General features: G+C 48.8%; 2 protein-coding genes and 1 long non-coding RNA gene across 11 annotated transcripts; 2 read left to right on the forward strand and 1 right to left on the reverse strand.

The window, feature by feature from the left end:
• Positions 1-50,575: 50,575 nt before the first annotated feature.
• tsen54 (TSEN54 tRNA splicing endonuclease subunit) lies at positions 50,576-89,836 on the forward strand. Of its 7 annotated transcripts, none has more exons than XM_072483039.1 (11): positions 50,576-50,678; positions 55,352-55,516; positions 56,885-56,948; positions 58,156-58,239; positions 61,543-61,641; positions 64,717-64,769; positions 69,778-69,885; positions 72,455-73,134; positions 83,736-83,796; positions 85,748-85,864; positions 88,219-89,836. In XM_072483039.1, exons 1-11 carry the CDS (start codon positions 50,620-50,622, stop codon positions 88,367-88,369), a joined length of 1,641 nt encoding a protein of 546 aa, XP_072339140.1. In that variant the 5' UTR covers positions 50,576-50,619; the 3' UTR covers positions 88,370-89,836. The 7 variants fall into 7 exon arrangements, with proteins under 7 accessions (XP_072339140.1, XP_072339143.1, XP_072339142.1 ...); XM_072483040.1 differs by having other exon boundaries at positions 50,646-50,695; XM_072483042.1 differs by lacking the exon at positions 69,778-69,885.
• Positions 89,837-95,855: 6,019 nt separating this feature from the next.
• spata20 (spermatogenesis associated 20) lies at positions 95,856-859,291 on the forward strand. Of its 3 annotated transcripts, none has more exons than XM_072483047.1 (16): positions 95,856-95,991; positions 106,481-106,648; positions 109,713-109,777; positions 148,119-148,273; positions 151,954-152,097; positions 152,763-152,964; positions 164,040-164,170; positions 171,388-171,492; positions 242,338-242,412; positions 263,651-263,863; positions 284,246-284,438; positions 359,824-359,992; positions 417,158-417,366; positions 429,183-429,382; positions 584,286-584,366; positions 853,464-859,291. In XM_072483047.1, exons 1-16 carry the CDS (start codon positions 95,867-95,869, stop codon positions 853,632-853,634), a joined length of 2,406 nt encoding a protein of 801 aa, XP_072339148.1. In that variant the 5' UTR covers positions 95,856-95,866; the 3' UTR covers positions 853,635-859,291. The 3 variants fall into 3 exon arrangements, with proteins under 3 accessions (XP_072339148.1, XP_072339149.1, XP_072339150.1); XM_072483048.1 differs by lacking the exon at positions 95,856-95,991 and adding an exon at positions 96,239-96,304; XM_072483049.1 differs by lacking the exon at positions 95,856-95,991 and adding an exon at positions 102,566-102,586.
• Positions 749,776-953,769, reverse strand: LOC140395372 (uncharacterized). The gene is made up of 5 exons (XR_011936167.1): positions 953,462-953,769; positions 766,275-766,391; positions 756,926-757,100; positions 752,604-752,688; positions 749,776-749,877 (listed from the first exon to the last, which is right to left on the reverse strand). It is a non-coding gene; the product is annotated as an uncharacterized lncRNA (long non-coding RNA).
• Positions 953,770-1,153,433: the final 199,664 nt, after the last annotated feature.

A 1,153,433-nucleotide genomic window follows, 5' to 3' on the forward strand; every position in this document is an offset into this window, starting at 1 on the left:
TGTATGGAAGGGGGGCAGAGGGGGTGAGGGGCGAGTGCCGGGGTGAGGGGGCGAGTGCTGGGGAGGGGGCAAGTGCCAGGGTGAGGGGGAGAGGGCAAGTGCCGGGGAGTGGGGAGAGGGTGAGTGCCGGTGAGGGGGGAGTGCCGGGGAAGGGGGGAGTGCCGGGGTGAGGGGGCGAGTGCCGGAGTGAGGGGGCGAGTGCCGTGGTGAGGGGATGAGTGCCGGGGATGGGGCGAGTGCCGGGGTGAGGGGGCAGTTGCCAGGGTGAGGGGGCGAGTGCCGGGGATGGGGCGAGTTCCGGGGTGAGGGGGCGAGTGCCGGGGAGGGGGCGAGTGCCGGGGTGAGGGGGCGAGTGCCGGGGAGGGGGGAGAGTGCCGGGGTGAGGGGGCGAGTGCTGGAGAGGGGGGAGAGGGCGAGTGGCGGGGAGGGGGGAGAGCGTGAGTGCCGGGGAGGGGGTGAGTGCCGGGGTGAGGGGGTGAGTGCAGGGGTGAGGGAGCGAGTGCCGGGGAGGGGGAGAGTGCCGGGGTGAGGGGGCGAGTGCTGGAGAGGGGGGAGAGGGCGAGTGGCGGGGAAGGGGGAGAGCGTGAGTGCCGGGGAGGGGGTGAGTGCCGGGGTGAGGGGGTGAGTGCAGGGGTGAGGGAGCGAGTGCCAGGGAGGGGGCGAGCGCCGGGCTGAGGAGGCGAGTGCCAGGGAGGGAGCAAGTGCCAGGATGAGGGGAGAGGGTGAGTGCTGGGGAGGGGGGAGAGGGCGAGTGCCGGGTAGGGGGGAGAGGGCGAGTGCCGGGGAGGGGGGAGAGGGCGTGTGCCGGGTAGGGGGGAGCGGGCGAGTGCCAGGGAGGGGGGAGAGGGCGAGTGCCGGGGAGGGGGGAAAGGGCGAGTGCCAGGGAGGGGGGAGAGGGCGAGTGCCAGGGCGAGGGGGCGAGTGCCGGGGAGGGGGCAAGTGCCGGGGTGAGAGGGCGTGTGCCGGGGATGGGGGAGAGGGCGAGTGCCGGGGAGGGGGGAGAAGGCGAGTGACAGGGAGGGGGGGAGAGGGCGAGTGCATGGGAGGGGGGGAGAGGCCGAGGGAGGTCGTCCGTCTGGCCAGGTGCCAGCATCCAACAGACACGACCGTGCAGCTCATGGCACCTAGCTGCGGGGGGGGGGGGGGGGGGGGGGTAGTGTGGTATTTTAGGTATTACGGTACCTGAGAGGCTAAAGTACCATTGGTTGAACCTGTATGCTTGCTATTGGCTAGAGTGTAAAATAGCTCCGCCCTGATAGGAGGGGTATAAGAACCCGTGCCGCCCCAGCAGCCCTCATTCTGTACCTGAGCAGCTGGGGGAAACATCTAGCTTATTAAAGCCTTCAGTTGGACTACAACCTCGCTTTAGTGGTCATTGATCGTGCATCAATTTAATAAGCTAGAATGTTAAGAAGAAAGGTTGGATCTCCGAATCAAGCCAGAGTGTCTGCAACTTAGCCCCCACGCGGCGAACTCAGCAGCAATCTTTAAGCACTGGCTGGCGTGTTTTAAAGGATATCTCAAGATGGCCGAAAACGCACCTACGTGAGAGCAGAAACTGCACGTCCTGCACTCAAGGGTGTAAGGTTTTCGGGCAATTCGGCCTTTTTTTGGAACTGCCCAAGAATAAAACTCAGAGACTGTAAACTGACTTTTCAGCCAAGAGAACGTAACCAGTTTTCCCAGCAGGCCTGGTCCGCTGAGCTGAGTAGGGACATAAGTATTTACAAACCCCCCCCTAGGAGCTACAAGGAAGAAGGAGCCAGACAACGAGATAAGATCAAAACACAGACCAAGGGGCACGGGAATACACAGGGGGCCTGCCTGCAAGCAGGACAATGGGATGGTCATAGCCCCATGCAAATGTAAATGACCTGGCCTCCACCAGAGCAGAATCCAATCAACACCCCATCAACATAGCAGCTATCTCCGGAGCAGATGGAAGTCTTTGAAAATCTTCAAGGGAGCTCAACCTCGTTATCTCAAAAAAACAGACTGGAGGCGGACCTAGGGGAGGTACTCCCATCTCGACAGGTCTGACCGGCTCAAAGGGGGCGGGACCAGCGGGAACTTTAAATCTTACCTTTTTCAATGCAAAAGGGGCTGGCCGATCACAGGACAAAGCCAGGTAAAACAATATAAAAGGGGCTGTGTTTTCGATTGGGGGGCTCTTCGTTCTTGGCTCGACCTCTGCACCCCTGACTTGACCTCTGCAGCCTGTGACCGTAAGTACCCTGCAGCAGCTTGCGAAACTCCCTTGACTTTAATAGTGGTTGAGGCTTTGGGGAAGGGAACTTGTTTTGTGCCTTGTGATATTGCTAAAAACTGTGTAATCATAAGAATTTTCGTTGTGTCCGCTATATTACTTTTGAATAGACTTGGTTTGTATTAGAGCATAAGATTTTATTGTGTTTCTTCTGTTGATGATTTTGACCTGGGTTTTGCAATAAACCTTGATTTGATGATAATTGGAGTCGTTTAAATTCTTCAATCTTTCACCAGCGATCTCTGACCAAGTCATTGTTAAAATACTCCTCACCTTAATTCCGGGTTCAGGAATCGAGGGTCATCTTGAGCGATTCACTCAGGACAGACTGCTGGTTAGGAAATAAACAGCAGTGTCCTATTCTCTCTCTTGGGAAAGCTACTCTAGTGGAGTAGGAACCGGGTGGGTGTTGCACCACCGGCAAGAGAGAGAATCACCTGGGTATTGGTAGGGGTCTGGAGATCTGTGTGATATAAGTCTCAGGCTGTCGGTTAGGAATAAACGGCAGGCTTGAATCAGTGCTCTCTTCAGTGGAAGTGTCCCAGTGCGACATCCCCTGGCCTCTGAAGTTTCAGTGCCAGCTGGAGAGAGACACACACAGATATTCAAACCCCAGATATCGGCCCAGTAGTGGAGTAGCGGAGATGGCACCCTCTACAATGGCGAGTCAGGCAGGAGCCCGGTGGTTTGGAGTATGTGACTTGGCAGAGGGGGTGAGGGAACGAAGCAAAATGGAGGAGAGAATATCCTCGTATTTGTGGCAAAAGGTCAACCTCACCAAACCTTGGGTCTCAGAATTAATCAATGCGGAGCAACCGGTAATGGCAGCGGCTGCATGGACAGAAAGCAAGGCGCACAAAAGGCACTTGGAGAAGGCAGTTTGGCTGGTTTGCCTGTCTCAGCAGGTAGTCAAAACAGAGCAAAGGATCGAAGAGTTAGAGCAGGAGGCTAGCGCAGCGGAACGACTGCGGGAGGAATTGGCAGAAATGAAACAGGAAAGCGAGTCTAAGCGGTGCGAGAAGGACTATCTCCACTGCCAGATAGTGGAGGGTAAAGAAAAGGAACGGAGGCTCCAGGAACTCTATGCTCGGAGTACAGAGCAGTGTAGGAAGCTGGAGGGGAAGTTCCGGGACATCCAGGCAGCGTACCGAGTGGCTCGCGAGGAAGTAGGGGACTGTGCCCATGGGCCGTGCCAGGCACGAATAACGGAGTTGGAGGAGACCTTGTCCAAGTTCAGGGGACAGATACACCTGGTAGGTCCAGGGGGGGTCCCAAGGGGCAAGGTGCTCCTCGCAGCGGATGATTCCCCAAAGGCCAAGGGGAATAGACCGCCTCCTGAGGCACCGGGATTGTGTCCGGGTCGGCAGGGGGGGATCGGGCTGCACGTTCAGGGGCAAGTCCAAGGGGGGTCGGCAGTGTATCCCCAGATAGCGGCGTCTCCTATATGGGTAGCTAGCCCGGGGTCAGGGGGGCTACCCAACGGGGCAGGAGAGCTGGACAGTGGGGAGGAGGAGCAGGAACCCCAGGTAGGGCAGATGTGCCCTGTCAGGCAAAGAAGGTACGGTCCCCCGGCGGGGATGGCAAATAGGGGACCGGTTGAGGGCGACATTATCGTTCCTCATGGGGCATCCGCGCTCAGGGGGATGGTGGCCCACGTTCCCAGACTAACTCCAAAAGGGGATCCGTCGCTTCATTTTATGGAGGTGGAACAGGCAGCCAACATCAATGACTGCGACGAAGGGGAGCAAATAAAGATGCTCCTGATGACCCTAGATGCCCAGCTATGCAGGACAGTGACCTCTGGGAATGGGGGAAGACCTGACACCTGGGCGGCAGCACAGACTGCTGTTCTGGAGGCGATGGGTTTGAATCTGGGGAGCCCTTTCATGAGGGTGGGGGAAACCAAGCAGCAACCAGGGGAATCTCCCACCATGTTCGCAGACAGACTGTGGACTGTCTATATGGAGGCATGCGGGGTTCCCGCGGATAGACGGAATTTAGGGGAAAGAACTGCCCACTGGCTGAAGACCCTCGTAGCTAACTGTCTCCCTCACGTTAGGGCAAAGGCCGAACACTGGTTCGACCTGCAGAGTCCGGACCTTAATGAGGAAGAGGTCCTTAGGAAACTTACCCTCGCATATCGTAATGGGGAGAGGGGTGAGGACAAGCCCCTTAAGGGTAGGGTGCATGAAATCGCGCCAGCAGCCCCTAAGAGAGAGTGGAAGCATGAGGGCACCCGGACCTCCGACAAGAAACCGGTATGCTACGGGTGTGGGAAGGCCGGGCATTTCAAGAGTGAATGTAAAAACCCTAGCAAGCAGGAGAGGGCTCCCGCAATAGAGAGTCAGACCCCGGCGGTAGGAGCAGCTGCCCCGGGAACCATCGAGATAAGTAAAATTTTAGCCCTTTTGCAAGGCTCAGGACAGGTGGCAATGGCAACGGGCCAGGGCCTGCCCGCACCCACACCACAAGAACCCGTATGACTACCCAGGGAGCAGCCTCAGGAAAAAGGGAGCGCAGGGGTAGTTCTAGCCCCAGACCCTGGTCCGGTCCAGGTGCAGGGTCCCATTCTGGAGGCTGCCTCAGGGGCTATTTGCAGTTTAAATCCCTTAAGGTGGGACCCATGCGAACGCCACATCAGTCAATTTAAATTGTTCCACCCCATAAGGACAAGAAAGAGCAAGGTGGGGGGAAGACTGGGGGTGGTAGTGGAGAAACCGCCTGCAGAATTAACGACGGTGGGGGAGGTCCCTGACTCCACGACCACACAACCGGTGACAAGGTGCTGTCCCGAAGGGGCAGTCCCAAAGAGACCGACAGTGCTGCAAGCACCCAGCCCAGGGACAGTAACAATTCCCAAGCCCTTACCTGTGGGTCAGGTGGCCTGCCTTAGTATAGAGGCTAAGGAGGCGGAGGAAGTGGAAGTATCACCTTGGGCTTGGGAACCAGTCAGGGGACGAAGGAGCAATCGGGTCTCCAAGCCCCCTCTAAGATGGTCACCCTCACAACTCCCTAGAACCCGGTCCCGCAGTAAGGGGGCCCGAGTAGGAGGGAGCGCTGAGGGATCCCCGAACCCTGTTGGGGAAGGAGAGGCAAGGGGCAGCCCGAACCCCCGGGAGGGGACGGTCTGGCCCGAGCCGTTGGACCAAACAGGTGAACTGCCCCAGTTTAGCGGGGCACAGTTTTAATTTGGCCACCCGGAGACGGGTGGCATTGTATATATCATATTCCTTTTTCTTTTCCCCTGCTAGTTCTAATTAGTGTGTAGTTGTGTGTGAAGTATTTAGGATCGTGGGAACACAGAAGCGCCTGGTGCAATGGTAAAATGATGAAGCACCAGGCACTAGGACCCTGGTGCAGCCGGGCTGTAAACACAGAATCACAGACAGGCTGCGGCAACTTCAAAGCGGGAGCTGCTGCTGCCGCCAGATAGCGGCAGGCACTAGGACCCTGGGGAGCCGGGCTGTAAACACAGAATCACAGACAGGCTGCGGCAACTTCAAAGCGGGAGCTGCTGCCGCCGCTGGATAGAACCCATGCACTTTAAGGTAGGTAGGGCTGTAGAGGCAAGGATGTGTTTTGTTTTTTACAGATGGGGCACCCGACGATGTGGAGTTTGATGATCTTGGCGATGGTGGGACCGGGAGAACTCCGCAGAGGCGAGACAGAAGAGTCCTTCGACTGACCGGGTTAGGGTGACTGAGGGCAGGCGGGTGTGTTTAACCTGTGAGGGGGACGTTCCTTTGGGGAGATGGTGGTGGCCCAGGAAGCTGAGGCTGGACATGAGGGATCGGTCCTCGGACTGGGAACGCCTGGACACCAACACCTAACGGACCATCACGGGGTCACCGGGTAGGATCACCGTTTGCTGGGATAAGTGGTGGGCTTCTGACCAGGGCATTTATTTGTGTTCATGGGGATCTACCAAGGCATGTCCACAAGGGGCATTAATCACTTTTGTAAGGTGGTGGCAGAACCCAGGGAACGGGATAAATTGACCGCAGTGGGGAGGGATGTGTAACGCCCAGGGAAGGGATGACTGTAGAAGCTACCGAACTGCTGGTTCAGGTAAAGCGACCCCTGCCCACAGCCCAACCGATCGACCCTCACAACTGTCCGATCACCACCAGGGGGGGGCCTGAGAATGGTTTAGTGTTTGCCCCCACAAAGGAAATGTTGTACAGGGGGTACATTATGCTGTCGCCTCAGTTGGACTAAACCTCTCAGCTGCAGGTATCGACGATGGAGGATAAATGAAGAGCCCTCAACGGGAAGAAGCGAAGTGCAGCCAAGAAAGGAGGATCCTTGGTGAAATAAACAGATGCAATTGTAAATAGTTGTATGGATTCGCGGGTTTCAGTTACTTGATTGTGATATATGTACAGGGACCCTTACGTTTGGGGTTCCGGTGAAATGTGTACTTGATTGTGATATATGTACAGGGACCCTTACGTTTGGGGTTCCGGTGAAATGTGTATATGTTACTGTGTGTTTGAATTAAGTATGGTCTTGTCTTTCCCTTTCATTGAAATCAGGGGTAGCCTAGATTAAGGGAACTGTCTTGGGACTTGTAGTTTCGCATGTTGTTGAGGGGGGGGCCTACGGTCCACACAAAAGGAAATAATTGCCCTTCACCTGTGTCGATACGGTCCAAGCAGGTAGGGACGTATCGAAGGGGCATCTGTAAGGTTTTCGGGCAATTCGGCCTTTTTTTGGAACTGCCCAAGAATAAAACTCAGAGACTGTAAACTGACTTTTCAGCCAAGAGAACGTAACCAGTTTTCCCAGCAGGCCTGGTCCGCTGAGCTGAGTAGGGACATAAGTATTTACAAACCCCCCCCTAGGAGCTACAAGGAAGAAGGAGCCAGACAACGAGATAAGATCAAAACACAGACCAAGGGGCACGGGAATACACAGGGGGCCTGCCTGCAAGCAGGACAATGGGATGGTCATAGCCCCATGCAAATGTAAATGACCTGGCCTCCACCAGAGCAGAATCCAATCAACACCCCATCAACATAGCAGCTATCTCCGGAGCAGATGGAAGTCTTTGAAAATCTTCAAGGGAGCTCAACCTCGTTATCTCAAAAAAACAGACTGGAGGCGGACCTAGGGGAGGTACTCCCATCTCGACAGGTCTGACCGGCTCAAAGGGGGCGGGACCAGCGGGAACTTTAAATCTTACCTTTTTCAATGCAAAAGGGGCTGGCCGATCACAGGACAAAGCCAGGTAAAACAATATAAAAGGGGCTGTGTTTTCGATTGGGGGGCTCTTCGTTCTTGGCTCGACCTCTGCACCCCTGACTTGACCTCTGCAGCCTGTGACCGTAAGTACCCTGCAGCAGCTTGCGAAACTCCCTTGACTTTAATAGTGGTTGAGGCTTTGGGGAAGGGAACTTGTTTTGTGCCTTGTGATATTGCTAAAATCTGTGTAATCATAAGAATTTTCGTTGTGTCCGCTATATTACTTTTGAATAGACTTAGTTTGTATTAGAGCATAAGATTTTATTGTGTTTCTTCTGTTGATGATTTTGACCTGGGTTTTGCAATAAACCTTGATTTGATGATAATTGGAGTCGTTTAAATTCTTCAATCTTTCACCAGCGATCTCTGACCAAGTCATTGTTAAAATACTCCTCACCTTAATTCCGGGTTCAGGAATCGAGGGTCATCTTGAGCGATTCACTCAGGACAGACTGCTGGTTAGGAAATAAACAGCAGTGTCCTATTCTCTCTCTTGGGAAAGCTACTCTAGTGGAGTAGGAACCGGGTGGGTGTTGCACCACCGGCAAGAGAGAGAATCACCTGGGTATTGGTAGGGGTCTGGAGATCTGTGTGATATAAGTCTCAGGCTGTCGGTTAGGAATAAACGGCAGGCTTGAATCAGTGCTCTCTTCAGTGGAAGTGTCCCAGTGCGACATCCCCTGGCCTCTGAAGTTTCAGTGCCAGCTGGAGAGAGACACACACAGATATTCAAACCCCAGATATCGGCCCAGTAGTGGAGTAGCGGAGATGGCACCCTCTACAAAGGTGAGCCCGGAGATTTACACCCTCATCAAGGAAGCGGAAGACTTCGATGCAGCAATCGAGCTGCTAAAAGAACACTATATTCGCCCGGTAAACCAGGTCTACGCCCGGCACCTGTTTGCAACAAAGTGACAAACAACTGGGGCATCGTTGGAGGAATTCTACCGCGCACTCCTGCTGCTGGGAAGAAGCTGCGGCTGCCCGCAAGTTTCGGCGAGCGAACACACGGAACTCTTAGTCCAGGATGCTTTCGTGGCAGGTATGCTTTCATCACAAATCCGCCAGCGCCTGTTAGAGAAGGACACCCTGGGTCTCAGGGAGGCAGGGGCCGTTGCAGGCTCCCTGGACGTGGCCTCCAGGAACGCCCGCGCCTACGTTCCCAACCGCGCGGCAGCGCCCTGGGCAGTGTGGAACCCCGCAGCGGCCGACCCCGAGACTTCCCCCATTCCCCCGCAGGCCTGCGCTGCAAGGCGGCCTGGCAACCCCGAGGGGCCCCGCTGCTACATTTGCGGGCAGGCCAAGCACCCCCGCCAGCGCTGCCCAGCCCGCGCATTCACCTGCAAGGGATGCGGCAAAAAGGGCCATTTCGTGGGGGTATGTCAGGCCCGAGCGGTGGCCACGGTCTCCAGCGGCGAATCCGGACCGCCACCACAAACTTCTCCACGGGCCCATGTGGCCAGCAGTCGCCGCCGCCCCCATGTCCCAGGGTCACGTGCGAACCCCAGGCACCGCCATCTTGTTCCACGGACGCCACGCTTGAGGGATGTGCGCCGCCATTTTGTGCACCCCTGGCCATGTGCGAACTACGGGAGACACCATCTTGGATGAACCCCCAGGACCCCAGCTCGGCCAACCATACACTGCCTGAACAAAATTCCCAACTACTGCGATTGGTCTCGGTGACTCTGGATCAGTCTCGACCTCGAACACTCTCAACCGCTACGACGACCGTTTTCATCAATGGGCACGAGACGTCCTGCCTCATTGACTCTGGGAGCACGGAGAGCTTCATCACCCCGACAAGGTAAGGCGCTGTTCCCTCCTCATCCACCCTGTTAATCAAAATATCTCACTCAGTGGAGATAAAGGGGTTTTGTGCAGCGAACCTCACAGTCCAGGGAAGAGAGTTCAAAAATTTCCATCTCTACGTCCTTCCCCACCTCTGTGTGGCTACACTCCTGGGTTCAGACTTCCAGTGTAACCTTCAAAGTCTGACCTTCCAATTCAGTGACCCTTACTGTCTGCGGCCTCGCGACCCTTAAGGTCGACCCGCCTTCCCTGTTTGCGAACCTCACCCCGGATTGCAAACTCATCACCACCAGGTGCAGACGCTACAGTGCCCAGGACCGGATCTTTATCACTCAGAGGTCCAAAGGCTACTGCTGGAGGGGGTCATTGAAGCCAGTAACAGCCCCTGGAGAGCTCAAGTAGTGGTGGTAAAGACCGGGGAGAAGCATAGGATGGTCATCAACTGCAGTCAGACCATCAACAGGTTTACGCAGCTGGACGCGTACCCCCTCCCCCGCACATCTGACCTGGTAAACAGGATCGCGCATTATAAGGTCTTCTCCATGGTGGATCTCAAGTCCGCCTACCACTAGCTCCCCATCTGCACTAGTGTCCGCAAATACACTGCCTTCGAGGCAGACGGGCGGCTGTATCACTTCTCAAGGGTTCCCTTTGGTGTCACTAACGGGGTCTCGGTCTTCCAGCGTGAGATGGACCGAATGGTTGACCGGTACGGTTTACAGGCAACATTCCCGTATCTCGATAATGTCAGCATCTGCGGCCACAACAAGCAGGACCACGACACCAACCTCCGAAAATTTCACCAGACCGCCAAAATCTTTAACCTAACATACAATAAGGATAAATGTGTGTTTAGCACCGACCGGCTAGCCATTCTCGGCTACGTAGTGCGAAATGGAGTTATAGGCCCCGACCCTGAACGCATACGCCCCCTGATGGAATTCCCCCTCCCTCATTGCTCTAAGGCCCTAAAACGCTGCCTCGGGTTTTTTAGCTACTACACCCAGTGGGTCCCCAACTATGCGGACAAGGCCCGTCCCCTGATCCAATCCACAGTTTTTCCCCTGTCGATAAAGGCCCGCCAGGCCTTCAGCCACATCAAAGCAGACATTGCATAGGCCATGATGCACGCCATAGACGAGTCCCTCCCCTTCCAGGTTGAGAGCGATGCGTCCGACGTAGCTCTGGCGGCAACCCTCACCCAAACTGGCAGACCCGTGGCCTTCTTCTCCCGTACCCTCCATGCTTCCGAAATCCGCCACTCCTCAGTCGAATGGGAGGCCTAGACCATAGTAGAAGCTGTGCGACATTGGAGGCATTACCTGGCCGGCAGGAGATTCACTCTCCTCACGGACCAACGGTCGGTTGCTTTCATGTTCGATAATGCACAGCGGGGCAAAATAAAAAACGACAAGATCTTGCGGTGGAGGATCGAACTCTCCACCTACAACAACGAGATCTTGTGTCGTCCAGGGAAGCTGAATGAGCCTCCTGACGCCCTGTCTCGCGGCACATGTGCCACCGCACAAGTGGACCGCCTCCGAGCCCTCCACGAGGGCCTCTGCCACCCAGGGGTCACTCACTTTTTCCATTTCGCCAAGACCCGCAACCTGCCCTACTCCATCGAGGAGGTCAGGACTGCCACCAGGGACTGCCAAATCTGCGCGGAGTGCAAACCGCACTTCTACCAGCCAGAGAGAGCGCACCTGATAAAGGCTTCCCGTCCCTTTGAACGCCTCAGCATGGACTTCAAAGGCCCCCTCCCCTCCACCGACCGCAACACGTACTTCCTGAACGTGATTGATGAGTACTCCCGGTTACCATTCGCCATCCCCTGCCCCGACATGACCGCCTCCACTGTCATCAAGGCCCTCCATAGCAACTTTGCACTTTTCGGGTTCCCCGCTTACATACACAGCGAAAGGGGTCCTCCTTTATGAGCGACGAACTGCGTCAATTCCTGCTCAGCAAGGGCATCGCCTCGAGCAGGATGACCAGTTACAACCCCCCGGGGTAACGGACAGGTAGAGAGGAAGAACGGAACGGTCTGGAAGACCGTCCTACTGGCCCTACGGTCTCCCGCTGGCAAGAAGTCCTCCCGGATGCCCTCCACTCCATCCAGTCACTACTTTGTACAACCACCAATCAGACACCTCACGAACGTCTCCTTGTCTTCCCTAGGAAGTCCTCCTCTGGGACCTCGCTCCCGACCTGGCTGGCAGCACCCGGACCCATCCTGCTCCGAAAACACGTGCGGGCGCACAAGTTGGACCCGTTGGGTGTTGGTCTGCTCCATGCTAACCCCCAGTAAACCTACGTGGCGTACCCCGATGGCCGACAAGATATGGTCTCCCTACGGGACCTGGCGCCCGCCAGAACTCCACGCACATTCCAGCCACCAGTCCCACCCTCCCCTCCACTGCAGCACCTTACAGGAGGATCGGTCCTTCCGCCGCCCCCCCACCCACCGATGCCCCCCGCAGGCGCTCCCTTCCCAGGTCAGCCGTTTTCCCCACCAGCGCCGTCGAGGGGTGACAAAGCTGCCATGGAGATCGAAGCCACGCTCCCGGAGTCGCAGACGCCCGAGATTCCACCGGAGTCACCACCGAGGCTCTGACGATCACAGAGGACGATCAGGGCCCCCGATCGACTGATTGCTTCATTTTAACTGTAATCTGTAAATATAAAACACCAAATGTACAAAGCTACCAGACTTGGAAATAGTTACTAAACACTGTACGGAGGTATTACGGTACCTCCATAACTAATTATACCATGTTGTTATGTTTTGTAGTTTTGGCCACCGGACTTTTTTTTTAACAGGGGGTGAATGTGGTATTATAGGTATTACGGTACCTGAGAGGCTAAAGTACCATTGGTAGAACCTGTATGCTTGCTATTGGCTAGAGTGTATAATAGCTCCGCCCTGATAGGCGGGGTGTAAGAACCCGTGCCACCCCAGCAGCCCTCATTCTGTACCTGAGATGCTGGGGGAAACATTTCGCTTATTAAAGCCTTCAGTTGGACTACAACCTCGCTTTAATGGTCATTGATTGTGCATCAGTGGGGACGGGCAATGATGACATGTTGTTGTTTCCTCCCCCCCCCCCCCCCACCCCCACCCCCTGCAGGTCGTTATGTTTGCTGATCAGCCTGCGATGTTGGCCGCCGTGGCGCAACCGCACTTCTACATGTTGCCCTGGGGGAGGAGGAGGAGCGTGCCAGGAAGGTGGCGGAGGCTGCCACAGAGGAGCGTGCCGCAAAGGGCAGCCGCCCAGGTTGGAGAGCCGCCCGCCCGACAGGACGAGGAGGAGGGGGAGTATGAAGAGGAGGAGGAGCACGAGGAGGAGGAGGAGCAGGAGGAGGAGGAGGAGCACGAGGAGGGGAAGGAGGATGTTGTGGCGCCACGGCGACGGAGACGCCCAAGGAGTCCCCTTGTGTACCGGCCCTGTTCGTCGTAACAGGACCTCACGGACCGGGAATGAAGGAGGAGACTCCGGTTGAGCCGGGAAACCGTGGCACACATCTGCCACCTGATGGCACACCTGGCACCGCATGGCACTGGGAGAGGACACCCTCTTCCCCTGTCCGTCAAGGTTACGGTGGCCCTGAATGTTTATGCCACGGGGTCATTCCAGGCGTCGAGTGGGGACCTGTCCGGCATCGGTGCACCAGTGCCTCTGGGCAGTGACAGATGCCCTATCTGCCATTGCAGACCGCTACATCCAGTTCCCTGTGGACTGGGCCAGCTGTGGGCTTCGCTGCCGTGGCTGGGTTTCCCATGGTCCAGGGCGTGATCGATGGGATGCATGTCGCCGTGCATGTCCACCTGCAGACAACAGGACCGTGTTCACCAATAGGAAGGGGACCTATTCCATGAACATTCAGGTGGTCTGCGACCACCGCATGATGATCATGCACGTCTGTGCCCGGTACCCGGGACGTGTACATGACTCATACATATTGGCGCAGTCTTACATCCCCGGCATGTTCGAGGGACACCACCCCCGGCTGAGGGGCTGGTTGCTGGGCGACCATTGCGGTCGTGGCTGATGACGCCTATACGGAGGCCACAGACTGACGAGGAGAACGGCTACAACGATGCCCATGCAACGACCAGGGGTGTGATAGAGAGGTGCTTTGGGCTACTAAAAATGCGTTTCAGGTGCCTGGACCGATCTGGAGGGGCCCTCCATAAAGGGTCGGCCGCATCATTGGATGTGCTGCGTCCTGCACAACATAGCCCAGCAGAGGGACGATGTGCCGCAGGCAGAGGAGGGGGGAGTGGAGGAGCAGCAGGACGAGGCGCAGTCCTCCCCAGATGAGGAGGATGGGGGCAATGGTCAGGGCAGACGGGCTGGACAAGGGCGGGAGGCTGCCCACCGTTACCGGCTGGGGCAGCGGGCACAGGACAGGCTGATAGCTGCCTGGTTCACTGACTATGGGGGCGTGGGAATCGGCGCGTATGGACACAGACCGCACACCACAGCACCAGCCGACCACCCTCACCCCCCCCACCCACCCACCACCAACACCCTCACCCCCCCCCCACACCCACCCACCACCAACCACACCCACCCCACCCGCATGTACACCACCCCTCCATTGCAGACCCACCTGCGGCACAACGGGCCAGGCTCAAACGGTCGCCGGTGGAAGCGCGTCTATTGCAGGCCATGGAGGGTGATGACGACCCGCTCTGCGATGAGCTCCTGGCTCTACATCGTTGGACAATCTCTGACCCATGGCCACAGTACCACCCTCCACCCGGACCATCCCTGCATGCGGCCGTGACACTGCACCGCACGGTCCCGTCCTCTGCCCGGGGGGATGGCGAGGGCGGCCCGGGGGGGGGAGGGGCACACACACCTGGGGCCGACGTAATACCACCCCTCACAACACACACTGCCACTCAACGCACACGACCCCCCCCCCCCCTCCCCCGCACGCTTCAGACAGAGCACAAAGGCAGCTTCTGCAGGTGTGAAAATGATTTGAATAACAAAGAGTCCATACACGTGCCCTAGCCCTTATAACTCGTCTGTGCCCTGCACCCATGCCAACTTACTCAGTGCCTAATTGTTTGGCCTGACGGGCCCTTTGACTACGCCTAGGTGGTTCCCCAGACGGTACAGCAGAACTGGAGGGGGACTCCTGCGATTCCTGCCCTCTGACTCGGGATCCCTTTGGCGGCCGTTTCCTGGGGCGTCCTGGCCTAGATGGGCCAGGCTGCTGCCCGGGCGACTTGGATGGCGAGCTGTCAGCCTGTCCTACCCGTTGCCCACCCGATGCACCTGGGACGGAAGGGGGGGAGTCCGAGGTGCTGCAGTGTTCCTGGACCTCCCCTATAGGGGGACCAGGGACGGGCGCCAGCAACTCCTCCTCCCTCGGGATGCCCAATGGCCCCCAGGTCTCTACATGGGTCGGGGGTGCGAACGGACCGGCAGCTTGAATATGCAATGAGAGAAAAAGAAAGAATAGTCCTAGCAGAACAAAAAGAAATAGAAAGGGAGATACAGATCAGGGAAAAAGATAAAGCGAGAGAGTTTGAACTTTGGAAAATGGCCATGAAACATGACAGTCAGTTAAAATTGGCAGACGTAAAGGGAAAGGTACAGTTGGATGAGATTGATGAGGATAGTGAGACAGAGCGACATAGTCAAAGACGTGGTGGGGATCTATTTAAATATGTCCAAGCATTGCCAAGGTTTGACGAGAAGGATCTTAGGTGCATATGAACTAGTGCCTGAAGCTTACAGGCAAAGGTTTAGAAATTTAAGGGCAGAATTTGGTCAAACATGCATGGAGTTTGAAAGGCTCAAACAGAGTAATTTTGATAGGTGGATAAGGGCTTTGAAAATAGACCAAACGTATGAAGCTCTCAGAGAAATTACACTTTTGGAGGAGTTTACAAATTCAATTTATGATGTAGTGAGAACTCATGTGGAAGAGCAGAGGGTTAAAACTGCGAGATTAGCAGCAGAAATGGCAGATGATTATGAATTAATTCATAAATCAATGTTTGGTTTCCGACATCAGTTTCAGTTTGTGAGGGAAAGAAACTGGGGACATGAGAAATACTCAAGTGGTAAAGGTAAAGGTGATCTGATGGGAGATAATAAGGAGAGTGTACCTCAGATTAAAAAAGAAATCCAGAAGGGTGGAAGAGACATGAAAAGTTTCAAATGTTCTCTCTGTACAGTGTTGGTGGTTCAAGAAAAGCACTGGGAAGGCTGATGTGGAAAAACAGGATAAGACAGTGGGGTTTGTTAGAATGGTAAAGGAAAGCCCAAGGGATGCGAAGGAGGTGCAAAAGACTGTACAGCCTGACCAAGAGGTGATTGATAAGAAGGTGCCAGATCTCTTTAAAGAATTTACTTGTGTGGGTAAAGTTTACTCATGTGTATCAGGAGGAGCAGGTAAAGAAGTCACAATTTTAAGAGATACGGGAGCTAGTCAATCTTTCATGGTAAGAGATGAAGAATTATGTAGTTTGGGAAGAATGTTGCCAGAAAAGGTGGTAATATGTGGAATTGAGGGTGAGAGAAGTAGTGTTCCATTATATAAGGTAAGGTTGGAAAGTCCAGTGGTAGTAGGAGTAACAGAGAAACCATCTTGTCCAGGAATACAGTTTATCTTGGGTAATGATATAGCTGGATCGCAGGTAGGAGTGATGCCTACTGTGGTTGATAAGCCAGTGGAAAATCAGACAACTGAAGTGTTGAAGGACGAATATCCTGGGAGTTTTCCGGATTGTGTAGTAACAAGGTCGCAAAGTCAGAGGTTAAGACAAGAGAAGAAATCAAAAGAGTGAGGATGAAGTTGAAGTGCAATTATCAGAAACGACTTTTGACCAGATGGTTGAAAAAGCACAAGAACAGGTGGAGGATATAGTGGATATTTTTAGTTCAGGAAAATTGGCAACAAAAAGATCTAGAAATAAAACGGATGTATCAGAAAGCGTACACAGAAGAGGAATCTGAGTGTATACCAGAGTGTTATTACCGTAAAAGTAATGTCTTGATGAGAAAATTGAGACCTTTACATATGCAGGCGGATGAAAAGTGGGCAGAAGTTCATCAAGTAGTATTGCCGGTAGGGTGTAGAAAGGAAGTGTTGCGAGTTGCACATGAGGTTCCAGTGGGAGGTCATTTGGGAATAAGGAAAACTCAAGCTCAAGTCCAGAAACATTTTTATTGGCCTGGACTACATAAAGATGTAGTTAGATTATGTCAATCATGTCACACATGCCCTTAATACCCATTCCAGCATTTGAGGAACCTTTTATAAGGGTCCTAATTGATTGCGTAGGACCGCTTCCAAAACCAAAAAGTGGTTTTCCATCTTTTGACGATAATGGATGTGTCTACTAGGTTTCCAGAGGCCATTCCAGTATGTAACATTACAGCTAAAAAGATTGTGGAGGAGTTACTTAAATTCTTTACTAGATATGGACTATCCACAGAAGTACAATCGGATCAAGGATCAAATTTTACCTCAAAGTTATTCAAAGAAGTAATGGATAGCTTAGGAATAAAACAATTTAAATCAACTGCGTACCATCCAGAATCACAGGGAGCGTTAGAAAGGTGGCATCAGACATTAAAGACAATGTTGAGAGCTTATTGTCAAGATTATCCAGAGGATTGGGATAAAGGAATTCCATTCGTACTGTTTGCAATTAGGGATGCACCTAATAAGTCAACCAAATTTAGCCCTTTTGAACTAATTTTTGGTCATGAGGTAAGAAGACCACTTAAATTGATTGAGGAAAAATTGGCGAGTGAGAAATCGGAAATTACATTATTGGAATTACGTTTCAAATTGAATTGGCTGGACAACATTTAAAAATTGCACAAATTGTGATGAAACGGGTTCGTAAATCCAAAGTTCGTAGTTTTGCCAGAGGAGATAAAGTTTTAGTATTGTTACCAGTGGTAGGTGAACCTTTAAATGCAAGGTTTTGTGGACCTTATCAGATTGAAAGGAAATTAAGTGAGGTGAATTATGTGGTAAAAACACCAGATAGAAGGAAGACTCACCGAGTGTGTCATATGAATATGCTTAAAAGGTACTTTGAAAGGGAAGGAGAGAAAAAGGAGGAGGTTTTAATGATTCTAACTCAAAGTGATGAACCAAATCCAGATGACTGAATTTGACATACCTCAAATTAAATTGGTAAATGAGGATGTTCTTAAAAATTGGGATAAATTGTTGAGTTATCTTCCAGAGGAAAAACGAACTGACATGAAAGAGTTATTGATATCACATGGGCAAGTTTGTGGAGATAAACTGGGAAGTACTAAAATGGGCTATACATGATGTAGATGTGGGAAATGCTGTTCCAATCAAACAACATCCATATAGACTTAACCCTTTAAAATTGGCACAGGTTAACAAAGAGATTGAAAGTATGCTTAAAAATGGCATAACTGAAGTGGGTTGCAGCCACTGGAGCTCACCCATAGTGATGGTACCATAACCAGATGGTACCCAACGGTTGTGTGTGGACTATACAAAGGTTAATGCAGTTACAAGAGCGGGCTCTTATCCTATCCAACGTTTGGAGGATTGCATTGAGAAAATGGGACAATCAGTTTTTATTTCTAAACTGGATTTACTTAAAGGTACCTTTATCCGAAAGGGCGAAGGAGATTTCAGCTTTTGCGACTCCAGATGGTATATACCAATTCAAAGTTATGCCATTTGGCATGGAAAACCAGCCACATTTCAACGGTTAACTAACAAAGTTGTTTCAGGATTACCCAATTGTGCGGTATACATCGCCCATCTGGTAATTTTCAGCCAGACATGGAAAGACCATTTAAAACATCTGATGGAGTTACTCAATCGACTTCAGGAGGAGGGTTTGGTGATAAACCTAGCCAAAAGTGAATTTGGAAAAGCCCAAATCACTTTCCTTGGGAGTTGTCGATACCCTCAAGACGAAGGGAAATCATGCGATTTCTTGGCATGAGTGGATTTGATCGAACATTTGTGCAAATGTTTTGTAGAGTGATTGCTCCACTGATGGACTTGCTTAAGAAACGTCAAAAATTTCAATGGACAGCAGACTTTCAACAGGCATTTGACTGCCTGAAAACTGTGATAACCAATGCTCCTGTGTTGGAGAATTGCAAGGGACACTGTGATCAGATTGAACTAAGTTATCTGACTTTAAAGAGAAATACCGAGGAGTAGAGGAATGGACAGATCATGCAGAGACCTTCTTGTTCAAAGAGACTGTTAATTGAGAAGGATTTCAGTTGGAGGAAGGAGAACAAAAATGGACTATATTATTATACCAGTTTGCGTGTGTTGTTTTTTTGAAACAAAAAGTATATTTACTGTATGCATTTCTTAAAGGATCCAGCAGAGGGCAGTAGAGCGGAGCTGCTGATTGGTGTTGCAAGGGAAATGTGCATACCTCTGTCGTGGTCACCCTAACTTGAAGGTGTACCTGAGCTAAAGACCCTAGCTGTTCGAGTGAAGACAAGCATCCAGCAGAGGGCAGTAGAGCGGAGCTGCTGATTGGTGTTGCAAGGGAAATTTGCATACCTCTGCCGTGGTCACCCTAACTTGAAGGTGTACCTGAGCTAAAGATCCTAGCTGTTCGAGTGAAGACAAGCATCCAGCAGAGGGCAGTAGAGCAGAGCTGCTGATTGGTGTTGCAAGGGAAATTTGCATACCTCTGTCGTTGTCACCCTAATTTGAAGGTAGTTTGTGGAGGAGCTGTTGGCAAGTGACACTTAAACCCAAAACATTTCTTCAGTGTTTCCCTCCCTACCCGCTCCTCTAACCAAAAAAAAAACAACCGCTGTAAAGATCAAGAGGAAGGCTCGAGGTCAGGAAGAAGCTGAACCGTGACGCCACAGCCTGCAGGTAAGGGATTGGCTGGTGACTGGTAAGTAGTTTTTCTTTTATATTCCCTCAGGTGTTATCGTGCAGGGCGCAGAGGTTGCTGAGCGAGTGCTTGCTGAGAAGGGGAGTGAATAACAGGTAAGCTCTTTCTTTCTTTTTCTTTTTTTATCTAGAGGGGATGGCAGGGAAGGTAGTGCAATGTTCCTCCTGCAGAATGTTTGAGGTGAGGGACGCCGGCAGTGTCCCTGCTGATTTCATCTGTGGGAAGTGCACCCATCTCCAGCTCCTCAGAAACCGCGTTAGGGAACTGGAACTGGAGCTGGATGAACTTCGGATCATTCGGGAGGCAGAGGTGGTCATAGATAGAAGCTTCAGGGATGTAGCTACTCCGAAGAATAAAGATAGACGGGTGACGGTGAGAGGGACTGGGAGGAAGCAGTCAGTACAGGGATTCCCTGTGGTTGTTCCCCTGAGTAACAAGTATACCACTTTGGATACTGTTGGGAGGGACGACTTACCGGGGTAAGCCATGGGGTGCAGGTCTCTGGCACAGAGTCTGTACCTGTTGCTCAGAAGGGAAGGGGGGAGAGGAGTAGAGCATTAGTCATTGGAGACTCCATAGTTAGGGGGATAAATAGGAGATTCTGTGGGAACAAGAGAGACTCGCGGTTGGTGTGTTGCCTCCCAGGTGCCAGGGTGCGTGATGTCTCGGATCGTGTTTTCGGGATCCTTAAGGGGGTGGGGGAGCAGCCCCAAGTCGTGGTCCACATAGGTACCAACGACATAGGTAGAAAAAGGGATAGGGATGTAAGGCAGGAATTCAGGGAGCTAGGGTGGAAACTTAGATCTAGGACAAACAGAGTTATTATCTCTGGGTTGTTACCCGTGCCACGTGATAGCGAGATGAGGAATAGGGAAAGAGAGGAGTTGAATGCGTGTCTACAGGGATGGTGCAGGAGGGAGGGTTTCAGATTTCTGGATAACTGGGGCTCATTCTGGGGTCGGTGGGACCTCTACAAACGGGATGGTCTACACCTGGACCAGAGGGGTACCAATATCCTGGGGGGGGGGAAATTTGCTAATGCTCTTCGGGAGGGTTTAAACTAGTTCAGCAGGGGCTTGGGAACCTGAATTGTAGCTCCAGTATACAGGAGGTTGAGAGTAGCGAGGTCATGAGTAAGGTTTTAAAGTTGCAGGAGTGTACCGGCAGGCAGGAAGGTTGTTTAAAGTGTGTCTTCTTCAATGCCAGGAGCATCCGGAATAAGGTGGGTGAACTTGCGGCATGGGTTGGTACCTGGGACTTCGATGTTGTGGCCATTTCGGAGACATGGATAGAGCAGGGACAGGAATGGTTGTTGCAGGTGCCGGGGTTTAGATATTTCAGTAAGCTCAGGGAAGGTGGTAAAAGAGGGGGAGGGGTGGCATTGTTAGTCAAGGACAGTATTACGGTGGCAGAAAGGACGTTTGATGAGGACTCGTCAATTGAGGTAGTATGGGCTGAGGTTAGAAACAGGAAAGGAGAGGTCACCCTGTTAGGGGTTTTCTATAGGCCTCCGAAAAGTTCCAGAGATGTAGAGGAAAGGATTGCAAAGTATGATTCTGGATAGGAGCGAAAGCAACAGGGTATTTGTTATGGGGGACTTTAACTTTCCAAATATTGACTGGAAACGCTATAGTTCGAGTACTTTAGATGGGTCCATTTTTGTCCAATGTGTGCCGGAGAGTTTCCTGACACAGTATGTAGATAGGCCAACGCGAGGCGAGGCCGTATTGGATTTGGTACTGGGTAATGAACTAGGACAGGTGTTAGATTTGGAGGTAGGTGAGCACTTTGGTGATAGTGACCACAATTCGGTTACGTTTACTTTAGTGATGGAAAGGGATAGGTATATACCGCAGGGCAAGAGTTATATCTGGGGGAAAGGCAATTATGATGCGATGAGGCAAGACTTAGGATGCATCGGATGGAGAGGAAAACTGCAGGGGATGGGCACAATGGAAATGTGGAGCTTGTTCAAGGAACAGCTACTGCGTGTCCTTGATAAGTATGTGCCTGTCAGGCAGGGAAGTGGTCGAGCAAGGGAACCGTGGTTTACTGAGGCAGTCAAAACACTTGTCAAGAGGAAGAAGGAGGCTTATGTAAAGATGAGACATGAAGGTTCAGTCAGGGCGCTTGAGAGTTACAAGTTAGCTAGGAAGGACCTAAAGAGAGAGCTAAGAAGAGCCAGGAGGGGACAAGAGAAGTCTTTGGCAGGTAGGATCAAGGATAACCCTAAAGCTTTCTATAGATATGTCAGGAATAAAAGAATGACTCGGGTAAGAGTAGGGTCAGTCATGGACAGCAGTGGGAAGTTGTGCTTGGAGTCCGAGGAGATAGGAGAGGTGCTAAATGAATATTTTTCATCAGTATTCACACAGGAAAAAGACAATGTTGTTGAGGAGAATACTGAGATTCAGGCTACCAGACTAGAAAGGCTTGAGATTCATAAGGAGGAGGTGTTAACAATTCTGGAAAGGGTGAAAATAGATAAGTCCCCTGGGCCGGATGGGATTTATCCTAGGATTCTTTGGGAAGTTAGGGAGGAGATTGCTGAGCCTTTGGCTTTGATCTTTAAGTCATCTTTGTCAACAGGAATAGTGCCAGAAGACTGGAGGATAGCAAATGTTGTCCCCTTGTTCAAGAAGGGGAGTAGAGACAACCCCGATAACTATAGACCAGTGAGCCTTACTTCTGTTGTGGGCAAAACCTTGGAAAGATTTATAAGAGATAGGGTGTATAATCATCGGGAAAGGAATAATTTGATTAGACATAGTCAACACGGTTTCGTGAAGGGTAGGTCGTGCCTCACAAACCTTATTGAGTTCTTTGAGAAGGTAACCAAACAGGTGGATGAGGGTAAAGCAGTTGATGTGGTGTATATGGATTTCAGTAAAGCGTTTGATAAGGTTCCCCACGGTAGGCTACTGCAGAAAATACGGAAGCATGGGATTCAGGGAGATTTAGCAGTTTGGATCAGAAATTGGCTAGCTGGAAGAAGACAAAGGGTGGTGGTTGATGGGAAGTGTTCAGACTGGAGTCCAGTTACTAGTGGTGTACCACAAGGATCTGTTTTGGGGCCACTACTGTTTGTCATTTTTATAAATGACCTGGAGGAGGGCGTAGAAGGATGGGTGAGTAAATTTGCAGATGACACTAAAGTTGGTGGAGTTGTGGACAGTGCGGAAGGATGTTACAAGTTACAGAGGGACACAGATAAGCTGCAGCGCTGGGCTGAGAGCTGGCAAATGGAGTTTAATGCAGAAAAGTGTGAGGTGATTCATTTTGGAAGGAATAACAGGAGGACAGACTACTGGGCTAATGGTAAGATTCTTGGCAGTGTGGATGAGCAGAGAGATCTCGGTGTCCATGTACATAGATCCCTGAAAGTTGCCACTCAGGTTGAGAGGGTTGTTAAGAAGGCGTACGGTGTGTTAGCTTTTATTGGTAGAGGGATTGAGTTTCGGAGCCATGAGGTCATGTTGCAGCTGTACAAAACTCTGGTGCGGCCGCATTTAGAGTATTGCGTGCAATCCTGGTCACCGCATTATAGGAAGGATGTGGAAGCATTGGAAAGGGTGCAGAGGAGATTTACCAGAATGTTGCCTGGTATGGAGTGAAGATCTTATGAGGAAAGGCTGAGGGACTTGAGGATGTTTTCATTAAAGAGAAGAAGGTTAAGAGGTGACTTAATTGAGGCATAGAAGATGATCAGAGGATTGGATAGGGTGGACAGTGAGAGCCTTTTTCCTCGGATGGTGATGTCTAGCACGAGGGGACATAGCTTTAAATTGAGGGGAGATAGATATAAGACAGACGTCAGAGGTAGGTTCTTTACTCAGAGAGTAGTAAGGGTGTGGAATGCCCTGCCTGCAACAGTAGTGGACTCACCAACACTAAGGGTATTCAAATGGTCATTGGATAGACATATGGACGATAAGGGAATAGTGTAAATGGGCTTTGGAGTGGTTTCACAGGTTGGCGCAACATCGAGGGCTGAAGGGCCTGTACTGCGCTGTAATGTTCTATGTTCTATGTTCCATGAAAACGTAAAAAATGAAACCATCTGGAAGATGATGGTTTATTTTATTTTCTTGGTGGGGAGGTGTCATGTGAGAGTACCCTTTAAGAAATGGGTGCTTAAGAAATGTACCTTTAAGAAATTGAGCTGCTCATGTTACTGGAGTGATGTCAGAGTGTGGGTGGAGCTGAGCTCCACTTCTGCTTTTTAGTTTCAGTTTGAGAAACCTTGGGTGTGCCTGTGAGCTGCACTGCTGTTGATCTCTGCCATGAAGGACTATCTCTTAATCATTTGGTGAATTCAGAAGAATCTCAATGTTTTCAGTCTTGAATGTAAACCCTGATGTGCTCCTGTTTGGAGGTTTGTTAAGTCTTTTGGATGTTAAAAGAACAGCATACAGATCACTTAGTGTTGTATTCTTTGGAGGGTGTATTTGGTTTACTGGTTGCTAAGATATTCATTGTTTGTTTTAAAAAGGTTAACTTGAGTTCATAGAATAAACATTGTTTTGTTTTAAAAACCACTGGTCCATTTTCGGCTATACCATACCTGTAGAGTGAGCCGTGTGCTCCCCATACCACAATCTATTAAAAGCTGTGGGTCAGGTCAACTCCATGATACACTTTGGGATTCTTTAAACCCTGACCCATAACAATAGTGCTCCATAAAAGTAGTCCCACAACAGATATAGTGCAAATTAGGAGCAGGTCAAAGACCCATCCACATTAAAACCAAAGCAAAATACTGCAGCTGCTGCAAGTTTGAGATAAAAACAAGAAGTACTGGAAATACTCAGCAAGTCTGGCAGCATCTGTGGAGAGAGAAACAGAGTTAACAGGTGTGATTCAGTGTACAGAAGTTAAAGCCTGCTTCTGGAATGCTTAGTGGAGTGTTTCCTGGTGGCTGTAGTACCGAGAAACACCCTGCTACCCAACGGCACTTTGCCGTTTTTTTATGGTCTCGGGGCGATTCTCCCCGCCGAGGTCACACTTAGAGGGATTTCCAACTGGCCAGCTGGAGCCCCTTTCAGGCCTTCCTCCCGCTTTTTTGCCATCCCCACCTCACCCCCCCCTCAACCTTGGGGAGGCCCCGGGAACACTCCTCTCTACTCAGTAAGGCCCCCCCCTGGCCCGACCCCTGACATTGCCAGCCTTCCACCCTGGCAGTTCCCTGGCACCCCAGCAGTGCCACCCGGGCACCCCAGCTGTGGTGCCAGTCTGACAGTGCTTAGGTACCCAGGTGCCTGGGGAAGTGCCAGGGTGCCACCCTGCCCTGCCCCCGATCATCAATGACCAGTTGATCAGTACTAAACGGCACCCTGGCAAGGTCTCCCAGGAGTGGCTGGTGAGTCCTGGGTGAATCCAGTGAACGGGTATTTGAATGAGCAATAAGTCTCTTTAAATATCCAGATCTAGATCTCACCCAGTGAGGGTAAGCTCCAGATGCCGCTGGGCGAGCGTGATGGGTGGCTCACAATCTACCCACTGCGGAGCCCGATTTGGGGCTCACGCACGATTCACCGGGTGCAATGAGGTCGCTGAATCGCGCCCAACATTTCAAGTCTAACATGACTCTTTTTTATAACTGACAGTTCACATGCAATTCTGTTTCTCTCTCCACAGATGCTGCCAGGCGTGCTGACTATTTCCAGCATTTTCTCTTTTTGTCCCTTTACCTTGATCAATGAAACATCACAAGTCAGGCAGAGCATAGGTACAATGTAATGTGAAGCTCCCTCAACAATGGCTCAAAAAGCTGCCTTTAGCCCAACCTCAGAACTTATCCATTGATTTTGTTTGTGTGTGTTTTACTACATTCATTCAACATTTAAATTGAAGACTTTGTCCTTTCACAAAAAACTAGCCTGGGGTGTATTATATATATTTTTTGCCCCGAACTGCAAGTCCACATTGCATTTCACCTTTATATTTCCCACTTTCAAAATGGGAAGGAAAAAATACAAAACTTAAAGTTTGCCCAGCAACAGTTTCGATAGAATAATGGACAGTTATGAAATTGTGTTAACAAAATACCACTAAAATTCCCAGATTACATTTTATTTGTTTTACTTAGTGAATCAGCATCCCTGGTTTTATATTCCTTGTGGCAAAAACCTCTTATTCTTGTAAAGCAGTGAATCTTCTGACTTGTGGCGAGTCAAGCCATGGGAGATTGATTTGCTCATGGGATCTTTTCCTGGGATAAGTCACATTGGCTGGTTTTGTTCTAACTGGAGTCATAAAAGGTTATTTTGCTGGAAGGTATGCGTCATAGTTAACCAAAATATTAGAGCAAATGCACTGACCGCACATAGCTACCCAAACCACAAGAATACTTTCTACATTCTCCTACAGGGATATCAAAAGAACTACCCCATGATACATCTAATGGAATTACTGAAACATGGTAGGGTAGCATGCCCATTATTTTTTTTTGTTAACTTGCACAAACAAGTTGTATTTGCTGGAAATAAGTGAAGCCAATCATGAGTGTTGTCTGTAAATTCATTTAATGGGAAATAAAGAGTCTGCTTTATTATTAAAATTTATCAAACCAAGTATTCAATTTTCACACAGTTGGAGAGATTGAATAAGCACACGAGTGAAATGAGTCGATATGTGATTCAGGAAATCAGGAGCTTTTTTCACCACAAGCAGAATAGCCCATAAGGACATACTGATAACTGGTGTAATGCAGGGCCTTTGCTCTGTACATATAGCATATAGCATTCATGGCTTGTACAGATCTGTAACATGTGGTAGGCACTGTCATCTTTATTTTAGCTTCATTTACGGGATGTGGGAATTGCTGGCTCGGCCAGCATTTATTGTCCATCCCTAATTGCCCTTAAGAAGGTGGTGGTGAGCTGCCTTCTTGAATTGTTGCAGTTCCTGCAGTGTGGGTACACCCACAGTTCTGTTAAGGAAGGACTTTTTGGATATTGACCCAGTGACAATGAAGAAACAACAATATATTTCCAATCAGGATGGTTAGTGACTTCAAGTGGAACCTCCAGGTGGTGGTGTTCCCAGGTATCTGCTGCTCTTGCATTTCTAGATGGTAGAATGGGTTTGGAGAGTGATGTCTCAGGAGTCATGGTGAGTTCCTGTAGTGCGTCTTGTAGATGGTACACACGGCTGCCACTGTTTGACGGTGATGGAGTTAAGTGAATGTTTGAGGAAGAAGGAGCAATCAAGCTGGGCTGCTTTGTCCTGAATGGTGTCAAGCTTATTGAGTGTTGTTGGAGCTGTACTGAAGCTGTAGCTGAAGATGGTTGGGCCTAGGACAGTACTCTGAGAAACTCCTGCAGTGATATCCTGGAAATGAGATGATTAACCTCCAACCACCATAACCATCTTTCTTTGTGCCAGGTGATGAATGTAAGAAAATTGTCATATTCTATAGTTTGTATTTTTGCAGTAATATTATTAAAACTTGAGTTAAAATGCATACAGACGGTATGTCTGCTAGAGCTGTGATTAAAAGTGAGGTAATCAGTGATTTTTGCAGGGAAGTGTTTTGCTATTAGATAATAAAAGCTATTTTACATGTTTGCAGAAAGCAAGCTAATATAATGTTGTTATAGTTTGAGCCTGGCTAAGCAAATCAAGGTACATCCTGTAACAAGAGACAAAAGAATGCTGTGTGCTTTGAATGCAGCTGGTTTAGCTAATGGGAGGGGCCAGGTCTATCTGGACAAAGGAGTTGCTTCCATGATTTGAAGTTGAGCAGAATGTTTTCAGCTTGGTCCTAAAAAGAGAGTTTTTCTCTCCAAGGTTTCTGCACCAAGATAAGCAAATAAACCTGGTTATTAACTTTGTACATATAAGTGATACTTGAAATATATTGGTTGCTTAATTGGAATGTAGAGGCAGGTTTCAGGAAACAATTTAAGATGTTGTACCGGTTAACTGTATGGGGTTTTCTTTGTTGCTAATGTGCTTAATTCTGTGTTCAAATTAATGTTTGTTTTAATATAAAAGCCAGTTACTGGTCAGTGGTGCAGTAACTGGTCACTCCTGTGGTGTAGTAACCTTTCTTCACAGTTTTAACAAATGCAAATAATTGGGATCTAATCCGGGATCTTAACCAAAATTGGGATCTGGTCTGGACCATAACACAGGTATGACTCCAACCAGCAGAGGGCTTTCCCGCTGATTCCCATGGCTCCTTGATGCCATACTCGATCACACGCTGCCTTGATGTCAAGGGAACTCACTCACACCTCACGGCTAGAATTCAGTTCTTTTGTTCATTTTTGAACCAAGGGTGGAATGAGGTGAGGAGCTGAATGACCCTGGTTGAACCCAAACTGAGCATTCTTGAGCAGGTTATTGCTAAGCGAGTGCTGCTTGATAGCACTTTTAATGACCTCTTCCATCACTTTTCTGATGACCGAGAGTAGACTGTGGGGCGGCAATTACTGGAAAACTAGAGGATTGGGAAATATTTAAAAGTCAACTGAAAGCCACAAAAAAAGATATAAAGAAAAGTAAGATAAATTATGAGAGTAAACAAGCTCAGAATTTAAAAACAGATTGCAAAAGTTTCTCCAAATATATAAAATGAAAACGAGTGGCTACGGTAAGCATTGGTCCTTTCGAGGGTAAGAAGGGGGATTTAATAATGAAGATATGGCCAAGGCATTGAGCAGGTATTTTGTGTTGGGCTTCACAGTGGAAGACACAAATAACATGCCAATAATTGATGGCAAGGAGGCTATGGTAGGTGAGGACCTAGAAAAAATCTTCATCACTGAGGAGGTAGTGTTGGGCAAGCTAAAGGGGCTAAAGGTAGAGAAATTCTCTGGCCCTGATGGAATGCATCCCAGGGTACTAAAAGAGATGGTGGGGGAAATAGCAAATGTGCTCTTAGTAATTTACTCACATTTGCTGGACTCTGGGGCAGTTCCGACAGATTGGAAAACAGCAAATGTGACGCCACAGTTTAAAAAAGGAGGTAGACAAAAGGCGGGTAACGATAGGCCGGTTAGCATAACTTCTGTGGTGGGGAAAATGCTTGAATATATCATCAAAGAAGAAATAGCGAGACAGTTTTCGTTAGAGAGAAGGTTAAGAGGAGACTTAATAGAGGCATACAAAATGATCAGGGGGTTAGATAGGGTGGACAGTGAGAGCCTTCTCTCGCGGATGGAAATGGCTAGCACGAGGGGACATAGCCTTAAACTGAGGGGTAATAGATACAGGACAGAGGTCAGAGATAGGTTCTTTACGCAGAGTGGTGAGGCCGTGGAATGCCCTACCTGCAACCGTAGTGAACTCACCAACATTGAGGGCATTTAAAAGTTTATTGGATAAGCATATGGATGATAATGGCATAGTGTAGGTTAGATGGCTTTTGTTTTTTGACTTCCCATGTCGGTGCAACATCGTGGGCCGAAGGGCCTGTACTGCGCTGTATCGTTCTATGTTCTATCTGAATAGAAATTGTCCCATTGGGCAGACGCAGCATGCATTCATCAAAGGCAGGTCATGTTTAACTAATTTCGTAGAATTCTTTGAGGACATTACGAGCGTGGTGAACAGCGGGGAACTGGTGGATGTGTTGTTTCTGGAATTCCAGAAGGCATTCGACAAGGTGCCGTACAAGAAGCTGCTGTATAAGATAAAGTTGCACAGCGTTATGGGTAATGTATTAGCATAGATACGGGATTGGTTAACGGACAGAAAGCAAAGACTGGGGATAAATGGGTGTTTTTCTCATTGGCGATCAGTGGCTAGTGGTGTACCTCAGGGATCAGTGTTGGGACTGCAATTGTTTAGCATTTACATCGATGATTTGGAGTTGGGGACCAAGTGTAATGTCGTAATGTGTCAAAGTTTGCAGATAACTACGATGATTGGTAGAGCAGAGTCTGCAGAGGGATACAAATAGTTTAAGTGACCAGAGCCTTATACAGCCTGAAGAGTACATCCCTGCTCTTGTATTCTAGCCCTCTTGACATGAATGCTAACATTGCATTTGCCTTCCTAATTGCCAACTGAATCTGCATGTTAACCTTAAGAGAATCCTAAACTAGGAGTCCTAAGTCCCTTTGTTCTTCTGATTTCCGAAGCCTTTTCCCATGTCTAGTCTCTTCCTACCAAAGTGCACAACGTCACATTTTTCTCAATTTTATTCCATCTGCCACTTCTTTGCCCACTCCCCTCTCCTGTCCAGGTCCTTCTGCAGACTCTCTGTTTCTTCAGCACAATCTGTCCCTCTACATATCTTTGTATCATCTGCAAACATAACAAAAATGTCCTCATATTCTCCTTCCAGATCATTAATGTCTTTCACGAATAGCTGTGGTACCAACACTGACCCCTGCGGAACACCACTAGTCACCGGCTGTCATCCTGAAAAAGACCCCTTTATCCCCACTCTCTTCCTTCTGCCAGCCAGCCAACTCTCTATCCATGCCAGTATCTTACCCTTAACACCATGGGCTCTTATCTTACTTTGCAGCCTCCTATACGGCACCTTGTCAAAGGCCTTCTGAAAATCCAAATAGATCACGTCTGTAATGTTCTTATTGGATGTCCTGATGTATTACAAGAACACTTGTAGTTAAAGTTATCAACGATTTATTAACATTAACTGGGAGAAAACTATATACAAGACAACAAATGAACAGCAAAATCATGCATATGATTTTATCTCTTTTACTCCTCCAGCCAGTGTCGTGTCAGCTGACATTTACTTATATACTAGTGAGACTCCTAGTGGTCAGTTGGTGAATTACAATACAACTATGATATCATTACACCCCCTTTCCTTTGAAACAATAAGGTTTTTTTTCTTTTTTTAAAATTTAGAGAACCCAATTCATTTTTCCAATTAAGGGATAATTTAGCGTGGCCAATTCACCTACCCTGCACATCTTTGGGTTGTGGGGGCGAAACCCACGCAAACAAGGAACAGAATGTGCAAACTCCACACGGACAGTGACCCAGAGCCGGGATTGAACCTGGGACCTCGGCGCCATGAGGCAACAGCACTAACCACTGCGCCACCGTGCTGCCATTGAAATAATAAGTTAATACATTATCATCAGTATATTTACATGTGATATCATGAGCCCATAAGTCTAACAGAATGAATTTTTAAAAAATGTTAAAACTGATTTAACAAATATACATATATACACAAGAACAGCAAGCACAAATAGTACAAATGTACAAATTGAGTCGATCAGGTTTTCTTCTGACTCTGGTTGATCGTCTCAATGTTTGAAAAATAGTCTACGATCATTAAATAATCTTTCCCTCATGGATGAAAGTGATCAATAGCTACTTTCTGCCATGGTGCCTTAGGTAAATCAGATATAGGTTCTCTTGTTTGCTTGCAACAATGCGTCTGACATGTGTCACAACAACTGACCATCCTGTCAATATCCTGGTTTATGCCTGGCCAGTAGACAGAGTCACAAGCTCTCCGTTTACATTTTTCAACCCCAAGATGTCCTTAGTGTATCCTCTTGCGGTATGACTATTGTGTTCAAATGAAGTATCACTTCATTAATGATGCTGAGGTCAGATCTTATATTGTAAAACTCCACACATTGACCTCGGGGTCAGTGTGAGTTGATGGTCCCATCCACTGGTTCTCCTTTGTCTAACTTTCTCGTTACTTCCTCAAAGAATTCTAACAGGGTGCAGTGTTGACAGGCTAGATTTACTGTTATCTTTTCTGGGTCAATGACGGGTCCATCCGGATTCATTCCAATTTATTGATTTTGTAGTGGATTGATGCAACTGTTTCAGACTGAAGGAGACTGGGAACGGTGTCCTCACAGTCAGCATTGCAGTGAAGCTGTCTTAGAATGGTGTCCTCACAGTCATCATCGCATTAAAGCATTCTGGGATGGTGTCCTCACAGTCAGCTTTGTAGAGAGGCGGTCTGGGAACGATGTCCCCGCAGTCAGCATTGCAGAGAAGCAGTCTAGAAATGATGTTCTTGCAGTCAGGGCCAGATTAAATGTATCTCAGACTGTTGAATGAGGAGAGGGAGGAAATAGCAGGTGTACTGACAATAGTTTTTCATTCCTCTCTGGCTACAGGAGAGGTTCTGGAGGACTGGGGGACAGTCTATGTGACACCGTTATTCAAGAAGGGAGAAAAGGATAAATCAAGAAACTATAGGCCAGCCAGTCTAACCTCAGTAATGGGGAAACTATTGGAAGCAATTCTGAGACAGAAATACTCTGCATTTGACGAGGCAGGGAGTAATCAAGAACAGTCAGCATGGTTTTGTTAAGGGCAGGTCATGTCTGGCCAACTTGTTTGAATTTTTCGAAGAAGTGACCAAGTGTGTAGATAAGGGCAATGCATTTGGCTTAGTCTATTTGGACTTCAGCAAGACTTTTGATAAGGTCCCACATGTGAGACTTCATGGGATCCAAGGAAATTTGGCAAATCCAGAATTGGCTGAGTGGCAGGAAGCAGAGGGTTATGGTGAGGGGTGTTTTCCTGACTGGATGCCTGTGTACAGCGGTGTCCCACAGCGATCAGTGTTGGGGTCTTACTATTTATGGTTTCTATAAATTATTTTATGTAAGACATGAATGTAGGCAGGTTGATCAGTAAGCTCATGGATAATACAAATATTGTTGGGGTGGTAAATTGTGAGGAGAATAACCTTATATTACAGGAGGATATAGATGGGCTGATCAGTGGTAAATGGAACTCAATCCGGATAAGTGGGAGATCACTTGTGCAGGGCAAACAAGGCAAGGGAATACATGATAAACAGTAAGACCCTGGAAAGCACCGAGGATCAGAGACTCCTTGGTGTATAACGGTCCCTTAAGGTAGCAGGGCAGGTAGATACAATGGTTAAGAAGGCATATGGCATACTTGCCTTTATTAACTGAGGCATAGAGTTTAAGAGCAGCGAGGTTATGCTGGAACTGTTTAAAATGTTGATTGCCCACAGCTAGAAGATTGCGTGCAGTTCTGGAATCTACATTATAGGAAAGATGTGATAGCACTGGAAAGAATGCAGAGGAGATTTACCAGGATGTTGCCTGGCTGAAGAGTTTAAGTTATGAAGAAGGATCGGATAGACTCAGGTTGTTTTCCTTGGAGCAGAGGAGACTGCGGGGAATAGAATTTAGGGACGGGATTCTCCGACCCCCCGCCAGGTCGGAGAATCGCTGGGGGCTGGCGTGAATCCCGCCCCCGTCGATTGCCGAATTCTCCGGCACCGGATATTCGGCGGGGGCGGGAATCGTGCCGCGCCGGTTGGCGGGCCCCCCCCCCCCCGGCGATTCTCCAGCGTGGATGGGCCGAAGTCCCGCTGCTGGAATGCCTGTCCCGCCGGCGAGGATTAAACCACCTCTCTTATCGGCGGGACAAGGCAGCACGGGCGGGCTCCGGGGTGTTGGGGGGGGCGCGTGGTGATCTGGCCCCGGGGGGTACCCCCACGGTGGCCCGGCCCGCGATCGGGGCCCACTGATCCGCAGGCGGCCTGTGCCGTGAGGGCATTCTTTTCCTTCCGCCTTTGCCATGGTCTCCACCATGGTGGAGGCGGAAGAGACCCCCTCCACTGCGCATGCGCGGGGATGCCATGAGCGGCCGCTGCCGCTGCCGCGCATGCGCCGCCAGGCAAAGTCAGTTTTGCGCCAGCTGGCAGGGCACCAAAAGCCTTTCCCGCCAGCTGGCGGGGCGGAAATCAGTCCGGCGCGGGCCTAGCCCATCAAGGTTAGGGCTCGGCTGCTCAAGATGTGGAGGATTCCGCACCTTTGGGGCGGCGCGATGCCGGACTGATTTGCGCCGTTTTTGGCGCCGGTCGGCGGACATCGCGCCGATTGCGGAGAATTCCGCCCAAGATGCATAAATTGATGAGGGGCATAGATAGAGTGGAGAGGAAGAAACTTTTCCCCTTGGTGGAGGGATCAATATTCATGCAGTATTTGATAGAAGAGAATGGTTTTAATCCATTGACCTCTGGCTTATGGGTCCAGCACGCTCCTGCTGCAGTACTCTTCTCTTGGTGGAGGGATAAATGACCCCCCCCCCAATAAATTTAAGGTAAGGGCCAGGAAGTTTAGAGGGGGTGTGAGGAAAACCTTTTTCGTCCACAGGGTGGTGGGTGTCTGGAACTCACTTCCTGAAAGGGTGGAGGAGGCAGAGATCCTCATAACAATTAAGAAGTATTTAAATGTGCGCTTGCGATTTCCAGACATACAAGGCTCTGGGGCAAAATTCTCCCAAGAAATTCCTAATTTAATTTGTGGCGGGTTTTTCAGGTAGTTTCCCGCCAGCTCTGCCAGCGAGTTCCCCACCGCTATTCAATGAGACTTAGTCACTATTTTGGGCCCTGATAACTTTCTCACCAGTTTAGCCCACACTTAGAATTTTTTTAGCACTAGGAACTGAACTCCGAGATCGGGCTGCCATTTTGAAAGGGTGTCCTCTTCTCTCAGTGACCTTGTTGGTCCTCCACAGCCCCACCCATGGGAATGTCAACCCCCCCCAATAAAGGACACTACCCCACAACCCCCTAGTGAGGACACCATGCTATGGGGTAACTGGAGGTTCCCCCTCTTCAGGCCACCCCAAGCCCCTTTACAGCACCCCCTCCCTTCTAGGACTGCACCCATCACCCCTCCAACCTCCCAGAGGCCCCAACCTACCTGCCCTGCACTCCCCAACCTTCAAACCCCCCTCCATCCTAATTTCTTGGGCATGGCTCCTCTCGCCCCCCCCTGGTCCTTGGCAGTGCCACCCTGGCACTCAGCTACCCTTGCACTGCCAGCTGGGCAGTGCCATGGTGCCCATGTTCCAGGGAGAGGCCCAGGGGACTACCCTGCACATACCCTGACCACCCAGGTGTCTCTGATGGCCCGGGAGATCCCCAGGGTGCTATTGCACCTTTATGTGGACCAGGACTGATCGGCGTTCGGCTGCAGCCTCCCGGGGGGAGGCCAGAGAATCGTGGGAGGCTGGTGGGTCCTGGACAGGTAGGTTGTAAGTAGGTTTATGACCTACTTCCAGGAGCGGCATTTCGGTCCCGCCCATTTGGGGTTCCAACTCCGACGTCTCAAGGGACTTGTGAACCCCGCGAGATGCGGAGGCTGTTGGGAGACTCTCTGTAGGCCTCTCCCGGGATTCTCCGGTTGCGTTCTGCTTTCGCTTGAGCGAACACGGCCGGTGAATCGTGCCCCTGGGCCAAGTGCTGGAAAATGTGATTAGAATCCTGTGGTGGTTGTTTTTGACTGGCTCAGATGCGATGGGCTGAAGGGCCTCTCTATGCTGTAGATCTCTATGGCTCTATCAGGGGGTATTAATTGAATCTCAGTACCTGTTTGCCCTGGCTGCCATTTTAATTCTCTTCTCTACTGCTGAGGTCTGTTAAAATGAGATGGTACTCAGATTTTCTGATCAGGCTGTATTCACAAAGGAACAGGGAGTGATTGGCTATGTACATGGCCATTTAAAACACCCTCTGATCAGCAGGAAAATCCATCAGTCAGAAGGTATTTCCCTCCATCAATGATCAGCTTTTTTGCAACCACAAAGATCATCGAATGTACGTAAGATATTCAGGAGGCTGCCATGATGTCTTCACCCTGCCCATCAAGCTTCTAATAGAAACTCACACCTTCAAGCAGAATCAGTGGATGGTTCCTTGGAGATTAGAGCTGCGTTCTGAGGGCAAGGTTGAAAACAGTTCTGAGGAGCCCGAACACTGAGACGCCAGAAAGATACAACTGAAGACATGTGAGCACAAGAATGGTTGTAGAGACATCATGATGAAATTCAGGTGCTGAGGCAGATCTGGAGATGTCTTTTAGTAGACAGTGACAAACGTGACCGGATTGATAGGGAGGGATGTACTGTGCTTGACCCAACAATAGCACAGCAGAGAGGACTGGAATTGGAGGAGGAGGATGATAATGAGCACTCTGTGATTTCAGAGGAGGAGGAGGTGCCTGGGATTAATCCAAAGCAGTGCAGCCATCTGGCAGACGAATTCTGAATACATTGTTCCCACACCGCGCTCCCAACATAAAGAAGCTCCACAGTCAACAATCCATTCCGCTCACTGACATCGATTGCTTGTTTTCTACTCTTGACAGACCATTTTCTTCAAGGCTAATGGCCACTTGACAAATGACAAGCAACAATAGAACGTTTAAGTCAAGTTTATGATGCAGAAACATCGACCATAAAATTGACAAATTAATATAGTGTTAAACACCAAAGCGATTATAACTACGCAAATGCTTTCTCTTCTGTGTTCTGGAGCTCGTCAGGACCCCATAAAAGACTGCCCCACATACATCAGTGCACAAACAGATTCGCGCATCAGGGGCGGGATTCTCCACAAACGGCGCGATGTCCGCTACCCGCGCCAAAAACGGCGCGGATCAGTCCGGCGTCGGGCCGCCCCAAAGGCGCAGAATTCTCCGCACCTTTAGGGGCCAAGCCCTCACTTTGAGGGGCTAGGCCCGCGCCGGAGTGGTTTCCGCTCCGCCAGCTGGCGCCGAAAGGACTTCGCCGGGTGACGCATGGGCAGGTTCGTCAGCGGCCACTCACGGCATCCCCGCGCATGCGCAGGGGAGGGGGTCTCTTCCGCCTCCGCCATAGTGAAGACCATGGCGAAGGCGGAAGAAAAAGAGTGCCCCCATGGCACAGGCCCGCCCGCGGATCGGTGGGCCCTGATCGCAGGCCAGGCCACCGTGGGGGCACCCCCCGGGGCCAGATCGTCCAGCCCCCACCCCCCCCAGGACCCCGGAGCCTGCCCGCGACGCCTTGTCCCGCTGTTCAAAAGAAGGTCTAATCCACGCCGGCTAGCGAGGATTGACAGCGGCGGGACTTCGGCCCATCGCGGGCCGGAAAATCGCCGGGGGTGCGCCCGCCGACCGGCGGGATTCCTGCCGACCGGCGTGGCGCGATTCCCGCCCCCGCCGGTGGGGGATCGGAGAATCGCGCCCCAGGACAGAATATGCGTTATGGGGCTGTGGGTGTGAGACAAGGTCGGGGGGAGTGGAAGTGCTTTGAACAGAATCCTGTATCTTCCCTCTTATGGTCTGCTCACACTTCCTTGATCGCCAAAATCTGAAGAGCTCTTTGCTACAATTAAATGAGCCAGTGAATGGCGACGGCAAGATCTTCCTTGCTCTTGTTTAAACTGGCAAACTGAAAATGCCATTGGTCAGGGCCAGCGTACATTCAAAACACCTTCAGGAGAGGTAATCACACTTTGGGGAGAGTTAAGGCGCCCTTTGGGTTATTAAAAGTGAACATGGTTGTGCACTTCTTGTGAATAAACTCCATGGAACTATCAAGTTATAAAAGAGGTGTCCAGAAATGTGGTGGTTTTGAAATGAAGTCTGCAGGCCTCAGAGGTCTAAACAAACTAACAGCTTTATTTAGAAGATGTTAACACTAAAGGTTGCTACGTTACACTGCCCCTTTGCCCGTGCAGGTCTCGTGTTCGGTCTGTTAAAGTGCCCCTGTTCCACTGCAAGGCTGCGTGTGACGAAACACTAGAAATACCATGAATACACAACATTTTCCTCACCCTTTAAATTAAAGGTACCAGACACTGTCATGATATGCAAACATGCAGCTAATAAACACATAGAATAGGACACAACCAATGAGCAGTCAGGACACTCAGGGGTGGTATCTCACTATAAAAGGAATGAGACACTCACACCCCACCTCTTTCCACAGACCAACATCTACAGAGTGAGGCAGGGTGTATCCTCAGCATCACACCCCTGCACGTGGCTTAGAGCAAGGTTGGTACAGTTAGACTGAGTTACTACATTTAGATTAGCAGAGAGTCGAACTCATTGAGAACTGTGCTAATAGTTCAATAAAACACATTGAACTCACTTCAAAGTCTGGAGCATCTTTTACTCAAAACTGCATCAAGTGGTAGCTTGTGTTATTCCAAATTGCATAACACAACAGACACAATAGACAGTGTAGCAGTAGCAATCATTTAGCAACATGAATAATCAATTTGCAACATCAACAGTCATTCTCTGTGTGGTTGTCGCCCAACCTCAGGTATCTGCCTTTTACTGCTTGCTTCAACTTCTGGTGTCTTTGGCGTAGTTTGTACATCACCCATGGTCGTCGTAATCGGAGTCGATGAAGTCGATGAAGGTTGACTTGATAATAATAATCTTTATTAGTGTCACAAGTAGGCTTACATTAACACTGCAATGAAGTTAGTGTGAAAAGCCCCTAGTCGCCACACTCCGGCGCCTGTTCGGGTACACAGAGGGAGAATTCAGAATGTCAAATTCACCTAACAAGCACGTATTTCAGGACTTGTGGGAGGAAACCGGAGCACCCGGAGGAAACCCACGCAGACACGGGGAGAACAGACAGCACAGACAGTAACCTAACCAGGAATTGAACCTGGGACCCCGGCGCTGTGAAGCAACAGTGCTAATCACTGTGCTACCATGCCACCCATGTTATTGAACTCTTTAACTCCACAGCTGAAAAGAACAGCTTAAAATTACCCCTCAAACACTGCTACTCAATTTCCCATTAAACAACAAGAAAAAAACCATACAGCTCTCAATCCATCTTAAAATTAGCCTGGCACAGAGTAATACTTGCTTTACAAAACACTTGTGTTCCAATTAGAACCCCTTCAGACTCTGGCTGAATATCTTCAGAAGGCTGGTTCCCTGGCGTCTTTCAGCTTCTTCCTTGTCTTCAGACAAGTCTGCTCTGCTTTAAACAGTATTACTCTTATGCTAACTATCCTACTGTGAGAGAATCGTGGACTCAGCATCAGACAAATCAGACTTCAACTTCTCTCTCCAAAGCTTTCTCCACAAACTGCCTCTCTAAAGCTTTTTCAAAATGTCTCTCTGCATCCCTTGGCTCCACTCAGCTATGACTTCATCTCCCAAGCTGAAAAACAAATGAGCTCTGCAGACTGAAAGTACATTAACTCCCCAGAGACTTCCCCAGTAAAACCAAGGTGCATTAGACTAGACTGAAAAATTACATTCCTCTGGTCAATTTCACCTTATGGCTCCTAGAAGCTCCCAGGCCTTTACAAAACAAAATCCTTTTATAAACATGACCACTGCAGTCAAACTCACTATAGCACCGGGCCTTTAACCCTTATTTTGTCTAAATATTTAGAAGCCAATATTCCTAAGATCCTCCATTCGTAACACCAGCAGCAGGTCCACACTTTCTTAATAACAGCAGTAGCCAATCTTCAAACTGCCGGATGAGATGAGATTTTCCCAGATTAGCAGGTATCCAGTATAAGATTTAAATCATCCTATTACGAGAAACAGTTTACTTAGATGACTGACAGATGGGCGGTGGTATACCCATGCTAATTTCTCAAGTCAAAGAATTTGAGAGAGGCAGACAGCCATGACACACAGAATGAAGAATCAAAGGGGGGAAACTGTATCACCACCAGCACCCTCAGAAGCAGAGAGACCAGTTTTACACCTAATAGCCTGAGAGGCCAGTCCACAACTCATATCCAGGAGGCCAGATCTGCATCTAGGTCGTAGAGCCTAGTCATCTGTACATCTGTACATACACCAGGCACTATAGCACAGATGTAACAGCCACAGCATCACTGGAGGGCAGCATTAGAGACGGGTATAAAGGGTCCAGCCCAAGAGAGGATCCTCCTCTTTCAGAAGCACAAGGCTAGTGAGCAGCAGCAGACAGAGACAGCTCAGCATAGGCAGTTTACCTTAGCTTCACTGGTTATACCTCTTGACTGTATTATATCTAGTTAAGCTCTGGAAACAGAACGGACCCACTGAATAAAGTATTTGTGTTAACTGGAAGTCTACAATCTTTATTCAGACTTAGAGAATAGCACAGAGCCAAGGCAGTGTAGAAACCTCCATAAAGACAGTTTAAAATTCTTTGTTGGACCAGGAAAAGACATTCCCCAGACTTGATTATCCACCCTGTATTGTGTGGTAACTATAAGCTGGATTTAATTTATTGCAGATTTATTTAATTTGGATGCTGTTGGGGAACAAGAAAGGCTTAAGAAGCAGGGAACATGGATATATTTTGGAACAAGTGGTAATTTCTATATAACCTGTGTGTGTGTTCAGTGATTCATATACTTAATTGTCTTGGAGTATTGTAGTCCTGTTTGTGTGTATTTGTATTTTTTAATTGAATAAATAGCCTTTAATAATCATTACATGACTACTCAGCTGCACACCCTCACTGCAGGTTTCCTGCGACTCCTTACACCATTCTAAAAATGAAACTATACACCCCCAGTGTTTCAAGTTGGAATACCCTCACAGATACCATCAGTCTGGTTCGTGACAGAACAATGGGGGCTTGAGTCAGGATCATAAAAAGCTTAATTCCACGGGTGTCGGGGATTTTTGACTTTTTAAACATAATGAGAGTGAGGAACAGGTGGAACCAAGTGAGAACGTGTTATTTAAGTAAGAAGGCTGCAAAAATGACTTTTGGTCTAGTTCGACCTTATGTGGAAGTAGACAATGTAACCTTAACAAGTTTGAAAAATGTGCCTAAAACCAAATTTATGGAACTGGCAGATAAATTGGAAGTAGTCTTATCTACAGACGCTAGGAAGGCTGAAGTAATTGAACACATAGCAACACATTTAAAAATACGAGAGGGGTTAGCGGGACCCAATATTTAAAGAAGTGAGTAAATTGAAATAGCTAGGCTTCAATTACAAAGATACACAGAAGTTAAGAAGTTAGAGATTCAGGAAAAAGAGAGGAAAAGAGAGGAAAGAGAAAGGGAGAGGGCTTTCCAATGGGAAGGGAGGAAAGAGAGGGTGTTTAAAAGGGAAATAGAGCAAGCCGTAAGGGAAGAAAGAGACAAAACGTGAGGGAGAGATTTCCAATGTTGCATGCAGGCAGCAGAAACTAAAAGATTAGAGCAGACACCAGAGGGAGGTGGTACTAGACGGGAAAATAGTAGGGAGATATGTACATGCTGTCCCAAAATTAGATGAAAGGGGTGGCAAGACATTTTTTGGTGCTTTTGATAAAATACCTGTAAACAAATGAAATGGCCATAAGACATCTGGACCCCACTCTTACAGACTAAACTTGTCAGTAGGGCTAGAAAGATTATGCGTCTATGTTAGAGGAAAGGTCTGAGGACTATGAGACATTCAAAAAAGATATATTGGGTGCTTATGAGCTGGTAGCGGAGGCTTACAGAACAAAAATTGTGAGCAGTAAGAAAACAGTCTGGACAGACTTATATTGAATTCAAAAGGGTTAAGCAAAGTCATTTTGATAGATGGGTGTGAGCATTAAAAATAGAAGAAACCTATGACGTCTTTTGAGAGGTAATTCTGTTGGAGATTTGTTGCCTATAATGATTAGAACTGAAGAACAGAAAATTAGAACTGCCAGGCAAGTCGCGGAGCTTGCGAAAGACTATGAACCGGTTCATACGTCAAAGCCTGTCTTTAGATACACTCTTAAATCGGAGAAAGCTAGAAATTAGTAAAGTGCGAGAGAGAACATGCCAGCAAGAGAGGGTGTGGTTGCAAACTCCAAGGAGGCTTCACCTCAAAATAAAACAGTCTGTTGGAGGGGTGAGAGATATGAAAAAGGTTAAATGTTTTCACTGTAATAAACTGGGACCATACAAAATCACCGCTGGAGACTAAATGGTCGGCCAGTTGAGGTTAACAATCTTAAACAGGGAAAAACGAACTTAGTCACTGGAAAACAAGAGAGTGGGAAAATACATCCAAATTCTATGATATACACGCATGAGTCAATCCCTAATGTTGTGGGGAAAAGTTATTTGTTGCCCAGAATGGATAGTGAAGGAAAAAGTTCTGATCAGAAGCATTCACGGTGAAATGAAATAAATTCCTTGAGTAAAAATAAGCTAACAGAGTAACTTGAAGACTGGGAAGTAACAGTAGGCATGGTAGAAACCTTGCCCATTGCAGGCATTCAGTTCATCTAGGGAATGACATAGCAGGACCCTAGATGGTAGTGATGCCTACAGTAGTTGAACAGCCAATAGAGAATCCTGCCACTGAGAAATTACAAACAGACCATCCTGTGGTATTTCCAGATTGTGTAGTGACGTGATCACAGGCTACTAAGCTGATACAAAAGGGGAAGGAGGTGCGTGTCCAGTGTGAGTCCAGTGAGATCAGATGATCTGATACCATCTTTAGGAACTGAAATGAGAATGAGACAGACAGAAAGAACGAGACCAGTGTGTTCAATTCAAAGAGATTTATTGAATTGCTGCTGAGTGACTCAAACATAAAGTAACTCCATCAAACAGCTTATTCAGCATTGGAAGCTCAATGTATTCCCAAGCGTTACTATCTACAGGAGAACATACTGATGAGAAAGTGACGACCACCACATGTGACCACCACATTTGAGGCGGCATGATGGCACAGTGGTTAGCACTACTTCCTCCAGGGACCCAGGTTCAATTCAGGCCTCGGGTGACTGTGTGGAGTTTGCACTTTCTCCCTATGTCTCCGTGAGTTTATGTCAGGTGCTTCAGTTTCCTTCCACAGTCCAAAGCTGTGCAGATTAGGTGGATTGGCCATGCTCGATTGTCCCTTAATGTCCAAAAGGATAGGAGGGTTTAATGGGTTCTGGGGATAGGGTAGAGACATGGCTGAAGTAGGGTGGTATTTCCAAGGCCAGTGCAGACTCGATGGGCCGAATCTCCCTCTCTGCACTCTAGGGTTTCTATGATTCTACGATTGTATGTTAGTGCAGAGGACAAATGGGTAGAAGTTCACCAAATTGGATTACCTTCCAAAGCGATCCTGAGGATAGCTCATGAGATTCCATTAGGGTGATACCTCGGAATAAAGAAACCCCAAGCCAAAATGCAAAGATAGTTTAATGGCCCGGACTAGACATGAATGTATTCACCTTGTGCTGATCCTGTCACTGATAATAGAGAAACTGCAAGTGGTAATCAAGCCAGCACCTCTGATCCTTTTCCCAGCATTTGAAGACCCTTTTATTAGGTCCTAATTGATTTCTTAGGGCCATTTCATAGAATGCGAAGTGGGAATCAATATTTGCTAAATAACATGAATATATGCACCAATTCTCTGAAGTCTACCCTTAAGAACCATTACCGCTAGGAGAGTAATAGAGGATTTAACCAAATTCTTTACAGATGTGGCTGACCATAGGAGATACAAACAGACCAAGGGTCAAATTTTATGTCAAGACTATTCAAAGAGGTTATGAATGGCCTGGTTATCAAACTGTACAAATCATCAACCTATCATCCAGTGTCCCAGGGAGCACCAGAGAGGTGGCACCAGATGAAACCATGATGAGAGCTTATCTCCAGGATTACCCTCATGACTGGGACAAAGGAATTCCATTTTTATTATTTGGGATGCACCAAATTAGTCTACCAAATTTAGTCCAAACCATGAAAGCTAGATTCCGTGGGCCGTATTACATTGAAAGGAAATTGAGCAAGGTAAACTATCTGGTACACACCCAGATAGACACGCAAATCACAGAGTGTGTCATTTAAACATGTTAAAGAACTATTGGGCTGGACGAGATGAGAACAAGCATGAGGTCTTGTTAGTAACAAAGTAGGGGAAGAGGAAGAGACAAATTATGACAGGGACATCCCTATAATTCATTTGGGCTATGCGGAAGTACTGTAAAATTTAAACCAGTGCTTAAGTCATCTCCCAGATAAGAGCCAGAGTGAACTGACAGAGTTACTGCAGTCTTATAAATGTATTTGCGGGAATAAACTAGGTAGAACAGGGTTAGCAACGCATGGCATAGATGTGGGGGACACCATTCCAATCAAACAACATCCATATAGGTTAAGTCCAGCTAAGATTTCACAGGTACAGAACAAAATTGAGGGTATGCTCCAAAATGACATTATTGAATGGAGTTCTAGTGATTCGAGCTCCCCTATTGACATGGTGCCCAACCGAATAGAACACATGGAACACGCGTGGATTACAGGTGGGTGAATGCTGTCGCCAAGAGGGATTTATTTCCTATTCCCCATTTGGAAGAATGCATCAAAAGCATTGGACAGTCAAAATTTATCACTAAAACATTAAAGGGCGACTGGCAAGTACCTTTGGCTGGGAGGGCAAAGGAGATCTCTACCTTTGTGATGCCACAAGGACTTTATCAATTCAAAGTTATGCCAGTCGAGGTGAAGCACTCTCACGCAACTTGTCAGAGGCTCACAAACAGAGTGATTTGAGGATTGAGTCACTGTGCCGTATATATTGATGACTGTTGAACCAGATCTAGGAAGAGCATCTACACCACTTAAAGGAACTATTTGACCGCATAGAAGAAGCCAACATCGCGATGAGTCAGGGGCAGCATGGTGGCGCAGTGGGTTAGCCCTGTTGCCTCACGGCGCCGAGGTCCCAGGTTCGATCCTGGCTCTGGGTCACTGTCTGTGTGGAGTTTGCACATTCTCCCTGTGTTTGCGTGGGTTTCGCTCCCACAACCTAAAGATGTGCAAGGTAGGTGGATTGAACACGCTAAATTGCCCCTTAATTGGAAAAAAAATGAATTGGGTACACTAAATTTCAAAAATAAATAAATAAATGTAAAAAAACATCATGGTGAGTCTAGCGATAAGCGAATTTGCTGAGGCCCAAATTTCGTATCTGGAATGCATAATGGGTAATGGTCAAATCACGAGATGCAAAAATCAGGACATTTGGGACTTCTCGGAACCCACCACTAGAAAACTAGAAAATAGGTTTTTAAGATGTCTGGGCATAAGAGAATTCTACAGAACGTTTGTGCCAAACTTTAGCAGTGTGGTAGCACAACTCACAGAGCTCTTAAAGGAGAACAAGCACTTTAACTGGTCAGAGGACCGCCAAACTGCGTTCAACCATTGAAAAGGCCTGGGCTGGATTCTCCGCACCCTGACGCCAAAATCGCTTTCGTAAACAGGGCGGAGAATCCATTTTCACGCATGAAATTGGGGCCGGCGGCAGTTCTGCGATTCTCCGCACCCCACCGAATATCCGCTACCTGAGGCCATTGCCTGACGCCCGCCTTGTTATTCTCTGCCCCCGACCGGCCAAATTCCTGACGGCGTATTTCTAATGTGGTCCTGCCATTCGGGAAACTCATGAGGCGGCTACCGACTCAGTTCGCGGCTGCCACAGTCGGCGGAGGGGGGGGGGGGGGGGGGGGGGGTGCCGATCAGAGGGCAGGGGTGGCCTCATTCGGGACTAAGAGTTTTTTGTGCGGGCGGTCCTGGTCGGGCGAGCGGCCCATTAGGGGCATTATTTCCGCGGTTCAGGTCCGCGGGCTGAGTCCGCCATGGAGCACAGCGCGGCCGCTGGAGGCCACCGCCGTGCACCTACGTGGCCTCTGACACGGAAGTGCAGGGGGCGTATCGGCAGCTGGAGCTGCGAGCTCCACGACAGCTGCCTGCTAGCCCCCTGCAAGGCTGTGAATCTGTGGCCTTTTGACGCCAGTTTTCCTGGCGTAAAAGACCATAGTTTTCACGACGGTGTGGGAACATAGTCCTGAAAACAGAGAATCCAGCCCCTGTTGATGACAAACCCAGTTGTTAGCAGCACCCAATTACGCCAAGCAGTTTAAAATGACAATGGGTGTAGGAGCTGTGTGATTGCAAGAAGACGAACTTGACCTTGAGAAGCTGGTGGAATATTTCTCGGCGAAATTAAATCACCAGCAGAAGAATTGGGCCAGTGAGAAAGAGACTTTAAGCCTGGTACTGGTGTTACAACATTTCGATATTTATGTTGCCAGCGACAATCGTATAAACGGACCACAACTCTGAAAATTCTGGTGAAATTTGGAGATTGGAACACTCGGTTATTCAAATGGAATTTGCTATTGCAACCATTGAACTTAAAATTCATGTGGCCAGGAGAGAAAACATAATCACGGACACTTTATCCCAAATATAAAAGAGACTTTTGGGAAAAATGGGTGTGAATTCTCTGTGGTATCTTCTATGTTAATGCATGCTCTTGAATTTTGAAATGTTTAATAAATAATAAGATAGAACTAATGAGAAAAGTGTTGGGAAATGAGACATCTTTCAAATTAAGGCATTTCATTTTTTAAAAAGGGAGGCATGCCATGGATCTGTGAAGTAACAGCATTAATATGAATTTAACAAGTCTTGATAGAATGCGATCTGCCCAGCAACAGGTAGGAATGTGCCAACCGACAGCAGTAGCCAGCATTAAAAAGGCAGGATGAGATGCAATGAGATTAGCACGCATCAAGCCATAATTATTTGTAAAGCACCCTATTAGTAGAAACAGGTTATCTAGACGACTGAGAGAACTGTGGAGGTATACATATGCTAATTTCTAGAGTCAAAAAGGTATTTAAAATAGTCATTCAGCCAAATACACAGAATGAGGAATCAAAAGGGGGAAATTGTATGTTGCCTGTATCTTGAGAAGCAGAGTGATCGTCAGATTACATCTAATTGCCTGAGAGGCCAGTCCACAATTCAGTCAGGAGGCATTATGTGGCTTCACAGCTCCAGGGTCCCAGGTTCGATTTCCCGCTGGGTCACTGTCTGTGCGGAGTTTGCACGTTCTCCCCGTGTCTGCGTGGGTTTTCTCCGGATGATCCGGTTTCCTCCCACAGCCTTGCCCTTAGTGTCCAAAAAGGTTAGGAGGGATTATTGGGTTAGGGGGATAGGGTGGAAGTGAGGGCTTAAGTTAGTCGGCGCAGACTCGATGGGCCGAATAGCCTCCTTCTGCACTGTATGTTCTATGTTCTAAACTGTGTAATCGGTTCACCTTGTTCTTGGTTATGCTTATGAAACCTAAATCTTTTTTGTGATGATTAAAGGTTTCAGTAAAAAGTGACCCTGCAATAGTTACACTATTTCATAGCATGTTTTTGTACCTGGCTTGGCTGAATGTACCAGGTTCCTCAGGAGGTTAAATGTTTTACTCCCCCCAATTATGCCCAGGAAAGTTGGGACTTTTATACCTGCTGCTATCTTGTTTGGTTGTACAAAATAGCCAAATCTCTCTGTAAATGAGCTCCATCGCTCTGTATTTTCATTAAACAGTCCCATTATACAGGTGCTAAAATCTCCTGCCATTTTTCACTATGGAAGGACGTGCGTGTGTGCACAATGTGCCACAAATGTTTAGCACCACCTTGCTTCCTTTCTCCCCAAAACAAGGCAACTCTGTGCACAGCCTGTTTTCCTTTCGTGTTTTACAAATCCCCAAGCTCTAAATTTGCGCTTGCAGATTACTTGCTACTCACGGTGATCCTGGTGCTGTTACGGATTGTTTCAGGCAGAGCACGTGGTGAGCTTCTTTCGAAAGTTGACTCCTTCGCATTCCTCGATGATTTTCCGGTTCCTCCGATGGTTGAAACTGTTGTTTGGCGCCCCAGTCACCAGCTTTCGTGTAGCGGCGATTTAAATTATTTATTTTCTGTCTATCTCATCGCCAGTTTTTATGTGGTGGTTTTAAAATTAAGTCTGCAGGCCTCAGAGATTCAAACAAAAAGCTTTATTTAAAAGGTGTTAACACTAGGCTGCTAGGGGCTGGTTTAGCACACTGGGCTAAATCGCTGGCTTTTAAAGCAGACCAAGGCAGGACAGCAGCACGGTTCGATTCCCGTATCAGCTTCCCGAACAGGTGCTAGAATGTGGCAACTAGGGGCTTTTCACAGTAACTTCATTGAAGCCCACTCGTGACAATAAGCGATTTTCATTCATTTCATTTCATTTTATTTCTATGTTACATTGCTCGCGCAAACAGCCGATAACATTATCCGATGGCAAGATGTGATCGGTCACTTAAAGCGCCCTGTTCCACTGCAAGGCTGCTAGTGAGGAAACACTAGAAATATCATGAATGCGCAACAAGTAACAGCCCAGCTGTCCAGCAAATGTCTAGCTGTCAAGGAAATGTCAAGGAGCTGTCCAGCTGTCAAATCTTTCAAAACTATCCAAGAAGTATCAAACCTGTAAATGTTACTCAGCATGTATTAAAGGAAATGTTCAAGGATAGTGGGCGCGATTCTGCGGACAAAAGTTACAGTTGGGAACGTTTGGCGAGATGTTTTGCATCGGCCGCATTGGCGAGATCATGTTCCGCATTCAACAGCAAGTGTCAAAAATGTGCCCCCACGTGAATCTCGTCTTTATTGGCTCCCTTGCTGTCTGATTCACCCGACTCCGCCTCAGCAGCTCGCTGTTAACAAGAGAGAGCTGCATTTAAATGCTCCCTCACCACTCACTAACAGTTAACACAGATGACAGCTCACAGGCCTGCTCCTCACTTTAGGGATGCCAACCTGGCCAGGCTTCTCGATGCTGTGGATGAGAGGTGGGGCACCCTGTTCCCCTGAGGGGGTGGGAGGACCAGCAACAGGGTCAGCAATGCCATATGGGAGGCAGTGACAGCGGTTGTTAGTGCAGGCAGCATGACCAGGAGTATCACCGTAAAATGTAGGAAGAAGACTAACGACCCCTAACGAGCTGTAAGAGTAAGTTGCCACCTCTCTTCTGGCAATGGTTCCACCTATCACCCCATAAATTTCCAAATATCCCCTCCCCCCCCAATCTACTGGCTACACCTTGCACCCTCCCCACATCTGATCTTCAAGCATGTTCCTCAGAACCTCCTGCCACCCACCAGCACAACGCCTTCATGTCCAGGTGTAGTGCCCACAAATTTCCCCTGATCCATCAAGTGTTCAGCTCAAAATGACCTCTTTGTCCCCACATGAGAACATAGCCCATAATAAGAGGGAAAGGGTTAAGATGGGAGGAGGAATCCCAGACACCATGTCCTCACCCGCTAAGAGGAACGGGCCATGAAAACTGTGGGATTGCCTGAGGAAAGAGCAGTCACCGGCCGCGAAGTTGGCCTGAGCGAGAAATGTGAGGAACTATTGTCCCTACATCAGATTACCCATCTCAAGTTGTTCATGTCTGACAAAGTGATCCTTCCCGCTCACTGACCACATGTCCATTGCCTTGCAAGGTCATCATATAATGAGGCCAGGCCGTCCGGAATTGCTTGCCCCCACAACACTCTTGAGGAGAGCTCTGAGGATAACACTGGTGATGCGTCACAGATAACACTGCTGCCTCACGGCGTCGAGGACCCAGGTTCGATCCCGGCCCTGGGTCACTGTTTGTACATTCTCCCCATGTATGGGTGGGTCTCACCCCCTCAACCCAAAATGATGTGCTGGGTAGATGGATTGGCCATGCTAAATTGCCCCTAAATTAGGAAAAAAAGAGTTGGGTACTCTAAATTATCAGGAATGTCCTGACACCCTTTCTTTAATAACATTTGCCAATTTCCAATCCTCTGGCATCTTCCCTGTTTCTCGGAGAGATTGGAAAATCATGGTTAGCCCCTCTGCCTTTCACCACTCTCGCTTCGCAACCTGGGGTATAAACCATCCAGGCTAGGTGACTTATCAACTCTAAGTGCAGCTAGCCTTTCTACCAAATCACTCCATCCATCACCAATATTTTTTTCAGCATCCTCTTCTTTAGTGAGGGGAGTCCAGAACGACGGATCACTGTCTCAGAACAAGAGAGTGGCCATTTAGGACTGAGGTGAGGAGTGATTTCTTCCGTCAAATGGTTGCAATCATTTGTAGTTCTCTGCTGCAGAGAACTATGGATGGTCAGTCATTGAGTAAGTTCAAATCAGAGATCCACAGATAAGAGAGATAATGGATTTGTGGTTAGTGTGGGAAGGTATAGCTGAGGTAGCAATCAGCCATGGTGCTGTTGAATGGTTGAGCAGGCTCAAGTGACTGGATGGCCTACTCCTGTGTCAATTTTTATGTTTTAGGATTGGGAGGTTGATTAAAAGTAGGAACAACGTCTACATACTCAAACTGGAAGCAGTGGCATCCCACAAGGGTATGAGATGGAGCCTCATGTTTATTAATGACCTAGATAATACAATAGAGACCCATACATTCATGTTTGGCAATGACACAAAGATTGCAGGAATGGCAACAAGTGTCGACAGAAGCATAAAATTACAAAGAGACTGATAGATTAAGTGAATAGGCCCAACAATGGCAGATGGATTTTATACAGGAAAAAGCAAGGATATACATTTTATAATCTTTTTTTATAATCTTTATTGTCACAAGTAGGCTTACATTAACACTGCAATGAAGTTAATGTGAAAAGCCCTCAGTCGCCACCTTCCAGTGCCTGTTCGGGTATACAGAGGGAGAATTCAGAATGTTCAATTCACCAAACAGCACGTCTTTTGGGACTTGTGGGAGGAAACCGGAGCACCCGGAGGAAACCTACACAGACACAGGGAGAACATGCAGACTCCGCACAGACAGTGACCCAAGCTGGGAATCAAACCTAGGACCCTAGCGCTATGAAGCAACGGTATATTTATTTTAGATCTATATTTTAGATCTAAATCATTTAAATAGTGAAAAGTTAAAGACTTAAGGATCGATGTACACCAATCACTAAAGTACAGTGTTCAGGCATAAGATATAATCAAAAAGGCTAATACAGTGTTACCTATAATAAGAGGGCGAGAATATAAAAGGTGTTGCTGGACATTGCGCTGGCCAGGCCACATCTTCAATACTGTACACAGTTATGGACAATGACCTCAGAAAGGATATATTGCCCTTGGAAGGAGTACAGTGCAGATTTACCAGAATGTTACCATATTAGATTATCTAGGCTGGTATTCCCTTGAATACAGAAGGTCCTGAGGTGATTGGAATGAAGTTTTAAGGTTTTCGTGGAATTGATCGGGTTGAGTGAGAAAAACTGCTTTTACTTGTAGAAGAGTCTCGAACATAAGGATGCGACCTTAAAATCAGGACCAGGCCAGTTAGGAGAGAAGTTAAGAAACACTTCTTCACACAGGGGTAGCAAAAGTCTCGAACTGTCTCCTACAAAAAGCAGCAGATGGACACTCAATCAATAATTTTAAATCTGAGATTGAAAGTTTTTTGCCTTGGGGCTCAGTGCAGGTCCAGTAAGTGTGAGGACCAGGCAGTTTCTCGGGGGCTGATTCACCCGAGGAAGGAGCTGTGCTCTGATAGCTAGTGATTCGAAACAAACCTGTTGATTTCGAAACAAACCTGTTGGACTTTAACATGGTGTTGTAAGACTTCTTACTGTACTAAGAATAGATGCGACGGATGGTGGGACCGGCGGTCGTTCAGAACTCAGTTGAAATCGAGCAAGCGTTCGGACCTGGCGGTGACCTGCGGTTCAGTGTATTTGATGCGGTTGCTAGGACGTGGTGGGGACTCAGGGCTCGATAGAGTTAGGCTGGCACTAGGACCCGGCGGTGATTGTTGGTTCCCTAAATCCGCCGTGCGCTAGGACCCGGTGTTGCATATTCTCCACTCTGTCGATGGCGGCGGCTGAGGAGCGAGTGTTGGTGGCGGAAAGTCGGTGCGGCCGGACCCTGAGGTAATGGAGTCGGTTCGGTAAGCGGGCTGCCGGTCCCGTCAGGGGTCTGGGTTGGAGGCCGGGCCCAGTGTGATCCTGGGGGCTGTGATGGACCTCGCGGAAGCCGAGTTAGAGCCGGACTGGAAACGGCCCGCGAGCAGAGAGCGGGCCCCACGGGAGTAGAGTGACCGGCATCGGGAAAGAGCGGCCAGGGGAGGGTGCGAGGGGGAGGGGGAGTGTGTGAGGGGGAGGGGGAGTGTGTGGGTGCGAGGGGGGCAGGGGGAGTGTGTGGGTGTGAGGGGGGCAGGGGGAGTGTGAGGGGGGCAGGGGGAGTGTGTGGGTGTGAGGGGGGCAGGGGGAGTGTGAGGGGGGCAGGGGGAGTGTGAGGGGGGCAGGGGGAGTGTGAGGGGGGCAGGGGGAGTGTGAGGGGGGCAGGGGGAGTGTGAGGGGGGCAGGGGGAGTGTGAGGGGGGCAGGGGGAGTGTGAGGGGGGCAGGGGGAGTGTGAGGGGGGCAGGGGGAGTGTGAGGGGGGCAGGGGGAGTGTGAGGGGGGCAGGGGGAGTGTGAGGGGGGCAGGGGGAGTGTGAGGGGGGCAGGGGGAGTGTGAGGGGGGCAGGGGGAGTGTGAGGGGGGCAGGGGGAGTGTGAGGGGGGCAGGGGGAGTGTGGGGGGGGCAGGGGGAGTGTGAGGGGGGCAGGGGGAGTGTGAGGGGGGCAGGGGGAGTGTGAGGGTGCGAGGGGGGCAGGGGGAGTGTGTGGGTGCGAGGGGGGCAGGGGGAGTGTGTGGGTGTGAGTGCGAGGGGGCAGGGGGAGTGTGTGGGTGCGAGTGGGGCAGGGGGAGTGTGTGGGTGCGAGTGGGGCAGGGGGAGTGTGTGGGTGCGAGGGGGGCAGGGGGAGTGTGTGGGTGCGAGGGGGGCAGGGGGAGTGTGTGGGTGCGAGGGGGGCAGAGGGAGTGTGTGGGTGCGAGGGGGGCAGGGGGAGTGTGTGGGTGCGAGGCGGGCAGGGGGAGTGTGTGGGTGCGAGGGGGGCAGGGGGAGTGTGTGGGTGCGAGGGGGGCAGGGGGAGTGTGTGGGTGCGAGGGGGGCAAGGGGAGTGTGTGGGTGTGAGTGCGAGGGGGCAGGGGGAGTGTGGGTGCGAGGGGGGCAGGGGGAGTGTGTGGGTGCGAGGGGGGCAGGGGGAGTGTGTGGGTGCGAGGGGGGCAGAGGGAGTGTGTGGGTGCGAGGCGGGCAGGGGAGTGTGTGGGTGCGAGGCGGGCAGGGGGAGTGTGTGGGTGTGGGTGCGAGGGGGGCAGGGGGAGTGTGTGGGTGTGAGTGCGAGGGGGCAGGGGGAGTGTGGGTGTGAGGGGGCAGGGGGAGTGTGTGGGTGCGAGGGGGGCAGGGGGAGTGTGTGGGTGCGAGGGGGGCAGAGGGAGTGTGTGGGTGCGAGGCGGGCAGGGGGAGTGTGTGGGTGCGAGGCGGGCAGGGGGAGTGTGTGAGGCGGGCAGGGGGAGTGTGTGGGTGCGAGGGGGGCAGGGGGAGTGTGTGGGTGCGAGGGGGGCAGGGGGAGTGTGTGGGTGCGAGGGGGGCAGGGGGAGTGTGTGAGTGCGAGGGGGGCAGGGGGAGTGTGTGAGTGCGAGGGGGGCAGGGGGAGTGTGTGAGTGCGACGGTAGCTGGGCGAGTGTGAGTGCGAGGGGCAGGGGGAGTGCGAGGGGGGCAGGGGGAGCGTGTGAATGCGAGGGGCAGGGTGGAGAGTGTGGGGCGTGGGGAGAGTGTGGGGCGTGGGGAGAGTGTGGGGCGTGGGGAGAGTGTGGGGCGTGGGGAGAGTGTGGGGCGTGGGGAGAGTGTGGGGCGTGGGGAGAGTGTGGGGCGTGGGGAGAGTGTGTTTCGTGCACCTGCCCACCAACAACAGCGGAAGCACATCCCACCTCTTAAAATCCCCCCTTCATTTGCTCCACCAACCAGGCCAACTTCAATTTATGTAATTGTGACTATCCCCGTGCCACCTGGATTGCCAGATACCTAAAAACTCGTCCCCATCACCTTAAACGGCAGCTCGCCCAACCACCTCTCCTGCCCCCTCACCGAGATCGGAAAGACTTCACTCTTCCCCATGTTTAACTTTACCCAGAAAACTGGCCGATTTCCACCACCCCCCCCCCCCCCCCCCCCCACCCCCAATATTCACCAATGGGTCTGATATGTGGAGCAACAGATTGCCCGCATATAGCGAGACCCTATGTTCCGCCCCCCCGCACTATTCCTTTCCAGCCCTTGACGCTCTGAGTGCCATTGCCAGTGTCTCTATCGCCACGGTAAAGAGTGATGGGGAGAATGGGCATCACTGCCTTGTCCCACCCGGTTGGTCCTTGCGCATGCTGCCGGTGCCTGATACAACAACTGGACCCAATCAACAAACCCCTGCCTAAACCCAAACCACCTCAGTACCTCCCACATTCTACCCGATCAAAAGGCATTCTCTGCGTCCATAGCGATCCCCACATTCACTCCCTCCGAGGGCATCATTATTGCCCAACCTTAGCCGACAGATGCCTCCCCTTTACAAACCCCGTCTGGTCTTCCCCATCACCTCCGGCACACAGTCCTCAATCCGTGAGGCCAAGACCTTTGCCGACAACTTGCCGTCTACATTCGGCAGTGACTTCGGGCGGTAGGACCCACAATGCTCCGGATGCTTGTCCTTCAAGATTAAAGTTATTGAGGCCTGCGATAACGTTGGGGATGGGGAGAGGAGGAGGGGATGAGGAGGAGGAGTTCCTCCATCTCCCTCTCCTATTAAATGCCCTTATCAGCAGGGGCCCAGGTCTCCCAAAAATCTTTTCTACCGGAAAACCACCTGGGCCAGGGGCTTTCCCTGCCTGCATCGCCCCCATACCCTCCATCACCTCCACCAGTCCAATGGGTGCTCCCAACCCCTTTTATAGAATCATAGAATTTACAGTGCAAAAGGAGGCTATTCATCCCATCGAGTCAGCACCGGCCCTAGGAAAGAGCACCCTACCTAAGCCCATACCTCCACCCTGTCCCCGTAACCTCCACCCTGTCCCCGTAACCTCCACCCTGTCCCCGTAACCTCCACCCTGTCCCCGTAACCTCCACCCTGTCCCCGTAACCTCCACCCTGTCCCCGTAACCTCCACCCTGTCCCCGTAACCTCCACCCTGTCCCCGTAACCTCCACCCTGTCCCCGTAACCTCCACCCTGTCCCCGTAACCTCCACCCTGTCCCCGTAACCTCCACCCTGTCCCCGTAACCTCCACCCTGTCCCCGTAACCTCCACCCTGTCCCCGTAACCTCCACCCTGTCCCCGTAACCTCCACCCTGTCCCCGTAACCTCCACCCTGTCCCCGTAACCTCCACCCTGTCCCCGTAACCTCCACCCTGTCCCCGTAACCTCCACCCTGTCCCCGTAACCTCCACCCTGTCCCCGTAACCTCCACCCTGTCCCCGTAACCTCCACCCTGTCCCCGTAACCTCCACCCTGTCCCCGTAACCTCCACCCTGTCCCCGTAACCTCCACCCTGTCCCCGTAACCTCCACCCTGTCCCCGTAACCTCCACCCTGTCCCCGTAACCTCCACCCTGTCCCCGTAACCTCCACCCTGTCCCCGTAACCTCCACCCTGTCCCCGTAACCTCCACCCTGTCCCCGTAACCTCCACCCTGTCCCCGTAACCTCCACCCTGTCCCCGTAACCTCCACCCTGTCCCCGTAACCTCCACCCTGTCCCCGTAACCTCCACCCTGTCCCCGTAACCTCCACCCTGTCCCCGTAACCTCCACCCTGTCCCCGTAACCTCCACCCTGTCCCCGTAACCTCCACCCTGTCCCCGTAACCTCCACCCTGTCCCCGTAACCTCCACCCTGTCCCCGTAACCTCCACCCTGTCCCCGTAACCTCCACCCTGTCCCCGTAACCTCCACCCTGTCCCCGTAACCTCCACCCTGTCCCCGTAACCTCCACCCTGTCCCCGTAACCTCCACCCTGTCCCCGTAACCTCCACCCTGTCCCCGTAACCTCCACCCTGTCCCCGTAACCTCCACCCTGTCCCCGTAACCTCCACCCTGTCCCCGTAACCTCCACCCAAGAGCAATTTAGCATAGCCAATCCACCTAACCTGCACATCTTTTGGACTGAGTGAGGAAACCGGAGCACCCGGAGGAAACCCACACAAACACGGGGAGAATGTGCAGACTCCGTACTGACAGTGACCCAAGTCGGGAATCGAACCAGGGACCCTGGAGCTGTGAAGCATGTGCTAACTACTGTGCTACCGTGCTGTCCAGGTCCTTTACCAGGTCCTCCTCCACCTTGGGGAAATCCAGCCCGTCCAGGAATCGCCGCATCGAAAGTCTTTCATTTATATAGTGCTTTTCACAGCAACATCTCAAAGAGCTTCAATTAAGTAATTCTGAAGTGCAGTTGTTGCTGTAATGCAGGAAACACGGCAGCCAAGTTGCACACCGTTATCTCCCATGTGATACAGATCAGATAATCTCTTTTTTTGTGTTATTGTTTGAGGGACAAATGTTGTCCAGAACACCGGGGCGAACTCCCCTGCTGCTCTTCAAAATAATGCCACGGGATCTTTTAGATCCTTCCTAGCTGGCAGATGTGACAGACATGCAGACTTAATATGCCATGTCGAAAGCTTCAACAAGCCGTACAACAAGTCTGTAGACTTTATCTTATGCTCCTATTGCAGCTCTGAGGAACTGTTTGCAGCACGATCGCGGGATCACAAAATACCCCAACGGACCCATGGCCAGAAAGACTTCATCCCCGATCACTCTGAAGAGCAGACGGAGAGGCTGCGGGTGTGTCGAGAGGAGCAGTGGCAGCTCCTGTCTGAAGAAAGGGTTGAACGATTGTAAGAACTGTTGCTTATTAATCAGAAATGTTGAGATTCAGAATTCCCGTGAGGCAGTTGCGGAAATCAGTAGTCTGCAATACACATCTCACCCCTACAATAGCAGTACCTCAAACACATCGCATGTGCTGAACCGAGGTGGGAAAGGGCCAGTACGAGAAGATTCTCTTATGTGGGAGCACAGTACAGTCTCTTCGAATTGACATTGAGAATACACCGATCAGACTGTTCCCTCAGTCTCTGGTCCACTGCAAGGTATACTAATCTCAGTTGTTTTATACCCTGCTTCTACAGGAACATTTTCTTTCAACCTGTTAATAAGCCACTAAGTAATGCATCTAATGCCCACTTTAACATTTTTATAGGCATTTAATTACAGATTAAAGCTATTCCTCTACACTATCCCATCAAACACTCCCAGGCCAGGTATAGCACAAGTTAGATACAGAGTGAAATTCTCTTCGCATTGTTCCATCAAAACACCCTCCCAGTTCAGGTAGGCTTACATTAACACTGCAGTGAAGTTACTGTGAAAATCCCCTATTCACCATACTCTGGCGCCTGTTCGGGTACACGAGGGAGAATTCAGAATGTCCAATTCACCTAACAGCACGTCTTTCGGGACTTGTGGGAGGAAACCAGAGACCTGGAGGAAACGCATGCAGACGTGGGGAGAACGTGCAGACTCCGCGCAGACAGTGATCCAAGCCAGGAATTGAACCCAGGTCCCTGGTGCTGTGAAACAACAGTGCTAACCACTGTGCTACCATGCCACCCTCATCCCATCGACCCTTGGAAAGAACACCCTACCTAGGCCACCTCCCCCGCCGTATCCCCGTAACCCTGCAAATTGATTATGGGCCAATCTACCTAACAATAATCTTTATTATTATTATGTGGATTGCCCATGATTAATGCGCGGGGGAGTGGGCCTAGGTAAGGTGTTCTTTCTGAGGGTTGATGGCCTGAATGACCTTCTGCACTGTAGGTATTGTATGGATTAATTACCACCTTGTCTTATTCATTTAATCCTTTCTGCAAAGCGTGGAGTTGGGTTGGTAGGTTAGGTACAGTGTGAAACTCCATATAAGTAATCTTGTAACAGAAATAACACCCATCAGTTGCTGATTCAGTGCAATTTTAGGGGGATGATACTGATTGGCACACTTTCCCTGGACTCAGCACTGGTAAATGAATCTGGTGATATCGAGGGCTTTGTACAATCTGATACTTGGATTATGGGGTCTTATAAATGCAGGGGACGATAAGGACAATGTGCTCTCAATTTCCTGAGCCAGCATATTTTTGTGGACTGTATTATGTTTTGCTTTGTGGGAAGTAGTTTCATAAAGTTTTCTCTTCAACTAGAGGAAGTCTTGTAAAAGCAGAGTGGAAACCTCAGGAGAGCATCGTAGAGCTGAAATCCAACGCAGTGAGTTTACCATTGTTGCAATTCCGAAAGCAGATTGCTCTTGATTGGACCCTTAATCTCAGAAGACACTTCTGCCTTAATACAATTTCATCTGTTAATTCACTCACTGTCAGAAATTCTTGAGGACTGGAATCACACTTGCAACTTGTTTATGTGCGATTTATAGAATACCATTTAACAAAGACTTAGCTGAAAAGTCACATTTTACCAAATCTCACCGGGCATCATTCTACTTTGCTGGGCGTGTGAAATGTGACTCAGCGTCTGAGCTCTTGAGTCAGAAGGACATAGATTCAAGTTCCATTCCAGAGGCTTGAACATTTAATCAAAGCTGACACTCTGTGGAGTGTTGCATTGTTAGAGCTACCATTTTTCAGATGAGAAGTTAACCTAAGGCCATATCTGCCATCTCAGGTAGACATAAAAGATCCCACAACAATATTTAAATCTGAGCAAGAGGCTCTCCCTTGTGTCCTGGACAATATTTATCCCTCAGCCGACAATAGGTATACCCCAGCCAACACCACTAACATAGATATAAAAGCAAAAAATGCTGGAAATATTCAGCAGACCAGGCAGCATCTGCGGAGAGAGAAACAGAGTTAATAGGCGGGATTCTCCCTTTTTCCTGGTGGCGTGTCGTTTGCTGGTGACGGGATTCTCTGCTCCTGTCGCTGTCAATGGGAATTCCCAGTGAAGCCACCCTACGCTGCGGGGAAACCCACGGGAGGGGTTGAGCTGTGGCAAGACTGGAGAATTCCGGCCAATGTTTCAGGTTGATGGCTTTTCATCAGTTCGTCAGAAAAGTCATTGTCCTGAAACGTTAACTCTATTTCTCTCTCCACAGATTCTGCCTAACCTGCTGAGTATTTCCAGCATTTTCAGTTTCTACTTCTGGTTTCCCAGCATTTGCAGTATTTTGCTTTTGTGTTCTGAAACCGATTATCTGACCATTTGCTGTTTGTGGGAGCCTGCTCTGTGCTAATTGGCTGGCGTGTTTCCTATGTTACTACAGTGACTGCACTTCATTGGGTCTAAAGTGCTTTTTGACATCCTGACTTTGTTAAAGGCACTAGATAAATTTATTTTTACTGTTCAGTTATTGAAGTTCAATGTTATGATTTTATCGTTGTTGTTTAGTGTAACTGCAACATGATTTGTTTATAGTGCATTTTCCTTGCCTACCTCATTTCTTGATTTCACACAGGGGAAATTCTGGCACACCATGGGACACGTGGAAAATGGGAAACAACTGCTGTACCCCGAGGAAGCACTATACCTTCTTGAGTGTGTGAGTATGCAAAGCTGTGAAACCTGCTGTGCTGAGGAATTTTAAATACACACTTGGGAGATATTTACGCAATCCTTATTGCAGAAAGCTAGCCAGTTACTGAACTTTAGTAAGTTTAGTTTACTCAGTCTGTTTGAGAGGGCTAGTCTTTGGCTGAGGGATGTGTGTGGTGGGGGGCATGCAGTTGTAAGAATTATGGGTGACATGGTAGCACAGTGATTAACACTGTGGCTTCACAGCGCCAGGGACCCGTGTTCGATTCCCGGCTTGGGTCACTGTCTGTGCAGAGTTTGCATGTTCTCCCCGTGTCTGCGTGGCTTTCCTCCGGGTGCTCCGGTTCCTCCCACAAGTCCCGAAAGTTGTGCTTGTTTTGTGAATTGGACATTCTGAATTCTCCGTGTACCCGAACAGGTGCTGGAATGTGGTGATGAGTGGATTTTCACACTAACTTCATTGCAGTGTTAATGGAAGCCTACTTGGGACAATAATAAAGATTGTTCTTATTATTAATTGGTGTAGGTGATGGAGGAATATCTTTGTTTGCTGATTGTTGTCCTGTGGAGCTGTGCCGGAAAGAGAATGTGTCTGTCAAATAACATCAGGCTCTTGCAGTGAACTTCACAGTTTAGAATATCCTGCCACCACTTGCTGTGTGGACTCTTTGGTGCAGAGTGGCCTTCTTCTGGGAGGTACTGGCAGTGCCTAAAGCATCTCAGTAAAAGCCAGCACCTTTTTGGGAGAGGAAGGGAAGGGCAAAAAAAAAAATGACTGTATATTGTGCTGGTTGTTCCTTCGCTTTCCTCTTCTCGGACCATATACATTGCCCTCCAGCTTTCTTATTCAGCTGGTGATGTGCATTATCATGTAGACAGGGACAGAGGACACCAGAAAAAAACAGCAGGTCTGGCAGCAACTAATAGGATAGAAACAGTTAGTGTTTCAAGTCCTTTGACTCTTCAACAGAACTATAAGAAGAGAGAATGCAGAAATGAAACAAAAAGTAGCAACTTTAAGAACAAGCAACAGACGGCTTGTGGGAGGGGGTGTTTTTCATTGAGGCAATGCGTGTATGGGATATTTTCGGGGAAAAAAGAGAAGAAAGCAAGGTTTGAGATGGAGGAGAAGGGTCAAAATCTAAAGTTGTTGAACTTAATGTTGAGTCCTGAGGGCTGTAATGCGCTCAATTGGAAGATGAGATGCTGCTCCTCCAGCTTGCACTGAGCTTCACTGGAGGAGCAAGCCAAGGAGAGCGGTCACCCAGTCTGTGTTTAGTCTCTCCAATGTAGAGACCACATTTAATATTCCATACGTGTACTGCTTCAATGAAAAACACACCAAAGTTGCTACTTTTTGTTGTTGATTCTACATTCTCCTTCCTCTCAGTTCTGTTGAAAAGCCCATAGACTCAAAAAGTTTACTCTGCTTCTCTCCTGAGAGATGCTGGCAGACCTGCTGGGTTTCTCCAGCGTCCTCTGTTCTTGTTTCAGATTGCAGCATCCACGGTATTTTGTTTATATAGAGCAGTGTACAGGAAGCACATTGAAATGGGCATTGCCTGTTCTGTTACTAATGACCTGGTCAGCTGATGAGTAACTATTAATCTATCTGCTTTATCCTGTGACTTTCCATCCTCTCCTTGTTTACTTGGAACAATCAGTTTTTCTGGGTGAGAACTTCACTGGGTGAGTGAGTGACTATCCAGGGACCCCTGATTTAATCAGAAAGAACAACTAGGTTTTGCAAAACAAACCCACAGTCCAAAAATGTGCAGGTTAGTGTGATTGGCCATGCTAAATTGTACCTTAGTGTCCAAAAGGTTTGCTTGGGGTTACTGGGTGTTGGAGATGGGGTGGGGGGTGTTGGCATAGGTAGGGTGCTCCTTCGGAGGGTAGGTGCAGACTCAATGGGCCAAATGGCCCCCTTCTGCACTGTCGGGATTCTATGATTCCAACTTTCCACAAGTGAATAAATTTGAAAGAGGGAGAAATATATCAGTGAGTGCAATTTGTTAATTAGGAGAAGCAATTTTCTGGAAGCTACTCCTCATTTTCTTCCATTTGGTTTCAATGTTTGACGCATTTTGTGGACAACAATTAATCATTTCGAAACCAAACTATCATGGAGTGTCTGTTTGCCCAATATGGAGTGCATACTCCGTTTTCGTGTGACTCACATTCCTATCCCGCAGGGGATGTGTAGACAAAAGTTGGCAGCACAGGGTTCCTGTGGTGAGCAGGGCTGCTGCTGGAGTTTAACAACATGGTAAACGCCTTGTGCAACTAGGATTCCACCCCACCAATGCCCTTATGTATTGGACTGTTGCACTGTTGTGTTATCAATGACCTAGGCTATTTGATAATGCCCAAGTATATCCCATTAATTCATCCCAGCACGACTCCACAGTTACTTTTCAGGCTGTTCTTTTTCGGGAAGTGTAAATGAGGGATTCTGTAGAAGTTCCTTTCAAGAAAATATTCCGAATGGCTGTTGGGGACCTGTTGCATTGAAACGCTGAAGACTTTTGAGTTTGGATTTGAACAGCCAGTGGGAGTTGTGCGTGTGCAGGGCCGGAATGAATGAGAATTCACCTTGTCCACTGCAGTGGAATTTTAACTCTCTGGCTTTGCTTACATGGCCCACGTTAGTTCCCTTTCCAAATTTGCTGGGCGGAGCCAGCTGGCTGGCAGGTTGGAGAGGAAATTCAGGAGAGTGTCATTGGGGATCTGCAATATGCTACCTTGCAGTCTGCTAAATGTTAGAGATGTCGTCGGTAGAGGGTAATATGGGGAAACCCGATGCTTCGTTATGGAGCCTTTATTAATACCCCTTCTTATCCTGACTCAAGGAAACCAAGAAAGGTTAAATTGAGTCGACTCTCTGTCTATTGTGATCCTACTCCTGTTTGCATTGGGTTTACCTGGCAGGGAATCCATGACTACTTCACTCGTGTAGTTCGGCTTAAAATTGCAGTAACGCTCGCACAATATCATCGAAACCTAAGACCCCTGCTATGTTCTGATACCTGCCCCCTTGCCTGCTCAACAAGAACACAGTAAAATTCCAACCCTCAGGCGAGCAGCCAGTAAGCTACTAAGACCATTTTTAATTGCCTGCTGTGGACACAGGATTAAAATCATCCCATTATTACAGTTCTGCATCCATCTGCTCTTTGTGCATGGGAAGTGTTTTATCATCCTGCTGTTGCACTAAACTAATGCTGACGTTACCTGCTTTATATAGTTACTCTCTCTATAAGGCCTCCTGTTTGAATAATTATTTAACTGCAGTTTACCTGCTTTCCAGGGGTCCATACAGATATATTACAGAGAGCTGCCGCTGTCCATTCAAGAATCGTACGAGATTTTACTGTCTGCCAGAACCATTCCATTGGAACAGTACCAGGTAGTGGAAGTGACCTGATATTCAATAGCCACATGTCAGATACAACCCCAAGCTCAAATCACCTGCGGCTCCAGCTAATTGGTTTTTTGCATCTTTGCTTTTTTGGAACATGTAATAATCTATGAGCTGTCGGTATGAAAAAAGAGTGAGGGAAGAATCCGCAGGGCTTCTGACATTACATGGGACTCTTGCAAATACCGCTCCTCCCCTGCACATTGTCCATTGACATCAAGGCAATGCTGATTCATATTCCTCAGGTGGCAAAAAAGGTGCATCCGGAGGTGCCATTGGCTTTTGAACAGATCCTGTATAAATAAACCATCACTCACCATCTACCACTGATCACCCTCATCAATAGACTGAGCTGTGCCCAATCACTTTGTTTTGTGAAATGATAAAGGTTTTCTTCTACTTTTGAGCCTTGTATGATGAGGCAGGCTGCTGTTTATCCTGGCTAGGTGCAAGTCACTCGATGCTGGGGAACCTCGCCCAGATGGCCATTTTGTGTTGATTGTAAGTGTCAGAAAGCTATTTTATTGTGTCCTCGTGCACAGAAGACACTGATGGTGATTAGGAGGGAGAGATTAGACATTCTTTTTACTCTTCCTTGCCCTGGAGGCAAACTATTAAGACTCTAATTGCTGTCTTGGTTGAGACCAACAAATCCGAGCACAGACCAGGGATGGATCCTGGTGTCTCTGCAAACCTATTCACTTGTTAAACCTGATGAGTGATCAATAATTTGTAAAATATTGGATAGGTGCAGAGGGTGACCCGACCATAAGTGCACGATTTTGGCAAGTTGGAAACCAAATGTTAACCACAAACTCTTTACCCAAACAAATCCTCCCACTCCCATGGATCAGCCACAGCACTGTGTGATTTTAGTTAACATGGTATGGGCAATAAAGATATGGACTTCTCGAGAGAAAAAGAGGCCTTTAGTTCTGTTGACCAAACTGCGTTACTTATTAATGCGGGGTCAGTTAGCTCAGTTAGCTGGGCGGCTGGTTCTTGATGTAGAGCCACGCCAACAACACGGGTTCAATTCCAGTACTGGCTGAGGTTATTCATGAAGGTCCTGCCTTCTCAATCTCGTCTGTGGTGTGGTGAAATCAGGTTAAATCTCTAGTTACCTTTCTTAAAGGGGAGAGGTCTTCAGAGACTATGGCGACTATCGTTTCACTTATTTCTAAAGTTATATCAGTTGATGCACACACTTGAGTTAAAAACCCAAGAGCTGTAAATTTTCTATACACATTGGATTTTCCACAAGAAATTAGTTATTGGAATATTTTTGGCTTTGATCTTTAAGTCATCTTTGTCAACAGGAATAGTGCCAGAAGACTGGAGGATTACAAATGTCCCCTTGTTCAAGAAGGGGATTAGAGACAACCCCGGTAACTATAGACCAGTGAGCCTTTCTTCTGTTGTGGGCAAAATCTTGGAAAGGTTTATAAGAGATAGGGTATATAATCATCTGGAAAGGAATAATTTGATTAGACATAGTCAACACGGTTTTATGAAGGGTAGGTCGTGCCTCACAAACCTTATTGAGTTCTTTGAGAAGGTGACCAAACAGGTGGATGAGGGTAAAGCAGTTGATGTGTATATGGATTTCAGTAAAGCGTTTGATAAAGTTCCCCACGGTAGGCTACTGCAGAAAATACAGAAGCATGGGATTCAGGGAGATTTAGCAGTTTGGATCAGAAATTGGCTAGCTGGAAGAAGACAAAGGGTGGTGGTTGATGGGAAGTGTTCAGACTGGAGTCCAGTTACTAGTGGTGTACCACAAGGATCTGTTTTGGGGCCACTGCTGTTTGTCATTTTTATAAATGACCTGGAAGAGGGCGTAGAAGGATGGGTGAGTAAATTTGCAGATGACACTAAAGTCGGTGGAGTTGTGGACAGTGTGGAAGGACGTTACAAGTTCCAGAGGGACATAGATAAGCTGCAGCGCTGGGCTGAGAGGTGGCAAATGGAGTTTAATGCAGAAAAGTGTGAGGTGATTCATTTTGGAAGGAATAACAGGAAGACAGAGTACTGGGCTAAGGGTAAGATTCTTGGCAGTGTGGATGAGCAGAGAGATCTCGGTGTTCATGTACATAGATCCCTGAAAGTTGCCACTCAGGTTGAGAGGGTTGTTAAGAAGGCTTACGGTGTGTTAGCTTTTATTGGTAGAGGGATTGAGTTTCGGAGCCATGAGGTCATGTTGCAGCTGTACAAAACTCTGGTGCGGCCGCATTTAGAGTATTGCGTGCAATTCTGGTCACCGCATAATAGGAAGGATGTGGAAGCATTAGGAAGGGTGCAGAGGAGATTTACCAGAATGTTGCCTGGTATGGAGGGAAGATCTTATGAGGAAAGGCTGAGGGACTTGAGGCTGTTTTTGTTAGAGAGAAGAAGGTTAAGAGGTGACTTAATTGAGGCATACAAGATGATCAGAGGATTGGATTGGGTGGACAGTGAGAGCCTTTTTTCTCGGATGGTGATGTCTCGCACGAGGGGACATAGCTTTAAATTGAGGGGAGATAGATATAAGACAGACGTCAGAGGTAGGTTCTTTACTCCGAGAGTAGTAAGGGTGTGGAATGCCCTGCCTGCAACAGTAGTGGACTCGCCAACACTAAGGGTATTCAAATGGTCATTGGATAGACATATGGACGATAAGGGAATAGTGTAAATGGGCTTTAGAGTGGTTTCACAGGTCGGCGCAACATTGAGGGCTGAAGGGCCTGTACTGCGCTGTAATGTTCTATGTTCTTGTCTACTACTACTCAGCTATGATGTGGGTGATTCGCAGCCTCATGTTTAATCCTCTTTACTGACTGGTGGCCAGGGAGCACCTGAAGAGTGAGAAACCGAATTAACATTGTAAGAACTGGAAAAAGTAGGTCATCAATCTGAAACATTAACTCTTTCTCACTCCATAGCTGCTGCCAGACCTACTGAGTATTTCCAGCTTTCTGTTTATATCTCAGATTTCCAGTAACTACACTATTCTACTTTTGTAATCATTGACAATGCTGTTTTGCGATATTCTCTGAAACTGTTTTTTTTTTCTTGTTTCTGAAGGTTTACAGCCACTTGAAAAGACTGGGTTATGTTATAATGCGTTTTGATCCCAGGTAAAGGCCTTTCTCTGATGGTGTGCCTTCTGTGTGTGAACTGTGCTCGCACACTTTCTTGCACCTCCCTTCTCTGCCATACCTTTGTGCGTAACCACAGAAATTTTAATCTAAGTTATGTTGTAAGCAGGGGCTGCACTAATCAATTTCTCTTTTACATCGGATTATTGCACCTTATTAGCGAGGTACTAAGGGATGATTCTGAGCAGAATGGTCTTTCAAATGAGCAGACACGTGCATTTAGATTTATTGTCATGTGTACCGAGTATTGTTCTGTGTACAGTCCAGGCAGATTGCTCCATACAAGAAAACATAGAACATATGATAAATACATGATATATAACGAAAATACATAAACCTAACGGGTGAAATATATGGTATATACTACTACAACTGTCGAGAAGATGCATAGAAAGATCAGTTCAGACCATAAAATTAGTTGAGTTCATAAGCGAAGTTGAGTAACAGCGGGGAAGAAGCTATTTTTGAATCTATTGGTGCGTGTTCTCAAACTTTTGTATATTGTGCCCGATGGAAGAGGTTCGAAGAGAGAATAACCTGGGTGGGCGGGGTCTTTAATTATGCTGCCCACTTTACCAAAGCAGCGGGAGGTGTAAACAGAGTCAATGTATAGGAGGCAGGCTCGCATGATGGACTGGGCTGTGTTCACGGCTCTCTAGTTTCTTACGGTCTTGGGCTGAGCAGTTGGCATACCAAACTGTGATACAGCCATATAGGATGCTTTCTATGGCACATCTATAGAAATTGGTAAGATTGTTGTGGACATGTCAAATTTCCTGAGCAAGTATAGGCGCTGTTGTGCTTTCTTGGTCGTAGCGTCGATGTGGGTGGACTAGGACAGATGGTTGGTGGTGATCACTCCTAGGAATTTGAAGCTGTCCACGATCTCGACCTCTACACCATTGATACAGAGTGGCTTGGACGATACTTCGCTTCCTGAAGTCGATGACAAGGGGTTTAGGTGTTTTAGTAAGCTCCGAGAAGGAGGCAAAAGAGGGGGAGGTGTGGCGCTGCTAGTCAAGAGCAGTATTACGGTGGCGGAGAGGATGCTAGATGGGGACTCTTCTTCCGAGGTAGTATGGGCTGAAGTTAGAAACAGGAAAGGAGAGGTCACCCTGTTGGGAGTTTTTTATAGGCCTCCTAATGGTTCTAGGGATGTAGAGGAAAGGATGGCGAAGATGATTCTGGATAAGAGCGAAAGTAACAGGGTAGTTATTATGGGAGACTTTAACTTTCCAAATATTGACTGGAAAAGATATAGTTCGAGTACATTAGATGGGTCGTTTTTTGTACAGTGTGTGCAGGAGGGTTTCCTGAAACAATATGTTGACAGGCCAACAAGAGGCGAGGCCACGTTGGATTTGGTTTTGGGTAATGAACCAGGCCAGGTGTTGGATTTGGAGGTAGGAGAGCACTTTGGGGACAGTGACCACAATTCGGTGACGTTTACATTAATAATGGAAAGGGATATGTATACACCCCAGGGCAAGAGTTATAGCTGGGGGAAGGGCAATTATGATGCCATTAGACGTGACTTGGGGGGGGGATAAGGTGGAGAAGTAGGCTGCAAGTGTTGGGCACGCTGGATAAGTGGGGCTTGTTCAAGGATCAGCTACTGCGTGTTCTTGATAAGTATGTACCGTTCAGGCAGGGAGGAAGGTGTCGAGCGAGGGTACCGTGGTTTACCAAGGAAGTGGAATCTCTTGTTAAGAGGAAGAAGGAGGCCTATGTGAAGATGAGGTGTGAAGTTTCAGTTGGGGCGTTGGATAGTTACAAGGTAGCGAGGAAGGATCTAAAGAGAGAGCTAAGACGAGCAAGGAGGGGACATGAGAAGTATTTGGCAGGAAGGATCAAGGAAAACCCAAAAGCTTTCTATAGGTATGTCAGGAATAAGCGAATGACTAGGGAAAGAGTAGGACCAGTCAAGGACAGGGATGGGAAATTGTGTGTGGAGTCTGAAGAGATAGGCGAGATACTAAATGAATATTTTTCATCAGTATTCACTCAGGAAAAAGATAATGTTGTGGAGGAGAATGCTGAGCCCCAGGCTAATAGAATAGATGGCATTGAGGTACGTAGGGAAGAGGTGTTGGCAATTCTGGACAGGCTGAAAATAGATACGTCCCCGGGACCTGATGGGATTTATCCTAGGATTCTCTGGGAGGCCAGGGAAGAGATTGCTGGACCTTTGGCTTTGATTTTTATGTCATCATTGGCTACAGAGGACTGGAGGACAGCAAATGTGGTCCCTTTGTTCAAAAAGGGGAGCAGAGACAACCCCGGCAACTATAGACCGGTGAGCCTCACGTCTGTAGTAGGTAAAGTCTTGGAGGGGATTATAAGAGACAAGATTTATAATCATCTAGATAGGAATAATATGATCAGGGATAGTCAGCATAGCTTTGTGAAGGGTAGGTCATGCCTCACAAACCTTATTGAGTTCTTTGAGAAGGTGACTGAACAGGTAGATGAGGGTAGAGCAGTTGATGTGTATATGGATTTCAGCAAAGCGTTTGATAAGGTTCCCCACGGTAGGCTATTGCAGAAAATAAGGAGGCTGGGGATTGAGGGTGATTTAGAGATGTGGATCAGAAATTGGCTAGCTGAAAGAAGACAGAGGGTGGTGGTTGATGAGAAATGTTCAGAATGGAGTACAGTCACAAGTGGAGTACCACAAGGATCTGTTCTGGGGCCGTTGCTGTTTGTCATTTTTATCAATGACCTAGAGGAAGGCGCAGAAGGGTGGGTGAGTAAATTTGCAGACGATACTAAAGTCGGTGGTGTTGTCGATAGTGTGGAAGGATGTAGCAGGTTACAGAGGGATATAGATAAGCTGCAGAGCTGGGCTGAGAGGTGGCAAATGGAGTTTAATGTAGAGAAGTGTGAGGTGATTCACTTTGGAAGGAATAACAGGAATGCGGAATATTTGGCTAATGGTAAAGTTCTTGAAAGTGTGGATGAGCAGAGGGATCTAGGTGTCCATGTACATAGATCCCTGAAAGTTGCCACCCAGGTTGATAGGGTTGTGAAGAAGGCCTATGGAGTGTTGGCCTTTATTGGTAGAGGGATTGAGTTCCGGAGTCGGGAGGTCATGTTGCAGCTGTACAGAACTCTGGTACGGCCGCATTTGGAGTATTGCGTACAGTTCTGGTCACCGCATTATAGGAAGGACGTGGAGGCTTTGGAGCGGGTGCAGAGGAGATTTACCAGGATGTTGCCTGGTATGGAGGGAAAATCCTATGAGGAAAGGCTGATGGACTTGAGGTTGTTTTCGTTGGAGAGAAGAAGGTTAAGAGGAGACTTAATAGAGGCATACAAAATGATCAGGGGGTTGGATAGGGTGGACAGTGAGAGCCTTCTCCCGCGGATGGAAATGGCTGGCACGAGGGGACATAACTTTAAACTGAGGGGTAATAGATATAGGACAGAGGTCAGAGGTAGGTTCTTTACGCAAAGAGTAGTGAGGCCGTGGAATGCCCTACCTGCTACAGTAGTGAACTCGCCAACATTGAGGGCATTTAAAAGTTTATTGGATAAACATATGGATGATAATGGCATAGTGTAGGTTAGATGGCTTTTGTTTCGGTGCAACATCGTGGGCCGAAGGGCCTGTACTGCGCTGTATTGTTCTATGTTCTAAGCTTCTTAGTTTTGCTGACATTGAGGAAGAGATTGTTGTCATTGTACCATGCCTCTAAGTTCTCTATCTCCCTCCTGTACTCTGATTTGTTGTTGTTTGAGATCTGACCACCTATGTCGTGTCATCAGCAAACATGTAGATGGAGTTGGAGCCAAATTTTGTGTGTGTGTGTATATATAGGGGGTACAGTAGGGGGCTGCGTACGCAGCCTTGTGTGGTCCTGGTATTGAGGACTATTGTAGAAGAGGTGTTGTTATTTATCCTTCCAGATTGAGGTCTGTGGGTCAGGAAGTCGAGTATCCAATTGCAGAGGGAGGAGCCGAGTCCTAGGTTTTGGAGTTTGGATATGAGCTTGGCTGGGGTTATGGTGTTAGGCAGAGCTGTAGTCAACGAACAGGAGTCTGACATAGGTATCCTTGTCGGGATGCTCCAGGGATGAGTGTAGGACCAGGGAGATAACATCTGCTATGGATCGGTTGTGGCGGTAGGTGAATTGCAGTGGATCATGGCAATCTGGAAGGTTGGAGTTGTTTCATGACTAACCTCTTGAAGCACTTCATAATAATAGATGTCAGGGCCACCGGTTGACATTAGCCATGATAATCCTTGAAGGTGTCAGCAGAGTAAAAGAAGAGTCCAACCCAAGACCAGCATTTATTGCACACCCTTTATTCCATTTCAGAGGGCAGTTACAAGCCAACCACAAGTTGTGTGGGATTAAAGTCACGTATCAACCAGACTGAGCTTTGTTTCCTTTTCTAAAGGCCATTAATGAATCCGTGTATTTTTACATCGCAATCCAATATCTTCATGGTCAATTTTATTGATACCATTTTTCAATTCTGAATACTGGTCAGAAACTGGGCCATGTTTTACCACTTTGATTGCCGCAGATCACTCTCACAATGCTGATTGGGCTGCAGATGAAAGCTTCCATTTGACCTAGACAAGGCACTCGCCCCACTCTAGATTCTTGGGCAAAGATTTTATGCTGACATTCTAGTGCAGTTCTGAGGGAAGGCTCCACTGTCAGAGGATTCATTTTTGTTGTAAACCATAGCATTCTAAATGCTCTCTCAGGTGAGATTCCGGAACACTATTCGCAGAAGAGCAGAGGAGTTCTCCCCTAAGTGTTCTGAACCAAAATTTATCCCTCAACCAACTTCACTAAACAGATTATCTAATCATTATCACCTTGTTTGTTGTTTCTGGGTCCTGGACCTGTCCTAAATGGCTACCACATTTCCTAAATTACAATATTGATACACCTTCAAACGTACTTCATTGGTTGTAAAGTGCTTTGAGGCTGTGAAGGATGCTATATAAATGCAAGTTATTTTTCTCCAGTACCAGTTTCAGTTCCTATGAGCGAAAGCTGCACCTGGATTCTTCTCACAGTGACACAAAAAAGCACCATCGCAAGAGGAAGCGGAGTCACAGCCAGCATGGTGCCAGGTACACATTGAGGCAAGGGTTGGGAGGTTGGGTCATGAACAGGCTTTTCAGCAATGAAAGTACTTAAAATGGGTCACCAGATGAGGATAGTTTCTCAAGAACCCGAATAGAAGTCAACTAGATTATCATTATAGACCTTTTCTCCTGGTTACATTTTGAGGATGTTGATGCCAGGCAGGGTGAGATTTGTCCCAGTTTCAGCCCAGTGTCAACATCAGGCTCTCTCAGGTCAGGTGCAACATGGCTGCAAAGTATAGCTTGCTGCTGTGCCAGAAATGTGCCCTTAATCCCAAACCACAAAAAGAGCATTTACTGCATTATAAACAGAGGAAACGGAGTAGGAGTAAGAATCTTGAACATGACGGCACAACCTTTTACCTTGTGGAGTGCTGTGTGAATTAAAACCTCTAGCTTTCTGCAATAAAAAATCACCAAAACTACTTTGCTGTGTTAATGTAGAGCATTCTCCTGATCGGGTGACTAATATCATTATAATGCCGATCACCTAATTAAGTGCTACTGTTTATTGTCATTGGTAGATGGAAGTAATTCCAGTCAGTCACATTTGTCTGAGAGCACAATCAGTTAAAACATGAAAGCATGCATCATATTTCCCTAATCGTTGCGATGGAGGCGTTCTAACTGGTCTCTGCACTATTGGGCTAGAAACATCGGCCGGCGATTCTCCTGGCTGCTGTCAAGTTGCCCCCACCCTCTCGCTGGAATATACCTGTGTGGGTGTGACGAGCTTCATTGGTGAATATAGCTTGCCAACACTCACTGTCTTTCAGCTTAGTCAAAAAGCTTGGGCCCCAGTGTGATTGCCCCAACAAGGGGCCAAACAACAGGGCAGGAGAGAAAATGGACAGAAAGAAACTCCCCGAGTCACCTTTTAAAATGCTGCTGTTTCTCCTTCCGTTGTCTTGACTCTTGAACTTTGCATATGGCCAGAATACTTCAGCAGTGAGTGAGTTGGCAGGAGTTACTGCAGTTGGTTGTTGCGTGAGTTCAACTTCTCAAACTGTCAGACTAAGTGACTGGTCTTTGTAAAAAAAAAAATTAAAAAAATTCCCCTCCTGCCACCAACTCATCTTGTTTTGCAAGCCACATTTTGGAATCTTTCATTCTTGTGTTTTGTAGTGATGGAGACACTCCCTTCCTTTTCTATCATGCAGTTGAGTCACCCTGGGCTGTAGGCCAGTCCTCTTTCAGTGAGGAAGATCATAGAGTTTCCGAGAATTTACAATGCAGAAGGAGGCCATTTCGCACATCGAGTCTGCACTGGCCCTTGGAAAGAGCACTCTGGCTAAGCCCACACATCCACCTGTAACCCAGTAACAGATTAGTGTGTATCATCAAAATCCTTTTTTTGAAAGATTTTTATTGCCATTTTTCCTGTTTTGCAGAATAACATTTTAAGATATAGTGTATCCGATATTTACACGTTGTGACGTTTCTTATTTAAAATTTTTACATGTATTCTCTCCATCAGCCCCAATCCTGTTGGGAGTCTGGCACCAACTTTCACCCTGGGTATCATATTACTGTGCTCCGCTCCTCTCTTCTGTGGTTCTTGTTGTCTTTGTGGGTTTGGGGGGAGGGTGCTCTTGCCCCTTCCCGACTCTTTTTTTCACAAAAAGAATGTAGGCATAGAAGGTACTCTATTCTGAGTGCTAGTGGGTGTCCCTTAGTTCAGTAAAGTTTGAATCAACAGTTCTAAGACTTGCAACTTTGAACAAATCCCATTTGCCCTTGCTAAATATTAGAGAGTGTGTTCCACCTTTTTGCCCATGTGATTGGTGCTGGTTCCCCCTGTTTCTATGTTTCACAAGCTGCAGCTAAACTGGAATTCTACAGTCTGTGATCTAGTGTACAAGCACCTCCAACCCCATCATTGCCAAGCTCCAGAGTCTACTTAGTCCTGGACCAAGCCCAAACTTCTGTCCCTACCAATCTCCTGTCCAGGACATTTCTTGCACAAATATTTGCATTTCCATCAATATAGACTATGCCTTCCCGGGCTCTGGGTCCTCCCTTGTACAATAACATCTAAGAAAATGTGAGAAGAGCTGTCCCTCCATAGGATGAGGTTGGCAGACCTTGGACCTGAGGAAGGCTCTCATGTAGCCATCCAACAAGAAAAATAGTCTCTTTTGTTGAGACTGTAGCCCTTTGAATATTTGTTAATTGCTTATATGGTGTTTTCTCTTTGTTTCGACAATCATAGAATTCATATAGTGCAGAAGGAGGCCATTCAGCCCATCGAGTCTGCACTGACCTTCCTAACCAGGCCCACTCCCCTGCCCTATCCCCGTAACCCAGTAATCCCACTTAATCGTTGGACACTATGGGCAATTTAGCATGGCCACCTAACCTGCACATCTTTGGACTGGGAGGAAACCGGAGGAAACTCACGCAGATATGGGGAGAACGTGCGAACTCCACAATCACCCAAGGTCGTAATCAAACCTAGGACCCTGGTGCTGTGAGGCAATGGTGCTAATCACTGTGCCATCATGTAATAAGTATTGCATTAATCCAGGAACTTTCTTTTAACAAACTATTTCAGATCCAAAAAAAGCCACTCTGACCTACCTGCAGAGGCAGAGTCTAGCTGCAGTACTACTGAGGGGCAGCAGAAGGAAGAGGTCCATCAGCAGGATGCGACTTGCAAGGCCCTTGAAAAGGAAGTTGCTAAACCGGCTCTTGAACCACAACAAACCAAAGCCGAAAAATTGCAAGAGAGTGACGGCAGGCCATCAGGCATCAGTACGAGACAGGCTGAGCTGGAATTGATGTACTGTGCTCAACATGTGTCTGGGAGCTCCATCGCATCGTCTCCTGGGAGCCCACAAGGCAGTTCTGTATCTGTCAGGAAACCAAGGTGGGATTTCAGCAGGATAAAATTCCCTAATGTTGGACGCGATTGCCCACAGACCACGTTTACGGCGCTTGACCCAATGCTCCTGCCGCCAAATGTACTGGGCCGAGCTTCCGATGAAACTGCCTGGCAGAGGAAAATTAACCTGAAACATGAAAAGTTGTCCCGGAAAGATCGGGAGAGGATGAAGAGAGAAATCAGGTACAAATCAGATGTCAATAGGGACAAGCGGGTGAGGCAGTGCACCAACTGGAAGGAATACAAGGAGCTGCTCAGGTGGAAGCGTGGCAGGAATAAAAAGTTGCCTGCCCACCTCTGGAAGGACAAGGTGCAACCGCTTTTCAAACCAGGCCAGGTCTGCTCACCAGGTAAGGAGAAGAAAATCTGGGTCATTCAATAAGACTTTCAGCAGAACCAAGCTTTAGGTTTCCACAGGGAGGGGGGCCTCTGCTTCAACGCTGGCTCAGCATCGATGAGCCATCACCGAGAAACTACATAAACAGTTTTTAGCACTATTTCACTTGGGGGATACACTGAGATTCCAACTAGTAATTGGAGCAGCTACCTGCAGGGATTTAGGGACTCCTATCTTTGAAACATGAACCTATCACATTTCATTGCTCAAGTGTTTCATCACTATTGCTTCTTATACTATTAGGTTGTGAATTTCCTGGGGTCTCTTTTGAAAAGGAAGAATTGTAATTCTGTAGTTGAATGTTGGCATATATGCTGCAGCAGAGCATCTGTTCTCCAATTTAGACAGATTTGAAGTGGATCAAAAGGTCAATGTATAGAAGCTTTGTCTGCTTCTTCACATGTTTTTAGTAAAATTTAGGTTCCCTCTTTCCCCCCCCCCCCCCCCTTTTCCCAGAGAGAAAACATCTTTCACTGTCCAAAGATGTGCAGGTTAGGTGGAATGGCCATATTAAATTGTCCCCTAGTGTCCAAAAGGTTGGGTGGGTTATGGAGCGGGCATGGGTCTCGGTAGGGTGCTCTTTGAGGGCCGGTGCAGACTCGATAAGCCAAATGTTCTCCTATGCACTGTAGGGATTCTACGATACATGACCACAGTTTTTCAAAGCTTCTTGCAGCTAATTAGATATTTTTCCAAGTGTAGCCACTGTTGTAGAAAATGCAGCAGGCAATTTGTGCACAGCAAGCATCCGCAGACGACAATGTTGACCAGATAATCTGAGTTTGTGAGGTTTTGAGAGGTAAATACAGGCCAGCGCATCTGTTCCTCAAAGTAATGCCATGAGATTTTCTGGGTCCTAAATGGGGACTTGGCTTAACATCTCCTCACCTCTGCCAATGCAGCACTCCCTACTGTGCTGCAGGGTCCGTCTAGATCATGAGCTCATGTCTCCAAGTGGCACCTGAACTCACAAACGTTTAGATCCGAGACAGTGTATTGCCATGGGACCATGGTTGACAGCGAAGGTGCTGATTCATGCTGGAGGAAGTTGCAGAGCCACTAGTGTGGCACTGTACAGCAGGGAAATGCAGATGAATCAATCTGTAATTTCACTTTCTTCCTGTGTGACCAGGCACCTAAGAGAGGAATTCAAGAACTCCGGACTGAATTTTCCTGGTTTCATGGAACTGGGATTAGAGATGAGAGTGAGCCAGAAAAGTAATGGAAATCCCTCCTGAGTTGTCTCGGGTGAGTTTCCCAGGGTCAAGCTCCTTAGAAACTAGTAACCTGTCCAATAGTCAAGGGCAGCCAATAAAAGCCCCACTTAAGGTCCATTTTCCCACATGGAAGTTCCTGGTGCCGCACAAGCCCCTGGCTGAGTCTGGAGCCGAGCAACAATTTGGTGGCAGCCTCTCAGTGGGAAGTTGGAAGAACATCGGAACTTGGTCTCCTTGTCCATATGACTGAGCCGCAAGGCTGAAATGGGCACAGCCATGGCCAGAATCATTCTTACGGATGGTTCCCCTCTGCACGGATTACCTTAATACCTCTGGGCCACCTTTGCTGTGAATCCTTCAGCCTTTTGAGAATGCCTCCATTTTGTGAAGCCCTTACGGTTCACTTTATACCCCAATGGTGCTGGCAGTGCTTCAAACCCACCTATTAGGCCGCATGGCTCCTTGATCTGCCTGCCGTCCTTAATTGGGTGGTGTACCGAGTTAGGCGGCTACCCCATGTAAAGTTGCACAAATTAGTGTGCTACTGAGATGCGCTGGCTAAAGACCCTGAATATGGTCCTGGCATCAGGTTCCTGACACTCCCCGGGAAATTCCATCCTTATTCCTTTTTTTTAAAAATAATATTTTATTGAAAATTTTTGGTCAACCAACACAGTACATTGTGCATCCTTTACACAACATTATAACAATACAGATAATAATGACCTTTTTTTATTTAAACAAGAACAAAAGAAAACAACAACAAATAAATAAATATTAAATAACAAAAATAAAAACTAGCCCTAATTGGCAACTGCCTTGTCTCAGGCCACCCCCCCCCCCCCCCCAAGTCCTGGGCTGCTGCTGCTGCCTTCTTTTTTCCCCCATCTATCTTTCCGCAAGATATTCGACGAACGGTTGCCACCGCCTGGTAAACCCTTGAGCCGACCCCCTTAGGACGAACTTAATCCGCTCTAACTTTATGAACCCCGCCATATCATTTATCCAGGTCTCCACCCCCGGGGGCTTGGCTTCTTTCCACATTAGCAATATCCTGCGCCGGGCTACTAGGGACGCAAAGGCCAAAACATCGGCCTCTCTCGCCTCCTGCACTCCCGGCTCTTGTGCAACCCCAAATATAGCCAACCCCCAGCTTGGTTCGACCCGGACTCCTACTACTTTCGAAAGCACCTTTGTCACCCCCATCCAAAACCCCTGTAGTGCCGGGCATGACCAAAACATATGGGTATGATTCGCTGGGCTTCTCGAGCACCTCGCACACCTATCCTCCACCCCAAAAAATTTACTGAGTCGTGTTCCAGTCATATGTGCCCTGTGTAATACCTTAAACTGAATCAGGCTTAGCCTGGCGCACGAGGACGACGAGTTTACCCTGTTTAGGGCATCTGCCCACAGCCCCTCCTCGATCTCCTCCCCTAGCTCTTCTTCCCATTTCCCTTTTAGTTCGTCCACCATAGTCTCCCCTTCATCCCTCATTTCCCTATATATATCCGACACATTACCGTCCCCCACCCATTTCTTCGAGATGACTCTGTCCTGCACCTCTTGTGTCGGGAGCTGCGGGAATTCCCTCACCTGTTGCCTCGCAAAAGCCCTCAATTGCATGTACCTGAATGCATTCCCTTGGGGCAACCCATATTTCTCAGTCAGCGCTCCCAGACTCGCGAACTTCCCATCCACAAATAGATCTTTCAATTGCGTTATACCTGCTCTTTGCCACATTCCATATCCCCCATCCATTCCCCCCGGGGCAAACCTATGGTTGTTTCTTATCGGGGACCCCCCAATGCTCCGGTCTTTCCCCTATGTCGTCTCCACTGTCCCCAAATCTTCAGTGTAGCTACCACCACCGGACTCGTGGTATAGTTCCTTGGTGAGAACGGCAATGGGGCTGTCACCATAGCCTGCAGGCTGGTCCCCCTACAGGACGCCCTCTCTAATCTCTTCCACGCCGCTCCTTCCTCCTCTCCCATCCACTTACTCACCATTGAAATATTAGCGGCCCAATAATACTCACTTAGGCTCGGTAGTGCCAGCCCCCCCCCTATCCCTACTACGCTGTAAGAATCCCTTCCTCACTCTCGGAGTCTTCCCGGCCCAAACAAAACCCATGATACTCTTTTCTATCCTTTTGAAAAAAGCCTTCGTGATCACCACCGGGAGGCACTGAAACACAAAGAGGAATCTCGGGAGGACCACCATCTTAACCGCCTGCACCCTCCCTGCCATTGACAATGCTACCATATCCCATCTCTTGAAATCTTCCTCCATCTGTTCCACCAACCGCGTCAAATTTAGCCTGTGCAATGTGCCCCAATTCTTAGCTATCTGGATCCCCAGGTAACGAAAGTCTCTTGTTACCTTCCTCAACGGTAGGTCTTCTATTTCTCTACTCTGCTCCCCTGGATGCACCACAAACAGCTCACTCTTCCCCATGTTCAATTTATACCCTGAAAAATCCCCAAACTCCCCAAGTATCCGCATTATTTCTGGCATCCCCTCCGCTGGATCCGCCACATATAGTAGCAGATCATCCGCATATAAAGATACCCGGTGTTCTTCTCCTCCCCTAAGTATTCCCCTCCATCTCTTGGAACCTCTCAGCGCTATCGCCAGGGGCTCAATCGCCAGTGCAAACAGTAATGGGGACAGAGGACATCCCTGCCTTGTCCCTCTATGGAGCCGAAAATATGCCGATCCCCGTCCATTCGTGACCACACTCGCCACTGGGGCCCTATACAACAGCTGCACCCATCTAACATACCCCTCTCCAAACCCAAATCTCCTCAACACCTCCCACAGATAATCCCATTCCACTCTATCAAATGCTTTCTCGGCATCCATCGCCACTACTATCTCCGTTTCACCCTCTGGTGGGGCCATCATCATTACCCCTAACAGCCTCCGTATATTCGTGTTCAGCTGTCTCCCCTTCACAAACCCAGTTTGGTCCTCATGAACCACCCCCGGGACACATTCCTCTATTTTCATTGCCATTACCTTGGCCAGGACCTTGGCATCCACATTGAGGAGGGAAATTGGTCTGTAGGACCCGCATTGTAGCGGATCCTTTTCCTTCTTTAAGAGAAGCGATATCGTTGCTTCTGACATAGTCGGGGGCAGTTGTCCCCTTTCCTTTGCCTCGTTAAAGGTCCTCGTCAGTAGCGGGGTGAGCAAGTCCAAATATTTTCTGTAAAATTCAACTGGGAATCCGTCCGGTCCCGGGGCCTTTCCCGTCTGCATGTTCCTAATTCCTTTCACCACTTCTTCTACCGTGATCTGTGCTCCCAGTCCTACCCTTTCCTGCTCTTCCACCTTGGGAATTTCCAGCCGATCCAAAAAATCCATCATTCTCTCCCTCCCATCCGGGGGTTGAGCTTCATACAATTTTTTATAAAATGTCTTGAACACTTCGTTCACTCTCTCCGCTCCCCGCTCCGTCTCTCCTTCCTCGTCCCTCACCCCCCCTATTTCCCTCGCTGCTCCCCTTTTCCTCAATTGGTGTGCCAGCAATCTGCTCGCCTTCTCTCCATATTCATACTGTACACCCTGCGCCTTCCTCCATTGTGCCTCTGCAGTGCCTGTAGTCAGCAAGTCAAATTCCACATGCAGCCTTTGCCTTTCCCTGTACAGTCCCTCCTCCGGTGCTTCCGCATATTGTCTATCCACCCTCAAAAGTTCTTGCAGCAACCGCTCCCGTTCCTTACTCTCCTGCTTCCCTTTATGTGTCCTTATTGATATCAGCTCCCCCCTAACCACCGCCTTCAACGCCTCCCAGACCACTCCCACCTGAACCTCCCCATTGTCATTGAGTTCCAAGTACTTTTCAATGCATCCCCTCACCCTTAGGCACACCCCCTCATCCGCCATTAGTCCCATGTCCATTCTCCAGGGTGGGCGCCCTCTTGTTTCCTCCCCTATCTCCAAGTCTACCCAGTGTGGGGCATGATCCGAAATGGCTATAGCCGTATATTCCGTTCCCCTCACCCTCGGGATCAATGCCCTACCCAACACAAAAAAGTCTATGCGTGAATAGACTTTATGGACATAGGAGAAAAACGAGAACTCCTTACTCCTAGGTCTACTGAATCTCCACGGGTCCACCCCTCCCATCTGCTCCATAAAATCCTTAAGCACCTTGGCTGCTGCCGGCCTCCTACCAGTCCTGGACTTCGACCTATCCAGCCTTGGTTCCAACACCGTGTTAAAGTCTCCCCCCCCCATTATCAGCTTTCCGGTCTCTAGGTCTGGGATGCGTCCTAGCATTCGCCTCATAAAGTTGGCATCGTCCCAGTTCGGGGCATACACGTTTACCAAAACCACCATCTCTCCCTGTAATTTGCCACTCACCATCACGTATCTGCCCCCGTTATCCGCCGCTATAGTCTTCGCCTCGAACATTACCCGCTTCCCCACTAATATAGCCACCCTCCTGTTTTTTGCATCCAGCCCCGAATGGAACACCTGCCCCACCCATCCTTTGCGCAACCTAACCTGGTCTATCAGTTTCAGGTGCGTTTCCTGTAGCATAACCACATCTGCTTTAAGTTTCTTAAGGTGTGCGAGTACTCGTGCCCTCTTTATCGGCCCGTTAAGCCCCCTCACGTTCCACGTGATCAGCCGAGTTGGGGGGCTTCCCACCCCCCCCCCCCCTTGCCGGTTAGCCATCATCTTTTTCCAGCTTCTCACCCAGTTCCCACGCAGCTGTATCTCTCCCAGACGGTGCCCCCCGCCCATCCTTTCCCGTACCCACTCCCCCCTTTCCCCAGCAGCAGCAACCCAGTAATTCCCCCCTCCCCCCCCCCCCCCCCTGCTAGACCCCCCGCTAGCGTAATTACTCCCCCCATGTTGCTCCCAGAAGTCAGCAAACTCTGGCTGACCTCGGCTTCCCCCCGTGATCACGGCTCGCACCGTGCGACGCCCCCTCCTTCCTGCTTCTCTATTCCCGCCATAATTATCATAGCGCGGGAACCAAGCCCGCGCCTCTCCCTCGGCCCCGCCTCCCATGGCCAACGCCCATCTCCTCTCCCTCCCCACCTCCCCCCATCACCACCTGTGGGAGAAAGAAAAGTTACCATACCGCAGGATTAAAACATAAAACCCCTCTTCGCCCCCCCCCATTCGCCCCACCACTTTGTCCAAACGTTCATTTTCGTAATCCAATCATTCCAATTTTTCTTCTACAATAAAAGTCCACGCTTCATCCGCCGTTTCAAAGTAGTGGTGCCTCCCTTGATATGTGACCCACAGTCTTGCCGGTTGCAGCATTCCAAATTTTATCTTCTTTTTGTGAAGTACCGCTTTGGCCCGATTAAAGCTCGCCCTCCTTCTCGCCACCTCCGCACTCCAATCTTGATAAACGCGGATCACCGCTTTCTCCCATTTACTACACCGAGTTTTCTTCGCCCATCTAAGGACCATTTCTCTATCCTTAAAACGGAGGAATCTCACCACTATGGCTCTGGGAGTTTCTCCTGCTCTCGATCCTCGCACCATAACTCGGTATGCTCCCTCCACCTCCAACGGACCCGTCGGGGCCTCCGCTCCCATTAACGAGTGCAGCATCGTGCTCACATATGCCCCGACGTCCGCCCCCTCCACACCTTCAGGAAGGCCAAGAATCCTCAAGTTGTTCCTCCTTGCGTTGTTTTCCAGTGCCTCCAACCTCTCCACAGATCGTTTCTGGTGTGCCTCCTGTATCTCTGACTTCACCACCAGGCCCTGTATATCGTTCTCATTCTCTGCTGCTTTCGCCTTCACGACCCGAAGCTCCTGCTCCTGGGTCTTTTGTTCTTCTTTCAGCCCTTCAATCGCCTGTAATATCGGGGCCAACAACTCTTTCTTCATTTCCTTTTTTATCTCCTCCACGCAGCGTTTCAAGAACTCTTGTTGTTCAGGGCCCCATATGAAACTGCCACCTTCCGACGCCATCTTGGTTTCTGCTTGCCTTCCTTGCCGTTGTTCCAAAGGATCCGCTGCAATCCGGCCACTTTCCTCTCCTTTTTCCATCCGTGTCCAGGGGGAACCCCCTTCTGGTTTACCGCACGGTGTTTTTAGCCGTTAAAATTGCCGTTGGGGCTCCTATCAAGAGCCCAAACGTCCGTTCCACCGGGAGCTGCCGAAACGTGCGACTCAGCTGGTCATCGCCGCACCCGGAAGTCTCCATCCTTATTCCTGTTATCACGGTGACTGTCAATGCACTTTCTGTATTTTATACTGAAGCAAAGTGATTTCTTTCAAAGTACCAACTAGGCTCAATTGGTAGCATTCTGACTCTTCAGTACTTAAAGCCCAGCCCTAACCTTTTGAAGAGCAATATATTGCGAAAGGCTTTTTTGATAATGAGATGTCAAACCAGCTTTACTCTATGTTGTGTGTTAGGGGCTGTAATTTAAAATAAGGCTGGAGATCTGGAAAGATAGGTAGCAATGGACCGATTTGGCCTTTACCATCCAAATGTTTTGAAAAAGTCCCAATTTGGGTTTTACGCACACTGGAAAATATCACCACAAAACTTGATGTAATTGGTTGGGAATATTTCTATAATCTGAGACACATAAAATGATCACAAGCAGCTGGAGCTCAGTTATGTGAGACATCAAAAATAACCACAGCTAAAATCCGCCAGTACATTTCTCAACAGTCAGGGAACCATCATAATCCACATAGGAATTCTAGTCTAATGATATATTACAGGTCTTGGAATAGGGTGATTGTTAAGTCAGGGCTCAGTTGGATGTTAATGGTAGATGCATAGAGTGCTGGGGTTTACTCTCAAGCGTATCTGGTCACAGTTAGTTACAAAGTCAAAAGATAATTCGTCCACACTTTCTTACTGTACATCAGAGTGCCAACAAAGTCTCTGGAGGAGAAGGCTACAGTCTTGGCTGGACATGTTCATCACGCGGAATTTAAAAAAAAAAAAACAATGGTGCACAAATAAAACGTAAGGCACCAGAAGGTTGCCAGTACCCAAATAACTTACTCCAGCATTTTCAGTATCTGTCATAGAATCCCTACAGTGCAGAAAAGAGGCTTTTCAGTCCATTGAGTCTGCACTGATCCTCTGACAGAGCACCCTACCTCGGCCCACCCCCCCCAATTCCATAATCCCACCTAATCACATCTTTGTGACACTAAGGGGGCAATTTAGCATGGCTAATCCACCTAACCTTCACATCTTTGGATTGAGAGAGGAAACTGGAGTACCTGGAACAAACCCACACAAACACTGGGAGAAAGTGCAGACTCTACACGGACAGTCACTCTAGGCCAGAATTGAACCCTGGTCCTTGGCGCTGTGAGGCAGCAGTGCTAAGCATTGCCACCGTGCCGTCATGTTTAGTACTCTTGTCTCTGAGTCAGAAAGTTGGACGATTAAGTCCCATTCTAGAGACTAGAGCACAATGTGAATGAAATAAATCGCTTATTGTCACAAGTAGGCTTCAAATGAAGTTACTGTGAAAAGCCCCTAGTCACTACATGTCTAGGCAGACACTGCAGTGCAATACTGGGGAAGTGCAGTAGCATAATATGATAGCATTTTACATTATGTTTGAAAGTGAGGTAGTTCAATCTGAAGATAAGGTGCTAAATTTGAACAAGGAGGTATGAGGAGAAATTTGACTGGAGTGGTTTGGGAAAATACATTAAAAGCCATGACGATACATAGAAACAAAGAAATAGGAGCAAGAGGAGGCTATTTGGCCCTTTGAGCCTGCTCTGCCATTCATTATGATCATGGCTGATCATCCAACTCAATAGCCTGATCCAGCCTTCCCCTTATATCCTTTGATCCCCTTCGCCCCAAGTGCTATATCTAACTGCTTCTTGAAAACATAACATGTTTTGACCTCAACTACTTTCTGTGGTAACGAATTCCACAGGCTGACCACTCTCTGGGTAAGGCAATTCCTCCTCCTCTCTGTCGTAAATGGTTTACCCCTTCTCCTCAGAATGTGATCCATAGTTCTGGACACACCCACCATCGGGAACATCCTTCTTGCATCTACCCTGTGTAGTCATGTTAGAATTTTATAGGTTTCTATGAGATCACCCCCATATTCTTCTGAACTCCAGTGAATACAATTCTATTTTGCCATTGCCATAGGCAATGGATAGTGTTTAAAGAATTACATAGTTTTCAACAACTATCAACAACTTCAACTTCAAGGCATAAAAACGAAAAGTCAGTCAACAGCCAGAACACCTAACAAACAAAATTGAAGATTGTATATGGTTAAAAGAAAAGGCCTGTAAAGTTGCCAGAAATAAAGGTAAATCTGAGGATTGACAACATTTCTGAATACAGCAAAGGAAGATCAAGGACGAATAGACTATGAATGTAAACTAGCAAGAAAAGCTTCCATTTACATACACTGGCATGTAAAAAGGAAATATTTGATATGACAATTGAGTACATTATAGAAGAGCAAGGAAAATTTATATTGATGAATAGTGAAATGGCAGAGAAGCTAAATAAATACTTTGGTTCTGTCTTCACTGAGGAAGATACAAGCAATCTCCCAGAAGTATAGATCCTAGGGACATTGGAGAAAGAGGAATTGTATGGTCTTACTTATGGTCTTAGTGAGTGGGCAATAATGAGGCAGCTGAAATATAATGTGGAAAAACGTGAGGTAATCTATTTTGAGAGGAGGAACAGATGTGCAGAATAGTTCTTAGATGGTAAGAGAGTAGAAAATGTAGATGTACAAAGGAACCTGGGTGTCTTTGTCAATAAGTCACTGAAAGCGAACATGAAGATGCAGCAAGCAATTAGGAAGGCTAATGGAATGTTAAGGCTTTATTACAAGAGGATTGAGTACAGGAGTAGCAAAGTCCTGTTTCAAATGAATAGAACCTTGGTTTTATTGACAGATTTCTAAATACCAATGAGATTAAAAAGATAAAGGGATATGGGGATAATGTGGGGAAAAAAGGCATTTTGATCAACCATGATTGTATTGAATGGTGGAGTAGGCTTGTCAGGCTGAATGGCCTACTCCTATGTTCTTGCGTAGCAGCTGCTTTCTTTCAGATGAAACATTAAACAAAAACCTTGTCTGTCCCCCTGGATGGACATAAAAGATCCAATGGCTCAATTATGAAGAGGAGCAGGGATGTTCTTCCTCATGGCCTGGACAATGTTTATCCCTCAATCAGTATTGTGGAAAAGGGATTAATTGGGACATCAGAACAGTGACTCCACTTCATTAGTTCTTGGTTTGGAAGTACTTTGTAACCTGAGGTTGTGCAAACTGCTGTATACACTCAAATCAAAAATGAATCATCTACTATTTTCTTCCTCTCACAGGAGAACTCCAGCAACAGATCTGCATCATGAAGTCTGCACACATCTTGGATAGAACTCCTTGGTAAATATTTTATTTGCCAGCATTTTCCTTGAACTGAATGGCTGGCGAGGTTATTTCAGAGGGCATTTTTTAAGAGTCAACTACATTGCTGTGGATCTGGAGTCACATGTAGGTCAGACAAGGTAAGGACAGCAGATCCTTCCTTGAAGGTAATGGTTTCATGATCATCATTAAACTTCAATTCCAGACTTCTTAAAATTCAAATTTCACCATCTGCTATGGTGAGATTTGAACACAGGTCCCCAGAGCACTACCCTGGGTTTCTGGATTTCTAGCCAAGTGACAATACCACTATGCCACTGCCCCCCACCCATACGTGTGTCCTAAACATCCCAGCATGTCAGGAGATACTTATGGATAATGGATGGCTCTGGCTATCTTCACATCTCACCACAAACTATGTGCTCTTGCTACAGAGATCTGCCAATCTACGTTTGACATGAGTTGTACTCCTGCTACGGAGTTCCTTGTCCAACCTAGCGACTGAACCAAACTAATTCACATAGGGTGATCAGCAGCTCAAAGCTGATAAAGGCGCTTGAGGCCAGGATACCGTTCTGATTTGAGAAACTATTGAAAGCTTTAATGGGAAGATATTAGAGTTGCTATTCGGAAAGTCGAGCTAAAATGTGCTGAAGGACCTCTTCATTCTAGCCCATCGTGTGATGAGCATTTGAAGGGAAGGTGTCCACCTACCCATCAACGATATTAAATGATGATCAACAGTTTATTATTTTGGAGAAACCAGTGGCGGAATTCTCCGGAAATGGCGCGATGTCCGCCGACTGGCACCCAAAACGGCGCAAATCAGTTGGGCATCACGCCGCCCCAAAGGTGCGGAATGCTCCGCATCTTTGGGGGCCGAGCCCTAACCTTAAGCGGCTAGGCCGGCGCCGGATGAATTTCCGCCCCGCCAGCTGGCGGAAAAGGTCTTTGGTGCCCCGCCAGCTGGCGCGGAAATGACATCTCTGGGCGGCGCATGCGCGGGAGCGTCAGCTGACGGCATTCCCGCTCATGTGCAGTGGAGGGAGTCTCTTCCACCTCTGCCATGGTGGAGACCGTGGCGAAGGCGGAAGGGAAAGAGTGCCCCCACGGCACAGGCCCGCCCGCGGATCGATGGGCCCCGATCGCGGGCCAGGCCACCGTGGGGGCACCCCCCGGGGCCAGATCGCCCCGCGCCCCCCCCCCAGGACCCCGCCCGTGCCGCCTTGTCCCGCCGGTAACGTAGGTGGTTTAATCTACGCCGACGGGACAGGCATTTTAGCGGCGGGACTTCGGCCCATTCGGGCCGGAGAATCGCGGGGGTGGGGGGGCCCGCCAACCGGCGCGATTCCCGTCCCCGCTGAATCTACGGTTGTGGAGAATTCGGCAACCGGCAGGGGCGGGATTCACGCCAGCCCCCAGCGTTTCTCCGACCCGGCCGGGGGGGGGGTCAGAGAATCTCGCCCCAGCATTTTTCTATCATTGCTGTTAGTAGCTGCTTCAGCTCAGGGGCTGCATTTTCTCCTCTGAGTCACATCCCACTCCACAGTCGTAAACATAAAATCTCAGTTCACAATCCATATTGAGGGAGTGCTGCCCTATCCGAGATATCGTCTCCAAGGTGAGATGTTTAAACTGGGGCCCTGCCTTCTCTCGCAGGTGGATGTAACTGATGCTGTGGAACAGCAGGGGTGTTCTCCCCAGTATCCTGGCCAATATTCATCTCTTGACCAACATCACTTAAAAACAAGTCATTTAGTCATTTTCTCATTGCAGTTTGTGAGCCTTTGCTGTGGGTAGAACGGCTACTGCATTTCCTTTGGTTACAACAATGACTCCACATTAAGAGTTGGCTGTCGTAGTGCTGTGGGATATCCCGAGGTTATGAAAAATGTTTTATTAGTGCAATTTCTTCGCTATCTATTTGATGTGTGTGTTGGTTTATCCTTTTGCCAACTCTGCTGTTCAGGTTGCAAGAAGCTCCTGAGAAGATGAAGATCTCCTTTGATGTGTACCAGGCTGATACTGTGGCTGAATTCCGTAAAACCCAGCCCGGGAGACCCTTCTCAAGAATGTGTGTTTGCAGGTATGGTGCAGGAGAGGATTGAATTGTTGACTATACCTCTGAAGCGCAGAACCGTGGGAATGTTTGTTCTGTGTTAATGGTGCAACACCGGTACAAATCGACGAGCATGAAAGTTAATAGGCCAGCTGTTCCCAGCTCCCTACGAATGCATTCTTATACAGTCTGTATCAAACTCCCACATCTGTATATGGAAATTATAATGGTGATCTGACTTTCACCTCTGCCCACTATCCACTTGTGGATTGAGGGAATGATACCAGGGCATAATGTGTTAAATTATGAACCTCTGCCCCTAGACGCGTGTAGGGAACTGAAAACCATAATTGATATTGAGTCAACTTTGAGGTAAAAGCAAGATGTGTTTGATATTGATGCCTGGCTATTCAAGTCACATATCTCTTTTAGTTGTCAGTGCTCTTAAACAATGGAACAAACTCCTCTTTGTGGTTCAGCCAGTTAGTTTGTAATTTGCTTATCTGTAAATTTGTACACCTGCCAATCTATGTTTGACATGAGTTGTACTCCTAAATATGAAATACCCAGGACCAGTAATTTAATTAGCATCCAGAATCATGATTCTACACTCTGACTTACTCTGCCTGCCTCTCTCTCAGAGCTGGGCTTCAGCCTCTGAACTGAAGTTTGCGAGATAAAAACAGAAAATGCTGGAAATACTCAGCAGGTCAGGCAGCATCTGTGGAGAGCGAAGCAGAGTTCATGTTTCAGGTCAATGACCTTTCATTGGAATTCTTTTGCTTTGACAATGGAGGTACTGCTTCTGACTTCACTCCAGTTCAAAGAATAGGTTTTGCTATTTTCTCCCCAATTTGATCCAGATTTAAAGTGCTGCTTCCACTGACTCATAAATGACAGCACAAAAGGAGATCATTATGTCCCATTGTGCCTTTATTGGCAGTGCCCTTCATCTAGAGCTAACTTATTCTTTTTTAAAAATAAATTTAAAGTGCCATATTCTTATTTTTCCAATTAAGGGCAATTTAGTGTGGCCAATCCACCTACCCTGCATACCTTTAGGTTGTGGGGGTGAGATCCACGCAGACATGGGGAGATTGTGCAAATTCTACATGGACAGTGACCCGGGATAGAACCTGGGTCCTCGGTGCTGGGGGGCAGCAGTGCTAACCACTGCACCCCCCCCCCCCGCACCCGGTGGAACTAAATTATTCTGTTTCTTTGCCCTTTCTCTGTAATAGAGTGGTGGACAACCTGCGCACTGGGGGCCACATATGGCCCACAAAACATTTTGTTGATCGTTGCTCATGCACAGAGTTGTCACATTCCCCTGATTTCCATCCGTGTAGATTTTTTCCTCCTGATATGATTGAAATAATACGCATGAAAAGAAAGGCAAGTGAAGTGAGCTGTGTACTGATTGTTCACAACATGGATTGATAGAGCCGTGCGTTCCCCTGCGTCCGAAGTGTAAATATTTTACCATTTGAAGTGGATGACAGTTCTATCAATATATGAATGGTTAAGCATTTTCTGCAGCTTATTATGAAATGTTCAGAATCGTGAACAAGCCTGATTTCAATCTTGTGGCCCACTGAGATGAAGGAGGGCCACTTGTGCGGCCCACTCACTAGCCTAAGTTGACCATTACTACTGTAATATCACCCATTGCATCTTGATCTAGAAACTTAATGTATGGGAAGAGATCCAGGGTGATGCTGTGTCTTCAGTCTAAACCACTTTTTTATTATTAAAACTACATAACACTTGTATATTTTCTTTTGTGTGGATATCACAAATCTTGCTATCCTAGCTCAGCATCAAGTTTTCTAGTTCCTAACGTGAGTCAGTAACACGCTCGCCTCTGAGTCAGAAGGTTATGGATTCAACCCTACTCCAGACCTGAACACAGAACACTCCAGTGCAGTACTGAGGGTATAAAGTAAAGTCGCCATAGTCCCACTGACCATACACTAATTGAGGGGGAGAGCTGACTGGTGGTGATTTAACCTGAGGATCACCACACCTCAGGCGAGGGACAAGATTGAGAAGGCGGGGCCTTAATTAATAACCTCAGCCGGTACGCAAATTGAACCTGCGCTGTTGGCATCCCCCTGCATCACAAACCAGCTGTCCAGCCAACTGAGCTAAACCAGCTCCCGGTGTGCTGCATTGTCAGAGGTGTGGCCTTTTGGATGAGACATAAAATCGATGCCCTGTCTACTCCCTCAGGTGGATTTAACAGTGAACACAATTTGTGGGTAATTAATTGACAGTGAAGTACTTCGGAACTTCATGAGGTGGTGAAAAATGCGATATAAATGCAAGTCGTCTTTTCTTTTCTATCTAATGTTTTCTCCTTTGGCCTGATATATCTACAGCTTTGATGGACCGGTGCCAGACCTACGTACGATGAAGAAGCTAGCCTTTCAGAGCGGTGAAGTTCCTGTTGTGTTTGCTCTTGTGGATAATGGAGATATCTCCTTCTACACCTTTAAGGAATTCAAACTTCCTGTGGATGTCTACCCTTGACCCTGTTGGAGACTTGGACAGCTGGCTGTTCCATGTGCATGCACTCAGGGATATTCTGGACACAGACTTTGGAGTCAAGATGTGTTGGTATTAAATAATTGTTAGAAGGGTTTTCCCTCTTCCTGTCTATTTGGTGGGCTGAACCTATTGGGTAACAAGACTTTCACTGCGATTGCAGTCATCGACCATGCGTAAGGGAACTTTCAAAACAACATTTTAACCTCTTCAGTTTGAACAAAGCCCAAGCTTCACAAGAAAACTCCAGAGTTCCTCCCCATACTTCCTGCTGGAAGAAAGCATGTCATGATTATACTCAAAATTCTAATTGGTACCAAGAAAAAGCCATTTGAGATAGCGAATTGGTTGCCTTCAGTTGATCTGCAAGCAAGAGAAAAAGCACAAAATAAAATGGCTCATTTTAAGTCCAAAATTATTATTTTTGCAAATTTGTCAACCAGTCCTTTTGTCCTATATTAGTGCCAAACTATTGCCTGGTGGTCTTACGATAATTCCTCTCCCTCCCGTGCACAAAAATGTTTCCTGAAACCTTTCCGTTGTCTTTTTACTATCTAGGCAACAACAGGACAGTGACAACAAAGTATCTTCATATTGTGCCTTTAACATGATAAACCTTCTCAAGGTGCTTCACAGGACCATTACAAAACAAGAGATTGGCTACCGAGCCTCAGACAGATATATAGTAGGTAGATGACCAAAGGTTTGGTCAAAGAAGTAGGATTTGAATGTCGTGAAGGAGGCTGGTGAGGTGGAGAGTTATAAGATGTAGGACAGCCTCCACATTGTCAGCCTACCTTGTGTGCTGCAGGATTTTCTAAGAGTAATGCTCCTGTAGCTTTTACTATATTTTTTTCGGATATAATGTTTGGTAAATTTCGGGTGAAGGTTTGATAGCTGCTGAGTGTCAACTGGGGTCGGGGAATGGTCCAAGTGAAGAGAAAGAGGAGGGATCAACTGGAGTTTCTCTTTGAATGCTATTTGTTTTTGTTGTTTTTTAATAGCTTAGAACAATAAGTTTCACATGTGGCATTCTGTGATTGAAGTAAAATCACATGCCATGAAGATTTTAGAAGTGAGTTTAAAAAAAAAATAATGGATAGAAGAAAGGGCAGAATGTTGAGATTGCTTCTCAGGAAGCAAGATTTTGTTTAATAAAGGCAGCTGCATAGAATCTTTACTAAGCTCCTGTGCATCATATACTGTCCTTGGATTCATCAGCCTCAGTTTACATTTTTCTCTCTCAACATAATGAGACACCACTGTGCATCATGTTGCACTTGATTAAATCCTATGTATGTTGACTAGATTTGATATTTTGACCAGATGATGCTGCCAGCATGCTTTAAGTTCACTCTATTTCTCAGTTCAATGCATTTTGTATTCTGCTATTTAGTTACTTCAGTAAATACATCACAAATTGTCATAATGCAATAAATCTGATAAAAGAAATGTGAACTTCACCTGTACATTTTTTTTGAACATGTATCCCTGAGGGTATTCTTATTTTATATGAGACAAAGGCTTTTCTAACCACCTCTCTTATTCAGTCAGGTTAAGCACTCTTGCTTCTGAGGCAGGTTCAAATCCCACTCCAGATACTGGAGTGCAAAATTTAGACTGACAGCCTATTGTAGTGGGAGCTACATTATCACCGGTGCTGTCCTTCAGATGAGGCATAGAATCAAGGCCTTGCCTGCCGTCCTCTTAAGTGGGTATATAATATCCCACGGCAATATTTTGAAGATGTGCAGGAGGACCCTCCCCTGCATCCTGACAAATGTTTACCCCTTTATCAGTAAAGATCACGTTTTTTTGTGTGCAGGGTGGTTAACAATGAATTGTTAGTGTTCACCGTCACTGGCTGCAACTTAAAGATATTAGGCATCTACAGTGGGACGCAAGTTACTCTTGCAAAAATCCAGCATGGGCACGAGGGGCTGAATGGCCTCCTGTGCTGTAACTATTCTGAGTCTATATGCATATTAGAGCAGAAATTTGAAAGTTGTGGTCTGTCATTCAGGACTCTGTCGGGTGTGTGCGCGCGCATTTCCTGCACTCACTCCCCCACAGGCACAAGAAGGCATTGTGGGAATTTCAACGTTCCCATTTCCAGATCACCATTTGAAGTAGTTGCAATCGTTTAAGTGATTTCAATCGGGTGTAACTGGATTTTAACAATGTGCATTTAACAATGTTTGATAAATAGAAATGGGCCTGGAAATATAATTTTATAATTGTGGAGTGGTGTTAAATATTTAGTTTTTTCAGCATGTTGTAGCTTCGATCTTCACCCCATGTGAATGTTCCAGCCTTTAATTTGCTCGATATAGTCATTGTTAGAAGTGATTTAATTTGAAAGCTTTTAGCTTTCTGTGTCTGATAATCCTTCGGTGTGAATGGATGTTTGCACAGCCTGATCATATCACTGCTGTTCTGCACATGGACTTGCAGAGGACTTGGGAGCAGGAGGAGGCCATTCGCCTCTTTGAGCCTGCTTCACCATTCAATAAGATCACAGCTGATTTGGTTGTGGCCTTGGCCCCACTTTCACGTCTGCTCCTCATAAATCTTGACTCCCTTGTCCTAAAGTATGCCTACTTGTGACAATAAAGATTATTATCATAATTAACACTGCAATGAAGTTACTGTGAAAAGCCTCCAGTCGCCACACTCTGGCGCCTGTTCGGGTACAGAGGGAGAATTCAGAATGTCCAAATAACCTAATAGCACATCTTTCGGGACTTGTGGGAGGAAACCGGAACGCCCGGAGGAAACCCATGCACACACTGGGAGAACGTGCAGACTCCGCACAGACAGTGATCCAAACCGGGAATCGAACCTGGTGTGGTGATATGCATCACTGTAAATACACAAGGGGTTAATGTAAATACACTACGACTAAGTCAACACTAGAGGGAGCACCAGAGACGTAATGACATGCAGACATACAGCTAATGAACACAAAGAATAGGACATGACCAATGGGCAGTCAAGACACCCAGAGGTGACACTACCACAAGGGGGCATTACACAACCCATATATAAGGACAGGGCACACATGCTCTGTCTCTTTCCACAGGGGACACTTGGAGACTATGACGGGCAGGTCCGAAGCATCACACCCACCATGTGGCTTAGAGCAGACTGGTTAGTTAGACTGAGTTACTATAGCAAGATTAGCAGGAGAGTCGAACTAGAGAACTGTGCTAATGGTTCGATAAATCACACTGAACTTACTTCAAAGGCTGGAGTATCTTTTGGTCAAAGCTGCATCGAGTTGCAGCCTGTGTTATCCCAGAGTACATAACACAACATGGTACCAGTAGTGCCTGTTGAATCTATAAAGTTCAACTCCGCAAGATCCGTGACTACCAGCAACAGCACCCAGGCAAGATGATCGAGATTGTAATTGAAAATATGGAAAGATATGTCATTTGAAACATGGAAGTCTGGCAATACCTGATTTAAGAAACATGAGAGAATGTAGGGAAAAATCCCATGAAGGGTTAACAGCAGCTGCCAGGACAGGATTGTAAAATGCAGATAGCCTTGGTCAAACAGGCTTAGCAAACGAAACAAGCAGGTCTTTCAAGTCACAATCGAGTGAATTTTAGTATACAGCTAAAAGCAATGTTTCACACCTCCTTTTGAAGTTAGATAAGCAGATGGAAAAGAATGGATAAGGTTCAGCTGAATTAGGTGATAAATGTTTAAATGTGAGGCAAGTCTTTTAAACTCACCAATTGAATCTTTAGTATAGAGCTAAAAGCAATATTTCACACCGTCATTGAAGTTAAGTAAGCAGCTGGAAAAGAATGGATGAGGTTCAGTTGAATTAGGTGACAATTCTAGATGTGAAATTTTGCTGACACCAGGTGAATATAGAAAGCTGGAGACAACGTGTCTACGAGAACACAAATTAGACCCAAATCAAAGTCAAAATTATGAGCTGGGGACACAATTTGATAATAAAACTATAGAAATGACCGGAATCAAAAGTAACATCCCTTTGAAATCAAAGCATTTTTGAACATCACAAAGGAAACAATGTAATCAGATCTATGAGCTGAGGTCATGCTCAAAATGAATACTTAGTCATGTTAGAAAAAATCAGATTAAAGGTACCTTTTACAATCCAAGTGAAATAAAAGTTACTTTACAAAAAGTCTAAAAACTTAATAACTGTTAGAAGGGAGATATAAACCCTGAGAAAGGGGCAGAGAAGGATCAAGAGTCAGCTCTCATAGCTCGGTCATGGGAAAGGGACAGAGCAAAGCAGTGGAGCTAAAACAGCTAATACATCTGAGGAAGACCGAAAGCTAAAGAAAAGTGATTGTCAAGGTGGACCTGAAGGTCTCTTCAGCCAACCAGGAGAATCCAGAAGCAAAACCTTTTTACTTTCTGTAAAGACAGTGATTGCATCTTTTAAAATAAAATAACAAAAGTTTTAACCTGAAATAGTGGTTATTACAAAGCCTACTTTACTTAGTAACATCGATATCCTGGGTCCTGCTTGCTAAGTAAGTGGTAAGTAGGTAAAATTCTTCTGTGAAGGTATGGGTTATACCGGGGGATAACTTGAAAACATAGTTTGACCTGAATAGCAGCCACCAAAGCCTGCATAGGAGTCAGGGAGTGAGAATCCCTGTTCACCATTTAGAATGTCTGCCCTTTTTGGTATAGGGGGAATTCTAAGAATAGTGGTGAGTTTTTAACTTCAAGATTCCGGTTCCTCAGTAGCACAGGTACCACGGCAATCTCAGTGCCAACTGGCGTGCATTCAAGCAGAGATTTGAGATTTACATGGTAGCATCCGACCGAGATGGTGTTGCCGATGCTGAGAAGATAGATCTTCTACTCACCATTGCGGGTGAAAGTGCAACAGAAATCTTCAACTCCTTCAAGTACTCCAAAGGGCAGGACAAGAGTGACTTCCAGACAGTCTGGACAAGTTTTAAAACTACTGCGAGGTGAACATAACAGAAATCGGTAAAACAGGTGCCTATACTCACCACGAGGCAAAGGTAGGCTTGCAACAGAAGCAAACAGCAATTTTGATTGGCAGCCATCTTGCGCAAGGAGCCACACATGCGCAGTTGCGAAAAGAGCGCATAGTGAAGGAAAGGCGATCTGCGCATGCGCAATCCATTCCTACGCTCTATGTCACAAGCGTCATGATGTCAGAGGCCCTGGACCATGCCCACTTAAAGGGGAAATGTCCGAAAATAGTGAAAAAAAAATTTAAAGCCAGTAAACACAATTCTTTCACCTGGAACGACAGCACAATGCCTGAACTTCGACCAGTTGCTGAAAGTAACCTCCGCAGAACCCTGCAACAAGCAGTTAGCACCGCCCTAAGAGATGATTTAGTCGTTGAAGACTACGACTCAGACAATGATTTCATCATTGGACATGGCGACCTCCGTACCAAATCCGAACCGCAACGAGATGTGTTGTACATTGAAGCATCCGACACTGTCATGGACAAGTTCTTCGGATTTGAGGATCCTCAGCCCAGCATAGATGACATCCTGACCCATGAGTACAGGATTCTGCTGCGGCCTGATGCCAAGAGACAGAGAGCGGTACAAGCCTCCACAGCGACCTCGTTGACAGGCTCCACGATGGAAGCAACGCAAGACTCCAGAGCGCAGTCCTTGCATGAACAAGACCATGAAGGTCCAGCAACCTTTTTTGAGCAACCAGCAGCAGACGATGCAAGTCTGCCACGCTCAAGTGCACAGCAAGCCGACTATGACAGTCTACCAGGCTCACGTGAACAACAAAAAGGCTATGACAGTTTACCCAGATTATTTGAGCCACCAGAAGACTCTGAGTCTACGCAGCTCATCTAACCGACACAAAGGCACTGAAGGTCTACCCACTGTATGTGCGACAAGTGACAAAGGCTTCACAATTCCCATACAAGATGTGCAACATCTCAACGAGACTGACAGATCTCAGTTAGTATGTACAGAGGCACTCGACAATCAAAGTGAGGCTTCTAGTGACTCCAGTGCTACCACGTTAATTCAAACCTCATCTACTCGAGCCTCTCCACAAGAACCTGAAATGACTCCAAATAGGGAGCATCGACAAGCCAAAGATGGTTCAAGTGAACCGGACATGACTCCAGACGGGGGGCGCCGAGGAATCGGAGATGGCACGCTCAATGAAACAGCAGATGCCACAAGGACACTGACACAAGTAACTTTTGTGAAGGACTCGAATTCTCCACTCGGTGTGGTCATTGAGCGCACCAAACGCAACAAGCACGTCAATGACAACAACAATAGAACAACAACTGGTACGACATGGTACAATGAAGGACAATGTTACTGCTCAGCTCAGAACAATGCCAAGAGTGCAAACATGCCATGGCATGTCAACGCATCTTACCAATTCATGTTTGCTACACTACGGACAAGCAAACCAGCTTTCAGGAAAAATATCAAGAATTGCTACCACAAGCATAAAAAGAAAAGAGTCCACCTCCGACAATGAAGTGATTTGACCGTTTGAACACCTTCTGATTACTTCTTGGTTAGGTAAACACCAGGACACTGACGGCGTTCACAAGGGTATGACAACATCAACACTTCCATAACCGCGCAAGAAAGCCACTCGACAGTGTAAATTTATGAACTTTGGACTCGTAACTATTATTTGGTATTGTATAATCCTCAATGTCATCATAACTATTCTTTGATCTGTATCGTCATCACAGTCATCGTAACTTGTACATGTCATCACTTATTTACCTGTTGTTGTTCATTTTTCTTTAACACTGTACAGAAAATACGTAACACGAAAAAAGGGGGGATGTGGTGATATGCATCACTAAATACACATGGGTTAATGTAAATACACTATGATGAAGTAAACACTAGAGGGAGCACCAGAGACGTTATGACATGCAGACATACAGCTAATGAACACATAGAATAGGACATGACCAATGGGCAGTCAAGACACCCAGAGGTGACACTACCACAAGGGGGCATTACACAACCCATATATAAGGACAGGGCACACATGCTCTTGTCTCTTTCCACAGGGGACACTTGGAGACTACGGCGGGCAGATCAGAAGCATCACACCCACCATGTGGCTTAGAGCAGACTGGTTAGTTAGACTGAGTTACTATAGCAAGATTAGCAGGAGAGTGACATGCATAGAGAACTGTGCTAATGATTCAATAAATCACATTGAACTTACTTCAACGTCTGGAGTATCTTTTGGTCAAAGCTGCATCGAGTTGCAGCCTGTGTTATCCCAGAGTACATAACATACCTGGGACCCTGACACTGTAAAACAGTGCTAACCACTGGGCTATTGTGCCAACCACTGCTGCCATGCTGCCCTTCACCCAGAAGAGTGGTGAGAATGGGCAACTTGCCACCACAAAGTGTTGTTGTGAACCTCGTCCTCCGGCCGCTGGAGGCGCGGTCGCAGGCATCACGCCCGCTGATCCTGGCTATGCTGCAATACCTGGGCTGCGGGAGCGGACTGTCCCTCTGCCTCCGCCGGGTGGCTGCTGCAGCCCAAGTTGCTGCTGCGGGGAACAGGCTGAGGGGCTTGACAACGGCGGCTGCACAACGCAGGTAAAAGAACGGCGAGTCGACCTTCCCTCGGCGGGCGAGGAGGCTCCCTAAAAGGGGCGGACGGCAGAGTTATTTTGAACTAACGTTGAGCGCTAACTTTGCCCTCACTGTTGACTTGCCGCGATGCCCGAATGGAGTTGTAGTTCTTCGTTTCCGCTCCCATTGACACTTGCGGAGGGGAGCGGGGACGAGGACTACAACTCCCGGCGGGCCTTGCGCTGAGTGTCACGCCCCCTTTCTCTGTTTACTCACACTGCAGGGCTGACGGGTGTGTTTATTGTAGCATTTCCTCTTGGGCAAGAGGGGGCTGAAGGTATTTCATCAATAGTCTTGCTTTGTTTACTTTTAAACTAAAACTTTTCGATCTGTAAAAGATCTGTAAATGTGTAACAATCCTCTGATTTGTAATCTATCGGTTTTTACAACTTCAGTCAATGTATGAGTTAGAAGCCAGTGGGTGATTATTGCTTCTGCCCCTTTTAAAATGTGATTAATTTTATTTTGCTTGATGATATTAGAAATATTTTTCTAATTGCAAATGAAAACAGTAAAAGTTACTAATAATAATCTTTATTGTCACAAGTAGGCTTGTTCGCGTACACAGAGGAAGAATCCAGATTGTCCAAAATACCTAACGCAGTGTTAATGAGAGTCTGATGTATTCTGATTGAATTTGTCACTGTTTAGGTGTCTGTTGGGCAAATATTAAATCATCTCTGCAGGCTATGATGTATGTACTTAAACTTTTCCAAACCTCGGGGTCTGAATAAAGCCTTTCTGGACTGGATAGTGCAAGAGTTATATCTGGGGGAAAGGCAATTATGATGCGATGAGGCAAGACTTAGGATACATCGGATGGAGAGGAAAACTGCAGGGGATGGGCACAATGGAAATGTGGAGCTTGTTCAAGGAACAGCTCTGCGTGTCCTTGATAAGTATGTACCTGTCAGGCAGGGAGGAAGTGGTCGAGTGACGGAACCTTGGTTTACTAAAGCAGTCGAAACACTTGTCAAGAGGAAGAAGGAGACTTATGTAAAGATGAGACATGAAGGTTCAGTTAGGGCAGTCGAGAGTTACAAGTTAGCTAGGAAGGACCTAAAGAGAGAGCTAAGAAGAGCCAGGAGGGGACATGAGAAGTCTTTGGCAGATAGGATCAAGGATAACCCTAAAGCTTTCTATAGATATGTCAGGAATAAACGAATGACTAGGGTAAGAGTAGGGCCAGTCAAGGACAGTAGTGGGAAGTTGTGCTTGGAGTCCGAGGAGATAGGAGAGGTGCTAAATGAATATTTTTCGTCAGTATTCACACAGGAAAAAGACAATGTTGTCGAGGAGAATACTGAGATTCAGGCTACTAGACTAGAAGGGCTAGAGGTTCATAAGGAGGAGGTGTTAGCAATTCTGGAAAGTGTGAAAATAGATAAGTCACCTGGGCCGGATGGGATTTATCCTAGGATTCTCTGGGAAGCTAGGGAGGAGATTGCTGAGCCTTTGGCTTTGATCTTTAAGTCATCTTTGTCTACAGGAATAGTGCCAGAAGACTGGAGGATAGCAAATGTTGTCCCCTTGTTCAAGAATGGGAGTAGAGACAACCCCGGTAACTATAGACCAGTGAACCTTACATCTGTTGTGGGCAAAATCTTGGAAAGGTTTATAAGAGATAGGATGTATAATCATCTGGAAAGGAATAATTTGATTAGAGATAGTCAACACGGTTTTGTGAAGTGTAGGTCGTGCCTCACAAACCTTATAGAGTTCTTTGAGAAGTTGACCAAACAGGTGGATGAGGGTAAAGCAGTTGATGTGGTGTATATGGATTTCAGTAAAGCGTTTGATAAGGTTCCGCATGGTAGGCTACTGCAGAAAATACGGAGGCATGGGATTCAGGGTGATTTAGCAGTTTGGATCAGAAATTGGCTAGCTGGAAGAAGACAAAGGGTGGTGGTTGATGGGAAATGTTCAGACTGGAGTCCAGTTACTAGTGGTGTACCACAAGGATCTGTTTTGGGGCCACTGCTGTTTGTCATTTTTATAAATGACCTGGAAGAGGGCATAGAAGGATGGGTGAGTAAATTTGCAGATGACACTAAAGTCGGTGGAGTTGTGGACAGTGCGGAAGGATGTTACAAGTTACAGAGGGACATAGATAAGCTGCAGCGCTGGGTTGAGAGGTGGCAAATGGAGTTCAATGCAGAAAAGTGTGAGGTGATTCATTTTGGAAGGAATAACAGGAAGACTGAGTACTGGGCTAATGGTAAGATTCTTGGCAGTGTGGATGAGAAGAGAGATCTCGGTGTCCATGTACATAGATCCCTGAAAGTTGCCACCCAGGTTGAGAGGGTTGTTAAGAAGGCGTATGGTGTGTTAGCTTTTATTGGTAGAGGGATTGAGTTTAGGAGCCATGAGGTCATGTTGCAGCTGTACAACACTCTGGTGCGGCCGCATTTGGAGTATTGCGTGCAATTCTGGTCGCCGCATTATAGGAAGGATGTGGAAGCATTGGAAAGGGTGCAGAGGAGATTTACCAGAATGTTGCATGGTATGGAGGGAAGATCTTATGAGGAAAGGCTGAGCGACTTGAGGCTGTTTTCGTTAGAGAGAAGAAGGTTAAGAGGTGACTTAATTGAGGCATACAAGATGATCAGAGGATTGGATAGGGTGGACAGTGAGAGCCTTTTTCCTCGGATGGTGATGTCTAGCACGAGGGGACATACCTTTAAATTGAGGGGAGATAGATATAAGACAGATGTCAGAGGTAGGTTCTTTACTCAGAGAGTAGTAAGGGCGTGGAGTGCCCTGCCTGCAACAGTAGTGGACTCGCCAACACTAAGGAGATGCAAATTGTCATTGGATAGACATATGGACAATGAGAGAATAGTGTAGATGGGCTTTAGAGTGGTTTCACAGGTCGGCGCAACATCGAGGGCCGAAGGGCCTGTACTGCGCTGTAATGTTCTATGTTCTATGTAGCTGCTTGGTAGGGATGTTCCAGAATAATATTTTTCCGACTGGTCATGTAATGGGTAGAATCATAGAATCATTTGCCCATCATGTTGCGCTGGCTCTTCATGTACAGCCACGCTTCTGTTGATGGGTGTTAAATACCCAATAGTCTAAAGTAATACGGTGAACTGCTGTTGGGTATTTATGAGTTAATTATAGTCAAATGTGTATAAAGAAGAACCTCAGTGTTTTCTTCATAAGCAGGATTTCTCTAACATTCCCTGCCCTCTCCCCACATCTTTCTTTTCAGATATTTAAAAAATATAGATCGATCTAAGGCACCTAAAGAGAGGCTATTTTGCCCATTGCGTCTGTGCTGGCTTAAAAACGAGTACCACAGTCTAATCTAATTTTCCAGCACTTGGTCCATATCCCTGGAGGTTATGAGACTTCAGGTCCTTATCCAAACACCTTTATTAAATGAGTTGAGGATTTCTGTCTCTACCACCCTTTCAGGTCGTGGGTTCCAGAGTCCTATCACCCTCTGGGTGAAAACGTTTTTCCTCTTCTCCCCTCTAATTTTACCAATAATTCTATCCCCCCTAGTTATTGACTACTCTTCTGAGGTCCTTCCCATCCACTCTACCAGGCCCCTCAACAATTTTGTACACCTCAATCAAATTCCCCCTCAGCCTCCTAGGTTGCAAAGTCAACCCCAGCCTATTTGATCTTTCCTCATTGCTGCAATCTTCCAATCCTGGGAAGATCCTCATATAATGACCCTCTCCAGTGCAATAACATCCTTTCTGTAATGTGCTGACTAGAACTGCACATAGTACCAGAGTTGTGGCCTAACTAGAGTTTATTTGATAGCTCCATCATAACCTTTCTGCCCTTACTTTCCTTTATTAGCCAAGGCATAGAATGTGTTTCATATGCCGCCTTAACCACTTTATCCTTGAAAGTAGAGCAGGTCAATCTGCGGACATGCATTCTAAAGTCCCTCACTTCCTCTACACCTCTCAGTATCCTTCCATTTATTGTGTATTCTCTTTCCTTGTTTGACACTCTCCAATTCGTTACCTTACACTTTCTTTTAGGTTAAATTCCATTTGCCACTTTTCTGCCCATCTGACCAGCCCATTTCATAATCTCCTTGCAGTCCACAGCTTTCCTCCTCACAACCCCATGACCAATCTTTGTGTCAACTGAGCTGGAGGTTGCAATTGTCCAAATGGGGGAGGCAGAACTGAGTTTAAAGCTTTGAGACAGCTACCCGGCGTTTCATACTCTGCTTGCTTTTTGAAAATTGAAACACATTAGTTGTTCCCAGAAACTTAATCCTTTAGGGGGCTAGGTTGAAGCAATGCTAGAAATGTTATGTTTAGAAGTTCCAACTAATTTTTCGAGATAAACTTTTGAAAATGTATTCATTCGCAGAATATGGCTGTCAGTGACAAGGCCAGCATTTATTGCCTATCCCTAATTGCCCTTGACAAAGGCAGTGATGAGTTGACATCTTGACCCACCGTGGAAAGGGTTTGGAATTTGATGTAGCAACGGCAAAGACACATCATTATGTTTCCAAGTCAGGATGGCATTTGGCTTGCGAAACTTGCAGAGAGATTAGCCTATGGCTTGCAGCTCCTGCACCACTCACTGACCATCACCGCAGTGGAGATATTTCTAAGTACAAGAAAAGATCCAACCACGGCGTGGCACAACAGACTTTCACAACAATTAGTTACATGTTATGTTAGATTCTCCAATGCTGTGAAATGAGCCACATTCTTTGTTTTTTTGAGACTAGGGTAACGTCTAATAAATTGTCCAATCAATTCCAATTGGATTCAAAATTGGCTGGACGACAGAAGACAGAGGGTGGTTGTAGAGGGTTGTTTTTCAAACTGGAGGCCTGTGACCAGTGGTGTGCCTCAGGGATCGGTGCTGGGTCCACTGTTATTTGTGATTTATATTAATGATTTGGATGAGAATTTAGGAGGCATGGTTAGTAAGTTTGCAGATGACACCAAGATTGGTGGCACAGTGGATAGTGAAGAAGGTTATCTAGGATTGCAACGGGATCTTGATCAATTAGGCCAGTGGGCCGACGAATGGCAGATGGAGTTTAATTTAGATAAATGTGAGGTGATGCATTTTGGCAGATCGAATCAGGCCAGGACCTACTCAGTTAATGGTATGGCGTTGGGGAGAGTTATAGAACAAAAAGATCTAGGAGTACAGGTCCATAGCTCCTTGAAGGTGGAGTCGCAGGTGGACAGGGTGGTGAAGAAGGCATTCGGCATGCTTGGTTTCATTGGTCAGAACATTGAATACAGGAGTTGGGACGTCTTGTTGAAATGTACAAGACATTGGTACGGCCACACTTGGAATACTGTGTGCAGTTCTGGTCACCCTATTATAGAAAGGATATTATTAAACTAGAAAGAGTGCAGAAAAGATTTACTAGGATGTTGCCAGGACTTGATGGTTTGAGTTATAAGGAGAGGCTGGATAGACTGGGACTTTTTTCCCTGGAGCGTAGGAGGCTTAGGGGTGATCTTATAGAGATCTATAAAATAATGAGGGGCATAGATAAGGTAGATAGTCAACATCTTTTCCCAAAGGTAGGGGAGTCTAAAACTAGAGGGCATAGGTTTAAGGTGAGAGGGGAGAGTTTCAGAAGGGCCCAGAGGGGCAATTTCTTCACTCAGAGGGTAGTGAGTGTCTGGAATGGGCTGCCAGAGGTAGTAGTAGAGGCGGGTACAATTGTGTCTTTTAAAAAGCATTTAGATAGTTACATGGGTAAGATGGGTATAGAGGGTTATGGGCCAAGTGCGGGCAACTGGGACTAGCTTAATGGTAAAAACTGGGCTGCATGGACTGGTTGGGCCGAAGGGCCTGTTTCCATGCTGTAAACTTCTATGATTATAATTCAGAAGATCCTTGCACTGTTGTGACACCTACAATTTGTGGAAGTTTTGCTCTTCTTGCAGAGCAGAGCTCAATATTTCAATTTTATTTTGTTTGCAAAAATACATATTTATAAAATCTTAGGGCACAGAAAGGGGGCGTCCGTCCTGTCATGCCTGTGCTTGGCTATTTGAAAGAACCATCCAGTTCTGCTGGGTAGTGCAGATGACGTGGTTGTCCATATGGAAGCGGCATGCAATTTTGCAAGAGTTTTGGGGGATGGAAAGGTGGGAGTGAGCTGAGGGATGTGCGAAATGAAGGGACTGAATCCACTGAGACACCAGTAAGAATGAAACCTGGAGAGAATAGTGCCGTGGGCTGGGTGGAGGAATTGGAATGGTCGCCAACATTGAGCATGCCAAGTGGTGTAACAATAATCTTTATTGTCACAAGTAGGCTTACATTAACACTGCAATGAAGTTACTGTGAAAAGCCCCGAGTCGCCACATTTCAGCGCCTGTTCGGGTACACAGAGGGAGAATTCAGAATATCCAATTCTCCTGACAGCACGTCTTTCGGGACATGTGGGAGGAAACCGGAGCACCCGGAGGAAACCCAAACAGACCTAGGGAGAACGTGCAGACTCCACACAGGCAGTGACCCAAGCTGGGAATCGAACCTGGGACCCTGGAGCTGTGAATCAACATTGCCACCCACTGTGCTGCCCATAGGAGGGATGGTGAGTTGGAGTCGCATGTGATGTGACTGGGTACCTGGACTAACTTTGGTTCTGTGTACAAGATCGGAGAGGCTCAAGTATGGAGATGTGACCAGGTAGATAGACAACAATGACATGTTCAGGGGACCTCCTCGAAGTGAACTATTTGAATGAAGAGTAGTTCCCTACTCTAAAACCTTGCACTTTCTTCTGGTAAGCTGTCTCTCCCTCTTGTAAAGAGCACTATGGAAATGTACATTGATGAATAAGTTAGCAGCTGGTAGTATGTAGGTAATGTGTTAAATCCCTGAAGTCTGCCAGGTGAGTGATGTGTTAATATCCCATCATGTTTTTTTTTTCGTGCAAGATATTTACTCGAGAATGAATGCTACTGATCAGCCCCATAGGCCATGTGTCTCTGACAATCCTGAGTGTGCTTTTATCTGTTTCTTCTATGTCCCTGACTGTGCCTCTATCTGTCCAGCAACAAGATGGCAGAACATTAAGATTGGAGCTAGGCTAATAAAGGGTGTCTTCGCAGTGTAAGAAATCTAGAACTCTCTCTGATTAAGCTACTGAGGCTGGGGATCAATAGAAAATTCAAAATGGAGATTGTTAAATTTTTGTTTGGCAAGGTATTACGGGTCACGGAATCAATGTTGACAGATGGAATTGAGAGTCAGATCAGCCATGGTCTAATTCAGTAAATTTCAAACTTTATTTCCGGGGACCCATTTTTACCAACCGGCTGACCTTCGCGACCCACGCCGGCCGACCTTCGCGACCCACACCGGCCGACCTTCGCGACCCACACCGGCCGACCTTCGCGACCCAAGCCGACCAGCCTTCGCGACCCACACCGGCCAACCTTCGCGACCCACGCCGGCCGACCTTCGCGATCCACGACGGCCGAGCTTCGCGACCCACACCAGCTGACCTTCGCGACCCACACCGGCCGACCTTCGTGATCCACGCCGGCCGACCTTCGCGACCCACACTGGCCGACCTTCGTGATCCACGCCGGCCAACCTTCGCAACCCACACCGGCCGACCTTCGTGATCCACGACGGCCGACCTGCGCGACCCACCATTTTCTCTTACCTTGTTTGTTGCTGACAAAAATGGAGGAAATGGTTTTGGGTCCCTTTGACCCCAATGGTCTCTTTGTCCCTTTGGCTCCCCGAACTTGAAAAAAAAAAGGCTGCGACCATATAAAAACCAATGCGGCCGCAATGCGCTTGCGTGCCCGATCACCCTGGCCATTTTGAAGGCCGCTTGCAGCCGACTTTAATAAAAGCCGCCTGCTGCGGCTGTTGCGCGCGGAGTTGCGCGATCGGGAGCGCCACGACGCACGGCTCCGCGACTCTCCCGACACTCGCCCGTGACCCAACCGCGGGTCGCGCCCCCGAGTCTGACAATGTCTGATCTAATTCATCGGCTGAACAGGTTTGAGGGGCTGACTGGGCTCCTCTTACCTTTTATATCTAGGATAATGATAATGAGATCCAGGGATCACAACAGTGAACACCAGTTTCAGGAAGAATATCACCTGCAACCATGCAGAGCTCCTTGCTTCAAAAGCAGGCCGAATGCGCACACTCACCAGCTTGAGATTGTACTCTAAACAAATAGAGTTTGATTAAAATGGTTCAATTAATAGTGTGCGGGTATGAAACAGTGAGTTGTGCATTTCACTAGTCTCCTCCGCACATAAATAATACAAATGGCACTACATTTTCTTCGGTACGTAGGCATTAAAACAGAAGTTCATGTCTTACACTATAGGGCATGCTATAGTTTCAAACTGGCTGAGCATCTTACGTGGTCAGCCAAATCTTGGAGAACTGGCTGCAGTGCTTTGTTACATCGAAACCTAGAAAAAACATTAAAAAACATACAATGTTTTGACCTCAACTGCTTTCTGTGGTAGCGAATTCCACCGGCTCACCACCGGCTCTTCCCGTAACAGCCTCCCCGAACAGGCGCCGGAATGTGGCGACTAGGGGCTTTTCACAGTAACTTCATTTGAAGCCTACTTGTGACAATAAGCGATTTTCATTTCATTTTCATTTCATTTCATTTCATTTCATTTTCATTTCATTTCAAAAGAATTTTCCTCGTCTCAGTCCTAAATGGTTTACCCCATGTCCTTAGATTGTGACCCTGGTTCTGGACTCCCCCGTCACCGGGAACATCCTTCCTGCATCCACCATGTCTAGTCCTGTTAGAATTTTATAGGTTTCAATGAGATTTCCCCTTCATTCTTCTGAACTCCAGCAAATACAATTCTAACTGACTCAATCTCTCCTCATATGTCAGTCCCGTCACCCCAGGAATCAGTCTGGCAAACCTTCGCTGCACTCCCTCTTTATCAAAAACATCCTTCCTCAGATAAGGAGACTAAAACTTCACACAATGTTCCAGGTGTGACCTCACTTAAGGCCCTGTATAATTGCAGCAAGACATCCCTGGGACGAGTAACCCAAGAGACCTGGATAATAATTCAGAGACTCTCATCATGGCAGTTTGAGATTTTAAATTCAGTTAACGTTTTAAAGAAAACATCATTCACAGGATATGGCTGTCACTGGCACAGCCAACATTTGTTGCCCATCCTTGATTGTGTTTGTGAAGGTAGAAGTGGGCCACCGCCTTGAATAAAATAAGTAATCTTGAAATAAAAATCTGGTCCCAATAAAAGTGACCTTGAAGCTGTTAGATTTTTAACCAAACCCAACTGGTTCAGTAATGTTCTTTGGAGGACCTGTTGTTCTTGCCAGATCTAGCCTATGTATGATTCCAGTCACACCAATGTGTGTTTGGCTCTTAACTGCTTCCTGAAGTCATCTAACTAACCACAGTTGTATCAAATAGAAGAAAACCCACCAGCATCTTCTCAGAAAACCTAGGGATGGGCAATAGGTTTCGACTTGACAGCATTGCCCACCACCCAGAATGAGTGAAGGAAGTATGTATCTGCTTGTTAGAAAGATAGGTTACCAAGTCTCTGATGCAAAATGGTCAGTGGACTGCCTACCTAGAGCTTCTATAATTGGTCATCATCATTCATTATCCTTGGAAGATATATCGAAACAAAAGTCTGTATATCTTGTGATCAACAGCTCTTCACAGATGATCAGTTACTTAGAATGCTACTCTGAATACAAGTGTGGAGACATCTGGTAGCTTGATTGTTTGTGCCAATGCATTGTTCTGAGCTCATTGAATGGAGGATACCTTCTCGAGGTAACAAAAATAATCACTGTGGCCTGCATCAGATATTTGCTAACCTCAATCTTTTTGCAGATGGACAAATGAATAGTTGTAAGGCTTGTTGCAAAGTGATGAGCAGCTTCACTTCCCAGTGCGGTGAACATACAGAAACACAAGTTATATTCCGACTCGCTTAAATCAGCAATTTGCCTTTGTTTTGCAATCCCTCCAGGGCCTAGCCCTCTCTCTATCTCTAATCTCCACAGATGCTGTCTGAACTACTTCGTATTTCCAGTATTTTCTGTTTTTATTTTGGATTTCCATCATCCACAATATTTGCTCTTAAAGTAACGTCTAAATCTACTCTCTGGAAAAATAATGATAAGTTCCCAACATATGGCCATCTAATCATCTGCTTCTTAGGAATAATAGTAGTAATATAGATAGGGGGGTGTCGTAGTCCCTATAATGTAGGTGGTAGTGACGGGGGTTGGGTGGAGGTGGATCCTTGAGTTTTTTTGGACAGGAAACCTGAAAGCCAGAGTGTTGGGAGGGGGTGGGAAAGATATTATCAATCTTTAATGTACAGACCAGAATCTTCATTTCTCCTCCAGTTAGTAAATTAAGTTACAGTCAAATGCACTTGATTTATAATTGGTTGCTGAATATAAGTCATGGTCACATTTGTATTTGAACCAACAGGAACTATCCCAACGGAAGACTTATAAAGACGGTGTTTGCAACCATGGCAACAGGTGGCAGCGATGGGCCGCAACGTTTGTCGGACCCAAAGCCAAAGCAGCGCACAAACCGACTGATCCACGAGAAGTCCCCCTATCTGCTGCAGCATGCACACAATCCTGTAGATTGGTAATCACCGAATCCTGTATAAACCCCTCCCTTTTTCTCAAACACTGGGAAGATTGTTATGTTTGAAAATTTGACCTGAATGCCTGACAGTTTATTCTGTAATTTATTTGTGATTTGTTATGCATATCAGGATTGAGCTGACTGGCCTATTCTGACGTTTCTATGGATTAAACCTCTTTCTATTTATTTCCTTTGTATAGATTGTCAATGGATCAAACCCCTTTCCAATCACTCTTAATGCTTAAACCACAAGAAATCAGGCCAACTCTTTCATTCTGTAATATTCCCAATCCAAGGTTTTATTTATTTGTTCTTTGGGAGGAGAGCGTCACTAGTTAGGCCAACATTTATTGCCTATCTTTAACTGCCCTAGAGTAGGTGTGGGCAAGCCACCAACAATTGGCTGTGACATTCTGTGTGAACAGCAGGATTAATGTGGGTTAGAGCGTAATGAATTGCTGACCATGTGTTTGCTCTGCAAAGTGACCACTTGTTGTTTCAGTGAGTATTGCAGCGGTATTAACAACAGGGCATGATTTTTTTTCATAGCAAGATGGGAGGGAATTTGGAATCTACAGAATCCCTACAGTGCGGACGGAGGCCATTTGGCCCATCACGTCTGCACCGACGTTGAAAGAGCACTCTCTACCGATGCGCACTCCCCTGACCTATCCTCGTATCCCTATCTAACCTGCACAGCTTTGGACTGTAGGAGGAAAGCGGAGCATCCGGAGGAAACCCATGCAGACATGGGGAGAACGTGCAAACTCCACACAGTCGCTCAAGGCTGGAATTGAATCCGGGTCACTGGCGCTGTGAGGCAACGGTGCTAACCACTGTGCCATCGTGTTGGCCCACGGGAATCTCCCAGTCTTCTTTATGAGCTGAATATCTTTTTCGCTAGATTTTCTTCTTTGTCTTTAAATTATTGTTCTTCAGTCTGCATCACAGGTGCAGATGAGCTGTGGGGCATGACTAATAAACCTTTCTATAAAGTTGCCTGGTAATTTAACTGTTCATTTGTTGATACGTGTTGGGATATGAAACTTGTTCCAGCCACACGGTTTGAAGTAAAATAAGGTATTTGGCAGTGCTGTGGTATAGTGAACCTTGTATGGTGGCTTTATTCATGGTGGGTTTCTCGCCTAACTTCTGTTTTATTAAAGGTGTTAATACTCTCCTTATGTCATGTCTGTAATTAAAGACAAAAAGTGCTGGTGCGACTCAGTGGGTCTGACTGTATCTGGAGAGAGAGCAAACTGATTTTAATGTTTCCAGTCAGTTGTTGGGACAGAAATTGCATCGAGCTGAAACACTAACTCTGTTTTCATTGGCTCAGATGTTGCCTGCCCTGCCGAGCGCTTCGAATATTTTCTGCTTTTAGTTCAGATTTCTAACATCTGCAGAACTGTCATGTTCATCTCTGGCTGTGGTTCCTGGCAGCACAATGAAGTGTTCCCAAGCCCTTTATTGGTGGTCCCAAGGGAGCGATGCACACAAGAGGTTTGAGTCTAACTGGTCCTTCCTGACCTCCTCGGCAAGCAAGTGCCTGTCTCAATAGCATGACTGATAAGTTCCTCAATGTGAGGGGAGCTTCGCAGGGGACGGGGGGACATCACAGCTGAGCCTGACATTGTCCTCATTTGATATCCAGAAATGTGAACTCTCTGGTAGCTTTAGGAATTACTTCGAAATAAGGAACCAGAGTCTTGACTAATTCTTCATCCCTATCTCTGGCCCGAAGGCCAGTTGTGGCAGTACAGTTGCCATTGTGGTAGATACTGGATTGAATGTGGGCTTCAGGGTGTCAATGTTGCTGAACACACTTGAGTTTCTTACTGAATTATTGAGAGAACCATGGTATTTTTATACAATGTTTGTTTCATTTCCTCTTTCCTACTGCATATTGGCCAGTGCAGGTGATGAACTGTTTTCGTAGAATCCCTGCAGTGCAGAAGGAGGCCATTCGGCCCATCGTGTCTGCACTGACCCTCTGAAAGAAAACTTCACCCTGGCTCATTTCTCCCGTCCTATCCCATTAACCCCTTAATCTAACCTACACACCTTTTTAGACATTAAGGGAAAATTCAACATAGCCGATCCACCTAACCTACACATGTTTGGACTGTGGGAGGAAACCAGAGCACCCGGAGGAAACCCACGCAGGCACGGGTAGAATGTACAAACTCCACACAGACAGAGACCCAAGGCCGGAACTGAACCTGGGTCCCTGGCACTGTGAGGCTAACCACTGTGCCGCCCATATGGCTTCTAATGTACACTCAGTACGGTGGATTTGTATATTGAGAATAAATTGAAATAGGACTAAAGGAAGTTTTGACAAAATTCTTTCAGGAATGTGGGCGTAGTTGCGAGGCCATCATTTATTTCTCATCCCTCATTGCCCTTGAGAAGGTGTTGGTGAGCTGCCTTCTTGAACCACTGGTCCATATGGTATAGGTACACCAATACTGTTGGGGAGTTCCAGGAATTTGACATAGCCACAGTGAAGGAGTGGTGAAATGTTTCAAAGCCAGGATGATATGTAGCATGGAGGGGAATGCATGTGGTGGTATTCCCATTTGTTTGCTGCCCTTATCCTTCTATGTGGTAGAGGTTGTGGGTTTGGAATGTGCTGTGAAGGGGATGTGGGTGTCGGAGGGATGCTGCAGTGCATCTTGTTAATGGTAACAGTGCTGTCATTGTTGGTGGTTGAGCGAGGAAGGTGGCGGATGGGTGATAATTAACTGGGTGCCCCATTTATGAGGTAAAAAGACCAAGGTCCACCTAGTTTACCTTCTGGTCGTCACATAAAAGAACATTGTTGAATAGGATCGTTGACTAGTCTTTGTGGTCAATCTTTATGAATTAGTCCACAACAGACCTAGGCACGAGGAGGTGGAAACTCTAGTGGATAAGAGCTTTAGGAACCATGGGTCCAAAATTACCTATTCCTTGCAAGCTTGTGACTCTCACCTTGTCTCAAATTACTCACATACAGTATCCCAAAATGCTATTTTTACAATTTTATAGTTAATGTGTTTTATTTGTTTTAATTGTCTAGGTATCCATGGGGAGAAGAAGCATTTGCCAAAGCGAAGAAAGAAGACAAGCCAATCTTTCTGTCAGGTACAGCATGGACCAGGTTACTTTCAGCATCTGTTTTCCCTCCATTTCTCTAGTTCCTTCCCCCTTCTGTTTTAATTCTGAAGATATGAGCTCTGAATTCTATCAGGGCTTGCTTAAGGTCACCTCCCACATTATCTGGGAATCTTGAAATTTTGAGAATGGCTACTGCAACTCGCAATCCAGGAGGAGAAAGTTGCAGTCAGTGGAGTTCGCCATTGTTACTGTCATGTACACTCAACGCACCGCAGCCTCACGGCGCTGAGGTCCCAGGTTTGATCCCGGCTCTGGGTCACTGTCCGTGTGGAGTTTGCGCATTCTTCCCGTGTTTGTGTGGGTTTCGCCCCCACAACCCAAAGATGTGCAGGTTAGGTGGATTGGCCAGGCTAAATTGCCCCTTAATTGGAAAAATGAATTGGGTACTCTAAATTTAAAAAATAAATGTACATGCAGACCTTGTTTGTTGTCTCTTTTTTATTTGTTCATGGGATGTGGCTGTCGCAAGCTGCGGCAGCATTTATTTCACATCCCTTAGGGCATTTAAGAGTCAACATGTACGCCAGACCAGTTAAAGATGACAGATTTCCTTCCCGAAAGGTACATGAATGAACCAGATAGTTTTCATGAAAATTGTTCCGACACCCTGGGCTAATGTGTGGTCAATTCCAGCCCCGCATGCCCCGGAGTCACAACGCAAGTGTGACTCTGGGGCATGTCAATAATTCAATCAATAATTCTTATAATAATACCCAAAGTCTTTGGCCCTTGGCTGCCCAATAACCGCAGTCACCAGGTTTGTAATTGTAAACACAATAACTGTTTATTTATAACAAGGACTATAATGAAATATGCAGCAAATACAACTGGTTAACTATTAACTAATACCTACTTTCCACTTTAACTTTCTCCCCCACCCTCTATATATACATAAACACACAGACGCAAGACAAACAAACAAAAAAGGGGTGGAAAGGGGTGAAAATCATAAGTGAAAGGAAAAAAGAGTCCATGTTTCAGATTATGGTTTTTAGCACACCTTTCCTCACAGCAAACTTGCAGATTAAAATCTTTGGTTTACAGCCTCTAATGATCTTCTCTGTAGATTCATTCGTTCCGGTTCTCGGTAGTTTAGAAATGCATTCCACACAGGCCATCTGGAGAAATATAGCAGGTTCTGGGCTTTCCTTGCACAGCCTGTAATGGTGTAGAAGCCAACTGTTTTCTATCACACCTTATAGGTAAAAGATAGCTAAATATTAAGCCCCTGTCTTTCTAAATACCCATTTTAAATTCACTCATTACCTCAGGTCATCTCAAAACATACATCTTACAAAACAGCATGACACAGCACAAATTCTACAACATAAAAACACATAATTCAACAGAAACACAGAAAAACCTGATAGATTAAAACAAACACTTTGACAAGACAGTGTCCAAGGACAGGGCAGGCTCTATGGCAACAGCACAACAACGACATGGTAATATCGAGGCACCATTGTTCTCAAAGTTGATAACAGCTAAGTCAGCAAGAAGTCAGTTCAAGCGGTCGCGATAACAGCATAGAATCGCATTCCATAACACATACAAGAATTCATTCATGAAACATTTCAAGTTAATGTTGCACATCAAAGACTGACAGCTAACCGTCAAATCAAACTCATTTGATTTTAACCCAAACCAATTAGGACTACATAGGGGTGTAGATAGATGGCTAAAGACTGATATGATTTAGTATAACCGTGATAGTCCGTATGGCCAGCTTTATCCTGGATCATTCTATACTTTGATTTAAACTATTCTCTATCTCTATCTCTTCACTTTTCCACTCTAACTCTTGAAGTAAATGCAAGCTGTTTGCTCTAAGCAAGAAAATAATTTCTGTATCATTTGAAAGTTAAATTGTGTGCAAGTTGCTTTTCTTTAAGTCCTTTTTGCTAGCCGGACTTATTAAAGAATAAGATTTAAGTGATTCTCAATTGTAATCAAATAGAGGCAATAAACGATTCTTATTTGCCCCCGAGAAGTTTTAACCCAAATTTCTACTGAGTTTTAGTGTTCGCAAGTGCCACTAGATCCGTGTGGTAGATCTCTACAACTGGTTCTCCTGTGAATAGATTCATCCAGGCTCTCTGCCAGTTCAGAAACGTAGTCTTTCTGGAGAAAACAGAGAGGCTCTTGTCTTTCAGCTGCCAGGAGTCAAAGTGAAACCTTGGGACTCTGAAAAGCATCCCAGTGGGATAGGATCAAATTGCCACCTGTTACCAGGAAGACACAGCCTTTTGGACCAATTCATTGGCCACCAGCCAAATGAATCAAACTGAGTCCTACACATCTCTAACTGGTTCCGACCAGTCTGTACTCCAGTTTAAACCAGCACAGCCTTTTGGATTCTTCTGCTTGAATTAAAGATACGGGCTGCTTGCCTTAAAGATACTGTCCATTAATCGTCCATGGATCAAAAATGTAACAGAAGAAATAAAAGAAAGGGGAAATAAGGGAATAGACAGGACGGACCCTTCACAATCAACAATATTTTCCTCTCCAGTTTTAATTCCAGATTTTTCTTGAACTCAAATTTTGTCATCTACCATGGTGGGATTCAAACCCAGATTACCCTGGGCCTCTGAATTACAACACCACTATCGACAATACCACTACGTCACTGTCTCCATTACTGCTGCCTTTGGCAGAGGGGACAGAGTAAGGACAGAAGTTCGGCTGTGTGCCTTCTCAATGTTTTTGTGAGGAATGTTTTATTCAATGATTCCTAAAATAATATTTAGGATATGCAAGCTTTCAAAAGTGAAAAAAACTTTCTAAAATCCAAGAGTAACCATGGGGACCATAAGACATAGGAGGTGAATTAGGCCACTCGGTCATCGAGTCTGCTCCGCAATTCAATCATTGTTGATACTTTCTCATCCCCCTTCTACCCATAACCCCTAATCCCCTTATTATCTAATCTAACTCTGTTTTAAAGACACTCAATGATTTGGCCTCCACAGCCTTCTGCGGTAAAGAGTTCCACAGATTCACCACCCTCTGACTGAAGAAATTCCTCCTCACCTCTGTTTTACAGGATCGTCCCTTTAGTCTGAGATGGTGTCCTCTGGTTCTAGTTTTTCCTACAAGTGGAAACATCCTCTCCACATCCACTGTATCCAGGCCTCACATTATCCTGTAAGTTTCAATAAGATCTCCCCTCATTCTTCTAAACTCCAACCTCCAACGAATACAGACCCAGAGTCCTCAACCGTTCCTCATACGACAAGTTCTTCATTCCAGGGATCATTCTTGTGAACCTCCTCTGGACCCTTTCCAAGCCAGGACATCCTTCCTTAGATTTGGGGCCCAAAACTGCTCACAATACTCCAAATGGGGTCTGACCAGAGCCTTATACAGCCTCAGAAGTACATCCCTGGTCTTGTATTCTTGCCCTCTTGACATGAATGCTAATATTGCATTTGCCTTCTTAACTGCCGACTGAACCTGCACATTAACCTTAAGAGAATTGTGAACAAGGACTCCCAAGTCCCTTTGTGCTTCTGATTTCCTAAGCATTTTCCCATTTAGAAAATAGTCTATGCCTAAATTACTCCTTCCAAAGTGCATAACCTCACACATTTCCACATTGTATTTAATTTGCCACTTCACTGCCCACTCTCCTAGCTTGTCCAAATCCTTCTGCAGCCCCCTTGCTTCCTCAATACTACCTGTCCCTCTACAGATCTTTGTATCATCTGCAAACTTAGCAACAGTGCCTTCAGTTCCTTCTTCCAGATCATTTTGTGTATATTGTGAAAAGTTGTGGTCTTTTACCACTTAATTTCAGAATAAATGTAACAGTTCTGAGAGCTGGTTTATTTGTTGAGCTACAGTCGGAATGATTCAAGTAGGATATATTAAATAATAAAGAGAAAATCCCCTGTTGTGCTTCTTTGGTTTTTTTTTTATTGCATATTTACCAGAAATGACAGGATTACTCAAGAGAGAACAGGCAGAGCAGTGGAAATCTTTTAAAAAAAATTTAAGTACCCAATTCATTTTTTCCAATTAAGGGGCAATTTAGCGTGGCCAATCTACCTAGCTTGTACATTTTTGGGTTGTGGGGGCGAAACCCACGCAAACACGGGGAGAATGTGCAAACTCCACACGGACAGTGACCCAGAGCGGGGATCGAACCTGGGACCTCGGCGCCGTGAGGCCGCAGTGCTAACCCACTGTGCTACTGTGCTGCCCTGAGTAGTGGAAATCTAAGCCAGTGCTGAATTAAATCTGTGTGTTTCCCTGTACCCATGGAAGAGTTGAAAAAAAGCAAGGAGATGAATAATTTAAACCTTATTTTATTCTCTGTACTTACTGAAACTAATTAATATCTTCTGAAAACATCATAAATATTAATTTCTAAGTAATTAATAACCAGCGATTGCTGATTGAATTCCACTGCAGTCGGCATTATTGTTGATGCTTAAAGTGTAGAGATCGAATGGCAAATGGAAAGCTGTAGGAACTGCAGGTTTATGATGTATCATATGGAATTCTGTGTCTGGAGGGTAACAATGTATGTATAATTACTGCTTTTGCGCTAAAAGTTTCCTTTGGGTTGCAGTAGTTGATGGTGGAGTGGGAGCATATCTCCCTTGGTAAGGGAGTTGGGTATACCAGGTACACAGGAAAGCAGAGTCGAGGCCACAAGTAGATCAGCCATGATCTTATCAAGACCATAAGATGTAGGAGCATAAGTAGGCCACTTGGCCCACTGGACTGCATTGCCATTCACTGAGATCATGGCTGATCTGATATAATCCTCAACTTCACTTTCCTGTCTTATCCCCGTAATCCTTGATTCCCTTACTGATTTAAAACCTCAGTCTATCTCAGCCTTGAACATACTTAATGACTCAGCCTCGACAGCCCTCTGTGGTAAAGAATTCCACATATTCACTACCCTCTGAGAGAAGAAATTCCTCCTCATCTTTGTCTTAAATGGGCGACCCCTTATTCTTTGATCATGCCCTCTGGTCCTACACTCTCCCACAGAAGGAAAAACCCTCTCAGCATCTACCCTGCCAAGCCTCCTGAGAATCCTAAATGTCTCAGTAAGGTCACTCTCATTCTTCTAAACTCCACTGGCTACTTGACCTCTCCTAAGAAAATGCCTCGCGATTGTTTATTTCCTCCTCTCTCCTCCTCCTCCTCCTCCTTCCCCCCCCCCCCCACCCCTTAATTACTTATTTTTGGAATGTGATTAATCTTATATATTTAAAGAAACTCTTGCTGTCTGTTTTTATATTACTTGCTAGTTCCTCCTCATAGTTTATCTTCTCCCTCGTTATTATTTGTTCGGTCATCTTTTCTCGGTTTTTAGCACTTTCCCAATCTTTTGGCTTACCGCTAATCTTTGCCACATTATATGTTTTTTCTTTCAGTTTAATGCTGTTTAGCCACTTCCTTGGTTGGCCATGGTTGATTTATCCCCTTCCTTGAATCCTTCTTCCTCACTGGGACATATTTTTGTTGTGAGTCATGAACTATTTTCAGAAACGTCTGTCATTGCTGATTAATCATCTTTCCTGCTAAACTCCTTTCTCAGTCCACTCTAGCACCTCTACTCTCATTCCTTTATAATTACTCTTAGTAAAGTTGTTTCTGACATAAGTTTCTCATTCTCAAATTGAATGCTAACTTCCATGTTATGGTCATTCCTTCCTAGGGGATATTTTACTCAGAGATTGTTTATTAAACCTGCCTCATTACACAACCAAAACAGCCTGATCCCTGGTTGGATCCACAACTTATTGTTCCAGGAAACTATCCCAAATACATTGTATGAATTCTTCCTCATGGCTACCTCTGCCAATTTGATTTTCGCAACATGAAGATTAAAGTCATCCATGATTAAAGTACTGCCTTTAATTATCTCCTGATTTATTATCTGTCCTACTGTTTGGGGGGGCCTATAGACGACACCCACCAGTGTCTTCTTCCTCTTATTATTTCTTACCTCCACCCATATGGATTCTATATCTTCCGATCCAAGATCATTCCTTGCTATTGTACTAACAAAACTACCCCTTCACCTTTTCCTTCCTGCCTGTCCTCACGAAAAGTCACGTACCCCAGAATATTTAGTTCCCAATTTTGATCTCCCTGTAACCACGTTTCTGTAATAGCTAAAAGATCATACCCATTCATAATCTTAATGTGTGCCATTAGTTCATTTCTTTTGTGCCAAATACTACATGCATTTAAGTAAAGGACCATTAATTTTGTCTTGTTACCATTTTTTCCCTTTTTGACCCTAATTCTTTTTTTTGTGTTTGTATATTTTGTTCCTTCCTGTCACATTCTGGATATTATTATGATCCCGGTCCAGACCCCAACAGTGGCTAGGGCACTGGATAGAAACCTCAACATTTTATTTAACTTTTGTAAGACTGAGGAAGGGTGGCCCGGTAACACAGTGGTTAGCACTGTTGCTTCACAGCGCCAGGGTCCCAGGTTCGATTCCCGGCGTTGGTCATTGTCTGTGCGGAGTCTGCACGTTCTCCCTGTGTCTGCATGGGTTTCCTCTGGGTGCTCCGGTTTCCTCTCAAGTCCCGAAAGACGTGCTGTTAGGTGATTTGGACATTCTGAATTCTCCCTCTGTGTACCCGAACAGGCGCCAGAGTGTGGTGAATAGGGGATTTTCACAGTAACTTTATTGCAGTGTTAATGTAAGCCTACTTGTGACACTAAGAAAGATTATTATTATCATTATAAAGGATATCTTGCTCCAGGAGTGATTTCATGAAAAATAGGAATATGCTATATTAAAACAAACTTCATTACTAACACAGTATTAAAATATCTTTAACATCACAAAAGAAAATAACTTACAATTACGTCTTAAACAATGCAAATCAATACAGTGACACACTATTTATTTCCACTCAAATAACAAAACCATCTCAGATCCCAATCCACTTTTAAATACAGTTAGCACTCAGGAATACTTGCTGTATAGCGATATCTTGGATACCCCACTTTGAGAAAGAGAGATATTTTGAGACTGCTTGAAAGAAAAAGACCTTGCATCCTGTCAGAATATTGCAGAATCTCTGGCTGTATTTCTTCAGCTCACCTTCCAGCCAAAAGCTAACTCTGAAAATCTCAGCACTGGACTGCTTCAAACCCTGGCTTCTTCCATTAATTGCATCATCTCATTAAGCTGAACACACTGTCTCTAATTATCTATTCCCCAGAAAACCCTCTTTAATCTAAATACAAGTCCATTAGCCCAAACTTCTACGATGCTTTAATTGCACCCCTGGCTCCAAAAAGTCTAGCTGTCTTTCAAACCAGGATTTTGAAAACATGACTTCAGCAGTCACATCCTCTCCCAGGAACCAAATACAAATAATACAATGGGCACGATTTAACTAAATGGGAACAAAGTCCCAGGCAAGTAGTGCCAGGCTGCCTGGGTGGCACCAGCAGTGCAAGGATAACACCCTGTCTGCCCAAAGGTCATGCACCTGGGACCTCCGATCCCCTGGGAGACCCCTCAATGAATGTCGTTCCGCCTGGTCCCTGCTTCTGGTGACCAGTACTGCGTAGCGCTTGCCTGAGGTCTCCGAGGTGAAGGAGATAGATCCCACGCCTCGGGTAACTCAGCAATTTGCACATTAACGTGAGACTAGTTGTCTCGCTTTAATATGCAGATTTGCTCAAATGTGATGGGTGGGATTCACATCGCAACATCTCGCATGATCGTATTAGATCTCGTGGCTAGCACGTATTAGATCTCGTGGATAGCACGTATAGAGAGGTGGTCACACTGCAGGCTCAGACTCCGCAGGCAGGAAGAGAATGGGTGACCACCAGACAGAGCAAGAGAGCGAGGCAGGTAGAGCTGGAATCTTCTGTGGCCATTCTCCTGCAGAACAGATATACCGCTTTGGATACTGTTGAGGGGAATGGCCTCTCAGGGGAAAACTGCCAAACTTGTGGCACCACGGTTGGTTCTGCTGCAGAGGGGAGGGGTGATAAGTGTAACAGTGCAATAGTTATAGGGGATTCAATTGTAAGGGGAATAGACAGGCTTTTCTGTGGCCGCAAAAGAGACTCCAGGATGGTATGTCCCCTCCCTCGTGCGAGGGTCAAGGATGTCTCGGAGCGGGTACAGGATATTCTGGAGGGCGAGGGTGAACAGCCAGTGGTCGTGGTACACATCGGTACAAATGACATAGGTAAACAAAGGGATGAGGTCCTGAAAGCAGAATACAGGGAGCCAGGAAGGAAGTTAAGAAATCGGACCTCGAAGGTAGTGACCTTAGGATTACTACCGGTGCCACATGCTAGTCAGAGTAGAAATGACAGGATATATAGGATGAATACGTGGCTGAAGTGATGGTGTCAGGGGGAGGGTTTCAGATTCCTGGGGCATTGGGACCGGTTCTGGGGGAGGTGGGACCAGTACAAACTGGACGGTTACACCTGGGCAGGACTGGAACTGATGTCCTAGGGTTTTTTTGCTAGAGCGGTTGGGGAGTGTTTTAACCAATGTGGCAGGGGGATGGGAACCGATGCAGGAAGTTGGAAGGTAATAAAACAGGGACAGAAACAAAAGGCAGTAAGGGGGAAAGTGTAAGGCAGAGAAGCCATAGTCAAAAATCAGAAAGGGCGACAGTACAAGGTACAGTGACTGAGGGGAGCTCAGTGATAGGCCCGGTAATACTAAAAGGAATAAAACGGGAAGTAAAAACATAAATGGAAAGCAAAGCGGCAGGTTGTTACATGAAGATATGGGTTCAATGACAAGGAAAATTAAGAGAAAAGTTAAGAGGAAAAATAACTTAGGAGAGGTTACTGATCAAGGTGTTAAGATTCAAAACAGAGGTATAAAAGCCAACATAAGTGTACTTTACCTGAATGCTCGCAGCACTCTGAATAAGGTAAATGAGTTGATGGCGCAAATCTTCGTGAATGACTATGATTTAGTGGTCATTACTGAAACATGGTTAAAGGATGGCCACGACTGGGAGTTAAATATCCAAGGGTAGCAAACTATTCGGAAGGACAGAGTAGATGGTAAGTGAGGTGGTGTAGCTCTGTTATTTAAGGATGACATCCAGGCAATAGTAAGGGATGACATTGGTGCTATGGAGGATAAGGTTGAATCCATTTGGTTGGAAATCAGGAATAGTAAGGCGAAAAAGTCACTGATAGGAGTAGTCTATAGGCCACCAAATAGTAACATTATGGTGGGGCAGGCAATAAACAAAGAAATAACTGATGCATGTAGAAATGGTACAGCAGTTATTATGGGGGATTTTAATCTACATGTCGATTGGTTTAACCAGGTCAGTCAAGGCAGCCTTGACGAGGACTTTATAGAATGTATCCGCAATAGTTTCCGAGAACAGTATGTAATGGAACCTACGAGGGAACAAGAGGCCCTAGATCTGGTCCTGTGTAATGAGACAGGATTGATTAATGATCTCATAGTTCGGGATCCTCTCGGAAGGAGCATTCACAATATGGTGGAATTTAAAATACAGATGGAGGGTGAGAAGGTAGAATCAAACACTAGTGTTTTGTGCTTAAAAAAGGAGATTACAATGGGATGAGAGAAGAGCTAGCTAAGGTGGGCCGGGAGCAAAGACTTTATGGTGAAACAGTTGAGGAACAAATCACCTTCCAAGTGATTTTTCACAGTGCTCAGCAAAGGTTTATACCAACAAAAAGGAAGGACGGTAGAAAGAGGGAAAATCAACCATGGATATCTAAGGAAATAAGGGAGAGTATCAAATTGAAGGAGAAAGCATAAAAAGTGGCAAAGGTTAATGGGAGACTAAAGGACTGGGAAATCTTTAGGGGGCAACAGAAAGCTACAAAGAAGAGTAAGATAGATTATGAGAGTAAACTTGCTCAGAATATGAAAACAGATAGTAAAAGTTTCTACAAATATATAATGCAAAAAAGAGTGGCTAAGGTAAATATTGGTCCTTTAGAGGATGAGAAGGGAGATTTAATAATGGGCGGTGAGGAAATGGCTGAGGAACTGAACAGGTCTTTTGGGTCGGTCTTCACAGTGGAAGACACAAATAACATGGAATGCACTAGTGATAATTTACCAAAATTCACTAGACTCGGGTGGTCCCGGCGGATTGGAAATTAGCAAACGTGACACCACTGTTTAAAAAAGGAGGTAGGCAGAAAGCGGGTAATTATATTAGGAAAGGCTAATTATAACAATATTAGGCGGGAACTGAAGAACCTAGATTGGGGGCGGATGTTTGAGGGCAAATCAACATCTGACCTGTTTTCCAGTTTGTTTCCCAAAAGTGACGTCAGAGGGAAGCTGTGATCTGAGTGGTTGATAGCAAATCTGCCCCAAATTAAAAAAAAAACACAGCTAAACTCATAAACTTAAATTAAACGAATTAATTAATTAGTGATGGCTGGTCAGGTGATGTGCTTGAGCTGCTTGATGTGGGAGCTGGCAGATCCCATTGCGAGCTGCAGCGACCACATCTGCAGTAAGTGTTGGCTGCTCGAAGAGCTCCGGCTCAGAGTTGATGAGCTGGAGTCTGAGCTTCAAACACTGAGGCACATCCGGGAGGGGGAGACTTACCTGGACACTGTGTTTCAGGAGGCAGTCACACCTGTCAGAGTAAGTAGTTTAAATCCTGCCAGTGGCCAGGGACAGCAGGGTGTGACTGCAAGTCAGGCAGGTAAAGGGAACCAGCAGTCAGGAACTCAGGAGCCTCAGCCCTTGACTCTGTCCAACAGGTATGAGGCACTTGCTCCCTGTGTGGATGGCGAACAGGGCTGCAGGAAGGATGAGTCAGCTGACGAAGGCACCATGGTTCAGCAGGCCATTCAAGGGGAGGGAGTAAATAGGCAAGTTGTAGTTGTAGGGGATTCTATTATCAGGGGGATAGATCGTATCCTTTGTGAGCAGGATAAAGAGTCCCGCATGGTATGTTGCCTGCCCGGTGCTAGGGTGCGGGACATCTCTGACCGGCTTGAAAGGATATTGGAGAGGGAGGGGGAGGATCCAGTTGTTGTGGTCCATAGAACATAGAACAATACAGCGCAGTACAGGCCCTTCGGCCCACGATGTTGCACCGAAACAAAAGCCATCTAACCTACACTATACCATTATCATCCATATGTTTATCCAATAAACTTTTAAATGCCCTCAATGCTGGCGAGTTCACTACTGTAGCAGGTAGGGCATTCCACGGCCTCACTACTCTTTGCGTAAAGAACCTACCTCTGACCTCTGTCCTATATCTATTACCCCTCAGTTTAAAGTTATGTCCCCTCGTGCCAGCCATTTCCATCCGCGGGAGAAGGCTCTCACTGTCCACCCTATCCAACCCCCTGATCATTTTGTATGCCTCTATTAAGTCTCCTCTTAACCTTCTTCTCTCCAACGAAAACAACCTCAAGTCCATCAGCCTTTCCTCATAAGATTTTCCCTCCATACCAGGCAACATCCTGGTAAATCTCCTCTGCACCCGCTCCAAAGCCTCCACGTCCTTCCTATAATGCGGTGACCAGAACTGTACGCAATACTCCAAATGCGGCCGTACCAGAGTTCTGTACAGCTGCAACATGACCTCCTGACTCCGGAACTCAATCCATCTACCAATAAAGGCCAACACTCCATAGGCCTTCTTCACCACCCTATCAACCTGGGTGGCAACTTTCAGGGATCTATGTACATGGACACCTAGATCCCTCTGCTCATCCACACTTCCAAGAACTTTACCATTAGCCAAATATTCCGCATTCCTGTTATTCCTTCCAAAGTGAATCACCTCACACTTCTCTACATTAAACTCCATTTGCCACCTCTCAGCCCAGCTCTGCAGCTTATCTATATCCCTCTGTAACCTGCTACTTCCTTCCACACTATCGACAACACCACCGACTTTAGTATCGTCTGCAAATTTACTCACCCACCCTTCTGCGCCTTCCTCTAGGTCATTGATAAAAATGACAAACAGCAACGGCCCCAGAACAGATCCTTGTGGTACTCCACTTGTAACAGAACTCCATTCTGAACATTTCCCATCAACCACCACCCTCTGTCTTCTTTCAGCTAGCCAATTTCTGATCCACATCTCTAAATCACCCTCAATCCCCAGCCTCCGTATTTTCTGCAATAGCCTACCATGGGGAACCTTATCAAACGCTTTGCTGAAATCCATATACACCACATCAACTGCTCTACCCTCGTCTACCTGTTCAGTCACCTTCTCAAAGAACTCGATAAGGTTTGTGAGGCATGACCTACCCTTCACAAAGCCATGCTGACTATCCCTGATCATATTATTCCTATCTAGATGATTATAAATCTTGTCTCTTATAATCCCCTCCAAGACTTTACCCACTACAGACGTGAGGCTCACCGGTCTATAGTTGCCGGGGTTGTCTCTGCTCCCCTTTTTGAACAAAGGGACCACATTTGCTATCCTCCAGTCCTCTGGCACTATTCCTGTAGCCAATGATGACATAAAAATCAAAGCCAATGGTCCAGCAATCTCTTCCCTGGCCTCTCAGAGAATCCTAGGATAAATCCCATCAGGTCCCGGGGACTTATCTGTTTTCAGCCTGTCCAGAATTGCCAACACCTCTTCCCTACGTACCTCAATGCCATCTAATCTATTTACCTGGAGCTCAGCATTCTCCTCCACAACATTATCTTTTTCCTGAGTGAATACTGACGCAAAATATTCATTTAGTATCTCGCCTATTTCTTCAGACTCTACACACAACTTCCCATCCCTGTCCTTGACTGGTCCTACTCTTTCCCTAGTCATTCGCTTATTCCTGACATACCTATAGAAAGCTTTTGGGTTTTTTTACATAGAATTTACATAGAATTTACAGTGCAGAAGGAGGCCATTCGGCCCATCGAGTCTGCACCGGCTCTTGGAAAGAGCACCCTACCCAAAGTCAACACTTCCACCCTATCCCCATAACACTGTCACCCCACCCAACACTAAGGGCAATTTTTGGACACTAAGGGCAATTTAGCATGGCCAATCCACCTAACCTGCACATCTTTGGACTGTGGGAGGAAACCGGAGCACCCGGAGGAAACCCACGCACACACGGGGAGGATGTGCAGACTCCGCACAGACAGTGACCCAAGCCGGAATTGAACCTGGGACCCTGGAGCTGTGAAGCAATTGTGCTATCCACAATGCTGCCGTGCTGCCCTTGATCCCTTTTCCTTGATCCTTCCTGCCAAATACTTCTCATGTCCCCTCCTTGCTCGTCTTAGCTCTCTCTTTAGATCCTTCCTCGCTACCTTGTAACTATCCATCGCCCCAACTGAAACTTCACACCTCATCTTCACATAGGCTTCCTTCTTCCTCTTGACAAGAGATTCCACTTCTTTGGTAAACCACGGTTCCCTCGCTCGGCACCTTCCTCCCTGCCTGACCGGTACATACTTATCAAGAACACGCAGTAGCTGATCCTTGAACAAGCTCTACTTATCCAGTGTGTCCAACACTTGCAGCCTACTTCTCCACCTTATCCCCCCCAAGTCACGTCTAATGGCATCATAATTGCCCTTCCCCCAGCTATAACTCTTGCCCTGCGGTGTATACTTATCCCTTTCCATCCTTAACGTAAACGTCACCGAATTGTGGTCACTATCCCCAAAGTGCTCACCGACCTCCAAATCCAACACCTGGCCTGGTTCATTACCCAAAACCAAATCCAATGTGGCCTCGCCTCTTGTTGGCCTGTCAACAAACTGTGTCAGGAAACCCTCCTGCACACACTGTACAAAAAACGACCCATCTAATGTACTCGAACTATATCTTTTCCAGTCAATATTTGGAAAGTTAAAGTCTCCCATAATAACTACCCTGTTACTTTCGCTCTTATCCAGGATCATCCTCGCCATCCTTTCCTCTACATCCCTAGAACTATTTGGAGGCCTATAGAAAACTCCCAACAGGGTGACCTCTCCTTTCCTGTTTCTAACCTCAGCCCATACTACCTCGGAAGATGAGTCCCCATCTAGCATCCTCTCCGCCACCGTAATACTGCTCTTGACTAGCAGCGCCACACCTCCCCCTCTTTTGCCTCCTTCTCTGAGCTTACTAAAACACCTAAACCCCGGAACCTGCAACATCCATTCCTGTCCCTGCTCTATCCATGTCTCCGAAATGGCCACAGCATCGAAGTCCCAGGTACCAACCCATGCTGCCAGTTCCCCTACCTTATTTCGTATACTCCTGGCATTGAAGTAGACACACTTCAATCCACCTACCTGAACACTGGCCCCCTCCTGTGACGTCAAATCTGAGCTCCTGACCTCTATACTCTCATTCTCCCTTACCCTAAAACTACAATCCAGGTTCCCATGCCCCTGCTGCATTAGTTTAAACCCCCCCAAAGAGCACTAACAAATCTCCCCCCCAGGATATTTGTGCCCCGCAGGTTCAGATGTAGACCATCCTGTCTGTAGAGGTCCCACCTTCCCCAGAAAGAGCCCCAGTTATCCAGAAATCTGAATCCCTCCCGCCTGCACCATCCCTGTAGCCACGTGTTTAATTGCTCTCTCTCCCTATTCCTCATCTCACTATCACGTGGCACGGGCAACAACCCAGAGATAACAACTCTGTTTGTTCTAGTTCTGAGCTTCCATCCTAGCTCCCTGAAAGCCTGCCTGACATCCTTATCCCCTTTCCTACCTATGTCGTTAGTGCCAATGTGGACCACGACTTGGGGCTGCTCCCCCTCCCCCTTAAGGACCCGGAAAACACGATCCGAGACATCACGTACCCTTGCACCTGGGAGGCAACATACCAAACGTGAGTCTCTCACGCTCCCACAAAATCTCCTATCTGTGCCCCTGACTATCGAGTCCCCAATTACTAATGCTCTGCCCCTCTCCCCCCTTCCCTTCTGAGCAACAGGGACAGACTCCGTGCCAGAGGCCCGTACCCCATGGCTTACCCCTGGTAAGACATCCCCCCCACAAGTATCCAAAGCGGTATACTTGTTTCTCAGGGGAACGACCGCAGGGGATCCCTGCACTGACTGCTTTTTCCCAGTCCCTCTTACAGTTACCCATCTATCTCCAATCTTTGGTGTAACTAATCCCCTGAAGCTGCTATCTATGACCCCCTCTGCCTCCCGAATGATCCAAAGTTCTTCCAACTCCAGCTCCAGTTCCCTAACTCGGTCTTGGAGGAGCTGGAGATGGCAGCACTTCCTGCAGGTAAAATCAGCAGGGACACTAACGGCATCCCTCACCTCAAACATCCTGCAGGAGGAACATTGCACTCCCTTCGCTGCCATCCCTCTAACTTTCTACCAAGATCTGGCTAACAACTAAATTAAATTTTTTATATAAAAAAAAAGTATTAATAACAATAATAAAATATGGTACTTACCTCACACCAAAGGGTTTTACTATTAGGTTAGAGGAGGAGGGCGGGTGGGAGACACTACACGTGTAGTGTCTCGGGTTTCCTCTCCACCAGAATTTATTGGTGAGGGTCTTCCCAGAAGTCCGCGGGTCGACTTCCTGTTCCCACCTTAAACACTAAAATAAAAAAAAAATAAAAAATTTAAAGGAGAGACTTACCTCCCAGAAATCACTTCCGCACTGCCCCCGCTGAAATGGACTAGCCTGCTCCGCTCCTGCTGAAATCGACTTGGCCTGCAAGGTAAGTAAGTTGTTAATCAGTCCATGTCGGTACCAACAACATAGGCAAGTCTAGGAAAGAGGACCTGTTTAGAGATTATAAAGAGCTAGGATTCAAATTAAAAAACAGGTCCTCAAGGGTCATAATCTCCGGATTACTGCCCGAACCACGTGCAAATTGGCATAGGGAGGCAAGAATAAGGGAAGTTAACACGTGGCTGAAAGAGTGGTGTGGGAAAGAGGGGTTCCTTTTCATGGGACACTGGCATCAGTTTTGGGACAGGGGGGACCTATACCGTTGGGATGGTCTCCACCTGAACCGAGCTGGGACCAGTGTTCTGGCGAAAAGAGTAAATAGGGTGGTCAATAGGACTTTAAACTAGAGAATGGGGGGGAAGGGAAAGTCAGGGAACCAAGAGGTGAAGTAATCAGTGGGAAGCGTAGCTGCTTAGGAATACAAAAAAGCACGAAAAGACAAAACTCAGGAGAGGTTACGATAGTCCCCATCCCACAAAATATGACACAGTGTATGGAAAGGCTCAGTAAACCAAGGTCCACCACACTAAGAAAACAAAAAGGGACGGTCAATAGAGAATTAAAGGTGCTATATTTAAATGCGCGCAGTGTACGGAACAAGGTAGATGAGCTTGTGGCCCAGATTGTGACTGGCAGGTATGATGTGGTAGGCATCACAGAGACATGGTTGCAGGGGGTTCAGGACTGGCATTTAAACATCCAGGGATTCACAACCTATCGAAAAGACAGGGAGGTAGGCAGAGGGGGCGGGGTTGCCTTGTTAATTAGGAATGGAATTAAATCAATAGCACTAAATGACGTAGGGTCAGATGATGTGGAGTCTGTGTGGGTAGAGTTGAGGAACCACAAAGGCAAAAAAACCATAATGGGAGTTATGTACAGGCCTCCTAACAGTGGTCAGGACCGGGGGCACAAAATGCACCACGAAATAGAAAGTGCATGTCAGAAAGGCAAGGTCACAGTGATCATGGGAGACTTCAATATGCAGGTGGACTGGTTAAATAATGCTGCCAGTGGACCCAAGGAAAGGGAATTCATTGAATGTTTACAGGAGGGCTTTTTGGAACAACTTGTGATGGAGCCCATGAGGGAACAGGCCATTCTGGACTTAGTGTTATGTAATGAGCCAGACTTGATTAAAGATCTTAAAAAGTAAGGGAGCACTTAGGAGGCAGTGATCATAATATGGTCGAATTCAATCTCCAATTTGAAAGAAAGAAGGTAGAATCAGATGTAAAGGTGTTACAGTTAAATAAAGGTAACTACAGGGGCATGAGGGAGGAACTGACGAAAATCGACTGGGAGCAGAGCCTAGTGGGAAAGACAGTAGAACAGCAATGGCAGGAGTTTCTGGGAGTAATTGAGGACACAGTGCAGAGGTTCATCCCAAAGAAAAGAAAGGTTATCAGAGGGGGGATTAGGCAGCCATGGCTGACAAAGGAAGTTAGGGAATGCATCAAAGCAAAAGAGAAAGCCTATAATGTGGCAAAGAGTAGTGGGAAGTCAGAAGATTGGGAAGGCTACAAAAACAAACAGAGGATAACAAAGAGAGAAATAAGGAAAGAGAGGATCAAATATGAAGGTAGGCTAGCCAGTAACATTAGGAATGATAGTAAAAGTTTCTTTAAATACAGTAAAAACAAACGGGAGGCAAAAGTTGACATTGGGCCGCTCCAATATGACGCTGGTAATTTTGTGATGGGAGACAAGGAAATAGCTGAGGAACTAAATAAGTACTTTGCGTCAGTCTTCACAGTAGAAGACATGAGTAATATCCCACCAATTCCGGAGAGTCAGGGGGCAGAGTTGAATATGGTAGCCATCACAAAGGAGAAAGTGCTAGAGAAACTAAGAGGTCTAAAAATTGATAAATCTCCGGGCCCAGATGGACTACATCCTAGAGTTCTAAATGAGATAGCTGAAAAAATAGTGGAGGTGTTAGTTATGATCTTTCAAAAGTCACTGGAGTCCGGGAAAGTCCCAGAGGATTGGAAAATCGCTGTTGTAACCCCCCTGTTCAAGAAGGGAACAAGGAAAAAGATGGAAAATTATAGGCCAATTAGCCTAACCTCGGTTGTTGGCAAGATTCTAGAATCCATTGCTAAGGATGAGATTTCTAAATTCTTGGAAGTGCAGGGTCAGATTAGGACAAGTCAGCATGGATTTAGTAAGGGGAGGTCGTGCCTGACAAACCTGTTAGAGTTCTTTGAAGAGATAACAAATAGGTTAGACCCAGGAGAGCCAATGGATGTTATCTATCTTGACTTCCAAAATGCCTTTGATATAGTGCCTCACGGAAACTGCTGAGTAAAATAAGGGCCCATGGTATTCGAGGCAAGGTACTAACATGGATTGACGATTGGCTGTCAGGCAGAAGGCAGAGAGTTGGGATAAAAGGTTATTTTTCGCAATGGCGACCGGTGACGAGTGGTGTCCCGCAGGGTTCAGTGTTGGAGCCACAGCTGTTCTCTTTATATATTAACGATCTAGATGACGGGACTGGGGGCATTCTGGCTAAGTTTGCCGATGATACAAAGATAGGTGGAGGGGCAGGTAGTATGGAGGAGGTGGGGAGGCTGCAGAAAGATTTAGACAGTTTAGGAGAGTGGTCCAAGAAATGGCTGATGAAATTCAACGTGGGCAAGTGCGAGGTCTTGCACTTTGGAAAAAAGAATAGAGGCATGGACTATTTTCTAAACAGTGACAAAATTCATAATGCTGAAGTGCAAAGGGACTTGGGAGTCCTAGTCCAGGATTCTCTAAAGGTAAACTTGCAGGTTGAGTCCGTAATTAAGAAAGCAAATGCAATGTTGTCATTTATCTCAAGAGGCTTGGAATATAAAAGCAGGGATGTACTTCTGAAGCTTTATAAAGCATTAGTTAGGCCCCATTTAGAATACTGTGAGCAATTTTGGGCCCCACACCTCAGGAAGGACATACTGGCACTGGAGCGGGTCCAGCGGAGATTCACACGGATGATCCCAGGAATGGTAGGCCTAACATACGATGAACGTCTGAGGATCCTGGGATTATATTCATTGGAGTTTAGGAGGTTGAGGGGAGATCTAATAGAAACTTACAAGATAATGAATGGCTTAGATAGGGTGGATGTAGGGAAGTTGTTTCCATTAGCAGGGGAGACTAGGACCCGCGGGCACAGCCTTAGAATAAAAGGGAGTCACTTTAGAACAGAGATGAGGAGAAATTTCTTCAGCCAGAGAGTGGTGGTCTGTGGAATTCATTGCCACAGAGGGCGGTGGAGGCCGGGACGTTGAGTGTCTTTAAGACAGAAGTTGATAAATTCTTGATTTCTCGAATTAAGGGCTATGGAGAGAGAGCGGGTAAATGGAGTTGAAATCAGCCATGATTGAATGGCGGAGTGGACTCGATGGGCCGAATGGCCTTACTCCCGCTCCTATGTCTTATGGTCTTATGGTCTTATGTGGGAGGCTTTCAAGTGTCAGTTGATAGGAATTCAGGACCGGCATGTTCCTGTGAGGAAGAAGGATAAATACGGCAATTTTCAGGAACCTTGGATAACGAGAGACGTTGTAGGCCTCGTCAAAAAGAAAAAGGAGGCATTTGTCAGGGCTAAAAGGCTGGGAACAGACGAAGCCTGTGTGGAATATAAGGAAAGTAGGAAGGAACTTAAGCAAGGAGTCAGGAAAAGCCATTGGCAAATAGGGTTAAGGAAAATCCCAAGGCTTTTTACACGTACATAAAAAGCAAGAGGGTAGCCAGGGAAAGGGTTGGCCCACTGAAGGATAGGCAAGGGAATCTATGTGTGGAGCCAGAGGAAATGGGCGAGGTACTAAATGAATACTTTGCATCAGTATTCACCAAAGAGAAGGAATTGGTAGATGTTGAGTCTGGAGAACGGTGTGTAGATAAGCCTGGGTCACATTGAGATCCAAAAAGACTAGGTGTTGGGCATCTTAAAACATATTAAGGTAGATAAGTCCCCAGGGCCTGATGGGATCTACCCCCGAATACTGAAGGAGGCTGGAGAGGAAATTGCTGAGGCCTTGACAGAAATCTTTGGATCCTCACTGTCTTCAGGTGATGTCCCGGAGGACTGGAGAACAGCCAATGTTGTTCCTCTGTTTACGAAGAATAGCAAGGATAATCCAGGGAACTACAGGCCGGTGAGCCTTACTTCAGTGGTAGGGAAATTACTGGAGAGAATTCTTCGAGACAGGATCTCCTCCCATTTGGAAGCAAATGGACGTATTAGTGAGAGGCAGCATGGTTTTGTGAAGGGGAGGTCATGTCTCACTAACTTGATAGAGTTTTTCGAGGAGGTCACAAAGATGATTGATGCAGGGAGGGCAGTGGATGTTGTCTATATGGACTTCAGTAAGGCCTTTGACAAGGTCCCTCATGGTAGACTAGTACAAAAGGTGAAGTCACACAGGATCAGGGGTGAGCTGGCAAGGTGGATACAGAACTGGCTAGGTCATAGAAGGCAGAGAGTAGCAATGGAAGGATGCTTTTCTACTTGGAGGGCTGTGACCAGTGGTGTTCCGCAGGGATCAGTGCTGGGACCTTTGCTGTTTGTAGTATATATAAATGATTTGGAGGAAAATGTAACTGGTCTGATTAGTAAGTTTGCAGACGACACAAAGGTTGGTGGAATTGCGGATAGCGATGAGGACTGTCAGAGGATACAGCAGGATTCGGATTGTTTGGAGACTTGGGCGGAGAGATGGCAGATGGAGTTTAATCCGGACAAATGTGAGGTAATGCATTTTGGAAGGTCTAATGCAGGTAGGGAATATACAGTGAATGGTAGAACCCTCAAGAGTATTGAAAGTCAGAGAGACTAGGAGTACAGGTCCACAGGTCACTGAAAGGGGCAACACATGTGGAGAAGGTAGTCAAGAAGGCATACGGCATGCTTGCCTTCATTGGCTGGGGCATTGAGTATAAGAATTGGCAAGTCATGTTGCAGCTGTATAGAACCTTAGTTAGACCACACTTGGAGTATAGTGTTCAATTCTGGTCGCCACACTACCAGAAGGATGTGGAGGCTTTAGAGAGGGTGCAGAAGAGATTTACCAGAATGTTGCCTGGTATGGAGGGCATTACCTATGAGGAGCGGTTGAATAAACTCGGTTTGTTCTCACTGGAACAACGGAGGTTGAGGGGCGACCTGATAGAGGTCTACAAAATTATGAGGGGCATAGACAGAGTGGATAGTCAGAGGCTTTTCCCCAGGGTAGAGTGGTCAATTACTAGGGGCATAGGTTTAAAGTGAGAGGGGCAAGGTTTAGAGTAGATGTACGAGGCAAGTTTACACAGAGGGTAGTGGGTGCCTGGAACTCGCTACCGGAGGAGGTGGTGGAAGCAGGGACGATAGTGACATTTAAGGGGCATCTTGACAAATACATGAATAGGATGGGAATAGAGGGATACGGACCCAGGAAGTGTAGAAGATTGTAGTTTAGTCGGGCAGCATGGTCGGCACGGGCTTGGAGGGCCGAAGGGCCTGTTCCTGTGCTGTACATTTCTTTGTTCTTGTTCTTTGTGTAGGCCAGTTAGCTTAACTTCGGTAGTAGGGAAGATGTAGGAATCTATCATCAAGGAAGAAATAGCGAGGCATCTGGATGGAAATTGTCCCATTGGGTAGACGCAGCATGGGTTCATAAAGGGCAGATCGTGCCTAACTAATTTAGTGGAATTTTTTGAAGACATTACCAGTGCGGTAGATAACGGGGAGCCAATGGATGTGGTATATCTGGATTTCCAGAAAGCTTTTGACAAGGTGCCACACAAAAGGTTGCTACATAAGATAAAGATGCATGGCATTAAGGGTGAAGTAGTAGCATGGATAGAGGATTGGTTAATTAATAGAAAGCAAAGAGTGGGGATTAATGGGTGTTTCTCTGGTTGGCAATCAGTAGCTAGTGGTGTCCCTCAGGGATCAGTGTTGTGCCCACAATTGTTCACAATTTACATAGATGATTTGGAGTTGGGGACCAAGTGCAATGTGTTCAAGTTTCCAGATGACACTAAGATGAGTGGTAAAGCAAAAAGTGCAGAGGATACTGGAAGTCTGCAGAGGGATTTGTATAGGTTAAGTGAATGGGCTAGGGTCTGGCAGATGGAATACAATGTTGAAAAATGTGAGGTTATCCGTTTTGGTAGGAATAATAGCAAAAGGGATTATTATTTATATGATAAAATATTAAAACATGCTGCTGTGCAGAGAGACCTGGGTGTGCTAGTGCATGAGTCGCAAAAAGTTGGTTTACAGGTGCAACAGGTGATTAAGAAGGCAAATGGAGTTTTGTCCTTCATTGCTAGAGGGATGGAGTTTAAGACTAGGGAGGTTATGCTGCAATTGTATAAGGTGTTCATGAGGCCACACCTGGAGTATTGTGTTCAGTTTTGGTCTCCTTACCTGAGAAAGGACGTACTGGCGCTGGAGGGTGTGCAGACGAGAATCACTAGGTTAATCCCTGAGCTGAAGGGGTTGGATTACAGTGGAGTGGTTGAGTAGACTGAGACTGTACTCGTTGGAATTTAGAAGGATGAGGGGGGATCTTATAGAAACATATAAAATTATGAAGGGAATAGATAGGATAGATGCGGGCAGGTTGTTTCCACTGGCGGGTGAAAGCAGAACTAGGGGGCATACCTTCAAAATAAGGGGAAGTAGATTTAGGACTGAGCTTAGGGAGGAACTTCTTCACCCAAAGGGTTGTGAATCTATTGAATTCCTTGCCCAGTGAAGCAGTTGAGGCTCCTTCATTAAATGTTTTTAAGATAAAGATAGATAGTTTTGTGAAGAATAAAGGGATTATGGGTTATGGTGTTCGGGCCGGAAAGTGGAGGTGAGTCCAGAAAAGATCAGCCATGATCTCATTGAATGGCGGAGCAGGCTCGAGGGGCCAGATGGCTTACTCCTGCTCCTAGTTCTTATGTTCTTATGGGAGGTATTGCGAGCCGGGTGTATCCTGGGAGGAGGGTCTCACGTCTTTTATTGGCCAAGTTGCGCCGCGGCGAGCTGCTTTTCGGGCGCAGCGTGGCCATTAAATCGTGCCAAAATATCTGAAATTCCAGGGCGGCATGTGGCACAGTGGTTAGCATTGCTGCCTAAGGCACTGAGGACCCGGGTTCAAATCCCGGCCCTGGGTCACTGTCCGTGTGGAGTTTGCACATTCTCCCCATGTCTGCGTGGGTTTCACCCCCACAACCCAAAGATGTGCAGGGTAGGTGGATTGGCCATGCTAAATTGCCCCGCAATTGGAAAAAAAAATAATTGGGTACTCTACATTTATTAAAAAATAAATTAAAAAATATATATATATCTGAAATTCCTGCACTCATCACAGTATCATTATTTAAATGGCTGCCTTATAATGCTGTCATATCCTTTTGCTTTGTCAGCCTACACAATTCCTCTACAGAACCGGCTCCCCCTCTATTTAGCTTGAAGCCCTCTCTACTTCCCGAGTAATGCAGTTTGCAAGAACACTGGTGGCAGCATGGTTCAGATGTAGGCCATTCCAATGGTAAAACCTCCATTTTACCCAGTACAGATGTCAGTGCCCCACAAACCAAAACCCACTTTTCCCATACCAACCTTTGAGTCATGTATTCATCTCCCTAATTTTATTTGCGCAGTGCCAATTTGCATGTTGCTCAGGTAATAATCCAGAGATTATAGCCCTGGGGTTCTGTTGTTTAGTTTAGTGACTGGCTCCTGAAACTCTTTATGCAGAACATCTTTCCTCATTCTACCTATGTCATTGGTACCTACATGGACCATGACAATGGGATCCTTCCCTCCCACTTTAGGTTCCTTTCCAGACCAGAGCAGATGTCCCGAGCCATGGCACCAGGCAGGCAACACAGTCATCTGGACTCTCGATCCTGGCTATAGAGAACCGTGTCTAGTCCCCTAACTATACTATCCCGACTACGACTACATTTCTCTTTTCTCCCCCCACTTGAATGGTTCCCTGTACTATGGTGTAATGGTCAGTTTTTAAAATTCATTTACTGGATGTGGGCATCGCTAGCGAGGCCAGTATTTATTGCCCATCTCTAGTTTCCCTTCAGAAGGTGGTGGTGAGTTGCCTTCTTGAACTGCTGCAGTCCTTGAGGTGTTGAGGTGTAGGTACACCCACTGTGCTGTTAGGGAGGGTGTTCCAGAATTTTGCCCCAGCGACAGTGAAGGAGTGGTGCTTTATTTCCAAGTCAGGGTGGTGAGTGACTTGGAGGAGAACCTCCAGGTGGTGGGGTTCCCAGGTATCTGCTGCTCTTGTCCTTCTTGATGGTAGCAGTTGTGTGTTTGGAAGGTATTGTCTAAGGAACTTGGTGAGTTACTGCATTGTGGATAGCACAATTGCTTCACAGCTCCAGGGTCCCAGGTTCGATTCCGGCTTGGGTCACTGTCTGTGCGGAGTCTGCACATCCTCCCTGTGTGTGCATGGGTTTCCTCCGGGTGCTCCGGTTTCCTCCCACAGTCTAAAGATGTGCAGGTTTGGTGGATTGGCCATGTTAAATTGCCCTTCGTATCCAAAATTGCCCATTGTGTTGGGTGGGGTTGCTGGGAAATGGGGATAGGGTGGAGGTGTGGACCTTGGGTGGGGTGCTCTTTCCAAGAGCTGGTGCAGACTTGATGGGCCGAATGGCCTCCTTCTGCACTGTAAATTCTATGAAATCTATGAAATCTTGTAGATGGTACACACGGCTGCTACTGATTGTCGGTGACAGAGCATTTGAATGTGGAAGGAGGCGCAATCAAGCGGATTGCTTTGTCCTGGAGATATAGAGCTTCTTGAGTGTTGTTGGAGCTATCGAGTGTCTTGAGTGTTGTTGGAGCGGCACTCATCCAGGCAAGTGGAGAGTATTCCATTACACTCCTGACTTGTGCCATGTAGATGGTGGACTTGCTTTGGGGGTCAGGAGGTGAGTTACTCGTCATAGGATTCCTAGCCTTTGACCTGCTCTGGTAGCCACAGTAGTAATGTGGCTAGTCTAGTTCAGTTTCTGATCAATGGTAGCCCCAGGATGTTGATTGTGGGGGATTCAATGATGGTAATGCCATTGAATATCAAGGGGCGGTGGTTAGATCTTCTCTTGTAGGAGAAGCCTGACACTTGTGTGGCACGAATGTAACTTGCCACTTGTCAGCCCAAGTCTGGATATTGTCTTTGTCTTGCTGCATTTGGACATGGACTGCTTCATTGTCTGAGGAGTCACAAATGGTGCTGAACATTGTGCAGTCATCCGCAAACATCCCCACTTTCGACCTTATGATGGAAGGGAGGTCATTGGTGAAGCAGCTGAAGATGGTTGGGCCTAGGACACTACCCTGAGGAACCCCTGCACTGATATTCTGGAGTTCAGATGATTGACCTCCAACCATGACATCCATCTTCCTTTGAGCTAGGTATGACTCCAACCAGCAGAGAGTTTTTTCCTGATTCCTATTGACTCCAATTTAACTAGGGCTCCTTGATATCATACTCAGTCAAATGCTGCCTTGATGTCAAGGGCAGTCACTGCGTGTTGTTCATCCTCCTTACAGCCCTCGTGTTCGTCCACATAGGGAGCAAGAATCTCAAACCTGTTGGTCAGGGGCTGAGGCTCCTGCAGTGCTACCTCTTGGATCCCTGTGTCTGCCTCACATGTAGTCTCAGCCCTGTGTCCCTGACCACTGAATAAATTCAAGGTAGTTAATCTGGGGGGGGGGGGGGGGGGGGGAACTGCCTTCTGAAACACAGCATCCAGGTAACTCTTCCCTCCCTAATGTGCCGCAATATCTGAAGCTCAGACTCCAGCTCATTAACTGAGCCGAAGTTTCTCGAGCAACCGACATTTGCTACAGATGTGGTCGCCCTGACCCACAATGTGGCCTACCATCTCCCACATGCTGCAGCTGCAACACATCATCTGGCCTTCCATCCTTATTTAATTTAATTAGTTTTTAATTTTATTACTCTTCAGTTTTCACACTAAATTTTCAACCGAGCCTCCAATTTCAAAGCAAGTCTGAAAAAATAGAAATACCTACCAACACTTACCTGCGATATTACACGGGCATGTTCACTCAATGTTGTAGTACCGCTGGAACTTATCTCTCAGCTCTCCAGCCATACTGTGATTGCTCCTTCCGAGAGGATCCCAAACGATGAGATTATTAATTATTCCTGTCTCATTACACAGGATCAGATCTAGTATGGCTTGCTCCCTTGTAGGTTCCATTGCATACTGTTCGAGGAAACTATCGCGGATACATTCTATGAACTCCTATTCAAGGCTAACTTGACTGACCTGGTGGAGGAATTGAATGTTTGTGGAAGGGGTAGCAATCAAGTGGGCTGCTTTGTCCCGGATGATGTTGAACTTCTTGAATGTTGGTGGAGCTTCACTCATCCACCCATTCACTGGACAAATATTCTAACCTAATAGGGACACCTGATTTCACTTTAAAGAAAAACTTCAGGATTAGTTCCTATTTCAGTTTCATTTTGAGGCATTTCTTTTAGTAAACAATTTGTTTTCTCACCATGAGACAACTGGTCTCTCAATCCACTTTCCTTTTTTGTGAAGTATTGGTGCTCAGATTGTAACTTTCTTTCTCTCTTCCCGTCACTATCATTTAGTTCCGATTTGAGAATAAGAACATAAGAACTAGGAGCAGGAGTAGGCCCCTCAGACCAGCTCCGCCATTCAATAAGATCATGGCTAATCTTTTTGTGGACTCAGCTCCATTACCCGCCTGCTCACCATAACCCTTAATTGCATTAATGTTCCAAAATCTATCTGTCCTTGCCTTAAAAACATTCAACGAGGTAGCCTCAATTGCTTCGCTGGGCAGGAAATTCTACAGATTTACAACCCTTTGGGTGAAGAAGTTCCTCCTCAACTCAGCCCAAAATCTGCTCCCCCTTATTCTGAAGCTATGCCCTCTAGCTCTAATTTCACCTGCCAGTGGAAACAAGTTCCCTGCTTCTATCCTATCTATTCCCTTCATAATTTTATAGATTTCCATAAGATCTCCCCTCATTCTTCTAAATTCCAATGAGTATAGTTCCAGTCTACTCAGTCTCTCCTCATAAACCAATCCTCTCAACTCTGGAATCAACCTAGTGAATCTCCTCTGCACACCCTCCAGTGCCAGTGCATCCCTTTCTCAAGTAAGGAGACCAAAACTGTACACTGTACTGCAGGTGTGGCCTCACCAGCACCCTATACAGCTGCAACATAATCTCCCTGTTTTTAAACTCCATCACTCTTGCAATGAAGAACAAAATTCCATTTGCCTTTTAGTTATCTGCTGCGCCTGCAAACCAACCTTTTCTGATTCATACACAACGATACCCAGGTCCCTCCGCATGCTGCAATTTTTTACATTTAAATAATAGTCAATTTTGCTGTTATTCCTACTAAAATGGACGACCTCGCATTTACCAACTTTGTACTCTATCTGCCAAACCCTTGTCCACTCACTTAGACCATAAGACCATAAGATATAGGAGCAGAATTAGGCCACTCAGGCCATCGAGTCTGCTCCGCCATTCAATCATGGCTGATATTTTCTCATTCCCATTCTCCAGCCGTCTCCCCACTTAAACTATCTATATCCCTCTGCACACTTTGCTCTACCACTCATCTTTGTGTATTCTGCGAACATTGACACATTACATGTGGTCCCTAATTCCAAATCATGTATGAAAATTGTAAACAATTGCAGCCCCAACACTGATCCCTGAGACACACCACTAGCCACTGATCTCCAACCAGAAAAACACTCATTTATCCCCGATCTTTGCTTCCTGTTAGTTAACCAATCCTCTATCCATGCTAATACAGTACCCGTAACGCCGTGCACCTTTATCTTATGCAACAGCCTTTTGTGCGGCACCTTGTTCAATGCGTTCTGGAAATCCAGATACACCACATCCACTGGTTGTCTCTCATGCTCGTAATTTCCTCAAATAATTCCAGTAAATTCGTTGAACATGACCTGCCTTTCATGAACCCATGCTGCGTCTGCCCAATGGCAGAATTTCTATCCAGATATCTCGCTATTTTTTCCTTTGTGATAGATTGAAGCATTTTCCCCACTACAGAAGTTAAGCTAACTGGCCTATACTTAACCGCCTTTTGTCTAAATTACCACAAGCTCATTTGCTATTTCCTCCGCCATCTCTTTTAGTACCCTGGGATGCATTCCATCAGGGCCAGGAAACCTGTCTACCTTTGGGCAGCACGGTAGCCCAAGTGGATAGCACTGTGGCTTCACAGCGCCATGGTCCCAGGTTTGATTCCTCGCTGAGTCACTGTCTGTGTGGAGTCTGCATGTTCTCCCTGTGTCTGCGTGGGTTTCCTCCGGATGCTCTGGTTTCCTCCCACAGTCCAAAGACGTGCAGGTTAAGTGGATTGGCCATGCTAAATTGCCCTTAGTGTCCAAAAAGGTTGGGAGGGGTTATTGGGTTGCGGGGATAGGGTGGAGTGAGGGATTGGGTGGGTCGGTGCAGACTCGATGGGCCGTATGGCCTCCTTCTGCACTGTATATCCTATGTTTGACCAACACTACTTACTTCCTTAGTGATAAAGGTTATTTCTAGGTCCACACCTGCCATAGCCTCCTCGCCATCAATTATTGGCATGTTATTTGTGCCTTCCACTGTGAAGACCGACACAAAATACCTGTTCAATGCCTTGGCCATTTCCTCATTTCCGATTATTAAATCCCCCTTCTCATCCTCTAAAGGACCAATGTTTACCGTAGCCACTCTTTTTTGTTTTATATATTTGTATAAACTTTTGCTATCTGTTTTAATATTCTGAGCTCATAATCTATCTTACCTTTCTTTTTAGCTTTTTCGAGGCTTTCTGGTGATCTTTAACAATTTCCCAATCCTCTAGTTTCCTGCTAATCTTTGTCACTTTATATGCATTTTCTTTCAATTTGATACCCTTCTTTATTTCCTCAGATATCCATGACTGATTATCCCTTTTCGTACAGTCCTTCCTTTTCATTGGTACATACTTTTGCTGAGCACTGTGAAAAATCACTTTAAAATCCACTGTTCCTCAATTGAGCCACCACAAAGCCTTTGCTCCCAATCGACCTTAGCCAACTCCTCCCTCATCCCATTGTAGTCTCCTTTGTTTAAGCACAAGATGCTAGTGTTGGATTTTACCTTTTTGCCCTCATCTGTATTTTATATTCAACCATACTGTGATCGCTCCTTCTGAGAGGATTCCTGACTACGAGATCATTAATTATTCCTATCTCGTTACACAGGACCAAATCTAGGATAGCTTGCTCCCTCATAGGTTCCATTACATTTTGTTCAAGAAAACTATCGCGGATACAATCTATGAACCCCTCCTCAAGGCTGCCTTGACCGACCTGGTTTGTTCAATCGACATGTAGATTAAAATTCCCCATGATAATTGCCATACCATTTTTACATGCATCAGTTATTTCTTTGTTTATTGCCCGCCCCACTGTGATATTATTTGGTGCCTGTTGTTGCTAATTTGCTGTGTTGACTCTTAATTTGGCTCTGTTTAATTACGTTTGCTCAAGAGTCGCCAGGTATCTTTTGACACCGCCACAAGGTTCAGAACCGAATACTGATCAAAGACTCGATACACCAGTTAGTAAGTTCAAAAGCAATGCTCATTTATTTACAGTCAAATCTACTCATGCATAAACTCAGAGGAACAATGGCCGTTGCTCAGTTCTGAGGCTGCTGGGTTGAGCTGTTTACAGGATAGCAACTAGGAGTTGACTTGGAACTTACTTGGTCTGGTGTAGCTGCTAGGCTGGTCTCTCTCTTCGCTGAGAGCCAAGGCCAAAGAAGAAAGATTCTCCCTTGGGGAATACCTTTTATACCCAAAAGGGCTTTGTGTGCTTTTGGGCGGGCCTTGAACTTGGCCTCAATTAATTGGGCCTTTCCCAATCATTTGTATCGATCTTCCTCCAATAGACGGGTGGGTTACCTGGTTGCTGGGTGTGTCCTAGGTGGCCGTTGGTTTGCTTTGTTTGAGTCTCCTCTGGTGTCTGCCTTAACATTGTTTATCTAAATGTTTCCCTTTTGTCTCCGGAGATGGCTCATTAGTATGTAGATGGCTTAGCAGTTTCTGTCCTGTCTGAGAGCTAAGGCTCTAAACAACAGACAGACCTTGCACCTGCTTGTTTCTCAGTATTGTCCAATTTTCCATGCATTCTTTGCAAGTGTCCATTTTGTAATCGGGATGTGGCCATCCCAGATGGCTACACGCCCTCCTTGTGATCTTCAACGCAAAGCGTGAAGGATCACACTACTACGTCGTCTTCATCCTCTGACCAAACGGGGCACCCATACTTAGGCTCTACACTGTCCTATCCTATGCAACACAATTTTACCTAAACCATTTTAAATACATTCATTATCATAAAACTCTACGGGGCGCTATGACATTAATACATGCATTACAGAAAAATAAAAAAACTGGAACCTCTAACTATTCTCAATAAACTATCCTTATTCAAACAATCCAAAAATCTATACATCTTAACCTGTACAAAATAGCAGCACACAAATTTCTCCGGCCTGGCAGTCAGACACAGAGGTTTACATCTCTTTATTCCACAAAATACGTAAAGAAAAATGGATGCACTTTAATCCGTCCCAATGGGTTCAGGGGTCTGGTGAAATCCGAAAATGGGGGACCTAAATCTGTATACCGGGGTGCGAGAGCGATATGCTCTCTTTCGCCATTTCCTAACTCTAAAGGTTTGCACGACACTGCAAAGTATCGCCAGCACCAAGAGTGCTTCGACTACATATGAGAGTGAGTACCATGTGATAAACGTATCACACCAGGTCGGGGTATTGTTAGCTGTCGCTGGGCTAGTTATCTCGGGGTTCCATGTATTACAGGGGTGAGAACATTTACAGTTTGTGTGGTAGGGGTCAGGGGGGTAGCGTCCACGCGCTACTGAAGGGATCCCGCTAAGATCCATGTGAACACGAAGGCTGTCTTCAACTTTGTCGGACTTCTTCTTTGTCTTCCTCTGGGGTTCCGGAGTTCTGTGAACACAAGCATAATTTCTGTTATTATCTTTCTTAAGATCTCATATGTCTGTCTGTCTGTCCTTTATTGCTAATTTCCCTTTATAATTGGTCACCATCTGTGACTCCCTCATTTTTTGTTTTTGAAAATCAAATGTTGGGACAAGACACCTAAGAAAAATACTGCCATACTGCGAGCCGCCTCGTAGCCTGTGTGATTTACCATCCCAGTGTTTGAGGATGTAAATAGCATAGGGAAGCAACCTAAGGGTTGCCAAAACCAAACAAAAGAATTTTAAAGGTAACAAGCCAAAATAGGGTGCGTATGGGCCGCAGCGGGTAAGAAATGGGTGGAATCCCCGGGTAGGATGGTGATCAATGTCGTATGTGCTCTACCCGAGTGTAGCTGACCAGAAGGGGGGTCCTCAGGCAGGGCGGGGACCAATACCGTTTCTCCACTGCCTGAGCAACCGGCAAGAACGGGTAAGAATGTGGTCGTTGTGGGGGCTTCCTCTCGAATCAGGAGAGTAGCTATGAATCGTGTCTGTCGACAAACTAGTTCCTCTGGACGGTTGTCTGGCGACAAACTTGTACCTTTAAACTGGTTTCTGGTGACAAACTAGTTCCTCTGAACTATTGTCTGGGGACAAACTTGTTCCATTAACAGGCATTGGGCGTCAAAGGAGTGGTGACGTGGGGCTGTGAAAACTTTTGAGTTTACGAACAACACTTAACGTTAACACTAACGAACAAACATACAACAAACATGGTGCAGGTTCCATCAGAAAGGACACCGGATCTCTCCATCGATTCCTTTTTTTTCCATCATCTGGACACCTCACTGCTCAATGGCGAACAGGGTCGCAAAGAGATTTGTTTGGTGGGAGACAGACTCTTAAGTCATCGTCTTCTCCCGGCTGCCAAACTCTTGGCTATAGTAACCTTGCTAAAGCTGCTTGGGGCGACTTGGGGTCCATCTCATCATTCCGGATGAGCCTGAACGAATTGTCTCGGTGCCAGAATCGTGTGTCGAGGTTGGAGCTACTATGCTTCAATCCGTAATCGTCGGGCGGTAGGTCTGGGTCAGGGGCTTTGATATATGTAATCTCAAATGGGTCAGTAGAATCATGCTCAGATTCGCTGGGAGTGGGGCCTGTTTCAGGGGTATAGTAACGTGGTGGACTGTGTCTATCGTCATCGTGATCGCTATCACTGTCACTGCTGGTTGAGGGAAGGGAGAGGCAGAGTCGTGCTACTGGGGGCGGAGTTAGAGTCGTGTCTGAGGGCGGGCTGGACTGGGTGGGGGAGGGTAGGAATACGTCATCTGTGGGCGGGGCGTGATCGTCTGCTGCTGTGAGCAGGATGTGGTGTGTGTGGTTATTCTGCGAGCCGTAAGCCTTCAGCTGGTTTATATGAAACCACGCAGACTTACCATTTGGATAGGTTATTTTGTATACCGAGGGGCTGACTTTGTCCGAAATGGAGTACGGTCCGGAAGATTTTGGGGAAAGGAATGAACTGGGGTTGTAAAGGGAAAGCATAACTTGTTGCCCTGCTGTAAACTCAGTGGCATGTACTGTTTTGTCGAAACAAGCCTTGCTCTGTTTCTTCCTGGTTCCAAGTCTCACTGCGGCTGCAAGATGGGATGCCTTTATGTTTTCACAATTGTTTAACTCAGTGCCTTTCATGGGGTGTCCAGTCATGAGGGTGTGGAGGGTGTATCCTGTGGACGTGGATACCGCGTTTCTTAAAAACATTAAAGCAAATGGGAGTACTGAATCCCAGGTGCTGTTATTTTGCTGTACCATTTTCCTGAGGGTGGCTTTTTATGTCCTATTGATTCGTTCTACAATATCACTTGACTGGGGGTGGTATGCGATATGAAACTTTTGTCGAATGCCAAAAATCGTGAGGACGTTTTTCATTACACGTCCTGTGAAAAGGGAGCCTTGATCGGACTCTTATACTGCGGGGGAGGCCCCATCTTGTAAAGATGTGGTGTGTTAATATTTTAGCCGTTGTCTTGGCCGTATTAGTTCGCGATGGAAATGCTTTCACCCATTTTGTGAAGGTGTCTATGACCACCAACACATTTGTAACCATTTCTGCAAGGGGTAGGGATCCTATATAATCTATCTGGAGGTTTGTCCAGGGTCCATAACGGGCCGGGTATGACTAAGTTGAGCCTTTTTCGCATATCTGTCCGGATTGTTCTGGGCACAGATTAAGCAATTCTCTATGTAGTGTGTTACATCGGTTTTTAAATTAGGTCACCAGCAGAGCGGTCTGAGGTGGGCTCGGGTGGGTTCAATTCCTTGGTGTCCATGATTGTCATGGAACTGACAAATGATCTGGTTCCTGTCCTGGCTGGGAACTATATAAATGCCATCCTTTAAAATCACACCGTCGTGTGTGGTGATTACGTTTTTGTATTTATCATACGGGGCTGGGAAGGTTCCCTTTAAAACTTCCCTGAGTTTCTCGTCCTCTTTCTGTGCCTTTGCTAGATCCTGAATATTGGTCTGTGAGACCTGAACTGCGTGTACTGGGGTGCTTTCGGGGGGGTTCCAAAAATAACCATGCCTGGAGCCTGCCTTCGCTAGGGCGTCCGCTTTAACGTTACGAAGAACGGTGATGACTGCGAACCTTAATTATTCCGTATTTTCTATCCTTCACTGCCTCTAAGATATGGCGGAGTAATGGGGCTGAGGGTAGGGGTTTACCGTCCGCGGAAACAAATCCTCTTGTTTCCCAGAGTGGTAGGAACTCTGTCAAATTATTACAGACATACAAGCTGTCCGAATAGATGTCTGCTGGGGTCGGGAACGAGTTTGGGTGGTCTACAATGTATGGAATCGCTGCCAGTTCTGCTGCCTGCGAGCCTAAGTGTCCTGGCAACTTGAATGAAATTTCATCTTGGGCGTGTCCCTGCGCGTCCTCTACGTAAATACCGCAACCGGTAATTCTCTTTCCATTTAACACTGGAGGAGCCATCCAAATAAATCTTCAGGGGTGCGTACGTGTCTGTGGGCTGGGGTCTCTGGGGTGTATTACCTGTTTTCCTGGGAGGTGTTTTGGGGATAAATGGACCTGTGTTCTGTTTCGTGGTGATGATCTCACATTCATGAGGGGTGCCTGCATCCTGCAAATTATCAGCAAGGAAGGTGTGGGTCTTGGTTCGTTTTACTGTGATGTTCCGTCCCTGTAAAGGAAGGGTCCAACGGGCTGCGCGGATTTGGCTGACTGTGCCATCTTTAAGTCGGCCGTCTAACAATAGCTGGGTCGGGGTGTGTTCTGTGAGGATGGTGATGGGGTTGAGTTCTGTAATGTAGGCAAAGTATTGTACTGCCCAAAAAACTGCGAGCAGGTGCCTTTCACAGGCAGAAAATCCTTGCTCTACGGGGTCTAACACACATGAGGCGTATGCTACGGGGCGTAATTGGTCATGGCGTGGTCATGGCGTTCCTGGAGGAGCACGGCCGAAAGGGTGCGGTCGGTGCTTGCAACTTCGATTGCGTATGGGGAAAGTGGATCTGGGACCTGTAGTGCGGGGGCTGTGCTGAGTGCTCTTTTTAAAGCGTCCACGGCATCTGTATGCTGTGGAAGCCATTCCCAAGGTGCCTGCTTCTTGAGAAGGTCGGATAGGAGCACTGCTTTAGTGGCGAAACCGTCAATATGGTTTCGGCAGTAGCCAACCAATCCTAAAAATGACCGGAGGGCTGAGACATTGTGGGGAAGGGGCAATTTGACGATCAAGTCAATTCTCTTCTGCTCGGTCTCGCGTTTACCATGAGTGATCACTGTTCCCAAGTAAACCACTTTCTCTTTCAAAATCTGGGCCTTCTTGTGGTTTACTTTACAACCAATTTCTTTTAGGTGTTCGGCGAGAAGCGAAATGTGCTCTCCCTTTGTGTCTGTCTGTAGTAACAAGTCATCTACATACTGGACCAGACAATCGGGGCGGGAAAATTTTGCTAATCCATTTGCCAGCTGTCAGTGGAAAATGGAGGGGGAGTTGTGGAAGCCTTGTGGAAGGCACGCCCACGTGTACTGTTGCCCTTGGAATGTAAAGGCGAATTTGTACTGGCAAGCTTTAGCCAATGGAATGTACCAAAAGCCGTTACTAATGTCCAAAACCGAAAAAATCTTTGACTGGAGTCCCTGTTTGAGCATGGTTCTCGTCTCGTGGCTGCGGTGGGGGCTGCTGCTGGAGTTACTTTGTTCAGTTCCCGGTAATCAATGGTCAGTCGCCATGATCCATCTGGTTTCCTGACGGGCCAAATTGGTGCGTTGTTTGTGGAGGCTACTGATCTGAGTACACCTTGATCCACCAAACTCTCTATTACTTTGGAGATTTCTCCCTCTGCTTCCTGGGGAAATCCGTACTGCTTCTGGGGTTTGGGGTCGGGACCTGTAATGTTCACAAAGCCAGCCAAACTGCCACAGTCGTGCTTGTGCTGTGTAAATGCTGCTTTATGTTCCTGCAGGACTGCCCTAACCTGTTTGTCTGCCCTAATCGCTCGAGGGTCGAACCAGAAGTCTCCTACTGAGCTAATCCTGTTTACATACTCTCCTACTGTGAGCGTGGCGGGGGCTCGTGCTGCCGTTGCCATTTTCCAAACACACTTGTTAACTGGGTCAAAAGAAAGGTTATGGGAGCTCATGAAATCGATCCCAAAGATGTGTTCTGCTGTCTGGGGCAAATCAACCAAAACTACGGGGTGCTCAGTCGTGATGTTCCCTATTTGTATTGCTTCAGGGGCTGTGATGTGTCCCTGTTGTAAATGGCCTGAGTGTGATGGTGTCTGTTGTGGGCCACGTGTCTCGCTGAAACATCGTGGAGGAATTGAGTGTGGTGTGGGACCCTCCTGTGTCCCAAAGAAATTCTACGGGGTGTCCCCGAACTTTGTCTGCTACTACCGTTCTACCGGAGTTGTCCCAAAGGGTGTCGCAGACCCAAGTTGGGGAGCCCGAACACCGTCAGTCGGTGCCGTTCATGTCTGCGTTCTCTGAACGGGCGCTAATGCTATGGATCGGCTTTGCCCTATTCCTGTTTAGGGTGCCTGTCTGTTGGCTTTTCTGCTGCTTTTGGAGCGCTTGACACTCTCGTGCAAAGTGTCCTAACTGTCCACAGTTGTAACATTCCTGAGCTTTGGGCTGGGGTGGGCTATTCCTGCCCTCATTTACCTATGTGGGGTGCTGGTGCGCTTTAACTGGGTTCATCTCTGCCTGCTCTTCATCGGGTGTTATAAATGCGGTTTTGCCTGCAATTGATTGATCCCAAGCGCGGGACAATCTCTTCAAACCCCATTTTTCATTGTGGGCCTCGTCTGACGAGTCATAATTTGCGCAAGCTTTCTGTCCTGCGTCTGTTGCGTGAGAGACTAGGATTCGAGTCCATTTGGCCATATTATCTGGGGACAAATGGGTGTGGGCTAACTCTCCGAAAACTGCTGTGAAGTGTATCCACAAGCGTCCAGCAAACGCTGTGGGATGCTCTGTCTTCTTTTGCCTACACTTATTTAGGCCTTCTATGGGGTCTCCTCTGTTAAAGCCGATCACATCAAGAATCACTGTGTGCATCTCTTGGAGTGTGCCTCCTCCTACATTCTGTGGGTCGGGAAGGGTTGCCACGACTGAAGGGTCGAGGCTTAAAACTGTGAGCTTCACTCGCTCCTTTTCGTCCAGGCCGTACATGGTAGCCTGCTGTTTGACTTTGGCGAAAAATTGGTGGGGGTCAGAAGTGGGAAGGAACAGTGTAATTTTTCCACACGCGTCCCGTAATTGGGTCACGGTTAAGGGGGTTGTATAAAGGAAATCTGCTTCTCCTTATGCTGTGGCCCTGCGGTGTGTGGTCACAGGATTCATGGGGATGTGTTCTGCCTGTTCGGTTGGGGGTTGGGGCGCTTTCCTTTTCTGAGGTTTTTCCTGCGTACATGTCCCATGTACGTATCTATGGGCAGTCTCGGTCAATTCCTGCCAGTCGTGGCCATTTTCCTGATCTAACTGTGGTCCAAATGTGTTTTGAAATCCATTTTGAACGGAAAGCAGAGATTGCAATTCTGCAATTTGCTTCCGGCAGTTTGCGTGGTCTACGGAGTTCTGCCTTTGTGTCCGTCGTGGAAGTATGGAGTGCTCGTAGGGCTGCTTTCAGATCATTGCACTGTTTCTGCAATTTCTCCACTTGTTGTTCTGTCTCTTGTCTTACCAAGACCGCACGTTGCGTGCCCTGGTAGACCTTATCATATTGCGTCTGAAAACTGTTCAAATGTGCGAGACAAGACTGATGTGCCCACTTGGCATCATCCACCTCTCTGTCCCTTGCTGCTAACTGCTCTTTTAAATCTCGATTCTCCTTCTCTACCTCGCTCACGTCTACCTCGTTACTTCTGTCTCTCTCCTCTATCTCTCTACGAAGTGTCCTAACGACCTCCTCTGTGCCTCGCATTTGTGCCAAACAGGACATGATTGCCATCGGCTTGCGAGCTTTCCCTAAGCTTTTCTTGTGTATCTCTGACAGGTTCTCCCACCAAATATGTCCTATACTCCCGGGACCTGTTTCCTCATTATCGCAGAATTCGCTCCAAAGGGGCCATCCTTTCCCTTTGAGATATTTCCTGATCTCATCTATCTGAACGGGACACTGTCCTACTGTTTCTGCGACCTCAAATTCCTGGGGGTTCATAAGGCGTTTCATTGCCTTCATTGCCATTCTCTCGACTAGGTTCTCTACCGGATTTGGATCAAATACTGATCAAAGACTCGATACACCAGTTCGTAAGTTCAAAAGCAATGCTCATTTATTTACACACAGTTAAATCTACTCATGCATAAACTCTACATACTAAACTATCACTATTACTAAAGCCTATACTTAGCTTCGGGTGCCCACTCAGTCAGAGGAACAATGGCCGTTGCTCAGTTCTGAGGCTGCTGGGTTGAGCTGTTTACAGGATAGCAACAAGAGCGTCTATCTCGTAGCGTGCGTTGACTTGGAACTCACTTGGTCTGGTGTAGCTGCTAGGCTGGTCTCTCTCTTCGCTGAGAGCCAAGGCCAAAGAAGAAAGATTCTCCCTTGGGGAATACCTTTTATACCCAAAAGGGCTTTGTGTGCTTTTGGGCGGGCCTTGAACTTGGCCTCAATTAATTGGGCCTTTCCCAATCATTTGAATCCTAACACCTCCACTAATAACATCACCTGAGTTCTTATTCCCTTAAACTTTTTTCAAAACTTTCCATATAGTTGAACCCACCTCCGCACATGCTAACCTGCTGCTTTGTTTCCCATTAGCTATTATACGTCTTAAAGTTTTACCCTTCCCTTCACCCCCCCCCTCTTGTTAGTTTAAAGTCCTTGTGACGACCCTATTTATCCTTTCCGCTAGAACACTAGTCCCAGGTCAGTTCAGCTGAACCGAAAAAAATCAAAGTGGTGGGGAAGTGGCATGTACCACCTGTAGTCCAAAGGGTGAGAAACTAGCAGGTATAAGGAAACAGCTTGGGTTCTCATGTCTTCCTCCACCCCCAGATTTTTTCTTCCGTGTCAGTGAAGAAGCATTGTGCTTCTGTCCGTTCATTCTTTCCTCTGTTTTTTTACCTATTCCAGTTGGTTATTCTACGTGTCACTGGTGCCATGTTATGGAGCGGGAATCATTTGAAAATGAAGAGATTGGCAAGATAATGAACGAGAATTTTGTTTGCATCAAGGTTGACCGTGAGGAGCGACCAGATATTGATAAAGTTTACATGACATTTGTCCAGGTGAGTGTTGTTTACTGGATTTAATACTGGAATTCATCACCCGCACCTGTGACAAGTAGGCATACATAGAATTTATCATAGGCTTTACAGTGCAGAAGGAGGCTATTCGACCCATTGAGTCTGCACCAGCCCTTGGAACGAGCACACTACTTAAGCCCACTCCACCCTATCCCCGTAATCTCGCCAACCTTTTTGGTCACTATGGGCAATTTATCATGGCCAATCCACCTAACCGGCACATCTTTGGACTGTGGGAGGAAACAGAAGCACCCGGAGGAAACACATGCAGACACTGGGAGAACGTGCAGACTCTGCACAGACTGTCTCCCAAGCCGGGAATTGAACTTGGGACCCTGGAGCTGTGAAGCAACAGTGCTAGCCATTGTGTTACCGTGTCCACCCGATCGAAGGCCGTCTCCGCAACCACAGAAACAATAACCTCTGGCGCCCGCCCTCCTTGACGGAGTTATAACCACATTAAACAGGTTCCTGATGCTGCTTGAGAGCTGCTGGCCCTTTATAAAACCCGTACGATCCTCAGAAACACATTCTTCCATCCTCCCGGCCAACAACTTAGCTGGCACTTTCACATCTGTATTTAACAATGAAATGTGCCTGTATGACCATCATTCCAATGGATCCTTCTCTTTTTTGGGGATTAGCGTGATCAACGCCTGTGTCAACGTCTCTGGCAACTCCTCGTTCACCAATGCCTCACTAAACATCCCCAACAAATGCGGTGCCAACTCTGCCACAAATGCCTTATAAAACTCTGCCGGGAAGCTGTCCGGTCCTGGGGCCTTCCCTGACATCATCCCCGTAATGCTATCAATCACCTCCCTCAGCCCAAGTGGCTCCTTCAACGCCTGCCTCCTCTCTTCCTCCAACCTTGTGAAGTCCAACCCACCAAAAACCATCCCATACCTCCTACCTCTCCACCCGATTCAGCCCTGTACAGCTTTTTATAATACCCTCTGAACACTGTTTATTCTCCCCGGCTCTGACACCAGCTCCCCCTTCTCTGTCCGCACCCTTAGAATTTCCCTGGATGCTATCTGCCTTCGCAGCTGGTGGGCCAGCAAAAGCTTGTCTTCTCTCCATACTCTTATTGCACCCCACTCGCCCTCCGTAACTGCCCACCACTGTCCTGGCTTCAACTATCAAACTCCCCTTCCTCTCCGCCAACAGCTCTTTAGTAGGAGCCCCCGAGTATCTCCTATCCACCTCGATTATCTTGTCCAGCAGCTGTCCATGCTCCTCCTTTCTCCTTGTATCCTTGTGTGCCTTGAACAAGATAATCTCCCCTCAGATCACCGCCTTCAACGCCTCCGAGAATGTGGCCGCCGACACCTCCCTGTTCTGGTTAAGCCCCAATCGCCGACCTCACCTTTTCGCAAAACCTCTTGTCTGCGAAAAGACCAGAATCTAGCCTCCATCCTGGCCTCTGCACATGCCCTGAGCTAAGCCTCACCTCTAGCCAGTGCAGTACATGACCACGTGAAATACATGTCCCAACCATCGCTTCCTCAACCTAAGCTGATCCTTCACCCGGAGGTGCATCTCCTGTCGAAAAATCACCTCCGCTTCAAACTTCCTCAGGTGTGTAAAAACCCAGGACCTTCTAATCGGCCTGTTTAAACCCCAGACGTTCCATGTTACAAATCTTACCGGAGACTTACGCCTCCATTCCCCCCTACCGCCCACCGGTTCGACCTTAATACTGGCCAGAACCGGACCCATCCAAGATGGCCCCCCTCTCCGCCCATGACCACGCTCAGTCTCCAACTCTGCCACGTCGCAATCTCCTCACCCCCCCTCAAACCTGGCCACTTCTCGCGACCTCCTCCCCCACCTCACCATTCACCAGAATAACCTGCTAGCGTGGCAACTCTCGCTCGAAGGCTCCCCCCTTCACAGCCCTTTGTCCCTCCTCCCACCGGTCCCTCCATAGTCTGCACAAACAACCCTTACCCACAAGAAAAGCACTCAAACCTCCTCCCAAAAAGAAAAACACAGCAGAAGGGGAAAAGGGTGATCACCCCCTTAGAAACTTACGACTCCCCCCTCCAAAATTCCCACGCTTCAGTGATATAAAAGAGCCATAACATCCAACCTTTGCCGAGTTAGCTCCTCCATCTCGCACCAACTCTCAGTTCTTCCCCAGTTTATGGTCCCTTTTGAAGCCATTGGCTTTTCTGGCGTCACAAAATAGTCCTCTCGGCCTTCAAATGTGACACAATGTTTCGATGGGTACAGCACCCCAAACCGAATCTTCCTTCGGTACAGCACCGCCTTGGTCCTGTTGAACCCTGCACGCCTCTTCACCAGCTCCGCGCCAATGTTCTGCGATATTCGGACATGATTTCCCTCCCATTCGGAGTCTCCTTTCTCCCTGGCCCACCTTAGAATCTTCTCCTTCTCCATAAACCCTCCACAAACTTATACAACCCCACAATCATCGCCCGCGGTGGCTCCCCCGCCCTCGGCTTCTGCCTTAAGGACTTGTGGGCCCGGTCCACCTCTGGGGCCTAGGCCAGCACCCTCTCCTCCACCAACCCGGCCAGTATCCTAAACACATATGGTGCTGGTTCCTTCCACACCCTCTGGCAGACCCACAAGTCACAAGTGATGCTGCCTGGACCTGTTCTTCTGCTCTTCCACCTTCACTCGCAGCGGGTTGCATAGATCCCCCAGGATCCCCACCTCTGTCTCCAAGGACACGATCCGATCGTCGCCCCTTGCTCCTCGAAGCACTTCTCGACCCTGTCCATCAATCTCGCAGAGGTGCTACTACTCCATCAGTGGCCATGCACCTCCTTCCTTTGCTGGAGAAATTCCTCCTTAATGAAGCCTATAAACTGCTCCATCTGGGCTTTCCCACTGGTGACAACCCTGCCCCCTCCGCCATTCTTGCTACTGTTGCTATGTCACAGGACCCCTCCAATTACTTAGCCAGGTCTTTGACTATTTTTTGCTGGGTCTGGTAGCCAGTAGACGGGGAATCTTGGGGAAAACCTCTCCCTCTACACCTTACACACCACTTTCCTGCTGGAGTTACCTTGCTAATGGATACAAAATCCCCAAACCAAAGCCTTTGAACTGAGATGCCCGGAGCAACCACTCTCTCTATGGCCGCCATGGGAGGTCCTTCATCATCATCTTCGTCACTTCCTCAAAAAACACAATCAAGTTAGTGAGACACGACTTCCCCTTCACAAAACCATGCTGCCTCACGCTAATAAGCCATTGTTTCTAATGGGAGTAAATCCTGCCCGAAAAATCCTCTCCAATAATTTCCTCACCACTGACGTTACGTTCACCGGCCTGTAATTTCCTGGATTATCCCTGCTACCATTCTTAAATAAAGGAACAACCATGACTATCTACACACCCTTCCCTAGACTCCTCATTCACTAAGTCCATCTCTTTGGTGAATCCTGATGCAAAGTACTTATTTAGTACCTCGCCCATTTCCTCTGGCTCCACACATAGGTTCCCTCCTCTGACCCCGAGTGTGCCAACCCTTTCCCTGGCTACCCTCTTGCTCTTTATATATGCATTGTTGAAAACCTTTAATGAGAAGTGCGGAATTTGAATGAGGCAACATCTGGCTTGGTTCCTGTCAGTATGGCTCTCCCAGGGGAGCTGTAACGATTCTGTTTCCTTCCTTTCGGTTGCAGGCAACAAGTGGAGGAGGCGGCTGGCCAATGAGTGTATGGCTATCCCCTGACCTCAAACCTTTTGTTGGTGGGACTTACTTCCCACCTGAAGATAGTTTCTCCCGAGTGGGGTTTAAGACGGTGTTGAAGAACCTGGCTGAGCAGGTATGGCATTCATTGCTGTTAAACGGTGCGTAGAATGAGGTCCGCCTACAACTTTGGAATCATTGGATTTTTTTTTTAGTTAGGTAGGGGTAATAAGGTGTATAGAACCAAAGTGAATAGAAGGAGCTGAGGCACAGATCAGCAATGATTTAATTGAAAGACTCAAAGGGTTGAATGACCAGATCCTGTTCCTATACTTCTCTGTCATGGCAAGGATATATAGCATTAGATGGGTATACTAGAGATTTGCTTCCCTTATCTGGTGGGTAAACTTTGAATAACTTTTCCTTAGTAGGGTCGCAAGTGTAAGTAGGGATTATTAGACTTGGCTGATGAACCAAATTGAGCCAACTGAGGTCTGTTCAGGGGGTGAGGTGGAGCGAGGAGAAGGCATAACATGTGGGAAAACCTATTTATGACATATTCTCCATTGTAAAGAAAGCATTTAATTTCGGGTTAACTAAGGTCATTTAAACTCCACTTATTGCTGGGACACTAACCATCAGTAATCTCCAGCAAGACGCATATGTGTAGCCAGTGTTTAAATCCCAACTTTCAGATGGATGTTTTGTTTAATCCTCGACCTATAGCCTTGCTTAGCCATTAGACAGCTTTAATGAGTTTGAATCTCCAAGTTTGTTCATGTTCTAAAACTTATGCTCTAGTGGAAGAGAAACCGGAGTGAGTTAACTGAACGTAGCAACAAGATCCTGACAGCGCTCCAGAAGGGGGTAGCTATGGATGCTACCAAGGAGGCAGTGCCCCCACCATGCCCAGAGGTGATGGAGAGATGCTTCCAACAGCTGGCTCATTCCTACGAGGATGAATATGGAGGGTTTCGCGAGTCTCCGAAATTCCCTTCACCAGGTGAGAAACATGAGCGAGATTAAAAATGCATTCACCGTCTTTGGATGGTCACAGAAACAACAACTTGCATTTATACATCCATCTTTGATGTTTCACTAGAGCATAATCAGACAAATATTTGGGATACTCTGCCAAAAGAGGAGATATTAGGAGAGGTGTCCAAATGCTTGGGCAAAGGGATCAATTCTAGGGAGGATTGTAAAGGAGGAGAGAGGGAAATGGAACAATTTAGGGAAAGGATCACAGAAGCTTGTGCATAGATGGCTGAAGGCATGGCAGTCAGTGATGGAGGAAAGGAAGTAGGAGCTGTATACGAGACTAGATTTTGAGAAATGTAGTGTCCTTGGAGAGTTGTAGAGCTGGAGGAAGTTCCAGAGATTGGGAGCAGAAAGGCGATGCAGGGATCTGAATAGGAGCAGAGTTTTCAAATTGACGAGTCACTGATGGAGACTTTCCATCAGTGACATAACTCACATTGGAGAATACAATTACCATGATATATAATGTCATGGGCTCTTGTGTTCAGCTTTCCTTTTTCTTTTTGAAGAGTGAAAAAGGGGAAGAAGTGTTAAGCCTTGATGTTCGGGCCATCATGGAGCAAGTCTTAATGGACTGCCTTGCCTTGTCTTATCCTGTTCATCAATGTTTGTCTGTTTTAAAGATGGTCTAAGGTGTAAAAGGAAGTGGCAAGACACAGGGGCGCAGGGAGGGAACTTCAAAGAATGGGGCCGAGATGGCTGAAAGCTCAGTCACCAGGTGGTAATGGATGCAAAAGAGGTCAGAGTCCAAGAAACAGAGTTGTGTGGAGTTTTGTATGCTGACAGATATGGAGTTGAGCCAAGCTAACCAGGAGCTTTGAATGATTACTGGAATGATGGGAACAGGTTCTTGAGTTTTGGAGCAACTGAAATTTATATAGGAGGGGAAATGAGAGGTCAGTGGGGAAAGCATTGAAATACTCAAGCCTAATGAGGCTGAAAGCATTTTGAGGAGCTCAGCAGTCAAGGCGCTGGGTGTGGCTGACATCGGGGTAGAGGCAGGTTGTCTTAATGGTGGAAAGAACCAGTTCAGCAAAAATACATATTGAATTTTCCAACAATCTGTTTAGCTTGAGGCAGTGGTTGGGAAGGCACATGAAATGAACGAGGAGTGAAATTTGTGGTAGGGTTGGGGGACATCTCGCGGAGTGCAAAGACGGTTGACCTTTGTCTTCCCAATGTTCCTAAATTACAACCGTGATTACACTGAAATACTTAATCAGCTGTACAGCACTTGTGTACAGTACAGTGTGGAATCTGATCACGATAATAAGAGTCATTATGGCACTGAAGGAGGCCATGTGGCACAAAGGTTCCATGCTTATGTTGCCAAAAGGCAGGATGAGGGAAAGGAGGGGGGTCAATGACAGATCCTTAGGGAACTCTGGAGGTTATGGTGCGAGGCAAGGTGTTCTGTCTATGATCAGATAGATAAGAGTGGAAACAGGAAGAGACATAGACATAAAACATACAGTGCAGAAGGAGGCCATTCGGCCCATCGAGTCTACACCGACCCACTTAAGCCCTCACTTCCACTCTATCCCCGTAACCCAGTAACCGCTCCTAACCTTATTTGGTCACTAAGGGCAATTTATCATGGCCAATCCACCTAACCCGCACGTCTTTGGACTGTGGGAGGAAACCGGAGCGCCCGGAGGAAACCCATGGAGACAGGGGGAGAACGTGCAGACTCCGCACAGACAGTGACCCAGCAGGGAATCGAACCTGGGACCCTGGTGCTGTGAAGCCACAGTGCTAATCACTTGTGCTACCGTGCTGCCCTCCAAGACAGTCTTGGTTAGTAGGGAAAGACAATTGAGGATGATGGTATTGACTTATGTTGAAAGCTGCTGAAAGTTTGACGTGGATGAGGAAAGACAATACATTTGGGTATAAGAGAATGCTCTAGTCCACATGACTTGGTCAGGGTTCTGGAAGGATATCAGGTCGAGTGATGAGATTCAACTTGTATTATGGAAGAAATGGGCATAGAGCTGGGATCTAACAACATGTTCAACTATCTTGGAGAGGAAAGAGATTTCACAGTTACTGAGGACGGGTGGATCAGATGGTGGGATTCTTTGAGGATAGGGATGTTGGCAAAAGGTTTTTAAAAGGAGAAGGAACCATGACCACATAATACAATTCCTGTAAAGAATAATAATGTTTAAAAAGAAATGAATTTCTCTAAAACAAGCAACAGAAATAAACTGGTGGACAAGATTTCACTTTTAAAGCTTTTACTGTAACAAACAAGTTAAAATCAACATGGATAAAACATTAATTAACAGGCAACTGATATACCAAATAGAAGAAAAAGGTAAGTTTTGCATTCATTACACTAACTGACAAAACCGAAAGATGTTTTACAAAACATTTTTATGCTACGCTTCTGTCAGATATCTAGCTTTACAATAACAGTTAATCCCAGCTCACCAGTGAAGGGCCACTTCATCCTGCCATGCCAGGTGAAACATTTCAGTGTCCTTTGATATTGTTGCACTCGGTCCAGCTGTTCCTGAATATGATTACCACTGGCAAGGTACACCTTGGTGACTTTGTTCCTTAAATCTGAAAAAGCCCATCTGTTCCGTTCCGATTCCTTTGAACAGAAGCTAAATTCTTACACGCACGTGCATTGGGGCAGCACGGTAGCACAGTGGTTAGCACAGTGGCTTCACAGCACCAGGGTCCCAGGTGGGTTTCCCGGCTTGGGTCACTGTCCGTGTCACCCCACCTAACCTTTTTTGGACACTGAGGGCAATTTAACATGGCCAATCCACCTAACCTGCACATCTTTGGACTGTGAGAGGAAACCGGAGCACCCGGAAGAAACCCACGCAGATGCGGGGAGAACATGCAGACTCCGCACAGACTGACCCAAGCCGGGAATCGAACCTGGGACCCTGGAGCGGAGCTGTGAAGCACCAATGCTAAACACTGTGCTACTGTGCTGAAGGTTTAACGTTCATGAGACAGGGAAGGATGCTGAGTGGTGTGGAGTGTTGTGAAATGGAGTCAAAGGAACATTCTATAAGCATCCTACGAATGAGATGAGTTTGGAAAGGGCACGGAGTTATTGAGGAGAAACTAGAGAGGCAGGGCATCAGGCCAGAATGGGAGGAGTACTTGGCACAACAGATACTAGGATAGCAGCAGAATGGATGATCATGATCCTGATGATTTAGAAATTCACAAGCTCTTGTTGGAGATGAGAATGGAAGAGGAAAGAGGAGGAGAATTTAAGGAGGTAGTAAGCAAGAAGAAGCCTGTTGCACACCACTGCTCTAATGCCTCCTCCCCCACCAACTTCAAAATACAGCAGATTCAAAATCCTTGTTCTCATTAAAAACATCCACCAATGGTCATTCCCTACGTTACGTCTGCCATTTTTCCCCAGTCCTCGATCCCAACCTATACACTACGATTTACCAACTCTTGCATGTGGTGCTTCCACCTCCCAGTGTTTCTCTCTTGGAAGAGTTTCAGCTGTTTAGAATCCTCTTTTTTAAAAAAAAAACTCCCTTGTTGTACCACATCATCTTTTAAAAAGCCTCAGCACTTGTCTTTTTATCTGAACTTTGGGTCAACGCTCCTTTGACTGTTCCACCTCACTGTCCTGTGTGCTGTGCATTGCTACCCACAGTTTCTCACAAGTCCTGTTCATCCATCACCCCCATATTTGTTGACCTACATTAGTTACCAGTCAGGCAATGCCTCATTCACCCCCCCCCCCCCCACCCACTACACTCCACACGACCCAGCATTCTTCCCTGTCTCATGAACGTTAATACTGATTCTTTGAAATACTTTGGGACATTTTACTATGTTAAAGTATAAATTAAAATTGTCGAATGTTTTATTACATTAAAGGTTGAACATGTAGGTTATCATTACCGATTATTTCAACCCTCTGACTTATATAAGGGTAGGAAAAGCTACATCATGTTTAGTGTCTGTGCGTCTGTGGGTAATTATGAATGTCCCTTGCCTTACTGCAGTTCAGGATAGATTATATCTGCCCCTGGCTCCTGCTTGATGTATGATTTTATTTGCCACATACAATTTGCATGCTTTCTGCCCAGAAACAGTTCAAGGCTGTGAGTAATTGCTCTTTTTCTTGTGTTTTTTCTTTCTGAGTGATGTTATTTCTATTTAAAATCATTTAACTGAAAATAAAACCTGAGGCTTATGGGTATTAAAACACGGTCCAGAAACACCCAACCGTGTCAGATGAACACAGCAGAAAACTAGATTTGAGAAGTCCAGTGCTGCAAAGCAATATTTGCTGAAGCTTTATCATTACTTTGTGAACTAGGCCCAGAAATGCTATGAACAGTAAGGCTGTGTTGGAGCCTAATGCAGAGCATTTTACTCATTCTGCCCCTTTAAAAAAATTAATGGTTTATCAGAGTGACATTAACAACATTTTGCATTTGTTACATTCATTCCATCGTTGAGCACTATCGGGGATGCTTGACTAGCAGTGTGAGGGGACTTGGCCCATCGTGGGTGCAGCAATTTCTCTACCTGCAGCCTTTCCCCTCTTTCCCATGGAGGTGCTGACTCACTACCAATGGCACCGACAACCCCCAAGAGGCCATCCTTTGTGTGAGCCAGTTCATTGAGTGTGTGTGTGTGAGACCTTTGATTGCAGGGGTCCTGGAGTACGTTGCTATCCTTGCCAGGCATTATACGTACATGTTTGCACTGGGCATCACAGGATGCCAGTGAATAGATTTCCTTCCACCCCTATCCCATCCCACCCCGCGTGCTGCAGCTGTCCCTCCCACTTTCTCCAGCCTTGAGGCAGAGAAACTAATTAATTAATTAGGGATGGCTGGTCAGGTGATGTGCTTGAGCTGCTTGATGTGGGAGCTGGCAGATCCCATTGCGAGCTGCAGCGACCACATCTGCAGTAAGTGTTGGCTGCTCGAAGAGCTCCGGCTCAGAGTTGATGAGCTGGAGTCTGAGCTTCAAACACTGAGGCACGTCCGGGAGGGGGAGACTTACCTGGACACTGTGTTTCAGGAGGCAGTCACACCTGTCAGTGTAAGTAGTTTAAATCCTGCCAGTGGCCAGGGACAGCAGGGTGTGACTGCAAGTCGGGCAGGTAAAGGGAATCAGCAGTCAGGAACTCAGGAGCCTCAGCCCTTGACCCTGTCCAACAGGTATGAGGCACTTGCTCACTGTGTGGATGGCGAACAGGGCTGCAGGAAGGATGAGTCAGCTGACCAAGGCACCATCGTTCAGCAGGCCATTCAAAGGGAGGGAGTAAATAGGCAAGTTGTAGTTGCAGGGGATTCTATTATCAGGGGGATAGATCATATCCTTTGTGAGCAGGATAAAGAGTCCCGCATGGTATGTTGCCTGCCCGGTGCTAGGGTGCGGGACATCTCTGACTGGCTTGAAAGGATACTGGAGAGGGAGGGGGAGGATCCAGTTGTTGTGGTCCATGTCGGTACCAACAACATAGGCAAGTCTAGGAAAGAGGACCTGTTTAGAGATTATAAAGAGCTAGGATTCAAATTAAAAAACAGGTCCTCAAGGGTCATAATCTCCGGATTACTGCCCGAGCCACGTGCAAATTGGCATAGGGAGGCAAGAATAAGGGAAGTTAACACGTGGCTGAAAGAGTGGTGTGGGAAAGAGGGGTTCCTTTTCATGGGACACTGGCATCAGTTTTGGGACAGGGGGGACCTATACCGTTGGGATGGTCTCCACCTGAACCGAGCTGGGCCCAGTGTTCTGGCGAAAAGAGTAAATAGGGTGGTCAATAGGACTTTAAACTAGAGATTGGGGGGGAAGGGAAAGTCAGGGAACCAAGAGGTGAAGTTAAATGAAATTAAATCAATAGCACTAAACAACATAGGGTCAGATGATGTGGAGTCTGTGTGGGTAGAGTTGAGGAACCACAAAGGCAAAAAAAACATAATGGGAGTTATGTACAGGCCTCCTAACAGTGGTCAGGACCAGGGGCACAAAATGCACCACAAAATAGAAAGTGCATGTCAGAAAGGCAAGGTCACAGTGATCATGGGGGACTTCAATATGCAGATGGACTGGGTAAATAATGCTGCCAGTGGACCCAAGGAAAGGGAATTCATTGAATGTTCACAGGAGGGCTTTTTGGAACAGCTTGTGATGGAGCCCACGAGGGAACAGGCCATTCTGGACTTAGTGTTATGTAATGAGACAGACTTGATTAAAGATCTTAAAGTAAGGGAGCACTTAGGAGGCAGTGATCATAATATGGTCGAATTCAATCTCCAATTTGAAAGAAAGAAGGTTGAATCAGATGTAAAGGTGTTACAGTTAAATAAAGGTAACTACAGGGGCATGAGGGAGGAACTGACGAAAATCGACTGGGAGCAGAGCCTAGTGGGAAAGACAGTAGAACAGTAATGGCAGGAGTTTCTGGGAGTAATTGAGGACACAGTACAGAGGTTCATCCCAAAGAAAAGAAAGGTTATCAGAGGGGGGGATTAGGCAGCCATGGCTGACAAAGGAAGTTAGGGAATGCATCAAAGCAACAAAGAGAGCCTATAATGTGGCAAAGAGTAGTGGGAAGTCAGAAGATTGGGAAGGCTACAAAAACAAACAGAGGATAACAAAGAGAGAAATAAGGAAAGAGAGGATCAAATATGAAGGTAGGCTAGCCAGTAACATTAGGAATGATAGTAAAAGTTTCTTTAAATACATTAAAAACAAACGGGAGGCAAAAGTAGACATTGGGCCGCTCCAAAATGACGCTGGTAATCTAGTGATGGGAGACAAGGAAATAGCTGAGGAACTAAATAAGTACTTTGCATCAGTCTTCACAGTAGAAGACATGAGTAATATCCCAACAATTCAGGAGAGTCAGGGGGCAGAGTTGAATATGGTAGCCATCACAAAGGAGAAAGTGCCAGAGAAACTAAGAGGTCTAAAAATTGATAAATCTCCGGGCCCAGATGGGCTACATCCTAGAGTTCTAAAGGAGATAACTGAAGAAATAGTGGAGGCGTTAGTTATGATCTTTCAAAAGTCACTGGAGTCAGGGAAAGTCCCAGAGGATTGGAAAATCGCTGTTGTAACCCCCCTGTTCAAGAAGGGAACAAGGAAAAAGTGGAAAATTATAGGCCAATTAGCCTAACCTCGGTTGTTGGCAAGATTCTAGAATCCATTGTTAAGGATGAGATTTCTAAATTCTTGGAAGTGCAGGGTCGGATTAGGACAAGTCAGCATGGATTTAGTAAGGGGAGGCCGTGCCTGACAAACCTGTTAGAGTTCTTTGAAGAGATAACAAATAGGTTAGACCAAGGAGAGCCAATGGATGTTATCTATCTTGACTTCCAAAAGGCCTTTGATAAGGTGCCTCACGGGAGACTGCTGAGTAAAATAAGGGCCCATGGTATTCGAGGCAAGGTACTAACATGGATTGACGATTGGCTGTCAGGCAGAAGGCAGAGTTGGGATAAAAGGTTCTTTTTCGGAATGGCAACCGGCGACGAGTGGTGTCCCGCAGGGTTCAGTATTGGGGCCACAGCTGTTCTCTTTATATATTAACGATCTAGTTGACGGGACTGGGGGCATTCTGGCTAAGTTTGCCGATGATACAAAGATAGGTGGAGGGGCACGTAGTATGGAGGAGGTGGGGAGGCTGCAGAAAGATTTAGACAGTTGAGGAGAGTGGTCCAAGAAATGGCTGATGACATTCAACGTGGGCAAGTGCGAGGTCTTGCACTTTGGAAAAAAGAATAAGAGGCATGGACTATTTTCTAAATGGTGACAAAATTCATAATGCTGAAGTGCAAAGGGAGTTGGGAGTCCTGGTCCAGGATTCTCTAAAGGTAAACTTGCAGGTTGAGACCGTAATTAAGAAAGCAAATGCAATGTTGTCATTTATCTCAAGAGGCTTGGAATATAAAAGCAGGGATGTACTTCTGAAGCTTTATAAAGCATTAGTTAGGCCCCATTTAGAATATTGTGAGCAATTTTGGGCCCCACACCTCAGGAAGGACATACTAGCACTGGAGCGGGTCCAGCGGAGAGTCACACGGATGATCCCAGGAATGGTAGGCCTAACATACGATGAACGTCTGAGGATCCTGGGATTATATTCATTGGAGTTTAGGAGGTTGAGGAGATCTAATAGAAACTTACAAGATAATGAATGGCTTAGATAGGGTGGATGTAGGGAAGTTGTTTCCATTAGCAGGGGAGACTAGGACCCGGGGGCACAGCCTTAGAATAAAAGGGAGTCACTTTAGAACAGAGATGAGGAGAAATTTCTTCAGCCAGAGAGTGGTGGGTCTGTGGAATTCATTGCCACAGAGGGCGGTGGAGGCCGGGACGTTGAGTGTCTTTAAGACAGAAGTTGATAAATTCTTGATTTCTCGAGGAATTAAGGGCTATGGAGAGAGAGCGGGTAAATGGAGTTGAAATCAGCCATGATTGAATGGTGGAGTGGACTCAATGGGCCGAATGGCCTTACTTCCGCTCCTATGTCTTATGGTCTTAAGTCAAGCTGAGCTAATTCAGCACAAGGATCAATTAAAAAAAAAAAAAAAAAAAATTCTCAAAGTGCTTCACACACACAGCGACTGTTGGTAAGCAGGCAAGTGCAACATCCTTATAGACATTGGTAAGACAATTAGCCAGTTGATCACTTTCTGGTTGAGAGAAGAAGACACTGAGATAATGCCTTGCCTTCCCCGGAGAGTGCATGTCTCCTGAACCACATGATTGGACAATTAGCCTGTGGCTGATGAGTCCCAGCATTTTAAGTAGTTGCTGATAAATTGATGAGGGATTGACTTGCCCTGTACACTAAATCTGTCACTTTCCGTGGGAAATTATTTGCAGGAAGTCTTCAGCTGTCGTGTCAAGTCTCCATGCAACAAACTCGTCCAAATTCGTCCAAATACAATGCTAACTTGCAAGATGTATCTTATTTAACAATTTGCTTCTAATTGTGTACCTTTAATTAAAATGTTGGTATTAGAGGGCACATGTCTACCAGGGCTTTAGCTTTCCTCACAATTATATGGTGTGGGTTTTTCAAACTTGTAGCTTCATACGAAGGGCATCATTAAGATTGGAGTGATTAGCAGAGGAGATGAAATTAATTAAGCAAATGGATGACAGGAGTTTTAAACACCTGAAGATTGAGAGGAAGGGATGAGAGGGCTCCAAAATTTGGAGGACTTTGAAAGAAATACTTTGTAGTAGGGGGTCAGTGCAATGAACTTTGAATTCAATACAGGGAGGAGGAGGGTAGATATGAAGGACAGGAGCAGCGAAAGAGAAAAATGTCCTTAAAGTTTGCCAGACTGATTCCAGGGATGGCGGAACTGTCATATGAGGAGAGATTGACTAGGTTAAGACTGTTCTCGCTGGAGTTCAGAAGAATGAGGGGGGATCTCATAGAGACTTATAAAATTCTAACAGGACTAGACAGGGTAGATGCAAGGAAGATGTTCCCAATGGTGGGTGTGTCCAGAACCAGGGGTCACAGTCTGAGGATTCAGGGCAAACCATTTCGGACAGCGATGAGGAGACATTTCTTCACCCAAAGAGTGGTGAACCTGTGGAATTCATTACCACGGGAAGTAGTTGATGCTAAAACATTGAATATATTCAAGAGGCGGCTAGATACAGCACTTTGGGCGAATGGGATCAAAGGCTATGGGGAGAAAGCACGATTAGGCTATTGAGTTGGATGATCAATCATGATTATGATAAATTGCGGAGCAGGCTCGAAGGGCCTTCTATGTATCTATTGTTATGGGTCCGGGTTTACAGAACCCCAAAGTGTTTCATGGAGTTCAACCGACCCACAACTTTTAATAGTTGTGGTGTGGGAAGCACACGGCGTACTCTCCAGGTGTGATACAGCAATTATGGACAAATGGTTTTCAGACAAAACAATGTTTATTCTATGAACTCAATTTAACCTTTAAAAAACAAACATTGAATATCTTAACATCCATTACTTCAAAAATAACCCCAAAAGACTACACCACTAAATAATCCTTCAAACTTCCTTTAAACATCCAAAAGACTTCAACCTTCAAAAACAGACATGAGGTTACATTCAATATATTTATAGTCTTTGGATTTGCAGATATCAACAGACCAGCTCTGTGTTTTCTTCCTGCAGCTCTCAGCAAAACACAGACACTCTCAGCTTTCTCCTCAAACTGAAACCAAAAGTAGAAGTGAGCTCAGCTCCCCCCGCCCTCTGACATCTATTATGGGTGAGGCGTTTTCAGAATCCCAAAATGTATCATGGAGTTCGACCAACCTCTCCCTTTAATGGATTTGTTGCTTTTCCTAGCACACGGCTTTTTCCCTAGGTGTGGTATTACAATTATGGACTTGTGGGCTTTTAAACACAAAATACTGTTTATTCCATGAACTCAACTTAACATCTTAAATAAACATTGGATCCCTTACTTCAAATATAACTCAGAAAATATTGCAACAGTAAATAATTCCTTAAAATGTTCCTTCAAACTTCCAAGAGACTTAACACCTTTAAACAAAATCACCTCAGGTTAAAGGCTTCACTATTGCAAGTTTAAATCACCCAAATGATCCAGAGATAGTCTTTCATGGCAGAGATCCAGCTCACTGCAAAACACAGACACACACCCAGCTCTTTTCCTCCAAACTGCAAAACTAAACTGCAAAATGGCTGACCTGACCTCCGCTCCACCCACTCTCTGACATCACTGTTTTCTTAAAGGTACGTTGCTTAAACATCCATTTCTTAAAGGTACTCTCACATGACACTATGTAAAGGGTAGAATCAGCACAGAGAATGGACCATACTAGTAATAATAAAGCAGAGGAGTGAGAGAAGTTCTCAATGGAGAACAATATTGGAGAATCAGGTGAAAAGGGGGTCACTTAGCAAGTGGTGGTGAACACTGACTTGCTGTAGATTGGGTTGTTCTCCCTTCTCCATCGCATTGTCATGGATAGAGACGATGGTTAATTGATGATGGTCTCTGCTTAACTTTGTGAAAATCTTTCTTCTTTCCCAAACAGTGAACTTCAATTTTCTGTTTCGTTTCTGGGCTTTGAACAAGACTGGAGAGAAAGGAGCCCAGGCACTGCAGATGGCTTTGCATACACTGAAAATGATGGCTCTGGGAGGAATTTATGATCACGTCGGACAGGTAGGATAGCCTGGAGTGGGGTCAAAAACCCTTCCTAACTGAGGTGGTCTAAGTCGATATACACCGTGGTGACGTGGTTAGGTTGAGTGACAACTGGACGTTTGCTTTAAAAGATAGACTTTCATTTGTACTTCCACAACAGTCAAATAACGGAAGGTGTCTTTGATAGTGCTATCAAGCGACACATGCAGCGCAGTTACCTGCTTACTGACGCTCAGGACCTCTCGTTGGCCAGGGCAGTGGGAGAGCTTCCTGTTCTTCAAACACTGTTGTGGGCTGTTTAACATTCACTTGATCCAACAGAACAGATGAAAGTGTGGTTATAATGTCTCACCCAAAGATATTCCTTCAACCAGTGCTCCAGCCCCACGGTGCAACTGTCATCCTGGATCATGTGCTGAAATTTTGGTCTGGGTCATCTTTTGAATCTGAATGGGAATACTATTAACCGAGTCCAGATAACTCATTCCTACTTGCACTTGTTCTCACCCTTCTATCCATCGCATATCTCAGGCGCGGCCAGTGAAAGGTTGCGTTCCCCTTGAAGGACTGATTTTGGGATTTATTATGGGATGCAGATCTGTTGGGAGACTTCAACTTGCATTTATTCACATTGTAAAACATTCCAAGGGACTTTGAAGGGATGTTATCAAACAAAATGTGACACAAAACCACCTTACGGACTATGAGGACAGATGGCCAAAAACTTGGACAACGGTAACCTTTGAAGAAGTGCCTTATATAAGGATAGGAAGGTGGAGAGATTTAAGGAATTAACTTCACAGCTTGTGACCTAGTTGTGACTGAAGGTACAGCCATCAGTGGTGGATTGATTAAAATCATGGACAGCAGCAGAAGGACGCAGATATCCAGAAAGCTTGGAGGATGAGGATTGTAAAACTGGAGGTATATGTGAACAGTGGGCCCATGTAGTGAGCGAGAGCGGCAACTGGCTAATATACCCTTTGCTGAATAGACATTACCCAACTGCGGTATTATGGTTACATCCCTTCCCTCTGGCACCACAGATTCAGTTCTGACCAAAAGGCTCCCTTCCAGCTCCAGCACTGCTTCTGTCAGAAAGGCTCCTGAACATTGGGGGTGCGATCTTCAGCGCAAGATCGGTGGGGAGAGGCCTCCTGCGGGCTTTCCGGCAGCCTTTACGTCTCACAGGATACACCCAAGCCCCGCGAGGCGACGGAATCAGAATCCGGCCCAAAGGGACCGTGACCAAACAGCGCAAACCTAAGTAGGTTATAATCTACTTGGGCTAGATTATCCGGGATCTACCAGTCTCCCCAGCGAGGCCGCAGCCTGGCGACCTGTAGTACTAGTCCACACAAATGTGGGCAAGGCAGAACGGCACCCGAAGGGTCTCCTAGGCCAGAGATCATGCAGGCTGGCCCCCTGGCCCTCCCCCTGGAATGCGGGCATCTTGGCACTGCCCAGCTGGCACCTTTGCACTGCCATCCTGGAACTGCCAAGGTGTCCAGGAGGCACTACCGAGCTGGCAGGTGCATTGCCAGGGTGGCAATGCAAGGGTGCCAGGATGGCATTGCCAAGGGTCAGGGCCTGAGCTGGGCCATTCATGAAAGGAGGGTGGAGAGAGGTGGGGTGGGTATGAAGGGTTAGGGGGTGCAAGGCAGGTAAGTAGAAACCTCTGGGAGGTTTGGGGGGGGTGATGGGTGGGTTCCTAGAAGGGGCTGACGCAGGGGCCCCCAGGGACCCCATAGTGGTATGTCCTCACTTGGGGGAATGTGGGGTAATGCCTATGTATGTGTGGGGTGACATTGCCATGGGTGGGGGGTCGCACTAGCTCACTGAGAGATCGGGGCATCCTTTCAAAATGGCAGCCTGATCTCTGACTTCGGATCTGTGCTGAAAAAAAATCTGAGTGTGGGCTAAACCGGTGAGAAACTCCCCAGGGCCCAAGTAAGTGACTAAATGTCACTTGCCGGCCCTGCCAAACCCACCACAAATGAACTTGGAACTTTTTCTGTTACATTCCGCCATGGGTCTTGATTTGATAGTGCTACACTTTCTGTGGTAAATCTTTGCAGAAGCTTGAAACAAAACAGTAAATGCTGGGAGAACTCAGTCGGTCTGGCAGCATCTGTGGAGAGAAGGAATAGAGATAATGTCTTGAGTCTGTAATGATTCTTTTTCAGAGCAGGAACTTCCTCATTATAGCATATTAACCCTGAGACTATGTAATAGTGACTCTCGAGTGTTAGTTACCACAGAGTGTACATGACCTACTTGTTCAGCTTTCAACAGCAAGCGCAGGCAGGGACATGGTTGGGCCAAGTCGGGGCAGCACGGTGGCGCAGTGGGTTAGCCCTGATGCCTCACGGCGCCGAGGTCCCAGGTTTGATCCCGGGTCTGGGTCACTGTCCGTTTGCACATTATCCCCGTGACTGCGTGGGATTCGCCCCCTCAACCCAAAGATGTGCAGGGTAGGTGGAATGGCCACGCTAATTTGCCCCTTAATTGGAAAAAATGAATTGGGTACTCTAAATTTATAAAAAAGAAGAAAAAAAATGATTGGGCCACGTTATGGAGATAGGTGATGGAATGGATGTGTTGTCAGAAGGTCAACTACAACACAAAAATTGCAAATAATTTGGCTCGGTCTCAGACGGAATTTGTGGTGGAAAACAAGGGCAATTACTGGATGTTGGATACATCGTGTGACAATTCAGAGCTAGTCGAGAAGTGGGGGTGAAGCAGCGCTTGGATTTCAGTGTACATGTGGGAAAATTGAATTGAAATTCCTACAGAGACACTATCAAGTGAACCAGCACCCTACCCTGATCAGGGAATATGTAAGTCTTAAATTAACTGGAGGATGATGAAGAGAATGACAGTGTAACGCTTGATTTGGACCTTCAGGATCTTCATGAAGGTTTGTTCTTGACAATCTGCATTATGAAATGCAAGTGTTGATACAGAATAGAAGAGGGATAATTCACCTGGGGCAAGTGTACTGGTAGGATCTGGTACATAGAGGGTTAATGTGGGACTGATCTTGTACCTCCCAGACAGTGCTGTAAGAAGGCACATGACCCAGAGCCAGGGTCAGTCTGGAGTTGGATGGGATGGGTAGAAACCTACGATGGAGTCAACTCTATACCTGTACCCTCTACTGTATATAATAATAATAACAATCACATTGTCACAAGTAGGCTTCAATTAAGTTACTGTGAAAAGCACCTAGTCACCACATTCCGTTGCCTGTTCGGGGAGGCTGGTACGGGAATTGAGTCTGCACTGCTGGCATTGTTCTGCATTACAAGCCAGCTCTTTAGCCCACTGTGCTAAACCAGCCCCTAATATAGTATTTCGTAATATAATATTTAGTAATGCTATGTTAATAAAGACTTGCTGTTAATATATTCAAGACTATGACGCTTATTTATAGCGTCTGAAGCTGAAGGGCAGCCAAGAAAGCACCATTGCTCTGTTCTATTGCTCATCCTGTTGTCTTTTGCGCTTTACCCACATCTACCATCCAAGGGAAATTCTATTTTGTTGAAGGCTGTAAAATGCCATTTGCTGATTAGACAATATCCCAACTGCAGTATCACGGGTTCGTCCATTACCTTTAGGGCTACGGATTCCATTCTGACAGGTTCTCTTCCCTTGTTATCCGGCTTGAGAGCTGCTTCCGTCCGAAGGCTTCTAAATATTGGCTTTTGGTTATCTTGTGTTGCACCTTCAGAGTGAGTCTTTGCAGAAGCCTCCTTATTATAACATTTTTATCCCGAGGCTATGCAATTCTAGCTCGAGTGTTAGTGACTGCAGAGTGTACATGACCTACTTAAGAATTAAGTTTAACAGTTGGAGGACAGAACTGGCGTTTTTAATTATTGATGCCCCTTTGATAATACATACCTTTTGTTGGCGGCTGTTCTTTAAGATAATGAGGCCCACTTGTTGCCAACTTAGTCCTGTGGGCTGGAATGGCAGTGTGAGATGACTGTGAAGTTGGAATAAAATTGTGTTCTTTTCCCTCTTGTGCTTAGCGATCTCCATTGTCTCCTTATCCCACCAATGCCTCAATTCTTTTAAACTTCTCATCCTTGTGTTCAAACCCCTGCGTATCCTCCTCCCTATCGATGTCTCAACTCTCTGAGACATCTGTGTTCCCATCTTCCTGGCCTCTTGCATGCCTCTTATTTTAGTTGTTCCACCATTGGCGGCTGTGCCCACAGCTGCCTAGGTTCTAAACTCTGGAATGTCCTCCCTATACTTCTGTACTTTCCTCTCCTCTTTTATGCTCATTAATACTTAACTCTCTGGTAAAGCCTTTAGCCAGCTATCTCCTCCCATGGCTTGGTGGCAGCTTTCGTTTAATGTTCGTGTGAAGCACCTTGGGATGTTTGACTATGCCGTAGATGCTGTATAAATGTAAGTCATTGTTGCTGCTGGAAGCAACTGACTCTGGCACTAAACCCAGAACAGAATTTGGACATTGTGGAGGTTCAAGGGTGAAAGTTCTAGCAAGGAGATCATTTAACTACCTTTGCATTCGACTATATTTAATGTTTCAATCCATGCTTGTTCATGCTGGGTTGAAAGAGGGTGATTTGCAAGCTCAGATTGGCATTAGTCAGATTGAGCCGTAAACTCTGTGAATTCTATCTAAATTTGGCCTCACATATCCAGTCGCCAGGAACATACATAGAAACATACATAGAAGCAGGAGGAGGCCATTTGGCCCTTGGAGCCTACTCCACCATTCATTATGATCATGGCCAATCATCAACTTCAGTACCCTGATCCCCCTGCGCAGGGGAACGTTGCCGCCGCTGCTGTTCGCGTGGTGATTGAACCCTTGCCGATGGCCTTTCGGGGGTCTGTGGTGTGTCAGAGGATTGTGAGTGGGGAGCAGGGACCATTGGGTGTCATTGTACGCAGATGACTTGTTGCTGTTTGTGTCGGATCTGCTGGAGAGTATGGGTAGGATCATGAGAATATTGGAGAGGTTTGGGGCCTTCTCCGGGTATAAGTTAAATGTCGGGAAGGATGAGATGTTTCCGGTGAATGCGGCGGGGCCAACTTGGAGGTGTTGCCGTTCAAGGTAGCTAGGGAAAGGTTCAGGTATTTGTGGATTCAGGTGACAAGGGAATGGGCTACGATGCCAGGTGGAACTTGACAGCGTTGGTGGAGGAAATTATGGGATTTTAAGAGATGGGAAACATTACACCTGACACTGGCAGGGAGGGTGCAGATGGTAAAGATGCATATGGTGCCAAGGTTCCTGTCTGTTTTCCAGACCCTCCCAATCTTTTTCCCTAAGGCATTCTTCTGGAGGTTGGAGACAGGGATCCCAGAGTTCTTGTGGACAGGGAAGGTGCTGAGGATAAAGAGGGCTCTGTTACACAGGCAGAGACAGAAAGGGGGTTTGGTGTTACCAAACCTGTTGCATTAATGTTGAGTGGCGAATGTGTACAAGGTGAGGCGATGGTGGTGGGGTGGCACGGGGGAGGGGGGGGGCGGGGGTCAGTTAAGATGGAGGATGAGTCCTGTAGGGGATCCAATCTGAGGGCTATGGTGACAGCTCAGCTCTGGGGAACTATACAGGGAGCTCGGTGGTGCAGTCGACGGTCAGGGTGTGGAATCAGCTGAGGAGACATTTTACGTTGGAGGGGATGTCTGTGTTGACGCCACTATGTGGGAACCACAAGTTCAAGTCAGGGGAGTTGGATGGGATGTATGGGAAATGGAGGGAATTGGGGCTGGAGAGGATTAGGGATTTGTACTCAGAAGGGATGATTGCGGGAGAGATTTGAGTTACTGATGGGTAGTGAGTTTAGATATATGCAGGTGAGGGATTTTGTGTGAAAAGAGTGAAGGGTGTTTCCCAGGTTGCCGGAGCACACTTCATTGGAGCAACTGCTGCTCCTGGATGAGTTGAGGGAGGATAGGATTGGAGATATATTGGTGATTGGGAGAGTGGGGGGTGGGCGGGGGGCAGGCGGGGGGCACTAGTTGTGAGGATCAAGATCAAGAACAAATGGGAGGAGGAGTTGGGGAGGGAAATAGGGTGGGGTCTGTGGTGTGAGACGAAGCGGAGGGTGAATTCAACCTCCTTCTGCGCAAGGATGAGCTTGATTCAGTTCAAGGTGGTGCATAGGGTAAATAGGACTCTGACGGGGATGAGTGGGTTCTTCCAGGGGGTGCTGATGAGTGTGGGAAGTGTGGGCGGGGCCCGGTGAATCACGAGCACATGTTCTGTGGTTGCGAGAAACTAGGGAGATACTGGGATGTGGTGTTTGCGATGTTATCTAAGACAATGGGGGTGGAGGTCAGACCAGATCCAAAGGTGGTGGTTTTTGGGGTATCGGAAGTCCCAGAGCTGTTGGAGGGGAAGGGGGCCGTTGTTGTGGCCTTTGCCTCTCTAATTGATCGGTGAAGGGTCCTGTTAAATTGGAGGTTGGCTATGCTGCCGGGGGACTTGTACGCAAAGGGGAAGGGGGAGGGAATAAAAGGGGGGAAAGTTGTACAAACTGTGGACTGTGATTTTGTGGAGTGTATATTTTATTTGTTGCTGATTTACACATGTTTGGAATAAAGTACATTTAAAAAAAAAAAAGTTTTTTGTTTCAGATGGTTGTTTCTAGCACACTAGTCCTTCGAACTAGTTTTCAGGTCGAGATGTATGCTTTTCAGTCTATAATAGTTTTTACTGTAGATTCATTAAGGTCTCCACAGATTCAAAAATACAGCAACTGGATGCCTTTCTGGAGAGATATATAGGTTCTTGGTTAATGGGGAGAAGGCAGGAGAATGGAGATGAGAAACATAGCAGCCATGATCGAATGGCGGAGCAGACTCGATGGGTCAAATGGCCTAATTCTGCTCCTATCTTATGGTTATGGTCTTATAAAGAGAGCGAGAGAGAGAGGTCCTTTCCCCTGAGTATTCAGGATTAAAACTCTGCTTTCTTTACGTCTCTGGGAATCATCCCACTCAGGCAGGAACCAATCATCACCTGTTACCGGGCAGAATACCTGTTTTGGCCAATTCATTGAAATTCTTGAATTCCTCATTCTCTCTGGTGCTTGACTTAAAGATACATGTCCATTAAGCGTCCATGGATCAAAAATGATAACTCCATAAAATAAAGAAAGGGGAAATAAGGGAACCAACGGGAAGGGCCCTTACACAGCGGATGATTGCCTGAATGTCAATACTGCTCTGTTCTCTACTAGGGCTTCCATCGCTACTCCACGGATGGGAGGTGGCATGTTCCTCACTTTGAGAAGATGCTGTATGACCAGGGGCAGCTGGCTGTGTCCTACACAGAAGCTTATCAGGTAAGCAAAAAGAAAATTCTTTACATTACCATTTTTTTTCAGTCTCTATCCTTGATGATATTTATGCACGTTGAAGTGAATTATATTAATTGGAACGTTTCCATTTTGGGTCAGCTCTATTCAGGGCAGGTACAGCATTGTTTTGATACAGAATAAATCTTCCTCTGCATTGCGGGATGGAAGTGCTGTGAACCTACCATCGCCAGGAACACTCAACCTGGTTTTGCATCAAAAATAAAAAATTGAGGGCAGCACGGTGGCCTAGTGGTTAGCACAGCTGCCTCACGGCGCTGAGATCCCAGGTTCGATCCCGGCTCTGGGTCACTGTCCATGTGGAGTTTGCACAGTCTCCCCGTGTCTGCGTGGGTTTCACCCCCAAGACCCAAAAATGTGGAGTGTAGGTGGATTGGCCACACTAAATTGCCCCTTAATTGGAAAAAAATAATTGGATAATCTAAATTTAAAAAAAAAAAATTAAAATTGGCATGAGCGGTAATCACTTAACCCCAAATATGAAGTAAGCATCTGGGCCCTAAACTCTCGGATTCCCTCCCCAAATTCCTTTGAACATAGAACATGGAACATAGACCATACAGTGCAGAAGGAGGCCATTTGGCCCATCGAGTCTGCACCGACCCACTTAAGCCCTCACTTCCACCCTATCTCCATAACCCAATAACCCCTCCTCACCTTTTTGGACACTAAGGGCAATTTAGCATGGCCAATCCACCTAACCTGTCTTTGGACTGTGGGAGGAAACCGGAGCATCCGGAGGAAACTCACGCAGACACGGGGAGAACGTGCAGACTCCGCACAGATTCCCCAGCGGGGAATCAAACCTGGGACCATGGTGCTGTGAAGTCACAGTGCTAGCCACCTGTGCTACCGTGCTGCCCCATGACCTCTCTTTCCTCCATTAATAACATTCCTAAAATTCACCTTGGTTTGACCAAACTTTTAGTCATCCCTAATGTCTCCTATTTTGACTGATTACAATCCTATGAAGCCCCTAGAATGGCTTCCCATGTTAAAATGTGCAATGCAATGCAAGATGCTGTTATTTAAATGCAGTCAAAGAGAGCTCACAAACTTAACTTATCCCAAATGTCAAGAGATATAATCTCTCAAATTCAGCAGGGATAGGTATTTCACAGAGAAAACATTCCTCTTGAAATTTGTGCACCATGATTGCACATATGAATTAGGAGCATGAGTCGGCCACTTGGCCCCTTGAGCCTGCTCAACCGTTCAATAAGCTCATGGCTGATCAACAAATAGTGATTGGTTACAGTGCAGAACAAGGGTCAAACAAAGCAAATACATGAGCAAGAGCAGCATAGGGCATCGTGAATAGTGTTCCTACAGGGAACAGATCAGTCCGAGGGAGAGTTGTTGAGTCTAATAACTATGGGGAAGAAGCTGTTCCTTTGTCTGTATGTGCGAGTCTTCAGACTTCTGTATCTTCTGCCTGATGGAAGGGTCTGGAAGAAGGCAATGCCTGGGTGGGAGAGGTTTTTGATAATGCTGTCTCCCTTCCTGAGGCAGTGGGAAGTATAGACAGAATCAATGTGGGGGTGGCAAGCTTGTGTGATACGTTGGACTGAGTTCACCACACTCTGCAGTTTCTTACGATCTTGGGCCGAGCAGTTGCCATACCAAGCTGTGATGCAGCCGGATAGGATGCTCTCTATGGCACATCTGTAGAACTTTGGCACATCTGAGAGGCGATGTAGACATGTCAAATTTCTTTAGCTTCCGTAGGATATAGAGATGCTGTTGGGCTTTTTTGACTGTTGCATCAACGTGACTGGACCAGGACAGACTGTTGGTGATGGTGACCCCCAGGAACTTAAAGCTATCGAACATCTCCACTTCAGAGCCATTGATATAGACGAGAGGGTGTGTCATACTACACTTCCTGAAGTCGATGATCAGTTCCTTAGTCTTTCAAACATTTAGAGAGAGGTTGTTTTCGGTACATCATGCAACCAAGTGATCTACCAACCTTCTGTAGTCTGATTCGTCGTTGTTTGAAATACGACCCACCACAGTTGTATCATCCGCAAACTTATAGGTCGAATTGGAGTTAAATCTTGCCACACAGTCGTGTGTGTATAGGGAGTACGTGATGTGGAGATGTCACACCTTCACCTGAGGAAGGGGCAGTGCTCCGAAAGCTAGTATTTGAAACAAATCTGTTGGACTTTAACCTGGTGTTGTAAGACTTCATAGGGAGTACAGTAGAGGACTGAGCACACATCCTTGCGGGGTCCCGGTGTTGAGGACTATTGTGGAGGAGGTGCTGTTGCCTATCCTGACAGATTACGGTCTGTTGGTGAGGAAGTCAAGGATCCAGCTGCACAGGGAGGGGTCAAGTCCAAGATTGCAGAGTTTATGGGTTAAGGGGATAGGGTGGAGGAATGGGCCTGGGTCGGGTGCTGTTGCCAAGGGGTTGGTGCAAAGTTGATGGGCCAAGCGGCCTCTTGCTGCACTGGAGGGATTTTATGATTAAAGAATATTCAAAGAGTCTGCTTCCACTGCCTTTTGAGGAAGAGAGTTCCAGACACTCAGGACCCCCTGAGAGAAAAAAATCTCCTCCTCTCCATCTTAAATGAGCGACCCCTTATTATTAATCTATGATCCCCTATTTGTATATTCTCTGACAAGAGGAAGCATTCTCGCCATATCCACCCTGCCAAGACCTCTCAGGAACATATGTTTCTATCAAGTTGCCTCTTATTCTTCTAAACTCCAGTGGATACAAGCATAGCCTGTCAAACCTTTCCTCAAAGACACGCCCAATCCAGGTATTAGTTTGTCAACCTTCTGTGAACTGCTTCCAATGCATTTTCATCCTTCCTTAAATAAGACTGCCCTCATCTACCTTGGTTACCCTTCAAAAAACAAATTCGTGAGACATGACTTCCTCCTTACAGAGCATGCTGACTTTCCCTAATTAGCCCTTGCCTATCTAAATGTCTATAGATCCTGTCCCTCAGAATACCTTCTAACAATTTTCCCACGACAGAAGTAAGGCTCACCGGTCTGTAGTTCCCAGGCTTATCCCTACAGCCCTTCTTAAACGAGGGCACAACATTTGCTACCCTCCAATCTTCAGGCACCTCTTCTGTGGCTGTTGATGATTCAAATATCTCAGCTAAGGGGCTGGCAATTTCCTCCCTAGCCTCCCACAACGTCCTGGGATACATTTAATCAGATCCAGGGAATTTATCTATCTTGATGCGCTTTAATACCTCCAGCACCTCCTCCTCTGTAATATGTACACTACTCAAGACATCACTTTTTGTTTCTGCTCATTGATCTATCACATCTTTTCAAATTTGATCCCTTGCCATCGCTCTTTATTTTAAAACCCTCTACTTCCCTGGGTATGTGGCTCTCTAGAGCACCAGTCCCAGCACGGTTCAGGTGGAGCCTGTCCCACTTTCCTCAATACTGACACCAATGCCCCACAAAGTGGAAGCCACTTCTCCCACACCAGCCTTTGAGCCACAAATTAATTTCTTTAATCTTACTTGCTGTATCCAGCTTATTTAGATGACAGTGGGGCTGCAAGGTGGGTGAGCTGACTGACCATGGCACCGTGGTAAAGGAAACCATTCATGTGAGCGGGAGCAAAAGGGAATGTAGCAGTAGTAAAGGACAGTTTGCACATGGTTCAGGTAATAAACCAGAAATTATGACCTTTGAGGTTCTGCTTCTTAATTTGTAGTCTTAACTCGTATTGATGATACAGAACATCCTTCCTTATCCTCCCTATGTCATTGGTACTTACATGGACACAGATGCCCACTCTAATTTCCTCCCCTGCCCTGAGTAGATCTCCCCGAATCCCGGCACCAACAGGCAACACAGATATCTGGACTCTGGCTCTTGGCTGCAAAAAACTGTCAATCCCCCTCATTACACTGTCCTTTACTACTGCTACATTCCAAAGAACAACGAACAAAGAAAAGTACAGCACAGGAACAGGCCCTTCGGCACTCCAAGCCTGCGCCGACCATGCTGCCCGTCTAAACTAAGACCTTCTACATTTCCTGAGTCCGTATCCCTCTATTCCCATCCTATTCATGTATTTGTCAAGATGCCCCTTAAATGTCACTATCGTCTCTGCTTCCAGCACCTCCTCCGGCAGCGCGTTCCAGGCACCCACTACCGTCTGTGTGGAAAATCTTACCTCATACATCTCCTTTAAACCTTGCCCCACGCACCTTAAACTTATGCCCCCTAGTAATTGACCCCTCTACCCTGGGGAAAAGCCTCTGACTATCCACTCTGTCTATGCCCCTCATAATTTTGTAGACCTCTATCAGGTCCCCCCTCAACCTCTCTCGTTCCAGTGAGAACAAACCAAGTTTATTCAACCGCTCCTCATAGCTAATGCACTCCATACCAGGCAACATCCTGGTAAATCTCTTCTGCATCCTCTCTAAAGCCTCCACATCCTTCTGGTAGTGTGGCGACCAGAATTGAACACTATACTCCAAGTGTGGCCTAACTAAGGTTCTATACAGCTGCAACATGACTTGCAAATTCTTATACTCAGTGCCCCGGCCAATGAAGGCAAGCATGCCGTATGCCTTCATGACTACCTTCTCCACTTGTGTTGCCCCTTTCAGCGACCTGTGGACCTGTACACCAAGATCTCTCTGACTGTCAATACTCTTGAGGTTCTACCATTCACTGTATATTCTCTACCTGCATTAGACCTTCCAAAATGCATTACCTCACATTTGTCTGGATTAAACTCCATCTGCTATCTCTCCGCCCAAGTCTCCAAACGATCTAAATCCTGCTGTATCCTCTGACAGTCCTTATCGCTATCCGCAATTCCACCAACCTTTGTGTCGTCTGCAAACTTACCAATCAGATCAGTTACATTTTCCTCCAAATCATTTATATATACTATGAACAGCAAAGGTCCCAGCACTGATCCCTGCGGAACAACGCTCGTCACAGCCCTCCAATCAGAAAAGCACCCTTCCATTGCTATTCTCTGCCTTCTATGACCTAGCGAGTTCTATATCCATCTTGCCAGCTCACCCCTGATCCCGTGTGACTTCACCTTTTGTACAAATCTGCCATGAGGGACCTTGTCAAAGGCCTTACTGAAGTCCATATAGACAACATCCACTGCCCTACCTGCATCAATCATCTTTGTGACCTCTTCGAAAACTCTATCAAGTTAGTGAGACACGACCTGCCCTTCACAAAACCGTGCTGCCTCTCGCTAATACGCCCATTTGCTTTCAAATGGGAGTAGATCCTGTCTCGAAGAATTCTGTCCAGTAATTTCCCTACCACTGACGTAAGGCTCACCGGCCTGTAGTTCCCTGGATTATCCTTGCTACCCTTCTTAAACAAAGGAACAACATTGGCTATTCTCCAGTCCTCCAGGACATCACCTGAAGACAGTTGAGGATCCAAAGATTTCTGTCAAGGCCTCCGCAATGTCCTCTCTAGCCTCCTTCAGTATTCTGGGTCCCATCAGGCCCTGGGGACTTATCTACCGTAATATTTTTCAAGACGCCCAACACCTCAACTTTTTGGATCTCAATGTGACCCAGGCTATCTACACACCCTTCTCCAGACTCAACATCCACCAATTCCTTCTCTTTGGTGAATACTGATGCAAAGTATTCATTTAGTACCTCGCCCATTTCCTCTGGCTCCACACATAGATTCCCTTGCCTGTCCTTCAGTGGGCCAACCCTTTCCCTGGCTACCCTCTTGTTTTTTGTGTACGTTTAAAAAGCCTTGGGATTTTCCTTAAACCTGTTTGCCAATTACTTTTTGTGACCCCCTTTTAGCCTTCCTGACTCCTTGCTTAAGTTCCTTTCTACTTTCCTTATATTCCACATAGGCTTCGTCTGTCCCCAGCCTTCTAGCCCTTACAAATGCCTCCTTTTTCTTTTTGACGAGGCCTACGATATCTCTCGTTATCCAAAGTTCTGAAATTTGCCGTATTTATCCTTCTTCCGCACAGGAACATGCCGGTCCTGAATTCCTTTCAACTGACAATTGAAAGCCTTCCACATGTCAGATGTTGATTTACCCTCAAACATCCAGTCTAGGCTCTTCAGTTCCCACCTAATATGTTATAATTAGCCTTCCCCCAATTTAGCACGTTCACCCTAGGACCACTCTTATCCTTGTCCACCAGCACTTTAAAACTTACTGAATTGTGGTCACTGTTCCCGAAATGCTCCCCTACTGAAACTTCTACCACCTGGATGGGCTCATTCACCAATACCAGGTCCAGTACCGCCCCTTCCCTAGTTGGACGATCTACATATTGTTTTAAGAAGCCCTCCTGGATGCTCCTCACAAACTATGCCCCGTCCAAGCCTCTAGCACTAAGTGAGTCCCAGTCAATATTGGGGAAGTTGAAGTCTCCCATCATAACAATCCTGTTGCTTTTACTCCTTTCCAAAATCTGTCTGCCTATCTGCTCCTCTATCTCCCGCTGGCTGTTGGGAGGCCTACAGTAAACCCCCCAACATTGTGACTGCACCCTTCTTATTCCTGATCTCTACCCATATAGCCTCACTGTCCTCTGAGGTGTCCTCCCGCACAGCTGTGATATTCTCCGTAACCAGTAGTGCAACTCCGCCACCCCTTTTACATCCCCCTCTAACCCGCCTGAAACATCTAAATCCTGGAATGTTTAGCTGCTAATCCTGTCCTCCCCTCAACCAGGTCTCTCTAATAGCAACAACATCATAGTTCCAAGTACTAATCCAAGCTCTAAGTTCATCTGCCTTACCCGTTATACTTCTTGCATTAAAACATATGCACTTCAGGCCACCAGTCCCGCTGTTTGCAGCAACATCTTCCTGTCTGCTCTTCCTCAGAGCCTTACTGGCCCTATTCCCTAGTTCTCCCTCAATGTTTTCACTTTCTGACCTATTGCTCCGGTACCCACCCCCCTGCCATACTTGTTTAAACCCTCCCGTGTGACACTAGCAAACCTCGCGGCCAGAATATTTATACCTCTCTAGTTTAGATGAAACCCGTCCTTCTTATACAGGCCACACCTGCCCCGGAAGAGCTCCCAGTGGTTCAGATAACGGAAACCCTCCCTCCTACACCAGCTATTTAGCCACGTGTTTAGCTGCTCTATCTTCCTATTTCTAGCCTCACTGGCACGTGGCACAAGGAGTAATCCCGAGATTACAACCCCAGAGGTCCCGTCTTTTAACTTTCTGCCTAGCTCCCTGAACTCCTGCTGCAAGACCTCATGCCCCTTCCTGCCTATCTCGTTAATACCAATATGTACAACGACCTCTGCCTTTTTGCCCTCCCCCTTCAGGATGCCCACCACCCGTTCTGAGACATCCTGGACCCTGGCACCAGGGAGGCAACTTACCATCCTGGAGTCTCTTTCACGTCCACAGAAGCACCTATCTGTGCCCCTGACTGTAGAGTCCCGTATGACTATTGCTCTTCTGCGCTTTGACCCTTCCTGCTGAACATCAGAGCCAGCCGTGGTGCCACTGCTCTGGCTGCTGCTGTTTTCCCCTGATAGGCTATTCCCCCCAACAGTATCCAAAGCGGTATACCTGTTCGAGAGGGGGACAACCACAGGGGATTCCTGCACTGACTGCCTGCCCCTTCGGGTGGTCACCCATCTCTCTGCCTGCACCTTGGGTGTGACCACGTCTCTATAACTCCTATCTATGATGCTTTCTGCCACCTGCATCCTCCTAAGTGCATCCAATTGCTGCTCAACCGAACCACGCGATAGAACATAGAACATAGAACAATACAGCGCAGTACAGGCCCTTCGGCCCACGATGTTGCACCGAAACAAAAGCCATCTAACCTACACTATACCATTATCATCCATATGTTTATCCAATAAACTTTTAAATGCCCTCAATGTTGGCGAGTTCACTACTGTAGCAGGTAGGGCATTCCACGGCCTCACTACTCTTTGCGTAAAGAACCTACCCCTGACCTCTGTCCTATATCTATTACCCCTCAGTTTAAGGCTATGTCCCCTCGTGCTAGCCATTTCCATCCACGGGAGAAGGCTCTCACTGTCCACCCTATCTAACCCTCTGATCATTTTGTATGCCTCTATTAAGTCTCCTCTTAACCTTCTTCTCTCTAACGAAAACAACCTCAAGTCCATCAGCCTTTCCTCATAAGATTTTCCCTCCATACCAGGTAACATCCTGGTAAATCTCCTCTGCACCCGTTCCAAAGCCTCCACGTCCTTCCTATAATGCGGTGACCAGAACTGTACGCAATACTCCAAATGCGGCCGTACCAGAGTTCTGTACAGCTGCAACATGACCTCCTGACTCTGTCCTACTTGGAGGCTGCATCTCGAATGAGCGGGAACTCTGATGCCCTCTGTCTTTATAGTGCGTGTGCTCTAACTGGTGATTGGCTGCGGTGTTGTGTGTGTTGATTGGACCCGCTGTGTGTCCATCAGTGTGTGTGTATCTGCACCACGATATACTGGTGTATATTATGACAGTCAGTCAGCTCACCCACCCTGCAGCCCCACTGTCATCTAAATAAGCTGAAAGAACCTCAGACCTGTTGGGCAATTGCAGAGACTGAGGCTCCTGCAGTTCTGCCCTCTGGGTCCTTCACCTGCCTCACTTATGGTCATACCCTGCTGACCCTGACCACTGACCAAATCAGAAAACCCTATCTTAAGACTGCCTCCTGGTACAAAGTATCCGGGTAACTTTCACCCTCCCTGATGTGTTGGCAGTGTTCGTAGCTCAGCCTCCAGCTCAATGAGTCTTGAGTCAAAGCTCCTTGAACCGCAAATACTTAACGCAGACGTGTTTCTTCTTGATCATAATGTTATCCAGGAGCACCCACATGCTGCATGCAGCCTTGACGCATCACCTGTCTTGCCATCCTTAATGTGTTCTTTTTAATAAATTTAGAGTACCTAATTATTTTCTTCAAATTAAGGGGCAATTTAGCGTAGCCAGTGTACCTAACCTGCACTTTTTGGGTTGTGGGGCGAGACCCATGCAAACATGGGAAGAATGTGCAAACTCCACACGGACAGTCCCCGGCTCCGTGAGGCACTTATGTGTTTTAATTAATTACTTAAAAAGGAAGATGGATAATTGGGTACGGTAATTATGTACTTAAAACCTATCAGCAGTTCCTGTACTATTTTAAACCTGAGGCATAAAATAGACTGTAACCATTTACCAGTCACTCACTGTATTGTTAAAAGTTGGCAGGCCCACATTTAATGTGTGAGAAATTTGTGGTGTTGAACATTTCTTCATTAGCCACAAGAGGGAGCTAGTGACACATTAATCCCAAAACAGTAACTGAAGTGGGCCAGCCCTGGAGGATGCGAATCTGCTGGAACAATCAGTGCTTCCAAGTTTAACGTTTGGTTCTTCGTTACATCTTCCTCAACAAAAGATCTTATTCCAAATATTTTCACTAATCTTGTTTCTCAGGGTTTCCAAATGGTATCTCAAATTGGTGCAGTTGGAGGGTCTCACCTTGGTGTCTTGTGGGGACAAAATAGTCAGGGTTTAGAATTCATCCCTTGGACCAGTGGGTCAGGATTGTGCTCTTGTTGTCAGCCTGAACCAATGCCACCCGTTCTATGGCCCCAGTCAGAAATGTATGCTGCCCCTCCATGGCCCGAAACGTAGGCAAGGCCTTGTCCCAACCTCAATATTTAAGCGGATGCCTGCATCATAAAACCAGGAATTCACATTCTCCACTCTACGAAACGGAATGTTTACCACAGCTGGAAAGCTCAATTATAATGAGCAAAGAGCCCTCATTAAATCTGTGTACGATTCACACTTCCGCATTCGGCCTGTGTATAATCCCATGGTCCCAAATACTGTCCCTGCACACTGTCCCACTGTTCCAGACACTGTCCCTGCACACGGTCCCACTGTTCCAGACACTGTCCCTGCACACGGTCCCACTGTTCCAGACACTGTCCCTGCACACGGTCCCACTGTTCCAGACCCTGTCCCTGCACACGGTCCCACTGTTCCAGACATTGTCCCTGCACACGGTCCCACTGTTCCAGACACTCTCCCTGCACACAGTCCCACTGTTCCAGACCCTGTCCCTGCACACGGTCCCACTGTTCCTGACACTATCCCTGCTCACGTGCCCACTGTTCCAGACACTGTCCCTGCACACGGTCCCACTGGTCCAGAATACTGTCCCTGCACACGGTCCCACTGCTCCAGATACTGTCCCTGCACACGGTCCCACCGTTCCAGACACTGTCCCTGCACACAGTCCCACTGTTCCAGATACTGTCCTGCACACAGTCCCACTGTTCCAGACACTGTCCCTGCACACGGTCCCACTGTACCTGACACAGTCCCTGCACACGGTCCCACTGTTCCTGACACTATCCCTGCTCACGTGCCCACTGTTCCAGACACTCTCCCTGCACACGGTCCCACTGGTCCAGAATACTGTCCCTGCACACGGTCCCACTGCTCCAGATACTTTCCATGCACACGGTCCCACCGTTCCAGACACTGTCCCTGCACACAGTCCCACTGTTCCAGATACTGTCCTGCACACAGTCCCACTGTTCCAGACACTGTCCCTGCACACGGTCCCACTGTTCCAGAATACTGTCCGTGCACACGATCCCACTGTTCCAGATACTGTCCCTGCACACCGTTCCTCTGTTCCAGATACTGTCCCTACACATGGTCCCACTGTTCCAGACTCTGTCCCTGCACACAGTCCCACTGTTCCAGACACTGTCCCTGCACACCGTCCCACTGTTCCAGAATACTGTCCCTGCACACGGTCCCTTTGTTCCAGATACTGTCCTGCACACGATCCCACTGTTCCAAATAGTATCCCTGCACATGGTCCCACTGTTCCAAACACTGTCCCTGCACACAGTCCCACTGTTCCAAATACTGTCCTGCACACAGTCCCACTGTTCCGGACACTGTCCCTGCACACGGTCTCATTTTTCCAGAATACTGTCCCGGCACACGGTCCCATGTTCCAGTACCGTCCCTGCACACAGTATCACTGTTCCAAATACTGTCCCTGCACACCGTTCCACTGTTCCAGACACTGTCCCTGCACACAGTCCCACTGTTCCAGACACTGTCACTGCACACAGTCCCACTGTTCCAGATACTGTCCTGCACACAGTCCCACTGTTCCAGACACTGTCCCTGCACACGGTCCCACTGTTCCAGACACAGTCCCTGCACACGGTCCCACTGTTCCAGACACTGTCCCTGCACACAGTCCCACTGTTCCAGATACTGTCCTGCACACAGTCCCACTATTCCAAACGCTGTCCCTGCACACGGTCTCACTTTTCCAGAATACTGTCCCTGCACACAGTCCCACTGTTCCAGACACTGTCACTGCACACAGTCCCACTGTTCCAGATACTGTCCCTGCACACGGTCTCACTGTTCCAGACACTGTCCCTGCACACGGTCCCACTGTTCCAGACACTGTCCCTGCACACGGTCCCACTGGTCCAGAATACTGTCCCTGCACACGGTCCCACTGCTCCAGATACTGTCCCTGCACACGGTCCCACCGTTCCAGACACTGTCCCTGCACACAGTCCCACTGTTCCAGATACTGTCCTGCACACAGTCCCACTGTTCCAGACACTGTCCCTGCACACGGTCCCACTGTACCTGACACAGTCCCTGCACACGGTCCCACTGTTCCTGACACTATCCCTGCTCACGTGCCCACTGTTCCAGACACTGTCCCTGCACACGGTCCCACTGGTCCAGAATACTGTCCCTGCACACGGTCCCACTGCTCCAGATACTGTCCATGCACACGGTCCCACCGTTCCAGACACTGTCCCTGCACACAGTCCCACTGTTCCAGATACTGTCCTGCACACAGTCCCACTATTCCAGACACTGTCCCTGCACACGGTCCCACTGTTCCAGACTCTGTCCCTGCACACAGTCCCACTGTTCCAGACACTGTCCCTGCACACGGTCCCACTGTTCCAGAATACTGTCCCTGCACACGGTCCCACTGCTCCAGATACTGTCCCTGCACACGGTTCCACTGTTCAGATGCTGTCCTGCACACAGTCCCACTGTTCCAGACACTGTCCCTGCACACCGTCCCACTGTTCCAGAATACTGTCCCTGCACACGGTCCCATTGTTCCAGATACTGTCCTGCACACGATCCCACTGTTCCAAATAGTATCCCTGCACATGGTACCACTGTTCCAAACACTGTCCCTGCACACAGTCCCACTGTTCCAAATACTGTCCTGCACACAGTCCCACTGTTCCGGACACTGTCCCTGCACACGGTCTCATTTTTCCAGAATACTGTCCCGGCACACGGTCCCATGTTCCAGTACCGTCCCTGCACACAGTACCACTGTTCCAAATACTGTCCCTGCACACCGTTCCACTGTTCCGGGTACTGTCCCTGCACACGGTCCCACTGTTCCAGACACTGTCCCTGCACACAGTCCCACTGTTCCAGACACTGTCACTGCACACAGTCCCACTGTTCCAGATACTGTCCTGCACACAGTCCCACTGTTCCAGACACTGTCCCTGCACACGGTCTCACTTTTCCAGACACTGTCCTGGCACACGGTCCCATGTTCCAGGTACTGTCCCTGCACACAGTCCTACTGTTCCAGATACTGTCCTGCACACAGTCCCACTATTCCAAACTCTGTCCCTGCACACGGTCTCACTTTTCCAGAATACTGTCCCTGCACACAGTCCCACTGTTCCAGACACTGTCACTGCACACAGTCCCACTGTTCCAGATACTGTCCCTGCACACGGTCTCACTGTTCCAGACACTGTCCCTGCACACGGTCCCACTGTTCCAGACACTGTCCCTGCACACAGTCCCCTGTTCCAGACACTGTCCCTGCACACAGTCCCACTGTTCCAGACACAGTCCCTGCACTAGATCCCACTGTTCCAGACACTGTCGCTGCACACAGTCCCACTGTTCCAGATACTGTCCTGCGCACAGTCCCACTGTTCCAGACACTGTCCCGCACACGGTCCCACTGTTCCAGACACAGTCCCTGCACTAGATCCCACTGTTCCAGACACCGTCGCTGCACACAGTCCCAGTGTCCCCGACACTGTCCCTGTGCACAGTCCCACTGTTCCAGTCACAGTCCCTGCACTAGATCCCACTGTTCCAGACACTGTCGCTGCACACAGTCCCACCGTTCCAGACACTGTCCCTGCACATGGTCGCACTGTTCCAGTCACTGTCCCTGCTCACGGTCCCACTGTTTCAGACACTGTCCCTGCACACGGTCCCACTGTTCCAGAATACTGTCCTTGCACACAGTGCCACTGTTCCAGACACTGTCCCTGCACACGGTCCCACTGTTTCAGACACTGTCCCTGCACACGGTCCCACTGTTCCAGACACTGTCCCTGCACACGGTCCCACTGTTTCAGACACTGTCCCTGCACACGGTCCCACTGTTTCAGACACTGTCCCTGCACACGGTCCCACTGTTCCAGACACTGTCCCTGCACACGGTCCCACTGTTTCAGACACTGTCCCTGCACACGGTCCCACTGTTTCAGACACTGTCCCTGCACACGGTCCCACTGTTCCAGACACTGTCCCTGCACACAGTCCCACTGCCCCAGACACTGTCCCTGCACACGGTCCCACTGTTCCAGAATGCTGTCCCTGCACACGGTCCCACTGCTCCAGACACTGTCCCTGCCCACTGTCCTACTGTTCCAGACACTGTCCCTGCACACGGTCCCACTGTTTCAGACACTGTCCCTGCTCACGGTCCCACTGTTCCAGACACTGTCCCTGCACACGGTCCCACTGCTCCAGATACTGTCCCTGCACACGGTTCCACTGTTCCAGATACTGTCCCTGCACACGGCCCCACTGTTCCAGACACTATCCCTGCACACGGTCCCACTGTTCCAGAATACTGTCCCTGCACACGGTCCCACTGCTCCAGATACTGTCCCTGCACATGGTCCCACTGTTCCAGACACTGTCCCTGCACACGGTCCCACTGTCCCAGAATACTGTCCCTGCACACGGTCCCACTGCTCCAGTTACTGTCCCTACACATTCCCACTGTTCCAGACACTGTCCCTGCACACGGTCCCACTGTTCCAGACACTGTTCCTGGACATGGTCCCACTGTTCCAGACACTGTCCCTGCACACGGCCCCACTGTTCCAGACACTGTCCCTGCACACGGTCCCACTGTTCCAGACACTGTCCCTGCACACGGTCCCACTGTTCCAGACCCTGTCCCTGCACACGGTCCCACTGTTCCAGACACTGTCCCTGCACACGGCCCCACTGTTCCAGACACTGTCCCTGCACACGGTCCCACTGTTCCAGACCCTGTCCCTGCACACGGTCCCACTGTTGCAGACAGTGTCCCTGCACACGGCCCCACTGTTCCAGACACTGTCCCTGCACACGGTCCCACTGTTCCAGACACTGTCCCTGCACACGGTCCCACTGTTCCAGACACTGTCCCTGCACACGGTCCCACTGTTCCAGACACTGTCCCTGCACACGGTCCCACTGTTCCAGACACTGTCCCTGCACACCGTCCCACTGTTCCAGACACTGTCCCTGCACACGATCCCACTGTTCCAGACACTGTCCCTGCACACAGTCCCACTGTTCCAGACACTCTCCCTGCACACAGTCCCACTGTTCCAGACACTGTCCCTGCACACGGTCTCACTGTTCCAGACACTGTCCCTGCACACGGTCTCACTGTTCCAGACACTGTCCCTGCACACGGTCCCACTGTTCCGGACACTGTCCCTGCACACAGTCCCACTGTTCCAGACACTGTCCCTGCACACGGCCCCACTGTTCCAGACACTGTCCCTGCACACGGTCCCACTGTTCCAGACACTGTCCCTGCACACGGTCCCACTGTTCCAGACACTGTCCCTGCACACGGCCCCACTGTTCCAGACACTGTCCCTGCACACCGTCCCACTGTTCCAGACACTGTCCCTGCACACGATCCCACTGTTCCAGACACTGTCCCTGCACACAGTCCCACTGTTCCAGACACTCTCCCTGCACACAGTCCCACTGTTCCAGACACTGTCCCTGCACACGGTCTCACTGTTCCAGACACTGTCCCTGCACACGGTCTCACTGTTCCAGACACTGTCCCTGCACACGGTCCCACTGTTCCGGACACTGTCCCTGCACACAGTCCCACTGTTCCAGACACTGTCCCTGCACACGGCCCCACTGTTCCAGACACTGTCCCTGCACACGGCCCCACTGTTCCAGATACTGTCCCTGCACTAGATCCCACTGTTCCAGACACCGTCGCTGCACACAGTGCCAATGTCCCCGACACTGTCCCTGCACACGGTCCCACTGCTCCAGATACTGTCCCTGCACACGGTTCCACTGTTCCAGATACTGTCCCTGCACACGGCCCCACTGTTCCAGACACTATCCCTGCACAAGGTCCCACTGTTCCAGAATACTGTCCCTGCACACGGTCCCACTGCTCCAGATACTGTCCCTGCACACGGTCCCACTGTTCCAGACACTGTCCCTGCACACGGTCCCACTGTCCCAGAATACTGTCCCTGCACACGGTCCCACTGCTCCAGTTACTGTCCCTACACATTCCCACTGTTCCAGACACTGTCCCTGCACACGGTCCCACTGTTCCAGACACTGTTCCTGGACATGGTCCCACTGTTCCAGACACTGTCCCTGCACACGGCCCCACTGTTCCAGACACTGTCCCTGCACACGGTCCCACTGTTCCAGACACTGTCCCTGCACACGGTCCCACTGTTCCAGACACTGTCCCTGCACACGGCCCCACTGTTCCAGACACTGTCCCTGAACACTGTCCCACTGTTCCAGACACTGTCCCTGCACACGGTCCCACTGTTCCAGACACTGTCCCTGCACACGGCCCCACTGTTCCAGACACTGTCCCTGCACACGGTCCCACTGTTCCAGACCCTGTCCCTGCACACGGTCCCACTGTTGCAGACAGTGTCCCTGCACACGGCCCCACTGTTCCAGACACTGTCCCTGCACACGGCCCCACTGTTCCAGACACTGTCCCTGCACACGGTCCCACTGTTCCAGACACTGTCTCTGCACACGGTCCCACTGTTCCAGACACTGTCCCTGCACACGGTCCCACTGTTCCAGACACTGTCCCTGCACACGGTCCCACTGTTCCAGACACTGTCCCTGCACACGGTCCCACTGTTCCAGACACTGTCCCTGCACACGATCCCACTGTTCCAGACACTGTCCCTGCACATAGTCCCACTGTTCCAGACACTCTCCCTGCACACAGTCCCACTGTTCCAGACACTGTCCCTGCACACGGTCTCACTGTTCCAGACACTGTCCCTGCACACGGTCTCACTGTTCCAGACACTGTCCCTGCACACGGTCCCACTGTTCCAGACACTGTCCCTGCACACAGTCCCACTGTTCCAGACACTGTCCCTGCACACGGCCCCACTGTTCCAGACACTGTCCCTGCAAACGGTCTAACTGTTCCAGACACTGTCCCTGCACACGGTCCCACTGTTCCAGACACTGTCCCTGCATACAGTCCCCTGTTCCAGACACTGTCCCTGCACACAGTCCCACTGTTCCAGACACTGTCCCTGCACACGGTCCCACTGTTCCAGATACTGTCCCGCACACGGTCCCACTGTTCCAGACACAGTCCCTGCACAAGATCCCACTGTTCCAGACACCGTCGCTGCACACAGTGCCAATGTCCCCGACACTGTCCCTGCGCATCGTCCTACTGTTCCAGACACTGTCCCTGCACACGGTCCCACTGTTCCAGACACAGTCCCTGCACACGGTCCCACTGTTCCAGACACTGTCCCTGCACACAGTCCCACCGTTCCAGACACTGTCCCTGCACATGGTCGCACTGTTCCAGTCACTGTCCCTGCTCACGGTCCCACTGTTTCAGACACTGTCCCTGCACACGGTCCCACTGTTCCAGAATACTGTCCCTGCACACAGTCCCACTGTACCTGACACAGTCCCTGCACACGGTCCCACTGCTCCAGATACTGTCCCTGCACATGGTCCCACTGTTCCAGACACTGTCCCTGCACACGGTCCCACTGTCCCAGAATACTGTCCCTGCACACGGTCCCACTGTTCCAGACACTGTCCCTGCACACGGTCCCACTGTTCCAGACACTGTCCCTGCACACGGTCCCACTGTTCCAGACACTGTCCCTGCACACGGCCCCACTGTTCCAGACACTGTCCCTGAACACTGTCCCACTGTTCCAGACACTGTCCCTGCACACGGTCCCACTGTTCCAGACACTGTCCCTGCACACGGCCCCACTGTTCCAGACACTGTCCCTGCACACGGTCCCACTGTTCCAGACCCTGTCCCTGCACACGGTCCCACTGTTGCAGACAGTGTCCCTGCACACGGCCCCACTGTTCCAGACACTGTCCCTGCACACGGCCCCACTGTTCCAGACACTGTCCCTGCACACGGTCCCACTGTTCCAGACACTGTCTCTGCACACGGTCCCACTGTTCCAGACACTGTCCCTGCACACGGTCCCACTGTTCCAGACACTGTCCCTGCACACGGTCCCACTGTTCCAGACACTGTCCCTGCACACGGTCCCACTGTTCCAGACACTGTCCCTGCACACGATCCCACTGTTCCAGACACTGTCCCTGCACATAGTCCCACTGTTCCAGACACTCTCCCTGCACACAGTCCCACTGTTCCAGACACTGTCCCTGCACACGGTCTCACTGTTCCAGACACTGTCCCTGCACACGGTCTCACTGTTCCAGACACTGTCCCTGCACACGGTCCCACTGTTCCAGACACTGTCCCTGCACACAGTCCCACTGTTCCAGACACTGTCCCTGCACACGGCCCCACTGTTCCAGACACTGTCCCTGCAAACGGTCTAACTGTTCCAGACACTGTCCCTGCACACGGTCCCACTGTTCCAGACACTGTCCCTGCATACAGTCCCCTGTTCCAGACACTGTCCCTGCACACAGTCCCACTGTTCCAGACACTGTCCCTGCACACGGTCCCACTGTTCCAGATACTGTCCCGCACACGGTCCCACTGTTCCAGACACAGTCCCTGCACAAGATCCCACTGTTCCAGACACCGTCGCTGCACACAGTGCCAATGTCCCCGACACTGTCCCTGCGCATCGTCCTACTGTTCCAGACACTGTCCCTGCACACGGTCCCACTGTTCCAGACACAGTCCCTGCACACGGTCCCACTGTTCCAGACACTGTCCCTGCACACAGTCCCACCGTTCCAGACACTGTCCCTGCACATGGTCGCACTGTTCCAGTCACTGTCCCTGCTCACGGTCCCACTGTTTCAGACACTGTCCCTGCACACGGTCCCACTGTTCCAGAATACTGTCCCTGCACACAGTCCCACTGTACCTGACACAGTCCCTGCACACGGTCCCACTGCTCCAGATACTGTCCCTGCACATGGTCCCACTGTTCCAGACACTGTCCCTGCACACGGTCCCACTGTCCCAGAATACTGTCCCTGCACCCGGTCCCACTGTACCTGACACAGTCCCTGCAAACGGTCTAACTGTTCCAGACACTGTCCCTGCACACAGTCCCACTGTACCTGACACAGTCCCTGCAAACGGTCTAACTGTTCCAGACACTGTCCCTGCACACGGTCCCACTGTTCCAGACACTGTCCCTGCACACAGTCCCCTGTTCCAGACACTGTCCCTGCACACGGTCCCACTGTTCCAGACACTGTCCCTGCACACGGTCCCACTGTTCCAGATACTGTCCCGCACACGGTCCCACTGTTCCAGAAACAGTCCCTGCACTAGATCCCACTGTTCCAGACACCGTCGCTGCACACAGTGCCAATGTCCCCGACACTGTCCTTGCGCATAGTCCCACTCTTCCAGATACTGTCCGTGCACACGGTTCCACTGTTCAGATGCTGTCCTGCACACAGTCCCACTGTTCCAGATACTGTCCCTACACATGGTCCCACTGTTCCAGACTCTGTCCCTGCACACAGTCCCACTGTTCCAGACACTGTCCCTGCACACGGTCCCACTGTTCCAGAATACTGTCCCTGCACACGGTCCCACTGTTCCAGAATACTGTCCCTGCACACGGTCCCACTGCTCCAGATACTGTCCCTGCACACGGTTCCACTGTTCAGATGCTGTCCAGCACACAGTCCCACTGTTCCAGACACTGTCCCTGCACACCGTCCCACTGTTCCAGAATACTGTCCCTGCACACGGTCCCATTGTTCCAGATACTGTCCTGCACACGATCCCACTGTTCCAAATAGTATCCCTGCACATGGTCCCACTGTTCCAAACACTGTCCCTGCACACAGTCCCACTGTTCCAAGTACTGTCCTGCACACAGTCCCACTGTTCCGGACACTGTCCCTGCACACACAGTCTCATTTTTCCAGAATACTGTCCCGGCACACGGTCCCATGTTCCAGTACTGTCCCTGCACACCGTTCCACTGTTCCGGGTACTGCCCCTGCACACGGTCCCACTGTTCCAGACACTGTCCCTGCACACAGTCCCACTGTTCCAGACACTGTCACTGCACACAGTCCCACTGTTCCAGATACTGTCCTGCACACAGTCCCACTGTTCCAGACACTGTCCCTGCACACGGTCTCACTTTTCCAGACACTGTCCTGGCACACGGTCCCATGTTCCAGGTACTGTCCCTGCACATGGTCTCACTTTTCCAGAATACTGTCGCTGCACACGGTCCCACTGTTCCAGATAGTATCCCTGCACACAGTCCCACTGTTCCAGATACTGTCCCTGCACACCATTCCACTGTTCCGGATACTGTCCCTGCACACGGTCCCACTGTTCCAGACACTGTCCCTGCACACAGTCCCACTGTTCCAGACACTGTCCCTGCACACGGTGCCATGTTCCAGATTCTGTCCCTGCACACAGTCCCACTGTTCCAGATACTGTCCTGCACACAGTCCCACTGTTCCAGACACTGTCCCTGCACACGGTCCCACTGTTCCAGACACTGTCCCTGCACACGGTCTCAGTTTTCCCGAATAGTGTCCCTCCACACGGTCCCACTGTTCCAGACACTGTCCCTGCACACAGTCCCACTGTTCCAGACACTGTCACTGCACACAGTCCCACTGTTCCAGACACTGTCCCTGCACACGGGCTCACTTTTCCAGAATACTGTCCTGGCACACGGTCCCATGTTCCAGATTCTGTCCCTGCACACAGTCCCACTGTTCCAGACACTGTCCCTGCACACAGTCCCCTGTTCCAGACACTGTCCCTGCACACAGTCCCACTGTTCCAGACACTGTCCCTGCACACGGTCCCACTGTTCCAGATACTGTCCCGCACACGGTCCCACTGTTCCAGACACAGTCCCTGCACTAGATCCCACTGTTCCAGACACCGTCGCTGCACACAGTCACAATGTCCCCGACACTGTCCCTGCGCACAGTCCCACTGTTCCAGACACTGTCCCGCACACGGTCCCACTGTTCCAGACACGGACCCAGCACTAGATCCCACTGTTCCAGACACCGTCGCTGCACACAGTCCCAATGTCCCCGACACTGTCCCTGCACATGGTCGCACTGTTCCAGTCACTGTCCCTGCTCACGGTCCCACTGTTTCAGACACTGTCCCTGCACACGGTCCCACTGTTCCAGAATACTGTCCCTGCACACGGTCCCACTGCTCCAGATACTGTCCCTGCACACGGTCCCACTGTTCCAGACACAGTCCCTGCACTAGATCCCACTGTTCCAGACACCGTCGCTGCACACAGTCACAATGTCCCCGACACTGTCCCTGCGCACAGTCCCACTGTTCCAGACACTGTCCCGCACACGGTCCCACTGTTCCAGACACGGTCCCAGCACTAGATCCCACTGTTCCAGACACCGTCGCTGCACACAGTCCCAATGTCCCCGACACTGTCCCTGCACATGGTCGCACTGTTCCAGTCACTGTCCCTGCTCACGGTCCCACTGTTCCAGACACTGTCCCTACACACGGTCCCACTGTTCCAGAATACTGTCCCTGCACACGGTCCCACTGCTCCAGATACTGTCCCTGCACATGGTCCCACTGTTCCAGACACTGTCCCTGCACACGGTCCCACTGTCCCAGAATACTGTCCCTGCACACGGTCCCACTGCTCCAGACACTGTTCCTGGACATGGTCCCACTGTTCCAGACACTGTCCCTGCACACGGCCCCACTGTTCCAGACACTGTCCCTGCACACGGTCCCACTGTTCCAGACACTGTCCCTGCACACGGTCCCACTGTTCCAGACACTGTCCCTGCACACGGCCCCACTGTTCCAGACACTGTCCCTGAACACTGTCCCACTGTTCCAGACCCTGTCCCTGCACACGGTCCCACTGTTCCAGACACTGTCCCTGCACACGGTCCCACTGTTCCAGACACTGTCCCTGCACACGGCCCCACTGTTCCAGACACTGTCCCTGCACACGGTCCCACTGTTCCAGACCCTGTCCCTGCACACGGTCCCACTGTTGCAGACAGTGTCCCTGCACACGGCCCCACTGTTCCAGACACTGTCCCTGCACACGGCCCCACTGTTCCAGACACTGTCCCTGCACACGGCCCCACTGTTCCAGACACTGTCCCTGCACACCGTCCCACTGTTCCAGACACTGTCCCTGCACACGGTCCCACTGTTCCAGACACTGTCCCTGCACACGGTCCCACTGTTCCAGACACTGTCCCTGCACACGGTCCCACTGTTCCAGACACTGTCCCTGCACACGGTCCCACTGTTCCAGACACTGTCCCTGCACACGATCCCACTGTTCCAGACACTCTCCCTGCACACAGTCCCACTGTTCCAGACACTCTCCCTGCACACTGTCTCACTGTTCCAGACACTGTCCCTGCACAGGGTCTCACTGTTCCAGACACTGTCCCTGCACACGGTCCCACTGTTCCAGACACTGTCCCTGCTCACAGTCCCACTGTTCCAGACACTGTCCCTGCACACGGCCCCACTGTTCCAGACACTGTCCCTGCAAACGGTCTAACTGTTCCAGACACTGTCCCTGCACACGGTCCCACTGTTCCAGACACTGTCCCTGCACACAGTCCCCTGTTCCAGACACTGTCCCTGCACACAGTCCCACTGTTCCAGACACTGTCCCTGCACACGGTCCCACTGTTCCAGATACTGTCCCGCACACGGTCCCACTGTTCCAGACACAGTCCCTGCACTAGATCCCACTGTTCCAGACACCGTCGCTGCACACAGTGCCAATGTCCCCGACACTGTCCCTGCGCATCGTCCTACTGTTCCAGACACTGTCCCTGCACACGGTCTCACTTTTCCAGACACTGTCCTGGCACACGGTCCCATGTTCCAGGTACTGTCCCTGCACACGGTCTCACTTTTCCAGAATACTGTCCCTGCACACGGTCCCACTGTTCCAGATAGTATCCCTGCACACAGTCCCACTGTTCCAGATACTGTCCCTGCACACCATTCCACTGTTCCGGATACTGTCCCTGCACACAGTCCCACTGTTCTAGACACTCTCCCTGCACACAGTCCCACTGTTCCAGATACTGTCCCTGCACACGGTCTCACTGTTCCAGACACTATCCCTGCACACGGTCTCACTGTTCCAGACACTGTCCCTGCACACGGTCCCACTGTTCCAGACACTGTCCCTGCACACAGTCCCACTGTTCCAGACACTGTCCCTGCACACGGCCCCACTGTTCCAGACACTGTCCCTGCACACGGTCTCACTGTTCCAGACACTGTCCCTGCACACGGTCCCACTGTTCCAGACACTGTCCCTGCACACGGCCCCACTGTTCCAGACACTGTCCCTGCACACGGTCCCCTGTTCCAGACACTGTCCCTGCACACAGTCCCACTGTTCGAGACACTGTCCCTGCACACGGTCCCACTGCTCCAGATACTGTCCCGCACACGGTCCCACTGTTCCAGACACAGTCCCTGCACTAGATCCCACTGTTCCAGACACAGTCGCTGCACACAGTCCCAATGTCCCCGACACTGTCCCTGCGCACAGTCCCACTGTTCCAGACACTGTCCCTCCACACGGTCCCACTGTTCCAGACACTGTCCCTGCACACGGTCCCACTGTTCCAGACACTGTCCCTGCACACAGTCCCACCGTTCCAGGCACTGTCCCTGCACATGGTCGCACTGTTCCAGTCACTGTCCCTGCTCACGGTCCCACTGTTTCAGACACTGTCCCTGCACACGGTCCCACTGTTCCTGACACTATCCCTGCTCACGTGCCCACTGTTCCAGACAGTGTCCCTGCACACGGTCCCACTGGTCCAGAATACTGTCCCTGCACACGGTCCCACTGCTCCAGATACTGTCCCTGCACACGGTCCCACTGTTCCAGATACTGTCCCTACACATGGTCCCACTGTTCCAGACTCTGTCCCTGCACACAGTCCCACTGTTCCAGACACTGTCCCTGCACACGGTCCCACTGTTCCAGAATACTGTCCCTGCACACGGTCCCACTGCTCCAGATACTGTCCCTGCACACGGTTCCACTGTTCAGATGCTGTCCTGCACACAGTCCCACTGTTCCAGACACTGTCCCTGCACACCGTCCCACTGTTCCAGAATACTGTCCCTGCACACGGTCCCATTGTTCCAGATACTGTCCTGCACACGATCCCACTGTTCCAAATAGTATCCCTGCACATGGTCCCACTGTTCCAAACACTGTCCCTGCACACAGTCCCACTGTTCCAAATACTGTCCTGCACACAGTCCCACTGTTCCGGACATTGTCCCTGCACATGGTCTCATTTTTCCAGAATACTGTCCCGGCACACGGTCCCATGTTCCAGTACTGTCCCTGCACACAGTACCACTGTTCCAAATACTGTCCCTGCACACCGTTCCACTGTTCCGGGTACTGTCCCTGCACACGGTCCCACTGTTCCAGACACTGTCCCTGCACACAGTCCCACTGTTCCAGATACTGTCCTGCACACAGTCCCACTGTTCCAGACACTGTCCCTGCACACGTTCTCACTTTTCCAGACACTGTCCTGGCACACGGTCCCATGTTCCAGGTACTGTCCCTGCACACAGTCCCACTGTTCCAGATACTGTCCTGCACACAGTCCCACTATTCCAAACTCTGTCCCTGCACACGGTCTCACTTTTCCAGAATACTGTCCCTGCACACAGTCCCACTGTTCCAGACACTGTCACTGCACACAGTCCCACTGTTCCAGATACTGTCCCTGCACACGGTCTCACTGTTCCAGACACTGTCCCTGCACACGGTCCCACTGTTCCAGACACTGTCCCTGCACACAGTCCCCTGTTCCAGACACTGTCCCTGCACACAGTCCCACTGTTCCAGACACTGTCCCTGCACACGGTCCCACTGTTCCAGATACTGACCCGCACACAGTCCCACTGTTCCAGACACAGTCCCTGCACTAGATCCCACTGTTCCAGACACTGTCGCTGCACACAGTCCCAATGTCCCTGACACTGTCCCTGTGCACAGTCCCACTGTTCCAGACACTGTCCCGCACACGGTCCCACTGTTCCAGACACAGTCCCTGCACTAGATCCCACTGTTCCAGACACCGTCGCTGCACACAGTCCCAATGTCCCCGACACTGTCCCTGCGCACAGTCCCACTGTTCCAGACACTGTCCCTGCACACGGTCCCACTGTTCCAGACACTGTCCCTGCACACGGTCCCACTGTTCCAGACACTGTCCCTGCACATGGTCGCACTGTTCCAGTCACTGTCCCTGCTCACGGTCCCACTGTTTCAGACGCTGTCCCTGCACACGGTCCCACTGTTCCAGAATACTGTCCCTGCACAAGGTCCCACTGCTCCAGACACTGTCCCGCACACGGTCCCACTGTTCCAGACACAGTCCCTGCACTAGATCCCACTGTTCCAGACACCGTCGCTGCACACAGTCCCAATGTCCCCGACACTGTCCCTGCGCACAGTCCCGCTGTTCCAGAATGCTGTCCCTGCACACGGTCCCACTGCTCCAGACACTGTCCCTGCCCACTGCCCTACTGTTCCAGACACTGTCCCTGCACACGGTCCCACTGTTTCAGACACTGTCCCTGCACACGGTCCCACTGTTCCAGACACTGTCCCTGCACACGGTCCCACTGCTCCAGATACTGTCCCTGCACACGGTTCCACTGTTCCAGATACTGTCCCTGCACACGGCCCCACTGTTCCAGACACTATCCCTGCACACGGTCCCACTGTTCCAGAATACTGTCCCTGCACACGGTCCCACTGCTCCAGATACTGTCCCTGCACATGGTCCCACTGTTCCAGACACTGTCCCTGCACACGGTCCCACTGTCCCAGAATACTGTCCCTGCACACAGTCCCACTGCTCCAGTTACTGTCCCTACACACTCCCACTGTTCCAGACACTGTCCCTGCACAGGGTCCCACTGTTCCAGACACTGTTCCTGGACATGGTCCCACTGTTCCAGACACTGTCCCTGCACACGGCCCCACTGTTCCAGACACTGTCCCTGCACACGGTCCCACTGTTTCAGACACTGTCCCTGCACACGGTCCCACTGTTCCAGACACTGTCCCTGCACACGGTCCCACTGCTCCAGATACTGTCCCTGCACACGGTTCCACTGTTCCAGATACTGTCCCTGCACACGGCCCCACTGTTCCAGACACTATCCCTGCACACGGTCCCACTGTTCCAGAATACTGTCCCTGCACACGGTCCCACTGCTCCAGATACTGTCCCTGCACATGGTCCCACTGTTCCAGACACTGTCCCTGCACACGGTCCCACTGTCCCAGAATACTGTCCCTGCACACAGTCCCACTGCTCCAGTTACTGTCCCTACACACTCCCACTGTTCCAGACACTGTCCCTGCACATGGTCCCACTGTTCCAGACACTGTTCCTGGACATGGTCCCACTGTTCCAGACACTGTCCCTGCACACGGTCCCACTGTTCCAGACACTGTCCCTGCACACGGTCCCACTGTTCCAGACACTGTCCCTGCACACGGCCCCACTGTTCCAGACACTGTCCCTGAACACTGTCCCACTGTTCCAGACACTGTCCCTGCACACGGTCTCAGTTTTCCCGAATAGTGTCCCTCCACACGGTCCCACTGTTCCAGACACTGTCCCTGCACACAGTCCCACTGTTCCAGACACTGTCACTGCACACAGTCCCACTGTTCCAGACACTGTCCCTGCACACGGGCTCACTTTTCCAGAATACTGTCCTGGCACACGGTCCCATGTTCCAGATTCTGTCCCTGCACACAGTCCCACTGTTCCAGACACTGTCCCTGCACACAGTCCCCTGTTCCAGACACTGTCCCTGCACACAGTCCCACTGTTCCAGACACTGTCCCTGCACACGGTCCCACTGTTCCAGATACTGTCCCGCACACGGTCCCACTGTTCCAGACACAGTCCCTGCACTAGATCCCACTGTTCCAGACACCGTCGCTGCACACAGTCACAATGTCCCCGACACTGTCCCTGCGCACAGTCCCACTGTTCCAGACACTGTCCCGCACACGGTCCCACTGTTCCAGACACGGACCCAGCACTAGATCCCACTGTTCCAGACACCGTCGCTGCACACAGTCCCAATGTCCCCGACACTGTCCCTGCACATGGTCGCACTGTTCCAGTCACTGTCCCTGCTCACGGTCCCACTGTTTCAGACACTGTCCCTGCACACGGTCCCACTGTTCCAGAATACTGTCCCTGCACACGGTCCCACTGCTCCAGATACTGTCCCTGCACACGGTCCCACTGTTCCAGACACAGTCCCTGCACTAGATCCCACTGTTCCAGACACCGTCGCTGCACACAGTCACAATGTCCCCGACACTGTCCCTGCGCACAGTCCCACTGTTCCAGACACTGTCCCGCACACGGTCCCACTGTTCCAGACACGGTCCCAGCACTAGATCCCACTGTTCCAGACACCGTCGCTGCACACAGTCCCAATGTCCCCGACACTGTCCCTGCACATGGTCGCACTGTTCCAGTCACTGTCCCTGCTCACGGTCCCACTGTTCCAGACACTGTCCCTACACACGGTCCCACTGTTCCAGAATACTGTCCCTGCACACGGTCCCACTGCTCCAGATACTGTCCCTGCACATGGTCCCACTGTTCCAGACACTGTCCCTGCACACGGTCCCACTGTCCCAGAATACTGTCCCTGCACACGGTCCCACTGCTCCAGACACTGTTCCTGGACATGGTCCCACTGTTCCAGACACTGTCCCTGCACACGGCCCCACTGTTCCAGACACTGTCCCTGCACACGGTCCCACTGTTCCAGACACTGTCCCTGCACACGGTCCCACTGTTCCAGACACTGTCCCTGCACACGGCCCCACTGTTCCAGACACTGTCCCTGAACACTGTCCCACTGTTCCAGACCCTGTCCCTGCACACGGTCCCACTGTTCCAGACACTGTCCCTGCACACGGTCCCACTGTTCCAGACACTGTCCCTGCACACGGCCCCACTGTTCCAGACACTGTCCCTGCACACGGTCCCACTGTTCCAGACCCTGTCCCTGCACACGGTCCCACTGTTGCAGACAGTGTCCCTGCACACGGCCCCACTGTTCCAGACACTGTCCCTGCACACGGCCCCACTGTTCCAGACACTGTCCCTGCACACGGCCCCACTGTTCCAGACACTGTCCCTGCACACGGTCCCACTGTTCCAGACACTGTCCCTGCACACGGTCCCACTGTTCCAGACACTGTCCCTGCACACGGTCCCACTGTTCCAGACACTGTCCCTGCACACGGTCCCACTGTTCCAGACACTGTCCCTGCACACGGTCCCACTGTTCCAGACACTGTCCCTGCACACGATCCCACTGTTCCAGACACTCTCCCTGCACACAGTCCCACTGTTCCAGACACTCTCCCTGCACACTGTCTCACTGTTCCAGACACTGTCCCTGCACAGGGTCTCACTGTTCCAGACACTGTCCCTGCACACGGTCCCACTGTTCCAGACACTGTCCCTGCTCACAGTCCCACTGTTCCAGACACTGTCCCTGCACACGGCCCCACTGTTCCAGACACTGTCCCTGCAAACGGTCTAACTGTTCCAGACACTGTCCCTGCACACGGTCCCACTGTTCCAGACACTGTCCCTGCACACAGTCCCCTGTTCCAGACACTGTCCCTGCACACAGTCCCACTGTTCCAGACACTGTCCCTGCACACGGTCCCACTGTTCCAGATACTGTCCCGCACACGGTCCCACTGTTCCAGACACAGTCCCTGCACTAGATCCCACTGTTCCAGACACCGTCGCTGCACACAGTGCCAATGTCCCCGACACTGTCCCTGCGCATCGTCCTACTGTTCCAGACACTGTCCCTGCACACGGTCTCACTTTTCCAGACACTGTCCTGGCACACGGTCCCATGTTCCAGGTACTGTCCCTGCACACGGTCTCACTTTTCCAGAATACTGTCCCTGCACACGGTCCCACTGTTCCAGATAGTATCCCTGCACACAGTCCCACTGTTCCAGATACTGTCCCTGCACACCATTCCACTGTTCCGGATACTGTCCCTGCACACAGTCCCACTGTTCTAGACACTCTCCCTGCACACAGTCCCACTGTTCCAGATACTGTCCCTGCACACGGTCTCACTGTTCCAGACACTATCCCTGCACACGGTCTCACTGTTCCAGACACTGTCCCTGCACACGGTCCCACTGTTCCAGACACTGTCCCTGCACACAGTCCCACTGTTCCAGACACTGTCCCTGCACACGGCCCCACTGTTCCAGACACTGTCCCTGCACACGGTCTCACTGTTCCAGACACTGTCCCTGCACACGGTCCCACTGTTCCAGACACTGTCCCTGCACACGGCCCCACTGTTCCAGACACTGTCCCTGCACACGGTCCCCTGTTCCAGACACTGTCCCTGCACACAGTCCCACTGTTCGAGACACTGTCCCTGCACACGGTCCCACTGCTCCAGATACTGTCCCGCACACGGTCCCACTGTTCCAGACACAGTCCCTGCACTAGATCCCACTGTTCCAGACACAGTCGCTGCACACAGTCCCAATGTCCCCGACACTGTCCCTGCGCACAGTCCCACTGTTCCAGACACTGTCCCTCCACACGGTCCCACTGTTCCAGACACTGTCCCTGCACACGGTCCCACTGTTCCAGACACTGTCCCTGCACACAGTCCCACCGTTCCAGGCACTGTCCCTGCACATGGTCGCACTGTTCCAGTCACTGTCCCTGCTCACGGTCCCACTGTTTCAGACACTGTCCCTGCACACGGTCCCACTGTTCCTGACACTATCCCTGCTCACGTGCCCACTGTTCCAGACAGTGTCCCTGCACACGGTCCCACTGGTCCAGAATACTGTCCCTGCACACGGTCCCACTGCTCCAGATACTGTCCCTGCACACGGTCCCACTGTTCCAGATACTGTCCCTACACATGGTCCCACTGTTCCAGACTCTGTCCCTGCACACAGTCCCACTGTTCCAGACACTGTCCCTGCACACGGTCCCACTGTTCCAGAATACTGTCCCTGCACACGGTCCCACTGCTCCAGATACTGTCCCTGCACACGGTTCCACTGTTCAGATGCTGTCCTGCACACAGTCCCACTGTTCCAGACACTGTCCCTGCACACCGTCCCACTGTTCCAGAATACTGTCCCTGCACACGGTCCCATTGTTCCAGATACTGTCCTGCACACGATCCCACTGTTCCAAATAGTATCCCTGCACATGGTCCCACTGTTCCAAACACTGTCCCTGCACACAGTCCCACTGTTCCAAATACTGTCCTGCACACAGTCCCACTGTTCCGGACATTGTCCCTGCACATGGTCTCATTTTTCCAGAATACTGTCCCGGCACACGGTCCCATGTTCCAGTACTGTCCCTGCACACAGTACCACTGTTCCAAATACTGTCCCTGCACACCGTTCCACTGTTCCGGGTACTGTCCCTGCACACGGTCCCACTGTTCCAGACACTGTCCCTGCACACAGTCCCACTGTTCCAGATACTGTCCTGCACACAGTCCCACTGTTCCAGACACTGTCCCTGCACACGTTCTCACTTTTCCAGACACTGTCCTGGCACACGGTCCCATGTTCCAGGTACTGTCCCTGCACACAGTCCCACTGTTCCAGATACTGTCCTGCACACAGTCCCACTATTCCAAACTCTGTCCCTGCACACGGTCTCACTTTTCCAGAATACTGTCCCTGCACACAGTCCCACTGTTCCAGACACTGTCACTGCACACAGTCCCACTGTTCCAGATACTGTCCCTGCACACGGTCTCACTGTTCCAGACACTGTCCCTGCACACGGTCCCACTGTTCCAGACACTGTCCCTGCACACAGTCCCCTGTTCCAGACACTGTCCCTGCACACAGTCCCACTGTTCCAGACACTGTCCCTGCACACGGTCCCACTGTTCCAGATACTGACCCGCACACAGTCCCACTGTTCCAGACACAGTCCCTGCACTAGATCCCACTGTTCCAGACACTGTCGCTGCACACAGTCCCAATGTCCCTGACACTGTCCCTGTGCACAGTCCCACTGTTCCAGACACTGTCCCGCACACGGTCCCACTGTTCCAGACACAGTCCCTGCACTAGATCCCACTGTTCCAGACACCGTCGCTGCACACAGTCCCAATGTCCCCGACACTGTCCCTGCGCACAGTCCCACTGTTCCAGACACTGTCCCTGCACACGGTCCCACTGTTCCAGACACTGTCCCTGCACACGGTCCCACTGTTCCAGACACTGTCCCTGCACATGGTCGCACTGTTCCAGTCACTGTCCCTGCTCACGGTCCCACTGTTTCAGACGCTGTCCCTGCACACGGTCCCACTGTTCCAGAATACTGTCCCTGCACAAGGTCCCACTGCTCCAGACACTGTCCCGCACACGGTCCCACTGTTCCAGACACAGTCCCTGCACTAGATCCCACTGTTCCAGACACCGTCGCTGCACACAGTCCCAATGTCCCCGACACTGTCCCTGCGCACAGTCCCGCTGTTCCAGAATGCTGTCCCTGCACACGGTCCCACTGCTCCAGACACTGTCCCTGCCCACTGCCCTACTGTTCCAGACACTGTCCCTGCACACGGTCCCACTGTTTCAGACACTGTCCCTGCACACGGTCCCACTGTTCCAGACACTGTCCCTGCACACGGTCCCACTGCTCCAGATACTGTCCCTGCACACGGTTCCACTGTTCCAGATACTGTCCCTGCACACGGCCCCACTGTTCCAGACACTATCCCTGCACACGGTCCCACTGTTCCAGAATACTGTCCCTGCACACGGTCCCACTGCTCCAGATACTGTCCCTGCACATGGTCCCACTGTTCCAGACACTGTCCCTGCACACGGTCCCACTGTCCCAGAATACTGTCCCTGCACACAGTCCCACTGCTCCAGTTACTGTCCCTACACACTCCCACTGTTCCAGACACTGTCCCTGCACAGGGTCCCACTGTTCCAGACACTGTTCCTGGACATGGTCCCACTGTTCCAGACACTGTCCCTGCACACGGCCCCACTGTTCCAGACACTGTCCCTGCACACGGTCCCACTGTTTCAGACACTGTCCCTGCACACGGTCCCACTGTTCCAGACACTGTCCCTGCACACGGTCCCACTGCTCCAGATACTGTCCCTGCACACGGTTCCACTGTTCCAGATACTGTCCCTGCACACGGCCCCACTGTTCCAGACACTATCCCTGCACACGGTCCCACTGTTCCAGAATACTGTCCCTGCACACGGTCCCACTGCTCCAGATACTGTCCCTGCACATGGTCCCACTGTTCCAGACACTGTCCCTGCACACGGTCCCACTGTCCCAGAATACTGTCCCTGCACACAGTCCCACTGCTCCAGTTACTGTCCCTACACACTCCCACTGTTCCAGACACTGTCCCTGCACATGGTCCCACTGTTCCAGACACTGTTCCTGGACATGGTCCCACTGTTCCAGACACTGTCCCTGCACACGGTCCCACTGTTCCAGACACTGTCCCTGCACACGGTCCCACTGTTCCAGACACTGTCCCTGCACACGGCCCCACTGTTCCAGACACTGTCCCTGAACACTGTCCCACTGTTCCAGACACTGTCCCTGCACACGGTCCCACTGTTCCAGACACTGTCCCTGCACACGGCCCCACTGTTCCAGACACTGTCCCTGCACACGGTCCCACTGTTCCAGATACTGTCCCTGCACACGGTTCCACTGTTCAGATGCTGTCCTGCACACAGTCCCACTGTTCCAGACACTGTCCCTGCACACCGTCCCACTGTTCCAGAATACTGTCCCTGCACACGGTCCCATTGTTCCAGATACTGTCCTGCACACGATCCCACTGTTCCAAATAGTATCCCTGCACATGGTCCCACTGTTCCAAACACTGTCCCTGCACACAGTCCCACTGTTCCAAATACTGTCCTGCACACAGTCCCACTGTTCCGGACATTGTCCCTGCACATGGTCTCATTTTTCCAGAATACTGTCCCGGCACACGGTCCCATGTTCCAGTACTGTCCCTGCACACAGTACCACTGTTCCAAATACTGTCCCTGCACACCGTTCCACTGTTCCGGGTACTGTCCCTGCACACGGTCCCACTGTTCCAGACACTGTCCCTGCACACAGTCCCACTGTTCCAGATACTGTCCTGCACACAGTCCCACTGTTCCAGACACTGTCCCTGCACACGTTCTCACTTTTCCAGACACTGTCCTGGCACACGGTCCCATGTTCCAGGTACTGTCCCTGCACACAGTCCCACTGTTCCAGATACTGTCCTGCACACAGTCCCACTATTCCAAACTCTGTCCCTGCACACGGTCTCACTTTTCCAGAATACTGTCCCTGCACACAGTCCCACTGTTCCAGACACTGTCACTGCACACAGTCCCACTGTTCCAGATACTGTCCCTGCACACGGTCTCACTGTTCCAGACACTGTCCCTGCACACGGTCCCACTGTTCCAGACACTGTCCCTGCACACAGTCCCCTGTTCCAGACACTGTCCCTGCACACAGTCCCACTGTTCCAGACACTGTCCCTGCACACGGTCCCACTGTTCCAGATACTGACCCGCACACAGTCCCACTGTTCCAGACACAGTCCCTGCACTAGATCCCACTGTTCCAGACACTGTCGCTGCACACAGTCCCAATGTCCCTGACACTGTCCCTGTGCACAGTCCCACTGTTCCAGACACTGTCCCGCACACGGTCCCACTGTTCCAGACACAGTCCCTGCACTAGATCCCACTGTTCCAGACACCGTCGCTGCACACAGTCCCAATGTCCCCGACACTGTCCCTGCGCACAGTCCCACTGTTCCAGACACTGTCCCTGCACACGGTCCCACTGTTCCAGACACTGTCCCTGCACACGGTCCCACTGTTCCAGACACTGTCCCTGCACATGGTCGCACTGTTCCAGTCACTGTCCCTGCTCACGGTCCCACTGTTTCAGACGCTGTCCCTGCACACGGTCCCACTGTTCCAGAATACTGTCCCTGCACAAGGTCCCACTGCTCCAGACACTGTCCCGCACACGGTCCCACTGTTCCAGACACAGTCCCTGCACTAGATCCCACTGTTCCAGACACCGTCGCTGCACACAGTCCCAATGTCCCCGACACTGTCCCTGCGCACAGTCCCGCTGTTCCAGAATGCTGTCCCTGCACACGGTCCCACTGCTCCAGACACTGTCCCTGCCCACTGCCCTACTGTTCCAGACACTGTCCCTGCACACGGTCCCACTGTTTCAGACACTGTCCCTGCACACGGTCCCACTGTTCCAGACACTGTCCCTGCACACGGTCCCACTGCTCCAGATACTGTCCCTGCACACGGTTCCACTGTTCCAGATACTGTCCCTGCACACGGCCCCACTGTTCCAGACACTATCCCTGCACACGGTCCCACTGTTCCAGAATACTGTCCCTGCACACGGCCCCACTGTTCCAGACACTATCCCTGCACACGGTCCCACTGTTCCAGAATACTGTCCCTGCACACGGTCCCACTGCTCCAGATACTGTCCCTGCACATGGTCCCACTGTTCCAGACACTGTCCCTGCACACGGTCCCACTGTCCCAGAATACTGTCCCTGCACACAGTCCCACTGCTCCAGTTACTGTCCCTACACACTCCCACTGTTCCAGACACTGTCCCTGCACAGGGTCCCACTGTTCCAGACACTGTTCCTGGACATGGTCCCACTGTTCCAGACACTGTCCCTGCACACGGTCCCACTGTTCCAGACACTGTCCCTGCACACGGTCCCACTGTTCCAGACACTGTCCCTGCACACGGCCCCACTGTTCCAGACACTGTCCCTGAACACTGTCCCACTGTTCCAGACACTGTCCCTGCACACGGTCCCACTGTTCCAGACACTGTCCCTGCACACGGCCCCACTGTTCCAGACACTGTCCCTGCACACGGTCCCACTGTTCCAGACACTGTCCCTGCACACGGTCCCACTGTTGCAGACACTGTCCCTGCACACGGCCCCACTGTTCCAGACACTGTCCCTGCACACGGCCCCACTGTTCCAGACACTGTCCCTGCACACGGTCCCACTGTTCCAGACACTGTCCCTGCACATGGTCGCACTGTTCCAGTCACTGTCCCTGCTCACGGTCCCTCTGTTTCAGACACTGTCCCTGCACACGGTCCCACTGTTCCAGACACTGTCCCTGCACACGGTCCCACTGTTCCAGACACTGTCCCTGCACACGGCCCCACTGTTCCAGACACTGTCCCTGAACACTGTCCCACTGTTCCAGACACTGTCCCTGCACACAGTCCCACTGCTCCAGACACTGTCCCTGCACACGGTCCCACTGTTCCAGAATGCTGTCCCTGCACACGGTCCCACTGCTCCAGACACTGTCCCTGCACACGGTCCCACTGTTCCAGACACTGTCCCTGCACACGGTCCCACTGTTTCAGACACTGTCCCTGCACACGGTCCCACTGTTCCAGACACTGTCCCTGCACACGGTCCCACTGCTCCAGATACTGTCCCTGCACACGGTTCCACTGTTCCAGATACTGTCCCTGCACACGGCCCCACTGTTCCAGACACTGTCCCTGCACACGGTCCCACTGTCCCAGAATACTGTCCCTGCACACGGTCCCACTGCTCCAGTTACTGTCCCTACACACTCCCACTGTTCCAGACACTGTCCCTGCACAGGGTCCCACTGTTCCAGACACTGTTCCTGGACATGGTCTCACTGTTCCAGACACTGTCCCTGCACACGGCCCCACTGTTCCACACACTGTCCCTGCACCCGGTCCCACTGTTCCAGACACTGTCCCTGCACACGGTCCCACTGTTCCAGACACTGTCCCTGCACACGGCCCCACTGTTCCAGACACTGTCCCTGAACACTGTCCCACTGTTCCAGACACTGTCCCTGCACACGGTCCCACTGTTCCAGACACTGTCCCTGCACACGGCCCCACTGTTCCAGACACTGTCCCTGCACACGGTCCCACTGTTCCAGACACTGTCCCTGCACACGGTCCCACTGTTGCAGACACTGTCCCTGCACACAGCCCCACTGTTCCAGACACTGTCCCTGCACACGGCCCCACTGTTCCTGACACTGTCCCTGCACACGGTCCCACTGTTCCAGACACTGTTCCTGCACACAGTCCCACCGTTCCAGACACTGTCCCTGCACATGGTCGCACTGTTCCAGTCACTGTCCCTGCACACGGTCCCTCTGTTTCAGACACTGTCCATGCACAAGGTCCCACTGCTCCAGATACTGTCCCTGCACACGGTCCCACTGTTTCAGACACTGTCCCTGCACACGGTCCCACTGTTCCAGACACTGTCCCTGCACACAGTCCCACTGCTCCAGACACTGTCCCTGCACACGGTCCCACTGTTCCAGACACTGTCCCTGCACACGGTCCCACTGTTCCAGACACTGTCCCTGCACACGGTCCCACTGCTCCAGACACTGTCCCTGCACACTGTCCTACTGTTCCAGACACTGTCCCTGCACACTGTCCTACTGTTCCAGACACTGTCCCTGCACACGGTCCCACTGTTCCAGACACTGTCCCTGCACACGGTCCCACTGTTCCAGACACTGTCCCTGCACACGGTCCCACTGCTCCAGATACTGTCCCTGCACACGGTTCCACTGTTCCAGATACTGTCCCTGCACACGGCCCCACTGTTCCAGACACTATCCCTGCACACGGTCCCACTGTTCCAGAATACTGTCCCTGCACACGGTCCCACTGCTCCAGATACTGTCCCTGCACACGGCCCCACTGTTCCAGACACTGTCCCTGCACACGGTCCCACTGTCCCAGAATACTGTCCCTGCACACGGTCCCACTGCTCCAGTTACTGTCCCTACACACTCCCACTGTTCCAGACACTGTCCCTGCACAGGGTCCCACTGTTCCAGACACTGTCCCTGCACACGGTCCCACTGTTCCAGACACTGTCCCTGCACACGGTCCCACTGCTCCAGATACTGTCCCAGCACACGGTCCCACTGTTCCAGACACTGTCCCTGCACACGGTCCCACTGCTCCAGATACTGTCCCAGCACACGGCCCCACTGTTCCAGACACTGTCCCTGAACACTGTCCCACTGTTCCAGACACTGTCCCTGCACACGGTCCCACTGTTCCAGACACTGTCCCTGCACACGGTCCCACTGTTCCAGACACTGTCCCTGCACACGGTCCCACTGTTGCAGACACTGTCCCTGCACACGGCCCCACTGTTCCAGACACTGTCTCTGCACACGGCCCCACTGTTCCAGACACTGTCCCTGCACACGGTCCCACTGTTCCAGACACTGTCCCTGCACACGGTCCCACTGTTCCAGACACTGTCCCTGCACACGGTCCCACTGTTCCAGACACTGTCCCTGCACACGGTCCCACTGTTCCAGACACTGTCCCTGCACACAGTCCCACTGTTCCAGACACTGTCCCTGCACACGATCCCACTGTTCCAGACACTGTCCCTGCACACAGTCCCACTGTTCCAGACACTCTCCCTGCACACAGTCCCACTGTTCCAGACACTGTCCCTGCACACGGTCTCACTGTCCCTACACACGGTCTCACTGTTCCAGACACTGTCCCTGCATATGGTCCCACTGTTCCAGACACTGTCCCTGCACACAGTCCCACTGTTCCAGACATTGTCCCTGCACACGGCCCCACTGTTCCAGACACTGTCCCTGCACACGGTCTCACTGTTCCCGACACTGTCCCTGCACACGGTCACACTGTCCCTGCACACAGTCCCCTGTTCCAGACACTGTCCCTGCACACAGTCCCACTGTTCCAGACACTGTCCCTGCACACGGTCCCACTGTTCCAGATACTGTCCCGCACCCGGTCCCACTGTTCCAGACACAGTCCCTGCACTAGGTCCCACTGTTCCAGACACCGTCGCTGCACACAGTCCCAATGTCCCCGACACTGTCCCTGCGCACAGTCCCACTGTTCCAGACACTGTCCCTGCACACGGTCCCACTGTTCCAGACACTGTCCCTGCACACGGTCCCACTGTTCCAGACACTGTCCCTGCACACAGTCCCACTGTACCTGACACAGTCCCTGCACACGGTCCCACTGTTCCTGACACTATCCCTGCGCAAGTGCCCACTGTTCCAGACACTGTCCCTGCACACGGTCCCACTGGTCCAGAATACTGTCCCTGCACACGGTCCCACTGCTCCAGATACTGTCCCTGCACACGGTCCCACCGTTCCAGACACTGTCCCTGCACACAGTCCCACTGTTCCAGATACTGTCCTGCACACAGTCCCACTGTTCCAGACACTGTCCCTGCGCACGGTCCCACTGTTCCAGAATACTGTCCCTGCACACGGTCCCACTGCTCCAGATACTGTCCCTGCACACGGTTCCACTGTTCAGATGCTGTCCTGCACACAGTCCCACTGTTCCAGACACTGTCCCTGCACACCGTTCCACTGTTCCAGAATACTGTCCCTGCACACGGTCCCATTGTTCCAGATACTGTCCTGCACACGATCCCACTGTTCCAAATAGTATCCCTGCACATGGTCCCGCTGTTCCAAACACTGTCCCTGCACACAGTCCCACTGTTCCAAATACTGTCCTGCACACAGTCCCACTGTTCCGGACACTGTCCCTGCACACGGTCTCATTTTTCCAGAATAGTGTCCCGGCACACGGTCCCATGTTCCAGTACTGTCCCCGCACACAATACCACTGTTCCAAATACTGTCCCTGCACACCGTTCCACTGTTCCGGGTACTGTCCCTGCACACGGTCCCACTGTTCCAGACACTGTCCCTGCACACAGTCCCACTGTTCCAGACACTGTCACTGCACACAGTCCCACTGTTCCAGATACTGTCGTGCACACAGTCCCACTGTTCCAGACACTGTCCCTGCACACGGTCTCACTTTTCCAGACACTGTCCTGGCACACGGTCCCATGTTCCAGGTACTGTCCCTGCACACGGTCTCACTTTTCCAGAATACTGTCCCTGCACACGGTCCCACTGTTCCAGATAGTATCCCTGCACACGGTCCCACTGTTCCAGACACTGTCACTGCACACAGTCCCACTGTTCCAGATACTGTCCTGCACACAGTCCCACTGTTCCAGACACTGTCCCTGCACACGGTCTCACTTTTCCAGGATACTGTCCCTGCACACGGTCCCACTGTTCCAGATAGTATCCCTGCACATGGTCCCACTGTTCCAGACAATATCCCTGCACACGGTCCCACTGTTCCAGACACTGTCCCTGCACACGGTCCCACTGCTCCAGATACTGTCCCTGCAGACGGTCCCACTGTTCCAGACACTTTCCCTGCACACAGCCCCACTTTTCCAGACACTGTCCCTGCACACAGTCCCACTGTTCCAGACACTGTCCCTGCACAAGGTCCCACTGTTCCAGACACTGTCCTGCACACGGTCCCACTGTTCCAGACACTGTCCCTGCACACGGTCCCACTGCTCCAGATACTGTCCCTGCACACGGTCCCACTGTTCCAGACACTGTCCCTGCACACGGTCCCACTGTTCCAGACACTGTCCCTGCACACAGTCCCACTGTTCCAGACACTATCCCTGCACACGGTCCCACTGTTCCAGATATTGTCCCTGCACACAGTGCCACTGTTCCAGACACTGTCCCTGCACACGGCCCCACTGTTCCAGACACTGTCCCTGCACACAGTCACACTGTTCCAGAAACTGTCACTGCACACGGTCCACTGTTCCAGAATATTGTCCCTGCACACGGTCCCACTGTTCCAGGCATTGACCCTGCACACAGTCCCACTGTTCCAGACACTATCCCTGCACACTGTCCCACTGTTCCAGACACTGTCCCTGCACACAGTCCCACTGTTGAAGATACTGTCCCTGCACACGGTCCCACTGTTCCAGACATTGTCCCTGCACACGGTCCCACTGTTCCAGACACCGTGCCTGCACACAGTCCCACTGTTCCAGACACTGTCCTTGCACAAGGTCCCACTGTTCCAGACACTGTCCCTGCACACGGTCGCACTGTTCCAGACACTATCCCTGCACACGGTCCCACTGTTCCAGATCCTGTCCCTGCACACAGTCCCACTCTTCCAGACACTGTCCCTGCACACGGTCCCACTGTTCCAGACACTGTACCTGCACACAGTCCCACTGTTCCAGACACTATCCCTGCACATGGTCCCACTGTTCCAGACACTGTCCCTGCGCACAGTCCCACTGTTCCAGACACTATCCCTGCACACGGTCCCACTGTTCCAGACACTGTCCCTGCACATGGTCCCACTGTTCCAGACACTGTCCCTGCACACAGTCACACTGTTCCTGACACTGTCCCTGCACACGGTCCCACTGTTCCAGACACTGTCCCTGCACACGGTCCCACTGTTCCAGACACTGTCCCTGCACACGGTCCCACTGTTCCAGACACTGTCCCTGCACATGGTCCCACTGTTCCAGACACTGTCCCTGCACACGGCCCCACTGTTCCAGACACTGTCCTTGCACACGGTCCCTCTGTTCCAGACACTGTCACTGCAAACGGTCCCACTGTTCCAGAATGCTGTCCCTGCACACGGTCCCACTGTTCCAGAATACTGTCCCTGCACACAGTCACACTGTTCCAGACACTGTCCCTGCACACGGCCCCACTGTTCCAGACACTGTCACTGCAAACGGTCCCACTGTTCCAGACACTGTCCTTGCACACGGTCCCACTGTTCCAGACACTGTCCTTGCACCCGGTCCCTCTGTTCCAGACACTGTCACTGCAAACGGTCCCTCTGTTCCAGAATACTGTCCCTGCTCACGGTCCCACTGTTCCAGAATACTGTCCCTGCACACAGTCACACTGTTCCAAACACTGTCCCTGCACACGGCCCCACTGTTCCAGACACTGTCACTGCAAACGGTCCCACTGTTCCAGACACTGTCCTAGCACACGGTCCCTCTGTTCCAGACACTGTCACTGCAAACGGTCCCACTGTTCCAGAATACTGTCCCTGCACACGGTCCCACTGTTCCAGAATACTGTCCCTGCACACAGTCACACGGTTCCAGACACTGGCCTTGCACACGGTCCCTCTGTTCCAGACACTGTCACTGCAAACGGTCCCACTGTTCCAGAATACTGTCCCTGCACATGGTCCCACTGTTCCAGAATACTGTCCCTGCACACAGTCACACTGTTCCAGACACTGTCCCTGCACACAGTCCCACTGTCTATTCCACCGCCGTACACATGTCGGCCATGGACCAGGCCATTCTGCGTCTATATCTGCAGGTAAAGCCGGGGGCTTTACATGGCGCGGCTGCTGGCCCCCCCACCAGGCTGAGCGGCGCTGACTTTTTGGTCATAAGACCAGATGCTTCCTCCAGACATAGCCTCAAAATCAGAGAATGCAGCTACGGATCTTTGCCTCAGTGGCCCTGATGGCAGATAGTTAATTATCTCCTTGCCATGCAGTCAGATTGGGGCTTCCGAAAATGGCTGTGGTGGGGTTGTCACCAGATTTCTGGCTGGTAGACGGGGCCATTACTATGGCCATGAAATTCAGCCCGTAGAACATTACATAACAGGTCACAGCTGCAGCTACCACCTCCCAGATTACTTCACCTCACCCTGTCACCATGTCTTTCTTTACCTCGCTCCCTGAGGTACTTGGCAAACTTTCTCTTTTGATAACATCTCCGAAACAAAAGTAATAAGAATGACCTTTGCTATCATCTCTTTAATGTTCTTGAAGTCCTGAACTTGCATCAGCATCAGTACTACAATCTACATGTTTAACCATTGATGACTTTTTGGGTTCCTTTTTTTACCTCAGTGTATCAGGAACAGGCAGGAAAATGGCTAACTGTTTCCCTCTGTCCATATCATGATGGCGACAGTGGGGTGGAATTTCCCGGAGTCAAGGGGACTCTGCAGACCTATAAGAATGTTGGGCAGGGCCTCAACGTGAAAGTCCTGCCCTCATTTCCAACAGATTCAAATTTTGCCAGTGGGGAAAGGGGGAGAGGAAAAGCATGACTCACACAGGAGGTGAACCTGAACTCAACCCGTATAACTGTCTGAAGGTTTTGGACACGCTTTGCACTTTCAACTTCAAAAAAGGCTGTAATTGTCAGTGAGAGTTTAAAAAAAAGTCTACTGAACTTCTTTGACTGACAGGCCTAGGTTGTAAAAAGAGTAGCGTTTGGTGGCAGAGCACAGGCTCATGTTTCTGTACTTTCAATAGAGCTCTTAGTTGACATTTCCCTCTCATTGTGTCTGTCATTGTGTGATTCTACAATTAGAGTCATAGAGGTCTACAGCACAAAAAGGCCCTACCGCCCATCGTGTCTGTGCCGGTTAAAAACAAACGCCTAACTATTCTAATCCCATTTTCCAGCACTTGGTTCATAGCTTTGTATGCCATTGCATCACAAGTGCACTTCCAAATAGTTCTTAAATGTTATGATGGTCTCTGCCTCCACCGCCCTATTAGCAAGTTCCAGACAAACACCACCCTTAGGGTGAAAAGGGTTATCCTCACATCCCCTCTAAACTTTGCTGAAGTCCAAGTAGACTATGTCAAATGCATTTCCCTCATCTATCAGGTCATCTCTTCGAAAAATTCAATCAAGTTGGTCTTCCAGCCTCGGGAAACCCCCCTCAATGAAGAGTTCCCCAAATCTCTCAATCCCCGCCCGTTGCCACCTCCTAAAGCCCTCGTCCAGCCCCCCCTGGAGCAAACCTGTGATTATCACAGATCGGTGACCATACCGATGCCCCCTCCAATCTCATGTGTTGCCTCCATTGCCCCCAAACTCTCAGGGCTGCCACTACCACTGGACTTGCGGAGTAACGAGCCGACAAGAACGGCAGAGGTGCCATTAACAGCCTTCAGACTCGTGCCCTTGCAAGATGCCGCCTCCACTTGCTCCCACACCGACCCCTCCCCTGCTATCCATTTTCTAACCATCGAAATATTGGCCGCCCAGTAATAGTTAATAAAGTTCGGAAGGGCCAAGCCCCCCCTCCTTGCGCCCCGCTCAAGAAGGACCTTCTTCACCCTTGGGGCTTTCCTAGCCCATATAAAATCCGAACTCGCCGCATTCATCTTCCTACAAAATGCGTGGGGATGAAAATTGGGAGACACTGAAACGCAAACAGCAATCTCTGGAGGACTATCATCTTCACGGTCTGTACCGTTCCTGCCAATGACAGCGGGAGCAAGTCCCACCTACGGAAGTCCCCTTTCATTTGCTCAAACACCCTGCCCAAATTTAGTTTATGAAGCTGACTCCAGTCCCTTGCCACCTGAATCCCCAGGTTTATCAACCTAAAGCTCCTTCCCACCACTTAGAATGGCATCTCCTTCAACCTTAACTGGCCTTGGCATTCTATGCCTATCTGACTCACTTGATGTCTATTATGTAAGTAAAGGATTCTGAGCTCACAGTTTGATTGACAGCTTAAAGAAGCTATCAAAGGATCACCTGTCTGTTGTGGGGTTTGAATAAAAGCATTTTTTAAAGATACTAAACACATGAGGTTTAAAAACTTGTTTTTATGAATTGAAAATGTTTTCACTATCAAGTGTGTAGGATTGAGAGCTGTAGTTAGATTGTTAGTTTATTCTTTGCCATCATCACATGGTTCTTGATGTCTGCCTATGATTGGATATTGTGTGAGTGGCTATTGAGGTTGCACAGATGGTATGAGAGGCCAGAAGATGTAGGTGGCCGGCTGAGGAGGGATAGTGAGGTCTAGAGGGCCTAACGATCTGTAAAACAATGGGTCAAAGTCCCAGATAACTGACATGGACCTTCTAACCAGCTTACCTCAGCACCTGCCCCTCTGGAGCGAGAATAGCACATTTTAGGATACTTTTTACGGAGTTGGGTCCAGCGAGTCAGGAAATGTCCCCACTCAAGCTACCTGCCTTGGTAGCCAAAATCTTCCCACTCAGTGTGTACACCCATCCTTCATACCAACTGGGTGACTTGCATCAAGTTTCACAAGCCTTTGTCATTGAATCAAATTTAGCTTGACAGTTTTAATAGATGGCACAGTTAAAACTGTTTATACCAGATTTAAAGCGACTTAACTTCAGGAGGGAGCAAGCTGTCAGCACATTATCTATGGGAGCACTTGCTTCCAGGTAATGAATCTTGTTCCTCAAGAGCTTACCGTCACTCAACAACAGACCTGGTTGTAAAGAATCTGGCTTGGCCTCCTTATCTCTGCAACCCTCCCCAAGTCTTAAGCTCTCCAATATCTCTGTGTTCCTCCAGTTACGGCCCTTTAGCAGATCTCTGATTTTTAATTGCTGTACTTTTGGCTGCACCCTCAGCTGCCAAGGCTCTACGTTTTGGAATTTTCTTTTGTTTAAGACAGCCTTGAAAGACCTACCTCTTTAACAAAGCATTTAGTCTTAATGTCTCCTTATGTGGCTAAATATCAAATCTTGTTTGATAATTGCTTTTGTGAAGTGCCTTGGAGCATTTTGTTGTGTTAAAGGTGCTATATGAATGAAAGCCATTGTTGTCTGCAACAAACAACATAACAGAATGCTTTTCTAAATCTGTATAAAATACTGTAGATGGTTACACAAATAAGACAGATTTGTAATTTCAATATATAAAGGATGAAAAACTGCTGCAAATAACAAGCAGAAAGAGAATGTGGTGAAGCATATGAGGTCTAACAGGACACTGAGCAATCCTGGAGACGATTTGTTGGGCGTGAACCTAAATTCATCTGCCAGTTTTACACATCAACATCTTCAACCAACTGGAATAAGGAACATTAGCATAGTTCTAACTATCTATCTTGCACAACTAAGCCTAGGGAAAATCCCTTTATCTGACTGAAAGAATCATTAAATTACACATTACATTATCCCTGATGAAGTGTTCGCTGTCGTCCCAGAAGAAATCTCTGCTCAGCAGTGAGGCTGAGTGTAATCAAGGGCTCTAGATGTTAACCACCGGGACTGTGCCAACAATTTGGGACTGAGACAATAAGGGAGATTTTAATTTGCTCTGCCTGAAAAAGAATTCCAGATGATAACGGAGTTAAAATGGACTCTTTGACCATCTTCATAATCCACTACCATGCTTCCCTGAGGTCTTCTGCTTGCCTCATTCAGGTGGAAGCCTCATTTATGCACACTGAAGGCTGTTATGATCCTCGGCCAGATCCTCGGTGAGATCCAGTTAGGGAGAAAAATATTTTATTTAAAGTAGACAGAGTTTGAGATTTAAGGCACTTACTAATAGAATTATAAGATTCCATGGGGTTTGAACAAACAAATATAAACGTTACCATACAAGGTCACAAAGATAAAATAATTTACAATATCTAATATACGACTTAAGTATAAGGTACATGAACAGGCAAACCATTGTCAAACACACCACACTACATAATGAATGGCAGATTCAACCAAAACTGATTCCATTGATTTCTCAACATCTCGCCCAGATATTGGTTACACTGAGTCAGCCAAACTCAATAAAACTTGATCTCTCTCAGGAGGGTTTCCAATCTCCACCTTTGAAGATCTTGCCTTGGAATTCTTTCCATCGTCATTCCGACTCAGGCGGCTTAAATGACAGGCCACCAGGGTTTCAGTCTCTCCTTCTGAGATTTTGTTCTCTTGGAATCCTGAGTATACTCCAAGACCAATTCGCTAGCACAATTTATGCTTTTTGGCTATGCCAAGCAGAACACTACGACCTGTACCACGGAGTCTATCTTTGGCACCTTGGGCTGCCTTCTTGGATCTTTGTGGCTTTTTTGAGCCCTCTTTAATTATCCGGGCTTCTCCCAAGGCCACTTCACTTAAAGTCTGCTCCCCAGAGCCCTTACCTCTAATTGAAACATGTTTCTCTGCTCTTCTCTTTTAACTTGCTTAACTGAGCCCTGTCCCTGGCTCCTGTCTTTGTCTCTTCCCAGGGACAGCTACTTAGAACCTTATCCTGTCCCCCTACCTTGTCCCTCTCCCTGGGAGAATTACTGGCTGTAGCGTTCCGCACCTAGTCACCTGACCTGAGTTTGCATGCCTCTTCTATTTCGTCTCTCTGCACAGGCTGTCCCCGGGCCTGAAGAACATAAAGTTGCCGGCCCATGCATGTGCAGAAAGTCTGAGAAACCGAAGTTCCTGACCTTCGAGCTCTACGAGGTATGTTTGAGTTTTGTAACACTCTTTCTTCTCTTCCCCCCCACCTCCCCCCCCTCTCCCTACAGTACAATGAAGGGGTCTTTACAATGGCTCTACAATTTCTTTGCAAGTACTTAGCATCAATTTATTACGCAGAGATTTTTACTGCGATGGACCTTCGCATCAAGCCAGATCGCCTGCAGCTGCATCCTCAAGCAGACAACGCCACGTCGGCCTTCGACCATTGGCTAGCTTGCTTTGAAGCCGACATCGGATCAGCCACAGAACCACCCTCAGAGGCACAGAAACTACAGATCCTGTACACACGGTTGAGCTCCGATATTTTTCCTCTTATCCGGGACGCGCCCAACTACACTGAGGTATTGGCGCTTCTGAAAGAGAACTACACCCGGCCGATAAACACACTCTACGCCAGACACCACCTGTCCACGCGGCACCAACTCCCCGGTGAGTCATTGGAAGATTTCTGGCGTGCCCTGAACGCCCTGGCGAGGAACTGAGATTGCCAGGCAGTTTCGACCGTTCAGCATTCCGAACTCTTAATCAGGGATGCTTTCATTACGGGCATAGGGTCGGCGTACATCCGCCAGCGCCTCTTAGAAGGGGGTACGCTCGACCTCGCGGCGATCAAGAAACCCGCGACCTCGCTAACGGTCACCTCCTGTAATGTGCAAGCGTACGCCCCCGACCGCACGGCGACCCCCTCCTGGACATCGTGGACTCCACCAGCGACCGCCCCCAGCCAACCCCAAGCCTGTGCCGTGCGGCAGCCAACCAACCCCGGGGGCCCAAGTGCTACTTCTGCAGGCAGACAAAACACCCCGGACAGTGCTGCCTGGCGCGGAGCTACTAGACTCCTCAACGATTCTCCCTCGGACTGATCTGTTTCCTGTAAGAACACTATTCACGATGCCCTATGCTGCCCTTGCTTATGTATTTGCTTTGTTTGGTAACCAGTCACCATTTGTCGATGTACTATTTGTCAATGTACTTTGTTGATTATTCTTTTTGTCTACTATGTACGTACTGTGTACATTCCCTTAGTCGCAGAAAATACTTTTCACTGTAGTTTGGTACATGTGACGATAAATCAATCAATCAAGCATACAAGGCTATGGACCAAGCTCTGGAAAATGGGATTAGAGTAGGTGCTTGATGGCCGGCGTGGAAACGATAGGGATTCTTTCTGTGCTGTAAAAATTCTACGACTCTAACTTCATTGCGTTGAGAAAGAGACTGTGCACAGTAAACTGGCTAAATGTTGATGGGTAAAATCTCAGAAGATCGGTGGGAGGTGTTCACATACAATCTGCGATTCAGGACCAGTTCATATCCTTAATACGCAAGAGCTCTGCATGTTTGTCCTTTTATTTGTTTTATTCGTCCCTGGAAGTGGGTGTTGTTGGCGAGGCCATTTATTGCTCATCCCTATTTACCCTTGCTGAATGGCGTACTTGGCTATTTCGACGGGCAGTTAAGAGTCAACCCACAGTGAGACTCGGGAGTCACGTATAGGCCAGACTGGGTAAGGAGGACAGATTTCCTCCCCTGAAGGATAGGAAGAAACCAGATGGATTTTTACGACAATCCGGTAGTTTCATGATCTTCATTACTGAGACAACCATTTTATTCTAGCTTTATTAATTAATTGAATTTAAATTATCTGTCATTGTGGATTTTAACTCCTATCTCTGGAGAATTGAGGTCTCTGGATTTCTGTAATGCAAACAAAAAATGCTGGAAAAACACAGCCAGTCTAGCAGAATCTTTGGAGAGAGAAACAGAGTTAATAGGTGCAATTTGGCTACCCTGTTGTGCCCAGCGCGGATCCAGGCCGAAGAGGTGAATCGCGTGCGGGCTCCGAATTGGATTCCGCGCCAGGTGTGAAACTTTGTGCGTCATTTGACTCACTCTGCCTGCCGCAATCTAGACCTTGCTCCCAGTGGGCGAGGTGCAGATCTGAATGTTTACATTTTTAGATACCCGGACATCAGATTCACCCGGCACCTGGGATGCACTGGCCGTGCCTGGGAGACCTCGGCTTGGTGCCGTTTAGTACTAGTTCACACAAACATGGACCGGTCGTAATTGCACCTGGGGAGTGGGGCGGGGGGTGGGGGTGCGGCTGGGATGGCCTCCTAGGCCATTGGAGACCCCTGGGTGGTAGGGGACAGTGCAGGGTGGCATCCTGCCATTCCCTCTGGCACCTGAGCACCTTAGCACTGCCAGCCTGGCATCCTGGAAATTGCACCCGGGCATCCTAGCAGTGTCACCCTGTCGCTGTCAGTGTACCCAGGTGGCAGTGCCAGCGTGCCTAAGTGCCAGGTTGGCACTGCCAGGGGTTAGGGTGGGGTTGGAGAGGGGCCTTGCCAGGTGGGGTGTTAGTGAGGGAGTTTCCCAGGGGTCTCTCTGAGGTTGGAGGGGGGGAGGTTCGGGGCTGCTGGACAAAATGGCTGAAGCGCGCCAGCAGGAAATCCCTCAAAGTGCAGCCTCGGTGGAGTGAATCTCCCTAGGTCACAAAAAAGGCAAAGTGCTACAGCCGCCGAGAAACACCCCACTAAACTATGAATGATGTGAGTATGTGTGGTGGGCGGAGGTGGGGGGGGGGGGGGGGGGGGGGGCTGCGGGCTGCTTGGAGCGGGAACTTGCAGGTGGTGGGTGTTCCCCACGCCATCTGCTGCCCTTGTCCTTCTAGGGGGTAGAGATGATGGGTTTGCACTTGTCGAAGGAGCCTTGGTGAGTCGCTGCAATGCATCTTGTACACAAGGCTGCCGTTGTGCATCGGTGGGTGTATGATGAATGTAGGAATTTCAGATCTATTGTATTATAAGTATTTGGTGATGAGTTGAAGACCTGAGTTAGAGTGTGCCTGTCTGCTGAAATCATATTTTAAAAAGGCGGCACGTTGGCACAGTTGTTAGCACTGCTGCTCAGCGCCAGGGGCCCAGGTTCAACTCCGGCCTTGGGTGACTGTGTGGAATTTGTACGTTCTGCCCGTGTTTGTGGGTGCTCCTGTTTCCTTCCACAGTCCAAAGATCTGCGGGTTAGGTGGTTTGGCCATGCTAACAGTGTTACAGCGGGTTTGACGTGTGAGTAGACAGGGGTAGAGTGCTCATTCGAAAGGTCGGTGCAGTTTCAGTGGGCCAAATGTCCTCGTTCTGCACTGTAGGGATTCTATGATTCCAAACGTGCCGTTCAGTGGACTTTAACTTGAGTCCGCTGAATCGCACTCAATGTTTTGAGTCTAACATGACTCTTCTTTGGCCTCTTGCATACTCGTCAGGTAACATTTGTGCCACTGTACCCCTCTTACCCTTCTTCATAGATGTCGAAAGAAGTAAGAGAAAACATAAATCTTTATTAAAAAAAGTCCCTGAATGGAAAAAATCGCACAGATCCTAGCAAATAAGAAAATTACAGAGCACTTTGCAAGAGCTACGAAAAGGGAGTATGAAAAGAAACTTGCATGGGATATCAAAATTAACACAATGAATGTGATTCTCCCGATAAAAAGGATAAAATTATGTGTTTCCCATTGGGTCTTGCAGCAAGATCCAGGCCCCATTCAACCTCTTTTAATGAGCCACATCCACCTCCCACCACGAGAATCACGCTGGGCTAGACTCCCCAGGTGTGTGATTCACTGCAATCGGGAATCAACTGTTTACAGCTGACAAGCGGGAGCACCATTAAAAACGCACTGGATGTCAGTCCAGCCAAGAATATGGCCACCAGAGGAGCTGCCCAGCTTCCTGGATGCAGACCTTGAGCATTTGCTGGACGCAGTGGAGGAGAAGAGGGCCACCCTATTTCCTAGGGTTGGCAGAGGACCAACTGCTACGTTAATGAATCGAGCCTGGGATATGGTGGCACAGGCTGCAAGTGCCAGCAGCCTCACCAGGAGGACAAGCGTACAATGTCGTACGATGTTAGAGCTGCAAGGGTGAGTACCCACCTGTCTGCCCCTGGCATCGCTCTCGTCTCTCACTCCTGGCATCTCACCATTAACCCACTATCTGCCATCTCACAGCCTTCTGACACCCGACTTTCCAGCATCATTCTCAGAACTCCCCCAATATTCCCCAGTACAACTCTTCTCTGGCTAGATGCCATGCCCACACATATCAGCTGCTATATACCCTCCCTACCCATCAGGTACCACTTCACAACATCCTCTTTGTGTCACTGCAGGAGAAGATAGATGGGTGGGGGGATGCCTCAGACAAGAGTCCTGACCCCAATGAGGAGAAGGTGAATGAGGAGAACGAGCAGTGGCAGGCAGCAAAGAAGTGAGAGTCCACTGCATCTTATCCAGATGACCTGTCACCCACACCCTTGTCATTTCCAAATGCTGACCCTATGCCCTTTGTCTGCCAAGATCTCTATCAGATGAGACTGGGCCATCCGGAGTTGCTGCCCCTGGACCAACCCCATAGAGCACCGAATTTGGAGCACTGGTTTCACCAACACCATCCCCCAGTACTGAGACATACAGCTCAGTGAGACATGTTAGTGGACAGGCTATTGGATCACGATCCGGCCAGTTAAATATTAGAAGCTATAGGAGCACAGAGTTGGCATCGGTGAAGCCACACAGCTTTAGTCACACCACACAGTTGCTGAAGCACATCAGGTGGAGGGAGGAACAAACTTCCAAGGGAGCGGGAAGTTGGAGGTTTGCTGGATCTCGGGGAAACAGCTGCTCCAAACCAGATGCCAACCCCTGGAAAAGGTACTCCCGTCACTTCTCAAGATGCAATTGCAGAGCCAGGCATTACAGGAGGGGGTGTTAGCGCCATTTAAGCAACTGCAAGGCCAATTAGATGAGTCTGGAAGCCTTCTGTCGCAGGTGGTTATGGCGGCATTGCATGGCACACAGGCCAACACTAGGAGTGGTGTCCGTAGTGGAAAGCCTGGGGCAAGATGTCTCAGCCATGTCTGATGATGCTCAAGGCTTGGCTCACTCGGTTATGCCAATGGCAGAGGCCAATGACAGCCCAGCCAGACACAGAAGGACATGTCCCAGACGTAAATGGACACTGCTGCGGTGCTCCAGAGCTTGGCTCAGTCACAGAAGACTGTGGCTGGGGGCTTTAGCATCATGGTTCACCAGAGCGATGGACATCGTGGGGGCGACACTTCAGCGAGCAGTGGCAGACAGCGAAGTTGGCCTGTACCAAATGGTGGGCCTCCAGGACTAGCAGAACCAGGTGTCTAGGAGGCTTCTAGAGCTCATTCCATCCCATGGAGAAGCCAAGTGGTCAGCGAGCACCCAGAGAGAGTAGGAAGGGCTTGAGCCCATCGCAAGGCCTTCCACCAAGGACTCCTGAGAAGCTTTAGTCCTTCTGCATCAACTCCTCCTGACACCTATGCATCTCATAGGCAGCTGCCTGGACAGAATGACACGGCGGCATCTGTGACACCTGAAAGTTGGCCAGGGCCCTCCAGGTCTGGCCCATCAGAGGGCCAAGGGCATCACAGGCCAGAGGACGTGGAATACAGCAGGCCGCCTCCACTTCTGATGTGCATTCTAGGGAGACACCTAGAAGGAGCGTGAGGCTAAGTAAATTTTAAAAATTAGAGGAGCACAGAGTTGCTCCATCTGCTCCACCCCCTCTTAAACAATATAAAATCCATCTCGTTTCTTCTCTATCTTGAAGAGTCATACGGACTCAATGTTAACTCTGTTTCTCTGTCTTCAGATGCTGCCAGCATCTCCAGCATCGATAGTATTTAGCTTTCATCAAGATTGTGTCCCATTGTTGTGGATTCCCCACCAGAGGAAATATATATTTTCTGTGTAGTATCTACCCCGTATCATTGTGGTCTTGGACAACTTACAGTTGTCGAGCCTGCTGTACTTTCCCCAGTCATTTTTGAGTAACGACTGGAACTTTTTTTTTCACATTTTCTCCCAAATTTACACCCACCAACAATAAACAATAATCAGTAACAAATATGTCAATCCCTACATCAATAACAACGATCCCATCTTCCCACCAAACCCCAAACATTAGCCCGCATGTTCACACAAAAAATGATAAAAAGGAATTAGGGATCACCCATAGTCGCCATGAACACACACAGCCCCCCTCCCCCCAACCCTCCCACCCACACGCTCCAACTAATGTTCAATGTTATCCAGTTCTTGAAAGTACATAATGAATAATGGCCATGAATTATAGAACCCCTCCATCCTTCCCCTCAGTTCAAACTTAACCTTCTTAAGAATCAAGAATTCCAACAGGTCCCCCCGCCACGCCAGAGCACAGGGTGGAGAGGTTGCACTCCAACCTATCAGGATCCGCCTTCGGGCGATCAACGAGGTGAAGGCTACAACATCTGCCTCCGCACCCGTTTCCAACCCTGGCTGGTCCGACACTCCGAATATGGCCTCCCAGGGGCCCGGGTCCAGTTTCACGTGCACCACTTTAGAAATTACCCTAAAAACCTCCTTCCAGTAATCCTCTAGCTTTGGACTGGACCAAAATATATGAACGTGATTAGTGCCCCCGAAGTGTTGGCAACACTGCCTCCAAATCCTCAATGAAGCTATACTCCCTGAGTATTTCCCCGGGGCTATCGGAAGCGGCGCTGTTGCTAGTGCTTTCAATCCCGACCCCCTGCACATTCTGACCCACTGGGAATCAACCCCTCTGACCCAGCTCCGCACCTTCTCCACATTCGCCGCCCAGTAGTAATACATCAGGTTCGGAAGACCCAAACTCCCTGCCTGCCTTCCACTCTGTAGCAGCACCTTTCTAACTCTGGCCACCTTCCCACCCCTTTTGAACAAAGTAATCCTTCCCTCAATCTCTCTGAAAAAAGCCTTTAGCAGGAAAATCGGCAGGCATTGAAAAATAAACAGAAATCGCGGCAACATGTTCATTTTAACCGCCTGTACCCGACCCGCCAGTGACAGAGGGAGACCATCCCACCTTGCCAGATCAGCTTTCACTCTCCCCACCAAACTAGAAATGTTGTACCTGCGGAGCCCTCCCCACTCCCGGGCAACCTGCACCCCCAGGTACTTAAAGTGAGTCCCTGCCCTACGGAATGGCTGCCCCCACCCTCTGCCGTGACACCACAAAATACTCACTCTTGTCTAGATTTAGTTTGTACCCCAAGAAAGACCCAAATACTCGCAGCAGCTCCAATATTCCCCCGATCGACACACTCCGTTCCGACATGTAAAACAGCAAGTCATCGGCATATAAGGACACCCTATGCTCTATCCCCCCCCCTGCACTATTCCTTTCCATACCCCCGAACTTAATGCGATGGCCAACGGCTCAATCGCGAGTGCAAACAACAGGGGGGACATAGGACATCCCTGCCTAGACCCACGGTGGAGAGAAAGTATCTCGAGCTGATGTTGTTTGTGCGGACACTCGCCCTCAGCTCTTTATATAGTAACTTTACCCAGTTCACAAATCTTGGTCCAATCCCAAACCGCTCCAGAACTGCCATCAAGTACCCCCATTCTACCCGGTCAAACGCCTTCTCAGCATCCCATGCCACAACCACCTCTGTTTCCTTCCCCCCCGCCGGTGCCATAACGACGTTCAATACCCTTCTAACGTTTAAAATGAGCTGCCTCCCTCTCACAAACCCCGTCTGATCTTCACCTATCACCTTCGGGAGGCACTCCTCCAGCCTACCCGCCAGTACCTTTGCCAATACTTTTGCGTCCACATTCAGAAGTGATATGGGCCTATACGACCCACACTCCGTCGGATCCTTATTTTTTTTAGCAACAGGGAAATTGATGCCTGCCCCAAAGTTTGTGGCAACACCCCCTTCCCTATCGCCTCTTCAAACATCCCCACCATCAGGGGTGCCAGCTTGTCCTTGAATTTTTAATAATATTCCACCGGATACCCATCCGGCCCTGCCACCTTCCCAGACTGCATCCTCCCAATCGCATCCTTTATCTCCTGCTCCACTATCGCTCCTTACAATGTAGCCCTGTCCCCCTCCCCTAATCTTGGGTACTCCAATCCATCTAGAAATTTCTGCATCTCACGGTCTCCCCCAGGTGGCTCTGACCTGTAAACCTCTCATAAAATTCGTCAAAAACCTTGTTAATCAGATCCGGAGCCACCACCAACTTCCCTGCCCTATCCCTCACCTGAACAATTTTCCTTACCGCTGCCTCCCTCCGGAGCTGACCTAACATACACTCCGCCCCGCCTTATCTCCATGTTCGTAAACTGCCCCCTTGCTTGTCTCAGTTGGCGCACCGCCTTCCTGGTAGATAGTCGGTCAAAGCTCGTCTGTAGGTCCGTCCTCTTTTCCAGCTTTGCTGGGTCCCCATCCTCTGCATAACTCCGATCTACCGCCAACATCTCATCTATTACCCTCTGTCGCTCCAAACTCCCCTCTTTGTCCACCCTGGCCTTAAACAAAATCACCTCACCCCTCACCACCGCCTTTAGAGCCTCCCAGACAACTGCCTTCGACGCCTCACCTGTACAATTGAAACCTACATATTCCTTAATTACCTTTTCAATTTTGTCACAGAACCCTTGGTCCCCCAAAAGTCCCACATCTAATTTCCACCCCGGCCTCTGCGCTACCCCCTTCTCCAGTACCATATCCACCCAATGCGGAGCATGGTCTGACACTGCAATTGCCGAGTATTCCGACCCCTTAACCCAAGCCAGCAAAGCCTTCCCCACCACGAAAAAGTCGATCCACGAGTATACCTTATGGACTGCTGAGAAAAACGAGTACTCCTGTTCCCTCGGATGCAGAAACTCCAAGGGTCCACCCCTCCCATTTCCACCATTAGCCCAGCCAACGCCTCCCCCCCTGATGGGACGAGCGAGCGCGGCCGTGACCTATCCAACCTTGGCTCCTGCACCAAGTTCCAGCCCCCCCCCCCAATATCGGTTCGTGTTGTCCAAGTCGGGGAAGGCCCTAAACACCTTCTTTGCGAATCCCACATCGTCCCAATTGGGACCGTCTCCACTTAACAGTGCCACTAGCCTCCCCTCCAGCGCCCCTGTCACAATCACATATCTACCCTCCTGATCTGCCACCATCTTCGCCATCTGGAACCGTACTCTTTTGCTGACCATTACCGCTACCTCTCGAGCCCTTCCGTCAAATCCAGAGTGAAACACCTGACTAACCCAGCCCTTTTTAAGTCTCACCTGGTCCTTCACCCTCAAGTGAGTCTCCTGCAGCATTGCTACATCGGCTTTCAAACTTTTAGGATGCGCAAGCACCCTTGACCTCTTGACCGGACCCCCTCACGTTCCACGTGACTATCCTAACTGGGGTTCACTCACCCCCCCCACCCTTCTTATCCACTATCATCATACCACCGGGCCCTGCCCCATGAGCCAGACCCACCCCTATCCATTATTAACATCGAACTCCTTCCCCCCCCACTCCCAAAACCCCTCCCTACATTTCCTCTCAAAAAAGCTGGAACTATTTCTGCAGTGAGTTTTTAAAAATCATTAATCGAGTAGTGACTTGTTAATATCCGTAAGTGACAGCAGCTTCAGGAAATTAGAACTCGTTGGAGATTTGAGCCATGTATTCTTTGGACTGCTTATCCTAGAAAATAATGGCAGACACCAATCTCATTACACTCAACTCCCTGAGACACTTATGGTGGAAATAATCAGGCGTCATTCATTAACCTTTCCCTGGAAAAGTCACTCCGAAAGTTGTCAGTCTTCGAAATAAAAGGATTTGTTTTTCTCTTTCGCCTTTTATTGACAGTGTTCTCAGCCAACAAACCAACTTGTATCAATCTTAAGCTCAGAGAGGTGAGGATTTGCTGGTTGAGTAATTAGGTGGATGTTTATTTGGTCCTGTATTTCTAACTGCAATTTTATTGGGTGCATTTTTAAACCCTACTTACCTATCTCTGGGGATCCATCACCGATCCTCTGATAGGTCCAGTGCTATAGTGGTAGTGGCCACCAATCCTGCTGGCATTGCTGATGCTGCTGCCCGGCAGCTCTCTGAGGAGGGATTTCCACCCTACTGAGACCTCAATTCAGTGGGACGCCCGGCACTGCCCAGTAAGTGCCTGAGTAATTGTATTGGGCCACCTGTATAAAGACAACACCCAGCTCTCACTGGTTCTCCAATCAGTTGGCAGGACTCATGACGCTGTCACTAAATTCTGACCACTGTGCTTGTAAGAAATACTTTAAGATTAGAAATAGAACAGATTAAAATAAAGCTCCCCCTACAGTGTCTATCCAATGCTTCCAGGGTAAGTATAGCATGGGTTATATATAGAGTAAAACTTTTGAAGTTATAACATCAAAAACTACAGGTTCAGTGATAGAATGGGATAGAGACAATTAAAATTGATCTATGTTATAGACCCATGATTGATGGGAACTGAAGTGGGACCTGTACAACCGGCAGATAGTTCCATCACCTCCAAAATGTAAATGTCGTCACAGTCCCAGAGGACCATGGGTTGCTCCCCTCTTTGAGACCATAAGACATAGGAGCAGAATTAGGCCATTCCGCCCATCACGTCTGCCATTCAATCATGGCTGATATGTTTCTTTTCCCTATTCTCCTGCCTTCTCCCCATAACCCCTGATCCCCTTCTTAATCAAGAATCTATCTATCTCTGTCTTAAAGACACTCAGTGATTTGGCCTCCACAGCCTTCTGTGGCAAAGAGTTCCAAAGAGTCACCACCCTCTGGCTGAAGAAAGTCCTCCTCATCTCTGTTTCAAATGGTCGCCCCTTTAGTCTGAAGCTGTGCCCTCGGGTTCTAGTTTTTCCTACTAGTGAAAGCATCCTCTCTATGCCCACTCTATGTAGGCCTCTCAATATTTTGTAAGTTTCAATAAAATCCCGCCTCATCCTTCTAAACTCCAACAAGTACAGACTCAGAGTCCTCAACCGCTCCTCGTATGACAAACTTTTCATTCCAGGGATCATTCTTGTTAACCTCTACTGGATCCTTTCCAAGGCCAGCACATCCTTCCTTAGATATCAGGCCCAAAACTGCTCACAATACTCCAAATGGGATCTGACCAGAGCCTCATACAGCCTCAGTCGTACATCCCTGCTCTTGTATTCTAGCCCTTTCGTCATGAATGCTAACATTGCATTAGCCATCCTAACTGCCGATTGAACCTGCACGTTAACATTAAGAGAATCGTGAACAAGGACTGCGAAGTTCCTTTGCGCTTCTAATTTCCTTGTTCCCTCCTCAAAGAATTCTAACAGATTAGCCAGACATCACCTCCCCTTGATGAAGTCATGCTGATTCGATCCTATTTTATCATGCACTTCCAAGTATTCCGCAATCTCATCTTTAATAATTTACCAAATAAAGTCAAGCTGACCAACTTATAATTTCCTGTCTTCTGCTTCTCTCCCTTCTTAAAGAGGGGTATTACCATTAGCCATTTTCCAGTTCTCTGGAACCCTCCCTGCTTCTCGTGATTCCTGAAAGGTCACTACCAATGCTCCACAATCTCCTCAGCTATCTCTTTTAGAACCCTGGGGAGTAGTCCATCCACTTTCAGACCTTTCAGTTTCCCCAGAACCTTTGATTTGATTTGATTTGATTTATTGTCACATGTACCGAAGTACAGCGAAAAGTATTTTTCTGCAGCCGCGGGAACGTACACAGTACGTACGTAGTAGACAAAAAGAATAATCAACAGAGAACATTTACAAATGGTACATCGACAAACAGTGATTGGTTACAGTGCGGAAAAAGGGGCCAAACAAAGCAAATACATGAGCAAGAGCAGCATAGAGCATCGTGAATAGCGTTCTTCCAGGGAACAGATCAGATCAGTCCGAGGGGGAGTGTTGAGGAGTATTGTAGCTGCAGGGAAGAAGCTGTTCCTATGTCTGGATGTACGGGTCTTCAGACTCCTGTACCTTCTGCCTGTTGGAAGGGTCTGGTAGAAGCTAATGCGTGGGTGGGAAGGGTCTCTGATAATGCTGTCTGCCTTTGAGGCAGCGGGAGGTGTATGCAGAATCAAGGTGGGGGTGGCAAGCTTGTGTGGTGCGTTGGGCTGAGTTCACCACACTCTGCAGTTACTTGCGAACTTGAACCGAGCAGTTGCCATACCAGGTTGTGATCAGCCGGATAGGATGCTCTCTATCGCACATCTGGAGAAGTTTGTGAGAGTCGATGCAGACATGCCAAATTTCTTTAGCTTCCGTTGGAGGTAGAGACGTTGTTGGGCTTTCTTGACTGTTGCATCAACGTGAGTGGACCAGGACAGACTGTTGGTGATGGTGCCCCCCAGGAAATTAAAGCTATCGATCATCTCCACTTCGGAGCCATTGATGTAGATGGGAGTGTGTGTCGTGCTACGCGTCCTGTAGTCGATGATCAGTTCCTTGGTCTTTCCGACATTTAGAGAGAGGTTGTTTTCGGTACGTCATGCAACCAAGTGATTTATCTCCCCCCTGTAGTCTGATTCGTCATTGTTTGAGATACGGCCCACCACAGCCATATAATCCGCAAATTTACAACTTGAGTTGGAGTTAAATCTTGCCACACAGTATGTGTATAGGGAGTACAGTAGAGGACTGAGCACACATCCTTACACATCCAGGTGTTGAGGACTATTGTGGAGGAGGTGTTGTTAACTATCCTGTCAGATTACAGTCTGTTGGTGAGGAAGTCAAGGATCCAGCTGCACAGGGAGGGGTCAAGTCCAAGGTTGCGGAGTTTGGTTATTAGTCTTGTCGGGATAGTGGTGTTGAAGGCGGAGCTGTAGTCAATGAACAGCAGTCTTACATAGGTGTCCTTGTTGTTGATGTGTTCGAGTGTTCATTGTAGAGCCAGGGAGGTAGCATCTGCTGTGGACCTATTGCGGGGATTAGGCAAACTGCAGTGGATCGAGACCTCCTGGGAGGCTGGCAGTGATCTGTCTCATGACTAGCCGCTTGAAGCATTTCATGATAACAGATGTCAGGGCCACCGGTCGGTAGTTGAGGCAGGCTACCTTGTTCTTCTTTAGTGCCTTCTCCTTTAGTACCTTCTCTTAGTGATGGCCATTACTCTCACCTCTGCCCCCTGGATCTCCTTAAGTTCTGACTAGTGGTGATTTAACCTGAGGGTCACCACGCCTGAGGTGAGGGGCAAGGTTGAGAATGTGGGGCCTTCATGGATAACCTCAGCTGTTACCGGTATTGGACCTGCGCTGTTAGTGCTTCTCTGCATCACAAATCAGCTTCCAGCCAACTGAGCTTCACCTCCACACCAAGGAAGTGAAAGGACCAATTGCTAATTCAAAGAATCATCCAATCCTTTTTTAAAAATGTATTTTATTCCAAACTTATGCATATGGTTACAAAACATAAACAGTCTGGGGAACATACTCCCCAACACACAAGTATACAGTTTGTACAAATAATTTACCCCCCTTTCAGCCCCCCCCCCCACATCCCCGCGACGAACAACTCCTCAACCATGGCCATGAACATCCCCCAACTTGCCTCAAAGCCTTCCACTGAGCCCCTCAGTTCGTATTTGATCTTTTGCAGACGGGGGATGTCGTGCAAATCTCCCAGCCCAGCTGCCACCCCCGGTGGCGTCGCCAACCGCCATTCCAATAAGATTCTTCACCGGGCAATTGGAGAGGCAAAAGTCACGATTCTGGCCTTCCGCCCTGTGGTACCTTCAATAACGACGCTTAGAGTGTAAACGGTAAAGAAGGCTTTAATAAACTAAGAACTAGACTGGTGTCGAGACGTGTGCCAACAGCTACACCGTCCACAAGGCGGCCTCTTATATACGGCTCCCAGATGGGCGGAGCCAGAGGCGGAGTTCCCCAGGGTTCCAAGCCCGGTCTTAAGGGGACATCACCGTACATGATGACAAGGGTACAGTGTTACAGTAACCGTTCATCACACTCCCCTTCATCAGCTCCGGCTTCTCTGATATCTCAAATATTGCCAACAAAGGGTCCGGCCCAACCTCCTCCCCCACTATCCTTGTTAGTGCAGCGAACGCTGCTGCCCAAAATCTCTCCCAACTTCTGGCAAACCCAGAACATATGTGCATGGCTTGCTGGTCCCCACCCAAACTTCTCGCACTCGTGTGCCACTCTCTGGACGAACCCACTCATTCTTGCGTCATATGCACTCAGTGTACCACCTTGAACTGTATCAGGCTCATCCTTGCGCATGAGGAAGTCACGTTTACCCTTCGTGGCGCCTCATTCCATACTCCCCAGTTTATCTCCCCTCCCAGCTCCTCCTCCCACTTCTCCTGAATCTTCACCACCTGCTCACCACCCTGCTTCCCCAGCCACCCATTTTGTCTGCGATTCTGCCATCCCCTTCCACGTCCAGAAGCAGCAGTCACTTCAACAGGGCATGCCTCGGTAGCCTGGGGCGCTCTTTCCAAACCTTCCGCGAATCGTGGTTTTTGCACAGCAGCATCAACACCGACATCCCCTCTATCCTAAAGTGCCTCCTCAGCTGGTTCCAGACCTTCACTGTGGACTGTAGCATTGTGGTCTCCGTGTATTTCCTTGGTGCCAGTCGCAACGCCGCCATCACCATAGTCCACAGGCTGAATCCCATACAGGATTCTTCCTCTATCCTAACCTATTCTGTCCCCTCTCTTTGCCACCACCGCCACACCTTCTCCACGTTTGCTGCCCAATAATAATGCAGCTGGTGCCAACCCTGTCTTCTGCCTCTGTCTCTGTAACAGGGTCCTCTTAACCCTTGGTACCTTCCCTGCCCACACAAATTCTGAAATCATCATATCCAGTTTCCAGAAAAAGACCTTTGAAATTAAAATTGGAAGTGCCTGGAATACAAATAGAAACCTCGGCAGGTTCACCACTTGGACCCTCCCTGCCAGAGTCAGATGCAGCGTGGCCCACCTCTTCAAACCCTCCCCCCCTCCCTAATCTCCTCCACCAGCTTTGTTAGATTCCACTTGTGCAGCGTCGCCCACTCTCTTGTTTCCTGAATCCCCAGATATTTAAACCTACCTCTGGCTACTTTAAATGGTAACTCCCCCTGTAGGTTGGCTCGCTGACCCAGCTCATTCACTGGGAACACTTTACTTTTTTAAATGTTTACTTTCTATCCCAAGAATGCCCCACACCTCCCCAACCAGCCCATGATATTCCCCATGCACTCCAGTGGGTCCGACATGTACAGTAACAGGACGTCCGCGTATAGCGACACCCGATGCTCCCTACCGACCCTCGTAATCCTTTGCCACTCTACCAACCCCCTAAGGCAGTGTTTTTCAAACTTCTTTTCCAACCGGCTCACACCGGCCGACATTCGCGACCCACCCCGGCCGACATTCGCAACCCACCATTTACTCTTCCCTTTAATGCGAGAGGTGAGCCTGCTTGGTCCTCACAATCTCTCATTTCGCTTTTTCAACGAACTTCTCATCTATGACTGTACGAACTATATCTAATGCTGCAGGGGGAATTAATCTCTCTGCTACAGTGTGGGGCATTTTCTCTTTAGCTACACGGTAAGCTACCATGTAAGAGGCTAATTGTACTTTGTCGTTCAATGTAACATTTCTGATGAGGACATCAGCTGACGATGTAAATTCTCGTTACATCCTTTGAAAAAAATCAAGAGGTTTGTCCTCGAACGCGCCATGCTTAGTCTTCAAATGTCTTTGAAATTTGAGGGTTTTAAACTTTCATTTGCCAGCACTTCCCTGCACATAACACACATGGGCCTTGCATCCTGATTTGCTTTGGCACAATTAATAAATCCATACCTTAAAAAAATCATCTTTATACTGCTTTGTGCCTGATTTCAGCTTTTTCTTAATGGGCTGCTCACCAAAGGCACTGGAACTCACACCTGCACTGCTTTGTCCTGTTGTGGACCCTCCCGAACAGCTCACACCATCACTGCTTTGTCCTGTTATGGACCCTCCTGAACAGCTCACACAAGCACTGCTTTGTCCTGCTGTGGATTCTCCTGAGCCACTCTCTCTAGCAGGTTTAATTGTGAGATCCTGGCCTGTTTGTGTCTCGGGCCCTCTCTTCCGTATAACAAAACGATCCATTTTAAAATTTACTTCTTTGCTGCTGACAAAATGGAGGAATCACAATCGTGCCCAAAGCACGTGATGTCAGCGTTTGGGACGCGTGACCTGCTCTCTGCCTCGCTTCAGGCAGGAAGATTACAATGAATTTTAAAAAAAAAATCTTCTCCTGCTTTAGCGCGCTGGCGTCAGGAGGAACCGGAGCTTCTCGCTTGGTTCTGCGCATGCGCGCCGATGAACGGGTACGCATGCGCAGTGCGCCCGCATTTTTTAATCTGGTCCCGGCCGTCATTTTCAAAGCCGCTGGCAGCCGCCATTGTTAAAAGCCAGCTGCAACGGCTGTTGCGCGCGAATTCACGCGATCAGGAACACTGCGATGGACGGCTCTGCGACCCTCCCGACAGCCAGCCACGACCCACTCGAGGGTCGTGACCCCACACTTTGAAAATGCCTGCCTTCAGAGCCATTGCCAGAGGCTCTATTGCTAGCGCAAACAGCAGCGGCAACAGGGGCCTTGTTCCCCGTGTAGCTCAAAGTTCCGTGAGGCCATATCGTTGGCCCGTACACTCGCCACCGGTACCACATAGAACAGGCACACCCAAGCCACAAACTTCAGCCCAAACCCGAACCTTCCCAGGAACTCTCCACCCGGTCAAACGCCTTCTCTGCCTCCATGGACACCATTACCTCCGGTACCCAACATCTCGACGGAGTCATGATCACATTTAACAGCCTCCTTGTATTACTAGAGAGCTGCCTGCCCTTTACGAAGCTTGTCTGGTTCTCTGTGACCATCCATGGGACAGAACGTTCCATCCTCCCCACCACCAACTTAACCAGCCCTTTCACATCTGTATTTAACAGCGATATGGGCCTGTATGACCCATATTCTAACAGGTCCTTCTTCTTTGGTATCAATTTGATCGTTGCCTGCGTCATCGTCTCCGTCAGCCCCCCCTTTTCCAATCCCTCATTAAACACCCCCAAGAGATGTGGCGCCAGGTCCGTCGCAAAGTCCTTCTAAAATTCCGCTGGATAACCATTGGGCCCCAGGCCTTCCCTGACTTACCCCTTATACTGTGCAATATCTCCCTCAGCTGCAAAGATTTGTCTAGTGCCTGCCTCTTCTCTTCCTCCAACTGTGGAAACTCCAGCCCATCCCAAAACCGCCCCATGTCCCATTCTTCACCCCCCGGGTCTGCCCTGTACAGCTCCTTATAGTATTCCCTAAACGTCTTATTCATCCTCCCTGGCTCCGTCACCACCTACCCCGTCTCTGATGGCATCCTCAATATTTCCCTGGACGCGGCCTGTCTCCATAGTTGATGTGCTAACATTCGACCTGCCATCTCCCATACCCGCACTGCACCCCCCTTGCCCTGTGCAGCTGGCCCACTGCCCTCCCAGTCATCAACCTATCAAATGGTTGATCGGATGATATTTGTTCTCTCTTGTTCCCATGTGATATACCTTCAATTTACCGAGAGACAGAGAGAGCGAGTGAACATTAGGCTTTATTAGTCATGAACTTGCCTAGCCAGAGTCGGTTGTACAGATGAATGCCACCCACAGGTCTATATATGGCCCAGGTGAGGGCGGAGTCAGAGGCGGAGCCCACCGGGGTTACAGTACAATGCCTGGAAGGAGCTCGTATCACCATTTCCAGGTCATAGGTTACAGTATCATGCATGCATTAGGTGAATACATTCACCACATTCCTCCCTGTTAAAAAATCAAGTCCAGCGGGGGTGACGTGGGGTCATTACATATTCAGTTTATCTGGAGGCCGGATCGTTCTCTTCGACCTCCTCAGCTCTGACGGTGCAGCGGGCACGGTTGTTGCAGGTGGTGACTCCAGGGGCGTTTGTGTCTGGAGCTTGAGCCTCAGTCCGGCGTGTCTGAGACGGTTGGGGTGTGGGGTTAGGCGGGGGGGGTGATGGGTGGCGGCAGTGTCGGCACGGGACAATACAGGAGACCCAGGGGAGCATTCGGGGTGCTGGGGTTGGCGGCGGGCAGCGGGGAGGGGGGCGCATTTGTAGGGGAACCAGCTGCCGCCAGGTCACGTAGGGAGACCTTATCTTGGCGTCCGTCCTGGTGCTCGATGTAGGCGTACTGGGGGTTGGCGTGGAGCAGCTGGACCCTCTCGACCAGGAGGTTGGTCTTATGGCTCCTCATGTGCCTCCAGAGAAGGACTGGTCCCGGAGTTGTCAGCCAAGACGGAAGCGAGACCCTGGGGAAGATAAACAAACCATCGTGAGGGGTCTCGTTCGTGGCTGTGCAGAGGGGTGATCTGATGGAGTGGAGGGCGGTGGGGAGGACCTCCTGCCAGCAGGGGATCGGAAGACTTCTAGACCTGAGGGCCAGAAGAACGGCCTTCCATACCATTGCGTTCTCCCTCTCCACCTCCCCGTTTCCCTGCGGGTTATAGCTCGCAGTCCTGCTCGAGGCGATGCCTTTGCTGAGCAGGTACTGACGTAGCTCATCGCTCATGAACGATGTGCCCTGGTCGCTGTGGACGTAGACAGGGAAACCGAACAGTGTGAAGTTGCTGTGCAGTGCCTTTATTACAGTGGCTGAGGTCATGTCGGGGCAGGGGACAGCGAAGGGGAAGCAGGAGTACTCATCGATGACGGTGAGGAAGTATATATTACGGTCAGTGGAGGGGAGGGGCCCTTTGAAGTCAATGCTTAGGCGCTCAAAGGGCTGGGTGGCCTTTACCAGGCGGGCCTTGTCTGGCCGGTAGAAGTGCGGTTTGCACTCCGCGCAGACTTGGCCTTGACCTCCTCGGGGGAGAAGGGCAGATTGCGGGTCTTAATGAAGTGGGTAAGCCGGGTGACAAGAGGTCATTGTGGATAGCCCAAAGTCGGTCATCTTGCGCGCTGGCGCATGTGCCACGGGACAGGGCATCTGGGGGCTCGTTGAGCTTCCCAGGACGATACTTGATATCGTAATTGTAGGTGGAGAATTTGATCCTCCACCTCAGGATTTTGTCATTTTTTATTTTGCTCCATTGTGCATTGTCAAACATGAAGGCGACCGACCGCTGGCCAGTGACAAGGGTAAACCTCCTACCAGCTAGGTAGTGCCTCCAGTGCCGCACGGCTTCCACTATGGCTTGTGCTTCCTTCTCGACCGAGGGGTGTCGATTTTCAGAAGCGTGGAGGGTCCGAGAGAAGAATGCTATTGGCCTGTCCGCCTGGTTGAGTGTGGCGGCCAGTGCGACGCCTGACGCATCGCTCTCTACCTGAAAGGGGATGGACTCGTCCACCGGGTAAATTGCGGCCTTGGTGATGTCGGCGTTGATGCGGCTGAAGGCCGAGTGGGCCTCATCCGTCAGGGGAAATCTGGTGGTTTGAATAAGTGGGCGGGCTTTGACCACATAGTTGGGGACCCACTGGGCGTAGTATGAGAACAGCCCCAGGCATCGTTTTAGGGTCTTGAGGCTGTGGGGAGGGGGGAGTTCTGTGAGGGGGCACATACGGTCGGGGTCAGGCCCTAAGACTCCGTTCTCCACGACATAGCCGAGGATGGCCAGTCAGATAGTACGGAAGACACGCTTTTCTTTGTTGCATGTAAGATTGAGGGATTGGGCGGCCTGGAGGAACCTCTGAAGATTGGCGTCATGGTCCTGCTGATCATGGCCGCAGATGGTCCCTTCACTAAACAGTCGCTGGACCTCCGACTTGATAAACGTCATGTCTAGCGAACTGTACTGCCTGCTCCTGGTGGCGATGGACTTACAGTCAGGAGTGAGGTTCGCAAAGAGTGAAGTGAGGGAGACCTTGAGGGTTGCAAGGCTGCACACCGTGAGGGGGGGGGGGGGGCAAGGGTCCGCCAAACTGTAAGGTCAGGCTTCGGTGATTACATTAAAAGTCCAATCCAAGCAGTAGGGGGGGGGGGCGCAGAGGTGGGGGAGGATGTAGAGCTTAAAACGAGCGTACTCTGCGCCCTGCATCGCGGGATTGGCGATACAATACCCCCGGATCTGAACCAAATGGGACCCGGAGGCAAGGGAGATTGTTTGGGAGGCTGGGTTGGTGTGGAGGGAGCAGCGCCTTACCGTGTCGGGGTGGACAAAGCCCTCCGTGCTCCCGTAGTCGAAAAGACGGGGGGGTCTCGTGCCCGTTGACCCGGACGACCATCATGGAGTTCTTCAGCTGTTTCGGCTGCGACTGGTCGAGAGTGACTGCGCGCAGCTGCGGGTAGCCTGTGTGGTCGGTGGAATCACAAGATGGCGGCCCCCATGAGTCGCACGTGTCGGGCTGGGGCGAAGATGGTGACCAAGATGGCCGCCCCCATCGGTCGCACGTGTTGGTTGGTGTTGGGGCCGGCGACCAAGGTGGGGGCCCCCACGAGTCGCACGATGCTGATGACTCATCTGACGGGGGTTACCGGGCAGGCCCGCAGCCACATTGCGGGGTCTGTGGGGCTGCGAGTCCATGGGTCGGGCCTGGTGGGTTTTCGATTTCTGAGCCTCAGGTCGACCCAGACAGACTCTAGCGAAGCGCCCCTTTTTCCCACAGTCGCTGCACTTCGCTGTGCGGGCTGGGCAACGCTGCCAGGCGTGTTGGCCCTGGCTGCAGAAGTAGCACTGTGGTTCCCCGGGCTGGGCTGGCACACGCGCGGTGCAGGCCTGCGACTTGTTGGGTCCGACGGGGGCCACGACGAGGGTGTCCACGAGGGGTTCGCCAGACCCGCGGGGAACGCACTGATGTTCTGGTAGGCCACCTCTAGTGAGGTAGGTCCCGTTTTCCAGCAGGCGCTGCCTGATGTAGTTCGAGCGGACCCCCGCCACGTAGGTGTCCCGGATCTGTGAGTTCATGTGTTCCTCCGCCGTCACATCTCGATAGCTGCAGTTCCTCGCGAGTAGAGTCAGGGTTTCCAGATGCTTGTCCAGCGATTCTCCGGCGCATTGACGGCGAGTAGTGAGGAGGTGTCTGGCGAACACCTCATTTATGGGCTTCACGAAGTGTGCCTTGAGAGTTGCGACCGCCGCCTTCTACGTGGCTGCTTTCTCAAACATTACTGAGATTTGATGGCTCACTCGAGCGTGGAGGAGTCGCAGCTTGAGGGTCTCCGTGGGAGGCATTGTGGAGGAGTCGAGGTAGGCCTCGAAGCATCAAAGCGAATGTTCAAATATCTCCTTGGCTTCGGACGCGCGGGCGTCGAGTTCGAGCCTGTCTGGCTTTAGAGCGGCTTCCATAGTGCTGTCTATGACGAATAAATTGATGTACCTTTAATTCACCGAGAGGCAGAGAGAGCGAGTGAACATTAGGCTTTATTAGTCATGAACTTGCCTAGCCAGAGTCGGTTGTACAGATGAATGCCGCCCATAGGCGGCCGGTCTATATATAGCCCCGGTGAGGGCGGAGCCAGAGGTGGAGCTCACCGGGGTTACAGTACCTGGAAGCAGCTCGTATCACCACTTCCAGGTCATAGGTCATAGGTTACAGTATAATGCATGCATTAGGTGAATACATTCACCACACCATGACTCTGAGGTGGAGTGCCGTGAACCGTATTCCATTGATGATGACCAGATGAGGGGAGTTTCATTACTCCACTGTCCTGGGCCTCCAACTTAAAAAGTTGTTGAGGATAAAGAGCACATACAACTATTTTTGAGGGTGCACATTGCTGCAGCTGAAGATAGTGGGCACAATAGCACAACAGTTGAGATTTGTAGGATTATAGTTGAGGGCACTTCTTGCTGGAGAAAACAACTCATGCAAGGCTGGTGCACAGGCATTGCTACTTGAACTGGAGGGGAGGCTGATGTTTACGATACTTCTACCATCATAGATTATGGAACATTACAGCGCAGTACAGGCCCTTCGGCCCTCGACGTTGCGCCGACCTGTGAAACCACTCTAAAGCCCATCTACACTATTCCCTTATCATCCATATGTCTATTCAATGACCATTTGAATGCCCTTAGTGTTGGCTAGCCCACTACTGTTGCAGGCAGGGCATTCCACGCCCTTACTACTCTCTGAGTAAAGAACCTACCTCTGACATCTGTCTTATAGCTATCTCCCCTCAATTTAAAACTATGTCCCCTCGTGCTAGACATCACCATCCGAGGAAAACGGCTCTCACTGTCCACCCTAACCAATCCTCTGATCATCTTGTATGCCTCAATTAAGTCACCTCTTAACCATCTTCTCTCTAACGAAAACAGCCTCAAGTCCCTCAGCCTTTCCTCATAAGATCTTCCCTCCATACTAGGCAACATTCTGGTAAATCTCCTCTGTACCCTTTCCAATGATTCCACATCCTTCCTATAATGCGGCGACCAGAATTGCACGCAATACTCCAAATGCGGCCGCACCAGAGTGTTGTATAGCTGCAACATGACCTCATGGCTCCTAAACTCAATCCCTCTACCAATAAAAGCTAACACACCGTACGCCTTCTTAACAACCCTCTCAACCTGGGTGGCAACTTTCAGGGATCTATGTACATGGACACCGAGATCTCTCTGCTCATCCACACTGCCAAGAATCTTACCATTAGCCCAGTACTCAGTCTTCCTGTTATTCCTTCCAAAATGAATCACCTCACACTTTTCTGCATTAAACTCCATTTGCCACCTCTCAGCCAAGCGCTGCAGCTTATCTATGTCCCTCTGTAACTTGTAACATCCTTCCGCACTGTCCACAACTCCACCGACTTTAGTGTCATCTGCAAATTTACTCACCCATCCTTCTACGCCCTCCTCCAGGTCATTTATAAAAATGACAAACAGCAGTGGCCCCAAAACAGATCCTTGTGGTACACCACTAGTAACTGGACTCCAGTCTGAACATTTCCCATCAACCACCACCCTTTGTCTTCTTCCAGCTAGCCAATTTCTGATCCAAACTGCTAAATCACCCTGAATCCCATGCCTCAGTATTTTCTGCAGTAGCCTACCATGGGGAACCTTATCAAACGCTTTACTGAAATCCATATACACCACATCAACTGCTTTACCCTCATCCACCTGTTTAGTCACCTTCTCAAAGAACTCAATAAGGTTTGTGAGGCATGGCCTACCCTTCACAAAACCGTGTTGACTATCTCTAATCAAATTATTCCTTTCCAGATGATTATACATCCTATCTCTATAAACCTTTCCAACATTTTGCCCACAACAGAAGTAAGGCTCACTGGTCTATAGTTACCTGGGTTGTCTCTACTCCCCTTCTTAAACAAGGGGACAACATTTGCTATCCTCCAGTCTTCTGGCACTATTCCTGTAGACAAAGATGACTTAGAGATCAAAGCCAAAGGCTCAGCAATCTCCTCCCTAGCTTCCCAGAGAATCCTAGGATAAATCCCATCTGGCCCAGGGGACCTATCTATTTTCACACTTTCCAGAATTGCTAACACCTCCTCCTTATGAACCTCAAGCCCTTCTAGTCTAGTAGCCTGAATCTCAGTATTCTCCTCGACAACATTGTCTTTTTCCTGTGTGAATAATGACGAAAAATATTCATTTAGCACCTCTCCTATCTCCTCGGACGCCAAGCACAATTTCCCACTACTATCCTTGACTGGCCCTACTCTTACCCTAGTCATTCGTTTCTTCCTGACATATCTATAGAAAGCTTTAGGGTTATCCTTGATCCTACCTGCCAGAGACTTCTCATGTCCCCTCCTGGCTCTTCTTAGCTCTCTCTTTAGGTCCTTCCTAGCTAACTTGTAACTCTCGACCGCCCTAACTGAACCTTCATGTCTCATCTTTACATAAGTCTCCTTCTTCCCCTTGACAAGTGTTTCGACTGCTTTAGTAAACCACAGTTCCCTTGCTCGACCACTTCCTCCCTGCCTGACAGGTACATACTTATCAAGGACACGCAGTAGCTGTTCCTTGAACAAGCTCCACATTTCCATTGTGCCCATCCCCTGCAGTTTTCCTCTCCATCCGATGCATCCTAAGTCTTGCCTCATCGCATCATAATTGCCTTTCCCCCAGATATAACTCTTGCCCTGCGGTATATACCTATCCCTTTCCATCACTAAAGTAAACGTAATCGAATTGTGGTCACTATCACCAAAGTGCTCACCTACCTCCAAATCTAACACCTGTCCTGGTTCATTACCCAGTACAAATCCAATCTGGCCTTGCCTCTCGTTGGTCTATCTACATACTGTGTCAGGAAACCTTCCTACACACATTGGACAAAAACGGACCCATCTAAAGTACTCGAATTATAGTGTTTCCAGTCAATATTTGGAAAGTTAAAGTCCCCCATAACAACTATCCTGTTGCTTTCGCTCCTATCCAAAATCATCTTTGCAATCCTTTCCTCTACATCTCTGGAACTTTTTGGAGGCCTATAGAATACCCCTAACAGGGTGACCTCTCCTTTCCTGTTTCTAACCTCAGCCCATACTACCTCAGTAGACGAGTCCTCATCAAACGTCCTTTCTGCCACCGTAATACTGCCCTTGACTAACAGTCTTTGCTTGTTGTAAAGTAGTGACTAAGAGTGTGGAAAAATCTGAGCGTTGCCCTAGATTCTGAATGTTTAACTAATGTTGTTTCCCCCACGAGCTGAATGCAAACTTTGTGTAGATTTACATCAAAGTAGTATAGTGCGAAGGCCTCTGGCACCCTGCTGTTAACTACTTCTCCTTTTTAAAATCAAGTGCCCCAGGTTCTGACTGTACAGCTCCCCCGTGCAGTACAAGGTTAATTCTTTTGCTGCATTCAATATTTCTGTCGTGGAGCTCAATTTTGAAGTGTTTGGAGATAATAATGATATGTTCATGCGATTATGCATGTGCCATATCCTGGGAGCCAGTTTGATGCTATTTGGTATTTATGACTTTATGTGTAAATTGGAAAGTTTGGAAAGTTCACTTCTGCTTGCACTGAACCCAGTTCTGAGTTACGTTGGGGCTGCCTTTTTGCTCAGTCAGCAGTTCAAAGTCTAAACAGTGATACATCTTTTCACAGATATCTGGTGACACGTTCTTTGCGGATGTTGCTCGAGACATTCTGCTCTATGTCTCTCGAGATCTGAGTGACCAGGTAAGACATCACTGTCATGATATGCACTCATGTACATAATGAGATACAGACAGGCAGTGACAGACACCCAGTGCAGCCAATCAACACACAGAACAGAACACAACCAATCACCAGGCAGAACACTAGAAGGTGGTCTCCCACTGTAAAACACACGAGACATCACACTCTGCCTCTTTCCACTGGTGACAACTGTAGTGACAGGGTGTATATGTCAATTAGCACCTTCTACACGCGGCTCAGAGCTAGTCTGGTCTAGTTAGTTATACTAAGCACGCTTAGATTAATAGAGTGTCAAACCCACAGCGAACTGTGTGCACTGCTTAACAAGTTCAATAAAGCGTATTGAACTAACATCAAAGTTTGGAGTCTACTTTCAAGTACAACTGCATCCAGTTGCAGTCCGTGTTACCCCAGGGTGATTAACACGACAATCACTTTCCTCCGATGTTACCATTTGAGTGCCAATTATTGGAGTCTGTCACAGGAACAGAAAATAAGAGCAGGAGTAGGCCATTTTGTCCTTTGAGCCTGCTCCATCATTCGATATGATCATGGCTGATCCTCTGTCTCAACACCACACTCCTGCGCTCTCCCCATACTCCTTGACACCTTTTAGAGTCTAGAAATCTAGGAACGTGTCTCTCTATTTACATATAAGATATTCAGTGACTTAGCCTCCACAGCATTGTGTGGTAGAGAATTCCACAGGTTCACCGTCCGCTGAGTGAGAAGCTTCTCGTCATCTCAGTTCTAAATGACCTATCCCGTAACCTGAGACTTGTTTTAGACTCCCACCACTCCCAGCCAGAGGAAGCAACAATCCTACATCCAGTCTGTCCAGCCCTGTCAGCATTTTATAGGTTTCAATTAGATTGTTTCTCATTCTTCTAAATTCCAGTGAATACAGGCCCAGTTGTCCCAATATTTCCTGATACGACAATCCTGTCTGATGAACCTCCGCTGCACTCCCTCTATGGAAAGTATGTCCTTTCTTGGATAAGGAGACCAAAACTGACCAGAATACTCCAGGTGTGGTACCACCGAGGTCCTGTACAGTTGCAGTTAGACATCTTTACTCCCGTACTCAAGTCCTCTTGCAATGAAGGCCAACTTACCATTTGCCTTGCTGTACCTGCATGCTTGCCTTGAGTGACTGGTGTACTAGGACATCCAGATCCCTTTGTACATCAACATTTCTCAGTCTATCACTATGAAAATAATTCTCATCATTCTGTTTCTCTATCCAAAGTGGATAACTTCTCATTTATCCATGTTGTACTGCACCGGCCATGTATTTACCCACTCACACAAATTGTCTAAATCAACTTGAAGACTTAATATCCTCCTCAACTTTCACATTCCCACTAAGTTTTGTGTCGTCAGCAAACTTGGAAATATTACATTTGGTTGTCTCACCCAAATCATTGATGGATACTGTGAATAGCTGGGGCTCAAGCACTGATCCCTGAGAGATTCCACTAGTCATCACCTGCCATTTTGAAAAAGACCCATTTATTCCCACTCTTTGTTTCCTGTCTGCTAACCAATTCTCAACCCATGCCAATATATTACCCCCAAACCCATGCACTTTAATTTTGCACGCTCATCAAAAGTTTTCTAAAAGTCCAAAACACCACATCCACTGGTTCACACTTATTTAGTCTGTTGGTTACATCCTCAAAAAAATCCTGTAGGTTTGTCAAACATGATTTCCTTTTCATAAATCTATGTTGACTTTGTCAAATCCCATTGATATTTTTGAAGATCCCTGTAATCACATCTCTGGGCCCTGTGTGATGACTATAACAGTTGATTGATAATGCACCTCTCTTCTCCACTTCTGTGTAGAAGTGTTTTCTGAAGACAGTGATATGCCAGGAGTCGATTGCAGACTCTCCAAACTTCCCTTCATACACTTGAGCTCATCTAAAACTCTGCTGCCTGTGTTCTAACTTGCACCAAGTCCTGATCACCCATTACTCCTTTGCTCACTGCTGTATTTTTGGCTCCTAGTTAAGTATCATCTCCATTTTTAAATTCTCATCCATGTTTTAAAAATCTCTCCATGGCCTCGTCTGTCCCTGTTTCTGTAATCACCTCCAGTCCCACCACCCTCGAAGATACCTGCGCTCTTATAATTCTGGCCTCTTGAGCATCGTCAATTTTAATCCCTCCCCAGTTGGTGGCCTTGGTTTTACTGCCTGGGCACTAAACTCTCGATTCCCACTTTCAGCCGCTCTGCCTTTCTTCTTTGAAAGTCTCCTTAAAACCAACTTCTTTAACCAAATTTTTGGTCATCTGCCCTCGTATTTGCTTATATAGCTTGATGTCAAATTTAGTTTGATAACCAAGTGCCTTGGACATTTTACCACAATAAAGGCGCCATGTAAATATAAGTTGTTGCTAAGATCAGTGTACTCAGCAAGGGCCAGAGATTTGAGCTTAACCTTTCTTGCTCTGCCGGCCTCATTGATTAATGGCATCAGTCTGGAAGCTGATTTCCTTGCAGTGCCTTGCATTGTGGTTGATAGGCTATTCTACTGCAGGGACTTCACAACAGAACCTGGTTTTGGCTTTTCTTACCGTCAATACAACCTCTTTATTGCAGATGTCACTAGAAAGAGATTAGGAATGAGAAAACTGGATTCCTAACATAGGAATGCAGAGGACCAAATGAAGTGTTCCCGTCAACTGTGAGATCATAGAATGATGCAACACAAAGGTGGCAATTTGACCCATTGCACTTGTGCCAACATTTTGAAAAAGTTACCAATTAGTTCAATTGCTGTGCCCTAACCTAATTGTCCTGCAAATGTTTCCCCTTCTGATATTTATCCAACTCCCTTTCGAAGGTTATTAAATCTGCTTCCTCACCCTTTCAGGCTGTGGATACCACATCACAACTCGCTGTGTAAATAAAAAACAATCTCTCATCCCGCCTCCGGTTTTTCTGCCAGTTAATTTAAAATCTGTGCGTCCTGGTTACTGCCAGTTTTCCTTATCCATTCTGTAGAAAATTTCCTAATGTTGAACATATCCATTAATCTCCCCTTAACCTTCTCAGCTCTAAGGAAAACAATCCCAGCTTCTCCAATCTCTCCACATAATTGAACTCCTGCATGCCTGCTACCATTCTAGTAAATCTCCTCTGCTCTCTTTCTAAGACTTTGACGTTGTATAGTATAATGCAGTACTCCAGCTGAAGCCAACACAGTGGTATATAAATGGTCAGCTTAAATTCCCTGCGATTGAACTCTATGCCTCCGCACAGCTGACACAAACTCAACTTAGAACGGATCTAGCTGACTGATCGACACAGCATGCAGCAGTGTATCTACTCACTGAGCTGATGCTGCAGGAAGTCAAAAATAACAACTTCATTGAGATAACACCTTAAACTTAGTAAAACATTTCAAAGTTCTTCACAGGAGCCTTATCAACTAAACTTTGACACTGAGCCTCATAAAACGATATTGGGGAAAATGAGATAGGTTTTAAGGAGTGTCAAAGTAGAAAGAAAGGTAGAGCGATGGAGGAGTTATTGTGGATTCTCTAAAGCTTAGAGCCTTGACATCTAAAGGCACTGTGACTAATGTTGGAGTGATTAAAATTTGCTCAAGAGGTTAGAATTAAAAGAGCATGGAGACAGCAAGAGGGCACAGTGGTTAGCACTGCTGCCTCACGGTGCCGAGCACCTAGGTTCGATCTCGGCCCTGGGTCACTGTCCGTGTGGAGTTTGCATATTCTCCCCGTGTCTGTCTGCATGTGTCACCCTCACAACCCAAAGATGTGCAGGGTAGATCATAGAATCATAGAATTTACAGTGCAGAAGGAGGCCATTTGGCCATCGAGTCTGCACCGGCTCTTGGAAAGAGCACCCTACCCAAGGTCAACACCTCCACCCTATCCCCATAACCCAGTAACCCCACCCAACACTAAGGACAATTTTGGACACGAAGGGCAATTTTGGACACTAAGGGCAATTTATCATGGCCAATCCACCTAACCTGCACATCTTTGCACTGTGGGAGGAAACCGGAGCACCCGGAGGAAACCCACGCACACACGGGGAGAACGTGCAGACTCCGCACAGACAGTGACCCAAGCCAGAATCGAACCTGGGACCCTGGAGCTGTGAAGCAATTGTGCTATCCACAATGCTACTGTGCTGCCCTTGATGAATTGGCCATGCTAAATTGCCCCTTAATTGGGGAAACAAAGAATTGGACACTTTAAATTTATATTAAAAAATAATTAAAAGAGCATAGATATCTTGAAGGGTGTTGTGTCTGGAGGAGATTACTGAGATAGGGAGGGTGAGGCATGTCGTAATTTGAGCACAACTGGAAGCCAACATAGGCCACTGAACACAGGGTGTTGGGTGACCAGGACTTGTTGCGAGTTAGGACACAGGCAACAGAGTTTTGGATGATCTCAAGTTTTTGGAAGATAGAATTGGGAGGTTGGCCAAGAGTGTGTTGGAATAGTCAGGTTTTGAGACATCAAAAGGTACAAATGAGGGTTTCACCAGCAGATGAGCTGAGGTGGGGCAGAACTGGTCGATGTTATGCGGGTAAAATAGATGATTTTTAATGATGGCATGGGGATTTGTGGTCAGAAGCTCAGCTGCAAGCCTGATATGAAAATGAAATGAAAATCGCTTATTGTCACAAGTAAGCTTCAAATGAAGTTACTGTGAAAATGCCCTAGTCGCCACATTCCGGCGCCTGTTCGGGGAGGCTGGTACGGGACATCAAGGATGCAAACCTCAGTTCTGCCTTGAGAGTTGCTAGGGACAGGGTTGGAGCTGGTGCTTGTGGAATGTAGTTTGTGGTTAGAGGAGATTTATGTTCATTCAGTATTGATGTTGAACAAGCAGCCAGATAGTTTAACCACAGTGGAGGAGTCAAGAGGTGATAGTGTGGGTAGAACTGGAAATAATTGGAAATTGAAGCTGTATTTTCCGATGAAATCACTGAAGGGCAGCACATAGAGAAACAGGAGAGGGTCAAGTATGAATCCTGGGGACCACCAGGGGTAAAGGTGCGGGAGTAGGAAAAACAAATTTGTTGCATCTGATTCTCTGGCTACAACTGGATGTATAATAATGGAATGAGGAGAGTGCAATCCCACACAGGTAGAGGATGGTGCCAATCCTTGGATCCCAACCCCATTCCGGGGGCAACCCCTGTCTCTGTCTGTCCGCACCACAGATCACCCATAAACCCCTCCAACTGCTGAGGCCTCTGGCCGTGCGGCTGAAGGCAATCGCTAATAGGGAATTGGAACTCGTAGTTAAATGAGCACTTGACACCTGCCAAGTGGGTTCCTGTGGGTATGCGGGCCATGTAGCATGTGGGAGTCATTGCCTAGCATTGCAATCAAACCTTGATACCTGGATACTGTGTGGAAATCAACACCACACGCAACAGCCAACATCCGAACATCCACGGGATGGGACACAACTCCCGGGACACGACCACGGCCGGGGGTGAGTGGGTGCCACGGGGAGCGGGGGTTGCCTGGAGAAACAGGCAAAGGGGCCAGGGGTCAGTCCTCATTGTGGAAGAAAATGACAGAGGTATCATAATGGTTGTGCAAAACGTTGTTTAATGTGCCGTACAATATCCGTTTCTGAGAGTGCAGCCCCCCCCACCCCCTAGTTAAGCCCTACCCTAGTGCCCTCAGTATATTGCTCAATGTGCCTGGCCCTCTTAGATCTACCACTACGTCTTGGTGTTTCCCCAAGAAGCACATCTGAGGTGGAGGCAGCCAGCTGTTTACCTCGTCCCGTGGCCTTCGATGCCCCTGCTGGGTGTCCTCTGGGGCCGGAAGGCCCCGGGTCACTTGTCGACGGCACATTCACAGCCATGTCACCCTGTCCCGTGTGCTTACCCCGCGACACAGCCTCATCAGAGGGGTGGAACTCGTGAGTGCTGGTGGCCACCATTGGCACCCCATGGGACGGGTCCGACTTGGCACTCAGCACTCCCTCCTCCCAGTCGGTGCCCAAAGGATCCTGGGGTTCACCTTGGGATGGAGGGGCAGCTGGTTCGGACCCCTCACTCTGTGTCACGTGGCTCTGCCATCCCTGGTGGTTCCCCGTGGTCCACACCATCGTGTCGATGCCCTCGGCGATGCTCTTCAGTGACTGGGACACATCCTAAGTTTCCTTGGCATTATTAGCGGGTGCTGGTGAGCTGGCAAGCCGTCATTCGGGGCGGGAAGCCCGTGAGGCCTCGTTAAGTGGACCAATTAACGTTGAATAGTGTTGCCGGCCTCGCTGGGCTGAGCGCCGGGAAACTCACGGCAATTCCCGCTCGCTGCAGCACTTGGACATTTTTCTGGAGAATCGCCCGAATGCTTTTGTGATGTTGGTGATAGATAAATGTTGGTCAGTATACCAGGTAGAAGGCGTAGTGCAGTGAAATCTTTGATGTTCGCCTGAGAGGGGAGATGGGGCTTCAGTTTAACATCCCATTTCAAAAGTGATACCGCTGACAGTGCAGTGCTCTCTCATTTCTGCACTGAAGTGTCAGCCTAAATTGTGTGCTCATAGCTCTGGAATGGGTCTTGAGTCCATGATTTAGATTTAGAGGCAAGAATGTCACCACTGAGACAAGATAGACCCTAATTACAGATTGAATATATTCCTTTAGAACCCCATTTATAATTTGAAAGCTGATCAGGAGTGAACAGTCACACTTTCTTTTATCATAATAATAATCTTTATTAGTGTCACAAGTAGGCTTACATTAACAGTTCAGTGAAGTTACTGTGAAAATCCCCTAGTCGCCACATTCCAGCACCTGTTCGGGTACACTAAGGGAGAATTCAGAATGTCCAATTCACCTAACAGCACATCTTTCAGGTCTTGTGGGAGGAAACCGGAGCACCCGGAGGAAACCCACGCAGGAATGGGGAGAATGTGCAGACAGTGACCCAAGTGGGAATGGAACCAGGGTCCCTGGTGCTGTGAAGCAACAATGTTGACCACTGTGTTACCGGCCACCCATCTTGTATAGTTTTTCTCCCCTTGTCTTCTGACACGTTTGTTCTAGTAACAAAGTTGGGCACGATCAGTCCTTCAGTGCCTCACCAAGTCAGCTAACACTGAGGTGAGGGTTTCTGTACTGGCTATCCTGTCAATGTTGCCCTTCTCTTTTTACTGGGAGGAAGATCACCATGAGCTAGCAATCACAGAAGCTGAAAGATCCCAGCCCTTGGGCCCAAGGACACTCTCAACATTGGCGTTGTGTACTTTGTCTCCATAGATTGCGAGGAAAGTGCAGGAAAAAGGGGGACAGAATAAGTTGACTCTGATGTGAGATCCCCGGGAATTACCTCCAGCAGATGTGTTGAGCTCTGCCTCTGCTTGGGATAGCAGAAGACAAAATTCAATTGGAAATGCTGTGGTCAGCCTAATTGTTCCGACATCTGAATGTTATTTTATGCAATCCTTTCGGGTTTACCCTGCTGTAACCGTGCTTGCACTATCTGGAGTACAAAGGCACTAAATATGTTTGTAATCTTCTAGCTCCTTGCTGAAGAATTGATAAGATTGGGTGATCAAAGTAAGAGAAGCTGCAACTTGTGACGTACAATGTTGAGGCACTGTATACAAGACACAACACGCGTGCTTAGCAAGGAAGCAGAATTCTTCTAATAGCGTTTTAGTGCAACCAAATATTCAATTAATTGTTGCAGAAATACATAGATTATTCAATTAGTATAAATCGGTTGCCTGTGATATAATCCTCTTGTGATGTCAAGTTTATTTTAGTTTGCTAATCCGTCCACTGACAGCCTGCTAATGAAACAGCAGACACAAACAAATTGTTTGTCAGGCTAGGTGATCAGGGCTCAGTTTCTGTCTTTGTTCTGTCTGATAACAGTCGCATGTCATCAGTTGAATCATAGATTGAGGAGGGTGCTGAATTATTCAGGCAATGAAAGCAGAATACTGCAGAGTCTGGAGTCTGTAATAAAAAGAGAAAAGGATGCCAACACTCAGCAGGTCAGGCAGCATCTGTGGAGAGAGAAAGAGAGTTGACTTGTCAAGTCAATGACCTTTCATCAGAACTGGAAGAAATTAGAGCTATGACAGGCTTTGAACAAGTACAGAGGCAAGGAAAGAAAAGGGAGGGAGGAGGGGAGAAAAGAAACAAAAGGGAAAGTCGAGAAGCTACCATTCCCTGGAGGGGTCAACACAATATCTAATGAGCCAGTTCTACTGTGCAAAGTGTTTGGGCTTCACATTGAATAAAAACATTATAATACCTTGTGCCAGGTTACTCTAATAAACTTAGTGGAGTTGTGTTTGACCACACTGTTGTTTGTGCCTGGCGAGACGGTACAGGAAAGTGGAAGGAAATTGGCCATAATCATACTGAATGGCAGAGCAGGCCCGAATGGCCTACTCCTTCTCCTATTCCTTATGTTTTTATAAAGAATAAATTACTCTCATTCATTTAGTGCTTGAAAAAAAAAACTTTTTGAGGTATGTTTTTTGTAATGTATAGAATACAGCAGCCATTTTTGTACAACAAGCTCCCACAAAGAGCAGTGAGGTCGATAACCAATTCATTATTTTTGGTGGCATTAGAGAGGAATTTTGGGCAGAATGCCAAAATAGTGTCACAGAACTTTGAACAGATAGGATCTCAGTTCAACACCTTAATTTAAAGGATGGGCTCTGATGACAGGTAATAATACCCTGGAGTCTCTGGTTGGGTGATGAGCTCACATCTCGGACTGAATCTTGAACCAACGGCAGAGGCTGTGAAGGAACCCAGAGGCAAGAGTTCTACCAAAACGTTGACACTGGTGGACAATTGTGTATATTGTTCAGGGATATACCCAAAGCACCAGTCCAGCCTCCATATCTCAGTTTGAATTCTGGCAATGAGAGCTGGACAGAAAGCAGTTCATCCTGAGTAAGCATGAAGAACTCATCCATTACTTCATTGGAGAGCAATGGCTTTCACCTGCAAAATTGCTCATGTGACAGAAAGTCATAGGTGGATTGGCCATGCTAAAAATTGCCCGTAGTGTCCATAAGGGTTGGGAGGGGTTATTGGGTTGCGGGGATAGGGTGGAAGTGAGGGATTAATGTGGGTCGGTGCAGACTCGATGGGCCGAATGGCCTCCTTCTGCACTGTATGTTCTATGTAATCTATGTAAAACCAGCAGGAGATAATAAGTTTTTCATAGTTTGGTCATAGTTAGTTGCTGTTCCACCATCTTCAATGTCCACAGATTATCTGGCTATTATCACATTGATGTTCTTGGGATCTTGATGTTCTTAAATTGACTGTTGAATTTCCTATGTTACAATAGTGAGTACACCTCAAAATTGCTTAATTGACTGTAAAGTGCTTTAGGATGTCCTGTGATCGTGAAAAGGTATATACAAGAGTTAGTTAGTTGATGCTGTGTATCTTCTCGATAGTACACTGCTGCCACTGTGTACTGGTGGTGGAGGGAATGGATGTTTAAGGAATGATTGACATGGGGTACCTTAACCATGCAGTTGATTTGCCCAGTACCTGATCTGGAAGTGAGTGATGCTGATAGTAAAAAAAAAACTAGTGAAGGTTTCCATTCCTGCCACTGACCTTTTCACCTTGCTGAGCAATAAATAATTCATAGAAAAATATTTCTGGAGGGGTTTGTGGCCTGGCATTTTCTATTTTTGATGATAGGATGAAGCATTTGCAGTTCTGTGACATGCATTCGTTAGCACTCTAAATTGGTGTTTCAGTCGTGTTGACCCTTAATGGTATTGAGTTAGGTTTACGAGGAAAGCGCATGAGAGAACCTGCAGCTTTATGTTCTGGATCTGTGCTGCTGTTCAGCTTTTATTTGTGGATTTTAAAATAAATGGATATTTTTATAAATACCGTTTTAAAAATCGACAAGCAACCTATGGAAAGGAAGTAGCATATTGTCCTGGACTACCCCTTTGACACTTAATGGAATGCTTCTGTCTTAAGCTGCCTTGTTTCTGTCATGCTGTCATGGAACAACACGATTAATATTTTAATATCTATCCCTGTTGTGAGGGAAGTGATTGCCAGACGAATATTTCTATTTCCCATTGATGTGATGCTCAAAGTCTGGCCAATGACTCATTGAAACCATCCTCCAGACTTGGCTATTCCAGTGTCCTCTTCATCATGATCCAACTTCCACGTTTTCTTAATAAATATTTTAATTCAAAAAATGTTCAGATTATCACACACAAAACATTCTAATGTAATACAAACAATTTGTTATTTTTTAACAAAATAATAATAACCCTAAACCCTCCCTCCACCACCCTCCCAGTTGCTATCCATGAACAAGTCTTTAAAGAAGGCGATGAATGGCTTCCAAATCTTGTACATTGCATCCAGCCTGGACTGCACAAACCTATGCTTCTCACAAATTGGTGACAGTATTGACATTGCCCCCAACTTAAAATGCTGCCTAAATTAGTTCCAAATTCTTAGAGTCGCCACCACCACTAGGCTCGTAGAGAACCTGGCTGGAGAGAACGGAAGAGGGGCCGTAACCAACGCTCTTAGACACAAACCTACACAGGAAGCCTTCTCCGTCCGCCCCCCACGTCTGCCCCGGCTCCTCCATCCAGCCTCGCATTTTCCCAATGTTCGCCACCCAGTAATAGAATCATAGAATCATAGAAGTTTACAGCATGGAAACAGGCCCTTCGGCCCAACCAGTCCATGCCGCCCAGTTTTTACCATTAAGCTAGTCCCAGTTGCCCGCACTTGGCCCATAACCCTCTATACCCATCTTACCCATGTAACTATCTAAATGTTTTTTAAAAGACACAATTGTACCCGCCTCTACTACTACCTCTGGCAGCCCATTCCAGACACTCACTACCCTCTGAATGAAGAAATTGCCCCTCTGGGCCCTTCTGAATCTCTCCCCTCTCACCTTAAACCTATGCCCTCTAGTTTTAGACTCCCCTACCTTTGGGAAAAGATGTTGACTATCTACCTTATCTATGCCCCTCATTATTTTATAGACCTCTATAAGATCACCCCTAAGCCTCCTACGCTCCAAGGAAAAAAGTCCCAGTCTATCCAGCCTCTCCTTATAACTCAAACCATCAAGTCCCGGCAACATCCTAGTAAATCTTTTCTGCACTCTTTCCAGTTTAATAATATCCTTCCTATAATAGGGTGACCAGAACTGCACACAGTATTCCAAGTGTGGCCGTACCAATGTCTTGTACAACTTCAACAAGACGTCCCAACTCCTGTATTCAATGTTCTGACCAATGAAACCAAGCATGCCGAATGCCTTCTTCACCACCCTGTCCACCTGCGACTCCATCTTCAAGGAGCTATGAACCTGTACTCCTAGATATCTTTGTTCTATAACTCTCCCCAACGCCATACCATTAACTGAGTAGGTCCTGGCCTGATTCGATCTGCCAAAATGCATCACCTCACATTTATCTAAATTAAACTCCATCTGACATTCGTCGGCCCACTGGCCTAATTGATCAAGATCCCGTTGCAATCCTAGATAACCTTCTTCACTATCCACTGTGCCACCAATCTTGGTGTCATCTGCAAACTTACTAACCATGCCTCCTAAATTCTCATCCAAATCATTAATATAAATCACAAATAACAGTGGACCCAGCCCCGATCCCTGAGGCACACCACTGGTCACAGGCCTCCAGTTTGAAAAACAACCCTCTACAACCACTCTGTCGTCCAGCCAATTTTGAATCCAATTGGCAACCTCACCCTGGATCCCGTGAGCTTTAACCTTCTGCAACAACCTACCATGCGGTACCTTGTCAAAGGCTTTGCTAAAGTCCATGTAGACAACGTCTACTGCACTGCCCTCATCTACCTTCTTGGTCACCCCCTCAAAAAACTCAATCAAATTTGTGAGACATGATTTTCCACGCACAAAGCCATGCTGACTGCCCCGAATCAGTCCTTGCCTCTCTAAATGCTTGTAGATCCTGTCTCTCAGAATACCTTCTAGCAACTTACCTACTACAGACGTTAGGCTCACCGGTCTGTAGTTCCCAGGCTTTTCCCTGCTGCCCTTCTTAAACAAGGGCACAACATTCGCCACTCTCCAATCTTCAGGCACCTCACCTGTGGCTGCCGATGATTCAAATATCTCTGTTAGGGGACCCGCAATTTCCTCCCTAGCCTCCCACAACACCCTGGGATACATTTCATCAGGTCCCGGGGATTTATCTACCTTGATGCGCTTTAAGACTTCCAGCACCTCCTCCTCTGTAATATGCGCACTTCTCAAGACATCACTATTTATTTCCCTTAGTTTCCTAACATCCATGCCTTTCTCCACCGTGAATACCGATGAGAAATATTCATTCAGGATCTCACCCAACTCTTGTGGCTCTGCACATAGATGCCCTTGTTGATCCTTAAGAGGCCCTGCTCTGTCCCTAGTTACTCTTTTCCCCTTTATGTATTTGTAGAATCTCTTTGGATTCTCCCTTGCATTATTTGCCAAAGCAATTTCATGTCCCCTTTTTGCCCTCCTGATTTCCCTCTTAACTCTATTTCGACAATCTCTATACTCTTCAAGGGATCCACTTGATCCCAGTTGCTTATGTACGTCATATGCCTCCTTCTTCTTTTTGACCAGAGTCTCAATATCTCGAGTCATCCAGGGTTCCCTACTTCTACCAGCCTTACCCTTCACTCTAAAGGGAATGTGCTTACCCTGCACCCTGGTTAACACATTTTTAAAAGTCTCCCATTTACCAGCCGTCCCTTTGCCTGCCAACAGTCTCCCCCAATCTACCTCTGCAAGTTCCTGTCTGATACCATCAAAATTGGCCTTGCCCCAATTAAGAATTTTAACTCTTGGGCCAGACCTATCATTCTCCATAGCTATCTTAAAACTAATGGAGTTATGGTCACTTGTCCCAAAGTGATCTCTCACTAGCACTTCTGTCACTTGCCCTTCCTTATTTCCCAAGACGAGGTCAAGTTTTGCCCCCTCTCTAGTCGGTCCATCCACATACTGAATGAGAAATTCCTCCTGAATACACTCAACAAATTTCCCTCCATCCAAGCCCCTAATGCTATGGCTGTCCCAGTCAATGTTGGGAAAGTTAAAGTCCCCTACTACTACCACCCTATTATTCTTGCAGCTAGCTGTAATCTCCTTACATATTTGCTCCTCAATTTCCCGCTGACTATTTGGGGGCCTGTAGTACAGTCCTACCAAGGTGATCTCTCCCTTCTTATTTTTCAGTTCCACCCATATAGACTCAGTGGGCGAACCCTCAGATATATCCCCTCTAAGTACTGCCGTGATGTTCTCCCTAATCAAAAACACCACTCCCCCTCCTCTCTTACCTCCTGTTCTATCCTTTCTATAGCATCTGTACCCCGGAACATTGAGCTGCCAGTCCTGCCCCTCCCTTAGCCATGTTTCAGTCATAGCTATAATATCCCAGTCCCATGTGCCCGTCCATGCCCTGAGTTCATCCGCTTTGCCCGTCAGGCCCCTTGCATTGAAATAAATGCAGTTTAATGTAGACCTTCCTTGCTCTCTGCCCTGCTTTCTCTGGTCATGCTTTACACACTCTCCCTTCCTGCCTTTTGTTTCTGTCCCCACTGACTTCCTACATCGGTTCCCATCCCCCTGCCACATTAGTTTAAACCCTCCCCAACTGCACTAGCAAACACACCCCCGAGAACATTGGTTCCGGTCCCACCCAGATGCAGACCGTCCGATTTGTACAGGTCCCACCTCCCCCAGAACCGGTCCCAATGTCCCAGGAATTTGAAACCCTCCCTCTTGCACCATCTCTCAAGCCACGTATTCATCCTAGCTATCCTGTCATTCCTACTCTGACTATCACGTGGCACTGGTAGCAATCCTGAGATTACTACCTTTGAGGTCCTACTTTTTAGTTTAACTCCTAACTCCCTAAATTCAGCTTGTAGGACCTCACCCCGTTTTTTACCTATATCGTTGGTGCCTATATGCACCACGACAGCTGGCTGTTCATCCTCCCCCTCCAGAATGCCCTAGAACATCAGATTCGGTAGCGCCAGCCTTCCCGATTGGCGCGCTCTCTGTAGGAAGGCTTTTCGAATCCTGAGTCTTATCCCCAGATAAAGGCGGGGATTAACTTATGAACCCTAACAAAAAAGCTTTAGGGAGGAACATCGGAAAACACTGGAACACAAATTAGAACCTCGGTAGAATGTTCATTTTGACCATCTGCATTCTCCCCGCCAAGGTTCAGATTCAATTTATGCAACAAGGCCCAGTCATGAGCCACCTGAATCCCTAAACACCTAAACCTCGTCTTGACCAGCCTAAGCAACCACCCAAATCCACTTCCTTCCACAGAGGATTCACTTGGAAGATCTCGCCCTTACACAAAATCAATTTGTACCCTGAGAAGGACCCAAACTTCCTCAACAGCTCCATTATCCTCCCCACACCAGAGAGAGGATCTGAAGCATATAACAGCAGGTCGTGGGGGGAAAGTTCACCCAATGCTCCTTGATATCCTTCCACCGACCTGACGATCTAAGTGTGATGGCCAATGGCTCAATCACCAACACAAACAATATCGGGGACAGCGGGCATCCTTGCCTTGTGCCCCTAGACAACCGGAAGTACCCTGAACTCACTGCATTGAACCAGACGCTAGTCGTTGGGGCGATGTATAGCAGTTTCACGTAGGAGATAAATGTTGGCCCAAACTCAAATTGCCCCAAAGTCTCAAGAGATACATCCACTCCACCTGATCAAGTGCCTTCTCTGCATCTAGGGAACCTTCGGAACCTTCCCCCGACGACAGGACCACATTTAAAAGTCCTGATGTTGACTGACAACTATCAGTCCTTGACAAACTTTGTTTGGCCCTCAGAGATTACCTCCGGCAAGAACCCGTCCAGATGCGTCACCAGCACCTTAGCTAATACCTTTGCGTCGGCATTCAACAGTGAGTTAGGCCTGTGAGACCCACGCTTCACGGGATCCTTGACCTTTGGGATCAAATAGATCGACGCCTGTGCCAACATGGCTGGCAGCACCCCCTTAGACAGAGAGTCTTTAAACATCCGCAATCGAACAGGCGCCGGAATGTGGCGTTGAGGGGCTTTTCACAGTAACTTCATTGAAGCCTACTTGTGACAATAAGCGGTTATTATTTTTATTATTATTATTATTAAGTGTGATGCCAACAAGGCCACAAAACTGTTTGTAGAATTCCACCAGGAAGCAGTCCGGTCCCTGTGCCTTCCCTGACTGCATAGATCCAATACAGTCCGTAATCTGCTCCTACCCCAGCGGTGCCTTCAATCCCTCCCTCTTCTCCCTCACCACTACCGGGAAGTCCAACCTATCCAAAAACTGTTCCATTGCCAAGTCATCCTCTGGAGGCTCAGATTTGTAAAGCTCCCAGGGGGAAAGCTCAAAGGTCCCATTAATCTTATCTGGAGCAGTAATCAACGAAGTTGGCTGACCGCCTTCCCGGCCGATTCCAGCTCGAACTCCAATTAGCCCCTTCCTCTTTGTTAACAATTCCACTGTCGGAGTCATGGAATATTGTCGGTCCACCTCCAAATGGAGTCAACGAACCTCTGCCTTTTTGCCCTCCTAACTTTATCCCTGTGGGCCTTATATGAAATTACCTCCCCCCTGATCACCGCCTTCAACGCTTCCCAGTACGTGGAAGGTGAAACCTCCCCATTCTTGTTAGAGCCTACATAGTTTCACAAAACCTCTCATCTACAAGTAGCATTGTATTCAACCTTCACATAATATGGGTCATGGTCCGATGTTACAATCGCTCACCACCCGCAGGAGTAACGATTTTCCCACCAAAAAAAATCTATTAGGGAGTAGACTCAGCGCCCGTTTGAGAAGAAGGAAATCTCCCTCGCTCTCGGGTATCTAAATCTCCACGGATCCACACTCCTCCATCTGCTCCATGAACATTGTCACTCCTTCACCATCCCTGAAGTTATCAAAGTAAGAAGTTTTGCAACACCAGATTAAAGTCCAACAGGTTTGTTTGGAATTACTAGCCTTCGGAGCGCAGCTCCTTCATCAGGTGAGTTGAGTTAGTGATTCCAAACAAACCTGTTGGACTTTAACCTGGTGTTGTAAGACTTATTATTTTGCCCACCCCAGTCCAACGCCGGCATCTCCATATCGAAGTTATCAAAGACTTGGGATTCAACCTATTCATCCTTGAGTCCAATACACAATTGAAATCTCCTCCCATGATCAGTTGCTGCGAATCTAGCCCAGGTTGGCTGCCAACACCATCCTAATAAAGTCCGCATTGTCCCAATTTGGTGCAAATATGTTCACTAAAACCACGAACACCCCACTCACTATCACGTATCACCCTCCAGGGTTCATCAAAATACTGGCTGCTGAGAGACATGGGACTGGATTCTCCGTTTGGGAGACTAAGTTCCCATGTTGGCGTGAAAACAATGGAGTTTTATGCCAGGAAAACTGGCGGAAAATGGCCACCTGCTCCGGGAGCAGGGAGGCAGTGTAGAGCTTCCAGCTCATGGCGGACGCAGCCCGTAGACCCCGCCCGCAAAAATAGCCCCCCCTTCGGCCAGCTCGCGCGCCCTGGACAGCCCACCACAATGCCCCCATCCCCAAATAATGCACCCCCTGCCCACGGATCGGCTCTCCCCTAACTGTGGCAGCGCTGGACTTAGTCCACAGCCGCCACGCTGAGTTCTCAATGGGTGAGACCACACGTGTCCCACGCCGTCGGGAATTTGACCAGTCGGGGGCGGAGCATCGTCGGGTGGGCCTCAGGCAATTTTCAGGGGGCGGGGCATTGCGAAAGCGGCACCACCCCTGATTTTGTCATCATCGGGCATTCTCTGCCCTGTCGCCGAACATGATTTCGGCTTCGAGGATTGGAGAATCCAGCACATGACGTAGTCACCACGCAGGCGTATGGAACCATTATTATGGGCCAGGGTTTAGAGAACCCCAAAGTATATCATGGAGTTCACCTGACCCGCAACTTTTAATAGATTTTGTTTATGGGGAGCACAAGGCCCCACTTTGCAGGTGTAGTGGAACAGAGAACTAAAAGTATTTTTAAACAAAACAATGTTTATTCTATGAATCCAGTTAACATTTTATAAACGCACAGTAAACGGTTTAAACTACCAATACACAACTCCACAGATACAATACCCTACAGATAACCATTAATAACTTCCAAAACAACATCCATAAGTTAAACCCTTTTTAAATAAAGACAGCAGGTTTAAATTCTCTACAGAAACAGGTATTACTTTGAAATCATCAGTGAGCTGAAGACATTCTTTAGCTTGTAGAGAGAGAGATCATTACACGACTGTTTGCTTTGAATGCAGCTCTCCAACTCTGAAAACGAAACCAAAAATACACTGCGGCTGACAGCTCAAAAACGAAAGTAAAAGACAGACAGACTACCCAGCTCCACACACACACTGACATCCCTGCAGCTATTTGATAAACACCCATTTCTTAAAGATACATCCACCTGACACCATCAAACGTTAACACGGGCATCACAAGGGCGGCCCAGTCGCCGAACTGAATAGGGCAGTTAATGCCTAGACTCTCCAAAGGGTCCAGTTCAGCATTCACTTTCAGCCGTAAAGCGTACGGGACTGGTCGAGCATGGAAATAGCAACTTTGTGCCAGACGGTCCACTATGATCCTGGCCACCGCATCAATTATCATCCCTAAACCGTCCTGAAAGACCCTGGGAAACTTTGCCAAAATCCTTTCTGGGCCATTCGGGCATATCTGGCAGATTCTCTGCCAGTCCAGTTTTAGATGTTGCAGCCAGTCACGGCCCAGCAAACTTGGTATGACCTCACGAACTACTACCAACGATAGACTCCCTGATTGTTGTCCGAGCATCACCGGGACCATGGAGATACCTACAATGGAAACAGTTCCCCAGTATATGTGGCCAGATAGGTGTTGGTGTCACAGAGGGCCAGCATTTGGAGGCTGGACTGGATTTTGTCAAATGTGCTGCGGCTGATTACGGAGACCGCCGAACGGTATCAAGTTCCATTTGTGTGGAGTGTTCAATAACCAACGGTGTCACCTGGATTGGGCAACCTCGGTGCAAATCATGCAGTGCAGTTGCTGATAGGAGTCAGCCTCATCCTCCATAGAGTATGCCCGATCTTGAGGGGGGGTGGGCGGTTACATCGGGAGGGTGGTGGGGGATGGGGCCTAGGTCCTGGTGCACTGACAGCTGCCTGTGACTGTCGCCTGGGCATCCTGATTGGGAGAGCTGTCTCAACGGCCATCAGGCACTCTTTGGCAGCACCCTCCATCTCTGCAGCGTGCACCCCATTATCGGGAGTCCTGTTCCTTGGGCTTTGGAAAGCCGGCCAGCGGTCATCCCAGACTTGGGAGCACCATCCCTTGAAGTTCTTGCACCCCTTGCTCCGCGGTCTCGTGGGAGCTGGCTATCTCTACCGCCTACAGCAAGGTTAGGTGAGCTTCGGCCACAGGTTTTCGCTGAGTCGCTGCATTGTGGATGCCGCAGATAAACCGGTCTCGTAGAGATTTGTTTAAGGTAGGCCTAAACTCACAGGTCCCACAAAATCACTCTTCAACTCCCCTTCAGCCTGGGTGGCCGTATGAAAGCTGAAACGGCAGACGAGAATCGGGAGGTTCGGGTTAAAGTGTTCCCCAACCAAGGCCACCAATTCGGTGAAAGACCGCAAATCCAGCGCATCCGGGGGGTCAGGCTTTCTATAATCCTGTAGGTAGGCCCACCGACAGCCGCCAAATGACCACAGTTTGCCACCTATCTGCGACAATTGCATTTGTCCTGCTGAAGTACTGCATACATTCGATATACTGGGTCCAGTCATCGGTACTCACATCAAACGTCTCCAACTTTCCAATATATGTCATCTCGGACGGCAGAATAGGGGTCTCAGGAGCCCTAAATGAGATGATTCAGGTACGTAGCACCCGGTTACTGCAGCAACTCCAGTTTAATCTCGTCGACAGTGTAGAATCCGATGGAGTGAACACATGGGAATGAATGTTTGGATACAAACAATTTATTTATTTTACAACTCACTCTTCAATCCCCCAAGGGTCTCCCTCCCCGACCTGTCTGTGTCCAGATCGGGGCTTTTATACTAAAATGCTCCCTCATGGTAAGACGAAAGCCCCACCCCATTTACCGGGGAAGCTCATATTCCATGAAAGTCATGGGGAGCCAGATAGTGCACACCCCCGTGACGGCCAGGGGGCCGTTAGAAGGAGACCTAGCTGGGCTCCAATCTACTCCGATTCCAGGCCTACCCAAAATGATCACTGTCACAACCCTCACACAAACCCATAAACGCAGAAACCTTCATTCCCAGCACGCTACTGAACCCCCAACCCCACCCCCAGACCTCCCACTCAACAACCCTCCCCGTCCCCACCGCTCCCTCCCGACTACGAATTTCAAATAACGTGCCCCCCCCCCCACCCTAAACAAAGAAAACCCAGTCAACCTAGGCGCGTGACCTTACCTCACAAACAAAACAGAAAACACCCCCCACCCCTCTCCCAGGTAACCAGCTGCCACCTTCTCCCCCTCTTCGCTCCCATACCAGCTAGCAGGATGACAAGAAAAAACCCAAACACCCCCTTTTCCGAATCCCTGATCAAATATCGTACATACTGGGAAGAAATAACCCACCCTTTGATGAAACAAGCACTCCATACTACCATGGGAAGGAAAAAAAGAAAATATGAAGATCACATAAAAAAGCAGGAAAGATGAATGTGAACATGTAAAATTCAAAACTCCATAATATCCAGCAAACACAATCAGATCTCTCTCAGTCCATTATTCCTCACAAAGTCATTTGCCTCCTCCGGCATATTAAATTAATGGTTTCTGTACTTGCATGTGACCCACAACCGAGCCGGCTGCACCATTCCGAACCGCATCTTGCTCTTGTAGAGCGCTGCCTTGGCCTTGTTGAACCTAGCTCATTGTTTTGCCAGTTCTGCCCTGATGTCTTGATAAATTTGGTTGGGTTGGCCCTCCCATCTACTCTCTCATGTGGCCTTCGCCCCATTTTTTGTGCTAAAACTTCTTTATTATTAACCCCATTAACATTGAAGAAAAACTTTTCAATTAATAGTTAAACAGTTCTTAAATACAATAAAGAAAGGCCTTTGAGATTACTTTCATATCTACTTCTAAAATTTCAATTCAGCAAAATCCACATACAGGTCAAATGTCACTTATTAATCAAGCTAACACTGAGTGGCTTACAGACTTATTCACAAAGTCCTTGGAGAGAAGTTTCAGAAGTCAGTCTGAGAAACACATCTCTCCTCAGAACGCAGAGCAGAACTTTAAAATGAAACTAAAAGCAACAGACACTGGGCAGGGCTGGTATACGAAACTAAAAACAGACCCAGCCCCTCCCATGAGTGACACCGTAGTCTGCCCAACTATTAACCCCTTAATCACAGCTTTAGCAGTCATATGATCTGGATATATTAACCTAAATTATTATACTGCAACAGATATATAATACAATATATTAAAAAATTTCCTACGTTCATCACAGGTCAACCAAAGCTCTGCTGCCCGTATCCTAATTTGCATCAAGTCCATGACCCATACAAAAGCAAAATACTGTGATGTAGGGTTATCGACATGAAATGGCAACTGTTTGCACAGATGCTGTCTGACTTGCTAGGTATTTCCAGCGCATTCTATTTTTATTTCAGATTTCCAACATCTGCTCTATTTTGTATTTATATCATTGTTCATCCATCACCTCTGTACTCGAGTCTGGGGTGACAAAGGGCAGGGTTTCAGCAGCAGATTGGATGGACTAAGATCAGCTGGAGTTGTGCAATGTTACAGACTGTGGAAGTAGGTCATCTTTGCATGGGACCAGGAGCTGAGAGCCCATATTTGGTTTGAATAGAATGACAAGGTTGCAATAGTTCTGGTTCAGCCTGAGACAGTGGCTGGGGAACGGACGGAATGACTGGATTTTATTTTGTACTGAAATCCAAGAATGCTGGCTTTTGGTCCACTCAATATTTAACTGGAAATGTTGCAGCTCACCCAGAGACTGGGTTCAAAGGTTGGGACATTACAGAGAATATAGAATTGAAAGCATTGTTGATAAAACAGTTGTATGTTTCCTGCCTTTGTAATTTACTCTTTTTGTACCTGCAGTCTGGGGGTTTCTACAGTGCCGAAGATGCAGATTCATACCCTACAACTGAGTCCATTGAAAAAAGAGAGGGAGCTTTCTGTGTTTGGACTGGGAAAGAAATACAACAGCTCCTTCCAGACCCAGTTGCAGGTGCCATGCAAAACGTAACCATGGCGGATATCTTTGCCTATCATTATGGTGTGAAAGGAAGCGGGAATGTCAACCCAGTACAGGTACTTCAAGAGAAAAAGAAATGCTCGAGATCTAAAATGTTAAAAAGACGAACTGCTGAAAATACAAAGATGTTTGTGCAGCTCTGATCAGAGCTGACATGGTCAAGTTAAAGAAATGGTACGGTAGCATACTCACTATTGAACTAGTAATCTAGTAACTAACAACTGATGACAAATCACCTTGAGGCCTGGACTAATGACCCAGAGACATGAATTAAATCCTACTGTGGCATTACAAATCTGGAATAAAAAATCTAGCATCAGTGTTGATGACCATGAAGTTACCAGATTGGGTAAAAAGTCCGTAGTCATAGAGTTATACAGCACAGAAAGTGATCCTTAGGCCCATTGTGTCTGTGCTGGTCATCAAACAGCTGTCTATTCTAATTCCATTTTCCAGCACTTGGTCCGTAGCCTTGTATGCTGTGGTGTTTCAAGTGCTCATCTAAATGTCCTCATCTTGTTTACTAATGTCTTTTAGGAAAGGCAATTTGCTTGTCCTCTCTTGACCTAGATGTGATTTCAGACCCATAGAGATGTGGTTGGTTCTTAACTGTCCTCTGAAATAGTTTAGCAAACTACTCATTTATACTCAAGGTGGTGTCTCATCGCCACTTTGTCAAGGGCAATTGGGGTGGGCAATAAATGCTGGCCTTGCCAACAATGCCCATATCTGTAAATAAATGTTTTTTAAAAGCTCCTTAATAAAACAATGAGTGAGGAAGACAGTCAAAAGGTCAAAAGTTTACATTTGCATAAGGGTCCACCCAAAAGTGTTAATCTTTCTGCTTCAAACTCTGACCAGTGCTATCTCTTGCACGTTGACCATGGAAAATGTCTTTGTAGCCCACTTCCTAACTACAGCTTCTCATTAGTGCTGGTGCTGTGGCACTCAGTATTGCATCTCCCGGCTCTTAAATTTGTACTGGAGAGAAAATCTTGTTTCACTGCTTTCTGCTTCCTCAATTGCTGTAAGTTTTGTTATTTTGCTATTAATAATGTAAAACCAAAGCATTCTATAAAAATTAAGGACAGTATGTATGATTTCAGCATCCTGGTCCGGATATCTCACATCCTCTACTTCTGCTTCATCAAAAGATTGCACTATGTCTTGTATTATGGGCCAGGGTATAGAGAACACCAAAGTATATCATGGATTCACCTGACCCACAATTTTTAATAGATTTTGGTTATGAGGAGCACAAGGGCCCACTTTACAGGTGTGATGCAACAGAGATCTAAAGTATGTTTAAACAAAAACAATGTTTATTTTATGAATCCAGATAACATTTTATAAACACACAGTAAACATCTTATCAACTACCAACACTGATAATCCCCACAGATACAATACTCTACAGGTAACCCTTAACTTTCCTAACCACATCCATAAGTCAAAAAACATTTTTTTAACAAAGAGAGTAGGTTTACATTCCTTACAGAATCAAGTTTTACTTTGAAATCATCAAGTGATCTGGAGATATTCTTTAGTAGGCAGAGAGAGAGAACACCTCCTTGGTTTGATTGCAGCTCCCCAACTGAAAATGAAACTAAAACTCAGACTGAAAAAACAGCTTCCAGCTCAAACCGAAAGTAAAAAGCCAGAAACACAGCTTAGCTTCACCCACACAATGACATCACTACAGCTATTTGATAAACACACGTTTCTTAAAGGGAGCCTCACATGACACTTGTTCCACAGTTTTAAAGCTCTGGGAGATTTCCCGATCTGGAACCATTCTTACAAATGTTTTCTGTTCCGTCTTATATCCTTCATAATCTTTATTTGCCTACACATCCTTTCGCAGGTTCAGTGCCTGGAACTGGACACACTACTCCAGTTGAGGCTGAAGTATTGTTTTATAAAAGTTCCCCATAACTTCCTTGCTTATGTATTCTATCTATCATTGTAACCGGTTGACTACCATTATTGGCTCAAGATCTTTTTTTGTCCAACCGTTGCAATGTTTCTGTTGTTCTTGACTGGTTCAAATCTCCCACAAATCAATCACTACTTGTCTTCGTGTCCACTTATTTCACTGCTTGTCACCAGATCTCTCACCTGCGTACCCCGAGACCATGAGCAAATCCAGAGGAGATACAACAATAACTGAATTAACATCGCAGTAAATTTGAAGAATGTGAAGGCACCTTCCAAAAATAAAGGACCTTTTCTTAACAGAGATCAGTATCATGATCGGTTTAAAAATAGTAATTGTGAGTCAGAATTGAAGGTGTCAGTGGAGGGCAGCCAAGGTTGCTTCAGATGCTGTACTCACTCATTAGCTCTTGCTAAGTACGTCAATCATTGGAAATAATAGCTGAAGGCAGAGTGCAGCATGACAGAAAGCAGAAAATAATCAGCCTCACATTAATCCAATCAGATTTTATACGCTCCTCTTGATCATTTTTAAATAAAAGAAGAAAGAGCTACATTTATATACCACTTTTTATGACCTTAGGACATTATTTCAAAGTGCTTTACAGTCAATTAATACGTTTAAAGTGCAGTTACTGTTGTATTGTAGGATATACAGCAGCCAATTTGCACATGGCAAGGCCCCACAAACAACAATATGATAACGGCTAGATATTCTGATCAATGATGTTGGCCAAGATACCTTGCAAAACTTTCCCTACTCTTCTTTGAAGAGTGCCCAGGATCTATAATGCTTACTGAGAGATCGATCGGGGGAGGCTTTGTTTTTATGCACCTAATTTAAGCTGGCCCCTTGGTTTTGTGAAGGGAAGGTCGTGTCTCACTAACTTGATAGAGTTTTTCGAAGAGGTCACAAAGATGATTGATACAGGTAGGGCAGTGGATGTTGTCTATGTGGATTTCAGTAAGGCCTTTGACAAGGCCCCTCATGGTAGACTGGTACAAAAGGTGAAGTCACACTGGATCAGGGTGGAGCTGGCAAGTTGGATACAGAACTAGCTAGGTCACAGAAGGCAGAGAGTAGTAATGGAAGGGTGCTTTTCTAATTGGAGGGCTGTGACTAGTGGTGTTCCACAGGGATCAGTGCTGGAACCTTTGCTGTTCGTAGTATATATAAATGATTTGGAGGAAAATGTAACTGATCTGATTAGTAAGTTTGCAGACGACACAAAGGTTGGTGGAATTGCAGAAAGCGATGAGGACTATCAGAGGATACAGCAGGATTTAGATTGTTTGGAGACTTGGGTGGAGAGATGGCAGATGGAGTTTAATCTGGACAAATGTGAGGTAATGCATTTTGGAAGGTCTAATGCAGGTAGGGAATATACAGTGAATGGTAGAACCCTCAAGAGTATTGACAGTCAGAGAGATCTAGGTGCACAGGTCCACAGGTCACTGAAAGGGGCAACACAGGTGGAGAAGGTAATCAAGAAGGCATATGGCATGCTTGTCTTCATTGGCCAGGGCATTGAGTATAAGAATTGACAAGTCATGTTGCAGCTGTATAGAACCTTAGTTAGTCCACACTTGGAGTATAGTGTTCAATTCTGGTCGCCACACTATCAGAAGGATGTGGAGGCTTTAGAGGGGGTGCAGAAGAGATGTACCAGAATGTTGCCTGGTATGGAGGGCATTAGCTATGAGGAGCGGTTGAATAAACGCAGTTGTTCTCACTGGAACGATGGAGGTTGAGGGGTGACCTGATAGAGGTCTACAAAATTATGAGGGGCAAAGACAGAGTGGATAGTCAGAGGCTTTTTCCCAGAGTAGAGGGGTCAATTACTAGGGGGCATAGGTTTAAGGTGCGAGGGGTAAGGTTGAGATGAGATGTACGAGGCAATTTTTTTCCACAGAGGGTAGTGGGTGCCTGGAACTCGCTGCCGGAGGAGGTGGTGGAAGCATGGACGATAGTGACATTTAAGGGGCATCTTGCCAAATACATGAATAGGATGGGAATGGGGGATACGGACACAGGAAGTGTAGAAGAGTTTAGTTTAGAAGTGCAGCATTGTCGGCACAGACTTGGAGTGCCGAAGGGCCTGTTCCTGTGCTGTACTTTTCTTTGTTCTTTGAAATTGCAGCACTCCCTCAGAACAACACTTGAGTGTAACCCTAGATTTTATCTGCAAACTACTGACTCACAGGACAGAGTGCTACCACTGAGCCATGTCTCGCAATTGGTGGAATTGGGTGGTATGTTAGCAAAAACATTTATGATAGTGCAATGTTTAATAAGGACATGGGGAGTCCACACCGTGTAAAATAAGAAACAAAGTTTTATTTACACAAACGATATGTACACTTCTTGGTCGATAGATCCCTACCGTTTTGATCGGTGCCTTACTGGCTGACCTTTTATGCATTGGTTAATTGAGATACCCTACGCTGGTGGGGGAGCTCGTACTTGCAAGGAGCTCGGGGAAGACGAGCATTCCTACCCTGTGGGATATAACGTGAAAAAATGTGAAGTTATCCACTTTGGTAGGAAAAACAGAAATGCAGAGTATTTATCAAATTATGAGGTATTGGGGAGTGTTAATTTCCCAGCGACCTTTGGTGTCCTTGTTCATGAGTCACTGGAAACTACTCATCCTGGTTTCTTTTAGTTCTTTCATGGGATGTGTGTGTAACTAGTAAGGCCAGCATTTGCTGTACATTCATAAATACCCTTAAGCTGAGTGTGTTGCTGGGCCATTTCAGAATGGAATTGAGAGTCAACCACATTGAGTGTGGGCTTAGAGTCGCAGGTAGGCCAGATCAGATAAGGATGACAGATTTCCTTCCCTAAAGGACATCAGTGAAACAGATAGGTTTTCACGACAATCAATGTCAGTTTCTTGGTCACCATTACTGAGATTAGCTTTCAATTCCGGATTTTATAGGAACTGAGTTAAACTCCAATAGCTGCCATGTGGGAATTGAATCCATGTCCCCAGAGCATTAGCGTCACAATTGCAACAAGCAATTGTTGGCCTATTTTGCAAGAGGATTTGAGTATAAGAATAAAGATATCTTGTTGTCATGTGCAGAGCCTTGGTGAGATTGCACAGTTTTGGTCTCCTTACCTAAGAAACGGTATACTTGCCAATGAAAATATGTTCCATTAGAGGGACAGGTAGTATTGAGGAAGCAGAGGGGCTGCAGAAGGACTTGGACAGGCTATGAGAGGGGTAAAGAAGTGGCAGGTGGAATACAGTGTGGAAAAGTGTGAGGTTATGCACTTTGGAAGGAGGAATGGAGACATAGACTATTTTCTAAATGGAGAAATGCTTTGGAAATCAGAAGCACAAAGAGACTTGGGAGTCCTTGTTCAAGATTCTCTTAAGATTAATGTGCAGGTTCAGTCGGCAGTTAGGAAGGCAAATGCAATGTTAGCATTCATGCCGAGAGGGCTAGAATACAAGACCAGGGATATACTTCTGAGGCTGTATAAGGCTCTGGTGAGACTCCATTTAGAGTATTGTGAGCAGTTTTGGGTCCCGTATCTAAGGAGAATGTGCTGGTCTTGGAAAGGTCCAGAGGAGGTTCAGAAGAATGATCTCTGGAATGAAGAGCTTGTCATATGAGGAATGGTTGAGGACTCTGGGTCTGTACTCATTGGAGTTTAGAAGGATGAGGCGGGATCTTATTGAAATTTACAGATACTGCGAGGCCTGGATAGAGTGGACGTGGAGAGGATGTTTCCACTAGTAGGAAAAATTGGAACCAGAGGGCACAATTGGAACCAGAGCGCACAATCTCAGACTAATGGGTCGATCCTTTAAAACAGAGATGAGGAAAAATGTCTTCAGCCAAAGGGTGGTGAATTTGTAGAACTGTTTGCCACAGAAAGCTGTGGAGGTGAAATCACTGAGTGTCTTTAAGACAGAGATAGATAGGTTCTTGATTAATAAAGGGATCAGGGGTTATGGGGAAAAGGCAGGAGAATGGGGATGAGAAAAATATCAGCCATGATTGAATGGCGGAGCAGACTCGATGAGCCAAGTGGCCTAATTCTGCTTCTGTGTCTTATGGTTTTATGGAGGGGGCGCAGCAGAGGTTCACCAGACTGATTCCTGGAGTGGCGGGATATACGAGGAGAGATTGAGGAGACTTGGCCTGTTTCCTCTAGAGTTTAGAAGAATGGGAGGCAATCTTATTGAAACATACAAAAGTGTTCAAGGACTCGACAGGGTAGATGAAGGAACCAGCAGAGGGTGATGTATGCCTAGAACCAGGTGTCGCAGTCTCAGAATAAGAGGCAGACCATTTAGAACTGAGGTGAGAAGAAATTACTCCATTCGGTGGTAATCTTTGGAATTCTCCACCCCATGGTGCTTTAGGAGGCTCAGACATTGAGTATGTTCAAGTCAGAGAATGATAGATTTCTAGATAATAAATACATCAAAGGGATAAGGGTATAATATGGGAAAATGATATGAGCTAGAAGATCAGCCTTGATCTAATTGACTGGCGGAACAGGCTCAACCTGCTGAATAGCCTAACTCTGCCCTTGCGTTCCTCCACAGATAGACTTTGATGTAGCAGACGGAAGTTGTATTCCAGTCAAAGGAGTTAATCAATATGCTCCCCATATCCCTCTTGTGGGGGAGTCCAGAATAAGGAGGCATAACCTTAAAATTAGAGTTAGACCATTCAGGGGAATTATCAGGAAGCACTTTTCGCACATGGGGTAGAGAAATCTGTAATTCTGTTCCAGAAAAAGAATTGTTGAGGCAAGGCCAATGGGAAATGCCAAAACAGATTATTGTGTTCTTTTAGGCAAGGGCATTGAGAATTATGTAACAAAGGTCGGTAGATGGAATTAAATCAACTATGATTAAAGAAGGTTGTGTATGCTCCATTGTTGAGTATGTTTATGGTTGAGATAGACAGATCTTTGGCCTTTCAGGGAATAAATGGATATGGGAAGCAGGTGAGAAAGTGAACTTAAGGCAGTAGATCGGCCATGATCGTTTTGAATAGGAGCAGTCTTTACTTCAATACTTTCATGTCCTGATGTAATTAAAGTGAATGGACTTAAGGGGCTGAATGACTCTACTATATTCCACCCAACAGACTAAAACACTGCTTGTAAAAGGTTTAGCTTCATGGATGTACGGAAAACATTGCATCAAAGCAATTTTGGTAAAACATCTTTTATAATTGCGAGGCCTTGATGAAAAGATTAACTTCTTACCAATGTATAGTAAAAATGTTTGAAAGCAACTGTACAGAATGTGATCTCGAGAAGTAACAGCAAGTTTGAGATTCAGAAACGTGTCATTTTCTTTTTATATTCATTCATGGGATGTAGGTGACACAGGCCAGGCCAGTATTTATTGCCCATCATTAATTTCCCTTGAGAAGATGGCCTTCTTGACTGGTGGAGTACACGTGGTGTAGGTACACCCACAGTGCTGTTAGGAAGGGAGTTCCAGAATTTTGTAACAGCGACAGTGAAGGAACTGTGATATATTTCCAAGCCAGAACGGTGTGCAGCTTGAAGGGGAACTTGCAGGTGGCGGTGTTCCCATGTATCTGCTGCCCTTGTCCTTCTAGATGGTCACAGTGGTGTGTTTGGAAAATGCTGTATGAGGAGTGTTGGTGAGTTTCCGCAGTGCATTTTGTAGATGGTGCACACTGCTGCTACTGTGTGATGGTGATGGAGGGAATGAATGTTTCTGGGTGGCGTGCCAATCAAGCGGGCTGCTTTGTTCTTGATGGTGTCGAGCCTCTTGAGTGTTGTTGGAGCTACACTCCATTCAGGCAAGTGGAGAGTATTCCATCACACTCCTGACTTGTGCCTTGTAGATAGTAGACAAGCTTTGGGAAGTCAGCAGGCGAGTTACTCACCACAGGATTCCTAGCCTCTGACCTACTCTTGTAGTCGCAGTATTTATATGGCTAGTCCAGTTCAGTTTATGGTCAATGATAATCTCCAGGCTGTTCATAATGGAGGCTTCAGATGGTAATGTCATAGATTGTCAAGAGGCGATGGTTATGTTGTCTCTTGTTGGAGATGTTCATTGCCTGGGATTTATGTGGCATGAATGTTATTTGCCACAGCCCATACTTGGGCTGCACTTGGACATGGACTGCTTCAGTATCCGTCGAGTCATGAATGGTGCTGAACATTGTGTTATCATCCGTGAATATCCACACTTCTGACTTTTTGATGGAAGGAAGGTCATTGATAAGTAAGATAGTTGGATCGAGGACACTACCCTGAGGAAATCCTGCAGTGATGTCTTGGAACTGAGATGATAGACAAGCTTTGGGAAGTCAGCAGGCGAGTTACTCACCACAGGATTCCTAGCCTCTGACCTACTCTTGTAGTCGCAGTATTTATATGGCTAGTCCAGTTCAGTTTATGGTCAATGATAATCTCCAGGCTGTTCATAATGGAGGCTTCAGATGGTAATGTCATAGATTGTCAAGAGGCGATGGTTATGTTGTCTCTTGTTGGAGATGTTCATTGCCTGGGATTTATGTGGCATGAATGTTATTTGCCACAGCCCATACTTGGGCTGCACTTGGACATGGACTGCTTCAGTATCCGTCGAGTCATGAATGGTGCTGAACATTGTGTTATCATCCGTGAATATCCACACTTCTGACTTTTTGATGGAAGGAAGGTCATTGATAAGTAAGATAGTTGGATCGAGGACACTACCCTGAGGAAATCCTGCAGTGATGTCTTGGAACTGAGATGATGACCTCCAAGAACCACAACCATCATACTTTGTGCTAGGTATGACTCCAACCAGCAGAGAGGTTGTTCCCTGATTTCCACTGACTCCAGTTTTGGTAGGGCTGCTTGATGCTACACTTTACAAAATGTTGCCTTGATGTCAGAGGAGTCACCTTTGAAATTTAGCTCTTTTGTACAAGGGTGTAATGAGGTCAGGTGCTGAGTTACCCAGGCAGAATCCAAACAGAGTAGCAATGAGTAGGCTATTGCGATGCAATTAACGCTTTATAGCACTGTTGGTGAACCCTTGAATTTAATGATGATCGAGAATAGACTGATGGAGTGGGAATTGGCTGGGTTGGATTTTTAAAAATAAATTTAGAGTAACCAATTCATTTTTTCCAATTAAGGGGCAATTTTAATGTGGCCAATCCACCTACCCTGCACATCTTTGGGTTGTGGGGGTGAAATCCATGCAAACGGGGAAAATGTGCAAACTCCACACGGATAGTGACCCAGAGCTGGGATCGAACCTGGGATCTCGGAGCCGTGAGGCAGCGGTACTCACCACTGCTCCACCGTGCTGCCCTTGGCTGGGTTGGATTTGTCCTGCTTTTTCTGTACAGGTCATACTTGGCCAATTTTCCACATTGCTAGGTAGCGTTCTGGCTGTATTGGAACAGCTTGTCTGGGGGGTGGGGGGCATGTTCTGAAGCACAAGCCTTCCATACTATTGCCGGAAAACAAAGGAAAGATTGAGAAGTGTGAGGTTCCAGAGTCTTCTTTTATAAAAGACCAAGTAGGAGATGTGTGAGGAATCCTGATGTGATACTTTCTGCTCCGAGCATCCTTATTGAATGTATGTGTGGCGAGCTTAACCTCATTTTGTAGGAACTCGCATGAGGCATACACACCTGCCAGTTCAGCTGAGTTAGTGACTGGTCGAAGGGAGGTAGGATCATGCCAATCAGCATATTGAATTCGGAAAGGATCTGACCAGGAATCAAACAATGCTGAAGAATCGCAGAAACTGAGACTTCCGGTGGAGTTCGAGAGCGGAGAGGCCGCACGAAAGAGGCTCCAGCCGGTCCACAAAATCGTGGTCTTTTTCAGGGGGTTCCCTGTGTTTTAAAAAAAAAAATTAACCATCCCCAAAGTTGGCCCTGCCTCCCTCGCCCTGCCCAAGCGTCAAAACTCCATTCCATGGAGCCGGAGAGGTAAAAAGGCGAGAGAGGAGAGTCTGATCCCAGTGAGTACAGTGGAGCAGCTGCACGTGGAAGAGGAGTGGGGATCGCGACTTTGTTCCCCAAGAAACAGCCGGAACGTCGGAGGACTCCAAGACCATGGAGAGGATAAAACTTTCTATTTTCTCCTTTCCTGAAAATTTGAGTTTAAAAAAAAATCTTTAGGTCTTTTTAAAAAAAATCTTTAAAAAAAATATGCCAGAAGGGAACCAAAGTAGAGGCAGAATGGACACCAGGAGCAGAAGGGGCCAGGGGCTAACCCACGCAGACGAGCCGACCGGCGCATGAGGCTGTGGAGCGGATGTTTTGCCGCAACAAAAAGAACAGGACAAACAGGAGCAAATTCCCCCTGTGCCAGGGGAGAGCTAGAACTGGAAGACGTCCTTCGCCGAGGCGCTGATGGGAACACCAGCAGGAAATCAAGGCAGAGGTCAGAGCAGACATGGAGGCCACGGTGAAGGCAGCAATGGCCAAGGCCCTGACGGAGATGCAGCTCGCCCTGGGCAGAGCAGAGAAGAAACTGGAAGTAGCCCAAGCGGCGACCATTAAGGAGCTGGAAAAAGCCATGACCGACAAGAGCGAGCGGATCACGGCATTGGAGAAGGAGGTGGCGAAGCTCGTCACAACGCAGGGGAGCTTGAAGGGCAGAGTGTACGATAAGGAGAACCGCTCGAGAAGGCAAAATGTAAGGATTGTGAGCCTACCGGAGGAGGTCGGGGGCAGAGACCCCTTGGCATTGTTGCTAACTTTTGGTTGGCTCTTGAATCGTAATTGGCTCTATTTGTTTAACCTTTGCTCTAGAGTCGCCAGGTATCTTTATGATACCATCGAGGTTCAAGTTCAAGTAATGAGCAATAACTCAACACACCAATTAGTAAGATTCAAATCAAAGCACATTTATTAGACACTGTAAATCACTACTCATGCATAAATCCTACTTTCTAGACTATTCCTATCACTAAAAGGCCTTTACTTAGCTTCGGATTGGCCCACCAGGTCAGGGGAACAAATGGACTTTCGTTCAGGTCCTGAGTGTGCAGGATTGAAAAGCTGGTATGGACTGGTAGCTAGGAGCACCTATCTCGTAGCGAGCATTGACTTGATACTTACTTGGTTGGCGGTAGCGAGGCAGGTCACTGTCAAGGGTTCGTTCGAGCTGCTGAGTGACCCTGCCAAAGAAGGACGATTTGAACTTGGGGGCTTTACTTTATAGTCCCCAGGGGCTTCCCGCCCTTCGGGGCGGACCCAGTACCTGGTTCCAAGTGATTGGACTGCGTTCCAATCACTTGGATCGATTTCTCCAATACTGGAGTTGTTCCCTAATCGTTGGGCGGTCCCTAAATGTCCATTGGCCTTCCTTTGTCTTGGCTCCTGCTGGCGCCGAGGAGTCTGGCTTGGCTTTATTCACCTTAACTGTTGCCATTGTGCCTTGGAATCGCTCATTACTAGCCAGATGGCTGCTGCATTACTGTGCAGATGGCTGCTGGTTTCAGTGCTCCCTGGTTGTTTTGCAGGTTTCAATATACATGATTTCTGCACTTGCTAGCCTTTGCCTGTGTTGGCTGAATTTCCCTTCAGCCTTTGCGGTTCTCCATTTTAAGTCGGGAAGTGGCCAACCCAGGTGGCTACAGCATACGTGGCCGAGATGCTGTGGGATCTTAGTGGGAAGTAAAACCTTCCCCAGCCCACCAGAAATGGACAGAGCACACCGGTTGCTGCGGCCAAAACTCAAGGCTGGGGATCAGCCGAGGGCAGTTATAGCTAAACTGCACCGGTACCAAGACAGGGAAGCAATCCTGCGCTGGACCAGACAAAACAGAAGGACAATGGGAAGGTCACAACATTCGAGTTTACCAAGACATTGCGGCAAACCGAGCCTGGAAACGGGCAGAATTTAATAGAGCGAAAACAGCCCTTTACAAGAACGGCGTAGGTTCTGATATGCTGTATCCAGCGAAACTCTGGGTCACATACCAGAACAAAGAGTACTTCTTCACAGCCCCCGCCGAACCAAATACGTTTGTCGAGGAACGCGGGCTGGAAAACCGAAAGCAAGGGTAGAAATAAGGGCCCCCATCGGCAAGGAGCAATAGCATGCTGATGGGGGAGGGGTGAGGCAACACCTAGCCTCTCCCCCCCCCCCCCCCCCCCAACCCTCCACCCCCACCCCCCACATCGGAGAGCACACCCTGAACAAAAAGCAAACCACTACCCGAGGGACTACTTCAGGTGGGAGACCATGGCCCAGCCCGAGCGAACGAGAGTAGCGGAGAAGGGAGAGCAAGCGAGAGGAGTACAGGGTAGGATGGGGGAAGAACGGGCAGAAAACCATAGAGATCGGGCGAGAAAGAAGCGAGACAGTAACTCCAGGAGGGGGGTCACCGCACTTGCAGGAAAGCTGGTGCCGGAGGCATGCAACAAAGCAAGGCCGCAGCGCGCCCTCAACAGGGGGGATGGCGCCAGGCGGGGTGGGGGGGACCACTCAACAGAGACTGGAGGCAAACAGGGATAGGAATGGGGGAAAGAGGGACAAAAGAGGGATAAACAGGAGAGGAGGCAAGGGGGGGATAAGGGGGAGAAAGGGAGGGATCGGTGGGGCGGGACAGGGAAGGAGAGACAAACATGGCTAGAAAGAGAACCAGCAATAAGGCTACAAAGTGCCACAACCAAGGGCTCGGAACAAGGAATCACTGCAAGCAACCACCTAGTACAATCTCTGGGCGAAGGGAGGCCCCGGAGTGCAGGGGACTACCCACATGGCGGACGCACAGTGGGCGGCCATGTTGGGTGCCCCCTGGACGAAGAGAAACCCCGGAGCGCAGGAACTCGACCGCATGGAGAGATCAGTGACAGTGGCCATCTTGGATGGCCCCCTAATGAAGGGAAACCCCAGAGTGTAGGGGCGTGTACAAAAAGTAAGTATGGTTAATCCCACAGGAACGGGGGGATAGAAGACCCCACCAGGATAGTCACCTGGAATGTAAGGGCACTCAACGGCCGAGTGAAAAGATCCAGAGTCTTCACCCACCTAAGAAACATGGAAGCCGACATAGTCTTCCTCCAAGAGACACACCTAAGAGAACAGGACCGACCGCGGGTAAGAAAGAGCTGGGTGGGACAGGCCTACCATTCCTGTTACGGGACGAGAGCCAGGGGGGGTGGCAATACTGATCAGCAAGAGGACGATGTTTCGGGCGACAAAGACGGTTATGGACACAGGGGGATGGTACGTCATGGTCAGCGGGGTCCTGGACGGGGCACCGGTAGTACTAGTTAATGTGTACGCGCCCAACTGGGATGACATGAACTTCATCAAAAAGACCATGGCAGAAATCCCTGACATAGCGACGCACCGACTAATCATAGGGGGGTCTGCAACTGTGTACAGGACCCAATGACTGACAGATCAAACCCCAAAACAGGGAAAACTTCAAACATGGCAAAGGAACTCGGTTGTTTTATGGAACAGATGGTGGACCCTTGGAGGTTCGCCCGCCCGGGGAGAAGGAATTCTTCTTCTTCTCCCCAGTACACAACGTACACACCAGAATTGACTTCTTTGTGGTGGGGAAAACGGTGCTTCCGGGGCTGGTCAAAGCAGAATACTCCGCAGTTGTGATATCCGACCACGCTCCACATTACATGGACGTGAGGTTGGAGACGGGCAGGGCCTAACGCCCCACATAGAGGTTGGACATTGCCCTACTAGCAGACAAGGCCTTCAATAAAAAGATATCGCAGGCCATAGCAGAGTACATGGAGAATAACCAAAACGAGGAGGTCTCACCCTCCATGAACAGCCAGTGGTCATGGTACACATCGGTACAAACGACATAGGTTAAAAAAAGGGATGAGGTCCTAAAGGCAGAATACAGGGAGCTAGGAAGGAAGTTAAGAAATCGGACCTCGAAGGTAGTGACCTCAGGATTACTACCGGTGCCACGTGCTAGTCAGAGTAGAAATGACAGGATATATTGGATGAATACGTGGCTGAAGGGATGGTGTCAGGGGGGAGGGTTTCAGATTCCTGGGGCATTGGCACCGTTTCTGGGGGAGGTGGGACCTGTACAAACTGGACAGGTTACACCTGGGCAGGACTGGAACTGATGTCCTAGGGGGGGCTATTTGCTAGGGCGGTTGGGGAGTGTTTAAATTAATGTGGCAGGGGGCTGGGAACCGATGGGTAGAAATCAGGAATAATAAGGCGAAAAAGTCACTGATAAGAGTAGTCTGTCGGCCACCAAATACTAACATTATGGTGGGGCAGGCAACAAACAAAGAAATCACTGATGCATGTAGAAACGGTACAGCAGTTATCATGGGGGATTTTAATCTACATATCGATTGGTTTAACCAGGTCGGTCAAGGCAGCCTTGAGGAGGAGTTTATAGAATGTTTATAGATAGTTTCCTAGAACAGTATGTAATGGAACCTACGAGTGAACAAGCGGTCATAGATCTGGTCCTGTGTAATGAGACAAGATTGATGAATGATCTCACAGTTAGGGATCCTCTCGGAAGGAGCGATCATAATATGGTGCAATTTAAAATACAGATGGAGGGTGAGAAGGTAAAATCAAACACTAGTGTTTTGTGCTTAAACAAAGGAGATTACAATGGGATGAGAGAAGAGCTAGCTAAGGTAGACTGGGAGCAAAGACTTTATGGTGGAACAGTGGAGAACCTTCCTATCGATTTTTCACAGTGTTCAGCAAAGGTTTATACCAACAAAAAGGAAGGACAGTAGAAAGAGGGAAAATCGACTGTGGATATCTAAGGAAATAAGGGAGAGTATCAAATTGAAAGAAAAAGCATACAAAGTGGCAAAGATTAGTGGGAGACTAGAGGACTGGGAAATCTTTAGGGGGCAACAGAAAGCTACTAAAAAAGCTATAAAGAAGAGTAAGATAGATTCCGAGAGTAAACTTGCTCAGAATATAAAAACAGACAGTAAAAGTTTCTACAAATATATAAAACAAAAAAGAGTGGCTAAGGTAAATATTGGTCCTTGAGAGGATGAAAAGGGAGATTTAATAATGGGAGATGAGGAAATGGCTGAGGAACTGAACAGGTTTTTTTGGGTTGGTCTTCACAGTGGAAGACACAAATAACATGCCAGTGACTGATGGAAATGAGGCTATGACAGGTGAGGACTTTGAGATGATTGTTATCACTGAGGATGTAGTGATGGGCAAGCTAATGGGGCTAAAGATAGACAAGTCTCCTGGCCCTGATGGAATGCATCCCAGAGTGCTAAAAGAGATGGCTAGGGAAATTGCAAATGCACTAGTGATAATTTACCAAAATTCACTAGACTCTGGGGTGGTCCCGGCGGATTGGAAATTAGCAAACGTGACACCACTGTTTAAAAAAGGAGGTAGGCAGAAAACGGATAATTATAGGCCAGTTAGCTTAACTTTGGTAGTAGGGAAGATGCTGGAATCTATCATCAAGGAAAAAAAAGCGAGGCATCTGGATGAAAATTGTCCCATTGGGCAGACGCAGCATGGGTTCATAAAGGGCAGGTAGTGCCTAACTAATTTAGTGGAATTTTTTGAGGGCATTACCAGTGCGGTAGATAACGGGGAGCCAATGGATGTGGTATATCTGGATTTCCAGAAAGCTTTTGACAAGGTGCCACACAAAAGATTGCTGCTTAAGATAAAGATGCATGGCATTAAGGGGAAAGTAGTAGAAGATAGAGCATTGGTTAATTAATAGAAAGCAAAGAGTGGGGATTAATGTGTGTGTCTCTGGTTGGCAATCAGTAGCTAGTGGTGTCCCTCAGTGTTCAGTGTTGGGCCCACAATTGTTCACAATTTGCATAGATGCTTTGGAGTTGGAGACCAAGTGCAATGTGTTCAAGTTTGCAGACGACACTAAGATGAGTGGTAAAGCAAAAAGTGCAGAGGATACCGGAGGTCTGCAGAGGGATTTGGATAGGTCTGGCAGATGGAATACAATGTTGAAAAATGTGAGGTTATCCATTTTGGTAGGAATAATAGCAAAAGGGATTATTATTTATATATAAAATATTAAAACATGCCGCTGTGCAGCGAGACCTGGGTGTGCTAGTGCATGAATCGCAAAAAGTTGGTTTACAGGTGCAATAGCTGATTAAGAAGGGAAATGGAATTTTGTCCTTCATTGCTAGAGGGATGGAGTTTAAGACTAGGGAGGTTATGCTGCAATTGTATAAGGTGTTAGTGAGGCCACACCTGGAGTATTGTGTTCAGTTTTGGTCTCCTTACCTGAGAAAGGATGTACTGGCGCTGGAGGGTGTGCAGAGGAGATTCACTAGGTTAATCAAAGCGCAAAGAGATAGGGAGGAAAGGGCGGCTAGGCAGCAGCTGGTCGACTCCATACTGGAGGTAGACCGTAAATACTCCGAGGCCCCGACTAGAGATCCTGGCAGAGAGGAAAGAGTTACAAAGCAACTTCGATCTGCTCTCCACTAGGAAAGCAGTGCACCAACTCCGCCAGGCACGGGGGATCCTATACGAACATGGAGACAAAGTCAGCTGCCTGTTGACACACCAGCTGAGAAAGCAGGCAGCCACCAGAGAAATTGCACAAATCAGGGATACCAGAGGCACATGAGAAACAGAAACAGAAAGGATCAACAAAACCTTTGAGGCCTTCTACCAAGGGCTGTACACCTTAGAGCCCCCAACAGGGGAGTCCAGGAAACAGTTCCTTGATGGACTGGACATGCCAGTGTGGGGGAGGGCAGAAAATGGGGCCTGGAAGCACCACTAGAACTGGGAGAGATCATGGATAGCATTAGCTCCATGCAGGCGGGGAAGGCGCCGGGACCAGACAGATTCCCAGCGGACTTCTACAAAACATTTGCGACAGCACTGGCCCTGCACCTGCGGGAGATGTTCACAGACTCGCTGGCCAAGGGCACACTGCCACCTGCACTCGCACAGGCCTCAATCTCGCTGATACCTAAGAAAGATAAAGACCCAACGGAATGTGGGTCATTCAGACCCAGCTCACTGCTAAATGCAGATGCCAAAATACTGGCCAAAATCCTCGCCAAAAGGGTAGAAGACTGCTTACCAGAGGAGGTCGCAGAGGACCAGACGGGCTTTGTCAAAGGTAGACAGCTAACCTCGAACATCAGGTGCCTGCTGAACGTGATAATGACCCCATCCGGGGAGAGAACACCAGAGGTGATTGTGTTCCTGGACGCAGAAAAGGCCTTTGACAGGGTCGAATGGAAGTACCTCATAGAGGTACTGGAGCGGTTCGGGCTTGGAACAGGGTTCACCTCCTGGGTAAAGCTCCCATACAACACTCCCATGGCAAGCATATGGACAAACACCACCAACTCCCGATACTTCCAGCTGCACAGGGGCACCAGACAAGGATGCCCACTGTCCCCGCTGCTGTTTGCTCTAGCGATTGAACCATTAGCAATCGCTCTCAGAGCAGCAAAAAGCTGGACTGGGATCCGAAGGGGTGGCAGAAAGCACAGAGTCTCACTCTATGCAGATGACCTCCTCCTCTACATTTCAGACCAACAAAGCAGCATGGACGGAATCATCGCGCTCCTGAAAGAGAATGGTGCCTTCTCGGGCTACAACTCAACATGAGCAAAAGCGAGATCTTCCCGGTTCACCCACAATCAGCACTAATGGCACTGCCGTTAAAACAAGCCCGACACAAATTCCTCTACCTGGGGATCCAAATAGCCCATGACTGGAAAGGGATCCACAAATGTAACTTCACTAGTCTGACAGAGGAAGTCAAAAAGGACCTGCAAAGATGGAACACACTCCCACTCTCCCTCGCGGGGAGAGTCCAGATGATCAAAATGAACATACTGCACAGGTACCTCTTCCTGCTTCGATCTATCCCGATCTACAGCCCCAAGGCCTTTTTCAAAGCACTAGACAAACTAATCATGGCGTTCGTAAGGGGAGGGGGGGGGGGGGGGGGGAGAAGAATGCTGGGATCCCAAAGAAGGTCCTGCAAAAAACAAAATCCAGGCGGGTCTAGCCTCCCCAAACCTAAAAGTCTACCACCGGGCGGCGACAGCCGAGCAAATAAGGGAATGTCTCAAGGAGCCAGAAGCCGTGTGGGTGCACACGGAGGAGGCAAGGGGACCTCCGTCCGGGCCGCGGCACTCCCATCCCCACACAAAAAATAGGGGCTGATTTAGCACAGGGCTAAATCGCTGGCTTTGAAAGCAGACCAAGGCAGGCCAGCAGCAAGGTTCAATTCACGTACCAGCCTCCCCAAACAGGCGCCAGAATGTGGCGACTAGCGGCTTTTCACAGTAACTTCATTTGAAGCCTACTTGTGACAATAAGGGATTTTCATTTCATTCATTTCATTTCAAAACACTCCAGTAGCCCAGTGGTGATAGCCACCCTCCAGTACTGGAACCAACTACGGCAGCAATTTGGCCTGACCAAAATGTTGGACAAAGCCCCCATCTGCAACAACCATATGTTCACACCAGCGCTGACCGACGCCACCATTAAGAAGTGGGGACAGGATGGAGGGACACTGACAGTCAGGGATCTATACATGGACGGCAGGATCGCAACACTGGACAAACTGACGGAGAAATTCCAGCTAGCCAGAGGGAACGAGCTAAGGTACCCGCAACTCAAAAACTTTCTGAGAAAGGAGACAAGGACGTACCCACAACCGTCACGACAGACATTACTGGAAGAGTTACTGGACGCAAACATCCTAGATTAAGGAAACTGTAGCGACATGTATGAACGACTGGTAGAAAGGGCTGACACGATACTGGACGCATCAAGAAAGAAATGGGAGGAAGACCTGGGGATTGAAATAGGGTGGGGACTCTGGAGCGAAGCACGGCATAGGGTCAACTCCACCTCCACGTGCGCAAGGCTCAACCTGACGCAACTAAAAGTAATACATAGAGCCACTTAACAAGAACTCGAATGAATAGGTTCTTTCCAGAGCTGGAGGACAGATGTGAGCGGTGCCAAGGAGGCCCGGCCAACCATGCCCACATGTTCTGGTCTTTCCCCAGACCTGATGGGTTCTGGACAGCCTTCTTTGAGGCAATGTCCAAAGTGGTGGGGATGAGGGTGGAGCCATGCCCGAAAGTGGCGGTCTTCAGGGTATCCGAGCAGCCTGATCTATTTATGGGGAGGAGGGCCGGCGCCCTTGCCTTTGTCTCCCTGATCGCCCTCCATAGAATCCTGTTCGGCTGGCGGTCAGCAGCACCACTCAAAGCTGCAGACTGGCTGTCCGACCTCTCAGAATCTCTCCAAATGGGAAAAATCAAATTCGCCATCCGAGGGTCAGACGACGGCTTCCACAGAACGTGGGAACCATTCACCCAACTGTTCCGGGACCCGTTTGTGGCCAACGAACAAGCTGAAGAATAGCCAAGTCGCCAAGAATCAGGGGAAAGTAGCCAAGGCGTGAGATGGAGGGAAAGACCCAGGGGAGGGCAGCAGCTACACCTAAGAGAAAAGAAAGATGAACCACAGGAGGAGGGGGGAGGGGAGGGGGAAGAGGAAAGAAGTTGGAGACTGTGCAGAGTTGCTGTTTTTGAGCTGGTGTACAATATCCTACCAGTTTTTTAAATATATTTCATTCTGTGTACATAACTGTAAATATACTATGTTCAAAAACCCAATAAAAACATTAAAAAAAAAATAAAAGAATCACACAAACTACTACAGGTAAAGGGACATATCTTTGCTTATCTGGGCTAATTTAGGTGGCGTATGCCATCTGAATCTTGCAGCTCTTCTATCAATACACCTATGTTTAAACCACTCCAGTTGACAGTGGAATTGGGCGTCATGTGTATAGCCTTGGGAGGAAAGAACTTGGATAGAATGGGCATCAACGACTCCCTTCAATATCAGCTGCCAATTTTTTCCTTTCCTTACCTGGAAACTTGATTCTTTATTATGGCTGGGTAGATTTCCCAGTAGCTAGTCTCTTGTGTTTTAGCAGTCAGTGGTTGTCGAGCTGTTTTGTAACGAGGGTTTGTATCGTATTTGATTCCAACCATACAAACATACAAAAGGATACATCCAGCTTGCCCTTCAAGCCTCACTAACGCCATGATGGCTGGAGCATCATGACTAAACACCTCTTCTCCATTTCCACCCTACACCCACTGCACAACCATGCAATATCCAGGGAGATGCTAAAAACCCAGAGGAAAGAATTCGCCAGAAAACTCCTTTCTGCTCCTTTCAAATGATGCAAGCTTGATTTTTGTCCCGCCTGACAGCCATATGTGAGCTTTCAGGAAAAGAATTAGCTGGAAGAAATCAGGAGCAGGAATGCTGGTAGATTCTCCCCTCACTAAAGCAGGGGCAAGGAGGCCAGTTGTAGGCTCTTGTCCACATTCTAATATCAGATAACTCAGCCTGGAGCAAGGATTGAAGCTGTGAACGGCCAGCTCTGTATGCCTGAGCTCATTGAGCCATCAGAGAGTTCTGCAGATGAGATTGGGGTGACGTTGTTGTATTTTTAAAGTGTTTTTTATGTAATGTTTCTTCAATTTTATAGGACCCTCATGGAGAGTTAGAAAACAAGAATGTCCTCATTGTCCGTTACTCACTGGAGTTCACAGCTACCAAGTTTGGCTTAGACGTGAAAAAGGTGAAAGACATTCTGAGCACGTGTAGAAAAAGGCTGTATGAAGTCAGAAAACAGAGGCCCCGTCCCCACTTGGACAGCAAGATGTTAGCATCGTGGAATGGTGAGTGAGGGAGCTCCTATATGGTCTAATGCTGGATAGAGTACATGCAACATGTAACTGAAATTTGAGTGCTTAAGCTTTGATGCACGATCAATTATGCAAAGATGAGAGTAGGATGTAATCGAGGCTTTATTACACTGAGATGTGTGGCCTCTTACAGCAGCTGGCAAAATGGCTGCTGTACTGGGAGCACACATATTTATACTCCGCCTACTGGGCGGAGCCAGCAGGCAGGGATCTACCCCCGTACCTGTAGTACAGGGGCCTTACCGTAAAGCACCTATAACAACATCCTATACAATATATACACCAGTGATGACTACCACATTCCTCCCCTGTTAAAAAAAATGAGTCCAGCGGGGATGGTGGAGAACTATATACAGAAAATTGTGTTTTAAAAGTACAGATAATATCACAAATTCAGGCGGTCCGTTGCCTTGATCTGTCGTTGAGAGAGCCGCAGTGCTGGTGGCGACTCCGGCGGCGGCTTGGTCTTCGGTGACTACGGGAGCGTGTCGAAATCCTCTTCATCCCTGGATGTGAGCAAGGGGAGGACTGATTGTCCCGGAGCGGGGGCTGCGGTGGGGTGCGCCGGGGTGGGGGGAGGGTGGCGCCGGTCGGAGGGGGTGTGTGTGTGTGTGGAACCAGCTGGTGCCAGGTCCCTGAGGGAGACAGTAACTGCGGGTTAGCGTGAGGTAGCTGTACCAACGGGTCCGCCTTGTGGAGTCGAATGTGTCTACGGAGGAGAACGGGTCCTGGAGCTGCCAGCCATGTCGGGAGTGAAACCCTGGAGGTGGACCTCCTAGGGAAGGCAACGAGACGTTAATGGGGGGTTTCATTAGTCGCGGTGCACAGGAGCGACCGAATGGAGTGAAGTGCGTCGGGGAGGACCTCCTGCCAGCGGGAGGTCGGGAGATTTCTGGACCATAGGGCCAGCTGGACGGCCCTCCAGACCGTCCCATTCTCCCTCTCCACCTGCCCGTTTCCCCTGGGGTTGTAGCTGGTCGTCCTGCTCGAGGCAATGCCCCTGTTGAGCAGGTACTGGCGCAGCTCATCGCTCATAAATGAGGATCCCCGGTCGCTGTGGACGTAGGCGGGGAAGCCGAACAGAGCGAAGATGGTGTTGAAGGCTTTGATGACGGTGGCAGACGTCATGTCGGGGCATGGGACGGCAAAGGGGAATCGGGAATATTCATTGACCACACTGAGAAAGTACGTGTTGCGGTCGGTGGAGGGGAGGGGCCCTTTGAAGTCCACGCTGAGGCGTTCAAAGGGGCGGGAGGCCTTCATCAGGCGCGCATGGTCTGGCCGGCAGAAGTGCGGTTTACACTCCGCGCAGACCTGGCAGTCTCTGGTGATAGCCCTGACTTCATCGATGGCGTAGGGCAGGTTGCGGGCCTTGATGAAATGGTAAAAACGTGTGACCCCTGGGTGACAGAGGTTGTCGTGCAGGGTCCTGAGTCGGTCCACTTGTGCGCTGGCATATGTACCTCGGGATAGGGCATCGGGGGGCTCGTTGAGCTGACCGGGGCAATACAAAATCTCGTAATTGTACGTGGAGAGCGTGATCCTCCACCTCAAAAATTTATCGTTTTTGATCTTGCCCCGCTGTGTGTTATTAAACATGAGTACGACTTCCGGGTGCGGCGATGACCAGCTAGGTCGCACGTTTCGGCACCTCCCGTTGGAACGGACTTTTGGGCTCTTAATAGGAGCCACAACGGCAATTTAAACGGCCAAAAACACTGTGCGGTAAACCAGAAGGGAATCCCCCTGGACACGCATGGAAAAAGGAGAGGCTAGCGGCCGGATTGCAGAAGATCCTCTGGAGCAGCGGCAAGGAAGGGAAGCTCGAAGCAAGATGGCGTCGGAAGGTGACCGTTTGTTATGGGGCCCGGAGCAACAAAAGTTCCTGCGGTGCTGTGTGGAAGAGCTGAAGAAGGAGTTGAAGAAGGAAATGTTGGCCCCAATATTACAGGCGATTGAAGGGCTAAAGGAGGAGCAGAGGACCCAGGAGCTGGAGCTTCGGGTCGTGAAGGCAAAGACTGCTGAAAACGAGGATGAAATACAGGGCCTGGTGGTGAAGGCAGAGATGCACGAGGCACAGCACAAAAGGTGTGTGGAGAGGTTGGAAGTACTGGAGAATAACTCGAGGAGGAAGAATTTAAGAGTCCTGTGTCTTCCCGAAGGCGCAGAGAGGGCGGACGTCGGGACATATGTGAGCACGATGCTTCACTCGCTAATGGGATCGGAGGCCCTGACGGGCCCTTTGGAGGTGGAGGGAGCCTATCGAGTTCTGGCGCGAAGACCAAAGGCTGGAGAAATACCTCGAGCTATAGTGGTGAGGTTTCTCCGCTACAATGACAGAGAGACGGTCCTCAGATGTCGAAGAAAACTCGGAGCTGTAGGTGGGAGAACGCGGTGATCCGCATATACCAGGATTGGAGTGCGGAGGTGGCGAGAAGGAGGGCAAGTTTCAATCGGGCTAAGGCGGTGCTTCACAAAAAGAAGGTCCAATTTGGAATGTTGCAACCGGCGAGACTGTGGGTCACACACCAAGGGAAGCACCACTACTTTGAGACGGCAGAAGAGGCGTGGACATTCATTGTGGACGAGAAGCTGGAATAGTCTGGCGAGAGAAAGAGCTTCTGGGACAAAGTGGTGGGGTGATAATGTGGGGCAAGGAAGGGGAAAGGGGGGGGGGGATGATTTTTCAATTTGTTAATTTTATGATCCTGTAACTTTTCTCTCTTCCCCATGTTGGGGGGTGGGGGGAGTGTATGAGGAACTGTGGGCGCCGGTGGGACGGAAAGGGGAAGGAGAGGGGAAATGCGCCATTAGGAGCAGGGCCGAGTGGGAAACGCGGGCTTTGCTCCCGCGCTATGGTAATTGTGGCGGGAACAGGGACACAGGAAGGAGGGGGCCTTGCACAGTGGGGGCCGAGGGCAAGGGGAGAAGCCGAGGTCAGCCAGAGTTCGCTGACTTCTGGGAGTAACATGGGGGGTGCAACTACGCTAGAGGGGGATCTAGCGGAGGAGGGGGAGGCGGGGGGGGGGGGGTTAACTGGGTTGCTGCTGCTAAGGAGAAGGGGGAGCTGTTATGGGATGGGGTGGTCGAGACGGGGGTGCACCGTCGGTGGGATATACAGGTACGTGGGAACCGGGTGAGGAGCTGGGTTAAAAAAGGGGATGGCTAGTCGACAAGGGGGGGGGGGGGTAAAGAGCCCTCCAACCCGGCTGATCACGTGGAACGTGAGAGGGCTGAACGGGCCGATTAAAAGGGCACGGGTACTCGCACACCTAAAGAAATTAAAGGCAGATGTGGTTATGTTGCAGGAGACGCACTTGAAACTGACAGACCAGGTCAGACTACGTAAAGGATGGGTGGGACAGGTGTTTCATTCGGGTTTAGATGCGAAGAATAGAGGGGTGGCTATCTTAGTGGGGAAACGGGTACTGTTTGAGGCAAAGACCATAGTGGCGGATAGTGGGGGTAGATATGTGATGGTGAGTGGCAGATTGCAAGGAGAGGCGGTGGTTCAGGTGAACGTATACGCCCCGAACTGGGATGATGCAAATTTTATGAGGCGTATGTTGGGGCGTATCCCGGACCTGGAGGCGGGAAAGTTGGTAATGGGGGGAGACTTCAATATGGTGCTTGGTCCAGGGCTGGACCGGTCGAGGTCCAGGACCGGGAGGAGGCCGGCAGCGGCCATGGTGCTCAAGGACTTCATGGAGCAGATGGGAGGAGTAGACCCCTGGAGATTTATTAGGCCTAGGAGTAAGGAGTTCTCATTTTTCTCCCATGTTCACAAGGTATACTCACGGATAGACTTTTTTGTCTTGGGAAGGGCACTGATTCCTAAGGTGACAGGGACGGAGTATACGGCCATAGCCATTTCGGACCACGCTCCACATTGGGTAGACCTGGAGGTAGGAGAGGAAAAAGAACAGCACCCACTCTGGAGAATGGATATGGGCTTATTGGCGGATGAGGGGGTATGTCTAAGGGTGAGGGGGTGTATCGAAAGGTACTTATAGCTTAATGACAATGGAGAGGTTCAGGTGGGAGTGGTCTGGGAGGCGTTGAAGGCGGTGGTCAGAGGGGAACTGATATCCATAAGGGCACATAAAGGGAAGCAAGAGGGTAAAGAAAGGGAGCGATTGTTGAGAGAACTTCTGAGGGTGGACAGGCAATATGCAGAGGCACCGGAGGAGGGACTGTACAGGGAAAGACAAAGGTTACATGTGGAATTTGACCTGCTGACCACGAGTAAGGCAGAGGCACAGTGGAGGAGGGCACAGCGTGTACAGTATGAGTATGGAGAGAAGGCGAGTCGGCTACTGGCCCACCAATTGAGGAAGAGGGGAGCGGCGAGGGAGATAGGTGGGGTGAGAGATGAGGAGGGAGAGATGGAACGTGGAGCGGAGAGAGTGAACGGGGTGTTCAAGGCATTCTATGAGAGGCTATCTAAGGCTCAGCCCTCGGAAGGGAAGGAGGGAATGATGTGTTTCTGGATCAGCTGGAATTCCCCAAGGTGGAGGAGCAGGAGAGGGCGGGACTGGGAGCACAGATTGAGATGGAGGAGGTGGTAAAGGGGATTGGGAGCATGCAGGCGGGGAAGGCCCTGGGACCGGATGGATTTCCGGTGGAATTTTATAAGAAATATATGGACCTACTGGCCCTGCTTTTGACGAGAACCTTTAATGAGGCCAGGGAAAGGGGGAAGTTGCCCCCGACTATGTCGGAGGCGATGATATCGCTACTTTTGAAGAAGGAAAAAGACCCGCTGCAGTGTGGGTCCTACAGGCCCATTTCCCTTTTAAACGTAGATGCTAAGCTCCTGGCCAAGGTGATGGCGACGAGGACTGTGTCCCGGGGGTGGTCCACGAGGATCAAACTGGGTTCGTTAAGGGGAGACAGCTTAACACGAACAAACGGAGGCTGCTAGGGGTGATGATGATGCCCCCACCAGAGGGGGAGGCGGAGATAATGGTGGCGATGGACGCCGAGAAAGCATTCAACAGAGTGGAGTGGGACTATCTGTGGGAAGTGTTGAGGAGATTTGGTTTTGGAGAAGGGTTTATTGGATGGGTACAGCTGCTATATAGGGCCCAGGTGGCAAGTGTGGTCACAAACAGGCAGAGGTCTGACTACTTCCGTCTTTATAGAGGGACGAGGCAGGGGTGTCCCCTGTCTTCGTTACTGTTTGCATTGGCAATTGAGCCCCTGGCCATAGCACTGAGGGGCTCCAGGAAGTGGAGGGGAGTGCTCAGGGGAGGAGAAGAACACCGGGTATCATTGTATGCAGATGATTTATGCTGTATGTTGCGGACCCAGTGGAGGGGATGCCTGAGATAATGCAGACACTCAGGTAGTTTGGGGAATTCTCGGGGTACAAATTGAATATGGGGAAGAGTGAGTTGTTTGTGGTGCATCCGGGGGAGCAGAGCAGGGGAATAGATGATTTACCGCTGAGGAAGGTAACAAGAGATTTCCGGTACTTAGGGATTCAGATAGCCAGGAGTTGGGGAACCTTACATAGGCTTAATCTAACACGATTGGTGGAACAGATGGAGGAGGATTTTAAGAGATGGGACATGGTGCCCCTGTTACTGGTGGGTAGGGTGCAGGCGGTCAAAATGGTAGTCCTCCCGACATTCCTTTTTGTGTATCAGTGCCTCCCGGTGATGGTCACGAAGGCTTTTTTCAGGAAAATCGAGAAAAGTGTCAGGAGTTTTGTGTGGGCTGGGAAGACCCCGAGAGTGAGGAGGGGTTTTTTGCAGCGTAGCAGGGATAGGGGGGGACTGGCACTACCGAGCTTAAGCGAGTACTACTGGGCCGCCAATATCTCAATGGTGTGTAAGTGGATGGGAGAAGGGGAGGGAGCAGCGTGGAAGAGATTGGAGATGGCGTCCTGCAATGGAATGAGCCTACAAGCACTGGCGACGGCGCCATTGCCGTTCTCCCCGAAGAAATACACCACAAGTCCAGTGGTGGTGGCAACACTGAAAATTTGGGGGCAGTGGAGACGACATAGGGGAAGGACGGGAGCCTCGGTGCGGTCCCCGATAAGAAATAACCATAGGTTTGTCCCGGGGAGAATGGATGGGGGATTTGGAGCATGGCAGAGAGCGGGGGTTGTGCAACTGAGAGATCTGTTCGTAGACGGGACGTTTGCGAGTCTGGGAGCGCTGACGGAAAAATATGGGTTGTCCCAAGGGAATGCATTTCGGTACATGCAACTGAGGGCTTTTGCGAGGCAACAGGTGAAGGAATTCCCGCAGCTCCCGACGCAGGAGGTTCAGGATAGAGTGATCTCAGGGACATGGGTGGGGGATGGTAGGGTGTCGGATATATACAGGGAAATGAGGGACGAGGGGGAGATCATGGTGGATGAGCTGAAGGGAAAATGGGAAGAAGAGCTGGGGGAAGAGATTGAAGAGGGGCTGTGGGCAGATGCCCTACGTAGGCTAAACTCTTCGTCCTCGTGCGCCAGGCTAAGCCTGATACAATTCAAGGTTTTGCACAGGGCGCATATGACTGGAGCAAGGCCAGTAAATTTTTGGGGGTAGAGGATAGGTGTGGGAGATGCGCGAGAGGCCCAGCAAACCACACCCACATGTTTTGGTCATGCCCGGCACTGCAGGGGTTCTGGGTGGGGGTGGCGAATGTGCTTTCGAAGGTGGTGGGGGTCCGGGTCGAACCAAGCTGGGGGGTTGGCTATATTTGGGGTTACAGAAGAGCCGGGAGTGCAGGAGGCGAGAGAGGCTGATGGTTTGGCCTTTGCGTCCCTAGTAGCACGGCGAAGGATATTGCTTATGTGGAAGGAAGCCAAACCCCCGGGCGTGGAGACCTGGATAAACGACATGGCAGGGTTTATAAAACTAGAACGGATCAAGTTTGTATTAAGGAGTTCGGCTCAAGGGTTCACCAGGCGGTGGCAACTGTTCATTAACTACCTTGCAGAACGATAAAGGAAATGGGAAGGTAACAGCAGCAACCCAGGGGGGGGGAGGGGGGGGGGAGGGCGCGGGAGGGTCCTCAGGGGTGTTTTTGTATAGATATTTGTACTTGGCTATGTATATTGGACTGTTTGATTTTATTATCGGGGAGAGTTATTATTTTTGTTATGGCAGTTGCCATTTAGTTTATATATTATTTATTTATTTGTTAAAAACGGTCACTGTTATTTATATTATTTTATTGTTGTAAAAAGGGAAAACCTTTGTATTGTTTTGTTTGGCCGAAAAATTTGAATAAAATATATTTTTAAAAAAAAATTAAACATGAGTACAACCAACCGTTGGTCAATGAGGAGAGTGAATCTCCTGCCGGCCAGGTTGTCATGATATCCACATCAGCATATCATGGTGCAATCACACGCACACTGATGGACAGGCAGTTGGACCAACCAACACACACACACACAACATCGCAGCCAATCACCAGTGAGAGCACACACACTATAAAACAGGGAACACCACAGTTCCCGCTCATTCTACCAGGAGATAGCTCAGAGCACAGAGCTCACAGCGTGCCACTCAGTCATAGACCATGTGCTGAGTGCCTCAAGATAGTGATAGGGCTGGGTCCACAGGTTAGCTGGTGAAGTACGAACCTAAGCCGGCAGTTAGTGGTTGTCATTGTTTCAGACAATAAAACAGAGTTGTACCATCTACAGCCGTGTTGCATCATTTGTGCATCAGAACACCCAACACGACATGATACCAGTAGTGGAAGCTAACCAGCGACTGTGAGACCTACCTGCACCCTTTCAGAAATCCGCCATCCTGCTCCATGGAAAACATCAGCCCGCTACAGCCACTCCAGATCGCTGGAAATCTTGGCGTCAACTGGAAGCTGTTTAAACAGTGCTTCCAGCTCTTCCTAGAGGCCACAGACAGGGAGAATGCATCGGACACCAGGAAGATTGCCCTCCTCCTCTCCACGGCGGGGCAACACGCCATCCACATCTACAACTTCCTGACATTCGCGGAAGGCGAGGACACGACTAAATAGAAGACGGTGCTTCTAAAATTCGAGGAACACTTCAGCGTGGAAGTCAATGAGAGCTTCGAGAGGTACCTTTTCCAGCAGCGCCTGCAGGGTACGGATGAGTCTTTTCAATCTTACTTGACACACCTCCATATCCTTGCGCAGTCCTGCGGCTATGAGGCCACCTCCGACTCCATGATACAGGATCAGATAGTTTTTGGAGTCATCTCGGACACCCTACGCCAGCAGCTCCTCAAAATTAGGCGCCTCACCCTAGCGACTGCCATCGAGACCTGCGTCCTCCATGAGAACGCGACCAGCCAGTACTCCCAAATCCAGGCGGCCGAAACGGCACGGCACGGGTCCTACGAGGCGGAGCAGGTCCAGTCGATCGAGTTCCTCCCGGCCCGTGGCCCGGACGAGGGCGGCCATTTCGCGCGCTTTCCGAGGCCTCCCGCGCTTGTACGCCCCAAAAGAGGGGACGTTGACGCAGAGGGACGTGATGCGCAGGCACGCTCTACGCAGGGCCGCACCCCGCATGTGCGGTGGCGCAACGAACGCCATGACGTCACGACGTGTAGCAACTGTGGCTCCGCCCATTTAAAGCGGCAATGTCCGGCCAAAGCGCGACAATGCCTCCGCTGTGGCAGGATGGGCCACCAAGCTGCCTGCTGTCGAGCAGCTCAACCTGCCAACTCTCAACAATTCCGCCAGCCTCGCAGGGACGTGTGGGCAATTCAGCCTCCATACACTGAGTCATACCCTGACAGTATGCAGACCAGCGATACCGAAGACAGGGAGCCCTTCCGCTTTGCGGCAATCCACAAGAACCGGATGTCCCCAAGTCGAAACCACCAGCCGCTGCCAGTGCACGGCATTGATCCGGGCGATGAGTGGTGTGCCACCCTAACGGTCAACTGATCACAGATCACATTTCGCTTGGACACTGGTGCCTCTGCCAATCTCCTCGCATGATCAGCCTTCCAGACCTTGAAGGGTAAACCACCGATTCTGCCAACCCACTGTCAGCTGGCTGACTACAATGGAAACGTCATCCCGCCCACGGGGTCCTGCCAGCTCGAGGTTACACACAACTCACACAAAGCCACATTGTCAATTGAATTAGTTGGATCCTCGAAGGATTCTCTGTTCGGCGCACAGGCGTGCAAGATCCTCCACCTCGTTCAGCGGGTACACACTCTGTCTCCAGAAGGCACATCCGATTTCCCGGATGCAGACTTTAGGGCGCAGCTCCACTCACTCCTCGCGCACAACCAGGAGGTTTTCGAGGGCATGGGCACACTGCCCTACACGTACAGAATACGGCTCAAACCGGACGCCACCCCGGTCATTCACGCACCTCGTAGAGTCCCAGCACCACTCAAGGACCGCCTCAAGCAGCAGCTGCAGGACCTGCAGGACCAAGGAGTGCTTTCCCAGGTCACGGAGCCAATGCCATGGGTCAGCTCCATGGTGTGCGTCAAGAAGCCCTCCGGCGAGCTCCGGATCTGTATCGACCCAAAAGATTTGAATAACAACATCATGAGGGAACACTACTGCATACCCAAACGAGAAGAAATCACGAGCGAAATGGCTTGGGCAAAAATATTCACCAAGCTTGATGCCTCAAAGGATTTTTGGCAGATTCAATTGGATCAGTCCAGCAGGAAGCTGTGCACTTTCAACACTCCATTTGGCAGATACTGCTACAATAGGATGCCATTCGGCATCATCTCGGCCTCCGAGGGCATCGAAGGGGTCCACGTCTACGTAGACGACGTTATCATCTGGTCCACCGCACTACAGGAGCACATCAGTCGTTTCCAGCGTGTCTCAACCGAGCCAAGTGCTCTTTTGGCCAGACTGAGCTAAAGTTTTTGGGGGACCACATCTCCCGGTCAGGTGTGCGGCCGGATGCCGACAAAGTGGCAGCCATCGCAGTCATGCAGCAGCCGTCAGACAAGAAGGCAGTGCTGCGCTTTCTCGGGATGGTCAACTTCCTGGGGAAGTTCATTCCTAACCTTGCCTCACATACGACTGCTCTTCGCCACCTGGTCAAAAAGACAAAGGAATTCCAGTGGCTGCCCGCACACCAGAGTGAATGGGAGGAGTTCAAGGTCACCACCACCCCGGTACTGGCGTTTTTCGATACCACACGGGAAACAAAGATCTCAACTGACTCTAGCCAGTCTGGCATTGGGGCGGTACTCCTGCAACGGGACAACACCGAATCATGGGCCCCGGTCGCCTATGCCTCGCGGGCCATGACCCCCACAGAACAGCGCTATGCGCAGATTGAAAAGGAGTGCCTGGGTTTGTTGACCGGCATCGACAAATTCCACGATTATGTGTATGGTCTTCCGCAGTTCACTGTGGAGACCGACCATCGCCCCCTGGTCGGCATCATTCAGAAGGACCTCAACGATATGACCCCTCGTCTCCAGCAAATTCTGCTCAAGCTCCGGAGGTATGACTTCCAACTTGTCTACAACCCGGGGAAGGACCTCATCATCGCAGATGCTCTGTCCAGGGCAGTTAACACACCGCCCGAATCGGAGGGGTTCGTTTGTCAGTTCGACGCACAAGTAGCTTTCACATTGGCCAATCTGCCTGCCACTGGCGCACGTCTGGTCCACATTCGCCGTGAGACTGCGGCTGAGTTCCTTCTACTGCGTGTAATGCGCCACATGACGGAAGGGTGGCTCAAGGGGCAGTGCCCACAATTTTACAATGTCCGGGACGACTTGGCCGTCATTGATGGTGTCCTCTTGAAGTTGGACCGGGTCGTGATCCCACACAGCTTGCACCGGCTTGTCCTCGAACAACTGCACGAAGGCCATCTCGGAGTTGAAATACAGGCGGAGGGCCCGAGAGGCTGTGTACTGGCCGGGCATCAGCGACGACATCGCCAACATGGTGCTCAATTGCCCCACCTGTCAAAGGTTTCAGCCGGCGCAACCCCCTGAGACACTTCAGCCCCATGACTTGGTAACGTCCCCCCCGGGCGAAGGTGGGCGTGGACCTCTTTCATGCGCTCGGCAGGGACTACATCATTCTGATTGACTACTTCTCAAATTATCCGGAGGTCATACGCCTGCACGATATGACATCATGAGCTGTCATCCGGGCATGCAAAGAAACCTTTTCTTGCCATGGAATTCCGCTCACCGTCATGTCTGACAACGGGCCTTGCTTTGCGAGCCAAGAATGGTCTTCCTTTGCCACTTCATACAACTTCACGCACGTGACGTCCAGTCCCTTGCATCCCCAGTCGAATGGCAAGGCGGAAAAGGGCGTCCACATCGTGAAGCGGCTCCACTGCAAGGCTGCTGATGCCGGATCTGACTTCTGTTTAGCCCTGCTGGCCTATCGCTCGGCCCCACTGTCCACGCGCCTCTCGCCTGTCCAGCTGTTGATGGGTCGCACCCTCAGGACCACTGTGCCATCCATTCATGTTCCTGAACCCGACCATGCTCCAGCACTGCGAAGGATGCAACAACAGCGTGCTCAGCAGTAGGTGGCACATGATGCTCGCGCGACTGATCTTCCTGCCCTGGCGCCTGGAGACAACGTACGCATACACCTACCGGAGGGTGGCTGGTCGGCAATCGCCAAAGTTCTCCGCCACGTGGATCCCCACTCATTCGCATGCCTGATGGCTCCATTCGCCGCCGTAATCGGCGGGCCCCTCGTCTGGTTCCACGCTCGCTATGAGATTATACACTAGTGCCACACCCTCCTGTTGTCCCTGATGTCGACTTCGTTGAGCTTCCTGCCACTTTGCCTCTTCCTCTCTCGCCCGTAGCCAGGCCCATTCCACAGCCGGTGGATCCTGACCCACCCTTGAGGCGCTCAACCCAAATTTGTCGCCCACCTGAGAGACTTGACTTATGAGCCTGTTAGCACATTGGACTCACTGAATTGTTTTACAGTACTGTTAACGTATTTCTCTCTTGTCGTTTATTGTTCCAGAAGTTTTCTCCCGTCGTTTGCTGATTGCATTTGTGCTGTTATTGGTACAACCTTGTTGTTTTGTTGCATCTGACACCTTCCTATGTATATAGTTTAGCCTCATGTACATGTTGTAAATATTGCACACACATACTCAGCCGCACTCAGTACACACCAATATTTATTACCATGTAGGCACATATCCTTGTGAAAGGGGGGATGCACAGAGCATGCTCAGAGCACAGAGCTCACAGCGTGCCACTCAGACAAAGACCATGTGCTGAGTGCCTCACCAAGATAGTGATAGGGCTGGGTCCACAGGTTAGCTGGTGAAGCACGAACCTAAGCCAGCAGTTAGTAGTTGTCATTGTTTAAGACAATAAAACAGAGCTGTACCATCTACAGCCGTGTTGGATCATTTGTGCATCGGAACACCCAACAGGACACAGGTAATGCCTCCAATGCCGCACAGCTTCAACGATGGCTTGGGCCTCTTTTTCGACGGAGGAGTGCCGAATTTCGGAGGCATCGATGGTGCGGGAAAAGAATGCCACGGACCCTGGTTGAGGGTGGCGGCCAGAGCGACGTCTGATGCATCGCGCTCGACTTGGAAGGGGAGCGTCTCGTCGACTGCGTGCCTTGGCGATGTCGGCCTTGATACAGTTAAAGGCCTGGTGAGCCTCGACCGTCAGAGGAAAAACAGTGGATTGAATGAGTGGGACCCACTGGGCGTAATACGAAAAGAACCCCAGGCAACGTTTGAGGGCCTTGGGGCAGTGGGGGAGGGGGAGTTCCATGAGGGGGCGCATGCGATCGGGGTCGGGCCCCAGAACTCCGTTCTGGACCACATAGCCGAGGATGGCTAAGCGGTTCGTCCTGAAAACGCACTTCTCCTTGTTACACGTGAGGTTGAGGAGAGTGGCGGTGTGGAGAAATTTGGCAAGGTTGGCATCATGGTCCTGCTGATCGTGGCCACAAATGGTTAAATTGTCCAGGTACGGGAAAGTGGGTCGCAGCCCATACCTGTCAACCATTGGGTCCATCGCCCATTGGAAGACGGTAGACCCAGTTGGTGACGCCAAAGGGAACCCTAAGAAAGTGGTAAAGGCAGCTTTCTGCCTCGAATTGGTGGTCCCCCTTTGCGGATGGGGAGCTGGTGGTAGGCAGATTTCAGGTCTGCTGTCGATAAGACCCGGTGCTGTGCAATCTGATTGACCATATAAGATATGCGTGCGAGGGGGTACGCGTCGAGCTGCGTGTACCGATTGATGGTCTGACTGTAGTCAACGACCATCCTGTTGTTCTCCCCAGTTTTGACCACTACCACTTGGGCTCTCCAGGGGCTGTTGCTGGGCTCGATGATGCCTTGCCGAAGCAGCCGCTGGATTTCAGACCTGATGAAGGTCCTGTCCTGGGCGCTGTACCGTCTGCTCCTGATTGCGACAGGTTTGCAATCCGGGGTTAGGTTTGCAAAAAGGGAAGGTGGGTTGACCTTAAGGGTCGCGAGGCTGCACACAGTAAGGGGTGATGGGGGCCTGCCAAATTTCAGGGTTAGGCTCTGGAGGTTGCACTGGAAGTCCAGGCTGAGTAGCAAGGCAGCGCAGAGGATGGGGAGGATGTAGAGGCGGAAGCCGCTGAGCTCCACGCCCTGGACAGTGGGAGTGGCGATGCAGTACCCCTGGATCGCCACAGAGTGTGACCCGGAGGCCACGGAGATTCTCTGGTTAGCGGGGTGTACCGTGAGGGAGCAGCGCCTTACCGTATCGGGGTGAATGAAGCTCTCAGTGCTCCCGTAGTCCAGCAGCCAGGAGATCTCGTGCCCGTTCACCTTCACTTTAGTTGAAGCAGTCGTGAGGTTGTGTGGTCGAGACTGGTCAATCGTAACCGAGGCGAGACGCGGCTGGTCATTGGTGGTTGCAGGCGATGAGCGGCCGGATGAGGTGCCCAACGGGCATGGGTCCTGAGTCGGGTAAGATGGCAGCGCCCATGGGCCGCACGCGTCGTGGGGGGAAGCAAGATGGCGGCGCCCATTGGTCCTGGGAGGAACAAGATGGCGGCGCCCACGGGCCGCACGTGGTCCGAGGAGGGGAAGATGGTGGCGCCCACTGGCTGCACGTGGGGGGTGCCAGGACAATAGCGGCGATTGAGGGGTCTGGCACACTGCAGCGAAATGTCCCTTCTTGCCACAGGCCTTGCAGAGGGCGCTCTGCGCCGGGCAGCGCTCTTGGGGGTGTTTTGACTGCCCACAGAAGTAGCATATGGGCCCCCCGGGGTTGGTTGGCTGCCGCGCGGCACAGGCATGGGATTGGCTGAGGGCGGTCGCTGATGGGGTCCACGATGGGGCGGCCATCTGCGGAGTCCACGATGCACAGGGGGGGTGGGCCGCGCGGTCGGGGGCATAGGATGAATGTTGCGTGATGCGACCGTAAGAGAAAGCGCTAGTTTTGTGGTTGCCGCGAGGTCGAGCGTGGCCTCCTCTAAGGCGCTGGCGGATATAGTCAGACCCGATGCCCGGAACAAATGCGTCTCTCATTAGCAAATTTGAGTGTTCCGTGGCCGAAATGGCCTGACAGTCACAGTCTCTAACTAGGGGGAGCAGGGCGCGCCAGAAATCTTCCACCGACACACCGGGAAGTTGACGCCGCGTGCAGAGGCGGTGCCTGGCGTAGAGTGTGTTAGTCCGTTGAGCATAGTTTTCCTTCAGTAGAGACATGGCCTCTGCGTAGGTCGGCGTGTCCTGGACAAGTGGAGTTCAGCCGCGTGTAAAGGATCTGGAGTTTCTGGAATTTCGTCTGGCGCAGACCCGATGTACGCTTCAAAACAGGCTAGCCAATGTTCAAAGTACTTTTTGGCGTTGTCTGCTTGTGGATGCAGCTGCAGGCGATCCAGCTTAATGCGGAGGTCCGTCTTCTGAAAACTCAGTGTAATAAATTGATGCACGATCAATTAAGCAAAGACGAGAGCAGGATGTAATCGAGGCTTTATTACACTGAGATGTGTGGCCTCCTACAGCAGCTGATGAAATGGCTGCTGGACTGGGAACACACATATTTATACTCCGCCTACTGGGCGGAGCCAGCGGGCAGGGATCTACCCCCGTACTTGTAGTACAAGGGCCTTACCGTAAAGCACCTATATCAACATCCAATATATACATCAGTGGTGACTACCACAAGCTTCATGTTTATAATCGTAGAATATGAATGAGTTCAATCATGTTACACTGAAGACTTGCATTTATCTAGCGTCTTTCATGACCTTGGAACGTTCTAAAATGCTTTACAGCTAATGCCAATTAAAACACTGCAAGACAAATGAGATAATTTGCATTGTAATGACTGCTGTTATGTAAGCTTTAAATCTTGCTGAGCTGCAGATCTTCATTCCTAGAAACAACTCTGTGACTTGTCTGGGTTCCAAATTGCAACGGTACTGAGATGTTTAGTGCCGAAAAACTAAAGTATGTTGACAGTTTTAGGTTAGCATAAGCCTTCAGATATAAGATTTTCTTAAACAGGAGCTTGGATTGTCATGTCTGTCTTTTCCATTTTACTGCTAGTTGTTAAGTTGCTCACACAGTAATTAAAACTGTAGAGAAGAGATAAAGCATTTGGCCCGAATATTTAATCATGCAATTACGACTGTAGGGTTCGGAATAATTATCTTTTGTTGAGCTCTTTTACAGAAAATGTTTTGGCAAATGATGATCAGCCTTATTTTATCTTTTTATGTAACTAGCAGAATATGCAATATATACTGTATTATGTTTGTGTGTTTGTGCACGCGCGCTTGCTAGCCTGGCCTCAGTTAGCAGCACACTCACCTGGGACTGATGATCGTGGGTTTGAATGTCATGACAGTGCCATTAGGCCGATGCTCGAGTTCAGTTCTGAGGGAACACTGCATGGTGAGGAGGGGCGTTGTTTTAAAATTAAATTGAGACCATTCGGGTTATGATGTCAGGAAGAACTACTTCACAAAGCGTAGTCGAAGCCTCTTCCACGGGAAGTTGTGGCTAACATTTTCAAGGCTAAGATAGATAGGTAGATTTTTGTTCAGTCAGGCAGCTAATGGATTTGGAGCAGCGGCGAGTAAATTGGGTTGAGGTACAGATCTAATTGAATAGCGGAACAGGCTCGCGGGGATGATTGGCTTAATCCTGTTTATAAATGCTGTCCATGGGATGAAGTGTGAAGTTGTGGTACAGTCCGTCTTTTAAAATTCATTCATGGGATGTGGGCATCGGCAGCAAGGCCCAGCATTTATTGCCCCATCCCCAATTGCCATAACTAAGGTGGTGAGATATCTTCTTAACCTCTGTGTGGATACTAGATTTTCTTGCAGTCTTCCTCCACAATGTGTTGAGTCTGGAGTCAAAGTATCTTTCCTTTCCTGAAAGACGTTACCGAACAAGATTTTTTTTTGTTGTGATAATCTAATAGACTTATGGTCACATTCAACCAGACTAGCTTTTTAATACTTAGTTTATTTAATTAGCTGAATTTAAATTCCCCAGCTGTCAAGGTACGATTTGAATTTGTGTTGCTGGATTCTTAATCCATGCCCCTGGTCTGCTTTCCTATCGTACCCTTCAGTAGGATGTTAGGAGATTTACACAAAAAGAAAAGACTTGGTGCAGATTCTGTTAGTTATGTGGAAAAGAAAGAAAACGAGGCTGATTATTATTTGGCAAATCTTTCACTGCAAAAGAACTGAACAAAAGATAATTATTCCGATCCCTACAGTTGTAATCGCGTAATGCGATTTTGCAGCCAAACATTTTATCTCTTCTCTTCAGTTTTAATTACTGTGTGAGCAATTTAACAATTGGGGGCAGAAGATAAAGAATGAGAGAGTTCTCTGGGATTCCGGAGAAACATTTAGCCCTCCACCAGCAGCCCATTTCCTTAACAAAAAAAAAACAAGCCTGGTCATTCACCTCGTGGTCGTTTATGAATTGTTGTTGTTACGTTTACCAACGTAGAACACAGTGCAGAAGGAGGTCATTCGGCCCATTGAATCTGCACCCACCCACTTAAGCCCTCACTTCCACCCTATCCCTGTAACCCAATAACCCCTCCTTACCTTTTTTTGGTCACTGAGGGGCAATTTATCATGGCCAATCCACCTAACCTGCACGTCTTTGGACTGTGGGAGATGGTCTTGGTGAAGAATCTCGCACTACCACATACACGATGGGCCGATTGCCTTCCACTTGTACTGACATTTCTACCATTAGTCTCCTCCAGCATCGTTTATAAAAAAACATCTTGCAAGACAGACTGGTTTGGAATTTTAAAGAATATTGTTATATAAACCAGTAGATGACAGCAAAACATGAAGTAACAATTGCATGAATATAGGAAATAGGGGCCTTGAACCTGCTCCACTATTCAATTAGATCATGGCTGACATTCTACCTTCACGCCTTTTTCTTGCACTATCTCCAAATCCCTTGATGTCTTTATTATCTATAAAATTATTGATCTTTGTTTTGAACATAGTCAATGCCTGAGCATCGATTGCCCTCTGCAGTCAGGGAATCTTCTTGCCATCTACCTTGTTGAGCCCTGTAAGAATTTTATATGTTTCAATGAGATCACCTCTCATTCTTCTAAATTCTCGGGAATACAGGCACAGTCTCCTCAATCTCTACTCGAAGGACAATTCTGCCATCCTAGGAATCAGTCTGGTGAATCTTCATTGCACTCACTCAATGCCAAATATATCATTCCTTAGTGAAGAAGACCAAAACTGTACGCAATACCCCAAGTGGGGTCTCACCAAAGCCTTGTAGAACTGCAGCAGGACCTCCAATCCTGTACACAAATCTTCTTGCAATGAAAGCCAACGTACCATTTGCCTTCTGAATTGCTTGCTGTGCCTGCATGCGAGCTTCCAGTGACTCATGTACAAGGACGCTGAGATCCCTTTGGTATTATCCCAATCTCCCACCATTTAAAATATACTCTACATTTTACTTTTTCCTACCAAAGTGGGTAGCATCACATTTTTTCATGTTGAATTCCATCTTCCATGTTCTTGTTCACTCCTTAGCCTGTCTAAACCCCTTTGAAGTCTCCTTGCATACTCCTCACAATTTACATTCTTACCTAGTTTTGTGTCATCAGAAAATTGGAAAATTACATTTGCTCCCCATATCCAAATTATTGATATAGATTGTGAGTAGCTGGGGGCCAAGCATTGATCCTTGTGACACCCCACTAGTCACAGCCTGCCAATTTCAGAATGACCTGTTTATTTCCACTCTCTATTTTCTGTTTGTTGACTAATTCTCAATCCATGCCAGCATATTACCCCTAACCCCATGTGCTCTAATTTAGTTTACTAAATTATCGTTTTGTGTGAGACCTCATCAGAAGCCTTCTAAAAATCCAAGCACACACATCCACTGGTTCTCCCTTATCTATTCCATTGGCTACATCCTAATAAAACTAAAATATGATTTCCCTTTCATATATCCATGGTGATTCTGTCCAATCCTGTGATTGTTTTCTAAGTGATCAGTTAACACATTCTTTTATAATATGTTCCAGCATTTCCCCACAGCTGGTATCAGGCTAACAGGTCTGAGTTCCCCATTTTCTCTCTGTCTCCTTTCGTAAATAATGGGGTTACTTTGTTACCTCCCAATCTGCAGGAACCATTCGAGAATCTATGGAACTTTAGAAGATGAGCACCGATGCATGTACTATCACTAGAGCCATCTCTTTAAACACTCTGGAATGTAGCTCATAGGTCCTTGGGATGTATCAACTTTCAATCCCATTAATTTCTCCAGCCCTACTCTTTTTTTTACCAATATTAATCTCTTTCAGCTCCTCATTCCTGCTGGTCCCTTGGTTCTTTCTGGGAGTTTTTTGTATCTTCCTCCATGAAGACAGACACAAAGTATTTGTATAGTTTCTCTGCCATTTCCTTATTTTCCATTTTAAATTCTCCTATCTCTTCCTGTATTGGACCCACATTTGTCTTTGCTAATTATTTCCTTTTTGCATACCTATAGAAGCTTTCACGGACTGCATGTTTCCCGCTGTAGGTATTATTTATAAAGAAAGTTTATTTTCAAGAAAGAAAACACTTCGGTCAGGCAAGAAGCAACATTTATTTTGTGAATCACCAGAGATTGGGTTGGAATCAATAGCCATTTTTAAAATTGTGGTACACAGGGTTGAATCATTTAACATTTTCTAAACCACAAGATATCAGGTTGGAATTAATATATTTTTTAATCACCTCAGATCACAGGCAAGAATCAGTTAAAACATTTTATAACCAAGAGCCATGATTAGAATTGATCATTTTAAAAACCATTATACCTTGGGTTGGATTCATTTTATAAATTACCACACATCTGGCTGGAATCAGTTACCATTTTATAATTCACAGGGGATTGGCAAGAGACACTAAATATTTTAATGAATTCAAACAAAAATATTTCAACAGTATCATTAAATAATTAATTTTAATAAAATGCTTCTAGTTCTTTAGTCATTTTCTATAATGTGTTGGAGACATGGGGCACTAGACTGAGCATTGATCCCACAATATGAGAAGAAATGCCAAGCAATGTGTTTCAGTTTGTCTATTCTAATAAATACAGCCCCGTTGCAGTATCCAAACGTGAGGCAGGGTTTCTGATCCCAATATGCTACCCAGATTCCACCTCTGTGTAGATCCTACTTTGCATGATAAACTTCAACCCTAAGTTTGCCTTTTCAGGGTTTGAGTCTTTGTCCCCTTTTTTGTCGTAATTTGAAGCTCTCCAGAGAAGTGAGAGCACAAAATCTATACAGTGCAGCATTAAAAGAGCGTTGCACTGTTGCCGATGCTGTCTTTTGGGTGAGACGTGTTTAGATCAGTACTCTGTATGCCCTGTATTGCGTGGCACTGTTTTGACGAAAAACAGTGGAGGTTCTCGCCAATGTCCTGAACCAACATCAATAAAACAGACCTGGCCATTTCACATTTTTCTTGGTTGGATATTGCCGTGTGTGAATTGGTTGCTGCATTTCCCTACATTAGACCTTCAAAAAGTACTTCAATGATTGTAAAGCACTTTGGAATATTGTGAAAGGCACTCAATAAATATGAGTTCTTTCTTTCTTTCAGTGACTTGATATGTCTGCAGCTGCTCGGGGCAAATATCGCCAAGATATTGACCATAGAATTCCTACAGTGCAGAGGGAGGCCATTTGGCCCATCAAGTCTGCACCAACCCTCCGAAAGAGCACCCGTCCTAGGCCTACTGCCCTATCACAATAACTCCGTAACCCCATCTAACTTACACATTTTGAAACACTATGGAGTAATTTGGCATGGCCATTCCACCCAACCTGCACATCTTTGGACTGTGGGAGACACAGGGAGAACATGCAAACTCCACATACATGGTCATCCAAGGCCGGAATGGAACTCTGCTCCCTGATGATGTGAGGCAGCAGTGCTAACCACTGTGCCACCCTGCGATCTTTCCCAGAGCCACAAAAGTAGAGAGTAGCTCCATGTACCAGGTCCTGTTACATACACACCATTAAATATGCTAAGACAGAAGCACATTTATTGGTTTGTTGTAACCTGAGCTAACACATGTGCCTACTTTCCCATGCAGGGTCATGGAGAGTTGCTCTTGATACTTCCTTTGGGGAACTGGTAGTTGTGAATTAAATGCCTATCTATGAATAGAATGAATGGTAGAGAAGCCTGAGTGGAATCAGAGTGTCATGTAAGCAGTGAAACTCTCCATAAAGAGTTTTGCATCTACAGTAGATCAACTGGTGCGAACGGAACTGCAACATCCTGTTTGGGAGAGTGACTGATTTACACTGCCTTCTATCCACCATGAATCACAATCATTTGGAGCTTGATTCTTGTCTGCCCCTTAGTGCTTACCACGCGCAGTAAGCTGGCTTTCACAGTTAGGTTACTGAGTTGGGGCAAGGGTTGGGAGTAGCAGCTGTGCTAAACTGGTAGAGTCTCCACTGCTGCCAGTAGTTTCCAGGTAGGGTATCTGGGAAGCCACAAAGTGATCTAAGTACCCTGACTCATCTCTTGAAGGCATTAACTTGTCTCGGGATTAGTGGCGGGGAGCTGACGTCCTTGGATACCTTGTCCAAATTATTAAGAATGTATGGAATATACAGCACAGAGGTAGACCATTTAGTGTTTATGCTTCACTCGAGCCTCTTCCTATCATTCATCATCCAGCTCCATCAGCTGCTTACCTTAGCTTTCTGTTCAATTTAACTATACTTTTGACCTCCACCACTTCTTTTGATCATGGGTTTTGGATTTTCTTTATTTCTTTCTGTCGGTATGTTTGTCTGTCTGTTTTTCTCTCTCTCTCTCCCTCTCCCTCTCTCCCTCCCAATTCTATCAAAACCTTTCATACTTCTAAAGACTGATATGAGATCGTCTTCAGCCTTCTCTTTTCAAGGTGCCATACTTCACACACAAGCTGAGCTTGGCAAGTTGTTGAACGACAGGAAGCACCACAGCTCAGCCCAATCATCTCCCCTCCTGACATCTGCAAGCACACACCTTCCAGCTGGGGGTCAGCAGATAGAACTCTAGCTGGCTGTCCTTCGCCCAGAGATTTACCAGCCACTTGTAATGTTAAAACAAAACAGTAACACATTGCAAATGCTGGAAATCTAAAAATCTGGAGAAATTCAGGAGGCCGAGCAGCATTTGTGATGTCAGCTGAGCTCAGTGATAGCAGTTGTACCTTTTTAGTCAGGGAGGTGAGTTCAAATCACACTGCAGAGTAAGCGTAAAGTCTAGGTTGATGCTCCCACAAGGTGCTAGTGAGACACTCCACTGTCGGAGGTGCTGTTATTCAAAGTGAGATGTTTTACTCGGTCTCCGCCTGCCGTTGCAAGTGAATGTGAAAGACCCCTTGGCGTTATTTCAAAGAAGAGCCAGGGAGTTCTGCCTAGTATCCTGGGCATTATCTCTCCCTTAACCAATGTCAATAAAAAGCACATGATCTGGTCATTATCAAGTTGCTGTTTGTGGGATTTTGCTGAGTGAATTGGCTGCCACGTTTCCCACATTACAACAATGTCTACACTTCAGAAGTATTGGTTCATTGGTTGTGATGTGCTTGATCTTCATTGCTGAGTAATGCACTGCGTTATCCCCTCCTACTTAACAGCATATATTAGAAAAACAAACTGTGATTGCCTTATTGCTGTCAGCACTAGATTTGCCTGACACTAATTTCTTGCTGCCCTCTGCTTAATTTTTGCATGGCTCCCAGCCCTCATTAATGTTTGGCTCGTGGTTGCTTTTTGACTCCTTGCGTCAGGTTGCTGCTGGGGCCTATTAATATTTTAGAAATAATTAGCAGAGGGACTTTGAGATTTGTATGTCAGGTGCCTAAAAGGGTGAAGGGTTATACGCTTGATAACATCAGAAGCTACGTTTTGTTCACTGCCTCAATGTCCTTATTGCTAATTATATTTTTGCAGCATGATTGACTGGTGCAAAATAAAGACTTCTTATTTACATAGCAGCCTCCTTTTTAAAAAAAATGTTTAATTCTTTCATTGCTCCTCCCCCATTCCTTCCTTTTGCTTCCCCAATGCCATGCACCATGGAAACGGGCAGATAAGAACATGCTAGTATTACCCTGAGTAAAAGGATGTAGCTGGTGCCTGGTCACGTCTCTTGGACACATTTAAAAGGGCCATGTCACAATGAGTGGCAGACATTTTGCATAAACCAAGATCCTGCAAATGGCTGCATGAACAGATAAGACCATAAGACATAAGATGAGAGGGGTTTGGGCTGTGCTCCCTCAGACTATTGCTGTTCTCAATGTGTATATGTGCCTTGCCTTCACACAGTGCCTACCCATCATGGCACAGCATGAACCATACTTTGGGTTTGTGAGCAAATTATATAGGCTAATGGCTGCGTAAGTCATATCGACCCTGCTGCCTGTGGAAATGCTTCTTTGCATCTACTCTTTGGCAAAACCGTCATAATTTTGAACATCTCTATTAAATCTTCCTTTAACCTTCTCTATGGTGAAGAGAAACATTCCAGTTTCTCCAGGCTCTTCACATAACTGAAGTCTTTCATCCCAAGTATCAGTCGAGTAAATCGCCTCTGCTCCCTTTCCAGCCTTGATCCTTCCTAAAATATTTTGTCCAAAATTAAACTTGGTCCTTTTAGCATCAATGATATTGCTGTGGGTCTGAAGTCACATGTAGGCCAAAGTGGGTAAGGACAGCAGATTTAATAATAATAATAATTTTATTGTCACAAGAAGGCTTTCTGCACTGCAACACTGCAAGAAGTTACCGTGAAAAGCTCCTAGTCGGCACATTCCGGCGCCTGCTTGTTCGCTCGGAGGGAGAATTCAGAATGTCCAAATTACCTAACAGCACATTTTTCTGGACCTGTAGGAGGAAACTGTAGCACCCAGAGTAAACCCACGCAGACACGGGGAGAACGTGCAGACTCCGCACAGAAAGTGACCCAAACCGGGAATCGAACCTGGGACCCTGGCGCTGTGAAGCAACAGTGCTAACCACTGTGCTACCGTGGATTTCCTTCCCTAAAGGACATTAGTGAACCAAATGAGCTTTTTATGACAATCCTGATAAAAGAAAAATAGAAAACAGGAGCAGGAGGAGATCATTTGGCCCTTTGAGCCTGCTCCGCCATTCACTTTGATTATAGAATCATGGAATTTACAATGGAGGTCATTTGGCCCATCGAGTCTGCACCGGCCCTTGGAAAGAGCACCCGACCTAAGTCCCCACTTCCACCCTATCCCCATAACCCAGTAACCCCACCTTATGGCTGATCATCCAACTCAATAGCCTAATTGCCCCCCCCCCTCCCCCCGTCTAGTCTTTATATCACACTAGGCAGTGCATTTTGGAGTAGAGCTGCAGTGCAGCTTATCTTTTGAAACTCAAAACTGTTGGCAGTCGAGAAGCACGGGGATTGGAAGATAGCAATGGTATTGTAAGATGTGCATGGAGTTCTGTTTTGATGTTTTTCACTGAGTCATCAGCTTCAGGAACACATTCTTAAAATGTGCAGCATCACCTCCCTGCAGATACCCCAACAGAGAGGTTCAAAGGGAGGAGCAGACTACATGCCACAAAGGACAAATTCTGTGGAGGCTGGGAAAAGTGTGGCCTGTGAGTTACTGTGATCACCTGGATTTTGTCTGTTATCTCCCAGGTAAATACAGCAAGTTCCCAGACTTTTCTTAATATAGCCTGAGAATTTATTGTTTGGGCATTTCCTCCCTCCCAGGAAATAACGCGACAAAGAGCCCCACAAGGCCACGTACATAGCCCCCTACTATACTCCCTATACACACACGACTGCATGGCTCCAACTCCATCTACATGTTTGCTGACGACACGACCATAGTGGGTCGGATCTCGAACAACAACGAGTCAGAATACAGGAGGGAGATAGAGAAACTAGTGGAGTGGTGTAACGACAACAATCTCTCCTTCAATGTCAGCAAAACTAAAGAGATGGTCATTGATATCAGGAAGCAAAGTATCGTACACATCCCAGTCTGCATCAACTGGGCCGAAGTGGAGATGATTGACAACTTCAAATTCCTAGGTGTGCACATCACTAACAATCTGTCCTGGTCCACCCACGTCGACACTATGACCAAGAAAGCACAACAGCGCCGCTACTTTCTCAGGACACTAAGAAATTCGGCATGTTCACATTGACTCTTACCAACTTTTACAGATGCACCATAGAAAGCATCCTATCTGGCTGCATCCCAGGCTGGTACGGCAACTGCTCGGCCCAAGACAGGAAGAAACTACAGAGAGTCGTGAACACCGCCCAGTCCATTGCACAAACCCGCCTCCCTTCATTGATTCTGTTGTCATGTGAATGTCCTTTTAAGAAAAGTGTGCTTTATCAAATGGCTGCAGTGATGTCATTGTGTGAGTGAGTTGACAGCTCTTTTTGGCTCTGTGTTTAGTTTCGCTTTCCGTTGGAGAGCTGCATTCAAACCAAGCAGAAGTGTATTGATCTTGCTCTCTGCAATCTAAAGAATGTCTCCAGATGACTTGATGATTTCAAAGTAATACCTGTTTCTGTAAGGAATGCAAACCTACTGTCATTGTTAAAAAGGGTTTTTTGACTTATGGATGTTGTTTGGAAAGTTATTAAAGGTTACCGATAGAGTACTGTACCTTTTTGGGGGTTATCGGTGTTGGTAAGATGTTTACTGTGGATTTAGAACATAGAACATAACAGCGCAGTACAGTCCCTTCGGCCCTCGATGTTGCGCCGACCTGTGAAACCACTCTAAAGCCCATCTACACTATTCCCTTATTCTCCATATGTCTATCCAATGACCATTTGAATGTCTTTAGTGTTGGCGAGTCCCCTACTGTTGCGGGCAGGGCATTCCACGCCCTTACTACTCTCTGAGTAAAGAAACTACCTCTGACATCTGTCTTATATCTATCTCCCCTCAATTTAAAGGTATGTCCCCTCGTGCGGGACATTACCATCCGAGGAAAAAGGCTCTCACTGTCCACCCTATCCAATCCTCTGATCATCTTGTATGCCTCAATTAAGTCACCTCTTAACCTTCTCTCTAACGAAAACAGCCTCAAGTCCCGCAGCCTTTCCTCATAAGATCTTCCCTCCATACCAGGCAACATTCTGGTAAATCTCCTCTGCACCCTTTTCAATGCTTCCACATCCTTCCTATAATACGGCGACCAGAATTGCACGCAATACTCCAAATGCGGCCGCACCAGAGTGTTGTATAGCTGCAACATGACCTCATGGCTCCTAAACTCAATCCCTCTACCAATAAAAGCTAACACACCGTACGCCTTCTTAACAACCCTCTCAACCTGGGTGGCAACTTTCAGGGATCTATGTACATGGACACCGAGATCTCTCTGCTCATCCACACTGCCAAGAATCTTACCATTAGCCCAGTACTCAGTCTTCCTGTTATTCCTTCCAAAATGAATCACCTAACACTTTTCTGCATTAAACTCCATTTGCCACCTCTCAGCCAAGCGCTGCAGCTTATCTATGTCCCTCTGTAACTTGTAACATCCTTCCGCACTGTCCACAACTCCACCGACTTTAGTGTCATCTGCAAATTTACTCACCCATCCTTCTACGCCCTCCTCCAGGTCATTTATAAAAATGACAAACAGCAGTGGCCCCAAAACAGATCCTTGTGATACACCACAAGTAACTGGACTCCAGTCTGAACATTTCCCATCAACCACCACCCTTTGTCTTCTTCCAGCTAGCCAATTTCTGATCCAAACTGCTAAATCACCCTGAATCCCATGCCTCAGTATTTTCTGCAGTAGCCTACCATGGGGAACCTTATCAAATGCTTTACTGAAATCCATATACACCACATCAACTGCTTTACCCTCATCCACCTGTTTGGTCACCTTCTCAAAGAGCTCTATAAGGTTTATTATTATTATTATTATAGAATTTACAGAGCAGAAGGAGGCCATTCGGCCCATCGAGTCTGCACCGGCTCTTGGAAAGAGCACCCTACCCAAGGTCAACACCGCCACCCCATCCCCATAACCCAGTAACCCCACCCAACACTAAGGGCAACTTTGGACACTAAGGGCAATTTATCATGGCCAATCCACCTAACCCGCACATCTTTGGACTGTGGGAGGAAACCGGAGCACCCGGAGGAAACCCACGCACACACGGGGAGGATGTGCAGACTCCGCACAGTCAGTGACCCAAGCCAGAATCGAACCTGGGACCCTGGAGCTGTGAAGCAATTGTGCTATCCACAAGGCTACCGTGCTGCCGTTTGTGAGGCACGACCTACCCTTCACAAAACCGTGTTGACTATCTCTAATCAAATTATTCCTTTCCAGACGATTATACATCCTATCTCTTATAAACCTTTCCAAGATTTTGCCCACAACAGAAGTAAGGCTCACTGGTCTATAGAACATAGAACATAGAAAATACAGCACAGAACAGGCCCTTTGGCCCACGATGTTGTGCCGAACCTTTGTCCTAGATTAATCATAGATTATCATTGAATTTACAGTGCAGAAGGAGGCCATTCGGCCCTTTGAGTCTGCACCGGCTCTTGGAACGAGCACCCTACCCAAACTCAACACCTTCACCCAACACCAAGGGCAATTTGGACATTAAGGGCAATTTATCATTGGCCAATTCACCTAACCCGCACATCTTTGGATTGTGGGAGGAAACCGGAGCACCCGGAGGAAACCCACGCAGACACGGGGAGGACGTGCAGACTCCGCACAGACAGTGACCCAAGCCGGAATCGAACCTGGGACCCTGGAGCTGTGAAGCAATTGTGCTATCCGCAATGCTACCGTGCTGCCCTTGAGAACAAATAAATCTACACTATATCATTTAACCGTAATCCATGTACCTATCCAATAGCTGCTTGAAGGTCCCTAATGTTTCCGACTCAACTACTTCCACAGGCAGTGCATTCCATGCCCCCACTACTCTCTGGGTAAAGAACCTACCTCTGATATCCCTCCTATATCTTCCACCTTTCACCTTAAATTTATGTCCCCTTGTAATGGTTTGTTCCACCCGGGGAAAAAGTCTCTGACTGTCTACTCTATCTATTCCCCTGATCATCTTATAAACCTCTATCAAGTCGCCCCTCATCCTTCTCCGTTCTAATGAGAAAAGGCCTAGCACCCTCAACCTTTCCTCGTAAGACCTACTCTCCATTCCAGGCAACATCCTGGTAAATCTTCTTTGCACCTTTTCCAAAGCTTCCACATCCTTCCTAAAATGAGGCGACCAGAACTGTACACAGTACTCCAAATGTGGCCTTACCAAAGTTTTGTACAGCTGCATCATCACCTCACGGCTCTTAAATTCAATCCCTCTGTTAATGAACGCGAGCACACCATAAGCCTTCTTCACAGCTCTATCCACTTGAGTGGCAACTTTCAAAGATGTATGAACATAGACCCCAAGATCTCTCTGCTCCTCCACATTGCCAAGAACTCTACCGTTAACCCTGTATTCCGCATTCATATTTGTCCTTCCAAAATGGACAACCTCACACTTTTCAGGGTTAAACTCCATCTGCCACTTCTCAGCCCAGCTCTGCATCCTATCTATGTCTCTTTGCAGCCGACAACAGCCCTCCTTACTATCCACAACTCCACCAATCTTCGTATCGTCTGCAAATTTACTGACCCACCCTTCAACTCCCTCATCCAAGTCATTAATGAAAATCACAAACAGCAGAGGACCCAGAACTGATCCCTGCGGTACGCCACTGGTAACTGAGATCCAGGCTGAATATTTGCCATCCACCACCACTCTCTGACTTCTATCGGTTAGCCAGTTCGTTATCCAACTGGCCAAATTTCCCACTATCCCATGCCTCCTTACTTTCTGCATAAGCCTACCATGGGGAACTTTATCAAATGCTATAGTTACCGGGGTTATCTCTACTTCCCTTCTTGAACAAGGGGATAACATTTGCTATCCTCCAGTCTTCTGGCACTATTCCTGTAGACAAAGATGACTTAAAGATCAAGGCCAAAGGCTCAGCAATCTCCTCCCTAGCTTCCCAGAGAATCCTAGGATAAATCCCATCCGGCCCAGGTGACTTATCTATTTTCACACTTTCCAGAATTGCTAACACCTCCTCCTTATGAACCTCAAGCCCTTCTAGTCTAGTAGCCTGAATCTCAGTATTCTCCTTGACAACGTTGACTTTTTCATGTGTGAATACTGACAAAAAATATTCATTTAGCACCTCTCCTATCTCCTCGGACTCCAAGCACAACTTCCCACTACTGTCCTTGTTTATAAAATGTTAACTGGATTCCTAGAATAAACATTCTTTTTGTTTAAAAATACATTTAGTTCTCTGTTGCATCACACCTGTAAAGTGCAAGAAGTAAAACAGGTAAGCAAGAAGTATAACAGGTAATGCAAGAAGTATAACAGGTAAGGCAGATGAACTTAGAGCTTGGATTAGCACTTGTAACTATGATGTTGTTGCCATTACAGAGACCTGGTTGATGGAAGGACAGGATTGGCAGCTAAACGTTCCAGTATTTAGATGTTTCAGGCGTGATACAGGGGGATGTAAAAGGGGTGGAGGAGTTGCGCTACTGGTTAGGGAGAATATCACAGCTGTTCTGCGGGAGGACACCTCAGAGGGCAGCGAGGCTATACGGGTAGAGATCAGGAATAAGAAGGGTGCAGTCACAATGTTGGGGGTTTACTACAGGCCACCCAACAGCCAGCGGGAGAAAGAGGAGCAGATATGTAGACAGATTTTGGAAAGGAGTAAAAGCAACAAGGTTCTTGTGATGGGAGACTTTAACTTCTCCAATATTGACTGGGACTCACTTAGTGCTAGGGGCTTGGATGGGGCAGAGTTTTTAAGGAACATCCAGGAGGGCTTCTTAAAACAATATGTAGATAGTCCAACTAGGGAAGGGGCTGTACTGGACCTGGTATTGGGGAATGGGCCCGGCCAGGTGGTAGAAGTTTCAGTAGGGGAGCATTTTGGGAACAGTGACCACAATTCAGTAAGTTTTAAAGTGCTGGTGGACAAGGATAAGAGTGGTCCTAGGATGAATGTGCTAAATTGGGGGAAGGCTAATTATAGAAATATTAGGCAGGAACTGAAGAACCTAGATTGGGGGCGGATGTTTGGGGGTAAATCAGCATCTGACATGTGGGAGACTTTCAAATGTCAGTTAAAATGAATTCAGGACCGGCATATTCCTGTGCGGAAGAAGGATAAATACGGCAAATTTCGGGAACCTTGGATAACGAGAGATATTGTAGGCCTCGTCAAACAGAAAAAGGAGGCATTTGTCAGGGCGAGAAGGCTGGGAACAGATAAAGCCTGTGTGGAATATAAGGAAAGTAGGAAGGAACTTAAGCAAGGAGTCAGGAGGGCTAAAAGGGGTCACGAAAAGTCATTGGCAAATAGGGTTAAGGAAAATTCCAAGGCTTTTTACATGTATATAAAAAGCAAGAGGGTAGCCAGGGAATGGGTGGGCCCACTGAAGGACAGGCGAGGGAATCTATGTGTGGAGCCAGAGGAAGTGGGCGAGGTACTAAATAAATACTTTGCATCAGTATTCACCAAAGAGAAGAAATTGGTGGATGTTGAGTCTGGAGAAGGGTGTGTAGATAGCCTGGGTTACATTGAGATCCAAAAGGACGAGGTGTTGGGCGTCTTGAAAAATATTAAGGTAGATAAGTCCCCAGGGCCTGATGGGATCTACCCCAGAATACTGAAGGAGGCTAGAGAGGAAATTGCTGAGGCCTTGACAGAAATCTTTGGATCCTCACTGTCTTCAGGTGATGTCCCGGAGGTCTGGAGAATAGCCAATGTTGTTCCTTTTTTTAAGAAGGGTAGCAAGGATAATCCAGGGAACTACAGGCCGGTGAGCCTTACGTCAGTGGTAGGGAAATTACTGGAAAGAATTCTTCGAGACAGGATCTTCTCCCATTTGGAAGCAAATGGACGTATTAGCGAGAGGCAGCACGGTTTTGTGAAGGGGAGGTCGTGTCTCACTAACTTGATAAGAGTTTTTCGAGGAGGTCACAAAGATGACTGATGCAGCTGGGCAGTGGACGTTGTTGATATGGACTTCAGTCAGGCCGTTGACAAGGTCCTTTTTGGCAGACTGGTACAAAAGGTGAACTCACACAGGATCAGGGGTGAGCTGGCAAGATGGATACAGAACTGGCCAGGTCATAGAAGGCAGAGAGAACCAATGGAAGGGTGCTTTTCTGATTGGAGGGCTGTGACTAGTGGTGTCCCGCAGGGATCAGTGCTGGAATCTTTGCTGTTCGTAGTACATATAAATGATTTGGAGGAAAATGTAGCTGGTCTGATTAATAAGTTTGCAGACAACACAAAGGTTGGTGGAATTGCGGATAGCGATGAGGACTGTCAGAGGATACAGCAGGATTTAGATAGTTTGGAGACTTGGGCGGAGAGATGGCAGATGGAGTTTAATCCGGACAAATATGAGGTAATGCATTTTGGAAGGTCTAATGCAAGTAGGGAATATACAGTGAATGGTAGAACCCTAAAGAGTATTGACAGTCAGAGAGATCTAGGTGTACAGGTCCACAGGTCACTGAAAGGGGCAACACAGGTGGAGAAGGTAGTCAAGAAGGCATACGGCATGCTTGCCTTCATTGGCCGCGCATTTAGTATAAAAATTGGCAAGTCAAGTTGCAGCTGTATAGAACTTTTGTTAGGCCACATTTGGAGTGTAGTGTTCAATTCTTGTCGCCACACTACCAGAAGGATGTGGAGGCTTTAGAAACGGTGGAGAAGAGATTTACCAGGATGTTGCCTGATATGGAGGGCATTAGCTATGAGGAGAGGTTGAATACACTTGGTTTGTTCTCACTGGAGCGACGGAGGTTGAGGGGTGACCTGATAGAGGTCTACAAACTTATGAGGGGCAGGGACAGAGTGGATAGTCAGAGGCTTTTTCCCAGGGTAGAGGTGTCAATTACTAGGGGGCATAGGTTTAAGGTGAGAGGGGTAAGGTTTAGAGGAGATATACGAGGCAAGTTTTTTACAGAGAGGGTAGTGGGTGCCTGGAACTCGCTGCCGGAGGAGGTGGTGGAAGCAGGGACGATAGTGATGTTTAAGTGGCATCTTGCCAAATACATGAATCGGATGGGAATAGAGGGATATGGACCCCGGAAGTGCAGAAGATTTTAGTTTTGACGGGCAGCATGGTTGGCACAGACTTGCAGGGTCAAAGGGCCTGTTCCTGTGCTGTACTTGTCTTTGTTCTTTGTGGGCCCTTGTGCTCCCCATAACCAAAATCTATTCAAAGTTGTGGGTCAGGTGAACTCCATGATATGCTTTTGCGTTCTCTAAACCCTGGCCCATAATACTGTCTGCACTTCCTGCTGCCTTGGGAAAGTGGACAGCATAATCAAAGACCCTTCCCACCCGGCTTATTCACTCTTCCAACTTCTTCCATCGGGCAGGAGTCTGAGAACGCACACTAACCGATTCAAAAACAGCTTCTTCCCCGCTGTTACCAGACTCCTAAACGACCCTCTTATGGAATGATCTGATCTCTGCACACATCTTCTCTACTGTGTAGCACTACACTCCTGTATGCTTCACCCGGTGCCTGTGTCTATGTATTTACATTGTGTATTTTATGTTTGTCCTATGTACTTTTCATGTACGCAATGATCTTTCTGAACTGTACGCAAAACAATACTTTTCACTGTACCTCGGTACACGTGACAATAAACAAATCCATCCATCCATCCGACAGACGATGTGGGAGATTTACTGCAGCCTCGATGAGGAGGGCTTGATGGCCTTATTTTTTCGCATTTTTCCATTGTTTGTGGAACTCAATAGTACCAAAATGGAAGGTAGACTCATAATTTGATCCGTCACCATGGACTGGTAAAAGAGTTCAATTGGGGGTGCTAGGTAATGATTGTGTACAGATGGGACTTCTGGTGGTGGCCATGGAGTGAGCGGTCGCACATTTGGTAGCTCCCACTCATGGTGGATTTTTTTGACCTTTCCACGTTCTTAGGGTGGAGGTTTGGATGAAAAAAGGTGTAGAAGTGATAGGAGAAAGTGAGACTCCACTGATGTTGTTGGTGGATGGATCCACGGACCAGAAGTGGGTCGAGAAGAAGGGAACTGGTGGAGCAGGAGAATCTTTGTGCGCCACAGGCGAAGATAGCGGAGGGTAAAGGACCTGTCCTGCCCACCCAGTGGTCAACGGAGTAGCTGGTGGACTTTTTAAATGAGTTGAGCCAGCAGAGGAGGGAATCCCATGAGGACCTAACCAGTTTGTAGAGTCGCTGAAAGGGGGAATTGACCGCGTGGAGCAGAGGCTGGAGTCCCAGGGACAGGCGATCCAGGATCCAGAAAGTGGAGGAGACGGTGGGGAAACATGAGGTGCAACTCGCCTCATTGGTGTCCGAGATGTGATGTGGGAGATCCTAATGCGGCTGAAGGAGAAGGATTGAGGATCTGAGCACCGCTCCAGAAAACAAAACCTGCGGATCGTGGGGATGCCCAAAGGTATTGAAGGAGCGGAAGCCGGCATGTATGTGGCCAAGATGTTGGAAAAGGTGATGGGGGAGGGAGCCTTCGACCTGACGGTCAACCGAGCGCACAGGGTGCTGATGAGGAGGCCGCAGGCAGGTGAGCCACCACGGGCGATGGTGGTGTGGCTACACCGTTTCCTGGGCAAAGAAAGGATTTTGTTCTTGGCGAGGCAGATGAGGAGGTGCACATGGGAAGGGAAATTTGCTGTGGGTACACCAGGACCTGGTGTGGACCTGGCGCAGAGGAGGGCCGGGTTTAACTGGGACAAGGCTGCCCTCTTTAAGGAGGGGGTGAAGTTTGGGTGTTGTACCCGGCCTGCGTCTGGGTGACCTTCCAGAATCGGGAATATTATTTTGGAACGCCAGAGGAGGCGATGCATTTTTGAGAGACAATGGATTGGCAGGAGAAGGAGGACATTGAACTTCTCAACAGGTGTGAGGAGCTATTTTCTCTTGATGGTTGTTGGAGAGCTTTTCTCCAGTGGTTGGTGCTGGGGAGGGGACTGGGGTTGTTGTTTTGTTTGGGATAGGGGGGCTGCTGACAAGAGTGTGGTTGCTGTGGCACAGCGGGAAAGGGAGTGATGACATCGGAGGGTGGGCCTCAGGGTAGTGTGTCACGGAGGGGGGGTGGCCCAAAAAGGGATATAGTTGATCGGCAGGGGAGGGGAGGGGGGATCCCCCCAACCAGGCTGGTCACATGGAATGTGAGGGGGCTGAATGGGCTGGTCAAACGGTCACGTGATCGCGCACCTGAGGAATTTGAAGGCGGACGTGGCTTTTTTACAAGAGATGCATTTAAAGATGGGGGATCAGAAAAGGCTGAGGAAAGGATGGGTGGGACAGGTATTTCATTCAGGACTGGACATGAAGACGAGAGGGATGGTGGTGTTGGAAAAAAGCGGGTGGCGTTCGAGGTGGGGAACATTGTGGCAGATTTGGGGGGGGAGGTTCATGATGGTTAGTGGGACGTTGGAGGGGATGTCGGTGGTGTTGGTAAATGTTTATGCCCCAATCTGGGGCAATTTGGAGTTTATGAGGTGGGTGCTGGGGAAAATTCGCAACCTGGACTCGCATCGGTTGATCACGGGGGTGGATTTTAACACGGTCATCGAGCCAAGCTTGGATTGGTTGAGCCCCAGATCGGGGAAGGTGTTGTTGCCAATCATAACCGGAGTAATGTTGCCAATTAATAATGATGCACGTTAGAGTCGCCAGGTATCAAATGATACCACCACAAGGCTTCACCGGATATCGATCAAAGGACCACACAACCAGTTAGTCAATTCAAGTTCAAAGATGGTTTATTTACACACAAGGATTACTTTGACATGCAACACAAAACACTACAAGTTAAACTACACCTAACAACTACAATAACCTATACTTAACCTCAGGGCAACTGGCTCTATGCAGCTGGACAAGGCCTTTGTCCGGATCTTGCGTGGCTGGGTGGATGAAGTGGCTCTGTTTCTGTCTGGTAGCGATCGTTCGTCTTGAACTTGTCTGTCTGGTCGTTATGCTGCACTTGGGTTGGTATACGCCGGATCCAAGAGCGACCGAGCACATGGCTGTGTCTCTTCTTATCCCTCTGGGATTTTGCGCTCTTTGGGGCAGTCCTTAACTTGGACACAATAATTCGACAGGCTTCGATCAGTGCCTTCGATTTTGGCCAATAAAGGGGCGGGTATCTTCATGGCTGGGCGTGCCCTTAGCGGTCATTGACCTTGGCTGTTTGGGCTCCCTGAGTTAAGGGAGTGGCGCCGCTTAGTCTGTAACTGTATCGGTTACCTGAGTACAATTCTTTTGTTTCTGGGGAAATGGGCCATTAGAATGCAAACGAGCGAGGGTTTCGATCACGTCTAGCTATCTGGGTTGCAAATACACACACAAGCCCTGAGTCTGTCTGAGTCCTGGGTTGGCCATAATTCCCATGGTCCTTTGCAGGTGGCCATCTGAGATGGCTACATCCCGTCCTCTTGATCCTGAACGGGCAGCGTGGTGGATCACACTGTTGATCCCTTATCCATCCCGGGTGTTCCGGTTACCCTTGGTCAAGGACAGGTTCTACACTATGTCCTATGTTCTTGGAGCATTTACCTAACATTTTTATTAACACATTGTACATTCGTAATTTCTAACAGGTCACTATAAAACATTTCACTGTTCCGCACAATTGAATATCTAACTAACACTATCTAAGCTACTCTCATGCTGCTGGCAAATATCAAAAAGAACTTGTGTACAATACAAGATTTCAAAACAGCAGCATCACATTTCTACGTAATCTATCAAAGTTACAGAAGTATACGGTCTTTATTTTTATTAGAGGTTACAGTGTTTGTTGAATTGGGTGAATTTTAAGGAAAGGGGCTCGGAGTGTATTTATCGGGGAGCGGTAGGCTCTTTTTCACCATTTGCGGAGTCTAAGTGTCTGGATGACACTGCAGATTATTGCAATGATCAGAAGGGCCTCTACTGTGTATGAAAGGGGGTACCGTTTGGCAATGTTTTCGCACCAAGTGGGGGTTTCAGTGACTATCTTTGTGTGGTGTGGTGTCCGGGCTAGGGGTGTCATGTTGTGTGGTGGTGTTCAGGGCTGGTGTGGTGTGTGGTACAGAGGCTTGTAACGTGCACAGTTGTAGGAGTCCAGCGATGATCACAATGTAGGTCATCAGTCATCTCTTCATCTTGTGTTCTGTCTTCCGCTTTCCGTATATTCCTGGGGGTGCGAGCATAATATCTGTTATTATCTTCGGTTAGTATCTCGTTTATTTGTCTTTCTCGCCTTAACTTCAATTACCCATTTTTTTGTTGAAAATATATTTTGAGAGACAAGACATTGCCAAAATTTTTTTATTTGTAAGTGCAGAGATTCTCGCAGCTGGTGGTCGATGCGGGGAGTGGGCGGACAATTTCTCCATCCAGTCTTTCCTTTACTGTAACCAGTGATTGCTGAGGCTCATCTTAACTAGCCGAATTTTAGGGTGGACAGTTTTATAGAGTTTCGTCGTCCCAGGGTCCAGAGGTAGTTCACATGTAGCAGCATATGAGGCAACCAAGTGTGTCAAACATATAAATAGCAGGTGGGGAACGACCAGAGTGTCGCGGAAGGTAAAGGGATGAGTGTACAGACTGTGGCAAAGGGCATTCTTTAAACCTCAATAAAGAGCAGAGAAGGGAAAACTAAGACCTGCCAAAGACAGTGAAAAGTGTAAAGAACCATTCCAGAGTACTCGAAGTGACGGGAATATGAGGTGCGTGTGGGCCGTGGCAGGGCAAGAATGGGTGGAATCCCCGGGTAGGGCGGTGATCAGTGCCGTTGCTCCACTACCCGAGCTTAACTGACCGGATGCATTTGGGGGTCCTCAGGCAGGGCAGGGATTAGTGCCGTTATTCCCTACCTGGGTGACCTAAACGAGCGGAAAGCATTTGTAACACGTGAGATCCAACAATTGTTCCTTTAACGGCCATTGGTCAGTAAATGGCGTCGGAAGAGTAACTATGACTGCATCAAGAAATTGGGTGTCAGTCCGACATTAATTAAAACCATGTTAGAAGAAGAAAGAAGAAAAATAAAAAGGAGGGCAGGCTCCATCAGAAATTAGGACGCCTTAATACTTAGGTGTCTCTTTCTCATCATCTGGACACCTCAGGGTTCTGTATCAAAAAGCATTGTAAAAGGATACCATACCAGAGTCAGAATCTGAATCATCATCATCTCCCAGTTGCCAGACTGGTGTCTGCAATTTTTGTGCTGTGGCCACGTGGGCCGTCGTGGAATCCGAATCGTCATGTCTAACCAGTCTAGAAGAGTTGGCGTGGTGCCAAAAAGGGATTCATTTGTCATGAGCCGTAGGGGCGGTGGCAGTGAAGGGCATGTTACTGTTGCCAGGCTGTGGCGGCGGCTGTGGCTGTGGAAGGGGGTATGGGGGGCCTAACTTCTCTTGGTCGTGGTACCGGGGGCTGGAGTGACTGGGACCGGGGAGGTTGTACCAGTGGTCAGTGATCGCGGTCAATTCGGGGAGGCTGGCGCTGTTGTCGGAGTCGAGCTCAAGGTGGAAGGTCATACCTGTGGGCGGAGACAAGGTTGGGTCTGTGGGCGTGGACCTGCTGTCAGGGCTGGGGGAGGATTGGACTAGTTTGTCGATGGGCGGGGCAGAATCCTCTGCTATTGCTAGGGAGATGTGGGAGTAGCTACATTGGGTTCCATAGACTCTGAGCTGGTTGATGTGGAACCAACCAGTTTTACCATTGGAGTGCGTTATCGTGTACACAGAGGGGCTTACTTTGTCCGAAATGGAGTAGGGTTCTGCAAATTTGGGGGAGAGGAAAGAACTGGTATTGTAAAGGGAAACAGTTACTTGCTGACCGACTGTGTACTCTATGGAGTGGACGGTTTTGTCAAAGCAGGCTTTACTCTGCTTCCTTCTAGCGCCTAGTCGGACAGCTGCAGCGAGCTGCGCTGCTTTAATATTGTCTGCGATTTGTTGGACCGCTTTTTCATGGGTGAGGGCAGTGACTGTGGTGCTTGTCAAATAGAGACCTAATAAATATTCAATTCCTTTCATGGGCTGTCCGGTCATGAGAGTGTGGGAGGTGAAACCTGTGGAACTGGAAACGGTGTTCTGAATAAACATAAGGGCAAATGGGAGAACTGTGTCCCATGTGGTATTATTCTGTTGCACCATCTTTCTAATAGTTGCTTTTAAAGTGCGATTCATTCTCTCAACAATGCCGCTGGATTGGGGGTGATACGCGATGTGAAATTTTTGTTTGATTCCAAAAATCGTTAGGACATTTTGCATGACTCTGCCGGTGAAATGGGAACCTTGGTCTGACTCAATGCTGCGGGGGAGACCCCAGCGTGTAAATATCTGTTGGGTCAAAATCTTAGCTGTGGCCTTTGCAGTGTTTGTCCGTGAGGGAAATGCTTCTACCCATTTTGTAAAGGTATCGATTACCACTAATACGTATTTGAAACCATTTCTGCAAGGGGGGAGGGGGCCAATGTAGTCGAGTTGCAAATTTGTCCAAGGGCCATTAACAGGTCGGGTGTGTCTCAATTGTCCCTTCTTGGCGTACCTCTCAGGATTGTTCTGTGCACAGATTAAACAATTCTCAACATAATGCGCGACATTGGATTTTAAATCGGGCCACCAGCACAAAGGTCTTAATGGGCAATGGTATTGTCTATCCCCTGATGTCCGTGTCCGTCATGAAACTGATAAATTATTTGGTTTCTGTCCTGGGTGGGGACCACATAAATTCCACTTTTCAAAACTATACCGTCCTGTACCGTCAGTGAGTCCTTGCATTTGTCGTAGGGGGCTGGGAAGATAGCGTCCGCATCTTGAGGGGCCGAGCCCTCACCTTGAGGGGCTAGGCCCGCGCCGGACTGATTTCCACCCCGCTAGCTGGCGGTAAAGGCCTTTGGTGCCCCGCCAGCTGGCGCGGAAATGACTTTGCCGGGCGACGCATGCGCAGGAGCGTCAGCGGCTGCTCACGGCATCCCCGCGCATGCGCAGTGGAGGGGGTCACTTCCACCTCCGCCATAGTGGAGACCATGGCAAAGGCGGAAGAAAAAGAGTGCCACCACGGCACAAGCCCGCCCGCGGATTGGTGGGCCCCGATTGTGGGCCAGACCACCGTGGGTGCACCCCCCGGGGCCAGATCGCCCCGCGCCCCCCCAGGACCCTGGAGCCCGCCCGCACCGCCTTGTCCCGCTGGTAAGAGAGGTGGTTTGATTCTCGCCGGCGGGACAGGCATTCCAGCAGCGGGACTTCGGCCCATCGCGGGCCGGAGAATCGCCGGGGGTGGCCCGCCAACCGGTGCGGCGTGATTCCCGCCCCCTCCGAATATCGGATGCCGGAGAATTCGGCAACCGGCAGGGGTGGAATTCACGCCAACCCCCGGCGATTCTCCGACCCGGGGGGGGGGGGGGGGGGGGGGCGGAGAATCCCGCCCCTGGACTGCGTGTATCAGTTCACTTTCGGGGGGTTGCCAAAAGTGACCGTGGCGTGATCCTGACTTAGCTAAGGCGTCTGCCTTTACATTACTGGGTGGGGAGGAATGATGATGGCTTCTCACTTTAATAATACTGTCCTAAGAATGTGTTTCAACAATGGGGCTGAGGGGAGGAGTTTACCATCTGCGGATACGAATCCTTGAGTATCCCACAGGGGCAGGACTTCTGTCAAGCTATTGCACACATATAAACTGTCCGAATGTATGTCTGCGGGGGTTGGAAAGGAATCGGGGTGCTGCACTATATATGCTATGGGTCCTAGTTCTGCTGCTTGTGATCCTAGGTGTCCGGGCAATTTTAAAGATATTTCTTCTAACGCGCATCCCTCTGCGTCTTCTACATAAATTTCACAACCAGTTATTCTCTTTCCATTTTCTATCTTGGAGGAACCGTCTGAATAAATCTTTAAAGCGTTGCCTATGGTGTGTGGATTCTGCGTTTTACTGCCTGCTCGTGTGTGCAGTGACTTCGGAATAAAGGGTCTGTGTGGCGTTGGGCTGCTATGATCTGGCACTCATGTGGGGTCCCTGCATACTGGAGGTTATCTGCTAGAAATGTGTGGGTCTTTGTACGTTTGACTGTAATGTCCCTTCCTTGTAACAACATCTGGCTGACTGAACCGTCCTTTAACCTACCGTCTTACAATAACTGCGTTGGGGTATGCTCGGTTAAAATCATTACTGGGTTAAGGCCTGTGAAGGATGCAAAATACTGTACTGCCCAAAAGATTGCAAGAAAGTGCCATTCGCAGGCTGTCAATCCTTGCTCTACGGGATCCAAAATTCGTGAGGCATAGGCTACGGGTCCCATGCGGTCATGTCTTTCCTGTAGGAGTACTGCTGATAGGGTTTGGTTGGTGGTTGCTACTTCTATGGCATAGGAAGAGTGTGGGTCTGGAACTTGCAAAGCGGGGGCTGTGCCTAGGGCGTGTTTTAATTCATCAATGGTGTCTGTGTGCTGAGGAAGCCATTCCCATGGGGTGTTCTTTTTAAGGAGCTCTCAGAGTGGGGCTGCTTTTATGGTAAAACCATCTATATGGTTCCTACAATATCCAACTAACCCTAAGAATGACCGGAATGCAGTGATATTGTGGGGAGGGGCAATTTAACTATTGACTCAATTCGCTTCTGTTCGATCTCTCTCTTCCCGTGGGTGATAATGGTGCCTAAATAAAGGACCTCTTCTTTTAAGGTCGAGGCTTTTTGGGGTTGATCTTGCATCCAATGGATTGCAAAAGACCTAGTAATTCCGAAAGAAGCTTTCCATGCACTTCCTTTGTGTCCGTCTATAGGAGTAAGTCGTCCACATACTATATAAGGCATTCGGGACGGGAAAATTTGGAAAGTCCGTTGGCCAATTGTCGGTGGAAAATGGAGGGGGAGTTGTGGAATCCTTGTGGGAGGCATGTCCACGTATACTGCTGCCCTTAAAATGTGAATGCGAACTTATATTGACAGGTCTTGTCTAGCGGAATGGACCAAAAGCCATTGCTGATGTCCAGCACTGTGAAGTACTTTGCCTGTACTCCCTGCTTGAGCATGGTCTCGGGACTCTTGGCAAAGGTGGGGGCTGCTGAAGGGGTGACCTTGTTAAGTTCTCGGTAGTCGATTGTCAGTCGCCAAGAACCATCAGGTTTTTTCATGGGCCAAATTGGGGCATTATTTGTTGAGACTACCGGCCGAATTACTCCTTGATCTAATAAGCTATGGATGACTTTTGAAATCTCACCCTCGGCTTGCTGTGGGAAACCGTATTGCTTCTGTGGCTTAGGATCGGGACCTGAAATTGTGACCATTCCTGGGATCTTCCCACAATTGTGTTTGTGTTGGGCGAAGGAAGCTTTATGTTTTCTGAGGACCTCTCTAATTGTCTGGTCTGTTCTAATTGTTTGCGGATCAAACCAATAGTCTCCTACTGAGCAAATCCTATGTTCATAGTCCCCTACTGTGAGCGTAGCGGGGGCTCTCGCTGTTTTGGCCATTTTCCATACACATCTATTCACGGGATCAAAAGAAAGGTTGTGGGAGCTCCTGAAATCGATTCCTAGAATGTGCTTGGCTGTTTTGGGGCAAGTCGACTAAAACAACGGGGTGCCTGGTGTTTATGGTTCCTATCTGAATATCTACGGGGGCTGTGATGTATCCCTGCTGTACGTGTCTGGTAAATCCACTAATGGTGATGTTGGTTGTGGTGGGCCATTTGTCACGCTGGAACATTGTGGAGGAGTTTAAAGTGGCGTGGGACTCTCCTGTGTCCCAAATAAATTCTACTGGATGTCCCCGGACTTGCCTGTGACTACTGGTCTGCCTGATTTGTCCCAGAGTGTGTCGCAGACCCAAGTTGGGGAATCCGAACACCGTCAATCTGTGGTGTTGATTGCTGAATTATCTGAACGGGCGATAACACAATGTCTGGGCCGAACATTGTTCCTAGGTGGGGGGCCTGGTTGTTGGTGGCATTGCTGGTTCCGGGGGTTTTGTCGGCATTCACGGGCGTAATGTCCCATGTGTCTACAATTATAGCAACCTCGTGGTGCCTGTGCTCTGGGGTGCTGACCTTCATGTCTACCCTCATTTATCCATGCTGGGTCCTGGTTAGTTTTAACTGGGTGCATATTTGCTTCTACCTGTTCCCGATCTGCCTTCCTGTGTCGGGATTGTTCCCAAGCTCTGGAGAGTCGCTTTAAAACCCAAACTTCATTGTGTGTGGAGTCTGCGGGGTCGTAATTCACACAAGCCTTTTGACCTGCTTCTGTGGCCTGGGAGACTAAAGTGCGTGACCATTTAGTTGTGTCGTCGTTATCTAAGTGTGCGCAGTTCAAATCCCCTAGTACTGCTGTAAAATGGATCCAAAGGCGACCTGCAAATGCGGTCGAATGCTCTCCCTTCTTTTGCCTACAACGGTTCAAATCTCCCTTGTACCTAAAATGTCTCCCTTGTCGCATCTAAAATGGCCGTTTTCATCTCCTGTACGGTTCCTCCTCCTACATTCTGGGGTTCTAGCAATGCTGAGCTGAGGGACTGGTCAAGGCTCATTACTATAAGTTTAACTTCCGCCCTTTTATCTAGACCGTACATAACCTTTTGCTGGCGTACTCTCTCAAATAAATTATGCGGGTCAGTGGTGGGTTCGAATGGATCAATTTTAGCGCAGGCGTCTCTCAATTGGGTGATAAGAACAAGAACAAAGAAAATTACAGCACAGGAACAGGCCCTTCATCCCTCCCAGCCTGCGCCGATCCAGATCCTTTATCTAAACCTGTCTTCTATTTTCCAAGGATCTACGTCCCTCTGTTCCCCGCCCATTCATATATTTGTCTAGATGCATTTTAAATGATGCTATCGTGCCCACCTCTACCACCTCCGCTGGCAAAGCATTCCAGGCACCCACCACCCTCTGTGTAAAAAACTTTCCACGCACATCTCCTTTAAACTTTCCCCCTCTCACCTTGAAATCGTGACCCCTTGTAATTGACACCCCCACTCTTGGAAAAAGCTTGTTGCTATCCACCCTGTCCATACCTCTCATAATTTTGTAGACCTCAATCAGGTCCCCCCTCAACCTCTGTATTTCCAATGAAAACAATCCTAACCTACTCAACCTTTCTTCATAGCTAGCACCCTCCATACCAGGCAACATCCTGGTGAACCTCCTCTGCACCCTCTCTAAAGCATCCACATCCTCCTGGTAATGTGGCGACCAGAACTGCACGCAGTATTCCAAATGTGGCCTAACCAAAGTCCTATACAACTGTAACATGACCTGCCAAGTCTTGTACTCAATACCCCGTCCGATGAAGGCAAGCATGCTGTATGCCTTGACCACTCTATCGAACTGCGTTGCCACCTTCAGGGTACAATGGACCTGAACTCCCAGATCTCTCTGTACATCAATTTTCCCCAGGACTCTTCCATTGACCGTATAGTCCGCTCTTGAATTATATCTTCCAAAATGCATCACCTCGCATTTGCCTGGATTGAACTCCATCTGCCATTTCTCAGCCCAACTCTCTAATCTATCTATATTTTGCTGTATTCTCTGACAGTCCTCCTCGCTATCTGCAACTCCACCAATCTTAGTATCATCTGCAAACTTGCTAATCAGACCACCTATACCTTCGTCCAGATCATTTATGTATATCACAAACAACAGTGGTCCGAGCCCGGATCCCTGTGGAACACCTCTAGTCACCTTTCTCCATTTTGAGACACTCCCTTCCACCACTACTCGCTGTCTCCTGTTGCCCAGCCAGTTCTTTATCCATCTAGCTAGTACACCCTGAACCCCATACGACTTCACTTTTTCCATCAGCCTGCCATGGGAAACTTTATCAAACGCCTTACTGAAGTCCATGTATATGACATCTACAGCCCTTCCCTCATCAATTAACTTTGTCACTTCCTCAAAGAATTGTAATAGGTTTGTAAGACATGACCTTCCCTGCACAAAACCATACTGCCTATCACTGATAAGTCTATTTTCTTCCAAATGTGAATAGATCCTATCCCTCAGTATCTTCTCCAACAATTTGCCTACCACTGACGTCAAGCTCACAGGTCTATAATTCCGTGGATTATCCCTGCTACCCTTCTTAAACAAAGGGACAACATTAGCAATTCTCCAATCCTCCGGGGACCTCACCCGTGCTCAAGGATGCTGCAAAGATATCTGTTAAGGCCCCAGCTGTTTTGTCCCTCGTTTCCCTCAGAAACCTGGGATAGATCCCATCCGGACCTGGGGACTTGTCCACCTTAATGCCTTTTAGAATACCCAAAACTTCCCCCTTCCTTATGCCGACTTGACCTAAAGTATTTAAACATCCATCCCTAGCCTCAACATCCGTCATGTCCCTCGCCTTGGTGAAAACCGATGCAAAGTACTCATTAAGAATCTCACCCATTTCCTCTGACTCCACGCATAAATTCCCTCTTTTGTCTTTGAGTGGGCCAATCCTTTCTCTAGTTACCCTCTTGCTCCTTATATACGAATAAAAGGCTTTGGGATTTTTCTTAACCCTGTTAGCCAAAGATATTTCATGACCCCTTTTAGCCCTCTTTATTGCGCGTTTGAGATTTGTCCTACTTTCCTGATATTCCTCCAAAGCTTCATCAGTTTTAAGTTGCCTAGATCTTATGTATACTTCCTTTTTCATCTTAGCTAGTCTCACAATTCCACCCATCATCCATGGTTCCCTAATCTTGCCATTTCTATTCCTCATTTTCACAGGGACATGTCTGTCCTGCACTCAAATCAACCTTTCCTTAAAAGACTCCCACATTTCAAATGTGGATTTACCCTTAAAGAGCTGCTCCCAATCCACATTCCCTAGCTCCTGTCAAATTTTGTTATACTTGGCCTTTCCCCAATTTAACACTCTTACTTTAGGATCACTCTCGTCTTTGTCCATGAGTATTCTAAAACTTATGGAATTGTGATCGTTATTCCCAAAGTAATCACCGACTGAAACTTCAACCACCTGGCTGGGATCATTCCCCAATACCAGGTCCAGGATGGCCCCTTCCCAAGTTGGACTATTTATATACTGCTCTAAAAAAAACTCTCCTGGATGCTCCTTACAAATTCTGCTCCATCTACGCCCCCAACACTACATGAGTCGCATTCAATGTTGGGGAAGTTAAAATCTCCCATCACGACCACCCTATTGCTCCTACATGTTTCTATAATCTGTCTACATATTTGTACCTCTACTTCACGCTCGCTTTTGGGAGGCCTGTAGTAAAGTCCCAACAATGTTACTGCACCCTTCCTATTTCTTAGCTCTACCCATATTGCCTCAGTGCTCGAATCCTCCATCGTGCCCTCCTTAATCATAGCTGTGATATCATCTCTGATGTATAATAGGGTGGTGTAAATGCAATCGGGCTCTTTCCGATCCGATGACTTGCGCTATGCGGTGACCGGATTCATGGGGGTGTGTGCTGCCTGTGCAGTCGGTGGTGTGGGTGCTTTCCTTTTCGGGCCATGGGGTGCTCTATTGTGATTTTCTGTGTTCTCCACATATCTCTGGGCGGTTTCATTTAGTTCTTGCCAATTGGGGGCACCTTCCTCATCTAAATTTTGTCCAGAGGTATCTCCAAATCCGTTTTGCACTGAAAGCAGTGACTGCAACTTCTCTATTCGTTGTCTACATTTCGCGTGGTCTACTGTGCTCTGTCTTTGTTCTGTAGTGGAGCTATGGAGCGCTCGTAAAGCTGCCTTTAAATCCGCGCGTTGACTCGTTAACTGTGCTACCTGCTGTTCTGTCTCTTCTCGTACCAACTGCGCGCTGTGTATCTTGGTAGGCTTTATCATACTGGATCTGAAAGCTGCTAAGGTGAACTATACAAGATTGGTGTGCCCGTTTGGCATCAGCCATCTCTTTATCTTTAGCTGCCAACTGATCCCGGAGTTGCTCAATAATCTTTTCACTTTCACTATTGTTTCCCTCATTCTTCTCTTCTTTCTCAACAATCTGCCTGTGGGGCGTCCTCACGACCTCCTCTGTGCCTCGCAACTGTGCCAAACAGGACATTATTGCCATCGGCATTCGCACTATCGCTGCATTTTTCTTATGCACCTCGGTTAGGTTGACCCACCAAGTTTGTCCTTTGTTTCCTGGACCTGACTCTTCATTTGAACAAAATTCGGACCAAAGGGGCCATCCTTTCCCCTTTAAATACTTCCTCAACTCTTCTTCCCATATGGGGCACTGCTCTGCTCTGTTGGTCGCTGCGACCTCGGGTTCCTGTGGGTTCATTAAACATTCCATTGCTTTTGTGGCCATTGCTTCTAATCTCTCTTGCTCTACTTTTAATCTCTGTTTCCTACCGTTAATCTCTGTTTCCTATCGTTAATTTGTCTTGGACTACTTTGATTTCTCTTTCCCTATCTTTAATTTGGGACAGGGGGATAAGGCGTCGATTTTCCGGTTCACAATTCCCTCGATAGTTTTGACACAATCTAACGAGTTTACCTTGTATACCTGTTAGTACGCATGCAGGTTAGTGCACATTTCCGATATTCGGTGATTTGGTCGATATGGGCTTGCACTTGTGGTTCTTTCTCTTTCTCGCAATTGGATTTCAAAGTTTGTGGGTTCTCTCGAAATCACTTCTAATTTGAGTCCTGTCAGATGTCGCCAATGCTGTTGCCAATCGGCACCGAAGTAATGTTGCCAATTAATAATGATTATTTCAGTCTTTCTTCTGTATTGTATCAAACCTTTTAACCAGTCTTCCCATTGACCAGTTTTCCCATCATGCCATTACTTGCCATTACAAAGGGGCTGTTTAGCACAGAACTAAATCGCTGGCTTTGAAAGCAGACCAAGGCAGGCCAGCAGCACGGTTCAATTCCCGTAACAGCCTCCCCGAACAGGCGCCGGAATGTGGCGACTAGGGGCTGGATTGGGTCCGGTTGCTGTATAAGGCGTCGGTAGCAAGTGTGCAGATGAACCAGGCGAGCTGGGGATATTCAGGTTACCCTGGGGGACAAGGAAGGGGTGCCCGCTCTCCCTGTGCGTTTTGCCTTGGCGATAGAGCCATTGGCAATCGCGCTTAGAGCGACAAGGGGTTGGAAAGGAATTGTGCGAGGTTGGGGGTGTGGAATCGAGCACAGGGTTTCGCTGTAAGCAGACACCCTGCTGCTTTATATTACGGACCCACTGGAGGGCATCGGCAGAATTATGGGGATTTTGGAGGACTTTGGCTGTTTTTCCGGATACAAGCTGAACATGGGGAAGAACGAGGTGTTCCCGATTGAGGTTAAGAGGGCTGGAGATGATGTTGGGAGTGCTGCGGTTCAAGTTGGTGGGGGTCAGTTTCCGGTACTTGGGCATCCAGGTGGCACGGGGTTGGGCGCAGCTGCATCAGTTGAATTTGACTCGGCTGTGGAGCAGATGAAGGGGGATTTCAAGAGGTGGGATGTGCTGCCACTGTCGTTGGTGGGACGGGTGCAGACAATGAAGATGACGGCGCTGCCAAGGCTCTTGTTTGTATTTCAGAACCTCCCTATCTTCATTCCAAAGCCAATTTTTAAGAAGGTTAACAGTGCTGATCTCGGGATATGTGTGGGCTGGGAATACCTGGTGGGCCAATAGAGAGGAATGGGCCAAGGTTGGGGGTGGGGGATTGGGTTGGGGGGTGGGGTGGGGCAGGGGGGCTGGCGTTGCCGACTTTCATGAATTATTACTGGGCGGCTAACAGTGCTATGGTTAGGAAATGGGTAGTGGGGTATGGGGGTGGATAGAGGGGGCTTCTTGCAGGGGAACGGGTTTAGGGGCATTGTGGATGGCGCCTCTGCCATTCTCAGAGGCCAGGTACTCCGTGAGCCTAGTGGTGGTGTTGGCCTTGAGAGTATGTGGGCACTGATTTGCAGCGGGTGGGGCTGAATGCGAGGTTTCTGGGGTGGCAGTAGGTGGGGATTGAGCAGTTTGGGGACCTGTTCGTAGGGGACAGCTTTGCGAGCTTGGAGGATCTGGAGGAGGAGTATGAGCTGCCCAGCGGGAATGGGTTTAGATGCTTACAGGTCGAGACTTTGTGAAGAGGCAGGTGCCATCCTTTCCCGGGTTGCCGCCCCTGGGGCTGCAGGATAAGGTGTTGTCGAGGGAGGGAGTAAGGGAGGGGAAGGTGTCCGAGGTTTACAAGGAGCTGATGGACTGGGAGGGAGCCCTGGTGGGAGATGTTAAGCGGAAATGGGAGGAGGAGCTGGGGGGTGGGGGCAGGGACGTGGGAAGAGGCCCTGTGGAGGGTGAATGCGTCCTTGTCGTGTACGAGGCTCAGCCTTATTCGGTTCAAAGTAGTTAACAGGGAACATATGATGGTGGCAAGGACGAGTAGATTCTTTGAGGGAGTAGAGTGTAGGTGTAGATAGTGCGCGGGGAGGCCTGCGAACCATGACCACACGTTTTGGGCATGTCCAAAACTGAAGAGGTTCTGGCAGCGGTTTGCAGACCTAATGTCCGAGGTGTTGAGGGTAAAGGTGGTCCCAAGCCCAGAGGTAGCTTGGGGGTGTCGGAAGATCCAGGAGTCCAGGGGCGAGAGAAGCCGATGTCTTGGCCTTTGCCTTCCTGGTAACCCAGAGATGGATTTTGCTTGGGTGGAGGAACTCGGAGCCACTGAAAGCGGGGGGTTGTGGGTGAGTGACCTGGCGGAATTCCTGAGGTTGGAAAAGATAAAGTTCTTCTTGAGAGGGTCGCAGGACGAGAGGAGGGGAAGGATGGGGATGGCGAGGGGGGGGGGGGGATGTTGGTTATTACAAGTTTGCTTATGCTCTTATTTGTGTGTTTGTTGTTTATATAAGTGCCTTAATGAAATATTTTTAAAAATGATTGTGTACTGAGACTGGAATAGGAACACCTATATTGAACTGCCTTGGGATGTTATTACTGTGTTAAAGGTGTGGTATTTTAAAATTCTCCAACTTGTTCCTAAATTGTTGCATCACTATCTCGGTAATCTCCTCCAGTCCTGCAACCCTCCGAGATCACTATTCTAGCATCTTGCTATTTTAATCATTCCAGCTGTGGCTGTGTCTTCTGCTGCCTCAGCCCCCTTAACTGGAATTCCTTCTCTCCCTCACCTTTCCAACTTTCTACAATTCTCTCCTCCTTGAAAACACCCATCTCTTTCTCCAAGATTTTGCCCATGTCAAATTTTGTTTGTCATGCTCCTGTGAAGTGCCTTGTGACAGTTTAATGATGTTGATGGTGCTACATAATTGCATGTTGTTATAGCTTGCTGGCGTAATAAACAGGTGTTGTACCAGGGAGGCCAAAATGTTTGGGTCAGTTTGGGCATGATGACAATCTGGATTTCATTACGGAAGATATTGTTATGGGCCAGGGTTTAGAGAACCCCAAAGTGTATCATGGAGTTCACCTGACCCACAACTTTTAACAGATTGTGGTATGGGGAGCACACGGTCCACTCTACAGGTGTGGTACAGCAGAAATGGAAAAGTATTTTTTAAAGCAAATCAATGTTTATTCTATGAACTCAAGTTAACCGTTTTAAAACATACAGTGAACATCTTAGCAACCATCAATTATACAACACTAAGTAATCCTTAAGCTGCCCTTTTAACATCCATAGGCCTTAAGAAAGAACTTTTAACAGAAGCACATCAGGTTAAAGTCACTACTGAGAGCAGTTATTCGTTTTAAATCACCAAAGGATCGATTTACAGTTTCTAGATTAGAGAGAGACTCATACACCTTCTGGCTGTGACTGCAGCTATCCAGCTCTGAAAACGAAACTAAAACACACCCTGCAGCAAACAGCCTAAAACAAAAGCAAAAAGTGACAGACAGCCCAGCTCCACCCACACTCTGACATCACTGATAAACACCCATTTCTTAAAGGTACACCATTTCTTAAAGGTACATTTGTTAAACACCCATTTCTTAAAGGTACTCTCACATGACAATATTCTCAGTTTAGATTGTACAAGGTGACAATTTTAATTTGCAGATCTACAACAAATATGTTCAATTTTATTGGGAGTGGAAAAAGGCAATTGTTTGGTGCCAGCAAAGGATTACAATAAAGTGATATATCAATGTGCTCCATGCTGCAAAATCATTCCATTCACCTGTGTTTTCTTCCCATAGATTTAAAAAAAAAAATGCATTTTATTCAAACCTGTACAAAGTAGGTTACAGAAAATAAACACCTCGGGAAACTAACTCCCCTGCTGAGCCCCTTAACTCATACTTTATCCTCTCTAACCGCAGGAAGTCGTACAGGTCACCCAACCATGCTGCTACCCCCGGTGGCGATGCCGACCGTTTTTCTCCCCATAGATACATAAGAACATAAGAACTAGGGGCAGGGGTAGGCTATTCAGCCCCTTGAGCCGACTCCGCCATTCAATATGATAATGGCTGATCTCATCTCGGCCATTCTGCCCCCTCCCCATAACCCTTCATCCTGTTGCTAATTAAAAACCTATCTCCTCAAATTTGTTTAGTGTTCCGGCATTCACCAAGCTCTGGGGTAGCAAATTCCACAGATTCACGACCTTTTGAGTGAAGTAATTCCTTCTCATTTCGGTTTTAAATCTACCACCCCTTTAGTTTTAGAATATTCAATAAGGGGAAATATCCTGTCCACATCGACCCTGTCAATCCCCTTTAGCAGCTTGTATATATCAATTAGATCTCCTCTCATTCTTCTAAACTCCAGTGAGTAGAGGCCTGAACTGCACAATCTCTCTTCATAGGACCAGGCCTTCATCTGGAATCAATCTAGTGAACCTTCTCTGACTGCCTCTAATGTATGTATATCCTTTCTCAACTAAGGTGACCAGAACTGTGTGCAGTATTCTGGATGCAGTCTCACCAGTGGCACCAGCAATTCCCTACTTTTAAACTCTATTTCATTAGCAATGAATGCCCAAATTCCATTAATTTTCCTTATTACCTGATGCGCCTGCAGACTAACTTCCTGCGATTTATGCACGAGGAGACCCAGATCACTCTGTACCGATAGCATTAACAACACCAGCTCTAGGATAACACAGGTTGGATGCAGAGTCCTCCCTTATTCTGGTATAATAATTCTTTAAAGAGGATTGTGTTCTTGTAAGGTCACTCCTTTGAATAATGCATTGACTGTCAGTGTTAACAAATTTATCAAACATTACAATATTAATTATTATTGGCAGTAATTAAACATACACTTAGCAGCACTTATAACAAAGGCTTGTACGTTTCAGCTGGGAAATTCAAAATACCTCACAGTCCTGAATTCAGTTCAGATCATTTCAAAATGTCTGTTCTAATACCTGATTTTACACCTTTTTCCATTGCAACTTACCTGTTCCATAGCATTATGCAATATTATTATCATTCAACATTAGTTTGATTGTGCTGCCATTGAAGCACACAGATCTGTAACTCTAGTGAAAGAACGTTGACCTGAAATGTAAGCTCTGTTTCTCTCCACAGATGCTGCATGACCTGCTGAGTATTTTTCGCATTTCATGTTTTTATTTTAGATTTCAAACATTTGCATTATTTCCTTTATGCTCATCCAATTCCCGAACATGAAATGCTCCCAATATGTTTTTAGACAGGCTGTTTATCCTTCAAAGGTTGAGTAAAGACAGAAAGTTTCTATGTTTAATCTGTATCTGGTGTGATATCTTATCAATTAAAGCATTGACTGGAATGACGGGCTGGCTGGGCACACTGGGCTAAATAGCTGGCTTGTAATGCAGAACATGGTAGCTGCGCGAGTTCAATTCCCGTACCGGCCTCCCTAAACAGATGCCGGAATGTGGCGACTAGGGGTTTTTCACAGTAACTTCATTGAAGCCTACTTGTGACAATAAGCGATTATTATTATTATACATGTTTGCTATCTAAACTGGCCATTGGTATTTTATATTCCACACACATTTATGCAAAATTAAGAAAGCCTGGTTTTTGACACAGACTCACTTAACAGGCAAAACTAAATTTAATATAAAGAAAAATCAGTAGCAGGGTTTACTATCAAACTTATCCTTCCCCAAAATTCCAACATTAAAGGAGCATTTCCCCACTGTGTCCCTCTAATAACCATTCCTGATTCTTGCTGATCTTGGGCAAGTTTCTTGTTGCTATGAATTTAGACCTGACACTATCCACACTCTTAACTGCCCAAAACTCCCAACACTCCCTGGTTCTCTTTAGGCTACATGCCTCATAGTTTTTCTCTTTACAACCAAAGTCTTTAATAGCTTTGTTCCTATTGTGTTGTAGCAATCTCCTTCACTGCTCACAACCTTCCCTCTGCAGCTCTTCATTCTCTAATCCTCTTTTCTGAACTACTCATCGTCACTCTCTCAGTTACCATGACCACTGGCACTTCCTCCTTGTCTCCATTCTCCCTGGGCGGGATTCTCCGTTGGTTGACACCAAAATCGCGAATCGTGATTGGGCGGAGAATAGGTTCCGACGCCAAAATTGCGGCATGCGCAGATTTGACACCAAATTGCGATTCACCATCACCTCGACAGCGGCGCTAATGTGTGTCCGGAACACACATACAGTAAACACCATTTGCATGTCATTAGCACGCCTGACTCGGTATTCCCCGGGGCCTTTGCTATTCTCCTCCGATGGGCCGAGTTCCCGACGGCGCGCTTCACTTGTGCTTTTAAAAATTGTGAAACCTGCATCATGGCTAATGAGAGAGAGAGAGAGGGAGCATGGAAAGTGTCCAACATCACCATAGTTTGCTGACAGTTGTGTCGCTCGCTGGCGGGGGCTTCTGTCAGGGACGGGGGAGTAGCGGGCGGTGGCCAGCAGAAGGCTTTGGGATCGGGATGGATGGACACGGAACACCATTACCGCAGCTGGCAAGGCAGCCATGCAGCTGTGCATGCCGCTGACTGCCCACTGTAAACTTAGGGCCACGGGTCATGCAGGTGTCCTGCCAGGCCATCCCCTTGGGTGCCCTTTGGCCCCAGCCGACCCATCAGCTGCATGGATGCGCTCCAGCACAACCAGTGCAATCTTGTTTGCTGTGATTAATGCGCGTGGAGATTTTAATGTGTATGTGCGGCTCCAGCTTGTCAATCACGGACCTGGCGAATCCCGCACCGTTTTTCACTGGAATTGATTGTGTTCCACGTGGTGCTGGTGTTTTGCCCATTAACGGTAACGGAATCGGTGCAGGTGCGGCGCCAGTTTTCTGTCATGAAAGTCCACGAATTCTGCGATTTTGAGGCTATGTCTGGAGCATGTGGCTAGCTTTATTATGAAAAAGTAAGCACCACCCCCGCTCTGCCCGTGGGGGGCTAGCAGCCACGCCACGTAAAACCCCCAGCGTTCCTGACAGAAATGGCTGGAGAATTGCCGGTCCGCGGCTGCGCATACGCACGGTGGCGAACTGCAGCGATCGCGACATACAACTTGGTGCCGGCCGTGTGTGGACCCGGCCTGCCAGATAGTGCCCCCTTGTAACCCCCCTCGCCACCCCTGGACCAGCCCCCACCGAAGCCCCCCCAGCCGGCGGAACGACCCCCCCCCCCCCCCCCCCCCCCCCCCCAATCCACCGACTGTGGCGGCGCTAGACACAGCCACCACGCGAGGTTGACGAAACCTCAGACCACAAGTGGTCCAACCGTCGGGGAGTCGGCCCATCGGGGGCGGAGCTTCGGGAGAGGGCCTTCAGGTGGCGTCCTGAGGCTGGCCCAACGGCGGGCTGCGTCCTCATCGATGATGCTGTTTTGAAGGGGTTGGAGCATCCAAAAACAGGCACAGCCCCCGATTTCAGCAACAAAAGGAATTATCTGCCGACTCGCCGAATGCGATTTCAGCATTGGCAATTGGTGAATCCCGCCCGATATTCTCCCGCCGGAGCTAAATTGCATTTGATTAGTGCTCTCACTGGGGAATCCTGCTGTCAGGCCCCTTTTTTGAGCAGGCGGCCCGATAGCAATTTCCAGCGGCTGGCCACCTACTCCCCCTACCCCACCCTCCCTCCTGCCGTGCAATTTAGTCGCCCACCCCTGGATTTTCCGGGCCCCCCCCATATACCTGCGAAATAAACAGACTCCACTAGAGACCCCCCCCCCTCTTTATAAGGCACCACTCCAGAAACCCCCTATATAAAGGGACTCCTAAATAAAGGTAAACCTTCAGAGACCCCTCTAAACAAAGGGACCCCCCTCCCAGAGACCCCTGTAAATAAACGGGCCCGCCAGAGACTCTCTAAATAAAGACCCCCCAAATAAAGGAACTCTTCCAGAGATCCCCTAAATAAAGGTATCCTCCCCAGAGATCCTCTAAATAAAGGGATCGTGCCCAGAGACTCCCAAAACAAATGGATCCTCCCGAGAGAACCCCCTAAATAAATGGATCCTCCCCAGAACCCCCTAAATGAAGCCACCTCCCCATCTCCCCAGAAGAGGAAGCTAGAGCGAAATCCAGACAGTTGGTGAAAAAATACTGCTTTAACACTCACCTGGGCAATAATATACCTGCTGGCCCAAACACAGGAAGCGCCACCTGTCAATTCCTGGAAAGAGAAAACAGTCAGCTATGTTTAAACCCCCTCAGATCTTTGAGCTGCAAGCGTTTCATTCATTTTTCTTTGATATTGATTTATTATATCGTGATTGACAGCTTCCACACACACCCAGCTGTCAGCATTGCGCCATTCATCTTCCTTCATAGTTGAGTAATTCTGAAGTGCTCTAACTGCAATGTTTATGAACATCAAGCTTTGATTGACAGATCCTGCACTACTTCAAACAGAATAAGCCTGTCAGTTTCTAGCTGACCACTTGAAATCACTCCAGAGGTGATTGGAAAGCACTTAATTCTGTTTGGTGGTCCAGGAGCTGCCAATCAAAACTGCTCAGAGCACTGAAGAGTTACTCAACCCTGAAGGAAGGTGAATGGAGCAAATCTGACAGCTATGTGTGTGGATGCTATCAATCACAGCCTAGTAAAATCAATATCAAAGAGAAACGAATGAAAGGCTTGCCGCCCAAAGATCTGAGAGGGTTTAAATAAAGCTGACTGCTTTTCTTTTTCCAGGAATCGACAGGTGGTGCTTCGTTCTCTCTGGGCCAGCAGGTATATTGTCCAGGTGAGTGTTAAAGCAGTATTTTTCTTTATTCCTCTGTTTGGACTGCTGTCTAGTTTCCAGACAGGGGTCTCTCTTCTGGGGGGCTTCCTGACAGGAGTATCTCTTCTGAGGGGCTTCCTGATAAGGGCCTCTCTTCTGGGGGCCTTCCTAACAGGGGTCTTTCTCTTCTGGGGGGGCTACCTGACAGCGGTCTCTCTCTAGGGAAGGGGTCCATTTATTTAGGGTGTCTCTGGGTGGGGGGGGGGCTCTTTATTTAGGTAGTCACTGGAGGAGCGTCTCGTCATTTAGGACGTCTGGAGGAGTTGTCCGATCTTGCACTATGGGGTGGAAGGGTGGCTCTTGAAAGGACTTTGGTGGAAACGTCCTTAAATTGTTACCCCCTTGGCCCAATGCGAGGTTCACTGCATCAGGGCCACGCTTGTGAAGACCTGCAGTGATTCTCGCCCATGTGATTCCTGAGGACTGGAGAATCACGTGGGCTCGGAGAATGTGGTGCCCGGCCCATTTGCATCCACCTGCTTCCACGGGGCGTGAACCTTAATCCTGCTGCCAGTGGGGGACCAGAGGGTAGGAAATGGACGCCGATCGTGTTTTCTTTACTAACGCGGTATTCTCTGCCTCACCAGTAACTCTACCAGGGGCGCGAGGTGGCGTATTTTGCCCCCTGTCTCCATTCTCCCTGTCCTCGTTCTCCCTCTCCTGGTTCTCTCTCTCCCCACATTCGCCCTCTCCTCATTCTCCCTATCCCCTTTCTCCCTGGTCCTCTGTCTCCTTTCATCCTGCTCCTTCCACCTCATCTTGCCTATGCTGAAATGATTTGCCTCAGCTCCTCTCGCCCTAACTGTGGTGTTGGGTGCTCTGGTGCACAGATGAGCCAACACAGTTGTATGTGGTACAACTCTATTTTATTATAACTCTTATAATACAGTTCGTTCTGGATACTCTGCACGTGCTGTCTCCCTGAGTGTGTTTGGCAATAGATGTGTCCTGGTTCTCCTCTGCAGCTCTTACTGACCACCAGGGGTCGTGTCTGTGCTTTTATATCTTTCTGTCATTGGTTGTGGTGTTGTGTGTTCTGATTTGTCTGTTGGTGTGTCTATCATGATGTGTGTGTTTGAATATCATGACATCCCCCCTTTTTACAAAGACAAGTGCCTACGTGGTTATAAATATAATTGTGTCGTGAGTGCATCTAAGAGTGTGCGTTTGTGTTGTGTACAGCGTGTGTTTATGACGTAACTATTTACATGGGGCGATGTCGGGTGCGTCACACTAACAAGGTTGTACCATAACAAAACTTGGATGCGAGAGAAAAAAAAAACTTGAACATTGGTCCGGTCAGACGATATCTGGAACAATAAACAACAACAGGTTATAATACAGAAGTGTTTGACTTTTTGAACGTATTAACAGCGTTATAAGTCCAGTCTAATGGGTGACCGCCTCAAGAATGGGCTGGTCCTCAAGCCGGTTCAGCTGTGGAGATTTGGGGTCACACTGGTTCACCTTGGACTGTTGGAGGTGATGCTGTTGCCGAAGTCTCTACTTTACCATTTGTTGTACTTCATGCAGTGCTTGGTTTTTTTCATTCTTGCAAATATAACATTCAACATCTTTGTTAGTGGTGCCCTGGCTGTGGTTTGGTTCTGGTGGCGATGGAAGGGGCATGATCCGTGGCATCTCCACGAAGTCATCCTTGGGAACCAGTGGAGGATCCGGCGTGTGCGTACGGTGCAGTTGCGAGCGTGGAAGGCGGCACAAAGCCCGCTGATTGCGCCTACGCACCAATCCATCCGCCCTGCATGCCAGGAACAAGGTGGAGTCTGTTTTCTTTCTATGTTTGTGGTGGACGGCATCTTGTAGCCGATGGGTCGTTGCCATCGAAGTAGCACCATCACTAATATCATGCAAGGCAATGACTGTGCCAGATGTGGAAGTTGGCCAAGACCGTGTACGCTGGTTCCGGCCTTCTGCTGTGCCGGAAGGGCGACTCCGCAGAGAAACGTCGAAGCATGTCACCTTGGAGAGAGAATTGTTGCTCGCATCAACGTCTGGCGATGGCGCGAATTGGTGTGTCCATCTTGGACCGCCGGTGCTGGTTGCCACTGCCGACCCAGTGGGACTGCCACGCGATCCATTCCCTGTCGCCGTGGCATCTGCCGTCACCCTGAGCGTGCCATCACCGAGGCCGCGACACCGCCCGTCCGGAGCAAGGTCTGGCGTGCGCAAATCAGAGTCGGCGCTTGGCTGCTCCCCATCTGGAGTCCGGTCTGCCTTCCGCCGATGCCCCCCGTCCGGAGTCCCAACAGGTTCACTGGAGGCAGCCGAGATTCCCTGAAGCTGCACTTCTGGAGTCGGAACATGCAGGAATGCACCAACCAGTGGAGAGGTTCGAGCCATCGAGGGTGGAAGCGGTGCGCCGCCACCGCAGTCGTCAGTGGTCCCACCGTGATCGTTGAGTGCCTCGGTACGCACTAGGCGAGGTCTGTCACCTTGCACCTTTTGCATGGGAAGTGGGATGCTGTCGTCACTCGTCTCACATCCCGTGGATAGATCGTCATTAGCAGCTTGCTGTTCACTAGGGTTGGGTAAATTGTCAGAGTTTTCATCTGGTGGTGCACACCATGTCGCTGGACTGTCATTGTCTTGCCATTGTCCTTCATTTGGGCTTTTCTTCTTTGGAACTTTAAATCTTCCCCCAGACATTGCAGAACCTTGTTTATTACCCCCAAATTCTCCCATATGTATGGTCTCGAATATAGGATCCACTGTTTCTATCGACATTGTACCATTTTCCAAAGAACATTCCGTTTCACTTTTCTTCTCAGGTACCTCATATGTAACTTTGTTTCATGTACATGCCTTCATGGTCTCTGGGTCTGATTTTGCTGGGACTGGCATGGTCACAGTCTCTCTTTTACTGTTCTCAATTGCCCACATTATACTCCCCATACATAACTGCTTAATCACTGGGGTTAGTGTGGTACAATGGACAATCGGGTCGACCTTATCTGCATCTTCACCATTAGTGGAAAGCACACTTGGTTCACTTGAAACTGCTGTGGGTTTTAAATTCGTTATCTGGCTACTCGATGTCGGTGTCCTCAGGATTCTTGCTCCAATGTTCTGCTCAATAATCAGTGGAGTGTGTATAGGTTCAATGCAATTAATGTTCCCCTCCAGGTTTGAAGAGTCATTACTGACTAACTGCTGGTCTCCGAAGTTGGAATTTTGCGGCATTGTGTTGAAGGGAGACATTTGTCCCTGCTGTAGATATGATTCAGGTTGTGTTATTTCCATTACCTGAGGATCAATGTCTTGTCCATTTTTTCGATCCGTACTAAAACACTGGCAATTCTCAGTCTGCTCCTTGCAAGTTAAACATTCAATTAATTTCGTTAGCAAATCCTCAGCATCCTTCCGTGGCCGTGCAGCATTATTAATCTCTGTTCGGCTACAATGATCCTGAAGGTCAGCGCATAAACCTTTTTTCTTCGGGCTTGGACGAGGCGATTCCTTTGGCTTGTCTTCAGTTGGGCTTGAACAGTCTTCAGCGCTGTGCCCTTTATTGTAGCATGAGAGACCGTCATGGTCATGCTGCTGTGTAGTGGAGCATGGTAGGCTGTTATAGCCTTCTTGCTGTTCACGGGAGCATGGCAGACTTGCATCGTCTGCCGCTGGTTGGTCAGGAGAGGTTGCTAGACCCTCATGGTCTTGTTCCTGCAAGGACTGCGCTCTGGAGTCTTGCGTTCCTTCCATCGTGGAGTCCGTCCACGAGCTCTCTGTGGAGGCTTGTGACACTGGAGTCACTTCTTGTTCGTGCAAGGACTGCGCTCTGGAGTCTTGCGTTGCTTCTATCGTGGAGGCTGTCCACGAGCTCTCTGTGGAGGCTTGTGACACTGGAGTCACTTCTTGTTCGTGCAAGGACTGCGCTCTGGAGTCTTGCATTTCTGCAATTGTGGAGTCTGTCCACGAGCTTGCTGTGGAAGCTTGTGACACTGGAGTCACTTCTGGTTCATGCGAGGACTGCACTCTGGAGTCTTGCATGTCTTCTTTCATAGAGTCGGGAACGTTGAGCGGGACGTGGACCACGCTCTGTGTGGCAGCAGGGCACTCTCCGTGTGCTTGCACCGCTCCCTGTCTGTTAATGTCAGGCTGCAGCATCATCCGGTACTGATAAGTTGGAACGTCATATCTGCTGGATTGAAGATCCTCAAATCCGAAAAATGAATCCGCATCTGCGTCGGATTCAATGTGGGGGCCGCCAATGTGCACCACGAAAGGTTCGTCCGAGTCATAGTCATATAGGACCACGGAGCTATCATTGGGCTCGCGAGGTCCGGAAACACTGTAAAAATCGTCATCGAAGTATTCAAGGTCGGAATCATCGGCTTGTACGTAGGTAACTGCTTGTCGGAGGGTTCTTCGGAGGTTAAATTCATCTCCTGGGTCAATTTGCGGCACTGTGCTGTCATTCCAGGTGAAGGAAGGTTGTTTTACAGCTTTAACAGATTTTTGTTTTTTTGATTTGGGACGTTTCCCTTTTAAATTGGATTTGGGACATTTCCCTTTTAAATTGGTGCAGTCTGGGGCCTCTGACATCCTGACGCTCGGTATGTAGCACGTAGGAAGCGACTGCGCATGCTCAGATCGCTGTTCCTTTACCGATGGCCGTTTTCTTGACTGCGCATGCGCAGCATCTCGCGCATGCGCAAACGAAACTTCCGGTTCTGCGCACTTCTCGCGCAACTGTGCTAGCGTTATACCTTTAGCAAGATGGCCGCCGACCTCGACCCAGCCTTTTCTCAGGCCCGGGATTTCGGGCTCCGGGATCCCAGCCACGAGGTGAGTACTGCAGCTTTTCTTACCTTTAAGTCCCCATTGGATTGCGTATTCTTCACAGTACTTGGCGAATTTGCCCATGACTGCCTGGTAATCGTGCCTTTGCTGCCTCCTGAAGAACCTGAACCTTCTGAACATTGCTCTTGCCCTTGCACCGGCAACGGTGAGGAGAAATTCAATTTTTTCCTTATCATCCAGGTCCTTGAGTTCAGCTGCCGCCAGGAACAACTCGAACATTTGCCGGAATCGCCGCCAGTTTTCGTGGAGGTCGCCGTCGCACTGGAGCGCCTGCGGAACCGGGAGCTCGTACATCATGCCTGGGCACTGCTGGTTGTCTCTGTACACTGAGGTATGCCGGCAGGTATCGATCCACTCCTGTACCATGTGGTGTTGGGTGCTCTGGTGCACAGATGAGCCAACACAGTTGTATGTGGTACAACTCTATTTTATTATAACTCTTATAATACAGTTCGTTCTGGATACTCTGCACGTGCTGTCTCCCTGAGTGTGTTTGGCAATAGATGTGTCCTGGTTCTCCTCTGCAGCTCTTACTGACCACCAGGGGTCGTGTCTGTGCTTTTATATCTTTCTGTCATTGGTTGTGGTGTTGTGTGTTCTGATTTGTCTGTTGGTGTGTCTATCATGATGTGTGTGTTTGAATATCATGACACTAACATTCTCCACTCGCCCTCCCCACTCCTGAAATCCGTCAGCTTTATCTCTTTTCTTATTTTCAACTGATTTACCATAACTTTTCTCCCCGATCTTTGGCTTCTATTGCCTAAATTCATCCTGCTCAGCGCCCACATTTTCTTTTCTGCACTGTCAAGTGTTCTCAGCTGTCCATGTAAATATAAAGTACTGTAGTTCTGACTTGAACTGAGACTGTCCAAATTCTCAGCATGGAAGAATGAGTGTAGTTTGATTCATTAAAGTAATCCAAGTGAAGGGCCCAAGCTCGGGATAGGATTCCACCACGGTAGTAAAGGGCAAGAGAGAAAGTGAGACTAATTAAAAAGAAGTGGTTGGATGACATGAAATCTGGCTTTTAAAACATTGCAGATTGATGGAGGCAGTTCTTGGGAAGGAATGACTTTGAGTGGGAGATGAAATGATGAGTTTGGGTTTTAATCATGCACCAAGGGGCAATAAATTGTTGACAAAGGTCCTGTTTACCTTAGTATTGCCAAATTTGTTCAGGCACATTACACTTGTCTGGAGCTTTCAGAGCTGCCAAGGCACTGTGACGCATGTGGCCAGACACTAAGGGATTTGGCTTTCTACAGTTTTGAGCTGTAACTGTGAATTGTTTGCAGGTTCCTTAAAGAAAACTCCAAAGAGATGTCATTCTGGACAGCTGAAGCTCTGTTCTGAGAGAAAGACGTATGTGTGTATGGGTTATTTGCCCTTAGTCTGTATGGATAGTGTAGATGACTTCTGTAGAGTAAGCCACATTTCTGTGTTCCCATTAAGTCTATACATTTCCAACTAATGCACCATCAGCCCTCGTACTCTGCAAACCCATAAAACGCAAGCAGCACAAACCAGTAAGAAGTGTGACTCATGGGCTGTATATGGCCCAGGGTTGTAACTGGGATCCTTCTAGCTCAGATTAATTGTTTGAAACGTGTTAAAAATTAAATTAAATTCTCATTGTAGTATCAGGGACTGGCATAGGAAGAGTTAATATGGGACTAGATAGTGTACTGCACAAACTGTGAACTAAAGAAACACGACCCAGTCTAGAGGGCAGTCTTGTACTGGCCAAAGATGTGTGTAGGGGCCAGCATGAAGAAAGCTCCTAGCTTAGATCTTATACTATGTAGAATTTATAGAATTTACAGTGCAGAAGGAGGCCATTCGGCCCATCGAGTCTGCACCGGCTCTTGGAAAGAGCACCCTACCAAAGGTCAACACCTCAACCCTACCCCCACAACCCAGTAACCCCACCCAACACTAAGGGCAATTTTGGACACTAAGGGGAATTTATCATGGCCAATCCACCTAACCTGCACATCTTTGGACTGTGGGAGGAAACCGGAGCACCCGGAGGAAACCCACGCACACACGGGGAGGATGTGCAGACTCCGCACAGACACCCAAGCCGGAATCGAATCTGGGACCCTGGATCTGTGAAGCAATTGTACAAGCAATTGAAGCAATATACATATATATGTATACAATTTTGCATAGACAATAAACACTTAGGGCAGCACGGTAGCATAGTGGATAGCACAATTGCTTCACAGCTCCAGGGTCCCAGGTTCGATTCCGTCTTGGGTCACTGCCTGTGTGGAGTCTGCACATCCTCCCCGTGTGTGCGTGGGTTTCCTCCGGGTGCTCCGGTTTCCTCCCACAGTCCAAAGATGTGCAGGTTAGGTGGATTGGCCATGATAAATTGCCCTTAGTGTCCAAAATTGCCCTTAGTGTAGGGTGGGGTTACTGGGTTATGGGGATAGAGTGGAGGTGTTGACCTTGGGTAGGGTGCTCTTTCCAAGAGCCGGTGCTGACTCGATGGGCCGAATGGCCTCCTTCTGCACTGTAAATTCTATTCTATTCTATTCTAACTTAGTGTTAAACAATACAATACTCCAAATCTCTTTGTGAGACCTACCGAACTACACACAACGTCTCACAACAATGATCACATTGTTGTTTATGGAAGCTTGCTGTGTGTAAATTACATTTGGGACTTAAGGTGCTTTATAAATACAATTCCTTTTTTTTCCAATTGGGGCAGACAATTTACCAATTGAACAATTAAGAAATGGTAACAGCTTTTAAACATTGGTACATTGAGCACAGCAGATTTTCTTGAAAGGTTCTTAACTCTCAACATTCTCAGCCTTCACAATTTCAAAGAAATTGCAGCAGGTGGGGCAGGTGTTTGATAGTTAATCTTTTGATATTAGGAATCAAAGTAAGCACATGTTATTTGAGCAGTGAATGTAAGAGAGGATGCCAGTCTATGACGAGGAGCAGTGTGTGCTTTATCTGAGGAGATTTGTGTGGGCCTTCAGGGCATATGAATTTTTAACAGAAGGAATAAGGTCATTTTTAATGGATTAATCCCACTTACCTGCTTTATCACCACGTCCCGTAACCCTATGTATACAGTCCTTGGTTTTATCACCTTCCAAATACATGACTATCTTCTCGGGTGATGTTTCCACCCCTTATACAGCTCTGAGATGGCTTTTTTCAAAGTCACAAGTGTTAGACGTTTAGCTGTTGTTGTCTAAAGAGTCAAAAGTTCTGTTCTTTTTCACCAACACATTTATTTCACTTTAACAGACTCTGCACAAAACTCTAAAATCACATCACCTGACACAAAGGCCACCTGAAGTCCCTTTACATATCAGTGTCAATTATTGGATACTTAACATAAATGAGACAACTAATTGGAATGTCTCTTAACCCATTACTTAACAGTCTCCCCTTCCTTGGAGAAAAAAATAATGGTGAAAACAAAATTACAAGAAACTCAAAAACACACGCAATTTCCCCCGTTTTTGGGGGGAAGAAAAGAAAAGAAAGCAGTCAGAGAAACATTATCAATATTCATTAACAATATCCAAAAGTTTCTGTGAGCTAACCCCTCTTTTTGTAAAACAGTCTGCCAATTGATAGCTACTGTCGACCCATTTAATTTTTGCTATTTTCCCTCCGTCCAACATCTGCGTCAAACATGCGATGTCTATCCTTAACCTTTTTTCATTGACACTTTTTGTAGAGTGCACATTTTCCCACAGTGATTTATTGTCAATGTGACATTCAATAGGTATATTACCCAAATCCCGTAATCCTAAAATTTCTGTCAATATCTGAGACATATAAAAGGCCATATCCACTACCTCTACAAGGCTTAACGTCTCAGCTGCCAAAGTGTTTTTGACCACTCTCCTTATTTTCTTTGTTTCCCACAAGGAAAATCATGAAACCTCCTCCACTTGAAACCCCACCACATAAATTTGCATAGGACGCATCACTATAAACTATGAATTTCAAGTGCCTAAAGTCACCTAAAACCGGGAACCTCAAAACACACTCCTGCATTTTTAGCTTGACCAACGCTTTATTTGCTCTTATTATGTCTTCCACTTTGGGATCATTCATTTTTGTACTCAACTCTAAGACATCAAAACTCATGTATGGTCTAGTCTGTCTATCTAATCAATTCAGTTGCCCAATTAAACTTCGCAGTTGCTCTTTTTCCATCTTTGAAACCATTGCATCTTTTTGTGAAACCCGGCCACGGCTAATTGCTATTGGGCTGATGCTTTCCAAATAAGATTGCTGACGTAAAGTTGCCCCTAACTTAGTCTGTCCGATTTCCAGTCCAATATATTTAAATGCACCGGAAGCCTGACTTCCAACCCTGAATTCTTTCCTCAAACCAGAGATTACAATTGCTTCGAAATTACTAGTCCCACCCCACAACAAATCATCGACATGCATCATAAAGATGCCAGAAAGATTTCCTTTATAGTGCCAGTAAAACATTGCCGGATCTGCTTTCAACTGGCAGCAGCCTAACTTTAACAAAACTGACCTTACCGAAAAATACCAGACTCTAGATGCATCATTTAATCCATACACACATTTGTTCAACTGCCAGAGTACCCCTTCTGTGTTAGCTGCCTCTTTAGGAAGTCGGAGAAAAATGTCTCTCTGATGCCCCTGCAAGAATGCAGCTTTTTTATCTATAGATTTGCATTCCCATGCCTTTGTGGCTAATAGAGCCAAGAAGATCTTTAAAATAACCTTTCCTGCCATAGGTGAATCTACCCTTAAATCCTGATCTTCTAAGTTTTCTTCAAATCCCCTTGCCACAAGCCTGGCCTTTGCCTTATAGGTTCCATCCGGAAGAACCTTTCCGTGCAAATCCATCTGTGTGATTGAGCTCTTTGTCCCCTATCCCAGTGTTTTTCAAACTTTTTTTCCCGGGACCCACTTTTACCAACCAGCGGACATTCAGGACCCATGCCGGCCGACGTTCGCGAGACATGCCGGCTAACATCAGCGACCCACGCCGGCCGGCCTTCGTGACACACCATTATTGCTTACCTTTAATGCGGCAGGTGGGCCTGCTTGGTACTCACAATCTCTCTTGCTTCGTCATTCAATGTTACATTTCTGCTAAGGACTTCAGCTGATGATTTACGTTCTTGCTGCATGCTTTGAAAAAGATCAAGAGGTTTGCCCTCGAACTCGCCATGCTGAGTCTTCAAGTGCCTGTGAAGATTTGAGGATTTTAAACTTCATTTGTCAGTACTTCCCTGCATATAACACATGGGCTTTGCATCCTGATTTGCATTGGTACAATTAGCGCCATACCTCAAGACATCATCTTTATACTGCTTTGTTCCGTTTAGTGAGGGCCACGAAGAATCCAGCACGGGTTTTAAGGATACAAAGTAATAACATTTATTTACAATAACATATATATATATATATATATATATAACAGCAGCAGCAACTTCCCTTGCTGCACACTCCTTCCTGCTGGTTCCAAACTGGCCAGCTTTATTTATACTTGGATTTTACTAACGGTTTCTCCGCCCCCCTCATTGGGGAAGCTCATTCTCCCACAGGATTGTGGGATTGTCATTAGTCCCCAGCCAATGGTAAGCAGGCAGGTTATAACATCCCTCCCCCCCCCCCCCCAAAGTCCAAGGAATCCACCGAAGACCCTGGCGAAGGAGGGCGTCGGACTCGTTTTGCCGCAGGCCGGACACCATTTGCACGCGACGCTAGATCAGGCGGCGTGTAACGAGACGGAGACCGGCGCTTCCGTGATGAACGGCGCAACGGTTGTACATCCACGGCCCGTGGACCCGAGGATTCTCCCTCTGATGCGTCCTGTGTCTCCATCTCGGAGTCAGAGTCTGCTGCCTCTGTCATGTCAGCGTCTCTATCTCCGTTCGGTTCTGTAATGACCTGCGCAGGCTTCGAGTGAGGCACCAGTGGAAGATTGTGAGGACTACCTTCCCTTGTCTCTGGTCTCTGCGGCTGTTGAAATGAGCTCCGGGGGCGGGGAATCTTTTGAGGGGATAGTCTTCTGGACCGAACGTGGTCTACATGTTTGCGCTGGAGATGACCCTGGGCTTGCACCTGGTAAGATATAGGGCCCGTTTGGCGAAAGATTACGCCAGGAACCCACTGGGCACCACCAGCAAAATTCCGAACGAACACTGGGTCACCGGGTGCAAACTGCCGAATCGGCCGATGCCGAGAAAATCCCTGTCCCTGCCGTTCTTGTGTGCGCCGTACTTTTGTGCCAATGTCCGGGAAAAACATACTAAGGCGGGTGCGAAGTCTCCGGCCCATTAGGAGTTCTGCGGGAGCTACCCGAGTCACCGCATGGGGGGTGGTCCTATATGTAAACAAAAAGCGAGCCAGTCTCGTGTCCATTGATCCGGAAGACTGCTTCTTTAGGCCTCTTTTGAATGTCTGCACTGCGCGCTCTGCCAACCCATTTGAAGCCGGGTGGTAAGGGGCAGTGCGGATATGGCGTATGCCGTTCATCTTCGTGAACCTCGCAAACTCCTCACTCGTGAATGGAGTGCCGTTATCCGTGACCAGCACCTCGGGGAGGCCATGCGTACTAAAAGACAAACGCATCTTTTCAATTGTTGCGCAGGACGTTGTCCCCTGCATCTTATGCACCTCATAGAATCATAGAATGTACAGTGCAGAAGGAGGCCATTTGGCCCATCGAGTCTGCACCGGCTCTTGGAAAGAGCACCCTACCCAAGCCCATACCCCCACCCTATCCCCATAACCCAGTAACCCCACCCAACTCTAAGGGCAATTTTGGACACTAAGGGCAATTTAGCATGGCCAATTCACCTAACCCGCACATCTTTGGACTGTGGGAGAAAACCGGAGCACCCGAAGGAAACCCACGCACACACGGGGAGAACGTGCAGTATCCGCACAGACAGCGACCCAAGCCGGGAATCGAACCTGGGACCCTGGAGCTGTGAAGCAATTGTGCTAACCACTATGCTACCGTGCTACCTCTAGCCATTTAGACTGGGCGTCAATTAATAGAAGGAACATGGATCCTTGAAAAGGGCCTGCGAAATCTGCATGCAAGCGTGCCCAAGGCCGCCCTGGCCATTCCCAGTGATGTAGGGGCACGGCCGGCGGAAGCTTCTGATGCTCCTGGCAAATGGAGCAGTTTTGGGCCACCTTCTCAATGTCGGTGTCGAGGCCTGGCCACCAGACATAACTCCGGGCCAACATTTTCATCTTGGTCACGCCCGGATGCCCATTGTGCAAGTCTGTTCGTATCAGCTCCTGGCCTTTTTCCGGGACAATCACACGCGTCCCCCACAAGAGGGTGCCGTCTACCACGCTGAATTCTGACAGCTTGGAGGAAAATGCCCGCAACTCGCCTGGGAGCTGTCTATGCTGCCCACCATACAGGACTATGTGCCGAACCTTTGACAGGACTGGCTCCGTCTGGGTCCACTCACGGATCTGTGATGCCGTGACAGGCAAGGTGTCCATAAAATTTAGGGTTGCAACCGCCTCACCGGTCGTGGGGGTCGGCATGGGGCCGGTCGATAAAAGCAATCCGCTCTGCGTCAGCATTCGCTATCTGCGTTCCTGGTTTGTGCTCCAGAGAATACGCAAGCAACAAAGCCCAGTGCTGGATCCTTGCGGAAGCAATGGGCGGTATTGGCTTATCCTCTCTGAAAAGTCCCAGCAGAGGCTTATGATCGGTCACGATAGTGAAATGGCGGCCATACACGTACTGGTGGAAGCGTTTCACCGCAAAAACCACTGCCACGCCCTCCTTCTCGATCTGCGCGTACTTTTTCTCCGCTGCAGTCAATGTGCGGGAGGCGAAAGCTATTGGTCGCTCGGCCCCGTTCTCCATCTTGTGGGACAGGACGGCCCCAATACCATACGGGGATGCATCACATGTGACGAGCAAAGGCTTTCCAGGATCATAGTGGGTTAGTAACCCAGACGACGACAATTGTTGCTTTACCCGCCGGAAAGCGGTTTCTTGCGGCTGACCCCAAACCCAGGTGTGATTTTTCTTTAGCAGCAAGTGCAAGGAGGCCAGCGTAGTTGCCAGATTGGGGAGGAACTTCCCGTAATAGTTTACGAGACCGAGAAAAGAACGAAGATGCGAAGTGTCAGTCGGGGCGGGGGCCTGTTGAATCGCACGCACCTTCTCTGCGACGGGGTGCAAACCTTCGCGGTCCACCCGATAACCTAGGTAGACTACTTCCTTCGCCTGAAATATGCACTTTGTGCGACGTAAACGGACTCCAGCCTCCGAAAAGCGTCTAAGGACAGCCTCCAGATTTTCCAAATGTTCCTGCTCCCACGTCCCTGTAATCAAAACGTCATCTAAGTAGACAGCAACACGTGGTAAACCTCTCAAAATGCCCTCCATAACACGTTGAAATATTGCGCAGGCAGAGTATACTCCAAAGGGCAACCGTGTATGTTCATACAGGCCCCGGTGTGTATTAATCGTTACATATGGTCGGGAGGCAGGGTCCAACTCCAACCACAGGTAGGCGTGACTCATATCTAATTTTGTGAACGAGAGTCCACCTGCAAGCTTCGCATAGAGATCCTCTATGCGAGGCATTGGATATCGGTCAAGTCGGGAAGCCGTATTCACTGTAAGTTTATAGTCGCCACACAAGCGAACTGTGGCATCTGGCTTCATTACAGGTACATTTGCCCAATCAGCAAAACGGACGGGCCTGATAATACCCAAACTCTCCAAACGAGTGAGCGCCCCTCCTACCTTCTCGAGCAAGGCGTAAGGCACCAGGCATGCCCGGAAATAGCGCGGCGTACTCCTGGTTCGACTTGGATACGGGCTACGGCCCCTTTTATGTTCCCCAAACCAGGCTGGAATACATCTGGGTATCCTCCTAGCACCTCAGCCAACCCTTCAGAAATTGTTTGGAGGATGTGCTGCCATTGCAACCGCAAATGGCGCAACCAGTCCCGACCCAACAGGCTGGGCCCATGGCCGCGCACCACGATAAGTGGGAAACGCCCCTCCTGGCGTCCATAAACAACAGGGGTCACTGTAGTTCCTGCAATGTCCAGTGGTTCCCCTGTGTAGGTGGCCAATCTGGCCTGTGAGTCGGTTAATGTAAGGGTCTGTATACCCTGCTTGATGCGGTTGAATGTCCTCTGGGCGATCACGGAGACCGCTGTGCCGGTGTCCAACTCCATCTCAAGCGGGTGACCATTGACCCGTACTGTCACCTTAATGGGGGCCACACGGGGAGCTGCCACACAATGCAGCTGCAGGCAGTCGTCCTCCGTCTCCACGTCCTCAGGAGTAGTCGCCGCAGGTTCATCCACATGGAAGGTACGACCCCTGTGCTGGTCCCAGTTTTGGTCGGAATGACGGCGCCTCTGGCACCCCTAGGACCGGCGTCCGTGACGGGGTCGGCGCCTACAAGTCTGACACAGACATGGCTCCTCATCCATTGGTTCTGGAGAAGCCTCCCTTCGGGAAGGAATGTCCGACGGCCACTGGCGTCGGTCCGGACGTCCCCTCGCCCGAGGTACCGCAGGAGTGCGGGGGGACGTTTTTGGATGGAAGGGGTTGCGCCCCAAGGCATGCACTTCCATTCCCTGTAGCTCCTGCACTCCTCGTTCTGCGCTCTCTCGGGACAATACGATTTGAATGGCCTGTTGAAAAGTCAATGTTGGCTCAGCTAACAACTTTCTCTGGGTGGCCGCATTGTTAATACCGCAAACCAAACGGTCACGTAACATTTCTGACAAGGTCTCACCATAGTCACAGTACTCCGCAATCATTTTCATAGAAAATTCATTCATGGAATTTACAGTGCAGAAGGAGGCCATTCGGCCCATCGAGTCTGCACCGGCTCTTGGAAAGAGCTCCCTACCCAAGGTCAACACCTCCACCCTATCCCAATAACCCAGTAACCCCACCCGACACTAAGGGCAATTTTGGACACTAAGGGTAATTTATCATGGCCAATCCACCTAATCTGCATATCTTTGGACTGTGGGAGGAAACCGGAGCACCCGGAGGAAACCCACGCACACACGGGGAGGATGTGCAGACTCCACACAGACAGTGGCCCAAGCTGGAATTGAACCTGGGACCCTGGAGCTGTGAAGCAATTGTGCTATCCACAATGCTACCGTGCTGCCCATAATCCTGCGTAGCCTGGATAGAAAATCGGCAAGGGATTCTCCAGGGGTCCTCTCAGCGGTATTAAACCGGTAACGCTGGACTATCGTGGACGGGGTTGGGTTAAAATGTTGCCCCATTATATTCACAAGTTCATCAAACGTTTTGGTGTCCGGCGCAGCTGGGTACGTAAGGCTCCTAATCACCCCAAACGTATGCGGGCTGCAGGCAGTGAGCAATACGACCACCTGGCGCTCGTTTTCGGTGATATTGTTTGCCCGGAAATAGTAACGCATCCGTTGTGCGTACTGGTTCCAGCTTTCCAGCGCAGCATCAAAAACATCCAAACGTCCGTACAGAGGCATGGTATAATAGAAAACAACTTCCAACCTGTATCCAACAAAAATCCAGGGAGGTGGCTTCAGCAGTGTAGACAGCTATTCACTTTAACCCTCGCGCCAGTTTAGTGAGGGCCACGAAGAATCCAGCACGTGTTTTAAGGATACAAAGTAATAACATTTATTTACAATAACATATATATGTAACAGCAGCAGCAACTTCCCTTGCTCCACACTCCTTCCTGCTGGTTCCAAACTGGCCAGCTTTATTTATACTTGGAGTTTACTAATGGTTTCTCCCCCCCCTCATTGGGGAAGCTCATACTCCCACAGGATTGTGGGATTGTCATTAGTCCCCAGCCAATGGTAAGCAGGCAGGTTATAACATTCCCGATTTCAATTTCTTCTTAATTGTTTGTTCACCGGAGGCCCTGGAGCTCGGGATACAGCTCACACCTGCACTGCCTTGTCCTACCGTGGACTCTCCTGGGAAGCTCTTTGCAGCAGATTTTGTCGTGAGATCCTTTTCTGTTTGTATTTCTGGCCCTCTCTACCTTATTATAAAATGACCCATCTTCAGTTCTTCACACAGTCCTGTTGCTTGCTTGCTGGCAGCTACAAAATGGAGGAATTCACCTTGCACCCAAAGCATTGACGTGCCGGGTGTATGACCTTCTCTCTGCCGCTGCCTCTGGCGGAAAGGCTCATCGTTCATATTTAAAGGCCAGTCGCAGCCGGCAGTCTTTTTTTTAACTTTGAAACTTTATTTCTAATACCTAATTTGTGACTTTTTACTGCTAAAAAATAAAACAACTTCAGTTGAACATGTGCATCCTTCCATTTACACACAAACTTTGTTTTAAATATGTTTCCATTTCTTGAGGAATGTAACCAATTATAGAAAAAAGTACAACCTTGTTTTTACTTTACAAACTACGACTTTAGTGGAGATGAAGTAACTTGTCAAACACGTACAATGTCATACTATTTCTTACTGGTTCCACTGCATTGCACTATCCAAACATTCAAGTCATCTCCTGCTCCATTCTAACCAAAAGCACTTACTTCCTGATTTCCAGAGAGTGTCAACACAAAGTGATGACCGTAGGTTTCTTCCAGTGTTTACATATGTCAGACGGATTTACTGGCCTCAGTTAATCAGTATTCCGAGAAACCTGGCCTAGCTTCCTCTCACTGTACCCGCCCCAGTCACAGACCACTTCCCAACCAGTACTTACTGTTGTGGGAGTGCAAACGGACGTTGTGCTGGCCGTTGAGTGGATTAACCAGGTAGCCGCAGGTTGCATACTGCCCATCGGTGGCGGGGGACGAGCCGAGCAGCGTGCAAAGGACGAGCAATAGAGTGGAGCTCCAAGCTGGGGCCATTGCTGTTAGCATCGCATCCACGTGGACGCCCGTCAGCCCATCACCCCGCCCCCCATTGCTCTGCGCGCAGTGACCAGCACACAGCCCAGTCTCACTCCGCCCGCCCCCTCAAACACCGCAACCAATCGGGGACGGCCCGCGGCCGGCATTCTTAAAAGCTGGTCGTGGCAGTTGGGAACTTCTTCCCGCGATCAGGAACGCCGCAACCGATCGCTCCAGGACACTCCAGACACCCACCCGCGACCCACCTGCGGGTCGCGACCCTGAGTTTTAAAAACCCTGCCCTATCCGGTACTTCCGTGTATACCCCAAATTCACTCCAACTATGTTTGGCATCTTTGATAACTTTTTCATCTAATTTATTGGAAGCCACCAAAATCTCACGTGAATGTGGGCTTTTACTCCTGTTAGTATTCGTAGTCTTACTCATGTTCCGAGACCTTGATAAACTACGTCCCCTCTCCCGCCTGATATCTCGTTCTGTACTGCTACTGCTTGATCTTTCCATTCTGCTGTGGGATGTCCTTTCAATAGTTCTCGACCTTTTCCTGCGGACATGTTCACTATCCGATGTACTATCTGAACTGGCACTGCGTTTCTGGGCTCTCCATTTTTGAACTTTGTGTTCCTAATTCATTTTCTTGACTCCTCCCCCTGAATGCTGTACATTCAATCAATGTTTATACTTTCCAGTGGCCTTCCCTGCTCTACTAATAACAGTTGCATCCTTCCATTGACTAGACCCTTCAGACAAGTATGCCTCTTTCGTACTAACTTTTGGCAGTTGTCCTTATGGAAAAATGGCCTGTTCTAATTCATCAGTTGTGTTGTGTTCCTCCACAGAAACCCTGTCTATATCAGCCAACTAGTCCTCATAGTTCAGTAACACCTGCGTACCAGATGACCCTGGTTCCTCGTCATGTATATCTGCTCTGACTATATTAGAAAATTTGTAGTCTGTACCCATTATCCTTGATGAATGTACCCTAACAATTTGATTGCCATGTTGCAAAATAATTGTTTTGCCATCTATGCCTATGATCCTCCTTGGTCCGTTCCATTCTCTCTCTTATAGTATACTATGCCTCCTTGCTGAAAAATGGTAATTGATGGCCGTACATTATGCCTCAAAGCTCTGCGAATTCTTTCAGACTTCTGCTTCCAAAAAGGCTTTTCTACTGCTATGTAATGCATTTAAATGCTCAGCAAAGGCAGAGCTAATTGTAGTTCCTTCCCAAGCCGGAGTCTGGTCATTCAAAATGGACGGAATTTTAGGATTTCTACCAAACACTAATTGACAGGGACTATAGCCCCCAACCATCTGCAATGAATTCTTTGCATGTACGCCCATGCTAAAGCTGAATTTAGCCTGCAATTCGGTCTATCTGCCAAAAATTTCCACAGCATTTCATCGATTACAGCATGGTTTCTGTCACAGACACCATTACTAGATGGGCTTTCTGCAGCCGTAATCATAACTGTGATATTCACGTTTTCACACATATCCCTAAACTCATCATTGGCAAATTCTCCCCCATGGCCCGTAAGGAATTTTGCCGGTGGGCCCATTCCTGTCCCTGTCCATTTTTCCACGATTTGATCCAGAATTAGTCTCATTTCTTTACTTCGTACAATCACTGATTGACTAAATCTGGTTGCTAAATCTACAAAATGCAAAATAAATATATTATTGGTTTTATCCCATATCTAAAGCTCCATGGCCACAATGTTGTTAAAATCCCTGGCCAAAGATAGGGTTACTATCAGTCATGCTGGTGTCCTTCTGTACTTCCTACAAACTTCATAGCGATCACTAACTTGGTCTATCAGTTTAGTATAGTCTTCATCCCTTACCCCTGCATCCTTTAATACATTTTTTCAGCCTCCGAGGAGACGGATGCGCAAATCGCCTACGCAGTTTTAATACAACAAGCTTTTTATCAGCTAATGTCCCAACTGCCATTAACACATCCTTAACAACTCTACTTGAAATATTATTTGTCAGTAATGGAATGCAATAGTGTCCCGACTGTGTAAATTGTAAGTGCACCACCTTTCCAAAAACTGTTGCCTTCTCCTGTTCCATATCCAGTTTCATGTGTGCTTTCTTCATCTGCTCAGAAGCAAAGGTATCTCACTTGATACAACATCCGTGCTAATGAAATGATTCACTCCGGCAATATTGCAAGGGGTCACCACTCTTTTCTGCGACTTCAGAGTATCATCATCCCCAAACCTGAAACTTGTGGAACTTTTTAATTCCTTAACCTTGTTACGATTTTCAGCATTCAAGGAGTCCAGGTAACATTTTAACCAGTCAATTCCACACGCAGTAAATGTGCAGCCACTGTCCAATACAGCACAATTATAGGATTCTGCAACCAACACCCTCATCACCGGCGTAAAACTGCTTGTTAATAGGACAATGCCTTCTTTCTGGTCACTATCTTTTTCCTCTTCGGACTCTTCCATGTCATGTGTCGCTTCAAATACTTTACTTTAACGTGTTGGACAGTTGAAAGCATAATGGAAACATCGATTTATAATGGCCTAATGGCCCGTGCATTTCTGGGGTTCATCTTCCTACTGTAGGTTCTAACTGGGTTTCTGTCTTCATAATTTCCGGGTCTCGATCTCCTTCTATAGTCTTGGAACCTGTTCATGTCTATCAAATTCTAGCTAGAGGACCATCTGCAATGGCTTTTCTTGCCGATCCCGGATCATTACCCTTCAAGTCCCCCAAGCTTCTACCTTTGGCCTCCTCCAATTTTTTTTTGAATGCTTCCCATTACATAGAACATAAAACATCGAATATACAGTGCAGAAGGAGGCCATTCGGCCCATCGAGCCTGCACCGACCCACTTAAGCCCTCACTTCCACCCTATCCCTGTAACCCAATAAACCCTCCTAATCTTTTTGGTCACTAAGGGCAATTTATCCTGGCCAATCCACCTAACCTGCAAGTCTTTGGACTGTGGGAGGAAACCGGAGCACCCGGAGGAAACCCATGCAGACACGGGAAGAACGTGCAGACTTTGCACAGACAGTGACCCAGCGGGGAATCGAACCTGGGACCCTGGTGCTGTGAGGCCACAGTGCTATCCACTTGTGCTACCATGCTGCCCATTGATGACAACATTTGCAAACAGCATCCTGTATGCAACAACATTCAGCTGTAACTCCCCTCCAATTCTCCTGACATCTAGCATTGGATGAGCAGAAATTTCGTCCATTTAATATTGGAAATATATTTAATATCTGCAATGGCTTCTCTTGCCGATCCCGGATATTTACCCCTCAAGTCCCCAAACTTCTACCTTTGGCCTCCTCCAATTTTTTTTTGAATGCTGCCCATTACATAGAACATAAAACATAGAACATACAACGCAGAAGGAAGCCATTCGACTCATCGAATCTGCACCGACCCATTTAAGCTCTCACTTCCACTTCCATTGCTGTATCATGTCGCAGTCTCACTGGTTGATATTTCTGAACAGGAATTTGCCCTGCTTGATGTAAGAGGGAGGGAAGGCTTGGAGCAGAGGCATAATTTTATATGGGAACAAATGGATATATAACCATAGACTCATGCAACATTGAAGGAATTCTTTCAACCCATTGTGTCTGTTGCTGGCTATTTGAAAGGTTTATCCAATCTGTCCATCTCCTTGATCTTTCCCTATGGCCCTGCCCATTTCCTTTTGAAGTATTTATCCAATTCCCGTTTGAAAAATACTATTTTAATGTGCCTCTCGCTGCCTTTCAGAAGTTCCAGATCACAGCAACTTGCTGTGTGGAACAAACAAATCTCCTCATCTCTGGTTATTGATCGTCTAATCAGCGGAAACAGGTTCTCCTTATTTATTTGAATCAATACACCGAATAAAACTAATTTTTAATCGAAAGAGGACAATCCCAGTGACCTATTGCATCCTGTAATTAATTGTTTATCCATGGTCTTCATTTTCCCTGCTACAGGTCTCATGATTTCTGGCTTTGCTCGAACGGGCGCGGCTCTTGGGGAGAAGGTTTACGTTCAGCGTGCAGCACGGGCTGCTGCCTTCTTGAAGAAGCACATGTTCGACTCCAGCAACGGGCAGCTCCTGCGCAGCTGCTACCGCGGAGAGGAGGATGCAGTGGAGCAGGTGTAAGTAACAATCGGAAACGGTTTGTCCCCTTGGCTTCCATCAGCCACTGTCACCCCCCTCCCCCCCACCCACACCCAGCATTGTCTGTTGTCCGTCACCAGCATCTCTTGTGAATAGAATGCAGGTCTGAACAGGTCTGAGTCATTCAGGGAGCCTTTTCCCTCGACTCAACTTCCCTGGCTCTTGCAGCTGAGCCTTTTTGGTGATAGCTGTTCGAAAATAACAGTGAGGGAATTAACAAGCTACCAGCAGGCAGCTTCATACTTGTTCTGTTCTGTCGGCTCATTGGGAAATTGTACATGAGGTGTCATGGGAGATATTGTACAAATTACTTGCGTGAAGTTTAATTCCAACTTATCATCTGCTAGACCATATTAAACTTTTTTTTCTTTCTGCAAAAGCCAAAAGAGAACACACACATAACAGAAAGTAAGATGTGGGGATTGCAACATTGAAATAAAGGATACCTTATTTGACACCATATCATGCCTCTCAGATTCCACATACAATGTATTACTTTAAAAAAATATATCATTCTAAGGATTCGGTGCTGATAGTAAGGTCGGCATTTATTACCCATCCCCTAGTTGCCCTGAAGAGATGGTGCTGGGTTGTCTTTTATTTGTTATAACTGAGTGTCTTGTTCGCTCACTTCGGAGGGCAGTTAAGAATCAACCACGTTTATGTGGCACTGGAGTCATATATAGGCAGACCAAATAAGGATGGCAGGTTTTCCAGGACAGTTCTGAACCAGTCATGTTTCCTTGGCAACATAACGTATATAAGAACACTTCTACTTTTTTAATTCCAGATTTAAAAAAAATTCAAATTCACAAACCGGCATGGTGAGATTTGAACTTACACATCAGGCTTTATAAAGCTCTAGTTAGGCCACAGCTGGATTATTGCATCCAATTCTGGCCACCACACTTTCGGACGGATGTGAAGGTCCTTGAGAAGGTGTAGAGGAGATTTACCCAAATAGTTCTGGGTATATGGGAATTTAGCAACAAGATTCATTTGGAGAAGCTGAAGTTCTCTTTAGAGCAAAGGAGGTTGAGGGGAGATCTGATAAAGAAGTAGAAGATTAATGCAGGTTTAGATCAAGTAAACAAGAGAAAAGCTGTTCCCGTTATCAGATGATACAATGATTAGGGGAAACTGATTTAAGGTTTTGGCAAGAGGAGGATTTGAGGAAGAACTTCTTTGAAATAGGAAGTGATAATGACCTGGGACACGCTGCACATGAGAGTGGTGGAAGTGGAAACAGTCAATGGATTGAATTAGATTGAGTGTGCACTTAAGCTTGTATGGCTATAGGGATGGTGTGGAGGAATGGGACTGACTGATTTGTTCTTTAGAGAACCAGCATGGATTTGATGGGCCAAGTGGTCTCCTATGCCATTCTGATTCTATGACTCCATAGTTCAGGCCTCTAGGTTACTTACCAACAACAACAGCAACACAAATATTTGTATAGTACCTTTTACATAATGAAACACTCAAAGATATTTCACAGGAGCATTCTGAAATTAGCTATGACACTATATAGCTATTCCCGTACCAGCCTCCCTGAACAGGCACCGGAATGTGGTGACTAGGGGCTTTTCACAAATGAAGTAACTTCATTTGAAGCCTACTTGTGACAATAAGCGATTTTCATTTCATTTCATTTTTTCACACAGCCACAAAGGAGATACTATTTCAGATGACCAAAAGATTTGTCAAAGAGAAAGGTTTTAAGAAGTATCTTAAAGGAGGAAAGCAAGGTAGAGAAGCACAAGAGGTATAGGGAGGGAATTCCAGAGCTAGAGGCCCAGGCAACTAGTCTTGGAGCAATTATGATTGGGAATGCATAAGAGACCAAGATTAGAGGAGGGTAGATATCTCGGAGGGTTGGAGGAGATTGCAGAGATAGGGAGAGGGGAGGCATTGGAGGAATTTGAAAACAAGGGTGAGAAATTTAAAATCTAGCTGTTGTTTCACCAGTAGCAGGGGTGATAGGGGAATGGGACTTAATGCGAGTTAAGGCCGGGGCTGCAGGGTTTTGGATTACCTCAAATCTTTGGAGTGCAGAATGCGTGATACCTGCTCGGATTGTGTTAGAATATAGAGATATTGAAGGCAGGATGTGGATTTTAGTAGCAGATTAGTTGAGGTGAGTTGAAATCAAACGATGTTATTGGGGTAGAAAAAGAATGTCTTAGAGATGACACGAATGTGAGGTTGGAACCTCATTTCAACACAGATTTGTGATCCCAGGGTTGTGACAGACTGGCTTAATCTCAGATTGTTATCAGTGAGAGGATTGGAGTCAATGACTTCAGCCTTAATGGTATTTCATTGGATGAAGTTTCTGCCAACCGGTCCTGGATGACAAATAAGCAGTCTGACAATTTGTCAACAGTGGAAGTGTCAAGAGAGATGCTCATTAAGTAGAGTTGGGTGTTGTCAGTGTACATGTGAATACTTTAGCTAATGTTGCCAAGGGGCAACATGCAGATGAGAAAAAGGAGGTAACCAAGGATTAATCCTTGGGGATACCGTAAGTAACAGTGCAGGAGCAGAAAGAGAAGCCATTGCAAGTGATTCTCTAACCATTATTATCATAGAATTTAGGAATCATAGAATTTACAGTGCAGAAGGAGGCAATTCGACCCATCGAGTCTGCACCGGACCCTGGAAAGAACACCCTACCCAAGCCCACCCCCCCACCCTATCCCCGTAACCCAGTAACCCCACCCAACCCAACATTTTTGGACACTAAGGGCAATTTAGCATGGCCAATCCACCTAACCTGCACATCTTTGGACTGTGGGAGGAAACCGGAGCACCCGGAGGAAACCCATGCAGACACGGGGAGAAAGTGCAAACTCGGCCCAGACAGTAACCCAAGCCGGGAATTGAACCTGGGACCCTGAAGCTGTGAAGCAACTGTGCTAACCACTGTGCTATCGCGTGCCCATTAGATAGATGAGAATGGAACCGGCTGACAGCAGCCCCACCCAGCTGGAGAGAAATTGGAGAAGGGTGTGTTCAACCATGTCAAATGCTGTACCCAGGTCAAGAAACAAGAGGAAGGGTTACATATGTAATGTTTACATGGGATATCATTTGTGATTTGATTAAAGCTATTTCAGTACTGTGGCCGGGACTTGGTTGGAGAGATTTAAACAGGGAGTTCAGGTAAATATTGGAATGTTATTTACAGACCCAACAACATGTTCCAAAGCTTTGGGAAAGAAAGTGAGATTGCAGATGGGATGGTAGTTTGCAGGGATAGTGGGGTCAAGGCTTGACTTTTTGAGGAGAGGGATGGTAAGATTCAAAAGGAGAGAAAAAAAAGAGAACACCTAAAGAAGGAGAACTGGTAACAATATCGGCTGACATGGGGACAGGAAGGGAACATTGGGTGATCCACAGTTTAGTGGGAGACCCTGGCTTGTGACTGACCCGAATGAAGAAGGCTCATTTGGGATGACACTGAGAGTTATCATCAGGAATGTGCAGAGGTGAAATCAAGGTGTTGGAGGAAGTGCACAGACTTCCAAATAACCCACTTACACAACCTTTCAAGCACTACCTTCCCCACATGTGACAGAGTTTGCAGATTGTGCATTGGACTTATCAGCCATATTAGAACCCATCAAACTGGAGTCGAAGCAAGTTACTCTCGATCCCAAGGGACTTCATAGGATGAAGGAAAAGTGGGAATAAGATCAAGGAAACAGGAAGATAAAAGCAAATTACTGCGGATGCTGGAATCTGAAACAAAAACAGAAAATACTGGACAACCTCAGCAGGTCTGAGAGGGTCTATGGAGAGAGAAGGGAGTTAACATTTAGAGTCTGCAGTGGGGCTGGATAGTGGGCCAGCGATAGGTGGAGATTGACCAGGATGCCGTGAACAGAAAGACAAAGGGAATGTAAATGGAGGTGATTAAGATTAAGAAAGGTGCTGATAGTGGCACTTAAAGAGATTAGAATGTGTTAATGGCAGAACAAAGATAAGCAGTGTGCCAAAGGGCAACTAGGAATAAGGAACAGATAGCCCAAGTGGGAGGGGGACAATAGTGAGGGAAAACCAGACCGATGGAAGAAGTGAAAGTAGATGGGTTGAAGGTGAAGGAGAGAGTTCACAGTCTGAAGTTGTTGGACACAGTATTAAATCCGGAAGGCTGTAACTTGCCTAATCGGAAGGTGAGATGCTGCTCCTTCAGTTTGCGCTGGGCTTCACTGGAACATTGCAGTAGGCCAAGGATGGGCATGTGGACATGAGACCAGGATGGTGAGTTGAAATGGCAAGCAACAGGAAAGTCTGGGTCCTGCTAGGGGATGGACCGAAGATGTTCTGCCAAGCGATCATTCAGTCTGTTTAGCCTCTCCGATGTAGAGTAGACCGCATTGGGAGCGAAAATGCAATAGACCAGATTGAAGGGGGTGCACGTGCCTCACTTGAAAAGAGTGGCAACTCTAGGCCCTTGAATGGTGAGTAGGGAGGAGGTAGAGGGGCAGGTGTTACATCTTCACAGCAAACTGTTTCTTGTCACCTCTGACTTTCCTCTGATATTCAAACAAATTATCTAAAAATGCAAATATGCTTATACCGCAAATGCATTATAATATTTCATTACACATGCATAAGACTAACAACTCTAAACCTCCCAGACTACCTGTCTCTAGTAACCTTTCCCCAGCTGAATTAAATCATTTGCAGATGCACATACACACTGCCTTCTTCACAGAATAACACCATATTCCTCAAAATATCTATTCTCCCTCCTTTAAAAAAAAATGAATCGTCATAATTTCAAAAAGATGGTTTCATTTTCTTAACCCATTTTGTATTATTTACTACATATTTATTTCTACAAACAAAATGATTACAGCATAGCGTACATCAACCGTATAAATATAGACAAATCTGTTTTAAAAATAAGAGTTCATTCCAGTGCATTCTCCATTTTTTAAATATTCGTTCATGAGATGTGGTGGACGTCATTGCCCATTCCTGAGGGCATTTAAGAGGCAACCACATGGCTTGTGGGTCTGGAGTTACATCCAGACCAGATAAGGACGGCAGATTTCCAGATGGGTTTTTATGACAATTGACAGTGGATTCATGGTCGTCACCAGACATGTTTTAATTCCTGATTTTTATTGAATTCAAATTCCAGCAACTATCCTGGCGGGATTCGAAACCATGACCCCAGAGCATTATCCTGGGTCTCTGGATTACTAGTCCAGTGACAATGCCACTACGCCACTGCCTCCCCTGGTCCAAGTTCTGCCTTGGGTGACTGTGTGGAGTTTGAACATTCTTCCCGTGACTATGGGTTTCCTCCAGGCGTTCCGGTTTCCACAACAGCCCAAAGAAGTGCAGGTTAGGTGGATTGGCCATCATCAATTGCCCCTTAATATCCAGGGATGTGCAGGTTGGGTGGGTTGGTGCAGACACGATGGGCTGAATAGCCTCCTCCTGCACTGTAGTGATTCTATGATTCTATTCTATGATTCGCAATTTCCAGTTCATCTTCTTATGGAAACAAAGCATCCACATCACAGGTGTCAATAGCCAACTTTAACTTTTAAAAAAATAATCTTTATAGTCACAGTCGGCGTACATTAACAATATTACATTAACGGCGTACAATGAAGTTACTGTGAAAAGTCCCTAGTTGCCACACTCCGATGCCCCCTGTTCAGGTACACTGAGGGAGAATTCAGAATATCCAAATAACCTAACAGCACGTCTTTCGGGACTTGTCGGAGGAAACCAGAGCACCCGGAGGAAACCCACGCAGAGACAGGGAGAACGTGCAGACTCCACACAGACAGTGACCCAAGCCGGGAATCGAACCTGGGACCCTGGCGCTGTGAAGCAACAGTGCTCCCACTGTGCTACTGTGCCGCCCACACTGCTTTGTCTAATTAGGTGCTGATAGAACAGGTGTAGTAGTTAGTCCAGCTTTCAAGCTGTCGAATGCATTCGGAACTCCTGAGTCCATTGGAATTTTCCGTTCTTATTTAACAATCCAGTCAGTGGAGCAACTACACTGTGGAAATTTGGCACGAATTTCCGCTAAAAGCTGAGATATATCAAAACGTCCGTTCTGCTGTAGGCACTTGGAACTCTATAGTAGCTTTTTACTTTTGTATTTCATGAGGCCATTTGACCATGTCCCACTGTGTGGCCTAAACATGTAACTTGCGGTTTCGCAATTTCACCGTTAGCTGACTTTACAACAAAATTAGCTTCTTGCTATTTGATCAAACAGTTCCTTTAAATGTTGTAAATTTGACTAAATACTACTATCATCAGTATATGTAGCAAAATTGCTCAGTCGCTCAATCATATTTTTGTTGGTCTCTAAAATGTTGCTGGTGCATTTTCAATACCAGAGGGCATTACTTTGCATTGATACAGGCCATGCACCATCCCAAAAGCTGATATATTTTGCCTTTTCTGATAAGGGTGCTTGCCAATATCCTCACAGCGAGTCAATTTTTGTGATAAGTGTTGACTGTCCCACTTTCCCAATACAATCCTCCAGTTGTGGAAAAAGAATGAATCCACCTTTGTTACTGCGTTCACTTTGCGGTAATCAATACATAGGGCAGGATTTTCCAGTCGTCGACGCTGAAATCGCGTTCGGCGATTAGCTGGAGAATCAACGTTGGCGTCAAAATCGGGGGGGGGGGGGGGGGGCGGCACTGCTTTCGCAATACTCCGCCCCCTCCAAAGCGGCGTACTCTAGTATACTGCTGTGGTGAATGTATTCACCATAATGCATGACACTGTAACCATTGTATCCACCTAATGTAACCTATGACCTGGAAGTGGTGATACGAGCTGCTTCCAGGTACTGTACTGTAACCCCGGTGGGCTCCGCCTCTGGCTCCGCCCTCACCGAGGCCATATATATAACCCAGCCACCTGCGGGTGGCACTCATCTGCACAACCGACTCTGGCTACGCAGGTTCACGACTAATAAAGCCTTATGTTCACTCGCTCTCTCGGCCTCTTGGTGAATTGAAAGTATATCAATTTATTAGTCGTCGACAGCACCATGGAAGCTGCTCTAAAGCCAGACAGGCTCGAACTCGACACCCGCGCGTCCGAAGCCAAGGAAATATTTGAACATTGGCTTTGATGCTTCGAGGTCCAACATCGACTCCTCCACAACGACTCCCTCGGAGACCCTCAAACTGCGACTCCTCCATGCTCGGGTGAGCCATCGAATCTCAGTAATGATTGAAAAAGCGGCCACGTACGAGGAGGCGGTCGCAACCCTCAAGGTGCACTTCGTGAAGCCCGTAAACGAGGTGTTCGCTAGACACCTCCTCACTACTCGGCGTCAACGTGCCGGAGAATCGCTGGACGAGTATCTGGAAACCCTGACTCTACTCGCGAGGAACTGCAGCTATCGAGATGTGACGGCGGAGGAGCATATGAACTCACAGATCCAGGACACCTACGTGGCGGCGGTCCGCTCGAACTATATCAGGCAGTGCCTGCTGGAAAACGGGACCTCGGACCTGTGGGACACGGTAAAGCTAGCTACCTCGCTAGAGGTGGCCTACCAGAACCTTAACGCGTTCCCCGCGGGCCTGGCGAACCCCTCGTGGACACTATCGTCGCGGCCCTCATCGGACCCGCCTACGTCGCAGGCCTGCGCCGCATGTCTTCCAGCCCAGCCCGGAGAACCGCAATGTCACTTCTGCGGCCAGGGCCAACACCCCCGGCAGCATTGCCCAGCCCGCTCAGTGACATGCAGCAACTGCGGCGAAAAAGGGGCACTACGCGAGAGCCTGTCTGGGCCGACCTAAGGCCCAGAAATCGAAAACGCACCAGGCCCGACCTATGGACACGCAGCCCCACAGACACTGCAATGTGGCTGCGTGCCTGTCCGGAACGCCCCTCCAGATGCGTCATCGGCATCGTGCGAATCATGGGAACTGCCACCTTGGCAGCCGGCCCCAACACCGACCGATACGTGCGACTCATGGGGGCTGCCACCTTGGCCGCCGGCCCCGGCACCGACCGACACGTGCGACCGATGGGGGCAGCAATCTTGGTCGCCATCTTTGATCCCGTCCGACATGTGTGACACATGGGGGCCGCTATCTTGTGACTCCACCGACCACGCAGGCTACCCGCAGCTGGGCGCGGTGACCCTCGACCAGTCGCAGCCGAAACCGCTAAAGAACTCCATGATGGTCGTCCGGGTCAACGGGCACGAGACCCCCTGCCTCATCGACTCCGGGAGCACAGAAAGCTTTGTCCACCCCGACGCGGTAAGGCGCTGCTCCCTCCACACCTACCCCGCCTCACAAACAATCTCCCTTGCGTCCGGGTCTCAATCGGTCCAGATCCGGGGGTACTGTATCGCCAATCTCGCGATGTAGGGCGCGGAGTATACCCGCTTTAAGCTCTACGTCCTCTCCCACCTCTGCGCTCCCCCACTGCTCGGATTAGATTTTCAGTGTAATCACTGAAGCCTGACCCTACAGTTCAGCAGACCCTTGCCCCCCCCCCTCACTGTATGCAGCCTCGCACCATCAAGGGCTCCCCCCCCCCCCCTTCACTCTTTGCGAGTCTCACTTCTGACTGTAAGCCCATTGTCACCAGAAGCAGGCGGTACAGCTCGCTAGACATGGTATTTATTAAGTCGAGGTCCAACGACTGGTGAATGAAGGGATCATAGAGGCCAGCAATAGCCCCTGGAGAGCGCAAGTGTGCTAGTCCATCTGGTGAAAAGAACCGGATGGTTGTGGACTACAGCCAGACAATTAACCGGTTCACGCAACTGGATGCGTACCCCCTCTCCCGCATAGCGGAGATGGTCAACCAGATCGCGCAGTACCGTGTGTTCTCCACCGTCGATCTGAGGTTGGCCTACCACCAGTTCCCAATCCGCCCGGAAGAGCGCCACTACATTGCCTTTGAAGCAGCCGGCCGACCTTTCCACTTCCTCAGAGTTCCCTTCGGGGTCACTAATGGGGTCTCGGTCTTTCAGAGAACAATGGACCGAATGGTGGACTAGTACAGTTTGCGGGCGACATACCCGTACCTGGACAACGTGACCATCTGCGGCCATGATCAGCAGGACCATGACGCCAACCTTCAGAGGTTCCTCCAGGCCGCCCAATCCCTCAATCTTACATGCAACAAAGAAAAGTGCGTCTCCCGTACTACCCATCCTCGGCTATGTCGTGGAGAACGGAGTCCTAGGGCCTGACCCCGACCGTATGTGCCCCCTCACAGAACTCCCCCCTTCCCACAGCCTCATGACCCTAAAACGATGCCTGGGGCTGTTCTCCTACTGCGCCCAATTACGTGGACAAAGCCCGCCCACTTATTCAAACCACCAGTTCCACCCTGACGGATGAGGCCCACTTGGCCTTCAGCCTCATCAAGGCCGACATCACCAAGGCCGCAATGCACGCGGTGGGCGCGTCCGTCCCCTTCCAGGTAGAGAGCGATGCGTCAGACGTCGCCCTGGCCGCCACCCTCAACCAGGCGGACAGGCCAATAGCATTCTTCTCTAGGACCCTCCACGCTTCTGAAATCCGACACTCATCGGTCGAGAAGGAAGCACAAGCCATAGTGGAAGCCGTGCGGCACTGAAGGCACTACCTAGCCGGTGGAAGGTTCACACTCGTCACCGACCAGCGGTCGGTCGCCTTCATGTTGGACAACACACAATGGGGCAAAATAAAAAATGACAAAATCCTGCGGTGGAGGATCAAACTCTCCACCTACAATTACGATATCAAGTATCGTCCTGGGAAGCTCAACGAGCCCCCAGATGCCCTGTCCCGCGGCACATGCGCCAGCGCGCAAGATGACCGACTTCGAGCTATCCACAATGACTTCTGTCACCCGGGGGTCACCCGGCTTACCCACTTCATTAAGGCCCGCAATCTGCCCTTCTCCACCGAGGAGGTCAAGGCAATGACAGGGACTGCCAAGTCTGCGCGGAATGCAAACCGCACTTCTACCGGCCCTTTGAACGCCTAAGTATCGATTTCAAAGGGCCCCTCCGCTCCACCAACCGTAATATATATTTTCTCACCGTCATCGACGAGTATTCCCGCTTCCCCTTTGCTGTCCGCTGCCCCGACATGACCTTGGCCACTGTAATTAAAGCACTGCAGAGCATCTTCACACTGTTCAGTTTCCCTGCCTACATCCACAGCGACCGGGGGACATTGTTCATGAGCGATGAGCTACGCCAGTACCTGCTCAGCAAAGGCATCGCCTCGAGCAGGACTAAGAGCTATAACCCGCAGGGAAATGGGCAGGTGGAACGGGAGAACGCGACGGTATGGAAGGCTGTCCTTCTGACCCTCAGGTCTAGAAGTCTCCCAGTCCCCCGCTGGCAGGAGATCCTCCCCGACGTCCTCCAGTCCATCAGATCACTCCTCTGCACAGCCACGAACGAGACCCCTCACAATCGTTTGTTTATCTTCCCCAGAAAGTCCATCTCCGGGGTCTTGCTTCCATCTTGGCTGTCAACTCCGGGACCTGTCCTTCTCCGGAGGCACATGAGGAGCCATAAGACCGACCCGCTGCTCGAGAGGGTCCAGCTGCTCCACACCAACCCCCAGTACGCCTCCATCGCGCACCAGGACGGACGGCAAGATAAGGTCTCCCTACGAGTCCTGACACCAGCTGGTTCCCCTGCCAATGCGTCCCCCCCCCGCTACCTGCCCCCACCCCCAGCGCCCCGTATGCCCCCCTGGGTCTCCTGTACTGTCCCGCGCCGACACTGCCGCCACCCACCACCCCTCTGCCTACCCCCACACCCCAACCATCTCTGACTCGCCGGACTGAGGCTCCAGCTCCAGACACAACGCCCCATGGAGTCACCACCTGCAACAACCGTGCCCGCCGCACCACCAGAGCTGAGGAGGTTGAAGAGAACCATCCGGCCTCCAGATAGACTGAATATGTAATGACCCTATGTCACTCCTGCTGGACTTGATTTTTTAACAGGGGGTGAATGTGATGAATGTATTCACCATAATGCATGACACTGTAACCATTGTATCCACCTAATGTAACCTATGACCTGGACGTGGTGATACGAGCTGCTTCCAGGTACTGTACTGTAACCCCGGTGGGCTCCGCCTCTGGCTCCGCCCTCACCGGGGCCATATATATAACCCAGCCACCTGCGGGTGGCACTCATCTGCACAACCGACTCTAGCTAGGCAGGTTCACGACTAATAAAGCCTTCTGTTCACTCACTCTCTCGGCCTCTTGGTGAATTGACGGTATATCAACTGCACGCCGTATGGATGGCCTCAGAACGTTCCCTTCGCCCTCGACTAGCCGAGCTTCTGACGACGTGGAGGTTTCATGCTATTATTTGTCAGGAACTCGACGTGGCGGCTGCGGACTCAGTCAAGCGCCGCCACAGTTGGGGGAGAGCCGATCCGCAGGCAGCAGGGGTTTTGGCAGGGGCTGGGGCACTGTTGGGGGGTGGTCCGTGGTTGCGAGCCTGGCCAAAGGGGGGGGGGGCACTATTTGGCAGGCCGGGTCCGCGCACGGCCGGCGCCATGTTGCACGGCGCAGCCGCCGCCGTACGCAAGTGTGGCCACGGACCCAGCAATTTATCGCCAGCTAGAGCCAGGTGCCTGTTAGCCCCCTACTAAATGGAGGATTGGTGGCCGTTGTGTCCCGAGATTCCGGTTATAAAACGCCACTGTTCCCACTCCAGCGTCGGGGCATAGCCTGAAAATCCCAGAATCCATCCGGTTTTGGCACCATTACAATGGAGAACTCCAATTGCTGGGACTGGGCTCTATGATGTAATTTTGAAACATTTATTAAATTTCTTTCTGCACTTGAGCCAATTTTATTGGATTTAATCACATGGGTGTTGCCTAATGGAAACAGGATCCCTCACATCAACATCATGCACAGCAAAATCTGTTTTCCCCAGTTTACTTTTACTTCCACAGATTGCTTTGTGTGACTGCAATAGCTCTTTTAAACAGTTTTATATCACGTTTAGGGCGCGATCTAACCAAAACAAAACAGAGTCTGTTCTGGGCGGGAATCGAGGGACCAGCGCCGGCTTTTAAATTAACCTCTCGACCCCTCAATGTGACCCCCAGTTACCCCCAGTGCCCCAACTCAGGGCTAGGGTACCCCCAGGCCCGATCTCCAGCACAGGTGTTATACCCTGCCCGGATCCTATTGGCTGGGGACAATTGGTTACCTCATGTTACTTGGGAAATATGAGCTCCCTCAATGAGTGGAGAGTGGGGCAATCATTAGCAGTGCAGCTGTATAAACAGAGCTGGCCAGTGTGGTACCGGCTAGAAGGTGAACCAGTAGTGAACGACTGGCTCTGTGTTAATATTGATGTAAGTAAAGTTACTTTCTGTTTGACTCTTAAAAAACCGTGCTGGATTCTTCGTGGCCCTCACAAAAGTGGGCGAAATGCCAGCTTGGCAGCCTGGAATGCCCCCTGCCAGTGCCAACCTGAGTACTCTGGCAATGCCAGGCTGGCACCAGCAGTGCTAGAGGCTTTCATCCCCTGGAAGATCCCTCCCCACCAAGTGCCATTCCACTTGGTCCCCGTTTGTGGGGACCAGTACTGAACAGAACTCGACCACAGTCTCTGAGGCGAGGAGGTTAGATCTCAAAGCCTTGGATAGATCGGGCAAGTGCATGTTAAAGTGAGACTAGCTAGGGCTGCACGGTGACGCAGTAGTTAGCCCACTTTACGGCGCTAAGAACCCGGGCTCAATCCTGGCCCCGGGGGGCCACTATCTGTTTGGAGTTTGCATATTCTCCCTGTGTCTGCGTGGGTCTCACCCCAACAACCAAAGAAGATGTGCAGGGTAGGTGAATTGGCCACGCTAAATTGCCCCTTAATTGGAAAAAATAATTGTGTACTCTGAATTTATACGATAAAAAAGTGAGACTAGCTGTTCATAGAATTTACAATGCAGAAGGAGGCCATTCAGCACATTGAGTCTGCACCAGCCATTGGAAAGAGCACCCTACCTAAGCCCACACCTCCACCCTATCCCTGTAACCCATAACCCAACCGTTTTGGACACCAAGGGCAATTTAGCATGGCCAATCCACCTAACCTGCACATCTTTGGACTGTGGGAGGAAACCGGAGCACCCGGAGGAAACCCACGCAGACACGGGGAGAATGTGCAAACTCCGCACAGACAGTGACCCAACCCGGGAATTGAATCCGGGACCCTGAAGCTGTGAAGCAACTGTGCTACCGTGCTCCTCCTTGAAACTTTCTATTAGACCTTGTAAACCCGTCAAACAGACACCAGAAGTACCAAAACATCCAGAAGTACCAAAACATCTCCCCCAACTTAACTCCCACTTACCACTCAACTAACTGAGATACCGGCGAGCCAGCAGCCAAGCTGAAAGGCTTGCAAAAGCAGAGAAAGGAAAACCTCCACCCCATATGGGGGGGGGGGGAACCACTCAGTGACCCAGAACTGAGCATGAAGGACCAATGAGGATCGCTAACTCCGGCCCAATTATCCACATAGAAGCTGATGGAGTTCATCTCTACTAAACTACTAAAATATAGGGAAGCGGAGAAAGACGACCTCAACTCGGCAATGAAGTCCACAATAGAGACCGCGCTGGCTCCCATAAAGGGAGCAATGGACAGAGCAGAGACTGGAGGCCCAAGAGGCAACGGTGGCAGAGAAGGCAGCCACCGATCAAGAGAGAGCAGATCATCTCGCTGGAAGCAGATGTGGCAAGATTGGGGTCGACCCAGAAGGCAGTAAAGGGGAAGGTGGACGACCAAGAAAACAGGCCCCGCCAGCAGATCGCTGGACTACCAGAGGACGCAAAGAACCCGATGGAATTTGTCTTGAAGATGCTCGGGAAACTTGTTGGAGAGGACGGCTTCACCAAGCCCTCAGAAGTAGACCAGGCCCACAGATCACTCCGACAAAAACCCAAGTCGGGAGAACCACCACGGGCAATAATTGCGATATTTCCAAGTTGTTCACTCTAATATGCAGATTTGCCAAATGCTGATCCCGTCCACAAGGGGCGAGATCCAGGTTGCGGCATCTCGCAAGATCCCATCCCATCACTTCCCGGTTACGGCAAGACGTGGTCGGTAAATCGCACCCTTAGATTCCTAAATCCTTCCTCATTGTCCAATTTAATCAGGGGAAGGGCAGTTTCAGAATCATTAATTTCTACTCCCTTTTGCTTACTTACAACTCCCAGCATCTCCTCCTATTTACCCTCTCTGTCAAAGTATATTCTGAGCACATTTATGTAGTGCACTCACTGACTCTGCCTGATGTGTCCACCACAGTTCACCTCACTCAGTTTCGTTTCAAAGTGATAAGGTCCACTAAATCTTGCCTTCAACAGCGTGTCTGACACTGATAACAATGCGAACAGTTTTTCACTAGCCACTAAACCACGAGCCCATATCCTTTTATCTGCTTTTGCCATCATCCCTTGTTGATGTATCTTTATGTGTTTCCCAGCTAATTCAAATGCCTTACTTAATTTTTCTCTGAATCTCATTACATAATCCAGGAGAGTAGTTTCAGAACTTTGACTCACTAATTTATCCTGAATTGATTGAATCCCTTACTTCATGACCATAAGTTAACTCAAAAGAACGGACCGCTGTTGATTTAATAGGGCCACCCCAAGTAGGAAATAACAAGAATGGAATCCCTCAATCCCAATCATATGGATTGTCTTGACTATTTGCTCTAATCGTATTCTTTAAAGTCTGAGGCCACCTTTCCAAGGCATCTTGTGATTCAGGTAGATAGGTTCACAACCAAAATTGCTTTATTCCTAGGTTGTTCATTACTTCTTTAAACAGCTTGTGACATGAAATTCTAACTCTGACCCCACTATATTTCATTTGGTAATCCATATCTTGTAACAAATTTGACTATCTCCTCGAATAGGGGCTGTTTAGCACAGGGCTAAATCGCTGGCTTTGAAAGCAGACCAAGGCAGGCCAGCAGCACGGTTCAATTCCCGTAACAGCCTCCCCGAACAGGCGCCGGAATGTGGCGACTAGGGGCTTTTCACAGTAACTTCATTTGAAGCCTACTTGTGACAATAAACGATTTTCATTTCATTTCATTTTTCATTTCATATCACCTTTGCTGTAATTTTCCTGAAAGGTATTGCTTCTGGAAATCTCATGAACACATCCATGATTGTCAATAAGTACTGACTTTCACTTTTAGACGAAGGGAGGGGTCCTACCCAATCAATTAGGACCCTGGTAAAGGCTTCCCCAAATTCTGGTATTGGAATTAAAGGTGCAGCTTTAATTACTGCTTGAGGTTTTCCTAACACCTGACGTGGGGCAGCACGGTAGCCTTGTGGATAGCACAATTGCTTCACAGCGCCAGGGTCCCAGGTTCGATTCTGGCTTGGGTCACTGTCTGTGCGGAGTCTGCACATCCTCCCCGTGTGTGCGTGGGTTTCCTCCGGGTGCTCCGGTTTCCTCCCACAGTCCAAAGATGTGCAGGTTAGGTGGATTGGCCATGATAAATTGCCCTTAGTGTCCAAAATTGCCCTTAGTGGTGGGTGGGGTTACTGGGTTATGGGGATAGGGTGGCGGTGTTGACCTTGGGTAGGGTGCTCTTTCCAAGAGCCGGTGCAGACTCGATGGGCTGAATGGCCTCCTTCTGCACTGTAAATTCTATGTTCTATGTTCTATGTGTGGCAGGTTTGACACAATTTGACTCCATCTTTATGTAATTCAGGCCAATAAGAAACATTTTTGTATCTTAGCTTGAGCTTTCCCAATCCCCAAATGTCCCGCTGTTGAAATTTCATGAGCCACTCTCAAAATTTAATTCTGGTACCTGGATGGTATCACTGACTGGTGCGCTAATTGCCCATTTTTCTGTTTCTGGAACATGAGGCGTTCTCCATTTCCTCATTAACACATTGTTCATAATGTAATAACATTCTGGAATATCTTCTGCTTCTGTTTCTGAATAAGCTGTCTGGTAAACTGCTTTACTTCTGGATCCTGCTGCTGCAACTTCACTAACTTCAATGATCGGATGAGACACATTCAAGGATACTGAGGGAGGTGAGAGTAGAAATTGCAAAGGCATTGGCCATAATTTTTCAGTCTTCCTTAGACTCAGGTGCGAGAGGACTGGAGAATTGCAAACGTTTCACCTTGTTCAAAGACGAGTGTAGATATAAGCCCAACACCACAAGTCTGGAATGCATACCGAGAGTGTCGTGGAGCCAGATTCAATCAATGCATTCAGAAGGGAATTGGACTGTTATCTGAAGAGGGAGAATGTGCAAAATTATAGGGAGAAGAACCCTCACCCTCCTTTGTAAATTTTAACTTTGAAATGAATTGATTTTTGTTGGACAAGGATTACAGAGGGTTACAGAGCCAAGGCAGGTAGATGGAATTAAGTTACATATCAGCCATGATCTAATTGAATAGTGGCTGAGACTCCAGGGGTTGAATGACCTATTGTAGTTCCTATGTTTCTGAGTCTTACCTATTTTACTTCACAAATGGTTGCCAGTACATGCTAAAGTTAAGCCCTTGATGTCTGTAACATATTTTGCAAATGAAGTCTCTTTAAAATTGAGATGTCCGATGGTGCGCATGTGCACACTTAAGCATAAGGTTTTATGAATCTGTTTCTTCATCTGGAGGCTGATCTTTTTCAAATACAATATAAAAAAACAAATTCTGGTTCTCTGTTGGTTCATTACATATTACATAGACATATTACATGGAACATACAGTGCAGAAGGAGGCCATTCGGCTCAGCGAGTCTGCACCGACCCACTTAAGCACTCGCTTCCACCCTATCCCCGTAACCCAATAATCTCATCTAATCTTTTTGGTCACTAAGGGCAATTTATCATTGGCCAATCCACCTAAACTGCACGTCTTTGGACTGTGGGAAGAAAACGGAGCACCCGGAGGAAACCCACACAGACACGGGGAGAACGTGCAGACTCCGCGCAGACAGTGACCCAGCGGGGAATCAACCTGGGACCCTGGCGCTGTGAAGCCACAGTGCTATCCACTTGTGCTACCGTGCTGCAATGATATCCAACTGGAAGCTAATCATATTGCCTTAGCCAGGTAGTGGCTTGTTTTCAGCAATGTGCAAAGTCCTTCATCTGTGGTGGCTTGTATGTAACCCACTGGACCTCTTGTTGACTTTGCCAAGAGTGACCAGGTGGTGCCACGACACAATTAAGGACCTCCAAATTGGAGCTCTTGACTTTCTGACATTTCAGACACCCAGACTCCTCACAGATACTGGCCAGGATTCTCCCTTCTGGGGACTAAGACCCCATGCCGGCGGGAAAACCGGCGCCAACCACTCCAGCGTCAACAGCCCTCGAAAGTAAGAAATTCTCTGAACTTTCGGGGGCTAGGTGGATGCCGGAGGGGTTGGCGCCGCGTGCGCGGAACGGTCGGCACGGGCAATATGGCGGAGCCCTTCAGGGGCCTGGAGCGGAGGAAAGAAGTCCCCCAACGGAACAAGCCTGCCCACAGATCGCGGGCCAGGCCACCGGGTTGGATCACCCCATGCCCCCCCCCCCCCCCACCCGAGGACCGCCCCCGCATACTCACCTGCCAGGTCTTACCGTGCGTGAGGTGAGTAATTCACGCCGGTGGGACTGGCCAAAACTGGACGGCCGCTCGGCCCATCGGGGCCCGGAGAATTGCCAACGGCCCCCGACCGGCGTGGCGGGAATCCCACCGCCGCCCGAAAAACGCCGCTGAAGAATATTGCAGCCGGCTGCGGGGCGGTATTCGCGCCTCCCCCCAGGGATTCTCCAACCCCGCGGGGGGGGTCGGAGAATCCCGGCCATCAAATATGCTCAGTAGAATTCTCCGTCGGCGGGATCCTCTGGTCCGCCAGCATCACATTCATGCCCGTGGCTTTCCCGACAGCATGGGATGGCCACAATGGGAAACCCATTGTCCGCTGCCAGAACGGGGGCGTCCTGCACAGGAAAGCGCAGCTGGAGAATCCTGCCCGTTACTTGGTATTCTAACAGTACCATCACACAGTTTAAAGATGTTTTCCCTCTGAAGGCACATTAATGTTTGCTGAAGGTGTAAACTGATCCTTCCCTTCCTCCCAAGGCAGGTACAGTATGGATTAGGTACAAAATAATACTCACTATACATTGACCCATTGAATGCTCGTAGGGCAGGTGTAGCTATTATGATCCCAGACCAGGCCCCAACAGTAGCTAGGATCCTGGACAGAAATCTCAATATTTTACTTTTGTTTTGTAAGACTGTGAGAAAAGGATACGTCACTCCAGGAGTGATTGTACAAAGAAATAGGAATAGAGTATATTTTTAGAAAACTTTATTAACACAATATTCGAATGGACAGCCGATAGCATAGTGGTCATCACTATGGCCTCACAGCGCCAGGGTCCCAGGTTCGATTCCTGGCGTGGGTCACTGTCTGTGCGGAGTCTGCACGTTCTCCTGTGTCTGCGTGGGTTTCCTCCGGATGCTCTGGTTTACTCCCACAAGTCCCTAAAGACGTGCTATTAGGTAATTTGGACATTCTAAATTCTCCCAATCTCTACCCGAGCAGACGTCAGAATGTGGCGACTAGGGGCTTTTCACAGTAACTTCATTGCAGTGTTAATGTAAGCCTACAATAGAGATTATTTTTTTTAAAATGTCTTTGACATCACACTGTCACTGTCTGTGCAGAGTCTGCACGTTCTCCCCGTGTCTGCGTGGGTTTCCTCCGGGTGCTCCGGTTTCCTCCCACAGTCCAAAGACGTGCAGGTTAGATGGATTGGCCATTATAAATTGCCCTTAGTGACAAAAAAAAAGGTTAGGATGGCTTATTGGGTTACGGGGATAGGGTGGAAGAGGGCTTAAATGGGTCGGTGCAGACTCGATGGGCCGAATGGCCTCCTTCTGCACTGTATGTTCTATGTTCACACGAGAAAGCACCTTATACTTACCCCTTAAACAATGCTACGTTTTAAAAACGGGATGTGGGTGTAGCACAATCAATCACTCACGAGACGAGGTGAGAAGGAGTCAATCGATGGCTTTAATACGCAGACTTGTTCCCCAGCAGCACAGTTACAGAATGCGGCTGCTGGGAGAACCTGGGCTCTTATACTTCGCCTAACTGGGTGGAGCTAGTAGGCGGCTGATCCACCTATAGCCTCTTGGCATCACAGGATACCGTAATACCCCTAATGCATACCACCACATTCACCCCTTGTTAAAAAAGAACCCGGCGGGGTCGTGGGCCGTATGGTGGTAGGGGTTTACAGAGTCGGTACGAGCACTATTTACAATGCCGCTTTATTGGGCAACTGAATTGTTTACAGAGGCATTTCTTGCTTTGTTATAAAGATTTGATGAGTCGAATAGGTGCCCTGGTCGTCCTCCCCGATCGTCTCAGCCCTGGTGGTGATGCAGGCGCTGGCTCGGGCACCGGCGTCTCTGGGAGCGTAGCGATGTCTCTTCCTGCTTCACTACCCCTAGGCGGGGCCGGGGGAAGGACCGATCCAACCGGGAAGGGGATGGCTGTGGGGTGCGCCGGTGGGAGGAAGGGGATGATTGGTGTTGGGGGGATGTGTGTGGTTCCGGCGGGCGCCTATCCCGCAGAGAGACCGTGTCCTGTCGGCCGTCCGGGTACGCCACGTAGGCGTACTGAGGGTTCGCGTGGAGGAGATGAACCCTCTCGATCAACGGTCCGATTTGTGCACCCGCACATGCTTTCGGAGCAGGATGGGTCCCGGGGCTGCCAGCCAGGTCGGGAGTGACGTTCCGGATGAGGACTTCCAAGCGAAGACAAGGAGGCGTTCGTGAGGTGTTTGATTTGTTGTGGTACAAAGCAGCGACCGGATGGAGTGGAGGGCGTCCGGGAGGACTTCCTGCCAGTGGGCGACTGGGAGATTTCTGGACCACAGGGCCAGCAGGACGGTCTTCCAGACCGTTCCATTCTCCCTTTCTACCTGTCCGTTACCCTGGGTGTTGTAACTGGTCGTCCTGCTCGAGGCAATGCCTTTGCTGAGCAGGAATTGACGCAGTTCGTCGCTCATGAAGGACGCTATGTATGTAGGCGGGGAAACCGAACAGTGTAAAGATGGTGCAGAGGGCTTTAATGACCGTGGCCGCGGTCATGTCGGGGCAGGGGATGGCGAATGGGAAACGGGAGTACTCGTCAACCACGTTCAGGAAGTACGTGTTGCGGTCAGTGGACGGGAGGGAGCCTTTGAAGTCCAGACTGAGGCGCTCAAAGGGACGGGAAGCCTTTATCAGGTGCGCTTTATCTGGCCTGTAGAAATGCGCAGATTTGGCAGTTCCTGGTGGCTGTTCTGACCTCCTCGATGAGGACCACAGGGCCACTGAGGAGTGGCGGATTTCTGAGGCGTGGAGGGTGCGTGAGAAAAAGGCCACAGGTCTGCCCGCTTGGTTGAGGGTGGCCGCCAGAGCTACGTCTGACGCGTCGCTCTCGACTTGGAAGGGGAGGGACTCGTCGATCTCGTGCATCGTGGCCTTTGCGATATCCGCTTTGATGCGGCTGAAGGCCTGGCGGGCCTCTGTCGACAGGGGGAAAACCGTGGACTGGATTAGCGGATGGGCCTTGTCCGCGTAGTTGGGGACCCACTGGGCGTAATAAGAGAAAAAGCCCAGGCAACGTTTCAGGGCCTTGGAGCAGTGGGGGAGGGGGAACTCCATAAGGGGGTGCATGCTCTGGGCCTATAACCCCATTTCACACTATGTAGACGAGGATGGATAGACGGTCGGTGCTAAACGCACATTTCTCCCTGTTGTATGTGAGATTCAGGGCGTTTGCGGTCTGGAGGAATTTGCGGAGATTGGCGTGGTTCTGCTGATCGTGGTCGCAGATGGTGACGTTATCGAGGTACGGAAATGTGGCCCGCAAACCGTACCGGTCAACCATTCGGTCCATCTCCCGTTGGAAGACCGAGACTCCATTAGTGACGCCGAATTGAACCCTTAAAAAGTGGTAGAGCCGCCCATCTGCTTCAAAAGCAGTGTATTTGCGGTCGCTCGGGCGGATGGGGAGCTGGTGATAGGCAGACTTAAGATCCACCGTGGAAAAGACCTTGCACTATGCAATCCAATTGACCATGTCGGATATGCGGGGGAGAGGGTACGCATCCAGCTGCGTGTACCTATTGATGGTTTGACTATAGTCTATGACCATCCTCTGCTTCTCCCCGGTCTTTACAACTACCACCTGAGCTCTCCAGGGACTATTGCTGGCCTGGATTATGCCTTCCCTCAGCAGCCGCTGGACTTCTGACCGGATAAAGGTTCGGTCCTGGGCATTGTACCGTCTGCTCCTAGTGGCGACTGGTTTGCAATCCGGGGTGAGGTTTGCAAACAGGGAAGGCGGGTTGACCTTGAGGGTCGCGAGGCTGCAGATAGAGAGTGGGGTATAGGGCCGCCGAATTGAAACGTTAAACTCTGGAGGTTGCACTGAAAATCCAACCCCAGGAGTGTGGCAACGAAGAGGTGGGGGAGGACGTAAAGCCGGTAGTTCTTGAACTCCCTCCCCTGCACCGTGTGGTTCGCGATGCAGAACCCTTTGATCTCTACAGAATGGGACCCTGCCGCCAGGAAAATCTTTTGATTACTCGGGTGAATCGGAAGGGAACAGCGTCTTACCGTATCGGGATGTATAAAACTCTCCGTGCTCCCAGAGTCGATCAGGCAGGGCGTCTCGTACCCGTTTATGAATACCGTCGTTGTTGCCGTTTGGAGCGTTCGGGGCCGTGACTGGTCCAGGGTCACCGAAGCCAGTCGCTGTTGCTGCACCGGACGTTTTCCTTAGGCTCCGTGGGGCCGTCCATCCCGGGGTCCTTAGCCATCAGCCAAGATGGCGGCGTCCACGGGTTGCACACGGTCGGGGGTGGCAAAATGGCGGCGCCCATCCCTCCCGCATGGAGTCCGGGACCCGTTGGCCGCACATGGATCGTTGGGGTGGTTGAGTTTGGGGTCCTGGTTCTCCCCCGGAGATTGCGACGACCTCCCGGGCCTGGCACACTGCTACAAAGTGCCCCTTTTTGCCGCACCTTTTACAGAGGGCTGAGCGGGCCGGGCAGCGCATTCGGGGGTGTTTCGCTTGTCCACAAAAGTAGCAGCGGGGCCCCCCCGGGTGATCTGTCACTCTGGCAGCACAGGCCTGCGGGGAGGCGGGGGGTCCACAGTGCCCAAGGGGCTGCCGCACGGTCGTGGGCGTAGGCACGGGCATTCTGCGATGCTACATCGAGCGAGGCAGCGAGGGCCCATGTTTCCTTGAGGCCTAGTGCGTCTCTTTCCAGCAATCGCTGGCGAATTTGGACAAAAGCATACCTTCCACGAAAGCACCCAAATCAGCAGCTCGGTACAGTGCAGAAGGGGGCCATTTGGCCCATCGAGTCTGCACTAGCCCTTGGAAAGAGCACCAAGTCTGTAGATCAACCAATCCCATCATCCAATTTATTTCCATAGCCCTACTAGTTTATTCTCCTCAAATGCCCATTCTGTGTCCTTTTGAAATATTTGATCATCTTCACTTCCAACACCCTTGTAGGCAGCGAGTTCCAGGTCATTACTATTCGTTGTGTATGAAGTTTCACCCTCACATTCCCCTTCTATCTCTTGCCCCAAACATTAAATCTACCATAGTCCTTGTACCATCAGCTGAAGGAAACAGCTTTTCTTTGTCTACCTTGTCTAAATCTGTTATAATCTTGTCTGCTTCTATCACATCTCTCCTCAATCTTCTATACTCCTCGAAAAACAACCCCAGCTTATCCAGGATAACCTTCTGTTGAATATGGCCATGGGGTATTTAACATTCACTGAAAATAGGCTAGACTGGCTTCAGTTTACTATTTCCTGCTGACAACAATCCAACACTCTTTCAGTACTGCACTGGAGTGCCACACTAGGTTATACGCCCAAGTCTCATGTTATCTTGGCAACATGGCTGTATCTTTTTGTAATAGCCCGCTCTCTCCTTAATAATGCCGGATGCTAGGGATACTAGAGAACCAGTGCTCTGGCTTCTAATCATGGATTGCTGACATTTTCTAGAAAGTGGATACCTGGATATTGGGTGAGGAAAGGGAGAGACATGGCAGTGCTGCACCCACTGGGTGAGCGTAAGGGACGCAGTGGTGCTGCAGCCACTGGGTGAGGACAGGAGGGACCTGTGGTGCTGTCCCTACCGAATGATGAAGGGAGGAATCTGCGGCGCTGCTCCCACTGGGTGAGGACAGGAGGAATCTGTGGTGCTGTCCCTACCGAATGAGGACATAGAAGGACTCGGTCATGCTGCACCATCCAGAGTCTATTCGCATGTTGATATTCATTGTGTGGGATCACTTTTGATGAAGAACATCTGCAGCCTAGCCTACAGGAAGCTAGTGGATGGTGCAGATGAGGGTGGTTGAGGGGGAGATTTGTTAAAGAGATTTTAACTGATCAGTGTCTACACAGGGGATTTCACTCCTGTAGCAGGCTTGTTGCGGAGATCATGTTGATTGCAATCCCTTGCTTGTTTATCTGACAGAGCCTGTTTGCACACGGAGAGCAGTCATCAACTTCTGTCAGTCATAGAGACAGACCCTTAACCTGTGTCCTGCTCTATTGTCCTTTCCTGATCCTCCGTATCAGGGTGCACTTTATGTGCCTTTTGCACCCCCTGAAGGCATGTCACCTGGGTGACTTTAGAAGTGGATGATTAATTCAGAGTTTAGCACATGCTAGTGTTGATGGTTGACTTTAGCTGGAATTGATTTGGCTTGTAGAATGGTTGTGATGTTTCCATTATCTTAGAATCACGCCACCTCTATTCTCAGTAACTTTGGGCTCAGTTTTCCAGCAGGTATCCGTACCCACCCACGTTACCAGTGCAACCCTTTGGGAGGTGACGGTTCCTAAAAAGCAGTCTCTGTACTCACTGTCCTGTTAAAGAGGAACAGTAGGCTTTTGAGGCTGGAGGCTCAATCAGATGCCGCCCCCCCTCCCCTCCACCAGCAGCACCATTGGGAAAGGTGGGTGCTGCTGAAGCAGACATGTGACCATGAGGTTCCCTCAGTTACCTGCACAGAATCCATGGAGTAAAGGGGCCCAAAGCCAGTGGGACAGAAACCCCTTCGCAGAACGAGTGAAGGACGGGGTTGCTGCCATTCATCCCCTTGGCCCCTTCATTGGGGCATGGAGCCTGTGGCTCTGATGGCCCCCAGCTTATAACTGGAGGCCATATCAAAAGAAGCTGGTGGCTCAGGAGGAAGGAATGCTTTGAGAGCCATCCCCAGGTGGTCCCTCACTATTTTCCCGGCTCCCTCCCGCTTCCAATCCTGACTCCATGGGGCTAACAAAGTCCTGTCTTTTGAGTCAGCAGGAAATGCTTCTTATCACATAACCTGAAATCAGTTGTATGTTTGTAATGCAAAACAGTTCCATATGTTAAAGCTCCTCAGTCTATTGAACTCCTTTGTGGACTGGGATTCAGAACCCCAATCGTAAAATTTTGAAACCTTGGGCAGAATTCTCCCATGCCCCCACCGGTGGGTTCAGTAGTGGGCGGGGGGTGGAGAGGAGAATTGAGCAAGAGAATTCTGTTTTACACTGGTGTGAATTTACTGCAAATTCTGGTGCCCGCCAAGGCAGATTGAGAAACCTCCTGGAGGCCAGCTTGAAACTGATTGCGTTCTGCTAGCCGGATGCACATAAAGACATAAAGGTCTGACTGGAATTCACCTTAGGACAGGATTCATCTTAGTATAGGATCATCAGAGTTAATAATCGTGTGAAGAAACACATAAGCCTGAATTTTGTGCATGTTATGTGTATGTGATCGTCAGGCCAGGAAGAGACCACTGCGTTTCTGGCCTGATCGCAACAGATAGGTGATTTCACAGGTGGGACCAGCCAGTGTGAAAAGTGGCCAGACATTGGTTCAGCGCTGCCAGCAGGGACGGGAGCGTAGCTGACACCGGCTCCGATGGGGACCTGGTTCGAGTTTTAAAAATAGGAGAGTGAGCGCCACAAAGGCTGCCAGGGTTTAAGGACATAGCGGGATGAGTCCAGCAATGAATTATCATCTTGGGATATTGTTCTGCACTTGTGGGGAATGCCAATTTTCTGCCATCCAAGTGCCTGTGCATTCAGGCGGAGTCAGTGCCAGGCGTGATGTGTTAATATCGCTGAATGGCAAGAGAAGGCCACCGCACCTCACGAAGAAGGCATGGATGGAGATGGCATCCCAGGTCAGCAGGCATGTTGTTGTGTGCCGCACCTGGATACAGTGCCATAAAAGGTTTGACAATCTTCTCAGCTTCACAAGGGTGAGTACTGTATTGGCATGAAACTGTGCAGAGATTTGTTGAGGGGCGGCAGTTCATCATGAAACTCAGGAGTGTAAGCTTCTGTGTGCCAAATGGCACAGAAACCTGCTTTGTCAAGGCTGAGATCTGCTTGCTGTGACAATATGGTTATTGTATCGTAAATGAAGGGTTAACAATTTTATGTAAGGACTTCCGATGGCGGCCATGGAGGAGTAGGTCGCACATTTGATAGCTCCTGCCTGTGACGGACTTTGGACCTTTCTCTCCCGTTTTTTCCCGGATTTTATTGGATAAATCGGTGAAGAGTGAGACAGTGAGGAGAAATCCCCCTCCAGTGTATGGAGAATTGGACCAGAAGTGGCCCCTGGAAGTGGATAGAGTGCACAGAACCTTCGTGAAGAAGCCCCAAGCGAACGAGCCGCCGAGGGCAATGGTGGTACGTTTGCACTGATTCCTGGACAAGGAACACGTACTGCGGTGGGCCAAGAAAGAACAGGGCAGCAAGTGGGAGAATTGTGAGTTGCGCATTTATCAAGACCTGGGCGCGGCTTTGGCCAAGAGGCGAGCTGGGTTTAATCGGGCAAAACAGCCCTCTTTAAGAAGGGGATGAAGTTCTGGATGTTGTACCCAGCCCGTCTGTGGGTCACATATGAGATACGGGATTTTTACTTCGAAACACCAGACGATGTATTGATTTTCATCAAGGAAAAAAGATTGAATGTGAACTAAAGACATTGAGGGGCGATTCTCCAAGCCCCGCGCCGTCCCAGAGAATCGCCGCAACCGCGCCCCGACGACGGCGCGCGATTCTCCGAGGTGCGGAGAATCGGCAGCATTTGCGCCGGCGCGTGTGACGTGCCGCTGCAATTGGCGGGACCACCGATGCTCTGGCCCAGATGGGCCGAGCGACCGTGTGGATGCGACAGAGTCCCGCCGGCGCCGTTCACCCCTGGTCGCTGCCGGCAGGAACTCGGGTCGGGGGGGTGGCCTGTGGGGCGGGGAAAAGCGCTCCCTCACCGGGGGGGGTGGGCCTCCGGTGGGATCTGGCCCGCGATTGCGGCCCACCGATCGTCGGGCCAGCCTCTCTCTTCCCCCCCCCCCCCAAGGCTTACTTTGTTGCGCGGCCGGCCCCTGAATCCCCACGCCATGTTGCGTCGGGGCCGGCGTGCTGAAGAAGTCCCCCGCGCATGCGCGGGTTGGCGCGGCGCCCATTTGGCGCCGGGAAGGGAGGCTGGAGCGGCGTGAACCGCTCCAGCGCCGTGCTGGTCCTCTGTTGGGGACAGAATCGGTCGTCCCCATGCTTGTTTCGTGCCGTCGTGAAACGCGACGACGTTCACGATGGCGCGAACACTTTGTCTCCAATTTGGAGAATCGCCCCCTGAATCTTTGGAGAGTATTTAGTGGCGATATCTTGAAAATCATTTTTGTGCTGGTTTGATAAATAATGTTATGTGCTATAAGGGGCTGTTTCGATGGCTAAAGTTAACTTTGTCTTACTGGGAGATGGTTGGAGGGGGGATGGTTTCTGTGGTTGTTTTATCTGTGGCTGTTTTTTCCACTGTTGTTTCTGATGTTTGTTTACTGGGGAATGTGATGCTTTGAATATGTTTGGCCAAGTGAGGGGAGAGGGAGAGAATAATGGGGAGACAGACTGTTTGGTGCCATGGGTGGTAGCTATCAAGTCAGCTTGGTCAACTGACTCACGGAATCACAGTGGGGGGCAAGCAGGTGTTAAGCTGGAGCTTGATATGGGGGGTTGGGTTTCTCATGCTGTTACCAGGGGGGGGAGGGAGCGGGGAAAGGGGGGGGGGGGCTGGAGGGAGAGCTGCTTTGCTGACAGGGGAGGAACTGTCAGGGGACAGATGGGAGGTCGGGGAAGGTGAATGCCCGAGGGGAGGCTCGAGGAGGCCGGGGGCGCGAGCTGGAGGCTGGCCTAAAAAGGGTGATGGCTAGTCGGCAGGGGGCGTGAAGAGGGTTGAATGGGCCGGTCAAGAGGGCTCGCGTGTTTGCGCATTGGAGGGGGCTGAAGGTGGATGCAGCAATGTTACAAGAGACTCACCGAAAGAACATAGAACATACAGTGCAGAAGGAGGCCATGCGGCCAATCGAGTCTGCACCGACCCATTTGAGCCCTCACTTCCACCCTATCCCCGTAACACAATAACCCATTGTAGCGCACAATGACTTAGGAGAGAGACGAGTAGAGATGAAGTCGATGAGGCTTTATTGAGCAAGACTTGTCCCCAGCAGTTCAGCAACAGAATGGAGCGGCGGGGAGAAGCCCGGGTTCTTATACTCCGCCTTCAGGGCGAAGCCAGGAGTCAACAGCCAACCAGGACCCGGGATCTGTCAGCCAAAAGCATCACGGCTTCACAGTCCCACATGACCCCTAATACATACTACCACATTCACCCCTTGTTAAAAATGAACCCAGCGGGGTGGTGGTTCGCATGGTGGTAGGGGTTTACAAGGCTGGTCCTGGGAGGAAAATTTTGGGCATGTCATTACAGTTTTCGCCCTACACTGGGCTATGTACAAGGTTTGTACAGTTACAACATTACAAACTATTTATAACATTAGTAAGAGAAAATTTTTTGTTACAGTCCAACAACATTCTTGGTGTCACGCCGATGCCACGAGTCGGGCGGGCGGTCTGGTCTTCCTCGTCGATCGCCTCAGCCCCGGTGGTGGTGCAGGTGCTTGTTCCGGCGTTGTCGTCTCCGGGAGCGTTTCGGTGTTTGTTCCTGTTTCACTCCTGGGCGGACACGGGAGGAGGACCGATCCTCCCGGGAAGGGGGTGGTCGCGGGGTGCGCCGGTGGCAGGGAGGGGATGATCGGTGTCGGGGGGGTGCGTGTGTTGAAGGCGGGCGCCAGGTCTCGCAGGGAGACCGTGTCCTGTCAGCCGTCGGGATACGCCACGTAGGCGTACTGTGGGTTCGCGTGGAGGAGGTGAACCCTCTCGACCAACGGGTCCGACTTGTGCGCCCGCACATGTTTCCGGAGCAAGTTGGGTCCTGGGGCCGCCAGCCAGGTGGGCAGCGACGTTCCGGAGGAGGACCTCCTGGGGAAGACAAGGTGGCGCTCATGAGGCGTTTGGTTAGTGGTGGTATACAGCAGCGACCGGATGGAGTGGAGAGCGTCCGGGAGGACCTCCTGCCACCGGGAAACTGGGAGATCCCTGGACCGTAGGGCCAGTAGGACGGTCTTCCAGACCGTGCCGTTCTCCCTCTCTACTTGCCCGTTCCCCCGGGGGCTGTAGCTGGTTGTCCTGCTCAAGGCTATGCCCTTGCTGAGCAGGAACTGGCGCAGCTCGTCACTCATGAAGGAGGACCCCCTGTCGCTATGGATATATGCGGGGCAGCCGAACAGTGTGAATATGGTGCCAAGGGCTTTAATGACTGTGGCCGCTGTCATGTCGGGGCAGGGGATGGCAAAGGGGAAACGGGAGTACTCGTCCACCACGTCCAGGAAGTATGTGTTGCGGTCGGTGGAGGGGAGGGGCCCTTTGAATTCCAGACTGAGGCGTTCAAAGGGGCGGGAAGCCTTGATCAGGTGCGCTCTATCCGGCCTGAAAAAGTGCGGTTTGCACTCCGCGCAGATGTGGCAGCTCCTGGTGACTGTACGGACCTCCTCCACAGAGTAGGGGAGGTTGCGGGACTTTATAAAATGGTAGAACCGAGTGACCCCCGGGTGGCAGAGGTCCTCGTGGAGGGTTTGGAGACGGTCTATTTGTGCGTTGGCACATGTGGCGCGGTATAGGGCATCGGACGGCTCAAAGAACAAAGAACAAAGAACAAAGAAATGTACAGCACAGGAACAGGCCCTTCGGCCCTCCAAGCCCGTGCCGACCATACTGCCCGACTAAACTACAATCTTCTACACTTCCTGGGTCCGTATCCTTCTATTCCCATCCTATTCATATATTTGTCAAGATGCCCCTTAAATGTCCCTATCGTCCCTGCCTCCACTACCTCCTCCGGTAGTGAGTTCCAGGCACCCACTACCCTCTGCGTAAAAAACTTGCCTCGTACATCTACTCTAAACTTTGCCCCTCTCAGCTTAAACCTATGCCCCCTAGTAATTGACCCCTCTACCCTGGGGAAAAGCCTCTGACTATCCACTCTGTCTATGCCCCTCATAATTTTGTATACCTCTATCAGGTCGCCCCTCAACCTCCTTCGTTCCAGTGAGAACAAACCGAGTTTATTCAATCGCTCCTCATAGCTTATGCCCTCCATACCAGGCAACATTCTGGTAAATCTCTTCTGCACCCTCTCTAAAGCCTCCACATCCTTCTGGTAGTGTGGCGACCAGAATTGAACACTATACTCCAAGTGTGGCCTAACTAAGGTTCTATACAGCTGCAACATGACTTGCCAATTCTTATACTCAATGCCCCGGCCAATGAAGGCAAGCATGCCGTATGCCTTCTTGACTACCTTCTCCACCTGTGTAGCCCCTTTCAGTGATCTGTGGACCTGTACTCCTAGATCTCTTTGACTTTCAATACTCTTGAGGGTTCTACCATTCACTGTATATTCCCTACCTGCATTAGCCCTTCCAAAATGCATTACCTCACATTTGTCCAGGTTAAACTCCATCTGCCATCTCTCCGCCCAAGTCTCCAGACAATCTAAATCCTGCTGTATCCTCAGACAGTCCTCATCGCTATCCGCAATTCCACCAACCTTTGTGTCGTCTGCAAACTTACTAATCAGACCAGTTACATTTTCCTCCAAATCATTTATATATACTACAAAGAGCAAAGGTCCCAGCACTGATCCCTGTGGAACACCACTGGTCACAGCCCTCCAATTAGAAAAGCATCCCTCCATTGCTACCCTCTGCCTTCTATGGCCTAGCCAGTTCTGCATCCACCTTGCCAGTTCACCCCTGATCCCGTGTGACTTCACCTTTTGTACTAGTCTACCATGAGGGACCTTGTCAAAGGCCTTACTGAAGTCCATATAGACAACATCTACTGCCTTACCTGCATCAATCATCTTAGTGACCTCCTCGAAAAACTCTATCAAGTTAGTGAGACACGACCTCCCCTTCACAAAACCGTGCTGCCTCTCACTAATACGTCCATTTGCTTCCAAATGGGAGTAGATCCTGTCTCGAAGAATTCTCTCCAGTAATTTCCCTACCACTGAAGTAAGGCTCACCGGCCTGTAGTTCCCGGGATTATCCCTGCCACCCTTCTTAAACAGAGGAACAACATTGGCTATTCTCCAGTCCTCCGGGACATCCCCTGAAGACAGCGAGGATCCAAAGATTTCTGTCAAGGCCTCAGCAATTTCCTCTCCAGCCTCCTTCAGTATTCTGGGGTAGATCCCATCCGGCCCTGGGGACTTATCTACCTTAATATTTTTTAAGACACCCAACACCTCGTCTTTTTGGATCACAATGTGACCCAGGCTATCTACACCCCCTTCTCCAGACTCAACATCTACCAATTCCTTCTCTTTGGTGAATACTGCTGCAAAGTATTCATTTAGTACCTCGCCCATTTCCTCTGGCTCCACACATAGATTCCCTTGCCTATCCTTCAGTGGGCCAACCCTTTCCCTGGCTACCCTCTTGCTTTTTATGTAAGTGTAAAAAGCCTTGGGATTTTCCTTAACCCTATTTGCCAATGACTTTTCATGACCCCTTCTAGCCCTCCTGACTCCTTGCTTAAGTTCCTTCCTACTTTCCTTATATGCCACACAGGCTTCGTCTGTTCCCAGCCTTTTAGCCCTGACAAATGCCTCCTTTTTCTTTTTGACGAGGCCTACAATATCACTCGTCATCCAAGGTTCCCGAAAATTGCCGTATTTATCTTTCTTCCTCACAGGAACATGCCTGTCCTGTATTCCTTTCAACTGACACTTGAAAGCCTCCCACATGTCAGATGTTGATTTGCCCTCAAACATCCGCCCCCAATCTATGTTCTTCAGTTCCCGCCTAATATTGTTATAATTAGCCTTCCCCCAATTTAGCACATTCATCCTCGGACCACTCTTATCCTTGTCCACCAGTACTTTAAAACTTACTGAATTGTGGTCACTGTTACCGAAATGCTCCCCTACTGAAACATCTACCACCTGGCCGGGCTCATTCCCCAATACCAGGTCCAGTACCGCCCCTTCCCTAGTTGGACTGTTTACATATTGTTTTAAGAAGCCCTCCTGGATGCTCCTTACAAACTCTGCCCCGTCTAAGCCTCTGGCACTAAGTGAGTCCCAGTCAATATTGGGGAAGTTGAAGTCTCCCATCACCACAACCCTGTTGTTTTTACTCTTTTCCAAAATCTGTCTACCTATCCGCTCCTCTATCTCCCGCTGGCTGTTGGGAGGCCTGTAGTATACCCCCAACATTGTGACTGCACCCTTCTTATTCCTGATCTCTACCCATATAGCCTCACTGCCCTCTGAGGTGTCCTCTCGCTGTATAGCTGTGATACTCTCCTGAACAAGTAGCGCAACTCCGCCTCCCCTTTTACATCCCCCTCTATCCCGCCTGAAACATCTAAATCCTGGAACGTTTAGCTGCCAATCCTGCCCTTCCCTCAACCAGGTCTCTGTAATGGCAACAACATCATAGTTCCAAGTAGTAATCCAAGCTCTAAGTTCATCTGCCTTACCCGTAATGCTCCTTGCATTAAAACATATGCACTTCAGGCCACCAGACCCGCTGTGTTCAGCAACTTCTCCCCGTCTGCTCTGCCTCAGAGCCACACTGTCCCTATTCCCTAGTTCTCCCTCAATGCTCTCACCTTCTGACCTATTGCTCCCGTGCCCACCCCCCTGCCATACTAGTTTAAACCCTCCCGTGTGACACTAGCAAATCTCGCGGCCAGGATATTTATGCCTCTCCGGTTTAGATGCAACCCGTCCATCTTATACAGGTCACACCTGCCCCGGAAGAGCTCCCAGTGGTCCAGATAACAGAAACCCTCCCTCCTACACCAGCTGTTTAGCCACGTGTTTGTCTGCTCTATCTTCCTATTTCTAGCCTCACTGGCACGTGGCACAGGGAGTAATCCCGAGATTACAACCCTCGAGGTCCTGTCTTTTAACTTTCTGCCTAGCTCCCTGAACTTCTGCTGCAGGACCTCATGCCCCTTCCTGCCTATGTCGTTAGTACCAATATGTACAACGACCTCTGCCTGTTTGCCCTCCCCCTTCAGGATTCCCTCTACCCGTTCGGAGACATCCTGGACCCTGGCACCAGGGAGGCAACATACCATCCTGGAGTCTCTTTCACGTCCACAGAAGCGCCTATCTGTGCCCCTGACTATAGAGTCCCCTATAACTATTACTCTTCTGCGCTTTGACCCTCCCTTCTGAACATCAGAGCCAGCCGTGGTGCCACTGCTCTGGCTGCTGCTGTTTTCCCCTGATAGGCTATCCCCCCCGACAGTATCCAAAGGGGTATATCTGTTCGAGAGGGGGACAACCACAGGGGATTCCTGCACTGACTGCCTGCCCTTTCTGGTGGTCACCCATTTCTCTGCCTGCACCTTGGGTGTGACCACACTTACATAACTGCGATCTATGACGCTTTCTGCCACCTGCATGCTCCTAAGTGCATCCAATTGCTGCTCCAACCGAACCATACGGTCTGTGAGGAGCTGCAGTTGGGTGCACTTTCTGCAGATGAAGCCATCCGGGACGCTGGAAGCCTCCCGGACCTGCCACATCTCACAGTCAGAGCACAGCACCCCTCTAACTGACATTGCGTCAATTAATTAAAATTAAAATTTGTCTTTTTTTTTTTAAATACTTTTTTTTTTAAATTACAAAGTTACTGTCAACTATCTGTTTCCTAGCACTAGATTTCTAATAGAAATGCGATAGCTAACTATAATATTCTCCGATCTCTGGCTTAGATATCCTCTAAATTATAATTAAGTTATTATGTTTAATTAGTTCCCAAATACTCAAAAAATTTTAGGTTAGAATCCCAACCAGCTACTCAGGTCACAGCTTTTCTGTGATGTCACTTCAGTTTCCCCCCGACACACACAATTTGAAAAAAAGGTATAAAAGTAAAAATCACTTGCTTACCTTCTGAGATGTACTCAGGTTCTCTCGCTGACAGAGACTGCTCCTCCACCTCCAATCCTTGACCTGCACAATGCTAATAATATAATATGGCACTTACCTTACACCAATGGGTCTTATTATTAGGTTAGAGGAGGAGGGTGGGTGGGAGACACTACACGTGTAGTGTCTCGGGTTTCCTCTCCACCAGAATTTATTGGTTGGGGGGGGGGGGAAACTTGCCAGAGGTCGAACTTCCGGTTCCCGCCGAAATCCAAAGGGCTGCTCCTGTAAAGGTAAGTGGTTTTAAACTCACTACTCACCTCCCAGAAGGCCCCTGCGCACCGCTGCCGCCGAAATCCAAAGGGCTGCTCCTGTAAAGGTAAGAGCTTTTAAACTCACTACTCACCTCCCAGAAGGCCCCTGCGCACCGCTGCCGCCGAAATCCAAAGGGCTGCTCCTGTAAAGGTAAGTGGTTTTAAACTCACTACTCACCTCCCAGAAGGCCCCTGCGCACCGCTGCCGCCGAAATCCAAAGGGCTGCTCCTGTAAAGGTAAGAGCTTTTAAACTCACTACTCACCTCGCAGAAGGCCCCTGCGCACCGCTGCCGCCGAAATCCAAAGGGCTGCTCCTGTAAAGGTAAGTGGTTTTAAACTCACTACTCACCTCCCAGAAGGCCCCTGCGCACCGCTGCCGCCGAAATCCAAAGGGCTGCTCCTGTAAAGGTAAGTGGTTTTAAACTCACTACTCACCTCCCAGAAGGCCCCTGCGCACCGCTGCCGCCGAAATCCAAAGGGCTGCTCCTGTAAAGGTAAGAGCTTTTAAACTCACTACTCACCTCCCAGAAGGCCCCTGCGCACCGCTGCCGCCGAAATCCAAAGGGCTGCTCCTGTAAAGGTAAGTGGTTTTAAACTCACTACTCACCTCCCAGAAGGCCCCTGCGCACCGCTGCCGCCGAAATCCAAAGGGCTGCTCCTGTAAAGGTAAGAGCTTTTAAACTCACTACTCACCTCCCAGAAGGCCCCTGCGCACCGCTGCCGCCGAAATCCAAAGGGCTGCTCCTGTAAAGGTAAGTGGTTTTAAACTCACTACTCACCTCCCAGAAGGCCCCTGCGCACCGCTGCCGCCGAAATCCAAAGGGCTGCTCCTGTAAAGGTAAGAGCTTTTAAACTCACTACTCACCTCCCAGAAGGCCCCTGCGCACCGCTGCCGCCGAAATCCAAAGGGCTGCTCCTGTAAAGGTAAGTGGTTTTAAACTCACTACTCACCTCCCAGAAGGCCCCTGCGCACCGCTGCCGCCGAAATCCAAGCTCGTTCAGCTTTCCGGGACGGTACAAGATCTCGTAGTTGAAGGTGGAGAGCTCGATCCTCCACCTTAAGATCTTGTCATTTTTAATTTTGCCCCGCTGTGCATTATCGAACATGAAGGATACCGACCGTTGGTCGGTGAGGAGAGTGAATCTCCTGCCGGCCAGGTAATGCCTCCAATGTCGCACAGCTTCCACTATGGCTTGGGCTTCCTTTTCCACTGAGGAGTGGCGGATTTCTGAGGCGTGGAGGGTTCGGGAGAAAAAGGCCACGGGTCTGCCCGCTTGGTTAAGGGTGGCCGCCAGAGCTACGTCGGATGCGTCGCTCTCGACCTGGAAGGGGAGGGACTCGTCGATGGGGCACATCGTGGCCTTTGCGATATCAGCTTTGATGCGGCTGAAGGCCTGGCGAGCCTCTGTCGACAGGGGGAAGGTAGTGGTCTGTATTAGTGGGCGGGCCTTGTCTGCATACTGGGGGACCCACTGGGCGTAATAGGAAAAGAACCCCAGGCAACGTTTCAGGGCTTTGGAGCAGTGGGGAAGGGGAAATTCCATGAGGGGGCGCATGCGTTCGGGGTCGGGGCCTATTATCCCATTGCGCACTACGTATCCCAAGATGGCCAACCGGTTTGTGCTAAAGACGCACTTTTCCTCGTTGTATGTGAGGTTCAAGGCGTTAGCGGTCTGGAGGAATTTTTGGAGGTTGGCGTCGTGGTCCTGCTGATCGTGGCGAAGATGGTTACGTTATCGAGATACGGGAACGTGGCCTGCAACCCGTGCTGGTCAACCATTCAGTCCATCTCCCGTTGGAAAACACCGTTCGTGACACCAAATGGGACCCTGAGGAAGTGGTATAGACGCCCATCTGCCTCGAAGGCTGTGTACTTGCGGTCACCTGGGCGGATGGGGAGCTTGTGGTAGGCGGACTTGAGGTCCACGGTGGAGAAAACCTTATACTGGGCAATCCGATTTACCATGTCGGATATGCGGGGGAGAGGGTACGCATCTAGCTGTGTGTGCCTGTTGGTGGTCTGGCTATAGTCTATGACCATCCTTTGCTTCTCCCCGGTCTTTACTACTACCACCTGGGCTCTCCAGGGACTATTGCTGGCCTGGATTATGCCTTCCTTCAGCAGCCGCTGGACTTCAGACCGAATAAATATCCGGTCCTGGGCGCTGTACCGTCTGCTCTTAGTGGCGACGGGTTTGCAATCCGGGGTGAGGTTTGCAAACAGGGACGGCGGTTCAACCTTGAGGGTCGCGAGGCCGCAGATAGTGAGTGGGGGTATTGGGCCGCCGAATTGAAATGTTAGGCTCTGCAGGTTACACTGGAAATCTAATCCCAGTAATGTGGGCGCGCAGAGTTGGGGAAGGACGTAGAGCCTGTAGTTTTTAAACTCCCTTCCTTGCACCGTTAGGTTCGCGATGCAGAACCCTTTGATCTCTACGGAGTGGGATCCTGCAGCTAGGGAAATCTTTTGCGTACTTGGATGGATGGTCAGAAAACAGCGTCTTACCGTGTCGGGGTGGATGAAACTTTCGGTGCTCCCCGAGTCGATCAGGCATGATGTCTCGTGTCCGTTTATCAGCACCGTTGTTGTCGTCGTCTGGAGCGTCCGGGGCCGTGATTGATCCAGCGTCACCGAAGCCAGTCGTGGTCGTAGTGTCTCGGCGTCTTCTTCGGACCCCGTGGAGCCGTCGATGCTGGGGTCCTTTGTTGTCATCCAAGATGGCGGCGTCCATGAATCGCACGCGGCCGGGGGTGGACAAAATGGCCGCCCCCATGAATCGCACGTGGCTGGGGAGTCACAAGATGGCGGCGCCCATCCCCCCCTCGTGGTGGCCGGGACCCAAAATGGCGGCGCCCGCGGGTCGCACATGGGGCGCTGGGGGGGTTGGGGAGCGTTTGGGATGCGCTGGGCTCGTTCTTCTCCGGGGATTGCGGCGACCCCCCAGGACCGGCACACAGCCGCGTAATGGCCCTTCTTGCCGCAGCTTTTGCAAATAGCTGCGCGGGCCGGACAGCGCTGCCGGGGGTGTTTCGCTTGCCCGCAGAAATAGCAGCGGGCCCCCCCGGGATGATCTGGCGCTTTAACCGCGCAAGCCTGTGAGGGGGGGGGGGGGTTTGTCGCGACGGGGGTCCACGGAGCCCAAGGGGCTGCCGCGCGGTCGGGGCCGTAGGCGCGGGCGTTTTGCGAGGCCACATCTAGGGAAGCTGCAATGGCCCGTGCCTCTGAGAGTCCTAGCGACTCTTTTTCTAAAAGTCTTTGGCGGATTTGGGGAGAGTTCATACCTGCCACAAATGCATCGCGAATTAGCATGTCCGTGTGTTCAATCGCGTTCACCGGCGGGCAGCTGCAGCCCCGTCCCAAAATTAGCAGCGCGGCGTAGAATTCCTCTAACGATTCTCCGGGACTTTGCCGTCTCGTTGCGAGTTGGTAGCGTGCGTAGACCTGGTTCACGGGGCGAACGTAAATGCTCTTCAGTGCTGCGAGCGCCGTCGGGAAATCCTCTGCGTCTTCTATGAGAGGGTAAATTTCCGGGCTTACCCTCGAATGCAGGACCTGCATTTTCTGGTCTTCTGTGATCTGGCCAGGGGCCGTTCGGAGGTAGCCTTCGAAACAGGCTTGCCAGTGTTTAAAAATTGCTGCCGAGTTCGCTGTGTGGGGGCTGATCCGCAGGCATTCCGGGGCGATCCGGAGCTCCATAGTCCTTTAAGCTCGCTCAATAAATTGTAGCGCACAATGACTTACGAGAGAGACGAGTAGAGATGAAGTCGATGAGGCTTTATTGAGCGAGACTTGTCCCCAGCAGTTCAGCAACAGAATGGAGCGGCGGGGAGAAGCCCGGGTTCTTATACTCCGCCTTCAGGGCGGAGCCAGGAGTCAACAGCCAACCAGGACCCGGGATCTGTCAGCCAATAGCACCACGGCTTCACAGTCCCACATGACCCCAAATACATACTACCACACCCCTCCTAACATTTTTGGTCACTAAGGGCAATTTATCATGGCCAATCCACATTTTTGGACTGTGGGAGGGAACCGGAGCACCCGGAGGAAACCCACGCAGACACGGGGAGAACGTGCAGACTCCACACAGGCAGTGACCCAGCGGGAAATTGAACCTGGGACCCTGGCGCTGTGAAGCCACAGTGCCATCCACTTGTGCTACCGTGCTGCCCTTTGTTTTTCACAAAACTATAAAGGCTATGGACCAGACTAGATTGAGAAAGGGATGGGTTGGCCAAGTATTCCACTTAGGGCTTGACTCAATGACCAGGGGGGTAGCGATCTTGATCAGTAAACGAGTGGCAATCGAGGCAGGGAGAATCGTGTCAGACACGGGGGGTAAGTACATAATGGTGAGTGGGAAGCTGGAGGTACTCGTGAACGTATATGCTCCGAATTGGGACGATGTGAAATTTATGAGGCGGGTGTTAGGTAAGATCCCAGACTTAGAGTCACATAACTTGATCATGGGGGGGGGGGGGGGGATTTTAATACAGTCATTGATCTGGAATTGGACCAGTCAAAATCCAGGACAGGGAGGGTGCCAGCTGCGGCAAAGGAATTGAAGGGGTTTATGGAACAGATGGGGTGAGTAGACCCATGGAGGTTTGCACGGCCAAGGGCGAAGGAGTTTTTTTTTTCCTCCCATGTCCACAAGGTATACTCTCGCATCAACTTTTTTGTTCTGAGCAGGGCTCTAATACCGGGGGTGGTGGATACGGAGTACTCGGCAATTACAGTGTCGGATCATGCCCCACATTGGGTGGATCTACGGGTTAGTTTGGAGAGAGGACAACGCCTGCTATGGAGGCTGGATGTGGGGTTGTTAGCGGACGAAGCGATCTGTGGGCGGGTGAACAAGTCCATCCAGAACTACCTGGAAACAAATGATACGGGGGAGGTCTCTGCAGCAACGGTTTGGGAAGCTTTGAAGGCAGTGGCCAGAGGGGAAGTAATCTCGATGCGGGCCCAAAGGTGGAACGGGCTGAGAGGGATAGGTTTGTTGAGGAGATACTCCAGGTGGACAGGAGATACTCGGAGGCCCCGGATGCGGGACTATTGAGGGAGCGTCAGAGGTTACAGGCGGAGTTTGGACTGTTGACTACAGGGAAAGCGGTGGAACAGCTGAGGAAGGCAAGAGGGGCGATTTATGAGTATGGGGAAAAGGCTAGCAGAATGTTAGCGCACCAGCTTAGAAAAAGGGAGGCGGCCAGAGAGATAGGGAGAGTAAAGAATGGAGGTGGGAATAGGGTCCTGGACCCAGTGGGGGTGAATGAGGTGTTTAAGGACTTTTACAGCAAATTATATCAGTCGGAACTCTCGGCTGGGGTGCAGGGGATGAGGCAGTTTTTAGGTCAGTTGAGGTTCCCGAGGGTGGATGAGGACCTGGTGGAAGGGCTGGGAACCCCAATTGAAATATAGGAAATAATGGAGGGGCTGGAGGGCATGCAGTCGGGCAAGGCCCTGGGGCTGGACAGCTACCCAGTTGAATTCTATAAGAAGTTTCAGAGATATTGAGCCCACTGCTGGTGAGACATTTAATGAAGCAAGAAGGGAGTCCTTCCCCCAACAATGTCGCAGTGCTCGATTTCATTGATCCTGAAACGGGAGAAGGATCCGGAGCAATGCGGGTCATACAGGTCAATTTCTCTACTGAATGTGGACGCCAAACTGCTGGCTAAGATACTGGCCACAACGATAGAGGACTGTGTCCCGGGGGTGATAGGTAAAGACCAGACGGGATTTGTAAAGGGCAGGCAACTCAAGGCCAATGTTCGAAGGCTTTTAAATGTTATTATGATGCCCTCAGAAGGAGGAGAGATGGAGGTGGTGGTAGCGATGGATAAGGAGAAGGTTTTTAATCGGGTGGAGTGGGATTACCTGTGGGAGGCGCTGGGAAGGTTTGGGTTTGGTGAGGGCTTCATTGACTGGGTGCAGTTGCTCTATCAGGCACCAGTAGTGAGTGTGCATACGAACCGGCTGAGATCGGGGTATTTTAAACTACACTGTGGGATGAGGCAAGGGTGCCCCTCTCCCCGCTCCTGTTTGCTCTGGCCATAGAGCCATTGGCCATGGCGTTAAGAGCCTCCAGGAACTGGAAAGGGCTGGTTCGGGGGGGGGGGGGGGGGCACACCGGGTCTCGCTTTATGCAGATGACCTGCTCTTGTATATTTCAGACCCACTGGAGGGAATGGGGGAAGTTATGCGGATCCTCGGGGAATTTAGTACTTTTTCGGGGTATAAATTGAACATGGGGAAAAGCGAGACGTTCGCGATCCGGAGAAGAGACTGGGAGTGCTGCCGTTCAGAATGGTAGGAAGGAGCTTTCGGTATCTGGGTATCCAGGTGGCCCGGGAATGGGAGGCACTGCACAAGTTAAACCTATCTTGGCTCGCAGAACAAATGAAAGAGGACTTTAAGAGATGGGACATGCTCCCGCTATCACTGGCGGGGAGCGTACAGACTGTGAAAATGACGGTCCTCCCCAGATTTCTGTTTGTCTTTCAGTGCCTCCCCATCTTCATCCCAAGGGCCTTTTTCAAGCGGGTGAATAAGGTTATTGTGGGCTTTGCGTGGGCGGGTAAAACCCCGCGAGTGAAGAAAGTGTTGCTGGAGCGCAATTGGGGAGAGGGTGGGTTGGCGCTGCCGAACTTTTGTAATTACTACTGGGCGGCTAATATAGCCATGATTAGGAAGTGGGTAGTGGGGGAGGGGTCGGTGTGGGAGCGGATGGAGGCGGCTTCATAGAAAGACACTAGTTTGGGAGCACTGATATCGGCACCTCTCCCGTTCTCGCCGGCCCGATACGCCACAAGTCCGGTGGTGGTGGCGGCTCAGAGAATCTGGGGACAGTTGAGATATAAGAGAGTGGAGGGAGCATCGGTTTAGACCCCGATTTATAATAATCATCGGTTTGTACCGGGTAGGCTGGATGGTGGGTTCCGTAGATGGCAAAGGGCAGGAATTAGGAGGATGGGGGATCTATTTATAGACGGGAACTTCCCAAGCTTGAAAGCCTTGGAGTATAAATTTGAATTCCCAGCAAGGAATGGGTTTCGGTATCTGCAGGTGCGAGACTTCTTGAGAAGGCAGGTTCCGGCCTTCCCGCTGCTGCCGCCACTGGGGATACAGGACAGAGTAGTCTCCAGTCCCTGGGTGGGAGAGGGGAAGGTATCAGATATTTACCAGGAACTTTTGGAATCGGAGGTAACTCCGGTGGAGGGGCTTAAGCGCAAGTGGGAAGACGAGCTAGGAGGAGAGATAGAGGCTGGTCTGTGGGTGGATGCTCTAAGCAGGGGTAATACATCCTCCTCATGTGCCAGGCACAATTCAAGGTAGTCCACCAGGCACACATGACAGTGGCCCGGATGAGCAAGTTTTTTTGGGGAGAGGACAGATGTGCGAGGTGCCCGGGAAGCCCAGCAAATCATGTCCACATGTTTTAGGCATGTCCGAAGCTTAGAGGGTTTTGGCAGGGTTTCGCTAAGGCAATGTCCACGGTACTCAAAACACGGGTGGTGCCGAGTCCGGAGGTGGCGATCTTTGGAGTGTCGGAAGAGCTGGGAGTTCAGGGGGCCAAAGAGGCCGGCGTCTTGGCCTTTGCCTCCCTGGTAGCCCGGATACGGATCTTATTAATGTGGAGGGACTCGAAGCCCCCGAGTGTAGTGACCTGGGTTAGTGCCATGGCTGGGTTTCTTAGTCTCGAGAAAATAAAGTTCGCGTTAAGAGGGTCAATGGTTGGGTTCAGCCGGAGGTGGCAACCGTTCGTCGACTTTCTTGGAGAAAATTAAAATGTCAGCAGAAGCAGAATTCCAGAGGGGGGAGAGGGCCGGATTGTTGTTTTATGGTTGGGGTGTGTGAAGATTGTGATGGTGATGGAAATGTTTATTGCACCATGTTAATGTCGCCGTTATTGTTATTATTATAAAAATATCCGAATAAAAATATTTAAAAAAAACAATTTTATGTAAATGCGTCTAACCACCAGATGGTGATCAAGAACAGTCACGTAGATCACGTGATACCCTTGATTCTTGAAGTAGGTGTTTCGGCGGGATAGAGAGTAATCGTGTGTTGAGCAGATCTGTAGATGTTATAGCATAGTTTATTTAGCAACCTTTGTATCGTAGTAAGACGTTCAAATCTAGTTATAAGTAGTGTTAATAAATTAGCTTTGTTAATCAACATAGCTTGATGTTCTTTGTTGAACAACTACACATCAAAGCCATCCTTATCCAGAAATCAAGGAACATCACATAGTACCAGGAGAACTTGCTGAGATAAAATAGAAAGGTTTTGCAAGGGAAGAAACGTTTTTTTTTAAAAAACTTGCGAAGAAAGAAAAATTTCTACCAGGCTACAATTTCCACAACCTCATTGCAGCAATGAACATTGACGAACTGCCCAGTCAAAGCGAGATGGAAGGTTTGCAAACTCCACGGCAATTTTAGACATCGGGTAAAGTTGATGTTAACTGGCGAAATTTCAAACAGCAGTTTGAATTATATATCTCTGCTTTGGACCTCGAAGTGGCGAGCGACCAGCGAAAAATAGCACTGTTTCTAACAATGCCTGGACCGCAAGCCCTAGAAATATTCAACTCATTCCGATTTGAGGATTAGGCTGATTTTAAAAAATACAAAAAGTAATCGGTAAATGTGCGACAAGTATTGTGAGCTTCAGATAAAAGTTTTGAAAGATATATTTTCAGGCAAAGAGTCCAGTAAGCAGGTGGAACACTTGACTGCTTTTTACAGATCTCAGGCTTAAAGCGCAGACCTGTAATTCTTCCATCCATCGCCACATCGACCCCTCCCCCACAGCCCATTTCCTAACCATAGCAATATTCACTGCCCAGTAGTAATTCATCATATTCGGCAACGCCAGCCTCCCCCCCCGCCCCTCGCCCCCACTCCAAGAAAGCCCTCCTAACCCGCAGGGTCATCCCCGCCCACACAAATACAGAGATCAGCCCATTGACCTTCCTAAAATAACGACTTGGGGACGAAGATTGGGAGGTTCTGAAACACAAACAGAAACCTTGGCAGCACCGACATTTTTGCTGGATGCACCCGCTCTGCCATCGACAGCGGCAGCACATCTCACGTCTTAAAGTCCGCCCTCAACTGCTCCATCTACTGAGCCAGGTTTAGCTTGTGCAACTGCACCCAGCTCCGCGCCACCTGGACATCCAAATATCTAAAGCCCGTCCCCACTACCCAAAAGGGCAAATCCCCTAGCCTCCTTTCCTGCTATTTAGTCTCAGTTGGGAACACTTCCCTTTTTCCATATTCAATTTGTATCCAGCGAATTGACCAAACTCCCCAGGATCCCCATGATGCCTCCGATGCTGCCCACCGGGCCGGAAATTTACAGTATAGTGATGGTGAGGAAACCAACAAGAGGGAAAAATATACTTGACCTCATTCTTACCAATCTGCCTGCCGCATATGCTTCTGTCCAGGACAGTATCTGTAGAAGTGACCACCGGGCAGTCCTTGTGGAGCCAAAGTCCTGTCTTCACATTGAGGATACCCTCCATCAGGTATGTTGTTAAGAAAAGGTTCAGGTGTGTTGTTGAGGAAAGATATAGGTGTGTACCTAGCGCCATGAGGTATCAGTGCTAACCACTGCGCAACCGTGTCACCCGATACAGGTGTGTTGTTGAGGACAGATACAGGTGTGTTGTAAAGGAAGGGATACAGGTGTGTTATTGATGAAGGAAGGGTACAGCTGTGTTATTGAGAAAGATACAGGTGTATTGTTAAGGAAGGGTGCAGGTGTGTTGCTGAGGAAGTGTAAAGGTATGTTGCTGAGGAAAGATACAGATGTGTGGTTGCTGAAAGATACACATGTATTGTTGAGGAAAGATACAGCTGTGTTGTTGAGGAAGGGGGACAGGTGGGTTGTTGAGGAAGGGGGACAGGTGTGTTGTTGAGGAAGGGGTCGTGGCGTGTTGTTGAAGGAGTATTGTTGTGTTTTTGAGGAAGGGTACAGGTCTGTTGAGGAAAGATACAGGCGTGTTATTAAGGAAGGGTGCAGGTGGGTTGCAGAGTAGGTACAGGTGTGTTGATGAAGGTTACAGGTGTATTACTGACAAATTATATAGGCGTGTTGTTGAGGAAAGATACAGGTGTGTTGTTGAGGAAAGATACAGGTGTGTTGTTGAGGAAAGATACAGGTGTGTTGTTGAGGAAAGATACAGGTGTGTTGTTGAGGAAAGATACAGGTGTGTTGTTGAGGAAAGATACAGGTGTGTTAAGGAAGGGTGCAGGTGTGTTGTTGCGGAAAGGTACAGGTGCATTGTTGGTGCATGGTACACGTGTGTTGATGAAGAGTACAGGTGTATTACTGACAAATGGTAACGGTGAGTTGTTGAGGAAAGATACAGGTGCATTGTTGAATTAGGGTACAGTTGTGTTGTTGAGGAAGGATATAGGTATGTTGTTGAGGAAAGTTGCAGATGTGTTGTTGAGGAAAGATATACATATGGTGCAGAAGGAGGCCATTCAGCCCATTGAGTCTGCACGGACCCACTTAAGCCCTCACTTCCACCCTATCCCCGTAACCCAATAACCCCTCCTAACCTTTTTGGTCACTTAGGGCAATTTATCATGGCCAATCCACCTAAGCTGCACGTCTTTGGACTGTGGGAGGAAACCGGAGCACCCGGAGGTAACCCACGCAGACACAGGGAGAACGTGCAGACTCCGCACAGACAGTGACCCAGCGCGGAATCAGACCCGGGATCCTGGCGCTGTGAAGCCAAAGTGCTATCCACTTGTGCTACCATGCTGCCCCTGCCTACCGTGTTGTTGGTGAAGGGTACAGGTGTATTACTAACAAATGGAATATTTGTATTTGTTTGTTTATTGTCACGTGTACTGAGGTACAGTAAAAAGTATTTTTCTGCGTGATGACGATCATCAATTCGCTCAAGGACTCGTGTCGGAGTAAAACAGTGGTTTTAATTAACTATCAACTTTGCCTGCCTGCGACTGGTACATAACTGAGGACAGTCCCACAAGCCAGCTACTCTTATACTCCTTCAAAGGGGCGGAGCCATGGGCTAAGCCTGTACATGGCCACGGAGTTTGGAGATGAGTTTCGTAGGAATAATGGTGTTGAAGGCTGAGCTGTAGTCAATAAATAGGAGTCTGACATAGGTGTATTTGGTATCTAGGTGTTCCAGGGTTGGAGCGGTAGGCAGTGCGGGAGGCTGGAGTTGATTTGTGCCATGACTAACCTTTCGAAGCACTTCATAATAATGGATGTCAGAGCCACTGGACGATAGTCATTAAGGCACGTTGCTTGGCTTTTCTTTGTTACAGGGATGATGGTCGTCTTCTTGAAGCAGATAGGGACCTCAGATTGTTGTAAAGAGAGGTTGAAGATGTCTGCCAATGCCCCTGCCAGCTGATCCGCGCAAGACCTGAGTGCTTGTCCGGGTACCCCATCCCAGCCAGTGGCTTTCCATGGGTTGACCTTCGAGAAGGCTGCTCTGACATCTGCAATGGTGACCTCTGATACAAGTTCATCCGAGGCTTCTGAGGTGGCGGACGTACTCTTGCTGACCTCTTGCTCAAAGTGTGCATAGAATGCGTTGAGCTCATCAGGGAGGGGTGCGTTTGAGCCTGCAATTTTACATGCCTTCATCTTGTAGCCCTTTACGTCTTGCAGACCCAGCTGAATGCCAGAGGTGAGGTGATGGGTCAACAGCCTACTCGCCTTCTCCCAATACTCATCCACTGCCCCTCTGGTACTCCATAGCTGCCCTACCAACTTCCCCATAGACACCAGCCCAAACTCCACCTGGAGCCCCTGTCTCTCCTTCAGCAGTCCTGCCTCCAGCACCTCCGAGCATCTCCTGTCAATCCTCAAAATCCCGTCCATCAATCTCGCCTTCTCCTCCCGCTGTGTTTTCTCCCTTTGCGCCCGGATTGATATAAACTCCCCCTGACTACCGCCTTGAGTGCCTCCCACAGAGTAGTGGCCGTATCGTTTAGCTCCATGTAGCCCGATAGGCAGCTCTCACACACCTCCTCATCCGCCAACAATCCCACATCCAGCCTCCACTGTGCGTCCCCCCCAATCCCAATTTGGGCATAGACGTTTACCAAAACTATCAACATTCCAACTTTCCACTAACCATCACATAATCTACCCACCCCCACCCTATCGCCCACAATACTCACCACCTCGAACATAACCTGGTTATTAACCAACACCGCCACCCACCCTCGTCTTCAGACCCAGCCCCGAAGGAAACCCCTTGCTCCACCCATCCCTTTCTCAGCCTCGTCTGGTCCCCCAACTTTAGGTGTGTCTCCTCCAAATAAGACTTCAAACTCCTCAGATGCGTGAATACACGTGACTGTTTACTGACCCATTCAACCCCCTCACATTCCATGTGACCAGCCTGGTTGGGTGGCTTCCCGCCCCTTCCCCTGCTAATCAGCCAGATCCCTTTTTGAGCCAGCCCGCATCACGCGTCCCTCCAGTCCCGCCCTCAGATGTCCACCGTCATCGATCCCTTCCCAACTGTGCCACACCAACCACACTCATGTCAGCAATCCTCTCCCCCCCCCCCCACCCATCCTCCCGCAAAAAAAAAACAACTCCTCTCCCCCCCCCCCCCCCCCCAGCCACACTTTCATCCTGGCAACCCCCACTTCACTCCCGTTAACTGGCCCGCTCAGCTAACAGGGTGGCCCCTACCCAAGGCCTGCAACCACCCTTCCTCTCTCCAGTACCCCTCTCTCGCCCCCCCCCCCCCCTCCAACCAACCTAACCATCTATCCCTCAAGCGTAACAGAGGGCACTCTCACCATCGTTGCTTCCCCGTAAATACCTGCCCCCGAAAACTCACCTTCGGGCTGTGAAATGACCAAAGTAAAATCCGCCTTAAGCGGGAGCCACCAAATGTGCGATCACTCACTCCCTGGCTGCCACTGGAAGTCCAGGCATTGAATCTTCAATCTGCCAGGTTGAGATCAGCTTTACACCAGCTGACTCTTTCAAACAACTTTTTGTTTTAAGTTAAACTGTGAGCAGAATGGAGGAGCCCATGTGATATGTCATTTGGATCCCTGGAAATAGTTGGAGCTTTTTTTTACCGTTTTTTCTACTGTTGCTACAATACTTTAACTGTCTGTCTAATATTCATTAATCTCCCACTGGGCTGTATTTCCACTTGCAATATGGAGCTCCCACTATCTTGACCCGGAATGTAATTGCTTTGAAACTTTCCTTTTCATCTCCGTTTTGCTCTTCTCATCTCTCTAGGTTCTATTCCTGCCAAATGCTGTAGGACCATTGGCAACTCTCAAGTGAAGTATATTTCATTTGCAGCAGCAATTAGTTGCTGACTTCCAGCTTCCAAGCAAATAATTGTTCAGCACTATCTTTTGGCAGGTTTTGCAAATCGTTATGTTGCTTTGATGAATATTTTCCATTGACATGGCCTAAAGAATTGCAGCTACCTGGATAGTTGGAATAACTTATCAGCCTTAACTCTTAGACCGTGAGCAGTCGTGGAAACTCCTCCCTCTCCAGGATGACTGGTTTCCTTTGCTTTTTATCCTTGTGTATTATGACCCAGAGTGACCTTGTCTAGGCTGACACTGCAGTGCAGTATTGAGAAAATGCTGCATTTTTAGAGGGGTCACCTTTCAGTCGTGATGAAAACCCAAACCCAATCTGCCTGCTGACATGGATGTAAATGATCACACAACATTATTGCAAAGAAGAGCAAGAGAGTTCTCTCGGTGACTTGGCCAACATTCCTCCCTAAACAGATTATCATTCCTTTATTTTCTTATGGAAATTGACTGTTATATAGTCTTTTTTTTTAAATATATATTTTATTCTAATTTTTCGGTCAAACAAAAACAGTACAAAATTTTCCCCTTTTGCAACTTTAAAACAATATAAATAATAATGATGACCGTTTAAAAGAAATATATATATTAACCAGACGGCAACTGCCAGCAACAAAAATAAAAACTAGCCAGTATCCAAAATAATAAAGTCACAAAAACCAATATAAATAACTCATATACAAACACCTGTACAAAACCCCTGAGGGCCCCACCACCCTTGAAAGCACATTCGCCACCCCCACCCAGAACCCATGCAGTACCGGGCATGACCAAAACATGTGGGTGTGGTTCGCTGCTTCCCGCGCATCTCCCGCACCTATCCTCCACTCCAAAAAATCTACTTAACCTTGCTCCAGTCATGTGCGCCCTATGTAGAACCTTGAATTGAATCAGGCTGAGCCTGGCGCATGAGGACGAAGAGTTTACCCTACTTAAGGCATCGGCCCACAGCCCCTCCTCAATCTCTTCCCCTAGCTCCTCTTCCCATTTTCCCTTCAGCTCCTCCACCATCGTCTCCCCCTCGTCTCTCATTTCTCTATATATATCTGACACACTACCATCCCCCACCCATGCCCCCAAAATCACTCTGTCCTGAATCTCTCGCGCCGGGAGCCGCGGAAATTCCGTCACATGTTGCCTCACAAAAGCCCTCAGTTGCATATATCGAAATGCATTCCCCGGTGGCAACCCATATTTTTCTGTCAGTGCTCCAAGACTCGCAAACGTCCCGCCTAGGAACAAATCCTTCAATTTCACAATCCCTGTTCTCTGCCAAGCTTTAAATCCCCCATCTATCTTCCCCGGGACGAACCTGTGGTTGTTCCTTATCGGGGACCTCACCGAGGCACCCGTCACTCCCTTATGCCGTCTCCACTGCCCCCAAATTTTCAGCGTTGCCACCACCACTGGACTTGGGGTGTATTTCTTCGGGGAGAACGGTAAAGGCGCTGTCGCTAATGCTTTTAGGCTGGTTCCCCTACAGGACGCCATCTCTAGTCTTTTCCACGCCGCTCCCTCCCCTTCCCCCATCCACGTGCATACCATTGATATGTTGGCGGCCCAATAATAGTCACTTAAACTCGTCAGTGCCAGTCCCCCCCTATCCCTACTACGCTGCAGGAACCCCCTCTTCACTCTTGGGGTCTTCCCAGCCCATACAAAACTCATAATACTCTTATCCACTTTCTTGAAAAAGGCCTTTGTAATCATCACAGGGAGGCACTGGAACACAAAAATAAACCGCGGAAGGACCACCATTTTAACCGCCTGCACCCTACCCACCAGTGACAGGGGCACCATGTCCCATCTCCTAAAGTCCTCTTCCACCTGCTCCACCAATCTTACTAAATTTAGCTTATGCAAGGTTCCCCAGTTCCTGGCCATCTGGATCCCTAGGTACCGAAAATCCCTTGTTACTCTCCTCAACGGCAAATCATCTATTCCCCTGCCCTGTTCCCCAGGGTGCATCACAAACAGCTCACTCTTCCCCATATTCAATTTATATCCTGAAAATTCCCCAAACTCCCTGAGTGTCTGCATTATCTCGGGCATCCCCTCCACTGGGTCCGCGACATACAACAACAAATCATCCGCGTATAGTGATACACGGTGCTCTTCTCCTCCCCTAAGTACTCCCCTCCACTTCCTAGAGCCCCTCAGCGCTATGGCCAGTGGCTCAATTGCCAACGCAAACAGTAACGGGGACAGAGGACATCCCTGTCTTGTCCCTCTGTGTAGACGGAAGTGGTCAGATCTCTGCCTATTTGTAGTCACACTTGCCACCGGGGCCCTGTTAGAAGCTGAACCCATCCAATAAACCCCTCTCCAAATCCAAATCTCCTCAACACTTCCCACAGGTAATCCCACTCCACTCTATCAAATGCTTTCTCTGCATCCATCGCCACCACTATCTCCGCCTCCCCCTCCGGCGGGGGCATCATCATCACACCCAGCAGCCTCCGTATGTTAGTGTTCAGCTGTCTCCCCTTAACAAACCCCGTTTGATCCTCGTGAACCACCCCCGGGACACAATCCTCCATCCTCGTCGCCATCACCTTGGCCAAAAGCTTGGCATCTACATTCAGGAGGGAAATAGGCCTGTAAGACCCGCACAGCAGCGGGTCTTTGTCCCTTTTCAAGAGCAGCGATATCGTCGCCTCCAACATCGTCGGGGGCAACGTCCCCCTTTCCCTGGCCTCATTAAAGGTTCTCATCAGAAGCGGGGCCAGCAGGTCCACGTATTTCCTATAAAATTCCACCGGGAACCCATCCGGTCCCTGGGCCTTCCCTGCCTGCATGTTCCCAATCCCTTTTACCACCTCCTCCACCTCAATCTGTGCTCCCAGTCCTGTCCTCTCCTGCTCCTCGACCTTCGGAAATTCCAACTGGTCTAGGAAGTGCATCATTCCCTCCTTCCCTTCCGGGGGCTGAGCCTTATACAGCCTCTCGTAAAATGCCTTAAACACCCCGTTCACCCTCTCCGCTCCCCGTTCCATCTCACCCTCCTCGTCCCTAACCCCTCCAATCTCCCTCGCCGACCCCCTCTTCCTCAGTTGTTGGGCCAGTAACCGGCTCGCCTTCTCTCCGTACTCATACTGCACTCCCTGTGCCTTCCTCCATTGTGCTTCCGCCTTGCCCGTGGTCAACAAATCAAATTCCGTGTGCAACCTTCGTCTTTCCCTGTATAGTCCTTCATCCGGAGCCACCGCATACTGCCTATCCATCCTCAAAATTTCTCTCAACAATCTCTCCCTCTCTTTGCTCTCTTGTTTCCCCTTATGGGCCCTTATGGTAATCAGTTCCCCTCTGACCACCGCCTTCAGTGCTTCCCAGACCACTCCCACCTGAACCTCTCCTTCGTCATTAATCTCCAGATACCTTTCGATACATCTCCTTACCCTTACACACACACCCTCGTCCGCCAACAATCCCATATCTAATCTCCACAGTGGGTGCTGTTCCTTTTCCTGTCCTACTTCCAGATCTACCCAATGTGGGGCATGGTCCGAAATGGCTATTGCCGAGTACTCCGTCCTGGCCACCTTCGGGATCAGCGCCCTTCCCAGGACAAAGAAGTCTATCCGAGAATACACCTTGTGGACATGGGAGAAGAAGGAGAACTCTTTACTCCTAGGCCTAGTAAACCTCCAGGGATCTACTCCTCCCATCTGCTCCATGAAGTCCTTAAGCACCTTGGCCGCTGTCAGCCTCCTCCCGGTCCTAGACCTGGACCGGTCCAGCCCTGGATCCAGCACCGTGTTGAAGTCTCCCCCCCATTACCAACTTTCCCGCCTCCAGGTCCGGGATACGCCCCAGCATACGCTTCATGAAGTTGGCATCATCCCAGTTCGGGGCATATACGTTCACCAGAACCACCGCCTCACCTTGCAATCTGCCACTCACCATCACGTATCTACCCCCACTGTCCGCCACTATGGTCCTCGCCTCAAACAATACCCGTTTCCCCACTAATATTGCCACCCCTCTATTTTTCGCATCCAAGCCCGAGTGAAATACCTGTCCCACCCATCCTTTTCGTAATCTGACCTGATCCGCCAGTTTCAGATGCGTCTCCTGCAGCATGACCACATTTGCCTTTAATTTCTTTAGGTGCGCAAGTACCCTTGTCCTCTTAATCGGCCCATTCAGCTCTCTCACGTTCCACGTGATCAACCGGGTTGGGGGGCTCTTTACCCCACCCCCCTCGTCGACTAACCACTTGTCCCCCCAACGGTGTCCTCCCGTCCCGACCATCCCATCCCGTAGCAGCTCCCCCTTCCCCTTAACAGCAGCAACCCAGTTACCCCCCCCCAACCCCCCCCCCCTCCCCCCCGCTAGATCCCCCTCTAGCGTGATTGCTCCCCCCATGTTGCTTCCAGAAGTCAGCAAAATCTGGCTGACCTCGGCTTCCCCCGTTTATCCTCAGCCTCCCATTGTGTAAGGCCCCCTCCTTCCTGCGCCCCCTTTTCCCGCCACAATTACCATAGCGCGGGAGCAAAGCCCGCGCTTCCCACTCGGCCCCGCCCCTAATGGCGCAGCTCCCTCTCTCCTTCCCCCTCTCCTCCCCCCCCCCCGGCGCCCACAGTTCACCATATCCCTCCCATCGAGGGGAAAGAGAAAATTTTCCCCCCCTCCGATTCCCAGTCCCATGTAATCACACCACTGCTTTATTACAAAAGTTCTTTCTCTCTCCAGTCTAGTCCAGCTTCTCCTCTTCAATGAATGTCCACGCCTCTTCTGCCGTCTCAAAGTAGTGGTGTTTCCCTTGATGTGTAACCCACAGTCTCGCCGGATGCAGCATACCAAATTTAACTTTCTTTCTATGGAGCACCGCCTCGGCCCGATTGAAACTCGCCCTCCTTCTCGCCACTCCAATCCTGGTACACGCAGATCACCGCGTTCTCCCACCTGCAGCTCCGTGTCTTATTCGCCCATCTCAGGACCATCTCCCTGTCTTTATAGCGGTGAAACCTCACCACTATAGCTCGAGGTATTTCTCCCGCCTTCAGTCTTCTCGCAAGGACTCGGTATGCTCCCTCCACTTCTAAGGGTCCCGTCGGGGCCTCCGGTCCCATTAAGGAATGAAGCATCGTGCTCACATATGCCCCGACGTCCGCTCCCTCTGCACCTCCGGGAAGTCCCAAAACTCTTAGGTTCTTCCTCTTCGAGCTATTTTCCAGGGCTTCTAGCCTCTCCATACACCTCTTATGCAGTGCCTCGTGTGTCTCTGTCTTCACCACCAGGCCCTGTATTTCGTCCTAATTTTCAGCAGCCTTTGCCTTCACGCCACGAAGCTCCAATTCTTGGGTCTTCTGCGCCTCCTTTAGCCCCTCAATCGCCTGCAGCATCGGGGCCAGCACCTCCTTCTTTAGCTCCTCAACACATCTCCAAAGGAAGTCTTGCTGTTCCGGGCCCCATACCAAACGGCTTCCCTCCGCCGCCATCTTGCTTCGTGCTTCCCTTCCTTGCCGCTGCTCCAGAAGATCCTCTGCAATCCGGCCACTATTATCTCCTTTCTCCATGTACATCCAGGGGGATTCCCTTCTGTTTCACTGCACAATGGGTTTAGCCGTCAAAAATTGCCGTTGGGGCTCCCAATAAGAGCCCAAAATCCCGTTCAAACGGGAGGTGCCGAAACGTGTGACTTAGCTGGTCATCGCCGCACCCGGAAGTCACTGTTATATAGTCTTGAATAACAACATTGTACTTCAGAAATAATCCATTCATTGCTAAGGGGTATCCTGAGGATGTAGTAAGGTGCAGTAAAAAAACATGCGGGTTTGCTCATCTCTGCATTTAGGCCTGGATTATGAGCCCAAATCCAAGGACCTGGAATTGAACCCACAACCTTCTGACTCTGAGGGCGCGATTTAATGGAAATATTTCTAAGTGTGATTTGGGGGACGTTTGGTGGGGTATTTCTCGACGGCCGCGTTGGCGAGATTACGGTCTGTATATGACGGCACTTTGTGCCAGAAATGAACCCCCTCGAGCTTCTCGCTATTACTGGCTGTCTGATTCGCCAAATGTGCACCTTTGTATCTCGCCGCTAACAAGAGGGAGCTGCTTTTAAGTGCTCCCTCACCACTCACTCCCAGTCAACACACAAGCACGGAAGCGCGGAGACCTACTCCTTGCTTTGGGAATGCTGACCTGGCCAAGAATGAGAGACCAGGCATCCTGTTCCCCTGAGGGGATCGGAGGGCCAGCAGCAGAGTCAGCAATGCAGCCTGGGAGGCAGTGGCAATGGCTGTCAGTACGGGCAGCATGACCAGGAAGACCACCAACCAATTTCGGAAGAAGACCAACGACCTCCACCGAGCTGCAAGGGTAAGTTAACACCTCTCTCCTGGCACCCAGCACACACACAATCACTGGCTAACACCTGACCTGGATCGCTTCAGCCCCCCGACCAAGCCCAACCCCCCTGAGCACTGGGGCAGCAGCTCCAGTGCTCTTGTGCTCCATACTGGAAAATGGAAATGGCTGCTCACTTCCTCAGTCACCCTCAGCAGCCATTGCGCCAGCTTCATGTTTTTAAAAAGGAGTACTAAACAACGCCTGCGTAATCTCTTCCCGGGAGGCCGATGCATTCAACTTTAATCTCACTAATGAGATGGAAATTAATACAAATGAGGGTTAATGATATGCTCACCATCTTTGGTTGGGCATGATCCAGAACTCTCCATCTGGGGCCCCCAGATCTGCAGCGGGCGTCGTTTTAGTACTCCTTTTTTAAAAACAAGATGCTGACGGTGGTTAAATCATGCCCAGCAATGAGAGTGTTGCCACTGACTAAAGGCTGACTGCCACTTTTTCTGATACTATTTAATTCTGCGCAGACCCTCCAACTCATTCCTGCAGCACGCACTGATTTAACCAAATGAAGCATCAGAGCAATTTGATATTATAGAGAAAAGGATGGTGCAAGACAGGACAGGAACAGAAATACCATTTTTCTACTTGGTTCTGTGACTTCTCTGGCATGGAAAGAGAACTTGTGAAATTTGTCGGCCCACTGATTTGCTGATCCACCTTTACTTGAATGTTGGGAGTGTGGAATCAATAAATTTCGCCCTTCGATCATGCAGTGATGGTACTGTTTTCAAATCCTAAATTACACCTGAGATGGTGAAGATTGATGGCTTCTTGTAGATGCATATGTGACAAATCTATACTTTGCTTCAAGTATTTGGGATATTTAGTTGAACACATGGGGTAGAATTTTAAGGATGGCCCCGATCGGCGCTCGCCATCCCAAGAGTCGGCATGTAATGCACTACCGCCGACTCTCGGAAACTCACTGCCGTTTAATGCTCACTTGAGCATTGATGGGCAGTGGGTGAGTTTTTCGTCCGTCCTTGGGAGAAAATCCTGGTCCGTGAGGGCTGTGGGCCAGTCAGATTGGCCAACTGCTCTCTAAGCTGGCCAAGCACAATGTTGCAGTGACCCAAAGCGGTACTGCAGTGCTCTGCCTGGGACTAAGTTCCAGGACCATTGGAAAAGTAAGTTCCAGCGGTCACTGGGGTGGGAGGGTAGATGACACCTTGGGAGTTGGGAGTGGGGGGGGCAATCTCGGCATTGGCCAGGTGCAGAGGTAGTCCCATAGCTCCAAGGTCCTGGAGGGTAAGGTGCCCCAACTCTGAAGTGGCATTCAAATCGAGATGCCCTGCCCTCCCTTCCCACCCGAAATGGAGAAAAGTTTATTCCTGTTTCCCACCATACACCGCACACTCTCCGGCCAGCCTAGAAATTGAGGCTGTGCAGGTAAAGGCCATTAAATGGCCAATAAGTAGCCCCTTAAGGGTTTTAATAGGTGAGTATAGATTTCCTGCCCGCCCAAAAATTGCATCTGAGTTTTGCTGGGTGGGTTCCCAGGGGAATGCCATCCTTTCAATTTTACACTTGGGGCGTAGAATTTTCCCCATGGGACACAGCCTAATGGTGTGAAATTTCACACAAAAGGTAGTACAAATTCAGAACTTTCTTCCTCAAAAGACTGTGGATGTTGCGGACAATTGGAGCTTTCAAGTCTGAGATGACAGATTTTTGTTTGGCAAGCTTATTAAGGAATATGGAAGAAAGTTGGAAAAAGTCACGTGGATATTTAATTGAATGGTGGAGCAGGTCTGAGGGGCAGAATGGTCTCCTCGTGTTCCTAATGTTACTGTGTTAGACAGTATTTAACCCTACTTCCCTTGTGATACATGTGGTTTGTGCATGTGAAGCACAGGATGTTAGCTTGCTTTATTTAAGTCTGGCTTATTCACTAATAATTGGCTTAATTGGTGTTTGCAAATTGTGCTCTGAGGTGTGGCTGGGTTTAATTCAGTGAAGAAGTGCAATCTGGTTGCTAAAAGAAAATTATCATCAGATCTGTACTTGACATTAGCGGTCTTGGTGTCACGACATTACATGGTGCAGAATTCCAACCATTGTTTTTAAGACTCAGAAACGTTTATTAACACAGGTAAATTGGAAATCCAGATTTAAATTTAAAAAAAACCCTTGTAATGCAGGACCGACACAGTAAGTGTTATAACCCGCACAAAACCCAGGAGGTCGGACCAATTAGTCTCCTCGTGAGTCTCGTTGAGTATGAATCTTAGAATTTACAGTGCAGAAGGGGCCATTTGGCCCATCGAGTCTGCACCTACCCTTGGAAAGAGCACCCGACCTAAGCCCACACCTTCACCCTATCCCCGTAACCCAGTAACCCCACCCAACCTTTTTGGACATTAAGGGCAATTTAGCATGGCCAATCCACCTAACCTGCAAATGTTTGGAATGTGGGAGGAAACCGGAGCACCCGGAGGAAACCCACGCACACACGGGGAGAAAGTGCAAACTCCGCTCAGACAGTGACCCAAGCCGGGAATCAAACCTGGGACCCTGGAACGGTGAAAGCAACTGTGCTAACCACTGTGCTACCGTGTCCCCCACGAGGCTCACGACTGTCCCGCTAGGGAGGTGGGGGCACCATAAGCGGAGCCATGGACATTCTATAAAACTTCGGCCCAAGTGGGAGCCAAGCAGAGAAGTCCCCACTGGAACCTCTGTACAACGGAGAAATAGTTTCTTATTCAATAAATTACCAGTTTCTTTACGCCTCTCTCATGTGGACTCCGCTGTGGCCACAATAGGAGGCCAATCCAAATCTAAAAGCAAAATAGAGAGCTGAAGGTTTTAATTGTGACTAATTGCCAGCAGCCATGGGCTAGCAGAGCTGCCTTGTTTTCCATGTTTGTTTTATGATGAGTCACTGATGGTACTCAGTGTGATGCTACTTGGAATTGCTCATTTGGTGGAGCAGCACACATTTTTAGAGTCAGTGGGGTCGATTTTTGACTTTTTTGCGGCTGACCTGACTTGGTTTTTCTTCCAATTTTATTGCTGCAAGTTTTAAACTTGAATCTGCTTTTGTTCACTTTTCATTTCCACAATGGAATTAAGCTGGGCAATTTTGCAGCACTGAGGCTCCACAGGCTGACAATGCCATGATAGCAATGCGGGTTCCTCTTTCACAACCCCATAACCCAAGCTCACAATTTTAGTTGCATGGCAGGATAAAGCTTAAAGCCTTGTCGGAAGGAAAGAATAATGAGCGAGGCTGCAAAAGCTTAAAAAAAACAATTCTGAGGATACGAATGTCATTAACAAGGCTGCCATTTTTTGCCGTGCCGAAGGGGATCATCAGCTGCTTTGTGAACTCGTGCAATCTGTGCGCCGAAGGTTTCCCCACGGTGCTATTAGGTAGGCAGTTCCAGAATTTTGACACAGTGACAATGAAGGAATAGCATTTTATGTTTAAATCGGAGATGCAGTGTGATTTGGATGGAAACATGTTGGTGTTCCACTGAGCTTGGTGTCCTTGTCATTCTGAGTGATCGAGGTTATGGGTTTGGGCAGTGGAGTATGCTGTCAAGAGCTGCACACAGAGTACAGTTGGCAGAGCTCTCGAGGCAAGGTGTAGAATCTATCCAGTGAAGAAAACCAACCACTGGAAACGCAGATAATATGTTGCATCAAAAGAACTCAACCTAATTTGTGCCTATTCTGGTGTGATTGCAGAGCTAGACCAATCAGTGGGTTTCTGGATGACTATGCATTCGTTATACGAGGCCTGTTGGACCTGTATGAAGTGTCTTTTGATGAGCAGTGGTTGGAGTGGGCCTTGAAGCTCCAGCAGAAACAGGATGACTTGTTCTGGGATGCCAAAGGATTTGCGTACTTCTCTGATGATGCCCATGATCCATCCGTGTTAATTCGCCTTAAAGAAGGTGAGTGTTCCATAGCTAAAGAATTTTACCTCCCTTTACCATGTCTGATAGAATAAATATGTTCACTTCCATGCACCATTGCCTTCCTTCAAGGGAGATGATGGAACAATTTGGGGCCTGACAGTCTTTTCCAAACCCTGATCCATTGTTTGCTTATGAGTCACATTGCAGTTAACTCATTGAAAAGCTATGATTTTCATAGCTAGATTTTCTAAATTCAACCGGAGGAGAGGAACTTGCATTTATATAGCACCTTCCTTGACCACAGGACATCTCAACGTGATTTATATCCAATAAAGACGTAGGCACTGTCGAATGTTGGAAATGTGGCAGCACAATTGTGCAGAGCAAGCTGCCGCAAACAGTAATCAGATAATGGCCTATTCTGTTTTAATGATGTTAGCAGATGGGTAACTGTTTGCTGAAGCTCTCCTGCTCTTCTATGAAATGGTGCTGTGGGTTCTTTTACATTCATCAAAGGGAGTAGACCAGGCCCAGGTTTAATGTCTCATCCAACAGATGGCACCTTACTAGTGGAGCACTCCCTCTCGGTACTGCACCGGAGTGGCCACCTAGATGATAAGCTAATGTCTCTGGAGTGGTTTTTGAACACCGGTCACCCTCCTTCTGACTCAGCAGCACTAAGCCATGGCTGTCACCTACCAATATAAATTGACAGGACTGCAATCATGATTCAGTCACTTGGGATACGATGACCACTACTAGCAATTTACTGCACATTCAGCATAGAGTTTGAGACCAATGCACAGAGGAATATATTACGTGATGATGTCCAGCCTCATGAGAATAGTTACAGAAGTTTAAAAGTAGGCGTGTTGCTCTGGCCCAAATTGTGATCTGAATTTTAATAATATTTTCTGTAGTTTATTTGGCAGGTTTGCAATTTAGAACTTTTTTTCTAAATTGTGTATAGGGTTAATCTGCTCAAGTGTTGAGTGATAGTGAGGCTTTGTAAAGGATGCAGAAGAAAGCCACAGGTTTTTTTCCAGTTTAAAGCATCTTAGTTGTCCATTTCCAAGACCTGGATACCTAAATAAAGTTCAATTTTGCTTATGTATTAGTGACTCAGATGGAAGGTTGATTCATTAAATTTCTTCAACCTATTCATAGTAGAGGGGGGGAGTCCATTTGATGTGTTGACCACCATCATCCCTCAGAAAACACCAGGTTCAAACAAATCACCTCGCCATTTAATCCATTGTTTTTGCAGGACCTCGCTGTTCATAAATTAGCTGTCATGATTACCTGCATAATCACAGTGACTACACTTCAACACTTGATTGACTGTGATGTGCTTTAGGGCGTCCTGAGGATGTGTATGGCACATTAGCCCTTCCTTTGCAGTTATAACATACCATTATTTTGAGTCTACCTGAACATTAACAGCACCTGCCCTCTACACAACCTCCTGAGGGTGAGGATCTAGTCATGACTGCAGGTACAGCCTTCACTGGCAGAAGTGAAGAGTTTGGCTTGTTTTCCTTCCCCCAAGTAAATCAGGACAAGCATGGACACTGTGGCTATGTAAAATTAATGGTCTCCGGTTTTTCAGAAGCTGCAGCAGTGGGCAGCATGGTAGCATAGTGGTTAGCACTATGGCTTCACAGCTCCAGGGTCCCCGGTTCGATTCCTGGCTTGGGTGACTGTGTGGAGTCTGCACGTTCTCCCCGTATCTGCGTGGGTTTCCTCCGGGTGCTCCGGTTTCTTCCCACAAGTCCCGAAAGACCTGCTTGTTAGGTAATTTAGACATTCTGAATTCTCCCTCTATGTACCCGAACAGGTGCCGGAATGTGGCGACTTGGGGCCTTTCACAGTAACTTCATTGCAGTGTTAATGTAAGCCTACTTGTGACAATAAAGATTATTATTACCGTTATTAAAGGGAAGTAAGTTGGACACTTGAGAGAATTATTCTCTACGTCCATCATGATCATCTGTTGGTGACAAAGCTTCATGTTGTTGTGCTTCATGAATCATTCAGATCCATTTCCCAAACATGGATCTTTTGTTCATACCCTGCTCATGGGTGCTGATACAATAAATTTTCTGATGTTCCAACTGATCTGTGGCCTGTAACTTATGCTCTGCAAATCCCCATATTCTTGACCTCGTTGGTCACCACTGAATTTCTGTCCCTCAAGTATATCAACTTTAGAATCCCTGGGCTATGTTTTGACGTCGCAAAACTAAAAATTAGGAGAGCTGCAAAATGGGCTTCAGGTTATTATCCATTTTACACTATCAGAAAGTATTCCTGAGGGATGATAGTATCAAGGTCTTTAAAATTATAAGGTAGATAACTGAGGAACTATTTCTCTTGATGAGGGTGTCCAGAATATGGGTGCATAATTGGAAAATTAAAGTTAGGTGATCCATGGTTGATGTCACAAAGTACCTCTTCACACAAAAGCCAGTGTAAACCTGGAACTCTCACACCCCATCCCAGGACCCAGTTGAAAATGCTCAGGACTGAGATCAATAGATTTTTCTTGGGCAAGGGAAATGGAGCAAAGGCAAGTGTTGAGTTGAGGTGTGGATTACCAGCGACTTCACGGAATGGATTGATAGGCTCGATGGGCTGAATGGTATGTCCCTCATTGTTGCCCGATCATAGCTGACAGTAACTACAGTTTTTGAGTAAATACAGGAACAATCTTTGTTATTGTGATGGGAGGATTTCAGTATAGGAATTAGGAGCAATAGTAGGCAATTCAACCCTTCGAGCCTGCTCTGCCATTCACTCCAGAGATTATAACCTTATAACCCTTGAGGACCAATTCTTTAAGTTTGTTCCTTGTTTCTGATAATCCCCAAACATGTCCTCTTTCCTAGTCTTGCCTATGCTGTTTGTCCCAATGTGGACCACAACAACTGGATCTTCTCCCTCCCACATCAATATCCTTTCATGCTGTTTCGGAAATGTATGTCATCATAGTGGACCAGCAAGTCAGGTGTCGTGGGTGGAATGTTCTCACACCCGGGTTGATGAATTAGGAGGCTGGTGGATGAGTAAAGTAACAGGGGAGCTCATCGGGATGGAAGGCTGACATGTTCTTGCCACACTTATCGGTGGCAGACAGGCAAATGAGCTTGTTCAGGAGCCCTACAGGGTAATTTCTGGTGGTTTCCAGGTTTTTCCAGTGCCGCATGTGAAGAACAGAGTGTCTAGCCTTGCCAGCTGTAAGGAGGCCAAAGCTCAGTGGAAGGTCAGTCTTGGCTGCAGTTGGCAGCCAATACAAGCAGTAGTATTGCAGTACAGGAGGGGTGAGGGTTAATAAAACACAGGAATGACAATCTGGAAGTTGGGGAAAATTGGTGAGCACATTGGAGGCAGAAAGATTGCTGGGTCTCTCCAAGGTGCACTTTGTGTCCACCGAATAAGGGGAGTGGCAGGACACAAGAGGAGAGTGCTATAAGTTACAATGGGTCTAAACGGCAGCATGGTAGCGCAGTGATTAGCACTGTTGTTTCACAGCACCTGGGATTCCTGGCTTGGGTCACTGTCAGTGTGGAGTCTGCATGTTCTTCCCGTGCCTGCATGGGTTTCCTCTGGGTGCTCCGGTTTCCTCCCATAGTCCAAAGATGTGCAGTTAGGTAGATTGGTCATGCTAATTGCTTTGTAGTGTCCAAAAGTTAGGTGGGGTGCTGGGTTATGGGGATGGGGTAGAGGTCTGGGCTTGGGTCGGGTGCTCTTTCAGGGGCCGGTGTAGACTCATTGGGCCGAATGACCTCCTTCTGCACTGTAGATTCTATGATTCTAATGCCCTCTTGCAGCTGCCATTGCGCTACAGTCAGACTTGTGTGGTCTCCCTTTCAGTCTCTTCTGCTTCTGCTGTCTTTCAACAGAGTGGTGCCATTCCTTCAAATATGGCACCTGCTTCTTAATGCCAGGAAGTAACCCTTCCTGCTCACTGTTATTGGCCAGCCATTGATTGAACATCCCTGATAAAATTCCCTTTCATGTTCCACCACGTACCACCCACTTTATATTCTTATACTGGGCTTTCTCCACTGATGACAAATTTCAGCCCTGCGAGTTTGAATCCCACAATGGCTATTATGGTAATTTGTGGGCCAGCATCAGGAAAGAACAATGAGAGCTGATAGATTGTCATAAAAGTTCAACTTGTTTAGCAGTGTTCTAGAGGGTTGAGGACCTGGCAACCTATCCAGGAGGGAGTACGCTGGCTGTCACATGATGAAATGTTGGAAGATGGCTCACGACAAATGAGGTCCTGGCGGAAGAACTCCAGCGGGGGAAGGATGTCCTGTACGCACAGGGAGGGAAGGAGGTCACCACTCCCTCCCTGTCTCCCTCTCCTGTAATAGCGGTTGCTGCGCTGCCTGGCTCCATGTCGGCCTCCCATTCATTCTCCACACGAAGGAGAACTGCTAGTGAGATGTCCGTGACCAAGAAAGCCTTTTTCTCCTGGTAACACCCGCAACTCATTCAATGTCTTTAGGTGAAACCCTCAGGGAATTCACAGAGGTGAGGTTGTGGCAAAATATCACAAAAGTCCTCTTCAAACCTCCAGCAACAGTTGAACATTGGAAGCTGAGCAAAGCTTTAAATCGTGCTTGAAATTCTCAGGAAAGACATGTTTATTGTTCTTCAGCTGGACGATAATGATCATGAGCAGGCAATTTAATTATCAACCACCACTTAGCCATTCCTTCAAGTTGCTGTTCCTGGTATATGCTTCAACTGCTCCGCAACGATGGCATTTTACGCGAAATGCAGGCTAAACCAGCTTTGCAGCTCATGACCCCACCTTGGCCACCAGAGAGGCTCTTTATTGACTAAAGAACCTGGGAAAATCATTCCCTGAATTTCAGTAGGTGTTAGCATAGACGATCGAGATGCCTGTTAATTATCCTATTCCTGAGGCCATATTTGAGGAAGAACAAGGAGATCTGAAGTCCTGGTGAACACACCTTCCTTGGTTAACGCCACCAAAAAAAATGGATTAACTACTATTGCTTTTTGAGGGATTTTATTTCGTGCAAAATTGTTGTAGTATTTACCTGAATAATATTTACTGCACTGTAAAAGCAATTCATCAGCTATGAAGCTTTTTGAGATATCTCGAGGGTGCAAAAGGTGAGACATTTCTTTTTTAAATAATTTTTATTAAAGGTTTTCATAAAATATCAATAACAAAATGAGAAAGAAAAAAGAACCCAACAGGGTTAAGTACAAAACACAATCTAAAAAAGCAACCCCCCAAACCCCTCCCCCCGTACATAAATAAAAAATTAACATTAACACCCCGACTTAACACAACAGGTGTATACACCCCCTCAGACCCTCCAGTGTAAATAACATAAACAAAAATAAAGTAACCACCCCCCCGCCCCCCCCCCCCCCCCAACTGCTGCTGCCATTGACCAATGTCTAGCGTTCTGCCAGAAAGTCTAAGAACGGTTGCCACCGCCTAAAGAACCCTTGTACCGACCCTCTCAAGGCGAATTTCACCCTCTCCAATTTAATGAACCCTGCCATATCGCTGATCCAGGATTCCACGCTTAGGGGCCTCGCATCTTTCCACTGAAGGAGAATCCTTCGCCGGGCTACCAGGGACGCAAAGGCCAGAATTCCGGCCACTTTCACCTCCTGCACTCCCGGCTCCTCTGCCAGCCCAAATATTGCGAGCCCCCAGCCCGGTTTGACCCTGGATCCTACCACCCTCGACACTGTCCTCGCTACGCCCTTCCAAAATTCCTCCAGCACTGGGCATGCCCAGAACATATGGGTGTGATTTGCTGGGCTCCCTGAGCACCTAACACACCTGTCCTCACCCCCAAAGAACCGGCTCATCCTTGTCCCGGTCATGTGTGCCCTGTGCAGCACCTTAAACTGTATGAGGCTGAGCCTCGTGCACGAAGAGGAAGAGTTCACCCTCCATAGGGCATCTGCCCACGTCCCCTCTTCGATCTCCTCTCCCAACTCCTCCTCCCACCTACCTTTCAACTCCACCACCGAGGCCTCCTCCTTCCTCCTGCATCACCTGGTACGTTTCCGAGATCTTCCCCACTCCCACCCACCCCCCCGAGAGCACCCTGTCCTGTACTGTGTGTGGCAGTAGCCGCGGGAATTCCACCACCTGCCATCTGGCAAACGCCCTTACCTGTATGTACCTGAAGGTGTTCCCCGGGGGGAGCCCGTACTTCTCCTCCAGCTCACCCAAGCTCGCGAGCTTCCCGTCCACAAACAGGTCCCCCAACTTTCGTATCCCTGCCCTGTGCCACCCCGAAAACCCTCCACCTGTTCTTCCTGAAGCGAACCGGTGGTTCCCCTGCAATGGGGTCCATGCCGAGGCCCCAACTTCCCCCCTATGCCGCCTCCACTGCCCCCAAATTGTGAGGGCCGCCACCACCACCGGACTCGTGGTATACGCGTTGGATGGAGCGGCAGCGGCGCCGTTGCCAGCGCCCCCAGATTCGTACCCACACAGGACGCCGTCTCCAGCCTCTTCCATGCAGCCCCCTCCCCCTCCATCACCCATTTGCGCACCATCGTCGCATTGGCGGCCCAGTAGTACCCACAGAGGTTGGGTAGCGCCAGCCCCCCCCCTATCTCTACTCCGCTCCAGGAACACCTTTCTCACCCTCGGAGTCCCACGCGCCCACACAAACCCCATTATACTCCTGTTAACCCGCCTGAAAAAAGCCTTCGGGATAAACACGGGGAGGCACTGGAACAGGAACAAAAACCTTGGGAGCACCATCATTTTGATTGACTGCACCCTACCCGCCAAGGACAGCGGCAACGCGTCCCACCTCTTGAACTCCTCCTCCATTTGCTCCACCAGCCTTGTAAAGTTAAGCCTATGCAGAGCCCCCCAGCTCCTGGCCACCTGGACCCCCAAATACCTGAAGCTCCTCTCCGCCCTTTTTAGTGGGAGCTCGCCAATCCCCCTCTCCTGGTCCCCTAGCTGAACTACGAACAGCTCGCTCTTTCCTATGTTGAGCTTGTACCCCGAAAAGTCCCCGTATTCCCTAAGGATCCTCATTACCTCTGGCATTCCTCCCACCGGGTCCGCCACATACAGCAGCAGGTCGTCCACATAAAGCGACACCCTATGCTCCTCCCCACCCCGCACCAACCCCCTCCAGTTCCTCGACTCTCTCAGTGCCATAGCCAGGGGTTCAATCGCCAGTGCGAAGAGCAGGGGGGACATGGGGCACCCCTGTCTCGTCCCTCGGTGCAACCGAAAGTACTCGGACCTCCTATTTGTGGCCACACTCGCCATCGGGACCTCATACAACAGCCTAACCGACCTGACAAACCCCTCCCCAAACCCGAACCTCTTCAGCACCTCCCACAGGTACCCCCACTCTACCCTATCGAAGGCTTTCTCAGCGTCCATCGCCACCACTATCTACGCCTCCCCCTCGCCGGAATCATGATAACGTTCAAAAGCCTCCGCACATTCGCGTTCGCCTTCACAAACCCCGTCTGGTCTTCATGGATGATCTGCGGCACACAATCCTCAATCCTCGTGGCTAAGACCTTCGCCAGCACCTTGGCATCTACATTTAGCAAGGAAATCGGTCTGTAAGACCCACATTGCAGGGGATCCTTGTCCCGCTTCAGGATCAAGGAGATCAGTGCCCGGGACATCGTCAGGGGTAAAGCCCCCCCCCGCCCCCCCTTGCCTCATTAAAGGTCCTAATTAACAGCGGGCCCAACAGGTCCATATATTTTTTATAGAACTCGACCGGGAAACCGTCCGGCCCCGGTGTCTTCCCCGCATGCTTGCTTCCTATCCCTTTGATCAGCTCCTCCAGCCCAATCGGGGCCCCCAGTCCCGCCACCAGTCCCTCTTCCACCTTTGGAAACCTCAATTGGTCCAGGAAGCGGCCCATCCCTCCCTCCTCCCGTGGGGGCTCGGATCGGTACAATTCCTCGTAGAAGTCCCTGAAGACCCCATTGATGCCAACCCCACTCCGCACCACGCTCCCTCCCCTGTCCTTAACTCCCCCGATCTCCCTAGCTGCGTCCCGCTTCTGAAGCTAATGCGCCAGCATCCGGCTTCCCTTTTCCCCATACTCGTAGGCCGCCCCCTGGGCCTTCCTCCACTGCACCTCCGCCTTCCTGGTGGTCACCAGGTCGAATTCGGCCTGGAGGCTGCGCCTCTTCCTCAACAATCCTTCCTCAGGCTCTTCCGGAAACCTCCTGTCTGCCCTCACGATCTCCCCCACCAGCCTCACCCTCTCCCCCCGCTCCCTCCGCTCCTTGTGGGCCCTAATGGAGATCAGCTCTCACCTCACCACTGCCTTCAGTGCCTCCCATACCATCCCCACTCGGACCTCCCCGTTATCATTGGTCTCCAAGTACCTCTCTATACTTCCTCGGACCCGCTCGCTCACCTCCTCGTCTGCCAACAGCCCCACCTCCAAGCGCCACAGCGGGCGCTGGTCCCTCTCCTCCCCCATCTCCAAGTCCACCCAATGCGGGGCGAGGTCCGAAATGGATATTGCCGAATACTCGGTATCCTCTACTCTCGCTATCAGCACCCTACTCAAAATGAAAAAGTCGATTCGAGAATAAACTTTATGGACATGTGAGAAGAATGAAAATTCCCTAGCCCATTTGGTCCATAAATCCCCTCAACATTCTAGCCGCCGCCGGCTTCCTACCCGTCCAAGACCTGGAGCGATCCAGTGCCGGATCCAGCACCGTGTTAAAGTCTCGCCCCATTATCAGGTCCCCCACTTCCAAGTCTGGGATCCGACCCAACATACGCCGCATAAAACCCGCATCGTCCCAGTTTGGAGCACACACATTGACCAGTACCACCCTCTCTCCCTGCATCTTACCACTTACCATTATGTACCTACCGCCATTATCTGCCACAATGCTCGACGCCTCGAATGACACCTTCTTTCCCACCATGATCGCCACCCCTCGATTTTTGGCATCTAGCCCCAAGTGAAACACCTGACCTACCCACCCTTTCCTCAGTCTTACCTGGTCTGCCACCTTCAGGTGTGTCTCCTGGAGCATAACCACATCCGCCTTGAGCCCCTTCAGGTGCGCGAACACGCAGGCCCACTTAACCGGCCCATTCAGCCCCCTTATATTCCAGGTTATCAGCTGGATCAGGGGGCTACCCGCCCCCCCCCCTCCCCCGCCGACTAGCCATGACTCCTCCTCGGCCAGCCACACGCCCGCACCCCACACCCGGCCCGTTCCCCACAGCGGCATACCCCCGTCTCGACCCCCCCCCCCTCTCCCCCACTCGCTCCAGCTCCCCCTTGACCTTAGCAGCAGCATTCCTCCCCCCCCCCCCCCCCCCCCCCCCCCCCCCCCCCCGGGCTAGGACCCATCCTAGCTGGTTTACTCCCCCCTTTGCACTTCCGCAAGTCAGCTGACTCCTGCTGACCCCGGCCACTCCCGCCTCCCCTTCAACTCCTCCCATTGTGTGGCACACCCTCCTCTCCCGCTCCCTATCCACAGGCTCTCCCCCTCCCCCTCCCCCCTCCGTTCTAAGTGCGGGAAACAATCCTCGCTTCCCCGCCCCGGCCCAGCCCCCCCCAGTCTTCGGCGGTGGAAAAAAGCCCACGCTCTCCACCTACCAGGCCCCGCCACCAACCAAAACAGTGCCCAACCCGCCCCATCCACCCTCCCCAACCCGAAAGAGAAAAACACAGAGAAAAAGAAACCCAAAACAATACAAAGGCCCCCCCCCCCCCCCCCCCCCCCGAACCAAAAATAGGCATAACGTATCCACCGCAGTCCCCAATCGCCCATCCCGACCCTCCGTCTGTGTCCAGCTTCTCGGCCTGAACAAAGGCCCATGCCTCCTCCGGAGACTCAAAATAATGGTGCCGGTCCTTGTAGTTAACCCACAGTCGCGCCGGCTGCAACATACCAAACTTCACCCCCTTCCTGTGCAGCACCGCCTTCGCTCGATTGTACCCGGCCCTCCTCTTCGCCACCTCCGCACTCCAGTCCTGTTATATCCGAACCTCTGCGTTCTCCCACCTGCTGCTCCTCTCCTTCTTGGCCCACCTGAGCACACACTCCCGATTGACGAACCGATGGAACCGCACCAGCACCGCCCGCGGAGGCTCGTTAGCCTTGGGCCTCCTCGACGACACTCTTATGGGCCCTTTCCAGCTCCAGGGGCCCCTGGAAGGACCCCGCTCCCATCAGCGAGTTCAACATGATGACCACATGGGCCCCACGTCCGGCCCCTCCAGCCCCTCCGGGAGGCCCAGAATCCGCAGATTCTTCCGCCTCGACCGATTCTCCATCTCCTCGAACCGCTCCTGCCATTTCTTGTGGAGCGCCTCGTGCGCCTCCACTTTTATCGCTAGGCCTAAGATCTCGTCCTCATTGTCAGAGATCTTTTGTCGAACCTCTCGGATCGCCACCCCCTGGGCCGTCTGTGTCTCCAGCAGCTTTCATCGGCGTTAGCAGGTCCGTTTTAATCTCTCTGAGGCAATGCTGGATACCCTCCTGTTGCTCCTCCGCCCACTGCCTCCACGCTGCCTGGTCTCCGCCCTCCGCCATTTTGTCCTTCTTCCCTCCCTTCTTCTGGTCCACCACCACCTTTTCTGTCGCCCCGCTCCTAGTTAAAGCCATATACTGACGGGGAGCTATTATTAACTCCTTCCCACACCGGGAAACGCCGAAGAAGTGCCGTTGGGGGCCCTGAAAAGAGCCCAAAAGTCCATTTTTGCGGGAGCCGCCGAATGTGCGACTTAGCTCCGCATAGCCGCAACCGGAAGTCTCAAGAGGGAATCCTTTTGGCAGTGTTCGCTTCACCAATCTGCCCCAAAAAGTCTGTGGAAACTCCTGAAAAAGGTCTGAGAGTCCGTTCTAGACGGGAGCTGCCGAATGCGCGACCTACTCCTCCATGGCCGCCACCAGAAGCCTCGTCCCCGCTTCTTCAATGGCCTTGGTAGATCTTTTCACCGTTGTTCCCTTTGCTGCTAGAATTCACCTTTAATAGATGCCCTCAAGTCAGCTTGCAGCTTTAAGCTTGCCCTTCCCCCGCCTGCATGCTGGAAGAGGCCCCTCTCTCCCTTGCAGTTACAGCCAAATCTTTTACTGTTTCTGCCGGGTCTGGTAACCAAAAGACATACCATTGCTGGGGGACACTGTCAGGGGAATGTTGCAGTCTTCTTCCCACACCGGGAAATGTCAAACAAATTCCGTGGGGGCCCTGTAAAGAGCCCAAAGGTCCATTCCAAACGGGAGCTACCGAATATGCGACCTATGTCTCTCTCAGAAATGTCTCACCTTTGGACTTCCGGGTGCGGCTATGCAGAACAACGGTGAAAAGATCTACCAAGGCCATTGAAGAAGCGAGGACGAGGCTTCTGGTGGCGGCCATGGAGGAGTAGGTCGCGCATTCTAAGGTCGAAATACTTCTGCCAAGTTCTCTCAAAAAGCATCATGCAGAAACCAATCACTGATTGTTGTCAGACAGAACACTGTCCCTGGCCAACCCACCAGTTGCCAGTTGATCAATCAAACCGACTTCCTCCAAAACTGGCTCCTAAGATTCACCAATGCCGAGGAGTCTGGCCTCATCTCTCCAAAAACAAAACTTGGGAACACAAGTGTTCTGGAAAGTAGGCTCTTTTAACTGAGTTTTTTGCTTAAAGGTATATTCCAATTATGGGCCCATCGGCCAAAAATAATAAAAGAAAATAAATTGGAACAGGTAGGAATTGTACACTGGCCTCACCTTTGAAATTCAGAAATGTTTCAATTCAAGTATTAGAATGGTAGTCCATGATTTTGAAAAATGTGTTTAATTTTTATTATTTTTCAAACAGATCAGGATGGTGCAGAGCCCAGTGGAAACGCAGTGGCTGCTTCCAATCTTGTGCGCCTGGCAAACTTCACCAACCGACCAGACTGGGCTGATAAATCAAGGCAGCTCGCGGCAGCATTTGAGAAACTGCTGAATAGTGTGCCCATGGCATTGCCGGAAATGGTTGTTGCTCTGATGGCCCAACATCACACAGTCAAACAGGTATGTTTGGAGATTACAAACAAGTTCATAACTGCCAACTGAGTAGAATCAATTACAGGCTAAGATTGTACTGTCAATGGTGTTGAAATTGGTACAAACGGATATTATAGACCAAGGCTGATATTGCTAATGATGCTGAAATTGCTTAGGATGAGGAGTGTATACTCAGGCTGGTACTGTTAATGGTGCGTAAACTGGTAATTAAGTTAGCAGGATTCTTTTGATGACTGTTGACATTCGACTGTAGCGTATTGTGTGTAATTTGAACAGGGCTTGCAAAGGAGAAGTCTTCACAAGGGGGCCCACCTTTTTGTCCATTATTGTGACTTTATTGAACTTTTATTGAATGACCAGTTTCGTGTAAGGAACCTAAGAGGCACCATAGATCCCAACTACTTCTAAAGTTGGCTCTCCTGAGTTCAGTGAGTAAGTTTGCTGTCCAGTGTCACAATGAGCCATTTAAAATAGGACAATCTCAGATTTTGTCCTTGATCGTACCAGCCTCCCCGAACAGGCGCGGAATGTGGCGACTAGGGGCTTTTCACAGTAACTTCATTTGAAGCCTACTTGTGACAATAAGCGATTTTCATTTCATTTTCATTTCATCTATGTTGCATTTAGCTGGAGATTAGGCTCTGTGCCGTTAAACAAGTAAGAGTTAAAATCAGCCAGGATTCTGATCGTCATCCAGAGACTGCTGCTGTGAAGTTCATGGGTGATGCACAGGTTGAACTTAGCTATGACGTGCACTGTGTGTTGGCATGAAAAGCGATATTTGTCATGTACACCCCATAGTCTGACTCCCAGTCCAGAAGTTCCTTAATTTTAAAAGTCTCATCCTTGTGTTCAAACCTTTCTTTGACCTCGTTTTATACCCCAGTTTTTCTAACCTCCCCCAGCTTTGAATCCTCTGAGTTCCTCCACCTCTGTCCTCTTATGCACTCCATATTTATTTTGCCCCACCATTGGGGCGATCGAGTGGTTAGCTGTCTAACCCTGAGCTTGAAATTCCTACCCCAAAAACTCTGCCCCTCTACCACTCCCCATCCTTGTACTTTAAGATCCTCATTAAACCTTACTCTTTCACCCACCATTTATTCATCTTTCTTCCTATGACTCAGTGTCAGGTTATGTCTGAATATGCTGTGAACCACGTTTTTAATGGTGCTATATGAATATAAGTTGTTGTTGTATTTTCTTCGGAGGAGGACTATGTTAAATTCCACCTCCACACATCCTCTTGGCAAATTCCCTTTGACAAGTGTATCAAGTGCATTGTGTGTTGGCATGAAAAGTGATATCTGTCATGTACAATTTCCCTCTGGATAATGATCTGTAAAGGTCAGCAGTACAGTCAGCGGTTGCCTGCTTTCCTTCCAGAATGCTATCTTCATTCTGCTGATAAGGTGCATGCTTCCAACTGTTCCCCAGGCAGAATGCCACCGGACATTGTTCCCTTATGAAATATGGGCAAGGGAATGGGTCTTGTATTCCAGCACTGGGCGTGATCGACACCTTGTGCGTGCTGCTGATACATCGGAGGTGAGAAGTAATGATGGATAAAATGAGAAGAGGAGGATGCTCCTGACATTACACAACAGAAAACGGACCGTCAAGTGCTTAGTTTCCTAGGCACTGCACAGAGTAGCTGTCATTCCCTGATAACATTAGTTCAGGTGATGATCAGTTACCTTAAAAATACAGCTGTCTTTTTTCTGTTTAGCCTGTTCAGTGGCGACACTGGAGGTTAGGGAGGAAAAGAAACAGAATTAATTTGTGCCTGCACCAGGAACCCAAACTGGTTTCTAACTGCTTAAAAATTAGACAGAAAGTGCTAATCCGCTTAATGCAAACGGCTTAATTTGTATGTTCAAATAGTAGGCAGAAATCTATGCTGATCTGTCCTTTGGATGAAACTAAGACTCCGGCCACGCTCTCAGGTGGACATAAAGGATTCTGCGGCATTATTTCGAAGATGAGCAGGGGAGTTCTTCCTGGTGTTTTGGGCAATGTTTATCCCTCAACCAATCTCACTAAGAGACAGATGATCTGGTCATTTATCTCATAATGGGAGCTTGCTGTATGTAAATTATGCATTGTATTTCCCAGATTACAACTCTGGCTGCTCTCCAAAAAGTACTCCAATGGTTATTGGCATGTCCTGATGTTGAGAAAGGTGCTAGATAAATGCAATACATTAACAGGTTGGTTCAGACCCCGAACCGAATAACCATATTTATATCTTAGACACAAAGTTCTTTATAAATATCTGCCTGCCCCCAGTTTCCTCCCTTCCATCATGTTGACCCAGATCACTAGCCATCCTCTATTAATTTAACAAAAGAACCATTCTTTACGTTAGCCTAGATAGTGAATATTGATATGATATTTCTCCATGGGGAGCACTGCAATTGAACTTGATTCTGTCCTCATCCAAGATCCACACATGTGGATTGTAAAGAGATTATGGGATAATAAAGAGGAAGGAGAACTCTAGGCGATCGATCACACACTGCTCCAAGCCTTGAAATCCAAGGGCACCTGCTAACCGGCTGCTACACATCGAATGTCTCGCCTGGTCCATACTTTAATTAAACTTGCTCAATTGTTTTTATATGTTTCTGAGAAAGGGTAATATATTCTGCCATTTGTTAATGTCAATTGGTGTGAATATAATGGGCAGCATGGTGGCGCAGTGGTTAGCATTGCTGCCTCATGGCACCGAGGACCATGGTTCGATCCCGGCCCCGGGTCACTGTCCGTGTGGAGTTTGCGCATTCTCCACGTGTCTGCGTGGGTCTCACCCCCACAACCGAAAGATGTGCAGGATAGTTGGACAGGTCACGTTAAATTGCTCCTTAATTGGAATTTTTAAAAAAAAGTGAATATAGAGCAGCTATTGCTACTTCATTTTCTTGCTGAGTTTTCCACCAATATTAGCAATTGGAACAATAGAGTCACACCCCATCAGTTATGACATTGGAGTGACAATTGTGTAATTGTGTGTTCAGATCCCAATGTGGCAAGTTGTCAAACTGAATGTAATAATTCTGGTAATCTTGGACAACCACAACAACCTACAACAACTTTTATTCTTGTTGCTAGACCACAGATTACCAGATGGTGATGGAGGATGTGGTATTTGGGAAGAGGGCTGTAGGCAATGTTGGTGATTGAGGGAAACTGTACTTTGGAGGGGATAGTATGTGCTGATGACAGAGGCTGTTTTGGTGATTGATTGTATTGGGAGGAGGGAATGCTATGTTTGTGACCAAGGAACCTTGTTTGAATAAATTTGTAAGATGCATGTCTGAGTGCAGTAACTCTTAATTGAAACACGTACTGTATTTGGTGTTCTATGTGCATTGTTTGATTTGCATCAGTTTAATTTTAAATAGTGTCCTTACGATTTCACTGCCAGTTTGTTTGATGTGATACTGAGCTGTCCAAACCAAGGAGGATCGCTGGGCCTATTCCTGGTTCCTGCTGAGCTGACCTGAGACTCTCAGCATAGGAAGGAAGATGGTGGAGTCAGAATGGGTTGCAACTGTTGGCTACTGTTCAATTGTTCAATGATTTGTGTGTGGTTATTTTTTATTTCTTCATTTATCAATTCACGATAGAGTTTGAGTGGTTCACTGCTGGCTACACTCATTGTAAAGGATGACATATGAAGAATGGGCACTTGGACAAGGTGCTAGAAAGCATTAGGCCCCAGTAATCATCACTGTCGTGATATGCAAACATGCAGCTAATGAACACTTAGAATACGACATGACCAATGAGCAGTCAGGTCACTCGGGTGGAATCTCACTATAAAAGGGATGAGGCAATCACACCCCGCCTCTTTCAACAGACCAATATCTACAGAGTGCGACAGGGTATACCTTCAGCATCACACCTCAGCACGTGGCTTAGAGCAGGCTGGTTCAGTTAGGCTGAGTTACTACAATTAGATTAGCAGAGACCTCATTGAGAACGGTGCTAATAGTTCAATAAACACATTGAACTCATTTCATAGTCTGGAGCATCTTTTACTTAAAACTGCACCAAGTGGCAGCCTGTGTTATTCCAAACGACATAACACAACAATTACCTTCTCCAAGAGACAGCACATTGTTACATTGTTAGGAACAATGGACGTAATCGAATGGCCTCATTGTTCCGACTCGGTGATGCAATGAGGCCATTAAATCTCTTGCGAGATTTGCGATGCTCTGAACGTCTCACAAGATCTATCGCAAGACGTCGTGGTCTGTATAGCGCCCTTGCTGGACGGGATCCAGATTTACATATTTAAGTGAGTGGTTAGGCAAATTTAAATATGCCTGTGCCCGATGCTCCAAAGGCCCGGGTCTAACGCCCGTGCCTGGGAGACCTCACCATGGCGCCGTTTAGCACTGGTCCACACAAATGTGGACCAGGTGTAACAGCACCTGGTGGAGGGGGGGTTCCCAGGCTATTAGAGGCGCTAGGGTGGTTGGGCTCTGGGCAGGGTGGTTCCTTGGCACTCCCGCTGCCACCTGCTCACCATGGCACTGCCAGCCTGGCACCTTGGCATTGCCACCCAGGCACTACCAGAATGCTTTGATGGCACTACCAGGCTAGCAGGAGCACTGCCAGGTTGCTAGGCTGGCAGTGCCAGGGTACCAGCTTGCCTGTGCTCGGGATCAGGCCCCGGGGGTGCCCTGCCCTTATGTGGTGGGGTGAGGGGGGGCTCGAGGACCCCCTAATAGGTAAGTTGGAGGGTGTCCGGAGGCCGCGGTGGGAAGTCCGAAGGGGCTCAAGAGATCGGGGTGGTATTTAAAAATGGCGGGGCGTTCCTCGCCGTGGCGAAAAGAAAACAGATTTCCGTTTGATAGTGGGGTGGTTCTCGGCGCTGCAGAGAAACGTCCCACTACACGTGCCGAAAACGGACTCGGTTTTTTTGGGCATTAAATTGCTCCCAATGTTTAATTTTGAAGTTGAATAAATATATTTGTGTGTTGAATAAGATCAGCAGGGTTTCAATTTTATGTAGGTTTGGTATGAACCTTGGTGCTTAGAAATCTGAGCGGACCTGTGACTGAAAGGTCAGTCTTTTGGGTTTATTTTCTATATTTTTAATGACATTTTACATGCCCTTAAGTTAAAGAGGTGGGTTAGAGGTTTAGTGATTTTGGGGGAAAACATAAAGTAGAAAAATGTGGGCTGTTGTCTCGTGACAGTGAGGATGCAGGGAAAGGCAGGGGGTAGTTCAGTATATGGCCGAGAATGAAGACAGGGATCTTTCAGCTCTCTTGAGAAAGAGCTACTACAAAGCCTCTGGGAGACTGAGTTTAGGGAACTCCTGTTTGCTCTGCAATTGAAGCAATAGCAAGTTTAGAGTGATTTTGGCTGTCTTCGGGAAAGATAAAAGTTGGATGAGAAGCATCAAATGAATTTAACAGAATAAAACCATTTGCATGTCTGCCAGTGTCAAGTTGGTGGTAACTCTTCACTGGTTTATGTGTCTGTAAAGATGTTGCTGGGTGAAGGAATATTGGGAAATTGAATCACTTTCTTGTATTTGTATTGAGATCTTTCCAACCTTTTTGTTTGGTGTAAGATAGTTCATTTTTCTTGCTTAATAAACATGTGTCTCTTTGTATTAAAAGTTCACCACCAGGGGAATTTGTTCAGTAACTTTTCTCCCTGATTTCTAAAACAAAATCCATCAGGCCAGGTTCCACTCTGGGTTCTGATTTGTTCAGCATTCAACTGGAATCGTAACAGTAACTGTCCAAAAATAAGTCATTTTGTTATATCACTACTCATGTGGTATCTGGTTGTATCAGCATTATGATCCCAGACCAGACTCTTAACAGTGGTTTGGATTTTGGACTGAAACCCCAATATTTCAGTTTATTTTATAAGACTGCGTAAAGAACACTTTGCTCCAAGAGCATTTGCACGAAGAAATAATAATTTGGTATTTTAAAACAAAATTTGATTATTCACAAAATATTAAACTCTTTAACATCATACCCAAAAATAGCTTAAACAATACTATTAAATATAGTAAAGACAATACCCTTAATTACTATCTCTATTCCCAATTAAACAACAAGAAAGGAAAATCATACAGCTCTCGATCCACCCTACAACCCAATACTTGCTCTCCAGAACGGATTTGGCTCTTGTTAGAACCCCTGCAGATTCTGACTTTAAAAAGCTGTTTTAGCTGATTTAATTAAGTTTCTTCCTTGTCCTCAGACAATTCTCAACTGTTTTAAATACTATTAATCTTTTTTATTTACTATCTACTGTGAGAGCAAAAGACTTTACTTGACTTTACAAAAAACAGTAGCCAGATCAAAAAGTCACTCAAAAGCTTTCTCAAAATTTCTGAATACCACAGCTCAACCCAGCAATGACATCATTGCCCCAAGTTGAAATCACATTAACTCCCCAAGGACTCCCCTCTAGCCAAACAACAGTGCTTTCAGCCAGGCTTTTTACTCTGGTCAATTTCACCGTGGGCTCCTAAAAGCTTTCTGCTCTTGCAAAACAAGATTCTTTTGGAAGCATAACTACTGCAGTCAAACACATTCTAATCCAGGCTTTTAACTCTTAAATCGTCAATGTTTATGATCCAATATATCTAAAATACTGCATTCATCACACAGAGCAATGCTGTGTTATACTTTTCTATGCTATGGAAATTTTTTCCAATGGCTGAAGAGCTGATAACTAGGGGTACAGGTGTAAAATCATGAGCAAAGAAACCAGAGGGGATCTGAGACAGAACTTTTTTTTTTAAAGCATTTTGTAAAGGCAGTTATGGTTTTATAAACAATGCAGATACACATGTAAACATAGTTCAGTGTGTAACCCATCTCTCCATCTCCCACTGTTCCCGCCTGCTCTAAACACAAAATAGCCTATCTGCCTCCTACCCCTCCTCCAACCCCCCCCTTATTGAATCTGCTGACAGTTTAGTTTTCTCCGAAGAAGTCAATAAACGGCTACCAGCTCCGAACGAACCCTAACGTTGATCCTGTCATGTAAGAGTCCCTTTAAGAAATGTGTGTTTCTCAAATGGCAGTAGTCAGAGTGTGGGTGGAGCTGGGCTGTCTTTCTGTCTTTCACTTTCATTTTGAGCTGAAAAGCTACTTCGTCTCTCTGTTTAGTTTTGTTTTAGGTTTGGAGAAGCTGCAGTCACAGCAAGATGTGTATGAATCTCTGCAAGCTAAAGAATGTCCATTTGGTGATTTCAAAGTGGTAACTGCTCTCAGTAGAGAATTTAAACCTGCTGTCCTTCTGTAAAAAGGGTTTTTGTCTTCTGGATGGCTTATAGAGTACTGAATTCTTTGGCGGGTATATTTGAATTGATGGTTGCTAAGTTGTTCACTGTATGTTTATAAAATGTTAACTGGATTCATAGAATAAACATTGTTTTTGTTTAAAAATACTCTTAGTTCTCTGTTGCATCACACCTGCAAAGTGGGCCCTTGTGTTCCCCATAACCAAAATCTATTTAAAGTTGTGGGTCACGTGATCTCCATGATACACTTTGGGGTTCTCTAAACCCTGGACCATAACAATCCTCTCAGGGCGAACTTAATTTTCTCACACTTTGGGGTTTTCTAAACCCTGGACCATAACAATCCTCTCAGGGCGAACTTAATTTTCTCAAGACTAAGAAACCCAGCCATGTCGCTAACCCAAACCCCTGATTTTGGGGGCTTCGAGTCCCTCCATGCTAGCAATATCCATCTCCGGGCTACCAAGGAGGTAAAGGCCAAAACGTCAGCCTCTCTTGTCCCCTGGGCACCCGTATCTTCCGACACTCTAAAAATTGCCACCTCTGGACTTGGCGCCATCCTCGTTTTTAGCACTGTGGACGTGACATACGCAAATCCCTACCAGTAACCTCTAAGCTTCGGGCATGCTCAAAACATGTGGACATGGTTTACGGGCCCTCCCGCACACCTCACACACCTGTCGTCCACCCCAAAGAACTGGCTCATCTGGGTCACCGTCTTGTGTGCCCGGTGAACCACCTTGAATTGTATCAGGCTGAGCCTGGCACAAGATGAGGACGTGTTGATTCTGCTCAGAGCATCCTCCCACAAACCCGCCTCTACCTCCCCTCCCAGCTCATAGAACATAGAACAATACAGCGCAGTACAGGCTCTTCGGCCCACGATGTTGCACCGAAACAAAAGCCATCTAACCTACACTATGCCATTATCATCCATATGTTTATCCAATAAACTTTTAAATGCCCTCAATGTTGGCGAGTTCACTACTGTAGCAGGTAGGGCATTCCACGGCCTCACTACTCTTTGCGTAAAGAACCTACCTTTGACCTCTGTCCTGTATCTATTACCCCTCAGTTTAAAGCTATGTCCCCTCGTGCCAGCCATTTCCATCCGCGGGAGAAGGCTCTCACTGTCCACCCTATCCAACCCCCTGATCATTTTGTATGCCTCTATTAAGTCTCCTCTTAACCTTCTTCTCTCCAACGAAAACAACCTCAAGTCCATCAGCCTTTCCTCATAAGATTTTCCCTCCATACCAGGCAACATCCTGGTAAATCTCCTCTGCACCCGCTCCAAAGCCTCCACGTCCTTCCTATAATGCGGTGACCAGAACTGCACGCAATACTCCAAATGCGGCCGTACCAAAGTTCTGTACAGCTGCAACATGACTTCCTGACTCCGGAACTCAATCCCTCTACCAATAAAGGCCAACACTCCATAGGCCTTCTTCACAACCCTATCAACCTGGGTGGCAACTTTCAGGGATCTATGTACATGGACACCTAGATCCCTCTGCTCATCCACACTTTCAAGAACTTTACCATTAGCCAAATATTCCGCATTCCTGTTATTCCTTCCAAAGTGAATCACCTCACACTTCTCTACATTAAACTCCATTTGCCACCTCTCAGCCCAGCTCTGCAGCTTATCTATATCCCTCTGTAACCTGCTACATCCTTCCACACTATCGACAACACCACCGACTTTAGTATCGTCTGCAAATTTACTCACCCACCCTTCTGCGCCTTCCTCTAGGTCATTGATAAAAATGACAAACAGCAACGGCCCCAGAACAGATCCTTGTGGTACTCCACTTGTGACTGAACTCCATTCTGAACATTTCCCATCAACCACCACCCTCTGTCTTCTTTCAGCTAGCCAATTTCTGATCCACATCTCTAAATCACCCTCAATCCCCAGCCTCCGTATTTTCTGCAATAGCCTACCGTGGGGAACCTTATCAAACGCTTTGCTGAAATCCATATACACCACATCAACTGCTCTACCCTCGTCTACCTGTTCAGTCACCTTCTCAAAGAACTCAATAAGGTTTGTGAGGCATGACCTACCCTTCACAAAGCCATGCTGACTATCCCTGATCATATTATTCCTATCTAGATGATTATAAATCTTGTCTCTTATAATCCCCTCCAAGACTTTACCCACTACAGACGTGAGGCTCACCGGTCTATAGTTGCCGGGGTTGTCTCTGCTCCCCTTTTTGAACAAAGGGACCACATTTGCTATCCTCCAGTCCTCTGGCACTATTCCTGTAGCCAATGATGACATAAAAATCAAAGCCAAAGGTCCAGCAATCTCTTCCCTGGCCTCCCATAGAATCCTAGGATAAATCCCATCAGGTCCCGGGGACTTATCTATTTTCAGCCTGTCCAGAATTGCCAACACCTCTTCCCTATGTACCTCAATGCCATCTATTCTATTAGCCTGGGGCTCAGCATTCTCCTCCACAACATTATCTTTTTCCTGAGTGAATACTGACGAAAAATATTCATTTAGTATCTCGCCTATCTCTTCAGACTCCACACACAACTTCCCATCCCTGTCCTTGACTGGTTACTACTCTTTCCCTAGTCATTCGCTTATTCCTGACATACCTATAGAAAGCTTTTGGGTTTTCCTTGATCCTTCCTGCCAAATACTTCTCATGTCCCCATCTTGCTCGTCTTAGCTCTCTCTTTTGATCCTTCCTCGCTACCTTGTAACTATCCATCGCCCCAACTGAAACTTCACACCTCATCTTCACATAGGCCTCCTTTTTCCTCTTAACAAGATATTCCACTTCTTTGGTAAACCACGGTTCCCTCGCTCGACGCCTTCCTCCCTGCCTGACCTGTACATACTTATCAAGAACATGCAGTAGCTGACCCTTGAACAAGCTCCACTTATCCAGTGTGCCCAACACTTGCAGCCTACTTCTCCACCTTATCCCCCCCCAAGTCACGTCTAATGGCATCATAATTGCCCTTCCCCCAGCTATAACTCTTGCCCTGCGGTGTAAACTTATCCCTTTCCATCATTAACGTAAACGTCACCGAATTGTGGTCACTGTCCCCAAAGTGCTCTCCTACCTCCAAATCCAACACCTGGCCTGGTTCATTACCCAAAACCAAATCCAATGTGGCCTCGCCTCTTGTTGGCCTGTCAACATATTGTGTCAGGAAACCCTCCTGCACACACTGTACAAAAAACGACCCATCTAATGTACTCAAACTATATCTTTTCCAGTCAATATTTGGAAAGTTAAAGTCTCCCATAATACTACCCTGTTACTTTCGCTCTTATCCAGGATCATCCTCGCCATCCTTTCCTCTACATCCCTAGAACTATTTGGAGGCCTATAGAAGACTCCCAACAGTGTGACCTCTCCTTTCATGTTTCTAACCTCAGCCCATACTACCTCGGAAGATGAGTCCCCATCTAGCATCCTCTCCGCCACCGTAATACTGCTCTTGACTAGCAGCGCCACACCTCCCCCTCTTTTGCCTCCTTCTCTGAGCTTACTAAAACACCTAAACCCCGGAACCTGCAACATCCATTCCTGTTCCTGCTCTATCCATGTCTCCGAAATGACCACAACATCGAAGTCCCAGGTACCAACCCATGCTGCCAGTTCCCCTACCTTATTTCGTATACTCCTGGCATTGAAGTAGACACACTTCAAACCACCTACCTGAACACTGGCCCCCTCCTGCGACGTCAAATCTGTGCTCCTGACCTCTATACTCTCATTCTCCCTTTCCCTAAAACTACAATCATCTTCCCATTTACGCTTAAGCTCACCTATCTGGGTTTCCTCCCATTCCATAAGTTGTTTATAGATTTCCGATACCTTCCCCTCCCCCACCCCCGTTCTAGAAACTACCTTGTCTGTATCCCCTGTGGCGGAAGGAGCGGAAAAATCGAAACATCCCTTCACACAAAATCCCTTATCTGCAGATATTGAAACCCATTCCCTCCCGGCAATTTAAATTCCTCCTCCAAATCCTCTAAACATGGAAAACTCCAATCAATAAATAGATCCCCCAGCCTCTCAATCCCTGCTCTCTGCCACCTCCGAAACCCCCCATCCAGCCTCCCCGGGCCAAACTGGTGGTTGCCACAAATTGGAGCCCACACCGATGCTCCCTCCACTCCCATATGATTCCGTCACTGCCCCCAAACACTCAGAGCCACCACTACCACGGGCTTTTTAGTTCCGGGCCGGCGAGAACGGCAGAGGAGCCGTTGCCAATGCCCCCAAACTTGTGCCCTTACAGGAGGCTGCACCCACACAGACCCCTCCCCCACTACCCACTTCCTAATCATGGCTATATTTGCCTCCCAGTAATAGTTCCTAAAGTTCGGCAGTGCCAACCCACCCCCCGCTCGGCTCCGCTCTAACAGCACTTTCTTTACTCGCAAGGTTTTACCCGCCCACACAAAACCAGATATCACCATATTCACCCGCTTAAAAAAGGTCTTTGGTACAAAAATAGGGAGGCACTGGAAAATAACCAGAAATCTCGGGAGGACTGTCATTTTTACGGTCTGTACCCTCCCCGCCAGTGACAACGGGAGCATGTCCCACCTCCGAAAGTCCTCCTTCTTTGTTCGACTAACCGGATCAAGTTTAATTTCTGTAGCTGCTCCCATCCCCGTGCCACCTGAATTCCCAAGTAATGAAAACTCCCTCCCACCACTTTAAATGGCAGCTCCCCCAGCGTCCTCTCCTGCCCCCTCGCCTGGATCTCAAAATCCTCACCTTTACCCATGTTCAATTTGTACCCCGAGAACCAACCAAATTCCCCTAAGATCCGCATAATCTCCCCCATCCCCCCTAACAGGTCAGAGAGATATAGGAGTAGGTTGTCTGCAAATAACGAGACCATGTGTCCCCCCCCTCCCCCGGATGAGCCCCTTCCAGTCCTTTGAAGCTCCTAGCGCCATCGCCAATGGCTCTATAGCCAATGCAAACAACAGTGGGGAGAGAGGATATCCTTGCCTTGTCCCCCAGTGCAGTCTAAAGTAGTCTGAACTCACCCGGTTCGTCTGCACACTTGCCACTGGTGCCTGGTATAGCAACCGAACCCAGTCAATAAAGCTCTACCCAAACTGTCCCCTGCCCCACTGCCTTCCCTGCGGATAACAGACCAAACTCCATCTGCAGCTCCTGCCGCTCCTTCAACAATCCCGCCTCCGGGGCTTCAGAATACCTTCTGTCCACCTGGAGTATTTCCCTAACCAGCCTATCCATCTCTACCCATTTCACCTTCTCCCTATGAGCCCGTATCGAAATTAGCTTCCCCCTAACCATTGCCTTCAGTGCTTCCCATACCGTTGCTGCCAAAACTTCCCCCTTATCATATATCTCCAAATAATTCTGAATGGCCTCCCTCACCCACCTGCATACCCCCTCATCTGCTAATAATCCTACATCCACTCACCATTGAAGGGGCTGACTCCCCTCCTTACTCATCCGTAAATCCACACAGTGTGGGTCATGGTCCGACAGAACAATCACCGAATACTCAGTATCCACCACTCCTGCCAGTAAAGCCCTGTTCAAAATGAAAATATCAATCCGGGAGTACAATGGGAAAACAAAGAAAACTCATTCGCTCTTGGCCGTCTGAACCTCCACGGGTCTACCCCCCCCCCCCATCTGTTCCATAAACCCTTTTAGCTCATTCGCTGCGGCTGGCATCCTCCCTGTCCTTGAACTCGACCGATCCAACCTCGGATCAGTGACCATATTGAAGACCCCCCCCATGATCAGCTTATGCGAATCCAGGTCCGGAATCTTCCCTAACACCCGCCTCATAAACTCCACTTCGTCCCAATGGGTAAATATTCACTAGTACCACCGGCATCCTCTCCAACTTGCACTCACCATGATATACCTACCCCCTGAGTCCGCCACTATATTCCCTACCTCAAATGACACCCGCTTATTAATCAAGATCGCAACCCCCCTAGTTTTAGTCTATCCCCGAATGAAATACCTGCCCGACGCACTCCTTCCTCAGCCTAGTCTGATCCACAACCCTCAGGTGTGTCTCTTGTAACATTGCCACGTCCGCCATCAACCTTCTCAAATGCACGAATACGTGAGCCCTCTTGACCGGCCCATTCAGCCCTCTCATGTTCCATGTGATCAGCCAGGTCGGGGGACAAGCAAGCTGGGTACAACATGCCGAACTTCACCCCCTTCTTGAAGAGGGCCGATTTAACTTTGTTAAAGCTCGTCCTTGTTTTGGCCAGCTCTGCACCCAAGTCCTGATAAATGCGCAGCTCGTTGTTTTCCCATTTGCAGCTCCTCGTCTGCCTGGCCCACCTCAAGATCTGTTTCTTATCCAGGAACCGGTGCATTCGTACCACCATCGCCCTTGGCGGCTCATTCATCCCTGGCTTCTTCACAAGCGCTCTATGCGCCCTGTCCACTTTCAAGGGTCGAGCAAACGCACCTTCACCCAGCAGCTTCTCAAACATACGTGCCACGTATGCCCCTGCGTCCAATCCCTCGATGCTCTCTGGTAGGCCAACAATCCTCAAATTCTGCCTGTGCGACCTATTTTCCAGATCGTCCACCTTGTCCTGCAGCCTTTTCTGGTGGTCCCTCATCAGATCTATCTCCACTGCCATCGCGGTTAGCTGGTCCTCCTGCTCAGTCACCTTCTCTTCCACCTTCTGGATCGCCAGTCCCTGGGCTTCCAATCTTTGGTCCACCCGATCAATCCCTGTCTTAATCGGGTCCAGGTACTCCTGTCTTTTCTTGGCAAAGCTCTCCTGAAGGAATTTCACCAGCTGCTCCATTGACCACTGGGCTGGCAATCCCAGCTCCTGAACCTCTGCCATGTCTTCCTTTGCCGCTGACTCTACCCTCTTTTTTGCCCAACAATCCCTTCTTTGCAGACCACTTCTGGTCCATGACTCCATAAACCGGTGGGGAATTCCTCCTCTCTACCTCACCAGTCTCCAATTTTTCCGATCAAATACCCCATAAGTCGGGGGAGAAGGTTCCAAAAGTCCCTCATGAGCGGGAGCTACCAAATAAGCGACCTCTCACTCCATGGCTGCCACCGGAAGTCGACAGAACATATTGTTAACATGAGTGGTTAGAATTTGGAATTAGTATTAGAAGCAATTTCTTCAATAGCTTTAAAAAGAGAAATGGATAAATACATGAAAGAGAAAAATATTGCAGAGATAAGGGGTTGTGGGACTGCCTGATTATTCTTTGAATGAGCTAGATGGGCTGAATGACCTCATATACTGTAGTATTTCGTGATTCTATAACATCTTTAATCGTGCAGAAGTTAACTTTGAGAATGTTTAGCAGTTGTATATGGGATAAAAAGCAGAAGATGAATATGAATGTGAAATCGTGTATCTTGAACCTTACAATAATGGCTGTTAATGTATCTGTGCTCCTTGTGACACGTTACCTCCTGATGTGGCTTATCTGTTCTCAATGAAAATATAAATAATGTACAGTGCAAAGCTCCTATCATTCTAAATTAATATGAAGGCAATAAATTGCTGTCTTTATGTACACTGGGCTTGCAATTCCAGGAGGATCTGAGGGTTCAAAGCATGCAGTTCCATTATCTTTGAAACGGTGTCAATTAAAATTTTTAAAAATATATTCATTTATGGGTTGTTACAGCAGGTCGCAGTCGCTGTAACAGGCCAGCATTTGTTGCCTGTTCTTATTTTGTTACCACTGGAGTCTTAAAAATATTACCAAAAGTGGAGTTTTTCCTATCGGAGCAGCTGGGATAATTCCGATACCTGCTTCTGATGTGTTCATGCACATGGGGTCCGTCTGCCCATTCTGCCCAATGGTGGGAACAACCCTTGTGGGAACTACAGATCCTGCTGGCAGTGGATGCTCTGAGTTCCCTGTTGGAGGAGATGGGCCTGGACTATGATTTCATGGCCAGTATATTTTAGCATTTATCCACTTTAGGGGAATTGTCAGAATATTCATGACTACCTTTTAACTGATCTGGTTTGATTATAAAGGCTGGAAAGGAGACCGCAGCTTTGTTCCTTTTCATTCTTCTTCACAATCTGTATACTTTATCCCAGACATGCCACTCTTACAATGCATTATTTAATCACTGTCAGCAGGGACAGTTGGCAAATGGAAGGTGGGAGGAAACGAAAGAAACAGTAAAACTGTGGCCTGGAATAAGACAGCGGATGTGATTTAACGGCTGCGCTGGGCACGAATCCAAGCGAGCCAGTTAGATAGGTGGAAGAGTCCAAAATCGGGAACCGCGTCGGGCGCCGATGGGTTTCCAATCAAACCGGATTTTGCCAACAGGCCGATTCGATTGGAAACCCACCGGTGAAAAACAATAATCACCAATTAAGGCCAATCTCCATTCCATTAATGGGAAGGTCCCCCTATCCAATGACCTCCTGTGATCTAACCAGGTCCCTGGCGAGTGGTCAGGCGGGCGCCCTTTAGCACATCTGTTTAAAACGTGAAGCTAGCCCAGTGGCTGCTATGGGGATCAGAGGAGGTGAGTAGCAATCTTGGAAAACAGCCCTGGGTGTCCTGGGCAGGCCTGGGGCTGCCGTCCCAGTGCTCGGGGAGAGTGGGAACCCCCAGGTTGGGGAGCGACTCAATCGGGGGTGCCGGCCATCATCGGTGGGCATTCGCCCCTGGGCTGGGGGGTGAGGGGCTCAGCGCCCGCGGATCCGACATGCCACCCCCGGATCGTGTATACCCAAACCAGGGGCAACGTCAACCTCTGCCTGTTCATCCCATCGAGCATCCAGGACAGAGCCCTGTCCATGGTAATACGGTGCAGGTCATGCCTGCGGTGGTCTCTGGCCGCACAGTTGAAGGCTATTGCTAATAGGGATTCGGCAATGTTAATAATGTGAGCACTTCACAGCTCCCAAATGGATTCCCGTGGGAGACGTGCCATGTTGCCAGGTGGATTTTACTGCCTAGTATCCCAATCAGATTGAGGTTTGGACATTTTACCTGAGCACTGGAAGCTTAAACACCGATGGGGCAGCAGCCAACAATCGAACACCCAAGAGCTGGGCCGCAGCACTGGGGATACCCCCGTGACCATAGGGTGGGTATGTGGATTTGCCGGGGTGAGGTACATGAGCCCGGTCCCAGTGCTGTTCCCAGCAGAGATCTGGGGTCCGGTGCCCCTGCTGTGGCTGGGGGTGCGTGTGCAGGGTGGGGCCCCCCAATACAACTGGCTCGTTGGATGGTGCTCTGAGAGATGGCAGGGAATGTAAGGAGTGGCGTTGGGGATTTGAGGGTCCTGGGGTGGAAGCCATAACTGATTGTCGGTCTCTCACGCTCTCCAATTCCTTGCAGATATCACAGTATGGATGATATTGTGGACCCCGCAGCAGTTGGCCTGGCGGTGACCGTCCATGCGGCCCGGCTCCAGAGAAGGCGAGGGCATCAGTGTCGACAGAGGCTTGAGGCGGTAACCCATGTGCAGGGACCCAGCCTACACCCTGTTGACCTGGCCGCCCCTCAAGCCAGGAAGGGACCCAGAGGGGGAGGCTAACGATGGCCCAAGGTGGCTGGTTGTTTGAAGAGGCAGGGCGGCTCCAGGTTGCCCTCCAGCACTTCCTTCTCCCAGTCGTGCCCATAAGGCACTGCAGGTCACCTTGGACGGAGGGTGAGCTGCATTCGGGTTCCAGAGCCCCCTGCGTTATCTGGCTCTGCCAGCCATGGCGGCACCCCATTGTCTGCACCATGGTGTCTGATGCCCTCAGTGATGTCCCTCTGTGACTGGGCCACGCTCCGCAGTGCCTCACCAATGTCTACTTACATCTGGGACACGTCCTCAGTGACTTGGACATGCTTTGAAGCACCTCGGCAATGCCCAACTGAGACTAGAACACTGGGACATGCTCCTCGGCAAGGCCCACCTGCGTCGGGGACATGTCTCCCAGCATCTGGGACATGCTGTCGAGGCCCTCAGCCATGGCCTAGCAGTGTTGGCCTCGGTGCCACACATTGCCGGCACCATTTCCTGCACCTGTAGCCGTTGGGACTCCTCCAATCGGCTCTGGACCCGTTGGTGTGTCACTGATATCTCCCTCCGAATATCATGGCTGCACCATAGTATCTGCATCAGTTCCAGGATAACCTGGCTCAGAGGCTCAATATTGAACTGGAACCGAGCTGACCTCCTATTGCTGTCCCCCCTAGGCATTCCTGCCTCCAACTGATATGGTTGCCCATCAACTACTTTCGCCCACTGAGGTGTGTGTCTCTGTGCTGGTGAAAGGTGGGGATGATAGCTGTGACTTCTCAAAGATGGCATCTTCAGGGCTCTCCTCTGAGATGTTCTCTTGGGAGACTCTTCCCCCCCCCCCCTGATGGAGATCCTGCGGGAGAGGGGCTGGTTTAGCACAGTGGGCTAAACAGCTGGCTTGTAATGCAGAACAAGACAGCAGTGCGGGTTCAATTCCCTTACCGGCCTCCCCAAACAGATGCTGGAATGTAGCGACGAGGGGCTTTTCGCAGTAACTTAATTGAAGCCTACTTGTGACAATAAGCGATTATTATTATGTGGTCAGTGGGAGGGAAGGATCATTATGTCTGGCATGAACAACACACATGTGAGAGGGGATCTGGGTGGGAGCCAGTGTATACTCACCTCTGCATCACAGGCCAAGCTCGAGTCAGTGACCGATCTGTCCTCAGCCACCCCTCGTGTAACTCCAGGGCCTGTTCATCCAGAGTCTGTCCCTGCCATCCGTCTGGATCATTTCTGGTCTGCTGAGTGCCAACTTCTGCTGCAGGGTCTAATTTTCCGCATGCTTCACGCATCATGGGGCAGGTGCGGTGCTAGGGTGGGGGTCAGGCCTGGGAACCGCCGCTGGCATGGGTGGGATGCGCAGGTGGATGCCAGGGTGTACTGGGGCACAGGTGCAGTATTGTTCTAGGGGGGTTGCGGTGCCAACCACATGGACGTCGAGGGGGTGGCAGGAGGGTCCGGTGCCAGAGGGCCGAGGTTAACTCACGCGTGTGGCCAGGTGGAGGCCGTTTAGCTTTTACAGCACTGAGTGGCGGTCCTCTTGGTTATACTCTCTGTGCTGACAGCCACTGCCACTGCCTCCCAGGCGGCACTGGCTGCCCCTCTGACCCCCTCAGGGAACAGGGCATCCCATCTGGACTCCGCCGCATCTAACAGTTGGGCCAGGACAGCATCACCAAAACGTGGCTGCGTGCTGTCTGGGGTTTGCTCTGTGGGATTGGTTTAAGAGCTGCTCCCCTCTCGTTAGCAGGGAGCTGCTGAGCTTAGTCCAGGTGAATCAGCTGGCGGGACAGCCAGTTCCGGCGTGACGCCCCTTGGGCATCATTAAGTGCCCTAATTAACGTTAAATACCAGTGAAGGCCTCGCTGGGTTGGCCGCCGGGCAATATCCGCCAATTCCCACTCGCCACCACACTTACATATTTCTGTTAGATCATGCCCAGTAAGTCCTGCTGCATATATTATACCATACTGCCAGAAAATGACATTGAGGCTCCGATACGGTAATTTTTAACGTTTCTCAGAATAATTGATTTCCGACTTCCGGTTGCGGCTATGCGGAGCTAAGTCGCACATTCGGCGGCTCCCGCAAAAATTGACTTTTGGGCTCTTTTCAGGGCCCCCAACGGCACTTTTTCGATGTTTCCCGGTGTGGGAAGGAGTCTACAACAGCTCCCCATCAGTATATGGCTTCAACTAGGAGCGGGACGCCAAAAAAGGTGGTGGTGGACCCGAAGAAGGTGCGAGGGAAGGACAAAATGGCGGCGGGCGGAGACCAGGCAGCGTGGATGCAGTGGGCGGAAAAGCAGCAGGAGGGTATCCAGCACTGCTTCAGAGGGATTAAAACGGACCTGCTAGAGCCGATGACGGCATCTATTGATAAGCTGCTGGAGACACAGACGGCCCAGGGGGTGGCGATCCGAGAGGCTTGACAAAAGATCTCTTACAATGAGGACGAGATCTTAGGCCTGCCGATAAAGGTGGAGGCGCACGAGGCGCTCCACAAGAAATGGCAGGAGCGGTTCGAGGAGATGGAGAATCGGTCGTTGCGGAAGAATCTGCGGATTCTGGGCGTCCCGGAGGGGCTGGAGGGGCCAGACGTGGGGGCCTATGTGGTCACCATGTTGAATTCGCTGATGGGAGCGGGGTCCTTCCAGTGGCCCCTGGAAGTGTTGGCGAGGAGGCCCAAGGCTAACGAGCCTCCGCGGACGGTGCTCGTGTGGTTCCATCGGTTCGTCGATCGGGAGTCTGCTTAGGTGGGCCAAGAAGGAGAGGAGCAGCAGGTGGGAGAACGCGGAGGTTCGGATATATCAGGACTGGAGTGCGGAGGTGGCGAAGAGGAGGGCCGGGTACAATCGAATGCAGGCGGTGCTGCACAGGAAGGGGGTGAAGTTTGGCATGTTGCAGCCGGCGCCACTGTGGGTTAACTACAAGGACCGGCACCATTATTTTGAGTCTCCGGAGGAGGCGTGGGCCTTTGTTCAGGCCGAGAAGTTGGACACAGATTGAGGGTCAGGACGGGCGATTGGGGGCTGCGGTTGATATGCTATGTTTATTTTTGTTTCGAGTGGGGGGCCTTTGTATTGCTCTGGGTTTCTTTTTCTTTGTGTTTTTTCTCTTTTGGGTTGGTGTGGGTGGCTGGGGCGGGTTGGGCACTGTTTTGGTTGGGTTGGTCGGGGGGGCTCTTGGAGGTGAGATGGGGCCCCGCGGGGGAGGGGGAGGCCCGAGTCAGGGGTGAGGGGACCGGGCCTGTAAAAGGAGATGCGTGAGAGGTGGCGGGGCCTGGTAGGTGGAAAGCGCGGGCTTTTTCCCGCGCTGAAGACTGGAGGGGGCGGGGACGGGGCGGGGAAGCGAGGGTTGTTTCCCGCACTTAGAACAGAAGGGGGAGGGGGAGAGCCTTTGGATGGGCCGGGAGAGGAGGGTGTGCCACACAATAGGAGGAGTCGAAGGAGAGGTGGGAGTGGCCGGGGTCAGCAGGAGTCAGCTGACTTGCGGAAGTGCAATGGGGCGTGTAAATCAGCTAGGATGGGTCCTAGCCAGGAGAGGGGGGGGGGGGGGAGAGAGAATCGAGTTGCTGCTGCTATGGTCAAGGAGGAGCTGGAGCGAGTAGGGGGGTCGAGATGGGGGTATGCCGCTGTGGGGAATGGGACGGGTGTTGGGTGTGGGCGCGTGGCTGGCCGAGGAGGGGTCATGGCTAGTCGGCGGGTGAGGGGGGTGGGTAGCCCCCTGATCCGGCTGATAACCTGGAATGTAAGGGGACTGAATGGGCCGGTTAAGCGGGCCCGCGTGTTCGCGTACCTGAAGGGGCTCAAAGCGGATGTGGTTATGCTTCAGGAGACACACCTGAAGGTGGCAGACCAGGTAAGATTGAGGAAAGGGTGGGTTGGTCAAGTGTTTCACTCGGGGCTGGATGCCAAAAATCGAGGGGTGGCGATCTTGGAGAAAGAAGGTGTCGTTTGAGGCGTCGAGCATTGTGGCAGATAATGGCGGCAGGTACATAATGGTAAGTGGTAAGTTGCAGGGAGAAAAGGTGGTACTGGTCAATGTGTATGCCCCGAACTGGGACGATGCGGGTTTTACGTGGTGTTGGGTCGGATCCCAGACTTGGAAGTGGGGGGCCTGATAATGGGGGGAGACTTTAACACAGTGTTGGATCCGGCACTGGATCGCTCCAGGTCTAGGACGGGTAGGAAGCCGGCGGCGGCTAGAGTGCTGAGGGGGTTGATGGACCAGATGGGAGGGGTGGACCTCTGGAGATTTGCAAGGCCGGGGGCTAGGGAATTTTCATTCTTCTCACATGTCCATAAGGCTTATTCCCGAATCGACTTTTTCATCTTGAGTAGGGCATTGATAGCGAGAGTAGAGGATACTGAGTATTCGGCAATAGCCATTTCGGACCACGCCCCGCATTGGGTGGACTTGGAGATGGGGGAGGAGAGGGACCAGCGCCCGCTGTGGCGCTTGGAGGTGGGGCTGTTGGCAGACGAGGAGGTGAGCGAGCGGGTCCGAGGAAGTATAGAGAGGTACCTGGAGACCAACGACATTGGGGAGGTCCGAGTGGGGATGGTATGGGAGGCACTGAAGGCGGTGGTGAGGGGAGAGCTGATCTCCATTAGGGCCCACAAGGAGTGGAGGGAGCGGGGGAGAGGGAGAGGCTGGTGGGGGAGATGGTGAGGGTAGACAGGAGGTATGCGGAGGAGCCCGAGGAAAGTTTGTTGAGGAAGAAGCGTAGCCTCAGGCCGAATTCGACCTGGTGACCACCAGGAAGGCGGAGGTGCAGTGGAGGAAGGCCCAGGGGGCGATTCACGAGTATGGTGAAAAGGCAAGCCGGATGTTGGCGCATCAGCTTCGGAAGCGGGACACAGCTAGGGAGATCGGGGGAGTTAAGGACAGGGGAGGGAGTGTGGTGCGGGGTGGAGCTGGCATCAATGGGGTCTTCAGGGACTTCTACGAGGAATTGTACCGATCCGAGCACCCACGGGAGGAGGGAGGGATGGGCCGCTTCCTGGACCAATTGAGGTTTCCAAAGGTGGAAGAGGGACTGGTGACGGGACTGGGGGCCTTGATTGGGCTGGAGGAGCTGATCAAAGGGATAGGAAGCATGCAGGCGTGAAGGCACCGAGGCCGGACGGTTTCCCGGTCGAATTCTATAAAAAATATATGGACCTGTTGGGCCCGCTGTTAGTTAGGACCTTTAATGAGGCAAGGGAGGGGGGGGCTTTACCCCCGACGATGTCCCGGGCACTGATCTCCTTGATCCTGAAGCGGGACAAGGATCCCCTGCAGTGTGGGTCTTACAGACCGATTTCCTTGCTAAATGTAGATGCCAAGGTGCTGGCGAAGGTCTTAGCCACGAGGATTGAGGATTGTGTGCCGCAGATCATCCATGGAGACCAGACGGGGTTTGTGAAGGGGAGGCAGTTGAACGCGAATGTGCGGAGGCTTTTGAACGTTATCATGATGCCGGCGAGGGAGGGGGAGGCGGAGATAGTGGTGGCGATGGACGCTGAGAAAGCCTTCGATAGGGTAGAGTGGGGGTATCTGTGGGAGGTGCTGAAGAGGTTCGGGTTTGGGGAGGGGTTTGTCAGGTGGGTTAGGCTGTTGTATGAGGTCCCGATGGCGAGTGTGACCACAAACAGGAGGAGGTCCGAGTACTTTCGGTTGCACCGAAGGACGAGACAGGGGTGTCCCTTATCCCCCCTGCTCTTCGCACTGGCGATTGAACCCCTGGCTATGGCACTGAGGGAGTCAAGTATCTGGAGGGGGTTGGTGCGGGGTGGGGAGGAGCATAGGGTGTCACTTTATGCGGACGACCTGCTGCTGTATGTGGCGGACCCGGTGGGAGGAATGCCGGAGGTAATAAGGATTCTTCGGGAATTCGGGGACTTTTCGGAGTACAAGCTCAACATGGGGAAGAGCGAGCTGTTCGTAGTTCATCCAGGGGACTAGGAGAGGGGGATTGGCGAGCTCCCACTAAAAAAGGCGGAGAGGAGCTTCAGGTATCTGGGAGTCCAGGTGGCCAAGAGCTGGGGGGCCTTGCATAGGCTTAACTTTACAAGGCTGGTGGAGCAAATGGAGGAGGAGTTCAAGAGGTGGGACGCGTTGCCGCTGTCCCTGGCGGGTAGGGTTCAGTCAGTTAAGATGACGGTGCTCCCAAGGTTTTTGTTCCTGTTCCAGTGCCTCCCCGTGTTTATCCCGAAGGCTTTTTTCAGGCGGGTTAACAGGAGTATAACGGGGTTTGTGTGGGCGCGAGGGACTCCGAGGGTGAGAAGGGTGTTCCTGGAGCGGAGTAGAGATAGGGGGGGCTGGCGCTGCCCAACCTCTGTGGGTACTACTGGGCCGCCAATGCGACGATGGTGCGCAAGTGGGTGATGGAGGGGGAGGGGGCTGCATGGAAGAGGCTGGAGACGGCGTCTTGTGTGGGTACGAGTCTGGGGGCGCTGGCAACGGCACCGCTGCCGCTCCCTCCAAGGAGGTATACCACGAGCCTGGTGGTGGCTACCCTCAAAATATTGGGGCAGAGGAGGCGGCACAGGGGGGAAGTGGGGGCCTCGGCGGGGACCCCATCACGGGAGAACCACCGGTTTGCCCTAGGAAGTACAGGTGGAGGGTTTGGAGGGTGGCACAGGGCAGGGATACGAATGCTGGGGTACCTGTTTGTGGACAGGAAGTTCGCGAGCCTGGGTGAGCTGGAGGAGAAATACGCGCTCCCCCCCAGGGAACACCTTCAGGTACTTACAGGTAAGAGCGTTCGCTAGACGACAGGTGGTGGAATTCCCGCGGCTACGGCCACACACAGTACAGGACAGGGTGCTCTCGGGGGGGTTGGGTGGGAGTGGGGAAGATCTCGGAAACTTACCAGGTGGTGCAGGAGGAGGAGGAGACCTCGGTGGTGGAGGTAAAAGGTAAGTGGGAGGAGGAGTTGGGAGAGGAAATTGAGGAAGGGACGTGGGCAGATGCCCTGAGGAGGGTGAACTCTTCCTCATCGTGCGCGAGGTGATTTAAGGTGCTGCACAGGGCCCACATGACCGGGACAAGGATGAGTCGGTTTTTTGGGGGTGAGGACAGGTGAGTTAGGTGCTCAGGGAACCCAGCAAACCACACCCATATGTTCTGGGCATGCCCAGCGCTGGAGGAATTTTGGAAGGGCGTAGCGAGGACGGTGTCGAGGGTGGTAGGATCCAGGGTCAAGCCGGGCTGGGGGCTCGCAATATTTGGGGTGGCAGAGGAGCCGAGAGTGCAGGAGGTGAAAGAGGCCGGAATTCTGGCCTTTGCATCCCTGGTAGTCCGGCAAAGGATTCTTCTTCAGTGGAAGGATGCGAGGCCCCCAAGCGTGGAATCCTGGATCAACGATATGGCGGGGTTTATTAAGTTGGAGCGGGTGAAATTTGCCTTGAGAGGGTCGGTACAAGGGTTCTTTAGGCCGTGGCAACCGTTCTTAGGCTTCCTGGCAGAGCGGTAGACATTGGTCAATGGCAGCAGCAACTCCGGGGGGGGTTTACTTTATTTTTTTTTGTTTTTGTTATTTACACTGGAGGGTCTGAGGGGGTGTATATACTTGTTGTATTAAGTCGGGGGGTTAATGTTAATTTATTATTTATGTACAGGGGGGAAGGGGGGTATGGAGGGTTGTTTTTCTGGTCTGTGTTTTGTACTTAACCCTGTTGGGTTTCTTTTTCATTTTGTTATTGATATTTTATGAAAACCTTTAATAAAAATTATTAAAAAAAAAAAAAAAGAATAATTGATTTCCATAAGACTCAGATTGCATGTGGTTTGGAAGGTAACAAAGGATCTCATTGGTCTTTGGGTTGAAGTTGACAGTTGGCTGAAGGGATTGGTGCAATGTCGAGACTGCCTATTTAGAGACTAGCCAGGGAAATCTTTCAGTTGTAGCAACTTTGGGAAAGCATGCAACATTATAAATCCTGGTGCTTTTCTAGCTCCTGCTCAGACTGTCCTTCACATGTCTTGCACAGCAAATATCCCACAGACTATTTGACTATCTGCTTGATGTGAGATTATCTGAATGTTACTGCTGGTGGATGCATTCTTTTTCATGAAGGAAAAACTGGTTGACCCCGTGAGCTCTGGAGATTCCTTAGCTTAGGATGAACAGGAATAGTGACTGAATCTCATAACATCAACAACCTATGTTTTTATAGCAACCTTAACATTGACACTTCACAAAGGCATGGAGGCTGGGTCTGGCCAGTAAGGAAACCACAATAAAGACACTTGAGCCAAACTCAATCCACAATTCACAGAAGGGAGACGTGAATAGAGCCTCAGCCAACCACATGGGGAGTTGAGATGAGCACCACTGATTTTGAGGACAGGTAAGTCATAACCGAAGGAGTAAGAAAGAAATCCATCGAGCAGCATATGAATTATTACTTACAAAAGTAACAAGCAAAGCATCTATAAATCTCAGAGATGTACTGCTGGTTTGTTTTTTCCTTAGTTTTGAATCTGTTACTTCCTGACAATTCATTGTTGCACAAGGACCATATCATACGTTCAAATCATGGTTTTTAATAATCACATAAAATATATTGTTGAGCTGGCAGAGTTCCCAAACATTCTAATGAAATGGGACTGGAAGAACATCATTTATTGTGTGTCCTGTGTGCTATCTGTCACTGAATAGCCAGTCAAGGCTCATTTTCAAACCAGCATATAAGCCTGTGAGGAAAAGGTACATCAGTTAGGACACTGATCTATTGAGGCAATTTCCTACATAACGACACACCATATTGACTAGAAGCTAATGGATTCTATCAGATATGACTAAATGCCTTTGTTGATTTCTTTGGTGCTCTGTGTTGTAAACCAGTTGCAGGTTTTTTTAACTTTGCCTGAAAGACAGTCCAGGATAAGTGGAAGAGTTATCAGTAAATGAGACTGAGATAATGGATGTGACTGAGTTGGTTTTCATGTGGGGTTGAGTTGTACTCTGTACAGGATTGTATATTCAGTGTGTATTAATCTAAGTGAGTGGCTTTTATTGAGCACAGCAGTTTCCTGCCTATTTACTGCACAGTCTTTCTTGTTTAGAGGTTGTCAGAGATTTGTAGTAAGAATCTTTTTTTTTCTCTGTTCTGCAAAGTTCCCTCACTTGAGCAGTTGATTGAAAACAGAATCAGATGGCTCTCTGAAGAAGCATTTTCTGAATGAAATTAAAATGCTTTTAACCTTAATGTGAAATCGTGCCGTAAAGGAATTTTGGACTCATTTTTCTTTCTTGTTATGGATTCAGAGCCAACATTGATTCCCGTGCCCATTATCAGCTGATCCAGGACCTTTGAGGATCTCCAGACCCAATAAATAGTAGCACCGACTGACATGGAGCAGATATTGGTCACCCGAACCAGATATCGAGTAAACACTTGATTTCTTTCATGATCAAATATTCTGACAATGCTGTCTAAGTTCACATTTGAGAAGGGTTGGGGGGGGTGTTATATTGGGAAGCAGAGAGGTTTTATGAGAAAAGTGACTTACGCTTCTCAGAGCCACCTCTGACATATATCTCTGTAAATCATAGTTGCCTTCAGCTTTCAGCTGTGAAAACCAGATAAAATGTAATTCTGCCTCATTAGAATCCAAGAAATCAGACAAGAAACCTCTGAAGGTGTCTCCACAGTGCAGATGGCACTGTGTTCCAAGTACTTATTGCTCAGACTTGCAAACCTCTCTCTAGTTAAAAGATAATAAAGTTTAAAAAGAACCTCACATTTATGGGGCACTTTTGTGTGAAGCTGGTGCATGGTCTCCACCCACTCTGTTGATGAGTGCAGGAGAAGGGCCTAATTCAGTGCCTACACTTGGGGAAGCATATTGTATGGGAGAGCATTTGGGACCACTTCACTAGCACTTAAAACTTGGAAAGATCACAAGCAGCTAAACGTTGTTCCCTGGGAAAGGATGGCACTGGGATTTGTTCACCCCAGGGGCATTGAATGCGGCCTGAGAGAAGAAGCCCTGACATGAGTTGACGCCATACAGTATAAACTGTTAGGGTCACCATCTTTCAGAAGAATGTATAGAGGCAAGTCTTTTGATGTGATTAACAGATATAAAATGTATTATTTTGAAAGCTGTAAATATTGTCAGCAATAACTACTTGATCTATCAACCAAGGAGATCTCTCCTTTCATAGGTGAAAAGTGAATTGTGCACACTTGGACTTTGATATCTTGCACAAAGGATAGTGAGCAGGCTGGGCACACTGTGGAGTGGCTTGGCTGGTGTGAGGGCAGCATCTGAGTTGATGTGTATTGCAGGTTAGCAGTCACTTAGTATGGAATCTTGCGGTCCCACCCGCCGGCGTGATTTACCAAAGTCGACGAAGTCAACGGCTCACCAAATCGGTAGCACAGTGGCTCGCACTGCTGTTCACAGCACCAGGAACCCGGGTTCGACTTCCGGCTTGGGTCACTGTCTGTGCGGAGTTTGCACGTTCTCCCCTTGTCTGCGTGGGTTTCCTCCGGGTGCTCCAGTTTCCTCTCACAGTCCAAAGATGTGCAGATAGGTGGATTGGCCATGATAAATTGCTCCTTGGTGTCCAAAAGGTTAGGTTGTGTAGAGACGTGGGCTTAAGTAGGGTGCTCTTTCCATGGGCCCATGCAGTCTTGATGGACCAAATGGCCTCCTTCCGCATTGTAAATCCTATGATTCTATGATCTGCCGTGGTGGGATTGGAAAGTCCCAGCCTCTGTTTACCCAAATCACCCAGAGTGCTGTTTGTTTGTCGTACACTCCAATCTGCGAGGGCTGTATCAATATACTTGGATAGACTTTGTAGGCAGCAGGTTAATTCTTGTCAGATGCAAGTCAAATATGCTCAAAAGGGTAAGAGGGTCAAATGGCGCTACTTTCTATTTAGAGGACAATGTGTATGTGTGGAAAGGCTCTGAATACACAAAATCTTCCTGTTCAAATTTCCTCCACCTCATAGATAACATCATTTTGAACTGCTTGGTTGTGGGTCCCCAAGACAAGACCTCCCTGCCAAAGTATCAGTCTGTTCAGTCACTGATTTGCCTTTCCATGTTCAGCTGGTCCAACATTGACCCACTGTTAAAAGTAACTGGAGAGGGACAGCACAGCGGCGCAATGGTTAGCACTGTTCCCTCATGTCGTCGAGGACCTGGGTTCGGTCCCGGTCCCGGGTCACTGTCCGCGTGGAGATTGCACATTCTCCCGTGTCTGCATGGGTCTCACCCTCACAACCCAAAAAGATGTGCAGGGTAGGTGAATTGGCCACACTAAATTGCCCCATAATTGGAAAAAGGAATTGGGTACTCTAAATTTATTTTTAAAATGTGTAAATGGTGTTATTCTGGCAGTGGGTCTGGGAAAGGAACAGACCAGCATTTATGTAAGCACCGTTCATGACCTCAGACTCTCTCAAAGCACTTATAGCCAGTGAAATATTATAGCATTGTCTCTGTTATCTGGAACCAAGGCAGACAATTTGTGCACACCAAGGTTCCACATACAGCAGTGAGATGCAAGATCAGATCATTTCTTTTTTTAATGCAGTTAGCTGAGGGATGAACGCTGGTCAGAGTGGAATGTCTCCCTGCTCTTTAAATAGTGTCGTGGGATCTTTTGATTCCACTTCAGATTGCCGACTGGGCCCTTGGTTAACATCTCATCTGAAAAAAGCACCTCTGACACTGGCCTGTCGGCCTAGATAATGGCCTCAAGTCTCTGGGCTGTGTTGTCGCAAAGTAGTGGTACTCCGCTGGGGAAAATCTGGTGTTTTATTTCTGAAGGCAGTTCGTCACAGAATAATATTTTCAATAGCCCTCTATACTTGCCCTTTGCACAACATTTTTTCAACTAATTCAGCATTCTATTGGCAAGTGACGCATAGAGTCATAGAATCATACAGCACAGAAAAGAACCTTCGGCCCATCACGTCTGCGCCGGTCAAAAATAACCACCTAACCATTCTAATCCCATTTTCTAGCACTTGGCCCATAGCCTTGTATACCCTGGGATCGCAAGTGCACATCTAAATTCTTCCCAAGTGTTATGATGGTCTCTGCGTCCACCACCCTTTCAGTGAGTTCCAGACTTCCACCAACCTCTGGGTAAAATAAAATATCCTCACAACCCCTCTAAACCTCCTGCCCCTTTCCTTAAATTTATGCTCCCTGGTCATTGACCTCTCCACCAAGAGGAAAAGTTTCTTCTTGTCTACTCTATCTCTGGCTGTAGGATCTCTTATTTTTCAAATAAGAGACGAGGGTCCGGTGGTAGTGTGAGATTGAGTTTTAATGTCTCCCATTAAGCATGACAAAAAGAAGTTAAAACTTGGGAATACTTGTTGAATAACAGTATTTTTTATTATATTAAATGTATAAATATGATACATAGAAACATCTTTTGAGTTTGTTTTTTGTGGGTGCAATTCTCCCAAAGAATCTCTTAGTGTACACTTTGGCAGGAAACGAGATCTGATTCCCATCGTGTGGTTCGGTGCAATCCAGATCACAATCCGCCCACATCTGGTAATTGTTTGGAGCTTGGGGTGAACTGCACCCTGAATGATATGTGCAGGACCTGAAGACACCGGCAGGTCCATTTCCTGCGAGATTGTGGTGCCCTTCTTAAAGGACGCCCCAATCTCAGACTAACGTTCCCTAACCCCCCCCCCCCGACGTGAGCGACACCCTGCATTAGGGGTTGCCAAATTCCCCCTCCTCAGTGCCCCTTCAGGTCCCGTCCACCCAGCGAGAATCCTGGGCGTCATTCTCCGACCCCCCGCCGGGTCGGAGAATCGCCGGGGGCTGCCGTGAATCCCGCCCCCGCCGGTTGCCGAAGTCTCCGGCACCGGAGATTCGGTGGGGGCGGGAATCGCGCCGCGCCAGTTGGCGGGCCCCCCCGCTCGATTCTCCGGCCCGGATGGGCCGAAGTCCCGCCGATAAATTGCCTGTCCCGCCGGCGTAAATTAAAGCACCTATTTACCGGCGGGACAAGGCGGCGCGGACGGCCTCCGGGGTCCTGGGGGGGGCGCGGGGCGATCTGACCCCGGAGGGTGCCCCCACGGTGGCCTGGCCCGCGATCGGGGCCCACCGATCCGCGGGCGGGCCTGTGCCGTGGGGGCACTCTTTCCCTTCCGCCTCCGCCATGGTCTCCACCATGGCGGAGGCGGAAGAGACTCCCTCCACTGCGCATGCGCGGGAAACTGTCAGCGGCCGCTGACGCTCCCGCGCATGCGCCGCCCCGACATGTCATTTCCGCGCCAGCTTGCGGGGCAACAAAGGCCATTTCCGCCAGCTGGCGGGGTGGAAATTCCTCCGGCGCCGGCCTAGCCCCTCAATGTTGGGGCTCAGCCCCCAAAGATGCGGAGCATTCCGCACCTTTGGGGCGGCGCGATGCCCGTCTGATTGGCGCCGTTTTGGGCGCCAGTCGGCGGACATCGCGCCATTTAGGGAGAATTTCGCCCCCTGTTTCTGGTCTTTCCTGGAATTCTCCCACTATTTAAAAAAAAAAAAAATTTAGTGTACCCAGTTAATCAATTTTTTCCCAATTGGGGGGTAATTTAGTGTGTTCAATCCACCTACCTTGCACATCTTTGGGTTGTGGGGGCGAAACCCACGCAAACACGGGGAGAATGTGCAAACTCCACACAGACAGTGACCCAGAGCCGGGATCGAACCTGGGACCTCGGCGCCGTGAGGCAGCAGGGCTAACCCACTGCACCACCATGCTGTCCGAATTCTCTCAATGTAGTGGGATGTGCGCCGAGCACAACGCGGTCGGAGAATCGCCGCCTGTAACTCTATACTATTATGCGTATATTTTATGGTTTACTTCTTCAATATTAATAAGGACTATTCTCAGGGGTTCCTTCCGTACTCTTGGGAGGTCAAAAGGGTTCCGCGGCTGGAAAGGTTTGGGAAACTCTGGACTAAGGCATTCACTGAGTATCACCAGTGAATAGCAAGCATTATTTTGAGTATCACTATTGTATGAAAAAAAAACCCTGCAGAACACCTATCAATGAAGATAGAGGTCCGGAAGTCTATTAGTGTGTTAAATGTTAATATTATTACTTTTTTAATGTGATATGCACTTAACAAAATAATGCAGAATATTATGACCATTTGAGAAGCACTTGCAGCATCCAGCTGGCTTTGGCACTTAACTGGTATAAGTCGCAGACTGTAGACCAGACCAGGAGAGGAATGTGCAAGTCCTGCAGGAAATGAAGGGAGAGAACACAAAAAGTGAAACAAATTTTATGGAACAAGATCTGCAGGTCATAGTAGACAGCTGGAGGTCAGGGTTAAGTGCTCTGGAGTGGAGATGGTAAGGCAACAATGCCCAGAGGGTGAAGCAGATGTCGAATGGCATCACACAAGAGATACACCTGATGTTACTTTCGAGGGGAGGGTGGAAAGGTCAGCAGTAAAAGGTATTAGCTAGAAGAGATGTACAAAGGTGAGAAATATGTGTCTATGTTTGTGAATAAAAGCTCTACCTGGAAGCCATACAGATAATACTGTCAACTTGCTGCAATTGGAAGACCTGGAAAATAAATAAAAGCAGTTGAGAACAAGCATAGCACCCATTAATCTTAGTACAATACACAATAGAAAGATGGTGATGAGGCTGAGGTGGCATTTTCTTTAACAACTCATTTGATAAATTAAGGACCAAAGAACATTGTGACATATTTTTGGAACTCCTAAATTTGATTTTGGAGAGGTTTTAGCAACTTGAAATATCTGTGCACATCATATTCAGATACACGGTTTTTGCAGTCAGCATGGTACGTCTTTGAGGAAATAGCACTCAAGACATATTTGGGGACAATGGGGGAATTCAACCCTAAAAAAGTTGTCTTGTGACTTCCGTCGGCAGCCAGGAGGTGAACCGTCGCACATGAGGTAGCTCCTGCCTGGGGATTCGGATTTTGGCCCTTTTTGCCCATTTAAAAGGTGTTGTTTAGGATGGAAACTGGTGTAGTTTGAGAGTTTTGAATCCTCTTCTGGCATGTGATGCCTGGAGGTTATAATATGAGGAACATGTTGAATAATGGGTCCTCGTCTGACTTGGAAGATCCTCATGTCACAGGAGGGGAGAAATTGGTGGAGGGCCCTGTGTCGTTGTTGCCCTCTGAGAGGCTGGTGGAATTTCTAATGGAGGCATTTAAGAAACAGAGACAAGTGGTCTCTGATGACCTGGCAAAGGTGATTGAGGTGACGATGGCACCCTTTGTCTAACTTTGAACAGGGTGGAACAACGCCGGGGGGCGAAGGGCTCGACGATTCAGAACATGGAGGAGACGGTCATGGATTATAGTGCTCGGATCTCCTCCTTGGAGGCAGAGATGGTTATGTTGGCGGGGGGCAGAAGACATTGAAGGCCAAGGCCGCAAACTTGGAGAATTGCTTCAGATGCCAAAATTTGAGGATTGTTGGGCTTCTTGACGTTTCTTGACGAGATGGGGGAAGGGATGATATCAGACATATATGGGCAGTTGGTGGTGATGGAGAAGACTTCACTGGAGGAAGTAAAGGGAAAATGGGAGGAAGAGTTTGGTTTGGTTTGGATGGGGGGGTGGGGTGGAGCGAGGCACTGCATAGGGTTAACTACACCCCGTGTGTGAGATTAAGTTTACTACAGTTTAAAGTGATGCATAGATCCATAGGGGATTTTCACAGTAACTTCATTGCAGTGTTAATGTAAGCCTACTTGTGACAATAATAAAGATTATTATTATTATTAGAATAGCCCGGAGACGAGTCTTGCTCGGATGGAGGGCACTGGCACCGCCTAAGGCGTCGGTCGGCATGGGGATTGGTCGGAATTTCTGCATTTGAAAAAAAATTAATTATGTCATTAGGGGATCGAAAGAGGAGGTTTTACTCAAGGTGGATGCCGTTCATTACCTTCTTTAAGGAGCTAGTTGTCATCAGCAAAGAAAGGGGGGTGGGGGGGGAGGGGCGCTGGGCTGAGGTGGGGAGAATTCTGGGTTAATCCGGGTTAGGGGAGGCTGTGTTGGGGGGTATTTTTATAAAAGTTGCATACATTTTCCAGATTATTCTGTATGTGATAATTGAAATATTTTTCTGACTAAAAATATTTTTTAAAAAGAAGACTGTAATTGCGAACAAAGGTTTGGCAATAAGTGAATGAAATAGGAAATGAAGATAAAGTTATTGGGTGGAATCTTACCAGAATTTGACAAAGTGCCAGGATCAGATTGTAAACTGGCATGTAACTCGTTGCACATATCAATTTTCTCCCCAAATATTGAGCCTCTTTGAAGAAAAAGAAAGAGTCTGCGTGATTTTAAACTGTCACTGGCCCGGCGAGGCCTCAGGGCGCTAGCTCAACATAGATTGGGGCACAATCTTTAAACGGTGCTCTAATCCGTACTGGAGCCTAACAGGGTTCAGCCCCCATCACTGAAGTATTGGGAGATCTCCAGCCCCCCTCCCCCGACATTGCTCTCCAGAATTCCCCCCCCCCCCCCCGCTGCCGGGCTCCCACTGGGGCCTGCCCTGGCACTGCCCCTGGCTAAGGTTGGCACTGCGAGGTTGGAACTTCCAGGTACACTGCCAACTTGGCGGTGTCAAACTGTTAGGATCAGTGCCAGGGCACTGCCCGGGCATGCCCCCCCCCCACCCGTTTACCTCTGCAAGGAATCCCCTCGATTGTTTCTCGTTTAGCCAAACCTGTTGTAAACATGTTGGCGAAGTATGAATATTCAGTGAGGGGGCTCATACTCCATCAAAAGAAGTAATTGCTGGCGAGACTGATTACATTCTCGAATTAAGGAAACTCTCTCGTCACTGTGGGTATGGCGCAAACTATCTTTTTCTGCCATTTCCATGGTCTGTTATTGGATTTGAGAGTCATTCAGCCAAGGTATAGAAGTAGAGGAACATCATTAAGTACATAGGGATAGTTTGCGTGAAAGCATTGGCAAGAAGATATTTTTGGTATCCAAAGGTAGATTGAGAAATTGAAGTGTTGGTAAAAAGTTGTGAAGTGTGTCTCAGAATGAGAAAAGATACAACCAAACATCCTTTCCTTCCGTGTGAGACATTAATGCAGTAACGTCAGTGTAGAGGAGTTCCTTGATGAGAACTGTCCACATCTTTTGTCTTTGCCTTAGGATAGACAATGTTGAACAGGCTGCCATCTCATCTTGTGTGAAGGAAAATTCCTTCTTCAGAAGACTTAATTGCATGGAGAGTAGTAGTGAGAAGAAAATCCCAAATAGTGTATGTGCGGGGACACAGCCCTGTTTCACAAGGCTCAAGGTGGGGGTGCTGATGAGGCACCATTGTACTGGACAGTGCCTTTCATATTGTCATGGGATGAAATGATGATGCTTGGTAGCGTTGGTAGACATCCGAGGCACGATTCTCCACCGCCGGGGTGGGAATCACGCCGTGCCGGTCGACAGCCGCTTGCAGCGGCTCCCCCGGCGATTCTACACCCCGCGATGGGCCGAGCGGCCGCCCGTTTTTGACCGGTCCTGCCGGCGTATCTCAGACCAGGTCCGTATCGGCGGGACCTGGCTCTACGGGCGGCCTGCGGAGTCCTTGGGGGGGAAGATTCCGCACCTTCCAGGCGGCCCAACGCCGAAGTGGTTCACCCCACTCCTCAGCCCGCCAGTACGGCCCGCCCCGCCGGATAGGGGAGAATCCCGCCCCCGATCTTTGCTAATATTTTTGAGGGGAGCACGAGCTGGATTCTCCGCCGCTGTAGCTCGGCAGAGAAATCAGTGTTGTCGAAAAAACGGAATCTGCAGAGAAAAAGAGGAAGAGGAAGTGAGAGCACTGAACTGCCTTTGATATGGGCCAAGCTTGTCAATCATAGCTGGATGGTTATAAACATTGCAGTTTGTTTCACAGCTGGCTACTTGAGATCCACTCAAGCGTGAATGGAAATGAGACTAAATAAACCAGACAGCTGCATGTATGCAAGCTGTCAATCACAGCCTAGTAAAATCAATTTTACATTGATGAAGGAAAGCCTTGCAGATCATAGATCTGAAGGGGTTTAAATCCAACTGATGTGGTTTTCCCTTTCTAGGAATTTACAGGTGATGCTTTCTCTACCTGAACCGACAGGTGTAGGGCACAGGTGAGTTTTAAAGCAATGATTTTTTTTCACCGTCTCTGGACTTCTCTCCAGCTTCCAGGCAGGGGTCTCTATAATGGGGGTTTCCAGGCAGGGGTTTCTGTAATGGGGGATTTCCAGGCAGTGGATTCTGTAATGGGGGATTTCCAGGCAATGGATTCTGAAATGGGGAGATTCCAGGCTGGGGTATTTCTTTTGGGGATTGCTGGTGGGGTGGCACTAGTGGGCAGTGTCTCTGGCATGGAGTCTCGGTTGGGAGTCTCTGTCATGGGACCATCTGGTGGGGGTTGGTAGAGAAGTTGGGTCATCCTCGTACTGTGTATTGGGGGGGGTTACCCAGAAAATTCTGTCATGGTGGGGTGGTGGAATTGGGTTGCGGGGATTGAAGGCCCAGCTGCTGGACCTCACTATTGGGTCTCCTGTTCAAAATTACGGCGCGATAGCGGGATTCATAGAACATACAGTGCTGAAGGAGGCTATTTGACCCATCGAGTCTGCACCGATTCGCGAGGGAATCCCTCCCAATTCTCGCCTTTCATAAATTTGCATGGCAAGGGATAGTGAATCGCCTCTGTATTTCCGCTTCCAGCGCGAGCGCAAATTAGAGGCAGTTAATCTCCGATGGAAGAACAGAGGGCGGGATTCTCCACTCCCGTGCCGAAGTGCCCACGCTGTCGTGAACGCCGTTGAGGTTCAGGACGGTGCGAAACGGCCCCTATCCCGACCGATTCAGGGCCCGATAATGGGCTAGGAGCGGGGTCGCGTCATTTACACGCGCCAGGCCTTGTCGCCACGTAAAGGCGGGGCCGCATACATGACGCGGCCGGCGCCGTATAACTGCCGTCACCCGCGCATGCGTGGTTGCCGTCCTCTCCGAGTCCGCCCCGCAAGAAGATGTCCGACCGATCTTGCGGGGCTGCAGAAGAAAGGAGGTCCTCCTTCAGAGAGGACGGATCGCGGGCCAGACCCCATTTGAGGCCCCCCCCGGTGCAGGATCCCCCCTCCCCCTCCCGCAGGCCGCCCCCCCAGCGTTCCCGCGCTGTTCCCGCCAGCAGCGACCAGGTGTGGACGGCGCCGGGGGGAACCCGCCGTTTTGGGCTGGCCGCTCAGCCCATCCGGGCCTGAGAATAGCAGGGGTGCCAGAAAATCGCCATTTTGGGTGTCTCGGGCGATTCTCCAGCCTGCGCCGCGTGGAACTCGAGGGGGCCGTTCTCGCCGCTTGGGAGAATCGCGGGAGGGCGTCGGACCGGCGTCGCGGGAAAATCCGGCGACCCAGGCGATTCTCCCAACCGGCGCGGGAGTGGAGAATCCCGCCCATAGTATCCCAAACAGAGAATTTAGCCCCATGTCTACTGACGAGGTCAAAGATTTTGGTAAGATCTATGAAGGCGACGTAGAGAGGCAACCATTGTTCATGTCATTACTCCTGTAACTGGCGAAGGGAGAAAAACATGTCGATAGTGGATCTCTGCACGAAAGCCGCACTGTGCCTCAGGGTAGACATGATCAGCCAGCTTCTGGGGCGAGATTCTCCAACCCCCCTGCCGGGTCGGAGAATCGCCGGGGGCTGGCGTGAATCCCGCCCCGTCGGTTGCCGAATATCCGGTGCCGGGCGGGAATCGCGCCGTGTCGGTTGCCCCACCCCCCCCCCCCCGCGATTCTCCGGCCTGGATGGGCCGAAGACCCGCTGCTAAAATGCCTGTCCTGCCGGTGTAGATTAAACCACCTACCTTACCGGCGGGACAAGGCGGCGCAGGCGGGCTCCGGGGTCCTGGGGGGGGGCGCGGTGCGATCTGGCCCCGGGGGGTGCCCCCACGGCGGCCTGGCCCGCGATCGGGGCCCACCGATCCGCGGGCGGGCCTGTGCTGTGGGGACACTCTTTTCCTTCCGCCTTCGCCACGGTCTCCACCATAGCGGAGGCGGAAGAGACTCCCTCCACTGCACATGCGCGGGAATGCCGTCAGCGGCCGCTAACGCTCCCGCGCATGCGCCGCCCGGAGATGTCATTTCTGCGCCAGCTGGCGGGGCACGAAAGGCCTTTTCCGCCAGCTGGCGGGGCGGAAATTCGTCCGGCGCGGGCCTAGCCCCTTAAGGTTGGGGCTCGGCCCCCCAAGATGCGGAACATTCCGCACCTTTGGGGCGGTGCGATGCCCGACTGATTTGCGCCGTTTTGGGCGCCAGTCGGCGGACATCGCGCCGATACTGGAGATATTCGCCCCAGAAGTCTGTTTAAAACAACTCGGGCAAAGGCTTTCCCTATTGTAACGAGCAGGAAAATGGCTCAGTAAGTGTTGCAGTCACCATAGTCACCTTTGTTCTTATAGAGGGTGATGATGTTGGCATTGTGCATGTCCTGTGGTACTGCTTCCCCATCCCAGCACTAACAAAGCAGCTTGTGGAGCTTTTAGAGTTTAGCTGGCTTAGCACACTTGATTATTTCAGGGATAATGCCTTCCTATCAAGGCACCTTTTTGCTGGCTAGAGATTTGATGGCGTTGCTGAGCTTCGGTTCCATGGGCTATTCATCTAGCTCGTCCACGACTGGCAGAGGCTGAACTACATTAAGGGTGGCATCAGTGACAATGATTTCTCTGGACTACAATTGTAGGTAGTGCTCCACCCGGCGGTTCATTTGCTTGCTTTGGTCAGTGATTGTTTCCCATGATTTAGACTTGAAGGGGTCGATTTTCCTAATGGTTGGCCCAAAAGCTTTCTTGATACCATAATACATTACTCTGGTGTTTCCGGTGTCAGAGGCCAGCTGAATACGACTGCGTAGATGTTGTTAGTAGTCGTTTGCACAGCACTCTAGCTGCACTTTGCGCGGAGCTTCTGGCAGCTTTAAGTGCTAAAGATGTTTTCTCGCTCGGGGCTTGCTTGTAGTTCAGCAGTGCAGGACGCTTGGTGACTGTGACCGGTACCATCTCGTGGTCTACATTCTGCTTCTACATTTGCCAAAGGTGGTCATTGCTGAGTTATAGATGACGTCTGCAGCCCTTCCAGGGGTGTTTTGAAGAGCTTGATCAAGGAAGGGAATAGAGAAATTCCTGTAACAGCGGTGGGCGAGAAATTCTGTTCGTGTTGACGCGCGGGCGACCATTCTGCTTGGAATGGTGTATCTTCTTTTGTTGGACTTTGCTGCGCGGTGTCACGGTTCATGCTGTGGAATCTGTGTGAGATTACAAATGCTGTTTATAAAGTCTCTCCTGCTGATGATGAGGTCCAGCTGGTTGGTAATGCAGAGACTGTGGTAAACACACAACTCCGGCAGTCTTTGCCCATTCTCGTTCATCCTCCAATTACCATGTCGCCCGAAACAGGAGGACCCTGAATCATGGTCAGTCCCAACCCTGGTGTTAAAGTCCTCCAGCAGGAACAGATGTTCAGTGTTAGGGGTGCTGCTGATAATGTTGTGGAGTTCCTCGTAGAACTGGTCAGATGTTCTGGTCTAGGAGCAGCAGACAGTCGGATGGACAGTATGGGTTCCGAGCCATTTGTGGGTGGCTCTATCATATTGAGCAAGGAGTTTCTTTTTTTTAAATTTAAAGTACCCCATTCTTTTTTTTCCAATTATGGGGCAATTTAGCATGGCCAATCCATGCACATCTTTGGGTTGTGGTGGTGAAACCCACGCAGACACGGGGAGAATGTGCAAACTCCACAAGGACAGTCACCCGGATCCGGGTCCTCGGCGCCGTGAGGCAGCAGTGCTAACTACAGTGCCGCCCCTGAGCAAGGAATTTCTGATGTCAAAACCCATTCTATGCCATGTTGGCTCTTTTGTGTCTCCACCTTGCCAGTAAAAGTGTAGTCTTGGTCTCTTAGTGATGCAATTGTTCAAGCCTAATATCAATAGTGAAGTAAAAGTCTTACAACACCAGGTTAAAGTCCAACAGGTTTGTTTCAAACACTAGCTTTCGGAGCACTGCTCCTTCCTCAGGTGAATGAACATACCTCTTCATTCACCTGAGGAAGGAGCAGTGCTCCGAAAGCTAGTGTTTGAAACAAACATGTTGGACTTTAACCTGGTGTTGTAAGACTTCCTACTGTGCTCACCCCAGTCCAACGCCGGCATCTCCACATCATCAATAGCGAAATAAGAGAAAAACAAGTCAAAATGAAGATGAGTCTTGATGCATGAGTGCTGGTCAGAAGTTCATGGTGAAAAACTATCAAGGTGATAAGCATGTGGTTGCAGTTGTTGTAAAGAGACCAGGTGCATTTATATACTCAATGAAGATTGGAGAAAGACACCATCAGTGTCATGTAGATCATTTACTTGAAATAGAAAATCTGACCACAGGAAAGCATAATAAACCTGATAGTCAAAATTCATCCTACAGTCTCAACTGCACAGAGGAAAGGAAATGAGTATCATAAAGAAACTGAAAGTTTGCCAGAATCACAGAATCCATTGGTAGAGTAAAGTGAGTCAAGGTTGTCATGTAAGAGTACCTTTAAGAAATGGGTGATTAAGAAATGTACCTTTAAGAAATGGGTGTTTATTACTGCAGTGATGTCAGAGAGTGGGTGGAGCTGGGCTGTCTGTCAGCTTTTTACTTTCGTTTTAGGCTGTTTGCTGCAGAGTGTGTTTTAGTTTCATTTTCAGAGCTGGATAGCTGCAGTCACAGCCAGAAGGTGTATGAATCTCTCTCTCTAATCTAAAGACTGTAAATCGATCCTGGTGATTTAAAACTAATAACCGTATTGACTTTAACCTGATGTGCTTCTGGTAAAAGGTGTTTCAAGTCTTATGGATGGTAAAAGGAAAGTTTAAAGGATTACTTAGTGTTGTATTCTTTGGGGGTTGTATTTGAATTAATGGTTGCTAAGATGTTCGCTGTATGTTTTAAAAAGGTTAACTTGAGTTCATAGAATAAACATTGTTTTGCTTTTAAAAAAATACTTTTCCATTTCTGCTTTACCACAACTGTTGAGTGGGCCGTGTGCTCCCCATACCACAATCTGGTAAAAGTTGTGGGTCAGGTGAACTCCATGATACACTTTGGGGTTCTCTAAACCCTGGTCCATAACAAGGTCTTTCGATTGAGACAAATCAACATCACAGTCCTAAATGGAGTTAGTAGTCAAAATTAAAGTTCAGATTTGATGCAGTCAAAGAGGTTGAGACAGCAGAGTCAGGCTACTGGAAATGGATGGTGATACTCAAAGAGAAAAATGCTAGACAGATTGCTGAAAAAAAAGAGACAGGCTGCTGAAGCTTTTCATCTTGCACGCATCAGGAAAAGGAAAGAATGCTAAATTTCAAACAATCACAACAATTTATACTAAAGGAAAAAGGTTGCTCAATAGTTTGAATTACCCACAAGGACAAGGATCTTATAATTCCTTGTTGCTTTATCCATAGCAATGCCTTAGCCAATCAGGGTTGACTTGCTAAACAGTCAGCACCATTTTCTCCTAGAGTAGAAATCATTGGAACCATTGTAAATTTTGCATTCTTACATTTGTCCTGAGTGCAATATAAAAAGCTTTTACAACAGTTCTCTTTTCATCAATATTCAAATTATTTTACTACCAATGGAGTGTTTAATTGGAAGAAGAAAAATAAATTGTGTTTATTACTTCTTGTCAAATTATATTTTTGTTAAACACATACTGGTGCATAGAATCCCTACGGTGCAGAAGGAGGTCCTTCAGCCCATCGGGTCTGCACTGACCCTTGAAAGTGCACTCTACCTAGGCCCACTCCCCGCCCCATCCATGTAGCTCTGCGCATTGATCATGGCCAATGAACCTAACCTGCACATCTTTGAACTGTGGGAGGAAACTGGAGTACACATAGGGAACCCACACAGTCACGGAGAGAACCTGCAAATTTCACACAGGTCCCTGGTGCTGTGAGGCAGGTGTGCTAACCACTGTGTTACCATGCCGCCCTGTGTTGGGAAAACAATTTATTTTACATAAATGCTACTCTGGCAGTATCACATATATTTTGGTTATGATTACAGTAAAACAAATATGTAACCTAACTTGATGGCTGGTATTCTCCGATCCTGCGGCCAAGTTCTGACCCCGGCATCAAAAGCGGTGCGAGCCACTCCGCCGTCAATGGGCCTCCAGGCGTTTGAAAGCCGGCACCCCACTGCCGCTGCGAGTTCACACATGCGCGTCACGGCCGGCTCGAGTTCGCGCATGCGCGTGGGTTCCCGTCTCTGCACCCACCCCCGGGCAATATGGCAGAGCCGTAAAGAGGCCTGGCGCGGAGAAACATAGGCCCTCCACGGAAATAGCTCGCCCGCTGATCGGTAGGCCCCGAGCGCGGGCCAGGCCACCGTGGAGCCCCCCCCCCGCCATCAGCGGAGTCGGATCCCCCCCCGCCCCCCCACCAGGACGGACCCTGCAGCCAGAACTCCGAGGTCCCGCCGGGTAGGACCATACGTAACCTACGCCGGCAAGACTCGGCGGGCACTCGGCCCATCGAGGTGTGGAGAATCACCAGGGGGTGGGGGAGGGGGGGGGGGCGCTTTCAATGGCCCCCTGACTGGTGCAGTGGCGATCCCGCGGGGCACCCGAGAATCGGCACCGGAGAATTGGCGGGCTGGCGGCGGAGCGGAGTGGCACGATTCTCGCCCCCCCCCCCCCTCCCCCCTGGGGATTCTCCGACCGTCGGGGGATCGGAGAATCCCGGCCGATATGTTTCATATATTGTAGATGTTGGTTTAGTCATATTGTATTTTGAAAAATTATGTACATCTACCACTTTAAGTATTAATGTACAATTTTTTAAAGTGAGAAGTAAGTGTAACGTATTGTGATAGTCAAGCTTTTTGTTATACTGCTCTCTGCTGCTCTCTCTGTTCGGGAGGTGGAAATAAGGTTGTTTGAGAATGGTTGTCTACAGCTGAGCATGTGTTAGTCACAACAGCATGATTATAAAAGATCAACTTATAATAATGCACCCGAGAAGGATTGGCAAATTACTGTAATTACTGTAACCTCAGTTAGCTATTAAACCCTCTCTCACACTTTTGACAGCCAAGATGCTTTATGTTCAAGGATGCTGCAAGGTTATTAAATTCCGTTGCCTGAAATGCACAGCACAAGCACTTTATTCATTCACTGCACAAAATCTCCTTACACAAAAGCAACCTGCAACAGAAGGCATAGGTAGAGGACACTTCTCTCAGCACTCTAGAAGTCTCAATCCTAGAGATCATCAGCTGGAAGTCTTTAAATGTCCTGTGTGTGTAGGGGATCTTTTACTCCACACATAGTGGCGTCCGCTACCACTCTTGGTCATGTGTGTCTCTCCTGCAGGTGGAGGAAACTGGGACGACTTCGCAGGAGAGAATGAAATGAAAATGAAATGAAAATCGCTTATTGGCACAAGTAGGCTTCAAATACAGTTACTGTGAAAAGCCCCTAGTCGCCACATTCCGGCACCTGTTCGGGGAGGCTGGTACGGGAATTGAACCGTGCTACTGGCCTGCCTTGGTCTGCTTTAAAAACCAGCTATTTAGCCCTGTGTGCTAAAGGAAAGTGAGCCACTGTTTAGCCAGCATTTTTGAGGCACCCGAACCCCCATGGTTTCAGACCTTGGAATTATGTCCGAGCTCTGTGATCCACCAGAACAAAAAGAGAGACGAGTGGGTGACACAAAAGGCCAAACGTTATTTAGGAAGGATTGAAATCAACCAGATCGGCCAACTTACACACATAACCAGTTGCTATGTTATTGAAGGAAGAGACTATAATGGCACAACGGGTATTTTTAGGTTGACCCACAATGCCCAATCACCCTTCCCCCACACCTAGCTAATTGGGGACTGTGGAATTTACTCACCACTCCTGGGGCCGAGTAATTTTAAAGAGTCTTTTCAGTCGTTGGAGCCGATAAGATCGCAGCTTAGTTAAAGTTGGTTGATTCTGGTCTTTGGTGTCTGCCTTCAGTCCTCGGGTTTGTCATTTTGTTGGTTGGGTAAGCCTAAGAAGAGCTGCTGTGTTTGTGAAGTGGTAAACTCAAGAAATGAAGCCCCGAAGTGAACTCTCAAGAGGACTGCCTTTTTCAATTTCAAAAGATGCAACCTTTACAATCCTGGCTGGCTCCTCCCACCGGTCGGTTGAATTGATGTGAGTGCTCCAAGCTGATGGGGTGCAAAATGGTTTTGTTGGGCCTCGGTGCTGCATTTCTGAAACTATAAAGACTGGACTGAACCTACAATAAAACCACTAACTGAAAGCAAGGTTTGAAAAGGAGTGAAGTGCTGAAACACACCATCTCAAACAAAGACTTTTTTCCCCCTTTTTAACTCCTTTCTGCCTCTCTTTGTTTGTGTGTGTGTGTAGTGGCTGCACATTTCATTATAGTTCTTGTTATAAATGAACAGATTTTTGCGTTCACATTTAAAAACCTGGTGACTAATTATTCGGCAGCCAAGGACCAAAGACTTTGGGTATTTTTCGAAGAATTATAGGTTAATTCACTTGTGTTGCGACTCCGGGACAAGTGGGGCTGGAATTTGACCACGCACTTGCCAAGGGTGTCGTAACCTCACACACACACACACACACACACACATTTCAAACACACACACACTCACTCCCATTTCACACACACGCACACTCACTCTCATGGCACACACACACTCACTCCCATTTCACACACATGCACACTCACTCTCATGGCACACACACCTTGCACACTCACTCACTCTCACCTCTCACGCACACTCACTCCTCCGGCTCCCCCACCCTTTCTCCAATGCCCTGGCTCCCCCCACTTTTCGCTGAGGCCCGAAGGTTTTGTTCCTTCTCCGAGGCCTGAGAGCTCCATTCCTTTCCTGAGGTCTGAGGGCTCTGCTCTTTGCCCGAGGGCTCCGCTCCTGGCTCTTGCCCAGCCCCTGGCTTTGGAAGCCAGCCTCTAACTTGAAAAGCTGGAAACATCACAAAACTCAATTCTATAGATCAGCCTGGCCTGCCGCAGAACCCAGTTTGGGAACCCCTGACCTAGATTACATTGTGCAAGGGTTGGTGTCTAAATTTGCAGATGATACGAAGATTGGAGGCGTTGTCAACTGTGATGAGGAAAGTTTTGAACTTCAAAAGGACATAGACATATTGATGGGTTGACAACACTACTGCTGACCCCTTCCATCACTTTACTGATGATTGAGAGTAAAATGTTGGGGTGGTAATTGGCCTGGTTGGATCTGTCCTGCTTCCTGTGTGCAGGACATATCTGGGCAGTTTTCCACATTGTCGGGTGGATGCCAGTGTTGTAGCTATACCAGAACAGCTTGCTAGGAGTATTGCATGTTCTGGAGCACATGTCTTCAGTACTATTGCAGGAATATTGGGTGGGATTCTCCCAGTCCCGCGCCGGGCCGGAGAATCCCCGCGAATGGGCCCCAACGCCAGCACGCAATTCTCTGAAGTGCGGAGAATCGCCGCCATTGGCGCCGGCGTAGTTGGCGCGGTGCTGGTCGCGGGCCGCTCTACGCGGCCGGCCCGCCGATTCTCCGGCCTGGATGGGCTGAGCGGCCGCAGGAAAAGAGCCGAGTCCCGCCGGCGCCCTTCTAACCTGTTCTGGGCCGGCAGGACTTCGGCGTGTAAGGGTCGGGTGGCGGCCTGGGGGGGAGGGGGGTCTGACACCGGGGGGGCCTCCGATGTGGCCTGTCCCGCAATCTGTGCCCACCGATTGGCGGGCTGGCGCCTGTGGCTGGGGGCATCCTTTCCTACGCGCCGGCCCCTGTAGCCCTGTGCCATGTTGCGCGGGGCCGGCACGTTGAAGGAGACCATTGCGCATGCGCGCATTGCCGCCGGTGCCACTGCGCATGTCCTCGTTGACGCTGGCACAACTGCGTATGCGTGGATCCAGCGGTGCCCAGTTCGCGCCGGGATCTGCAGCTGGAGCAGCATGAACCGCTGCAGCTCCGTGCTGGCCCCCTGTAAGGGCAAAATTAGACATGGGAGCGGCCCGTTCACGCCATCGTAAAACGCGACGGCGTTTACGGCGACGTGGACACTCTGCCGCGGGATTGGAGAATCCCGCCCATTGTCAGGGTCCATAGCCATTGCAGTACCCTGTACCTTCAAATGTTTCCTGACATTACGTGGAGTGAATCGAAGTGGCTATTTATTGGCATCTTGATGCTGGACACCTTAACTTGACACGTCTGGCTGAGGGCTGTTGCAAATGCTTCAGCCTATCTTTTGTACTGATGTGCTGGGCTTCCTGTCATTGAGGCTGGAGATATTTTGGAGCCTCCTCCTCCAGTGAGTTATTGTTCACCACCATTCACGAGCTTAGATGTGATCCCTTGGTTTTGGAATCTCTTAGCACTGTCTATCACTTGCTGCTTATGCTGTTTCATATGCAAGTAGTCCTGTGTTGCAGCTTCACCAGGTTGGCATCTCATTTTTAGCTATGCTGGTGCGACTCCTGGCATGTCCTCCTGCCCTCTTCATTGAACCAACATTGATCCTCTAATTTGATGGTAATGGTAGAATGGGGATATGCCAGACCAAGAGATTACAGATTGTAGTTGTGTACAATTCTGTTGCTGCTGATGGCCCACAGTGCCTCATGGATGCCCTGTCTTGAGTTGCCAGATCTGTTTGAAACTTAGGCCATTTAGCACAGCGGTACTGCCACACAATACGAAGGAGGGTATCTTCACAGTGAAGACAGGACTTTGTCTCCACAAGGACTGTATAGTGGTTACTACTACCAATATTGTCAAGTGGATGCCCTCCTCCATGTGACACAAATGCCACTTTCCTAGGAGCAGGAGCTGATGTTCAGCAATCCTTGCCAAGGTATTCCGAGAAAAGTAATTGCATTTATTTGATGTTGCATTTAATAATCTCAGGGCGTCCCAAAGCGCGTTACAGCCAATTAAGTTATTTTGGAGTGTAGGTACTGCAGCCAATTTACACACAGCCAGCTCCAACAAACAGCAATGTGATAATGAGCAGAAAACCTGTTTTAATGATGTTGATTGATGAATCAATACTGGCCAGGACACCAAGCAAAATCTCCCCTGCTCTTCTTTGAAATAGTTCCATAGAATCTTAATTTAAGAGCACCTGAGAGGACAGGTGGGTCTTTGATTTAACGTTTCATCAAAAAAAGGCATCTTCAATAATGTAGCACCATGTCAATACTGCAGTCTAGCTTGAGGGCTCAAGTGTCTGGAGTGGAGCTTGATCCCTCAACTTTCTGACTCATATGCAAGCTTGCTGCCATTGAACCCAATACTGTAGGGCAATCAATATGGGGTGACACATTACATTCACCATGCGCTACTGCATTAACTATTATTTCCAAGAGACAGCATATTACCTTCAACTTGACATGCATTGTCTAAATTTTAAATTAAAGGTTCCCATTTGCATGTCTTGAGGAGAATAGTTTGTTCAAAAAATGAACAGCAAAATGTAAACATAAGCCTTAAGAAAAGAACTGAGTGAACCCGTCTGACTCCCTGCTGTTACCTGCTGAGGTTCTGTTGCTTACCCACCATCAGCACCCAGCTTCTTCCCCACCTCTTCCTGTGCCATCTGCTTTCACTGCTCACCTTCCTGAAATAGATCCGCACTTGTTGTACAGCATGCAGTGCATTAGTCCTTTTGTAGCTGCTCCATTTAGAAATTGTGGTAGGTTACCCCTGATCCAGTCTAAACATTGGAGTCAGTATTTGAGAATGCAAATTGACTGCATGATGATCTGAACATGGGTCATCCTATGCTGGGTAATGGAATTGGGTGATGCGCAGTAATGTCAAGGAGCCCCAAGTAGCATGTGTTCAACTGGTATAGAGCTCCGACAAAGTAAGGAATCTGATGTTGTTAAGAACTGTAGTGCATAATTTTGCGCGCATAATACCTAGGGTGTAATTGCAGACTGTTTGGATAAATATTGGGTGAAACTGTGAGATATTGCTTGGGTGGTTAGCACTGCTGCCTCATAGTGCCAGGGACCTGGGTTTGATTCTGACTTTGGGTGACTGTATGTATGGAGTTTGCACGTTCCCCCTGTGTTGCGTGGGTTTCCTCCGGGTGCTCTGGCTTCCTCCCACAATCCAAGGATGTGCAGGTTAGGTGGATTGGCCATGCTAAATTGCCCCTTAGTGTCCAAAGGTTTGGTGGAGTAACGGGGATTGGGCGGGGCCTAGATAGAGTGCTCTTTACGAGGTTCAGTTCAGACTCAATGGGCTGCATGGCTTCTTTCTGCACTGTAGGGATTCTATGATTCTATTTGAGACTATGCACGCTAGGAATACCTAGCCTTTCATTGGAGCGATCAGCCTGTCTCACTGCCTCCTTGTGCTGATTTGAATACAGTCAATATTGGGTAAAGTAGACCCAGGAAACTGCAAACTGGCAGGTCCTTTGTTAGACCTCCTGCTTCTGATTGAAAGCAGTTCAAAGCAAAAGTAAGGAGTTAATTGATGCTTCAGTGTCGTTGGTTTGAAATGTTGCTCCTTAATTGAGGCCTAGGTCTAAGTGAAGTTCACTGATGATTTCCTTGGTGATACAAAGCCTCCTTACACATTAATGCACAGTACACTAAAAACTGCTCTGAGAACAATGGTAGGCACACCACTTGTGGCATTGGTGGCTCCTGGTGGTCCCATGCTGATGAGTCAGCTGTAGCTCAGAGGTAGCACTCTTACCACTGAATTAGAAGATTGTGGGTTTCAATCCTTTTCCAAAGACTTGACTGTGTAATCTACGCCGACACTCTGTTGAAGCATCAAAAGTGCCGCCTTTCAGATTAAACATTAAACTGAGGCCCCATCTGCCCTTACAGGTGGAAGTAACAGTTCCACAATTCAAAGAAGAGTTCTCCCCAGACTCCTACCCAATATTTATCGCTCAACCAATATAATTTATTCTGACTATCTGCTGTTTTTCCATTTGTGGGGCCTTGCTATGTGTAAATTGGATACTACTTTTCCTACATTAAAAAAGTGCTAACATTTCAAAAGTATTTACTTGGTTATAAAGCACTTAAGGACATTCTGAGGTTTTGAAAGGTGCTAGATAAATTAATGTCCTCTCCTCTGTGTCTTCAGATCTTCAGGCCATGTTCTTCTTTCAGTCTGGAGTATTCGCTGTTCAAAATGTGATCTCTTCTACATTGGTGAGCCCAATGCAGATTGGATGATTGCTTTCCATTCAGTCTGCAGGCATAACTCCGAGCTTCTGGTGGCCTGTCATTTTAATTCTCCATTTTTCTCTCATACTGACATCTCTGTCCTCAGTCTGCTGCACTGTTCCAGCGAAGCTCAACATCAGCTTGAGAAACAATTCGATTCTGCACTTCACAGCCTCCCAGACTCAACATTTTCAGACCATAATCTCTTCTCCATTATGTTTCCTTTTCTTTGCATGTTTCAGTTTTTCTCATATTTTTTTCTTTCAGTCAGTGGGACAGCTGTTCTGTCGTCACATCTATTGTTTCTTTTTTTATTTTCTTATCTCATCACCACTCTTTTTGGCCCTGGAAGACTAGCTTATCTCCCATCCTACCATTTCCTTTTTTTGCCCTTGGCCCACCCACCCCTTGCTCAAAATGTATAACATCTCTACCTTTTCCCGCAGTTCTGATGAATGGTCATCGACTTGAAACAGTTAACTCTGTTTCTCCCTTCACAAATGCTGCCAGACCTGCTGAGTATTTCCAGCATTTTCTCTTTTATTTGGCTTATTTTGTGTTCAGCAAGTCTTCAACAATTCAAATAAAAAGTTGCTCATAAACTGCCTGTGCATGCATGATTATTAATTCCATTTGTTCCCAGGGTGAATGTCAAGAGTTCGGACAGAAATGTGTTAATGGTCCATCCATGCATGCCTATGAGCTAAATTACTGCACATTAGCACATAGTTATTGCATGCATCAGCACTACAGCATGTAGTCATTTCATGACCAGTGAAATATCTGTGCTGCACAGTACCTTTGTGGGAGGTATCTCATGGGAAGGATAGAGAGAGGGAGAAGGCGAGAGGCATTATAAGGTTCTGTAGCCACACTTCTGGATAACCGCTTTATATATTGACATTTACAATAGGGTTGCCAACTTCCTGAAGGGTTCATCACATGACCTTACACCTCCACTCATCCCACCCCATGTCCTGCCATTGGTCACCAACATGTCCATCTTTCTGGTGGTGCTCCACCTTGGCGCACCAACTGGGGAATGACAACACTCTTTGTTCCCTGATGGGATAAGTTTTGATTCTTTTTCCCCATCTCTATTATTTTTATAAGTAATGTGCACTTTGTGTCAAAAGAAAACAAAAAAAAAGTTCTGTTTTAATACCCAAAATATTTTTTCCCAGTGTCCAAGAGATTAAACTTTAATTCCTGGAGACTCCAGGCCAATGCTGGAAGATTGGCACTCCTGATGTGAGAGTCTTCAGCCCAGCCAAAAAGGGGGTGCAAGATACAGGAACCCCCAGACTGTAATAAAAAATAATGGCTGGAGTTTTCTCAGTCCTGAGGAGGCAACTTTGGAGGCAGAGGGGGCTGTGTGAAAATTTGGAGGTGCAAACATGTCTTTCTGGAGGTGGGCTTCCAGCAGCAACAGTTACCCATCCCCGTCCAAGCAGGTACTAATTAAGGTCAGGCAATTTACTGAGCGAAAAGCACATTTTCAGGTGTCATGTGGGTCCCTTGCTGTGCTGGGAGCCTGACAGTGCATCGGAGGCCGCTTCAATGCCATAATAACATCTTGCAGATTCACATATAAAGAAGCAAAAAGCTTCAGATAGTCAACATCTTTTCCCAAAGGTAGAAACGCTTAGAATTAGAGGGCATAGGTTTAAGGTGAGAGGGGAGAGATACAAAAGAAACCAGAGGGGAAATTTCTTTCACACAGAGGGTGGTGAGCATCTGGAACGAGATGCCAGAGGCAGTGGTAGAGGTGGGTACAATTTTTTCAATTGTGTCAAAAGAAAACAAAAAAAAAGTCCTGTTTTAATACCCAAAATATTTTTTCCCAGTGTCCAAGAGATTAAACTTTAATTCCTGGAGACTCCAGGCCAATGCTGGAAGATTGGCACTCCTGATGTGAGAGTCTTCAGCCCAGCCAAAAAGGGACCAACCAAGGCGATGGGATCTAACCCCCTTGCCTTGGAGAGCTCGGGTGGGCATCGTTTATACTGGTCTCCACAAATGGGGACCAGATGGAACACACTCGTTGGGGTCTCCCTGGGAATCAGAGGCCCCCAGGTGCTTGCCCTCTGGGCAGGGTGGCACCCTGGCACTGCTGGTGCCACCTGGGCAATTTAGTGCTGTCAGCCTGGCAAACTGGCAGTACCACCTGGGTGCCAACCTGAAACTGCCAAGGTGCCCATGTCAAACTTCCAGCTGGCAGGAGCATTGGCAGGTTGACAGGCTGGCATTGACAAGGTGCCAAGCTGGCATTTTTGCCACCCTGCGGATCGGACCTGTGAGAGGAGTTGTGGAGGGGCCTGAGGATCCCCTTATAGGTGAGTTGGGGCTTTTGAAGGTTCGGGGATTGCGTCGGGCGGAGGGGGGTGTCGAGTGATCGGGATGTCATTTGAAAATGGCGTCCCAATCTCCTTCTGCACTGAGGAGTTCCGGCGAGTAGAAAACGGGTCTATGTGCGGCCTTGTCGGGTCGTGCCCCGCTGAGACCCGGTATCTAACCGAATGGCCGTTCAATAGCGTGGTGCTTATCGGCGCTCTGAGTGCTGGGAAACACCCGGCTAAACACGTTTGCTCCAGGACTCTGTTCCCATTTGAGTAGATCGTGCCACTGTATAAATGCAAGTTGTTATGTGGTGCCTTTTACGGGATGTCTCAAAGCATTTTATAGCCAATTTAATACTTTTGGAATGTAGTCACTGTTGTAATGTAGGAAATGCGGCAACAAACATTCTCTCAGCAAGGTCCCACAAAATCAATGTGTTAATACCCAGATAATTTGTATTTTTAGGAAATCAGTTAAGGAATAATTATGGGCCAGGTGGCTGGGGATAATTTTCCTGCTTTTCTTTGAATTAGTGCAGTGGGATCTGCCACATTCACCCGAGAAGGCATTGGTCCTTGATTTTAACACTTACTTCGAAGGACTAACGTCGTTGCAGCACTCTTAGCACTGCACCGGAAGTCGGGAATTTACATAGGAACTGAGGAGCAGGAGTAGATCATTTGGCCCATTAAGCCTGCTTTGCCATTTGTACTTCCAGCCCCTGGAGTAGGGTTTGTGTCCACATCCTTCTGACTTGGAGGCGAAGAAAGGAAAGCTCAAGAGGAGCACTGGCAACAGTCATATTGACTAAATAGAGGCAAGCAATATTGCAATAGTGGGAGAGAGTGTTTTGACTTATTTTTCAATTTTGAACTAAAGCCCGAAGGTATTACAGCAGAAACAATGCAGGTCGGCAGCATATCCAGAGAAACTCTTGAGGAGAATTATGTTTCGTGGCCAAGCATTTTACTGTGATGCCATCTATCAAAAATGTTCTTTGTGCATAACACTTTTTTTAGTAAGCGAAATGTCATCAGTCTGAATAAAAACACACTCCTAAATTTCGAAGGAGCGAAGTTTGGTATTGAAGTACAAACAGGTTTTTTATTGCTGAATGTAGCGTGTCATTGAGAGAGAGAGAGAATAGCATAAAGTGGTTTGGTACTTGCTGGGAGCACAGAACTAAGTGTTAAGTAATGGGTTAAGAGACATTGCAATTAGTTGTTTCATTTATGTTAAGTATCCATTAATTGACACTGATATGTAAAGGGGCTTCAGGTGGCCTTTGTCAGGTGATGTATAGTGAGAGATTTGTGCAAAGGCTGTTGGAAGGAAATAAATGTGTGTTTGTGGTAAAGGAACAGAACTTTAGACGTTTCATATCACAGCAACTAAAACGTCTAACAATTGGTAGCAGAGGATGGTTGCTGTGTAAATGTGAAGGGTTGAAAGATACAACTTTTCCAGATCAAACCAAGGAGTGAGTGAGAAAAGGGAAAAAAAAGAGATATATGGCTGAACCGAGGATAAAGATGGCTGGTTTTGACTATCCTCCCTTATTTTCTGAAACGGAATCTTACGACCAATGGAGAAGTGCAGTAGTTATGTGGACTAAGGTAACTGCTTTGGGAAAGAGAAAACAAGGTATGGCATTGGCTCTTTCTCTACCATATGGCAGTAAAATCCAAGACAAAGTGCTTTCTGAGCTGGAATTGGAAGAGTTAGACTCAGAAGAAGGTCTGGAGACTTTATTACATTATATGGATAACATTTATCAGAAAGATGACTTGTTAAGTGCGTATGAAGCATGGTCGGATTTGGATAAGTTCCGGAAAATGGAGGATATCTCCATGGAAGACTATATAAAAGACTGCAGAAACACAACCTGGAATTTCCACAGTCTGTGTTGGCCTTTAAATTATTTGACTGTGCTAGAGTGAGCAATATGGATAGGCTCCTGGTTTTGACAGGAGTTCAGTTTACTGATAAGGATACCTTATTCGAACAGGTGACAAAAGCTGTACAAAAGTTTCTGGGGAAATATTCGATTCCGATGGCTCTGATGACCCAAATAGGTCAGCCTGCAATCAGGCAGAATATGGAAGATACACTACTACCAGGATGGCAAAATCGTATGGCTACGAACTGGGCTCAAGACTATAGAAGGAGACCGAGACAAGGAAATTATGAAGACAGAAACCCAGTTAGAACCTACAATAGGAAGATGAACCCCAGAAATGCACGGGGCATGATAAATCGATGTTTTCGATGTGATTCTCAATACCATTATGCTTTCAACTGTCCAACTCGTTATGATAGAGTGTTTGAAGCGACACATGACACGGAAGAGTCAGAAGAGGAAAAAGATAGTGACCAGAAAGAAGGCATTGGCCTATTGACAAGCAGTTTTACACCAGTAATGAGGGTGTTGGTTGCAGAATCCTTCAATTGTGCTGCATTGGACAGTGGCTACACATCTACTGTGTGTGGAATTGAGTGGTTAAAATGTTACCTGGACTCTTTGAATGCTGAAAATCGTAACAAGGTTAAGGAATTTGAAAGTTCCACAAGTTTCAGGTTTGGGGATGATAATACTCTGAAGTCGCTGAAAAGAGTGGTGGTCCCTTGCAATATTGCCAGAGTGAATCATTTCATTAGCACGGATGTTGTATCAAGTGAGATACCTTTGCTTCTGAGCAGACCGTCGATGAAGAAAGCACACATGAAACTGGATATGGAACAGGATAAGGCAACAGTTTTTGGAAAGACGGTGGTCTTACAATTTACAAAGTCAGGATAGTATTGTATTCCATTACTGACAAATAATATTTCAAGTAGAGTAGTTAAGGATGTGTTAATGGCAGTTGAAAATGGGACTTTAGCTGATAAAAAGCTTGTGGTATTAAAACTGCATAGGCAATTTGCACATCCGTCTCCTCGGAGGCTGAAAAATGTATTAAAGGATGCAGGGGTAAGGGATGACGACTATACTAAACTGATAGAACAGGTTAGTGACCGCTGTGAAGTTTGTAGGAAGTACAGAAGGACACCACGACCGATAATAACCCTACCTTTGGCCAGGGATTTTAACAACATTGTGGCCATGGATCTTCAGGGCTTGGATGAAGCAAATAATATATTTATTTTGCATTTTGTAGATTTAGCAAGCAGATTTAGTCAATCAACGATTGTACAAAGTAAAGAAAAGAGTAATTCTGGATCAAATCGTGGAAAAATGGGTAGGGACAGGAATGGGTCCACCGGCAAAATTCCTTACGGACAATGGGGGAGAATTTGCTAATGATGAGTTCAAGGATATGTGTGAAAACATGCTGTCATCGATGACATGCTTCGTAAAATTTTGGCAGATCGACCAAATTGCAGGCTAAATTCAGCTTTAGCATGGGCAGTACATGCAAAGAATTCATTGCAGATGGTTGGGGGCTATAGTCCTTATCAATTAGTGTTTGGTACAAATCCTAAAATTCCGTCCATTTTGGATGACCGGCTTCCAGATTGGGAGGGGACTACAATTAGCTCTGGTTTTGCTGAACATTTAAATGCATTACATAGCAGTAGAAAAGCTTTTTTGGAAGCAGAAGTCTCTGAAAGAATTCGCAGAGCTTTAAGACATAACGTGTGACCATCAGATGCTGTTTTTCAGCAAGGAGTCATGATATACTATAAGAGAGACAATTCTAATGAATAGAAAGGCCCAGGGAAGATCATAGGCATAGATGGCAAAACAATTATTTTGAAACATGGTAATCAAACTGTTAGGGTACATTCATCAAGGATATTGGGTACAGATTACAAATTTTCAAATTTAGACAGAGCAGACAGACATGACGAGGAACCAGAGTCATCTGGTACGCACGTGTTACAGAACTATGAGGACCAATTAACTGATATGGACAGGGTTTCTGTGGAGGAACACAACACTTCTGATGAATTAGAACAGGCCAATTTTCTGAAAGGGCAACTGCCAAAAGTTGGTACAAAAGTGACATACCTGCCTGAAGGGTCTAGTCAATGGAAGGATGTAACTGTTATTAGTAGAGCAGGGAAGGCCACTGGAAAGTATAAACATTGGTTGAATGTACTGCATTCAGGGGAAGGAGTCAAGACAATGGATTGGGAAAAGGACGTTCAAAAAAGGAGGGCACAGAAACGCAGTGCCAGTTCAGATAGTACATCGGATAGTGAACAGCTCCACAGGAAAAGGTCGAGAACTATTGAAAGGACATCCCACAGCAGAAGGGAAAGATCAAGCAGTAGCAGTACAGAACGAGTTACCAGGTGGGAGAGGGGACGTAGTTTATCAAGATCTCGGAACATGAGTAAGACTACGAATACTAATAGGCGTAGAAGCCCACATGCATGTGAGATTTTGGTGTCTTCAAATAAATTAGACGAAAAAGTTATCAAAGAAGCTAAACAGCAAGAATTGCATAGTTGGAGTGAATTTGGGGTATACATGGAAGTACCGGATAGGGGACAAAGAGCTCTATCCCACAGATGGATTTGCACAGAAAAGGTTCTTCCGGATGGAACTTGTAAGGCAAAGGCCAGGCTTGTGGCAAGGTGATTTGAAGAAAACTTAGAAGATCAGGATTTAAGGGTAGATTCACCTACAGCAGGAAAGGTTATTTTAAAGATCTTCTTGGCTCTATTAGCCACAAAGGCATGGGAATGCAAATCTATAGATATAAAAGCTGCCTTTTTGCAGGGGCATCAGCTCCAGAGAGACATTTTTCTCCGTCCTCGTAAAGAAGCAGCTAACACAGAAGGGGTACTCTGGAAGTTGAATAAATATGTATAAGGATTAAATGATGCATCTGGAGTCTGGTATTTTTCGGTAAGGTCAGTTTTGTTAAAGTTAGGCTGTTGCCAGTTGAAAACAGATCTTGCAATGTTTTACTGGCACTATAAAGGAAAGCTTTCTGGCATTTTTATGATGCATGTCAATGATTTTTGTGGGGTGGGACTAGTGATTTTGAAGCTATTGTAATCTCTGGTTTGAGGAAAGAATTCAGGGTTGGAAGTCAGGCTTCCGGTGCATTTAAATATATTGGACTGGAAATTGGACAGACTAAGTTTGGGGCAACTTTACATCAGCAATCTTATTTGGAAAGCATCAGTCCAATAGCAATTAGTCGTGGCCGAGTTTCGCAAAAAGACGCAATGGTTTCAAAGATAGAAAAAGAGAAACTGCAAAGTTTAATTGGGCAACTGAACTGATTATGTAGACAGACTAGACCGGATGTGAGTTTTGATGTCTTAGAGTTGAGTACAAAAATGAATGATCCCAAAGTGGAAGACATAATAAGAGCAAATAAAGCGTTGGCCAAACTAAAAATGCAGGAGTGTGTTTTGAAGTTCCCGGTTTTAGGTGACCTTAGGCACTTGAAACTCATAGTTTATAGTGATGCGTCCTATGCAAATTTATGTGATGGGGTTTCAAGCGCAGGAGGTTTTATAATTTTCCTTTTGGTGAACTATGGTAAATGTTGCCCGCTTGTGTGGGAAACAAAGAAAATAAGGAGAGTGATAAAAAGCACTTTGGCTGCTGAGATGTTAAGCCTTGTAGAGGCGGTGGATATGGCCTTTTATATAAGTATGATATTGACAGAAATTTTGGGATTAGGGGATTTGGGTAATATACCTATTGACTGTCACATTGACAATACATGCCTGTGGGAAAATGTGCACTCTACAAAAAGTGTCAATGAAAAGAGGTTACGGATAGACATCGCAAGTTTGAAGCAGATGTTGGACAGAGGGGAAATAACAAAAATTAAATGGGTCGGCAGGAGCTATCAACTGTCAGACTATTTTACGAAAAGAGGGGCGAGTTCACAGAAACTTTTGGATATTGTTAATGAAGGGAGCTTGTTTCTGTGACTTTTTTTGTCCAAAAAAAGGGGGGAAATCATGTGTGTGTTTTTGAGTTTCTTGAAATTTTGTTTTCACCTAATTATTATTTTTTTGTCCAAGGAAGAGAGAAGACTGTTAAGTAATGGGTTAAGAGACATTGCAATTAGTTGTCTCATTTATGTTAAGTATCCATTAATTGACACTGATATGTAAAGGGGCTTCAGGTGGCCTCTGTCAGGTGATGTATAGTGAGAGATTTGTGCAAAGGCTGTTGGAAGGAAATAAATGTGTGTTTGTGATAAAGGAACAGAACTTTAGACTCTTCATATCACAGCAACTAAAACATCTAACACTAAGTTCTTTATTCACAGCTCAGTAAGTAATTAAAGTGTTTCCAATTGTGAGCTCTCTGCTTTTCCTCAAGATTGATTTCCTGAATAAAGGCTGCAAAGATTTCATCTGAGTATAACTTCAAAGCTTACAGAAATCATCGGAAACCTGACACACTGATCTGCCATTTTGAAAGTTTTTTTGAAACTTTGCTAACCTAAAGAACACAAGCGCCTTAAACCTAAGGTTGATTAAATTCATTCAAATTAATCCTGTCGCAGGTCGTATAAAAAGTAAATTGTGGTGTTTTCTGTATCAATGCCAGAGAGGGATTCATGAATGCTCTATGTTCTAGCAAATAAGTGTTCATAGCAGCTGTTATGCTTTAATTTATATGGTGCTCCCCTTGGTATCGTATGAGTGTTACAGTGAGTTATTAAGAGAAGTGTTGCACATGTCTTTATGAAATAGGCAAGCCATGAGTGTAAGTTTGTTTTTTCAGCAAAAGATATTTATTTTGAACTGTTGAAATGGCTGGTCAGATTCTGGAACACAAGAATCATGTGTTTCCACTGTGATGTATCCCAGGGCAGTCGGAATTGTGAATTAGAGACAAAAAGGAAAACAATGTGTTGGAGATGTACAGCAGGTCTGTCAGAAAGGTTAACATTTCACTTGACGTCTCTCTGTCAGATATGGATACAACCTGTTGTTGATTAGCATTTGGGCATGTTCAAACCAATTCACAACAATAACTGGCATTTATGTAGTACCTTTAACTTAATGAAATATCTCAAGACAATTCCCAGGAGCATTACAAAGCAAAATCTGACACTTAATATCCAAGAAGATATTAAGATAGATGACTTAAAGCTTGTTCAAAGGTAAATTGTAAGGAAGACTCTTAAGATGTTAGTTTTTACTCCTTTTAGAAAATCGGCTAGGTTTGTACATTTTCTTCTTGAAAATAGAACAAATTCTGCGACTAGTTTCCTTTTGCATTCAACCAGGTCTATGTAGGGAGGATTGTCAAATTTGAATATAATCCTCGAGGTTCCACCTCCAGCCATCTAACTTCCATGCTCCTGTCATTAGTTGCTGATAGTTGTGATTTAAATTCATTCAAAACCCATCCACCCAGAGGGAAAATCATATGCAGTATGTTCATCTTAGAGCACACTATCTTGCTACACTAATTGTTAAACAATCTCTTCATTAATTGATAGGGAGATTCTTGAATCTCAGTTAAACATGCTTTTCTCTCTCATCACTAATTATTTTAGAAAAAAATAAAAGTGTTGCAAGAAAATACACAACATAATGACTTTATAATGTCCACAAATTTTTTGTCTTATGGTGTTAGTGGCTATGTCCTGGAGATTAGGCGTTCCTGCAAACAATGGATCAGATTAAAGCTCTGAAGTCCTGCCACATCCAGTCATGAATGATGGTGGAGATTTAAACAACTAACAAGAGGAGGAAAAGGTTCCACAAATATCCCTGTATTGAATCAGTGCAAAAAGACAAGGTTGAAACATTTGCATGCAACCATCTTCAGCCAGAAGAGCCATGTAGATTAATTTTCTTGGCCTCTTACTGAGGTCCCCAGCATCAAAGATACCAATCTTCAGCGAATTCTATTCACTCCAGGTGATATCAAGAAACGGCTTAAGACACTGGATACTGCAAAGACTATGGGCCCTGACAACATCAGGTCAGTAGTACTGAAGACTTGTTCTTTAGAACAAGTCTTGTCCATGTCCAAGCTATTCCAGTACAACTACAACATTGTTGTGTATGTGACAATATGGAAAAATACCCAGGTATGACCTGTCCACAAAGAACAGGGCAAATCCATTCCGTCAAATTACTGACCCATCAGCTTCCGCTTGATCATCAGCAAAATCATGGAGCATGTCGTCAACAGTACTATTAAGTGGCACTGAAATAGCAATGACCTGCTCACTGTTGATGCTCAATGGATTCCGCCAGGACCACTCGGCTCCTGACCTTATTACAGCCTTGGCCCAAACATGAACAAAGAATTGAACTTGAGGTGAGGGAGGGCGGCACAGTGGTGCAGTGGTTTGCACTGCTGTCACAACGGCGTCGAGAACCCGGGTTCAATCCTGGCCCCGGGTCGCTGTCCATGTGGAGTTTGCACATTCTTCCCATGTCTGCGTGGGCCTCACCTCCACATCCAAAGATGTGTAAGGTAGGTGGTTTGACCACATTAAATTGCCCATAATTGGGAAATATTTTTAAAAAATAAATAAAAAGAGGTGAGGTGAGGGTAACTGCCCTGGACATCATGGCAGCATCTCAATGAGCCCTAGCAAAGTTGAAATTAATGGGAATCAGGAAGAAAGCTCTTTACTGGTTTGAGTTATGTTGGACCAGAGACTGAACTTAACCAGCCATATAAATACTGCAGCTGTAGTTCAAGAAGATGGCTCACCACCACCTCTCAAGGACAATTAGGAATGGGCAATAAATGCTGGTTTAGCCAACGATGCCCGGATTCCATGAAAGAATACAAAAAATAAATTCCTGGAGACTCCCGGAAGGTCCTTGTTGGTTGGCAGCCTGAGATGCAGGTGGTGTAGCACCTGTTGTCGAGTGAGAGGTTTGTAGATTACACATGTGTTGTATATTCCACAGAAGCCATTAATCTGTTTTGGTAGAAAGAGATGAAAGAAGTGTCTCTGCTACTGCGTCTAATTTAAAAGAGGCCACATCTCTTCAACATGGGGAGCTTCTTGCAACAGAAAGGAAGCCTTTGGCTGCTGTTACTGACTATAAGGTTGTGATGCACAGTTTATGGCCTTTGTTTACACATATGGCTGAGAAGAATTTGACCAGTTCTGAAATGTTGTGACACAAATTGTGGACATGTGGGGCGAAATTCTCCGGTATCGGCGCGATGTCCGCCGACCGGCGCCCAAAACGGCGCAAATCAGTCGGGCATCACGCCGCCCCAATGGTGCAGAATCCTCCGCATCTTGGGGGGCCGAGCTCCAACCTTAAGGGGCTCGGCCCGCGCCGGACTAATTTCCGTCCCGCCAGCTGGCGGAAAGGCCTTTGGTGTCCCGCCAGCTGACGCGGAAATGACGGGCGAAATTCTCCCCCAAAGCCGGCGCCAATCAGACGGGCATCGCGCCGGCCCAAAGGTGCGGAAGGCTCCGCATCTTTGGCGGCCTAGCCCCAACATTGAGGGGCTAGGCCGACGCCGGAGGGATTTCCGCCCCGCCAGCTGGCGGAAATGGCATCTGACCCCCCCGGGGTCAGATCGCCCCGCGCCCCCCCCCCCCCCCCCCCCAGGACCCCGGAGCCCGCCCACGCCGCCTGGTCCCGCCGGTAAATACCAGGTTTGATTTACGTCGGCGGGACAGGCAATTTCTGGGCGGGACTTCGGCCCATCCGGGCCGGAGAATCCAGCGGGGGGTCCCGCCAACCGGCGCGGCCGATTCCCGCCCCCGCCCAATCTCCGGGAGCGGAGACTTCGGCGGGGGCGGGGGCGGGATTCACGGCGGCCAACGGCCATTCTCCGACCCGGCGGGGGGTCGGAGAATGACGCCCGACATCTCCGGACGGCGCATGCGCAGGAGCGTTAGTGGCCGCTCACGGCATCCCCGCGCATGCGCTGTGGAGGGAGTCTCTTCCGCCTCCGCCATGGTGGAGACCGTGGCGAAGGCGGAAGGAAAAGGGTGCCCCCATGGCACAGGCCCGCCCGCGGATCGGTGTGCCCCGATCGCAGGCCAGGCCACTGTGGGGGCACCCCCCGGGGCCAGATCGCCCCGCGCCCCCTCCAGGACACCAGAGCCCGCCCGCGCCGCCTTGACCCGCCGGTAAGGTAGGTGGTTTATTCTACGCCGGCGGGACAGGCATTCTAGCAGCGCAACTTCGGCCCATCCGGGCCGGAGAATCGTGGGGGGGTGGTGGGGGCCCGCCAACCGGCGTGGCGCGATTCCCCCCCCCCCGCCTAATATCCGGTGCCGGAGAATTCGGCAACCGGCGGGGGCGGGATTCACGCCAGCCCCCGCCGATTCTCCGACCCGGCGGGGGGTCGGAGAATCTCGCCCGTGATTCCAGTTGTCTGCCAGCTCATGTTCATTGCTGGTATAGAGTGAGCAGAGATATTTGTTGGTCTGTCTTCTGATTTTAAAAAGATTCTGGGTGGGACCCTTCATCCGTTCACGGCAGTGGGATTCTCATGGCCTGCTGCAGTGAATGGGAGATTTGATTGAATGCAAAAATTCTCTGTCCTCGTTAACAGCAACTGCAGGGTGGACTCACAATGAAGAATCCCTTTGTCTACTTGCAATCATGAAGTTTCCAGTAGGCCTAACAGCAATGCATTAGAGCATAATAGGAGCACTTCCCTTGAGGCTGCTCCCCTTATCTGTTGGATCATCACAGATCTTCCACTTCACTTCTGCTTTCCTGCCCTACCCCTATATCCTTTGATTCCTCTGCATCTCATTTGCACTGTAGTTATGCTGCAATCTTGTGTGAATCCATAATAATGTAAGGCTCAAATCCCCCACTCTACAGGGCCCCCCCGGTGATTCTCGCCCGGGATGGGCCAAGCAGCCACGCTAAAAAAGCCGAGTCCGGCTGCCGCCGTCCACACCTCTTACCCGGAGGGACCTCGGCGTGGATGCATGTGGCGGGGTGGGGGGTGGGGGAGGGGGGGGGGGGGGGGGGGGAGGGAGGAGAGGAGGAGAGGGAGAGGGGTCCGATCCCGGTGGGGGCCTCCGCTGTGGCCTGGCACGTGATTGGGGCCTCCGATCGGCGGGCCGGCCTCTTGGGCTGGGGGCCTCTTTTGTTCCGCGCCGGCCCCTGCAGCCCTACGCCATGTTGCGTCGGGGCCGGCGCAGAGAAGAGAGGCACTGCGCATGCACGCATTGACACCGGTCCCACTGAGCGGCGTGGGTCGCTCCAGTGCTGTGCTGGCCCCCTGTAGGGGTCAGAATTGCTGCTCCTGAGGCCATGTTGATGGGGGCAGCACGGTAGCACAAGTGGATAGCACTTTGGCTTCACAGCGCCAGGGTCCCAGGTTCGATTCCCCGCTGGGTCACTGTCTGTGCGGAGTTTGCACGTCCTCCCCGTGTCTGCGTGGGTTTCCTCCGGATGCTCTGGTTTCCTCCCACAGTCCAAAGATGTGCAGGTTAGGTGGATTGGCCATAATAAATTGCCCTTAGTGACCAAAAAAGATTAGGAGGGGTTATTGGGTTACGGGGTTGGGTGGAAGTGAGGGCTTAAATGGGTCGGTGCAGACTCGATGGGCTGAATGGCCTCACTGTATGTTCCAAACCAAACTGTACTGCACATGGAAGCAGAAAGTCGAGATCGAGGGAATAAAAATAGGCCATAAAAAAAAAAGAAAATCGCATTGTTCATTAAGCGACCTGGTTCAGATGAATGGAAAGGGTTCACTTGTGATGATGGGGCCTAAAGTGCTGATCCACATCAACATTTTAATCAAGTCTCAGCCTTTTCCCCTAGCATTGTTAATGACTTAAATTTGGGTCTGTTATCAACACTCGGTTGAATTTAGTGAAGAACGGTACAGATTTTGTCTCAGCAGTCCATACCCCTGAATAAATATACGTGCCACGTGCTAGTGAGTATAGGAATAGGAGGATAGAGCAGATGACTGTGTGCCTGAAGAGATGGTGCAGGAGGGAGGGCTTTAGTTTCCTGGATCATTGGGTCCGTTTCTGGGGAAGGTGGGACCAGTACAAGTCAGATGGGTTTCACTTGAACTGGAACAAGATCAAATTGCGTGGAGGTTTGCTAATGCTGTTGCGGGGGGTTTAAACTAATTTGACCGGTGGGCTGGATTACAGAGTGGAGGTACAGTAGGGGGTCGTGCACAGCTAAATATAGAAGAAAAATCAAGTCAGTCTGGAAGACAGAGCAAGGATGGACATGTTAAAGCACAAAGGAATATGGCAAGGCTAGATAACAAGGAATCTTAAGGGTAAGGCCGATGAACTGAGGACGTTGATGAACACATGGGAGTGTAAGAACATTGCTATCACAGAGACATGGTTGAGGGAGGGACAGGAGTGGCAAATCAATATAAATCAGGCGAGATAGGGAAGATGCAAAAGAGGAGGTGATGCCACCATATTGATCACGGAGTCATTTCATGCTGTGAGGAGGGTGATATGCTTGCAGGCTCCTCAATTGAGGCCATATGGGTGGAGGTTAAAAACAAAAAGAGGGCAATCAGGGTGTATATATAGGCCCCCAATGTGAGGGAGAGATTGAAGAACAAATATGTAATCAAATCTCAGAGAAGTGTAAAAACAATAGGGTAATAATAGTAGGCGATTTCAACTTCCCCAATATTAATTGGAATTGAAAGGCTTTGAGGAGGCGGAATTAACTTTTTGAGCCAGCACATAGAAAATCCTACAAGAAAGGGAGCAGAGCACTTCAGAGGGGCCGGCATTTGGGGAGGTTGGGCCTTCCGAACATCTTGTATTATTACAGAGCAGCGAATGTGGAGAAGATGCGGGGCTGAAGTGGAGAGGCGGAGGCTTTATGGTTGAGGATGGAGGCGGGTTCTTGTAGGCGGTCGGGGTTACTGACGAGGCACCGCATCACATTTGTCCCAGGAACATATTCTGGCAGTCCTGTAGTGGTTGCCACGTTGAAGATTTGGAGGCAATTTCGGCAGCACTTTAGGTTGAGAGCAGGGTTGAGGCTGATGCCAATCCGGGGGAATCATGGAATTGAGCCGGGGAGGATGGATGCGTGGTTTCAGGGATGAGAAGGTGAAAGAGATGAAGTAATTGTTTTTGGAGGGGCAGTTCACAAACTTGGAGGAGTTGAGGGGCAAGATTGAATTTCCACATGAGGAGAGTTTTCAATATATGCAGATGCAGAACTTCACTAGAAAGGGTTTTCCGACCTTTCCAATAGCATCTGCCTTACGTTGTTGGAGGTACTGTCAGTAATGGGGTTGGAAATGGGGGCGTCCCGGCGATTTATGGGAGGATTTTGGAGGAGGATAAGGTGTCTATGGAGGCAGTTAGGACCAAGTGGGAAGAGGAGCTGGGGATGGTGCTGGAGGAGGGACTGTGATGTGAGGTGCTGAGGAGGGTGAATGCCTCAACTTCATGTGCGAGGCTAGGGTTGATGCAGTTGAAGGTGATGCACAGGGTGCATTTGACAAAGTCAAGGATGAGCCGGCTGTTTGAGGGTGTAGAGGATACTTGCAAACGGTGTGGGAGGGGCCCGGCTAATCATGTGCACATGTTCTGGTCCTGCTCGAAGTTGGAGACATTTCTGGGGTCTTTATTCAGCACCATGTCGGCGATCCTGAGTGCGGATTTGGAGCCAGGTCCCCGGAGGCCATATTTGGGGTGTCAGACCAGCCAGAGTTGCAGACGGGAGCGGGGTCAATACTTTAGTCTTCACCTCGCCGTTTGCTCGCAGGTGGGTTCTGTTGGGGTGGAGGTCAGCTTCTCCACCCTGTGCCTCAGCATGACTGGGTATCTAATGGAGTTCTTACATCTTGAGAAGGTGAAATGTGCCCTAACGGAGGAAAATGAGGGATTTGGGATTTGTTTACTTTGCATTTCAGAGAGTTAGTTATCATCGACTGTTATTGGGGGAGGGGGTCGGTGAAGGGTTTATTGCATTTGGGGGTGTAATGTTTTTGTTTTGTTTTGTTTTGTAAAATGTAAAAATGCTAAAAATTTGAATAAAAGTTATTTTTTAAAAAACAAAAGTACTTGACCTAGTTTTAGGGAATTAAGCCGGGCAGCTGGTGATAGAAATGTCAGTGGGGGAGTATTTCGGGGTGTTAGTGACCATAACACAGTAAAATTTAAGGTAGTTATGGAAAAGGATCAAAATGGACTGGAAATAAAGGTTCTGAATTGGAGGAAGGCTGATTTTAATAGGTTAAGACAGGATCTGGTCAAAGTAGAAGAGCAGCAGCTACTTGTAGGAAAAGCCACATCAGAGTAGTGGGAGTCATTCAAAAAGGAAATAGAGGGAGTACAAAGCCATCATATTCCTGTAAAGGTAAAAGGTGGGACCAACATGTTTAGAGATACCTGCTCAAGGGATATACATGATTGGATCAGGAAAAATAGGGAGGCTTATGGCAGATACAAAGGGCTGAAAACAATGTAGTATAGAAAGTGCAAAGGAATACTTAAAAAATAGAGAAGATGAAAGAGATGAAGTAATTGTTTTGGAGGGGCGGTTCACAAACTTGGAGGAGTTGAGGGGCAAGATTGAATTTCCACATGAGGAGAGTTTTCAATATATGCAGATGCAGAACTTCACTAGAAAGGGTTTTCTGACCTTTCCAATAGCATCTGCCTTACGTTGTTGGAGGAGAACGAAGAGGGGGCATGAGAAAACACTGGCGGGGAAAATAAAGAAGAAGCCGAAGGTGTTTATGTGTATATTAAGGGCAAGAGAGTAATCGGAAAAATAGGGCTTATTAGGGACCAAATTGGCAACTTGTGTGTGGAGCTGAAAGACGTGGGTGAGGTATTAAATTAGTATTTTGCATCTGTGCTCACTGTGGAGAAGGATGATGTCGGCATACAAAGCAGGGAGGGGGACTGTGATATAATTGAACAGATTAGCATTGAGAAGGAGGAGGTGTTAGCAGTTTTAGTGGGCTGAAAAGTGAATAAATCCCCAGGCAAAGGTGAAATGTATCCTAGGCTGCTGTGTGAGACAAGAGAGGCACTCTGGTACCGATTTTCAAATCCTCTCTGGCCACAGGAGAGGTACCAGAGGACTGGAGAACAGCTAATGTGGTGCCATTATTCAAGAAGGGAAGTAGAAAAGAAAAAGGTAATTACAGGCCAGTGAGTCTAACATCAGTGGTAGGAAAATTATTGGAAACATTTCTGATGACCAAAATTAATCTACACTTGGAGTGGCAAAGATTATTCAAGAACAGTCAAGGGGAGATCATGTACAACAAATTTGATTTAATTTTTCAAGAAGGTGACTAGGTGTGTAGATGACGGCAGTGCAGTAGCCTACATGGACTTCAATAAGGCATTTGACAAGGTCCCGCATGGGAGACTGATCAAGAAGATAAGAGGCCATGGGATCCCGGGCAATTAGGCAAATTGGATCCAAAATTGGCTTTGTGATAGGATGCAGAGGGTGATGGTCAAAGATTGTTTTTGTGACTGGGAGTCTGTTGTGTATCGCAGGGATCAGTGCTAGGTCCCTTGCTATTTGTATTGTACGTTAGTGATCCAGGCAGGAATGTGGATGGTATGATCAGTTAAGTTTGCAGATAACACAAAAATTGTTGGTGTGTAAATAGCGAGGAGAAAAGCCTAGATGTCAGGGCAATACGGACGGGCTGGCCAGATGGGCAGAACAGATGCAAATGTAATTTAACCCTGAAAAGTGTAAGCTGATGCATTTTGGGAGGACTAACAAGGCAAGGCAATACACAATAAATGAAGGACATTAGGAAATACAGAGGAGCAGAGAGACGTTCGGGTGCATGCCCATAGGTCCCTGAAGACAGCAGGGCCAGTAGATAAGGTGATTAAGAAGGCATACTTGCCTTTATTAGCTGAGGCATAGAATGTAAGAGCAGGGAGGCTATGATAAAGTTGATTAAAATGCTCATTCGGCCACAGCTAAAGTGCTGTGTGCAGTTCTGGTCACCACACTATAGGAAGGATGTGATTGCACTAGAGAGGTTAAAAGGGAGTTCACCAGGATTTACCTGGGCTGGAACGTTTCAACAATGAAGAGAGGCTGATTAGGCTTGGGATGTTCTTAGACAGAGAAGGATGAGGGGAACCTGATTGAGGTGTACAAAATTATGAGAGATATAGGGTAGATAGGAAGACATTTTTTCCCTTAGTTGAGGGATCAATAACCAGGGGCATAGATGTAAGTTAATGGGCAGGAGATTTAGAGGGGATTTGAGGAAACACCTTTTTCACCCAGAGCGTGGTGAGAATCTGGAACTCACTGCCTGAAAGATTATAGAGGCAGGAAGCCTCACAACAATTAAGAAGCATTTAGATGAGCACCTGAAACACCATAATATACAAGGCTGCGAGCCAAATGCTGGAAAATGGGATTAGAATAGATAGGTGCTTGTATACACAATCGGCCAAAGGGCCTCGTTTTGTGCTGGCAAACTCTGAGAATATGACTATAAGCTGAGGTTCAATGTGATACCCCACTTTGGTTTTAAAAAGCGACAAATACAAGGAAAGAATAAACGGAAGTAAGAAACTGCACGGTTTTGAATGAAAGAAAGATTTATGTAGGAGATGGCATACCAAGGGTGCAGGGAGGCAAAAGTGTAGATGGTTCTTTAAGAGGGACAATACAGGAAGGTTAAATGGAATAATGAACATGATGTGGGTAAAACTGACAAAGGCAAGATATGTAGTAATGAAGAGAATATTGGGGGTTGGAGGTAAGTGAATAGACAAACCTTCAATGGTTGACGCATGACTAAATGAATACTAGAGCTTCTTTAGATTTAATCCTAATCTAAATCTCAGAAATCACCCTCAAGACCTTTCAAAGTGAGACTGCCAATCTGTACATGATTGTGGGCTCTTGTCACTTCTGCCCTGAAAACTACTAAACATGGAAAAGGGAGAACCTTTCACTTCCACCAATCAGGGACAGATTTGAACTAAAATTTAAAGGTGTAAAAGCATTGGGTAGGATTTTCCAGCCCTTATAATAATAATCTTTATTAGTGTCACAAGTAGGCTTACATTAACACTGCAATGAAGTTACTGTGAAAATCCACTAGTCGCCACATTCCGGCTCCTGTTCGGGTACACTGATGGAGAATTCAGAATGTCCAATTCACCTAATAAGCACTTCTTTCAGGACTTATGGGAGAAAACGGGAGCACCCGGAGGAAACCCACGCAAATACAGGAAGAACGTGCAGACTCCGCAGACAGTGACCCAAGCCCGGAATCGTACCTGGGACCCTGGCGCTGTGAAGCAACAGTGCTAACCATTGTGCCACCGTGCCGCCCTTACCGCCGTTTGTAAGGCAAAACCCTTCTGGTGGATTCCCTGGCAGCACGGCTGGCAAGCAATGCAAATGGCCTTTGACTTCAGGTGGGACCAGAAAATCCTGTCCATTGTGTTTGTCTGTGTGTCCTCAAATGTCCCAACATGGCCATACTGCAAAGCATGTACATTACTAACGGTGTGCCATTTTACTCATTATTAACTACCCTGGTAGGTCAATGAGCATGTGCACACTCAGTTTCTAAAGTGTTAGATGTCAGATTCTGTTAACAAATGCTTTTGATGTAGCCCTGAGGATTTTTCCTTATTAAATATGTTTCATCACAGTACAGTCTGTATTTGCTTGGCTCACACACCCCTTGTGAATTAGCGTCATGAGGGCACATCTGCTGGGTGGACCAATCGGCCTGGCAGTCTCCATGGAAACTTCATATTAGCTGCAAAAAATCTCTGTGAGCCAAGCAAAGATCAAGCAGAGGTCATGCGAAAACAAAAAGAACCCATAAAATGTTTGAAAGGTGATGCAATAGAGTTGAGAAAATCTTGAAAATATAGCAGTATCTCTGAGTGTGAGTGAGGGCAAACCGAAGCTGCAGTAGTTTGCTATTTAACTTCGAGGCTGCTAGCAGGTTCATGGAACGTCTGGTCTCCCTGCACTAACCGATTTGGCCAGCTTTTTATTTCATGTACAGAGATACTAGCATTAATATTACCATAATAAAATGGCTCTGTCAGGAATAACTATCGCTGAAATATTAATCTGAAAATACCCAACTGAGAACCTGATGCATCATTTTTACATAAAAATATGTCAACATTTTACCTGTGCTCACTCTGCCATTTTTTCCCTCCTATTTTCATTCAGCCCCGCTGATTTGCCAACAAAACAACATTTATTTTATTTTCAATGTGTTGTGCTTTGCGACATCTTGAGTCCATTAAATGGCTCTTTAGAAATGCATTTTTTCTATTCATCCTCCTTTCCAATTCATCACTCCTTTCCTCCAATTTTTCTCTGCTCCCTCCTCCTCCTCTTCCCTCCAGTTCATTCATCAAATCCTTATTTATTTTTCCTTCATGACTCTGTTCCTTCCCTCCCTTCCATCCTGCCCTTCATTTTCCCCTCCATCACTCCTTTTCCCTCTTCCCCTCCTTTCCCCCCCTTCTCCCCTTCTCCTCCTTTTCCCCCTCCCCTTTCTTTCCCCCTCCCCTTTCTTCCCCCCTCCCCTTTCTTCCCCCCTCCCCTTTCTTCCCCCTCCCCTTTCTTCCCCCTCCCCTTCTTTTCCCCCTGCCCCTCCTTTCCCCCTCCCCCTCCTTTCCCCCCTCTCCCTCCTTCCCTCCTTTGCCCGCCCCCTCCTTCCCCCTCTCCCGCCTTTCCCCTCTCCCCCTCCTCCTCCTTTCCCCCTCCTTTCCCCCTCCCCCTCCTTTCCACCCTCCTTTCCCCCTCCCCCTCCTTTCTCCCCTCCTTTCCCCCCTACTTCCCCCCTCCTTTCCCCTCCTTCTTTCCCCCTCCCTCTCACGCTCCTTCTCCCTCTCCCCTCCCTCTCCCCTCCTTTCCCCGTCCTCCTCCTTTCTCCTTCCTTTCCCCTTTCCCCCTCCTTTTCCCCTCCCCTTCTTTCCCCCTTCCCATCCTTTTCCCCTTCCCCCTCCTTCTCCCCCTCCCCCTCCTTTCTCCCCCTCCCCCTCCTTTCTCCCCTTCCCCTCCTTTCTCCCCTTCCCCTCCTTTCTCCCCTTCCCCTCCCTTCTCCCACCCTTTTTTCCCCCATCCTTTCTCCCCCTCCTTTCCACCCTCCTTTCCTCCCTCCTTTCCCCCCTTCTTTCCCCTTCTTCTTTCCCCCTCCTCCCTCTTCACGCTCCTTTCCCCTCTCCCCCTCCTTTCCCCCTCCCTCTCCCCTACTTTCCCCCCTTCCGCCTCCGCTTAATCCACCTAACCTGCACATCTTTGGGCTCTGGGAGGAAACCGGAGTACCTGGAGGAAACTCTCACAGAAATGCTCACTGTGCCACCGTGCCACCCCAGACAGCACCCAGTACAATAGTTTGTCCCAGGAAAGCTGAGGCCCCATATCTGTACTGGGGCCTCAGCTTTCCACTATATGTATTAATGGCCTGGATGAGGGTATAGAGAGTTCTATATTCACATTTACAGATGATGATAAGCTATGGGGAGCCATGTAGATGGAAGACAGAAGTTACAAATGGACATAGTTATATTAAGGGTGAGTAAAAAGCCATGGCAGGATGTGGATGATGTGTATGGGGTCATCCATTTAGAAACCGAAGTTGAAGGGTAAGTCATTCACCCTCCAGAGCCTGTTCCAACTTCATGGACTAAATGTACCTCAGCTTTATTTACCTGACTTTGTTCCAGATCTTCTTATATCCTTACCTAATAAAAATCTTAACAATCTCAGTCCTGAAGATCTCAATTGACCCAGTAAATGCAGTCATTTGCGGAGTTATAGAATCACAGAATTTACAGTGCAGAAAGAGGCCATTCGGCCGATCGAGTCTGCACCGGCCCTGGGAAAGAGCACCCAACTTAAGCCCACACCTCCACCCTATATGTTTTTGATTTTAGTTAAATTTTATTTAAATTCTTGATTTCCTGATGATGCTTTGTGTGAAGAAGTCCTCAATGATGTCGTCTTGTTATGAATTTGCCAACTAGAAGAAATATCTTGGGCGGAATTCTCCGCAATTGGCGCGATGTCCGCCGACCGGCGCCAAAAACGGCGTGAATCAGTCCGGCATCGCGCCTCCCCAAAGGTGCGGAATCCTCCGCATCCAGATCGGCCGAGCCCTAACCTTGAGGGGCTAGGCCCGCGCCGGACTGACTTCCGCCCCGCCAGCTGGCGGGAAAGGCCTTTGGTGCCCCGCCAGCTGGCGCAAAACTGATTTTGCCGGGCGGCGCATGCGCGGGAGCGTCAGCGGCCGCTCACGGCATCCCCGCGCATGTGCAGTGGAGGGGGTCTCTTCCGCCTCTGCCATGGTGGAGACCATGGCGAAGGCAGAAGGAAAAGAGTGCCCCCACGGCACAGGCCCGCCCGTGGATCGGTGGGCCCCGATCGTGGGCCAGGCCACCGTGGGGGCACCCCCCGGGGCCAGATCGCCCCGCGCCTCTCCCAGGACCCCGGAGCCCGCCCGCGCCATCTTGTCCCGCCGGTAAGAGAGGTGGTTTGATTCTCGCCAGCGGGACAGGCATTCCAGCAGCGTGACTTCGGCCCATCCGGGCCGGAGAATCGCCGGGAGGGGCCCGCCAACCGGCGCAGCGCGATTCGGCGACCCGGCGGGGGGTCGGAGAATCGCGCCCCTTATCTTATTGAGTCCCTTGGTCATTTTAAAAACACAAACAAACTCGTCCAACTACCACTAGAAAAGAGATGAGAATGTTCTTTCACTCGAGAGTTGTCAGGATCCGGAACTTTCTACCTGAAAAGGTGTTGGAAGCCTATTCCATGAATAATTTTCAAAGGGAGGAGGATGGGTACTTGAGAATGAAGAATTTACAGCGTTATGGACAAAACTGTTTGGGGTATGGGAAGCAGCATGACATTTATTTGAAAATTCACCACAGCAGGGTGAATTACTGGTGTGTAGTAGGTTTTTATAGCTTTATGAACATCCTGGTAATACAGTATCCCCTCCATGTCCCTCCCTTCAAAGGACAATATGCCTTTGCTGAGATTGGTGTCAAAAGCTACATACAGTTGTACAGATGGGGTTTCACCAAAGTTCTGTGCATTTCAACTGTCATTTTGACACTTTTGAGTTCCAACTCTCCTGGGATAAAATCCAACGTTCCATTAGCCTTTTTGATTACTTTTTGTACCTGTGTACCAACTTGGGATCTGAGAAAGATAAATTGGAATTTTTTTGACGGTGAGAGACTAGAGGCTGTGAAGTAGAAAAGGGATTCAGACACCCAGGCACACAAATCACTAAAAGCTAGTGTATTGGTACAAAATGAAATGAAAATGACTAATGGAATATTGGCACATATCTCAAGTGAGTTGGAATACAAAGTGGATGATGCACTATCAATTACGACGAGACGAGAGTAGAGAGTAATCAAGGCTTTATTACACAGAGATGGCTGCAGTTCGGAGAACACACACATTTATACTCCGCCTACTGGGCGGAGCCAGCAGGCAGGGATCTACCCCCGTACCTGTAGTACAGGGGCCTTACCGTAATACCCTCGTATGCAGTGCAGTATATACAATACAACAGTGGTGACTACCACAGTGGAGGAAGTTACGTTGCAGTTACACAGAGCCTCAGTCAGGCCTACATACAAGGTGTTAACAGGCAACCAACTTTGATCAGTACTTGATCAGTATTTGCAAAATTGTGCTGACCAGAAAATCAAAACATGTTGCATTCTTAAACACGTGGGTGTTTAATTTAATTCGCCTGCTACTTTCAGCTCACTGGTTTACAAAGTAATTAAAACAAGGAAGGCCAATCAGACCATCACAACTCATTGGGGGAGACAGTATTGTCTCCCATGTCAACATCTGCTTGGTTCTTATGTGATTCTAGGATTTTTGACATCTGTGCTTTTGTCAAATGAACATATATTCTCATGGCCAACACCGAGATTGCAAAAGTGTTTGCTGCACAGAAATGCTTGCTGCAGCCAGCTGAACTCGGCTCTCCCACCGCTTTCTTCTAATTTCGTCCAATCTCACATTACAATTATATTACATACCACATTTCAACCCAGCTAAAGGCCATCACATCATTTCTAAAATCTTCACACTTAGGTTAATAAAGACAAATGAAAAACTAAAATGCTAAATACTCAAAAAGGATCCACTTCCTGCCTCAGAACATAATATAATCTACCATATCTAGTTCCATTTACAGGAAAGAATAGACACAATCTATGAGTTGATTAGAACTACCCAAGTTGCACCTTTACAAATTTGTTAATATTCTATTTCTTGACACACTTGCAGATTTTTATTTTTGTTTTTTACCGATAGAGCTAATATAAAATAGAATAAACACAAATGGAATATTTTGCAATCTCTATGTTTTTACTCTTTCAGGGGATGTGAGCATTGCTGAATAACCAGTATTTGTTGCCCATCCATAATTGCCCTGAGGTGATGGCGGTGAGCCGCCTTCTTCAGCTGTCCAAGTGGGGCAGGTACACCCATGGTGCTGTTATGGAGGGAGTTCCAATATTTTGACGCAACAAAAGTGAAGGAAAGACAATGGGCACGATTCTCCCAAAAGGGAACAAAGTCCCCCAGCGAGCGCCTTTAGCCACGTGTTTAGTGCGGAGAAACACATGGCCATTAAATGCGACTCGCGTTGAATAAGGAGCCTGAATGGGGAATCAGCAGCCGAGGCCACACAAAGCCCCGTTTTGTACATTGTAAAATGGCATTCCGATCTCCAAGGCATCCAACCCCAACTCCCCAAGGCAAAACGCAATATGGCAGCACCCCCATCCCCCATGCAGGGCAAGCCCAGCCCGATCGCACCAGTGTAAAAACTGCCAGCTTGGCACCTCAGCAGTGCCCCTGCCAGCTAACAGTGCCACCTGGCACCTTGGCAGTGTCAGGCTGGCACCCAGGTGGCACCAACAGTGCCAGGGCCACCACAAAACGGCATGCAGCTGGGGGCCTTCGATCCCCTTGGAGACCCCCACAAGTGCCGTTTCACCTGGTCCCCGTTTGTGGGGACTAGTGCTGACCGGCGCTCGGTTGAGGCTTCTGAGGCGAAGCGGTTGAATCGCAAAGTCTCAGGTGTCTCTGGAATCTGCACATTAGAGTGAGGCTAGCTGTTTCACTCTACTATGCCCATTCGCTAAAAAGTGGTCCTGCACCTTGTGGATGCACATTGCAACGTCCCCTGGCTTTCAACGGCCTCACTGCGCTGCAGTGGGGACCCTTGTCCTTCTAGGTGGCAGCAGTTGCAGGTTTGGAAGGTGCTGTCGAAGGAGGCTTGGCAAGTTGTCATAGTGCATCTTGTATAAGATCCACACTAGGGCCACTGTGTACCAGTGATAGAGGGAGTGAATTACACCAAACGACAGAAAAGGCACTGCCTGAGTAACTAATTAAGACAACCAAAAATACTTTGTGGCCCATTTGAACATCACACCATGCTCTCAATAGTGGCCTTGTAGATTCAAGTCTAAACTGTTTTCAGCTTTTTCACAGGCTCCCTTCTCCTTGCGAAGTCAGGGAGAGGTTTCCAGTGTCCTTTTGGAAGTCAGTGCACTCACTGTCCTTCAACTGACTTCCAGCCAAAAAATCTGCTCTAGCAACACCTTCTGCGGGAATCGCGGGGCGGGCAACTCCGGCGCCGATGAGTGGCGTGAACCACCCCGACGTCGGGCCGCCCCAAAGGTGCGGAATCCTCCGCACCTTCAGGGGCTAGGCCGACGCCGGAGTGGTTTCCACCGCGCCGGCCGGCAGGGAAGGGGCTTGGCGCCAAGCCAACCGGCGCCAAAGGGCCTCCACTGGCCAGCGCAAGTTGGTGCTTACGCGGGAGCGCCAGCGTGCGCTGGCGTCATTCCAGCGCATGCGCATGGGGGTTCATCTCCACATCGGCCATGGCGGAGGACCACAGCGGCTGACGCGGAAGAATAGAGTGCCGCCACGGCACAGGCCCACCTGGTGGGCCCCGATCGCGGGCCAGGCCACTGTGGGGGCACCTCCCGGGGCCAGATCCCCCCGCGTACCCCCGAGGACCCCGGACGTCACCCGCGCAGCCAGGTCCCGCCAGTAAGTACCTACTCTAACTTACGCCGGCGGGACCGGCCGAAAACAGGCGGCCACTCGGCCCATCGCGGGCCGGAGAATCGTCGGGATGGGGGGCGCTGTCAGCCAAATCCCGCCCCTGCCAAATCCCCGGCGCCAGAGAATTCGGCAGCAGGTGGGGCGGGATTCACGCCACCGCCCCGGCGATTCTCCGACCCGGTGGGAGGTCGGAGAACCCCGCCCCTTGTATCTTATATCTCCAAAAGTTCCATCTCTTCCATCTTTCTTCTTATGAACAGAAGCTGTAGCTACCTGGCTGCTTCGCCCAGTTATCTCTTTCTCTGTCCAGGTCTCTGAGTCTATGGCCAGAAAAAACAGCTGCCTCTCTTTTGTGCCAAGGTACGAAAACTGGCACTTGATTCCAGCCTGGGCCTCTTTCTCCATGACAACCTGGGCCTAACTCCGACCAGAGTTCAGTGTGATCTCACCATCTTTCATTCCAGGACATTCTGTTTCACCTTAAATTAGGAGACATTTTAAAACATAACAGTCTTGTAAAATCCCACTTTCATAACACAAGGCATGGGAAATGAAGGTTTAATGAGCTGAGAAATATATAAAAGCCACCTCAGGCTGGGGTGAAAGATGCAGGAATTTGAAAGAGGACTTCTCCAGCATAATTGAACCAGTTCTGATGAAGCATCCTACCTGCTTGAACCCAGCCTTCTCAATCAAAGAGAATGCTACCAACTAAACTAAGCTGGCAAGGAACAAACAAAACAACTCTGAATTTATGATGAGATTCGCTGCATTAATGAGTGACAACTTTATTTCAGGGTTTTAGCACACGTTCCTAAGCAGCCGGGCAGCTGAAGAGTGCCTTGAAGTTTAGAATTTAATTTTGTCCATGTAATTAATTATACAGAAAATAATTTCAAATTATAAATTCTACATATTAAATCCTGGATCTCACTTGTGCTGAACGAGCATGTCATGCATTGATGTGTAATTAATTTGGGAGCTCTTATCTCATCCATACTCATTTATAGAGAGTACTGTCATCCAAAGTTAACACAGACAATCCTATACGTAGATAGCATAAATGATTTAAAGCTGGCTCTACAATTTGCAAGTATTGGCTTTAAGCATTTATTTAAAGCATAACATACATGATCATATATCACTCTGGGTGAGACAATGCAGAGATGGACCATATTTTCCAGAGTAGTGAGCAATGTGCAGATTAACTGCCCATTCCTGGTTTCCCTAAGAAAGAAATTTACAACTTTCCAAACCCTGTGACTTCTGTCAGCTAGAAAGACAAGGGCAGCAGCCACATGGGAACATCACCACCTGCAAGTTCCCCTCCAAGCCATACACATCCTGACTTCAAACTATATTGCTGTTCCTTCACTGTACATATGTCAAAATCCTGAAACTCCCTCCCTCACAGCATTGTGGGTGTGCTTACACCACATGGACTCCAGCGGTTCAAGAAGCCAGCTCACCAGAACCTTTGTAGGGACAATTAGGGATCGGAAACAAATGCTGGCCAGGCCAGTGACACCCATATCGTGTGAAAGAATGAAAAAAAGAAGTGACCATCCCTCCACACAAATAGACCCAGACACGATCTACAGCAAGTCCTCACTTAACGTTTTGGTCTCTTTGCTGAAAATCACAGTTCAAGTCATTTCGAGGGGGTTTAAACTAATTTGTCAGGGGGATGGGAAAACGAGCTGTAGCCCAGAAGCCAGTGTTGAGAGTAGTGAGGTACTGAGGAGGGTAACAGTAAGGTCGCACGAGTGTACCGGCAGACAGAAAGGTGGGTTGAAGTGTGAGTACTTCAATGCAAGGAGCATCCGGAATAAGGTAGGTGAACTTGGAGCGTGGATTGGTACTTGGGACTACGATGTTGTGACCATTACGGAGACATGGTTAGAACAGGGACGGGAATGGTTGTTGGAAGTTCCGGGGTATAGATGTTTCAGTAAGAGTAGGGAAGGTGTTAATCAAGGATAGTTTAACGGCTGCAGAAAGTCAGTTCAAAGGGGATCTGCCTACTGAGGTAATATGGGCCAAAGTTAGAAATAGGAAAGGAGCGGTCACGTTGTTAGGGGTTTTCTATAGGCCCCCAAATAGTAATAGAGATGTGGAGGAAGAAATTGCAAAACAGATTATGGATAGGTGTGGAGGTCTCAGGGTAGTTGTCATGGGTGACTTTAACTTTCCAAATATTGATTGGAACCTCTATAGGTCGAACAGTTCGGATGGGGCAGTTTTTGTACAGTGTGTGCAGGAGGGTTTCCTGACACAATATGTGGATAGGCCGACAAGAGGGGGGGGGGCCACATTGGATTTGGTACTGGGTAATGAACCGGGCCAAGTGTTAGATTTGTTTGTGGGAGAGCACTTTGGAGATAGTGACCACAATTCGGTGTCTTTCACTGTTGCAATGGCGAGGGATAGGGCCATACGGCAGGCAAGGTTTATAATTGGGGAAGGGGTAATTATGATGCGATTAGGCAAGAATTAGGGAGCATAAGATGGGAACAGAAACTGTCAGGGAAAGGCACAAATGTAAAGTGGAGCATGTTTAAGGAACAAATACTGCGTGTCCTTGATAGGTATGTCCCTGTGAGGCAGGGAGGAAATGGCCGTGTGAGGGAAACATGGTTCACAAAAGAGGTTGAATGTCTTGTCAAGAGGAAAAAGGAAGCGTATGTAAGGATGAGAAAACAAGGTTCAGTTGGGTCGCTTGAGGGTTACAAGGTAGCAAAGAATGAGCTAAAAAAAGGGCTTAGGAAAGCTAGGAAGGGGCATGAGAAGCCCTTGGCGGGTCGGATCAAGGAAAACCCCAAGGCTTTTTACTCTTATGTGAGAAATAAAAGAATGACCAGGGTGAGGTTAGGGCCAGTCAAGGACAGTAGTGGGACTTGTGCATGGAGTCAGAAGAAATAGGAGAGGCGTTGAATGAATACTTTTCTTCAGTGTTCACCAAGGAGAAGGGCCATGTTTTTGAGGATGAGAGTGTGATACAGGCGGGTAGGCTGGAGGAGGTAGATGTTCTGAGGAAGGATGTATTAGCAATTTTGAAAAAATTTAGGGTCGACAAGTCCCCTGGGCCAGGTGAGATATATCCAAGATTTCTTTGAAAGGCAAGGGATGCGATTGCAGAGCCTTTGGCTTTGATCTTTGGGTCCTCACTGTCCACGGGGATAGTGCCAGAGGACTGGAGAGTGGTGAATGTTGTTCCTCTGTTCAAGAAAGGGAATAGGAATGACCCTGGTAATTATAGGCCAGTTAGTCTTACTTCGGTGGTCGGTAAGTTAATGGAAAAGGTCCTAAAGGATAGGATTTCTGACCATTTGGAAAAATGTAGCTTAATCTGGGATAGTCAACACGGATTCGTGAAGGGTAGGTCTTGCCTCACAAATTTGATTGAATTCTTTGAGGAGGTGACTAAATGTGGAGATGAAGGTAGAGCAGTTGATGTCGTATACATGGATTTTAGTAAGGCTCCCCATAGTCGGCTTATGAAGAAAGTAAGGAGGTGTGGGATAGAGGGAAATTTGGCCAATTGGATAAGTAACTGGCTATCACGTAGAAGACAGAGGGTGGTGGTGGATGGAAAATTTTCAGACTGGAGACCAGTTACCAGCGGTGTACCACGGGGATCAGCGCTGGGTCCTCTGCTATTTGTGATTTTTATCAATGACTTGGAGGAGGGGGCTGATGGGTGGGTCAGTAAATTTGCTGATGACACCAAGATTTGTGGAGTAGTGGATGAGGTGGAGCGCTGTTGTAGGCTGCAAAGAGACATTGATAGGATGCAGAGCTGGGCCGAAAAATGACAGATGGCGTTTAACCCTGATAAGTGCGAGGTGATTCATTTTGGTGGAAAAAATTTGAATGCGGATTACAAGGTCAAAGGCAGGGTTCTGAGGGATGTGGAGGAACAGAGAGATCTTGGGGTTCATGTCCACAGATCTCTGAAGGTTGCCAATCAAGTGGATAGAGCCGTGAAGAAGGCTTATAGTGTGTTAGCGTTTATTAACAGGGGGCTTTAGTTTAAGAGCCGTGAGGTTATGCTGCAACTGTACATGACCCTGGTGAGACCATATTTGGAGTATTGTGTGCAGTTCTGGTCACCTCACTATAGGAAGGATGTGGAAGCATTGGAAAGGGTGAAAGGAGATTTACCAGGATGCTGCCTGGTTTGCAGGATAGGTCTTATGAGGAAAGGTTGAGGGAGCTAGGGCTTTTCTCTTTGGAGCGAAGGAGGATGAGAGGCGACTTAATAGAGGTTTATAAGATGATGAGGGGGATAGATAGAGTGGACGTTCAGAGACGATTTCCTCAGGTGGATGTAGCTGCTACAAGGGGGCATAACTATAAGATTCAAGGTGGGAGATATAGGAGGGATGTCCCAGGTAGGTTCTTTACTCAGAGAGTGGTTCGGGTGTGAAATGGACTGCCTGCTGTAATAGTGGAGTCGGACACTTTAGGAACTTTCAAGCGGTTATTGGATAGGCACCTGGAGCACACCAGAATGACAGAGAGTGGGATAGCTTGATCTTGGTTTCGGACAATGCTCGGCACAACATCGAGGGCCGAAGGGCCTGTTCTGTGCTGTACTGTTCTATGTTCTAAGTGAAACAATTTTAAGTGAACCATGGTTACCCATTGGATTTAATGTTAACGCTGGAATTAGGTTCCTTTGGACATTTTTCTCCTAGAAAATTAAATGTATTAGTTGAAATACTGTGCCATACAAATGCAGCATTGTGCAATCCTAGCTGGATTAACTTCCAGAATAAAATAAATCACTGACTATAACAGAAATACTGGGCGGAACTTTCCCAGAAATGCACACAGTGTTGGCTCATGCAAGAAAACCAGCAGGCTTCACAGCCGTCTTTCCTCACTGAATTGATCGTCACATTTTAAGAGGGGAAGTGAGATTGACACCATCAGCTGGCGGGCCAGGGCCTAAAAATGCCAGCAAGACCAGGAATCCCAAGATAGGGAAGGCACCCCTATCTCCGATTTAAATAAAAGACTCCCTCCCCAAGGAAATTGGGACCTCTCCCCACAACACCAACACCAGGGCACCACATCCCACCCACCGCAATGGCAACATCGACCTCCAGCTCCCCTTGCAGGCATCGGGGCTCACACCTCTTCTCTTCCCCCCCCCCCCCCCGCACCCCCGCTCCTCCAACACACACATAAGTGGAACACCCCATGTGGCGCTCCCTGGAGTGCCAATATGGCACTGCCCAGCCATGTCCCTTGCCGCCCAGGGCCTATGCTTGGGCCCTGGCATGGTCATCATGGCTGGTTTCCTCATTGAAAACTTGTCTTGATTCGCGCCAGCATGACATCGCGCTGACTGGATGGGAGAATAACGCATGCGCGGACGTTATGGTGTCATGGCCGGTAATTACGTGTTAAACTGATGATGCCACTGGCAAGGGGATGGGAGGGGCGACAGGAGGATCTCAAACCGAGGTCTCGTCAGCACAAATCCCGGTTTGACCCTTTCGCAAGATTTACTCGCCATTACGGGATTTGCTCCTGCGACTTATGTGGCTGCTGGATCACAGCCACTGTCTCAATTGAAATTAGGATAAACTAAATCACCGAAACAAAGCACTGTTGCTCTGTTTCGGTCCCAACAGCGTCGCCAACACTGTGGGTATTTCTATTTATCTTAGTGAACCACATGCCTTTCCTTACATCGATCAAATGACCACACAACCAGTTATTTAGTTCAAAAGATGGTTTATTTATATACACGAGTTATCTCAACATGCAAACACAATATCTACTACGAGTTAAACTACACTTATCAGCTACAATAACCTACACTTAACTTCAGGGTGACCGGCACTGTGCAAATGGATAAGGTCTTTATCTGGATTTCACTTGGCTGGTTCGAAGAAAGTGGCTCTGTCCCTGCTGGGCTCATCCGTCAGGTAGCGATTGTTGGTCTTGAACTTAGCTGGCTGTTCCTGCTGCAAATGGGTTGGCACAGGCCGGATCCAAAAGAGACAGAACACATGGCTGTGCTCTTTTATCCCTCTGGGATTTCGCGCTCGTTGGGGCGGCCCTTAACTTTGGACTCAATAGTTCGACAGGGTTCTGAACATTCTCTTCGATTTCGGCCAATAAAGGAGCGGGTGCCTTGGTAGCTGGACGGGTCCTTAGCGGTCATTGACCTTGGCAGTTGTGCTTTCTGAGTAAGGGGAGTGGCGCCGATCAGTCTGTGGTTGTACCGGTTGCTTGATTGGAGTTCTATTGTCCTGGGAAAATGAGCCATTAAAATGCAAACGAGCGGGGGTTTCAATCAGTTCTGGTTACCTGTATTTTAGATACATAGAACATAGAACAATACAGCGCAGTACAGGCCCTTCGGCCCACGATGTTGCACCAAAACAAAAGCCATCTAACCTACACTATGCCATTATCATCCATATGTTTATCCAATAAACTTTTAAATGCCCTCAATGTTGGCGAGTTCACTACTGTAGCAGGTAGGGCATTCCACGGCCTCACCACTCTTTGCGTAAAGAACCTATCTCTGACCTCTGTCCTATATCTATTACCCCTCAGTTTAAAGTTATGTCCCCTCGTGCCAGCCATATCCATCCGCGGGAGAAGGCTCTCACTGTCCACCCTATCCAACCCCCTGATCATTTTGTATGCCTCTATTAAGTCTCCTCTTAACCTTCTTCTCTCCAACGAAAACAACCTCAAGTCCATCAGCCTTTCCTCATAAGATTTTCCCTCCATACCAGGCAACATCCTGGTAAATCTCCTCTGCACCCGCTCCAAAGCCTCCACGTCCTTCCTATAATGCGGTGACCAGAACTATACGCAATACTCCAAATGCGGCCGTACCAGAGTTCTGTACAGCTGCAACATGACCTCCCGACTCCGGAACTCAATCCCTCTACCAATAAAGGCCAACACTCCATAGGCCTTCTTCACAACCCTATCAACCTGGGTGGCAACTTTCAGGGATCTATGTACATGGACACCTAGATCCCTCTGCTCATCCACACTTTCAAGAACTTTACCATTAGCCAAATATTCCGCATTCCTGTTATTCCTTCCAAAGTGAATCACCTCACACTTCTCTACATTAAACTCCATTTGCCACCTCTCAGCCCAGCTCTGCAGCTTATCTATATCCCTCTGTAACCTGCTACATCCTTCCACACTATCGACAACACCACCGACTTTAGTATCGTCTGCAAATTTACTCACCCACCCTTCTGCGCCTTCCTCTAGGTCATTGATAAAAATGACAAACAGCAACGGCCCCAGAACAGATCCGTGTGGTACTCCACTTGTGACTGTACTCCATTCTGAACATTTCCCATCAACCACCACCCTCTGTCTTCTTTCAGCTAGCCAATTTCTGATCCACATCTCTAAATCACCCTCAATCCCCAGCCTCCGTATTTTTTGCAATAGCCTACCGTGGGGAACCTTATCAAAACGCTTTGCTGAAATCCATATACACCACATCAACTGCTCTACCCTCGTCTACCTGTTCAGTCACCTTCTCAAAGAAGATACACATAGGCTGTGTATCTGCCTGAGTCCTGGGTTGTCCATAATTCCCATGGTCCTTTGCAGGTGGCCATCTTAGATGGCTACAGCACGAGTAGCACAACTTCTGTGTCTCACCCACATCACTCCTGAAACGCAGATCAACATTTTGTTTGCTTACCTTTAGCATTCTGTCTCTCTTTGTCTCTCTCCTTTCCCACCCTGTCTGTTTGTCTCTGATCTCCTTGCCCACTCTTTCTTTCTTTCTTTTCAGAGCCTGGATAACCTCCTGACAGTCTGCAGGAGCCAAGCCCCTGTCCCCGGCAGTGGATTGAGCCTCTGGGACAGGTTTCATGGGCTGTGCTCCTATTCCAGGATCTGGGGCCTTTCTCTCTCACCACAACCTTGACCTCTGGCCCGGCCTGTAGCGCACAGGGGCGGGGTCAGAGTGCAGGTGACACAAAAGCAATAACGACAGCACAAATCAGAGAAACAGGCCCTAATGAGTAAAGTACCTTAAACCAAAATGACATTAAGTGGGGTGACTTAGAGAGAGGATTTTCTGGACTTAAGCATAATATATAACTCCACTTAAGTGTGCTTTTCCTGATGCTAACCCAAGTTCAGTATTGAGTCTTGAACCCATGACCTTCTCAATCAAAGACAAGTGGATGGCCAACTGATTGTTTCAGTCTTAATGTCTTGATGTTTTTCTGATCCCCAAGCTTGCTCAGTCTCTCCACTACTGACCTACCTTTCGTTCCATTTGTGCCTACTATCGTAGTAATCGCTGCAGCTGTTTCAGTCATTTCCACCATATGTCTGGATCTTGCAGGGTATGTTCCCCTGAGCAGTGTTGTCACTCCAGTGACTTTAGTACATGCTCTGACTTCTATATTTTATTTAATTTGCCAAAGTGATTTTTTTTCAGCTCAGGCTCCTATTCTTGTTTTCAGAACTTTCCTAGTCATGAGCAAATGGCAGGGAACCAAGATCTGCTGTGAGATTTTATCAATAGCTGGTCTGACAGCATCTTGGCTTGCATTAACTGCAGTTTTACTGCTACTGATGTTGCTTTCATATCTTCACTCACTTCTCTTGGAAAGCAATGTGAAACAGTGGAAGGATTTGCTGGATAATTAATATTCTGACAAGCTGTGACTCCTTTCATAACCATAACCTTCTACATACCAGCTGTTAGGTTGGTTAGTCCAGCGCAGTGTCAGGGAGTTTTATAGGCACTCCCAATCCTTACTGTTGCCACTGACATAGGCAAAACTTGTTGCAACTTAGTAAAGCCTTTAATGCTAGCAAACAGTAGACTGTGCTGTTGGGCTTTTAATGGCATGACAAACCTCTCTGCTCTTTGAGGGACACTGGTTGAAACTCACCAAATCCATGCTAATGGGAACAGTCAGAGCTCTGCTTGGTCAAACCAGAATGTTAGGCTGAGGCAGCGATATCAGTATATATGAATGTAATATATCAGCAGCTATGCTTTCAGCTACCTGGACCCCAAGCTCTGAAATGTCCTTCCTCAAGCTTTTTGGCTAACTAGCTCCCTCCACCTTTAGGACTCCTTAAAATCCTACCTTTCTTACCAAGCTTTTAACCACCTGTCCTAATATGCAGCTGGGTGTTAAGTTTTGCTTGGCAATGCTGCTGTGAAGCACCTTGGGACATTTTTATGACTTTAATTGTGCTTTCTAAATGCAAATTGTTGTTGATTTTGATGTGAAACAGGATGCTGATTTACTATCAGTTTCTTTCACCCCACTGGTTCTGACCGATTTAATCCTCAATTGCTTTAGTTCTCTGTTGGCCAATTTCCATCCTCCATACTCCAAGCACTTCTGCCCATCCAAACCTCTGCTGCCGAACTGGAGATCCGCAGCCATAATTCTGGCAGCAGTTGGCTGGAAGGGCTATATTCCAGGTTGGAATCAGAGCATGCCAGGTGTTGATCTTGCTTCAAAGTTTCCAGAAGCCTTTCTCGGGGTAAGGTCTCCACCCCAACGTCTAGTTAATAATTGGCATAAAAGGAAGAGGTGAGGGCTACGGATGGGAACTCCATCTGTTGTTTTTTCTTGTGTCCTTGGCCCTCAGCAGGAGCTGGTCAGTGCAGCTAGGTCTGGTCAGATCAATTATAGAACCCCTACAATGCAGAAGAAGGCTATTTGGCACATCAAGTTTGCACCAACTCTTCAAATGAGCACGCTACCCATTTACACTCCCCTATCCACCTCACCCTATCCCCTTAACCCAGAACCTAACCTGCACATCCCTGATAATTAAGGGGCAATTTATCAACCGCCAATCCACCTAACCTGCATACCTTTGGACTGTGGGCTGAAACCGGAGAACCCGGAGGGAACTGACACAGACACTGGGAGAACGTACAAACTCTACCCAGACAAGTGCATCAAGACATAAAGTGCAACAATTTTCCAAGGAGTGAAAACTGGGTCGCCAGGTTGGCAGCAGTGTTTTGGATGTTCAGAAGTGTTTGGAAGGTGGAAACTGGAAAGTGGCCAACAGAGAATTTGATAGAGTAATTGTGGCCAGTAGGGTGAAACAGACTGACATTGAATCAGTGTCCTGTTTTACACCAACACCAACACAAACAATTTGAATTTATGCAGCATTATTAATGTTGTTTAAGTGTTCCGAGGTGTTCCAAGGAGCATTATCAAACAAAATTTAACATCCAGCTACATGTTAGGACAGTGATAGAATTTCACTCCCCCCTGTCCTCCAAGTGCTGTCAGAGGAGTAGGAGTGTGGGTAATGAATTTCCACACTGGATGTCCTCTTTCCTGCCCTGAGTAACGTTTCCATATCAGCTGTAGTTTGAATAAGGGGAATGTACCTCGACTCTACCCCAATGAGACACTTTAGTCCTAACCATAGAACACCTTCTGATGCATAGCTGGGTAATTATTCCTTTCACATTGAGCTATTACATAACCTCTCTCAGCTAAGTTGCCAGTTAAGAATTCTGACTCCATTTGTGTCTCAGATGTTCTCAATCTTCACATCTTTCACCAGAAATTAGTCTGAGACTGTAAAACTCTGGTTTGGCCTCAGCTGGAGTCTTGTGTCCAATTCTGGGCATCACACGTCTGTAAAGGTTTGAAGGCTGTGCGAAGGTGCAAAAAAGAATAGTTACAGGCTTGCTGGACCTCAGTTATTTGGATAGATTGGAGAGCCTGGAGCTATTTTCCTTAGGGAAGGGAACATTAAGAGGAGGTTTGATGGACATATTCAAAATTATGAGGGATTTGGACAAAGTAGATGGGGAGAAATGGATGGGGAAACAGTTAAAAACCAGAGTAAAGTATTTCTACCAATTTAAGGTGAATGATTAAAAAAATGATGACATGAGGGGAAACTTTATTCCACATTGAGTGGTTAGAAATTGGAATGCACTGCCAGGGAGTGTGGCATAGGCAGATTAATATAGAGACTTTCAAATGGGAATTAAATAATTATTTGAAGAGAAAATCTTTGCCTGGCAATGGGGAAAGGGATGGGGAGTGTGACGAGTTGAGTTGCTCTTGCAGAAACCAGCATGGACACAACGGGCTGAAATGCCTCCTTCTGTGCTGTGGGAGGGTGGTATAATTATTAGGTTCCCCCCATGAGTATGTTTGCTTTTATGAGGGGATCAAGCCACTGGGGCATTTTGTTGGGAATGTATGTGCATTAGGACATTTTATTTTGGAATGTGTAAGCACTCTGTGTTTGCTCTACTTTTATAGCATGTGTAGGCTTCAGCATGTTTTGCGAAAGTGTCTTAAGGCTCTACCTTTGGTAGTGTGTAAGCCTTAGGGTCCTCCCTTGCCCATCCTGCCCCCCTCCCCCCTTCAAGCCAGGGTTTTGGAATGTCCCTAATACTGCTTATCTCAGCACATACTGGGGTTAAACCTGCTGTAAATTGTTCAATTCCAAGGAAACATAATTGGTGGCTTTTTCTCCAATCTCTTTATTAAATCCTCTTCATTTTAAGGGTAAATTCATGCATTTTCCCCCCATTTCCTCCTCACCTCTGTTAAATGCATATTTGCAGCTGAGATTGGGAAATCATAACAGTTCATTTTAATTGGATTTGACGTAGTTCAAATCCAGATTTAGTCATTAATTTTCTGCATTAGCTGTGAGGGAAGCATCATGGAGCAGCACAGGTAAGGCTAAGCAACCAACAATTATAGCCCAGCAATTCTGTCAATCACAGCAATTTAATGCCAAACTCGAGTGAGACATCAGTCACACAGGTTTATTTACCCAGGGAATTATCTGCCGTCTTCAATGACAGTTTGACTATAGCTGAATAATTAAACTTCTTCTACAGAGTAATCACCATCTGCCACTTCCTATCTCGCAGCATCTGAACTTTTTGACAACCTTAGAAAGCAAACATTTTCTTCTCCTGTTCCTCTTCAAGTAAGCCCCTGCAGTGAATAGTCGACACATTGCGAAACTGCTGCAATCCAGCACAATTAAACCTTTGCATTCTGTGGTCTGTTGTTTGCTACCGTAGTGCTACAGTGGCATAGAATGAGAATGGGTCACTCGGCCAATCCAACCTAATCTTATTTTTCCTTGTATAATCTACTTGTACTGTGGACTCCAACACCACTGAAACAATCACCTGATAAGTACTCTGATTGTCAAAAGCAATCAAACATAGACTTTTTTTACTGAAAGAGATTTGTTGAACCTTATTGGTACTTAGAGGTAGACTGAGCACATTGCAGGACTGAAAGTGGCAAATTCAGGAGTTTGGACGATATTCAGCGAGCAATCAGCGATCAGAGTAGGCATTATCCAACAGGATGCTTTTGATCTTCCCTCTTGCCCTATTTCAACATCAAGCTTACACAGTGAGCAAATGACTCAGGCCCTATATACAAGGTTGCTGATAGGGCAATCTTAGAGACATAGAACTGCTGGAATCCCAATGTGTGTATTGACAAGTGAAGGTAGGATTGTGGTTCACAGTGGTAGATTTCTCAACTTGCATGTGAACGAAAGGGAGCCTATTTGACTGCTTCATTTTAAAGTTGAATTTGACCGCAGGATGGAGCCCATTGAGGTATGTAAGTAAATTCTTACATGCAGCTGTGGATTCAAATATAGCAAACGTACCATCTACATTTTGGTAATATGCATGTTGGGTGCTATTCCATCAGATGAACACATGGACAAGGCATCTGTATGGTCTTTGCAAATGTGAAGTAATCCTTCACCATGTATGTGGAAAACCGGCTCAAAACTGTCATCAAGCTTCCTTTGGTTCTGAAAAGTGCTTAGTCTACCTCAGATTAAGGCATCTCAGAAAATTTGGCAACAGGTGAAGCTGGACAGCTTGACAGTTCCACACAGTTTTACGCACATTCTTGGCTACTCTAACAATCCCAAAGGGGTACCTGAGCTTTCCCAAAGGAGTTTCTGACCCATTCCAAAGGGGTACCTAACCTCTCCAAATAACTTAAGCATGTTTTCCTCAAATGTCTAAAGCCCACAAATTGTGTTTCAGAAGCCTGGGTGACCAGAACTGCTTCTGTTTGAAGGCTTTTAAACCATGCCCGCATCAACTTCAGTTTTCACAACAAAAATTTGTACCATGTTCAGGGACAGGGCTTCCAGATTGCAGGCTCCAATAGCATTTTAGCTAGGATACAGAACCCTTAAAGCATTGCAAAAATTAGGGCTTTTGTCTTTGATGGTTGTTACAATCCCAGTTGATATAATTGGACAGGAAGATCCCAGAATAGAACCCTGGCTCAAAAGACTGGGCGAAATTCTCCCTAAAAATGACTAAAAGCACGATTCTCTGGAAATAATTCTTGTTTTTTTAAGAATATTTTATTGAAAATTTTTGGTCGACCATCACAGTACATTGTGTATCCTTTACACAATAATATAACAGTATAAATAACAATGACCTGTTTTATAAACAAAGAATAAATAATATATAACAAAAACGAAAACTAAAACTAAATGGCAACTGCCTTGTCTCAGATAAACACTCTCCAAAAATATGGTTTAACAATCCAATATACAATTATTTATAGCAACGACCTATACATATTATACATATATATTAATAACCCTGAGACTCCTTCTGGTTCCTCCCCCCCCCCCCTCCCCCCTGGGCTGCTGCTGCTGCCGCCTTCTTTTCCATTCCCTCTATCTTTCTGTGAGGTATTCGACGAATGGTTGCCACCGCCTGGTGAACCCTTGAGCCGATCCCCTTAGGACGAACTTAATCCGTTCCAGCTTTATAAACCCTGCCATGTCATTTATCCAGGTCTCCACCCCCGGGGGCTTGGCTTCCTTCCACATCAACAGTATCCTGCGCCGGGCTACTAGGGACGCAAAGGCCAAAACATCGGCCTCTCTCGCCTCCTGCACTCCCGGCTCTTGTGCAACCCCAAATATAGCCAACCCCCAGCTTGGTTCGACCACTACTTTCGAAAGCACCTTTGTCACCCCCACCCAGAACCCCTGTAGTGCCGGACATGACCAGAACATGTGGGTGTGATTCGCTGGGCTTCTCGAGCATCTCGCACACCTATCCTCTACCCCAAAAAATTTACTGAGCCGTGCTCCAGTCATATGCGCCCTGTGTAACACCTTAAATTGAATCAGGCTTAGCCTGGCACACGAGGACGATGAGTTTACCCTACTTAGGGCATCCGCCCACAGCCCCTCCTCAATCTCCTCCCCCAGCTCTTCTTCCCATTTCCCTTTCAGCTCATCTACCATAATCTCCCCCTCGTCCCTCATTTCCCTATATGTATCTGACACCTTACCGTCCCCCACCCATGTCTTTAAGATTACTCTGTCCTGCACCTCATGCGTCGGGAGCTGCGGGAATTCCCTCACCTGCTGCCTCGCAAAAGCCCTCAGTTGCATATACCGGAATGCATTCCCTTGGGGCAACCCATATTTCTCGGTCAGCGCTCCCAGACTTACGAACTTCCCATCCACAAACAGATCTTTCAGTTGCGTTACTCCTGCTCTTTGCCATATTCCAAATCCCCCATCCATTCTCCCCGGGGCAAACCTATGGTTGTTTCTTATCGGGGACCCCACCAAGGCTCCCGTCTTTCCCCTATGCCGTCTCCACTGTCCCCAAATTTTCAAAGTCGCCACCACCACCGGGCTTGTCGTGTATTTCTTCGGTGAGAACGGCAATGTGGCCGTCACCATAGCTTGTAGGCTAGTCCCCCTACAGGACGCCCTCTCCAATCTCTTCCACGCCGCTCCCTCCTCTTCCCCCATCCACTTACTCACCATTGAGATATTGGCGGCCCAGTAGTTCTCACTTAGGCTCGGTAGTGCCAGCCCCCCCCCTATCCCTACTACGCTGTAAGAATCCCTTCCTCACTCTCGGGGTCTTCCTGGCCCACACAAAACTCATGATACTCTTTTCGATCCTTTTGAAAAAAGCCTTCGTGATCACCACCGGGAGGCACTGAAACACAAAGAGGAATCTCGGGAGGACCACCATTTTAACTGCCTGCACCCTCCCTGCCTGTGACAGGGATACCATGTCCCATCTCTTGAAGTCCTCCTCCATTTGTTCCACCAATCGCGTTAAATTTAACCTATGCAATGTACCCCAATTCTTGGCTATCTGGATCCCCAAGTAACGAAAGTCCCTTGTTACCTTCCTCAGCGGAAAGTCCTCTATTTCTCTGCTCTGCTCCCCTGGATGCACCACAAACAACTCACTTTTCCCCATGTTCAGTTTATATCCTGAGAATTCTCCAAACTCCCGAAGTGTCCGTATTACCTCTGGCATCCCCTCCGCCGGGTCCGCTACATATAACAAATCATCCGCATACAGAGAGACCCGGTGTTCTTCTCCTCCTCTAAGTACTCCCCTCCACTTCTTGGCACCCCTCAATGCTATTGCCAGGGGCTCAATCGCCAGTGCAAACAGTAATGGGGACAGAGGGCATCCCTGCCTTGTCCCTCTATGGAGCCGAAAGTATGCAGATCCCCGTCCATTCGTGACCACACTCGCCACTGGGGCCCTATACAACAGCTGCACCCATCCAACATACTCATCTCCAAAACCAAATCTCCTCAGCACCTCCCACAAATAATCCCACTCCACTCTATCAAATGCTTTCTCGGCATCCATCGCCACCACTATCTCCGCTTCCCCCTCTGGTGGGGGCATCATCATTACCCCTAGCAGCCTCCGTATATTCGTATTCAGCTGTCTCCCCTTCACAAACCCAGTTTGGTCCTCATGGACCACCCTCGGGACACAATCCTCTATCCTCATTGCCATTACCTTGGCCAGAATCTTAGCGTCTACATTTAGGAGGGAAATAGGTCTATAGGACCCGCATTGCAGCGGGTTCTTTTCCTTCTTTAGGAGAAGCGATATCGTTGCCTCAGACATAGTCGGGGGCAGCTGTCCCCTTTCCTTTGCCTCATTAAAGGTCCTCATCAGTAGCGGGGCGAGCAAGTCCACATATTTCCTGTAAAATTCAACTGGGAATCCATCCGGTCCCAGAGCCTTCCCCGCCTGCATGCTCCTAATTCCTTTCACTACTTCCTCTATTTCAATCTGTGCTCCCAGTCCCACCCTTTCCTGCTCCTCCACCTTGGGAAATTCCAGCCGGTCCAGAAAGCCCATCATTCTCTCCCTCCCATCCGGGGGTTGAGTCGTGAGCTTCGTATACTTTTTTATAAAATGCCTTGAACACTCCATTCACTCTCTCCGCTCCCCGCTCCATCTCTCCTTCCTCATCCCTCACTCCCCCTATTTCCCTCGCTGCTCCCCTTTTCCTCAATTGGTGGGCCAGCAACCTGCTCGCCTTCTCCCCATATTCGTACTGTACACCCTGTGCCTTCCTCCACTGTGCCTCTGCAGTACCCGTTATCAGCAAGTCAAATTCTACGTGTAGCCGTTGCCTTTCCCTGTACAGTCCCTCCTCCGGTGCCTCCGCATATTGCCTGTCCACCCTCAGAAGTTCTTGCAGCAACCGCTCCCGTTCCCTACTCTCCTGCTTTCCTTTATGTGCCCTTATTGATATCAGCTCCCCTCTAACCACTGCCTTCAGCGCCTCCCAGACCACTCCCACCTGGACCTCCCCATTGTCATTGAGTTCCAAGTACTTTTCAATGCACCCCCTCACCCTTAGACACACCCCCTCATCTGCCATTAGTCCCATGTCCATTCTCCAGGGTGGGCGCCCTTCTGTTTCCTCCCCTATCTCTAAGTCCACCCAATGTGGAGCGTGATCCGAAATGGCTATAGCCGTATACTCCGTTCCCCTCACCTTCGGGATCAACGCCCTTCCCAAAACAAAAAAGTCTATTCGCGAATAGACTTTGTGGACATAGGAGAAAAACGAAAATTCCTTACTCCTAGGTCTGCTAAATCTCCACGGGTCTACTCCTCCCATCTGCTCCATAAAATCTTTAAGCACCTTGGCTGCTGCCGGCCTCCTTCCAGTCCTGGACCTCGACCTGTCCAGCCCTGGTTCCAACACCGTATTGAAATCTCCCCCCATTACCAACTTTCCCACCTCTCGGTATGGGATGCGTCCTAGCATACGCCTCATAAAATTGGCATCATCCCAGTTCGGGGCATATACGTTTACCAAAACCACTGTCTCCCCCTGTAGTTTGCCACTCACCATCACGTATCTGCCCCCGCTATCCGCCACTATAGTCTTTGCCTCAAACATTACCCGCTTCCCCACTAATATAGCCACCCCCCTGTTTTTCGCATCAAGCCCCGAATGGAACACCTGCCCCACCCAACCTTTGCGTAGTCTTACCTGGTCTATCAGTTTCAAGTGCGTTTCCTGTAACATAACCACGTCTGCCTTAAGTTTCTTAAGGTGTGCGAGTACCCGTGCCCTCTTTATCGGCCCGTTCAGCCCTCTCACGTTCCACGTGATCAGCCGGGTTGGGGGGCTTTTTACCCCCCCCCCCCCTTGTCGATTAGCCATCCCCTTTTTCCAGCTCCTCACCCGGTTCCCACGCAGCTGTGTCCCCCCCAGGCGGTGCCCCCCCGCCCATCCCACCCCATACCAGCACCCCCCTCTCCCCAGCAGCAGCAGCCCAATAATTCCCCCCTCCCACCCCCCCCGGCTAGATCCCCCACTAGCGTAGTTACACCCCCCATGTTGCTCCCAGAAGTCAGCAAACTCTGGCCGACCTCGGCTTCCCCCCGTGACCTCGGCTTGCACCGTGCGATGCCCCCTCCTTCCTGCTTCCCTATTCCCGCCATGATTATCATAGCGCGGGAACCGAGCCCGCGCTTCCCCCTTGGCCCCGCCCCCAATGGCCAACGCCCCATCTCTTCCACCTCCTTTCCTCCCCCCACCACCTCCTGTGGAAGAGAGAAAAGTTACCACATCGCAGGATTAATAACATAAAACTCCTCTTTCCCCCCTTCTTCGCCCCCCATACTCGCCCCACCACTTTGTTTCAAACGTTCTTTTTTTTAATAACCCGCTCATTCCAATTTTTCTTCCACGATAAAAGTCCACGCCTCATCCGCCGTCTCAAAGTAGTTGTACCTCCCTTGATATGTGACCCACAGTCTTGCCGGTTGCAGCATTCCGAATTTTATCTTCTTTTTGTGAAGCACCGCCTTGGCCCGATTAAAGCTCGCCCTCCTTCTCGCCACCTCCGCACTCCAGTCTTGGTATACGCGGATCACCGCGTTCTCCCACTTACTGCTCCGAGTTTTCTTTGCCCATCTAAGGACCATCTCTCTGTCCTTAAAACGGAGGAATCTCACCACTATGGCTCTAGGAATTTCTCCTGCTCTCGGTCCTCGCGCCATCACTTGGTATGCTCCCTCCACCTCCAGGGGACCCGCCGGGGCCTCCGCTCCCATTAACGAGTGCAACATCGTGCTCACATATCCCCCGACGTCCGCTCCCTCCGCACCTTCAGGAAGGCCAAGAATCCTTAGGTTGTTCCTCCTCGCGTTGTTCTCCAGCGCCTCCAGCCTTTCCACACATCGTTTATGGTGTGCCTCGTGCATCTCCGTCTTCACCACCAGGCCCTGTATGTCGTCCTCATTCTTGGCAGCCTTTGCCTTCACGACCCGAAGCTCCCGCTCCTGGGTCTTTTGCTCCTCCTTTAGCCCTTGGATCGCCTGTAACATCGGGGCCAAGAGCTCCTTCTTCATTTCCTTTTTGAGTTCTTCCACGCAGCGTTTCAAAAACTCGTGTTGTTCAGGGCCCCATATTAAACTGCCACCTTCCGACGCCATCTTGGTTTTTGCTTGCCTTCCTTGCCGCTGCTCTAAAGGATCCACCGCAATCCGGCCACCTTCCTCTCCTTTTTCCATCCGTATCCAGGGGGGATTCCCTTCTGGTTCACCGCACAGTACTTTTAGCCGTTAAAATTGCCGTTGGGGCTCTTATTAAGAGCCCAAAAGTCCGCTACACCGGGAGCTGCCGAAACGTGCGACTCAGCTGGTCATCGCCGCACCCGGAAGTGCCTCTGGAAAGAATTCTAAGTGTCGAAGTACACATAAATGATTTGGAGAAAAATGTCACTGGTCTGATTAGTAGGTTTGCAGACGACACAAATGTTGGTGGAATTGCAGACAGCGATGAGGACTTTCAGAGGATACAGCAGGATTTAGATCATTTGGAGACATGGGCAGAGAGATGGCAGATGGAGTTTAATCCGGACAAATGTGAGGTAATGCATTTTGGAAGGTCTAATACAGGTAGGGAATATACAGTGAATGGTAGAACCCTCAAGAGTATTGACAGTCAGAGAGATCTAGGTGTACAGGTCCACAGGTCATTGAAAGGGGCAACACAGGTGGAGAAGGTAGTCAAGAAGGAATACGGCATGCTTGCCTTCATTGGCTGGGGCATTGAGTATAAAAATTGGCAAGTCATGTTGCAGCTGTATAGAACCTTAGTTAGGCCACACTTGGAGCACAGTTCAATTCTGTACAGTTCAGTTCAATAATTGAACACCAATTTGTGTTCAATTCTGGTCTACCAGAAGGATGTGGAGGCTTTAGAGAGGGTGCAGAAGAGATTTACCAGGACGTTGCCTGGTATGGAGGGCATTAATTATGAGGAGAGGTTGAATAAACTTGGTTTGTTCTCACTGGAACGAAGGAGGTTGAGGGGCGACCTGATAGAGGTCTACAAAATTATGAGGGGCATAGACAGAGTGGATAGTCAGAGACTTTTTCCCAGGGTAGAGGGGTCAATTACTAGGGGGCATAGGTCTAAGTTGTGAGGGGCAACGTTTAGAGGAGAGGTACGAGGCAAGTTTTTTACACAGAGGGTAGTGGGTGTCTGGAACCCGCTGCTGGAGGAGGTGGTGGAAGCAGGGACGATAGTGATGTTTAAGGGGCACCTTGACAAATACATGAATAGGATGGGAATAGAGGGATACGGACCCCGGAAGTGTAGAAAATTTTAGTTTAGACAGGCAACAGGGTTGGCGAGGGCTTGGAGGGCCAAAGGGCCTGTTCCTGTGCTGTACTTTTCTTTGTTCTTTGGTTTTATGTGAGAGCGAGCGGATGCGGCTGCGAGCTTCCCGACACTCGGCCCAGCGAGACCGGCAATGCAATTCACCATTAATTGGTCCACTTAAGGAGGCCCCACAGACTTCACACTGCAAATAAAGAGAGCTCCGAGGATGCCGCAGACGATGCGTCATAGCTGTCATCCCCTCCATCAGCGCAGATACACACACCTCGGTGGGCAATGTTAGTGGACAGACCTCTGGGGCACAATCTGGTGAGCACCACACAGTCGCTGATGCACATCAGGTGAGACAGCAGTCAGAGGTCGGCTGAGTCCGAGGACCCAGCTGGGTCCCAGCCAGATGAGCTGAGCCTCTGGACCAGGCTGTCCCGGGGCTGATGGAGACGTTAGGGAGCGGCCAGGGCATTCAGAAGGCGATGTCAACGACACTCCAACAGGTCCATTGTTGATTGGAGGAGTCCCAGAGGCTAAAGGTGCAAGAGATGTTGCCGGCAATGCGTGGCACCGAGGCCAACACTGCTATGGTGACAACCGCAGTGGAGAGTCTGGTGCACGATGTCAGCAATAGTGGAGGTGTCGGAAGGTGTGGCGCAGTTGGTGACGGCCATAGCTGAGGGCATCGAAGAATGTCTGACTCCTAGGGGACGCGACCCAGTCCCAGGCCGACCTTGATGAGGCGCTGAGGGACATGTCCTGGCTCAGATTGGAACAGCCGAAGCGTTGTGGAGCTTATTCCAGTCACAGGTGGGCATTGCCAAGGCATTGCAGAGCATGGTCCAATCACTGAGGAGCATCGGCGATGGCATCGACACCATGGTGCAGACATTGGGGAGCTGCCAGGGCTGGCAGAGCCAGATGACACCGAGGCAGCCGGGGCTCAATCCACTTGCCCCTCCGCCCCGAGGTGAACCCCAGGCCCTATGGCCACCGAGCAGGGTGGCAACCCAGACCGATCCTATGGACTGGCGACGGTGGCCACCAGCTCCCCCGACTTCCACCCCTCTGATGGGGCCGCGTCTCGTAGCCAGCACTCGGAACAGGGCGGCATGGCTGTGCATGTGCCGCCGTCAACTGCGCCGGAGCCATCCGGCCCTAGAGAACGCCCGCTAGGGGAATCAAAGGCCATGGGATGAGGTAAGCAGTTGGCTGCCTCCACCTCTGATGTGCATCTTGGGGATACACCTTGACATAGCGGTAGAACAAGGAAAGCCATGCACTTCGAGGATCACTGAGAGGGCATCGGGGGAAGGCGCGGGTAATGAGTGGAGTGTGCGTTGGGAAGGGTGCGTTGCGGAGCATTTGGGGAGGGGTTGGAGAGGGGGAATGATGGCGATAGTGGGGCATCACCATTGGGAGTGTGGGGCAGTGGTGTACACTTGTACGAGAAACATTAAAAATACTCTCACCATAACCAGTATGACGCCTCTGGCTCTTTGTCCCGCAATGCACGTTTAAAGACTCATTTAAATCTGCAAGTTTGGTTCATGCCCAATGAGGGCACAATCCAAATCGCTTTGAGTGCCTCGAGTCGGGAGCATTGCGATGCGGTCGAAACCCAGCACGAACCCCATTTCGGGGGTCTCCTGCTAGTCTCCGGGAATGGTGACAGGTGCGCTGAAAGCAACGTGGCTGGAAAATTGCCCCTGTAACTTTTTCAGTTTTTTATAAAATGTGGAGGGACAGAGTCATAGGACCGTTAATTACTTTTAACAATAAGAAAAAAACATTTATTAAACGTGGAAAGCTGAATTATTAAACAATATTCCTTTACTTCCCCCTTAGCTGAACAATTACACACAGATTTTAAGATTAACACGGATGACAAAGTCTTAAGCTACAATGGTCTCATTAACACACAAAGTTCCTTTTAAGTACACAAGATGACTGTGAGAAGACACACTCCTTTCTGAAACCCAGTGAATGTCTGTGGATTTCGCTTAAAAATCTTCGCAGATGATTCTTATGCCCTGAGCCACCTTGTCTCACTGAACTCCGACTTTCACACGAGTGATTTCAAATTATAGTTTCAAAAGTCACATTTTCAAATCTTCTTTAAAATTATGCTTTCCCTCTGCTGCATCCATCAAGGTTTTGCTTTCAGGTTTAACAGGGTTCCTTCAGGTTTCATTTATTTCAGAGTCTTCTACACACACTCTGAGGTCCAGCCACCGATTTGCACAATTATTTCAAATAATGTCTCTCAAATTGTAGTAATTTCTCACAAACCTTAGCACTAATGCAGATATCTTTCTTGCCTCTCACGACCCAATGCCTTTTCAACTCACTACGACTTTACTAACCAGTAATCTGTTCTAGTTCTCAGTTTCCTCTGTTCCGTTAACTTATTGGAAATTTCCCTTCATTTCTTTAGTTTCCTTAACTAGCTGGACTTTAGATTTCCAGCATGTGATCTCTTAACCATTACTCCATAGTATGGCTTTTCTTCTAACAAGGCTGAGAGATATTCCTTCTTTCACCTTCTGAAACCAATTGCTTCTAGCAGAGCTATGAAAGCTGGCTTCTCGCTCGCTACCTATCTCCAACTGCGAAGAATTTGTTAAGCTGAAATTAAACTTTTCTCTACCTTACAAGGCCCCAGTTGCTAAGCAACCACTGCTGGTTTATTCAATCTTCGCACTGTAACCCTCTCTAAGAACAATAGAATCACAGTTGGAATTGAAACCATTCCCCACATGTACAAACACCTTTGCCCAGGATGAATCTATGATGTGGAGATGCCGGCGTTGGACTGGGATGGGCACAGTAAGAAGTCTTACAACACCAGGTTAAAATCCAACAGATTTGTTTGGATTCACTAGCTTTCGGAGTGCAGCTCCTTCATCAGGTGAGTGAGGAATCTAGCTAGAGGTTTTACCCCTCCAGGCACAGGAACATTAAATTAAACCCACTTAAAACCTTGTTGTTCCTTCTACTCATTGAGGGTTCACAACTGACACATCGCACAAACTACACAAGTCTGATAGTATTCTCTTAAAGACTGTTTATTTGTACTAAAATGTCACACAGACTATTTTGTCACACAGACTCTTTAACTCAATGAATGGCACACGGACTCTTTAACTCATCGAATCATAGACAAAATAGGAGAAGGAGGAGGCCATGCGGCCCTTCAAGCCTGCTCCGCCATTCATTATGATCATGGCTAATCATCCAACTCAATGGATGAATCCCGCTTTCCTCCATATCCTTTGCTCCCTTTCACCCTCAGTGCGATATCTAACTGCTTAATGAAACCATACAATGTTTTGGACTCAACTACTTCCTGTGGTAACAAATTCCACAGGCTCACCACTCTCTGGGTGAAGAAATCTCTCCTCCCTTTGTCCTAAATGGTCTACCCCGTATCCTCAGACTGTGACCCCTGGTTCTGGAGACATCACCATCGGGAATATCCTTCCTGCATCTACCCTATCCAGTCCTGTCAGAAGAATTTTATAGGTTTCAATGAGAAACCTCTTAACTCCAGCGAATGCAATCCTAACCGATTCAATCTCACTCCTCCTACATCAGTCTTGCCATCCCAGGAATCAGTCTGGTAAACCTTCACTGCACTCCTTCTATCACTAGAACATCCTTTCTCAGATAAAGAGACCAAAACTGCACACAATATTCCAGGTATGGCCTCACCTAGGCCAAGTATAATTACAGCAAGACATCCCTGCTCCAACTCAATATACTAATAAACTTTACTCAACTCACGAATCAAACTCAAGTATCACCCTAGCTGAACAGCTGGCCAGGCTCTCCTCTGGGGGTACTTCACTGTTCACTTCAAGGTTGTCGCCCCTGTAGCTTAGATCCTTGGTACTTTGATACAATTTTTTGTTTTTTCCAACATTTAGAGAGAGGTTGCTTTCGGTACACCGTGCAACCAAGTGATTTATCTCCCTGCTGTAGTCTGATTCGTCGTTGTTTGAGATACGGCCCACCACAGTCGGAACACCCGAAAACTTATAGATTGAGTTGGAGTTAAATCTTGCCACACAGTCATGTGTGTATAGGGAGTACAGTAGAGGACTGAGCACACTTCCTTGTGGGGCTAGGTGTTAACAACCCATATCGTAAATTATACACTTTCAAATTCATATTTTAGTACATAATTCTTATCTACGGGTTAAAAAGGCAACAAATTTGAAATTCAAAGTAACATTCCACTTTCTATTAAAATTGTATCAGCATTATATTCAAATTTTAAACAACAATTGATGCAATACTGTCACTTCACATTTAGCTTGTCTTGCATTTCCTTATAACAACTTTTTTTTTGTTGTTAACTGTATTTGTCATTTCCATCTTTACAACATCACAGGTACAACCATTATTAACATGATTATAATCTAGGACGTCCCCAGGATTTCTTTTAGTTTCTCGGTTAAGTTCATTGTGATTTGTTCCCTAGAATGGTTATCTGAAAAATCTACCTGTCCAATTCTGGCTGGAGATTCTGTTTTAACAGCATACTGGATAAGGGACATGACAAATATGAGTGATCCATCGGTGGAGTTGTAAGTGAACATGGCTGCTGGATTTGTTGCGGCATCGGGGGCCCAGAGATGGTCATGATGCTCAGGATCAATAGTCACCTCTCCCAATCCATCTTATTTTATTTTGTACCAAATTTATGAGTCGATCAAGATAGTAAAGTATTATTTACAGTTTGTTTACATGTACAAAATGCTGTCTTCAGATTCCAATTTTGATCAGGGCTGTACGGTAGCACAGTGGTTAGCATTACTGCCTTAATTTCAACCATGGGTGATTATCCGAGTCGAGTTTGCACGTTCTCCCCGTGTCTGTGTAGGTTACCTCCGGGTGCTTCGGTTTTCTCTCACAATTCCAAGGTGTGCAGGTTAATTGTCTGTTAGTGTCCAAAAGACGAGATGAATTTACACTGATAGGGCATGGGATTGCGCCTCTGTAGGGTGCTCTTTCAGCGGGTCGAATGCTCCTGCACTGTAGGGATTCTATGATCACAATTGTGTTCCAATTAACCTGTTCCAATGTTGATCATTAAGTCTTCATTTTGAGCCACTATTTATTTTGTCAAGCACACATACTCATCCTTTCATGGAAGCTTCCCATTCTAACGCACATTATTTTAAATTTCATTTTGCTTTTGTTCATTCTCAACAGTTCGAAACAGAAATTAGAATAACAAATTCAAAGGGAAAGAAGGAGATAGGTTAACACGGTAGTCTTCATTTTTCTTCCTTCAAGACTGTGATTGAACTCAAAGAAAAAGATTAATTCTCAAGAATTATATTTAAGAACAGTAAGTTTAACCCTCTGTCTCAGCCACGTGAGACTTCTAAACAAATGCAAAGCAGCATATTCCATTGCCTCAGAATCACTGCTTTCCCGCCAGAACAAAGCAATTGCTTCAACAACTCCTCTATCATGGTATCACAGCTTCTCCATCTCCCCATTCAACCTAATTCAAAATACAACTACACACGCACATGAAACAAGCAACTTTAAAACAACTAACAGAACCTGACCACAGAGGATGAGACAAGGCACTAGAAAAGGGGAAAATCACACAGACACTGCAAAATACAGACCACTTATACAGACACATGTTTTTTCCTTTCCAATTCGGTTGCGGGCAGCTCTGAATGAATTAATAAAAAATCTGTCAAATACCTTTTTTTTAAATAAATTTAGAGTGCCCAATTCATTTTTCCAATTAAGGGGCAATTTAGCGTGGCCAATCCACCTACCCTGCACATAGAACATAGAACGATACAGCGCAGTACAGGCCCTTCGGCCCACGATGTTGCACCAAAACAAAAGCCATCTAACCTACACTGTGCCATTATCATCCATATGTTTATCCAATAAACTTTTAAATGCCCTCAATGTTGGCGAGTTCACTACTGTAGCAGGTAGGGCATTCCACGGCCTCACTACTCTTTGCGTAAAGAACCTATCTCTGACCTCTGTCCTATATCTATTACCTCTCAGTTTAAAGCTATGTCCCCTCATGCCAGCCACTTCCATCCGCGGGAGAAGGCTCTCACTGTCCACCCTATCCAACCCCCTGATCATTTTGTATGCCTCTATTAAGTCTCCTCTTAACCTTCTTCTCTCCAACGAAAACAACCTCAAGTCCATCAGCTTTTCCTCATAAGATTTTCCCTCCATACCAGGCAACATCCTGGTAAATCTCCTCTGCACCCGCTCCAAAGCCTCCACGTCCTTCCTATAATGCGGTGACCAGAACTGTACGCAATACTCCAAATGCGGCCGTACCAGAGTTCTGTACAGCTGCAACATGACCTCCCGACTCCGGAACTCAATCCCTCTACCAATAAAGGCCAGCACTCCATAGGCCTTCTTCACCACCCTATCAACCTGGGTGGCGACTTTCAGGGATCTATGTACATGGACACCTAGATCCCTCTGCTCATCCACACTTTCAAGAACTTTACCATTAGCCAAATATTCCGCATTCCTGTTATTCCTTCCAAAGTGAATCACCTCACACTTCTCTACATTAAACTCCATTTGCCACCTCTCAGCCCAGCTCTGCAGCTTATCTATATCCCTCTGTAACCTGCTACATCCTTCCACACTATCGACAACACCACCGACTTTAGTATCGTCTGCAAATTTACTCACCCACCCTTCTGCGCCTTCCTCTAGGTCATTGATAAAAATGACAAACAGCAATGGCCCCAGAACAGATCCTTGTGGTACTCCACTTGTAACTGAACTCCATTCTGAACATTTCCCATCAACCACCACCCTCTGTCTTCTTTCAGCTAGCCAATTTCTGATCCACATCTCTAAATCACCCTCAATCCCCAGCCTCCGTATTTTCTGCAATAGCCTACCGTGGGGAACCTTATCAAACGCTTTGCTGAAATCCATATACACCACATCAACTGCTCTACCCTCGTCTACCTGTTCAGTCACCTTCTCAAAGAACTCGATAAGGTTTGTGAGGCATGACCTACCCTTCACAAAGCCATGCTGACTATCCCTAATCATATTATTCCTATCTAGATGATTATAAATCTTGTCTCTTATAATCCCCTCCAAGACTTTACCCACTACAGACGTGAGGCTCACCGGTCTATAGTTGCCGGGGTTGTCTCTGCTCCCCTTTTTGAACAAAGGGACCACCTTTGCTATCCTCCAGTCCTCTGGCACTATTCCTGTAGCCAACGATGACATAAAAATCAAAGCCAAAGGTCCAGCAATCTCTTCCCTGGCCTCCCAGAGAATCCTAGGATAAATCCCATCAGGACCCGGGGACTTATCTATTTTCAGCCTGTCCAGAACTGCCAACACCTCTTCCCTACGTACCTCAATGCCATCTATTCTATTAGCCTGGGTCTCAGCATTCTCCTCCACAACATTATCTTTTTCCTGAGTGAATACTGACGAAAAATATTCATTTAGTATCTCGCCTATCTCTTCAGACTCCACACACAACTTCCCATCCCTGTCCTTGACTGGCCCTACTCTTTCCCTAGTCATTCGCTTATTCCTGACATACCTATAGAAAGCTTTTGGGTTTCCTTGATCCTACCTGCCAAATACTTCTCATGTCCCCTCCTTGCTCGTCTTAGCTCTCCCTTTAGATCCTTCCTCGCTACCTTGTAACTATCCATCGCCCCAACTGAAACTTCACACCTCATCTTCACATAGGCCTCCTTCTTCCTCTTAACAAGAGATTCCACTTTGGTAAACCACGGTTCCCTCGATCGACGCCTTCCTCCCTGCCTGACCGGTACATACTTATCAAGAACACGCAGTAGCTGATCCTTGAACAAGCTCCACTTATCCAGTGTGCCCAACACTTGCAGCCTACTTCTCCACCTTATCCCCCCCAAGTCACGTTTAATGGCATCATAATTGCCCTTCCCCCAGCTATAACTCTTGCCGTGCGGTGTATACTTATCCCTTTCCATCATTAACGTAAACGTCACCGAATTGTGGTCACTGTCCCCAAAGTGCTCTCCTACCTCCAAATCCAACACCTGGCCTGGTTCATTACCCAAAACCAAATCCAACGTGGCCTCGCCTTTTGTTGGCCTGTCAACGTATTGTGTCAGGAAACCCTCCTGCACACACTGTACAAAAAACGACCCATCTAATGTACTCGAACTATATCTTTTCCAGTCAATATTTGGAAAGTTAAAGTCTCCCATAATAACTACCCTGTTACTTTCGCTCTTATCCAGGATCATCCTCGCCATCCTTTCCTCTACATCCCTAGAACTATTTGTAGGCCTATAGAAAACTCCCAACAGGGTGACCTCTCCTTTCATGTTTCTAACCTCAGCCCATACTACCTCGGAAGATGAGTCCCCATCTAGCATCCTCTCCGCCACCGTAATACTGCTCTTGACTAGCAGCGCCACACCTCCCCCTCTTTTGCCTCCTTCTCTGAGCTTACTAAAACACCTAAACCCCGGAACCTGCAACATCCATTCCTGTCCCTGCTCTATCCATGTCTCCGAAATGGCCACAACATCGAAGTCCCAGGTACCAATTCCCATACAAACCTTTTTAAAAACTAAATATAGTGCCCATTATTCCAAGTCACTTTCTTTTTAAACATACAGGGCTGAATTTTCCGACTTGCAGACTAAGTGCTGACGCCGAAGTGGGAACAATGGCGTTTTACGCCAGAAGAAACGGCGCAACAGCTGCACCTATCCTCCGTCCGGTGTGGGAGGCTAACAGCCGCACAACGTAAAGCCCCTGGCTTTACCTGTAGATAGGGCCGCACATGCGCACGGCAGAGGCCTGTGGTGGTCGCGCCGTCAACATTGCGCCGGCCGCGCGACGACCCGGTCTGCCAAATAATGTCCCCGAGTAAACCCCTCGCCACCCCCAGATCACCCCCCACCAATCCCCCCAGCCCTCGCCAAAGATCCCTAGGCCAGCGGCACGGCTCCCCCCGACTGTGGCGGTGCTGGACACAGTCCACAGCCGCCATGTGGTGTCCACGAAAAAAAGTACCATAAGTGTTCCGCGCCATCAGGAACTCGGCCCATCGCGGGAGGGCCTCAGGTGATGTCCTGAAGCCATCCCGACAGCATGTGGCAGGGAGTACCGGCATTCTTGAGGGGGCGGAGCGTCGCAAACGTGGCGCTGTGCCTGATTTTGGCGCAAAAGAGCAGCACGGTAGCTTTGTGGATAGCACAATTGCTTCACAGCTCCAGGGTCCCAGGTTCGATTCCGGCTTGGGTCACTGCCTGTGCGGAGTCTGAACATCCTCCCCATGTGTGCGTGGGTTTCCTCCGGGCGCTCTGGTTTCCTCCCACAGTCCAAAGATGTGCAGGTTAGGTGGATTGGCCATGATAAATTTGGTGGGGTTACTGGGTTATGGGGATAGGGTGGAGGTGTTGGCCTTGGGTAGGGTGCTCTTTCCAAGAGCCGGTGCAGACCCGTTGGGCTGAATGGCCTCCTTCTGCACTGTAAAATCTATGATAATCTATGAAATGGGGATTCTCCGGCCGATCGCCGAATGCGATGTCAACGACAGGAGAATCCTGCCCGCGGAGTCCACTGCTCAATTATCTTTACATATTTCTTTAATATTGTTAGTGCCGCTGAAAAGAAATGATGTGGAGATGCCGACGTTGGACTGGGGTGAGCACAGTACGAAGTCTTACAACACCAGGTTAAAGTCCAACAGGCTTGTTTCGATGTCACTAGCTTTCGGAGCGCTGCTCCTTCCTCAGGTGAATGAAGAGGACCGAAAGCTAGTGACATCGAAACAAACCTGTTGGACTTTAACCTGGTGTTGTAAGACTTTGTGCTGAAAAGAAAGACTCTGACAGATTGTGCTTTTCACAACCACAGGACATCACAAAGCACTTTACTGCCAGTGAAGCACTTTTAACGCGTTCTCAATGTTGGAATGAAGAAAACTTGGTAGCCAGTTTGCCAATAGCAAGCTGCTAAAATAAGCAATGTGACAATGACCATATAATCTGTCTCTGGTTGTGTTGGTTGGAGGATAAGTATTGGCCTGGAAAATGGACTGAACTCCGCTGTTATCCTTTGAAATAATCTCGTAGAATTTTTTAAAGCCCTTTGTGAAGGCAGATTGGCCTGTGTTTTAATACGTTTAGGATTAAGAAGATAAAAAGCTGAAGTCGCTAACAAAATGATGGATTAATGGGCGGAATAATTACTTCCAGTTCTTGTATTCAAAACATGACTACATCAATGCTACAGATACTATTGTGGCCAGTCTATCTATGGTTCAGTTGGTAGCACTCACACCACTGAGCCTGAAGGTTGTAGTTCAAGCCCCACTCCAGAAACATGGACACAAAATGTTACCACTCCTAATGCAATAGTGAGAGAGTGCGACAGTTAAAGATATGCCTTCTGGATGAGATGTGAAACACATTCCCCATCCACACTCTCAAGTGGATTTTAAACATCAGATGGCTCTATTAAAAGAGGAGCAAGTGAGTTTTCCTGTCTTGACAATCCTTTATCAATGGGCCAACATATCGCGACTAATATCATTATCTAGTCATTATTTCATTCCTGTTTGTGGGAGCTTCCTGTGTGCCAATTGGCTGTCATTTCTTACATTGCAACAGTAGCTACATTTAAGGTAGTACAGTAGCACAGTAGTTAGCACTGTTGCTTCACAACACCAGGGACCCGGGTTCGATTCCCGGCTTGGGTCACTGTCTGTGCGGAGTCTGCATGTTCGCCCCGTGTCTGCGTGGGTTTCCTCCGGGTGCTCCGGTTTCCTCCCACAAGCCCCGAAAGAAGTGCCTGTTTGGTGAATTGGACAGTTTGAATTCTCCCTCAGTGTACCCGAACAGGCGCCGTAGTGTGGCAACTAAGGGAGTTTCACAGTAGCTTCATTGCAGTGTTTGTGACACTAATAAAGATTATTTGATTATTAGTACTTCAAAAGTATTTCACTGACTGTGAAGTGTTTAGGACATCCTAATGCTGTGAGGAGCGTGATATAAATGCAAGTTCTTTCCTTCCTTCATGCAACTTGATGAAAAGTAAATAAATCTGTTTGATGAAACAGCAGCAGCCCCTCACCAGCTGCAATCGCTGTCACATTTCATCAAACCTCGTGCTGAGCATTCATTCGCTGCTGTGAACAAGCATTTAAAGGAGATGTGGAAAGCGTACTGACAATGTTAACAGCATTATCTAATTGCTGCTCGTAAATACATATTTAGTTGTTAAATTGCTGCAACCACTTAATTTAATAAATTAATCTTGTGTCTCTTCAATGTGTCCTGGTGTTTTCATTATTGGTAGCCAGTTTGCCAATAGCAAGCTGCTAAAATAAGCAATGTGACAATGACCATATAATCTGTCTCTGGTTGTGTTGGTTGGAGGATAAGTATTGGCCTGGAAAATGGACTGAACTCCGCTGTTATCCTTTGAAATAATCTCGTAGAATTTTTTAAAGCCCTTTGTGAAGGCAGATTGGCCTGTGTTTTAATACGTTTAGGATTAAGAAGATAAAAAGCTGAAGTCGCTAACAAAATGATGGATTAATGGGCGGAATAATTACTTCCAGTTCTTGTATTCAAAACATGACTACATCAATGCTACAGATACTATTGCGGCCAGTCTATCTATGGTTCAGTTGGTAGCACTCACACCACTGAGCCTGAAGGTTGTAGTTCAAGCCCCACTCCAGAAACATGGACACAAAATGTTACCACTCCTAATGCAATAGTGAGAGAGTGCGACAGTTAAAGATATGCCTTCTGGATGAGATGTGAAACACATTCCCCATCCACACTCTCAAGTGGATTTTAAACATCAGATGGCTCTATTAAAAGAGGAGCAAGTGAGTTTTCCTGTCTTGACAATCCTTTATCAATGGGCCAACATATCGCGACTAATATCATTATCTAGTCATTATTTCATTCCTGTTTGTGGGAGCTTCCTGTGTGCCAATTGGCTGTCATTTCTTACATTGCAACAGTAGCTACATTTAAGGTAGTACAGTAGCACAGTAGTTAGCACTGTTGCTTCACAACACCAGGGACCCGGGTTCGATTCCCGGCTTGGGTCACTGTCTGTGCGGAGTCTGCATGTTCGCCCCGTGTCTGCGTGGGTTTCCTCCGGGTGCTCCGGTTTCCTCCCACAAGCCCCGAAAGAAGTGCCTGTTTGGTGAATTGGACAGTTTGAATTCTCCCTCAGTGTACCCGAACAGGCGCCGTAGTGTGGCAACTAAGGGAGTTTCACAGTAGCTTCATTGCAGTGTTTGTGACACTAATAAAGATTATTTGATTATTAGTACTTCAAAAGTATTTCACTGACTGTGAAGTGTTTAGGACATCCTAATGCTGTGAGGAGCGTGATATAAATGCAAGTTCTTTCCTTCCTTCATGCAACTTGATGAAAAGTAAATAAATCTGTTTGATGAAACAGCAGCAGCCCCTCACCAGCTGCAATCGCTGTCACATTTCATCAAACCTCGTGCTGAGCATTCATTCGCTGCTGTGAACAAGCATTTAAAGGAGATGTGGAAAGCGTACTGACAATGTTAACAGCATTATCTAATTGCTGCTCGTAAATACATATTTAGTTGTTAAATTGCTGCAACCACTTAATTTAATAAATTAATCTTGTGTCTCTTCAATGTGTCCTGGTGTTTTCATTATTTACACACTGTACTGTATGAACTATTAATTTCTTTCACAGTCAGCAATGTTTTTTGACATTCCCCTAATATTTTATAAGGGTCCTTGGATGTACATCATTATTTTCAGGAGGATCTTTGAAATAACTTCTAATCATTTATTGGATGTGGGCATCACCGGTAATTATAACATGTGTTGCCAATCTCTAATTGCTATTGTGGAGGTGGTCTTGCGTGGTGTTGGACTCAAAACGTTAGCTCTTTTCTCTCCCTACAGCTGCTGCCAGATCTACTGAGATTTTCCAGCATTTTCTCTTTGGTTTAAGAATCTATCTAATTCAGCTTTACAAATATTTAATGAGTCTGTCTCCACTTATATTTGGGCAAGGGAGTTCCACAAACTCTTGACCCTCTGAGAGAAAATATTTCTCCTCATCTCCATCTTAAATGAGAGACTCTTGGGCGGGATTCTCCGAAGGCCGGCACCGGAATCTGGAAATGCGATTTGGCAGAGAAGGGCGTGTGAGGCAAAAATCGTAGCTGCCACTGGGCGCCCGACAGAATGCCGTGCTCCGGGGGCAGCATATGGTGCAGTGGTTAGCACTGGGACTGCGGCGCTGAGGGCCCGGGTTCGAATCCCGGCCCTGGGTCACTGTCCGTGCGGAGTTTGCACATTCTCCACATGTCTCCGTGAGTTTCACCCCCACAACCCAAAGATGGGCAGGTTAGGTGGATTGGGCACGCTAAATTGCCCCTTTATTGGAAAAAATAATTGGGTACTCTAAATTTATTTTTAAAAAGAATACCGTGCTCCGCTGCCTCAACAGCGGCGTCAGTGTATTCTACTCTGCACATACAGTAAATACCATTGGCATATCATTAGCGGACCTGGCCCGGTATTCTTCGGGGCCTCTGCGATGTTCCGCCTCCGCCAGGACGAATTACCGATGTCGAGTTTCATTTGTGGTTTCAAAAATTGGGAAACAGGCTGCTGAGGGAGAGAAAGGAGTTACGAAAAGTGTCCAACTTCGCCATAGTGTGCTGACAGTAGTGCCGCTGGCTGGGGTGCCTCTGCCAGGGCCGGGGTGAGTAGCAGGGGGCGGCCAGGAGATTGGCTGTAGGGTGCACGAGCACGGAACACCATTCCGCAACCTGCAAGGCAGCCATGCGGCTGCGCACTGAGGGACTGCCCACTATGAACTTAGTGCCATGGGTCGTATGGGTGTCCCCCCCCAGGCCACCCCCTCGGTACCCTCTGGCCCCAGCCGAGCCATCAATGGGATGAGCGTGCTCCAGCGCAACCAGTGCCATCATGTTTGCTTGGATGAATGTGTGTGGTGTCGTGTTGGGTGCTCTGCTATACAGACGAACCAACACGGTTGCGGAACGTACAACTCAGTTTTATTAATAACAATATTAACATTTGTAAACTGGTTACTGTGGTTCGTTCATTACCCTCTAACCTGTGGACCCAGCCCTAACACTATCTTGGAGAGTCACTCAGCACATGGTGAATGTCTGAGTGGCTTGCTGTGAGCTCTGTGCCCTGAGCTGTCTCCTGCTGGAATGAGCCGGAAGTGTCGTGTTCCCCGTTTTATAGTGTGTCTGCTCTTGCTTGTGATTAGCTGTGATGTGTGTGTATTGATTGGTCCGTTGATCTGTCCATCAGTGTGTATGTGTGTTTGTACCATGATGTTTATCTGAATATCATGACATGTGGGAAATGGAATGCTAATATGCGGCTGCAAAACCTGACCCCAGTGAATCTGACACCGCCTTTCATTGGAATCGGTCATGTTCCACATGTCACCGGTGCTATCCCATTAACGGTTCCTGAATTACTCCGGGACCAACACCAATTTTGCTGTCGTAGAAGTCCACCGATTCTGTCCTTGAATCAACACTGACGGAGAATCCCGCTCTTTTTAAAAATGTTTCCCCTTGTTCTTGTCTCTTCCACAAGGGAAAACATCCTAATAGCATCCATCTTCTCAAGCTCCCTCAGAATCTTATGTCTCAATAAGATTGGCTCTTATTCTTCAAAAGTTCCAATTGATAAATGTTGGGCCAATCTGTCCAACGTTTCGTTAAATAAGGAGACCAAATCTGTACACAGTACTCTCAATGTGGTCTCACTAATACCCTATACAAATGTAGCAAAACATTCCTATCTTTATGTTCCATTCCACTTGTAATAAAGGCCAACGTTCCATTTGCCTTCCTTTTTCTTCAAGTATTTTATTGGTTTCCATTTATAATATTGCAAGGAACAGTAATACAGAGATATCTACAGAATGGGCAGCACGGTAGCCTTGTGGATAGCACAATTGCTTCACAGCTCCAGGGTCCCAGGTTCGATTCTGGCTTGGGTCACTGTCTGTGCGGAGTCTGCACATCCTCCCCGTGTGTGCGTGGGTTTCCTCCGGGTGCTCCGGTTTCCTCCCACAGTCCAAAGATGTGCGGGTTAGGTGGATTGGCCATGATAAATTGCCCTTAGTGTTGGATGGGGTTACTGGGTTATGGGGATAGGGTGGCGGTGTTGACCTTGGGTAGGGTGCTCATTCCAAGAGCCGGTGCAGACTCGATGGGCTGAATGGCCTCCTTCTGCTCTGTAAATTCTATGAAGTTAGGTGGATTGGCCATGCTAAATTGCCCTTCGTGTCCAAAAAGGTTAGGAGGGGTTATCGGGTTCGGGGGATAGGGTGGAAGTGAGGTCTTAAGTGGGTCGGTGCAGACTTGATGGACCGAATGGCCTCCTTCTGCACTATATGTTCTATGTATATATACAATAACAAATAGAGAAAAAAAACAAAGAAAGGTCGCAACTATAAGAATATACACAGGTATGTATATGGGGGTAATGTGTGTACAGATTCAGGGGCTCCCCGTAATCGGTTACCCCATCCGTGTCATACCTACTTTGAATATATCACCTCCTGGTATTAAGATATACTAGGGTGTGTTTGGCACCACCTGGGTGCACTTTTGGTGTGGTCGCATTAATGTGTCTCCTTACTCTTTGTCCCCTCTGGCTCCTCTGCCTTGCTTGCCCTACATCCTGGCTGGTGTCTCCCTTCCCCACCTCTTCTGCTGCACCCCACCCCCTTCCTCCCTTCACCTTCCAACCCACCCCGCCCTCTTTCCTTTGTTCCGTTATCCATTCCGGTCCTAGTCTCTCTTCCCCCCCCCCCCCCATCCCCCATTGGTTGTTGGTTACAAACTGGTCTTGGAACAGATTAGTGAATTGCTTCCACATGTTGTGGAAGCCCTCCTCCGTTCCCTGAATGGAGAATTTTATTTTTCCAATTTGAGGAATTCCACCAGGGATTAGAATTTACAGTGCAGAAGGCGGCCATTTGGCCCATCAAGTCTACACCGGCCCCTGAAAGAGTACCCTACCGAAGCCCACACCTCTACCCTATCCCTGCAACCCAACAAACCACACCTAACCTTTTGGCACTACGGGGTAATTTAGAGTGACCAATCCACCTAACCCGCACATCTTTGGACTGTGGGAGGAAACCGGAGCACCCGGAGGAAACACACGGGGAGAACGTGCAGAATCCGCACAGACAGTCACCCAAGCCGGGAATCGAACCTGGTGCTGTGAAGCGACAGCGCTAACCACTGTGCTACTGTGTCACCTGTGAATAGCCGATATATTCCGCCCTTTATCTATTCCACCAGACCCAATAGGTTCCATTTGTGGATCCGTTTCCACTCGTGGGCTTTTTGGATCCTGAAATATTGGAATTTGGTTTGGGCCAGGTTGAATGGCAAGTTTCCCAACTCTGAGATGATTGTGTCCACTTTCCGAAAAAAGGCCTTTGGTATAAAGATCGGGAGAGCCTGAAAGATAAACAAGAACCTCGGCAGAATATTCATTTTCACCACTTGGACCCTCCCCGCCAACATTAAGTGCAGTGTATCCCACCTCTTAAGATCCTCCCTGGCCTCCTCCACCAACTTCGTTAAGTTCCAATTATAGAGCCCCGTCCATTCCCTCGCGACCTGAATCCCCAAGTACCTAACCTATCCCTCGCTACCGTAAATGGCATCCCCCCTAAATTAGCCCACTGTGCCAGCTCATTCACCGGGAATACCTCACTTTTCCCTACATTCAGCTTGTATCCCGAGAACCCTCCAAACCTCCCCAACAGGCCCATTATCCTTCCCATACACTCCAATGGATCCGAAACATACAGCAAGAGGTCATCGGCATAGAGCGACACCCAATGCTCCCTCTGTCCCCTCATTATCCCCTGCCACTCTGTCGACCCCCTGAGAGCCATCACCAATGGCTCTATGGCCAAACAGCAGCGGCGACAGCGGGCACGCCTGCCTCGTACCCGTGTGTAAGTCAAAGCTTCATGAGCTCATATCATTCGTCCTCACCCTCGCTCTTGGCGCACCGCATCCATGCCACAAATCTCGGCCCAAACCCAAACCTTCCCAAAATTTCAAACAAGTACCGCCACTCCACCCGATCAAATGCTTTCTCCATGTCCATGGACACCACCACCTCTGGTACCAGAGCTCTCGACGGATTCATCAGCACATTCAACAGCCGTCTTATATTACTCGCGAGCTGCCTGCCCTTCACGAAGCCTGTTTGATCTTCTGCAACCACCCCCGGGACACAATCCTCCATCCTCCCCGCCAGCAACTTAGCCAATACTTTTACATCCGTGTTCAATAGGGATATAGGTCGATATGACCCACATTCCACCGGATCCTTCCCTTTTTTGGGGATTAGTGTGATTACTGCCTGCTTCATCGTCTCCGGCAACTCCCCCTTCTCCAGTGCTTCATTAAACGCCCCCAACAGATGTGGTGCCAGGCCCACTGCAAATTCCGTATAAAATTCTGCCGGGTACCCATCTGGCCCAGGGGCCTTCCCCGACTTCATACCCCTGACACTTTCCAGCACCTCCCTCAGCCCCAGGGGCTCCTCCAACGCCTGCCTCTTTGCTTCCTCCACCTGGGGAAATTCCAGCTTGTCCAGAAATCGCCCCATGTCCCCCTCCTCTCCTTGTGGGTCTGCCTCATAAAGTCCCTTATAGGGGGTAATACTCTCTAAATGCCTCATTTATCTTCCCTGGCTCTGACACCACATCCCCAGCCCCAGTCCGGATCTTCAATATTTCCCTGGATGCAGACTGCCTCCGCAGCTGGTGCGCCAGCATGCGGTTCGCCTTCTCCCCATACCTGTACTGCACCCCTCTTGCCGTACCCAGTTACCCTACCGCTCTCCCCGTTGTCAGCCTGTCGAATTGCCCCTGCAACTTTTTCCTCCTCGCCAAACCCTCCACGGTCGGCAGCCTCGAGTATTCCCTGAAGTCCCGGTGGTGTGTCAGTATTTGCAGGGCGCCCCGGTGTTGCTATCTTTTGGTTGGTTCAATTGGCTCTATTTTATACCCTTTGCTCTCGAGTCGCCAGGTATCTTTATGATACCGCCACGAGGTTCAAGTTCAAGTAATGATCATTAACTCAATACACCGATTAGTAAGATTCAAATCAAAGCACATTTATTATACACAGTAATCGCTACTCATGCACAAATTCTACGTCTAAGCTACTTCTACGACTAACAGGCCAATACTTAGCTTCGGACTGGCCTACCAGGTCAGGGGAACAAATAGCCTTTCGTTCGGGTTCTGAGTCTGCGGGATTCGAAGTTGGTACGGATTGGTAGCTAGGAGCGACTCTCTCGTAGCGAGCGTTGACTTAAGACTTTCTGGATATTGGCGGCTGTTCAACCGGTCACTGTCAAGGGTTGGTTCGCATTGCTGAGTGACCCGGTCAAGAAGAACGATTTGAACTTGGGGGCTTAACTTTATAGTTCCAAGGGGCTTCCCGCCTTTCGGGGCGGACTCTGTACCTGGTTCTAAGTGATTGGACTTCGTTCCAATCGCTTGGTTCGATTTCTCCAATACTGGAGCGGTTCCCTGATCGATGGGCGGTCTTGAGGTGTCCGTTAACCTCTTTTGTGTTGGCTCCTGCTGGCGCCGGGGAGTCTGGCTTAGCTTTGTTTGTCCCAAATGTTGCGATTGTTCCCGGGGATCGCTTATTAGTATGTAGATGGCTGCTACATTATTATGCAGATGGCTGCTTGTATCGATGCTGTCTGGGCTTTTGCAGAGTTGAATACACAGTAACTGGCACCTGCTGGTTTCTGCCTGTCTTGGCTGAATTTCCCTTCAGCCTTTGCTGTTCTCCATTTTAAATCGGGACTTGGCCAACCCAGGTGGCTACACTGGTGGTGTGTCAGTATTTGCAGGGGGTCTGGTGGTGTGTCAGTATTTGCAGGGCGCTCAGATGGTGTGTCAATATTTGCAGGAGGTCCCGGTGGTGTGTCAGTATTTGCAGGGGGTCCCGGTGGTGTGTCAGTATTTGCAGGAGGTCCCGGTGGTGTGTCAATATTTGCAGGAGGTCCTGGTGGTGTGTCAGTATTTGCAGGAGGTCCTGGTGGTGTGTCAGTATTTGCAGGGCACTCAGATGGTGTGTCAATATTTGCAGTGGTCCAGGTGGTGTGTCAGTATTTGCAGGAGGTCCTGGTGGTGTGTCAGTATTTGCAGGAGGTCCTGGTGGTGTGTCAGTATTTGCAGGAGGTCCCGGTGGTGTGTCAATATTTGCAGGAGGTTCCGGTGGTGTGTCACTATTTGCAGGGGGTCCCGGTGGTGTGTCACTATTTGCAGGGGACCCTGGTGGCGTTTCACTACTTGCAGGGGGTCCCGGTGATGTGTTAGTATTTGCAGCGGTCACGGTGGTGAGTCACTATTTGCAGGGGGTCCCAGTGGCGTGTCACTACTTGCATGGGGTCCCAGTGATGTGTCAGTATTTGCTGGTGGTCCCGGTGGTGTGTCAGTATTTGCAGGGGATCCCGGTGGTGTCAGTATTTGCTGGGGGGCCCGGTGGTGTGTCAGTTTTGCAGGTGTTTCCGGTGGTGTGTCAGTATTTGCAGGAGGTCCCAGTGATGTGTCAGTATTTGGTGGAGGTCCCAGTGGTGTGTCAGTATTTGCTGGCGGTCCCAGTGGTGTGTCAGTATTTGGTGGAGGTGCCGGTGGTGTGTCAGTATTTGCAGGAGGTCCCGGTGGTGTGTCAATAATTGCAGGGGGTCCCGGTGGTGTGTCAGTATTTGAAGGCGGTCCCGGTGTGTGGTGAATCTATTTCTGCTATCATTCACCATTGTATTACATTACATTGTATTGTATTATGTTGATGCCCTTGTGGGCTCCGCCTGTGGCTCCGCCCCCCGGGCAGGTATATAGATCTGCTGCCTGCAGGCGGCACTCAGTACAGAGCAGTTGCAGGCAGGCACAGTTCTAGCTGATTAAAGCCATTGTTCACTTCTACTCATCGTCTCGTTTGAATTGATGGTCGCATCAATTTAATCGCTGTGGAAGCCACCCTCAAACCTGATCGACTGGAACTCGACCCACAGGCAGCTGAAGCCAAAGGGATCTTTTCGCACTGGCTCCGTTGCTTTGAGGCCAACCTCGCCACCTCCTCCTCGCCCGCAGTCACCGAGGAACAGAAGCTGAGCCTTCTCCACGCCCGGGTGAGCCACTGAATCTCTGTTTTTATCGAGGAACCGACCACGTACGCAGACGCTGTCGCGATCCTGAAAAGACATTACGTGAAGCCGGTGAACGAAGTGTTCGCACGGCATCTCCTCACCACTTGTCGGCAACGCCCCGGGGATTCGCTGGAGGAGTACCTACGCGACCTGAAGGTATTCGCTCGAAACTGCAACTACCAGGACGTCACGGCCTTGCAGCACATGAAACCCGCCATCCGGGACACCTATGTGGCTGGATTCCGGTCCAACTACGTCAGACAGCGCCTGCTTGAAAAGGGCGACCTCGATCTAGAAGAGATGGTAAAACTATCCACCTCTTTAGAAGTAGCTTTTCAGAGCCTAAATGCTTTCCCCTCCAACCATGTGATTCCCTCGTGGTCACCCGACCAGAGGGTGCCCCAAGCCTGTGCCGCGCGGCTGCCCGCCTAACCCGGGGGGCAGTCTTGCTATTTCTGCGGTCAGAACCAGCACCCCAGGCAGCGTTGCCCGGCTCGGACCGTGACCTGCAGCGACTGCGGCAAGAAAGGACATTTTGCCAAAGTCTGCTTGGCACGACTCAAAGCTCCTAAATCGCAGGCCCGAATCACAGAGTCACAGGCCCGCAGACCCCGCAGCGTGGCTGTGTGCCTGTCGGTACCGCCCCCTTCTGACGCGTCATCCGCCTCGTGCTATCCGTGGGGCCGCCATCCTTAACTCTACCCGACACATGCGACTCATGGGGGCCGCCATCTTGACCGCCATCTTCAACGCCACCCGACACGTGCGACCGATGGGGCCCGCCATCTTGGGACCACCCCACTACCTCAGACCACGCCGGCTACCCGCAGCTCGGCACTGTCACCCTCGACCAGTCACAGCCCAAGCACCTCAGGAACTCGATGATGACCGTCCGGGTCAATGGGCACAAAACGCCCTGTCTGTTTGACTCTGGGAGCATGGAGAGCTTCGTACATCCAGGCACGGTAAGGTGCTGTTAGCTCCAGATTTTCCCCGCATACCAAACAATCTCCCTTGCTTCCGGATCACATTCAGTGCAGATTCGGGGGTACTGTGTCGCGAACCTCGCGATACAGGGCGCCGAGTACACCAATTTTAAACTATATGTCCTCCCAGACCTCTGCGCTCCTCTCCTGTTAGGACTGGACTTCCAGTGCAACCTCAAGAGCCTGACCCTGAAGTTCGGCGGGCCCCTACCACCTTACCCTATGTAGCCTCACGACCCTCAAGGTCACCCCTCCCTCACTCTTCGCGAACCTCACCGCCGACTGTAAACCCAACGCCACCAGGAGCAGGCGGTACAGTGTCCAGGACAGGACTTTTATCAAGTCGGAGGTCCAGCGGCTCTTGACGGAGGGGATCATCGAGGCCAGTAATAGCCCCTGGAGAGCCCAAGTGGTAGTCGTCAGGACCGGGGAAAAGAACCGGATGGTTGTAGACTACAGCCAAACCATAAATCGGTACACGCAACTCGATGCGTACCCCCTTCCCCGGATAGCGGACATGGTGAACCAGATTGCACACTACCGGGTTTTCTCCACGGTAGATCTGAAGTCCGCATACACCAGCTCCCAATCCGCCTGGAAGACCGCCACTACACTGCCTTTGAGGCAGACGGCCGCCTCTTCCACTTCCTCAGGATTCCCTTCAGCGTCACCAACGGGGTCTCGGTCTTCCAAAGAACGATGGACCGAATGGTGGACCAGTACGGGCTGCGGGCCACGTTCCCATACTTGAATAATGTCACCATCTGCGGCCATGATCAGCAGGACCACGACGCTAACCTTCAAAAGTTCCTCCAAACCGCCCAAGCCCTCAATCTCACCTATAACAAGGAGGAATGCGTTTTCTGCACCACCCGACTAGCCATCCTCGGCTATGTCATGGAAAACGGAGTCCTAGGGCCTGACCCCGACCACATGCGCCCCCTCATGCAACTCCCCCTGCGCCAAGGTGTTGCTATATTTATTTGGATATAAATATGGCGGTCAATATGGTCGCATTTCTTAATCCTAATTATGTGTATACTTTCATTATCGGTATACTTGTGATGTATACCGCCACAAGGCTCAACCCGAATACCGATCAAAGAGCCAATACACCAGTTAGTTAGTTCAAAGTCAGTACTATTTATTTACACACAGTAAGATCTACTCATGCACGATAATACTACAAACGAAACTATATCTAACGCTAACGCCTATACTTAGCTTCGGGTGCTCACTTTGTCAGAGGAACAATGGCCGTTGTTCGGATCTGAGGCTGTTGTGTTCGAAGAGGTAACAAGTACAGCTAAGGTCGTCCATCTGGTAGCGAACTTTGACCTTGAACTTACTTGCTTCTGGTAATACTGGTGGATGGGTCTCTCCGCTTGAGAGCCGAATCCAAGAGAGTGAATCTCGGTCGGGGGTTCCTTCTTATACTTGGAGGGGCTTCGCGTGCTTTTAGGCGGGCCTTAAACTTGGTCCCAATTAATTGAGCAGCTTCTCGATCATTGTCATCGATCTAAACCAATAAAGGGGTGGGTGCCCTGATGGCTGGACGTGTCTTAGGTGGCTGTTGGCCTTGCTTTATTTGTGTCTTTCGGTTGGGGTACTGGCGCCGGGATGTCTGTGACAGCATCAACTACCTGAGTGTTAGTCCTTTGTTCCTCGGAGATGGGCCATCAGTATGTTAATCGACCCAGAGTTTTGATTCCGTCTGGTAACTGCTTCCCAAATATACATTCAGGCTCTGTGCCTGCTTGTTGTCTAGTATTGTCCACATTTCCCTACATTCTCTGTGAGCGTACATTTTGTGTTCTGGAAGTGGCCATCCCAGATGGCTACAAAGGCCCTGAAAAGGTGCCTCGGGTTCTTTTCATACTATGCCCAGTGGGTCCCCAACTATGCGAACAAAGCCCGCCCACTTATCAAAGCCACCATCTTCCCCCTGACGACTGAGGCCCGTCTGGCCTTCAGCTGCATCTAGTCAGACATTAACAAAGCCGCGATGCACGCGGTGGACGAGTCCATCCCCTTCCAAGTGGAGAGCGACACGTCAGATGTCGCCCTGGCCGCTACCCTTAACTAGGCAGAAGGGCCAGTAGCCTTTTTTTCCCGTACCCTTTTTTTCCCGTACCCTCAACGCCTCCGAGATTTGACACTCCTCGGTCGAAAAAGAAGCTCAAGCCATTGTGGAAGCTGTGCAGTATTGGAGGCACTACCTGGCTGGTAGGAGGTTCACCCTCGTCACCGACCAACGGTTGGTAGCCTTTATGTTCAACAACACACAGCGGGGTAAGATCAAGAATGATAACATCTTGAGGTGGAGAATCAAACTCTCCACCTATAATTACGATATTGTGTATCGTCCGGGGAAGCACAACGAGCCCCCAGATGCCCTGTTCCGCGGCACATGCACCAGCGTGCAAAGTGACCGACTCCGGGCCATCTACAATGACCTCTGTCACCCGGGGGTCACCCGGCTTCTTCACTACACCAAGGCCCACAACCTGCCCTACTCCACCGAGGAGGTCAGGGCCATGACCAGGGACAGCCAGATCTACGCTGAGTGCAAGCCGCACTTCTATCGGCCAGACAAGGCCCACCTGGTGAAGGCATCCTGCCCCTTTGAACGCCTCAGCGCCAATTTCAAAGGGCCCCTCCCCTCCACTAACTGCAACGTCTATTTTCTTAACGTCGTTGACAAGTACTCCCTTTTCCCTTTTGCCATTCCATGCCCCGACATGACCACGGCCACTGTCATTAAGGCCCTAAATAGCATCTTCACCCTGTTCGGGTTCCCCACTTACGTCCACAGTGACCGGGGCTCCTTGTGTAAGGGTATTGCCTCGAGCAGGACTACCAGTTACAACCCCCGGGAAACGGACAGGTGGAGAGGGAGAACGCGACGGTATGGAGGGCCGTCCTTCTAGCCCTACGGTCTAGAAGTCTCCCAGTTTCCCGCTGGCAGGAGATCCTCCCCGACGAGCTCCGCTCCATTAGGTCACTCTTCTGCACAGCCACGAACGAGACCCCTCATGACTGCCTATTTGATTTCCCCAGGAAATCCACCTCCGGGGTCTCGCTTCCGTCCTGGCTGACGACACCGGGACCTCCTCCAAAAGCACGCAAGGAGCCATAGGTCTGACCCCCTGATCGAGAGGGTCCAGCTCCTTGACACCAGCCCTTAGTATGCCTGCGTGGCGCACCACAACGGCCGACAAGATACAGTCTCCCTCCGGGATCCGGCACCCACCGTTTCCCCTCCGCCCCCTATGACCATCATCTACACCCCCCCCTTACACCGAACACTGCCCTTCCCCTACATTGCCTACCCCCCCCCCCGATCGCCGACCTATAGTGATGAAGCTCCAGACAACAAACTTCTGGAGTCACAAGCCCAACACCCGCAGCGAAGCCAGAGCTCAGTCGATCGCAGCGAACGTGTAAGGCGCCGGACAGACTCAAAGTGAGCCCACTTCACCCCCGCTGGACTTCAATTTTTAACAGGGGGTGAATGTGGTAAATGTATTTTTGCTACCATTCACCATTGTATTACATTACATTGTATTCTATTATGTTGATGCCCTTGTGGGCTCCGCCTGTGGCTCCGCCCCCTCGGGGAGGTATATAAATCTGCTGCCTGCAGGCGGAACTCAGTACAGAGCAGTCACAGGCAGGCACAGTTCTAGCTTATTAAAACCACTGTTCACTTCTACTCATCGTCTCGTGTGAATTGATGGTCACATCACGGTGGTGTGTCAGTATTTGCAGGGTGCCCCGGTGGTGTGTCAGTATTTGAAGTGGTTTCCGGTGCTGTGTCAGTATTTGCAGGGGATCCCGGTGGTGTGTTGATATTTGCTGGGGGTCCCAGTGATGTGTCAGTATTTGCAGGAGATCCGGGTGGTGTGTCAGTATTTGAAGGGAGTCCCGGTGGTGTGTCAGTATTTGCAGGACGTCCTGGTGGTGTGTCAGTATTTCAGGAGGTCCCGGTGGTGTGTCAGTATTTGCAGGGGGTCCCGGTGGTTTCTCAATATTTGCAGGAGGTCCCGGTGGTGTGTCAGTGTTTGCAGGGGGTCCCAGATTTGTGTCAGTATTTGCAGGAGGTCCCGGTGGTGTGTCAGTATTTGCAGGAGGTCCCGGTGGTGTGTCAGTATTTGCAGGAGGTCCCGGTGGTGTGTCTGTATTTGCAGGGGTTCCAGGTGGTGTGTCCGTATTTGCAGGAGGTCCCGGTGGTGTGTCAGTATTTGCAGGAGGTCCCGGTGGTGTGTCTGTATTTGCAGGGGTTCCAGGTGGTGTGTCCGTATTTGCAGGAGGTCCCGGTGGTGTGTCAGTATTTGCAGGAGGTCCCGGTGGTGTGTCAGTATTTGCAGGAGGTCCCGGTGGTGTGTCTGTATTTGCAGGGGTTCCAGGTGGTGTGTCCGTATTAGCAGTGGTCTCGGTGGTGTGTCAGTATTTGCAGGGGTTCCGCGTGGTGTGTCAGTATTTGCAGGAGGTCCCGGTGGTGTGTCAGTATTTGCAGGAGGTCCCGGTGGTGTGTCCGTATTTGCAGGGGTCCCGGTGGTGTGTCAGTATTTATAGGGAATTTTGTCGGTATTTTTTAAAAGTATCCCCTCAAAAAGTAAAGCTTGTTCGAATCAGACTGAAGTGATCCATGTTTCTGTAAGTCATCAGGCACCTGTGGAACTCCATCAATCTGTGTTTGACATTCGACATTCGTTGGGGCAGGGTAGATGCGGGTGTTGGTGGGGAAAGACCTTTATAGAAAACGCTTTGAATTTTATGAAGGAAAATTGTCGACAGAATTTTGAAAAATGTTGAGTTTCTTCCACTCAAACCTAAAAACTGTTTTCTGGGAAATGAGATTAGAGCATCCTCCATATATTTAATTGACTCTCTTTGAACTGCGGACTGTTGATCTGGTTTGTAGCAAATTTACTCAAGTGAGGTTGGAACACAGTGTATTGTACTGTGAATTTGTCAGCTTTAATAAGCCTGGTTTTTATGAGGATTCTGCATGAGCTCACACAGTAATCTTATTCCATTGTATAATATTGAAGCTTCTCATGTTTCCTGAATAGTTTATGATCGAAGTGTTCTCCGCTAACCTCATTCTGGGCTAAATCAGCCAACTGGGTAAAGCAGCTGCTGCTCTGAGTGGTATGAACCATAAGAGTCACAGGTTGATTCACAAGTCCGCACTGCGTTTGCTGATTCCATCTCGGGGATCTGTTTTGATGCAGGAATGGAGGGAAAAAATGAGCCTGATTTCCCTGGGCATTGATGGGTAAAACTTATTTAGTGTCCCCTCACCTGATGTCCATCATTGACCATCTCTCCCCCCTCCCCCCAGAAAGTGCAGAGTAACTACCACTCTGTTCCGTGGGTTAGGAAGTCAACAACAACAACTTATTTAGTAGTTGTTACAACTTAAGTAGCACTTTTAATGTTTTGAAAGATCCCAATGTCCTCCGCAGAGGCGTTCCAAAAATAAATATGACATTGGATCACATAAGGAGATATTGAGCTGGATTCGGAATGAGATGAGAGTAATCTCACCCTTGTGGTAGACTGGAGGGTCTTTGGAGGAGGATGCAGGCAGGTTAAGAGGGACAAGGAGGGACAGTTTCACAGTCATATAGAATGTTAAGAGCCTTTTCAATACTGTGAATGGAGGAGAAACATGTTCGGAGGGATTCAGACGTGGAAGTTTGGAAAAGATGGGAGCCTGGGAGGACATCAATATTAGCGGGAGCCCCCCCATGCAGTGCATTTGAATTTGGAAGAGGATGACTGGCTGTTGAATTTAACAATTATGGAGAGGTCCTTAAAAATATTAGCTAAAATATACTGGAAAATAAAATTCTTGAAAATTATTGTATTTGTAGAAATATGAGTATGTTATAAAATTGGCTAAACTTTTGAATCCTGTCCATGACTGTCTCAAATTTTGCAAAAAATGTACTATAATAAAGCAATATAAGGGTACATTCAACAAGTTTGAAACGATCTTGTAACTGAGACCAAATGTAACGTAGGGAGTTTGAACATGGGACAAGAGCCGTGGGAAAGATAATTAATTTGGAGTAATTGATTAATGTCTAATTAACTAATCGCCTGTTAAGTGACTGACACTTTGCTAAATGAATCAAGGGGGTCTCAGTTGAGAATTAGAACCAATAAAACTAAGTAAGGGGCTAAACCCAGATAAGGATTCCCTTAAGAATGTGATCCGTTTGACTGATTAATGAGAAGAATTTTAGCTGTCGGAGATCCTTGAAGCATTCGTGAAAATTACTTTTAAAAAGGCCTTGAGTTGAAATTACTTTTGATTTGTAAATTTGGAGTCACTTTTATCTTGGAAGTTTTTGCTTTTTCTCTTCAGTGTCTCAAGGACATTTCAATGTACTCACAGAAAGTTTTTGATTTAATTCTGTGCAAATGTATCAGATGAATTCTTAAAGAAAATAAAGAGTGCTTTGTGTACCTATTCAACCGGACTGAGACCTTATCGATCAGCGAGAGATAAGGGGAATCTTACTGTGGGTATACAAGATTTTGAAGAGTGCCAGAACATGGAGGAAAGGTAAGATGTAGCAGTCACGGGGAGGGTTGAACGGTAGGGGACTTCTGGGAGAGAGGCGTTGGGAGGGGGATGATTGGATTATCAGCGGACAGGCGGGTGAATGGGAAGAGGGTGGGAGGTCCGGAGGTGTCTAGTCCTTGAGGAGTGGGCACCCCCAGTCAGAAGCAGGAGTCCCATAGAGACCACCCCCTACTACATGAGATCGAGGATGGTAAATCTTTCTTTTTCGCTTCATGAGCTATCCGGCACCTGCCAGCCTAAAAATTGAGGTTCGGTAGGAAAGAACCATTAAATGGCCACAGAGGGGCCTTAATTGAGCAAGGGCGGGCTTCCTGTCCGAGGCCTTGCCTGCCCCACCATAAAATCACCTTTAGGTGGCGCAGGGCGGGATCCCAGGGAGTACCTGCAATTTTACACCAATGGGTCGGGGGGGGTGGGCATACTGAGAGCTGGCTGTGTGTGCCCCAAAAGTGTAAAGCTGCCTCTGCTGCAAAACCTTCAGCGAGACGAGGAAGAGGCACTGGCCAACAGCCGTTGAGGGGAGCAGTGAGGAGACTCTCAACCTCCAGGCCAGGACTGAGGAGGGCTGGCAACGATCCAAAACAGATAGCCAGTAGCAGGAACCAGTCAACCTGCCAGGAGCGCATGTGGTTGTTGAGGCTTGAAGCCTGGCCACCCGAGCGAGAGGTCAGCAGAGCAGCAGTCGGGAGGTGCGAAGAAGGCCAGGCAAGTACAACATCGTGTCTTGGGGAATCAGGGAGTAGCGGCCAGCAGGAATGGAGTGACTCGACCAGAGGCCAGCAAGCAGAGCTGAGAGTGAGAGGGTTGGGCTGGTAACAACCGGACTGGGCAGCGAGGATGAGAGAGATCAGAGGCCTGACCAGATAGCCAGCAGCTGCCAAGAACACATGGGATTATCGAAAGTCTAGGTTCGAGGTCTGGCCATCCAAGTGAGAAGAAGAAGTGAACAGAGCTGCAGTCGTGAGTTGAACAGAATATCAGGCAAATGCCGGCGTCTTGTCTCAGGGAATCTGAGAGCAGTGGCCAGGCAGGCAGCAGGGCTGAGAGTGAGAGAGCTGGGCAGCAACTGGACTGCGATGCCAAAAACAAGATTTTGGGTTCTGTGTCTTGCATTGTCAGAGCTGAGGGTGGGTGGGGTCAGGAGGGCATTGACGTTATTCAGAGTGGGACTCAACATCATTTTGTGCAGAGATCAATGTCATTGGGGGCGGGGCTCGTGTCATTGGGGGCAGGCTGCCAAGTCACCAGGGGCGGGTGTGCTGTGAGGATCCCAGTTTGAGGGAGAACGCAGGGCTCCCAAAAGTGTAAGTCTGCCTCTGTGAAGATCATAAAATTCAGTACCAATACAAATCCACAATGAAACCAACTGTGAGAAAATTGTGACACACCAACAAGTTCAAGTGTGTTTTTTAAACTCATTCTTGGAATGTGTGCATTACTACAGCACCAATATAATTGCCCATCCCTAGTTGCCCTGAGTTCGATACAACTGACTGACTACCTTGCTGGACTTCAGAGGGTAATTAGAGTGATGTATATCGGTGTCATACTTGAACGTCATTTAGGCCAGACGAGGTAAGGCCAACAGTTCATGATCCTTAAAGAACGTTTGTGAACCAGTTGAGATTTTATTTGAATAAAAACAGAAAATGCTGGACAATCTCGACAGAACTGACAACATCTGTGGATTGAAAACGTTTTGAATCCGGATGACTCTTTGTCAAAGCTGGGAGCAAGATCCACCTGACATGTTGGCGTCTTTTTATTTTCCCACTTTAGCGACCTACTCTTTCCCTGGGGAACAGACGTTTTAGTCAAAATGCATTGTTAATAGCTGGCTTACTTTAGTAGCTTTAAGAATTGGAGCGGCTGTTGAGCATTTGAGCAAAATGCACACGTCAAGTACCCTGTTACTCATTTGGAATTGATTGGGTGTGAAATATACTTTAGTACAAATATATTTCATGAAATCAGCCTAGCCTTGTTGAGTTTATGGAGGTTGAAATATGCAATACCTCATGTTTATAATAATACTTAAAGCAAATTTCAGTCACAATAATGGCATTTTAAGGTCCTCCAAAGTGCAGACCTCATGTTGTAGGCCCAGTGTCTAATTTGCTAAGATTGCAAGTGTTGGAGATTTGCAAGAAACATTTTTTTTTTAGTTTTCCCTGGTTGAGAATTTCAGACCCCTCCCACCTGCCGCCTGTATCTTTTATTGCCCATGTTCAATTCAGTTGTAGTGATAAGAAATAGGAGCTGCAGTAGGTTATTCAGCCCCTCAAGACTGCTTTGCCATTCAATGGCAGACCTTCTATTCCAACTCCACTTTCTCACCATTTACCTCTATCCCTTGATTCCTGTGGATTCCCCCAGAGCTGTATCTCGGCTGTTGATCATAGCATTTGTCCTTCATAGAATCATAGAACACCCTACAGTGCAAAAGGAGCCCGTCAGCCCATTGAGTGTGCACCGACCCTCTGAAAGAGCATCCCACCCAGGTCTATGTAGCACCGTCAATATGACGCGAGGCAGGTTGAGGTAATGTCAATCGAAGGCTTTATTAAGCAGAACTTTATCCCCAGCAGCGTGGTTACAGAATGCAGCTGCTGAGGGAAATGGAGGGAAAAGCTGGGTTCTTATACCGGCATTTCTGGGTGGAGTCCAGTAGGTGGCAGATCCTATCAGGACCTGGCATCCCTCCACCAATAGCCTGTCGACACGTGGTGTACCATATTACCCCAAATACACACCACCACATTCACCCCTTGTTGAAAAAAAAACCCGGTGGGATGGTGGTTCGCATGGTGGTAGGGGTTTACAGAGTCGGTACTGTGCCGTAACTTTGAACAAAACACAAAATTATCGCTTCAACTGGGCCAACAGGCCAAACAGGGTCGGCATGATGCCATAACTATAACAAGACACAATTACTGAAAACGTTGAGAGTTAAAGTGATTCGATGAGCCGGATGGGCGCCCTGGTCGTCCTTTCCGATCATCTCAGGCGTGGTGGTGATGGCGCTGGCTCGAGTCCCGTCGACTCTGGGAGCGTAGCGCTGTCCCCTGTGTCCTTACTCCTGGGCGGGTCTCGGAGGAGAACCGAACCTCCCGGGAACAGGGTGGCTGCGGGATGAACCGGCGGGAGTGAGGAGGTGGTGATTGGCGTTGGGGGGGTGTGGGTAGCTCCGGCGGGCACCAGATCTCGCAGGAAGACCGTGTCCTGTCGGCCATCGGGGTACTCCACATAGGCGTATTGCGGGTTGGCGTGAAGGAGATGCACCCGTTCCACCAACGGATCTGACTTGTTTCCGGAGCAGAATGGGTCCCGGAGCTGCTAGCCAGGTCGGAAGTGGCGTTCCAGAGGAGGACTTCCTAGGAAAGAGGAGGAGGCGCTCGTGAGGCGTTTGATTCGTGGTGGTGCACAGCAGGGACCGGATAGAGTGAAGGGCATCCGGGAGGACTTCCTGTCAGCGGGAAATTGGGAGACTCCGAGACCGGAGGGCCAGCAGGACGGCCTTCCAGACCGTTCCATTCTCCCTTTCTACCTGCCCGTTCCCCCGGGGGTTGTAACTGGTCGTCCTGCTCGAGGCTATGCCCCTGCTGAGCAGGAATTGACGCAGTTCGTCACTCATAAAGGAGGACCCCCGTCGCTATGGATATAGTCGGGGAAACCGAACAGTGTAAAAATGGTACCGAGGGCTTTAATGACCGTGGATGCTGTCATGTCGGGGCAGGGGATGGCGAAAGGGAAACGGGAGTATTCGTCAACGACGTTCAGGAAGTACGTGTTGCGATCGGTGGAGGGGACGGGGCCTTTGAAATCCAAACTGAGGCGTTCAAAGGGTCGAGAGGCCTTGACCAGCTGCGCTCTATCTGGCCTGAAAAAGTGCGGTTTGCACTCAGCGCAGATCTGGCAGTTTCTGGTGACTGTTCGGACGTCCTCGATGGAGTAAGGGAGGTTGCGGGCCTTAAGGAAGTGATAGAAACGAGTGACTCCCGGGTGGCAGAGGTCCTCGTGGAGGGCTTGTAGACGGTCCACTTGTACATTGGCACAAGTGCCGCGAGATAGGGCATCGGATGGCTCGTTCAGCTTTCCAGGACGATACAAGATCTCATAATTGAAGGTGGAGAGTTCGATCCTCCACCGCAAGATCTTGTCGTTCTTGATCTTGCCCCGCTGTGCATTATCGAACATGAAGGCAACCGACCGTTGGTCAGTGAGGAGAGTGAATCTCCTACCGGCCAGGTAATGCCTCCAGTGTCACACAGCTTCCACTATTGCTTGTGCCTCCTTTTCCACTGAGGAGTGGCGGATTTCTGAAGCGTGGAGGGTTCGGGAGAAGAAGGCCACGGGTCTGCCTGCTTGGTTGAGGGTGGTCGCCAGAGCTACATCCGATGCGTCGCTCTCGACCTGGAAGGGGAGGGACTCGTCGATGGCGCGCATCTTGGCCTTTGCGATATCCGCTTTGATGCGTCTAAAGGTCTCGCATGCCTCTGTCGACAGGGGAAAAGTAGTGGACTGGATTAGCGCACGGGCCTTGTCGGTGTATTGTGGAACCCACTGGGCGTAATAAGAAAAGAAGCCCAGGCAACGCTTCAGGGCTTTGGCACAGTGGGGGTGAGGGAACTCCATGAGGGGGCGCATGCGTTCAGGGTCGGGGCCTATCACTCCATTACGCAATACTTAGCCCAGGATGGCTAGACGATCGGTGCGGAACATGCATTTTTCTTTGTTGTAAGTGAGGTTCAGGGCGTGAGTGGTCTGGAGGAATTTTTGGAGATTGGCGTTGTGGTCCTGCTGGTCGTGGCCGCAGATGGTGACGTTGTCGAGATACGGGAACGTGGCCCATAAACCGTGCTGGTCAACCATTCGGTTCATCTCTCATTGGAAGACCGAGACTCCGTTCGTGACGCCGAATGGAACCCTTAAAAAGTGGTATAACCGCCCGTCTGCTTCGAAGGCAGTATAGCTGCGGTCACCGGGACGGAGGGGGAGCTGGTGGTAGGCGGACTTGAGGTCCATGGTGGAAAAGACCTTGTACTGTGCAATCCGATTGACCATGTCGGATATGCGGGGGAGAGGGTACGCATCTAGCTGAGTGTACCTGTTGATGGTCTGACTATAGTCGATGACCATCCTCTGTTTCTCCCCGGTCTTAACGACTACCACCTGGGCTCTCCAGGGACTGTTGCTAGCCTGGATGATGCCTTCCTTCAGCAGCCTCTGGACTTCGGACCGGATAAATGCTCGGTCCTGGGCGCTGTACCGCCTGCTCCTTGTGGCGACGGGTTTGCAATCCGGGGTGAGGTTCGCAAACAAGGAAGGCGGTTCAACCTTGAGGGTCACGAGGCCACAGACAGTCAGTGGGGGTATAGGGCCACCAAATTTAAATGTTAAACTCTGGAGGTTGCATTGGAAGTGCAACCCTAGGAGTGTGGGCGCACAGAGATGGGGGAGGACATACAGCCGGTAATTTCGGAACTCCCTCTCCTGCACCGTTAGGTTAGCAATGCAGAACCCCGTGATCTGAACGGAGTGGGATCCCGTCGCCAGGAAAATTTTCTGGGTGCTTGGCCGAATTACGAGGGAACAGCGCCTTACCGTGTTCGGATGAATGAAGCTCTCCGTGCTCCCAGAGTCGATAAGACACGGCGTCTCGTAGCCATTCACTAGGACTGTAGTGGTTGCAGTCTGGAGCGTCTGGGGTCGCGACTGGTCGAGGGTCGTCGAAGCCAGACGTGGTTGTTGAAGTTGAGCATCGTAATCAGGCAGTATGTGGCCGTCTGTGTCGGGGCAGCCAAGATGGCGGCGTCCACGGATCGAGCGCGGTCGGGGGTGGACAAAATGGCGGCGCCCATCTCTCCGTCGTGGCATCCGGGGTTCAAAATGGCGGCGTCCGTTGGTCCCGCGTGGATCGCTGGGGGGGCTGGGTCTGTGGTCCCGTTTCTTCCCCGAAGATAGCGGCGACCCCGCGGGACTTGCACACCGTCGCGTAGTGGCCCTTCTTCCCGCAGCTTTTGCAGGTAGCCGCGCAGGCCGGGCAGCGCTGCCGAGGGTGTTTCGGCTGGCCGCAAAAATAGCAGCGGGGCCCCCCCGGTTGGTCTGGTGTTTTGGCCGGGCAGGTTTGCGGGGGTGGGGGGGGGGGGTGGAGGAGAGTCGACCGCAGCGAGGGTCCATGGAGCCCAAGGGGCTGTAGTGCGGTCGGGGGCGTAGGCGCGGGCGTTACGCGAGGTCACATCGAGGGATGCCGCCAGGGCCCGAGCTTCTGTAAGTCCCAGAGATTCTTTCTCCAGAAGCCTCTGGCGGATCTGGGAAGAGGCCAAACCTGCCACATACGCATCGCGGACCAGGAGCTCTGTGTGTTCACTCGCTGTTACCGCCGGGCAGTTGCAGTTTCGACCCAGGATCTGCAGGGCGTTATAAAACTCGTCCAGCGATTCCCCCGGAAATTGCCGTCGTGTGGCGAGCTGGTAGCGAGCAAAAACCTGGTTGGCGGGCCGGATGTAGATATCCTTCAGCGCGGCGATGGCACCGGTGAAACCGTCCTCTTCCTCAATAAGGGAGTAGACGTCAGGACTCACCCTGGAATAGAGGACCTGCATCTTTTGTTTGTCTGTCGGTGTGCCGGGGGCCGTTATGAGGTAGCCCTCAAAGCATGCCAGCCAGTGCTTGAAAATAGTTGTCGAGTTAGCTGCTTGGGGTGCGATGCGCAGGCACTCCGGGGTGATTCGGAGCTCCATGTTCCCACGTCGTTTTCTTCAATTTAAATTCTGCTTAATAAATTGTAGCACCGTCAATATGACGCGAGGCAGGTTGAGGTAATGTCAATTGAAGTCTTTATTAAGCAGAACTTTATCCCCAGCAGCGTCGTTACAGAATGCAGCTGCTGAGGGAAATGGAAGGAAAAGCTGGGTTCTTATACCGGCATTTCTGGGTGGAGTCCAGTAGATGGCAGATCCTATCAGGACCTGGCATCCCTCCACCAATAGCCTGTCGACACGTGGTGTACCGTATTACCCCTAATACATACCACCACAGTCTATTCCCCCGCCCTATCCCCGTAACTCCACCTAACCTGCACATCTTTGGACTGTGGGGGGAAACTGGAGCATCCGGAGGAAACCCATGCAGACATGATGAGAATGTGCAAACTCACAGACAGTCACCCAAAGCTTGAATCGAACCTGAGTCCCTGATGCTGAGAGGCAGCAGTGCTAACCATTGTGCTTCCGTTCCGCCATTGGCTTCCTTGTGTGATCTTTCTTGGCTTCGGATGGCGACAGAATAAATGCTTCCCCCAACTGTGGTTAACTGCTGAAAAACAAGTAAACGGAAGTAATGCCACAAAATTAATCCTTGTGCTCCACTTAACAATCAGTAATAGGAACCCTGGCTGACTTTGTCATCCTTGCACTGTCTTGCAACTGCAACTTGTGCTTAAGTGTTGCCTTTAAAATAGCAAAACATCCCCAGATGTTTTATAGGAGTGTTATCAAAACTTTGAGGAAACATTTGTGTGTATGACCAAAAGCTTGGGCCAATAGGTGGATTTTAAGTGGTGTCTTCAAGGAGGAGAGAGAAGCGGAAGGTTTATGGAGGGAATTCTGGAGCCTAGGGTGTAGGTAGCTGAAGGCACGGCTGCTATTGTTGCAGCAGTGGAAACCCAGAATGTGCAAGACACCATAGTTGGGGAAGTGCAGAGTGATTTTGGAGGGTTATAGGGCTGCAGGGGATAGGCAAGACAATGGAGGAATTTGAAAGTACTGCACATATATGGAAATTATTGGTTTACCCACTATGGGTTCAATTAACAACAAGCCATTTAATTTGTGCTGATTTGAGCCCCTCCCATTTACCAGAAGAGACAAAAACACCACTTCCATCAGACAACCTAGGTAAAAATGCTTTGTGGGAGTTGGCTAGAGCGAACCTCAGTTGTTATTATAATTGACTACACAATCTGCACTGGCTCACGTTCTGGCATTACTTAATATCACCATTAACTCTTGATCGATTGAGGCAACTCGCCATAATATGTTACCTTCAGAAACAAATTGCATCTGTTAGGTAGAGTGGAGCTGTCAAAGTATGGGAGGGACAGCCAAGTTAAATCATGTCCACAGAGGGTTTGAATCTCCCCCCCCCCCCCACTGTGTTATTGATGGTGATCTTAGAGAGAGGAATTAGCTGGCACCATCTTAGTGTCAGTTAAAGTGATCAGCCTCAGACAGCATTCATTACTGTTATAAATGGATAAGCTCTTATCGCCTGTAAAATCTCCCGATTTATTTTCGGTTGCCGTGCTTTATTTGTAATGTGTGCTCACTATTTCACTTGTGTTCCAGCTGGCTCCTGTTGGGTTTGGCTCCCTGCCTGCTCTCATAACAAAAACAAATACCTTCTTCAAATGTACAAAACAAGTCAGCTGCAGAATGGAAAGAGTCAAAAACTGATGGAAGTAGTGCAGGAATGTTGGAAAAATAGAATTGGGCAACAGGAAATGGTCCTGTTAGATCGGTGTGAGTATTTGAAGATTTTGGGCTGAATCTTTAGCTCCCAGAGGCAGAATGGGGGAGTGGCAGGGTTATCCACCCCTGAGCGACAGTCAGCCATTTGAGACACTTCAAGGCTTATTGTTGGAGGCAGATTGGGATTTTCCAGTTGACTTCCAGGTCATGCTGCAGGACACAAAGCAACTGCCTAGAGACGGCCTCCTGGTGGCAGACAAGCGTTCCCGTGCGCCAGACAGGCAAGCCTTCCTTGCCTTTCCTGGGTGAAACAACAGCCTCGGGCTGCCCTGTAGAGAGGCTTCCCTCCCCTCACAATGGTGGCCTGACCCCAAAGGCCTTTGTTATTTTTGATTTTAAAAAGAGGGCGCCTCCATTTTGGGGTGCCCGCTCCCATACCTGTCATGGTAACCTACTGGTTCTTAATCATCCTGTCTCCTATTGGCCACCCAACTTTGAGATAGTTAGTTCACCAGGGGCAGCACGGTGGCGCAGTGGTAGCACTGCAGTCTCACGGCGCTGAGGTCCCAGGTTCGATCCCGGCTCTGGGTCACTGTCCGTGTGGAGTTTGTACATTCTCCCCGTGTTTGCGTGGGTTTCGCCCCCACAACCCAAAAGATGTGCAAGGTAGGTGGATTGAACACGCTAAATTGCCCCTTAATTGGAACAAATGAATTGGGTACTCTAAATTTTTTTTTAAAAATAGAGATACTTAGCTCACCCCCTGGTCCGTAATTGTCCAGTTGGGGACAAATCACAGGTTTACCTACAGCACAGGATTCTGACCCCCACTGGAACATAACTGGGGATCCATGAAGCCACGTGAAAATCATGCTCTTTCCCTCAGAGTCAGCACACTAAACAGAGTGAGCAGCTCTGGGGCAGTACATTTAACAGCACCAACTTGCATTTATACAGCACTTTTAATGTAGTTACACGTCAAAAGGTGCTTCACAGGAGCACAATCAGACAAAAATTGATGCAAAGATGGAAGCATTGGCACAGTTGATTTTGTCAAACAGGTAGGTGTTAAGGAGTGTCGTAAAGGAGGGGAGAGAAGTAGATGAGGTTTAGGGAGCAAATTACATATTGAGATTAAAGCTCAGGCAATGGAAGGCATTGCCACCGGTGGTGGAGCAAATGGAGTTGGGGGATACACAAGAGACTAGTGTTAGAAGAATGCAAAGTTCTTGAAGGATTGTTGAATTAGAGAAGATGACGGTGAAAGGGCAGGGGATAAGGCCATGGAGGGATTTTTAACATTTACAGCAACAAGTTATATTTGCATAGCACTTTTTACATGGCCGATGTCCCAAAGCACTTTACAGGGGACAAGGTTGCACCATGCAGAAAGCAAAGGAGAAGTTAGGGGGAGTACTCAAAAGCGTGATCAAGTAAGTAGATATTGCAAAGGCTTTTAAGTATGTGGAGAGAGTTTAACAATGTAAGGAAATGGGGTCTGAGGCTCTGAATGCGTGAGTTGGGTGGGCATTAAGGTGCTGCGTGAGGGAACAAAAGGATGATAATACCAACAGTGCAGGGAGGAAGGTACGTGCTCGGAATTAGCATGATTCATGATTAACACGGTCTCATGTCCATCCGTGACAATAAATTTAATCAAAATCTATCCAATTCTATAACGCAAACAATAAGAGGCTGAGAAAGGAGGGACACAAATGGATGGTTCTTACTTCATAATGAGTTAAATGAAATTCCTTAGATTTATCCCAAAGTATCTAATGAGTCTAGTAATGCAGTGTGTTCCATGTTAAAGAACTCTTGTAAAGGATTGAGGAATTTCCTGTAAAAGGTGATCTGCAGCTTGGCAAATCTCAACTGATGCTGCAGCATGTTAGGACAAAGCCTGAGCCTCATCAGTACCCTGTGCCCCGCAGTTTAACACACCTCATGGGCTTCCACCAGCACTTAGTATTTCTCTGTGTCTCAAGCTCCCCTGCTTAGACTCCAGACACTGTATAGAAAAAAAAGCAGTGAATCTGAAATAAAGACAGAAATTACTGGAATGCACAGCAGGACCATCTGCTTTTTAAAAGCGCAAAAGCAAGTTAGCATTTCAGACAATGGCCTGCTTTGTTCTGTAATTGATCCAAGCTCAACTACTAGGAAGTAGTTGCCATGTGTAACAAGATTACAGATGGTGTTCAATCAGCAAAAGGTTAATCTTGATGTGTTATGTACTCTGGGATAACACAGGCTGCAACTGGATGCAGCTTTAACCAAAAGATACTCCAGACCTTGAAGTTAGTTCAATCTGATTTATTGAACCAGTAGCACAGTTAGCACAGTTGTCTATGAGTTCGACTCTCTGCTAACCTAAGTGTGGTTACTCTGTCTGACTGAACCAGACTAGCTCTTAGCCATGTGCTGGAGGTGTGATACTGTACATACACCCTGACTCACTCTGTAGATGTTCATCAGTGGAAAGAGGCAGAGAGTGAGTGCCTCGTGCCTTTTATAGTGAGATACCACCCCTGAGTGTTCTGCCTGCTCATTGGTCATGTCCTGTTCTCTGTGTTCATTAGCTGCCTGTCTGTGCCTGTCTGTATATCATTATCTGCATGTCTGCATATCATGACATCTCCCTTTTAAAAAATGTTTTGTTGGCACATGGGAACGTACTTACATGTGGTGGCATATATTAACATATGTACAAGCGGTGGCATGTGTGAACGTATTTACATGCGAAGACAGCTGTCTAATGTGAGAAAACAGAACATAGCAAACAAAACAAATGTTCATACGTCCAGTCTCTGGGGCTTGCGTCTGATTCTTGTCGACCGCCGGAGAGGTGGTGGTGGGGACGACGGCGCCTTGACAGGCGGGATGGAAGCCTGACTGGTGGCCTCGTAGTTGGAGGCATCAGGAGGTGGCAAAACAACGGACGGAAACGGAGAAGAAAGCGGTTGCGGAGAGGCAACTTTGCGCAGTGCCCGTCTGTTTCGTCGCACAACAGAACCGTCAGCCATACGTACAACGTACGAGCGGGACACAGTCTGTCGAACAACGACAGCTGGAGCAGACCAGCCACCATCCGATATCTTGATCCGGACAGTGTCTGCCGGGGATAACACGGGCAAATCGGTGGCATGAGCATCATAGCCCTGCTTTTGCTGGTTTCGGAGCTGCTGCACCTTCTGCAGCACCGGGAGGTGATCCAGGTTGGGCAAGTGTGTGGCTGGAAGTGTCATCCGCAGGTCCCTGTTCATCAGGAGCTGAGCCGGCAACATGCCAGTGGACAGTGGGGTTGCCCTGTACTCAAGCAGCGCAAGGTGAATATCAGACGCAGAATCCGTGGCCTTGCAGATGAGCTGTTTCACAATGTGCACCACTTTTTCAACCTTCCCATTGGACTGCGGATAGTGTGGGCTGAAAGTGACATGTTTGAAATGGTATGACTTGGCAAACATAGACCACTCGTGGCTGTTGAAGCACGGGCCATTGTACTCATGACAGTGAGTGCGATTCCATGCCTGGAGAACGTCTCCTTCCAGGCCTTGATGACGGTCCGAGATGTGAGGTCTGAGAGCTTCACGACTTCAGGGTAATTGGAGAAATAGTCAATAATCAACACGTAGTCACAGCCATTCGCATGAAAGAGGTCGATGCCAACCTTGGACCACGGGAAGGTCTCAATTTCATGCTGCTGGAGCGTCTCCTTGCTCTGCGCTGGCTGGAAGTGTTGACAGGTCGCACAGTTGACGACCATGTTCGAGATGCCTGGCTAATAGCGGGCCAGTAGACAGCCTGCCTGGCTCTGCGTCTGCACTTCTCGACGCCCAGGTGTCCCTCATGGATTTGGCAGAGCACCAAGCTCTGGAGACTGAGTGGAATGACAATCCGGTCCAGCTTGAGGAGGATACCATCAATCACTGTCAGGTCATTCTTTACATTGTAAAATTGAGAGCACTGCCCTTTCTGCCAGCCATTGACGATGTGGTGCATGACACGCTGCAAGAGGGGGTCTTTGGCTGTCTCCTCGCGGATACGAACCACCTTCTCATCAGACACCGGGAGGGTGCTAGCACACAGCTGCACCTGTGATTCAATCTGCCAGATGATTTCCAGCAGTTCACTAGGCAATGTGATGGAGCGGGACAATGCATCAGCGATGATGAGCTCCTTGCCAGGTGTGTACACTAAGTTCAAGTCGTACCTTCTGAGTTTGCGGAGGATGAGCTGCAACCGAGGCGTCATGTCGTTCAGGTCCTTTTGGATAATGTCGACCAGAGGCCTATGATCCGTCTCGACAGTGAATGTCGGCAGGCCGTTGACATAGTCGTGAAACTTCAGAATGCCAGTGAGAAGACCCAGGCATTCCTTCTCTATTTGCGCATACCTTGTTTCGGTGGGCATCATGGCCCTCGATGCGTAGGCTACCGGTGCCTAGGATGAAGTGTCATCGCGTTGAAGTAGCACTGCATCAATGTCATCCTGGCTCGCATCTGTTGAGATCTTTGTCTCCCTGTCTGGGTCAAAAAATGCCAAGACAGTTGCAGTGGTGAGCTTGGTTTTCAGCTCCAACCACTCTGCCTGATGTGCTGCCTTCCACTCAAAAAGGCAATGGACTTTTTCACCAGGCTTCGTAGGGCCGTGTTGTGTGAGGCCAGGTTTGGAATGAACTTGCCCAGAAAATTGACCATGCCCAGGAAGCGCAACACCACCTTCTTGGCTTCAGGGACCTTCATGGCTTCAATGACCTTGACCTTGTCTGTGTCCGGGCGCACGCCCTGCTGAGAGATCTGGTCACCTAGGAACTTGAGTGTCGACATGCCAAAGCAACATTTGGACCTGTTCAGCTTCAGGCGATTGGCATAGACGTGGCGGAATACCTGCTGGAGACGGGAAACATGCTCTTCAGGGGTCGTGGACCATATGATGATGTCGTCCACGTACACACGGACCCCTTCAATGCCCTCCATCATCTGCTCCATGATGCGATGGAAGATCTCCGATGCTGAGACAATGCCAAACGGCATGCGATTATAGCAGTATCTGCCAAATGGTGTATTGAAGGTGCAGAGCCTTCTGCTGGACTCATCCAGCTGGATTTGCCAAGATCCATGTGACGCATCTAACTTGGTGAAAAAACATGCGTGTGCCATCTCACTGGTGAATTCCTCCCGCTTCGGGATGGGGTAGTGTTCACGCATTATATTCTTATTGAGATCCTTGGGATCAATGCAGATGCGCAGGTCTCCCGAAGGCTTTCTGACACATACCATCGAGCTGACCCAGTCAGTCGGTTCGGTTACCTTGGAAATGATGCCCTGTTGCTGAAGATCCTTGAGCTGTGCCTTCAGGCGCTCCCTCAACAGAGCCGGGACCCGGCGTGGTGCGTGGACCACTGGCTTGGCATCAGATCATAGCAGAATCTTGTATCGATATGGCAACGTGCCCATACCATCGAACACATCCGGATACTGAGCGAGGATGTCGTCAATGCAGGCCTGAAGATCCACATTGGAGGATATCGTTGTGTAAACCCGCTGCACGAGGTTCAGCTGCTTGCAGGCATGCGCGCCAAGTAGGGATGCCCTGTCTGGCTTGACAATTTCAAAACGTAACCGTGCATGGGTGCTCCGGTTGGAGACGAGTAGATGGCAGGATCCCAGTGCCGTGATGGCATTTCCGCTGTAGTCCAGGAGCCTGCAGGCTGCTGGAAGGACCTTGGGGGGGCTTCTTGATACGTTTGAAATCTGCCTGTGAGAGGAGGTTGGCAGAAGCACCTGTGTCCAGCTTAAACTGGATGGAGCAGTGGTTGACCTGCATCACCGCATGCCATTCGTCTGCAGAATCCACAGCGAGGATGGATTGAATTTGTGACGAGTTGGATGTGGCATATTCACATTTGGTAATGATGCCCACACAGTAGGCGGAGTCCAGGCATTCTTCCTCTGGATCCGTTGTGCTGCCAGGATCAGAATCCTGTAATCGTTGTTGCAAACTCTGAACGCGCTGTCGTCAGAATTGGGAGCGCTGACCCCTGACTGGTGGTGCAGACCTGCAGAAGGCTGCATAGTGTCCAGGCTTCCCGCAGTTTAAACATCGCCTGCCTCTTGCAGGGCAGTGTTTCTTGAAGTGGGTGTTGCCGCAGTTCGAGCACGTCATGACGTCAGCGTCCTGACGCTCTGCGCGTCGTCGCACATGCGCAGTGTGGGTGTCAGCCGCTTCGTTATCCCGTTCGCATCGCGCATGCGTGGGGCCCTGGGATAAGTGTGCAAAATGGCCACTTTCAGCAATGCTGATGCGCTGCATCCGGGAGATGGCCTGCACACTCTCTGCCTCGTGGGAGGCAAGTTTCTCATTTTCAGCCGATTTGTACTGGGCATAGTGATTTTTGGCCTGCTCATGCACTGTGCATGTTTCAATCGCGACTGGCAGGGTCATATGCTTGATTTTCAGTAGCTGCTCTCAGAGGATCAGAGTGAACTCCAAACACGATTTGTTTTCTGATCATGGAGTCAGCAATATCACCAAAGTTGCAGGACAGCGCTAGCAGGCGGAGGTTAGTTCAGAAGGAGTTGAAAGATTCATCTTTACCTTGTAGACGCTGTGTGAATATGTAGCGCTCAAAGATTTCATTGGTGTCCACTTCACAGTGACTGTCAAACTTGTCCAGGATGGTCTGAAACCTTGTCTTGTCCTGGCGATCGGTGAAGTGAAAAGAGTTGAAGAGTTCGATGGCTTGATCACCCGCTGTTGGGAGGAGAAGCGCGATCTTCCTTGCGTCAGACGCACCCACGAAGTCTGAAGCTTCGATGCAAAACCTTTTGCTTGAATGTCCGCCAGTTGGCACTGAGATTGCCAGAGGTCCTGAGCTGGTGAGGAGCCTGATTCTTCTCCATGGTGCCGGTACACATTCACTGGTCGTCACGTATCGGACTGAGGTAAACAACCTAGATTAAGCAGTCTCCTGGTAGCATGATGTGTTATGTACTCTGGGATAACACAGGCTGCAACTGGATGCAGCTTTAACCAATAGATACTCCAGATGTTGAAGTTAGTTCAATCTGATTTATTGAACCAGTAACACAGTTAGCACAGTTCTCTATGAGTTTGACTGTCTGCTAGCCTCAGTGTGGTTAATCTGTCTGACTGAACCAGACTAGCTCTTAGCCACGTGCTGGAGGTGTGATACTGTACATACACCCTGACTCACTCTGTAGATGTTCATCAGTGGAAAGAGGCAGAGTGTGAGTGCCTCGTGCCTTTTATAGTGAGATACCACCCCTGAGTGTCCTGCCTGCTCATTGGTCATGTCCTGTTCTCTGTGTTCATTAGCTGCCTGTCTGTGCCTGTCTGTATATCATTATCTGCATGTCAGCATATCATGACAAACCTGTCACTACCATGCAAGACAGATTGATCAACTAGATACCTGTAATTGTTCCTATTTCTCAGAATGAGGAGCAAAGTTTTATAATCTGAAATAAAAACAGAAAAATGTTGGGAAAAAAGTCAGCAGTTCAGGAAGCATCTGTGGGGAGAGAAACAGAGCTAACATTTTACATTGATTATCTTTCTTCTAACCAGTTTTACAAGTTCCCCCTCGATCACCATTTCCGACATGCCCCCAATTCTCAACTCTTGTTCCAGTTCCTGACTTCCCCCAGTTCACTTTCCATAGTAGCCAATGGTGAGCTCCACGGAAAATGCTGGGAAATGATTCCGTTTTAAATCAATGAGGTTTAACCCGGTTCTGACTGCCGACGCAAGGCCAGCAGTTACAGTTCCCCACGTCAGTCCACATGGGCACACAGTGGCGGGATGTTTAAATTGCTAACTCCCAGGGTACTGGAGGCAGCGCTTGGGATAGGAATGCCTAATTGTTGCACAGCAACAAGTTATATTTGTTTTTCTGGGAGGTTTGGGAACCCCAAACTTGCAGCATCCACAATATTTTTTTGTCAATGTATAATCTTAAGTATTGCAAAAGAAACAGCTGAAGAGCAATTAATTGCTTGTTTAACATTTTGGGTTTTCTCCGGGTGGTCAGGTTCCCTCCCACAGTCCAACAATGTGCAGGTTAGGTGGATTGACCATGTTAAATTGCCCCTTAGTGTTAGGTGGGGTTACTCAATTCTGGGGATAGGGTGGAGACATGGCCCTTGGTAGGATTCTCTTTCAGAGGGTAGGTCCAAACTCGATGGGCCAAATGGCCTTCTTCACTGTAGGGATTCTATGATTATAAGAACCAAGAGTTTTATGGTAGAGAACACTGACATTGGCCCATTGTGGCTGTGCTCATTGATGTATCGTACAATACAGGAGAGGCCCCATTCTTATAGTTTGAACAGTTTTCTTCTACTTCCCATTTTTTATTAATAAGTAGGTTGCCCTTGGAAACCCTTGAAAAACTGTATTTGTTTGTTACAAAATTTGAATGGCAACCCCTTGATGAGCCCAAAGCCCGTGACCCTTTCCTGTGCGTGTACTATGCATTTTGTAGCTTTTTTGGGACAATGACGGACTTTCTTTTACACCTCGTTATTTGACAAACCCAGGGTTTCCATCTTGTTGGCTTATTCTTGGAGGTTTCATCACAAGACATTCTGCTTCGACTCGCGTTACCTCCAGTTTTTATTTCGAGTTCATGTGTGATTTGTTAGCGTGCTCATACCCTTTAAATTCCTTTTACATGACTGTGTATGTGTGGCAATTTAAAGATATGCATTGTGCATGACCTATTTTGTGTTGCAGCTCGGCCGGACACTCGGCTGGACATGGGCGCGATTCATCAGCCTTGTCGTTCCTGAATTAGTGTCAGGTCGAGGCCGTTGAATCTCGCAAGAGGCCTCTCGTGAGATTTGCAATTGGCAAGGGCACTGTGAGGGGGAGTCGGACAATTGGGGCTGCCTTTAAAAATGGCACCCCGATCTGCACGTAGTCTTTAATGACTGAAGTGTAGCCCCAATGGGGAGTTCCTCGTCGAGGCCAAAATAAACAGCAAAGTGCAGTTGAATAGCGGGGTCTTTATCGGTGCTGCAGGCTCTGAGAAACACCCCGCGAAACGCGCCTGAAACCGGACATAGAAATGTTTTGGTTGAATCGCACCTAATTCTCCAAATGCCATGTCCAGTCAAATCATCTTTTCCCCATCTTCAATGCTCTGATAACTAATACATGAAAGTATTGCAAGAAAATTGAAATGGGTGCAATTTGTCTTGATGCTACAGTGATTTATCTCCCGCATTGATCCCAGCAATGTTCAGAGTACTGAACTTTAAATCATAGATAGACTTCAGGACATCCCTGATGTGTTGGCAACGCTAGCCTCTTTGTTTTCTATCACTGTGCATGTGATATCCTGGAGTCCCAGTGGTGTGGAGTCCTTTCCATCTCCATTCACATTCTGACCGGATACCACTAGCAGCCGTTTAACAGTTAATTACGATTTCTGGTGAGATTGCCAAACCCTCACTGTAGGTTTTTGAAGAACAATATGTGGATCTCCTACACTGACCTACAGAGGAGTATTTAAGTTTGATATTATCATATTGTTACCTTGCAAACTGCATGCAAAATTCCATGGTTAAGGGTGTGTCTATGTTAATGTCTCATTCTGTGCATCTGGACATGTGGAAGTCTCTTGCCTGAGATTCAGGTCACTCCAGGACTGAGTAGGCCTGAGCCGTGAGAATCTGATAGATCCTGGTTGGTCCAGTCCTCTAGTTTGGGGGATGATTTAGATCCAAGTCAGCGCAGAGGACAGATTTTGCATGGTGTTATTTATAAAACGGACGTCAGTTTTAGATTTATATTTCAATCCCCTCAGAACTAACCAGCATAACTGATGTGTGAATTATGATTCAGTTCTCAGAAAATTAGAATTTCCAAACAGAACCAGTGATGCTGCACGGTCACTGCATGGATTTATTGAAATCAGAAATCCATGCTGAAAAGGAAGAAACATAATGTTCACAAAATTGTTGCAAAATCAATGATAAGTACTGCTTTCTGCATTCTAGTGTGTTGTAAAAGGCTATAGTAGTCTATACGAGCATTTAAAACTGATGCACAGGCAAACCAACTTGTCCATGAAGTCTGCCTCTCATTGATGATAGCTGGAAACTTAGCACTCAGCCCACCTCCATCCTCGCGCCCACACCCACAGCCATCTAATCTCCTGGGACAGCTGATAGGACAGAGAAAGAGACCAGAGCCAATTGAGGAAAATGTACTCTTGGAAAATTCCACCTCCTGGACACCCTTGGGCAATCAAATCCAGTCCAGGATATCATATGGGCTGAGTGTTATCCATAAGGACACCTGCCTTCAAGGTGATGCAGTCTCTGCTCTAGTCAGGAATCATCCCAGCTACCTTTCAAAGGAAATTCATGCAATCAGCATCCACCACATCAGATGGGAAAATATTCCAGAGCCTGACTAATTTCTGGGAAAAGACAAATTACCTAATATATGTAGCTCACTTTGAAATTAGTGCATCATTATGTATGACATTTTATAGCATATAAAGCAATGTTAAAAGTGTAAGGGTTCCTCCTGTTTGTTCCTGTCTATTCCCTTATTTTGGTCCTGTAACTTTAAAGCAAAGCAGCTTGTAAGTGTGGTGATATACATCACAGTAAATACACAAAGGGTTAATGTACATACACTACACCTAGCTAGACACGAGCGGGAACACCAGAGACATGACACACAGACAGTCAACCAATAGGTCAGTAAGATAGGACACGACCAATGGGCAGTCACGATACACACAGAGGTGACACAACCACAGGAGGGCATTACACCAACCCATATAAAAGGACACATCACACATGCTCAGTCTCTTTCCAGTGGAGACTCTCAGTGAGCACAGACACAGGGTTGATTGAAACACATCACTCCCACCACGTGGATTGTAGCAGACTGGCTAGTCAGTCTGAGTAGCTATAGAAGGATTAACAGTAACGTTGAATCCAAGTAGGAGAATTATTAATAGTTTAAGAAACGTGTTTAAGTTATCTCCAAGTCTGAACCTTCCTTTGTCAGAATGCACATCAAGGAAGCAGCTTATGCTACGTCAAGAGCATAACAAAACAGTAAGTGGCCTGTGCCTTTAATTTGAGCAGAGGATTGCGACAGCAGGATAGATTAGTGATGACTCGGTTTGACTAACTTGGCCCAGAAATCCGGTGCTCTGCCCGGTAACAGGTGGTGATTGCATATGATCACACTGATATGCTTTTTAGTGTCGCAAGACTTGTTTTTCTGTTTCACATTTGATGTTTCAGTCTGGGTGGAGGATTTCAACGAATTCCCTCCCGAAAGACCCAGCTAAAGGCCACTGGAAGGACTGATTTTCTCTCCAGCAAGATGTGGGTGCTATTACCTCCAAACTTCAAAGGCTTGAAGTCAAACCACGCACTGGAAGCCAGGTTTGATGTGAGACAAAGTGTCTCATGAAGGAAATGGGCCTGAATGTGAACCTTCAAGTTGAAGGCTCAGTTTAATAAAAACTAAAGTGTCTCTCCAGGTTGGCACGGTGGTGCAGTGGTTAGCACTGCTGCCTCACAACGCCAGGGACCCGGGTTCAATTCCAGCCTCGGGTGACTTTCCATGTGGAGTTTGTACATTCCCCGCATGTCTGCGTGGGTTTACTCCGGGTGCTCTGGTTTCATTGATGCCACTGTCGAGGTGACGGAGAATTGCAATTTGGCGTCAAATCGGAGCCCGCTGCAATTTTAATATAAGAACCTGGGGCGTCATTCTCCTACCCCCCGCCGGGTTGGAGAATCGCCGGGGGCTGCCGTGAATCCCGCCCCCGCCGGTTGCCGAAGTCTCCAGCACCGGATATTCGGCGGGGGCGGGAATCGGGCTACGCCGGTTGGCGGGCCCCCCCCGCTTGATTCTCCGGCCCGGATGGGCCGAAGTCCCGCCGATAAATTGCCTGTCCCGCCGGCGTGGATTAAACCACCTTTTGAACGGCGGGACAAGGTGGTGTGGGCGGGCTCCGGGGTCCTGGGGGGGGGGGGGGGGCGCGGGGCGATCTGGCCCCGGGGGGTGCCCCCACGGTGGCCTGGCCCGCGATCGGGGCCCACCGATCAGCGGGCGGGCCTGTGCTGTGGGGGCACTCTTTCCCTTCCGCCTCCGCCACGGTCTCCACCATGGTGGAGGCGGAAGAGACTCCCTCCACTGCGCATGCGTGGGAAACTGTCAGCGGCCGCTGACGCTCCCACGCATGCGCCGCCTGGGGATGTCATTTCCGCGCCAGCTGGCGGAGCAACAAAGGCCGTTTCCGCCAGCTGGCGGGGCGGAAATTCCTCCTGCGCCGGCCTAGCCCCTCAATGTTGGGGCTCGGCCCCCAAAGATGCGGAGCATTCCGCACCTTTGGGGCGGCGCGATGCCCGTCTGATTGGCACCGTTTTGGGCGCCAGTCGGCGGACATCGCGCCGTTTCGGGAGAATTTCGCCCCTAGTCTCCGCCCAATCGCGTTTCGCGATTCTGACATCAGCCAATGGAGAATCCCATGCCCTGTGTATAAGAATTATTGGTTAATTCACTTGTGTTGCGACTCCAGGATGACTGGGGCTGGAATTGATCACGCAGTTTCCCAAGTTGTCGTAACAAAAGCATTTTTAAAAGTGTTGGTGGGTTCCTCAGTTGGTTGGCCTTTCCGAGAGATGCATGCACACAAAACAGCTCTGTCAATCTTTTTAGCCATCAAATATTTGTAGTGACCAAAAAATTTACTGCACTGATTTGTGTGCTTATGCCTATTAAGATCTCATAAATCCACAATGTTAATGAATCGCTAGCAACTCAGATCCGGCTGCCTATGTGCATCAAACACAAAACAAACCAGAGGCGATTCACTCCTAGTTCAATGGCTGGAGTGTGAATGTGCTGTTAAAAATATCCAACCCTTCCTTTTCAAATAGCAGAAATCTAATCCTGAAGCAGAGAGTTAATTTATGAGGTGAAGTCGTTGTTGTTGACTGGGAGTACGTAACAATCATTGTGCACCAGGATGTCCGACATGAAGCAAACTAGGTGAATGACGAGTTAATCGTTTTTTTTGGCAGACGAGGGAGAAATCTTGGCCAGGGAACTGGGAGGAATCGTTTCTTTCAGTATCTTTGGAACCAGTCAGCAGGATCTTCATTGAAGAATATGGCACGATTCATTGGCCTCGTCATGCCCAACTTATTGTCGGGACAAGCCCGTTGAATCCCGCAAGATTTGTGACTCTCGAAATGCCTCAAGAGTTTTTCAATAAATATTTTATTGAAAGCATTTTCATTTTTTAAAAAAAACACATTTTACTCAAACTTGTATCAAAGTAGTTACAGCAAATAAACACCCCGGGAAACATTCTTCCCAACAATCAACTATACAGTTTGTACAGATTTTCCTCCTTTTTCACCTCCCCCACCCCCTGCCCTGCGACGAACAGCTTCTCAAACATGGTCACAAACACCCCCCACCGTTTCTCAGACTCCCCTGCTGAGCCCCTTAACTCATACTTTATCTTCTCTAACCGCAGGAAGTCGTACAGGTCACCCAACCATGCTGCTACCCCCGGTGGCGATGCCAACCGCCACTCCAACAAAATTTGTCACCGTGCAATCAGAGAGGCGAAGGCCATGACATCGGCCTTCCTCCTCTCCATGAGCTCCGGCTTCTCTGAAACCCCAAATATCGCCACCAAAGGACCACCTCCTCCTCCACTATCCTGGTTAAGACCGTGAACACTCCTGCCCAGAATCTTCCCAATTTTTCACAACCCCAAAACATGTGCGCATGATTCGCTGGCCCACGCCCACACCTCTCACACTCATCTGTTACCCCCTGAAAGAACCCATTCATTCTCGCCCGAGTCATATGCATTCTGTGCACCACCTTAAACTGAATCAGGCTCATCCTTGCACAAGAGGAGATCCCGTTTACCCTTCGCAGTGCCTCACTCCATACTCCCCAATTGATCTCCGTTCCCAACTCCGCTTCCCATTTCTCCTTCATCTTCACCACCCGCTCGCCTCCCTGCTCCCCCAACCACTTATATATATCCCCAATTCTTCCCTCCCCTTCCACATCCGGAAGCAGCAGTTGCTCCAGCAGGGTGTATCCCTGCAATCTAGGGAACTCCTTCCAGACCTTTCGTGCAATGTCCCTAACCTGTAGATACCTGAACTCACTACCCGTCATCAGCTCTACCTTTCCCCTTAGCTCCTCCAGACTGGCGAACCCTTCCTCCAAATACAAATCCCTCATCTTGACCAGCCCCACTTCCCTACACCTCCTGTATACATTATCCAGCCCTCCCGGCTCAAACCCATGATTCTCGCATAGCAGCGTTAGCACCGACATCCCTTCCACCCTAAAATGCCTCCTCAGCTGATTCCATATCTTCACCATGGACTGCACCGCTGGGATCCCTGAAAACTACTCGGAGCCATTGGCAATGCTGCCATCACCATAGCCCTCAAACTAGACCCCTCACAAGATTCCTCCTCCATCCTAACCCACTCTACCCCTTCTCCTTCCCACCACCGCCGCACCTTGTCCACATTCGCTGCCCAATAATAATGAAGCAGGTTGGAGAAGGCGAGCCGCATGCTGGCGCACCAGCTGCGGAGGCAGGCTGCGTCCAGGGAAATATTGAAGACCCGGACTGGGGCTGGGGATGTGGTGTCAGAGCCAGGGAAGATAAATGAGGCATTTAGAGAGTATTACCAGGGACTTTATGAGGCAGACCCAGGAGGAGAGGAGGGGGACATGGGGCGGTTTCTGGATGAGCTGGAATTTCCCCAGGTGGAGGAAGCAAAGAGGCAGGCGTTGGAGGAGCCCCAAGGGCTGAGGGAGGTGCTAGATAGTATCAGGGGTATGAAGTCGGGGAAGGCCCCTGGGCCGGATGGGTACCCGGCAGAATTTTAAAAGAATTTACAGTGGATCTGGCACCACATCTATTGGGGGCGTTTAATGAAGCACTGGAGAAGGGGAGTTGCCGAAGACGATGAAGCAGGCAGTAATCACACTAATCCCCCAAAAAAGGAAAGGATCCGGTGGAATGTGGGTCGTATAGACCCATATCACTATTGAACACAGATGTGAAAGTATTGGCTAAGTTGCTGGCGGGAAGGATGGAGGATAGTGTCCCGGGGGTGGTTGCAGAAGATCAAACAGTCTTCGTGAAAGGCAGGCAGCTCGCAAGTAATATAAGACGGCTGTTGAATGTGGTGATGAATCCGTCAAGAGCTCTGGACGCGGAGAAAGCATTTGACCGGGTGGAGTGGCGGTACTTGTTCAAAGTTTTGGGAAGGTTTGGGTTTGGGCCGAGATTTGTGGCATGGGTGCGGTTGCTGTATGTGGCGCCAAGAGCGAGGGTGAGAATGAATGATATGAGCTCACAAAGCTTTGACTTACACAGGGGTACGAGGCAGGGGTGCCCGCTGTCGCCACTGCTGTTTGCGCTGGCCATAGAGCCATTGGTGATGGCTCTCAGGGGGTCGGCAGAGTGGCAGGGGATAATGAGGGGACAGAGGGAGCATCGGGTGTCGCTCTATGCCGATGACCTCTTGCTATATATTTCGGATCCGTTGGAGAGTATGGGAAGGATTATGGGCCTGTTGGGGAGGTTTGGAGGGTTCTCGGGATACAAGCTGAATATAGGGAAAAGCAAGGTATTCCCGGTGAATGAGCTGGCACAGCGGGCTAATTTAGGGGGGATGCCATTTACAGAGGGATAGGTTTAGGTACTTGGAGATTCAGGTAGCGAGGGAATGGACGGGGCTCCATAAGTGGAACTTAACAAAGCTGGTGGAGGAGGCCAGGGAGGGAGGATCTTAAGAGGTGGGATACACTGCACTTAATGATGGCGGGGAGGGTCCAAGTGGTGAAAATGAATATTCTACCGAGGTTCTTGTTTATCTTTCAGGCTCTCCCGATCTTTATACCAAAGGCCTTTTTTCGGAAAGTGGACACAATCATCTCTGACTTTGTATGGGCGGGGAAGGTGCCGAGGGTGGGGTGGACCCTGCTACAGAGGCAGTTGGTGTTGAAAGCATTTTCCTATAAACAAACAAAAGCAGTAGAACAACCAAACAGCATTATAAACGATCAACACCCATTCCTCCACCCCCCCACCCCCCCCCCCCCCACCCCACCCCCCGCTCCCTTAATACCGCCCACATCTCACATCCTGCCTTCCCCATTTTCCTCACCGACCCCCTCAAGATGAACTTGACCCTCTCCGGCCTCAGGAATTCCGCCAAGTCGCTCACCTGCACCCCCACTTTTGGCTTTGAGTCTCGCCACCCAAGCAAAATCCGACTTTGGGCCCAGGGAAGCAAAGACCAGAATATCGGCGTCTCTCACTCCCTGAACTCCTGAGTCTTCCGACACCTCACATTTTGCCACCTCTGTACTTGGAGCCACCTCCACCCCCAGCACCTCTGACATTATGTCTGCAAATCCCTGCCAGAACCCCGTTAGCCTTGGACACACCCTGTGGTAGTCACCACTGTTGTATTGTGTATACCGCATATGAGGGGTATTACGGTAAGGCCCCTGTACTACAGGTATGGGGCTAGATCCTTGCCTGCTGGCTCCGCCCAGTAGGCGGAGTATAAATGTGTGGGCTCTCCGAGCTGCAGCCATTTCGGCAGCAGCTGCGGGAGGCTACACATCTTTGCGTAATAAAGCCTCGATTACACTCTACTCTTGTCTCGTCGTAATTGATAGTACATCAATTTATTACGCAAAGATTTTACAACGATGGATCTCCGCATCAAGCCAGATCGCCTGCAGCTGCACCCTCAAGTAGACAACACCAAGTCGGCCTTCGCACATTGGCTAGCTTGCGTTGAAGCCGACATCGGATCTGCGACTGAACCACCCTCAGAGGCACAGAAGCTCCAGATCCTTTCCACGCGGCTGAGCTCCGATATCTTTCCCCTCATCCAGGACTCGCCGACCTACACTGAGGCTATGGCGCTACTGAAGGCGAACTACACTCAGCAGACCAACAAAATCTACGCCAGGCACCTCCTGTCCACGCGGCATCAACTCCCCGGTGAATCTGTGGAAGATTTCTGGCGTGCCCTGCTGAGAGACTGCGATTGCCAGGCCGTTTCGGCCATTGAACATTCTGACCTGCTAGTTAGAGACGCGTTCATTATGGGTATAGGGTCGGCCTACATCCGCCAGTGCCTCTTAGAAGGGGCTACCCTCGACCTCGCGGCGACCAAGAAACTAGCGTTCTCGCTCACAGTCACCTCACGCAATGTACAGGCGTACGTCCCCGACCGCACGGCCCACCCCTCCTGGGCATCGTTGGCCCCCCCAGCCAACCCCAGGCCTGCGCCGTGCAGCAGCCAACCAACCCCAGGGGACCCAAGTGCTACTTCTGCTGACAGCCAAAACACCCCCGGCAGCGCTGCCCAGCGCGGAGCGCGCTCTGCAAGGCCTGCGGGAAGAAAGGACATTTCGCTGCTGTGTGCCAGGCCCGCTCGATTGCCGCTATTGTCCCTGCACCCCACACGTGCGACCCGTGGGCACCGCCATCTAGCTCGCCTCACAACACGTACGGCCCGTGGGCGCCGCCATCTTGCCTGCCTCAGGACCCTGCTCGTCGGCCACCTCACTGGGCCGCTCATCTCATCGCCTGCAACCGCCGCCGACCAGCCGCGTCTCGCCCCCATCACGATCGACCAGTCCCGATCGCACAACCTCGCGACTGCGTCAACGACAGTGAAGGTCAACGGGCACAAGATATCCTGCCTTCTGGACTCCGGGAGCCCCACTGAGAGCTTCATCCACCCCGATACGGTAAGGCGCTGCTCCCTCACGGTACACCCCATTAACCAGAAAATCTCCCTGGCCTCCGGATCCCACTCCGTGGCGATCCAGGGGTACTGCACCGCCACCCTCACCATCCAGGGTGTAGAGTTCAGCGGCTTCCGGCTCTACGTCCTCCCCGACCTCTGCGCTGCCTTGCTACTCTGCCTGGACGTCCAGTGCAACCTCCAGAGCCTAACCCTGAAATTTGGCGGGCCCCTACCACCCCTTCTGTCTCCGGTCTCACGACCCTTCAGGTCGACCCACCTTCTCTGTTTGCAAACCTCACCCTGGATTGCAAACCGATCGCCACCAGGAGCAGACGGTTCAGCGCCCAGGACAGAACCTTCATCAGGTCTGAGGTCCAGCAGCTGCTACGGGAAGGTATTATCGAGGCCAGCAACAGCCCCTGGAGAGCCCAAGTGGTAGTTGTGAAAACTGGGGAGAAAAACAGGATGGTCGTTGACTACAGTCAAACCACCAATCGGTACACGCAGCTCAACGCGTACACCCTCCCACGCATATCTGATATGGTCAATCAGATTGCATAGTACCGACAGTCTTCTCGACAGCCTACCACCAGCTCCCCATTCGCAAAGCGGACCGCCCGTACACCGCGTTTGAAGCGGACGGCCGCCTTTACCACTTCCTTAGGGTTCCCTTTGGCGTCATTAACGGGCTCTCGGTCTTCCAACGGGAGATGGACCGAATGGTTGACCGGTACGGACTGCGGGCCACCTTCCCGTACCTGGATAATGTCACCATCTGCGGCCATGACCAGCAGGACCACGACGCTAACCTTTCCAAATTCCTCCACACCGCTAAATTCCTCAACCTAACCTGCAACAAGGAGAAGTGCGTGTTCAACACAAAACCGATTAGCAATTCTCGGCTATGTGGTCCAGAACGGAGGGCTAGGGCCCGACCCCGATCGCATGCGCCGCCTCATGGAACTCCCCCTTCCCCACTGTGCCAACTCCCTCAAACGATGCCTGGGCTTCTTCTCGTGCTACGCCCACTGGGTCCCTAACTATGCGGACAAGGCCCGCCCACTCATTCACTCCACCATTTTCCCCCGACGGCCGAGGTTCACCAGGCCTTCAACCGTACCAAGGCCGACACCCGCCAAGGCCGCGATGCACGCGGTCGATGAGTCGCTCCCCTCCAAGTCGAGAACGATGCATCAGACGTCGCTCTAGCCGCCATCCTCAACCAGGCAGGCAGGCCTGTGGCATTCTTTTCACGCACCCTCCATGCCTCCGAAATTCGGCACTCCTCCGTTGAAAAGGATGCCCAAGCTATCGTTGAAGCTGTGCGGCATTGGAGGCATTACCTGGCCGGCAATAGAGTGTGACATACATCATAGAAGCTGCGATTTGCAAGTTAACATAAGTGACTGCCTGACCCAGGTATGTGTTTCGGTCTCCTAGCAATCTGTCGGCAGGGGAGATCACAGTGATGCGAGGGAAAGGGCGTTAAGTCTCTCCCTGCCATTTTCAGAGCATGAAGCCCCTTTCTGGGGTGGGCAGGGGTTACTTCCTCAAATTCCGACCTCCCTTCCAAATAATGCCATGTTATACTTTATTATGATGAGGAGATTCACTCTCCTCACAGACCAACAGTCGGTTGCCTTCATGTTCAACAACACACAGCGGGGTAAGATCAAAAATGATAAGATCTTGTGGTGGAGGATCGAGCTCTCCACCTATAATTACGAGATCTTGTATCGCCCCGGTAAGCTCAACGAGCCCCCCGATGCTCGAACCCGAGGTACTTGTGCCAGCGCACAAGTGGACCGACTCCGGACCCTGCACGACGATCTCTGTCACCCAGGGGTCACCCGCTTTTATCACTTCATAAAGGCCCGCAATCTACCCTACTCCATCGAGGAAGTCCGGGCTATCACCAGAGACTGCCAGGTCTGCATGGAGTGTAAACCACCCTTCTACCGGCCTGACCGAGCGCACCTGGTGAAGGCCTCCCACCTCTTTGAGCGCCTCAGCGTGGACTTCAAAGGGCCCCTCCCCTTCACCGACCGAAACACGTTCTTTCTTAATGTGGTCGACGAGTATTCCAGATTCCCCTTCGCCATCCCATGCCCCGATATGACGCCTGCCACCATCATCGAAGCCCTCAACACCATCTTCACGCTGTTCGGTTTCCCCGCCTACATCCACAGTGACAGGGGATCCTCATTCATGAGCGATGAGCTGCGCCAGTACCTGCTCAACAGGGGCATTGCCTCGAGCAGGACGACCAGCTACAACCCCCGGGGAAACGGGCAGGTGGAGCAGGAGAATGGGACGGTCTGGAAGGCCGTCCAGCTGGCCCTATGGTCCAGAAATCTCCCGGCCTCCTGCTGGCAGGAAATCCCCCCCGACGCCCTTCACTCCATTCAGTTGCTCCTTTGCACTCAACTGACGAAACTTCCTATGAACGTCTCTTTGCCTTCCCCAGAAAGTCCACCTCTGGGGTTTCGCTCCCAATGTGGCTGGCAGCTCCAGGACACGTCCTCCTCTGCAAGCACGTGCGGCTACACAAGGCGGACCCATTGGTTGAGAGGGTACAGCTATTTCATTCGAACCCACAGTACGCCTACGTAGCGTACCCCGACGGCCTCCAAGACACAGTCTCCCTCAGGGACCTGGCACCTACTGGGCCCCCCCCTCTCTGCCCCGGTGGCATCCTCCCTCCCCCTGCGCACCCCACCACAGCCCCCGCTCCAGGACGATCCGTTCTCCCCTTTATCCCACCCAGGGATGAAGATGAGGTCGACACGCTCCCGGAGTCACCGGCGACGGAACCGACGCCGAAATCGCCACCAGAACAGCGGCGCTTACAACGCCGGATCAAGGCGCCCGATCGTCTGAATTTATGAACTTTTCCTTAAAATGTTAAACACCTGAATGTAAATAGTTTTCCACCACCCCCGCTGGACTCTTTTTAAACAGGAGGTGAATGTGGTAGTCACCACTGTTGTATTGTATATACCGCATACGAGGGGCAATATGGTAAGGCCCCTGTACTACAGGTACGGGGGTAGATCCCTGCCTGTATAAATGTGTGGGCTCTCCGAGCTGCAGCCATTTCAGCAGCAGCTGCGGGAGGCTACACATCTTTGCGTAATAAAGTCTCAATTACACTCTACTCTCGTCTCGTCGTAATTGATAGTGCATCACACCCAAAACATGTGGACTGATTTGCGGGCCTCCCTGAACACCGTCCTTACCTATCCTCCACCCCCTTAATGAACCTACTCATCCTTGCTACCGTCATATATGCCCTATAGAACATAGAACATAGAACAATACAGCGCAGTACAGGCCCTTCGGCCCACGATGTTGCACCGAAACAAAAGCCATCTAACCTACACTATGCCATTATCATCCATATGTTTATCCAATAAACTTTTAAATGCCCTCAATGTTGGCGAGTTCACTACTGTAGCAGGTAGGGCATTCCACGGCCTCACTACTCTATGTATTACCTTAAACTGAATGAGGCTTAACCTTGCACACTACGAGGACGCATTCATGCTCTGCAGAGCCTCTGCCCACGTTCCAGCCTCCACCTCCTCTCCCAGCTCCTCCTCCCACTTGCGCTTTATATCCCCCACCAGGGCCTCCTCCCAATCCATCTTGTAGACCTCAGGCACCCTCCCCTCCCTACCTCTTCCCTCGACAACACCTTGTCTTGCAACCCCAGGGGCAGCAGCCCAGGAAAGGATGGCAACTCTCTCCTTACGAAATCCCGGATGTGCAGATACCTAAAACTGTTCCCCCTGGCAGCTCGTACTCTTCTTCCAGTTCCTCCAACTTCGCAAATTTGCCTCCTAAGAACATGTCACCAAATCGGTCAATCCCTGCTTGCCACCACCCCCGAAACCTCACATCCAACCGCCTGCCGCAATCCTATGGTTATCGCAGATCAGTGCCCACGCAGAGGCACCCTCCAGTCCCAAGTGCTGCCTCACTGCTCCCCATACCCTTAGAGCCAACACCACCAATGGGCTCATGGAGTACCTGGCCGGAGAGAACAGCAGAGGCACTGATAGCAAAGCCCTTAAACACATACCACTACATAATGCCGCTTCCATCCGCACCCACACCAACACATCCGCCATGATCGATTTCCTAACCATAGCGATATTCGCCGCCCGGTAATAGTTCATCATGTTCGGCAGCGTCAACCCCCCCCCCCCCCCCATCTCCAGAAAAAACCTTCTAACCCATGGGGTCTACCCCACCCACACAAACCCAGAGATCAGTGCATTAACCTTCAGGATGAAAACATGAACAGAAACCTTGGCAGCACCATCAATTTTACTGTCTGTTTCCCTCCTGTCTAGCCCCAAAATCGCGTCCACCAGCCTTGCCATATCCGCCAGTTCTGATTTCTCCCTATGTGCTCGAATTGAGATAAACTCCCCCCTTGAATGTCTCCCTACAGTGTGGCGGCTGTGATCTTCCCCGTGTCGTTTAGCTCCATGTACCCCCGAATGGCAGCCCTACCCCGCTCGCACACTTCTTCTCCGCCAACAACCCCACATCCAGTCTCCACTGCGGGCGCTGGTCCCTCCCCTCGGGCCATGCACAAATCCTCCCTGTGCGCACGTGGTCGCAAACCACAATCACCGATTCGACCACTCACGCCAGCAACGCCTTGTCGAATGAAAAAATCAATCCGGCGTACATCCGGTGCACATGGGAGAAGTATGAAAATTCCTTCGCCCTCGACTCCCAAACCTCCACGGGTCCTCGACCCCCCCCCACCCAATGTGCTCCATAAATCTTCCCTAACACCCGCCTCATAAAATCTACATCATCCCTATTTGAGGCATATACATTTACCAAAACCACCGCATCCCCTCCAGCTTTCCGCTAACCATCACCAACCTCCCTCCCCAAATCTGCCACAATGTTCCTACCTTGAATGCCATCTGCTTATTTATCATCACCACCACCTCCCTCATCTTCATGTCCAGTCCTGAGTGAAACACATGCCCTACCCATCCTTTCCTCCACCTTGTCTGGTCCCCTATCTTCATAGAATCATAGAATTTACAGTATAGAAGGAGGCCATTTCTCCCATCGAGTATGCCCTGGGCCTTGGAAAGAGCACTCTCCACCCTATCCCCGTGACTTAGTAACCCCACCTAACCTTTTTTGGGGACATTTAGGGCAATTTGGCATGGCCAGTCCACCTTACCTGCACATCTTTGGACTGTGGGAGGAAACCGGAGCACCCAGAGGGAACCCACACAGACTCAGGGAGAACGTGCAGACTCCGCACAAACAGTGACCCAAGCCGGGAATAGAACCTGGGACCCTGGAGCTGTGAAGCAACAGTGCTACCCACTGTGCTACCGTGCTGCCCACTTAAGATACGTCTCCTGCAAAAAGGCCATGTCTGCCTTCAGGCTCCGCAGATGCACGAACATACATGACCAATTGTCCGGTCCATTCAACTCCTTAAGTTCCACGTGACCAGCCTGCTTGGAGAGGGTTCCACGCCCCCTTCCCCTGCTGATCAATCATATCACATTTTGAGCCAGCCCCCATCCAGTGTCATGTGAACCTCCCGGCCCCCCCTTAGATGTCCAATGTCATTGATCCTTTTCCAACTGCGCCACATCAACCAAGGGTGTTCTATGAACACCCTTGTCAGCAACTTGAACTTATATAGTTCCTTTAGTGTGTCAAAGTGCTTCAAAGATCAAATAAATTGAGACCAATCTAAATGAGGAGACATTAGGAAAAAAGCCTGATCAAAGAGGTAGGTTTCAAGGAACAACTTAATGGAGAGATTGAAGAAGAGATTTACGGGGCTATTTTCAGATTTTAAGGGCAAGCTGAAGGGGTGGCTTTACTGAAGGTGACAAAGGGATGAATGAGGGTTTTAGCAATAAATGGACTGAGACGGGCAAAATTTGGGAGGTGGAAGTAGGTGGTCTTGGTAATGAAGTGATTCTGGGTTGGATGGCGAGCTGAGAGTCAAATAGGGCGTGTCTGCCATGAGGTTGTGAACAGTTTGCTGCAGCCAGGGAGAGAGTTGGAGTTGATAACTACAGAATTGAGTTTGTGGAAAAGGTCAAGGCTTTGGTCTACCCAATGTTTAATTGGAGGAACTTTCCTGCTTATGCAGAATTGATGTCAGACTAGCAGCATGCCGACACTGGGGTGGTAAGGGGGCAAGAGAGCAGCAGAACTCAAAAGCATTCTCCAGTCTGAAGTGACAGCTGCAGTCAATAGGAACTGTATTGACCAGCCTTGAGTAATAGTTAAAATTGACAGAATACAGGTGCATTGGCCCAATCTGGCTCTCTAGTCTTTACATTTCTACCTTTTCTTCCCCTTCCTGCAGGTCGTGATCCGCGGAGAGCGCGAAGCACCTGACACACAGGAGTTGATACAGTGCATCAATACACATTTTGTGCACAACAAGGTAGGAAATTAATGTGTGCTTGTGGAAAAAGGATTCTGTGGCTGGGGATATAAATACAAAACGAAAGGAGCCTATTACAGAGGAACGCAGCTGCCTGAAAACCTCTCATTATCTGTCCCAGACAATGCAAGTTATTATCCAGGGTTGAAGTGATTGTTTCTCAGTAATGATTGGCAGTTTGAGCCTGAATTCTAGATGACCAACCATGTAAAATGGACTTGGGATACCAGTGGAGATCACGTTTCCTTCTCGAGGAGTAATTGGTATCCTGTGTGTGAAATCCAACCTGTCAAGTACTAGTATGTGCATTTGTTGAGGATGTTTTGTCGTTTCTTTATATGGTAGAAAGTTTTAGAGAAATACCACACATATGCAGAAAGCGTATTCATATGGAAAATCATGCTGTAGCTTATCCGAGCACAGTTCAATCTCACAGACGTTTGTTTTTTGAACACGATATTTGAGAGATATGGGTATAACTCTCCAAATGTTAGCTTCACCAGAACCTCCCTTAGTCTACATCACTTTAAGCTGTTGAACTTGTGATTATGCCACAGCCATTACAATTCTCCTGGTTAGACCTCAGCTGCGGTATTATGTCCAATTTGGGCACCATATTTTAGGAAGGATATCAAGATTGGTGATGTGGTGATATGCCTGTAAGCAATATCATATATGGATGGCATACGATCTCCAACCAGCAGGTGGTAGTGCAGACACACCATGCGGTCTCAAGACCATGGTCATGTGACCAGGGACTCCCATAGCCAGATGGATATAGGAGATGGTAGTAAGACATACAGGTGAACCTGGAGTTCCAGAGGAGTACAAAGAAACTCCATGATAACTTGCTCTGTAACAGATTGCTATCTTACCACGTGTGATTCAATAAAGATCCTGGTTTGGACAAGTCGAGGTGTTTGGTGAAGTCCTTTGCAAGGTATAGAAGACCAAACACAACAGGTGAGGGCGCAGACTTTCTGTAATTTCTTAGGTGCTTTGTAAGACTCTCCTGCCCAAACACTCTCCTGTCCCTAAACTAAACCTCAGTTTAGTATTATCTGCAAATTTGACCAATTTATTTTGTGTTATGTAGTACATGTCATTAATGTAGATCAAACCCTGTAGAGGTCCTGAATCTGAAACAGTCCTCTCAAGACCACCCCAGCCCACCATCATCCCCTTAACTAAGGCCCACTACTTTGTCTGTTTTAGCCAATTCTGTATCCGCTTTGAAGGTAAATAAAGTCTTACAACACAACACAATATAAGCACAAAAGTAAAACATCGCAGATCTGAAAATCTGATGTAACAAGTGAAAATGTGGAAATGCTCAGCAGATCAGGCAGCATCTGTGGAGAGGGAGACAAAGTTAATGGGCCCAGCTGGAGGAATTACCATTCAAAGTAACCCAAACCGAGTTCAGGTACCTGGGGATCCAAGTGGCCCACACCTGGAAGAGGCTCCACAAATGGAACCACTCCAGCCTGTGGTGGAGTTGAAGAGGAACCTGCAAAGATGGGACCCGCTCCCTCTTTTGCTACCAGGAAGGGTATACAGATGATCAAAATGAATATGCTGCCTAGGTTCCTCTTCGTATTCAGATCGGTCCCAATCGTCATCCCCTCACCCTTCTTCATCAAAGTCGACAAATTAATCACGGCCTTCGTCTGGGGGCGATGGGGGGGGGGGGGGAAACCGCGCCACGCCTGCCCCCCCCCCCACACACACACACTCCAAGGGCCCAGTGGTAATAGTCACCTTAAAGACGTGGAACCAATTCAGGAGCCATTTTGAACTTGGCGAGATGTCTCCGGTGGCCCCCATCTCCAACAACCACAGGTTCGCACCGGCAAGGATGGACACTACTTTTGGAATGTGGGGGGAGGGAGTGAATAGAGATGGGGGGAATAGGGATAGCCACCCAGAGAGAGGGGAGCTCGAGGGGAACAGGGAAGAAATGAGGAGGAAGGCGCTTTACTGGAGGGAGCTCAGGCCTCGCCTGCACCGAAGAAACTGGGGTAACCTCCCTCAAAGACTTGAAGACCAAGGTGGGTCCTCCCCCCGAGGCCTACTGATGAGCAAAGGGAGGAACACACCAAGACACAGAAGGAGGAAACTGGGGACAACCCCTACTGCAGGGGCCCCAGCGGAACCCGACAAACCAGTGTAAAAATCAAACATGGATGTAAAAATGTAAATATTATCCAGCATAAGAGCCCCATCATCATGGCTAGGGTGACAGGGACTCAAGGCTGGTTATTCTGACCATTGTAGTTTTCTTTTTGGTCATTGAATTATGGTCTACCTGAGAAACCCAGCTCTTTTTCTTTTCTATTCTGTAACTGTTACTTGAAACACAGAAAAAAACATTTAAAGAAAAAAATTTGGAAACAGTTTAGGCAACATTTCAAGCTCTTTTTCCTGGGTTCGCCAGCCCCAATTTGCAATAATCGCCTTTTCCTACCTGCTGGTTTGTACTCGACACTTAAATCTGGGGCGGTGAATGGTCCGGTACGGTTTGGGGACCTGTTCATGGAGAGGAGGTTTGCCAGTTTTAAGGAGTTAACTGACAAATTCCAACTGCCCAATTCCAGTCTTTTTAGGAATTTACAAGTTCGTGATTTTTCACTTAAAGCTTTTCCTTCCTTTGGCGCCAACCGCTTCCCTGATGAAGAACATTGTGTCTCTGGCTAGGCTGACAGGGGTCCTATTTCGGATACATATTGTAATATCCTTTCAACGGATTCTGCTCTGTTGAGTGGTGTGAGGGCGAAATGGGAGGGTGAATTGGGTTCCACCCTTAATGGTGGAGTAAGGCCGTTCATAGTGTCAATGCCACGTCTTCATGGGACTTCATGGGCAATTGGTGAGCGGTCGCATTCAAGGCGGCTCCTGTTCAGTGACGCACTTTTGGCCCTTGTCACCCGATTTACTTACCGGTCTCTAATCCGATGTGGGATGACTGCAGGGGGTAAAACCAGGCAGAAGACTAGTAAACGTTCCACACCAGATTCGGCAGTACCTCAGGGTGAGAGAAAAAGAAACATGGCAGAGCCCTCTGGATTGCCGATGCATTCCCAGGAGCCAACAGAGAAATTGATGGAATTTCTTCTGGGGGAGTTCCATAAGCTACAGCATTCGATAGTGGAAGGTCTTTCCAGAACAATTAAGGAACCGGTGGCCCCGCTTTGGTTAACCTTGGAGATAGTAGAGCAGTGAATGGAGGCACAAAGCATGAAGGTTCGTGGGATGGTGGTCTCGGATCATAGTGACCGGATTTACTCTTTGGAGACTGAGGTTTTGTTAATGGCGGAGACTCAAAAGATTTTAAGAGCCAAGGTTGAAGACCAAGAGAACAGGTCCAGGCACCAAAATCTGTGAATTGCCAGGCTACCGGAGGGCATCGAAGGCACAAATGTCACAAAATTTGTGGTGAAGACACTTGGGTAGTTCATAGGGGAAGGGGTCTTTGCTAAGCCTCCCAAGGTGGACGGGCCCACCGGTCACTATGACAGAAACCAAAATCCACTACGTGCGATCATAGTCCGCCTCCATAGATTTCTCAATAAAGAGCAGATCTTGAAATGGACGAAGGCCATGAAGGAAAGCTATTGGGAAGGGCACCGTATTCAAATTTACCATGACCATTGGGGAAGAAGTGGCAAAGCGACGTGTTGGGCTCAACAAGGTCAAAGTGGCGCTTTACAAAAATAAAGTGCGATTCGGAATGGTGTAACCAGCTTGACTGTGGGTCACGTTTAATACGTCAGAGCGGGCAAATTACTTTGAGGAGTGGACTAGGAGATATTTGATCGTGGTTATGGGATGTTTTTTTAATTTTGCATCTTCATGGTTTATAGTTCCTGTCACTTTGTGTTTTAGCAATGCAGGGTTTCATGTTCTTCTTCTTTGCGCATAATAATAATCTTTATTAGTGTCACAAGTAGACTTACATTAACACTGCAATGAAGTCACTGTGAAAGTCCCCTAGTCGCCACACTCCGACCTGTTCGGGTAAACTAGGCAGAATTAATTAGGTGTTGTGTATTGTTTTTCCTTTTTAGGATTGTGGTGTTGTGCCTTTTTTCCTGTGTGCTTGTATCAGGTTGTAATGATTATTATGAAAAATTTCTGAATACATTTTTTTTTTAAATTAAAAATCTTATTGTGCGGGATTTCTTGGGGAAGAGCGACCATAATATGATGGAATTCTTCATTAAGGTGGAGAATGAAGCACTTGAAACTAAGACTAGGTCCTGAATCTAAAGAAAGGGATCTGTGAGGGTATGGGGCGTGAATCGGCAATGATTGATTGGGGAACCTTACGAAAGTGGTTGATGGTGGATAAATTCAAACACAATCTGCGACCAGCATTGAATCTAGCTTCAGATGGAGTACAAAGAACAAAGAAAATGACAGCACAGGAACAGGCCCTTCGATCCTCCAAGCCTGCTCCGACCATGCTGCCCGTCTGAACTAAAATCCTCTACCCTTTCGGGGACCATATCCCTCTATTCCCATTCTATTCATGCATTTGTCAAGATGCCCCTTAAAAGTCATTATCGTATCTGCTTCTACTACCTCCCCCGGTAGAGAATTCCAGGCTCCCACCACCCTCTGTGTAAAAAACTTGCCTCGTACATCTCCTTTAAACCTTGCCCCTCTCACCTTAAACCTATGCCCCCTAGTTATTGACTCTTCCACCCTGGGAAAAGGCTTCTGACTATCCACTCTATCCATGTCCCTCATAATCTTGTAGACTTCCATCAGGTTACCCCCTCAACCTCTGTCGTTCCAGTGAGAACAAACCAAGTTTATCCAACCTCTCTTCATAGATAATGCCCTCCACACCAGGCAACATCCTGGTGAATCTCTTCTGCACCCTCTCCAAAGCCGCCACATCCTTCTGGTAATGTGGCTCCAGAATTGAACACTATATTCCAAGTGTGGCCTAACTAAGGTTCTATAAAGCTGCAACATGACTTGCCAATTTTTATACTCAATGCCCCGACCAATGAGGCAAGCATGCCGTATACTACCTTGACTACCTTCTCCACCTCTGTTGACACTTTCAGTGACCTGTGTACCTGTACACCCTGTTCCCTCTGCCTTTCAATACTCTTAAGTATTCTGCAATTTACTATATATTTCCCATCTGTACAAAACCTTCAAAATACATAATCTCAAATTGATGTTTGGTGAGAAGAGGAAGTTCGGTGACTAGAGGAGTGCAATACTCCTTTGCTTTTCTAACTTTTCATCCTTTAGGAATTGGTTCTGCAGGGGAAGTTGTGAGTATCTCGTGAATATCTGGTAAGTGGTCAAGGTCTAGTTTCTGAAGGTATAAATTTGTCCTGGAGTTGCTGCTGAGATTAATAAATATCTAAAGGAAGATTAAATAATTGAATAAAATAATTCAGTAATTAGTTAAAGATCATAATTTTGGCACAACAGGTGATGTGTCAAGGCTGCAGAATGTGGAAGCTCATGGATACTGGTGTCACCAGGGCAAGCACATCTGCAGTCAGTGTGTGCGGCTTGAGGGGTCTCAGTTCAGAGTCATTGAGCTGGAGGCTGAGCAGCGGACACTGACACATATCAGGGAGGCTGGGATTTACCTAGATGCTTTTTTTCAGGAGGCAGTCACACCCCTTAAGATAGAATCTTCCGGTTTGGAAAGTGGTCAGGGACATGAGGATGTGACCGAAGCTGAGGTAGGTAAAGCAACCCAAAGAGCAGGAGTGGAAGTCTCTGTAATTGTCCAACAGGTTTGATGTTATGCAGCTTTATGGATGAGATTGGGAGCTGCAGGGTGGATGAGCTGACTGACCATAGCACTGCGATACAGGAAGCCATTCAAGTGTGGGGAGCACATAATAATGTAGTGGTACTTGTGGACAAGTATAGTGCGGGGAATTGACACTGTTCTCTGTAGAAAGGAGCAAGAGTTCAGACAGCCGTGTTGCCTGCCTGGTGCCAGGGTTCAGGACATCTGCTCCGGGCTGGAGAGAAACATGCAGTGGTACGGGGAGGATCACGTTGTCATGGTCCATGTTGGTGCCAACAACATAGGTAGAATGAGGAAAGAGGTTCTGCACAGAGAGTTTGAGGAGCTAAGTACTAAATTAAGCAACAAAACCTCCAGGTTATAATCTCTGGATAAATGAATTAATGAATGGCACAAATTGAGTTTAATAGCCATTACAGAGACGTAGTTACAAAGACATCAAAACTGGGAACTAAATAATTAGAGATATATGACTTTTCATGAGGGCAGGCAGGAAGAAGAGGGTAGTACGAGATGGAATAAGCACAATAGCAAGAAATCATCTTGGACCGTAAGATGTAGAATCTATTTTGGTGGAGGTAAGAAATAATAAAGAGAAGAAGACACAGACGAGAGTAGTCTATACACCCACGAATAGTAGGCTATACTGTAGGACGGAGAGAATATAAATCTGGAGGTAATGAGGGCATGTACTTTAATCATGGGTTACTTTAATCTTCATGTAGATTGGGAAAATCAAATTGGCAGAGATAGCCATGCGGAAGAATTCATAAAGTGTATTTGGGACAATTTCCTGGAACAATATGCTGTGAATCCTACCAGGGATTAGGCTATTTTGGATTTGTCAATGTGTAATGAGGCAGATTTAATGAACAATTTCCAAGTAAAAGATCCCCTGGGAAACAGTGGCCATGACACGATAGTGTCATGAGAATGTCACTTTCAGAAATATACCTTTAAGAAATGGAGCTGCTCATGTTACTGGAGTGATGTCAGAGTGTGGGTGGAGCTGAGCTCTACTTCTGCTTGTTTTAGTTTCAGTTTGAGAAAGCTTGGGGGGGGGGGTCTGTGAGCTGCACTGCTGTTGATCTCTGCCATCCAAAAACTATCTATGGATCATTTGGTGAATTCAGTCTTGAATGTAAATCCTGATGTGCTCCTGTTTGGAGGTTTGTTAAGTCTTTTGGATGTTAAAAGAACACATACAGATTACTTAGTGTTGTATTCTTTGGAGAGTGTATTTGATTTACTGGATGCTAAGATATTCACTGTTTGTTTTAAAAAGGTTAACTTGAGTTCATAGAATAAACATTGTTTTGCTTTTAAGAACCATTGGTCCATTTTCTGCTATACCATACCTGTAGAGTGAGCCGTGTGCTCCCTATACCACAATCTATTAAAAGTTGTGGGTCAGGTGAACTCCATGATACACTTTGGGATTCTCTAAACCCTGACCCATAACAATAGAATTGAGCATTCAGTTTGAGAATGAGAAACTTGGGTCAGAAACAACTCTGCTAAGTTTAAATGAGGGTAATTATAAAGGAGTGAGGGCAGAGTTGGCTGGAGTGGACTGGGAATGGGGTTCAGCAGAAACGGATGATCAGCAATGGAAGACATTTGTCAAAATAGTTTGTGCCTCACAACAAAGATATATCACTGTGTGGAAAAAGGATTCTATGGGGGGATAAATCAACAATGGTTAGCCAAGGGTTTCTCGGCCGTCCCCGCCGGGCGACCCAAAATTCCCGCCCGAGATCAACGGACCTTTACATGGTCCCTGTCCCATCCGTGGCGATCTTGCGGTGGGCATGGCCGAAAAATCCAGCCCATAATGTGGCAAAGATTACTGATCAGTCAGAGGATTGGGAAAGTTTTAAAAACCAGCAAACGGTGATGAAAAAAGGAGAAGATAAACTATGAGGATAAACCAGCAAGTTACATAAAAATGGACAGCAAGAGGTTCTTTAAATATATAAAAAGGGAGCAAGAAGAGAAAGGGAACAAAGGTCTTTTAGAGAATGAGACTGGAGAAATAATAATGAGGAAACAGGAAATGGCAGAGGAGTTAAACAAATACTTTGTGTCAATCTTCACGGTGGAAGACAATTATAACATTCCAAAAATACTAAGTAATACCGGGGGGATAAGGGGGAGAAGAAAATAAATATAATAACCATCACTAAAGAAAAAGTAAGAAGTCTTACAACACCAGGTTAAAGTCCAACAGGTTTGTTTCCAATCACTAGCTTTCGCAGCACTGTCCTTCCTCAAGTGAATGAAGAGGTAGGTTCCAGAAACATATATATAGAGACAAAGTCAAATATGCAAAATGATACTTTGAATGTGAGTCTTTGCAGATAATTAAGTCGTTACAGGTCCAGATGGAGCTGGTTAAAGAGGTGTGAATTGTCTCAAGCCAGGATAGTTAGTAGGATTGTCCAAGCCAGATGGTGGGGGGTGAATGTAATGCGACATGAATCCCAGGTCCCGGTTGAGGCCGCACTCATGTGTGCGGAACTTGGCTATAAGTTTCTGCTCGGCGATTCAGCGTTGTCGTGCGTCCTGAAGGGCGCCTTGGAGAACGCTTATCCGAAGATCAGAGGCTGAATGCCCTTGACTGCTGAAGTGTTCCCCGACTGGAAGGGAACATTCCTGCCTGGTGATTGTCGCGCGATGTCCGTTCATCCGTTGTCGCAGCGTCTGCATGGTCTCGCCAATGTACCACGCTTCAGGACATCCTTTCCTGCAGCATATGAGATAGACAACGTTGGCCGAGTCACACGAATATATACCGCGTACCTGGTGGGTGGTGTTCTCACGTGTAATGGTGGTACCAATGTCGATGATCTGGCATGTCTTGCAGAGATTGCCATGGCAGGGTTGTGTGGTGTCATGGTCGCTGTTCTGAAGGCTGGGTAGTTTGCTGCAAACAATGGTTTGTTTGAGGTCGCGCGGTTGTTTGAAGGCAAGTAGTGGGATGACCTTGGCAAGATGTTCATCTTCATCGATGATGTGTTGAAGGCTGCGAAGAAGATGTCGTAGTTTCTCCGCTCCGGGGAAGTACTGGACGACGGAGGGTGAAAAAGCACAAGGGAAAATAATGGGGCGAAAGGCCGATACATTCCCTGGACCTGATGGGTTGCATCCTAGGATATTAAAGGAAAAAGCTGCAGAGATAATAGAAGCACCGGTTGTAATCTTCCAAAAATCCTTAAATTCTGGAAAAGCCCCAGCGGATTGAAAATCTGCCAATGTAACAGCCTTATTCAAAAAGGGAGGGAGACTAAAAACATGTGTGGTGTTGGGCGTTCTGACACACAGATGAGCCAACACAGTTGTATTTGATACAACGCTGTTTTATTCAAACTTACTATCTACAGTTTTGTCTTGATACTCTGCACGTGGGGACTCCCTGTCTGTGATGTTAAAACAGGTCCTGTCCTTGTCCCCAGATCTACTGGCCACCAGGTGTCGTGTTTGTCCTTTTATACTGTCCCTGTCCTTGTCTGTGATTGGTTGTGGTGGTGTGTGTTCTGATTTGTCTGTTGGTGTGTCTATCATGATGTGTGTGTTTGACTATCATGACATCCTCCCTTTTTACAAAGATATGTGCCTACGTGGTTATAAATATGATCGTGTCGTGATTGCATCTAAAAGTGTGTGTGTGTGTTGTGTACAGCATGTGCATATGACGTAACTATTTACATGGGGCGATGTCGGGTGCGTCGTGCTAACGAGGTTGTACCATAACAAAACATGAATGCAAAAAAAAACTTTGAATAGTGGTCCGGTCAAACGATATCTGGAACGATAAACAACAACAGGTTATAATACAGTAGTGTTTAACTTTTTAAACGTATGAACAGTGTTATAAGTCCAGTCTAATGGTTGTGCGACAAATTCGGGTTGACCGCCTCAAGGGTGGGTCAAGAACCACTGGCTGATGTGTGGCGATGGAAGGGGCGTGATCTGCGGCAGCTTCATGAAGTCATCCTCGGAAGCCTGTTGAGGATCCGGCGTGTGTGTACAGTGTGGCTGCGAGCGTGGAAGTCGGCGAAGGGCGCGCCGATTGCGGCGACGCACTGAACCATCCGGCATGCGTATCAGGAACGAGCGGGGAGCCACACGTCGGGAGAACTTCGGCCGGTGCTGACCAGCCACCATGCGGTAGATGGATGCGTACTTTGTCTCCGGAGGACAGGGGGGGAAGATCCGTCGCCCGTGTGTCGTACAGACTCTTCAGGCGATCACGCTGCATTTGCATCTTACGAAGAACCGTATCATGGTCCGTTGTTGGTGCCAGGATGGATGGCACCGTCGTCCTGAGGGAGCGACCCATCAGGAGTTGTGCTGGCGAGAGACCCGTGGCTAGCGGGGCCGATCGATAGGCCAGCAAGGCGAGGTTAAAGTCCGATCCGGCAGCAGCCGCCTTGCAGAGGAGCCGCTTGGCAATGTGAACGCCCTTCTCTGCCTTCCCATTTGACTGTGGATGTAGAGGGCTGGATGTCACATGAGTGAAATCATATGCTGCGGCAAAGGACGACCATTCACGGCTGGCGAAACAGGGTCCATTGTCCGACATGACAGTCATTGGAATGCCATGGCGAGCAAATGTTTCCTTGCAGGCCCCAATGACTGCGGATGACGTCAGATCGTGTAGAGGTATGATTTCTGGGTAATTGGAAAAGTAATCTATAATAATGATGTAATCCCTGCCGAGCGCGTGAAATAGGTCAACACCCACCTTCGCCCAGGGGGACGTCACCATCTCGTGTGGTAGAAGCGTCTCCGGAGGTTGCGCCGGCTGAAACCTCTGACAGGTTGTGCAATTGAGCACCATGTTGGCTATGTCTTCATTAATACCCGGCCAATATACCGCCTCTCGGGCCCTCCGTCTGCACTTCTCGACTCCCAAGTGGCCTTCGAGTAGTTGATTAAGAATCATCTGGCGCATGCTGTGCGGAATGACAATCCTGTCTAACTTCATAAGGACCCCGTCAATGGTGGTAAGGTCATCTCGCACATTATAAGACTGCGGGCACTGCCCTTTGAGCCACCCTTCCGCCATGTGGCGCATCACTCGCTGTAGAAGGGGGTCAGTCGCTGTCTCTGCGCGTATGCGGGCCAGACTTGGGTCATCAGCCGGCAGATTTGCTGCTGTCAGAGTAACGTGTGCCTCAATTTGACATACGAACCCCTCCGCATCTGGTGGTATACTCACTGCTCGGGAGAGAGTGTCCGCCACGATGAGATCCTTCACCGGAGTGTAGATCAGTTCAAAATCATACCTCCTGAGTTTAAGTAAGATGCGCTGGAGGCGAGGGGTCATGTCGTTCAGGTCCTTGTTTATTATGTTGACCAGGGGGCGGTGGTCAGTTTCGACCGTGAATCGTGGAAGACCATACACATAATCGTGGAACTTGTCCAAGCCAGTTAACAAGCCCAGGCATTCTTTTTCTATTTGCGCGTAGCGCTGTTCCGTAGGGGTCATGGCTCGTGAGGCATATGCAACCGGGGCCCATGACGACGTGCTATCTTTCTGCAAGAGCACTGCTCCAATACCAGATTGGCTGGCATCCGTTGAGATTTTTGTGGGGCGAGCCGTGTCGAAGAACGCCAACACTGGTGCCGTGACCAGTTTGAATGAACTTCCCAAGGAAGTTGACCATGCCCAAGAATCTTAGGACAGCCTTCTTGTCAGCCGGCCGTGGCATGGCTGTGATGGCGCTAATTTTGTCTGCATCGGGACGGACCCCTGATTGTGAGATGTGGTCCCCGAGGAACTTCAGCTCAGTCTGGCCAAAGGCACACTTGGCGCGGTTGAGACGCAGGCCATTTTGTCGTATGCGGGCGAAGACGCATCGTAGACGATGCATGTGCTCCTGCGGAGTGGTGGACCAAATGATGATATCGTCCACATATACACGTACCCGTTCGATGCCTTCCATCATCTGCTCCATGATTCGGTGGAAAACCTCAGATGCCGAGATGATGCCAAATGGCATCCGGTTGTAGCAGAATCTGCCGAAAGGGGTGTTAAACGTGCATAGCCTTCGGCTGGCCGGGTCCAATTGGATCTGCCAAAATCCTTTGGACGCATCCAGTTTGGTAAATATTTTGGCTTGGGCCATCTCGCTGGTGATTTCCTCTCGTTTGGGGATGGGATAGTGTTCCCGCATAATGTTGTTATTTAGATCTTTAGGATCTATGCATATGCGGAGCTCGCCAGAGGGCTTTTTTACACAGACCATGGAGCTGACCCATGGCGTGGGCTCCGTGACCCTGGATAGGACCCCTTGGTCCTGAAGAGCCTGCAGCTGCAACTTGAGGCGGTCTTTGAGTGGCGCAGGAACCTCACAGGAGTTACTGAGGCTGGAGAGGAACTGTTCCCCCTGGTGGGGGAAGTCAAGATTAGGTGTCATACTCTTAAAATTAGAGAAATTAGAGCTAGCCCATATTATGGGCCAGGGTTTTGTAGCCATGTAAAATGGCTGCGTTCCGATTAATCTGGCCAAAACCCCGTTTAAAATGGCAAAACCGAAAGACTGCTGGGAAAAGCAGCCAAGAAGACACAAGCAGGCAGCTGCAGACAGGTTTGCAGCTTCAGCTCTGGGAAGGTAGCCCAGATCGATACTCAGGGCTATCAACAGCCCATCAACCCAGGTATCCGCAGTTTCATTCAGGACTGTTTACACCTAATCTACTCAGACATCCACAGTTAAATCGGCTATCCCCGGGAACAATTGTAACATATTAGCAATTGAATACCGGGCCAGACCTGTCGACGCCTGCAGTGGCCGAAAGAAAGACAGGTGAGCGACCACCCCCCAATCGAGGAATCGCCTCACCATTGGACACATCGACCCCAGAGATTGGGGACAGAATCCAATCACTTGGGACTCAGGGTCAAGGGCCGCCCCGGGAGGCGGGAAGCCCCTGGGCCCTATAAAAGTGAAGGTCCAAGTTCAGATCTCTCTCTCTCTCATCTTGGCCTGCTCGAGACCTTCGCAAGACCAGCCACCGTGTATCGTAAGTTTGAATCCAACGATCGCTATCCGGTAGAGACACCTAGCCACCGACCTGTAGCAGCTTTTTGAATCCCGCGGGCCAGATTTGATTGGACAAACCATTTGTTTCCCTGACCTGGTGGGCGCTTCCTAAGTTAAGTATTGGCCAGTAGTGATAGGTTTGTTCTATAGAAAGTAGTACTAGGGTATTAATATTGCTTGTTGTATATAATAAATGACCATTGTTTTAATCCTTACTAAGCGGTGTGCTGTGTTATTAATCATAACCTGAACTTGAACCACGTGGCGGTATCATAAAGATACCTGGCGACTCATGAGCAAAGATGACCTAAACAGAGCAAATAGACTAAAGCTAGAAAGAGTTTAGAGAACACCAAAGCATATCATGGAGTTCACCTGACCCACAACTTTAAATAGATTTTGGTTATGGGGAGCACAAGGGCCCACTTTACAGGTGTGGTGCAACAGAGATCTAAAGTATCTATAAAGGAAAACAATGTTTATTCTATGAATCCAGTTAACATTTTAGAAACACACAGTAAACATCTTATCAACTACAAACACTGATATTTTCCCAAATATAATATTCTATAGGTAACCCTTAATAACTTCCCAAACAACATGCATAAGTTAAATCTTTTTAAAAAATAAAGACAGCAGGTTTAAATGCTCTGCAGAAACAGGTATTACTTTGAAATCATCAATGATCTGGAGACATTCTTTAGCTTGTAGAGAGAGAGATCATTATACAGCTGCTTGCTTTGAATGCAGCTTTCCACCTCTGAAAACGAAACCAAAAACACACTGCAGCTACCAGCTCAAAAACGAAAGTGAAAGACAGACAGCCCAGCTCCACCCTCCCATTGACATCACTGCAGCTACTTGATAAACACCCATTTCTTAAAGGTACATCCACCTGACACCCATTCAGGGGCGAGGTCAAGAAGCAATTCTCCACGTGAAGGATAGTATCTCTTCCCCAAAAAGGTTAAGGTGGTAAGGGTGGGCGAGTGGTCAGTCAATTGAAAATTTCAAAACCAATGTTGGTAGATTTTTGTTAGGCGAGAGTATTAAGGGACACGGAACTAAGAAAGGTAAATCCAAGTTAAAATTCAGATCAACCATGATCCAATTGAATGTTGGAGCAGGCTCACGGGGCTGAGTGGTCTACTGTGCCTGTTTACCTGAACCTGCCCTTTTTTTCTCCCCTGTTTGTAAGGATCCTCCTGTTTAAACTTGGTTTCTCTTGTGTATTTCCCTTATTTTCTGTTATCAATTGCCTTTATAACATGTGTGCCTGGACAGTTGCTGGGACTTCAACCTTTAATATTCAAATTAAGGAATCCCCCCAGTACAAGGTGCTATGTGGTCTGGTCAAAGGAGACCCCGGGGCAATGTGCGAATTGGTTTGGTCCAGTGATGATGTATTGTGAGACAAGCTGGCAGCCATCCGGCTCTTTTGGTATCCCGGAAATTGACTGGCTCTCGATCCTGATTGGGCTGGTGCCAGAATGTTCTGGAAACACACAGGCAAGCTCCATTTTGCAGAGTTTTAAGCTTCACCTGATCGAGAGGCTGGGGATCTAGGTCTGATCTCTCACTCATCTGATGGCCTGTGATTAAAGACCTTTTTCTCTCGCTGCACAACAGTCGGTTAAGACCTGCAGGAAGAATCAGGCCAGTGGCAGAAAGGCTGAGTGGTTGGAAAACCCATTTAAAATTCTCATGTGGAGAACTCTCCACCTATCTCAGTGAGGCTGATAGTCCACCTGGTGGACACAAGTTAGAATTGAACAGACCTCAGTGGGATCTTCTGCGTGAAAGCCCAAGTCAGTAAACGTGAAAGTAACTCCCCAGAGTAAGTCTCACAGCCTGAGAGTTCTAATTCAAGGTTCCAGCCAGAAATTCCAAACCAACACAGTAGCATTGTGGATAGCACAATTGCTTCACAGCTCCAGGGTCCCAGGTTCGATTCCAGCTTGGGTCACTGTCTGTGCGGAGTCTGCACATCCTCCCCGTGTGTGCGTGGGTTTCCTCCGGGTGCTCCGGTTTCCTCCCACAATCCAAAAGATGTGCAGGTTAGGTGGATTGGCCATGATAAACTGCCCTTAGTGTCCAAATTTGCCCTTAGTGTTCGGTGGGGTTGCTGGGTTATGGGGATAGGGTGTAGGTGTTCAACATGGGTAGGGTGCTCTTTCCAAGAGCCGGTGCAGACTCGATGGGCCGAATGGCCTCCTTCTGCATTGTAAATTCTATGATCTATGAACTGGTGGTTTTAGTACTCCACATTCTGGGAAGCTAGCCGGCTACAAACTACTGCAACTCACCAACAAAGACACTCATCTCTAGTCTCTTTTAATCCCCATTATTTTGATGCTTTCCTCTTGCAGCAGTCCTGTGTGTGCTTGGGTAGAGGGTGAGATGGTGAATGGGGGTGAATAATTAGATTAGGAGGCCGTTCTTCTAGTACCACTATTACATGTTTATCTCTTTTCTTGTTATAAGTAAACAATTATTGTCTTTTACTTACAAATTTGGGACGGGATTCTCCAACCCCCCGCCGGGCCGGAGAATCGCCGGGGGGTGGCGTGAATCCCGCCCGGACGCCAGCTGCCGGATTCCCCGACGCAGGTTTTTCGGAGGGGGTGGGAATCGCGTTGCGCCGGTCGGGGGCCATTGGCCGTGCCCCCCCCCCCCCCCCCCGGCGATCCTCCGCTCCACGATGGGCCGAGTGGCCGCCCGTCCCTGGTGCCTGTAAGTCATTGGAGCAGTCAAGGGTCGAAAATCTCAGAAACTACATACAAATTAATGGTTAATTCACTTATGTTGGGACTTTGGGGCCTGTGGAGCTGGAATTGACCACGCACTAGCCCAGGGTGTCATAACATGTTGTTTTCACAATAACTGTTAATGCTGGAAATATGACATAAAAACAGAAAAAATACTAGAAACATCCAGCAGGTCAGTCAGCATCTGTGGAGAACAAAACAAACTAGCCAATGTTTCAAATCATACCCATCCATCTGAACTTGAAACAAGAAAGGTGAATATACATTTTCGATATAAGAGGTACAAAGTAGAGGGGAGAAGGAAAAACACAAGAGGATTTATCTCAAAATTGTTTAACAGAAGAATATGACAAAGAGAGATAGCTGACAATCAGATTATCAATGGAAAGCAGCAAGAACAACATGAGAGAAACAAGGAGTGCAGAACTAACTAAAGCGATGGGAGGCAACTCAAAGAAGATGGGCTGCCTGAAATTCTATAGATGAAGTTGGAAATTAGACAGGAGAAGCTGTTTTAAATTCCAGCCAATCTATCCTCTAGTTCCCCATCACGCCACCTTGCTCGCTTTTACTTCTCGCAAAAGGACGCCACATTGCTACATAACATCTATTAAGATCCCAGACCAGACTGCAATGACGGGTAGGATAATGGACCGAAACCCCAATATTTTAGTTTATTTGTAAGACTGTGCGGGAAAAACTATTCGCTCCAGGAGAAATTGCATGAGAAAACAGGGCATTGGTATTTCCAAAACAACATTTTTTTTTGAATACATTATTAAACCTTTTAACTTTACACCAGAAAAGAACAGTTTACAATTTCACCTTAACACTACTACTCAATTTCCCATTAAGCAACAAGAAAATAAACATACAACTCTCAATCTAGCTTATAATTAACAGGGCATAGAATAATACTTGCTTTATAAAACAGATTTGGCTCTTGTTGGAACCACTTCAGACTCTGACTGAATGTCTTCAAAAAACTGGTCCACCTGGCAAGATTCAACTTCTTCCTGGCCCCCAAACAAGACTGCTCTGCGTTACAGATTATTACTCCATTATAACTATGCTGCTGTGGGAGGATTGTAGACTCTGGGTCAGGCAGATCAAAATTCAACTCCTCTCACTCTCCCAAAGCTTCTCCAAAACTCCACTACCGCTCTGCATTCCTGGGCTCCACCCAACAATGACCTCACATCCCCAAGCTAAAAAATAAATGATCTAAATAGGCAGCAAAAGCACATTACCTCCCCAGGGACTTCCCCAGTCAAATCACATTCCTCTGGGCAATTTCACCTGCTGTTTCCTAGAAGAAAAACAAAATCTTTTTAAAAATCAAGACCACTGCAGTCAAACACACTATCGCCCCACACTTTTGACCCTCAAATTGTCGCAATGTTTAGAAACCTATATTCCCAAAATCCCCCATTCGTCATTCATCGAACCCTTATTTCTCTCGGAAGCACTGTGGACTGATGTGGACTGACAGTTGCCCTGTCAATCGTAACTCAGTAGTTGCAATCTTGTCTCTGAGTCTGAAGGTTCTGAGTTGAAGTCCCACTCCAGGGCTTGAACACAAAAGTCCAGACTGGTATTCCAGTTCAGTACTGAGGGAGTGCTGCAGGTGTGGTCTTTCAGACGAGATGTTAAAACCGAGGCCCCATCTTCCCGCTTGGGCAGCACGGTGGAACTGTGGTTAACACTGTTGCCTCACAGCGCTAGGGACCCGGGTTCAATTCCGGCCCTGGGTGACTGTCTGTATAGAGTTGGCATATTCTCCCCGTGTCTGCGTGGGTTTCCTCCGGGTGCTCAGCTTTCCTCCCGTAGTCCAAAGATGTGCAGGTTAGATGGATTGGGCATGATCGATTGCTCCTTAATATCCAAAGGTTATGTGGGGTTGTGGGAATAGGATGGGACTGTGGACCGCTCTTTTGGAGGGTCGTTGCAGACTCGATGGGCTGAATGGTGGCCTCCTGCACTGCAGGGATTCTATGATTCTATGATTCAAAAGATCAATTGCACTATTTCAAAGATTTTTTTTTTTTATAAATTGTGTTTTTTAATTTAGAGTATCCAATTATTTTTTTCCAATTAAGGAGCAATTTAGCATGGCCCATCCACCTACTCTGCACATCTTTGGGTTGTGGGGGTGAAACCCACGCAGACATGGGGAGAACGTGCAAATGCTCACGGACAGTGACCCAGGGCTGGGATTCGAACCCGGGTCCTCAGCGCTGTTGTTGATTCCCAAATTTCTTTCTCCGTCAGTCTGGCCTCAATAAAAGTCGAGATCGATTCGCACGTAAAAAGAAGTTATTTTATTTAGCTTGCAAGCTTAATTCATCTCACAGAAACATAAGAGACATCCAGTCTCCTACATCCCAGAAAGCGAATGAACAAAGAGACAAAGGGATCTCTGCAAATCAATTCAAATGGTATCAAGTTTTACATACTCGACGCCCATAGGTCAGCCTATATCCCTCCTGACCTGTTCGATCTATTCTGATTGGCTCACTTCCAATCCCTTTCTCTGGCCCCTATCAATGCAGCATCACTCTCATAGACACACCTCTTCCTGCTTTTTCCATGCGGTCTCAAATCCCTTTGTCTCTATCTGCCAGAATCAAAGTGGCTTATTTCTACATTACATTAACTAATATCTCTAAAGTAACTATTTTATATCACATTCGTCACCGTAGGCAGCAATGCTAACCATTGAGCCACCGTGCTGCCCTAACACTGTTTCAAATATGAGCAGGGAGTTAGCCCCAGTGTCCCAGCCAATATTTGTCCCTCAGTCAAATCACAGAGAAACAGATTATCTGGTCATTATCAATCGCATTGCTGTTTGTGGCAGCTTGCCGTGTGTAACCTGGCTGCTCCGTTTCCTATATTACCACAGTAACTACACTTAAGAAGTGCTTCATTGGCTTTAAAGTAATTTAAGATGTCTGACGATCTTAAGAAGCACTATATAAATGCAAGTCCATTTATAGTTATAGATATGAACGTAACTGCTCTGTTTACCAATATAAGGTACTTTATTGATTCTTCCCTTACCATTTTGCACTACTCTGAAAGATCCTGACTCCCTGCTTGGACTCCGGGCCCATGTGTCCCAGGTACCCTTAGAGAGCGTTATTCATACATGGACCCAGATAATGATTGTAGCAGACTTTTCAACCACTGTGTCTATCATAGCCAAATCACGTCTTGTCCTCACCTCTACTCTTGTACATCTACACTTCCAGGAGGACCTTGCTGGGGAGCAGTGCCCTCAGAGACAGTGAAAACAATCAAAGGTTCTCTTGCATTGTCCAGGTTGAGATCAACTCAGTCAGTGTTGGCATAGGCTCGATTTCAAGATCTTTCTGAGCCCTTTCTCACCGAATAAACTCAGTGAGCTTTGGGGCAGTCTCACATGATATTTTTGGACTAGTTTTTAACAAGCAATAATACATCTGTCAGCTGCATTAGTATAACTAAATGAAAATAAATCAAAATGAACTCTGTGGCAGCAACTAAAATCTTACCAATTTGCTTCTGGGAGCTCCATTTAAGCATGACCCGATATTTTCTGTCAGTATATCTGACTGCCATGTTCAAGGGCTTGTTTCAGGAATTTGCTTCAAAACATTGAAAAATTTGTGACTCTGTTTAACTAAACAACAAGTATGCTTATCTTCTCCCATTGTCATGTGAACTGGTTATAAATATCAGAGGAATTTCAATTAGCTTTACTGCTAACCAGGGACTATGTGCAGTCTGGATTGGGCTCACTTGTGGGGAAACGTAGCCTTGTAGGGCTGCATTGTCTCAGCATACCAGACAGTAGATTACACTTGTAAGAAAGTTGTTGAGTTTTATAGACGTTTTATTAATTTGAGGAAAAGGACCAATATTAGTATATAGGAACAAGAGGAGGTTGGTCCCTCAAACCTGGTCTACAATTTATTTAGTTATGGCTGATCAATATGTCAACACCAATTCGGCAGCTTTGATCCCTAACCCTTATATAACACAAATCTGTCAATCTGCAAATGACTCCGAAGACCCACAGCCTGTTTAGGAAGTATTCCAGATTTCCACACCCCTTTGTTTGAAGAAGTGCTTCATGATTTTATTTCTGAATGACCTAGCTCTAATTTTAGGATCACATCCTTTGTTCTAGATTCCCCTGGCAGAGGAAATAGATTCTCACTGTATATCTTATTGAATCCTTTTAAACACCTCGACCATTTTACCTCTCCATAATCTTCTGTATTCAAGGAATACCCCTAACCCCTGCTATAATTCTGGTGAACTTGTGCAGCACTGTAACCACCTGCACGTTCATAGTACATCTCAAAGTGCTTCACAATCAAGTAACTACTACCTGAAGTACAGTCACCGAATGGGAAAATGAAGTAGCCAGTTTGTGCAGAGCAGGGTTCCAACAAGAGAATCCTCATGTTTTTTTAAACATTCTGGTAGTTTGCACGCACCTGAGAATGGGCCTTTGTTTAACACCTTGTACAAAAGGCACCATCGATTGTTAGTCACATTGCTGGCTGAGGAGGTATGTGCACTATTTTGCGTGATGTTAGATCAGGAGGGCTTCAGAATCAACCTGAGATGAGTTACTTGATCTTAACCAGGGTGTCATGTGAAGAATGGAGGACATGAGACATGATGTTTAGGCAGTCTTTAAACAATGTTGGGAGCTGGGCTGCAGTGTTGGAGAACTGAGGCAGTCCTACTAACTGGTCCACCTTTCTGCTCACACTCATCGTCCATCGCAGCTTGCAAAATGCACTGCGAACCTGACCCCTGAGTGAACAGACAAAAGTCTTGAGCAAAGTCACACATAGAGTGAGTGCATTTCTGAAGGTGGAAAAGTGCGCAGGTTGGGTTTTCTCTCGGCTCCACAGGAAAATCCGGCCCCAGGTAGCCAATCAAAACAGCCCAGAGCAGATGGAGGCTTTTTCTTCTGTGATTGCTTGCTGCACGTTTATTTTATTTTTAAAAGACTCAGGACATTTAAATCTCTTCAAATTAATACACTAGAGATCCCAAGCAGTGGTAAGAGCACCTTTCCCAATGTGCTCTAGTGCATTGCAACACTTAAACAATGCTGATCAATGAAATGATCAACTTACTTTTGCAGCCCTGAGCCCTATAATTAGCACTTTAGTTGAAATAAATCTCACCGATAATACAGCATTTAACTATTGAAGCCCAAAGGACAATTTTTTTTTGTATTTCGATGTCTGACAACAAAAGAGTTCCAGGAGCAGGTGGTTGTTTCTTTTCGGTTCACCACTTGGGACTGGGTGTTTCCCATGATTCACAATTCCTCCAAGGTGCTTTGAACCATCTCTCCTAACAAAATGGACCCGATTCCATAAAAATAGCGGGTAATCTAAAATGCCCACCCTCGCAATGGTGTAGGAAAGAGAGGGATTATCGAGTGTTATCTCGCTACTGCCACCTTTATCCCACCACAATAAAAATCTCACACAATGGAAATGGGGGCCTAAGTCTTTACAGCAGAATGACTTCAGGAGAGGAAGGGGATTAAATAGAGCGAAGACAAAAAGATGAGTGACGCTCCTCTTTAAGAACTTTGATGTGGAGATGCCGGCGTTGGACTGGGGTGAGCACAGTACGAAGTCTTACAACACCAGGTTAAAGTCCAACAGGTTTGTTTCGATGTCACTAGCTTTTGGAGCACTGCTGATTTGCAACTCCAAAATCAGTTGCATTCTTGGACACACTCGTCTCCATCAAGGACGGCCACCTCAGCACTTCGCTTTACCGCAAACCCACGGATAACCTCATGATGCTCCACTTCTCCAGCTTCCACCCTAAACACATTAAAGAAGCCATCCCATATGGACAAGTGCTCCGTATACACAGGATCTGCTCAGACGAGGAGGAGCGTAACAGACATATACAGACGTTGAAAGATGCCCTCGTACGAACGGGATATGGCACTCGACTCATCGATCGACAGTTCCAACGCGCCACAGCGAAAAACCGGACCGACCTCCTCAGAAGACAAACATGGGACACAACCGACAGAATACCCTTCGTCGTCCAGTACTTCCCTGGAGCGGAGAAACTACGTCATCTTCTTCACAGCCTTCAACACGTCATTGATGACGATGAACATCTTGCCAAGGTCATCCCCACACCCCCACTACTTGCCTTCAAACAACCGCGCAACCTCAAACGAACCATTGTGTGCAGCAAATTACCCAGTCTTCAGAACAGTGACCATGACACCACACAACCCTGTCATGGCAATCTCTGCAAGACGTGCCAGATCATCGACATGGATACCACTATTACACGTGAGAACACCACCCACCAGGTACGCGGTACATACTCGTGCGACTCGGCCAACGTTGTCTACCTCATACGCTGCAGGAAAGGATGTCCCGAAGCGTGGTACATTGGCGAGACCATGCAGACGCTGCGACAACGAATGAACGGACATCGCGCAACAATCACCAGGCAGGAATGTTCCATTCCAGTCGGGGAACACTTCAGCAGTCAAGGGCATTCAGCCTCTGATCTCCGGGTAAGCGTTCTCCAAGGCGGCCTTCAGGACCCGCGACAACGCAGAATTGCTGAGCAGAAACTTATAGCCAAGTTCCGCACACATGAGTGCGGCCTCAACCGGGACCTGGGATTCATGTCACATTACATTCATCCCCCACCATCTGGCCTGCGAAATCCTACCAACTGTCCTGGCTTGAGACAATTCACACCTCTTTAACCTGGGGTTACCCCATCTCTGGATCTGTAAAGATTTAATCACCTGCTAATGCTCGCATTCCTAGCATTGTTTGGCATCTTTGAATTTGTCTATATATGTGTTTCTGGAACAGACCTCTTCATTCACTTTAAGAACTGTAGCATGCTCCCCATCTCTGAATCCAGCCACAATAATTGTCCAGTGAAGCTGATACAGGTACAAGCATGGCATCGCCTCATTTATCAGCATGACCTATTTACTGACTGAGACACAGCCATTAATCTGAGAACAATGTCAAAGTAATGTAAAAATATGTCCTGTCATATTAGTAAACAGCTGATTAGCTGGTTTTATATCTGTTTTAGTATCATTTGGGGGCTTTCTTGAAGTTATCTTTTCAAAACTTTTGACATTCATTGGTTATTATCTACTTGTTCCAAACTGATCTTGGCAAGTGTTTTATTATGTTTTATATGTTACATCTGGTTCCCAACTCAATCTCTTTCCTGAAGGTTTGCACCATCCAAGCCTTTGCTCAACTGATCATTTTTTGTATGGAATATTCAGCTGTGGAAAGAGTCCAAATCTTGTTCACAGCCCCATCCACATCTGTGCAGGGATTTAGCTCTTCAGTGCTTAGTGCTCAACAGTGGGAATTTTGGCTAATTTTTATTGTTTCCATAACTTGAGAACACCAAGGTCAATTACAGTAGCCCGATGAAATGCGTTAACACCCACGGAGCAGGGTTGCGTTTGAGTCCTTGTTCACCCATCTGTCTCTTTTCTCAGTTGGTAGAACTCACTTTTGCCTCTGAGCCTAAACATTGTGGGTTTCTACCCAACTCTGGTATTTAAGCACCTTGGGCGGGATTCTCCCCTACCCGGCAGGGCGGGTGGTTCCGGCGTAATGGAGTGGCGGGAACCACTCCGGCGTCGGGCCGCCCCAAAGGTGCGGAAGTCTCTGCACCTTTAGGGGCCAAGCCCTCACCTTGAGGGGCTAGGCCGGCGCCGGAGTGGTTTCCGCTCCGCCGGCTGGCGGAAAAGGTCTTCGCAGGGCGAAGCATGCGCGGGAGCGTCAGCGGCTGCTGACGTCATCCCCGCGCATGCGCAGGGGAGGGGGTCTCTTCCGCCTCCGCCATAGTGAAGACCATGTCTAAGGCAGAAGAAAAAGAGTCCCCCCATGGCACAGGCCCGCCCGCGGATTGGTGGGCCTCGATCGCGGGCCAGGCCACCGTGGGGGGCACCCCCCCGGGGCCAGATCGCCCCGCGCCCCCCCCAGGACCCCGGAGCCTGCCCGTGCCGCCTTGTCCCGCCGGTAAGGTAGGTGGTTTAATCCACGCCGGCAGGAGAGGGTTGACAGCGGCGGGACTTCGGCCCATCGCGGGCCAGAGAATCGCCGGGGGTGGGCCCGCCGACAGGCGCGGCGTGATTCCCACCCCCGCCGACCGGCGTGGCGCAATTCCCGCCCCCGCCGAATCTCTGGTGGCAGAGAATTCGGGACATGGCGGGGGTGGGATTCACACCAGCCCCCGGCGATTCGCCGACCCGGTGGGGGGTCGGAGAATCGCGCCCCTGATCTATGTAGACACTACTGCACAGAAATTAGGAACGGTAGTCGGCCAGTCGGCCCTTCGAGTCTGCTCTGCCATTGAATATGGTCCTGGCTGATACTCAATCTCAATGCCATATTTCCGCTTTCTCCCATACCCCTTGATGCCTGTAGAATCTAAATAATTATCTATCTCTTGAATACATTCAGTGATTGGCCTCCACAGCCTTCTGTGGTCGAGATTTCCAAAGGTTCACTACCGTTTGAGTGATGACATTTTTCCACATCTCAGTCCTAAATGATTTACCCTGTATCATGAGACTCTATCCCCTGGTTCTAGATTCCCCAACCGGTAGGACTGAGGAATTGCTGCATTGATAGAGCCTGTGTTTTGGGTGCAATGTGCAGCTGTCTGCCTGTCCAGGTGGCTGTTGATGATACTCTGGCACTGTTCAATGAAGAGAAATTTGTTCTGCTTCTGCAAAATGTATGAAGGTCTTGTGTGTAGATGCAGGATCCCTTCACTCCACTGGACCTGGGGAATAAGCAGCAACAGTCCTCAAAATCACAAGTGTTTGGTCTGGTCAGTCATGGAGAAAAATTGAAAGCAATTGTGGAGGAGCCCATTTCTTTCTCCATCTCTTCCTGATAAAGGAAGGTGTTTGGCAACAGTGGGTAATCACACTGGGTGAGGTGGAAATCAGGTGAATAAAATCAACTGGTAGTTTTTAACAAGACAGCATGTTCCTTCTGTAACAGTGCTCTTGGTAGATGTCATATAGCCTGCAAGTTGTACATCCCTCAGATAAGAAGTAATAGTACTTTATCCAGGTATGCAGCATGGTAGCATTGTGGATAGCACAATTGCTTCACAGCTCCAGGGTCCCAGGTTCGATTCCGGCTTGGGTCACTGTCTGTGCGGAGTCTGCACATCCTCCCCGTGTCTGCGTGGGTTTCCTCCGGGTGCTCCGGTTTCCTCCCACAGTCCAAAGATGTGCAGGTTAGGTGGATTGGCCATGATAAATTTCCCTTAGTGTCCAAAATTGCCCTTAGTGTTGGGTGGGATTACTGGGTTATGGGAATAGGATGGAGGTGTTGACCTTGGCTAGGGTGCTTTTCCAAGAGCCGGTGCAGACTCGATGGGCCAAATGGCCTCCTTCTGCACTGTAAATTCTATGATAAAATTCTATGATGAGTATGCCTTGATTTTAAAATTTGCGTCCTTGTTTTCAAATCCCTCCAATTTTTGCATCCTTCTCCACCCCTCTGAAAGTTCTGTGCTGACTCACTATGCTGACATAGATTGATAGATTGAAGATTTGTAAACGGACAAGAAGCAGTAGGAATAAATGGTTTATACTTTTGTTGACAGGTTGATTAGTGGGGTACCGTAAGGATCAGTGCTTGGGTCCCAGCTGCTCGCAATCAATATCAATCATTAGGATGGGGGGACCAGAATCATACAATTGTTACGGTGCAGAAGGAGGCCATTTGCCCCAGGACTTCTGCACTGGCTCTTCAAACGAACATCATGACTTAGTGCCATTCCCCTGCCTATTCCCCGTACTCTGCACATTGTTTCTATTCAAATAATCATCTAATGCCCTCTTAATTGCCTCAATTGAACCTGTCTCTACCACATTTCCATGCAGCGCATTCCAGACCCAAATCACTCGCTGTGTGAAAAAGTTTTTTCTCACGTCACATTTGCTTCTTTTGCAAATCACTTTAAATCTGTGTCCTCTCGTTCTTGAGCCTATTAGGAGCAAAAACAGTTTCTCCCTATCTACTCTGTCCAGCCCGCTCATGATTTTGAACATCTCTACCAAATCTCCTCTTAGCCTTTTTCTCACCAAGGATAACAGTTCCAACCTGTCCAATCTATCCTCATAACTGAAGTTTCTCATCCCGGGAACCATTTTTGTAAACCTCTTCTGCACTCTCTCCAATGTGTTCACATCTTCCTATAGTGTGGCAGAGAGCAATGGATCAGCATTCCCATCGCCCACACACACCTCCCCCCACTTATCGGACACTTATACACGTGCCCAAACAGCGAGGAACATTCCACTTAGCCAGATGGCATAGGGGTTACTCTCCCGGTCTGGGCTGGGTCGGTTCTCTTCATGGGACTCCACACGCTGCGCAGAGCCTTGTCTTAGATTACTTCTGCACAGCCATTGCCGACCTCTACTGGTTCATATAGGCCTACTGTGGTGATACACCACTGTACTTCCCTAGCATTGTACATAGTTATATAATAGTTGTGTATAACGTGGCCCTGTAATCCTGTGTATTGTACTGTGTATTGTACTGTAGCTCTGTAGAGGTTCGGTCACCTGTATATAACCTGACCTGGCCACGGAGAGCTCCGCCTTGGCCACTCCCCCGGGAGTTAGGTATAAGACCCAGCTTCTGAGACCTGACCCATTTTGTCTTGGGTCGTCTGTGTCGGGTAAGCTTCCTATGTAGTGTATTAAAGCCTTGGTTAAAGTCTCACATGTCTTTGTGGTTCTTGACGCTTAGTGCATCAATTTAATACACTACATTATAATGGAGGCTGCTCTGAAACCCGACAAGCTCTCGCTCGACCCCCACGCTCCATGCGCGGATCACCTTTTCAACTGCTGGCTCCGGTGTTTCGAGGCCTACCTGGAAGCATCCTCCGCCTTCGCCAAAACGGACACTGACCGACTCAACCTCCTGTGCTCCCCGCTCGACTACGGGCTTTTCGACCTCATCACGGGAACAACGACCTACGCCGATGCCATCGTGAAGCTCAAAAGCCGGTATGCACAAACTGTTAATTCTATTTACGCCCGCCACCGCCTCGCCTCCCGGCACCAGCAGCCGGGTGAACCCCTATCCGTGTTCGTTCGGGACCTCCATGCCCTCGCGCTCACCTGCAACGCGCCAGCAGTCTCCGCTGAGCAGAACACTGAGGCCCTGGCGCTCGATGCCTCTGTAGCCGGCATCGCTTCCATCCCAATTCACCAACTCCTACTGGCACAAACTACCCTGACTCTGGACATGGCAGTCACTATGGCAGAGGCCCAACAGGCAGCCTATGACAATAATGCGTCCTACACGTCTGCCCAAACTTCCTATGCGCCTGCCCATGTTCCCTACGTGGCCGCTACCTCCCTGCCGCCCGCCCAGCAACAACCCCTGCAAGTCACGGCCCACCCAGCCACACCAGCAGTAAAAATAATGCCTGGGCCCCAGTGTTACTTTTGTGGCCAGGCAAAAAACCCCAGGAAACGCTGCCCTGCTAGCGATGCTACCTGCGGCCTGCTGCTCCTGGGTGCCGCCATCCTCCGTTCCCGGCTCGCTATTCGACACGTGCGATGCATGGGCGCCGCCATCTTTGATTATCCCCGGCCCGGTTTCCTTCACTTCCGGTCTGCCGTACGTCACTTCCGGTCCACCGCCGATCGTCACTTCCGGTCCTGCGCACCCGACCGAAATGCTGCAAACAACTGAGATGCAGCCAAGGACAGCAACCTGGCCTCCAACAGCAGCCTACAATGCCTGGGCACCGCCACCTTCTTCCGCAGGCCGCTCCCCGGATCCGGCGCCCTTCTCCAACAGCTCCACCATCGCATCCTCGACCAGGACCGACCGCATCAGCTCGCCAGATCCACCATGGAGGTTCAGGTAAATTGTTGCACTGTTACCTGCCTCTTCGACAGCGGCAGCACGGAGAGCTTCCTCCAACCGGACACCGTGCGCCACTGCTCCCTCAAGGTACTACCCACGCGCAGGCATATTTCCATGGCCTCCAACTCCCAGTCGGGCCGAGGTTTCGGGATACTGCGTCGTCACCCTCTCAGTGAACGGCGCGGTGTTCCAGGATTTCAAATTCATGGTCCTCCCTCACCTCTGCGCCGCCGCGATCCTCGGCCTGGACTTCCAATGCCACCTGCGCAGCCTCACCTTGCATTTTAACGGCCCCCTCCCCCCCCCTCACGGTCTCCAACCCCCAGTTCTTCCCTGATCTCCCCCCGGTCCCACCTGTAGTCTCTCCACGCTCAGGATCACCCCCCCTTCACTGTTTGCTAATCTCACCCCCGACTGCAAGCCCGTGGCTACTAAAAGTCGGCGTTACAGTTTCGGGGACCGGCAATTCATTCGAGCGGAGATTAAGCGCCTTCTCTCGGAAAAGATCATTGCTCACAGCACCAGCCCCTGGCGAGCCCAAGTGGTGGTAGTCAAGTCTAGCGAGAAACACCGCATGGTCATTGACTACAGTCAGACCATCAACCGGTACACGCTGCTTGATGCGTATCCCCTCCCCCGCATATCTGACATGGTCAACTAGATTGCACAGTACCGGGTGTTCTCCACCACAGACTTGAAATCCGCCTACCACCAGCTCCCTATCCGCCCGGAGGACCGTGACTTCACGGCCTTCGAGGCGGACGGCCGCCTCTACCACTTTCTTAGGGTACCCTTTGGCGTCACCAATGGAGTCTCGGTCTTCCAACGGGAGATGGACCGAATGGTGGACCAGAACAGACTGCGGGCTACCTTCCCGTATCTGGACAACGTCACCATCTGCGGCCACAACCAGCAGGACCATGACATCAACCTCACTAAATTCCTCCAAACTGCCAAACGCCTCAATCTCACGTACAACGAGGCAAAATGTGTTTTCGGCACCACCCGCCTCGCCATACTCGGCTACGTGGTGGAGAACGGTGTCCTCAGCCCCGATCCCGACCCCTTCTCGAACTCCCCATTCCCACCTGCCCCAAAGAACTGAGGCGATGCCTCGGGTTCTTTGCCTACTATGCCCAGTGGGTGCCCGAGTACGCTGACAAGGCCCAACCCCTCCTCCGTTCCCCCTCATTCCCCCTCCCACCCGAGGCCTGCCAGGCCTTCCACCTCCTAAAAAACGCTATCGCCAAAGCCACCATGCATGCGGTAGACGAGTCTGCACCATTCCAAGTCGAGAGCGATGCCTCCGACTTTGCCCTGAGTGCCACCCTCAACCAGGCGGGCAGGCCCATCGTCTTCTTTTCCCGCACACTCCAAGGCCCCGAGATCCGCCACTCCTCTGTTGAGAAGGAGGCACAGGCCATAGTGGAAGCCGTCCGGCACTGGAGGCACTACCTGGCTGGAAAACCATTTACCCTCGTTACTGACCAACGATTAGTTGCGTTCATGTTCGACAACAAACAACGAGGTAAAATCAAAAATGATAAGATATTACGGTGGAGGATCGAACTCTCCACCTACAATTATAGTATCTTATACCGGCCAGGTAAGCTCAATGATCCTCCTGATGCCCTGTCCCGTAGTACTTGTGCCAATGCACAGGATGACTGACTGCGGGCACTACATAATGACCTCTGTCACCCGGGCGTCAGGCGGTTCTACCACTACACCAAGGGCCACAACCTGCCCTTCTCAGTCGAGGAGGTCAAAGTCATGACTAGGGACTGCCAAGTCTGTGCGGAGTGCAAGCCGCAATTCTACAAGCCAGACAAGGCGCACCTAATCAAGGCTACCCGCCCCTTTGAATGTCTCAGCATTGACTTCAAAGGGCCCCTCCCCACCCACAACCGCAACACGTATTTCCTCAATGTCATCGACGAGTACTCACGGTTCCCCTTCGCCATTCCCTGCCCCGACCCGACCCCCGCCACCGTCATCAAAGCGTTGCACGACCTCTTCATGCTGTTCGGTTATCCCAATTACATTCAGTGACCGGGGCTCCTCCTTCATGAGTGAGGAGCTGCGTCGGTACCTGCTCGCCAGGGGCGTTGGCTCGAGCAGGACGACCAGTTACAACCCCCGGGGGAACGGACAGGTGGAGAGGGAGAACGCGACAGTTTGGAAGGCCGTGCTGCTAGCCCTCAAGTCCAAAGGCCTACCAGTCTCCCGTTGGCAGGAGGCCCTCCCTGCCGCACTCCACTCCATCCGGTCCCTTTTGTGTACTGCAACGAATGCTACCCCTCATGAGCGGATGTTTCTCTTCTCCAGGAGATCGGCATCCGTGACATCTCTTCCGTCCTGGCTCCTGTCCCCGGGAGACGTCCCGCTCCGCAAGCACGTGCGGACCTCTAAGGCGGAGTCCCTGGTGGAGAGAGTCCGTCTCCTCCACGCCAACCCACAGTACGCGTACATAGCGTACCCCGACGGGCATGAGGAGACCGTCTCCATCAAGGACCTGGCCCCCTTTGGGGCCCCTGCCGCCCCCGCCCCGCAACCTCCACCCCGCTCCCTCTCTGCTCCCGTTGATCCCTCGGCCTGTTACTACACCGTGCCAGTCGCTGTCATCCCGCAGTTTCGCCTCGAGCCAGCCGAAGCGGTGGGGGACGTCATGCCGCCTCGCGACCCAGCACCACCGACCGCCGGACACTACCTCAGCGCCGCAGCTCCGACGTTCAAAGAGATCGACCAAACCCATCGTTCGTCTCGACCTCTGACAACACGGAACCTCCTGATGGACTCTGTTCGTTACTCCCTGTTTGTTCACTGTGTTTGCTACTCCATATTTTCACCCCGGACTTCCTTCTAAACAAGGGGTGAATGTGGTGATACACCACTGTACTTCCCTGGCATTGTACATAGTTATATAATAGTTGTGTATAACGTGGCCCTGTAATCCTGTGTATTGTACTGTAGCTCTGTGGAGGTTCGGTCACCTGTATGTAACCTGACCTGGCCACGGAGAGCTCTGCCTTGGCCACTCCCCCGGGAGTTAGGTATAAGACCCAGCTTCTGAGACCTGACCCATTTTGTCTGGGGTCGTCTGTGTCGGGTAAGCTTCCTATGTAGTGTATTAGAGCCTTGGTTAAAGTCTCACATGTCTTTGTGGTTCTTGACGCTTAGATGTCATGCAATGTTCCAGACGCATGCAATGGCTTCTGGAAAGCCAACTGGACAAGATACAGTGAAACCTTGGAATGCAGCATCTCAACAATCCCACTATGAAACATCACTGTTGATGAAGCATACAACCATCTCTATGGTGCCATCTACAAAACAACCTGCATGGCAATTTCCCAACCCATCTATATCCCATGCTTATTTGAAGAGAATGCTGCTCTCCTAAAGGCATATGAAGATTCAGTGGACCCAGAGGTAGGAGACCATTTGCTCGAGTCACTTAATGTCGTGCGCTGCACCAGGTGGGAAGAAACTACAGCAGAGCTAAACTTCACACACTCTAGCAGGAAGTTCGAGAGCCTAATCAATCACCTTGGGGCAGCCCAAAAGCCACTCACTCAAAACCATTCCTCAGTTTCATGTTTCCAGCCATCTGTTTGCCATACCTAAGGCACTCCTGGACACAAACATCAAAAGATTCATCCAAGTTAAACTAAGACAGCACCATCAGCAATACAGAGAGTACAGCAGCCCCAGCCCCTTTGAGTTTCAGAACGAAAGAAGGTCCTACAAGGCTTAAAGTGCAGCGAGGTAGCAGGATATGAAAATATTGCTCCAAAATGTATGGAACATCTGGGGCCCCAAGCTCTTGCCTTGCTGACACACACACACATATCCCACACACACACCTCACCCCCCCATCACATACCCCATACCACAACCCCCCCCACACACACGCACCATGCAACCCCCCACATACACACTACACACCCCCCCACACACAGCCCCCCTCCCACACACGCACACACTTTTATTTTAAATTTTTAGAGTACCCAATTCATTTTTTCCAATTAAGGGGCAATTTAGAGTAGCCAATCCACCTAGCCTGCTCGTCTTTGGGTTGTGGGGGCGAAACCCACACTAACACGGGGAGAATGTGCACACACACATATACACAACCCACACACACACCTCATACCACAACCCCCCCCCATACACATTCACACCACCCCCCCCCCCATACACATCACAACCCCACTGCTACACACACACAACCCACACACATATCCCACACCCACTCCACACGCACACCTCACACACACCCCTTGCACACCCCATTCTACAAACCCAACGATGCACCGTCAATTACCACAAGACGAGAATGGTGGAACAATCGAGGCTTCATTGAACATGATGTTGTGCCTCCTGTAGCTGGAACCAGAATGGCTGCAGCGCAGGAGAGCACACACTTTTATACACCGCCTGCTGGGGTGGAGCCAGCAGGCAGGGATTTACCATTTTACCTCTAATATACGGGCAGTGCCGTATTACAGATTATATACCACTAGTGGTGACTACCACATTCACCCCCTGTTAAAAAAAAAAGAGTCCGGCGGGGTTGGTGGAAACATTACAGGTTAAGTCTGTCGGGGGCCTTGACCCTCCTCTGCGATTGCCTCAGTCCTGGTGGTGATGTGGGCGCCGGCCTGGTCACCTGCGACTCCGGGAGTGTGTTGTCCTCGTCTTCGTCACCCCTGAGTGGAACCAGTGGGAGGACGGATCCTGCTGGGGTGGGGGCTGCGGTGAGGTTCGCTGGAGGGAGGGTGAGTGGCGCAGGGGTGAATGAGACAACCGTGGGGGGTGGGGGGGGGGGGTCATGGGTGGGGATCCAGTGGGTACCAGGTCCCGGAGGGAGATTGTGTCTTGGCGCCCATCGGGGTGTGCCACGTAGGCGTACTGCAGGTTTGCATGTAAGAGGTGGACTTCTTCAACCAAGGGGTCTGACTTATGGGTCCGCACATGCTTCCGGAGGAGGACGGACCCAGGAACTGTCAGCCATGTTGGGAGTGAGACCCCGGAGGTGGGTCTCGTGAGGGGTTTCATGAGTCGCGATGCAGAGGAGCGAACGGATGGAGTGGAGCGCGTCGGGGAGGACCTCCTGCAAGAGGGAGACCGGGAGGTTTTAGACCGCAGGATCAGCAGGACGGCCTTCCAGACCGTCACGTTCTCCTTCTCCACCTGCTCGAGGCGATGCCCTTGCTGAGCAGGAACTGACACAGCTCATCGCTCATGAAAGATGATCCCCGATCACTGTGGATGTAGGTGGGGAAACCGAACAGAGTGAAGATGCTGTGCAGGGCTTTGATTACTGTGGCAGAAGTCATATCGGGGCTTGGGATGGCGAAAGAGAACCGGGAGTACTCATCAATCACATTCAGGAAATACGTGTTGCGGTCGGTGGAGGGGAGGGGCCCTTTGAAGTCCACGCTGAGGCGTTCAAAGGGGCGAGAAGCCTTCACCAGGTGCGCTCTATCTGGCTGGTAGAAGTGCGGCTTGCACTCTGCGCAAACTTGGCAGTCTCTGATGACGGTCCTGACCACCTCAATGGAGTAGGGCAGGTTGTAGGCCTTGATAAAATGGAAGAACCGGTGACCCCCGGGTGGCAGAGGTTATAGTGGAGAGCCCGGAGTCGGTCCACTTGTGCACTGGCACATGTACCGTGGGCATCAAGGGGCTCATTGAGCTTCCCCGGGCGATACAAGATCTCATAGTTATAGGTGGAGAGCTCGATCCTCCACCTCAAGATCTTGTCATTTTTGATCTTGCCCCGCTGTGTGTTGTTGAACATGAAGGCAACCGACCGTTGGTCAGTGAGGAGAGTGAATCTCCTGTCGGCCAGGTAATGCCTCCAATGTCGCACAGCTTCTACGATAGCTTGGGCCTCCTTTTCAACAGAGTAGTGCCGAATTTCGGAGGCATGGAGGGTGCGGGAAAAGAAAGCCACGGGTCTGCCCGCCTGGTTGAGGGTGGCGGCCAGAGCCACGTCCAATGCATCGCTCTCCACCTGAAAGGGGAGGGACTCGTCAACCGCATGCATCGTGGCCTTGGCGATGTCCGCCTTGATGCAGCTGAAGGCCTGGCGGGCCTCAGCCGTCAGGGGAAAAACTGTGGACTTGATGAGTGGGCGGGCCTTGTCCGCATAATTAGGGACCCACTGGGCGTAATAGGAGAAAAACCCCAGGCATCGTTTCAGGGCCTTGGGCAGTGGGGGAGAGGGAGTTCTAGGAAGGGGCACATGCGGTCGGGGCCGGCTCCGTTTTCCACTACATAGCCAAGGATGGCTAAGCGGTTGGTGTGGAACACACATTTCTCCTTATTGTATGTGAAATGAATGAGTTTGGCGATATGGAGGAATTTTTGGAGGTTTGCGTTGTGGTCCTGCTGATGAGAGATGGTGACGTTATCTAGGTACGGGAAGGTGGCCCACAGTCCGTACCGGTCAACTATTTGGTCCATTTCTCGCTGGAAGACCGAGACCCCATTAGTGACGCCGAAAGGAACGCTAAGGAAGTGATAGCCATCTGCTTCGAACGCAGTGTATTGGCGGTCCGCCGGGCGGATGGGGAGCTGGTGGTAGGCGGACTTCAAGTCCACTGTGGAAAAGACTCGATACTGCGCAATCTGGTTGACCATACATGCGTGGGAGGGGGTTTACGTCGAGCTGCGTGTACCGATTGATGGTCTGACAGTAGTCAATGACCATCCTGTGCTTCTCCCCAGTCTTCACAACCACTACTTGAGCTCTCCAGGGGCTGTTGCTGGCCTCAATGACCCCCTCCCGTGTGGTCGGGGGCGTAGGACTGAACGTTACGGGAGGCCGCTTCTAACGAATTAGCAAGCTGCCTAGTTCCCGCAAGATCGAGCATACCCCCTTCCAATAGCCGCTGGCGGACGTACGCAGACTTCATTTCCGTGACGTAAGCGTCTCTAATTAAAAGTTCGGCGTGCTGGACTGCCGAAACTGCCTGGCAGTCACGGTTCCTACCTAGGATCTGCAGGGCACGCAAGAAATCGTCCAGAGTCTGCCCGGGGAGTTGCTGTCTCATGGCCAGGAGGTGCTTGGCGTACACGTGGTTCACTGGTCGAACGTAATGTCCCTTCAGGAGCTCCATTGCTTCCGAGTAGGTGGGCGCATCCCAGATGAGGGGAAAAATGTCTGGGCTCACCCGTGAATAGAGGACTTGGAGCTTCTGCGCATCTGAGGGTTCTTCAGCGGCTGCTCTGAGGTAGTCATCGAAGCAGGCTAGCCAGTGGTCGAAGGTGGACATGGCGTTGGCTGCTTGAGGGCTCGGCTGCAGACGATCAGGCTTGATGCGGAGATCCATCATTTAAAAAATCTTGTTCAATAGATTGATGCACTGTCAATTACCACAAGACGAGAATGGTGGAACAATCAAGGCTTTATTGAACAAGATGTTGTGCCTCCTGCAGCTGGAACCAGAATGGCTGCAGCGCAGGAGAGAGCACACTTTTATACGCCGCCTACTGGGGTGGGGCCAGCAGGCAGGGATTTACCATTGTACCTCTAATATACGGGCAGTGCCGTATTACATATAATATACCACTAGTGGTGACTACCACATCCAACACACATACTCCACACCCCACACATGCACACACCACGGCTTAGGGACTTTGCATTCGCTAAATACATATCGTGTACTCAATGTTCCAGCTGAAGTCTAACTAATGTTTTCTATAGGTTCAACATAACCTACTTGCCCATGTACTCCAAGTCCTGTAATGAAGCACCCAGAATGCTGTATTTTTTATTAACTGCTCTCTCCAGTTGCTTTGCCAGCTTCAGTGACCTATGCACAGATATATCTAGGTCCTTCAGCTTCTGCACCCATTTAAAAATAGTACCCCTTATTTTACATTGTCTCCCTACATTCCTACCCAAACGTATCACCTCACACTGATTTGCATTGAACTTGATCTGCCACCTATCTGCCCATTCCGCCAACTTGTTTGTATCCTTTTGAAGTGCTACACTTTCCTCTTCACAAGATACAATACTTCCAAGTTGTGTGTCATCCGCAAACTTTGAAATTAGGTTACGGGGATAGGGCAGGTGGGTGGGGGAATGGACCTAGGTAGGGTGCTCTTTCGGAGGGTCGGTGCAGACTCAGTGGGCTGAATGGCCTACTTCTGCACTGTAGGGATTCTATGATTGTGATGATGAGGCAAAGAGCCTTCAAGTGGATTTGGAAAGGTTTAGTGAGTATGCAAGGACATAGCAGATTGTATATTTTGTGGATACGCATGAGGCTATCCAGTTGGGTAGGAGGAACGGAGGTGCAGAGTATTTCTTAAATGGTAAGAGATTAGAAAGTGTAGATGTACAAATGGAGCTGAGTTACCTCATCAATAAGTCAATGAAAGCTAACATGCAAGTGCAGCAAGCAATTCAGAAGGCTAATGATATGTTACCCTTCTTTGCAACAGGATTTGAGTACAGGAGTAGCTACATTCTGTTTCAGTTGTACAGAACCTTGGTTAGCCTGCACCTGGAGTAACTGCAGTTTTGGTCCCCTTACCTCAGGAAGGATATTATTGTCATAGAGGGAGTTCAACGAAGGTTCGCAAGAGTTGTTCCCAGGATGGCGTCACTGTCCTGTGAAGAGCTGGTAAGCCACCTTCTTGAACTGCTGTTGTCCATGTGGTGTAGGTACGCCCAAAGTGCTGTTAGGAAGGGAGCTCCAGGATTTTGACCCAGTGACAATGAAGGAATGATGATATAATTCCAAGTCAGGACGGTGTGCGACTTGGAGCGGAATTTGCAGGTGGTGGGTTTCCCATGTGTTTTCAATCTAGTCTTTCCAGTGGGATAGGTTGTGGGTTTGGAAAGAGCTGTCAAAAGAGTATTGGTGAGTTGCTAAAGTCCATCTTGTAGATGGTACACAGGACTGCCACTGAGGTCAGTGATGAAGAGAATATGTTCAGGTTGGTGGTTTGGGTGCCAATCAAGGCAGAATGCCGGGGGCCTGGGCAAATTGGGTGGTGTGACTGAGGACTGGTGTGGTATAGTCTTGAGGTGACAACTGTGGATGACTGATCACAGGGGTTTCTCAGGTAGACACATTGGAATCAAGAGGTATTGTGGAAGCACTCATTCCTGCATCTATAAAGCCCTCACCTGGATGAAGCTGCCAGGATTCTTGAGGCTCGGGGAAACCCTAATGAGCAGAGTTAAAGTGGAAAAGATGAACGGTAATAAGACTTGCAACATCTTTATTATATTTAGAGTTCCAATATGCCTCCTGGTTGCCCGCCCACCGTCTGGCCTCAGGAATATAGAAGCTTAAGAGGCGATTTGATTCAGGTTTTCAGGATTTTGAAAATAATTGTTATAAGGCGATAGAGAGAAACATTTTTTTCTGATGGAAGGTCTAGAACAAGGAGACATATGCTTAAACAGAGCTAGGCAATTCAGGAGAGAAGATTGGAAACACTTCCTGATGGAAAGGGTGGAACTCTTCCATCGAAAGCAGTAGATGGCTACAGCTCAATTAATCCTTTAAAATTCGACAGCAACAGCTTCTTCCTATCCAGGGGCATTAAGAAATCTGGAGGCAAGGTGGATGGATGGAATTCTAATAACGATCAGTATAGTCTCTCTAAATGAGAGAACAGACTCAAGGAATTGAATGCCCTTCTCCTATTCCTAGGGAGGCAATTCAGCCCATTGTACCTGTGCCAGGTCTTTAAAAGCTGTCCAGTTTGTCCCACACTCCTGTGATTGCATGGTGTGTGTAAACGGCTCCTGGATCGCTTATGTCCGTCCTCTCCATCACTGTGAGATATCTAAGCTGTCCCGGGTGTCCCATATCCTCCACTTATCATTAATCATTCAGCTTTATCTTCATTAAAGTCTGTGAGCTGTCAGGATGCAGCAGCAATGCTAATATCTACACTACAGCTGTGCTCAGTACACACTGTCAGACAGAAGCCTGCCTGTGCCTGTGTGCCAGATATGCCGTGATCCAGAAAGGGGCCTTTGATTTGTTACCATACGCGGTTAAACTGCAACCTGTAGTTGTTGAACAGTAAATAATACTGTTATTGCCGTAATAGGACTTTATATTTTCCTGCCTTATTACTTGATTTTCATCGCCATAATGTTGAATATTAGCCTGTTTTAAAGCTTGTCACCTGTAGTGTATATTCAAATTCTAAACCAAATTATTGTTGTCTTAAAGTGGAGGGGCAAATAGAGAATCATGTTCGAGGATTACAAGGGAGAGAGGGATTTCGAGAGCCCCTGGAAGTTTATACGTGTATTTATGTAGCACCTTTAACGTAATAATATATCCCAGTACACATCACAGGTATGCTACCAAATACAATTAAGACAGATGATCAAAGGTTGGTCAAAGAGGTGTCATGAGAATGTCGCTTTAAGAAATGTTTGGTTGCTCATTTTACTGCAGTGATGTCAGAGTGTGGGTGGAGCTGAGCTCTGGTTCTGCTTTTTAGTATCACTTTGAGAAAAGCTTGGGTATGTCTGTGCCTTTTGGTTTCGGTTTTCAGTGTGTTGCAGCTGAAGTCAGCCAAAGCAGCTGTATTATAGAGCTCTCTGCCATGAAGGACTATCTCTTAATCATTTGGTGAATTCAAAATTATAGATGTTTTCAGTATTGAATGTAAACTCTGATGTGCTTCTGATTAAAGGTTTGTTAACTCTTTTGGATGAAAAGGACAGCACACAGGTTACTTAATGTTGTATTCTTTGGGGTTATCTTTGAATTAATGGTTGCTAAGATATTCACTGTTTGTTTTAAAAAGGTTAACTTGAGTTCATAGAATAAACATTGTTTTGCTTTAAAAATAACTTTTCCATTTCTGAAGTACCACACTTGTAGAGTGGACTGTGAGCTCCCCATACCACAATCTATTAAAAGTTGTGGGTCAGGTGAACTCCATGATACACTTTGGTATTTTCTAAACCCTAGCCCATAACAAATTGGGGGCTCGGCTGGGACAAAAGTCTATCTATTGGATTGGCTTAGTGAACTTAAAGACAGTGAGGGGCGAGCATATTGTGGTTGCTTTTCAGGTGTGGTATTCTAGTTTAAGTGAGGAGTGTGTTTTGGACAATGGCTCTTTCAGAGGCTCAGAAGTTTTTCGGGGTGGAGACAGTCACACGCAGTACCTTACGGACAGACCAAAAGCAGATTGTTAGATTTGGCAAAAACATTACAGTTACCATTACCTGGCAAAATGCGAAAAGATTAGGTAATTATGGCAGTGGCTAAGCATTTAGAGTTGCCTGAGATACAGTTTGACTCATTGCAAATGGCAAAAATTCAGTTACAACTTAAACAAATGGAACACGAGAAAGAATTAAAGCAGCTTGAATACGAAAGAGATAGAGAGGAAAAAGAAAGAGGAAGGGAGATACAGATTAGGGAAAAAGATAAAGAGAGAGAGTTTGAACTTCAGAAAATTGCCATGAAACATGACAGTCAGTTAAAATTGGCAGGCATAAAGGCAAAGGAACAGTTGGATGATAGTGATGAGGATAGTGAGAAACAGCGTCATAGTCAAAGGCGTGGTGGGGATCTATTTAAATATGTCCAAGCATTGCCAAGGTTTGTCGAGAAGGAGGTAGAAGCCTTTTTCATTTCATTTGAGAAGGTGGCGAAACAAATGAAATGGCCACAGGACATGTGGGTATTACTGATTCAAACAAAGCTGGTAGGTAGGGCTAATGAAGTGTTTGCATCATTACCGGAGGAGGTATCTGGGACGTATGAGGAGGTGGAAAAATCCATCTTGGGTGCATATGAACCAGTGCCTGAAGCTTACAGACAAAGGTTTAGAAATTTAAGGAAAGAATTTGGTCAAACATACATGGAGTTTGAAAGGCTCAAACAGATGTCAGAGTGTCGGTGGAGCTGAGCTCTGGTTCTGCTTATTAGTTTCACTTTGAGAAAAGCTTGGGTGTGTCTGTGCCTTTTAGTTTCATTTTTCAGTGTGTTGCAGCTGAAGTCAGCCAAAGCAGCTGTATTGTTGAGCTCTCTGCCATGAAGGACTATCTCTTAATCATTTGGTGAATTCAGAATTATAAATGTTTTCAGTATTGAATGTAAACTCTGATGTGCTTCTGTTTAAAGGTTTGTTAATTCTTTTGGGTGAAAAGGACAGCATACAGGTTACTTAGTGTTGTATTCTTTGGGGGTTATCTTTGAATTAATGGTTGCTAAGATATTCACTGTTTGTTTTAAAAAGGTTAACTTGAGTTCATAGAATAAACATTGTTTTGCTTTAAAAATAACTTTTCCATTTCTGAAGTACCATACCTGTCGAGTGGGTCGTGTGTTCCCCATACCACAATCTATTAAAAGTTGTGGGTCAGGTGAACTCCATGATCCACTTTGGGATTCTCTAAAGTTGGCCCATAATAGAGGTGAGTTAAGGAGCGTCTTAAATAGGCATAGAGAAATGAAGAGGTTTAGGGAGGGAATTCCAGAGGATTCCAGAGGATTCAGGAAGCTGATGGCATGGCTCCCAATGGCCCAGTGATGGTGATCAGGGATTCACAAGAAACCAAAATTGGAGGAACAATTTTATATATATATATATATATATATATATACAGATTTGCTGCCCACACAAGGACTTTACCTCTATCAACAGGACAGGAGCTGACAGTGAACGTCCATGTTGCATCCAGTCCTGTGACATCACATATTTCTGCATAAGTGGCTTAGAAAACTTAAAATGCATTTGGTAGATGAATTAAAAACTGTGACCAGAATGTTAACATTAGTTATTCAAGAGTTAAATTAGAAAGCATTCTATACTTAAGAGCAATCTCAAATTCTATTTGACAAAAAGCAGAGGGCAGTTGACATTTTCAGAACAGAGAGCTTGTTAGATGAGAGTATCAAAGGAATTGTTTTGTGTTCTTTAATGGGATGTGGATGTCATTGGCAGGCAAACATTAATTATCCATCCCTCTGTACCCACTGGGGGCAATCTCCCCCAAGATCATACACCCCTTTATCCCTCCCCACTGGCTTATAAAACCTGACACCCCACCCTTGCCCCCTCCTCACTGTGGCCCAAACAGCCTGACTTACCAGAAGTCCACGATCCATCACATCTTCATCTCCGTGGACTGCCCATAGTCCCAGCAGTAGCCACTACACGATTCTGACACTGCTGCAGCAGCTCTCCAGGGTGCGACTTCCTCCCATTTGAGAGGTATCTGGATTTCTGGCTGACACGATGCTGAAGGACGTTTTGGTTGGGAGGTTGCATGTAATCCATCCCTTGTAGAATATACTCCAAAGAATTATTTATGGCACAGAAAGAGGCTATTCAACCCATTAAGTCCATGCCAGTTCCTCGCAGAGCGGTTCAGTCAGTTTCATTTCCCCACTTGATCTCTGTAGTCGTGACATTTTTTTTCAGGTGCCCATCCAGTTTAATTTTGAGGTCATTGATTGAATCCGCTTCAACCAGTCATGTGGACAATGGGTTCCAGGTCCTCACACTCCCCCTTATACCTCTTGCCCAAAATCTTAAATATGTGCCTCATTGCTCTTGTACCATCAGCTACTGTTGAAGGGTGGGTCAGTAAATATGCAGACGATACGAAGATTGGTGGAGTTGTGGATAGTGAGGAGGGCTGTTGTCAGTTGCAAAGAGACATAGATAGGATGCAGAGCTGGGCTGAGAAGTGGCAGATGGAGTTTAACCCTGAAAAGCGTGAGGTTGTCCATTTTGGAAGGACAAATATGAATGCGGAATACAGGGTTAACGGTAGAGTTCTTGGCAATGTGGAGGAGCAGAGAGATCTTGGGGTCTATGTTCATACATCTTTGAAAGTTGCCACTCAAGTGGATAGAGCTGTGAAGAAGGCCTATGGTGTGCTAGCATTCATTAACAGAGGAATTGAATTTAAGAGCCGTGAGGTGATGATGCAGCTGTACAAAACTTTGGTAAGGCCACATTTGGAGTACTGTGTACAGTTCTGGTCGCCTCATTTTAGGAAGGATGTGGAAGCTTTGGAAAAGGTGCAAAGGAGATTTACCAGAATGTTGCCTGGAATGGAGGGTAGGTCTTACGAGGAAAGGTTGAGGGTGCTAGGCCTTTTCTCATTAGAACGGGGCGACTTGATTGAGGTTGAGAAGATGATCAGGGGAATAGATAGAGTAGACAGTCAGAGACTTTTCCCCCGGGTGGAACAAACCATTACAAGGGGACATAAATTTAAGGTGAATGGTGGAAGATATAGGGGGGATGTCAGAGGTAGGTTCTTTACCCAGAGAGTAGTGGGGGCAAGGAATGCACTGCCTGTGGAAGTAGTTGAGTCGGAAACATTAGGGACCTTCAAACAGCTATTGGATAGGTACATGGATTACGGTAAAATGATATAGTGTAGATTTATTTGTTCTTAAGGGCAGCACGGTAGCATTGTGGATAGCACAATTGCTTCACAGCTCCAGGGTCCTAGGTTCGATTACGGCTTGGGTCACTGTCTGTGCGGAGTCTGCACATTCTCCCCGTGTCTGCGTGGGTTTCCTCCGGGTGATCCGGTTTCCTCCCACAGTCCAAAGATGTGCAGGTTAGGTGGATTGCCCTTAGTGATAAATTGATAAATTGCCCTTAGTGTCCAAAATTGCCCTTAGTGTTGGCTGGAGGTGTTGACTTTGGGTAGGGTGCTCTTTCCAAGAGCCGGTGCAGACACAATGGGCCGAATGGCCTCCTTCTGCACTGTAAATTCTATGATAATCTATGATTAATCTAGGACAAAGGTTTGGCACAACATCGTGGGCCGAAGGGCCTGTTCTGTGCTGTATTTTTCTATGTTCTACTGGGAAGAGTTTTCTTTGTCTACCTTATTTAAGTCTGTCACAACCTTCTACATCTCTATCAAATCTCCCCTCGATCTCCTTTGCTCACAGGAGAATAATCCCAGCCTTTCCAATCGAAACACCCTCACCTTCCCCACTGCCGGCCCCATCCCCGGAACCATACTGGTAAATCTCAAGGATCCCCACATCTTTACTAAAGTGTTGGGACCAGAACTGTTTGCAATACTCTTGTTCTGACCTAACCAGAGCTTTATAAATTCAGCATAACTTTCCCATATTTGTTCTCAATGCTTCTAAGAAGCCCACAATCCTGTATGCTTTGCTAACCACTCTCTCACTGTGTCCTACCACGTTCAAAGATCGATGCACATATACCCCGAGGTCCCTCTTCAGAATTACGCCATTAAGCTATATTTATCCTTTCCCCAACCCTTTTGCCAAAATGCATAATCTCTCCCCATTTTGCTGATCTATCTATGTCCTGTTGAAAGGCAATTCTCACTGTATACCATTCTTTTAAGTTTGATAGCATTTGGCAAATTTGGAAATTTTACGCCATATTACAAGATAAAACAAAAAAAAATCTTTGCACCGACCCATGGGGAGCACCATGTCCACCACCTTCCAGACCAAAAAGAGATTTCTGTCCTTAAGCTAATTTTTTATCCAATTGAGCACTGGCCCATCTATTCCAAAAGCCTCAATTGTGTTAATAAGCTTTTTATGTGGTACCTGTGGTGAACCACGGTAATAGGAGATGTAAGGTAGGACCTGCACTACAGGTTCGCCAGTAGCTCCTGCCGGCTGGCTCCGCCCATGGGGAACTGTATAAATATGCATGACCTCCAGTGCCCTGCCATTTCGCCAGATGCAGCAGGAGGTCACGCATCTGACTGTAATGAAGCCACAGTTGTATCCAACTTTAGTCTTTGTGCAATTCATCATGCATCAATTTATTACAGTCAGATTTTCCACAGAACGGATATCAGAATTAATCCCGATCGCCTGCAGCTGGATCTGCACTCGCCCGACGCCAGAAAAGACTTTACTCACTAGCTAGCATGTTTTGAGGTCTACATCAAGGCTGCGGACCCCTGGAGGCTCAGAAGATAAACGTCCTGTACTCCAGACTGAGCTCCAGCATGTTCCCGTTGATCCAAGACGCCACGAATTACACAAAATCAATGGAACTCCTTAAGGAACACTATGCGCAGAAGGCGAACACGCTCTTCGCCAGGCATGTACTCGCCACCCGCTTGCAACTACCTGGTGAGTCCATCGAAGACTTCTGGCGGGCCCTAATTCCACTCATCCGGGACTGTGACTGTCAGGCCGTTACGGCCACCGAACACGCAAATCTCCTCATTCGCGATGCCTTTGTGACGGGGACGTCGGACCGCATCCGAGAACAATTACTGGAAGGGGCCACGCTCGAACTGGCGGAGACGAAAACCTTGGCACTCTCCATGACGGTCGCATCCCGTATTGTACAATCGTACCCCTCCCGCCGTGCTGCCCACCCTTCTGCACCTTCCTACCCCTCCTGGACCCCGCCAACGACCTCCTCAGCCGGGGCCCTGCCTTCCCAATACGCCTGTGCCGCACGCCGATCCGCACACCCCGAGGTCGCCGCTGTTACTTCTGCAGTCAGCGGAAGCACCCCCGCCAACACTGCCCGGCCCGCACTGCAGTTTGTAAAGCCTGCAGTAAAAAGGGCCACTTTGTGGCTGTGTGCCAGGCCCGCGCAGTTGTTGCGATTGCGCCCGCTATCGCCCCCTCCCCCATGCCAGGCGCACAATGGGAGCCGCCATCTTCTCCTCCCGGGTCCATGTGTGACCAATGGGCGCCGCCATCATGTCCCGCTTCGGCCACGTGCACCCCATGAGCGCCGCCATCTTGTCCCAACCCCACAATGTGCGCACCATGGGCGCCGCCACCTTGTCCCGACCCCGCAATGTGCGCACCATGGGCGCCGCCATCTTGTCCCCCAGAGGGTCTCCGGACATCCCGACTTCGGAACCGCACACGCTCGCCACCCGAAGCATCCGATGGCTACCCGCAGTTCGCTTTGATGACGCTGGACCAATCTCGCCTGCGCAACCTGGCCACCGCGTCGACGGCGGTTAAAATCAACGGCCACGCGACCTCGTGCCTGCTGGACTTCGGGAGCACCAAAAGCTTCGTTCACCCAGATACGGTAAGGCGCTGCTCCCTCGCGGTCCACCCTGCCAAACAAAGGATCTCCCTAGCATCCGGATCCCACTCCGTCCCGATCCGAGGCTTTTGTACAGTCACCCTCACGGTCCAGGGCGTAGAATTTAGTAACTTCTGCCTCTATGTCCTTCCTAATCTCTGCGCTGCACTCCTGTTGGGCCTGGACTTCCAGTGCAACCTCCAGAGCCTCACCCTCAAATTCGGCGGGCCCTTACCCCCCCTTACCTTTTGCGGCCTCGCAACCCTTAAGGTCGATTCCCTCTCCCTTTTTGCCAATCTAACTGCGGATTGCAAGCCCGTTGCCACTAGGAGCAGACGGTACAGCACCCAGGACAAGGCCTTCATCAGGTCCGAAGTCCAGCGGCTGCTTAAGGAGGGTATTATCGAGGCCAGCAACAGCCCCTGGAGATCCCAAGTGGTAGTGGTTAAAACTGGGGAGAAACACAGGATGGTCATGGACTACAGCCAGACCATCAATCGGTACACGCAGCTCGATGCGTACCCCCTCCCACGCATATCTGATATGGTCAATCAGATTGCGCAGTACCGGGTCTTCTCAACAATTGACCTGAAATCCACCTACCACCAGCTCCCCATTCGGAAGTCGGACCGACCATACACTGCTTTAGAGGCGGACGGTCGCCTCTACCACTTCCTTAGGGTCCCTTTTGGTGTCACAAATGGGGTCTCGGTCTTCCAAAGAGAGATGGACCGAATGGTCGACCAGTACGGTTTGCGGGCCACCTTTCCGTACTTTGATAATGTCACCATCTGCGGCCATGACCAGCAGGACCACGATGCCAACCTCGATAAATTCCTCCACACTACCACTCTTCTCAACCTGACCTATAACAAAGAGAAGTGTGTGTTCAGCACGACCCGGTTAGCCATTCTCGGCTATATAGTCCAAAATGGACATCTCAGGCCCTCCCCCGACCGCATGCGCCCCCTCATGGAACTTCCCCTCCCCCACTGCCCCAAGGCCCTCAAACGTTGCCTGGGGTTCTTTTCCTACAACGCTCAGTGGGTCCCAAACTATGCGGACAAGGCCCGCCCACTCATTCAGTCCACCCAATTCCCCCTTGCGGCCGAGGCACAACACGCTTTCGCCCGCATCAGAGCAGACATCGTCAAGACCGGGATGCGAGCAGTGGACGAGTCACTGCCTTTCCAAGTAGAAAGCGACGCTTCAGACGTCGCCGTTGCCGCCACTCTAAACCAGGCAGGCAGACCCGTGGCATTCTTTTCCCGCACCCTCCATGCCTCTGAAATTCGACACTCATCCGTCGAAAAGGAGGCCCAAGCTATCATTGAAGCTGTGCGGCATTGGAGGCATTACCTGGCCGGTAAGTGATTCACTCTCCTTACGGACCAACGGTCGGTAGCCTTCACGTTCAATAACACACAGCGGGGCAAGATCAAAAATGATAAAATCTTGCGGTGGAGAATCGAGCTCTCCACCTATAATTGAGAGATCTTGTATCGCCCCGGTAAACTCAACGAGCCCCCAGACCCCTCTCCCGAGGTCCATGTGCCAGCGTACAAGTGGACCAACTCCGGGCCCTACACGACAGTCTTTGTCACCCGGACGTCACTCGATTGTACCATCTGGTCAAAGCTCGCAATCTGCCCTACTCCGTCGAGAAAGTAAGGACAGTCACCAGGGACTGCCAGGTCTGTGCGAAGTGCAAGCCGCACTTCTACCAGCCAGACCATGCGCGCCTGGTGGAGGCTTCCCGCCCCTTTGAACGCCTCAGCGTGGATTTCAAAGGGCCCCTCCCCTCCACCGACCGTAACACGTACATTCTCAGTGTGGTCGATGAGTACTCCAGATTCCCCTTCGTCATCCCATGCCCCGATATGACATCTGCCACCGTTATCAAGGCCCTCAGCACCATCTTCGCTCTGTTCGGTTTCCCCACCGACATCCACAGTGACAGGGGATCCTCATTCATGAGCGATGAGCTGTGTCAGTTCCTGCTCAGTAGGGGTATAGCCTCCAGCAGGACGACCAGCTACAACCCCCAGGGAAACGGGCAAGTAGAACGGGAGAATGGGACGGTTTGGAGGGTTGTCCAGCTGGCACTACGGTCCAGGAACCTCCCAGCCTCTCGCTGGCAGGAGGTCCTCCCTGACGCTCTACACTCCATCCGGTCACTATTGTCCACCGCCACTAATAACGCACCCCATGAACGTGTTTTTACCTTCCCCAGGAAGTCCACATCCGGGGTGTCGCTCCCCACTTGGCCCGCTGCTCCAGAACCGGTCCTTCTCCGTAGGCACGTCCGACTCCAGAAGGCGGACCCCTTGGTGGACAGGGTTCACCTGCTCCACGCCAACCCTCAATATGCCTACGTTGAGTTCTGGCACCATCAGGTTCTACCCCAACACCCCCCCCCCCCCACCAATGCGCCACCCCCCCCACCTCCCACCGCGCCGCCAATATTGACCCCACCAGAGCACTCCCCTCCCATTTTCCGCACAAGAGAACAAAGGGGACTTCTGCACGTTCCCGGAGTTCCCCGATGACTGGCCAGCATCAGCACCGCCACCATCGGTACCACCGCTAGCACTGACTTCGCCGCCACTGTTACGCTGCTCCCAACGAAGCACCAAAGGACCGGCTGAACCTTTGACGGACTCCGGGCCCTCAACATGGACTTTTCTTTCCCTATCACTGTACACAATTGCACTAATTGTATTTGGTTTCACGTCACCCCCGCCGGTCTCATTTTTAACAGGGGGTGAATGTGGTGAACCACGGTAATAGGAGATGTATGGTAGGACCTGCACTACAGGTTCGCCGGTAACTCCTGCCGGCTGGCTCCGCCCACAGAGAACTGTATAAATATGCATGACCTCCAGTGCCCTGCCATTTCGCCAGCTGCAGCAGGAGGCCACGCACCTGACTGTAGTAAAGCCACAGTTGTACCCAACTTTAGTCTTTGTGCAATTGATCGTGCATCAGTACCTTAACAAACGCTTTCTTAAAATCCATATAGACAGCATCCACCGCATTCCCTTCATCAACCTTCTCTGTTACACCTTCAACAAATTTAACTAGATTAGACAAGTACAACCTGCCTGTTACAAATTCATGCTAGCTTTAATTGACTCAATCACTCACCAAGCGCTAATTGATTTTTTTTCCCCGATTAAGGATTCCAAAATCTTACCCAACATTCCTACTCTTTTGGATGGCCACACACCTACTATCCTGACCTCTTACTATATGTGAGATGATCACCCTTGAAATGTATGATTCAGGAAACTCTCATCCTCCCTACTGTTCTTTAGTCACTCTAGCTGCCCACAAGCTTGGAAATCATGAATTGTGCTGGAGCAGCTGGAGACACTTGCTTACACACTTGGTCACCCATGTCACCTGAAGTACCCACATGGTGCAGTTGTTACAAGCAACAGGTGTCAGGTGCCTGACTATGATGTAAAAAACACGTTTCCTCTTTAAGAAATAGATAGTGCCCTGTGTAAACTGCTTTTTGATGAGTACGTCTGGACCTGCTATATTCTTGTACTCTTATTAATTCACTTACTGCTATATAAACACCAACACCTAATTTGAAACAAATGCCCTAGTTTAGAAAGAGAAAAATACTCACCAACAATCACCTACTTTCCTGTGACACCACATTTTGATTTTCTTTAAAATTCAGTGGAAAGGTTGTGAACATATAAATTGTCTGGCACTGCTCCTTCTCAGGCTCACTCCTTTATGCCAGTCTTGTTGTACCCCCTCTCAAACTTGCTCCTTTATGTTTCCGCTACTCACATTATGCTCTCTCCCAGGCCTGCTTCTTTATGCCTCTCTTTGGTCTCACTGTTCCTCCCTCCGATAAAAAAATCTTGCTATTTTTTGATACATTCCATGAACATTTTTCTCCCCCAAAGCATGCTAATTCATATTTCTCTGAAATGAATTCTATGTTCCTATGAAGCTGAAGGAATTTCTGACCCTAATATATTTAAACTGTAAATTATCCAGATAATGAATATAACAGAATGATTGCAAAGTGTTAAATACATATTACTTGTATTACTTGCATGGGGCAGCATGGTAGCGCAGTGGTTAACACAGTTGCTTCACAGCTCCAGGGTTCTAGGTTCAATTCTCGGCTTGGGTCACTGTCTATGCAGAGTCTGCACGGTCTCCCCGTGTCTGCGTGGGTTTCCTCTGGGTGCTCCGGTTTCCTCCCACAGTCCAAAGATGTGCAGGTTAGGTGGATTGGCTATGCTAAATTGCCCTTAGTGTCCAAAAAGGTTAGGTGGGGTTACTGGGTTACGATGATCGGGTGGAGGCATGGGTTTAGGTGGGGTGGTGCAGACTCGATGGGCAATTTCTGCATTTTAAATTTTATGTATGTAGGTGGTGGATGTTCACTGGGGGTTTACTTGTGCTGCTGGACATATACACAGACAAATTGTGGTTGATGGAAATAGGAGGTGTATTCTTTCAATATTTAACTCTGTAAATAAGTGCATATAAAAGTGTGTAAAGATCAGTTCCAGTTCTGTCCTTCACAAACTGTTTTTCTGGTATATAGCATGGTAGCAGAGGATGGCTGTGTAAAGGCCAAGGTTGGAAACTAAGGAAAAAGTTTTCAGACAGAAAGCTGCAATCTTGGTGGCATTGTGGAAAATGGTAAAAAGCAAGTGTAAATTGATGGGTATCATTACATGTCGATGTTCTTGGAGCTTAAACCATATGAAGGAGATAGTTGGCACTAGTTACATTCTGTGATGAATGTAAGAAATTGGTATGTACATTCTATGGGGGTAGCACAGTGGCTAGCACTGTTGCTTCACAGCTCCAGGGGCCCCGGTTCGATTCCCAGCTTGGGTCACTGTCTGTGTGGAGTCTGTACGTTCTCCCTGTGTCTGCATGGGTTTCATCCGGGTGCTCCGATTTCCTCCCACAAGTCCCGAAGGACATGCTGTTAGGTCAATTGGATGTTCAGAATTCTCCCTCTGTGTACCCGAACAGGTGTTGGAATATGGCAACTAGAGGCTTTTCACAGTAACTTCATTGCAGTGTTAATGTAAGCCTACCTGTGACAATAAAGATTATTATTATTTTATAGCTGTTGCAATAAGACATTTTTCAAAATTTGTGTTAAGGTATATATTTGTTGCAGTAATACTATTAGATTAAGGTAGCCAGACTGTGTGTCTGCTAAAGCTGTAACTAAGAAGTTGTAAAAGGCGAGGTCACGATTGATTCTAACCATTTACTTGTATACATATAGAGAGATAATTGCTGGAGATTCCCTGTAGAGTTGATAATTTATGGGGGAATTGTGTTTAGTCCTAGCTAAACAGGTCATGGAACTTGGTGAGATACAGATGATGTAATTAATGGGATGAGCCAGATCTGTCTGTAATTTGGCAGTTTGCCATAGGATTTGAGTCTGACAAGGCAGAAGGATTTTAAGTTGAACACCAGGGGCGAAATTCTCCAGAAACGGCGCGATGTCCGCCGACTGGCGCCCAAAACGGCGCCAATCAGACGGGCATTGCGCCGCCCCAAAGGAATCTTTGGGGGCCGAGCCCCAACATTGAGGGGCCAGGCCGACGCCGGAGGAATTTCCACCCCGCCAGCTGGCGGAAACGGCCTTTGTTGCCCCGCCAGCTGGCGCGGAAATGACATCCCCGGGCGGCGCATGCGCGGGAGCGTCAGCGGCCGCTGACAGTTTCCCACGCATGCGCAGTGGAGGGAGTCTCTTCCGCCTCCGCCATGGTGGAGACCGTGGCGGAGGTGGAAGGGAAAGAGTGCCCCCATGGCACAGGCCCGCCCGCGGATCGGTGGGCCCCGATCGCAGGCCAGGCCACCGTGGGGGCACCCCCCGGGGCCAGATCGCCCCGCGCTCCCCCCCAGGACCCCGGAGCCAGCCCACGCCGCCTTGTCCCGCCGTTCAAAAGGTGGTTTAATCCACGCCGGCGGGACAGGCAATTTGTCGGCGGGACTTCGGCCCATCCGGGCCGGAGAATCGAGCGGGGGGGCCCGCCATCCGGCGCGGCCCGATTCCTTCCCCTGCCGAATATCCGGTGCCGGAGACTTCGGCAACCGGCGGGGGGTCGGAGAATGACACCCCAGTTTTGCCAAATGCTGCTAGGTTAAGCAGAAGTGTACTGAATTTTCTCTTGAAAGGAAGTCTTTCCAAAGGTCTACACAACTAAATAAGTAATCTGTTTGTTAACTTTATTTAAGTGGCATTTAAACTGTATTGGGTGTTAGTAACAGATATAGATAGTAAGTTACATTTTTGTAAGAACTGTTTAACTGATCGTTGTAAGCTATTTTCTTTTATGTTAACATGGTTAATTCTGTGTTTAAATTAAAGTTTGTTTGAATATAAAAGGTATATATTTGTCAGAGTCATCACTCCTCGGATGAAGTGTCCTTTCCTCACTGTTTTACAAATTTAAAAAAGTGTTTGGGTTTCTTGTCCAGTATCCTAACAAATGTTGGTGTCTGGCCAGTATCCTAACAATTCCTACTAAAAAGGAAACAAGGTATTGCCTTGGCAGTGTTGCTTCCTCCAAGATGTAAAATCAGAAGTATTTTGTGAGATAGATGTTGGATAGTGATGAAGATTTGGACCTTCGACCAGAGCTGTTGGATTAAATCTACAAGATAAATTATCTGTTATATGCCAATGAGGGCTGGTCAGAATTTCACAGATTTTGGAAAACAGATGATCATTCCATGGATTAATATATTTTGGGACTTGTATAAGTGATTGCAGAAATTCAAATTGGGGATATCGAGATTACGGTGTTTGCATAAAGGGCAGGCCACTGGTCGTCGTGCTCAAGGCGATGCCCTTGCTGAGCAGGAATTGACGCAGTTCGTCGCTCATGAAGGAGGACCCCCTATCACTATGTATGTAGGCAGGAAACCCGAACAGTGCAAAGATGCTATGGAGGGCCTTGATGACGGTGGTTGCGGTCATGTCGGGGCAGGGGATGGCGAATGGGAACCGGGAGTACTCGTCAATCACGTTCAGGAAGTATGTGTTGCGGTCAGTGGAGGGGAGGGGGCCTTTGAAGTCCATGCTGAGGCGTTGAAAGGGACGGGAAGCCTTTATCAGGTGCGCTTTCTCTGGCCAATAGAAGTGCGGTTTGCACTCCGCGCATATTTGGCAGTCCCTGGTGGCTGTCCTGACCTCCTCGATGGAGTAGGGCAGGTTGCGGGTCTTGATAAAGTGGAAAAAGCGAGTGACCCCCGGGTGGCAGAGGTCCTCGTGGAGGGCTCGGAGGCGGTCCCCTTGTGCGGTGGCACATGTGCTGTGGGACAGGGCGTCAGGAGGCTCATTTAGCTTACCGGGACGATACAAGATCTCGTAGTTGTAGATGGAGAGTTTGATTCTCCACCGCAAGATCTTATCGTTTTTTATCTTGCCCCGCTGTGCATTATCGAACATGAAAGCAACCGACCATTGGTCAGTGAGGAGAGTGAATCTCCTGCCGGCCAGGTAATGCCTCCAATGTCGCACATCTTCTACTATGGCCTGGGCCTCCTTTTCGACTGAGGAGTGGCGGATTTTGGAAGCATAGAGGGTACGTGAGAAGAAGGCCACGGGCCTGCCCGCTTGGTTGAGGGTGGCCGCCAGAGCTACATCAGACGCGTCGCTCTCGACCTGGAAGGGGAGGGACTCATCGATGGCGTGCATCTTGGCCTTTGCAATGTCTGTTTTGATGCGGCTGAAGGCCTGGCGGGCCTCTATCGACAGGGGAAAAGCTGTGGATTGGATCAGGGGACGGGCCTTGTCCGCATAGTTGGGGACCCACTGGCGTAGTAACTGAAAAACCCTAGGCAGCGCTTCAGGGCCTTGGAGCAGTGAGAGAGGGGGAACTCCATAAGGGGGCGCATGCGCTCAGGGTCGGGGCCTATAACTCCATTTTGCACGACGTAGCCGAGGATGGCTAGGCAGTCGGTGCTAAACATGCATTTATCCTTGTTGTATGTAAGGTTAAGGATCTTTGCGGGCTGGAGGAATTTTCGGAGGTTGGTGTCGTGGTCCTGCTGGTCGTGGCCGCAGATGGTGACATTATCGAGATACGGGAATGTTGCCCGTAAACTGTACCGGTCAACCATTCGGTCCATCTCGCGCTGGAAGACCGAGACCCCACTGGTGACACCGAAGGGAACCCTTGAGAAGTGATAGAGCCGCCCATCTGCCTCGAAGGCAGTGTATTTGCGGGGTCACTAGTGCGGATGGGGAGCTGGTGGTAGGCGGACTTGAGATCCACCGTGGAGAAGACCTTGTAATGCGTGATCCTGTTTACCAGGTCGGATATGCGGGGGAGAGGGTATGCGTCCAGCTGCGTAAACCTGTTGATGGTCTGACTGTAGTCGATGACCATCCTATCTTTCTCCCCGGTCTTTACCACCACTACTGGAGCTCTCCAGGGACTGTTGCCGGCTTCAATGACTCCTTCCTTCAGTAGCCTTTGGACCTCTGACCTAATAAAGATCCGATCCTGGGCACTGTACCGTCTGCTCCTGATGGCAACGGGTTTGCAATCCGGGGTGAGGTTCGCAAACAGGGAAGGCGGGTCGGCCTTAAGGGTCGCGAGGCCACAGACAGTGAGGGGGGGTATAGGGCCGCTGAATTTGAAAGTTAGACTTTGGAGATTACACTGGAAGTCTAAACCTAGGAGTGTGGCCGCGCAGAGGTGGGGAAGGACATAGAGCCGGTAATTTTTAAACTCCCTTCCCTGGACTGTGAGGTTTGCTACACAAAACCCCTTTATCTCTGCTGAGTGGGAACCGGAGGCCAGGGAGATTTTTTGATTAACGGGGTGGACGAGGAGAGAACAGCGCCTTACCATGTCGGGGTGTATGAAGCTCTCCATGCTCCCAGAGTCAATTAGGCAGGACGTCTCGTGCCCGTTAATAAATACAGTCGTTGTAGCAGTTGAGAGTGTTCGAGGCCAGGGCTGATCCAGAGTCACCGAGGCTAATCGCAGCAATTGAGTGTTCTCTTCGGGCAGTGTGTGGTCAGCCAAGCTGGTGTCCTGGGGGTCCATCCAAGATGGCGGCTCCCATTGGTCGCACATGGCTGGGGGTGCACAAAATGGCGGCGCCCATCCATCTAACATGGCGTCCGCGGGACACGATGGCGGCACCCAGGGGCCGCACGTGGCCCTGGAGTAGGAAGATGGCGGCGCCCGCTGGCTGCACGGGGACCGTAGAGAGGTGTGTGGTGGCGGTCCACATTCACCGCCGGAGACCGCGGCAACCGCACGGGCCTGGCATACCGCCACGAAATGGCCCTTTTTTCCGCATCCCTTGTAGGTGAATGCGCGGGCCGGGTAGCGCTGACGGGGGTGCTTGGCCTGCCCGCAAAAGTAGCAGCGGGGCCCCTTGGGGTTGCCAGGCCGCCTTGCAGCACAAGCTTGTGGAAGGATGGGGGATGTCTCGGGGATGGCTGCGGGGGGGTTCCACGCTGCCCAGGGGGCTGCCGCGCGGTCGGGAACGTAAGCGCGGGCGTTTCTGGAGGCCACATCCAGGGAGCCTGCAAGGGCCTGTGCCTCCTTGAGACCTAAAGTGTCTTTTTCCAGCAATCGCTGGTGGATTTGGGAGGACAGCTTACCTGCCACGAACGCGTCCCGGAACAAGAGTTTGGTGTGTTCGCTCGCCAAAACCTGCAGGCAGCTGCAGTTTCTCCCCAACACCAGGAGTGCATGGTAGAATTCTTCCAGCGATTCCCCAGGGATTTGTCGCCTCGTTGCTAGCAGATGTCGGGCATAGACCTGGTTTACCAGGCGAATATAATGTCTTTTTAGCAGCTCTATTGCTGCAGCGGTGTCTTCCGCTTCCTCGATGAGGGTGTAAATCTCCGGGTTCACCCTCGAGTGCAGGACTTGCATTTTCTGTTCTCCTGTGGGCGTGTTTTCGGACGTCCCGAGATATCCTTTAAAACATGCCAGCCAGTGCTTGAAGATTGCCATTGAGTTTGCCGCGTGGGGGCTGAGTTGCAGACACTCCGGCTTGATTCGGAGCTCCATCCTTTTAAATCTAGCTTATTAAATTGATGCACGATCAATGACCACTAAAGTGATATTGTAGTCCAACTAAAGGCTTTAATGAGCTAGATGTATCCCCCAGCAGCTCAGGTACAGAATGAGGACATCTGGGGTGGCACGGGCTCTTATACCCTGCCTAGCAAGGCGGAGTTACCATACAGCTTGACCAATAGGAAGCATACAATTTCTACCAATGGTGTTCCAATATTACCAGGTACCGTAATACCTCTACTACCACACTATACTAGTCATGAGAAGTTTTATTTCTTTGATGAATCTGTTGATCATGGACTCCAACCATGCTGTACTTGATAGCTTTGCAGTTTCAGTAGAGAGAAGTAGCTTTTTTTAAACAAAGTTAAAGAAATCTGAATTCCCAGTTATTTATTAAGCCACTACTTTCCATGGTTTAAAACAGAAGAATTGTTTGCCATATAAGAATCAAGCAAAGCAAACACTGAATACTGGCCTGAATCTTTCATTCAGCATTGGAACCTAACCAGATAAAGAATATACATTTATCTTAGTCTGATTTTCTGATGGAGGATCCTGTAGACATGAGTCAGTGAAGAAAACCTCGGAGGGAGCAATAAAGAGAATCCACGCAGAAACCATGTCCCCTTTTTATGGCACTAGTTGCCTTATTTTGGTAAGTGAGAGTTTAAATGTCACAAAGCTTCTTTGAAAAGCTAAAGAGAGGAGGTAGGTGGGTAAGGGGTAGGGTGAATAAGGGAAGTGAATAAGTTGTGCATGGGTTAGTATAGAGGACTGTGGGGAGGTGGGGGTGGGGGGGGGGGGGTGGCAGGCGGGGGTTGGATGCTGGGACTGGGTCAATGGGTGGGGCGGGATACAGGGTGTTGGGGAGTTGGGTGGTGGGGTTTGGACTAGGTTTTAAACTGTCTAATATTTTCTGGATAACAATCTGAGTATGAAGTAGGAACTGTCCAAAGTCTCGGGCTCTAACTCTGAGTTGAAGACTTTTTTGGAGGGTCCCACGAAGCAGGGGAATTGCCCATTGGAAGTTCAAACTTCACAGGTAATTCGCTTGCAATCAATACATTGAGACTTCCGAGGGATCCCGTAGCACATCTTGGGAGTATATCCAGATCTTCCGAAGATCCGAGCCACTATCTTAGTTAATCACCTATATTCTAAAACTCAAAGTCAACATTAATTAACTATAAATTGACGGGCAGTTTGTGGTTATTTCCTTAGAAACTGGGAGGGTCAGTATCCTTTCTCGGTTTTCCCTTCTAGTTAGCGTCCGTCTCAAAAACTATAAGCTTGTATTTCAGAAGTACGTGGAATGGATTGGTTAATATGTTGGATGGGAATTTCCGGAGAATGGAAATTCCCGCCTGACGTCAAAGGACCTTTAAATGGTTTGTCAAATTTTCCGTGGGACCAGAAAATTTACCCTGTTATCTTGATTCGTTAAGGAATGAGAATCGGCATAAAGTTAAGGGATATAAAAATATTTTGCTTCTGTTTTGGGGACAACACATTAAAGTCACTGGAGAGAGTTGTAATTTCATGTAAAACAGCTGGAGTAAGCCATTTCCATGTACTGATGTAGCTGCTAGCGTAATACCCATGCCGTTTAATAAACCTTCCGTGAAAAACGCACAGATGAAACTGGACATGTCGCATGATGAGCTAGTTATTTTTGGAAAGTCGGTGTATTTGAAGTCAGGCCATTATTGACTCCCCTTAACAAAACCTGAAGTTTCTCATCAGAGTGTTAAGACAAGTATTTGTGACATCAGGTGATAAGAATCAGAGCGATGAAAAGCAAATTGTCTTAAATTTATATGGATAATTTGCTCACCTATTTAGCAAAGATTAAAATTCTTGTTAAAAGTTGAGGGTGTGTTTGATGAATAGAATATGAGGCTTATCGCAGAGATTAGTGAGAAGTGTGAAAGTATTGGAGGATGCCATTGTATTCAATTGTAAGCCTTCTATTGTCGAATGTATTGAATAAGGTAGTTGCCAAGGGTCTAAAGATATGGGGCAAAGACAAAAAAACCTTCATTCTACATTTTATCAGTTTGATGAACAGATTTAATCTCTCTGCAATAACACACTGTGGGGATAAAAGGATTATCATAGACAATATCACAGAATTCCTGCAGTGCAGAAGGAGGCCATTTGGCCCATCACGTCTGCACCAACTCTGAAAAAGCACCTAGGCTTACTCTCCCGCCCTATCCCCATAACCCACAATACCACCTAACCGACACATCTTTGGACACTAAGGGGCAATTTAGCATGGCCACTCCACCTAACTTGCACTTCTTGGACTGGACAAATGGATTGGGACTGGATTTATGGCACCAGTTTGAACACAATTTGTTCTATTTTTCCTGCTTTTTTGAATGGTTTGCATGCAACAACCTGTATTTATAAAGTGCCTTTAAGGTAAATGAAATGCCCCACTGTGCTTCACAGGAGCATTATAGAAGATGGTAAGATACAGAGCTATTAGATCAGATGACCAAAGGCTTGGTCAAAGAGGTGAAGGGAGATAGGCTTTCACCAAGGCTGAGATCGTGGAGGAAATTTGGAGAGCATAAGAGCACATGGGACAGAATTTAATTCAGGATATTGGTTGTATTATAGAAGAGAGCAGTGTCATGGGAATGTCACTTTAAGAAATGTTTGTCTTCTCAAGTGGCTGCAGTGATGTCATTGTGTGGGTGGAGCTGGGCTCTGGCTCTGCTTTGTACTTTCGTTTTGAGCTGGAAGCTGTTTTTGGCTCTGAGTTTTAGTTTTGTTTTCAGTTGGAGAACTGCATTCAAACCAAAGAGGTGTATTTTGGTCTCTCTCTCTGCATGCTAAAGAATGTCTCCAGATCACTTGATTTCAAAGTGATTCCTGTTTCTGTAAGGAATGCAAACATACTGTCTTTTAAAAAAAGGGTCTTTGACTTATGGATGTTGTTAGAAACAGTATTAAGGGTTACCTATAGAGTATTGTATCTGTGGGGAGTATCAGTGTCGGTAGTTGATAAGATGTTTACTGTGTGTTTATAAAATGTTAACTGGATTCATAGAATAAACATTGTTTTGTTAAAAATACTTTAGATCTCGGTTGCATCACACCATAAAATGGGCTCTTGTGCTCCCCATAACCAAAATCTGTTAAAAGTTGTGGGTCAGGTGAACTCCATGATATACTTTGGGGTTCTCTAAACCCTGGCCCATAATAAGGGTCATAGGGAATGGAAAGAACCTGGTACGATAATAGTTTGTGATTCTCAGACAGTACTTGCCAAACATGGAAATAAAACTGTTAATCAGAATTGATTACAAAATCTTATTTTTCGCCCATAGCCACTTTTTGTCACTTGGGATTTGCCATTGCCTTCCACTCTCAGGGGCAGGACGAGGAGGCTGTTTCCGAGTCTATCTGGCTGGAACAGGAATCAAACCAGCGCTGTTGGCATTCTTCTGAACCACATGCTAGCCATATAGTCAATTCAGCTAACCACCCTCCACACATCCCTCCTTCCCGTACCACCCTCCCCGAACAGGCGCCGGAATGTGGCGACTAGGGGCTTTTCACAGTAACTTCATTTGAAGCCTACTTGTGACAATAAGCGATTTTCATTTCATTTTCATTTTCACCCTGTACAAGTGTTCTACTCGGAGCTTCGACATGGCATGTGAGCGGAAATGCTCAAAATCTGCTTGTAAAAGTGGAACATCGCCACTGATACCTGGGAATCCCTGGCCCAAGACCACCCAAAATGGAGAAAAAGCATCTGGAAAGGAGCTGAACACCCCGAGTTTCATCGTCAAGATCAAACTGAAGCCAAGTGTCGACAGTGAAAGGAGCACATGGTAACCCAGACATCCCAGCCTCCTCATCCAACCACCTGGGACAGAATGTAGAACGAAAGAGAAAATGCTGGAAAATCTCAGCAGGTCTGGCAGCATCTGTAGGGAGAGAAAAGAGCTAACGTTTCGAGTCCAATGACTCTTTGTCAAAGCTAACAGACAGAGAATGTGGGGAAGATTTATACTGTGGAGTGAGAATGAAAGATGAGTCATAGCCACAGAAACCCAGGGAAATGGGGTGCTAATAACCAAAGAAACCAAGGGAAAAGAGTGCTTATTTGGGACAGAATGTAGGTCGCGCATTGGACTCTGCAGTCACTTGAGAACTAATTTTTAGTGTAGAAGCAAGTTATCGTCGACTCTGAGGGACTGCCATCTTGAGCCATCCGTTTTTTCCGAACGCATTATAGAATGTGAGGAATAAAATCACTTAAAAGATTGGAAGTAACTGGTGTTAACTGTTAGTATAAAATGTGATAGGATTCAGACTGTGACTGTGAGCTTTGGACATGAAATCGTACAGACGATTTCCTGGGTGCATGCTTTGGAATGGAGACTTGCTCACTCGCGACTCATGTTTCAAAACTGGACACACTCTGCTTTTCATCCATGCATGACCAATGGATGAGGTTCACTGCTGGCAATAAATACTCAGAAAATTATTTCTCAAACCCAATTGTCAGATGTATGAAATGGAACCATTTCCAGATGTTGTGCTACAAAAAGATAACGGGCGGGATTTACCAGGAAACCTGTTTCACGATTACGGGAGGCGGCCCGTCATTGGCCGGCGGTGGAATCTTCTGGTCCCACCATTATCTACGAGGTATCGCGTTGAATGCACCTCTTGCTACCAGGAAACCTGCGGCGGGGTACACCGTCGGTGGGACCGGAAGATCCCGCCGGCATGAACGGCCGGAAAGTTCCACCTGACCTGTGTGACTGCTGGGCCAGTAATAATGAAATAGAAGGGTCTTAGTGTGCAGAAAGGCCTGGTTGAAATGCTTCGCGGGAGCAGCATAGATAGGATAGCTCTCGGCTGTGTCGGCTATGTCTCAGTAGTATCATGTCTTTCACTGACTTTTTATTGAGTTTTACGGACACTAAGGGGGCGATTCTCCGATATGGAGGTCAAGTGTCCACGCCGTTGTGAAACGCGACCCAAGCACGACCTATTCTGGCCCCCACATGCTTACGCACGCCGGCCCCTCACCAACATGGTGCTGGTGTTCTGGGGCCGCGCGTGGAGGGAGGTAGGCCCGGGGGAGTGGGAGAGGCCAGCCCGCCGATCGGCGAGCCCCGAAAGCGGGCCAGACCCCACCGGAGGCCACCCCGGTGAAGGAGCTCCCCTCCCTCCCCCACAGGCCCCCCCCCCCAGCGTTCCCGCAGAGTTCCTGCCGGCAGCGACCAGGGGGCGCCGGCGGGAACCTGTCGTGTCATAGCGGCCACTCGGCCCATCCGGGCCGGAGATTCGCCGCTCGCCGGTTCTCCAAGCGGCCCGGTGCAAATCGCGCGCCGCTGGTTTCCGTGGGGGTGGGAGAATCGCGTGCGGGGGTCGGGGCGGCATGGCGCGATTTTCTCGGCACCCCGGCGATTCTCTTACCCGGCGTGGGGGCGGGGGGGAGAATAGCGCCCATGGTGTGCTTTGTTTGAATTCACTCACAGGAATGCCTCATTAGGCTACACCTTGGAGTGATGGGATGTTGGATCCCAAATGTGAACCCAGCAGAACTGTCAAGTGGAGATCAAACACTTCTCCTGAGAAGGAGGGAGACAAAGAGAAAATTACATGATTTGCACTTCTACTGTTGCTATATGTGCAACAATAGATGCTGGGACTGCCCCACTTCGCATCAACATTCTTTGGAAGGAACCCTGAATTTGGTAAAGTAATGCTGGTGGTGTGCCGTGAATCGAGGCTCAGAGATGGCAACTTTATAAAGAACTACAACCAAAGGAGGAACAACACATTTATATCGCAACTTTTCAACGTCCCAAAGCACTTTACACCAATGAAGTCTAGTTATTCTTATAATGTAGGAAGTGTGGCAGCCAGTAATACGCAGAGTAGTGTTATGGGCCAACCATCTTCAGCTGTTTCATTAGTGACCTTCCCTCCAACATAAAGTCAGAAATGGGGATATTCGTTGATGATTCCACAATGTTCAATACCATTCACAACTTCTCAGATTTTGAAGCAGCCCGTGTCCATATTCAGCAAGACCTTGACAATATTCAGGCTTGGGCTGATGTGACACGAGTGTTACTTGCCACTCATGTGCCAGGCAATGAACATCTCCAGCAAGATAGAATCTAACCATCTCTCTTTGATATTCATTGACATTACCATAGCTGAATCCCCCACTCCCAACAATATGGGGTTTCCATTGACCTGAAACTGAATTGGACTCGACTTACTTGTGTCCAGTTCTGGTCGCCTCATTATAGGAAGGATGTGGATGCTTTGGAGAGGGTACAGAAGAGATTTACCAGGATGCTGCCTGGACTGGAGGGCATGTCTTATGAAGAAAGGTTGAGGGAGCTAAGGCTTTTCTCACTGGAGCGAAGAAGGCAGAGAGGTGATTTGATAGAGGTGTACAAGGTGATGAGAGGCATGGATAGAGTGAATAGCCAGAGACTTAGCCCTAGGGTGGAAATGGCTGTCACGAGGGGACATCATTTTAAGGTGATTGGAGGAAGGGTTAGGGGAGATGTCAGAGGTAGGTTGTTTACACAGAGAGTGATGGGTGTGTGGAATGCACTGCCAGCAGAGGTGGTGGAGTCAGAGTCATTAGGGACATTTAAGCGACTGTTTGACGGACACATGGACAGCAGTAAATTGAAGGGGTGTAGGTTAGGTTGATCTTAGATTAGGATAAATGGTCGGCACAACTTTGTGGCAGAAAGGCCTGTGCTGTGCTGCCTATATAAATACTGTAGCCACAGGAGCAGGTCAGATGATAGGAATTCTGTGGCAAGTAACTCACCTAACTCCCAACGCCTGTCCACCATCTACAAGGCATGAGTCAGGAGTGTGATGAAATGTTCTCCACTTGCCTGGGTGAGTGCAGCTCCAACAGCACTTGAAGCTCAATATCATCCAGGGCAAAGCATTGAGATTGATTGGCATCCCATTCGGCAAATTCAACATTCACTCCCCCACCATTGACACACAGTGACAGCAGTGCATCCTATGTATGAGATGGCATTACATCAACTCACCAAGGTTCCTTAAACACCACCTTCCAAACATGCAACCTTTTCTACCTGGAAGAGCAAGAGCAGCAGAGGCATGGGAACACGACCACCGCACATTCCCCTCCAAACCACTATCCTGACATGGAACTACATTATCGTTCCTTCACTGTTACTGGGTCAAAATCCGAGAAACTCCCTTCCTAACACATTGTGGGTGTACCTACAACACGTGGACTGCAGCTGGTGTAGTGGCTCACCACCGTGATGCCAACATCCCATAATGTAATAAAAAAATATGTACAGCAAGCTCCCAGAAACAGCAATGCGTTAATGACCAGATAATTTGTTTTTGTGACATTGACTGTGGGATCTTTTAAGGCCAGAAAGAGGGCAGACAGGTCCTCCATTTGATGTCTCACCTGAAGGTCGGCAGGTTTGACAGTGCAGCACTCCTTTAATACTGCACTGATGGTCCATCTTAGATAATGTGCTCAGCACTCTGGCATGGGACTTCAAAGGACCCAGGGGCTGGTTTAGCACAGTGGGCTCAACAGCTGGCTTGTAATGCAGAACAATGCCAGCAGCGCGGGTTCAATTCCCGTACTGGCCTCCCCGAACAGGCGACAGAATGTGGCGACTAGGGGCTTTTCACAGTAACTTCATAGAAGCCTACTTGTGACAATAAGTGATTATTATTATTATCTCTACCACTGAACTGAAGTTGACATGAGTTATAGTTGGACCCGATGCTATATCATGAGGATACCACTGGTTTAAGTGCTGGTTGAGAGAGTGCCTGGAGGTTAGAGCTTGCTTTTTGTGTCACACATTTCTTCTCAGGATTCATAAATATATTCATTGTTGGGAAAATGAATAATTTTGCATTATTAAACGCTGACACCATGCACAAAAGTGAGGGAAGTCTGTTGAAATCTCAGCTCTGAGAATTGGATACGGTGCTTCTATTAATTCCATCAAAACAAAAAGCAGTTGATGAAAAATATCATTACATTCAAGCGGCAGCTTTGGAAATGATTTGATTGTACTGAGTCTTTGCTCAGCTTGAGCATCTCACTTGCAAATTTGTTTTAGAGGTCTCAATAAATATTTATGAAAATGTTTATCACTGAAAGTTCAGGAGAAAGATAATATATTAACTTGGGACAAGAAAGAAAAATTGAAGTTGGAAAATAATTGAGAACTCTGCAACATCGTCAAGCCAGAAATAACCAGAGACCTGACTGGTTCATTTTGAATAATAAAAATTTGATGAAGACGACATAGGATTACATTGAATAAAGGTCACAGAACAGGCCAGCCACTCCATGTGGCATCTGTGCTCCACTCCAGCCGCCTTCCATCTTTCCGCATCAAAATCTAGCACTGTAACCCACTATTCCTTTCTCCCTCTTGTTCTTGTCTTGCTCTCCCTTAAACGCAACTATATTATTCACTTTGACCACTCCCTGTTGCAGCAAATCCCATATTCTCGCCACTCTTTGGATAAACAAGTGTCCTCTAAAATCTCTATTGGATTTGTTGATGACTGTCTTATACTGATGATCTCTAGTTATGCTCATCTCCACAAGAAGAACATTCTCTCTGTGTCCACTCCATCAAAACCGTTTTTTGGGGTTTGTGAAACCCCATGCCTTAGATTTGAGCTCAGAGGTCAGGAGCCCCAGATCCCGGTAGTTTTGAGACTTTCTACGCATGCACAAGTCATGAGCAGGCTGCAAATGCTCAGTTCTGCATCGCCGTGTTCTCCGGGCCCAGGACAGGCCTTCACATCGGAAATAAAAGAAGAGCTGAAAAGGCTGGGTGCAGAGCATCATGGCCGACAAGTGTCCCAGGTATTAAACAAAGAAGAGAGACAAGGAGAGGTCAAAAAAAGAGAGAGCAGACTGGGAGAGGTCCAAAAAGGTCAGGGACAAAGGCAGGGGACAGAAACAGGTCCCAGTTAAGCTAAGAAAAAAAAAAGCAGAGAAACAGGCTCAAAATTAGAGAAGGGGCTATGGAGAGCAGTCTTTAAATAAAGAGTGCTTATGTGGTGGCCTGTTAACTGAAGGAGGCCACTGGGGTAAAGGTACTCCTTTGGAGCAGTAGTATTCTTCTTGGTGGAGCCGAAGCTCTGAAGCTGTGCCTGTAATTTGGTGCTTGGATGTATACTTGGAAATCCAGGGAAAAGGAATATTGGGGACAAGATTGAAACCATGGAGGTGGGCCATTGTTGATGCTGTCCGTGTTTGGTAATCGAAGAGGGCTTCTTGGCTTAAGGGAAGGCCGCAAGATCCAAGAAGGCTGCCAAGGGCTGTTGGGACAAAGGTGTACTCTTTGGAGCAATTGTGCTCTGCTTGAAATTGTACTTGTAAATTGATGTTCGGAAATCCAAGGGAATGGAATCTCTGTAGGTGATGTTGAAACCTTGCAATGCGGACCATTGCTGAAGCCATCTGAGTTGAGTAACTTTTCCAAGACGATCTTCAATGGTGAAGATTGGAATCCCTTGTGAGAAATACAAAGTTTCAGTGAAATTGTTTGACTCACAGTTTAGGATCGTCTGTGGGTTGTTGAGAAATCCATGGGCATGGAATCCATTTTGGTCGCATTTGGCATTTATTGTGCAGTGTGGGATGTTTGACCACAGTCTGCTTGTTAATTCACATGTACCTCATATTAACCTTGAACTATAAGTTAGATATTGTAAATTGTTTTATCTTTCTGACCTTGTATAGCAAATTTACTTTCGTTTTTTGAAAACCTGCGGAATCTTGCGGCTTTATTCTACTAGCAAGTGTCTTGAATCTCTCTTGAATCTGCTTTAACCAAAATGTTATCAGTCCCTTCTGGGATACTCCCACCAACATGGGGGTCTGATCCAGGATCATAACAGGTTGGATGAGGTGAATTGTCAAGTTTTCTCCTTGTTCAAGGGATGAGATGAAAGCAAAGAGAAAATGCTGGAAAATCTCAGCAGGTCCGGCAGCATCTGTAGGGGGAGAAAAAAGCTAACATTTCGAGTCCAGATGACCCTTTGTCAAATGTCATCTGGACTCAAAACGTTAGCTCTTTTCCCTCCTTACAGATGCTGCCAGACCTGCTGAGATTTTCCAAAATTTTCTCTTTGGTTTCAGACTCCAGCATCCACAGTAATTTGCTTTTATCCAGTGATGAGGTGAAAGGTCAGGCTTTTCCAACAACTCCCTCTTAATTGAAGAATTGGAAGAACATGTCATAGGCCGAAGGTTTCCCATTTTTTGTCGAAGTGTTATCTTGGGCGGGCTACCCTGCCGTATTTTCAAACTGATGGACCAAAAAAAAGAAACGAGTCCCACGACGTAATGCTGGTGAGAGCCCACCCTGCCAGCAAATTAGGTTTTTAAAAGGTTGGGGCGCTGCTTTTAAAGGGAGCCCTCATGTGAAAGAATAAAAAAAAAAAAACACCACCCCTCCCCATGTAATCTCCACAACATCACGGAGCCCACCCATGCAACCAACCACCAAGGAACATTCCCCCAGCACTCTGCGGGCACAGTGCTAGGACACTGCCCAGACATGATCCTCTTCCCACTACCCCCCCCATGGGGGCTATACTCACTTGTGCGCCGCAGGTTCTGTTCGCCAGGTGCACATTGTGGAGGTCTTGGGGCGTGATTCATCCCGGCGTGAATGAATACTGATAATTAATTTAAATGTATGCAAATTGGGATCCTGACTTTTAAATTCAATGTTCCATTACATTATTGGCAGGGGGCGGGGACAATCAAGCAGGGTATTCCCACCGGCATAAAAGCCATTATGCAACTCCGGTGGGAATCTCTGACTCCGCTGCCATGCCCACCCCCCAAAACCGGGAGTGGAAACGCCCCCCCCCCCCCTATTGTCTTCAAACACTAATCACCTTGGTGAAAGAGTGGATAGCCAGAAGCTTTTCCTAGGGTGGAAGAGTCAATTACTAGGGAACATAGGTTTAAGATGCGAGGGGCAAAGTTTAGAGGAGATGTGCGAGGGAAGTTGTTTACACAGAGGGTGGTGGGTGCCTGGAATTTGCTGCTGGAGGAGGTGGTGGAAGCAGGTACAATAGTGACGTTTAAGGGGCAACTTGACAAATACATGAATAGGAGGACACGGTGGCAAGTGGTTAGCACTGCTGCCTCACAGCTCCAGGGACTCAGGTTCAATTCCGGCCTCAGATGACTGTCTGTGTGGAGTTTGCACTTTCTCCTTGTTGTGGAGTTCTTTGTGATTCTGTTATCAGGATGGATGTCGTAGTGTTCACAAAGACCACAGAAGCTAAGTTCATTAACAAAATTAACTTTTATTTACACTACTTAAATTAAGCTCGGCCACTTACTCCTATAGTAAACAATAGTGATAGTAATCGTACTCAACAAAGACTAGTCTCTACACCCGAGCTCTTAACTGTACTCTATCTTCTCTAGATCTCTCCTATGCACACTACTCCAGCCTTCTCTCTTTCAGAAGCCTGAAAAGGGTTGGAAGGGCACCGACATCCTGGCTGGGAGATTTGCTAGTGTGGTTCGGGTGGGTTTAAAGTAATGTGGCGGGGGGTGGGAATCAGCACAGTAAGCCAGCAAGTGTAGAGACTGGGGATGAGCATGGTACCAGGGCCAGGCTGGCTAAGAGGAAGGGCAGGCGGGGGGAGGTCGAACTCAGTGGGCCTGGAGATCTGGAGTGTATATGCTTCAATGCACGGAGTATAACAGGTAAGACAGATGAACTTAAAGCCTTGATTCATGTGCGGAACTTGGATGTGGTTGCTGTAACAGAGACTTGGTTAAAAAAGGGACAGGACTGACAGCTAAATATTCCAGGATACAAGTGTTTAGGCGAAACAGGGGGGGGACGGAAGGTAAATGAGGTGGGGAGTTGCAATACTGGTTAGAGAACATATTACAGCTGTACAGAGTGAGGACACCATAGAAGAATCAAGTAACGAGGGACTGTGGGTAAACTCAGAAACAGGAAGGGATCAGCCACTATGATGGGGGTGTACTATAGGCCTCCCAACAGCGCACGGGAAGTTGAAGAACAGATATGTAAGCAGATTCTGGATAGATGTAGAAATAATAGGGTTGTTTTAGTGGGAGACTTTAATTTTCCTCTGGGCAGCACGGTAGCACAGTAGTTAGCACTGTTGCTTCACAGCTCCAGGCCTCAGATTCGATTCCCAGCTTGGGTCAATGTCTGTGTGGAGTCTGCACGTCCTCCCCATGTCTGCATGGGTTTCCTCTGGGTGCTCCAGTTTCCTCAAGCCCCGAAAGACGTGCTGTTAGGTAATTTGGACATTCTGAATTTTCCCTCTGTGTACCCGAACAGGCGCCGGAATGTGGTGACTCGGGGCTTTTCACAGTAACTTCATTGCAGTGTAAATGTAAGCCTACTTGTGACAATAAAGATTATTATTATTATTGACTGGAAATCCCTTCGGGCTAGGTGTCTGAATGTTAGGTGTGTCCAAGAAGATTTTTTGGAACAATATGTGGATAGTCCGAGTAGAGAATGGGGCTATACTGGACCGTGTACTAGGGACCGAGCCCGGCCAGGTCATCAAAGTTGCAGTGGGGGAACATGTGGCAAACAGTGACCACAATTCCGAAAGCTTTCGGATACTCATGAAAAAGGACAAGTGGTGTCCTAGGGTTAAGGTGCTAGGTTGGGGGAAGGCTAACTACAACCATATTAGGCAGGATTTGGAGGCTGTTGTTTGGGAGTGGTTGTTTGAGGGTAAATCCACATTTGGCACGTGGGAATCTTTTAAGGAGCAGTTGATGGGAGTGCAGGACAGGCATGTGCCAGTAAAAAGGAAGGACAGGAAAGGCAGGATTCAGGAACCAAGGATGACCAGAGAAATTACGAGTCTAGTCAAAAAGAAAAAAGATGCATACGTGAGGTACTGGCAACTAAAAACAGATGAAGCACTTGAAGAATACAAGGAAAGTAGAAAAGAGCTCCAGCAGGGAATAAGGAGGGCAAAAAGGGTCACAAAATGTCCTTGACAGACAGGATTAAGGAGAATCCCAAGGCATTTTAGGAACAAGAGGATAGCTAGAGAAAGATTGGGTCCATTCAAGGACAAAGGAGGGAAATTATGTGTAGAACCAAAGGAAGTAGGTGAGATTCTTAAAGAGTATTTTGCATCAGTATTCACAAAGGAGAGGGACACGTTGATTGGTGGTGTCTCAGAAGGATGTGTAAGCCCTTTAGAACAGGTCGTTATTACGAGGGAGGAGGTGTGTTAAAAAGCATTATGGTAGACAAATCGACAGAGCCATATGGCATCTATCCCAGATTACTGAGGGAGACAAGAGATGAAATCGTTGGGCCTCTAACAGAAATCTTTGTATCCTTGTTGGCCACAGGTGAGATCCTAGAGGATTGGAAGATAGCCAATGTTGTACCATTATTTAAGAAGGGTTGCAAGGATAAACTGGGTAATTATAGTAAGAAGACTTACAACACCAGGTTAAAGTCCAACATGTTTGTTTTGAATCACAAGCTTTCGGAGCACAGCACCTTCCTCAGGTTAATGAAGAGGTAGGTTTCAGAAACATATATATAGACAAAGTCAAAGATGCAAGATGATACTTTGAATGCGAGTCTTTGCAGGTAATTAAGTCTTTACAGGTCCAGACAGATCAACTGGAGAGAGGAATAATCACAGGTTAAAGAGGCATGAATTGTCTCAAGCCAGGACAGTTGGTAGGATTTCGCAAACCCAGGCCAGATGTTGGAGGGTGAATGTAATGCGACATAAATCCAAGGTCCCGGTTGAGGCCGTACTCATGTGTGTGGAACTTGGCTATAAGTCCTGAAGGCCGCCTTGGAGAACGCTTACCCGAAGATCAGAGGCTGAATGCCCTTGACTGCTGAAGTGTTCCCCGACTGGGAGGGAACATTCCTGCCTGGCGATTGTCGCACAATGTCCGTTCATCTGTTGTCGCAGCGTCTGCATGGTCTCGCCAATGTACCACGCTCCTGGATATCCTTTCCTGCAACGTATGAGGTAGACAACGTTGGCCGAGTCACACGAGTATGTACCACGGGGATGACCTTGGCAAGATGTTCATCTTCATCGATGACGTGTTGAAGGCTGCAAAGAAGATGTCATAGTTTCTCCGCTACGGGGAGGTACTGGACGACAAATTGGACAACTCTGTCGGTTGTGTCCCGTGTTTGTCTGCTGAGGAGGTTGGTGTAGTTTTTTGCTGCAGCGCGTTGGAACTGTTGATCGATGAGTCGAGCGCCATATCCCATTCGTACGAGGGCATCTTTCAGCGTCTGTAGATATCTGTTACGCTCCTCCTCGTCTGAGCAGATTCTGTGTATACAGAGGGCTTGTCCACAGGGGATGGCTTCTTTAATGTGTTTAGGGTGGAAGCTGGAGAAGTGGAGCATCGTGAGGTTATCCGTGGGCTTGCGGTAAAGCGAAGTGCTGAGGTGACCGTCCTTGATGGAGATGAGTGTGTCCAAGAATGCAACCGATTGTGGAGAGTAGTCCATGGTGAGTCTGATGGTTGGATGGAACGTATTGATGTCATCGTGTAGTCGTTTCAGTGATTCGTCGCCGTGGGTCCAAAGGAAAAAAATGTAATCCGCGTATCTGATGTATAACGTCGGTTGAAGGTCCTGTGCGGTGAAGAGGTCTTGTTCAAACTTGTGCTGAAGATGTTGGCATATTGGCATAAAGGATTTTGCAATATTATAAGTATCTGTTCTTCTCACCTCCTTTAATGCTGTTCAGTCATCTTCCATGAGGAGGAAGGAGCAAGAATAGACCATTCAACGTGTTATTGTTCCTTGTTGTTTAGATCTAGTTCAGGAACCTGTTTACTGTCCCTATTTTTAAACATTTACTTCCCCTCAATTCCCTCCCACACCCTAAAAAAGGTACTGAATCCAGTTGGTAGCTAGATTCCATGAACATTAGCAGCCATCCAGGTTCACTTGCAGTGGCCATTCTTTGTCAAAGTCAATAACTGTTCTGTTATAATTAATAGAAATAACTCATGTAAAAATAATGTTTAATAATCTTGTGCACCATATCTGGTTCCCCCTCCCAGCGTAGTTGTCCCATTGCAGCTATGACACTCACTGACATCTTCCCAAACTAGGTGGCAAATTGCCCAGGTATGTTCTATCTAAACAAAAATACTGTTTGCTGGATCTATTCCCTAGTGACCATTATTTAGGTATAATCTGGACCGTGAGGGGAGTCATGGGGCTTGATGGGGCATCATCGTCAAGAGTAATCTCCTCACTGCTTCCATGCACCATCCACCATAATTATAGAAAATGTTCAACAGTGGGAAACCTTGGACGGGATACTCTGACCCTCCACACCAGAATCGCGCCCGGTGTGGGGGCGGAGAATAGCCGTTCATGCCGAAAATCCGGAGCGACGGTGCTTCCACGATTCTCCCCGGACCCGCCAGTCGCACGCGTCGACACGCCGCCAGTCGGGGGATGCTGAAAGAGGCCCCTACGGCGATTCTCCACAGTCGACCGGCCGAACTCTCGCCGGCGTGGTTTACATGTGGTACCACCCGGCGGGAGCTCGGACCCATGTCCGCGGTGGCGGTCCTGGTGGGGGGAATCTGACTCCAGGGGGGGGCTCAGTGGAGGCCAGGCCCGCAATCGGGGGCCACCGATTGGCAGGCCATCGCGATCTGGGGGGGACTCCGCGCGGGTCCGCTGTGTGGGTCCGGCATTTCGGCGGCGCCAGCGCCGAAGTGGGCCACTGCGTGCATGCGCGGACCCGTTTGCGGCCACTGTGCACATGCGCGACCGCACGGTATGGACAGCAGGGCCCCGCCAGTAACCAGAGCTGCGAGAAGCACGGCGAGGCCTTGCTAGCCCCCTGGAAAACGTAGAATCGCCTCGGACTTTTCGTCGTGACTTGGTCCCCAAAGGGGAGAATCCCGCCCCTTGTGTTTATTTATTTTTTCAGGCCTTACTTGTCCAGGAGAACTAAACCTAGTTGTGCCACTGTTTGAACTGCAATCAGCTAACTCTACACACATATGGGATCAGGACTTTCCTTTGCTGCCTGGCTCAATATCATATCAGGTAGGAGCTTATCCATAGAGAAACTGGTTTGACTTGCTGCAGTCCTGTGAGGAGAGTGTGGTGCCTTCATTGTAGTCTTCATTTTATTGACCAGATAGAGCATCTGATTATTTACTCATTGCTGTTTGTGCACTTCTGCTGTGCAAAAAGTGGCTTTCAAGTTTAGTACAGTGACTACACTTCAAAAGTACTTCATTGGCTGTAAAGTGCTTTGGATCATACTGAGGCTGTAAAAAGCACTATTTAAGGGTAAGTGCCTTCGTTCTTTCTTAATCTGTGTATGTGGAGCATTAGTACCAAGTGGATTGGTCGGCACTGCGGCATTCGAATTTGCACTATTCCTCATGATGACTCTCTCAATAATTCAGTCATGAATCACGTAGTGAAAGAGAGGAAGGTGAAATCATTGATCTCTCCCGATTACCTGGGCAGCTAAATAAACCATACATTGAGCCCTTATGGGTGTTCTGCCCTGAATTAGAACCCTGAACTGGTAAAGGAGAAGATAAATAACAAAGTGAGCTCACGGTTCATGCTCCTGATTCCTACTCAGCAATTCCTGGCAGAAAGCAAACTTGTTTGAAGATTGGCCTGGGATGTGGTGTTCCCCATATTTAAGGAATGACATTTCTCAGATAACATAAGCAATTTGTTTGAAGATTATGCAGTGCCTCTGAGGTCCTTTAGATATACATTTTCTTCTCCCCCGGCATCTTTAAACACAGGTTGACGCTATAGTGGAGTTATACAATATGGGCTATCAAACTTCCAAGTGTGAGATAGCCTCCCCTAGTATTTGCATGTGGTGCTACCGGGGCACTACTATCTAATGTGCCAATCCACAGCATTGAATGAAGGAAGGGGCGACATTTGGGAACTAAAATTAAAAGCTATGATCATTGAATGGCTTTGCTGGACAAATCTCTCAATATTTATTTGTGATGTTAACTATAATCAGAAAGTGATTCAACAAAATGGCAGCTTGAACAGACAGTGGCAGTCTTCAATGTCAGCTTGTGTCCATATCAGGGCGAATTGTGCCTCACATCAGTTGTATTGTAATTTTGCAATTAAAGCACACTGAATATTTGAAAAAAACAGAACCTATTCCCAAGAGCTGACTCATGTTGGTTGACATGGTAACAGTAATAGAGAAACGCACCACTTAAGCCTGGCTGATCTCAGAATGATGAGGTCTCGATTTTCAGCTTAGATTCTCAAAGTTACGAAAGTCATCTGTCCACCAGAACCAAGATGACCCGACAATCTTGTGAGTTAAACGGTGGCAATAGTTCTCATGTGATGGCTCAAGGTACTAAATCTGCTTGTACTATGTGGAAGAGAAGTAGTAGGGGAGCTGGAATATCCAAGCAGTCTTTGCCAAACTGACTGATCTCATGTGGGGTGCCGCAGTTATCCCCTGTATCTACTGGTGATGGAAAATAAAACCTGCTCAGTTGGCTGAACATTGACCACTTGAGGGAGATACTGGAGAGCAGCCGGTACACTGTAAAACCATGTTGTCACAAGCATTTAGCACATTCAGGAGGAATATAAAACATCATCAGCAAACTTAGTTAAAACATAGCCAAACGCTGCTTTGCTGGCCAAGCAACCAGTCCTGAGGAATACTCAGGCTACCAAGTGTTCTAAGAACAAGAAAAGCAACATTTAGCTGTGCAGCCCAATTTCTACCACATCACCCTCTCAATCATTCCGAACAGTAGATGCTCATTCAAATCTAGTAAACCAATAAGCTACCTCTTGAACCCAGATAATTATTCTTTCATGGTACCTGGGCATTGCTGGAAAAGCCAGCATTTGTCACCCATCCCTAATTGTCCTTGAACTGAGTGGCTTGCTGGGTCATTTCCTGGTGGGCCGGACCAGGAAAGTCCACTGCCGACTGCAGATTTCCTTCCCCAAATGGCATCAGTGAACTAGATAGGTTTTTACAAACATCAATGCTAGTTTTGTGATCGTCATTGCGGAGACTAGTTTTTATATTCCAGATTTCTTAATTCAATTTAAATTCCACCAGCTGCCATGGTGGAATTTGAACCCATGTCCCAAGGGTAACATTACTACTGCACCACCATCTCCCCAAGTGGGAAAGTTTCAAACCAGAAGCTAAAAGAGGTGCAAACCAGAGGAAATTGTATTGGTCCATTGTGATAGTGAGCCATTCAGACTGGGAAGGACCAGATCGATCCTTGGTACAAGCTGAGATGGCATCCTCAGTTTGGACAACACCTGACATTCAGTCGGTGTCAATGTCCCCAAGCTAGAACGATGTTTGGTGATGATAGTGTGAGGTTCTCCAACACCCAATCAAGATTCCCCATCTAGATTCTCAAATAAGGAGATACTACAGGGTGGGAGATGGTGATGGTCCTGTTTCCCTGAGAACCACGTTCAGCATGAGCAAGCATCTATATAACCGTATAGTATAACACTGCCGTAAAGGTATTGGTTAACAAGTTGATAGTACTAACTGAGCCATAACATTGCCTAATGAGGAGCTGTCTCATGAGAAAGCAGGCCTAATGTTTTTACAGTACCTTACCTTGTACACACCATTTGGCAACAACAAAAGACATTTCATTTTCTCATACATATTTTATCAATCACTTTGATGAAGTGTCAGCCCAAATCAGGATATGGCAGTAAGGGTTCCTCACATGACTGACTCAGCAGTCAGGAGAAAGTTAAGTTTTAAGGAGTATCTAAAAAGAGGAGCAAGAGGTAGAAAAGCAGATAGTGAGTTTAAAAAGCAAGCACAAGCTTTGATCACTTAGTGATGGTTCTGTAATACTGTCAAACCAATGAGTTTGGTGTCCCTAGCAACAAAAGAGGAACATGTTGTCATAATATACACCAGTATATCAAGTGCAGACACACACACACACACTGATGGACATGCAGTGGGACCAATCAGCATACACAACACCGCAGCCAATCACCAGTGAGAGCACACGCACTATAAAGACAGGGGACAGGAGAGTTCCCGCTCATTCTAGTAGTAGCCAGCACAGATCTCACAGCCTGCAACACAGACATTCACCATGTGCTGAGTGCATCACCTGGTTAGGACTAGGCAAGGGTCAACAGTTAAAGCTGATATTGCATTTACCCACAGTTCAAGTATGTTAATATAGTTAACCTTATAATAAAATAGAGTTGCACCACTTCCAGTGTTGGTGACCTGTTTGTGACCCAGAACACCCAACACATCACATGTTACGTGCTCACTGCCATTATTGCAACAGTAATTTCCAATGTTTGGTGGGAGTTTCTAGTTGCAGTGAGAATGTTGGATCTGTAACTGGGTGACTGAGTCCCCGAAGGAATTGCCACTGAGCGTAACAAATTCAAATGAACTATTCTGTTCACTCATACTTGCACAGAACCCTGTTCTTGAAAGAACAGTCCAGAGTTGGGTGATGCAAGCCTGAATCAGTTTTAAAGCTGTTGGTAAAATATCGATGCAGGCTTTGTTCAATTGAAAGTCGGTAGCTCACCTATAGTTAAACCACACCTTAGTTAAAAGCAGGTCCTTCAAGACAAACTGCATCTTAGACTTTTCAGTTCTGTGCATTAACAGTGAAGAGTCCCCTGCCATCCTCATCCCCCTGTGAACCGCAAGCCCAGCTGGTTATGTAAACATTTATCATAGCCTGGCCTGACAGCGCTGGAAGCTGTACAGTTCCCATTTTGTTTTATTGCTTTCAAAACGAGAAAATCCCCCCAGGACGATATGATTAAAATTAACTTTAGCACAAAAAGATAATAACCTTGTACACGTGAAAGATGTCCTGTTCTGCAGGCAGCTATTTAGTGCTGTTATTCAGGCATGTGAATGGAACACTAGAGAGATAGTTACACCCTGTAAGAGTACAAGGTTCACAGAGTGTTATTCCTATATCCACAACGTGCGCTCAGTTAGAGCCTTTCACTCATGACCCATGGCACTTCACATCATCATTATCAGACAAAATTTAACATTGAGCCACATTGAGGACGGTAAACAATGGTAGCACAGTGGTTAGCACTGTTGCTGCACAGACCCAGGGTCCTAGATTCGATTCCCGGCTTGTGAAGTCTGCACGTTCTCCCTGTGTTGTGTGGGTTCCCTCCGGATGCTCCAGTTTCCTCCCACAAGTCCCAAAAGATGTGCTGTTAGGTAATTTGGACATTCTGAACTCTCTCCCTCTGTGTACCCGAAAAGGCGCTGGAATGTGGTGACTAGGGGTTTTTCACAGTCGCTTCATTGCAGTGTTAATGTAAGCCTACTTGTGACAATAAAGATTATTATTATGATGAAGAGATATTTGGACAGATGAAAGGTAGCTTTTAAGGAGTATCTAAAAAGAGGAGAGAGAGAGAGAGATAGAAAAGCAAAGATGTTTACGGAAGGAATTTTAAGAGTGTTGGGACAAAGGCCTGGTCATGATTGGTCCAGCAATTAAAATCAGGGATGCACAAGAGGCCAAAATTGGTTGAATTCCCAGAGGCTTGTAGGGCCAAAGAAGGTTACAGAGATAGGGAGAGGCAAGGAAGTGCTGGGATTTGAAACCAAAGATGAGAAAATTTTAAAATTGAGGCATTACCTCTTTAGATCAGCTAGCACAGCGATGATGGATGAATGGAACTTGGTGCAAGTTAGATGGGTTCAAATTTATGGAGGGTGGAAGTTAACCAGGGCGACCAGGTGAACATTGGAATTAGTCTGTAGAAAAAAAGGTAACAGAGAAGGAATAATTCGACTATCCAATGCTCCAGTTGGAGAATTGGGGCTGTGATGTTGCAACCCCATCATCAGCCTCTGCCTTTTGGATGGGTTTGGTGTCCCCATCAGTAATGGAGAATTAATATCAAAGTGAAAAGAATGCGACCGGTAAAATAATTGTTTATCTGTTAGGGGTTCTTTGAAGAGATGGCTCAAGTTTGCTGTATAGAACACAGCACACTTTCTTTCAGCATATTCTGGGGAAGGTTCCAAGTCAGGAGAAATGCCAAAACATTATTAATTCAGAAAAGTAGGTCAGAACCCTCGCACTCAATTCCATAACTGTAAGAGGCTGTAAACGTTATAGAGCACTTTCTTGAGGATGTGATTCAGCTAAAGTTCAGTACAAATGGATGCCATTTAGAGAGTCAGACTTTCTGCCTCTCACAGATTCCATCACATGTGAGAACAAAAGAAAATGGACAAAATAAAGTAAAATTTAAATTTTCTGTTTTTAATATTGCACTAAATATTTACAACCTTGCCTCTGATAACACAACCATGATTGGTTGGCACCCTTGCTCTGATATTTCCATGGCTTATTTTTGCTGACCCTTGTGTCTATCACTGTTTCTTAGGGCTTGGTTCAGTGGTACAAACTTGCTCCATGAGTCAGAAGGTTCTGGGTTCAAGTCCCACTCTAGGCTAAGACTTCAGTGCTGGACAAAGGAGTGCTGTTTTGTCATGGCAGGAATCTTGCAGATGGGATGTCAAACCACGGTCCTCTCACCTTCTCAGGTGGATGTAAAGATGTAAAGAGGATTTGGCACCCTAGTGGGACATAGTACAGGATTCGAAACTCGGATGCGAACAAGTTCAAATCCTACCATTGCTAATTCTGAAATTGAGTTAAGTATATCTGGTAATTTGTGAAAAGAACCTGCCAGCCTGGTTACAGGATTCTAGGACCACTCTATACTGTTGACTCTTGATGAGCTTAAGTTAACAAAGGATGGCTAATTGATGTTGTCTTTCTAGTGTCACCCCTGTCCTAAGAACAAAGAAAAATTGATCCCATGGCAAAGTTTCAAGATGATCAGGGGATGACATTCTCCTGGCCTCTGCCAACACCAGCAAAACAGATTATCTGGTCATGGAACTATTACGGCACAGAAGGAGGCCATTTGGCCCAGCGAGCCCATGGTCATATCTGTGCTATTTCTGTAAGAAATTAACTGCCATGTGTACCACTGGCTGCGAAGCACTTTGGAATATTCTGAGGCTGTGAAAGATGCTTTGTTTTTCAATTTAAACCTTTTGTCTTGTGTTCCTGGCATTTGTTCAGGTCCTTTTTAATGGGCTTTAATATTTGTGTATAGCTTCATCAGATTTTGGGAAAATCAAGCCTGAGCACAGAGTACTCTCTCAGTGCAGTATCATTTCAGCTCAGTGGCAGTAACCTCACCTCTCAGCCTGAATGTTGTAGAGTTCAAGCCAAGTCCAAAACTTGAGCAGATACTCTCGACTGAACGCCCGCATTACTGTGAGAGTGCTGAATTTTCAGAGGCGCATTCTTTTGGATGTTAGGTTTACCAAAAACTCTACCTGTCCCGGTAAATGCAAAAGATCCGGTCATGTTTTCTGTGGAAGAGTGGGGTGTTCTCATAGCGTATTGGCCAGTATTCCTCACTCAACTTGCTTTTTGTGGAACTTTGTACTTGCAAAATGGCTGCTGTATATGCCTACTTAACAACAGTGACTACACTTAAAAGAAAATCTATTTTCTTAAAACATCTGGGACATCCTGAGAATGCTGCCAAGTTTTTTTTAATAAGCCAAGGTTGTTTTCTTATTATGTAGTTCTTGCTTGATGCTTGTTAATTCTCTCCTCTTGTTACTCTGTTTTCTCAGAGTCCTAGTTAGATAACCTGTTTGTGTCTATGTTATCCTGTCTTCTTTGTGGTAAAAGTTTGGTTTGTGTCACAAAATTTCCTTTTATACAATTAAAATTAGTTCAGCTCTGTCAATTCTGCTCTAAAAGGCTGGGAGTTTATATTCCTGACAAAGCCTTTCCTATGTTTTGGCTGCTCTCCTTTTCTCAGGAAAATATAACCAATTGAAGGGAAATATATTTTGAGAGCTCTCACTGTTGTTTAATCCATCCAACTGTCTGCAATGTAGAGTGACCCAAGAATGACAGAATATTATAAATTTAATTTCAACTGTGATCTATTAAAAGTTTTAAGAGTATATGATTCAGTGCCCTTTAATTTTAACTCAATACTTGATTAACAACATCTTGCACTTAAATAGTACCTTTAGTCTGAAGGTGCTTCACTGGACTGCTTTCAAACAAAATTTGACACCATATAAGGAGCTATTAGGACAGGTGACTGAAAGTTTTGTCAATCAGTTAGGTGTCAAGGAGCACCTTAAATAAGACAGAAGTGGAGACATTGAGCAGGAAATCAAGCCTAAATAGCCAAAGTACGAAGTCTTACAACACCAGGTTAAAGTCCAACAGGTTTGTTTCGATGTCACTAGCTTTCGGAGCGCAGCTCCTTCCTCAGGTGAATGAGCTGCGCTCCGAAAGCTAGTGACATCGAAACAAACCTGTTGGACTTTAACCTGGTGTTGTAAGACTTCGTACTGTGCTCACCCCAGTCCAACGCCGGCATCTCCACATCATCACTAAATAGCCAAAGGCATGGCGACCAATGGGAGAGTGAGTAAAATGGAGAACCCTCAAGAGGGCAGTATTGGGGAATACAGAGATCTTGGCGGGGTTGCAAGGCTGGAGGAGGTTACAGAGATAGGGAGGGATGAGGCTACAGAAGGACTTAAACACAAGAATGAGAATTTTAAATTTGAGATGTGACCAGGGATGTTAGTGAATACAGGGATAATGGATGACTGGGATGGTGTGGTTTATCTCGCAGACAGCCGAATTATGTTCAAATTCAAATTTAAATTTTTGATAATAGCTTCATATTTACCATGCACTTCTATTGATTGATCACAGTTTAAATCCTGGGCCAGAGCTCTTGTGTTTTTCCATTTGTTCATAAGATCATACAATAAGGAAGATGTCCGAACCACAGCCATGTCTCCTGATTGATCCATCATTAAGTGAGAGTCTAAAATGGTGGGGTTTTCTGCCTGCCATTCTGGCTTCAGCCTGGCGTTCAGTGTTATTTGGAATGCTCAGATTATAAGTCTCCTGTTGGAGCCTCCGTACAAGTCATGTGAATTACCATTGAGCCTAATGCCATGTGATGTGTCTTCAGGGCAGCCTATGCATAATGACTCTGCAAGAAGGAACTGCCCTCCAGTGGTGAATAGTCTTGTGCATTTCGTTTTGGAGGGGACCATAGTCCACTGATCAATTGCAGTAGGCCCTCTGTGCTTATGCCTATTCTGAATTATCACTTAAGGACAGCTTTATAATTGAAGCTTGCAATACTTGTAGTTGGCCTGAGTGACTTGACATGGCGCTTGCATCAAACCGTCAGATCCTATGAAGTTGCACATTGAAGACATCAAAACAGTTAGCCTGAGGAGTTGTACTTCAAATTTCTATTTTTTAATGATTGAATTTTGAAAAGCACTGCACATTTGATTGCTTAGCACTTTCAGGGAGTGTATATTGGAGTTGTTGGGGTTTGTTGTGCATATATTGGGGACAATGAATGCATACAATTCAGTAGTATTGGCAGTGGATTGAACTGCACGAGGGCCTGCTCACACAGTTGACTTTTACTTGATTTAGAGCAAGTTGCTATTTATTACTGGGGGATAGTTTGAAGGTTTGGGGCTGGAAATCGGCTTCTGTTTGGGTGGCCTTGAGGGCACGATGTTTCTTAGACACTAGGGTGCGATCTTCCCAAAAGGGAACAAAGTCCCCGAGCGAGTGCGTTTAGCTTTAGCCGCCTGTTTCCCAGTACTAGCAGTGCCGTGAAACACATGGCTATTCAATGCGACTCGCTTTGAATAAAGAGCCTAAAAAGGAAACGTGCGACCGAGGTCGCACATAGCCCCGATTTTACAATGGGGAGCTCCGCTCGCCAGAACTCCTCGTTGTAGTGAGAGGTTGATGGCGTCTCGATCTCCTTGGCCCATAAAAAATTCCCCGACCTCCACCACCCCCAGCCCGAACACAACATGGGAGGGCCTCTCCCCTCTTTGCCCCCCACATCGCGCCCTTAATGTTTCTTCATTTATAGGCAGAAGCTAAACATCACTTGTTCCAATTGGGATCTGTAAAATGGTTGTGAGCAACCCTCCGCCACAGCAAGCAAGATGTTGGGGGCGATTCTCCGAGCCCCGTGCTGGGCCGGAGAATCGCCACAACCACGCCACGACGCCCCGATGCCAGCGCGCGATTCTCCGAGGTGCGGAGAATCGTCGCCATTTGCGCTGGCGTGTTTGGCGCGGCGCCGGCCACGGGCCACTGGAATCGGCAGGGCCGTCGATTCTCCGGCCCGAATGGGCCGAGCAACCGTGCCAATACGACAGAGTTCCACCGGCGCCATTCACCCCTGGTCGCTGCCGGCAGGAACTCTGCGTGAACGGTCGGGGGGCGGCCTGTGCGGAAAGGAGGGGGGCTCCTTCACCGATCGGCGGGCCGGCCTCTCCCCCCCCCGGGCCTACTTTATGGCGCGGCCGGCCCCTGAACACCGACGCCATGTTGGTTCGGGGCCGGCGCGCTAAAGAAGCCCCCCACACATGCGCAGGTTGGAGCGGCCCAACTGCGCATGCACAGGTTGGCACGGCACCGCGAAAGGAGGCTGGAGCAGCGTGAACCGCTCCAGTGCCGTGCTGGCCCCCAAGGGGGCCAGAATCGGTCGTACCGTCGTGAAACTCGACGGCGTTCACGACAGCGCGAACACTTGGGCTCCATATTAAAGAATCGCCCCCATTATGTGAGCTTTCTTCATGAATGGAGTCCTTGCACTGAAGAGCAGACATGGGCTCGGTCCACATTGAGTGCAAGGCCCTTATGCTTCCTGACCCACAGGAACACTTCTGTAATGATTGTCCATTGAATAAGCCATACCACGTTAGCACAAGGTGGCCCTTTTTCTTCAATATCAACCCTAGGTTTTTACTAGGTTCCTGTCTGAGGTGTAATTGGTGAATATCAATTGTTCAGTTTTCATCAATGAAGACTGCATTTCATTTTTTTATATATGTGATTAACCTACTCACTGTAGGGGAAAGAGAAAATAAAATGTAAAGTAGGTCATTTAGAGTACTACAAAACAAACTATTGTACAGCTCCCTTTTAATAACTCAGTTGTACTTAATGTGACTGAATCAGAAATGTCCAGGCAGCTTTCTTCCAAACTCACCTTTTATAGTTTATTTAAGGGTTACTTATGAAACTCAGAAAAATGCCGCACATTGTTTATAATTCGGTTTTAGGAATCCTTCTGTTCTCCAGCCTATTGTCTGCTACCACTGAAGCACAATGTTCTTTCTTCAGCACTTCATAAATTCAAAAAGGTATCCCAGCCCCTCTGGCCGAATCAAATGGGGTCGCTGAATGCTTTGACATCCTGCGGTATTTTTTCACAGAAAATACAGTGTAGATACAGTGTAAAGGAGGCCTTCCGATCCATCTAGTCTGCACCGATACATGAAAAACACCTGACCTACCTACCTAATCCCATTCGCCAGCACTTGGCTCGTGGCCTTAAATGTTATGACATGCCAAGTGCTCATCCAGGCACATTTTCTTTTAAATTTAGAGTACTCAATTATTTTTTTCCAATTAAGGAGCAATTTAGCGTGGCCAATCCACCTAATCTGCACATGTTTGGGCTGTGGGGGTAAAACCCACGCAGACACGGGTAGAATGTGCAAACTCCACACGGAAAGTGACCCAGGGCCGGGATTTGAATCCGGGTCCTCAGCGCCGCAGTCCCAGTGCTAACCACTGTGCCACCGTGCTGCCCTCATCCAGGTACTTTTTAAAGGATGTAAGGCAACCCGCTTCTACCACCCTCCCAGGCAGTGCATTTCAGACCTTTTTAAAGGATATGCTTGCAGACCACAAAGGTACAAACAAATGAGAGCTTTATTGGAAAGGTGTTTTCTCACATGCTGCTGGACTAGACTGACTGTTAGCCCACCCAAACTGTCGATGATGGTGATCAAACTCTTAAAGTGACCTTGTTCCAACTAGGAACAAACACGAATACGCAACGATTTTTTCTCCCTTTACATCAGAGGTTCCTGAAATGAAAAACAGTGGGTGAAATTCTTCTTTTGGAAGCTAAATTTCAACAAGGAGCGCAAATGAGGAAGCGATTCCCAATCCTTAGCCATGCAAAATTATGCATGGCGAGGGATTCCAAAGGAATTCCAATATAGGGCCTCCATTTTGAGTGGACGGCCGCCCCCCCCACCGCATTGCTATTCGGCCCCCAAACCCTGGATTTTCTGGGGTTCCCCTCCCCCAGTATGGGGGTGACATGACCTGCCACACCTCACACAGAGACCCCCTAAATAAAGAGACACCCCCCCCCAGAGGAGAGATCCCTGTCAGGATGCCCCTATGAAGGGAGACCCCCCATATGGAAGCTAGAGAGCATTCCAGACACAGGCAGTTAAAAATCTTACTGCTTTAACACTCACCTGGGCATAAAATCTACTGGCTCAGACACAGGAAGCACCAGCTATCAATTCCTGGAAAGAGAAAGCCAGTCAGCTGTGTTTAAACTCCCTCAGATCTTTTGAGCGGCAAGCCATTTATTCATTTCTCTTGATGTGGAGATGCCGGCGTTGGACTGGGGTGAGCACAGTAAGAAGTCTTACAACACCAGGTTAAAGTCCAACAGGTTTGTTTCAAATCACTAGCTTTCGGAGCACTGCTCCTGCACCTGAGGAAGGAGCAGTGCTCCGAAAGCTAGTGATTTGAAACAAACCTGTTGGACTTTAACCTGGTGTTGTAAGACTTCTTACTGTGTTCATTTCTCTTCATATTGATTTTACTAGGCTGTGATTGACAGCTTCCACACACACAGCTGTCAGCATTGTTCTGTTCATCTTCCTTCGTGGTTGAATAACTCTGAAGTGCTCTAACCCAATGTTTCTAAACATCAAGCTTTGATTGACAGGTCCTGGACCACTTCAAACAGAATTAAGTGCTTCCCAACTACCTTCCTTTATGGTTAAGTGATTTTGAAATTGTCAGCTAGAAATTATCAGCACTTAATTCTGTTTGAAATGGTCAAAAAAAATCTGGTTTGATTGCGAGGTCATTTTCGGTGCTGCAGACATCAAGAAACATCCCGTTAAACACGCCCAAAACAGGATTGTTTTTTCCCCCGTTAAATCGCGCCCAATAAATAGAAAGGCTTGAGAATAGTTGCAAGATTAGGGACAAACCTTCTATAATAATTTAATAATCCCAAAAATGAATGAAGTTGATTTGCGTTTTGAGGTGCAAGTGCCTCAGTTATGGCTTTTACTTTTGAAGATGATTTGTGCAGTCCCTTTGCACCTGCGACATGCCCCAGGTATTCAATAGAAGATTTCAAGAATTCACATTTTTCATTCTGTACCCGTGATCCAGAATTTTCTTGTCTCTGGAGTGTAGCATCTAAATTTTGAAGATGCTCTTCTTCATTCTTTTTTTAACGGAACTAAGATATCAGCTTCGTAGCTCTCCACTCCTTCTAGCCCACTTGGAATTTGATCCATGGCAAGTTGGAACCACACAGGTGCAGATGTGATGCCAAATGGAAGTATTTTATATCTGAATTGCTCTTTGTGTGTCAAATGTTGTTGTGAATCTGGATCCACTTTATCTGGATCAGCTTGACTAAAGCCAGCTTTACTGAAATAGCCAACCCAGCAAACCCAGCAAATAAATCATCAATTAAAGGCAGAGGGGGACTGCTCTGCACACAGTACCAGATTGATAGTGACTTTCAAATTGCCACACATGCTTACCAAACTATCCTTCTTCATCACATGCTTGCCAAACTATCGACATGGCCAAATCACTTGCATTAACGGGTTTGAGGACCCTTTTTTGACCAACCTCTCCAACTCCGCCTCGGCCTTAGGCCTGATGACATACGGCACTGGCCTAGCCTTTAAGCAACTTGCTTGGCTTTCATCCTTAATCTTTAGATTGACTGATAACTCTTTCATGTTTTCCAGCTCTCCATTAAACACAATGGCATGTCCCTAGCATTATGAGGCAGCAGTGCTAACCACGGTGACACCGTACCACCCAAAGTGAATCGAATTTAAATCCCACATGTTGCCCTGGTGAGATTTGAACCCACAGTCCTCGAGCATTAGCCTGAGCGTGTTAGATTCCTAACCCAGTGACATTACCACTGCACCACCATCTCCCATCATTAGTGCCATTGTTGACAGTCCATGGCCATGTTGGTCCTTCATCAAAACGAAAACTGCTGAATAGCACTGTGGCTTTCTATTTGATGAGGAATGATAGTTAAAAACAATCCATTCAGGGCACCACGGTGGCGCAATGGTTAGCACTGCAGCCTCACGGCGCCGAGGTCCCAGGTTCGATCCCGGCTCTGGGTCACTGTCCGTGTGGAGTTTGAACATTCCCCCTTGTTTGCGTGGGTTTTGCCCCCACAACACAAAGATGTGCAGGGTAGGTGGATTGGCCACGCTAAATTGCCCCTTGATTGGAAAAAATGAATTAGGTTCTCTAAATTTTTTTTTTTTAAATCCATTCACAGACTGAGAATGGACCTGTTCCAGGTTCTAGGGCAGTATTATAAAGTGCACAGTACTCAATTTTTGCTGTTGACAACTGCCATATTGTGCTCAAATCTCACTTGCAATCTCTCGTGGTGGAAATTACAGCACTCGTGGACATTGGGCAAGACTTTTTGCCCCCATACTAGAGTTGGCACAGAGGCAGGCAGGCAGCATGCCAGCACAGTCCCACTCCCGGGTAATTTTCCTGGAGGCGGGATTGGGGTCAGAAGGGATATCATCATAGAATTTACAGTGCTGAAGGAGGCCATTCGGCCCATTGGGTCTGCACCGGCTCTTGGAAAGAGCACCCTACCCAAGCCCACACTTCCACCACATCCCCATAAACCAGTAACGCCACCCAACACTAAAGGCAATTTTGGTCACTAAGGGCTATTTAACATGGCCAATCCACCTAACCTGTACATCTTTGGACTGTGGGAGGAAACCGGAGCACCCGGAAGAAACCCACGCACACACGGGGAGAACGTGCAGACTCTGCACAGACAGTGACCTAAGCCGGGATTCGAACCTGGAACCCTGGAGCTGTGAAGCGATTGTGTTAACCACTATGCTACCGTGCTGCCCTACTTGCCCACTTGTGAGTTTTTCAATCGGTCTGTGCTCTAGGCATCGGGGCATGAAGGTAGCCACCCGCGGCAGACACGCCAATGCATCAGGCAGGCTTTGAGGCCCTTCCAGCCTTCCTGGTCACAACTGAGGCCATTTTTAAAAAGTTTGAAGCTTCCAAAAATTGCGTGAAGCTGCCTCAAAAGGAAGGCAAAATCTCTCTCTCTCTCTATCTCTCTATCTCTCTCTATCTCAGTCTTTCTCTCTATCTTCCTCTCCCTCTTACCTGAACTTAGCCCAAAGCTTTTTCAGTGTTGCATGACCTACTATTGGCCCTGCTGTTTTGAGAGCTTGGTCGCCGAGCACTAAGTGGTCAGTTCAGACAAAATCACTGCTGGGTGACAGGTCTCGACACACTGTGGGTCCCTGACCCCCCCCCCCAATCCAATTTGACCCCGACAGGGATATTCAAAATCTTTTGGCCAAACAAAACAATACAAAGGTTTTCCTTTTTTGACAATGAAACAGTGTAAATAACAGTGGCCATTTTAACAAATAAATAAATAATATGTAAACTAAATGGCAACTGCCATATCAAAAATAATAACTCTCCAAAAATAAAATCGAGCAATCCAGTATACATAACCTGGTACAAATATCTATACACAAACATCCCTGAGGACCCGCCTGGGCCCTCCCCCCCCTCCCCCCTGGGTTGCTGCTGCTACCTTCCCATTTCCTTTATCGTTCTGCGAGGTAGTCAATGAACGGTTGCCACCGCCTGGTGAACCCTTGAGCCTAACCCCTGAGTGCGAACTTTATCTGTTCTAGTTTTATAAACCCTGCCATGTCATTTATCCAGGTCTCCACGCCCGGGGGTTTGGCTTCCTTCCACATAAGCAATATCCTTCGCAGGGCTACTAGGGACTACCATTTTGACCACCTGCACCCTACTCACCAGTGACAGGGGCACCATGTCCCATCTCTTAAAATCCTCCTCCATCTGTTCCACCAATCTTGTTAAATTAAGCCGGTGTAAGGTTCCCCAACTCCTGGCTATCTGAATCCCTAAGTACCGGAAATCTCTTGTTACCTTCCTCAGCGGTAAGTCATCTATTCCCCTGCTCTGCTCCCCCGGATGCACCACAAACAACTCACTCTTACCCATATTCAGTTTATACCCCGAAAATTCCCCAAACTCCCTGAGTGTCTGCATTATCTCAGGCATCCCCTCCACTGGGTCCGCAACATACAGCAATAAATCATCTGCATACAAGGATACCCGGTGTTCTTCTCCTCCCCTGAGCACTCCCCGCCACTCCCTGGAGCCCCTCAGTGCTATGGCCAGGGGCTCAATCGCCAGTGCAAACAGTAATGGAGACAGGGGACACCCCTGCCTCGTCCCTCTATGAAGACGGAAGTAATCAGACCTCTGTCTGTTCGTGGCCACGCTCGCCACCGGGGCCCTATACAGCAGCTGTACCCATCCAATATACCCTTCTCCAAAACCAAATCTCCTCAGCACCTCCCACAGATAATCCCACTCCACTCTGTCAAATGCTTTCTCGGCGTCCATCGCCACCACTATCTCCGCCTCCCCCTCTGGTGGGGGCACCATCATTACCCCTAGCAACCTCCGTATGTTCGTGTTCAGCTGTCTCCCCTTAACGAACCCAGTTTGATCCTTGTGGACCACCCCCGGGACACAGTCCTCTATCCTCGTCGCCATCACCTTGGCCAGGAGCTTAGCATCTACATTTAAAAGGGAAATGGGCCTGTAGGACCCACACTGCAGCGGGTCTTTTTCCTTCTTCAAAAGGAGCGATATCGTTGCCTCCGACATAGTCGGGGGCAGCTGCCCCCTTTCCCTAGCCTCATTAAAGGTTCTCGTCAAAAGCGGGGCCAGTAAGTCCATATACTTCCTGTAAAATTCCACCGGGAATCCGTCCGGTCCCGGGGCCTTCCCCGCCTGCATGCTCCCAATCCCTTTTACCACCTCCTCCATCTCAATCTGTGCTCCCAGTCCCGCCCTCTCCTGCTCCTCCACCTTGGGGAATTCCAGCTGATCCAAGAAACACATCATTCCCTCCTTCCCTTCCGGGGGCTGAGCCTTATATAACCTCTCATAAAATGCCTTGAACACCCCGTTCACTCTCTCCGCTCCCCGTTCCATCTCTCCCTCCTCATCTCTCACCCCACCTATCTCCCTCGCTGCTCCCCTCTTCCTCAATTGGTGGGCCAGTAGCCGACTCGCCTTCTCTCCATACTCATACTGTACACCCTGTGCCCTCCTCCACTGTGCCTCTGCCTTACCCGTGGTCAGCAGGTCAAATTCCACATGCAGCCTTTGTCTTTCCCTGTACAGTCCCTCCTCCGGTGCCTCCGCATATTGCCTGTCCACCCTCAAAAGTTCTTTCAGCAATCGCTCCCTTTCTTTACCCTCTTGCTTCCCTTTATGTGCCCTTATGGATATCAGTTCCCCTCTAACCACCGCCTTCAACGCCTCCCAGACCACTCCCACCTGAACCTCTCCATTGTCATTCAGCTCCAAGTACCTTTCGATGCACCCCCTCATCCTTAAACATACCCCCTCATCCGCCAATAAGCCCATATCCATGCTCCAGAGTGGGTGCTGTTCTTTTTCCTCTCCTACCTCCAGGTCTACCCAATGTGGAGCGTGGTCCGAAATAGCTATGGCCGTATATTCCGTCCCTGTCACCTTCGGAATCAGTGCCCTTCCCAAGACAAAAAAGTCTATCCGTGAGTATACTTTGTGGACATGGGAGAAAAATGAGAACTCCTTACTCCTAGGCCTACTAAATCTCCAGGGGTCTACCCCCCCCATCTGCTCCATGAGGTCCTTGAGCACCCTGGCCGCTGCCGGCCTCCTCCCGGTCCTGGACCTCGATTGGTCCAGCCCTGGATCAAGCACCGTATTGACGTCTCCCCCCATTACCAACTTTCCCGCCTCCAGGTCCGGGATACTTCCCAACATACGCCTCATAAAATTTGCATCATCCCAGTTCGGGGCATATATGTTCACCAGAACCACCGCCTCCCCTTGCAATCTGCCACTCACCATCACATATCTACCCCCACTATCCGCCACTATGGTCTTTGCCTCAAACAGTACCCGTTTCCCCACTAAGATAGCCACCCCCCTGTTCTTCGCATCCAAACCCGAATGAAACACCTGCCCCACCCATCCTTTATGTAGCCTGACCTGGTCTATCAGTTTCAGATGCGTCTCCTGCAACATAACCACATCTGCCTTTAATTTCTTTAGGTGTGCGAGTACCCGTGCCCTTTTAATCGGCCCATTCAGCCCTCTCACGTTCCACGTGATCAGCCGGGTTGGGGGGCTCTTTAACACCCCCCCCCCCCCGCCGTCGACTAGCCATCCCATTTTTTAACCCGGTTCCCACGTACCCGTGTATCCCCCCGACAGCACCCTCCCACCTCGACCACCCAATCTCATAACAGCTCCCCCTTCTCCTTAGCAGCAGCAACCCAGTTAACCCACCCCTCCTCCCCCCCTCCGCTAGATTCCTTTCTAGCGTAGTTGCACCCCCCATGTTGCTCCCAGAAGTCAGCGAACTCTGGCTGACCTCGGCTTCCCCCCTTGTCCTCGGCCCCCACTGTGCGAGGCCCCCTCCTTCCTGCGTCCCTGTTCCCGCCATAATTACCATAGCGCGGGAACAAAGCCCGCGTTTCCCACTCGGCCCCACCCCTAATGGCCGGCGCCCACAGTTCCTCATACCCCCCCCCCCCCAACATGGGGAAGAGAGAAAAGTTACAGGATCGCAAGATTAACAAATTGAAAAATCATCCCCCCCCCCTTTTTCCTCGCCCCGCATAATCATCCCACCACTTTGTCCCAAAAGTTCTTTCTCTCGCCAAACTATTCCAGCTTCTCGTCCACAATGAATGTCCACGCCTCTTCTGCCGTCTCAAAGTAGTGGTGCTTCTCTTGGTGTGTGACCCACAATCTCGCCGGTTGTAACATTCCAAACTGGATCTTCTTTTTGTGAAGCACCGCCTTAGCCCGATTAAAACTTGCCCTCCTTCTCGCCACCTCTGCACTCCAATCCTGGTATACGCGGATCACCGTGTTCTCCCACCTACAGCTCCGAGTTTTCTTCGCCCATCTGAGGACCGTCTCTCTGTCATTATAGCGGAGAAACCTCACCACTATAGCTCGAGGTATTTCTCCAGCCCTCGGTCTTCGCGCCAAAACTCGATAAGCTCCCTCCACCTCCAAAGGGCCCGTCGGGGCCTCCGATCCCATTAGCGAGTGAAGCATCGTGCTCACATATGTCCCGACGTCCGCCCCTTCTGCGCCTTCGGGAAGACCCAGAACCCTTAAATTCTTCCTCCTCGAATTATTCTCCAGCACTTCCAGCCTTTCCACACACCTTTTATGCTGTGCCTCGTGCGTCTCTGTCTTCACCACCAGGCCCTGTATTTCGTCTTCATTTTCAGCAGCCTTTGCCTTCACGACCCGAAGCTCCTGCTCTTGGATCTTCTGCTCCTCCTTTAGCCCTTCAATCGCCTGTAATATCGGGGCCAACAGCTCCTTCTTCAACTCCTTTTTCAGCTCTTCCACACAGCGCCGCAGGAACTCTTGTTGGTCCAGGCCCCATAACAAACGGCCACCTTCCGACGCCATCTTGCTTTGAGCTTGCCTTCCTTGCCGCTGCTCCAGAGGATCCTCCGCAATCCGGCCGCTATCCTCTCCCTTTTCCATGCGCGTCCGGGGGGGATTCTCTTCTGGTTTACCGCACAGTGTTTTTGGCCGTTTAAATTGCCGTTGGGGCTCCTATTAAGAGCCCAAAAGTCCGTTCCACCGGGAGCTGCCGAAACGTGCGACTTAGCTGGTCATCGCCGCACCCGGAAGTCCGAAATTCCCAGTTCTAACTGACAAAAGAGCATTAAGTGGGCAGTGGTTATCCAACTCTGAATGACTGACTTATTACTTCACCATAGGCTTGATTGCAGTCGGGCAAATCCACTTCAACTCATTTGAAGCAGCCTTTTGACCTCTAAACATTGACCTGTGGTGCACGTATAGTGTGAGTCACTTCATATCAATGTTCAATCAAAGAATTGCAGACATAGCAAAAACACTGTGCGTTTACCTGCATAGACATCAGAGTATTAACAGTAAGAAGTCTTTTTAAAAAAATATATTTTATTAAAGTTTTCAAACACAATTTTTCCCTCTTACAAATCAACAAAAACGGTAACATGATAACTGATAGATAACATTGTTTAAATAAAATAGTGAACTAACAAAATAACACAAAATAGTGCCCCCATCTAGAACACAAACAATTTACCCCTCCCCCCCCGGGCTGCTGCTGCTGACAATCTATTTTCCCCCTAGCGTTCCGCTAGATAGTCAAGGAACGGTTGCCACCGCCTGGTGAACCCCTGAGCCGATCCTCTCAGCGCAAACTTCATCCGCTCCAGTTTTATGAACTCCGCCATATCGTTTACCCATGCCTCCACGCCGGGGGGTTTCGCTTCCTTCCACATGAGTAAAATCCTACGCCGGGCTACTAGGGACGCAAATGCTACAATATCGGCCTCTTTCGCCTCCTGCACTCCCGGCTCATCAGCTACCCCAAATATAGCTAACCCCCAGCTTGGCTTGACCCGGACCTTCACCACCTTCGCGATCACTCCTGCCACTCGCCTCCAATACCCCTCCAGTGCCGGACAGGACCAAAACATATGTGTGCGGTTCGCCGGGCTTCCCCCGCACCACCCGCACTTGTCCTCCACTCCAAAGAACCTGCTCAACCTCGCTCCCGTTATGTGTGCTCTATGTAGCACCTTCAATTGGACCAGGCTAAGCCTGGCACACGAGGAAGAGGAATTTACCCTACTTAGGGCATAAGCCCACAAACCCTCCTCAATCTCCTCCACGAGCTCTTCTTCCCATTTTCCCTTCAGTTTTTCTACCAGCTCCTCCCCCTCTTCTCTCATCTCCCGGTATATTTCGGACACTTTGCCCTCCCCGACCCACACCCCCGAAAGCACTCTATCCTGGTTCCTGGATCCCTTGTGTCGGGAGCAGCGGAAATTCCCTCACCTGTTGTCTCGTGAACGCCCTCACCTGCATATACCTAAAGATATTCCCCGGGGGCAGCTCATACTTTTCCTCTAGCACTCCCAAGCTCGCAAACGTCCCATCTATAAATAAGTCTCCCACTCTCCTAATTCCTGCCCAGTGCCAGCTCTGGAACCCTCCGTCCAACCTCCCTGGGGCAAACCTATGGTTGTTCCTGATCGGGGGCCACACCGAGGCTCCCAGCACACCCCTCTGTCGCCTCCATTGCCCCCAGATACTTAATGTTGCCGTCACCACTAGGTTTATGGTAAACTTTTTCGGGGAGAGCGGTAGTGGAGCCGTCACCAGCGCTTTTAAGCTCGTTCCTTTACAGGACGCCATCTCCAGCCTTTTCCACGCCACCACCTCTCCCTCTATCATCCACTTACGGATCATCGCCACGTTGGCGGCCCAGTAGTAGTCGCCCAAATTCGGCAACAGCAGTCCCCCTCTGTCCCTGCTACGTTGCAGTAACCCCCTCCTTACCCTCGGGGCTTTCCCTGCCCACACGAAGCTCATGATGCTCCTATCTATTTTTTTGAAAAAGGCCTTAGTGATCAATATAGGGAGACATTGAAATACAAATAGGAACCTCGGGAGGACCATTATCTTAATCGCCAGCACTCTACCCGCCAGTGTCAGCGGCTGCATATCCCACCTTTTGAAATCCTCTTCCATTTGCTCCACCAGCCGAGTCAGATTGAGTCTGTGTAAGGTTCCCCAGCTCCTGGCTTTCTGAATCCCCAGGTATCGGAAGTTTCTTTCCACTCTCCTTAGCGGCAGGCCATCTATCCCTCTACTCTGGTCCCCAGGGTGTATTACAAAAAGCTCACTCTTCCCCATGTTAAGCCTATATCCCGAGAAATCTCCAAACTCCCTCAATATCTGCATAACCTCTATCATCCCCCCCACTGGATCCGCCACATATAGCAGTAGGTCATCTGCGTAGAGTGACACTCGGTGTTCCTCTCCCCCTCTAACCACCCCTCTCCATTTCCTGGAGTCTCTCAGCGCTATGGCCAGTGGTTCAATTGCCAGCGCGAACAGTAATGGGGACAGCGGGCATCCCTGTCTTGTTCCCCTATGTAGTCGAAAATACTCCGACCTTTGCCGATTTGTGACTACACTTGCCATTGGGGCCCCATAGAGGAGTTTAACCCAGCTGACAAACCCCTCCCGAACCCGAACCTCCTCAGCACCTCCCATAGATACTCCCACTCTACCCTATCAAATGCCTTCTCTGCATCCATTGCCGCCACTATCTCTGCCTCCCCCTCTGCTGGGGGCATCATTATCACCCCCAATAGCCGTCGCACGTTGACATTCAATTGTCTCCCCTTTACGAACCTTGTCTGATCTTCGTGCACCACCCCTGGGACACAATCCTCTATCCTCATTGTCAGCACTTTTGCCAGCAACTTGGCGTCCACGTTTAGGAGTGAGATAGGCCTATAAGACCCGCATTGCAGCAGGTCTTTATCTCGCTTCAGGATTAGTGATATCGTCGCCTCCGACATTGTCGGGGGTAGGGTCCCCCCTTCTCTGGCCTCGTTAAAGGTTCTTACCAGCAGCGGGGCCAACAAATCCACATATTTCCTGTAAAATTCCACCGTGAACCCGTCAGGTCCCGGGCCTTCCCTGCCTGCATGTTCCCCAGCCCTTTGGTCACCTCGTCCACCCCAATTGGCGCCCCCAGGCCTGCCACCTCCTGCTCCTCCACCCTCGGGAACCTTAGTTGGTCCAGAAACTGCTGCATCCCCTCTTTTCCCTCTGGGGGTTGGGACCTATATAACCTCTCATAAAAGGTCTTGAACACCTCATTTACCTTCCCTGTTCTCTGCACCGTGGTTCCCGTTTCATCCCTAACTCCCCCTATTTCCCTCGCCGCTGTCCTCTTTCGAAGCTGGTGGGCCAACAGGTGACTCGCCTTTTCCCCATATTCATATCTCATCCCCTGTGCCTTCCTCCACTGTGCCTCTGCCCTCCCTGTGGTCAGCAGGTCGAACTCCGTCTGGAGTCATCACCTCTCCCTGTATAGTCCTTCGTCCGGGGCCTCCGCATAATTTTTATCCACACTCAAAATCTCCCCCAGTAATCTTTCCCTTTCTTTGGCCTCTGTTTTCCCCTTGTGAGCCCTGATGGAGATCAACTCTCCCCTGACCACCGCCTTCAGCGCTTCCCATACTACCCCCACTCGGACCTCCCCATCATCGTTGGCCTCCAGGTACCTTTCGATACATCCCCGCACTCTTCCACAGACTTCCTCATCCGCCAATAATCCCACATCCAGTCGCCAGAGTGGACGCTGCTCCCTCTCCTCTCCTAGTTCCAGATCCACCCAATGTGGGGCATGGTCTGAAACAGCTACGGCCGAGTACTCCGTTCCTTCCACCCTCAAAATCAGTGACCTTCCCAAAACGAAGAAATCTATCCGGGAGTATACCTTATGGACATGGGAGAAAAAGGAGAACTCTTTGGCCAGCGGCCTAGCAAATCTCCACGGATCCACTCCCCCCCATTTGGTCCATAAACCCCCTAAGCACCTTGGCCGCTGCCAGCCTTCTTCTGGATCTAGATCTATCTAACCCTGGGTCTAGCACGGTGTTGAAGCCCCCCCCACCCCCCCACCCCCATTACCAGGTTTCCTACCTCCAGGTCCGGGATGCGTCCCAGCATCCACTTCATAAATCCCGCATCATCCCAGTTCGGGGCATACACGTTGACCAGCACGACCTCCATTCCCTGCAGTCTGCCACTCACCATCACATATCTGCCCCCGCTGTCCGCTACGATGTTCCTAGCCTCGAACGACACACGTTTCCCCACCAATATGGCCACCCCACTATTTTTTGCGTCCAGCCCTGAGTGGAACACCTGGCCCACCCATCCTTTCCTTAACCTAACCTGGTCCGCCACCTTCAGATGCGTCTCTTGAAGCATGGCCACGTCTGCCTTCAGTCCCTTTAAGTGCGCGAACACTCGAGCCCTCTTAATCGGCCCATTTAGGCCTCTCACGTTCCACGTGATCAGTCGGACTGGGGGGCTGCCCGCCCCCCTCCCCTGTCGACTAGCCATCACCCTCTCTGGGCCAGTCCCACGTCCCGGTTCCGCACACCCACCCGTCCCCAGGCGGCGCATTCCCGCCTCGACCACCTTTTCTCTTACCAGCTCCCTTTCGATCTCTGCAGCAGCAACTCAGTTGTCTCCCCCCCCCCCCCCCCCCCCCCCCACCCCCCCCACCCCACCCCCCCTCGCTAGATCCCCATCTAGCATGGTTACTCCCCCCATATTGCTTCCGAAAGTCAGCTGACTTCAACTGACCCCAGCTTCTCCCGCTCTCTCCTTGACACCCCCGTGTGAGCAACTCCCATCCGTCGTTTCCCCTCCAACATCAGTCCCTCAGTTCTGGTCCAGTTTCTCTTTTTGAATGAAGGTCCATGCTTCTTCCGACGTCTCAAAATAGTAATGTCTATTCTGGTGCAGGACCCACAATCGCGCCGGCTGCAACACCCCAAACTTCACTTTCTTCTTATGCAGCACCTCCTTGGCTCGATTGAAACTCGCCCTCCTTCTCGCCACCTCCGCACTCCAACCCTGATACACTCGTATCACCGCATTCTCCCATCTGCTACTTCGTACCTTCTTGGCCCATCTCAGAACCACCTCTCTGTCATTGAAGCGGTGAAATCGCACGATCATCGCCCTAGGTGGTTCTCCCGCCTTTGGTCTCCTCACAGGGACCCGATGGGCCCCTTCCACTTCCAAGGGGCCCGAGGGGGCCTCAGCTCCCATTAGCGAGCGTAGCATCGTGCTCACGTAAGCCCCGCCGTCCGCTCCTTCCACTCCCTCGGGGAGACCCAGGATCCGGAGGTTCTTTCTCCTTGATGTATTTTCCAGGACTTCAATCCTTTCGATGCACTTCTTATGGAGCGCCTCGTGCATCTGCATTTTGACCGCTAGGCTCAGGATCTCGTCCTCGTTGTCCGTTACCTTCTGCTCCACCACGGAGCTCTATCTCCTGGGCCTTTTGTGTCTCTTTAAGCCCCTCGATTGCCTGTAGCATCGGTGCCAGCACCTCCTTTTTAAGCAGCTCCACACACCGTCTTAAAAATTCATCTTGGTCCGGTCCCCATGTCGGCTGGGCTCCCTCCGCCGCCATCTTGCTCCTTTCTTTCTTCTGCCGCTGCCCTCGAGGATTCTCCGAGATCTGGCCGCCGCCGCCGATATTTTTCTTTTCCGCTGGGGGGGACTCCCTGTTGCCTCACCCCACACCGGGTTTCGTCAAAAAAGAATTTCCCGTTGGGGCTCTTAAAGGAGCCCGAAGGTCCGTTTAAGCTGGAGCCGCCGAAACGTGCGGCTTAGCTGGTCATCGCCGCAACCGGAAGTCCCAGTAAGAAGTCTTACACACCAGCTTAAAGTCCAACAGGTTTGTTTGGAATCACCAGCTTTCGGAGCGCAGCTCCTTCATCAGGTGAATCTTAACAGTGTCAGAGTCGGCTTCTGGTTGTGGCTATGCGGAGCTAAGTCACACGTTCGGCAGCTCCCGCTTGGAATGGACTTTTGTTTCTTTTAAGGGCCCCCAACAGCACCTTTTCGACATTTCCCGGTGTGGGAAGAAGACTGCAACATTCCCCCGACATGTATGGCTTGGTCCAGGAGCGGGGCGACTAAAAAAGAGGTGGTGAAGCCAAAGAAAGTGCAAGGGAAGAAGAGCAAGATGGCGGCGGGCGGGGACCAGGCAGCGTGGATGCAGTGGGCGCAGGAGCAGCAGGAGGTTATCCAGCGCTGCTTCAGGGAGCTCAAAGCGGACCTGCTGGAGCCAATGAAGGCTTCTATTGATAAGCTGCTGGAGACCCAGACGGCCCAGGGGGTGGCGATCCGCGAGGTCCGACAAAAGATCTCAGATAACGAGGACGAGATCTTGGGCCTAGCGGTAAAGGTGGAGGCACACGAGGCGCGCCACAAGAAATGGCAGGAACGGTTCGAGGAGATGGAGAATCGGTTGAGGCGGAAGAATCTGCGGATCCTGGGCCTCCCGGAGGGGCTGGAGGGGTCGGACGGGGGGCCTATGTGGTCACCATGTTAAACTCGCTGATGGGAGCGGGGTCCTTCCAGGGGCCCCTAGAGCTGGAAGGGGCCCATAGAGTGCTGGCGAGGAGGCCCAAGGTTAACAAGCCGCCGCGGGGGCTGCTGGTGCGGTTTCATCGGTTCGCTGATCGGGAGTGCGTATTCAGGTGGGCCAAGAAAGAGAGGAGCAGCAGGTGGGAGAACGCGGAGATTCAAATATATCAGGACTGGAGCGCGGAGGTGGCAAAGAAGAGGGCCGGGTACAACCGGGCGAAGGCGGTACTGCACAGGAAGGGGGTGAAGTTTGGCATGCTGCAGCCGGCGTGTCTGTGGGTCACCTACAAGGACCGGCACCATTATTTTGAGTCCCCGGAGGAGGCCAAAAAGCTCGACACAAACTGAGGGTCGGGCTGGTGGGTCGGGCATGGGGATGGTCGGGGATTGTTGTGGTTGTGTTACATTTTGAGGGGGGGTTCTTTGTTCCTGTTTATTTTTGGTTCGGTGTGGGTGGTTAGGGTGGGTTGGCCACTGTTTTGGTTGGGTCTGTCAGGTGGGCTCCTGGAGGGGGGCAAGTAAACGGAGTAGGGGGTGAATGGCCGGTAGGGGGGATGGGGCCGCGTGGGGGAGGGTGAGGCCCGAGTTGGGGGTGAGGGGACTGGGCATGTAAAAGGTGCTGCGACAGAGGAGGCGGGGAAGGCAGGAATGCGCGGGCTTTTTCCCGCGTTGAAGGCTGGAGGGGCCGGGGCAGGGAAGCACGGGTTTTTTCCCGCGCTTGGGATGGAAGGGGGTGGCCGAGAGCCTGCTGGTGGGTAATGGAGGGGGAGGGGAAGTCCCACAATGGGAGGAGTCGAAGGAGAGGCGGGAGTGGCTGGGGTCAGCAGGAGTCAGCTGACTTGCGGGAGTGCAATGGGGGGAGCAGTGCAGCTAGGAGGGGTCTTAGCTAGGGCGGGGGGGGGGACCGGGTTGCTGCTGGTATGGTCAAGGGGGAGCTGGAGCGAGTAGAGTGGGTTGGGACGGGGGTCTGCCGCCGTGGGGAACAGGCCGGGCGTGGGGCGCGGGTGCGTGGCTGGCCGAGGAGGGGTTATGGCTAGTCGGCGGGGGAGGGGTCGGGTAGCCCCCTGATCTGGCTGATAACCTGGAATGTAAGGGGACTGAACGGGCCGGTGAAGCGGGCCCGGGTGTTCGCGCACCTGAAGGGGCTGAAGGCGGATGTGGTCATGCTCCAGGAGTCACCTGAAGGTGGCAGACCAGGTCAGATTGAGGAAAGGGTGGGTAGGCCAGGTCTTTCATTCGGGGCTGGATGCCAAAAATCGGGGAGTGGCGATCATGGTGGGAAAGAGGGTGACGTTCGAGGCGTCGAGCATTGTGACAGACAATGGCAGCAGGTACATAATGGTAAGTGGTAAGCTGCAAGGGGAGAGGGTGGTGCTGGTCAACGTGTACGCCCCGAACTGGGATGATGCGGGTTTCATGCAGTGCTGTTGGGTCGGATCCCGGACTTGGTAGTGGAGGGCCTGATAATGGGGGGGGGGACTTTAACACGGTGTTGGATCCGGCACTGGATCGCTCCAGGTCTAGGACAGGTAGGAGGCCGGCGGCAGCTAAAGTGCTGAGGGGGGTTTATGGACCAGATGGGAGGGGTGGACCCTTGGAGATTTGCAAGGCCGGGGGCTAGGGAATTTTCATGCTTCTCGCACGTTCATAAGACCTATTCCCGGATTGACTTTTTTGTTATGAGCAGGGCGCTGATTGCAAGAGTAGAGGATACTGAGTACTCGGCGATAGCCAATTCGGATCACGCCCCGCATTGGGTAGACCTAGAGCTTGGGGAGGAGAGGGACCAGCGCCTGTTCTCGCGCTTGGAGGTGGGGCTATTGGTGAACGAGGAGGTGAGCGAGCGGGTCCGAGGAAGCATAGAGAGATACCTGGAGGCCAACAACGGGGATGTCCGAGTGGGGATGGTCCGGGAGGCGCTGAAGGCGGTGGTTAGGGGAGAGCTGATCTCCATTAGGGCCCACAAGGAGAGGAGAGAGCAGAGGGAGAGGGAGAGGCTGGTGGGGGAGATGATGAGGGTAGACAGGAGGTACGCGGAAGTGCCGGAGGAGGGACTGTTGAGGGCGAGGCGTAGCCTCCAGGCCGAATTCGACCTGTTGATCACCAGGAAGGCGGAGGCGCAGTGGAGGAAGGCCCAGGGGGCGGTTTCAGAATATGGGGAAAAGGCAAGTCGGATGCTGGCGCATCGGCTTCGGAAGCGGGACGCAGATAGGGAGATCGGGGGAGGTAAGGATAGGGGGGGAGTGTGGTGCGGAGTGGGTTTGGCATCAATGGGGTCTTCAGGGACTTTTATGAGGAACTGTATCGGTCCGAGCCCCCACTGGAGGAGGGAGGGATGGGCCGCTTTCTGGACCAACTGAAGTTCCCGAAGGTGGAGGATGGACTGGTGGTGGGATTGGGGGCCCCAATTGGGCTGGAGGAGCTGACCAAAGGGATAGGAAGCATGCAGGCGGGGAAGGCACCGGGGCCGGACTGTTTCCCGGTCGACTTTTACAAAAAATATGTGGACCTGTTGGGTCCGTTGCTGGTTCGGACCTTCAATGAGGCAAGGGAGGGGGTGGCCTTGCCCCCGACGATGTCCCGGGCACTGATCTCCTTGAAGCGGGACAAGGATCCCCTGCAGTGTGGGTCTTACAGGCCGATTTTGTTGTTAAATGTAGATGCCAAGGTGCTGGCGAAGGTCTTAGCCACGAGAATTGAGGATGGGGTGCCGCAGGTCATCCACGAAGACCAGACTGGGTTTGTGAAGGGGAGGCAGTTGAACGCGAATGTGCGGAGGCACCTGAACATGATTATGATGCCGGCGAGGGAGGGGGAGGCGGAGATAGTGGCGGCGATGGACGCTGAGAAGGCTTTTGATAGGGTAGAGTGGGGGTACTTGTGGGAGGTGCTGGAGAGGTTTGGGTTTGGGGAGGGGTTCGTCAGGTGGGTTAGGGTGTTGTACGAGGTCCCGATGGCGAGTGTGGCCACGAACAAGAGGAGGTCTGAGTACTTTTGGTTGCATCGAGGGACGAGGCACGGGTGTCCCCTGTCCTCCCTGCTCTTCGCACTGGCGATTGAACCCTTGGCTATGGCACTGAGGGAGTCGAGGAACTGGAGGGGGCTGGTGCGGGCTGGGGAGGAGCATAGGGTGTCACTCTATGCGGACGACTTGCTGCTATCTGTGGCGGACCCGGTGGGGGGAGTGCCGGAGGTAATGAGGATCCTCAGGGAGTTCGGGGATTTCTCAGGGTACAAGCTCAACATGAGGTAGAGCGAGTTGTTCGTGGTTCACCCAGGGGACCAGGAGAGGGGGGATTGCCGAGCTTCCACTAAAAAGGGCAGAGAGGAGCTTCAGGTATTTGGGGGTCCAGGTGGCCAGGAGCTGGGGGGCCCTGCAAAGACTTAATTTCACGAGGCTGGTGGAACAAATGGAGGAGGAGTTTAAGAGGTGGGACGCGTTGCCGCTGTCCCTGGCGGGTAGGGTGCAGTCAGTCAAGATGATGGTGCTCCCAAGGTTTTTGTTCCTGTTCCAGTGCCTCCCCATTCTTATCCCGAAGGCCTTCTTTAGGCGGGTCGACAGGAGCGTAACTGGGTTTGTGTGGGCGCGAGGGACTCTGAGGGTGAGAAGGGTGTTCCTGGAGCGGAGTAGGGATGGGGGGCTGGCTGGCGCTGCCCAACCTCTGTGGGTACTACTGGGCCGCCAATGCGGCGATGGTGCGCAAGTGGGTGATGGAGAGTGAGGGGGCGGCATGGAAGAGACTGGAGACAGTGTCTTGTGAGGGTACGAGTCTGGAGGCACTGGCAACAGCGCCGCTGCCGCTCCCTCCAATGAGGTATACCACGAGCCCGGTGGTGGCGGCTACCCTCAAAAGTTGGGGGAAATGGAGGCGGCACATGGGGGAAGGGGGGGCCTCGGTGTGGACCCCGATATGGGGGAACCACCGGTTTGTCCCAGGGAGAATAGGTGGAGGGTTTTCAGGGTGGCACAGGGCAGGGATAAGAAGGTTGGGGGACCTGTTTGTGGATGGGAAGTTCGCAAGCCTGGGTGAGCCGGAGAAGAAGTACGGGCTCCCCCTGGGAAACACCTTTAGGTATCTACAGGTAAGGGCGTTTGCTAGACGGCAAGTGGTGGAATTTCCGCTGCTGCCGCCACGCACGGTACAGGACAGGGTGCTCTCGGGGGTGTGGGTTGGAGAGGGGAAGATTTCGGCAACATACCAGGTGATGCAGGAGGAGCACTCGGTGGAGGAGCTGAAAGGTATGGGGGAGGAGGAGTTGGGGGAGGAGATCGAGGAGGGGACATGGGCAGATGCCCTAGGGAGGGTGAACTCTTCCTCTTCGTGCGCGAGGCTCAGCCTCATACAGTTTAAGGTGCTGCACAGGGCACACATGACCGGGACAAGGATGAGCCGTTTTTTTGGGGGTGAGGACAGGTGTGTTAGGTGCTCAGGGAGCCCAGCAAACCACACCTATATGTTCTGGGCATGCCCAGCGCTGGAGGAATTTTGGAAGGGCATAGCGAGGACGGTGTCGAGGGTGGTAGGATCCAGGGTCAAACCGGGCTGGGGGCTTGCAATATTTGGGGTTGCAGAGGAGCCGGGAGTGTAGGAGGCGAAAGAGGCCGGTATTCTGGCCTTTGCGTCCCTGGTAGCCCAGCAAAGGATTCTTCTTCAGTGTAAGGATACGAGGCCCCCAAGATTGGAATCCTGGATCAACAATATGGCGGGGTTTATTACATTGGAGAGGGTGCAATTTGCCTTAAGGGGATCGGTGCAATGGTTCTTCAGGCAGTGGCAACCGTTCTTAGACTTCCTGACAGAGCGGTAGACAATGGTCAGCAGCAAAGGGGGAGGTGGGTGCTATTTTACTTTTGTTTGTCTATACTGGGGGATCCGAGGGGGTGTATATATTTGCTATGTTTGCTATGTGTTTCGGCGGGTGTTAATTTATTCTTTATGTATAGGAGGAGGGGGGCACTGGGTTGTTTTGTTTTGATTTGTATTTAAGTCTATTGGGTTCCTTTTACATTTTGTTGTTGATATTTTGCGAAAACTTTAATAAACATTTTTTTTTAAAGTGCCAGAATCGCTTCATTGTTTATAAATATTACATAATACTATGCTGTATGTTATCAGCATTGAGAAAATCTGCAATAGCATATCCATGTTTCTATTTCTCTCGTTTTCTGACACTGGAATGGTCAGCCCTCCTCTCAGCTTGTTAATCCTAAACTCCAAATGTTGGATTGTACACAATATTCCTCCTTTTATTTTACATCAAGACCTATTGCACCGCCTCTTTACATAACTGCTTTTACCATATGGCATCAGTTCAATGGAACTTCTTACCTTCTTCAATCTTCCCTTCCCGCCACAAACTTTCACATCACCAAGCCACGACCTCCCAATTGCCTCAGCTTATACCCTGACTTCATCTTCTATTTTGTGTGCTTGCCCCGACTTTCTTGCTGCTTGTTGCTAAAGTGGTCTTGGTGATGGAAATTTGGGAACTTCCTTTCCAACAACTGACGTTAGTTGCCCTTATGGTGGTTCAGGGGAAAATTGCACTCCTTGTAGGTTCTTGTAGGATGAAATTCTGACGAAAAGAGTTCCCTGCCCAAGAAACCAACCGTCAGGCTTTCACCGGAAGAAGCTAAATCCAGAATTCCTTATTGTGGAGGATCTTGCATCTAAATCACATTGTATAACGGCTTTGCTTTAATCTGGCATAAGCAAATCTGTTGAACACTCCAGTACTCCATCTGTTGATGGTTGTTGCTTGCTGTGGAGTGTTTGAATCATTTTCTCAGCTAAAGTTGTAATCTTCATCAGTGTCCCAGCTTGCAGTTGGCTCCAGTGGTGTGGAGGCATTTTGATCTGTGTTTCTCTCAGTCGGTTCTGCTGTGGTGTTAATTGATGTCTGTGCATTCTTAGAGTTCCGCAGTGCCTTACATAAGCAGTGACCAGTTCTTTGCATTCAATGGGCTGCTTATAAAGTTTAAATCCATGTTCCTGCAAATTTGCATATGTTATGCCACTGATACTAAGGCACCTGATAGGAATATACAAATTAGGAGCAGGCGTAAGCCATTCAGCCCCTCGAGCCTGCTCTGCCATTCAATATGATCATGACTGATCTGATTGTGGCCTCAACTCCACATTCCAACCACCCCTAACAACCTTTGACTTGCTTGTTAGTCAAGAATCTACCTGGCTGGCTTTAAAAATATTCATTGACCCTGTCTCCATCACTCTCTGGGAAAGAGAGCCCCAAAGATTCACAATCTTCAGAGAGAAAGTTTATTCTTCTGACCTCCCTCTTAAATGGGCGACCCTTATTTTTAAACCATGTTCCCTCGTTTTAGTTTCACCCACAAGGAGGAACATCCTTTCAGCAACCATCCCGTCAGGTCCGCTCAGGATTTTATGTTTCAATAAGATCACCTCATTCTTTTAAACTCTAATGGATACAGGTCCAACCTTTCCTCATAAGATCAATCAAGTGAGCCTTTCTGAACTGCTTCTAATGCATTTACACCCCTCTTAAATAAGGAGACCAAAACTGTACACTGTATTCTAGATATGGTTTCACCAACACCCTTACAACCATAGCAAAACATCCCTACCTTTGCACTCCCCTTGCAATAGATGCCAGAACTAATCTTCCGAATCTTCTTGTGCTGCTGCATGCTAACTCTTCCTGATTCATGCACCAGGACACCTAGATCCCTCTGTACCTCAGTGATCTTCAATCTATCTATTTAAATAATACGCTACTTTTCCATTTTTCATGCCAAAGTGGAAAAGTTCACATTTTCCCACATTATACTCAATCAGCCAAATTTTTGTCCATTCATTTTAACGTATCTATATCATTTTGCAGAGTCTTTACCTGTTTTAACTTACTTTTCGGCCTGTCTTTGTGTCTTGGTGCTTTGATTATGTTCTTATCTACCAATGCTAAATAGCTCCAAAACTCCAGGAGGACAACATTCAAACAGATGAAACTAGAAAACAAGAAACAACAAACAAATAAATGAAACTAGGAACCAGGCCTATTGGGTTGGATTGCTTGAGGGCGATTATATAGACCACATAAGAGAGAGTGAACAGTATCTATCATCCCTTTTTTCTAGTTGGTTGGAAATGTGATCTTGATTTGCTTTTGGTGCCTACCTTTACTTTGAATTGTACTTTTATTGTTCTGGAAGCTGTATTTTGCATTATCCGTATTTTGGTCTTCTGCTTTACTATGACCTATCGTGCTAACGTTGTATGAGGATGATGCAATATTGCTTTTTACTGTGAGCAAAATATAAGGGTTTTATATATATTTTTTAAAATATTTTTTTATTCTCCTCCTTTTTCACATTTTCTCCCAAATTTACACCCAACAATAAACAATAATCAGTAATGAATGAGAGGAGGATTGGGGGGCAGGAGAGATTGGGGGAAGGAGGGATTGGGTGGGAGGGGTGAACTGATGGACAAAATCTTGTCCTATGAGAGACGAGGGGAGGATGAGTGTCTTCCGGGTGTGCCAGACACTTGCCACTATCTGTCCTCCATCCTCCGACTTCTCCTGCGGATCCTCCCCAGTCGCGTGCACCATCTCCTCCTGGTCCTCTATGTCCTCGGAGATGGAGGGCGCATATTCCTCCTCGAGCATGTCGCCCTGCTGTTGTGCCAAGTTGTGGAGGGCACAGCAGACCACTGAAAAGTGGGAGACCCTCTGAGGAGGGTGTACTGCGTGTCACCACCAGAGTTGTTCAAGCATCAGAACTGCATTTTCAGCAGTCCAATGCATTGCTCAATGACAGCACGGGTGGCACCGTGGATCTCGTTATATCAGGTCTCCGCCTCAGTCTCTGGCCTCCGCACTGGCATTATCAGCCAGGACTTCGACAGGTACCCCCTTTCCCCCAAGAACCAACCTGTCATCCAGGGGTGGGCCTTGAAGAGTGTCCCAGGATGTAGCTGTCCTGGGAAACATGTGCATACGTGCATGATCCGGAGGCGGTGGCACACACGAGTTGAACATTCAGGGAGTAGAACCCCTTCCTGGTAATGTAGGCCACTCCCTGATGCCCCAGTGCATGCAATATGAATGCCAACTATTGTCCCCTGGACCTGGGGCATCCCGGCGATGGCGGAGAATCCTGCAGCCCAGACATCTGATCCAGCTCAAAGTTGATATAGGGCATACAGGGCATCCGTGACCTCACAGATGCATTTGGGAAATGCCGCACATGTCCTCGGCTCGAACCCTGGAGTGATCCGATTGCATAGAGGTTCAGGGCTGCGGTCATCTTCATGGCCACCGGGAGTGGATGCCCTCCTCCTCCAGGAGTTGTCAAGTCTGCAAGGACGTGGCAAAGGTACCTCACTGTCTCTTTGTTGAGATGGAGTCTCCTGTCCGCCAACTCCTCGAAAAACCAACGACGCCTGTGCACATTGGTCCCTCACTGGCGGCCCCCTCTGGGTTTCTCCTCAGCCCGATGGGATGCTGGACCTTCAGGGAGTGCAGCGGCCCCCTGCACATGGGGTGCTGCCTCAAGCCTGCGTCAACGCTGCAGCCTTGTTCGGTATCTGGCCGCCTGGGCTGCCACCAGCACCATGAGGGCAGCTCTGCAGAACCAACATTACCAGCCATATTGTTATATCTGTAAGGAATTGGAGAAGGAGAGAGACAATTGGTTAGGACTTAGATTGGATTGGTTTAGTGTCACGTGTACCGAGGTACAGTGAAAAGTATTGTTCTGCGTGCAGCTCAGACAGATCATTTTGTACATGAAAAGAAAATACATAATAGGGCAAACATAAAATACATAATGTAAATCCATGGACACAGGCATCGGATGAAGCATACAGGAGTGTAATACTATTCAGTAGAGAAGATGTGTCAGAGAATCATAGAATTTATAGTGCAGGAGGAAGCCATTCGGCCCATCGAGTCTGCACCGGCCCTTGGAAAGAGCACCATACTCAAGGCTACACCCCCTCACTATCCCCGTAACCCCAAGGACTGTGGGAGGAAACTGGAGCACCCAGAGGAATCCCACGCAGACACGGGGAGAATGTGCAGACTCCGCACAGACAGTGACCCAAGCCGGGAATCGAATCTGGGACCCTGGAGCTGAGAAGCAACAATTCTAGCCACTATGCTACCGTGTGTGAAGATATCAGATCAGTCCATAAGTCCATCAGTCCATAAGAGGGTCGTTTAAGAGTCTGGTAACAGCGCGGAAGAAGCTGTTTTTGAATCTGTATTTTTTTAATGTAATTTATTACAAACATGTATCAAACTCCCATCTTTTCTCAAACCCTCTGCAGAGCCCCTTAACTCATACTTTATCTTCTCCAAATGCAGGAAGTCATGTAGGTCACCCAACCAAGCTGCTACTCCCGGTGGCGATGCCGACCGCCACTCCAGCAACATTTGTCGCCGTGCAATCAGAGAGACGAAGGCCACGACATCGGCGTTCCTCCTCTCCATGAGCTCCGGCTTCTCTGAAACCCCAAATATCGCCACCAAAGGGTCCGGGTCTACCTCCTCCTCAATTATCCTGGCTAAGACCGTGAACACCCACGCCCAGAATCTTCCCAATTTTTCGCAACCACAAAACATGTGCGCGTGACTAGCTGGCCCCCACCCACACCTCTCACACTCATCTGCTACCCCCTGAAAGAACCCACTCATTCTTGCCTGAGTCATATGCACCCCGTGCACCACCTTAAACTGTATCAGGCTCATCCTTGCACATGAGGAGGTCCCATTTACCCTATGCAGTGTCTCACTCCATACTCCCCAATTGATCTCCCCTCCCAAGTTTCCTTCCCATTTCTCCTTGATCTTCACCACCCGCTCACTTCTCTGCCCCCCCTCAGCCACTTGTATATATCCCCAATTCTTGCCCCCCCTTCCACATCCGGAAGCAGCAGTCGCTCCAGCAGGGTGTATCCCGGCAACCTAGACCTTTCGCGCAAAGTCCCTAACCTGCAGATACCTGAACTCACTCCCCCTCGACAGCTCTACCCTCTCCCTTAGCTCCTCCAGACTGGTGACACCTTCCTCCAAATACAGTCCCTCACCTTGACCAGCCCTACTTCCCTCCATCTCCTGTATACACTATCCATCCCCCGCAGCTCAAACCCACGATTCCCGCACAATCTTTGGTATAAAGATTGGGAGACCCTGAAAGATAAACAATAACCTCGGCAGAATATTCTTTTTCACCACTTGGACGCTCCCCGCCAACGTCAACTGCAGTGTATCACACCTCTTAAGATCCTCCCTGGCTTCCCCCACCAGCTTCATTAAGTTCCAATTATGAAGCCCCATCCATTCCCTCGCTCCCCGAATCACCAAATACCTGAACCTATCCCTCGCTACTGTAAATGGCATCCCCCTATATTTGCCCGCCTTCCCAGCTCATTCACCGGGGAAACCTCGCTTTTCCCTTCATTCAGTTTATATCCCAAGAACCCTCTAAACCTCCCCAGCAGGCCCATAATGCTTCCCATACTCTCCAACGGATCCAAAACATACAGCAACAGGTCATCGGCATAGAGCGACACCTGATGCTGTTTTTGAATCTGTTAGTGCGTGTTCTCAGACTTTTGTATCTCGTGCCCGATGGAAGAAGTTGGAAGAGTGAGTAAGCCAGGTGGTAGGGGTCTTTGATTATGCTGCCCGCTTTCCCAAGGCAGCGGGAAGTGTAGACAGAGTCAATGGATGGGAGGAGAGTTTGTGTGATGGACTGGGCTATGTTCACGACTCTCTGTAGTTTCTTCTGGTCTTGGGCCGAGCAGTTGTCATGTCAGGCTGTGATGCAGCCAGATAGGATGCTTTCTATGGTGCATTTGTAAAAATTGGTAAGAGTCAATGTGGATATGCCAAATTTCCCTAGTTTCCTGAGGAAGTACAGACGCTGATGTGCTTTCTTGGTCGTATCATCGACGTGGGTGGACCAGGACAATTTTTGGTGATGTGCACTCCTAGGAATATGAAGCTGTCAACCATCTCCCCCTCGGCCCCGTTAATGCAGACAGGGGTGTGTACAATACTTTGCTTCCTGAAGTCCATGACCAGCTCTTTAGTTTTGCTGACATTGAGGGAGAGATTGTTGTTGTTACACCACTCCACGAGATTCTCTATCTCCCTCCTGTATTCTGACTTATCATTGTTCAAGATACGACCCACTACAGTCGTGTTGTCAGCAAACTTGTAGATGGAGTTGGAGCCAAACTTTGCCATGCAGACCTGTGTGTTTAGGGAGTATAGTTGGGGGCTAAGTACGCAGCCTTGCGGGGCCCCAGTATTGAGGACTATCATGGTGGAGGTGTTGTTTATTCTTACTGATTATGATCTATGGGTCAGGAAGTCGAGGATCCAGTTGCAGAGTGAGGATTCAAGCCCTAGGTTTTGGAGCTTTGATAGAGCTTGGCTGGGATTATGGTGTTGAAGGCGGAGCTGTAGTTAATAAATAGGAGTCTGATGTAGGAGTCCTTCTTGTCGAGAGGCTCCAGGGATAAGTGTAGGGCCCGAAGTTGATGAGGAGGATTTCCATCCCTCAAGCCTCCACATCCTTGCGTGTCCTGCTTTCTCTCAGAGTGCCATCCTCCAAGCCAGTTGCGCTGTAAATCCTCGATCTCCACACTCACACTCACACCCGGCCACAGCAAGGGGACCTAGACCCCGGACCCTTCCGGGGAACATTAAGGAGACCGTGCTCAGGTGCCATCTCCTGATCCACACACTTACCTGTCATGTTAATCACCCAGGGGTAACACGGACTGCAACTGGATGCAGTTGTACTTGAAAGTAGACTCCAGACTTTGGTGTTAGTTCAATACGCTTTATTGAACTTGTTAAGCAGTGCACACAGTTCGCTGTGGGTTTGATACTCTACTAATCTAAGCATGCTTACTATAACTGACTAGACCAGACTTGCTCTGAGCCACGTGTAGAAGGTGCTAACTCATATATACACCCTGACTGTCACTCCAGTTGTCACCAGTGGAAAAAGGCAGAGTGTTGATGTCTCGTGTGTTTTATAGTGGGAAACCACCTTCTAGTGTTCTGCCTGGTGATTGGTTGTGTTCTGTCCTGTGTGTTGATTGGTTGTACTGGGTGTCTGTTACTGCCTGTCTGTATCTCATTATGTGTATGAGTGCATATCATAATCTCCCCCTTTAAAAAAAAAAATGTTGGTTGCTTGGAGCATATGCGACTGTATTTACATTTAGAATTATTTACATTAAATGGCGAGTGGATGAAAGCGAGTGGATGAATATATACACCCCTACTCCCTCCTCTAACCAAAAAAAAACAACTGGTGTAAAGATCAAGAGGAAGGCTTGAGAGCAGGTGGAAGTATAAAGAAGTTGAACCATGAAGTCACAGCCTTCAGGTAAGGGATTGGTTGGTGACTGGTAAGTAGTTTTTCTTTTATTTTCCCTCCGGTGTTATCGTGCGGGGCGCAGAGGTTGCTGAGTGAGTGCTTGCTGAGAAGGGGAGTGAATATCTAGAGGGGATGGCAGGGAAGGTAGTGCAATGTTCCTCCTGCAGAATGTTTGAGGTGAGGGACGCCATCAGTGTCCCTGCTGATTTAATCTGTGGGAAGTGCACCCACCTCCAGCTCCTCAAAAACCGCGTTAGGGAACTGGAGCTGGAGCTGGATGAACTTCGGATCATTCGGGAGGCAGAGGTGGTCATAGATAGAAGCTTCAGGGATGTAGTTACTCCGAAGAATAAAGATAAATGGGTGATGGTGAGAGGGGCTGGGAGGAAGCAGTCAGTATGGGATCCCCTGTGGTCATTCCCCTTAGTAACAAGTATACCACTTTGGATACTGTTGGGGGGGGGGGGGAACTTACCAGGGGTAAGCCATGGGGTACAGGTCTCTGGCACAGAGTCTGTCCCCGTTGCTCAGAAGGGAAGGGGGGAGAGGAGTAGAGCATTAGTCATTGGAGACTCCATAGTTAAGGGGATAGATAGGAGATTCTGTGCAAACGAGAGAGACTCGCGGTTGGTGTGTTGCCTCCCAGGTGCGTGATGTCTCGGATCGTGTTTTCGGGATCCTTAAGGGGGAGGGGGAGCAGCCCCAAGTCGTGATCCACATAGGTACCAACGACATAGGTAGGAAAAGGGATAGGGATGTAAGGCAGGAATTCAGAGAGCTAGGGTGGAAACTTAGATCTAGGAGAAACAGAGTTATTATCTCTGGGTTGTTACCCGTGCCTCGTGATAGCGAGACGAGGAATAGGGAGAGAGAGGAGTTGAACACGTGGCTACAGGGATGGTGCAGGAGGGAGTGTTTCAGATTTCTGGATAATTGGGGCTCATTCTGGGGTCGGTGGGACCTCTACAAATGGGATGGTCTACACCTGGACCAGAGGGGTACCAATATCCTGGGGGGGAAATGTGCTAATGCTCTTCGGGAGGGTTTAAACTAGTTCAGCAGGGGCTTGGGAACCTGAATTGTAGCTCCAGTATACAGGAGGTTGAGAGTAGTGAGGTCATGAGTAAGGTTTCAAAGTTGCAGGAGTGTACCGGCAAGCAGGAAGGTGGTTTAAAGTGTGTCTTCTTCAATGCCAGGAGCATCCAGAATAAGGTGGGTGAACATGCGGCATGGGTTGGTACCTGGGACTTCGATGTTGTGGCCATTTCGGAGACATGGATAGAGCAGGGACAGGAATGGTTGTTGCAGGTGCCGGGGTTTAGATATTTCAGTAAGCTCAGGGAAGGTGGTAAAAGAGGGGGAGGTGTGACATTGTTAGTCAAGGACAGTATTACGGTGGCAGAAAGGACGTTTGATGAGGACTCGTGTACTGAGGTAGTATGTGCTGAGGTTAGAAACAGGAAAGGAGAAGTCACCCTGTTGGGCGTTTTCTATAGGCCTTCCAAAAGTTCCAGAGATGTAGAGGAAAGGATTGCAAAGATGATTCTGGATAGGAGCGAAAGCAACAGGGTAGTTATTATGGGGGACTTTAACTTTCCAAATATTGACTGGAAACGCTATAGTTTGAGTACTTTAGATGGGTCCGTTTTTGTCCAATATGTGCAGGAGGGTTTCCTGACACAGTATGTAGATAGGCCAACGAGAGGCGAGGCCATATTGGATTTGGTACTGGGTAATGAACTAGGACAGGTGTTAGATTTGGAGGTAGGTGAGCACTTTGGTGATAGTGACCACAATTCGGTTACGTTTACTTTCGTGATGGAAAGGGATAGGTATATACTGCAGGGCAAGAGTTATATCTGGGGGAAAGGCAATTATGATGCGATGAGGCAAGACTTAGGTTGCATCGGATGGAGAGGAAAACTGCAGGGGATGGGCACAATGGAAATGTGGAGCTTGTTCAAGGAACAGCTACTGCGTGTCCTTGATAAGTATGTATCTGTCAGGCAGGGAGGAAGTGGTCGAGCAAGGGAACCGTGGTTTACTAAAGCAGTCGAAACACTTGTCAAGAGGAAGAAGTGTTGCTAACTTTGCCTTCGTTCAATTGCTCTGTTTTATTACCTTTGCTTTTGAGTCGCCAGGTATCTTTATGATATCGCCACGTGGGTCAAGTCCGAGTAATGATCAATAATCCAATACACCGATTAGTAAGATTTAAATCAAAGCACATTTATTATACACAGTAATCACTACTCATGCACAAATTCTACGTCTAAGCTACTTCTACGACTAACAGACCAATACTCAACTTGGAACTGGCCCACCAGGTCAGGGAAGCAAATGGCCTTTCATTTGGGTTCTGAGCCTGCGGGATTCGAAGTTGGTACAGATTGATAGCTAGGAGTGCCTATCTCTTAGCGAGCGTTGAAGTAAGACTTACAGGTTCGGTTGGCTGCTGAAGAGTGACGAGAGCTGGAAGCGAGCCGAAGAAGAAGAGCTGAAGAGCGAGTGAAGAGAGCTGGAAGAGCGAAGAGCTGAAGAAGAGCGATTTGAACTTGAGGCTCAATTCTTATAGTCCCCAGGGGCTTCCCGCCTTTCGGGGCGGACCTTGTACCTGGTTCCAAGTGATTGGACTTTGTCCCAATCACTTGGTTCGATTTTCTCCAATGCTGGAACGGTTCCCTGATCGATGGCGGTCTTAAGGTGGTCGTTCACCTCCTTTTGTGTAGGCTTCTGCTGGCGCCGAAGAGTCTGGTTTTGCTTTATGTGTCTAAATGTTGCTTATTGTTCCCAGGGATTGCTCATTAGTATGCAGATGGCTGGTGTTTTGTAATGCTAATGGTTGCTGGTATCGATCTTGTCTTGCCTTTCCAGAGGTAAATACACAGTCAACCTGCAGCTGCTCGTTTTTTCCCATGTTGGCTGACTTTCCCATCAACCTTTGCCATTCGCCATTTTGAATCGGGAGTTAGCCATTTTAAATGGCTGCAGAAGGAGGCTTATGCAAAGATGAGACATGAAGGTTCAGTTAGGGCGCTTTCTATGGCTATGTCAGGAATAAACGAATGACTAGGGTAAGAGTAGGGCTAGTCAAGGACAGTTGTGAGAAGTTGTGCTTGGAGTCCGAGGAGATAGGAGAGGTGCTGAATGAATATTTTTCGTCAGTATTCACACAGGAAAAAGACAATGTTGTCGAGGAGAATACTGAGATTCAGGCTACTAGACTAGAAGGGCTTGAGGTTCATAAGGAGGAGGTGTTAGCAATTCTGGAAAGTGTGAACATAGATAAGTCCCCAGGGCCGGATGGGATTTATCCGAGGATTCTCTGGGAAGCTAGGGAGGAGATTGCTGAGCCTTTGGCTTTGATCTTTAAGTCATCTTTGTCTACAGGAATAGTGCCAGAAGACTGGAGGATAGCAAATGTTGTCCCCTTGTTCAAGAAGGGGAGTAGAGACAACCCAGGTAACTATAGACCAGTGAGCCTTACTTCTGTTGTGGGCAAAATCTTGGAAAGGTTTATAAGAGATCGGATGTATAATCATCTGGAAAGGAATAATTTGATTAGAGATAGTCAACACGGTTTTGTGAAGGGTAGGTCGTGCCTCACAAACCTTATTGAGTTCTTTGAAAAGGTGACCAAACAAGTGGATGAGAGTAAAGCAGTTGATGTGGTGTATATGGATTTCAGTAAAGCGTTTGATAAGGTTCCCCACAGTAGGCTACTACAGAAAATACGGAGGCATGGGATTCAGGGTGATTTAGCAGTTTGGATCAGAAATTGGCTAGCTGGAAGAAGACAAAGGGTGGTCGTTGATGGGAAATGTTCAGACTGGAGTCCAGTTACTAGTGGTGTACCACAAGGATCTGTTTTGGGGCCACTGCTGTTTGTCATTTTTATAAATGACCTGGAGGAGGGCGTAGAAGGATGGGTGAGTAAATTTGCAGATGATACTAAAGTCGGTGGAGTTGTGGACAGTGCGGAAGGATGTTACAAGTTACAGAGGGACATAGATAAGCTGCAGCGCTGGGCTGAGAGGTGGCAAACGGAGTGTAATGCAGAAAAGTGTGAGGTGATTCATTTTGGAAGGAATAACAGGAAGACAGAGTACTGGGCTAATGGTAAGATGCTTGGCAGTGTGGATGAGCAGAGAGATCTCGGTGTCTATGTACATAGATCCCTGAAAGTTTCCACTCAGGTTGAGAGGGTTGTTAAGAAGGCGTATGGTGTGTTAGCGTTTATTGGTAGAGGGATTTAGTTTCGGAGCCATGAGGTCATGTTGCAGCTGTACAAAACTCTGGTGCGGCCACATTTGGAGTATTGCTTGCAATTCTGGTCGCCGCATTATAGGAAGGATGTGGAAGCATTGGAAAGGGTGCAGAGGAGATTTACCAGAATGTTGCCTGATATGGAGGGAAGATCTTATGAGGAAAAACTGAGGGACTTGAGGCTGTTTTTGTTAGGGAGAAGAAGGTTAAGAGGTGACTTAATTGAGGCATACAAGATGATCAGAGGATTGGATCGGGTGGACAGTGAGAGCCTTTTTCCTTGGATGGTGATGTCTAGCACGAGGGGACATATCTTTAAATTGAGGGGAGATAGATATAAGACAGATGTCAGAGGTAGGTTCTTTACTCAGAGAGTAGTAAGGGCATGGAATGCCCTGCCTGGAACAGTAGTGGACTCGCCAACACTAAGGGCATTCAAATGGTCATTGGATAGACATAAGGACGATAAGGGAATAGTGTAGATGGGCTTTAGAGTGGTTTCACAGGTCAGCGCAACATCGAGGGCCGAAGGGCCTGTACTGCGCTGTAATGTTCTATGTAGGTGTCTAGCGTGCAGATACAGAACAAAATGTACATGAGAAATGTCTATAAATCCAATCTTTGGGGCTTGTCGACCGCCTGAGAGGTGGAGGTGGGGACGACGGCGCCTTGACAGGCGGGATTGCTGCCAGATGGTGGCCTCGTGGTGCGAGGTGTTCGGAGGAGGCACTACAACATATGGAAAAGTAGGATCTGGTGGTGGGCAGGCAACTTTGCGCAGTGCCCTTCTGTTGCGCCTGACAGTGGAGCCATCAGCCATACGAACCACAAACGATCTGGGAGCAGCCTGTCGACCAACAACAGCTGGAGCTGACCAGCCTCCATCAGGCAGCTTGATCCGAACAGCATCTTCCGGAGATAGCACAGGCAAGTCGGTAGCATGAGCATCGTATGTCAGCTTTTGCCGGTTCCTGAGTTGCAGCACCTTTTGCAGCACTGGGAGGTGATCCAGGTCTGGTAAGTGTATGGCTGGAAACGTCATCCGCAGGTCTCTATTCATGAGGAGTTGAGTCGGAGACATACCTGTGGACAGAGGGGTTGCCCTGTGTGCCAACAGCGCAAGGTTGAAGTCAGAAGTAGAGTCCGCAGCCTTGCAGAGCAGTTTCTTCACTATATGGATCCCTTTCTCAACCTTCACGTTGGACTGCGGGTAGTGTGGGCTTGAGGTGATGTGGTTGAATTGATACGACTTGGCGAAATTGGACCACTCTTGGCAGGGACCATTGTCACTCATGACAGTGAGTGGAATACCATGCCTGGCAAATGTCTCCTTGCAAGCCTTGATGACTGTTCTTGATGTAAAGTCTGACAGCTTCACAACTTCCGGGTAATTTGAGAAGTAGTCTATGAGGAGCACATAGTCACGCCCATTGGCGTGAAAAAGGTCGATTCCCACCTTGGACCACGGAGAGGTCACAATCTCGTGTTGCTGGAGTGTTTCTTTTGTTTGAGCAGGCTGGAAACGCTGGCAGGTCGCACAATTGAGGACCATGTTGGATATGTCCTGGCTGATTCCAGGCCAATAGACAGCCTGCCGGGCCCTGCGCCTTTTCGATACCTAGGTGTCCCTCGTGGATTTGTTTGAGCACTAAGCTCTGCAGGCTTTGAGGAATAACGATACGATCTAGCTTGAGGAGGATCCCCTCGATGACAGTCAGGTCGTCCTTTACATTAAAGAACTGAGGGCATTGCCCTTTTTGGCAGCCATTTGCAAGGTGGTGCATTACACACTGCAGAAGAGGGTCTTTGGCAGTCTCTTCACGAATGCTGATCACTCTTTCATCTGAGGCAGGGAGGTTGCTGGCACACAGCTGCACCTGAGCCTTAATCTGGCGGATGAAGTCAACCTGTTCACAGGGCGAGGTGATGGAGTGGGACAGGGCATCTGCAATTATCAGCTCCTTGCCTGGTGTGTATAATAACTCAAAATCGTACCTTCGGAGTCGAAGGAGAATGTGCTGAAGCCTGGGCGTCATGTCATTCAAGTCCTTATGAATGATATGGACCAAGGGTCTGTGGTCAGTCTCCACTGTGAATGTAGGTAGACTGTAGACGTAGTCATGGAACTTTACAATGCCGGTTAGGAGGCCCAGGCACTCTTTTTCTATTTGGGCGTACCTCTGTTCAGTAGGAGTCACGGCCCTTGACGCATAAGCAACTGGAGCCCAAGACGAGGAGCTGTCCTGGTTTGCATCCGTGGAGATTTTTGTTTCCCTGTCCGGGTCAAAAAGCGCTAGTACCGGAGCAGTGGTGAGCTTTGAGCTCGAGCCACTCTGCTTGATGTGTGGGTAGCCACTGGAATGCAGTGGACTTCTTCACCAGATGCCTGAGAGCCGTGGTGTGTGAGGCCAAGTTGGGATTGAATTTTCCCAATATTTTCCCAAGAAGTTCACCATTCCGAGGAAGCGTAGTACCGCCTTCTTGTCTGACACGTCAAAAGACTTGTTTGAGACGAGATATGTGTTCCTCGGGGGTCGTGGACCATATGATTACATCATCTACGTAGACTCGCACTCCCACAATGCCCTCCATCATCTGCTCCATGATCCTGTGGAAGATTTCAGAGGCTGAGACAATGCCGAACGGCATACGGTTATAACAGTACCTGCTAAATGGTGTGTTGAACGTGCAGAGCTTCCTGCTGGACTCGTCCAGTTGTATCTGCCAGAAACCACGTGATGCATCTAGCTGCGAGAAGAATTTGGCGTCTGCCATCTCACTGGTCAGTTCCTCCCGCTTCGGGGTCGGGTAGTGTTCCGCATTATGTTCTGGTTAAGATCTTTGGGATCTGTGCATATCCGCAGCTCTCTTGAGCGTTTCTTCACACAGACCATCGAGCTGACCCAGTCAGTCGGTTCTTTCACTTTGGAGCTGATGCCCTGGTCTTGGAGATCCTGTAGCTCTGCCTTTAAATGTTCCTTCAGAGGAGCCGGCACCCGGCATGGTGCATGGATTACAGGCTTGGCATCAGGTCTGAGTAGGATCTTGTAGCAGTATGGCAGTGCCCATTCCATCAAACACATCCGGATATTGAGCAAGGATGTCATCAATGTCAGCCTGAAGATCCACATTGGAAGAAGACATGACATGGACTCGCTGTACGAGGTTGAGTAGCTTGCATGCACGGTCACCGAGCAGGGATGCCTTATCAGGCTTAACGATTTTGAATCGCAGTGTGGCATTGATGGTCTTGTTGGAGCCGAATAGATGACAAGATCCTAATGCAGTTCTGGCATTGTCATTATAATTGAGGAGCTGGCAGGCTGCTGGAAGAATTTTGGGTTTCTGTTTAATGCGATCAAAATCAGCTTGAGAGATGAGATTGGCAGAAGCACCAGTGTCCAGCTTAAACTGGATGCTACATTGATTAACTTGTATGACAGCACGCCATTCGTCCGTGGAATCCACATTGAGGATAGATAGGCGTCTTGCTGAATTTGAAGAGGCATACTCACATGTAGTGATGATGCCCACACGACATGTGGACTCCAGGCAGTCGTCCTCTGGATCCGTAGTGCTACCAGGATCAGAATCCAGTAAACCTTGCTGTACACATCGAATGCGCTTGCGTTGGAATTGGGATCGCTGACCCTTGACTGGTGGTGCAGACCTGCAAAAGGCTGCATAATGTCCAGTCGTCACACAATCTAAACATCGCCTGCCTTTTGCACGGCATTGCCGCTTCAAGTGGGCGGTGCCACAGTTCGGGCACGTCATGACGTTGACGTTGTTACGTTCCATGCATCGTCGCACATGCGCAGTGTGGTCAGCTGACGGTCACACCTGCGCAGTTTGGTTTTCAGCCGCTTCGTTCTCCCGTTCGTGTTGCGCATGCGTGGGGCCCCGGGAAAAGCGCGCCAAGTGGCCGCTTTCATCGATACTGAGGCGCTGCATCTGGGCGATGGCCTGTACACACTCTGCCTTGTGGAAGGCAAGTTTTTCGGATTCTGCCGATTTTGAAACGGGAGTACCGATTTCTCGCATGCTCATCCACTATACACGTCTCGATTGCGACTGGCAGGGTCATGTGCTTAATTTTGAGGAGTTGCTCCCGCAAGGAATCGGAGTGCACCCCAAACACGATCTGATCCCTGATCATGGAATCATCGGTTGCACCATAATTGCAGGACTGCGCTAATATATGGAGGTGAGTTAGAAAGGATTGGAACGGTTCATCCTTACCCTGAAGGCGGTGTTGGAAGATATAGCGCTCAAATATCTTGTTTGTTTCGACTTCACAGTGACTGTCGAACTTCTCCAAAACGGTCTTGAATTTGGTCCTGTCCTGGCCATCGGTAAAATTAAGCGAGTTGAAAATCTGGATGGCTTGGTCCCCCGCAGTTGATAGGAGCAGCGCGATTTTTCTGGCATCGGACGCATCCTCGTGGTCAGAGGCCTCAATGTAGAGAATTGAACCTTTGCTTGAAGACCCGTCAGATGGCGCCGAGATTACCGAAGATCCGTAGCTGTGGAGGTGCCTGGATCTTCTCCATGCCGCTGGAAGGCACTTGCTGGTCGTCACGGAATCACTCGAGGTACACCACTTCGAGATAGTAGACTACTGGTACCATGTACCCAGGGGTAACCCGGATTGCAACTGGATGCAGTTGTACTTGAAAGTAGACTCCAAACTTTGGGGTTGGTTCAATACGCTTTATTGAACTTGTTAATGAAAATGAAAATCGCTTATTGTCCCAAGTAGGCTTCAAATGAAATTACTGTGAAAAGCCCCTAGTCACCACATTTCGGCGCCTGTTCGGGGAGGCTGGTATGGGAATCGAACCGTGCTGCTGGCCTGCCTTGGTTTGCTTTAAAAGCCAGCGATTTAGCCCAGTGTGCTAAACCAGCCCTAAGCAGTCCACACAGTTCGCTGTGGGTTTGACACTCGACTAATCTAAGCGTGCTTACTATAACTAACTAGGCCAGACTTGCTCTGAGCCACGTGTAGAAGGTGCTAACTGATATATACACCATGCCTGTCACTCCAGTTGTCACCAGTGGAAAGAGGCAGAGTGTTGATGCCTCGTGTGTTTTATAGTGGGAAACCCCCCTCCAGTGTTCTGCCTGGTGATTGGTTGTGTTCTGTCCTGTGTGTTGATTGGCTGTACTGGGTGTCTGTCACTGCCTGTTTGTATCTCATTATGTGCATGAGTGCATATCATGACATTACCCTCTAGTCGCAAGGATATCCCATTGCTCAAGCCCAACTCTTCAGTGTTTGATTGTTGGTTGCTGCCTGTATGATGCTGACACTTCTAGAGTTCAGACAAACAGTTCAGGCTTCAAAGTTTGATTGGTAACATGGGTTAATCCCACAGTTAAAGTCAGGGCCTATTGGAGAGGATAACTTTTGATGTAGATGTAGGAAAGAGTCTGCAAAGCGTGTTGAACACCGTACGGCATTAAAATGCACATTTGCCAATTAGATACAGAATGGGGCATTAGTATCTTAGCTTCACCAGTAAGCTGGGAGGGGTGCCCACTATGGTCACCCTTGGAGCAAAGTAAGAAGGAAGAGAGAAAGGCTTTCATTTACATTGCACCTTTCCTGACCTCACCATCTCCCAAGGTGCCTTGCAGCTAGTGAAGTACATTTAGAGGGAAGAGGACAGCTTTAAGACCTCAGAATAGATAGATTTTAACTAGGAGATAAGACAGCGAATCTTGATTTATGCACAGTAAAGATGTAGTGTGTAGGCTGGAGTATTTGTAACTGAAAGATCATGAGAAGAAAACTGAGATTATCATAATAACAAAATACAGGAGATTGATTATGAAGGGAACTTGCAGTCTCGAGGTAAGAGGAATCACATATCAAGGAATATCACTTATGACAGGGTATTTCTTATATTCTGTTCAGGAATGTGAGAGAAATGTTAGAAGAGCTCCTCGAAATGTGGGAGCACTGTTATGCCTTTTTTAACCTGAGCTGTTCGATGAATTTAGCCCCAGATTGGATAACATCAAGTGAAAATATTGGTTTATTTCAAGTTCGCTTTGGTGTAGAAACTTCTCCAGAGGCGCGTTTATTTTAAAAAGCAGCTGGTTAGACCCAGCCAACTGTCAGTGAAACCTGCGCTACCTGATCTCAGACCTCGGATGTCATGAAGCAGAATGATTTGGAGGCCTCGCTCACACTGAGCTTGAAGCTCTGTCAGGAGCTCAGCTGCAAGGATGCTGAAGTTGAAAGAGGTCAATGTCTCGCATGACTGAGATTGATGAAGCTGTCAGTTTCTGGAGTCAGGAGGGGGGGAAATCAACAATTTACATCATCACGAGTTGCCCAATGCTCTAATTGGGTCCAGTGTTTGAATGCCCAGTTCTTGTTCACATGTGTTTCTGAACAACTCCACTCCTTTGTTTTAAGCTAGTGGTCAAACTATTAAACTGAACAATATTGGGCTACGTTATGATGGTTCCTATAGTTGAATTGCCAACACTTACTGACATGGCAAACAATATTTTTTTTAAAAGAAGCATTTGGGGCGCATTAGAGGGTGAGGTCAGCCTAATCTGCACCAGGGGTGGATGGAAATGATTTTTTGTAACTTTTTGGATTTATGCCCTTGAAGACTATTGTTCTGTGCTGCTCATTCCCAAGCAAAGTGCTCAGAGAAAGCAGTATCTTTATACCTGAGCTAATTACCGCTGATGTATAGAACATCACCATGCTGTTGTAACTACTGAAGGCAAATTACTTTGTAAAAGATGTAAGAAACTTGCTAAGAAACAATACAGGGAACAGAGCCTCCCTACCATTCCCCAATTGTAATAGTAGTTCTCCTTTATGTGATGTTTCGATAGTGTACAATATACTCCTGTCAAACGCAGTAGGTCAGACATATGGGTAGAACAGCAATACTACTACTGAATCAATCAAAACGTACAATTGGGACACAGCAAAGATGTGCTTACAGCAGGAATTTGCTGACACAATAGGTATTTCACCAGATTACATTGCCAGGGAGTTATCCCAGTTGTTTTACACTGACATGCATAAGTGATGAGCTCCCCAAATCCATTATTTCTTGCACTGCCAGCTGCTGTTACAAACTGTTTGTTCAGATTGCACCTGAATGCCTCAGGCTTGAGTTATTTTCTTTTGTAAGGGTTGCCATGTTGACTTGTGCACTAACCAGTATGGACCTGATGCACACGGACCAGGAAGATATCTCAGGTTCAATTCCCGGTCTATTTTGACCTCAGCCTGGTGGTTGGTGCAGCACAGTTGGTCTCACAAAGGGGGAATATAACCAACCTAGCCGCTCCTGATTCTTAGCTGCGGGAAACCTCCATGGCACTCAAGTGTTGTAAAGTGAAAGGTATAAGGTAAATGTACCGCGACTGACCTTGGCCAGTTTGAGGCAACACTTTAACTCGGGGGCATTACGTGGTGAGATAGACAAAGGAGACAAGATTCAGTTGAAAGTCTAACACAAGTTTATTGAATACTTTGTTACGAAAACTACCATTTATCAAACTCTCTACAAATAAAGTCTCAAATCTACACCAGCTATCTATTTCTGACAGGTGCGTCCGAGGATTCGCTATACCCTATTCATAGATTCCTATCACTATATTTGAACTGTTCATCTGAAAAGAGTGGTAATACCCATTTAATAATTTTAGGACAGGCTGATGTCTGACTCGGTCATTGAGGGTTGGCTGATGTCTCAGGATCTGCAGTCATCGATTTGAGCTTCCTCTCTCGTCTAGGATTGGTTCTGGTCTTCAGGGCGTCTCACTGTGGTGGTCTCTCGGGAGATGCCATTGAAGAAGCTGCAAAGGCAGAGAACTAGCTGGGATTCAAGTTGCCTCTTCCTATACCCCTCTTTGCACCCTTCTCGAAGATTCTGTGGCCTGTGTCCAATACTAGCATCGGTCGGGGGCAGGAAGGTCTAGTGAGGTTGCTGCTCCCATATTTGGAGGTCGCAGAACAGAGTTACGAACTTCCAACTGTCAGGTGTTGTCCGGGTTAGGACAATACGTATACTGTAAGAATAATGAAGCGCTAACAATTTACTGTAACTGCATCCACCCACTAGATGGCGATCGAGTGCATACATGTGGATCACTTGATGCTTTTGATTCGGGGAGAAGGTTGTTAGGCAAGGTAGAGAATAGTCATGTTATCAGGAGCTCTGTAATTAGAATCATAGTTTTAGTGAATCTGTAATCTTTTATATCTTAGCAAGCAAGTCGAATCTATTTAGTTGTGTAAATAAATTAGCTTTGTTCAAAACTTAGCTTGATGTTCTTTGTGAGACACTACACTTCAAAGCCATCCTCATTCAGAAAACAAAGAACATCACACTGGTCACGCCATGCCTCTGGCCCCCTGCTGATCTGGGTGCCACCAAGCCTGCACAGCACTTCCCTAACAAAAGCAGGCTCTCTGGAAGTGTAAACAATGTGGCTGTCAGCACATGGTCAGGCAGTTCCAGGCCTGTCTGCGGGAATACAGTCTGTTCCAGCTCTGCAGTTTGCAAATTGCAGGGTCCAGCTATGTTTAAACTTGGCTTCCACATTCTGAGTTTTTATCAATGTTCATGAAAATAAAACATCGATATTTCAGTAATAATCCTGCAGCTCGTGGGTCACCTGACCACACCAGTGCGATCAGGGTTGTGCTTGGCTGCGATAACCTCTATGCTGGAATTGACATCTGGGGCGAAATTCTCCCCCAACGGCGGGATGTCCGCCGACTGGCGCCAAAGACGGTGCCAATCAGACGGGCATCGCGCCGGCCCAAAGGTGCGGAATGCTCCGCATCTTTGGCGGCCTAGCCCCAACATTGAGGGGCTAGGCCGACGCCGGAGGGATTTCCACCCCGCCAGCTGGCGGAAATGGCGGGAGCGTCAGCGGCCGCTGTCAGTTTCCCGGCGCATGCACGGGAGCGTTAGCGGCCGATGTCAGTTTCCCGCGCATGCGCAGTGGGGAGAGTCTCTTCCGCCTCCGCCATGGTGGAGGCCGTGGCGGAGGCGGAAGGGAAAGAGTGCTCCCACGGCACAGGCCCGCCCGCGGATCAGTGGGCCCCGATCGCGGGCCAGGCCACCGTGGGGGCATCCCCCAGGGTCAGATCGCCCGTGCCCCCCCCCCCAAGGACCCCGGAGCCCGCCCACGCCGCCTGGTCCCGCCGGTAAATACCAGGTTTGATTTACGCCGGCGGGACAGGCAATTTCTGGCGGGACATCGGCCCATCCGGGCCGGAGAATCCAGCGGGCGGTCCCGCCAACCGGCGCGGCCGGATTCCCGCCCCCGCCCAATCTCCGGGAGCGGAGACTTCGGCGGAAGCGGGATTCACGGCGGCCAACGGCCATTCTCCGACCCGGCGGGGGGTCGGAGAATGACGCCCCTGATGCTTACTTTCCAAGCTAACACAGGACGAGTGGCAATCTTGGGCATAATCGTTTATAAACTAAATAGAACAGTACAAATATAGTGCAAGTTAAAAAATGAATCCACCAGTGGCAAAAATCCATTCTGGCAAAATGGGGATAGGTTTGAGATCTTTGATGTACTAATAAATTTCCTTTGATACTGACAATGACCAATTGGTGAACAGATGGCAGAATGAGGGAAAGATTGCAGAGACCTCTTCATAGAGCTTTAGAGTTTAAAAACAGAAAAGGCCCCAAACTACATAATCTTCACTCCCAGCTTTATTATGGAACACACTACTGTTGTATGATGTATGTTCACACTACTATTGTATGAAGTAGGTATCAATAAGACTCTTGTATCATTGGAAATTAAGTGTTTATTGATAATACATAACTCTGTACATATACAGCGGCATGGTAGCACAGTGGTTAGCACTATTGCTTCACAGCACCAGGGTCCCAGGTTCGATTCCCGGCTCGGGTCACTGTCTGTGCGGAGTCTGCCAGTGTCGGTGTGGATTTCCTCCAGGTGCTCCGGGAGTTTCCTCCCACGAGTCCAGAAAGACATGCTGTTAGGTAATTTCGACTTTCTGAATTCTCTCTCAGTGTACCTGTTGATCCCCAAATTTCTTTCTCTGTCAGTCTGGCCTCAATAAAAGTTGAGATGGATTCGCACGTAAAAAGAAGTTATTTATTTAGCTTGCAAGCTTAAATCATCTTACAGAAACGTAAGAGACATCCAGCCTCTTACACCCCAGAAAACGACTGAACTAAAAGACAAAGGGATCTCTGCAAAATCAATTCAAATGGTATCAAGTTTCACATACTCGACGGACATAGGTCAGCCTATGTCCCTCCTGACCTGTTCGATCTATTCTGATTGGCTCACTTCCAATCCCTTTCTCTGGCCCCTATCAATGCAGCATCACTCTCATAGACACACCTCTTCCTGCTTTTTCCATGAGGTCTCAAACCCCTTTGTCCCTAACTGCCAGAATCAAAGTGGCTTATTTCTACATTACATTAACTAGTATCTCTAAAGTAACTATTTTATATCACATTCGTCATTCCCTCCTTTTATCATTCCATGATAACCGAACTATCCAATCCATAGCTACGGTTCCTCATCTAAAAAGATCCGTCGCTGCATTTCCAATTCCTGTCTTAGCCCCCCTTCAGCTGCCTCACCCTCATGGATTTTAACAGTTAAAAAATTTTTTCCGGTGATTGGGGCGGTGATCTGATCTAGTGCACCCCGCATTCTACCCATCACACATTTAAGGATGGCCAGGCCCACAAAGATGCAGCCGATAGCTACCACTAGATACATGGCCATATTTATCAACCAGTCCTTCCATCCTCCAAATCCCCAGTTACCCCAAGAGCCAGGATCCTGCATCCCGTCCAAGTGATCCCGTATGCGATCCATAAATTTAGTGATGTTAGCGGTCAAGTCCTGAACCCCCATGATACACTTGCCCTGTACTATGGCGCATACCCCACCCTCACGGGCCAGAAGATAGTCAAGAGCATACCGGTTCTGCATTGCAAACAACCGTAGCTGAGACAACTCCTTAGTTATTGCCCCGAGGGCTCCCAAGGTTTCATTTCCCAAGATGGTAAGGCCGCAAATAAAATAATTCCGATCACTAACAGCCAAGGAACCCCCCACACCTCCCAGTGTCAATACGCTCAGAATGCCCCACCCGGCTGAGTGGCCCCGGTTGGGTGCAAGAACCTGAGGTTTTTTCCAGTTCTCGCAAAATTCAGCAGAGACTGCCCGGCGTGCTAACTGATTATGCAGGTTCCACGCCGAAGGGCAGGGGACTGTGGTAGGGACTAGAGTCCCTAAAGCAATTCGGCGGGGAAATGGGGGTGACAAAACGTTGGTCGCCGTACCATTAAATAAAAAGTAGTATCCTTGTTCCGTGTGGAGACTAGCATCACAATCAGCATATCGGTTGCGTAAGGACCTCCCAGTAGCCCAGTTTATCCAACTTTGAAATGCCCATTCGGGCCGCCCAGCAATGCGGAAAGCCCTAGTCCCAACAGTGATATGAGAGACATTCGCCCAGCCACAGAGGAGCTGGAGGCCGGCGTTCAATGGAACGCAAGTGGTGTTGTAACAAACGCATTGGCCAGACGCCTGGGTGATATGGCACCTCCTGTCCGTACAGTTGGGAAACAGACATGTTATATTTGTGTCCACCTCTACCAGCAAACAGCCGTATCCTTCACTGCTGAAGCAATTCTCGTACGACCGGGAATCCCTATTGGGAGTGAAGTGGCTAGGTATGTACGCCCTCCACCGTCGCAGCCTATCGTACTGTGAATGGGAATTATCCCGAGGAAGGGGAAGGCAAATAGCCGGTGGTGCTGAATCCGGATCGTAAGGAAGAGTGACTTGCTCGGGCAATGGCTCGGAATGCTGACAATGAACCACCGTTTGGGGAGTGCCCCAAAGCGGTGAAACAGAAAATAACCTAGACACCGCTGCGGGGTTTGGGTAGCAGACAACCCGTCCCTGGCCATACAGACGGTGGTAAATCTGGCAGAAGAGATTCATACTACCCGGGTTTTCCTCAGTTTGGCCTTTAATTAACTTAAGTGTATCTCCCGGTAACCTACGTTCTAGCTGTACTTCCCTTCTCACACGCCCCGTCCTCTCTCTAGTCCCTTTCTCTTTCTCATGGTCTCTTCCTACACTCTTCTGACAGCCTGATGTTACCTTTATTGTACCACTCTTAACACATCCAAAATCAAATTTACATGTATTCCAAAAACAAGGCAATGTCCATATAATGTTCCCTTCCCATCGCCGGGACCGGTGCAGCTGCTTCATGACTCCTGCATTCTCCTTAACTTTGATGACCTTCCATGAGTCGATACCATGTCCTCGTATATGGGGGCAGCGAAGAACATCACCTTTGCATAGGTGATGTATCCTTGTAGGTTGGTTGGGGCTACACAGATACATAATATTCCCCTTTTCCATGTCCATCGCCAATAACACGCCAAGCGAAGTGAGGCCAAATATCAGACAGACGATGCGTAGCCACTCCATCATGCTCCACACCTGTAAAATAGCACTGGAGAAGGGAGGCAGGTTAGTATCCGACCTTTTACAGTAGTGGAGATGGACTCAATTTACAGTGATGTAGGTGGACCCAAGCACTTCGCCCCTCCACTTTAACTGCTGTGGGGGTGGTAAGGAGAACTTGGAAGGGCCCGTCCCATCGCGGCTCCGACCCCTTCCTAGTCCAATTTTTGACCATGACGTAACTACCGGGCTGGACTGAAAGTGAGCTAGGTACTGGGGGCAATGGCTCGTGAGCCGCGCGGACTTGGCCATGGAGTTCCTTGAGCACTTGCGTAAGGGCTAGAACATAGGTGGTCATTTCTTCAGTCATCTGATGAAACTGAACCCGTCTGGGAACCTGCAGGCTCCAAGGAGTTCTAAGAGGCCTGCCATAAAGAATCTCGGCAGGAGAGAGCCGGGCTGGTCCCGCAGGTGTAACCCGCAGCTGGAAGAGGGCAACGGGGAGTAACTTAAGCCATGTCAGTCCCGTGTCTGCTCTTAATTTAGCCAATTTAGTTTTGAGGGTCTGATTGTGTCTCTCAACCAACCCGGCCGCCTGCGGTCTGTAAGCACAGTGTAACTGCTGGCGTATGCCCAACTGGGAGCAAAACGCCTTGTTAATTTGTCCAATAAAATGAGGCCCATTATCAGAACTTAACTGAGCTGGTATACCGTACCGGGGAATGATTTCCCTCATCAAGACTTTAACCACAGTAGCAGCTTTACTATAGATAGTCGGATACGCCTCGACCCATCTGCTGAACACATCCACAATGACCAAAACATATTTGTAACATTGACACCTTTCCAACTCAATGTAATCCATTTGGAGCGTCTCAAAGGGACCACTGGGCAACGGGGTTTGCCCCTTCCCACAAGGGATACCTTTTCCGGTGTTATATTGCTGACAAATCAAACACCGATTACTGATACTTTGGGCCAACCCCTGCATTTTAGGGTGCCACCAAGTGTCCAGCAACAAATCACTAGTCCCTCGAGCCCCACAATGAGTTGCAAAGTGTACACATTCAATGACCCATAAAGCCAGCACATCAGACATACAAGTCTGATGTGCAGGCGTGGTCCATAAAGAGGAAACAGAATCATATGTACAACCTAACCGTTTCCACATTTGTTTATCACTCTCAGGAGCGTCCTCCTGTAACCTTATGACGTCTTGGATGGTTGGCATGGGCTTGTCAGAAGCAGACATATTCATAGTAGATCGTTTAGTCTGACTTAACATTTTAGGCACCATCACTTGCTGAATTTGTGCGGCTGTGCGCGCTGCACGATCTGCTCGTTCATTACCAACGTCAACTGGGGTTGTACCATTCGTGTGGGCAGCGCATTTAATAACGGAAATCTGCGCGGGCATAAGGAGGGCCTGCAGTAGGTCATTAACTAAACCCCGGTGGGATATTTGACCACACATAATCATGTCAGGTTGTTCTGACGAAATGTCACTCAAATCGCCCCTTATTGTGGTAGTTTCCTGAATCAAGGCTAAACAGTCGTGGCCAGGTGCGTCTTCATGGACAGGGGGACCACTAAGAAAACAGGCTGGATTGATAGTGGTACAGTATTTAAATGTCAGACGTGGATTGTTCAAAAGGTATATCTCATACCTATTCTGACGAGCTGCGGTAAGATGCTGACCATTCGCCCCATATCCCTGGCATGGTACTGGTCATGGACCTGACGTGTAATATGAGGGCTTACCGAAGCTGACTGTGGCCATAAATGTGGTGATATTGTAACAAAATCGGCTGTACCTTCTTTTCCCGTGACTGTGGCTGTAACCTTGACTGGCCATTCGGTCTCAAGTAATGGCCGGTATTTGTCCTCCAACTCCCTGTTTCGTCCAGTTCTGTCATAGGCCAGGGTAACGTGATGCAGTGACTGTTCAACGTCTAACGTCCACCACTGGGGGGTGATAGAAATATAGCACTGTTGTCTCATCCTCCTCTTCGCTGATCCACCCACCCAAAGTCACTATATTGGAGCTCCTGCTGGTAAACTACCATTTCTGCCGCTTGTTGGGGTCGCAGATCATCCTTTTTCATTACATACTCAGTCTTAACCTTTGTAACTGAGCCTCCTTCTTGGCCTACACCCTCCTTCCAGTAAAATCTGACTGCCCTTGCCATCTGGGAAGGGTCGATCTCTGTCCAATTCATGTTATTACATTTCACAGCAGTAACCACAGAAGGTGGTAGGCAATGCATTAACATAGCACAGATTGAGGGGAATTCTGACCATTTTGATACAGCAAATCGCCTGACTGCCCCCGGTAGATTTCATTAAAACGCTCCAGAAATTCCTCTGGCTCTTCAATCTTCCTAGGTTTTAGGTCTAAGATAACAGAAAGATTTATGGGCCTTTGAAATGTGCTATTCAACGCATTCAAGATCTGTGTCCTTCTTTTCTCTATTTGCTCTCTTTTTTTTTAAACTTAAAAATGTTTGAAAATTCAAATTGAATTACTGCAACTTGCAAGCTTAGCTCTGATCTCAACTCAGAACTAAATTTACAATTTGCTTAACACAAACTTGTATAACATTTACAACTTAATTATTTCTTTATCTTAACAATTTTTCTTTTAACAAGTTTTTTTTTCTTTTACATACACATAAGTATTAGCAAAATCAACTATCATCTCCAGATTGACACTTTTTAAAATGGTGTCCATGATCTTCTTTAAGTTTCTATTAATCTCCAGATAAAATGAGATAAACCTTATTTCAAGTAAGTAAAACTTAAGATTCTGGCAATTTCAATCAATTGCTTTCGAAAATAATAACTTTTATCAAAGAGGTGGAGAAACCCACTGGTTTCCTTTAATTAATTCAAAACGTAACTTTGCTGGTGTTCACTGACTCAAAGGAAAGGTATCCGATTACACTACGGCTGCTGCTGTTATCTCAAAGCCTGAGTGAGAAGCACTGTCTGTTTTCAACTCCGCCTGCTGCTGTTAACCCTTTGAGAGACTTCTGCTTCAACCAATATGCAGCATTCCTCACAATCTCAACTAGACCTCGGAACTTTACAGTCCAAGGAGACAATTTTAGCTTAATCAACTATATATTTAAAACACTCACACATAGAGTTGAACCATCTTCAGATTTAAAAACAGTTATACTGGACTGAACCTTCATCTATTGAAGTCCCATCAGCCCCTGAACCCATATAATAGACTGAACCTTCATTAATGAAGTCACATCAGCCTCTGAACCCATATAATAGACTGAACCTTCATTAATGAAGTCACATCAGCCTCTGAACCCTTATACTTGGAATTGAATCATCATTTGAGATGTCACATCAACCCAAAACCCTAACCCAAGTCGAAACAACAATATGAAATCCCATCAATTAAAGTGCTAATCCCCAGACTGACCTGTGATTTCGTCGAGGCGGTCTTTCTGTGCCAACCGTGAGTGACCAGACTAATCAGACGATAAGAAGAGGGGAACAATCAATGCGCGGTCGTTTTCCAGTCCTACATTGAGGGCCCTTTGTTCCCCATCCTCCTGTTCATAATCAGTCTAATTCTGATTTCGCAGTTGGATCAGGATCGCCCTGAGAAATCCCGGTTTTCGGCACCAAATGTTGATCCCCAAATTTCTTTCTCTGTCAGTCTGGCCTCAATAAAAGTTGAGATGGATTCGCACGTAAAAAGAAGTTATTTATTTAGCTTGCAAGCTTAAATCATCTTACAGAAACGTAAGAGACATCCAGCCTCTTACACCCCAGAAAACGACTGAACTAAAAGACAAAGGGATCTCTGCAAAATCAATTCAAATGGTATCAAGTTTCACATACTCGACGGACATAGGTCAGCCTATGTCCCTCCTGACCTGTTCGATCTATTCTGATTGGCTCACTTCCAATCCCTTTCTCTGGCCCCTATCAATGCAGCATCACTCTCATAGACACACCTCTTCCTGCTTTTTCCATGAGGTCTCAAACCCCTTTGTCCCTAACTGCCAGAATCAAAGTGGCTTATTTCTACATTACATTAACTAGTATCTCTAAAGTAACTATTTTATATCACATTCGTCATACCCAAACAGGCCACGGAGTGTGGCGACTTGGGGATTCTCACAGTATCTTCATTGCAGCGTTGATGTAAGCCTTCTTGTGACAGTAAAGATTATTATTATATAATAATCCAAGCTATGAGCTCAATCCATGCTTGCTTCTGCACAGGTCTCTGTACAGCTGACCCTGGTCTCAGGTCATTTGTCTCTTTACATCAGATTGGGGAAAGTAGTGCTTCCCAGTGCATTTGCATCACGGTCGTGCTACCCGTCTCCCCATCTCATGTCTGGGCGGGATTTTCCGCGCAACCCACCATATTTCATGCTTGCAGAGGTGGACCGCCATTGGCCGGCAGTGGGCTCTTCTGGTCCTGCTGTTGTCATTGCGATTTCCCATTGAACGCACTCTCACCACAAGGAAACCCACAGCGGAGGATGCGTCATTGGCGGAATCAGAAGATCCCGCCGGTGTGAACAACCGGAAAATTCCAGTCCCTGCCTTTACAATTCAGTCTGGAGGCTTGACAATTTTTCCAGATCTCATTCAGGCCACATTCGGATGGCTGGTAGGCTCTGTTGATTTGGGCAACCTTTAATTTGGAGTTGTCGTCGATGTTTTTGGCACTTGGTTGTCTTCTGATACGCTTTTCCACTCCATGGAGTTGAACTTTCCTTTGTCGAATCCCCAGCTGCTTTGCTCGGGAGTCACCGGCTTATCCCATTCTTTCTGTGGAGAGCATTCACTCCGTTCATCCATTTTACAAACCCAGTTTTTATTTTTCTGTGTGATCCATTGTGATCTTTGTGGAAGTTGAAAGTGTCTCTCCCTGTCGTTTGGATGTTCCTCATCAATGGGTTCACCTTGCATTTTGGACTTTTATCGCAACACTATGGACTTCATGACTCCCTATGCTGCTCTTGCTCGTGTATTTGCTTTGTTTGGCCTCTTGTTCCGCACTGTAACAAGTCACTGTTTATCGATGTACCATTTGTCAGTGTACTCTGTTGATTATTCTTTTTGTCTACTATGTACGTACTGTGTACATTCCCTCGGTCGCAAAAAAATACTTTTCACTGTACTTCGGTACATGTGACAATAAACCAAATCAATCATTCCTGTGTGCCTCCATGCCTCATTGAGGTGTAGTCTGCTGAGTTAATGGTCACTAGTTCCTTGCTCCCGTAATGACTTGGCTGGAGCTTGCAGTGTCTGTGCTACGTAGTGTGAGAGCAACTGGGGTTGGGACTCATTATTCTCTTGCTGGTCATTTTTTGGCATTACGGTGGTACAGTGATTAGCACTGTTGCCTCACAGCACCAGGGACCCAAGTTCAATTCTGGCCTTGGGTCGCTGTCTGTGTGGAGTTTGCACGTTCTCCCCGTGTCTGTGTAGGTTTCCTCCACGTGCTTGGGTTTCTTCCCAGAGTCCAAAGATGTGCCCCTTAGTGTCGAGGGATATGTTGATTATATTATGGGGTACAGGGGTAGGGCAGGGTGGACGGGAGAGAGGGCAGGGTGGACGGGAGAGTGGACAAGGGTAGAGTCTTTTTTTGAAGGGTCGGTGCAGACTTGATGGGGCAAATGGCCCTCTTCTGCACTGCAAGGATTCTATGATTTTCCAGTGTGTCTTCTACACAAGGTACAGTGGTAATTATCTGAAGGTTTTGCTGGAATGATCAAAGGGGCTTCTGCCACCTGCAAAGAAATTGGACAATCCAGTTCTGCAAAGATTGAGAACAATTAAGGGTTGAAGTCCCAGTCGAAAGTTTCTTCACTGATGGGCCTCTCGGCAAGTTGCAGTTCTGTGTAGTTGACCACAGTGACATCTTCTGCCATTTTAAGAACGTCAAAGGCAACACAGGCATCTCTGTTCAAGGGGGGAAAAGATTGGTTTTGGGTGACGTACATAACTTTGAAAATTTGCCTGTTGCCTTACCTTAGTTGTTCTGGATCATGCCTATGATCGGAAGTCAGATTCCTCCAGGCTCGTAGAGCAGTGTGTCTGTCATTTGTAGCCAGAGGTCTCTCTGCCACGGTTCCTTATCCGAGAGGACCGTAACACTGGCTTCCATGTCTAATCTGAAGTTGGCGAGGATACCGTTTGTTGAAATTCCCCAAAATTCCACATTCCAAAGAGAAAATGCAGGATCCTTGACCTCAACAAGAAACATGGGGCACGATTCTCCGACCCCCCACCGGGTCAGAGAATCGCCGGAGGCCGGCGTGAATCCCGCCCCCGCCGTGTCCTGAATTCTCCGCCACCGGAGATTCGGCAGGGGCGGGAATCGCGCCGCGCTGGTCGGCGGGCCCACCCCCGGCGATTCTCCAGTCCGCGATCGGCCAAAGTCCCGCCGCTGTCAACCCACGCCAGCCGGCGTGGATTGAACCACCTTTCGAATGGCGGGACAAGGCGGCGCGGGCGGGCTCCGGGGTCCTGGGGGGGGCGCGGGGCGATATGGCCCCGGGGGGTGCCCCCACGGTGGCCTGGCCTGCGATCGGGACCCACCGATCCGTGGGCGGGCCTGTGACGTGGGGGCACTCTTTTCCTTCCGCCTTCGCCATGGTCTCCACTATGGCGGAGGCGGAAGAGAGACCCCCTTCACAGTTCATGCGCGGGGATGCCGTGAGCAGCCGCTGACGCTCCCAGCTGGCGGGTCACTAAAGGCCTTTCCCGGCAGCTGGGCGGAAATCAGTCCGGCGAAGGCCTAGCCCCTCAAGATGAGGGCTCGGCCCCCCAAGATGCGGAGAACTCCGCACCTTTGGGGCGGCACGATGCCCGACCGATTTGCGCCATTTGTGGCGCCGGTCGGCGGACATCGTGCCGATTGCGGAGAATCCCGCCTATGGTTGGGTTTCGTTCTGGCATGTCATAGATTGTCTTGGGTTCCTCTGTCCATCTGGGAATCTTAGCTTTGCTTTCCGAAGTGTCTCAGGCGGTTGCAGCTGAAACACTGCTCTGAAATTGCTGCCATGGTCTCCCTCTTCTGGAGGCGAGTTTGGGTATTGCCTTCTTTGGCCTGGAGTCTGTTGTTTCACTAACTAGATAGTTGGAGTTGATTTGTATCATGGCTTACATTCACCCAGTAAAATAGATTGGTGCTTTTGGTGGATTTCTGATTGTCTGGCTATTTGAATGGCCTTTTCTAAAATCAGATCTTCCGTGGCCTGTAGTATGTCGAAAGGGACATCGATAGTGATTCCGACAATAGGTCTGTCCCTTATGGTTGCCTTAGCTACAGCCATCAGCCAAGTTGTTGGACACATTTGTTGAATTTCGTTCCCTCTAAAGATTTGTTGCTCCTTAGATTAAAATATGTGTCAAATGATTTTAAAATTTCATCAAACTTATCTGAGGATAGGGGCGCAGTGGTTAGCATTGCTGCCTCACGGCGCTGAGGACCCGGGTTCGAACCCGGCCCTGGGTCACTGTTGTGTTGAGTTGGCACATTCTCCTCATGTCTGCGCGGGTCTCACCCCCCCCCCCGACTCAAAGATGTGCAGGATAGGTGGATTGGCCATGCTAAATGTCCCCTTAATTGGAAAGAAAAAAAATTGGGCACTCTTAATTTTTTTTTAAAATTATCTGAGGATTTGTTTATTCCTCATATCACAATAATATCATCAGCTATTGGACCCACTGAATAAAGTAGTGTATTCACTTGTTCAACTTCTGTCTTTTTTCTAATCCTCAAATTATCATGTACCTTAAAAATCTTTTCCACCAAAGTCCCCAATTTTGTGTTTGGTCTGGCCCTTGGGTCAGTCCAAATTAGTGTGGTAATGTGGATTTGTTGTCTATGGTTGCTTTAAAGTTCAGATAAGTGCAACTTTAAATGCTGTGCAAGTTTTAAAGGTGGCACTGCAGTAACCATTTTTTCAAGGGGACTTCCTGCGCTTGTGTTTTGGCAGGCTCCCACGGCGATGGTGGTCCTAACCTCTTTGTCTTTAGTTTTGTGCAACAATTTGCTGAATCAACTATTCTGGGGTGACCCTACAATATCAGAGGATTTTCAGACGTGTTCCAATCAATTCCCAGTTTGGGCTAAGGTTTTTAAACCTTCTGATTTTTTTCCCCCATTTAACGAGCTCAACTCTGCAGGCATTCACAATGGACCTTCCATAAGAGCTTGTAGAGTCCTCAGCTCCACAGTGCAGTTTTATCTTCTGCCTTTCTGTTTCCAATCAACTGACAGCACCGGCTCCAGCCCATAAATGATGTGAAATTAGCCCATCCGCTGCATCCAGTCAACAAGCAGTGCAATTAGCCCCAGTTGGATACTTACACAATTGAAAGTGCAGGTATCCTGGAATTGGTCTGCCAGCATCAGAACAGGTGCCGGAGTGTGGCGAGTAACTTCACTACTTGTGACACTAATAAAGATTATTATTATTATTATCACAGGTGTGGGTTAATTGCGCATTTAATCCCCAGGTGCATTTTCATACGATATTCAATTTAGCCCCCAATATTTCACCCTGTCACAACTCAATGAAATGGCCTATTTTTTTTTTTTGCTTTGGTGAAATATCTAATTTGGAATAGTTGAACGAATTAGTAATGGGTGAGGCTTAAAACTTAATAATACAAATATCAGAAAAAATGGCCTTAAGACCAACCTGACAAAGGAAATCAACAGACCAGGCCATAAACTTTGTGCGAGTGCATTCATATTAAATTTACAATTTTATTCTGATACTAGTCTGTCAGGAAACAGCAGGCAGGAAGTAATTAAACCTCTGATATTTTCAAACACCATTGCTGGAGAATGCTTGGAAGTCTATTCGTATAATAAGATCCAGTTAATTATTAGCTGTAATGCATAAACTGCCATTGATGATGATAGATAATGAAGTTGGCAGCCTTTACAAGATACTTTGTAAGTTAAAAGTTCCTTTTGTGGAGCCCTGGTTGCAAGTAGGGAAAAGACCTGGGGTAAAGTTTTGCCTGGATTTCCATTAGGTGTGACCCTGATTGCACAAGTTTCTACACCAGGAAAAGGGTGATGAACACTTATTCAAGTGTCTCTCCAGATTTGGAATATCTTTTGAATTCAGCTGAGGGGGATGGGCTCAAAAGATTCTCTCTAACAGAGGGAGAGCCCCTGCAGGGCTGGTTTAGCTCAGTGGGCTAGACAGCTCGTTTGTGATGCAGAACAAGGCCAGCAGCGCGGGTTCAATTCCCGTACCACCTTACCCAAACAGGCGCCGGAATGTGGCGAATAGGGGCTTTTCACGGTAACTTCATACTTGTGACAATAAAAGATTATTATTATTATTACATAGGTTTGGGCAGTCTCTAACCATTGAAGATGGGCCCAGAGCATAATTGTGACCAGAATTTAGGAACATAGGACCTAGGTGTAGGAGTAGGCCTTTCGGCCTTTGAACCTACTCCATAGTTCGGTAAGATCGTGGCTGATCTGGTTGTGATCTCAACTCCATTTTTCTGTCTGACACCGCCTTGACCCTTGACTCCCTTGCCTATCAAAAATCTATGTAACTAAATCTTAAATTAATGCACTGACCCAGCCCAGCCTGCACTGCTTTCTGGGAAAGAGAATTGCAGACTAATGACCAACCCTCTGAGAGAAAAGAAATTCTCATTTCTGTCTTAAAATGGAAACCTCTTATTCTTGAACTGTGTCCCCTAAAAAAATCTCAGCTTCTCTAATCTCTCCACATAACTGAAATCCCTCATTCCTGGTGTCATTCTAATAAACTCATTGGATCCTACAGATCAGAGCCATCAGGTCTGCACAAACCCTCTGAAAGAGCATCCTAGCCCCGTAACCCCACCTAACCGACACATCTTTGGTCATTAAGGGGCAATTTAGCACAGCCAGTCCACCTAAATGGTACACTGTTTTTCTATTCTTCCTACCAGAGTGGACAAGTTCACATTTACCCACATTATACTCCATCTGCTAAATTGTTGCTCACTTACTTAACCTATCTATATCCCTTTGTAGGCTCTTTACCTCTTCTTCATGGCTTACGCTCCCTCTGATCTTGGTGTCATCAGCTACCATACATTCAGTTCCTTCATTGAAATCATTGATATAGATTGAAACTAGTTGAACCCCCAGCATCAATTCCTGTTTGGTACTCAAGTTGCTACAGCTTGCCAGTCTGAGAAAGACCATTTATCCTCCTTTCTGCTTCTTTTTGCTAACCAAATGGAATTCAATCTGTGGTACACCACATCCACAGATTCCCCTTGATCTATTTTACATAGATTCCCAAAAGTGCAGAAGGAGGATACTATTAACAATTGGATACTAAGGGGCAATTTTAGCATGGCCAATCCACCCAACCTGCACATCTCAGAACACCCAGCGGAAACCCACGCAGTCACTTGGAGAACGTGCAAACCCCACGCAGTCACCCAAGGCAGGAATCAAACCCAGATCCCTGTTGCTGTGAGGCAGCAGTGCCACTGTGCCACCACTTTGCCTATTACTTTCTCAACAAACTCTAATAGACCAGTTAAACATGATTTCCTTTTCACAAAATCATGTTGACTTTGCATGATCCTATTATGATTTCCTAAGTGCCGAGAAAGGTGCTGGAGATTAAATTAAAAACTCAGGAAACAGAGAACGAAATACGAGATGAGGAAATTAGCTATATTGCGGTCAAATGACTTGATGAGGTCACGAGCACTGTGCCCCGAGAAGCCAAAACAGTCCAGACAACCTGAACAACCCAAACAATATCAGCAAAACTCTGCAGTGTGGCAGGAAGTTGAAAACAGCTGAGAGACTCTGCAGGGATAAAGTGGTTCTGGAAAAGCTACCTGGATTTAAAAAGGTTGTGATTAGGCCAGAAAAATTGAAAGGGGCCAAGACCATGCAATCTGCAGAAGGGAGAGTTAAGCCCCCACAGACCTCAGGCGAGAGCTGCTTGAAGGTAGCAAGGCCAAAGCCAAGGCATTGAAATTAAACAAGGTCCAGAGAAGGCCCTTGAATCTGAAATAGATTCTCCAAATATCCCCAAGTTAAATAGGGACCAGGGAAGTCCTGGAGTAGGGAAAGAAATGGTGAGGAAGATGCCCCATGTAGCCAAAGAGCCTGAAAGAAAACAGGTTATTAGGCCCAGATGGTAAACGGCTAAGCTTACTTGCCCGAAGTATAGCTAGCAGAATCCTTCTTTCTGGCACTAAATTGTGACACAGCAAATCCCCAGACCTATCCAGCAACTTTAAGGAGAAATCAGCCACCACTCCTGCTGGAGGAGCAGGACATCTGGCTGCCTGAAATATTCTTTGAATGTTAGAAGAGAGATGCCAGGAAAGTCCCCAAAAAGATACGCGGTGGGTGAGAAAATGTCCTTGCCCAGATTTAAATCCAAAAGAGCCTGTTCTGCTGCTGGGTGAGCAAGAGGTCTGCCGATACAACCTGACTTTCCGAATTTAGAGGAAGGTCACTAAATACCCGCAGAGCCAGTGAGGAGATAATCTGCCTCCCCAGTCTAAAAGCCACCAGGGAATGTCCACTAGAGGGCAATGGTGTTCCAGAGGACATGGAACATGCTCAGAGAGCACCATCTTCAAAGGCAAAGGCCAGCAGGAAGCCAGTTACTGATTTCACTGACCACTTGTAAAAAATCTAAATGTGGAGCAGAAATGTTACCAAATTGGCAAAGAAAGAGATGGTAGGTGATGTCTTACCCAATTGATAAGCCATCTGGAGGTGCATCAAGAGGTGACCATCCCCCAGAGCACAGAAGTATCCCAAAAGACACTGCACCTATCATCTAACTGCCCAGCAGAGAGACCCCAACCAGAATGAACCCCAGGCTCACCCACCATTAAGCAGACTTGCAAAAGGACAGGACAGAGTTAACCACCCCATTTAAAACACTCCTTAACTCCACATCAGGCGACAGCACTGCCAATCATATCTGGTTTGAATGCGGGAGAAGGTCCTGCTGGAAGACCATCTGCCTGTCATCCCGGTCCAGAAAGGCTAGTCCAGGTTCAGGGGCCAACTGCCCATCTGCTGCTGTGCCAACCAAAAGTTCCTTTCTGTTTATGGATGGGTAGGTAGTCGGGGCTGTTTAAATTAATCACACTCCAGTCCGTAATAGGAGGGTGAGTGGATTAAATTCAATCAATTGCCAGCCGACCTCCGCACTCCGCAGCCTCCACACTCAGTACGCACGCACACACACACATACACTCCCTTACCCACACACGCACCCCATCCACACCACTATGATTGAGGAAGGTCCCCCCAGTTAGAGCTAACCAGTTTTAATTTGTTTTCTTTTCTTTTTCTTTTAACTCCAATCCAGAGCATGCGTGCTTTTATATTTTTCAGCTCAGGCAGTCTGTTCATTATTCTGATGAGGACTGGGTTATCACACTCCCCCACACACATACACACCCCCACACGCACATACACACGCACACCCTACACAACACACACATACAAACATCCCCCCACACATACACGTACCCCACACATACAGACATACCCCACACACAACACACATCACATACCCCAAATATACATATCCCCACATACACCTGTGGTGATATGCACATAGGCATATCTGTATATAACTGTATACAATTATACCAATGTATATAATTGTATATAATTGTACCAATGTTTAAAGCTGATCATCAATACATGTAGTGACAGTTATGACCTCCTGCCAGTCGGTGGAGCCAGACACACACATGGAGCCAAATATACATCAGGTGACTGACGAGACGCGGCAGTTGGTAGCAGGACTGACTACAGAACAGTCGCATCTCACCGTAGCTTTCCAGTAACTTAGATAGAATTGTCTGTACATGGGTTTATTGGTTATCTCTTCATGCGATTAATAATAAATATGTGTTATAGATAAGCACACATGTTCTATGTGTGTCTTCATGATCAGGGGAGCCATAAAACACAACACCCACACGTCCTCACCCCCCCCCCCCCCCCACACACACACACACAACACCATCCCCCCACTATGCTTCTCCCTGTATTTCCTCTGAAATTCCTCCACACAGGAACACCCAACACACACGAATCCCATACTCGCACACACACATCACCTCCCATGTGCCACACACTCCCCACACACCCTACCCACATACGAACACCAAGCATGCACACAAAACCCCATACATGCACACACACTCACACCTGTACATCCCACATGCACCCATCTACACACACACACCAACTCTCTCCACACCCCCACACACACACCTACTTCCCCCCACAAACACAGACACACATCCCCCTGCACCCCCCCACACACCCCCATACACAAATCCCCAACACACACACATGCACACACAACCTTAAAGACACACACCCACACACAAACATTCACTCCCACACGCACACACAAACACACACCCCACGCACATCCAGCTCCCACACACATCCACAAGCATGCTCACACACATACCCTCCCATATTCACGCAACCCTGCCCACATGATCTCACACGCACATCACACATTCCCACACTGCCCCTCCCCACACACACACAACCCTCACACAGACTGCCTCCTTCCACACCCCCACACTCCTCTACACAAATACTGACACACAATCCCCTGCACACACATCCCCACACACAACGCACACCCAACCACCCCGCAGCCACGCACAGACACATCAGCACAGGCACACACACCCAATGCAACACACATCTACCCCCCCACATCTACACACACACCTAGCATGCACAGACATACCCCACACACACTCCCAGAAAAGGAGACATTTCCCAAAGGGCACTTCCTCCTGCTCCAGCGAACAGTACAATTGCCATATTTTTGTGTAGTCCCGATCTTGTCTTAAAATGTTAAGTTTCTCATCCGTGTATTCAAATCCCTCTATGGCCTTGCATCTTCCCACCTCCATGATCTCCTACAACCCTAACCCTCCAAAATCAATGCACTCGTCCAATTCTGGTCTCTTAAGCATCCCTAATTTTAATTGCTCCACCACTGGTAGCCATGACCTCAGCTGTCTAATGCTCCCTAAACCTCTCTGTTCCTCTCCCTTTCTTTGAGATACAACTTAAGACACCATTTTTGCTCACCTCCTTATATTGTAAGGTATCTTAAGGTTACTGATGGTACAAAGCTAAATTGGAGTGTAAACTCTGAGGTGGACACAAAAACTGCAAAGAAACACAGCTATGTAAACAGAGTGGGCAATAAGGTGACAATTGATATTTTGTGTGGGGAATTGTGAGATTATTCATTTGTTAATAAGAAAAGAAAAGCAGTATTTTTTTTGATGTGTGTAACTTGTCCATATTGATATTCAGAGAGACTTGGGTGTATGCGTACAAGGAACTCAGAAAGTTAGCATGCAGGCACAGCAAGCGTTTAGAAAGGCAAATGGTATGTTGGCCTTTATTGCAAGATGATTGGAGTGCAAAGAGTAAGGAAGTCTTGCTACAATTAGAACATAGAACAGTACAGCACAGTACAGGCCCTTCAGCCCACGATGTTGTGCCAACCATTTACCCTAATCTAAGATCAACCTAACCTACACCCCTTCAATTTACTGCTGTTCATGTGCCTGTCTGAGAGTCGTTTAAATGTCCCTAATGACTCTGACTCCTCTGCTGGCAGTGCATTCCATGCACAGACCTTTGTACAGACCTTTGTACAGACCTTTGGTGAAACCATACCTGGCGGACTGGGTGTGGAGTTTTAATCTCCATATTGTGACAAATGGAGGATTTTAGGAATATTGGACTCTAAATATTGGGCAAATTACAATTTAAATGCCTGGGGTATCGTGTGTTTGACTGCAGTGATCATGCTATTAAAAGGATTTTGTGTGCAGGGCCGGGAGCTTTTAGGAGCCAGAAGGTGAAATTGACCAGAGGAATATGTTTTTCAGTCTGGGCAAATGCACTGTGGTTTGACTGGGCAGGTCCCTGGGGAGTCGATGTGCTTTTAGTCTGGAAAGTTCATTTGTTTTTTAGCTTGGGGTGATGATGTGGAGCTAAGAGAAATGTTGAGAAAGCTTTTGAGAAGAGTTAAAGTTTGATCTGAAAACCCTTTTTTTGACCAAAATTAAAGAGAATTCTCTCCCAGTAGGTTTAGGTTTAGGATAGGTTTTAAAAAAAGAGCAATAATAGTTAAAGCAGAACAATCTTGTCTGAAGACAAGCAGGCTGAAACATCCCAGCTGTATATTTTTTTCTTGTTGTTTAATGGGGAATTGGGTAGAAGTGTTAATGGGGTCATTGTAAGCTATTCTTTTCGATTGTGAAGTTAAAGAGTTTAATATTTTATTCATAATAAAGTTTTGTTTTAAAATACCAAATCCCTATTTTTTCATGCAATCACTCCTGGAGCGAATCATTCTTTCGGCACAGTCTTACAAAATAAACTAAAATATTTGGGTTTCGATCCAGTATCATTCATTGTTTTTTATCACATCACATTTGCTTCTTTTGCAAATCACTTTCTCGATCCTCTTCCAAGTAGGAGCAGTTTCTCCCTATCTACTCTGTCATTAGCCCTCATGATTTCGAACACCTCTATCAAATCTCCTCTTAGCCGTCTTCTCTCCAAGGAGAACAGTCCCTACCTGTCCAATCTTTCCTCATAACTGAAGTTTCTCATCTCTGGAATCATTCCTGTAAACCTCTTCTGAACTCTCTCCAGTGTGTTCACATCCTTCCTATTCTGTGTCCTCCCAGGGAACCAAGGCAAATGGGGAGTGGCAGGAAAAGCAGAGTTAAGGCCGATGACCAGACATGATCCATAGAATCATAGAGGTCTACAGCACAGAAAAGGCCCTACGGCCCGTCATGTCTGCACCGGTCAAACACAAGCACCTAAGTATTCTAATCCAATTTTCCAGCACTTGTATGCCTTGGGATTGTAAGTGCACATCTAAATACTTCTTAAATGTTTCAGGTAGTGAGTTCCCGACTCCCACCACCCTCTGGGTGAATATGTTTTTCCTCACATTCCCCTCTAACCTCCTGCCCCTTACCTTATGCCCCCGGTTATTGATCCCTCCACCAAGGAGAAATGTTTCTTCCTGTCTACTCTATCTGTGCCCCTCATTATTTTGTGCATTTCAATCATCTCCTCCCTCAGTCTCCCCTGCTCCAAGGAAAAGCCCCAGTCTATCCAATCTCTTCATAGCTAAAACTTTCCAGCCCAGGCAACATCCTGGTAAATCTGTTCTGCACTCTTTCCACTGCTATCCCATCCTTTCTAGAATCTGGATTCCAGAACTGCACACAATAAAGTATACCATATGCCTTCTTTTTTTAAAATAGCTTTAGAGTACCCAATTCTTTTTTTACAATTTAGGGACAATTTAGCGTGGCCAATCCACATACCCTGCACATCTTTGGGTTGTGGGGGTGAGATCCATGCAGACACGGGGAGAAGTGCAAACACCACACGGACAGTGACCCAGGGCAGGGATCAAACCCGGGTCATCGGCGCTGTGAGGCAGCAGTGCTAGCCATTGCGCCACCATGCCGCCCACACGGACAGTGACCCAGGGCAGGGTTCAAACCCGGGTCATCGGCGCTGTGAGGCAGCAGTGCTAACCATTGCGCCACCATGCCACCTACCATATGCCTTCTTAACCATTGCATCTACCTTTCCTGCTACCTTAAGGAACCGGTATACATGCACACCAAGGTCCCTCTGATCCTTGGCGTTTCCCAGGGTCCTGCCGTTTATCATGTATTCCCTTGCCTCATTTGTCCTGCCCAAGTGCATCACCTCACACTTATCCAGATTGAATTCCATTTGCCACTGATCAGCCCATCTGATCAACCCATCTATATCCTCTTTAAACGAAGGCTATTCTCCTCATTATTTACCACCCCACCAATTTTCATATTATCCACAAACTTACTGATCAACCCTCCTACATTCAAATCTAAATCATTTGTATAAACCACAAACAGCAATGGCCCCAACACTGATCACTGTGGGACCCAACTGGACACAGGCTTCCAGTCAGAAAAACACCCCGCGACTATCACCCTCTGCTACCTGCCACTCAGCCAATCCTAGATCCAATTTGCCAAATTTCCTTTGATCCCATGTGGGATCTTATCAAAAGCCTTGCGGAATCCAAGGATCCAATGTGGAATAGTCACGAGGGGCCTTACGGTCTACTCCTGCCCCTGTTTCTTATGATCTTATGCTGCTCTGGGAGATTCTACCACTTCAAATTACTATAGTTACAGATTGTTGTTGTTGTTGTAGTTCCTTCAGAGAACTGACACACGCAAAAGTGTTTTAGTTCTACAATTCCAGTCCACCTTCAGTTTCACGAGCTCTGTATCTCCCAACACTCAGTCCTCACCAAAACAGCTAACCAGGCTGGAGTTAGGGTAAAGGTTAGAGTTAGAGTCACTCAACCGTTCTTCAAGATTAGAGGACTCACGGGCAGACTAACTATGATTTCCGGGGTGATTTTGGCACCCTGTCCCCAGCAATCTTTGTGTTTCATTTGTTCATGGGATGTGGACATCACTGGCTGGGCCAGCATTTCTTGCCCATCCCTGAGGACATTTAAGAGTCAACCACATTACTGTGGATCTGGAGTCACATGTAGGCCAGACTAGGTAAGAATGCCAGATTTCCTTCCCTAAAGAACATAAGTGAAGCATATGGATTGTTTCATGGTTATCATTAAACATTTAATTCCAGATTTATTTTCTTATTGGATTCAAATATCACCATCTGCTACGGTGGAATTCAAACCCGGATCCCAAGAGCATTGCCCTGAGTCTCTGGACTACTAGTCCAGTGACAATACCACTGTGCCACTACCACAGATCTACTGCCCTGCAGCTGAGTCATTAGAAAGGCAAACCAACTCATTCATTCAGAACATCAATATGGAGTCCTGACATCCTGTTGATTTTATTTGAAGGACTTGTTGTTTTGACAACACATTATTGTGGCCGAAGTGCACCTCAAGGCTCACATAAAGGACCACCCATTCACACCGACATGGTCACACCATTTGCCGCCTGACAAAAATAATAAGCTGTACGCAGTCAACAGATGTAAGAAATAACAATGACAGATTGCCGCTCATAGTTCGCATCTCTTCTGACAATTGTGTCTCGTTTGTTTGATTTTTTTTTTCACTTTAATGTAATCGTTTCTTTTGGTTCTTTGGCACGAATTGAACGGATCCTTCCATTTATGCCATCCCTTCTCACTTTGAAACATTTCAAAGACGCTTTGCTCAGAGATTGAAGTTTGATGGGTGGTGACTGGTTTATTTCAGCAAATGCACTCACAGCTGCACCAACAAAATCCCACAAACCGCAATGAGGAAAGAAAGACTTGGATTTAAAGAACACTATTTACAACCTCAGGTTGTCCCAAAACGCATTTACAGCCAATGAATTGCTTTTGAAGTTCAGTCACTGTTATAATGTTGGAATTTACTGCAATGTGCCAAAACAATAACGTGCAGATGATGAAATGTTGATCGTGAGTGCAAAAGACTGGAGAAATTCTGGCACAACTCTCTCATTATTGCAATAAATCTTTGGCTACATTGTGTGCTCATCTCTTGATGTGAGATTTGAATTCATGATCCTCTGACACAGAGACAAGAATGCGACCAATACAGTCAAACTGGCATGCCAGTACTTAAGGTTTATTTCTAATCAACTGCTGGGAGCTGGGTTGCAGAGTGTTTGGAACACAGCTTTCACCTCTGGTACCCTGGTAGATCCTCTTCTTTCTGACGGCTGGCTGTACCCCATTTAGTCAGTGTGGATACTCACCACCCACTTCTCGAAAAGCTATTGGCATACCTGAGGTGAAATGGAAAAATTGGATTGGTGCAGGCAGTCTGAAGTTAAGGTCGAATCTGTGTGCTGGGTGAAGCTTCACACAGCCTCCGATGTGTTTCATTTATCAGTAACCATAAAGGAGTTTTACCCTGGACTTGATATTCATTTTATGCAACCGAAATCCAGTACAGTGTGAGATCAGCTAGACAAAAACTGTAGCTGCGGAGCATCTATCCTCAAATCTATACAAGGGAGGAAATATTGCAATTCACAACATCGGGATAACACAAAACCTTTTACAATGAAGTATCTTTTGAAATGTAGTCACAGTTGTAATTACAGTGAATTACGCTGAGGTGACTTTTTATGTAACAAACATGGCAATCAGTATGCGCACAGCAGGCCCCACAAAGAGAATGCTAACACTAACAATATGTTACTTGTTAAAAGTCGTGTCAACATTGTAGGTGACTGCAGACTTCAACCGTACTGAAAATGCACGAGCCACTCCAGGTGGAGTGGTTATGCATTACTGCTTAAAGCAGATACTGTTTTGACACCTGGAAACTTATCTCACTCTTCAATGTCGATAATCTTCATCTGCATGAAGAATAAAATTCACCCTCCTGTCAAAAAAAAATTCTTTTGTGTTCAATTGGAATACATTCAGCTGTTGCATGTGTTTTAGCTCAGTCCGGTTTCCTCCCACAAGTCTCAAAAGACGTGCGTGTTAGGTGAATTGGACATTCTGAATTCTCCCTCAGTGAACCCGAACAGTAACTTCATTGCAATGTTAATGTAAGCCTACCTGTGACACTAATAAAGATTATTATTATTAGGATGTATTCTGATCAAGATATAAGGAGAGATTTGAATCGTGCATCCTTAACACTAACCATGAACCTTAAACTGTCAGTACTGACTTTTTTTTAGCATGTCCAGTTAGTTGCTAATCAATCCATGAGTGGATTTGTTGAGTTTTCAAGTGAAAGGATCATGCAGGTGAAGAATCTTTTGTCCAATGATACTTACCTCAGGGGCCATGTACAAAAACGGAGGTAATTGCATATTTTCAAACTTTTCATCTGCATTCAACTGGTGTAAAACACTGGAAACATATGTTTTCTTCATGTTACATACTAGAAAAGTATGTATTTTTTGGAAAACTTGGCTGGAATTCTCCAGCCGTTGCAATTTACTTTCCTGTCACTAGTGCACCCCCGCCTGTGGGTTTTCCACAGGCATGGAGTGGTTTCACTGGGAAATCCCATTGACAAGTGGCGGGAGGATAGAATCCTGTCACCAGCAAACCCGCGCGGCCGAGAAACAAGCGGCTGGGGGACGGGAGAATCCAGACCCTTATTTATTGTCCCAATTATTAATATTTTTTCCGCACCCTTAAAGGGGTGGCATGGTGGCACTGCTGCGTCACAGCGCCTGTCTGGGTTTCCTCCAAGAGCTCTGATTTCCTCCCACAGTCCAAAGGTGTGCAGGTTAGGTGGGGTTATGGGGATAGGCCTAGGTAAGTGCTCTTTCAGAGGATTGGTGCAGACGTGATGGGCCGAAGTCATTCAATGGATTCATTAGTGTGGGGAGGAATGAGGGATTTCAATTATGTGGAGAGATTAGAGAAGTCAATACTTTTTTCCCCTTAGAGCAGAGAAGGTTAAGGGTAGGTTTAATAGAGATAATCAAGATTATGAGGGATTTTGATAATTTACATGAGACTTGGAGAGGAATCATTTATCGGGGTAAGGGGACCAAGCTGAGGATTGGAGATAATTGGATAGTTTTCAATAATGATGGCACAAGCTTTCTTCTGAGCTGTATCATTCTATGATTTGATGAAGACCCACCAGTTTGGGTTTTGTTGCTTTCAGGCTGTGCTGGTGATGTTACACCAGCTCCCTCCACCCTCTCGTGGCATTGGTGTGGTTCTTTCTTTACTCGGTCTGGGAGGTCACTCAGAGCTACCTGGCTTGAGGAAAGCAAGTTGACTGTTAGGTACTCTTGAATCATCCAGTAATGAAGGAAGGGTTCCTCTATTAGTGTAGGTTAAATGTATAGCTGAACTTATTACTTTCCTACAACTCCTTAGAGGTCAAATTGTTTCACACCGATTAATTGTACGGTCAACATTTTCTGAAGCTGTTAACCTGGGCAGTTGATTTTATATAGGTTCAGCGTAACGTCTTTGGCTTCTGCACGGTCTGCAGTTATTTATAAAACAAAGTATTTCATATGTCTTAATAATTGGGGAGGCACTGTAGCACAGTGGTTAGCACAGCTGCCCCAGAGCACCAGGGATCCGGGTTCAATTCTGACATTGGGTGATTGTGTAGAGTTTGCGCTTTCTCCCTGTGTCTGTGTGGGTTTCCTCTGGGTGCTCCGGTTTCTTCCCTCAGTCAGATGTACAGGTTAGGTGGATTGGTCATGCTAAATTGCCCCTTAGTGCCCAAAGGCTATTTTGCGTCACAGGGTTATGGCAGGGCAGTGGAGTGGGCCTTGTTAGGGTCGGTGCTGACTCAGTGGGCCAAATTGGCCTCATTCTGCACGGTAGGGATTGTATTCTATGGACTCTAATTGTTTTGTTAATCTGTCCTGCCACCTTTTTTTTGAAAAAATATTTTATTGGAGGCATTTTTCAAATATATACAAAACAAAGAAGGGGCAGCACGGTAGCCTTGTGGATAGCACAATTGCTTCACAGCTCCAGGGTCCCAGGTTCGATTCTGGCTTGGGTCACTGACTGTGCGGAGTCTGCACATCCTTCCCGTGTGTGCGTGGGTTTCCTCCGGGTGCTCCGGTTTCCTCCCACAGTCCAAAGATGTGCGGGTTAGGTGGATTGGCCATGATAAATTGCCCTTAGTGTCCAAAATTGCCCTTAGTGTTGAGTGGGGTTACTGGGTTATGGGGATAGGGTGGCGGTGTTGACCTTGGGTAGGGTGCTCTTTCCAAGAGCCGGTGCAGACTCGATGGGCTGAATGGCCTCCTTCTGCTCTGTAAATTCTATGAAAAGAAGAAAAAACACAAAAAACAACAGTAAACAATCAAAACATCCTTACCCATCCCCTGAAGCCTCTTTCCCCCCCCTCACTCTGCCCACTGCCACCCCAGCCTGAGTGCTTGCCACCCCTTTTAAACTTTTAACCCAACCTGAGCTAAAATTAGATCCCCCCCCTCCCCCGCTGATGACTCAAAACTCCTTAAAAAAAGTTGGTGAACAGCTTCCACCTCGAGGTGAACCCCTCCTCTGTCCCCTATTGGTGAATTTGAACCAGTATAAATGCCCGTCCAAAATCTGCCTCAAACCCTCATCCCCCTCCGGTGGCTCCGAGCTGTACAATTTCTGGTAGAAAGCCTCAAACATCCCATTCACCTCCTCCAGCTCTGTTATCATCGTACTCACCTTCCCAATTTCCTTCACTGCTGCCTGCCTCCTCAACTGATGCATAAGCACGTTGCTAGCTTTCTCCTCGTACTCACATATTGCCCCCCGGCTCTGCACAGCAACCCCACTATCTTTTAAGCTCCACCTGGGGGGCACGATCCAATGGCTATATTGCACTGCGGCAAGCTGCTTTTCCAACCGGATCTCGCAAGACGTTGCAATGAAATCCCAATCTTTGTGGGGGGGGGGGGGTGATCATATTTTGGCAAATCTTCACATTAGAGCGAGGCAGTTAGCCTCACTCTAATGTGCAGATTACCGAGGTACCTGAGGCTGTAGGATTCCTCCTCTTTGCCTCAGAGACCTTGGGCAAATGCCGTTTAGCACTGGTCACCACAAACGGGGACCAGACGGAACAGCATTCATGTGGGTCTCCCAGGGGATTGGAGGCCCCCAGCTCTATGCCCTTTGGGCAATTCCCATAGTGCGTTCGGGCTGGAGAGTAGGTCGGGGATCGTTTTGGGGACCTCGGAAATCAGGACACCATTTAGAATTGGGAGAACTCCACTGTACAAAATAGGGCTATGTGCGGCCTCGGGCAATGTGAGTCGCGTTGAATAGCCATATGTTTCTCGGCACTGCGAGGGCCGGAAAACATGAGGCTAAACGTGCTGGCTAGAAAACTTTGTTCCCTTTTGGGAGAATTGCACCCTCTGCGTCTCCTTCAACAGTGCCTCCTCGGGCGCCACCGAGTACCTCCAGTAAACCATCAGAATGGCCTCCACCAACCTCAATCTCTCAACCCACTCCACCCTCTCCTTGTGTGCCCGGATCGAGATAAACCCCTACCTTACCACCGCCTTCAGCGCCTCCCACAATCGGGAGGCAGAAATCTCCCCCATCTTATTCTGCCCCATATAATTCCAATAGCCACCCCTACCTTCTCGCTAACCTCCCCTTATCCGCCAATAACCCCACGTCCAATCAGTGCAGCCGTTGGAGACTCCCCTTTGCCACCTGAAAAGCGACCCAATGCAGCGCATGGTCAGACACCACAATCACTGAACACTCCGATCTAACCACCCCTGCCAGCAGCGCCTTTGCCAGGACAAACAAATCAATCTAGGAGTACGCCCGCTGGACTTGCGAAAAGTACAAAAATTCCTTCGCCCTCGTCCTCTCAAACCGCCAGCGCCTGCTATCCCATATGCTCCAAAAAACTCTACAGCTCCTTTGCCATGGCCGACAACCTCAGGGACCTGGGGCACGACCCATCGAGCCTAGGATCCAGCATCGTATTAAAATCCCCCTCCATAATCAGCCGGTGCATACCCAGATACGGAATCTTTGCCAACACCCGCCTCAAAAGCTCCAAGTTGTCCCAATTTGAGGCATACACATTCACCACCACCACGGGTGGCCCCTCCAGACTGTCACTCACCATCACAAATCTACCTCCAGGGTCTGTCACTATACTTCCCACCTTAAAAGCCATCCTCTTATTGAGCAACACTGCCACCGGACCATCTTCATATCCAACCTTGAATGAAATACCTGCCCCAACAAGCCCTTCCTCAATCTCATCTGGTCCCCCACCTTCCAGAGCCCCTTTTTAAACAACTCCCAGGTCCACGCCTCACTGAACCTCTGGACAGCCACAAGATGTCCGCTGCCCACTTCCATCTCCCTTTAACCAACTGTGCCACATCAACTCCGCCCACGTCAGAATTCCCCCCCCCCCCCCCCCCCCACACAGCCCCCACATAAACAAAAAAACAAAGGACCAACCCATCACGCCCTGCCTCCCCCACACCCTCCATGGATCATCCCCCCACTGTACTCCTGATAGCTAGCCTGTCTACTAGCATGGTGGCCCCCACTCGAGACAACCGTTTACCCCTCACTTCCTCTCTACCACCGCTCACCAACTTCCCAAAAACAGTTGAACAGACGTCCACACCCACACATGGTAAATATAACAATCCGCCCGGCCTAAACACCATGCTGGATCTTCAAAGTTCAGTGCCCTCACTAGCCTCCTAGTCCATTAAAATTACTCGCCTCCTCCTGCGTATCAAAATAAAATTCCTGACTGGTACGTGATCCACAGACGAGCAGGATACAGCACCCCGAACCTCACTCCTTTCTTGTAGAGGCCACCTTGACCCTGTTGAACCCAGCCTGACACTTGGCCAATTCCACATTGGCCAGGTTCTGGTATATACGCACCACGTTTCCTTCCCAGGTACATTCTCTCGTCTCCTTCGCCCACCGCAGAATCTTCTCCTCATCCAGGAAATGATGCAACCGCATCACCCTCGGCTGCTCCCCTACCTTCGGCCTCCTTCTCAATGCTCTGTGCGTTCGATCCACCTTGAGAGGATGGTCGAAATCCCCCTTCCCCACCAGCTTCTCAAACGTCTTCGCCACATACTTTATGGCCAGCGTTCCTGCAATCCCCTCAGGCAGCCCCACAATTGGAGATTCTGCCTCTTGGAGTGATTCTCCAGGTCCTCCACCTTCTCCCTTAGCTGCTTCTGGCCCTCTGCTGCGAACACCATCTCTGCCTCCAACGAGGCCACCCAGTCCTCATGATCAATCATCAACTCTTCCACCTTCTGGAGCGCCTTGAGCCTTTGCTCCACTCTCTCAGTGGCCGCCCTGATCAGCTCCGCCACCTTAGCCAGATCCTCCAAGGCCTTTTGCCTCTGCTGCTAAAACTTGGCGTTCAAAAATTCTATCAATTGCTCGGTAGACCACTGGGCAGCCAATGACGCCCAGAGCCCTCTGCTATCTTCCCCTCTGTCGCATTTTGAAAGACCTCCCGGCCAGACTGCGGCCCTTTACTCGTTGCACTCCTCATCTGATAAGCCATAAACCGGTCACACCGGAAGAGCATTCCTGTCTCTCACTGGTCATGCACTTTGCACCAGCAAACACCCCCTATATCGGGTGAAAAGGACCAATCACTTCCACCTTGAGCAGGAGCCTCCAAATGTAGGACCACTCACTCCATGGCCACCGCCGTAAGTCTCTGTCCTGCCACCTTAATAAATTTATACAAAAACACCCCAGCTCATTCCCTTCTCTTAGCCGCTTTAAAACTATATGATTCAGCATTCTTTGCACCAAAATGCATCACCACACACTTTGGGTGGTCCTGGGGTCACGTTGGGCGGTCAAGAGATCGGGGACCATTTAAAAATGGCACCCTGATCTCTTCCTGCAATGACGAGCAGAGCTCCTCAGTGCAGGAAATGCAACCTTGTGCAGCCTTGGTGGGACACTGCTGAGGTTGATAAAAACACAGAGTGATGTTAGATAGCAGGGTTGGGAAGTGCTGAGGGCTTTGGCCAAAGGTGGTATCATGACCGGTACAGGCTTGGAGGGCAGCAGGGCCTGTTCCAGTGCTGTATGTCTCTTTGTTCTTTGTTCTGCATTTTCTTCCTCCAGAAGAAAAGAAGGCTAAGGGGTGACCTTTCACAGGTCTTCAAGATTCTGAAAGGGTTTGACAAGGATAGATGTTAATAAATATTTCCGCCTATGGGGAAGACCAAAAACAGAAGTCAAAAATATCATGAATCTAATTTCAAATTCAGCCTGTTTACCCAGAGCATTGTAAGAATATGGAACATACTACCACGTTGAGCAGCTGAAGCAAATAACGTAGACGCATTTAAGAGGAAGCCGAATAAGCGTCTGAAGGAAAAAGATATACAGAAGTATAGGCTGACAGGGTTAAATAACGGGGATGTGGAGCGAGATAGCCTCTTTCTGTGCGTTCGACTCTGTAATATTCCTTGTGTCTGAAATGAAGCTCGTAGTCTTACAGTTGAAGTACATCCTTTATTTCTATGAGTTTGTTCTCTCTCCAACGTTTACACTATGTTACATCTGTGCTGTCTGTCTGTGTCCTGCTCACCAGCTGCCTTTCCTGTGAAGAGTGTCCTGATTTCCTGTTTGGCTATGTATATATATATAAAATGTATATATACATCACTGGTGCTCCCTCTAGTGGTTACTTAGTTGTAGTGTATTTAGATTAACCCCTTGTGTATATACAGTGATGCATATCATTACATCCCCCTTTTTCTTTTTACATAGTTTCTGTACTTTGTTAAAGAAAATTGTACAAAATAGGTAGATAAATGATGATATGTACGAGTTGTGATGATATTGATGATTATACAAAGCCAATTAATATTTATGAGTCCAATCTTAATTTAAAAAATTTATGAGCCAAACTATGAATTTGTTCGGTTGAGTTTTTTTTTCTGTTGTTGACGTGGTGATATTGATATTGTAACTTCTTTGTGAATGTCATCAGTGTTCTTGTTTTTAAGTTAGCAATAAATCACCACAAGGTGTTTGAATGGTCGAACCACTGATGTTGACTGATGTGGATTTTTTTCTGTGCTTGTGGTATCGATTTAGTGTGTCATCTGCCTTGAAAGCTGGTGTGCCTGTTTATTCCGGAGCAAATGTGAATTTGTGAGATTCGTTGTCATGCCATGGTGTGTTTGTAGTCTTGTCATTGTTTTGGAGTGTGCTGTTGCATTGTCCTTCATGTGCAGAGCTGTACCATGTTGTACAGGTCGCTGTTTCATCGTTGTTGTTTCTGTCGTTTCTGTCCTTGTTATTTTTGTTGTCGTACTTGTTGTTAGTTTTGTCGTGCTTGTTGTTTCTGTTTTTGTTCTTTTCATTGTTCTTGTTGTTGTTGTCATGTTGTTGCTGCTGTTGCTTTGTTATCCCATCGTGATAGTGAGATGAGGAATAGGGAGAGAGAGCATTTAAACACGTGGCTACAGGGATGGTGCAGGCGGGAGGGATTCAAGTTTCTGGATAACTGGGGCTCTTTCTGGGGAAGGTGGGACCTCTACAGACAGGATGGTCTACATCTGAACCTGAGGGGCACAAATATCCTGGGGGGGAGATTTGTTAGTGCTCTTTGGGGGGGTTTAAACTAATGCAGCAGGGGCATGGGAACCTGGATTGTAGTTTTAGGGTAAGGGAGAATGAGAGTATAGAGGTCAGGAGCACAGATTTGACGTCGCAGGAGGGGGCCAGTGTTCAGGTAGGTGGTTTGAAGTGTGTCTACTTCAATGCCAGGAGTATACGAAACAAGGTAGGGGAACTGGCAGCATGGGTTGGTACCTGGGACTTCGATGTTGTAGCCATTTCGGAGACATGGATAGAGCAGGGACAGGAATGGATGTTGCAGGTTCCGGGGTTTAGGTGTTTTAGTAAGCTCAGAGAAGGAGGCAAAAGAGGGGGAGGTGTGGCGCTGCTAGTCAAGAGCAGTATTACGGTGGCGGAGAGGATGCTAGATGGGGACTCTTCTTCCGAGGTAGTATGGGCTGAAGTTAGAAACAGGAAAGGAGAGGTCACCCTGTTGGGAGTTTTTTATAGGCCTCCTAATAGTTCTAGGGATGTAGAGGAAAGGATGGCGAAGATGATTCTGGATAAGAGCGAAAGTAACAGGGTAGTTATTATGGGAGACTTTAACTTTCCAAATATTGACTGGAAAAGATATAGTTCGAGTACAATAGATGGGTCGTTTTTTGAACAGTGTGTGCAGGAGGGTTTCCTGAAACAATATGTTGACAGGCCAACAAGAGGCGAGGCCACGTTGGATTTGGTTTTGGGTAATGAACCAGGCCAGGTGTTGGATTTGGAGGTAGGAGAGCACTTTGGGGACAGTGACCACAATTCGGTGACGTTTACGTTAATGATGGAAAGGGATAAGTATACACCGCAGGGCAAGAGTTATAGCTGGGGGAAGGGCAATTATGATGCCATTAGACGTGACTTGGGGGGGATAAGGTGGAGAGGTAGGCTGCAAGTGTTGGGCACACTGGATAAGTGGGGCTTGTTCAAGGATCAGCTACTGCGTGTTCTTGATAAGTATGTACCGGTCAGACAGGGAGGAAGGCGTCGAGCGAGGGAACCGTGGTTTACCAAGGAAGTGGAATCTCTTGTTAAGAGGAAGAAGGAGGCCTATGTGAAGATGAGGTGTGAAGTTTCGGTTGGGGCGATGGATAGTTACAAGGTAGCGAGGAAGGATCTAAAGAGAGAGCTAAGACGAGCAAGGAGGGGACATGAGAAGTATTTGGCAGGAAGGATCAAGGAAAACCCAAAAGCTTTCTATAGGTATGTCAGGAATAAGCGAATGACTAGGGACAGAGTAGGACCAGTCAAGGACAGGGATGGGAAGTTGTGTGTAGAGTCTGAAGAGATAGGCGAGATACTAAATGAATATTTTTCGTCAGTATTCACTCAGGAAAAAGATAATGTTGTGGAGGAGAATGCTGAGCCCCAGGCTAATAGAATAGAGGGCATTGAGGTACGTAGGGAAGAGGTGTTGGCAATTCTGGACAGGCTGAAAATAGATAAGTCCCCGGGACCTGATGGGATTTATCCTAGGATTCTCTGGGAGGCCAGGGAAGAGATTGCTGGACCTTTGGCTTTGATTTTTATGTCATCATTGGCTACAGGAATAGTGCCAGAGGACTGGAGGACAGCAAATGTGGTCCCTTTGTTCAAAAAGGGGAGCAGAGACAACCCCGGCAACTATAGACCGGTGAGCCTCACGCCTGTAGTGGGTAAAGTCTTGGAGGGGATTATAAGAGACAAGATTTATAATCATCTAGATAGGAATAATATGATCAGGGATAGTCAGCATGGCTTTGTGAAGGGTAGGTCATGCCTCACAAACCTTATTGAGTTCTTTGAGAAGGTGACTGAACAGGTAGACGAGGGTAGAGCAGTTGATGTGGTGTATATGGATTTCAGCAAAGCGTTTGATAAGGTTCCCCACGGTAGGCTATTGCAAAAAATACGGAGGCTGGGGATTGAGGGTGATTTAGAGATGTGGATCAGAAATTGGCTAGCTGAAAGAAGACAGAGGGTGGTGGTTGATGGGAAATGTTCAGAATGGAGTACAGTCACAAGTGGAGTACCACAAGGATCTGTTCTGGGGCCGTTGCTGTTTGTCATTTTTATCAATGACCTAGAGGAAGGCGCAGAAGGGTGGGTGAGTAAATTTGCAGACGATATTAAAGTCGGTGGTGTTGTCGATAGTGTGGAAGGATGTAGTAGGTTACAGAGGGATATAGATAAGCTGCAGAGCTGGGCTGAGAGGTGGCAAATGGAGTTTAATGTAGAGAAGTGTGAGGTGATTCACTTTGGAAGGAATAACAGGAATGCGGAATATTTGGCTAATGGTAAAGTTCTTGAAAGTGTGGATGAGCAGAGGGATCTAGGTGTCCATGTACCTAGATCCCTGAAAGTTGCCACCCAGGTTGATAGGGTTGTGAAGAAGGCCTATGGAGTGTTGGCCTTTATTGGTAGAGGGATTGAGTTCCGGAGTCGGGAGGTCATGTTGCAGCTGTACAGAACTCTGGTACGGCCGCATTTGGAGTATTGCGTACAGTTCTGGTCATCGCATTATAGGAAGGACGTGGAGGCTTTGGAGCGGGTGCAGAGGAGATTTACCAGGATGTTGCCTGGTATGGAGGGAAAATCTTATGAGGAAAGGCTGATGGACTTGAGGTTGTTTTCGTTGGAGAGAAGAAGGTTAAGAGGAGACTTAATAGAGGCATACAAAATGATCAGGGGGTTGGATAGGGTGGACAGTGAGAGCCTTCTCCCGCATATGGATATGGCTGGCACGAGGGGACATAACTTTAAACTGAGGGGTAATAGATATAGGACAGAGGTCAGAGGTAGGTTCTTTACGCAAAGAGTAGTGAGGCCGTGGAATGCCCTACCTGCTACAGTAGTGAACTCGCCAACATTGAGGGCATTTAAAAGTTTATTGGATAAACATATGGATGATAATGGCATAGTGTAGGTTAGATGGCTTTTGTTTCGGTGCAACACCGTGGGCCGAAGGGCCTGTACTGCGCTGTATTGTTCTATGTTCTATGTTATGTTTCTTGGTGTTTTTGTTCTTGTAGACTGTTGTGCTTGTAGTTTTAGTTGTTGTTCTTGTTGTGCTTCTTGTTGTTTTTGTTGCTACTGTTGTTGTTCTTGTTTCTGTTGTGCTTCTTGTGGCTTTTGTTGTTCTTGTTGCGCTCAATGACTGTTCCGTGTGGATAATTTGAGTCATTCTCAAATTTATTGGTGTCAGTGTCCTTTGTGGTATCAAGGGCGGGATTCTCCACTCCCGCAGCGAAGTGCCCACGCCGTCGTGAACGCCGTTGAGGTTCACGACGGCGCAAAATGGTCCCTATCCCGACCGATTCAGGGCCCGATAATGGGCTAGGAGCGGGGCCGCGTCATCTACACGTGCCAGGCCTTGTCGCCGCGTAAAGGCGGCGCCGCATACATGACGCGGCCGGCGCCGCATAACTGGCGTCACTCGCGCACGCATGGTTGCAAGAAGATGGCGGACGGATCTTGCGGGGCCGCAGAAGGAAGGAGGTCCTCCTTCAGAGAGGACGGCCCGACGATAGGTGGGCACCGATCGCGGGCCATCCCACACCTGAGGTACCCCCGGTGCAGGATCCCCCCCCCGCAGGCCGCCCCCCCAGCATTCCCGCGCAGTTCCCGACGGCAGCGACCAGGTGTGGACGGCGCCGGGGGGAACCCGCCGTTTTGGGCTGGCCGCTCGGCCCACCCGGGCCTGAGAATAGCGGGGGTGCCGGAGAATCGCCATTTTGGGTGTCTTCGGCGATTCTCCGGCCCGCGGAACTCGACAGGGCTGTTCCCGCCGCTTGGGAGAATCGCGGGAGGGCGTCGGATCGGCGTCCCGGGAAATTTTGGTGGCCCAGGCGATTCTCCCAACCGGCGCGGGAGTGGAGAATCTCGCCCCTGATGTTTCATTGAGCGTTTCTTCTTGAGGATTGTGAGAATGATCTTATGTTGCATTGACCTTGCTGACATCAGTCATTTGTGGTGGATTTGATTCCTCTTCTTTGCTTCCTTGGTGCTCCTCTTCTCGAGTCATTTCTGGTTCATTTGAATCATCTTTGGTTTCTTGGTGCTCCTCTTCTGGAGTCAAAATCTTCAAGATTTCATTTTCTTGTGGGTAGTTTAGAGTAGATGAGGTTTCAATTGATGCGGTCTCACTAGACTCATGAGTGGTTGTGCTTTGATTGTCAAGTTCTTTTGTACAGACGAGCTGAGATCTGTCAATCTCACTGTGATCTTGCACATCTTGTCTGGGAATTCTGATTTCTTCGACACTTGTCTCACATACAGTGAATAGACTTACATTGTATTCTTATTGATTATGTGAGCTTGGTAGACTTTCATAGTCTGCTTCTGGTTGCTCAGAGAAGGTTGATAGACCTTCATGGTCTTATTCATGCATGGACTTCGCTCTGGAGTCTTTAGTTGCTTCCATTTTGAAGTTTGTCAACTTAGTTGTAGTGTATTTACATTAACCCCTTGTGTATATACAGACCCGATGTAACTCGAGTTGGCTATTCTAAAGGAAATTCCCTACCCCTGCTCACCTTATTTTGGTTGAGGAAGGGGACGTTAGACCTGCCTTTCACCAGTCATTTTGGAGCACTCTGCTGCACTTTAAGGCACCTAGGTAGTTTCTTACATCAAGTGTACAGCATAGAAACAGCCCAACTGTTCAGTGCCAGTTTTTATGCTCTATGAGAACCTAGCGAGCTCAGGAGGAGAGCCAATATCTGCAAAGCATCTCTTGTGTCATGTGCAGATTGTGCAATACTTTCAGTAGCTCTGAATAATGTTTTTGAGGTAACTTTGATTCAAGGGCCATTTTTGATTTTTGAGGTTTTCACTCTGAATGCTGAAGACAGGGGACCGAACTTGTAGCCAATACGAGGTAAATGTAATTGAGTTAAATTATCTGCACAGATAATAGCAGCACCTCAATTTATGAACCTCTCCTACTTCTTCATATATTCCATTTATACTGTTATTCTTTGGATTCACTCCCTTTGGTTACAAGTTGCGGTATAGTTAGAGCTTGTGGAAGTGGCCATGAAAGAACTGCAAAATTTAGCACTGTCCATAGTTTAACATCTTGGAGAATATTGGCTCCCTCAGAACACCAATTACTACCTTAACCCTTGTTCTTTGATTGAGTTGTTTTGACAGTGCAGTATTGATGTTAAAATCCCCTGAGGTTCGCCAGAGTTTTGCCTGCCCTGATGAATGGCATGGACTTTTCATTTGTCTGTTTGATGGAAATAACAGACGAAAATAACAAAGGCAATTTGAAGTTGACAGATGTAACAAGAAAGTGGCAGCAACAAAGCCATTGGCCTTTTGACTGCTGTGTCTGATGCGTTTTTCATTTTCTACAGCAGCAGAAAACTGAAAAGTTTATTTCATTTCCTTTGGTAAATCTTTTATATTCTTGGTTTGGGAAGTGGTGCTGTGTCCATTTGAGTTGCATGGATCAGTTATAGCTGGAGATGCAGAGGACAGCTTACTCTACACTGCAGCGTGAAACCTTTCCAGGATATGTATGGCACAAGTTAGATGGACCGTCTGTAGATCCCGTTTATGGATAGCGCAGGATAACAGAAACAAGGCATGATGATAGTGAATTCTTCTTTTCGAATCGAATACAGGAGGCAAACCTGTCAGGAAATAAAGAGAAGAGGGAACATTCTACACTGAAAATTCTCTGCACTGTATTTTCCTTTATTGGAGAATTAGTGTCATGGAGTTCATGCTCCATTTGAATCCCTTTAACTCCCAAATGAAGTACAACACAGTTGGAAGTTGAGTAAAGCTCCATCAAACACTCCCAGGTCAGGTGGAACATACATAGGAAACATGGGGCATGAACCAGCGGTCTCACCGCCCACGACCAGTACAAAGCCATTGAAACTCCTCTCGCGAGATTTACGAAGCTCGAAACGTCTCACAAGATTCAATAAAATCTCACAAAACGTCGCTATCTGGATCTCGCTCTCGGTGGGCGTGACTCAGATCAGCATATTTAAATGAGACCTCGCCAGCGCACCATTTAGTTCTGGCAGCATGGTGGCACAGTGGTTAGCCTCACAGCACCAGAGACCCAGGTTTGATTCCGGCCTCGGGTGACTGTGTAGAGTTTGCACATTCTCCCAGTGTCTGTGTGGGTTTCGTCCAGGTGCTCCGGTTTTCCTCCCACAGTCCAAAGATATGCAGGTTAGGTCGATTGGATATGCTAAATTCCCCTTGGGAGGGGTTACGGGTATAGGGTGGAGAAATGGGTCTAGGTAGGTTGCTCTTTCATAGGACCTGTGTAGACTTGATGGGCCGATTGGCCTCCTTCTGCACTGCAGGGATTCTGTGTGGTCCACACAAACGTTAATCCAAGCAGTTTATCCAAGTCAGGTTGAGTTCGGATGAGTAGTCTGCTCTCGAGGTGAATCAGTTATTATAATATTTAAAATATGTTGCGGGCTTCAGATTTTACCAGCCATTTGGATTAATGGCTGTGGGCTGGATTTCCCAAAGCTTGGAAGGCATGTTTGCTGAAAAAAGAGGCAAACAGCCAGATTCAGAAGTAATTGCTTTTCCAGTACTGCTTGTGGGCCAGGAGGAGCCTGATGCCCAGGGTAACCTACTAATATCTGCCTCCCTTGCCACTTGCCGTAACAGCCGTCCCGAACAGGCGCCGGAATGTGGCGACTAGGGGCTTTTCACAGCAACTTCATTTGAAGCCTACTTGTGACAATAAGCGATTTTCATTTCATTTCATTTTTTTCATTATCCAGACTTGCCCCTCACTACAATAGTGCACATCCACCCCATGATCTCTTCCACCTCCAATCCCCACATGATATACCCCCATTTAATTTCTCTATCCAACCCATTATCTCTGTCCTCATTGATCTCTGTCCTTCTGATTTCACCATACTATGATCCCTGCTCAGCCAGAAATCTGATTCTCCCTCCCCCTCCATGGTCCCTGTCCGCCGCCTTGTACAACAGCATTCATGTCCAGTAGCCTGCACCGACCCTCTGAAAGAACACGCTACCCAGGCCTACTCCCCCACATCTTTGGACACTAGGGGGCAATTTTAGCATGGCCAATCCACCAAACTTGCACATCTTTGGACTGTGGGAGGAAACCGGAGCACCCGGAGGAAACCCACGAGGAGAAAGTGCAAACTCCACTGTCACACAAGGCCGGAATTGAACCTGGGTCCCTGGCGCTGTGAGACAGCAGTGCTAATCACTGTGCCACTGTGCTACCCTTCTTGGTTTAGAGGAGTCGTGCCAAAATGAATGGTGCCTTTGCCATCTGAGCCAAAGCAAAGAGTTAGCTGCCATGTGCTTTCAAACCTCCCCTATCTTTAGAACCAGATTGGAGCCTGTTTTTACATCCAGTGACAGCAAAATTTCTGAAACTGTACACAGGCTTTATCTACACTACAAAGCCAAGTAAAGGAGAGCTCCCCTTAGTGCTTTATCTGTTGTAGCAGCATGCCTGAGTCTGTTAGCACTGACATTGGTTGTTTAGACCAAATCCTTCGGAACAAAAGACTGAAGAAAAGACTGGGCAATGAACTGGCAGTAATAGAGGAATGACAATTGTGTGCCCTAGGGAGGGCTTTACGTCAGGAAAACAGATCGTCATAAACGTTCTATTAATATCATACTCCATGTACCTGCAGAATAACTGATACAGTTCATTGTGACACTGAAACAAACACTAATATTACCATAATAAAACAGGTCAGACATCAGGAAATATTAAAAACCAGCCTACGATATTAAAAACATAAATCTCAACTTTATTTTTAAAAATTCACATATATATATAAATGAAACATTCTGTATGCTCAAATATATCTGTTTAATTACCCCAACCTCCTCTCCCCTGTTAAAGAGAAGGTTTATTTTGTTCCTTCATCATTACTGATTAATTAAAATTTCTGAAATTCTCATTGTTGAAGTACCTTCATCAAATGGACTGCATTGGTTTGAGAAGAACATCCAAACAGTCTGCTCAAGGGAAACTTAAGGTGGATGATAGACTTCTCAAACGGCATCTTCCAGACCCACAGTCACTACCATCTAGAAGGACAAGGGCAGGTGGACATGGGGCACAGTGGTTAGCACTGCTGCCTCACAGCACCGAGGACCCGGGTTCGATCCTGGCCCCAGGTCACTGTCTGTGTGGAGTTTGCACATTATCCCCGTGTCTGCATGGGTCTCACCCCCACAACCCAAAAAGATGTGCAGGTGCAGGGTGGGTGAATTGGCCACGCTAAATTGCCCCATAATTCGAAAAAAAGAATTGGGTACTCTAATTTTTTTTGAAAAGGACTTGGGCAGCAGAGACATGGGAACTGTGATGGATTGTGAAATTTCAGATATATTGCATTGTAGGTATTTGGTGCACTGAGGGTTAAAAGCCTGGGTTAGAGTGTGTTTGCTGCAGTCATTTGTTTTTAAATAAATCCAAATTTAAAAGGTTGGGAGTCAGGGGTGCAATTAAAGCACTCTTAAAAAAGCTTGGGGCTAATGGAACATTGCCGTGATTGAGGGGATTCCCTGTGAAACTAGCTGGGAAACAGCTTCTGAAGACAAACAGCCAGAGTTTCTGTAAAGCAGTATCAAGAGATCTCTTTCTCAAAGAACATCTCTGTCAAGCAAGTATTCCTATATGGCATTGGTAGTTACAGTGGATTGAGAGCTGAGATGGTTTTGTTGTTTAAGTGGGAATAAAGATCGCAATTAAGGGTTTTGTATTCACTGTGTTGAATAGTGTTGTTTCAGGGTAATTGTAAATTGTAAATACTATGGGCTGGATTCTCCGTTGCCTGACGGCGAAAATGGGAACGGCGATCGGGTGGAGAATAACTCACAATGCCAAAATCTCAGCAGGTGCCGGTTTGGCGCCGAATCGCGATGCTCCGCCCCGTCCAAATCGGCATTATTGCGATGAGCGTCATGCGCAGTTTCGACCGTGTTCGCATCTCATTATTGGGCCCACCCACGATGCTCCGTTTCTGATGGACCGCGTTCCCGATGGCGCAGGCCACATGTGGTCTCAATGGTCGTGAATTCTCCGGTGCCGGTTTACGGGCGAGGGCGGGGAGAGAGAGAGGGCGTACGGACAGCGTCCAGCACCGGCATACATGGCCAACATTCGTTCCGCGGGCCAGGAGCCTTCCGCCGGGGCTGGGTGGAGTAGTGGGGGGTGGCCGGGCTGTGGGGTCGGGGTGGGCGGGCATGCAATCCAGCGCAACCGCCGCCATTTTTTCGAGCGCGTTCGGTGCATGTGTGGGGGGTGTGGGTGTACTCACGGCTGTAGCTTGTCAGCCCTGCGCGTGTCCAGCACAGACCTGGCAATTCTCCCACTGTTTTCCACGTATTCTGCGGGTGTTTCACGCAGTGTGGTGCTAGCCCCTCGCCAGTACTGGAATCCCCCAGCCCAGACCAGACCATCCTCACACCCACCTCACAGAGCACCGAGGCGGGTAACTTTGTGCACAGGTGTTTAATGTGAACAAATATATACAGGTTTGTGGCCAAGTCCCGAACACTATGCCCTGCACCCGTGCCAACCTAACTGGTGTCCACCTTTCTGGCACTACGTCTCAATGGGTCCCCAGACAGTACATCATGAAGGCAGCCGGCTGCGATTCCGGCCCTGTGATCTGGGCCCCCTTTCGCAGCCGTCTTCTGGGCCGACCAGACCTGGATGGGGCCCGGCTGCTGCTCGGGTATCCCAGGTAGCATGTTGCGGCCCTGTTCTGCTTGCTGCCCATGTGATGTGGCACCAGAGACAGGAGGGGAGAGTCCAAGGTACTGTGGTGTTCCGGCACCTCCCCTGTAGGAGTCACCGGCACGGGCCCAAAACCTCCCTCACGATGTCCGATGGCCCCCAGTCTATTCCATAGGATGGGGGTGTGAGCGGGGAGAACCTCTGAGGCTCCCCCACATCTGCCGCTGCCAGTCCTGGAGGACCGCTCTCATCTCGACTAGGGTCTTCATGCTCATATCCATGGAGCACAGGGAGGGGACTACCTCCTCCTGGGACTGCGCCACATTACACAGTGACTGTGCCACCACCTTCTGAGTCTGTGCCACATCAGCCAGTTACTGTGCCATCTCCCTCTAAGACTGGGCCAACTCCCCCTGGGCGGGATTCTCCGACCCCCTGCCAGGTCGGGGGGGCCGCGTGAATCCCGTCCCGTCGCTCCGACGCCGTCTGCCGAATTCTCCGGCGCCGGTTTTCCGGCGAGGGCGGGAATCACGCCGCTCACGCCATGCTGGTCGGGGGCCGTTGGCAGCGGCCCCCCTGGCAATTCTCCGGGCCCCGATGGGCCGAGCGGCCACCTGTTTTCGGCCAGTCCCGCCGGCGTGAAATAGACATGGTCCATCCCGGTGGGACCTGGCTTGGAGGGCGGCTTGCGGTGTCCGGGGGGCGGGGGGGGGGGGGGGGCCCGGGAGGGGCCCCCACGGTGACCTGGCCCGCGATTGGGGCCCACCGATCTACGGGCGGGCCTGTGCCGTGGGGGCACTATTTCCCCCCGCACCGGCCTCTGTAAGGCTCCGCCATGGCCGGCGTGGAGAGGAAACCCCCTGCGCATGTGCCAGAACACGCCGGCAGTCCTGTGCATGCGCCAACTCACGCCGGCCCTTCGGCGCCATTTGGCGCGGCGCCAACCCCTCCTGAGCCGGCCTAGCCCCTGGAAGTGCGGAGGATCCCGCAACTTCGAGGCGGCCCGACGCCGGAGTGGTCTGCGCTCTTGCCGCCGGTACGGGCCGCTCCGCCAAATGCGGGAGAATCCCTCCCTCTGTGTCTGTGCCACGTCGGCCAGAATCTGGGCAATGCCGCCGACGCCCACAGCCATTGCCCGCTGTGACTGGGCCATGCTCTGGAGCGCCGCTGCAATGTCCAGGTGACTCTGGTACATGGCTACTGTGATCGGGCTGCCCTCTCCTGGGCCTCGGCCACCGCCTACATGATTGCCCCAGGCCTTGGACATGTTGACCCATGGCCGGAATCTTAGCTCCCAAGTCCTCCAACGTGGACATCGTTCCTGTGATGTTGGCCTGCGTGGCACACCTAGTTGGCACCACCTCCTGCTCCTGCACGTGTTGGACTTCTCTAACTGCACCTGCAGGTGCTGAATGCTCGCTGATAACCCCTCATGTAGTCCCTGGCTGTGCGATTGCATCTCCACAATCGATGAGGCCATCAGTTCCAGAAGTCCAAAATCCATTTGGATAGCAGCTAGTTCCTGGGGTCGGCCCGACCTCTGATGGTCTGTCCGTCGTCCCCTCAGGTGTTCCTACCGCCACCTGCTGTACCAGAGCATATGTGTGGTGCGCACCAGATATTGCTCCAGAAGCCTCTTCAATAAAGCGCCCAAATAAGGTGGGTGTCTCTGGTATGGTGGAGGGTGTTGGACACAGCTGTGATGGGAAGTCGCCTCTTCCCCAGATTCGAGCTCAGGGGTATCACGGGATGCAGGTCAATGGCTCCCTTTCGTGTCGCTGCTCGAATCCTGGGGTTGGGGTCGGGAGACACCAGAGGGCCCACCTCATCACCAGCAGCTCCCACAAGACAAGACGCATGATTGTATCGCAGCCCGGATGGTGTGCAGGATTGGGAGTGCTGGGGTGTGTGGGGGCAGGGGAGGAGTGGAGGCGGTGGCGAGAAGGGTGTGTTGGTGGTGGAGCGAGGTTCTGGGGTGGTGGTTGGTTTGGGTGTGGTGGTGGGGGACATGCCATGGGGAACAGCAACTCAGCGGGGTCTCACTACCTCGCCCGATGCTGACGTCCGCCTGGCGACTGCCCTTTCTTTGGGTCCTCTGACCACGTCCAGTGCCCCATGTCTTGCTGCGGTGAGGGGCCGCATGTCCGGAGTCCCCCCCGCCAGTCTTCTCCCTCTCTCGGCGGTTGTGTGAGGCTTTCTCCTGGGGGAGAGGGGGCAGGGGGGAACAGAAAACACAGTGTGAGACAGTCCGAATCATACAACCCAGGAGGTGGGTATCTGGTGGCTTCAGTGGCCAGGGCACCCAGCCATGATGGCCGGTTTAGGTGCAGGGGGGGGTTCGACTGCACCCCTGGTGAGGGGAGGGGGCGGTTACAGGTGTGGGACAGGGGCTGGTGCCAGGGGCACAGTGCTGCCTATTCACCCTGGCCACCCTGAGAAGTTCATCCATTTTATTTTCGCACTGCTGGGCAGTCCTTGCGGTGTTTCCCATGGCGCTGACAACCTTTGCCACCTGCATCGAGGCCCGCGAACGGCGATGGCTGGCAGCCTCTTTCCCACTCCGGGGTACAGGGTCGCCCACTTCTCCAACACAGCATCCAGTTCAGCATCTGTAAACCTTGGTACCTCTGGTCTTACTGCTATCTTGTTGGCTGGGATGAACGTGTGTGGCATTCTGGTGTTGAGTTTTGGAGCTCAGTTTTGATCTGTTTCTGAACAGACTAGCAGTTTCTCTCAAAGAGGTTTATTTGAAAAGATTTTGACTGTGAACAGAAAAGCAGCGTCTGAAAAGGCTGGCAGGTTAAACAGTAGTTTGACACAGGCAAGAATCTGCGATGTGGTTCCTGAAAGATCTATCCAAGACATCTCTTTACAGCAAGTATTCCTGGGTTGGCTAACTGTCTTTAAAAGTGGATTTTGACCGGAAATGGGTTTTGCCTTGAGTGGAGATAAAAGACAGCAGTTAAGATTTAGTGATTCATTGTCATTGTTTTGATTGTCTTTGTATTGTTTAGCTTGTAATTGTAAGCTATTTCTTTATGATGTTTATGTTAGGAATAAAGGTTGTTTTAATATACCATATCCCTATTTGTGTGTCAAATCTCTCCTGGAGCAAAGTATCCTTTCCTCACAGTCTGACAAGTTAAATAAAATATTGGGTTTCTGTTCAGTATCCTAGCAACTGTTGGGGTCTGGTCCGGAATCATAATACTGTTCCTTCATTATCGCTGGGTCAAAATCCTGAAACTCCCTCACTAACAGCACTGTAGATGTACTTACACCACAAGGACCTCAGTCATTCGAGAAGGCAGCTCAACACCACCTTTTGCAGGACAATTAGGAATGGACAATAAATGCTGGCAAGCCAACAACACCCACATCCTGTAAATGAATAAACATTTTTATTTTAAAGATGGCAATCTTTCCAACAACACATGTATCTTAAGAATGAATTTTTCAATAAAAGGTGACCTTGTGTCAGCGTGGGAGCCACCTCTAAATCATCTCACTTTATTTACTCTGTTAAATGAAGCAACCGACAAATGCATGAGAGCAACAGTAATGGCTTGTGAGAACAGTGTGCACAATGGAAATGGGAGACAGTCCTGCTCTTTGCAACCCACCTCAAACTTAGCCTGTGACCAATCTAAAAAGGATTAGGGACTGAAATACTCTGTTATAAAAATGGATTGGCGACAAAGAGCTGCATTGATTTGACCATGTTCTACCAGTTCATTATTTTCTATCTCTTCATTTTTTGAGTCTGCTGTGATCACAGAATTATACAGCGCAGAAGGAGTCCATTCGGCCCATCATGTCTCCACCGGCTCTCCAAAAGAGCAATTCACTTAGCGCCATTCTGCTGCCTTCTCCCTGTAACCCCACACATTCCTCCCGTTCAGATAATAGTCTAATTTCCTTTTGAATATTTCGATTGAACCTTCCTCCACCACATTCTCAGGCAATGCATTCCAGATCTTAACCATTCACTGCATGAAAACGGTTTCTCTCATTTGTATAATTTGTATGAAGCACTATTTAAGAAGGAGGGGAGTTTAAAACCATGGAATACATAATTAAGCATTCTAAAAGTAACTCTGTATGTCTTAAGTAAATAAGGCCTGGATTCATACTGATGAGATTCATTAGAAGACTATGAGAATCCTATATTTGCTGTATTTGAGAATAAGGTTATCGATTGTCAACTTTTTGCCATCTTGAACTGGTGTGAAAGGATATTGGAGTGGAACGAAATAATCCAATTATTATGGTCCATGTTGGGGTCAACCACATAGAGAAGATTAGACAATAAGTCCTGTTTAGAGTGTACTAAGGAGATAAATATTAAAAAAAGAAAACGACAAGGGTTATAATCTCTGGATTCTTACCTGAACCCTGTGTAAATTGGTGTTGAGGTAAGCAGATTGGTATTGTTGTGACCAGGTGAGGTGGAGTGAACTGGCATCCCTTTAATCAGCTCCCTCGATTTGTCACAACAAAGATTTTAAATATATATATTTTCTTACAAATGCCTTTTTGAATCTAAATATAATTTTTTAATAAGGAGCTGATGTTATGGACTAGGGTTTAAAGAACCCCAAACTGTATCATGGAGTTCACCTGACTCACAACTTTTAATAGATTGTGGTATGGGGAGCTCACGGCCCACTCTACAGGTGTGGTACAGCAGAAATGGAAAAGTATTTTTTAAAGCAAAACAATGTTTATTCTGTGAACTCAAGTTAATCTTTTTAAAACATACAGTGAACATCTTAGCAACCATCAATTCAAAATAACCCCCAAAGAATACAACACTAAATAGTCCCTAAGCTGTCCTTTTAACATCCAGAAGACTTTTAAAAAAACTTTAAACAGAAGCGCATCAGGTTAAAGTCACTACTGAGAGCAGTTATTAGTTTTAAATCACCAAAGGATCGATTTACAGTTTTTAGATTACAGAGTGAGAGATTCATACACCTTCTGGCTGTGACTGCAGCTATCCAGCTCTGAAAACGAAACTAAAACACACCCTGCAGCAAACAGCCTAAAACGAAAGTAAAAAGCTGACAGACAGCCCAGCTCCACCCACACTCTCACATCACTGGTAAACACCCCTTGCTTAAAGGTACATTTCTTTAACACCCATTTCTTAAAGGTACTCTCACATGACTGATCAAAACAGGTTTTCTTCAGTTTAAGAAAGAGTAACTAATTACTCAACCCAAGAAAACTAATAAAGGTGCGATGGCACACATGCACACATTTATTTTAAGAATTCATAACTCACACACAACAACATAATGCCCTTTCTCCAGTGCAAATGGGGTCTGTTTGAACTCAGCATTGAGTTCAAATGGCAACCCTGAATTTGAATTCCCTCACGTGTGATTCATGTCCTGCCCCATTCCCCCTACTAGTGAAAATAGGACCTGCCAGAAACAGGATCAAGACTTCCAGTACTAGGTCCTGCCCACCATTTTTAAAGGTCCCCAGAGGCTCCATGACTAGACCAAGCTCTTGCTCAGAGACACCTGGGAAATCATTACTCATTATTTAAAAACAGATATTCAAAATGATCCTCAAGGACCGACATAACAAAGTTAATAATTATTTGTCGCTGTTAAATTTTTATTAAATGTCACAATTTGCAGATGGTGCTCTGAAGACCTTTGGGTGAATTTAATTGCTGTATCTCTGCACCATTGAGCATTGGCAATAAGCAGACCTTATTTGAAGTGATGTTTCTATCATGATGGACCTCATTCCAAACTTATTCTGTGCACTTGCTGAAAAATTAGTACTTTTGAAATAAAAAAAATTGCACAGTTTTGATCTCCAGAACAGTATAAATATCTTCACCTATAAAAATGCAAATAAGAGTGAAATTAAAATAAGTAAAATAAAGTGCATATGAAGGAAGAATAGAAAGGGAATCGAGAAGTAGGACAAATGGCTGAACAATTTTTAAGTGAAAAATTAAGTGTTTTCACAGCTCAGGCAATTTAAGTTGTCCCTGTGCTATTGATGTCACAGTGCAAGTAGCAAACAAATGACACCAACCAACCTTTACGGACATGTGGTGTTCAAAAAGAAAATAAATAACTTACATTTGTGTAGCACCTTTCTCATCCAAGGATATTCCAAAGCATTTGTCAGCCAATTAAGTATTTTGAAGTGCAGTCACTATTGTCACTGTAGAAACAGTAGCAGCAGATTTATACACAGAAAGGTCATGTGAACTTCAATAACTTAATAACTAGTTAATGTTTTTAATGATGCTAATTGAGAGATAATTGTTGACCAGCACAGCAGACAGAAATCCACAAATGTTCTTCAAAATTGTGTCATTGTGAGAGAGCAGACATAGTGCAGCACTCCTTCAGTAATGCACCTCTCAGCCCTCAAGCAGTACTTTAAAAGCATTTACTGGATGGATCCATTCCAAAGGCCCAGGATATCCATTAACATTGGTTAAATCAGGAATCCTGTTAAAGTGGCAGGATTCTGCCTCAATAAAAGGTTTCCACAATCGATTTGCTTCCTGAGAGCAGAATGATCACCCATCCTTCAATCATCAGACTCACTGATTAAGAGTGCTTTTAAAAAATTAATTTACATGATGTGGGCTTCGTTGGTTAGGCGAGCATTTATTGCCCAATCCTAGTTGCCCTTCAGAAGGTCGTCAGTTACCATTTGGAACCGCTGCCGCCCTGGAGGTGTAAGTACACCCACTGTGCTATTATGGAGGGAGTTCCAGGATATTGCCGCAGATACAGTGAAGGAACGGTCATATATTTAATAATAATAATCTTTATTGTCACAAGTAGGCTTACACTAACACTACAATGAAGTTACTGTGAAAATACCCCAGTCGCCACATTCCGGCGCCTGTTCGGGTACACGGAGGGAGAATTCAGAACAAAGAAAAGTACAGTAAGACGTCTTACAACACCAGGTTAAAGTCCAACAAGTTTGTTTCGATGTCACGAGCTTTCGGAGCGCTGCTCCTTCCTCAGGTGAATGAAGAGGTATGTTCCAGATACACATAAAGAGACAGATTCAAAGATACCAGACAATGTTTGGAATGCGAGCATTAGCAGGTGATCAAATCTTAATCTGTAAAGATTTAATCACCTGCTAATGCTCGCATTCCAAGCATTGTCTGGCATCTTTGAATCTGTCTATATTTGTGTTTCTGGAACATACCTCTTCATTCACCTGAGGAAGGAGCAGCACTCCGAAAGCTAGTGACATCGAAACAAACCTGTTGGAGTTTAACCTGGTGTTGTAAGACTGTGCTCACCCCAGTCCAACGCCGGCATCTCCACATCAAAGAAAAGTACAGCACAGGAACAGGCCCTTCAGCCCTCCAAGCCTGTGCCGACCATGCTGCTCGTCTAAACTAAAATCTTCTGCATTTCCGGGGTCCGTATCCCTCTATTCCCATCCTATTCATGTATTTGTCAAGATGTCCCTTAAACGTCACTGTCGTCCCTGCTTTCACCACCTCCTCCGGTAGCGAGTTCCAGCACCCACTAGCCTCTGTGTAACAAATTTGCCTCATACATCTCCTCTAAACCTTAAACCTATGCCCCCGAGTAATTGACCCCTCTACCCTGGGAAAAAGCCTCTGACTATCCACTCTGTCTGTGCCCCTCATACTTTGGTAGACCTCTATCACGTCGCCCCTCAACCTCTGTCGTTCCAGTGAGAACAAACCGAGTTTATTCAACCTCTCCTCATAACTAATGCCCTCCATACCAGGCAACTTCCTGGTAAATCTCTTCTGCACCCTCTCTAAAGCCTCTACATCCTTCTGGTAGTATGGCGACCAGAATTGAGCACTATACTCCAAGTGTAGCCTAACTAAGGTTCTATACAGCTGCAACATGACTTGCCAATTTTTATACTCAATGCCCTGGCCAATGAAGGCAAGCATGTCATATGCCTTCTTGACTACCTTCTCCACGTGTGCTGCCCCTTTCAGTGACCTGTGGACCTGTACACCTAGATTTCTCTGACTGTCAATACTCTTGAGGGTTCTACCACTCACTGTATATTCCCTACCTGCATTAGACCTTCCAAAATACATTACCTCACATTTATCCGGATTAAACTCCATCTGCCATCTCTCCGCCCATGTCTCCAAACAATCTAAATCCTGCTGTATCCTCTGACAGCCCTCATCACTATCTGCAATTCCACCAACCTTTGTGTCGTCTGCAAACTTACTAATCAGACCAGTTACATTTTCCTCCAAATCATTTATTTATACTACGAACAGCAAAGGTCCCAGCACTGATCCCTGCGGACACCACTCGTCACAGCCCTCCAATCAGAAAAGCACCCTTCCATTGCTACTCTCTGCTTTCTATGACCTAGCCAGTTCTGTATCCATCTTGCCAGCTCACCCCTGATCCCGTGTGACTTCACCTTTTGTACCAGTCTGCCATGAGGGACCTTTTCAAAGGCCTTACTGAAGTCCGTATAGACAACATCCACTGCCCTACCTGCATCATTCATCTTTGTGACCTCCTCGAAAAACTCTATCAAGTTAGTGAGACACGATTTCCCTTTCACAAAACCGTGCTGCCCTTTCGCTAATACGTCCACTTGCCTCCAAATGGGAGTAGATCCTGTTTCGAAGAAGCCTGTAGTTCCCTGGATTATCCTTGCTACCCTTCTTAAACAAAGGAACAACATTGACAACACAGTCCTCCGGGACATCACCTGAAAACAGTGAGGATCCAAAGATTTCAGTCAAGGCCTCAGCAATTTCCTCTCTAGCCTCCTTCAGTATTCTGGGGTAGATCCCATCAGGCCCTGGGGACTTATCTACCTTAATATTTTTCAAGGCGCCCAACACCTCGTCTTTTTGGATCTCAATGTGACCCAGGCTATCTACATACCCTACTCCAGACTCAACATCCACCAATTCCTTCTCTTTGGCGAATACTGATGCAAAGTATTCATTTAGTACCTCATCCATTTCCTCTGGCTCCACACATAGATTCCCTTGCCTATCCTTCAGTGGGCCAACCCTTTCCCTGGCTACCCTCTTGCTTTTTATGTATGTGTAAAAAGCCTTGGGATTTTCCTTAACCCTATTTGCCAATGACTTTTCGTGACCCCCTTTAGCCCTCCTAATTCCTTGCTTAAGCTCCTTCCTACTTTCCTTATATTCCACACAGGCTTCGTCTGTTCTCAGCCTTCTAGCCCTGACAAATGCCTCCTTTTTCTTTTTGACGAGGCCTAAAATATCTCTCATTATCCAAGTTTCCCAAAATTTGCCGTATTTATCCTTCTTCCGCTCAGGAACATGTCCTGAATTCCTTTCAACTGACATTTGAAAGTCTCCCACATGTCAGATGTTGATTTACCCTCAAACACCCACCCCCAATCTAGGTTCTTCAGTTCCTGCCTAATATTGTTATAATTAGCCTTCCCCCAATTTAGCACATTCATCCTAGGACAACCCTTATCCTTGTCCACCAGCACTTTAAAACTTACTGAATTGTGGTCACTGTTCCCGAAATGCTCCCCTACTGAAACTTCTACCACCTGGCCGGGCTCATTCCCCAATACCAGGTCCAGTATAGCCCCTTCCCTAGTTGGACTATCTACATATTGTTTTAAGAAGCCCTCCTGGATGCTCCTTCCAAACTCTACCCCGTCCATGCCCCAGCACTAAGTGAGTCCCAGTCAATATTGGTGAAGTATCCCACCACAACAACCCTGTTTCTTTTACCCCTTTCCAAAATCTGTCTACCTATTTGCTCCTCTATCTCCCGCTGGCTGTTGGGTGGCCTGTAGTAAACCCCCAACATTGTGACTGCACCCTTCTTATTCCTGATCTACACCCATATAACCTCGCTGCCCTCTGAGGTGTCCTCCCGCAGTACAGCTGTGATATTCTCCCTAACCAGTAGCGCAACTCCTCCACCCCTTTTACATCCCCGTCTATCCCGCCTGAAACATCAAAATCCTGCAACGTTTACCTGCCAACCCTGTTTTCCCCTGATAGGCTATTCCCCCCCAACAGTATCCAAAGCGGTATACCTGTTCGAGAAGGGGACAACCACAGGGGATTCCTTCACTGACTGCCTGCCCCTTCTGGTAGTCACCCATCTCTCTGCCTGCACCTTGGGTGTGACCACATCTCTATAACTCCTATCTATGATGCTTTCCGCCACCTGCATGCTCCTAAGTGCACCCAATTGCTGCTCCAACCGAACCACACGGTCTGTGAGGAGCCTCTCAGGAGACACGGTTGGTGTCTCTCACTGACATGAGTGTAATGCCTACACTGCCACAAACTATGTACGCCTTCTCGGTAAATCCTGATCTCACTGGGACTTTTGAATGGAAGATCCTGTATTAAGATCGTTGCAGGCACCAGCAAAATATTGCGAAAATGAAAAATATTTGCCTTTTTTTCTGCAGTATAACTCTGATCATAATGGTGTGACACGTGAAGGCAATGATCCTTGTGTTTGATGGGTGAGCTGTGAGAAACCACTTATTCAGCCACATCACTTCAACTTTGCATGGCAGCATCTCAGATCGAGGTGTATGAAGTACTTAATGGCATAGAAAAAGCAAACCTGGAACAAATAAAGCAGGGCGTCAGAGCAAGAGAGCACAGATTCAGGGCTGTGAAGGGAAGACATATCACAGACATTGCCAAGTATTTCTTCAAATAGATGTTGTTCAACAGCTGATGTGTTGTTAGAAAAATAACAGAAGCTGAGGCACTCGATTCATTTATGAAACCGTGAGATGTGGTAAATCGAAGACTGTAGGGTTGAGATCAGAAACTGTATCCTGTAAGGTTAGCTTTGCAATTATAAACAATGGAAAATCATACAAATCCAGACACAGTTACCTCCATGTCCAAATTCCAGACATGCTCCTGCAGTGCACCGCCCTGCACCAAGAGTGCAAAAACCACAGGTTACTCATGTAGGTTTATAATGTCTACATCTTTCAGTTTAAGAGCTAAGGAGTATGAACAAGCTTATTTGAAATCTAGCCACACAATACCTAATTCCCGACAGGTTGGTCCCCCAACTTGAGGTTATTACCTTTAATAAAATCATGTACATATTGGAAAAGAAGCAAATGAGCATAAACAGGGTCTCAGAGTTGAAAGGGCCTGCCCCCGTGCTCCTGGCCTACAATTCTGAGATCTGCTGCATTTTGTCTGATAGAATGCTTGTGCCCATATTTACCTTCCTATCATTAAACCCAGATTTCATGCAGAGACATCCTAGTGAACACCTGGCTCAATGGTGCAGAGTTTCCCCCAGGTTGGCTCAATTTTCTTTGTGCACCCCTTATCTATAGGAGCAAGGAAGTTCTTTGGGTGACATAAAAGTGAACATACCAGCAAAATTAGCGGACAGCAAACGATGCTTCCATATCTTAGTACACTCGCTGGTCAATAGCCAAATATTCATCAGGGTGATATCTTTTCCATTTCCATAAATTACACTGTTACAACTAATTTTGAATGATGCTGGCTGGCAAAATTAACACTGTCCTCAAATATTATGCCTGTGGATTATTCTCACTCACTCGCACTGCAACATCAGTTAATTTGCTGCATGCACATGTGTTAGGTAGGAGACTGAGGTAGTTCAGCACAGCCAGCATTTTCAATTCCCTTTGCTTTGAATAGCATGCTAGGGATACCCAATGTCACTTCATGGTTGCATTTGATTATGTGCAAAGAGTCATCAACTCTGCCACTCGAACCCCCAAAACACCCTGGTGTCAGTAAGTGATTTTCCATTTTGAATGCTGCCAATAAGGTTTTTTGGGAAATGCTGAGGAAGTTTTTAAAGTCCAACTGGACATCACCCAATTACTCCTTCTGTAGTCTTTTCTCTTATTCGCAGCATTTTCCAATAGTTTGGGACTTGGTCTTTCACGCGAGCTTCTCAATCGTAAAACACCAATGTTGTGTCCCAGTGCTAAATGCTCTTCCTTCATTGTGCAATGTGTCTCCGTGCCACATTATATGCCATAATAAAGTCACTGATGCAACGGGAGACATGTTCAAAGGGGTATGGGTCAATCCATCAGTACTAAAGTGCAGTGACTATAATTCTGACTGTGACATTGTGCAAAATGTTCAGAATATAAAGGGTTAATGCCATATCATAATTAACCACTAGATGGAGCTAGATGCAGAACTATATAACACACTGACTCACAGGCTTCTGGGAGAGAGGGCTGGAGAGAGTGCAGAGGAGTGGTCCATAGAGTGTAGAGTACAGTTATAGATAGAGTGTAGAGACTAGTGTTAGGAGACTGTAGATTGTAGATTACTAGATTATTGTTTACCAAAGGAGTAAGTGGTCGAACTTCAATAAGTAGTGTAAATAAAAGTTAGCTTTGTTAATGAACTTAGCTTCTGTGGTCTTTGTGAACACTACAACATTGATCCTGATAAAAGAATCACAAAGAACACCACACTAACCTCTTCCCCATTCGAACATGGCTCCCTGTTGGGATAGATTTTATTACTGTTACATATTGTCCCACCGATAATTGGAGCAGTGTCTGATATTGTTTAGTAACTCTGGTGTGCCCTGATTTTTCAGTTATGTTTAGTTAATCGTCTGTCTGTTTGTATATGTTTCTCCTGCCTACCTGTGTTATGCATCCCATGTCTGGAGTCACAGGAGCATAGAAATTTACAGTGCTGACGATGGCCATTCAGTCCGCCGTGCCTCTTTGAAACAGAAGCTGTGCTTAGGCCCATATTCCTGCTTTTTGACCGTCAAGTTGTGAGTTCCTCATTCTCAGGTACCTGTCCAACTCGCTTTCAAAATTATTTATGGAAGCAGCTTCCACCACTTTTTCAGGCAGAGTATTCCAGATTCCAGCAACTGAGGAAAGAAAATCCTCAGAAAGAAATTCCATCCTTTAAAGATGGAAAATTATAGGCCAATTAGCCTGACCTCGGTTGTTGGCAAGATTCTAGAATCCATTGTTAAGGATGAGATTTCTAAATTCTTGGAAGTGCAGGGTCGGATTAGGACAAGTCAGCATGGATTTAGTAAGGGGAGGTCGTGCCTGACAAACCTGTTAGAGTTCTTTGAAGAGATAACAAATAGGTTAGACCAAGGAGAGCCAATGGATGTTATCTATCTTGACTTCCAAAAGGCCTTTGATAAGGTGCCTCACGGGAGACTGCTGAGTAAAGTAAGGGCCCATGGTATTCGAGGCAAGGTACTAACATGGATTGACGATTGGCTGTCAGGCAGAAGGCAGAGAGTTGGGATAAAAGGTTCTTTTTCGGAATGCCAACCGGTGACGAGTGGTGTCCCGCAGGGTTCAGTGTTGGGACCACAGCTGTTCTCTTTATATATTAACGATCTAGATAACGGGACTGAGGGCATTCTGGCTAAATTTGCCGATGATACGAAGATAGGTGGAGGGGCAGGTAGTATGGAGGAGGTGGGGAGGCTTCAGAAAGATTTAGACAGTTTAGGAGAGTGGTCCAAGAAATGGCTGATGAAATTCAACATGGGCAAGTGCGAGGTCTTGCACTTTGGAAAAAAGAATAGAGGCGTGGACTATTTTCTAAACGGTGACAAAATTCATAATGCTGAAGTGCAAAGGGACTTGGGAGTCCTAGTCCAGGATTCTCTAAAGGGAAACTTGCAGGTTGAGTCCGTAATTAAGAAAGCAAATGCAATGTTGTCATTCATCTCAAGAGGCTTGGAATATAAAAGCAGGGATGTACTTCTGAAGCTTTATATAGCATTAGTTAGGCCCCATTTAGAATACTGTAAATAATTTTGGGCCCCACACCTCAGGAAGGATATACTGGCACTGGAGCGGGTCCAGCGGAGATTCACACGGATGATCCCAGGAATGGTAGGCCTAACATACGATGAACGTCTGAGGATCCTGGGATTATATTCATTGGAGTTTAGGAGGTTGAGGGGAGATCTAATAGAAACTTACAAGATAATGAATGGCTTAGATAGGGTGGATGTAGGGAAGTTGTTTCCATTAGCAGGGGAGACTAGGACCCGGGTGCACAGCCTTAGAATAAAAGGGAGTCACTTTAGAACAGAGATGAGGAGAAATTTCTTCAGCCAGAGAGTGGTGGGTATGTGGAATTCATTGCCACAGAGGGCGGTGGAGGCCGGGACGTTGAGTGTCTTTAAGACAGAAGTTGATAAATTCTTGATTTCTCGAGGAATTAAGGGCTATGGAGAGAGAGCGGGTAAATGGAGTTGAAATCAGCCATGATTGAATGGTGGAGTGGACTCGATGGGCCGAATGGCCTTACTTCCACTCCTATGTCTTATGGTCTTATGGTCTCATTTCCCCTCTAGATTCGGGGAGAGGAGCTGTAGCATTGTGATTTTGGGAACCTTTGTCATTCCCATCCTACCATGCGTTCCTCCGTCTCTGCCATTAGATTCTACAATTTTGAATTCATGACCTCTAGTTATTGGCCTATTTGCCAAATGAAGTGTTTTAGTTTGCCTCTTTGCTTCATCATCTTGAAATTCATTACAGAATCAAAAGAATGGTTACAGCACAAAAGGTGGCCATTCAACCCAGTGAGCCTGTGCCTGCTCTCTGCCAGACCACTTCAGCTAGATTCACTATCCTGCCCTTTCCCCTTAGCCCTGCAATTTGTTTTCCCTTCAGGTGCTCATCCACTTCCTTTCCTAAGATTATGCCTGCACAATCTCAGGAAGTGTGTTCCAGATTATAATCACTCAGTTTTAAATAGATTTTTTCTCATGTCACCTTTGGTTCTTTTGCCAAATACTTTAAATCTATTTCCTCGGGTGTCGACCCTCCTACCAATGGGAACCAGTGTCTCTTTATCTCTCTGTCTGGACCCTTTAGATCTCCTATTAACATTCTCTGTTCCAAGATGAACATTCATAGTTTTCCAACCTCTCCTCAAAACTGAAGCCCCTTATTTTTGGTAACGTCTTGATAAACCTCCTCTGTACCTTTTCTATGGCCTTTACACCTTTCCTGAGATATGGGGCGAAATTCTCCGGAAACGGCGCGATGTCCGCCGACTGGCGCCCAAAACGGCGCAAATCAGACGGGCATCACGCCGCCCCAAAGGTGCGGAATGCTCCGCATCTTTGGGGGCCGAGCCCCAACATTGAGGGGCTAGGTCGGTGCCGGACGAATTTCCGCCCCGCCAGCTGGAGGAAAAGGTCTTTGGTGCCCCGCCAGCTGGCGCGGAAATGCCATCTCCGGGCGGCGCATGCACGGGAGTGTCAGCGGCCACTGACAGCTTCCCACGCATGCGCAGTGGAGGGAGTCTCTTCTGCCTCCGCCATGGTGGAGACCGTGGCGGAGGCGGAAGGGAAAGAGTGCCCCCACGGCACAGGCCCGCCTGCGGATCGGTGGGCCCCGATCGGGGGCCAGGCGACCGTGGGGGCACCCCCCGGGGCTAGATCGCCCCGCGCCCCCCCCCCCCAAGACCCCGGAGCCCAACCGCGCTGCCTTGTCCCGGCGGTAAGGTAGGTGGTTTAATTTACGCCGGCGGGACAGGCATTTTAGCGGCGGGACTTCGGCCCATTCGGGCCGGAGAATCGCGCGGGGGGGGGGGGGCCCGCCAACCATCGCGGCGCAATTCCCGCCCCTGCCGAATCTCCGGTGCCGGAGAATTCGGCAACCAGCGGGGGCGGGATTCACGCCAGCCCCCGCCGATTCTCCGACCCGGCGGGGGGTCGGAGAAGCTCGCCCATGGTGTCAAAATTATTCCCAATACTCCAGCTGAGGCCTAACAAGTGATTTATAAAGTTCTAACATGATCTGTTCGTTTTTATATTGCCAAACTAATCCAAAGGTTCATCATCACCTTCTCAAGTGCAATTAGGGCTCGGCAACAAATGGTGATCTTGCATGCAATGCTCAAATACTATTAAATCATTTTTTAAAATAAGCATTTTTAACTTGTTCTGCCACCTTTAAGGTTTCATGTACATGGACATCAAGGTCTCTCCTCATCTGCATTTTGCAAAATTATTCAATTAAATTGGCACGCCTTTCCAGTTTATTCCTCTCAAATTCACATTACTCTGCAATCATCCCTATCTGCCTTGTTTCTGCTTATTTCACCAACCTGTCTAAATCATCTGAAAACCTGTAACCATCTTCATCATGATCTGCTAGTTTGCCGAGTTTCATATAATTTGCAAACTTTATAAAGCTGCTTTCTCCAACTGAGTCTAGGTGTTTATTAAAATTTGAAAGAAGTAATGAACCCAAAGCTAACACTTGGGGAACATTACTGCAAAACACCTCCAGTCTGAAAAAAATAACCATCCACCACCATTGTTTACTTCCTGTCACTGAGCTAATTTCATATCCAGATTTTTCTGCCTTTCTTCAGCTCTGAAGAAGTCATCGGGATTTAAAATGTCAACTCTGTTCCTCTGTCCACAGATGCTGCCAGGCCTGCTGTGTTTTTCCAGAATTTCCTGTTTTTATTTCAGATTTCCAGCATCCACAGTATTTTGCCTTTATGTTCATGTCCATTCTGCCAATTTCCACTTAATATCATGGGCTTCCACTTTCTTAATATGTCCTGTGTGGTACTTTGTCCAATGCATTCTGAAAGTTCTATAAACAATATTGTTATGCCCTCATTCTTTGCTGTAGGCATGTAGTTCATTACCTATCAACATGTAATGTCTCTTCTGTATACCTGTATTCTGGCACCCCCTCCTTTCTCCTTTGCTGAATCTTCGTTGCTTAGCTCTTTGTATTCATATGGGGCGCGATTCTCCGCTCCCGCGCCGGTTGGGGTAAATCGCCTGGCGCGCCATTTTTCCCCACGACGCCGGTCCGACGCCCTCCCGCGAGTTCTGTGCAGCGCAGGCCAGAGAATCTCCCGGGACACCCAAAATGGCGATTCTCCGCTACACCCGCTATTCTCCGGACCAGATGGGCCGAGCGGCCTGCCCAAAACGACGGCTTCCCGCCGGCGCCATCCACACCTGGTCGCTGCCGGCGGTAACAGCGCGGGAACGCTGGGGGGGGGGGGGGGGGGCGGCCTGTGGTGGGGATGAGGGGGGTTCTTTCAGCGGGGTAGGACTCAAAAGGGTTCTGACCCGCGATCGGTGCCCTCTGAAGGAGGACCTCCTTTCCTCCGGGCCCCGCAAGATCCATCCGACATCTTCTTGTGGGGCGGCCTCGGGGAGGACGGCAACCATGCATGCGTGGGTGACGCCAGTTACGCGGCGGACGCGCGGCACTGCTTTTATGCGGCGCCAATGCCCGGCGCGCGCTGACGATGCTGCTTTCGCGGACCCCCCCCCCCCTGAGTTTCTCGCGGCCCCAATCCTAGCCCGTTTTCGGGCCCTGAATCGGTCGAGAACAGGGCCATTTCGCACCGTCGTGAACCTCGATGGCGTTCACGACGGTGTGGGCACTTAGTTGCGGGAGCGGAGAATCGCGCCCCTTATTATTCAAAGGCAAAACTTGTTTTTGTCTAACTGCTAACTGCACATTTGGAATTCACAGCTGAAGTGTCACAGGGAATTAGCACAAAGATCAGATAACAGTTAATTATTCCAACAAGTAGTTCAGTGTTTACACTAAGATGTTAATAAATAAAACCTATGCTACTTCCAGTTATCAAAACAGAATAAAAGGGTTTGCTTGTCCACAACGTTGACCACATCAATTCCCATTGCACCACATTGCTAAATTACTCTCTTTCCAATTTTCTCCCTTCTTGCCCCAGAGAGTGCTGATAGGAATACTCTGCCCTCTGATAAACTTGTCCAAGAAACCATTTTTCATGTCTGAGTTTCGAACGTGAGCAGCAGCAGATTATTTGACGAAGGAGGTGGCATCACAAAAGGATGGTCACTTGAGGACCACACTTGTAATTTCCAGCCAGCAGTCAGAAACTCCTCCAGCTCATTGGTGCAAAATGTACCAAAAGTAAAATCAACTTTATTCACAATACACAGTTACCAATATTGTCAGCGATACTTCATAGATTATCATAGAATTTACAGTGCAGAAGGAGGCCATTCGGCCCATCGGGTCTGCACCAGCTCTTGGAAAGAGCACCCGACCCCAGGTCAACACCTCCACCCTATCCCCATAACCCAGTAACCCCACCCAACACTAAGGGCAATTTTGGACACTAAGGGCAAGTTATCATGGCCAATCCACCTAACCTGCACATCTTTGGACTGTGGGAGGAAACCAGAGCACCCGGAGGAAACCCACGCACACACGGGGAGGATGTGCAGACTCCGCACAGACAGTGACCCAAGCCGGAATCGAACCTGGGACCCTGGAGCTGTGAAGCAATTGTGCTATCCACAATGCTACCGTGCTGCCCTTAATCGTGCTGCCCTTCATATCGCACCTTTGACATTGTGGGTGAGATTCTCCAGTCCCCAGCTGTGTATGTCTCACCAGTGCGTCGTTCACTGGTGACGGTATTCTATCTTCCCGCCGCTTGTCAATGGGATTTCCCATTGTAACTACCCCATGGCACCGGAAAACCTGCGGGTGGGAGTGCTGCTGGCGAGAAAAGTGAATTGCAGCAACCGGAGAATTCCGGCCAGTAAATATCCCAAGCTGTGTCATGGAAGATAAATGGGCAATGAATGTGACAAGAGAAGGATTAAGAGTAATCGTCAAAGGAGCAGTCAAAATGGGAAGTTTTGAGACGACTTTTGAATGTAAGGAGAGAGGGAACAACAAGAACTTGAATCTATATACTCTTTTAACACAGTAAAATATCCCAAGATACTACACAACAGAAAAATCAGGACAAAATTTAACATTGAATCAGAGAATACAGGTGACTGTAAAGAGGTAAGTTTTAAGGAAGGTCTTAAAGGTGGAGAGAGAGGCAGGAGAGGTTTAAGGACAGACTTGTAGAGCTTAAGGTCTAGGCAACTGAAGGCAGCATGAGGCACGGGGTCAGACAGAGAGATGACTGTGGGTTCCATCACCCATATTGGAGCAGCTGTGTGGGAAGACTGAGGACATGTGTAAGGAAAGAGGTTCCAAGACCAGGAAGGAATTGATAAATTACTGTAACTTCCTACATTCTTGTCTCATGAAATTAGAAGTGCCAGTCCTACAAGAATTAAAGATTAATCTCCTGGACACCGCAATGAGCAGGCCCTTCGAGGGATTCAGAGGGAATTTTTTTAAAAAAAAGTTATTTTTAAACTTTCCTTGAAATCCTTTGTTTATTAGTTATAAACATAATCGTGATGGGGGGGGGGGGGGGGCGACGGATGACTGTTTGTCGTCCATGCAGAGTGGGTTAAAGGTGGGAGGTTCTATGATAAAAGCATCAGGAATGCTTTCAACAGGAGTGATAAACTGATGTATGAAATGTTGAATAATGGGGAGCAAAACGTACAAAACGGCGAATGTGTCAAATGCACCCAACACAGAATGGCATTGAAATCACAACCGTCTCCCGAAGCCTGTTACCTCATTCTGTGAAACTATAACTACTAAATATTGTGATCAAGACCAAGTGAACTGGAGCAATATAAAATGCCACATGGGGCCATGTTGCCTGCAGAAAATTTAACAAAAAATAAACACGCTGTGACAGTTCACTCACCTGTATGAGTTATATTATCTGTGCTGTATTCTCAGGAACACAACAGCTGAAAAATACCTTGCAGACTCATATCTGTAAAATTCTCTGGAGAGATAACCTGTCAAGATGGCAACACAATATCTTACAGAGCTTCTGGTAAATGTTAACATACTGTGCAGTCACAAACCTACTGGACTCCTGCTGCTTCCTGTCCATTCATGGAAAACATGACCAATCAACAATGGGTGATCGCGGGGCTAATTCGTCAACAACTGTTAACTGCTCAGTTGTGGCCGACAAGGTACTGTGAGGATTAGAAACACAAAGGCAGAGAGTCAGAAAATGCAGATGTTGACTGAAAGACAGCTGACGTCTCTGTGTTTTGTGGCTCAGTTGTTAGCACTCTCGCCTCTTAGTCAACAGGATGTGGGTTCAATCCCCCACATTTCGCCCAAAATCTAGGCTGGTGCTCCAGTACAGTACTGAGGGAGTACTGCACTGTCAGAGGTGGGACATTAAGCTTTTTAAGCATACTTTCTCACCCACACTTTTTTTCCCTTAGGGAAGAATGATGAAAGAATTCCAGAGGTGAATGTCAGCCCATTGAACGCTCCCTCCGTGGCCAACAAGTTCAGGCGTTGAGCTTGAAATCTCGGTCAATCTTTATCTCTCAAGAATTACCACTAAAATAGATTATTCATTTATCACATTGTTGTTTGAGGGATTTGGTTGTGTGAAAATTGTCTGACACATTTTCTAAATTACAACAGTGATATTTCAAATGTACTCTGTTATTGCCATTGTCTGCACAATCCTGTATTGAGACCCTGAAAGGATTGCATTAAGTACTTTAGTCAGTCAGAACATTGTCTTCTCTATCAGAGATGTGATGTTCAAACCCATATTTCACATTATTATTAGTCATTTTCACAGAACAATTCAAATAGATTTTCTTTTGAAGTTCTCTTTATTCGTGCTGCATGACTTGGCTTTGAATCAAAATTATAACTAACAGGCAAGGTTGAATGGGCTGGGACACTTTTCTTGAAAAGGGAAGGCTGAGGAGGTAACTTGGTAGAGATCTTTAAAATTACCAAGTTGTTTGATAGGGTAGTTATAGAGAATGAGTGGAATTGAATGCCCCCCCCAACCCCCCGGAGGTGGTTTTTGGGGAGGGGGGGGGCATATAATCTGCAGGGAGGTGCGGGTAAAGACCCAATCACCTTCCCAACTTCCTTCAATTAAATCCGTGGTGCGAAGGGTTGAGAATGACCTTCCCACGTAATATAAATAATATTTGTGAGTCCTTTGTACTTAATACTCAACTAGTAAAAGAAATAAAATACAGTGAAGATAACTAATTAACTATACAATGTAATAATGAAATAACTGATAACTTCTCTCTCTAGTTATTCTATGTCTTGTCTGTTCACTCTCCTGAAGCATGCTCCGTCCGAAAGAGCGGGAAAGTCTTTTGTATTATCTGATAGTGAGACATCTAGTGTTGAATTGACTGTACTACTTTTACATACATTGATCATGTATATTGATATACAGAGATCACTACAGGCAGAAATCTCACTTGACAGGACCTGCAGCCTGGTGGGAGGAATCCTGCCTAATTGAGCAGACCCATCTGCGCCAAGGGCTGTTCACACATTTCTTTCAGTGAGTGATATGAATATGACACAGCTCCTTATGCATATGATCAGTGGCTATCATTAGAGGTCACCCTTTACTTTGCATCCAAGTCTTTAGCCTCACATTATTATTTACACATCCTCCTACACCTCCCACCAAATTGCCTGTTTTAAAAAGGGATAGTCTCTTTGGTGATTTCACCAGTCTTCCTGACAGGTGCAGAGCTCTTTCTGAAGTATTTGGAAATACATTTCTTCCGAGGTCAGTTCTTAGGAGCTGTCATGCCTGTTTCCATCATTTGTGGCTCTGTAGGTGCGACATTCTCCTGAGAATGTAACCTATCCTGTTAATGGTTTTCTGTCCATTGAACTCAGGGCAGCTTTGTTGCTTGGAGTGATTTCTGACAGCGTCTTGACCAGATATGATCTTGATTGAAGTATCTTCTCTATTACAGTACGTTCTCGTTGCCGGTCTGTGATCCATACTCTCTCCCCTTTCGAGAGCTGCAAAGTCATGAGCCCTTTGTTTTTGGTTAAAAGTATGGACTGCATACTTTTCTCTGTAAGTTTCTTCTTTTTTCTAGCCCCACCATGGTCTTCCACCGTGGCATTTGGTAGCAACGTGTGAGAAAGGAATGTAAGTCGCGTTCTTAGCCAGCAACCCATCAGAGCCTCTCATGAGGAAAAATTGTACGTGACAGTGTAGCACCTCGGTCCAGCAAGAATAACAGTCTACTACAATTACTGAGAAATATTTTCCCTTTCTATTCAAACAAATCCTTGCCAAGACATTCCCAAGGCGTGAATAGGAAGGAGGAGGAAAGAAGTGGCTCTTTCCGCTCCTGCTTGTGAATGGCACAGGTGACAAAGTTGAAGACCATCTCTTCGGTAGAGAATTAATACCTTGTCATCATACCTGCACCCTGGCACAACATTTATTGATACCTAGATGTCCTGGTGAATCTTTTGGAAGACTTCCAGGTGAAGAATTGGAAAATAAATATTTCTTGGTGATAGCAATAGGTTGTTATTCCCGCTGGAGGTGCAAAAGCTACCTGGCTTCATCTCTGAAATGTTTATCACCTCCTTGTTCTTGCATGTTCTTGGCATTCAGATATTGTCATCTCTGACAGTGGGCCACAATTCATTACTTCTTTGCAGTGTCATAGGGATTTGTGCGTGTCACAAGTTCGCCAAAGTACCCTCTGTCTAATCGGAACGTTGAGCAAGGAATATCTGCTGTAAAAGATCTACTAAGGAAGACGTACGACTTTGAGCTCACTCTGCATAGTTATCACTCTACACCATTGCAGAATGGTTGTTCACACGGTGAGATCTCTGCCCACCACTGGTTGATTACCAACGGCAGCTACATGAGGCCCTTAAGTGACCCTCAAGTGGCCATTTAAGGGCCTCAGTTGATTTCCGAGTGGGAAGGCCATTCTCAACCCTTCCGACTCCTTCAACCCTAACAAATCTCATGTCGCTTTTGCTTCTTTTGCCAATTATTTTAAATCTGTGCCCTCCCATTCTCAATCCTTTCATGAGTGGGAACAGTTTCTACCTACCCTGTCCAGACCTCTCTATCAAATCTCCTCTCAGCCATCTTTCCTCCAAGGAAAAGTGTACAAAGTTCTTCAATCTTAGTTCATAACTTAAGTTCCTGATGTCGGAACCATTCTTGTAAAATTCTTCTGCATTCTCTCCAATGCTTTCACATCCTTCCTAAAGCGTGGCAGTCAAAACTGTACGCAATAGTCCAGCTGAGATCTAATACAAGTTCAACATAACCACCTTGTTCTTGTACCCTTATGGTAGCAATTTAACAAATTGGTTGACTCGGCCCATAAATCTTTGTTTGAGTGTGTCATCCTGAAAATCCTTCCAACATGCTAGTGGCTGGCGGTAAGAGTGGGGGAGATTACTAGTCAGCCATGCTTGATGTGGAGTGACGCTCCTCAAGCTATAAGCCCCAGACGACAGACTAGCAACCTTTGCTGGGAATAACTAATTATGGAAACAGTGCCTTAGTGCACCGATAGGTGCGGGAACAAAATTTGAATAAACCTTTGTGCTGTGTTGTATTTACGGGTAGCAGGAATTCCTGTATTGCTTTTGTTGTGTGTGGCTGTGTTAAATTCAGTTGCTTGTATAATGTGCCCTTAGAACCTTTGGTAATACCAAGATGCCATAGGAAACTCATATTTGTCACTGAGTGTTGAGCCAGCATCTTGCAGCTTTAGTAAGACGTCTCTGATCAGTTTGACATGTTCTTATTTTGTTGAGCCATGAATCAAAATGTTATCCACGTGGTATATGCCGCCTTCCCTACCCTCTAGTAAGTTGGACATCGTCCTTTGGGAAGCTTCTGAGGTGGATGTGATGCCAAATGGCAGGTGGTTAAAACATACAGTCCAAAGGCCGTAATGAAAATGGTTAGGAATTTTGACTCCTGATTCTTTGGTAGCTGCCAGAATCCGCTGTTGGTCACAAGTTTGATGAAGATTGTAATTTTTGCAAGTTTGGCCAAGTTCTCATTTACTGACGTCATTGGATGTTTTCCTGTGCTGCTGGTCTTTCTAGTTTCTGAGCTGCCCTCATGTTTTTCCTCTGGTGTGGTTGCTGAGTTCTTGAAGCCATTCACTCGATGCTCTGCCCTGCTGGGCTTCTCCCACCTTTCGCTACTGTTCCTCTGTGTATGTAGTAACTACTGCCACCTATGTTATTGTGGATACTGCTCAAGAGAGTCCATGGCAGGACAAAGCAGAGCTGGTGTGTGCTGCAGGTCCTCTGGTAAACAATCCATTAAGAAGACGCTGAAATCAGGAACAAAGCAGTATAAAAATGATTTCTTGAGATATGACTTTATTAATTGTGCCAGTTGAAATCTGGATGCGAAACCCCTGTGTGTTATATGCAGGGAAGTACTGGCAAATGAAAGTTTAAAACTTCAAAGGCATTTGAAGTCTAAGCATGGCAAGATTAGAGGACAAACCTCTTGATTTTTTCAAAGGATGCAGCAAGAACTTCAATTGTCAGCTGAAGCTCTCAGCAGAAATGTAACATTGAATGACAAAGCAAGTGAGACCGTGAGGACCAAGCAGGCTCACCTGTCGCATTAAAGGTAAGCAATAATGGTGTGTCGCGAAGGTCAGCCGGCGTGAGACGCGACGGTCAGCTGGCATGGGTCGCGATGGTCGACCGCCATGGGTCGCGAAGGTCAGGCGGCATGGGTTCTGATGGTCGGCCGGTTGGTAAAAGTGGGTCCCGGGAAAAAAAAGTTTGGAGAGGCAAGGACTGATTAGGGTCAGTCAGCATGGCTTTGTGAGTGGAAAATCTTGTCTCACGAATTTGATTGAGTTTTTTGAAGGGGTAACCAAGAAGGTAGATGAGGACAGTACCATTGACGTTGTCGACATGGACTTTAGCAAGGCCTTTGACAAGGTACCACATGGTAGGTTTATGCAAAAGGTTAAATCTCACAGAATCTAGGGTGAGGTAGCCAATTGGATGCAAAATTGGCTTGACGACAGAAGACAAAGGATGGTTGTGGAGGGTTGCTTTTCAAACTGGAGGCCTGTGACCAGCCGTGTGCCTCAGGGGTCAGTGGTAGGTGCACTGTTATTTGTTATTTATATTAATGATTTGGATGAGAATTTAGGAGGCATGGTTAGTAAGTTTGCAGATGACACCAAGATTGGTGGCATAGTGGACAGTGAAGAAGGCTATCTAGGATTGCAGTGGGATCTTGATCAATTGGGCCAGTGGGCTAATGAATGGCAAATTGAGTTTAATTTAGATAAATGCATTAGGGATGCATTTTGGTAGATCAAATCGGGGCATGACCTACTCAGTTAATGGTAGGAAGTTGGGGAGAGTTATAGAGCTAAGAGATCTGGGAGTACAGGTTCATAGCTCCTTGAAATTGGAGTCACAGGTGGACAGGGTGGTGAAGAAGGCATTCGGCATGCTTGGTTTCATTGGTCAGATCATTGAATACAGGAGTTGGGACGTCTTGCTGAAGTTGTACAAGACATTAGTGAGGCCACACTTGGAATGCTGTGTACAGTTCTGGTCACCCTATTATAGAAAGGATATTATTAAACTAGAAAGAGTGCAGAAAACATTTACTCAGATGCGACCTGAACTTGATGGTTTGAGTTTTAAGGAGAGGCTGGATAGACTGGGACCTTTTTCCCTGGAGCGTAGGAGGCTTAGGTGTGATCTTATAGAGATCTATAAAATAATGAGGGGCGTAGTCAACGTCTTTTCCCAAAGGTAGGGGGCGGGATTCTGTGATCCTGAGGCTTAGTGTTGACGCCGTCGTAAACGCCGTCGTGTTTCTCGACGGGGTCAGCATGCCCTCAGGAGCAGAAATTCTGACCCCTACAGGGGGCCAGCACAGCACTGGAGCGACCCACGCCGTTCCAGCTGCCGATCCCCAGCGTCAGACAGGCGGCGCGGGTCTGCGCATGTGCAGTGGCACCGGCACCAACGCATGATTGCCGTGCATGCGCAGTGGCTCCCATCTCCGCGCTGGCCCTACATGGCATAGGGCTACATGGGCCGGCGCGGAACAAAAGCCCAAGAGGCCGGCCCGCCGATCGGTAGGCCCCGATCGCGGGCCAGGCCACAGCGGAGGCTCCCCCCTCCACCAGGCCGCCCCCAGATGCACCCACGCAGAGGTCCCGCCGGGTAAGAGCAGGTGTGGATGGCACCGGCGGGACTCGGCTTTTTTAGCGTGGCCCATCCCGGGCCGAGAATCGCCGGGTGGGGCCCCGAAGGTGGCCCCCAACCGGCACCACGACGACTGCGCCAGCGCCAATGGTACCAATTCTCCACTCTACGGAGAATTGTCGGGGCGGCGTGGCGCAATTCGCGCCGGTCCCGGCAATTCTCTGGCCCGACCCCAGGGTGAGAGAATCCCGCCCAGGATGTCTAAAACATCCGTAGGTTTGAGGTGAGGGGGGAGAGATACAAAAGGGTCCAAAGAGGCATTTTTTTCACACACAGGGTGGTGAGTATCTGAAACGAGCTTACAGATGCAGTAGTAGAGGTGGGTACAATTTTCGCTTTTAAAAACCATTCAGACAGTTATATGGGAAAGCTGCGTATAGAGGGTTGCGGGCCAAATGCAGGCAATTGGGACTAGCTTTGTGGTTAAAAGCTGGGCGGCATGGACAAGTTGGGACGAAGGGCCTGTTTTCAAACTGTAAGACTCTATGACTAAATACACTGTTGTAGATGATACATATTGCTGCCACCGTACATCGGAGGTAGAGGGAATGAGTAGGTGTGGATGGGGCGTCAATCAAGTCGGCTGCTTTATCTCTGATGGTATTGAGCTTCTTGAGTATTGGTGGAGCTGCACTCATCCCTGTAAGTGAAGAGTATTCCATCATACTCCTGATTTGTGGCTTGTAGATAATGGACAGTCTTTGGGAAGGTGAGTTACCACTATAACTCACTATAATAGCCACTATATTTATATGGTCAGTTCAATTCAGTTTCTGGTCAATGGTAACCCGCAAGATGTTGATAGTGGGGGATTCAGTGATAGTAATGCCATTGAATGTCAAGGGCAAGGTTAGAATCTCTCTTTTTGGAGATGGTCATAGTGTGGAACTTGTGGGGCACAAATGTTACTTGTCATTTGCCAGCCTGGATATTGTCCAGGTCTTGCTGCATTTGGACAGGGACTGTTTCAGTATCATTGGATTCGCGAATGATGGTTGGGCCGACAACACTACCTGAAAGAATTCCTGCAGTGATGTCCTGGAGTGAGATAATTGACCTCCAACAATCACAACCACCTTCCTTTGTACTAGGTATGACTCCAACCAGGTGAGAAGTTTCCCACTGATTCCCATTGACTTCAGTTTTTTTTTTAAAACGCATTTTATTCATACTTGCATCAAAGCAGGTTACAGCAAATAAACACACCAGGAAACATTCTTCCCAACAATCAACTATACAGTTTGTACAGATTTTTTTCCTTTTTCACCCCCCTTCCCCATCACCCACCCCCCCTGCGACGAACAGCTCCTCAAACACGGTCACAAACATCCCCCACATTTCTCAAACTCCCCTGCTGAGCCCCTTAACTCATACTTTATCTTCTCTAACCGCAGGAAGTCACCCAACCATGCTGCTACCTCCGGTGGTGATGCCGACCTCCACTCCAGCAAAATTCGTCGTCGTGCAAACAGAGAGGCAAAGGCCAAGACATCGGCCTTCCTCCACTCCATAAGCTCCGGCTTCTCTGAAGCCCAAAATATCGCCACCAAAGGGTCCAGGTCCACTCCCTCCTCCACTATCCTGGCTAAGGCCGCGAACACTCCTGCCCAGAATCTGCCCAATTTTTCACAACCCCAAAACATGTGCGCATGATTCGCTGGCCCCCGCCCACACCTCTCACACTCATCTGCTACCCCCTGAAAGAACCCACTTATTCTCGCCCGAGTCATATGCACCCTGTGCACAACCTTAAACTGTATCAGGCTCATCCTTGCACAAGAGGCGGTCCCGTTTACCCTTCGCAATGCCTCACTCCATACTCCCCAATTGATCTCCATTCCCAACTCCGCTTCCCATTTCTCCTTGAACTTCACCACCCGCTCATCTCCCTGCACCCCCAGCCACTTATATATATTTCCCCAGTTCTTCCCTCTCCTTCCACATCCGGAAGCAGCAGTCGCTCCAGCAGGGTGTTTCCCGGCAATCTCGGGAACTCCTTCCAGACCTTTCGTGCAAAGTCCCTAACCTGTAGATACCTGAACTCACTACTCCTCGGCAGCATTGACTTCAGTTTTGCTAGCCCTTCTTAATACCACATCGGTCAAATGCTGCCTTGACATCAAGGACAGCCACACTCACCTCACTTCCAGAGTTCAGTTATTTTGTGCCTGTTTGAACCAAAGCTATAATGAGGTCAGGAACTGAGTGACCCAAAACTCAGCTTAAGGTTAAATCAGAAGTATTGTTTATTCATACATTCAAATCCGGAGGATGGTCATCATAACTACATAAATACATAAGCACACAAGTAGGAGATGAGAAAGAAAAAAGTTTTACAATTCATAAAAGATTAAGAGTCCAGAATGCTATTGTCCAGTGAGGGTTCCTTTACATAGGAGTTAAAGTTCAGGTGGGTTCAGCTAGCTGAAAGCAGGAGTTGCCAAATTCCTTCAAAATTGGTGACATCACAACAATTGAGGTTGGTATACAGAGATTTGGTCCACTCTACAGGCAATGGTAGGAATCATTCAGTTGACCAGGCTTCAAGGGGGTTTGGACTTGCGGCATATATGGAGTCCTGTTTGACATGCTGGATGTTAACAGCAGATGCACTGGGAGTCCAGGAATGTAACATTCTATATGAATATACATATGAACATATAAAGGTCAAAGTAACTAAGGTCACGTAGTGTTGCTCATTGAAAGCGAGTTTCAGGTTAACAATCAGTTTTCATGTCTCTGGTCAAAATCCCTTGTTCACTCTGGAAGATAGATGGTGGCTATTAGCGCATCGGCAGGTATAACAATTTTCATTGGCTCTCTCTTTATTGTAAGTCCAGGCAGGGGAGACAAACCACTTTCTGCTCCCCTGTTTCATTGATTCTAATGGGTCCACACAATGATAAGTGTGATATTCCATAAGGACAAGATTTGAGCTTTGTCTTGAAATTACTGTTGGAAGTTTCCAGCCCTGTAGTCAACTTGCAAATTCTGTACCTGCAGCAGCATTCTTTGTTTCGGCAAAGCCCATTTTTAAATAAGCAGAAAGTAATGTTTGATTTAACAGTTTAGTATCTCTCTCATATCTTTTGGACATGACAAGTTCCATAGGTTTTGAGATTTTGGCCTCAACAATTACAGAACTGGCTGAGGTGCGGTGTAAAGTTTCAGATCCACATTACCTTTTTTTATGCGGCTAGTTGTATTGATCTGGAATTCATCATCTGAAAGGCTGGTAAAATCAGGTCCAGTGGTATCATTTAAAAGGAAATTGGACATAGGCTTGAAAAGGAAAAAACTGCTGTGCTCTGAGGATAGAGATAATTCTTTCAAAGAGCTGGCACAGACATGGTGGACTAAATGATTTCCCTCTTCCATGACTAAGGGTAGGATTGAGCTTGAGTGGTACATATGGTTAATAGCTTCTCAATATTCAATGTCTACCCAAACAAAGATTCTGAAGGGGCCAATAGTGTGAATGTTGAGAGATTCCAGGCTTCAAGGGGGTTTGGACTTGCGGCATATATGGAGTCCTGTTTGACATGCTGGATGTTAACAGCAGATGCACTGGGAGTCCAGGAATGTAACATTCTATATGAATATACATATGAACATATAAAGGTCAAAGTAACTAAGGTCATGTAGTGTTGCTCATTGATAGCGGGTTTCAGATTAACAATCAGTTTTCATGTCTCTGGTCAAAATCCCTTGTTCACCTTGGGAGATAGATGGTGGCTATTAGCGCATCGGCAGGTATAACAATTTTCATTGGCTCTCTATTGTAAGTCCAGGCAGGGGAGACAAACCACTTTCTGCTCCCCTGTTTCGCTGGCTGGCGAATCAAGAACACGGGGCTCAGCCTCAGGATAAGGGGGCTTGTCATTTAGGATGAGGATGAGGAGAAATTATTTCACTCAAAGGTTTTGAATCTTTGGAATTCTTTACCGCAGAGAGTTGTGGATACTCCATCGTTGAATACATTTAAAACTATGACAGACAGATTTTCGGGTTCTCAGGGAATCAGGGGTATGGGGAGTGGGCAGGAAAGTGGAGTTGAAACCCATGATCAGCAATGATATTGAATGGCGGGATCATATGGTCTACTCCAGTACCTATTCCTTGTGTAAAGACATTTAGGAGGCACCATGCTGCTCATCTCATGGACTATAACCCAGCAGGACATCAGGACAGTACACAAGGCTTTCAGGAGTGGGCAGGGCACCTGAGTGTTCAAAATAAAGCTGGGAGAAAATAACTTGTTCTCAAAGTGACAGAATCTCACTTTGAGACAAGAAATTAGAGAAGCTGTGAAGTTACTTTTGAATGAATTGAAGTTCTATAGTGAGACAAATTGTGTCTGATGGTTCAAGGCACCTATGTCTGCTTTCTTTTTTGCCATCTGTTCAGATTTTGCAGCCTCCAGCGGAGGCATACCTCAGACTCTCAGATAAGTTGTCATCACTTCTATACATATATATATATATCTTAGATTTGTTTGTCATTTTCTGAACATGGCCTGTCATGGAAAGTAGAGTTTTACAGTGTAAGGAATTCCAGGAGCATTGTGACATTCCTGAGGGGACACTACTTGCTGTTTTCACAGTGCTCCCTGAACTGTGACAGCAGGTCTGTTAAGAGCCTAAGTAACAGCCTCAAGCACTCTCTTTTAACACTTAGTGTCAAATGCTACCGGGACTTGATGGCTTGAGTTATAAGATAAATAGTTTTTTGAAGAAAAAAGGGATTAAGGTTATGGTGTTCGGGCCGGAAAGTGGAGCTGAGTCCACAAAAGATCAGCCATGATCTCATTGAATGGCGGAGCAGGCTCGAGGGGCCAGATGGCCTACTCCTGCTCCTAGTGCTTATGTTCTCATGTTCTTATAAGGAGAGGCTGGATAGACTGGGACTTTTTTCCCTGGAGCATAGGAGACTTGGGGGTGATCTTATAGAGATCTACAAAATAATGAGGGCACAGATAAGGTAGATAGTCAACATCTTTTCCCAAAGGTAGGGGAGTCTGAAAATAGAGGGCGTAGGTTTAAGGTAAGAGGAGAGAGATACAAAAGGGTTCAGAGTGGCAGTTTTTTCACACGGGGTGGTGAGTGCCTGGAACGAACTTCCAGAGACAGTAGTAGAGGCGGGTACAATTTTGTTTTTCAAAAAATATTTAGACAATTATATGGGAAAGCTGGGTATAGAATCATAGAATCTACACTGCAGAAGGAGGCCATTCAGCCCATCAAGTCTGCACCAGCCCTTGGAAAGAGCGCCCTATTTAAGCCTCCAACCTATCCCCGTAACCCAGTAACCCCACCTAACCTTTTTGGGCACTAAGGGCAATTTATCATGGCCAATCTACCTAACCTACACATCTTTGGACTGTGGGAGGAAACCGGAGCACCCGGAGGAAGCCCACGCAGACACGGGGAGACCGTGCAGACTCCGCAAAGACAGTGACCCAACCCGGGAATCGAACCTGGGACCCTGGAGCTGTGAAGCAACTGTGATAACTACTGTACTACCGTGCTGCCCTATAAAGGGTTATGGGCCAAATGTGGGCAATTGGTACTAGCTTAGGGTAAAAATTGGGTGGCATTGAAAGTTGGGCCGATGGGCCTGTTTCCATGCTATAAACCTCTATGCCTCTAGTGCCTCACCCAACATTCCTGGCATCGCTAATTGTTCTTATTGTTCCTTCTCAGCTGGCTCCTTCAAGTTTCTAAGGAATATGACATCATGAACATGCCATTACCAGAAGGTATCCTGGTCGCCATAATCCTTTAATATATAACAGCTACATGCAGCCTAATATTCGAGGCTGTGAAACTGGCCTAAATCATTGCACAGAATTTACAGCACAGTAACAGGCCATTAGGTGTCAGTGGTCTATGCTGCAAGGAGCCTCCTCCCACCCGAACCCGACTAGTCCAACTTCCTCTGCCTTTCCTCATCTAGCTTCCCCTTCAATGCATCTATGCTATTCACCTCTACCACTCCATGTGGTAGCGAGTTTCACATTGTAAACATGCTGGATAAGGAATATTTCCTGAATTCTTTATTGCATTTATTAGTGAGTACCTCATTTTCATGACTCCAGTGTGAAACTGGTTCATTGCAAATTAGCAGTTAGTTTTACACCGAGCCCATTTTTTTTCCCATGAGGCTAGCAGAAAGGAAAGTCAAGCACGGTGTAAAGCAGGCCTCCGATTTGCTATGAACCGGTTCTGTGCTGCTAGCGAACAGCAGTCGTCCTCCCCCCCCCCCCCACCCCTCCCAGATGTCTAGATTAGTAGAAATGGTACTGTTCAGGTTTCCTTTGCTGAAGAGCCAGAGAGTTTGGACTGCAGAGCTCATGAGGAATTTGGATAAAGACTAAGTGGAGAGAATAGATTCATGTGGCAAGAATGGTTGTAGCTCGAATAAACACACAGAGTTCTTACTCCTAATGTTAATGCAGGCTAATGATCAGGAATGGGAAATGGTGCTGAAATTTGTTTTTCTCCCTTTCCTAGCTCAGGGGCCCAGTGTCCACTTGTAACATACCAACTGCTTCCTTAGCTGATGTCAGTTATTTCAATACAAAGGGGTTCCACTCACCAGGTCTGGGAAGCTCTGTGATGACTGCTTCACCAGCAGTCTGTCCTGCCACACCTGGTAAAGTGACAGCACCGGTGTGGTGATATGTGCCTGCATGCATTATGAATGTAATACCCACATGGGACTTGCGGGGTGGGAATGATTATCTTCGCCTTGGCCTTCATGGAGTACAAGCCATGAGGGGCGGGGGAACTCTATTTACATTTGTATAAATGTAAGGCACCAACCAGTAAGGCGGAACCCGGTAGGAATCTACCAGGTAGTTTAAATACCATTATTATAAATAAACCTAAGTTCTTTATTTAACTCGGTTTGGACTCCTTATTAAATGGTGACGAGGAGTAAACTGGTTTATTGTCAAGGCTGCTACTGCTCGGCCGAGCCACGTCCCTGATTTTCCGGGCCCAGGTTAGAGCCAGTTATTTTGCCATGCCTCTGTTTGGGTGATTTGATGCATTTGACACCGGTGTTGAAGGCTAGAACCAGTATGCAGAGAGGATGGATTATTTCTTCTGGAGCAACAATATCACAGAGAACGAGCGCAGATCATACTGCTTGATGGCCTGCGGAGCTCACACTTCGGGGTGATCCAGACTCTCATGTACCCGGCAACTCGTTCGACCAACTTGTAGCACTTGTGGCGCAACTCTTTAACCCATCAGCGATCAAAGGTATCGTTTTAATAGGCGGAGAAGTTTCCCGGTGAGTCCGTCACCGAGTTCATATCATGGCTATGGAAGATAGCCGAGTTTTGTGAGTATGGAACTGCTGTATTGGATATGCTCCACGATCATTTGGTCTGTGGTATAAATAATATGGAAACATGGAAAAAACCTTTGGACGAAATCTTCCGGACTTTTCAACAGGTGCTACAGATCTCCTTGTCCCTAGAGAGTGTTGAACGTAACGTCCAAGAAATACAAGGAATGGAGGCGAATGGTTTGGGACGTCATCCCCCTCATGTGGTAGCCCCACAGCCTGAACCAAGCTCCGCAGCGACTCCGGCCTTTGGGCGAAGAGCCGGCCATCAAAATGTGGCACGTTCCCAGACTCTGCTGAAGGCGATTCCACCCCGTGTGCGACGTGTAGATGCTGATCTAGGCGTAACCACAGGCAACAGAAGGAACAACTCTCCCGGTGCCCCGGTTGAGATAGGTGTTAGCCCCAGGGCTGGGCCTTGCATCTGGGTGACCCAGAGGAGGCTGAGATGCAGCTGAAATGTTTGGCAGCGCCTGTGTGGCTCTATTCGTGAAACTGGTTCATTGCAAGTTAGCCGGATAGGCTGCTTTCTGTGGTGCACCTGTGAAAGTTGGTAAGAGTCAATGTGAACATAGCGCATTTCCTTAGTTTCCTGAGGAAGTATAGGCGCTGTTGTGCTTTCTTGGTCGTAGCATCGATGTGGGTGGACCAGGACAGATTTTTGATAATGTGCACACCTAGGAATTTGAAACTGCTAACCATCTCCACCTTGGCCCCATTGATGCTGACAGGGGTGTGTACAGTACTTTGCTTCCTGAAGTCAATGACCCGCTCTTTAGTTTTGCTGACATTGAGGGAGAGATTGTTGTCGTTACACCACTCCTCTAGGTTCTCTATCTCCCTCCTGTATTCTGAATCGTCGTTGTTCGAGATTCGACCCATTATGGTCGTGTCGTCAGCAAACCTGTAGATGGAGTTGGGGCCAGATTTTGCCACACAGTTGTGTGTGTATAGGAAATACAGTTTGGACACTGAGGGGCGATTTAGCACAGCCAATCCGCCTAACCTTCACATCTTTGGACTGTGAGAGGAAACTGGAACACACAGAGGACACCTACACAGAGACTGGGAGAACGCGCAGACTCCGCACAGAGAGTGACCCAAGGCCAGAATCAAACCCAGGTCCTTGGCACTGTGAGGCAGCATTGTTAACTACTGTGCCAACATGCCTCTCCTTTAGAAAAGGAAAAGTTTCAAAAAGTTCAGAAAGAGCAGCAATGTTCATGCAAAATGCCAAAAGATTGGGAAAATACAGACACAACAGGCAGCTGCTGACAGTGAAAAAAACAGTGACAGTCTTAAAGTGGTAAAACACTTAAAGAGGTATTATATTTGAAGTGGATACACAAAGTATCAACCACAAGAAGAAGCAAATGGCCAAGGACAAGAACATTAGAGAAGGCCCCAGATGGAGGGCAACTCTCCAAAAATTGTCCATAGGCATCAAAGACCTTAATGGAAAGGCAACTGAAGAGCTCAGAAAGAGAGTAATAAAATAACCCAGAAGGAGGCCAATGAACAACCTCAAAAGAAGGGCAACGAAAAAGACACCAAATAACCCTAGAAGGTGTTCTGTTACCTGTAAGGCAGGTAGGTAACATGTGCTACTCAATTCAGTTACAGCAAAAGCTTTCGGAAGAAGGCTCGAAGTCGTCCAGAAGTTTTACATAAAGTTTATTGAGTACCACAACTTAAATAACTGCGTGAGCTCTTACTTTAAGAACTGTACTAGTAGAAAGGTTACAGCTTTTCTATACACTACAACTAGGCCTGACCACACTAGCAGCCCTGAGCTAAATCTCTGCCTTTGTTCTCTTCACAGTCTTCTCAGCCAAAGAGCCTTGAGGGCTGCTTGCTTCCCCTTTATACCTGCCAGTGCTGCCCCCTAGTGGTCTTTCCATTTCCCATCAGCCCCTTCTGTACATACCCATGTAAAGATCACTACAGAAGGAGTGCAACAAATGAAGGACAACAGGAGAAATGCAGAATGGAAACAAGACAACACTTCACCAGAGACAGACCGCTCTATCATTGTAGCCAAAAGGATTTGGCTGAAGTTAAGACAAGTGGAAATGAAGGCTTCATTTGTGAAACGTGTACATCTAATAAGAACATGATGAATTCATCTTGGAAGAAATTAAAGACATCAAAGGACTCTCAAAATTATTGAACATATAGAGAAATCAGAAAAAAAAGTTAAAGCTCCAGAAATGTTATTAAAGCAACAAAATGAAATGGCTGACAACAAATTTGAAGAAAAAATATGAAAGTTGCATAAATTTACAAAATGAGGTTAGGAACAATGAGGGGCTGGATTCTCCAGTCGCCGACACCGACATCGTGTCCGGCGATCGGCTGGAGAATCAGAGTTCCTGACCAAATCAGGGCGGCGCCGCTTTCGCGATGCTCCGAGTAAGTCGCGCCACGCATCGATGGCCTCAGGACATTGCCTGAGGCCCACCCCCCGATGCTCCGTCCCCGACCGGCCGAGTTCCCGACGGCGTCGGTCACGTGAGTTCTCATCCGTCGGGAACACGGCATGGCGGCTACGGACTCAGTTCAGCGCCGCCACAGTCGGGGGAGGGCCGATCCGCAGGCAGGGGGGGACTTTATTAGGGGCTGGGGGCACTGTGGGGGGGGGGATGCACGGCGCGCAAGCCAGCTCAAGGGGTGGGCAGTATTTTGTGGGCTGGGTCTGCGAGCAGCCTCCGCCATGTTGCAAGGTGCAGCCTCTGCAGCCCGCCGCCGTGCACATGCGCGGCCAAGGACCTGGTAATTCTCCAGACCGTATCGGCAGCTGGAGCTGGCCGCTCTACGCTGCCGGCAAGCTAGCCCCCAGCAAAACAGGAAATCGGTGGCCGTTTTACGCCAATTTTCTGGCATAAAACGCTACTATTCCCACGCTGGCATGTGGACATGGCCCCAGAATCGGAGAATCCAACCCGAGATCTTAATGAGACAATGGAGAATAAGCTGATCTTGAAAGCAAAGCAACTAGAAAATATGAAAAAGTCCAGTGACGATTTGAATCAGGAACCTAAGACCTTGAATAAGTAATTTCGAGAGTAAACTCACAGTAAAGTGAACAAAGAACAGTACAGCACAGGAACTGGCCCTTCGGCCCGGAGTCCGTATTCCTCTATTCCCACCCTATTCATGTATTTGTCAAGATGCCTCTTAAACATCCCTTTCGTACCTGCTTCCACTATCTCCCCTGTCAGCGAGTTCTAGTCACTCACCACCCTCTGTAAAAAAAAAAAACTTGCCTCGCACATCCCCTCTAAACTTTGACCCTCACACCTTAAACCTATGTCCCCAAGTAATTGACTTTTCTCCCTGGTAAAAAGCTTCTGACTGTTCACTCTGTACATAATTTTGTAAACTTCTTTCAGGTCACTCCTCAACCTCCATCGTTCCAGTAAAAAGAATTTGAGTTTGTCCAACCTCTCCTTATAGCTAATACCCTCCAGACCAGGCAACATCCTGGTAAACCTCTTCTGTACCCTCTCCAAAGCTTCCATAGCCTTCTGGTAGTGTGGCGATCAGAATTGTTCGGTATATTCCAAGTGTGGCCTAACTAAGGTCCTGTACAGCTGCTGCATGACTTGCTAATTTTTATACTCAATGCCCCGACCGATGAAGGCAAGCATGCCGTATGCCTTCTTGACTACCTTTCGTGAGGGCCACGAAGAATCCAGCACGAGTTGAAGGATAGAAAGAAATAATATTTATTTACAATAACATATATATACAACAGCAGCAGCAACTGTCTTGCTGCTCACTCCTTTCTGCTGGTTCCAAACTGGCCAGCTCTATTTATGCAGGGACTCTGCTAATGATTTCTCCGCCACCCCCTCATTGGGGAAGCTCATACTCCCTAAGGATTGTGGGATTGCCATTAGTCCCCAGCCAGTGGTAAGTAGCCAGGTTATAACATCCCTCCCCCCCCAAAGTCCAAGGAATCCACCGAAGACCCTGGCGAAGGAGGGCGTCGGACTCGTTTTGCCGCAGACTGGACACCATTTACACGAGGCGCTGGATCTGGAGGCGTGTAACGGAACGGAGAACGGCACTTCCGTGATGAACGGCATAACGGTTGTACATCCAGGGCCCGTGGGCCCAAGGACCCCCTCTGAGGCATCCTGTGTCTCCATCTCTGAGTCGGAGTCCGCTGCCTCCGTCATCTCGGCGTCTCCATCTCCACGCGGTTCTGCAATGACCTGCGTAGGCTTTGAGTGCGGCACCAGAGGAAGATTGTGAGGAATACTCTCCACTGTGTCTGGTCTCTGTGGCTGTAGAAATGAGCTCCGGAGGCAGGGAATCTTTGGAAGAGATGGTCTTCTGGACCGAACGTGGTCTACATGCTTGCACTGGAGACGACCCTGGACTTGCACCTGGTAAGAGATAGGGCCCTTTCGGCGAAAGATAACGCCAGGGACCCACTGGGCACCACCAGCAAAATTTCGAACGAACACTGGGTCACCGGGCGCAAACTGCCGAATCGGCCGATGCCAAGAAAAACCATGTCCCTGCCGTTCTTGAGCGGGGCAATGGGCGGTATTGGCTTATCTTGTCAGAAAAGTCCCAGCAGAGGCTTATGAACAGTCACGATAGTGAAGTGGCCGCCATACACATACTGGTGGAAGCGTTTTACCACAAAGATCACTGCCCGGCCTTCCTTCTCGATCTGTGTGTACTTCTTTTCCGCTGCAGTCAATGTGTGGGAGGCGAAAGCTATCGGCCGCTCGGCCTCGTTCTCCATCTTGTGGGACAGGACGGACCCAATACCATACGGGGATGCATCACACGTGATGAGCAAAGGCTTTCCAGGATCATAGTGGGTTAGCAATCCAGACAACGACAATTGTTGTTTTACCCGCCGGAAAGCGGTTTCTTGTGGTTGACCCCCAAACCCAGGTGTGATTCTTTTTTAGCAGAAGGTGCAACGGGGCCAGCGTAGTTGCCAGATTGGCGGGAACTTCCCGTAATAGTTTATGAGGTCGAGAAAAGAACGAAGATGCGAAGTGTCAGTCGGGGCGGGGGCCTGTTGAATTGCGCGCACCTTCTCTGCGACGGGGGCGAACCTTTGCGGTCCACCCAATAACCCAGGTAGACTACTTCCTTCGCCTGAAAAACGCACTTTGTCCGACGTAAACGGACTCCAGCCTCTGAAAAGCGTCTAAGGACAGCCTCCAAATTTTTCAAGTGTTCCTGCTCCAACGTCCCTGTAATCAAAATGTCGTCTAAGTAGACAGCGACACGCGGTAAACCTCTCAAGATGCCCTTCATGAAATGTTGAAAAATAGCGCAGGCAAAGGATACCCCAAAGGGCAACCGTGTATATTCATACAGGCCCCGGTGTGCATTAATAGTTACATATGGCCGTGAAGCAGGGTCCAGCTCCAACTGTAGGTAGGTGTGACTCATATCTAATTTCGTGAACGAGAGTCCACCTGCAAGCTTCGCGTAGAGATCCTCTATGCAAGACATTGGATATCGGTCGAGCCAGGAAGCCGTATTAACTGTAAGTTTATAGTCACCGCAAAAGCGAACTGTGGCATCTGGCTTCAGTACAGGTACAATTGGTGCAGCCCAGTCAGCGAAACGGACGGGCCTGATAATACCCAAGTACTCCAACCGAGTGAGCTCCCCTTCTACCTTCTCGAGCAAGGCGTAAGGCACTGGGCGCGCCCGGAAATAGCGCAGCATAGCTCCTGGTTCGACTTGGATACGGCCCCTTTTATTTTTCCCAAACCGGGCTGGAATACATCTGGGTACTGTCCTAGTACCTCAGTCAATCCTCCAGAACCTGTTTGGAGGATGTGCTGCCCCTGCAGCCGCAAATGGCATAACCAGTCCCGACCCAACAGGCTGGGCCAGTAGCCGCGAACCACGATAAGTTGGAAATGCCCCTCCTGGCGTCTATAAACAACAGGGGTCATTATAGTTCCTGCAATGTCCAATGGTTCCCCCGTGTGGGTGGCCAACCTGGCCTGTGTGTTGGTTAATGTAAGGGTCTGTATACCCTGCTTGATGCGGTTGAATGTTCTCTGGGCGATCACGGAGACTGCTGCGCCAGTGTCCAACTCCATCTCAAACGGGTGGCCATTGACCCGTACTGTCACCTTAATGGGGGCCACACAGGGATCTGCCACACAATGCAGCTGCAGGCAGTCGTCCTCCGTCTCCACGTCCTCGGGAGTAGTCGCCGCAGGTTCATCCAAATGGAAGGTACGGCCCCTGGGCTGGCCCCAGTTTCTGTCGGTACGACGGCGCCTCTGGCGCTCCCAGAATCCGCGACGGGGTCGGTGCCCACAATTCCGACACTGACACGGCTCCTCATTCATTGGTTCTGGAGAAGGCTCCCTTCGGGGAGGAATGTCCGGCAGCCACTGGCGTCGATCCGGACGCCGCGTCACCCAAGGTACCGCAGTGGTGCAGGTAGACGCTTTTGGACAGAAGGGGTTGCGCCCCAAGGCATGCACCTCCATTCCCTATAGCTCCTGCACTCCCCATTCTGCGCTCTCTCGGGACAATACTATTTGAATGACCTGTTGAAAAGTCAATGTTGGCTCAGCTAACAACTTTCTCTGGGTGGCCGCATTGTTAATACCGCAAACCAAACGGTGACGTAAATTTCTGACAAGGTCTCACCATAGTCACAGTACTCCGCAATCCTGCGTAGCCTGGATAGAAACTCTGCAAGGGATTCTCCTGGGATCCTCTCTGTGGTATTAAACCGGTAATGCTGGACAATCATGGATGGGGTTGGGTTAAAATGCTGCCCCACTAAGTTCACAAGTTCATCAAACGCCTTGGTGTCCGGCACAGCTGGTATGTAAGGCTCCTCATCACCCCAAACGTATGCGGTCTGCAGGCGGTGAGCAAAATGACCACCTGCCGCTCATTTTCAGTATGTTGTTTGCCTGGAAATAGTAACGCATCCGTTGTGCGTACTGATTCCAACTTTCCAGCGCAGCATCAAAAACATCCAAACGTGCATACAGTGGCATGGTGTAACAGAAAATAAACTTCCAACCTGTATCCAACAAAAATCCAGGGAGGTGGCTTCAGCAGCGTAGACAGCTATCCACTTTAACCATCATTGCCAGTTTTATGAGGGCCACGAAGAATCCAGCATGAGTTGAAGGATAGAAAGAAATAACATTTATTTAGAATAACATATATCTACAACAGCAGCAGCAGCAACTCCCTTGCTGCTCACTCCTCTCTGCTGGTTCCAAACTGGCCAGCTCTATTTATGCAGGCGATCTGCTAATGATTTCTCCGCCCCCCCCTCATTGGGGAAGCTCATACTCCCTAAGGATTGTGGGATTGCCATTAGTCCCCAGCCAGTGGTAAGCAGGCAGGTTATAACACTACCTTATCCGCCTGTGTTGCCATGTTCAACGTAGGGAAAGTTAAAATCACCAGCCACAACAACCCTGTTACTTTTACATCTTTCAGAAATCTGTCTACATGTCTGCTCCTCTATCTCCCGCTGGCTGTTGGGAGGCCTGTAGCAAACCCCCAAAATTGTGACTGCACCCTTCCTATTCCTGAGCTCTACTCATGTTGCCACACTCCATGAGCCCTCCAAGGTGTCCTCCGGCTGTACAGCTGTGATATTCTCCTTAACCAGTAATGCATCTTCCCCACACCTTTTACATCCCCCTCTATCCCACTTGAAACATTTAAATCCTGGAACGTTTAGCTGCCAATCTTGTCCATCCCTTAATCAAGCTTGGTATGGCAACTGTTCGGCCCAAGACCGTAAGAATATAGAGAGTCGTGAACACAGCCCAGTCCATCACACAAACCCTCCTCCCATCCATTGACGCTGTCTACACCTCCTGATCCCGTGGGAAAACAGGCAGCATAATCACAGACCCCTCCGACCTAGCTTATTCACTTTTCCAACTTCTTCCAATGGGCAGGAGATACAAAAGTCTGAGAACACGCACTAACAGATTTAAAAATAGCTTTTTCCCCGCTGTTACCAGACTCCTGAATGCCCTCCTATGGACTGATCTGATCTTGTCACACATCTTCTCTACTGAGTTGTACTGCACTCCTGTATGCTTCACCTGATGCCTGTGTCTATCTATTTATATATTGTATAATTATGTCTGCCCTATGGTTTTTGTTCCATGTATGGAATGATCTGTCTGGATTGTACGCAGGACAATGCTTTTAACTGTACGTCGGTACACGTGACAATAACCAAATCCTACATCCATGGGCGGAATTCTCCCCCCCCCCCCCCCCCCCCCCCCCCCCCCCCACGCCCGGGGGGGAGAATCACCCGGGCGCCGCGCAGGTCCCGCCACGGCGTCCCGACGCCCGCACGCGATTCTCCCACCCACCCCCAAACTGGCGCGGCGCGAATCACGGCTGGCCGCTGGGAGAATCGGCGCTTGCCGGAGGTAATGGGCGAGCGGCCTGCCCAACATGACAGGTTCCCGCCGGCACCATCCGCACTTAGTCGCTGCCGGCGGGAACAGCGTGGGAACGCTGGGGGGGCGGCCTGTGGGGGGCGAGGGGGCTTCCTGCACTGGGGGGGGCTCAAAAGGGGTCTGGCCCGCGATCGGTGCCCACCGATCGGCGGGCCGGCCTCTCTGAAGGAGGACCTCCTTTCCTCCGCTGCCCCGCAAGATCGATCCGCCATCTTCTTGCAGGGTGGCCGCGGGGAGAACGGCAACCGCGCATGCGCGGGTTGGCACTGGCCAATCCACGCATGCGCGGGTGACGTCATTTATGCGGCGCGGGTGACGTCATTTATGCGGCGCCGGTCGCATCATTTACGCGGCGCCGCTTTTACACGGCGCCAAGGCCCGGTGCGCGTAAATGACGTGGTGCCGCTCCTAGCCCCCCGGGGACGGGAGAATAGGGGGCTGGGAACGGCCTCCGACGCCAGAGTGAAACACTCCAGTTTTCACTCCGCCGTCGGGACTTAGTCTCCCAATGGGAGAATTGCGCCCCATATCTCTGTACTGGCAGCAACATCGTTCCAAATACTAATCCAAGCTCTAAGTTCATCTGCCTTATCTGTTGTAGTAAGAAGTCTTACAACACCAGATTAATGTTTTACGCTTCTTGCATTGAAACTTGAGACCACCTGCCCCACTGTGTTCAGCAACATCTCCCTGCCTGCTCTTCCTCTCAGTCTTACACGCCTTAGTCACTAGTTCCCCTCTGGTGTTTCTTTTTTTTAAAATATATTTTATTGAAAATTTTTTCCAAACAACAATTTTTCCCTCTTACAAAGCAAACGAAACAATAACAAAACAGACATTTTTAACAATACACAGGTAACAAAACCCCATTGTCGAGAAATAGCTGCCACCGCCTGGTGAACCCTTGAGCCGATCCACTCAGGGCAAACTTTATCTGCTCCAGTTTAATGAACCCCGCCATATCATTTACCCAGGCCTCCAGTCCGGGGGGTTTCGCCTCCTTCCACATGAGTAGGATCCTGCGCCGGGCTACTAGGGACGCAAAGGCCACGACATCGGCCTCTTTCGCCTCCTGCACTCCCGGCTCTTCCGCAACTCCAAATAGAGATAACCCCCAGCCTGGTTTGACCCGGGCCTTCACCACCTGCAAAATCACTCCTGTCACTCCCTTCCAATACCCTTCCAGTGCCGGGCACGCCCAAAACATATGTGCGTGGTTTGCCGGGCTCCCGCCACACCTCCCACATTTGTCCTCCACTCCAAAGAACCTGCTCAATCTTGCCCCCGTTATGTGTGCTCTATGTAGCACCTTAAATTGAATCAGGCTAAGCCTGGCGCATGAGGAAGAGGAATTTACCCTGCTTAGGGCATCAGCCCCATACCCTCCTCTATCTCCTCCCCTAATTCTTCTTCCCACTTTCCTTTTAGTTCGCCCACCGACTCCTCCCCCTCTTCCCTCATCTCTCTATAAATCTCTGACACCTTGCCCTCTCCGACCCACACCCCTGAAAGCATCCTGTCCTGTATCCCCTGTGTCGGGAGCAACGGAAATTCCCTCACCTGTTGTCTAGTAAACGCCCTCACCTGCATATATCGCAGGAAATTTCCCCGGGGCAACTTATACTTTTCCTCCAATGCTACCAAGCTCGCAAAAGTCCCATCTATAAATAAATCTTCCACCTTCCTAATTCCCAACTGGTACCAGCTCTGAAATCCTCCATCCATTCTTCCTGGGGCGAACCTATGGTTGTTCCTGATAGGGGACCCCACCAGGGCTCCCGCACCCCTCTCTGTCGCCTCCACTGTCCCCAGATATTCAGTGTTGCCGCCACCACCGGGTTCGTGGTAAACTTTTTAGGTGAGAACGGTAGCGGCGCCGTCACCAGCGCCTCTAAACTCGTCCCTTTACAGGACTTTCTCTCCAGTCTTTTCCACGCCGCTCACTCACCCTCCATCATCCATCTACGTATCATTGTCACATTGGCGGCCCAATAGTAATCACCCAAGTTCGGTAGTGCCAGTCCTCCTCTGTCCCTACTACGCTGAAGGAACCCCCTCCTTACTCTCGGAACTTTCCCTGCCCACACGAAGCTCGTGATGCTCCTATCTATTTTATTAAAAAAGGTCTTGGTGATTAGTATAGGGAGACATTGAAATACAAATAAGAACCTCGGGAGGACCATCATCTTAATTGCTTGCACCCTGCCCGCCAGCGATAGAGGCTGCATGTCCCACCTCTTGAAGTCCTCCTCCATTTGTTCTACCAGCCGTGTCAGATTAAGTCTGTGCAAGGTTCCCCAGCTCCTAGCGATCTGAATCCCCAGGTATCGGAAGTTTCTTTCCACTTTCCTTAGCGGTAAGCCTTCTATCTCTCTACTCTGGTCCCCTGGATGTATCACAAATAATTCGCTCTTCCCCATGTTTAGCCTATACCCCGAGAATTCCCCGAACCCCCTCAAAATTCGCATAACCTCTATCATCCCCCCCGCTGGGTCCGACATGTATAACAATAGGTCATCTGCGTATAACGAGACTCGGTGTTCTTCTCCCCCTCTAATCACCCCTCTCCATTTCCTGGAGTCTCTCAATGCCATGGCCAGAGGTTCAATTGCCAACGCGAACAACAATGGAGACAGCGGGCATCCCTGTCTTGTTCCCCTATATAATCGGAAATACTCCGATCTATGTCGACCTGTAACTACGCTTGCCGTCGGAGCCCCATAAAGAAGTCTAACCCAGCTAATAAACCCGTTCCCAAACCCAAACCTCCTTAACACTTCCCATAAATACTCCCACTCCACCCTATCAAATGCCTTCTCTGCGTCCATTGCCGCCACTATCTCTGCCTTCCCCTCCACTGGGGTCATCATTATCACCCCTAATAGTCGTCGCACGTTAACATTCAGTTGTCTCCCTTTTACGAACCCTGTCTGGTCTTCGTGCACCACCCCCGGGACACAGTCCTCTATCCTCGATGCCAGTACCTTTGCCAGCAATTTGGCGTCCACGTTCAATAGTGAAATAGGTCTATAGGACCCGCACTGCAACGGATCTTTGTCCCTCTTCAAAATTAGTTATCGTCGCCTCCGACATCGTCGGGGGTAGAGTCCCCCCTTCCCTGGCCTCATTGAACGTCCTCGCCATCAACGGGGCCAACAAGTCCACATATTTTCTGTAATACTCCACCGGGAACCCGTCTGGCCCCGGGGCCTTCCCTGCTTGCATGCTTCCCAGTCCCTTAATAACCTCGTCCACCTCAATCGGTGCCCCTAGGCCTACCACCTCCTGCTCCTCCACTTTCGGGAACCTCAATTGGTCCAGGTACTGCCGCATCCCCTCCTCTCCCTCTGGGGGTTGAGACCTATACAGTTCCTCATAGAAGGTCTTGAACACCTCATTTATCTTTCCTGCCCTTCGCACCGTGTCTCCCCTTTCGTCTCTAATTCCTCCTATCTCCCTCGCTGCTGTCCTCTTTCGCAATTGATGCGCCAACAGGCGACTAGCCTTTTCCCCATATTCATACCTCCTCCCCTGTGCCTTCCTCCACAGTACCTCCGCCTTTCTGGTGGTCAGAAGGTCAAACTCCGTCTGGAGTCGTCTCCTCTCCCTGTACAATTCCTCCTCCAGGGTCTCTGCAAATTCCCTGTCCACCCTTAAAATCTCCCCCAGTAATCTTTCCCTTTCCTTGGCCTCTGTTTTCCTTTTGTGGGCCCCAATAGAGATCAGCTCTCCTCTGACCACCACTTTTAATGCTTCCCAGACCACTCCCACAGGGACCTCGCCGTCGTCATTGACCTCCAGGTATCTCTCAATACACCCCCGCACTCTTGCACACACTCCCTCATCCGCCATCAGTCCCACATCTAATCGCCAGAGTGTTCTCTGCTCCCTGTCCTCTCCTAATTCCAGGTCCACCCAATGTGGGGCATGATCCGAAACCGCTATGGCTGAGTACTCAGCTTCTTCCACCCTAGAGATCAACGACCTTCCCAACACAAAAAAAATCTATCCGGGAGTACACTTTATGGACATGGGAGAAGAAGGAAAACTCCCTAGCCCTAGGTCTAAGAAATCGCCATGGATCCACTCCCCCCATTTGGTCCATAAACTCCTAAAGTACCTTGGCCGCTGCCAGCCTTCTTCCGGTCCTTGAGCTGGATCTATCTAGCCCCGGGTCCAGCACCGTATTAAAGTCCCCTCCTAAAATCAAGTTTCCTGCCTCCAGGTCCGGTATATGCCCCAGCATCCGTCTCATGAATCCCGCATCGTCCCAATTTGGGGCATACACATTAACCAACACGACCTCCATTCCCTCCAGCCTACCACTCACCATTACATATCTACCTCCGCTATCTGCTACGATGTTCTTTGCTTCAAATGCTACCCGTTTCCCCACCAAAATGGCCACCCCTCTGTTCTTTGCGTCCAGTCCTGAGTGGAACACCTGTCCCACCCATCCTTTCCTTAGCCTAACTTGGTCCGCCACCTTTAGGTGCGTCTCTTGGAGCATAACCACGTCTGCCCTTAGTCCTTTCAAATGCGCGAGCACTCGGACCCTTTTTATCGGTCCGTTCAGGCCTCTCACGTTCCACGTGATCAGCCTCACTAGGGGGCTACCTGCCCCCCTCCCGTGTCGACTAGCCATTACCTTCTCTAGGCCAGTCCCATATCCCGCCTCCGCGCTCCCGCTCGCTCCCCCAGTGTCGCACACCATCCCCGCCCACCCACTCTTTAGCCATTTCCTTTTGGATTTCCGCAGCAGCAACCCAGTTGTCCGTCCCCCCCCCCCCCGCTAGATCCCTATCTAGCATGATTGATCCCCCCATATCACTTCCGTAAGTCAGATGACTTCAACTGACCCCGGCTACTCCTGCTCACTCCTCGACCCCCCCCCGTGTGGGGGAACTCCCATCCGCCTTGCGCCTGTCTTCCCGCCTTATTCTTTCTGGCGCGGGAACATCCCTTTACCTGACCCGCCTCTTATGGCGCAGCTCCCTTTCCCCTCCCCCCCTCCTTCCCCATTCTCTGACTATGTCCCGTCTTTCCCCCCTCACTGGCGCCCACATTTCCCCAATGTCTCCCCCCTTCCCTGTTTACTTCTCAATTAACTTCCACCTTAACATTAACAAAAACAATAACAATAACATTTCCTGCAGCATCAGTCCCTCAGTTCCGGTCCAATTTCTCTTCTTTGATGAAGGACCATGCTTCCTCCACCGTCTCGAAATAATAGTGTCTCTCCTGATACGTGACCCATAGTCTTGCCGGCTGCAGCATCCCAAACTTCACCTTCCTTTTATGCAACACCTCTTTGGCTCGGTTGAAGCTCGCCCTCCTTCTCGCCACCTCCGCACTCCAGTCCTGGTATATCCGTACCACAGCATTCTCCCATCTGCTACTCCGCACCATTTTAGCCCATCTCAGGACCTCTTCTCTGACCTGAAGGCGGTAAAATCGCACGATTATCGCCCTCGGTGGTTCTCCCGCTTTTGGTCTTCTCGCCGGAATCCGATTTGCCCACTCCACCTCCATGGGGCCCGCAGGGGCCTCAGCACCCATCAGTGAGCTCAGCATCTTACTTGCGTACTCTCCACAGTCCACTCCTTCCACACCCTCAGGGAGACCTAGTATCCGAAGGTTCTTCCTTCGCGCTCCGTTTTCTAGGGCCTCGATCCTTTCAGTACGCTTTTTATGAAGTGCCTCGTGCGTCTGAGTCTTAACCGCCAGGCCCAGGATCTCGTCCTCAATATCTGTCACCTTCTGCTCCACCACGCGGAGCTCCGTCTCCTGGGTCTTTAATGTCTCCTTGAGCCCCTCAATTGCCTGTAGCATCGGGGTCAGCACCTCCCTCTTCAGCAGCTCCACGCACCGTCTCACGATTTCATCCTGCTCAGGCCCCCATGTCGCCTGCGCTTTCTCCGCCGCCATCTTGTACTTCTCTCTTTCTGACCCTTTGGTCGACGATTCCTTGCGCTGCAGCCGCCGCCGGTTTTTTCCTCCTTTGTTTGGGGGGGACTCCCTTCTCACACACCCCACACCGGGTTGCGTCGTCGAAAAATTCCCCGTTGGGGCTCTTAAAAGAGCCCGAAGGTCCGTCGGAGCTGGAGCCGCCGAAGCGTGCGGCTAGCTAGGCATCACCGCAACCGGAAGTCCCTTCAGTGGCCTTGATGAGATCTTTTCACAGTTGTTCCCTCTGCTGCTAGAATTCACCTTTGATACAGGCCCTCAGGTCAGCTTGCAGCTTTAAGCTTGCCCTTCCACCGCCTGCATGCTGGAAGAGGCCCTGTTTATCCTGCAGTTGCAGCCAAATCTTTTACTGTTTCTGCCGTGTCTCGCAACCAAGAGACATACCCTTCCTGGGGGACACTGTCGGGGGAATGCTGCAGCCTTCTTCCCACACCGGGAAATGGCAAACAAATGCCGTGGGCGCCCTGTAACGAGTTCCAAGCAGGAGCTACCGAATATGCGACCTAGCTCTGCATAGCCGCACCCGGAAGTCTCCCCCTCTCTGGTAATTCACTTGCTGACCTACTGTTCGGGCTCCTACGCCCCCTGCCGTGAAATACATGGATGCAAAAGAAATGTCGAGACATAGGACCATTTTGGTTGTGATAGGAAGTAAACATTGGTTTCTCTGTTAGAAGGGAAGAATTTTTTGAAGATGAAAGGGGGATGTGATGATATCTGCCTTTATAACGTAAAGGTGCTCAACAGAGCAAGGATTAATATGGGACCGGAGAGTTGCACTGCCCACAGTGTGATGTGTTTGGTCAGAGCATGGTCTGGAAGAATTTTGTAAGTACCCTGCACGGTGAGAGCATCACCATGCAAGACCATACTTGGAACTGTGAATAGTTAAAATCAAGAGGCAGAATTCAAAGGAGTTATTAGTGGAGTATTTAGAATCCTTAAGAATTTTTAGAAAATCACTCTTAGGAAAAGAGCAAGTTCTCTCAGTGTCCAAGCCAATATTTATCCTTCAGCCAACATCTAAAAAAAAGACTATCTGCTCATGTATTTTATTGCTATTTTTAAGAGTTGTGGGACGAAATTCTCCGGTATCGGCACGATGACCGGCGCCAAAAACGGCGCAAATCAATCGGGCATCGCACCGCCCCAAAGGTGCGGAATCCTCCGCATCTTGGGGGGCCGAGCCCTAACCTTGAGGGGCTAGGCCCACGCCGGACTGATTTCCGCCCCGCCAGCTGGCGGAAGTGCCCCGCCAGCTGGCGCAGAAATGACATTGCCAGGCGGCGCATGCACGGGAGCGTTAGCGGCCGCTCACGGCATCCCCGCGCATGCGCTGTGGAGGGAGTCTCTTCCGCCTCCACCATGGTGGAGACCGTGGCGAAGGCAGAAGGAAAAGAGTGCCCCCACGGCACTGGCCCGCCCGCGGATCGGTGGGCCCCGATCGCGGGCCAGGCCACCGTGGGGGCACCCCCCGGGGCCAGATCGGCCCGCGCCCCCCCCCAGGACCCCGGAGCCCGCCCGCGCCGCCTTGTCCCGCCGGTAAGGTAGGTGGTTTAATCCACGCCGGCGGGACAGGCATTCTAGCAGCGGGACTTCGGCCCATCCAGGCCGGAGAATCGTGGTGGGGGGGCCCGCCAACCGGCGCGGCGCAATTCCCGCCCCCGCCGAATCTCCGGTCCCGGAGAATTCGGCAACCGGCGGGGGAGGGATTCACGCCAGCCCCCGGCGATTCTCCGACCCGGCGGGAGGTCGGAGAATCTCGCCCGTGTTGTGTACGAATTGACTGCCTCATTTGTTACATTACAACATTGACTAAACTTCAAAAGTACTTCATTGGTTGTGAAAACCTCTGTTGCATCTTGAGGCCATAAAAGGAAAGTCTTTCTTTCCCCTTTATAATACGTTCTACCTTGAACCAAGAGACGTATTAGGTTCAGAAGAGGAAACATGCAATAAGTTGTGATTGAACTATATACAGAGTATGGCCAATATATGGGATGCACTGGCTGTGGTGCAAAATAAAATGAGCAAATGGATAGATATTTTAGGCAGTGGGCAGTTTAGGAGAGTTAATTGTTGGAAGCAATCAGTTGAAATGCTTGTTCCTTTTCCAGTCCTGCATTTTGTTTCTCCTTTTTTTCCAGTAGTTAGAAAAAAACAAGCCTCCCCGAACAAGGAATTTAATGAATCCAGCAAGTTTACATTGGAATTCCTGCTGGCAAATACCCTACTGGCATCAACATAAAAACAGTTTTAGACCCACATTTTCGATTGATCTGAGATAGCTTCTGGATAAGAACACTGTGTTTGCTTATACTGTGGAATGTCACTGACTGAGGAAGATTCACAGGTCTATAGTCAACTGAAGCTACATTGTGTGATAGGGGCCCTCCAATAGCATTTTGTACAACGTCATGGGGAGGTCAGATTCGCCAAAATCAAAGATAAAACACATTGTGTCTTGATAGCTTCTGACAAGAAGCGTTTCTAACAATAGCCTGAATAATGAGTAGCAATTGAAATCCAACTGACACAGTGCGTGATAAGGAAGACGAGACTGACTTTTAATTGGTTGTCAAACTCTAAAACTAATCTCCCTGGCATGGCAACTTGACATTGAGATATCAACAAAACAAGAAACTACCATGGCGAGAGATGAGAAAAATATCCTGAGAGGTCTGTTCCTGTCTGATGAGAAGCCTGATTCAGAATTAAAGCTGATTTTGGGAATTGTTATATTATCATTCAGTCAGTGAAAAGTTTATTAAAATAAGAAAGAAAGAGAAAGTTTTGCATTTCTATAAACCTTTCGCAAATCCAAGACCGCCCAAAATACTTATGATGTGTAATCACTGTTGCAGCGTAAGACAGTCAATTCATGCACAACAAGGCCCATAACAGCAATGATGACCAGATACTCTGTTTTATGTTGAATGAAGGATAAATGTTGCCCAGAGCATCTGGGAGAACTCTCCTGTCAATCGTCAAAATAGTGTTGTGGAATCTTTTATATTCACCTAAGAGAACAGATGAGGCCTCGATTTGAAATCTCATTAGAAAAACAGCGGGCGGGATTCTCCAATCCCCCAGCCGCGTGTTTCCCAGCCGCGCGCCATTTGCTGGCGGCAGGATGCTATCTTCCCACCGCTTGTCAATTCGATTTCCCATTGAAGCCATCCCCTGCTGCCGTGAAACCCACTGGCGGGGGTGTGCTGCCAGTGGGAAACGTGAATCCCAACCACTGCAGAGTTCCGGCCAGTATCTCCTACTGTGCAGTATTCATTCAGTTCTGCATTGGAGCGTCAACCTGGATTATGTGCTCAAGATCTCTGGAGTGAGGGAGGGGCCAGTTAGCTTAGTTGGCTGGATGACTAGTGTGTGATTCAGAATAGTGCCAACATTGCCCGCTCATTTCCTGTTCCGGCTTTTTAAAAATAAATTTAGAGTACCCAATTCATTTTTTCCAATTAAAGGGCAATTTAGCATAGCCAATCCACCTACGCTGCACATCTTTGTGTTGTGGGGGCGAAACCCACGCAAACACAGGGAGAATGTGCAAACTCCACACGGACAGTGACCCAGAGCCGGGGTCGAACCTGGGACCTCGGCGACGTGAAACGGCAGTGCTAACCACTGCACAACCTCCGGCTAAGGTAGACTTGGGATCTGCCTCCTCGCCCTGCCCCATGCTTGGTGCTGAGTGTTGCTCATCAAGTTGTACAACAAGTTGTACAATCTAATAGAGAGATGCCTGTGGTCTATGGCTAATTACGTACCCACCTACCTACCTCTGGAGTGCCACAAACCTGTGGCTCAGAAGCCAAGATTACTTTCCACAGAACAACAGCTGAACATTTAGAAACTTGTGTACAATCACAAATTCAAGCCAGTTCATAGAACATAGAACATAGAACAATACAGCGCAGTACAGGCCCTTCGGCCCACGATGTTGCACCGAAACAAAAGCCATCTAACCTACACTATGCCATTATCATCCATATGTTTATCCAATAAACTTTTAAATGCCCTCAATGTTGGCGAGTTCACTACTGTAGCAGGTAGGGCATTCCACGGCCTCACTACTCTTTGCGTAAAGAACCTACCTCTGACCTCTGCCCTATATCTATTACCCCTCAGTTTAAAGTTATGTCCCCTCGTGCCAGCCATATCCATCCGCGGGAGAAGGCTCTCACTGTCCACCCTATCCAACCCCCTGATCATTTTGTATGCCTCTATTAAGTCTCCTCTTAACCTTTTCTATCCAGCGAAAACAACCTCAAGTCCATCAGCCTTTCCTCATAAGATTTTCCCTCCATACCAGGCAACATCCTGGTAAATCTCCTCTGCACCCGCTCCAAAGCCTCCACGTCCTTCCTATAATGCGGTGACCAGAACTGTACGCAATACTCCAAATGCGGCCGTACCAGAGTTCTGTACAGCTGCAACATGACCTCCCGACTCCGGAACTCAATCCCTCTACCAATAAAGGCCAACACTCCATAGGCCTTCTTCACAACCCTATCAACCTGGGTGGCAACTTTCAGGGATCTATGTACATGGACACCTAGATCCCTCTGCTCATCCACACTTTCAAGAACTTTACCATTAGCCAAATATTCCGCATTCCTGTTATTCCTTCCAAAGTGAATCACCTCACACTTCTCTACATTAAACTCCATTTGCCACCTCTCAGCCCAGCTCTGCAGCTTATCTATATCCCTCTGTAACCTGCTACATCCTTCCACACTATCGACAACACCACCGACTTTAGTATCGTCTGCAAATTTACTCACCCACCCTTCTGCGCCTTCCTCCAGGTCATTGATAAAAATGACAAACAGCAACGGCCCCAGAACAGATCCTTGTGGTACTCCACTTGTGACTGTACTCCATTCTGAACATTTCCCATCAACCACCACCCTCTGTCTTCTTTCAGCTAGCCAATTTCTGATCCACATCTCTAAATCACCCTCAATCCCCAGCCTCCGTATTTTTTGCAATAGCCTACCGTGGGGAACCTTATCAAACGCTTTGCTGAAATCCATATACACCACATCAACTGCTCTACCCTCGTCTACCTGTTCAGTCACCTTCTCAAAGAACTCAATAAGGTTTGTGAGGCATGACCTACCCTTCACAAAGCCATGCTGACTATCCCTGATCATATTATTCCTATCTAGATGATTATAAATCTTGTCTCTTATAATCCCCTCCAAGACTTTACCCACTACAGACGTGAGGCTCACCGGTCTATAGTTGCCGGGGTTGTCTCTGCTCCCCTTTTTGAACAAAGGGACCACATTTGCTGTCCTCCAGTCCTCTGGCACTATTCCTGTAGCCAATGATGACATAAAAATCAAAGCCAAAGGTCCAGCAATCTCTTCCCTGGCCTCCCATAGAATCCTAGGATAAATCCCATCAGGTCCCGGGGACTTATCTATTTTCAGCCTGTCCAGAATTGCCAACACCTCTTCCCTACGTACCTCAATGCCATCTATTCTATTAGCCTGGGGCTCAGCATTCTCCTCCACAACATTATCTTTTTCCTGAGTGAATACTGACGAAAAATATTCATTTAGTATCTCGCCTATCTCTTCAGACTCCACACACAATTTCCCATCCCTGTCCTTGACTGGTCCTACTCTTTCCCTAGTCATTCGCTTATTCCTGACATACCTATAGAAAGATTTTGGGTTTTCCTTGATCCTTCCTGCCAAATACTTCTCATGTCCCCTCCTTGCTCGTCTTAGCTCTCTCTTTAGATCCTTCCTCGCTACCTTGTAACTATCCATCGCCCCAACCGAAACTTCACACTTCATCTTCACATAGGCCTCCTTCTTCCTCTTAACAAGAGATTCCACTTCCTTGGTAAACCACGGTTCCCTCGCTCGACGCCTTCCTCCCTGTCTGACCGGTACATACTTATCAAGAACACGCAGTAGCTGATCCTTGAACAAGCCCCACTTATCCAGTGTGCCCAACACTTGCAGCCTACTTCTCCACCTTATCCCCCCCAAGTCACGTCTAATGGCATCATAATTGCCCTTCCCCCAGCTATAACTCTTGCCCTGCGGTGTATACTTATCCCTTTCCATCATTAACGTAAACGTCACCGAATTGTGGTCACTGTCCCCAAAGTGCTCTCCTACCTCCAAATCCAACACCTGGCCTGGTTCATTACCCAAAACCAAATCCAACGTGGCCTCGCCTCTTGTTGGCCTGTCAACATATTGTTTCAGGAAACCCTCCTGCACACACTGTACAAAAAAACGACCCATTTATTGTACTCGAACTATATCTTTTCCAGTCAATATTTGGAAAGTTAAAGTCTCCCATAATAACTACCCTGTTACTTTTGCTCATATCCAGAATCATCTTCGCCATCCTTTCCTCTACATCCCTAGAACTATTAGGAGGCCTATAAAAAACTCCCAACAGGGTGACCTCTCCTTTCCTGTTTCTAACTTCAGCCCATACTACCTCGGAAGAAGAGTCCCCATCTAGCATCCTCTCCGCCACCGTAATACTGCTCTTGACTAGCAGCGCCACACCTCCCCCTCTTTTGCCTCCTTCTCTGAGCTTACTAAAACACCTAAACCCCGGAACCTGCAACATCCATTCCTGTCCCTGCTCTATCCATGTCTCCGAAATGGCCACAACATCGAAGTCCCAGGTACCAACCCACGCTGCCAGTTCCCCTACCTTGTTTCGTATACTCCTGGCATTGAAGTAGATACACTTCAAACCACCTACCTGAACACTGGCCCCCTCCTGCGACGTCAAATCTGTGCTCCTGACCTCTATACTCTCATTCTCCCTTACCCTAAAACTACAATCCAGGTTCCCATGCCCCTGCTGCATTAGTTTAAACCCCCCCAAAGAGCACTAACAAATCTCCCCCCCAGGATATTTGTGCCCCTCAGGTTCAGATGTAGACCATCCTGTCTGTAGAGGTCCCACCTTCCCCAGAAAGAGCCCCAGTTATCCAAAAATCTGAATCCCTCCCGCCTGCACCATCCCAGTTCCTGATATTTACAGTGCCAGAGTTGCATATTTTTAATTAAGACTCTGGTTAGTTTTACCAGGGATTTGAACAGGCTGCTCCATCCCTTTTTTAATTACCGTTTTAATAACTTTTAGAATTTGAAAAGTTACTATGAATAATTGAGGCTGGAGAGTCTGTTTCAGTAATAATTCCATATTAATTTTGAAAATACTTATTACTTACTGTAATAATGAAGCTTTTATTAAACTAGTAATTGAATTATCTATTAAACTAAATATTTTAGAAGGTAATTTGATTGATTTTCCTTCGCTTTTCACCTGAAACAGAACTTATTTCATTTTCACACGACAATCAACATACCTTGGTGATGTCTAATATGCACTTCATCATTTGAAAGGGTTAACTTCGAGCTCAAACGCATTAATCGTAGAGATGCTCACACACACACCCGCACATATTCATTCACAGCAAATTCAGCTTTGTATTGCATCTGGTTTATTAGTTCAGAGATACAAACTGCCATTTATCTCTCAAACAGACCTAAGTTATTTGCACGGGATAAAATACTTTTCAGTGTGAGGACTGTCGCTGTGCAGACAAATTAATTTTGCGCACAGAAAGGCCCTGCAAACAATGATGTGTTGAATGACCCATTGATCTGTTTCTGATTATGTTAGTTGCCAATGGCATGTTGGCCAGGACTTTGGGAGAACACACTGACCATCATTAAATATTGCCATAAGATTTTCAATCTGCACCTGACTATGTTATTGCTTCCTTTGAAGGAGGCCTCTCTGACAATGTAGCATACTTATAATTTTACACTGGAGTGTCAACCTGGATTATATGTCCAACTCTTGGCTTGGAGCCTAATTTTCAAGGTTTCAATCGCTATCTGCCATTTTGCTTGTTTTGACAAAAGTGGATGTCCTGCTTTCAGTTCACTCTGGTGTTGTAGGGGTCACCCCAGCCACCCAGTATCACCCCCAACCCCAAAGAATAAGGAAATATATTGATGGAGCTGGGATGGGATTGCTCTGTGACTCTGTTGCTTGTTTTGCTGCTGTTAAAAATTTGTTCAAAACCTTCATAATGATAATGTCTCCACCTGATGAGTTCGGAGTAAAGTGGAGGACTTCAAAATGGGAATGCAATAGGTCCCAGTGCTTATTTACATTGTACATGTACTGGGAGCATACTGTTATATCGACCTAAATCCCTGCCATTAGTGGCAGATGGCCTAATAACACGAGTCTAAAGGTGGCAGCAAAATGGACGGAAGAATCTCTGCCTTACATTCTAAGAATGAAGCGTGAAGAAAGCCAGTCACTTTCTGCTGAACTCCCTTCACGTTGGGAGAAGCAAGGGATTTACCAACATGTTCAATTTACAGAGCAAAGTCTCCAAGCAAATGAAATCAGAGTAAAAGCGATTAGATCTCAAATTGACCTGAGGACTCCTGTTTACAGCAATTAGTCCTTGCACACCTTAAAGGGACAGGTCAACTAACATACAACTGCACCACAGCAACAGAGTGCATTACGTATTAGACAGTCAATGCTTCTGTCCTTGCAAAATAGTGCATCCTCCAACGCAAATATGAGCAATTCCAGGTGAGGGCCACCAGTAATATATAATTTATCCCAGTACATAAAGTGTAATTGAAACATAATATGTTCCAATGCATATTGTAAAATTTGTTATAATGTATATATAATTAATTACAATATATAATTTAACTTGGATAAATCTGTATCTGAAAGAATGCTTGCAATATTATCAGAGAATCCAGAAGAATCTTTTAGCTCAGAATGGGACCATTAGGCCATTTGTGCCTGCTGGCTCGTTAAAAGAGCTATCAAAGTAGCCCTGCTTCCCTGCTCGTTCCTTGTAGTCCTTCAATTCTCCCCCCGGTTCAAGTGTTTTTCCATTCCTCTTGAAAGTTACGACTGAATCTTCTTCCACTACCCTTTTAGACAGCACAGTCCAATCCATAACAGCTTACTGACTAAAACTTCTGTCTCACTTCTGACTCTTTTCCCAATTTCTATGTACCTAGTTACAGACCTTCCTGCCACTGAAAACAGTTTTCTCCTTACTTAGTGTTGTCAAAATCATTTTCTCCATCAAAACGAGGAGTTTGCACACATCTATTGGATTTGGATTTGATTTATTGTCGTGTGCACTGAGGTACAGTGAAAAGTATTGTTCTGCATAGTCCAGACAGATCGTTCCATACATGAAAAAAAAACATAGGACGTACATAAATATACAATGTAAATTCATAGGCACAGGCATCAGGGGAGCATTGTACTATTCAGTTGAGAAGATGTGTGAAGAGATCAGTTCAGTCCATAAGAGGGTCACTCAGGAGTCTGGTAACAGCGGGGAAGAAGCTGTTTTTGAACCTGTTAGTGCGTTTTCTCAGACTTTTGTATCTTCTGCCTGATGGTGGAAGTTGGAAGAGTGAATAAGCCAGGTGGGAGAGGTATTTGATTATGTTGCCCGCTTTCCCAAGGCAACGGAAAGTGTAGATAGAGTCAACGGATGGGAGGCGGGTTTGTGTGATGTACTGAGCTGCGTTCACCACTCTCTGCAGTTTCTTATGGTCTTGGCCATACCAAGCTGAGATGCAGCCAGTTAGGGTACTTTCTATGGTGCATCTGTAAAAATTGGTAAGAGTCAATGTGGTCATGCCGAATTTTGTTAGTTTCCTGAGGCAGTATAGCCACTATTGTGCTTTATTGTTCGTAGCGTTGATGTGGATGGACCAGGACAGATTGTTGGTGATGTGCACACCTAGGAATTTGAAGCCGTCAACCATCTCCACCTCAGACCATTGATGGAGACAGTGATGTGTAGGATACTTTGCTGCCTGAAGTCAGTGACCAGCTCCTTTGATTTACTGACATTGAGGATGAGATTGTTGTCGTTATACTACGCCACCAGATTCTCTGTCTCCCTCCTGTACTCTGATTCATTGTTGTTTGAGATCCGACCCACTACGGTTGTGTCATCAGCAAACTTGGAGATGAAGTTGGAGCCAAATTTTACCACACAGTCGTGTGTGTATAGGGAGTATCATAGGGGGCTAGGTACACAGCCTTGGGGATCCGGCCTTGAGGACTATTGTGGAGGAGGTGTTGTTGATTATCAATACTGATTGTGGTCTATGGGTCAGGAAGTCGAGGATGCAGTTGCAGAGGGAGGAGCCATGTCCTAGGTTTTGGAGTTGAAGGCGGAGCTATAGTTAATGAAAAGAAGTCTGATGTAGGAGTTCTTGTTGTCGAGATGCTTCAGGGATGAGTGTAGGGCCACGGAGATGGCGTCTGCTGTGGACCGGTTGTGGCGGTATGCAAATTCCAATGGATCACGGCATTCTGGGAGTGTGGAGTTGAATGTCTCATGACTAACCTCTCGAAGCACTTCATAATGATAAATGTCAAGGCCACCGGACAGTAGTCGTTGAGGCACATTGCCTGATTTTTCTTTGCCACCGGTATGATGGTGGTCTATTGAATCCCCTCAACTTTCTCTGCGTTAAGGAGAACACAGTAAGATGTCTTACAACACCAGGTTAAAGTCCAACAGGTTTATTTGGAATCACTAGCTTTCGAAGCGTAGCTCCTTCATCAAGTGATCACTCACCTGATGAAGGAGCTGCACTCCGAAAGCTAGTGATTCCAAATAAACCTGTTGGACTTTAACCTGGTGTTGTAAGACTTCTTACTGTGCCCATCCCAGTCCAATGCCGGCACCTCCACATCATGGCTATTAAGGAGAGCAGTCCAACTTCTCCAGATTCTAAATATCATCAAAATATTTATTCCATTCTAATAAATCTCCTCTGCACTCTCTCCAAGGCTAAAGTGTAGTACCCAGAATTGGATTCTAGCTGAAGTCTAACGAGTGATTTCAAAGGTTTAGCGTACCTTCTTTTCTTCTATGGCCGACATTTTATTTTCCCACCGCAGCAGGTTCCCCCGCAATGGATGGGGAAAGCCGTTTAGATGTCCGTTGACATCGGCAGGACCAGAGGATTCCGCTGATGGGAGGGACCAGACAATTCAGGCCTAGGTCTCCATTTATAAAGCCAAGGATCCTGTATACCTTTTTTTAACGCCTTCTGAATGTGATATTCAAAGATATGTGCACACATGCATCCTCCTGCCTCTATTTTCTTAACCCCCTTTATATTTGTACCACTTGATTTATATTGTCTTTTGTTGTTCTTCTTCCAACATGCATTTCTTCACACTTCTCTGTTATATTTAATCTGCCATGTGTCTGCCCATTTCACCTATCTGTGTCCTCCTGAGGTCTGCTGTTATCCTTCTACAACTTTGGTGTCATCTGCTGCCTTTGAAATCATGTCCAGTATATTCAAGTCCAGGTCTAGATGTATGTGCTTTTTATATAATGAGATTTGTCTCAAAGGCCTTAGCAAATGTTTCTAGATAATACATATTTTATGAAGATTGAATTGTCAATGCATTGAATTTGAACATCTGCAATGCAACTTCACCAGCTGAATCCTGGAATAATTTTACTTCAAGTTTACAGCAAATTTCTGCAGATCAAAAAGCAACACATTCTGCAACAGTTAAGTCCAGTAAACTAAACAAACTTTAGAACAGATTTATTAAGCTAGCATGTCAACTATGACCATAAAAATTAATATTGAAAAACTAAATGTTACAAAGGAACGGTTGCTGCTATTTTAGGTATATAGCAAAGGGCCAGAATAAACCTGAAATTATTAAGTCACTTTTCCAATCATATCAATTTCAAAATATACCTCTATTGGAACATTTGAAACAATAATCATCATCAAGTTCAGTGGTTTCACTTTAACTCATTTGGCTAGACAGCTGGGTCATGATGCAAAGCAAGGCCAGCAACGCGGATTCAATTCCTGTACCGGCTGAGGTTAGTCATGAAGGCCCCGCCTTCTCAACCTTGCCCCTCGCCTGAGGTGTGGTGATCCTCAAGTTAAATCACCACCAGTCAGCTCTCCCCCTCAAAGGAGAAAGCAGCTTATGGTCATCTGGGACTATGGCGACTTTACCTTACCTTTACATATGCCAATGTTACATCAATTTATTTTCCGCCACTTTTCTTTCAATGCCTCCTCCTATCCTTCATCAGCTCAGACGTTTAAGGGTCGGTGTCTGTCCGACTTGAGGTTATCCAGCAATTGACAGGAAACGTGTTTCAATTAACAAGGACTGCTCCTTAGGACTCGATACTTGTGACTACGCACATATCCACAGAATTAATGGAAATTTGCCTCAGCTTCAATTCCAGTCTGTGGTTCAGTGCCCCATTTCCACCCATTTGGGTCCAAAGATGGCCACAGCAGCCTTAAACTTCTATGCAAAGAGGTCCTTCCAGGGCTCCATGGGTGACCTATATGGAATACCACAGACATCCGTGCACGGTAGCACAGTGGTTAGCACTGTTGCTTCACAGCGCCAGGGTCCCAGGTTCGATTCCCGGCTTGGGTCACTGTCTTGTCTGTGCAGAGTCTGCACGTTCTCCCTGTATCACCGTGGGTTTCCTCCGGGTGCTCCAGTTTCCTCCCACAAGTCCCGAAAGACATGCTGTTAGGTAATTTGGACATTCTGAATTGTACCTCCGTGTACCCGAACAGGTGCCGGAATGTGGTGACTGGGGGCTTTTCACAGTAACTTGATTGCAGTGTTAATGTAAGCCTACTTGTGACAATAAAGATTATTATCATAAGTGCAACCGTGAGGTCACAGATGCACTTTATGTTTGAGCTCTGGACTGCAAAGATTTTGACCTGGACCAGGCCCGGCAGGACGAGAGGGCTATGGACTTTGGAAACATGGCTGGTCTTCCAAAGGTGCAGGGGCAATCGACTGTACCCATGTCACTCTCCATGCCCTGTGATACCAGGGAGCCCCCTTCATAAATGAAAAGGGGTCCCACTCCCTCAATGTGCAGCTGGTGTGTGACCACTGTTATATTATTTGCTTTCTAGATTAGGATGGCTTCAAAGTGTAGGGTCTCACAAAGAACAGCAAGCTATGTTTTAAACAAAGCTAATTTATGAACACTACAACTAAATAGATTCTACTTGCTTACTAAGATCTAAAAGAATACAGATAACTTAAACTATGATTCTATCTGCAGAGCTTCTGAAAACACGACTACTCTCTATCCCGCCTAATCACCTAAAACAGGACAAATGATTTGTTCAGTCATGAGATGAATGGCAGCTCAGGAGGCCGGGTCACTATAACACATGAAGACCAGGATCCTATAACACATGGAGACCAGGACCCTACAACACATGGAGACCAGGACCCAGTAACACATGGAGACCAGGACCCTATAACACATGGAGACCAGGACCCTACAACACATGGAGACCAGGACCCTACAACACATGGAGACCAGGACCCTATAACACATGGATACCAGGACCCTATAACACATGGAGACCAGAACCCTATAACACATGGAGACCAGGACCCTGTAACTCGAGGTCCTGGTCTCCATGTTTTATAGAGTCCTGGAGCGACTCATGAAGAGAAGGATCAACAAAATGCTTGTTTTACTCAGCACTGGATATTCCTGGGAGATGCTACTCCAGAATGCTGACAACCTTTGGGACTTTTGGCATGTTTGTAATATGCTATCACAGATCAGGTACAACAGCGTAGTCTTTTCATTTGGAGCTGCAAGTTAATAACTGACTCTGGGGTCTGAACTCAAAAAGGATTTTTCACCCACCACGTCTCTTTCAAAATCTGAAATGTCTCCTCTCATTTGCCAGTACTTCCTTGCATATAACACACCTGAGCTTCACATCTTTCTTTGCATTGGCACAATTGACAAAACCATTCTTAAAGAATTCATCTTTTACTGCTTTGTTCCCAAGTTAAGTTCCTTCTTTTTAGGCTGTTAACCAGAGGCCCTGGATCTCTGTACATTAACACTGCACTGTCCTGTCCTAGACTCTCCTAAGCAGTTCTCTCCAGCAGATTCAGATGTAAGATCCTGTCCAGTAGGTACACTGTCTATTTGTGTACCTGTAAGAAGACTATTCATCTTCACAGTTCTCTTGCCTTGTTTGCCACAAGCTGAAAAATGGAAGAAGCTCTCCTCTGATTTGGTGCCAAAAGCACGTATATACAGGGCACTTGACATCAAGTGTGCGTGCAGGGTGCGTGATCTGTTTACTGCTGCTACTTATGGCCGGAAGACTACACACTGCCTCATTTCATTCTTATGTAAAAGATGGCAGCAGCCACCATTCTCAATACGAAGTCCGGTACTTGCCGTTGGGTGTTTCTCCCGCGATTGGGACCACTGCAGGAATACTGATCGCACCGCAGCCTACCTACGGGTCATATCCACACTTTGAAAAACCTTTCTCTGGAGGGCCAGAACCTGGGGGACCCAGGCCTATGTTCGGGTAATGCTTGTGTTGTTGCATCACCCTGGTCTGCTCGCTGTGCCTGAGCTGTGCCGGTCTTAGGAAGGGGGATTCAGATGTGTTGGTCACTCCGAGGATCTCCTGGGTAGAAGGCCCCGGGATATGCTCTAGCAGATCCACCTCCCGCTGGGTGATGATGGGTCCCTGGTGTACTCCATGGGGCAGATGGGTAGCTGGAGTGAGCACCAGAAGCCTCAACATCATCTGCCGCTGCCAGTCCTGGAGGCTCACCTTTGTCTGAACCATAGAGTTGAAGCCCTCAGCCATGGTACTCGGGGACTGAGCCATGCTTCAGAGTTTTCTGTCATGGATCTGACTTCTTGCCCCAGGATTTACAGTGCGGATGCCACCCTTGGCATTGTTGGTCTGGGTGCCACAAATTGGCGGCATCATCTCCTGCGACAGAAGGCTTTGGGACTCCTCCATTTGACCTTGCAGTCACAGGTGTGTCGCTGACAACCTCTACTGGCTCTGCCTTTTCATCTCACGCAGCTGAGGGATGAACGTGTTCAGAGGCATGGCACCTGGCTGGGATCCAGCAGACTTCCAACTGTCCGATCCCTGTGTTGCTAACTTTCGGTTGGTTCTTAATTTGGCTCTATTTAATCACGTCCCAGAAATGTTGCTCGTTGTGTCTTTACTTAATTTGCTCTGTTTTATAACCTTTGCTCTAGAGTCGCCAGGTATCTTTATGATACCACCACGAGGTTCAAGTTCAAGTGCTGATCAATAACTCAATACACCAGTTAGTAAGCTTCAAATCAAAACACATTTATTATACACAGTCAATCACGACTCATGCATAAAACACTACTTACTAGACTATCTCTAACACTAAAAAGCCTATACTTAGCTTTGGAACTGGCCCATCAGGTCAGGGGAACAAATGGCCTTTCGTTGATTCTGAGTCTGCAGGCTTCAAAGCTGGTATAGACTGGTAGTTAGGAGCGCCTATCTCGTAGCGTGCGTTGACTGGAGACTTACTTGGTTGGTGCAGCTACTAGGCAGGTCACGGTCAAGGGTTGTTTCGAGCTGCTGAGAGACCCTGCCAAGAAGAACGAATTGAACTTGGGGACTCTATTTTATAGTCCCCAGGGGCTTCGCGCCCTTTTGGGCGGACTCCATACCTGGTTCCAAGTGATTGGACTAAGTTCTGATCACTTGGATCGATTTCTCCAATACAGGAGCAGTTCCCTGATCGCTGGGCGGTTCCTAAGTGTCCGTTGGCCTTCCTTTGCCTTGGCTCCTGCTGGCGCCGAGGAGTCTGGCTTGGCCTTGTTTACCTTAACTGTTTCCAATTGTTCCCAGGGATCGCTCATCAATATGTAGATGGTTGTTAGTTTCAGTGCTGTCTGGGTTCCTGCAAGTTCTGATATACAGGAACTTTGCACCTGCTTGTTTTTCCTGCGTTTGACTGAATTTCCCTGCATTCTTAGCGGATCTCCATTTTAAAGTCGGGAAGTGGCCAACCCAGGTGGCTACACCTGCGACATTCCAGTCTCCAGCTGATGTGCATGAAAAACAGTGTGGTACTCGCCAGATAGTGACCCAGAAACCTGTCTGCTAAGATCACCCTCTGAGATGTCAGTCTCTGCAATGGTGGATGATGCGGATAATAGCTGTTCCGATGTCTTGTCGAAGATGGGTGGTAGGACTCTTCTGGTGGACGGGCCAGTCTGTTCAGGTGATGTTCCTACAAGGCAAGGAAAATGGTATTAGTACATGACCTGTTCAAGGGTTTGGACTACACAGAACTCCTTTGAGATTGGTCATCTGGATGAAGGTACAGTGGATCCTCACTTTTCTCTTGCAGACTCACCACACCCTCAGCACAGGCCCACTCCTGCTCCTCCCCTGCAAGCTCCCTGGCTCTCTCTACAGCTCAGGTATCCCACTGCCCAGTTTCTCTCTTTTGCAGCGACTGTGGGCAAGCTTCTTCTGCAGGAACACCACTGGGCGATGATGTGAGTTTCCCCCCTGGCGGGTCAGATGTCAATGATACCTGACATGTGTGGACACTGTGCCGAAGCATGGAGGGGTTCAGATGAAGCGTGCTAGGGGAGTGTGAGGGAGCTTGTGGGAGGTCGGGTGCTGGGGCCCTGCGAGGTGGCAACATGTGGGATCGAGGTGACATTGCAAGGGTGATGGCAAAGTGGAAGACAGAGAGAAGACCAGGAGCACTTACGCGACACTACACCCACGACACTGCATCCACTCTTGTTCAGTTGCTGCCACTAATCAGTGCTGCGCCCGTCTCCCAGGCGGGATTTGTCACCTTGAAGGAGGGCTTATTGTATATCGTGGTATATTGAAATGAAATGAAAATCGCTTATTGTCACAAGTAGGCTTCAAATGAAGTTACTGTGAAAAGCCCCTAGTCGCCACATTCCGGCGCCTGTTCGGGGAGGCTGTTACGGCTGTTGCCCGCCTTTCCTCCATGACATCCAGCATACAGCTGAGGGCCCCCCACCGTGAATTGTGGAGCTGGTTTCCTTGCTGCCATCCTCCTGGCTTAAATGACAGAAAGTGCTATGGAGCCGTTTACATTTTTTCAAATAAATGTAGAGTACCCAATTCTCTTTTTTTCCAATTAAGGGCAATTTGCCATGATCAATCTACCTACCCTGCACACCTTTGCATTGTGGGGGGTAAGCCCCACGCAGCCACGGAGAGAATGTGCAAACTCCACACGGACAGTGATCTGAGGCCGGGGTCGAACCCAGGTCCTCGACGCTGTGAGGCAGCAGTGCTAACCACTGCTCCACCGTGCCGCCCTTTGGAGCCATTTAAATGTAGTTCCCCCTTCATTGAAGAGCTTGAGGCACGATCAATTGGACAAAGGCGATAGTTGAATCCAACTGAGGCGTTATTGCTATCAGATGTGTGGCCTCGCACAGCAGCTGGCGAAATGGCTGCTGGCTGGGGGACATGCATATTTATACAGGCAGGGACTACCGGCGAACCTGTAGTACAGGTCCTACCGTACATCACCTAATACAGGTGCAACAGTGGTTTGCCACATTCACCCCCTGTTAAAAATTGAGTCCGGCAGGAGCGGTGGATAACTATATACAACAATGAGTTAATATTTACAAGATTTGAGCAAACAAATGTCCTTTGATGTCCGGTGGGCCGGTCAGAGGTTTAGCCGGTCCGGGGCCTTGATGTTTCTCTGGGAGCAACGCAGTGGTGTCGGCGATGTTGGTGCTGACCTGGTCGATGGTGACTCCGGGAGCATGCCGAAATCCTCTTCATTGTCGGGCGTGGGCAGGGGGGGGACGGATGGTCCTGGGGGGGGGGTGTTGTTGGGAGCGATGGGAGGGGGCGGAGGGGGTGTGGGGGTGGAACATGCTGGTGCCAGGTCCCGGAGGGAGACAGTATCCTGGCGGCCGTCGGGGAACACCACGTAGGCGTACTGGGGGTTTGCGTGGAGCAAATGCACCCTCTCCACCAACGGGTCCGCCTTGTGGAGTCTGACGTGCTTTCGGAGAAGCATGGTTCCCGGAGCTGCGAGCCAAGTCGGGAGCGACACCCCGGATGTGGACTTCCTGGGGAAGGCAAAAAGACGTTCATGGGATGTATTGTTCGTGGCAGTGCAGAGTAATGAGCGAATGGACAGGAGTGCATCAGGGTGGACCTCCTGCCAGCGGGAGTGATGCACGATCAATTGCACAAAGACTAAAGTTGGGTACAACTGTGGCTTTATTACAGTCAGATGCGTGGCCTCCTGCTGCAGCTGGCGAAATGGCAGGGCACTGGAGGTCATACATATTTATACAGTTCTCCGTGGGCGGAGCCAGCCGGCAGGAGCTACCGGCGAACCTGTAGTGCAGGTCCTACCTAACATCCCCTAATACAGTGGTTCACCACATTCACCCCCTGTTAAAAATGAGTCCGGCGGGGGTGACGTAAAACTATGTACAAATAGTGCAATTATGTACAGCGGTAGGAAAAAAAAAAAGAAAAATCCATGTTGACAGTCCGGAGTCCGTCAAAGGTTCAACCGGTCCGGGCTTTGGTGCTTCGTTGGGAGCGGCGTAACGGTGGCGCCGAAGTCGGTGGTGGAGGTGGCACCGATGGCGGTGCTGATGCTGCCCAGTCATCGGGGAACTCCGGGAGTGTGCCGAAGTCCTCTTCGTCCTCTTGTGCGGAAAAGGGCAAGGGGGTGTGGTCTGGTGGGGTCAATATTGGCGGCGCGGTGGGAAGGGGGGGGGGGCGCATGGGTAGGGGTGTGTGTTGGGGTGGAACCTGACGGTACCAGGTCCGTGAGTGAGACAGTATCTTGCCGGCCGTCGGGGAACTCAATGTAGGCATATTGAGGGTTGGCGTGGAGCAGGTGAACCCTGTCCACCAAGGGGTCCGCCTTGTGGAGTCGGACGTGCCTACGGAGCTGTGAGCCAAGTCGGGAGCGACACCCCGGATGTGGACTTCCTGGGGAAGGTAAAAACACGTTCATGGGGTGTGTTATTAGTTGCCGTGCACAATAGTGACCGGACGGAGTGTAGAGCGTCAGGGAGGACCTCCTGCCAGCGAGAGGCTAGGAGGTTCCTGGACCGTAGGTCCAGCTGGACGGCCCTCCAAACCGTCCCATTCTCCCGTTCTACTTGCCCGTTTCCCTGGGGGTTGTGGCTGGTCGTCCTGCTGGAGGCTATACCCCTGCTGAGCAGGAACTGACGCAGCTCATCGCTCGTGAATGTAGATCACTGTCATTGTGGATGTAGGCGGGGAAACCGAACAGAGCGAAGATGGTGCTGAGGGCCTTGATGACGGTGGCAGACGTCATATCGGGGCATGGGATGCAAAGGGGAACCTGGAGTACTCATCGACCACACTGAGAATGTACGTGTGATGGTCGGTGGAGGGGAGGGGCCCCTTGAAATCCACGCTGAGGCGTTCAAATGGACGGGAAGCCTTCACCAGGCGCGCACGGTCTGGCCGGATCGTGCTGAACACACACTTCTCTTTGTTATAGGTCAGGTTGAGAAGACATCAGTGGGCGGAGCCAGCCGGCAGGAGCTACTGGCGAACCTGTAGTGCAGGTCCTACTTTACATCCCCTAATACAGTGGTTCACCACAGGGAGGCCAGGAGGTTTCTGGACCGTAGGGCCAGCTGGAAGGCCCTCCATACCATCCCATTCTCCCTTTCCCCGGGGGTTATAGCTTGTCGTTCTGCTGGAGGCGATACCCCTGCTGAGCAGGAACTGACGCAGCTCATCACTCATGAATGAGGATCCCCTGTCACTGTGGATGTAGGCGGGGAAACCGAACAGAGTGAAGATTGTGTTGAGGGCTTTAATGATGGTGGCAGACGTCATATCGGGGCATGGGATGGCAAAGGGGAATCTGGAGTATTCTTCGATTACACTGAGAAAATATGTGTGACGGTCGGTGGAGGGGAGGGAGCCTTTGAAGTCCACGCTGAGGCCTTCAAAGGGGCGGGAGGCCTTCACCAGGCGCGCGCGGTCCGGCCGGTAGAAGTGTGGCTCGAAGCACTCCGCACAGACCTGGCAGTCCCTGGTGATTGTCCTTACTTCCTCGACGGAGAAGGGCAGTTTTCGTGTCTTAATGAAGTGGTACAACCGTGTGACTCCTAGGTGACAAAGGCTGTCGTGCAGGGCCCGGAGTCGGTCTACCTGTGCGCTGGCACATGTGCCTCGTGATAGGGCGTCTGGAGGGGCGATACATAATCTCGTAATTAAAGGTGAGAGCTCGATTCTCCACCGCAAAATTTTATCATTTTTGATCTTGCCCCGCTGTGTGTTGTTGAACATGAAGGCTACCGACCGTTGGTCAGTGAGGAGAGTGAATCTCCTGCCGGCCAGGTAATTCCTCCAATGCCGCACAGCTTCAACGATAGATTGGGTCTCCTTTTCGACGGATGAGTGCCGAATTTCTGAGGCATGAAGTGTGCGGGAAAAGAATGCCACGGGTCTGCCTGCCTGATTGAGGGTGGCGGCAAGGGCGACGTCTGATGCGTCGCTTTCTACTTGGAAGGGCAGTGTCTCATCTACAGCGTGCATTGTGGCCTTGGCAATATCAGCTCTGATCCGGGCAAAGGCCTGTTGGGCCTCGGCCGTCAGGGGAAACTGGGTGGACTGTATGAGTGGGCGGGCCTTGTCCGCATAGTTTGGGACCCACTGAGCGTAGTATGAAAAGAACCCCAGGCAGCGTTTGAGGGCCTTGGGGCAGTGGGGGAGGGGGAGCTCCATGCCGTCGGGATTGGGCCCTAGAACTCCGTTCTGGACCACATAGACGAGGATGGCTAAGCGGTTCATGCTGAACACGCACTTCTCCTTGTTGTAAGTGAGGTTTAGGAGAGTAGCGGTGTGGAGAAATTTAGCAAGGTGGGCGTTGTGGTCCTGCTGATCATGGCCGCAGATGGTGACGTTGTCTATGTACGGAAAGGTGGCCCGCAACCCGTACCGGTCGACCTTTCGGCCCATCTCCCTTTGGAAGACCATTCGGTCCATCTCCCTTTGGAAGACCGAGACCCCGTTTGTGACGCCGAAGGGGACCCTAAGGAAGTGGTATAGGTGGCCGTCTGCCTCGAAGACTGTGTATGGACGGTCCTATTTATGGATAGGGAGCTGGTGTAGGCGGACATCAGGTCTACCGTTGATTACTGCGCAATCTGGTTAACCGTGTCAGATATGCGTGGGAGGGGGTACGCGTCGAGCTGCGTGTACTGGTTGATGGTCTGGCTGTAGTCCACGACCATGCGGTGTTTCTCCCCAGTTTTAACTACTCCCACTCGAGCTCTCCAGGGGCTGTTGCTGGCCTAGGTGATGCCCTCCCGAAGCAGCCGCTGGACTTCAGACCTGATGAAGGTCTTGTCCTGGGTGCTGTACCGTCTGCTCCTGGTGGCGACGGGTTTGCAATCTGGAGTTAGATTGGCAAAGAGAGAAGGTGGGTCGATCTTTAGGGTCGCGAGGCCGCACACAATAAGGGGTGGTAAGGGCCCGCCGAATTTCAGGGTTAGGTTCTGGAGGTTGCACTGGAATTCCAGGCCGAGGATTAGTGCAGCGCAGTGGTTAGAGAGGACGTAGAGGCGGAAGTCGCTGAATTTTACACCCTGGACCCTGAGCGTGACCGTACAGTACCCCCTGTACGGATTGCTACGCAATGGGATCTGAAGGCCAGGGAGATTTTTGTGTTCGTATCCTGGTGTATGAAGCTTTCGGTGCTCCCTGAGTCTAACAGGCAGGAGGTTACATGTCCGTCGACTTTCACGCTGGTGGATGCGTTGGTCAGGTTACGCGGATAAGACTGGTCGATTGACATGGAGGCAAGTCTTAGTTGGTGGTCAGGTAATGGGGCGGCTGGTGAGCCACGGTCCTGGAACGCTGGTGGTGCCCATGTGCTGAGGGGTGGACAAGATGGCGGCGCCCGAAAATCTTGAGGGTTACAAAATGGCGCCACCCATGGAACTCACATTGCGGGGGTGGAACAAGATGGCGGCGCCCATGGAACGCACGTGTTGCGCGGAGGGGAAGATGGCGGCGCCCACTGGCCGCACGTAGTCTGAGGGGGAAGATGGCTGCGCCCATTGTCCGTGACCGAGGGGGGTGGGGACGATAGCGGCTACTGCGCGGGCCTGGCACACCGCGGCGAAGTGGCCCTTCTTCCCGCAGGTTTTACAAAGGGTAGCGCGGGCAGGGCAGCGTTGGCCCGGGTGCTTCTGTTGGCCCCAAAAATAACATCGGGGGCCCCCGGGGTTCGCTGGCTGGCGTGCAGCGCAGGCGTATTGGGTGAGCAGCGCCCCCGTTAGGGCAGCTGTCTGTGGGGTCCACGAAGCGTAGGAGGGGTGGGCTGCGTGGCTGGGGGTGTAGGACTGGACGTTGCGCAGGGCGACCGTCATGGAGAGCGCTAGCGTTTTAGTCTCTGCGAGGTCACGCATGGCCCCTTCTAGGAGCCGCTGGCGTATGAGGTTTGACCCAATTCCAGTCACAAAAGCGTCCTGCATGAGGAGGTCTGAGTGTTCCGTGGCCGTAATGGTCTGACAGTCACAGTCCCGGACTAGTGGGATTAGGGCCCGCCAGAAGTCTTCCATGGACTCACCAGGGAGTTGAGAGTGAGTGGCGAGGGCGTGCCTGGCGAAGAGCGTGTTCGTTTTCTGTGCATAGTTGTCCTTGAGTAGAGTCATGGCTTCGGCATGTGTGGCCTCCCACAGCAGCTGGCGAAATGGCTGCTGGCTGGAGGACACGCATATTTATACAGGCAGGGATTACCGGCGAACCTGTAGTACAGGTCCTACCGTAGATCACCTAATACAGGTGCAACGGTGGTTTACCACAGTGCTCAGATGACCCCGGGGGCAGGTGAATCAGACGCTTTGTGCTTCAGGCACAGCGTTTTTCATGTGTGAAAAATAAAATTCAAGTGCCTGAGAATTTCAGTCTGGATTGAGCCACCAGGGTCGATGGGAATCCCATCGAATTCTGTAGCGAAAATTATGCTTTGTCATTTTTTTTAGAAAATTACACTCACTGTTTCTTCAACTGTGGAGCAAACAAATGAGTTCCCGAAACTCACTCTTCCAGTAGCACCTCCGCTAACTTGACCAGTTTACTCAGTCCCATAACTGATTATTCAGTCACCTATTGTCCGATGAACCTTGGAGTTTTTCTTCTCAGAGAGCTTCAAATTCCTGTCTTCTCACTCTGACACACACTCAATCCTTGGCTTGTCTGTGTTCCTGGATCATTGATGTTAGGCTACAGTAAAGCTCATCCCCCAAAATCACTGAACTTTCAACCGCATTCAACCCACCTCTTTCATTTCAGTGGTTGTAAGACCTCACAAAAATGTATACATGCAAACCTCAAAAACCTGAAAACTCAGTCACAAGTCCATCCAGACTCCCAGGCACTCAGGTTCATAAACAAAACCGAAATGAACAAACTACTTTACTTAACACATATATACGTGTATATATATGTATATAAAACTTAAAATTTATACACTGTTCATAGCACTAGCATGTTATTTAATTTCAATTATATTCACAACTAGATAGATCACACATCCTTCAACAAATGCAAAATAATCCAAAGCATGCTAATCTCAGTCACAGCAGAGTTTGAGGTGCCGGTTGAAAGCAAATTACAAAGTTTGATAGTGTATGGAACACAATTCAAGTCCTAACAATGTCAGTTTGAAAAAAGGGCTGAAGTTCAACATTATTACATCTTTCAGCCACACTTCACATACAATGAATTACTTTGTAAATTGGGACTATATGGGAAAAGCTGCTACTCAAAAAGTAGTTAAAGCTGTTAGTTTTTTATAAAATATTTTTATTCTCCTTTTTCACATTTTCTCCCAAATTTACACCCACCAACAATAAACAATAATCAGTAACAAATGCAATGTCAATCCCCATATCAATAACAACAATCCCATCCTCCCACCAAACCCCCAAACAGCATTCCACATGTTAACATAAACAAATAACAAAAAGGAATCAAGAATCATCCATAGTCATCATTGACACATGCAGTCCTCCCCTCCCCCCCAATGTTCGATGTAATCCAATTCTCGAAAGTGCATAATGAATAACGCCCATGGATTGTAGAACACCTCCATCCTTCCCCTCAGTTCAAATTTGACCTTCTCAAGAGTCAAGAATTCCAGGATATTCCCCCTGCCACGCCAGGGCACTGGGTGGAGAGGTTGATCTCCATCCCAACAGGATCCGCCTTTGGGCGATCAACGAGGCAAAGGCTACAACATCTGCCTCCGCACCCGTTTCCAACCCTGGCTGGTCCGATACCCCAAATATGGCCTCCCGAGGGCTCGGGTCCAGTTTCACATGCATCACTTTAGAGATTAACACCTCCTTCCAGTAATCCTCCAGCTTTGGACAGAACCAAAACATATGAACATGTTTCCGCAATGCTCACACACATCTTCTACCCCCTCAAAGAGTCGGTTCATCCTTGCCTGCTCTATATACCACCTTCATCTGCATCAGCCCAATCTCGCGCACGAGGTGGAGGCGTTCACCCTATGGAGCACCTCACACCATACCCTCCTCCATACCCTCTCCCAGCTCTTTCTCCCACTTTGCCTTGATCCCATCCAACAGTGCCTTCTCCTCTTCCAAAATAGCCCAGTAAACCGCGGACATTACCCCCCTTCTCCAGTCCCCCTGTCGTCAGCACGTCCTCCATCAATGTGGAGGTCGGCTCCACCGGGAAGCTGTGCATCTTCTTTCTGGCAAAGTCTCAAACCTGCATGTATCTAAATATTTCCCCCTGCTCCAGCCCATACTTCGCTCCCAGCTCCTTCAATCCTGCAAACCGACCCCCAAGAAACAAATCTTTTAGTGTCCTAATTCCTTTCTCCTCCTATCACTGAAAATTTCCGTCCCACTGCCCTGGCTCAAATCTACGGTTCCCCGAATCGGCATTTCCTTTGACCCTGCCCCAAACCCAAAGTGCTGACAAAACTGTCTCCAAATTCTCAATGAAGCTATTACTACTGGACTCCCTGAGTATTTCCTCTGCGGCCGTCGGGAGCAGTGCTGTTGCTAGTGCCTTCAATCCCAACCCCCTACACAAACTCTCCTCCACTCTGAGCCACTGGGAGTCAACCCCTCTGACCCAGCTGCGTACCTTCTCCACATTTGGCGCCCAGTAATAATACATCAAGTTCGGAAGACCCAAACCCCCTGACTGCCTTCCTCTCTGTAGTAGAGTTAAACTGTTAGTTGAATTAATTCTGAAATCTGTACTCTTTTGCATTTTCGTTTGTCTGATACACTGTCCACCCTCATCCCAACAGTACAGTTATGACAAAATAACTAAATATTGTATCACGTGGGTTCCAGAGTCCAGAATCATGGACCTGGGGACTGCACAGCCAAATTTCAAAGGGAGCTACATCAAATGCCTTTTGTATTTGATAACCCAGGCTGGCCAGCAGACATAGTAGGAGCACCTATTATGACAATGGCCTCATAAACATTCCATTTAACCCATAGTGGCTAAGACATTATCAGCCTGGAACACAAAGTCAATTTCCAAATACTGGAAAAACATCCTTTGTTGAAGACATTGTGGAGAGATAAAGTCAAATGACCTAGGTTTCTGCCTTGTGGGACAGGTAATATTGCCTTGCTGAACTGAAAAGTTCATGGAGGTCGATGTTGTACAATTCCCTTTTCGGTGGTGTTGTGTTCACATGTTGAGAGAGGCATGCAGAGATGAATGTGATCGCACAGAACATCCAACAGAAGCAGGGTAGATGGAGTCAGGTGTCCAACCTGGGCCAGAGCTACTTTGCTATGGTCTGCTAGTCAGATGTGTTACGACACCTTAGGTGAGCTCACGGTCAATTCCAGGCCCCAGAGTCCCAACACAAGTGAATTGACCAATAATTTGTATAAAGTTTGCAGAATCCTTGGCCCCTTGACTGCTCAATAAGTTATAGCCACCAGGTTTGAAAGTTGAACACTATAACTGTTTATTGTTCACAGCAATAAAGTTGAAACATGCAATAATTATAATAGAATAACGGCCAGCCAATCTACTAATCCCCTTTTACCATCCCACCCTCGACCCAACCACACATAAGACAGACACACATACAGAGGGAGGGAAGGGGTAAAATAATAAGAGGATTAATATGAAAAGAGAGAGATGAGTGTACTTGTTGCCAATGTTCAGGTCATTGCAGCAGGCTGTCCTTCCAGTATGCCTAAAGATTGGAGCCACCAGTGTATGATTGGAGTTGATCTCCTGACAGCTGCATTCAGTCAGTATTCTCCGGTTGTAGGATTCCCTCTGGGGAGTCAATTTAACTCGTAATAACCTGGACCTTCAGTCAGAAGATCCGCCTCACCCCTGTTTAATTCTTATTTGTTTCCAACTCCACCAAAACAACCAACCGTCTTTCTGGATAAGAACAGAGGCCCCTACACAAGATTATTAAAACAATTTTCAAACAACTGACCCTGCCTTCAGCTGCTGCTGGACTGGATTTTCCTGCAGTTTAATCTGGCTGTGTGGAGAGAAAGGTCTTTACTTTGTGTCTTTAGGCAGAGTCCATCAGGTGAGAGAGAGATAAGGGGCTGTGACCCTCCAGCATCTGATTAAACATAACCAAAAGCCAACACAATCCCACAGAGGAAGGAACATTCTAGAGAAAACCTCAAGCAATCACTGCCTATCCTCGAGAAAAACCCAGCTTATGGGACAGCTCATTGGCCGCCAGCCAAGTTCATCAAGATGTGTCAACACTGATGTCAGACCAAACAGCACATCTTGCTAGAGTTTTTCCTGTTTTAAAATTAAAGGTACAGTTCATCTTAAAGACATAAGTCCCATTAATTGTCCAGGTACAGAAATTGAAATAGCCAAAAGAATAGAAATTAAAAGGAAAAACAAGGGACCGACAAGGATTAACAGGAGGATCCTTGCAGATGTTAAATAGCAGACTGAACTTTTCAGTTCAGCAAGGCAATACTTGTCCCACAAGGCAGAGACCTAGGTAATGTGACTTTATCGCTCCACAATGTCTTCAACAAAGGATGTTTTTCCAGTATTTGAAAATTGACTTTGTGTTCCAGGCTGTTAATGTCTGAGCCACTATGGGTAAAATGGAATGTTTATGAGGCCATTGTCATAGTAGGTGTTCCTACTATATCTGCTGGCCGCCCTGGGTTATCAAATACAAAAGGCATTTGATGTAGCTCCCTTTGAAATTTGGCTGTGCAGTCCCCAGCTGATGGTTAGTAGCTCCTCAGAGATAACGAATGTGAGATTTCTGAAAGTGCAAGGTGGGATCTTTTGTTCTGGGGTCACAGACGCACACAGCTTCAGCCATTTTAAGGATCTTTATTCAGCTTTTTTCTTAATTTTAGAAATAGCCATGACGATATCTATATATATTTTATCAAAATATTCAGCGTGAGATCTTACTTCCTCACCCTGGCCACATCAAACACAACTGAGCCTTAATACCCTCTAAAATGCCAATCAAAGTGCCTGTACAATCCTCTAATGAGGTAAGTAAATCTGGACCTTTTAAAACTCAGCCAAGCATTCATGATGGCTACTGCCATAATAACAAACTTTGGGAAATCTAAATACTAGTGTCTCAGCTACACAAAACAGACTACCAATCAATGCACTCCAGCAACGGGTGTCTGGTTTTTTTTTTGCTCAAATGAAAGCTGAGCTCTTTTTTTCATATTTAATGGGGTGTGAATTGAACTCACTGTAGATTACAACACTTAAACAGACCTTAGTTCTGCCCTTCACAAGTGTGCCTCCTCCATAAAACTGTGATTCCCACACTGCAGATCAAGCTCACTGGAGGAACGGAAATTGTGAATCTTTGCACTCAGCTGTCAGATCAAATTGCCCTACTGACTTTGGGTTTCCTATTGTTTGATTCGCGCCCTTCCCCCACTGACAAAAATGGTATATGCCATAAGTGCATCTGGGATTTCTGCCATATTTTTTTAAAATTTAGAGTACCCAATTCATTTTTCCAATTAAGGGCCAATTTAGCATGGCCAATCCACCTCGCTTGGACAACTTTGGGTTGTGGGGGCGAAACCCACGCAAACACGGGGAGAATGTGCAAACTCCACACGGACAGTGACCCAGAGCTGGGATAGAACCTGGGACCTCGGCGCCGTGAGGCAGCAGAGCTAACCCACTGTGCCACCTTACTGCCCATCACCTGCCATTTTTAAAGGTCTCCCTAGTCATCCCAACTCTGAAAATCTAGCCCAGTACCTCGTGGCTTTCATAATGTTTCTGTGAAGTGCCATGGCATGTTTATTATGTTAAATGAGCTGAACAAATATGGTTGTTGTTGAATTACATCATAATTTGGGGCTGGTTTAGCACAGTGGGCTAAATAGCTGACTTGTAAAGCAGTCCAAGGCCAGCAGCGTGGGTTCAATTCCCGTACCAGCCTCCCCGAACAGGCGCCGGAATGTGGCGACTAGGGGCTTTTCACAGTAACTTCATTTGGAGCCAACTTGTGACAATAAGCGATTTTCATTTCATTTCATTTCAATTTTAAATGGGGATTGACGCATTACTTGGGGTAGGTTAGCTCGGGTCCGTTTCTGAGGCTGCTTTCTCGGGGGAGCTTAATATGTGGACTTAGTTGTACTGACAAACTTCTGAACCATGAGAATTAATGACCAAATCATTGATGTTAATCCACATGCCCTTTGGCTCAGTATTGTCACTCTTCCCAATTCCCCAGTGAGGCCATTGAAGTTCATTGCTAAAAGTTTTTTTTTAAATATGCAGCGAAGCAAACCATACAGTCAAGTAATTTTACTCATTCAGGCTCTGTCAGGGTTTCTGGGGTTACCAGTTTGTGGAAAGCAGTACCTCTGGTCTTTCATGCATCAGCAGACAGCAACATGATAAATGACCAGATGGCGATTGAGGAATAAATATAATTTTATCTCAAGCCAAAGATGGAAAATTAGTTCTAAATGAACATAAGCATTCTTGAACGGTGAAAGAATGAAAGTGGGGTGGTTCAGGAAGCAACAGAGTTAGGGAAGAAAAAGAGAATGGAAGATAAAAATGAAGTAGAAAGAATAGGAAGAGATAACAAGGGGAGTGGGGGGGAGAAAGAAATGACTGATCACCAAGACAAAGTGGCTGCATTTGTAATTTTTATGTAAAATGCCAATTTCAGTTATCGTTACGCTCTTTTCATGTACTGTTTCATGGTTCTAGCTGGATTTCTGGGAAAGCCTTTAACTTTAAGTTGGGAGATCATGCGAAGAAAACCGTTTATTCCTTGTTGCTAATGTTTATTCTGGAGAAAATGCAAATCTGTGGCACGATTGTTGATCCCAGTGCGGGGGAATGGCAACTTCCCACAGTTGTGAAAGTGAAAACAGAATACACCTTACCCTTGTTTATAGTCACAATCTAAAGCCAGAGCTGGTCCATGGTCATTAAGAAGGAGATACAGCCGGCTGGTTCTCATTTGGTGGGATTATTCCACTGTGTAGGAAGCTGTTTTGCAGCCTGTTACCAGGACATTCCAAGTATGGGGTAAGGAATAAAAAGGCGAGGGCAACCAAAGATATGGCCAAACAGGAGGCTTTGGAAGACACCAAAGCAAAGGGAACTGGATAGAGGGTTCTTTCAATGCAAAATAGCATCTTTAAAATGTGTTCTATATGCAAGGAAGAGAGTATTTAATGCCTGTCCCTAAATAGCTCGAGAAAGTGGTGGAGGGTCTATGGATTTTAAGGTGATTGTGTTCTCTCACAATGCTTCTGGGCTGCTTCTGGCCCTTTTGGCTCTGTTGTAATTGATGTGAAACTGATTTGAATTTTGACAGTCTGTGCTGGAATCTGTCTGAAGATCCTACTCCACTTGGGTGTGTCATTGCAGCTGGGGAAAATGCTCAACAGCCCCAGTTTGCACTGTAGTATTACCACAGTCCCATTCAACTGTCCCATCAATTCTGAATCAAGTATAATATGTTTAGATGCAGAGCAAGGTTTCTCTCTCCGCCACGCATGAAACACTCCCAAGTCATGTTGAGTCTATAGCACTGAAAGAGACCATTTGGCTTGGTCCACTCTGGCATTCATGCTCCACACAAGCCTCCTTCCATCTGTCTTAATCTAACATTATCAGTATATTCTTCAATTCCTTTCTCCCTCATGTGCTTATCTAACCTCCCCTTAAATGCATTTATGCTACTTGCCTCGATCACTCCATTTGGCAACAAGTTCCCTCGTCTAACCACTGCCTGAGTAAAAGAGATATCTCCAGATTTGCTATTGGATTGATGAATGCCCATCTCATATTCATGACCTTAAGTTTTGGACTCGTCCACAAGTGGAAACAATTTATCAATGTCTAACCTATCAAGCCCTTCAATATATTAGAATTATTATTAAGATGGATTCCCAGTTGAATTTTACAGGAAATATGTGGACTTGCTCGCCCCGCTACTGATGAGAACCTTTAATGAGGCGAGGGAAAGGGGACAGCTGCCCCCGACTATGTCAGAGGCAACGATATCGCTTCTCCTAAAGAAGGAAAAAGACCCGCTGCAATGCGGGTCCTATAGGCCTATTTCTCTCCTGAACGTAGACGCTAAGATTCTGGCCAAGGTAATGGCAATGAGGATAGAGGATTGTGTCCCGGGTGGTCCATGAGGACCAAACTGGGTTTGTGAAGGGGAGACAGCTGAATACGAATATACGGAGGCTGCTAGGGGTAATGATGATGCCCCCACCAGAGGGGGAAGCAGAGATAGTGGTGGCGATGGATGCCGAGAAAGCATTTGATAGAGTGGAGTGGGATTAGTTGTGGGAGGTGTTGAGGAGATTTGGCTTTGGAGATGAGTATATTAGATGGGTACAGCTGCTGTATAGGGCCCCGATGGTGAGCGTGGTCACGAATGGACGGGGGTCTGCGTATTTTCGGCTCCATAGAGGGACGAGGCAGGGATGTCCTCTGTCCCCATTATTGTTTGCACTGCCGATTGAGCCCCTGGCAATAGCATTGAGGGGTTCCAGGAAGTTGAGGGGAGTACTCAGGGGAGGAGAAGAACACCGGGTATCTCTGTATGCGGACGATTTGTTGTGTGTGGCGGACCCGGCGGAGGGGATGCCAGAGATAATGTGGATACTTAGGGAGTTTGGAGAATTTTCAGGATATAAGCTGAACATGGGGAAAAGTGAGTTGTTTGTGGTGCATCCAGGGGAGCAGAGCAGAGAAATAGAGGACTTACCGCTGAGGAACGTAACAAGGGACTTTCGCTACTTGGGGATCCAGATAGCCAAGAATTGGGGTACATTGCAGAGGTTAAATTTGGTGAAACAGATGGAGGAGGACTTCAAGAGATGGGACATGGTATCCCTGTCACTGGCAGGGAGGGTGCAGGCGGTTAAAATGGTGGTCCTCCCGAGATTCCTCTTTGTGTTTCAGTGCCTCCCGGTGGTGATCACGAAGGCTTTTTTTAAAGAGGATTGAGAAGAGTATCATGAGTTTTGTGTGGGCCGGGAAGACCCCGAGAGTGAGGAAGGGATTTTTGCAGCGTAGTAGGGATAGGGGGGGGCTGGCACTACCGAGCCTAAGTGAGTACTACTGGGCCGCCAATATCTCAATGGTATGTAAGTGGATGGGAGAAGAGGAGGGAGCGGCGTGGAAGAGATTGGAGAGGGCGTCCTGCAGGGGGACTAGCCTACAAGCTCTGGTGACGGCGCCGTTGCCGTTCTCACCGAAGAAATACACCACAAGCCCGGTGGTGGTGGCTACTCTGAAAATTTGGGGGCAGTGGAGATGGCATAGGGGAAAGACGGGAGCCTCGGTGTGGTCCCCGATAAGAAATAACCATAGGTTTGCTCCGGGGAGAATGGATGGGGGATTTGGAACATGGCAAAGAGCAGGAGTAACACAATTGAGAGATCTGTTTGTAGATGGGACGTTTGCAAGTCTGGGAGCGCTGACCGGAAAATATGGGTTGCCCCAAGGGAATGCATTCCGGTATATGCAACTGAGGGCTTTTGCGAGGCAACAGGTGAGGGAATTCCCGCAGCTCCCGACGCAGGAGGTGCAGGACAGAGTGATCTCAAAGACATGGGTGGGGGACGGTAAGGTATCAGACATATATAGGGAAATGAGGGACGAGGGGGAGATTATGGTGGATGAGCTGAAAGGGAAATGGGAAGAAGAGCTGGGGGAGGAGATTGAGGAGGAGCTGTGGGCTGATGCCCTAAGTAGGGTAAACTCATCGTCCTCGTGTGCCAGGCTAAGCCTGATACAATTTAAGGTGTTACACAGGGCGCATATGACTGGAGCACGGCTCAGTAAATTTTTTGGAGTAGAGGATAGGTGTGCGAGATGCTCGAGAAGCCCAGCGAATCACACCCACATGTTCTGGTCATGTCCGGCACTACAGGGGTTTTGGGTGGGGGTGACAAAGGTGCTTTCGAAGGTGGTGGGGGTCCAGGTCGAACCAAGCTGGGGGTTGGCTATATTCGGGGTTGCAGAAGAGCCGGGAGTGCAGGAGGCGAAAGAGGCTGATGTTTTGGCCTTTGCGTCCCTAGTAGCCCAGCGCAGGATACTGTTGATGTGGAAGGAAGCCAAGCCCCCGGGTGTGGAGACCTGGATAAATGACATGGCAGGGTTTATAAAGCTGGAACGGATTAAGTTCGTCCTAAGGGGATCGGCTCAAGGGTTCACCAGGCGGTGGCAACCGTTCGTCGAATACCTCACAGAAAGATAGAGGGAATGGAAAAGAAGAAGACAGCAGCAGCAACCCAGGGGGTGGGGGGGGGGGGGGGGGGGGGGGGGGGGGGGGAGGAACCAGAAGGACTCTCAGGGATGTTAGTGTATAAGTATAATATGTATAGGTTGTTGCTATAGGTAATTGTATACTGGACTGCTGAATTGTATTTTTGGAGAGTATTTATTTGGGACAAGGCAGTTGCCATTTAGTTTTGTTTTTTAATTTTGATGTTGTTTATATATTATTTATTTCTTGTTTAAAAAAACTGGCCATTGTTATTTATATTGTTATATTACTGTGTAAAAGATACACAATGTACTGTTATGGTTGGCCAAAAATTTTGAATAAAATATATATATTTTTAAAAAAAGAATTATTATTAAGTTACCGTTCAGCTTTCTCTTGAGAAAGGAGCCCCATCTGGTTCAGCCTTTCCTGATCGATATATCCTCTCTGTCTAGTATCATTCTTGTAAATCTTATTTGTACCTTTTCAAGTGGCTCTATATCCTTTTCTTATAATATGGAGACCAGAACTGAGCATAGTATTCAAAATGTGGCCTAGGCTAGGTTCAATACTCGTTGAACACAACTTCTCTGTTTTTCAATTCTATCATGTTAGAAATGGATCTAAGCGATTGTTTGCTTTTTAAATGCCCTTTTAAGCCTAGTCACTACCTTTCGTGACTTGTGAATGTGCACCCTACACTCTTGGCTCCGCTGCCAATTTAAACTCTTATTACTTAATGTCCTTTACAGAACGAAATCTGTGTCCTTACTAGGTCTGGCTGACTCCAGTCCACACCAATGCGGTTGAGCCGAAACTGTCCTTTGAAATGTCTTTGCAAACCACTGTCCAGTATAAAACTATTACACTTGCAATAGTCAAAGAAGAAGGACCAGCAGCACCACCTTCATAAGGCAATTTTGGATGAGCAATTAATGCCCACCATCCCGAGAAAGAATACAAATAAATTCAGGGCAGTAACTGCAATGCTACAGTGGATGTGAAGCCCTTCATCGTTGATTAGGCCATTGTCACTCACTGTCTCAGCTCGCATATGCCGAAGTAACGGGGCTCGCTATGCTTGTGGAGTCATACATCAACAAGAGATGCTTTCAGCAGAAGATAACAGACACAGAGAACATTTTGAGAGAAGCAAGAACCAAGATGCTCATAGCTTGTGTTAAGCACAGAGTAAATGAACCTCCACTTTGGAGAATATGGAGCACACTTATACGCAGTGTACCCTCACAATATATATCAACCCCAACTGCAGAATTGTGGAATAATGTGACATTCTCTATTTCCTACTCTGATCATTTGATAGCCTTTCTCAGATTGTCAGTTCAGTGCTATATATCAGGCTGGGCCAGATTCAAACTCAGGCTTCAGAGCTGAAAGATGCAAGTGTCTATTCAACTGCATCACTTTTCTCCCTTGAGCTTCCATTTTTCATTCTGTTATTTGGTTTATTTTCGTTAACTTCCTCGCAACTTTTTTTCTCTAGTTTTCACTCCTTTCCTTTTCCTTGCACTGCCTTCCCCTTTCTATCTCTTTTCTTTTTGCGAAGACTTTCCTTTCTGGGACAATTCTTTTCTCTCTGGAACCCCCAGTTGATGTGACGCAATTTGATTTTGACCTGAAGTGCTCTGGCAATAAGTACTTCTCCTTTCCCAGAGAACCATTTTATGTCATATTCTTGTTACCTATTAATAAAAGCAGCATTTTCTCTAAGTTTGAGTTAAGTAGTCATCGTTGGGAGCCTTTAGCTCTCAAATGGTTGACCCCCTGAAGCAAAGTTGACTTCCTTCTATGTGGTCCCCTGAGGCAATTACTGTGCATTTAATAGCAAGGCTGCACAAACAACTGCAATGTCATACATCCATTTCCCATGGCCTTTGAGCCCTAACTCACTGAGGAATTCCCTTTCTCCTGCTAACTGACAGGATAATATCTCATTATTTATCAACTCTGATCCACGTGGATCTTAGTTTTAACTCTTGTGATGCACGATCAATTGCACAAAGACTAAAGTTGGGTACAACTGTGGCTTTATTACCGTCAGATGTGTGGACTCCTGCTGCAGCTGGCGAAATGGCAGGGCACTGGAGATCATGCATATTTATACATTTCTCCGTGGGCGGAGCCAGCCGGCAGGAGCTACAGGCGAACCTGTAGTGCAGGTCTTACCTTACATCTCCTATTACAGTGGTTCACCACAGTCACCCCCTGTTAAAAATGAGTCCGGCGGGGGTGACGTGAAACTATATACAATTAGTGCAATTATGTACAGTGGCAGGGAAAGAAAAGTCTATGTTGACGATCCGGAGTCCGTCAAAGTTTCAGCCGGTCTGGTGCTTTGGTGCTTTGTTGGGAGCAGCGTAACGGTGGCGGAGCAGTCGGTGCTGGCGGTGGTGGAGGTGGCACCGATGGCAGTGGTGGCGGTGCTGATGCTGGCCAGTCATCGATGGCCCCGATCGAGGGCCAGGCCGCATCGGACGCTCTCCCTGGGGTCAGAGCCCCCCTCCCCACCCACAGGCCGCCACCCAACCCTTGCACGCGGAGATCCCGCCACCTGCGAGCAGATGTGGACGGCGCCGGCGGGACTCAGCGTTTTAACTGCGGCCGCTTGGTCCATCCCGGTCCGAGAATCGGTGGACCGGCCACGTAGAGCGGCCCACGACCGGTGCCGCTCCAAACACGCTGGCGCCGATTCTCCGCTCTGTGGAGGTCAGGGCTACGTGGCCCGGTCGCGGTGATTCTCCGACCCGGCCCCAGGCTGAGAGAATCCCGCCCACATTCTCTTTTACTCACTCTCTTACTGACGCACTGGGCGGGATTCTCCGATCGCCAACACCAAAATCGTGTTCGGCGATTGGCCGGAGAATTCTGTTTGCATCGAAATTGAGGCAGCGCCGCTTTTGCGATGCTCCGCCCCCTCCAAATCAGCGTACTGATTTGAGTACGCCGCACGCAGTCGGGATGGCTTCAGGACGTCAACTGAGGCCCTACCCCGATGGGCCGAGTTCCTGACGGCGCAAAACACTTAAGATATTTTTTTTTGTGGACCCCGTGTGCCGGCTGCGGACTGTATCCAGCGCTGCCACAGTCAGGTTGGGGGGGGGGGGACGTGCCGCGGGCTGGACGGGGAGGGGGGGGCTTCGGCGAGGGCTGGTGGGTGGTGGTCCGGGATGGCGAGGGGTGTTACTGGGGGTCATTATTTGGCAGGCCAGGCCCGCGCACGGCCGGCAACATGTTGCACTATCGCCGCAGGCAGCCACTGTTCACATGCGCGGCCTGGCCATACTCCAGCTGTTTTTGGCGTGGGTGCCGGGTGCTTTACCCAGCACGACTGCAAGCCCCCCAACAGTCCCGGAATCGGTGCAGCTGTTGCGCCATTTTTTCTGGCGTAAAACGCCACAGTTCCCACGCCAGCGTCATCACTTTGTCTGGAAATCGGAGAATCCAACCCACTAACTTTCTCACTCCCCACCACCCAACACTCACTCACATTCTCTCACTCCCCTACACATAATCACTCAACTCACACACATTCACTCGCTCTCTCATTCACTTCGTGAGATACCCTCAATTACGACTCAGGAGAGGAGTTTGATAATACAAAGGCTTTAATAACCAGAAAACCAGACAGCTGCCGAGAAGTGTGCCCACTGCACGCTGGCTGCTGAACGTAACCTTATATACAGCTTCCTGGAGGCGGAGCTGGAGGCGGAGTCCCCCAGGGTTCCAAACCCGGTCTTAAAGGGGCCTACGCATTAAGGGTACATATGTATACAAAGAACAAAGAACAAAGAAATGTACAGCACAGGAACAGGCCCTTCGGCCCTCCAAGCCCGCGCCGACCATACTGCCCGACTAAACTACAATCTTCTACACTTCCTGGGTCCGTATCCTTCTATTCCCATCCTATTCATATATTTGTCAAGATGCCCCTTAAATGTCCCTATCGTCCCTGCTTCCACTACCTCCTCCGGTAGCGAGTTCCAGGCACCCACTACCCTCTGCGTAAAAAACTTGCCTCGTACATCTACTCTAAACCTTGCCCCTCTCACCTTAAACCTATGCCCCCTAGTAATTGACCCCTCTACCCTGGGGAAAAGCCTCTGACTATCCACTCTGTCTATGCCCCTCATAATTTTGTATACCTCTATCAGGTCGCCCCTCAACCTCCTTCGTTCCAGAGAGAACAAACCGAGTTTATTCAATCGCTCCTCATAGCTTATGCCCTCCATACCAGGCAACATTCTGGTAAATCTCTTCTGCACCCTCTCTAAAGCCTCCACATCCTTCTGGTAGTGTGGCGACCAGAATTGAACACTATACTCCAAGTGTGGCCTAACTAAGGTTCTATACAGCTGCAACATGACTTGCCAATTCTTATACTCAATGCCCCGGCCAATGAAGGCAAGCATGCCGTATGCCTTCTTGACTACCTTCTCCACCTGTGTTGCCCCTTTCAATGACCTGTGGACCTGTACTCCTAGATCTCTTTGACTTTCAATACTCTTGAGGGTTCTACCATTCACTGTATATTCCCTACCTGCATTAGCCCTTCCAAAATGCATTACCTCACATTTGTCCGGATTAAACTCCATCTGCCATCTCTCCGCCCAAGTCTCCAGACAATCTAAATCCTGCTGTATCCTCAGACAGTCCTCATCGCTATCCGCAATTCCACCAACCTTTGTGTCGTCTGCAAACTTACTAATCAGACCAGTTACATTTTCCTCCAAATCATTTATATATACTACAAAGAGCAAAGGTCCCAGCACTGATCCCTGTGGAACACCACTGGTCACAGCCCTCCAATTAGAAAAGCATCCCTCCATTGCTACCCTCTGCCTTCTATGGCCTAGCCAGTTCTGTATCCACCTTGCCAGTTCACCCCTGATCCCGTGTGACTTCACCTTTTGTACTAGTCTACCATGAGGGACCTTGTCAAAGGCCTTACTGAAGTCCATATAGACAACATCTACTGCCCTACCTGCATCAATCATCTTAGTGACCTCCTCGAAAAACTCTATCAAGTTAGTGAGACACGACCTCCCCTTCACAAAACCGTGCTGCCTCTCACTAATACGTCCATTTGCTTCCAAATGGGAGTAGATCCTGTCTCGAAGAATTCTCTCCAGTAATTTCCCTACCACTGAAGTAAGGCTCACCGGCCTGTAGTTCCCGGGATTATCCTTGCTACCCTTCTTAAACAGAGGAACAACATTGGCTATTCTCCAGTCCTCCGGGACATCCCCTGAAGACAGCGAGGATCCAAAGATTTCTGTCAAGGCCTCAGCAATTTCCTCTCCAGCCTCCTTCAGTATTCTGGGGTAGATCCCATCAGGCCCTGGGGACTTATCTACCTTAATATTTTTTAAGACACCCAACACCTCGTCTTTTTGGATCACAATGTGACCCAGGCTATCTACACCCCCTTCTCCAGACTCAACATCTACCAATTCCTTCTCTTTGGTGAATACTGATGCAAAGTATTCATTTAGTACCTCGCCCATTTCCTCTGGCTCCACACATAGATTCCCTTGCCTATCCTTCAGTGGGCCAACCCTTTCCCTGGCTACCCTCTTGCTTTTTATGTACGTGTAAAAAGCCTTGGGATTTTCCTTAACCCTATTTGCCAATGACTTTTCATGACCCCTTCTAGCCCTCCTGACTCCTTGCTTAAGTTCCTTCCTACTTTCCTTATATGCCACACAGGCTTCGTCTGTTCCCAGCCTTTTAGCCCTGACAAATGCCTCCTTTTTCTTTTTGACGAGGCCTACAATATCACTCGTCATCCAAGGTTCCCGAAAATTGCCGTATTTATCTTTCTTCCTCACAGGAACATGCCTGTCCTGTATTCCCTTCAACTGACACTTGAAAGCCTCCCACATGTCAGATGTTGATTTGCCCTCAAACATCCGCCCCCAATCTATGTTCTTCAGTTCCCGCCTAATATTGTCATAATTAGCCTTCCCCCAATTTAGCACATTCATCCTCGGACCACTCTTATCCTTGTCCACCAGTACTTTAAAACTTACTGAATTGTGGTCACTGTTACCGAAATGCTCCCCTACTGAAACATCTACCACCTGGCCGGGCTCATTCCCCAATACCAGGTCCAGTACTGCCCCATACAGATATCATTCACCACATACACCCACTGTTTAAAAAAAACGCATAGTCCGTCGGGGTGAAGTGGACAAGTTCAGTCTTTTGGGTGGTCTGATTGCCCGTGTCGACCTTCTCAGCTCCGGCGGTGGTGCGGCGGATACGGTCGTCCTCGGTGGTGGTATATCCGGGAGCACGGTTGTCTGAGCCTTTGCCCGCGTTGAAGCAGGGGTGATATCCGGGATGACTAGGGTGATTGGTGCCGGCGCCAGCTGGGGGAGGCGGGCGCTATGGGGGGGGGGGGGGCGCTTTCGGAGTCGACCGCTGGTGCGGGGAGGGGAGCGTCGGTGGAAGGGGGGGCGTCGGTGGGCGAGCCAGCGTGTGCCAGGTCTCGCAGGGAAACGGTGTCCTGCCTGCCGTCGGGGTGCTCGCGTAGGCATATTGAGGGTTTGCGTGTAATAGTTGGACCCTCTCGACCAGTGTATCTGTCTTATGGTACCTCACGTGCCTCCGGAGTAGAACTGGTCCCGGAGTCGTCAGCCAAAGTGGAAGCGAGACCCCAGAGGTGGACTTCCTGGGGAAGACAAACAAACGGTTGTGAGGGGGTCTCGTTCGTGGCCATACAGAGGAGTGACCTAATGCAGTGTAGGGCATCGGGTAGGACCTCCTGCCTGTGGGCGATTGGGAGACCTCTTGACCGTAGGGCTAGAAGAACAGCCTTCCAAACTGTTGCGATCTCCCTCTCCACCTACCTGTTTCCCCATGGATTATAGCTGGTTGTTCTGCTCGAGGCGGTGCCCTTGTTGAGCAGGTACTGACGCAGCTCATCGCTCATGAACGATGTACCCCGGTTGCTCTGGATATAAGCGGGGAAACCAAACAGGGTGAAGATGCTGTTCAGTGCCTTGATTACGGAGGCCGAGGTCATATCGGGGCAGGGGACAGCGAATGGGAAGCGGGAGAATTCGTCGATGACAGTGAGTAAGTAGGTGTTGCGGTTGGTGGACGGGAGGGGCCCTTTGAAGTCCACGCTTAGTCGCTCAAAGGTCCCAGAGGCCTTTACCAGGCGGGCCTTGTCTGGTCGATAGAAGTGCGCTTTGCACTCCGCACAGATCTGGCAAGCCTTGGTCATGGCCTTGACCTCCTCGGTGGAGTAAGGTAGGTTGCGGGACTTGATGAAATTGGCAAGCAGGGTGAACCCCGGGCGGCAGAGGTAATCGTGGGTGGCCTGCAGACGGTCTTTCTGCGCGTTGGCGCACGTGCCGCGGGACAGGGCATCTGGGGACTCATTGAGCTTCCCCGGACGATATCGTACGTGTAGATGGAGAGTTTGATCCTCCACCTCAGAATTTTATCATTCTTTATTTTGCCCTGTTGTGCGTTATCGAACATAAAGGCGACCGACCGTTGGTCGGTGACGAGGGCGAACTTCATACCGGCTAGGTAGTGCCTCCAGTGCCGCACAGCCTCCACTATGGCTTGTGCCTCCTTCTCGACTGCAGAGTGTTGAATTTCCGAGGCGGTGACGGTTCAGGAGATGAACGCTACCGGTCTGCCCGCCTGGTGAGGGTAGCAGCCAGGGCCACGTCTGATGCGTCACTTTCTACCTGGAAGGGAATGGTTTCGTCCACCACGTGCATAGCGGCCTTGATGATATTGGCCTTTATACGACTGAAGGCCGACAGAGCCTCAGCCATCAGGGGAAAAACCGTGGTCTTAATGAGTGGACGGGCTTTGTCCGCATATCTGGGGACCCACTGGGCATAATAGTAAAAGAGCCCCAGGCACCGTTTGAGCGCTTTGAGGCTACGGGGGAGGGGAAGTTCCTTAAGGGGGCGCATGCGGTCGGTGTATGGCCCTAGGACCCCGTTTTCCACGACGTAGCCGAGGATGGCTAGTCGGGTTGTGTGGAATACGCATTTCTCTTTATTGTATGTCAGATTGAGGGCCCGGGCGGTCTGGAGGAACTTCCTCAGGTTTTCGTCATGGTCCTGCTGGTCATGGCCACAGATGGTGACGTTGTCCAAGTACGGGTATGTAGCCCGTAAGCCGTACTGGTCCACCATTTAATCCATTGCCCTTTGGAAAACGGAGACTCCGTTTGTGACACCAAAAGGGACCCTGAGGAAGTGGAAGAGCCGACCGGCTGCTTCGAAGGCTGTATAGGGGCGGTCCTCTGGGTGGATAGGGAGTTGATGATAGGCCGATTTTAGGTCGACCGTGGAGAATACTCGATACTGGGCGATTTGGTTCACCATTTCTGCTATGCGGGGAAGTGGGTACGCATCGAGTTGCGTAAAGCGGTTTATGGTCTGGCTATAGTCCACCACCATATGTTGATTTTCCCCGGAGCGGACTACCAGTACTTGTGGGCTCCAAGGGCTGTTGCTAGCCTCTATGACCCCTTCTTTTAGTAGCCGCTGAACCTCGGACTTGATGAAAGTTATGTCTTGGGCACTGTACCGCCGACTCCTGGTGGCAACGGGCTTACAGTCGGGGGTGAGGTTCGCGAAGAGTGGGGGGGGGTGCAACTTTGAGTGTCGCCAGACTACATACCGTGAGCAGGGATCTGACGAACTTCAGGGTCAGGCTTCGGTGGCTGCACTGAAAGTCCAGACCGAGCAGAGGTGAGGGAGGACATAAAGTTTAAAACGGGCGTATTTGGCGCCTTGGATAGCGAGGTTCGCGACACAATACCCCGTGACTTGGACCGAATGAGACCCAGATGTGAGGGCGATAGTTTGGGAGGCGGGATAGGTGCGCAGGGAGCTGCGTCTTATCGTGTCTGGATGGATTGTGATGAACGGTTACTGTAACACTGTAGCCTTGTCATTATGTAAGGTGATGTCCCCTTTAAGACCGGGCTTGGAACCCTTGGGAACTCCGCCCATTTGGGAGCCGTATATAAGGGGCCGCCTTGTGGGCAGTGCAGCAGTTAGCACACGTCTCGGCACTAGTCTAGTTCTTAGTTTATTAAAGCCTTCTTTACTGTTTACACTCTAAGCGTCGTTATTGAGGGAACCACAATTTAATAAAGTAAACTACATCAGGATGGACGCAGGCCTAAAACCAGAGAAGCTCAACCTGGAAGCACGGACACCGGAGTGCAAACCGCACTTCTACCGGCCAGACAAGGTTCGGCTCGTGAAGGCCTCGGGGCCCTTTGAGCGACTGAGCGTGGACTTCAAGGGGCCCTTCCTGTCCAGCAATCATAATGCCTATTTCGTCAACACTATCGATGAGTTCTCCCGTTTCCCATTCGCCATTCCCTGCCCCGACATGACCTCAGCCACCGTGATTAAGGCACTGCACAGCATCTTCACTTTGTTCAGTTTCCCCGCTTATATCCACAGCGACCGGGGTACATCGTTCATGAGCGATGAACTGCGTCGGTATCTGCTCAGCAAAGGCATCGCCTCGAGCAGAACGACCAGTTATAACCAGCGGGGAAACGGGCAAGTGGAGAGGGAGAACGCAACAGTGTGGAAGGCTGTCCTTCTGGCCCTACGGTCGAGAGGTCTCCCAACTACCCGCTGGCAGGAGGTCCTGCTCGACGCCCTACACTCCATTAGGTCGCTCCTCTGCACGGCCACGAATGAGACCCCTCACAACCGATTGTTTGTCTTCCCCAGGAAGTCTACCACCAGAGTCTCGCTGCCACCTTGGCTGACGGCTCCAGGAACTGTTCCTTGTTCTTCTGGCCCCTGGGTCTGGCCAGGCAGACCCTCGCAAAATGCCCCTTCTTCCCGCAGTCGCTGCAGATCGCGGAGCGGGCTGGGCAGCGTGGGCGTGGGTGCTGGCCCTGCCCGCAGAAGTAGCACGGTGTACCCCCATGATGAATGGGTCGCAACGGTTACTGTAACACTGTACCCTTGTCATCATGTAAGGTGATGTCCCCTTTAAGACCAGGCTTGGAACCCTGGGGACCCACCTCCGGCTCCGCCCATCTGGGAGCCGTATATAAGGGGCCGCCTTGTGGGCAGTGCAGCAGTTAGAACACGTCTCGGCACTAGTCTAGTTCTTAGTTTATTAAAGCCTTCTTTACTGTTTACACTCTAAGCGTCGTTATTGAGGGTACCACATGGATAAAACTCTCCATGCTCCCGGAGTCAAAAAGGCAGGGGGTGTCGCGGCCGTTGATTTGAGCCTGCATCATTGAGTTTCGCAGGTGCTTCGGCCGAGGTTGATCGAGCGTGATCGCTCCTAGTTGCAGGCAGACAGAGTCCTCGGTTGAATCGGACTCGCAAAATGGCTGCCGCGGTCGGTCGCACGTTTTGAGTTTTGAAGATGGCCGCCGCCAAGATGGTCACCCCCATGACTCGCACGATGCCGATGACGCGTCGGAAGTAGGCGTGTCCGACCGCTCGCAGCCGCGTGACTGGGCCTGTGGTCCCGGGAGTTCGATTTCTGGGCCCGATGAAGCTTTTGTTTCTGGCCTTTGGGCCCAGCCAGGCAGACCTTCGCGAAGTGCCCCTTCTTTCCGCATTCGCCGCAGATAGCGGAGCGGGCTGGTCAACGCAGGCGTGAGTGCTGGCCTTGCCCACAGAAATAGCATTGGGGGCCCCCGGTGTAAGCGGGTCACCGCGCGGCGCAGGCCTGAAGCGTGGCCGAGTCTGGAGGGGATCGAGAGGGGTTCGCAAGGTCCGCGGAGTACGTGCGGAGATTATGGTGGGCCACTTCCAGGGAAGAGGCGATCGTGACCATGGAGGTCCTTCGCTCCGTCTTCTAGGAGCCGCTGCCAGATGTACGTTGATCGGATACCGGACACGAAAGCATCACGAATATGTAAGTTCATGTGGACTTCTGCCGTCACCTCTTTATGGTCGCAGTTCCTGGCGAGCGCGGTGAGTTTCTCCAAGTATTCATCTAGCGTTTCCCCGGAGCGCTGGCGGCAGGTCGAGAGCAAATGTCTGGCGTGTACCTCATTTAGCGGCTTTGTAGGATTTCGACCGCCTTTTCGTATGTCGTAGCGTTCTCGATCATGGAGGATAGTCGGTGGCCCATCCGAGCATGTAGTAAGCTCAGCTTGCGAGGTCCGCCAACTTCAGTCTCTGAGGAATTCAGATAGGCCTCAAAGCACCGGAGCCAGTATTTAAAAATTTCAGTGGCTTCCGGTGACCGAGCGTCCAAATTGAGCTTCACCGGCTTTAGACCGCTGTCCATCTTGATGTAGTCTGGTTATTAAATTGAGATACCCTCAATTACGACTCAGGAGAGGAGTTTGATAATACAAAGGCTTTAATAACCAGAAAACCAGACAGCTGCCGAGAAGTGTGCTCACTGCACGCTGCCTGCTGAACGTAACCTTATATACAGCTTCCTGTAGGCGGAGCCGGAGGCGGAGTCCCCCAGGGTTCCAAACCCGGTCTTAAAGGGGCCTACGCATTAAGGGTACATATGTATACAGATATCATTCACCACACTTAGCACAGGCTGTAACTCTCACTCACATACACACACTCTCTCGCTTTCTCACTTACATGCAATTTCTCTCCCTCCCACATTCTCATACGCACATGCACACACACTATCACACATTCTCTCTCTCTCACACAAATTCGCTCTCACACAACACACACACTCTCTCTGAACGATCACACACTCTCACGCCTGCACCTCACACACATGCTCATTCACTCCCTCTCCCTCTCGCATTCCCACACACAAACTCTCACCACCTTACACGCATATACATCTCTCACACACGCAAACACTTACTCATTCAAATTTCATCACTCACACACACACTCAGTCATGCTCACATGCTCTCTCTCACTGTTGCGCACACAGACTCACCCTCACTCATTCACACACTCCCACATGCACGCACAATCACTCACACACACTCCCAAACACGCAGGCACACTCTCTCAGTCACGTGCACACACTCACTCACTCACCCACACTCACTCTCACTCATGCAGACACTCAAGGCGTGATTCTCCGGCCTCATTGCGCTCTCGCTCCAGCGTAACGAGGCCAGTGCATAGCGGGAGAGGACAAAAACGAGATCCGCGCCGGGCGTTAAACAGTTTGCGATGCAACTCGCCCGCTCCCATAGGCAAAATCTGGATCTCACCACAGGGTGGCAAGAAACCAATTCTCACCACTTAAGCCCCATTTCCATACAATCAACGAGAGCAATCCCATATGCAACGGACCCCCATGATTTGGCGGCCTCCCCAACAAGTACTCACATTGGCGCAGATTAGTACTCCTTTTCAAAAATGTGAACCTGGTGTAAGGGCTTCTGTGGGGAGCCGAGGAGGTGAGTAGCCATCTCTGCTCACAGGCAAAGACCTCGGGAGTGCTCGGCAAGGGGTGGGTGACCCTCTGCAGGGGTGGATAGCCATGGAGGGGGGGTGGGTGCTGGGGGGAGGCAACCGGGGGCATTCGCTCATGGCACCACCATGCCAGCACCTGGGTCCCAACCCCATTCCGTGGGGAAACTTTGTCCCTGCCCGTCTGCCCCACCGATCACCTATGACCCTCACCAACTGCTGAGGCCTCTGGTTGTGCGGCTGAAAGCTATTGCTAATAGGGAAGCTGGCAGCCACTGTTGCCACTCCATGGGACGAGTCCAGCATGGCACCCAGCGCCAGCTGTTCCCGATCAGTGCGCAAAGGGCCCTGAGTTTCACCTTGGGATGGAGGGGCAGTTGGTTCGAGCCTTGGCTGCCCCTGCATCACCTGGCTCTGACAGTCCTGGTGGTTCCCCATGGTCCGCACCATTGTGTCAATGCCCTTGGCGATGCTCCTCAGTGTCTGGGCCATGCTCTGCAGCACCTCAGCCATCCCCGCCTGTGACTGGGACAAGTGCCGTAACTCCTTGGCCATGCCCATCTGAGAGCGGGACATGTCCCTCAGAATCTCATTAAGGTCAGCCTGGTGCTGGGTGACATCCCCCAGCGAGTTGGACATCAGCTCCGGGTAACTCACTTCCAGAGGCTCAGCATCAGGCTGGGTCCTGGGATCCAGCACACCTCCGACTGCTGTCTCGCCTGGGGGTTCCTGCCTCCACCTGATGTCCATCAGCAGCAGTGTGATGCTCACCAGTTTGTGCCCCAGAAGCCTGTCCACTAACATTTCCCACCGAGGTGTGTGTACCTGCGCTGGTGGAGGGTGGAGATGACAGCTGTGCCTCGACCACGGTGACATCCTCGGAGCTCTCCTCTGTGGTGTTCTCCCCGGAGTCAGGAGAGGGGGCCACACGGAATGGGCCCACTCCGTCGGCTGGAGGACCTGCAGGAAAATGGACATGTGGTCAGTGGGAGGTATGGGTCAGTCATTACGACAATCACTACTCACGTTTGACAGGTCCCCAGGGTGGAGCCCTGTCGTTCCTCCAGACAGCCTCCGCATGTGTGACCGATCTGTCCTTGGCCACACCAGCCACCTCCAGGGCCGCCCCCAAAGGAAGTGAGGATTCTTATGTCTGGCACACCACCGCCAGTCTGGGCCCTCTCCTGCCGATTGTGGGAGAGCTTTTCCTGAGGAGACTCAGAGAGGGCAGCGTTAGCCACACACGTGGTTCAGTGGTGGGAGATGGCGGGGTTGGTGGGGAGAGGGGAGGGAGAGCTGGGGGTCACTCGGAGATTTGGGGGCTGGATGCTCCTTTGGGGGTGGTGGGTGCATGGTGTCTACTCACTCCTGCGGCTAGGTGCAGGTCACTCACCCTCTTCCTGCTCTGCCGGCTAGCCCTCTTGGTCACACTGCCCGAGCTGACTGCTGCCGCCACCTCACCCAGGCAGCACTGGCTGCCTTGTGGCTCACCCTCTGGGACCCCCGGAGGAACAGGACATCCCCCCTCGTCTCCACCGCGTCCAGGAGCATCCCCAGGTCAACGTCCCCATATCTTGGGGCTGGTCTGCTCGGCGCCATTATTGCAAGGTGGCTGGAGTTGGCTGAGCAAGTGCAGTTTAAGTGTTGCTCGACCTTGTTAGCGGGGGGCTGGCAAGCGCGGCGAATCAACTGGCGAGGCGTTACCTGTGGCGAGAAGCCTATGAGCCCTCGATAAGTGGACCAATTAACGTTGAATTGCGTTATGAGTTTCGCTGGGCCAAGCGACGGGAAGCTCCCGGCAATCCCACATGCTACCATACTTGGAAGATTTTCCACAGAACCGCACTCTCACTCATGCACTGTCACTTCCACACATGCACACACTCACTCCCACACGCACACACTCACTTCCACACACGCACACATTTATTCTCACACACACACTCTCACTCCCACACACACTCTCACTCCCACACACACTCTCACTCCCACACACACTCTCACTCCCACAAATACTCTCACACACACACTCCCTCTCTCCTGTGGCGATGGGCAGCACGGTAGCATTGTGGATAGCACAATTGCTTCACAGCTCCAGGGTCCCAGGTTCGATTCCCGGCTTGGGTCACTGTCTGTGCGGAGTCTGCACGTTCTCCCCGTGTGTGCGTGGGTTTCCTCCAGGTGCTCCGATTTCCTCCCACAGTCCAAAGATATGCATGTTAGGTGGATTGGCCATGATAAATTGCCCTTAGTGTCCAAAATTGCCCTTAGTGTTGGGTGGTGTTACTGGGCTATGGGGATAGGGTGGAGGGGTGGGGAGGTGTGGGCTTGGGTAGGGTGCTCTTTCAAAGAGCCGGTGCAGATTCGATGGGCCGAATGGCCTCCTTCTGCACTGTGAATTCTATGATTCACTCTCACACACAACACACAGGGCGGCAACTGGAGATTCCCGCCGGAGGTCAGTGGACTTCTCCATTGTCCGCAGCTGGCCCATGGCGGAAGAATCCAGTCCACACTCTCACATACATGCACACACCCACTCTCTCACCCACACACACTCTCTCACCCACACACACTCTCTCACCCACACACACTCTCTCACCCACACACACTCTCTCACAGACACACTCTCTCACACATACACTCTCTCACAGACACACTCACCCTCTCATTCCCACACATATGCTCACTCACTCTCTTACTTGTGTAAGCCAGCCTCTTCCCACAATGTTATTCTCTAAGTCTGAATAAAGATTGTAGACTTCCAGTTAACACAAATACTTTATTCAATGGGTTTGTTATGTTTCCAGAGCTTAACTAGATATAATACAGTCAAGAGGTATGACCAATGAAGCTAAGGTAAACTGCCTATGCTGAGCTGTCTCTGTCTGCTGCTGCTCACTAGCCCTGTGCTTCTGAAAGAGGCGGATCCTCCCTTGGGCTGGACCCTTTATACCCGTCTCTAATGCTGCCCTCTAGTGATGCTGTGGCTGTTACATCTGTCTGCCGGCCCTGGTATATGTGCAGATGTATGTACAGATGTGCAGATCACTACATTTCCCCCCCCCCCCTTTTATTGGACATGTTTTCTAAACTGGCCTCAAGAAAACTGTACATAACAAATGGTGAGAATATGCAAATCTGCACACTGTGAAAATGATAAAAGTAATACAGAAACAATTAACTGTGTTGTGAGTCCATCGTGAGAAATGTCCATATTCGTTTTGTGCATGTGTTGAAGTGTCGTCACAAATCTAGCCGGTCGGGTGCCTTACGGCTTCTGCTGGAGCGTCTTAACGGTGGTAGTAGGGATGATGGTTTGATGTCATCAAGAGTACTGTCTGGTGTTGTGTGGCGAGGAACGTCCTGTGGACAAATGGACTCGGTCAAGTCCAGTGTGGGAAATACTGGTGTTGTAGGTCGAATCTCTAATAGATCCCGGCGGGTATGGCAAAAAAAGGCAGACGATTTGACAGTGTAGGACTGTATGGTGAAAAAGCACTCCCGCAGACGATTTGACAGTGTAGGACTGCGTGCCTCCTGCCTTATCACTGTGGCTGACTCAGACCATCCGTCTTCTGGGTCCCTGATTCTGATGGTGTCACCTATTGTCAGTGGCTTGAGTGGGATCGCATGTTGATCGTAGTATAGCTTTTATTTGGAGCATAGTGCCCGCATGTCGTCGAGAACCGGTGCGTTGCCGGGGTCTCGGAATTGCTTTGCCGGTTGGGTTGTCCAGATGTCTCTGCCGAAGAGCATTTGCGCTGGCGACAGTCCTGAGCTCAATAGGGTTGCTCAGTATGATAACAGAGCTAGGTTGATGTTGGAACGTGACTCGGCTGCTTTGCTGATGAGTCGTTTAATGATGTGGACACCTTTTCCCCCCGTTCCATTTGATTGTGGGTAGCGATTTTGTGTCGCACCGTTGTCTGACCTCGACTTTTTCCTGTGTTTGTGGTATTGATTCTGTATGTCATCGTTCGTGAAAGCTGTTTTGCTTGTTTGTTCTGGAGCAGATGTGAATTTGTGAGATTCTTTATAATGCCATGGCATGTTTGTAGTCTTGTCATTGTTTCGTAGTGTGCTGTGGCATTGTCCTTCACATGCAGAGTTGTACCATGTTGCACAGGTCGTTGTTTCATTGTTGTTGTTTCTGTCTTTTTTGTTTTCGTTGGCATTCTTGTTTTTTTTGTCGCGCTTGCTCATTCTGTTTTTGTTGTTTTCGCTTTTATTCTTGTTCTTTTTCTTGTGCTTGTTGTTTCTGGGATGCTTCTTGTTGCTTTTGTCATTCTTGTTGCGCTGCATGTTATTTTTGTTGTTGCTGTTCTTGTTTCTGCTGTGCTTCTTGCGGTTTTTGTTGTTCTTGTTGCGCTCAATGAGTGTGCCATGTGGATGATTTGAGTCATTGTCACAGTTATTGGTGTCAGTGTCCTTTGTGGTCTCTGCTACATTGAGCTTATCTTCTTGAGAATTCTGAGAATGATCTGATGTTGCATTGATTTTGGTGACATCAGTCATTTGTGGTGGATTCGATTCCTCTTCTTTGCTTACTTGGTACTCCTCTTCTAGAGTCATTTCTGGTTCACTTGAATTATCATTGATTTCTAGGTGCTCCTCTTTTGGGGTCATTTCAAGTTCACATTAATTATCATTGAGTTCTTGGTGCTCCTCTTTTGGAGTCATTTTAGGTTCATTTGAATCGTCTGTGATCTCTTTGTGCTCCTTTTCTGGAGTCACAATCTTCAAGATTTCTCTTGACGTGGTCTCTCTGGACTCATGGGTGGCCGTCCTCTGATTATTGAGTGCTTCTGTGCAGACGAGCTGAGATATGTCAGTCTCGCTGTGATCCTGCACATCCTGTATGGGAATTGTGATTTCTTCGTCACTTGTCTCACATACAGTGGGTAGACATTCAGTGTCTTCTTCTGGTGGCTCAAATAAGCTTGATAGATCTTCATGGTCTTGTACATGCATGGTGTTTGCTATGGAGTACTTGCTTGCTTCCATTTTTGAGTCTGTCACCAAGCTGTCTGTGGAGGCTTGCGTCACTCTTTGTGGAGGCTTGCGTCGCTCTTTTTGTGGAGGCTTGTGTCGCTCTCTTTGTGGAGTCCTTCATCGCTCTCTCTGTGGAGTCCTTCATCACTCTCTCTGTGGAGTTTGTCATCGCTCTCTCTGTGGAGTTTGAATCGCTCTGTCTGTGGAGTCCTTCATTGCTCTCTCTGTGGAGTTTGTCATCGCTCTCTTTGTGGAGTTGTGCAGTGTTCTCGCTGTAGAGTCGATCTGTGCTCTTTCAACGGAGTCGTTCTGTGCTCTCTGTGTGGCATTGTCTTCGTCTTGGGTATTGCTGTCATCCCATGTATCGATGATCAGCCACGGCATCATGGTATTGGATTCATCTACCATGAGAAGAGTCGTATTGAGCTTTTCAACCGTGTTGCTGATGCTGTGATCAGGATCTCTGAATAACTCAGCCATGTCTGAGTAGTATTGTTCGATAGACAAATCATCGCTTTTTGTTTCAGAGTTGTGATCGTTCTCTTCATGTTCAATGACAAAATCATCTTCTTGTGTGGAGGCTGGGACCTTTTGTGGTGCGTGGACCACTCTCTGTTTCTTGGCGTCAGGCCGCAGCATAATCCTGCACTCACGAGTCGGGATGTCATATATGCTGGGCTGAAGATTCCCCAATCCGAAGAAATCATCGTCGGGGTCTTCACGGTACAACAGCTCTAGTTGCGGTTCGAATTTGGTACTGGGGTAGCCATCTCCCAAGATGAAATCTTCGTCTGAGTCATAGTCTACAAGGACCATATCATCTTCTAGGGCAGTGCTAACTGCTTGTTCCAGGGTGTTCTGAAAGTTATTTTCAACTGCTGGTGTAAGTTTGGGCATTGTTCTGTCCTTTGAGGCAAGAAAATTGGGCTTTGCAGCTTTAAATTTCTTTTTGTTCATTTTCGTGCATTTCCCTTTTAAGTGGGCATGGTCCTGGTCCTCTGACGTCATGATGCTCGTGATGTCATGCGTAGGACTCGATTGCCCATGCGTACTCCGAGTTTCCTGTACTGTGCGCTCTTTTCGCAACTGCGCATGTGCGGCTCCTTTCTCAAGATGGCTGGCACTCAGAACCTCCGTCTTCCTCCGATTCAATCCTGCCGTCACCTCGTGGTGAGTGTTCGCGCCATTTTTACCGATTTTGTTTTCTAAATGATGATTCTGTGTTGGTAGAGACTCAAAGTATTGATTTTGTTTTTGTTCATAAGCAAGGCATTTTTGTATAGCGATTTCTAGAGTTAGATACTTATTTTGTGAAAGTTCTTCCCTCAAATTTTTATCAGATAGTCCAGAAATTCATTGATGCATTATCACAGTGTTTCTGAAATCAGCATAATCACAGCCTTGTGGAATTCGCTTGAGATTTGTAATAAAATCAGAGATGGGCCCTCCGTTTCTCTGACAAGAGTTAAATCTTTCCAGCATCTCACCAGAGTGACTCTTACAGTGTTCATCAAATTTTTGAGTATAACTTCTAATTTGGTGTTGTCCTCACCTTCTAAGTGATTAAAGCAATTATAGATTTCTCTAGTTTCATGCCCTCCTGTTGAGAGTAGTAGGGCTATTTTTGTTGCGTCAGAGGCAGTGCTTAAATCATTAGCTGTGATAAATATTTGGAACAGCTGTCCAAACATTTTCCAGTTATAACTTAAATTACCAGCTGTTTCTAGCTGCCATGGAGTTCCAACAAGTTCCATCGAATCAGTTAGTCGTCGAGGATCCATTTGCTGTGAAGTCTTCCACAGTCGAATATCCGGTTTAAGTTTTTCTTCTCTTGCTGGTGTCTAGCTAGCTTTCTGAAATTGCTCCTAGTATCATATGTTATTCTCTAAGTCTGAATAAAGATTGTAGACTTCCAGTTAACACAAATACTTTATTCAATGGGTTTGTTCTGTTTCCTGAGCTTAACGAGATATAATACAGTCAAGAGGTACGACCAGTGAAGCTAAGGTAAACTGCCTATGCTGAGCTATCTCTGTGTGCTGCTACTCACTAGCCCTGTGCTTCTGAAAGAGGCGAATCCTACCTTGGGCTGGTCCCTTTATACCCTTCTCTGATGCCCTCTAGTGATGCTGTGGCTGTTACACCAGGGACTGCAGACAGATGTATGTGCAGATGTATGTACAGATGTACAGATCACTACACTCACCCCTTCCTCCTCTGACCCCAGGCTCCACAGTATCTCATTCCCGGGCTTCACAGCCAGCGTCTCCTTCACAGGGCCTCTTTCCCCCAATGTTTGGTAGCACTGTCGCCACCCATCACGCCACTATCCGTGGCACCCTCTCCCCTCCCACCACACTTGAAAGAAAGCCTCTTTCTCCCGAGCAAACTCACTGATTCTGATGTTTCTTGCTTCTCCAAATCAGAGACTGTTTTCAAAAGATGAGCGGCCTGTGATTGGAATAGCAGTTCCTTGCAGTATCTGCAACTCCAACTTTCCTGTTTGTCCGGCATTTTGAATACTGTCTGGGGGCCACATAGAGAGGCTTGGGGGCTGGATTTGGCAATTGGGACCCTGATTCCCTTCTGGACAAGGCTCTCTAAAGTAAGTCAGAAACTTTCCTTTAGTGCCCTCGACTGTCAACACAGATTATATACGTTAATCTCTGGATTCTGGTTTTGGACTCACAATCCTATGAAGGGGAGAGAGCTAACAGCCCATTAGATGGTTTAGCTGGTGTTTCAGCCTGTTACATCAGCTGTCAAAATTCACCCGGCTGTGGGGCATGCTGCAGTTGCTCCCAGTTATATTCCATATCCCCTCAGCCATACTGATAGCAGGCACTGCGCTTTTAAGTTGTGCCTGGCAGTGAGTGAGTGCAGAGGCGCAAGGCAGGCAGGCAAGTGTTTTATTCTTCAACACTTCTTGGAGTCATGCACCAGGGTGAAATCTCACTGCTGTTTGAGATTAATCTATGGGCTATTTCTGATCTGCTGCTTCTGCACATCGTCCTGCTTCTGCACATAGTCCAGTCCCTGCTGTCTGTCAGCTTCTCTGCTCTGTCAATTGGCTTGGAGTGGTTAGCTGATAAAGAAAATATGGCACTTAAGTGGATGGAAATTATAAATCATCAATCCAAACAATTTCTTAGACTACTTGCCCTGTTGGACTGCTAGTGAGGAACAGATGCGCTGCTGTTTGTCGATGTATTTTATGTGCCATGTCATAGACCACATCCAAATCAAAGCCATATTGTACATCAATAGCATATTGTACATCAACACCATAATGTACGTCAGTAACATATTGTACATCAATATCATATTGTACATCAATGCCAGATCATATATCAATGACAGATTGTACATCAATCCCATATTATACATCAATACCATATTATACATCAATCCCATATTGTACATCAATGCCATATTGTACATAAATGCCATATTGTACATCAATGCCTCATTGTCCATCAATCCCATATTATACATCAATCCCATATTGTACATCGATGCCATATTGTACATCAATGCCATAATGTGCATCAATCTCATATTATACATCAATGCCTGATTGTCCATCAATCCCATATTATACATCAATCCCATATTGTACATCAATGCCATATTGTACATCAATCCCATATTGTACATCAATGCCATATTGTACATCAATCCCATATTGTACATCAATCCCATATTGTACATCAATGCCATATTGTACATCAATGCCTGATTGTCCATCAATCCCACATTATACATCAATCCCATATTATACATCAATCCCATATTATACATCAATGCCATATTGTACATCAATGCCATATTATACATCAATCCCATATTGTACATCAATGCCAGATTGTACATCAATCCCATATTGTACTTCAATGCCTGATTGTCCATCAATCCCACATTGTACATCAATCCCATATTGTACATCAATCCCATATTGTACATCAACGCCAGATTGTACATCAATGCCTGATTGTCCATCAATCCCACATTATACATCAATCCCATATTATACATCAGTGCCAGATTGTACATCAATGCCAGATTGTACATCAATGCCAGATTATACATCAATGCCTGATTGTCCATCAATCCCATATTATACATCAATCCCATATTATACATCAATCCCATATTGTACATCAATGCCAGATTGTACATTAATGCCAGATTGTACATCAATGCCTGATTGTCCATCAATCCCACATTATACATCAATCCCATATTATACATCAATCCCATATTATACATCATTAATGCCAGATTGTACATCAATGCCAGATTGTACATCAATGCCTGATTGTCCATCAATCCCATATTATACATCAATCCCATATTGTACATCGATGCCATATTGTACATCAATGCCATATTGTGCATCAATCCCATATTATACATCAATGCCTGATTGTCCATCAATCCCATATTATACATCAATCCCATATTGTACATCAATGCCATATTGTACATCAATCCCATATTGTACATCAATGCCATATTGTACATCAATCCCATATTGTACATCAATGCCTGATTGTACATCAATCCCATATTGTACATCAATCCCATATTGTACATCAATGCCATATTGTACATCAATGCCATATTATACATCAATCCCATATTGTACATCAATGCCAGATTGTACATCAATCCCATATTGTACATCAATGCCTGATTGTCCATCGATCCCACATTATACATCAATCCCATATTGTACATCAATCCCATATTGTAGATCAATGCCTGATTGTCCATCAATCCCACATTACACATCAGTCCCATATTATACATCAATGCCAGATTGTACATCAATGCCTGATTGTCCATCAATCCCATATTGTACATCAATACCATATTGTATATCAGTACCATATCGTACATCAGTACCGTATTGTACATCAATCCCATATTGTACATCGATGCCTGATTGTTCACCAATCCCATATTGTATATCAATGCCATATTGTACATTAATACCATATTGTATATCAATGCCATATTGTACATAATGCCAGATTGTACATCAACACCATAATGTACATCAATGCCATCTTGTGCATCAATACTATATTATACATCAATGTCATATTGTACATCAATACCATTTGATACATCAATACCATATTATACATCAGTACTATATGATACATCAATACCATATTATACATCAGTACCATATTATACATCAATACCATACTATACATCAGTACCGTATTATACATCAATGCTATATTGTACATCAATGTCAGATTGTACATCAATACCACATTGTCCATCAATCCCATATTGTATATCAATACCGTTTTGTATATCAGTACCATATTGTAAATCAACACCATATTGTACATCAGTACCACATTATACATCAATACCATATTGTACATCTGTACCATATTGTACATCAATATCCTATTGTACGTCAGTACCGTATTGTACATCAATACCGTATTGCACATCAATGCCATATTGTACATCCGTACCATATTGTACATCAAAACCCTATTGTACATCAATACCATGTTGTATGTCAATACAGTATTGTACATCAATACCTTATTGTAATCAATACCATACTGTACCTTAACACATATTATACATCAATACCATATTGTAAGTACATGCCATATTGTACATGAATACAGTAGTGTACATCAATACCAGATTGTACATCAATACCATATTGTACATCAGTACCGTATTGTACATCAATACCGTATTGTACGTCAACACCATATTGTACATCAATACCTTTTGTAGATCAATACCGTATTGTACATCAATGCAGTATTGTACTCAATACCATATTGAACATCGATACGTATTGTACATCAATGCCATATTGTATATCAATACCATTATGTATATCAACACCATATTACACGATAATAACAGCGAAATACTGCAGATGTTGGAAATCTGAAATATAAACAGAAAATGCTGGCAATATTCAGCAGTTCAGGCAGTATCTGAGGCAAGAGAAGAAGAGTCAACTATTAACTTAGGGCGCGATTTACTGGCCTCGTTGGGGCCAACTTGATGTCACGATGTGCCGTTGAACCTCGCGAGAGGCACTCGTCCGATTCGTGACGTCTCGCAAGATTCATCAAAACCTTACGAGGCGTGGCGATCTGGATCTCGCTAACGCTGGGCGAGATCCAGATCAGCATAATTAAATCAGTAGGTTTATTTAAATATACATGCGCCGGATTTTCCCGCCGCCCGGAACCTTCCCAGCAAAGCCTCGACTGGCCATCAGTAATGGCTCACACAAATGTGAAGCAGACATAATGGCAACTGAGGGGTTTCCCAGACCATTGGGGACCCCTGCGTATTCTACGACAGAACAGGGTTGCACCCTGGCTCTCCCTCTGTCACCCAAACACCTTGGTACTGCTAGACTTGCACCATGTGTGTCCATGGTGTCCAGGTGACACTGCCAAGGGTCAAGGCCTGAGGGGAGCCATTCCCATGAAATAGGGGATGAGGGGGTACATGAAGGGTTGGGAAGGGGGTAAAGGGTAGGTATGAAGGGGCCTCATGAAGATTTTGGGGGTAAACGGTAGGGGTCCTGAAAAGGGTGGGGTGCCAAGGGGTGGGTGAGCAGGCATGAAAAGGGCAGGCCCTCAGCAACCCCACAGCGGGCTGTCTTCACTTGGGAGGGGAGGCAGAATAATGCCCATGTGGGCGGGGCTGATGTTATCCATGGGTGGGGGGATGTGGGGCACCCTCAACCTCACTTTATAGATCAAGGCACCGTTTCAAAATGGCGGCCCTATCTCTGAGGAGCCAGTCTCACCGGCGAGTTTAGCGCCCCATTGCTGAAAAGTTTTAGGGCAGGATTCTCCGCTCACCGGGCGGACGCGGCCGGAGAATCCCGCCCTAAAATGTTTCAGCAGTGAGGTCAATGGACTTCTCCATTGCCGGCATCTCGCCCATGGCGTACCTGAGGGGCGAGCCAGAAAAATCCAGCCCTTAAAGTGTGGGTTAGACCGGGGAGAAACTCCCGAATGCCCAAACAAATTACTTAAGTGTGGGTGAATACCAGTGTAGATCCTACCAAAAAGCCGGGGGGAAACACCCCGCCAAACCCACCCACAATGACACTTCGAACATTTTTGGTTGAATCACACCCATATGAAAGATCAAAAAGCAAGGTCTACCCTCGGATGAAAGGCAGGAGAGATTGAACGAACAGCAGAATCTATAGCAGCAGCTGCTATCCGATAAAGTAGATTATGACGTGAAATTGTTGAACTCCATGTTCAGAAGGCTGTGACGTGTTTAATCAAAAGACGAGATACTATTCCTCACACCAATGTTTTTTAATTTTTTTAAATTATAAATTTAGAGTACCCAATTCATTTTTTCCAATTAAGGGGCAATTTAGCGTGGCCAATCCACCTAGCCTGCACATCTTTGGGATGTGGGGGCAAAACCCACGCAAACACGGGGAGAATGTGCAAACTCCACACGGACACTGACCCAGAGCTGGGACCGAACCTGGGACCCTCGGCTGAAAGGTCCACAGGTCACTGAAAGGGGCAACACAGGTGGAGAAGGTAGTCAAGAAGGCATACGGCATGCTTGCCTTCATTGGCCGGGGCATTGAGTATAAGAATTGGCAAGTCATGTTGCATCTGTATAGAACCTTAGTTAGGCCACACTTGGAGTATAGTGTTCAATTCTGGTCGCCACACTACCAGAAGGATGTGGAGGCTTTAGAGAGGGTGCAGAAGAGATTTACCAGAATGTTGCCTGGTATGGAGGGCATTAGCTATGAGGAGCGGTTGAATAAACTCGGTTTGTTCTCACTGGAACGAAGGAGGTTGAGGGGCGACCTGATAGATGTCTACAAAATTATGAGGGGCATAGACAGAGTGGATAGTCAGAGGCTTTTCCCCGGGTAGAGGGGTCAATTACTAGGGGGCATAGGTTTAAGGTGAGAGGGGCAAGGTTTAGAGTAGATGTACGAGGCAAGTTTTTTTACGCAGAGGGTAGTGGGTGCCTGGAACTCGCTACCGGAGGAGGTGGTGGAAGCAGGGACGATAGGGACATTTAAGGGGCATCTTGGCAAATACATGAATAGGATGGGAATAGAGGGATACGGACCCAGGAAGTGTAGAAGATTGTAGTTTAGTCGGGCAGCATGGTCGGCACGGGCTTGGAGGGCCGAAGGGCCTGTTCCTGTGCTGTACATTTCTTTGTTCTTTGTGAGGCAGCAGGGCTAACCCACTGCACCACCGTGCTGCCCTCTCACACCAATGTTGAGCTTCAATGGAACAGTGCAGTATACCGAGGACAAAGAGTGGGCGTGGAATGGAGAATGAAAATAACAAACAACTGGAAACTTGTGTGGGCCACTGTGGAGGAAATTGCGTAGTACCCAACAAATACAGTATACTAAATTTGAATGGAGTATAAATAATTCACTGATTCAACTGGAAGGTGTGTTTTGGGCCCAGCATATTGGGAGGGGAGAAGGCAGGTGTTGCATCTCATGCTCTTGCATAAGAAGCTGCCATATAGGAAGGGAAGCGGATATTGGAGCTGTTGAAAGAGTGAATCGGGATGCCATGAAGGGAACAATCCCTGTTAAACCAGGCTACCAAATTATCCGCACACCTTGTCACAACACAAAGAGATGACATGATCTTCACCCAGGAGGTGACCAGCTGCAGGTATGATAACCTTGTGGTTCTAGTACTGGACTGGTAACCCAGAGGTCTGGTATTGAAATCCCACCATGCAAGTTATAGAACTGAGTTCAGTAAACCTGGAAGGTTTGGGCTGGCAACAGATAAACCACTATGAAAGTTGACAGATGAGCATAATAATGTCAGCCACAAGAGATCTCACTCCTTACTTAGCTTGCAGTTCATGTGACTCTATACTCTTAATGCCACCATGAGAAGATGATGGGCAGGACACTGTAATTTTTACTTATATCCCAAAAATAAGGAAAGCAAAATACAAAATCACCATTTTAGTTTGGAGTTTATCCTCGAGTTCACTCGTATTCTCTGTAAAATGCCCTGAGTTCATTATTAGTTCTAACAAAGATTTTCTTTCTTTTCATTAGATATTACTTTTGGCAGATGGAAACTCCGAGAGCTTCCTCTACCAGACGCTGCCCTTCCTGACAACATTAGAATTGAAGGATGGCAAAGCTACAGCCTACGTTTGTCAGAATTTCTCCTGCTCTCTGCCAGTTACCTTAGCCAGCGAGCTCCAGACTTTACTCGTTAAATAATAATGCAATGCGGTACAACACTGTGAAACAGTTTGCTCTAAATCCTGCAAAGCTTGTAACATTTTTTGGACTTATTCTTTTTATTTGGCCTTCAGGAGCAATATTACATTTCTGGTGAGGTGGACAAGTGAATGTTACTTAAAGATATAGTATGAGATGGGTGATTGTATGCTTCCAAAAACACATCTTATGTTCAATGATTTTCATATTTAAATGGTTATGGTATTTGAGCGCTTTAGATCACAATCTGGCTTCATGGATTCTAGCAAGCTAAATGCGAACATAACCCTAGTGTCCTTGTAATGCTGCTGGAGGTGCCATTTTTTTAGATGAGGCATTAAATCCACACTCCGTCTGCCCTCTCGGATGGATGTAAAAAATATCCCATGGCATTATTTTGAAGAAGATTAGGGGAGTTCTTCCTGGTGTTCTGGCCCAATATTTATCCATTGCCAAAATCAATAAAGAAAAGATCACCTGGCCAATTGCTATTTCTAAGAGTTTGCTGTGCACATATTAGCGTTACACGTTCCCTGCACAACAGCAGTGACGACGCTTCAGAAGTACCTCTTTGGCTGTTAAAGTGTCCTGGTGCGTGCTGAGGTTGGGGAAAAACGCTGTGTAAATGCAAGTTTTTATTCTGTACCATCCCAGAAGATGCATTAATCTACTGAGCTATCGAACACCCCCCCCCCCCTCCCAACCCCACCCCTTGTCATGACTTTCCTCCTCTTGTTCCTATCCATAGCAGTGCTTCAGATTCCACCAGGGCTCCCCTGAAGCATGTGCTCTGTGAAGTAAGCTTTATTTTGTACACCGCCTGAAAGATATCACTGTTTCCCCAAAGGTCACATTCGTCCCTGTCCAAGTACAACAATCTAGCTGATACCTCAGCGCTGCTCTGTCAGGTGTCATCTTTCTGATGTTAAACTGAGGCCCTCTCTGCCGTTTGTGGTGGACTTAAAAGATCCCAAAGCTATTTCAAAGAAGAGCAGGAATGATATCCCAGTGTCCCTGGCAATAATAATCTTCAAACAACATAATAACTCAGATTATCTGGTCATTATCACATTACTGCTTCAAAACTACCTCATTGGCTTCAAAGCACTTTGAGACATTATGTGGACTCTATATGACTGCAAGCCTTTCGTTCATTAAAACCCAGTCCCTTTACTCCCTGCACTGTGATGCAGTGAAGATTATGCCTGTGACATTCTCGTACCGATCTTTCTTCCGGTCGCACTGTGTGTCATTCGTCCCCGCTGTCATCATTGTCCTGAGTGAGAACTGAAAATAATAATGGTCTGAATTAACATACAGAGAATGGAGTGTTGTTCCCACTGATGAAGTGACTGTGATTTCTGCTGTGGATGTAATTTGGACACTGTAGGCAAGTGCCTCATTAGTGGACAATGACCCAGCTGCAGACATGATTTACAAATAATCATGATTTATAAAATTGTAACAAATTTAAGGTGGTGATACAGGAATTGGCAATGTTTAAATTCCCTGGAAGGAACAATTGGTTAAAGATGAGATGCAAATAAACATACATATCATCAGACTTTGCAACAGTACAAAAACAAAAATACTGCTGGTGCTAGAAATCGGAATTAAAAACAGAAAACGCTGAAAATACTCCGCAGGTCAGGTAGTGTCTGCGGAGAGAGAAACAGGTTTCACATTAATTATTGGGCTAGTTGCCAGAGTGTGGTGGCTGCCACTGGAATCTTACTGTCGACAAACGCTGCCAGCTGAAGTTGAAGCCAGAATTAAACTGAAGACCTCTCAATGGCAGGCCAAGGGCCACCAATGCCTCCTTTTTCTCATCCCAACACAGACCCACTGGGATGCAATGGTGACAGCCATGGCTACCGGCTATCCTGTGGAATGTAGCCATGATGGATTTTTAACATTTTGCAATGTGGCAGGGAGCACCTCCATTTTGTGATGCCCTCAGGGTCTCCCTCCTGCCTCAGCAGCGCACCCCTTTCTCGGTGGGGCTGCATGAGCTGAACATGGCGGTGGGCCGTCTGTTTGGTCCTTAATTAGGCAGCAATCCTGAGCCAGCTTCTTAATTGGCCGAATCCAGGAAGATATCAAACAACACTCTGCCAGGGCCACCCCTAGGTTCCGATCTGGAATTGAGACCGGTGTCACAATCGCGACCCAACTGGTACAATCTAGGCCAATGTTTCAGATATGGGGCCTTTCATCATAACTGGCATAACATCAAGGGTGGATCTCAGGATGCGGCGAGAATAATGGTTCGAGGAATACTGAATATCTTGAAGGTATCGGTAATGGGTTGATCCTTTCCAAGCTGACCTCTGAGCTCTTGCCTTTCCTTTCTGACATTATCAGTAAAGTATTTGGCAGTTTAAAGTTGATCATTTTTGACTCCGTAAATGTTTGATGAAGTGTGTCCAATTTATTATGGTGGACTGATTAAGACTCGATAGCAGATTAATCAGATGCCTGAGATTTAATTTTGTACTCCTTCATTCAAGCACACATTTTAATTATGTTTTTGCTCATTTTCCAATTCAATTTCCCTTTTTTCTCCCCCACTGAAGTCACTGACATTTATTGGGACATGGAAAGGGTACCATACTGGACTTAGAAGTCCAGACAAGAATTCAAATTCCACCATGACATTCTGAGAATTTCAACAACTAGGAATAAAAGCTTGTGTCCGTAAAAATGACCATGAAACTGTCAGATTGTTCTCAAAAACCCAGCTGGTTCATTTGTTGTCGTTAGGGAAGGAAACCAGCCATCCGACCTCATCTCTCCCCAACTCCTTGGTTTGTCTGACATGTCACCAATGTTCCATCTAATTACCCTTCACGATGTGCAGTCCATTTCTTGCACTGTGTTGTCCCTTTAAGATTGCCACATATGCACAGCCTGTTTGGTCTCTGCATGGCACATTCCCAATTACTACACAGTAGCATGCCTGCGCAGCTTAGTGAGAAATTTGCATGTGACTCCTTGATGTGGGACTCTTAACTGCCCTCTGAAATAGTCTAGCAAGCTACCCAATTATATCAGTCCAGAAGGAGGCCATTCAGCCCATATAGTCTGCACCGACGCTCTGAAAGAGCACCCGACCTACGCCCGATTCCCAAAACCCTTTAACCCCATCTAACCTGCACATCTTTGGACATTAAGGGGCATTTTAACATGGCCAATCCACCTAACCTGCGCATCTTTGGACTGTGGGAGGAAACCGGAGCACTCTTTAAAACCTTAAACAACGTGATCAAGTCACCTCTCAATCTCCTAAATTCAAAAGAATACTAGCCAAATTTATGCAATCTCACTACAATATTTTTGTCATATTGGGATGTGGCCTTCATTGAAATGGCCGGCATTTCTCCCATCCTTAGATACACTGAGACAGTAATCTTGGAGCTCCTCCAACCACTAATAGGGCTGGCACAGTGGTTAGCACTGCTGCCTCACAGCGGCAGGGACCCGGGTTCAATTCCAACCTTGGATGACTGTGTGGAGTTTGAACATTCTCCCAGTGCCTGCGTGGGTTTTCTCCAGGTGCTCCGGTCCCCCCCCCCCACCCCCAGTCAAAAGATGTACATGTAAGGTGGATTGGCCATGTTAATATGCCCCTTAGTGTCCGAGACAGATCCTGCTATACAAAACAAAAAAGGGGCTCCATTTTTTGCCCATAGAATCTGAATGGCTAGATAGAGAAAAAAATATTTCTTCTGGTGGGGAAATCAATTAGGACAAGAGGATAATGAAGCACTTTTTCATGCAAAGAAAGAGCATTGGAAATATAAAACATTCTCTGTAAAAGGATGATGATGCCTGGGGACAGTCAGAGCTTCAAGACTAAGATAAATTATTGTTACGTATGGGTTACAGATCCAATATATGAAGATGGAGTTAAGATGAAGGTTAATCATGATCTAATTATATTAAAGCCAATCTTATGGGGCCATGGTCTACTCTTGTTCCTAAAAATACCTTACACACTGATGATTTGATATGGTGCAAATATTGTTGGCATCCTGGTCCTTTGAGGGCAATGCCAGTTGAACTGTATGCTATATTCACCAGTTGTCCGCAGTAAGATTGCTAACTTGTCTGTGCACTCTGTATGGTATGTAGAAGTCACCATTAAATGTAAATTATTAAATGTAAATGTTGCCACAGTACCAGAGGACCACAGGCTGCTCCCCCCTTTAAGAGAGGGTTGACTGGTGGTGATATAAGCTGAGGGCCACCACACCTCAAGCAAGAGGCAAGGTTAAGAAGGTGGGGCCTTCATGAATAACCTCAGCTGGCACAGGAACTGAACCCATGCTGTTGCCTCTGTTCTGCATAATGCACCAGCTGTCCAGCCAACTGAGCTGGATGTTAAGGGTTACGGAACCAAGGCAGATAGATCGAGTTCAGGTGCAGATCAGCCAGGACCTAATTAAATGGCAGAGCATTCAAGAGTAAGCTCTCAGAATGACTGCCTCCTTTTTATATTTTCCTGCCTCCTTTTTCAAGGCTCTGTACTTGCTTAAAAGATGTTAAATGTCTTACAATCAGGCTGTCAAAACTGCCGGGCCATGACACTATCCTGTGCCTGTATTCTGTCAGGCACCGACATGAAATTGAAGTTGAGTTAACCTCAGTCTAATACAGTGATAGACAACCTAGGCTAGTGAGTGGGCCACATGAGTGGCCCTCCTTCATCACAGTGGGCCGCAAGATTGAAACGAGGCTTGTTCACTAACCATGGCTCCATGAGTAAGATTAAATACATTTAATACATGCTGAATATTTCAGTGATTTATAGATAATGCTTGATCATTTAAATATTAATCGAACTTCAAATAGTAAAAACAAAATAAATATTTACACTTCGGACACAGGGAGCACACGGCTCTCTCAGTCAATGATGTGAGCAATCAGCACGCACCTCACTTCACTTGCCTTGCTTTACGTGCAAATCACTTCAGTCAAACCGGTAGGAAAACAACTGCAGACGGAAATCAGCGGAATGTGGCAACCCTTCGCCTGAGCAACAGTCAATAAAATGTCTTGTGGGCTGCACCTGGACTGCAGGTTGCCCACCACTGATCTGCTTCCTAATGGGCACTGACACTAAAGTGAGCCCATTTGGAGGGCCACAGGATAGAGAGATAGATAAAATTCTGACCATGAATAATAATCATACTTGATGGAGCAAAATCAAAGCAGTTTTACCACGCTATGTAACCATGCTGTTCCTGACCCAGAAAGATTTACTGCATTGCAAAAGAAACCTTAAAGCTGAGATCTGCTTGCGATGTCCTGGGAAAGATGAAAGACTCCATATAAATGAAAATCCTTTTTTTCCTTTCTTGATTCCGACACTGGGTGCCTAAAGTGGAAAGTGCTCGGTGAGCACAGAAATTGAAGCACAGGTACAGTCAAAACATTTTCAGGACTTCTGCTCAATGTCTTCAACTGTTGAAGCTGAGTATTATGTATGTATTAACTGGAATTAATTTAATCCAAGGTTTCTGTATGATTAGAGACAAAATGAATTTTAAGTTGAAATCTTCAGCTTCAAATCAGATGTGCAGTTATTCCAATTCCTTAGTGCTGTTAATGAACTCAAGGGTAATTAAATATTAATATACGTTATTTCTCCTTCATTACTGCTTCAGTCAATTATTAATTTTAATTATCTTTCCGTAAATCGAAGATGCGTAATTCAAGGCAGCTTTGCATTAGCATTGAGTGAGTCCGCAGAGAGATACTTTGAAGCACAATGAATACGCTTTAGCAAGGCCATGGTGTGTCGGAAGCATTGTATTTGGGGTTCCCAACTCTGGCTTGACATGTTCCTGGATAGTTTAATAATATCACATATCACATGACACGTCATGCTCACTCGCATGACATTTGATCATGTGACATTTTCAAATGTTCTTGAATTTACTTTATCAACAAACCCGGAATAAAATATTTGACTTTGTGTTTAATAATGAGATGAATCCTATTTCAGACTGCACCGGGGGACGAGAGAGTGATGCCCCCTCTCCCCACTGTTGTTTGCGCTGGCTATAGAACATAGAACACTACAGCGCAGTACAGGCCCTTTGGCCTTCGATGTTGCGCCGACCTGTGAAATCACTCTAAAGCCCATCTACACTATTCCCTTATCGTCCATATGTCTATCCAATGACCATTTGAATGCTATAGAGCCGTTGGCAATTGCTCTGAGAGCCTCGAGGGGCTGGAGAGGACCGGTCCGGGGGTGAGTGAAGCATATGGTTTCGCTCTATGTGGTTTCGCTCTATGCGGATGACCTGCTTCTGTACGTTTCGGACCCAATAGAGCGGATGGAAGAAATCATGAGGGCTTTAGGGGAATTTGGCCGGTTTTCGGGGTGTAAGCTTAATATGGGAAAGAGTGACATGTTTGTGGGCCAGGCGAGGAGACAGGAGATGCGACTGGGAGAGCTGCTGTTTAGGTTAGTAAAGGGAAGCTTTAGGTACCTAGGTATCCAAGTGGCACGGGAATGGGACCAGCTGCATAAATTGAATCTGGCCCGGCTGGTGGACCAAATGAAGGACGATTTTCGGAGATGAGAAGCGCTCCCGTTGTCTCTGGCTGGGAGGGTGCAAACGGTGAAGATGAGGGTCCTCCCGAGATTCCTTTTTCTATTTCAGTGTCTCCCCATTTTTATTCCGCGGTCCTTTTTTAAGCAGATCAACAGAGTGATCGTGGGCTTTGTCTGGGCGGGCAAGACCCCGCGAGTAAGGAAGGTAATGCTTGAGTGGAGTTGGGGAGAGGGCGGGCTGGCGCTGCCAAATTTTAGCAACTATTACTGGGCAGCTAATATAGCCATGATCAGGAAGTGGGTGGTGGGGGAGGGGTCGGCATGAGTGCTCATGGAGGTGGCTTCATGTAAGGACACCTCTGCCGTTCCCACCAGCACAGCACTCCACTAGTCCAGTGGTGGTGGCGGCCCTGAGAGTTTGAGGCCAGTGGAGGTGGCATGTGGGAGCATCGGTTTGGGCCCCAACCTGTGATAATGACCGGTTTGCCCCGGGGTGTATGGATGGGGGGTTCCGGTTATGGCGGAGAGCGGGGTTTGAGAGGATGGGAGATATGTTCATAGAGGAGAGCTTTCCAAATGTGAGGGCATTGGAGGAAAAGTTTGGGTTGGCGAGGGGAAACAAATTCAGGTATCTGCAGGTGCGGGACTTCCTACGTAAACAGGTGTCAAGCTTCCCGCTCCTATCGCTAAGGGGGATTCCAGAGGGTGGGTAGGAGCAGGGAACTTATGGGGTCAGAGGCGACACAGACCGAGGAGCTGAAGCGCAAGTGGGAGGAGGAGCTGGGAGGTGAGATAGAGGATGGTCTATGGGCAGACGCGTTGAGTAGAGTCAACACGTCCGCAACATGTGCCAGGCTCAGCCTGATACAATTTAAGGTCATTCACTGGGCTCACATGACAGTGGCCCGGATGAGCAGATTCTTTGGGGTGGAGGACAGGTGCGCAAAATGTGCGGGAGGACCGGCGAACCATGTGCACATGTTCTGGACATGTCCAAAGCTTAGGGGATTTTGGCTGGGGTTTGCGGACGTCATGTCCACGGTGTTAAAGACAAGGGTGGTGCTGAGTCCAGAGGTGCCAATTTTCGGGTGTCAGAAGACCCGGGAATCCAGGTGGAGAAAGAGGCAGACGTTCTGGCCTTTGCTTCCCTGGTAGCCCGGAGACGGATGCTATAAGCTTGGAGGGACTCAAAGCCCCCGAAGTCGGAGACCTGGCTATCGGACATGGCTAGCTTTCTCTGTTTGGAGAAAATCAAGTTCACTTTGAGAGGGTCACTGTTAGGGTTCACCCGGAGGTGGCAACCGGTCGTCGACTTCTTTGCGGGAAATTAATCGTCAGCAGATGGGGGGGGGGGGGGAGTAGTTTAGAGTAGGGGGTAAATAAGGGTGAGACCTGTACAAGAGGTAAATGGCTTTTGCACTATGTTTATGGTTTCATGTATAGTGATTATTTTGTTGTTGTTACTATACCGAAAATACCTCAATAAAATGTTTATTAAAAAAAATAAAATAGTGAGATGAATAACATTGATTAGCACAAAATACAAGAAATGTTTAAATAAAATCTCCTCATGGTGGTCCTACGGTATGGCCGCAATGTAAACATCAAATAAAAACTACTGGCTGAACAAAGACATCATAGGCAAAAGTAAGTTTTTTTTCTATTTAAAGTTTTCTTTCAGTTTTATAACACTTTACAAAACTCGGCAAATTCTTCATAAAAAAAACTAAACCTAATTCAATTCACTAGTTCTCCCACTCCAGTGTGCAAACCTAGCTTCGGGCAGATGAGGCTCAGTTCTTCTATAGCTGCCTGATACCCATAACAAAGCACATTCTAAAGTCCATGGGCGAGATTCTCCGACCCCCCCATGAATTCCGCGCCCGCCGAAGTCTCCGAAGGGAGAAATGTCGGCGGGGCGTCAATGGCGCCGCACACCTCGGAGAATGGCACGGGTGGGCGCAAGGCAATGGATTTTGGGGCTGCTGATATCCTCCCGTCCGGATGGGCCGAAGTCCCGCTGACGTGATGACGGGTCACGTCGGCGTAAATCAAACCACCTTTCAATCAGCGTCAACCAGTGCTCAAGGTTTACGCCGACCAGCGTGGAGGTGCGTGACGGCCTGGGGGGTTGGCCGCTGGAGAGGCGATGGCGTGGCCGCAGTCTGGATGTGTGGGGGAGAGGTGTGTGTAGGGTTTTGTGTGTGTGTGTGCGGGGGGTGGGGGGGGTGGGTGGTTAGAGTGGGCTGGGCTCCGGGGAGTGCCGGGAGGGGGGGGGTGAGTGCCGGGGAGGGGGATGGGGTCCGTGCCGGGGAGGGGGTCCATGCCAGGGAGGGGGATGGGATCCGTGCCGGGGAAGGGATGGGGTCCGTGCCGGGGAGGAGGATGGGGTCCGTGCCAAGGAGGAGGATGGGGTCCGTGCCGGGGGGGAGGATGGGGTCCTTGCCGGGGAGGAGGATGGGGTCCGTGCCGGGGAGGAGGATGGGGTCCGTGCCAAGGAGGAGGATGGGGTCCGTGCCGGGGGGGAGGATGGGGTCCGTGCCGGGGAGGGGGATGGGGTCCGTGCCGGGGAGAAGGATGGGAGAGGGGGATGGGGTCCGTGCCGGGGAGGGGGATGGGGTCCGTGCCGGGGAGGGGGGTGGGGAGGGGGATGGGGTCCGTGCCGGGGAGGAGGATGGGGTCCGTGCCTGGGAGGGGGATGGGGTCCGTGCCGGGGAGGGGGATGGGGTCCGTGCCGGGGAGGGGGGTGGGGTCCCTGCCGGGGAGGAGGATGGGGAGGGGGATGGGGTCCGTGCCGGGGAGGAGGATGGGGTCCGTGCCTGGGAGGGGGATGGGGTCCGTGCCGGGGAGGAGGATGGGGTCCGTCCCGGGGAGGAGGATGGGGTCCGTCCCGGGGAGGAGGATGGGGTCCGTGCCGGGGAGGGGGATGGGGTCCGTGCCGGGGAGGAGGATGGGGTCCGTCCCGGGGAGGAGGATGGGGTCCGTGCCGGGGAGGAGGATGGGGTCCGTGCCGGGGAGGAGGATGGGGTCCGTGCCGAGGAGGAGGATGGGGTCCGTGCCGGGGGGGAGGATGGGGTCCGTGCCGGGGGGAGGATGGGGAGGGGGATGGGGTCCGTGCCGGGGAGGGGGATGGGGTCCGTGCCGGGGGGGAGGATGGGGAGGGGGATGGGGTCCGTGCCGGGGAGGGGGATGGGGTCCGTGCCGGGGAGGAGGATCCTGAGCTTGACTGCCAAGCCAGGAAGGACTGTATGAAATGCTATGATTTTGTTGTATAATTGAGGAAGTTAGGATAATGAAATGTTTAAGTGAGTGTAGTGTATTAAGAATAGTTAGAGGTTCCCAGTTTATTGTTTTGTAATGCATGTCCCTGTTTGACATAGCGCCCTTAGAATTGTTAGTTAAAAAATTTTTGCATAGCTATGGTCAGTGCAGAGGCCATGTAGGAAGTGTCCCCCCCCCCCCCCCCCAGGTCAGGGAATGGAAAGCACCATAGTTATGTGATCCTTCACGCTTCGCGTTAGGATCACAAAGAGGGAATGTAGCCAGTTAAAATGGCTAACTCCCGATTTAGAATGGCTAACTCCCGATTTAAAATAGCGAACGGCAAAGGCTGATGGGAAAGTCAGCCAACAGGACACAAACGAGCAGCTGCAGGTTGAGTGTGTATTTACCTCTGGAAAGGCCAGACAAGACCGATACCAGCAACCATCAGCATAACAAAACACTAGCCGTCTGCATATTAATGAGCAATCCCCGGGAACAATGAGCAACATTTAGACACATAAAGCCAAACCAGACTCTTTGGCGCCAGCACAAGCCTACACAATGGGAGGTGAACGACCACCTCAAGACCACCCATCGATCAGGGAACCGCTCCAGCATTGGAGAAAATCGAACCAAGTGATTGGGACAAAGTCCAATCACTTGGAACCAGGTACAGGGTCCGCCCGAAAAGGCGGGAAGCCCCTGGGGACGATAAAAATCAAGCCCAAGTTCAAATCGTCCTTCTCTTCTTGACCGGGTCACTCAGCAACGTGAACCAACCCTTGACAGTGACCGGTCCAGCCACCGTTGATATCCAGTAAGTCTTACTTCAACGCTCGCTACGAGATAGGTGCTCCTAGCTACCAATCTGTACCAACTTTGAATCCCGCAGGCTCAGAACCCGAACGAAAGGCCATTCGTTTCCCTGACCTGGTGGGCCAGTTCCAAGTTAAGTATTGGCCTGTTAGTCGTAGAAGTAGCTTAGGCATAGAATTTATACATGAGTAGTGATTGCTGTGTATAATAAATGTGCTTTGATTTAAATCTTACTAAGCAGTGTATTGGATTATTGATCATTACTCGGACTTGAACCACGTGGCGGTATCAGAAGGATACCTGGCAACTCAAGAGCAAAGGTGATAAAACAGAGCAATTAAACTAAGGCAAAAGTTAGCAACAATGTCAACCTGCAGTATGTGTTCCAATACTTTATGATGGCGATGTAAATGTTCCTGAAGGAAAACTAAGGTATGGCGAAATGCCAAGCTATCAAGTTATTTAAATCTGCTGCTCTTTAAAATTGGAAAAAAAACTGCCTGCCTGTTTCAATAGTTGTTTGTTGACATAATCCTAAGCACTATCATTATAGCATTGATGCTTGGATAATTTACACAACCTATCATTTCACAGTTGGAGGGTGGGAAGTGCAACTTCACAGTTTGATGGACAGCTCAAAAAGATTTGGGGTTATGAATACAAATATTTAATTTTATAAGGGATTAGTATTTCAGATTTAAATCTATTGGATGGGCTATCATGAACAGTATTGATTTTGTTTATCATGAACTCTAACAGATAGTTAGAATGTTATTTAATCTGACCATGTCTCCTGAGTTCTGCCTATGGTTAATGCTGGGCGTGTTGGCATGGAGGGTGTCAGGGTGAAGGATGATGAGTGGGGGATCATGAGTTGGCACTAAGTTGGCATGTGGATATACGGGACCATGGAGATGGGGACATGGGTTGGCATCGAGGGTAAGAGGGACTAGAGAATTGGTGCATGGGTTGACATGGAAGGTACGAGGGCCCATTGGGTTGGATAGGGTCATAAGTTGGCATGGAAGATACGAGGGCCCATTGGGTTGGATATGGTCATGGGTTGGCATGAGTTAACATCAATGGGCCATGAAGAGTGATTGAGAGCTGGAGGGCCTAATAATGACAAAAACAACTGGGATGGAATCCAAGAGAACCAAGCTGGACCTTTTTTGAAAAATGTTTATTTATTGGAATTTTTCATTTTAGGAACGCAAAACAAAGTTGTAAAGTAATGCCATACATGGGGAGAGCAGACCAAAGAAAGGGTCAACATACATGGACACAAAATGGAACAGGAGAGTGACATCACAACTGGGCCAAACCGAATGTACCTGTGACCCTACCAGAGACTGAGGGAATAACAGGATAACCTCATAAAAAACATGACACAGCTCCAGGGTCCCAGGTTCAATTCCCGGCTTGGGTTACTGTCTGTGTGGAGTCTACATGATCTCTCCGTGTCTGCATGGGTTTCCTCCGGGTGCTCCGGTTTCCTCCCACAGCCCAAAGATGTGCAGGTTAGGTAGATTGGCCATGCTAAAATTGCCCTTAGCGTCCAAAAAGGTTAGGTGGGGTTACTGGGTTAAGGGGATAGGGGAGAGGTGTGGGGTTCTCTTTCCTAGGGCCGTTGCAGACTCGATAGGCCTTCTGCACTGTGCGTTCTATGCTTCATCTATGACAGGACGATGCACACCCTCCCATGTCGCACTAATCGCAGCTAGATCGAGTGCACACCAAAACACAAAACCCTCCACTCTGGCAGCACCACAGGCATCAGCAACCCAGCCCAGCCATCTCTTTCAGATATCAGACCCAACTGCACCCAAGCAAAACCAAGAATGGATGCATCATACCCAGCGCTACAAAAAACAAAGCAAGTCTGCGAGAACCCGAGTCCACTCAAACATGGACAAGGTGATTGTTTTTGACTGGCGCAGATTCGATGGGTAGAAGGGCCTTTTTTTTTTGCTGTATGACTCCAATAGCTTAGGGGGAAAACAAAGGCAAAATGAGAGACGCAACAGAGGCCTAGCCTCCGAGGCATCCAAGAAGGGAAAAAGATGGAAGAAAAAGCAAGAACCATCAGAACTGTTGAATGTCTCTAATCCATTGACTAATCCTAGATTATCATAGAATTTACAGTGCAGAAGGAGGCCATTCAGCCCATCGAGTCTGCACCGGCTCTTGGAAAGAGCACCCTACCCAAGGTCAACACCTCCACCCTATCCCCATAACCCAGTAACCCCACCCAACACTAAGGGCAATTTTGGACACAAAGGGCAATTTATCATGGCCAATCCACCTAACCTGCACATCTTTGGACTGTAGGTGGAAACCGGAGCACCGGCAGACTCCGCACCGACAGTGATCCAAGCCGGAATCGAACCTGGGACCCTGGAGCTGTGAAGCAATTGTGCTATCCACAATGCTACCGTGCTGCCCCTAATCACACTGATAACAGGGAACAGCCGACCTATGCAAACGATGGGAAGAGCCAACCACTCAGTTATCAAAAAGACATTTCACACACCGGTAGGATCAAAGCCAGCCCATCAGGCCCCCACACGCCCCTGAAGGCACCCCCAGAAGAGGGCACCCGGGGACAACAGGACACTGGCCATAACGCTGAGCCTGGTCTTGCCCAGCATTGCGCTAAAAAAAACCCAGGTGGAATTAGGTCCCCAGGAAATCTGTCACAACCCCAAACCTATACCCTGCTGAGCCTGCACTTATCAAACCCCACCTCGGGCAGGGCACCACTCACACGGAAAGAAAAGATAACATTCCAGTCCTAGCCAGGAGGGGACCCCAATCCAGAGGAATAAGAACCGTCAAGACATCCATCAATTGGGAGCCCTGGGAGGGAGCCAGTCCTCCTCTCCCAAACATCATATACCCCTCCCATATTCCAGCAGGCCATACCAAAACCAGGACCAGCACCACACTCGGCCAGATGAGAGAAGAAATAAGAGACCCCTAGGAAGGGAACAACCAAACCAAATTGCAGATACCACCACCATACAAAGGACACCCAGGGCGACCCTCATTCTCATCCTCAACCACAACTTTCAATTGCACCTCAGTCTGCACTGACAACGGACAAGACACTCATCAGCTCCATTAAGATTGAAAAACAGATAAGAGAGAGAGATCCATCTAAGGAGAAAAGACAAACTAGACAAACTGGCCCCAGCCCTGCCCACTCTAGCCATCATGGACAAAGGAAGATTTTAGCATTTTATCTCGGTTCTTTCTTGCAAGAACACCAACCAAATACTTATCGGAATATAGCACAAGTCATGCACCCTAAGAAAAGACAAACATGCAAAGGATGAAAAGCTGAATTAAAAGATGAGCAGAGCCGGAGCCCTCGAAAATGAATGGGCAGCACCCTGGCGTAGTGGTTAGCATTGCTGCCTCACAGCGCTGAGGTCCCAGGTTTGATCCCAGCTCTGGGTCACTGTCCGTGTGGAATTTGCACATTCCGTGTTTGCGTGGGTTTCGCCCTCATAACCCAAAGATGTGCGGGCTAGGTGGATTGGCCATGCTAAATTGCCCCTTAATTTGAACAATATAATTGGTTCCTCTAAATTTTTTTAAAAAGCGACCCACAATGCGCCATCGAATGCCGGAGGTGGATGAATGACCTCATCTGTTCCACCAGGGTAAGTCCTCTCTCGGCTCCATTCACTGTCAACCTCTCAGCATGGCATCATTTACTCAAATGGCTGTTCTCTTCATGGATCTCACACATCCATCAGCGAGGAACGCATATCGACACTCACTCTCACAATATGACTTTTATTACACCACTATCCCATCTGTCTTGTTGTTCAAAGTCCAATCTTGATCCCGCCTGGAGATGGCTCACACACACAAGGGACATACACTTCACACAACCTCTGCTCTATTCCCTCTGATCACATCTCTTTTGTCTCCACACAAGCCAAACTTTGGTACGACAAGTGAGAGTGAGTCCAGACCAGGGTAGGGACGGCAGAGACACTGGCCCTCAATGAGATTGAGGAGGCTGCAGCACTTGCCAATGAGGACCGCGATCGCTCCTGTAGCGATGCAGAGATTGACCTCCCATAACAACCGGGTACAGACACAGTGCCATCACTTCACCGAATCCTGCAATTAAAAGTGAGTGCAATGTACTCTGAACTAGCTCCAGCTCACCACTAAAACCATCCTTTTGTCTTTTGGAGGTACCAGCGAGCCACAGACAGCTAGCCAGCCCAGTAGCTCTCTGAAACCCAAAATATGCCTGAGGACGAGGGTACTCAGACAGAACCATCACATCATTCACCAGCAACTTCCACCAGCGCAGAGATACACACCTCAGTGGGGCAGAGTTCAAGTTTAGACTCGGGGTCCCTTCCTGGAGAACACCTCACTTTATCCCCCAGCAACCATCCCGGCAGACTTTCTGGCCCCTCAAAGATCCCAGGAACGTGGGAGTGACTGAAGATGTAGGAGCAACTCGCGGGGAACCATACACACATGTGCAGGATGTGCTTTCGATGGCCTCGCACGATGATGGAATGGAAGCCCTTGATGAACCCATAGTGCCATATAGTCACATGATGCAGCCTATTTCGCCTTGCACTCGAGGAAACCCAGAGATGGCTGTGAATCTTGTGAATCTCTGAGGCTGGCGATCCTCATACAGAGAAAAGTTCACATAATGATGAGCCCTCCAGTAAGGGGTATCGTCATCTTCTGAATGCATCGATATGTTGCTGACCGTGAAATGCCACACAGGTTCCCAGTTGCTTCCTGGAAAGACCCAGAGGCAAAGAAATTGAGTTGTGCCGTCACCTTCAAGGCCACTGGCAGGGGGAAACCTCCAAAACACAGAGTGGCAAGCCTTCTCAGAGCATATGTGGCGGACCAGCTCGCGAGACAATTGCAGCTATGCACTAGGCTACATCTCAGGCATTTGTAGATAGGAGATCCTTGGACCATAGACATTTGGTGTTGCCGGTCATCTCCGCAGTCTGGATCTCTGCTCTCACCCTCCTGCAGATGCTCACGCTCTCCCCTTGGCCTTGTCCCACATGCAGTGCCTCTTGCTGGAGCTCCATGCGCAGACATCTTTCCCTCCTTCGCCTCCTGCCTCGAATGAGGATTAGTAGAAAAGCTCCCTGGACCACCACCCATTCTCACTTTCAGCTCCTCTCTGAAAAGAGATATTGAAGACCAGAATGGGTAAAGGGTGCTGAGTACAAAGATGTGATCGCATTGTTCCTCATGTTACCTTACCCCGGGACTCCAGCACACACATGCAGGTGAGCAGCATTTCATTCTTCAGATGTTACATGTGGTTCCCTGTGCAGAGCAAGAACTTGTGAATTACCTCATTGAACCAATGTGACTCTTAAGTCCACTCATTGACTTGACATAACTATGAGCTTCCATTTGCTCATGGTGAATGAATGAAATATGTTTGGCCACAGCCGAATGGCCTCCTTCTGCACTGTAGGGATTTTCTGATTCTATCTCTTTTCCCTCTGCACCAAATTCCCACTTTGCTCCAAATTCCCAAATATGCTCACTCTGACTGTCACTGTGGTGATGTCTTTTCCAACTCCTCGTGCACCCACTTACCTGTTTGGTGTTCATGCTAACCATCCTTAACATGTGCCACACTCACTTCCGGTTGCGGCGATGCGGAGCTAAGCCGTACGTTTCGGCAGCTCCCGTGACAATGGACTTTCGGGCTCTCCAGAGGAGCCCCAACGGAGCTTTTTTTGAATTAATCCCGTGTGGGAAGGTGCAGTAAGGTCCCCCCTTACGATATATGGCCGGGATCAGCAGTGGAACGACGAGAAAAGAGGCCCTGGAGTAGAGACTAAAACGAGGGGAAAAAAGCAAGATGGCGGATGGCGGAGAGCGTGCAGCGTGGGGGCCAGACCAGCAGGAGTTCTTCAAGCGATGTGTGGAGGAGCTGAAAAAGGAGGTGCTGGCGCCAATGCTGTTGGCGATCGAGGGGCTGAAGGAGACCCAGAAGACCCAGGCGGTGGAGCTTCGTGAGGTGAGAGATAAAGTGAATGCCAACGAGGACGAGATCCTGGGCCTGGCGGTAAAAGTGGAGGCGCACGAGGCGGTGCACAGGAGGTGGGCCGAGAGAATTGATGTCCTGGAGAACAGGCCGAGGAGGAAGAAGACCGGATTCTGGTTCTTCCCGAAGGAGTGGAGGGAGCTGATGCCGGGGCGTACGTGAGCACGATGCTCCATTCGCTGATGGGTGCGGAGGCCTCTCCGAGCCCCCTGGAGCTGGAAGGGGCTTACCGGGTCCTGGCGAGGAGACCCAAGGCCGATGAGCCGCCAAGGGCGATAGTGGCAAGGTTCCATCGTTTCGCGGACAAAGAAAGTGTGCTGAGATGGGCCAAGAAGGTGCGGAGCAGTAGATGGGAGAACGTGGTGATCCGAGTTTACCAGGATTGGAGCGCGGAGGTGGCAAGGAGGAGAGCTGGCTTCAACCGGGTCAAGGCGGTGCTGCATAAAAAAAGAGTCAGGTTCGGCATGCTGCAGCCTGCGCGACTGTGGGTCACTTATCAGGACCGACACCATTATTTTGAAACGTCAGATGAGGCTTGGACCTTTATTCAGACGGAAAAACTGGACTCGAACTGAGGGGATGTGGTTGCGGGGGGAGATGTCGGTTGTATATGGGGTTGTAAATATGGGCAAAGAATACTTCATGGGTGGGATGGTGGATGGGGATGTGAGTAGAGTTCTGGTTAAAATTCCAAAAATTTCCCTTTTTTCTTTTCTGTAGACGAGATGATGATGATGGGGAATGTGGGCGTTGGTGCTGGAGGGAGGTGAGACTTGGGGATGAGGGAACTGGGATAATGGCCGCAACAGGAGCTGCGCCACAGGGGGTGGGGCTGGTTCAGGAAAGCGCGGGTTTTTTCCTGCGCCCCCCCAAAAAAAGGGAGGTGGGGATGGAGGAAGGTAAGGAGGAGGAGAGACTCCCACACGGGGGAGATCAACGGGAAGGCGGGGGAAGCCGGGGTCAGCATAAGTCAGCTGACTCACGGAAGTAATATGGGGGAGCAAAAGAGCTAGATGTGGATCTAGCAGGGGAGTGGGGGGGGGAGAGGGGGGATTCTAGGGTTGCTGCTGCACTGTCCGAAGGGGAACTGAAAATGGAAGAGGTGGTTGGGGCCCCGGGGGATCCCCGCCTGGGGGACTGGAGGGTGCGGGAGGCGCGAGCACGGGACTGGCCTAAGATAGGAGATGGCTAGTACCCCCAATCTGGTTGATCACGTGGAATGTGAGAGGCCTAAATGGGCCGGTTAAGAGGGCCCCGAGTGTTCGCGCACCTAAAGGGACTGAAGGCAGACGTGGTCATGCTTCAGGAGACACATCTGAAGGTGGCAGATCAGGTCAGGTTAAGGAAGGGATGGGTGGGACAAGTGTTCCATTCGGGGCTAGATGCAAAGAATAGAGGGGTGGCAATACTGGTGGGAAAGTGGGTGTTGTTCGAGGCCAAGAACATAGTAGCGGACAAGGGAGGCCGATACGTGATGGTGAGTGGTAGGTTGCAGGGGACGGAGGTGGTACTGGTGAATGTATATGCCCCGAACTGGGACGATGCTGGATTCATGAAATGGATGTTGGGGCGTATTCCAGACCTGGAGGTAGGGAGCTTGACAATGGGTGGGGATTTTAACACGGTGCTTGACCCAGCACTAGATCGCTCCAGATCTAGGACGGGGAAGAGGCCGGCGGCGGCCAAGGTGCTTAGGGGGTTCATGGACCAGATGGGGGAGTAGATCCGGGAGATTTGCCAGGCCTTTGGCCAGAGAATTTTCTTTTTTCTTCCACGTACATAAGGCCTACTCCCGGATTTTGTTCTGGGCAGGGCATTGATCCCGAAAGTGGAGGGAACGGAGTATTCGGCCATAGCCATTTCAGACCATGCCCCGCATTGGGTGGAGTTAGAGCTGGGGGAGGAGAGGGACCAACGCCCGCTGTGGAGGTTGGATGTGGGACTGCTGGCAGACGAGGAAGTGTGCGGGGGTGTATTGAAAGGTATCTGGAAGCCAGCGACAATGGGGAGATGCAGATGGGAGTAGTATGGGAGACGCTGAAGGCGGTGGTCAGGGGAGAGCTAATCTCCATCAGGGCTCATAGGCTGAAGAGAGAGGGTAGGGAAAGGGAGAAGTTATTGGGGGAGATTTTAAGGGTGGACAGGAGCTATGCAGAGGCTCCTGATGAGGGACTACTCAGGGAGAGACGAAGTCTCCAGACGGAGTTTGACCTGTTGACCACAGGGAAGGCAGAGGCACAGTGGAGGAAGGCACAGGGGGCTATATATGAATATGGGGAGAAGGCGAGTCAGATGCTGGCACATCAGCTCCGTAAGAGGATGGCAGCGAGGTAAATAGGCGGAGTCAAAGATGGCAGGGGAACTACGGTGCGGAGTGCGGGGAAAGTGAATGAGGCTTTTAAGGCCTTTTACGAGGAGCTGTATAGGTCCCAGCCCCCAGGGGGAAAAGAGTGGATGCGGCGATTCTTGGACCAATTGAGGTTCCGAAGGGTGGAGGAGCAGGAGGTGGCTGGTTTGGGGGCGCCAATTCGGGTGGAGGAGCTGGTTAAAGGACTGAGGAGTATGCAGGCAGGGAAGGCCCCGGGGCCGGATGGGTTCCCGGTGGAGTTTTACAGGAAGTATGTAGACCTGTTAGCCCCGTTGCTGGTAAGGACCTTCAATGAAGCAAGGGAGGGGGGGACTCTGCCCCCGACAATGTCGGAGGCGACGATCTCTTTGATCTTGAAACGGGATAAGGACCCACTGCAATGTGTGTCGTATAGACCGATCTCGCTCCTTAATGTAGATGCTAAGCTGCTGGCAAAAATGTTGGCCACGAGGATTGAGGACTGTGTCCCGGGGGTGATTCACGAGGACCAGACGGGATTCATAAAGGGTAGGCAGTTAAACACTAATGTGCAAAGGCTCCTAAATGTGATAATGATGCCATCGGTGGAGGGAGAAGCGGAGATAGTGACAGCCATGGACGCGGAGAAGGCCTTTGATCGGGTAGAGTGGGAGTATCTCTGGGAAATGTTGAGGTTTGGGTTCGGGGGAGGGTTTATTAGTTGGGTTAAGCTCCTGTATAAAGCCCCGGTGGCGAGTGTGGTCATGAACCGGTGGAGGTCGGAGTATTTCCGGCTGTATCGAGGGATGAGGCAGGAGTGCCCCCTGTCCCCTCTGCAGTTTGCATTAGCAATTGAACCTTTGGCCATGGCGTTAAGGGAGTCGGGGAAATGGAAGGGGGTGGTTCGAGGGGGAGAGGAACATCGAGTGTCATTGTACGCAGATGACCTGTTGCTGTATGTGACGGATCCAGTGGAGGGGATGGTTGAGGTAATGCAGATCCTACGGGAGTTTGGAGACTTTTCGGGCTATAAGCTCAATGTGGGAAAGTGTGAGCTCTTTGTGATCCATCCGGGGGACCAGGGAAGAGGGATAGACAACCTACCGTTGAGGAGGGCGAAAAGGAGCTTTCGATACTTGGGGATTCAGGTAGCTAGGAGCTGGGGGGCACTGCACAAACTTAATTTGACGCGGTTGGTGTAACAGATGGAGGAGGATTTTAAAAGGTGGGACATGTTGTCACTCTCGCTGGCGGGTAGTACAGTCGGTTAAAATGGTGGTCCTCCCGAGGTTTCTTTTTGTATTCCAATGCCTTCAAATTGTGATTACTAAGGCCTTCTCGAAGAGGGTAAGCAGGAGCATTATGGGATTTGTGTGGGCGAGCAAGACCCCGCGGGTAAGGAGGGGGTTCTTGGAGCGTAGCAGAGATAGAGGAGGGTTGGCGTTGCTGAACTTGTGTGGTTACTATTGGGCAGCCAACGTGGCAATGATCCGTAAGTAGGTGATGGAGGGAGAGGGGGTAGCGTGGAAGAGGTTGGAGATGGCGGCCTGCAAAGGAACGAGCCTGGGGGCGCTGGTGACGGCACCGCTGCCGCTCTTGCCGACAAGGTACACCACGAGCCCGGTGGTGGCGGCAACGCTAAAGATCTGGGGGCAGTGGAGACGGCACAGGGGTGCGATGGGAGCCTCGGTGTGGGCCCCGATCAGAGACAACCATCAGTTTGTCCTAGGAAGGATGGACGGGGGGTTTCAGAGCTGGCATCGGGCAGGGATTAGAAGAATGGGAGACCTGTTCATTGACGGGACGTTTGCGAGCTTAAGGGCGCTGGGGGAGAAGTTTGGGCTACCCCCGGGAAACGCTTTCAGGTACATGCAAGTGAGGGCGTTTGCGAGGCAGTAGGTGAGGGAATTTCCGCTACTCCCGGCACAGGGGATTCAAGATAGGGTGATTTCAGGCACATGGGTTGGAGAGGGCAAGGTGTCGGCGATATACCAGGAGGGTACCAGAAGAGGGTGGGGCTTTGGTAGAGGAGCTGAAGGGTAAATGGGAGGAGTTGGGGGAGGAGATTGAGGAGGGGCTATGGGCTGATGCCCTAAGTAGGGTTAATTCCTCTTCCTCGTGTGCCAAGCTTAGCCTGATACAATTTAAGGTGGTTCATAGAGTGCATATGACGGGGGCGAGGCTGAGTAGGTTCTTTGGGGTGGAGGACAGATGTGGGAGGTGCTCAGGAAGTCCGGCGAACCATGTCCATATGTTTTGGTCATGCCCGGCACAGGAGGGGTTCTGGAGGGGAGTTGCGGGAACAGTATCTAAGGTGGTGAAAGTCCGGGTCAAGCCAAGCTGGGGGCTAGCACTATTTGGAGTAGTGGACGAGCCGGGAGTGCAGGAGGCGAAAGAGGCCGGCATTCTGGCCTTTGTGTCCCGAGTAGCCCGGCAAGGATCTTGCTAATGTGGAAGGAGGCGAAGCCCCCCAGCGTGGAGGCCTGGATAAATGATATGGCAGGGTTTATCAAGTTGGAGAGGATAAAGTTTGCCTTGAGAGGGTCTGCGCAGGGGTTCTACAGGCGGTGGCAACCGTTCCTAGACCATCTCGCGGAGTGTTAGATGAAGGTTGGACAGCAGCAACAGCAACCCAGGGGGGGTGGGGGGGGGGGGGGGGTGGGGGACGGGACATTGTTCGTGTGGGGGGGGGGGGGAGGGGTAGGGGAGGGAGGAGGGGAGGGGAAGGGGGGTTCCTTTGGGGGGCATTTGAGCAAGAAAACACATGAATGATCCGGAAATTGACATGTACGGGAAGAATCCAATGTACAAAGTTCTGTATCTTATTGACTTGCCATGTTCATGTCTTGCCACGCGAGTTCTCTTTCTTTTCTTTGTTACGGGGGGGGCGGGTTCTGTTTGTAAGGTGGAAAATATTGTTGAAAAATTCTTAATAAAAACATATTTTTAAAAAGAACATGTGCCACACTGACATGCATCCACCCCATAATCTGCCATTTGCATGCGTCCTTTCTAGTAATACATTCCAGCCTTTAGACACCCTTGTTTGTCTGTATGTCATATGTCATGCAGCTTTGTCCGGGACCAGCATCCCTCCCCTCGGTCTTCCCTCTGCCTTCCATTCCCGCCCTCTTCATCCATCTCCTTGTCCCTCTGCCTGCAATTGTGATCTCTTGCCCTTCCCCAAACCACTCCTCACTCAATCCTCCTTCCACATTGCCCCCCCTTGTCTTCGTCTGCCTCCCTCCCTCCCCACCCTCACCTCGCAACCCACCCCCAGTCGAAACTTTGGACCTTTGTCGCAGTGCCTGAATGAGTCCCACAGCACAGTGCTGTCCAGGTAGACACTGATGTGTGGCCCCGGGGGCAAGGAGACCCCTGTACTCCCCAACCCCAGGCGCATTACTGATCTGACTCGGTGACACTGGAGGATCCATGGGTCCAGCAGCACGGTGCTGCCCATGAAGACAAGCTCAGCATGGAGACGGAGGGCAGGAATCGGTTTGCCCTGGCAGGAGCAGCGCTGCACAATGGCAGGTAGACTTAGCATGTTGCAGTCACTTCTAAGTCTGCGGCAAACTGAGGACCACCTTGTGCGTGCCAGTCTTTATCAATTGGGTTAGACGCCAATGTGATTTCCCGCTGGTGTGATGCAAGATTGAAAGGTGTGATGGGATTCCAACTGTTTTCATGAGCATTCGTGAGACGTAAATGAAGGCAAATGGCGTTCACGCCACCAGGTTGACCCTCCCGCCATTAATCCGCAAATAGAATTGCAACATGATTTTGCGCCAGTGGACCTCCGACTTTTTGTCTCTCATCAGATTCTGTACGCCCAACTGCCACAGTGGGTTGGGAGAATTTCGCCCAATATTGCTTGGGTGTAGGTTTCAACAAGTGGGGAACAACACATGGGTCAACCCTGCCAACAAGAACCATTTCACTTTCCCTTTTCCTAAACTGCCATCATTCAGATAATAATCATGCTTTCTGTTTTTGCCACCAAATTGGGTAACCTCACATTTACCTATAATATGTTTCATTTGCCAAGTATTTGCCCACTCAGTCAGCCTGTCCAAGTCATCCTGCAGCTTCTTTGCATCCTCTTCACAGCACACACTGCCACCCAGCTTAGTGGGGTCTGCAAATTTGGAGATATTGCATGCAATTGCTTCGTCCAAATCATTAATGCATATTGTTGACAGCTGGGGTCCCAGCACTGAACCCTGCGGTACCCCACTAGTCACTGCCTGCCACTCTGAAAAGGAACCGTTTATTCCCACTCTCTGCTTCCTGTCTGCCAACCAGTTCTCTATCCACGTCAATATGTTAACCCCAATATCATGAGTTTAATTTTGCTCACTAATCTCTTGTGTGGGACACAAGGGTGAGCTTTGAGGAGGATGCAGAGATGCTTCAGTGTGATTTGGACAAGCTGAGTGAATTGGCAAATGCATGGCAGGTACATGTAGTATAATGTGGATAAATGTGATGTTATCCACTTTGATAGCAAAATTAAGAAGGCAAATTATTATCTGAATGGCTATAAATTAAGAGAGGGGAATGTGCATATACCAGTCACTGAAAGTAAGCATGCAGGTGCAGCAGGCTGTAAAGAAGGCAAATGGTATGTTGGCCTTCATAGCAAGAGGATTTGAGTACAGGAGCAGGGATGTCTTGCTGAAATTATACAGAAACTTGGTGAGGCCACACCTGGAATATTGTGTGCAGTTCTCCTTATCAGAGGGAGAATGTTCTTGCTATAGAGGGAGTACAGAGAAGGTTTACCAGACTGATTTCCTGGGATGGTGGCACCGCTGTATAAGGAGAGATTGAGTCATAGATGTTTACAGCATGGAAACAGATCCTTTGGCCCAGCTGGTCCATGTCACCCAGTTTCTATCACGAAGCTAGTCCCACTTGCCCACATTTGGCCCATATTCCTCTATACCTACCCTGTCCATGTAACTGTCTTAACTTTTTTAAAGGAAAAAATTGTACCCGGCCTCTACCACTGCCTCTGGCAGCTCATTCCAGATGCTCACCACCTCTGTGTGAAGAAAGTTCCCCACTAGTCTCTTTTGTATCTCTCCCCTCTCACCTTAAACAGTCCAAAGATGTGCGGGTTAGGTGAATTGGCCAATGATAAATTGCCCTTAATGTCCAAATTGCCCTTGGTGTTGGGTGGAGGTGTTGAGTTTGGGTAGGGTGCTCTTTCCAAGAGCCGGTGCAGACTCAAAGGGCCGAATGGCCTCCTTCTGCACTGTAAATTCAATGATAATCTATGATTAATCTAGGACAAAGGTTCGGCACAACATCGTGGGCCGAAGGGCCTGTTCTGTGCTGTATTTTCTATGTTCTATGTTCTTAAACATATGCCCTCTAGTTCTAGACTCTACCTTTGGGAAAAGATGTTGACTAACTACCTTATCCATGACCCTCATTATTTTATAGACCTCTGTAGCCATCTGGGATGGCCACTTACAAAGAAACATGGACATTTGCAAAGACTCAAGGGAAATATGGCCAATACAAGATTCAGGCAGGCTCAGAGCCTAAATGTATATTTGTAAGCAGAGAACCACAGTATCGAAACCCCCAGCCGATTTGCATTCTCATGACCCATTTCCCTAAGACAAAGGACTGGTACTCAGGTATCCGATACAATTTCAGACACATTGGTGCCACTCCCTTTACTCAGGAAGTATAAACAGCAAGGTCAATGACCGCTTAGGACACGCCCAGCCATCAAGGCACCCACCCCTTTATTGGCTCAGATCGAAGGCAGTGGTCGAAGTCTGCCGAATTATTGGGTCCAAACCTAAGGACCGCCCAAAAGAGCGCGAAACCCCCCCAATGATAAAGAGAGACACTGCCATGTGTTCGATCTCTTTTGGACCTGGCGCTCTGGCAACGTCCATCTCCAATCGCAGCACCACGACCAGAAGCAAGTTCAAGTTCAACGCTCGCTACCAGACGTATGAGCCTAGCTGAACCGCAGTTACTTCTCCAGACCCAGTAGATACAGATTCTAACAAAGGCCACTGTTCCTCTGAACTAAGCCAGGTGCCTGAAGTTAAGTCATAGTGTTAAGTGTAATTTATCTCGTAGTGTTTATGTTGCATGTATAAGTTAATCTTGTGTGTAAATAAATTAATATTGAACTTGAACTAACTAACTGGTTGTTGGGTCTTTGATCGATATCCGGTTGAACCTTGTGGTGGTATCATTTGACACCTGGCAACTCTGAAAGCAATATAATATCCATATCTAGACAAAAGAAGGGCAATCTTATTGACTGCCATATTTATCGCGAGTAAATATAGCAACATTATTGGCAACCTCTGACGGGACTCGACCCAGAAGTGATTTTGTCACTCCGAGAGAACCCACAAAACGTTTCAATTAGAAACCCAATTGGAAAAGTGAAAGACACCACAAGTGTAAGACCAGTATCGATCAAACCTCCAAGATTCATAAGTGTGTAGTAATTTGCATGCATACTAACAGGGATACAAGGTAAACTCGTTACATTTTGTTGCGTAAAACCTTCGGGAGTTGTGTGAACCGGAAAATAGCTGAAGCCATATCCGCTGTTTGTATCACCGCTTTATTCCCCCCTGTCCCAAATTCACAGTAGAGATACAGAGATTATGGTAGAGTTGCAGAGATTATGGTAGGAAAAGACATAATTGTAGAAATGGCAATGAAGGCAATGGAATGCCTTCTGTACCCACAGGAACCCGAGGTCGCAGCGACCAATAGAGCAGAGCAGTGTCCCATATGGGAAGAGGAAATTAGGAAGTACCTAAAGGGGAAAGGATGGCCCCTATGGTCTGAGTTTTGTGCAAATGAAGAGACAGGTCCTGGTAGTATAGGACAACTTGGTGGGAAAACCTGACCGAGATCCATAAAGAGTTTAGGTAAAGTTCGTAAGCCGATGCCAATTGTGTCCTGTTTGGCACAATTGTGAGGCACAGAAGTGGTCGTGAGGATGCTCCATAGACAGCTTGTAGAGAAAGAGAAGAGAAGTGAGGGAAACGTTAGTGAATGCGAAAAAGTAAATGAGCAACTCCGAGAGCAGCCAGCAGCGAAGGACAAGGAGATGGCTGATGTCAAACACCAATCTTGTCTAGCTCACCTAAGCAGCTTTCAGACCCAATATGATAAGGCCTACCAAGACACGCAACGCACAGTTTTGGCAAGGGAAGAAATGGAACACCAAGTAGAGCAATTAAAGAAGCAATGCGAGGATTAAAGGCAGCCCAACGAGCACTCCACAGTTCCACAACGGAACAAAGGCAGAGTTCGGTTGACCATGCCAAATGCAGGCACCAAATTTCACGGTTACAGTCACTGCTCTCAGTGCAAAATGGTTTCAGAGGCCATTGTACCAAATTCAGACCAGGAAGATGGCCCCGATTGGCAGGAACTTAATGAAACTGCATGTCGTATTATTCACTCTGGGGTAACACGGACTGCAACAGGATGCAGATGAACTGTAAAGCATACACCAAACTGAGACGTTGGTTCAATACGATTTATTGAACTTCTGTAACAATGCACACAGCTGGCTGTGGATTGACACTCTACTATAAGTGTACACACTCTAGCTTACTAGACCAGGCTAGCTCTGATCCACGCGTAGAAGGTGCTAACTGATATATACACCCTGACTGTCATTACAGTTGTCACCAGTGGAAAGAGGCGGAGTGCTGATGCCTCGTGTGTTTTATAGTTGGAAGCCCCCCTCTGGTGTTCTGTTTGGTGATTGGTTGTGTTCTGTCCTGTATGTTGATTGGCTAACCTGGGTGTCTGTCACTGCCTGTTTTTACCTCATGATGTGCATGGGTGCATATTATGACACTGCCCATCGTTACGTAAACGGAACAGAAATTCAGAAAAGAACCCCCCAGGCCCCGAAAAGGAAAGCACCCGCACCACCGACTGCACAGGCAGCACACAACCCTATGAATCCAGTCACCACGCAGTGCAGAGTACCGACAGAAGACCAACCCGATTTCGTGAACACCACCCCACTAACCATCACCCAGTTAAGGGATGCCCGTGACAAAATCGAAACCTTTCACCCCACATCAGACCCACACCATTTCTTTGAGCAAGTTAGACAACAGACAGTCATGTATGGTCTGGATGAACAGAAGCAAGTGAAACTCATAGTAATGAGCCTTGACCCATCCGTTAGTTCAGCCCTTCCCGACCCACAAAATGTAGGAGGAGGTAGTCTCCAGGATATGAAGACAGCCATCCTAGATGCAATTGGCTATAAGCGAGGAGATCCCGTAGAAGGATTCAACCAATGTAGGCAGAAGAAATGAGAGCATCCAACAGCATTTGCTGGATGCCTCTGGATACACTTCACCGCAGTATTCAGTGATTTAGCCCACGCCCATCTAATTGCAGATAATACGGCCAAATGGACCCGTATTCTAGTCTCTCACGCCACAGATGCAGGACAAAAAGCATGTGCAAATTATGACCCCTCAGACGCCACGCACAATGAAGTGTGGGTTCTGAAGAGACTCTCTAGAGCTTGGGAACAATCCCTACATAAAAAGGCAGAGCAGGAGAAGGTAGAAGCAAACTTGAATCCAGTAAGGACACATCAAGACCCCAATTGGGTAAATCAAGGTAGAAATGACACACAGCACCATAAAGCACAGGAATGCTATAATTGTTGACAGAAGGGACATTACGCCCGAGAATGCAATGCCCCCCCCGAAACAGCAACGGAATCGGCCCACAAATGCCCCACATAGGAACAATGCCAGGCCTATCCACAGCATTAGCGCCCGTTCAGATAATTTGGCCATAAATGGCACCGATTGACGGTGTTCAGACTCCCCAACTTGGGTCTGCAACACACTCTGGGACAAGTCTGGTAGACCAGTAGTCACAGGCACAGTCCGGGGATACCCCGTAGAATTTATTTGGGACACAGGAGGGTCCCGAAACACGTTAAACTCCTCCACGATGTACCAGCGAGATATATGGCCCACTACAGACACGATCACTCTTAGTGGATTTACAGGACACCTTCAGCAGGACACATTACGGCCCCTGTGGATATTCAGATCGGTAACATTAGAACCAAGCACTCAGTCATTTTAGTAGATTTACCCCAGACAGCAGAGCACATCTTGGGGATAGATTTCATGAGCTCACACAACCTTTCTTTTGACCCCGTGAATAAGTGTGTGTGGAAAATGGCTAGAGCAGCACGAGCCCCCGCCACACTCACAGTAGGAAACTACGACCACAGGCTTAGCTAGTGGGAGATTACTGGTTTGATCCACAAACCATTACCACAGACAAAACAAGTAGGGAAGTCTTAAAGAAACACAAAGCCCAGCACAAGCACGATTGCGGTAAAATTCCAGGAATGGTCACCATTACAGGTCCCGATCCGGAGCCCCAGAAACAATACGGTTTTCCACAGCAAGCCGAGGGAGAAATAGCTAAGGTAATTCAAAGTTTATTGGATCAAGGTGTAATTCGGCCCGTAGCCTCAACAAACAATGCCCCGATTTGGTCCGTAAGAAAACCAGATGGTTCATGGAGACTGACCATCGACTATAGAGAACTCAATAAAGTAACTCCATCAGCAGCCCCCACCATTGCCACGAGTCCCGAGACCATGTTAAAGAAGGGACTTCAATCAAAATATTTAACGGTTCTTGACATTGGCAATGGCTTTTGATCCATTCCATTGGATAAAAATTGCCAGTATAAATTTGCGCTCACCTTCCAGAGACAGCAGTACACGTGCACGTGCCTTCCACAAGGATTCCACAACTCCCCCTCCATTTTTCACAGGCAATTGGCGAATAGATTATCAAAATTTTCCTGACCAGAATGCCTCATTCAGTATGTGGACGACTTGCTCCTACAGACTGACACCAAAGAAGAGCACATTTCGCTTCTTTCCGAACTATTAGGTCTCCTAAAAGAAATTGGATGTAAAGCCAACCCCAAAAAGCCCAATTTCTCCAAGAAAAGGTCATTTATTTTGGAACAGTTATAACGCATGGTAAACGTGAGATAGAGCAAAAACGGTTTCACCACAAAGGCAGCCCCACTTTCCGAGCTCTTTAAGAAACAGGCGCCATGGAAATGGCCTCCACAGCACACGGATGCCATCGATGCACTAAAACGCGCCCTAGGTGCAGCTGCCGCTTTGCAGGCACCAGACCCACACTCCCCATACGCAATAGAGGTACCGACCACCGACCGAACCCTTTCGGCCGTACTTCTCCAGGAAAGGCACGATCGTTTAGGACCGGTATCCTATGCCTCATGAGTTTTTGATCCAGTAGAGCAAGGATTTACAGCCTGCGAAAGGCACCTGCTCGCAGTTTTTTGGGCTGTTCAGTACTTCACATACATAACAGGACTCAACCCCGTAACCATTTTGACCGAGCACACCCCAACACAGCTACTGTTAGATGGTAGGCTGAAGGACGGTACAGTTAGCCAAATTAGAGTAGCACGCTGGACCCTACTCCTACAAGGACGTGGCATCACAGTGAAAAGGACAAAGATGCACACGTTTTTGGCAGATAATTTACAGTCTGCAGGAACCCCACATGAGTGTGAAATCATTGCAGCCAGGCACAACACAGGACCCTTTATTTCTAAATCATTACCGACAAAAGCAGGCATCAGATCACAGAGAACCCAGCCCACAGATAAATCTCTAAAAATTTATGTAGATGGCTGCTCCACCATTGATAATGGGAAAAGGATTACAGGATGTGGCATATATGTAGAGGACGCGCAGGGATGCGCAGTAGAGGAGATATCATTAAAGTTGCCCGGACATTTAGGTTCGCAGGCAGCCGAGTTAGCAGCCATCGCATACATTGTGCAGCATCCAAATTTGTTCCCGACCCCTGCAGATATATATTCGGACAGTCTATATGTCTGCAACATTTTGGCGGAATTCCTGCCCCTGTGGGAATTAGAGGATTTATATCCGCCGACGGTAAACCCCTACCCTCAGCGCCATTACTAAAGCACATTCTCGAAGAAGCTAAAGACCCCAAATATGGCATCATAAAGGTTAGAAGCCATCATTGTTCCTCTCCACCCGGTAATATAAAAGCAGACGCCCTAGCAAAAGCTGGATCACGACATGGTCACTTTTGGCAACCCCCCGAGAGTGCCCCAGTACACGCAGTCTAGGTCTCACAGACCAATATTCAAGATTTAGCACAGGCGCAAAAAGCAGACGACACGCTTAAGGAAATTTTAAAAGGTGATTACCCACCCTACGACAAATTCAAAGACACTTTAACGATTCAGGACGGAATTATATTAAAGAATGGTATTTATGTGGTCCCCATCCAGGACAGGAACCTGATTATTTGTCAATTTCATGACGGACACGGATATCAAAGGATAGAAACCACCCTTGCACACCCAAGACCTCTCTGCTGGTGGCCGATTTAAAAACAGATGTCACCCTTTACATTGAAAACTGTTTAATTTGCGCTCAGAACAACCCAGACAGATACGCAAAGAAAGGTCAGCTAAGACACACCCGCCCTGTTAATGGCCCATGGACGAACTTACAACTCGGTTACATTGGTCCCCTTCCCCCCTGCAGAAATGGTTTTATATATGTGTTGGTAGTGATCGATACCTTCACAAAATGAGGTGGAAGCATTTCCTTCCAGGACAAACACTGCTAAAGCGACAGCAAAAATTCTAACTCAACAAATATTTACAAGATGGGGACTCCGTAGTACTGAATCGGACCAAGGTTCGCATTTTACAGGAAGAGTGATGAAAAATGTTCTCACAATTTTCGGCATTAAACAAAACATATTGCCTATCACCCACAATCCAGCGGCATTGTGGAACGCATGAACCAAACCCTAAAAACGATTAGGAAAATGTGCAACAGCACAACACAACATGGGACACAGTTCTCCCATTTGCACTGATGTTTATTAGAAACATGATGTTGAGTTCAACAGGCTATACCCCCCTCACCTTCATGACCGGACAACCCATGAAGGGTACCGAGTATTTATTTGGACTTGATTTGGCCAGCCCCACAGTCACCGCCCTTACTCACGAAAAACCAGTCCAACAAGTAATAGAAAATATTAAAGCAGCAAAGCTCGCTGCAGCTGTTCTACTAGGCGCAAGGAAAAAGCAGAGTAAGGCCTGCTTTGATAAAACAGTACACCCGGTAGAATATACAGTCGGACAGCAGGTGATGGTCTCCCTATGCAATCCGAGTTCATTCCTCTCCCCCAAATTTGCAGGACCCTACTCAATTTCTGATAAAGTAAGCCCCTCAGTACATAAAATTACGTAACCAAACAGAAAATCAGGATGGTTTCATCTCAACCAACTTAAGGTTTAAGGAACTCAGGGCAGCCACTCACACCACATTTCACTGGCAATAGCAGACAATGACGACCCGCCCACTGGCAACCTAATTCAACCCTCCCCAGCCAGGACAGCACGTCCACAGACACGACTTTGACTCCACCCCCAGGGATGAGTTTCCACTTCAGACTTGATTCGGCCGATAGCGATAGTGACAACACAACGGACTTACTTGAGATCCCCGACCAATGGCAAAACAGACCAGGCCCAAGTCATTACAGCCCCAGTAACACCGACCAAAATATGTTTGGCCCCTCAGATACCATTTATTTTCCTTAACCAGAACCAGACCCACCGCCCGACGATACAACTTCCCCCTTTGCCAAGAAACAATGGCACCCCGATAACTCTTGTCGGTTTACAAGAAATGATGAAATGGATCCCACGACGGCCCATGCGGCCATGGCACAGAAACGCCAGACACAAGTTTGGCAACCGGGAGATGGTGATGAAGCAGAGTCTGACTCCCACCATGGTAACCCCTTTACGACCCTTTTCGGAATGGAACCCTGAGGTGTCCAGATGATGAGAGAAAGGAACCGATTGAGATTTAAGGTGTCCTATTTTCTGATGGAGCCTGCCCACTTTTCTTTCTTTAATTTGTTATTTTTAAATGTTGAATGTTTGTCTTTTGTATGATTATTTGTGTCGACCTCTCACTACAATTTTTGATACAGTTTCTTCTTTTAGTCTCATGCTAAATTTCTTGATGCAGTCATAACTACTCTTTTGACGCCAAAATGGTAGTTAAAGGAATAAGTTTGTCAGAAGTCCATAGATATTCAAAACCTTTCCATTCTTGTAAGGTCACCCAGGCAGTGGAGTCAGCCAAGCTCGGGTAGTGGAGAACGGCACTGACCACCGCCCTACCCGGGGATTCCACCCATTCTTGCCCCGCTGCGGCTCATACGCACCCCATGTCCCACTGATTTGGAACGTTCTTTTCAAAACTCTTTTAGCGTTCTTTTAGGTGTAGTTTAAAGAATGCACTTTGCCACAGTTTATTTTGCTTTCCGACGACCCTTCAGTCGCTACCCCCAACTGCTATTTACATATTCAACACACTTGGTTGAAACAAAATCTGCTGCTATGGAAAATTACCTCAACACTGGACGGAGAAATTGTCCGCCCACTCAACGCATCGCCCACAGGCTGCGAGATTGCTCGCACTGTGGTAGAATTTTTTTTTTCTCGGATGTCTTGTCTCCAAAACGGTTGGTTTCAAAAAACAAAATGAGGGAGTCACACATGGTGACATTTCTAATGGCAAATTGATATTCAGGAGAAACGGACAGACAAATGAGATATTAAACAAAGGTAATAATAGATATTATGCTTGCACCCCCAGGAATATACGAGGATATAAAGAACAAAAGGCAAGATGAAGACAGAACTGATGACCTCCATCATGATCATCGTTGAATCACTACAGTTGCGCCCGTCGACGACCCCTGTAACATTGGCCCCAAACACAACCATACCACACGATACCCCTAGCCCGGACACCACACCTCACATGGAAATAAACATTGATACCCTCACATGGTGCGATAACATCATAAAATGGTGTTCCCTCTCATACACAGTAGAAGCCCTGTTAGTTATTGCAATACTATGCAGTGTCATTCAGACACTTAGACTTCGGAAATGCGAGGAAGAGCCTCCCACTCCCCAATATATACACTCAGAGCCCCTTTTCTCGGACACTCATTTTGAACCCTTTTTCTGACTAATAAATTCCGCGGTTTTCAATAAAAGTTGCATTTTCTGTAAATGTGATACGTTTAAGTAGGAATGTGATGCTGCTATTGTTTAAATGTTTGTACTGTAATATAAGTTCCTTTGGTTATTAGCTAGCAGCATAAGTGTAGTTTAGGTAAGGACAGTTAGAGGTTCCCCTTGTGTAAAGAAGTTAAATGAATGATTGAATGTTATAGTGCCCCCTTAGAATTTTTATAGATGTATGATGTATTAAAAACTTAGGTAAATGGACTTCTGGTGGCGGCGATGGAGGAGTAAGTCGCACATTTGGTGGCTCCCGCTCTGGTCGGATTTTTGGACCTTTCCCCCAGACTTTTTTCTGGTTTTAAACGGTGGACTCGAAAGCTGAGGCAATTGGGCACCTTTTCCACTTATTAGTGTATGGAGCAAAGGAGCAGAGGTGCATGAAAGGGTAGAAACAGGAAGTTGGCCACGAGCTGTGTTGAAGCTGCTGTGGGGACCGGACCCCTGGGGTGGCAGCGCAGCGACCAACAGACCCGGTGATGCAGGCCATTCAGGATGATTTTGCCAGGCAGAAGCGGGAATGTTTGGACCCGATTAAAGAATCGATCGATTGGCTAGAGCGTAGATTGGACGCCCAGGACCGGGCGATTCAGAAGGTTGTGAAGGCGCTGGCTGTGCAGGAGGAGCATCAAACAGCGGTGGAGCTGGAGGTGGGGATGCTTCGGGAACAGCAGAAAAGGCTCCTGGAGAAGGTGGAGGATCTTGAGAACCAGTCCCGACGGCAGAACTTAAGAATTGTCGGGCTCCCGGAGGGGGCTGAGGGAGCAGACGCTGGGGCAGACGTAGCGGGTATGTTCGAAAATTTGCTGGGGGAGGGGGCATTCCCCGACGGTTGGAGGTGGATAGGGCGTATCGAGCGGGGTAATCTCCGAGGGCAATGGTGGTGAGATTCCACAGGTTCATAAAACATAGAACATAGAAAATACAGCACAGAACAGGCCCTTCGGCCCACGATGTTGTGCCGAACCTTTGTCCTAGAATAATCATAGATTATCATTGAATTTACAGTGCAGAAGGAGGCCATTCGGCCCCCTGAGTCTGCACCGCCTCTTGGAAAGAGCACCCCACCCAAACTCAACACCTCCACCCAACACCAAGGGCACTTTTGGACACTAAGGGCAATTTATCATGGCCAATCCACCTACCCTGCACATCTTTGGACTGTGGGAGGAAACCGGAGCACCCGGAAGAAACCCACGCAGACACGGGGAGGACGTGCAGACTCCGCACAGACAGTGACCCAAGCCGGAATTGAACCTGGGACCCTGGAGCTGTGAAGCAATTGTGCTATCCACAATGCTACCGTGCTGCCCTTAAGAACAAATAAATCTACACTATATAATTTTACCGTAATCCATGTACCTATCCAATAGCTGCTTGAAGGTCCCTAATGTTTCCGACTCAACTACTTCCACAGGCAGTGCATTCCATGCCCCCACTACTCTCTGGGTAAAGAACCTACCTCTGATATCCCTCCTATATCTTCCACCTTTCACCTTAAATGACAAGGAATGTATTCTTCGGTGAGCCAAGCGAACGCGGAATTGTAAGTGGGATAACAGCATCCTGCAGGTGTACCAGGATCTGGGCATGGAGGTGGCAAGGAAGAGGGCAGGCTTTAACCAAGTCAAGGTGGCAAGGAAGAGGGCAGGCTTTAACCAAGTCAAGAAGGCCCTTAATGTTGGGTGGGGTTGTGGGGATGGGGCGGAGGTGTTGACCTTGGGTAGGGTGCTCTTTCCAAGAGCCGGTGCAGACTCGATGGGCTGAATGGCCTCCTTCTGCACTGTAAATTCTATGATAATCTATGATAAGTCTATTTTCTTCAAGAAGCAGATGAAGTTCAGTCTGCTGCACCCGGCGCGTCTTTGGGTCACGCATGAGGACCAGAATCACTATCTTGAGTCGCCCGATGAGACGCTGGACTTTGCTAAAAGAAAAGGACTGGTGGGGACCTGAGAACTCTCGAACTTTGAGACAACTTGTTGGCCTATATTGGGCCCCTTTTTATTTTCTGGGGTTTTTTTACCCTTGGTTTTTTGGGTTTTGTTTCACTGTTTTTAAATTGGCTATGCCTTCTCTTATTGTTTCGTGTCTGTTTTTGGGGTTCCATTTAAGAAAAAGGGAGGGGGGGGAAAGTCGATTCTTTGTTTTTGGGTTCTTTTTCTCGGTGAATGTTGGCAATGTTCCTTTTGTTTTTATTGATGTGTACTTTTGTGGGATGGAGACCTGCCTGTTTGAGTTTCGGTGGGTGGTGCTTTTGTTTTTGTGTTTTCTTGCTGTTGGTGTTTGTTTGGGGATTGTTAGATGAGGGAATTTGTTTGTATGAGCGGGGGGAGGGGAGCAAGGGAACAATAGGTGGGAGACCTCTTGGCGCCGAGGGCGGTGGCCACCAAGCTAGCTGGTGAGCTCGCTCACGGAAGCACAGTGGGGGGTGTGCATACATTTAGTTTATTATATGGGTTACGTTTTAGAGTAGTGTTTCTGGGGGGGAGGGGGGATGGGTTCTGCTGACGAGGGAGGGACTTTGGTGGAGGGACACTGAGGAGGTTGGGGGTGGGGGCCGCCGTGGGGCAGGCCGGAGGAGGTGCGGTGCAGGGGCTGGAGGCGGGCCCAAGCAAGGGGATGGCTGATCAGCGGGGGGGGGGGGGGGGGGCACTTTGCTCCCCAACTAGGCTGATCACCCGGAATGTTCGGGGGCTAAATGGGCCGGTAAAGAGGGCACGTGTGTTTGCGCACCTGAGGGGACTGAAGGCGGACATGGTAATGTTGCAGGAGACGCACCTTAGAGTAGTGGACCAGGTCAGGTAGAGGAAAGGCTGGATTAGTCAGGTTTTTGACTCGGGGCTGGACACAAAGGCTAGAGGGGATGCGATCCTGCTTAACAGGCAGGTGACAATTGAGGTGGGAAGAATAGTCTCGGATGTGGGAGGTCGATATATCATGGTTAGACACAAGCTGCAGGGGATGAAGGTAGTGCTGGTCAATGTATATGCGCCAAATTGGGATGACGGGGAATTTATAAAGAGGGTGCTAGGGAAGATTCCGGACCTGGACTCGCACAAGCTGATTATGGGAGGGGATTTTAATACAGTTATTGACTCCCAGCATGGACCGGTAATGCTTGAGAACGGGCAGGGTGCCAGCAATAGCAAAGGAGCTGAAAGGGTTCCTGGAGCAGATGAGGGAGGTGGATCCATGGAGATTTAGGCAGCCGAGGGCGAAGGAATTTTCTTTTTACTCCCACGTACATAAGGTGTACTCCCGGATCAATTTCTTTGTCTTGGGTAGGGCCCTAGCGGCTGGGGTGGTGGACACGGGGTATTCGGCGATCACGATCTCGGACCATGCCCCGCACTGGGTGGACCTGCAGGTGAGTATGGATAGCAAGCAGCGCCTGCAATGGAGGTTGGATGTAGGGCTATTGACGGACGAAGCGGTGTGCAAGAGGCTGAGGAAGTATATGCTGAATTACCTGCAGGGAAATGATACGGGAGAAGCAGCGGTGAGCTGGGAAGCGCTGAAGGCAGTGGTGAGAGGAGATCTCGATCCGGGCTCACAGGGACAGGACGGATAGGGCAGAGAAGGATCGACTGGTAAAGGAGATTTTACGAGTTGATAGGAAGTATGCGGAGGCTCCAGAGGCAGGGCTTTTAAAGGAACGCCGGAGGCTACAGGTGGAGTTTGGCTTGTTAATCACAGGGAGGGCAGTGGAGCAGCTCAGAAAGGCGAGGGGGGGGCGATTTACGAGCACAGTGAGAAGGCCAGCAGGATGCTTGCACAGCAGCTCAGAAAGAGGGAGGCAACTAGAGAAATAGGGCAAGTTATTGACACGGATGGGAACTTAGTTGGGGACTCGGCAGGGGTGTACAAGGCCTTTTGGGACTTTTATAGCAGGTTGTATAGGTCGGAACCCCCTGCGGTGCCGGAGGGGATGAGGCACTTCCTGGAGGGGCTGATTTTCCTGAAGGTAGATGGGGAGCTGGTAGAAGGGCTGGGGGCCCCGATCGGGCTAGAGAAGATTGTGGGGGCTTTGCAGTTGGGTAAGGCCCCGGGACCGATGGGTACCTAGCCGAGTTCTATAGAAAGTTCTCCGGAATATTGGGGCCGGAGCTGATGAAGGTCTTTAATGAGGCTAGGGAAAGAGGGGTTCTGCCCCAGATGGTGTCACAGACCATGATCTTGCTCATCCTAAAACGGGACAAGACCCGGAGTTATGTGGGTCTTACAGGCCGATTTCCCTGTTGAACGTAGATGCCAAACTTCTGGCCAAAATGTTATCCTCCAGGATTGGGGACTGTGTACCAGACGTTATTGTGGAGGACGAGACGGGGTTCGTCAACGGTAGGCAGCTGGTGGCCAATGTAAGAAGGCTGTTAAATGTGATCATGATGCCCCCGGAGTAGGGAGGTGGAGGTAGTGGTTGCAATGGATGCGGAGAAAGCTTTTGACCGGTTTGAGTGGGATTATTTATGGGAGGTGCTGGAGCGGTTCGGATTTGGGAGGGGCTTTATTAACTGGGTTAGGTTGCTGTACCGGGCTCCGGTTGCAAGTGTACGGACAAACAGGACGACTTGGGAATATTTCAGACTACACCGGGGGACGAGACAGGGTTGCCCCCTCTCCCCACTGCTGTTTGCGCTGGCAATAGAGCCCCTGCACTTGCTCTGAGGGCCTCAAGGGGCTGGAAGGGGCTGGTCCGGGGGGGGTGGAGCACAGGGTTTTGCTGTATGCAGATGACCTACTTTTGTATGTCTAAGACCCAATGGAGGGGATGGAAGAAATTATGGGAATTTTCGGGGAATTCGTCCGGTTTTCGGGGTATAAGCTCAATATGGGGAAGAGCGAGATGTTTGTGGTCCAGGCGAGGGGTCAGGAGAGGCGACTGGGGGAACTGCCGTTCAGAGTGATAGGGGACAGTTTCAGGTACCTGGGTATCCAAGTGGCGAGGGATTGGGACAGGCTACATAAATTGAACTTGACCCGGTTGGTGGGTCAGTTGAAGGAGGATTTCCGGAGATGGGATGCACTCCCGTTGTCTATAGCGGACAGAATCCAATCGGTAAAAATGACGGTCCTCCTGAGATTCCTATTCATTTTCCAATGCCTCCCCATCTTCATCCCGTGGTCCTTTTTTAAGCGGATCAATAAAGTTATTGCAGGCTTTGTGTGGGGGGGGGTAAGTCCCCGCGAGTGAAGAGGGCAATGCTCGAGCGAAGTCGGGGAGAGGGCAGGCAGACGCTGCCGAATTTCAGAAATTATTACTTTGCGACTAATATAGCCATGGTGAGGAGGTGGCTGGCGGGGGGGAGCCGGTGTGGGTGCGCATGGAGGCGGCTTCTTGCAAGGGCAGAAGTCTGGGGGCGTTGGTAACTGCGCCTCTGCCGTTACCGCTGGCGCGATACTCCATCAGTCCAGTGGTGGTGGCGGCCCTAAGAGTCTGGGGCAGTGGAGGAGACATGTGGGAGCAGAGGGAGTATCAGTATGGTCCCCAATCTGCGATAATCACCGGTTTTGCCCCGGGGAGGATGGACGGGGGGTTCAGAATTTGGCAGAGAGTGGGGATTGAGAGGATGGGGGACTTGTTTATAGAAGGGAGCTTTCCCAATATGAGGGCGTTGGAGGAGAAGTTTGCACTGGCAGGGAGAAATGAACTTTGATATCTGCAGGTACTGGACTTTCTGCAGAGGCAGGTACCGACCTTCCCACTCCTGCCGCTAAGGGGGATTCAGGATAGGGTGGTTTCTAGAGGATGGATAGGAGAGGGGAGCGTCTCGGACATATATAGAGAGCTTATGAGGTCGGAGGAGACGCAAACCAAGGAGCTGAAGCAAAAGTGGGAGGAGGAGCTGGGGGAGAGATAGAGGAGGGCCTTTGGGCAGACGCGTTGAGTAGGGTCAACGCGACCGCAACATGCGCCAGGCTCAGCCTGAACCAATTTAAGGTCGTTCACCGGGCTCACATGACAGTGGCCTGGATGAGCAGATTCTTTGGGGTGGAGGACAGGTGTGCGAAGTGTGCGGGGGGAGGCAGCGAACCATGTCCACATGTTCTGGACATGTCCAAAGCTGAGGGGATTCTGGCAGGGGTTTGCCGACGTCATGTCCACGGTGTTAAATACGAGGGTGGCAATGAGTCCAGAGGTGGCGATTTTCAGGGTGTCGCAGGATCCGGGAATCCAGGAGGAGAAAGAGGCAGACGTTCTGGCCTTTGCTTCCCTGGTAGCCCGGAGGCGGATATTACTAGCATGGAGCGACTCGTAGCCCCCAAAATCGGGGACTTGGCTATCGCTATGAGAGGGTCTCTGTTAGGGTTCGCCCGGAGGTGGCAACCATTCGTCGACTTCTTCGCAGAGAATTAATCGTCAGCAAAAGGGAGGGGTGGGGGAAGGGGTTAGGCTAGCGTAGATTAGGGGGGTAAGTAATGGTGGGACCTGTGGGAGAGGGAGGTGGTATTTGCACAATGTTAATATTTTCCTTGTTATGTACATTGTTGATTTTGTTGCTGTTACAATGCCAAAGAAATACCTCAATAAAATGTTTATTAAAAAAAAAACTTACGTAAATGTTCCAATCCATAGGACACAGTAGTATAGAACCTGTCCTTGATTAAGGGTACACGGCATACTAAAGAACAGATGAAGATTCAGTAGTGTGATCCACCACGCTTCGCGTTTCGGGTCAAGAGGACGGACTGTAGCCTCTGGGATGGCCACTTACAAAGAAACATGGACATTTGCAAAGACTCCAGGGAAATATGGCCAATACAAGATTCAGGCAGGCTCAGAGCCTAAATGTATATTTGTAAGCAGAGAACGAGACAGTATCGAAACCCCCAGCCGATTTGCATTCTAATGACCCATTTCCCTAAGACAAAGGACTGGTACTCAGGGGCGTCATTCTCCGACCCCCCGCCGGGTCGGAGAATGGCCGTTGGCCGCCGTGAATCCCGCCCCCGCCCCCGCCGAAGTCTCCGGTACCGGAGATTGGGGGGGGGCGGGAATCGGGCCGCGCCGGTTGGCGGGACCCCCCGCTAAAATCTCCGGCCCAGATGGGCCGAAGTCCCGCCCAGAAATTGCCTGTCCCGCCGGCGTAAATTAAACCTGGTATTTACCGGCGGGACCAGGCGGCGTGGGAGGGCTCCGGGGTCCTGGGGTGGTCGCGGGGCGATCTGACCCTGAGGGGTGCCCCCACGGTGGCCTGGCCCGCGATCGGGGCCCACCGATCCGCGGGCGGGCCTGTGCCGTGGGGGCACTCTTTCCCTTCCGCCTCCACCACGGTCTACACCATGGCGGAGGCGGAAGTGACTCTCCCCACTGCGCATGTGCGGGAAACTGTCAGCGGCCGCTGACGCTCCCGCGCATGCGCCGCATTTCCACGCCAGCTGGCTGGGCAACAAACGCCATTTCCGCCAGCTGGCGGGGCGGAAAACCCTCCGGTGTCGGCCTAGGGGCTCAATGTTGGGGCTCGGCCCCCAGAGATGCGGAGCATTCCGCACTTTTGGGGCGGCGCGATGCCCGTCTGATTGGCGCCGATTTGGGCGCCAGTCGGCAGACATTGCGCCGTTGGGGGAGAATTTCGCCCCAGGTATCCGATACAATTCCAGACACATTGGTGCCACTCCCTTTACTCAGGAAGCATAAACAGCAAGGTCAATGACCGCTTAGGACACGCCCAGCCATCAAGGCACCCGCCCCTTTATTGGCTCAGATCGAAGACAGTGGTCGAAGTCTGCCGAATTATTGGGTCCAAACCTAAGGACCGCCCAAAAGAGTGCGAAGCTCCCCAATGATAAAGAGAGACACTGCCATGTGTTCGATCTCTTTTGGACCTGGCGCTCTGGCAACGTCCATCTCCAATCGCAGCACCACGACCAGAAGCAAGTCCAAGTTCAACGCTCGCTACCAGACGGATGAGCCTAACTGAACCACAGTTACTTCTCCAGACCCAACAGATCCAGAATCAAACAAAGGCCACTATTCCTCTGACCTAAGTCGGGTGCCTGAAGTTAAATACAGGTTGTCATAGTGTTAGATGTAATTTAGCTCGTAGTGTTTATGTTGCATGTATAAGTTAATCGTGTGTAAATAAAGTATTATTGAACTTGAACTAACTAACTGGTTGTTGGGTCTTTGATCGATATCCGGTTGAACCTTGTGGTGGTATCATTTGATACCTGGCGACTCTGAAAGCAATATAATATCCATATCTCGACAAAAGAAGGGCAACCTTATTGACTACCATATTTATCGCGAGTAAATATAGCAACACCTCTATAAGGTCACCCCTATGCCTCCTACGCTCCAGAGAAAAAAGTCCCAGCCTATCCAGCCTCTCCTTTTAGCTCAAACCATCAAGCCCTGGTAGCATCCTCGTAAATCTCTTCTGCACTCTTTCTAGCTTAACAATATCCTTCCTATAATAGGGTGACCAGAACTGAACACAGTATTCTATGTGTGGTCTTACCAATGTCTTGTACAACTTCAACAAGACGTCCCAACTCCTGTGTTCAATATTCTGACCAATGAAGCCTAGCATGCTGAATGCCTTCTTCACCACTCTGTCCACCTGTGACTCCACCTTCAAGGAGCTATGAACTTGTACCCCTAGATCTCTTTGTTCTGCAACTCTCCCCAACTGCCTACTATTTACTGAGTAGGTCCTGTCCTGATTTGATCTACCAAAATGCATCACCTCACATTTATCCAAATTAAACTCCATCTGCCATTCATTGGTCCATTGGCCCAATTGGTCAAGATCCTGTTGCAATCTTAGATAACCTTCTTCACTGTCCACTATGCCACCAATCTTGGTGTCATCTGCAAACTTACTAACCATGTCTCCTACATTCTCTTCCAAATCATTAATATATCCAACAAATAACAGTGGACCCAGCACCGACCCCTGAGGCACATCGCTGGTCACAGGCCTCCAGTTTGAAAAGTCACCCTCCACAACCACCCTTTGGCTTCAGTCGCCAAGCCAATTTTGTATCCAATTGGCTACCTCACCCTGGATTCCATAAGATTTAACCTTTTGCAACAACCTACCATGCGGTACCTTGTCAAAGGCCTTGCTAAAGTCCATGTAGACAGCGTCAACTGCACTGCCCTCATCTACCTTCTTGGTTACCCCTTCAAAAAACTCAATAAAATTCGTGAAACATGACTTTCCCCTTATAAATCCATGCTGACTTTCCCTAATTGGCCCTTGCCTGTCTAAATGCCTGTAGATCATGTCGCTCAGAATACCTTCTAACAATTTACCCACTGCAGAAGTAAGGGTAACCAGTCTGGAGTTCCCAGGCTTATCCCTACAGCCCTTCTTAAACAAGGACACAACATTTGCTACCTTCCAATCTTCAGGCACCTCTCCTGTGGCTGTTGATGATTCAAATATCTCAGCTAGGGGGCCGGCAATTTCATCCCTAGCCTCCCACAACATCCTGGGATACATTTCATCAGATCCTGGGGATTTATCTATCTTGATGTGCTTTAATACCTCCAGCACCTCCTTCTCTGTAATATGTACACTCCTCAAGACATCGGGCAGAATTCTCCCCCCCCCACGCCGGATGGGAGAATCGGCGGGGCGCCGTGCGTGTCCCGCCACGCCGCTCCGACGCCCACACACGATTCTCCCACCCCCCCCCCCCCAAACCGGCGCGGCGAGAATCACGGCTGGCCGTCGGGAGAATCGCCGCTCGCTGTTTGCAACAAGTGAGCGGCGAATCTCCGGCCCGGATGGGCCGAGCAGCCTGCCCAATACGACGGGTTCCTGCTGGCGCCGTCCACACCTGGTCGCTGCCGGCGGGAACAGCGCGGGTGTGCTGGGGGGGGGGAAGGCGGCCTGTGGGGGGTGGAGGGGGGGTTCCTGCACCGGGGGTGGGGGCCCTCAAATGGGGTCTGGCCTGCGATCGGTGCCCACCGATCGGCGGGCCCGCCTCTCTGAACGAGGACCTCCTTTCCTCCACCGCCCTGCAAGATCCATCCGACATCTTCTTGCGGGGCGGCCTCGCGCATACGTGGGTGATGTCATTTACGCGGCGCCGCTTTTATGCGGCGCCAAGGCCCAGCGCACGTAAATGAAGCGACGCCACTCCGAGCCCCCCGGGGGTGGGAGAATAGGGGGCTGGGAGCGGTCTCCGACGCCGGAGTTAAACACTCTGGTTTTCACTCCGGCGTCGGCACTTAGACTCCCGATGGGAGAATTGCGCCCATCACTTTTTATTTCCACAATTTCCCTAACATTCGTCCCCTTCTCAACAGTAAATACTGACGAGAAATATTCATTTAGGACCTCTCCCATCTCTGCACATAGATGACCTTGTTTATCCTTAAGAGGCCCTACCCTCTCCCTAATCACCCTTTTACCCTTTATGTATCTGTAAATGTTTTTTGGATTTTCCTTTGCCTTATCTGCCAAGACAATCTCATGTCCTCTTTTTGCCCTCCTGATCTCTCTCTTTACTATGATAAACCCGACACTCTTCAAGTGATCCACTTGATTCCAGCTGCCTATCCATGTCATATGCTTCCTTCTTCCTTTTGACCATGACCTCAATATCCCGAGTCATCCAGGGTTCCCTCCTTCTACCAGCCTTACCCTTCACTCTAAGAGGAATGTTCTCACCTTGAACCACAGTTGACACTTTTTTGAAAGATTCCCACTTACCAGCTGTCTCCTTGCCTGCAAATAGGCACCCCCAATTAAGTTTTAAAATATCCCACCTAATACCCTCGAAATTGGCCTTGCCCAATTTAAAATTTTAACTTTTGGGCCAGAACTATCATTCTCCTTAGCTATCTTAAAACTAATTGAATTATGGTCACTGGTCCCAAAGTGATCCCTCACTAACACTTCCATCACCTGCCCTTCCTTACTCCCCAAGAGGAGGTTCGGATTATATTCGCTGGAGTTCAGAAGAATGAGGGGGGATCTCATATAAACTGTAAAATTCTAGCAGGACTGGACAGGGTAGATGCAGAAAGGATATTCCCGATGGTGGGGGTGTCTAGAACCAGGGATACAGAGTAAACCTTTTACAATTGAGATGAGAAGTTTCTTCACCCAGAGAGTGGTGAGCCTGTGGAATCCACCACCAGAGCAAGCAGTTGAGGCCAAAACATTGTATCTTTTGAAGAAGGAGTTAGAATAGCTCTTGAAGCTAAAGGGATCAATGGGTATGGGGGGAAAGTGAGAGCAGTTTTCTGAGAAGGATGATCAACCATGACCATATTGAATGGCGGAGCAGGCTCGAAGGGCCGAATGGCCTACTCCTGAAATGAAATGAAAATCGCTTATTGTCACAAGTAGGCTTCAAATGAAGTTACTGTGAAAAGCCCCTAGTCGCCACATTCCGGCACCTTTTCGGGGAGGCTGGTACGGGAATTGAATCGTGCTGCTGGCCTGCCTTGGTCTGCTTTCAAAGCCAGCGATTTAGCCCTGTGCTAAACAGCTCCTGCTCCTATTTTTGATGTTTCTATGATAAAGACACTAGATGCCAATTTGTTTTCCTAATCCCAGAACACTTACCTCAGTGCACACAAAATGCGACCCCAGCCTGTTTCCCCTGTTAAGCACAAACATTTTCATCCCCTCCATTTTAGGGTATCCTATCAAGATTCCAGAACAGCTGGGAAGCAGCAATGCACACTATGTCCTTCTATTTTAACCGAGATTTAAAACTCCTTCAGCTGAAATTGTTGATTCAATTTTTCCTGTGGCATTCCCTTTTATAAAGATAGGGCCCTGGCCAGATATTTCCGTACCAGCATGGGGAGGCTGCAGTAGAGGACACGCCAGCACCAATAATGATGCTTCAGAAGAGCTGACTAGAGAACACACAGCCCCACATTAGAGTTTTTCATGACTCTCATTAACGCTGTCAGACAAGATGGCTCTTGATCATTCACCCTTTCAGTGGTGCTGGAGTGAGGAGAGGATGTTCAGTGGGAGGAGCTTCTGAGGTCTAAGTTAGACTCTAGGATAGAGAGGGAGCAAAATAATGTAATCATACCACAAGCCTCCTGGCGGCATCTAGCCAGAGATTTAAACGAACAAGTCATCTACTCACCTTTCCATTCAGAGAAAGATGGAGGGAGAAGGGAAAGATCTGAAGAGGATGGGGGAGCAGGGTATACTGCAACCTGTTTTGACTTGGATACTGTGCACAAAACTAGAGCACACAAACTCCTGTCTCTTCTTCCTCCTCTACTCCCAACATAGATTTCCACCAAAAGTAGTTGAGGTGCCAACAATTAACTCCCATAGAAGAAGCTGGAAACATATCTCGGAATGGAACTGGAGGATACCAGGATTGGCATTGAGTAAGATGATCAAACCTCCGATGGAGGAAATGGTTCTGCCACCTTTGGAACTGGGCTGTGTTGTGTGTGGTAAACCACTGATCATACACTACATGTATTACGGTACTGCCATTGTACTCCAGTCATTACAGTAAATCCCGGCCTGCTGGCCCCACCCAGCAGGCTCTGTATAAAAGTTTACGCTCTCCTGCACTGTCCCCGTTCTTGGTTCCAGCGCAGGAGGCTTAACATCTAGCACAATAAAGCCTCAATAGTTCACCATTCGTCTCGTAGTCATTGATGGTTCATCAATTTATTGTGCTAGAATTTTGAAGATGAACGTCTTACTCAAGCCGGATCGCCTAGAGCTGAACCCTCACGCAGCCGACGGCGCAGCGACTTTCGAGCACTGGCTAGCCTGCTTCGGAGGATATCTCGGAGCATCCACAGAAGTCATCTCAGACCCACAGACGCTCCAACTGCTCTACTCACGGGTGAGCCCACAAGTCTTCCTCCTCATTCGGGACGCTCCCACCTACATGGAGGCGATAGAACTACTGAAAGGACAGTATATCAGGACTGTAAATCAGATGTTCGCCAGGCACCTCCTGGCCACGAGGCGGCAACTCCCGGGGGAGTCTCAGGACGATTTCCTGCGTGCCTTGTGGATACTTGGCAGAAACTGTAGTTGCCAGGCGGTGTCGGCAGTCGAACACACGGAACTGCTGATCAGGGACGCCTATGTCACAGGAATTAAGTCCAACTACGTCTGCCAGCGCTTATTAGAAGGGGGTACACTCAGCCTCACAGAGACAGTACAACTCACTAACTCCTTAGAAGTGGCCTCCCCGGATTTCCGGTTGCGGCTATGCCTAGGTAGGTCGCACGTTCGGCAGCTCCCACCAAGAACGGACTTTTGGGCCCTTTTGAGGAGCCCCAGCAGCACTTGTACGGCGGTTCCCAGTGTGGGAAGGTGATAGTAAGGTTCCCCCAGCACTATATGGAGTGGACCAGGAGTGGAGCGATCAAAAAGGTGGTTTTGGAGCAGCGAAGAGAGCGGGGGAGGAAAAGCAAGATGGCGGCGGGTGGAGATCAAGCAGCGTGGGTGCAGTGGTCGCGGGAGCAGCAAGAGTTCCTTAAAAACTGCTTTGCGGAGCTGAGAGCAGAGATGCTGGTGCCAATGAAGACGTCGATCGAAAGGCTGGTGGAGACCCAGAAGGCCCAAGGGGCGGCGATTCGAGAGGTGCGGCAGAAGGCCTCAGAGAATGAGGACGAGATTTTGGGCCTGGCGGTGAAGGTGGAGGCACACGAGGCGCTACACAAGAAGTGGCAGAAGAAGTTTGAGGACCTGGAGAACAGGTCGAGGAGGAAGAATCTTCGGATTCTGGGTCTCCCTGAAGGAGTGGAGGGGTCCGACACTGGGGCATATGTATCTACAATGCTCAACACGCTGATGGGCGCGGGAGCTTTCCCGAGGCCCCTGGAGCTGGATGGGGCTCATCGAGTCCTGGCAAGGAGGCCTAATGTCGACGAGCCGCCAAGGGCTGTAGTGGTGAGGTTCCAGCGCTTTATGAACAGAGATTGCGTCCTGAGATGGGCGAAGAAAGAATGGAGCAGCAGGTGGGAGAATACAGAGATCTGTGTCTGCCAGGACTGGAGTGCGGAGGTGGCCAAGAAGAGGGCTGGTTTTAATCGGGCCAAGGCGGTTCTCCATTGGAAGGGGGTGAAGTTTGGAATGCTGACGCCAGATGAGGCGCGGACCTTTATTCAGACTGAAAAGCTGGATTCGAACTGAGGGTTTGTTGTGGGAGGGTGTTTACTGTATTTTGGCAGTGTTCTTCTTCTGGTTTCAGGTTGGGACGAGGGGAAATGGGAAGGGGTGAGTGGATATGATGTGGGGGCTGTGTGAGAGTGTGGGCGCTGGTACTGTAGGGGCAGGTCCCCCCTGATGAAGGGGGGGTGGAAGCCCGGGGATGGGGAGCTGGGGCAAGGTCGCAGAAAAAGGAGCTGCTCCATAGGAGGCAGGGCCGGCTCGGATGGAAAGCGCGGGCTTTTTCCCGCGCTAAGGAAGGGAGGGGCGGGGCCTTGGGCGAAGGAGAGCGCACATTGATTGACAGCGGGAGGTGGGGGGATTCCCACACTGTGGGAGTCGTTGGAATGGCGGGAGTGGCCGGGGTCAGCAGGGGTTAGCTGACTTACGGGAGTGTAATGGGGGGAGCAAAATGGCTGGACGGTGATCTGGCTGGAGGGGGAGGGTGGGGGGAGGGGGGGAACTGGGTTGCTGCCGTATTGGCCAAAGGGGAGCTGGAGGTAGAAGAGAGAGTTGGGGTGGGGGTCCGCCGCCTGGGGGACTGGAGGGCGCGGGCACGTGGCTGGCCTAAAAAAGGGGATGGCTAGTCGGAAGGGGGAGGCGAGTAGCCCCCTGATCCGGCTGATAACATGGAATGTGAGGGGCCTGAATGGGCCGGTCAAGAGGGCCCGGGTGTTCGGGCACTTAAAGGGACTGAAGGCAGACGTGGTCATGCTCCAGGAGACACACTTGAAGGTGGCAGATCAGGTCAGGCTGAGAAAGGGATGGGTAGGGCAGGTCTTTCACTCGGGGCTGGATGCGAAGAATCGAGGGGTTGCGATACTGGTGGGGAAGCGGGTGTCGTTTGAGGCGATGAATATTATAGCGGATAATTGAGGTCGATACGTGATGGTGAGTGGTAGGTTGCAGAGGACGCGGGTGGTACTGGTGAACATATATGCCCCGAATTGGGATGATGCCGGATTTATGAAACGTATGTTGGGTCGGATCCCGGATCTGGAGGCAGGGAGCTTGATAATGGGGGGATGGGACTTTAACACGGTGCTGGACCCAGCACTGGACCGTTCCAGGTCCAGGACGGGTAAGAGGCCGGCTACGGCCAAGGTGCTCAGGGGGGTTATGGACCAGATAGGGGGAGTGGATCCATGGAGGTTTGCCAGGCCAGTGGCCAGAGAATTTTTTTTTTTCCCATGTCCATAAAGCCTATTCCCGGATAGATTTCTTTATAATGAGTAGGGCACTAATCCCAAAAGTGGAGGGAACGGAATATTCGGCTATAGCCATCTCGGATCACGCCCTGCGTTGGGTGGAGCTGGAGTTGGGGGAGGAGAGGGACCACCACCCACTGTGGCGCCTCGATGTGGGACTGTTGGCGGATGAGGGGGTGTGCGGGCGGATCCGGGGGTGTATTCAAAGATACATGGAGGCCAACGACAACGGGGAGGTGCAGGTGGGGGTAGTCTGGGAGGCTCTGAAGGCGGTGGTTAGGGGAGAGCTAATATCCATTAGGGCCCATAGGGAGAAGAGAGAGAGGAGGGAGAGGGAGAGATTGGTGGGGGAGATATTAAGGGTGGACAGGAGCTATGCAGAGGCCTCCAAGGAGGGGCTGCTTAGGGAGCGACGAAGCCTCCAAATGGAATTTGATCTATTGACCACGGGAAAAGCAGAGACGCAGTGGAGGAAAATGCAGGGGGCAGTATATGAGTATGGGGAGAAGGCGAGCCGGATGCTGGCACATCAGCTTCGTAAGAGGGAGGCAGCGAGGGAGATTGGTAGAATTAGAGATGGAGGGAGGAATACGGTGCTGAGTGCGGTGAGAATAAACGAGGTATTTAGGGACTTCTATGGGGATCTGTATAGGTCTGAGCCCCCGGAGGGGAGGGGAGGGGATGCGGTGATTCTTGGATCAACTGAGTTTCCTGAGGGTGGAGGAGGAGCAGGTGGCTGGTTTGGGGGCGCCGATTGGGCTGGAGGAGCTGGTTAAAGGATTGGGGAGCATGCAGGCGGGAAGGCCCCGGGACCGGACGGGTTCCCGGTTGAATTTTACAGAAAGTATGTGGACCTGCTGGGCCCGTTGCTGGTGAGAACTTTCAATGAGGCGAGGGAGGAGGGGACCCTGCCCCTGACAATGTCCCGGATGCTGATCTCGATGATTTTTAAGCGGGATAAGGATCCATTGCAATGTGGATCGTATAGGCCGATTTCGCTCCTCAATGCAGATGCTAAGTTGTTGGCGAAGGTGCTGCTACGAGGATTATCATAGAATTTACAGTGCAGAAGGAGGCCATTCGGCCCATCGGGTCTGCACCGGCTCTTGGAAAGAGCACTCTACTCAAGGTCAACACCGCCACCCTATCCCCATAACCCAGTAACCCCACCCAACACTAAGGGCAATTTTGGACACTAAGGGCAATTTATCATGGCCAATCCACCTAACCTGCACATCTTTGGACTGTGGGAGGAAACCGGAGCACCCGGAGGAAACCCACGCACACACGGGGAGGATGTGCAGACTCCGCACAGACAGTGACCCAAGCCAGAATCGAACCTGGGACCCTGGAGCTGTGAAGCAATTGTGCTATCCACAAAGCTACCGTGCTGCCCCTTGATTGAGGACTGTGTCCCGGGGATGATCCATGAGGACCAGACGGAGTTTGTGAAGGGCAGGCAGTTAAACACGAATGTGCGGAGGCTCTTAAATGTGATCATGATGCCCTCGGTGGAGGGGGAAGTGGAGGTAGTGGCGGCTATGGACGCGGAAAAGGCCTTTGATCGGGTGGAGTGGGAGTATCTCTGGGAAGTGCTTGGGAGGTATGGGTTCGGGGAAGGGTTCATGAGATGGGTCAGGCTGTTATATAGGGCCCCAGTGGCGAGTGTGGCTACGAACCGGCGGAGGTCGGAGTACTTTAGGTTGTACCGTGGGACAAGGCAGGGGTGTCCCTTATCCTCCTTGTTGTTTGCAAGGGCAATTGAGCCGCTGGCTATGGCACTGAGGGAGTCTAGGAACTGGAGGGGATTGGTCCGGGTGGGGGAGGAACATCGGTGTCGTTATATGCTGATGACCTGTTGTTATATGTTGCAGACCCAGTGGAGGGGATGGCGGAGGTTATGCAGATCCTTAGGGAGTTTGGGGACTTCTCGGGCTATAAGCTCAACGTGGGGAAGAGTGAGCTCTTTGTGGTGCATGTGGGGGACCAGAGAAGGGGGCTAGATGAGCTACCGCTGAAGAGATGGAGAGGAGCTTCCGATACCTGGGGATCCAGGTAGCTAGGAGATGGGGGGCCCTGCACAAGCTCAATTTGACACGGTTGGTGGAGCAGATGGAGGAGGACTTCAAGAGATGGGATATGCTACCACTCTCCCTGGCGGGTAGGGTACAGTCGGTCAAGATGACGGTCCTCCTGAGGTTCCTGTTTGTGTTCCAGTGCCTGCCCATACTAATCCCCAAGGCTGTTTTAAACGGGTATATTATTCGTATGGGCGAATAAGACCCCGAGGGTGAAGGGGGTGTTTTTGGAGCGTGGCAGGGACAGGGGAGGGGGGCTGGCGTTGCCGAGTCTATGTGGCTATTATTGGCCAGCTTATGTGGTGATGATTCGTAAGTGGGTAATGGAGGGAGAGGGGTGTCATGATATCCACATAAGCATAGCATGGTGCAATCACACACACACTGATGGACAGGTAGTTGGACCAACCAGCACAAACACAACATCGCAGCCAATCACCAGTGAGAGCACACACACTATAAAACAGGGAACACCACAGTTCCCGCTCATTCTACCAGGAGACAGCTCAGAGCACAGAGCTCACAGCGTGCCACTCAGACATAGACCATGTGCTGAGTGCCTCACTAAGTTAGTGCTAGGGCTGGGTCCACAGGTTAGCTGGTGAAGCATGAACCTAAGCCAGCAGTTAGAAGTTGTTATTGTTTAAGACAATAAAACAGAGTTGTACCATCTACAGCCATGTTTGATCATTTGTGCATCGGAACACCCAACACGACATGATACCAGTAGTGGAAGCTAACCAGCGACTGTGAGACCTACCTGCACCCTTTCAGAAATCCGCCATCCTGCTCCATGGAAAACTTCAGCCCGCCGCAGCCGCTCTGAATCGCTGGAAATCTTGGCGTCAACTGGAAGCTGTTTAAACAGCGCTTCCAACTCTTCGTAGAAGCCACAGACAGGGAGAATGCATCGGATACCAGGAAGATCGCCCTCCTCCTCTCCACGGCGGGGCAACACGCCATCCACATCTACAACTCCCTGGCATTCGCGGAAGGCGAGGACAAGACAAAGTACAAGACAGTACTTCTAAAATTCGAGGAACACTTCAGCGTGGAAGTCAATGAGAGCTTCGAGAGGTACCTATTCCAGCAGCGCCTGCAGGGTAAGGATGAGCCTTTTCAATCTTACTTGACACATCTCCGTATCCTTGCGCAGTCCTGCGGCTATGAGGCCACCTCCGATTCCATGATACGGGATCAGATAGTTTTTGGGGTTATCTCGGACACCCTGCGCCAGCAGCTCCTCAAAATAAAGCGCCTCACCCTAGCGACTGCCATCGAGACCTGCGTCCTCCACGAGAACACGACCAACCGGTACTCCCAAATCCAGGCGGCCGAAACGGCACGGCAGGGGTCCTACGAGGCGGAGCGGGTCCAGTCGATCGAGTTCCTCCCGGCCCACGGCCCGGACGAGGGCGGCCATTTCACGCGCTTTCCGAGGCCTCCCGCGATTGTACGCGCCACAAGAGGGGACGTTGACGCAGAGGTACGTGATGCGCAGGCGCGCTCTACGCAGGACCGCACCGCGCATGCGCGGTGGCGCAACGAACGCCTCGACATCACAACGTGCGGCAACTGTGGCTCCGCCCACTTAAAGAGGCAATGTCCGGCCAAAGCGCGACAATGCCTCCGCTGTGGCAGGATGGGCCACTACGCTGCCTGCTGTCGAGCAGCTCAACCTGCCAACCCTCAACAATTCCGTCAGCCTCGCAGGGACGTGCGGGCTATTCAGCCCCCATACACTGAGTCATATACTGACAACATGCAGACCAGTGATACCGAAGACAGGAAACCCTTCCGCGTTGCGGTAATCCACAAGAACCGGATGTCCCCAAGTTGGAACCACCAGCCGCTGCCAGTGCACAGCATTGATCCGGGCGATGAGTGGTGTGCCACCCTGACGGTCAACCGATCACAGATCACATTTCGCTTGGACACTGGTGCCTCCGCCAATCTCCTCGCATGGTCAGCCTTCCAGACCTTGAAGGTTAAACCACCGATTCTGCCATCCCACTGTCAGCTGGTTGACTATAATGGAAACGTCATCCTGCCCACGGGGTCCTGCCAGCTCAAGGTTACACACAACTCACATAAAGCCACATTGTCTTTTGAAATAGTTGGGTCCTTGAAGGACTCTCTGTTCGGCGCACAGGCGTGCAAGATCCTCCACCTCGTTCAGCGGGTGCACACTCTGTCTCCAGAATGCACGTCCGATTTCCCGGATGCAGACTTTAGGGCGCAGCTCCACTCACTCCTTGCGCACAACCAGGAGGTTTTCGAGGGCATGGGCACACTGCCCTACACGTACAGAATACGGCTCAAACCGGACGCCACCCCGGTCATTCACGCACCTCGTAGAGTCCCAGCACCACTCAAGGACCGCCTCAAGCAGCAGCTGCAGGACCTTCAGGACCAAGGAGTGCTTTCCCGGGTAACGGAGCTAACGCCATGGGTCAGCTCCATGGTGTGTGTCAAGAAGCCCCCGGCGAGCTCCGGATCTGTATCGACCCAAAAGATTTGAATCACAACATCATGAGGGAATACTACCCCATACCCAAACGAGAAGAAATCACAAGCGAAATGGTTTGGGCAAAAATATTCACCAAGCTTGATGCCTCAAAGGATTTTTGGCAGATTCAACTGGATCAATCTAGCAGGAAGATGTGCACTTTCAACACTCCATTTGGCAGATACTGCTACAATAGGATGCCGTTCGGCATCATCTCGGCCTCCGAGGTGTTCCATCGCATCATGGAACAGATGATGGAGGGCATCGAAGGGGTACGCGTCTATGTAGACGACGTTATCATCTGGTCCACCACACCACAGGAGCACATCAGTCGTCTCCAGCGCGTCTTTGCACGGATACGAGATCAGGGCCTGCGCCTCAACCGAGCCAAGTGCTCTTTTGGCCAGACTGAGCTAAAGTTTTTGGGGGACATCTCCCGGTCAGGGGTGCGGCCGGATGCCGACAAAGTGGCAGCCATGCAGCAGCCGTCAGACAAGAAGGCAGTGCTGCGTTTTCTCGGGATGGTCAACTTCCTGGGGAAGTTCATTCCGAACCTTGCCTCGCACAAGACGGGTCTTCACCACCTGGTCAAAAAGACAAAGGAATTCCAGTGGCTGCCCACACACCAGAGTGAATGGGAGGAGCTCAAGGTCAAGCTCACCACCGCCCCGGTACTGGCGTTTTTCGATACCAGACGGGAAACAAAGATCTCAACTGACGCCAGCCAGTCCGGCATTGGGGCCGTACTTCTGCAACGGGACAACACCGCATCATGGGCCCCAGTCGCCTATGCGTCGCGGGCCATGACCCCCACAGAACAGCGCTATGCGCAGATTGAAAAGGAGTGCCTAGGCTTGTTGACCGGCATCGACAAATTTCACGATTATGTGTATGGTCTTCCACAGTTCACCGTGGAGACCGACCATCGCCCCCTGGTCGGCATCATTCAGAAGGACGTCAACGATATGACCCCTCGCCTCCAGCGCATTCTGCTCAAGCTCCGGAGGTACGACCTCCAACTTGTCTACACCCCGGGGAAGGATCTCATCATCGCAGATGCTCTGTCCAGGGCGGTTAACACACCGCCCGAATTGGAGGGGTTCGTTTGTCAGGTTGACGCACAAGTAGCCTTCACATCGGCCAATCTACCGGCCACTGACGCACGTCTGGCCCACATTCGCCGTGAGACTGCGGCTGACCCCCTTCTACAGCGTGTAATGCGCCAAATGACGGAAGGATGGCTCAAGGGGCAGTGCCCACAATTTTACAATGTCCGGGACGACTTGGCCGTCATTGATGGTGTCCTCTTGAAGTTTGACCGGATTGTGATCCCACACAGCATGCACCGGCTTGTCCTCGAACAACAACACGAAGGCCACCTCGGAGTTGAAAAGTGCAGGCGGAGGGCCCGAGAGGCTGTGTACTGGCCAGGCATCAGCGACGACATCGCCAACATGGTGCTCAACTGCCCCATCTGCCAAAGTTTTCAGCTGGCGCAACCCCCTGAGACACTTCAGCCCCATGAGTTGGTCACGTCCCCCTGGGCGAAGGTGGGCAGGGGCCTCTTTCATGCGCTCGGCAGGGACTACATCATTCTGATTGACTACTTCTCAAATTAACCGGAGGTCATACGCCTGCACGACATGACATCATCAGCTGTCATCCGGGCATGCAAAGAAACCTTTGCTCGCCATGGAATTCCGCTCACCATCATGTCTGACAACGGGCCTTGCTTTGCGAGCCAAGAATAGTCTGCCTTTGCCACTTCATACAACTTCACGCACGTGACGTCTAGCCCTTTGCATCCCCAGTCGAATGGCAAGGCGGAAAAGGGCATCCACATTGTGAAGCGGCTCCTCTGCAAGGCTGCTGATGCCGGATCTGGCTTCTGTTTAGCTCTGCTGGCCTATCGCTCGGCCCCACTGTCCATGGACCTCTCGCCAGCCCAGCTGCTGATGGGTCGCACCCTCAGGACCACTGTGCCGTCCATTCATGTTCCTGAACCCGACCATGCTCCAGTACTGCGAAGGATGCAACAACAGTTTATTTTTAGCTTTTATTGGTAGAGGGATTGAATTTAGGAGCCATGAAGTCATGTTGCAGCTATACAACACTCTGGTGCGGCCGCATTTGGAGTATTGCGTGCAATTCTGGTCGCCGCATTATAGGAAGGATGTGGAAGCATTGGAAAGGGTGCAGAGGAGATTTACCAGAATGTTGCCTGGTATGGAGGGAAGATCTTATGAGGAAAGGCTGAGGGACTTGAGGCTGTTTTCGTTAGAGAGAAGAAGGTTAAGAGGTGACTTAATTGAGGCATACAAGATGATCAGAGGATTGGATAGGGTGGACAGTGAGAGCCTTTTTCCTCGGATGGTGATGTCTAGCACGAGGGGACATATCTTTAAATTGAGGGGAGATAGATATAAGACAGATGTCAGAGGTAGGTTCTTTACTCAGAGAGTAGTAAGGGCGTGGAATGCCCTGCCTGCAACAGTAGTGGACTCGCCAACACTAAGGGCATTCAAATGGTCATTGGATAGACATATGGACAATAAGGGAATCGTGTAGATGGGCTTTAGCGTGGTTTCACAGGTCGGTGCAACATCGAGGGCCGAAGGGCCTGTACTGCGCTGTAATGTTCTATGTTCTAAGACAATAAAACAGAGTTGTACCATCTACGGCCGTGTTGGATCGTTTGTGCATCGGAACACCCAACACGACAAGAGGGCGGCGTGGAAGAGGCTAGAGGTGGCGTCTTGTGTGGGTACGAGTCTGGGGCACTGGTGACGGCACCGTTGCCGCTTCTGCCGACAAGGTACACCACGGGTCCGGTGGTGGCCGCGACCCTGAAGATCTGGGGGCAGTGGAGGCGGCATAGGGGCGAGGTGGGGGCCTCGGTCTGCTCCCCGATACGAGAGAACCACAGGTTCGTTCCGGGTAGAATGGATGGGGGGTTTCTGAGCTGGCATCGGGCTGGGATTAAAAGAATTGGGGACCTATTCATCGATGGGACTTTTGCTAGCCTGGGGGCGCAAGAGGAGAAATTTGCGTTACCTCCTGGGAATGCTTTTAGGTACATGCAAGTGAGGGTGTTTGTGAGACGGCATGTGAGAAAATTTCCGCTGCTCCCAGCACAAAGGATTCAGGACAGGGTGATTTTGGGTGTATGGGTTGGAGAGGGCAAGGTCTCGGCGATCTACCAGGAGCTGCAGGTGGCAGAGGAGGCCTCGGTGGCGGAGGTAAAAGGGAAGTGAGAGGAGGAGATGGGGGAGGAGCTGGATGAAGATCTGTGGGCTGATGCCCTAAGTAGGGTTAATTCTTCCTCCTCCTCCGCCAGGCTCAGCCTAATACAGTTCAAAGTTGTACATAGGGCGCATTTGACAGGGGCGAGGATGAGTAGGTTTTTTGGGGTGGAGGACATGTGTGTGAGGTTCTCGGTGAGCCCAGCAAATCACGCCCACATGTTCTGGACATGCCTGGTGCTGGAGGGGTTCTGGAGGGGCTTTGCGAGGACTATGTCCAAAGTGGTGAACACCCGGGTCAAGCCGAGCTGGGGGATTGCATTATTTGGGTATTATTGCATTATTCCCCGCTGCCCGCCACGTGCGGCCCGTGGGTGCCACCATCTTAGATGTCGCCCGCCATGTGCGCCCCCTGGGTGCCGCCATCTTCGGTGCCATCTTGGAACACACCCCAGGACCCCTGCTCACCTGGCCATACGCTGGCCGCTGATACCTCCGCCACCGCCGATCGGCCGTCCCACCAACTTCCGCAGCTCGCCTCCATCACCCTCGATCAGTCCCGGCCTCGCAACCTCGCGACCGCTACAGCGACCGCTACAACGACCGTACGGATCAACGGGCACAAGACGACCTGCCTCTTCGATTCCGGGAGCACGGAGAGTTTCATCCACCCTGCTACCGTAAGGCGCTGCTCCCTCCCGGTTCTCCCATCACCCAGAAAATCTCCCTGGCCTCCGGATCCCATTCCGTACAGATCCGAATGTACTGCGTCGTGACCCTCTCCGTACAGGGCATAGAGTACAGTAACCTCAGACTCTACGTCCTCCCCCATCTCTGCGCTGCCCTGTTACTGGGTCCCGATTTCCAGTGCCACCTCCAGAGCCTTACCCTGAAGTTCGGCGGACCCCTGCCCCCCTCACCGTCTGTTGCCTCACGATCCTTAAGGTTGATCCACCGTCGCTCTTCGCGAACCTCACCCCGGACTGTCAGCCCATCGCTACGAGGAGCAGAAGGTACAGTGCCCAAGACAGGACCTTTATCAGGTTGGAGGTCCAACGACTTCTGCAGGAGGGGGGTCATTGAGGCCAGTAACAGCCCCTGGTGAGCTCAAGTGGTGGTAGTTAAGACTGGGGAGAAGCACTGGATGGTCATCGACTACAGTCAGACCATCAACCGGTACACGCATCTCGATGCGTACCCCCTCCCCTGCATATCTGACATGATTGCGCGGTATCGAGTCTTCTCCACCGTTGACTTGAAATCCGCCTACCACCAGCTCCCCATCCGCCCGGAGGACCGCCAATACACTGCATTCGAAGCAGATGGCCGCCTCTACCATTTCCTAAGGGTTCCCTTCGGCGTCACCAATGGGGTCTCGGCCTTCCAGCGAGAAATGGACCGAGTGGTTGACCAGTACGGGTTGCGGGCCACATTCCCGTATCTGGATAACATCACCATCTGCGGCCACGAACAGCAGGACCATGACGCGAATCTCCAGAAATTCCTCCACACCGTGAAACACCTTAACCTTACCTATAATAAGGAGAAATGCGTTTTCCACACAACCCGCTTAGCCATTCTTGGCTACGTCGTGGAAAATGGAGTCCTAGGGCCCGACCCCGACCGCTTGCGCCCCCTTCAGGAACTCCCCCTCCCTCACTGTCCCAAGGCTCTGAAACGATGCCTGGGATTCTTCTCATATTACGCCCAGTGGGTCCCTAATTATGCAGACAAGGCCCGTCCACTCATCAAGTCCACCATTTTCCCCCTGACGGCTGAGGCCCGCAGGGCCTTCAACTGTTGCTCATTGCTGTTGTCTCTTAATTTGGCTCTGTTTAATTACGTTTGCTCAAGAGTCGGCAGGTATCTTTCGATACCGCCACAAGGTTCAAAACCGAATACTGATCAAAGACTCGACACATCAGTTAGTAAGTTCAAAAGCAATGCTCATTTATTTACACACACAGTCAAATATACTCATGCAGAAAACTCTACAACCTAAACTATCACTATTACTAAAAGCCTATACTTAGCTTCGGGTGCCCACTCAGTCAGAGGAACAATGGCCGTTGCTCGGTTCGGAGGCTGCTGGGTTGAGCTGTTTACAGGGTAGCAACTAGGAGCGTCTATCTCGTAGCGTGCGTTGACTTGGAACTTACTTGGTCTGGAGCAGCTTTGGCAGGTCTCTCCTCACTGAGAGCCAAGGCCAAGAGAGCGATTCTCTCTTGGGGAATCCTTTTTATACTCGAAAGGGCTTCACGCACTTTTGGGCGGGCCTTGAACTTGGCCCCAATTAATTGGGCCGTTTCCCAATCGTTCTTATCGATTTTCCTCAATAGAGGGGTGGGTTGCCTGGTTGCTGGGCGTGTCCAGGGTGGCCATTGGTCTGCTTTGTCTTAGTCTCCTCTGGCGCCGGGGTGTCTGTCTTAGCATTGTTTACCTAAATGTTGCCTTTTTGTTCCTGGGGGTGGCTCATTAGTATGTAGATGGTTCTGCAGTCTGAGGCCTTGTCTGAGAGCGACAGCTCTAATCAACAGACAGACCTTGCACCTGCTTGCTTTTTCGGTATTTTCCAATTTTCCCTGCATTCTTTGCAAAGTGTCCATTTTGTAATCGTGACGTGGCCATCCCAGATGGCTACACAACCACATCAAGGCAGACATCGCCAAGGCCACGATGCACGCAGTCGATGAGTTCCTCCCCTTTCAGGTGGAGAGCGACGCATCGGACGTCGCTCTGGCCGCCACCCTCAACCAGGCGAGCAGACCTGAGGCTTTCTTCTCCCGTACCCGCCATGCCTCCGAAATCCGGCACTCCTCTGTCAAAAAGGAAGCCCAAGCCATTGTGGAAGCTGTGCGACATTGGAGACATTACCTGACCGGCAGGCGATTCACTCTCCTCACTGACCAACGGTCGGTTGCCTTCATGTTTAGTAACACACAGCGGGGCAAGATTAAGATCGACAAGATCTTGAGGTGGAAGATCGAACTCTCCACCTATAACTACGAGATCTTGCATCGCCCTGGGAAGCTCAATGAGCCCCCAGATGCCCTGTCCCGTGGTACATGTGCCAGCGCACAAGTAGACCGACTTCGGGCTCTCCACAACGACCTCTGTCACCCGGGGGCACCCGGTTCTTCCACTTTATCATGGCCTGCAACCTACTGTACTCCATCGAGGAGGTCAGGATCGTGACCAGGGACTGCCAGGTCTGCGCGGAGTGCAAACCGCACTTCTACTGGCCGGACAGAGCACATCTGGTGAAGGCCTCCCGCCCCTTTGAGCACCTCAGCAATGACTTCAAAGGGCCCCTCCTCTCCACTGACTGCAATGTGTACTTTCTCAATATCATTGATGAGTACTCCCGTTTCCCTTTCGCCATCCCATGCCCTGACATGACTTCTGCCACAGTCATCAAGGCCCTGCACAGTATCTTCACTTTGTTCGGTTTCCCCTTTCTCCATCTACATCCACAGTACATCCACAGTGATCGGGGCTCCTCGTTCATGAGTGATGAGCTGCGTCAGTTCCTGCTCAACAAAGGCATCGCCTCGAGCAGGACGACCAGCTACAACCCCCGGGTAAATGGACAGGTGAAGAGGGAGAATGCGACGGTCTGGAAGGCCATCCTGCTGGCCCTTTGGCCTAAGAGTCTCCCGGTCTCCCGCTGGCAGGAGGTCCTCCCCGATGCGCTCCACTCCATCCGGTCGCTCCTGTGCACTGCTACCAATGAGACCCCTCACGAACGTGTGTTTGCCTTCCCTAGGAAGTCCACCTCCGGGGTCTAGCTCCCGACCTGGCTGACAGTTCCTAGGCCCGTCCTCCACTGGAACCATTCTTGGTTCCAGCTGCAGGAGGCTTAACATCTAGCACAATAAAGCCTCAATAGTTCACCATTCGTCTCGTCGTCCTTGATGGTACATCATTGTGTCCGGAAGGTAATCGGTGAGAATTGAAAAGCAAACAGTTGAATATTCTGGAGTTTCCTCAAACGGAGAGGACGTAGTCTTGAAATCAGAGGTTCGCGGAACACAGGGGATTACGCAAGAGCCTCCCAGGAAAGTCCGTGGCAAGACAAAATGCTGCAGTGCCTCTTGTCCAGAGTTTGTCTTCAGGAACATTCAATGTTGGATTGGATGAGAATGGACAGCGGAGTGATGAGAATAAAGGGCCTTAGGAGGGAACACAGAGCAGTCCAGCAAGAGATTTGAAGCTGGGGGCCAGCCAGCGTGGGCCTTGAAACGGGAGGGGACATTCCAGCATGGACCTCCGAGCAGGCCATGGAGCAGGGGTCCATCCAGAGCAGGCCCTAGAATGGGGACCGTCCAGAGCAAGTCATGCGGAGGAGGGGGCTATGGTAGGATGGGGGTCTGAGCTGGCCTTGGAGTGAGAGAAAGATGGGTGAGTGTGTGTGAGAGAGAGGGTGAATGTGTGAGGGGGTGCTGTCTGTGAGGGGGTGTTAATGTGCTTGAGAGAGGGGGGTAAGTGTGTGAGAGAGGGAAATGTGGATGTGAGAGAGAGAGGGAGATGCTTCTGCATGAAAGAGTAAGGGAGGCGTGTGTGTATGTGTGAGAGAGGTGACTGGGTACGATATGGTTATCACCTTTTCAGCCATCCCTCCTCCAATTAAAAATTACAAAAGGTAAGATTCAATTTTTTTATTCCGAGAACTTTATAGATTACCCACTCCTTAACTGGGTACTACTTCCAGCGGTTAATGGTAAGAGGCCATGGGAAGGTGGCTTGACCAGGGGTTAATATGAGGCGCCATTTGGCCGTCAAATTTATTTGTGGCTGTGTGCCTCTTCCTAATGCATGCATAGATATAGCTAGAAAAGACTTGTTTGTATTTGCTTTCTGTGTTCGCACCTATTTTGCAACATAAAAGGGCAGCATATTATGAGAATATTTGGGGTTCCCTGATGCACTTGGGAGGTCACGAGGGGTTCTGCGACTCAAAAGATTTGGGTTACCCTGCCCAAAATAGATTGGTTGTGTTGAGTTGGAGTATAGTTATGATAGGATAGATTATATATTGTTTGAGGAAGCGGGAGGTATGTTGATCTGAATTGCCATTTTTCCGGCGTTTTTCCGTGAGGCGTTTAGCATTCATGTGAAAAATAGTCAAATGCAAATAGATACCAGGATATCATTATTAGATACATAAGCTGATATATTTTAAACTGTGCCACACCATCCCATAACCAGTTAACTAAAACAGTCAAAGCTAAGATTAATTAGCCTTGTAATGTTATCCCATAGCTGACAGCTTACTGACATGTTTTTCATTATTAAACTGAATAGTTTAAACTGTATTCTCAAGCTGCTGAATCTTTAGACTTACGCAGAAAATGAATGTACCTTTAGCAATCAGCTGACACCACTGCATTAAAAATTTAAAAAGAAGGATTAGATAGCGTAGATGCAGACAAGGGGCTGGATTCTCCGTTTCTCTGGCTAAGTGCCGGCACCAACAGTGGATCCGTGGTGTTTCACAACGGGATAATCGGCGTGAAACCCTCATCGATTCTGGTACCAGTGAGGGGCTAGCACGTATGCTGGTGCCGGTGAAACACCCGCGAACGCACGGAAAATGGCTGGAGAATCGCCGGGTCCCGGGCCACACATGCGCAGGGCTGACCAGCTGCAGCCGCGCATGCCTACACCCCCCACACACGCACCGGTCGCGCCGGAAAACATGGCACCGGCCATGTTGGACTGCGTACCACCCACCCCGACCCCACAGCCCATCTCCTTGCCACCTCCCAACACTCCCCCCAGCCCTAGCAGAAGCCCCCCAGCCAGCGGCATGGTTCTCAGCTGAGTGTGGTGGCCCTGGACACTGTCCACAGCTGGCACGCCAGGCCACCCAATCGCTGGGCACACACATGGCCCGCGCCATCGGAAACTCGGCCCATTGGAGGCAGGTGGGCCGGCTGATGGCACTCCGATGGGGTTGCGACTGCGCGTGGCGCGGTCCCAATGACGCCAATTTGGAGGGTGCGGAGCATCACAAATCGGCGTCAAAACCTCGCCTGCCCTGATTTCGGCGTCGGGAGCCATTCTCCGCCCAATTGCCGTTCTCTATTTCAGTGTCGGGCTACGGAGAATCCCACCCAAGATGTTTCCGCTTGGAGAGTTCAGAACTGAGGCCATAAATATTAGATATTCACTAATAAATCCAATGAGGAATTTGGGAGAGACTTTGTTATGCAAAGAGTGGATAGAATGTGGAACTGGCTAACTCATAGAGTGGCTGTCGTGATTAGAACTGTCAAAAGAAAGGAAACCACAGGGAAAGAAACGTTGGACCAAATTTCCCTTTTTGAAACTTTTACTGTAACAAACCATCCAAAATTAACATAATTCAAATATTGCTGAAAAGAGAGATGTTGCCAAAGCCTTTTGACTGGCACTCATTGGGGACAAATGCAAGAATGTAAAATTTCAAATGATCACAATAATTTATACTACAGATGAGGAGGGTGCTTATCGCTGGCAAGTTGACTCTGATTGGCCAAGGTGCTGCCATATCGAAAGCAACAAATAACTATGGGCACCCCAAGCTCTCGGTTACTTCGAAAAGTGCAAGGGGGAGCAATCAAGCGGGCTGCTTTGTCCTGGATGGTGTTGAGCTTCTTGAGTGTTGTTGGAGCTGCACTCATCCAGGCAAGTGGAATGTATTCCATTACACTCCTGACTTGTGCCTTGCAGATGGATGGTGGAGAGGCTTTGCGAGGGTCAGGAGGTGAGTTATTCGCTGTAGGATTTCTAGCCTTTGACCTCCCCTGGTAGCCACAGTATTAATGTGGCTAATCCAGTTCAGTTTCGAATCAATGGTAACCCCCAGGATGTTGAATGTGGGGGATTCAGTGATGGGAAATGCCATTGAATATCATGGGGCGGTGGTTAGATCCTCTCTTCTAGGAGATGGTCATTGCCTGGCACTTGTGTGACGCGAATGTAACTTGCCACTTGTCAACCCAAGCCTGAATATTGTCCAGGTCTTGCTGCATTTGGACATGTGCTGCTTCATTATCTGAGGAGTTGCAAATGGTGCTGAACATTGCGCAGTCATCTGCAAAACATCCCCACTTCTGACCTTGTGATTGAAGGGAGGTCATTGATGAAGTAAGTGAAGGTGGTTGGGCCTAAGACACTGCCCTGAGGAACTCCTGCAGTGATGTCCTGCAGCTGAGATTTTAAAAATATATATTTTTATTCTCCTCCTATTTCACATTTTCTCCCAAATTTACACCCACCAACAATAAACAATAATCAATAATGAATATGTCAATCCCAATATAAATAACAACGATCCCACCCTCCCAACAAACCCCAAACATTAGCCTGCATGATCACATAAACAAATGACAAAAAGGAATCAGGAATCACCCATTGTCACCCTTAATACACACAGCCCCCTCCCCCCAACCCTCCCACCCATCCCCCCAACTAATGTTCGATGTTATCCAGTTCTTGAAAGTGCAGAATGAATAATGCCCACGAATTGTAAAACCCTTTCAAACTTCCCCTCAGTTCAAACTTAACCTTCTCAAGAGTCAAGAATTCCAACAGGTCCCCCTGCCACGCCAGGGCGCAGGGTGGAGAGGTTGCTCTCCATCCCAGCAGGATCCACCTTCAGGTGATCAACGAGGCGAAGGCTACAACATCTGCCTCCGCACCCGTTTCCAACCCTGGCTGGTCCGAGATCCCGAATATGGCCTCCCGGGGGCCCGGGTCCAGTTTCACCACTTTAGAGATTACCCTAAAAACCTCCTTCCAGTAGTCCTCCAGCTTTGGACAGGCCCAAAACATTTGAACGTGATTTGCGCTCCCCGCAAAATTCACACACATCTTCTACCCCTTCAAAGAATCGGCTCATCCTCGCCCTTGTGAGGTGTGCTCTGTATACCACCTTCAGCTGTATCAGCCTCAACCTCGCGCACGAGGTGGAGGCGTTCACTCTCCGGAGCATCTCACACCAGAACCTCTCCTCCATACCCGCTCCCAACTCTTCCTCGCACTTTGCTTTGATCCCTTGCAGTGGTGCCTTCTCCTCTTCCAAAATAGCTCCGTACACCGCCGACATTACCCCCTTCTCCAGTCCCCCTGTCATCAGCACCTCCTCCAGCAATGTGGAGGCTGGGTCCACCGGGAAGCTCTGTATCTCCTTTCTGGCAAAATCTCGAACCTATATGTATCTAAACATGTCCCCCTGCTCCAGCCCATATTTCGCTTCCAGCTCCTTCAATCATGCAAACCGATCCCCAAGAAACAAATCGTTTAGTTTCTTAATCCTCTTCTCCTCCCATTTCTGAAAATTTCCATCCCACTTCCCTGGCTCAAATCTGTGGTTCCCCCAAATCGGCATTTCCTTGTCCCTGCCCCCAACCCAAAGTGTTGGCGAAACTGCCTCCAAATTCTCAATGAAGCTATTATTACCGGACTCCTTGAGTATTTCCCCAGGGCCATCGGCAGCGGCGCTGTTGCTAGTGCTTTCAATCCCGACCCCCTGCGCAAACTCTCCTCCATTCTGACCCACTGGGAATCAACCCCTCTGACCCCGCTCCGCACCTTCTCCGTCCAGTAATAATATATCAGGTTCAGAAGACCCAAAGCCCCTGCCTGTCTTCCCCTCTGTAGCAGCACCTTTCTAACTCTGGCCACCTTCCCTCCCCATATGAACGAGGTAATCATTCCTTCAATCTCTCTGAAAAACACCTTTGGCAGGAAAATCGTCAGGCATTGGAAAATAAACAGCAATCGTGGCAACACGTTCATTTTAACCGCCTGTACCCGACCCGCCAGTGACAGAGGGAGACCATCCCACCTTGCCAGATCAGCTTCCTGCAGCTGAGATGATCGACCTCCAACCACCACAACCATCCTTCTTTGTGCCAGGTATGACTCCAACCAGCAGAGAATTTTCCCCCTGATTCCCATTGACTCCAGTTTAGCTAGGTGCTCCTTAACCCCATACTCGGTCAAATGCTACCTTGATGTCAAGGGCAGTCACTCTCACTCCATTCAGCTGGCTTTTCACAGTAACTTCATTGCAGTCTTAATGTAAGCCAACTTGTGACAATAAAGTTTATTATTATTCAGCTCTTTTGTCCATGTTTGAACCAAGGCTGTAATGAGGTCAGGAGCTGAGTGACCCTGGCGGAACCCAAACTGAGCGAACGTGAGCAGATTATTGCTGAGTAAGTGACGCTTGATAGCACTGTTGATATTTCCTTCCATCACTTCGCTGATTATGGAGAGTAGACTGATAGGGTGGTAATTAGCTGGATTGGATTTGTCCTGTTTCTTGTGTACAGGACACACCTGGGCAATTTACCACATTGCCGGGTAGATGCCAGTGTTGTAGCTGTACTGGAACAGCTTGGCTAGGGGTGCGGCAAGTTCTGGAGCACAAGTCTTCAGTATTATTGCTGGGATATTGTCAGGGCCCATAGCCTTTGTCTTCAACCGTTTCTTGATATCACATGGAGTGAATCGTATTGGCTGAAGACTGACATCAGTGATGCTGGGGACCTCCGGTGGAGACTGAGATAGATCATCCATTCGACACTCCGAGCTGAAGATTGTTGCGAATGCTTCAGTCTTGTCTTTTGCACATATGTGCTGGGCTCCTCCATCATTGTGGATGGGGATATTTGTGGAACTTCCTCCTCCAGTGAGTTGTTTAATTATCCACCAACATTCACGGCTGGGTGTGGCAGGACTACAGAGCTTAGATCTGATGCATTCATTGTGGAATCGCTTAGCTCTGTCTATTACTTGCTGCTTATGCTGTTTGGCACACAAGTAGTCCTGTGTTGTAGCTTCACCAAGTTGACACCTCATTTTTCGGTATGCCTGATGTTGCTCCTGGCATGCTCTCCTGCACTCTCCATTGAACCAGGGTTGATCCCCTGGCTTGGTGGTAATGGTAGAGTGGGGGATATGCTGGGCCATGAGGTTGCAGATTGTGGTTGAATACAATTCTGCTGCTGCTGATGGCCCACAGCGCCTCATGGATGCCCAGTCTTGATTTGCTCAATCTGTTCGAAGCCTATCGAAGTCTATGGACAGCATAATGGTTAGCACTGTTGCTTCACAGCTCCAGGATCCCACGTTCGATTCCCGGCTTGGGTCACTGTCTGCGTGGGTTTCCTCCAGGTGCTCCAGTTTCCTCTCTCAAGTCCAAAAGTCGTGCTTGTTAGAATCATAGAATTTACAGTGCAGAAGGAGGCTATTCGGCCCATCGAGTCTGCACCGGCCCTTACAAAGAGCACCCTACTCAAGACACTGTCTCTACCCTATCCCTGTAAGCCAGAAACCCGCACTTAACCTTTTTGGACACTACGGGCAATTTAGCATGGCCAATCCACCTGACCCACACATCTTTGGACTGTGGGAGGAAACCGGAGCACCCAGAGGAAACCCACGCAGGCACAGGGAGAACGTGCAGACTCCGCACAGATAGTGACTCAAGCCGGGAATCAAACCTGGGACCCTGGAGCTGAGAAGCAACTGTGCTAACCGCTATGCTACCGTGCTGCCCCAGGTGAATTGGACATTCTGAATTCTCCCTCTGTGTACCTGAACAGACGTCGGAGTGTGGCGACTAGGGAATTTTCACATACTGTCATGGACAGATGCATCTGCAGCAGGCAGATTGGTGAGGATGAGGTCAAGTATGTTTTTCCCTCTTATTGGTTCCCTCACCACATGCTGCAGTCCCAGTCCCAGTCTAGCAGCTATGTTCTTTAGGACCCGGCCAGCTCGGTCTGTGGTGGCTCTACCGAGCCATCACCCAGAGCATATTCTGTGCCCTTGCCACCCTCAGTGCTCCCTCCAAGTGGTTCAACATGGAGGAGTGCTGATTCATCAGCTGATGGTGGCTGCTATCTGGTAATCAGCAGGACGTTTCCTTGCCCATGTATAACCTGAAACCATGAGACTTCACGTGGTCCAGAGTCAATGTTGAGGACACCCAGGGCAATTCCCTCCCGACTGTGTGCCACTGTGTCACCACCTCTGGTAGTCATGCCAGTGAGACTGGACACACCCAGGAATGGTGATAGGGGTGTCTGGGACATTGTCTGTAAAGTATGATTCTGTGAGTATGACTATGTCAGGCTGTTGTTTAACTTGGGCAACACGGTAGCATAGTGGTTAGCACAATTGCTTCACAGCTCCAGGGTCCCAGGTTCGATTCCCGGCTTGGGTCACTGCCTGTGCGAAGTCTGCACGTTCTCCCCGTGTGTGCGTGTGTTTTCTACGGGTGCTCCGGTTTCCTCCCACAGTCCAAAGATGTGCAGGTTAGGTGGATTGGCCATGCTAAATTGCCCTTAGTGTCCAAAATTGCCCTTAGTGTTGGGTGGGGTTACTGGGTTATGGGGATAGGGGGGAAGGTGTTGACCTTGAGTAGGGTGCTCTTTCAAAGAGCCAGTGCAGACTCGATGGGCCAAATGGCCTCCTTCTGCACTGTAAATTCTATGAGTACTGTCTATGAGCCCTCCCAACTTTAGCACAAGTCCCCCAGATGTTAGTAAAGAGGACTTTACAGGTTCGGCAGGGCTGAGTTTGCTGGTTTGCCGTTGTTGTGATGCCGCATGGCCAGTCTGGTTTCATTCTTTTTTTGTGTTTTCGTAGCGGTTGAATATCAAATAGGCCATTTAAGAGTCAACCACATTGCTGTGAGTTACATGTAGGCCAGACCAGGTAAAAATGGCAGATTTCCTTGCCTAAAGGGCATTAGTGAACCAGATGGATTTGTAATTTTTTGAATTTTTATTACAGCACCTGCCATGGTGGGATTCAAATCCAGTCCCCAGATCATTAACCTCGGTCTCTGGATTACTGGTCCAGCAACAATACCACTATGCCATTGCCTTCCCTTAATTCTGTAATAAGAACATGGCTCAGACAAGAAAAATATTTGTACAGAAGAGCCAAGAAGGACGACTGCAATGGTTTGGATATGCTTAGCCACATCACCTTCCTCTAAAGTCTTTCTTCATTGTCCATCATTAAGGGACTTCCACCTTTGATTCCATTCTTATCTATCCAATTATCATCTGTAGCAATGGCATTTCTTCCCATCCAACACTATCACTTTATAAGCTCCCCATGCATTCATACTGACCGCAACCACCTAATCTTACCTCCATAAAAACACAGTCCTCAGCCTTAACCTCAGCCTAGCCTCAGTTGAAGGCCTCAAATATATTTCCTCACCTCTGTGACTCATCTACTCCAATATCTTCCTCTTGGCCTTCCATTTTTCTCCATCCTGAAGCTATAACAAGTCTGAATCTCTTTGCCTCAAGTTCTATCCCACACCTATACCCACTCGCCCAGTGTTCTCAATGTTGCTAACTTTGAATCGTCCAAGATTTAAAGTTTTACTTTTTTGTTTTTGCCTTTAAGTCCCTCAATGGCCCCTCTCTAACACTGCAAGCGTCTCTTGCCTTACAGCCCCTTCTTCGCTTCCTACGCTTCCTTCTTCGATTTCTGACCTTTTGCATTTCCATCCCTTCTTTTTTCCCACCTTTGGCAGCATTGAATCAGTCACATAGTGTTCTTTGTGCCTCCCTCCTTGAAACACTCGGATGTTGCTTTCCCGCCTTTAAATACCTCACAAATCCACATTTATGCCCTAAATTTTGATCACCCCTCCACTTGGGTGGTGGCAGCCTAGTGGCAAAGTCACTAGACTCGCAATCAAAATGCACAGACTAATCCTCTGGAGACATGGGTTCAAATCCCACCTTGGCATTTGGTGGAATTTAAATTCCAATCAATAACATCTGGACTATGAAAACTAAAAATCTGGTTCACCAATGTCACTTTGGGGAAGGAAATCTGCCATCCTTACCTTCCCTATATGTAACTCCAGACCCATGGTAATGTAGTTAAGTCTAAAATGGCCTGCAAAGGCAATTAGTGATAGGCAACTAATGCTGAGTTTGCCAATGGTGCCCACATACCATCAACTAATATATTTTTAAAATCCCTTGTTCTGTCAGTGGGTGACAATTTCTCACCACGTCCTTGTACTGCACCTCAGGACACATTTCCTCTTGCCCTACAAATCTAAGATATTACTGATGTAAATATTTATATAATCTTTATTGTCACAAGTCGGCTTACATTAACACTGCAATGAAGTTAGTGTTAAAAGCCCCTAGCCGCCACATTCCGGAACCTGTTCGGCTACACGGAGGGAGAATTCAGAATGTCCAAATTACCTAACAGCACGTCTTTCGGGACTTGTGAGAGGAAACCGGAGCTCCCGGAGGAAACCCACGCAGACACGGGGAGAATGCGCAGACTCCGCACAGACAGTGACCCAAGACGGGAATCGAATCTGGGACCCTGGAGCTGTGAAGCAACAATGCTACCCACTGTGCTACCCACTGTGCTGCCCAATATAGGTAGTGATTTCAATTTAGGTCACCATAATGTATTGTCCGATGTTGTAACTTTGCAGCTGATAGATTGTCACTGAAACAAAGTCTATTTGTATATTTTAAAGGATTTAGATGATGCAAATTCAAACCCAGGTATTGAGCAGGAAAATTCAGAGCAGGGATATTGGAAAAGCCCAACAGTACAGAACTTGGATGATAAACCTCAAGTTGAGAGATGTCGAGAGGGACAATTAGAAAGCACAGCACTGACTTCCACCCCAACAATCTTGTTGATTAACTTCAAGAAGGTAAAGAAAAAAGACGTGGTACCAATTTGTAAAATGTGGACCCTGGACCTTAACTGTACCTCAATGATGCGCTGGAGTGAGCAATGCCAATCTCCAACACCTCTACTCTTCTTTTCTAAGGTGAACATTCAGTGACTGGAGGTTGTGATCGACAATACAAATTAAGCGCAGTGTCAAGATCCTTTGAAAGTCTCAGCTCTGATCACTGCAGTGAAAGAAAAAGTCATCCATTGGGAACAGTAGCTGTCACAGCCTCTAAATTACACACACTAATGGTACTTTGACTTTCTTGACTTCAAATGTTCTATGAAAAGAAAAAGTTTTGCGGTCCTCGCAGTCAAAGGGAGCAACTTTCCATCGTTAAAGTAACGAGGAAGATGAAAAATGATTGAACCTAATCAGATCAAAGTCGCGCCGATCAAGCACATTGGGTGGGATTCTCTATCCAGCAACGGTGGAGTCGTGAAACGCGATTGGGCGGAGAATTGCGCGTGAGCTGGAAATCATGGCTGGGGTCTAATGGAAGGGCATGATGGAAGGGTGGCGTCAATGCATTCTACACCGCACATCCAGTAAACACCATTGGCATATCATTAACGGGTCCGATCCAGTTCCCTGGGGCTCCCAGGACGCTCTGCTTCCGACAGGAGAAATTACCGACGGCGAGTTTCACTTGTGATGTTAAAAATCGGGAAACAGGTGCCGTGGCTGCTGAGGGACACAGAGGAGGTAGGACATGTTCCCAGAGGCGCAACCGCGGGCTGCCGGTCCTGCTGCTGGCATGGCTGGCTAGGGTGTGACTGCCAGAGCCGGGGGTGCAGTGGCGGATAGATTGTGGCGTCAGGGTGACCCCCGGGACCGGGGTGGTGCCCAAGCATGGACTGCCAATGCCGTGGCCTGCAAGGCAGCCATCTTGCTGCGCACGCCACTAACCGCCCATCATGGACCGTGGTTGTGCAGAGTGACACCAGTTTGGGCATGGGGGACGCACCAAGCTAACATGTCTGCCTTTCACCCCCTGCAGACAATGGATTTCGGATTTCCACGAGGAATATTTGCCATCATCCTAGCTGCGGCGGCCCAGGGGGATGCAATGAGGTTGTACAATGAGGTGCTGCTCAGGTAGAGCCTGCCCGAGAGGGACAGAAGCCAGCCGGTGTGGATGGATAGCTGGCCACCCAACAGACCGAGGAGAAGGTGGGAAGGAGGACCCGCTTCAGGTCTCGGCAGCGCCTGTCATTCAAGGACCTGCCGGACCGGGCGTGTCGTTGAAGACTCCGGTCAAGCAGGGGGACCATACGCATATGTCGGATCATGGCACACCTCGAACCGCAGGTGCATGAGGGAGGACACCTGCTCCCAGTGGCTGTCACTATGATAGTCACCCTCAACTGTATCGCCATGGGATCCTTCCAGGTGCTGAGTGGGGATCTGTCCGGAATATCGCAGACCTCGGTGCGCAGGTGCATGCGTGCAGTCCCGGAGGCCCTCTATGCGTGCTCGGCACAATATATTAACTTCAATGTGGACCGAGGCAACCAAGACGCCCGGGCAGCGGGGTTCGTTGCCATCACTGGGATGCCCCAGGTCCAGGGGGTGATCGTTGAGGACTCATGTCCCCCTACGAGCACCGGAGCATGAGGGGCCGGTCCTCACAAACCAAAAGGAGTTCAACTCGATGAACATACAGCTGGTGTGCGACCGCGTGATGCACATAACTAGGCAGTGTGCACAACGCCTTCTTCCTGGCACACTCGATGGTCCCCAACACCTTCGAGGTGAGGGGTTGACTCCTGGGTGACAGGGGTTATCCGCTGCAGTCATGGCTACTGATGCTTATCCATTGGCCACAAACCAAAGCAGTGACCTGCTGCAACGACATCCATGCCATGACCAGGGCCACGATCGAGCGGTGCATCGGCATCCTGACGATGTGGTTCAGGTGCCTGGGCCACTCTGGTAGGGCCCTCCAGAGTAGCTCTAGGAGAGTCTCCCACATTGTGGTGGCCTGCTGTGTCCTCCACAACATTGTGCGGCAGAGGTGCTCGAGGAGGAGGATGAACGCAAGCCTCATCCAACGAGGAGGATGTGGGAGACGGCCAGGATAGGTAAAGCATGGTGCCCGGGCAGGCGCAGGAGACCGCACAATGTGTGCACCATGGCCGGCATGTGCGGGCACTCTAATCGAGTTCCTCCGTCACCAGGCACTGCCAATGAAGTTGGCCCAGTTTTGTCTCAACCAGGGTCTCAATGCTCGCAGCCATGGAGCACAGGTCTGGGCAACCTCCCTTTGGGACTGGGCAACCTCCCTTTGGGACTGTCTCAGACCAGCCAGTGCCCGGGCAATGCCATTGATGCCCACAGCCATGACCTGGTGTGACTGGGCCAATCTCTGGAGCGCGCTGCAATGTCCAGGTGGCCCAGGTACATAGCTGCCTGTGCCAGGCCAGACCTGTCCTGTGCCTCGGCCACTGCCCGCACAGTGTGCCCCAGGCCTTGGACATCCTGACTCATGGCTGATATCTTCATCCTCAAGGCCTCTACCATGTGGTGCTGACCTGGGTAGTTGGACTCCTCCAACTGCACCTGCAGGCACTGGATGGTTGCTGACACCCCCTCACATAGTCCCTGGGTCTGTGTCTGCATCTTGAGCATCAATGGGACCTCCCTTTCCAGAACCCGAGACCCATCTGGACAGCAGCAAGTCCCTGAGGTCGGGCCGCCCTCTGACCATCCGCCCCCTCGGGGGTTCCTACTCCACATGAGGTACTGCTGCACGGGTGTGGGGCACACCAGATAGTGCCCCAGGAGCCTCTTCACTAAAGTGCACAACTGAGGTGAGTGTCTGCGATGGGGGTGCACTCTGGCACAGTGGTTAGCACTGCTGCCTCATAGCACCAGGGACCCGGGTTCAATTCCAGCGTCAGGTGATTGCCTGGGTGGAGTTTGTACGCTCTCCCCGTGTCTGCGTGGTATTCTTCCGGGTGCTTCGGTTTCCTCCCACAGTTCAAAGATATGCAGGTTACGTGGATCGGCCATGCTCAATTGCCCCTTAGTGTCCAAACGATTAGCTGGGGTTACTTACTGGGTTACGGGGATAGGGTGGAGATGTGGGGTTAGGTCAGGTGATCTTTCAAAGGGCCAGTGCAGGCTCGATGGGCCGAATGACCTTCTTCTGCACTGTAAATTCTATGATTCTATGGTGGAGGCAGCTGTGACGGGAGTCTATGTCGTCCCCTTACTGGTGCTCCGGGGTGTCGCGGGCTAGCATCTGTGTGCTCGTGACACAGTCCCTTGTTGATATTTTCTTGGGGTTGTTGCCAGGGACAGGGGACACCAGAAGGGCCCGCCACATCGCCAAGACATGACGCACAGTTCGATCACGGGTTGGAGTGGTGGGTTGGTGGGTGGTATGTGGGTGCGCCATAGTGATACCGCAACTCAGCAGGGGCTCACTTGCATGGAGTGCGGCAGGGGGGTGAGTGGTGGAGGTGGGGAGGAGGATGATGGGGAGGGAGCTGTAGTTTCCGGGGACAAGGAGAGGGAACCCACAAGTCGCAACAGGCTGCCCAGGTGGCCCCTACGCCACCAGTGGAGAGGTCCCCCCCCCAATCACTAGGTTCTGGTGTCCTGGCCCTGCCACAGAAACAAGCTTCCCAACTTTCCTCACAGCCTCCGCAGTGGCCACCTCTCTCAGTGGTACTGCTGAGGTTGCTGCGTTATTGGTGCTCTGAATGGACCATCAATGTGTGGAGCCAGCCCGCTGTCCTTAATTGGACTGCATTCCCAGTAGTGGCCTCTTAATTCCCGCTGCTGGGAAGATTGCTACCGCAATCCCACTTGGCTCAGATTTCACATATGATCCCAATGTGAGAATTCAGCCTGTGCTGGAAAACCCTGGCCATGAGGATTAAACAAGCCCCAATCATGGTCTAATACAAAGACAGTATGGTACCTTATGTTTTGCATTTAGTAAAAATGATAATAAATTGGGTTACATTCCAAATCTATCTTCCATTTAAACATTAATCTTCTTTACTTGTGCCAACTAGCTAAATGCCACATCTGAAAACATAGATATTTGCGTCATGTTTACAGGATGTTCAACCATTTACCTACAGAGGATCTGTGTTTGATTTACATTGTATTTAAATTAAGCTTACAAGAGTTTAACAATACTCTCTACAGCACGATATAGCGAGGGTGTGTGCGTGGTAGCGGTCAATCTATGTTAAAACCAGACAGGGCAATCGGTGAAATGCTGTCCAGTTTCAATGTGTGCGTAAATCCAGACATGTTGCATTAAGATGGCCTTAATTCTGTCGAAAGCAGGTAGGATTAGTTCCCCGGGCCTCTAAACCGGCATAATGAGGGGTCACCAGTTTAATTAGCAGGTCTATTGCAAATCTATGTAGGAAAGCAGTAGACTGTTATGACCTCATATCTCTGTCCAGAGAAGGAACAAAGACAACTGATCAAGTACCTGCATCAGTTAGCAAGTTCCACAGAGAGGCGGGTAAGGGCTATCCTTCAGAACAGAGTCAAACAAACTCTGGTTGATTTTATACTAATATTGACAAGAAGAAAGTGTTATTGAGCCCATTAGCCAGGACCATATGGTGAGTTTTATCTTCTTACAATGATGGAGACTGAAGTGTATTTGAAGTAAGGAACATTTTCCAACAGCAATATATTTCCTTGTAACATAAAGTACCTAACAATTGGCATCTGACCGTATCTCACTGAAGTGTTAATCAGCCCCCATCTCAGAATAAGGAGTCTCCCAATAAAGATGGAGAAGAGGAGAAATTTTTTCTCTTGGATGGTCATTAATCTTTGGAACTCCCTACTGCAGAGAGCAGTGGTGGCTAGATCATTGAATGTATTCAAGACTGAGTTAGGCAGATTTTTGATCTCATTAAACGGTGAAGCTAGCTCAATGGGCCCAATGGCCCAGTCCTGCTCCTATTTCTCAGGTTCTAATGTTCTCTCAGAAGATTGGTGAAGTACAATTGGAAGGGCATGAGGGTTTATGATAACCACTTCATAAAGCAGGGGAGGCGTCCTTGTCACATGCACAGATCACGATAATGTTTATCCAGATTCTGGGTACTGACAAACTGATCAAGCATTCATGAGGATGAGTAGATAGGGAGAAAATTATTCCATTGGCAGGAGGGTTGATAACCAGAGGGTTCAGATCTAAGATAATGCCAAGAAATACAAAGGGGATGAAGATGTTTTATTACTCAATAACTCCTTTTGATCTGGAATACATTGCCCTGTGATGACAGCAGATTTGATAGTAACCCTGTGACAAGGCTAAGATCTCACATTGTACATATCCTCATAGCTAAGGCATTGTTTTTAATGGCTGAAGCTATGTCTGTCTGGGACCGTGAAGGAAAGGGGCTAGTTGACGATATTGAAGAAATGTGAGACTTGTTATCTCTGAAGAGACATTGATGTCTCCTGTGGGCTGCAGAGACCAAATTCAAAGGGAAATATACAACGGCCATCTGCATTTCAGAACCCAGGCTGACCAACCAGAGTCCATTAGTCTGTCAGGACAAAGATCCCTGCAATATTCCTTTCAAAATCTTTAATGGTTAGAGCATTAACAACCTCAAGAACCAAACAAAGATATATGCACACTTTGTCAAAGCCAAAGGGGAGAAGTGGGAGTCATGTCATGTGACTCTCCTAGTTGGGAGAACCAACTGTACTGTCTTGCTGTACTGAAAATCAGTCTGCTATCTTCCACCTACCAAACAACAGCAGAGAAAAGGGGCTTAGTCCAAGTTTGAATGCTGAGCACCAACTATACTACCCTGTAATCTTCAATGATTTATGCACATATATCCCCAGGTCCCTCTGCCCCTTTTAGTTTATATGCAACGCGCCACAGCGAAAAAACGCACCAACCTCCTCAGAAGACAAACATGGGACACAACCGACAGAATACCCTTCGTCGTCCAGTACTTCCCCGGAGCGGAGAAACTACGCCATCTTCTTCACAGCCTTCAACACGTCATTGATGACGATGAACATCTTGCCAAGGTCATCCCCACACCCCCACTACTTGCCTTCAAACAACCGCGCAACCTCAAACAAACCATTGTTTGCAGCAAACTACCCAGTTTCAGAACAGTGACCACAACACCACACAACCCTGTCATGGCAATCTCTGCAAGACGTGCCAGATCATCGACATGGATACCACTATTACACGTGAGAACACCACCCACCAGGTACGCGGTACATACTCGTGCGACTCGGCCAACGTTGTCTACCTCATACGCTGCAGGAAAGGATGTCCCGACGCATGGTACATTGGCGAGACCATGCAGACGCTGCGACAACGAATGAACGGACATCGCGCAACAATCACCAGGCAGGAATGTTCCCTTCCAGTCGGGGAACACTTCAGCGGTCAAGGGCATTCAGCCTCTGATCTCCGGGAAAGCATTCTCCAAGGCGGCCTTCAGGACGCGCGACAATGCAGAATCGCCGAGCCGAAACTTATAGCCAAGTTCCGCACACATGAGTGCGGCCTCAACCGGGACCTGGGATTCATGTCGCATTACATTCATCCCCCACCATCTGGCCTGCAAAATCCTACCAACTGTCCTGGCTTAATACAGTTCACACCTCTTTAACCTGGGGTTACCCCATCTCTGGATCTGTAAAGATTTAATCACATGCTAATGGTCGCATTCCAAGCATTGTTTGGCATCTTTGAATTTGTCTATATATGTGTTTCTGGAACATACCTCTTCATTCACCTGAGGAAGGAGCAGCGCTCCGAAAGCTAGTGACATCGAAACAAACCTGTTGGACTTTAACCTGGGTTGTAAGACTTCGTACTTAGTTTATATTGCCATTCTTCCTACCAAAACGAATCACTTTGCACATCTCTTCACTACATTTCATGTGCAATTTTTCCATCTATTTGATACACCTCATCACCGCTCCAAATCATTTGTGGTTCCATGGTAACACTCTTGCCTTTGAGTCAGGAGGTTGTAAGTTCAAGTCCGTTCGGAGACTTCAGCACATAATTCACACTGACAGTCTGGTGTAATACTGAAGGAGTGCTGCAGCATTGTACCTGCCGTCTCGTCACACAAGGGCCGGGATCCTCCCTTCAGGAGACTAAGTCCTCACGCCGGCGATAAACCGCCGCCAACGACTCCCGTGTCTCGGGGGCTAGGTGGACGCCGGTGGGGTTGGCGCCGCTCCAGCCGGCGCCGAAGGGCCGCCACAAGTTCGCACATGCGTGGAACCGCTGGCGTCATTCTGCGCACGCACGGACCGGCCGGCATATTCCCGCGCATGCGCGGGGGATTCTCCTCTCTGCGCCGGCCCCCGGCCAATATGGCGGAGCTCTACAGGGGCCTGGCGCAGAAGGAAAAGGTGCCCCCACGGAACAAGCCCGCCTGCAGATCGGTGGGCCCCGATCGTGGGCCAGGCCACCGTGGGGTCCATCCCCGGGGTCGGATCCCCACCCCACTCCCCCGAGGACCACCCCCGCCGACCTACCTGCCAGGTCCTGCCGGTACGTGAGTTGAGTCATTCACGCCGGCGGGTCTGGCCAAAAATGGATGGCCGCTCGGCCCATCGGGGCCCGGAGAATCGCCGGGGGTGGGCCGCTGTCAACTGCCCCCGACCGGCGTGGCGGCAATCATGCCCCAGCCCGAAAAACGGCGCTGGAGAATACGGCAGCCGGCGCCGGGCAATACAGCAACCGGCATCGGGGCGGCGGGGTGGGATTCGCGCCTCCCCCCGACGGGGGTTCGGATAATCCCGCCCAAGATGTCTGTCTGCCCTCTCAGTTGGATATAAAAGATCCCCATGGAACTGTTTTGAAGGTAATCTCTCCCCAGTCTCCTGACCAATACAACCAAACTCACTACATCAGATTATTTGGATATTATCACATGGTTGTCGAAATTTGATGTGTGCAAACAGGCTTGTTGTAAATCGGAGAGCTTGTTCCAGAAAGGACTTTTAAAAATAAGAGCAGGTATTTTAAGACTGTAGCTTAATGGTGAAATTTGCCAATATTTATCACTCAATCAAGATCATCAGAATAGGATGGGCCACATCCTCTGATCTCTGGATTGTCGGAATCTGGACATCTGGCCAAAGGTGCATGTCAAGACCCTGCAGATGTCCAGACGCACTGGTAAACATGGGAATTGCCCAGGAAGTTTGAACTTCTGATGGACAATTTCCCTGCTACCTGGGACACTTTGAGAAAAGTCTCTGACCCTGACTTAGAGTCAGAGATTTCAGACAGTTCCAATGCACTTATCTGGACAGTTACCCAGGAACTGCCTTTGTGGAGTCTGTACGTTCTCCCCGTATCTGCGTGGGTTTCCTCTGGGTGCTCTGGCTTCCTCCCACAGTCCAAAGATGTGCGTGTTAGGTGGATTCGCCATGAGAAGTCGCCCTTAGTGTCCAAAAAAAGTTTAGGTGGGGTTACTGGGTTATGGGGAGGGGGTGGAGGTTGTGGGCTTCAGTAGGATGCTCTTTCCAAAGACCGATGCAGACGTAATGGGAGAATGGCCTCCTTCTGCACTGTAAATTCTATGATTCTATGATTTACTGAAGTGCTAGACAGGTTATAAACTAGTCTAACTCATAGGTAACTACATCATTGATCCAAATCACTCACCCTGAACCACCAACTACCCCCATTGACATCTCTCCCCAGTCAGACCTGACCAGCTCCCATGGCACAACTACAATGCTCACCAGAGCTGACTACCTCTGCTGTCTTGACTACCCCCAACCCACCTCACCCATCTACCCAGTTACCCACCTACCAACCCCAGGCACTGAAACAATCTACTCACCTACCCTCCTCACCCACCTATCCTCCTCACCCACCTACCCATTCACCTTCCTACCCTCCTCACCCACCTATCCACTCACCTACCTACCTGACCCACCTATCCTCCTCACACACCTACCCACTCAACTACCTACCCACTAACCATGTACCCACTTATCCAATTACCCACCTCACCCATCTACCCACTTACCCACCTACCTCAGCCACCCATGTACCTCACCTATTGACCCACTTACCCATCTGCCGCCTACCCACCTCACCCGCCTACCCAATTAACCACTTACCCACTCATCGATCCACTCACCCATTCACCAACATTCAAAGACTGGGCTTAACTTATTAAATAACTAATGCGGTAAAAAAAGGCACTTTTGCTCGCTGGTTATGCAAATATAGGGGTTGCGTGGCATGGGCCGAAAGGCTGTTTGATGGGGTGGGTGGCAGGAGCACATTGAGCTAGGAATTAATGTGTTGAAACCGCCAGGAATTCATCCAACCAAAATTGCCAACCATAACCCAAAGCATGAGTAGTATGTGTAGTTGAGGAATGAAGGGAAAATAGTCTCGAGAAAGGATAAGGTGGGTTACTTTTGAAGGAAAGACAGGTGATTTAAAAAAACTGCGTTAAAATAAGTCTGAGGCCAGAGGAAGAAACTGTGCACTCACCATAAAGTTCCAGATGCCCCTACATAGATTTGATGCAGATAAGGTGCCACATAATAAAATAAAACATTCTTAAAGTGCAGTTAATTAGGATCAGAGAGAAAAATGGTTTTGAATGGGTCCCATTCGAATGGTTGAATGTTAGAAAAGTGACCTTTTAGAGCAGGGTTTCCCAAACCAAAACCTGCAGGCCCTGAGAACTGTAAATTCAGCCCTCAAAACCCAGGAAAATCAGGTTGTTTGTTCCAATGTATGGCCCCGGTTTTGAAACATTTGCAATTAGCGCTGCGACCTTGTTAGTGGATAATCCTGAGTCAGAACAGCAAGACCTGTATGCGATATATGGAAATTAAACATTAAACTGTGTGTGGCCTCTAAAGCAGCATGAGCTGGATTATAAATGCTGAGGACATCCCACATCCCAGAGTAAAGGTTGGGGGTGAGCTTCCCTCCCTTCGACTGACTCACCCCATTTTAATTTTACGGTCAACGGGGCTTTAATTATTATGAGGCGAGACTTCCACCCCCATCCAAGAGGAAGTCCTGCCTCATCGAGCTTCCAGCCAGTCAGAAGCCAGACACTCTGCAGCACCTGCAGCACAACAAGGAATGGTGGCCAGTGACAGTAATGCAGCTAGGCTAAAGTAGATGTTCTCAGCGATGAATGTAGACCTAAATCTGGGATCTTGCCTTGCCATGCTGGCAGGCTCTGGTGAGACGGTTGTGGGGGCAGTGGGGGACTTATAACTTATAATTATCTCAGTCCCTTTTATGACAGACCTGTAGTTTCCTAGATGATGATTCATTAGTTCAAGTGAAGATCTCAAAAAGCAAAGGATTCTAAGTGTGCTGTGAGGCCTCTTGTAGTTCAGTTTCCAGGAAATTGGTTCTCAGGTGAACTGGATGTTCGAACAGGTTGGAGAGAGTCCTTCTCCCACTTTCAAGGTATTGCTATTTGTTACCTTGGCTGCTTGAATGACTTGCAGTAGACTTGAAGGCTTTCCGTGAAACTCTGCCTCTGCAGCTTCTGGCTGAATTATTAAAGTAGACAACGAAATGGCTTCTCATCACATGACTTGCACAGTCAAAGGGCACGATTCTCCGCTCCCGCGACTAAGTGCCCACACCGTCGTGAACGGCGTTGAGGTTCACGACGGCGTGAAACGGCCCCGATCTCGACCGATTCAGGGCCCGAAAATGGGCTAGGATCGGGGCCACGAGAAACTCGGGGGGCGTGTCGCTAAAGCAGCGTCATCAGCGCACGCCGGGCATTGGCGCCGCATAAAAACGGCGCCGCGTCATCCGCCGCCTAACTGCCGTGACCCGCGCATGCGTGGTTGCCATCCTCCCCGAGGCCGCCCCGCAAAAAGATGTTGGATGGATCTTGCGGGGCACGGAGGAAAGGAGGTCCTCCTTCAGAGACGCCGGCCCGCCGATCGGTGGGCACCGATCGCGGGCCAGACCTCTTTTGAGTCCTACCCCGGTGAAAGAACCCCCCTCGCCCCCCCCCACAGGCTACCCCCCCCAGCGTTCCCGCGCAGTTCCCGCCGGCAGCGACCAGCTGTGGATGGCGCCGGCGGGTGGCCGCTCGGCCCATCCGGGCCTGGGAATAGCGGGGGTGGCAGAGAATCGCCATTTTGGGTGTCTCGGGCGATTCACCGGACTGTGCCGCGCAGAACTAGATAGTGCCGATCTCGCCGCTTGGGTGCATCGCGGGAGGGCGCGGACCGGCGTCGCGTGAAAAAATGGCGCCCCATGCGATTCTCCCAAACGGCGCGGCATCGGAGAATCGCGCCCAAAGTCTTTTTTCCAAAACGGGGAAGCATCCTGTGTGCCATTTGACACTTTGAAAGTCCTAGACAGTTAGTATCTTGGTGTTTTAATGACTCAGTCAATTTGAAATTACTCTTTTGCATTAGTTTCAGGAAAGGCATTGATACCCCATCAGTCAGTAAGTTTGTTTTTGTTCCCTCCTGAGACAAGGGAGCAAGTTAAATACATAAAGGAAGTTGGGCAACATGACAGCGGCATTAATTTAGGGAAGTTGTTTGCCCAACATAATAGAAAATTGGCCTACTTTAGTATTTGTGATAGAAAAGCTGATATCTACTTGATTCGCTATTCCAAAATTCTCATTGGATAAGGGCAGGTCTCACACAAGTATTTCTATACAGTTGAAGCTCGCTTCCATAATGTTACAAGTGGTGGGTTTTTGTTTTTCCTCTGCTGTATCTGGTGCTGCGATGGAAGATAGCCGATACACTTGGAATTTCTGTGACACAGATGTCTGTGGTGCTTTGGCGCCGTATGATGTAAACAGCAGTTAATGAAAATTACAACTAAGCAGGGAAAATAAACTCATGAATAACCAGCTACTCATATGGTAAAGATTATAAATCAAAGGTCAAGTTCATCAAACGATTTTACAAATGTCAAACGTAACTATCGACTTAGCAACAAGATCAAGGGAGGTGTGAGGGCTGCAATCTGGCCTCCATTACACATGTACAAAGATCAGAGGTTCTTAAACAATCCTGACTCAGTAACAATCTGCTGATTACTGTTGCCATTTGAAGCCATGTGCATATTTCCTTCTCAGAGAGACACTTAATGCGTTACCTGGAAGTGAGAAGCACACATTTGTTGGGACAAAAAAAGTAAAAATAATTTTTAAAAATGGGGATAAAGATGGAGGAGAGAGTTCATAGTCTAAAGTTGTTGAACTTATTGAGTCCAGAATGCTGTGACATGCCTAATCCGAGGATGAGACGCTGCTCCTCCAGCTTGTGCTGGACTTCACTGGAGCATGGCAGCAGGCCAAGGATGGACATGTGAGCGAGGCCAGGATGGTGAGTTGAAATGGCAAGTGACAAGGGAGGTTGGGGCCATGCATGCGGATGAAGCTGACGAATGTGATATAAAATAGTTACTTTAGAGATATTAGTTAATGTAATGTAGAAATAGGCCACTTTGATTCTGGTTAGTTCATAGACAAAGGATTTCAGACCGCATGGAAAAGCAGGAAGAGGTGTGTCTACGAGAGTGATGCTGGATAATAAGGGCCAGAGGAAAGGATTGGAAGTGAGCCAATCAGAATAGATCAAACAGGTCAGGAGGGATATAGGATGACCTATGGGCGTCGAGTATGTGAAACCTGATACCATTTGAATTGATTTGCAGAGATCCCTTTGTCTTTTTGTTCATTTGCTTTCCTGGATGTAGGAGACTGGATGTGTCCTATGTTTCTGTGAGAGGAATAAAGCTTGCAAGCTAAATAAAATAACTAATGTTGTACCTGCAAATCCATCTCAACTTTTATTGAGGCCAGACTGACGGGTAAAGAAACTTGGGATTCAACATTTGGCGCCGTAAACCCGGGATTTCTCAGGACGGTCCTGACCAACTGCGAAATCAGAATTAGACTGATTATGAACAGGAGGATGGGGAAAAAAGGGCCCTCAATGTAAAGCTGGAAAATGACCACGCATTGATTTTTCCCCTCTTCTTATCGTCTGATTAGTCTGGTCACTCGCGATTGGTACAGAAAGATCGTCTCGATGAAATCACAGGTCAGTCTGGGGATTAGCATTTTAATTGATGGGATCTCATTTGTGAGTTAATTCGGCTTGGGTTAGGTTATGTGGTTGATGCAACATTTGAAATTGTAAATGGTTCAACTTCATTTGTGAGTTAATTCGGCTGGGGTTAGGTTATGTGGTTGATGCAACATTTGAAATTGTAAATGGTTCAACTTCATTTGTGAGTTAATTCGGCTGGGGTTAGGTTATGTGGTTGATGCAACATCTGAAATTGTAAATGGTTCAACTTCATTTGTGAGTTAATTCGGCTGGGGTTAGGTTATGTGGTTGATGCAACATTTGAAATTGTAAATGGTTCAACTTCATTTGTGAGTTAATTCGGCTGGGGTTAGGTTGTGTGGTTGATGCAACATTTGAAATTGTAAATGGTTCAACTTCATTTGTGAGTTAATTCGGCTTGGGTTAGATTATGGGAGGTCAATGAGACATTTGAAATTGAAAATGGTTCACCTCCATGTGTGAGTGTGTTAAATATATAGTTGATTCAGCTAAAATTGTACCCTTGGACTGTAGTGGCGAAAAACGCAGTTCTGAGGACTAGTTGAGATTGTGGGGAATGCTGCATATTGGTTGAAGCAGAAGTCTCTCAAAGGGTTTACAGCAGCAGGCAAAATCAAAAGACAGACAGTGCTTCTCACTCAGGCTTTGAGATAACAGCAGCAGCCTGTAGTGTAATCGGATACCTTTCCTTTGAGTCAGTGAACACCATCAAAGTTACGTTTTGAATTAATTAAAGGAAACCAGTGGGTTTCTCCACCTCTTTGATAAAAGTTATTATTTTCGAAAGCAATTGATTGAAATTGCCAGAATCTTAAGTTTTACTTACTTGAAATAATGTTTATCTCATTTTATCAGGAGATTAATAGAAACTTAAAGGAGGTCACGGACAGCATTTTTAAAAAGTGTAAATCTGGAGATGATAGTTGATTTTGCCAACATTTATGTGAATGTAAAAGAAAAAAAAACTTGTTAAAAGAAAAATTGTTAAGATAAAGAAATAATTAAGTTGTAAATGTTATACAAGTTTGTGTTAAGCAAATCGTAAATTTAGTTCTGAGTTGAGATCAGAGCTAAGCTTGCAAGTTGCAGTAATTCAATTTGAATTTTCAAACATTTTTAAGTTTAAAAAAAACCCACTGTTAGAACCTTTTCAACCAAGTAGAGACAGGAAAGGCACGGGTGAAACAAAAGATGAGCTACGTAGTTCAATGGCTGGCCTTGAATTGACAGAAAAAGATAAAATCAATAATTTAGAAAATGTTCACTAAAAGTTCCGACTGCACCTGTAGCATTGTCTGCACTAATTCCAGAACCACCAGAGTATAATAATTGATATCCAGTCACTGCTCCCAGATTCCAATTATGCCAGTAACTCAAGCCCTTTTGGGTGATAGTGTGGGTCCTGATTTACCATCTTCACGATCAGTAGAGGGAGAGGAGCTCTGTTCCACAAGCCCAGTTAGCTCTAGGACAAGATCTCGGACAGCGAGAGAGGGGCTTGACCCTCACCAGAAACAATTAAGTATACCACCTAAGTCTCTCCAAACTAAGGAGAAACCACAAGGTTCGGGAACAAAGGAACCTGCAATAGATGATTTTGAAGAGAAAGAACTCCCCCTAGTGACAGGGAGAGACGTTGAAGTCTTGGAACAAAGGGGAAATAGCTAGAGTGCCCCTGGTGAGATTCGGAGACAGTTGCCGATTAGGAAGATACCAAACCCACCCAAAGGGACCCTCAGCTCTTTTTTATGGCCCACCGAATGCATCAACAGTCTTACAACCGCAGCCCCCTCTGAGGGGCCATTGGTCTACTGGGAGAAGAGGACGAGGCAGATATAGAGGGAGCAATGCATGTTTTAATTGCGGCCGTGCAGATCACTGGCAACAGGAATGCCCCTTTAAAAGACAGGCAGTAGAAGGAGATTATCCGACCCAAAGGAGAGGGTACCCATCGAGGGGAGGACAGACGAGATACACTGACTTCTCCCAGGAAAACCCTTTCCCAACACAGGATTGACTAACTAATTTAGCCATAAGGACTCTCCGATCGGACAGGGAACCTATTGTCTCTCTGCAGATAGGAGATCAACATCACCCATTTGTAATCGACACTGGAGCAGCCATGTCTTCTGTGCAATCAGCACTTAAACTACCATTATCCGACCACACGCAGCAATTGTCGGGGTTCCAAGGACAGGTGTGTGAGTATCCTATTTCTGAACCTGTGACAGTCACTTACGAGAATAAGTCTGCAGATCATCAGTTTGTAGTGACTACTGGATTGGACTGTAACTTGTTGGCCCGAGATTTGCTGTGTATCTTCCAGCTACAGCTAGAGTGCGGAGATGAGGGGGTAACGGTTACATCATGGAGGATGAGACAACAGTGCTATATTTCTATCACCCCCCAGTGGTGGACATTAGACATTGAACAGTCACTGCATCACGTTACCCTGGCCTATGACAGAACTGGACGAAACAGGGAGTTGGAGGACAAATACCTGCCATTAATTGAGACCGAATGGCCAGTCAAGGTTACAGCCACAGTCATGGGAAAAGAAGGTTCAGCCGATTTTGTTACAATATCACCACAGTTATGGCCACAGTCAGCTTCGGTAAGCCCTCATATTACACGTCAGGTCCACGACCAGTACCATGCCAGGGATATGGGGCGAATAGTCAGGGGGGCAGTGGATCATTCGGATCCAACAGAGTACGCACTTCAAGTCATGCCGGACGGCACTACCATAAAATATTTTGAGGTTCCTGAAACGATTAACACTCAACTGCAGCATCACAGGGGACATGATGTGTTGGAATATGTCAATCCACAGGTCTGGGCGGAATACCCATCACAAGTGGGAAAGACAAATGTCACAGCTATCAAGGTGATGATTAAGGATCATGTAAAGCTACCTTCCATTCGGCAATACCCCCTGAAATCTCAAGCTGCTCCGTCAATAGATAAATTAATTCAAGAGCTGTTGAAACAGGGTATTTTGGTCCCTTGCCAATCAGAATGTAACACCCCCATACTTGCTGTGCCTAAACCAGCCAAACCAGACCAGTACCGATTAGTACAGGATTTACGTTCAATCAATGCCATCGCATAGCCATTCACTATTGGGGCAACTGCAGACTCAGCATCTTACCGCAGCTCGTCAGAATAGGTATGAGATATACCTTTTGAACAATCCACGTCTGACATTTAAATACTGTACCACTATCAATCCAGCCTGTTTTCTTAGCGGTCCCCCTGTCCATGAGGACGCGCCTGGTCACGACTGTTTAGCCTTGATTCAGGAAACTACAACAATAAGGGACGATCTGAGTGATATTCCGTTAGAACAACCTGACATGATTATGTATGTTGATGGCAGTGCATTAGTCAGCCCCACTGGCCGGAGACTGTCCGGTTATGCAATCATAGATCAGGATGGTCTGATTTTAGAAGCGGCAGCTTTCCAGACCCCTTATTCAGCTCAACAAGCCAAACTTTTTGCCCTCACCCGTGCATGTATACTTGGGGGAGATCGTCGGGTAAATATCTACACTGACTCCCGATATGCTTTCGGGGTAGTTCATGACTTCGGACAACTCTGGAAGAATAGGGGATTCCTTACCTCGGCAGGCACAGAAATATCCAACCGGGGTTTAGTTAATGACTTACTGCAGGCCCTCCTTATGCCCGCGCAGATTTCCGTTATTAAATGCGCTGCCCACACGAATGGTAGGACCCCAGTTGACATTGGTAATGAACGAGCAGATTGTGCAGCGCGAACAGCCGCGCAAATTCAGCAAGTGATGGTGCCTAAGATGTTGAGTCAGACTAAACGATCTACTATAAATATGTCTGCTTCTGACAAGTCAATGCCAACCATCCAAGACGTCATAAGGTTACAGGAGGACACTCCTGAGAGTGATAAACAAATGTGGAAACGGTTAGGTTGTACATATGATTCTGTTTCCTCTTTATGGACCATGCCAGCACACCAGACTTGTATGTCTGATGTACTGGCTTTATGGGTCATTGAATGTGTACACTTTGCAACTCATTGTGGGGCTCGAGGGACTAGTGATTTGTTGCTGGACACTTGGTGGCACCCTAAAATGCAGGGGTTGGTCCAAAGTATCAGTAATCGGTGTTTGATTTGTCAGCAATATAACACCGGAAAAGGTATCCCTTGTGGGATGGGGCAAACCCCGTTGCCCAGTGGTCCCTTTGAGACGCTCCAAATGGATTACATTGAGTTGGAAAGGTGTCAATGTTACAAATATGTTTTGGTCATTGTGGATGTGTTCAGCAGATGGGTCGAGGCGTATCCGACTATCGATAATAAAGCTGCTACTGTGGTTAAAGTCTTGATGCGGGAAATCATTCCCCGGTACGGTATACCAGCTCAGTTAAGTTCTGATAATGGGCCTTATTTTATTGGACAAATTAACAAGGAGTTTTGCTCCCAGTTGGGCATATGCCAGCAGTTACACTGTGCTTATAGACCGCAGGCGGCCGGGTTGGTTGAGAGACACAATCAGACCCTCAAAACTAAATTGGCTAAATTAAGAGCAGACACGGGACTGACATGGCTTAAGTTGCTCCCCGTTGCCCTCTTCCAGCTGCGGGTTACACCTGCGGGACCGGCCTGGCTCTCTCCCGCCGAGATTCTTTATGGCAGGCCTCTTAGAACTCCCTGGAGCCTGCAGGTTCCCAGACTGGTTCAGTTTCACCAGATGACTGAAGAGATGACCACCTATGTTCTAGCCCTCATGCAAGTGCTCAAGGAACTCCATGGCCAGGTCCGCGCGGCTCACCAGCCATCGCCCCCAGTACCTAGCTCACTTTCAGTCCAGCCCGGCAGTTATGTCATGGTCAAAAATTGGACTAGGAAGGGGACGGAGCCGGGAAGGGACGGGCCCTTCCAAGTTCTTCTTACCACCCCCACAGCAGTTAAAGTGGAGGGCCGAAGTGCTTGGGTCCACCTACATCACTGTAAATTGAGTCCATCTCCACTACTGTAAAAGGTCGGATACTAACCTGCCTCCCTTCTCCAGTGCTATTTTACAGGTGTGGAGCATGATGGAGTGGCTACGCACCGTCTGTGTGATATTTGGCCTCACTTCGCTTGGCGTGTTATTGGCGATGGACATGGAAAAGGGGAATATTATCTATATTTGTAGCCCCAACCAATCTACAAGGATACATCACCTATGCAAAGGTGATGTTCTTCGCTGCCCCCATATACGAGGACATGGTATCGACTCATGGAAGGTCGTCAAAGTTAAGGAGAATGCAGGAGTCATGAAGCAATTGCACCGGTCCCGGCGATGGGAAGGGAACATTATATGGACATTGCCTTGTTTTTGGAATACATGTAAATTCGATTTTGGATGTGTTAAGAGTGGTGCAATAAAGGTAACATCAGGCTGTCAGAAGAGCGTAGGAAGAGGCTATGAGAAAGTGAAAGGGAGTAGAGAGAGGACGGGGCGTATGAGAAGGGAAGTACAGCTAGAACGTAGGTTACCGGGAGACACACTTAAGTTAGTTAAAGGCCAAACTGAGGGAAACCCGGGTAGTATGAATCTCTTCTACCAGATTTACCACCGCTTGTATGGACAGGGACGGGTTGTCTGCTACCCGAACCCCGCAGCGGTGTCTAGGTTATTTTCTGTTTCACCGCTTTGGGGCACTCCCCAAACGGTGGTTCATTGTCAGCATTCCGAGCCACTGCCCGAGCAGGTCACTCTTCCTTAAGATCCGGGTTCAGCACCACCGGCTATTTGCCTTCCCCTTCCTCGGGATAATTCCCATTCACAGTACGATAGGCTGCAACGGTGGAGGGCGTACATACCTAGCCACTTCACTCCCAATAGGGATTCCCGGTCGTACGAGAATTGTTTCAGCAGTGAAGGATACGGCTGTTTGCTGGTAGAGGTGGACACGAATATAACATGTCTGTTCCCCACCTGTACGGACAGGAGGTGCCATATCACCCAGGCGTCTGGCTAATGCGTTTGTTACAACACCACTTGCGTTCCATTGAACGCCGGCCTCCAGCTCCTTTGTGGTTGGGCGAATGTCTCTCATATCGCTGTTGGGACTAGGGCTTTCCGCATTGCTAGGCGGCCCGAATGGGCGTTTCAAAGCTGGATAAACTGGGCTACTGGGGGGTCCTTACGCAACCGATATGCTGATTGTGATGCTAGCCTGCACACGGAGCAAGGATACTACTTTTTATTTAATGGCACAGCGACCAACGTTTTGTCACCCCCATTTCCCCGCCGAATTGCTATAGGGACTCTAGTCCCTACCACAGTCCCCTGCCCTTCGGCGTGGAAGCTGCATAATCAGTTAGCACGTCGGGCAGTCTCTGCTGAATTTTGCGAGAACTGGAAAAAAACTCAGGTTCTTGCACCCAACCGGGGCCACTCAGCCGGGTTGGGGATTTTGAGCGTATTGACACTGGGAGTTGTGGGGGGTTTCTTGGCAGTCAGTGATAGGAATTATTTTATTTGTGGCCTTACCATCTTGGGAAATGAAACCTTGGGAGCCCTCGGGGCAATAACCAAGGAATTGTCTCAGCTACGGTTGTTTGCAATGCAGAACTGGTATGCTCTTGACTAGCTTCTGGCCCATGAGGGTGGGGTATGCGCCATAGTGCAGGGCAAGTTTATCATGGGAGTTCAAGACTTGACCGCTAACATCACTAAATTTATGGATCGCATACGGGATCACCTGGACGGGATGCAGGATCCTGGCTATTGGGGTAACTGGGGATTTGGAGGTTGGAAGGACTGGTTGATAAATATGGCCATGTATTTAGTGGTAGCTATCGGCTGCATCTTTGTGGGCCTGGCCATCCTTAAATGTGTGATGGGTAGAATGCGGGGTGCACTGGATCAGATCAACGCCCCTAAAAACTTAACTGTTAAAATCCATGAGGGTGAAGCAGATGAGGGGGGGCTAAGCCAGGAATTGGAAATGCAGCAACGGATCATTTTAGATGAGGAACCGTAGCTATGGATTGGATAGTCCGGTTATCATGGAATGATAAAAGGAGGGAATGACGAATGTGATATAAAATAGTTACTTTAGAGATATTAGTTAATGTAATGTAGAAATAGGCCACTTTGATTCTGGTTAGTTCATAGACAAAGGATTTCAGACCGCATGGAAAAAGCAGGAAGAGGTGTGTCTACGAGAGTGATGCTGGATAATAAGGGCCAGAGGAAGGGATTGGAAGTGAGCCAATCAGAATAGATCAAACAGGTCAGGAGGGATAAAGGATGACCTATGGACGCCGAGTATGTGAAACCTGATACCATTTGAATTGATTTGCAGAGATCCCTTTGTCTTTTTGTTCATTCGCTTTCCTGGATGTAGGAGACTGGATGTGTCCTATGTTTCTGTGAGAGGAATAAAGCTTGCAAGCTAAATAAAATAACTAATGTTTTACCTGCAAATCAATCTCGACTTTTATTGAGGCCAGACTGACGGGTAAAGAAACTTGGGATTCAACAAAGCAAAGGTGTTCTGCAAAGCTGTCACCTGGTCTGCGTTTAGTCTCCCCAATGCCCTCTGCATTTGGAGACTGTGGTGGTATGTGTTAGGGGTCAAAAGATTTCCCTAGCTCCCATTCCGTAGAGATCAAAGGGTTCTGCATTGCAAACCTGACGGTGCAAGGGAGGGAGTTTAAGAACTATAGGCTCTACGTCCTTCCCCAACTCTACGCGCCCACATTACTGGGATTAGATTTCCAGTGTAACCTGCAGAGCCTAACATTCCAATTCGGCGGCCCAATACCCCCACTCACTATCTGTGGCCTCGCAACTCTCAAGGTTGAACCGCCGTCCTTGTTTGCAAACCTCACCCCGGATTGCAAACCCGTCGCCACTAGGAGCAGACGGTACAGCGCCCAGGACCGGATATTTATTCGGTCTGAAGTCCAGCGGTTGCTGAAGGAAGGCATTATCCAGGCCAGCAATAGTCCCTGGAGAGCCCAGGTGGTAGTAGTAAAGACCGGGGAGAAGCAAAGCATGGTCGTAGACTATAGTCAGACCATCAACAGGTACACGCAGCTAGATGCGTACCCTCTCCCCCGCATATCCGACATGGTCAATCGGATTGCCCAGTATAAGGTCTTTTCCACCGTGGACCTCAAGTCCGCCTACCACCAGCTCCCCATCCGCCCAGGTGACCGTAAGTACACCGCCTTCGAGGCAGACGGGCATCTATACCACTTCCTAAGGGTCCCATTTGGCGTCACGAACAGGGTCTCGGTCTTCCAACGGGAGATGGACCGAATGGTTGACCAGCACGGGTTGCAGGCCACGTTCCCGTATCTCGACAACGTAACCATCTGCGGCCATGATCAGCAGGACCATGACGCCAACCTCCAAAAATTCCTCCAGACCGCTAACGCCCTGAACCTCACATATAACGAGGAAAAATGCGTTTTTAGCACAAACCGTTTGGCCATCCTGGGATACGTAGTGCGCAATGGAGTAATAGGCCCCGACCCCGAACGCATGCGCCCCCTTATGGAATTCCCCCTCCCCCACTGCTCCAAAGCCCTGAAACGTTGCCTGGGTTTCTTTTCATATTACGCCCAGTGGGACCCCCAGTATGCAGACAAGGCCTGCCCGCTAATACAGTCCACTACCGTCCCCCTGTCGACAGAGGCTCGCCAGGCCTTCAGCCGCATCAAAGCGGATATCGCAAAGGCCACGATGCGCGCCATCAACGGGTCCCTCCCCTTCCAGGTCGAGAGCGACGCATCCGACGTAGCTCTGGCGGCCACCCTTAACCAAGCGGGCAGACCCGTGGCCTTTTTCTCCCGGACCCTCCACGCCTCAGAAATCCGCCACTCCTCAGTGGAAAAGGAAGCCCAAGCCATTGTGGAAGCTGTGCGACATCGGAGGCATTACCTGGCCGGCAGGAGATTCACTCTCCTCACCGACCAACGGTCGGTAGCCTTCATGTTCGGTAATGCACAGCGGGGCAAAATTAAGAATGACAAGATCCTAAGGTGGAGGATCGTGCTCCCCACCTTCAACTATGAGATCTTGTATCGTCCCGGAAAGCTGAACGAGCCGTCCGATGCCCTATCCCGCGGCACATGTGCCAACGCACAAATAGACCGCCTCCAAGCCCTCCACGAGGACCTCTGCCACCCGGGGGTCACTCGATTCTACCATTTCGTAAAGTCCCGCAACCTCCCCTACTCTATGGAGGAGGTCCGTACAGTCACCAGGAACTGCCACATCTGCGCATAGTGCAAACCGCATTTTTTCAGGCCAGATGGAGCGCACCTGATCAAGGCTTCCCGCCCCTTTGAACGCCTCAGTTTTGATTTCAAAGGGCCCCTCCCCTCCACCGACCGCAACGCATACTTCCTGAACGTGGTGGACGAGTAATCTCGTTTCCCCTTCGCCATCCCCTGCCCCGACATGACAGCGGCCACAGTCATTAAAGCCCTTGGCACCATATTCACACTGTTCGGTTGCCCCGCGTATATCCATAGCGACAGGGGGTCCTCCTTCATGAGTGACGAGCTGCGCCAGTTCCTGCTCAGCAAGGGCATAGCCTCGAGCAGGATGACTAGCTACAACCCCCGGGGGAACGGGCGAGTAGAGAGGGAGAACGGCACGGTCTGGAAAACCGTCCTACTGGCCCTACGGTCCAGGGATATCCCAGTTTCCCGGTGGCAGGAGGTCCTCCCGGACGCTCTCCACTCCATCCGGTCGCTGCTGTGTACCACCACTAACCAAACGCTTCATGAGCGCCTCCTTGTCTTCCCCAAGAAGTCCTCCTCCGAAACGTCGCAGCCGACCTGCTGGCCGCCCCAGGACCCATCTTGCTCCGGAAACATGTGCGGGCGCACAAATCGAACCCGTTGGTCGAGAGGGTTCACCTTCTCCACGCCAACCCGCAGTACGCCTACGTGGCTTACCCCGACGGCCGACAGGACACGGTCTCCCTGCGGGACCTGGCGCCCGCCGGAAACACACACACACCCCCGACACCGATCATCCCCTCCCTGCGACCGCCCCCTTCCCGGGGGGATCGGTCCTCCTCCCGTGCCTGCCCAGGAGTAAAACAGGAACAAACAGCGAAACGCTCCCGGAGACGACAACGCCCGAGCAAGCACCTGCACCACCACCGGGGCTGAGGCGATCGACGAGGAAGACCAGACCGCCCGCTCGACTCGGGGAATCCGCGTGACACCAAGAATGTTGTTGTAACAAAAAAAATATTTTTTGCTCATATTGTAAATAGTTCTCACAAACTTGTACATAGCCCAGTGTAGGGCTAAAGCTGTAGTAACACTGTCCGAAATTTGTTCCAGGGCCAGCCTTGTAAACCCATACCACCATGCGAACCACCACCCCGCCGGGTTCCTTTTTAACAAGGGGTGAATGTGGTGGTATGTATTAGGGGTCATGTGGGACCTGTGAAGCCGAGATGCTATTGGCTGACAGATCCCGGGTCCTGGTTGGATCTGCCGACTTCTGGCTCCGCCCTGAAGACTGAGTATAAGAACCCGAGCTTCTCCCCGCAGCTTCATTCTGTTGCTGAGCTGCTGGGGACAAGTCTCTCGTACGTCATTGTGCGCTACAGAGACTAAATGCAACTGGGTGACTGCTTTACGGAACACCTTCGCTCAATACACAAGCATGACCCCAACCTCCATATCATTTGTCATTTTAACTCAACATCTTGCTCTCATGTCCACATGTTTGTCCTTGGCCTGTTGCAATGTTCCAGTGAAGCCCAGCACAAACTGAAGGAGCAGCGTCTCATCTTCCGATTAGGCACGTTACAGCCTTTGCGACTCAATGTTGAGTTAAACCACCTCAGACCACAAACTCTCTTTGTCTTGCCCCATTTTTAAAATCCCTGTGTTTATTTAAAGTTTTATTTCATTTTTAGCACTTTTATTGTTTTCTCCCAACACCGCCCCTCCCCCACAGGGCCATATTTCACTTGTTCTTTGGTTTGGATTTCACTGACCTTTGTTCGGCTATTTACACATTCTGCTCTCTTACCTTTATGCCACTATCAGCACCTTATTTAGTATTTAACTCTCTTGTTACCATTCCCTTTGTCTTGTGCCCATAATATCTTTGTCAAATCTTCCCTAGTTCCCATCCATCCCTGACCTTCCCACTCTGCTCTACCTGCTCCACCCTTCTTAAACATATACAATCTGTCATGAAGCATGCTGATGTTATTTGTGAGGGTATCCCAACTTGAAAAATGGGCTTGTGGGGTATATAGTTCTGGTTTTTGGAATGGAGTGAGGAGTCAAGTGAAACCCTATTGATAATAACCAGCCCAGTTGTCTTGGAACCATTATGAAAGACTATTTGTTAAACTAAAGAAAAGGCAAACAGACATGAGCAGGACTACAATACTCTGAGACAATTAAGTATATGAATTACTGAACAAACATCCACAGTTTATGTAGAACGTACCCCATGTCCCAAAATATCCATGATCCGTGAACTCCTTCAGACTTCCCCTTTCCCCAAACAACATCCAGTTAAATAAATTTACATGCCAAATCTAGATTGTAGTTACCACACAATACAGGGCTGATAATCAAATCTGGGAAATGTCTTTTCCTGGTCCAGTGAAGATATTTAAACTGCAGATCCTGGATGAAAACCTGTATCAACTGTAAACTTGGCAATTATGTGCCTACATTTTTGCAAGCACATTGGCTATGTTCTCTTGTACTTTTGAAAGACAGTCTCCAGTTTCTGAGAGAATAGAATGGGAATGAGTAGGTACATTTCTATGCACTGGTGTGTAGATCATGAGCTACGCCGGTGATGGAATAGTCGCACTTAAAGGTGTCGGTCTCAGATATAACATTGCAGTGTGTATACCTTACTTGGTCCACCTACAATTGGGAATTAGACATTTCACCGTTCGATTTGTTCAGCAAGGGTATCAGATCTAGGGTATTGAGGAGTAGAAGTAGTATGATCTAAACTCCACTTCCCACACATATCCTGAAATGGTTTACCATTGAATTGCAGTCTGCTATCCATAATGATCTCCCTCTTGGCACCTCTCGGCATACCAAATAAATTGAAAACAGTACTTAGAATATGCACAATAGTTGTGCTTGGTGTATTGTGCAATCATCGAATAATGGGGATAGTTCTTGGTAATTCTCCACAAGATGTACTAACCAATAAATCATACTTAGAATTAAGCTTTGCGAAGAAATTTGCACCTACAAATCTCAGATTTAACTCTTCTACTGTAGATGTTTAGCAAGGGCAACATTTCAAAACTGCTTTTAATCATGGTGGATTGAGGCATACTCTCACTGATCTGTCCTTTGTGACACGTGATTGAGTTTCACCAATCTATCTGCTCTTGTACTCTTCAAATGATTCAGTTTTTCTCCATTTTGTCAAGTTCGACCTTCAATTTGCCTTGTATGTTGATGCTGCACTTTCTTTGTGGATTAATTGACAGACTTGCAATCTCCTGCAAGTTTAATGTTGTGGCGGCGGGACCTGATGTAGTTCTTAACGCTCTAGAAAGTAAAGTTTGAGTTGAGGGGGAGGATGGAAGGGTTCTGCAACTCATGGACCTTGTTCATCATGCATTTTCATGAATTGGATGACATCGAACATCAGGGGGGAGGTGTTGGGGGTGGGGTTGGAATGTATAAATTATTGATGATTCTTTTTAATTGGTGTTTTATATTCAAAATGTTGGGAGCTGTTTGATGGTGGGTGGAATGGGGGGATTGTTGGCTAAGGCATTGCCATTGTATTTGTTGTTATTGTTAATTATTTGTTGTTGTAAGTATGATGAAAATGTGAAAATGGAGGAGGATAAAAACATATTTTTTTAAAGTTTAATGTCCCAACTTGCATGAAATTGCCAATTCTGTCAACACATTCTGGATATTTTGACGTTAGGTCATGAACTGAAAGAACTGAAGTGATAGGAGCAATATCTGAGGTTGACCTACCTTGTGATGTCTGACTAATTCCATGGATTATTACAAGTTTGAGATCCAGACATATTGGTAGACCTTTAATCACTGGGCTTTTAATTTCCATGGAGGATTGATTGTACTTGCACTCCAGGACTATGAATCCTGCACACTGAATTAGTGAACTGTTACACGCTGAAGGTTCCACAGAAGTAGGGTTCGCCATGTCACTCCAGGTTTGTGGATACATGTCGTTTAGAATTCACACAGCATGTTGGCACTTTCTCCTCTGGTGATCCTTTGCCAATCATGAACTGTTAGCAACTTTCTTAGGGCAGATATTCAAATCTTGGCAAACATTTCTGATGCTGCGATGGCATTTATGTTCTCAACGAGATTGATGTCATGAAATGTGTTCACCACTCTTCATCTCACCATGCACACCAGCATCATTTCCTACTTTGTCAATCACCTCATGTATATGTTTCTGACACAATACCAGATGGTCATTCCTATTGTTTGAATGTACCTATTGAGTATCATCTGTTTGGATCAATGAATGGCTCTTTGCAGCCAGAGCCTTTGCTCTAGTGCACTGCCATTGCAAATTACCCTTTCAGTCACATGCCTTGCAGAATTTGTGCATGGCAGATGCAGTATGATGTGGATAAATATGAAGTTATCCACTTTGGTAGCAAAAACAGAAAGGCAGAATGTTATCTGAATGGCTATAGATTAAGAGAGGGGAATGTGCAATGAGGCAATGTACACCAGTCGCTGAAAGTAAACATGCAGGTGCAGCAAATGGTAAAGAAGGCAAATAGTATGCTAGCCTTCATAGCAAGAGGATTTGAGTACAAGAGCAGGAATGTGTTGCTGCAATTATACAGGGCCTTGGTGATACCATACCTGGGGTCTTGAGTGCAGTTTTGATCTCCTTATCTGCGGAAGGATGTTCTTGCCATAGAGGGAGTGCAGCAAAAGTTTACCGGACAGATTCTTGGGGTGGCAGGACTGATGTATGAAGTGAGATTGGGTCAGTTAGGATTATTTTCACTTGAGTTCATGAGGCAAATCTCATAGAAATCTATAAAATGCTAACAGGACTAGACAGGGTCGATGCAGGAAGGATGTTCCCAATGGTGGAGGAGTCCAGAACCAGGGGTCACAGTCTGAAGATATAGGGTACACCATTTAGGACTGAGATGAGGAGAAATTTCTTCACCCAGAGCATTTGGAATTTGTTACCACAGGAAGTAGTTGAGGCCAAAACATGTATGTTTTCAAGAATTTAGATATAACTCTTGGGGAAAAAAGGATCAAAGGATGTGAGGGAAAGACAAGAATATGTTTATAGTTGGATGATCAGCCATAATCATAATGAATGATGGAACAGGCTCAATGGGCCAAATAGCCTATTCCTGCTCCTATTTTCTCTGTTCTTATTTTTCTAAGCCATTCGTTATAATCACAACGTTCCCTGGGCCGATTTGTATGATGGTTTGTTTCAGTTTGACTCACCCTTGTGATCGATACGTCCCACACCCTGATCACTCACCTTTTTTCAACTGAGCGAACCTGGTGCTGGTGTACCCAATGTGCTGTCCCACTCACAGAACTGACAGGCTGCAATCTCACCATGAGGTTTTTGTCTGTTTACCAGCTCTTTACTTTAACCCTAGCTGTGTATGTGGCTTGACACTGTGTCCCCAAAGCTTTTGTTCACAGTCAGCTGCTGCATTCTCAATACTTAAATCTGTGACTTCACTGCGGTCTGACCAAAACTTTGAGGGTCATCTTATACCATGGAGCATTGTCCAAGGCTAGTCATCATGTCGTACCTGTAATTAATCTTGCTGCCACTTGTCTCACCAGCACTGATCACCATGTTTTGCTATTACAATGTTAAAATACATTAGGCCTATTCACTATACAAGACGCAAGGTATCGATCACACATAAGGGATTGGGTTAAACATGTTGTGGGTTGGCCTATTAAGTCTAGGCACGTGAAAACAGTTATACGTAGATATAAATCTTGAAGGCATCAGTGCTGAGCTCTGCTCCAAGCAAAAGTGAAACTAAGACTGGATCACATGACACATTAGTGATGTCATGCTGAAAGCCCTTAAAGGCATATTAGAACAAAAGGAGCCAAGACTGTTATATTTTAAATAATGACTTATCTAAAATATATGTATTACTCTTGAATCCACCAGGATGATAAAATGACCAATAGACTTCTTGTTGAAAGATGAACAATTTAATGAGTAATAAAATAATAAACTGTGAGTCCTTTTACTCAATACTAAACTAACAATAAAGAATTAAAGTACAATACAGATAACTATATAACTAGACATTATTATAATAAACTAGTTCTAACTTCTCTCACTCGAGCTATTCTATGCCTTGCTTGTTCACTGTTCTGAATCACATCATCATGTCATCATCATCTGACATAGAAAAAGCAGGAAACCAGTTCTTATAGTACCTGACTGTGAGCCATCTAGTGTTGAAATGACTGTACTACATTTGCATACATTGATCATGTATATTGATATCTGAATATCACTACAAAGACCTGAAACGTTAGCTCTGTTTCTCTCTCCCCAAATGCTGCCAGACATGTTGAGTATTTCCAGCATTGTCTGTTTTATTTCAGCGTTAAATTAATGTCCTCCTCCCTTCTCTATGTTCAAGATGGTGATGCACAAATCAAATCAAGGTGAAAATATAATCAGCACTAGATCAACAACAACACATCTTTGGAAAATTCATTCTTGGGATATGGGTGGGGGGGGGGGGGGGGATGGGGGGTGAGTTGCAGCAGTGACATACATTCATAGATGCCCATGAAAGGGTGATGGTGAGTCGTAAGATGAAACACTGCAGTCCATGTAATGACAGGATTCTTTCAAGATTTTAACCCAGTGACCATGAAGATGCAACAATGTGTTTCCAGGTCAGGATGGTGTGTGACTTGGAGGGGAACCTGAAATTCATTAACTGCACCCATTCACCAGCTCCCCTTGGCTTCTAGTTGGTAGAGATCCACGATTTTGGAAGTTGTTGCTTTTTTAAATGATCTTGATTGTCACAAGTAGGCTTACATTAACACTGCAATGAAGTTATTGTGAAAATCCCCTTGTCGCCACATTCCGGCACCTGTTCGGGCACACGGAGGGAGAAGTCAGAATGTCCAAATCACCTAACAACATGTCTTTTGGGACTTGCGGGAGGAAACCGGAGCACCCGGAGGAAACCCACGCAGACACAGAGGAAACATTCAGGCTCCGCACAGACAGTGACCCAAGCCGGGAAGCGAACCTGGGACCCTGGCGCTGTGAAGCAACAGTGCTAACCACTATGCTGCTGTGCCGCCCAGTGTTGAAGAAGTCTTGGTGAGTTGCTGCAGTGCTCCATGTGGATCGTACACACAGCAGGCCCGGTGTGCTGATCGCACAGTGAGTAGATAATTAAGCGAAAAGAAAAATACTGCGGATGTTGGAAATGTGAAATAAAGGGCTGGATTCTCGAAAAATGGGGCTATGTCCCCACGCTGGCGTAAAAACGCAGGCGTTTCACTCCATACTTTCCTGAAAAAAATATAGAGCAATTCACTTACCTGCATGGGGCTGGCAGGGACCCGGAGTGATTCTCGCAGCTTTAGCTTTTTTATATGTTCATGTTCCTCAAGGTTCTTCCATTTATTCATACCTAGATTTAATCCTCCAAAATGCATTTGTCCGGATTAAACTCCATCTGCCATTTCTGTGCCCAAATCTCCAATCTAATAACGTTTTGAGTTTGTGCGACTCTCGGATTGGAAACACTAACTCTGCCTCTCTCTCCACAGATGCTGCCAGACCGGCTGAGTTTTTCCAGAACCATCTGTAGATATTTTAGCTGTTGGATGGGATACGCTGCTTTGTGCAGGATTGTGTCAAGGTTCTGGTATTTGTTACTGTTGCATGTTCAGGGAGTGGAGAGTACTGCACCACATTCCTGACTTGTAAATAGGCTTTGGGATGTCATTATCAGAGGAATTTGGGCCGTGAGCCATGGAATGAGAAAAATGCCCTTAAGCAGATCAAACCCAACCAAAGTACAATCTCAGACTGGAGATAATGAAGCAACCCATGCCTATATGCAGCAAGAAGTGGACAATATCCAAATTTGGGCTGCGTGACAAAGAACATTTGTAACACATAATAAGTGCAAGGCTTGACCATCTCCAGCAAGAGAGAGTCTAACCACCTTCCTTTGACATTCAATGCTGTTACCAATGCTGGATCCTGCACTATCAATATCCAAGGGGGTTACCATTGACCAGCAACTCACCTGGACCAGCCATACAATTCCTACAGCTGCAAGGGCAATTCAGAGATTGGGAATGCTGCAGCGGGTAATACATCACCTGGATCCTTGAGGCGCTTCCATCATTGACAAAGCACAATGAGGAATGTGACAGAATACACCCCTCTTCCTTCCAAACAGTCAAGGAGAGAAGTTAGGAATAGGTAATAAATAACAGCCTCACCAGAGACCATGAGAAAGATTTTGACTTATTCAATCTAACCAGGGACTATTCCTATGTAATAAATGTCCTGTGAGAAAGTTCTGTGTGAATATTCCCTCTGTGTTGATATAAGTTAAACTCCAAAATATCCATGAGCCCTAACCATTTCATTCTTTGTCCCGTGTCTCCACAGACAATACTTCCCCTATTCCCGCATCTCGAACCCCCCAGTACAGACATAATTACTTTCCATGGGCATTTGACTGTCTCGAATTCTCTGCAACCACCAGTCATAATTCCGGTTTGCCATCTCCCTGAGTCACCTCAGCCTCAAATGCTTTACGACTTATTCATTACACCAGTTGGAGGGATCGGGAACACCCACGGATTTGGCTTATGCTTGTTAATTTGATCCTCTAATCCTGAATGTAGCCATGTAAAATGGCTGCGTTCCGATTAATCTGGCCAAAACCCAGTTTAAAACGGCTAACCCGAAAGACTGCTGGGAAAACCAGCCAAGAAGACACAAGCAGGCAGCTGCAGACAGTTTTGCATATTCGGCTCTGGGAAGGTAGCCCAGATCGATACTCAGGGCTATCAACAGCCCATCAACCCAGGTATTCACAGTTGCATTCAGGACTGTTTGCAGCCAATCTATTCAGACATCCACAGTTAAATCGGCTATCCCCGGGAACAATTGCAACATATTAGCAAATGAATACCGGGTCAGACCTGTCGGCGCCTGCAGTGGCCGAAACAAAGACAGGTGAGCGACCACCCCCCGATCGAGGAATCGCCTCACCATTGGACACATCGACCCCAGAGATTGGGGACAGAATCCAATCATTTGGGACTCAGGGTCAAGGGCCGCCCCGGGAGGTGGGAAGCCCCTGGGCCCTATGAAAGTGAAGGTCCAAGTTCAGATCTCTCTCTCTCTCATCTTCGCCTGCTCGAGACCTTCGCAAGACCAGCAGTAAGTTTGAATCCAGCGATCGCCACCCGGTAGAGACACCTAGCCATCGACCTGTAGCAGCCTTTTGAATCCCGCGGGCCAGGTTTGATTGGACAAGCCATTCGTTTCCCTGACCTGGTGGGCTCTTCCTAAGTTAAGTATTGGCCAGTAGTGATAGGTTTATTATATAGAAAGTAGTATTAGGGTATTAATATTGCTTGTTGTATATAATAAATGACCGTTGTTTTAATCCTTACTAAGCGGTGTGCTGTGTTATTAATCATAACCTGGACTTGAACCACGCGGCGGCATCATAAAGATACCTGGCGACTCATGAGCAAAGGTGACCTAAACAGAGCAAATAGACTAAAGCTAAAAAGAGCAACATGAATTCACAATATAAGTCAACCAGCTTGGGTAACCAGTCTTCTACCCACACCTGAGGCATTTACTATTTGCTTGGTTGAAAACCAACATTTTGGAATTGTTTTAAATTTAGACATATAATCTCTTTTTTGAAATCCCTCCTCTCACTTCCAAAATCGATAGCTGGTGCAGTCAGGTGGTCATTGAGAAAAGGTAATTAGATTTTCATGAGATTACTACTGTCGGTCAGGAAGTGGCTGTTGTCTCTGAGACTTGAGTTCAAATCCAAAGAAATCCTCCCATATCAGTTAGTTGTCAGCCTCTTGTCAAACATCAGTTTGTGTGGATATAATCCTGTACTGAATTGAAATGATTCGGTAGCGCAGAACTAGTTGGTGCAGGGAATGGAAGGAATGTTCATATTGGTGTAGGTTAAAGCTGTTTGACAGAGTTACAGGAAGCTTTATCCTACATATCAGAGAATCACTACAATGCAGAAGGAGTCCATTCGGCCCATCGAGACTGCACCGATCCTCTGAAAGAGCGCGGTGCACCGTGCCCAGTAACCCACCTAATCTTTGGACGTTAAGGGGCAATTCCGGTGGGAGGAAACCAGAGCACCCGGAGGAAACCCACGCAGACAGTGACCCAAGACTGGAATTGAACCGGATCCCTGGCGCTGTGAGGCAGGAATGCTAACCACTGTGCCACCGTGCCGCCGTGGTTGTGGTTGTGCTAAACTTGTTTTGGGAATGTTAATGACAAGTGTTTTCCAAGCCCCAGTGTTGATGTGTTTCACATTTAATATGTAAAACTTGAAAGCCCCCATGGCATTATTAGAAACAAAATTCTCCTGTGGTTCTGACCAATATTTATTCCTCAACTAACACTTTAAATTAAATAATTTGACTTGGGAGCTTTGTGTGCACAAAATTCACTGCCTTGTTTCCTACATTACAGCGACTCCACCTCAACAGTATTTGATGGGATGTGAAGCACTTTGAAATCCTCTGAAGAAATCACTACATAAATGTGAGTTCTTTCTTGCTTTTCTACTTCTCTATTCCCTCTTTTTCCTTCCTTTCTCCTCTTTTTCCTTCCTTTCTCTATGTCCCTCTCTCTCCTGTCTCTTTCTCATGCTTTCTTTCCTTTTCTGTCTTTCTATCTCTCGGTCTATCTTTCTCTGTCTATTAATCTCCTCGCTTTGCAGCAGATTAAAATAAGATGCTTTTCAAGGTAGAATAGCCTATCATTATTATGGCGGCGCCCTTGTGAAAAATGGTTCCTTAGCCAAGGTGCCTGAGATGGCTGACACTGCAGGCATCTATCCTCGCTTCACCTCACAGTCTGAGGAGGCAACAAAGGACATTTCTCAGCAAAAACATCCACTATGAGATGCTTCTCACCACTATACTTGGAGACATCTTATTGGCGAAAAGGCTTGTGTAGAGCCTGAATTCATGTATAAATTGCCATGACCTGTACACAGAAGTGACTTATTGTTAGCACGAGAGTTCTCACCAGCATGGTTAGTGACAGGATGTGTAACAGCTGCTGAAGATTGTATAGTAAACTGTTTAATTTGTAGTTCTTTGTCATCATTCCTACATAACCCAACAACTGTACATGGTGTCAGGAGCTGGTGGAGATGGCAGAAGGACTTTGGCACATCGACCCATCTTTGATGAGCACATTGGCTACAATTGGAAAAGGCTTGATAAAGACTGGGCCCAGAGGTGGCAGAAAAATCTGAATCCTTCGTCTTTCAAGGAGAGGCAGACCAAGAGGACACTGAGGTACTGTTAAAAAATCTGAACAGATATGCATCCCTGTAAAAAATGTCATCATGGACAGACATGTTTTTAACACCACTAATCAGAAACTCGATGAATTGGTCCAATCATATGCCTCAACATTGAAAATTCTGCCGCATTGGGTAATCTCACCGATGGACGCCTAAGAGACCATATTGTGTGTGGAATACACACCCTGCCTGGTTGCAGTAGCCAGCACCCACAAAAAGGAAGCACGTGCTTTGCATTTAATAAGCGTTGCAACAACTGTGGCAAATGGAATCACTTGCAGGTCAAAGGCACAACTTGCCACTCCCACAAGTCATACTGTTGCCGGCTACCCCTCCAAGGTTTGGAACACAAACAGAGTGAATGAGTTGAAGGTAAATCAACTGGTTTAGCACAGTGGGCTAAACAGCTGGCTTGTAATGCAGAACAAGGCCAGCAGTGTGGGTTCAATTCCCGTACCAGTCTCCCCGAGCAGGCGCCGGAATGTGGCGACTAGGGGCTTTTCACAGTAACTTCATTGAAGCCTACTTGTGACAATAAGCGATTATTATAATATTATTAACAACCAGAGCACCAAGCCCCTTTATCCTGGGAAAAGTTGAAATATTCACAATGTTAAATATTGTTCACAGCAATGCCAAATTTAAAGTCAAAGTCTACACTGGAGCAAAATGCAATGTACTGTCAAAGCTGCTCATGTGGGAAATCGAACCCTGTGCTGCACTGCGTTCCATCACCAAAGTAAATCTCATTGCATATGGCGGACAAGCCATATCTCCAGGATAACATTGTACTGGGGCTACCCAACCTTGAGCTGGATGTACACATCCTACAGCACCAAGATCCAGAGATACTAGAATACAAAGACCTATTCAACTGTGATATTATTGGGAAGCTGCCCATATCACATGAGGCTGGATGACTCAGTATTGCCTGCTGTTTGTGCTCCAAGAAGCTATGAAACAGAAGGTAGTTAACAAATTGGATCGAATGACAAGACAGAATGTCAAAGCCCCATAGACGAGGCCACAGAGTGGGTTTCTGTGATGGTAGTTGTGGTAATGAAAGACGCATGGTCAAAATCTGCATCGACCAAGTTCACCTAAATAAAGCATTTCTGAGACCCCACCATCCTCTGAAGATGGTTTAACAGGTTATAGCCGACATGCTCAATGCTAAAGTTTTTAGCATCTTGAATAAAAAAGCGGATTTTGGCAAAGCGTGATGGGTGAAGAATGTTTGAAGCTCACTCTGTTCATGTCCCTGGTGGGCAGATACTGGTTCCTCGACATGCCCTATGGGATCTCCAGTGGTGGTGAGGTCTTCTAACAGTCTGTGGAACAACTCTTTACAGGACAACCTTGTGAAATTATCATTGATGACATCCTGGTCTAGGGTCGTACAATGCTAGAACATGATGCACATCTGCACTTGCTCCTGGACAGAATCAGGACCACACAGTTGCAAAATGCAGATTCAGGGTCTGCCAGGTTCCCTGCGTGGGCTAATGGCTTACCGCCAATGGTGTGAAGCCAGACCTGGATAAGAAAACAAGCTATATGGCAAATATCCACTCCTGAGGACAAGCATTCCCTACAGCGTTTCCTCTGCATGCTGAATTATCTATCAAAATTCATTCTCCGCTACAGTGAGGTAACTGCACTCCTCTGTCAACTATCGGGATGTAGAATGGTGTCGACAGGAGCATCACAATGCTGCATTCAACAAACTCAAGGATCTGCTGTCAGCCCCGTTACAATACTTTGATGTCCGGGCTCCTGTACTCTTATCAGCAGCTGGGTCTTAGCACGGACTTGGGAGCAGTGTGCACCCAAAATAGCAGATCAGTGGCTTTTCCATCAAGGATTCTCGGACATGGAACTCGCTGTTCCTAGATTGAGAAGGAACTCCTTGCCCTAGTCTTTGCATGTTGAGACTGATCACCAGCCGCCCATCACCCATTCCTAAAAAGCCCCATCATACTGCGCCACCACACCTGCAGTGGATGATACTCATGCTCCAACAATACAACCTCAGTGTATGCTACCAGCACGGTAAGGAGTTGTACCTCGCCTATGCTTTCTCCAGGGCTTATCTACCTACCACTGAACATGCAGATCATGAGGAGGACATTGATATCATGGCAATTCAAGTGCTGCCGTCCCACAGAATTGAGGAACTGAATGCCCTACAAGAAGATCACACATGTAGGCAGCCCCATGAGGTCATGATGAGAGAATGGCACGTGACGTTAAAGGAGCTTCCCCCGAGCTTCGCACCTTCCACACCACGAGAGAGAAGTTAACCCTGCATGGCGCAATGATATTGCATGGCCAGAGGTTCATCATCGCCAGCTTTTTGCAGTGTTACACCCAGAAACTCCACCAAGGACACCGGAGGTGGAAGCAACAAGTGGCTGCAAAGGAAAACATGTGCTGGTCCTTACTGTACGGTGACATTGAGAGGGGAATGTCCAGATGTGCACCATGTAACGCGCTTAAACCTCATCAAAGCAAAGAACGACTGCACCTCCATGACCTTCCATGCTCACTTACCATGGCAGATATATTTGAGAGGAATGGGAGTCAATATGTGGTCCTTGTTGGTTCAGTCTCAGGGCGATATGAAGTTGATAACTTGCCCGACATGAAGAACACCACAGTAATCGGAAAGCTAAAGAGACACTTTGCTCTACATGACACCTGTTATGGATCTGGGTTTACAGAACCCCAAAGTGTTTCATGGAGTTCAACCGACCCACAACTTTTAATAGATTGTGGTGTGGGAAGCACACGGCGTACTCTCCAGGTGTGATACAGCAGAAATGGACAAATGGTTTTTAAAACAAAAGAATATTTATTCTATGAACTCAAGTTAACCTTTTAAAAACAAACATTGAATATTTTAACACCCATTACTTCAAAGATAACCACAAAAGACTACAACACTAAATAATCCTTCAAACTGTTCCTTTAAACAAAAGACTTCAAACCTTCAAAAGTAAGAACACATTAGGATACATTCAATATATTTATAGTCTTTGGATTGCAGACATCAACAGACCAGTTCTGTGTTTCTTCCTGCAGCTCACAGCAAAACACACAGACACTCCCAGCTGCCTTCTCAAACTGAAACTCAAAAAAGCAGAAGTGAGCTCAGCTCCCCCCACCCTCTGACATCACTTCAGTAATATGATCAGCTCCATTTCTTAAGGTACATTGCTTAAACATCCATTTCTTAAAGGTACTCTCACATGACACCTCTCACAAGAAAGAAAACAAACCATCAACTTCAAGATGGTTTCATTTTTCACCTTAACACTATCAATTAAGAAATGCACACAATAAAAACACGCCCACATCACTCGCATCAACAGCCACTTTGAATAGTTTGGTATAATTTGGAATGACTAACACAGGAGCAGTGGTTAACACAGCCTTCAAGCCGTCAAATGCCTGTTGACACTCCGCAGTCCACTGGAATCTGTTACGCTTCTTGAGTAAGTCCATCAGTGGAGCGACCACACTGCTAAAATTTGGTACAAATTTCTGCTAAAATCCACTCATACCAAGAAATTGCATTATTTCCCGTCATGTCGAGGGTATCGGAAACTCCCCAATAACTTTTGTTTTCACATCGCGTGGGACCAATCGACCCTGTCCGATTGTATGGCCAAGGAAAGTGATTTGGGCTTTTCCAAATTCACTTTTGGCTAGGTTTATCACCAAACCCGCCTCCTGAAGTCGATCAAATAACTCCATCAGATGTTTTAAATGTTCTTTCCATGCCTGGCTGAAAGTTACCAGATCGTCGCTGTATATCGCACAATTGGGTGATCCTGAAACAACTTTATTAGTTAACCGTTGAAATATGGCTGGGGCGTTTTTCATGCCAAATGGCATAACTTTGAATTGGTATATACCATCCGGAGTCACAAAAGCTGAAATCTCCTTCGCCCTTCCGGATAAAGGTACCTGCCAGTAACCTTTAAGTAAATCCAGTCTGGAAATAAAAGCTGATTGTCCCACTTACTCAATGCAATCTTCCAAATATGAGATAGGATAAGAGTCCATTCATGTAACTGTAACCTTTCTATAGTCCACACACAACTGTTGGGTACTGTCTGGTTTAGGTACCATCACTATGGGTGAGCTCCATTGGCTGCAACCCACTTCAATTATGCCATTTTTAAGCATCCTCTCAATCTCTTTGTTACCCTGTGCCAATTTTAAAGGGTTAAGTCAATATGGATGTTGTTTGATTGGAGCAGCATTTCCCACATCTACATCATGTGTAGCCATTTTAGTACTTCCCAATTTATCTCCACAAATATGCCCATGTGATATCAATAACTTTCAGGTCAGTTCATTTTTCCTCTAGAAGGTAACTCAGCAATTTATCCCAATTTTTAAGAACATCCTCATTTTCCAATTTAATTTGAGGTTTGTCGAATTCACAGTCATCTGGATTTGGTTTGTCACTTTGCGAATCATTAAAACCTCCTTTTTCTCTCCTTCCCTTTCAAAGTACCTTTTCAGCATATTCACATGACACACTCGGTGAGGCTTCCGTCTATTTGGTGTTTTTACCACATAATTCATCTCACTTAATTTCCTTTCAATCTGCTAAGGTCCACAAAACCTATCTTTTAAAGGTTCACCTACCACTGGTAACAATACTAAAACTTTATCTCCACTGGCAAAACTGCGAACTTTGAATTTCTTGTCCGCTACCTGTTTCCTCACATTTTGTGCAACTTTCAAATGTTGTCTAGCCAATTCACCTGCTCTATTTAATCATTCCCTAAAATTTGACGTAATCCAATAGTGTAAGTTCCGATTTCTCACCCACCAATTTTTCTTCAATCAATTTAAGTGGTCCTCTTACCTCATGACCAAAAATGAGTTCAAAAGGACTAAATCTGGTTGGCTCATTAAATGCATCCCTAATTGCAAACAGTACGAATGGAATTCCTTTATCCCAATCCTTTGGATCATCTTGACAATAAGCCCTCAACATTGTCTTTAATGTCTGATGCCACCTTTCTAACGCTGCCTGCGATTCTGGATGGTACGCAGTTGATTTAAATTGTTTTATTCCTAAACTATCCATAACTTCTTTGAATAACTTTGAGGTAAAATGTAATCCTTGATCCGATTGAATTTTTGTGGGTAGTCCATATCTAGTAAAGAATTTAAGTAACTCCTCCACAATCTTTTTAGCTGTAAGATTACGTACTGGAATGGCCTCTGGAAACCTAGTAGACACATCCATTACAGTCAAAAGATATTGATTCCCACTTTTTGTTTTAGGAAGCGGTCCTACACAATCAATTAGGACCCTTGTAAAAGGTTCCTCAAATGATGGAATGGGTATTAAGGGCGCTGGTTTTATCACTGCTTGAGGTTTCCCTATCACTTGACATGTGTGACATGATTGACAAAATTTAACTACATCTTTATGTAGTCCAGGCCAATAAAAATGTTTCTGGATTTTAGCTTGAGTTTTCCTTATCCCCAAATGACCTCCCACTGGTACCTCATGTGCCACTCGTAACACCTCCTTTCTATACCATACCGGCAATACTACTTGATGAACTGCTGCCCACTTTTCATCCACCTGCATATGTACAGGTCTCCATTGTCTCATCAAGACATCACTTTTACGGTAATAACACTCTGGTATACTCTCAGATTCCTCTTCCATATATGCTTTCTGATATATCTGTTTTATTTCTACATCTTTCTGTTGTAACTCCGCCAATCTTCCTGAACTAAAAATATCTGCCTCATCCTCCCCCTGTTCTTGTTCTTTTTCAACCATCTGATATAAAATCATTTCTGATAATTGCACTTCAACTTCACCTTCACTCTTTGATTTCTCCTCTTGTCTTAACCTGTGACTTTGCGACCTTGTTACTACACAATCTGGTAAAATCCAAGGATATTCATCCTTCAACACTTCAGTTGTCTGATTTTCCACTGGCTTATCAACTTATCATCCAAGATAAACTGTATTCCTGGACAAGATAGTTTCTCTATTACTGCTACTGCCACTTCACCACTTTTCACTGGACTTTCCAACCTTACCTTATATAATGGAACGCTACTCCTCTCACCCTGAATTCCACATATTACCACCTTTTCAGGCAACATTCTTCCCAAACTACATAATTCCTCATCTCTTAGCATTAAAGATTGACTAGCTCCTGTATCTCTTAAAATTGTGACTTATTTACCTGCTCCTCCTGATACACATGAGTAAACTTTACCCACACAAGTAAATTCTTTAAAGACATCTGGCACCTTCTTATCAATTACTTCTTGAACAGGCTGTACAATCGTTTGCACCTCCTTCGCTTCCCTTGGGCTTTCCTTCACCACTCTAACAAACCCCACTGTCTTATCCTGTTTTACCACATCAGCCTTCCCAGTGTTTTTCTTCAACCACCAACACTGTGACTTTACATGGCCTAGTTTATTACAGTGAAAACATTTGAAACTTTTCATGTCTCTTCCACCCTCCTGGATTTCTTTTTAAATCTGAGGTACACTCTCTTTATTATCTCCCATCAGATCACCTTTACCTTTACCACTTGAGTATTTCTCATGTACCCAGTTTCTATCCTTCACCGGCTGAAACTGATGTTGATTTATGAACTAATTCATAATCATCTGCCATTTCTGCTGCTAATCTCGCAGTTTTAACCCTGTGCTCTTCCACATGAGTTCTCAGTACATCAGGAATTGAATTTTTAAACTCCTCCAAAAGTATCATTTCTCTGAGAGCTTCATACGTTTGGTCTATTTTCAAAGCCCTTATCCACCTATCAAAATTACTCTGTTTGAGCCTTTCAAACTCTGTGTATATTTGACCAAATTCTTTCCTTAAATTTCTGAACCTTTGTTTGTAAGCTTCAGGCACTAGCTCATATGCACCTAAGATCGATTTTTTCACCTCCTCATACGTTCCGGTAGTGATGCAAACACTTCACTAGCTCTACCTACCAACTTTGTTTGAATCAGTAATACCCATATGTTCTGTGGCCATTTCATTTGTTTAGCTACTTTCTCAAATGAAATGAAAAAGGCTTCTACCTCCTTCTCGTCAAACCTTGGCAATACTTGGACATATTTAAATAGATCCCCACCACGTCTTCGACTATGACGCTCTGTCTCACTATCCTCATCAATCTCAATCAACTGTATGTTTCCCTTTACGTTTGCCAATTTTAACCGATTTTCATGTTTCGTAGTCATTTTATGAAGTTCAAACTCTCTCTCTTTTTCCCTTTCCTCTCTATCATTTCTTTTTCTTTGCTTCTTTCTTCTCTCTCCTTTTCTTTTTCCTCTCTATCTCTATCTTTGTTTCTTTATTCTCTTTCCTTTTCTTTTTCTCTCATTGCATATTCAAGCTGCTTTGATTTTTTTTCATGTTCAAATTGCTTAATCTGCACTGGAGCTTTGCCATTTCTAATGAGTCAGAATGTATCTCAGGCAAAATTAAATGCTCAGCTACTGCGGTAAGTATTTCGCATTTTGCCAGGCAATGTTAACTGCAATGCTTTTGCCAAATCTAACAGTCTGCTTTTAGTCTCTGTCCGTAAGGTATTGCGTGTTACCGTGTCCACCCCCAAAAACACTTGAGCCTCTGAACGAGCCATTGTCCACAACACACTCCCCATTTAAACTAAAATATCACACCTGAATAGCAACCACAATGTGCTCACCCCTCACTGTCTTTACGTTCGTTAAGCCCATCCAATCGTTAGACTTTTATCCCGGATGAGCCCCAAATTGTTATGGGTCCGGGTTTACAGATCCCCAACGTGTTTCATGGAGTTCAACCGACCCACAACTTTTAATAGATTGTGGTGTGGGAAGCACATGGCGTACTCTCCAGGTGTGATACAGCAGAAATGGACAAATGGTTTTTAAAACAAAACAATGTTTATTCTATGAACTCAAGTTAACCTTTTAAAAACAAACATTGAATATCTTAACACCCATTATTTCAAAGATAACCCCAAAAGACTACAACGCTAAATAATCCTTCAAACTGTTCCTTTAAACATCCAAAAGACTTCAAACTTTCAAAAGTAAGAACACATTAGGTTACATTCAATATATTTATAGTCTTTGTATTGCAGACATCAACAGACCAGCTTTGTGTTTCTTCCTGCAGCTCACAGCAAAACAGACACTCCCAGCTGCCTTATCAAACTGAAACTCCAAAAAGCAGAAGTGAGCTCAGCTCCCCCCACCCTCTGACATCACCTCAGTAACATGATCAGCTCCATTTCTTAAAGGCACATTGCTTAAACATCCATTTCTTAAAGGTACTCTCACATGACACACCCCACAAAGGCTAATGACGGACAATGCCCAGCAGTTTGTCGCCAGGGAGTTCAAGGGCTTTGCAAACACATATGAATTTGAAGATATTACAAGCAGCCCCCTATACCCACAATTGAATAGTTTGGCGGAGGTGGCCGTATATTCAGCAAAGCACCTCCTCAAAAAATGCCGATGTGACAACATAGACTTCTTTAAAAAATATATTTTTATTATCAAATTTTCCAATATAATATCTTTACATCCATATACATACAAAAGTTAGCAATAAGTATTTCAACCCTACCACCTCCTCCCCCCCCCCCCCCCCCCCCACAAATCTCCAAAAAAACAATCAATCCCTTTAACACCCTCCCCCGCTAACATCTGACAGTGAACAACTCCCTGAAATGGGAAATAAATAGTTGCCACCTTAAGGAGAACCTTTCAGCCGGCCCGCTCATTACATACTTTTTGCAAGTATAAAAACTCCATTAGATCGCTCAACCACACCACAGCACTAGCAGGGCCAAAGACTTCTAACCAAACCGAAGTCGCCTTCGGGCGAAGGCAAGAGCAGGACCCAGAAGCTTACGAGCTTAGTGCAGGACCAAAACATGTGTGTGTGATGAGCCGGGCCCCTAGAGTGCCACTCGCGCCTATCCTCTATGTCGGCGAAAAACCCACTCATTCATACCCTAGTCAAATGTGACATGTGCACCATCTTGAATTGAACCAGGCAAGCCTAGCGCATGAGGAGGTAGAATTGCTCCACACCCATCCCTCAAACTCTAGGCCTAAATCCTCCTCCTATTTCCTTTTAATTTCGTCTAACAGGACATGCTCCGTCAACGCCAGCTGACCATAGATCTCCAACATCCTCCCCTCCCACATCAACCACCGAGAGAACGCTGTCCATAAACGAGGGTGGGAGTGACAAAGGGAAGGAAGCAACCTCCTTGCGCACGAAGACTCACACTCAGTGGTACCGAAACTGGGTTCCTCTGGCCGGCAACATTTCCCGAGCCATAGAATTCTTAAACACCCCAATGAGCACTGGGGCCAGCAACTTGGCAAACTTTTTATAAATTTCAATTGGAAACCCATCCGGGCCCGGCGTCTTCCCCGACTGCATCAAACCTATACCCTGCATTACCTCCGCCAAAGTCAGAGGAGCCTCCACTTCTTCCCTTTTCTCCTGTTCCACCACTATCATGTCCAAAACTCCAACATTGAGGACCGATCCCTCGGAGGCTCCGATTCATGAAGGTACTGATAAAACGCTTCATTAACCATGGCTGAGGCAGAGGGGAGTCCACCCTCCACGTCCCTGACCTGCACAATTTCCCAAGAGGCCACCTGCCGCCTCAACTGGTGTGCCAACAAGCAACAAAGCCCCCCTCGAACGTTGCAACAAGCACACCGCCCTATTGGTAGAGATCTGCCCAAACTCCACCTGTAGCATTTTCCTAGTGGCCAGCAATCCCGGTGTTTGACTGAAAAGATTGCCCTCTTATTAATCAGGATTTCTGCTTCCCGGGTCCCACCATCAAACCCTGAATGAAACTCCTGTCCCACCCAGCCTTTCCGTAACCTTATCTGATCTCCAACACACAAATGAATCTCCTGCAACAGCACCGCATCATCTTTCAAAGTCTTAAGGTGCGTAAACACCCTAGATCTCTTCACCTAGCCACTTAACCCCCTTACATTCCATGTGACCAGCCATCTGGGGGGGGTCATCTACACCTCCCCCTACCAGAGTCAGCCATTCCCACCTCGTGGGAACCCTCCGAGAGGGCCGACATCAGGATCACCCAAGATGGAGGTCCCCCTATACAACCAGACAAAGACACATCCCCAGACACCATCAGAAAACTAACCCAGCCCTCATCCCTTCCCTCCTCCCCACCACCTACCAATATAACACTCAAACAACCAAGTAGACCACAATCAAGTCCCCAAATAATCCTAGAGAGAAAATGCTGGAAAATCTCAGCAGGTCTGGCAGCATCTGTAGGGAGAGAAAAGAGCCTTTGTCAACCTAACCTTATACTTAATAAATCTCCCAACACCACAGACTTCTACATCGCACTGCTTAGTCTACGTAAGTTCCAAGAGAGGGTCTTCCCTTGCTAGCTCAGAGAATGTTCTCCAGACGCACCAGAACCATGATCCCTGTCAGCAAGGCCCTGTTGCAGCCCAAATTGGAAACAAACATGAGGGGACCCCTCATAAAATGGTGACAAAGAGAGAAAATATATTATGAGTGCAACGCCCGCAGACTCTGCACTCTAGAGCAGGGCCAGACTGTCAGAATGCAAACCACCCACAGCTATGACAGCCATGCCCCCCCACTCCAAAACCAAACAGTTAGGTGGTCACCTCGAATGGTACCCTGTCTGGCAGGAACCGCCATCATCTGTTACAGTTACCCAAACCAGGACTGCCAACTGCCACAGAGATGTGACACACCAAGTCCACAATCTGTATCCCTTGCACTGGTGGAGATGGAGCCCTCTCCTGCTGCCAATGCAGCAAACCCTGCAGCCACTGGGCATACCTCAGGCCCACCTGATGCCATACGTCATGTGGACAACAGCCTGGATGCATCCCAAGGACAGCCAACTGGGGGAAATGAAAGGCGGCACAGTGGTTAGCACTGTTGACTCACAGCTCCAGGGTCCTAGGTTCAATTCCGGCCTCGGGTGATTGTCTGTGTGGAGTTTGGACTTTCACCCCGTGTCTCCGTGGGTTTCCTCCGGGTGCTCCTGTTTCCTCCCATTGTCCAAAGATGTGCAGGTTAGGTGGACTGGCTATGCTAAATTGCCCTTTAGTGTCCAAAAGACTGGGTTACAGGAATAGGGTGGAGGTGTGGGCTTAAGTAGGGTGCTCTTTCCAAGGGCTGGTGCAGACCCGATGGGCAGAATGGCCTCCTTCTGCACTGTAAATTCTGTGAATCTATGATCCTACGACACACTTGGAGCGGCTGAGCGGACCAAACCCCAAGCTCAAGGACTAAGTACTGACTTAGGTGTAGATATATAGATATATATATGTGTGCTATTTCTTTTTCAAAGGGAGGGGAAGGGACATGTTTGGATTTTTTTGCTAGGTTTTGTGGCCCAAGTTCATGCATTGGGCAACTGAATTATTCAAATTTCTGTCACTGAATTCTTTGCATATGAATATGGGTTGTCCCAACTGAAGTGGTGAATTTGTAGAATGTGTAGTCATGTATTTTTGTAAGGGCACCAATCTGTAAGGGGGAGGAGGCTCAGCAGTGCAGATAGTTAACCAGTTTTTATTCTCGTCACCAGTTTTGTAAGGTAACGAAGAGTCCACACTGGGTTTGGCCGAAACAAACAAACATACTTTATTTACTATATACAGCTCCAGTAGTTCCCTACTGGGTCTTCTCTCTAGCCAGTGCCTAAACAGGGTGGCGATATATATGGGTCTGGATTCGCCGATTCTGAGACTAAGTGCTGACGGCATCATGAAAACTGTGGAGTTTCACGACGGCAAAAAGGGGCCACAGGTGAAGGTATTCAGACACTCCAAATGGGCTAGCATGGGCGTCACGCGAAACACCACACTTTTCACGTGGAACGGTGGTGGACTCGCCGCACAGCTGCAGCTGCACTTAAGGGATTCTCCCCCCTCCCCCCCACACATGCCGCCGCAGCCATCAAGGCCGCAAAGAGAGCAGCGCCGCGCTTCTGCGATGCAGAACTGGAAACCCTCCTTGACTCCGTGGAGGAGAGGCGGCTGGGCTGTACCCCGGCCCGGGAGGGAGGTCCTCAGGCCCCACTGTTCGCCTGAGCAGAGGTGGAGGCCGCTGTCAGCTCCATTGGCGAGGTTGCCCGGACTGGCACCCAGTGCGGAAAAAAACTGCACAACCTCCTCAGGGCGGCCAGGATGAGAAGGCAGCACTGTGCCCCTGGCACAAACCCCCCTACCCCCCACACACATGTGACCCGCTGCCCCCTCCCCCCCAGAGGATGGCAGGACCCCACCCTGCCCCATATGCCAGCACCCATGCCAGCTGCAATGGCCGTGTGCCCTGGCCACTGATGCCATCAGCTACCCAACCCCTGGGCTGCATTCGCCGGACCATCTAACAGTGTCGTTGTTTGTGTTCCCCCCCCGCCCCAGGAGAAGGCCGCGCACAACCGCAAGGCGCGGGAGAAGACCGGAGGGGGACCACTAGAACTGCGGCCCTCACCATGCCCGAGCAGAGGGCACTGGACGTGGTCAGCGGCCCAGAGGAGAGGGAGGTCACCGATGCGGAGGGCGGCGGCGGGCGAGGAAGTTAGACCCCAGCCTAGTTGCAGATCCTCATGACACATGTGTGCCTCCCCAACCCCCCTCACCCCACTCGCCAACCCATCACCCCCCCCTCACCCCACCCCAACCCATGTCATGCCACCCCTCACCACCTCACCTCAGCCCTCACCACCTCACCCTCACGCCCCACCACCGTTCAGCTGTCTAACCATACATGCCGACTTGTGTCTTACAGGACCTACCGGAGACGGGGCCGGCCCATCGAGGGATCCCCACCCCCAGCCAGTGCCAGAGCAGGTGACCCCCGGATGGCGCAGCACCGACGCGGAGATCAGCCAGAACACCAGCCCTGTTCCCAATACCCAGGATACCCCGGAGTTCGGGTCAAAGGATGACACTAACTTTCCGTCACTGCTGCCTCCAACACCCTCCGCCATCCCAGAGACTATCACCTCAGTTGAGCAGATTAGTGAAGAGGTTCCTGGGCCACAATCTGGTGCGCACCACACGGTCGTTCCGGTACAACAGGTGGAGGTAGGAGCAGCCAAGGGGAAGGACGGTCGGAGGGCAGCCCGGCCCCAGGAAGCAGCTGCCACCCAGACAGGTCCCGGGCTCCTGGAACATCCAGTCCCACCCATAGTGCAGGTGCAGTCAGAGACCCAGGGACTAGAGAAAGAGATGACAGCTGGCTCCCAGCACCTGCAGGGGCAGGCGTGGCGTAGACACAGAGGGAGGTGATCCTGTCCCAGATGGATGTGGTCCACTCACTAGCTGATGTAGCCCACACTCTGAGGGACATGGGCCACACACCATGAGCTACGCGGCCCACTCACTGGCTGCTGTGGCACAGACCCAGAGGGACAAGGCCCACTGACTGGCTGATGTGGCACAGACCCTCAGGGTGGTGGCACAGTCGCAGAGTGATGTGTTGCAGTCCCGGATGGAGATGGGCCACTCTCTATGCTTCATGGACGCTAACGTTCAGACCGTTGCCGATACCAGTGTGAGCCTCCAGGATTGGCAGCACCAGGTAGCGGGCGGGGCCTCGGGGGATGGCTCCGCTCGCACTCCGATCCCATGGAGATGCCCGGTGGCCATCGGTCACCCAGAGGGAGGTGGAGGTGCCGGGGACCGTGCCGGTGCCTCCCGCAGGAGAGGTCCCGGAACACCACAGCACTTCGGACACCACCTCCCTTCTGTTCCTGGTGAATCTGGTGGGCAGCGAGCAGAACAGGGCGGCACCTCTCCACCTGGGACGCCCGAGGAGATGCCAGGCCCATCCACGCCGGGCCACCCCAGGAGACGTATGCCAACGGGGATCCTCGTCTCAGGGCAGCAGTCACAGCAGGCCGCCGCCACTCCTGCTGTACCGCCTGGGTAACCACAAAGGTGTAGAGGTAAGGCCCGTAAGGCCAGAAAGTTAGACACCAGTTAATTTGGCACGGGTGCAGGGCACAGCTTAGTTATAGGGGCTGGGGCACAGACTGTATATATTTGGGCGCAATAAACACATGTTCACACCGTTTAAACCTGCCTCTGTGCTCTGGCTGATGGGTGTGGGGGTGGGGCGGTCAGTGCTGGCCAGTGGGAGTGTGGGGTGGGGGAAGGCTGAGGCCCAGTGGGTACACCGTGTAACCCATCCACCCCCCCCCCCCGAATGTCCCCAGCTATTCGACATGGCCATGTGATGGACAGGTCAGCTTGCACGCAGTGATCACCCAGGTGGAGGGTGCTACTGTGGGCAGGAGTCAGACATTGTCAAACGATGTGGAGCACGGAGCTCATAGCAAAGCGGGCTGTCATCAACCTCCAACCCATGGACCAGACCCGCTGTCACTGCCAACCCAGTTCCCCCAGCTTGTAGGGCTGGTATATATGACGGCCGGGTGTGCATGCGGGTGGTTTGGTGGTGTGGGAGGTGAGGGTGTTCGGTGGTGTGGGAGGTGAGGGTGTTCGGTGGTGTGGGAGGTGAAGGTGTGTGGTATGGTGTTGTCCGTGCACCTGGCCAGCGTCTCCCTCCACCCCTAGTCTGTGAAATGTGTTTGGATGAGTGTGTCCTGTGCGCGCTGGCCCTGGCGATCACGTTGTGCGGCCTCCCATGCCTGGCCAGGCCCCATGTCCTGTTCATTGTCCCTCTGCCCCTCATGCTCCTCGTCTGACGAGGCCTGCCATTTCTCCTCATCCTCCTCCAGCACATCGCCCCTCTGCTGGGCTATATTGTGGAGGACGCAGCAGACTACAACGATGCGGGCGACCCTCCTGGCCTCGTACTGGAGGGCCCCTCCAGAGCGCTCCAGGCACCTGAAGTGCATTTTCAGGACCCCTGGTCGTACAATGGGCATCATTGTACCAGGTCTCTGCGTCGGTCCGTGGCCTCCATATAGGCGTCATCAGCCACGACCGCAAAGGGTAACCCCTGACACCCAGCAACCAGCCCCACAGCCGGGAGTCGGTTCCCTCAAACATGTCGGGATCACCGAGTGCTCCAAGATGAAAGAGTCAAGTACACTGCCCGGGAATCGGGCGCAGACGTGCAGGATTCTCACCTGATGGTCACAGACCACCTGAATGTTCATCGAATGGTAACCCCTTTCGGTTGGTGAACAGCGGCCTGTTATCCGCCGGTGGCCGCATGGCGACATGCACCCCATCGATGACGCCCTTGACCCAGGGTATCCAGATGGGAGCAAAGCCCGCTGCCCAGGCATCCTGGTGGGTGCGGTCCACAGGGTACTGGATGTACCGACCTGCCTGGGCATACAGGGTGTCAGTGACTGCATGGATACACCTGTGCGCCGATGCCTGGGAGATGCCGAACAGGTCCCCACTCGGCGACTGGAACGGCCCTGTCGCGTAAAAATGCAGCGCCACCGTCACATTGACGGCCACCGGGAGTGGGTGTTCTCCCCCATACCCATGCAGTGCCAGGTATGCTATCATGTGGCAGATGTGTCGCACTGTCTCCCTGCTCATCCGCCATCGCCTTCTGCATGTCCGGACCGGAAGGTCCTCAAAGGACATGGGCAGCACGGCAGCATTGTGGATAGCACAATTGCCCTTGGTGTTGGATGGGGTTACTGGGTTATGGGGATTGGGTGGAGGTGTTGACCTTGGGTAGGGTGCTCTTTCCAAGAGCCGGTGCAGTCTCGATGGGCTGAATGGCCTTCTTCTGCACTGTAAATTCTATGTTAAAATTCTATGACATGCGGTCGCGGTAAACACGTGGCCTCATCCGGAGCCTCCTTGGCACCTCCTCCTCCTCCTCCGCCTGGCGGGCAGGCGGCCCTCCAGCCTGAGCAGCTGCCACCAGCCTGCTCCTCTGTTGCAGACTCTGGGTGCCAGCTTGGTGCATCGGTGCGATCGGGCTGGGGTGCCCTGTGCGGATATTGGGACGGGTAGTTGGGGATCATCCCATAGTTCATTGGGTCTTGCAGTGGTCTCTTCAGGGAACTCAGAGATTGGGCTCACTACACTGAGGGGTTCTGACGAGCAGAGCTCCACAGTTTGCAAAACAGGGCTATGTGTGGTCTCAGATGCATGTTCCCCGCTGAGGCCCCCTATCAAACGCGAGGCGTGGTTTTATAGCCTTGTGTTTTCCGGCGCTGCGAATGAATGGAAGCAAGTGGCTGAACGTGCTCGCTATGGGACTTTGTTCCCATTTAGTTAAATTGTGCCCAATGTAACAGATCTGGAGCGAGATTCTCCGACTCCCCGCCGGGTCGGAGAATCGCCGGGGGCTGGCGTGAATCCCGCCCCCGCCGGTTGCTGAATTCTCCGGCACCGGAGATTCGGCGGGGGCGGAAATCGCAGCCCCCCTCCCCCCGCGATTCTCCGGCCCGTATGGGCAGAAGTCCCGCTGCGAGGATGCTTGTCCCGCCGGCATGGATTAAATCACCTCTCTTACCGGCGGGACAAGGCGGCGGAGGCGGAAGAAACTCCCTCCACAGCGCATGCGCAGGGATGCCGTGAGCAGCCGCTAACGCTCCCGCGCACGCGCCACCCGGCAATGTCATTTCCGCGCCAGTTGGCGGGGCACCAAAGGCCTTTTCCGCCAGCTGGCGGGGCGGAAATTAGTCCGGCGCGGGCCTAGCCCCTCAAGGTTGGGGCTCAGCCCCCCAAGATGCGGAGGATTCCGCACCTTTGGGGCGTCGCGATGCCCGACTGATTTTTGCCATTTTTGGCGCTGGTCGGCGGACATCGTGCCGATACCGGAGAATTACGCCCCTGACCTCTTTAGCTCCGGTGTCCACACTCCCTGCGGTCCTGCTCCCAGGGCCACATGCAAACTCGCTATTGGCCAGGGTAAATGCACTAGCTTGCGATTGGCCCCAAGCCAGTCACGTGGTCCGTCGAGCCTCCCCCCTTTGCCCCCTTTCTACCACAGAAAGCTTTACAGGCTGATAATCAACCTGTTTGGCCGAATGGTGACCATAAGAACATAAGAACTAGGAGCAGGAGTAGGCCATCTGGCCTCTCGAGCCTGCTCCGCCATTCAATGAGATCATGGCTGATCTTTTGTGGACTCAGCTCCACTTTCCGGCCCGAACACCATAACCCTTAATCCCTTTATTCTTCAAAAAACTATCTATTTTTATCTTTAAAACATTTAATGAAGGAGCCTCAACTGCTTCACTGGGCAAGGAATTCCATAGATTCACAACCCTTTGGGTGAAGACGTTCCTCGAAAATTCAGTCCTAAATCTATTTCCCCTTATTTTGAGGCTATGCCCCCTAGTTCTGCTTTCACCCGCCAGTGGAAACAACCTGCCCGCATCTATCCTATCTATTCCCTTCATAATTTTATATGTTTCTATAAGATCCCCCCCTCATCCTTCTAAATTCCAACGAGTACAGTCCCAGTCTACTCAACCTCTCCTCGTAATCCAACCCCTTCAATTCTGGGATTAACCTAGTGAATTACCTCTGCACATCCTCCAGCGCCAGTACGTCCTTTCTCAGGTAAGGAGACCAAAACTGAACACAATACTCCAGGTGTGGCCTCACTAACACCTTATACAATTGCAGAATAACCTCCCTAGTCTTAAACTCCATCCCTCTAGCAATGAAGGACAAAATTCCATTTGCCTTCTTAATCACCTGTTGCACCTGTAAACCAACTTTTTGCGACTTGTGCACTAGCACACCCAGGTCTCTCTGCACAGCAGCATGTTCTAATATTTTATCATTTCTAATAATCTCTTTTGCTGTTATTCCTACCAAAACGGATAACCTCACATGTCAACATTGTATTCCATCTGCCAGACCCTAGCCCATTCACTTAACCTATCCAAATCCCTCTGCAGACTTCCAGTATCCTCTGCACTTTTTGCTTTACCACTTATCTTTGTGTCGTCTGCAAACTTGGACACATTGCTCTTGGTCCCCAACTCCAAATCATTTATGTAAATTGTGAACAATTGTGGGCCCAACACTGATCCCTGAGGGACACCACTAGCTACTGATTGCCAACCAGAGAAACACCCATTAATCCCCACTCTTTGCTTTCTATTAATTAACCAATCCTCTATCCGTGCTACTACTTTCCCCTTAATGCCATGCATCTTTATCTTATGCAGCAACCTTTTGTGTGGCACCTTGTCAAAGGCTTTCTGGAAATCCAGATATACCACATCCATTGGCTCCCCGTTATCTACTGCCCTGGTAATGTCCTCAAACAATTCCACTAAATTAGTTAGGCACGACCTGCCCTTTATGAACCCATGCTGCGTCTGCCCAATGGGACAATTTCCATCCAGATGCCTTGCTATTTCTTCCTTGATGACAGATCCCAGCATCTTCCCTGCTACCGAAGTTAAGCTCACTGGCCTATAATTACCCGCTATCTGCCCACCTCCTTTTTTAAACAGTGGTGTCACGTTTGCTAATTTCCAATCCGCTGGGACCCCCCCAGAGTCGAGTGAATTTTGGTAAATTATCGCTAGTACATTTGCAATTTCCCTAGCAATCGCTTTGGCACTCTGGGATGTATTCCATCAGGGCCAGGAGACTTGTCTACCTTTACCCCATTAGCTTGCCCATCACTACCTCCTTAATGATAAAAATCATCTCAAGGTCCTCTCCTGTCATAGCCTCATTTCCATCAGTCACTGGCATGTTATTTGTGTCTTCCACTATGAAGACCGACCCAAAAATCCTGTTCAGTTCCTCAGCCATTTCCTCACCGCCCATTATTAAATCTCCCTTCTCATCCTCTAAAGGACCAATATTTACCTTAGCCACTCTTTTTTGTTTTATATATTTGTAGAAACTTTTACTATCTGTTTTTATTTTCTGAGTAAGTTTACTCTCATAATCTATCTTACTCTTTATAGCTTTTTTAGTAGCTTTCTGTTGCCCCCTAAAGATTTCCCAGTCCTCTAGTCTCCCACTAAACCTTGCCACTTTGTATGTGTTTTCCTTCAATTTGATACTCTCCCTTATTTCCTTAGATATCCACGGTCGATTTTACCTCTTTCTACCGTCCTTCCTTTTTGTTGGTATAAACCTTTGCTGAGCACTGTGAAAAATCGCTTGGAAGGTTCTCCACTGTTCCTCAACTGTTTCACCATAAAGTCTTTGCTCCCAGTCTACCTTAGCTAGTTCTTCTCCCATCCCATTGTAATCTCCTTTGTTTAAGCACAAAACCCTAGTGTTTGATTTTACCTTCTCACCCTCCATCTGTATTTTAAATTCCACCATATTGCGATCGCTCCTTCAGAGAGGATCCCTAACTATGAGATCATTAATCAATCCTGTCTCATTACACAGGACCAGATCTAGGACCGCTTGTTCCCTCATAGGTTCCATTACATACTATTCTAGGAACCTATCGCGGATACATTCTATAAACTCCTTCTCAAGGCTGCCTTGACCGACCTGGTTAAACCAATCGACATGTAGATTAAAATCCCCCATGATAACTGCTGTCCCATTTCTACATGCATAAGTTATTTCTTTGTTTATTGCTTGCCCCACCATAATGTTATTATTTGGTGGCCTATAGACAACTCCTATCAGTGACTTTTTCGCCTTACTATTCCTGATTTCCACCCAAATGGATTCAACTTTATCCTCCATAGCACCGATGTCATCCCTTACTATTGCCCGGATGTCATCCAAAAATAACAGAGCTACATCACCTCCCTTACCATCCACTCTGTCCTTCCGAATAGTTTGATACCCTTGGATATTTAACTCCCAGTCATGACCATCCTTTAACCATGTTTCAGTAATGGCCACTAAATCATAGTCATTCACGTGATTTACGCCATCAACCCATTTACCTTATTCCGAATACTACGAACATTCAGGTAAAGTACACTTATTTTATACCTCTGTTCTGAATCTTAACACCTCGATCAGTAACCTCTCCTAAGTTATATTTCCTCTTAACTTTTCTCCTAATTTTCCTTGTCGTTGAACCCATATCTTCATGTAACAACCTGCCGTGTCGCTTACCATTTATGGTTTTACTTCCCGTTTTATTTATTTTAGTATTACTGGGCCTATTCACTGAGCTCCCCTCAGTCACTGTACCTTGTACTGTCACCCGTTTTGATTTTTAACTATGGCTTCTCTGCCTTACACTATCCCCCTTACTGCCTTTTGTTTCTGTCCCTGTTTTACTACCTTCCGATTTCCTGCATCGGTTCCCATCCCCTGCCACATTAGTTTAAAACCTCCCCAACAGCTCTAGCAAACACCCCCCCAGGGACATCGGTTCCAGTCCTGCCCTAATGCAGACCGTCCGGTTTGTACTGGTCCCACCTCCCCAGAACCGGTTCCAATGCCCCAGGAATTTGAATCCCTCCCTCTTGCACCATCTCTCGAGCCATGCATTCATCCTATCTATCCTGACATTCCTACTCTGACTAGCTCGTGGCACTGGTAGCAATCCTGAGATTACTACCTTTGAGGTCTTACTTTGTAGTTTAACTCCTATCTCCCTGAATGCAGCTTGTAGGACCTCGTCCTGGTTTTTACCTATATCGTTGGTGCCTATGTGCACCACGACAGCTGGTTGTTCACCGTCCCCCCCCAGAATGTCCTGCAGCCGCTCTGAGACATCCTTGACCCTTGCACCAGGGAGGCAACATACCATTCTGGAGTCTCGATTGTGTCCGCAGAACTGCCTGTCTATTCCCCTTACAATTGAGTCCCCTATCACTGTAGCCCTGCTATTCTTCTTCCTGCCCTGCTGTGCAGCTGAGCCAGCCACGGTGCCATGAACCTGGCTGCTGCTGCCTTCCCCTGGTGAGCCATCTCCCTCAACAGTATCCAAAGCGGTATATCTGTTTTGCAGGGAGATGACCGCAGGGGACTCCTGCACTGTCTTCGTACTCTTGCTCTGTCTTTTGGTCACCCATTTTCTACCTCCCTCAGTAACTTTCACCTGCGGTGTGACCAACGTGCTATCCACAACATCCTGAGCATCGCGGATGCTCCAAAGTGAGCCCATCCGCAGCTCCAGAGCCGTCAAGCGGTCTAACAGGAGCTGCAACTGGACACACTTCTTGCACTTGAAGGAGCCAGGGTCAGTGGACGTGTCCCTGAGCTCCCACATCGCACACGAGGAGCATGACACGGGTCTGGGATCTCCTGCCATGTCTTAAACCTTAGGTTAACTTATACAGCTACAATTCCAAAAAACGAGAGAAAAAATAAATAAAAAAATTAGACAATGAAAAGAAAAACTACTTACCAGTCAATTACCAGGGTTAAAAAGCACCTCCTCCCCACCTAGCTTCAAATTCCCAAACTCACTCTTTGCTGTCTCACTCTGGCTGTATCTTCTCTGGCTCACTGGGAGAACTCACTGGGGGTGAGTTACAAGTTGCTCTTTTAAATTGGCCTGAGTTGACTCTCCCCCCCCCCCACCCCCCCCCCCCAACTGCTTTTAGGTCAAAGTAGATTAAGGTGACTGACACTTAACTGCTTATCAGTTATGTGAGTGGGTGGGGCAGCCCTTGTTAACCTTCACTGCACACTTCTAGATTAATTTAAACTCCTGAAATTTAAAAAGGAACTGTCTTACCGATTGGATTCAATTCCCACCTAGCTTCAAATTCCCAAACTTACTCTTTGCTGGCTCACTCTGGCTGTGTCTTCTCTGGCTCACTGGGAGAACTCCATACCTTCCATGGCCATCAAATCCTGAAGTAGGATCTTGAGGTAAGGGCGCAACCACTGCACCACAGCGAAGGTAGGTTTTAAGGAGTGATTTGAAGGAGCAAAGAGAGAAAAGAGATTTTTTTTTCACGGTTTAGGGAGTGGAATTCCTGAGCTTTAGGCGACAGAAGACAGCCTCCAATGTTGGAGTGAATGAAATCAGGAATGTCCAAGAGGCTAGGATTGGAGGAGTGCAGTTAAAGCAAAGAATTGAAGGTCTGGAGGAGATTGCAGAGATAACGAGGGCTGAAGCCAAGGAGGGATTTGAAAGCAAGGACGAGAGTATTAAAATCGTGGGTGTTCCTGGATTATGAGGCAGAATAGGTCAGTGAGCAGAGGGTGATTGATGAATGGGACTTGGTGTGACTTAGGATGTAAGCAGCTGATTTTTGGAAGCACTCGAGTTTACAGAAGGTGGGTCACAGCCACTGAGTGAAGTCAGAGCACACAGGGAGTCATTTAGGTTGGCTTAGCCAGGTGATTTACCATTACATAAAAGACTCACCATGATTCTGATATTGCTTTTTACCCTCTCTTCCCCCTCTCCTACCCCCCCCCCCCACCACAAGTGCTGACGGACACTGAGGGTGTGCAGTGATATCGATATAGTGAATGGATTTCACTAAATCTGTGGATTGTGTTTGAAATGTGGGTTTTCTATGCTGCCATATACATATTAAATATTCTATATTAGAAGAGTGATGCTACCGCAAGAGACTCAATGCAATTAAAATATTAATCAATTGGATGCACATAAAACACTGCAGATGACGTAAAATGTAACTGAGGGCAGGACGGTCAGAAGGGAAGGGATGACTGATGAGACAATGATGTTACTGCTTCAGAGAGATGAAGCTGTCGAGGGATTCCCATTATGCAGCTTGCTAATAGGGTCACTGAGCCTGTGTAACTTGAATGAATTACTCTTCACTTCCATTAGACACGTGTTGATGGGGGAAAGCAATTTCAGCTCAGAAGCCCTCAGCTTTACTTGATTTTCATGCAGATTCCCCATTTCTGAGCAACAGGGTGTATGGTGCATGTGAGTGTTCCAATCCCTCTTCAATGTGCCTGGTTATGTTCCATGACCACTACCTACTTTCCAATATGTGAAAATGGCTTCCTCGTGTCTCGCTAGGATGATGTCAGCTGAGCTGACAGAATAATTCAACGCAGCGCTCTTAAACTTTGAACCTTTGTCAAGCTATTATCCAGTGGCTGGTCGACTCAATTTGCTGCATCTGCTCTTTTGGACAGTATTCAAATTTACTGAAATAATTGATTGAGCTGGAGCTGTCTGCTTTACACTTGTCATCTTCAGCTGGAAGTGGTATAGGCAATAAATCATTCACCTCCTGTCTGCTGCTGCTTATTAATTGTGATCACAGTTAGAAGTTTATGTGAGGATAGCCCATGCATTTGGTGATACCTTGCTGAGGATTTGTGTTTTGTACCAGAGTAACACCATTTTAATGTGACGCGTTACGCAATGACACCATCGGAGCGTTTCGCAACTTTTGTGAGGTTCACCATTGTACTCTGTTTGAGCAGCATCTTGATGTGTACCACCTCTGATTATTTCTCTTTGTGGCATCAACAAAGAGCATAACAAAAGAGAAACTGGCGCTAGATCTGAGCCCTAAAAAACGGGAGAAAAACTACTTTTGACGATGATTTTTTGAGCCAGAAGAAGGCATCATCGCCGGAGATTCAGGCCTATACACCATCGGGAGTGATGCAGGGAGAAATATCGTTGACTTCCAAGGTGAACTCATTTTGGCAAGTAAAAACAACTCAAGGAAATATCTGGACACAATAATGTTTGTAGCGGAGCTTCGGTAAATCATCAGGTCGATCGCAACAGCTGCTAGTGCAGGTAAAAGTGTTTCATAAAGAATAAAGCTATTGGACAACTGCGATTTACTGGGGGGCTTACTTCAAACGGAGGATTGAAGTTTCCAATACACCGACCATTGTAGTGGACAGAGTTGTAGAGACCACGCACAAGACACTGAAACAGGCCCCGGGAATGGGAACCTATGGAGCTTCCAATTCTGCCACTGCTCAGGAATCGATAGCGAGGCACAGAAACAGCTAGTCTGCTTGTGACCTGCAAGTTTGTCTGCTTTAGACAGGGAGAACATAAACGGCAGGGAAGACTGAGTGACACAGATCAGCGAGCTGTCAGCAAAAAATGGCGGGAAGAAAAGTCGCCATGGATGCAATTGATGAGGAGGGGGAGACATGGAATTCCTATGAGAAAATGTTCCATTTTATGTTTAAAGCCATTCAGACACCAGCAGACCTGCAGACTGCAACCTTTCTCAGCTCAGTTGGGAAGAAAATATTCATGTTACTGCAGAATTTAGTACACCCAGCTAAACCTGGACACATGTCATATGATTAGTTAATGGCTGTCTTGTAAGAACATTTCTCTCTAACAGCTGGAAGATTCTGATTTCACTGTCGTGCACAGGAAGAACGTCTATGGAACGTACTGCAAGAGAAGCTTCGGTGATTGGAGTTCCAGCTAAAGTCCATAAGATGGAGTCTGTGAGAAGCCGGTCCACCAAGAACCTACCCGGTCATCTCTGCAACCAAGTGGGACATATGGCTGGAGATTGTTGGAGCAAGGAGAACAAATGCAAAAATTGTGGTAAAGTTGGTCACATTGCCAAGGCATGTTGGTCACGCCAACCTTCATCAGCTCAAAATAAGTGTACCAAGAAAAATACTGCAAAGTGTACAGGGCGCGTTTACCAGTTAAGTGATCCAACTGAAGACTCACCGAGTACCAAAGTGTCAAGTCAGCTTAAGGAATGTAAGCCCAGCGTTCTATCAGCACAACGAGAACAGCAACGGTTTTGGGTTTATCCAAAATGAAATGGGAACACTATTAAGATGGAAGTGGGTACAGGTGTTGCAATATCACTTATACATGTCCAAAATTGAAGCCTGTGCATTGCACCCACCTTATGTGGTCTTGAGAACATATACCGAGGAGGTTGTGCGGCTGAAGGACTTCATCAAGGTGACTGTGGAAGTTAACAAGCAGAAAGTGGAGTTGCCTCTTCACATTGTTCAAGGAAACTTTCCAGCATTGTTTAGGAGATCTTGGTTAAGGAAGATTAAGCTAAACTGGGCTGTCGTGAACCAACTTGTTAATTCTGTGAACCATCTTCAACCACTCCTGAGAAAGTATGCAAAGGTATTCGACGAGTCACTTGGATCCATGACTGGGGTCAAAGTAAAACTCCAAGATAAAGGCAGACAGCATGACAAAGTGTTTGAAGATCCCGTACCAAACCCTATGCTATCTGACCTAAAGTGGAAGAAGAACCAAGAGGTTACTGAAGACGGAGTCATTGAGCCTGTTACCACCAGGGATTGGGAAACCCCAATCATCCCAGCCTTAAAGAAGGATGGTTCAGTACGAATTTCAACCCTGTATTATATGCTCATCAGTACCCTCTACCACTTATCAAAGATCATTTTGCAGGCCTCTAGACAGTCAAAGATTTAGCAAAATGAATCTCTCCCAAGCCTATCTGCAAGTGAACATAGCTATTGAATCTCAACCATTACTGACCACAGTAACACACAATGGTCTGTTTCAGTACCACAGAACGTGACTCAGTTCCGGTCATTTTTAGGATTATTAAATCACTATGGAAGGTTTGTACCACATTTAGCAACACGGCTGAAGCCTTTACACACGTTGCTTTGTAACAAACAAGCTTGGCTCTGGATGAAAGATTGTGAGGATGCCTACCAAAATGTTAAAACAAAATTATAAGAATTGGAGTTATTGGTCCATTATAACCCAAAACTGAAGCTGCAGCTTGCTCGCGACACATCACCCTGTGGGGTTGGAGCAGTTATCTCACATATAATGACTCAGGCGATAAACGGCCAATAGCACTTGCTTCCAGGATGTCGACTAACGCTGAGTCCAACTATGCTCAACTTTAGAAAGCTCTCAACAGTATCTTTGGAATTCAAATGTTCCACCATTATTTATTTGGCAGTCGATTGACTCTATTGACCGATCATAGTCCCTTAACAATTCTTTTTGGATGGCATGAGGGGATCCCTTCGCTTGCTGGTCGTCGATGATGGGCTTCAATCTTGTCGGCACACGATTATTTCAGCGAATATCGTAGGTCTGAACCATGCGAATGTGGATGCTTTGCCCAGACTGCCTGGGCCTCCTCTGACCTCTGGCCCAGAAATATCAGAAATCAGTGTTTGCGACCCAATGGAAATCAGGGACATTGCTAAAAGCATTTTAAAAATCATTGCGCTGGCAAGTTAAAGTACAGCAATTAGTAAAGAGGCAGAGAAAAGGGCAGCGCGGTGGTGCAGTAGTTAGCACTGCTGCCTCACGGCGCCAAGGAACCAGGTTCGATCCCGGCCCCGGGTCACTGTCCGTGTGGAGTTTTCACATTCTTGTCTGTGTGGGTCTCACCCCCACAACCCAAAGATGTGCAAGGTAGGTAGATTGGCCATGGCTAAATTGCCCTTTAATTGGAAAAAAGAGAATTGGCACTCGAAATTTAAACAAAAATAAGATGGCAGAGAAAAATCTGCCTTCTCCAGTTGGAGCTGTTATGTTATGTTATTGCTAGTAACATAAGCTGCCACTTGATGTAGGCTCTGCTGAAAGATGCTCCAGACTCAGAGATAAGTTTAACGTATTTATTGAACGATCAACAATGCTCGTAAATGAGTTCAACACTCTACTAATCTGCCTCCAATAACTCAGTCTATTCTGCTAACTATACAAGCTTGCTCTCGACCATGTGCTGGGGTGTGATGTTGCTGATAATCAACCCTGTCCTGCTCTCTTGGTTTCTGCCGGTGGAAGAGGCAGAGCCTGTGTGCCTTGTCCTTTTTATATGGGTCATGTAGTGCCCCCTTGTGGTAATGCCATCTCTGGGTGTCCTGATTACCTATTGGTTGTGTCCTGTTCTAATGACCCATTGGTTGCATGTCTGCATGTCATGACATCTCTGGTGCACCTTCTAGTGGTTACATATGTGTAGTGTATTTACATTAAACCCTTGTGTATATACAGTGATGCATATCACTACAGGAGCTTTCAGCGATTTTGCTTTTCCCTTACTCAGGACCACATAGGTGATCAGAACTCTGTACTGCTGCTCTGTCAAAGGTCGGCTAACTCAACAAAGAAATGGGACCAACTTCATCATCTTCTCCAACCTCATGGCTCAGAAACCGAGTGCCCCTCTCGAACCACCGGGATGACAATTGGAACACTAGGTGTTAAAATAACTAAGAATAACTAAAATAAAATGAGAAAACCGTGCAGAAACCACCTGAGTCAGAACAAATCAGTTTCCAAGTTCCCTTCCGAAAGTGTCAATCCATTGCAGTCCAGGAGGAAACGTCCAGTAACCTGCCAGTTCGCACAGGGACAGGCAGCTCGGGCAAGAAGCGCATCGGAAATGGGATCCAGGTCATTCAGAGCAATAGGGATTCTTTCAAAATAACGAGGATAACAGAGCATTCCATGAAGATGACTGGTGGATTTTGGGTTATTTGATGTTGGAGCCAGATTTTCTTGTGTGCATTTTCAGACCGGTCATTATGCGATACATAAATAAATACAGATCGAATTCTGTGCCAACAAGATAGGGAAAACATGAACTGTTCTGAAGCCTCTCCCGTGTTTACCGTGCAATGCAGCAAAAGTCAAAGGTAGAGTGAATTGAGGAAACACAAACTGACCATTGGGCTCAACTTTATTTTTACAAAAGCATAGTTGAGTTGAAACTTTTTTTCTCTTACAACACTGTTACTGACAGTAAACTACGCCCAATTTATAGAACAATGCACTTTGATGCAATACTCAAATGTAATCAAGCTTTGGAATGTTCAGATCCGTGTGCAATTATTAGGTGAACGAAGAGATCCAGCTTTTAAAATGGTTATTTATAACCGTATCCCTCATGCACCCTGCGCTGAATCCTGGCTCAGTCATATACAGGCGGAAATTATTCCAGATGGGACACATTATCCAGATTATGGGCTTGCAGAACTCTACTAGATCATAGGACAGGATCTTGGAGCCAACTACAGAACTAGTTCCCTCTCCACAGGATGTGGGCATCGAGGGTAAGGCCAGCATTTATTGCCACCCGCAATTTCCCTCGAGAAGATGGTGGTGAGCCACTTTCTTGAACACAACTGAATGGCTGTCGAGGCCATTTTAGAGGGCAGTCAACAATGCCCACATTGCTGTGTTCCAGCACTCGCATACAGGCCAAATCAGGTAAGGATGGGAGATTTCCTTCACTTAAAGGACATTGGTGAAACATCTGGGTTTTTACAACAATCTAGCCGTTTCAGTCACCATTACTGGTTTTATTTCAGATTTACAGGTTAGGTAGATTGGCCATGATTAATACGCAGGATTACGGGGATAGGGTGGGGGAGTGGGCCTAGGTAAGAGTTCTCATTGGATGTTTGGTGCATTCTTGATGAGCTGAATGGTGCCTTTCTGCACTTCAGGGATTCTATGTATTTTATTCAATGAATTAAAGTTAAATTGAAAAGTTGCAGTGATGGGATTTTCACTCATATCTTTTGATCATAAACCTCGGCCTGCAGGATTACTGGTTCAGTGGCATGAACACCCAAATATTGGCACAATGCAAAGTACCAAGGCTTTAAAAAAATTCTGGCAATTTGCTCTTTGCCTTCAGAAGAAAAAGTAAAATATTTATCACGTACCATTGAATTGCCACCTATTTACTTTGGCTGGATTTTACGAGGGTTGGGCCCCCATTGCAAGAGTTGGTGGCAACCAACACACCAAAAGGAAGCCCCCCTGTAGCGATGACATGTTGCTGGCAAGCTAGAGGCTGAGAGTGGGACTTCCAACCCTCAGTAGGAAGAGGGTATGTCCTCAAAAGCTGCCAGCCAATCAGATTTGTCCAATGAGCCAGCTCTTGTAGCCCCAGCAGCACCATAATTTAGTAGTGAGCGCTGCCGGAACTGCAAGGAGGCCCGTGATGCAGGCAGCATGCTGTCTGACAGGGAGGAATCAGGCAGCGTAGGAAGAGGAGAGAGGGGGCGGGGCAAAGGGATGAGAGGGCCCATTTTGGAAGCCAGATAGAGGAATAAAGTGGGGTATAAATCTTGGGGCGGTACCTCGATTGTGCAAAGGGCACCCCCCCCCCCCCCCGCCAAAATTACAAAATGCTTTTACTAAAATATTTTCAACAAACTGCCTGTCCCTTCCTGCTCTTCTGCCCAAGACAACTGTTTTATGGCATGGGTAGCGTATCATATGGGTGCCACCGGCTACCCACACCTCAGCGCGGTCACCCTGGACCAGTCGCGACCTAAGCACCTCCGGAGCTCCATGATAACTGTCCGGGTTAATGGGTACGAGACACCTTGGCTTTTCGACTCCGGGAGCACAGAGAGCTTCATTCACCCGGACATGGTAAGACGCTGCTCGCTCCTAGTATTCCCGACGCAACAAACCATATCCCTTACCTCTGGGTCGCACTCGGTGCAAATCCAAGGGTGCACTACTGCAACTACTACTGCGATACAGGGCGCTGAGTACGCTAATTTTCTTTTTTTTTATTAAATATTTTATTGAAAATTTTTGGTCAACCAACACAGTACATTGTGCATCCTTTACACAATATTATAACAACACAAATAACAATGACCTATTTTATAAAAAAAAATGAATAAATAATAAATAACAAAAATGAAAACTAGCCCTAATTGGCAACTGCCTTGTCACAAGTAACACTCTCCAAAAATATAATTTGACAGCCCAATATATAATTATCTGTAGCAACGACCTATACATACTATACAGTATATATTAACAACCTTGAGAGTCCTTCTGGTTCCTCCTTCCCCCCCCCCCCCCCCCCGATCCTGGGCTGCTGCTGCTGCCTTCTTTTTCCCATTCCGTCTATCTTTCTGCGAGGTATTCAACGAACGGTTGCCACCACCTGGTGAACCCTTGAGCCCTCAGATGCCCTGTCCGGCGCCAGCGCGCAAGATGACCAACTATGGGCTATCCATGATGACCTCTGCCACCCCGGGTTCACCTGGCTCACCCATTACATCAAGGCCCGCAACCTGCCCTACTCCACCGAGGAGGTCAGAGCTATAACCAGAGACTGCCAAATCTGTGCGGAGTGTAAACCACACTTCTATTGACCGGATAAGGCCCACCTGGTAATGGCAACCTGGCCCTTTGAACGCCTCAGTATCGATTTCAAAGGGCCCCTCCCCTCCAATAACCGCAACACCTACTTCCTTAACATCATAGATGAGTTCTCCCGCTTCCCGTTTGCCACCTCCTGCCCTGATATGACCACCCGCACGGTCATTAAAGCCCTGCATAGTGTCTTCACCCTGTTTGGTTTCCCCAGTTATGTCCACAGCGACAGGGGCTCGTCGTTCATGAGCGACGAACTGCGTCAGTACCTGCTCAGTAAGGGCATCGCTTAGAGCAGGACTACCAGTTATAACCCCAGGGGAAACGGGCAGGTGGAGAGGGAGAACGCGACGGTCTGGAAGACCGTCCTACTGACCCTGTGGTCCAGGAATATCCCAGTTTCTCACTGGCAGGAGGTCCTCCCCATTGCGCTCAACTCTGTTAGGTCCCTCCTTTGCACGGCCACAAACCAGACTCCCCATGACCGTTTGTTTGTTTTCCCTAGGGGAGCTACCTCAGGGGCCTCGCTTCCGCCCTGGCTGATGACACCGGGCCAGTCCTCCTCCGAAAACATGTTCAGAGCCATAAGCCCGACTCCCTGGTAGAGAGGGTCCAGCTCCTGCACTCCAACCCACACTATGCGTACGTCGAACACCCCGATAGCCGGCAAGATACCATCTCCCTCCGGGACCTGGCGCCCGCAGGCTCCAACACCACTCCCACTACTGCATCCCCCACACTATGTCCCGTCCAACCTCCCATGTTCAGCGACCCCACACCTATATGGTTCCCGCGCTCCCTCCCACCCGCCGCACCGGTCCACAGGAATGAAGCTCCGGAAGAGCCACTCCCGGAGTCCACGCCTGTGCCTGCTCCGGACCCACTTCCACAGCCACCCGAAGCGGCTGCAACACCAGTGGTTCGGCGGTCGCACCGTACGACCCGGGCACCGGACCGACTGAATCTATGAGCCCGTCACCCCGGCCGGACATCATTTTTAATTACTGATAATTCACCAGTGCACTGTGTTATGTTATTAACCCTGTGGGCTCTACCTATGTGCCATTGTGTAGCATCACCCACAGGGGATATGCTGGGGCATGTACGAGCTCCGCCCATGGCTCCACCCCCTTTACAGGAAGTATAAGAGCTGCTGACCTGCGGGGCCGCCTTCAGTGTTGTACCGGTCACAGGCAGGCTCAGTTCTAAGCTGATTAAAACCACGGTTTACTTCTCCACGTGTCTTCGAATGAATTGATGGTCGCATCATTAGCAAGCTCAATTGACCCTTAATTATTTCCAAATGGCAGACAATTCGGGGACAGATGGGAAGGTGGTGCCTTGCCAACCCTCTTATAATAATAATAATCTTTATTAGTGTCACAAGTAGGCTTCCATTAACACTGTAATCAAGTTACTGTGAAAATCTTCCAGTCGCCACATTCCGTTGCCTGTTCGGGTACACTGAGGGAGAATTTAGAATGTTCAATTCACTTACCAAGTACGTCTTTCGGGACTTGTGGGAGGAAACTGGAGCACCCGGAGGAAACCTACGAAGGCACGGGGAGGATGTGCAGACTCCGCACAGACCGTGACCACAGCCGGGAATCGAACCCGGGTCCCAGGCGCTGTGAAGCAACAGTGCTAACCACTGTGCTACTGTGCCGCCCATTTTGTCTGCCCCTGCCGAAAACCTGCTCAGTGGGAGGCCGTAACAATCCTTGTGGCAACCACGATTTCTGCATCATATCTGACCTTTATTTGATCCAGCTGGAGTCATAGCAAGGTGGGTCACATGCGTTCCCTTGAGCCAAGGACTTTCCACGTTAAAGTCCCATTCTAGAGCTTGAGATCAAAAGTCTATGCTGACACTCCAACACAGAACTGAGGGTGGGCTGCATTGTAAAAGGTGCTGTATTTCAGATGAGGCATTAAACCGAGATCTCATCTGTTTGCTTGGGTGGGTGCAAACAACCCTGTGGCACAGGTTTAAAGAAGATCAGTGGAGGTATCCTTGGTGTCCCAGCCAATATTAATCCTCCGGGTGCTCTGGTTCTCTCACCCCCTCCCCAACCCCCCCTCTCCCCCACCCTCCCCTTCCCCCCACCCCTCCCCTTCCCCCCTCCTCCCCCTCCCCCTCCACCCTCTCCCTCCCCCCCCCTCCTCCTGTCCCCTCCCCCTCCTCTCCCTCCTGTCCCCTCCCCTCCCCCTCTCCCCCTCCTCCTTTCCCCTTCCCCTCCCTCTCCCCCCTCCCCTCCACCCTCTCTCCCTCCTCCTGTCCCTCTCCCCTCCCCTCCCTCACCCCCTCCCCTCCCTCCTGTCCCCCTCCCCCTCCCCTCCTCCCCCCTCCCCTCCTCCCCCTCCCCCTTCACCCCCTCTCCTCCTCCCCCTCCCCTCCTCCCCCCCTCCCCCTCCCCCTTCCCCCCTCCTTCCACCCCCTCCCCCCCTCTGTGGCGGTATCCACATATATTAAAGGCTGATCAGAACTGATTTTATATTAAATCTTATATTCACTCTATATTAAAAGCTGATCAGAGCTGATTTTATATTAAATCATGTATTTAACCCTATATTAAAAACTGATGACGGATGAAGTCATTTATCTATTGTAAACCATTACTTATCACAATAATGTTTTTAATATGTATTACAGACATTATCTTTGCAAGAGTCCAGATGCAGTGAACTCATTAAGTCTTGTGGCCTTGTCTGGAAATAAGCTCTGCCAACTAAGGGAAGATATCACTTGTAGAGTGGCCTTGCCACAGTGGGGGCTACTGCTTGGCAAGAGACCCTGCCAAGAAGGGAGGCTGGTGTTTTTCTGGAGATAGCTACCAGAGGTATCAGCCTCGTATCTTTAAGAACCGGTGCCTTGCTTGACCTCCTTAGAAACCAAGGTCTTGCTGACCAAAAGAGAGACTGTTCTTTGTCTCAAAATAACGGGGGAGTCAAATTCCCTAAGTAAGAAAAATATATAAATGTTTAAGAAAAGCTGCGAAAGTTGGGGTTTCGCTTGGAAAGCTGTTTAGGAGATTACTGGGTGTTTAAACTGCTATCTCAACTCGTAGAGTGCTGCTCTTGATTGAGTGTCGAGCTCCGAGACTACTAATCGTTGTAAGTATGAAATGTTTATAGCTTAAGCAATTATGTAGTTAAGGAGTTCACAGGCTAACTCATCACATATACTGTATTTTTCAAACTGTATCATTTATCAAAACACTTGTATATACCTTTTTTCTTTAAATAAATTGCGTATATATTTTACCATACAGATCTGTGTCCATTTTAATAAATACGAGTGACATTTAACTAAGACTCATCATGTTCTCACCGTTTGAGGCTATCTGAAGGGTCAAGAATTAGAAATATTTAGTCGACGTTAAGGAAAAGATAGCATCTAAGTCGTAGTCTAACCTGTACACTGATGGTAGTGAACGCAAGGCACATTGTGTATACTATAATTAGAACTCCCATATAGCGAGTCTTACTTTAGATATTCACAAGACCTTGTCTGGTAGCTTACAACCTCGACTAATCAGGAAGATCTTAGATAGAATACTCCTCAACTGTCACACCTCCTTCCCCCCCCCCTCCACCCTCCACCCTCCCCCTTCCCCCCTCCCCTCCCACCTCCCTCCAGGATACCCTGGAGCTTGCGTTTGAGGATGACACAGATTTCCCATCCCACCTGTCTCCAACACCCTGCACTATCTCCGTTTCACGATTCTGGCGTTGGCCGACAGAGAATCCTGCCCATTATTGTTTCCACTGTCTTTGTCTGGACTGCTCTCTAGTTTCCAGGTAGGGGTCTTGCTTGTGGGGGGCTTCCAGATAGGGCTCTCTCTTCTGGGGGTCTCTGGTGGGGGTGACCCAGGATACCCTGGTGTGGAGGGGGACTGAATTGCATTGCGGGGTTGTGGGGGGGGGGGGGGGTGCTGTATTGCGTTGTGGGTGAGAGTGCCGCACAGCAGCCAGGCCTCGCTATTGGATTGGGCCACCCGTTCAAAACTAAGGCCCGATAGTGGGATTTCCTGGGAATCCCTCAGAATCCCACCCCCGCGGGCACGAGGGGGGGAAGTGGGGTTGGGGGGGGTTCAGGGTGCACAATGTTGTACTCGACCCACATGAACACCGGGACCCCCCCCAGGAGAGATGCCATGGCGTGGCTCCAACTTTCTCCCCACCCAGCATTAATATAGCCTATATCTGCACACCCTGATGATACCTGCCTAATTGTGATGCTTTATCCAATGCCCCCCCCCCCCCCAGGACAAGACAGCTCACAACCATCGTGAGCGCATGAGAACCGGAGGGCGTCCTCCTGTGCTGCACCCCCTAAATGTTCACGAGCAGAGGGGCCCTGGACCTCGCTGGGGGATCCGGCACCCGGGAGGTCGCGACATGCCAGGTCGGAGGCGCAGAAGCAAGTGAGACAACCCTGCATGTCCTCACCTCGCCCCCCCCCCGAGCCCGGCATCGCCCCCCTCACACTCTGACCACTGCACCCCCGATCCCCTCCCCCCTCACACTCTGGCTACTGCACCCTCGATCCCCTACCTCTGGCCTCTGCACCCTCGATCCCCTCCCCCCCTCACACACTGCCCCCACCACCACCATACACCCGGCCCAGCGTGTCTAACGAACCCCGTATCGTTGTGTTCCCCAGGGCCAGCCGCCGAACGTCCAGGGTCGTCTCGGACAAGACACAGCCGACCATCTGCAACCTTAACCGCACGCAGGGAGCACGCCAGAGGGTGGCAGTCGGTCGGACAGGAGGGCCATCCTCTCAGTATGGGACGCTGGATGGGAACGCACATAGGACGGACAGAGACAATACTGAGGGACACAGGACGGGCAGTGACGATGACGCACAGAGAACGGCCACACAGTCCACGGAATCACCTGGAGTGCCACATTGTGGTGGTATGTATTAGGGGTAATACGGTACACCATGAATGCCGAGGAGCTATTGGAGGACAGATGCTGGGTCCCGATTGGATCTGCCGCCTACTGGGCTCCACCCAGATAGGCGGGGTATAAGAACCCAGTTTACTCCCCGCAGCTGCATTCTGTGACTGAGCTGCTGGGGAACAAGTCTGAACAAGTCTGCTCAATAAAGCCTTGATTGAAGTTCTCTACGTCTCGCCTCGTGTGTGATCGATGATGCTACACACATGACATGGGCCGCATGCACCTTGCGCCGGGCCATGAGGAGGACCAGTACACACCAGACTTCCTAACGGACGATGACCTCGAGTTAGCGGCACTGCTGTCTCCCACACCATCCACCATCGCAGAGATACTCACCTCGGTTGGGCAGATGTGTGATGAGGCTCCCGGGTCACGGTCTGGTGCGCACCCCACAGCCGAGCCGGTACAGCAGGTGGAGTTTGGAGCAACCGAGGAGCTGGACGGTCGGAGGGCAGCCCAGACCCAGCAAACAGCTGCCGCCCAGACGGTTCCCGGGTTCCTGGATGGACTTCACCCACCTGGACAACCGATGCATGTGGACCCCCAGGACTGAATAACAGGATGAGGGCCATCTTCCAGGACCTGCGCACGCAGTTGGAGGAGTCCATCCGCGTTCAGGAGCAGGGAGTGGTGCCGCTCATCGCAGCCACCCAGGCCGACACCCAGGTGGCGTCCACGGTGGAGGCAATGGGTGAAACGGTTCGGCCATTGGTCAGGTTCTGCAAGGCGTTGGGCTTCACGTGCACGCGTCATCCATGGCCCAGGAGAGGGCTGCCCTCTCACAGGTAGCCATGCGCCAGAGCCAACACGACATTGCCGCCGCTCTCCGGGCCCTGGCCGAGTCTCACCATGCCATGGCCCGGTCCCAGAAGGCGATGGCACAGTCCCAGCAGTCAGTCGCAGAGAGCATAGACTGCCTGGCACAGGTGATGGATGGCGTAGCGCACTCACAGGTTCAGATAGCACAGTCCTTGGCAGGAATGTGGCACTCCCTGGGCCCCGTCTCTGCGAACATTCGGACCGTGGTCGATACCACTGCAGGCCTCCAGGACTGGCAGCGCCAGGTATCGGTGGTGCGATGGGGCATGTCTCCGATCGCGCCTCCGTCCCACAGTGAGGCCCGAGGGCCACCAGGCTCCCCGAGGGAGGAGGATGTTCTGGGGCCCGTCCCGGTACCTCCAGCAAGGGACGTCCTGGAACACTCGGCCTTCCCCCATTCCGTCCCTGGCGCATCTGGTGGGCAGCGGGCAGGACCGGGTGGCACCACGCCATGCAGCACGCCCACCGAGCAGCCTGGCCCATCGAATCCGGGCCGCCACAGGAAACGCGTGCCGACGGGGAGCCATGTCGCAGGGCGTGATTCTCAGCAGTCCGCCTCCACACCTGCTGTACCATCTGGGGCGACACCTAGCCGTAGTGGTAGGGCCCGTAAGGCAAAGAAGTTAGAAACATAATAAGTTGGCACGGGTGCAGGGCACAGTTTAGTTGTAGGGGGTAGGGCATCTGTATGTGAATGTCACAATTAAACTCACTGTTGCACTTAACTTGTAAGACTCTGTGCTATGTCCGGTGCCAGGGGGCTCGTGAGGGTGACCGAGTGGCGCTGTGGTTAATGAGCGGTTCAATGTCAGTGCCAGATGTGCTGTCCCTTTCCCCCCTGCCTCCCAAAATCGGACACCGTAGTCCTTAGCACTCCGACGCCAGCTACCCCACAGGGGCACGTGATGAAATGTCCGTGACGAACGCTGTGACCACCGGAGTGGATGGTTCAGCTATAGCCATGAGTCAGACCTCGGCTGGCGAATCTCAGCTCACAGCTCATTGCAGAGCGGGCTGTCATCATTCAACATGGCACTGATCACACCCGCTTACACAATCATCAATGTTGTGCAATCCCGTAGTGCCGCAGTGGTAAGGTGATTTGGAATTGGTGCCATGAACGCAGTGCGGGGGTGCCGGAGTGTGTGTGTGTGTGTGGGGGGGGGGTGCTGTGTGGTGCCCGTGTGCAGGACTGGCGGTGCAAGTGGCAGTGTTCAGCGAATCCCTCCCCCACGGTGCGTGAACCGTGCGGCCACCAACGCGTCACGTGCCCGCTGTCCTCGACGGTGCCGTCGTGCAGCCTCCTGGATGTAACCAGCACCTGGGCAGTGTCTGTGTCCTGCGCCCCTCCCCCCACCCTGATGCACGCCATCCTCCTCCTCCTCCCCTTCGTTTGCGTTGGCTCCGGTGCGTCGGGTCCTCCCTCCGACTCCTCCACCAGTGCCTCTCCCCTCTGCATGGCAATGTTGTGCAGCGCACAGCAGACCACAACTATGCGACCGACACTGTCGGGACAGTACTGCAGGGCCCCTCCGGAACGGTCCAGGCATCTGAATCGCATCTTCAGCAGGCCGAAGCACCGCTCCACCACACCCCTGGTTGCTGCCTGGGCCTCGTTGTCTAGGCTCTCCGCGTTGGTGTGAGGCCTCCGTATTGGCATCATCAGCCATGACCTCAACGGATAGCCCTTGTCGCCCAGCAACCAGCCCCTCAGCCGGGGAGGGCATCCATCGAACATTGCGGGGATGAACGACTGTGCCAGAATGTAGGCGTCATGCACACTCCCGGGGTACCTTGCACACACATGCATGATCTTCATGTGGGGGTCGCATACCACCTGAATGTTCATGGAGTATGCGCCCTTCCTGTTCATGAACACTTCCCTGTTGTCTGCAGGTGGGCACATGGGGACGTGCACACCATCGATGACACCCTGTGCCATCGGTATCCCGGCCACCTTGGCGAATTCACGTGCCCGTGCTTCCTGCTGTGCTCGGTCCTTGGGGAATTTAATGTACAAGTCCGCGATGGCGTACAAGGCGTCGGCCACGGCCTTGATGCACCCGTGGACCGATGCCTGTGAGATCCCGGATAGGTCCCCGCTCGGCGCCTGGAAGGACCCGGTAGTGTAACAGTTTAGGGCCACCGTCACCTTGACGGAGACTGGTATCGCGTGTCCTCCTCCCGTTCCACGTGGTGCGAGGTGCGCCACGAGCTGGCATATATGTGCGACCGTCTCCCTGCTGAACCGTAGTCTCCTCCTGCATGTAATGTCCGTCAGGGCCTCGAACGGCATTCTGTCACGGTACACCATCGGCCTTGCTGGACGCCTGTGATGCCCTGGCACCACCATCAGTGGATCCTCCTCCTCCTACCCCCCAAGCACTTCGATTTCAGTGCCCGCTTCCTCTGCATTCCTCGCAGCCTTGGGGTCAATGTTCCCCTCGGCATCAGCCCTGGACGTTCCGGGCCTGAGCGCCTGCGGCCTGCGCGGCGATGACGGGCCACTCCGCGGCCATCCCCTCCGCTGCAGCAGCAGCCGCTGCATCTGCAGCCACCGTGAGCTGTCGCAGTCTACGCTGCCGGCTGGCCACCTGCAGAGCTGCGGCTCCAACCACGGCAGTGAACATCGCTGTCTAGTTGGCATACATGGTGACCTGCAGGAGGGTGGTGGGGGGCAGAGAAACAACATGTTACACGGAGGTTCATCCACACCTCGGCAGCCGGGTTACATGGGATACCTGTGTGCCCCAGTGGCCTGGTCGCGCTGCAGATACACAGCCAGCCTAACCCCTGGTCACTGTCTGCGTCCAATGGTCAGTTCACAGCGTCCTCCTCACCAGTGTGCCAGACGCCTGTGCCCATCAGCCACACGACAACCTGTGGCCGTGTCCTCGTCACCGTCTTGCCGTATCAGGGCGGCTGACATGTGGCATCTGCGGATGGACGACACCCTCCACACTCTCCCTCGCCCCCCTCCCACCTCCACTCCCTCCCTCACCCCCCTCCCACCTCGACTCCCTCCCTCACCCCCCCACCTCCACTCCCTCCCTCACCCCCCACCTCCACTCCCTCCCTCACCCCCCACCTCCACTCCCTCCCCCCCCACCTCCACTCCCTCCCTCACCCCCCCACCTCCACTCCCTCCCCCCTCCCACCTCCACTCCCTCCCTCACCTCCCCCACCTCCACTCCCTACACCCCTCCCACCTCTACTCCCTCCCCCCCTCCCACCTCCACTCCCTCCCTCACCCCTTCCCACCTCCACTCCCTCCCCCCCCCCCCCTCCACCTCCACTCCGTCCCTCAACCCCCCTCCCACCCCCTCCCACTCCCCCTGTTGGCCGCAGCGTTCTTGGGGAAGCCGACCCGGTCCGCAGGAGCTCCGGAACAGCCCGCTCACCTCCTCACTGCTCAGCGTCAGCCAGCACGACTGGCTGACGACTTTATTTACCATGTGTGAACGGCGATGGCGTGAACTGGGTTCACGCTGTCGGGACTTCGGCCCATTCGGGCCGGAGAATAGCGGGGGTAGCGGAGAATCGCCATTTTGGGTGTCTCGGGCGATTCTCCGGCCTGCGCCGTGCAGAACTCGACGGGGCTGCTCTCGCCGCTTGGGTGAATCGTGGGAGGGCGTTGGACTGGCGTCGCGTGGAAAAATGGCACGGCAGGCGATTCTCCCAACCGGCGCAGCATCGGAGAATCGCGCCCTTTATTTTTCCAGTCAATCATTGGGAACTGTATCCCATTAAAAGTAGGTGGCACAATGAAATCTGCTAGATAGAAGGCTGTGTCAACTTAGATGAAACTTTGGAAACGGTGGGTTAATGTTGTCAGATAGAGATTCCCGCTTAACAAAGTGCAGCTGGAGGCCATAGGAGCTGGGGCAACTTTAATCACAAAATTCATCTGAACTGATAAAGGGTGGAGTGAGCTATTTTCAAATAAACAATTTGTTCCTGACTGTTTATCTTGACCCAGCTGTTCCATTGCCCTAAGGTTAGTGGAGTTAAGTGAGAATTCTTGCAGTAATTTTCTCCTCAGCTCTCTGTCAGGGAAAGAGGAATTTCATTTATCCTCGTAATGGGCAATATTTGTAGATGCAGTCTTGACGCTTGGATGGCGTGTTGGCTGATAGCCAGTCTGGTCGATAAGTAGAGGCTGTAGTGATGTTAATGAGCTGATACTGAACAGAATTGTGTGCATTCTGTAACAAGTGGAGGTCTTAATGAGCACTTAATAAAATTCCAATTTATATCAAAGAGGCTTTTCCTAATGATAATGCATTTAGGCTGCAGACCGAGGACAATAACTGTAATATGGGTTCAAGTTAGATGGTGCACATTTAAACGACTACATAGAATTACATAGAATCTAAAGAAACAAACCATTGATCCCAATTGTGTTTATATTTCTCACTAGCCTCCCAGTCTAATGACCCTTTCTCACTCTGTGTCCCTGGTATCCTTGTGTGTAGCCTCTCCCTTCTCTCACTGGTTGAAGCCATAATCCCATTTCTTCTATCTTTATTCTAAGGGTGTGGGCATCCTCGCCATTCTGATTTTGACACAACACAGTTTCTTACTCGACCATGCCAGAAGGCAGTTTACCACATTGGTGGGACCAGGATCACAGATAGAGTGGGCCAGACGACACGGTGGCACTGTGGTTAGCACTGCTGCCTCACAGCGCCAGGGACCTGGGTTTGATTCAGACTTCGAGTGAGTTTCTGTGTGGAGTTTGCTCATTCTCCCCGCGCCTGCGTGAGTTTCCTCCGGGTGCTCCGGTTTCCTCTCATGGTCCAAAGATGTGCAGGTTAGGTGGATTGGCCATGTTAAAAAATTGTCCCTATTAGTGTCCAAACCTTTAGGTGACGTTACAGGGTTACGGGGATAGGGTGGGGGTGTGGGCTTGTGAATGGTTCTCTTTCAGAAGACCACATCTACAAATATTGCCCATTATGAGGATAAATGAAATTCAGAAGACTCGATGGGCTGAATGGTCTCCTTTTGCACTGTAGGGATTCTATGATTCTAGGTATGTAAGGATATCAGAATTCCTCCCCTCAAAGGCATTCCTGAACCAGTTGGATTTTCTGATAGCTCCCTTGGTCATTTCTCCGGACACCAGCTTTCTATTTTCAATCTTCTAAACTGAATTCAACTCCTCAAATTGCCATGTTTGGATTGGAATTCAGATTCTCTGGATTACCAGTGCAGACCTCTGGGTTACTAGTCCTCTAGCATAATCTATACATGAGTACTCCTACATTGCAATATTCCAAAATGTATAAGGAGGAAGAGTTGGATAGACTGTTGATACTGAAAGTTGACATGGCACCAGGACTGGATGAGGTGCATCTAATGATATTGAAGAAGGTGAGAATGGAAATTATAAGGTCACTGACCTTAATCTTCTCTTCTTCTCTTGGCTCAGGGGAGGTGGCAGAAGACTAGAGAATTTCAAATGTTACGCCCTTATTCCGAAAAGGTTGCACCGATAACCCTGTCCATCACAGACCAGTCAGTGCTAACATCAGTGCTGCGGTATCTCCTAGAAACAATTATTCAGGATAGAATTAGTGGTCACATGGAAAAATGTGGGTTGATTAGGAAGAGCCAGCATGGATTTCTACAAGGAAAATCGTGTTTAACTAACTTGCTAGAGATTTTTGAAGAGGTAACAGAAAGGGTCAATGAGGTTAATGCTGCTGATGTGATGTGCATGGACTTTCAAAAGGTATCTGATACAATGCCACACAACAGGCTTGTGAACAAAATTGTAGCTTATGGAATAAAAGGGACAGCAGCATTGCAATTACAACATTTGCTGAACAATAGGAAGGAGAGAATAATGGGCAATGGATATTTTTCAGGCAGGAGGAAGGTTTGTAGTGATGTTCCCCATGGGTAAATATCGAGACACTTGCTTTCCTTGATACATATTAATAATCTAGATCTTGGTGTGCAAGGGAAAATTTCAAACGTTTGAGGATGGCACAAAATCTGAAAGTATTGTAAACTGTAAAGAGGACAATGTAAAATCCTTGAAGGACATAGACAAGTTGGTGGAGTGGGCAGATAGGTGGCAGGTGAATTTCAATGCGGACAAGTGTGAGGTGATGCATTTTAGTAGGAAGAACATGGAGAGACAATATAAAATAAGGGACAAGATTATTAAAGAGCTGCAGGGGAAGAGAGAGACCTGAGTGCAAATGTGCAAAGATCATTAAAGGTGACAGGACAGCTGGAGAGGACAGTGAATAAAGTATATAGTATTCTGGGCTTTATTAATAGGGGCATAGAGTACAAGTGCAAGGAGGTTATGCTGAACTTATACAAGATACTAGTTAGACCTTAGCTGGAATATTGTGTAGGGTAAGAAGTACGGCCTTCCAGACCATCGCATTCTCCCTCTCACCTGTCCGTTTCCCCAGGGGTTGTAGCTGGTAGTCCTGCTTGAGGCAATGCCCTTGCTAAGCAGGAACTGACGCAGCTCATCACTCATGAAGGAGGAACTCCGATCGCTATCGATGTAAGTGGGGAAACCGAACAAGGTGAAGAGGCCGTGCAGGGCCTTGATGACGGTGGCAGAGGTCATGTCAGGGCATGGGATGGCGAAACGGAAATGTGAGTACTCATCAACAATGTTGAGAAAGTACACATTACGATCAGTGGAGGGGAGGGACTCTTTGAACTCGATGCTGAGGTGCTCAAAGGGGTGGGAGGCCTTTACCAGGTATGCTCTGTCAGGCCGATAGAAGTGCGGTTTGCACTCCGCGCAGACCTGGCAGTCCTTGGTCATGGTCCTGACCGCCTCGATGGAGTAAGGCAGGTTGCGGGCCTTGATAAAATGAAAAAAATGGGTGACCCCCGGGTGACAGAGGTCATTGTGGCGGGCCCGAAGTCAGTCAACTTGTGCGCTGACACATGTACCGCGGGATAGGGCATCTGGGGGCTCATTGAACTTTCCAGGTCGATACAAGATATCATAACTATAGGTGGAGAGTTCGATCCTCCACCTTAGGATCTTGTCATTCTTGATCTTGCCCCACTGTGTATTATTGAACATGAAGGCAACCGACCGTTGGTCAGTGAGGAGAGTGAATCGCCTGCCGGCCAGGTAATGCCTCCAATGTCGCACAGCTTCCACAATGGCCTGGGCTTCCTTTTCGACGGAGGAGTGTCGAATTTCGGAGCATTGGAGGGTACGGGAGAAGAAAGCCATGGGCCCGCCCGTCTGGTTGAGGGTAGCGGCCAGAGCAATGTCAGACGCATCGCTCTCCACCTGGAACGGGATGGACTCGTCTACTGCGTGCATCGTGGCTTTGGCAATATCTGTTTTGATGCGGTTGAAGGACAGGCGGGCCAATGGTGGATTTAATGAGTGGGCAGGCCTTGTCCGCATAATTGGGGACCCACTGGGCATTGTAGTCACCTGGGTTGGCCAAGTCCCGATTTAAAATGGAGAACAGCAAAGGCTGAAGGGAAATTCAGCCAACACAGGCAGAAACAAGCAGGTGCAAGTTACTGTGTATTAAACTCTGCAAAAGCCCAGACAGCATCGATACCAGCGCCCATCGGCATAATAATGTAGCAGCCATCTACATACTAATGAGCGATCCCCGGGAACAATCGCAACATTTGGGATAAACAAAGCCAAGCCAGACTCCTCGGCGCCAGCAGGAGCCAACACAAACGAGGTTAACGGACACCTCAAGGCCGCCCATCGATCAGGGAACTGCTCCAGTATTGGAGAAATCGAACCAAGCGATTGGAACAAAGTCCAATCACTTGGAACCAGGTACAGGGTCCGCCCCGAAAGGCGGGAAGACCCTGGGGACTATAAAGTTAAGCCCCCAAGTTCAAATCATTCTTCTTGACCGGGTCACTCAGCAACGCAAACCAACGCTTGACAATGACCGGTGCAGCTGCCGCCGATATCCAGTAAGTCTTAAGTCAACGCTCGCTACGAGATAGGCGCTCCTAGCTACCAATCTGTACCAACTTCGAATCCCGCAGACTCAGAACCCGAAAGAAGGCCATTTGTTCCCCTGACCTGGTGGGCCAGTCCGAAACTAAGTATAGGCCTGTTAGTTGTAGAAGTAGCTTAGAAGTAGAATTTATGCATGAGTAGCGATTACTGTGTATAATAAATGTGCTTTGATTTGAATCTTACTAATCGGTGTATTGAGTTATTGATCATTACTTGAACTTGAACCTCGTGGCAGTATCATAAAGATACCTGGCGACTCGAGAGCAAAGGTTATAAAACAGAGCCAATTGAACCAACCAAAAGTTAGCAACAGCATAATAGGAAAAGAACCCCAGGCATCTCTTCAGGGCCTTGGGGCAGTGGGGGAGGGGAAGTTCCAGGAGGGGGCGCATGCGGTCGGGATTGGGCCCTAGGACTCCGTTTTCCACAACGTAGCCAAGGAGGCTAGGCGGGTTGTGCGGAAAACGCATTTCTCCTTATTGTTTGTGAGGTTAAGGAGATTGGCGGTGTGGAGAAAATGTTGGCGGTTAGCATCATGGTCCTGCTGATCATGGCTGCAGATGGTGACATTATCCAGATATGGGAACTTGGCCCGCTGCCCGTACTGGTCAACCATTCGGTCCATCTCCCGTTGGAAGACCGAGACTCCATTGGTGACGTCGAAGGGGACCCTGAGGAAGTGGTAGAGGCGGCCATCTGCCTCGAAGGCAGTGTATTGGCGGTCTTCCAGGTGGATAGGGAGTTGGTGGTACGCGGACTTCAAGTCAACAGTGGAGAAGACTCGGTACTGCGCAATTTGATTGACCATGTCAGACATGCGGGGAAGAGGGTACGCATCGAGCTGTGTGTACCGGTTGATGGTCTGACTGTAGTCGATGACCATCCGGTGCTTCTCCCCAGTTTTGACGACCACCACTTGGGCTCTCCATTGGCTAGTACTGGCCTCTATGATCCCTTCCCGCAGGAGTCGCTGTATCGTCTGCTCCTCGTGGCGACGGGCTTACAGTCCGGGGTGAGGTTAGCAAAGAGCGGGGCTGGGGTGACCTTAAGGGTCGAGAGGCTACAGACGGTAAGAGGGGGCAGGGGTCCATCGAACTCCAAGGTGAGACTTTTGAGGTGGCATTGGAAATCTAGACCTAGTAGTAGGGCAGCGCAGAGTTGGGGGAGGACGTAGAGATTGAAACTTTTGTATTCGACGCCCCGTACTGTCAGGGTTGTGACACAGTACCCACGGACTTCCACGGAATGTGATTCGGAAGCTAGGGAGATTTTCTAGGTCGCGGGTAAAAGTGGGAGGGAGCAGCGCCGCACAGTATCTGGGTGAATGAACTCTCTATGCTCCCGGAGTAGAAGAGGCAGGTCGTCTCGTGGCCGTTGATCCAGACAGCCATCATGGATTTAGTGAGGTGATGAGGTCGAGATTGGTCGAGGGTGATGGAGGCGAGCTTCGGGAGGTGGGTGGGCTGATCGAGGGTAGCGGAGACCAGCGTACGATCTGGTGAGCAGGGGTTCTGGGAGGCGGCGGGGTGATTCCAAGATGGCAGCCCTCACGGGTCGCACGTGGCGGGTGGCGTTGAAGATGGCGGCCACCACGGGTCGCACGTGGCGGGTGGCGTCGAAGATGGCAGCCAAGATGGCGGCCCCCACGGCTCGCACGTGGCGGGTGGCGTCGAAGATGGCAGCCCCCACGGGTCGCACGTGGCGGATGATGTGGAAAATGGGGGCGGTCCCCGTGGGCTGCACGCAGCACTGCTGGGTTTGGAAACAGGTCGGGCCTGGCAGACTTTAGAGAAGTGGCCCTTCTTTCCGCACCCGTTGCAGATCTCGCTCCTCGCAGGGCAGCGTTGTCTGGGGTGCTTACCCTGGCCACAGAAGTAACATTTCGGGCCTCCGGAGTTGGCGTGTCGCTGCGCGGCAGAGGCTTGCGGCGCCCCTGGGTCGGGTGATGGCGGTGCCCATGACGTCCACAATGGTGCCACGTGGTCGGAGGTGTAGGCATCCATGTTATGGAAGGCACTTCCAATGAGTCCGAGAGCTGTACTGTGTCTTGGAGGTCGAGTGTACCCCCTTCTAGTAGGCGCTGGCGGATGTAATTAGATTTTACGCCTGCGACATAGGCGACCCGGATCAGCAATTCGGTGTGCTTGACAGCCGATACCGCCTTACAGCTGCACGTCCGGCCGAGTACCCGCAAGGCGCGCAGAAATTCAGCTTGCGGTTCTCCGGGGCGCTGTCGCCTCGTGGCAAGGAGATGCCTAGCGTACACCTCGTTGACTTGCTTAACATACTGCCCCTTCAACAGCATTATCGCATCCTCGAACGAGGTAGTGTCTCTGATAAGAAGGAAAACTTGCGGGCTCATCCGGGAGTTGAGGACTCGCAGCTTCTGGGTCTCAGCGACGGTGGCGGCGGAGGAATCAATGTAAGATTCGAAGCAGCTTAGCCAGTGTTCAAATGTGGCAGTGGCGTTGGCTGCTTGGGGGTTCAGCTCCAGGCGATCAGGCTTGAGCGATGGATCCATCTTAAAATTTTAGCTGATTAAATTGATACACCATCAATGACGACAGACGAGAGTCGGAAGAATAAACTGTGGCTTTAATCAGCTGAAAGATACCTGCTGGCAGCCGGTTCCAGAATGAGGGCAGGGCTGGAGGTTAGCTACCTTTATACTTGAGCCCGAGGGGCGGGGCCACAGACGGAGCCAGCAGGGACAAACCCAGACATGTAACAAACAGTATGAACAGTAAGTACAATAAGTAAGAACAGTAAGTACAATATAATACAGTGGTTTACCACACCACACAGACACGGGGAGAACGTGCAAACTCCACACAGACCCATAAGATCCCAGAGTTTCTTTCACATTCATTAAAAGTATGTTTCTTAAAAGGTGGCTGCATTTCAGACACTGAGGAAGTTACCCGTGTAGTGTAACTACAATAGACCCAAATTTCCTTGATCTGTGATGTCTGTCCATCTGATTGACTGTCCAAATGAGTCTGCACCCGTACAACTGACCACACCCTTGAGTCACAGCAGTGTGTAACCTCTTTCTCAAAGGCCTCTTGGCATTATGATTAGATAATCAGCTGCAGCAGAAAACCAAGTTGTTTCCCTGGTCTTTTCATTGCAATTTTTTGGGTGATTTAGAAACAAATATTGCTTTGTTTTTCCTGCTGTTTTTGATTTTCAGAGATATCTTAACAATTGAAATGCAGGTTCTTAAACTTGCAGTCACCAATTTCCATTTTGGGTACAATTAACAATCTGAGCAAGATTGTTCCCGCTATTGTGTTAGTTTTGAGAAATTCTCCAGTTGTTGCTTATGTTCATTAGCATGCTGTAGAATCTACTGTGAGCCTGTGTTTAATAAGGATACGTGGAATCCACACTGAGTAATATAAAGAACTTTGATTTATTTACAAGTACGGTATATGCACTTCCCGCTAGACCCGCGTGGGTTTCCTCCGGGTGCTCCGGTTTCCTCCCACAGTCCAAAGATGTGCAGGTTAGGTGGATTGGCCATGATGAATTGCCCTTAGTGTCCAAAATTGCCCTTAGTGTTGGGTGGGGTTACTGGATTGTGGGGATGGGGTGGAGGTGTTGACCTTGGGTAGGGTGTTCTTTCCAAGAGCCGGTGCAGACTCGATGGGCCGAATGGCCTCCTTCTGCACTGTAAATTCTATGATAATCTATGATAATCTATGACCCGTACTGGATCTCTTTCTGGTCGGTACCTTACTGGCCAACCTTTTATACAATGCTAAATGGAGTTCGCCCGCCCCATAGCGGCGGAGCTCGTACTCTGTGAGAACCACGGGGAAGAAAATCGTTCCCACCTCGTAAGTCCAGTGCGGGATATTCTACTGTGCATTTGGGCAACGTTTTAAAAAATGATTTTAAAAAACCCGTGTTATATATATTCTGCGGTATATTTAAGAGTGGTAGCCTGGTGATTAATAAATAGGTGTAAGTGAAAAAAGGTATATCATTAAAAATAAGGATTTGAATCAGTGTCCAGGCCACCATCTGGGAGTAACCCGATTTTAAATGATTTTAAAAAAACATACATAATCAATTGTGATTTAAAATGATTAACAATATTCAGTTTCCTCGTAAATTGAAGGGAAATAATATTCAAAAGACTTAAGTATGTGTCCTTGTGCTGAAAGAAAGCTTAATTTTAAGAGCCACTTAGAAGCACACAAATGGGTAATATTAATGGAAAACTCGCTAAAGTAATTAATTTGTCCAGTTGTGTGGATATGGCTGGCTTCCAATGTAATGTTCTTTCAACTAGCGCAAAAGATTACAGAAATACAACTTGATTTGAAAGGCTAGCACTGCTGCCTCACAGCTCCAAGGTCCCAGGTTCAATTCCGGCCTCGGGTCACTGTCTGTGTGGAGTTTGTACGTTCTCCCTGTGTCTGCGTGGGTTTCCTCCGGATGCTCTGGTTTCCTCCCACAGTACAAAGATGTGCAGGTTGGGTGCTAAATTGCCCCTGAGTGTCCAAAAGATTAGATGAGGTTACGGGGATAGGGGGGAAGGTGTGGGCTTGGGTGCTCTTTCCAAGGGCCGGGGTAGACTCAATGGGCCGAATGGCCTCCTTCTACATTGTAGATGCTATGATCTTTAGAATTGCTTGATCTTTTGCACTGCTTTGACCGAATTTTGCAAAAATTGAGTTAAAACTACAGGAAAGTTCTGCCGACTGCCTGTAAAGTGCACTAATAAGAGGGAAATGAAACTTCAAATTTTAAGATGCAAATAAGAAATATGTTGATGTGGGTTCACCTTTTCCTTGAGTCCTGATTGGTTATGCCCATTGAGTGTGGATTTGGAGGATGCTGAGACCTGGGCGGCATTTCATGTCCAACTTCCAGGGACACCCAGAAAGTAAACTTCAGCTCAGGCACTATCCATTCACCAAGCTCTACACCTGGAACACTGAAGAGGATAACTTTAACACTCAATATATAGGTATTCCCTGTTCCTGAGACTAAAGGTGCAATTTTCCCCAAAAGGGACCATATTCCCGATTGAGCGCGTTTAGCCGCATGACTTTTTAATGCGACTCACGTTGAGTAAGGGGCCTGAACGGGGAACGTGTGGCCGAGGCCTCACATAGCCCCGTTTTGTACAGTGGGGAGCTCCCCTCGCCGGAACTCCCCATTGTAGCGAGAGATCGGGGCACCATTTTTAAATGATACCCCGATCTCCAAGGCCATGAAAACAATCCTTGACCTCCACCCACCCAAACACAATATTGCTTGCAGCACCCCTAACACCCACACTGGGCAAACCCAGCCCAATCACACACACACAAACTCCAACCAGCGCCAACCTGGAAGTGCTCATGCCAGCTTACAGTGACACCTGGGCACCCAGATGGGGCTGCCAAGGTGCCAGGCTGGCACTGCCAGGGCTCCCAGGTGGCACCAGCAGTGTGAGGGAACCACCCTGCCCAAAGGGCATGCAGCCAAGGGCTTTCTATCCCCTTGGAGATCCTCCCAAGGTTCCCAAGACAAAGGGTTGAATCCCAAAGCCTCAGGTACTTCGGGAATCTGCACATTAGAGTGAGGCTAGCTGTCTCGTTCTAATATGCAGATTTGCTAAAAAGTGATCCCACTCATTGTGAGGGGAGATTCACATTGTGTTGATTGCGCTGAATCTCGCGAGGCATTGTGAGCTGTGTAGATCCCAGGAGCAGGGTCTCCCAGCTTTTAACGGCCGCACTGCACCACGGTGAGCTGCTTTTCTGGCGCAGTGTGGCTATTGGATCGAGCCCGAAGTGTTGACGCCGGGGCAGGATTCGTGGACTTCTACAACAGCAAAACTGGTGCCGCACCTGGACCGATTCAGCGACCGTCGAGGGACTAGCACTGGCGCCATGTGGAACATGACTGATTCCAATGAAGAGCGGTGTCTGATTTACTGGGTCCGTGATTGAAACTCAGGATGTTGACAAGCTGCAGCTGCATGTTCATTCACTCTCCGCACACACTCATCCCAGCCAACCGCAATGGTTGCACTGGAGCACTGTTGATGGATTGGCTATGGCCAGAGGGCACCTAGGGGGTGGCCTGGAAGTACACCCAGACAACCTCTGCCACTAGGTTCACAGTGAGAAGTCATCGACGTGCGCAGCTGAATGGCTGCCTTTCCGGCTGTGGCAATGGTGTTCCGTGCCCATCCACCCGACCCCAAAGCCCACCTCCTGGCCAGCCTCCGCTACTCCCAGGTCTGGCACAAGCCCCCCCTCCCCGGCCAGCGACATGACGGTCAGCAAACTATGGCGATATAGGACACTTTCTGTATCCCCTCTCTCCCCCTCAGCAGCCACGGCGCCTGTTTTATGATTTTAAAAGCACCAGGTGAACCTCGCCTTCGGCCCATTGGAGGCGGAGAATTGCGGAGGCCCCGGAGAATACCAGGCTCGCAAATGAGATGCAAACATGTTTACTGTATGTGGGGAGTGGAATGCATTGACCCCGCTGTGGAAGCACCAGAGAATCGTGATTTGGTATGAACCTGGTGCCCGCCACGATATCGAGGTCAGAACCGATTCTCCGCCCAATCATCTTTCTCGCTTTTGACGTCGGCTGATGGAGATGATTGTGAGATTTAGAGGTATGATGAGGAGAATTATTTTTACACAGTGCGCTGTGGAATGCACTGCCTGAAAAGCTTGTGAGAGAAGATTCGGTAGTATCTTTTAACAAGGAATTCGATATAAACCTGTAGGGGGGAGAACATATTCCGGGCTTTGGGGTAAAATCAGGGGAGTGGAACTATTTGGATAGTTCTTTCAAAGAGCTGAGCCAGGCATGGCGATCTGAATAGTTGTAAGATCCTATTGTAAGATGTATTGTTTGAGTTTCTTTCTGGTAGAAGGCAAGTGTTTTACCTCCAATTTTCTCTACTCATTTTCAAAAGGAACTTGGTTATATGGGGTGCTTGCTGCTTTATGTACCAGCCTCTGGTTGGGATAAAGAGGTGAGCTTAAAAGAGAAGCTTAAAAACAATTGAGCATTGATTGCTCCCACATCAGGTAGAGCACGTGTCAGAAATAGGGTAAAGTTTCCTCAAACTAAACTTACCAGCTTGACTCAATTCTATCACGCTTGACTCCTACTCAGGTGTTAATGGGTTCAAAATTTCATCCTGGAAACTGAGCATATACATTTAGGTGGATGCTTGACTGAAGTGAGGGAGAGTTGCATTGTTGTAGCCAATGTCCTTTGGGTGAGATGTTAAATCAAGGCCCCAATTTGTGTCTTCAGGTGGATGTAAAAGATCTGCTGCCACGTATATGAAGAGGGGTGCATAGTTCTTGCCATGTCCTAAACCAACACCACCAAACTAGATTAACTGGACATTTACCTCATTGCTATTTCTGATGTGACTTTGCTATGTGCAAATTGACTGACACAAAACAAGTGACGAGAATTCAGAAGAAATTCATTGGCAGTAAGACACCATGAAGATGTGATGAGGTGCTAGTATCCAATTTCTCCCTCTACATTTCCTCAACAATGTGCATTAGCTCCAGCAATGGAAGAGCTTCTGTGAATTTTTCACTACCAAATTTTAAAATACCTCTAAATGGTACTGCCGGTTCATTCTGAATTTCAGGCAGTTCTATACAGGAACTTAGTGGACTGAGCACTTCCAGACGCTTTGCACCAAAAACCTTGCACCAACCTATCAGTTGGCGTACTGCTTTATTAGGGTTGCTAACCCTGCAGGATTGGCCTGGAGTCTCCAGTAATTGAAGATCAATCTACCGGACATGGCTGTGTGCAAGCGACCCTGGAGAAAATGAAAATCACAGAGAAATGAATGTCTTTGATTGCCATTTCCTTCAAACTTTTCTCTTTACCAGGTATTAAAATATTGAAAATGGGGGGAAGAGCTGTTTGGCCGAGAGTCAAATATCATCCCATTGAGTAACGGGTCTGTTTGCTTTCCGATTGGCAGGAGAAGGCCCTGCATCATAAGAATGGACGGTGTTAGGCATCTAATGAGTGGAATATTGGGGGGGGGGAGGCAAGTCACGTGATGAAAACTTCAGGAATACATTCAATCATCGTTGGTAAACTTATGCTTCATCCTATCCGTGTGCCATTTGTCAACAAATTCCACAGTTTGAAGGCTTGCTACCAGTTGTGCCATTTTCAAATCATAGAGGCAGAGGCCGAGGCCTTTTAAAAATCACAGCCATGGAACCCGTTAAGACCCCATTCTGCTTGCCAACCAGCATGTGCTTTCCATGTCACTTGATTCTCACTCCATCTGACCCATTTCCCCTCATGAAAGAAAGGCCAATGAAAGATAATCCCCTCAAAATGCTTGAGGTAGCTCCTTTACCACATCAGCTATTTTGAACCTCTGTCTCTTGGGTCTTCAGGAGAAAGCTGAAGGGGAAAACATTTCCATTTATTTCTCGTCCTGGTCTTTCTCAGCACTGTCTGACAATGTTTTTGGTATAGTTTTGTCCTAGCTCACTCGTCATTCAATAATGCAACCGGTTCTTCCTGTATTAATACTACATGCTGCATATCTCTACAGCACATCAGGGTAGTCCTGGTGATCCCTAGCCCACAGAATCAGCCCAAACAGTAAATCACAGGAAGGAAGTCAAGAGCCACTTGACTGAATTCATACTCGATTAAACATAATCAGCTTTGGTTAAGGGATAATCAATCAACGGTACACAATGTCAAAGAGCAATCAGTTGCTAATATTCTCAGGGGCAAACCCATCTGACAAAATACGATGGCAGGATTAATGCTGACTTTTTTTCTCAAGGAGAAATATAAGGCATGATGTAACTAAATTGCAAAAGAGTCCTGTGACGAGCGCGTTTAGCTGAGTGTTTCCCGGCCCTCGCAGCACTGAGGAACACCACGCTATCTATCGGGATTTTGTTGCAATTCGGGACCTCAGCGGGGAACGCCCCGCCACACTTAGTCCCGTTTCCTGCGCTGAGAAGCTTAGCTCGCCACTTTTAAATGGGGTCCCGATCTCTCGACTAGTTGTCTCGCTCTAATATGCAGATTTGCCAGATAGTGATCCTGCCCACAATGGGCCGGATTCTGATCGCGAGTCATGTCAGATCTCACGAGGCGTGGTGAATTGGGATCAACTGGCATCAACCGGCATCTACCGGCCACGCCATGCCGCGGTTTGGGCAGAATTCGGCTGGGAGATCGCCCCCATAATTACTGGAATTATTGTAAATGGTATATTCATCCACTTTTTATTGTTCAAAGGCTGATTGGTGCTACCTGTTTGCCTGAAGCCACACAGAATTGAAAGGCCGGTATTCCTGTCCCCACAACCCCCACTGAGGCATGTTCTCTGACAGTGGAGGTGGCTCTCTACTGGCCGCTGGCGGGTTCTCCCCGTCCCACCAAGGTCTTTGATGTTTGGCTCGCTCATCCCATCACCGTGGATCCTGCCGAAAGGTCCCGTTGGCGGGAAGGGCCGAAAAAAACTCACCCAAAAATCTTTATATGGAAACGTTAGAAATAAGAACAACAGTAGGCCCTTTGGCCTTTCAAGAAAGCTCTATCATACAATGAGATCATGGCTTACCTTCTACCTCAGCTGTACTTTCCTGCACTATCCCCATATCTTGATTTCCTTCGTATACAGATGCTTGTTACTGGTGCAGAGCCTTGTCTGCCAGCCTAAATATCAGAAAATTGTGTCTGCAAAACCAACTTCTTGGTTATTTTCTGTATCTTTGCCACTAGAGAGCATACATTTGTATCATTTGCTTTGGTGGGATCACGTGCAAGCTCCGATAGTCATTCTCTTGTGTTCTGTTTTGTCTGTGTGGGAGAGATGGTCAGGTGCTCTGTTAGACTGGGCGACACTTCAATCCTAGGTTTGGTCATGTTGGTAATACCTGTTATGTGATTCTTGTTCATTTATCGTTAGTCTATCTATCTATGATTACTGAAAAGTCAGATGCTGTCTTTAAGGTGTGGGATTCTGTACCTTTCCTGATTTTTTTGCTGTTTTCATTCTGGAATTTTGTCTAGTTGTGCCATGTCCCAATGAATCACAGAATTGTTACACCCAGAAGAAGGCCATTCGGTCCCTCGTATCTGCACCAGTCCTTCGAAAGAGCAATTCACTTGATGCTTGCACCCCGCCTTCTCCCCGTAACCTTGGGTGGAACAGTAGCACAGTGGTTAGCTCTGTTGCTTCACAGCGCTAGGGGTTTGGTGGGTGGGGGAGTGGACCTGGGTAAAGTGCTCTTTCAGTGGGTCGGTGCAGACTCAATGATCTGAATGGCCCCCTTCTGCATTGTACGGATTCTACAAATTGTCCCCTATATTTTGTCTCTCCATGTTCTTCTTACAAAAATGAATTATCTCACACTTCACCTCATTGTACTTCATCTGCCACTTGTCCAGGCACTCCACCAAATTGTCTAAGTCCTTTTGAGGTTCTGCACTATCCTCCTCATATTCATGATCTGCCAATTTTCATATCATCCCCAAATTTTTTAACGGTATCTGTGCACCAAGGCCTAGGTTATTAATGTAAATCAGGAAGACCCAACACCGACCACTGGGAAGCCCCACAACAAACCTTTGTCCCGCCTGAAAAATATCCATCCGCCACTACTCTTGGCTTCCTATCACGCAGCCAATTTAATATCCATGTTGCTACTGTTCTTTTTATTCCCTGAGTATCAAATTGAATCAAATTGTTTCAAATTGAAGTCTATGTATGTGTCATCAACAACATTACCCTCATCAACCCTCTCTGTTACCACATCAAAATACTTCAGCAAATTAGTTAAGCACGATTCGCCCGGAATACATTCCTACTGGCTTTCCTTAATTAACCCGCACTTGCCCAAGCGACCATGAATTTTGTCACAATTTATTGTTTCTAGAAGCTTCTTCATCACCAAAGTAAAACTGACTGGCTTGTAGTTGCTGGGCTTATCTTTACACCCTTTTTTTGAACTTTTGTAATTCCCCTTAGACTGCAAACCAGCTGTGTTTCCTATCACTGCACTACCCAGGCTCTGGTGACAGGATTCCACTTGAACGTAATTCAGCTACTTGCAACCCATTCAAATCCAAATTAAGTAAACATTCTTCAGCATCAATATATGTGACAAGGTTGACTGATGGTAGTTTTGATTAGTGGAAAAAAATATGGGGTTGGAAGTGGCTGTTCATGGGACTGTAGGAAATATCAGATGAATACTCAGTATATGTCACATGGCATTGTCTGTACTTATCTTCTCGGCTTGTTGTACAAATTATAGTGTTCCTGTAAATGGCAATCAAGGCCACTTGAATTGAGCATTCCTTGATTAGTTGCTCTTGTGGGTTAATTACTGGGCATTTGAGAAATAGTTTGAGGAACTTAATCAAGCAGTACTGGAGTCTGGAACTGCATGAGTACTGCTGCAGTGGAATGCTACCCTGTACAGAATCAGATTGCTGGATTAGATACGGGACAAACGTACACCATTCAGTTGTTCACGCCAGTTGCTTACACGACTGTAATGACTCAGGGATCCATGTTCCTACAGATTAGCATACAAATTGAATTTCACATTTCTCTAAGTCACATTTTCAACCAATCTTTCCTTCAGATGTCCCTGAACACTCAGTGGATAAAGGCACTAAATTAATTCAGTATCGTCCATTCGAGATATTTTAAAGTGGGATACCAGCAAGCGAATGCTCATCTGAAACCGACCCCGCTCCTATTTTAATGGAGGCATTAACTCGTTTATTGGTCTTGTGATGCAGCGGGTTAGCATCCCTGCCTCTGAGGCAGAAGCTCTGGGTAGGAGTCTGTAGCCAGTTAAAATGGCTAACTCCCGATTTAGAATGGCTAACCCCAATTTAAAATGGCGAACGGCAAAGGCTGATGGGAAAATCAGCCAACAGGACTAAAACAAGCAGCTACAGGTAGACTGTGTATTCACCTCTGGGAAGGCCAGACAAGATCGATACCAGTAACCATCAGCACAACAAAACACCAGCCATCTGCATACTAATGAGCAATCCCCGGGAACAATGTGCAACATTTTAGACACACAAAGCCAACCCAGACTCGTCGGCGCCAGCAGAAGCCTACACAAAGGGAGGTGAATGATTACCTCAAGACCACCCATCGATCAAGGAATCGCTCCAGCATTGGAGAATATCGAACCAAGTGATTGGGACAAAGTCCAATCACTTGGAACCAGGTACAGGGTCCGCCCCAAAAGGCGGGAAGCCCCTGGGGACTATAAGAATAGAGTCCAAGTTCGAATCGACCCTTCTGCATCCTCCTGCACCCTTCTGCTTCTTCTTCTGACCGGGTCACTCAGCAACGCAGACCAACCCTTGACAGTGACCGGTCCAGCCATCGCGAAACATCCCGTAAGTCTTATTTCAATGCTCGCAATGAGAAAGGCGCTCCTAGCTATCAATCTGGACCAGCTTCGAATCCCGCAGGCTCAGAACCCGAACGAAAGGCCATTCGTTTCCCTGTCCTGGTGGGCCATTTCCAAGTTAAGTATTGGCTTGTAAGTTGTAGGAAGTAGCTTAGACGTAGAATTTATGCATGAGTATTGATTACTGTATATAATAAATGTGCTTTGATTTAACTCTTACTAAGCGGTGTATTGGATTATTGATCACTACTCGGACTTGAACCACGTGGCGGTATCAGAAAGATACCTGGCGACTCAAGAGCAAAGGTGATAGAACAGAGCAATTAAACTAAGGCAAAAGTTAGCAACAAGTCCCATCCCAGGACGGGATGACCAAAGAAGGTGCGTTCATAATGCGGTCAAACAGGTTGAATGTGTCAACCTGCTAATCCTTCCAGACACACCAATCACTGGTGGTAAGAGTGGGAGAGACTCCTGGTCAGACACACTTGATGTGGAGTGGTGCCCCTCAAGCTTTGAGCCCCTGGTGATTGACTAATAATAATAATACGACTGGTTCCAGGAATTACTCGCTATCAATACAGAAGAAAGACTGCCTTAGTGCACAACTAGGTCCGGGAAGAGAATTAGAATTGCAACCCATTTATTGGCAGTGAGTTATGACTGTAGTTATTTTAAAGTCCCCAAGGACTTGGGCAGCAAGTTCTGAAGTACCTTTTTGCTAGGTTTCAGGTGTTCCCGCAGGACAATCTTTTCCGGACCTGGACGCACTCATGGACCTAACTCTTAGAATCAAGCACGATTGGAGGAATGGCAAGAGGCCTTGCAGAACAAGACCAGTTGCTGGAGGAGAGAGGAGGAGGAGGAAGACAAAGGGACGCTGCAGCCTTGACAGATGGTCGAGGAAAAAGAATCTGAGCAGTTCTTGTCTGAGAAAGACTGCAAGAGTCCAGTTGAGCTGGAAGACATTCTACCCTCAATACATCAAACGGACGTGTGTTAATCACACATCACAAATCCTGCAGCTATATTGGGGGATTATCCAGTTCAGCCACCAAGTCTCAACTATAGCTCCAAAGCAGTTTCTCGCACTTGTTGGAGAAGGAGCTGGTGGGATCCACACCATTACAGTGTACCTGTGAGATCCACACCATTACAGTGTACCTGTGAGATCCACACCATTACACTGTGCCTGTGAGATCCACACCATTACACTGTGCCTGTGAGATCCACACCATTACAGTGTACCTGTGAGATCCAAACCATTACAGTGTACCTGTGAGATCCACACCATTACACTGTGCCTGTGAGATCCACACCATTACAGTGTGCCTGTGAGATCCACACCATTACAGTGTACCTGTGAGATCCACACCATTACAGTGTACCTGTGAGATCCACACCATTACAGTGTGCCTATGAGATCCACAACATTACAGTGTACCTATGAAATCCACACAATTACAGAGTGCCTGTGCGATCCACACCATTACAGTGTACCTGTGAGATCCAAACAATTACAGAGTGCCTGTGCGATCCACACCATTACAGTGTACCTGTGAGATCCACACCATTACAGTGTACCTGTGCAATCCACACCATTACAGTGTACCTGTGAGATCCACACCATTACAGTGTACCTGTGAGATGCACAACAATACACTGTGCCTGTGAAATCCACACCATTACAGTGTGCCTGTGAGATCCACACCATTCCACTGTGACTGTGAGATCCACGCCATTACGCTGTGCCAGTGGGATCCACACCATTACAGTGTGTCTGTGAGACCCACAGCATTACAGTGTGCCTGTGAGATCCACACCATTACAGTGTGCCTGTGAGACCCACAGCATTACAGTGTGCCTGTGAGACCCACACCGTTACAGTGTGCATGTGAGATCCACACGATTACACTGTGCCTGTGAGATCCACACCATTACGCTGTGCCAGTGGGATCCACACCATTACAGTGTGCCTGTGAGATCCACACCATTACAGTGTGCCTGTGAGACCCACAGCATTACACTGTGCCTGTGAGATCCACACCATTACGCTGTGCCAGTGGGATCCACACCATTACAGTGTGCCTGTGAGATCCACACCATTACCCTGTGCCTGTCAGACACTTGCCAGTATACTGTCCCAGTGAAATCCACATCATTACACTCTGCCATGAGATCCACACCATTACAGTGTGCCTGTGAGATCCACACAATTACACTCTGCCAGTGAGATCCACACCATTACACCTTCCTTGTGAGATCCACACCATTACACTGTGCCAGTGAGATCCACACCATTGCACTGTGCCAGAAGGATCCACAGCATTATACCGTGCCATTGAGAGTCGCACTATTACACTGTGCCAATGAGATGCACGCCATTACACTGTGCCAGTGAGATCCACACCATTGCACTGTGCCTGTGGGATCCACATCATTACACTGTGCCTGTGGGGTCCACATCATTACAGTGTGCCTGTGGGATCCACACCATTACACTGTGCCTGTGGGATCCACACCATCACACTGTGCCAGTGAGATTAACACCATTAAGCTGTGCCAGTGGGATCCACAACGTTACACAGTGCCAGTGAGATCCACACCATTACAATGTGCCAGTGAGATCCACACCATTACACTGTGCCAGTGTGTTCCACATCATTATGCAGTGCCAGGGAGAGCCACACCATTACACTGTGCCAGTGGGATCCACAACATTACACTGTGCCAGTGGGATCCACACCTTTACACTATGCCACTGAGATCCACACCATTACACTGTGCCAGTGAGATCCACACCATTACACTGTGCCAGTGTGTTCCACATCATTATGCAGTGCCAGGGAGATCCACACCATTAAACTGTGCCTATGAGATCCACACCATCACACTGTGCCAGTGAGATCCACACCATTAAGCTGTGCCAGTGGGATCCACAACGTTACAGTGTGCCAGTGAGATCCACACCATTACACTGTGCCAGTGAGATCCACACCATTACACTGTGCCAGTGAGATCCACACCATTACACTGTCCCAGTGAGTTCCACATCATTACACTGTCCCAGTAAGATGTGCACCATTGCACTCTCCCAGTGAGATCCACATCATTACACTGTGCCAGTGAGATCCACACATTACACTGTCCCAGTAAGATGCACAGCATTACACTGTGCCAGTGTGATCCACACCATTATACTGTCCCAGTGAGATCCACACCATTAAACTGTGCCTGTGAGATCCATACCATTACACTGTGCCAGTGGGATCCACACCATTATACTGCGCCAGCAGGATCTACACCACTGCGCAGTCCCAGTGAGACACACACTATTACGCAGTCGCAGTAAGATCCACACCATTACGCAGTGCCAGTGAGATCCACACCGTTACACTGTGCCTGCGAGATCCACACCATTACACTGTGCCAGTGGGATCTACACCATTACAGTGTGCCAGTGGGATTCACAAAGTTACACTGTGCCAGTCAGATCCACACCATTACACTGTGCCAGTGAGATCCACATCATTACACTATGCCAGTGAGATCCACAAAGTTACACTGTGCCAGTGAGATCCACTCCATTACAGTGTACCTGTGCAATCCACACCATTACAGTGTACCTGTGAGATCCACACCATTACAGTGTACCTGTGAGATGCACAACAATACACTGTGCCTGTGAAATCCACACCATTACAGTGTGCCTGTGAGATCCACACCATTCCACTGTGACTGTGAGATCCACACCATTGCACTGTGCCAGTGAGATCCACACCATTGCACTGTGCCTGTGGGATCCACATCATTACACTGTGCCTGTGGGATCCACACCATTACACTGTGCCTGTGAGATCCACACCATTACAGTGTGCCTGTGAGACCCACAGCATTACAGTGTGCCTGTGAGACCCACACCGTTACAGTGTGCATGTGAGATCCACACGATTACACTGTGCCTGTGAGATCCACACCATTACGCTGTGCCAGTGGGATCTACACCATTACACTGTGCCAGTGAGATCCACACCATTACCCTGTGCCTGTCAGACACTTGCCAGTATACTGTCCCAGTGAAATCCACATCATTACACTCTGCCATGAGATCCACACCATTACAGTGTGCCTGTGAGATCCACACAATTACACTCTGCCAGTGAGATCCACACCATTACACCTTCCTTGTGAGATCCACACCATTACACCTTCCTTGTGAGATCCACACCATTACACCTTCCTTGTGAGATCCACACCATTACACTGTGCCAGTGAGATCCACACCATTGCACTGTGCCAGAAGGATCCACAGCATTATACCGTGCCATTGAGAGTCGCACTATTACACTGTGCCAATGAGATGCACGCCATTACACTGTGCCAGTGAGATCCACACCATTGCACTGTGCCTGTGGGATCCACATCATTACACTGTGCCTGTGGGGTCCACATCATTACAGTGTGCCTGTGGGATCCACACCATTACACTGTGCCTGTGGGATCCACACCATCACACTGTGCCAGTGAGATTAACACCATTAAGCTGTGCCAGTGGGATCCACAACGTTACACAGTGCCAGTGAGATCCACACCATTACAATGTGCCAGTGAGATCCACACCATTACACTGTGCCAGTGTGTTCCACATCATTATGCAGTGCCAGGGAGAGCCACACCATTACACTGTGCCAGTGGGATCCACAACATTACACTGTGCCAGTGGGATCCACACCTTTAAACTATGCCACTGAGATCCACACCATTACACTGTGCCAGTGAGATCCACACCATTACACTGTGCCAGTGTGTTCCACATCATTATGCAGTGCCAGGGAGATCCACACCATTAAACTGTGCCTATGAGATCCACACCATCACACTGTGCCAGTGAGATCCACACCATTAAGCTGTGCCAGTGGGATCCACAACGTTACAGTGTGCCAGTGAGATCCACACCATTACACTGTGCCAGTGAGATCCACACCATTACACTGTGCCAGTGAGATCCACACCATTACACTGTCCCAGTGAGTTCCACATCATTACACTGTCCCAGTAAGATGTGCACCATTGCACTCTCCCAGTGAGATCCACATCATTACACTGTGCCAGTGAGATCCACACATTACACTGTCCCAGTAAGATGCACAGCATTACACTGTGCCAGTGTGATCCACACCATTATACTGTCCCAGTGAGATCCACACCATTAAACTGTGCCTGTGAGATCCACACCATTACACTGTGCCAGTGGGATCCACACCATTATACTGCGCCAGCAGGATCTACACCACTGCGCAGTCCCAGTGAGACACACACTATTACGCAGTCGCAGTAAGATCCACACCATTACGCAGTGCCAGTGAGATCCACACCGTTACACTGTGCCTGCGAGATCCACACCATTACACTGTGCCAGTGGGATCTACACCATTACAGTGTGCCAGTGGGATTCACAAAGTTACACTGTGCCAGTCAGATCCACACCATTACACTGTGCCAGTGAGATCCACATCATTACACTATGCCAGTGAGATCCACAAAGTTACACTGTGCCAGTGAGATCCACTCCATTACACTGTGCCAGTGAGATCCACACCATTACACTGTGCCTGTGAGAACCACACAATTATACTGTGCCAGTGAGATACACACCATTACACTGTGCCAGTGGGATCAACAACGTTACACTGTGCCAGTGAGATCCACTCCATCACACTATGCCAGTGAGATCCACACCATTAAACTGTGCCAGTGGGATCCGCACCATCACACTGAGTGAGTGAGATCCACACCATTACACTATGCCAGTGGGATCCACAACGCTACACTGTGCCAGTGAGATCCACACCATTACACTGTGCCTGTGAGATCCGCACCATCACACTGTGTGAGTGAGATCCACACCATTACACTGTGCCAGTAGGATCCACAACGCTACACTGTGCCAGTGAGATCCATACCATTACACTGTGCCAGTGAGATCCACACCATTACACTGTGCCACTGAGATCCACACCATTACACTGTGCCAGTGAGATCCACACCATTACACTGTGCCTATGAGATCCACACCATTACACTGTGCCAGTGGGATCCACAACGTTACACTGTGCCAGTGAGATCCACACCATTACACTGTTCCAGTGAGATCCACACCATTACACTGTGCCAGTGAGATCCACACCATTACACTGTCCCAGAGAGTTCCACACCATTTCACTGTCCCAGTAAGATGTGCATCATTGCACTCTCCAAATGAGATCCACATCATTACACTGTGCCAGTGAGATCCACACATTACACTGTCCCAGTAAGATCCACACCATTACACTGTGCCAGTGAGATCCACACCATTACACTGTGCCAGTGACGACCACACCAATACACTGTGCCTGTGAGATCCACACAATTAAACTGTGCCAGTGAGATACACACCATTACACTGTGCCAGTGGGATCTACAACGTTGCACTGTGCCAGTGAGATCCACTCCATCACACTATGCCAGTGAGATCCACACCAGTAAACTGTGCAAGTGGGATCCACAATGCTACACTGTGCCAGTAAGATCCACACCATTACAGTGTGCCTGTGAGATCCACACCATCACACTGTGTGAGTGAGATCCACACCATAACACTGTGCCAGTGAGATCCACACAATGACACTGTGTCAGTGAGATCCACACCATTACACTGTGCCAGTGAGATCCACACCATTACACTGTGCCAGTGAGATCCACACCATTACACTGTGCCACTGAGATCCACACCATTACACTGTGCCAGTGAGATCCACACCATTACAGTGTGCCTGTGAGATCCACACCATTCCACTGTGCCAGTGAGATCCACACCATTACACTGTGCCAGTGCGATCTACACCATTACACTGTGCCAGTGAGATCCACACCATTACACTGTCCCAGTGAGTTCCACACCATTTCACTGTCCCAGTAAGATGTGCACCATTGCACTCTCCCAGTGAGATCCACATCATTACACTGTGCCAGTGAGATTCACACATTAAACTGTCCCAGTAAGATCCACACCATTACACTGTGCCAGTGAGATCCACATCATTACACTGTGCCAGTGAGATCCACACCATTACATTGTGCCTGTGAGATCCACACAATTATACTGTGCCAATGAGATACACACCATTACACTGTGCAAGTGGGATCCACAACGTTACACTGTGCCAGTGAGATCCACTCCATCACACTATGCCAGTGAGATCCAAACCATTAAACTGTGCCAGTGGGAACCACAACGCTACACTGTGCCAGTGAGATCCACACCATTACAGTGTGCCTGTGAGATCCGCAGCATCACACTGTGTGAGTGAGATCCACACCATTACACTGTGCCAGTGGGATCCACAATGCTACACTGTGCCAGTGAGATCCACACCATTACACTGTGCCAGTGAGATCCACACCATTACACTGTGCCAGTGGGAACCACACCTTTACACTGTGCCAGTGAGATCCAAATTATTACACTGTGCCACTGAGATCCACACCATTACACTGTGCCAGTGAGATCCACACCATTACACTGTGCCAGTGAGATCCACACCATTACACTGTGCCAGTGAGATCCACACAATTACACTGTGCCACTGAGCTCTAACCATTACACTGTGCCAGTGAGATCCACACCATTACAGTGTGCCTGTGAGATCAACACCATTACACTGTGCCAGTGAGATCCACACCATTACACTGTGCCAGTGGGTACCACATCATTACGCAGTGCCAGTGAGATCCACACCATTACACTATGCCAGTGGGATCCACAACATTACACTGTGCCAGTGGTCTCCACACCTTTACACTGTGCCAGTGGGATCCACACCTTTACACTGTGCCAGTGAGATCCACACCATTACACTGTGCCTGTGAGATCCACACAATTATACTGTGCCAGTGAGATTCAGACCATTACACTGTGCCAGTGGGAGCCAAAACGTTACACTGTGCCAGTGAGATCCACTCCATCACACTATGCCAGTGAGATCCACACCATTAAACTGTGCCAGTGGGATCCACAACGCTACACTGTGCCAGTGAGATCCACACCATTACAGTGTGCCTGTGAGATCCGCACCATCACACTGTGTGAGTGACATCCACACCATTACACTGTGCCAGTGGGATCCACAATGCTACACTGTGCCAGTGAGATCCACACCATTACACTGTGCCAGTGAGATCCACACCATTACACTGTGCCAGTGGGAACCACACCTTTACACTGTGCCAGTGAGATCCACACCATTACACTGTGCCACTGAGATCCACACCATTACACTGTGCCAGTGAGATCCACACCATTACACTGTGTGAGTGAGATCCACACCATAACACTGTGCCAGTGGGATCCACAATGCTACACTGTGCCAGTGAGATCCACACCATTACACTGTGCCAGTGAGATCCACACCATTACGCTGTGCCAGTGAGATCCACACAATGACACTGTGTCAGTGAGATCCACACCATTACACTGTGCCAGTGAGATCCACACCATTACACTGTGCCAGTGAGATCCACACCATTACACTGTGCCAGTGAGATCCACACCATTACACTGTCCCAGTGAGTTCCACACCATTTCACTGTCCCAGTAAGATGTGCACCATTGCACTCTCCCAGTGAGATCCACATCATTACACTGTGCCAGTGAGATTCACACATTAAACTGTCCCAGTAAGATCCACACCATTACACTGTGCCAGTGAGATCCACATCATTACACTGTGCCAGTGAGATCCACACCATTACACTGTGCCTGTGAGATCCACACAATTATACTGTGCCAATGAGATACACACCATTACACTGTGCAAGTGGGATCCACAACGTTACACTGTGCCAGTGAGATCCACTCCATCACACTATGCCAGTGAGATCCAAACCATTAAACTGTGCCAGTGGGATCCACAACGCTACACTGTTCCAGTGAGATCCACACCATTATATTGTGCCTGTGAGATCCGCACCATCACACTGTGTGAGTGAGATCCACACCATTACACTGTGCCAGTGGGATCCACAATGCTACACTGTGCCAGTGAGATCCACACCATTACACTGTGCCAGTGAGATCCACACCATTAGACTGTGCCAGTAGGAACCACACCTTTACACTGTGCCAGTGAGATCCAAATTATTACACTGTGCCACTGAGATCCACACCATTACACTGTGCCAGTGAGATCCACACCATTACACTGTGCCAGTGAGATCCACACCATTACACTGTGCCAGTGCGATCCACACAATTACACTGTGCCACTGTGCTCTACACCATTACACTGTGCCAGTGAGATCCACACCATTACAGTGTGCCTGTGAGATCCACACCATTACACTGTGCCAGTGAGATCCACACCATTACACTGTGCCAGTGGGTACCACATCATTACGCAGTGCCAGTGAGATCCACACCATTACACTATGCCAGTGGGATCCACAACATTACACTGTGCCAGTGGGCTCCACACCTTTACACTGTGCCAGTGGGATCCACACCTTTACACTGTGCCAGTGAGATCCACACCATTACACTGTGCCTGTGAGATCCACACAATTATACTGTGCCAGTGAGATTCAGACCATTACACTGTGCCAGTGGGAGCCACAACGTTACACTGTGCCAGTGAGATCAACTCCGTCACACTATGCCAGTGAGATCCACACCATTAAACTGTGCCAGTGGGATCCACAACGCTACACTGTGCCAGTGAGATCCACACCATTACAGTGTGCCTGTGAGATCCGCACCATCACACTGTGTGAGTGAGATCCACACCATTACACTGTGCCAGTGAGATCCACACCATTACACTGTGCCACTGAGATCCACACCATTACACTGTGCCAGTGAGATCCACACCATTACACTGTGCCAGTATGATCCACACCATTACACTGTGCCTATGAGATCCACACCATCACACTGTGCCAGTGATATCCACACCATTAAGATGTGCCAGTGAGATCCACAAAGTTACACTGTGCCAGTGAGATCCACTCCATTACACTGTGCCAGTGAGATCCACACCATTACACTGTGCCTGTGAGAACCACACAATTATACTTTGCCAGTGAGATACACACCATTACACTGTGCCAGTGGGATCAACAACGTTACACTGTGCCAGTGAGATCCACTCCATCACACTATGCCAGTGAGATCCACACCATTACACTGTGCCAGTGAGATCCACACAATGACACTGTGTCAGTGAGATCCACACCATTACACTGTGCCAGTGAGATCCACACCATTACACTGTGCCAGTGAGATCCACACCATTACACTGTGCCAGTGAGATCCACACCATTACACTGTCCCAGTGAGTTCCACACCATTTCACTGTCCCAGTAAGATGTGCACCATTGCACTCTCCCAGTGAGATCCACATCATTACACTGTGCCAGTGAGATTCACACATTAAACTGTCCCAGTAAGATCCACACCATTACACTGTGCCAGTGAGATCCACATCATTACACTGTGCCAGTGAGATCCACACCATTACACTGTGCCTGTGAGATCCACACAATTATACTGTGCCAATGAGATACACACCATTACACTGTGCAAGTGGGATCCACAACGTTACACTGTGCCAGTGAGATCCACTCCATCACACTATGCCAGTGAGATCCAAACCATTAAACTGTGCCAGTGGGATCCACAACGCTACACTGTTCCAGTGAGATCCACACCATTACAGTGTGCCTGTGAGATCCGCACCATCACACTGTGTGAGTGAGATCCACACCATTACACTGTGCCAGTGGGATCCACAATGCTACACTGTGCCAGTGAGATCCACACCATTACACTGTGCCAGTGAGATCCACACCATTACACTGTGCCAGTGGGAACCACACCTTTACACTGTGCCAGTGAGATCCAAATTATTACACTGTGCCACTGAGATCCACACCATTACACTGTGCCAGTGAGATCCACACCATTACACTGTGCCAGTGAGATCCACACCATTACACTGTGCCAGTGCGATCCACACAATTACACTGTGCCACTGAGCTCTACACCATTACACTGTGCCAGTGAGATCCACACCATTACAGTGTGCCTGTGAGATCCACACCATTACACTGTGCCAGTGAGATCCACACCATTACACTGTGCCAGTGGGTACCACATCATTACGCAGTGCCAGGGAGATCCACACCATTACACTATGCCAGTGGGATCCACAACATTACACTGTGCCAGTGGGCTCCACACCTTTACACTGTGCCAGTGGGATCCACACCTTTACACTGTGCCAGTGAGATCCACACCATTACACTGTGCCTGTGAGATCCACACAATTATACTGTGCCAGTGAGATTCAGACCATTACACTGTGCCAGTGGGAGCCACAACGTTACACTGTGCCAGTGAGATCCAGTCCATCACACTATGCCAGTGAGATCCACACCATTAAACTGTGCCAGTGGGATCCACAACGCTACACTGTGCCAGTGAGATCCACACCATTACAGTGTGCCTGTGAGATCCGCACCATCACACTGTGTGAGTGAGATCCACACCATTACACTGTGCCAGTGAGATCCACAGCATTACACTGTGCCACTGAGATCCACACCATTACACTGTGCCAGTGAGATCCACACCATTACACTGTGCCAGTATGATCCACACCATTACACTGTGCCAGTGAGATCCACACCATTACACTGTGCCAGTGAGATCCACACCATTACACTGTGCCACTGAGATCCACACCATTACACTGTGCCAGTGAGATCCACACCATTACAGTGTGCCTGTGAGATCCACACCATTACACTGTGCCAGTGAGATCCCCACCATTACACTGTGCCAGTGGGTTCCACATCATTACGCAGTGCCCGTGAGATCCACACCATTACACTATGCCAGTGGGATCCACAACATTTCACTATGCCAGTGAGATCCACACCATTACACTGTGCCAGTGGGATCCACACCTTTACACTGTGCCAGTGGGATCCACACCTTTATACCGTGCCAGTGAGATCCACACCATTACACTGTGCCACTGAGATCCACACCATTCCACTGTGCCAGTGGGTTCCACATCATTACGCAGTGCCAGTGAGATCCACACCATTAAACTGTGCCTATGAGATCCACACCATTACACTGTGCCAGTGGGATCCACAACGTTACACTGTGCCAGTGAGATCCACACCATTACACTGTGCCAGTGAGATCCACACCATTACACTGTGCCAGTGAGATCCACACCATTACACAGTCCCAGTGAGTTCCACACCATTACACTGTCCCAGTAAGATGTGCACCATTGCACTCTCCCAGTGAGATCCACATCATTACACTGTGCCAGTGAGATCCACACATTACACTGTCCCAGTAAGATCCACACCATTACACTGTGCCAGTGTGATCCACACCATTATACTGTCCCAGTGAGATCCAAACCATTACACTGTGCCAGTGAGATCCACACCATTACAGTGTGCCTGTGGGATCCACACCATTACACAGTGCCAGTGAGATCCACACCATTACACTGTGCCAGTGGGTTCCACATCATTACGCAGGGAAAGTGAGGTCCACACCATTACACTGTGCCAGTGAGATCCACAACATTACACTGTGCCAGTGTGTTCCACATCATTATGCAGTGCCAGGGAGATCCACGCCATTAAACTGTGCCTATGAGATCCACACCATCACACTGTGCCAGTGATATCCACACCATTAAGATGTGCCAGTGGGATCCACAACGTTACACTGAGCCAGTGAGATCCACACCATTACACTGTGCCAGTGAGATCCACACCATTACACTGTGCCAGTGAGATCCACACCATTACACTGTCCCAGTGAGTTCCACACCATTAGACTGTCCCAGTGAGTTCCACACCTATACACTGTCCCAGTGAGATGTGCACAATTGCACTCTCCCAGTGAGATCCACATCATTACACTGTGCCAGTGAGATCCACACATTACACTGTCCAAGTAAGATCCACACCATTACACTGTGCCAGTGAGATCCACACCATTAAACTGTGCCAGTGAGATCCACCCATTACACTGTGCCTGTGAGATCCACACAATTATACTGTGCCAGTGAGATACACACCATTACACTGTGCCAGTGGGATCTACAATGTTACACTGTGCCAGTGAGATCCACTCCTTCACACTATGCCAGTGAGATCCACACCATTAAACTGTGCCAGTGGGATCCACAACGCTACACTGTGCCAGTAAGATCCACACCATTACAGTGTCCCTGTGAGATCCGCACCATCACACTTTGTTGTGAGATCCACACCATTACACTGAGCCAGTCGGATCCACAATGATACACTGTGCCAGTGAGATACACACCATTACACTGTGCCAGTGAGATCCACACCATTACACTGTGCCAGTAGGAACCACACCTTTACACTGTGCCAGTGAGATCCACACCATTACACTGTGCCAGTGAGATCCACACCATTACACTGTGCCAGTGAGATCCACACCATTACACTGTGCCACTGAGATCCACACCATTACACTGTGCCAGTGAGATCCACACCATTACAGTGTGCCTGTGAGATCCACACCATTACACTGCGCCAGTGAGATCTACACCATTACACTGTGCCAGTGAGATCAACACCATTACACGGTGCCAGTGAGATCCACACCATTACAGTGTGGATGTGAGATCCACACCATTACACTGTGCCAGTGAGATCTACACCATTACACTGTGCCAGTGAGATCCACACCATTACACTGTGCCACTGAGATCCACACCATTACACTGTGCCAGTGAGATCCACACCATTACACTGTGCCAGTATGATCCACACCATTACACTGTGCCAGTGAGATCCACACCATTACACTGTGCCAGTGAGATCCACACCATTACACTGTGCCACTGAGATCCACACCATTACACTGTGCCAGTGAGATCCACACCATTACAGTGTGCCTGTGAGATCCACACCATTACACTGTGCCAGTGCGATCCCCACCATTACACTGTGCCAGTGGGTTCCACATCATTACGCAGTGCCCGTGAGATCCACACCATTACACTATGCCAGTGGGATCCACAACATTTCACTATGCCAGTGAGATCCACACCATTACACTGTGCCAGTGGGATCCACACCTTTACACTGTGCCAGTGGGATCCACACCTTTATACCGTGCCAGTGAGATCCACACCATTACACTGTGCCACTGAGATCCACACCATTCCACTGTGCCAGTGGGTTCCACATCATTACGCAGTGCCAGTGAGATCCACACCATTAAACTGTGCCTATGAGATCCACACCATTACACTGTGCCAGTGGGATCCACAACGTTACACTGTGCCAGTGAGATCCACACCATTACACTGTGCCAGTGAGATCCACACCATTACACTGTGCCAGTGAGATCCACACCATTACACAGTCCCAGTGAGTTCCACACCATTACACTGTCCCAGTAAGATGTGCACCATTGCACTCTCCCAGTGAGATCCACATCATTACACTGTGCCAGTGAGATCCACACATTAAACTGTCCCAGTAAGATCCACACCATTACACTGTGCCAGTGTGATCCACACCATTATACTGTCCCAGTGAGATCCAAACCATTACACTGTGCCAGTGAGATCCACACCATTACAGTGTGCCTGTGGGATCCACACCATTACACAGTGCCAGTGAGATCCACACCATTACACTGTGCCAGTGGGTTCCACATCATTACGCAGGGAAAGTGAGGTCCACACCATTACACTGTGCCAGTGAGATCCACAACATTACACTGTGCCAGTGTGTTCCACATCATTATGCAGTGCCAGGGAGATCCACGCCATTAAACTGTGCCTATGAGATCCACACCATCACACTGTGCCAGTGATATCCACACCATTAAGATGTGCCAGTGGGATCCACAACGTTGCACTGAGCCAGTGAGATCCACACCATTACACTGTGCCAGTGAGATCCACACCATTACACTGTGCCAGTGAGATCCACACCATTACACTGTCCCAGTGAGTTCCACACCATTAGACTGTCCCAGTGAGTTCCACACCTATACACTGTCCCAGTGAGATGTGCACAATTGCACTCTCCCAGTGAGATCCACATCATTACACTGTGCCAGTGAGATCCACACATTACACTGTCCAAGTAAGATCCACACCATTACACTGTGCCAGTGAGATCCACACCATTAAACTGTGCCAGTGAGATCCACCCATTACACTGTGCCTGTGAGATCCACACAATTATACTGTGCCAGTGAGATACACACCATTACACTGTGCCAGTGGGATCTACAATGTTACACTGTGCCAGTGAGATCCACTCCTTCACACTATGCCAGTGAGATCCACACCATTAAACTGTGCCAGTGGGATCCACAACGCTACACTGTGCCAGTAAGATCCACACCATTACAGTGTCCCTGTGAGATCCGCATCATCACACTTTGTTGTGAGATCCACACCATTACACTGAGCCAGTCGGATCCACAATGATACACTGTGCCAGTGAGATACACACCATTACACTGTGCCAGTGAGATCCACACCATTACACTGTGCCAGTAGGAACCACACCTTTACACTGTGCCAGTGAGATCCACACCATTACACTGTGCCAGTGAGATCCACACCATTACACTGTGCCAGTGAGATCCACACCATTACACTGTGCCACTGAGATCCACACCATTACACTGTGCCAGTGAGATCCACACCATTACAGTGTGCCTGTGAGATCCACACCATTACACTGCGCCAGTGAGATCTACACCATTACACTGTGCCAGTGAGATCAACACCATTACACGGTGCCAGTGAGATCCACACCATTACAGTGTGGATGTGAGATCCACACCATTACACTGTGCCAGTGAGATCTACACCATTACACTGTGCCAGTGAGATCCACACCATTACACTGTGCCAGTGAGATCCACACCATTACACTGTGCCAGTGAGATCCACACCATTACAGTGTGCCTGTGAGATCCACACCATTACACTGTGCCAGTGAGATCTACAACATAACACTGTGCCAGTGAGATCCACACCATTACACTGTGCCCGTGAGAGCCACACATTACACTGTCCCAGTAAGATCCACACCATTACACTGTGCCAGTGAGATCCACATCATTACACTGTGCCAGTGAGATCCACACCATTACACTGTGCCCGTGAGAGCCACACAATTATACTGTGTCAGTGAGATACACACCATTACACTGTGCCAGTTGGAACCACAACTTTACACTGTGCCAGTGAGATCCACACCATTACACTGTGCCACTGAGATCCACACCATTACACTCTGCCAGTGAGATCCACACCATTACACTGTGCCAGTGAGATCCACACCATTACACTGTGCCAGTGAGATCTACACCATTACACTGTGCCAGTGAGATCCACACCATTACACTGTGCCACTGAGATCCACACCATTACACTATGCCAGTGAGATCCACACCATTACAGTGTGCCTGTGAGATCCACACCATTACACTGTGCCAGTGGGTTCCACATCATTACGCAGTGCCAGTGAGATCCACACCTTTACACTGTGCCAGTGAGATCCACACCATTTCACTGTGCCAGTGGGTTCCACATCATTACGCAGTGCCAAAGAGATCAACACCATTACACTATGCCAGTGAGATCCACACCATTACACTGTGCCAGTGGGCTCCACACCTTTACACTGTACCAGTGGGATCCACACCTTTATACCGTGCCAGTGAGATCCACACCATTACACTGTGCCACTGAGATCCACACCTTTACACTGTCCCAGTGAGTTCCACACCATTACACTGTCCCAGTAAGATGTGCACCATTGCACTCTCCCAGTGAGATCCACATCATTACACTGTCCCAGTAAGATCCACACCATTACACTGTGCCTGTGTGATCCACACCATTATACTGTCCCAGTGAGATCCACACCATTACACTGTGCCAGTGAGATCCACACCATTACAGTGTGCCTGTGGGATCCACACCATTACACTGTGCCAGTGAGATCCACACCATTACACTGTGCCAGTGGGTTCCACATCATTACGCAGGGAAAGTGAGGTCCACACCATTACACTGTGCCAGTGGGATCCACAACATTACACTGTGCCAGTGGGATCCACACCTTTACACTGTGCCACTGAGGTCCACACCATTACACTGTGCCAGTGAGATCCACACCATTACACTGTGCCAGTGTGTTCCACATCATTATGCAGTGCCAGGGAGATCCACACCATTAAACTGTGCCTATGAGATCCACACCATCACACTGTGCCAGTGATATCCACACCACTAAGATGTGCCAGTGGGATCCACAACGTTACACTGTGCCAGTGAGATCCACACCATTACACTGTGCCAGTGAGATCCACAACATTACACTGTGCCAGTGAGATCCACACCATTACACTGTCCCTGTGAGTTCCACACCATTACACTGTCCCAGTGAGTTCCACACCTATACACTGTCCCAGTGAGAAGTGCACAATTGCACTCTCCCAGTGAGATCCACATCATTACAGTGTGCCAGTGAGATCCACACATTACACTGTCCCAGTAAGATCCACACCATTACACTGTGCCAGTGAGATCCACACCATTAAACTGTGCCAGTGAGATCCACCCATTACACTGTGCCTGTGAGATCCACACAATTATACTGTGCCAGTGAGATACACACCATTACACTGTGCCAGTGGGATCTACAATGTTACACTGTGCCAGTGAGATCCACTCCTTCACACTATGCCAGTGAGATCCACACCATTAAACTGTGCCAGTGGGATCCACAACGCTACACTATGCCAGTAAGATCCACACCATTACAGTGTGCCTGTGAGATCCGCACCATCACACTCTGTTGTGAGATCCACACCATTACACTGAGCCAATCGGATCCACAATGATACACTGTGACAGTGAGATACACACCATTACACTGTGCCAGTGAGATCCACACCATTACACTGTGCCAGTGAGATCCACACCATTACACTCTGCCACTGAGATCCACACCATTACAGTGTGCCTGTGAGATCCACACCATTACACTGTGCCAGTGAGATCTACACCATTACACTGTGCCAGTGAGATCCACACCATTACACTATGCCAGTGAGATCCACACCATTACACTGAGCCAGTGGGCTCCGCACCTTTACACTGTGCCAGTGGGATCCACACCTTTACACTGTGGCAGTGAGATCCACACCATTACACTGTGCCACTGAGAACCGCACCATTACACTGTGCCAGTGGGTTCCACACTATTACGCAGTCGCAGTAAGATCCACACCATTACGCAGTGCCAGTGAGATCCACACCATTACACTGTGCCTGCAAGATCCACACCATTACACTGTGCCAGTGGGATCCACACCATTACAGTGTGCCAGTGGGATTCACAAAGTTACACTGTGCCAGTCAGATCCACACCATTACAATGTGCCAGGGAGTTCTACACCATTACACTATGCCAGTGAGATCCACAAAGTTACACTGTGCCAGTGAGATCCACACCATTACACTGTGCCAGTGAGATCCACAGCATTACACTGTGCCAGTGGGATCAACAACGTTACACTGTGCCAGTGAGATCCACTCCATCACACTATGTCAGTGAGATCCACGCCATTAAACTGTGCCAGTGTGATCCACAACGCTACACTGTGCCAGTGAGATCCACACCATTACAGTGTGCCTGTGAGATCCGCACCATCACACTGTGTGAGTGAGATCCGCACCATTACACTGTGCCAGTGGGATCCACAACGCTACACTGTGCCAGTGAGATCCACATCATTGCACTGTGCCAGTGAAATCCACACCTTACACTGTCCCAGTAAGATCCACAACATTATACTGTGCCAGTGAGATCCACACAATTATACTGTGCCAGTGGGCTCCACACCTTTACACTGTGCCAGTGGGATCCACACATTTACACTGTTCCAGTGAGATCCACACCATTACACTGTGCCACTGAGATCCACACCAATACACTGTGCCAGTGGGTTCCACATCATTACGCAGTGCCAGTGAGATCAACACCATTAAACTGTGCCTATGAGATCCACACCATTACACTGTGCCAGTGGGATCCACAACGTTACACTGTGCCAGTCAGATCCACACCATTACACTGTGCCAGTGAGATCCACACCATTACACTGTGCCAGTGAGTTCCACACCATTACACTGTGCCAGTGAGATCCACATCATTACACTGTGCCAGTGAGATCCACACATTACACTGTCCCAGTAAGATCCACACCATTACACTGTGCCAGTGAGATCCACACCATTACACTGTGCCTGTGAGATCCACACAATTATACTTTGCCAATGAGGTACACACGATTACACTGTGCCAGTGGGATCCACAACGTTACACTGTGCCAGTGAGATCCACTCCATCACACGATGCCAGTGAGATCCACACCATTACACTGTGCCAGTGGGATCCACAACATTACACTGTGCCAGTGAGATCCACACCATTACAGTGTGCCTGTGAGATCCGCACCATCACACTGTGTGAGTGAGATCCAAACCATTGCACTGTTCCAGTGGGATCCACAATGCTACACTGTGCCAGTGAGATCCACACCATTACACTGTGCCAGTGAGATCCACACCATTACACTGTGCCAGTGAGATCCACACCATTACACTGTGCCAGTGAGATCCACACCATTACACTGTGCCAGTGAGATCCACACCATTACACTGTGCCAGTGAGATCCACACCATTACAGTGTGCCAGTGAGATCTACACCATTACACTGTGCCAGTGAGATCAACACCATTACACGGTGCCAGTGAGATCCACACCATTACAGTGTGGATGTGAGATCCACACCATTACACTGTGCCAGTGAGATCTACACCATTACACTGTGCCAGTGAGATCCACACCATTACACTGTGCCAGTGAGATCCACACCATTACACTGTGCCAGTGAGATCCACACCATTACAGTGTGCCTGTGAGATCCACACCATTACACTGTGCCAGTGAGATCTACAACATAACACTGTGCCAGTGAGATCCACACCATTACACTGTGCCCGTGAGAGCCACACATTACACTGTCCCAGTAAGATCCACACCATTACACTGTGCCAGTGAGATCCACATCATTACACTGTGCCAGTGAGATCCACACCATTACACTGTGCCCGTGAGAGCCACACAATTATACTGTGTCAGTGAGATCCACACCATTACACTGTGCCAGTTGGAACCACAACTTTACACTGTGCCAGTGAGATCCACACCATTACACTGTGCCACTGAGATCCACACCATTACACTCTGCCAGTGAGATCCACACCATTACACTGTGCCAGTGAGATCCACACCATTACACTGTGCCAGTGAGATCTACACCATTACACTGTGCCAGTGAGATCCACACCATTACACTGTGCCACTGAGATCCACACCATTACACTATGCCAGTGAGATCCACACCATTACAGTGTGCCTGTGAGATCCACACCATTACACTGTGCCAGTGGGTTCCACATCATTACGCAGTGCCAGTGAGATCCACACCTTTACACTGTGCCAGTGAGATCCACACCATTTCACTGTGCCAGTGGGTTCCACATCATTACGCAGTGCCAAAGAGATCAACACCATTACACTATGCCAGTGAGATCCACACCATTACACTGTGCCAGTGGGCTCCACACCTTTACACTGTGCCAGTGGGATCCACACCTTTATACCGTGCCAGTGAGATCCACACCATTACACTGTGCCACTGAGATCCACACCTTTACACTGTCCCAGTGAGTTCCACACCATTACACTGTCCCAGTAAGATGTGCACCATTGCACTCTCCCAGTGAGATCCACATCATTACACTGTCCCAGTAAGATCCACACCATTACACTGTGCCTGTGTGATCCACACCATTATACTGTCCCAGTGAGATCCACACCATTACACTGTGCCAGTGAGATCCACACCATTACAGTGTGCCTGTGGGATCCACACCATTACACTGTGCCAGTGAGATCCACACCATTACACTGTGCCAGTGGGTTCCACATCATTACGCAGGGAAAGTGAGGTCCACACCATTACACTGTGCCAGTGGGATCCACAACATTACACTGTGCCAGTGGGATCCACACCTTTACACTGTGCCACTGAGGTCCACACCATTACACTGTGCCAGTGAGATCCACACCATTACACTGTGCCAGTGTGTTCCACATCATTATGCAGTGCCAGGGAGATCCACACCATTAAACTGTGCCTATGAGATCCACACCATCACACTGTGCCAGTGATATCCACACCACTAAGATGTGCCAGTGGGATCCACAACGTTACACTGTGCCAGTGAGATCCACACCATTACACTGTGCCAGTGAGATCCACAACATTACACTGTGCCAGTGAGATCCACACCATTACACTGTCCCTGTGAGTTCCACACCATTACACTGTCCCAGTGAGTTCCACACCTATACACTGTCCCAGTGAGAAGTGCACAATTGCACTCTCCCAGTGAGATCCACATCATTACACTGTGCCAGTGAGATCCACACATTACACTGTCCCAGTAAGATCCACACCATTACACTGTGCCAGTGAGATCCACACCATTAAACTGTGCCAGTGAGATCCACCCATTACACTGTGCCTGTGAGATCCACACAATTATACTGTGCCAGTGAGATACACACCATTACACTGTGCCAGTGGGATCTACAATGTTACACTGTGCCAGTGAGATCCACTCCTTCACACTATGCCAGTGAGATCCACACCATTAAACTGTGCCAGTGGGATCCACAACGCTACACTATGCCAGTAAGATCCACACCATTACAGTGTGCCTGTGAGATCCGCACCATCACACTCTGTTGTGAGATCCACACCATTACACTGAGCCAATCGGATCCACAATGATACACTGTGACAGTGAGATACACACCATTACACTGTGCCAGTGAGATCCACACCATTACACTGTGCCAGTGAGATCCACACCATTACACTCTGCCACTGAGATCCACACCATTACACTGTGCCAGTGAGATCCACACCATTACAGTGTGCCTGTGAGATCCACACCATTACACTGTGCCAGTGAGATCTACACCATTACACTGTGCCAGTGAGATCCACACCATTACACTATGCCAGTGAGATCCACACCATTACACTGAGCCAGTGGGCTCCGCACCTTTACACTGTGCCAGTGGGATCCACACCTTTACACTGTGGCAGTGAGATCCACACCATTACACTGTGCCACTGAGAACCGCACCATTACACTGTGCCAGTGGGTTCCACATCATTACGCAGTGCCAGTGAGATCCACACCATTAAACTGTGCCTATGAGATCCACACCATTACAATGTGCCAGTGGGATCTACACCTTTACACTGTGCCACTGAGGTCCACACCATTACACTGTGCCAGTGAGATCCACACCATTACACTGTGCCAATGTGTTCCACATCATTATGCAGTGCCAGGGAGATCCACACCATTAAACTGTGCCTATGAGATCCACACCATCACACTGTGCCAGTGAGATCCACACCATTAAGCTGTGCCAGTGGGATCCACAACGTTACACTGCGCCAGTGAGATCCACACCATTACACTGTGCCAGTGAGATCCACACCATTACACTGTGCCAGTGAGATCCACACCATTACACTGTCCCAGTGAGTTCCACACCATTACACTGTCCCAGTAAGATGTGCACCATTGCACTCTCCCAGTGAGATCCACATGATTACACTGTGCCAGTGAGATCCACACCATTATACTGTCCCAGTGAGATCCACACCATTAAACTGTGCCTGTGAGATCCACACCATTACACTGTGCCAGTGGGATCCACACCATTATACTGCGCCAGCAGGATCTACACCACTACGCAGTCCCAGTGAGATCCACACTATTACGCAGTCGCAGTAAGATCCACACCATTACGCAGTGCCAGTGAGATCCACACCATTACACTGTGCCTGCAAGATCCACACCATTACACTGTGCCAGTGGGATCCACACCATTACAGTGTGCCAGTGGGATTCACAAAGTTACACTGTGCCAGTCAGATCCACACCATTACAATGTGCCAGGGAGTTCTACACCATTACACTATGCCAGTGAGATCCACAAAGTTACACTGTGCCAGTGAGATCCACACCATTACACTGTGCCAGTGAGATCCACAGCATTACACTGTGCCAGTGGGATCAACAACGTTACACTGTGCCAGTGAGATCCACTCCATCACACTATGTCAGTGAGATCCACACCATTAAACTGTGCCAGTGTGATCCACAACGCTACACTGTGCCAGTGAGATCCACACCATTACAGTGTGCCTGTGAGATCCGCACCATCACACTGTGTGAGTGAGATCCACACCATTACACTGTGCCAGTGGGATCCACAACGCTACACTGTGCCAGTGAGATCCACATCATTGCACTGTGCCAGTGAAATCCACACCTTACACCGTCCCAGTAAGATCCACAACATTATACTGTGCCAGTGAGATCCACACAGTTACAGAACAGAACAGAACAGAATTTACAGTGCAGAAGGAGGCCATTCGGCCCATCGAGTCTGCACCGGCTCTTGGAAAGAGCACCCTACCCAAGGTCCACACCTCCACCCTATCCCCATAACCCAGTAACCCCACCCTACACTAAGGGCAATTTTGGACACTATGGGCAGTTTAGCATGGCCAATCCACCTAACCCGCACATCTTTGGACTGTGGGAGGAAACCGGAGAACCCGGAGGAAACCCACGCACACACGGGGAGGATGTGCAGACTCCGCACAGACAGTGACCCAAGCCGGAATCGAACCTGGGACCCTGGAGCTGTGAAGCATTTGTGCTAACCACTATGCTACCGTGCTGCCCCACAGTGTAATGGCTAACCACTATGCTACTGTGCCAGTGGGCTCCACACCTTTACACTGTGCCAGTGGGATCCACACATTTACACTGTTCCAGTGAGATCCACACCATTACACTGTGCCACTGAGATCCACACCAATACACTGTGCCAGTGGGTTCCACATCATTACGCAGTGCCAGTGAGATCAACACCATTAAACTGTGCCTATGAGATCCACACCATTACACTGTGCCAGTGGGATCCACAACGTTACACTGTGCCAGTCAGATCCACACCATTACACTGTGCCAGTGAGATCCACACCATTACACTGTGCCAGTGAGTTCCACACCATTACACTGTGCCAGTGAGATCCACATCATTACACTGTGCCAGTGAGATCCACACATTACACTGTCCCAGTAAGATCCACACCATTACACTGTGCCAGTGAGATCCACACCATTACACTGTGCCTGTGAGATCCACACAATTATACTTTGCCAATGAGATACACACGATTACACTGTGCCAGTGGGATCCACAACGTTACACTGTGCAAGTGAGATCCACTCCATCACACGATGCCAGTGAGATCCACACCATTACAGTGTGCCTGTGAGATCCGCACCATCACACTGTGTGAGTGAGATCCAAACCATTGCACTGTTCCAGTGGGATCCACAATGCTACACTGTGCCAGTGAGATCCACACCATTACACTGTGCCAGTGAGATCCACCACATTACACTGTGCCAGTGGGAACCATGCCTTTACACTGTGCCAGTGAGATCCACACCATTACACTGTGCCAGTGAGATCCACACCATTACACTGTGCCAGTGAGATCCACACCATTACAGTGTGCCAGTGAGATCCACACCATTACACTGTGCCAGTGAGATCCACACCATTACACTGTGCCAGTGAGATCCACACCATTACAGTGTGCCAGTGAGATCCACACCAGTACACTGTCCCAGTGAGATCCACAACATTACACTGTGCCAGTGGGAACCATACCTTTACACTGTGCCAGTGAGATCCACACCATTACACTGTGCCAGTGAGATCCACAAAGTTACACTGTGCCAGTGAGATCCACACCATTAAACTGTGCCTGTGAGATCCACACCATTACACTGTGCCAGTGGGATCCACACCATTATACTGCGCCAGCAGGATCTACACCATTACGCAGTCCCAGTGAGATCCACACTATTACGCAGTCGCAGTAAGATCCACACCATTACGCAGTGCCAGTGAGATCCACGAAGTTACACTGTGCCAGTGAGATCCACACCATTACACTGTGCCGGTGAGATCCACACCATTACACTGTGCCTGTGAGATCCACACAATTATACTGTGCCAGTGAGATACACACCATTACACTGTGCCAGTGGGATCAACAACGTTACACTGTGTCAGTGAGATCCACTCCATCACACTATGCCAGTGAGATCCACACCATTAAACTGTGCCAGTGGGATCCACAACGCTACACTGTGCCAGTGCGATCCACACCATTACAGTGTGCCTGTGAGATCCGCACCATCACACTGTGTGAGTGCGCTCCACACCATCACACTGTGCCAGTGGGATCCACAACGCTACACTGTGCCAGTGAGATCCACATCATTGCACTGTGCCAGTGAGATCCACACATTACACTGTCCCAGTAAGATCCACACCATTACACTGTGCCAGTGAGATCCACACAATTATACTGTGCCATGGGCTCCACACCTTTAGACTGTGCCAGTGGGATCCACACCTTTACACTGTGCCAGTGAGATCCACACCATTACACTGTGCCAGTGAGATCCACACCATTACACTGTGCCAGTGAGTTCCACACCATTACACTGTGCCAGTGAGATCCACATCATTACACTGTGCCAGTGAGATCCACACATTACACTGTCCCAGTAAGATCCACACCATTACACGGTGCCAGTGAGATCCACACCATTACACTGTGCCTGTGAGATCCAGACAATTATACTGTGCCAGTGAGATACACACCATTACATTGTGCGAGTGGGATCCACAACGTTACACTGTGCCAGTGAGATCCACTCCATCACACTATGCCAGTGAGATCCACACCATTAAACTGTGCCAGTGGGATCCACAACGCTACACTGTGCCAGTGAGATCCACACCATTACAGTGTGCCTGTGAGATCCGCACCATCACACTGTGTGAGTGAGATCCAAACCATTGCACTGTGCCAGTGGATTCCACAATGCTACACTGTGCCAGTGAGATCCACACCATTACACTGTCCCAGTGAGGGCCACAACATTACACTGTGCCAGTGGGAACCATACCTTTACACTGTGCCAGTGAGATCCACACCATTACACTGTGCCACTGAGATCCACACCATTACACTGTGCCAGTGAGATCCACACCATTACACTGTGCCAGTGAGATCCACACCATTACACTGTGCCAGTGAGATCCACCACATTACACTGTGCCAGTGGGAACCATGCCTTTACACTGTGCCAGTGAGATCCACACCATTACACTGTGCCAGTGAGATCCACACCATTACACTGTGCCAGTGAGATCCACACCATTACAGTGTGCCAGTGAGATCCACACCATTACACTGTGCCAGTGAGATCCACAACATTACACTGTGCCAGTGAGATCCACACCATTACAGTGTGCCAGTGAGATCCACACCAGTACACTGTCCCAGTGAGATCCACAACATTACACTGTGCCAGTGGGAACCATACCTTTACACTGTGCCAGTGAGATCCACACCATTACACTGTGCCAGTGAGATCCACAAAGTTACACTGTGCCAGTGAGATCCACACCATTAAACTGTGCCTGTGAGATCCACACCATTACACTGTGCCAGTGGGATCCACACCATTATACTGCGCCAGCAGGATCTACACCATTACGCAGTCCCAGTGAGATCCACACTATTACGCAGTCGCAGTAAGATCCACACCATTACGCAGTGCCAGTGAGATCCACGAAGTTACACTGTGCCAGTGAGATTCACACCATTACACTCTGCCGGTGAGATCCACACCATTACACTGTGCCTGTGAGATCCACACAATTATACTGTGCCAGTGAGATACACACCATTACACTGTGCCAGTGGGATCAACAACGTTACACTGTGTCAGTGAGATCCACTCCATCACACTATGCCAGTGAGATCCACACCATTAAACTGTGCCAGTGTGATCCACAACGCTACACTGTGCCAGTGCGATCCACACCATTACAGTGTGCCTGTGAGATCCGCACCATCACACTGTGTGAGTGCGCTCCACACCATTACACTGTGCCAGTGGGATCCACAACGCTACACTGTGCCAGTGAGATCCACATCATTGCACTGTGCCAGTGAGATCCACACATTACACTCTCCCAGTAAGATCCACACCATTACACTGTGCCAGTGAGATCCACACAATTATACTGTGCCATGGGCTCCACACCTTTACACTGTGCCAGTGGGATCCACACCTTTACACTGTGCCAGTGAGATCCACACCATTACACTGTGCCAGTGAGATCCACACCATTACACTGTGCCAGTGAGTTCCACACCATTACACTGTGCCAGTGAGATCCACATCATTACACTGTGCCAGTGAGATCCACACATTACACTGTCCCAGTAAGATCCACACCATTACACGGTGCCAGTGAGATCCACACCATTACACTGTGCCTGTGAGATCCAGACAATTATACTGTGCCAGTGAGATACACACCATTACATTGTGCGAGTGGGATCCACAACGTTACACTGTGCCAGTGAGATCCACTCCATCACACTATGCCAGTGAGATCCACACCATTAAACTGTGCCAGTGGGATCCACAACGCTACACTGTGCCAGTGAGATCCACACCATTACAGTGTGCCTGTGAGATCCGCACCATCACACTGTGTGAGTGAGATCCAAACCATTGCACTGTGCCAGTGGATTCCACAATGCTACACTGTGCCAGTGAGATCCACACCATTACACTGTCCCAGTGAGGTCCACAACATTACACTGTGCCAGTGGGAACCATACCTTTACACTGTGCCAGTGAGATCCACACCATTACACTGTGCCACTGAGATCCACACCATTACACTGTGCCAGTGAGATCCACACCATTACACTGTGCCAGTGAGATCCACACCATTACACTGTGCCAGTGAGATCCACACCATTACACTGTGCCAGTGAGATCCACACCATTACACTGTGCCAGTGAGATCCACACCATTACACTGTGTCAGTGAGATCCACACCATTACACTGTCCCAGTGAGATCCACAACATTACACTGTGCCAGTGGGAACCATACCTTTACACTGTGCCACTGAGATCCACACCATTACACTGTGCCAGTGAGATCCACACCATTACACTGTGCCAGTGAGATTCACACCATTACACTGTGCCAGTGAGATCCACACCATTACACTGTGCCAGTGAGATCCACACCATTACACTGTGCCAGTGAGATCCACACCATTACAGTGTGCCTGTGAGATCCACACCATTAAACTGTGCCAGTGGGATTCACAAAGTTACACTTTGCCAGTCAGATCCACACCATTACACTGTGCCAGTGAGATCCACACCATTACACTGTGCCAGTGAGATCCACAATGTTACACTGTGCCAGTGAGATCCACGCCATTAAACTGTGCCAGTGAGATCCACACCTTTACACTGTGCCAGTGAGATCCACACCATTGCACTGTGCCAGTGTGTTCCACACCATTACTCTGTGCCAGTGAGATCCACACCTTTACACGGTGCCAGTGAGATCCACACCATTACACTGTGCCAGTGAGATCCACACCTTTACACTGTCCCAGTGAGATCCACACCATTACACTGTGCCACTCAGATCCACACCATTACACTGAGCCAGTGGGATCCACAGCATTACACTGTGCCACTGAGATCCACACCATTAAACTGTGCCAGTGAGATCCACACCATTAAACTGTGCAGGAGAGATCCACACCATTACACTGTACCAGTGAGATCCACACCATTACACTGTGCCAGTGAGATCCACACCATTACACTGTGCCAGTGAGATCCACACCATTAAACTGTGCCAGTGAGATCCACACCATTACACTGTGCCAGTGAAATCCATACCATTACACTATGCCAGTGGGATCCACAACTTTACACTGTGCCAGTGGGATCCACACCTTTACACTGTGCCAGTGAGATCCACACCATTACACTGTGCCAGTGGGTTCCACATCATTACGCAGTGCCAGTGAGATCCACACCATTACGCTATGCCAGTGAGATCCACACCATTACACTGTGCCAGTGGGCTCCACACCTTTACACTGTGCTAGTGGGATCCACACCATTACACTGTGCCCGTGAGATCCACAAAGTTACACTGTGCCAGTGAGATCCACACCATTAAACTGTGCCAGTGAGATCCACACCTTCACACTGTGCCAGTGAGATCCACACCATTGCACTGTGCCAGTGTGTTCCACACCATTACACTGTGCCATTGAGATCCACACCTTTACACTGTGCGAGTGAGATTCACACCATTACACTGTGCCAGTGGGCTCCACACCTTTACACTGTGCCAGTGAGATCCACACCTTTACACTGTGCCAGTGAGATCCACACCACTACACTGTGCCAGTGAGATCAAAACCATTACATTGTGCCAGTGGGATCCACACCATTATAGTGCACCAGCAGGATCTACACCATTACGCAGTCCCAGTGAGATCCACACCATTACACTGTGTCAGTGGGATCCACAAAGTTACACTGTGCCAGTCAGATCCACACCATTACACTGTGCCAGTGGGATCCACACCTTTACACTGTGCCAGTGAGATCCACACCATTACACTGTGCCAGTGGGTTCCACACCTTTACACTGTGCCAGTGAGATCCACACCATTACACTGTGCCAGTGAGATCCACACCATTACACTGTGCCAGTGAGATCCACACCATTACACTGTGCCAGTGAGATCCACACCATTACAGTGTGCCTGTGAGATCCACACCATTACACTGTGCCAGTGGGATTCACAAAGTTACACTGTGCCAGTCAGATCCACACCATTACATTGTGCCAGTGAGATCCACACCATTACACTGTGCCAGTGAGATCCACAAAGTTACACTGTGCCAGTGAGATCCACACCATTAAACTGTGCCTGTGAGATCCACACCATTACACTGTGCCAGTGGGATCCACACCATTATACTGCGCCAGAAGGATCTACACCACTACGCAGTCCCAGTGAGATCCACACTATTACGCAGTCGCAGTAAGAACCACACCATTACGCAGTGCCAGTGAGATCCACACCATTACACTGTGCCAGTGAGATCCACACCATTCCACTGTGCCTGCGAGATCCACACCATTACACTGTGCCAGTCAGATCCACACCATTACACTGTGCCAGTGAGATCCTCACCATTACACTATGCCAGTGAGATCCACAAAGTTGCACTGTGCCAGTGAGATCCACACCATTACACTGTGCCAGTGAGATCCACACCATTACACTATGCCTGTGAGATCCACACAATTATACTGTGCCAGTGAGATACACACCATTACAATGTGCCAGTGAGATCCACACCATTAAACTGTACCAGTGTGATCCACAACGCTACACTGTGCCAGTGAGATCCACACCATTACAGTGTGCCTGTGAGATCCGCACCATCACACTGTGTGAGTGAGATCCACACCATTACACTGTGCCAGTGGGATCCACAACGCTACACTGTGCCAGTGAGATCCACATCATTGCACTGTGCCAGTGAGATCCACACATTACACTATCCCAGTAAGATCCACACCATTACACTGTGCCAGTGAGATCCACACAATTATACTGTGCCAGTGGGCTCCACACCTTTACACTGTGCCAGTGGGATCCACACCTTTACACTGTGCCAGTGAGATACACACCATTACACTGTGCCAGTGAGATCCACACCATTACACTGTGCCAGTGAGTTCCACACCATTACACTGTGCCAGTGAGATCCACATCATTACACTGTGCCAGTGAGATCCACACATTACACTGTCCCATTAAGGTCCCCTCCATTACACTGTGCCAGTGAGATCCACACCATTACACTGTGCCTGTGAGATCCACACAATTATACTGTGCCAGTGAGATACACACCATTACACTGTGCCAGTGGGATCCACAACTTTACACTGTGCCAGTGAGATCCACTCCATCACACTATGCCAGTGAGATCCACACCATTAAACTGTGCCAGTGGGATCCACAACGCTACACTGTGCCAGTGAGATCCACACCATTACAGTTTGCCTGTGAGATCCGCACCATCACACTGTGTGAGTGAGATCAAAACCATTGCACTGTGCCAGTGGGATCCACAATGCTACACTGTGCCAGTGAGATCCACACCATTACACTGTGCCAGTGGGATCCACAACATTACACTGTGCCAGTGGGAACCATACCTTTACACTGTGCCAGTGAGATCCACACCATTACACTGTGCCACTGAGATCCACACCATTACACTTTGCCAGTGAGATCCACACCATCACACTGTGCCAGTGAGATCCACATCATTACACTGTGCCAGTGAGATCCACACCATTACACTGTGCCAGTGAGATCCACACCATTACACTGTGCCAGTGAGATCCACACCATTACAGTGTGCCTGTGAGATCCACACCATTACACTGTGCCAGTGAGATCCACACCATTTCACTGTGCCAGTGAGATCCACACCATTACACTGTGCCAGTGAGATCCACACCATTACACTGTCCCAGTGAGATCCATAACATTACACTGTGCCAGTGGGAACCATACCTTTACACTGTGCCAGTGAGATCCACACCATTACACTGTGCCAGTGAGATCCACACCATTACACTGTGCCAGTGAGATCCACACCATTACATTGTGCCAGTGAGATCCACACCATTACACTGTGCCAGTGAGATCCACGCCATTACAGTGTGCCTGTGAGATCCACACCATTACACTGTGCCAGTGGGATTCACAAAATTACACTGTGCCAGTCAGATCCACACCATTACACTGTTCCAGTGAGATCCACACCATTACACTGTGCCAGTGAGATCAACAAAGTTACACTGTGCCAGTGAGATCCACGCCATTAAACTGTGCCAGTGAGATCCACACCTTTACACTGTGCCAGTTAGATCCACACCATTGCACTGTGCCAGTGTGTTCCACACCATTACACTGTGCCAGTGAGATCCACACCTTTACACTGTGCCAGTGAGATCCATACCATTACACTGTGCCAGAGCGCTCCACTCCTTTACACTGTGCCAGTGAGATCCACAACTTTACACTGTGCCAGTGAGATCCACACCATTACACTGTGCCAGTGAGATCCACACCATTACACTGTGCCAGTGAGATCCACACCATTACACTGTGCCAGTGAGATCCACACCATTACACTGTGCCAGTGAGATCCACACCATTACACTGTGCCAGTGAGATCCACACCATTACACTGTGCCAGTGAGATCCACACCATTACACTGTGCCAGTGAGATCCACACCATTACACTGTGCCAGTGAGATCCACACCATTACACTGTGCCAGTGAGATCCACACCATTACACTGTGTCAGTGAGATCCACACCATTACACTGTCCCAGTGAGATCCACAACATTACACTGTGCCAGTGGGAACCATACCTTTACACTGTGCCACTGAGATCCACACCATTACACTGTGCCAGTGAGATCCACACCATTACACTGTGCCAGTGAGATTCACACCATTACACTGTGCCAGTGAGATCCACACCATTACACTGTGCCAGTGAGATCCACACCATTACACTGTGCCAGTGAGATCCACACCATTACAGTGTGCCTGTGAGATCCACACCATTAAACTGTGCCAGTGGGATTCACAAAGTTACACTGTGCCAGTCAGATCCACACCATTACACTGTGCCAGTGAGATCCACACCATTACACTGTGCCAGTGAGATCCACAATGTTACACTGTGCCAGTGAGATCCACGCCATTAAACTGTGCCAGTGAGATCCACACCTTTACACTGTGCCAGTGAGATCCACACCATTGCACTGTGCCAGTGTGTTCCACACCATTACTCTGTGCCAGTGAGATCCACACCTTTACACGGTGCCAGTGAGATCCACACCATTACACTGTGCCAGTGAGATCCACACCTTTACACTGTCCCAGTGAGATCCACACCATTACACTGTGCCACTCAGATCCACACCATTACACTGAGCCAGTGGGATCCACAGCATTACACTGTGCCACTGAGATCCACACCATTAAACTGTGCCAGTGAGATCCACACCATTAAACTGTGCAGGAGAGATCCACACCATTACACTGTACCAGTGAGATCCACACCATTACACTGTGCCAGTGAGATCCACACCATTACACTGTGCCAGTGAGATCCACACCATTAAACTGTGCCAGTGAGATCCACACCATTACACTGTGCCAGTGAAATCCATACCATTACACTATGCCAGTGGGATCCACAACTTTACACTGTGCCAGTGGGATCCACACCTTTACACTGTGCCAGTGAGATCCACACCATTACACTGTGCCAGTGGGTTCCACATCATTACGCAGTGCCAGTGAGATCCACACCATTACGCTATGCCAGTGAGATCCACACCATTACACTGTGCCAGTGGGCTCCACACCTTTACACTGTGCTAGTGGGATCCACACCATTACACTGTGCCCGTGAGATCCACAAAGTTACACTGTGCCAGTGAGATCCACACCATTAAACTGTGCCAGTGAGATCCACACCTTCACACTGTGCCAGTGAGATCCACACCATTGCACTGTGCCAGTGTGTTCCACACCATTACACTGTGCCATTGAGATCCACACCTTTACACTGTGCGAGTGAGATTCACACCATTACACTGTGCCAGTGGGCTCCACACCTTTACACTGTGCCAGTGAGATCCACACCTTTACACTGTGCCAGTGAGATCCACAAAGTTACACTGTGCCAGTCAGATCCACACCATTACACTGTGCCAGTGGGATCCACACCTTTACACTGTGCCAGTGAGATCCACACCATTACACTGTGCCAGTGGGTTCCACACCTTTACACTGTGCCAGTGAGATCCACACCATTACACTGTGCCAGTGAGATCCACACCATTACACTGTGCCAGTGAGATCCACACCATTACACTGTGCCAGTGAGATCCACACCATTACAGTGTGCCTGTGAGATCCACACCATTACACTGTGCCAGTGGGATTCACAAAGTTACACTGTGCCAGTCAGATCCACACCATTACATTGTGCCAGTGAGATCCACACCATTACACTGTGCCAGTGAGATCCACAAAGTTACACTGTGCCAGTGAGATCCACACCATTAAACTGTGCCTGTGAGATCCACACCATTACACTGTGCCAGTGGGATCCACACCATTATACTGCGCCAGAAGGATCTACACCACTACGCAGTCCCAGTGAGATCCACACTATTACGCAGTCGCAGTAAGAACCACACCATTACGCAGTGCCAGTGAGATCCACACCATTACACTGTGCCAGTGAGATCCACACCATTCCACTGTGCCTGCGAGATCCACACCATTACACTGTGCCAGTGAGATCCACACCATTACACTGTGCCAGTGAGATCCACACCATTACACTATGCCTGTGAGATCCACACAATTATACTGTGCCAGTGAGATACACACCATTACAATGTGCCAGTGAGATCCACACCATTAAACTGTACCAGTGTGATCCACAACGCTACACTGTGCCAGTGAGATCCACACCATTACAGTGTGCCTGTGAGATCCGCACCATCACACTGTGTGAGTGAGATCCACACCATTACACTGTGCCAGTGGGATCCACAACGCTACACTGTGCCAGTGAGATCCACATCATTGCACTGTGCCAGTGAGATCCACACATTACACTATCCCAGTAAGATCCACACCATTACACTGTGCCAGTGAGATCCACACAATTATACTGTGCCAGTGGGCTCCACACCTTTACACTGTGCCAGTGGGATCCACACCTTTACACTGTGCCAGTGAGATACACACCATTACACTGTGCCAGTGAGATCCACACCATTACACTGTGCCAGTGAGTTCCACACCATTACACTGTGCCAGTGAGATCCACATCATTACACTGTGCCAGTGAGATCCACACATTACACTGTCCCAGTAAGGTCCCCTCCATTACACTGTGCCAGTGAGATCCACACCATTACACTGTGCCTGTGAGATCCACACAATTATACTGTGCCAGTGAGATACACACCATTACACTGTGCCAGTGGGATCCACAACTTTACACTGTGCCAGTGAGATCCACTCCATCACACTATGCCAGTGAGATCCACACCATTAAACTGTGCCAGTGGGATCCACAACGCTACACTGTGCCAGTGAGATCCACACCATTACAGTGTGCCTGTGAGATCCGCACCATCACACTGTGTGAGTGAGATCAAAACCATTGCACTGTGCCAGTGGGATCCACAATGCTACACTGTGCCAGTGAGATCCACACCATTACACTGTGCCAGTGGGATCCACAACATTACACTGTGCCAGTGGGAACCATACCTTTACACTGTGCCAGTGAGATCCACACCATTACACTGTGCCACTGAGATCCACACCATTACACTTTGCCAGTGAGATCCACACCATCACACTGTGCCAGTGAGATCCACATCATTACACTGTGCCAGTGAGATCCACACCATTACACTGTGCCAGTGAGATCCACACCATTACACTGTGCCAGTGAGATCCACACCATTACAGTGTGCCTGTGAGATCCACACCATTACACTGTGCCAGTGAGATCCACACCATTTCACTGTGCCAGTGAGATCCACACCATTACACTGTGCCAGTGAGATCCACACCATTACACTGTCCCAGTGAGATCCATAACATTACACTGTGCCAGTGGGAACCATACCTTTACACTGTGCCAGTGAGATCCACACCATTACACTGTGCCAGTGAGATCCACACCATTACACTGTGCCAGTGAGATCCACACCATTACATTGTGCCAGTGAGATCCACACCATTACACTGTGCCAGTGAGATCCACGCCATTACAGTGTGCCTGTGAGATCCACACCATTACACTGTGCCAGTGGGATTCACAAAATTACACTGTGCCAGTCAGATCCACACCATTACACTGTTCCTGTGAGATCCACACCATTACACTGTGCCAGTGAGATCAACAAAGTTACACTGTGCCAGTGAGATCCACGCCATTAAACTGTGCCAGTGAGATCCACACCTTTACACTGTGCCAGTTAGATCCACACCATTGCACTGTGCCAGTGTGTTCCACACCATTACACTGTGCCAGTGAGATCCACACCTTTACACTGTGCCAGTGAGATCCATACCATTACACTGTGCCAGAGCGCTCCACACCTTTACACTGTGCCAGTGAGATCCACAACTTTACACTGTGCCAGTGAGATCCACACCATTACACTGTGCCAGTGAGATCCACACCTTTACACTGTGCCAGTGAGATCCATACCATTACACTGTGCCAGAGCGCTCCACACCTTTACACTGTGCCAGTGAGATCCACACCATTACACTGTGCCAGTGGGATCCACACCATTATACTGCACCAGCAGGATCTACACCATTAAGCAGTCCCAGTGAGATCCACACCATTACACTGTGTCAGTGGAATCCACAAAGTTACACTGTGCGAGTCAGATCCACACCATTACACTGTGCCAGTGAGATCCACACCTTTACACTGTGCCAGTGAGATCCACAGCATTACACTGTGCCAGTGAGATCCACACCTTTACACTGTCCCAGTGAGATCCACACCATTACACTGTGCCACTCAGATCCACACCATTACACTGTGCCAGTGAGATCCAGAACATTACACTGTGCCAGTGAGATCCACAACATTACACTGTGCCAGTGGGAACCATACCTTTACACTGTGCCAGTGAGATCCACACCATTACACTGTGCCACTGAGATCCACACCATTACAATGTGCCAGTGAGATCGACACCATTACACTGTGCCAGTGAGATCCACACCATTACACTGTGCCAGTGAGATCCACACCATTACACTGTGCCAGTGAGATCCACACAATTACAGTGTGCCTCTGAGATCCACACCATTACACTGTGCCAGTGAAGATCCACACCATTACACTGTCCCAGTGAGATCCACAACATTACACTGTGCCAGTGGGAACCATACCTTTACACTGTGCCAGTGAGATCCACACCATTACACTGTGCCAGTGGGATCCACACCATTACAGTGTGCCAGTGGGATTCACAAAGTTACACTGTGCCAGTCAGGTCCACACCATTACACTGTGCCAGTGAGATCCACACCATTACACTATGCCAGTGAGATCCACAAAGTTACACTGTGCCAGTGAGATCCACACCATTACACTGTGCCAGTGAGATCCACACCATTACAATGTGCCTGTGAGATCCACACAATTATACTGTGCCAGTGAGATACACACCATTTCACTGTGCCAGTTGGATCAACAACGTTACACTGTGCCAGTGAGATCCACTCCATCACACTATGCCAGTGAGATCCTCACCATTAAACTGTGCCAGTGTGATCCACAACGCTACACTGTGCCACTGAGATCCACACCATTACAGTGTGCCTGTGAGCTCCGCACCATCACACTGTGTGAGTGAGATCCACTACGTTACACTGTCCCAGTAAGATCCACACCATTACACTGTGCCAGTGAGATCCACACAATTATACTGTGCCAGTGGGCTCCACACCTTTTCACTGTGCCAGTGGGATCCACACCTTTACACTGTTCCAGTGAGATCCACACCATTACACTGTGCCACTGAGATCCACACCAATACACTGTGCCAGTGGGTTCCACATCATTACGCAGTGCCAGTGAGATCCACACCATTAAGCTGTGCCTATGAGATCCACACCATTACACTGTTGCAGTGGGATCCACAACGTTACACTGTGCCAGTGAGATCCAAACCATTACACTGTGCCAGTGAGATCCACACCATTACACTGTGCCAATGAGTTCCACACCATTACACTGTGCCAGTGAGATCCACAGCATTACACTGTGCCAGTGAGATCCACACATTACACTGTGCCAGTGAGTTCCACACCATTACACTGTGCAAGTGAGATCCACACCATTACACTGTGCCAGTGAGATCCACACCATTACACTGTGCCAGTGAGATCCACACCATTACACTGTCCCAGTGAGATCCACAACATTACACTGTGCCAGTGGGAACCATACCTTTACACTGTGCCACTGAGATCCACACCATTACACTGTGCCAGTGAGATCCACACCATTACACTGTGCCTGTGAGATCCACACAATTTTACTGTGCCAGTGAGATACACACCATTACACTGTGCCAGTGGGATCCACAACGTTACACTGTGCCAGTGAGATCCAATCCATCACACTATGCCAGTGAGATCCACACCATTAAACTGTGCCAGTGGGATCCACAACCCTACACTGTGCCAGTGAGATCCACACCATTACAGTGTGCCTGTGAGATCTGCACCATCACACTGTGTGAGTGAGATCCAAACCATTGCACTGTGCCAGTGGGATCCACAATGCTACACTGTGCCAGTGAGATCCACACCATTACACTGTGCCAGTGAGATCCACAACATTACACTGTGCCAGTGGGAACCATACCTTTACACTGTGCCAGTGAGATCCACACCATTACACTGTGCCACTGAGATCCACACCATTACACTGTGCCAATGAGGTCCACACCATTACACTGTGCCAGTGAGATCCACACCATTACACTGTGCCAGTGAGATCCACACCATTACACTGTGCCAGTGAGATCTACACCATTACAGTGTGCCTGTGAGATCCACACCATTACACTGTGCCAGTGAGATCCACACCATTACACTGTGCCAGTGAGATGCACACCATTACACTGTGCCAGTGAGATCCACACCATTACACTGTCCCAGTGAGATCCACAACATTACACTGTGCCAGTGGGAACCATACCTTTACACTGTGCCACTGAGATCCACACCATTACACTGTGCCAGTGAGATCCACACCATTACACTGTGCCAGTGAGATCCACACCATTACACTGTGCCAGTGAGATCCACACTATTACACTGTGCCAGTGAGATCCACACCATTACACTGTGCCAGTGAGATCCACACCATTACAGTGTGCCTGTGAGATCCACACCATTACACTGTGCCAGTGGGATTCAAAAAGTTACACTGTGCCAGTCAGATACACACCATTACACTGTGCCAGTGAGATCCACACCATTATACTGTGCCAGTGAGATCCACACCACTACACTGTGCCAGTGGGATTCACAAAGTTACACTGTGTCAGTCAGATCCACACCATTACACTGTGCCAGTGAGATCCACACTATTACACTGTGCCAGTGAGATCCACAAAGTTACACAGTGCCAGTGAGATCCACACCATTAAACTGTGCCAGTGAGATCCACACCTTTACACTGTGCCAGTGAGATCCACACCATTGCACTGTGCCAGTGTGTTCCACACCATTACACTGTGCCAGTGAGATCCACACCTTTACACTGTGCCAGTGAGATCCACACCATTACACTGTACCAGTGCGTTCCACACCTTTACACTGTGCCAGTGAAATCCACAACTTTACACTGTGCCAGTGAGATCCACACCATTACACTCTGCCAGTGAGATCCACACCATTACACTGTGCCAGTGGGATCCACACCATTATACTGCACCAGCAGGATCTACACCATTAAGCAGTCCCAGTGAAATCCACACCATTACACTGTGTCAGTGGAATCCACAAAATTGCACTGTGCCAGTCAGATCCACACCATTACACTGTGCCAGTGAGATCCACACCTTTACACTGTGCCAGTGAGATCCACACCATTACACTGTGCCAGTGAGATCCATACCTATACACTGTCCCAGTGAGATCCACACCATTACACTGTGCGACTCAGATCCACACCATTACACTGAGCCAGTGGGATCCACACCATTACACTGTGCCACTGAGATCCACACCATTAAACTGTGCCAGTGAGATCCACACCATTACACTGTGCCAGAGAGATCCACACCATTACACTGTAGCAGTGAGATCCACACCATTACACTGTGCCAGTGAGATCCACACCATTATACTGTGCCAGTGAGATCCACACCATTACACTGTGCCAGTGAAATCCACACCATTACAGTGTGCCTGTGAGATCCACACCATTACACTGTGCCAGTGGGTTCCACATCATTACGCAGTGCCAGTGAGATCCACACCATTACACTATGCCAGTGGGATCCACAACTTTACACTGTGCCAGTGGGATCCACACCTTTACACTGTGCCAGTGAGATCTTCACCATTTCACTGTGCCAGTGGGTTCCCCATCATTACGCAGTGCCAGTGAGATCCACACCATTACACTATGCCAGTGAGATCCACACCATTACACTGTGCCAGTGGGCTCCACACCTTTACACTGTGCCAGTGGGATCCACACCATTACACTGTGCCAGTGAGATCCACAAAGTTACACTGTGCCAGTGAGATCCACACCATTAAACTGTGCCAGTGAGATCCACACGTTTACACTGTGCCAGTGAGATCCCCACCATTGCACTGTGCCAGTGTGTTCCACATCATTACACTGTGCCATTGAGATCCACACCTTTACACTGTGCCAGTGAGATCCACACCATTACACTGTGCCAGTGGGCTCCACACCTTTACACTGTGCCAGTGAGATCCACACCTTTACACTGTGCCAGCGAGATCCACACCATTACACTGTGCCAGTGAGATCCACACCATTACACTGTGCCAGTGGGATCCACACCATTATAGTGCACCAGCAGGATCTACACCATTACACAGTCACAGTGAGATCCACACCATTACACTGTGTCAGTGGGATCCACAAAGTTACACTGTGCCAGTCAGATCCACACCATTACACTGTGCCAGTGGGATCCACACCTTTACACTGTGCCATTGAGATCCACACCATTACACTGTGCCAGTGGGTTCCACACCTTTACACTGTGCCAGTGAGATCCACACCTTTACACTGTGCCAGTGAGATCCACACCATTACACTGTGCCAGTGAGATCCACACCTTTACACTGTCCCAGTGAGGTCCACACCATTACACTGTGCCACTGAGATCCACACCATTACACTGTGCCAGTGGGATCCACACCATTACACTGAGCCAGTGGGATCCACACCATTACACTGTGCCACTGAGATCTACACCATTACACTGTGCCAGTGATATCCACACCATTACACTGTGCCAGAGAGATCCACACCATTACACTGTGCCAGTGAGATCCACACCATTACACTGTGCCAGTGAGATCCACACCATTACACTATGCCAGTGGGATCCACAACATTACACTGTGCCAGTGGCATCCACACCTTTAGTCTGTGCCAGTGAGATCCACACCATTACACTGTGCCAGTGGGTTCCACATCATTACGCAGTGCCAGTGAGATCCACACCATTACACAATGCGAGTGAGATCCACACCATTACACTGTGCCAGTGGGCTCCACACCTTTACACTGTGCCAGTGGGATCCACACCTTTACACTGTGCCAGTGAGATCCATACCTTTACATTGTCCCAGGGAGATCCACACCATTACACTGTGCCACTCAGATCCACACCATTACACTGAGCCAGTGGGATACACACCATTACACTGTGCCACTGAGATCCACACCATTAAACTGTGCCAGTGAGATCCACACCATTACACTGTGCCAGAGAGATCCACACCATTACACTGTGCCAGAGAGATCCACACCATTACACTGTAGCAGTGAGATCCACACCATTACACTGTGCCAGTGAGATCCACACCATTATACTGTGCCAGTGAGATCCACACCATTACACTGTGCCAGTGAAATCCACACCATTACAGTGTGCCTGTGAGATCCACACCATTACGCTGTGCCAGTGGGTTCCACATCATTACGCAGTGCCAGTGAGATCCACACCATTACACTATGCCAGTGGGATCCACAGCTTTACACTGTGCCAGTGGGATCCACACCTTTACACTGTGCCAGTGAGATCTACACCATTACACTGTGCCAGTGGGTTCCACATCATTACGCAGTGCCAGTGAGATCCACACCATTACACTATGCCAGTGAGATCCACACCATTACACCGTGCCAGTGGGCTCCACACCTTTACACTGTGCCAGTCAGATCCACACCATTACACTGTGCCAGTGGGATCCACACCTTTACACTGTGCCATTGAGATCCACACCATTACACTGTGCCAGTGGGTTCCACACCTTTACACTGTGCCAGTGAGATCCACACCTTTACACTGTGCCAGTGAGATCCACACCATTACACTGTGCCAGTGAGATCCACACCTTTACACTGTCCCAGTGAGGTCCACACCATTACACTGTGCCACTGAGATCCACACCATTACACTGTGCCAGTGGGATCCACACCATTACACTGAGCCAGTGGGATCCACACCATTACACTGTGCCACTGAGATCTACACCATTACACTGTGCCAGTGATATCCACACCATTACACTGTGCCAGAGAGATCCACACCATTACACTGTGCCAGTGAGATCCACACCATTACACTGTGCCAGTGAGATCCACACCATTACACTATGCCAGTGGGATCCACAACATTACACTGTGCCAGTGGCATCCACACCTTTAGTCTGTGCCAGTGAGATCCACACCATTACACTGTGCCAGTGGGTTCCACATCATTACGCAGTGCCAGTGAGATCCACACCATTACACAATGCGAGTGAGATCCACACCATTACACTGTGCCAGTGGGCTCCACACCTTTACACTGTGCCAGTGGGATCCACACCTTTACACTGTGCCAGTGAGATCCATACCTTTACATTGTCCCAGGGAGATCCACACCATTACACTGTGCCACTCAGATCCACACCATTACACTGAGCCAGTGGGATACACACCATTACACTGTGCCACTGAGATCCACACCATTAAACTGTGCCAGTGAGATCCACACCATTACACTGTGCCAGAGAGATCCACACCATTACACTGTGCCAGAGAGATCCACACCATTACACTGTAGCAGTGAGATCCACACCATTACACTGTGCCAGTGAGATCCACACCATTATACTGTGCCAGTGAGATCCACACCATTACACTGTGCCAGTGAAATCCACACCATTACAGTGTGCCTGTGAGATCCACACCATTACGCTGTGCCAGTGGGTTCCACATCATTACGCAGTGCCAGTGAGATCCACACCATTACACTATGCCAGTGGGATCCACAGCTTTACACTGTGCCAGTGGGATCCACACCTTTACACTGTGCCAGTGAGATCTACACCATTACACTGTGCCAGTGGGTTCCACATCATTACGCAGTGCCAGTGAGATCCACACCATTACACTATGCCAGTGAGATCCACACCATTACACCGTGCCAGTGGGCTCCACACCTTTACACTGTGCCAGTGGGATCCACACCATTACACTGTGCCAGTGAGATCCACAAAGTTACACTGTGCCAGTGAGAACCACACCATTAAACTGTGCCAGTGAGATCCACACGTTTACACTGTGCCAGTGAGATCCACACCATTGCACTGTGCCAGTGTGTTCCACACCATTACACTGTGCCATTGAGATCCACACGTTTACACTGTGCCAGTGAGATCCACACCATTACACTGTGCCAGTGGGCTCCACACCTTTACACTGTGCCAGTGAGATCCACACCTTTACACTGTGCCAGTGAGATCCACACCATTACACTGTGCCAGTGAGATCCACACCATTACACTGTGCCAGTGGTATCCACACCATTATAGTGCACCAGCAGGATCTACACCATTACACAGTCCCAGTGAGATCCACACCATTTCACTGTGTCAGTGGGATCCACAAAGTTACACTGTGCCAGTCAGATCCACACCATTACACTGTGCCAGTGGGATCCACACCTTTACACTGTGCCAGTGAGATCCACACCATTACACTGTGCCAGTGGGTTCCACACCTTTACACTGTGCCAGTGAGATCCACACCTTTACACTGTGCCAGTGAGATCCACACCATTACACTGTGCCAGTGAGATCCACACCTTTACACTGTCCAAGTGAGGTCCACACCATTACACTGTGCCACTGAGATCCACACCATTACACTGTGCCAGTGGGATCCACACCATTACACTGAGCCAGTGGGATCCACACCATTACACTGTGCCACTGAGATCTACACCATTACACTGTGCCAGTGATATCCACACCATTACACTGTGCCAGAGAGATCCACACCATTACACTGTGCCAGTGAGATCCACACCATTACACTGTGCCAGTGAGATCCACACCATTACACTATGCCAGTGGGATCCACAACATTACACTGTGCCAGTGGCATCCACACCTTTACTCTGTGCCAGTGAGATCCACACCATTACACTGTGCCAGTGGGTTCCACATCATTACGCAGTGCCAGTGAGATCCACACCATTACACAATGCCAGTGAGATCCACACCATTACACTGTGCCAGTGGGCTCCACACCTTTACACTGTGCCAGTGGGATCCACACCTTTACACTGTGCCAGTGAGATCCACACCATTACACTGTGCCACTGAGATCCACACCATTACACTGTGCCAGTGGGTTCCACATCATTACGCAGTGCCAGTGAGGTCCACACCATTAAACTGTGCCTATGAGATCCACACCATTACACTGTGCCAGTGGGATCCACAATGTTACACTGTGCCAGTGAGATCCACACCATTACACTGTGCCAGTGAGATCCACACCATTACACTGTGCCAGTGAGATCCACACCATTACACTGTCCCAGTGAGTTCCACACCATTACACTGTCCCAGTAAGATGTGCACCATTGCACTCTCCCAGTGAGATCCACATCATTACACTGTGCCAGTGAGATCCACACATTACACTGTCCCAGTAAGTTGCACACCATTACACTGTGCCAGTGCGATCTACACCATTATACTGTCCGAGTGAGATCCACACCATTAAACTGTGCCAGTGGGTTCCACACCATTTCACTGTGCCAGTGAGATCCACACCTTTCCACTGTGCCAGCGAGATCCACACCATTACACTGTGCCAGTGGGCTCCACACCTTTACACTGTGTCAGTGAGATCCACACCTTTACACTGTGCCAGTGAGATCAACACCATTACACTGTGCCACTGAGATCCACACCATACACTGTGCCAGTGGGATCCACACCATTATACTGCGCCAGCAGGATCTACACCATTACGTAGTCCCAGTGAGATCCACACTATTACGCAGTCGCAGTAAGATCCACACCATTACACTGTCCCAGTGAGATCCACACCATTACACTGTGCCTGTGAGATCCACACGATTACACTGTGCCAGTGGGATTCACAAAGTTACACTGTGCCAGTCAGATCCACACCATTACACTGTGCCAGTGAGATCCACACCATTACACTGTGCCAGTGAGATCCACAAAGTTACACTGTGCCAGTGAGATCCACACCATTAAACTGTGCCAGTGAGATCCACACCTTTACACTGTGCCAGTGAGTTCCACACCATTACACTGTGCCAGTGGGTTCCACACCTTTACACTGTGCCAGTGAGATCCACACCTTTACACTGTGCCAGTGAGATCCACACCACTACACTGTGCCAGTGAGATCCACACCTTTACACTGTCCCAGTGAGATCCACACCATTACACTGTGCCACTGAGATCCACACCATTACACTGTGCCAGTGGGATCCACACCATTACAATGATCCAGTGGGATCCACACCATTACACTGTTCTACTGAGATCCACACCATTACCCTGTGCCAGTGAGATCCACACCATTACACTGTGCCAGAGAGATCCACACCATTACACTGTGCCAGTGAGATCCACACCATTACACTGTGCCAGTGAGATCCACACCATTACACTATGCCAGTGGGATCCACAACATTACACTGTGCCAGTGGGATCCACACCTTTACACTGTGCCAGTGAGATCCACACCATTACACTGTGCCAGTGGGTTCCACATCATTACGCAGTGCCAGTGAGATCCACACCATTACACTATGCCAGTGAGATCCACACCATTACACTGTGCCAGTGGGCTCCACACCTTTACACTGTGCCAGTGGGATCCACACCTTTACACTGTGCCAGTGAGATCCACACCATTACACTGTGCCACTGAGATCCACACCATTACACTGTGCCAGTGGGTTCCACATCATTACGCAGTGCCAGTGAGATCCACACCATTAAACTGTGCCTATGAGATCCACACCATTACACTGTGCCAGTGGGATCCACAATGTTACACTGTGCCAGTGAGATCCACACCATTACACTGTGCCAGTGAGATCCACACCATTACACTGTGCCAGTGAGATCCACACCATTACACTGTCCCAGTGAGTTCCACACCATTACACTGTCCCAGTAAGATGTGCACCATTGCACTCTCCCCGTGAGATCCACATCATTACACTGTGCCAGTGAGATCCACACATTACACTGTCCCAGTAAGATCCACACCATTACACTGTGCCAGTGTGATCTACACCATTATACTGTCCCAGTGAGATCCACACCATTACACTGTGCCAGTGGGTTCCACACCATTATACTGTGCCAGTGAGATCCACACCTTTACACTGCGCCAGCGAGATCCACACCATTACACTGTGCCAGTGGGCTCCACACCTTTACACTCTGCCAGTGAGATCCACACCTTTACACTGTGCCAGTGAGATCCACACCATTACACTGTGCCACTGAGATCCACACCATTACACTGTGCCAGTGGGTTCCACACAATTACACTGCGCCAGCAGGATCTACACCATTACGCAGTCCCAGTGAGATCCACACTATTACGCAGTCGCAGTAAGATCCACACCATTACACTGTCCCAGTGAGATCCACACCATTACAGTGTGCCTGTGAGATCCACACCATTACACTGTGCCAGTGGGATTCACAAAGTTACACTGTGCCAGTCAGATCCACACCATTACACTGTGCCAGTGAGATCCACACCATTACACTGTGCCAGTGAGATCCACAAAGTTACACTGTGCCAGTGAGATCCACACCATTAAACTGTGCCAGTGAGATCCACACCTTTACACTGTGCCAGTGAGATCCACACCATTGCACTGTGCCAGTGTGTTCCTCACCATTACACTGTGCCAGTGAGATCCACACCTTTACACTGTGCCAGTGAGATCCACACCATTACACTGTGCCAGTGGGCTCCACACCTTTACACTGTGCCAGTGAGATCCACACCTTTACACTGTGCCAGTGAGATCCACACCATTACACTGTGCCAGTGGAATCCACACCATTATACTGCACCAGCAGGATCTACACCATTACGCAGTCCCAGTGAGATTCACACCATTACACTGTGCCAGTCAGATCCACACCTTTACACTGTGCCAGTGCGATCCACACCTTTACCCTGTCCCAGTGAGATCCACACCATTACACTGTGCCACTGAGATCCACACCATTACACTGTGCCAGTGGGATCCACACCATTACACTGAGCCAGTGGGATCCACACCATTACACTGTGCCACTGAGATCCACACCATTACACTGTGCCAGTGAGATCCACACCATTACACTGTGCCAGAGAGATCCACACCATTACACTGTGCCAGTGAGATCCACACCATTACTCTGTGCCAGTGAGATCCACACCATTACACTGTGCCAGTGAGATCCACACCATTACACTGTGCCAGTGAGATCCACACCATTACACCGGGCCAGTGAGCTCCACACCTTCACACTGTGCCAGTGAGATCCACAAAGTTACACTGTGCCAGTGAGATCCACACCTTTACACTGTGCCAGTGAGATCCACACAGTTACACTGTGCCAGTGTATTATAAACCAAGCTACTAGTGCTCTCCTGCTTTACATAGCAGTGGAAAAAAAATGTTTAATTGCCATTGTGAATTACTTCAATTAAACTCTCCCGTAGGTTATTGAATATATTGGGCATCGTGCTGTATTACACCATTACATGGCAGGTGGATCTGCAGCAGAACTCCTATTTCCTCCAAATGACTAACTTTACTGTGTCCACTAATCCAACGTGGCTGTTAGCGAAAGAAAGCTAGTAGATGAAAAGACAGATGAAAGCACTCACAGCCTGTCAATTCCGAGCTGAAATCGTTCAAGATCAAACAAAGTGTTCTGGTGCTGGATTATCGAAGGAAGGAGAAGAATTGATTTTGAAACCCAATCCTTACATCAAAAGGATGTATTGTTCCTACATGGTAAGCTGACAGTGTACTGGAGCCATTTACATCTGAGAGAACTTGGTCTTCTTTCTGATGACTAAAACGATGGTGATAGTAAGATGAAGCTGCTGAAATCTACTTGGAATATCGCCGGAGGTGAAGCAAAAGACCACCACGGTTACGATTCAAGAGCAATCAGATTACGTTCATATGTGGGCTTTCGGGAGTTCAGGACATTCGAAGATGCGTTGCCTTCAATAACTTAGGGCGCAATCTACCTGAATGGGAACATGGTCCCGTAACGGGAGATTAGCTCGGAGCACCGAGAAACACCCCGCTATCTCACGCCCATCCGGGTAGATCGGGGGTCTCAGTGGTGAACTTCCCGCGAGGCTACACTTAGCCCCATTTTCTGCACGGAGGAGCTCCCCTCGCCGGACCTCCTTACTACAGCGAGAGATCAGGGGCGAGATTCTCCGACCCCCTGCCGGGTCGGAGAATCGCCGGGGGCTGGCGTGAATCCCGCCCCCGCCGGTTGCCGAATTCTCCGGCACCAGATATTCGGCGGGGGCGGGAATCGCGCCTCGCCGGTTGGCAGCGCCCCCCCCCCCCAACGATTCTCCGGCCCGGATGGGCCGAAGTCCCGCTGCTAGAATGCCTGTCCCGCCGGCGTAGATTAAACCACCCACCTTACCGGCGGGACAAGGCGGCGTGGGCGGGCTCCGGGGTCCTGGGGGGGGCGCGGGGCGATCTGGCCCGGGGGGTGCCCCCACGGTGGCCTGGCCCAGGATCGGGGCCCACCGATCCGAGGGCGGGCCTGTGCCGTGGGGGCACTCTTTTCCTTCCGCCTTCGCCGTGCGCTGTGGAGGGAAGAGACCCGCTCCACAGCGCATGCGCGGGGATGCCATGAGCGGCCGCTAACGCCCCTGCGCATGCGCCGCCCGGAGATGTCATTTCCGTGCCAGTTGGCGGGGAACCAAAGGCCTTTTCCGCCAGCTGGCAGGGCGGAAATTTGTCCGGCGCGGGCCTAGCCCCTTAAGGTTGGGGTTCGGCTCCCAAAGATGTGGAGGATTCCGCACCTTTGGGGCGGCGCGATGCCCGACTGATTTGCGCCGTTTTGGGCGCCGGACGGCGGACATCGCGCCGATACCGGAGAATTTCGCCCCAGGACACTATTTTTAAATGGTGTCCCGATCTCTCGAGAACCCAACGTGCCCCCCGAACCCCCCCCCCCCCCCAGCCCGAAATCACTATAAGGGAGTCCCTGGAGCCAACCCGCACCCTCCCACCTACGCAGGGCACCACCCCGGCCTGAAAATGCCAGTTGGTACCTTGGCAGTGCCGGGCTGGCACCCATGTGGCACTGCCAAGGTGCCAGGCTAGCACTGCCAGGGTGCCCAGATGGCACCAGCAGTGTCAGGGTACCAAAGGACATGGACAGGGGGCCTCTAGTCCCCTGGGAGACCCCCACAAGTGCCGTTCCGTCTGGTCCCTGGATGTGGAGACCAATATTGAATGCCGCTTGCCCGAGGTCACCAGGTCTGGCCAGCAGTGACGCAAGAAGCTGCACAACTCCTTCAGGGTGGCCATGGTGAATAACCAGCCCCATGCCCCTGGCACCATCACATCCCACACCTTCCACACCCATAGCCCCACCTCCTTTCACCTGGCCCCCACCAGGCGGACGGGAAGGCAGCGCTGGGAACGGGTGGGCAACCGTAAAGCCAAGCCAGGGTGGGCCACCACTACCGCTGTGCCCGTGGGACCAACCCCGTCCCACACCCGTAGCACCCCCACCCCCCCAAAGGGCGATCGCATCCCACCTGCTGGTAGGCCACCCACACCCCAGCCCGCATCACATGCCAACAACCATACCACCTGCCATGTCCGGGTGCCCTGCAGACACAGGCCACCAGCTGCGGATCACCTGTGCTGCCTGCATCTGAGTGTCTCACACTCTGCATTATCTATCCCCCAGGTGGCCCACAACCCCAGAGAAAAAGAGCAGACCCGAGGGGGCCTGCCGCACCTGCGGCCCCTCACCACCGCTGAGCAGAGGGTGTTCGACCTGCTCGGTGGGGCCAGAGAGCGGGTACTCACCGAGGTGGATGTCGGCATCGGGGAAGCAAGTGAGCCCTCGATGGATTGTAATGTCCCTGTGGTACATGTAGCAGCCCCCAACCCCAATCCCTGTCACCTGGCATTATCACTGAGTGATGCTGCACAGCCCCAGAGGGACGTGGCCCAGTACCAGAGGAACATGGCACAGTCCCTGTGTTCGATGGCCATGAACATTGAGATCCTGGTGGAGACGAGAGCGGCCTCCAGGACTGGCATCACCAGGTGGTGGGGGAAATCCTAGAGCCTGCTCCAGCTGCACCCCAATGCCAAGGAGTAGCCGGGGGCCATCAGGCACCCCGAGAGAAGAGGAGGTACTGTGCCTGTGCCGATGACTCCTGATGTGTTGGGTGCTCGGGATCCGTGGAACACATACAGGCCACCAACACTTAAAATAGTGCAACACTATTTTATTAAGTTAGAAACTGTTGAACATACTTTCACTGTGGGTTAACACAATATTAGATTGAACTAAAGACCTATGCCTTGTCCTAACCAGTCTATGCACTCAGCACATGGTGAAGATCTGTGCTGCAAGCTGTAAGCTCTGCCCTACTAGTAGGCTGCATGTTGAATGAGCGGGAACTCTGATGCCCTCTGTCTTTATAGTGCGTGTGCTCTAACTGGTGATTGGCTGCGGTGTTGTGTGTGTTGATTGGTCTTGCTGTGTGTCCATCAGTGTGTGTGTATCTGCACCATGATATACTGGTGTATATTATGACATCCCCCCTTTTATAAAAGAGTGTACGTGTGTGGCAATAAATAATATATGGTGAGAATGTTCCTAACTACATGTGGGGTGCGAAGACATATTTACAGGACTACGTACATGAGAACTAAGCTATTTACATGCGAAGGTGCCTGGTGCAGAGAAGCAGTACGCAACAAGAATAACGAGATTAACACTATATACAAACCAGGGAAACGATCAAACAAAGCAACGAAACAATTCAGAAAGTCTAGAAGTCCGCAAAGTTCATAAATTAAGTCTCTGACGTGGGTGACGAATTCTGATTGACCGCCTCAAGTGTGGGTCGAGAGCTGCCGGTTCAGGAGCGGGCTGGACTGCATCAGAGTCAGGGGGAGGCAGAGTGACAGGGAGCTCTGCATAGTCCGTGGCAGGGTCAGCAGGAGGGCGAGGCGACACTGGAGGATCACGTGGCGAGCGTGGAACGAGATGAAGGGCGCGTCGATTGCGGCGCAGAATGGAGTCATCCGGTAGACGAACCATGAACGAGCGGGGGGCCACCTGCCGAAGGACAACAGCGGTTGCAGACCAGCCACCATCCGGAAGATGGACGCGGACGTTGTCATCCGGAGCCAGAGCAGGGAGATCAGCTGCACGGGAGTCATGAGCCGCCTTGTGCTGTGCACGAGACAGCTGCATCCGGCGAAGGACCGGAACGTGGTCGAGGTCTGGGACATGAATGGACGGCACCGTCGTCCTCAGGGTGCGACCCATGAGCAGCTGGGCTGGCGACAGGCCAGTGGACAGTGGGGCGGAGCGATAGGCCAGCAAGGCGAGGCAGAAATCGGACCCAGAATCGGCAGCCTTGCAGAGGAGCCATTTGACTATATGTACTCCCTTCTCCGCTTTGCCGTTGGATTGGGGGTACAGGGGACTGAATGTCACATGGGCGAAATTGTACCACCTGGCATAGTTGGACCATTCCTGGCTGGCGAAGCAGGGGCCATTGTCCGACATAACCGTGAGCGGGATGCCGTGTCGAGCAAATGTTTCTTTACATGCACGAATGACGGCAGACGAGGTGATGTCGTGCAACCGTATCACCTCCGGGTAATTCGAAAAGTAGTCCACGATCAGGACATAGTCACTACCCAGCACGTGGAACAGGTCAATGCCCACCTTGGTCCATGGTGACGTGACCAACTCATGGGGCTGCAGGGTCTCACGTGGTTGGGCCGGCTGGAAGCGCTGACAAGTGGGGCAGTTGAGCACTGTGTTGGCTATGTCCTCATCAATGCCGGGCCAGTACACTGCCTCTCGGGCTCGTCGGCGGCACTTTTCCACGCCAAGGTGGCCCTCTAGTTGTTCCAGGACAAGCTGGCGCATGCGATGCGGGATGACAATGCGGTCCAGTTTTAGAAGAACCCCGTCTACTACCGCCAGATCATCTCTGATATTATAGAGCTGAGGGCATTGGCCCTTGAGCCACCCGTCGGTTAGGTGGCGCATGACACGGTGTAACAAAGGGTCAGCCGCCGTCTCGCGGCGAATTTGGACGAGGCGTTCATCCGAGGCAGGTAGATTGGAGGCCGCGAATGCCACATGGGCGTCAACCTGGCAGACAAATCCCACTGGGTCACATAGAATGTTGACTGCCCTGGAGAGAGCGTTAGCAATGATGATGTCTTTGCTGGGGTGTGTACCAGCTGGAAGTCATATCGCCGGAGCTTGAGAAGAATCCGCTGGAGGCGAGGCGTCATGTCGTTCAAGTATTTCTGTATTATTTTTTTTTTTTTAATAATTTTTATTAAAGGTTTTCATAAAATATCAATAACAAAATGAGAAAGAAAAAAGAACCCAACAGGGGTAAGTACAAAACACAATCTAAAAAAGGAACCCCCCAAACCCCTCCCCCCCGTACCTAAATAATAAATTAACATAACACCCCGACTTAAGGCAACAGGTGTATACACCCCCTCAGACCCTTCCAGTGTAAATAACATAAACAAAGATAAAGTAAACCCCCCCGCACCCCCCGAGCTGCTGCTGCCATTGACCAATGTCGATCGTTCTGCCAGAAAGTCTAAGAACGGTTGCCACCGCCTAAAGAACCCTTGTACCGACCCTCTCAAGGCGAATTTCACCCTCTCCAATTTAATGAACCCTGCCATATCGCTGATCCAGGATTCCACGCTTGGGGGCCTCGTATCTTTCCACTGAAGGGGAATCCTTCACCGGGCTACCAGGGACGCAAAGGCCAGAATTCCAGCCTCTTTCGCCTCCTGCACTCCCGGCTCCTCTGCCACCCGACATATTGCGAGCCCCGAGCCCGGTTTGACCCTGGATCCTACCACCCTCGACACCGTCCTCGCTACACCCTTCCAAAATTTCTCCAGCGCTGGGCATGCCCAGAACATAGGGGTGTGATTTGCTGGGCTCCCTGAGCACCTAACACACCTGTCCTCACCCCCAAAGAACCTGCTCATCCTTGTCCCGGTCATGTATGCCCTGTGCAGCACCTTAAACTGTATGAGGCTGAGCCTCGCGCATGAAGAAGAGTTCACCCTCCCTAGGGCATCTGCCCACGTCCCCTCTTCGATCTCCTCTCCCAACTCCTCCTCCCACTTACCTTTCAACTCCACCACCGAGGCCTCCTCCTCCTCCGGCATCACCTGGTAAGTTTCTGAGATCTTCCCCACTCCACCCCACCCCCGCGAGAGCACCCTGTCCTGTACTGTGTGTGGCAGTAGCCGTGGGAATTCCACCACCTGCCATCTGGCAAACGCCCTTACCTGTAAGTACCTGAAGGTGTTCCCCGGGGGGGAGCCCGTACTTCTCCTCCAGCTCACCCAAGCTCGCGAACTTCCCGTCCACAAACAGGTCCCCCAACTTTCGTATGCCTGCCCTGTGCCACCCCGAAAACCCTCCACCTGTTCTTCCTGGGGCGAACCGGTGGTTCCCCCGTAATGGGGTCCACGCCGAGGCCCTAACTTCCCCCCTATGCCGCCTCCACTGCCCCCAAATTTTGAGGGCCTCCACCACCACCGGGCTCGTGGTATATCTCCTTGGAGGGAGCGGCAGCGGCGCCGTTGCCAGCGCCCCCAGACTTTCTATATTACATTGACCAGCGGGCGATGGTCGGCCTTGACGGTGAATTGAGGAAGTCCGTAGACATAATCGTGAAACTTAACCACACTGGTCAGAAGGCCCAGGCACTCCTTTTCTATCTGCGCGTAGCGCTGCTCCGTGGGGGTCATGGCACGTGACGCATATGCAACGGGGGCCGATGATGAGGCCTCATCACGTTGAAGGAGCGCTGCCTCAATGCCGGATTGGCTGGCATCGGTCAAAATTTTGGTCTCCTTTGCTGGATCAAAGAAAGCTAAGACTGGGGCCGTGGTCAGTTTTGTTTTGAGTTCTCTCCATTTGCGCTCGTGGGCAGGGAGCCAATGGAAGTCTGTCCTCTTCCTGACCAGGTTCCTGAGAGCCGTGGTATGAGAGGCGAGGTTAGGGATAAATTTCCCTAAAAAATTGACCATGCCTCGAAATCGGAGGACCGCCTTCTTGTCCTGCTGGATTTGTCGAGCTGGATTTGCCAGAATCCTTTTGAGGCGTCGAGTTTGGTGAAGAGCTAGGCGTGAGCCATCTCACATGTGAGCTCTTCGCGCTTGGGAATTGGATAATGCTCCCTCATGATATTGCGATTTAGATCCTTGGGATCAATGCAAATTCTCAATTCGCCAGAAGGCTTTTTTACACATGCCATGGAACTGACCCAGTTGGTTGGTCCCGTGACTTTGGAAATCACTCCTTGGTTCTGGAGGTCCTGCAGCTGCTGCTTGAGGCATTCCTTAAGGGGTGCTGGGACCCTGTGAGGTGCGTGCACCACAGACGTGGAATTCTGTTTTAATAAGATCTTGTAGGTGTATGGGAGCGTGCCCATGCCCTCGAAGACGTTGTGGTACTGGTTGATGATGGCGTTGAGTTGCGCCCTGAAGTCGGGGTCCTGAAAGGCGACGTGTCGGCAGGAGAGAGAGTGTGAACTCTCTGAACTAGGTTCAACAGCTTGCATGCCTGCACGCCAAGCAGGGAGGCTTTCGAGGAGCCCACCATTTCAAAGGGAAGGATGGTTTTGCGTGACCTGTGTGCCACTTCAAGTTGGCACGAGCCGCTGGCAGCAATGGCATTGCCATTGTTATCTAATAGCTGGCAGGCTGATGGAAGGATGGCTGGTTTGACACGAAGGCTTTGGGGGTCAGACCGGGCAATGAGATTGGCAGAGGCACCAGTGTCCAGGCGGAATCGTATTTGGGACCGGTTGACCGTCAGGGTGGCACACCACTCATCGTCCGGATCGATGCTGTGTACCGATAGAGGCTGGATTCTTTGCTTCGGGGACACCCTGTTTTTTGTAACGATACCGACTCGAAAAGGCACCTTCGGGTCCTTGGTGTCAATATTGGGTAGTAGGTCCACATCGCACTCGGTGACCGTGGGTTGAATGGCCCGGACATTCCTGCGAGGTTAGCTGAGCAATATGAGTTGGAAGGCTGTGCTGCTCTGCATAAAGCAGCATAGTGGCCAAGTTTGCCACATCTCAGGCATTGTCGGGATTTGGCAGGGCATTGCCGCTTTAAGTGGGCGGAGCCACAGTTGCCGCACGTCGTAGCGTCAGTACATTCGCTGCGCCACCGCGCATGCGCGGTGTGGTAGTACGTGGTGTGCGCCTGCGCATTATGTTCGTCAACGTCGCCGTCCCCTCGTTTGGTGCGCGCAAGCGCGGGAGTCCGTGAAAAGCGCGTGAAATGGCCGCCCTCATCCAGGCTGAGGCCCTGGAGTTGCTCAATTGCTTGGACCCGTTCTGCCTCATGGGGACCTTGTTGCGCCATTTCAGCCGCTTGGATGCAGGAATACCGACTAGTGGAGTTTTCGTGTAGCACGCAGGTCTCGATGGCAGTCGCTAGGGTGAGCTGCTTTACCTTGAGGAGCTGCAGGCGTAGGGGGTCCGACTGAACACCGAAAACGATCTGGTCGCGTGTCATGGAGTCAGAGGTGGGCCCATAGCTACAGGACTGCGCAAGGATGCGGAGGTGGGTGAGAAAGGACTGGAAAAGTTCATCCTTACCCTGCAAACGCTGTTGGAATACATAGCGCTCAAAACTTTCATTCACCTCCATGTTGCAGTGACTGTCAAACTTGAGGAGGACCATCTTGAACTTTGGTTTATCTTCATCATCTGCAAAGGTGAGAGAATTGAAAATGTGGATGGCATGGTCCCCGGCCGTGGATAGGAAGAAAGCGATCTTCCTGGTGTCCGAGGGATCCTCCCGGTCTGTGGCTTCCAAGTTGAATATCTTCCAGTTGGCCCCTAGGTTACCGGTGATGCGGAGCGGCGGCGGTGGGCAGACGCTGTCCATTTTGCAGGATGACGGTATGCTGGTGGAAGGAAGATCACTTGCAGGTAGGTCTAAGAAGTTCTGATATCCCTCAGCTCCTGGTATCATGATGTGTTGGGTGCTCGGGATCCGTGGAATGCATGCAGGCCACCAACATTTAAAATAGTGCAACACTATTTTATTAAGTCAGAAACTGTTGAACATACTTTCACTGTGGGTTAACACGATATTAGATTGAACTAAAGACCTATGCCTTGTCCTAACCAGTCTATGCACTCAGCACATGATGAGGACCTGTGCTGTAAGCTGTAAGCTCTGTCCTACTAGGAGGCTGCATCCTGAATGAGCGGGAACTCTGATGCCCCCTGTCTTTATAATGAGTGTGCTCTAACTGGTGATTGGCTGCGATGTTGTGTGTGTTGATTGGACCCGCTGTGTGTCCATCAGTGTGTGTGTATCTGCACCATGATATACTGGTGTATATTAGGACAACTTCCACAGGTGAGGTGCCAGAACACCACAGCGCCTCCAAATCTCCCCCCCCCCCCCCAACTCCATTGGGAAGTGGGCAGAACAGGGTGGCATCAGGCCACCTCGGAACCCAAATGACTGCCGGGCCTGTCCAGAGGATGGCCGCCAAAGGGGACCCAGGTCACAGGGTGGGATTTGTAGCAGGCTACGTCCACCCCGATGTACCACCTGGGCACCCACCTAGACGGAGTGTTGGGGCCCGTAATGCCAGAAAGCGAGACACCATTTGAGTTGGCACGGGTGCAGCGGATAGGATAGTGCTAGTGGCTAGGGCACATGTATGATATAATAATAATAATCTTTATTAGTGTCACAAGTAGGCTTACATGAACACTGCAATGAAGTTACTGTGAAAATCCCACAGTCGCCACATTCCGGCGCCAGTTCAGGTACACAGAGGGAGTATTCAGAATGTCCAATTCATGCAACAAGCACGTCTTTTGCGACTTTGTGGGAGGAAACCGGAGCGCCCGGAGGAAACCCACGCAGGCACGGGGAGAACATGCAGACTCCGCACAGACAGTGATGCAAACTGGGAGTTGAACTATGGTCCCTGGCGCTATGAAGCAACAGTGCTAACCATTGTGCTATTGTGCCACCCACAATAAACACCTCTGTACACTAACGTTCCAACCTAACTCTTACTCTGTCTGCAGGATGTAAGGGATGGGCAGGGCTGTGAGCAGAGAGTGTGCTGGGTGGGTGGGGAGTGGGGGGGGCGGGGCGGGCACGCGTGTCGGAGGTGGGCGCGGGCAAGGGCCCCCAGGGCAGCCACCGCCTCAGTCCCCAGTCTTGCCCCCTCCCCCCACCCTCAGAATTCCATTGCGCCCGGAGCCCGTCCCCACCTCCACCACCCCAAAGGTTTGATGGTATTGTGCGGTGGAATGGCCAGCTCGCATACAGGGATCATTCGGGTAGACGGTGGGCAAGTGTCACCCAATGATGCGGAGCACCACAGCCCATCATGGAGCGGATCGTCATCATCCTCCATCCCATCCTTTCGGGTGTGGCTATGCAGAGCTAGGTCACATATTCGGTAGCTCCCGCTTGGAATGGACTTTTGGGCTCTTTTACAGGGCCTCCACAGCATTTGTTTGACATTTCCCGGTGTGGGAAGAAGACTGCAACATTCCCCTGACAGTGTCCCCCAGGAATGGTATGTCTTTTGGTTACCAGACCCGGCAGAAACAGTAAAAGATTTGGCTGTAACTGCAGGGGAGAGAGGGGCCTCTTCCAGCATGCAGGCGGGGGAAAGGCAAGCTTAAAGCTGCAAGCTGACTTGAGGGCCTCTATTAAAGGTGAATTCTAGCAGCAGAGGGAACAACTGTGAACAGATCTACCAAGGCCATTGAAGAAGCGGGGACGAGGCTTCCGGTGGCGACCATGGAGGAGTAGGTCACGCATTCGGCAGCTACCATCTGGAACGGACTCTCAGACCTTTTTCAGGAGTTTCCATAGACTTTTTGGGGCAGATTGGTGAAGCGAACACTGCCAAAAGGATTCCCTCTCGAGATTTCCGGTTGCGGCTATGCGGAGCTAAGTCGCACATTCGGCGGCTCCTGCAAAAACTGACTTTTGGGCTCTTTTCAGGGCCCCCAAGGGCACTTTTTCGATGTTTCTCGGTGTGGGAAGGAGTTAATAATAGCTCCCCATCAGTATATGGCTTTAACTAGGAGTGGGGCGACAAAAAAGGTGGTGGTGGACCAGAAGAAGGGAGGAAAGAAGGACAAAATGGCGGCGGGCGGAGACCAGGCAGCGTGGAGGCAGTGGGCGGAGGAGCAACAGGAGGGTATCCAGCGCTGCCTCAGAGAGATTAAAACGGGCCTGCTAGAGCCGATGAAGGCTTCTATTGATAAGCTGCTGGAGACACAGACCGCGCAGGGGGTGGCGATCCGAGAGGCTCGACAAAAGATCTCTGACAATGAGGATGAGATCTTAGGCCTGGCGGTAAAGGTGGAGGCGCACGAGGCACTCCACAAGAAATGGCAGGAGCGGTTCGAGGAGATGGAGCATCGGTCGATGCGGAAGAATCTGCGGATTCTGGGCCTCCCGGAGGGGCTGGAGGGGCCGGACGTGGGGCCTATGTGGTCACCCTGTTGAACTTGTTGATGGGAGCGGGGTCCTTCCAGGGGCCCCTTGGAGCTGGAAAGGGCCCATAGAGTGTTGGTGAGGGGGCCCAAGGCTAACGAGCCTCCGCGGGCGGTGCTGGTGCGGTTCCATCGGATTGTCGATCGGGTGGGAGAACACGGAGGTTCGGATATATCAGGACTGGAGTGCGGAGGTGGCGAAGAGGAGGGCCGGGTACAATCGAACGCAGGCGGTGCTGCACAGGAAGGGGTGAAGTTTGGCATGTTGCAGCCGGCATGACTGTGGGTTACCTACAAGGACCGGCACCATTATTTTGAGTCTCCGGAGGAGGCGTGGGCCTTTGTTCAGGCCGAGAAGCTGGACACAGACTGAGGGTTGGGATGGGCGATTGGGGACTGCGGTGGATATGTTATGCCTATTTTTGATTCGGGGGCGGGGGGGGGGGGCCTTTGCTTTGTTTTGGGTTTCTTTTTCTCTGTGTTTTTCTCTTTCGGGTTGGGGAGGGTGGATGGGGCGGGTTGGGCACTGTTTTGGTTGGTGGGGGGGCCTGGTAGGTGGAGAGCGTGGGCTTTTTTCCCGCGCCGAAGACTGGGGGGGCGGGGCCGGGGCGGGGAAGCGAGGATTGTTTCCTGCGCTTAGAACGGAGGGGGGAGGGGAGAGCCTGTTGATGGGGAGCGGGAGAGGAGGGTGTGCCACACAATGGGAGGAGTCGAAGAGGACGCGGGAGTGGCCGGGGTCAGCAGGAGTCAGCTGACTTGCGGAAGTGCAATGGGGGGAGTAAACCAGCTAGGATGGGTCCTAGCCAGGGGGTGGGGGGAGGGGGAAGGGGGGTGGGGGATCGAGTTGCTGCTGCTAAGGTCAAGGAGGAGCTGGAGCGAGTGGGGGGGTCGAGATGGGGGTATGCCGCTGTGGGGAACGAGCCGGGTGTGGGGTGCGGGCACGTGGCTGGCCGAGGAGGGGGTCATGGCTAGTCAGCGGGTAGGGGGGCGGGTAGCCCCCTGATCCGGCTGATAACCTGGAATGTAAGGGGACTAAATGGGCCGGTTAAGCGGGCCCGCGTGTTCGCGCACCTGAAGGGGCTCAAGGCGGATGTGGTTATGCTCCAGGAGACACACCTGAAGGTGGCAGACCAGGTAAGACTGAGGAAAGGGTGGGTAGGTCAGGTGTTTCACTTGGGGCTAGATGCCAAAAATCAAGGGGTGGCGATCTTGGTGGGAAAGTTTCAGGGAGAGAGGGTGGTACTGGTCAATGTGTATGCTCCGAACTGGGACGATGCGGGTTTTATGCGGCACATGTTGGGTCGGATCCCAGACTTGGAAGTGGGGGGCCTGATAATGGGGGGAGACTTTAACACAGTGTTGGATCCGGCACTGGATCGCTCCAGGTCTAGGACGGGTAGGAAGCCGGCGGCGACGAGAGTGTTGAGGGGTTTTATGGACAAATGGGAGGGGTGGACCCTTGGAGATTTGCAAGGCCGGGGGCTAGGGAATTTTCATTCTTCTCACATGTCCATAAGGCTTATTCTCGAATCAACGTTTTCATTTTGAGTAGGGCGCTGATAGCGAGAGTAGAGGATACCGAGTATTCGGCAATAGCCATTTCGGACCATGCCCGCATTGGGTGGACTTGGAGATGGGGGAGGAGAGGGACCAGCGCCCGCTGTGGCGCTTGGAGGTGGGGCTGTTGGCGGACGAGGAGGTGAGCGAGCGGGTCCGAGGAAGTATAGAGAGGTACTTGGAGACCAACGACAACGGGGAGGTCCGAGTGGGGATGGTATGGGAGGCACTGAAGGCGGTGGTGAGGGGAGAGCTGATCTCCATTAGGGCCTACAAGGAGCGGAGGGTGCGGGGGGGGGAGAGGGAGAGGCTGGTGGGGGAGATGGTGAGGGCAGACAGGAGGTATGCGGAAGAGCCTGAGGAAGGGTTGTTGAGGAAGAGGCGCAGCCTCCAGGCCGAATTCGACCTGGTGACCACCAGGAAGGCGGCGGTGCTGTGGAGGAAGGCCCAGGGGGCGGTCTACGAGTATGGGGAAAAGGCAAGCCGGATGCTGGCGCATCAGCTTCGGAAGAGGACGCAGCTAGGGAGATCGGGGGAGTTAAGGACAGGGGAGACAGCGTGGTGAGGAGTGGGGTTGGCATCAATGGGGTCTTCAGGGACTTCTACGAGGAATTGTACCGCTCCGAGCCCCCACGGGAGGAGGGAGGGATGGGCCGTTTCCTGGACCAATTGAGGTTTCCAAAGGTGGAAGAGGGACTGGTGGCGGGACTGGGGGCCCCGATTGGGCTGGAGGAGCTGATCAAAGGGATAGGAAGCATGCAGGCGGAGAAGGCACCGGGGCCGGACGGTTTCCTGGTCGAGTTCTATAAAAAATATTTGGACCTGTTGGGCCCGCTGTTAGTTAGGACCTTTAATGAGGGAAGGGAAGGGGGGGCTTTACCCCCGACGATGTCCCGGGCACTGATCTCCTTGATCCTGAAGCGGGACAAGGATCCCCTGTAATGTGGGTCTTACAGGCCGATTTCCTTGCTAAATGTAGATGCCAAGGTGCTGGCGAAGGTCTTAGCCACGAGGATTATGTGCCGCAGATAATCCATGAAGACCAGACGGGGTTTGTGAAGGGGAGACAGTTGAACGCGAATGTGCGGAGGCTTTTGAACGTTATCATGATGCCGGCGAGAGAGGGGGAGGCGGAGATAGTGGTGGCGATGGACTCTGAGAAAGCCTTCGATAGGGTAGAGTGGGGGTACCTGTGGGAGATGCTGAAGAGGTTCGGGTTTGGGGAGGGATTTGTGAGGTGGGTTAGGCTGCTGTATGAGGTCCCGATGGCGAGTGTGGCCACAAATAGGAGGAGGTCCGAGTACTTTCGGTTGCACCGAGGGACGAGACAGGGGTGTCCCCTGTCCCCTCTGCTCTTCGTACTGACGATTGAACCCCTGGCTATGGCACTGAGAGAGTCGAGGAACTGGAGGGGGTTGGTGCGGGGTGGGGAGGAGCATAGGGTGTCGCTTTATGCGGACGACCTGCTGCTGTATGTGGCAGACCCGGTGGGAGGAATGCCAGAGTTAATGAGGATCCTTAGGGAATTCGGGGACTTTTCGGGGTACAAGCTCAATGTGGGGCAGACCGAGCTGTTCGTAGTTCAGCTAGGGGACCAGGAGAGGGGGATTGGCGAGCTCCCACGAAAAAGGGCGGAGAGGAGCTTCAGATATTTGGGGGTCCAGGTGTCCAGGAGCTGGGGGGTCCTGCATAGGCTTAGCTTTACAAGGCTGGTGGAGCAAATAGAGGAGGAGTTCAAGAGGTGGGACGCGTTGCCGCTGTCCTTGACGGGTAGAGTGCAGTCAATCAAAATGACGGTGCTCCAAAGGTTTTTGTTCCTGTTCCAGTGCCTCCCCGTGTTTATCCCGAAGGCTTTTTTCAGGCGGGTTAACAGGAGTGTAATGGGGTTTGTGTGGGCGCGAGGGACTCCGAGGGTGAGAAGGGTGTTCCTGGAGCGGAGTAGAGATAGGGGGGAGCTGGCGCTGCCCAACCTCTGTGGGTACTATTGGGCCGCCAATGCGACGATGGTGCGCAAGTGGGTGATAGATGGGGAGGGGGCTGCATGGAAGAGGTTGGAGACGGCGTCCTGTGTGGGTACGAATCTGGGGCGCTGGTAACGGCGCCGCTGCTGCTCCCTCCAAGGAGGTATACCACGAGCCCGGTGGTGGTGGCGGCCCTCAAAATCTGGGGGCAGTGGAGGCGGCATAGGGGGGAAGTTGGGGCCTCGGTGTGGACCCCATTACGGGGGAACCACCAGTTCGCCCCAGGAAGAACAGGTGGAGGGTTTTCGGGGTGGCACAGGGCAGGGATACGAAAGTTGGGGAACCTGTTTGTGGACAGGACGTTCGCGAGCTTGGTTAAGCTGGAGGAGACGTATGGGCTCCCCCCAGGGAAACCTTCAGGTACTTACAGGTAAGGGCGTTTGCCAGATGGCAGGTGGTGGAATTCCCGCGGCTACTGCCACACACAGTACAGGACAGGGTTCTCTCGGGGGGGTGGGGTGGGGGGGGGGGGGGGGGGGTGGGAGTGGGGAAGATCTCGGAAACTTACCAGGTGATGCAGGAGGAGGAGGAGGCCTCGGTGGTGGAGTTGAAAGGTAAGTGGGAGGAGGAGTTGGGAGAGGAGATCGAAGAGGGGACGTGAGCAGATGCACTCGGGAGGGTGAATTCTTCCTCTTCGTGTGCGAGGCTCAGCCTCATACAGTTTAAGGTGCTGCACAGGGCACACATGACCGGGACAAGGATGAGCCGGTTCTTTGGGGGTGAGGACAAGTGTGTTAGGTGCTCAGGGAGCCCAGCAACTCACACCCCTATGTTCTGGGCATGCCCAGTGCTGGAGGAATTTTGGAAGGGCGTAGCGAGGACGGTGTCGAGGGTGGTAGGATCCAGGGTCAGACTGGGCTGGGGGCTCGCAATATGTCGGGTGGCAGAGGAGCCGGGAGTGCAGGAGGCGAAAGAGGCCGGAATTCTGGCCTCTGCGTCCCTGGTAGCCTGGCGAAGGATTCTCCTTCAGTGGAAAGATGCGAGGCCCCCAAGCGTGGAATCCTGGATCAGCGATATGGCAGGGTTCATTAAATTGGAGAAGGTGAAATTCGCCTTGAGAGGGTCGGTACAAGGGTTCTTTAGGCGGTGGCAACCGTTCTTAGACTTTCTGTCAGAACGATAGACATTGGTCAATGGCAGCAGCAGCTCGGGGGTGGGTGGGGGGGGGGGGGGGGGGGGGGTTACTTTATTTTTGTTTATGTTATTTACACTGGAGGGTCTGAGGGGGTGTATACACCTGTTGTGTTAAGTCGAGGTGTTAATGTTAATTTATTATTTATGTGCAGGGGGGGAGGGGTTTGGGAGGTTCCTTTTTTAGATTGTGTTTTGTACTTAACCCTGTTGGGTTCTTTTTTCTTTCTCATTTTGTTATTGATATTTTATGAAAACCTTTAATAAAAAATTATTTAAAAAAAAAAAAAGAACCGCTGATACTGCCAACACAGGGCCGGCACCATGTAGTGAGGCATGTATTTGGCACGGTATGGGGGGGTCATAGGTGTGGGGGGGGGTGATGGCTGCAGGGAGGGTGGACAGGTGTGGTGGTGATGGGGGGTGTGCAGGGAGGATGGAGGGGTGGGTGGGTTTGGAGGGGGATCGTGTGGGCGCTGGGATGGGACGGTTGGGCTGCTTGTGGCCAGGCCCCAGTCAGTGAACCTGGAGGTGATTAGATTGCCCAATGTGCTGTAGCCCAGGCTCACACATTGTGCGGCCTCCTGTGGCTGACCGGGCCCCATACCATACCCATCCTGGCCCTCCTCTGTATCCTCCTTATTGGGGTAAGCCTGATGTTCATCCTCCTCCAACATATCACCCCTCTGCTGTATGATGTTGTGGAGGAAGCAGCAGGTCACCACAATGTGGGAGACCTACTGTTATATTGGAGGGCCCCCCGGAGCGATCCAGGCACCTGGGCCGCATCTTCAGGATGCTGATGCCCCGCTCGAACACACCCCTGGTCGCTGCATTGGCGTTGTAGCAGGTCTCCGTGTCAGTCTGTGGCCTCCAGATAGGTGTCATCAGCCACGATTCCAGTGGATACCCCTGTCATCCAGAAGCCAACCCATAACCCGGGGTATGCCTCAAAAATGTCAGGAATGGTCGCTGCCCGGATAGAAGCATCATGCACGCTGCCTGAGTATTGGGTTCAGACGTGCATGATACACAGCTCATGGTCACACACCAACTGCACGTTCATCGAGTGGGACCCTTTTCGGTTTGTGCCGAGTGGCCTGTCATCTGCAGGTGCTCGTGGGGGGACATGCGTCCCGTCGATCACCTCCTGGACCTGAGGCATCTTGGTGATAGCGGTGAATCCCGCTGTCCAGCCAACCTAGTGGGCTCCGTACACGACGAAGGTAACGTATTGAACCGAACGGGGAAGCAGGCCCTCCGTGACGGCGCAGATGCACCTGTGCACTGAGGTCTGTGAGATCCAAGACAACTCCCCACTCGGCACCTGGAAGGACCCCGTGGCGCAAACATTCAGGGCGGGTGTCCTCCCCCATACCCGCACGATGCCAGGTACACCATGATCTGGCAGAGATGTCGCACTGTCCCCCCGCTCAGCCAGAGTCTTCGGCGACATGCTCGGTCCGACAGGTCCTCGAATGACAGGCGCTGCCGATATACACGAGGCGTGATGCGGCGCCTCCATCCCACCTTCTCCTCGGCCTGTTGGGCGGCTGGCTCTCCATCCTCACCGGCTGGCCCCTGTTCCTCTGTGCAGGCCCAGGGCCCTCCCTGAGCAGCTCCTGCTCATGCAGCCACATTGCGTCGGCCAGGGCTGCAATGGCTAGGATGATGGCAACAATGCCTGGTTGAATACCGACATCCATTGTCTGCAGGGGCTAAAGTGCAAACATGTTAGCATGGTGGGCACCCCCTGCCCCCACATATGTCCCTCCCACCCTCCCTCCCATCCTCTCCCCATAACCACGCTGACCGTTCCTCCTGGTACTCTGCCCCCCACACCGCACCATTGGCTCCATCGTGCCCGGCACCGGAGGGGCGGGGACACTCTTCTCAACTCCTGACCCTGTTGGCAGGGGTACCGGTGGATAGCCCTTCACATGCACCCTGTCCGGCACCCTTCTGTGGGATCTCCTGTCAGCATCCTCCCCGGGTGGTCTGCATGATGCCCCGGCAGAAGGGTGGAGTCTGGGTGAGGGGGGGGGTGGTGTTGAGGCACCCATATGGCCGATGTCGCACTGCGCAATGAGCCAGGGTGGGTGGTCAGTGAAGTGTGCCTTGCAATGCCTCGCTACTCCCCCCAGCCCTGGCAGACGCCCACACAGCCAACGTCAGAACTGGCAGCCCACAATTGCACTTTTGGGAACATCCCTACCTGCTCCTCTCCCTCAGCAGCCATGGTGCCTGATTCCATGTGAATCTTGCCATCGGTAATTCCTCCTGGCAGAGGCAGAGCATCACTGGAAGCCCGAAGAATACTGGCAGACCATGCCGCTGGAGAGGGGCCGGAGCTTGGCATTATATTTGGGGCCCGGTGCCAGCCATAATTTTTGGCTGACACTTGATTCTCCACCCAATCATGTTTCCCAATTCCGGCATCAGCAGTCGGAGAATCCCGCCCCTTGCCATGTGTAGCTACCAAATACATACCTCTTTGAGCCAGGTCTCTCTTAATGCTGCCAGATCATAGTCCCATGTGTCTGCAGATCCATACTCTATGAATGAACATGGATGCATTCCAAACCCCACCTCAGACTGCTTCACACTGGCTGCCTGTCTGCTCTCTCCTATTTTTAAACTATTCTTTATGAGGTTTGACATGCTAGACCAAAGGCTTGGTTAAATGATATAGGCGGCATCTTAAAGTAAAAGAGAGATGTAGTGATCTGTACATCTGTACATACATCTGCACATACACCAGGGACAACAGACAGATGTAACAGCCACTGCATCACTAGAGGGCAGCATCAGAGACGGGTATAAAGGGTCCAGCCCAAGGGAGGATCCGCCTCTTTCAGAAGCACAGGGCTAGTGAGCAGCAGCAGACAGAGACAGCTCAGCATTGGCAGTTTACCTGAGCTTCATTGGTCATACCTCTTGACTGTATTATATCTAGTTAAGCTCTGGAAACAGAACAAACCCATTGAATAAAGTATTTGTGTTAACTGGTACAATCTTTATTTAGACTTAGAGAATAACATATAATACCAGGAGTGATTTCAGAAAGCTAGCTAGACACCAGCAAGAGGGCCCATCTCTGATTTTATTACAAATCTCAAGTTAATACCACAAGGCTGTGATTATGCTGATTTCAGAGACACTGTGATAATGCATCAATTAATTTCTGGACTATCTGATCAAAATTTGAGGGAAGAACTTTCACAAAATAAGTATCTAACTCTAGAAATCGCTATACAAAAATGCCTTGCTTATGAACAAGAACAAAATCAGTACTTTGAGTCTCTACAAACACAGAATCATCATTTAGAAAACAAAATCGGTAAAAATGGCACGAACATTCACCACGAGGCGGAGGCAGGGTTGAATCGGAGAAAGACGGAGGTTCTGAGTGGCAGCCGTCTTGAGAAAGGAGCCGCACATGCTCAGTTGCGAAAAGAGGGCACAGTACAGGAAACTCGGTGTGCGCATGGTCAATCGAGTCCTATGCATGACATCATGAGCATCATGACGTCAGAGGACCAGGACCACGCCCACTTAAAAAGGAAATGCATGAAAATGAACAAAAAGAAATTTAAAGCTGCAAAACCCAATTTTCTTGCCTCAAAAGACAGAACAATGCCCGAACTTACACCAGCAGTTGAAAATAATTTTCAGAACACCCTGGAACAAGCAGTTAGCACCGCCCTAGAAGATGATATGGTCCTTGTAGACTACGACTCAGACGAAGATTTCATCTTGGGTGATGGCTACCCTAGTACCAAATCCGAACCGCAACTAGAGGTGTTGTACCGTGAAGACCCCGACGATTAATTCTTCGGAATGGGGAATCTGCAGCTCAGCATATATGACATCCCGACTCGTGAGTGCAGGATTATGCTGCGGCCTGACGCCAAGAAACAGAGAGTGGTCCACGCACCATGAAGGGTCCCAGCCCCCACACAAGAAGATGATTTGTTCATTGAACATGAAGAGAACGATCACAACTCCGAAACAAAAAGCGATGATTTGTCTATCGAACAATACACACAATACTACTCAGACATGGCTGAGTTATTGGGAGATCCTGATTACAGCATGAGCAACACGGTTGAAAAGCTCAATACGACTCTTCTCATGGTAGATGAATCCAATACCATGGTGCCATGGCAGATTGTCGGTACATTGGATGACAGCAATACCCAAGAAGAAGATGACGCCACACAGAGCGCACAGAACGACTCCGTTGAGAGAGCACAGATCGACTCTACAGCGAGAACACTGCATGACTCCACATAGAGAGTGATGACAGACTCCACAGAGAGAGCGATGACAGATTCCACAGAGAGAGCGATGACAGACTCCACAGAGAGAGCGATGAAGGACTCCACAGAGAGAGCGATGACAAACTCCACCAAGAGAGCGATGAAGGACTCCACAGAGAGAGTGATGAAGGACTCCACAAAGAGAGTGACGCAAGCCTCCACAGACAACTCGGTGACAGACTCAAAAATGGAAGCAAGCAAACACTCCATAGCGAACGCCATACATGTACAAGACCATGAAGATCTATCAAGCTTATTTGAGCCACCAGAAGAAGACACTGAATGTCTACCCACTGTATGTGAGACAAGTGATGAAGAAATCACAATTCTCATACAGGATGTGCAGGATCACAGCGAGACTGACATATCTCAGCTCGTCTGCACAGAAGCACTCAATAATCAGAGGACGGCCACCCATGAGTCCAGAGAGACCACGTCAAGAGAAATCTTGAAGATTTTGACTCCAGAAAAGGAGCACAAAGAGATCACAGACGATTCAAATGAACCTGAAATGACTCCAAAAGAGGATCACCTAGAAATCAATGATGATTCAAGTGAACCAGAAATGACTCTAGAAGAGGAGTACCAAGTAAGCAAAGAAGAGGAATCGAATCCACCACAAATGACTGATGTCACCAAAATCAATGTAACCTCAGATCATTCTCACAATTCTCAAGAAGAAACGCTCAATGTAGCAGATACCACAAAGGACACTGACACCAATAACTGTGACAATGACTCAAATCATCCACATGGCACACTCATTGAGCGCAACAAGAACAAAAACTGCAAGAAGCACAGCAGAAATAACAACAGCAACAAGAAAAACAACATGCAGCGCAACAAGAATGACAAAAGCAACAAGGAGCTCCCCAGAAACAACAAGCACGCCAAAAAAAAGAACAAGAATAAAAGCGAAAACAATGAAAACAGAATCAACAAGCGCGACAAAAAGAACAACAAGAATGACAACAACAAGAACGCCAATGAAAACAACCAAGACAGAAACGACAAAAACAACAACAAGAACGACAACGAAAACAACAAAGACAGAAACAACAGAAACAACAACAATGAAACAATGACCTGTACAACATGGTACAACTCCACGTGGAGGACAATGCCACAGCACATTGCAAAACAATGACAAGACTACAAACATGCCATGGCATGATAAAGGATCTCACAAATTCACAGCTGCTCTAGAACAAACAAGCAAACCAGCTTTCACGAACGATGACATACAGAATCAATACCACAAACACAGGAAAAAGTCGAGGTCAGACACCGGTGCGACACAGAAGCACTACCCGCAATCAAATGGAACAGGGGAAAAAGGTGTCCACATCATTAAACGACTCATCAGCAAAGCAGCCGAGTCACTTTCCAACATCAACCTAGCTCTGTTATCGTACCGAGCAACCCCATTGAGCTCAGGACTGTCGCCAGCGCAAATGCTCTTCGGCAGAGACATCCGGACAACCCAACCGGCAAAGCAATTCCGAGACCCCAGCAACACACCGGTTCTCGACGACATGTGGGCACTATGTTCCAAACAAAAACTACACTATGATCAACATGCGATCCCACTCAAGCCATTGACAATAGGTGACACAATCAGAATCAGGGACCCAGAAGGCGAATGGTCTGAGTCAGCCATGGTGATCAGGCAAGAGGCACCGCGGTTTTCATTGTCAAATCGTCTGCCGGAGTACTTTTTCGCCGTAACTGCCGGGATCTATTAGAGATTCGACCTACAACGCCAGTATTTCCCACACTGGACTTGACCGAGTCCATTTGTCCACAGGACGTTCCTCGCCACACAACACCAGACAGTACTCTTGATGACATCAAACCATCATCCCTACTACCACCGTTAAGACGCTCCAGCGGCACCCGACCGGCCAGATTTGTGACGACACTTCAACACACGCACAAGACGAATATGGACATTTCTCACGGTGGACTCACAACACAGTTAATTGTTTCTGTATTACTTTTATCATTTTCACAGTGTGCAGGTTTGCATACTCTCACAGTTTTCTTGAGGCCAGTCTAGAAAACATGTCCAATAAAGGGGGGGGGGATGTAGTGATCTGTACATCTGTACATACATCTGCACATACAGCCACAGCATCACGAGAGGGCAGCATCAGAGACGGGTATAAAGGGTCCAGCCCAAGGGAGGATCCACCTCTTTCAGAAGCACAGGGCCAGTGAGCAGCAGCAGACAGAGACAGCTCAGCATAGGCAGTTTACCTTAGCTTCACTGGTCATACCTCTTGACTGTATTATATCTAGTTAAGCTCTGGAAACAGAACAAACCCATTGAATAAAGTATTTATGTTAACTGGAAGTCTACAATCTTTATTCAGACTTAGAGAATAACATAAGAGATGTAGAAAGTTTTTGGAGGGAAAGCCAGAGCTCAGAGCATAGCTGAAAGTATGGGCTCAATTCTCCATTCTGGAGACTAAATGTTGACGCCGTCGTGAAAACTGGGGAGTTTCACAACGATGTGATCGGGTCCACAGCTGCAGCGATTCAACGCTCCCAAGGAGCTAGCATGGTGTAACGTGGAACGCCACACTCTGTTAACGGAACGGCGGCCGATTCGCTGGTTCTGTGATTGACTTCTCACTGCGGCTGGACTTAATGCATTCTCTCACTCACAAGCGTCGCAGTCAACATGGCTGCAAAGAGAGCAGCGCTGCGCTTCCGGGACGCTGAACTGGAGACCCTCCTTGACTCAGTGGTGGAGAGGAGACTGACACTATACCACGGGCCAGGACGGAGGTCATCAGGCGCCATCGTTCGCCGTGCCTGGGCGGATGTGGGAGCCGCCGTCAGCGCCGTCGGGGTGGTGGCCCGGACTGGAGACCAGTGCAGGAAGAAACTGCACGACCTCCTCAGGGCGGCCAGGGTGAGTACCCAGCATTGTGCCCCTGGCACCAAGCACCCTACTCCCACACACATGTGACCCGGACCCCCCCCTCCCCCCCGACCCACATGCCAGCACCCATGCCAGCCGCAATGGCCGGGTGCTCTGGCCACTGACACCATCAGATACCCAATCCCTGGGCTATATGCACTGGACTGTCTAACAGTGTCGTTGTTGGTGTGTGTGTGTGTGTATATGTGTCCTCTCTTCCCAGAGCAAGGCCGCGCCCAACCGCCGGGAGCGGGAGAAGACCGGAGGGGGACCACCAGACCTGCGTCCCCTTGCCGTGCCCGAGCTGGCGTCAAGCCCAATTTCAGCGTCAGAGCTGATTCTCCCGCTGATCGCGTTTCGCCATTTCCCCATGATGTCACGGAGAATCCAGTCCTATATCTCCAATCCCCAAGCAAATTCAGGCAAGAGGCCAGAACTGGAGGAGCACAGAGGTATCAAAAGGAGGTTACAGACTTAAGGAGGGACCAGGGTCTGGAAGGTTTTGTAAATAAAACGAAAATATTTAAATCTAGGACCAGGAGCTAATGTAGGTTGGTTATTGTCGTGATGATGGGTGAATGAGTTGTGGTACAAATTTAGGATGCGGAAGAAGAGTTATCGGCCAAATGACATTAGATGATTATCATTCACAGTGCCGGTGTACAAAAATGTCTTATTGACCAGCCTTGACCCATCTACAAAACAATCATGCAAAACCCTGGACCAGTGATAAGGTTTTCTGATTTGAAGGTAATAGCCACATTTTCAGTCAATTGAAAGCCCAAGAAGGTTCAAAACTGAATATGATTGGTTATTAAATTTACTATTTTTCTCCTTTTGTCCAATCACATGAAAGGTTATAGCGATCAGGAAAGGAAGGGCAAGGTGGATATCGTTTCTCATAAAAAGGGAATTCACCTAATTTTTCCTCTTAGAACTTTTCTAATTATTTTAAATTTATGACCTCCCATTCAGTTTCCACATGTACACTGGTGGCACCCATCGTCACCTTCGCAGCCCCTCTCATGACCCCTTCTCTGTCTTTAATTATCAGGCTGTTTATCCAACATCCATTGCTGCATAAGAAGAAATTTCCTCTAGTTAAGTACTGGGAGGACCAAAGCCATTTGCCCTGCTACAAAACTGCATTCCCTAGCCACCGAATCCATCCCTGTCCCTGGCAACCAGACTGTTTGCAACCTTAATATTGTATTTGATCCGGAGGTGGGCTTCCAGCCACATATCACGCCATCATTAACAGTTCCTATTTCCATGACGTCAGTATATCCCGTCTTCATCCCTGCCTCAGCTTCTGTGCTGCCTATTCAATGCACTCCCGGCCAGCCTCACACAGGCTACATGCCATGAACATGAGCTCACCCAAACTGTCCTGCCCGTGTCCTAACTCGTCCTATTCACCCTTCACCCCTATGTTGACCCACATTGGTAAGTTTTAAAATTCTCATCCTTCTTTATATTTCCCTCCATGGCCTCACCACCCTCCCTATCTCTATAGTCTCCTCCACCCCCACAACCCTCTGAGATATCTACACACCTCCAATTCTGGGCTGTTTAGTGTCTTTGATTTTAATTGCCCCATGATTTGGTGTCCATGCCCCAAGCTCTGGAATATGATTCCTACACCTCTCTGGCTGTCTACCTCTCTTCCCACCTTTGACGCATTCTACCTCTTTGACCAAACGTTTGTCATCTGCCCTAATATCTCCTCACGTGATTTGGTATCACAGGGTGGAACTTTGCAGCTTCAACGGAGACGGGATGGGGGGGCATGAGGGTCCCCCCGTTTGGGGTGAGCCGTTCAAAAGTTCATTGTCTTCGGCGGGATTGGAACATCCTGCTGGTGCAAGAAACCAGAAAATTCCACCCAGAGTGCCTTTTATTATGCTTCAGCGATGGGCCTTGGGAAGTCTTATTATGTAAATGGCGCAAGTTGTTGTTGTTAATCACCCTATTTCCTGGAGGGTATCGTTTCTTCGTACTTGCTCTGTGAAAACTGCTCAGAATTTTGTAAACCTCTATTAGGTTTCCTCTTAACCTTCTCTGCTCTAGGAGCTCGGTTTCTCCAATCTCTCCACATACCTGACACTCCCTTATTTATGACATAATTGTGGGAAGCCTCCTCTGCACCCTTTCCAAGGCTTTGGTGCCCTTCTTCAAGTGAAGTGCCCACTCCGGCTGAAGCCCGGGCTGAGATTTGTGAAGATTTAGTATGGCCTCATTGTTTTTTTCTCTTCATTGCCACTATTTCCAAAGCCCAGTACCCTTTACACTTTGTTAACCAGCTTCTCAACTTGCCCCAGTTGCCGCCTTTAACTCAAAGGTTTGTGGATAATCACCCTCTGGTCCTATTCCTGCACCTTCCTCACTTGCAAAACCAATTCAACGGAGCTGGTTTGAGTAAATAACTTCCTTTATTGCCCTGAGCTGAGGAATATTCTGAGCTTGTTAAGATGATTACCCTGTAATAAACCCATAAACGTTCTAACCATAGTTTATTTTATTTTGATTTGTCTACTGGTGCAATTCGACATTCCAAAAAATGCACTTTTGCTCAAAGATTTATGATACAAAAGTTCTTCACAGCTAAAAGTCTGTTTGTGCTTGTGTTCCTACTTTACCTCTTTGTTTTTCTTATTTCTTGGCTCCTTTATCCCGAGGCCCGCAAACATTAACCTTTGGCTACATTGAAGCCATTTAGTTGCAAATTAGTTCTTCAAATATAAGGAGCAGTTAAGAAAATTATTTGCTTATACGCTACATGTAAGTTTATACAATGTACCTGATACTGTTCCTAAACCAGTTACATTTGACTTAATTAAACCAAGGTGCCCAGGTGGCACTGCCAGCTGGCAGGGGGCACTACTGGCAGTGGCACAGTGCCAGGCTGGCATTTTTCCCGTGACAGGGATTGGGCTCGGGGGTGCCCAGAGCAGGTGCTTGGGGGGGGGGGGGTGGGGGATGGCACCGTGGACCCCTGTATAGGTGAGTGGGGGGGGGGGGGCGGCACCGTGGACCCCTGTATAGGTGAGTGGGGGGGGGGGCACCGTGGACCCCTGTATAGGTGAGTGGGGGGGGGCGGCACCGTGGACCCCTGTATAGGTGCGTGGGGGGGGGGCGGGACCGTGGACCCCTGTATAGGTGAGTGGGGGGGGGGGCGGAACCGTGGACCCCTGTATAGGTGAGTGGGGGGGGTGGCACCGTGGACCCCTGTATAGGTGAGTGGGGGGGGGGGGCGGGACCGTGGGCCCCTGTATAGGTGAGTGGGGGGGGGTGGCGGCACCGTGGACCCCTGTATAGGTGAGTGGGGGGGGGGCACCGTGGACCCCTGTATAGGTGAGTGGGGGGGGGGCGGCACCGTGGACCCCTGTATAGGTGAGTGGGGGGGGGGGGCACCGTGGACCCCTGTATAGATGAGTTGGGTGCTCGGGAGTCGAGCCGGGGTGTTGAGAGATTGGGACTCCAAAATGGCGTCCTGATCTCCTCCCGCACTGAGTTCTGTCAAGCGGAGCTCCTCAGTGCAGGAATGTGCGGTCCCAGCCGTTCATTCCCCGCTGAGAGCCCTAATCTACCTGAACGGCCACTTCATAATGTGGTGTATCTTGACGCTCTGAGTGCCACCCGTCTAATCGTGTGCATTCTGGGACTCTTTCCCACTTGGGTAGATCGCATCCTGAGTCTTTAACCCTATCGTTACCATGTCTTCCATGACACATATATGATTTAATCTCCCCTGCCCACTAAACTATCCCTGCCCTTTTATTTTGCTCCACCTGCCCTTCCTCCTTTCCAACAGCATAAAATCCATCACATTTTGACTTCTCTCCAGTTACGAAGAAGGGTCATATTGGACTCGAGACATTAAACATGTTGCTCTCTCTACAGATGCAGCCAGTCCTGCTGAGTTTTTGTCACAACAATGAAACATCTTGGGCGGGATTCTCCACCCCACCAGCCCCATTTTACAGGTCAGCGCTGTGGTGAACCACTGTTATTGTAGTTTCACTGTTGTTCCAGTGTTACTTACGGCGCTGTATATATTCTCTGATACTGTTTGTTCCATTGTTACTCACTGTGTTGTATATAGTTAACTGATCTGTAGCCCTGTCTCCAGTCTGGGTTCAGCAGCAGACAGGCTACATCTTAGAGTATTAAAACCATTACTTTGTTTCCTACAACTTGTCTCGTGTGTAATTGATGGTGCATCAATTTAATACTCTAAGATAGTACGATGGACAAGTCACTCATGCCTGAGCGATTGGACCTGGACCTAGAAGCAGCTGATGCCACCGTGATCTTCCAGCATTGGCTAAGCTGTTTCGAGGCCTACCTCGATTCCTCCACTGACGCTGTCTCAGGGGAACACAAGCTTCGGGTCCTCAACTCCCGGGTGAGCCACTGAATATTTACCCTCATCAGAGATGCGGCCACGTACGACAAGGCAATTACACTCCTCAAAGGGCAGTACGTGAGGGTGGTGAACGAGGTGTATGCCCGGCACCTCCTTGCCATGAGGCGCCAGCGCCCAGGAGAATCTTTGGCCGAGTTCCTGCGTGACCTGCGGGTACTCGCCCGGAATTGTAACTGCCAGGCAGTAACGGCAGTTCAACATACCGAGCTCCTGATCCGGGACGCCTATGTGGCCGACGTTAGGTCTGACTACATCCGTCAGTGCCTGCTCGAAGGGGGTACCCTCGATCTAAACGACACGGCGCGGCTCACGAACTCCCTGGAAGTGGCCTTCCAGAATATGGATGCCTTCACGCCCGACCACACGGCATCCTCGTGGGCATCCTGGGCGCAGCCATCACCCACAGCGGGGGTGAAGCAAACTTATGGATTAAGTCTATCAGGAGCTTTAAACGTCCGCTGTGAAGTCTTCCAGTCTCCCGCTGGCAGGAGGTCCTTCCCGATGCGCTCCACTCTATCCGGTCGCTTCTGTGTACTGCCACCAACGAAACCCCTCACGGACGTATGTTTGCCTTCCCTAGGAAGTCCACCTCCGGGGACTCGCTCCCGTCCTGGCTGACAGCCACAGGGCCTGTCCTCCTCCGGAAGCATGTGAGGAACCACAAAACCGATCCCCTGGTCGAGCGGGTTATGCTTCTCCACGCTAACCCACAATATGCCTACGTGGCACATCAGGACGGGCGGTAGGACACAGTCTCCCTCTGGGACCTGGCAGCCGCCGGTTCCCCACCCGACCCTCCACCGTCTACCTCCATTACCATCGCCCCCGTGCCTACACCGTCTCCCTCTCTGTCGACGCTTCCGGAAGAAGAAGAAGAGGACGACACGCTCCCGGAGTCGCAGGTCTCGACACCAGTGCCCACACCACAGCCGGGACTGAGGAGATCACAGCGGACGGTTAAAGCTCCTGATAGACTTAATCTATAAGTTTGCTTCACCCCCGCTGGACTTGTTTTTTAACAGGGGGTGAATGTGGTGAACCACTGTTATTGTAGTTCCACTGTTGTTCCACTGTTACTTACAGCGCTGTATATATTCCATGTTACTGTTTGTTCCATTGTTACTCACTGTGTTGTATATAGTTAACTGATCTGTAGCCCTGTCTCCAGTCTGGGTTCAGCAGCAGGCAGGCTACATCTTAGAGTATTAAAACTATTACTTTGTTTCCTACAACTTGCCTCGTGTGTAATTGATGGTGCATCAAGCTCGCCTCTAGCGTCAGTGGGATCCTCCATTCCAGCAGCTGGTCAATGGGGGTTCCCATTGTGGCCGTCCCCACGTCGTCGGGAAATCCGCGGGCATGGGTGCACTACCTGCGAAGTGGAGGAACCCGCCGACAGAGAATCCTGCAGCCAATATTGGGTTATGTACCATTCTATGCATTTTGTAATTGCATTATAATGCATTTAGCAAATTTTAATATGAATAATGCACTAAATTACAAGCAAAGGCATATTTCAATGTCCCCTGGATAATGAATACACCGTATCACAGTTAAGGCGTCCTATACACATTGCACTCACCAGCTCAGGTCTGAATATGCTAAAAGCCCAAATTCAGATTTGCACCTATCCATAAAAATAGGTCAATTTGGCAAGGATTTGGCTCTCTCTTTATGAAGCCATCTAGACCAGGAAGATCCATCCCCAGTACTGAGATAGTTGACCTCACTCAGGGTGTTAATAAAGATATTATAGTTCACTTCAAAGACTCAAGAACTGAAAAATGAGCCATGAATCCTGCCTCTGAGCATCATTATCTGATGATGATGATGATTGCCTGTACGTGCATTGACAGCAGTTGAGTTCAATCTTAGTCATGACTGTAATGGCCCCTCTGGTAATGCAGCCTGATAATTCACTAATTATCCTTGCAGATGAAGAATGGCCACTTACGCAGAGTACCAAAGGATAGCCAGTACCCATTGAACTGGCCTCCGGCACAAGCAACTTCAGGATAGGAGAGAGGAAAGGTGGAGGGAGAATGTGAATCTGTATTGTGTAGTTTAACCTCCACCACAAAATTAACCACGTAACACGCACAGTGACGGACACAGCTGCCCTTGTTTTTATCCAATTAAGTTCATTATTGAGATCAAATCCAATGTAATTTGTTATTTTAAGCCTGTTTGTTGCACACTTGCTGTCAATTTTATGCCACCAGCTGTAGTTTGTCCCATTGGGATAAATAAGATTGACAATAATTTTAAATTGCATTTTACAATGATCTGTTTGATTGCATTTTCTACAGACATGCCCAGCTACCTTTCACACTCATGTTTTACATGGGGATCATGCGTAAACTATCAGTGAATGTTTAAAGCTAAATGCATGAACAGATGTGTAGATTTGGGGACGTGTGATTGAATTACTTGACACGGGGGGCAAGAATGATAGAGTTACTAATGATGATGGAGGTGTGATGGAATCATTGGCATTGGAAAAGGTGAGATTGAGTTAATGACACTGGGGAGACGGAACAGAGTTACTGGGCAGGATTCTCTGTTCGGGAGACAAGGGGCGGGCGGGATTCTCCGCTCGCCGACACCGAAATCGCGTTCAGCGATCGGCCGGAGAATCCCCGTTCACGGCCGAATCGGGGGCGGCGCTGCTTTTGTGTACTCGGCCGTATCGACGGCCTCAGGACATTGCCTGAGGCCCGGCCCCCGATGTTCTGCCCCGACCGGTCGATTTCCCGATGGCGTCGGTCGCGTGTGGTCTCATCCGTCGGGAACTCGGCGTGGCGGCTGCGGACTCAGTCCAGCACCGCCATAGTCGGGGAAGTGCTGATTTGTGGGTAGGGGGACTTTCCCAGGAGCTGGGGGCATTGTTGGGAGTGGTCCGGTGCGCGTGAGCCGGCCACCATTTCATAGGCCAGGTCCGTGAGCTGCCGGCGCCATGTTGCGCGGCGTGGCCACGGAAGGCCGCTGCCGTGCGCCTGCACGGCCATGGACCAGGCAATTCTCCGGGCCAATTCGGCAGCTAAAGCCAGGCGCTGTACACTGCTCGGCTGCTAGCCCCCAGCCAAATGGAGGATCGGTGGCCATTTTACGCCACTTTTTCTGTCGTAAAACGCCACTGTCCCCACGCCGGCAGGGGGACATGGACTCAAAATTCCCGACCCCGCTGGCAGCTCATTCGCTGGGGTCGGGATTAGCCCTTAGAGCCTGACAAGCTGAAACAGCTTTTAATTGCTCAACTTATACCACTCTCTCATTTCAGCACAAAGTTGGCGATGAAAAATGTATCTCTACAATGCTTTTAAGATGGTAAATTTATCAAGCTATTTTAGAAGAACACTCACAGAGGAATTAAGGGAGGTGATTAAAAGTTTGTTAAAATAAGTAGGTTTGAAAGGAGGCTTTTGTAGTTGGGTAGAAGAAAGGTAGGTTTTGGGAGAGAGTTAAAGGGTGTATGATTCAGATAGCTGGTTGCTTGGTCACTGATGTTGGAATGGACGGATGGAAGATAGGAAAGAGGCAAGGCCTTAAGGACTGGGTTGGCTTCCTGGATATCGCAATTGATAGACTGCTGGATGCCGTCGAGGAGAGGAGGAGACCCAGACCTGACATTTCTCAATCAGGCTTGGGATAAGGTGGCATAGGCCACCAATGCTGTCGGCCTGAGCAAGAGGACTGGCATGCAATGCTGTAAGACCTCCTTCGAGAAGCTCGGATGAGTAACCAACCCGGTGCCCCTGGCATCAGTCCCATTCCTGACCTCTCACACTTTCCCACAATCTCCTAGAGGCCAACAACACCCCCCACCCTGCCTGCATTTCCCTTACAACCCACCCTCCATGACCCCCAACACATGTATTGCCCTCCTTGGTCAGGAGGCTTGCACACACATGGCACCAACTACAAACCTCCCATAAAACCAGTGTCTTACCAAGTCCTTTCTGTGTCCTCAAGGATAAAATGACCCATAACCGCTGGAAGTGGGAGAAGACCGGAGGGGACATCCTGGACTTATGGGTCCACAACCCATTTGAAGAAAGGACATTCTAAATCATCGGGGACGTCGAGGAGAGAGTAGTAGCTGGAATGGAGTTTGATATGAAGCAAACAGGTGAGAGGCCAGTGCAACGCAGATATCCCGATAGCAACTGAATCTATCATCTCCCACAGGCCTGTCCTTCCCAAGATCTCAACCCTTGTCATTTGTCTTGTACGATCACCATCAGACAAGGCTAGGCTGTCTGGGATCGCTGTCCCCCACCAAAACCCACAAGACACTCTCGGAGCACCACTCTGGGGAAGACAACAAAATCTCGGCACTGATGTCACCTGCACCATCCACCATTGCAGAGACTATCACGTCGGTGGATAATGTTAGTGATCAACCTCCTGGGCCACCCTCTGGTGAGCACCACACACATACAGCAGCACATCAGGTGGAGGGAGGGACTCTGAGGGACTGGACGGTCAGAGGGCAGTCCGAGCCCAGGGAATAGTGTCACCCAGACAGCTTCTGGAAAAGATAATCCCATGCAGAGGGAGCCTCAGCAGCAGAATCTACAGGAGGGAGTGCCAGCGACATTCCAGCACCTGCAAGTACAGCTGGAGGAGTCCACTCGCCTTATGGTGCAGGCGATGGTGCCAACAATGCGTGGCACCCAGGCCAATGCTGAAAGGGTGGTGGCTGCGGTGTAAGGTCTGGGGCAAGACGTCGGAGCCATGCATTAGGCCATCCAAGGCTTGGGGCACACTGTGCTGTCCATGGCTGAGGTGCAGGACAAGATGGCCCAGGCATAGGCAGACCTGGCTGCAGGTGGACATTGGTGTGGCACTCCAGAGTTTGGCCCATTCACAAAGATTCATGGCTGAGGGCATTGAGAGAATTGGCTGGAAGTTGAGGAACTATGACCTGACACAGAGGGACATTGCCAAGGCACTGAGAGGCATGACACGCTCACAGAGTCAACTGTCCGAGGCACTAAAGGCCATGGCTCAGTCTCAGCGGGCTTTGGCTCAGTGCTTCAAGTCCATGCTGAAGACCAGGGCGGGGCTCCAGGATAGGTGATGGCAGGCGACGGTGGCACCTCTGGAGCTCACTTCTCCCTCCCAGTCATCTCCCGGGAGAAGTACTGGGCCACCTCAGCCCTTACAAACCCCCCCTCCCACCTGACATAGGCACATCTACTGGGCAGCGGGCAAAACAGACACATCATCACCTGTGACACCCAAATCCAGGCCCAGGCCTCAAGAGGACACCCGCCAAGAGTATCACAGGACAGAGGCAGGATACGCATCAGGCCACCTCCACTCTGATGTGCTGTCTGAGATAAGGAAGGAGCAGTAGGCCACGGGAGGTTAGAAAGTTGGAGAATACTTTTTTTTTAAACAAACGTTTTATTGAGGTATTTCTTTGGCATTTTAACAGCAACAAAATTAACAATATAAATAACAAGAGAAATATATACAAAGTGCAAATTCCACCACCCTCTCCCACAGGTCTTGCCATTACTTACCCCCCTAACCTACGCTAACCTAACCCCCCCTCTCCCCCCCCCCCCCCCCCCCCCTCATTTCTGCTGACGATTAGTTCTCTGCGAGGAAGTCGACAAATGGTTACCACCTCCGGGCGAACCCCAGCAGAGACCCTCTCATGGCGAACTTAATTTTCTCCAGGCAGAGGACGCCTGCCATGTCCGAAAGCCAGGTCTCTGATTTCAGGGGCTTTGAGTCCCTCCATGCCAGTAATATACGCCTCCGGGCTACTAGGGAAGCAAAGGCCAGAACGTCCGCCTCTCCCTCCTCCTGGATTCCCGGGTCGTGCGGTACCCCAAAAATCGCCACCTCTGGACTCATTGCCACCCTCATATTTAATACCGTGGACATGGTGTCGGCAAACCCCTGCCAAAATCCCCTCAGTTTTGGACATACCCAGAACATGTGGACATGGTTCGCTGCCCCCCCCCCACTTTGCACACCTATCCTCCACCCCAAAACACCCGCTCATCCGGGCCACTGTCATGTGAGCCCGGTGAACAACCTTAAATTGGATCATGCTGAGCCTGGCACATGTTGTGGTGACATTGACCCTTCCTAACGCGTCCGCCCAGAGGCCCTACTCAATCTCTCCCCCCAGCTCCTCCTCCCACTTTCGCTTCAGCTCCTCGGTTTGCGTCTCCTCTGAACCCATAAGCTCTCTATATATGTCCGACACGCTCCCCTCTCCTATCCATCCTCTAGAGACCACCCTGTCCTGAATCCCCCTTAGAGGCAGGAGTAGGAAGGTTGGTATCTGCTTCCGCAAAATGTCCCGTACCTGTAAATATCGGAGTTCATTTCCTCAAGCCAATGCAAACGTCTCCTCCAGCGCCCTGATACTCGGGAAGCTACCTTCCAAGAACAAGTCCCCCATCCTCTCAATTCCCGCTCTCCGCCAAAGATTGGGGACCACACCAACTCTGCTTCCACATGCCTCCTCCACTGCCCCCAGACTCTCAGGGCCGCCACCACCACTGGACTGGTGGAGTACCGAGCCGGCGGGAACGGCAGGGGCGCCGTCACCAGTGCCCCGTACACGAAGCCGCCTCCATATACACCCATGACGGCTCCCCCCCCCCACCAGCCACCTCCTCACCATGGCTATGTTAGCCGCCCAGTAATAATTACTGAAATTCGGCAGCGCCAGCCCACCATCTCCCCGACTCCACTCGAGCATTGCCCTCTTCACCCGTGGGGGCTTACCCCCCCCTACACAAAGCCCACAATAATCTTATTAATCCGATTAAAAAAGGATGAAGATGGGGAGGCACTGGAAAACGAAAAGGAACCTCGGGAGGACTGTCATTTTTACCGACTGCACCCTACCCGCCAGAGACAACGGGAGCGCATCCTATCTCCAGAAATCCTCCTTCATCTGGTCCACCAACCGGGCCAGGTTCAATTTGTGTAGCCTGTCCCAATCCCTCGCCACCTGAATACCCAAGTACCTAAAACTGTCCCCTCCCACTCTAAACGGCAGTTCCCCCAGTCGCCTCTCCTGACCTCTCGCCTGAACCACAAACAACTCGCTCTTCCCCATATTAAGCTTGTACCCCGAAAACCGGCCGATTTCCCCTGGTATTCCCATAATTTCCTCCATCCCCTCCATTGGGTCTGAGACATACAGCAGCAAGCCATCCGCATACAACGAGACTCTGTGCTCTAACACCCCCCCCCCCCCCCCCCCCCCCTCCGGACCAGCCCCTTCCAGCCCCTTGAGGCCCTCAGAGCCTTCCCTACCTTCCGGGGGCATCATGATCACATTGAGCAACCTTCTTACATTGGCCCCCAGCTTCCTACACTTAACAAACCCTGTCTGGTCCTCCCCTATAACGTCCGGTACACAGTCCTCAATCCCAGAGGCCAGAATTTTGGCCAGAAGTTTGGCATCCACGTTCAACAAGGATATCAGCCTATAAGAACCACACAGCTCCGGGTCCTTGTCCCTTTCCAAAATGAGCGTGATCATGGCCTGTGACATCATCTGGGGTAAAACCCCTCTTTCCTTGGCCTCGTTAAAGACCTTCAACAGTACCGGCCCCAATATTCCGGAGAACTTTTTATAGAAGTCGACTGGGTACCCGTCCAGCCCTGGGGCCTTCCACGACTGCATGGCCTTCAAGCCCTCCACTATCTCCTCCAGCCCGACCGGGGGCCCCAGCCATTCTACCAACTCCCCATCCATCTTTGGGAAAGTCAGCCCATCCAACAAGTGCCTCATCCCCTCCGGCCCCCCAGTGGGTTCTGATCTGTACAACCTACTATAAAAGTCCCGAAAGGTCTTGCTCACCCCCGCCGAGTCCCCAACTAAGGTCCCATCACAGTCAACAACTTTCCCTATTTCCCTAGCTGCCTCCCTCTTTCTGAGCTGCTGTGCAAGTGTGGAAGGGAAATTAACATAAATTAAATACTGCTGAAATATTCTGGTTTCGGCCTTATAATAAAAACACATTGTCCTCCAAAAGATAACAAAATGTGTAGTTGAGTTGTTTTTAGCCAAGGGCAAGAACATACGCACTACGTATTTCATTGTACGTACTTTCCAAGGTCTATTTAATATAAACATACCTGTTTACTTCAGATTATAAAAACATGCTGTCTTCAATCGAATCTCAGAGTGCGGTGCACTGGTTTTTGCAGCTGGAACACTCTCTCTCCGCAAATATATTTGTGTAAATAAATTACCTTAAATCGAACCTCGAGGAATTTGTCTTTATTATGATTTCCACGACAAATTGGCGTTGTCGTTGCAGTTTCCCTAATTTAATGGGAAGTGAACCCTGAAACGAGTCTCTAAACAGGACTCTCTCAACTGAAAGGGAGAGAGCCATAGCGCGACCCCAGCTGAAGGGGGGTCTGCGGCTCGGCAGCCTTAATTACTGGCCAGTGACTCATGCTCGGAGAGTTATCTTAATTAATAAATTAATGATAGCTGCATGGGAAGAAAAAGGTGCCCTAGAGACTAAAATTTAAAAAAAGACTTCGAGATTCGTGAAAGGATAAACACCGGTGTGCGCTCCCTGTAGTATTTGTAAATGATTTCCGCGGTCATTGTTATTGTTATGTATATGTTCTAAAATATTTTGCAGAAGGAACGATGAGCAATAAACTCGACGCCCCCTCACAGGTCGTCCCGAAGCCTCGGTAATGACATCCGGAGCGAGAAAGAAGGTGAACGCCTTAAAGAGGACAGATAAGGGAGTCAAAATGAGTAAGAAAATGAAAAGAAACAATTGTAAAACAACGGAATGAGGTAGGAAAACCCATATGTCCCGCATAGGAATCTAATGAAGCTGACCCCCTCTCGAAAAAAAAACAGGAGAGTAAAGGTAAATAGAAGATTAAGGTAAAAGCAAAACAGATGGGTTCCTGTAGAGAAACGGAATTTAGATTTTCTGTAGCCGTGAGGTCAGGCTAACGGTTAACTGTGATATTTGTGAGCTGTGAGAATCTGTGTGTTTTGTTTAACCAATTAATTTTAGTCAAAGCATGAGGTGCTAAGTGGGTTGTATTTTTTATCATCCTCATTGTGAGTCCGAGATTATAACTTAAATGATTTTTGTTGAGATTTCTCTAATGAACGGAAACATTGGAAATTACGATCAGTTTAAAAGAAAGAAAGTGCCTTTACGAATAAACGTAATTGAATATGAATAAGTTTTGAGATTACATGAAAAAATGTAAATGGCATCATGCCAAGTTCTCCGCCCCTTAGATTCTGCAGGAAACATTAACCATTTCAGCAGACAGTTGACCTTTTCTGAATTGACAAAGAAAAATATACGTCTCTAAGACAGCTAATGCCTATAAAATCAATCATTGGAAATTGACTTAAATGCGTGATATTTATAGCCCCCTCCCAGAGGATGTTTTGCTGCTTCTAAAATACTCTTATGGTGCATCTTGGTCAGCTTTGAAGTATGGGATTGCAGTCCCACCCGTCATATTCCCAATAATAATAATAATTTGAATGAAGGAAATGAGTCCCTCGAACTCTGGTTAGCAAATAGAGGGAAAGAGGCTATCATGCAAGGGGCCAAGAAACATTTAACCCCCAGGAAGGATGTACCCCACCTAGTGACACCTGACCCTATTAGGCAGACAGACACTCTGCAAATTAGGAGCGGTAATACATTGCATTAATAATGGAATGTTTATAGAACTGTCTCAAATACGAGCTCACCAGCTGCAAAATTTAATAACCTCTGAGCCTGCGCCCGATCGCTCTGTGTCTGTGTTGTACGCTGGCAGCTGAACAGTACCACTGTTTAAAAAAAAAGTTTTTAAGTGCAGGAAGTCTTACAAAAGATTAATGACCCTTGGGCACAACTATTAAAACACCTGATAGAGTCCAGATGAGAAAATATAGTGACCCATTGCATGGCTTGGTATGCTCGTGAGGATGAGCACGCATACAATTTATAAACGCAAAGTCACTTAGGACAGCAGACATCATTGCATGTCACTCCTTTTTATTTTTCGGTGTTGTGGGATTGGGAATATTAGTACAGTTGACCCATAGACAGAGGGACCTTTTTAGGATGGGTTTAACTTCAGGACCCCATTTAACATTGGCCGTAAGACATCCCGCTAAGGCAAAAAAAATAGGAGAAGTGATCAAAGAGGCCAAAGGAAAAAAGTAATACATGGGATTTATATTGAAATGGACGGACAAAATTGCCTGTTAGAATTTTATGGCAAACAGGAGGGCAGAGTGACCTGGAAAGAGGAGCAATGGCCCGCTACATTTGAAAGACAACAACCTCCCCGAGAGAGCCAGTATTTACTCCCTCCAACCTGGCCCAGGTACTGGCACATCTATGGGCCCAATATAAAAATCATGTTGGAAAAGTACATTCTGCCCCAGCGCATAAGGTGCAGTTACAGAAGAACGTTGCCCTGCCCTGCTTAAAACTATACTGGTTGGCACCGGAGGCAGAAAAAGGGATAGAGGGAGTGATCAATGCACTATTACAGCAAGGAGTGCTGAAGATAACACAAAGCCCCTGTAACACCCATATACTCCCCATTCCAAAGGTAGGAAGACCCAACGAGTGGTGGTTTGTGCAAGATCTCAGAGCTATCAATAAAATTGTTATCACTATTGCTCCCTTGGTGCCGGACACAAACGTCATTTTGTCTTCTATACCACCAACAACGGATACTTTCTCAGCCTTTTTCTCCATACCATTGCACCCGGAAAGTCAATATCTATTTGCCTTTACGTATCAGAATTAATAGTATTAAAAGAGACTTGGACAAGTGGCAGTTGTCTGCAGGCTCAACATTCCCTCAATATGATGACAATTTATTGATAGCCTCAGAGGGAGGGCTAGTTTGTCAACAGAATACCCTTTTGTTATTATCACATCTGGCAGAAAGAGGGCATAGGGTCTCAATGGACAAGCTGCAATTCTGTCAGGAGACAGCTCAGTACTTGGGATTTCAGCTGCAGCAAGGACAGCGGAGGCTTGGGTCTGAAAGGGTACAGGCTGTAGCAAGGGTTCCAACTCCGCACACGAAAAAGGAAACCCTCACCTTCCTCGGCATGGTGGGCTATTGCAGGCAGTGGATCCCGGACTATAGAGAGATGGACGCAGTACTGCGCAAGGCTACCCTACAGCATGCCCCTTCAGTTGTTACCTTGATCCCAGACAGTTAGCAAGCATTTCGTAATTTGAAACAAGCCATGATTAGCGCCCCTGCCTTGGGACTTCCTAAATTTCAGCAAGCCCTTTACTGTTTATGTGAATGAAGCAGGGAGATTTGCAACAGGGGTCATGGTGCAAGAGCATTGAGGAGGGAAAGACCCCTTGCCTATTACTCGGTGGCCCTCTATGCTGTGGTAAAGGTTATGCCAAATTGCTTAAGAGCAGTAGCAGCCACAGCGGCCATAGTAGAAAAGGAGGCTATCAGTTTTGCTGCTGCTTAATTCATCCGCAAAGGAGCATTTTACTGCGGCTCGACGCACTGGGTACGAAGTAATCCTCTCTAAAACCAACTTTAACTACAAGCGAGCGCCAGGTGTCAACCCTGCTGCATTCTTACCCGCGCCCTCGGAAGCAGAACATATGTATGATCATGACTGTTTACTATTGGTTAAAGCCACCACAACCTATCGACCTGATTTATTGAGTCACCCACTAGAAAATCCAGACATCATGGGCGTCATTCTCCGACCCCCCGCCGGGTCGGAGAATGGCCGTTGGCCGCCGTGAATCCCGCCCCCGCCCCCGCCGAAGTCTCCGAAGGGAGAAAAGTCGGCGGGGCGTTAATGGCGCCGCTGCTGCGGAGAATGTCACGGGTCTGCGCAAGGCAGCCGATTTTCGGCCTGCCGATATTCTCCCTTCCGGATGGGCCGAAGTCCCGTCGACGTGATGACCGTTCACGTCGACGTGAATCAAACCTCCTTTTCATCGGCGTGACCCGGTGCTCCAGGCTCAAGCCGACCAGCGAGGAGGTGAGTGACGGCCTGGGGGGTTGGCTCTGGGCAGGAAATGGCGTGGCCGCAGACTGATTGCCTGAGGAGAGGTGTGTCTCGGCTTGTGTGTGTGTGCGGCGGGGGGGGGGTTAGAGTAGGCTGGGCTCCGGGGGAGTGCCGGGAGGGGGTCCGTGCCGGGGTGGAGGTTGGGGAGGGGGTCCGTGCTGGGGTGGAGGTTGGGGGTTGGGGAGGGGGTCCGTGCCGGGGTGGAGGTTGGGGAGGGGGTCCGTGCCGGGGTGGAGGTTGGGGAGGGGGTCCGTGCTGGGGTGGAGGTTGGGGGTTGGGGAGGGGGTCCGTGCCGGGGTGGAGGTTGGGGGTTGGGGAGGGGGTCCGTGCCGGGGTGGAGGTTGGGGGTTGGGGAGGGGGTCCGTGCCGGGGTGGAGGTTGGGGAGGGGGTCCGTGCCGGGGTGGAGGTTGGGGGTTGGGGAGGGGGTCCGTGCCGGGGTGGAGGTTGGGGAGGGGGTCCGTGCCGGGGTGGAGGTTGGGGGTTGGGGAGGGGGTCCGTGCCGGGGTGGAGGTTGGGGGTTGGGGAGGGGGTCCGTGCCGGGGTGGAGGTTGGGGAGGGGGTCCGTGCCGGGGTGGAGGTTGGGGGTTGGGGAGGGGGTCCGTGCCGGGGTGGAGGTTGGGGAGGGGGTCCGTGCCGGGGTGGATGTTGGGGAGGGGGTCCGTGCTGGGGTGGAGGTTGGGGGTTGGGGAGGGGGTCCGTGCCGGGGTGGAGGTTGGGGAGGGGGTCCGTGCCGGGGTGGAGGTTGGGGGTTGGGGAGGGGGTCCGTGCCGGGGTGGAGGTTGGGGAGGGGGTCCGTGCCGGGGTGGAGGTTGGGGAGGGGGTCCGTGCTGGGGTGGAGGTTGGGGGTTGGGGAGGGGGTCCGTGCCGGGTGGAGGTTGGGGGTTGGGGAGGGGGTCCGTGCCGGGGTGGAGGTTGGGGGTTGGGGAGGGGGTCCGTGCCGGGGTGGAGGTTGGGGAGGGGGTCCGTGCCGGGGTGGAGGTTGGGGAGGGGGTCCGTGCCTGGGTGGAGGTTGGGGGTTGGGGAGGGGGTCCGTGCCGGGGTGGAGGTTGGGGGTTGGGGAGGGGGTCCGTGCCGGGGTGGAGGTTGGGGAGGGGGTCGGTGCCGGGGTGGAGGTTGGGGAGGGGGTCCGTGCTGGGGTGGAGGTTGGGGGTTGGGGAGGGGGTCCGTGCCGGGGTGGAGGTTGGGGGTTGGGGAGGGGGTCCGTGCCGGGGTGGAGGTTGGGGGTTGGGGAGGGGGTCCGTGCCGGGGTGGAGGTTGGGGAGGGGGTCCGTGCCGGGGTGGAGGTTGGGGGTTGGGGAGGGGGTCCGTGCCGGGGTGGAGGTTGGGGAGGGGGTCCGTGCCGGGGTGGAGGTTGGGGGTTGGGGAGGGGGTCCGTGCCGGGGTGGAGGTTGGGGGTTGGGGAGGGGGTCCGTGCCGGGGTGGAGGTTGGGGAGGGGGTCCGTGCCGGGGTGGAGGTTGGGGGTTGGGGAGGGGGTCCGTGCCGGGGTGGAGGTTGGGGAGGGGGTCCGTGCCGGGGTGGATGTTGGGGAGGGGGTCCGTGCTGGGGTGGAGGTTGGGGGTTGGGGAGGGGGTCCGTGCCGGGGTGGAGGTTGGGGAGGGGGTCCGTGCCGGGGTGGAGGTTGGGGGTTGGGGAGGGGGTCCGTGCCGGGGTGGAGGTTGGGGAGGGGGTCCGTGCCGGGGTGGAGGTTGGGGAGGGGGGTCCGTGCTGGGGTGGAGGTTGGGGGTTGGGGAGGGGGTCCGTGCCGGGTGGAGGTTGGGGGTTGGGGAGGGGGTCCGTGCCGGGGTGGAGGTTGGGGGTTGGGGAGGGGGTCCGTGCCGGGGTGGAGGTTGGGGAGGGGGTCCGTGCCGGGGTGGAGGTTGGGGAGGGGGTCCGTGCCTGGGTGGAGGTTGGGGGTTGGGGAGGGGGTCCGTGCCGGGGTGGAGGTTGGGGGTTGGGGAGGGGGTCCGTGCCGGGGTGGAGGTTGGGGAGGGGGTCGGTGCCGGGGTGGAGGTTGGGGAGGGGGTCCGTGCTGGGGTGGAGGTTGGGGGTTGGGGAGGGGGTCCGTGCCGGGGTGGAGGTTGGGGGTTGGGGAGGGGGTCCGTGCCGGGGTGGAGGTTGGGGGTTGGGGAGGGGGTCCGTGCCGGGGTGGAGGTTGGGGGGGGGGGGGGGTCCGTGCCGGGGTGGGTGATGGGAGGGCAAATGAGTTGGTCCACCTGGCCAGGTGCCAGCCTCCAACAGTTGGACCCATGCGGTCCATGCCACCTGGCTGGGGGGAGGAGGGGATATGGGCAATGATGACATGTCGTCGTTCCCCTCCCCCCACCAGGTCGTCATGTTTTCAGATCATCCAGCGATGTTGGCCGCCGTGGTGGCAGCCGCTCATGTCTATGTTGCCCTGGATGAGGAGGAGGAGGAGGAGGAGGAGGAGGAGGAGCGTGCCAGAGAGGCGGCGCAGGCTGCCGCAGAGGGGCAGGCGGCAGCCGCCCAGGCTGGAGGGACACCTGACCGACAGGACGAGGAGGGGGAGGAGGACGTCGCGGCCCCACGGCAACGGAGGCACCCGAGGGCGCCCCGTGTGTACCGGCCCCGGCAGTCATACCAGGACCTCACGGACCGGGAATGCAGGAGGAGACTCCGGATGAGCCGGGAAACCGTGGCACACATCTGCCACCTGCTGGCACACCTGTCACCGCGTGGCACTGGCGGGGGACACCCTCTCCCCGTGTCCGTCAAGGTTACGGTGGCCCTGAACTTTTATGCAACGGGGTCATTCCAGGCACCGAGTGGGGACCTGTCCGGCATATCGCAGACATCGGTGCACCGGTGCATCCGGGCAGTGACAGATGCCCTTTATGCCATGGCGCACCGCTACATCCGCTTCCCCGTGGACCGGGCCAGCCAAGATGCCCGGGCCGTGGGCTTCTCTGCCATTGCCGGGTTCCCCATGGTCCAGGGCGCGATCGATGGGATGCACGTCGCCGTGCGGCCACCTGCAGATAACAGGGCCGTGTTCACTAATAGGAAGGGGACCTATTCGATGAACGTACAGGTGGTCTGCGACCACCGCATGATGATCCTGCACGTCTGCGCCCGTCACCCAGGCAGTGTACACGACTCATTCGTGTTGTCGCGGTCATCCATCCCCGGCATGTACGAGGGACGCCATCCCCGGCTGAGGGGCTGGTTGCTGGGCGACAGGGGCTACCCATTGCGATCGTGGCTGATGACGCCTATACGGAGGCCACGCAATGAGGCGGAGAACCGCTACAATGATGCCCATGTAGCGACAAGGGGAGTGATCGAGAGGTGCTTTGGCGTGCTGAAGATGCGTTTCAGGTGCCTGGACCTCTCTGGGGGCGCCCTCCAGTATCGGTCAGATAGGGTCGGCCGCATCATTGTGGTGTGCTGCGTCCTGCACAACATAGCCCAGCAGAGGGGCGATGTGCCGCAGGCAGAGGAGGGCGGAGTGGAGGAGCAGCAGGAAGAGGCCCAGTCCTCCCCAGATGAGGGGGATGGGGGCAATGGTCAGGGCAGACGGGGTAGACACAGACGGGTGGCTGTCCACCGTTACCGGCTGGCCCAGCGGGCACGGGACAGGCTGATAGCCGCCCGCTTCACTGACTAGATGGGCGTGGGAATCGGGTAGTATGGCCACAGACCGCACACCATGACAACAGCCGACCACCCACACCCCCCACCCATCCACCCACCCAGCACCCTCACCCCCCTCCCCAACCCCACACACCCCACCCGCATGCACACCACCCCCCCACTCCCAATTGCCGATCCACCGGCGGCACAACGGGCCGGGCTCACCCAGTTGCGGGTGGACGCGTGTCTATCGCAAGCCATGGAGAATGATGACAACCCGCCTCCGATGAGCTCCTGGCTCTACATCGTTGGACTATGTCTGACACATGGCCACAGTACCACCATCCACCCGGACCATCCCTGCATGCGGCTGTGACACTGCAGCGCACGGTCCCGTCCTCTGCCCGGGGGATGTTGATGGCGGCCCAGGGGGAAGGGGGCAGACTCACCTGGGGCTAAGGTAAGACCACCCCTCACACACACACTTGCGCTCAACGTACATGACACCCCCGCACACTTTGGACAGAGCACAAAGGCAGCTTCGGTAGGTGTAACATTGACTTTAATAACCAAAGGAGTTCATGCATGTGCCCTAGCGCCTAAAACTCATCTGTGCCCTGCACCCGTGCCAACTTACTCAGTGTCTAATTGTTTAGCCTGACGGGCCCTTTGACTACGTCTACGTGGTTCCCCAGACGGTACAGCAGAACTGGAGGTGGACTCCTGTGATTCCTGCCCTCTGACACTGGATCCCTTTGGCGGCCGTTTCCTGGGGCGTCCTGGCCTAGATGGGCCAGGCTGCCGCCCGGGCGACTGGGATGGCGAGCTGCCAGCCTGTCCTGCCCGTTGCCCACCCGATGCACCTGGGACGGAAGGGGGGGAGTCCGAGGTGTCGCGGTGTACCGGGACCTCCCCTACAGAGGGAGCCGGGACGGACCACACCACCTCCTCCTCCCTCGGGGTGCCCGATGGCCCCCAGGCCTCTACATGGGTGGGGGATGCGAACGGACTGGCCATCCGACGCGCCCCCGACATCTGGCGCTGCCAGTCCTGGAGGCCCGTGCTGGTATCGACAGGGGTCTGCAGGTTTGCAGCCATGGAGCCCAGGGGGTTGTCGAACCCTGTCTGCGACAGTGTGACGCCAGCTCGCACATGGCCACTGGCGCCGATGCCCTCAGCGATGGCCTGCTGAGACTGGGCCATGGCCTGCAGAGACTGGGCCATGGCCTGCAGAGACTGGGCTATGGCCTGCTGAGACTGGGCCATGGCCTGCTGAGACTGGGCTATGGCGTTGAGCGCCTCTGCCATCTGGCGCTGGCACTGGCTCATGGCCTCCTGTGAGAGGGCAGCCATTTCCTGGGCCACAGACGCCGCCTGCACGGAAGGCCCCAGGCCTCGCAAACCGTTCCCCATGTCTGACACCGTCGCACCCATTGCCTCCACCGCGGACGCCACCCGTGCGGTGTCAGCCTGGGTGGCACGCATGACCGGGACCACTCCCAGCTCCTGGACGCGGGTGGACTCCTCTACCTGCGACCGCAGCCGCCGCAAGCCACCCGTCACCCTATTCGCTCGTCTCCGTGTCGGTGGTTGCATCGGATCTATGTGTGGGTGTGGTAACTGCAGGAACCCGGGATCCATCTGGGCGGCAGATGTTCGCTTGGCCTGGGCTGCCCTCCGACCGCCCGGTCCCTCTGCTGCTCCTACCTCCACCTGCTGTACCGGGATGGCTGTGTTGTGCGCACCAGTGAGTGTACCAGACGCCTCATCACTAAAGTGCCCAACCGTGGTGAGTGTTTCTGCGATGGTGGAGGGTGTTGGTGACAGCAGTGGCGTTGTGTCGTGCTCTTCGTCCCACTCTGAGTCCATGGCACTTTGGGGTGGGGGTTCGTCTCCACCCATCCACTCTGAGTCACTGTCCGGTATTTCGTCTTCCCGGGTAGGGGTGTCCTGGGTAGTGGTGTCCCGGGTAGTGCTGTCCCGGGTAGTGCTGTCCCGGGTAGTGCTGTCCCGGGTAGTGGTGTCCCGGGTAGTGGTGTCCCGGGTAGGGGTGTCCTGGATAGTGGTGTCCTGGGTAGTGGTGTCCTGGATAGTGGTGTCCTGGATAGTGGTGTCCTGGGTAGTGGTGTCCTGGCTCGGATGTGACGGGGGCCTGTGGCTGCCCCCCTCATCGCTGGGTGGTCGCTCCCGCACGTGACGGGGGTGTCGTCTCCCTGTTGCTCCAGGTCTCTCCGTCTCCCGTGGTCTCCGAGGGGCATCCTGCGGGCGTCGCATGCTGGAGGGTTCGGGTCTCTCCGTCTCCCGTGGTCTCCGAGGGGCATCCTGCGGGCGTCGCATGCTGGAGGGTTCGGGTCTCTCCGTCTCCCGTGGTCTCCGAGGGGCATCCTGCGGGCGTCGCATGCTGGAGGGTTCGGGTCTCTCCGTCTCCCGTGGTCTCCGAGGGGCATCCTGCGGGCGTCGCATGCTGGAGGGTTCGGGTCTCTCCGTCTCCCGTGGTCTCCGAGGGGCATCCTGCGGGCGTCGCATGCTGGAGGGTTCGGGTCTCTCCGTCTCCCGTGGTCTCCAAGGGGCATCCTGCGGGCGTCGCATGCTGGAGGGTGCGGGTCTCTCCGTCTCCCGTGGTCTCCGAGGGGCATCCTGCGGGCGGTCTGCATCTGCGGGGATGGGTGCCTGGACGTTTGGTCCTGCGATACACAATGAAGCATGCATGGTTAGACATCAGGCAGTGATCAGGTGATACGGGAGAGGGGGATATAGGGGAGGGGGGATATGGGGACGGGCTGTTGGTGGCTCACTTGCTCGTGGGGCCCCGACCTCTGCATCAGCAACCTCCCGGTCCTCAGGTCCGCCAGCCAGTTCCAGGGCCCTTTCCTCGTGTACGGTCAGTGGCCTCTCATCAGCGGGCCCTCCTCCAGTCCTCACATGCTCCCTATTGTTGTGTGCGCGCTTCTCCTGGGGGGGGGGGGGTGGTGGCAGGGGTAAAAGGCAACAGTGTTAGGCAGGTATATGAATGCACGCCATCGGTTGCGCGTGCATTGCAGAGGTTAAGGTTAGGGCTGGATTCACTTGGGGATATGGGGGATATGGGGGAGGGGGGATATGGGGGAGGGGGGATATGGGGAGGGGGGATATGGGGAATATGGGGGATATGGGGGAAGGGGGGAATATGGGGGATATGGGGGAGGGGGGATATGGGGGAGGGGGAATATTGGGGAGGGGGGATATGGGGGATATGGGGGAGGGGGGATATGGGGGATATGGGGGAGGGGGGATATGTGGGGGGGGATATGGGGGAGGGGGGATATGGGGAATATGGGGGAGGGGGGATATGGGGGACATGGGGGAGGGGGGATATGGGGGATATGGGGGAGGGGGGGGATATGGGGGAGGGGGGATATGGGGGAGGGGGGATATGGGGGAGGGGGGAATATGGGGGATATGGGGGAGGGGGGATATGGGGGATATGGGGGATATGGGGGAGGGGGATATGGGGGAGGGGGGATATGGGGGATATGGGGGAGGGGGGATATGGGGGAGGGGGGATATGGGGAGGGGGGATATGGGGGATATGGGGGAGGGGGGATATGTGGGAGGGGGATATGGGGGAGGGGGGATATGGGGAATATGGGGGAGGGGGGATATGGGGGATATGGGGGAGGGGGGATATGGGGGATATGGGGGAGGGGGGGATATGGGGGAGGGGGGATTTGGGGGAGAGGGGATATGGGGGATATGGGGGAGGCTCACCCTGCCTGCTCTGACGAGGTCGTTCACCTTCTTGTGGCACTGGGTGCCTGTCCGTGGTGTTAGGGCCACAGCGGAGACGGCCTCTGCCACCTCCCTCCACAGACGCCGGCTGTGGCGTGGGGCAACTCTGCGGCCGTGCCCGGGATACAGGGCGTCCCTCCTCTTCTCCACCGCATCCAGGAGCGCCTCCACATCGCGTGACTCGAACCTCGGGGCTGAGCGACGGCCAGCCATCAAGTCGGGTGTTGCGGTCGGCTGTTCCGGTCGGGTGGGGGGGAGCTGCGCGGCCTTATGAGCCGTCATGCCGTGCAGCGCGTATGACGCTGCACGGCGTGAACCACTGCGCAAGCGCGGATCCCGTTACGTCGCTGCTAGCCCATTTCGGGCCGCAGACTATCGGCCCATTTTTATGACGTGACGCAAGTGGGATTTGCGCCGTTTTGTGCGCCGATCGGCGGAGTTTCCGCCGATAACGGAGAATTTCGCCCCATCTTTTTCACCAATGGGTCAGCGAACCGACCAAATGATATGACCCTCCTGGCCGGCTATGCAATAGTAACTCCATTCAAGATAGTGGAAGCTTTTGCTCTGCCTTCGGGAACGTCTGCTCAAGCGGCCGAATAGTTTGCCCTTACTAAAGCATGTATTCTAGCTAAAAATAAAACAGTCAATATTTATACTGATTCCCGATCCGCTTTTGTGGTAGTACATGATTTTGGCCAATTATGGAAAAACAGGGGATTCATAACTTCCTCCGGCCAACCTATTGAACATGTGAAATTGGTTTTAAATTTACTAGATGCTGTTCAGCTGCCCAGCAAGATAGCCGTTTTAAAGTGTGAAGCGCATACTACCGCAGCCGATGAAGTCACATGCAGCGATAGATTTGCTGATAAAATAGCAAAGGAATTATCTCTCAAACAGCAGCCACAACTGCAAGCAGCTGCAGTTGAACTTCCATCCACCATAACAGAACCAAAGTTAAAACAGGCACAGGAGCAAGCCTCTCTACAGGAGCTCGTTGTTGGCTAAAAGCAGGCTGCTATCAAGACAATTTTGATAGGTGGATAAGGGCTTTGAAAATAGACCAAATGTATGAAGCTCTCAGAGAATTTATAATTTTGGAGGAGTTTAAAAATTCAATTCCTGATGTAGTGAGAACTCATGTGGAAGAGCAGAGGGTTAAAACTGCGAGATTAGCAGCAGAAATGGCAGATGATTATGAATTAGTTCATATATCAAAGCTTGGTTCCCGACATCAGTTTCAGCCGGTGAGGGATAGAAACTGGGGACATGAGAAGTACTCAAGTGGTAAAGGTAAAGGTGATCTGATGGGAGATAATAAGGAGAGTGTACCTCAGATTAAAAGAAAAGAAATAAAAAGTTTCAAATGTTTTCACTGTAATAAACTCGGCCATGTAAAGTCGCAGTGTTGGTGGTTGAAGAAAAGCACTTTGAAGGTTGGTGTGGTAAAACAGGATAAGACAGTGGGGTTTGTTAAAGTGGTAAAGAAAAACCCAAGTGAAGTGAAGGAGATGCAAAAGAGTGTACAGCCTGATCAAGAGGTGATAGATAAGAGATGAGGAGTTATGTAGTCTGGGAAGAATGTTGCCAGAAAAGGTGGTAATATGTGGAATTCAAGGTGAGAGGAGTAATGTCCCATTATATAAGGTAAGGTTGGAAAGTCCAGTGAAGCGTGGTGAAGTGGTAGTAGGAGTAATAAAGAAATTAATTAGAGAAAAGGAGGATGGAATAATTAAAACTGCAGTTACAAAAGTGTGTCAACAAAATGGGCTGCTACGGCCAGACACCATACCCATAGTAATGTATGCCCTGCAAAATCAGAGAAATCATAATGCGGGTTTAACCCCGTATGAGATATTAATGGAGCGTCCCATGACAACTGAAACTAAACCCCAATGACCCCAGCGGCTGTAGCCTTAATATGGGCAGATGACGCATCACTAAAATATGCCCAGGCCATGTGTGAAACCGCTGAAAAAAACATTTTAAAAAAACATGAAAAGGTGCGACAGGCTCAGATGCATCCAAAAGAGGGAAATACTCACCCTTTAAACCTGGAGATCAAGTATATGTGAAAGCACTAAACAAAGATTATTTTTCTCCTCAGTGGAATGGACCCTACCAAGTGCTGCTAACAACAGCTGTTAAAGTAAAAGAAAAGCCAGATGGGATCCACACAACTCGTGTAAACTACATCATATGGAACTTTGAGAGTACTAGCGAAACGCTAATCTGAAGCGAATGACCGCGTTGATGTTTTTATGTTATCATATTAATCCAACATCCTGTAGAGGGTAAACTGCATACTAACACCTTAATTTACATGTCTCACTCATACGCAGAGAGGGTAAATAAATCCAGTTGTTGGGTTTGTACACAAATTCCCAGATGCTTGGGGGAGGGCATCCCCGTACGACCCATCCCATTCACCAGTAACGAGATAGCCGAGTGGCCCCTAAAACAGAATAATACAGGGCATGGGGAATATACACAGGATATGTTAGATTGGAGATCAGCTGGATACGATATGAATAGGTTTAAAGGATGGTGGTGGCCTGGATTTAATGTGACACGCCAGCTGCCCTGTTTGATCCTTCCCAATTATACTGGAGTCCCAAAGGGTAGCATATGCTTTAGGAAACATAAAACATATGGGACCTACCCAGTTGGCACAAGTCAGTGCAACCAGACCTTGAATTGGTAACCCCTATGCTCCGCCTTACAGTTAAAGGACTATTTATCTTTGACTGATCAGCGGTTGAAAATCGAACTAGTGGAGGCTCCTGGGAAGGGGATCGATTAGACTAATGATGACTGATAGTAGAGGAAACCTGGCCGCATATAACGGCATGTATTTTATCTGTGGACGCAAGGCGTACCCGTGGTTACCAGAAAATTGGGAAGGCTCCTGCTATTTGGGATATGTAGTCCCTTATGTACATCACGTCCAGCAACTGCAGGACCATCTCCATCACAGGACGACACAAAGTGTTATGACATGGGCACAAATGCTGGGAATAATGATACCACCATTAGGAATAGCCACTAATGCATACGAACTACGCGAACTGCGAGACATCCTTGAGCAGGTAGCTGTTAACCATATAGAAACTGAGATGGTTGCTATAAGAGCGGTTGCCCTGCAGAATAGAATGGCCCTTGATTTCTTGTTAGCTGAGAAGGGAGGTACTTGTGCCCTGATTGGGAGTGACTGCTGCACATACATCCCTGATAACTCAGAGAAAATTGCTAACCTGGTGGATCACATTCGTAGAGAGGTAACAAGATTACACAAAAATAAGGGATGGAACTTTGGCTTTGGATGGTCGGATCATCAGGACAGAGGATTGTGTTCTGGATTTTAATCGCCATTGTAATCTTGATTGTCGTATGGTTACTGTTTTTAATGTTGTACAAGATATTTTTATTGTACTAACACAGGAGAACAGCCCTAGCCACCTTGCTACCAGGCTCATAACATGCAGGGAACTGTCATACGTCCGTTCTCCTTATGTTATAAACCACCCTTCTCTATGGAGGACACGATAATTTACTAAAAGGTGTTGATCAAAAGATCAACAAGGATGGAATTGTGGAAGGGAAATTAACATAAATGAAATACTGCAGAAATATTCTGGTTTCGGCCTTATTATGAAAACACATTGTCCTCCAAAAGATAACAAAATGTGTAGTCGAGTTGTTTTTAGCCAAGGGCACGAACATACGTACTACGTATTTCATCGTACGTACTTTTCAAGGTCTATTTAATATAAATATGCCTGTTTACTTCAGATTATAAAAACATACTGTCTTCAATCGGATCTCAGAGTGCAGTGCACTGGCTTTGCAGCTGGAACACACTCTCTGCAAATATATTTGTGTAAATAAATTTCCTTAAATCGAACCTTGAGGAATTTGTCTTTATTATGATTTCCACAACAGCAAGCATCCTACTGGCCTTCTCCCCGTGCTCGTAGATTGCCCCCTTCACCTTCTTGAGCTGCTCCACTGCCCTTCTTGTAGTTAACAAACCAAATTCCGCCTGCAGCCTCCGGCGTTCCCTTAATAGCCCTGCCTCTGGAGCCTCTGCATATCTCCTATCCACTCGTAGAATCTTTCTTACCAGTCAGTCCGTTTCTGCCCTATCCGTCCTGTCCCCGTGAGCCCAGATCGAGATCAGCTCTCCTCTCACCACTGCCTTCAGCGCTTCCCAGACCACCACTGCTGAGACCTCCCCCGTGTCGTTTACCTGCAGGTATTTCAGCATGCACTTCCTCAACCTCTTGCAGACCGCTTCGTCCGCCAACAGCCCCCCATCCAACCTCCATTGCGGGCATGCTTACTATCCATACTGACCTGCAGGTCCACCCAGTGCGGAGCATGGTCCGAGATCGTAATCGCCGAATACCCCATGTCCACCACCCCCGCCAACAGGGCCCTGCCCACAACAAAGAAATCTATCCGGGAATACACCTTGTGAAAGTGGAAGAAGAAAGAAAATTCCTTGGCCCTCGGCTGCCTAAATCTCCACGGATCCACCTCCCCCATCTGCTCCATGAACCCTTTCAGCTCCTTTGACATTGCTGGCACCTTGCCCGTTCTCGAGCATGACCAGTCCAGGCCTGGATCAATAACCGTGTTGAAATCCCCACCCATAATCAGCCTGTGCGAATCCAGGTCCGGAATCTTCCCCAGCACCCTCTTTATAAAATCCCCATCGTCCCAATTTGACGCGTCTACGTTGACCAGCACTACCTTCATCCCCTGCAGCCTGCCATTAACCATGATATATCCGACCTCCCACATCCGAGACTATCCTCCCTACCTCAAATGCCACCCGCTAGTTGATCAAAATCGCAGCCCCCCTTGTCTTTGAATCCAGCCCCGAGTGGAAAACCTGGAAAGTTAGAGAATACTCAAGCTGGCACGGTATATCAGATATTCGATAGTAAAGAGGAAGGGCATACATCATTGCAAATAATCACAATTACAATCTTTTGAACCACCAGTGTGTTATGCCTCTACCTGTGCCATAAATAACTCTATGACTAAACCACTCTCTTCCATGTCTCCTCCCAACTAAATGAAGAGCAGTAATTGACATAGGCCTACAGGCACATGTTGGTGGATAAATATTGACCAGAGGACTGGGAAGAACTCTCCTGTGCTTCTCTGAGAAGCGCCCTAGGACCTTACAGCCACCTGAGAAGACAAACTTTGTTTAATGTGTCTGCTGTAAACGGGCACTCCTGGCAGTGCAGCCTTTTCTCAGTATAGGTGACAGGTTCTCTGGAGTGGGATCTGAGTGAGAGTAAGGTGAGCTAAGCTGCTCTGCTTAGTACCACTTTTGATTGAGATTGAGACTGACAGCTCACATGTAGCTGCGCTGATATACTGGACAACTGGACAGCGGTACACTGGCAACGAAAGCAGAATATCCCAGGTTTGGGCTGGAATTCTCGGCCATTCACGCCAGTGGGATTCTCTGGTTCCGTTGGCAACGTGCCCTCTGCCACGGGTTTCTCGGCAGCGTGGGGTGGCTTCAATGGGAATTTCCATTGACAGCGGCGGGAGCCACCTCTGCCGGTTGAGAAACGCGTGGCTGGGAGGCTGGAGAATCCTGTTCTTGATTGGCAGTCGGAGCTGTGTTTGCTAATCTTAGCCAGTTTAATAACTGCTCACCACAAGTAATGGTAGTGCCAATGTGTTGGGAATGGCGTCACATTTGGACAAACTCAGGTTCAGCTGTGGTGTCTCCTTACACCCCCCACCCTCCCACTCCCCCACCCACTGCACCATGTTTACATTGTCTGCCACATGACAGCACTCCCTACTCTTCAATATGTACACATGCAAAATTGAAGCAAGGGTCCAGTGGAGTGATCATGAATGAATACACTGCCAACTGCTCAGAACTCACACAAGTAGACGGTGCAGCAATGGGAACCACAGGCTAGCTGTCTCTTTAACAGGAGTCCAGAACTAGGGGGCACTGTTTTACAATTAGGTGCCACCCTTAGAAGACCGAGATGAGGAGAATTCTTGTTCTCTCAGAGTGTTTGGAACTCGCTGCCTCAGAAGGCGGTGGAAGTGAGGGTCACTGAATATTTTTAAGGTGGAGATAGACAGATTCTTGTTAGGCACAAGAACCAAAGGTTACCGGCGGTATATGGGGAATGTGGCACTCAACACAAACAGATTAACCATGATCCTATTGAGTGGTGGAGCAGCCTCGAGGCGCTGAATGGTCTACTTCTGGTCCTATTTTGTCTGGTACTTTATATATGAGTCGGAGCTATCAGGAGAGAAAGGGAAGAAGCCAATAAATATGCAGATACAGACAACTAAAAAAAAAGTAATATTTATAAATAAATGTTTTTTTGTAAAAGTCCATTCCTGCCAACTCCAGCTCGTTTTGATTGATGAAGAAACCGTATGCAGGTTCACTCCTTATCTGCAGACCTGTCCTTCATTCAAAGCAAGAGCATCAGCAAAATCAATGGATTATTTGTATATTCGTTTTGTTGCAATAATAAGGCTAATTAATACAGAACCCAGAACCAACTGCATCTGGCTGATAACCCGAAGTGTGCAGTGTAAGATTTCCCTTTCAATATTTTGGCAAAGATCCAGTTTTATTAGTTGGAAACTATCTTTTCTCTGTAAGTGTATTCATTTTCACAGAGCTGTGCTGGAAGCTGCTGAACCAGTAAATTGCTTGTCAACAGCGAAATCAATAATACTTTGATGTTTCAATTTTTAAAAAAAATCTTTGCCTTTGCATTGAGACTAAATGTTATGTCGAGTTTTACAGATTATGTTTCTGAGATTAAGACCCAGGATTGATCTTTGAGAAACTGAAGTTTTGTGTGTCATATGAATCTAATACTTGAATCCTGCCAAATTGTTGACAACGTGCTTCTCACTTCAAACCATGCTCAATATATCTTTTTAATTCTATATAATTATTTAGCTCTAAGTGTCAGCTGCGGCTTAGTAGGTTGTGCTCTTGTCTCTGAATCCGAACGTTTGGGGTTCAAGTCTCACTCCAGGTGTGGAGGTTAATGCTTCCCTGGGAGTGAGCTTGGAATTGCGGGGTGGGCCTGTATAAGGAATAGGAAAAGTTGGGATGGAGAACCAGGGGGCCTTCCTAACTCTCTCCAGTTAAGTCTGAGGTGGGAAAGGTTGAGGTAAGCCTTCCCTTCCTGGAGCCAATTGAGGGCCTTACGTGGCCAATTAATGTATCAATATTCTACCATCTGTGTAGGGGGGAGCCATTTCCTTTGAAAAAGCTGCCAGATGTACTCTGGTGAGCATGCCAGCGACTTAAAAGAGGGGGTCTCTCCTGTTTAGGTCGACATGACCTGCCAGTGACCCCTGAAAAGATGTCCCCCCTCCCATCCTTTAAACTGACTCCTCTCTCCACCCTTGCTGGCACATGTCTACTGGCACCGGGGAGCCCACCCCACTTAGTGGGCTGCTCCTCCTACTGAGGTCTCATGAGTACCGCCCGCACTGGCCTCTGCTCCCGGTGGCACTGTTGGTGCTGAAGAGCTGCCGGCCTCTGATTATCCGGCAGCTCCTGAAGGCCCTCTGTCTTGCAGGACCCAGGACCCAGGCACCCTGGTGCTGACAGGTAGTGGAAAGGAAAGCTGCCGACTCCAGAACGATATCAATGTTTTGGGCAGAAAAGTGGCAAATTGAATTCAATCCTGAAAAGTATGAGGAGGGCAAAGAGAGCATGAAAATACTCAATAAACGGGAAGATTTTGAGGGGGGTTGAGGAAGAGCGAGACCATTGAGTGCAAGTCCATGGGTCCTTGAAGGTGACAGGACAGGTGGACAAGGTGGTAAACAAAGCATATGGAATGCTTTCCTTTATTGGGCGAGGTATTGAACATAAGTGCAGGGATGTAATGCTGGAACTGTATAATACACTGGTTAGGCCACAGCTGCAGTTTGGTGTACAGTTCTGGTCAACATATTATAGGAAAGACAAAATTGCTCTGGAGAGAGTGCAGAGGAGATTTACAAGAATGTTGCCAGGGCTTGAGTTATTTAGTCCTAGCTAAGAAGGTGATGTGATAAGTTAATGGGGTGCCAGGTCTTAGAAATTGCAGTTATGAGAGAGACTGGATAGGCTTAGATTTAATATTATTGGTGGAAGGACTAGAGGGGACATTAGGAAAGTTATTTTCATTCAGAGGCTGGTGAACATCTGGAATTCACTGCCTAAGTTGGTGGTTGAGACTGAAATGCCCAACTTAGTTAGAACGCACCCAGATTTGCATATGAAGTGCTGCAACCAGAAATCTCCATTACATGAGGAATTACTGTTAGGATCCTGGACCAGATCCCAATATTTGTTAGGATATCGGACGAGAGCTGCAAACAATTTTGTTAATTTGTAAAACTCTGAAACTGCGATATTTCACCCCAGGAGTGGTGATTCTGACCAATAGATTTTTAAAAAAATGATTTTAGAGTACCCAATTATTTTTTTCCAATTAAGGACCAATTTAACGTGGCCAATCCACCTAGCCTGCACATCTTTGGGTTGTGGGGGCGAAACCCACGCAAACACGGGGAGAATGTGTAAACTCCACATGGACAGTGACCCAGAGCCGGGATCGAGCCTGGGACCTCAGCGCCGTGAGGTAGCAGGGCTAACCCACTGCACCACCATGCTGCCAAGGTTTATTTTATATTAAAACAAACATTAATTTAAACACAGAATTAACCTAATTCGCATCAAAGAAAATAGCTTTACAATTATCAGTTAAGCAGTTCTTAAACACAAGGAAAACTTAAACTTACTATCTACACCTGCTACTAACTCCAATTAAGCAACCCAATATAACTCAAATGCCACTTATAAATAAGATTAACAAAGAGGTTACTTGCTTATTTGTGCAGAGACTTCTTAAGAGACACCTTTTCATGAGCAGAACCAGTACACTTCTGCTCAACCTGGCAGCATTTGGCAAAACTGCTGTTCAACTTAAAATCCTTCTGCCTTCTCAGACTCAAATCCTATGGCAAACTGCAAAACTACAGACGGACCTGGCTCCTCCCAATAATTACATCATCTGTAACCCATTAAGTTATCACATCACCTTCTTAGCTAGGACTAAATACAACCCCACATATATTATCTACTCTCCAGGGAATTCCCAGCAATCATAACAATGTTCCATTAGCCCTCTATATGCAAACAAGTAAATGCTTCGAATCAATCAGAAGGGCAACATGGTGGTGTGGTGGTTAGCACAGCTGCCTCATGGCGCCGAGGTCCCAGGTTCAATCCCGGCTATGGATCACTGTCCGTGTGGAGTTTGCACATTCTCCCCATGTTTGCATGGGTTTTACCCCCACAACCCAAAGATGTGCAGGGCAGGTGGATTGGCCATGCTAAATTGCCCCTTAATTGGAAAAATGAATTGGGTACTCTAAATTAAAAAAAAAAAGAATCAATCATGACCTCACCTTTTTATGACTCCTTAATTAAAGCTTTAGCAGAAACACAGTCTTCATACCTTAACCTAGATTCTTTAATAATATTACTGGAACAAATATATACCTTAACCCAGGCTTTTAGAAACTTTAGTGCAACAGATATAAAATACAATACCTATCAATTTCTGCATTCACCACAGTACTGCCTCCACAACAAAAAGAGAGGCATCGTATGACAGCATAAGTTCCCTGTCTCAAGAAAAATGGACAAGCAGATTTTTTGGTTTCAACAGTGCTTTCACATCTCTAAAAGCCTTCTTCTTTGCAGACTCCCACTTCCATTTTGTTTCTTTGTGCAGAAGTAGAGGCAATGGAGCCAACACTGTAGACTGGTCTGGCAAAAATTTTCCATAATAGTTTATCAAACATACAAATTACCTGAGCTCGGCCATATTCCTGGGCCTCGGAACTTCCTTAATTGCGTGAACTTTCCCTTTCACAGTTGATAAGTCTTGTGCAGTGATTCAGTGGCCTAGATAATCCCCGTGCGCTACCTAAAAATGCACTTGCTTCGCTTCAGATGCAGCCCCGCCTCTGAAAACCTTTTTAAAACTTGATCCAGGTTGTTGAGGTGCTCCTCCTCAGTCTTACCCAAAATAAAAATGTCATCTACATAGACTACAACATGAGGAATGCCTTGTAACTGGTTGTCCATCGTCCTTTAGAAGATCGCCGGACTGAAGAATATGTCAAAAAACAAATGATTATACTTGAGCAACCCTTTATGCGTGTTGATCATCATGTACATCCTCTTGCAAGAATTGTTGGTAGGCTCGCTCATGTGCAGTTTTGAAAACACCTTGCCTCCTGCAAGGGTTGAAAACAGATTTTCTACCATTGGCAACAGATAAGTGTCCAGTTTGGAAATCCTGATGAATGGTACCTTTGTAATCTAACATTGTAGACGTTGTAGACTAACATTATTACTAATCTTTCCCTATTATGTGTTTTCTTTTATTTCCTTTTCTCTTCATGTACTTAATCATCTATTGAGCTGCTCGCAGAAAAATACTTTTCACTGTACCTTGGTACACGTGACAATAAACAAATCCAATCCAAATCCAATCCAATCCCGAGTAGACTAGGCCCATGTCCTTTTATTGCCAGAAGCCATTCTCTTGCCCCTTGACTGTTATATGCAATGTCTATCTCTAAAGCTCCAAGCAATAGTTTAATCTTGCCGAATTGTGCTAATTCTGAACGAGTGTAACTAAATCCACAAATGAAATATCTCCCGGTTTCCGTGGTGTAGCTACATTTCTCACTAGCTTGTAAGTCTTCGCTGCACAAAAACTCAGAATTGAATGTTTTCTTGCCTCATCTGCGATCACATTTGCCAAGAAAAAATGTTCCAACCTTTCCACATATTCAGTCCAGTTCTCGCTCTCTTCCACCAACTCACTGATAGACCTGAACACAGCCATGGTGCTGTTAACCTGTTTTCTGCTGGTAAGCCGAGCAAAACATTGTGTTGAATGTGCTGAAATTCAAATTTGTTGTATTCTTGTCGCCAAAAAGACGTTAACTTGACCACAAAAAGGTAGTTGAAATGTGTGTTAAAAAAGCTAATAAATAAAATAAATTTTCTTCAATATATAAAAATAACGAAGCTTAAAATACAGTATGGACTCAAAAAGGAGAGAAATTAGCTAAACATCAAAATAACAGAAACAGAATAGAATTAGAACTAACGACAGTTAAATGCAAATATACACAGGTAACAACAACAATGATGTCACAGCAGTTAGTGATGACATTAGCAATGGATTTAAATAAGAAGATGCATAATAATAACACTCTCTAACAATATGCGACAGGTGAATGCAGTGATAGGGAGGGAACATCACCCAATTCCCACTGTGGACAATGTTTTTCAAGAATTGTCACCAAGCAAGATTTAAAGTGAGGATGTCATTAGTTGGAGCTTCATCCTGATTCAAGGAGGGTGACAACTTTTCTCACTCATTGTGGACTTTATGGACACAAAAGATTGTTATTCAACATCAATATAGCGCCAGAGCTTTATCAAGGCAAAATCTATAAGTTGATACAAGGAATTCCATAAACAGCCAACATCTGAGATGGCATCATTATTCATGGAGTCAATTGTGAGGAATTTAACAAGAGGCTGAGTTTGGGATGCTGACACTGGACTTACAGCAAAAGCAGACAAGCACTCGCTGGGTATGACAGAACGAACACTCATGGGCATAAACCCACGAGCGGCAGAATTAATCCAACCAAAGACAAGTTGGAAACAGTAACTGAGGCATGTGAACCATAAAATACCAGTAAAGTGAAAAGTTTTCTCGGAAATGTGAACTATTTGTGTGAGTTATATCTCAAACTTCATTACTCTGGCTGATCCATTGAGGAAGTTGACCAGAAAGAATGAACAGTTAAGATTTGATGAAGAATAGAAAGCTGCCGTCAAATCTTTGAAAGACGTTTTGACAAGTGCACCAAAAGAAGTCATAGCAGTTGCTAGTTCAGTAGGATATGGAGCAATGCTGGTGCAAATACAGGCTGAAGGCTCCAGAATCATTGCTTTTGTGAGCAGATCTCTGACAGGTGTGGAGAAGAGATATTCTCATTTGGAGAAAGAGGCCCTATGTTAGGTGTGGTCATGTTTGGCATTGAGTTTGATTTAGCTACAGTTCACAAGCCATTAGAGATGATTTATGCTCCCTTATCCAAACCATGTGCCAGAATCGAAAGATGCGTTTTGAGACTCCAACGGTCCAAATACAAGGTGGTTCACACTGATGGGAAGGTGAACATCTGTAGCCCACTCTCCATAAAACAATAGAATCCAGACAGTGCAGGAGGTCATTTGGCCCATCGAGCGTGCACCGGTCCTCTGAAAGAGCACCCTATCTAGACCCACTCCCATGTCATATCTATGTAGCACCACCTAACCTGCACATCCATGGACACTAAGTGGCAATTTCATCATGGCCGATCCACCTGACTTGCACATCTTTGGACTCTCACACCTACACAGGTCCTCACTAGAGAGGAAAGGTGAACCAATTTATGTCTTCATGCTACCCAGAGCAATGACAACTAGAGAGCTTGTAAAAGAGTCAGTTAAAGATCCAAAATTGGGTGACAATGGACAGAGAATCCAGGTTCTAGACTGGGAGAATTTTCCAACAAGGCTTACATTGGTGCATGAGATGAGCTGTGCACAATTGGCAAGTGTGTTCTTAGAGCCAGCACACTTGTTGAGCCAAAAGATCTTAGGCCTAGACTGATGATGCAGTCTTGCGAGGGTCACTTGGAAATGGTTGGTACAAACAAAACCTACAAACCAAAGTATGGTGGCCAGGGATGGAGAGAGGAGTGGAACTATGTTATGACAGTGTCAACTTTTCAGCAGACCCAATCAACCAAAACCAGAACACAGCACACTGTTACTGGCCGGACCATGGGAGGATGTAGTAGGTTATCTTTTAGGCCCAATTCCAGCAGGAGCGTGCATATTAGTGGCGGTTGATTACAATGAGTTACTGTGAGTGTGTTGCAATGAAGTCTACTTCAGCAGGGCAGTGAGTGAAATATCCCAATGGTGGGACTAGGTTCAGGATAGAAACTGGGCAGCATGGGCCAGCTGGGCCGATGGGCCTGTTTCCATGCTGTAAACATCTATCTATGACTCTATGTTGTTCTTGCTGTTACACCTATGAATTGGAGAGTTCATCGGCAGGTTTCTCTGTCCCGCGGCGCCAGATTTCTGGTTCAGCATGCCGTCGGAAGTCTCAGTTTCGCCGGCTGGTCAATGGGGTTTCCCATTTGATTTGTTATGTTCTCGGTGTAACATAAGCAGCTTCCTTGTGATGCACTTGACAAAGGAAGGTTCAGACGTGGAGATAACTTCAACACGTTTATTAAACTATTTACACTTCTATTACTCGGGTTCGACACTACTGCTAATCCTACTATAGCTACCCAGACTGACTAACCAGCTGCTGCAATCCAAGTGGTGGGTGTAATATTGAATCAACCCTGTGTCTGTACTCATTGACTGTCTCCACTGGAAAGAGGCTGATCATGTGGGTGGTGTCCTTTATATATGGGTTGGTGTAATGCCCCCCTGTGGTCGTGTCATCGCCTTGTGTATCGTGAATGTCTATTGGTCGTGTCTTATCTACTTGGTCTATTGGTTGAATGTGTGTGTGTGATGTTTCTGGTGCTCCCTCTAGTGTCTAGCTAGCCTACATGCATTTACATTGATACACATCACCACATTCCCCCCTTTTTTATATGTTCGTATTTTCTGTACACTTTAAGAAAATTGAACAAAGAGCAGGTAGATAAGGTAAGGTATATACAAGTCATGGGAACAGTGATCAAACAATAGGTCCAAATCATCCGTGTGAGTCCATAAAACATCAATCATCATGGTCAAATGTCTCTCTTGGTTATGAATGCCATTAACGTCCCTGTGCCACAGGAACCAAGAAGTGGTCAAATCACTTCGCTGTCTGATTTGGAGTCCCTTTCTTTTTCCAATGTTTGTGATGATGTTGTCGGATGGCATCTTGTAGCTGATAAGGTGTTGACGTTGAAGAGGTACCATCAACAGTATCATTCGAGGTCATGGATGTGCCATATGTTGAAGTTGGATAAGACTGTACATACTGGTTCTGGCCACGTGCTGTGCAGGAAGGGTGATCCTGCTGAGAACCGTTGAAGCTTGTCGAATTGGAAACAGAATTGTTGCTCGCATCAATACTTGGTGATGGTGTGAAACTAGAACCTTGCATCTGATAGGAATATGCCGTCTGGCCAGGCTGGGGTGCAGCAAATCCTGGGCTGTAACTAAAGCATCCAATCTGTAGTGCAGATTGTGCTTGCGGTAGTCCTCCTTCGGTCTTGATTCCATTAGTGGGCAATCCGTAGTGCTGGCCTGTTTGAGAATATGCTGCATAGACTGCTGGCTGCTGCATGCCTGAATACTGGGTTTGTCTAGCATGAGCTGTCATTGGCTGCACTGCTGGTGTGGAAAAAATCTGTGGATATAGCTGTGATGAATATTGATGTATTCCTCTTGGACTGTAGCCGCTGCTTGTTATTACTGACCCAGTGTAATTGTTAAGTGATCCATCTCCTGTCATTGTGGCATCTGCTGTCACCCTGAGCGTGCCATCTCTGAGGTTGCGGCACTCCCTGTCTGGAGTAAAGTCCAGCTTACGTGAATCAGAGTCGGCGTTTGGTTGCTCCCCATCTGGAGTCTGGTCTGTTTTAACTGAGTCAGTGTTGGTTTGTTGATGCTCCCCGTCCTGAGTCTTAGCAGGTTCACTGGAGTCAGATGATATTTCTTGAAGCTGCACGTCTGGAGTCGGAACATGCAGGAATGCATTGACTTGTGGTGAGGTTCGAGCGAATGAGGGTGGAAGTATCACCGTGTCACCGGAGTCACCAGTGGTCTCACAGTGATCGTCGAGTGCCTCTGTACACACTAGCTGAGGTCTGTCACTTTGCACATCTTGCATGGGAAGTGGGATGCTGTCGTCACTCGTCTCACATACCGTGGGTAGATCCTCAGTAGCTGCTTGTTGTTCATTTAGGTTGGGTAAATTGTCAGAGTCTTCATCTGGTGGTGCAAACAATGTGGGTGGACTGTCATTGTCTTGCTGTTGTCCTTCATTTGGGCTTGGACTGTCATCGTTGCTTTGTTCTTCACTGTAGCATGATAGACCGTCATGGTCGTCCTGCTTGCACTGGAGCGTGATAGACTGTCAGTCTTCTTGCTGTTTACTTGAACATGGCAGACTTGCATCGCCTGCCGCTAATTGCTCAGAGGAAGTTGCTAGACCCTCATGGTCTTGTTCCTGCAAGGACTGCGCGTCAGAGTCTTGCGTTGCTTCTATCGTGGAGGCTGTCCACGAGCTCGCTGTGACACTGGGGTCACGTCTTGTGTGTGCAAGGACTGCGCTCTGGAGTCTTGCGTTTCTTCTATCGTGGAGTCGGGAACCCTGAGCGGTCCGTGGGCCACGCTCTGTGTGGCAGCAGGCCACTCTCTGTGGGCTTGTACCGCTCTCTGTCTCTTGGTTTCAGGCTGCGGCATCATCCTGCACTCACGAGCCGGGATGTCATATCTGCTGGGCTGAAGATCCTCAAATCCGAAGAACGAATCCATGTCTGCGTCGGATTCAATATGGGAGTCGCCAATGTGCAACACGTCTAGTTGCGGTTCGGATTTGGTACTGGGGTAGCCTCCCAAGGTGAAAGGTTCGTCCGAGTCGTAGCCTTCTAGGACCATATCATCACTGTTTTCGTCGGAGCTGGCATTGGGCTCACGAGTTCCAGAGAAAATGTAAGGGTAAGTATCGAAATATTCAAGGTCGGAATCATCGGTTTGGGCGTAGGTAACTGATTGTTGCAGGATTCTTCAGAGGTTAATTTCATTCCCTGGTTCAATTTGAGGCATTGTGCTGTCATTCCAGGTGAAGGAAGGTTGTTTTACAGCTTTAAAAGATTTTTTCTTGATTTGGGACGTTTCCCCTTTAAATGGGCGTGGTCCGGGGCTTCTGACATCATGACGCATGTGACGTAGCTCGTAGGAAGCGATTGCGTACGCGCAGATCGCGGTTCCTTTACTGATGGCCGTTTTTGTGATTGCGCATGCGCAAACGGACCTTCCCGTTCTGCGCGCTTCTCGCACAACTGCGCAAGTGCAGTCCCTTTAGAAAGATGGCCGCCGACCAAAATCATTCTCTGCTCTGGGATCTCGGCCTCGAGGTGAGTACTGGCGCTTCTCTTACCTTTTCTTGCTGGTTGGAGTGTGTTTTCCTCACAGTATTTGCTGAATTTGTCCAGGACTGCCTGGAGGTTGCTCCTGTTTTGCCCCTTGGAGAACTTCAATTTTTTTAAGATTTCTTCTGCTCCGGCGATGGTGAGGAGAAGCTCTATCTTTTCAGCTTTACCCACTTCTTCAAGTTCGGCTGCCAACAGGAAGATTTCAAACTTTTGCCGGAATGTCCGCCAGTTTTCGCGGAGATCGCCGTGGCACTGGAGCTGCTGCGGACCCGGTTCTCCAACATCTTGCCTGGGTATCGTTGCTGGTTGTCACTGTACGCTGAGGTATGGCTATGTGGATTGAGACAGTTCACTCCTGGTACCATGATTTGTTATGTTGTAGGTGTAACATAAGCAGCTTCCTTGTGGTGCACTTGACAAAGGAAGGTTCAGATGTGGAGATAACTTCAACACGTTTATTGAACTATTTACACTTCTATTACTTGGGTTCGACACTACTGCTAATCCTACTATAGCTACTCAGACTGACTAACCAGCTGCTGCAATCCAATTGGTGGGTGTAACCAATTGGTGGGTGTAATATTGAATCAACCCTGTGTCTGTACTCACTGACTGTCTCCGCCGGAAAGAGGCAGATCATGTGTGTGGTCTCCTTTATATATGGGTTGGTGTAATGCCCCCCTGTGGTCGTATCACCTCCTTGTGTATCGTGAATGTCTATTGGTCCTGCCCTATCTACTTGATCTATTGGTTGAGTGTGTGTGCTGTTTCTGGTGCTCCCTCTAGTGTCTAGCTAGCTTACATGCATTTACATTGATGCACATCACCACACCATTGTGGGGCAGCCCCACGCCGTCGGGAAATCCCCGCCTGCGGCAAAATGGAGCAAGCCGACGGCGGAGAATTCAGCCCGTTGTTTCAGCCTGAGAGTTGACACTCTAAAAAGGTAGGTGCAGACGTGTGTAAACTGTTGGCATCAGCTCCAGTTTGCAAATGTCAGGCTGCAATTCAGAGACTGTGTTTTTTTATGAAACATTATTTTTGTATTTGTCACAAAATGTGATACTTAAAAGTATGAATGTGATGTCTGTAATATGACGGGTAAACTGAATCTGCTAACTTTTAAAACTGTCAGCCAATGGAGAGGTGCGGCAGGAATGGGAAATCTCATGGTGAAAATGCACAGATTCTGACATGGGGCGTGCATTAAGCCATTTTAATATTTGTATGTATATATTGGAAGGGATCTTCTGTATTGTTTCTCCCAGTAACCCCGGAAGTGAGTTGTAATAGAATGTGACTTGCAACGCATCAGGCTGTTGATCTCCAGTTGCATCGCTCGCAAGTCAAAAAGAACTCTCATCTTTAAACTGTCTGCTTCTCTCCCACAGAAGTAAAGAATCCCTACAGTGCAGAAGGAAGCCATTCAACCCATTGCATCCGCACCAACCTCTGAAAGAGGACCCGACGTAAGCCCACTGTCCCACCCTATCCCCGTATCCCCACCCAACCCGCACATCTTTGGGCTCTAAATGGAAATTTAGTAAGGCCGATCCACCTAACCTGGATTTGTGGGAGGAAAGTGGAGCACAAGGAGGAAATCTATGCAGACACGGGGAGAACGTGCAAATTCTAAACAGACAGTCACCCAACTGACCCTGGGTCCCTGGTGCTGTGATGCAGCAGTGCTAACTACTGTGCAGCCATGCCACCCTCTCATTCCTTTACTGTCATTTTCTCACTCTTTCCATCCCTCCTTCTCGCTTCCCTCTCGCTTTCCCTCTCTCTCTCTCCTTGCAGTCTGTCTCCACTCATTTCTTCCATCACTGATGACCTCGTGCACCTTTGTGTGTGGTTCTCACACATTTTCTTTTACTAATGACTGATTTACTGATGACTGATTTACTGTGTCTATTTATAAGTCACAGTGTTATAATTTTATAAGGCAATGGAAGGTGCTGTGACCTCTACTGGGATGGGGAGAACCTGTATCGGAGGCACTGCAGCCTGGGTGATTGGGATTAAAAGTGGGAAATGAAGGATAGGTCAGTAGGAGTGTGGTGACAGCAGCTTGGATGGAGAAGGATGCCAGAGTTTGAGAAGGGGCCTCAACCTGGGAAGAGAGTCTGGAGAGGGCTGAGACTGGGAATAATCGAGGGTTTAGGTGAGTAATCACTGACGTCTGGGAATACTCCGTGAGATTACATTTTGTGCAGAGTTTGCTGATTGGTTGAAATATGGGAGGAGTCCATGGCAATTCGAAGAACAGTTGGTTTAATGGGGGACTTAGACGGCAGAGCCCTCAGTGATTGGGGAATGCGGGGCAGAAAGAAAGGAAACAAACAACTTAAATTTATATGGTGCCTTTTTCTGGCCTTAGAATGTCCCAAAATGTCCCACAGCCAATATATCTCGTGAACTTCCTTTGAACTGCCTCCAATGCAACTATATGGTCTATAGTTTACTACTTTCTTCCTCCCTCCCTTTTTGTATAAGGCTGTTACATTAGCATTTTTCCAATCCAGGGAATTTTGGAATATTGTAACCAATAGAACTACCATCTCCACTGTCACTTCCTGTAAGACCCTATGATCTAGGCTATAGGGCCTGGGAAGTTGTCTGCCTTCAATCCCAATAGTTTGTTTCGTATTTTTTCGCTATTAATGATGATTTTTCATAGATACAGTGCAGAAGGAGGCCATTCGGCCCATCAAGTCTGCACCGGCTCTTGGAAAGAGCACCCTACCGAACCGCACACCTCCACCCTATCCCCATAACCCAGTAACCCCACCCAACACGAAGGGCAATTTTGGACACAACGGGCAATTTAGCATGGCCAATCCACCTAACCTGCACATCTTTGGACTGTGGGAGGAAACTGGAGCACCCGGAGGAAACCCACACACACACGGGGAGAACGTGCAGACTCCAAGTTCCACCTTTTTATTACCTTTGCGTTGCCTGTTATTATTGGGATGGTAACAGTGTCCTCCACCATGAAAACTGCGGCAAAATATTGATTTAGCGACTTCATCGTTTCTGTGTTCCCCACTTCTAACTCTCCAGTTTCATCTTCCGGGGGACCAACATGCACTTTAGCTGCTCTCTTCCCTTTTATTTACTTATTGAACCTTTTGCTATCGTTTTTTGAGTCTGGATCAGTGTTTTATGCCAGTTTAACATACCTTCCTTGTTTTTGTACTCCATGCCCTTATTGATAATGCTCAAGGTGCTGTATGCTTTGACTGCACTATCAACCTGTTCAGCTGCCTTCATTGATTTATGCACATGCGCACGTAGGTCCTCTACTCCTGCAACCAAAAAGAATTCCTTCACACTTCTCTGCATTCAGTTATCACTACCACTTGTCTGACCATTCCACCAACCTGTCTAAGTCCTTGTGAAGCTCTACACTATCCTCCGCACAGTTTACATACTTCCAAGTTTCGTAGCATCCACAAATTTTGCCTTGTACACCAAGGTCTATGTCATTTATATTTATCAGGAAGAACGGGCGTCCAAACGCTGACCGCTGGAGAACCTCATAATAAATCTTTCCATCCAATACGGACAACATTATGATTTGTGCAGGTGTAGAAGTCAACTATTTCCTAACACGCCAGATAGTTAAGAGATAGCTATTTAGGATAAATATTAAGCCCCAGTTTTACCCATTTTAAATTAACGATTTCAACACTCTCATAACCTCAGGTCATCTCAAAACATACAGATTACAAAACAGCATAATTCATTTTACTAAGTTCCATTATTCTAGCAAGACAGTACAACATAAAAACAACAGAAACACAAAAAGAACCTGATACATGCAAAAGCAGTCGAGATTAAAACAAACACTTTAACTGAACTAATGAATACATTTTTCAAGACAGTGTCCAAGGACAGGGCAGGCTCTATAGCAACAGCTTAGTAACAGCATAGCAACAATACAGTAACATGAAGGCTCTATTGGTATAACAGCGAAGTGAGCAAAAGACCAGTTCAAACTGGTCTTGATAACAGCACAATATTGCATTCCTTAACGTACACAAGTATGCAGACACAAAACAATTAGAACTAATGTTGCATATTAAAAATAGACGGCTTGCCATCAAATCAGATGTGTTTGAGTCTAACCCAACCCAATTAGGATTATATTGGGGTGTAGCTAGATGGCTAAAGACAGATATGAAACAGTATAGCTGTGAAGTTTTGTTCGGCCATTTTTTAGCTGGAGCTGGAGCTGAATCATTAGCTGGATTTCTCTCTCTTTCATGAATAATCTATACTTTGATCTGAACTATTCACTGTCTTCATATTTCATTTTCAGACTTTGACTTCTAAAGTTATTGCAAGCTGTTTGCCTAAGCAAGAAGATCATTTCTGTGATTCTTTGAAAGCTTCAAATTGTCTACGAATTGCCTTTGAGATGACTTTCAATTGGAATCAGTAGAAGACAAATAAAACAAATCCTATTTGCACCTGAGAAGTTTTAACTTAAATTTCTACTGAGTTCCAGTAATCGCAAAGTGCTACTGAAGCCGCATGGTAGATCTATCAACTTGGCGAGTCAGGCAGGAGGGGAGGAGTTCTGAGACGAGATTGGATGACATCGGAGAGGTTCGGGAGCTTCGGCAATAATCGAAGGAGACAGCCAGGACTCACGGCTAGACTAGGGTAAGGAATATCTTTTTCACCATTAAAAGTCTTAAAGCCGCATCAATCAGTGCTTCAACCCATTTTTATAGACTGTGTTAAATCAATCAGGTACCGGTCATTGAGACTAACACAGCCTACACACAGTCAGTGACCTTGAAAAAGTTAGGTGAAAGGTTGAATTTATGGCTGATCCAGATCCTAAGATAGATTCCGAGCCTTTAGCAGGCAGAAAATTACTCCCCACAACGTCCAAAGGAGGTTGTGGGGTACCAGATGTCTCTATTGAAGATATGTTGGGAGATTTTGGGTCTTTCATTCGTAGACAATTTGATCTATGTGAAATCTCAAGAAAAATTGAATCAAAGTATGATATCCACAGAGGACAGTGGTCCTTCGGTAATATCAAGATAGCATGGGGAAAATGCACACAATTGCATGGTGCAGAACGTGCAAATATGGTCCCTGGCAATTATGGGCCAAATACACAGACAGCAAGAAATAACAATTAAAAATAAAAGTGATCATGAGCTTAAGTCCACTAAAGATCAACTAATTGCAGTTGTTGAGGAATTACGAGATGCAAAATCCAAACTTGAGCATTATGATGAAATTAGAACAGAATTGGAAAACAAAACCTCTAAAGTCCAGCAGCTATCTTTTCAAATAGCAGAATTGCAACATCAAGTTTTTGAAGTGGAGTCAAAATACCAACAGTTGCAATCAAAAACTGAGCGAATTGAACTTGAAAATTGCAAGTTAACCGAAGAAAGATGTGTTTTAGAAGGAGACATAAACAATTTAACAGGACACTGCAAAATCCTGACAGACAATCTTGCAGCTCAGAATTTAAAGCAAAGCACTGCTCAGATTTGACCAGCAGCTGAACAAACAGCACAAACTCAGCAAGCAGCCCCAGTGGCAGAATCAGCAATAGCACAGCTGAGATCAAGTGCCAGGACAACAATAACATCTAAAATTCATTTGCCCGTTGGATCAGATGAAGATAGTGATTGAACAGATATTCCTACAATACAAAATACTAAATTAATGTGACTAGCCCCTTTAAAACGCAAACGGGTTAGAGTTGGAAGCAAAAAAATAGAAGAAGAAGGTGAAACTATCACTAGAACCATATATGGTCATCATTGGATTCATGAACCAGCAGATCCTGAAAAAATTGACGAATGGTCCAAAAATCTTCCACACCTTAAAAAGGGTGGTATGACCACATGGGATAGAATTCACAGATTACAATCCATTTACAGTCTCCATCCATTTGATGGAGTACAAATTCTGACAATCATGTTAAGTACTCGTGTAATTTCAACCCTTAGAATGGAGGTGGAAGTTGCCCTTGGAAATGATTTGCAAAATTTAGAAGCTGGTTGGCTAGCAGTCAAGAATTAGCTATTAAAATTTTGCCCCCCTGAGGACCGATTGGTCTAATATCACATCTTGCATTCAAAAATATAATGAAGATATTCAGGATTTTGAGGAAAGATTTTTACAGACTTGGATGGAACATTCAGGAATGACACTCGGACAGGAAACTGACACATGGGACGCAAGCACTTTAAGTCCATTAAAAACTGCTTTTATAGCCGGTGTTAAACCTGAAGTTCCTGCTGTCTTGAATTTGGTTTTACCAGCTTGGGCTACAACTGGCACATACAGGGACATAGTTGACCGATGCATTTAGATAGATCGTGGTTTGCACAACCAGGCAATCTTTAACACTGCAGCTGCTCAAATGCAGCCTATTGCTCAAATCCAGCCCATGTTAGCTGCACGGTGGCACAAGTGGATAGCACTGTGGCTTCACAGCGCCAGGGTCCCAGGTTCGATTCCCCGCTGGGTCACTGTCTGTGCGGAGTCTGCACGTTCTCCCCGTGTCCGCGTGGGTTTCCTCCGGGGGCTCCGGTTTCCTCCCACAGTCCAAAGACGTGCAGGTTAGGTGGATTTGCCATGCCAAATTGCCCTTAGTGTCCAAAATGTTTAGGAGGGGTTCATGGGTTACGGGGATAGAGTGGAAATGAGGGCTTAAGTGGGTCGGTGCAGACTCGATGGGCCGAATGGCCTCCTTCTGCACTGTATGTTCTATGTTCTATGTTACCCGTTGCTCAATTTCAGCCTATGTTACCTGCTGCTCCAGAAGCAGGTGCTCCTCTACCTGCTGCTCCAGTGGCAACCGTTGCAGCGCTTGCAGGAATATCAGCAGTAACTACAATTTCACCACAAGCGTCAGGGCAAACATGTACCCTTGCTCCATTAAAATCACGTAAGGAAATACCACAATGTCTTTTCTGCGGTAGAGTAGGACACTGGATGGCAAAATGCTATCATAAACAACGGATGGATTTGAGAGATGATAATGAAGTAGACAATGTCTCGGATCATGTTTTCAGGATCCTTAAGGGGAGGAGGAGCAGCCCCAAGTCGTGGTCTACATGGGTACCAACGACATAGGTAGGAAAAGGGATAGGGATATAAGGCAGGAATTCAGGGAGCTAGGGTTGAAACTTAGATCTCGGGACAAACAGAGTTATTATCTCTGGGTTGTTACCCGTGCCACGTGCTAGCGAGGCGAGGAATAGGGAGAGAGAGGAGTTGAACACGTGGCTACAGGGATGGTGCAGGAGGGAGGGTTTCAGATTTCTGGATAATTGGGGCTCATTCTGGGGTCGGTGGGACCTCTACAAACGGGATGGTCTACACCTGGACCAGAGGGGTACTAATATCCTGGGGGGGAAATTTGCTAATGCTCTTCGGGAGCGTTTAAACTAGTTCAGCAGGGGATTGGGAACCTGAATTGTAGCTCCAGTATACAGGAGGTTGAGAGTAGTGAGGTCATGAGTAAGGTTTCAAAGTTGCAGGAATACAGGCAGGAAGGTGGTTTAAAGTGTGTCTTCTTCAATGCCAGGAGCATCCGGAATAAGGTGGGTGAACTTGCGGCATGGGTTGGTACCTGGGACTTCGATGTTGTGGCAATTTCGGAAACATGGATAGAGCAGGGACAGGAATGGTTGTTGCAGGTGCCGGGGTTTAGATATTTCAGTAAGCTCAGGGAAGGTGGTAAAAGAGGGGGAGGGGTGGCATTGTTAGTCAAAGACAGTATTACAGTGGCAGAAAGGATGTTTGATGAGGACTCGTCTACTGAGATAGTATGGGCTGAGGTTAGAAACAGGAAAGGAGAGGTCACCCTGTTAGGGGTTTTCTATAGGCTTCCGAAAAGTTCCAGATATGTCGAGGAAAGGATTGCAAAGATGATTCTGGATGGGAGCGAAAGCAAAAGGGTAGTTGTTATTGGGGACTTTAACTTTCCAAATATTGACTGGAAACGCTATAGTTCGAGTACTTTAGATGGGTCCGTTTTTGTCCAATGTGTGCAGGAGGATTTCCTGACACAGTACGTAGATAGGCCAACGAGAGGAGAGGCCATATTGGATTTGGTACTGGGTAATGAACCAGGACAGGTGTTAGATTTGGAGGTAGGTGAGTACTTTGGGATAGTGACCACAATTCGATTACGTTTATTTTAGTGATGGAAAGGGATAGGTATATACCGCAGGGCAAGAGTTATATCTGGGGGAAAGGCAATTATGATGCGATGAGGCAAGACTTAGGATGCATCCGATGGAGAGGACAACTGCAGGGATGGGCACAATGGAAATGTGGAGCTTGTTCAAGGAACAGCTACTCCGTGTCCTTCATAAGTATGTACCTGTCAGGAAGAGAGGAAGTGGTCGAGCGAGGGAACTGTGGTTTACTAAAGCAGCCGAAACACTTGTCAAGAGGAAGAAGGAGGCTTATGTAAAGATGAGATATGAATGTTCAGTTAGGGCACTCGAGAGTTACAAGTTAGCTAGGAAGGACCTAAAGAGTGAGCTAAGAAGAGCCAGGAGGGGACATGAGAAGTCTTTGGCAGGTAGGATCAAGGATAACCCTAAAGCTTTCTATAGATATGACAGGAATAAAAGAATGACTAGGGTAAGAGTAGGGCCGGTCAAGGACAGTAGAGGGAAGTTGTGCGGGGAGTCCGAGGAGATAGGAGAGGTGCTAAATGAATATTTTTCATCAGTATTCACACAGGAAAAAGACAATGTTGTCGAGGAGAATACTGAGATTCAGGTGACTAGACTTGAAGAGCTTGAGGTTCATAAGGAGGAGGTGTTAGCAATTCTGGAAAGTGTGAAAATAGATAAGTCCCCTGGGCTGGATGGGATTTATCCTAGGATTCTCTGGAGAGCTATGGAGGAGATTGCTGAGCCTCTGGCTTTGATCTTTAAGTCATCTTTGTCTACAGGAATAGTGCCAGAAGACTGGAGGATAGCAAATGTTGTCCCCTTGATCAAGAAGGGGAGTAGAGACAACCCCGGTGACTATAGACCAGTGAGCATTACTTCTGTTGTGGGCAAAGTCTTGGAAAGGTTTATAAGACATAGGATGTATAATCATCTGGAAAGGAATAATTTGATTGGAGATAGTCAACACGGTTTTGTGAAGGGTAGGTCGTGCCTCACAAACCTTATTGAGTTCTTTGAGAAGGTGACCAAACAGGTGGATGAGGGTAAAGCAGTTGATGTGGTATATATGGATTTCAGTAAAGCGTTTGATAAGGTTCCCCACGGTAGGCTACTACAGAAAATACGGAGGCATGGAATTCAGGGTGATTTAGCAGTTTGGATCAGAAATTGGCTAGCTGGAAGAAGATAAAGGGTGGTGGTTGATGGGAAATGTTCAGACTGGAGTCCAGTTACGAGTGGTGTTCCACAAGGATCTGTTTTGGGGCCACTGCTGTTTGTCATTTTTATAAATAACCTGGAGGAGGGCGTAGAACGATGGGTGAGTAAATTTACAGATGACACTAGAGTCGGTGGAGTTGTGGACAGTGCGGAAGGATGTTACAAATTACAGAGGGACATAGATAAGCTGCAGCGCTGGGCTGAGAGGTGGCAAATGGAGTATAATGCAGAAAAGTGTGAGGTGATTTATTTTGAAAGCAATAACAGGAAGACAGAGTACTGGGCTAATGGTAAGATTCTTGGCAGTGTGGATGAGCAGAGAGATCTCGGTGTCCATGTACATAGATCCCTGAAAGTTGCCACCCAGGTTGAGAGGGTTGTTAAGAAGGCGTATGGTGTGTTAGCTTTTATTTGTAGAGGGATTGAGTTTCGGAGCCATGAGGTCATGTTGGCAGCTGTACAAAACTCTGGTGCGGCCGTATTTGGAGTATTGCGTGCAATTCTGGTTGCTGCATTATAGGAAGGATGTGGAAGCATTGGAAAGGGTGCAGAGGAGATTTACCAGAATGTTGGCTGGTATGGAGGGAAGATCTTATGAGGAAAGGCTGAGGGACTTGAGGCTGTTTTCGTTCGAGAGAAGAAGGTTAAGAGGTGACTTAATTGAGGCATACAAGATGATCAGAGGATTATATAGGGTGGACAGTGAGAGCCTTTTTCCTCGGATGGTGATGTCTAACACAAGGGGACATAGCTTTAAATTGAGGGGAGATAGATATAGGACAGATGTCAGAGGTAGGTTCTTTACTCCGAGAGTAGTAAGGGCGTGGAAAGCCCTGCCTGCAACAGTAGTGGTCTCGCCAACACTAAGGGCATTCAAATGGTCATTGGATAGACATATGGACAATAAGGGAATAGTGTAGATGGGCTTTAGAGTGGTTTCACAGGTCGGCGCAACATCGAGGGCCGAAGGGCCTGTACTGCGCTGTAATGTTCTATGTTCTATGTAATGTTCACAACAATATGTTTCCACCTCGTGGTCAATCACGTAACGTGCATAAACAAGACGCACCTAGGGATACGTTCCAACAAGACACACCCAGACTTGCGTATAGGGATTCTAGACCCTCCCATCCATTTCCACGTAGGGAGGAACCTTGCCCACGTAGGGACGAACCGTACCCACGTAGGGATGTACACGATAATGACAATTCTATGAATGAAATGTTAAACAGCTGTCCTCCAGCTCAAAGATGTTCTCTGTATGATAATTCAAAAAACTACTAGACCCCACTCTTGATGATTCTCTCCATTTTTCTCTACATGCACTTTTGGGACAGAAAAATTATGGACTATATATTTCACTAAAAGTGGGAGGTATTCATATCGATTTCTTATTTGACACTGGAGCTGAACTTACCTGTGTTACTGAACAGAATGCTGCTTTCTTTCCCCTAACTGCAGGAAAAATTGAAGCTTTTGCTGCAGGAGGAGACTCTGTCACTTTCGGAAGACTAAACCACTGCTTTTAGAATTTGAACCACATCAACTGATGGCATCAATATGGGTGGGTCCGGTAACACAAGCACTTCTAGGTATGGACATCTTATCACAACTAAATTCTTCACTCAATTTCAATAATGGAAAAATCACCTGGGGCCCATGAGACACATCGAAAAAGATGAAATACAAAATCATCCAATTTGGGCAATTCACAAAAATGATTGTGGTCTTTTGAAAATGGAACCAGTCACTTTTATGGGATCCACTCCATCTTGTGCCAAACAATACCCTATTAATAAAATTCAAGGCATTCTACCTATAATAGAACAACTTGAAGAAAGGTGTATTTTAGTACGCATTCACAGTTCATCAAACAGCCCTGTATGGCCTATAAAAAAGGCTAATGGCACATGGCACCTCACTATTGACTACAGAAAGGCAAATCAATTCATTGTCAGAAAAGCTCCTTTACTGGCAGGTCCATCTCCAATCTTTAACTCTTTAACCCCTGACCTTCAATGGTTTTCAGTCATTGATATGGCAAATGGCTTCTGGTCAGTACCACGAGCTAAACAAGTACAACCATGGTTTGCTTTTACAGTCAATCAGCAACAGTACACATGGACTAGACTACTGCAAGGTTTTCATAATAGCCCAACTGTTTACCACATGGCTCTGCAGAATCATCTCAGGAAACTGCCTGATCTGCCTTCCACCATTATCCAGTATGTAGATGATGTTCTGATAGCCTCCATCAATAAAGATGATCATGAAAAGGACTTACGGGTGGTCTTGAACCACCTCAGTACTAATGGGCACAAAGCTAGCTTTGCCAAAGCACACATTGCCCAGGAAGAAGTTGTTTACTGGGTCATAAAATTTCCAAAGGCAAAAGGGAACTTACTCAGGACAGAACGGCTGCCATCAAAGCAGCTAAAGAACCCTCAACTGTACAGGAAGTCAGATCTTTCCTGGGACTCTGTAATTTTAACAGAAATTGGATTGATTCTTATACTCAGTTATGCCAGCCATTAAATGATCTTTTAAAAGGAGACAGAAAATCAAAAGATCAAGTTAAACTCAATTCTGAACAAAAACAATCATTTCTGAATGTGAAAAAGGTCCTGTGTTCAGCACCAGCCTTCGGTATTCCAAACAACAGAAAACCTTTTACCATGTTTGTTCATGAAAGAGATAGTCACATGACTGCAGTACTAGCCCAAGAACATGGTGATCAGTTAAGACGGGTTGGGTACTATTCCCTTAAACTTGACAATGTGGTACCAGCATTTGTCAGCTGTTTACGAGCCATGGAAGCCACATGTCGAGCTGTAATGATGACATCAGGCCTTGATCTAGACCAAAAGTTAACCATTAAATGTCCACGATGGACAGCAGTTTTGGAAGCTCCCAACCTGTATTTTCACAAAGCCAGTCCTGTAAACCCATCATCTTTGCTCCCGCTTCCCAAGGAGCAGAAGGGAGGCGAGGGAGATGGGCACGACTGTGTGAAAATAATAGAGGAAATGGAAGAAGTACGCTTTGTAGAAGAAGAGCCACTACAGAACCCAGATTTAATCTTATTCACTAATGGTTCCTCTTTTAATGACAAGGGTATCGGAAAAGCTGGGTGGGCAGTCAAGCCCACACAAAGTATTAGCTGAAGGAAGTTTGCCCCCAGGTACATCAGCTCAGCAGGCCGAATTAAAGGCACTAACAGAAGCATGTCATGTGGCGAGAGATAAAACTGCTAACATCTATACTGACTCCAGATATGGTTTAGGAGTAGCACATGATTTTGGCCATCTGTGGAGAAAAAGAGGATTTTTCACAACAGCGGGTACACCTATCCGAAATGGAAAGGAAGTACGAGACCTTCTAGAAGCTATGACCTTGCCAAAAGAAGTATCAGTTCTAAAATGTAAAGCCCATACTCATGAGGACACTATGGAAGCAAGAGGAAATACTCTTGCGGACCAAACAGCAAGGAAAGCTGCCTCCTTTTGTGCCTCTCAGTGGCATCAGGAATCCAGTCACATTTACAAATTGGGAATAACCACCTTAATACAATGGTGTCCTTGTAATAGTGGATAAATTCTCCAGATGGGTGGAGGCTGCTCCAGCTAGAAGAGGGACAGCTGCCCATACAGCCAAAGTGCTATGTAAAGACTTTATCCCCAGATGGGGAGTACCAGCTAGCACTGACTCCGACAATGGATCCCACTTCACAGGTGCTGTTTGTAAAGAAGTCTGTAAACTACTAAACATTAACTGGAATTTACACTGTCCTTATTTTCCACAATCATCAGGACAAGTGGAACGTATAAATCGAACTTTGAAAGAAAGACTGTCTAAATACAGCCAGGAAGGCATGAATTGGGTCCAAGCTTTGCCAGTAGTATTATGCAGTATTAGAGCTACACCAAACAGAACAACAGGCCTGAGTCCTTTTGAAATCATCACAGGCATACCAATGTCTCTGCCAGGAACTATTAATTTGCGGAAAGCAGACTGTCAGTTAATGAGTGACGCTTTGCTGTCTTACTGTCAAAATCTAACAAATGCTGTTAGTTCTGCTTCTCAACAGGTGTTAGCTGCATGGGGAGATCCTCCAGAAGGTGGACACGACCTGGTGCCCGGTGAAGAAGTGTACGTCAAAAAGCTGCAAAAGGAACCCTTAGGATCGAAGTGGGAAGGTCCTTTTGTAATCCTTCTCACCACCCAATCCGCTGTAAAGTTAAAAGGAAAGAAAAGTTGGATTCACGCATCGCATGTGAAGCGTGCGTACAAGTAAAATGTTTGCCGCAATTTTAATTTTCAGTTATTTGATTGGCTTTGTGAACGTTGTACCAGAACTGAATAGGAACACATTTCTTTACACATCGAAGATATATGCTCAAAACTTTAATATTTCCAATTGTTGGGTATGCATTGCAACCCCAACTAACTCAGGGGAGGGTATTCCTTTTCTAACTATTCCCTTTAATGCTTCAGAAACAGCAGAATGGTACATCTATCAAAGAGTCCCTCGCTCTGTGGTGATCCGTTCTGGTGCATATTCATGTGGAAAAGAAAGTGGAGCCACTTAAAATGGCCACGTCCCGATTCAAAATGACGAACGCAAAGGCTGATGGGAAAGTCAGCCAACAAGACAAAAACGAGCAGCTGCAGGTTGGCTGTGTATTTACCTCTGGAAAGGCCAGACAAGATCGATACCAGCAACCATCAGCATAACAAAACACCAGCCATCTGCATACTAATGAGCAATCCCCGGGAACAATAAGCAACATTTAGACACACAAAGCAAAACCAGACTCTTCGGTGCCAGCAGAAGCGTACACAAAAGGAAGTGAACGACCACCTCAAGACCGCCCATCGATCAGGGAACTGCTCCAGCATTGGAGAAAATCGAACCAAGTGATTGGGACAAAGTCCAATCACTTGGGACCAGGTACAGGGTCCGCCCCGAAAGGCGGGAAGCCCCTGGGGACTATAAGAATTGAGCCCCAAGTTCAAGTCGCTCTCTTCCAGCTCTCGTCACTCTTCAGCAGCCGATCGAACCTGTAAGTCTTACTTCAACGCTCGTTACGAGATAGGCGCTCCGATCTATCAATCTGTACCAACTTCGAATCCCGCAGGCTCAGAACCCGAACGAAAGGCCATTTGTTTCCCTGACCTGGTGGGCCAGTTCCAAGTTAAGTATAGGCCTGTTAGTTGTAGAAGTAGCTTAAACGTAGAATTTGTGCATGAGTAGTGATTACTGTGTATAATAAATGTGCTTTGATTTAAATCTTACTAATCGGTGTATTGGACTATTGATCATTACTCAGACTTGAACCACGTGGCGGTATCATAAAGATACCTGGCGACTCAAGAGCAAAGGTGATAAAACAGAGCAATTAAACTAAGGCAAAGTTAGCAACAGAAGGTACCAGATTCACATCCAAAAATCCATTAACTTATGGAAATCTGCAGGCTATCCACTAAACACCTTTTCAGGATGGCATCAACTTAAATATAACCCTAACCAAAAACCTCAACATCTTAACCTCCCAACTAATATTAAACAAAAAGGATCAATTTGTCTCATCAGTAAGAACCCTAAAGGGATACAAATGGGTAATAGTGTTTGTACTAATTATGTAGATGTTAACACAGCTTATAAATGTACAAACGATCGCTTACAAAGAGTCCTCAAGAATAACAGGCATACCTAACCTCAGACCAATGGTTGTTAGAATAAATTTACTTATATTCTGCTTATAATGGAACTTATTTTATTTGTGATGATAAAGCATATCCCTGGCTCCCAAGATCCTGGTCAAGATCTTACTATTTAGGATACATTGCACCTGCCATTCGCATGTGCCTAATCTCCCTCATGTTTCAGAAGCGGTTGTTCAAAGAAACAAACGTTCCATTACCTTAAGAGATGCAATTTATTCTAAAATCATTCCTTTCTATTGGGAAATAAGGATGGAGAATGAATTGAATAAAATAACAACCATCATACAAAACGTAGCCGATTACACCGCCACTGCCCTAGATAAAATTTCGAACGAAATGCGAGCAATTCGAACCTTGGCGTTACAAAATCGAATGGCACTTGACTATGTGCTAGCCGAAAAAGGTGGCACCTGCGCCCTGATTGGTGCAGAGTGTTGCACTTTCATTCCAGATAACTCAAAAGAAGTTAAAGATTTGGCATTACATATCCAAAAAGAAATCAGGAAACTTGATCCACCCCAAGTTATCTCTCTCTCGGTTAAAATTTGAGGGTGGCTTGGACACACTGGAATGTCCACAATAAGAATAATCCTATTCTCCTGTGTAGCTGTAGTCATCATTTACATAACATACCAATGTGCTAAGTGCATCAAAGAACTATTCGCTAAATGCAGGGGACCAACTGTCAGAATGATTCAAACTAACCCAACTGCACCCCCATTGGATGAATTTGAAATGAAATACTATTGTTGAAATGTTACTGATCAATCAATTATTTGACTGTGTGATTAATATATATTAATACTGAATCAGTAGTATCAAATTTGATTAATTTATTAATTATTGCAATGCTTATCCACTCTATTGTTTAAAACTGCAATGACAATATGAATGAGCTACTCTTTGCGCTTTTACCTATCCTATCGCATTAATGATGTATTTTATCTTATTCTGATATATCTCTTAATCATTCGATTTATCAAAAGCGGGGACTGTAGAAGTCAACTATTTCCTAACACACCTGATAGGTAAAAGATAGCTATTTAGGATAAATATTAAGCCTCAGTTTTACCCGTGTTAAATTAAGGATTTCAACACTCTCATAGCCTCAGGCCATCTCAAAACATACAGCTTACAAAACAGCATAATTCATTTTACTAAGTTCCATTATTCCAGCAAGACAGTACAACATAAAAGCAACAGGAACACAAAAAGAACCTGATACATGCAAAAGCAGTGGAGATTAAAACAAACACTTTAACTGAACTAATGAATACATTTTTCAAGACAGTGTCCAAGGACAGGGCAGGCTCTATAGCAACAGCATAGTAACAGCATAGCAACAATACAGTAACATGAAGGCTCTTATTGGTATAACAGCGAAGTGAGCAAAAGACCAGTTCAAACTGGTCTTGATAACAGCACAATTTCGCATTCCTTAACATACACAAGTATGCAGACACAAAACAATTAGAACTAATGTTGCATATTAAAAATGGACGGCTTGCCATCAAATCAGATGTGTTTGAGTCTAACCCAACCCAATTAGGATTATATTGGGGTGTAATTAGATGGCTAAAGACAGATATGAAACAGTATAGCTGTGAAGTTTTGTTCGGCCATTTTTTAGCTGGAGCTGGAGCTGGATCATTAGCTGGATTTCTCTCTCTCTTTCATGAATAATCTATACTTTGATCTGAACTATTCACTGTCTTCATATTTCATTTTCAGACTTTGACTTCCAAAATTATTGCGAGCTGTTTGCCTAAGCAAGAAGATAATTTCTGTGATTCTTTGAAAGCTTCAAATTGTCTACGAATTGCCTTTTAAATGACTTTCAATTGTAATCAATAGAAGACAAATAAAACAATTCCTATTTGCACCTGAGAAGTTTTAACTTAAATTTCTACTGAGTTCCAGTAATCGCAAAGTGCTACTGAAACCGCATGGTCGATCTATCAGCGGGTCCTGGGGAACCCATAGGGTTTGAACACGTTGAAAATCATGTTAAATAATGTGCAATGTATAAACAGAGGTAAGCAGGGTGTTTAATGTGGATAACGAGCACAGAATTCAAGAACGGCATTACAACCTTTACGAGCCTTGATCAAGATTAAAGTTGGAGGAATATTATTTTTCCCCACAGTATTGTGGAGCAGATTGCTAGAAAAATTCATTAATTATGGGTCAATGGATACTTTTAAAAAGAAACCTGATCAATACCATTTGAGAAAGTGAGTCAAGGGTTATTACAGTAGATCAATCATGAATGGCAAAACAGGCTGGAGGGGATAAATAGCATTCTCCATCCCTAAACTCGCATGTAATGTTAGCTATCAAGGCAGGGCTTAGCAAACGGGGCTACTTTCAGAGAAATGTGTTCTTGGAGAACTCATTATTGAAGAACTCTTCAGGCTTGGAGGGCCGAAGGGCCTGTTCCTGTGCTGTACTTTTCTTCAGATTAGAGCTGAGGAAAGTTTTCTTTTGAGTGGGTCATAAATCCCCTGGAACACATGATCGAAATGTGTTGTGTGGAAATTATCTGCAGACTTTCACAAAGAAACTGGGCTGGTTCCTGAGAGAGAACATTTCAAACTATATAATGGATGGCTGCAAATATGTAGATGGAAGTGTGTGGCCTAGGACTTTTTGGATTCCCCAAGCAGAGAGGGGTTGCTTGTAGCTTCTCTTTCCTAAATTGAAGGCAGGTGTATTTTGCCTCTATGCTCCTCAAGCGTTGGGTCGTTGATGCCCAAGGTTGCTCCATGCCTGGTTAGGACAGGCTTACTGGTCCATCCTGCGGCATACGAATAGACAAAAGGAATATTGATACCATCGTGCCAGCCAATGAGATGGTGGTGGGGTAAGATTTGCACCAGGACTCACAGCAAAGAGTCTATTTTACAGAAACAGAGGGTGGGATTTTCTGGCCCGCCTACTGTCGGAATTGTCAGTGGGATAATATGGCTGGGCCGCCACAATCCCTGCAATAGAGGGACGGGAAAATCCCAGCCAGAGTCTACTTAAACAGGCACCCCCCCCCACCCCACCATTACGGTAAATTCAGGAGTGGACGTGAAAAACGGTATTTTACCTGCTGGACGCAATGTTGGGTTTTGCCGCCACATCATCCGCTTTCCTCCGCATTAATTATGCACGCACGGGAAACACGCTGGAAAGCGGGCGGACAGCCTCGGATTCACCCACCACGCCGGGACCTCAGGGCCTCCTCACTCTGGGTGCCATATTTAAACAGCATTCCTGCACAGATTTGTTAATCTCTCCAGAGCAGCCACAGATGAGAAAGATGGCCCCCAAACCCAAGAAATCAAATTCAGTGACACCTCACTGGTATGCCTGTTGGATGCAATTGAGGCCCACCTCGATTTCCTTTGCCCGTGCTCTGGCCGCAGAATCCATAAAATCCCTACAGTGTGAAAGGAAGCCATTCAGCCCATCAAGTCCGCACCAACCTCCTGAAAGAGAATCCACCCTAGGTCCACTCCCCTGCCCTATCCCACTCATTGATCATGGCCAGTTCACCTAACCGACATGTCTTTGGACACTAAGGGACAATTTGGCATGCCCAAAATACCTACCCTTTTACCAAGGTCACTTATATAACTTGGGAAGCACTGGCAGCAGTGTCAATCTAGTGCAGAAGAGGGCAGCCACCAAATGCCACCAATGTAAGTCAACCATCTCAGCCCTTTCACATCACACACTCAAAAGTCCATCATACATTCACTGGCATCTCATTCACTGCCAGCTCAAAGGACATCACCACTCACTCTCTCACAAACCCTGAAATTTCCATTTGGCTTCATCTCTATGGAGCTTGCATCCTCAACAATCCATGGCTCCACTCAGCATTCACACATGCCAGGCATCCCTATCATCTGCCCTGCCATATGTCCTGCTCACATTCTGTCTGTCTTCATGCAGGACAAGCTCACACACATTAAAAGGGAGAGGTCCCAGACCAGGGGGTGGGGTGCCTGAACCCAAGGTCCCCATGGCATTTGATAACTGAGCCATAGAGTTGGCCAGAGAGAATGTTGACTGTGCATGTGAGGTGGGCGGCTCACACCCAAGTGAGGAACCTTCAGTGGCTCATCCTTCAGCCAACCATACTGTGAGTGCTTTTGAATTAAAAACAGAAAATGCTGGAAAAATTAAGCAGGTCTGGCAGCACCTGTGGAGAGAGAAGCAGAGTTAATGGACACGATTCAACGGAAGTAAATCTATATCCGGATTTGGGCATGGTAGGTGTTTCTCGGTGTGGTGATATGCCTGTGCACAGTTCTGTACATAGTTAACAATGGGACCTCCAACCAGCTGGTGGCGATAGAGATCTATCCCATGACTCAAGACACCGACCAGTTGGAGTAAGATGTACAAGAGGATGGTCGCACTTAGAGTAGCTCCAGGAGAATTCACCAAATTCACTGAGTAGCCATCGACTGAACTGTAGTTCCTTAGTTATCTTTCCACGTGTTTATTAATAAATCATCTTTATAGTTAAACAACTATATGTTCTGTGTACATCATTACAATGATTGCATCACAGAACACAACACTCGGCAGTTGCAGTGCCAAGAAACACCCCGCTATTCAACAACACTTTGTTCGTTTTTTTGGCCTCATGAAGACAGACAGTGAGAGTGTGAGGGGGACATATGTCAGGGCAGATGCTAAGGATGCCTGGAATGTGTGAGTGCTGAGTGGAGCCATGGATAGGTTGAGGATGCAAACTCCAGAGGAGATGAAGCCAGATGGAGATTTCAGGGTTTGCGAGAGAGTGAGTAGTGATGTCCCTTGAGCTGGCAGTGAATGAGCTGCCAGTGAATGTGTGATGGGCTTGTGAGCGTGTGATTTGAAAGTGCTGGGATGGGTGACTCACCCTGGCAGCACGGTTGAGATCCTTCATCCACCGAGTTTCTCTCCGCTGAGGCCGCACTTAAGTCATTTCCTGCTGCTAGTCCAGCAGGATAGGCTGCTGGCAGATCGGGATGCCATTTTGGAAGGCCGCCCCAGTTCTTACCCCCGCCCCCCCCCCACCCCCACCCTTTCAGCCTCTCCCTCTCCCTCCACCTGATGAGGCCGCCCCCGAGCCCGAGCCTGATCCCTGGCACTGCCAGTCTCACATCCTGGCAGTTCCCCATCCAGCCTGGAAGTGCCAAGCTGACTCATTTAAATATTCAGATCTGCATCTCGCCCAATGAGGTCGAGCTCCAGATCATGACGTCAAAAGAGGTTTTATTAAATCTCGAGAGGCATTTCGAGCATCGATAATCTCACGAGTGGCCTCTCACGAGATTCAACGGCCTCGTCCCGACACCAGGTCGGGCGCGACGAGACTGCTAAATCGTGTCCAGTGTATTGAGATCATATATCACTCCTCCAGAGCTCCTGTGAATTGTTTGTCCTGCAATGCACTAATAATCTCTCCTTTCTTTCATAGTTAGAAAGCTCCCAATGTCCTCCCTAAGCCAGATCCTCAGCTCCACTCCCAGTGGCACCTTGGATGAAGAGACAGGGGACACCACACCCTCTACTGGTATAGAGATGCACAATTTGGTGAGATCTAGTTCTAGAGCAGGCTTGGGTCACAATCTGGTGAGAAAAACGCATAATCTGCTTCACAGCAGGCAGAGGCCGAGACATCCGAGCTAACTGACACTCAGAGGACTGCTGGAGGCCATGATTCTGCTGAGTCCAGGTCAGATGATGAGCCTTTGGACTGAGTCCTAAACCAGTAACTGGAGGTGCAGTGACAATCATGAAAATACCAGGGAGAGATGTCAGCTGTAATCCTCAGATTGCAACATACATTGGAGGAGTCCATCCGCCTTCAGTATGAGGTGATGGTGCCGGCCTGACAGGTTGGTGGCCACAATTGAGTCATTGTGCCATACCATTGGTCCTGCACAGCTGCAGGAGCAGCACCTGCTCACTGTAGCCTTTTGTGGTAACCATCAGTGAATATGTGAGAGAGGGGCAGGTCACCTGGATCTCACTCCAGCTGCACCTTCTCCTTCAGGAGTGAACCAGGGGTCCATCGACAACCATAGGGAAGAGGATCAGCAGCTGGACACCCAGAGGCCATCTACCCAGGTGACTCTGGAACTGTCCTGTCAATCCAAACCTCCTCTTCCTGTGACCCCATCACCTCCAGCTCCACAGGCCGTGGAGGGTGCACCTGCCCCACAGCAGGACACCTAGAGCAGACTGGCGCCTCCTGGTCTCGGCCCTCCAGAGGATGTCCACCAATGTTGTCACAGACAACAGGGTGTAGCAGTCAGCAAGCTGCCTAGATCTCCTCTGTGGATGTCAGGGATGCACCAAGACATAGCAGGAGGGTAATGGAAGTTACAAAGATTTAGGAACACAGCGATGGCATGGGTGTCACAATGAACCCCATAAAATCTCATGCTGATGAATCAGCACTCCTCCATGTTGTGCACCACTGAAGAAAGCACTGAGTGTGGCAGGGCACTGAATATACTCTGGGTGGGGGAAGCTTCGATGGCCATCACCAAGATTGGCTTGACAGCACCACTACTGACCAAGCTGACTGAGTCCTAAGGGCATGTAGTAATAATCAAAGCCTAGTTTTAAGGCCGATTAAATTGGATATTTTAAATTAAAGAATTGGGCACTTTAAAAACCACAGTCTGCAGAAGCCTGCAGAATCCGAATATAGAGAACTCGGGCGTCATTCTCCGACCCCCCGCCGGGTCGGAGAATGGCCGTTGGCCGCCGTGAATCCCGCCCCCGCCCCCGCCGAAGTCTCCGGTACCGGAGATTGGGCGGGGGCGGGAATCGGGCCACGCCGGTTGGCGGGACCCCCCGTTCAATTCTCCGGCCCGGATGGGCCGAAGTCCCGCCCAGAAATTGCCTGTCCCGCCGGCGTAAATCAAAGCTGGTATTTACCGGCGGGACCAGGCCGCGTGGGCGGGCTCCGGGGTCCTGGGGGGGCCGCGGGGCGATCTGACCCTGGGGGGTGCCCCCACGGTGGCCTGGCCCGCGATCGGGGCCCACCGATCCGCGGGTGGGCCTGTGCCGTGGGGGCACTCTTTCCCTTCCGCCTCCGCCACGGCCTCCACCATGGCGGAGGCGGAAGAGACTCTCCCCACTGCGCATGCGCGGGAAACTTTCAGTGGCCGCTGACGCTCCCGCGCATGCGCCGGGAAACTGTCAGCGGCCGCTGACGCTCCCGCGCATGCGCCGCATTTCCGCGCCAGCTGGCGGGGCAACAAACGCCATTTCCGCCAGCTGGCGGGGCGGAAGTCCCTCCGGCGTCGGCCTAGCCCCTCAATGTTGGGGCTAGGCCGCCAAAGATGCGGAGCATTCCGCACCTTTGGGCCGGCGTGATGCCCGTCTGATTGGCGCCGTCTTTGGCGCCAGTCGGCGGACATCGCGCCGTTGGGGGAGAATTTCGCCCCTCATGTCTGTCTGAAGCAGCCCCTGATTAACCCATCAAGTAATTATCATTGCTACTTGAGATTCACTGGCCTATTGTCCACAGTTCCTGATAGCCCATCAACTGAGAGTTGCTCCTACTTAAAATGCAATGGCCTATTGTTCACAGTTCCTATAACCCATCAAGCAATCATCGCTCCTCCCAAGGCGGGTTCAGGTGCCCTGTCAACAGGTCATCAGCCAGACCATTGGGCGCTGAGACCCTGCCTCCTGAGACCCATTGGCCGAAGGCCAAGGGCAGGTGGAGAAAGGAGGTGGGTGGTGACAGGGGGATAAAAAGATAGGCATTTTCCAGACATCTGGGCCGGGATTCTCCGCGATCGCGGCAATGAACCGACGCCGGCGTCAAAAGCGGCACGAGCCACTCCAGCGTTGGGCCGACCGGATGTTTCTAAATTCTCTGTGCCAGAAGGGGCTAGCAGCGGCATCACGCCAAGCGCGGCAGCGCGACCATAAACGGCGTAATTGACGCTGCGCAGTGCCACTCTTCAAAGGACGCCCAACGGCGGAGAGACCTCAGCAAGATGGCCACCCGCCGAGGTTCCCGGAGCGGGAGTCAAGCCGCTCCTCGACGCAGTGGAGCACAGGAGGGAGGCCCTCTACCCCGGGCATGGCCGCAGAGTCGCACCAAACACCAGCCGCCTCCTGTGGAGGGAGGTGACAGGGTCCGTCAGCGCCGTAGCCATAACAGCCAGGACAGGCAACCAGTGCCACAAGAAGCTCAATGACCTAGTCAGGGCAGCCAGGATGAGTAGCCCCTACTGTGCGCATTGCACCAACCCCCCACACATGTGGTACGCACCCTCTCCCCCCCCCCCCCCCCCCCAAACCCCCCCCTCAAACATAGGCAGAACAGTTCCAGCTGAGATCGACATGGCTGCATCCACCCATGCAGGCTGCCAACATACACACAACGGCTGGTCTGCAAGTATATGTCGGCCTAATACTGTTGACCTTTATCTCTGTCTCCTCCCCCCCCCCTCCCGAGGATAAGCGTGCCCATAACAACCAGGAGCGTGACAGGACTGGAGGGGGACCACCATTTTTTAAGAGAGGGCCCTGGACGTTGCAGGCGGACCAGAGGACTGGGAGGTCACAGATGCCGAGATCGGGGGTGCACCGCCGAGTGGGACCCCCACTGCCTGCCCCGCTCCCCCATCCCCTGATCCCCCTCCCCCTCCCCCTTCCCCCATCCCCCTTCCCCTATTCCCCCTTCCCCATCCCCTTTCCCTCCTTCTCCCATCCCCCCTTCCCCAACCCCCTTCCCCATCCCCCCTTTCCCCTTCACCCATCCCCCCTTCCCCCAACCCCCCTTCCCCATCCCTCCTTTCCCCTTCCCCCACCCCCCTCCCCCCACTCCCCAGTGAGGAGAGGAGGGACACCCTCTTCCCCAGCATGGGCTGCAGACTCAAGACTCCTGAACAGTACCTTGGAGGTGGTGTCAGAGGCAGTCAGCATTGCCAGCCTCACCAGGAGGAGACAGCTGGTGATCATGAGGGGTGGGGGTCATTGTTGAGGCCTCTGCTCTTAGAGGGCAGAGACCCAGGGGGATTCCAAAAGCCACGGTGCAGGTGTCCTCTGATTGGGTGAGCTCTGTTGATCCTGCTTCATTTGCAGTGGGACAGCCCTTCTGAGGAGTGCCAACACCTGGTGGACCCCTGATTGAGCTTGGCCTTGCCATCCCCTTGATGAAACAGCTGGGACATGAGGGTGTCCAGAGGGGCAGCCTGGATGGAATCCCAAATTACCAGAGCCTCTCTGATCATTTAGACGACAAATGCAGCACTTAAACGTGTGAGCAGCCAGGAGCATGTAAGTAGCACCAAAAGGGTATGTTTAAAACACCTACTGAGCCAGGCCAACCTGATGCCGAGGGATACACCCCAAGTCCATAGACTTGCCACCAAGTTGTTCCCCGTTACTTCCACCGGCCCAGGCAGCCACTACCCACCCTGAGAAAGCCAGATAATTTTCAAGTGTTTTTGAGAGATCTTTTTGCCTCCCGCTCTGCAACCATGGCACCCACGTCCCACTTGTAAATACTTGCACTAATTTGTGTAATGTTATTAAAAACTCTGGTTTAAAGAGTCATAAAAGGTGAGGTAAACATTTGTTCCAACCAGTTACTTGGTTACAGATAAAGGACTAATGGAATAATGCTGTGACTGTTGGAGATTACCTGGTGTGTGGATAATTTAGGAGATATAGTATTTAATCCTAGCTAAGCAGGTCATGGAACTCAGTGGATACAGATGATGTAATTAATGGGAGCAGCCAGGTCTGCCTGTAGTTTTGCAGCCTGTTATCAGATTTTAAATTGACCGGCAGTTTGTCATAGGATTTGAGTCTGACAAGGCAGAAGTATACTGGATCTTCTCTTGAAAGGGGCTCTCTCTAAAAGTATCTACATTGATAAGCAAGTAAGTCTATGTTAACTTTATTTATCAGTGGCATTTGAACTGTATTGGGTTGCTTCATTGGAATTAGTGGAAGGTGTAGATAGTACATTGAAGTTGTTCCTTTTATTTAAGAACTGTTTAATTGTTCATTGTAAAGCTATTTATCTGATGTTAATGGGTTAATTCTGTGTTTAAAGTAAAGTTTGTTTTAACATAAAAGATATCTATTGCTCAGAGTCATCACTCCTAGGATGAAATGTCCTTTCCTCACAGTTGTACAAATAGAAAAATTGTTTGGGGGCTTCCTCCGGCATCCTAACAAAAGTTGGGGACTGGTCCGGTATCCTAACATAAGGCAGAAGCATTTGCAACAATCTTCAGCCAGAAGTGCCAAGTGGATGATTCACATCGGCCTTCTCGGAGGCCGCCAGCATCACAGATGCCAGTCTTCAGCCAATTTGATTCACTCCACTTGATACCGAGAAATGACTGAAGGCACTAGATACTTCGAAGGTGATTTCTGGTGAGAAAAAGAACCATTGAGGATGCTCTAAAAGCACACATCATTGCTTGAGCCAATTTGGAGTGGAGCAGTGGGATAGGAGTGAGGATGTTCTGCAGCTGAAGTATGCTCGTTATTAACAATGACACGTGCCCTTGAGAGCTTCACACTGTCTGAGCATTTTGGACTTGGCAAGGGCCAGAGCTGGCCATGAGATCATGGCCACAATGTCTTTGTTTAAGAAGAGGCCTTTCAATATCTAGTAGGCACATGTTTGACATTGTCGTGTTCAGGTGATCTTCATCCATATTAAGGTGAGGAAAAAGGCAGCCCATAATCCCAAACTGACAGTGCCTAATGTCAGTGTGATTTGGCAGATTGCAGCAGATGGCTTAGTCATCACTCAATGGATTCAAAGCGACGGAACGTACTCTGCTGCCTTGTCCCAGCTGTGAATTATAGAATTCATCACTGATGTTACACAGAGTGCATTGTTCCATTGCTTGAGGTGGATCTCCTTGAGGAGCCTTGTCAGATTATAGAAAAATAGAAAACAGGAGCAGGAGGAGGCCATTTGGCCCTTTGAGCCTGCTCCACCATTCATTGTGATCATGGCTGATGATCCAACTCAGTTACCTGATCCCTTTTGCCCCAAGCGCTATACCTAACTCCTTGAAAATATACAATGTTTTGACCTGGTAGCAAATTCCGCAGGCTCACCACTCTCTGGGTGAAAATATTTCCCCTCATCTCAATCTAAAATGGTTTACCCCATATCCTCAGTCTGTGACCCCTGGTTCTGGACTCACCAGCCATCGGGAAGACCCTTCCTGCATCTATCCTGTCTAGTCCTGTTAGAATTTTATAGGTTTCCATGAAATTCCCCCTCATTCTTCTAAACTCCAGCAAATATAATCCTAACCGACTCAATCTCTCGTCATACATCAATCCTGTAATCCCAGGAATCAGTCTGGTAAACCTTCACTGCACTCCCTCTATAGCAAGAACATCCTTCCTCAGATAAGGAAACCAAAACTGCACACAATATTCCAGGTGTGGTCTCACCAAGATTCTGTATAATTGCAGCAAGACATCCCTGCTCCTGTACTCTAATCTTCTCAGTATGACGGCCAACATCATTTGCCTTCTTTACTGCTTGCTTCACCGCCATGCTTGCTTTTAGCGACTGGTGTACAAGGACATCCAGTTCTCGTTACACATTCCCCTCTCTTAATTTATAGCCAGTCAGATAATAATCTGCCTTCCTGTTTTTTTCTGCCAAAGTGGAGAACCTCACATTTATCCACATTATACTGCATCTGTAATTCATTTGTCCACTCACTCACATTGTCCAAATCACACTGAAGGATCTCTGTCCCCTCCTCATAGCTCGGGTCCCAGCATTGATCCCTGCAGTACCCCACTAGAAACTGCCTGCCATTTGGAAAAATAACATTTTGTTCCTTGTCTGCTAACCAATTTTCTATACATCTCAATACACTACCCCCATCCCATGTGCTTTAATTTTAATCTCTTATGTGGGACTTTGTTGAAAGCCTTCTGAAAGTCCAAGTAAACCACATCCACTTGTTCCCCCTCGTCAACTCTACTAGTTACATCCTCGAAGAATTGCAATAGATTTGTCAAGCATGACTTCCCTTTCATAAATCTATGCTGACTTTGTCCAAGCCTGTCACTGTTTCCCAAGTGCTCTGCTATTAAATCTTTATAATGGCCTCTAGCATTTTCCCTACTACTGATGTCAGGCTAACTGGTCTATATTTACTTGTTTTCTTTCTACCTTCCTTTTTAAATAGTAGAGTTACATTATCTATCTTCCAATCTGTAGAATTGTTCCGCAGTCTATAGAATCTTGGAAGATGACTACCAAGTCATCCATTATTTCCAGAGCCCACTTCCGTAAGTACTCCTATCAGGCTATCAGGCCCTGGAGATTTATCGGCCTTCAATCCCATCAATTTCCCCAACACCATTTTCCTACTAATACTTATTTCATTCAGTTCCTCCCTCTCACTAAACCCTGTGTTCCCCAACATTTCTGGTACGTTATTTGTCTTTTTTTGTGAAGACAGACCAAAGTATGCCTTTAGTTAGTCAGCCATTTCTTTGATCCCATTATAAATTTGCCTGTTTCTGTCTGATTTGTCTTTACTGATCTTTTTCTCTTCACATATCTTTAGAAGTTTTTACAGTCAGTTTTTATGTTCCCCGCAAGGTCACTCACATACTTGATTTTCCTCTTCTTAATCAATCCCTTTGTCCTTCTTTGCTGAATTATAAACTGCTCCCAATCTTCAGGTGGTTTTTTTCTGACCAATTTGTATTCCTCTTCCGTGGATCTAATACTATTTCTAATTTCCCTTGTAAGCCATGGTTTGGCCACCTTTCCTGTTTTATTTTTGCTCCAGACAGGAATGAATAGCAGTTCACCCATGCACTGTTTAAATGTTTACCATTACCTATCATAAGACCATAAGATATAGAAGCAGAATTAGGCCATTTGGCCATCGAGTTGGGGCCCAAAACTGGTCACAATATTCCAAATGGGGTCTGACCAGACAGAGCCTTATACAGCCTCAGCAGGACATCCCTGCTCTTGTATACGAGCTCTCTCAAAATGAATGCTAACATTGTATTTGCCTACCTTACTGCCAACTGAAACTGCATGTTAACCCTAAGAGAATCCTGAACTCGTGTTCCTAAGTCCCTCTGTGCTACAGATTTCCAAAGCCTTTCCTCATTTAGAAAATAGTCACTGCCTCCATTCTTACCAAAGTACATAACTTCACATTTTTCCACATTGTATTCCACCTGCCACTTCTTTACCCACTCTGCGAGCCTGGCCAAATCTTTCTGCAGTCTTCCAACTT

This window comes from Scyliorhinus torazame, chromosome 18, assembly GCF_047496885.1.
Source record: "Scyliorhinus torazame isolate Kashiwa2021f chromosome 18, sScyTor2.1, whole genome shotgun sequence".
NCBI lineage: Eukaryota > Metazoa > Chordata > Chondrichthyes > Carcharhiniformes > Scyliorhinidae > Scyliorhinus > Scyliorhinus torazame.

Coding starts and splice junctions, on each gene's coding strand:
- tsen54 (XM_072483039.1), top strand. CDS start 50,620: ATGGCGGCGGCTGAGGAGCGAGTGTTGGTGGCGGAAAGTCGGTGCGGC. Junction 50,679..55,351: donor CGGTGCGGCCGGACCCTGAG/GTAATGGAGTCG, acceptor CTCCTATTGCAG/CTCTGAGGAACTGTTTGCAG. Junction 55,517..56,884: donor GAAGAAAGGGTTGAACGATT/GTAAGAACTGTT, acceptor CTCTTCAACTAG/AGGAAGTCTTGTAAAAGCAG.
- spata20 (XM_072483047.1), top strand. CDS start 95,867: ATGCTGCAATACCTGGGCTGCGGGAGCGGACTGTCCCTCTGCCTCCGC. Junction 171,493..242,337: donor CCTACACAGAAGCTTATCAG/GTAAGCAAAAAG, acceptor ATCTTTTCACAG/ATATCTGGTGACACGTTCTT. Junction 284,439..359,823: donor GATGTTAGCATCGTGGAATG/GTGAGTGAGGGA, acceptor TCCCTGCTACAG/GTCTCATGATTTCTGGCTTT.